Below are 1,063,314 nucleotides of genomic sequence, written 5' to 3' on the forward strand. Positions count from 1 at the left end.
ATTGTCAAAAATTATATATCCTGGCCCATTGCAATGGCCCCCCTACCCATAAAATAATTAACATATTGCTGTCTAACTTGACGGGCACTTTGGGGGGCCAAGCCAGTACGGACAGTATCCAGGCCTGTAAGGTTGGCTTCTATTTGTCCGGCCTCAGGCCCAACTGTGCCTATATAATTTGGAGAATGCTTATTTAAAAATTTGTGCAGAATGCAGCACGATAAAATGATAAAATTAAGTTTGTATTCCGCCAAATTAATGGCTGTTTGAAACAGGCGGAACCGGCTGGCCAGAATTCCAAACGCATTCTCAACCACTCTTCTAGCTCTGGCCAGCCGGTAATTAAAAACCCTCCTCTCCGGGGTGAGGGTTCTTTGGGGGAATGGCCTCATGAGGTGCTTGCTGAGAGCGAAGGCTTCATCGGCAATGAAGACAAAGGGGAGTCCTTCCACGTTATCCTCATCAGGTGGCAATCCCAGGCCACCACTCTGGAGACGCTGGCAGAACTCCGTCTGGGCAAATACTCCTCCATCCGACATCCGGCCATTCTTCCCCACGTCCACATATAAAAAATCATAGTGTGCCGACACCACCGCCATTAAAACAATACTGTGGAACCCCTTATAATTAAAATAATATGACCCCGAATGGGGTGGTGGCACAATGTGGACATGTTTCCCATCTATAGCCCCTCCACAATTGGGAAAGTCCCAACGGCTGGCAAAATGGGATGCCACAGTCTGCCATTCCTGTGGCGTTGAAGGAAACTGGGAAATCAAACAAGAAAACCAAAATCAATTAATTTTGAAGCTAACATTGCAAGAAAATTAGACAATTAAAAACATTATTCCCCAGCATCAGTATAACATTCAATAATTTAATTGTTCTGGAATAACTAATATGGAAAGGCACACTTATCAGATTGCTCACCCCCTCTGATGGAACATTGATTACATTTTAGGGGGTTGTGAAATCCCTAAAAAAAATTACTTTTAGGACACGCAGGAATTTAGGGACTAAAAAGGCTACAAGACTGCAGTTGTCGCACTCTGCAGGTGCAGTTGCTAACCAGCTTACAGTAAATGAGGTAATGTAAAAAGGCATTCATGTTGCAAGGAGTACACAATCACATGCAAGGGCAATTAATGAAAACACTTTGAGGCTTGCATATGATTTGATGATGGAAATCAGCAGAGCTTCTGCTCATTTACTAAAGCACTGGAACAAATGCACTTGTAGAGTGCACATGCATTTTGCAAAGTGCAACATATATTTGCTTTAGACAAATCAACACCACAGAACATTCCAGCAAATTTTAACGAGGGTGGGGGTGGGGGGGTTGTGAAATCTAGATAATTGCTCATTAGCAGCACACTATTTGGAGTGAGTTTAGGTGGGGGGGTGGGGTGGGGGGGTTGTGAAATCTAGATAATTGCTCATTAGCAGCACACTATTTGGAGTGAGTTTAGGTGGGGGGGGGTGGGGGGGTTGTGAAATCTAGATAATTGCTCATTAGCAGCACACTATTTGGAGTGAGTTTAGGTGGGGGGGGGGGGTGGGGGGGTTGTGAAATCTAGATAATTGCTCATTAGCAGCACACTATTTGGAGTGAGTTTAGGTGGGGGGGGGGTGGGGGGGTTGTGAAATCTAGATAATTGCTCATTAGCAGCACACTAAATACACTCAAACAAAATACATTCCAAATGAGTAGACTAGGTGGATATGTTCCCATCACTTCATGCTGGGAAGGTTAGTGAAGGAAAATATACATGCATGACAAAAAATAACAGTAAAAAATTCCAGCATGTGTGAGGATAAAAAGGGGACATTCACACTATATTGCAATGATGGTAAGTAGTGTTTGAAGCAAGAAATACATCACATTATCAAAGATTACATAAAAGAACATGTGATGCTAATAAAAGAAAAATATCTTACCTTAATATAGTCCTTCTGCAGGACCTGTATGATGGCAGAACAGGTCTCTGGGATAATGATCCCCAGAGCCTGGGGGGAGATGCCTGTCGAGAACTTAAGGTCCTGCAGGCTTCTCCCTGTGGCCAAATACCGCAAGGTAGCGACCAGCCTCTGCTCCGGAGTGATGGCTTGCCTCATGCAGGTATCCTGCCTGCTGATATAGGGGGTCAGCAAAGCCAACAAACGGTCAAAAACGGGGTCCGTCACCCGGAGAAAGTTCCTGAAATCCTCAGGATTATTCTCACGGATCTCACGGAGCAAAGGCATGTGACAGAACTGGTCACGCTGAAGCAACCAATTCTTGGTCCATGAACTCCTCCTCGCCCTGTTCATGGACTGGTCTTGGGCTGAAGAATAAACTACAGCACCAAGCACATACAATGCACGAGCTCTACGACGAGTACGTACAGGTAACATGGCTTCAAAACGGTCGGCTGGTCAGAACGCACTAAACAGAACGCACTGAAGAACAGCAAGGCCTGTGAAGAACGACCTGAAAATCAGGAACGAGCGGCCAATAAAACAAAGATTTCTCAATGCCAACTGACCAAACGCACTGAAAAGCAGATACAAACCTCACAAGCACAGACTGAACAACAGTTAAAACGAACTGAAAAATACGAGTCTCACAAGCGCGAATCGTCTCTCACCAAACTTCTACTAACACGAGATAAACACGAGATTAGCAGAAGGAGCCCAAAGGGTGTCGTACGGGCTATTGAACTTCCGTTTTATAGTCTCGTCGGACTTGGTGTACGTCACCGCGTACTAGGCTGTCGTACTTTTGTGTGGTCGTGTGTGTGCAAGTCCGTTCGTAAGAAAGTCTGCCGCAAGTCCGCCGAAGGTACGTCGGAAGTATGTCGGACAGGCTGTCGGACTTTTGTAGACGAAAAGTCCGACCGTGTGTACGCGGCATGACTCTTTATCAATTATTCTCTATCAAATCTACTTCCATCTTCCCTGATTGAAGAAATCACACAAAGTGATTTCCTAATTATCCGCAAATGATTCTAGTTTTCCCGTAAGAGACAGTGAAAAGATGATAATGTGACAAAAGAGCATGTCAAAAGAAGTCCTTCTCCCATCCCAGTTCATGTTAATTAATAAAGCAAGAGAAAAAGCACTATGAACTGTATTTGGATTTTATGGGCTGCGATGAGTTGTGTGGTAAAAGTGAATTATGGATATAACAATTATTTAGCCGCTCCTTCGGGGGTAAGCACTTCACCTCTAATATAAAAGGTGAGGGGACGCTGCTCTGGGCTTCAGGAGAGATGAGCAAAGTGAACACTGTTTAGCAGTGGTAGGCTCATTGTCTCCCCAGTGTGTGTGATTTAAAGTGAAAGTGATCTGTCTTTATGTGAATGCATTTTTATTCATTAAATATATATTTTGATTAGCGGAGAGCACTATGATGTTTCCTTTTGTATTTCTCTGATCCGGTTATAAGGATTGATCCTTGATGTTTAGTGAGATCTGGAAATATCAGTGGAGTGACAGCTCTGTCCAGACTCTCAAAGGGATATGCACATAAGACCTTTTATTTTAGAGGTCAGTAAGATAAGATGAGAGAGTACCCATAACAGGTGGTGGAGGTGTTGCACTTGAACACAAAATGGAAGAGTTTTTCACTTGCAGAATTACGTCATTATTTTGGGAGTTTTAAAGGACTTATATTTATGGACACTCTTGTTTTTTAACACCTAAAATTGTTCAACAAACATATATTTTCATGTCTGTTTAGGACACATGTGATGTTGATTATCACAAAAAGATGGTGAATATACAGTATTTAGATACCTTCAGGGAATGCTATTACACTTTATATTTCTCCTTTATGCCAGGCTGTGGTATGCACATATTATGCATCTATCAGAAAGATAAGCTGTACTAGGGGGCACACAGTTTGGAGCTGGATCAGTAATGAATAGAAACGAAGGGCTTGTATATCTATTGTAGCATCATCAAATTCAATACCCTGTGCAACTTGCAATTAACTTGGGCCACTGGGACTGGACATACTGTATAATGAATAAGCAGGACTTACATATACTGAAACCTGTGTATAAAAATTGTCAAGAGATCTAGAGCTATCGGCTGCTGAAATGAAACGCAAATCTTGACTCCTATAAAAAGTGAGATTGGCTTATCCACTTTCTAATACCCAAACCAATGTGGAATGCTTATTACTCATTATTCTGGAAATGAAAACAGCAGAGCTAGCTCTGATTTTAACCACTTAAGGACCGGAAGGATTTGCCCCCTTAATGACCAGGCCATTTTTCGCGATATGGCACTGCGTCGCTTTAACTGACAATTACGCAGTCATGCGACGTTGTACCCAAACAAAATGAATGTCCTTTTTTCCCAAAAATAGAGCTTTCTTTTGGTGGTATGATCACCTTTTTTGCGCTATAAACAAAAAAAGAGCGACAATTTTGAAAAAAAAATAAAATAATATTTTTTACTTTTTGCTGTAATAAATATCCAAAATTAAAAAAAAAAACAAAACAAATTTCTTCATCAGTTTAGGCCAATATGTATTCTTCTACATATCTGCGATTTTTAGCAGGACTGCGACATTGCGGCAGACAGATCGGACACTTTTGACACTTTTTTGGGATCAGTGACATTTATACAGCGATCATATCTAAAAATAGCCACTGATTACTGTATAAATGTCACTGGCAGGAAAGGGGTTAACACTAGGGGGCGATCAAGGGGTTAAGTGTTCCCTAGGGAGGGGTCTCTAACTGTTGGGACTGGAGGAGCAGAGAGATGGCTGTTCCTGATCACTAGGAACAGCTTGCTCTGGCTCTCTGTTGAGCGATCACGTGTGGCCGGTGGACATCACGACCACTGGCCACGTGCACGTGTCTATCGCTTTTAAAGCGGCCGACGTACACCTATGGCAATTCGCCACCCGTGCCAACCTGCCGCAGTAAAATGACGGCGGTCGGTCGGTAAGCGGTTAACCGCTTGCTGACTGCCACACAAACATTTACGTCGCCAGAATGACACGGACAGGCAAATGTACAGGTACGTCCCTTTAAATTTGCCGCCATGTGGTCGGGTGCACTCCGCCTTCTGCGAGCTCCGTGAGTGTGATCGCAGGTCCCGCGGACATTGAGTCCGGATACCCGCGATCGTCTCATGGAGAGGAAGAACGGGGAAATGCTGATGTAAACAAGAATTTCCCCGTTCTGCCTAGTGACACTGACACTGATCACAGCTCCCTGTGATCCGGAGCGGTGATCAGTGTCGTGTCACACGTAGCCCATCCCCCCCACAGTTAGAATCACTCCCTAGGACACACTTAACCCCTGCAGCGCCCCCTCCTGGTTAACCCTTTTACTGCCAGTCACATTTACACAGTAATCAATGCATTTTTCATCGCACTGATCACTGTATAAATGTGAATGGTGCCAAAATAGTCCAATCTGTCCGCCATAATGTCGCAGTCACAATATAAAAAAAATTGCAAACCACCACCATTACTAGTAAAAAAAAAAAATTATTAATAAAAATGCCATAAAACTATCCCCTATTTTGTAGACGCTATAACTTTTGTGCAAACCAATCAATAAACGCTTATTGCGATTTTTTCTTACCAAAAATATGTAGAAGAATACATATCAGCCTAAACTGAGGAAAAAAAATGTTTTTTTATATATTTTTTGGGGGTATTTATTATAGCAAAAAGTAAAAAAAATTGCGTTTTTTTCAAAATTGTTGCTCTTTTTTTGTTTATAGCGCAAAAAATAAAAACCGCTGAGGTGAACAAATACCACCAAATGAAAGCTCTATTTGTGGATGTCAATTTTGTTTGGAAGCCACGTCGCACGACCGCGCAATTGTCAGTTAAAGTGACGCAGTGCCGAATCGCAAAAAGTGCTCTGGTTTTTGGCCAGCCAAATGGTCCGGGGCTTAAGTGGTTAAATAGAAACTCATGATTTTTATATTGATCATCTGCCCATATCTCTGGATTCATTGATTTATATCATATTTATTAAATTCTCATTCGGGTTAGCAGCAGAACACCTTCAGCACACTGACACCAAAGGAAGCTATTTTAAAGGAAAACAATAGTGCATGTTCCAAGGCTCATCAATTCATGTCAAGAGGGTTCTCAATGTAGGATTGCTTTTCAGAAAGCTGCAAGTATTTTACATTTTGGAAGTAAGTTTTTGACATAACTCAAACATTTGACTTGCTTGCAGTTCTGTTTTGTGAATATTGTATTCCTTGAGCTTTGTAAATGCTCCCTCTAGTGGTTGTCATGTATATGTTAATCCTTCAGTAAAATAAACCAAATCCATCCAATTCCATGTGTGCAATCTAACCTGGCAGCACCCTTTCCCGCCTGGCTATAGGCATACGGGTACAAGGGAAGATAGGAGGGTAGAAAAACTGCCAAAAATTCACAGCTATTCAAAGGGAGTAAACTGATAATTATTTCAGGTTGAAACCTGGTTTACACAAATTGCTTTGCTTTGGTGGGGAATAGCTCAGTAGAGTATCTATAATGTGTGCAGTGTGTGCAGTATATATAGGCGCTAAAGGGCACGGGGCCCTCTGTGCACTCACTCACTCATTGCACACACTGGGCTACTGGTGCAGTATCAGTGGTAGTGACAGCAACAGCAGCACTACCAACAGTCCAAGTCTCCTGTGTGCCTACATTCTAGCTGTGCCAGCTTGTCCCACACTTTGCCAACCCCGTTCATACCCCCAGGTTGCAATGCCAGTGTATTGAATGCTGAGCCAGTGGTGTGGTGTGTATGCAGATGGGATGATGGCGACGTGGAAACTTCGCTCAGTCATTCCTAAACTGTTCTGTAAAGAACTGCAACTGCCTAACCTGGGTGAAATCATTACTGTGGTTAAAACTTTTTCACATTCTTGACTGATGACCAACGTGTGTGCGTGTAGAGTGAGATTTTGACATCACTGACTCATACAGGGTGTAAGGGGTTATTTAACACTGCCGCCGGTGACCACCAATGTGAAGGGGAGAGTTAAATAGGATAACAGCATTACTAATGACTACCAATGAATTGAGGTTTAAATAGTATAACAAGGACCACCAATGTGAGTGTCATTATTTCCATCACTGACACTAAAGCCCTGTACACACGGGTCGAATGTCAGGAGACATCGGCCAGTTCTATAAAAAAATAAAAATAAACAAAAAAAAAAAAACAGCCGACATTTGGCTCGTGTGTATAACAGCCAGTCTGACAGAAGCTGGCCATTCGGCCAACTTCTTTCCGATGTGCATACCGGAAAACCAGCAGCCAACGGACTCCCGATCAGTGCTCTCAGCCAATGGTGGAGAGCGCTGATTGGAGTGTTCTTGCGGGGGGGGGGGGGGGGGGCGCCTTACCCTGTCAGAACACAACAGCTCAGCCGGGGAGAGCACTGTACTAATGTCGGATCATTAGTACAGCGGCCCGGACCGGAGCTGACAGTTTTCTTGTGGGTTGAACGAAAACAAAAAAACCCATTGTATGTACCAGGCTTTATGCTAGGGAATATTGTGTTCACTGACAGTAATGCTGGGGGTTATAATTGCAGTGAGTGATATCAATGTTGGGGGTTATTATTGTGGTCACTGACAGCAATGCTAGGGGCTGCTGCTGTGGTCACTGACACCAATGCTTTGGGTTACTGCTGTGGTCACTGACACCAATGCTAGGAGTTACTGCTGTGGTCACTGACACTAATGCTATGGGTTACTGCTGCGGTCACTGACACCAATGCTTTGGAATATTGTTGTGGTCACTGACACCAATGCTAGGAGTTACTGCTGTGGTCCCTGACACCAATGCTTTGGGTTACTGCTGTGGTCACTGACACCAATGCTAGGAGTTACTGCTGTGGTCACTGACACCAATGCTAGGAGTTACTGCTGTGGTCACTGACACCAATGCTAGGAGTTACTGCTGCGGTCACTGACACCAATGCTTTGGGTTACTGCTGTGGTCACTGATACTAATGCTTTGGGTTACTGCTGTGGTCACTGACACCAATGCTAGGAGTTACTGCTGCGGTCACTGACACCAATGCTTTGGGTTACTGCTGTGGTCACTGACACCAATGCTTTGGGTCACTGCTGTGGTCACTGACACCAATGCTAGGAGTTACTGCTGTGGTCACTGACACCAATGCTAGGAGTTACTGCTGTGGTCACTGACACCAATGCTAGGAGTTACTGCTGTGGTCACTGACACCAATGCTATGGGTTACTGCTGTGGTCACTGACCCCAATGCTAGGAGTTACTGCTGTGGTCACTGACACCAATTCTGGAGGGTTTTATTGCAGTCACTGACACCAATGGAGGGGGTTATTATTAAGCCACATCCAATATTTAGCGCAATGCAAACCATGCCCACTTTTTGCCCACTTTCTTTTTCTCGAGGAATGGTTCCCAGCTTATCATTTTTCATACAGGCACATTTCATTGAGAAAACACCCCTAATGTAACAATTTCCCATGCAGTGAAGTAAGCAGTGGATTGTAGTGACAATGTACCTTTCTCGACTTGTGGCTTTGATTGTAATAGTGGGACACATTGTGCCTCTGTACACATTTAACAGCAAAGACCTCTGACCATAAAAGTGTTAAACGTTGCAGTTATAAACATCAAATAATACATTTCCCAGCTCTTTTAGTGTCTCTTAATTGAAAGCAGGTGCTTGTCCGTATATCACCTAATAATGTAATATAATGAAGATCAAAAAGATTTACAATACAGATGTTTCTGAAATGATGTATAAACAGATGTGTTCATGTCTGCATTATGCATTGCATCCTGTGACACTTCATTTAGAATACCTATACACTAACATTTTTCAAGTTGTGGCATACCCGTGTACCACCAATGTTTGTGGAACATAGCATCATGCTTTCAAACCTTTCTGGGTTCTACAACATAACGTGATAATATAGCAAGCCATTAGAAAATAATATCAAATATTTTTGCTATTTTCCCAGTTGAAATCACCTTTTTATGTTTTTTTAAAGTGTTATCAAACCTGCATAAGTTCACTACTGGACTACAGAATTCCTCCCCCCTATGCTAATAGAGGGGGGGGGGTGTTCTCTAGTCTAAATAGGTGAACTGGGCAGAGCTGGCAACATTGTTTGGGAATTCAATGCAGTGTTATTTTATCTCTAACAGAAAGTTAGGACCTCACTGGATTTATGGCAAATCAATAGGTATTTTTCAGTACTTACATACACAACAAACCAAGTTTAGCGCTGTCACCACTATACCTATTCCAACAGTAAACAGTCTGTATGTATATTCCTCGCTTAAGGTGTTGCAGCTCTCCCAAAAGTCCACTGGGTGGTAGACATGATTCTGAAAATATTTAAAGACAAGAGAGAGCGCACGCCAGCCCTAGTTTGTTATCGTTTAATAGATGAAGATAAGTGTATAAAAAACGAGGGTTGCACTCACAAACATCCAGCATTAAATGGCATAAACAGCTCCATAATAGCCTCCTCTCCTGGCCTGTATGGATCAGTTAGCTCACAGCAACTAGCAGCGTGGTAAAGTATTTCAGTAAGCACAGACCGCCTGCTTCCTTGTAACACACACACACCACCCAAAGCACTCGCACGGACCAGCCAGCGCTGCCTGACGCCAACCGTGGCCAGGGAGGGGATGCACAGTGATGCAGCTGACTCCTCTCGTAAGCTTCATGCAATTGCTAGGACAACATGTTTCGGAGGCGTGGCCTCCTTCTTCAGGCGTTACCACGAGTGACGTCAGGGCGGTGTGTGTTACAAGTAAGCAGGCGGTCTGTGCTTACTGAAATACTTTACCACACTGCTAGTTGCTGTGAGCTAACTGATCCCTACAGACCAGGAGAGGAGGCTATTATGGAGCTGTTTATGCCATTTAATGCTGGATGTTTGTGAGTGCAACCCTTGTTTTTTATACACTGATGCCGCGTACACACGGTCGGACTTTCTATCCTACTTGGTCCGGCACACTTTCCGACGGACTTTGTCCGCCAGGTGCGCCGGACTTTAAAACGGACGGACTTGCCCACACACGACCGGACTTTCCGGCGGGCTAAGTCCGCCCGTCTTTCCGACGGACTTTCGCCGGAGTTCCGGCGGACTTTCAGAATGAACGGACTTGCCCACACACGGACAAGTCCGGTCATTTTGAACGTGACTCAGGTGCGACGGGACTAGAAAAGGATATCAATCTTGCCGCTTTTATCGGCGAGATTGACACCTTGCGAGCCCCGTCGCGGGGCATACCAGGCCCTTAGGTCTGGTATGGATTATAAAGGGAACCCCCTACGCCGAAAAAACGGCGTGGGGTCCCCCCTAAAATCCATACCAGACCCCGATCCGAGCACGCAGCCTGGCCGGTCAGGAAAGGGGGTGGGGACGAGCGAGCGCCCCCCCCCCTCCTGAACCGTACCAGGCCGCATGCCCTCAACATGGGGGGTGGGTGCTTTGGGGGAGGGGGGCGCCCTGCGGGCCCCCCCCCACCCCAAAGCACCTTGTCCCCATGTTGATGAGGACAAGGGCCTCTTCCCGACAACCCTGGCCGTTGGTTGTCGGGGTCTGCGGGCGGGGGCTTATCGGAATCTGGGAGCCCCCTTTAATAAGGGGGCCCCCAGATCCCGGCCCCCCACCCTATGTGAATGAGTATGGGGTACATGGTACCCCTACCCATTCACCTAGGGAAAAAGTGTAAGTAATAAAACACACTACACAGGTTTTTAAAATATTTTATTAAACAGCTCCGGGGGGGGGGGGGATCTTCCTCCGGCTTCGGGGGTCTTCTTCCGGCTTCGGGGGTCCCTCCGCTTCATCTTCTCCCGGCGTCCGGTTGGTTCTTCTCCGCTCTCTTCTCCCGGTGTTCCTGTTCTTCGGCCGGCTCCTCTGCTGTCTTCAAGTAGCTCTCTTGCCAGCAGAGGTCCGGACTTCTGGGCTTCTGGGCTTCTGGGCTTCTCTTCCCCAGATGTTGACACGACGCTCTCTCCTGCTGGACTGTTCTCCGAGGGCTGCGTTGTGACTTATATAGGCGGCGACCCCGCCCCCTTTTGATGTCACAGTCCCTGGGCATGCTGGGACTGTGACGTTTTAGGGGGCGTGGTCAACATCACCCAGTGACCACGCCCCCTAAAACGTCACAGTCCCAGCATGCCCAGGGACTGTGACATCAAAAGGGGGCGGGGTCTCCACCTATATAAGTCACAACGCAGCCCTCGGAGAGCAGTCCAGCAGGAGAGAGCGTCGTGTCAACATCTGGGGAAGAGAAGCCCAGAAGCCCAGAAGCCCAGAAGCCCAGAAGTCCGGACCTCTGCTGGCAAGAGAGCTACTTGAAGACAGCAGAGGAGCCGGCCGAAGAACAGGAACACCGGGAGAAGAGAGCGGAGAAGAACCAACCGGACGCCGGGAGAAGATGAAGCGGAGGGACCCCCGAAGCCGGAGGAAGATCCCCCCCCCCGGAGCTGTTTAATAAAATATTTTAAAAACCTGTGTAGTGTGTTTTATTACTTACACTTTTTCCCTAGGTGAATGGGTAGGGGTACCATGTACCCCATACTCATTCACATAGGGTGGGGGGCCGGGATCTGGGGGCCCCCTTATTAAAGGGGGCTCCCAGATTCCGATAAGCCCCCGCCCGCAGACCCCGACAACCAACGGCCAGGGTTGTCGGGAAGAGGCCCTTGTCCTCATCAACATGGGGACAAGGTGCTTTGGGGTGGGGGCCCGCAGGGCGCCCCCCTCCCCCAAAGCACCCACCCCCATGTTGAGGGCATGCGGCCTGGTACGGTTCAGGAGGGGGGGGCGCTCGCTCGTCCCCACCCCCTTTCCTGACCGGCCAGGCTGCGTGCTCGGATCGGGGTCTGGTATGGATTTTAGGGGGGACCCCACACCGTTTTTTCGGCGTAGGGGGTTCCCTTTATAATCCATACCAGACCTAAGGGCCTGGCATGCACCGCGCTCACCGCAATAGGAAAATGTGTTTTTCCTATTGCAGAGAGCGCGAGATGCAATACCCTGCCCTCGCGTCGTATCTGGTCCGTCGGACCAGCCTACACGAGAGGGCTTTCCGTCGGACCAGCACACACACGAGCGGACTTTCCGCCCGAAACTGAGTCCTACGGAAAGATTTAAAACTTGTTTCAAATCTAGGTCCGGCGGGCTTTTGGGAAGAAGTCCGCCGGAAAAGTCCGCCGCCGCCCACACACGGGCGGATTGTCCGGCACACTCTGGTCCGCCGGACCAAGTATGCCGGAAAGTCCGACCGTGTGTACGCGGCATTATCTTCATCTATTAAACGATAACACACTAGGGCTGGCGTGCGCTCTCTCTTGTCTTTATATATTTTTCAGTACTTGCAGCATATTTAAAGAGAAAAAACATGGGGAAAGTAATGGTTTTGAAAATATTGCTGAAAAGAAGTCAGACCTCACTTTTGAACTTCCATGCAGGCAATGCCCCTTCATCCTTTTCACTATGATCCAGAGTGTGTTTCAATTTTTTTCTTGTGGGCTCACTTACTGCTATCCATGTTTTGAGCAGTCACTGAGTTTCTTCTTGCTGTTCCTCAGGGGTGGTGCAGTGTCTGAGGTCTTCTTTGCCCATGCTTTATTTGTAGACATTTGTTGTACCCTATTGTAGTCCCCTGTATAGAGCAGCAACAAACGATTTCCTCTCTGAATGCTCCAATGTTGAGGAAACATGCCTGTGATTTTACGAGGCCCACTGTAATGCAACGTACACACGGGCAGACTTTCTGACCAGACTGGTCCGATGGACTTTTTTTAACGAACGGACTTGCCTACACACGACCGGACTACGGACGGACTTGCCTACACACGACTGGACTTTCCGAATGAACGGACTTGCCCAAACACGAACAAGTCCGTTAATTTTGACTCGGGTACGACGGGACTAGAAAAGGAAGTCAATCTCGACGCTTTTATCGGCAAGATTGACACCTTGCGAGCCCCGTCGCGGGGCATACCAGGCCCTTAGGTCTGGTATGGATTTTAAGGGGAACCCCCTATGCTGAAAAAACGGCATGGGGTCCCCCAAAATCCATACCAGACCCCTATCCGAGCACACAGCCCGGCCAGTCAGGAAAGGGGGTGGGGATGAGAGAGTGCCCCCCCTCCTGAACTGTACCAGGCCGCATGCGCTCAACATGGGGGGCAGGTGCTTTGGGGGAGGGGGGCACCCTGCAGCCCCCCACCCCAATGCACCTTGTCCCCATGTTGATGAGGACAAGGGCCTCTTCCCGACAACCCTGGCCGTTGGTTGTCGGGGTCTGCGGGCGGGGGGCTTATTGGAATCCGGAAGCCCTCTTTAATAAGGGGGCCCCCAGATGCCGGCCCCCCACCCTATGTGAATGAGTATGGGGTACGTCGTACCCCTACCCATTCACCTAGGAAAAAAGTGTCAATAAAAAAAAACACACTACACAGGTTTTTAAAGTAATTTATTAGACAGCTCCGGGGGTCTTCTTCCGACTTCAGGAGTCTTCTTCCGGCTTTGGGGGTCTTCTTGCAAAATTCGGGGGTCTTCTTGCGACTTCGCCGCTCTCTCCGGCCTCTTCTCCCGGTGTCCTGGTCTTCTCCGGCCTCTTCTCCCAGTGTCCGGTTCTTCTGCCGGCTCCTCCACTATCTTCTGCTGCTCTTTTGCTAGCGGTGGCCCAGACTTCTGCGTCGTCTTCTTCCCTCTTCTCTTCTTCCGATGTTGACACGACGCTCTACCGCTGTAATGCTGTGTGAGCGATCCGCAATGACTTATATAGGCGGTGACAGTCCCGAGGCATGTTGGGACTGTGACATCATAAGGGGGCGTGGTAAACATCACCTGATGAAACCAGTCAGGGACCAGCACTGCTGGAGCTGAGGGAATCTCCTAGCTGCCAGGGGAAGAACTCCTCCAGTGAGAGTGGGGGGGGGGAAGCGAAGGGAAAGGAAAGACAGATTCTGGTGGTAGGGGACTCAGTTCTTAGAAGGACAGAGAGGCCAATCTGTAACAAAGACCTGAAGCGCCGAACAGTATGTTGTCTACCAGGCACTCAGGTTCGGCACATCACAGATTTGGTGGACAGATTACTGGGAGGGGCTGGGGAAGACCCAGCTGTCATGGTGCACGTTGGCACCAATGACAAAGTCAGAGGCAGATGGAGTGTCCTAAAGAACGATTTTAGGAGCTAAATTGAGGAAAAGGACCTCCAAGGTAATATTCTCAGGAATACTACTGGTACATCGAGCCACACCAGAAAGGCAAAGGGAGATTAGGGAAGTAAACAAGTGGCTGAAGAGCTGGTGTAGTAAGGAGGGGTTTGGGTTCCTGGAGGACTGGGCCGACTTCTCAGTCGATAACCGGTACTATAGAAGGGACGGACTGCAGCTAAATTAGGAGGGTGCAGATCAGCTGGGAATGAAGATGGCTAAAAAGTTAGAGGGGTTTTTAAACTAGGCGATGGGGGGAGGGTCCATAGGTAGAGATAGTCAGCGTGGAACATATTCCAGAGGGTAGTATTGGGGGCATTAGTGGTAGGTTGACCAAAGCATATACACCCAAGGTAAATATAGTAGCAAGTCCTAGTTGCAATCTTGGAACACCCAATAAGAGGATAATATGCGACCGGTTTAATCTACGTGGCATGTTCACCAATGCCAGGAGCCTGGCGGACAAGATGGGTGAACTAGAGATATTGTTGTATGAGGAGGATTTGGATTTTGTGGGAATTTCAGAGACCTGGTTCAACAGCTCTCATGATTGGCTGGCAAACGTTCAAGGGTATACCCTTTGTTGCAAGGATACAGAGGGTAAAAAAGGGGTAGGGGTATGCCTATATATCAAGAATAATGTACAAGTGAATGTGAGAGATGACATCACTAAGGGAGCTAGGGAGGAGGTGGAATCCTTAAGGGTGGAGCTCCACAGGGATGTAGCTAAGGGGAAAATAATACTGGGAGTATGCTATAGGCCCCCTAATCTGAGGGAGGAGGGGGAGACAGATCTCCTATCACAATTTGGATTAGCATCAAGGAGGGGAAGTGTTATCATAATGGGGGATTCTAACTATCCAGGCATAGACTGGGCGAAGCGAACCGCGCATTCATCTAAGGTTCCCCTGTTCCTAAATGTCTTGCAGGACAATTTTATGGGTCAGATGGTAGACACACCAACTAGAAATAAAGCATTACTGGATCTACTGATTACCAACAATACAGACCTGGTCACGGATGTGGAAATACGGGGCAATTTAGGTAACTGTGATCACAGGTCAATTGGCTCCAGTATACATCTAACAAATAGGAAACATAAGGGGAATGCAAAGACTCTGAATTTCAAAAGAGCCAACTTCCCTAAACTATGAGCCTTGATAGAAGGCATAAATTGGGATAAAATCTTAGGAACAAAGAACACGGAGGAGAGATGGGTTTGCTTTAAGAGCATATTAAATAAGGGCATTAGCCAATGCATCCCATTGGGTAATAAATTTAAAAGAGCGAACAAAAGTCCTGGATGGCTTAACAATGTAACAATCCAATGTAAAAATGCATATAAAAGCAAAAGAGAAGGCCTTCAAAAAATACAGGGTTGAGGGATCATCATCAGCATTCAGACTTTATAAAGAATGCAAAAGAAATGTAAAGGTGCAATAAGGATGGCTAAGATAGAACATGAAAGACAAATAGCGGAGGAGAACAAAAAAAAATCCCAGGAAATTATTTAAGTATGTAAAAAGTAAAAAAGGGAGGACAGACCATATTGGCCCCATAAAGAATGAGGAAGCACATCTGGTTACAAAGGATGGGAAGATGGCGAAGGTATTGACTTTATTCTTCTCCTCAGTCTTCACGAGGGAATAGGGGGCTTCAGTAACCAAAACTGCAGTGTTTATCCTCATGACACATCACAGAAAGCACAGAGGACAGAATTAAAATCAGACTTGAGAAACTTAACATTAATAAATCACCGGGACCAGATGTCTTGCTCCCGAGGGTACTTAAGGAACTCAGTCAAGTAATTGTCAGACCATTGTTCCTAATTTTTACTGACAGTCTACTGACTGGAATGGTACCAGCTGATTGGAGAAAAGCCAATGTAGCACCAACATTTAAAAAGGGCCCAAAATACATCCCTGGGAATTACAGACCAGTTAGCCTAACATCAATAATATGTAAACTCTTGGAGGGGATGATAAGGCACTATATACAAGATTTTAGTAATGAGAACGGTATCATTAGCAGTAATCAGCATGGATTCATGAAGAATCGTTCTTGCCAAACCAATCTATTAACCTTCTATGAGGAGGTGAGTTGCCATCTAGATAAAGGAAGGCCCTAGACATGGTGTATCTGGATTTTGCAAAAGCATTTGACACAGTTCCCCATAAACGTTTACTGTACAAAATAAGGTCCGTTGGCATGCACCATAGGGTGAGTACATGGATTGAAAACTGGCTACAAGGGCGAGTTCAGAGGGTGGTGATAAATGCGGAGTACTCGGAATGGTCAGGGGTGGGTAGTGGGGTCCCCCAGGGTTCTGTGCTGGGACCAATCCTATTTAATTTGTTTATAAGCGACCTGGAGGATGGGGTAAACAGTTCAATCTCTGTATTTGCGGACAATACTAAGCTAAGCAGGGCAATAACTTCTCTGCAAGATGTGGAAACCTTGCAAAAAGACCTGAACAAATTAATGGGGTGGGCAACTACATGGTAAATGAGGTTCAATGTAGAAAAATGTAAAATAATGCATTTAGGTGGCAAAAATATGAATTCAATCTTTACACTGGGGGGAGAACCTCTGGGGGAAACTAGGATGGAAAAGGTAGATAAAAACAAGGCACCACTCTAAGTGCAGAAATTACATGAGGTTTATTGGAGAATAGGGATGAGCTTCGAGTTCGAGTCGAACTAATGCTCGACTCGAACATCGGCTGTTCGCCAGTTCTCCGAACAGCGAACAATTTGGGGTGTTCGCGGCAAATTCGAAAGCCGCAGAACACCCTTTACAAGTCTATGGGAGAAATCAAAAGTGCTAATTTTAAAGGCTTATTTGCATGGTATTGTCATAAAAAGGGCCCCTGGATGATGTGGCTCTATCACGAAACGCCGCGTAGGGCAGAGCGATGTGTTCTCGTCACCTCCCATTGCTGCTGTTATTTCCAGTAGGACGGGCTGTCTGTGAGCTTCCGGGCGGCGCTCCAGACTATACTACATGCCTACTATTGTCTACTAACATGTGAGTTTAACCTTTTACTTATCCAATAAAGTCAATGATTTTACACTATATGGAGCCTTTTTTTCCTTCTATGACTCCATCTGCAATGCTGTGGGCTGATGTCTGAGTACCTGTCAGTGTGATCAACCTTAGCCTGACCCTGCAGTCTTTGATGTCCCATCTTGATATAAGATCTCTGATCCATTGGTCGTGGTCCGAAGCAGTATTAACAAACAGCCTTCTCTGATCCTCTGTAACGGGGGATCATGAGTTTCTGGTAAGCGGCCAGTCTGATTTCACGGTGGTGGAACAAGCACGCTTCTTTTTTTCTCACAGCAAGAACCTTGATGTTTTTTGGAACTTTTTAAAGATACTTTTATATCACTTGGGTGATTTATTTTTACACATGGACTTTTAATTATCACCTTTGTACGTTTAATTTTTGGATTGATTATTAATTTGATATGTGTTATGTATACCCTAAAGGGGAACTTTTCACTTAGTTCTAAATATTTGGTTTAGTGATGATGTATATGATCACCAATCTTTTCTAGCACGATTCAACCCCCTTTTTTTCTTATTTAATTTCACTGTGTCTGTGTTGCATAGATGAATTGCAGCTATAATTGTTATTGTTTATGTATTTCACTATAGCGCAGTTATCCCTCCATTTTTTTATGCCACAGGGAAGTCCCCGTCAAGTCCCCATGCGTCAGAGGAGGCGGGGTCACCGGGTGGCCCCGCCCTCCGTTATTTAAGAACCATCAGAAGAGGAGAAGCGTCACACAGCGGGAGCCTCCCATCATGGTGGATGCGGAGCGGCCCGAGAAGAAGAAGAGAAGAGCGGAGGAAGATGCTGGACAAGAACACCGGAGGAAGAACCAGAAGAACCAGAAGAACAAGAAGAAGAAGAAGATGGAGGAAGAAACCGAAGGAAGATAGAAGATAGGAGAAAGAGCATAGAAGAAAGAAGAAGCATTTAAATAAAGGAATTGTCAAAAACTCTCTTGTCATTTTTAACATTTTTGACACTTTATTTGTGAAATGGTAGGGGTACTTTTGTACCCCCTTACCATTTCACACAGGGGGGAAGGCTGGGATCTGGGGGTCCCCTTGTTAAAGGGGGCTTCCAGATTCCGATAAGCCCCCTGCCCGCAGACCCCCACAACCACCGGGCAAGGGTTGTGGGGATGAGGCCCTTGTCCCCATCAACATGGGGACAAGGTGTTTTGGGGGGCTACCCCAAAGCACCCTCTCAATGTTGAAGGCATGTGGCCTGGTACGGTTCAGGACGGGGGGCGCTCTCTTGTCCCCCACTCTTTTCCTGTGGCCTGCCAGCTTGCGTGCTCGGATAAGGGTCTGGTATGGATTTTTGAGGGGGCCCCACACCATTTCTTTTTTTAATTTTGGCGCAGGGTTCCCCTTAAAATCCATACCAGACCTCAAGGGCCTGGTATGGAATTTAGGGGGACCCCCCCACGTCATTTTTTTTTTAAATTTTGGTTCGCGGTTCCCCTGTGGGGAATTCCATGTCGTTTTTATCAATTAACTTTAATGTGTAGTGTCGGACCGGCAATTCATTAATAGCCGCGAGTACTTTTAAATGACTTTTTACCTTTGAAAAGTCATTTTGCTGTCAGACTGTTCTAAACACAGGAAACATGCGCCCCTTTACAGGCATACTATAGACACCCCCCAGGTACAAAATTTAAAGGAATATTACACTTTTATTGTTTCACTTTAAGCATTATTAAAATCACTGCTCCCGAAAAAACGGCCGTTTTTAAAACTTTTTTTTTGCATTGATCCATGTCCCCTGGGGCAGGACCCAGGTCCCCAAACACTTTTTATGACAATAACTTGCATATAAGCCTTTAAAATTGGAACTTTTGATTATTCATGTTCGTGTCCCATAGACTTTAACGGTATTCGCGTGTTCGAACAAATTTTTTGCCTGTTCGCTTGTTCTGGTGCGAACCGAACAGGGGGTTATTTCGGCTCATCCCTATTGGAGAACTAAGAAAAGCGGTACTCACAAGGGTACATAGTATAAGGCATGTTGGCAATTGGATGCCGAGTATCCTGGAGTGTCTCTGATCCGAGTCTGGATAGCGGTAGTGTCCAATGGACAGGCTGCGCTGGTGGATGCCGTCGCTTCCTGTCACTGGAGCGCACGCTGAAAACCAGGGAAACCAAGGAGATGAGATCACTTCCGGATTGGTAGATGTGTAGGCGACGCATTTGTGGAGCTACGCTCCTTCCTCAGGCCTAACGTGAGATGTGATTGGACTAGGATTAAAAGGCCGGTGGGTAGCGCTGATTGGTTGAGAACACGCTCTGTGCATTGGATTTTGCTGCAATCACTCAAGTTGGCACAAACAATGACCGGTTAAAAATTACATCAGACAACAAATGCTAAAATTGCACAATGCATATCTAATACCAATTTAAAAGCATGAGTAAGAAGAATATATGTAAAAAAAGTAGATAATAGTAAATAATATGAATAAAAGGAAAAAGAAATGGTGACACGGAGAGCCAAGTTTGGAGCATAAATAGTGCTGTAAGGACACATGACCTGAGCTAACAATGGGAGATTGCACGTGAAGAAGAGTCTAAAAAAGGAAATGCGGAATGTTGAAATGAATTATTATTAAAAATTTATTAAAAAATGGGGATGACGGTTGTAAATAAAATGAGATTAAATATAAATTAAAATGGAGAAAAAAAAACAAAAAAAAAAAACCTTTGATAAAAAATTATGGAGACAACAAGGAAAAGGGAAAGGGAGGGTGGTGTACGTGGATTGAAAAATTGAGCAAATTGACATGAGGGGTGGGGGAGAGGAGAGTAGTCAAATTAGGCTACTCACCTCTATTTCCTCATTCAAACCACCAGGGGTAAGAGAGTCCAAAATGTATATCCAGTACGTTTCCCTCTGACAGACATTTAAAACGCTCTGCCAGTGGGAACATACCAGAAATGGACTCGATGATCCAGACTCTGAGACCAGAGGATGAGTGGTCATGTTTTTGAAGGAAATGTAAGGGAACACTATGGGTGTCGTCTCCTGCTTCTACGAGACAACGGTGTTCCCCAAAACTTTTTCTCAGAGTGCGTATGGTTCTACCCACATAATAGAGCCCACACAGACAAGTTAAACAGTAAATAAGTTCTTTAGAACAATTAAAAAAATTGCTAATCTGGTAGGTCTTGCCTTTGTTGGTAAACTCTTTTTGACCATGTGTGACATGGTTGCATGTCAAGCATAATTTTTTACGACGCTGATACATCCCAACCAAGGGAATGAGACATGGAAATGCTGTCTTTGAGCCTAGTTGAGATTTGAGTTTACTAGGTGCTATCAGGTTTTTGATGTTCCTTGTTTTCCGATATGTGAATTTGGGTCTGGGTGTGATGATAGATTTGAGTTGCGGATCCTTTAGTAAGATAGACCAATGACTGTTCAGAATGCGTTGCATGGCTTTATGTCGAGTATGGAACTGGGTCACAAATCTAACAGGTTGTGTCGTGGACTGATGTATGTCTCTGGTAAATGTGGGGTACTCTGACAAATGAAAATCGAATGCTTTATCAATCAATCCATTGTCCCGTTTTACATCCCAGGATAGAATTCCAGATTCTATATCACCAACCATTACACCCTGCATCTCTGCAATTTCTGTACCAGTACCAGTAGGACGGGTTGTCTGTGAGCTTCCGGCCGGCGCTCTAGAATCTTTCTAGGCGCTTACCATTGATTACCAGCATGTGAGTGCTTTCTTTTTTGATTTTATAATAAAGTTAAATGATTTTACACTATTGGAGCTTTTCTATTTTATATCACATCCACTCTGTTGAGAGCTCGATGTCCCAATTCCTGTAAGTGCGAACACCTCCATCACGGCACCAAGGCCCTTGATGTCCTATCCCAGTGCCAAGTGTTTGGTCATTCGGTGGTGACCCGGATTATCATTTAAAACAGCTTACTCTGACCCTCTGTAGTGGGGGTTCATGAGTTTCTGGTAAGCGGCCTGTCTTTATATATGGTGGTGGATCAAGCAGAGACGACACCCATAGTGTTCCCTTACATTTTCTTCAAAAACATGACCACTCATCCTCTAGTCTCAGAGTCTGGATCATCAAGTCCATTACTGGTACGTTCCCACTGGCAGAGCGTTTTAAACATCTCTGTCAGAGGGAAACGTACTGGATATACATTTTGGACTCTCTTACCCCTGGTGGTTTGAATGAGGAAATAGAGGTGAGTAATTTGACTATTCTCCTCTCCCCCACCCCTCATGTCAATTTGCTCAATTTTTCGATCCACGTACACCACCCTCCCTTTCCCTTTTCCTTGTTGTCTCCATAATTTTTTATCAAAGGTTTTTTTTTTTCTCCATTTTAATTAATATTTAATCTAATTTTATTTACAACCGTCATCCCCATTTTTTAATTAATTTTTAATAATAATTCATTTCGACATTCCGCACTTCCTCTTTTAGACTCTTCTTCATGTGCAATCTCCCATTGTTAACTCAGGTCATGTGTCCTTACAGCACTATTTATGCTCCAAACTTGGCTCTCCGTGTCACCATTTCTTTTTCCTTTTATTCATATTATTTATTATTATCTACATTTTTTTTACACAATTTTTACATATATTCTTCTTACTCATGCTTTTAAATTGGTATTAGATATGCATTGTGCAATTTTAGCATTTGTTGTCTGATGCAATTTTTAACCTGTCATTGTTTGTGCCAACTTGAGTGACTGCAGCAAAATGCACAGAGCACGTTCTCAACCAATCAGCGCTACCCGCTGGCCTTTTAATCCTAGTCCAATCACATCTCACGTTAGGCCTGAGGAAGGAGCGTAGCTTCACAAACGCGTCGCCTACACGTCTACCATTGGACACTACCGCTATCCAGACTCGGATCAGAGACACTCTAGGATACCCGGCATCCAATTGCCAACATACCTTTTACTATGTACCCTTGTGAGTACCGCTTTTCTTAGTTCTCCAATAAACCTCATGTAATTTCTGCACTTAGAGTGGCGCCTTGTTTTTATCTACAGTACACAGAGGATCGCTTCTTTTCCTACAACGAGGCTGCCTTCTAATGTGGCCATCACTCTGTCAACACAATGAACATTAATTCAGCCCATATGGACATTACAGCCAATTGTCCTTTATACTAATAATTTTTATTTAATTTTAGTTTTTATTTTATTTCATTTCCATTATAATTTCATTATTTAATTGATTATTTAATTTTATTATTTATTATTTAATATTTTTTGTATTGCACCTTTCCATATACCAGCTCCCTACTGAGAACATTAGGGTTGGAGATCTATACTGTGTCGGGCTTAGCACTCACCCATACCTGTTGTTAGGATGGAAAAGGACCTGGGGGTCCTAGTAGATGATAGGCTCAGCAATGGCATGCAATGCCAAGCTGCTGCTAACAAAGCAAACAGAATATTGGCATGCATTATAAAGGGGATCAACTCCAGAGATAAAATGATAATTCTCCCGCTCTACAAGACTCTGGTCCGGCCGCACCTAGAGTATGCTGTCCCGGTTCTGGGCACCAGTCATCAGGAAGGATGTACTGGAAATGGAGCGAGTACAAAGAAGGGCAACAAAGCTAATAAAGGGTCTGGAGGATATTAGTTATGAGGAAAGTTTGCGAGCACTGAACTTATTCTCTCTGGAGAAGAGAGAGGGGATATGATTTCAATATACAAATACCATACTGGTGAACCCACAATAGGGATAAAACTTTTTTGCAAAAGGGAGTTTAACAAGACTTGTGGACACTCATCAAAATTAGAAGAAAAGAGGTTTAACCTTAAACTACGTAGAGGGTTCTTTACTGTAAGAGCAGCAAGGATGTGGAGTTCCCTTCCACAGGTGGTGGCCTCAGCGGGGAGCATCGATAGTTTCAAGAAACTATTAGATAAGAACCTGAACAACCGCAACATACAGGGATATACAATGTAATACTGACATATAATTACACACCTAGATTGGACTTGATGGACTTGTGTCTTTTTTCAGCCTCACCTACTATATAACTAAGATTGTAAAAGACCTGGGGCACTTTTGGTGGCCCAAAAGTGAGCAGTAATGTGGCGTGCATAGCGTGCCATGGTGAATAGTGCATGTGGCTGAATTTTGAGTGTTCTCCATGGAATGCGGGGGTCAGAAATAATGCACAAAATGCAGATGTCAGATATGTGCTGGGGAGAGGGCTAGTGCTAGCAGGTGGGGGTAGAGGGAGTTAGATATGTGCTGTGGGAGACTCTATAGGAGGGGAGAAGGCTAGTGTTGGGGGGAAGTCAGATATGTGTTTGGTGGTGCTTCGGGAGGGGAGAGGGCTAGTGCTTGCAGGGGGGTTGGATGTGCTGGGGGGATGCTTTTGGAGGGGAGAGTGCTAGTGCTCGAGGGGGGGCAGATATATGCTATGTGGTGCTTTGGGAGGGGAGAGAGCTAGCAGGGAGGCTTGGATATTTGCTGGGGGTGCTTTGGGAGGGGAGAGGACTAGTGCTTGCAGGGGGGGGTGGATGTGTGCTGGGGGATGCTTTGGGAGGGGAGAGGGCTAGAGCTAGCAGGAGGGCTTGGATATGTGCTGGGGGTGCTTTGGGAGGGGAGAGGACTTGTGCTAGCAGGGGGGGTCAGATATGTGTTAGGGGGATGCTTTGGGAGGGGATAAAGCTAGAGCTAGCAAGGGAGGGTCAAATATTTGCTTTGGATGGTTTGGGAGGGGAGAGGGCTTGAGATAGCAAGGGAGGGTCATATATGTGCTGGGGGGTGCTATGGGAGGGGAGAGGGCTAGAGCTAGAAAGGGAAGGTCAGATATGTGCTGTGATTTCTAAGTGACCAAATCCTTTTGGGTGAGGAGCACCCCACTCTCTCATTAAGTACCTCTCATTAGTGTCCAGTTGTGTCATGGGTGGAGATATCAAAGTTCTCCCATATAGAAGAGTGTATTGCTCTCATGGTTCAGAGAAGCAGGATCTCCCAATCTATGGATAGTGTAGGACCCACTAACCATGGGGTACTTTGTCGCAGTAAGTGGGCTTAGCACCATATAGCAATATGGTGTGACCAAATCCCCATATTTTTTTATAATATTTTTTTGAAATTGTCCAGGTGTTTTAAACTAGCCCTGCTGGAGGTAAATGTATTTTTTGCATGTATGCGCTGTAATATTTTGCTCTTTTAAACAGGAATGAGGTGCGATTCTTGTCTGAATCGCACACAATTTTCCCCACCACTCCTGTGTGCGTGTGTGTGTATAGAAAGGGAAAAAAAACACAATCTAGTGGGCAGTTTATTAAAGATGTTAGAACTCACATTAATACAAATTGGTCAAATGCAAAATCTACATAGGTGTCCCGGTCCCGCTGATGATAGAAAAGCACTGCCACTGGAAGTGCTCACAGGGCTGGAGAGGAAGTTCCTATGTACTATGCACATTTTGCATTTGAACTGTACTTAATGTGATTTCTAACATTTGTAATAAACTGCCCACTAGATGGCACTTTTCCCTTTCTATACACACACACGCACACACACATAGGAGTGATGGGGAAATCGCATGCCATTCAGACAGGAATTGCACCATATTCCTATTCAAGTGGCATAGGATTCTTTGCAGCCCAATTTGTGCCCATTCATTTATTTATTGATGCAAATTCCACCGCAAGGTATCGGTTTGGGTATCGGGAGCATTTTCAAAGTACTAGTGAAAAGGCTTAGTATCAGCACCGATGCCAGTATTGGTGCATCTCTACTTAGAACCAAACATTTATATATATATATATATATATATATATATATATATATATATATATATGTATATATATATTTTAGCGGCGACCCTAGAGAATAAAATGGTGGTCTTTGCAATTTTTTATGTCACACTTTTTTTGTGTAACATTTTTTTCAAACGTAATTTTTTTGAAGAAAATACCCTTTAATGAATTAAAAAATAAAAAAAAAAACCTGGCCACGTTTGGATTTAAATTCCTACACACCCCACTGGCCCCGTTGCTTGATAATCCTTCATTCATCCCAGAGCTTCACCCTCATAATTTTACATGGTGGACTAATAAGGGTTTGATAGCAGATCTCTGTGACCATAGAGGTGTTTTTTTGAAACAGGCACTTCAGGAGAAGTACCATCTCCCCAACTATATCGCTACACTCAGCGCATTTCTTGGCAACACTGAATCACTCTGAATTGACCATATCCACCTCAATGGAACATTTCTGCAGGACTTTCGACAAACACACTGGCCACATATCAAAAATTTACAGTATTTTGTCCTCTACCTCTATAAAGCTATTCTATATGCAAAAATGGGAGCAAGATTTAGAAACCAGCTTGGAAGTTGAAGAGTGGAGTAAAATGGTACAGTGTGCATTTAGATCATATAGTAATGCCTCGTTAATAGCGGCAAATTATAAAGTCTTGATGCAGTGGTACATGGTGCCAAAAAAAAAAAAACATAGTAAATACCCTAATTTTTTGTATAATATGAAAGATGATGTTACGCCGAGTAAATAGATACCTAACATGTCAAAATTATGCACACTCGTGGAATGTCACCAAGCTACGGTACTCAACAATTTCCATAGGCGACCCTTTTAAAATTTCTACAGGCTACAGAGGAGCGTGAGCATGTGGGGATGGGGGCACTTTAAAACATTTTTGTTCATTATTTTTTTTTTTTTTTAAGTTTTTATTGAGTATAGAAACAACAATAATAGAAAGAAGAACATAATATGTAATACAGGAATGCGGACGCAGCCGCCGTTAAAAGCATACATGTGTATAGGTGTCAAAATAGATAGAGGTGTACAAGTCATATATGGTATAACATTGCATTTCTTCGTTTTCTATTTTCCTTTTGTTTTTTTTGTTTTTTTTAATCCTCCTTTTCTTCCTTCTCTCTCTCTTTTGTTTGGTTTAATTGTATTTTTGAGGAACATTGTACATAACAATTTTTGAATGAAAGTGTCAATGATCAGGCGATAATTAAAGATAGGTTTATGTTCTATCAATTGACTACATTGGTGTTAGTTTTGACCATGTTGATATCAGGTATGAGAATCTGGATAAAAGAGAGTGGGGTTATGAAAATGGGGTGGGGGGGGGGGGGGGGTGTTGGGTATCAAATGGTTCATGAAGGTTATGTAAGGAATTTCTCTGTGTCATTTCGCGGTGTGATGACGTGTGTGATGGGGGTCCGGATAAAGAAGGAGGGGGGAAGGGAATGGGGAGTTGGGGGGGGGTGTTCATTATTATTTATTTTATTCCACTTTTTTTTCTTTACACTTTTCCTTTAATTTCTTTTTTTTATCACTTTTTTTATCGCAAAAATGTAAGCACCCCTTACAATAGCAATACAGTATGACAGATGCTCTTTATGGAGAGATCTGGGGTCAATAGGACCCCAAATCTCTCCTCTAAAAGCAAAAGATCAAAAACAAAAAATGTTATCCTTTGAAGAAAAGAAAAAAGCATGGCCTGAGAACCTTATGACGTTGCTCTGGTCCTCCAAGGGCATAGAGATAAGTGGTGGCCATCTTTCCATCGCTTATCTCTATGGCAAACCACCTCTGGTGCCAGATAGTTTACCAGACTCGGCGATTGGTATCATCAGCCCGGGAATCAGCAGGAGAGGGGACACCCCTTCCCACCGCTTCTGAAAGTGATCCCTTTCTTTTTTAAAAGTCCTGTGCCTAAGGAAAAAAAAATGCTGGGGTTACGGCATCTAGCTGTCGCCTTAACCCCGGTATTAAACATCTAACAAATTATGTATTTTCCCAGTTAGGCGGTTGGCAAGTGGATATAGTTTGTAATGAACAAGAACAAGTATGGATGAAAGTTTTTCTATATGAAAAAAAAAATAAAACAAAAAGGAATAAAAACTATTTTTTTAAAATTGGGAGCCTTCCGACCAGATACCTTTTTTGCCCCTTCTTTTTCCTTTGTCCTTTCCTGTCCATTCTTTCACTGCCCACTCACTCAAGGTGATAGAAACAGCCAGCTCTTCACTACCTACCATTAAAGTGATAATAAAGTCTCCTTTTTTTTTCTTTAAAAAAATAACAAACATGTTCTACTTACCTCCTCTGTGCAGTTGGTTTTGCACAGAGCAGCCCAGATCCTCCTCTTCTCGGGTCTCTCTTCGGTGTTCCTGGCCCCTCCTTCCTATGGGGGCAACTGAGCCGCTGCTCTGTGTGTCCATTCAGACATGGAGCTGCTATTCGGCCCTGCCTCCTCTCTCTCCTCATTGGCTCACTGGCTTTGATTGACAGCAGCAGGAGCCAATGGCACCACTGCTATGTCTTCGCTAATCAGGAGGGAGAGTCCCAGACGGCCCATCACTGGATCGAGATAGGGCTCAGGTAAGTATTAGGGGGGCTGCTGCACACAGAAGGTTTTTTATCTTAATACATAGAATGCATTAAGATAAAAAAAAACTTCTGTCTTTAAAACCACTTTAACTGTGGCTACATGTCCCAACTGTATACATACAATTGACCCTAAGTTACTTTATAATTGCTAGGAATTGATACTTATACTGTGTTAGTTTGTAATGGACTTTTGTTGCAACCCCAACAAGGTAAGGATCAACCTTTTGTCTCAGTGAACCTTCTGTAATGACCTTTTTCTTTAAGGCTCCATGCACACTGGACGTTAAAATAATGTTAAAAAGTATTAAAAAGTCTTTCAACTTTTTTTAACGTTTTTGCAATAGAGTTTATTAGCGTTTTTTAGCGTTTTTCACTGTTAGCGTTTTTTAGTGTTTTTGTTTCTTTTAATGTTTTTATTTTTTTTCAATGGAACGCTGGTGAGCCACGTTTTTGAGCATTTAACAACGTTTCACAGCGTTTATGAGCATTTGGCGTTTTTTGTGGTCAGAAAAACGACTCCTGAATGCGATGTTATAGCGTTCAGAAAACAGCCCATAAACTCCACTGCTGATGAACATCCAAAAACGTCCATGTGTGTAAGGCCACATAGGATAACATAGAGGGGAGTTTATGGGCTGTTAAAAAAAAATATGCCCAGACTCCCAAAAACGTCCATTTATGAGCTTCAGTGTGCATGGAGCCTAAATGTGTATTTGTGTTCAACCAACTAATGACCTTTGAAAAAAAAATCAAAATGGGAAATGCAAGTTTTTCGGAGTTGTCAAACCCTGTGAGTACTATAGAGAATTTGTAATAAAATGAAAACTGAATGTGCCATTGGTGTCCTCTTCTGTGTATTTCATTTGAGTGGCTGTTATGGTACTCCCCTGTTCTCTCTGTAATCAACAAAGCTGTATAAGCAGCATGGCTGACAGTTAAGCAGAAATTTTTGAAAATACAATTGTGTTGCACTATTATATAAAGTGCCAGTGCATCAATAATACAACTCATTTACACAGAGTATAACAATTGTGCTTAAACATGTCAAAATAAATCATTCATGAATATCCAGAGGCAATGTATTAGCAAAGTGCACAGTGCAGCGTCAGTCCAAATAAAGAACTCAACAAATCGAAAACAATCGATGTGGGTGTCACCCAAATCCTCCCGTGTAAGGCTCTATTCACACTAATGCATTTTTTGATGCATTTTGCATTTTGCAGAAATGCAGGGAAATGTTTTAACATGGGTTCCTGTGGAACACGTTCACATCAATGCATTTTTGTGCCTCTGCGTTTTTGGAAAGGGTCAGGGTCTTTTTCCCACAAAATGCAGTGTTTTTCATGTAATAGACTTCAATGGACCCGTATCCAAAACGCAAGTCCTGTTTTTTTACCGCGATTTTGACGTGATTTTGCGGCGATTTACGTTTTTTTACACTGTATATAGCTGGTTGCTAAGGAAGGGGCCGGCAAGCCGTCCGCCACGTCCTTGACAACCAATGAGTCATCAGCTGTCAGCGGGCTTCCCCGCTGAATGTAAAAAAAAGAATTGCCAGCTAAAAAAAAAATTGTGAAAAAAAACAGCATGGGGTCCCCCCCAGGTCGATACCAGACCTTTGGGTCTAGTATGGATTCTGAGGGAACCCCCCACGCCATAATTTTAAAAAAATGACATGGGATCCCCCCAAAATCTATATCGTATCCGAGCATGCTGCCCGGCAGGTCATGAAATGGAGGGGAAGAGCGAGCGCCCCCTCCTCCTGAACCATACCAGGCTGCATGCCCTCAACATGGGGGGATGGGTGCTTTGGGGCGGGGGGGGGCTTAGCCCCCCTCGCCCCAAAGCACCTTGTCCCCATGTTGATGAGGAAAAGGGCCTCTTCCCTACAACCCTTGCCCGGTGGTTGTTGGGGTCTGCGAGTGGGGGGGCTTATCAGAATCTGGAAGCCCCCTTTAAAAAGGGGGCCCCCAGATCCTGGCCCCCCCATGTGAATGAGTATGGGGTACATTGTACCCCTACCCATTTATCAAAAAAAAGTAGTGTAGTGTGAAGAAATACAGTAGACAGTTTTTGACAAGTCTTTTATTAAAAATATCTTCTTCTTCTTCCCCGCTTCTTCCTCCGGTCTTCCTCCATCTTCTCCCGCATCTTCCTCCTCCGAGCTTCTCCTGCTTCTTCTTCCATTCTTCTTCAGACTTCTACCTTCTTTGTCCGGTGTTCTTCTTCCTCTGTTGCCAACGACCCTCCTCCGATGCTGCGTCCCGCTCCACCCTTGTTAAAGGGGGCTTCCAGATTCCGATAAGCCTGCTGTCCACTTGGCGGGAAGGGCGCAGAGCCCCCCTGCCCCAAATCACCCATCCCCCATATTAAGAGCTTGCGGCCTGGTATGGTTCAGGAAGGGGGGTTGGCGCTTTCTCGTCCCCTCCCGTCTCCCTTTCCTGACCTGTCGGGCTGCATGCTTGGATAAGGGTCTGGTATGGATTTTGGGGGGGACCCCACGCCATTTATTTGTACATTTTGGCATAGGGGGTCCCCTCCAAATCCATACTAGACCCAAGGGCCTGGTATGGACCAGGGGGGGACACCACGCAGTTTTTTCTTATGATTTTCTTAAGATTTTCTTACGATTTTTTTTATCTGGCAATTCTTTTTTTTTACATTCAGGGGGAAGCCCGCTGACAGCTGATGACTCATCGGTTGTTAAGGACGCAGCGGTCTACTTCCCGTCCCCCTCCTAAGCAACCAGCTATATACAGTGTAAAAAAAAACGCAAATCGCTGCAAAATCGCGGCAAAAACGCGTGTCCAAAAACACGGCAAACACTGCAAAAAGCACTGCAGAAACGCTCAAAAGCAAAATGCATAGATGTGAATTGAGCCTAAACGTATACCACTTCACACCTGAGTGCGAACCCCACTCACAACATTTATTAAGGTGACAAAACTACAGGGAGGTCAAACAAAGCATGTAGACAGATATGCACAGTCACTACCCTGACAGGTGTGATTACATCACTGCTCTAGCCTCACTAGATGTGTTTCGTCCTGTCATTTTTATATGTACTGTATGTGGGTATTTAGTGAGTGCTGCTGACACTATTTAGTTGTTTTTTTATTCTCTTGATAGTTATTATCTTGACACTTAGCACAATCAATTTCTGTTTTTTAGATAAGTAGAATTCTCGGCCCATGTATCTCTGTTGTAAAAGATTTTTTTTTTCAAGCACATGTAAAGGAGACTATAGAACATTTGGTTCTTTTCTATGGCCTTTGAGCTGCACGAGACTTCGCCTGTACATTAAAGCAGAGGCAATTGTATGTTCTGTTTGTGGTGATATCTGCCACAAAAACATCGGCCGAGTGGAGATCACCATTACATAAAAGATTCCTCTTTGGTTCTTTGGTGTTTGTAGGCAGCTTTGGAGAATTGACTGATCAATCAATTTTAGCTACCCCTCGCTTTCACTGAGGTCCTGGATGTGTGAGTAGGCCAGATGTTTTGTAATAATTTTTATTACTATATTCCCAGCATGGGATAAATGACAGCCATATGTTTTAGTGTTCTGTTAAAGGAAAATAAACCCTACCTATTTATGAAGTATATTTTGCCATAAATTTTACTATTTAACAGGATTTTTTTTCATCATTCACTGGACACACATTGAACCTTTCAATTCCGCTATTAAAATAAAGGAAAAATTGTAACTGTGTGACTATTCATAAAATACAAGAAAATCCCAAACTTAATCCAAGAATTGGTTTTATACACCGCAAATATAACAGGAAATAAAAAAGTTCAGTTCCTATCATGTTACTGTTCCCTTTTTATCTATAAATATATCAACATGTTTTTATGGAGTTTTCTTGGTTTTATTGGTTTGGTTTTTTGTTATGTCTGTACTGGACAAGGCATATGCAAGTTACATATTCAGTGGAATTAGCTGGATCTACCCTGAGATTTTACTTTTTTATCAGTAGGCCGAGGTAGTTCTAAAATATGTGGGTTACAGCTTAAAAATGAACCTGATATATTCTAACTTGGTATATATCTAGTATAATTCAGTGATTGCAATAATCACTATAAGCCACATTAAAAATTAGACCTGGTTCACACTAGTGCGATTTTAGATGTGACTTGAGTGGCACAGAATTGCATAGAATTCTCAATATTCTCTATGGTGCCCGATCACTTCAATGCAGCACAGCACGTTTTTGGAAAAGGGTGTGGCGCGACTATGGTACAGTTGCAGTGGGATTGACTTCAATGGAAATGTCCTTCAGGTATAGTATGGTTTTAAGAGGCACCCTACACTAAAAAAAACAAAAAAATGGTGTGGCATCTCCCCCCCCCAAAATCCATACCAGACCCTTATCTGAGAATGCAACCTCGCAGACCAGGAAATGTGAAGGGGGTGAGCATGCAGATCTTTTGAGGTTTGCATGTTGATGAGGACAAGGGCCTCTTCCCCACAACCCTGGCCCAGTGGTTGTGGGTTTTAGAGGGCCCCCATATCCCAACCCCCCCATGTAATTGATTAAGGAGTACATAGTAAATCTACTCATTCACTAAAGAAAGTCAGTGGTAAATAAAACACAAACACAGTTTTTGACAATTGCTTTATTATAAAAACATGGCCTCCAATGTACAAAAATCGACAATCATCACAACACACACGATGGCTGCCAACCCGCATGAAATAAACCCTGCAACCTGCTGACACCTGACTGCTCCCAGAGCTTTCCTCACAAGTGTTAGAGCGACACTCTGATTCTGACTACATGTCCATATTTCTTTGATAACTTCCCCTGGTGAGCTTGCCCCCTTAAGTACCCCCCATGTTGTGGGCATATGGCCTGGTATGGCTTGGGGGAGCATACACCCACCCCCCCCTTTCCTGGCCTGCCAGGCTGCATGCTCAGATAAGGGTCTGGTATGGCTTTTGGGGTGTTGACTTTTTTTGGCATGGGTCCCCCTTAAAATTCATACCAGACCCTAAAGGCCTAGTATTGCTTTTTGGGGGGACCCCATAGCATTTTTTGTTTTGTTTGGTGTGGGGTCCCCCCTCAAAATCTATACCAGACCCAAAGCAGCACTGACTGGCATGTGAAAATTTAAATGTTTATTTGCATAGGGATACTTGTATTTTAGATTGTGAACTAATATTGAATATTGAATAATTGATTTGTATACTTTACAGTCTTTTTACACAGATATCTATTAGCACTTGGAACTTTAATGCACAGGAGGGGGTCACTCCTGTCTAGCCTGCCACAGTACCCTGCAGGGTGCTGTTCAGGCTAGTTTCTGCCCAGCAGGGGGCCTGCACTGGCGCCTGTAAATGATGTGGTCGGTGTCGGCATGCTGATCAATGCGCTGTCACGGATGGGGGAGACACCATCACAGTCGGATATCACTTCCTACTTGATGGTGTCACTCCTCCAATACAAGCTTTGTAGCATATAAGAAAACATTAATAATAATACATACATACATCCAATGAACAAACAGATATTATTAACAAGGGGCTCAACAAGAGTCTTTGTGGAATTTTACATATATACCTAGGTATATATAGTTATTAATAAAGATACCTTCAGATGAATGTTGCAGCAAAGTCAAGTTGCAGGGTCTCCTGAGGATGCTCACGATGTGACCTTCGTCTTCATGTTGAAGACCTGAAGACAAGATCTGCAGTAATGAGGAGACAATTGCAATAAGCGTAATATTGATTGGTTTGCGCAAAAGTTATAGCGTCTACAAAATAGGGGATAGATTTATGGCATTTTTATTATTATTAATTTTTTTACTAGTAATGGCAGTAATCTGCGATTTTTATTGGGACTGTGACATTGCGGCGGACAGATCGGACACTTTTCACACTATTTTGGGACCATTGACATTTATACAGCGATCAGAGCTATAAATAGCCACTGATTACTGTATAAATGTCACTGGCAGGGAAAGGGTTAACACTAAGGGGCGATCAAGGGGTTAAATGTTTGTCCTAGGGAGTGATTCTAATGCCCTGTACACGCGGTCGGACATTGGTCGGACATGCCGACAACAAAATCCATGGATTTTTTCCGACGGATGTTGGCTCAAACTTGTCTTGCATACACACGGTCACACAAAGTTGTCAACAAATGCGATCGTTCTGAGCGCGGTCACGTAAAACACGTACGTTGGGACTATAAACGGGGCAGTAGCCAATAGCTTTCGTCTCTTAATTTATTCTGAGCATGTGTGGCACTTTGTGCGTCAGATTTGTGTACACATGATCAGAATTTCTGACAACGGATTTTGTTGTCGGAAAATTTTAGAGCAAGCTCTCAAACTTTGTGTGTCGGAAATTCCAATGGAAAATGTGTGATGGAGCCCACACACGGTCGGAATTTCCGACAACAAGGTCCTATCACACATTGTCCGTTGGAAAATCTGACCGTGTGTACAGGGCATAACTGTGCAGGATGGGACTGCCTGGGGGAGGAGAGCGATCATTGTTCCTAAGCAGTAGGAACAACAGATCGCTCTCCTCACCCCTGACAGAACTAAGATCAGTCTGTTTCCATTGACAGATCTCCGTTCCCTCCTTCTCAGGAGCAATCGCAGTTAGCTGACGACCATCGCGGCAGCCGGCCATGCACACAGGCTCCTATGTCACGTGGTGGGCACTCCCTATACTCCTTAAAGCGCCCGCCGTACATCTACGGCGATTCACGCAGGAGTGCCATTCTGCTGCAGTCAATCAACAGCGGGCGGTCGGCAAACAGTTAATTGTAATTTGCACACATTAAAGTGTTTGCTAGGTAATTTGGACAGTGAGGAGATTATTAACCACCTCCTGCCCGCCGTATAGATAAATGACAGGGGGCGGGGTGCTCTCTTGTTCTGGGACGTCACAATATGATGTCACCCCAGTGTCACTGCGCTTGCGTGCCCATGAGGGCACACAGCGCAATAATCGTGGGCGCGTTGTGTCCCTGGGACACGGCGCGACCCAGATCTCAGTAAAGAGCCAATGATGCAGCTCTTTACCCATGTGATCAGCTGTGTCCAATCACAGCTGATCACATGTAAATAAGGAAATGCTGGTTACCGGCTCTCCTTGCCTCACACTGACAGAGTGTGAGGAGAGGAGAGCCGATCAGCGGCATTTCTTCCCAGGGGAGACCTGTACAGATAGTCAGGACACTTATCATCAGTGCCCTGATGATCAGTGCAGCCCCAACAGTGACCATCAGTGATGCCAGGCAGTGCCCATCAGTGATGCCAATCTGTGCCCATCAGTGATGTAAATTTGTGCCTACATATCAGTGATGCCAATCGTTGCCCATCCGTGATGCAAGTCAGTGCTGCCTTTCAGTGCCCGTCAGTGCAGCTTATCAGTGCCCATCAATGCTGCCTATCTGTGCTGCCTAGCACTGCCCATAAATGCCACCTACCAGTACCCATCAGTGTCACCTATCAGTGCCCATCAGTGCCGCCTATTAGTGCTCATCAGTGCTGCACATCAGTACCCCCTATCGGTGCCCCTCAGTGCTGCATATTAGTGCCTCCTCATTAGTGCCACCTCATTGGTGCCCTTCAGTGCCATCTCATTAGTGCCCATCGGTGCCACTTCATCAGTGCCCATCAGTGCAGCCTATCAGTGCCCATCAAAAACTTTTTTTTTTCAAAATTTTGGTCTTTTATTGTTTTTTTATCAAAAAATAAAAACCCAGCAGTGATTAAATAGCACCAAAAGAAAGGTCTATTTGTGTGAAAAAAATGATAAAAATGTCATTTGGGTACAGTGTAGTATGACCATGCAATTGTCATTCAATATGTGACAGCGCTGAAAGCTGAAAATTGGCCTTGGCAGGAGGGGGTAAAAGTGCCCAGCATTGAAGTGGTTAAAGAAATAACAACTGTATAACACTCCACAAAATCCTGTTAATTAGACTGGCCAGGAGGCTTGTGCATTGAAAAGTATGTAATATGATGTTCCTCCCAATAAAGGTATTTTTGTCTGAAATATTTTATCTCTTACATAAAATACAAAAGGTACTACCATTATTCCCTATCCCTTATTCTATGTAACCTCCCTGGCAGTATGATTATGTCTGATTTTTGAATGTCAAAGTGTTTTGCATGGAAATCTTTTGTTTTATATTGTAGGCCTGTAATTCTTAGGAATAACTCACTTAAATCTGTCCAAACCAGAGTCTAGTAGATATCCCAGGTATGATAAAGTTTGAAACACGAAATCATAAATTATAATATAATAAATAACTATAAATAATTATAACAAATGATATTATATATATATATATATATATATATATATATATATATATATATATATATATATATATATATAATAATGAAGATCTGGAACACAGACATCCCACCAGTCATCCGGGTTTTTCGTGTTGATGGCGACATGAGGATAACCTAAGGGAGCCTGGAGATTTACCCCCCATAGGAACACCGGGAGCGTCAGCAAGCTAAAAGGCCTTGGCTAGGCTAAAGCCACTTGCCCTTTTATGCTTGCCATCTGGTAAGCAGGCTCTACTACTAGGGTGGATTGTCACTACTGCATAGAAGTGCACGGTGGTGGTGTTTTCACTTTGAAATAAGGACTTGGAGAAATCCCCTTGATGTCATTTATATGAACTTTTAATAATTTTAGCGCAGCTTTTTACAGGACTCTAGATTTTGGTGTGATCGCACTATATGCTGCTGCTTATATGTTTTTGTGTTAGCGCGGTTCTTCCTATTTTAAATAATATTACATTTGACATTTTTTTTTTTTGGTACTGAAAGTTAACCCCGAGCCACACTCGGGATTACCCCTAGGGAGGTTAAAGATAGATTAATGTTTTTCCTGTACATTGACTGTAGTCCACTGGCTCTTGGATGATTTCCATACCTGGGAACTTTTGTAAATCAATGGGCCTATGAATGGGGGGATGAACAAGGTTGGGACTAATAGCTGTGAGCTATTTTTTGCGATACGACACTGCGTTGCTTCAACTGACAATTGCGAGGTGATGTGACGCTGTACCCAAATAAAATGTATGTCCTTTTTCCCCACAAATAGAGCTTTTTTTTGGTCGTATTTGATCACCCCTGCAGTTTTTATTTTTTTGCGCTATAAAAAAGACCCACAATTTTGAAAAAAACAAAACAAAACAAACAAAAATATTTCTTACTTACTGTTTTAAAACATCCACAAAAAAAATGGAAAAAATCGAATTTCTTCATCAATTTAGGCCAATGTGTATTCTGCTACATGTTTTGGTAAAAAATAAAAATCCCAATAAGCGTATATTGATTGGTTTGTGCAAAAGTTATAGCGTCTACAAACCATGTTATAGATTTATGGAATTTTTCTTTTTTTTTTTACTAGTAAACGCAGCAATCAGCGACTTATAGCAGGACTGCAATATTGCAGCGGACAAATTGGACACTAAGCAACACTAAAAATATGTACTGTCACTGTACTAATGACACTGGCAAGGAAGGGGTTATCATTAGGAGGGATCAAAGGGTTAGTTAAATGTGTGCCTAGGGAGTGCTTGCTAACTGTGTGGAGGAGGTGATTTTACTGTGGGAAAGCAGAGATCCATGTTCCTGCTTTGTAGGAACACAGGCTCACATCCTTCTCTTCTCACAGAACAGCAATCTGCCTTGTTTACATAGGCAGACCGCTGTTCCCGAACGATTGGCGGGTCCCAGTGGACATTGCATCCACCGGACCCGCTGATTGGCTCCCACTGTGTCCAATTACAGCAGGAGCAGGTGGCCGGCAACAAGCATGCGTGGCCCAGACCCAGAAGTGCAGGCTCCTGTACGGGTATATGCTTCTGCCCAGTGGAGCCACCTTACCGCCGTATAGTTACAGTATATGGTCGGCAAGCAGTTAAACATGAGCATTTGCTTACTTTAACAGATGTTCAAACATTTTCAAATATGACACAGCAGGTGCAAGATAACCGTAAGCTCATCCATTAGGAAAATAACAGACATACAAGTCTTAGGCCTCTTGCACACTGCAGCTTGAAAAAGCTTGATACAGCTTATTTTTTTACTGAGCTAAAATACAGTCCATTAATTGTAATGTGCCTATGCACAAAGGCACTGTGTATTCTTCAGTAAAAAAAAAATAGAAAAATCAACATTTCTGGTCAGTAATTTATGCCTCATGCATGCAAATGCGTGCAAATGTCATTAATATATTGTGAATGTGAGTATATGTTTGCATGTAAAAATGTAAAAAAAATTGCAGGAGCGAAAATGCGCAAATACATACAAAAAAAAAAAAAAAAAAACAGCTGAAAAGATAGATGCTCAAACAGGAGTATTGTGTGCAAGTGTCCTTAAGCTTGCTGAAGGCAATTTGTTTTTTTCATTCAGTCAGCAGACTCAAAAAAAAAACCAAAAAAAACAAACATATTCTTCCATCAACACAAACAAGGTGGATGGAGGAATCCCCCCTAGCGTGGGACATTGTATTCTGAGGGGGACTTTCCACTGTCAGCATGCACTGATCAGTGGCTGTGAAAGTGTTGGGGATAGCTCCCCAACATGAATAAATGTAGGAAGGGGTTGAGAGGCTTCTATGTAATTCCTCATGTGGCCACTAGTAGGTTCCCTTTTCCCTAGCACAGTGGTTCTCAACTTGGGGGGTCAAATGACGATTTGCCAGGGGTCACCAAATCCTGGGCTGTTCCTGAAGCCCACGCCACTCTCCCAGCCTTTTTGCGGCCGCCCAGCAAGGCTGTCCCTGGAGTCTGTGGCCTGATTTCGGCATAGGTGTCACTGCTGCGAGTGAAGCCGGAGACATAGTGAGTAACATTACCTGTGATTAGAGTTGCCATTAAAAGTTCCCACTACAGTTCTCAGATCAGCAGATGACCTTGATCAAGAGCACTCAAGTTGGCTGATCAGAACTCCCCCCCAGCAGTGCCACTCATCCCATTCCCCCCAATCCCCACCAAGAAATAAAAATAGAGAATACATGGAAAGGAGAGAAAAAGAGGGAGAGGAACAAAGAAAAATGGAGAGAAAGAATAAGAGAAAGAACAAGAAAGATGGCTAGAGAGAGGGATGGGGAAAAAAACAATAAATTAGGATAGAGAGATAAAAGGGAAAGAAAGGAGAACAAAGAGAAAGAGTGGTACATCCTAAAATGTACCATAAGAGATTTTAATACTATACGAGTAGAAGGGGCTCGGGGAGCACTAAATGTCCGTGGGTTAGGGGCGCAAATTACTTGTCTTGCCTTGGGTGCTGACAACCCACGCTACGAAAATAATTTTACTGTTAGGGGTCCCCACAACTTGGGAAATTTTATCAAGGGGTCACGCATTAGAAAGGTTGAGAACCACTGCCCTAGCAGGAGAGGATTTACACTAATTAGCCATAACTTTGTGACCACCCACCTAATATTAAGTGGATTCCCATTTTGCCACCAAAACAGCACCTTTACACTTCAGTTAAAATAAAACCTATAAAGCTAAGGCTGACACAATAAAGTTATAATATAAATAATGCAAAATCTGATCTATGGCACCATTGTTTCGAAACTGCAGAGAAAATAATTTTGCATGCACTATTCGTATTATTCCTACATACAATACTTTGTTTGTCATACGAGGAAAGAGTCAAAACTGATAAGAGTAAAGAGTCATAACTGTTTTATTAGTAAGTTAGTGGATGCAGGCAGTGACAGCACCAAATGGCATACCTCAAATAACCTGGTTAATATTTAGCCCAGTGCTATATTTGAATGTGCAGCTTTTAATGGCACATTCATTTAGGTAGTGTGCTACAGTTTCCCTGAGACACAGCTCGAAAAACAAGCTAGAAAATGGCGGGGGTGAATAAGTGCCTCAAGTACTCTATGTTTGCATTCAACTTCTTGTTCTGGGTAAGTCCCAAATTATAGTAATTACTGTTGATAATTATCTATTCATATACGTATAATTAATAAAATACAGAGATCAGAAATGCAAGCAATGTTTTGCAAATGCTTAAAGTGGATTTCCAAATTTTCAAACTGCTAGCTTTTATTTTACTTTTTGCATTCCAAAAAGCATTTTTTTTTAGTTTATAAAGCTGCAGTTGAAAAAGCAAGTGTTTTAAGGATTAAAACATATAACTGTATACATAAGTGTCTTAATTGTTTAGAACAAAAGGCATAATTTGTATACCTTTTGAGCTGATATATATATATACCTGTATGTATGTGTGTGTGTGTGTGTGTGTGTATATATATATATATATATATATATATATATATATAGTATATTGCATGTTTTTTTTTATTGGTAATGTGTACTGGTCATTGCTAGTATACTGTATGTTTTATATTATTTTTTTGAGCATGTTCCGTTTAACCATAGCAGAATATTATTATTACTATTATATAGATTTTATATAGCGCCAACAGTTTGTGCAGCGATTTACAAAATGAGGGCGGACAGTACAGTTATAGGGCGTACACACGGTCGGACTTTGTTCGGACATTCCGACAACAAAATCCTAGGATTTTTTCCGACGGATGTTGGCTCAAACTTGTCTTGCATACACACGGTCACACAAAGTTGTCGGAAAATCCGATCGCTCTAAACGCGGTGACGTAAAACATGTACGTCGGGACTATAAACGGGGCAGTGGCCAATAGCTTTCATCTCTTTATTTATTCTGAGCATGCGTGGCACTTTGTCCGTCGGATTTGTGTACACACGATCGGAATTTCCGACAACGGATTTTGTTGTCGGAAAATGTTATCTCCTGCTGTCCAACTTTGTGTGTCGGAAAATCCGATGGAAAATGTCCGATGGAGCCCACACACGGTCGGAATTTCCGACAACACGCTCCGATCAGACATTTTCCATCGGAAAATCCGACCGTGTGTACGGGGCATTACAATACAATTTAATACAGGAGGGATCAGAGGGCCTTGCTCGGTAGAGCTTACAGATATAAAGGAGTTGCATTAACCTTAGTATTTTACTTTGCAAAACAGTTTCCAATCTGACAAATACATACAGCTAGAAAATATAGATGAGCCTACAATGTAAAGTAGTGAAGAATAACAATATGGTGCTTTGCCTTAATGATTCGATAACTGCAGTCACACAAAGTTAACTAAACTGACCTTCACAAACTTTACAATAAATCTAGTATCACAATACATTTCTGTGGCTATATCCAGATATTGTCACCTTCAAATTTATGACTTTGGGTATACAGTATCTCACAAAAGTGAGTACACCCCTCACATTTTTGTAAATATTTTATTATATCTTTTCATGTGACAACACTGAAGAAATGACACTGCTACACTGTCAAGTAGTGAGTGTACAGCTTACTAGCTTACTATAACATTGTAAATTTGCTGTCCCCTCAAAATAACACACAGCCATTAATGTCTAAACAGCTAGCAACAAAAGTGAGTACACCCTTAAGTGAAAATGTCCAAACTGGGCCCAATTAGCCATTTTCCCTCATGTGTCATGTGACTCATTAGTGTTACAAGGTCTCAAGTGTGAATGGGGAGCAGGTGTGTTACATTTGGTGTTATCTCTTTCACTCTCTCATACTGGTCACTGGCAGTTGGCACATGGCAACTCATGGTAAAGAACTCTCTGAGGATCTGAAAAAAAGAATTGTTGCTCTACATAAAGAAGGTCTAGGCTATAAGAAGAGTGCTGGACCCTGAAACTGAGCTGCAGCTTGGTGGCCAAGACCATACAGCAGTTTAACAGAACAGGTTCCACTCAGAACAGGCCTCACCATGGCTAAAGAAGTTGAATGCATGCGCTCAGCGTCATATCCAGAGGTTGTCTTTGGGAAATAGATGTATGAGTGCTGCCAGCATTGCTGCAGAGGTTGAAGGGGTGTGTGGTCAGCCTGTCAGTGCTCAGACCATATGCCTCACACTGCATCAAATTGGTCTGCATAGCTGTCGTCCCAGAAGGAAGCCTCTTCTAAAGATGATGCACAAGAAAGCCCGCAAACAGTTTGCTGAAGACAAGCAGACTAAGGACATGGATTACTGGATGTGGTCTGATGAGACCAAGATAAACTTATTTGGTTCAGATGGTGTCAAGCGTGTGTGGCGGCAACCAGGTGAGGAATACAAAGACAAGTGTGTCTTGCCTACAGTCAAGCATGGTGGTGGGAGTGTCATTGTCTGGGACTGCATGAGTGCTGCTGGCACTGGGGAGCTACTCATTGAGGGAACCATGAATGCCAACATGTACTGTGACATACTGAAGCAGAGCATGATCCCCTCCCTTCGGAGACTGGGCCGCAGGTCAGTATTCCCACATGATAACGACCCCAAACACACCTCCAAGACGACCACTGCCTTGCTAAAGAAGCTGAGGGTAAAGATGATGGACTGGCCAAGCATGTCTCCAGACCTAAACCCTATTGAGCATCTGTGGGGCATCCTCAAACAGAATGTGGAGGAGCGCAAGGTCTCTAACATCCACCAGCATGTGATGTCATCATGGAGGAGTGGAAGAGGACTCCAATGGAAACCTGTGAAGCTCTGGTGAACTACATGGCCAAGAGGGTTAAGGCAGTGCTGGAAAATAATGGTGGCCACACAAGATATTGACACTTTGGGCCCAATTTGGACATTTTCACTTAGGGGTGTACTCACTTTTGTTGCCAGCGGTTTAGACATTAATGGCTGTGTGTTGAGTTATTTTGAGGGGACAGCAAATTTACACTGTTATACAAGCTGTACACTCACTACTTTACATTGTAGCAAAGTGTCATTTCTTCAGTGTTGTCACATGAAAAGATCTTATAACATTTTTACAAAAATGTGAGGGGTGTACTCACTTTTTTGAGATACTGTATATGTATACACCAGCCTTTTTCAACCAGGGTGCCTTCATGTTTCTTCAGGGGTGCCTTGGCAAAATGCCCAAAAATTGTATACAAGCCTGAGGGTGGATGAAGCCTGCCTTTTAGTTAGACAAAGCCACAGATTTTCATTGTGCACCATTACAAGCTTTTAGCATCCAGCGTCCTAACAACCATTGATGCCATCAGTTGATAAGGAGGACATTGGGTACTTGCACAACATCCTTGTTTGTTCCTTTCCCTGCCCCTCTGCATCAGTACTGGGGTCACATTAGCTGAGTGATGGACAGAAACTCAGGGAGAAGAGAAACACTGGAATACTAGTCAGTACCAGTGTGAAAAGGTGTTATTGCTTTTCTATGTGTGTGGATGTTGCTGCAATATGTAAAACGATTAGTTTTGTTTTTTACATTTTAGACTGGAGTGCCTTGAGATTATGCAGAATTTTAAAGGGTGCCTTGACTGAAAAAAAAGGTTGAGGAAACACTGATATACACCTCTCAGAGGTTATAATTTGCATTTTTTACAATAATAGCACCCAATGTGAATTATCCTGAATTTTAACAGTTTTTGCAACAAGCCAGTTACACTTTAGCCAGCCATACATAGATCAAAATCTGACTGGTTCAGCAGGGACGGACCAGCCTAATTTTGATCCAAGCGTGGGCAGGCTGGTTGTACACAAGTCAATCTTTCGACTTGAATACAACCAGCCTGTTGGAAAATTTTCTTTTGATCAGCACCACTGGTTATATATTTGAGTTGCAAGTGGCTCATAATTACATATTTAACTAATATGAAAGTGTATTAAATAGTTTATTGGGTGAGGCTGTTTTACTTTTTTAATGCATACCTTTTTGTGCATTTTTTTTTATGTGTTATAAAAAGTGAGGGAGAAACAATTGGGAAATGTATTTTCTGGAGTGCAATCCCATTTAAAATGCACCAAATGGTAAAAATTATACATTCCTGTTTGATTGCTTTTCATTTCAATGGGCAGGAAGGGACAACTGTGGATGGACCCTATGACAAATATATAAGCTAGCTAACACAGGAACATGCTTCATTGAAATGATATGGATTCTTTAGAAAGAGCCTACATTAAAGATAACTTAAAGGGATTGTAAAGGCTCGTGTTTTTTCACCCTAATGCATCGCATCCTATGCATTAAGATGAAAAGACACCTTGCAGTCACCCCCCCCCCTTTTACTTACCTGAGTCCCTGAATTTCCATTGGTGCGTCTCCGCCATCCCTCTCTCCATGGGTACTCGGCTCTTGATTGGATAGATTGATAACAGCGCAGTCATTGGCTCCCGCTGCTGTCAATCAAATCCAATGACGTGGGCACTGGAGGGGAAGGGCCGAGTCCTGCATTCGGCCTCTATGGACGCGGAATGCTGCCCTTGGGAGCGCACCCGCAAGGTAACCCCCTCGGGAGAGCGCTTCTCCAAGGGGGTTATCTGATGTGGAGAGGAGCTGCGAGAGCCGCTGAGGGACCCCAGAATTGAATGTTCGGGGCCACTCTGTGCAAAACGAGCTTCACAGTAGAGGTAAGTATGCTATGTTTGTTATTAAAAAAAACAAAAAAAAACGATCCTTTAGTATCACTTTAATGCATCGTATTCTGAGGTTGGCACCTGTGTGGGAGTTATTAAGTAGTGGTGCTTATCTTGAGATAAGTGTGTAACATAGAAATGGAATTTCATTGCAAAAACAAACAATAGTCATGGACCTACCTCTTAATTACACAGTCCAGAACTAAGAGATTATTGAACTCAGTAGACTTTGCTCTTGAAAAAAAAAGGAAGCTTGGCTATATGAAAACTATAATATGTGAATTTGATTTCTCTGTCATTTTTACAACAAAAAGGAAAAGGTCTGGTGTCACCAGTGACACACCTCCATCCCTAATAATAGCAAATATATACAAGAAGTCGCCCTGGGACTTTAAATGTGGTGAGCACAGTTAGTAAATGCTAGACATGTGCACTGCCAAGAAAATTTGTTCGTTTTCATTTCATTCGTTCATCATTTTTTTTTTTTTTACTTTTTTGGGTCATTCGTTATGATCGCAATTCGTAAATTCGTACATTTGTAAATTCGAAAATTCGTAAATTGGTAAATTCGTACATTCAAAAATTCGGAAATCTGGAAATTCTAAATTAAAAAATCAGAAAACCTGAAAATTTGAAAATCTGAAATAACTAATTATTAAATTATAGCTATTGGAATTTCCTTTCAAATTTGGCTGTTAGTGAACGCAACGAATACGAATTTATCCGAAGTTACAAATTATCCGAAATAACGAATGCTGCATATAAACAAATGGAATGGAACAAATTAATAATAAACAATAATAATAATAAAAAAAAGGTTTTTATTATTATTATTGTTATTTATTATTATTAATTCATTACGTTCCATTCGTTTAGATACGGCATTCGTTATTTCGGATAATTCGTAACTTCGGATAAATTTGTATTCGTTACGTTCACTAACAGCCAAATTTGAAAGGAAATTCCAATACCTATAGTTTAATAGTTAGTAATAGTTAAGTTATTATTAGTTAAATATTATTTCAGGTTTCCGAATTTTTGAATTTACGAATTTATAAATTTACGAGTTTACAAATTTACGAATTTACGAATGTGCGAATTTACAATTGTGCGAATGAACAAATTTAAGAATTTTTGAATATTCAAATTTACGAATATTTGGAAAAATTTGTTTAAAAGGTTTGCGTTAATTCAGATATTTCCGAATAAACGAATTTTGTTGAAATTCATTAAAAAACAAATTCGGAACTAAACCAATTGCACAAGTCTAGTAAATGCAGTAAAAATATTTATTCAAAGATAGTATACATACATGTAAACAATTGCTGAGCCAACAAGAGTGCACATGATAAAATTAACATTAATGCATGAATGTCATATGGTATGCACAGGCATCAAAAGACCCGACACGTTTCTGCGTGACTGTAGCTCGCTTCCTCAGGGGTAGATGCATGTTTGATGTATCTAAAAAAGCAGCAGACATGGCATGAGTGGAAGTAAATGGCCCTAGATGTCTCAGTATATAAATAGGCGAATATGAGCTGTAACACAAATACACATGTCAATGAATGCCCAGGAGTGGCAGAGTAGATATAGAGATATAGTACTGTTGTACATGTGAAAATATATACACTAACATAATTGTATGTATCAATAGTAGCTAGATTGGCAAAGTAGACTGGAATTGTATGTTTGTATGTATAAAAACATAAAGACTGACCTGATCCAATGATGGAACGGACATAGAGACCAAGGGTAAGTGTGCAAAATATCAAACAATATCTAGGAATACCAATCCCTAGGAAAAGAAAAAAAAAGTGTTGATGAAAAACGTGTAAAAAAATTTTTTATAATTATTGATACCCAGCACAAGATCAGTGCTGGATATCAATTAATTATAAATAAATACATTTTTACATGTTTTTCATCAACACTTTTTTTTTGGATCAAGATCAGGCTCAGGTAAGTATGGGGGGGGCTACTTGCAGAAGGTTTTTTTAACTTAATGCATTCTATGCATTAGGGTAAAAAACGTGCTTCCTTTACAACCACTTTGTAGCGAGCTTAACTTTTCCTGAGCCACACAAACTAAAAATGTCATTTGATTCATTTTTAAGCAAACTCACTCATCCATCCATGTCTTCATGCTTTTTTTTTTTTTGAGAGATCACTTTGAAAAAGACTCCCCTAACATTTCTGTGATCATCTTAAAGGGGTTGTAAAGGTAATTTTTTTATTGTTTAAAAATAACAAACATGTTATACTTACCTTCACTGTGCAGTTCGTTCTGCACAGAGTGGCCCCGAACCTGCTTTTCTGGGGTCCCTCGGCGGCTATTTCAGCTCCTCCCCACAAGAACTATCCACCTTAATGCGAGCTCCATCGCATGGTGGTTAGTTCTTGCGGGCGCGCTCCCGTGATACAGCCGGCGGCTATAGCCGCTCACTGTATCACTCGGCCCCGCCCCCCGGCGCGCCGCGTCATCGGATGTGATTGACAGCAGCGCGAGCCAATGGCTGCACTGCTTTCAATCCATCCACTGCAGCCAATCAGCGACCAGGCTGAGCTGCAATAGAGATGACGGGAACAAGCAGCGGAGATTCGAGGTGTCAGGTAAGTAAAACGGGGGGGCTGGGGGCGGCGGTACTGTCAAAAGTTTTTTCACCTTAATGCATATAATGCATTAAGGTGAAAAAATTTTTACCTTTACAACCCCTTAAAGTAAGGGCAGAAGACTCATGTAGCATTTACTTCCTGGAATCCATCTGCCCTTAGCTCAGGCATTCAAGCAAGAGGGTATGCTTAGATGAGAAATCCCCACCTCCCCTCCTCCAGATAAAAGAAAAACTGCCAAGAAGACTCCTGGGATATATGACTTAATTTTGAACTAGGCCAGACACCGGGAAGCAACTGAAGAAATGTAAAAAAAAAAAAACAACTGAACAACTTAAAGACTGGAAGGATTTGCCCCCTTAATGACCAGGCCATTTTTTGCAATACGGCATTGTGTCGCTTTAACTGACAATTGCGCAGTCGTGCGATGCTGTACCTAAACAAAATCGATGTCCTTTTTTCTCCCACAAATAGAGCTTTCTTTTGGTGGTATTTGATCACCTCTGCGGTTTATATTTTTTGGGCTATAAACAAACAATGAGCAACAATTTTGAAGAAAAGAACATTTTTTTTTTTACTTTTTGCTATAATACATATACAAACAAAAAATATAAAAAAAAAATTTCTTTATCTGTTTAGGCCGATATATATTCTTCTACATATTTTTGGTAAAAAAAAAATCGCAATAGGCGTATATTGAGTCTACAAACTATGGGATAGATTTAGGGACTTTTATTTATTTTTATTGTTTTTACTAGTAATGGCGGCGATCTGCGATTTTTAGCGGGACTGTGACATTGCGGCGGACAAATCTGATACCAAATTACACTTTTTGGAGACCAGTGACATTATTACATTGATCAGTGTTATAAAAATGCACTGATGAATGTAAAAATGACACTGGCAGGGAAGGGTTTAACACTAGGTGGTGATCAAGGGGTTAACTGTGCTCCCTAGGTGTGTTCTAACTGTAGGGGGATGCCAGGGACATGATAGAGATCACTGTTCCCGATGACTGGGAACAGTAGACCTCTGTCATGTCCCCTGTCAGAACTGGGATCAGCCTTGTTTACATTGGCAGATCCCCATTCTGCCTCTGTACTAGGCAATCATGGGTTGCCGGCGGACATCGAGCCTGCCCTACCCACAGGCACGCTCCCACAGCGTGCATCGGGCGAGATCGCACGCGCCTGTCCGCAACGATTCGCTCAGGAGAGCCAACCTGCTGCCATATAACGACGACGGCTAGTCAGCAAGTAGTTAATACACCTTCTTATCTATTTACTAATCTTAGTAGCATAAGGATTAAAAATAGTTAATGTTGATTTAGAGAGTTTGTTTCTGCTTTAAGGCCATCAAATAAGTTCACATAAAATACAGATTATATAAACCTGAATAAACTACATACAATGAGAGGTATGCACTTAGCAATTATATCTGAGATACATAATATAGATATTATTCATTATAGGAGTGGATCAGAAGCGCACATTGTTCCAACCATATTTATCACCAAAAGCTTTTAGGAAATAACTTAAAGTATATCTAAAGCCAAAAGTGTCTTATGGATGCATAGAGCAGGGCTCAGGAGCGAGTACGCACCAGTGCCCCCAAAGCAAGCGGCTTGCTTTTGGAAGCACCGGTCATGGGGCAGAGCCAGGAGCACAGAGCTGGTATGTATGACATGTTTGTTTTTTTGTTTTTTTAAGGCCCAACCTTTAAAACCACTTGACCATTCCCTAGCAAATTGAACAGTCAATTTGACTTCAAATAAAACAACCCCACGATTTGAGAAGTTTGATGAGGAGGAAAATGAATGATTCCATGGAGTCCTGACCTCAATCCCAATGAATATCTTTGGAATGATTTGGAATGCTTATTGCAAGCCAATTATTCATCACCAAACCCTGACTTTAGAAATGCTCAGGTGGATGAATGGGCATTTCCACCACTGATTGCAAAAATATTGTGGAATACCTTCCCAGAAAAGTAGAGACTGTTAGCTGTAAAGGTGAGTGGCAAATCCATATTAATGCTCATTCATTTGAAATGAAATGTCCAACATATAGCTATGAGGCTGCTACCGTAAGTCATCATCAAAAATTTCATATTTTAAAAAAATGGATCTAAGTTAGATCTACTAATTCTATGGTAAAAAAATCGTAACGCATGTAACCACCATTACTTAGATAAGAAGCAGAAAAGGCTCTCTGCCTCTACTCAACTATCACCTCAATTGTGATAAATCTCTCGGGACAGTTTACTGTGTTTATATATCTCTTTCAAAAATATAGACCTTCCAAGAGTTCCTGTTTAGCAAAAGCAATAAACATGTAATGCATAAAAAGTGCTATTTAAAGGCCTTCACAACATAAATATGGTTTTCTTGGTTAGGTGTTTTAGGGCTAGGCTCACAAACTTGTTTTAGAGCTCCTCAAACATGATCTTTCACACAAGTTTTTATAACCATACATCATCGAGGCTTATCCTGTGTATCATAGTATCATGGGTGCATTACATGATGGGGTAAGGTATCGTAAGCAGGTATATTTGGTAGCAATATTCATAGTGGCTTTAAAAAAATATAAGATATTCTGTCTTTTTCAATAATAATTATGTTTACAATGAAGGTAATTGAAAACTAGAATGCAAACATTGGTGTCATTTATGCCTGCAGAAATTTATGAGCCTTGGTAACCATGCAACAAAATAAGCATAATCAAACACATTCCTATGTGTAAAGTGCATACAAATATTTTCTGAAGCAATAAAAGAGATGCAGACAACAGATTAAGGGCCGGTTCACACTGCTGTGAATTCTATTGCAAATTTGAGCCGTTGCGATCGCTCAAATTCACAAGTCATTTAAATAACATAGTTTTCCATTAGTGCCGTTCACATCAATGCATTGCGAATCTAAGCTGCGTACAAAAAGGGTCCTTGTGTGAGTTTGATCCGTGTGCGATGCGAATTCAATGCAATATTTTCCATAGAATCGCAGTAGATTCACCAGAACACCTAAAGAATTTGCAACGAAAATTTGCAACGCAATCGGCTCAAATTCATGCAAAATTCGCACCGCAGCAGTGTGAACCGGCCCTTAAAAGGGATAAAACTGACATACCTTATCTGTTGTAGCAATGGATTGCAGCTTTTATTACAAGCATGACAACATTTGCTGAGAGCAGAACTTCAGCTAGAAATAGCAAGATGAAAAATAAATAACCCATCAAACAGTGAAATAACAAAACCAGCTTTAGCTGCAATATTCACCATCAATCCAGAGATATTCCCTGTAATACTTTTTTATGCTTCTGGGTGTCCTCTGTCTGATGGCCAGCATTATTTAATTCACTTCCTCAGAAGGCAGGTTGCCTTGGACCCACCCCAAGCATGTATTGGAGAGTGAAAGGAGAAGCAGCACAGTTGGTGGTGTCAGTGGGGGGGGTATCTGTAATTTAAAAAACTTTTAGATGGACATCTTAGCAAACACAACATTCATGGATATGGGAAATGGTAGTGGCATAACACACACACGATGAACTGGGTGGACTGGTGTCTTTACTTAAACCTCACCAACTATGGAAATAAATGTAACTATGAAGGGAGCATTAGAATAGGTCACCCTTGACCAACATCATGTAGGTTTGTGATCTGTGCTAGTAAGAGAGCCCCCTACATGGTTAGACTGACAGAGAGTTGGAGATGAGGACCCAAGCTAAGGGGAATCACAAGGGAGAATGCAAAAGGAATTCAGCTATCCCTGACCTTCGTTAGCTGGTCTGTAGACTGGAGTGAGAAAGCAGTCAGGGCCTAGACCCAACAGTATATCCCAAGGGAGAACCCTCAGTTGAGGAAAACATCTGTCTGGGAAGTGGCTGGTGTTTAAAAAGTTGTATTGCTAGAACTATTGTGCTATGCTCTGTAAGGAGTAATGGGACTGCTGTATCATGTACTGTACAGAGGAAGACATGTTGTTGTGCCAACAGGCCTCTGGCAAAGAATATGTACTGAGTAAGTTGATAGTGACACAATATGGCAGAGCCTCCCTCAAAGACAGGTATGATGTATGTATCCTATCTGATGAGGAAGCAGGGCTGGACCTTGGCCAGCTTGGCAGGAACCGCTGTCCAATCCAGGTCATTTACAAGTATGCTTTTTTAAGCCCCTGAACTAACAGTCTCCTTGTACTGCTTTTCTTTTCACACTCCAGCCCTGCTGTACAGACACTGCAAAAGGCTGATACCAGGACAAATGCACTACTTGCATTCATCTTTAACTGTTCATCTTTAACTGTTTACTTAAATTGCATGTCCAGCCAAAACATTTTTCCTAGATTTTACAAACAGTAGGACAGGGTTAAAACCCCTGTCAAAGTTCTATGTCAGTCTGTGTTTGACTGAACATGTGCTACACCTACTAAAAATCTTCTTGCAAGTATTTTGGGCCTGATTTTTAATTAATACATTAAAACTGAATTGATGGTATGTAGTAGGTTTTGCGGTATTTTACTAATACTTTCTGTTACTTTGCAGTTATGCGGTTGTGTCATTTTGGGTGTGTCCATTTATGTTCGTGTTAGTAAAGATGCTCAACAGGTAAGTCTTATCCCTTCCTACAGAGGTCTACTGCATAGTAGATTTATTGTTTGTAGTTATCCAAGGGATAGTGTTGAAAAAGTGAACAAATAGGCAATTTAACTATGCTAAATCAAACTAATTCGTGAATTAGAAATATGTAAACGCCCATATTTGTAGTGTATATGCAAATCATTTTTTAAGGCAAAAGGCGGGCATCAAAATGATATATATAATTAGCTGCTTGCCATATAAAGCATACTTGAAGTGTATTTCTATTTTTGCAGTCAAATTTGAGAAAACTCCACTTTTGTTTGCTGTGTGTTCCTATTCACACATCATACATGAAAAAGACTGCAAGACTGCAAGTATTTCTCAAAAAGTTCAGTGTTCAGAATTAATTATGGTAAACAGAGCTCCCCAGGCCTCTCATTAAACAAAGAGAACTAATTAGGATTTTTCAGTACTGGAGTGTAAAGAAAAGAGCATCTAAAAAAATTACAAAGTGAAAAATTGCTTTGCAAAAGTGGACAAGCTTTATGCCTTTGGTAAATCAACCCCGCAGTGTGCAATATACCATTTAAAATCATTACATGCTTTTATATGCATTTAGAAATGTCATATAAACCAATATAATGTATTTAATTGTGAGTGAGAACTAAGTGTTACAGAGGTTATCATCACTGTATTATCAGTTTATAGCCAATAAATACATTACCATCCTGCCCATCCCACACTGTCATAGTTATGTGATAGTGCATAATGAAAATGTCCATATGTGAAAGAAGGAATATGGTTCCAAATTTTTGAAATATCTTGCAATTCAAAATGCAAATGCCCAATACATCCTACTGATGTATGACATGTAATTGAGCACTAAAGAAGCAGATAGTAGCACATAAAACAACTCTGAAATGTGTATGTAGTCAAATCAATGTGCTGAGGTCTAGAATCAGAAAGGGCCTGGCACAGGCACCTGGCACCAATACTTTCAGCACTTGATAAAAAGTGTATTTTTCCTTAAGTAATGGTTTAGATTGGAGTTTAGTGTTGGGGTCAAGGGTTAGGTGTTAAAGTTTAGATTGGGAGCTGAGTTTAGGATTGGGTTTTAAGTTGCACAAATTATAAAATTTGCTTCCCTAGCATTTCTCTAATTTAGCTTTACTTTTTCTAAAAATTCTTTCTTTTTCAATCCTCATCCAGCAATGATTTTCTAACAGTGGCAAAAAAAATTCAAACATGTATTCATTGTCTATCTAGCAGTAGTTAGTCATATTCAACCGCCCTTGTTCTGTAATATTAAAGATGGGTCAAGGAGAATAACGGTGATTGTAAACTGAGTTAGTGTTAGGAGTCTACAGCTCAGCATCACAGGACATAGTATACAGCCCCAGCATCACAGGACAGAGCATATAGCTCAGCCTCACAGATCAGGGTATATAGCTCAGCCTCACAGATCAGGGGATACAGCTCAGCCTCACAGATCAGGGTATACAGCTCAGCCCGGGGACACCTTGCTGCTAGGCTGTCTGACACCTATCCAGGAGCAGGAGAAGCAGCTTAGGGTTGGGACTGCAGGATTGGAGTCCAACTAAGATGTGGAGGTTCAGCCGGATGGGGAACCAGTTGTGGTTGGAGGTAAGGGCGAAGCAGTCGCCACTAAGGGACCATCCACCTTATTATTGGAGGCTACTGTGAGTAAGATCGAGCAAGTACCAGAGCAGTCTTCGCACCAGCTGGGGATGGTGAAGAAATGGGAAAGCTTCAGCGAGTACCAAGCTAGGAACCCAGTGGGTTAGCAGGGGTGACGCTTGAGGAGTATACAGTGCGTTAGCTGTGGAAGAGCTCAGGAGATCCGATGATGATGGGATCTGGAAGTCTAGTGACAGACTGGGAGCTCAGTGAGTGAAGACCTATAGTGGGATACTGTGAGATAAGAGAAGGACTATTCTGTGTTACCAAGAGTTATGTACGACTACTTTTAGTGACTGTTACAAGTTCAGTTGCCATAGGAGACAGCAGTCCTACCTATACAGACGTGGCATCTGGCTGGAGGCCTTTCCCTCTATAGCTGTCTTCATATAGTGTCTCGGAGTCTGCCAATTACCATTGCATCTACTTAAGGGTGTCCTGGCCCTTACCCGCTCTCCCACAATTCTTGTTAAGAGACAATAAATCTCTTGTTCGCATTCAAAAAGTGACTGGCGCCCATCATTACATTACATTGCATTACACCCGCCATGCCTGTTAACCCACTCTACAAGGAATGATGTCAGCTCTCTCTAACTCTTGAGGTCACCATCAGGCCTCTAGAGTTCTGGGAGGTCGCTATACAAATATATATATATATATATATGTATGTATGTGTATATATATATATATATATATATATATATATATATAGATATATATATAGATATAGATATAGATATATAGATATATATCTATATCTATATATATATATATATATATATAAATATATATATATAGATATAGATATATATATACAGTATCTCACAAAAGTTAGTACACCCCTCACAACACTGAAGAAATGACACTTTGCTACAATGTAAAGTAGTGAGTGTACAGCTTCTATAACAATGTATATTTGCTGTCCCCTCAAAATAACTCAACACACAGCCATTAATGTCTAAGCCACTGGCAACAAAAGTGAGTACACCCCTAAGTGAAAATGTCCAAATTGGGCCCAATTACCCATTTTCCCTCCCCGACATCATGTGACTCATTAGTGTTACAAGGTCTTAGGTGTGAATTGGTAGCAGGTGTGTTAAATTTGGTGTTATCGCTCTCACTCTCTCATACTGGTCACTGGAAGTTCAACATGGCACCTCATTGCAAAGAACTCTCTGGAGGATCTGAAAAAAGGATTGTTGCTCTACATAAAGATGGCCTAGGCTATAAGAAGATTGCCAAGACCCTGAAACTGAGCTGCAGCACGGCGGCCAAGACCATACAGCGGTTTAACAGGACAACTTCCACTCAGAACAGGCCTCGCCATGGTCGACCAAAGAAGTTGAGTGCACATGCTCAGCATCATATCCAGAGGTTGTCCTTGGGAAATATATGTATGAGTGCTGCCTGCATTGCTGCAGAGGTTGAAGGGGTGGGGGATCAGCCTGTCAGTGCTCAGACCAAATGCCTCACACTGCATCAAATTGGTCTGCATGGCTGTCGTCACAGAAGGAAGCCTCTTCTAAAGATAATGCACAAGAATGCCTGCAAACAGTTTGCTGAAGACAAGCAGACTAAAGACATGGATTACTGGAACCATGTCCTGTGGTCTGATGAGACCAAGATAAACGTATTTGGTTCAGATGGTGTCAAGCATGTGTAGCAGCAACCAAGTGAGGAGTACAAAGACAAGTGTGTCTTGCCTACAGTCAAGCATTGTGGTGGGAGTGTCATGGTCTGGGGCTGCATGAGTGCTGCCGGCACTGGGGAGCTTCAGTTCATTGAGGGAACCATGAATGCCAACATGTACTGTGACATACTGAAGCAGAGCAGGATTCCCTCCCTTCGGAGACTGGGCAGTATTCCAACATAATAACGACCCCAAACACACCTCCAAGATGAAAACTGCTGTTGCCTTAGGGGATTATGTGAAATCTCCATTAATCGCTGTAAAATATTGCAATTAGAAATATATTTCAGTTAGAGGGAAATATATTTAAAATACTGAGTGTTGTGTTGGTGTTATTGTAATTAGTTCAACTTCAAAGGTTGGCCTTTTGTTCTCCCTGAGAACATCTTCCCTGGGTAGTAAACAACAGCCTTCTTTGACTCATCCAATCAGGCTGTGCCCAATATACATTTACTAGGTACAGTGACCAATTAGGGAGAATTATATTAGCCACACTACAGAAAGGAGGGGGGGATATAATGCTTTGTGACCAAGCTAACTCACTCTTTGGTGTGGGAACAGACAGCAGTCACCATGGGCTGACCTGAAGTTAACAGGTAATCTAATATACTTGTATTTTATACTGTACTGTAAATATGGGTGTTGTGGGTAATTTGTAAATACCATGTAAGCCAGGAGACCTACACTGTACATTGTGTTGTAAATACTGTTGGGTGTGTACTTTGTATAGATTATATAACCCTATTAATAAATGTGTATTGCGGAACGAACTACCTCTTTGTTGTAAGATCTCTCAGATCTAGATATGTATATGTCCATACTACTACAATGATTGAGGTGTATGCACAAAATACAGAACTAGTCAACACTGCCTTGCTAAAGAAGCTGAGGGTAAAGTTGATGGACTGGCCAAGCATGTCCCCAGACCTAAACCCTATTGAGCCTCAAATGAAAGGTGGATGAGCGCAAGGTCTCTAACATCCACCAGCTCTGTGATGTCGTCATGGAGGAGTGGAAAAGGGCTCCAGTGGCCACACAAAATATTGACACTTTGGGCCCAATTTGGACATTTTAACTTACGGGTGTACTCACTTTTGTTGCCAGCAGTTTAGACATTAATGGCTGTGTGTTGAGTTATTTTGAGGGGACAGCAAATGTACACTGTTATACAAGCTGTACACTCACTACTTTACATTGTAGCAAAGTGTCATTTCCTCAGTGTTGTCACATGAAAAGATAATAAAATATTTACAAAAATGTGAGAGATGTACTCACTTTTACTGTGATATATATATCTGATACTGTGTATATATATATATATATATATATATATATATATATATATATATATATATATACATACAATATATACTCATTTGGGTAGAGTGTTGCATGAGAAAATAATTGTCAGTCAAAATATCACAGCACTAAAACTGAAAAATGGCCTGGTAATGAAGGGGTATGACAGGCAGGTACTCAAGTGGTTAAGCTTTTAACATCACTGGGAGAAGGGTATCCCATCTCATTATGTGAGCTGATAACTTGCTGACAGAAACGCACTTTCCATAACTGTTGGAAACCTATGAAAGGTTTTTAAGAAGCCATTTCTTGTTTATAGAATGGACTGGTTCGCCTAGTGGAAAAAATAGTCCACCGAGAATGCCTGCTTGCTTTGGAATAACTTGATTTTCTGAAAACCAATCTGTGCATCACTGATAATATATTTTTACTGCCGCTGTACTTACAGATGTATTATGTTAGTGATTAATTATTTTAGCAAATTTATTAATGATTAACTAATATGACCGACAATATGATAAGAAAAATATTTGTTTCCAAAGAAGAACCAGCCACTCCTAAATGTCTTTAAATGATTTGCAACTTCAGGAGATTTACATGTTATTTTTGTAAAACAAATTATTAATCCAAATAATGTATTTTACCAATAGTTTCTAACAAAACCAGGAATTTTTCAATTATATGAGGTAGATTGCTTTAATCTGTTGATACATATGTGTGTTTGAATGCTGATCAAAAGTGATCTAAAATGCCTGAAATTTATCATGTATCCATTGTTAGCATTGCTGTTGGAATAGATAAAAGGCATTAAATGTCCAAAAAGTGTACATATGAGTCCTAGATCTCGAATCCAAAAACATGTTAAATAATAGGTCAGTTTGAAAAAAGACACAAGGCCATCTAGTGCAACCAATAAAAAAAAAAATCTAACTAATAGAAAACCTCTATATACACAACCCCACACCCACAGTTGATCCAGAGGAAGTAAAAAGAAACCCACTAAAACATGATCCAATTCATAAATTCCTTCCTAATCCATCAGGAGGCAATCCAATATTCCCAGGATCAACTGCCCCTGGTGTTATTACCTATAAATATTAATAACTGGTTATATTTTGTGCATTTAGGAATGCATCCAGTTATTTTTTTTTAAACAATCTACTGATCTGGCCAGATCTAGTTCTTGAAGGAGTCTATTCCACATTTTCATAGCTCTTACTTGAAGAAGCCTTTCCGTATGTGAAGGTTAGATAGCTTTTCCTTCAGACGTAAGGAGTGCCCCCTTGTCCTCTGTAATGTCCTGAAAGTGAATGACTACACCAAGACTATATGGACCACTTATGTATTTATACATGTTGATCATATCCCCTTTAACAGCTTATGGACTGCCCCACGCAGATATACTGCGGCAGGGCAGCTCTCCTGTGTGTAATCACGTAAGGTACGTGATCATGTGCACAGAGTCTGGGGCGCGAGCGTGTGCCACCGGCGACCCTCTTCCGCTGTGATTGGACACAGCAGGATGCAATCAGCAGGTCCGTCGGGACCTGCCGAACATTCTCTGGAGAGGCAGAAACAAGGCAGACCGCCATTCTGTGAGAGAGGAAGATGGAGTTCTTCCACTCAATTGTCAGTTAAAGTAACGCAGTGTCGTATCGCAAAGAATGGCCTGGTCATGAAGGGGGGGTAAACCTTCCAAGGCTGAAGTGGTTAATCACCTCCTCTCAAGAAAGAATACATTGAGTTCAGCTTGTCTCATAGTTGATCTCCATGTCTATTTGCTAATATGCTGTGCAAATATATATATATATATATATATATATATATATATACTATATATATATATATATATATATATATATATATATATATATATATATATATATATACTATATATATATATATATATATATATATATATATATATATACTTATATACTGTGAATGTAACTTTTGGTTGCTTTTTTTGTCCAGGGGATTTTTGATGAGCTTTAGGCCCCTTTTGCACGACCTTTCTGATCAGGTCTGCCTGTCAGTTTTTCAGGCAGACCTGATCAAAAGGTTAATTCTCTTATGGGTGAATTATGTCTGTTTACTTCAGTCTACCTCCAATTTGATCCAATCCTAAAAACAATCGGAAGGAGATCCGTCCTCCTCTGTATAAGCAAATCAGATCAGCGAAAGTTGGGTTTAAATGGACAGCAGAGTCTTTTTACACCCGGCCACCCATAGATCAGAGCAGGCTCTGTCCTTGTAAGCTTTGCATAAAATGAGCGGACATGGACCTGTCATCCGCCCGCTCTGCTATGATCAGCAGGGCACCAGAGGACAGATCCCTGCTGATGAAAACAGAGTTTGCCCCATGTGTAAGGGGCCTTTTGCTGCTTCAATCTAGTCCTTTAATAACGGAATAGCAACCGTGAAATATTGTTTCTATTCTTTACAAATTGGCATGCAATAAATGGTTTCAGAAATATTGTAGAATAACATTAAAGCTTTACTATTTATGTATTCACTTAAGTATGCTTTTAAATAAGAACAAGTTTTTGAATCAGAATCTCAAATCTACTAATTATAATAATTGATGTCTACATTACTAATAATAATGTTAATTGTATTTATTTATTTGTGTGGAAGAAATGAATGCCTATGTTTCTAATGTGTCATACATGTGTAAAGATATTTTTCTCTCTTTAGAAACTAAATCTTGACGGAACTGGTATAATGTCAGGAGTAGATGTATTGATAGCAGTTGGAGCAATAATTATGGTGCTTGGATTTTTTGGATGCTGTGGAGCCATAAAGGAAAGTCGTTGCCTTCTAATTCTGGTATGTACTTTTACTATACAATATTTGCTATACAGTTCTGCTGATCTCTTTTATAGAACCAAATGCTCCAATACCAGCTCTGCACTCTTCCTTCAACAACGCATAATATATCATGGCATCTTTTTTACTTGGTCTGTTTGTGTATTTGAAGTGAATCTCTGGTAAAATATTTTTTTTCTTAGCTTTGGATAGAGGGGAGATGTGTTAGACCCTCTGTCAAGTTTTCTTTTTGTGGGCCCATTGGCGAATCCCCCTCCTCATTTGTACTGGTGGCCATTGTTATAAATTAAGAAAGGGAGGGCAAAGTGTCTTCCAATGGAGGTAACTGTCTAAGAGAGGAATTCCCCTCACTTTAAAATATTTCCCCTCGCTTTTTGTTGTATCTCTGGGACAAGAAGTTAACTGAAATGTCACCAGTTGTATACAGAAAGCAAAAATAAACTGGCAGGAGGTTTAATTCCTACTTACTCTACCCAAATCTAGAAGAAAGCCAAAAAGAAACCTTTAATTTTTGCTGCACTTTGTGTTTAGTTCTTGGTACCTTGGGAAAAGGGCCTATAACCCATTGACCCCAGTGCCATTTATTTATATCCCCTTAATCTTATCTTAAAGTAGCAACAGGGACACATACAACAATAAAAAAAGCTTTTAGCATTAACCAACTTAACTAAAAAAAAAAAAAAATGTTTACCTCTGTCTGTGTTGCTGTTTCCCCTTGCTTCCTGTCCAAAATGTAAATAGAATTTAGTAGGTTGGAAGAGGCAGACCCTTAACTTGCATATTCATACAGCCTCAGTCAATCCCAGGGAGGAACTAGTAGTGGGCTGATGTGTTTATAAATAGGCTGGGGCCTAGAACAGCAGGGTCCTTGTCCTGTTGGAGAAGACCCAGCCTGAGAGCTGTAGCCGCCTGGGTCACTTAGCTGAAATTTTCAGGAGGCCGTCGGGTCCCAGCTCAGGGAGAGCTAAGGGACCTGTGTCTGAAGTTGCTGGGAGCAGTTTGGATGAAGTCTACAGAGGGTCTGGCTTGGAGGCTCACAGCACAGAAGATGGCTGGTACTGCAGGAAAGCATTCAAGTACATAGGGCATAGTCAGTACAGGCCTGTAAGAGATCCTAGAGACTGTTCTTGTTAACCCTTGGAGGGACTGTCCCAGATTTGCTGGCTCAAATTTGCTCTTGCATTGGAGCCCACTGAGGTGTGTTCACCTATCACTAGTCTCAAGAGAGGTTTCACCCTGAAGGGTCAGTCATAGCAGAGAGTGTCCTCCATTATATCTTGCACTAAATTTGGAGTATCCCAAGGCTTATCCTGCACCCTAACCAAGTTCAACAAGCATTAAACTACAAAGAGGCTGCGCTGCCTGTTTCTTGAGTCGTGAGACTGTGGAACTGTTGTGTGCCTGAATGCCGTGTGCCTTATAGGAAATGGAAAATCTGGTACAAAACAGCCAACCCAGTCTGGGGTCTGTGCTACACTTACTTTTGTGTATGTTGGAAGATTTTGGCCAATTTGGTGTACAATTTCTTTTTTACATCAGACTCTACTATTGGCTCCTAGCTTTCAGTGTGTTGATTTGAATGTATGATGTGCCGTATGCACTAAAGTGCCTTATTTTCTTATCCGTCAATCTGGCCTTGCTTGGTAGAGCTGTATTTTTGAAATGTATAGTCAGACAGACTCTTGATATGAATTTGTAATGCTCTTATAAAACATTTACCTGGTTGTTGTAGGACCTTTTCTTATGCCCCATTTTTCTCTTTAATGGTACCAACTATAATAACTGGCATCTCAATAGCCATCTAGTCTGATCCTAGTTTTTTTTTCATCCCACTGTTAGTTTTGATACCATATTTAGTGTCTTTAAGCCTTTTTTCCTTTAATTTCAACGGGGTCAATTCACGAAGCTTTACCGCATGCGGTAAGGGTATCATGTTACTCATTTGCATAAATCATTGCATGCAGTAAATAAAGTCCAATTAATTTATATAATATTTAATATATTATAAAATAATTAAATAATAATATTTAATATTTTGCAGTAAACAACAACAACAAAAAAAGTCTGTAAATATCGCAAAAAAATCATGCGGTAATCTGTCCAATTCACAAATGAAACAGGAACTAAAAAAAGGTGCAATATTTAACACCACCCTTTTGGTGGCAGTAACCAGTGCGGTACCATAAAGAGGGTCCTATTCAAACCTTCAGAAAGGGGCATTCCACCCACCGAGAGCCTAATTTAACCCACAGAACACTCACAGGACGGAGTACTATTCCACCCATAGAAAGGGGTGCAATACTACTCAGAGAGGGGTCTAATTCCACCCACAGAGGACCCACAAATACAGATTACTGTAAAAAATGTTAGATTAAATAATAGTTTTTTGCAAAAGAAAAAAAAAACAGATTTTATAACGTAAAATGTTTTAAGGAAATGACCTTAAACAACCTTTAACCACTGACACGTGCGCTAAATTACCACATGAGAAAATGTGGTAGTTACCGAACAATTTTAAAAATATTGCATTCGTTATTTAACGGTAACGGTCACAACTGATTTATCGCATGTGTTATTTTACAGCATTTTATTTGCTGTTATTTAACTCTTAGTGAATTGACTCCCATTACAGCTACCACAATGTGACCCTTATTAACCATTCTTTCCTGTTTTCTGCCTAGTTCTTCATTGGTTTGCTTCTGATCCTGGCACTTCAGATAACAGCGGGAGTTTTGGGAGTTGTCTATAAACCAAAGGTATATTGGATACATTTATTAAACATCTGCTGCATCAGTATGAGCTACATTTCACTTTCATCTGCACTTCTTTGTTCCAGATTGACGCAGCAGTAAACCAGTCTTTGTATGAACTTTTACCATTAAAGGACCAACCAGCTGACTTTAAAGAAGCCTTGGAAAACATCCAGAAAGAGGTGATATACAACAATTACATTTGATTACATACCAAATGTTTTATATTTCTAACATTTGCTTCCAGAAGCATCACAGTCTTGTGAAATAAAATAACTCTCAAAAGCGTTGAAATGATATGCTCTAACGATACATGGAAATGGTCGGTTGTGTTGTAGAAGATGTAACCCTGTATCAAATGCAAATACATTGACAATCTGAAAAATAATGAATGCAAATTTTAAACAAATTAAATCAAAAATTAATAAAAAAACTCATTCACTGCAATTTTCAGTCATTTTGCCACTTGGAAAACCAACTCAGTAAATGGCATTGTAAGTAGTTTATGTCTCCATAGTGCCCCCTGTATGTTATTTAAATATCTTTGCAGCTGTATAAAATGTCTCATAATAATATATTCAGGAGGGAGATTTTGAGTATTTCTAAATGAAATGCATATAATTACCTGCAGCTGTTCAACATTTCTAAAATTCAAAATGTAGTATGTTTATTAATGCCTTATGTGTGCCCACATTTCAATATGAACCGATGCCTGTGCAATGTTTTTCTTTCCTTGATGATGCACATACAACATATATGTCCTACATAAATAATTATAATCTTAGCCTAATACATGTTACTAGTGTAACTTTTTTTTTTTTTTTTACATTCCATATTTTTGAACATTTTGTATTTCTTTTAACTTCTATTCAGCAAGATAAAATAATACATTTCAGAAAAAGTTATATTTTTTTTTCATTTTCTTACAGGGTAAATGCTGTGGTATCGTTAAAGGAATTGAGGATTGGGGGGGTAATTCTGCCACATGTAGATGCAGTGTAGCAGTAGACAAAGATGAATGTGGGAACAATGGAGTCTATAAAAAGGTAAAAAACAAAACAAATTTGCCAGTATTGATATGTAAAGTATATGCTTATGCTGATGTAAAAGTTAGAGGACTGACGCCAGATAGCATTTAGAGGTACTTGTAGAGGTGCCAAAAAAAAAATAAAAATTTAAAAAATATACTGAAATCACATCTGTATGAGTAGACACCTTTACATACAGTATCTGCAATGGACATGTGGTGTTACTTTACTTCCACTTTAACACAAATGTACTTTAATGTGAGTTCACATGTACTATTAATAAAGAGTAGACCTCAATATGACATACATTATTTGCAAGGTTCAGTTTTTTACTTGTTTTTAAGCCACTGTCTGAGCAGGTGGCTAAGATTAGATGTCTATTAATATATATATTTTTTTTTTTCACACAACTTTTACATAACATTCACTCAAGATTCACACATTTTTCTAACTAGATTTAATTGAAAAACATGTGAATTCTGGAGAAATGTGAATCCTATGTGAATTCATTTATAATGTTATGTATATCAGATCAGCTTGTTGAACTGTAAATAATTTTATAAATGTGTGTGTTATTGTATTGGAAACCTTATTTTTATGTATAATTGATACATTTATGCAAGTGAGCAGGCAGTTATTTGCTATGCTTCCTGCTTAATACAGTAGCTCAGTGTTGTGCCCTGTGGATCTTCTTATCTCACTATTAATTTACCAAACTGTTTTTGTATCAGTGGCGGCCTCTCAATATGGGATGTAGGGGCGCCACCCCCTCATGCGCCTGGCTCCTAATCTACATGCAAGGCGCGCCGGATGCATGGATTCCAATGGGTTTTTTTTTAGAAGCACATGATTAGAGCCTGAGGCTCTAACTGGCTTCAAAAAAGGGTGGGCTCGGGGGGCAGAGCACTGTGCCCTGAGCATACCCACTTGTGTGACAATAGCGAATTAATATGCGCTATTGTCTTTCTGATTCTCCTTCAGGCAATCAGGAAGCAGGTCCTGCGACCCGATTGGCCGAGAGGAGAAGCGACCCTATTGGCTGCCGAGTAAGAGACGCAGTGGGAAGCCACTGAGGAGGAGATGCAGAGGGAAGCCATCTGAAGCTGCCAACGACCTAGATGTGGTAAGTACGGGGCTGGTGGGCGGGCGGACAGGCGAGCAAAGGGGGAGGGTTGTGTTTTGTATTGCCGATCAACCGAGCGACGGGGGGATTTTGAATGACCTTAAGGGGGGGGGTTTTGTGTAGGGTTTGATTGATGAAGCGGCCGAATGGAGGGGGGGTGCTTGGTTTGCTTGCCACCCCCCCCAGAAAAAGGAGCACTGATTTGTATGTTTATAAACAACGGGTTCTCCTTAGTGTCAGGGATGCCATATACAGGCATCCAGCAGGGGTGATCAGACCAGTGAGCTGCACTTAAAGGAATCGGGAACAAATGAGTAAGTGAAAAAATATATTTATTAAAGATAATGACACACGTGCAAACCAACACCAGCAAACCATAAACAAGTAATGAACGAAATGAACACACAAAACCCCAAAACGCCAAACTAACTATATACAAATTAAGGAAATACACATAAGCAAACAAACAGGGACAAGAGAAAAGGGGAACAGGAAGCCAGGTACTGGGAACAGTCAGTAGTGGGAGCAGGAAGCAGGGACAGGTCTCAGGGTCTGGATTCCAGATACAGAGTCCAAGACAGGAACAGGTCAGGCTCAGGCAGGGATAAGGCTTGCAGGGGGAATACTGAAGCCCTGAGCCATAGTGAAGGGAGGGCTTATATACTCCCAGCAGTTCCACATAATATGTAACTTGATTATAAGTTCATACATCTGCTGGGAGATACCTGCTGGTGGCCACCAGAACTACATCCTTTGGTGCTAAAAGCAACAGTGCCACCAGCTGGTGACCCAAGCAATAACACAGGTCCTGTCTATAATTTAAATCCCACTAGGCACCTGGTAGCCAGAGACCTTGTGATCTTTGCCTAGGTTTTAAGTCACATGATGTAGCTTAGGAAGCAGAAGTTTTTTTGGCATGGCAAGCAAGGTGTACTTGTCTTCTCAAAATCGCAATGTCACTTGGTAATGGTGATTTGATAGACCTACTGTACTATTATTATTATTATACAGGATCTATATAGCACCAACAGTTTACACAGCACTTTACAATATAAAAAAGGAGACAATACAGTTATAATACAATAAAATACAAGAGGATTAAGAGGGCTCTGCTCAGAAGAGCTTACAATCTAATATGGTGGGGCAGGTGGTACAAAAGGTTGTAACTGTGGGGAATGAGCTGATAGAAGTGGTAGAAGATAAGTTGGAAACGTGATAGGCTTTCCTGAAGAGATGAGTTTTCAGGGATCGCCTGAAGGTAGCAAGAGTAGGAGTAAGCCGGACAGGTGGGGGTAGCAAGTTCCAGAGGATGGGAGAGGCTCTGGAGAAATCCTGGAGGCGAGCATGAGAGGAGGAAACAAGAGAGCTTGAGAGTAGGAGCTCTTGAGAAAAGCAGAGAGGACGATTTGGGTGATATTTGGAGACAAGATTGGCGATGTAGCTCGGGACAAAGTTGTGAATGGCTTTGTATGTTGTGGTTAGTATTTTGAATTTAATTCGCTGGGTGATTGGGAGCCAGTATAGGGATTGGAGGAGAGGGTTGGCAGACACTGAGCGGTTGGTAAGGTGGATAAGTCTGGCAGCAGCATTCATGATAGACTGAAGAGGGGATAACCTATGGAGAGGCAGGCCAATGAGAAGGGAGTTGCAATAGTCAAGGCGAGAGATAAAAAGGGAGTGAATGAGGAGCTTGGTGGTTTCATTTGTTAAAAAGGGACGGATTTTAGAGCTGTTACGGAGGTGAATTCTACAAACTTTAGAATTTTGGACGATTGGACTTGAGGCTGAAATGACAAGTCAGAGTCTAGGATTACACCTAGTACCCTGGCGTGAGGGGAGGGACTGATAGTTGTATTGTTGATTTTGATGGAAAAGTCATGGAGGGGGCCACGGGCAGGGGGGAATATTAATAGCTCAGTTTTAGAGAGATTTAGTTTAAGGAAGTGGTGCGACATCCATGCTGATATTTCAGTTAGTAATGCGAGAGGAGACTGAAGGAGTGAGGTGAGGAGTAGTAGCTAGTAGCTACTAGTAGCTTATCAAAATCTTCCCATCTGGGCCACACATTTGCTTTGCACTTTCCATTCAACTTTAAAGGGACACTAAAGGTTCCCTTTTTTTTCTTTTAAAATAACAAACATGTTATGCTTTCCTCTCTGTGCGGTTGGTTTTGCACAGAGTGGCCATGATCCTCCTCTTCTGGGGTCCCTCCACGGCGCTCCTGGATCCTCCTCGCATTGAGTGACCTATTGGAGAAGCAATCTCCTTCAGGGCTCCCATGTCCTGCTGCTGCGTCCATAAACACAGACAGCAGGACTCGGCACCACCCCCCGACATCATTGGATTTGATTTACATCAGCGGGAGCCATTGGCTGCGCTGCTATCAATCTATCCAATCAAGAGCTGAGCCACCGGCCAGAGACTCCGGTGTTTGCTTTTCAGGTACGCAATTCAGCTGCAGCACTGATTTATTTATCTTGCCAGCAACAGCGTTTGCTCTCACGATACATAAATCAGCGACTCCAGCGCTGTGGTGATTTGGTGTATACCTGTCAGGAGAGTACTTACTGGGGCCGAGATGCCGAGAGCGGTCTGTCCTTGCAACTACGCGCACCCTGTCTCCTGGAGATGATACAGGGTATGGGTGGCACTAAGGAGCACGGGCCACCAGCAGGTGTAGAGTTCCTAGAGCAAGACTGCAGACCTGGATCTGGGGTTGCAGGGGTCTTGGAACTGGCTGAGGACTCGATGCTGGGTAAAGCAAGTAAGTCTGTAAACAAGCAGAGGGTCAAACACTGGTGACAGACAAGGCAAAGTCGGTTTAACAGGCCTAGGGTCAAACACTGGTGACAGGCAAAGCAAAGTCTGTTAAACAGGCCGAGCGTCAAACACTGGTGGCAGGCAAAGTCTATTAAACAGGCCGAGGGTCAATCCAGGAGAGAAGTAGCGTGGTAAGAACAGTCTGGGTCACAACAGGAAATCAGATACGTTCAAACAAGAAGCAGGAACCAACAGGAATCTGACGACAAACCAGCAACCCGTCTGGGCACTGGAGCCATTTTAAATAGGCCCGCCAGAGCATCACAACGGGCGTGCACAGGTCACCGCATGCACACGTGTGCTATCGCACACACGCACACGCCGCTCCATCGGGCCATCGCGCTGGAGTGCCAATCCACCGCGCACACGCACAGGACCATGGCGGATGCGGCTGGAAAAGACCCTTCTCTGACAATACCCATCATTAAAAGTGGTTGGATGCAGGACGGTATTCTAATGGTGGGCATGCCCACCTATCAATCTCTTTTTTCGTTCGGCCCACAGGCTGCATGAAAAAAAAGAACGTTATAATGTATGCCCAACAAGGACCAGCAACGTACTGCTATGTTGCTGGACTTTGAGTGTTTATACCAGAATGATGCCTGCAGGTTTAGGTATCATCTTGGTATCATTCTTTTCAGCCAGCAAACAGCTTTCACGTAAAAGAAAACCTAGCGTCTAATTAGCCGCTAGACTGCTTTTACAAGCAGTGGGAGGGAACACCCCAGCCCTCTTCCATGGTTTTCTCTGGCTCTCCTGTCCCACCGGGAACCTGAGAATGCAGCCGGTGGTTCCACCAGCTGACCATAGACCTGATCGAAGACCAGAACAGCTCCAATCGTCCCTATGGCCTAAGAAACCGGTAGCTAAGTGCATTTCATGACTTTGGTTTCGCCAGATATAAACAGCGCCATTGGGAAATTGGGAAAGCATCTTATCACACTGATCTTGGTGTGGTCAGATGCTTTGAGGGCAGAGGAGAGATCTAGAGTCTAATAGACCCCAATTAAAAAAAAAATATTAGGGGATATTTACATTCCCTGTGATAACAATAAAAATGATTAAAAAAAAAAAAAAAAAAAAAGCAAAATAAATCATTTAAAAAAAAAAAAAAGCAATGGCAAACGCAAGCGTCGGTCTCGTGTCATATGTAAACAGCAATTGCACCATGCATGTGGGGTATCACCGCGAATGTCAGATCGAGGGCTGTAATTTTAGCAGTAGACTTCCTCTGTAAATCTAAAGTGGAAACATGTAAAGGCTTTTAAAGGCTTTTAAAAATGTATGTCGTTTGTAGCCGCTGCACGATTGTGTGCAATTTTAAAGCATGTCATGTTTGGTTTGGTGTTTGGTATTTATCTACTCGGCATGAGATCATCTTTTTATACTTTACCAAACATTTGGGCAATATAGTGTGTATGCAAAAAAGTGTTTTTTTTTCCCCAAAAAATTGCGTTTGAAAAATCACTGCGCAAATACTGTGTGAAAAAAAAATTGCAACACCCATCATTTTAATCTGTAGGGCCTTTGCTTTACAAAATATATTGTTTGGGGGTTCAAAGTAATTTTCTAACAAAAGAAAAGTATTTTTTCATGTAAACAAAAAGTGTCAGAAAGGGCTTTGTCTTCAAGTGGTTAAAAAAGTGGGTGATGTGTGAAATAAGCTTCTAAATGTTGTGCATAAAATACCAGGACAGTTCAAAACCCCCCCAAATGACCCCTTTTTGGAAAGTAGACACCCCAAGTTATTTGCTGATAGGCATGTTAAGTCCATGGATATTTTATATTTCCCCACAAGTTTCGGGAAAATTACAATACATTTTTTTGTTCACAAAGCTGTCACTAAATGATATATTGCTCAAAAAGGCCATAGGCATATGTGGAGTGACACCCCAAAATACATTCTGGTACTCCTCCTGTGTACGAGGATACAACATGTGTGGGACTTTTTGGGAGCCTAGCCTCGTACAGCATCCCGAAAACCAATCACTGCCTTCAGGATTTCTAAGGGTGTAAAATGGTGATTTCACTTCTCACTACCTTACACAGTTTCGGAGGCCATGAAATGTCCAGGTACCACAACCCCCCCCCCCCAAATGACCCCATTTTGGAAAGTAGACACCCCAAGCTATTTGCTGAGAGGCATGTTGAGTCAATGGAATATTTTAAATGTTGCCACCAGTTTAGGGAAAATGACAATACTTTTTTTTTCACAAAGTTGTCACTAAATGATATATTGTTCAAATATGCCATGGGCATATGTGAAATTACACCCCAAAATACATTCTGCTGCTCCTCCTGTGTACGAGGATACAACATGTGTGGGACTTTTTGGGAGCCTAGCTGTGTACGGGACCCCGAAAACCAATCACCGCCTTCAGGATTTCTAAGGGTGTAAAATGGTGATTTTACTTCTCACTACCTATCACAGTTACGGAGGCCCTGAAATGTCCAGATAGCACAACCCCCCCCAAATGACCCCATGTTGGAAAGTAGACACCCCAAGATATTTGCTAAGAGGCATGGTGAATATTTTGCAGCTTCCATTTGTTTTTGAAAATGATGAAAGAAAAGGAAATTTTTTTTTTCTTTTTTCAATTTTCAAAACTTTGTGACAAAAAGCGAGATCTGCAAAATACTCAACATGCCTCTCAGCAAATAGCTTGGGGTATCTACTTTCCAAAATGGGGTCATTTGGGGGGGTTTGTGCTGTCTGGGCATTTCATGGCCTCGGAAACTGTGATAGGTGGTGAGGAGTGAAATTTACGCCCTTAGAAAGCCTGAAGACGGTGGTTGATTTTCGGGGTCCTGTACGCCCCTAGACTGCCAAAAAGTCCCACACATGTGATATCCCTGTACTCAGGAGAAGCAGTAGAATGTATTTTGGGGTGTAATTTCACATATGCCCATGGCATGTTTGAGCAATATATCATTTAGTGACAACTTTGTGGAAAAACAAATTATTGTCATTTTCCCGAAATTTGTGGCAAAATATAAAATATTCCATGGACTCAACATGCCTCTCAGCAAATAGCTTGGGGTGTCTACTTTCCAAAATAGGGTCATTTGGGGGGGGGTTGGGCTATCTGGGCATTTTATGGCCTCCGAAACTGTGTAAGGTAGTGAAGAGTGAAATCAAAAATTTACGCCCTTAGAAATCCTGAAGACGGTGCTTGGTTTTCGGGGTCCCGTACGTGACTAGGCTCCCAAAAAGTCCCAAACATGTGGTATCCCCGTAATCAGGAGAAGTATGAGAATGTATTTTGGAGTGTAATTTGACATATGCCCATGGCATGTTTGAGCAATATATCATTTCAGTGACAACTTTGTGTACATTTTTTTTATTTATTTTTTGTCATTTTTCAATCACTTATGACAAAAAAATAAAATATTCAATGTGCTCAACATGCCTCTCAGAAAATTCCTTGGGGTGTCTACTTTCCAAAATGGGGTCATTTGTGAGGGGGGGGGGGTTGTACTGCCCTGCCGTTTTAGCACCTCAAGAAATGAGATAGGCAGTCATAAACTAAAAACTGCATAAATTCCAGAAAATGTACCCTAGTTTGTAGACGCTATAACTTTTGCGCAAACCAATAAATATACGCTTTTTTTTTTACCCGAAACATGTGACTGGATACATTTTGGCCTAAATGTATGACTAAAATTGAGTTTATTGTATTTTTTTATAACAAAAAGTAGAAAATATCTTTTTTTTTTCAAAATTTTCGGTCTTTTTTTGTTTATATTGCAAAAAATAAAAACCCTAGAGGTGATCAAATACCACCAAAAGAAGGCTCTATTTGTGGGAAAAAAAGGATGCAAATTTTGTTTGGGTACAGCATTGCATGATCACGCAATTACCAGTTAAAGCAGCGCAGTGCCAAATTGTAAAAAGTGCTCTGGTCAGGGAGTAAAACCTTCTGGGGCTGAAGTGGTTGAAGGGACTTTTTTTTTTTTTAAACAACATTTTCTTTTTTTTTTATTGCAATTTAGTGTAAATATGAGATCTGGGGTCTTTTTAACCCTAGATCTCATTGTTAAGAGGTCCTGTCATGCTTTTTTCCTATTACAAGGGATGTTTACATTCCTTGTAATAGGAATAAAAGTGACACATTTTTTTTTTAAAAGAGCATGTAAAAATAAAAAATAAAAAGTAAAATAAATAAGAAAAAAAAACAAAACATTTTTTAACGCGCCCGTCCCACCGAGCTCGTGTGCAGAAGCGAACGCATACGTGAGTAGCTCCCGCATATGAAAACTGTGTTTAAACCACACATGTGAGGTATCACGATCCACGATCGTTAGAGAGAGAGCAAGAATTCTATCCCTAGACCTCCTCTGTAACTCAAAACATGCAACCTGCAGAATTTTTCAAACGAGGCCTATGGAGATTCTTAAGGGTAAAAGTTTTTTGCCATTCCAATTTAGAAGCGTGACATGTTAGGTATCAATTTACTCGGCGTAACATCATCTTTCACAATATTAAAAAAAATGGGCTAACTTTACTGTTGTCTTATTTTTTGATTCAAAAAAGTGTTTTTTTTTTCAAAAAAAGTGTGTTTGTAAGACCGCTGCGCAAATACAGTGTGACAGAAAGTATTACAATGACCTCCATTTTATTCTCTAGGGCAGTGGTCATCAGCCCTGTCCTCAGGGCCCACTAACAGGCCAGGTTTGCAAGATAACTGAAATACATCACAGGTGATATCATTTGCTGCTCAGTGATTGCAGTATATAAAACCTGACCTGTTAGTGGGCCCTGAGGACAGGGTTGATGACCACTGCTCTAGAGTGTTAGAAAAAATATATATATAATGTTTGGGGGCTCTAAGTAATTTTCTAGCAAAAAAAAACTGATTTTAACTTGTAAACAACAAGTTTGAAAAATAGGCCTGACCGCTAACCCCCCTAACCGCTATCACCACTCCCCTTTATTAACGTTATTATAACTCTATTAATCAATACAAGCAAATATATACACTTTGGACATTGGTATTTTAATGTGGACTTACACATTAACAAATAAGTTGAGGCAATTATAAACACTGTAATCAGAGAGTCTTAGCTCTTTTTGGGTTTATGTTTTTTTGTTTTTTTTTTGTTTGTTCAACATGTTCCATTAGGTAAAACATAAAAGTAGATATACTGTTCATACTTTAACTACAGCAACATATTGGTTATTATGTTTGACAAGTGACTTTCTGCATGCACCTTTTATAAACAAATAAACACTTAAAAAAAAAAAAAAAAAAAAAAAAAACAACACACGTCAATTTTTATTTCTGTCTGTGCCCCCATTAAGGATATTCACCCTCTCTATATGTCCTGTTTACTGTTATTATCAAAAATGAAAGCAAAAGAAAATTTCACATTTTGGGCTGACACCAGAAAAAAAATGTTCCAAAAGGAACAATAGTTTTGGTGACCCTGGTGACACCCAGGGAAATCTCCCCAGGAGGACATAGATGGCAAAAAAAAAAAAAAAAACTGAAAGATGTATAACCCTCAGTTACTCTATCCAAAATTATTAAAAAAAGTTTTTCCTTTAGTTACACTTTACCTATTTGTGCATTACTTTTATCCATTTTTAGTTTCATGAATATTCTGCTTTTATTGCTCTAAGGCAGGTGTACTCCTTTCATTATGTCATTGAATCATTGTAGGGCTTTACCGCTGTGCCCAACTGCCTGCAACCTTTAATGAACTGTACCCACTCTGTCTGCAGATGAACTTACTCAGTATTACTTGGATACAAAGTGACATTGTTTAACTCTTTTACTGTGCAGAATTTCTTTGTAAACAGTAAAAACACAGTACATAATTTCATTGTGACTTTCTCTTCAATTGTCCCAAATCTTTAATAGTGCTAGTCCCAGCATTATCGGGAGGGGGGGGGGGGAACACACCTTTGCTGCCATTGTGCTATTGTGCCATTGTGTTATTGTGCCATTGTGCTAATGTGCAATTGTGCTATTGTGCCATTGTGCTATTTGCTGGGATTCCAGTGCGCCCCTGTTCCTTTGGGGGGGTTCCCTTCAGGTATATCTACCCTCAATCTATCCATTATTATATATGTGCTCTTGCTATGGAGGCTCTCAAAATTTATAGAGTTAGAACCGCAGATAATACTGGGGTGCCTTGTCGCGGCTTCTGCAGATTATGCATGTATTTGCAAATGTGTGCAAACTAAACCTGTTTTATGTGAACTGTTAGACAGGACAATTCGGTTTGTTGCAGGCTGGTTGGTAAGTTGGGCTGGGAATTTTTCTTTTTTGTGTTGCCCTTCGATGTGCTCCTTGTTGTTAAGGCCGGTTATAGGTTGGGGCAGTTACTGTTGTACTGCTAGTCCCAAACATATAAATAGAGTGCACAGCTATGGAAGAAAAACTCACATTTTGTAACTCATCTCATCCAAGAGATGAGAGAGAGAGGAGGGATGCTGTGTGTTAGTATGTCCCAAAATCATGACCAAAGGCCTCATCGTGTGTGCCACAAAACTCTCCATGACACATCCTGGGTGGAAACGTCCATCTACTGTATCTAGGTGGTAACGCCCTCTTAAATACTTATGGGGTGTTATTTTATGGGGTGTAAATGATAATAATGTAACAGTAAAAAATGAAACATATCCCTTTATATATGATTGGTGGAAATATCTGCTCTAAAAACACTGTTTTTTTTCCCTTCACAGACTTGTAATTCTGTATTCACTGAATACTTCGAAAAACATCTCCTCATCATCATTGGAATTGCATTTGGACTGGCAGTGGTAGAGGTACTAATATTAATAATTAAAACTGCAGCTGACACAAATACTTAGTGTATGTTTCAAGTGAGAACAGTAGTATATTTCAACTGCACCTGTGCCTAGACGATTGGCATTAAATATTTACATATTCTAAACAGTAGTTTAACACACTTCATCCCTGACCTCTGTAGATTTAATGGCCCTTTCATATGGACTGTGTTTGGTCCAGTCAGTAGGGAACCCGTAAACACATCCCATGCGGAATCGGAAAAAAAAACATAATGGGTGTCACCTTTGTGACATTCCTGTCTGTTAATTTTTTGCTGCATTTGAAAAACTGAGCTTTCTGGACCCTTATTGAATCTATGGGTTGCTGGGTTTAAACAGACTTGCACCCTGTCATAGTTACAGTGGGTATAGAAAAGAATCACCCCTTTTAAAATAATCACATTTTGTTGCTTTGCAGCCTGAAATGAAGACAGACACAGCTTTTGTTTTATCCAGCTATAATAACTCAGTGCAACTTATAGCATCCAAGTGAGTGATATAACACCAACATGTCAGAAAAAAATAAAAAACAGAATTGCTGAGATGGAAAAAGGATCACCCCCTTGTGTTAGTATTTTGTTGACCCACCTTTTGCTTTAATTACCACCTTTAGTCTGTTGGGATATGTCTCTACTAACTTTGCACATTTAGACTTTGCAATATTTGCCCAGTCTTCTTTACAGAACTGCCCAAGTTCAGTTAAATTTGATAATGACTGTTTGTTGACCGCAGTATTCAAGTAATTCCACAGATTTTCAATGGGGTTTGGGTTTGGGCTCCGACTATTTACAGTTTTCTGTTTCAACCACTGTGTTGTCATTTGTGCTTTGGGCCATTGTCATGTTGGAAGGTAAACCTTCTTCCCATTGACAACTTTTTGTTAGAGGGCAGCAGATTTTCCTCAAGAATTTGATGGTATTTTGCCCCATCCATTTCTCCTTCTATCCTGGCAAGTGTTCCAGTCCCTGCAGAAGAGAAACACCTCCATCACAGGATATTACCACCTCCATGTTTTACTGTAGGAATGGTGTTATATGGATGGTGAGCTGTGCTGGATTTCCACCAAATGTATAATTTGGTGTTGAGGCCAAATAATTCAATGTTAGTCTCATCCGACCATAACACCTTTTTTCATGTGGCCTCAGCATCTTGAAGGTGCGTTTTGGCAAAGCTCAGGTGTGACTGCATGTGGCCTTTTTTTGAGGAGTGTCTTTTTTCTTGCTACCCTCCCATACAAGCCACATTTGTGGAGAATTTGTGATATTGTTGTCACATGCACACAATGACCACTCTTTGTCATAAATTCCTGCAACTGCTTCAGAGTTGCTGTAGGCCTCTTGGTAGCCTCTCTGACATAGTTTCCTCTTGGCTCTTTCATCCAGTTTGCAGTGACGTCCTGATCCAGGGAGGGTCTGTGTTGTATCAAATACATTATACTTCTTAATAATGGACTTCACTGTGCTCCTAGGCATTGATAAAGCCATTGAATTTTTTTTTTATCCATCTCCTGACTTGTGCCTTTCCACATCTTTATCCTGGAGATCCCGGAGATAGTGCCTTGCCACCCATAGTTGATTGCTTCAGTTGCACTTTTAGAGATTGAAATGCTCCAGCAAAGCTCGTTTCACCCCCGTTCACATTTCCAAAAGTAGTTCCTACACTACTTTTGGCGACTTCAGGGGCCATTTCAATAGACATCTGTGCATTAACCCACACAGATGTCTTTCAAGTCGCCCCCCAAAGTTTAACTGAAATGTGGCTTTGAAATCGTGCTAGTTGATGAACTTGCATGATTTCAAAGCCATGCTCAGTGTGAACAAGGGCTTAATGTTGAGCTAATCAAAATAACCACAGCTAATCACAGTTGAAAGTCAAGTGGCTTTGTGTGCCATTGAGAAGGTGATTAGCTACACATGATTGAGTTTACAAGTCATTTTTAGGAGGGGGCATTTTCTGACATGTTGTTGTTATACCTTTCACTTGGATGTTATAAGTTGCACAATGGGATAAGACGAAAACTGTGTCTGTCTTCATGTCAGGCTGCAACACAACAAAATGTGATTATTTTAAAGGGGGTGATTCTTTTCTATACCCACTGCAGGTCCACAGGTGAAACAATTGACAGGTAGACCTGATTAGATTTCCTTTGTGAGTGAAGTTATCAAATCACAAAGATTCCAACAAAGATTCTATAGTCAGTTTTCAGCCAGCTTCTAAAGCTGGACAAATACTGATAACAGATTCCTCCACTCACGCTATACAGTTCAGCTGACATTTTTCCAGCAGGCTCCTTCAACAATAATCGACTGAATGATCGACTTTTGTAGAATGAAGTGGAGACAGCAGAACCACCCACTAAACAAATTTTGTTTGGTTCCTCAGTTATAGTCAGCTTGACAGAGTGTTGTGAGTTTTGAAAATTAATTTCTCCGGGATGCTTATAGATGCAGAGATGACTGAGGGCTTGTTTTAAAGTGCATTTGCTACTTCTCCAGAATATGTAAATATTTTCAGTGTGCATTATGTAAGCATTTATCTTTAAATTTTACACTAGCATTTAACCCCTCCATGTTGGGCATTGTACAATATTTATATATCAACATCTATCATTACAGATAGATAAGTAAACCATTCTAATCACAACAATAACAAACAAAACAGACTCATGAAGACTCCCTTTCCAGAACAGCCCCATGTTTTCAAGTTTCACAAAATGTTTGTCCCTGAGATTTCTATATTTATTAAATGTACAATAGAAACCTCTTATGTATAAGTGTTAACCTGGCTTTTGAAGGAAATAATAAAATACAAATAGTATCTATAGCATGAGGCAATATATACTTGAGTATTTTCAAGTGAAATGTTTAAGGACATTAAAGGTTTATGTACACGTGTTGTGACAATGTGTGGTAAAACTTTGTGCAGTGCATTGTGGTTCTATTAATTTAGAATGGGATCCCAAGGCCACAGTATATGCCAATGCACCCAGCTACAAATATAATGCCCTCTCCTTGTTCTAATATTAGAAACATTGGTTATCACCTCCTGGGGTTACCCCTAGATGTCCCAGTCCTGGTCTGAACAGTTCATCATCACCTTCTCTGGTTCTCTGCTTTCACCATTGAAAATTCTTAACCCCCCCTGAGAGCACCTACAAGTAATGGTGCAATCAGCTTGAAGTGGCTGATAACAGAAAACAATAGACTGCCATTTATGTACAGTAAATGTTACAATGTACATATTTAAAGGCTGAAATCCAGGAAAAAATATATTTTTTATTTTGCTATGCTAATTTAAACTACCTCTATTCATGCTGCCCCTTGTCTGGCTGCTGCTGCATTTGGGAAAATTTTTTATTTTATTTATTCTGTACGGTACTATAAGCACTGATCATCTGGCACCAAGACAATTCCAGCTGTAGTACAGCTCTGATAGCGGGCCGCCTTAAAAATAATTTTATACTACAGTTCCCCTTTAACTTCTGTCAACATTTAGACATTTCTACATGCAGTACATACACTATATTCTCAAAAGTATTGGGACACCTGCCTTTACACTCACATGAACTTTAATGGCATCCCAGTCTAAGTCCATAGGGTTCAATACTGAGTTGGCCCACCCTTTGCAGCTATAACCGCTTTAACTCTTCTGGAAAGGCTGTCCACAAGGTTTAGGAGTGTGTCTATGGGAACATTTGACCATTCTTCCAGAAGCGCATTTGTGAGGTCAGGCACTGATGTTGGACTAGAAGGCCTGGCTCGCAGTCTCTGCTCAAATTCATCCCAAAGGTGTTCTGTCAGGTTGAGGTCAGGACTCTGTGCAGGCCAGTCAAGTTCCACCACCCCAAACTCGCTTATCTATGTCTTTATGGACCTTGCTTTGTGCACTTGTGCACAGTCATGTTGGAAGGGGCCATCCCCAGACTGTTCCCACAAAGTTGCATGAAATTGTACAACATTTTCTTGGTATACTGACATCTTAAGAGTTCCCTTCACTGGAACTAAGGGGCAAAGCCCAACCCCTGAAAAACAACCCCGCGCTATAATCCCCCCTCCAACAAATGATTTGGTTCAGTGCACAAAGCAAGGTCCATGAAGACATGTATGAGCGAGTTTGGGGTGGAGGAACTTGACTGGCCTGCACAGAGTCCTGACCTCAACCCGATAGAACACCTTTGACTGCGAGCCAGGCCTTTTCGTCCAACATCAGTGCCTGACGTCACAAATGGGCTTATGGAAGAATGGTCAAACATTCCCATAGACACACTTCTAAACCTTGTGGACAGCCTTCCCAGAAGAGTTGAAGCTCTTATAGCTGCAAAGGGTGGGCCAACTCAATATTGAACCGTATGGATTAAGACTGGGATGCCATTAAAGTTCATGGGCGTTGCAGGCATCCCAATACATTTGGCAATATAATGTATTAGGTAATATTCATAAAGCTGAATTCTGGGCCATTATAAAAATGACTAGTTAGTGAAGTAATATTTTTAATAAAGTGTATTTGTAGCTAAAACTTTTTTTTAAGAAAATTATAAGAAATCCAATATTTTACAGGTTTCATTGGAACAGTAGGTAATCATTCCATGGACAGACAACTGTCTGAAAAAATTTCCTTTCACTTTAAAGATATTTTTCTATTCCTACCCTATTCAACCCCCCCCCCCCCCCCCCCCAAAAAAAATATTTATCTTTGCTATAAATATCGGCTAAATACCTCACTGAGTGCCTTTGACCACCTGCACTCAGACTGGGGGAAGGATAGTCAGCACTTCAGCAGGTCGGTTGGTGATGTAGTGCACATTTGCTGAACATTCTAACATTGGAGTAGAGTAAGTAAATAGATGACAGTCTGGATATGTTTCAATTAAAGTTATTAACAAAGCTGAGCTACTTTTGCAGTGCAGGTTAAATGGGCACTGAGGCTTACTGTCCAGTAGATGTGCCCATATCCCAAAACTAGCTAAACAGAATTACAATTTCTTTGACAATAAAAGCAGTTCTCACATATGGGTTTCAGCTATGCAATTGGCTTCTTTCCTTTTAGTATGTAAGCAAATATCTAATATTGTAGGACAATATTCATACACTTGTCTTGTCCTTCCAGCTTTTTGGCCTCGGATTTTCTATGACATTGTACTGCCAAATAGGAAAGAAATGAGGAAACGGATGAGACACTGCAAGCTACCCTAGGAAGCAACCTGGTAGAACACTCCTGCAAGCATTTTATGTTATAATATATCTTCAATACAATAAACTGTAGATATACCTGATATAGAAATGTGTTTTGTAAGTCATATTCAGCAGTCACTAAAAGCAGTACTAACTACAGTACTTTAGCAACCAGCTGACAATTACTTGTTACTCCTGATCTGTTAAATGGAACTAGCTGTTGTAGGGTTCTGTAGTTTGCACATCATTGTTTCTTTTAACATTCTAATTAATGTAAGTTCGGCACAAACTTTGGCAATTTAAACTAGGTATATAATAAAAATGTCATAAGCAAAGGTTACCTTTGGTGAAAAGTGCACATCACAATAATTAGTAGATCACGAGGCAGCTGAAATGATATGCAAATGTTGACTTTTCCTTTAATAGTCAAGTGGGAGGACCACCTTCTCCTATCTGCAAAATTTTCTAATTGGTCCTTGGGTCATGGGTCAATAATCACTAGAGAAGCTTGGGAAACAGGAGGGAGCAGGGCCACATGCTTGGTTTGAATTATTCAGGTATGTCACAAGCTTATTATAAAGTAATCCTTTTCATCCACAAAAAGTTGAAAAGCAGCTTTGGGGCGAGGCAGGAATGTCTGCACCGATCTCCCAGTGTGTGTGTGTGTGTGTGTGTGTGTGTGTGTGTGTGTGTGTGTGTGTGTTTTTTTAACTTTTTTTAGATCTGCCAGACCCTCAATGTGATTGTATATTCATATAATGGGAGACAAAATGAATGACTAGCCTTCCCCTTTCCATGTCCTTTGTTTATCTCCTGGTCCCTCAGCATTATGGACAAGCTTAATAACCAATAGCTAGATGTAGAGAGGTGGCCAGCTTTTGATTTTAGTAGGTATTGTCATGCCAACTTAAAATCACTTTAGTAGACATGTGCAGGCACTGACTTTTTTTTACAACTTTAGGTTGAAGAAAACATTTATTTTAAATAAGCTTATAGGTATGTTTATGCAATCTTGTTAGATCCTTCAATGTAATACATGCATCAATTTAAATTCACATTTTTTGTTTCAATAATATCAACATTTATTGTATCAAAAGCAAAACTGTTTATTGAAAACTGTTTGTTTGAATATTACTACTCTTCATTAAAGGTATATTTAAAGCTCAGCTCCGGGTATGATTTTTAATGCATTGCTCCAGCTTGGGTCAATCTTATGCAGCGTACACACTAGCGGACTTTTCTATCGGACTGGTCCAATGGACCGAGTCCGGCGGACAATCCGATCATGTGTGGGCTTCATCGGACCTTCAGCTGACTTTTCCAGTTGAAAATCTGATGGACTTTAGATTTGAAACATGCTTCAAATCTTTCCGACGGACTCGAGTCCGGTTGAAAAATCCGCTCGTCTGTGTGCTAGTCCGACGGACGAAACCCACGCTAGGGCAGCTATTGGCTACTGGCTATAAACTTCCTTACTTTAGTCCGGTGTACGTCATCACGTACGAATCTGTTGGACTTTGATGTGATTGTGTGTAGGCAAGTCCATTAGTTCAAAAGTCCATTGGAAGTCTGTCAAAAGTCAGTCGAAAGTCCGTTGGAAAGTCCATCGGACCAATATAGTCGAAAAGTCCGTCCGTGTGTACGCAGCATAAGTTTATATATTACATACCTGTGGGACCCCTGTGAAAGCAGAAAATCACTGTAGGAGTTCTCTGATTGGATGCTGTGAAGAGGCAGTTAGGTGATGTCATGATCCCCACCTCATTCAATAAGAAAACACCTTGTATCCTTTAAAAAAATTTGAGGTGTTCTGTATATAGTGACCATGCCAAACAAGTGACCCACTGTGTTCACTATCCAAAAGGTCAGCCACTCAATAAAGGACCCGGAAGACTGCAGCATTCGCTGTAGCATAACTGACTACTATAGTGTTTTTCCACTTCCACACTGGTCCCTCAGGTATAGAACATTTTTACTTACATTATTCCAAGCTGGACTAATGTGATTATGCAGTAATACCAAACCTAGATGTCATCTTTACATTTCCCAAGCAAAGATGCTGTTCCAGGCTTTTTCCAGTGGAGATCACATGATAAAAAGCCTAGGCATTTTGTCACATACGCTCCGTTGAAGGGAAGTATTAGCCATTCTTAACTCTGATTACTCCTGCATCAGCACTGAACAATTTGGTCAACAAGAGGTGTAGGGAGCAACGAACAGCATTTTTTTAATGGAAAAATGTTAAACATAAAAGCCCTACTCTTAATTTTTATTTTACCTCTCAGGAAGACTATTGATATAACTTTCCGTAAACATAACAAAAAAAAGGAGCGTTCACAGGGTTGCAGAAAACCTCTTTTTATTATAATATGCTAAAAATCAATGTATTGCACATGCAATCCTAAAACATGATCACAGACCTGTCAGCAGGCTTAGGTTCCACATATAGCACCAGGTCTCTCTGGAGGTGCTTCGGTTACCAGACTGTCAATCTCATCCCCTCTTTGGAGTGGACACTCTGGACATACAAAGTGCTCCATTTTCCAACTGCCTTTATGTTAGTACCCTGTTTCCCCCGAAAATAAGACCTAGCGTGATTGTCGGTGATGGCTGCAATATAAGCCCTACCTCCCAAATAAGCCCTAGTTAAAATCCTTGTAGGTATTATTTTCAGGGTAGGGCTTATTTTCAGGGAAAAATGGTAGGGCTTATTTGGGGGTAGGGCTTATATTGCAGCCATCACCGACAATCACGCTAGGTCTTATTTTCGGGGAAACAGGGTAGGTGAGAACTGCATTTCTTCTCTCCACCAGCTTGCTTCCTAGTTGGGATAGTTTGCAACTCTGCAAGGGACGTGGTGCTACACGTGGAACCATGGCTGATGCAAGGATTTTTGACACCCTAGGCGAAACCTAATTTTGCGGCTGCCATTGGCTCCACCCATGACTCCACTCCCTTTACCCTGCCCATGTGACAGGAGGCGTTGCTATACAGGAAGCATCGGCTCTGCTTCCTCTAGCGCTGGCTCCTGTGCTGCGCCTCTAATTACACTACTGGCCAGATGAAGCAGCTGCCTGAGACTGAGTCAGTTACATGCTGTAGCCTGCAGAGCATGCAGGCATGGAGGTAGGCATAGGAGGCTGCCTAGTTTGCCTAGCGGTAGCACAGGCCCTGCGTGGAACTTCAATCTGTTGACATGCCTGTGATGAAGTTTTATTGTAAGTGCAATACATTGGTTTTCCTATTACAGTAAAAGGTGACTTTTTTGTGCAGTCCTGTGAGCTTTCTCTTCTACTGCCATGTTTTAGGAGGAATAGAATAGTGCTTATAGATATGTGATAAGCTAGCAAGGAAAGCAGTTTGCTATTAGTGTGTAAGTTCTCTTTGAAAGTTTCTATAGCCATCAGTAAACATTTAAAAATAGGTCTGCTTCCATGTGCATTCATGTTATTTTTGTTTTTTCTTTCTGCATTAAAGAATTTGTCCACCTTTTCACCCAAAAAATTAAAAAGGTGAACTGACTTACAACATTCCCCTACTCCTCTGTTTACTGCTGCATGTACCTCATATGATCCCCATCTTCTGAAATCCTTTTCAGCTGGTATAACCGCACAGCACTTCACAAAACTTCACAAAATACTGCACAGCCACAGATTGCTCATTTATTAGCACTAGCCAGGTGACCGTGCTGGCCAATGAGAATCTCTGCTGCGTTTTGGATTGCCATCCTGAAAAAAAGGAGCCAGTGCTGACCAATGAGCATTCACCATTGCTTGCATTATGCACAGCCTCTGGCACTATGTAGTGAAGTTTTAAAGTGCCAGACCCTTTAATTGACTGGGGCAGACAGTGAAAGATGGGGATGGGGAAGGTGTGCTATTTTTTGTAAAAAGGTGGTCTAACACTTTAATTTGAATGATATCATGTATCACATTTTTAGGACATTTTTTTTATTATAGTTTAATAACTATAAGAGTAATTTGATTTTGTATTGCTAAAAATAAAAACTTTTTAAAACAATTCAACATTTTGCAGAATATATGTTTGGATTTTATGCATCATTGTAAAACTTTGCATCATTAAAGTGGATGTAAACCCGATTCATGAAATTTGAGCTGGGCACATATATCTGTAGTGTTTTCTTATCTCTCACCAAAGCACTGAGTCCATGTGTTTCTGCTGCTCGGTAGCTCTGTTATCAGCCTGATAACTTCTGACAAGTTCTCTAAGATGGGAGATAAAACCAGCCTGAAGTTTGTGTCATGGGAGGTTGCTATAAATAAATTAGCAGAGAGCTGAACTATTCACAGCAGAGCTCTGCACAATACTTCATTCCTTTGCCAATGTGGAGTGGGGGTGTTGGCCTTTCCTCCAATCAGCTGTCTTGGCTGTATGCCAATAATCCACTCTCAGTGCTGAACAGAAAGAGAAAATCTCTAACACGATGTACACTTTCTAAAGGATATATAAAGTTGAAGAAAGCAGATATACAAGTAAGACTTATAAAGGAAGGTTTGTTTAATCCCTGTGTATCATCTGAGGCTGTTCACTTCACTGGGTATATGTGAGGGTTTGTATCCACTTTAAGCAATGCTCATATTATCATACAACTGTGCAAGACTCTAAAGTACCCTAATGTAGAATACTTTAATGGTATAATAGTTTCATGGTTTAATAGTTTCACCAACTTTATTTTTTAATTTTTTTGTCAAGCCTATAATACAACTATATAGTACAAAAGTTCTGAAGCTGCTAGGAAGACAAACTTACCTCCATTCTGGAGTTGGTTTACGGTTCCAGAATTTGCCTTTCTTATCACAAATCTTCCAAAATTACAAAAACCACACAATTATGTCAAAGTACATGGATCTTGATTTACTACAGTAATACCACTCAGAAATGTGCATTTTACCCCAATGGATTATCTAGAAGATATCAGTTAATGGGTTTACAGAGTCATTGGTATTCAATTGCAGAGAAGGAAATACAGGATCATCCATCAGGTCAGTAAAAACACTAGTTCTCTAGGGGGTCAAGGCTCCTTTTGCCAAGATGGTGTCCAGCCACTCAGAATGCAGGGAAGGTTGCTGACAGTGGCAGATCATTGAACATTTACCATAGCCATGACTCTACTGCGTAATCTAAACCCTTACTCTACTGTGTCACTTTGGTTTTGTTCTTACTCTACTGTGTCACATGAGTGTACTGTTTAACCTGAGCCCTGACTCTACTGTGTAACCTGAGCCCTGACTCTACTGTGTAACCTGAGCTATGACTCTACTGTGTAACCTGAGCTATGACTCTACTGTGTAACCTGAGCTATGACTCTACTGTGTAACCTGAGTCCTGACTCTACTGTATAACCTGAGTCCTGACTCTACTGTATAACCTGAGTCCTGACTCTACTGTGTAACCTGAGTCCTGACTCTACTGTGTAACCTGAGCCCCGATTTTACTTTGTAACCTGAGCCCTGACTCTACTGTGTAACCTGAGCCTTGACTCTACTGTGTAACCTGAGCTATGACTATACTGTGTAACCTGAGCTATGACTATACTGTGTAACCTGAGCCCTGACTATACTGTGTAACCTGAGCCTTGACTCTACTGTGTAACCTGAGCTATGACTATACTGTGTAACCTGAGCTATGACTATACTGTGTAACCTGAGCCCTGACTATACTGTGTAACCTGAGCCATGACTCTACTGTGTAACCTGAGCCCTGATTCTACTGTGTAATCTGAGCCCTGACTATACTGTGTAACCTGAGCCCTGACTATACTGTGTAACCTGAGCCCTGACTATACTGTGTAACCTGAGCCCTGACTATACTGTGTAACCTGAGCCCTGACTATACTGTGTAACCTGAGCCCTGACTATACTGTGTAACCTGAGCCTTGACTCTACTGTGTAACCTGAGCTATGACTATACTGTGTAACCTGAGCCCTGACTATACTGTGTAACCTGAGCCTTGACTCTACTGTGTAACCTGAGCTATGACTATACTGTGTAACCTGAGCCCTGATTCTACTGTGTAACCTGAGCCCTGACTATACTGTATAACCTGAGCCCTGACTATACTGTGTAACCTGAGCCCTGACTATACTGTATAACCTGAGCCCTGACTATACTGTATAACCTGAGCCCTGACTATACTGTGTAACCTGAGCTATGACTATACTGTGTAACCTGAGCCCTGGCTATACTGTGTAACCTGAGCCTTGACTCTACAGAGTAATCTGAGCCCCGACTCTACTGTGTAACCAGAGTCCTGATTCTACTGTGTAACCTGAGCCCTGACTATACTGTGTAACCTGAGCCTTGACTCTACTGTGTAACCTGAGCTATGACTATACTGTGTAACCTGAGCCCTGACTATACTGTGTAACCTGAGCCTTGACTCTACTGTGTAACCTGAGCTATGACTATACTGTGTAACCTGAGCTATGACTATACTGTGTAACCTGAGCCCTGACTATACTGTGTAACCTGAGCCATGTCTCTACTGTGTAACCTGAGCCCTGATTCTACTGTGTAATCTGAGCCCTGACTATACTGTGTAACCTGAGCCCTGACTATACTGTGTAACCTGAGCCCTGACTATACTGTGTAACCTGAGCCATGACTCTACTGTGTAACCTGAGCCCTGATTCTACTGTGTAATCTGAGCCCTGACTATACTGTGTAACCTGAGCCCTGACTATACTGTGTAACCTGAGCCCTGACTATACTGTGTAACCTGAGCCCTGATTCTACTGTGTAACCTGAGCCCTGACTATACTGTATAACCTGAGCCCTGACTATACTGTGTAACCTGAGCCCTGACTATACTGTATAACCTGAGCCCTGACTATACTGTATAACCTGAGCCCTGACTATACTGTGTAACCTGAGCTATGACTATACTGTGTAACCTGAGCCCTGGCTATACTGTGTAACCTGAGCCTTGACTCTACAGAGTAATCTGAGCCCCGACTCTACTGTGTAACCAGAGTCCTGATTCTATTGTGTAACCTGAGCCCTGACTATACTGTGTAACCCGAGCCTTGACCCTACAGAGTAATCTGAGCCCTGACTCTACTGTGTAACCTGAGTCCCGACTCTACTGTGTAACCTGAACCCTGACTGTACTGTGTAATCTGAACCCTGATTATAGTATGTAAATCTGAGCCTTGACTACTGAGTAATCTGAACCCTGACTATACCGTGGGTCAGGAAAGGAACATTCCTGTTTGCAGACGCACAAATCTAAAAAAACCTGCTCATGGCTGGTTAGCAGGTACACATACGCAAATGCAAGTGGGTACACATGTGTGAGTGAGCTTTGACACCAGAAAGGCTGTTAAACTGTACTAGTGCACTTTGTCAGTGCCGTTCCTGTGTTTCTGTTACCAGTTCTTATTGCTCTTCTGTTGCCAATCTTATCCTGCCTCTGACTTTGCCTGATCACCACCTGTTTTGACCCCTGCTTGTCCCTGACTTACGCTTCTGCTCATCAATTCTGCTGTCACCGACCTTGGCCTATCTCTTGACTACTCTCCTGCCCACCGACTGAACCTGATCTGCTCGTAAGTTGCTGACCCGGACTGTCCGATTCTGTCTTGTGCCTATCCTGCACCCACAGCAGCTGATCTGCACTCTTCACTCTTCTTCTACCAGAGTGTCCAGTCCTGCCCTGCATTCCAGATGCACACCAGCACCTAGGAAGGTCAGAGTTACTAGGGACTTGTGCCACTCTGTGCTCCGGCATTCCCTGTCACCTTAGCAGGGACTCCAGAGCCAGGGCTGTAAGAAAGGCCTCCCTCGACACTTTAGGCTCCAACACCAGGTACGTTACACTGTGTAGACATGAGCCATGACTCTTCTGTGCAACCTGAGCCCTGACTCTACTGTATAACCTGAGCCTTGAGTCCACTGTGTAACCTTAGGCCTGCATGTATGTATAGCCTCACCCTTGAGTCTACTGAGTAACCTGAGCCCTGGCTATACTGTGTAAACTGAGTACTAATTTTACTGTGTAACCTGATCCCAAACTCTAATATGCAACCTGAGTCACAATTCTACTGTGTAATCTGAGCCATGACTCCTCTGTGCAACCTGAGCTCTGACTATACTGTGTAACCTGAGCTTTGATTCTTCTGAATAACCTGAGCCCTGAAAATACTTTGTAACCTGAGCCCTGACTATAATGACTAACATGAAAGAGTGCAACAGTTGGAGGGATGTTCCTATTTCTGAATGCAGCCATTTTTACATGGATGACTGGGGGTAGAGGTGGGGGCAGTAAAAAGAGGCGGTTGAGACAAATTTTTACTGTCCACTTACTGCCCACGTACAACATGACATAGCTCTAGCTTGGATTGTGTACATTTCCACAGCAGGGATACTTTATTTTTCAGTGTGGCAACATCAAGTTTGGGAAGTGGTGCTACCTGCCCAATTCACCCATTAAAGTCAATAGGCCTGCTCCACAACCATATGCCAAACACTTGGCACACAGGTGTGGTGTGGTATTTTAATGTAATTGGGATCTGAAAAAAACATTCAGGCATTCAGGAGGCAGCAGTATTGAGGTAGCTGCTTCTGCTGTTGTGTGCCTGCTGCTGCTGATGTGTGCTTGCTGCTGCTGATGTGTGTATTCTGCTGCTGTTGTGCTTCTCTCAGATGCCTGCAGCCTCTCCTTCTTTAAGAAAGTAGTCAGGTACAGTACAGGATCTCTGGGAGCTGGCAGGGACAGAGCGATGATTTGTGGGAGGAGGGCTGCAGGAGGCTGGTGGAAGCAGAAAGTGATGCCAAACTGATGGCAGTGAGTGACTGGTCAGTGAGTTGCACTGGAATTTTCATACCATCTCTCAATAGAGGGGACGAGGGAAGTGAATTAAAAGCTGGAGGCAACATACCCCAATGGCAAAAAATTGAAACTGCGCCAAGTCTAACTTGTTTTTTTTTATATTATTTACAAGGAAGCAAGCTACTATAGACAAATAGTCCATGATGAACACGAAGACACACCAGCGTGCAATTTGTGACTATTAAAACACACTATATAATTGAAACATGCAGGCTGAATTTACCACAGAGATAATGGGGGTTGTCATGAATGAATAATAAAACATAAAGGTCATCAGGCTGCATCTTTGTACACGTATGATCTTGGTGATTATATATATATATATATATATATATATATATATATATATATATATATATAGTGATTTTAAAAGCAGTCCATTTTAAATTGAGATCCTACTTTTTAATTAGGTCTTTTTTAAAGATTAGAGAACCTGGTGCACTTAGCATTAGCAGCACTGTAACATCATTTATTGAGGAAGACATAAGAGGCATGTGTGATTTAGGCATAAAAGTTGTCAATGTAACATCATTACAATATTATTAGTCTGTACTGTCTTAAAAGGAAACCACTACTTTTGTTTAGGAAGTAAATCATATAATACATGTAACTACATCACAATTCAAGATGACATCATCCTCAAGTGATTGTCAGAGTGATGGATTTACCCCAATTCTTGTTCGACTGTGAGCATTAACCACACACACATGTTCTCATTTCTCTTCTCCATAGGAGAGTGAAGGAATAGACTTATAGGGTGATTTTCCAAAATAGACATGCTTGTGAAGAAGACAATCCAAATTTGGGCCATCACTTGCTTTTACTGTGCTGCTTGTGGCAAGCCTACCTTAAACACAACTTTTTTTTTTTTGTATAGAGAAGGGGAGAATTAGAGCCCTTGCTAGGTTTTATTGCAGTCCGTGTCCCTGCTAGGTACCTTCTCTGTTTGTCCTGGTTGGTATTGTCACCTAAACAAAAAGTGATGGGAAATCCAACATTTGTTGTGAAGGTAAGTGAAGGTAAAGTGAAGGTAAATCTTCCTATGGAGATGCATTTTTCAGTGCCAACTATCTAAGTAGAGAATTCTCTCTTTCTAGAGAAGTTTCCTCAATGATAATGACAACAGCAACTAAACAGCTGCTAACGCTTTCCATTTAAATATTTTGCAAGCTGTGATTTTTAAAATGGTCAAAAATCAAATATTTCTTGAAACCATAATGACCATGTGGAGAACGCCCCTAGAAATGTCAATACCCACTCATTTAGGTTACTCATTGCTTTTCCTTGTAGTTTTTCTTATTGCAACACATACAGTGCATAATGAGCGTTATTAATTAAGTTTTTGTCTGCAATATCAGATTTGACCACAAGATGGAGACCGTGGTAAATTTACAGTTTTTTTTCAGAAATTAGAAACTGTTCAGCTTTAACAAAAATACCCATCATTCTTCAGTCTAAGAAGAGACAGGTGCATCCTGGGAATTTAGACTCCATCTTAGAGACAAAGTGCCGGTTCAAACCAGTGCAATGTGGGAATCAGCGTGATTCCAGTGCTGGTTCCCGCATCGCATTGAACTCGCAGGCAGTTCACACTGCCCTATGCAAACAGCTGTGGGTATCAATAGAAAGCTAATGACATCCCTAGATCAGTTCACATATCGCAGTGAGAACTGTGAATTCAGACAGGAATCGCATCACATGGATGTGAACACCCTTGCGATCCGATTATGGTGCGGAAAAAAAAGGGTCCTGCACGATTTTGGTCCAAATGCGATGCAAATTCAGCCATACAACCTGTATGGCTGAATTTGCATTGCACAGACTTCACATGTGATCTGCACAGAAGTGCGGTGCAAATCACATGCAATGTCTAACATTGCACAAGTGTCAACCGGCACTGAAAGAAGGAACCAGCTATTAGAGTACATGTTGGACTAAAACTTGCATCCACTTGCATCTTCTAAATGCAGCATCGTTGGGGAGAATTACTTAGACCCCTTTCACACTGAGGCGCTTTTCAGGTGCTTTCACGCTAAAAAAGCACCTGAAAAGCTCACAAAAACCTATTTCCATTAAAATCAATGAATGTTTTCACACTGGGGCTGTGCGCTGGCAGGGCTGTGAAAAAACAACCCTCTCCATTGAAATGAATGGAAAGCTCTTCAAAAGCGCCTGAAAAGTGCTCAGTGTTTTACTGGCAGTTTAGAAGTGCATCAGTGTGATAGAGGCCTTATCTTCATCTGTAGCCTAGTGTATTCATTGTATTTCTGTATACTTTATATACTGATTATATGTATCTGTATTTGTTTTTTATCAATAGTTTGACCCTCCCTATTTTGTTATTAAAGCTTCAAAACGACACTCAGTCTGGCTTATTGCAGAATAGGAGGGTTTAGCTGTATGTCGAGCTACATACAGGCAAACGTGTAGCGGGGACAGAACCAGAGGTGAAGGCTGGTGTAAACGAGCCTTGATTGGAACTTTATGCTGGGAAATGAAAATGGGTGGACAGGCAAGATTTTAATGCAGAATAGACAAGCTTTGTCTCTACTTCATTCAAGCTACTTCCCTGCCTGTCAGCCCCTGTACAGTGAGCTGCGCGTGCGCAGCAAACCACACAAATGCGGTAATGCTGAAGCTGACGGATGTCATCTCAGCCCTGCCAATGACAGCAACCCGTGATCAAGACTGGCGGGGATTTCCTGGACAGTGCATTGCTGAATTGATTGTGAGTATAGCTCCATTTTAAATTGCATTCTGCCAACATATGGTTATGTAACATGAAGTGGTTTTGCACTGATATCAGGTAATGGAAATTTTAATATAAACTAAGAAAATAAAAATAATGTTTTATCCCATAATAAAAAGTTTGCTGAAACATATGCATTCATATCAGATGTGATAGAAGTATATTAAAGTAAACACAAGCAGTCAGCATTATAACAGTATATAAAGGGTAAAGGTAGAGTGAACCATTAATGATGGATTCCAGATGCCTCTATTTTAAGCAGCCAAATTGGCAATGTTGTTATCTGCTCCTTTCAACACTTTTAAGAGGAATGCAACAGTTCGATCATACTTTTTTTTATATATTTCTAAGAATTAAAAAAGCAGTGCAGCCTACCAAAACAGAATAGTTTTTAAAGGTAAGCCTACAGCAAACAGCTACATATACTGTAGTCAAAAGGAACCCACCTACCTGGGTGAGAAAAAGTGCTACTAGCTCGAAATGTAGTAATATAGAAAACTGCTCCCATGGGCTTATAGGCAGCTAAAACAAATAAACTGAATAGAATAAATCAAAAAAGGTACTTTATTGCTTACAAATATTCCAGATGCCTCTATTTTAAGCAGCCAAATTGGCAATTTTGTTATCTGCTCCTTTCAACACTTTTAAGAGGAATGCAACAGTTAGATCATACTTTTTTCTATATTTCTAAGAATTAAAAAAACAGTGCAGCCTACCAAAACAGAATAGTTTTTAAAGGTAAGCCTACAGCAAACAGCTACATATACTGTAGCCAAAGGAACCCACCTACCTGGGTGAGAAAAGTGCTGCTAGCCCTGAACCTTATGCCCTGTACACACGACCGGTTTTGCCATCGGAATAAACTCCGAAGGTTTCTCAGACGGAACTCTGACTGAATTCCATTCAAGCAGTCTTGCCTACACACGGTCAAACCAAAGTCCGACCAAAGTCTGACCGTCCAGAACGAGGTGACGTACAGCACGTACAATGAGTATAGAAAAAGGAAGTTCAATAGCCAGTAGCCAATAGCTTCCATCTCATACTTGCTTCAGAGCATGCGTTGTTTTTGGTCCGTCGAAACAGCATACAGACGAGCGGTTTTCCCAATAGGAATTGGTTCCGTCAGAAATAATTAGAACATGTTCTATTTCTAGGTCCGTCAGAATTTTCGAAAAAAAAAGTCAGATGAGGCATTCACACGATCGGAATATACGATGAAAAGATTCCGTCTGACTTTTTCTGTCGGACACTCCGCTCATGTGTACGCGGCTCAACTGACACCTTTAATGTACTTAAAGGTTTCAATCTTGTCTCCCCTTTCCCTTCTTTCCTCCAGACTATACACGTTCAGTTCCTGAAGTCACTCTTGATATGTTTTTCCCCCCAGACCTTTTACTATTTTTGTTGCCCATCTCTGGACTAGTTTTATCTTATCAAAATAATTTTGTAAGTGAGGTCTCCAGAACTGGACACAGTATTCTAAATGAGGTCTAACTACGGATCTACATAGGGGAATGGAGGCCTCCTTCCTCCTGCTGGTGATCCCTCTAGTAATTAATTCTATTTGCTTTTTCCACTGCTTGGCCACACTGCTGTTTTTGCAATCATCTGAAATAAGTACCCCCACATAAATAGCTTTAGATGGAAAAGGGCATTCAAGTCCCAGCTGACACTGACGGAGATTCTTTTAAAATGTATGTATATATGTATATGTAAATCCCACTTGGTTATATATCAAGTTCATATCCAATGTAGTTTTGTCTCTACAGATCCATTATTTACAGAAGTATATATATAGTGGCTAAGTTTAAGGGATCAGGGATTCGTGCAAGGAAATGATTCTGATTCCTCACATATCCTGGTAGATGCGAGAATCAATGTCCAGCGGCCATTGCCATCCTGCAAATGATCGCTCACCGCAGGAAGTAGGGTGTGTCAGTGTAGAGTGTATCAGTGTAGAGTGTCTCTACACTGACACACCCTATTTCCTGCAGTGAGTGATCAGTTGGATCTGTAGAGACAAAACTACATTGGATTTGTACTTGATATATACCCAAGTGGGATTTACATATACATATATACATACGTTTTTGAAAGAATTTCATAAGCCCATGGGAGCAGTATTTTTAATATAAGAACACACCCAGATAGCAAGCAATTGTGGTGCAAGTTTGAAAATGACTTGCTTAGCTATTGCTAGACTTGCCAGGCTTCACAAATTTGTTGTACAATTGCATGACTCCAGATAAACTTTCTTTGCAAACATTCTGCAAGTCTGCTGCAAGTTCTGGTTCAGTTATGTTGTGCAATAGTCATCCCACCACAGGGGTCACTCTGGCTGAATTTTCATGCTGTAGATTTGCAGAGCTCTTGCTGTAGACTCACCAATGCAACTTTGCTCTTGCTAGAGACTTGCCACGCAAATTTGCTACAAATTGGAAAAGTGTCAACTAGAACTTGTGCTTCAAGTGCTCTGCAAGTGTACAACTTGCCAGTGAAAATGTGCAGCAAGTTAACAGGCTTACAATTCAACACTGCCACAAATTTGTGGCAAATTATCCTTGCTATCTGGGCAGGGACATGACCTCAAACTAATAGAAGAAAAGTATAGAACGAATCTTAGAAAGTATTATTTTACCAAAAGAGTAGTTGATGGTTGGAAAAGACATCAGTATACAGTGCCTTGAAATTCATACCCCTTGAAATTTTCCACATTTTGTCATGTTACAACCAAAAGCGTAAATGTATTTTATTGGGATTTTATGTGATAGACCAACACACAGTGGTACATAATTGTGAGGTGGAAGGAAAATGATAAATGGTTTTCCAAATTTTTTACAAATAAATATGTGAAAAGTGTAGCGTGCATTTGTATTCAGCCCCCCTGAGTCAATACTTTGTAGAACCACCTTTTGCTACAATTACAGCTGCAAGTCTTTTTGGGGATGTCTCTACCAGCTTTGCACATCTAGGAGAGTGATATTTTTGCCCATTCTTCTTTGCAAAATAGCACAAGCTCTGTCAGATTGGATGGAGAGCGTCTTTAAACAGCAATTTTCATATCTTGCCACAGATTCTCAATTGGATTTAGGTCTGGACTTTGACTGGGCCATTCTAACATGAATATGCTTTGATCTAAACCATTCCATTGTAGCTCTGGCTGTATGTTTAGGGTCGTTGTCCTGCCGGAAGGTGAACCTCCGCCCCAGTCTTAAGTCTTTTGCAGACTCTAACAGGTTTTCTTCTAAGATTGTCCTGTATTTGGCTCCATCCATCTTCCCATAAACTCTGACCAGTTCCCCTGTCCCTGCTGAGGAAAAGCATCCCCACAACATGATGCTGCCACCACCATGTTTCGTGGTGGGGATGGTATGTTCAGGGTGATGTGCAGTGTTAGTTTTCAGCCACACATAGCGTTTTGCTTTAAGGCTAAAATGTTCAATTTTGGTCCCATCTGACCAGAGCCCCTTTTTCCACATGTTTGCAGTGTCCCCCACATGGCTTCTCGCAAACTGCAAACGGGACTTCTTATGGCTTTCTTTCAACAATGGCTTTCTTCTTGTCACTCTTCCATAAAGGACAAATTTGTGGAATTCAAAACTAATAGTTGTCCTGTGGACAGATTCTCCCACCTGAGCTGTGGATCTCTGCAGCTCCTCCAGAGTTACCATGGGCCTCTTGGCTGCTTCTCTTATTTATGCTCTCCTTGCCCAGCCTGTCAGTTTAGGTGGACGGCCATGTCTTGGTAGGTTTGCAGTGCCACACTCTTTCCATTTTCAGATGATAGATTGAACAGTGAGATGTTCAAAGCTTAGGATATTTTTTTATACCCTAACCCTGCTTTAAACACCTCCGCAACTTTATCCCTGACCTGCCTGGTGTGTTCCTTGGCCTTCATGATGCTGTTTGTTCACTAAGGTTATCTAACAAACCACTGCAGGCTTAACAGAACAGCTGCATTTATACTGAGATTAAATTACACAAAGCGGGACTCTATTTACTAATTAGGTGACTTCTGAAGGCAATTGGTTCCACTAGATTTTAGTTAGGGGTATTAGAGGGCTGAATACAAACGCACGCCACACTTTTCACATATTTATTTGTGAAAAAATGTTGAAAACCATTTATCATTTTCCTTTCCCTTCACAGTTATGTGCCACTTTGTGTTGGTGTATCACATAGAAAAAAACTAAGCTAATGCCGTGTACACACGGGCGGACTTTTCGACCGGGCTGGTCCAAAGGGACGAATCCGTCGGACAATCCGACTGTGTGTGGGCTTCATCGGACCTGCAGCGGACTTTTTCGGGCGAAAATCAGACGGACTTTAGATTTGAAACATGTTTCAAATCTTTACAATGGACTCGAGACTGGTCGAAAAATCAGCTCATCTGTATGCTAGTCCGACGGATGAAAACCGACGCTAGGGCAGCTATTGGCTACTGGCTATCAACTTCCTTATTTTAGTCCGGTCATACGTCATCATGTACGAATCCGTCGGACTTTGGTGTTTGATCGTGTGTAGGCAAGTCCGTTCCTTCAAAAGTCTGTCGGAAAGACCGTCCGACCTTTGATGCTGAAAAGTCCTCCCGTGTGTACACAGCATTACATTTGTTCACTGGAATCACAAATTTAGTTAATTAAAGCTAAACTAAAGGCAAATCCTTTATTTAACCACCTCAAAACCGCCATACGTATAGTCTCATATTAAGACTATAACCTGGTACCATTTTCTTCAGCTGGCAATTCCCTATCTTGTAACTTTTACAGGCAACAGAAAAAGTTTTTGTATTGTAAAATTGTGTCATCTGGAAATATTAATACAGTTAGAAAATTGTAAAAAAGTATCCACAAAGGTATAATCAAACAGTCCAGAACTCTAACATCACACCCTTCAGCTCTTTTGATTTGGTGGGGATTGGCTCCTTGACACCTTCTTGATGATAAACACAAAGATGCTGCATTTGACAACTAACTAGCAGCTGTCTTTTTCCACTGGAACCATTCTATAATGCCAGGAGTCATTTCTGAGGGCCAGTGACAATCAGACTCACTCTGGTGTATATTGAACAGAGGAGCCAAAGACCAGGCAAACTTTATTAAGTACCTTTTACATTTTAATCTAGTTTATCTTGTTGCCTATTTTGTAAAGTCTTTTTGTGTACAAATTTTAGTGCACTGATGTTTTCTTTTTCTTTCATTAAAACAGTATTTAACCATGAAAACCGGGTCTTTTTCTGACACCTTTTGTTTACAAGTAAAAAATCTGTAAAATTACTTAGAACCCCCAAACATTATATATATTTTTTAGCAGAGGTCCCAGAGAACAAAATATTGGGTTTTTCAATTTTTTATGTCACATGGTATTTGCGAAGCAGTTTTTCCGCATGCAAGTTTTTTTATAAAAAATGCACTTTAAATATTTTAATGCACACAAACACAATATAATAATCAATTTTTGATCAAATTTAAAAGATGGTGTTATACTGAGAAAATAGATACCTAACATGTTATGATTTAAAATTGTGCATGCTTGTGGAAGGGTAACGAACTATGTCGCCATAGGCGACGCTTCAAAAGCCTTTACAGGTTACCAGCTTAGAGTTATAAATGAGGTCTGGTGCTAGAAGTATTGCTCTCTCTTTGACCTTGGCAGCAATACCTCATAGTAGGTGTTTACGTATGTGTGTGGGATCAATGCATGCATTCACTTTTATGCACAAGCACAGGGGTAGGGGGCGCTTTAAAAAAATATATATATATATATATTATTTATATTATTAAATTATTTTTACACTGTTTCTTTCATTTTTTTTAAATCCCTTTTATTGCTGTCACAAGGAATGCAAATATCCCTTGTGACAGCAATAGGCAGTGACAGGTACTTTTTAATGGAGAGATCTGGGGTCTGTTAGACGGTATATATCTCCTCTGCCATTAAAAGCATCTGATCGCACCAAGATTAGTGTGTTCAGATGTTTTACTAATTTAAAAATGGCGCTGTTTACATCCAGGAAACCAGAAATGACGAAAATGCTTGTTGTTTCCAATTTCCTATACTATAGAGATCATTGGGGACCTTCCAGTCCTCGATGGTCTCTGTGGTAAGTCAGCAGAACCGCAGCTTTCATCCCAGACTCTCCGCTGAAACAGTAGAGCCTGAATACGCACCAGCAGAAGGAGGGGAGCGACCCTTCCTGCCACCTATAAAAATCATCCAGCAGCTAATTAGCCACCAGGATGGCTTTTAAATAAAAGTCAGAAAAGAAACAATAACAGGATGATGCCTGTAGCTGCTTTATTTTCACCTGGTGATCCTGACAGTAGCACATTGCCGAGGGTAGGAAGTGTGTTAGGACTGCAGAACACTTCTCCCTCTCCTCATTTCTATACCATGAGGATAGGTGTTCTGTAGTCCACAGATGTGAATTGGTCAGGGATAATAACTGATAGGGTTAATAAGTGCAGGTCAGGTAGAGAACATAGGAAGTTATTGGTTTACTGCATTCCTGACAGGATCAACCAGCGTTTTTGCACTTATAGAACATATATAAGGCAATACTTTCAATGGCAAATTCAACAGACTTAAAGGAAGCAAACAAGAGACTTTCAATTCTAGGTTTTACATAGAATTTAATTCCTTTTATAGCTGCTACCAAAAGAAAAAAAAATTAGGCTGTGATGTCTCATTTAATTCTTACAAAAAATTGTGTTTAGTCATCAAAGAGATTCAAGCCTACCCTGAATATAAACCTGATTGCTGGTTGTGGGAAAATAACTCCAATTCTTTGTAAATATACATCGAAATATCAGGCCTTCTGTGTTGATCTATACAGTATGTGCAGGGTCACTATTACTACAAAATCCTAAAACATGAACTTAACATTCAAAACAAATATACTGAATATAATCCAACATTAGCAGCGCTCAAATTCAAATTGTTATATAGTCCATGAATTTGGTGCATGCTTATGATCACATAATGTAGTTACATAAAAAACTACAGATAAAAGTTCATCCATATGTGTCCCATGCGGTATATATCATTATTAGACATTGTGCGATTCGTTTCATAACGAATCAAAATTCAGACGCATTTTGCATCTTTCAGGCATTCGGATGCATCCGAATGTCCGAATAAAATAATAACAAATTTCAACTAATACGAAAGAAATTATAGCAAATATAACAAATGAATTCGACATGATTCGGTAACTCGTTAAAGATCTAATGAAACAAAAGGTCAACTCAAAGTAAATTTTACAGTCCAATCAGCTGATTAATTTTGTGTTGGAGGTTGGATTACTGGCAAAGTGCATTCCTGAGAACTGAGTGAGAAGGGTGTTGTATTGTATTTGAACAGAGGAGAACAGATATTGTCATTGTGTGTGTTAATAGATTCAGTAAACAAACGACTTTCCAAACTACGAATCATTAACACAAATCAATATACATACATAAATATCAAATTTCAAATAATACAAAAGAAATTATACTGGATATAACGAATGAATTCGACATGATTCGAGATTCAGTATAATGAATATCGACACTCTACGAATAATAACGAATTATCCGAAAACTAATTAACGTAACATAACGAATATAACAGAACGAAATTATGTATTTTACGAATGACAACGAACCGAAACTAAACTAAATTTCCCGTTGTGCACAAGTCGTTTGACCGTCACCACACCTCGTGCGTTATCACCCCTAGTGTAATGGGGGACGGGGATTGAATCAATACATTTTACCTTACAGAATTACTCTATGTATATGCATCTCTTTGTCATGAGGAACATGTAGATGGAAAGACCAACTTTGCTGCTCCATAAACGGACGATTATGCGGGCAATTACCTATTGTTTATCTGGTGAGTTCACTACCATAGGGGTGATAACGCACGAGGTGTGGTGACGGCCAAACAATAAGGATATATACTCATGGGACACATATGGATGAACTTTTATCTGTGGTTTTTATGTACATCTACATTATGTGATCATAAGGATGCACCAGTCATGTACTATATAACAATTTGAATTTGAGCGATGCTAATGTTGGATTATATTCAACATAATTGTTTTGTTTGTTAATTTTATTATAATAGCTGCTAAGATATTATATTTCTTGGAATTTTGACCATAAGCACTGGGAGTTGGTTGATTTGGCTACTTCGGTATACTTTCTTTTTCCGCAAACTTTTTTTGATGAACTTAATATTGATTTTCTATAAATGTCATTTTAGCTAGACAGCACTTATCTCATTGTTCTTGGCTGCAGTGAAATATACTCTAGATAACAATGTTGCTTCAAAAACAAAGTGCAAAGCAAGAAAAGGATAGAAATCATTTTCAAAGTACGGGCGCCTTTATGTCTGTTTTGCATGCATTTTACAGCATGCCTGTTTGCCAGGGCAAGGGCTTTAAATAACACTGGCAGAAGTTTTTATAAGACTGCTATAAGTTTGTGCTGGCCGTGAAAAATGTGACCTTTTTATCAGTTTAATAAAGCTTTAATTGTTTCCTGTAACAGTCAATACATAATTTATATCTGGTAGAGAATAAATTAACAAAAAAAAAAACAAAATCGGAATTACAAAAGTCTGCATCAGCTGTTGAGGAAACATTCCATCATAGTTTTTGTATCTTTGTTGTATTCACTAAAAACCACAAAAGGGCAAAACCGTCACTTCACATTTGGTACTTTCATCTTGCAGCACTTTCATCTTGTAAAGCACTGGATAAATTATCAGCGCTATAAAAATACCTGTAAAAAGAGAAGTCATTTTTGGTGAGCATCAACTCCAAAAATATCTACTACTTGTCACGCTTACCCCTAACACAGGTGGTCAGACACTATAGCTAGCTTCTGTGTTCTTCACCTATAGCAGCCCCCTTTCCCATAAAGCAAGCTGGCCTATTGGTACTCGGTTGAACCCAGATCTTATACACAATGCTATAGTGTTTGGCCATCACGCTGGGGCAGGCGCGAACTGAGCAAAGCAAACAGTCACTCGGCAGACAGGCAGAGAGGTTAAATGACAGTCCAGGTACAAGACAGGCAGAGATCAGAAAATAGTCATTATCTGATCCGAGGTCATACACAGGGAAATCCAATCAGCAGAGCAGACAAACAGGTAGCTTGGAAAATGTGTTACAAATGCAATATCACAAGCATGAGACTGCAGGCTTGGCTAGCTTAAAGCGGAGTTCCACCCAAAAGTGGAACCTCCGCTTATCTGCTTCCTCCCCCTTCCCCACTTCCAGGAGTGGCACCGTCCCTTGGAAGTTCATCCCCCCTCCTCCTTCCTCCACCGCCTGCGCAGTAGGGAGCGCAGCGGGAGCACCCTAGAGCAGATCCGAAAATCGGCTGGGGTGCCGACATCGCGGGAACCCTGGACAGGTAAGTGTCCCAATATTAAACGTCAGCAGCTACAGTATTTGTAGCTGCTGTTATTTATTTTTTTCTCTTTAAATCAGGTTTGGTCTCCACCTAGAGACTGGCCACAATCAATCACCTTGCAGGTGGACAGACAGACAGACAAGGAGAACATCACAGCCAAAACCAGGATGCTAAAACCAGCAGTTAAGTTGGAGCAGGAGCACACATGCTCCTGACACTACTATACCACAACTTTGAGGAGACACAGTTTTGTTAAAAAATCCATCAACAGGTGTGTATACAGGTGAATATAAGTGCGCATAGATACAGTAATACACGGATAGAAAAGGTATGTGAATGACAGATAACACATTGGTGCATATTCTATGCATTATACCTGAATAAAGCAGAGAAAATTGCATTTTTGTTGGCTGAACGTTATTCTCTATGAAAAGACATTTATGTACCCAAGTATACATTTCAAATAATTGCAAGCAGAGATAAATAAAGATCTGTTTTCACAAAGCTGTCATAATAAATTACATTTATGGAAACAGTTTTCAGACGTTCATTGCTGCAATTATTCAAAGCTGGACAAGCCAGTAAAACAATTACCAAGGCAGGTCTACAAGGGGGAAAAAAACAAATTAGGTAGTCATAATCCACTGTTGCTCCAGATCTTCACTACTAACGGTAAATTTTTTTCTTTATTTTCTTTTTCTTTGTCTTCGATATTTTCATGAAGACCATTACACAGACACAAGGATAATACTGACCGCTAATATATGCAGGAAGGATTCAAGAGGCAAGATTCAAGATATATAAGGCACAGTATAAAGAAAATAAGGGACAAATCAAAGCATGTTGGCTTGTCTTTTCTGAAATACACTGAAGTTAGAGAAATTCTGTACTGCCCATTAGCCAAGAAGTCATGGAAAATACTAGTGATATAAAATTTAGCTAGTGGATCCTGCAGAAAGTTTTTTATGCCCTATACCTACTAAAAGTTAGGTGAGGGAAACCTCCTTGACAAAAAGTTATTTATTGTGCTGGATGTAACAGAAAAATATATTGTATAACTTGTTCAAATTTCCAACACTTTGGGGTTGGGATGCTGTAACTCTATTATTAGAATATCTTGGTGGGTTCCATGGGAAAAAAGTAGTTTTTTTGCAGCCATGCCCCCGTAGGGGTTGCTGTATGTTGTGGTTTACCTGTCACCCTGCCCAGCCCGACATCCATACCCCAGTCTTTCAAAGACACAGACCAGTCCATAGCTTTGTTTTGTTTTTATTTGAGGGGATTAATTTTGACTTGGGATTTGGGAATTATGGGATGCCCAGGAATTTTAGCACAACCAATTGGTGAATTTTAGAACAATCAATTGGTGAATTTTAGAACGATCAATTGGGACAAACTTTGTACACTCCCTGTACATATTACTACTTCAGTCTCCTCCAGCACTTTCCTTGCTTGCAGACTAGTCCTCCTCCAGCACTTTCTTTGCTGCAGACTGTTCCTCCTCCAGCACTTCACTTGTAACAGACTGTTACTCCTCCAGGCTAGCTAGCACCACATGGGTAGGCCTGACACCACTTCAGGCAGGCCTCAATGAACTGCCTTTTGCAGGCAGGGACCTCAGGCCCCTGTGGTATAGAAATGGTACTGGTGCTAGCTATCCTCTATTCAGCTACCACTCCCAGATAACTCTCTTCAGGCCCTGCCAGCCATCCTGGCTGCAATGACCTCTTTTTACTGCCCTTTCCACAGTCCTCTCTTCTGGTTCTGCACCCATCTTAACTAGGGTTGCACTGATACCGATACTAGTATCGGCGCCCATACCGAGTATTTGCCCGAGTACTTGTACTCGGGCAAATGCTCCCGATGCTTCCCCCGATACCTTGCAATCCCGGAAGTCAGTGGGCGGGCGGAGTGGGCGGGAGAAGGCGGAGCGTGGGTCCTGGCACAGAGAGTCCTTGCAGTGTAGCGGAGGAAGGTAAGCCTGTGGGCAGGGGCAGTGCTGGGACAAGGCCATCTGGTGCCCAGGGCGAAGATGGCAAGCTGTGCCCCCCCAGGTATAAAGAGTCAGTGTCCTTTCAAAACCAGAAAACACTTAAAACAATACAACAATACAATACTGTAGCTGCAGCCCCATCGCAGTATATGTACTGCGGCAAATCTGCAAATGGTTAAATTGTAAGTTCACTTTACAGAAAATCTGTAAGGTGAACTTACATTGTAACCCCTTCCCATCCCCCCTAGTCCTGCTAACCTGGAGTGCAGTGATCCCCCACACTGACCCCTTTACATTACACAGCCCCCTGCACCTCTTGACCCCTTTACATTACACAGCCCCCTGCACCACTTTACATTACACACCACCCTGCATCTCTGGACCCCTTTACATTACACATCCCCCTGCGCCTCTGGGCCCCTTTACATTACACAGCCCCCTGCGCCTCTGGGCCCCTTTACATTACACAGCCCCCTGCATCTCTGGATCCCTTTACATTACACAACACCCTGCATCTCTGGACCCCTTTATATTACACAGCCCCCTGCACCACTTTACATTACACAGCCCCCTGCGCCTCTGGGCCCTTTACAGTACACAGCCCCCTGCGCCTCTGGGCCCCTTTACATTACACAGCCCCCTGCGCCTCTGGACCCCTTTACATTACACAGCCCCCTGCATCTCTGGACCCCTTTAGATTACACAGCCCCCTGCATCTCTGGACCCCTTTACATTACACAGCCCCCTGCACCACTTTACATTACACATCAGCCTGCATCTCTTGACCCCTTTACATTACACAGCCCCCTGCATCTCTGGATCCCTTTACATTACACAACACCCTGCATCTCTGGACCCCTTTAGATTACACAGCCCCCTGCACCACTTTACATTACACAGCCCGCTGCATCTCTGGATCCCTTTACATTACACAACACCCTGCATCTCTGGACCCCTTTAGATTACACAGCCCCCTGCACCACTTTACATTACACAGCACCCTGCATCTCTGGACCCCTTTACATTACACATCCCCCTATGCCTCTGGCCCCCTTAACATTACACAGCCCCCTGCGCCTCTGGATCCCTTTACATTACACAACACCCTGCATCTCTGGACCCCTTTATATTACACAGCACCCTGCAGCTCTGGATCCCCTGCATGTTACACAGACCCCCTCTTCAGTACAGACCCCCCTTCAGTGTAGCCCCCCGTTCAGTGCAGACACCCCCGTTCAGTGTAGCCCCCCCGTTCAGTGCAGACCCCCGTTCAGTGCAGACGCCTCCTTCAGTGTAGCCCCTCGCTCAGTGCAGACCCCCTTCAGTGAAGATGCCCCCGTTCAGTGCAGACCCCCCTTAAGTGTAGCCCCCAGTTCAGTGCAGACCCCCCTTCAGTGCAGACGCCTCCTTCAGTGTAGCCCCTCGCTCAGTGCAGACTCCCCTTCAGTGTACCCCCCCACTCAGTGCAGAGCCCCCACTCAGTGCAGAGCCCCCCTCAGTGTAGCCCCCCCTTCAGTGCAGCCCCCATTCAGTGCAGTGTGCAGACACCCCCCCATTCAGTACCTCAGATCAGCATGGCGGCACATGCTCAGAAGATCCCCTGCCCCTGTTTACACATAAACAGAGAGGAGGGGGAGGCGGCTTCACTCTGCTCGGCTGTGCCTGTGTGATCGCCCGCGGCCGCGAGAGCAGGGGATGGTAGGTGCAGCGGTGTCACCCTGCACCCCCCGCACACCCCCTCCTCCTTGCATCCCAATATAGATCGCCTCTCAATGCCTGCTGTGCCTGTCACTGCGGCGCTGCCACTGCTTCAATCCCGGAGGGGGGGCGGCCTGACACCCCCCAGTGTGTGGTACCCGGGGCGGCCCGCCCCCCACTTAGTACGCCTCTGCACTCGCCACATTCTTTGCAAGCGGGCGCAGTGTTGTAGGGGCGGCCGGTGCCAGGTGCTAAGAAAGTTTAACAGCACATTGCCTGCCAGCACTGCGCCCCTTTCCTACAATAAATAGCTCCGCCCCTGGGCAGGGGTGTGGGTCTCAGCGGTGTGCATCCATTACCAGCATCGGTGACTGGGCCGTCAGAATCGTTAACGGAAGTGACGGCCCGAGTCTCCGTCAGAGGCTGTACACGGCGACGCCCATCTTGGTACACCCTGGACTCGGCCTCAGTAGCCTGCAGTCACAAGGTGGCAGCGTACATCTTGTTACACCCAGCCCATATAGTTCACTAACTATATGGGCTGGGTGTAACAAGATGTCCGCTGTCGCATTCTGACTAGGCTTACTGAGGCCGAGTGCAGGGTGTATCAAGAAGGGCTCTTGTATACTCATTGTCAGTCATCACATATCGTTGATTTTTTTTTATCATGCCTACCAAACAATTCCACCTATCGTTGCCAGCCATCAGTGCCGCATATCAGTGTCTATCAGTCAGGGCCACCTATCAGTGCTGCAAATCAGTGCTCACCTATCAGTGCCACATATCGGTGCCACCTATCAGTGCCCATAAGTGCCAGCTATCAGTGCCGCAAATCAGTGGCCATCAGTCAGTACCACCTATCAGTCCTGCATATCAGTGCCAGCAATTAGTGCTGCAAATCAGTGCCCATCAGTACGTGCCACCTATCAGTGCTGCAAATCAGTGCCCATCAGTCAGTTCCACCTATCAGTGCTCATCAGCGCTGCTGCATATTAGGGCCTCCTCATCAGTGCCACTGCCACCCCATCAATGCCCTTCATTGCTGCCTCATCCCTGCCACCTTATCCTATCAGTGCTGCATATTAGTGCCTCCTCATCAGTGCCACCCCATCAGTGCTCTTCAGTGCCGCCTCATCAGTGCACCATTAGTGCAGCCTCATTAGCGCACATCAGTGAAGGAGAAAAAGTACTTATTTACAAAATTTTCCAACAGAATAAAGTATCGTTAATCGGTATCGGCGAGTACTTGAAAAAAAGTATCGGGACTGGTACTCTGTCTTAAAAAAAGTGGTATCGGTGCAACTCTAATCTTAGCTGCAATCTCCCAGTTTTCTCAGGTGTGCCTCCCCAGTCCTCCCATTTGTGCTCACTCACGTGATGAACGTGATGACGTACGAAGGGACTAGAATAAGGAAGTTCATAGCCAGTAGCCAATAGCTGCCCTTGCGTTCTTTTTGTCCGTCGCACTAGCATACAGACAAACGGATTTTTCGACCGGACTCAAGTCCGTCAGAAAGATTTGAAACATGTTCTAAATCTAGGTCCGTCTGATTTTCGACAGAAAAAGTCAGCTGAAGGACTGATGAAGCCCACACACGGTCGGATTGTCCGACAGATCTTTTCCGTCGGGCCAGTCCGGTGGAAAAGTCCGGTCGTGTGTACACGGCTTTAGAAGTGTTCTCTCCTGCTGTTCTCTGCTTGCTCTCTCATGTGCCTCTCCTTCCAAGATCTCGTCACTCCTCCTGGATGCACCTGAGCCCCAGCCCAGGGTCACCATCCCTAGACTGCCTCCACACCCTCTCACTCTTCCACCCGACAACTCCTCCCCAGCTAGGCATGCCTAAATTTACCTACTCTGCCTACAAAAACCCTGATTCTAGCACCTACCTAACTAGAAGGTGCTACATTTTTTTTAATTAAAAAATATCGCTAATTACAGCTTACCATATGCTTCCAAAAAATATATGTCCTACATCTTACCTTTCCTGATTAAGCCCATGTTGGATGACTTACATTTGTATAATAAAAAAGTGTAGGATGACATATCATCACATAGTTGAGGTTATGATGTTAAATGCTGGTTACATACTGTAATCCTTGTAAAAATTGCATTGGATCCACCACTTAAAACTGACATGCAGTATAGATTCACTTAAATTAAATTAAAGTAACTCAACCCTTCACCACATGGCAAAGCATATATGGTGCAATCCACGTGACCACACATATACAAAAAGGAGGAGACCTACCAAGAAGGTCACATCAGTGGAACACCACGGTTGAATAAAAAATTTTTATTGTAGAAAAAAACACCACTGGATTAACACACAACAAGAATTCAGTGAATGAACCTTCAAAACAATAGTAAAAAGACAACGTTGTCATGTTGGGAAAATGGGAAAATCGCAGCTGCACACACACCCATACATTCAATCAATCAAACTTCTTAACGGTCTAATAATCTGGAAACATAGATAGTGGGACTTCTTAAATTTTGATGAATAGCATAACTGTCCAGGGTTCCTTCAAGACCAAAAGGGGCGCGCGTTTAGTTGTGGGTGCTGACTAGCAGGTTTAATGTTCTTTGAGCAACCCAGTTGAAAGTGTTCAATCACAATACATCAGTTGATACTGACTATAATGAACTTAGGCTATGCTCACTGAGGCGTGATAAGTTGCTGGCTGATTGCAGACTTGTTGTGTCTAAGATCAGTCTGGGGAAAGTCACCCAACTATAACACACATTAGGACCAGAGCATCACCCCCTCAGGAGAATTCCTCTGTCCGCAGGATCCGTTGTTCCAGCTGGAGATAGATGGACAGCCGTCCCATCTTGAAGAGTACACTACCTGTACACTTTACAATATTTCTGTCAGAAGGGGGTTATAAATCCTGTTGACAGAAATAATAACAGCAACAACACACAGGTCATTTTTAAAGTACATTTCACCTGTAGTTCTGTCAGAAGAGGGTTATAACCCACTGACAGAACATCAAGGGAGGAAAACACAATATACTGTATTTTTTTCAAAGGTAACATTCTTCTTGGAATTCCTGGTGGGAGGGGCAAACAAGCTCCTTAAAGAGTTAGTTCTAAGAACAGACCTTACCCTTAGTGTCCTTACAACTGGATACATCTCATCCGTTGGGCACCCAGGGTGGCAGGCCAGTCTGTTCCTACAAAGTCAGGGAGAAATGAAGGACACACTCACTCTGCGACTCCTCAGCAGTCCATGTGGCACTTTATAGCGGCTGTACTCCAACAGTCACTCTCAGGCGTAAAAGTGCGGGTCAGGCAATCTCTTCCTGCCACCCCCTTCCTCCCTAATGGAGACAAAGTGACTCCCATCCTGGCAACCATCACTCTGTCCCTATAGATGGACCTCCCCAGCCGCCATTCCTTTTGATTGTCCACAAAGCGGGCCCAGGTTTCTTCACACTCTGGCACCTGCAGCGGCTTAGGGACGTGCAGAAACTCCCAAATCAGGTCATCCTCCCACCCTCCCATGGAATGACTTTGGGAGGGACATAGGGGAAGCCCAGACCCCACTCCAAAGCAACCCTTCTTTGTACCTCCCGCTGGAACCGGGAAAGCCTGGGCAGCTCTCTAGGATTTCCTTTCCTGGGCAGGACACAGGCATCAGGGGACCTCTTCACCCATTGCCTGTAGGTGGGCGCTCTGGTCTGGGTGGTGGAGGGTCTTCGGACAAAAAGTTGTCTACTGCAGATAGGGATTCCTGTAGCTCCTCTGGGCTCCCTCACAAAATCTGGCTCCTCTTCTTCCTCAGACGGCACCTCTAGGACCTGGGAACTTCCTATCTCCCACTCCTTCTCTGAGCAGCTCTCAGAAGATGACCACTCCTCTAGCTTCTCTAGGGACTCGAACTCGGCTATCAGCCTGGGGGATCCCCAATCTATGGCTTTGTCCCCACACTCCCCTTCCATCTCACCTGAAGGCAGACTACCATCCATTGCTGGCTCCTTCCGGTCAGGGATAACGATGGACATAAATGCAGCAGGCATTTCAGGGACATCTGACTCCTGCAGGGCAGTACTTACAGTTGTCAGGTCCCCAACCAGGCCTCAAGCCATAGCAGACTCCTCTCCTTCTATGTCACTTTTCTGCGTAGGGAAGTTACCAGTCTCAGACTGGACCCCGCCTTTCTGGGATGACTCCAGGTCTGCTCCGGCCTTCCCGGATATCCTCAGCTGTAGTGTGCAGAGTCCTGAATGCAGGTCCACTTAGTAGTATCGTTGATTCTGCTGGCTGGATGCAAGCCGGGTGAGCAGTTCGCCACAATAACCACACCGGATCCAGGCACTCACCACCGCTTTTGGTATCTGGCACTCTGGGCACAGCAGGCACAGAATCTCGATCATCCCTAGGGCGAATCTCCCGCAATGCTCCGGCCAGACACCGGTGTCAACCAGCGTTCGTTCCTGCATATCAGGCAACCAGGTCAGTGCAGGCAGCATGCGTCTGCTCTCCGCCATCTTGCTCTTCTTCTTCGTGGTGTCTGCTGCTGGCAGGGAATGCTGGTTCTCCTCTGGGGCGTGGCGCCACCCCCTTGCTTCCAGACATGCTGGTGTCTGAAGAACTGATAGGAAGGCCCCTCCCTGAGCACGCTGTTCAACCCCTTGATGGTAAAACTGTTGCAGGCATGCTGCAACTAGCAGAACTTGTCAAGGCATGTCGCTTGGCACCGACTGTGCCCAAGCAACTAAAAGCGGATGTACACTGACCTCCCGGTGGTTGCCGGTAGAAACAATAAAGTCTGTAACCCATGCCTCACTGAAGGGAACACATCCAGCACAGTCCCGCCCGCAGGCACCCGCAGGCTTACCCCAATCACCCTGGGCAACAGTAGACAGTTCCAGGAACAATTTACTGTTTAAAGCAGGAATTCAGAGCAAAAGTTCAGACTGTCCAGCAACACCAGATCGTTGGACACATTTATAATCCATGTTAGGATGCCCAGCCATAGCACAACGCTGAGCGCATTTGTAATCCATGGGCGGGGTGGTCCGCCGTGGTTTCCACAGGTAACAGCACATGGTAAACAGTTCCTGAATTGCAGGATTATTATTATTATTATTATACAGGATTTATATAGTGCCAACAGTTTACGCAGCGCTTTACAACATTAGGGAGGACAGTACAAGTACAATACAATTCAATACAGGAGGAATCAGAGGGCCCTGCTCGTTAGAGCTTACAATCTAGGAATTAGCACTAGTAGTAGGGTGGGCACATAAGTCCCTTTACCCAAGTTTATTTCCTCACTGGTGGTGAAACAAAACACAGTTCCCCGGCTCGATCAATCTCAGTTCCTAGGGCAACGGCTGGCAGGTTAACTGTGACGGGTGATCCCGGATGACTCCCGCAAATGTAGCCAAGCCCCCGTAGGGGTTGCTGTATGTTGTGGTTCACCTGTCACCCTGCCTGACATCCATACCTCAGTCTTTCAAAGACATAGACCATTCCATAGCTTTGTTTTGTTTTTATTTGAGGGGATTAAACTTGGATGGGGATTTGGGAATTATGGGATGCCCAGGAATTTTAGAACAACCAATTGGTGAGCTTTAGAACAATCAATTGCTTAATTTTAGAACAATCAATTGGGACAAACTATGTACACTCCTTGTACATATTACTACTTCAGTCTCCTCCAGCACTTTTCTTGCTTGTAGACTATTCCTCCTCCAGCACTTTCCTTGCTGCAGACTGTTCTTCCTCCAGCACTTCACTTGCTGCAAACTGTTACTCCTCCAGGCTAGCTAGCACCGCATGGGTAGGCCTGACACTGCTTCAGCCAGGCCTCAATGAACTGCCTTTTGGCCCCCTGTGGTGTAGAAATGGTTCTGGTGATAGCTATCCTCTATTCAGCTACTCCCAGATAGCTCTCTTCAGGCCCTGCCAGCCAGCGTGGCTGCAATGACCTCTTTCCACTGCCCTTTCCACAGTCCTCTCTTCTGCTTCTGCACCCATCTTAACTGCAATCTCCCAGTACTCTCAGGCGTGCCTCCCAAGTCCTCCCGACTGTGCTCACTCACCAGCGCTCCTGGCTGCGACCAGTAGTCCTCCCTGGAGACTCTTAGACGTTCTCTCTCCCACTGTACTCTGCTTGCTCTCTCATGTGCCTCTCCTTCCAGGATCTCGTCACTCCTCCTGGATGCAACCCCCCCCCCCAGCCTGGGGAGCTCTACGTGGGCCCCGATAGCCTCCACACTCTCACTCCAGCTCTTCCACCCGACAACTCCTCCCCAGCTGGGCTGACCCTAGGTATTTAAGGAGGCCTGCCCCCTGCCAATCCAAGTTGGGGATTGGTCAAGGCTCTTTAAGATACCCCAGGCAGCCCCACCTCTCTTCCCATCCTTTCCTTCTAGGACTTTCTAGAAGGAAGAGGGAGGTGACAGTGAAGTGATGCGGCCTGTGAGTCACCAACTGCTACCCTGAGCCACTCAATGAAAACATTGAGTGGCCACAGAATGAAAACAAACAGGCCTAGCAACCAGCTAGGGCTGCCTAAATGTACCTACTCTGTCACCAAAAATCCTCACTCTAGCATCTACCTAATTAGAGGGTGCTACATTTTCTTTTATTAAAAAATATCTCTAACTACAGCTTACCATATGCTTCCAAAAAATATATCTCCTGCATCTTACCTTTCCTGATTAAGCCCATGTTGGACGACTTACATTTGTATAATAAAAATGTTTGTGTAAGATGACATATCATCACATAGTTGAGGTTATGATGTTAAATGCTGGCTACATGCTGTCATCCTTATGCCTAAATCACATATCAATCTGAGCCTCTAACCTTCATGAAAAACATTTCTGACAATTGTTTTTTAACTTTAATGAAAGGAAAGTCAGGGTTTCTGTATACTCTACATCTATGCCAAATTCCTTTAGCCTTACTTGTTCCTACATGCTTGGCCAGTGCTACACATCTACTATTTGATTACATGGTTTCAAGCATCAGATGCAAATTACACAATACACTTGCTTGACACAAATCATACCTGACAGCACAAACACAATAAGAAAACACATTTAATTTGTATTTCTATTATTATTTTCAGTGCTGGTAGTGGTAATAGTAGTAGTAGTAGTAGTAGTAGTAGTAGTAGTAGTAGTAGTAGTAGCGTGACTAGTAGTAGCAGTAATTGAAGGAAAAAAAAACAGATCCCAACTCTCCCTTGATTGTAAATGATATTTTTATGATTATAATTCCTCCTATCTTCCTGCCTATTTCTGAGTTTGATGTACTAAAGCAAGAGAGGTTGTTCACATAGCTAAGTGATTGCTAGCTTTGAGATATATGTTAATTTTGAACTGTAAATGTTAGTAAATAAGGTGGATCTTTGTTCACTTTGAATACCCAGTTACATGTGAGGCAAATGAGAAAACAGGGTTTGGGAAGGATATGATTTATTGATTGAAGAGAGTACAGATTCGCTTATTTTCTAAGCTTAAAGTGATTGTAAAGGTATTTTTTTTTAAAAACACGTCTATACTTAACTGCTCTGTGCAAAAGAATTGCACAGAGCAGCCACTAACCTCCTCTTTTTGGGTCCCCCGCAGGCGCTCCTGGCCCCTCCACTCTGTTTAGTTCCCCCATAGAAAGCCGCTTCCCATGGGGGCACGCATGCATGCTCCCACCCGAGCCCCACTGCTGCATCCATTGACACAGGCAGTGGGACTCGGCCCTGCCCTCCGCTCCCTCGTCACTGGCTTTGATTGACAGCACTGGGAGCCAATGGCTCCTGGTGCCCCAGTGAGACCCAAAAATGAGGGGAGAGAAGAGCTGCAGACATGCACAGTGCTGGATATAATAAGGGCTTAGGTAAGTAAAGGGGAGGGGGGGGGTGAGGGGGGATAGCACACCTAGTGCCTGCCTCAGGCTACTCCAGCAATCAGCTGCAGATACCTATGTATACTCCTGCTGCCTGCCTGCTGGTGTCACTGATGGTCTGTGCTGTCCTGAACCAATGGCCTGGCTAGAGTTTCCCTTTACCTTTTGCTACTTCTTCTTGTGGTTCTGCTGACTACTCAACTAACACTCCTGCCAGTGCATTCTGGTAGGCATTTTTGGTCTGAACTTCTGCAAGCAACATCTTCCAACATTTGAGTTTCTTATGTACCTTAGCATCATCTATCTCACTTTCAGGGGCCCCTGTGCTGGAGATATCAGAGAGGTAACCCTTATCTTTTCAGACAAATGTACACCGGTCACTCTGTAACGTCCAGGAAGACGTTATCGCTTCATGAATTATGATATGTCACGCCCGTGATTTTGTACTTAAAGTGTTACTAGACCCACAACAGTAAAATCAGTCTGTATATGCAGTAAAGCATGCTTGTTACATAGTTTCATACTTACATAGTAGGTGAGGTTGAAAAAAGACACAAGTCCATCAAGTCCAACATATGTGTGTGATTATATGTCAGTATTACATTGTATATCCCTGTTGCGGTCGTTCAGGTGCTTATCTAATAGTTTTTTTAAACTATCGACGCTCCCCGCTGAGACCACCACCTGTGGAAGGGGATTCCACATCCTTGCCGCTCTTACAGTAAAGAACCCTCTACATAGTTTAAGGTTAAACCTCTTTTCTTCTAATTTTAATGAGTGGCCACTCTGCATTGAGAAAAAAGACTATATGATCCTGTCTTCTCTGGTCCTCCCCAGTGGCGGAACTACCGCCATAGCGACACACGCGGCTGCTATGGGGCCCGCAGCCTTTAGGGGCCCGGTGAGGACAGGCGGCTCCGCGGGTACAGTGGGTGCGAGCGGGCGGCTTAGCGGGCCCGCGGGTGAGAGTGGGCGGCTCTGCGGATCCGCGGTGAGAGCACGGGCGGCTCCGAGGGCTTTCAGGCGGTGAGTCAGCTGGGCGGCTCGGCTCCTGTGTGAGCGGGCTGGCCAATCAGGGAGCTGGCAGCCGGGGGTGCAAAGAGATGACATCATCTCTCACCGCCTGGCGCCCTCCTTGCATCCCTGCAGTGCAGTTCCCCCCTCACTGTGCTGGCAGCCTCGGGAAGCAGAGAGATGATCATGACCTTATCTCTCTGCTGCCTGACTCTGGGACACAGCATGAAAGTGACACAGCAAGTGTCAATCCGTAATGTGTGACAGGTGCAGTGGCAAGTGACAATCCGGGACGTGGCAGCAAGTGACAATCCATAATGTGTGGCAGGTGACGTGGCAAGTGACAATCCGGGACGTGGCAAGTGACAATCCGTAATGTGTGGCAGGTGACGTGGCAAGTGACAATCTGTAACATGTGGCAGGCGACGTGGCAAGTGACAATCCGTAATGTGTGGCAAGTGACAATCCAGGACGTGGCAAGTGACAATCCATAATGTGTGGCAGGTGACGTGGCAAGTGACAATCTGTAACATGTGGCAGGCGACGTGGCAAGTGACAATCCGTAATGTGTGGCAAGTGACAATCCGGGACGTGGCAAGTGACAATCTGTAATGTGTGGCAGGTGATGTGGCAAGTGACAATCTGTAATGTATGGCAGGTGACGTGGCAAGTGACAATCTGTAACATGTGGCAGGCGACGTGGCAAGTGACAATCCGTAATGTGTGGCAAGTGACAATCTGGGACGTGGCAAGTGACAATCCGTAATGTGTGGCAGGTGACGTCGCAAGTGACAATCTAATGTGTGGCAAGTGACAATCTGGGACGTGGCAAGTGACAATCAGTAATGTGTGGCAGGTGACGTGGCAAGTGACAATCCGGGACGTGGCAAGTGGACAATCGGCAACATGTGGCAGGTGACATTCTGCAACGTGTGACAAGTGACAATCTGCATCTGGTGGCAGGCGACGTGGCAAGTGGACAATCCGCAACGTGTGGCGGGTGATGTGGCAAGTGACATTCCATGACAAGTTGCATCTGGTGGCAGGGCTCCCACTGAATCTGCATTATGGTGAGTTGAACTATTTCATTTTATATAACAGAATAGAAATTGGTTAGAAGGCATGGAAGTCAGCAATGTGTGTCCTTTAGGGGCTGCATACAGTATACTGCATACTTTGTTGTTCAAAATTAATAAAAGCTGTTGCCTGGGTACTGTGCCACATGGGTTGCGTAATCTGTTGTTCAATGGCATTAGTTCTTTTTTTTGTGGAGGGGCGGTTTGCAGGGGGGGAGGGGGCCATACAACATTTTGCTATGGGGCCCTGTGATTTCTAGTTACGCCCCTGGTCCTCCCCTTCTTCCACAGTCCCCAATCTATCTGCTGATAAAACAGAGGCTTGGGGGCAAGCTGCACATGCTCAGTTAGGTGTGTATTGCCAGAGAGTGTATGTGATAAGCACAGGGCCAACCAGCATTGTCCAGGCAGAGGGTCAAGGGTCCTGCAGTCTCATGGAACAGGGGATAATGAAAACTCCTCCTACAAGCTGTAACCAGACACTCATAGAAGTCACAAGACTGCTCTAACTACTGATGAGAAAAGGTATTTAGCAGTTTATATTTACTAAAATAATTGCATTTCCATGTTCTATGTACTATAGGAGACCAGATATAGTGAATGCAGGGTCCTGGGTTTAGTAACACTTTAATTGTACACACCAGGTCAAACAAACAGCTTGAGTAATATAGTCCATGTGGGTTTTAACAAGGAGTATTAAATTAGGTATGAAACACAGTGCCCATCTGTTGAAAGGAAACACATGTCCAGCAGATGAGCAATGCTACACTGAGACTGTTGGATTTGGCAAGTGTATGCTCATAAAATGTATATTCTTAAATATCCATAAAATGGTTATTAAAATGAAAACGTGCTTTTGTGTAGAGACACATAGTTACAAATAACAATGATTATCACACAAAGGATATTACTGTTACAATTAAATTTGTTTTTAATATACAATGCATTTTAAGTAGAAAAAAAGATGGAATGGGCTGTAACTTTTATTATTGCAAGACGTGTATCATCCCATGTAACGGCAAAGGTGTCTGGCAGCAAAATTTTGAATATCCTGTCACCATGGAGACAGCAGAGTTATAAAAGGATGATCAGATCCAGTGCTCTGCGAGGAATCTTTTTGATGGATGTACTTTAATATATGTGTGTGGTTAAATACCCAATAAAGCTGTTTCTCATCTCTCTGTCAGCACAACAACAGTTCAGGTTTAACTTGATTTACCTACCAATTCATTTAGGAGAATATTGCGCATGAAGAATAAATTGTCTTCAGCACTTGTGAAACACGTTTAGATGTAACATTGCTAAAGCTGTGATACAAGGCCATGCTGTATTATTGTCCTCATATAAAGTACTATCATAAAGATACACACAGCTCTGTGTCAGCAGGACATGGGGCCTAAGGCTAATGCAAATTGAGGGGCTTAAAATCAGTTCATCAGCCTCCTTCAAAGGATGGGTTAGGATTTCAGTCCTCCTGTGAGCAAGCTGGCTACTGGCTCTAGTTGGTTTAAACCCCATCCAGACAAATACTGTAACCCCCCTTTTCTTCCTACTCGTTCACAAAAAAAAAAACATTCAACACCATTTTTTGCTTTGCATACCCAAATTCACCATCATATGTGCTTCTTGAAGTTGTGGAGACCAGTGATCAAGGTCTAGCACTCTAGTTGTCACCAGGGTCACTGAAATTAATGTCCTCATTAAAAGATTTTTGGTGATGACCCAAGATTTGGGATTTTCTTTTACTCTTGGAGATAATGGTAAACAGGACAAATAGAGAGGGTGAATCTCTCCAAGGGGGGAACAGCAATAAAAAATTTCCAAAGCAGTAATTTAGCCGGCAACTCAATAAAACCTTTATTTGGCTACATTATATGCACGGGATCAATGCTGACATGTTTCAGCTATTACAGCATGATGCTATGAGTAAGACTGTAATAGCTGAAACATGTCAGCATTGATCCTGTGTATACGATGTAGACAAATAAAAGATTATATCAAGGATCGATCGAATTGCCGGCTAAATTTCTGCTTTGGATGTACGAACAGGGCAGTGGGGATCCCTCAGCCTGAGCACCAAATCTCCCTCTCCACGCTATCCCAAACGAAATTAGGAAGAAAAAATATTTGCCTTTAGGTATACAGCATCATCTATAAACCAAAAACATGTATCAATCAATGACATCAGGTGGATTCACTCATTATAGTAATCAACTCCTTGTTAAGTTACCATGTCAAGAACATCTGGTCCCTCTTCTGTGCTCCCCTGCCAGGTCTCTGCTTCATTACATCACTTAGTAAATACTCTTTGCTTCCAGGTATGGAGAATTGCACTCCTACCTAAATGCAGTGCTTGGATCAAATGGCCAATTGCCAGGTCTGAACACTTTCATCTGAAGAAAAGGTAGATGTTAGCTGGCACCATCTGACATGGAGCTTACACAAAGTTATGGCTCTGGAATGCAGAGAAGATTAAAATGATATCAAACCCTCATTTTTTTAAGCACGTTCATCAGCTGATTTAATGACTTAATATGCATACAGCTTCTTTATCTTCTTAACTTTGTCTATGTTACAGTTTAAGCAGGTACCCTGCTCCTCCTTCCTTCTCCTTCCTCCCTTCTCCAAGCCAACAGCCTAACTTGAGACTGCACTGTCTACTGTTAACTATTTTCTTTGAAGACCAGAAGTTCAGGGACGTAGCACTGAATGTTGTAAACTGCAGGATGTAAAAACTCTGAGGTTTAGGCTGGGTTCACACTATTGCGATGTCAGACATCACATCAGATTCGCACTGCATTGCTGTGCAGATCACATGCGGTGTCTGTGTGAACACCCATGCGATCTGATTCCTGCACCATTTCACAGATCGCACTGAGATCTGCGAACCGGTCTGGGGTGTCATTAAATTAGTATTGACACCCGCAGCAATTCCGCATAGGGCAGTATGAACTGCCTGCGAGAGACATGCAATGCAGGAACCAACACAGGAATCGCGCTGCTTCCCGCATTGCATATGTGTGAACCCAAGCTATAAGAGATTCTGTCACTTTCTCATGTAAGAAAACACCCTACCTACAAATACAGTATTACAATAGTATTAAGTGTTGAGTTAATGAGTGGACTTGTTTTCCAGGGTGTCACAATCAGGTTGCGGTGGTGTGTGCTTAGCAAAAAATAAGGCAGGAAGTATATTTTGCACTGCAGCACATTGCGACATGCTGCAGCAGATCATTGTGGTTTTGTGTTGATACAGTGCGCTAAAACACGCCATAATACTGATCACACTTGTTTGGTGTGAACATACCCTGACAGTTGGAGCTTTTCTTTGCTTTTATGGAATCTATGGGTAATAATAGCCATTATCTCCCATCACCTAGAGGTGTCTATTCTATTAGACATACTGTATCTACCAGTTATCAGAACACCACTCAGCTCTTAGTAGTACATAAAGTTGCTAAGATACATTTTCATGTATTACAGGAGTGATTCATTGTATTCTAAATTTATTCACAGCAATAAAGAAGAAGAACAAACAGTGAAATTATCTGATAAACATTTTCATCCTGCATTCTGTTCATCTACTAACACTGACGCTAAATATGAATAGATTATTTGCTTTACATTTATCATCCCACTAAAAAAATGTTTCTTCAGCCAAACCATCCCAGTACAGTACATGCCTGTTTTAAATGTAAGGCACACATTCCTGAGTTGTGAAAGCCAATTTCTTCTTAGTACCTCTGACTAATTCTTAAGCATATATCTGTTTGCCAAATGTTATGACAGTATGCATACTCACTTCCCCACTCACCAACTCTACATCTGGAATGTTGATATCTACTGAATATGTAACAGGGAGTTTGACAACCAAGCTTATTCAAATGTAAAGTAACCCATAGCACAAAGTTGGAATCTTGATTAATATCACTCAGCTTTATTGAATAAACCCAATTGAGATCCAGGAGCTAAAGGGAGCCTGTCCTAGACTTGACCACAATTTTAAGCAGTCATAATGGATCCCAAAGACTTATGCCGCGTACACACGACCGGACTTTCTGGCAGAAAAGGTCAGACGGAACAAATCCATTGGACATTCCGATCATGTGTGGGCTTCATCTGACCTTTTCTGTCGAAAAATCTGATGGACCTGAGAAATAGAACATGTTTCAAATCTTTCCGACGGACTCGATTCCTATCGAAAAAAACGTCCGTCTGTATGCTCGTCCGACAGACCGAAAATGACGCAAGGGCAGCTATTGGCTACAGGCTATTGAACTTCCTTTTCTTGTCACGTTCGAAACGATCGGACTTTGGTGGGATCGTGTGTAGGCAAGTCCGTTTCTTCGGAACTCCGTTGAAAAGTCCTTCGGAGTTCAGTCCGACGAGAAGTCCGCTCATGTGTACGCGGCATGAGTTTGATTTTTTCCAATGAAAAATATTTTATTGTTTGCATTTGGACCTTTGGCAACATTCTAAAATGTACTCTGTTTCTCCTTTCTAAAGAAATTAGCTTTTTTTTCTTTCAAAACAATTAGATGGTTTAACTTGTATACCTCACAATAGGGTGTGCACCGTTTCTTAAAGTGTAAGTCCAGCCACAAATTTTTTAGCTTTAGTTTTCGATAGACTGGGGAAGTATTAGAACCCCTGTCAGGTTGTAGTTGCTAAAAAGAAAGAACACTCAGAAGTGTAAGCTGCCAGCACTAGGAGTCCAGATACAGAGAAATTCTAACAAAATAATACAGAAGTGCAGCGCTAAAAATAATGAACAATAATAACATGTGATATCACAAGGCAGAGGAAAACTAAATCCCTTGATCACGCAATGAAACAGTGAATACAACAAATAAAATGGGACTAAAAATGTGGCATAAGGAAAGTGCAAATAAATCCACAAATGTACTCCCAACGGGCATTCAATAAGGTGCTCTCCTCAGTGATCCTTGATGAATGACAAAGAAGTGCAGGAAGCTGTGAGGCTGGGCCAGAATGGCGGCAGTGGAACTGACGTGCTCCCCAAGCCAGACAGTGTATTAAAATGCTTACCAGACAGGTGCATATGCAGAGGACTCCAAGATGGCCGCTTAAGCCAGGAGCTCCCCTTCACCCCGGCTGATCGGCACACCGCATAACTGCCTGCGTATAGCAGGCCAGCAATCGACCTCCCCAGCACATAGGGGGCACCCCCGGGAGCCAATCCATGCACAAGGGGACGGCCAGGAGAGACCTACAGCTGCAACTCAGCCGAGAACCAGACCCGCTCTGATCCAAGATGGTGGGCGCAACACAGGCAGGCTCAGACATGGAGGAGGAGATGCACTTCTACTCAGTGAAGGAGGAGATCATGAAAAAATCTTGCATGCAAACGTCTCTGCATTGCCAAAACCATCCAGTGCAGATTTTTGCGGACATCTCCCCACCAACCATACAAAGATGACGGTCCATGAAACCACTGCTGAATCAAATACCGGTGGGCCTTCCCCTTCAAATCTAAACCATACTCCTTCTCCAGCATACAAGAAGGTGAGAAGCTGCTGGCCCACCGCACACCCCCCCAACCTCCATACCGGGAGCCACCAAACATCAGACACTGTCCAGCCCTATATCACCATTGTGAAACAAGAACACCTTCAAGCGTCCTAAGGAAGGCAGACCTCCCTGAGTCAAGATGTACCCGAATTGCCTCATTTACTATACTGGATTCAACCAGTTTCCAAGAATTACACCATCTATACAATCCTTCTTTTCGAGACACTCGCAGGTTGTTTTACGGTTGTTCTCTTTTCTTTTTTTTCAAAATTCATAACTTTCCGGCAAGATGACCACCACGTTTTCTACACTTTCAATACCAGATCCCTGAGACCCAGGAAGACATTCTTTACATTCCAATACCTGGAACCAAGCCCTGATCCATGAAATCAGGAACTGTAGTACCCTACGAGCATCCAGTACTGGTAAGGACTTCCTACGCAATGCCACACACGTTTACTTCACCATGTTGCCTTACCCGCCTTACCCCAGTCCCTCACCCTTTCCCTCCTCCCTGAACCATAAATGAGACTATCACCCTCCCACCCACCTAAACTACCCACAGTAACACTTGATCCCCAGTGACCCCTCCTAAACCCCTAACCTCTACTGAATGGGTCGGATCTTTTTGTTTAGTTCAACATGCTAGTTGCTGTCAGATGTTTTTATAAATTTACATACGTTTTGGTGTGTCTCGGCCAGGGTGGCATGATTTTGTGCCACCCCCTACCTGATGTTTATGGATTCTCCAGATGACCTATTACTATTTGTAACATCACCAACAATCTCACTCCCGAACATCTACAAATTAATGGAAGACTTTACTAAGGCCTCAGGGTTGCAGGTCAACTTCTCTTCTCGAATCAAGGCTTTAGTCCCAAATTCTAAATATAACAATCCCTCATGAAACTGCTCAGACCCTTAAAAACTCCTTTCAATTTGAATGGAGTGACTCCCCATTCGTTATCTGGGAGTAGAACTCTCCCCGAAAGTCGAACATCTTTAACAGGTTAACTTCCCCCCGCTGTATAATAAGCTTGAAGCGGAGCTCAAAGGCTGGGCCCTTCCCAATTTGTCCTAGCTAGGGAGGATAAACGCGATCAAGATGACACTCCTTCCCAAATTACTATATCTCTTCAGATCCCTCCTGATTCCCCTGTGGACAGATCACCTACGAAAATTCCAAGGCAAACTTTTGAAATATATCTGGGGAACCTCGGGCCACCGTCTCGCAAAGAGAACTCTATATAGACCAAGAACACAGGGAGGATTGGGGATTCCTAACTTACTGTGGTTCTGCCGAGCGGCACGCTTGGCACAACTATCAGTAATCTACACACGCCTGGAAAAACCTGATTGGGTACATAAAGAGCGACAAGCAGTCCCAACTCACACTTTGGACTTTCTTCTACGGTGTCCTCCAAGAGACCCCCCACAATTATGTCTCCAGTGCTGTTTAACTCGATAGCCCTTTGGGATAGCCTGTCTACCATTGGCTGGCGGCTGTTTACCACGTGATCGGCTGTGAAAGGATCACAGCCGATCACTAAATGTAAACACAGAGCGGTAACAAGATGTTACTAGGTTCTCCTCCTCACACGCCGATCGTGCGTGAGAAGGAGATTGTGGTAACATCTCGTTACCGCCTACAGTGTACACCATACTGATTGCCCCCCCAATAAAGAGGACCTGTCACCACCCATCAAAGTACCTGTCACAGTCCATCTGAATACCTGAGTACCTGTCACAGTCCATCTGAGTACCCGAGTACCTGTCACAGTCCATCTGAGTACCGAGTACCTGTCACAGTCCATCTGTGTACCTGTCACAGTTCATCTGAGTATCTGCGTACCCAAGTACCTGTCACAGTCCATCTGAGTACCTGAGTACCTGTCACAGTCCATCTGAGTACATGAGTACCTGTCACAGTCCATCTGAGTATCTGAGTGCCTGTTACAGTTCATCTGAGTATCGAGTACCTGTCACAGTCCATCTGAGTACCTGAGTACCTGTCACAGTCCAACTGAGTACCTGAGTACCTGTCACAGTCCATCTGAGTACCTGTCACCGCCCTTCAGAGTACCCGAATACCAGTCACCAGCCCATCAGATTACCCGAGTACCTATCTGTAGCCCATAAGAGTACCCAAGCACCTGTCACCAGGCCATCAAAGTACACGAGTACCTGTCACCAGCCCATCAGAGTACCCTAGTACCTGTCACCAGCCCATCAGAGTAACCGAGTACCTGTCACCAGCCCATCAGAGTACCCGAGTACCTGTCTGCAGCTCATCAAGTTACCCGAGTACCTGTCTCCAGCCCATCAGAGTACCCGAGTACCTATCTGCAGCCCATCAGAGTACCCGAGTACCTATCTGTAGCCCATGCCCCATAGAATATACCTTGAAGTGTTTGCTTTCCAAAATGGGTTAGTTTTGTGGGTAATTCCACTGTCCTGGTGCTCAAGGACCTTCAAAAGTGTGATAGGTAGGAATGAAATGCAGTGGCGTCTCCAGCTTTCATATTTAGGGGGGGGGAACATGGGTGGACAGGGACAACAGTAGGGGGGGCCAATTATAAAATGCAATTATATATATACAGTGGGGACAAAAAGTATTCAGACCCTTTACTGTGACACTCATATATTTAACTCAGGTGCTGTCCATTTCTTCTGATCATCCTTGAGATGGTTCTACACCTTCATTTGAGTCCAGCTGTGTTTGATTATACTGATTGGACTTGATTAGGAAAGCCACACACCTGTCTATATAAGACCTTACAGCTCACAGTGCATGTCAGAGCAAATGAGAATCATGAGGTCAAAGGAACTGCCTGAAGAGCTCAGAGACAGAATTGTGGCAAGGCACAGATCTGGCCAAGGTTACAAAAAAAATTCTGCTGCACTTAAGGTTCCTAAGAGCACAGTGGCCTCCATAATCCTTAAATGGAAGACGTTTGGGACGACCAGAACCCTTCCTAGAGCTGGCCATCTGGCCAAACTGAGCTATCGTAGGAGAATAGCCTTGGTAAGAGAGGTAAAGAAGAACCCAAATATCACTGTGGCTGAGCTCTAGAGATGCAGTCGGGAGATGGGAGAAAGTTGTAGAAAGTCAACCGTCACTGCAGCCCTCCACCAGTCGGGGCTTTATGGCAGAGTGGCTCGACAGAAGCCTCTCCTCAGTGCAAGACACATGAAAGCCCACATGGAGTTTGCTAAAAAACACTTGAAGGACTCCAAGATGGTGAGAAATAAGATTCTTTGGTCTGATGAGACCAAGATAGAACTTTTTGGCTTTAATTCTAAGCGGTATGTGTGCAGAAAACCAGGCACTGCTCATCACCTGTCCAATACAGTCCCAACAGTGAAGCATGGTGGTGGCAGAATCATGCTGTGGGGGTGTTTTTCAGCTGCAGGGCCAGGACGACTGGTTGCAATCGAGGGAAAGATGAATGTGGCCAAGTACAGGAATATCCTGGACGAAAACCTTCTCCTGAGTGCTCAGGACCTCAGACTGGGCTGAAGGTTTACCTTCCAACAAGACAATGACCCAAAGCACACAGCTAAAATAATGAAGGAGTGGTTTCACAACAACTCTGTGACTGTTCTTGAATGGCCCAGCCAGAGCCCTGACTTAAACCTAATTGAGCCTCTCTGGAGAGACTTAAAAATGGCTGTCCACCAACGTTTACCACTGAGCAAAAGGGTCTGAATACTTAGGACCATGTGATATTTCAGTTTTTCTTTTTTAATAAATCTGCAAAAATGTCAACAATTCTGTGTTTTTCTGTCAATATGGGGTGCTGTGTGTACATTGAGGGAAAAAAATGAACTTGAATGATTTTAGCAAATGGCTGCAATATAACAAAGAGTGAAAAATTTAAGGGGGTCTGAATACTTTCCGTCCCCACTGTATATATATATATATATATATATATATATATATATATATATATATATATATACAACCCCTGGCAAAATTATGGAATCACCAGTCCCTGAGGATGTTCCTTCAATTGTTTATTGTTGGAGAAAAAAAGCAGATCACAGACATGGCCAAAAACTAAAGGCATTTCAAATGGCAACCTTCTGGCTTTAAGAAACACTAAAAGAAATCAAGAAACATAATTGTGGTGGCCAGTAACAGTTAAATTTATAGAACAAGCACAGGGAATAAATTATGGAATCACTCAATTCTGAGGAAAAAATGATGGAATCACCCTGTAAATTTTCATTACAAACACTAACACCTGCATCAGATTAAATCTGCTTGTTAGTATGTAGGTAAAGAGGGTAAATCATTACGCAGTGTTGCACAAGACGTTGGTTGTTCACAGTCGGCTGTGTTTAAAACATGGACCAAATACAAACAACATGGGAAGGTGGTTAAAGGCAAGCATACTGGTAGACCAAGGAAGACATCAAAGCGTCAAGACAGAAAACTTAAAGCAATATGCCTTGAAAACAGAAAATGTACAACAAAACAAATGAGGAACAAATGGGAGGAAACTGGAGTCAACATCTGTGACCGAATTGTAAGAAACCGCCTAAAGGAAATGGGATTTACATACAGAAAAGCTAAAAGAAAGCCATCTCTAACACCTAAACACAAAAAAAACAAGGTTACAATGGGCTAAGGAAAGGCAATTGTGGATGATTGGATGAAAGTCATATTCAGTGATGAATCTCGAATCTGCATTGAGCAAGGTGATGATGCTGGAACTTTTGTTTGGTGCCGTTCCAATGAGATTTATGCAGACAACGGTCTGAAGAAAACATGCAAATTTTCACAGTCAATTATGATATGGGGCTGCATGTCAGGTAAAGGCACTGGGGAGATGGCTGTCATTAAATCTTCAATAAATGCACAGGTTTACATTGAAATTTTGGACACTTTTCTTATCCCATCTATTGAAAGGATGTTTGGGGATGATGAAATCATTTATCAAGATGATAATGCATCTTGCCATAGAGCAAAAACTGTGAAAAAATTCCTTGAAGTAAGACACATAAGGTCAATGTCATGGCCTGCAAACAGTCCGGATCTCAATCCAATTGAAAATCTGTGGTGGAAGTTAAAGAAAATGGTCCATGACAAGGCTCCAACCTGCAAAGATGATTTGGCGACAGCAATCAGAGAAGGCTGGAGCCAGATTGATGAAGAGTACTGTTTATCACTCATTAAGTCAATGCCTCAGAGACTGCAAGCAGTTATAAAAGCCAGAGGTGGTGCAACAAAGTACTAGTGATGTGTTGGAGTGTTATTTTGTTTGTATGTTTTTCATGATTCCATAATTTTTTCCTCAGAGTTGAGTGATTCCATAATTTATTCCCTGTGCTTGTTCTATAAATCTAACTGTTACTGGCCACCACAATTATTTTTCTTGATTTCTTTTAGTGTTTCTTAAAGCCAGAAAGTTGCCATTTTTAATGCCTTTAGTTTTTGGCCATGTCTGTGATCTGCTTTTTTTCTACAACAATAAACAACTGAAGGAACATCCTCAGGGACTGGTGATTCCATAATTTTTGCCAGGGGTTTTATATATATATATATATATATATATATATATATATATATATATATATATATATATATATATCAATCACTTTATACATCCTGACAATGAGTATAAAATGCATACAAATATACAATATTAAGCCCTGTACTCCTGCAACAATGCCCCAATGCATACAATAAAAAACAAAGGAGAAAGTTACCTGCGCACAATCCCAAATCCCTCGGCCTATTTAAATAAATGGATTTTTTTTAGTATTGCTTCAGTGGCCATTAAAGTGTATGCTTACCTGCCCATCTCATTATGTCCGTCTTCCTCTGCTTCGTGGTGGTACTCAACTTTCTCCCAGGCAGTCCCTGCTTTGTGAATCCCCTCGCCAGAGAGCATGCTGGGCTCTGTAGTTCCCTGCCCCATAGGAGGCTGTGTGGGGCCGCTTTGGTTGGGGACTACATGCTGGTGGAGTCCTTCCTTCCTGCAAGTCGCTCTCCTCCCTGCCAATGAGGATGCAGGGGGAGGGAGCAGATCGGGCACATCTATGTATACTTACACCTCTTCTATATACTGACACCTCCTTCCTATCTTCTGACACCCCAATATACTGACACCCCTTCTATATACTGACACCCCCAATATTTTGACACCCCCTCTATATACTAACACCCCCAATACACTGAAACCTCTTCTATATACTGACACCCCCTTTATAGAAAAAACACCCCCGATATACTGACACCCCCTCTATATACTAACACCCCCAATATACTGGCACTTCTTCTTCTATATACTGACACCCCCTCAATATACTGATAACACTTCTATTTACTGACACCCTCTCTATATACTAACACCACCAATATACTGAAACCCTCTCTATATACTGATACACCCTCTATATACTAACATCCCTTCTATATACTGACAACCCCTCTATATACTAACACTCCCAATATACTGACACCCCTTCTATATAATGACACCCCCTCTATATACTAACACCCCAATATACTGACACCTCTTCTATATACTGACCTGACACCCCTTCTATATACTGACACCCCCTGTATATACTAATACCCCCAATATACTGGCACCTCTTCTATATAATGACACCCCCTCTATATATTGACACCCCCAATATACTGGCACCTCTTCTATATACTGACACCCCCTCTATATACTAACACCCCCAATATATGACACCCCCTCTATATACTAACACCCCCAATATACTGACACCCCCTCTATATACTAACACCCCCAATATAATGGCACCCCCTCTATATACTGACACCTCTTCTATATACTGACACCCCTTCTATATACTGACACCTCTTCTATCTACTGACACCCCTTCTATATACTGACACCTCTTCTATATACTGACACTCCTATATACTGACACCTCCTCTATATACTGACACCCCTTCTATATACTGACACCTCTTCTATATACTGACACCCCCAATACACTGACGCTCCTTTTATATACTGACACTCTTCTATATACTGACCCCCCCAATATACTGACACTCCTAAATAGCACCCTCTACCAACTGACCCCTCCCCCATATACTGCACCTGTACTGACTTTAAAAAACTTACCAAGTTTAAAGAAAAGACAGCAGCCCCCCTACCCCAGCTTGTACAGAGCTCAATGTAACATAATACAGTGCCCCCCTCCCTCCCCCTGGGATGATACATGGGCGCAGTGGACTTGTGTGGAGTGCAGAGCTGTGATGACAGAAATGATATAGAGCTCCATCCTGTGTGATCCCTGATCCTCTATAGTCAGGCGGCCGTGGCTGTGTGAGCACAGCTCGCATCATGCAGATTGCAGAGTGTCAGCGTGGATAGAGAGGAAGGGAGTGAAGGGAGGGGGGAACTCCAGCAGGAGTGACAGGACGCTCTCCTTCTCAGGAGAGCCTGTGTTGTTCTGACGGCGGCCCGAGCAAGATGTGGGCCACGGGGCACCCATTGTAACAAAAGGCATTTTAATTGGGGGGGCACATGAGGGGGCACAGCATAATGCTGGGGGGGTCAGGGCCCCCTCTGGCCCCACATTAGTGATACCACTGATTAAATGAGATGTGTAATTTATGCTGCTAGAACACCTGCAGGTATTACTTCAATGTTGGGCCTCTGTATGTGGCTAGGCTGTGTAAAAATTTCACACATGTGATATCACCATTCTCGGGAAGAATAGCAGAATGTATTTTGGGGTGTAATTTTTGCTATATACATGCTATATGTTAGAAATATCTTATAAATTGACAACTTTGTGTAAAAAAAAGTGTTTTAATTTTTTTTTCACATTTTCCAAAAACCTCTGGAAAAAAATGAACCGTTCAAAAGACTCATTATGCCTCATAGATTATACGTTGGGGTGTTTGCTTTCCAAAATGGGGTCATTTTGTGGGCAATTCCATTGTCCTGGTGCTCCAGGGCCTTCAAATTGTAATAGGTGGTTGAGAAATAAGATGTGTCATTTACGCTCGTAGAACGCCTGAAGGTGCTACTTCAATGTTGGGCCTTTGTATGTGGCCAGGCTGTGTAAAAGTCTCACACATGTGGTATCGCCATACTCGGGAAGAGTAGCAGAATGTATTTTGGGGTGTAATTTGTTGTATGCATATGCTATATGTGAGAAATAATCTGATAATTTGACAATTTTGTAAAAAAAAAAAAAAAAAATCTTCATTTTGCAAAGAATTGTGGGAAAAAAATTACAACTTAAAAAAACTCACCATGCTACTTACTTAATGCCTTGGAATGTCTACTTTCTAAGAACAGGTCATTTGGGGAGTATTTGTACTTTCTTGACTTGTTAGTGTCTCAAGAAGTGAGATACACCTGATGTTCTGAAGGCCTGATCAGATGTGATCAATTTTCACTGATTGGCACCATAGTTTGTAGACTCTATAACTTTCACAAAGACCAAATAATATACACTAATTTGGGTTATTTTTACCAAAGCTTTGTAGCAGTATAAATTTTGGCCAAAATATATGAAGAAAAATAACTAGTTTGCAAAATTTTATGACAGAAACAAAGAAAAAGGCATTTTGTTCACAAAATTTACGGTCTTTTTTTATTTATAGCACAAAAAATAAAAAACCCACTAGTGATTAAATACCACCAAAAGAAAGCTCTATTTGTGTGAAAAAAAGGACACAAATTTCATATGGGTACAGTGTTGCATGACTGAGTAATTGTCATTCAAAGTGTGAGAGCGCTGAAAGCTTAAAATTGGTCTGGGCAGGAAAGGGGGTGTAAGTGCCCTGTATTGAGGTGCTTAATGATTGAAAAAAAAAACTGGAAATGCCAGAATCGAAGTGGTATAGATTTCTACAGATCTCATATTTCTTAAATTCCCTATGGAAGACCAAATCAGAACCCCCAAGATTAACGACAAATGAACAATGGTGTGGCTAAGCCACAGAGCAGAGGAGGGGTATTTCGATTATTTACCTGTCACTGGCCACAAATAGCACCAAACTACCTTACATGCATGCATGGGATAACAAAATCCAAGTCAGCTGGAATATCGAAACCTGGAATAAAAACTTTTTTCAAGCCCATAGAGGCATACGAAATATCGCTCTTATAGAGGCGAACCTCAAAGTGATTACCAGATAGTACTTACTCCCAACTAGATTAGTGAAAATGTTTCCCTCCTCCTCACCTCTCTGCTCAGAAACTGTGCATCATCAGGATCAATGATCCACATCTGGTGGGAATGCCCAAAACTGAGGGGATTTTGGAACAGAATCTTCTATATGATCCGCAAGTTAACAGGATACCAAATCCCCAAGAGCCCCTCTCTAGCCCTGCTCAATGAGCATTTGCCCAACACCAATAGAGCTACCAGAGACTTAATCTTCTTTATCTTTTTGGGTGCTAAATTGACCATAGCAAGAGCGTGGAAACAACCAAAGGTTCTTTTTTCGGCAGCTAAATGGAAAATTTCCTGGATAATGGCCCAGGAGAAAATGGTGAGTTTCCTGACTGACACGGCAGCTAGGTTTAATTCTCCATGGGACCCCTGGGCGACCTATATAGGTATTCCAGGATGAAAATGTACGCTTCAGAGGATGTGGAGAGCTAATGGAAGATTTGCTGGATTGCTTCCTTTTTCTCCTTTTTCTTCTTCTCTCTCCCCTTTTTTCCCTTGCGAAAATCTCCTTTGTACTCTCTTGTACTGCACTTCAGTAATTGATCTTACATGCAAGCTCAAAGATCAATCTTACAGCAGCATTTCTAATGTAGCCCTATTACTGTACATGTTTTGTTCGTTAATTTTCTATGTTAGTATTTTTTTTATTATTGAGCAAGGAGATACTCACCGCTTATTACAGGTAGTCTAGGTTGGTTACCTAACATGCAAGATGAGACATGTTGACTGAAATGATCTGTATATCTTGATCCTCTTTAATGTCATATGTGACACACAGGTAACACCTATAGTTTTACTGTGTTAGACAGTATTACCTCTATCGCATTTCTGCAAATTTATATGTATGGAAAATTTTGCCTTCTCTGTTTGATATAATGCTCAATAAAAACTTATTGAAAGGAAAATGCTTACCAGACAGGGATGACCACTAAGTGATAGGTGGTCAAAACACACATGGGGAATTAAAAGAGAAGTATGGGTTTGGGTTTTTTTCTCCCATCCTACTTACCTAGGTGGATGCAGCATCAGTTCGATGCTGCATCTGTCCCCCAGTGCCTCTACACTGAGAACTGAGCCACCGAACATGCCGATAGCTCAGTTCTCACAGCTCCCCAAGCACAGAGCTGCTGACTGTCAATCAGCATCTCTCCACTCTGCTCCTCCATGCTCACTGGAGCACTGAGCTGGGGAGGGGGCGGAGCGACCGTCTCAGCCTCTCAGCGGCTCGCTGAGAGGCTGAGACGGGTGTTAGTCCAGGCACCTGGGAGATCCCGACTTCCATTGTCACAATGACACGGTGCCTGGACTGATTCCTGTGATATCAGCAGAGAGTGGACTTCAGTCCACTCTCTGCTGAAATCGGTTCACAGGAGTACAAAACGAATTGCACTCCTGTGACCCATAGTCCAGCCAAATGAGCTCCTTTAAGGTCTCTCTCTGACCTACGATCAGCCGACCAATCAGAAGAAAACAGCTTGATGATGTCACTGTTGTAGGCTCCTCCATACCCAATCTTGGTAAAGAGCTGATGACGCAGCTCTTTATCCATGTGATCAGCTGTGTCCAATCACAGCTGATCACATGTAAACATGGAAGTGCCCATAATCGGCTCTCCTCACCTCACACTGACAGAGTGTGAGGAGAGGAGAGCCAATCAGCGGCATCTCCTCGCAGGGGAGACCTGTACAGGTAGTGTCCCAATTCTCAGTGTGGCCCCAGCAGTGCCCAGCAGTGATGCCAGTCAGTGAAAATCTGTGATGCCATTCTGTGCCCATCAGTGACACCAATCTGTGCCCATCAGTGATGCCCATCTGTGCCCATCAGTGATGCCAGTCAGCACTGCCTTTCAGTGCTCGCCAGTGCTGCCCATCAGTGCCGCCTATCCATGTCTCCTATCATTGCCCATAAGAAGCGCCTATCAGTGCCACCTATCAGTGCCCATCAGTGGTCATCAGTGCTGCATATCAGTGCTGCATATCAGTGCTGCATATCAGTGCCCATCAGTGCGGCAAATTAGTGCCTCCTCATCAGTGCCACATCATCGTGCCCTTCAGTGCCGACTCATCAGTGCCCATAAGTGCCGCCTCATCAGTGCCCATCAGTGCAGTCTATCAGTGCCCATCAGTGCTGCCTCATTAGTGCATATCAGCAAAGAACTGACAGAAACTAAGAAAAACTTTTTTTTCTGTCTTTTTTCATTTTTTTTTTAGCAAAAAAGAAAAAACCCAGCAGTGATTAAATAACACTAAAAGAAAGTTCTATTTGTGTAAAAAAATTATAAAAACCAAAAGCTGAAAATTGGCCTGGGCAGTAAAGGGATAAAAATGCCCAGTATTGAAGTGGTTAAAAAAATTTTCCCAGCCATGAAACTTCTCTCCTTTAGCCCTGCAAGTTGAATGCGAAAAATCAATTGATTTTGTCATTGATGCCCAAAAACTTGGATGAAGAAATCTCCCCTGCTGGCTATTGTATTCAAAAGCCAGCTGTGTCTGAGGGTGCTGAATACCCTACAGTAACTGCATCTGATTGGAAGTCACTGTTTGGCCCAAAATTGTCCATCCAAATGACTAAATTAGATCCATGAGGAGATCGAGGGGGTGAGTTGAGGAGTGGAGAGATAGATCTGAGTGTCATCGGTGTAGAGGTGGTATTGGAAGCCATGGGAGGTTATCAACTGGTCCAGGGAAGAGGTATAGAGCAAGAATAGGAGGGGCCCAATGACAGAGCCTTGGGGTACCCCAACAGAGAGAGGAAGAGGAGTAGAGGAGATGGAGTTGTAAGTGACACTGAAAGTGCGCTGAGATAGATAGGAGGAGAACCAGGATGAAGCAGAATCACAGAGGCCAAGGGAGTGTAGTTTGCTGAGGAGGAGCAGGTGGCCAACTGTGTCTAAGGCAGCAGAGAGGTCTAAGAGTATGAGTATGGAGTACTGGCCATTGGTTTTAGCAGTTAGTAAGTCATTGGTGAGTTTTAGTAGGGCAGTTTCAGTAGAATGTTGGGGACGAAAGCCGGACTGTAGGGGGTCGAGAAGGTTGTTGTCCATGAGGTAGCGACTCATTCGGTCATGGACAAGGCGTTCGATGAGCTTGGAGGCAAACGGGTACAGCGAGAAGGGTCTTAAGTTATTCAAACAGGTGGGATCTAGTGAAGGTTTTTTTAAGTATGGGTAACCAGTGCATGTTTGAGCAGGGAAGGAAAGGTGCCGGAGGAGAGGGAGAGGTTGAAAATGTGGGTTAGGGAGTTTAGGATAGAGTGGGAAGGTGGCCGCAGTAATTGTGAGGGGACAGGGTCAAGGGGACAGGTGGTGAGGTGGGCCATGGAGAGGAGTTTATCAACTTCATCGGTGGTAACTGGGCAGAAGGAGGAGAGTATTGAGTGTGGTGTTGGACCTGATGTGTTGGGTAGGGGAGGAAGCTGAATGCTGGATATCTCCTTGCGAATGGTGTTGATTTTGCTTTTGAAATGGTTGGCAATCTGTTGAGCGGTAAGCAAGTTGGTGGGTGGGAGCAGTGGGGGGTGAAGTAAGGAATTAAGGGTAGAAAAGAGTTGACGAGGTTTGGATGAGAGGGTTTTGATGAGAGTGTTGTAGTAGGTTTGTTAAGCAGTGTGGAGGCAGGAGTTGTATTTGAGAAGGGCAGATTTGTAGAGGGTAAAGTCTTGCAGGGACTTAGATTTACGCCATGCTCGCTCAAGAGCATGGCTGCGTCTCTTGAGACTTCTGGTGTTCAGTACACAGCCCCCCCATCCTGTACACAGCCCCCCATCCAGTACACAGCCCCCTCCCCCTGCACAGTACACAGCACTCCTCCCCAGTCCACAGCCCCCCATCCAGTACACAGCCCCCATGCAGTATTCAGGCCCCCTCCCCCTGCACAGTAACCGGCCCCCCATCCAGTATACAGCCCCCATTCAGTATACAGCCCCCCTCCCCCTGCACAGTACACAGACCCCAATCCAGTATACAGCCCCCTCCCCCTGCACTCCCAGACCCCCAGTCTCCTGGTACAGCACTGCCAGCATACTCTACAGCTAAGAAAAATATCACTGCCAGGCACTTCTACACTGCTCCTCCTGTGTCACTCATTGTAAAACGAAGCCTCCATATACTGTACCTCATTAGCTCAGTCTTTTTCACTGACCTGGTCACATGACTGCTCTCCTCTGACATTACCTAGATGATCATGTGACCGCTCTTCTCCTCCAATCTAAAGCTACACTCGGAGGAGGAGCGGGAGAGCAGCCAGAAAAAACTGAGCTTTTACAATGACACCCACACAGGAGAAGTTTATGAGAAGGGGCTGGCAAGTGAATTTTTTCTCAACTGTAGACTATGGAGGCAGTCCCAGGGCCAGGAGAGGTGGGGGGCCGGCCTGACACCCCCCCAATGGGTGGCTCCCGGGGTGGACCGTCCGATCCCCGCCCCCTGTGGGTAAAACATATTATCGGAGTATAACACGCAGGCAGTGTTTACCTTCTGTTTTCAGTGGGAAAAAATGTGTGTTAGACGCTGATAAATACGGTATATTCATTTGTCCAATTACATTTGAGCCCCTGAAAATGGGGGGACTGTGTATAAAAATGGTTGCAGTTCCTAAAATTTGTACTTGATATTTATATTCAACCCCTTGAATTAAAGCTGAAAGTCTGCACTTCAAAATCATTTGGATTGTTTTGTTTTAATTTTATTCTGGTGGAATACAGAATCAAAAGTATGAAAATTGTACCTGTGTCCAAATATATATGGACCTAATTTTACATTTTTACCAAAACTTGCACAGGAAAAGTTTTTTTCCTGATCCTCCATCAAAGATTTTGTCAGTAGAAAGTTCTATGGCTAATGCACATATGGGCGGGCCTACTCACCCTGTAGATGGGGACTACACCAGGTTGTGGGGCCGGGGCCAAACTACCCCTGCAGATGGGGAACACTTCCCTGGACATGTTCACTAGTGCACTGGACCAGACGGGACTGTGGTCATGCGAGATTCAGTATTAAGGTGGTGCCCCATGTTTAGAAATAAGCCATTCACCTTGCACAACAGCACACTAAACTTGAGGCTCTTCATTATGGAACACTCTTCCCATGGGTACAATGCATAGCACATCACACAAAAGACACAGTTCATCCCCAACTACCTAATATTGACTGTTCATCCCTTGGCCGGAGGTTACCTGGCTCCAGGTAAGATCCCAATGCGAGCAACTTAGTGACGGGGAACCTGTTGCTCCAAGGGGACTACATGGCTCAGCCGGCCTGACACAGTACTCCCATGCAAAACAGCCTCCTCCCAAGCCCTCCCCTCACAAATATATCGACCCACTACAAGGGGCAGGACCCAAGAAATGCCCGGGAAAGAGTCCAGTTACTGTTAACCCCTTCCCATCTGGGAAGCCCAAATGAGCTGAACATCTACATCAGGGATCTTCAAACTGCAGCCCTCCAGCTGTTGCAGAACTACACATCCCATGAGGCATTGTAAAACTCTGACATTCACAGACATGACTAGGCATGATGAGAATTGTAGTTCCTGAACAACTTTAGGGCCGTAGTTTGAAGACCCTGATACATAGTGCAAATACCTTAACAGCGAAAATACATTCAATAGTATCCTGTAAGCACTTGCTTACACTCCTTATATCACATAATTTAATACACATAATGCCGCGTACACACGGTCGGACTTTCCGGCATACTTGGTCCGGCGGACCAGAGTGTGCCGGACAATCCGCCCGTGTGTAGGCACCGGCGGACTTTTCCGGCAGACTTTTTCCCAAAAGCCCGCCGGACCTAGATTTGAAGAAAGTTCTAAATCTTTCCGCCGGACTCAGTTTCGGGCGGAAAGTCCGCTCGTGTGTGTGCTGGTCCGACGGAAAGCCCGCTCGTGTGTAGGCTGGTCCGACGGACCAGATACAACACGAGGGCAGGGTATTGCATCTCACGCTCGCTGCAATAGGAAAAACACATTTTCCCATTGCAGCGAGCGCGGGGCATACCAGGCCCTTAGGTCTGGTATGGATTATAAAGGGAAGCCCCTACGCCGAAAAAAACGGCGTGGGGTCCCCCCTAAAATCCATACCAGACCCCGATCCGAGCACGCAGCCTGGCCGGTCAGGAAAGGGGGTGGGGACGAGCGAGCGCCCCCCCCCCCCTCCTGAACCGTACCAGGCCGCATGCCCTCAACATGGGGGTGGGTGCTTTGGGGGAGGGGGGCGCCCTGCGCCCCCCCCCCCCCAAAGCACCTTGTCCCCATGTTGATGAGGACAAGGGCCTCTTCCCGACAACCCTGGCCGTTGGTTGTCGGGGTCTGCGGGCGGGGGCTTATCGGAATCTGGGAGCCCCCTTTAATAAGGGGGCCCCCAGATCCCGGCCCCCCACCCTATGTAAATGAGTATGGGGTACATGGTACCCCTACCCATTTACCTAGGAAAAAAGTGTAAGTAATAAAACACACTACACAGGTTTTTAAAATATTTTATTAAACAGCTCCGGGGGGGGGGGATCTTCCTCCGGCTTCGGGGGTCTTCTTCCGGCTTCGGGGGTCCCTCCGCTTCATCTTCTCCCGGCGTCCGGTTGGTTCTTCTCCGCTCTCTTCTCCCGGTGTTCCTGTTCTTCGGCCGGCTCCTCTGCTGTCTTCAAGTAGCTCTCTTGCCAGCAGAGGTCCGGACTTCTGGGCTTCTGGGCTTCTGGGCTTCTGGGCTTCTGGGCTTCTGGGCTTCTCTTCCCCAGATGTTGACACGACGCTCTCTCCTGCTGGACTGCTCTCCGAGGGCTGCGTTGTGACTTATATAGGTGGAGACCCCGCCCCCTTTTGATGTCACAGTCCCTGGGCATGCTGGGACTGTGACGTTTTAGGGGGCGTGGTCACTGGGTGATGTTGACCACGCCCCCTAAAACGTCACAGTCCCAGCATGCCCAGGGACTGTGACATCAAAAGGGGGCGGGGTCTCCACCTATATAAGTCACAACGCAGCCCTCGGAGAGCAGTCCAGCAGGAGAGAGCGTCGTGTCAACATCTGGGGAAGAGAAGCCCAGAAGCCCAGAAGCCCAGAAGTCCGGACCTCTGCTGGCAAGAGAGCTACTTGAAGACAGCAGAGGAGCCGGCCGAAGAACAGGAACACCGGGAGAAGAGAGCGGAGAAGAACCAACCGGACGCCGGGAGAAGATGAAGCGGAGGGACCCCCGAAGCCGGAAGAAGACCCCCGAAGCCGGAGGAAGATCCCCCCCCCCGGAGCTGTTTAATAAAATATTTTAAAAACCTGTGTAGTGTGTTTTATTACTTACACTTTTTTCCTAGGTAAATGGGTAGGGGTACCATGTACCCCATACTCATTTACATAGGGTGGGGGGCCGGGATCTGGGGGCCCCCTTATTAAAGGGGGCTCCCAGATTCCGATAAGCCCCCGCCCGCAGACCCCGACAACCAACGGCCAGGGTTGTCGGGAAGAGGCCCTTGTCCTCATCAACATGGGGACAAGGTGCTTTGGGGGGGGGGGGCGCAGGGCGCCCCCCTCCCCCAAAGCACCCACCCCCATGTTGAGGGCATGCGGCCTGGTACGGTTCAGGAGGGGGGGGGGGCGCTCGCTCGTCCCCACCCCCTTTCCTGACCGGCCAGGCTGCGTGCTCGGATCGGGGTCTGGTATGGATTTTAGGGGGACCCCACGCCGTTTTTTCGGCGTAGCGGGGTTCCCCTTTATAATCCATACCAGACCTAAGGGCCTGGTATGCCCCGCGACGGGGCTAGTAAGGTGTCAATCTCGCCGATAAAAGCGGCAAGATTGACATCCTTTTCTAGTCCCGTCGCACCTGAGTCACGTTCAAAATGAACGGACTTGTCCGTGTGTGGGCAAGTCCGTTCATTCTGAAAGTCCGCCGGAACTCCGGCGAAAGTCCGTCGGAAAGACGGGCGGACTTAGCCCGCCGGAAAGTCCCGGCGTGTGTGGGCAAGTCCGTCCGTTTTAAAGTCCGGCGCACCTGGCGGACAAAGTCCGTCGGAAAGTGTGCCGGACCAAGTAGGATAGAAAGTCCGCTCGTGTGTACGCGGCATAAGGCACATGGTATCAACAGTGTTTTTTTTAGGCATAGGAAAAACATGCTAAACAGCACAGAACACAGTAAAGTGCATTCAAAACTATCTCTTTACTATCTCTGCACACCCAGGAGTGCGGCGGCGAGGCTGGAGTTTTTTCATGTATGTCCTTCCCTTGGACGTGCCTGGCCCTTCCCTCCTCGCGCAGCCTCCTGGGTAGTGTAGTCAGAGGATGCAGGCCACCCGTGCGCATGCGCATAGGTGTTTTTTTTGTCTGCCTCGAGCCGGTGTTCTGCCGAGAAAGTTCCGCTCGGCGGATAAGTTCCCCCCTCTACTGCGCAGGCGCAGTGTCTGCGCAGTAGGATCCGGCGGAAATAGCCGAAGCGGAACAGCTGAAAATCAGCTGTACACGGCGCCTGTAAGAGGGCCCGTCGCGGGCTCGCTTCGCTCGCCACGCTGCGGGCACGGCCTCGCTTCGCTCGGCTCTTTTAGATTCCCCTTCTAGGTCCACTTGGATGGTGTGGAAGGAATCTGGACCCAGGGCGCAGGCACTGTGTACAGCTGATTGAAGCGTTTGAGCTTCGGCTATCTCCGGCGGCTGACAGTAGTTGGTACTGCGCAGGCGCTGCGCCTGCGCAGTACAGGGGGGAACTTATCCGCCGAGGGAACTTTCTCGGCAAGACACACGCCGGCTCGTCGGAGGGCAGATTTAAACCGGCTTATCTGACTGTCATTTCAGCCAGAGTCGGAGGGAGACACATCCACACAGTGGCGATTTTTTGACTGGTAAGCTACTATATAGTTTGACTGGGATACCTAAAACTGTAAGCTTTTTTCCTTAGCCCATGCCTCTTACCTCTCTTTTTATCACTTATTCGTTCACTGGCTTCCCATTTATAATGACTCCCCCCCATCACTGACGCTTCCTCCCTTCATTATAAGGGCACTTACTGTGGGTTTTTTCTCCCCTCATGTATCTTATTGCTCTTTTATTTTTAGTACTCTTACTAAGTTCTCTTTTCCGGTAATTTTTTTCTGGCTTACTCTCACCAATAGAGTCAGGATAGGAGACCCAATCTCCCATAACTGGGTGCTTCCTCCCTGTCTGGTGAACCGTATACCAATTGTAACCTGGCTCCACCAGCTCAACTCAATCCATTGTGGGAGGTCGAGCCCATGCCACTGATTAAAATGGCGGTCTAGGCTAGATTTTGCAAGAAAACAGGCACACTAATGGTGCAGCTGTGTGTTGGGTTAACGTTGGAGACAGAGTTAGAGGTCACTGGCCCCCACCCTCTCAACAGGGTCAGTGTGCGAAGGGAGCTGTGAGGTACACATGGTACCGCACTGCCCAGGTCAGGACAGAGAAAGGCCTGAGTCTGTGAGGATGTAGCAGCTGGGAGCTTTAGGAGAAGTAGTCAAGCTGACAAAGGTACAGCGTTTTATGTACGAGCACTGGGACTGTGTGTTTTACGGTGTGTTTTGTTGCATTGATGGTGAGAACCCCCTGCTGGGGAAACTATTCAAATGTGAACTTTTTGCTTTGTTTTAAATAAAAGTGAGCAGAAAAGTGGGGAAGTCCAAGCGTGGTCCCTCAGGCCCGACTGACGAGGGACCCGGAGAACAGTGTACAGCATGCAGTACTGAGACCGGAAGGATCACCCTTGGCGGAGCAGATGCCCCGGCAGCAATAGTGGGGTTGGACAGCAGAGGGAGGCCATCAGTCCCTAGATCCAGCAGTTCCTCAGAGCCTACCAGCCGCATGCACAGCAGGGTGTTACAGGATAGACAATGAGCCCAGGGCAAAAAATTGGATGAGTGCCTCCGGCACATAGGGTGCACCAGCTGAAGCACATCCTAATTTCCGATCCTGCAGTGAGACACACCAATAGGCCAGTAGAAGAGGCCAGTATCCATCGCTGAGTCTTGGGTCGACTTGGCGGCGAGTTTCTATGGCAATATCTGATGCGCCATCTTGGAACACCTTCAGCAGCAGGAACCCAGTGGAGGCAGAGGGGCTTCTGGTTCTGAGCTCTTTTTATCCATTCCTTGCTAAGGTAGGAGCCAGTAATGTTGCAGCACCCTCTTACAGGAACAAATCAGAATGAGCCAGACAAGCTGGGGCAAGCCTAGACAAGTCCTAATTAACTACAGCCATGGTCTCATTACACTTTAGATGTCAGGAGCATATAAGGGGCATATCCGTGGGGATTAACCAGATTGTGGGACTGGGGCCTAACTAGCCCAAAGATGGGAAATACTCCCATGCAGTTCTGTTTTGGGCACCAGTTCTCAAAAAGGATATCGGGGAACTGGAGAAAGTGTATAAAAGGGAAACCAAACTGAAAAGAGGCATGGAGGAGTTCAGCTATGAGGAAAGACTAGAGGAACTGAATTTATTCTCTCTTGAGAAGAGGATATTAAGGGGGATATGATCAACATGTACAAATACGTAAGTGGTCCATATAGTGAACTTGGTGTTGAGTTATTCACTTTAAGGTCATCACAGGGGACAAGAGGGCACTCTTTACGTATGGAGGAAAAAAGATTTCATCTCCAAATACAAAAAGGTTTCTTCACAGTAAGAGCTGTGAAAATTTGGAATAGATTTCCTCCAGAGGTGGTTCTAGCCAGCTCAGTAGAATGCTTTAAAAAGGCCTTGATTATTTCCTAAATATACATAATATAATATATCTGGGCACTGACATTTATAAGTAAAGTTGATCACGGAAATATCCGATTGCCTCTCGGGGGATCAGGAAGGAAATTTTCCCCCCCTGCTGCAGCACATTGAATCATACTTTGCTGGGGTTTTTCGCCTTCCTCTGGATCAACTGTGGGTATGGGATTGTGTATATGGGATTGTATTTTTTTTTTTTTGTTGAACTGGATGGACTTGTGTCTTTTTGTAACCTCATTAACTATGTAACTATGTAACTCCATGGATGCGCTCACTAATGCCTGGGGCCAGGTGGGTCCACTGTCATATGAGAATCAGCATTAAGGCGGTACCCCATGTTTAGAAGTGAACCATCCACCTTGCACAGTAGAACATTAAACTTGAGTTTAAGGCACAGGCAGCTGTTTTGCTATAACATAATTAGTCCACGATTGTGGGTAGGTAAAAACAGTGGAAGCGTAGTTTGGCAGCAGTAACAATAGGCCCAAACGTAAAGATGCAAGACACGGGCAGCTGATTTTCTATAAAAGTTAGCTACAGTCCTTAGGTTTGTGGTTATAAAATTTGCTTTGTGGCACCACAGTTTAATGGCTGTGCAAACAGACATAAATGCAGAGGCAAAAAGGACAGGCAGCTGATTTCCTATAAAAATCAGAGCTACTGCCCTTAAATTTAGGTGGGTTAAAACTGCCCTGTGGCAGCAAAGTTTGATGGCAGTGTAAACAGGCTTAGGTGCAGACATCAATTCCTCTTCCAGCTGGAGTCCCCCCTGCTGTTGCGCTTCCAGTGTTGTAGTATTTGGGGATTAGAGTCTTCAGTAATCAAATTTTGAAGAGATCTCTAATGGCCTGTCGATGTTTAAAACTAATTTGCAGTGACCCCTAGGAAACGAATTATATATACAATTTAAATCTCTTGACATTGAAACTGTGAAATAACACACACTTATAACCCTCTCACCCTGCAAACTACTGAGTTTTGATGGACTTGATGGCATTTCATAATCATAAAGCCTGCTAACCAAGTAGGGTGTGAACTGCCTATTATGCCCTGTATACACGGTTGGATTTTCCAATGGAAAATGTGCGATCGGATTGTGTTGTCGGAAATTCCAACCGTGTGTGGGCTCCATCGGACTTTTTCCATCGGATTTTCCGACACACAAAGTTTGAGAGCAGGCTATAAAATTTTCCGACAACAAAATCCGATCGCGTCAATTCTGACTGTGTGTGGACAATTCCGACACACAAAGTGCCACGCATGCTCAGAATAAATTCCAAGACGGGACAGCTCGGTCTGGTAAAATTAGCGTTTGGAATGGATATAGCACTTTCGTCAGGCTGCAATGTTTTAAATAGTTTAATGCAGCGCACTCTCTTCTTCTTTATAATGCTAGAAGAATGAAGTTGTTTTGCTGCTCATATTCACACAGACTTCTCACAAACTTCTTTCTTTATTATTTATCGTGATTTCATCAATATAATATTTGTATCTGTCACATCTGATTCCAATTTTTAGGTTTTAATTTTTTTGGTTAGTATTTTTTTCAAGCCCGATCTTTTTTTTTTTTTTAACTCCAGAATATGTTTGGGTGTGTTTTGTGTGTCAAGTTACCACAACACCTTTATTATCTTTTATTATTTAATCTCAAGGAGATTGTTTGGTGTTGGTGTCTCTTGTTAATTTCACATTGTATTTTTGAAATGTACCTGCCTCCTCACCAACAAAGTGTCCTTTTTGAAGGAAAACACACATAGGCGAGTATAATTGAAACAAAAAATCCTTTATTAAGGGATCAGAACAAAACAAAGAGGGAGGCAACACTGGAGAAACAGCAGATACTGGCGAAGTCTTTGGCCCCCAGGGCACACATCAATTATTTTACTGCCAAATTGGTGGCCTGAGGAGTCCTTATCTAAGGGAGTGCAGTCTGGTCCAGAAGTCCAAGAGATCTTGAAAGCAGCAGATGACATCTGTGTCCCCAGGCTGTGGTCATACAAGAGCCTGCATCTTTTGTCAGACCAGACTGAACCCAGGTCATCACTCTCTGGTCTTCCTTCCACGCTTCCTTCCACGCTGTGGCTCTGGTAGTGGAGTTATGGCAGGAGGAGGAGGAGGAGGATGGTCCAACTCACACAGGTGGGTTTTGTGTGTGATTTCGCCCCTCAGCCCCTTAGTTAGTGTTTTGTAAAGAAGGTCCTCACACATGAGGCGTTGACCCTCCTGCATGCCCTGCAGTTTGGTGGCAGCCATGCAGGCAAAGGCCTCTTCAGGAGTGGGGAAGGCTCTGAGGGACGCAGAAGCCACCTGAATCAGCCTGAGTGCTGAATCCTGCACGTTACTTGGGTCTTTTGGTTGGAAGGTGGAGGGGAGGAACCTGTGATTTGGTCAGGCTCCTACTAGGCCCAGGCTTTCTCCTCGCTGCCACTTAGCCCTGCCTCCTCCTGGCTGCCACTAACCCCTGCCTCCTCCTGGCTGCCACATTCCACAGCCTCCTCCTGTGTGCAACATTCCAGAGCCTCGTCCTGGCTGAGGTCTTCCTGTGTATGAAAAAGGGACATCGTTTTAGTTTTTTCTTCATCAATCAAACACAATTTTCGCCTCATGACTGTTGCTAAATGAAAGTTAACAAATATAACAGACTATCATTCTGAGCTCAGCATTTTTCATTCAATTATTTTTGCCCACTACTGTCTATTGATATGTCAAACACTTTATTAATTCAGCAATTAGTGACCAATAATAACATCTAGTAAACATAATTTATTTATTGACCAGAAATCTGTAGAACAATGCTATACCTGGCTCCAGCTGGGCTCCTCCACTTCTTCCTGGCTGGAAGTCCCAGGTTGGACATCGGAAGCCTCAGCTGGGGTGGAAGATAGGGTGGAAGGAAGAGTGGAAGGAAGAGTTGAGAGGGATTCCCTGACTCCAGTCTGGTCTGACAGAAAACAAAGTCTCTTGTAGTACCACAGCCTGGGGACATAAACGTCATCTGCTGCAGCTCCTGATCTCTGGGAATCCGTGACCTTCTTGTGCTCCCTAAGATATGTGCTCCTCAGGCCACCAATTTTGGCTTTTAAATAGGGGATGGTTGCCGTGGGGACCATCGGCTTCACCAACTCCAGCAGTTTATCCAGCGCTGCCTACCTCTTTTGTTTATTGTTGTATTGGGGGTGTTTCACCTGCCACAGACAGGGCAGCTCCCTGTACTTGTCTATGAACCGGGGGAGGAAGTTTTGGTCATTGAAGCCATCCATTTTATCTACAAGACACAACACAAGACAAACCCTAATGTCAGGCGAAACTCTCCTAATCTTGTTACAATATAGGCCTCAATCTAGAACCAGTATAGGCCCAAGTTTAGATCTTACCTTAGTTATCATGATCGGCGCCTCCGATACTCCTTCCTCCGCTCACAGATCGTATGTACTACACACGCGTGTTACGCTTTATATACACTGTGCATACGTGAAACTCCGCCCGCCCCTGACGTTCTTTCTAGTCTATTCCCTGCCCCTTCTCGTTCGGCGCAGTGTGGGGAGAGCACATGGCGGAGACACAACAGGTGCGTGCTAATTACAGCGACGAGGAGGAGGAAAGCCCGGAGTCAGAAACGTCCCGATCTCGGAAGAGACGATTTAAGGCCTCAAATATGTCCTTTGGGGAGATGTTGGGGATGGTTGACATCCTGAAGAGGGCCGACTATGACGGGAAGTATGGACCTTACCACAACCCCAATGTCAGAAGGGCCAAGATCATGGCGAACGTGGTCAAAAGTCTGCAGAAGAATTTCGGGGTACGACGATCCAAGGAAGCGGTGGTCGGACCTCAAATTAAGGGAGCACGATCAGTACAGAAGGATCAGGAGAGTACTGCAAAAAAGTAAGTAGTTGTGCTGTGTTCCTATTCTTTATTTGTATTACGTTTGTGCTGCTCCATGTGCTTTTCTTTACTGTTGTACAGTTTAAAATGGCAACTTTCGTGTTCATGGGCACATTGTTCGTTTGTATGAAACATTGTTCGTTCGGCATAGAAAACACCATTGTTTTGGCCATATGCATTTGAATACATTTTTGCTAGCCTACTTCTCCTAAAATAATTTTGGAGTCTAGATGGGTTTGTAACTAGAATGTAATGCAAACTAGATTCTGTGTAAGGAGAGGGCACTTAGCAGCAGTTTACACATCTGGACACTGGAGCACTAGTGTGGGACACCAGAACACCCTTTTTATTAGGGGGCCCCACGCAGGTGCTCCAGTGCATACTATAGGGGTGACTCCATCTGTGAAGCTTGTACAAAACAGGTAAGTATTCAAGCTTGACAAAGTATAAAAATATTTCTTCATCTTGGAACTCTGCCAAAACAGACAATTGTACCCCACTTCCAAGCAATGTTTCATATTCCTATTTCTGCCATCAAATATCTGTGTGCTAAGTATACCTATTTTTTTTTTACATAGGGGAGAAAAGACTCGGAGGACACCACTCATCAGAAGAGACAACAGACCCCCCACCTCATGAAGAAGGTGAAATCCCCCAAAGCCAACAGGAGGAGGAGGAAGGAGATGTGGTGGAAATAGTCACAACAGGTGAGTGTCTGTGACCACAGGCTCAGGTAAGAGATGGATGCCGGCATATTTATAATACATTGTATGTTTTTGTTTCTATATTTTTAGGTGATCGTGATGTTGTGGATCCAGGTCATTTCACCAGTGAGAGTGCCCAGATCCTGATTGGGGAGATCATGGGGTGTAATAGGGACTTGGAAAACATCCAGAAAAACATCAATGATGTTAAAAACAAAATGAAGAAAATCATTGATGTTTTAGGGAAAGTTTAAAACACCTCCAAATCCCTTCCTTTTTTGTTGTATTTGGAATGTAAACATTTTTGAAATTTTTTGCCATTTTATAGAAAAGCCAAATTTTGAAGATGCACACAGTATGTCAACATGTGCTACCTGCCATCACGGGAGATCAATGGACGCGTTTTGGGGGTGCAACCCCTTCCTCAATAATAAAGTAGCTGAGAGGAAGGGGTTGCACCCCCAAAACACGTCCCTTGATCCCCCGTGATGGCAGCTAGCACATGTTGACATTCGGCAATTTGTGTGCATCTTCAAAATTTGGCTTTTCCAGGGGTGACTTCACCCCATCTGAACGCAATATCAAACACAGTTTATAAATACTCATGTCTGATATTGCCTTCAATTTCTACAAAAGTTGAACTTTGTAAGTTCCAGATCTGTGCATTTCTTGTTTGTTTGAAACATGCCTGTTTTACCTTAAATGGACATTTCATTTTTTTATTAATGTGACCGAAAAAATTGTTATACAACAAACATGTTGGTTTGTTTTAAAAACCTTTTAGAAATGCACATGTGATTGTGCTAGTATTAAAAAGATTGATACTCAAGAATGTGTGGATTATTGTTGCAATGCTCCTAAAATGTTGTTGTGGTAAAATTGGTGTGTTCAGTGACAATGGGGGTTATTTCCTAAGGGCAAAGCCACTTTGCACTACAAGTGCAGTTTTAGTGCAGACTCAAGTGCACTTGTAGTGCAAAGTGTATTTTCCTTTAGTAAATAACACCCAACAGTGCTTTTTAATGTTACACAATCATGACATTTTCAGGACTCCCCACATTTCTGTCAGGGTCAGCTAAAAGAAACACAAGCAGTAAATGTCACCAAAGATTTTAGTAGTTAAAATGATTTTTTTATTTTAAAAATGTATCAGACATTGTCTGGCATATTGATGGCCCCCCTACCCGCAAAGTAATCAAGGTATCTAAGACGGACCTCGTGGGCACTCAGGGGGGGAAAACCAGGACGGCCACTTTCAAGCGCCGTCAGGGTTGGTTCATTTACATGAATTCCGGCCTCAGGCCCAACTGAGGCAGCATAGTTGGCAGAATTTCTCTGTAAATAGTTGTGGAGAACACAGCACGCCAGGATGATATGATTCATTTTATACTCCGCCATGTGTATGGGTGTAAGAAATAGGCGGAACCGGCTGCCCATGATTCCAAACGTGTTCTCCACCACTCTTCTGGCTCTGGCCAGCCGGTAATTAAAAACCCTCTGGTCCAGGGTGAGGGTCCTCATAGGGAATGGCTGCATAAGATGGTCCCCCAGCGCAAACGTTTCATCCGCAACGAAGACGAATGGGAGTCCTTCCACATTGTCTTCTGGAGGTGGCAAGTCCAAGCTGCCATTCTGGAGACGCCTGTTGAACTCCGTCTGGGCAATGACTCCACCATCGGACATCCGGCCATTCTTCCCCACGTCCACATACAGGAACTCATAAGTAGCCGACACCACTGCCAACATCACAATACTATTGAACCCCTTGTAGCTGTAATAGTATGACCCCGAGTTGGGTGGTGGGACGATGTGGATGTGTTTCCCATCAATTGCCCCTCTGCAGTTAGGAAAGTCCCACAGCTGGGCAAAGTGGGAGGCCACAGTCTGCCATTCCTGTGGGTTGGAAGGAAACTGTGGAGTTTAACAAGAAAAAGAAATTAATCATTTTGCACATAAACATGGAAAGCAGATTAGACACAAACATTCTTGGCCAACATCAGTATAACATTTATTTTAGTGAGTATTTAAAGACCAAGGTATAAGGTCCACCTATCAGATCCCCCCCCCCCCTCTCATGGGCCATTTGTAAAATTTTATGGGGGGGGATGTTTTGGACAGGTAACCCTCTCCACTTCATTGAGAGATGAATGCCTAAATAATGTGGATTACTTTGGTCAGCCCCTCCTTACTTACACTATTGGCAGCCCACTGGACAGGTAAGAAGTGTCATAATACAAAGAGATAAATACACACTGTACAAATGTTAGCACATTTTACATTCTAATATTACCTATCAAGATAATAATAGGATACAAAAACTTCAAACAGTACCATTTAAAAGTATTCAGGCAGGCCCTTGCACTACATGCTTTGGGGAATTCATCCATAAATCTGACCACAAAAGAGGTGGGTATAGTGTGTATGGGTTTGGCAAAGTCAGCAGATAGAGGATTGGTATCAGCAGAGTTAGCAGTTGGGGGGAGGGAGGGTTCCAAATGATTTTGGGACACCAAAAAATAGCCTCTGCCACTCTGCCTGAATTTAAAGCACAAATCACATTTTTACACATTTTAGGGGTTATTTAGGGTAAAGCACTACTATGGAGCTGACAAAATACATTGTTAAGTGACCACATGAGGTGAATATAGGACCAGGAGAGCATGCTGGGGAGGTAAGTGAAGGGAAATATGTATGAAGGACGAAAAAAAATTACCTAAAAAACCAGCATGCATGAGGACAAAGGGGACATTTACAGCATATTACAATCATGGTAATTAGGGAATGAGGAAAGAAATACAATATATCATCAAACATTAAATACAATAAAATTTGATATTAAAGGATAAAAATCTTACCTTAATATACTCCTTCTGCAGGACCTGAATGATGGCAGAACAGGTCTCTGGGATAATGATCCCCAGAGCCTGGGGGGAGATGCCTGTCAAGAACTTGAGGTCCTGCAGGCTTCTCCCCGTCGCCAAGTACCGCAGGGTGGCGACTAACCTCTGCTCTGGAGTGATGGCTTGCCTCATGCAGGTATCCTGCCTGCTAATATAAGGGGTTAGCAAAGCCAACAAACGGTGAAATACGGGGTCCGTCATCCGGAGAAAGTTCCTGAAATTGTCAGGATCATTCTCACGGATCTCACGGAGCAAAGCCATGTGACAGAACTGGTCACGCTGGAGCAACCAATACTTTGTCCATGAACTCCTCCCCACCCTGTTCATGGACTGGGCTTGTGTCAAGGTAAGGACCCCAACACCAAGCCCCCACACAGCACGAACTCTACGAGGAGTACATATACGCAACATGGATAGAAAACGGTCGGCTGCTCAGAACGAGTAACAGAACGCACTGAAGAACAGCAAGGCCTGTGAAGAGCGACCTGAAAATCAGTAACGAACGAACACGAACACAACGACAAGTCAATTGTACTCTCTGCACGCACTGAAGACCAGATACAAACCCACAAGCACAAACTGAACAGCAGAAAACGATCTGAAAACCTTGAGTCTGAAAAAGCGCGAATCGTCTCTCACCAAACTTTTACTAACACGAGATCAGCAAAAGAAGCCCAAAGGGTGCCGCTCTTGGTTCTGAACTGCCCTTTTATAGTCTCGTCGTACGTGACCAAGTTCTTGGCGATTGGAATTTCCGACAACTTTGTACGACCATGTGTATGCAAAACAAGTTTGAGCCAACATCCGTCAGAAAAAATCCATGGATTTTGTTGTCGGAATGTCCAATCAATGTCCGACCGTGTGTACGGGGCATTAGTGCTATATTTATGTTGATCAATGGTAAAGCAGCAACTCAGTATACTCCAACTTCGAAATTTGGACTCCAAAAGCAGCTCTATAGTGTGAAATACAAGCACTGTGGGTAAACTAAAGCAAGACTTGGTTTTCAGGAATGTACACACAGAGCAACATTGTGGGAAAATTGGATCAATTTATGGTACTGTCTGTGATTAAGGAAAGCAAGGATTGCTGCTGATTTGTGGATATTATCAACAACATATCATCAGCAAGAAGTTATTTTTGTGATTCAATGGTCTTAAACTTTAAAAAAGGCTTTATCAACACAAAATAAAATCACAATAAATTTAAAATCACTAAAATACCACCCCCAAAGAAATTCCCACATTTTTTAAAGGAAAAACTAGCTATGGAGGGATTAGTAGCAAAATGAAACTATTGTCCTCAAATCAGCCTCAACTTATAATTTAAAAAAAATGAAAGAATAAGAAAACATTAAAAAAAATCCAACCAAGACGGCAATTGTCCTTCAAATTCCATGTTGCTGATAGTAGTCCTAATAAGGACTTTTGGGGTTAAGAAATGATCTGGGAACATGGGGAGCAGGCACAAAGAGAATGTATCCCACCACTGTACTGCAACAGAAATGAAGCACAGTTTAACTGATCCACCTAACTAATCCCTCCCTAGGCATTTTGTCAGTTCTCTTTGCCCTCTCACTTAAAGAAGAACTAAAACTTAATTTATTACTTGATCTTCCAGCCCCCTAGGGTTTAAGGCAGCCTTTATCACACTTTTTACATCAGAGGGACCCTATACAATTAACTTAAAGTGGTTGTAAAGGCACAATGTTTTTTACCTTTATGCATTCTATGCATGAAGGTAAAAACCTTCTGTGTGCAGCAGCACCCCCAGCTCCCACTAATACTTACCTGAGCCCCGTGTACGTGGCATAGGGTTCTGTTCATACCAGGGTGTTTTTGGGCGGTTTTCTGCTCTAAGCCTCAGCTCTAAAAATGCCCAACAAGACAAATCCTATTCATTTCAATGGCCCCTGTTCACATCTGAGCATTCTGTCACCTAAAACAAAACGCCTGTCGCTCAACAAAATACAGGAGCTTCTTTTTTTGGCAGATTACAGACGTCTTTCATTCTTTTACATTGGTGACCTTTTGAATTGCGGTAAAATTGCGACACAAAACTGCGACTAAAATCACTGTAGAAACGATCGACTTTCTGCCTAAAAACAATACGCTCAGGTGTGAACGGAGCAAGTGGTGTGGGCAGCAATCACTTTAAGCCTATCTGTAGGCTAATACATTGATTAATTTACATAATTTCACAATATATTAAATTGATTATACGTTTTTTTCACTATTTTAGGCATCAAGATGAGACAGGTCAAAGGCAAGCCGGGGTCCGTGGGGGGGGGCTGATGATCATCCAGCACAGCAGCAGTCTTTTTTAGGCTAGTGGGCACCAGTATGTGCCACGTTATGCGTGCACTAGTGCGCATGTGCATTCACCAATTTGCTCCACCTGCGTGTGCTATCAATACGGCCATTATGAGTATTGGCAGAATTGCCAGTTCTCCTTTGGCCATTTTCCTGACAATTTAGCGCAAATTCTACATTATGCATTTAAAATTGCAGTGTATTTAGTGTTGTTGCATCCCATTATCTAATTCTGATATATATAAATGACTATACATTTATTACAAAGTATTCTAGTATATAGCACTTATCTTGGTATATAGTGCATAGTTATTATAGAAAGTTGATGATAAACAGAAGCTGCCAGTGCAGTGGCAATGCATTAAGCCAGAACCCCCAGGGAGGTGGGAGCTCTGAAAGGCCTGACTTAAGAGCCCTTGGCAGGGAAGCTCCTGGCTGCCCTTTGTTTGATGAGCACACAGGCTTCCTCCTCTCCTATACACGGGATCAGGCGTCGCAGCTGAGTGGCCGGCTATGAGCACGTGCTTGTGCAGGCAGATCGCAGCAGCCTGGAGCCTGACACACTGCTGAGCGCTGCTTGCTGCTAGCTACAGCCTGCTCTCTACCTGCCTGGGACATCGGATGCTGCTCTAAATCACTGCCAATCTCACCATGCACAACAACTGCTGCTGCTTCCCCGTCCTCTGCCTATTGCTCTTCACTGCAGCAGGTAAGGTGCTCAGCTTCTTTTACTCTGTGCTAGGAAACATATTGATCCATCTGCTAGGAATATAACATTGATCATGTCACTGATATCCCATCACCAAAAGACCATGCAGCAAGTGACTCTTGTGTGATTCTAGGCCAGTGTATGAAAATCAGAGAGAGGTGTATATTATGGGATCACTGGGTATCATGCTGGCTGCTGCTCTGCCTTAGATGTGTGTCTGCCAAGGAGCTGGATCTAGCAGCATCAGTACCATGGCCATCACACTAATCTGTCAGGTGTGATTATACCCAAATTAGCATGACTTTAATAATATAAAGATTGGTTTGTATATATCATACATTCACTATGTATGCTGCAAACTGCTGCTCTGGCATAGATGTATATCTGCCAGGACGCTGGATCTGGCATCTTCCGAACCAGCATCAGTATCATGGAAAGCTCACGATCTGTCAGGTGTAATTATATACAAGTTAGCATGACTTTATTTTAATAAAATATATATTGATTTGTATAGATCACATATTTACTATGTATCCTGCAAACTGCTTCTATAACCTAGCTGTATATATGCCAAGAAGCTGGATCTGGCAGCATCAGAGCCAGCATCAGCACCATGGCCAGCTCACTAATCTGTCACTAATCTGTCAAGTCAAACTATATCCAAATTAGCATCACTTCATTAAAATAAAGATTTGTTTGTATATATCATACATTCACTATATATATATATATATATATATATATATATATATATATATATATATATATATATATATATATTACAAACTGCTGCTCTAGCATAGCTGTGTACCTGCCAAGAAGCTGGATCTGGCAGCTTCAGAACCAGCATCAGTACCATGGCCAGCTCACTAATGTCAGGTGTAATTATATCCAAGTTAGTATGATTTTATTAAAATAAAAATTGGTTTATATATATATACATATCATACATTCACTATATATATCCTGCAAACTCCTGCTCTAGCAAAGCTGTGTATCTGCCAAGATGAAGACCAGCATCAGGACCATGGACAGGTCACTAATCTATTAGGTGTATTTATATCCAAGTTAGCATGACTTAATTAAAATAAATATTGGTTTATATATATATATATATATATATATATATATATATATATACATTCACTATGTATCCTGCAAACTGCTGCTCTAGCATAGCTGTGTACCTGCCAAGAAGCTGGATCTGGCTGCTTCAGAACCGGCATCAGTACCATGGCCAGCACACTAATCTGTCAGGTGTAATTATATCCAAGTTAGTATGACAAAAACATTCACTATATATATTCTGCAAACTCCTGCTCTAGCAAAGCTGTGTATCTGCCAAGAAGCTGGATCTGGCAGCATCAGCACCATGGACAGGTCACTCATCTATCTGGTGTAATTATATCCAAGTTAGCATGACTTTATTAAAATAAATATTGGTATGTGCATATCATACATTCACTGGATATCCACCAAACTGCTGCTCTGGCATAGCTGTGTATCTGAGCTGGATCTGGCATCATCAGGACCAGCATCAGCACCATGAATAGCTCAGTAATCTGTCACTTATAGCCCAGTTATCATGACTTTATAAAAATAAAGAGTGGTTTATGTATATTATACATCACTGTGTATTCCTGTAAACTGCTGTTCTAACATCTGTCAAGGAGTTGGATCTGGTAGCATCGGCACCATGGACAGCTCACTAACATGTCCAGCTTTATAATACAGTCTGCCATCACATGGGATTAAATAATCTGTGTTATGTAAATGATACTTTCCTTGCAGATCACACACATTATGAGATGTAACCCTTCCTGTTCATTATCTCTAATGCATAGGAGAAAAAATGTGAATGCAGGCAGTATTTGAGTAGCACACTGTATATAGTACATGCTATACAGGCTTGCCTTTACTGCCGCCATAACATGTCTCACCGTGCTTTCTATTTTACAGTATAAGCATTCGTTTTTTATTAATCACTGACTGTGGTTGCATGTTTACATATTTGGGATTTTTTTAATGCTAAATGAGATGCATATATACTTTACTTTGAACAAATGTTTACTTTACATCAAGGGCAGGCATGCGTGCTTATTATTAGATGGATACAGAATGAATGGAAACAAGAATATATATGAACCAGGGAGACTGTGCAGTGAACACAGAAGAGCACATCTCTATATTTAGAAGCAGCAGACATACAAATAGGTTTTGCTTCCCATATTGCTGCATAATACTTTAAACCTGGTAATTCTGATGGATCATTCAAGTAATCTGCCATCATTACTGTCAAGTCGGTTTGATCCTTCACCTGTCTGAATGACTTACTTAGGAGAACATTGTTGCTGTGTTACAAGTAGCATATTACTCAATGCAAGGCTTGCTACACTGCTATACCATAATCATTATGCAAAACTGGTGGTGCTTTAATGTTCTCTATATGTTGCAAGCTATTTCTTAAAGATCATTTGAGAAATAGCTTGTATTAATTATATTTAAAGCTGAAGATTTTTTTTTTTTTTTTTTTGGGTTGGGGGGGCTACAGCAAGAAACATATTAGTTACTTAACTAAAATGGTGGGCATCCCATTTCTTTATCCCATCAAATGTCACAAACTTCTCATGCTGCTGCTGCAAGTTTGATAGACTTGCTCCACTTGTCCACCCTTTCCTAACTCCTCCACAATTCACAGAACTGGTACTATTATTGTCCCACAATGCAACGTGTTATGTGAATGGCGAAGGAGTGGATGTATGACAGGATCTCCCCTTACCAATCAGAGAATGTGTTGCATTGGTAAACAGAGTTCTGTGAATGGTGGAGGGGGCAGGAAGGGATGGGTGAGCTGTGAATGACCTTCAGACTGGAGGCCGTTGCTGTTAACTTCTGCAGCACTGGAAGATTGTTGCTATGGGCAGTATTCAGTGGCATGAAGGAAGGATTTTGTATGAGTCAGCAGCCTGCAGGAAATATAATTTGCACAATTAGCCCACATTCACACCAGTGTAGCATGTGAGCATACACAAAATCCCACGATTTTGCTCATTAAGGGAATGCACATAAAAAGTGTCTTACTAATAGTGCCAGTCATTGCTAATGGCACCCCAAAGATGTCAAGCAAGAAGCTTGTGTATACACATGCAAGAACACATGAAAAACATGCAAAAGATACAGTAAAAATCGGGCAAAGCTCAAAAAGGTACACAGACTTCTTTACTGCATTTGTCTTTACTGCATTTACTGCAAGGGCAGCCCATTGAAATGAATAGGCTGCACTATGGGTGAAGAGTGAAAACATGCAAAAAATGCCCATAAGCACAATGCCCAATCAAATTGTGTCCATAAGCCAGGGCAGGAAGTTATTTATCATTTGCAATGCTTTGCAGCACCAATATGCTTTGTTTGTAAATATGATCATATTTCGATAGATCAGATTATGAGATCACATGATGGAAAAAGATATGTGATTGATACTTATGATCGTAATCTTCCATTGTATTTTAACTATAGATCGAAATCCATTTCCCTGTGTGTGTGGCATATCGATCAAATTGATTATTGACTAGAAGTCGATTATTCCTATCTGAAGAGATCGATAAGAAAAGAAATCCATCATTTATCTAGTCAAGTGTGTATAGCCACCATAAGGCCTAGTTTCCACAGATTTTATGAGATGGCATTTGATGAGTGGTTTCCTAGCTTGAGGAATGCTCACCAAATGCTTCCTCATTCTGTTATTGTAACCAAAAAGATAAAATACATTTATACACACTAGAGTATATGGTGACTCTTTGCTTCTTTGTACCATTCATCAGATGGTTTTGTTTTTAGGGTGTGCAGGGTTCTTGTGGCAATTGGTTGACTTGATTTTTTTTCAGCTGACCATTTTTTTCAGCTGTCTAACTGGTCTTCATCCCCTTCCTACACAGGTATTAAAATGCAGTCTCAGGTGATGCTGATGATATGGTTGTTAAAGAAATGCATGATCTTGTTACAGTAGAGTTCATGTTGCTGGCCACAACTTGCACTAATGGAAGAAGCATCAGACCAAAGGAACAAAGAGTACAGAATTGTTTATTAGTTTATACTAAAAAAAACACATTTGGGGGTGCGGAACCCCCCAATCTGGCCTTCAGTTAAAATAAGAACATTGAATGGTCACAGGCTTTCCTATGTGACTCTGTGCAGGGAAGCTAATTGCTATCTATGTGAGCAATCAAGATCAGGATAAAAAAGATACACTTTAGGTGGACCATAGACCTTAAAGAGGAGCTCCAGTCTTCCCCCAAAAAATGTTAAGTATTTGTAGCTGCTGACTTTTAATATAAGGAAACGCACCTGTCCAGGGATCCAGTGATGTCCTCAGCTGAGCCGATTCTTCAATCGGCTTTAGGTCTAGGCGCCGACGTCTAAAGTTAGGGAGACTGGCAGCGACGCATTTTGGCTTCACAGCTGGTTTCCTACTGCACATGCACGAGCTGCGCTGCCCTTGGTGAATGGTCCCACAGTCTTCTAAGACCTGTGATCTGTACCAGAAGGCCGCGGAGGGAAGGAGGGGGTCACAAACTTCTGCTTATATCTCCGCTGCTCTTTTAAAAAAAAATCTTGCATGTGCAGATCTGTGCATGCATGTTTTTCTGTAGAGCACTGGGGATATGTCTTCATCAACAGATTCTCACAGAGTACACACAAAAGAGGAACATCAACCAGCGCAACAGTAATCCCTAAGATAAGAGCAGCTGAAATACTGAGGGTCAAAATGTCAAATCCCATACAACAGAAATAAATAAAAGGCAGTACAGCGCTTATTGTGGATCTCTTCACTCTCAACACTGGAAGCTTATCTGTACTCTTTTGAACTTTTTTCACCAGTTTTATGGACTATTCCAGTTCTTATTATTAGTTTAAATGTAAGCGCTGTACTGCCTTTTATTTATTTCTGTTGTATGGGATTTGACATTTTGACCCTCAGTATTTCAGCGCTGTACTGCCTTTTATTTATCACAGAGTACACAGCAGTAAATGGACAAGGCTTTCAGACCTGTTCAATCACTATTTTCAGCCAAGGTCAGTTGACCAGGAAAGGGGGGGGGGGCATCATACCATCAACCATGATATTGTTGCCATACCCCACCAAAAATGTTCATCCCAAATCTATGGGCAGCTTTAGATAAGCCATCTAATATGCTGGTGTAATAGTAGCTTAAGTAAAGTACTTGACTGTTGGGTCACATTGCCATTATCGGTCATCATTACTACATTTAACTTGTGGACTAAGTATATGTATGTATGACATGTGGGCGTATGATTAATAAAAAAAAAAAAACGTAGCATGGCTAAATACATTCTATTTTATTTAATTACTCAGTAGGGTTTTATATTGCCAATCTAGATGGACTGTGATTTTGCTATTAACAGTTACAGAAATTGTATTAAATATAAAATGCCTTCTCATTGTATACCTGTATTTTAAGTACATCATTTACAATGGAGCTACAACATCCATTTACACCAGAATGTTTATGTAAAAGTCAGCATGGAAGCTTACATAACTATTGATGGTGTTAAGCATTTCCTGTTCTCTGCTAATACCCCCTAAGGCTTAAACAGTATATTCATCATGTAAATAATCTAGGGTCCAATTTGTTATAGTAGGATTATCCACAATGTTTTCCAGTCAGACTGCTATTGCAATCCAGTAGAAATTGATACAGATCTAAAGACTTAAAATACCCCATTGTATTTTTTTTATTACAATTCACATATTTACTCTTATAGAGAGACCCTAATATTTTTCTAAGAATAGAATATTCCATTTTATATACTATAAACTATACACTATACGGTCCCTTCAAAAAGTATTCATACCCATTGGAATTTTCTACATTTTGTCATGTTACAACCAAAAACGTGAATGTATTTTATTGGGATTTTATATGATAGACCAACACAAAGTGGCACATAATTGTGAAGTGGAAGGAAAATGATAAATGGTTTTCCAATTTTTTTACAAATTAATATGTGAAAAGTGTGGCGTGCATTTGTATTCACCCCCTTTACTCTGATACCCCTAACTAAAATCTAATGGAACCAATTGCCTTCAGAAGTCACCTAATTAATAAATAGAGTACCCCTGTGTGTCATTTAATCTCAGTATAAATACAGCTGTTCTGTGAAGCCCTCAGAGGTTTGTTAGAGAACCTTAGTGAACAAACAGCGTCATGAAGGCCAAGGAACACACCAGACAGGTCAGGTATAAAGTTGTGGAGAAATTTGAAGTAGGGTTAGATTATAAAAACATCTCAAGCGTTGAACATTTCACGGAGCACTGTTCAATCCATCATCCAAAAATCGAAAGAGTATGGCACAACTGCAAACCTACCAAGACATGGCCGTCCACCTAAACTGACAGGTCGGGCAAGGAGAGCATTAATCAGAGAAGCAGCTATGAGGTAACTCTGGAGGAGCTGCAGAGATCCACAGCTCAGGTTGGAGAAACTGTCCACAGGACAACTATGAGTCGTGCACTCCACAAATCTGGCCTTTATGGAAGAGTGGCAAGAAGAGAGACATTGCTGAAAGAAAGCCATAAGAAGTCCAGTTTGCAGTTAGCAAGACGCCATGTGGGGGACATAGCAAACATGTGGAAGAAGGTGCTCTGGTGAGATGAAACCAAAATTGAACTTTTTGGCCTAAAGGCAAAATGCTATGTGTGGCGGAAAATTAACACTGCACATCACTCTGAACACACCATTCCCACCGTAAAACATGGTGGTGGCAGCATCATGTTGTGGGATGCTGCCAGGGACAGGGAAGCTAGTCAGAGTTGATGGGAAGATGGATTGAGCCAAATACAGGGCAATCTTAAAAGAAAACCTGTAATGCCGCGTACACACAATCGGACATTCTGATAACGAAATCCTGGGATTTATTTCTGACGGATGTTGTCTCAAACTTGTCTTACATACACACGGACGCACAAATGTTGTCGGAAATTGCGATCGTCAAGAACGCGCTGACATACAACACGTATGACGGGACTAGAGAAAGGAAGTTCAATAGCCAGTGCGCCACCCTTTGGGCTCCTTCTACTAAGCTCGTGTTTATCTCGTGTTAGTAGAAGTTTGGTGAGAGACGATTCGCGCTTTTCAGCCTCATGCTTTTCAAATAGTTACTGCTCCTCAGTTTATGCTGGTGGTTTGTATCTGGTTTTCAGTGCGTGTAGTCAGTTTGCATCTGGTTTTCAGTTCGTTTTTTTATATTATGTATTTGATTTTCAGTGCGTTCTTGTCCGCTCGTTTCTGATTTTCAGCTCACTCTTCTCAGGCCTTTCTGATTTTCAGTGCGTTCTGTTAGTTTGTTCTGACCAGTCGACCGTTTTGAAGCCATGTTGTGTGTACTTACTCATCGTAGAGTTCGTGCTGTGCAGGGGCTTGGTGTTGGGGTTCTTACTTTGACCCAAGTCCAGTCCATGAACATGGGGAGGAGGAGTTCATGGACAAAGAATTGGTTGCTCCAGCGTGAACAATTCTCTCATATGCCTTCGTTGTGGGAGACCCGTGAGAATAATCCTGATGATTTCAGGAATTATCTCCGGATGACAGACCCCGTTTTTCACCGTTTGTTGGCTTTGCTGTCCCCTTACAAGGCAGGACACCTGCATGCAGCAAGCCATCACTCCCGAACAGAGGCTAGTCACCACGTTGCGGTACTTGACGACGGGGAGAAGTCTGCAGGACATTCTCGACAGGCATCTCCCCCCAGGCTCTGGGGATCATTATTCCAGAGACCTGTTCTGCCATCATTCAGGTCCTCCAGAAGGACTATATTAAGGTAAGATTTTTCCTTTGCAATATTATAAAGGTATCCTGGATGATACAGCGCCCTTCAAACAGAAAATACCTCCACCGCGCCACTAAAACCTAAATTATCCCAAAAATTATTGATTGATGCGAAAAATAAACTCCAAATAAAGGAAAAATGCTAAATAGTGTTGAGCTGCCCCTTAAAAAATAAATACATAGACAAAATATTTAATCCTAAATGTCAGCCACTCACAGAATACCTCCTAAAGACACATAGGATAAATATGAGGCGCTCTAAACGTCTTAAATACCACAGTGTTTCTAACACAATAGTGGTGTACACCACTATTGTATTAGAAACACTGTGGTATTTAAGACGTTTAGAGCGCCTCATATTTATCCTATGTGTCTTTAGGAGGTATTCTGTGAGCGGCTGACATTTAGGATTAAATATTTTGTCTAAGATTTTTCCTTTAACATCACATTATATGTATTTAATGTTTGCTAATGTATTGTATTTCTTTCATCATTCCATAATTACCATGATTGTAATATGCTGTGAATGTCCTCTTTATCCTTATGCATGCTGGAAGTTTTTAAAGTTCCTTTTTTGTCCTTCATGCATATTTGCCTTCACTGACCTCCCCAGCATGCTATCCTGGGCCCATACACACCTAGCCTAGTCACTTAACAATGTATTTTGTCAGCTCCATAGTAGTGCTTTACCCTAAACACCCCCTAAAATGTGTCCAAATGTTATTTTTGTGCTTAAATTCAGGCAGAGTGCAAGAGGCTTTTTTTTGGGGTCCCAAAATCATTTGGAACCCCCACCAACCGCTAAGTCAACCGATACCAATCCTCTATCTGCTGACTTTGCCAAACCCATACACACTACAGGGGGTCCCCTACTTACAAACATCCGACTTACAAATGACTCCTACTTACAAACGGAGGGAGACAACAGGAAGTGAGTGGAAATCTACCCCTAGGAAGGGAAATTCACTCCTGTAAGAGTTAATATGGGAAAAAGGTGTCTCCACTGATGCTTTATCACCTATCCTTATTTCCGTAATAACCCCACATTTTCAAAATCCAATTGTCATTGGGACAGAAAGTGAGGTGAAATCTTCTGAACAGGGGCACAGACAGCAAAACAAATGTTACAGGGGTGATAACCCTTCCCTATGCTATCTACAAAACTTAAAAATAGATTTTTTGGCTGGAGCTACACTTAAAAAAATTATCTGTTCCGACTTACAAACAGATTCAACTTAAGAACAAACCTAAAGTCCCTATCTTGTTTGTAACCCGGGGACCCCCTGTATACCTACCTCTTTTGTGGTCAGATTTATGAATGAATTCACCAAAGCATGTAGTGAAAGGGCCTGCCTGAATACCTTCAAATGGTACTGTTTAAAGTTTTGTTCTCCAAATTATCTTGATAGGTAATTGCAGAATGTAAAAATATGCTTCAATTTGTACAGTGTGTATTTATATTTTTGTATTATGACACTTCTTACCTGTCAAGTGGGCTGCCAATAGTGTAAAGTAAGGAGGGGCTGGTCAAAGTAACACACATTATTCATGCATTCAGCTCTCAATGAAGAAGTGGAGAGGGTTACCTGTCCAAAACATACCCCCCTCCCTAAAATTTTTACAATGGGCCATCAGAGGGGCTGAGGAATCTGATAAGTGGACCTTAGATTCTTTTTTTAAATATTCCTTCAAATAAATGTTATACTAATGTTGGCCAAAAATGTTTGTGTCTAATCTGCTTGCAATGTTATGTGCAAAAGTACTCATTTTTATTTTTACTTGTTTCACTCCACAGTTTCCTTCAACGCCACAGGAATGGCAGACTGTGGCTTCCCAATTTGCCCAGCGGTGGAACTTTCCCAACTGCGGAGGGGCAATAGATTGGAAACACGTCTACATCGTCCCACCCCCCAACTCGGGGTCATACTATTACAACTATAAAGGGTTTAATAGTATTGTGATGTTGGAGGTGGTGTCGGCGACATATGAGTTTCTCTATGTGGACGTGGGGAAGAATGGCCGGATGTCGGATGGTGGAGTCATCGCCCAGACCGAGTTCTGTGGATGGCTCCAGAGTGGTGGCTTGGGATTGCCACCTCCGGAAGACAACGTGGCTTGTCTGCCATTCGTCTTTGTCGCTGATGAAGCGTTTGGGCTGGGTGATCACCTGATGCAGCCGTTCCTCATGAGGACCCTCACCCCGGACCAGGGGGTTTTTAACTACCGGCTGGCTAGAGCCAGAAGAGTGGTGGAGAATGCTTTCGGGATAATGGCCAGCCGGTTCCGCCTATTCCTTACGCCAATCAACATGGCGGAAAATAAACTTAACCATATAATCCTTTCATGCTGCATTCTCCACAACTTTTTAAGGAGAAAGTCGATGAACTATGTGGCCTCAGTTGGGCCTGAGGCCAGATTTCAAGACCAAACCAAGACGGCACTTGAAGCTGGTCGTCCTGGCTTGCCCCCCCCAAAGCGCCCATGAGGTCCGTCTAAAATATATGGAGTACTTTGCGGGTAGGGGGGCCATTGATATGCCAGAAAATGTTTAAGAAAATAAATTGGTATTTTAAACTGAAAAAATATTTCCACTTTGTAAAATCTACTTTGCACTACAAGTGCACTGCAAAAGTGCACTCGAAACTGCACTGAAAGTGCATTAGTAGTGCAAAGTGGATTTTCCTTTAGTTAATGACCCCCATTGTCACTGTAAACACCAACTTATTCCAAAAACTGATATTGAGCATTGAAAGAAGAAGAGAAAAAGAAAAACCTAACTAAATGGGGCTTTATATGAGGACATAAAATTGGAATGTACCTCCATCCCTGATATGCAAATATAAATAAAGAAAAAGTTAGGGACTTTATATGAGGCATGCGGCCGCATGCCTCATATAAAGTCCCCAAACTTTTTCTTTATTTACATTGAAAGAAGAAGCTACACATTGTTGAGTATAAAAATTTTTACTCTGTGCACATTCACATGGGGTTCACATGTGCATTTAGAAAAGGGCTTTGAACAAACCAACATATTTTTAGAAGATTTTTTTTTTTTAGACATTAGAAATATCCTTTTTTGTGGTAAACGGGCATGTTTTTAAAACCATAAAACAATACACAACTCAGGAACTTACAAAGTTCAACTTTGATAAATCGAAGGCAATATCAGACATTAGTATGTTCAAACTGTGTTGATCTTGCCTTCATCAGATGGGGTGATGTCACCCCCACCCCTGTGAAAGCCAAATTTTGAAGATGCACACAAATTCAAAATGGGGATTTCCCTCCTGATCCCATGGCTAAGATCAACATGTGCTAGCTCCCATCATGGGGGATGAATGGACGTGTTTCGTGGGTACAACCCCTTCCTCTCAGCTACTTGAGTTGCGAGGAAGGGGTTGCACCCACAAAACGCATACATTGATATCCCGTGATGGCAGATAGCACATGTTGACACACTGTGTGCATCTTCAAAATTTGGCTTTCAAAATTTTTATAAAAAATAAGAAAAATAAAAACAATTAGTAAAATTTTGGTGTGTTTTATATTCTGCCTAAAACATCAATGATGTTTTTGAGTCTTTTTTCCACATCATTGATGTCTTCCTTGATCTTCTGTAAATCCCTATTGCACACCATGATCTCCCTGATGAGGATGTGTGCACTTGCACTTGTGAAATGTGTTTCTTCTTCCACAACATCCACATCACCTAAAAATAAAAAAAACACACCATGTATTATAAATATGCAGGCATATATCTATTACCTGAAGCTGTGGTCTCAGACACTCACCTGTTGTGGTCACTATTTAGCCCACTTCATAAACCTCTCCTTCCTCCACATCCTCAGGTTGTGATGTGCTGACCTCCCCTTCTTTAGGAGGTGGGGGGTCCCTGGTGTCCTCAGATGTCCCGAGTCTTTTCTCCCCTATGTGAATAAAAAAAAGGTATACTTAGCACACAGATATTTGAGGGCAGAAATAGGAATATGAAACATTGCTTGGAAGTGTCGTACAATTGTCTGTTTTGGCAGAGTTCCAAGCTGTTTTGGCAGAGTTCCAAGATTTTTTCCCTTTCTCAAAGTGGGAATACTTAACTTTTTTGGTAAAGTATCACACATGTAGAGACCCCAAGTATCCACTGGAGCACCTGTGTGGGACACCCTAAAAAGGTTGTTCTGGTGTCCCACACTAGTGCTCCTGCGTCCAGATGTGTAAACAGCTGCTGAGTGTCCTCTCCTTTCACTGAATCAAGTTTGCATTTCATTCTAGTTAAAAACCCATCTATACAGCAATGTCATAAACTTCTTTGAACACAAATAGGCATGACCAAATGTAGTTAACCTGCATCTACCAAAAACATTGTATTGGTGAGCGAACGAACAATGTTTACTACGATTACTGTGCCCACAAACCTGAAAGTTGCCATTTTAAACTGTACAACAGTAAAGAAAAGCACATGGAGCAGCACTAAAGTAATAATAATATGAACACACAACAACTACTTACTTTTTAGAAGCAGTTTCCTGATCCTGATCATGCTCCCTCAATTTCAGGTTTGACCAGAGTTTCCTCAATTGATTCTTGGATCGTCGTACCCCAAAATTCCTGTGCAGACTTTTCACAACTTTAGTCATGACCTTGGCCTTTCTCACATTTGGGTTTGGGTACGGTCCATGCTTCCCATCATAGTTGGCCCTCTTCAAGATGTCCACCATCTCTACAAAGGATATATGTGAGGCCTTAAATCTCCTCCGGGATCAGGACATTCGTGGCTCCGGCCTTTCGTCATTGCTGCTGCTGCTGTCTGCATGCACTTGTTCTTTCTCCGCCATGAGCTCTCCCACTGCGCCGAAAGAGAAGGGGTAGGGAATATACTAGATAGAAGGTCAGGGGTGGGCGGAGTTTCACGCATGCGCAGTGTATAAAAAGCACTTCATTGATTTGTACAGAGAGCTGCCCTGTCTGTGGCAGACAAAACACCCCTTTTATACAAATCGACTAAAGAGGAAGGCAGCACTGGATAAATTGCTGGAATTTGTGAAGCCGCAGATCCCCACGGCAGACATCAACTATTTTAAGTGCAAAATTGGTGGCTTGAGGAGCACTTATAATAGGGAGCGCAAGAAGGTCCAGGATTCCATGAGATCAGGAGCAGCGGCAGATGACATTTATGTACCCAGGCTGTGGTACTATGACAGACTGCGATTTCTGTCAGACCAGACTGAAATTTTCTCCCGCTCTACAAGACTCTGGTCCGCCCGCACCTGGAGTATGCTGTCCAGTTCTGGGCACCAGTCCTCAGGAGGGACGTACTGGAAATGGAGCGAGTACAAAGAAGGGCAACAAAGCTAATAAAGGGTCTGGAGGATCTTAGTTATGAGGAAAGGTTGCGAGCACTGAACTTATTCTCTCTGGAGAAGAGACGCTTGAGAGGGGATATGATTTCAATTTACAAATACTAATCTGTTGACCCCACAATAGGGATAAAACTTTTTCGCAGAAGAGAGTTTAATAAGACTCGTGGCCACTTATTACAATTAGAAGAAAAGAGGTTTAACCTTAAACTACGTAGAGGGTTCTTTACTGTAAGAGCGGCAAGGATGTGGAATTCCCTTCCACAGGCGGTGGTCTCAGCGGGGAGCATTGATAGCTTCAAGAAACTATTAGATAATCACCTGAATGACCGCAATATACAGGGATATGTAATGTAATACTGACACATAATCACACACATAGGTTGGACTTGATGGACTTGTGTCTTTTTTCAACCTCACCTACTATGTAACTATGTAACTATGTAAATCAGGGGGGCGTGGCCAGGCAGCGCATGTAGCAGGACACACTTCTCCTCAGCTCCGCCGAAAATCCTGGTAATCATCCTCCAGATCACTCATCCAGCCCGCTGACATCTCCGATCGGAACCGCACGCTATCCGGGCCACAGCAGACCCATCCACCCGACCGATCTGCAGCAGAAAAGCATGCCAAAACGGGACAAGACTGGTGGCGGCCCGCCCGCAGCACAGGCCCAAGATGGCGCTCTGCCACAGCGATCTCAAAAGGAAAAATATAAGGAAGCAGCCCAGAAACTCCTGTTTGGTAATAAATCATCAAAAGAAATACCATCACCCACATCTGACCTCAGTGAGGAAGAAGCAAACCAGCTGGAGATGGATAATACTATCCCACTGGAGGATGGCGCTGGATCCCCATCTGACTGGGCCACAGTGAGTACAGTATCACATCCCTATCAGGGCACTCAGACACCAAGTATCCCCCTGGATGGCCCTGAACCCACTCTCAGAGATATCCTCTCTGCAGTGACTATATGCAACAGATCCATCTCAACCCTGACTGATGAAGTGAAGGGTGTTAAAGCTGAAATATCCTTTGTGAGACAGGACATGCAAAAGCTGAGAGAGCGCACAGCTGCAGTGGAGAGTAGGGTCAGTGTTATTGAAGATGACTTAGTACCCATGCAGAGAGATTTAAAGTATAACTGCCATCTTGCGGATCAGCATGCTGCGCGTTTAGATGATTTGGAAAATCGCATGCGCCGCAACAATGTCCGCGCCTTAGGATTCCCAGAAAGGATGGAGGGTAAAGACCCTGTCGCTTTCATCGAACAATGGCTCCTCACTACATTTGGGAAAGAAGCATTCTCTCCGCTATTTGCGGTGGAGAGAGCGCATAGAGTGCCATCTCGCCCACTACCCCCTGGCAATCACCCGCGTGCTTTTCTGTTTAAGCTTTTAAACTACAAGGACAGAGATGCCATCCTTGCTAAAGCCAGAACCATGGGCAGTAAGTTATCCATTGAAAACTCCAAAATCTCCCTGTTTCCGGATTTTTCAGCTGAACTCCAGAAGCAGCGAGCAAAGTTTATGGATGTCAAACGAAGATTAAGGGACCTTAACTTGCCATATGCGATGCTATATCCTGCCCGCCTTAGGGTAGTCGCACTCGGAGAAACCCGCTTCTTTGAACGCCCGGACATGGCGGCTCAATGGCTAGATCGTGAGGATAGGGCCCTTAAAGCTGCCAGACCACAAAGAGATGTCCCTGCTTAAGAGATAAGTCCTGGATATGCAATGACCTGGCAAGACCAGGTCTATTTTTGTTGGGATAAATCCCTGGGCCGTGAAGAGGCCTTAAGATTCAAAATAATTGTTGTCTATGGAGGACAGTTCTTACTCTCACATCCGATGTTCAGGCGGCCGAGGAGAACTGATTGTTTGTATCACCCTCCTCCCCACAGGATTTTCTTTTCCCTTTTTTTTTTTTTCTATTTTTTATCCTTTTGCTCCTCTTTTTTGTCCACATTTTTGCCTACAAATAATGAAGCAATACGTGCCTACCGTAGCTGTGAAACCCCTACGGAAACTAACCTACTGGTTAACTAGGAGTTTTCAAGGCTTTTACCCCCCCACACCTGTTGTGTGGGAAAAGTTAACGCTGCAGCCAAGTGGCTGTGTAAACTGTTGACCTTTAGATTCTTGCCATGCAGAGTAACATGCATTAACCCAATAATTTACTGGCTTCTGTACTTATGTACTAACCTAATAATGTATTTCTCCCTGCCTTGCAACATGATTTCATGTCTACAAATGCCTACATGTTCTCTGAAAGGAGAAAACAAGCATAATTTGGAGAAAAGGGGCCTATCCCCCCTTCCAGATAACATGTTACGGTATAACCCGGGAGTCTTGTCGAGAATTATGCCGGCCTGGTCAATGATCCTGAAACAAAATGGGGATGACTAAATTGTCCATTGTGACTTGGAATGTCAGAGGACTGGGAAATCCAGTTAAAAGGGGGGCGGTCCTTAGACATCTCAAGTCGCTGAATGCGGGGGTGGTCTGCCTACAGGAGACCCATTTCTCTGCAGACCCTCCTCCAAGCCTCTGTCCACGACTGTATACTAACCAGTTTCATGCAACCCACTCCACTTACTCAAGGGGAGCAAGTATACTGTTCAGAAAAGATATTCAGTTCAATTGCATTAGAAAACGCATTGACCCGGCTGGCAGATATGTCTTTCTTTTATGCTCAATTACAGGCCTCAAATGTATTCTTGCTAGCATCTATATACCCCCACCGTATAACTCAGAGGTTATCCGACACCTAACAGGTTTTATGGCCCAATACCCAGAAGTACCCTTACTGGCAATGGGCGACTACAATAATCTCTTAAATCCTCTCAAAGATAAATTTCCTGTACCTACTGCTGGCACATCTCAGATGAAAAGTAGTACCCCCTTTGCCAGATTACTTGAAGAAACAGGGCTGATAGATGTCTGGAGATCCAAACACCCAAATGATAAAAAATACTCCTGCCACTCAGCTTCACATGACGGGTTATCCAGAATAGATTTGGGCCTTGGGAATGACAAGATGCTACATTTAATAGTGGAATCTGACTATGCAGACAGGCATATATCTGATCACTCGGCACTTTGTGTAACCATTTCATTACCAAGTAGGTACAAACGGCCAATGTGGAAACTTAATCCTTTTTGGCTCTCGTTGTTTGCCGAGCCAGATCCTATAGCCAGAGCACTTACACTGTTTCTGAGAGATAACATTGGCACGGCTGGGCTGGGGCTGGTTTGGGATACAGCGAAGGCCTTTTTGAGAGGACAACTTATCAAAACAATATCACAGATTAAAACTGACACCAAGGCTTGGGAACTATTGATAAGAAATAGAGTCACCGAGACTGAAAACGATTATATTAACAACCCCACAGGAGACAATAAGAGGGCATGGTTGAGTGCACAGACAATGTCTGGACAACTGGCGTTGCAGCTGGCGGAGAACAAACGCTTTTTTCTCCAACAATCACATTTTGAGGAGGGGGAGACGACTGGTCATATGCTTGCAGTACTGGCGCGGTCTCAACAATCGACCTCTCTCATCTCCGCCATATGTGACGCACAGGGTGCTCTGAAATGCTCTACTCCTGATATTCTGAAGGTCTTTGGTGATTTCTATGCTGATCTCTATACGTCTAAAGTTACGCCCACTGTGCAATAACACACTTCTTAGATAGCTGTGAACTCCCCAGTCTCCCACTAGAGGATAGGGTCATGCTCAATGCCCCTTTAACTGCAGAAGAACTGGATATTGCCCTATCTCAAACTAAAAACAATAAAGCACCAGGTATAGATGGCCTCCCTGCAGAGATATACAAACGCTATGCAGACTCCATGCTCCCCACACTGCTGAAAGTATACAATGAGGCATTGAAGGAGGGTTCATTGCCAAGTTCAATGAATGAGGCAATCATTATTGTTATATTAAAACCGGGTAAAGATGCGAATTCCCCGGGATCTTATAGACCCATCTCACTGCTTACATCCGATATCAAGTTGCTGGCCCGGATGTTAGCAAACAGATTGGCCAAGGTAATTCATAAAATAGTGCATAGAGACCAATCCGGGTTTATCCCCACGAGATCCACGGCCCAAAATATAAGAAGACTATTCCTGAACTTACAGCTCCCAGTGGACAACACAGGCAATAGAGCAATTTTTTCGCTGGACGCAGCTAAGGCCTTCGACAGTGTCGAGTGGCCTTATCTGTGGAAAACATTACAAAATATGGGATTGGGAGATACCTTTATTCGATGGATACAGCTTTTGTATGCTGCGCCCACGGCCAGAATACGGATTAATGGGGAACTTTCAGAACCCTTTCCTTTGTTTAGAGGCACCAGACAGGGGTGCCCACTGTCGCCCCTGCTGTTTGCCTTGGCCCTGGAACCTCTGGGAGCAAAAATCAGAGGAGACTCTAGAATAGCGGGATTCCAAAGAGGTATGAATAAAGATGTAGTGTCCATGTACGCAGATGATACCCTGCTCTACCTAGGAGACACAAAAGACTCATTAGAAACGGTTATGTCCCTCATCAAGGACTTCGGGGAGCTATCGGGCTTCTCCATTAACTGGGACAAGTCAGTGCTGATGCCGCTTGACCCCCTGAACACTCCATTACCACTAGGTGCAGAGATGATACAACAAGTAGGCTCATTCCGCTACCTAGGGATCCAGGTGACCCCTAACCCAGCCACTTATGTTGAACAGAACCTAACACCCTTATTAACCAAATTCCGCGAAAAAAGCAGGGCCTGGTGTAAACTGCCCCTGTCTGTTGTTGGTAGAATTAACCTTATTAAAATGGTCTGGGCACCACAACTGCTATATATTTTTAACAATTCCCCGGTTTGGATACCTAAAAAATGGTTCGATAGATTAGAGACCCAATTCAGAGAGCTCATATAGAGAAAAAAAATAGCGAGGATAAAACTATCAACGTTACAATACGGCAAAGAGGAGGGAGGACTTGCAGTCCCTCATCCTAGGATGTATTATCTCGCCTCCCAACTACAACAACTAGGAGGATGGGGCCTGCTGGACCCGAAAGACCCGATCCGTAAACTTGTAATGCTAGAAGACAATAACTATTCAGCACTGACAAATTTGGAGGCGGGATTCTTACACTTAGACCCGGAAGCTCCTACAGTTAAATTATTAAACTCACTTTGGGCCTATGTCAAAAAACTAATGGGCATCACGGGCTTTCTGTCCAGCACGCCTCTCTGGCGAAATAGACAACTGAAAGAAATACAAAAACTAAAAGACTTCAAGGGCTGGGAGGACGCAGGTATCAAATATATCTCACAGTTATACCAGGGCAACACTCTCAAATCATTCCAACAGATCCACACAGAGTTTGGAATCCCACATAATAATTTTTATAAGTACCTCCAATTGCGACATGCCTTACAAACCCAGAATAGAAATGCTAGAATCCAACCGACAGAACATCCGATTATACAGGATGTATTTATGGATGAAGTTAAAAAGGGCATGATATCTAGATGTTATAATACACTTATAGCACGAATACAAGACCCCTCTAGACTACCATGCAGACAGCGGTGGGAGGAAGATATAGGAGCAATAGATGGAGACACCTGGGAGATATGCCTTATGAGTGCCCCCTTGGTATCACTTTCTGCATCACAGAAACTTTCACATCTTTACCTTCTACATAGGGCGTACAGAACCCCTCTTCAACTCTATAAGTGGGGAATTAGAGATTCACCCCTGTGCCCAAAATGTGAACGGGATCATGGAAATCTACTCCACATGATCTGGAAATGCCCCAAGCTATTCAGATATTGGAAGGAAGTACTGGACACGATTTCAGAAGTATATATGGTACCTCTTGAGAGAACTCCGGTGGTCTGTGTACTGGGGGGAATAGACGAAGAGTTTGCACCCCCACCTACACGTATAGCGCTTCTTCGTTTACTATACATAGCAAAGAAATTAATTGCCCAGTGGTGGATTACCCCGCGAGTTCCCACCAGGGGGCAATGGATAGACAGCGTGAATAGAATCCTAATAAGAGAAAAAATAACCTACCAACGTAGGAAGGCTCCACAAAAATTCCTCTCCATATGGCAGGCGTGGTTGGACGTTCCTGGTTTGGCCCCGCATCAATTAATTAGGGATAGGTTACTCTTGGGTTGATGTAGACTTGACTACTGTATAGTAACTATGCGCATGCAAGGGAACGTGAAATTTTTTTAAAAAGAGACAGCCCCTGGGGAATATGAAACAGTATGTATGATGAGGTACTGCATGGCAAGGCTTTACTCTGCTTTGTTCCTATCTTTCTTTTTCTCTTTCTCCTTTTCTCTATTTCTTCTTTTTTTCCCTTCTATTTTATTTCCTTACTTTAAAGATGAATATTATATTGAACTAAACATAACGAATCAAGTTAAGGTTGTCGGAATTATAATACAGTAAGAGTTGATTCTGATATTGCTGTTGAATGAACAACAGGTTCGCTATTTTTATACTCTAATATGATTAGAAATCATTAGAGCGTTCAGCATATAAGGGTAATATTATTATAGCTGGTATTTGCTTAAATCTGTACATTGTGTGGAGTCATACTCCCTGCGAAATATATTACGTGTTAGACCTATTACAATTAAAAGATATGAGTACGACAGGTGATGCTCCTGATAGCATATCATCGGAACAGTCTACAATAATCTAAGGTAGCTGATAATTGTTCCCATGACATGCTTTATGAGAATTCCGAAATTTGTACATGTCATATACGAGTACCTGTATGCTACCTGTATTTGTTTCTTTATGCAAAATAAAAACCTTTCTGATTAAAAAAACTATGTAAATCAGGCCATCACTCTCAACCCTTCCTTCCACTCTTCCTTCCTTCCGACGTCCAACCTGGGCCTTCCACCCAGGAAGAAGATGTGGAGGAGCCCAGCTTGAGTCAGGTATAGCATTGTTCAACATATTTCTCAAAATTGTGTGTGATTGATGAACAATAAACTAAAACTATGTCCCTTTTTCATACACAGAAAAGCCTCAGCCAGGAGGAGGCTGTGGAAAGTGGCAGCCAGGAGGTGGCAGGGGAAAGTGGCAGCCAGTAGGTGGCAGGGGAAAGTGGCAGCCAGGAGGTGGCTGGGCCCAGTAGCCTGACCGAATCCCAAGTCCCTTCCCTTCGCCTTCAAGAAAAAAGGCCCAGGAAGGGGAGGAGCAGGAGTAGTCAGCACTTGGGTTAATTCGGCAGGCTTCTGCGGCCCTCAGAACCCCACCCAGTCTTCTTGAGGCCTATGGCTGCCAACAAAATGCAGGAAATGGAGGTGGGCCAACGCCTCATTTGTAAAGAAGTGATATATATGGCCCTAAATAAGGGTTTGAGGGGTGAACTCGCAAGCAAAACCCACCTGTGTGAGTTGGACCATCCTCCTCCTCCACCTCCTGCCACAACTCCAACACCAGAGCCACAGCCTGGAAGCAAGTGTGGAAGCAAGCGTGGAAGTAAGACAAGAAAGTGATGGCCTGGGTTCGGTCTGGTCTGGCAAAAGACGCAGGCTGTGGTATGACCACAGCCTGGGGGCATATATGTCATCTGCTGCTGTTCCTGATCTCTAGGAGTCCTGGGCCGGATTGTGCTCCCTATTAAATGGACTCCTCAGGCTACCAATTTTGCGTGTCAAATAGTTGATGTGTGCTCTGGGGTACAAAAGCTTTGCTAATTTCACCAGTTTATCCAGTGTTGCCTTCCTCTTTATTTTGGTATGACCCCTTCATAAATGTATATTTTTTTGCACAAATCATTGGCTATGTGTTTGAATTAAAAAAGGACAGTTTGTTTGTGAGTAGGCAGGTACATTTCAAAAATACAAGGTCAAATTAACAAGGGACACCAACCAACCTCCTTGAGGTTAAAAAATACAAGATCATGATGGTGTTGTGGTAACTTGACACACAAAATGCCAAAAAATATTATGGAGATCACTAGAAAAAGAAAAGGAGATCTTTATTGGAAAAAAAAAAAGAAATCACTATAAAAATAAATTCTAAACATTATTATGGAGATCTGATGAAAAAATAACAAATATTATTCAGGAGATCACGAGAAATAATAAAGAAATCAGTTTGTCAGAACGCTTTGTGAATATCAGCAGCAAAACAACTTCATTATTCTAGCATTATAAAGAAGAAGAGAATGCACTGTATTGAAAGATTAAAAAAAATTGCAGCATGACGAATGTGCTATCTCCATTACAAACGCTAGTTTTACCAGACCGAGCGCTTCCGTCTTGTACTTGATTCAGAGCATGCGTGGAATTGTCTACATACAGATTTTGTTGTCGGAAAATTTGAGAACCAGCTCTCAAATTTTTGTTGTCGAAAATGTCCAAAGGAGCCTACACATGGTCGGAATTTCTGACAACAAGCTCCTATCAAACATTTGTTGTCGGAATGTCCGATCGTGTGTACGCAGCATTAGAGTTTGCAAAAGACTTGAGATGGGGCAAAGGTTCACCTTCCAGCAGGACAACAACCTTAAACATACAGCCAGAGCTACAATGGAATGGTTTAGATCAAAGCATAGTCATGTGTTAGAATGGCCCAGTCAAAGTCAGTCAATCAAATTGAGAATCTGTGGCTAGACTTGAAAATTGCTGTTCACAGACGCTCTCCATCCAATCTCACAGAGCTTGAGCTATTTTGCAAAAAAGAATGGGCAAAAATGTCACTCTCTAGATGTACAAAGCTGAGACATACCCAAAAAGACTTACAGCTGCAATTGCAGCAAAAGGTGGTTCTACAAAGTATTGATACTTTTCACATATTAATTTGTAAAAAATTTGGAAAACCAGTTATCATTTTTCTTCTACTTCACAATTATGTGCCACTTTGTGTTGGTCTATCATATAAACTCCCAATAAAATACATTTACGTTTTGGTTGTAACATGACAAAATGTGGAAAATTTCAAGGGGTATGAATACTTTTTCAAGGCACTATATATATATATATATATATATATATATATATATATATTACTGTGCAAAAGTTTTAGACAGGTGTGAAGAAATGCTATAAATTAGGAATGCTTTCAGAAATATAAGCGTTTATATTATAATTTTATCAATTAATGGAAAGTAAACTTTATGGAAAGTAAATGAACAGAAAAGAAATCCAAATAAAATCAATATTAGGTGTGACCACCCTTCGCCTTTAAAAAAGCATCAATTCTTCTAGGTACACTTGCACACTGTTTTTGAAAGAACTCGGCAGGTAGGTTGTTCCAATCATCTTGGAGAACTGACCACAAATCTTGTGTGGATGTAGGCTGCCTCATATTCTTTCGTCTCTTCATGTAATCCCAGACAGATTTTATGATGTTGAGATCAGGGCTCTGTGGGGGCCAAACCATCACTTCCAGGACTCCTTGTTCTTCTTTATGCTGAAGATATTTCCTAATGACATCGGCTGTATGTTTGGGGTCGTTGTCCTGCTGCAGAATACATTTGGGGCCAATCACACTCCTCTGTGATGGTATGTCATGATGGATAAGTATCTGCCTACCTTAAAGCCAAGGGAGCTGCCACCTTAGCCTTTGTTTGATCTGCAGCTGCCATGGTGATACACATGTGATCAGTTATGACACCAGCAATTCGATGGATCAACAGTATATTTAAGAGTACATGCAACTGCGATAGTCATCATTCACAGCATTCCTTAAATGTAACTGTTATAGGAAATGGTTCAATCAATTCGTTTAGTTCCACTTTAACCGATTCAGCCCCGGAAGATTTTACCCCCTTCCTGACCAGAGCACTTTTTGCGATTCGACACTGCGTCGCTTTAACTGACAATTGCGTGCGACGTTGCACCAAACAAAATTGACTTTTTTTTTCCACAAATAGAGCTTTCTTTTGGTGGTATTTGATCGCCTCTGTGGTTTTTATTTTTTGTGCTATAAACAAAAAAAGAGTGACAATTTTGAAAAAAAACGCAATATTTTCTACTTTTTGCTATAATAAATATCCCCCAAAAATATATAAAAATATTTTTTTTTTCCTCAGTTTAGGCCAATACGTATTCTTCTACATATTTTTGGTAAGAAAAATCACAATAAGCGTATGTTTGGTTTGCGCAAAAGTTATAGCGTCTACAAAATAGGGGATGGTTTTATGGCTTTTTTATTGTTAATTTTTTTTACTAGTAATGGCGGTGATCTGCGATTTTTATCGGGACTGTGACATTATGGCAGACACGATGGACAATTTTGACACATTTTTGGGACCATTGGCATGTTTGGGACCTGTTTTTTTATGCTGCCTTCAGCTTTAACCACTTGCCGATCGTGTAATAGCCGAATGACGGCTACAGCGCAGTCAGCTTATTCTGGGAGGGCATACAGGGACGTCCCCCAGAATCATGCTTCCCGTGCGCCCCCTGGGGCACTCACCCAGGAATGTCCGTGATCATCGGATCCTCCGGACAAGGCACATCACAGATCGGGGTAAAGGGCCAATGACCCTTTACCACGTGATCACTCCATCCAATGACGGAGCGATCACTTGTCAACAAACTGGTGCAGGTTCAGCTCTCTCCTCTCCTTGCACGCTGTACACACTGATCGGTACAGCATGCGAGGAGAGGAGGGAGACTGCAGCAGTACTCACCTGTGCCTTAACCGTGCCCATCTGTGCCTCATCTGTGCATCATTTATGCCCATTTGTGCCTCATTCATGCCCATATGTGCCTCAATTATGCCCATCTGTGCCTAATCCATGCCTCATCCGTGCCTCATCCATGCCCATCTGTGCCTCATTCATGCTCATCCATGCCTCATCCATGCCTCATTCATACCCATCTATGCCTCATCCATGCCTCATATGTGCCTCATCCATGCCCATCTGTGCCTCATCCATGCCCATCTGTGCCTAATCCATGCCTCATCTGTGCCTCATTCATGCCCATCTGTGCCTCATCCATGCCACGTCAGTGTTCATCCGTGCCTCATCTATGCCACATCCATGCCTCAGCAGTGCCACGTCCATGACTCATCCGTGCCACATCCATGACTCATCCGTGCCACATCAGTGCTCATCCATGCCACATCAGTGCTCATCTGTGCCTCATCCATGCCCATTCGTGCCACATCCATGCCTCATCCATGCCTCATTTTGCCTTATCCGTGCCATAGCTGTGGTCATTCATGCCACATTCATGCCTCATCCATGCACATCCATGCCACATCAGTGCTCATCCGTGCCACATTAGTGCTCATCCGTGCCACATCAGGGCCACTACAGTGCTTATGGGTACAGTGTTGAATGACTGAGTAATTGTCATTCAAAATGTGAGAGTGCTGAAAGCTGAAAATTGGCCTGTTAGGAAGGGGGTATAAGTGCCCGGTGACAGGGCCGGATTTGCCACAAGGCTACCGAGGCCAGGCCTTGGGGCGGCAGTGGTGCAGGGGCGGCTCCACTCCTGCGGCGACTTCGCGGCCGCCCCCCTTTCAGGCAGCCCGTTAATGTGCATTAGGGGCACCGGTGCCCGTAGAAAAGATGGCCGTGAGCCGCTGACTACTGCGCATGCGCCGTTCCGAAGCTGGCCGGGCTCAGGAAAGCTCGTACGCGCTCGGCCGGGCGGCGCATGCGCAGTAGCATGATTGCGCCGCCCAGCGCCATTTTTGAAAAGATAGGTCTCCAATCTGTGTGCCGCAGCGCCTTTGCTGCCAGGCCGCGGAGGAGACCAGTAATGTCAGCGTGGCGGCGGCGGCAGGGGAGAGAGAGAGATGACATCTCTCATTGCCCACACCACTGTTCCGCCCTCCTCCATCTAGTGGCAGCCAGGCAGTGTGGCAAGTGACATCTCCATCTGGTGACAGCATGGCAAGTGACATCTCCATCTGGTGGCAGTGTGGCAAGTGACATCTCCCATCTGGTGACAGCGTGGCAAGTGAAATCTCCATCTGGTGACAGCGTGGAAAGTGACATCTCCATCTGGTGGCAGCGTGGCAAGTAACATCTCTATCTGGTGGCAGCGTGGCAAGTGACATCCCCATCTGGTGCCAGGCAGCGTGGCAAGTGACATCTCCATCTGGTGGCAGGCATAGTGGCAAGTGACATCCCCATCTGGTGGCAGGCAGCGTGGCAAGTGACATCCCCATCTGGTGGCAGGCAGCGTGGCAAGTGACATCTCCATCTGGTGGCAGGCATAGTGGCAAGTGACATCCCCATCTGGTGGCAGGCAGCGTGGCAAGTGACATCTCCATCTGGTGGCAGGCATAGTGGCAAGTGACATCCCCATCTGGTGGCAGGCAGCGTGGCAAGTGACATCTCCATCTGGTGGCAGGCATAGTTGCAAGTGACATCCCCATCTGGTGGCAGGCAGCGTGGCAAGTGACATCCCCATCTGGTGGCAGGCAGCGTGGCAAGTGACATCTCCATCTGGTGGCAGGCATAGTGGCAAGTGACATCCCCATCTGGTGGCAGGCAGCGTGGCAAGTGACATCCCCATCTGGTGGCAGGCAGCATGGCAAGTGACATCTCCATCTGGTGGCAGGCATAGTGACAAGTGACATCCCCATCTGGTGGCAGGCAGCGTGGCAAGTGACATCTCCATCTGGTGGCAGGCATAGTGGCAAGTGACATCCCCATCTGGTGGCAGGCAGCGTGGCAAGTGACATCCCCATCTGGTGGCAGGCAGCGTGGCAAGTGACATCTCCATCTGGTGGCAGGCATAGTGGCAAGTGACATCCCCATCTGGTGGCAGGCAGCGTGGCAAGTGACATCCCCATCTGGTGGCAGGCAGCATGGCAAGTGACATCTCCATCTGGTGGCAGGCATAGTGACAAGTGACATCCCCATCTGGTGGCAGGCAGCGTGGCAAGTGACATCTCCATCTGGTGGCAGGCATAGTGGCAAGTGACATCCCCATCTGGTGGCAGGCAGCGTGGCAAGTGACATCTCCATCTGGTGGCAGGCATAGTGGCAAGTGACATCCCCATCTGGTGGCAGGCAGCCTGGCAAGTGACATCTCCATCTGGTGGCAAGCATAGTGGCAAGTGACATCCCCATCTGGTGGCAGCGTGGCAAGTGACATCCCCATCTGGTGGCAGACATAGTGGCAAGTGACATCCCCATCTGGTGGCAGCGTGGCAAGTTACATCCCCATCTGGTGGCAGGCAGCGTGGCAAGTGACAAGCGATGGTGGCAAGTGACACGCTCAGGGCTCCCAATGATTCTGCATTATGGTGAGTTGAACTATTTCATTTTATATTACAATGTAATGATAGAAATAATGCGTTTCAATCATCCCAACACTATACCAACCATGGTGCCGGGGATGATTGAAGCACTAACACCAGCCATTGCCCTGAAAAATTGCCCTGAAAAATCCTTACCCCTCGCAGGGGGAGGGGGGGTGTGGTGGCAATGAAGGACCCGGCCTTGGGGCGGCAAAGGGAGCAAATCCGGGCCTGCCCGGTGGGCAAGTGGTTAAAGTGGTTGTAAAGCATTCTATGCATTAAGGTGAAAAACCTTCTGTGCTGCAGCCCCCCCCCCGACCCTCCCCTTTTCTTACCTGAGCCCAATCCGGCGATGTGCAGGAGCGCAGCGGCTCCAGCTGTGTCTCTCCTCCATTGGCTCCCACTGCTGTCAATCAAATCCAGTGACGCAGGGGCCAGAGCTGTGTCAATGGACACAGCAGCAGGACTCGGGAGCGAGTCTGCACGGGTGCCCCCAGGGAATGAAGAGCACCCGACGAAGAGCAGGGGCCTGGAGCGCTAGCGGGGCACCCCAGAAGAAGAGGGTTAGAACTGCTCTGTGCAAAACGATTACACAGAACAGGTAAGCATAGACATGTTTGTTATTTTTATTTTTTTTTAAAACGAGAGTTTACAACCCCCTTAAGAGCGAGCCTAGTGCTGAGGAGACTATGGAACTAATGTTTGGAGTCCCTATGACAAAACTGAGAAAAAGTTCAAAACAACATGGGTGTCATAAGAAAAGGGCAGGTAAGGGAGGTGAGGAAAATAGATAGTAAGTAGGATATAATAAAGAAAGGAAAAAGAGAATGAGAGGGGGCAAGAGAGGGTGAAGAGGATTTAAGGAGGTTTGTGGGGCCCAATTGGCCGTGCAGAGCCATAGATAGTTGAAGTAAAAAGGTCATAGCAAGAGTAAAGCGTGATCCAGATACATGTGACAGTTATAGTCCAGCCAAGGTCACCATTTTCCTTGTATTGTCTGTATCCAACTGTATCGCTGTTTTATTTTGTAACTTAATTCTAGTTATGTTCATGTGGCACATAATGAACAATTCATAACACCATTTGTACATGTGGATAACAACTTGTAGCTATAAAGAAATGCTGAATATATACTTTTTAGTTATCATTAAATAAATATTTGATGCACGCAATTAGCTTCCTTCAATACTTTGTGCTGTACATTGTGCAAGGCTGCATAATCTATACAGCTGTAGAAAAGGTATCCCATTTTATTCTTTTCTGCTATAAGTAGACCCAGTTCCCAAGGTATCCAGAGTTCTATATATAGATTTCACAGAACTGTGGTTTTCTGGGGAAGCCTGTAATAGCCTGGCATGACTCAGATGTCACCGCTCTTCTCGAGAGCCATCTTAATAGAATTTCATACATGCATCAGCCTGTCACAAGTGCCTCTTGCTTTATCTTCTATAAAGTCAGCACAAGAAAACACTTGAAACCTGAATAGAAATTGTAATGATTTGAGTTTAGCAATATTCGGGAAAAGTACTAAAACCTTGTACTTCAGATTAAAAGATAAACACACAGCTGAAATACACATATGTATGCTGTCTTGTCTACCAAAAGCGTGTGATTCATACAACTCTGCCAGAAAGCACAGCCAGGAGGGGTGCACTACTTTCTCTGTTACGGTTAAAGGACAACCAAAGAAGAATGCAATATGTTTTTTTCAAGCAAAGAACTTTTATAGCAAATTCAGAAAATACCTGTTGCTCGTGCCAGAAATGCAGTGTCCTTGTCACTTCCTGTGATCTGTATGCAAGAATATCTGCCTTCATAGCTATCTTTCCTAAATTGCCCTGACCCCCATGTAATTAAGGGATACAGGTATATTTGTAGTCCATATCAGAAGAGTAGACTAGGGTGACATCCATGGCTTCCTCAATAGATTCTATAGAGGAGTGATGTAGCCCCCCAGGGTCACCAAGGACAGGAGGTGTGTAGTCTAGATAGAAATTCTTCAGTAGTATGCATTAGATAAAAGCAATTACATTACATAATGTTTTATGGTCACTAACAGGTTAGTATATTGGGTCTGTAGTGTAATGTCAGCCCTTGACATAATTGGCATCTGGAGCTATCATACTACCTAACCCCATATTATCCTATTATTCCTATTAGTCAAGTACACACATTGTTCAGCAGTACTAAGAGAAAGTTGAATCTTTGAACCCCTGAAATGTGGTAGCTTTTTATAAAATGAGAATCTGAAAATAATACAATCTGTACGTTTTATGTTCTGCTTTTAGGGTTTCTCTCCTTGCACACCCAGCCCCTACTCTAGTAAAGAACTGACCTTTGGCTACCACTTCTGGGACAGCTGCCTATGGATAATCATTCTCTCCATACTGTTAAGACTTGGATGAGAATCCCTACTGCTCTAATGACATAGAGCCAAGTGGGGGCTATCATCCAGGCTCTGGTTAGCTCGGAAACCACCGGGAAGTGACGGGAGGGAGCACCTCTCCCACGCCTATAAATATGTTCTGGCGGCAAATCCGCCGCTGGGAGCACTTTTATCTGAAAGCCGGCAGCCTGACTGAAAAAAAGATACTGGGGTTATTGCAGCTAGCTGTCATAACCCTGGTATTTAACGTCAAAGTAATAACGTACATTTACAGTTAGGCAGTTGGCAAGTGTTTTAGAGATCCAGAGCCCAACACCTTTTTTATCTACTGTCCCTGACCTTGGTCAGGAGCAGACAGAATGGAATAGGACCAGAGATGTGTGCAGGTGAAAACTGAGGAGCACAACATCCAGGAGAGAAATATTGAATGCTGATTTGGGATAAAACTGTTGCCTTGACATCTGAAGCCTAGTTTATTTATTATAATGCCATTTACTCTTATCCCTGGATTAGAGATTATTACAGACAATTAGAGGCTTCCTAAAATCTCCTTTACCAACGACTAGCCTTATTTGCTCCTGTTATCCAGCTTGGCAATCTTCCCACTGTAGGCTTGTGTACATTTGAGATATTTTTTTGAGTAAAGATTGCCTTCATTAAATTATCTCTCACATACATTATTCTTTTTTTTTATATCTGTATAGAGTATATTTCTAATGGCTTTGGACCAGCAGGGAAGGCATCTATGAAACTGCCCCACTTTTGTGGGGAATGCACTATGAAGGTAGCAGCTAGTGTGGGCTAACTAGACCATTACAATCATCCCCACTCTTCTCCCCTTCTGTGAAAAGAATACAAGATGTTTTGTGAATAGACAAGGAGAGATTAGGATGCAGAGCGATAGCCTAACTATTATTTACTATATGATAGCCAGAACTGTTTGTTTCAGTTTTGAAAGATTGGCACTTGCAATAGTGTCTGGGATGAATGAAGCTAATCATTTACCGTAACACAGCACCTTCCATACATGGCACACCAATCATTAGAGGTAATTTATTTTTACTTAGTAAATGTCCAATGTTTCTTACTGGAGTTAAGCTTTAAAGAATGTAAAGTATTTCTGTTACATGGAAAACTCTCCTACATGTACCTAAAGTTGCCTACGTATACCCACAGCAGCCTACAGTCTCCCTGCCATGGAGAAATCTTAGGCCATTATAAAGCTTCATAGACATGGGCCACTAGGAAAGTGTAGGAGGCAGGCGATAAGAAGAAGATACTACCAGGAACATTGCCTGATTAGAACAGCCTGGAAATAAGTTGTAGCAGCCCAGACTACATGTTGTTTTGGGCATGTATATGCTCCTGTGCCTTTTTTTTTTATCTCTAATTGCAAATGTTTTGTATTCCAAATAACTGCTAATGTCTTGCTCATTTAACCCTAAATTGGAACTAAACCCTACTATTCTTTACAGCCAAGTAAGCTGCCATCTTAGCCTTTGTCTGAGTTGCAGTTGTGATGGTGCCCCACATATTATCACCTATGATACCAGTAATGTTATGGCTGAACAGTTCAGTTGAGAGCAGAAGCAACTGTAACAATTAAGCATACACCCTGCAAGGGCCTTTCAGACTTTTCCCACTCACACAGATGTCAAATTGGGAGCAGTGGCTGTGTTCAAGTAGCTGCTGCATCCCAGTTGCCATGAATAGGTCTGCTTACACCTGTGCATCCCCATGCAGTAAAACATGGCCTTAGCACTGGTGTATGCTGGTTCTAAAGTCAGAAGGTTTTTTATCTTAATGCACTATGCATTAAGACAAAAATCCTTCTGTCTGCAGCAGCCCCCCTCAAGTCCCCCTAATACATACCTGAGCCCCATCTCGATCCAGCGATGTTGCACAAGAGTCTTGGCTGTCTGGGACCTCCCTCCTCATTGGCTGAGACAGTAGAGGGGTGCCATTGGCTCCCACTGCTGTCAATTAAAGTAAGTGAGCCAATGCGGAGAGAGAGGGGGTAGGGTCAAGCCGCAGTTCTGTGTCTGAATGGACATACAGAACAGTGGCTCAGCTCAAATGCCCCCCTAGCAAGCTGCCCATGTATGCCCATGTATGTATGCCTTATCATTCATGGCATGCCTTAAGTGTAACTGTTTTGGGAAACTGTTAAATCAATGGGTTTAGTCTTACTTTAACCTTTGCGACTTTAAAATGAATATCTGCAAGGATTAAACCTACAATATATCCCAATCAGCGTGTGCAAAGTCACTTTTCTGAAAAACCTGCTTACCGCTCATTCAGAAATAATGCTTCAAGGGCAGTTTTCAAAGATGTGCCCACACAGCTTTATTTCCTACTTTAGAAAAGGGGGAGGGGGGGGAATTACAATCTTGGGAGAGTCACCCTCTCTATTTGTCCTGTTTACTGTTATCAACAAGAGTGAAAGTGGAAAAAAATCCCAGATTTTGGGTTGTCTCTAGAACAGGAATATAGGGGAAATCTTCCATTGAGGACACTAGTTCTGTTGATGACTAGGGATTCCTTCACTTTGGAAGGATTTTCTCTCACTTTGCGTTTTACCTATGGGACAGAAAGTGGAGGGAAATCTCCCCAATGGGACACAGATGGCAGAAAAGAAAAACTGACAGGGGTTATAACTATAGAACCTTTAGTTCTACTTTATCTACTTTTAAGAAAATCACTTTGATCATGTATGATCTGGGAAGGAACAACAATTCCACACATTTCCTCTGCATGTTTGAAGCTGTGGCATTACTTTTTGCCTCAATAAAGTCACCGCTAGAGGCTTAGTGGGAAGGGAAAGAACATAGCAGGAATCCGACTCCAGCACTTTTGTAAAATGTCAGAAAAAATTTCCTTTGTGTTAAAGAGGTCGTCAACCATTACATATACCCAATGAAGCGACTAGCCTCACTCGATTGCATTATTTCTCTACAGACCTGACTCAATTGTACAGCCTACTAAAACATACAGATCAAAAATTTTCTCAGATCCAGAAGGCATGGAGTGGGGATCTGACATCACACAATACACTGCATTAAGCGCAGGGCTTAGTGTAACCTGAAACCTGAGTGGAGGGAATGGGCACACCCTCTCTAGACAGACTCATAGAGAAATATTGACTGCTGAGGCCGGTCAATCACCTGCTGTGTGTTGGAGAATCTCATCACCTGAGAATGTCTGGTGTCAACTCATGCAGAGAGAAGTGACTCATGCAGATAGCAGAGGAAGGAGACTATAGAGAGAAATGACACCTGGTTCTTTGGATTGAGGCAAGTACACTTCATTCATTTGTCATATCTGAGGTTTACAACCACTTTAAGAGGCCTGTCACTGTCACTGCTGTAGTGGAGGTATACAGCGGTGTTGACATAAATGGAGTATTGTAAAGCATTTTTCTGCTGTGTCTGTATTGGCAGCAGTCCTGTATATTGAAAGTATGATGTAGAAGAACTATCACTATTGTATTTCATATTACAAGCAGTTTATCTTGTTTTCAAAAAGTTATGCAAATTGGGAGAGGAAAGCACAGGGAGAGAGAAAAATAGGGTTGATTTATTAAAGAAATAAAGACTGTTCACCTAACAAAGTGAATGTGCACTTTGTAAAGTCAGTGTCAGTGGATAAGGTGAAACTGTGTTAACTTTGAATACCTAATCACGTGCTAGCAAAAATCCTGTTTTTTTTTTGTTTCCCTCAGGTATAATTTGTTATTCAGTCTGAACACAAATTCACCTTATTTACTAACATACAGTTTCCAAAGTGAACCCTTTGTTAGGAAAATTGCTTACATTCCTTTAGCGCGCTTTCAGATGAGCGTGTTCTGTCTGTCCATTTTTTATATGGATCCATGGGAATGCAACGCATCTGGATGGGTGGTCTACATCTGCCCACATGCAAGTTTGTTTAGGCCTACAAATTGAAACAGGAGGGGTTTTCAAAAAGATGTAAAGTAGACAAATCAAATGAGCACTGATGCAAACAGATGCACATTTATGCATGTCCACCTGTAAAATAGGGACTGCATGGGGCAATTTTTTTCTTCCATCACAAGATGGAGGAAAAATTGGAACAGACGCATATGTTACAAAAGTGACATCCATCCCCTTCTGACCTGACTCAAATCAACCCCATAGTTCCACAAAAAGACTAAACAATCTGGCCATTTTATGAATATTGGAGTCATATTTGTAGTGCTGTACGACAGAAAGAAATGAGAATTTGTTACTAGGAGTAACAAGAGAAGTTTCACCTTGAGATACTTTTGACCATAAAGCCTTCTAAGAGAAAGGGAGACAAAGAAAGAGAGAGAGAGAGAAAATATGTTTATGGCTAATGAGTATCATTTTCGTTCCACACCATACTGACATGTCAGATGTTACAGAATGAATGAATTTTTGTATTGTAAAAAAATCACATCAAACATTCTTTTGAATAAGTGTTTCAAGCTGAAATAAAACATATCTGAAATATACTGAAGGATATAGACAGCTTCCTAAAGCAGTTCCAAATGTTAAGTGAACTCACGGTATCTGTCATTTATTTTCCAGCCTGGATTCACTAAAGGTTGAAATTTTGCCGAAAGGACAATACATCTCTGTGTCAGATAAAAATGTTTTAACATTTGTATCCTCACACAACCTACACTTTAACTTTGCAATAGTGACATAATCTAATAATGACCGCTCGGAGTGTTAAAAGAAACAGAAAAGAACAAAAAAACTGTTATGGATTTTTCTGTTCTCAAAGCAAAAAGAAAGAAGAATCAGATTCATTTTCATAGAGAGTGTTCCACCCACACCTAGAAGAAGCAGATGTTCCCTAGAATTAGCCTGCTGCCTATAGTAATTGAATTTCAAATACAACACAATTAGCAACTAATTCCTATTTGACCATAATATACAATCAACAGTTGCATTTACAAATAAATGCCAATTTCTTTATCTTTTAACATTAAAGCAGAACTAAACCCTGCTATCCAAGCCAAAGAAACTGCCATCTTAGCCCCTGTTTTATCTGCAGTTACAGCTACACGTGTTTAGTTATGACAACAGCCATTTGATAGCTTGGCAGTTCATTTGAGAGCACAAGCAGCTGCAGGACTGGACTGGGACAAAAATTTGGCCCTGGACTTCATCCAGTCTGGCCCACTTTGACAGGTCTCTCCCATGCCGGCTTGCCACCCAAGCCCCCCCCCACTAGCCATTAGCCGTTCTACATTATTTCTCTTATAGGCAGTACCAGTGGGGAAGCTAGACATTATTTCACCTGGGGCAAAGAATCAGTTTGGCGCCCCCCCCCCCCCAATGGGACAAGATTAGGCAGGAAAGTGAGGCCGCCCTCCTTCCAGATCGTATGATGAGCTTCTCAGTGTTGACTCCTGAGCATCATGTCTGTATTCAGGCGCACTGCATAACTAGCCAGGGAGAGGAGGTGAGCACTGCGGGGGGGGGGGGGACAGAGGACCGGAGGGAGGCAGCGGTCCACTGTCACTGAAATCGGCCCACTGAGTCATCGGCCCACCGGGAAACTCCCTGTAGTCCCAATGGCCAGTACATGCCTGAGCAGCTGTGAGAGTTATCATTCACGACAGCAACAATATTCTCCTGCGCATTAGTGTGATAGTCCAGGTCAGAAAAGAACTCTGTGGTCAGTGGATATAAATTTAAAGCCTTGCTGCCCTCTAGGACTGGGGTTGTCCTCAGAACACTGTAGAAAAAAAAAGATAAAAACAGAGGACACACTGACCTATTGCATTATCCAACAACAAATTTTTTAAAGATTGAAGAGCTCTGATGAAGAAGAACACACCTTCGAAACACATCAGCCAGAAAGGACCCTGGTGTGGTCCTCCTTGAGCTAGAGGCTTCGGCAAAGCTGGGAGATTGTAGCCACTTGTAGTGGCTTGATAAGCGCTTTTACTACCTACGTTTGTGAGTAGTTATATTTTATATTTCATCTTCAATAAATTTGTTGTTGGATAATGCACTAGGCCCGTGCAAACTCTGTTTTTATCTGTTTTCTATAGTTATCATTCACGTCATGCTTTGAATGTAACTATTTTGGTAAACAGTTTAACCACTTGCCAACCCAAGTCAATTCTGGCACTTCTCTCCTACATGTAAAAATCATAATTTTTTTCTTTTTACACCTTCCCTTCCATATAAGTCCCCACATCTCTCCTCTATGCTGGAAAGCCTGATATCATAAAGAAAAAAAACAATCAGGCTTCCCAGCTAAAAAAAAAAAAAAAAAAAAAAAAAAAACACCAACTGCAGTGTTTACATCTGCCAGCGCAAGAAGTGACATCATGAAGTCGCTTCTGGCCTCCGAGGGTCAAAGAGATGGCCGGGGAACATCTGGTCCACAGCCAGCTTTATGGTAAACTGCCACCACCAGCGGATTTATTCTTCAGCTCCCCGATCGCACGGGCGAGACCGGAGAAGCACCGGAGGGCGGTGGAAGGGTGAGGGGACGTCAAGCAGCTTAACAACCACTATGATGGCTTTTGTATTGCAGGGGAAAAAAAGATATCTGAATGATACCTGTAGCTGCTCTTATCATTCAGATATCTCCACTTTAAGTCCTCAGTGTCATATGACATCAACCTGGGGGGAAGTGGTTAATGAATTTAATGTGGACCTAACCCACTGATTTAAAGCAAAATCAAACTCACCAATGTAACCCAAAACAGTTATATTCAAGACAATCTGTACATGATAAGCATCACAGTTGTTGGTGACTCAACTGAACTGTCAAGCCATCAAATGGATGTTTCATAGCCAATCACATGTGTAGCACCATGGCAACTGCAGATCAAACAGAGGCTAAGATGGCAGCTTCCTTGGCCATTAAAAAAGATGATTTAGTTTATCCTGCTTAAATGGTCTGTCCAGCTGAAAGTGATACAGTGAGGGAAAAAAGTATTTGATCCCATGCTGATTTTGTACGTTTGCCCACTGACAAAGAAATTATCAGTCTATAATTTTTTTTTTGGTAGGGTTATTTTAACAGTGAGAGACAGAATAACAACAAAAATATTTAGAAAAATGCATTTCAAAAAGTTATAAATTGATTTGCATTTTAATGAGTGAAATAAGTATTTGATCTCCTATCAATCAGCAGGATTTCTGGCTCCCACATGTCTTCTATACAGGTAACGAGATAAGATTAAGAGCTCTCTCTTAAAGCGAGTGCTGCTAATCTCAGCTTGTTACCTGTATAAAAGACACCTGTCCACAGAAGCAATCAATCAATTAGATTCCAACCTCTCCATCATGGCCAAGACCAAAGAGCTGTCCAAGAATGTCAGGGACAACATTGTAGACCTACACAAGGCTGGAATGGGCTACAATACCATCGCCAAGCAGCTTGGTGAGGGGGTGACAACATTTGGTGCAATTATTCGCAAATGGAAGAAACACAAAATAACTGTTGATCTTCCTCGATCTGGGGCTCCATGCGAGATCTCACCTCGTGGAGTTTCAATGATCAAGAGAAAGGTCAGCCCAGAACTACATGGGATAATCTTGTCAATGATCTCAAAGCAGCAGGGACCATAGTCACCAAAAAACAATTGGTGACACAGTACGCCATAAAGGGCTGAAATGCTGCAGTGCCGCAAGGTACCCCTGCTCAAGAAAGCACATGTACAGGCCAATCTGAAGTTTGCTAATGAACATCTGAATTATTCGGAGAAGAACTGGGTGAAAGTGTTGTGGTCAGATGAGACCAAAATCGAGCTCTTTGGCATCAACTCAACTCGCCGTGTTTGGAGGAGGAGGAATGCCTATGACCCTAATAACACTATCCCCGCCATCAAACATGGAGGTGGAAACATTATGCTTTGGGGGTGTTTTTCTGCTAAGGGGACAGGACAACTTCACCGCATCAATCTTGGGTGAGAACCTCCTTCCCTCAGCCAGGACATTGAAAATGGGTAATGGATGGGTATTCCAGCATGACAATGACCCAAAACACATGGCCAAGGCAACAAAGGAGTGGCTCAAGAAGAACAATACGGTCCTGGAGTGGCCTAGCCAGTCCCCAGACTTTTTTTTTTTTTAAATCAGAAAGGTGTTTATTGAGCAAATTCACATAGCTTCCATTGTACAAGCATCATGCAACAACATACATTCATGTAAATATTGCATATTACATTCCACTCATCATTTGTTACCGAAAATCTTGTAACATTTCAATGCTCTACCATTTTACGGTCAGCAATCATTTACAGAACCTCATGGGCCCCCCCCCGGGGCACTGCAACAGTCTGGACAATGCCAGCTCCCTAGGACTCAGTCCAGGGGTATCTAGCCATGGTGCCCAAATCTTCTCAAATCTATTGGAACTGCCTCTGTGTTGGTAAATATATTTTTCCATAATCAGGGTGTTACCCATATGCGCTATCCAAGATTTCACTGATGGCTGCGAGGCCGATTTCCAGCCAAGTAATATAAGTTTGCGTGCTTGGAACAGTGCTCTAGTAAGTGCTAGTCTAGTCATCTCTTCCGTCACAATATCTTCTAGGGCTCCTAAAATACAGTGAATTGGATCAAGGGGAATAGTGGTCTGGAACACTTGATTAAGTGTTCCAATAACCTCACTCCAATACCTATGGAGTTTTGGGCATCTCCATAGTAGGTGAATGAGATCACCTTGATTTCGCTCACATCTGCTACATATAGGATCAGGCCTCCTACCCATATTGTAAAGTTTAAGTGGGGTGTAATGCACTCTAAGTACGATATATAGTTGGGATACCTTTTGGGCCACATTGAGAGAACATATATTAATGAATTGCAGAATTTCCTCCCATTGATCTCCCGTAATTGGGCCTATGTCCTGCTCCCATAGGGACGATGCCTTAGTCGGGTGCGCTTTCAAAAGTTGCATCAATAGCATTTGATAGCAATATGAGATAAATCCTTTAGTTTCTGTGCTGGACTGTATCAAATGGAAAATAGGGGTGGTTGACAGTGTCCAGGGAGCAGCTTTTCCCTGTGTGTCCACCGCATGTTTGAGCTGGATATAAGAATAGTACATAGTATTTGGGAGGTTGTATTTATTTTGTAGCTCTGAAAACGTCAGCAACTTGCCATTTCTAAATATGTGGGATAAAAGGATAATACCAAATGAGCGCCATTTGGGACCCTGTTGCAACTTTGCTAGCTCGACGTACGAAAGATTCCCCCATATTGGGCTGTATTCCGTGAAACCTGTCACTTCCTGTAGCTGCCTTCCCTTGTTCCAGATTTTCTGTATTAAAGTAAGAGTGGGTGTTAGTTTATTGGACTTGTGAAACAACTGGGCCTCCAGGCCCAGTGGGATTGTTTCCGCTCCTGTCCCAATCAGCATTAACTGCGCCGATGAGCCAGCAGGGTCTCGGTTCATAGATCCAACCAAGTGCTGCAGCTGAGCTGCTATGTAGTACAGCCAAGGGTTGGGTACTGCCAGCCCTCCGCTGTCCTTAGGGTTTTGTAGCTGTTCCAGCTTGATTCTAGGTGTGCCTGAATTCCACAGCAACTTCCGGAAAAGAGTGTTAACCACCCTAAAGATCTTCAGGTGTATCACTACTGGGGAGTTGTGTAAAAAATAGAGTAGCTGCGGCATTAGAATCATTTTTATTAAATTTGCTTTGCCCGCCAGTGACATTTTGAGCCTGTTCCATGTGTTGATTTTGTCCCTAAATCTGGATAACAGGGGGTGTATGTTTAGTGGGCAATATTCCGCTAGTTTAGGTGAAATTTGTATGCCTAGATATTTAAATGATGACGTTACTGGAACCGAGCAGGAATCCGGTAAATTCACCTCTCCCCCCTCGTCCAGCAACATCAGAGCCGACTTAGACCAATTAATTGTCAGGCCAGAAAAATGGCCGAACCCAGTTATGATTCTTGTCACCTCCGCCAAAGACATTGTGGTGTCCCCCAGGAAAAGCATCATGTCGTCAGCATACAGCATAATCTTCTCATGGAGGTTCCCATATTTAAAGCCCGTGATCCCCCGACTGGCCCTTACTGCAGCCGCCAATGGCTCAATGGCGATGGCAAAGAGCAGGGGAGACAGGAGGCATCCCTGCCTTGTGCCCCTGCCCAAAGCAAATGCATGAGACATCCTACCTGACATCCTGATAGTCGCCTTTGGGGAGGCATACAGCAGTTTGACCCATGCTATAAAGCGACTTCCAAACCCAAGCTTTGACAGTACCGCCCATAGATATCTCCAGCCCACACTGTCAAACGCCTTATTGGCGTCCAGGGAGAGCAGAGCCCTGCTCCCTTCATTATCTGACTGCAGCTGCATATTTAAAAATAGGCGTCTAAGGTTGGTGGCAGTGGATTTTTGCGGCATAAACCCAGCCTGATCGGGATGTATTATGGAGTCAATGATCCGGTTGACCCTAAGCGCCAGGGCCTTAGCCAGGATTTTAACATCACTTTGCAGTAGTGAAATAGGCCTGTATGAGCCTGGGTCAACCGGATCCTTCCCAGGTTTCAATAATAAAATTATATTAGCTCTAGTCATGGAGATTGGCAAACTGCCTTCTTTAAGCGAGTCATTGAACACTTCCAGAAGGTGTGGCATTATCCACTCGCCATACTGGGCAAAAACCTCCATGGGGATACCATCCTCTCCTGGAGCCTTGCACGTAGGAAAGGAACATGCCGCATGTTGTAACTCTTCCAGTGTCAGGGGAGCTTCCAGTGATTGCCTAGCCTCCTCAGATAGAGAGGGCAGATCAATCCCTGAAAGGTATACCTCTAGCTCGTTATCTGTGTAGTCATCCCTCGCACTATAAAGATCTTTGTAAAAGGATGCTAGCTCTGATAGAACTTGATCCAGGCCATTGACCACCTTTCCACCGGCTGTTCGAATCGCCCCAACCGCTGGAGACAGTTGCTGGGACTTGGCTATTTTTGCCAATAACCGTCCCGTTTTTTCCCCCTCTTCATAAAATGCCTGTTTGCTAAAGATCCTTTTGCATTCTGCGGCGGAGGTTCTCAAGCGGTCCAGTGAATCCTGGGCCGAAATCCAAGCCTCCCTCGCAGAGTCTGTAGGGTCAGTAACATATGCAAGCTCCAGCTGGCACACCTGATCTCCAACCTGCTCCAATAGTGCTGAGGAATTTCTCTTGACCGTGGCTATTTCGGCAATAAATACTCCCCTAAGGTAGGCCTTAAAGGCTTCCCAGGTTTGAATTTTACCTGTTAAATGCTTATGAGAGTTAAAGAATGTTTCTATTTGATTAGGGATTCGCTCTGGGGAGTTAAACAGTTTCAGCCAAAAGGCGTTGAGCTTCCATGGCGCCCTAGGTAATGAGGTTGGGGGTTGAGCAGTCAGCCATATAGTCACAGGTGAATGGTCAGATATTCCACGAGGGAAGTATTCTATCTTAGAGATATATTCTAGCAAGTTGGGGGTGCCTATACTAAGGTCTATACGGGACAGGGATCCGTGAGTTTTAGAGAAGCATGAAAACTGCTTTACATTGGGGTTGCGTATGCGCCAAACATCGGTCCAACCTAATTCCAGAATTAGGAGGCTGAGTGCCGTACCCCTACCACCCCTAGGAGAATGGACTGGGGGGTGCCTATCCAATTTAGGGTCTAGGTAGCAGTTAAAGTCTCCCATGATCAGCAGTGGGACATCAGGTTTGCCCGCCAGGTACATCAGCAACAACTGTAGCACCTCCCGTGAAAACGGGGGTGGAATATATATAAAGGCTATAATCAATGTTAAGGTATACAACTTGCAGTAAATGAATACATATCTACCAGCACCATCCACCAGCGAGTCCAGCTCCTGGTATGTCAAAGCTTTGTGTATCAGTACACTCACCCCGCGGGAATAGGCGGTGTGAGTGGAATGATAGGACTTGCCCACCCAGGCATATTGCAGGCAGTTCACATTATCTCCCAGGAGGTGTGTCTCCTGAAGGGCAATAATGGCCGAATGGAATTTGCGCAAACCAGAGGAGATCATGGTCCTTTTTAAAGGGTCATTCACTCCGCGCACATTCCATGAAACTATGGGCGTGGATACCATTGCAAATATTTAAAAATACAATGAGAGGAGATTCTTCTGAGAGTCAGAGCTGATCTGGTTATATGGTTACCCATGAGCATTAGAATTTGTTGCATCAAAAAGTATTTTTTCAATAAAAAGTTGTCCCAATGGAAGCTCAGTGTTCCGTAAGGATGGATACTCCCGCGCAACTGCGCGGCAAAACAGTGAAAAAAAAACAAAGCAAAAGTAGGAACAGATTGTGTTGAAGGTCCTGGGTCCCGCCACACCGTGGCGCATACATCCAGAACTGTCCTGAAACTGTAGGGTATGTGATCTGTCCTGGATATTAATGCCAACAGGGCATTGAAACATTAGCCATGTATCCCGTGACTTCAAGCATTTTCTACTTATTCTGCACGATATCGTCCCCTGTGCAGGTCTGTGCTTCAAGTGCACAAAACTGGTTGTGAAAGATATAACGGTATTTCAGTGGTAGTCACTCGCTGTGTAAATAACTGGTATAGTTCCTCTTCAAACTGGTATACATAAAAGGGAAAAGAAATGAACGCCTTGCTTTCTCTTGCATTTCTTCTGCCATCTCTGGTTTATCCGGCTCCGTCGTCCCGGCCCTGGCGGCGCAGAGCTTGCTCATTATGATCTAGCCATGTTGCAGCCTCATGTGCGTTTTCAAAAAAGTGGTTCTGTCCGTTGGCCGTTACTCTCAGCTTGGCTGGGAACATCATTGCATAGGATAGTTGCAGCCTCTGTAGCCTCTTTTTAACATCTGCAAATTTTGATCGCCTGCGTTGTACTTCGGCGGAAAAATCTGGGTAAAATGATACTTTAGTGCCGTTGTGTTTAATGCTGCCTTTTTCCCTGGCCATTCTCAGTATCACCTCCCGGTCCTTGTAATTCAGGAGCCTGGCCAGCACTGATCTTGGGGGGTTCCCGGGGGGGAAGAGGGCGTGGGGGTACTCTATGGGCCCTTTCCATTGTGTAGATGGGAGAGAAAGCTTCTTTACCAAAGACTTCCTGTAGCCATTCTTCAATAAAGGCAGTGGGGTCACGTACTTCCACTTTTTCAGGGAGTCCCACTATGCGCACATTATTGCGTCGCAGGCGGTTCTCAATTTCGTCGGTTTTACTAAGGGCTTGAAAGGCATTTTGAGTGGCCATCCTGACATCTCTGTGAAGGGGGGGCAACTGGTCCTCCACGTCGCTCACCCGGCCCTCCACTGCTGTGGTTCTTTCCCTGATCTTTTGTAGATCTTGGCGCTTGGGACACTGTTTCTTTCAGGCCTCCAAATTTCTCCTTCAAATCATCAACTGAAGCAGTGCATTTGTGCACAGCATGTAGGATTTCACTTAGAGAAGGCTGTACATTGTCCTCTGTGGGGGAGTCAGATGGATCAGACATGAGATCCTGCTGCAGATCTAATGGCACTGTGTCATCTAGCTTGCTTGTATCCTCCCTGTTAGTCAGCTCAGAGGTGTATAAGGGCTGGGGGGAGTCATGCAGAGGGGAATTAGAGTGTCCGGCCAGCTTTTGAGCATAATAAAGTATGTCCCTGGAATGCTCCTTGCTTTTAGGAGATTTGCTGGACTTACCCCCCTGTTCGGATTTCTTTTCCAGGCCGCGCTGTGCTTTAGGAGGCTGAGACCGGCCGGCGCCATTTTGGTCAGCTTGGGACTCCCAGGCCTCGGTCTCCGTTCGGTTCCCCCGGGTCATCATCGGCTCCAATCGCACAGCAATCAGCACCGGGTGTCTCCAGGAGGTGTCAGGCAGCTCTCTGGGGCAAAAACGGGCGATCACGGTGGTGAGGAAAGGATATAAGGCAGGATTCTCAGCAGGAGCTCCGTGCAGCAGGTCTGCTCACATGCCTCGTCAGGCCACGCCCCCAGTCTCCAGACTTTAATCCCATAGAAAACATGTGGAGGGAGCTGAAGGTTCAAGTTACCAAACGTCAGCCTTGAAACCTTAATGACTTGGAGAGGATCTGCAAAGAAGAGTGGGACAAAATACCTACTGAGATGTGTGCAAACCTGGTGGCCAACTACAAGAAACGTCTGACCTCTGTGATTGCCAACAAGAGATTTGCCACCAAGTACCAAGTCATGTTTTGCGAAGGTGTCAAATACTTATTTCACTCAGTAAAATGCAAATCGTATAACTTTTTTGAAATGCGTTTTTCTGGATTATTTTCTTGTGTTTCTGTCTCTCACTGTTAAAATAAACCTACCATTAAAATTATAGACTGATCATTTCTTTGTTAGTGGGCAAACATACAAAATCAGCAGGGATCAAATATGTTTTTTCCTTCTCTGTACTTATTTAATGCTGACTAGCTGAATCACCCACTAGCATCTTATGTTCCTCTATTTTTTAAAAGTTTTTTCTTTCTATTTTGGATTCCTCACTTGGTAGAATATAACAGAAGGTGTAAGACTCCCTATGCTTCAGCAGTTAGCGTGTAACTATAGAGTGGGCAGGAGAGGTTAAACCAAAAATACTGAAGGTAAAATCCCATTGCTGGATTGCCATATAAAAAGCCAGTCTGCAGGTCAGCTGAACAACATACACATATAACTAAGATAAGAGCTTTGGGCGGCCTAAGGTTTTAAAATGAGAAATATACCCTTGTTTTACACCTTCACATTTCTCTATAGACCTTGACAAGATGATTGCAGGTGGTAAGACACATATACTGGATAGATAAATAGTCACATAGACATTGTGCTAATAATCTCTTTTTTCATAGTCTTACGTGCACTTTGCTGTTACATCATATTAAAGTGGAATTGTATGCGTGTGCCTGGATTCATGCATAATGCCTGTGATCGAGGTGCAGATCACAGGCAAAATGCACAGAGCCAATCAGAATAGTTCTGTGCCTTGTGATCACTGAGATAGTCAGCCACGGAGATCACAATTGTAAACAATACTTCTGTTTACATTTGAGACCTTTGCTCTTCCCCTCACAGTGGGGGAAATTGAGGAAGAAGACTGTTATGAATAAAGATTTAATCAAGAGGAGGGAGGGAGATCAATGAATCCCCTTTTGTACGATCTCTCCTTCCTACTAAGAACACTGAAGCCATGTGTAAAACATTAATTTCAGTATCTGGCGGTATGATTATTTCATATTTTTGATGCTGAAAGTGGTACAATTATTTTGCATGGAAATTTGGTGTTTTATATTGTAGGCCTGTAATTCTTAGGAATAACTCACTTAAATCTGTCCAAACAAGAGTCTAGCAGACATCTCGGGTATGATAAAGTTTGAAACATGAAATCATAAATTATAATATAATAAATAACTATAAATAAGTATACCAAATAATAATATAATAATAATAAAAATTATTCAATAATGTAATCAAATCAAAAACACTGAAATTTGCTCAGTTACAGAATTGTCACTGTCATTACTTTTCAGTGTTTGATGACGGATCTCCCCACAAATTACTATCGCTCAATTCTGCAAGTGATTCTAATTTATTATCACTGTTTTCTAGCTGGTCTAAAACCACTTTTGATGTAAAGGGACAGTTTTGGTTGCTATGGACAATCTCCAGTTTCCAGACAGAAAGAACAGTTTTTATAATATAAAACTGCATGCAGGGCACTGGAGAAACCACTAGGGACAAAAGGGAGGTGAAATAATTTCATACAGTAATGTAATCTGTAAGATTACAGTATACTGTATGTATTGTGTGTGTTTCACTTTTTGAATTTGGCGCCGTTCTCCGTCCCCGTGCGTCGCAATGCTCGCAGGGAACGTAGCCCGGCTCTGTGATGAATCGAGCGGAGGACAAGCCGCTCACACTGCAGGGAGACCGCAGGATCCAAGGGACAAGGTAAGTCAGCTCTTCCTGGATCCTGCGATGCGATCCCGAGTCTGACTTGGGGTTACCGCTTTTGGTTCTGAAAATCCACCACGAGCCCAACTCGGGAATACTGCCAGGGAGGTTAACTTTACTGGAGGGCAGGTGACACATCAGGGGTCTTTTAGACCACTGATGTCTCATTAAAGCGGAGCAAAAAATACAAAATATTGTGTAGGACCCACTAATTCGGGGTACTTTGTCGCAGTAAGTGGGCTTAGCACTATATGACCATATAGTGTGACCAAACCCCCGTATTTTTTTAATATGTTCAGGTGTTCAGGTGTTTTTAACTAGCCCTGCAGGAAATGTCATTCTTGTATGTGTGCGCTGTAAAATATTTTGTACTGTTTATAGGTCTTACAGCAGCACCATCTTGAATTTAAATGCATTGTATGGTGTGCCCCCCAAATATGTTCTTGTATCATTAAAGCGGAGTTCCACCCACTTTTGAGAGGTGGTCTTAAACTAAAGACCACCTCTCCACCCCTCGTTTTTGGATAGTAAATTTTTTTTTTCTAATATACTTTTTTATGAAGCACAGCCTGTACTTCCGATCCATCCGGTCCACGGCGCAGGATGTCATATCCTCTTCTTCAGCGAACCCCCCCCCCCCGCTGTCTTCTGGGACCTGCGTGGGTCCCAGAATACAGCCGCCATTCACAAACTGCTGCGCGACTCGCGCAAGCACAGTAGGATACGGGCAGCGAAGCTGCAAGGATCCACTGCCGGTTTCACTTAATTAGAATGGCGGCGCCTGCACCTGATCCGAAGGATGGATCGGCCTCGGGGGGGCCAACATTGCAGGCTCCCTGGACAGGTAAGTGTCCTTATTAAAAGTTAGCAATTACAGTGTTTGTAGCTGCTGACTTTAAAAAAAAGAAATTTGCGGGTGGAACACTGCTTTAACAAGAACCTGTCACCTTTTCTTCCTATGTAATTAAAAATAAGGCACCCAAGCACTAAAAACCTCACAAAAAAAAAAAAGTTGAGCCCTACCCTACACACGCACATATGAATGTAAAATCAAACGTTGGGGTGCCTACTCACAAAAACTTTGATTGTACTACACATGCTGGAGTAAGAGCAATATTAATACTAGCAAGTAAGCCTAGGAAGGCTCATTATTTATAGATAACTCTAAATTGATGACTTGTAGGGGCTTTTAAAGCATCACCTATGAAAAATTTAAGGTACCAAGGTTTGTCGCAGTTTCACGGGTGCTCACAATTTTATGGTTTAACATGTTGGATATCTATTTACCCCATGCAACCTCATCTTTTACACTAACTGAGTAATATATTGCTTTGTATGCCCCAAAATTATTAGGATTGTATATTTTACTAACATTTTGCACTTGATAAACCCTTACACTAATATCGTGTGACATAAAAACCTGCATCTATTACTTTCTTATTCTTTAGGGACTCTGCTTTCAGAAAGTATATAATGTTTTGGGAGTTTTAGTTAATCTTCCAGCCTAAAATGATTTTTTACTCGTGTGCAAAAAAATGCTATAAAGGCTCTGGCAACTAATGGGATTCAAACTCAAGTACAAGAATACATATATTGCTGATTCATACATCAAAAATAATGGATACTTTGCAAAATGATAAAGGGGCACATTTATATCCTGAACGCAAGTGAATTTTGTAGTTCATGCTTTCAAGTAATGTAACCCAATTAAAACATTCATTTATTAGGCTGAATCTGAAGCATCTCTAATTTCTATCATTAAGTCAGCGTCTTATTAGGTTTGTTGATTTGTTATTTCATTTTAATGCTGTCCTGTAGCTCCTCTTTATTACAGTAATACGTTGTACCAATCCCATGCATGCTATATCTTTGCATGTAAGGAAGAGTGAAATGTGCTGATATTTAAGCAGTAACTTATTTGTGTCGTGGTCTCATTAATTAATTTTATGATTTCCGAGGATACACAGTGTACCACGATTTCACCATAAAATTGTTAATTAGAAAAAAATTAATCTTACACATATTTGTTTATTTTCTGTTATCATTTACACTTTCAGTGGCTTACTAATAACAAATATGTCAAAAAAAGTTATGTTAGCCAAGAGAAATGAAAGAAGGCATGATGGGATTTATTGTTGTAGGGTAAGTGGGTGGATAGTACAGTACAGTTTTTGTTCTAAGCTATGAATTGCTTCTCAGTACATCTCACACAATCATATTACCCAGCAGCGATAATCAATTTACACCTGTTTACTTTAGAAGATGCAATTATCCCGCTTAACAGATCATGTGGAAAATAACCCAAAGGAGTTTTTGAAGTTTTTGTATTCATTTTTAAAGGGTGTTTTCAATGTTGTATCTGACAGATGGCAAAAAACAAAAACAAAAAAAAGACGAGAAAATAAAGATGCTGCCAAAGGCTTTCAGCAGCATATTAGAAACATGGGATCCAAAGTACTGCCATATCCAGATGTTAACATGGCCTATTGTAGCGGGGCTGTATAGGGTGACACATAGGGGTTGATTTACTAAAGCAGCATAGAAACCGGCTTCCAGGTTTTTTTTTTTTGTCAAAGTTTAAAGTGGTTGTAAACCTCAGACATGAAATATGAACAAACCATATCATCTATAGTGAGCACTTGTCTCAATTAAGACCACTTAGTGTCATTTCTGTCTGCTGCTTCATTCCTCTAGTAGCATGAATCACTTCTGACAAGTTTTAAAGACACCAAGAAAAAAATGGCGACAGGGGAGGGATCTCCAGCTGATTGACAGCCTCAGCTCTGTTATTGTGCTGTGTATAGGGGGTGTGTCCCTTCCCTCCAATCAGCTCTCAGAGCTCTTTTCACTGAGCCCTGCAGAGTGTAAATTCAGCTCCCCACCCCCTTTTTCTGATAGCTCAGGCAAGCTTTATAAATTCTGGACTTTTAACAAATGTAGAGAAAAGAAGACTGCAGATAAGTAGGTACAACTTATGTAGGAGGATTTGTTTAATTTCTGTGTATCAGCTGAGGTCTGTTCACTGGGTATATGTGAGTGTTTACCACCACATTGTGAAATTACGGGCGCAAGGTGGCTCTCTTGTTCTGCGACGCGGGGTGCACAGTGTGGCGATCGGAGGTTCACTCTCACCCTGGGACACGGCGCATCACCGATCTTGATAAAAAGAGCCAATGACAAGGCTCTTTATCCATGTAATCAGCTGTGTCCAATCACAGCTGATCACACATAAACAAGGAAATGCCGATTATTGACATTCCTCTCCTCACACTGACAGGTGTGAGGAGAGGAGAGCCAATCAGCAGCATTTCCTCAAAGGGGAGATCTGCACAGATAATCATCATCAGTGATCATCAGTGCCCTAATTATCAGTGCAGCCCCAACAGTGCCCAGCAGTGATGCCAGTCAGTGCCCAGTGATGCCAGTCACTGCTGCCTTTCAGTGCTCATCAGTGCCTGCTCATCAGTGACCAACAGTGCCACTCATCAGTGCCAAAAATCAGTGCCAAAAATAAGTGCCACAAACTAGTGCCCATCTGTGCTGCCTATCCGGGCCGCATATCAGTGCCCATAAGTACCACCTATCAGTGCCCATCAGTACAACCAATAAGTGTCCATCAGTGCCACCTATCGGTGCCACCTATTAGTGTCCATCAGTGCCACCTATCAGTGCTCATTAGTGCTGCATATCAGTGCCACCTCATCAGTGCCCATCAGTGCAGGCTATCAGTGGCCATCAATGCAGCCTCATCAGTGCACATCAGTGAAGGAGAAAAATTACTTACTTACAAAATTTTATAACAGAAACTAAGAAAAACGTTTTTGTTTTTTCCAAATTTTTGGTCTTTTTTAATTTTTTTTTAGCAAAAAATAAAAAACGAAGTGGTGATTAAATATCACCAGAAGAAAGCTCTATCTGTCTCAAAAATATACAAAAATTGTTTTTAGGGACAGCGTTGCATGACTGCGCAATTGTCATTCAAAGTGCGACATCGCTGAAAGCAGAAAATTGGCCTGGGAGGAAAGGGGGGAAGAGTGCCCAGAAGGCAAATGGTTAATTGAACAAGGTAAAGTTGGAAGCTGATTGTCTATCATCAACAAAGCTGCACCAGGTTTTGCTCTCTCCAATTTTAGTAAATCAACCCCATAGCCTCCTTCAAGTCACATTTCTGACTGTCAGGTTCCATACTGCCACCTTACCTGCCAATGTGGCTAGGGTCTTATTGTCTCTGGCAGTGCAATTGGTTGTCAACACTTTGACACAGTAGTGTTCAGGGATGCATGAGAAATGAAACAAATGATGCAAGATGATATCCATTAGACCTCTGCCAAAATGGAAATGTACTGCCAATGCTGCCCTCACAAGATCAGGGACTCTAGAAAAACAATAAACAAACAAAAGAGAAGGGCGTAGAGACCTAGTGCATCACCATCATTTTATTAAGTGTAAAATATAAAAACAAGTGGAAGTCCCTGGATCTATAGTGCACCGGTCCAACTTTTCAGAATTATACCTTTTAGGTATAATTTATCCTTCTTCCCTATAGTGGATTCTACCATGCCACATACAGAAACACCTGATTCAAACAATTACCCACACTGAACTAACACAATGTACTGTATATTCAGTAAAATGTAAGCCATAAATGATAAATCAAATGATAAATTATATTAGAATAAAAAATACTGGGCCCTGTCCAAACCATAAAGTACTCTATTAATCAAACATTCAGTTTGTAAAATTGCAATAATCACCAGTCCTATGATGCTCCTAATAAAACTGGCATCAAGTCTCATTTTTATTGCATTTTTTGGTGGAAAAGTATTCTTTGTACCTCCAAACCACCCACCCCATCCCCAGAAACTTAGAACTGAGTAGTTTAAGACTAAGTTGGTAGTTTACCTGCCCTTCCAGCCACAGAGTGTCAGTGGCAGTCTGTCTCTGTGGTGGTTGGACCCTGGCCATCATTAGTACTGATAGGGCACAATAGCTTCTTCCAGATGCCTGCTTATGAGCTAGAATGTTAACTAGATGAGAAATGATCGCTACATCAATTTTAGCCTCTTTCTCTTTTGACATAGGACAGTCCACTACTGCTTTCCTTCACAGCAGTTAGGCTCAAACACATCCACCCTATGTCTCATAAAATACATGCAGCCTATTCCATTAAATCCATGCTTCTGGAATTCATTAGTTATCTGCTTCCTAATTGCTACAATCACAGGGTCTTTCAATTGTGCTATATAATAAGGTGATTTCTAAACAATTGCAAGTATTGTAGAAAGGTTGTGTAAAAAATCATTAAAATCTTTAGTGAAAAATATTTCAATTATCATTTTGATGTGCAGATTTTAAGCTGCTCTGCATTCCTCTTTTCTGTTTATTATAAAGGAAAATATACTTTTTACCTTACATGCTTTTTTTGTGTAGCAGAAAAAAGGAGCCAGGCCTTTTTATTTCTTAAGTACAATAATATGATTTATTCTGTCTTCTACCCTAACAGAATGCTTCTCTGGAGACAATGATAATTTCTTGGCAATCCGCGAAAGGAAGAATGGGAAGTCCAGGTTTATTTACAGTCATGTGCAAAGTATTGAGAAAAGTTTGGACCTAGAAAGACAGAAAATGCCTGAACACAATTTTCACTCTCCAGCCAACCTGAAAGGCAGTAACCTTTTTCCTGCACTTTATATGAAATCAGCTTTCCCTCGATCATCTCACAACCAAGCCCTTAATCTGCTGGCTTCAGAGGATCGGGATGTTGAAATAGAAGATCTTCCCATTCCAGAATCTTGTGTGATTTTAGTGGTAAGTGCACCATGTGAGTAAAGAACATCATTGAGAAGTGTTGCTGGCTAACAACCAGGGGAATTTAGACCTGCACCGGAAGATAGCAAGTGGTGAACGAATAGAAAAATCTAATTATTTTAATAGGTGATGCAAGGGGGTGGAGATTTTGCAAGTAAATGCTTACTTTGTAAAGCGAAAGTTCACTGATCTTAAAAAAAAACTGTGTTTTACTTCCACTGTCCAATCACGTACAAAAAGAAATTATTTTTTATTTCCCTTGGATTTGGTTGGACAAATTAACACAGCTTCACCTTATTTTCTAAACTCAGTGAAAATTTTAAATGAACCATCTCTATTCTTAGAATACTGTAAATCTGCCACATTAAATTGAGCATTTTTCTGCATAGACAGACATAAGGAAATGCATTGTTTTCAGTAGAGACCAACATGATGCCTTGCATTGTACTGGAATAGTCCTGTCTGCTGGATAATGGATACCAGATAGCTTTCCCTATCCTTTCCTTTCAATGACCTCCAATACACTGACACCAATCCTAAGACTTCTGAGTGCCCCCACCTTTATATTGAGTTGAATGGCACATAAAAAAATAACATTTTTGGCCTTTCAAAGACAGCTGATCAATGCTCAAAGTTACTATAAATTTGCCTGGACCTCAAATCTCAAACCCACAGGATTCACCTCAAACCCGTAGGATCCAAAACTCAAGCCAAGCCACATTCCTAGTCATAGATAGTATCTTCAGAAGTATAAGGAGCAACCCAGGAACAGTGCAGTGTTCTGCATGTTAGGGTTACTCCTATTTTTAGGGACAATCCCCAATTTTACAGTTCTGTTTCTAGCTGCAAAACAACCCAGATTTTGTCCCTGAAACTCTAAATATTCAGCCACTGAAATTCGTGGGGGAACAAAATTTAATTTCTGTTACCAAAACCAGTCAGGGGGACCATCTGTAGTGCTCTTCAGTGACCAGGAGTCATCACTAGTCTTGCTCCTACTTTGGTTGAGGTGACTGTGTTTTAAGTAAAATCTTTAACAAATTAATTCTTAAATCAAATCAAATACATTAACTATTTCTGATGTTGCTGGTTTCAATTTCTAATGAGCAAAATCATTTCTAAATAAGATGGGTCATAAAAGTTTAGAGCCCCTGTCACCAACTTAAAAATTCCAGGTGAAAGCACAGAAAAAAAATTAAAGCTTGCATTTAATATTTTTTTTTTCTTTCCACAAATATTATTATTATATCTGTTGCAATGTGCTTTTGAACTTGCTAGAAAAATTTGACTACGCTGAGAATAATCCGTTTCCTAGAATAGCCCCCCTCTCCTTGTATGTCATTGCCCTCTCCTCTTCTGCGAGTGTCTAATTACTGTCTGTTCTGGCTAAGCTTTCACTTCTCCTTTCAAATCAATACATAGCCTTTTATTACTGTAGGGGAGGAGCAAAGGGGAATACTATAGAGCACATTTGTCAAACATAAGGCCTCCGGGCCGAATCTGGTTTCCCATGCCTTATGTGGCTATCCCACCCAGTTTTGCAGCCAGAATGTGGGGAAACTCCATTCCACCACCTCTGGCTCCTGCTACCTGCTGTCACTTTTAAACACAGAAGCCTTCTGTGTTTACAAGAGATAGCTTTGCTCTGAGTGTCTCCCGGATGTAACAGATCCTCTCATCTCCAGAGAAACATAGAGAACAATCTCCATGCAAGGTGAGGCAGAGCCACCTACATAGGGAGGTACTAGAGCTGTGCCAGGTAGGAGAAAGCACAGATGCTAGGAAGCTTTGGGTGCGGATTGCTCCTGGGGTTGTGCACTGTGCATAGCGCACCCCTAAACCCTGCACTCTGTACATAGCGTACTCCTGAACTCTGCACTCTGTACGTAATGCACTCCTGAACCTTGCATTCTGTACGTAGTGCCCCCCTAAACCCTGCACTCTGTACATAGTGCACCCCTGAACTCTGCACTCTGTACGCAATGCACTCATGAACTCTGCACTCTGTACATAGGGCACCCCTGAATGCTGCACTCTGTACGTAACACATTCCTGAACTCTGCATGTTGCACACTCCTAAACCCTGCATTCTGTACTTAGTGCACATCTAAACCCTGCACTCTGTATGTAGCGTACTACTGAACTCTTCACTCTGTATGTAACAGACTCCTGAACTCTGCAATCTATACATAGAGCAACCCTGAACTCTGCACTCTGTATGTAGCGCACCTCTAAACCCTGCACTTTGTACGTAGCATGCCCCTGAACTCCTCACTCTGTACTTAACACACTTCTTAATGTAGCGCACCCCAGATACAACCAGCCCTTTCAGGGCAATCATACTGCTAATGTGGCCCACAATGAAATTGAGTTTGACACCACTGCTATATAGTGTCACTTGAGTGACAGCTCTGACACTGCTGGGGCAGTGGACATTACCCAGCAGCAGTCTCAAGGTTTTTGGATGTCTAAGCAATGAAGGCTTTTACAGGTAAAAAAAATGCCTAAAATATTTAGATTCACATATAATTTTATGGGAAGATTGCTGTTTAAATAAATGTTTTGGCAACAGGGTCTCTTTAAAGGGGTAGTAACATTTCTTTAGCATATGTTGTGCATGGCTTCTCTGTATCTTTGCTGCAGCAGTGCACTTTATGCATTGTATTATAAAGCAGATTGTCATTTACCTTGATAAGTGCTGTAGAAAAAAAAAATCATGATCACAGATTTAGTATATTATATAATGTGACATGCGACAATGAGCCCATTAAGTACAAGTAAAGTAAAAGTGCTTATTATAACCACGGTACTAACAGCATGGAGTTTGCATGTTCTCCCTGTGCCTGCATGGGCTTCCTCCGGGTACTCCGGTTTCCTCCTACACTCCAAAGAGATGCTGGTAGGTTAATTGACTCCTGTCTAAATTGTCCCTAGTATATATGAATGTGAGTCAGGGACCTTAGAGTGTAAAGTGCTGTGTGATTTGACGGCACTACATAAGTACCTGTAATAGATAAATATAAATAAATATATTATGGGTGCTACTATTGAAACACAAGGGTTGGTGTAATCAGGGCTTTGAGGTACAGTAATTCAGTGGTGTGGTCTGGTGTCTTAGTCACAGTAAATCTGCCAGGTAACTGCTGGCCCTAGAACTCTCTGTCTATCATGTTGTAAGTCACTACAGCTACAGTAGAGAAGTGTCTGTATTTACATGCATCACAAAATTAAGGGCATAACTGAATAAGCATGTGACTGTAACTTTTGTTTATTGCAGGAAAAATTTTGTATTTTTATATATCTAATATATAGTTGTCTCCCTGGCTAGGCCTGTTCATATTTATCCTTCTTCTATATTGCATTAAGAGTCAATTACTGGCTTCCATTTTCTCTTAATGAAGTTACCTATTTAATGAACAAAGTGGAGAGCTGAGTGGTCTGGACAGTATGTCAATCTGTAGCATAACTCAGGGCACTTACTCTCCATCACCAGTTTAATCGAGAAACTTGATGAAGGAAGGAGCTTCTTTATGCTAGGTTTCTTGCAAAAGAATTAACTAAATATACCCCATATATACAAGCAAGTAACTGCCGCCATTCCAGAAAAAAATGCCACACCCTGTTCCTTTGCAGAAAAAGAAAATAACCTGTTAATGTTCCAGCCTTTGTGGGGTTCACATTTAATGATGCACTTCATGACTACTCCCTGTTAGATTGGGGAAGATTTACTAAAATTGCTGCATGCAGATTCTGGTGCAGCTGTCCATGGTAGCCAATCAGCTTCTAGATTCAGCTTGCTCAATCAAGGTTTGCCAATAAATCCTGGAAGCTGATTGGTTTCTATACAGAGTTGCACCAGATGTTGTACTTTCCAGTTTTAGTAAATAACCCCCCAGTGTGTCTTGCGGCAGGGACAAATGATTCTTGTTTTGCTCTAAACCGTCATCCCAATCGAGACTCCCACCTGTTTACAGGTATCTGGCCAAAGTTAAATGTATTTTACTAGTTATTAGTGAAAATCTGGTCAAACGTGCAAATTAACAAAAATATGTTCGTAATCATTCAGAATAATGCTTAGTAACATCCATTAGCTAACTTGGGGTCCAAATACTTTGACACTTTGCTTCAATAGTGTGCCTTACAAGGTGGCTTTATCCTTCGCAGTACTTTCTGCCTCCAAGTACTACCATCTAATGTCACATGGTGGTACCTGCCAGCCCCACATTGCATCAGATGCCAGCACTTGAAAACTAACAGGCCCAAGAGAAGTGGTTTCCCATCCTCCTCCATGTGATAGTGAATCCCATTAAGTTCACATGGGAAGTTATTTGGGGAGATTATGAAGCATTTCATAAATTGTTACACAATTATACTCTTGCCTTATTTACTACAAAACACCATTTTTGCATTCTCTGAATAAGTGGCCATTTACCCTGAAACACATCAGAATTGAAGACTGTGATAAGCAGGTGCCAATTTATTATTTGGACCAGTTGTGGCCAGTTGCTGGCTACAATAATATGAATGATATTACCTTCATTGCTGCAGACTGTTCCATGACTGCTTGCATCATTTTTCTGAGCTACGAAGCAAAGGACTGTGGGACTTGTAGTCAGCTATAACTCTACTGCTTGGTCTCTCTTAGACTACATTTCCCAGCAAGCTTCTAATTGATAGGGGGATTATAGGAAAGGCTATGTAAAGAGCTGTTTTCAGTGGGCCCACCCTCTCTTCTCCACGGGATCCATTAGTAAGCATCAGAGCTGTTGTCCAGCTGCTGAGACCGCAGCCTACCAGGACCCTGTGAGCCATTGCTGTCCCTACCTGAGTGAACCTGCATCACTGTGCGACATTAGAAGATCATCTGTCCCTTCTGGCAATCAGTGGGCCGCACGGCGGGAGCCAACCTAGGAATGCTGTGTTCACATTCAACTGACCTACTGCAACCATCCTTCCACTGGCTGATGTATAGACCCAGCATCACTTCCTGTGTGTGCCAACTACCTGTAGGATCTGGTGAGCGGGCTCAAGCCCAAATCCCCTTCTCTTCAACAACACTCAGCACATGGACAATGCATGCAGACATTATAACCCAGATTACAAAGGAATTTACCACTTCTGCTATACCCACTACTTATTTGCCGACTGCTTGAGTCTTCCCCCTCCCCCTCTCTGAGGATTTTTCCTTCAACATCCTTGAGCTCCAATGTGTTGGCGAAGACTGTGTTCAGGCCTGACACATGGACTTCCCTTATACCATTATCTGCATGGTGTGAGCTGACCCAAATAGTGCTTGGCCTCTTTTCCCCATAGTAGTAGAGTTCCCTGCAGTCAAGCCTCCCTTGAGTGGAAATAAATAAACGATCAAGGGGTTAATATGGCGCACAATGGAGGTAGCCGAGTACATATAACTAAAAATGGTGGGGGGAAGGGGGTGGGTTGGGGGTTCCTGAGAGGGGGAACTTGGTGGTGGTAGTTAATTTTTCACAACAAGTTCAGGTATTAGTCCATGTAAGGATAAAATGATGCTGAATAAATGGAAAGCAGCCAGTCTATAAAAGCTAGAAGAAGTTCTGGAACAATAAAAAAGAAAGAAGGACGGCGCCCTCTAAGTGCAGCATGTATGTTAAAAATATTTATTACAATAGATAAAAACACTCACATTTGAGTTGCTAAAAACCAGCATGTAAAGTAGTTTCATCCGCGTGCTTTCGGGGGATGTGGGTGTCACGGGCCAGTGGGGGGGTTCCTGGGATGTGAGTCCTGTGACCTGGGTCCTGGTAGCTGTTCCGGTGGTGCCGAGTGTCCTCAGAGCCTCCGGGCGGCCAGAATGTCGGTCATGGATCCTCCGTGGAGCGCCGTGCTGACCTGCGTCCTCACTCCCCGCCCCGCCCACTCCCCGTCTCCCTTCACTCCCCTTCCACATTGTGTACACCCCATCTCCATGGTTACCTACGCACCCAATCATTATACATAGTCCAGCCCTCCTCTCAATTACCTCTCCACCCCTCCCATTGCCTATGGTATAAATTCCCACACTGAATATGGCCACCAGCATAGCCTGATGAAGGAGCACGCATGCTCCGAACACGAAGCACCGCCCGCCTCACCCCGCTCCCGGAAGTGAAGACGCAGGTCAGCACGGCGCTCCACGGAGGATCCATGACCGACATCCTGGCCGCCCGGAGGCTCTGAGGCCCCTCGGCACCACCGGAACAGCTACCAGGACCCAGGTCACAGGACTCACATCCCAGGAACCCCCCCACTGGCCCGTGACACCCACATCCCCCGAGAGCACGCGGATGAAACTACTTTACATGCTGGTTTTTAGCAACTCAAATGTGAGTGTTTTTATCTATTGTAATAAATATTTTTAACATACATGCTGCACTTAGAGGGCGCCGTCCTTCTTTCTTTTTTATTAAGCCTCCCTTGAGTCATAGTCTCCCCACCATTGAGCTTTCTGGGCACAGTCAATTATTCAATGTCTACCATTCTTTGCATATTCAAGTGTTGTTATTCATTACTGATTGCCTTTGTTATTCTGAAAATATTTAACTGTCATGTGTCCCACTCAATCAGCCCTGGGTGCTGTCCCAGGGTTTGGATAACTGACACCTTCAACCCATTATTTGACTTGGTCAATACAGAAGCCTGCTGTGTTCAGTTTACATTGTATCTGTGGTTCATTTAAAGGGGTATACATCACGTCAGAACCTAGAGTGTCAGAAGGGCTGGGAAGTTTCCAGGGTCAGGTCAGCACAAGAGGACAAGCAAAATTCTGATGGCCCTTACAGGGGTATCTCTACACAGTAAAGAAAACAGGAAACTAAAAGAAACTACATTGATTCTTTTGGTCTTTAACCCCTTAGCGCCGACTATATGCACATATGCGGCCTCGGCTTTAAGGGGTTATACCGAGATGATGCCTGCAGCTGCAGGTAAAAAAGCCTTATTGTACACGTCATATGTTAAGAACTACAGTATCAAGTGCCTTTCTGTTTAACCCTTTATTAAAACCCTTTCATGTCTAAGCCTATTTCTGACATTTGTTGCTTACAAGATAAAATCTGTATTATGTGCTAGAAAATTACTTAGAACCTCCAAACATATATATATATATATATATATATATATATATATATATATATATATATATATATATATATATATATATATATATATATTAGCAGAGAATCTAGAGAATAAAATGACGACCTTTGCAATATTTTATGTCACACTGTATTTGCACAGCTGTCTTTCAAGCGGTACTGTTTTTTAGAGCTGCCGGGAGACCCGGTCTGCGATCCGGCACTTCCGCCAGCTAGAGTGTCCTAAGAGGGCTAAAGAATATGGCCCGAACAGCATGGACATGTGGCTGCCCCTCCTTTATATTTTGGGCCAACAAAAGATCCAGGTTGCGTTGTTATACACCTAATCTGTCAATGGATCCTCAGAAATTTCAAGTTTTATGGAAAGGAATTTGTGGTCTGAAATGGTTAAATTTGTCTTTTTATCTCTCTAGATTGTTGGAATCGTGGCCAGTCCCAGATATACTAATCGTCCACTTGGGAGGAAATGATGTGGGTAGAACTAAAACCCTAGACCTTATGTTTGCAATGAAACGGGATTTAAATACATTTAAATTGTCTGCCCCAAATACAACCATAATACTTTCAGAAATAGTCCCAAGACTAATATGACTTCAAGACGCTCAATTTAAAAATATGGAAAAAATCAGGCGTCGGATAAACAGGGCTATGGAAAAATTCATCTCGCTTATCGGTGGTTTTTCATACAGACATAGGGATCTAGAGGGAGGTTATGAAGGCTTATACAGGGCAGATGAAGTTCATCTGTCCGCTATAGGTCAAGACATTTTCAATGTGGGATTTCAGAACAGCACAGAATTGGCGGTGGGGTAGGCCGGACTTGATAATTCAAGTCCGGCTGGTGTGGACTTGTTTTTTGATAAACGGTATTGCTCGAGCCCTGAAGGCTGAGCTGTTTATATTTATTATTTATAAGTGAGAATTTTATGAATTAATAAAATGATTGGATGGATTTAAGTTATATACAGTTTATACCAATAAACGTGCCTCGGCCAATTATATTCCAAGTAAGTCGTGAGTGTGTTTATTTATTTATTAAAGGTAAATTGGGTATTGTAGGAGGGATAGGTGCAGCCTACATTTCCATTTCCTGAGAGGGCTAAAGAATATGGCCCGAACAGCATGGACATGTGGTTGCCCCCCGGACAAATAGAATATTTAATTTTATTAATAAAAAAAAAAAAAAGACTCATGTCACTTTAAGAAATAGGTACAGCAGGTTAGGCAGGGAAATAAGGGTCAGGTAACATTGGGGTATAGGTAGGGAATGTCATTATCCAGCCAGGAAGGTTTAAAAGGTCACATGACCAGTGGGAACATTCTGGAAGCAGGGCAAGGCTATATAAAGGGGTCCTCTGAGGAAATCTCCTCACAACTGGTCAGATTACAGCAACAAGCTCCCCACCCTTGTCGCAGGCATGTTATGTGGTTTGTCACCCTTCAAAGTTAAGGGGGGACTTGTTTTTTGATATACGGTATTGCTCGAGTCCTGAAGACTGAGCTGTTTATATTTATTATTAACAAGTGAGAATTTTATGAATTAATAAAATGATTGGATGGATTCAAGTTATATACAGTTTACACCAATAAACGTGCCTCGGCCAATTATATTCCAAGTAAGTCGTGAGTGTGTTTATTTATTTATTAAAGGTAAATTGGGTATTGTAGGAGGGATAGGTGCGGCCTACATTTCCAGTCTCCTATGTGTAAACACAGAAGCGATGTCACAACCTCATTTCCGGTTTACTCAGCTGCCAATGGCGGTGATTTTTAAAAAATGACAGTATTCAGAATCACCGTTTTTGCCAATCTGAATACTTTTAAGTGCAAAGGAGGGGTTTGGGGTCTTTTAGACCCTTGATCTCTTTTTAAATAGTACCTGTCACCACCTGTTACTGTCACAAGGGATGTTTACATTCCATGTGACAGCAATAAAAGTGATCACTTTTTTTTTTTTTTTTAAGAGACAATGTAAAAACATAAAAATAAATAAAATAAAATAAAAATTTAAAGCGCCCCCGTCCCTGTGAGCTTGCGCAGCAAAGAAAATGCACACACAAGTCGCACCCGCATATGTAAACGGTGTTCAAATCACACATGTGAGGTATCGCCAAAATCATCAGAGCGAGAGCATTTATTCTAGCACCAGACCTCCTCTGTAACTCTAACCTGGTAACTGTTCATTTTTTTTAAAAGCGTCACCTATGGAGATTTTTAGGTACCTTAGTTTGTCACCATTCCACGAGTGTGCGCAATTTTAAAGTATGATATGTTAGGTATCTATTTACTCAGCGTAACATCATCTTTCACATTATACAAACAAATTGGGCTAACTTTACTGTTAATTTTTTTTCTAATTCATGAAAGTGTCTTTTTTCCCAAAAAATTGCGTTTGAAAGACCGCTGCGCAAATACAGTGTGACATAAAATATTGCAACGGTCTTCATTTTATTCTCTAGATTCTCTGCTAAAATATATAATGTATATATATATATAGGGTTGGAGGAGTCATTTTCTAGCAAAAAATACGGATTTTATCTTGTAAGCAACAAATGTCAGAAACAGGCTTAGGGATGAAAGGGTTTTAATAAAGGGTTAAACAGAAAGACACTTGATACTGTAGTTCTTAACATATGACGTGGATAATAAAGCCTTTTTGGTCCTCATGTGCTGTATTGTTTTTTATAATATTTTAAGGATTTTTAAGCAAAATGTGTAACTAGAAAAACAGAGATGCTTTATTTCATATGTGCTTCTCATTTGGGTTGCCCCACAATGCAGCCCTCGGAAGTCTGTTTGCTATGACATCATTAAGTTAAAATTATTTTTAATGTAAAGTACGGAATAGTGGAATAGTAGTATATTTGTATTTGAAGGATGACTGTCATTTAAACTGTATAGAATAGATCACGTTATTGAGCCTGAATCAGTGAAGGAGACAGAATCCAGTAGGGATAAACTGCTTTGGCACACTTGAATAGTGGGATTGCATATATGTGTGTGTAAATGTACATGCATACATACCTATAAAATTGCTTTCTAATATGAATTGCATATGGTGATTCCTCCGTTTGCAATTCAAGTTAACCAATACATTTAAAAAAACGGACTTTATTATAGTAGCAAAAAAGTCACCACGTCTACAGGTATTTATGATTGGAATTTCCGTTACAAACACTAGCATATGGCATCTCATACAGTGACTGATGCTTGACATACGCACAAGGATTGATGCATGCAATATTAGTCAGTGTATTTATTATTCACTGATGATTTTTATTGATTAGTCTAGATACACAGCTTTATGCCCTGTACACACAATAGGATTTTCCGATGGAAAATGTGTGATAGGACCTTGTTGTCGGAAATTCCGACCGTGTGTGGGCTCCATCACACATTTCCCATAGGAATTTCCGACACACAAAGTTTGAGCGCTTGCTATAAAATTTTCCAACAAAATCCGTTGTCGGAAATTCCGATCGTGTGTACACAAATCTGACACACAAAGTGCCACACATGCTCAGAATAAGCTACTGCTACTGCCCCGTCTATAGTCCCGACGTACGTGTTTTACGTCACCACGTTCAGAACGATCGGATTTTTTCCGACAACTTTGTGTGACCGTGTGTATGCAAGACAAGTTTGAGCCAACATCCGTCAGAAAAAATCCATGGATTTTGTTGTCGGAATGTCCGATCAATGTCCGACCGTGTGTACAGGGCATTAGTGTTGCAGCCTTTTCAAAATGGGTGGGCTGTAGGCCACCTTATGATGCAACATAATGCAGTAATGCACTCCAAAGGTATGAATCTGGTCTTGTTTTTTTTTACAATCTCCTTGAATGATTATACTGTGCACTTAAAGCGAAGTTATACCCAAAAGGGGAAGCTCCGCTTATTTGCCTCCTCCCCCCTCCGCTGCCATATTTGGCACCTTTCGGGGGAGGGGGGAGAAGATAACTGGTTTTGACAGGTACCCACTCCCACTTCTGGCTGATTTTGCCACGGTGAAGTAAGCAGGAAGTTTGGCCCCCCCCTCCTCCTTCCCCTGCTGCACTTGGCGTAGGCGCAGTAGGGAACCAGCTGTGAAACCACAAGGCCTTATTGCGGGTTTCCAGTATAAGATGGCAGCGGCAGCACCCGACAGCCAATTAAAAAATTGGCTGGGGTGAAGACACCGCTGGATTCATAGACAGGTAAGCGTCCTAATATTAAGTCAACAGCTACAGTATTTTGTTTTTGAAGGAGCTGGGAGCTCCGCTTTAATGAGGTTTTTTCCTACATGGTATAAACACCTAAAAGTGCTAACAGTGGTTGGAGAGACCCAAACACATTCAAAGAATATTGCAAATTCAATATAGGCTCAACACCTTTTAGCTGTTATAGGTTCAAAACACTCCATTGAAAAAGAACCTTCTTAGTAAATCCACCATATGTACACTGTTTTCTCTGTGCACATATATGTACTTTGCAGGTGCATAGAAATACCACGAGGGTACCATTTATTTGTTTGTATACACTAATAGTAAATCTGTGCCATTGCTTCCAAATAATAGGATACTTACTTGGCTTAGTAAACTTTTTTTTATAACTAATGGGACTTTAAATTGGAATAATTAAATTTCTTCTTGTATTTGTATTGGTGATACAAATACATCATTTCAATGCATATACAGTATGTAAGCTGTTTTTTATTCTGTTGTGCCAGCCTTGTTACTCACATATCACATGAAATTGTATTAGGCTTAGTAAGTTTTTTTTTTTTAATACCTAATGGGACTCTAAATTGGAATCATTTCATATTTTCTTATATTTGTTTTTGTGATACAAATACATCATTTCAATGGGCGGCACAGTGGTGTAGTGGATAGCACTCTCGCCTAGTAGTAAGAAGGGTCGTTGGTTCGAATCCCAACCACGACACTACCTGCTTGGAGTTTGCATGTTCTCCCTGTGCCTGCGTGGGTTTCCTCCGGGTACTCCGGTTTCCTCCCACATTCCAAAGACATGCTGGTAGGTTAGTTGGATCCTGTCTAAATTGTCCCTAGTATGTATGAATGTGAGTTAGAGACCTTAGATTGTAAGCTTCTTGAGGGTTAGGGACTGATGTGAATGTATAATGTATATGTAAAGCACTGTGCAAATTGATGGCACTATATAAGATAAATAAATAAAATGTGTATACAGTATGTGCACTGTTTGTAATTCTGTTGTGCCAGCCTTGTTACATATCCTGCCACATCCAAAACCAATCAGTTAGTAAGCCACTTTCCTGGGTTGCAGGAAAATATTATTTGTATTGAAGAATGCTGAGCTGTCACCATTCCCTAACAAGGTTGTCCCCTTAGTGTATAGTCTTGTCATGTGATTGCCATTACTGACACCTCGAGCAGCATCTAAGAAACAGTAGTTGTAGTTCAAGCCCTAATATATTCATTTAGTAACCAACAATGGCACTGGCACCACTAGTAGAATACACAGAACAAAAAAAGGAAACAGGCAAAAAGAAAGAAATGATGTATAGGGAATCAAGTCTCATCTGTGATAATACATTTTGATGACTATGTTTAGCAGTTCATAAATTATTCTATTCAGTTACAGTTCAGCTTTCCTAAAAACTACATGCAACTGAAAATGTCACTGTATTTATCAAAACATAGCGTGTGATAACCTGCAGGTTTCTTTGATTGCTGTTTGAAAAAGAAGCAACGTAATGCTGCCCTGTATGCGTTTATAAAATGATTATGCGTCTCATCAGCTCTTATTGATGAAAGCCAAATCAATGCTAATGCTTTATAAGAATTGTCATGTCTGAGCTTTTAAAAGGTTTGCCAGTCATTTCTTACCAGTTATAAATAATATAGCCCAGCATGTTAATGTTTCCTGCATTAGTCAATGAGCTAATAAATTGATTTGAGAGGGGTCATGTATAATGCACTTTTTGTTGTAGAGGTCTTTCACTGAGCTCCAAAGATGAGACTCCCAAGATAACCATTTTAGGAAGAGAAATTTTAGTAACCCAGCAATAGAGAAACTATTGATCCAGAGCAGACTTCTAAAGATATGTCATCTGCTACATATGCTACTATTAAATGATTGGTAAATATACCAGGGGGTTCATTTTTTAAAGGAGTAAATAATGATTACTTAGCAAAGTGAAAATTCATCTTCTGAATGATCCAGCCTCTACTCCTTTAGTAAATTAACCCCATATATTATTTGTGTAAATGCTTAAGTGCATAAATGCCAGCTGTTCTGGATTTGCCAGGACAGTCCCGCATCTATGTTCTGTGTCCTGGACTGTGTCTTGAGCTTACAGAATAACACTTTGAGTTACTGAGCATGTGCATTAACTCCAAAAAATATATAACGTGTTTCTAGCCATAAGTGGGTGGCCAAGTATAATAAGATGAGAATATAATAGGGTAAGTGGGATTGCCTACATAGTTACATAGTTAGTCAGGTTGAAAAAAAACACAAGTCCATCTAGTTCAACCAAAAGAAAAAAAAAATACAATCCCATATACACAATCCTTCCTTCACCCGCAGTTGATCCAGAGGAAGGTGAAAAGCCCCAGCAAAGCATGATCCAATTTGCTACAGCAGGGGAAAAAAATTCCTTCCTGATCCCCCGAGAGGCAACCGGATTTTCCCTGGATCAACTTTACCTATAAATGTTAGTACCCAGTTATATTATGTACACCTAGGAAAGAATCCAGGCCTTTTTTAAAGCAAATCTACTGAGCTGGCCAGAACCAGCTCTGGAGGGAGTCTTTTCCACATTTTCACAGCTCTTACTGTGAAGAAACCCTTCTATATTTGGAGATGAAATCTTTTTTCCTCTAGACGTAAAGAGTGCCCCCTTGTCGTCTGTGATGACCTTATGTATTTGTACATGTTGATCATATCCCCTCCCCCTTAATCTCCTCTTCTCAAGAGGGAATAGATTTAGTTCCTCTAATCTTTCCTCATAGCTGAGCTCCTCCATGCCTCTTATCAGTTTGGTTGCCCTTCTCTGTACTTTCTCCAGTTCCCCGATATCCTTTTTGTGAACTAGTGCCCAGAACTGAACTGCATGTTCCAGACGAGGTCTTACTAATGATTTGTACAGGGGCAAAATGATATCTCTCTCTCCGGAGTCCATAACTCTCTTAGTACAAGAAAGGACTTTGCTCGCTTTGGAAACCGCAGCTTGGCATTGCATGCTATTATTGAGCTTATGATCTACCAAAACCCCCAGATCCTTCTCCACCATTGATTCCCCCAGTTGTACTCCCCCTTGTATGTATGATGCATGCATATTCTTAGCCCCCAAGTGCATAACTTTACATTTCTCAACCTTTAATTTTTAAACCTCATTTGCCACTCAGTTGCCCAATTAGACAGTATATTGAGGTCGGCTTGTAAATTGGAGACATCCTGTAAGGACGTTATTCTGTAAAGACAGAAATATTACTTTTAATCCCAGACCCTGTATCATTTATAAAGTTATTAAAAAGTAAGGGTCCCAGCACTGAACCTTGGGGTACACCATCACCTTAGACTATTCAGAGTAAGAATCATTAACCACTGCTCTCTAAATTCTGTCTTTTAGCCAGTTTTCTATCCATTTACAAAATTAATCTTTCCAAGCCTATAGACTTTACCTTACACATTAGACGTGTGTGGGGAACTGTGTCAAACACTTTTGCAAAATCCAGGTATACAACGTCCGCAGCCATCCTTTGACAACTTCTGTCTTTCATGAATCCATGCCGTCTGTTGCTTAAAAATATTTTTTTCCAGCAAGAACTCGTCTATGTGGTCCTTTATTAAACTTCCCAGTAACTTCCCAACTATAGAAGTTAAACTAACAGGTCTATAGTTACTTGTTAAAGACTTTGATCCCTTTTTAAATATGGGCACCACATTGGTCCTGCGCTAATCCAGTGGTACTATTCCAGTCATTAACAAGTCCCTAAATATTAGAAACAATGGCCTTGAAATGTCAGAGCTCAATTCTTTTACAATCTGTGGGTGGATGCCATCAGGTCCAGGTGCTTTATCCATCTTTATTCTGTCTAAAAATGTCTGGACCATATCACTTTTGAGCCATTGGGGATCATTTGGGGCTGTGTCACTACCACCCCCATTATGGACATGAGCTCCCCCTTACTCCTTTGTATACACAGAGCTGAAGAAAGTATTTAATAAATTTGCCTTCTCTTTGTCCCCAGTCACCCACTCTAGATTATTTTGTAAAGGGCCACAGATAATAAGGATTATTGCATCAATGTTACTTTGTTATAGTGTAGCCTGCACAGAGATTATGGATTTGGCTGTGCTGGCTGGCAGGGGTGCTGAATCACAAGACAGGCTTAGCAGAATTACAAATCCTTTTTCAGGTTAAACCTTGAATATCTGTATTTTGGCTTTGTTGACTTATTTTAATATATTTGCAAAACTGAAATTGCATCTGTATTGGCAGATAAAATATTAGATTATCCCGAGGCCCTAAATATAATCTGTACCTGCTCAGATAAAAATTTTATGAGCATGTAGCAAAGGTCTGCTTTAGACCCCTTTCACACTGGGGCTGTTTTCAGGTGCTTTAACGCTGGAAATAGCCTCTGCTAAGCGCCTGAAAACTGCCTCCCATTCATTGCAGTGTGTATTTTCACAATGGGGCGGTGAACTTGCGGGACGTTCCAGAAAGTCCTGCAAGCAGCATCTTTGGGGTGGGTTGGGAGCGCTGCAATTAGCACTCCCAAAACACCTGCCCATTGGAATGAATGGGCAGCGCTTTCAAAGCACCTGTAAAGCGATTCGAAAGCGTCTCAAAACGGAAGTTTCTAACCTTTTTTTGGAGTTAAAAGCGCCCGCTAGTGGCCGAAAAGCAGCGCAAAAGCGCCGCTTAAACAGTGCTAAAACGCCGCTAAAACGGCCTGCTCTTTCAGTATGAAAGCAGTCTTAGACTTCTCCCATCTCCCACCTGGTTATATAAACCTTTACCACACTCCTTTTGCCACTCCACTATTGTAAGATGTGTCTGAGCTTATGTGGGGTGGATAACATTTTCCTTCTCCTAAGGTAACATTGTTCAGGGCTGATGATTGGCAGCTCAGGCTCGATCGTGCTTCCTAGTAGGAGGTCACATATCCCCATACTTGAAAACATCAGGTATCTGAAGAAACACACCAAATTAGAAATGCAGCAGGGGGTGATTGCATAATATTCCTTGCATAATTGCATAATATTTTGTTGAATAATACATCAACCTTTTCCAGTCAGGGTTTTGTGAAACTCTAAGTAGGCTAGGGGTTCCTTGACTTGTGAGCAAAGGCAAATTGTTCTCTTACCTACATTGACCACCAATGCAAAGGGGCACTTCTAGGCTGACCACCAATTTTAGGTCATACCACAATTTTTACTGTCTGCTCTTCTTTTTTTTGGTATTATTATTAATGTTTTTTTTCAAGATTAATAATAAAAATGTTGTACAGAGCAGAAGGGTTTGGATGATTATCTACACAGCCTGTGAAATATACTAGGCATGTCATAATTTTTATTTTTGTATATAAAACATTCTACAATCTAGTTGTCATTCTAATGTTCCACAAGCTGCAGATATATTTATTTTCAACAGGTGTTCCCAAGAGCTGAAAAATATCTATTTCCCAAGTTTGCTCTTTCATTGTTGTGCACCACTGGTGGTGACTGTGAGTGGCTTTGCTAACACATACTTGGACCATTATCAGCCATTGTCATTTAAAGCATTTGACACAGTTCCTACACATGTGCAACAAGTAAGGTAAAGTCTACAGGCTTGAAAAAAAAAATATGTATAGATAGATAGATAGATAGATAGATAGATAGATAGATAGATAGATAGATCTAGATCTAGATCTAGATACATCTATCTATATATAGATATATATGTATATATATATATATATATATATATATATATATATATATATATATATATATATATCTATATATATATATATATATATCTATATATAGATATAGATATAAATAGATATATCTATATCTATATATAGATATATTTCTCTATGTAGAGAGATATATCTATATATAGATAAATATATCTATATATATCTATATATATATATAGATAGAACGTTTTATTAACTGTCACTAGATGGCACCATCACACTATTTGCAAGTAAACAGCTGAGCATTTTAATAATTATTTTTAGAAGACTGTTTTCTAACGTACATCAGACTCACCTGTTTTATTTAACATTTTGTAACATTTAATAGCAGATGTGATGCCAAGCAATTGGCAATGTTTGTCAGGCCCATTATAATTCACTTACTGATGTAACAGCAAAGCAAAATATTACATCATCTTGATTTCCATGGGGATCCAAATGCAGTCCATGAATTCACATATTAAAGGAGATAACAGTGACTCAAACTAATCCTATCATTGAGAAGTTTTTATTATTGCCTTCAAATGCTAAGGTAGTAAACAAATACAAATAGTATAGATGAGTGTAACTTAAAAAAATAGGCAGTCTTAGCTCCATATATAGAAATGCTGGGTTTACCCAACCTGCCTAATAGAACAAATTCATGTTTTAATAATAGTTTGTAAAATTATTGATTAAATTAGTGTAAAATGTTAGCCAATCTCTGCAGTCTTAGGCCTCTTTCACATGAGGCATCCGTATGTCCGTTTTTCATCCTTCCGTTTTCGGATGAAAAACGGACATACATGTATCCCTATGGAGCGTCGGATGTCAGCGGTGACATGTCCGCTGACATCCGACCCGCTCCGATCCGAAAAGTGTAACGGAGGAAAACCCTACTTTTCCATCTGTTTTCGGATCGGATCGGGTGACGACAGACACTACGGTCCGTCATCACCCGACCCCCCCATAGGGGAGAGCGGCGCTCTGACAGGTCCGTCGCTGCACAGTGTGCAGCGATGGACCTGTCATCTTCCTGCTCAGCGGAGATCGGCGGAGCGATCCCCGCTGAGCAAGCGGGTGTTCACGGGGCGGATCATCACTGATCCACCCCGTGTGAAAGAGCCCTAAATGCCATCTGTAAGACAAATTGGGCTTTCGTTATTTGGTGGTATATGATAAGAGATATGTCCTATTTTTATATTTTTTATTTCAAAGGTAAATTGCTCAGAAATAGTAAAAAAATATAATTTTTTTAAACGTAGCTGTATTTTTCTTGCTACTTCTTTAACTTACCACCAAAGAACAACTTAAAAATAAATAATTCTCCTTCTCCTGACGATCGCAGCAATACTATATATGTGTATGTTATTTGTTGTTTGTACCTGTAGTAGGGCCCAGAAACAATGGTGTGCATTTTGAGTTTTTTATCCCCTTAGCACTGACCGTACGCACATATGCGGCCTCGGCTTTAAGGGGTCATAACAGGATGATGCAGCTGCAGGCATCATCCCGGTAGCGTTTTTTAGAGCGGGCGGTCGGCTCTTTAGTGATAAAAACCGATGTGGCTAAAAACCGCTTGGCTGTTATCCTAAAGGGGCAGGAGTGGACGTCCCCCCTCCCGCCGCCTTTCACCGCTCTTCCTGGGCCTCCCGTCCCATCGGGAGACTCGATCCATGATCCGGCACTTCCAATGGCTAGAGTGAGACTGAAAGAAAGATGGAAAAGGCTTTGTTCCAGTCTCCTATGTAAAAACATGGTTTACTCAGCCATTGGAGCCAATTTTTAAAAAATTACAGTATTCAGAATCGCCGTTTTTGACGATCTGAATACTTTGAAGTGCAAAGGAGGGATTTGGGGTCTATTAGACCCCCGATCACTCCATAAAGAGTACCTGTCACCACATATTACTGTCACAAGGGATGTTTACATTCCTTGTGACAGCAATAAAAGTGATTTATAGAAATAAATAAAAGAAATAATAATAAAAAAAAAAAATATTAAAGCGCCCTCGTCCCCGCGAGCTCGCGCAGCAAAGAAAACGCATACGCAAGTCGCACCCGCATATGTAAACGGTGTTAATATCACACATGTGAGGTATCGCCGCAATCGTCAGTGCGAGCGCAATACTTCTAGCAAAAGAACTCCTCTGTAACTCTAACCTTTAACATTTTTTTAAAGCGTCGCCTATGGAGATTTTTAGTTACCATAGTTTGTCGCCATTCCACGAGTGTGCGCAATTTCAAAGCATGAAATGTTAGGTATCTATTTACTCGGCGTAACATCATCTTTCACATTTTACAAAAAAATTGGGCCAACTTTACTGTTTACTTTTTTTGTAATTCTTAAAAGTGTCTTTTTTCCAAAAAAAGTGCGTTTGAAAGACCGCTGTGCAAATACCGTGTGACATAAAATATTGCAACGATCACCATTCTATTCTCTAGGGTAATTTTCTAGCAAAAAATACAGATTTTTAACTTGTAGGCAACAAATGTCAGAACAAGGGTCAGGCATGAAAGAGTTATCTTAACTAAAACACACTGGGGGAAATGTACTAAAACTGCTGCACACAGAGTCTGGTACAGCTCTGCATAGAAACCAATCAGCTTTCAGGTTTTATTGGCAAAACTTAATTGAACAAGCTGAAGTTAGAAGCTGATTGGCTACCATGCACAGTTGCACTAGATTCTGTTTGCACCAGTTTTAGTAAATCTCTCCCACTGACACTGACACTGATACTAATTTTAAAAATGCTATATATTTATCCTACCTAAAATATATTGACCTTTGAATCTGACCTTGACCTTTGACCCTTACTTTAAGCCTGATACTGACCTAGATCAAACTTTGACCTAGATATTTTTCTTTATTATTTTTTTTTTTAACACACACTTTTGTTTATTTACATTTTCTCCTCTGGCAAGGAGAGAAAGATACAATGTACATGTACACAGGGGTGGGAATGCTCTTAGACCCGGTTCACACAGGGGTGGCTTGTCAGGCGACTTAGCCGCCTGACAAATCGCGCTCCGTTCTGTACTATGGAACCATTCTGTAAGGAGCGATTCAAGTCGCTCTGACTTAGAAAAAGGTTCCTGTACTACTTTTGGGGTGACTTCAGGCGACTTGCATACAGAAGTAATTTTGCAAGCCTCCACTGAAGTTGTGTGCAGGTCGCCTCTGTGATTCGCGCTGCAAGTCATGCCGCCCCTGTGTGAACCGGCTCTTACCCACTATGTAACAATTTTTCACTGTCAGGGCGATAAGGATGTGGAACTCTATTACACAATTGGTGGTGTCATATTGATATTTTTAAAAGACTTAAAGATAAATTTAAAAAAAAAAAAACGCATAGGGTCCCCCCAAAATCCATAGCAGGCCCTTTGGGTCTGGTATAGATTTTAAGGGAAACTCCATGCCAAAATTTAAAAAAAAAGCCCCCCCCCCAAATCCATACCAGACCCTTATCCGAGCATACAGCCTGGCAGGACAGGAAAGGGGGGGGAACGAGCGAGCACCCCCCCCCTGAACCATACCAGGCCACTTAAACTCAACATGGGGAGGGTGCTTTGGGGTGCTCCCCAAAGCACCTTATCCATATGTTGATGGGGACAAGGGCCTCTTCCCAATAAACCTGGGCTGTGGTTGTCAGGGTCTGCAAGCGGGGGGCTTATCAGAATCTGGAAGCCCCCTTTAACAAGGGGGCCCCAGATTCCCCCACCCTATGTGAATGGGTAGGGGTACATCGTACCCCTATACATTCACCAAAAAAGTGTCAAAAAGTAAAAACACAAGAAACAGTTTTTGGCAAATCCTTTATTTAAAAAAAAAAAAAGTGTCCTGCGATGTAAATCCACCGTCAATCACGCTGCCCGATGGACCCGAAAAATAGCAAAAAATGTAAACGCTTTGCCTTCATGGGAGGCTTCCCGCCGACTGCTCTCTCTTCGCTTTGACAGCTCTTATATAGACAAGGACAGGGCCAGCCAGTGACGTAATGGGTGACCCCACTCCTTCTGACATTAGAGTGAATGGTGAATGGGTAGGGGTACGATGCCCATTCCCCTAAGGGGGGCAGGATCTGGGGGTCCTCTTGCTAAAGGGGGCTTCCAGATTCCGATAAGCCCCCCACCCGCAGACCCCGACAACCACAGCCCAGGATTGTCAGGAAGAGGCCCTTGTCCCCCTCAACATGGGGACAAGGTGCTTTGGGGGGGCGCAGAGCCCACCCCTGTCCAAAAGCACCCCCCCATGTTGGATGCTTGGATAAGGGTCTGGTATGGATTTTGGGGGGGGGGACCCCATGCCATTTTTTTCTTAAATTTTGGCTTTTTGTTAATTTTTTTATCTGTATTGCCGGGACTTGACAATACATTACAGCCGCGAGCAAGTTTAAATTACATTTTTTCCTTTAGAAATGTCATTATTGCTGCGGCATGTTCTATACATTGTACAGATGCGCCACTTTACGGGCAGACTAAGTGGACCCCCCAGGCACGATATTTAAAGGAATATTTCATTTTTATTGTTTCACTTTAAGCATCAATAAAATCACTGCGCCGTTAAAAAATATTATTTTAAAAACTTTTTTTGCATTGATACATGTCCACCAGGGCAGTACCCAGGTCCCCATATACTTTTTATGGCAATAACTTGCATATAAGCCTTTAAAATGAAGACTTTCAATTTTTCATGTTCGTGTCCCATAGACTTTATTAGAGTTCGCATGTTCGCTAGAACTTTTTGCCTATTCGAACACCTGGGGGTGTTCAGCTCATCCCTAGTCCCTGCCCTCAAGGATCTTACAATCTAAGGTCTGTATCTCACATGCATACTAGAGCCAACTTAGACGGGAGCCAATTAGCCTACCAGTATGTCTTTGGAGTGTTGGAGGAACCAGAGTACCCATACTATTAGAGGGAGAACATGGAAACGCCATGCAGATAGTGATCTAGTTGGGATTTAAACCTAGGAGCCCAGTGGCTCAAGGCTGAAGTGCCTAGCCGCTTAGCCACTCTAGCTTATTTTTACAGAATATACTGTAACCGGCTTATTGCATATAAAGCAGCCCTCAAAATTTCCACTCGCCTGCTCGCATTAGGCAAGTGGAAATAAGCTGGGGGCGAGTGTCTCGGCTCTGCCTGGGCAGGGGGCCAGGCGCTTGGCTCGGGCAGGGAGGCGGGCCCACTCGCTTTGGAAGGGTCTGCTCAAATCTGGCAGGGAGGTGGCCTGGCTTGGCTAGGCTCGGGTCCTCTGGGCTCGGACGGGGGGGCAGGCCAGCTCGGCTCGGCACTGGGTTAGCTCAGGTGGGGGGGTGAGCCGCTGGTCCAGCACACACTGCTCGACCACATAAAGATGCCTTGCAAGTAGAAGGAGTGACAGGAGAAGAGGATCCTGCCAGCTACACGGCAGAAGCTCCATTTTATCCATGCAGGCATCTGGCGAGGGCAGGTAAGTTGTAGCTGCTCTTTTGCAGCAGCTCCACTCTTTCAACCCTGCACTTGGTACGTAGCGCACCTCTCAACTCTGCACTTGGTATGTAGCGTACCGATCAACCTTGCACTTGGTACATAGCGCACCTCTCAACCCTGCACTCTGTACATAGCATACCCCTCAACCCTGCACTCAGTACATAGCGCACCTCTCAACCTTGCATTCGGTATGTAGCGCACCCCTTAACCCAGCACTCGGTGCATAGCACACCTCTCAACCCTGCACTCAGGACGTAGTTCACCTCTCAACCCTGCACTTGTTACATAGCGCACCTCTAAACCCTGCAGTCTGTACATGGTGCACCTCTCAACCCTGCACTCAGTACGTAGCGCACCTCTCAACCCTGCACTCGATATATAGTGCACGTCTCGACCCTGCAGTCTGTACGTAGTGCACCCCTCAACCCTGCACTCGATACATAATGCATCTCTCAACCCTGCACTTAGTATGTGGCACACCCCTCAACCCTGCATTCAGTACATAGCGCACCTCTTAACCCTGCAGCCTGTACGTAGCACACCTCTCAAACCTGCACTCTGTACGTAGCGCACCTCTCAACCCTGCACTCAGTACGTAGCGCATATTTTTTTTTTTTTAATTCTTTTTATTGAAGATTTCAATTTACATACAAAAATTGAGGACATGCCAACATAGCATAACCTCAAATAACTGACGGCCTCGCAGGGCCTAGAACAATTCCCCCCTCCCCAAACTGACTGCCCCCACCCCCTTGTCACAGCTCATATCACAACCGGATAATATTACCTCATTACCATTCCATTTTCCCCGACTTGCTAGATCATATGATCATCATTCATGAAATCCCTGATGTACAACATTCCATCCTTCGAAATCAGTTTTCATTTGTTCCCCATGGTAGTGTTTATTATGTTGTACCCTCTGATTACCTATCAGGATAACTTATCTGGATATTCAACTTCTCAAATCAATTTGACTCAACCCACTGTAGCGTCTGACTCATACCACACTTTCCATATTTTGTCAAATTTTTTAGTACAACCCCTCGCTTCGTATGTATATTTGTAATAGGGTAACATTGAATTCACCAGACCCTTCCAAAAATTTATATCAGGGGCCTTAGTATTTTTCCATCTAAGCAATATGGCTTTTTTCCCATAAAACAATAAAATAGTAAGTAACGTTCGCTGGGCTCTTTTTGGAGCCACTTCCTCAACGAGTCCCAACAGGCATACTCTAATTGTCTTTGCAATGGGTACTGTTAAAAGATCCGAAATACATGCCATAATCTCTGTCCAGAAATCCTGGATGTGCGGGCATAGCCAGAAGATGTGCTCAGCATTAGCTGGAGACGCGGAGCATCTCCAACACTCTGCCGATGTATTACCGTATATTTTAGCCAACCTAGAAGGTGTGTAATAACTCCTATGTAAAAATTTAAATTGTATTAGTCTGTCTCTTGCTGATACCAAGTGTTTAAAGGGTTGATTCCAAAGTTCATCCCAATCCTCACCCTGCAGATCCGGAACCTCCACTACCCATTTGGTTCTGCAATTAGTAATTGCTTTGGGCGTTATTTTGAAGAGTTCCTTGTACATCACCGAGAGAACCTTTTTCAAGTCCTCCACTGACAGTAGGGATTCAAGAGTCGGTGGCAGTGATTTCACTCTCAACTCTTTAAATTGTTCCTGGAAAGTGTGCCGAATCTGAAAGAATCGGAATAAATATGAGTTGGGCAGCTCATGTCTAGCCTGCATTTGGGAGAAGGTCAGAAGATCCCCGAACGAAGTGATATCTTTAAGCGTCTTGACGCCCTTGACTGCCCACACCCCTGGGTCAGGTATATTATAAAAGTGAGGTAAATTGTGATTCATCCAAATTGGTGATGAAGGGGAGAGCCCCCATAACTGGGAGATGCTAATTTCACTGCTAGTTCCCAAGCCCTCATAGTTACTGTCAGAGGGAGGTCAGACTTGGCACCTCGGAACAACGCCAAGCGTAGGCTTTCATAGAAACCCAAGTGAGCCGCCTCCAATACTGTGGCAGCATCACCTTCATCCGACAGCAACCATCTTCGAGCAAACACCATTTGGCCAGCCAAATAATATTTGTGCCAGTCCAGCAATGCCAGACCCCCTTGATCACCTGGTTTTTGTAGTACTTTGGTCCCTATCCTAGGGGGTTTGGGAGTCCAGAGAAAGGAACTAATAATCCCTTCAATCTGCTTAAAATATGTTTTGGGAATCCAAACTGGTGCACGGCGTAAAAAGTATAATAATACTGGAAGGAACTTCATTTTGAGTAGACTGATTCTACCTATTAACGATAGGGATAGTTTACTCCAGGCCTGTACTTTTTGTTTTAAAAGGGTCAACAGTGGGAGTAGATTTAGAGGGGTGTAGTCCTGAATCCTTGCCGTAATCTTTACCCCCAAATATTTGAGTGAAGTAACCCATTGTAGAGGCATATTTAGGTTTGCTCTTTCCCTGGCCTTGGCGTCAAGTGGTAAAATAGATGACTTACTCCAGTTAACCTTCAACCCAGAGAATTTCCCAAATTCATCTAGAATCTTCAGTACTGCCTTCAACGAGGTGTCCGGGTCATTTAGAAACATGTCACCTGCATATAAGGCTAATGTTTCATGAATTGTGCCTACTTTGATTGCCCGCACCCCCCCAGATAGCAGTGCGATGGCCAGGGACTCCATAACCAGGGCAAACAAGAATGGGGACAACGGACATCCCTGTCTTGTGCCCCTACCCACCGCAAAGAAATCACATATTTTCGATCCCATTCTGATAGCCACTTTGGGATTTTTATATAACATGGAAATCCATCATCTAAATTGTGCCCCAAAACCCATGTTCTCCAACACTTTAAACATGAATAACCAGTCGACAGAGTCAAAGGCTTTTTCAATGTCTATCGACACTACAATTCTAGTAACCATTTCCGTTGGTGGGAGTTGTATGTGGGTGAAGAGTCTCCTTAGATTAGTATCAGTCGACTTCCCCGGCATGAAACCCATCTGGTCAATATTTACCACAGTTTGAATAACTAAAGCTAATCTGGTTGCCAGTATTTTGGTTAAAATTTTTAGGTCCGCGTTTAATAACGCTATGGGGCGATAAGAGGCACACTCTGTCTGGTCTTTCCCTGGTTTAGGCAAAAGGATCATGTAGGCCTCAAGCATGGATTCTGGTAAGGAAGAATTTAGAATCAATACTATGTTCTAATAGCCAGTTAAATCTCATAGTAAGTTGGTCCACATGAGCCTTGTAAAAGTCAGCTGGGAAGCCATCAGGGCCCGGGGCCTTATTGGGGGGAAATGCAAAAATTGTCTTTTGTACCTCTTTAACTGTGATTTTAGCATCTAGTATATTACGGTCCTCTACAGTTAGCCTTGGTATATTCAATTTTGATAATAGTGAATCTAGCTCCTCCGTATCATATTGTGGGATGGGTGAATATAAGGTAGAAAAGAAATCAATGAATTCTCTCATAATCAGCGTCGGGTCAGTGACTAGAGTTCCCCCATTGTCCCTTATGGCCGGTATGTGTGTCACCGGGTGATAATCTGCCACCAACATGGCTAAAAGTTTTTTTCATTCTTGTCCCCTTCTGCAAATATCGTGTATGCATTCCTTTTTAATTCTGTTTGTGTCAGCCCTTTAAAATGCAACGACAAAGCTCTCCTGGCTTCCAATAGGGCCTCATAAGAGGCCTTTGTGGGGACCTCTGCCTGCCTTTCTGCACACTCCCTCTCTTTCTGTTTCAAACTGTTAAGTATTTCATTATCATTTACTCTTGCCGTCTTAATGGCCGAAATACATTCCCCTCTCACCACCGCCTTAAAGGCGTCCCATACCACCGGTGGTTCTGAGGAGTCAATGTTAGTAGACCAATATGATTTAATTGTTTCCTCTAGTTGAGTCATTACTTGTTCATGCTGTAGCAAGCTAGGAGAAAGTCTCCATCCACACCCGGTCGGCCCGGTTGAAAAAGACAGGGTCAAAGACAAGGGATTATGATCCAACAATCCCCCTGCCATATATTCTACATCCTTTACATATTGCAAGGTTCGAGCGTTGCCAAATGCCAGATCAATTCTGGCCGATGACCCGTGGGACAGTGATATATGAGAATAGCCCTTTTCAGAAGGATGTTTCCATCTCCAAAGCTCAACCAGCCCAGCCGTGGAAGCCCATCCGTTTAGGTCAGCTGAGCTCCCTCTGCTCAAATTGGAAGAGCCCAGGGCCGCATCCAAAATGGCATTAAAGTCTCCCAAAAAGAGTGATGGCAGATGTAAAAATTGAGCCAGTTTAGTTAGCATATCATACAATAACTGAACTTGGAAAGGGGGAGGCACGTAGACATTTACAATAGATATTTGACAATGATATACATTCAATACTACAGCCACAAACCTTCCCCCGTTGAATATTGCACAGAACCGACCTGCTTATCAATATGGATACTCCCCTGGCAAAGGTAGAGTACGTAGAATGTAGGGCCCTCTGTATCCACGGTTTGCGCAGGGACAGTACCCTATTACCATCCAGGTGCGTTTCCTGCAGAAACATTATGTGTGGTTTTGACTGTTTCAAGTATTGGAACACTGAGGCTCTTTTAAAGCTATTATTCAGGCCTCTAACGTTCCAAGACACCACTTTTAACTTATCCGCCATTATCACCGTTGTCATAATGAGAGCCCCTACCCCTGTCTCGCGGCATCATTATCCCATACTTTCCAAACACTATACAGGTTAATAGTATATCTAAGGCAAAGGTTGCTGAGATAAGGTTAGCTATATGAGCTGTGACAAGTAGAACTTCCCCCCCTGCTATTATTCCAGAAACAAAAAAAACGCATGAAAAAAAAGGAATTAAAAAAGAGAACAAAAACCAAAAAACAAAAAAGTTCCGGCATGTAGTTTCTTCCAAAAAAAACAACCAATCCTGATGGAGAGTTCCAACCGCATTAATCAAAGTTCGGCAGAGTTTCTGTGTATTGGTCTCTTCTGCCTTGAGCTCCAATAAACAAAAATAGTGGAGTTTTGGAGCAAACATATGTACGTGGAAATGTAAAAGGAATAATAAAAGAATGACCTCTCAAAGGGGAGAGAGAGGAATCCCAAATGAAAAACTCTCAGGACATAACAATCGATCACTGGTCAGTAAAGTCCCATTAGCTTTGTGGGGTGATTTCCCCTGGTGTGAAGTCATCCAAACATTAGCCATGAGAAAAGATATTCATGTATTAGGCATCCAGAGTGTGAACTCAACTAAATACTATAAGCCATGAGAAAAAAAGGAAAAATAAAGATATTCTTGAGATGAGGGGTCCTCTTGAGACTTTGAGTTTGGATCAATGAATCCAGCCAACTGGTACAAGTAATGAGAACCATGGTTTATTCCTGGCCTGGTCCTGCAGTGTAACCACTGACTAACTCAAGGCATGTGACCGATTTGCCCTGCCCCATTCAGTAGCGTCGCTTTGCAAAAGGTTCCATGCATGCGTTGACCTGAGCCGGTAATTTCCAATTAAAGTCGTTGAAGCGTATAGCAAATATATATAGACCAACAAATGTAAGGCCCACATAACTGGTAATGATAACAATACAATTAGCACAACTGGTGCCACCTTCCTGCAGAAACTCGCGTTCATTAAGTAAACTACTGACAGAGAGCCTTTACATGCCTCTGCAGGGTTTTCGAAAAATTTTACTGTGCCTTTATATTGGATTCGTAGCCTGCTTGGGTATAACATGCTATATTGAACTTCCTTCTCACGAAGTCTCCTGCGTATATCATTAAAGGAGCGGCGTCTCTGCTGCGTGGTCGCTGAAAAATCCGGAAATAACATCAGGCGCGCATTTTCATGTTTCAGATCCTGAATCCTTCTAGATTTGGCTAGAATCATATCTCTGTCTCTATAGTTCAGGAATCTGACCAGGAAAGGTCTGGGGTAGGCACCAGGAGGTCTTTTCCCTGTGGGGACCCTGTCCAAGGAAAGCAATTGTTTAAATAGTATCTCAGCAAAAAGTGTAGGCTTCTCCCCCCTCAGCACCTTCAGGCAGGCCCACCACCCTGATATTGTTCCTCCTTTGACGGTCTTCCGCATCATCTGCTCTTTGTTGCAGGGATTTCACCAGGTCCCGGAGCTCAGCTATGTGTGTGCCCTGGGCGTGGGAAGTGTCTTCCACCTCTGAGACCCTGTCTTCAACTGTAGTGAGCCTGCCCCTGATTTTATCCAGATCGTGTCTAATCAAAGTGCACTCTGATGACAAGTGGTCTATGCGCCCCATAAGTTCTGACTTACTCATGTTGATGGCTTCTAGGATTGGCCTGGTGATCACATCAGCATCCACGGCCAGCATCTGTTCTTCCACAATCTCTTGGTCAGCGTTCGACTCCGCCCGGCCCCCTGCCAGCGCCATGTTTGCTGTCTTGTGCGTGGCGCGCTGTTCTGACCTCCGTGCTGACAAGATGGCGGGGGCGGAGACTCGCTCTGCTTCCCTTGCAGAGCGCGTCTGTCGCTGGTCTTTCTGCGGCTGCTGTGCCTTTTTAGAAGCCGAGGAAGGCATGATCACGATCCTCTCACCTTCCCCCAGGTGCTGATAGATGTTAAAATTAAATAGATACACTCCAATCCAAAGGATTTGGTCAGGATGTGTGGAGCTCCTCAGAGACGCGTGCTGCCTCGATTACATCCGGCCACGCCCCTTCCTACATAGTGCATATTTACCTAACAAGGCAGTAATGAAGTGTACAGTGCCTATAGCAGCCAAATATATCTTATCCTTATTTTATTTATCACAGTCAGATCAATAAAATATGCTTTATGTTAATATTGTTAAATTTGTTCTTGTTAATATTAGGGGTGGGGCAGGGTAGGGGTTGGGTGGGGCAACTGATGGCGAGTAACTCTTAGGCTCGGTTCACACATGGGCGGCACGACTTGCAGGTCGCCTCAGCGAGGCGACCTGCAAACGACTGCCGGGGCGACTTGCGAGACGACTTCTGCATAGAAGTCTATGCAAGTCGCCCCAAGTCGCCCCCAAAGTAATACAGGAACCTTTTTCTAAGTCGGAGCGACTTGCGTCGCTCCGATTAGAACGGTTCCATAGCACAGAACGGGAGGCGACTTGTCAGGCGACTAGGTCGCCTGACAAGTCGCCCCAGTGTGAACCGAGCCTTAAGGCCTGGCTAGTAATTTTGACTCCATATATAAGATGTACAGCAATACACAGTTTGTATAAGATAGGAATTAGTGACATGTAAAATGATTTACAATGCACATTACACACAATGACTATGTGCCTTTGCTAAAAATTATTTTATGACTATGACTTACAGTAGGCGCAAAGCAAGACACCCTTGAGAAAATGGTCCGTGTCATGACATTTATACCTATTAGTGGTAAAAATAGGACAGCTTCTCCTATATTTACATAACCAAGAGCTCTGACCATCTGAAACACATGAAAGCTAAATTTAATTTCCGCTTCAGAGTGAATCTATCACATTATTATTTATCTGATAATGTTTCCTTCTCTAGAAGAAGTCCAAATGTAATTTGCTGGGGATTATGTGTTGATCCTGATGCAGGAGATAAAACATAATTAAGAGTAATGTGCCATAAAGGAAATCGAAATCAAAGTTAATTCTAATATTGGTACACACACAAATAGTATTTTTTTTAATCAGTACTAAAGTAGAACTGCAGCCAAAAGATTTAGATTTTTAGATGTGGATGAAGTGGGTAAGATTTAGACTCTTGTTTTCTGAACTCCCTAAAATTGCATTTCACGAGAGGGAATTTTGACCACAAAAAAACGCTGAACGCTGTTCAACGCGTGTAAACGCTGTTAAACGCGCATAATAGAGCTGCACAATTAATCGTCAAGAATCGTTATCGTGATTAATCGTCAAGAATCGTTATCGCGATCTTGACTAAAGTGTTTCACAATTCTTTCTATGCAAAGAATTCTCTGCTCTTCTGAAGCCACAGCCCTCAAAAGAAAGGAAGAGAAAAACCAGGCAGTCTGCCAAGAAACAAAACATTCATTATCAGTTGAAGTTAAGTATAAACATTGTAACAATTTGTCAATGGAATAGACTTCCTGTGTAAGGGTCCTTTCACACTGGGGCGGTTTGCAGGTGCTATTGCGCTAATAATAGCGCCTGTAAACCAACCCGAAAGTGCCGCTGCTTTGATTCCAGTGTGAAAGCCCAGAGGGCTTTCACACTGGAGCGGTGCACTAGCAGGACGGGAAAAAAAGTCCTGCTAGCAGCATCTTCGGAGCGGTGAAGGAGCAGAGTATATACCGCTCCTTTACCGTTCCTGCCCTTTGAAATCAATGGGACGCCGCAGCTATACCGCCGGCAAAGCGCCTCTGCAGAAGCGCTTTACAGTGGTTTTTAACACTTTCTCGGCCGCTAGCAGGGAGTAAAACCGACCCACTAGCGGCCGAATACCGACGGTAAAGCGCCGCTTACAATAGCGGCGCTTTACCGCCGCCGATGACCCCGCCTCAGTGTGAAAGGGCCCTAAGTGAAAAAAGTTTAACCACTTAAACACTAAACCTTTTCCTGACATTTGTTGGTTTCAAGTTAAAATCATTTTTTTTGCTAGAAAATTACTTAGAACCCCCAAACATATATATTTTTTTAGTAGACACCCTAGAGAATAAAATGGTGGTTTTTGCAATATTTTATGTCACACTGTATTTGCGCAGTGGTCTTTCAAATGCAATTTTTTTGGAAACAATTGCTTTAATGAATTTAAAAAAAAACACAATCTAACCAGTAAAGTTAGCCCATTTTTTTTTTTTTTTTGTATAATGTGAAAGATTTTACGTTGCGAGAATCGTGAGAGAATCGTGATCTTTTTATTCTAAGCAAAAAAATCGTGATTCTCATTTTGGCCAGAATCGTGCAGCTCTAGCGCCTAAACATGCATAAACGCTAGGCGTGTTTAGCACTTCAGTGTTTATTAAATTAAAATTCTGCCCAAATAAATAAACTGCCAAACTCCAAACACTGCTAACTCACCTAAACCAGTTTGAAATAATGCAGCTTTCTGTCAGGATAAACAGCGTTCACAAGAAACCAGTGTGCATGTGAGGCCTTAAGGATATCACTCTTCCGGTTTCAATGACTACATTGGAAGTGAGGCTAAGTTTAGACTTGCATCTAAACTGCCGCACCTCTGAAAAGTGATCCATGTTGCATTGCGTATTATGAAGCCTTTCATCCAATTTGTCCAAATTTTGAGTCTGGATTTGATGCTTTCTAGATACCATCATGATTCCAAGTGTATTAATTACTAACTATACCTTCAGTGTTCAGATGTGCCTAATCTTACCTTCTTATACTGCAGAAGCCAGTGACATTTAACTAAAATAATCATCTTTCCTGGGATAACACCCACAAATCATTTCTAATTTTCAACAAATCCTTTTTTAGTAGAACATGGCCTTGAGTTTTCAGGCAACAAAAGCAATCAATTATTTTTCTTTATCTAAGAAACTTCAGGAACATTATTTATTTTCAAATTTTATCCTAAAGTGATTGTAAAGGTTCTTTAAAAAAAAAAAAAAAAGTTATACATGTTATACTTGCTGTGTGCAATGGTTTTGTACAGATCAGCACCGATCCTCCTCTTCTGGGGTCCCCCGCCGGCAGCCTAGGCCCCTCTTCTTCTCCATGTGCCACCATGGGAAACCACTTCTTATGGTAACACATGTATGGGCTCGATCCTGAGCTTCGCTATTGACACGCACAGTGCAGCTCGGCGCCCTGCTCCCTGGCCACTGGATTTGATTGACAGCGGCAGGAGCCAATAGCTTGTGATACAGTAATATAATTGATGCCTGTAATATTACCAGAAAGTGACATCTAGTATTTATCTTAGCAGTACAGGTTACGCCAAACAATGTTATCACAGACTATATTTTAGCAATACAGGTTATATTAATCTTAAAAAGAATCTGCCTTTCATTCCAATCTACGAGGGCCCATTGGCACCTCTGTAGTGTGTTAATGTAATGCAAAAATCAATCCCCAAAGCTGAAGTTTAATCTGCTTTTATTTCTCCTCTTGTTCCTCCTTTCCCAATCCTCATCAACATGCTAAAAGATGTTTTTTTAAATAAACTTAATAAAAAGAATTTGCAAAAAAAAAAACTGTTTAAAATAAAACCTTTCTATTTTCATTACATACCTTATTTTATACCGAGTGACACTGGATCTTTGTGTTTCTCTATGCATAGTAGGTAAATCGTGCCTGTTGGGAGGGGAAAGAGGTGTGCTGGCAGAGTGCTGTACATACTGTAGCTTCCTGAAAATATCACAGCACCCTACCTCAGTATTACGCTCAAGAGTACTTAGCCTTGATGCATGCAATGGGTTGGCTTTTGGGAGCAAATATCAAAATGCCTTGATGGGTGGATGTCAGTCTGGCAGAGTGGGTATTCCTAGGCAGGAAGGTCCTAGGTAAGGCACACGAGCCACAATGATTGAAAGAACTGTAATCCAATGAATGAAAAAGGGCAGGGACACTAAACCAGGCCATAGATGATTCTTTTTTTTTTTTGTGTGTGTGTGTTCAGCCAGCAGCTGAACGAAATAAACAAATGGATTCCTCCATCCACCCAAGTGAGGTAGATGGAGGAATCGCCCCCCACTCCACCACCAGGATATTGTATTCTAGCAGTAGGACTCTCAACAGTGATCGACAAAAGTTTTAAAACATTCATGTTCGACCGAAGCTGATCTAAATATTGGCTTCTGTCAAACAGGAAAGGCCACACATGAATCGAACTTCGGCCGTCCCTGCTAAACCAGCCTATGTCCAGCCTAAGCCTGGGAAGGAGGTATCACACAGCTATCATACAACTGACTGCAACATTCTGATGGACAATGACATGTTCCAGACTACCTCCAGCCTGTCATTGCCATCTAGTTGGAACTTTACTGCACCCTGCACAACAGCAGAAATGTATATCTGAGGGGATCTGGGTATTTAGGTCTGGATTTCTATCACTGAGCCCTGTAGGTACACCTTTGATGCTTAAATCAGCACTTCTCCGATAGAGTTACCCCCTGTTATGAGAACATTTTCTTGTTTTACTTGTTTTAATGTGGCTGAGAATATTTTTGAGATTTTATATGAGATGTCTGACTTTCTACTGATGATAGGAAAAATATGTATGGCCAATAGCTAAAGGGAAAGGACCACTGTGTCAAATGGGTCATCTAGTTCTCAATATGTATACAATCTGCACCCACTGCCTACATCTAAGACCCTGACATGCTCCAGTTTAGCAGTATAATCTTGGGCATTTTTTCATTGAAAACTTTAGAGAAACTATAAACAAAGTTTCTAATGCTAAAGCATACCTCTTAACATTTGAACTTCAGAATGAGGGACACTGGGGATGGGAAAAGACCTGCAGCGTGCATAGCGCGCCACAGTAAAATGTGGGCATGGCCAATCAATTATCAGTGGGAGGGGCTTAAGTGATGTGGTTAAACAAAACCCAGTCTTCCTTGTACCTATAAAATATGCTTTAATTGCTTTGTCTGAGTCTACCTTAAAGAAGAACTTCATTACAATAGTCAGAGACTGCATAGCAACCAGCAACTGTTGAGACAATGAAATATACAATGTACTGTACAGTATTGTGTATATAGTGCAGGAGTGGGTAAAGCAGAGCACAGGGGTTGGGGAGTGCTGCGGTCAGTGTCGGGTTTAGGATACGATACATAACACAGAGTGCAGGGGCCAGGGTGTGTAATGCAATGTGTTCAAGAATCAGGAGTATATAATGCAGGGCTGTAGTCAGTGCTGAGTTTAGGAGTACATGACACACACACAGAGCATGGTCCAGGAGTACATAATGCACAGAGTGCAGGGGACAGGAGTGTGTAATGTACAGAGTGCAGGGTGTGTAATGTACAGAGTGCAGGGGACAGGAGTGTGTAATGTAGAGAGTGCAGGGGACAGAAGTATGTAATTTACAGAGTGCAGGGGACAGGAGCATGTAATGTACAGAGTGCAGGGGACAGGAGTATGTAATGTACAGAGTGCAGGTGATAGGAGTGTGTAATGCACATAGTGCAGGGGACAGGAGTGTGTAATGTACAGAGTGCAGGGGACAGGAGTGTGTAATGTACAGAGTGCAGGGGACAGGAGTGTGTAATGTACAAAGTGCAGGGGACAGGAGTGTGTAATGTAGAGTGCAGGGGACAGGAGTATGTAATGTACAGAGTGCAAGGGACAGGAGGGTGTAATGTATAGAGTGCAGGGGACAGGAGTGTGTAATGTACAGAGTGCAGGGGATAGGAGCGTGTAATGCACAGAGTGCAGGAGTGTGTAATGTACAGAGTGCAGGGGACAGGAGTGTGTAATGTACAGAGTGCAGGGGACAGGAGTGTGTAATGTACAGAGTGCAGGGGACAGGAGTATATGATGTACAGAATGCAGGGGGTGGCTCCATCCATTCCCCCAATCCCATCCCAGCTCCATCCATTCCCCCCGATCTCATCCTGGCTCCATCCGGCACCCCGATCCCATTCCGGCTCCATCCACCATGTCGATCCAATCCCGGCTCCATCCACCACCCAGATTCAATCCTGGCTCCATCCATCCCCTGATCCCATCCCAGCTCCATCCTTCCCCCTGATCCCATCCCAGTGCCATACATCCCCCTGATCTCATCCCAGCTCCATCCATCCCCCGATCCCTTCCCAGATCTATCCTTCCCCTTGATTCCATGCCGGCTCCATTCATCCGCCGATCCCATCCCAGCTCCATCCTTCCCCCTGATCCCATCCCAGTGCCATACATCCCCCTGATCTCATCCCAGCTCCATCCATCCCCCGATCCCTTCCCAGATCTATCCTTCCCCTTGATCCCATTCTGGCTCCATCCATCCCCTGATCCCATCCCGGCTCCATCCATCCGCCAATCCTATCCCAGCTCCATCCTTTACCCTGTTCCCACCCAGGCACCATCTATCCCCCTGATCCCATCCCAGCTCCATCCATCCACCCCAGCTCAATCCATCCTCCCATCCCATCCCAGTTCCATCCTTCCCCTTGATCCCATCCCAGCTCCATCCACCCCCCGATCCCATCTGGTTCTATCCATCCCCCAATCCCATCCCAGCTCTATCCTTCCCTCTGATCCCATCCCGGCGCCATCCATCCCCTGATCCCATCCAAGCTCCATCCTTCCCCTTGATCCCATCCCAGCTCCATCCTTCCCCCAATCCCATCCGGCTCTATCCATTCCCCGAATCCCATCCCAGCTCCATCCATCCCCAAATTAGTGCACTTATACACTTTAGATCTAGCTGCAATTTATCAGAGTGCTATATTATACATTCACTTTGATAGCGCAAAGGACCTTACTTACAAATATTTCTGTGTACACCAGACTTGCAGAGGAGGGAGGCATGGGGAAGAGGGTGAGGCGGGGAAGGGTGGAGCCGGGATGTAATCAAGAGGAAGGATGGAGCTGGGATGTGATCAATGGGAAATATGGAGCTGGGATGGGATCAATAGAGCCAGGACGGGATTGGGGGATGGATGGACTGGGATGGAATCGGGGGATGGATAGTGCATACGCAATGGCACGGCGGCAAACTTAAAGGGACGTATGGGTACGCCCATTTGCCCAGCCGTCCCATTCTGCCGACGTACATCGGAGCCGGTTAATTAGTAGGCCGAAGCAAGGAAAGAAAAAAAATGCTGTTTAACCACTTGCACCCGCCCACCGTCAAATGACGGAGGGACAGTGCGGCTCTCGTTCTGGGTGGACTTCATATGACGGCGCACCCGAACTTCCGCTCCTTCGCACCCACAGGGGCGTGCCATGTTGCTAGGACATGGTGCGACCCCAGTCTCTGTAAAAAGCCACTGACATGGCTTGTTAATCATGTGATCGGCTGTGTCCAATCACAGTCGGTCACATGTAAACAAGGAAGTGCCGGTAATCTGCTCTCCTTGCCTCACACTGACAGAGTGTGTGGCGAGGAGAGCCGATCAGAGGAATTTCCTCACAGGGGAGAGTGAGAGATGTAATCAGGACACTGATGATCAGTGCCCTGATTACATTAGAGTGCCACCAGTGCCAGCAACCAGTGCCAACCAGTGCCAGCAATCAATGCCCTCCAGTGCCAACAATCAGTGCCCAACACAGCCAGAAATAAGTGCCCATTAGTTATACCAGTTAGTGCTGGCTTTCAGTGCCACCTATCAGTGATGCCCATCAATGCCGATCAGTAAAGCCCATCAATGCCCATCAGTGCCACCCATTAATGCCCATCAGTGCTGCTTATCCATGCCGCCTATCATTTCCCACCAGTGCTGGCTATCAGGGCCCGTCAGTTCCACCTATCATTGCCCACCAGTGCCACTCATCAGTGCCACCTATCAGTGCCCATAAGAGCAGAATATTAGTGCCTCCTCATCATTGCCACCTAATCAGTGCCCATAAGTGCCACCTCATCAGTGCCCATCAGTGCAGTCTATTAGTGCCCATCAATGCTGCCTCATCAACGCACATCAGTGGAGGAGAAAAATTACTTATTTACAAAATTTACTGACAGAAACTAAGAAAAACATAAAAATCCCAGCAGTGATTAAATACCACCAAAAGAAAGCTTTATTTGTGTGAAGAAAATGATACAAATGTCACATGATTACAGTGTTGTATGACCGCGCAATTGTCATTCAAAGTGTGACAGAGCTGAAAGCTGAAAAATGGTTCGGGCAGGAAGGGGGTAAAAGTGCCTAGTAGATAAGTGGTTAAAAAGTGACAGAAAGAAAAAACAACTAAAAATGAAACACAGCAATCACCAGCAGTCAAAAGCAAAACTTGTTCACTCTCCACTCAAGGTTCCCTCTGTTCAGCTTCCAACCAGCAAATCTGGGTTGCATTGAATAAATAGATACCAAACATGCCAAGACTTACATTGCTAACACCTGAGCAATGGCAAAATATTACAGTACCTATTTTCATAGGTAACGTTTTAAAAAACTTTACAGTTTATCATTTTACAGTTAACTGTAAATGATGTCCCTCATGGCAATCTCTCACATGTATAGCACAATCCTTGTTTATATACAAGTGTGAGACCTATTCACTTGTTTGCCTTTGCATGTATGCATAGGAGGGAAAAGGGTGCAATAAAGTTTTTTATTATTATTTGTATTTATGTAATTACAGTTTATTTTTTATTTTTTTGCAGCTGCAGCCATAAGCTTGTTTTAACCATTTTACATCCAGGCCATTTTAAAACAGCCTAATGATGGCAAGTAGTAATAGTAAGAAATGTCTTCCTTTTTCCCTAATAAATTCAGATACTTTCTGAATCAACAGCATTATTTTCTATAAATATTAATTAATTAATTTGCTATATTTGGTACATTTAGAAACACATCCAGCCTTTGCTTCCCCTGACATGAAATAGCTAAGAAACAGCTACTGACTTTGGATATTAAATGGTATTTGCTTTGCCGTGCGAACCCTTTATTTGCGCTGTTCATTTTCCTCTGCTTGAAATGTAACAACTATTAATGATTTACAATGTGCTTACGCAGGCCATGTGATTGGTTCTAATAACTTTTGAAATAAATCCCCAGAAACAGATGGTGAGGAGGCGTGCTGTTTACCACATCACAATGAAACCCAAGTATCTTCATTGGACACCAGGCTAGAAGTAAATGCCAGCTTTATTCAAATCTACAGAACATGACATTGTGTGAGAATAAGTCCCTGCTGTCAGTGCAGTCCCAGGCCTGTGCCGTCTACTGTAGAGTGCTTGTGTGGTGTGGAAATGGAACATTACACTCTGTCTGACAGGAGGCCATGCATTACCAAGGGAATCATTTACTTTATGGCCTTGCTTTTAGACAAACTATTTCAGATATTTCCTTCCTTCCTCAAGGTTTTCTTTCCTTCAGTCCTCCTACTATGTATCCCCTGTGGTGTATTCCTGAAGCGCCTGGATTTAACACTGGAGGTTATATTTGTTGACGCAGGGCATAGTGATATTTGTGGTTCAGTGCATTCGTCAAGCTGCCTGTCACTCCTATAACTGCCAGAAAACATTTTACAAAGCATTTATAGAAAGCTCACATCTTTCAGATTCTCAATCTTCAGGCATTGGTACAATTAAAAAACTTGAATGTGCTATTTAAAAAAGGCATGCAAGATGTTATGATAATATACAGAGGGCAGTAACCGATGGTAAACAAGCAGTATACATACAGTGGGTAAAATAAGTATTGACCACGTCACCATTTTTCTAGGTATATTTATTTCTAAAGGTGCTATTGACATGAAATGTTCACCACATGTCCGTAACAACTCATTTAATATATACATACAAAGAAATTAAACAAATAAATTCAGAAATTAAGTTATGTGTAATAAAGTATAATGAAAACGTATTGAACACGTGAAGAAGGGGGTGCAAAAAGGCATGGAAGGCCAAGACACCAGCTAAAATCTTTCAGTAAATAGAAAGCAATCCTGCCCCTTGTCAGTGCAGATTAATATCAGTTGGTTCAGTCTCAATAAAAAGGTGTCTCATTACCAAGGTGTCACAAAAGAAACATCTCATGATGGGTAAAAGCAAAGAGCTCTCTCAAGACCTTTGCAATCTTATTGTTTCAAAACATACTTATGGCATTGGTTACAGAAGGATTTCTAAACTTCAGAATTTTCCAGTGAGCACTGTTGGAGCCATAATTTCACCATAAACCAGCCACGACCAGGAGCTCCTTGCAAGATTTCTGACAGAGGAGTGAAAAGAATTATCGGAAGAGTTGGCTAAGAGCCAAGAACCACTTGTGGAGAGCTTCAGAAAGATATGTAATTAGCAGGTACATTTGTTTAAAAGAAAACAATACAAAATGCGCTCAACCACCATGGCCTGTATGCAGGCTCACCACGCAAGACTCCATTGCTGAAAAAAAAGCATGTTGAAGCTCGTTTAAAGTTTGCTGCACAACATTTAGACAAGTATGTAAAATACTGGCAGAATATAGTCTGGTCATATGAGACCAAAATTTAACTCTTTGGATGCCATAATACACACCATGATTGGAGGTCAAATGGCACTGCACATCACCCCAAAAACACCCCCATACCAACAGTGAAGTTTGGAGGTGGGAACATCATGGTATGGGGCTGTTGTTCAGCATATGGTACTGGCAAACTTCATGTCATTGAAGGACGGAAGAATGGAAAAATGTATGAAGACATTTTTGATAAAAATCTGCTGCCATCTATCAGGATGATGAAGATGAAACAAGGGTGGACATTTCAGCACGACAATGATCCCAAACACAAAGCCAAGGAAACTCTCAATTGGTTTCAAAGAAAGAAAATAAAGCTTCTGGAATTGCCCAGCCAATTACCCGACTTCAATTCAATAGAAAATCTATGGAAAGAACTAAAGATCAGAGTTCATAGAAGAGGCCCACTGAACCTTCAAGATTTGAAGACTGCTTGTGTGGATGAATGGGCCAAAATCACACCTGAACAATGCATGCCATGCCATACAATGCACGCCATACAGGAGGCGTCTTGAAGCTGTCATTACCAACAAAGGATTTTGTACCAAGTAATAAATACATTTCAGTTATCAATGCTTTTTTTCCTGTGTCATTCCATTTTATTACACATAACTTAATTTCTGAACTTATTTGTTTTGGTTTCTTTGTATGTATGGATTGCATGGGTTGTTACTGACATGTGGTGAACATTTCATGTCAATAGCACCTTCAGAAATACATTTACCTAGAAAAATAGTGACGTGTTCAATACTTAATTTACCGGCTGTATTGACTATTGCTCTGGGTAACTGCACATTGGCACATCCAAGCATTAACGTCCATACAGGGATGGATGAGCGACTCAAGACACAAACTATCTGCTCATCCATCCCTATATGCCTATGACTCCCAGGCATATAAATCATGCTTTTTGTATACTTCATGGTATATAGTGGGAAGTGGACATACAATTATATGTTAAGGGCTTTGTTTACTTTATACTGCAGTCTTGACATATAAACCATCAGAGAACAAATTGAAAAGCTAGGGTTATATCACAAGTAAATTTTGAGTTAGACAGGGCTTTTTTTCTCAGAGAATAGGTGCAGGAATGCCACCTTTTTTCCACCCCTACCCACCTCCGAGCACCATTCCTTGATTCCACCCTCAACCCACCTCCTAGTACTGCCCTTTTAGAGAATACAGAACTAAGTATCATTTTAGGGTGCTAAGTAATTTGTATAGAATTTGGTAGTGATAACAAGAAAAGCAGTAAAATAGATCCACTGCAGCCAGTAACAATAAAGCCCCCCGCCAGGAACAACAGATCCCCCTAACAACAATGGACCACCCGCAACAAAGATTTCCCCCAAGCAACAATAGACTCCTGGCAGCAACAACAGATCTCCCCACAGCCAGCATCAATAGACTCTGTGTCAGCCCGCAATAATAGATGCCTCCCACAACAGTAGATCTCTCCCAGCAACAACTGACCCCCCCAGCAATATAAGACTCACCCCCAGCAACAGTAGGTCCCCCACCAGCAACAATAGACCCCCCTGCAAAACGAGTTCCCCTCCATCTAGAATAAATCCCCCAGCAGCCAGCATCAGTAGACCTTGCAGCACACTCCAGCACCCCTTGCCATTACATACAGTCAGTGCTGGAGATGCCAGAGCTGCGTTCCCCCACGTTCCCGCTGAAAAAATGCCATGGAGATAGATGATGCCTCCATGGGTTCTTAGTTGGTTTATATGACTAGGTTTTCATACTCCTGTAGTGTAGCGTACATTTACTCACCGTGCTCAGAAGCATGTGCAGGACCTTTTAACTCCATTTCCCACAATTTCTTGGGTTCCTGGACACGCCCAGGGAGGATGAATTCCTCAGTTTCTCTGCCTCAGAAGCTTGGTAAGGCCACACCTGATGAGGCAGATGTAATTGGGCAAATGATCTGTAGCCAAGTGAGAAATCCTCCACTGCCAAAACCAGTGTGTGGGCAGGTGGGGCGGAGCCCAGTAGCATGCAGCTGCTCCAGAAGACCCTGCAACTGCATGGCGCCCTTCCCTAATAGCTACCACAATACTTCAGTTCCAGTGGGGTGGCTTTTTGTCTGTGGGCTCCAGCTGTTTGCCTGTGTTACCAGAGCCACTCTGGAATTCACTGAGAGGAAAGCTGTTTATGAGGATAATTGCAAGTAACTGATTGTGTTCTGAACTGATTTAATGAGGTAGTTATTCTAAGTTTGACTGTCTGCTGTTATAGAGTCTTATAGAGAGACTATGCTACTCAGCCACATGTTACCCTAATTGAGCCACAGAGATTATTGCTTCTATTGCATCTTTTTAGTAAACTGCAAGTTACAGTTACTCATTTTGTGATCATTCAATTACCTATTCTGTTAAACTCCCATCATTTATTTTCTACATTTATAATAAGGGTCAGATACAGTTACAGGGAAGTGGGAGAAATGTGGCCTTTATAGTGCAGAGTATTGCAATTAAGCGCTGGAAGCTTCTTGGATACAGCAAACGGCTTTACTTTTATGGAGAAATATTTTACATGTCTTACAGCATGGAGAAACATGAACAGGAAGCAGGAATATACCAGTACATGAACTGAGATAGACAATACATCCTGTTATATCGTAGAAAACATTAACCACTTCCCGCCCGCCCTATAGCGGATTGACGTCCGGGAAGTGGTTGTGTTATCCTGACTGGACGTCATATGACGTCCAGCAGGATAACATGCCGCAGCGCGCCCCCGGGGGCGCGCATCGCGGCGATCGGTGGAGCGGTGTGTCAGTCTGACACACCGCTACACTGATCTTGGTAAAAAGCCTCCGGCGGAGGCTCTTTACCACGTGATCAGCCGTGTCCAATCACGGCTGATCACGCTGTCAATAGGAAGAGCCGTTGATCGGCTCTTCCTCACTCGCGTCTGACAGACGCGATTAGAGGAGAGCCGATCGGCGGCTCTCCTGGCAGGGGGGGTCTGTGCTGATTGTTTATCAGCGCAGCCCCCCCTCAGATCACCACACTGGACCACCAGGGATCGCCACTAGGACCACCAGGGAAGGGGCAACATGTGGATGGCCAGGTATGTACCCCATGGCCATCCACGTGTGCCCAGTCAGTGCCAATCAGTGCCCACAAATGGGCACTGATTGGCACAATTATGTTGCAGTGATGCCCAACAATGCCACCCTTAGGGGCATCACTGCAAACAACCAGTGCCGTCAGTGCCACCCATCAGTGTCCATTCATGCCACCTGTCAGTGCCCATCCGTGCCCATCAGTGCCCATCTATCAGTGCCCATCCATGCCCATCTGTGCCAACTATCAGTGCCACCTATGAGTGCCCATCAATGCCACCTATGAGTGCCCATCAATGCCACCTATGAGTGCCCATCAGTGCCTCCTATAAGTGCCCATCTGTGCCACCTATGAGTGCCCATCAGTGCCGCTTACCAGTGCCACCTATCAGTGCCCATCAGTGCCGCCTATCAGTGCCCATCAGTGCCGCCTATCAGTGCCCATCATCAGTGCCCGTCAGTGCCACCTCATCAGTGCCACCTCATTGGTGCCACCTCATCGGTGCCCATCAGTGCCGCCGTATCAGTGCCAGTCAGTGCCCGTCAGTGCAGCCATATCAGTGCCCGTCATTGAAGAAGAAAACTTACTTATTTACAAAAAAAATTTAACAGAAACAAAGAAAAACTTGTTTTTTTTCAAAATTTTCGGTCTTTTTTTATTTGTTGCGCAAAAAATAAAAACCGCAGAGGTGATCAAATACCACCAAAAGAAAGCTCTATTTGTGGGAACAAAATGATAAAAAATTTGTTTGGGTACAGTGTAGCATGACCGCGCAATCGTCATTCAAATTGCGACAGCGCTGAAAGCTGAAAATTGGTCTGGGCGGGAAGGTGTCTAAGTGCCTGGTATTGAAGTGGTTAACTATGCACTATAATACTACAGCGCCACCTGCTGCATAGATAGGTATAATGCATACAGTATTGTCAGTTTATTTACAACTTTACATTACATGCTGTTGTTCTTTTCCAACAGCCTTTGGGGTGCTAAGGATGCTATGAGTGTGGACATATTTAATAACCATTGGAAATTATTAAGAATCAAAGCATTTCACTTGCTGGCAGGAATTTACACTATCATTAGGTGGCTGCTAAAAAATGGTGTATTTCTGGATAAGATCCCATGCACACAGGACGTTTATTTAACTCTCCTAGAAGACAGCAGCGTTTTTTGCAGAAAAAATGCCTGACAATTGTAAAAGCGTCTAAAGCTTTTACAAGATTTTACAAGCTTTTACAGACGTCAGGCTCTTGGGTGTTAAATCCTTTCATTGGCCAGAATAAATCATTTATTCTGGCCATTGAAATGGATTAAAGTGGATGTAAACCCAATGTCATCCTTTCTAAACTACTGCCATAGGGGTTATCTATAAGAATATACATGCCTCCTGCATGCATCTTTACCTGTCAAATGTCTCCCCTCTGTCTGTTATTAGACCCAAAAAACTGCAGATTCTGTGGGTGGGTCTGTTGTCTGGAGCTCGGTGGGTGGAGTCGTGATGTCAGTAGACTCCCCGCCCACCTCTACACTCCCCTTGTCAATATGCATTTTCTCCTGTGTATTTCTTACACTGAACTTCTGCTATGATCTCTAACATCCAGTGAAAAGACAGGAAAGTAACCACATGACTTCAGCATGCCAAATCATGCTGAGGTGTTGAACAGCCAGTCCTTGCAGAGCTGCTGAAGAAAGGAGTGGGAGGGAATTAAAAAATACTGCCTGTCTCTTAGGCTGGTGCACGAGATGTAAATCACCTGTCACATACAGAAAGGGAGAGTATTTGACAAAGTTTTTCTCAATTTGTCAAGATTTTTCTCACTAAACAATAAAAGAGGATTGCTCAGAGATGGATTAACTCTTTGTGGCAAGACTGGGCTCAAATGATAGGAAATCTTATACTCTACAGTATGATATAAAAAAAAATGTGAGGTTTACATCCACTTTAATGCTCAAGCACTAGCGTGTTTTGCAGCTTTTATCAGCTTCTAGCAGCCTTCCTGTCTGTGTCTTGTGAGGTTTGCCCAACACCCCCCCCCCCCCCCGGCTCCCTCTTCATATGATTTGACTGACAACAGGGGTAGCCAATGGCACTCGGTGCTCTCAGCAAAGCCTGCTTTATATGGGCACATCGCTGGATGGCGATCCGGCTCAGGTCAGTATATGGGGGGGGGGGGGGGGGTGAGTTGGCAATATACACACTGAAACATTTTAACTTTATCACATGAGTCTAAAGGTATGCTAAGTGGGTAAGGTCAGCTAGGTATGGCAATAAATGGTCTGATTCTACCACTGACCTGATGATTCAATCTAATGTTAGGTATAGATCAGGCTTTATAAAGGCTAACCTAAGATTTGGCAACTAATTATAGAGTTTTTTCAACTTGCAAGAAAATCTATAAGTAAAGGAAAGAAATCAGTAGGCAGGCAGTTATATCTCAGCCTTTTACTCCAATGAAGATGCGCTGTTTATAGCTAGCCTAAAGCAGGCTGTATACTAGTAGATTTTTTTGTGAATGTTTTTCATTTTAAGAACGTTTCTTCAATTTTCAAATCATTAGTTGGGACAAATCAACATTTGCTTTCAACCGCAGTGACAAGAAAATTCAAAGGAGCACAATATAACAATATAACATCTTTAATGAACACATTTCTAACAGTGTGTGTCGTTTTATTTCAGCAATGTCCATTTACTCTAAAATGAAATGTTATAAGCAAGCCAATGACATTTTGTACGACAGTCCTCAAGCCGTACGAGCGTTCATTCGAAAATCTACTAGGGTATATCCAGCTTTAGATAGATAAAAATTCAAACATGTACATTGTTGGCTAGAGAAGTATTTAAGAGTGACATCCAGAGGCTTTATGGGTTGTGCATGAGCTGTTTTTCTTCAAAATGTGGTAGTTTGGACAGTATAAAAACATAGATGTTCACACATTCCATAAACTGTTGCTTAAATCCTGCTATTCCTATGTTTTTTCACTAAAACTGAAGGCCAAAATTGTGAAGGTTTCACGTCCTGCTACATTTCATTTCAAAACACCAAGCTGCAAAGAAAACTTATTTCTAACCTCTGCATAGATTGTGTCCTGATAAAAGGCAAAGGTGCTGCTACCTCTAAAATCCCATATGAATAGGATGAGATCCAGAAACCTGTGCCCAGACTCACGTGGTACTTGCTCTTAGTTCAGTGAAGAAGTGAGAATTCAGCACCAACGCATATTGGATACAAAGGAATCATTTTATTTCTCTAACAAGACATACAAAGAATCAATTCCTTGTAAAGGATTGAGGTGTTTCAGCCTCTTGTGGACCTGGATCTGCATTCCAATTGATGCACCACCCTTTTTGCAGTCTTTTATCTTTTTTATATGTGTTCTCCCCCCCCCCACCATTTTCTCTTCTCCATTTCTTTTTTGGGTACACATTTTGCATTTTTTGGGATTTCTATATTGGTGTGTGGTTCTACCAAAAGAATGGCATGACTTGTAATTAACAAATGCATGGATTCAATTGTCTTTTGGATTGCCCTGCCTCTTTTTTGTTTGTTGCAGCCGTGGGTCATTGTATGTTATTTTATTATGACTAAGGCCCCCACAAGAGGCTGAAATGCATCAATCTTTTACAAGGAATTGATTCCTTTTTATGTCTTGTTGAAAAATAAATAGATTGTGTCCTGGATTTACTGTAACTGTTAACTTTACTGTAACGTACTGTAACAAGCTGCCAAGATAACGCATTTCAAAAATCTGTGTAGATTGTGTCCTGCATTTAACCATTAACCTTACTGTAACATTAGTGGCACCCTCACAGGGTGGGTGCAGTCGTAATTTTGAAGCTATTGATTATCAGTGGGTCTGTAGCCGTTTTTGTTTTGCTACATATATATCATACAGTCTTCAGGCACCAAGCATGTCTCCTTGTTTTAAAAAGCCAAGCACATAAAATACCACAATTGAACATTACACTTATCAAGCAGGCATGATCCAGCTGCCCTATTTCCCCTAGAAGGGCAGAATTCTCTATAAATCGGAGCATTCAACATGGCTGGAGACTTCAGGTTCATGTATATAGGGCAGGAGGGGAAATTCAGAAAGACACTGTTGATGGGACTTATTTTGGCTGCAATGAAAACTTGATGGTAGTTGTATCTCTTCACATCCCTATCCAAAATCCCAAAACAAAATTTAGGCTAGAATTACGCTTTAATTCTAACATAAATGTAAAACAGCACGCAACAGGTACAGATACAAAAATCACCCAACCAGCATTGTACACAGTAGGACACTTTGTCATATGCACCAATGCTAAGCTCTTACCCCATGTATAGAGACATACAGTACCTGCTCCCCATTCACACCTGAGACCTCATAACACTAATGAGTCACATGACACCGGCGAGGGAAAATGGGTAATTGGGCCCAATTTGGACATTTTCACTTAGGGGTGTACTCACATTTGTTGCAAGTGGTTTAGACATTAATGGCTGTGTGTTGAGTTATTTTGAGAGGACAGCAAATTTACACTATTATACAAGCTGTACACTTGCTACTTCACATTGTAGCAAAGTGTCATTTCTTCAGTGTTGTCACATGAAAAGATATACTGTAATAAAATATTTACAAAAATGTGAGGGTTGTACTCACTTTTATGAGATACTGCATGTACATACACTATACATATCTTTGTATAGAGTAAAAGACTTTATTCACTTTATTTTTATCTGATATATACGCAAATACTCTGTGTACATCATGAACACACCTCACCATAATAAGGGAGAGCCTAAATAAATTCCAAGCAAAGGAAGCAACCTGTAATAAAGAATCTGCCATCTTACCCTGGGGAGCCAACTTGCGTTGACAAGGGACCTGCCATCTCACTGCAAACAGCTCCCATCCCAGCTGCCATGCTTCCATTTCCATGTTCTCTACATACATACATGAAAAGAACAGAATAAATTGAAGCAAGTTACTGAAACAGGGAATGCTAACCCATTGGACATATGTTCAATATACAGACCTTAAAGTAGAACTAAAGTTAAAAAAATATATATAAATAAAAAAAACATTAACAGGCAGGCTCTTTATTACAATGTCTCCTCTGCAATAAAAAAAAATGTTCACAATCCTCCAAAGAATGTACACAGAGTTGCATATGTGCATTTTTTTTTTAATTTCTGGCACGGTACCAGCGTGTTGGGATGAATGACTCCCACTCATGCACAGGAGTGATATCACCCTGCAAAGGCCAATCAAGATGGCCAAAGACCTGGGACCTCCTCAGTGTGGGTCTGTTGGAGCATACTGTAGGTGAGTATTCTTGCCTTTGGGTTAAGTAGGTAAAATATTTTGTTAAAATACCCTATAAAGTGCATCCCAATAAAGGATATCCAATTCTTTTGATGGAGTAGGGGATGGTTAAAAACCATTAGGGCCCGTTCACATCAGCTGTGCTAGAACGCGGCCACTGGTTTGCAGTAGGGTGACAGTGGTGCGGGCAACGATGCATTGCACTGTTTACTTCTTTTTTAAGGATACTTTATTGAAATGTCACAATGTGACATCTTATTAAGTTCTATTGGCCGCAACACCATGTGAGGTGGTGGATTGCATCGCAGGGTGCTGTACCCAAAAAAGTACTTCATGCTGTATTTTTTTTCAGCACACACCACTGCAATACATTGGTGTGAACTGGCCTTGCAGGAGACAAACATTGCTTTGTCTAGCAATGGGAATGAGCTGTAAAGAGCTGCCCAGCGCAGTCTTACCACACTTAGTGTGAATGGACCCTTACAGCCTATATTTTGCTCTCTGTGTTTTGTGGGGATATAAAAATAAAGTGGCATCTACCTAGCAGTGAAACAGACACAAATAAAAACCTGACAGGTTTTCTAACGCTGACCAAAAAAAAAAGAAAAATTGGCTTTCGATACACTCCAACTGGAGCACTGAACCAAACAAAGGCTGGCATGACACTTTTTAATAATACCCCCTTCATTTTAGTAATACAGTTCAGCTATATAAATGCCCTTAACTAAACTGGGTCTGGCATATTAAAAAAAAAGGATGCAAATACAGAATTATTTTAATTCAGATTAAACAAATATATTTAAAATTGTGGTTTTAGAGAGCAATATAGTATAACATACAAGCTTCCTCTGGTTTGAAAATGAAAGAGAGAAAAAAATACGCCAGTGGCTCTCTGGAAATTGTAAGACTAATGAGAGAGACAATTTATAGACAATGTCATCATCCTTTAAGAGGCAGGTGTACAGAACACTGAAGAAGAGACCTCAGAAGAGCAAGCAGCAAGGTATGAGTACAGAAAGACTTCTCTGCATTGATTTATTGTTTTCTCTGAGTTAATGTTACATTGAACATAGGGTTTAGGATCAAATGACAGGTAAGATCTCCTCTTTCAGAATAAGTATACATAAGGTAGTTGTTTCTTTTTTAGCCACGCTTTCTTAAGATGCTAGTGCCATGTTGCGCAGGTAAATGTGATGTGATAGAAACATTTATGGAAGCTACCTTGGATACAGTAATATATATATATATATATATATATATATATATATATATATATATATAATAAAATGTATACCTAATCTGTATAGCCATGGGTGGTGCATGTCACTGATCTTTTCCTGGAGTATATTGCTAGTCAATTTACAGTATATAGAGTGCTTTATGAATCATTTTGAGTGTATTGATTTTACAATAGTTGAACCTAAAGTAGCCATCGTGTGACTCATAGGCAGACGTATGTTAACCTTATGCTGCAGTTAAAATGGACCTTCACCTATTGCTGTCTGTGCCCTTGTTGAAGAGATTTTACCTCACTTCCAACCCTCACTAGTGCTTACTGAAAGAGGTGTTTGCATTACACATGATTCCTCATCTGCTGTAACAGATAGACAATAGAAGGATTTGCCCACACTTTCCTCCCTGTGACAACAATAGTTGGGAAATTTTGCCAGGGGAGAGGCTGACAGCAGTACCTGACATAAATTAAAACCCTCCCAATTATCAAAAATAAAACAAGTTTACACTGGAATTTCACTTTACCTACCTAAACTAGACAACATGGTGCATATACTTTAGCTTTTCTCAATCTTTTTACCCCCAAACAATTCTTAAAATAATATTCAGGTCTCAGGGAACTCCTGATAAAATTAATTTATCAGAGGTCACTGGGAAAAATAACCCTTATTTGGGTAGCCATTGAGACGAAGACAAGCCAAAAAGATTATTGATTTGCTGATGGCTCTTGTAAGTGGTGTTGGACCCATAACTAAGCAGGCACCATCAGATAGGACGTTAGTCAGGCACAGCTGAGAGAGCCCCTAGAAAACTCTGTAGGAACCATGGTTGAGATTGACTGATCTACCTAAAACGAAAATGTTGCTGTTTTTGTGTTTTTACTGCATTAATTGCATATGCTTGGTACTGTACTGTACTCATCCACAATATAGAGTAGCACTTTTACACCAAACATCTGTTCACATGCAATTGAAACTAAGCAAATTACTAAGTTCCTCCTAAATATTTCTTGAAGTGCCACTAATAGGTCATGTTTTGATGAAACCATGGCATATATTGTTTAAGTATAAACCTGTACTGTTAAAAAAAAAAATGTTATTTCATTAGCATAGAAAAAAAAATCTGGGGATCTGCAAGGAATTCCCTTGATTTGCAGGGATTTCTTTCCACTTCCTGTTTGGCTATGGGACAGGAAGTGAAGGGAAACCTCCACAATGGGGCACAGATGGCGAAAACAAGTCTGACAGGGGTTATACCCTTCCTTACTCTATCCAAAAAAATAAAAATAAAAGTTTTGCCTATAGTTCTAGTTTTAGTACCACTGTATACCCAACCAAAATAAGAAAATAATGTTCCTCTCCACTCACCTACACTGAGTTCCAGTTGATCCATGCTAAGTATATTAATCCCTACAAGTAAAAAGTATAGTTAAAAGGAGGAACATAAAGGATGCCATTGCTAATCTTCTGAATATGTTAGAAGCATTTCAGAGACATGTCAGAAATGTGATACATTTGTTCTAGACTGATGCAAAAAGGTGAAGCCAGTGCTTTTGCATGGCAACCAGGCAGCTAGAATTCTCAGGGCAGGTCAGTAATGACAGCTTCATTTGGGCTCAGTACAGATGTCCTGTAAGGGTCAGAAAAGTTCAACCAGAATTTATACTGTCAGACGTTATTCAGTTATTGTACATTCTTCCATCATGTTATCTATACAGCTATATTCAATATATAGAACGAAAGAATTTCTGCTTCCTTCATCTATTTTTATTACAATGTGGAATGCAGTGTTGTTTTACATTCTTTTTATTACATTTAGAAAAAAAACATAACAATACAATCAAAAACAATCAAAAACACACAAAAACGCAGGTAGTATTCCTAAAATAAGCATCAGAAAAAACATTAAAAAGTCCAGAGGGGCTCCATACCCCACCATATGCATACAGTGCCTTGAAAAACTATTCATACCCCTTGAAATTTTCCACATTTTGACATTTTACAACCAAAAATGTAAATGTATTTTTTATTGGGATTTTATTGATAGACCAACACAAAGTGGCACATAATTGTGAAGTGGAAGGAAAATGATAAAGGTTTTCAGGTTGTATAATTGCTAGCTTTCATTACATGGAAAGCTGGTACAAACCCTACACTTTTAAACATGCATACCTTTTCCTGTCTTCCTCCCGACGCCGGTATAAAGTCCACCTGATCTCTCTATACAGACCCTTCATACTCCCCCTCCCCCCAAAAAAGGGGGGGGGATTAAACCCCCAAAGGAAAAGCCACTATAACAGAACTAACCAAAAAGTGTGCAAACTATTTTTCTATTAAGAGGGAAGTACCAGGGGGGTCCCTATGGCTACCCAACTGATTCTACCCATCATATCCTATTTTGTGCTCTCTTTCCCTCCCACCCCCTTTCTCACCCACCTATTGACCCATTCCAGCCCAGTTTGGGCATTCTATTTCAATAAACATATTCCCTATACCAAGGAGAAGAAAAAAAAAAAAGTACAGAATGATGTCCTATAAGGGTCAGATAAGTTCCACCAGAATTTATACTGTTAGACATTATTCATTTATTGTACATTCTTCCATCATATTATCTATACAGCTATATTCAATATATATTAAGAAAGCATTTCTGTTTCCTTCAACTATTGTTTATTACAATGTTGAACTCAGTGTTGTTTACAAGGCCACCAGGTAAGTACAGAAGTATACAGGTATGAATGGTACTACTAGAGTAAACATGGTGACTAGCTCTTCCACCGTAACTGATGATCTGAATTCTAGAATACCATGACTTGTGTGAACATTCATTAAATAGAAGAAGGATTTCTAAAACAGCAGATTGGTTGTTGGCATTGAGTTCCTAAAGGCCGATGGGAGGAAGAGATTGCATATGGCTACCATGGTGACTGATCCTGCATGAAATATGTAAATAGATACGGAATCAATAGAGCTGTTTTGAGGATAGGAAATGGAAACACAGATCATAAACAGTATAGTTGTGTCTAAAGAACTGAATGTTTCACCAAGGGATTTGTTTTGTTTTTCAGATGTTGAAAATGGATGTAAACAAGCTGAACACAACATTGCTCCGGAAGTTTCGTCAGGGAGTTGCTGCAGCTTTAGGCTTGATGCCACAGCAAGTACACATCAATCGGCTCAATGTAAGTGGACTGATCGCTGTAGTCGTAGGTGTATTAGTCGTTAGTTGCTTTCTGTTCAGAATAAATGTGTTTTACAATTTGCACATCCTTCTTTTTTAGCCTGTTGTAATTAATTATCTACAAGTGTTCTGTATGGCTTTTAATTATTTTTTCAGTGATGTATGACTACTGGAATCCCTTGGCTCTTTTTGGGTTTTATGTCATGAAGTAGTAACTTTCACCTGTTCGGGGGAATTTAGAAACTAGTCATTTTCTTTAAACTTGATTAGCTATTTAAAATGAACCCGGATTACGGTGAAAATTGTTTTTAGTGCTAAATCAAACTTATTAAAGCGGGGGTCCACCTATCTATCGTTTTTTTTTTTTTTAGTTCATTCACAAACTTTTCTTCTCAGCATTACATACTCACATATTGCGTGTAATATGTCCGCCTGTGTCAGATTTCGTCGGAAAGAATAACTTATATTATTCACTGCAGGCGGTTTCCATCTTCATTGTGGGCATTTGAAGCCCACAAGCATTTATTTCCTGGATGTGGTGAATGCTGTGCTCCTAGCATTCACCGCTCGTTCCTGCACATGCTCAGTGGCATCCTGGGAAGCCTGAGACTAGCTCCCAAGATTCTGTGCGGAGTCTGGGAGAGGCTAGAAACACGCCTACTCCCACGGGAGGAGAACCAGGAAGTGCAAAGAAGAATAGAAAAATAAAAGGTAATTACGGCGATTTAAATTTTTTTAAACGGCATGTCAGCATCTAGGCAAGGAAGAGAATACATACAGATATTGTTAAAAATTTGGGTGGAACTCCGCTTTAAGTATAAAACAGTATGTAAGCCTCCGCTATTTCATTACTTATAATAAATTACCAGCAACAGCATAAATTACTACATAGAACAGCTTGTTTCCTTTGCAGTGGTTTTATGTCAACACCTATTCACCAGGTGTACTTTACAAAGATCATAGTAACATTATAATTTTTATTCACCACATTAATTGTTTGGACAGTTTAGGGTTTAAGTGATACATTTTACTGCCCACTTATGTTATTATTAATAAACCCACAACAGTAAAATCAGTCTGTATACGCAGTAAAGCATTCTTATTATACCCACTTTGGAACCTAATGGGTTAATCCTTTGCATTGTGTAAAAAGGCTGTTTGATCCTGTCTTCTCTGATCCTCCTCTTCTTTTACTGTCCCCAATCCATCTGCTGATAGTACAGAGCCTTGGAGACACTCTGTACATGCTCAATTTGATGTGTATTGCTAGAGATTCCTTTTTTTGGGGGAAGGTGCACGTGATCAGTGCAGGGCCAATCAGCACTGTCCAGACAGAGGGTCAGGGGTCATGCAGCCTCACACGGCAGTCAGAGGAGAATGAAAACTCCTCCAACAAGCTTTAACCAGTGCTTTGCCAGACAATGATATAAGTCACAAGACCGCTATATACTGTTGATGAGAAAAGGCATTTAGCAGTTTGTACTTACTAAAATAATTGCATTTCCATGTTCTGAGTACTGTGGGGAGACCAGTTATAGTGAATGCAGGGTCCTGGGTTAAGTACCGTATTTATCGGCGTATAACACGCACCGGCGTATAACACGCACCCCAATTTAGGAGGGAATTTTAAGGTAAAAAAACTTTTAGGAGGGAAGTTGAAGGGAAAAAAACTTACATTTAAATGCCCATCATTGCAGCCTTGTCAGTGCAGCCTTGTCAGTGCAGCCATGTCAGTGCAGCCTTCCCCAGTGCAGCCTCCCCCAGTGCAGCCTTGCCCAGTGCAGCCTTCGATCCCCTGTCTTCAAAATCGCCGACCGCGATTTGAAAATGGCGCCGCCGGCGCCGAAATACACAGAGCCGGTCCTCGGCTCTTTCCGGCGGCTCTCTTTCACTTTCGGCTCCACTCGTAGTCCCGAGCGGAGCTATCCGAACCTAGCCGAGTAGATTCGGATAGCTCCGCTCGGGACTACAAGTGGAGTCGAAAATGAACGAGAGCCGCCGGAAAGAGCCGAGGACCGGCTCTGTGTATTTCGGCGCCGGCGGCGCCATTTTCAAATCGCGGTCGGCGATTTTTGAGTTGTGCAGTTCGGGATCGGCGTATAACACGCACCTGCGACTTTCCCCTGATTTTAAGGGGAAAAAAGTGCGTGTTATACGCCGATAAATACGGTAACACTTTAAGTTAGGCAATATAGATATTATATCAAGATAACAAAGACCCATTCTTCTGAAGAACTTTTTATTCTCATTATCCTGAAAGCTTGCATCTTTAATAACTTACGTTTGTCAATAAAGGGTATCACTTAAACTCCAAACTTCCTGCATCACATTATAATATAAAAAAAAAAAAAAATAAAGAACATGCCTACTTGCATACAACATGCTGTTGGTTGGATTTACTAAGGACAAATAGACTGCACCTTGCAAGTGCAATTACTCCAGAGCTTAGTAAATAAAGTGAAGCTTCACCTTGCAAAGAATACCCAATCACAAGCAAGGAAAATAAAAAAAACAGCATTTTTGCTTGCATATGCTTGAATGATGGAAGTCAGCAGAGATCCTCCTCATTTACTAAGCTCTGGGGCAACTGCACTTGCAAAGTGCACAGTCTGTTTGCCTTCAGTAAATCAACCCTAGTATGTGTGGAAGAGCACTCATCCACTTTATCTAAAAATTCCTGCATCACTGCCAATGTGCACATGCGAGCTGTGTAATAGTCTGTAATGTGCAATTCAACATAACCATATTTCTAATACTTACATGTCTTTTCTGAGATCATCAACTGAGGATGGCTATATCTACTCAAGTGTGTTCATACAGGACGTTCCATAGGGAGCAAACATTATATATCATATAGAGTGTCTGGATCCTAACTGCCTGTTTATTGCCCCCCACCTTTACCAGCTGTCTGATACCTTTTTCAGCTTTCCCTTCCTCCTCCATGATAAGCAAATATGTTACCCAAGAACAATTCAGGCAGTCTGGTCTAATGTATCCTCTATTTTTGGCCTACAAAATAATGGACCCTAACAAACTAAATATAAGGACTATAACGGTATCCAATTTTTATAAAAAAAATATTTATTATATATACATATCAAAAAACATAAAAACACACAAAAACTGCACATAATAAATAATGAACATAACTAAAACCATCTAGTACTCCTTGAATACAGGTTCTTGGTGGCTCTGCTCCCCTATGGTGGAGCACAGTGATTTGCTGAAATTTCAACGCAGTTTGCGTTTCGCAGCAGATAACCCTCTTCTTCAGGAAAAGTTTCAACAAGAACACCCACAGTTAATAGTCAACAACATCAAAATAGAAACACATTGAATGGTCCTCCTACAAATGGTCATTGTCACCCATGTAATGTCACAGGGCGGTCCTCCTCGTTTTACAAGATAGTCAATCGTATAGTGTGCACCTAGTGATATACAAGGTATTAAATTAGGTAGGTAAAGAGATTCCCATCATGTCTTTCCTCAGATCAGCATGGAGGGAGAAAGATTCTATTTTTTGGCCTACAATGCATTACCTTTGTATATACTGTTAAAGAATTATCAATAAAGGATGCATTAAAAAGTCTATGTACTGACAAAACATTTGTTTTTAGTTTTGGAAAGAGGATAGGAGAGGTAGACCTTCTGCCTAGTTTATATTACTGCAGTGCCCTCAGTGGGAAGATTCACCCTCTCAGTTTGTCTTGTGACCAACGCCACTGGCAGAGAAAGTAATGGAAAATCCAAAATGTTATGCCCTGTACACACGGTCGGACATTGGATTTTTTCCGATGGATGTTGGCTCAACCTTGTCTTGCATACACATGGTCCCACAAAGTTGTCGGAAAATCCGATCGTTCTGAACACGGTGACGTAAAACACGTACGTCGGGACTATAAACGGGGCAGTAGCCAATAGGTTTAGTCTCTTAATTTATTCTGAGCATGCGTGGCACTTTGTGCGTCGGATTTGTGTACACACGATCGGAATTTCCGACAACAGATTTTGTTGTCGGAAAATTTTATACAGTAGCAAGCTGTCAAACTTTGTGTGTCGGAAATTCCTATGGAAAATGTGTGATGGAGCCTACACACGATCAGAATTTCCGACAACAAGGTCCTATCACACATTTTCCATCGTAAAATCCTATCGTGTGTACAGGGCATTACAGTTGGGAGGTGAGGAGAATCTTCCCATGGGGACACCGGTTCTTTAGAAAACTATTCCCCTCACTTTTGAATGATTTCCTCTTACATTGTGTTGTGTCTCTGGGACAGAAAATGAGAGGAAATCTCCCCAATGGAATACTGACAGCAAAAAGAGAAAAAACTGACAACCCTTCCCTACTCACCTTTGCTTCCAAAAAAAGGACTTAAAAACAAGTAATAAACACATAAAGAAATGTATAAAGTAGCTGATCTTTTTATTAAAATAAATAAATCAGCCTTTTTGTTCACAAACGTTTTCATGTGTGAATGCCTTGGTATGTTCACTTACATGCACTCTGATGCATGGAGAACACATATTACTTTTTTTAATGCAGATGAGTGAGTCCTATATGTATGGCATCTATAGATGGGTGCCAGTAATTGCTTGCAGCAGCTGACATAAACTCTTCCAGACTGTATGCATCACTTTTACAATCACAATAGAACAATCCACGAGCATCATTGTTTTTATGCAGTATCTGGGGATCACTGATATCTGGATTTGTTAGGTTTTTATGACATGACACACAGAAACAGTCATTTACTCTATTAGAAAGTATGTAGATAAATATGTGTTGCTACATTTAAATGGGGCAACACAGAATACCAGTGCAATACATATTAATACACTAAATTAATGAGCAAGACCATTCAAAATATTCTAAATACAGTATATCAAGCAATCAGGTTTTCTCTTTTAATGGATCTTGCTACAGAAACATGGAATCTAATTACTGTTCTCTGCATTTATTTAAGGTTGCACATTTTAAATAAGCCTTATAGTGCAGTAACATACATTGGTGAAAGACATTTCTTGGATTATGTATGTGCTGCCATCCTTCCTTCCTGTAGGGAGAAATGACAGTTCATACACTTGTTCTGCGTGCTTCAAGTAGTAGATGTATTGAAGGTTCGAGCTAAACGTACGTTCGGCCTGAACATTTGCTGTTTGGACTTTTGTGCATGAACAAGACACCTTCCTGCTGTCAGGGGTTACTAAGGTAGCAACAGGTGCCTACACCCACCACATTCTTAGCAGCCACTGACATCACATAGCCCTTTCAATTACATGGCAGGGAATCCCCAGCATGACATGCAAAGGGGTGGGGATAGGGTGTTAAATCATTGCCTAAATATGACCACATGGCCATATTTGAGCAAAGAGATTGACCATACATGGTCATGGCCATATGATTTCACCACTATTCCTGCCTCTTCCCTTACATTGCAGATAACAGCTATAATTCGGGAATGGTCATTATCACATTTGGGTTGTTGGGGTACTTTCTTCAGTGGACATCGGCAACGTGATTGATGGTATATTCACATTGTAGAACATTTTGGGGGATTTTTAACCGCTGCAATACCAGGCACTTTCACCCCCTTTCTGCCCAGGCCAATTTTCAGCCTTTAGTGCTGTTGCACTTTGAATGACAATTGCACAGTCATGCAACACTGTACCTAAATGAACTTTTTATCATGTTTTTTTAGATAATGTAGATACAGCTTTCTTTTGGTGGTATTTAATCAACACTGGATTTTTTTTATCTTTTTGCTAAACAAACGAAAATAGACAGAAAATTTAGAAAAAATGTTTTTCAAAGTTTCTGTTATAAAATTTTGCAAATAAGTAGGTGGCTGTAGGTAATTTTTCTTCTTCATTTTTCTTCTTCATTGATGTGGGCTGATGAGGCTGCGCTGATGGGCACTGATGAGGCCCTATTATTATTATTGCCCTATTTATTCCAACCTCTATATCGCTTATGAGCAAATACACCATAATTGGTCCCAGGACAGAGCCCTGTGGTACTCCTCTCACAATGCTAGACCATTCATAAAGTATGCCATTATTACCACTCTCTGGGCAGCCTCCTGCAACCAGGTTTTCATCTAGGTACATATCATTTTATCAATGCAAAATATGTTAATTTGTAAATTATCTGTTTATGGGGTACTGTATCAAATGCCTTAGTGAAATTTACATACACCACATCCAACGACCTTCCTCTATCTAAATTACAGCTCCTCATAGAATGTTAAACGGTTGGTCTGGCAAGAACAGCCTTTTATAAATCCACTTCAAATATTGACTATTTGCATAAACTTAATGTAATTGTCAATAAAAGCCTTTGACACTAAATGCTTGTAATTACACTTCATATATATATATATATATATATATATATATATATATATATATATATATATATATATATATATATATATATATATATATATATAATAGTAACATCTGAAAAAAGATCTAAAAACACTGAAGCAGCAGACTTTATGAAAATTAATATTTGTGTCATTTTCAAAACTTTTGGCTACGGCTGTACAGGTACAGAATGACAATGGCCGCCCCTGTCCACCGGTGTTTCATCGCCAATCATCTCTTCCAAGCCACATGTAATCACGCCATGTGCAATTACATGCATATCCCCATAGACTGGTGTGGACGATGTCAGCCTATCATGCATGTCAGCTGACCGTACTGTAACTATCCATCTGCTGGACTCTTAAAATGCATGTGAATGAGGCCTAAACCTTACCCATTTGATCAAAAATGATTTAAAAATGTGAATAGGGTTCCACATTAACATTATAAACAGATAACTGGTCTTCTTTAAAAGGGTCTGATGGTGTGGATGAACTTGACCTGACTTATAAACACACACTAATGTAACTGTCAGTTGTTGGGAAATGTTTTGTAAGTGTAACTTTTGAATTTACAGTAACCAGAAGTAGTCAGTGTATGTGTGGGTAATTCTTGCTGGCTTTGAAGTGTGAAGTAAGATAGGAAGTTCAAACAGTTTTCTTTTTCACCCAGGGAAAGAAGAACTGCGTTGAGCTCTTTATTTCTCCACTAAACAAAAAGATAGGCGTCCCAGATGCTCTTCCATCTGCAGAGGTTCTTCGGTCACTCAACCTACATACCCTACACCAAAGATTGTCCCATTTTGGAATAACTGAGGTCTCCCCAGAGGTAAGCCTATTATTTAGTAAAGGTAAAGTACATTATTTCATTTATAATGAAGAGAAAAAAAGTATATTCAAGTTTCCAAGATGCCTTCTTTATGCTGAATGACAAATACTACTTATATGTGTTGTGTCCCTGAAAGCATCAACAAATTTGTAACAGTGATGGTTCACCACAACTGCATAAGGCTAGGGATTTTGGGTTCTTGCTAGCCATTATGGGTCTGATGTTCCAGAACTAGAGAACAGAAAAGTGTCTGTGTTGACCAATAACTCGTTCGATTTTAGCTGTCATTTCTAGCACAGGTTTGGAAATAAAACTGATACTTGATTGGAGGCTATATGCATTTTTTTTCCTCTCTGGTTCAGATTGTGTACGGTATGACATGTGGTTACAGCATGTGCTTGTGGTTAACTAATGAATGGTTTAAAGGAATGCTCTTATTTTTAAAACTTTCAGTAGCAGAAGAAACTAGAGAATATTACATTTGTACGTGGATTAAATACAATAAACATATCGTAGAGGTAGTTAATCTTACCAGATCTTAAAATTTCATCCACACCTCAATATGTGGAAATTCACTCTCTTTTGGTTTAGGAATAAACAGGATTGAAGGGGGGCCCTTGTGCTAAAAATTAGTGTGCTTGCAAGATGGACTATGTCTTTGTTGGGATTTTAGTGGGAAGCCATGAATGTGGATGGGGGATCCAACCCAAGTAGCTATTGTATTCTGCCTGTGGGGAGCTTTCCCCACCAGCAGAATACAATGATCAGTGTTTGCCAGATATAGCCGACAGCACTGATCGTTCAGGAATAACGCATCACGCTGGTTGTACACAAGACTTGTGTTCAACCAGATGGATCGAAATTCAGCTTGTCCCTGCTGAACCTTCCGAATTTCAATCCATGTATGGCTGGCTTAAGTTGTGTGCAAGCCCTGAAAAGAGTACACTGTAAAGAGTACACAGTGTGCAAAAATTTACCATGCAACATATAGGGGTTGATTTACTATCCTCATCCAATAATGTTCAAACAAAAATGCTATTTTTTTCCTTGTATGAGATTGGATATTCTTTGTGAAGTGAAGCCTAAAGTGGTTATAAATCTTTACATATGCCCAGTGATTAATTGGGTGAAATGTGCAGCGCTGCACATTTCACCCAATTTGTCATTTTTGCAACTTTATCCACTGCTGTGCTGGCTGCTTTAGTTTTTTTTTTTTTTTTTTTTGAGACAGCGCGGTATATATTTGTTTATAATTTACAGATATGCCCAGTGATTAGCCTTGGGTGATATACTGTAAATAGATTAAATTCCCCCACATAAGTTGTGCCTGTTTATCTGCAGTCTTCTCAGCTTGTCTGAGCTGTCAGAAAAAAGGGGGCAGAGAGCTGAAGTTACACTCAACAGAGGTCAGTGAGGAGAGCTCTGAGAGTTGATTGGAAGGAATGGACACGCCCCCCCTTCACATCGCACAGATTGCGTGCTGAAGTTTCCTCCCCTGTCACCATTTTTCTCTTGGTGTCTGGAAAACTTGTCATGCTGTTAGCAGAGGAATGAAACAGCAGACAGAATTAAAACTTAGTTCTCTTAATTGAGACAAGTATGTACTATAGAGATATGCTTTGTTCATATTTCATGTCTAGCTTTGCAACTACTTTAACTTTATTTATCAAAAGTTCCTGAGTAACTGCACTTGCAAAATGCACAGTCTACTTGCTTTTAGCAAATTAACCCCACAATTTCATTGTGAACCAGCCCCACAGTACCATATAAGTTCTTGTGGAACACATGGTTATTCTCTATTCAGCTAGCACAACAAAATTGTTTTTTTGGAATATATACAGACATATTTGTTATCCATTGCTGCTGCTGTGCTAACTAACTGATGCTGGTGCCCCCGTCCCCCTCTGACGCACGGGGACATGACAGGGCTTCCCTGTGGCATTCCCCGTGACGCCGCAGGGAAGTCCCGTCAAGTCACCGTGTGTCAGAGGGGGGGCAGGGTCACCGGGTGGCCCCGCCCCCGTCATTTAAGAACCGTCAGAAGAAGAGAAGCGTCACGCAGCGGGAGCCTCCCTCCATGCCACCATGGATGCGGAGCGGCCCGGAGAAGAAGATGAAGAAGAGAAGAAGATGAAGAGAAGAGCGGGAGCCTCCCTCCATGCCATGGATGCGGAGCGGCCCGAGGAGAAGAAGGGAAGAAGACGCTGCGGGGGAGATGCTGGACGAGAACACCGGAGGAAGAACCAAAAGAGCCAGAAGAACCAGAAGAAGAAGAAGATGGAGGAAGAAACCGAAGGATGGTAGAAGATAGAAGAAAGAAGAAAGAAGAATCATTTAAATAAAGGAATTGTCAAAAACTGTCTCTTGTCATTTTTAACATTTTTGACAGTTATTTAGTGAAATGGTAGGGGTACTTTTGTACCCCCTTACCATTTCACACAGGGGGGAGGGCCGGGATTTGGGGGTCCCCTTGTTAAAGGGGGCTTGCAGATTCCGATAAGCCTCCCGCCCGCAGACCCCCACAACCACCGGCCAGGGTTGTGGGGATGAGGCCCTTGTCCTCATCAGCATGGGGACAAGGTGTTTTGGGGGACTACCCAATGTTGAGGGCATGTGGCCTGTTCAGGAGGGGGGGCGCTCTCCCATCCCCCCTCTTTTCCTGCGGCCTGCCAGGTTGCGTGCTCGGATAAGGGTCTATTATGGATTTTTGGGGGGACCCCACGCCGTTTTTTTATTTTTAATTTTGGCGCGGGGTTCCCCTTAAAATCCATACCAGACCTGAAGGGTTTTAAATGACTTTTTTTCCTTTGAAATGTCATTTTGCTGTCAGACTGTTCTAAACACGGGAAACATGCGCCCCTTTACAGGCATACTATAGACACCCCCAGTTACGAAATTTAAAGGGATATTACACTTTTATTGTTTCACTTTAAGCATTATTAAAATCACTGCTCCCGAAAAAAGTCCGTTTTTAAAACTTTTTTTTGCATTGATCCATGTCCCCTGGGGCAGGACCCAGGTCACCAAACACTTTTTATGACAATAACTTGCATAAAAGCCTTTAAAATTAGCACTTTTGATTATTCATGTTCGTGTCCCATAGACTTTAACGGTGTTCGCGTGTTCGAATGAATTTTTTTCCCGTTCGCATGTTCTGGTGGGAACCGAACAGGGGGGTGTTCGGCTCATCCCTAATCAGGAGGATGTTCCCTGCATTTACTCCTGTAAAAAACCCATTAAACCTAATTTTCATTAAATTCATAATTCTAATTCTGATGCTGGATCACAGGCAAGATTTGTAAAAATTCACCAGCAAAGTGCATTTTACAAGTGTAGCTCATAACTGCACACGATTGTGTTGCAAAGAGCAATATTTCATGACTCATCTGTACAGATTACACAGAGCATGTTGCTCAACCTAAATAATGTAAGAAAGGAAACCTGTACTGAGACATGCTGTATGTAGGTGCCATTACTGACCTCCTTCTGAAAATCCAGCCCTAATGCTGCGTACACACGATCGGAAATGCCGCCAGCAAAACTCCGATGAGAGCTTTTGGTGAGAAATTGCAACCGTGTGTATGCTCCATCAAACTTTTGCTGGCGGAATTCCCGCCAGCAGAAGATTGAGAGCAGGTTCTCTATTTTTCGGTTGGAAAAAGTTCCTATCCGAAAATGTGATCATCTGTATGCAATTCCGACGCGCAAAAAACACGCATGCTCAGAAACAATTCGACTCATGCTCGGAAGCATTGAACTTAATTTTCTCGGCTCGTCATAGTGTTGTACGTCACCGCCTTCTTGACGGTCGAAAGTTCAGAGAACTTTTGTGTGACCGTGTGTATGCAAGCCAAGCTTGAGCGGAATTACGTCGGAAAAAAATCCAAGATTTTTCCGACGGAAATTCCAATCGTGTGTATGCGGCATTAGAATGTCCTTGGCCTTGGCTGAGTCACTGACCTGGAACAAGCATGCATGTTCATGATTCAGAAGTTATTGAAACCACTGGATCATCATAACAGTAGCTAATATATTCAGAAGGAGGTTAGCAATGGCAGCCTTCATATTCTCTCAATTTCCACAACAGTCTATGTAAAACTTAAATCTATTTTTTTGTATGTCTGAATTCGCAATGTTTCTTACCTCCTCAGTAGCAATACTTCCTGTAGTCTGACAAGGCTAAACCACTGCCTTACAATAAGCAACAGCTTTGTCAGTCTGCCATAAAAACTTCTCTGGTTGCCCATTATAAGGTCTATCAGATGGTCAGTCCAGTGGCCAACTAAAGAAGCCCACATAACAGATTGACAACATTGCAAATAATTGCAATCTGGTAGCTAACGTTGTCACACCTGTAACAGGAAGTGGTCCTGTTACTGGCAGGATCTCTAGGATAGAAATGTCCACACAAAAAATGCATAAAAGACGGGAATTACTCAAATCTTTCTCATGCAGTGGGGCCCCCTGCTCTGCGAGAGTTAAATGCTTGTTAAATTTAGAAGGTTAAAGTGTAAGTTCACCTTTACAGAAAAATCTATATAGAAATGTATTATTGGACTGTTTCCAGAAACAGATGAATGTCTCCAAATCCCCGGTGATAGATAAAAAGAGGATAAGAGAGAGACAGTGCTTCCTTTAGGAGAATGGGATTTTTAATGGAGACGTCAACATCTGTTACTAAGGTAAACACGCAAATAGTGAGGTTTAGTTTAAGAAATTATTACATTTATTATCGCATAGTAGCATAAAAATCACATAGTCGTCATAATGTATAGACCATAAGTGATACTTGATACAAGAAACAACAACAAGATGCTTGGATATGCAGAAGGGTCGACATGTTTCGCAGATTCCTGCTTCTTCACCCCATGCATTTACAGTTTCATCTAGGTTACATAAAACATATTATTAATAACGTGATTTAAGGATCGTAAATAATCATCACTTAATTGCTTAGATGTGCGTGCTTACCCAAATTGAGTCTTCAGATGCTTCCGTGGACAGTCGTGGCATGGTACCATGCAAAAGAAAAGGCCATGAGAGGCCAGCCAGCTACAGCAACTACAGTCATGTTATTAATGATATGTTTTATGTAACCTAGAAATTATAGATGCATGCGGTGCCTTTGAAGAAGCAGGAATCTGCGAAACATGTCGGCCCTTCTGCATTTCCAAGCATCTTGTTGTTGTTTCTTGTATCAAGTATCACTTATGGTCTATACATTATGATGACTATGTGATTTTAATGCTACTATACGATAATAAATGTAATACTTTCTTAAACTAAACCTCACTATTTGCGTGTTTACCTTGGTAACAGATCTTGATGTCTCCATTAAAAATCCCATTCTCCTAGAGGAAGCACTGTCTCCCTCCTATCGTCTTTTTACAGAAAAATCTGTAGGGTGAACTTACACAGGACCCCCTCCTCACCCCCCCCCCCCCCCCCCCCAAGTCCCGCTGGTGAGGAAGAGGTCCTGTGTGAATTCACCTTACAGATTTTTCTGTAAAAGTGAACTTACACTTTAAGGAAACAGTGTAATACTTACCTTATACCTTGCATCAGCAGGCTTCTGCACTCTTCTCCCTGACACTTCGAGCTGTCTAATGTTCCTTGATCTCTGCATGTACAATGGACAGCTTTAGGCCTTGCATTGTAAAACAAAAATTCACTGCTCTAAGGCAATGACCCCTCCTCGTATCAGCTGTTTCTGTTTTAAAGTGGGTGTCGGCTCTATTTGCAGTAGTAACTTGAAAACAAAAAATATGCTGGACAGCCGCACTCCAAAAAATTCCCCTTTTATTTCATAAAAGACAGAGGTCCAAAACATCCACGTACACATGTACCAACACGTATAGCTGACGCGTTTCACACCAACAGGTGCTTAGTCATGCTCTATGACTAAGCACCTGTTGGTGTGAAACACGTCAGTTATACGTGTTGGTGTAGTGTACAAAAGGTAAAAAGGGTGTTGTGTACATGGATGTTTTGGACCTCTGTCTTTTTTATGAAATAAAAGGTGAATTTTTTGGAGTGCGGCTGTCCAGCATACTTTTTGGCCTTGCATTGTACTTAATGACATCATTGTGTGACTGCCGGCCAAAGTGCCTTAGAGAAAGGGTTTCATGGGAGTGATCGCACAGATGAAGGAAGCCTGCCGATCGAGGAATAAAATAAATATTGCAGCATATTCCTCTTCCCTTTTACTCAATGAGCATTTTAACATTGCAGTTTGTAGGGGCTCTGCTGAAAGAGTATTTTATGTGTATTTCCCAGAGTTGGGCTGTAAAGAATGTTACCCCAACATTTCATATGCCTGATATGTGTCTGTTGTAGCATGTACCTGTGTTTAAAAGTATACTGTTCTCTTTGTGTTACTGTCTTTGTATGAAATGCCTGGAGTTCCTGCCAGTCCCTTGCTTCCCTTTTTTAAACTGATCGCACTAGGCATTAGAGAACATCCACCCCAGCATAGTCAGTTTTCTGGCTGAGCTGGGAGAACAGCCTGCCTGTCCTCCACTGGTCAGATGTGTATGCTGAAACACCTCCCTGCACAGCCATTCACTGGGAAGATCCATGTGCTGCTGTTTCTCTCCAAACTCCTCATGCAGCTGATGACAGAGACTCTTATCACTCATCACTATCAGATCTCTTATCACTTATAAAAAAAAATATATATATATATATATATATATATATATATATATATATATATATATATATATTATGTACAATACTGTAAAAAACGGTTTAAGCAGAGTGTGAAGAAATGCTGTAAAGAATGCTTTCAAAAATATATATTTTAGCCTTTTTTTTTATCAATTTAAAATATACAAAGTGAGCAAACAGAAGAAAAATTTACATCAATACTTGGTGTAGTATTTGGTGTGACTACCCTTTGGCTTTAAACCAGCATCAATTCTTCAATTCTTCTAGGTACACATGCACACAGTTTTTGAAGTTCCATTTCTGAAAGCATTCCTAATTTACAGCATTTTTTCACACCTATCTAAAAAACAGTAGTGCAGTAAGAAGTGCAAACAAAAGTGCAGTAAGATATATGTATATATATATATATATATATATATATATATATATATATATATATATATATATATATACTCACCAGCCACTCTATTAGGCACACCTTGCTGGTACCGGGTTGGATCCCCTTTTGCCTTTAGAACTGCCTTAATTTTTTGTGGCAGTGGCAGAACTACCAGGGTCGCAGCAGTCGCACTTGCGACCGGACCATGGCATTTTGTCACTGTCAGGGGGTCCCAGCGGGGTTGCAGGGCTGTGAGCTGAGAGTGTGTCTCTCTCATACAGCTCAGAGCCATCATTGGCAGTTCTCCCTCTCTCCTCTCTCGCATGGGATGAGAGAGGAGACAGCCGATCTGCTCCGTCTCCAACCCCCCCCCCCTCCTGTGTGTGCACTGCAGGAAGTATGAGCAGATCAACTGTCTCCTCTCTCATCCCGTGCAAGAGAGGAGAGAGGGAGAACTGTAAGTAACGGCTCTGAGCTGTATGAGAGACATGCTCTCAGCTCAGAGACCTGCTGAAGAGGCAGGCGGCTTTGATCGATGAGCACTGATAGGAGGCAATAATGGGCACTGATAGGTGGGATTGATAAACACTGATATGCTGCACTGATAGGCAGCATTGATGGGCACTGATAGACGGCATTGAGGAGCACTGATGGGCACTGATGGGCATTGAGCACTGATAGGCAGCACTGATAGGTGGCACTAATAGACACTGATAGGCAGCATTGATGAGCATTGATAGGTGGCATTGATGAGCACTGATAGGTGGCACTGATGGGCACTGATAGGCAGCATTAATTAGCACTGATAGGTGGCACTGATAGACGGCATTTATGAGCACTGATAGGTGGCACTGATAGACGGCATTTATGAGCACTGATAGGTGGCACTGATAGACAGCATTTATGAGCACTGATAGGTGGCACTGATAGACAGCATTTATGAGCACTGATAGGTGGCACTGATGGGCACTAAAAGGGGGCACTGATGGGCACTGATAGGTGGCATTGATGAGCACTGATAGGTGGCACTGATGGATGCTGATAGGCGGCATTGATGAGCACTGATAGGTGGCACTGATATGTGGAATTGATGTGCACTGATAGGTAGAATTAATGGGCACTAATAGGCTGCACTGAAATGCATCACTGATAGGAGGCATTGATGAGCACTGATAGGCTGCACTGATGATCAGTGTAAACAATTTACTGACCTTCTTGCTGGTTAAAGGCTCACAGCGTGGGAGGAAAGGGCAGCTGATAACCAGCAAGTCTGTTTACATGTGATCACATGGTAAAGGGCCGCTGTGATTGCGCTGGATGCACGTCCCAGGGGGTATGCGGTAAACAGGGTTCTGGAAGGATGTCCATGGATGCCCTCCCAAAATTGGTAGCCTGGGACTTAGATGAAAGGGTGGATCAGGGGGGCCCATCATGGTTTTTTGCACCGGGGCTCTGAAGGTTCTAGATACGTCTCTGCTTCGAGGCATAGATTCAACAAGGTGTTGGAAACATTCCTCAGAGATTTGGGTCCATTATGACATGATAGCATCACGCAGTTGCTGCAGATTTGTCGGCTGCACATCCATGATGCAAATTTTCCATTCCACTCTCCCAAAGGTGCTCTTTTGGATTGTGAAGGCCATTGGAGTACAGTGACCACATTGTCATGTTCAAGAAACCAGTGGTGAGATGATTTGAGCTTTGTGACATGGTGCATTATCCTGCTGGATGTAGCCATCAGAAGATGGGTACACTAGTCATAAAGGGATGGACATGGTCAGCAACAATACTCAGGTAGGCCGTGGCGTTTAAACAATGCTCAATTGGTACTAAGGGGCCCAAAGTGTGCCATGGAAATATCCCCCACATCATTACATCACCAGCCTGAACCATTGATACATGGCAGGATGGATCCATACTTTCATATTGTTTACGCCAAATTCAGACCCTACCATCTGAATGCCGCAGCTGAAATTGAGACTCATCAGACCAGGCAATGTTTTTCCAATCTTCTGACAGGAGTGACACCCGGTGTGATCTTCTACTGCTGTAGCCCATCTGCTTCAAGGTTCGATGTGTTGTGTGTTTAGAGATGGTATTCTACATACCTTGGTTGTAATGAGTGGTTATTTGAGTTACTGTTGCCTTTCTATCATCTCAAACCATTCTGCCCATTCTCTTCTGACCTCTGACATCAACAAGGCATTTTCGTCCATTTTCGTCCACACAACTTCCGCTCACTGGATATTTTCCCTTTTTAGGACCTTTCTCTGTAAACCCTAGAGATGGTTGTGCGTGAAAATCCCAGTAGATCAGCAGTTTTTGAAATACTCAGACCAGCCCATCTGGCACCAACAACCATACCACATTCAAAGTCACTTAAATCCCCTTTCTTCCCAATTCTGATGCTCAGTTTGAACTTCAGCAGTTGTCTTCGCCACATCTAGATGCCTAAATGCATTGAGTTGCTACTATGTGATTGGCTGATTAGCAATTTGTGTTACCAAGCAATTGAACAGGTGTACCTAATAAAGTGGCTATTGAGTGTATATATACAAGCACAAAGGTTTTGCTTTTCATTTCTGTTTTGAATAGAACCAGTTGTTTTACAAGGTAAGGGTTTACATATACATTAAAGGAAAAATATAGCCAAAGCTGCACTCCTGTGACCTGTTTTCAGCCTACAGTGGGCTAAAGTCTGCTGTTGGCTGATGTCACTCAGCCAGTTCAGGCTCAGAAAAGATCCTTACTTTACAGTCGGGATTCACCCAGATGCATGGACCGGCATCTGGCTCAGCCTCACAGAATGCCGCAGAGAGCCTTAGCCATCCTCTTCTGCCCCCCTCCCCAGCCCAGCGCTCCAGTGAGCACTGGAGGGGCAGAACACTGGAGGGAGGGCACTGGAGGGACAGTCACCGCTCTCTGCTCAGAGCAGAGGGAGAGAACTGAGCGATCAGCAGTGTTTTATCGCTCAGTTTTCGGGGTAGAGCCAGCAGGGGACAGCTGCAGCTGGGATCAGTGCTACAGCCATGAAGATGAGTATATTTTTTTATTGTTCTGTATTCTCACACTTGTCTTTTAAGAATACTGTATACAACAAGGCATGATCCCAGCATAATATTGCTGACTGGCAAACTTGTCATTTAGATGTTAACATTTCAAGGCACATAGTCAGTGAACTTCTCCTTTTTGAAGCATTATCTTTAAAATCAGCACTCAGAGCTGTACACAGTTCAGTGTGGGAAGTGTGATCGGTAAAACCTGACACTGATCACTTTGTATTACTCACAGTTTTACACATCACTAACCAAGAAATACTACAAGGATGATACTGATAAATTAAGCATATTTTACTTTCTATTCTACACAGCCTGAATAGCTAAGCGGCTATGCCAGAACATGAGACCTTACTGCTGTAACTTATAATGTAATGTGATTGTATCTCTATTAATCTATCTAATATGGCTACAGTAAGTGAACAAGTACCCAGCAAGGGAAACCAGAACTCCTAATCTACTTTTACGCTTTGTGTCAGTAATTAAAGACTGAAGCCTATGGTTCAACCTGACAGCCAGGTATTTTCAGAAGAGCAATGGCAGTCCACAGATTTCCCCCAGCATCCACAGTGTCTAACTATACCTTTCTGCCTTATTTAGCGATAGAAAAATAACATAACATCAGATAACAGTGAAGCCTGGGCATCCGTCTTTAGCCAGTCTTGTGTTCATTCTAAAGGTTTTGATCTTTCCTCAAAGACAGCATTATATGCTTAGTGCATTGTAATTATACAGTATTTGTTTTGTGTTGTTCATTTCAAGGTGCATTTTCTGGCAGGACTGGAGGCTGTAGAAATATAGCGTTTGGTACTCAAAGCAGCACCCCTCTAGTGCCCATTCATATCATATGTGTTGGGCTGCATTGGGCAGCGTTGCCCAGTGCAGTCCCAATGCATAGACAAGGCAATATGCTTTATGTCTTATTGTTTCATTTCACACCAACGGCGCTGAAAGAAAGGTAGACATTTAAATAGTAAATAAATAAATAAATAAATAAACTGCGAGATGTGTTTTAGCATTGCATTGCTCCTCCCTATCCACCGTTCAACAGTGTATGCTTTGGGCCCTAAGGTTTACCTTTTGTGCACAGAACAGTTTCTGTATGTCTCATTCTAACCTGGCTTGGAATATTGTTACAATGGGGGAGATTTGATAAAACTAGGCACTGCGGTATCAAGTAAGGTGGGGTGGCACCACAAGGAGATTGAGGGAAGAGGGGATTTGTTTTGGGAGTAGGAATTTGGGGGGGCAGCAGGCGGTAAGAATTCTTCTAGGAGGGGAAATTTGTGTGTGTGTGCTAAGAATGGTGATACAGGGGGATTTGTATTGAGAGGGGGATAGGAGAAGAAGATTTGTGCTAGGAGGGTCGATTTGGGGGGGTTTGTGCTAGAAGAGGAGATATGGTAGAAGGGGAATGGGATTTATGCTAGGAGGAATTTTTTTTTTTTTCTGGGGAGGGTAGTGCTAGTAGGGATGATTGGGGGGGTATTTGTGCTAGGAGGGGGATTTGGAGTGGGGGGAGGGATTTGAGGGGTGGAGGATTTGTGCTGGGGGGGTGATTTTATTTTTGGGAGGGGGGGCATTTATTCTGGGGGGATTGGAGGGGTGGAGGGGGCAGAGATTTATGCCCAGAGGGAGGATTTCAGCAGGGGGGGGGGGGGGGGCGCATTTGTGCTGGGAATTTAGGCGTAGGTGATTATCATGCAGATTAGTGCTCAATTTTTTTTGGGGGGGGGGGAATTTTTGCTCACATATAAAGTTCATACTTTTTGAGGGAGGGACGCAATTTGGCATGGGCTCTAAGTGACCTTGTCCCTTCATTGGTTGGGAGCACAACCAATATGTCAGTCACAATCCCGGACCATGCCGGGAATGTAACTGTTTTTTGAAACTCTTAAATTGATGGGTTTACTTCCATTTTAATTGAACAAGCTGAAGTTGGAAGCTGATTGGCTACCATACACAGCTGCTCCAGATTCTGAGTGCTCCACTTTTAGTCAATCTCCCCCAATGTGCAAATGAGTCTATATGAGATGACTTTATGATGCCATAATGGGAAAACAATGGGGGTTATTTACGAAAGGCAAATCCACTTTGCACTGAAAGTGCACTTGGAAGTACAGTTGCTCTAATTCTAAGGGGTAATCATGTACAAGCTAAAATGCTGTCTTTTTATTTTCCTTGCATGTCCCCCTCGGATCTACAGCGACTGCACTTCCAAGTGCACTTGCAGTGCAAAGTTAATTTTCCTTTAGTAAATAACCCCCAATGCGTGGATGAGTATGCTTACTGAATGCCTTTTTATGGTCTTGATGTGTTGGACTATACACAATCCTTCACTTGAATGTGGAATGAATAACCCTTCTTTATAGGTGGAGATGCACATGAAATGAAAATGTTTTACAGGCATCTAGATTCCTTTTTCAACTTGAATTCCAGAGAGAGTGTGATATGCCTATCGCAGCACCATAGTGATACTGATGTAGAGATAAACAAAGACATACCTACTGGGGATAGAACATTGTAATTACCACTTTACCCTATGTGGAACTTGTCTGCTTGGCAGAACTCTCTTTTCATTTCTAAGCATGAGCAAAATTGGACCCCAAGCAATATTTCAAGATGAACAAAAGGTGGAGTCATTTTACGATGTCATTAAAAAGGTATTGGAATTGTGCAACATTTAATGTAAATCAAATAATAAATATAAAACAAAGACGCGCTACTAATGATAACAAAAAAACGAAAAGCAATAATTTAGCAGCCAGCCTCAACAGTGTAGTGAACTGTGTAATGTAATATAAATCAAATAACATGTTTTATGTTGAAATGATTGAACAAGGAAACAATTATGATTGTTGGAAAATATACAAGATAAGTAATGAAATACACAGATTTGTGCCCATAAAGTGATTATTGTAAGCTGGGGAGTTGTTTTAGATATAGCAAAGGTAGGACTACCCATAAATTACCAGGCATGATGCAGAACAGTTAAAGGGGTCTTTTTAATAAATGTTAAAATCTGCAGAAATACATTTCTGACATGTCACAATATACAGCAACCATATAATTCTTTAAAAAACTGTACCTTTTCCCTCTAAAAAACAGTGGTTAAGCTCCAGCAAATGATAGGCTTAGATGACATCGTCTGTCTATTGCAGGCAAGAGTAATCAATTCTTTAGTCTCTTCTCCCCAGATATCACACTGCAACATTGTGGCAGGCTCTAGTAGGGGGCTGATTTGTGTCAGATATGTGTGAATACTATGCAATCTGCACAAGCAGCAGGATTTACATTAATGTACCATCTCTGAGCCAGCGTCCCAGACAGTACAGTAAATACAGTTGGGTCCATATATATTTGGACACATGAACAATTTTTGTTTTTGTCAGGTATTTAACCAAATATATTCAAGATATAGTTATATAATGGATATGGGCTGAAAGTGCGCACACTCAGGTTTAATTTAGGGTATGCACATCCAAATCGGAGGAAGGATTTAGGAATTACAGCTCTTAGGAATAGCCCTCCCCCTTTTTCAAGGGACCAAAAGTAATTGGACAATTGAATCAAAAGCTGTTTCATGGCCAGGTGTGGGCTACTCCTTCGTTATTTCTTTATCAATTAAGCCGGTAAAAGATCTGGAGTTGATACTAAGTGTGGTATTTGCATTTGGAATCTATTGCTGTGAACCTTCATCATGCGTTCAAAGGCGCTGTCCATAGAAGTGAAACAGGCCATTGTACGGCTTCAAAAACGAACAAATCCATCAGAGAGATAGCAGCAACAGTAGGAGTGGCCAAATGAACAGTTTGGTACATTCTGAGGAAAGCATAATGCACTGGTGAGCTCAGCAACATAAAAAGGCCTGGACGTCCACGGAAGATAACAGTGGTGGATGATCGCAGGATCCTCTCTATGGTAAAGAAAAACCCATTCAGAACATCCAGACAAGTGAAAGACACTCTCCAGGAGGTGGACATATCATTGTCAAAGTCTACAATCAAGAGAAAACTTCATGGGAGAAAATACAGAGGGTTCACCACAAGGTGCAAACCATTCATAAGCCTGAAGAATGGAAAAGTCAGATTAGACTTTGCCAAAAAAAATCTAAAAAAGCCAGACTATTTCTTGAAAAGCATTCTTTGGACAGATGAAACTAAGATTAATCTGTACCAGAATGACAGGGAAAAAAAGTGTGGAGAAGACTTTGACCAGCTCATGATCCAAAGCACACAATGTCATCTGTAAAACATGGTGGAGAGGCAGTGTGATGGCATCGGCATGCATGGCTTCCAGTTGCACTATGTCATTGGTGTTTATTGATGTGACAGAAGACAGAAGCAGCCGGATGAATTCTGCAATGTTTAGAGACATACTGTCAGCCCAGATTCAGCCAAATGCAGCAAAGTTGATGACTGAGCTTCACAGTACAGATGGGCAATGATCCAAAACACACTGCAAAAGCAACCCATGAGCTTTTGAAGGAAAAGAAGTGGAATATTCTGCAATGGCCGAGTCAATCACCTGATCTCAACCCAATTGAGCATGCATTTCACTTGCTGAAGGCAAAACTAAAGGTAGAAATACCCAAAGAACAACTGAAGACAGCTGCAGTTAGAGCCTGGCAAAGCATCAGAAAGAAGGAAACCCAGTACTTTCCATGTGTTCCAGACTTCAGGCAGTCATTGCCAGTAAAGGATTCTCAACAAAATATTAAAAATGAACATTTTATTTATGATTATATTCATTTGTCCGAATGCATTTGAGCCCCTGAAAATGGGCGGCTGTGTATAAAAATGGTTGCAGTTCCTAAAATTTGTACTTGAGATTTATGTTCAACCCCTTGAATTAAAGCTGAAAGTCTTGTTTCACTCTAATTTTATTCTGGTGGTATACAGAGCCAAAAGTATGAAAATTGTGACTGTCCATATATATATATATATATATATATATATATATATATATATATATATATATATATATATATACTGACCCTTTATAGTGCCTGAACAAAGATGATTCAATTCTCTGGAGAGCAAAGCAGATGAAGCATTGTTATTGGGATTAGTGTAAGTTTTGTGAAAGGTAATAATTATCTGTGTTACACTTACATGTTACTTGCCATTCATGCCTTTAACCACTTTAAGTGCCCCCTCCACCACCACCAACATCAGCATAGCTGAATTCAAGCCTTCTATTCAGTCTTACACAGCTGTACAGGGTAATAAGTAGTAAAATTGCTTACCCTGATTTCATTGCACACTGCAAGCTTCTCACAGTGTGCAGTAGAGGTTGTATCAAGTCAGATAGAGCCTGTCTCATTCCATGGCTGGAAGTCGTCCACCGGCTTCTTTGATTTTTCAGGTAAATATTGTCGAGCCACAGGGCCACGCTTGGCTTAAATTTCATTCATGTCAGAAAAAAGCAGCCAAAACTCAAGCCATGTATGCCCAATCTTAGCTTCTTTCATTCACATTTTCTTTGCAGTTTAAGAGATTGGTCTAAATGGGCAACAACTGACCTATATTTACACACGCTAACATTTCTTGCCTTTTGTCTGTATTTCCAAATAGAGAGTGCTGATCAGGATTCCCACCTTACCCTGATTCCCGAAATTCCCTAAGCAGCTACAACTTTAAATATATTGTCATTTTGATTCATTAATATATATTGGCTATTTTTATTCTGTAAATTGTATTATGTAAAGTTTTGGGAAATTGGAAACTAAAATCACTGAATTAGTTAAACATGTCAACAGCTTTTATTGATTTTTGTTATAACGCTGTAGTTTCCTTTTTGCTCAATCCCTCTGGGTTTACATAATTTTTCATAAGCCCTAGGGTGTTTCTATATTTGAGATATCTGGAACCTTGTGTTCTTAAAAACCATTATCTTTGTAGCATGGATGATGATGAAAAAAGAAAATTCAGATTGCTTTATTAAGTGTACCAAGTTAAACTTGAAGAACAGGTTATAATGACCTTTCTGTTACCATGGTGGTGCTGCCGATGTAATTTCCTGCGGTAGTGCTATGAAATATAGTGCTGATACACTTGGGTCACATAACCAAGAGCAAGGCATAGACATTCATGAGCATTGGTGATCAAATCAGGACAAACACTGGTTGATCACTTACCGACTCTCCTGATTTCCACCTAGATTTGTCTGATCTGTTGAGTGTTATTCAGTTAGAAATTCAGGATATCTTGATGAACTTACTGAATGACATCTCGATATGGATGTCACACCACTTTCTGAAACTCAATCTTTCTAAAACCGAGCTTGTTATATTTCCTCCTTCCTGCCCCCCCACCACCCACCTCACCCCACCCCCATGACTTTACCATTAAGATCAACATCACAGCCCTTGGTCCCTCCACATGCCAGGGTGCTGGGTGTAATCTGTGACTCTGACCTCTCCTTCAGCCCCACATCCAATTACTGGCTAAATCCTGAAGCCTCAACCTCTGCAACATCTCCAGAATTCGACCATTCCTGACTAATGACACCACAAAGCAACTTATTCACTCCTTGATTATTTCCCACCTTGACTACTGCAACTCCCTCCTTAATGGTCTACCCTTATGCAGGCTATCCCCCCTTCAGTCTATTATGAATGCTACTGCTAGACTAATTCACCTCACTAACCAATCCATGACTGCTGCCCCTCTCTGCCAATCCCTTTACTGGCTTCCCCTACCCCACCATATAAAAATCTAAATGCTAACCACAACATACAAGGCCATCCACAAGCTACATCACCAACCTCATCTGCAGATATCGCCCAAATCGTCCCCTCCGCTCCTCCCAGGACCTCCTGCTCTCTAGCTCCCTTGTTACCTCCTCTCATGCTCGCCTTCAGGAATTCTCAAGAGCCTCTCTCATCCTCTGGAACTCTCTGCCCCAGTATATCCGATCAGCCCCTACCCTGTCCACCTTTAGGAGATCCCTGAAAACTCACTTATTCAGGGAAGCCTATCCCACACCCACCTAACAACTGTCCTCGAGCCACCCCCATCAAATCATTCCCCGCATCTATTACCTTTTGTACCACCACCCCCTCCCTTTAGAAGGTAAGCTCTATGAGCAGTGCCCTCCTGTCCCTTCTGTATTGAACTGTACTGTAATTGTGCTGTCCCCCCTCTACATTGCAAAGTGCTGCGTAAACTGTTGGCGCTATATAAATCGTGTATAATAATAATAATTATAATTGTATAATTCTCTGAAGACTAAGAGCCGGTTCACACTGGGGCGACTTGTCAGGCGACTTAGCCGCCTGACAAGTCGCGTCCCGTTCTGTACAATGGAACCGTTCTAATAGGAGCGACACAAGTCGCTCCGACTTAGCAAAAGGTTCCTGTATGACTTTGGGGGGCGACTTGAGGCGACTTGCATTGACTTCTATATAGAAGTCGTTTTGCAAGTCGCTGTTGCTGTCATGTTCAGGTCGCCTGAGGCAGTCGCGCTGCAAGTCGTGCCGCCTCAGTGTGAACCGACTCTAAATAAACTATATGTATCTTTTTTAGGACAATAAAAAATTGTAACTTGCTGATTTGCCTGGCTTTCAAACAGATTCGCTGATCACCTGTTTCTTTTTTTCGAAACCTATACATTTTATTGTTTAACTCCAGAGTGCCAATTGATGTAGGCAGCAGATAAATAGGGGGCCTGCACTCAGGGATTGTAAGAGATGAGGACCCTTCCATGTTGCTACATGGGACCAAAACCAATGTATTTTTATTTGCTAATCCCTGTCGGAGCACATCCCTGTTTGGCACATAACTTATCTTAACAGTTTTATGGCAGTTATGGACTTTGGGCGTACCAGGTAAGCCCAATAAAACGTCCCAGATTTTTATCAATTTATCAATACTGTCACACAACATGGCAATGCAAAACAGAACCAGTGGGACATATTAGGAGACAGATTTACTATAAATTTGGAGCTTGATAAATAAAAATAAAACTGCAATCCATTCCTCCCTCTACTGTTATAAAGTAGCACTGCGACAATATAAAACCTGCCCCTGATCACATCTTAAAGTGGTTGTAAACCCTCACATATACCCAGTGTAGCCAGGAGCTGGCTAATATTGCCTGCCTTGCCAGGAGACACTCTGCAGCACTTACTGCAGTGAGACTGTTCCTCTCTAGTGCTCAGCTTAGACTCTGTGTTATCAGATCCTGCCAGCAGGGTGAATAAAGAGTGTAACAAAGGATCTTGGGATCTGTAGTCCAAGGAACCAGGGTTGGCATTCAAGTCGGAGTGTAATGGACTACAAGTACCAGCCGTCTGAGGAGAGAGAGAAGAATGCTGGGGGAGGTAAAAGCCTTGGGTTAGGCTTGGATCACTCTCATGGGCCCATGGCCTGGATCTTCAGGCAAGTGACTCAGTGTTAGACCGTGCTGTGTTGCGGCCTGTGCTACAAGGAGAGTCATCACGTGTGTACAGGAGCATCCACTGCTAGCCACTTCTGGTAATTTAGTGGCAGCCTGGAGGCCGCTGTCATCACATCCACGCCAGATCTTGCTGGACAGCACCGCAGGGTGAAACAAGATTGTGCACCATCCCTAGAGCCGGGCTCTGCAGAGGCCTGTTGTGGAGTGTTCACATAATTTCCCATTAATAGAAGATCATTGGGACTGGTAAGCAGGCACTTGCCCACCCTCTTAACACAAAGGGATACTGCATGCAGACAATGTCGTCTTTTGCCCAAACCTGTAGAACTCTGTTCTACACTTACTCACTGCTAAGCAGCAATAGTGTTCATTCTGCTTCAGGACACCACAAGCTCACTTTACATCACCCTGCTTTCCAGGACACCTCAGCCTAATTTACATCACTCTGCTTGTCAGGATATCACCAGTATACCACCAAAGAGCTAGCTGAAGACACATGGCCTTATTTTCTTCCAAGGGACTACAACATATCCACCCGCCCACAATAGATTAATGCTTTTGATGCCACAAAGGCCCTATTTTCACCCAGGACTCTATTTATTATGTGAGTGGGGGTTAAGACTAAAAGGTTAAATTGGTTGCAATTAATTAAATACAGTGTTATACCTTTTTCTGGACCTGTGGTGTTGAGGTACCAAAGAGAGTGGTCTCACACAAAGACGGTCATTCCCCTGCCCTTCTTCTGCCTGTATCCATAGATCTCAACCTAAACAGAATTTCGATCTTATGTAAGTGGTCATTACATACTGCAATTCGTTACTGTTTCTTTTTGACTGTTTTCTACCATTAATGTTATTATCATAGTAAACTTTCAGTAAGTGACAAGTTTATGCTATTGAATCTTAATTCTCTCAATGCCTCAGTAAACAAGATTCAACTGTTTCACTTGATTGTGTGTCTCTAATTGTCTTTGGTCACCACAAGAATGTCTGAACCCAGGGTGTCAGAGGTGTCCGAGGACTTGCAAGGTCAGGGCAACCAGTGGGATATCAGTTCTTTAAGCGGCCCTCATGGGGGTAGCACTACATTGAAGTGAACAGCCTCAGATGATACACAGAGATGAAACAATGTCTCCTTCATAAGTTTTACTTGTTTATCTGCAGTCTTCTCTTCCCTATACCCCTTCAAAAGGGCAGAAAAGTATTAAAATCTTTCTTCATCTGTCAGCAGTACATGGGGGCAGAGAGGCTGCAGTTACATTGTGTGAGAGCTTTTTGGAGAAAAGGCACCCTCCCCCTCCACACAGCAGAAGAACTGTCTTGTGAAAAGACAAGTTCCTTGCTTGTATCTCCCTCCCTGACACAAATTTTATTGCATGTGTTGGGAAATCTTCTCAGAAGTGACTCTTGCTGATAACAGAGGAACGAAGTACCAGAGAGAAACAACACTTAGAGCTTTGGAAATAGATAAGTAAATACTACAGATATACATGCTTTGCTCAGATTCCATGACTGAGGTTTACAACCACTTTAAGCCTGCCATACATCGATTGTAGTTCAGACGGTTCAGCAGGGATCAGCCATTTTTGTGCACCTTGGTTGCACACTAGTCGATCTACCAAATTACTTCTGTACAGCCAATCTGTCGGGTTCTTCCCAAATAACTAGTGCAGCTCGCTATAGCTGGCAACACTAATCACACTAATGTTCTGCTGGCAGGGAAGGCTCACCCCTCCCCCCCCCCCCATGCCGACTGTGTTGGTGGGGAATGGGAACTCTTTTCTTTCCTTCCGCTCATGGTGAAAGGAAAGAAAATTCCTGCCTTAGTTGTGCTTGTGTTTGAGTGAAAATCTGACACATCTACAGTGTAAAATTTGTGTGGGAGCTTTGCAGAATCATTTTAGTTGGTTGCCATAGATTGCAAATGCACAAAAAAACTGTCAAATATACTCTACTAAGTAAGACGCAGGCTGATTTGTTCTGGATATGTGTTGTTTTGTGTACCTTATATCCTCCTCCGCCACATCCGCTATACCTGCGAAATCAGCAGAACCAGGATGTTAGCTAGTAATCGTCAGATTCAACAGAATTTGTTTTGTAATGTTGATGACGTTTCACAGCTTATCCAGGCTACTTTAGTTCTAATGAGTGTCATGAACAACCCCAACACTGATACTAGTTCTGTTCTTCAATCCCCATTACTTTTCAACCACTAATTTTAGTTAAAGCTGATAGGTTTAGTCTCTGAATGGCCATATATAATGGATTTCCCTCATTCCTTTCCTTGAAGTTCACTCTGTATCATCACTTTCAAAACTGTGATAGCAGCTGCATCATGATCATCAACACTGTATTATATTCTAATTCTTGTTAATGCATCACCTCGTAACCAACTGCAGTTGTGGACTTGTGAACAACTGACTTTTATAGTAAATTACTTTCGTAAAATAAAAACTGTTTCAAAAGTGTAATAGAATAAGTCAGATAAGTGGAAAATTAGGGTCCTAGAATGAAAGGAGAGCCAGATGCTTTGTATTCACACACTGTGAAAAAAAGCACACCATGTGCTGCTCAGTACAATTCACAGTGCACTGGGAAATCTCTTAGACCCCTTTCACACTGGGGTGGTTTGCAGGCGTTATTGCGCTAAAAATACCGCCTGCAAACCGCCCCTAAACAGCCTCCGCTGTTTGTTCAGTGTGAAAGCCCGAGGGCTTTCACACTGAAGCGGTGCGCAGGCAGGACGGTGAAAAAAGTCCTGCAAACCGCTTTTTTGGAGCAGTGAAGGAGCGGTGTATTCACCGCTCCTTCACCGCTCCTGCCCATTGAAATCAATGGGACAGCGCGGCTATACCGCGGCAAAATCCCTGTACGAGGGATTTTAACCCTTTTTCGGCCGCCAGCGGAGGTTAAAACCACACCGCTAGCGGCCGAATACCGCTGCAAAAACGACGGTACAGCAGCGCTAAAAATAGCGCTGTTGTACAGCCGACGCCCCCACCGCCCCAGTGTGAAAGGGGCCTAACTCTGTTATAATATGTTTATTCTCAAAAAGGTGTAATTTGTTGCTTTCTCTTTTACTTACGTCTTACTTAAGGGGATACATACTATAAAAAATGCAAAGTCACAAAAAATCTACATTATATGATAATGTAGATTCATGGTATACTGCATTCATATACTGTTTTTTATGCAGTATACTGCAACATTCATGGTAAACTGCATAAAAAATTATTTTCCTCTATGCTCCCCCTATCTATGTGATCAAGCCCGTACTGGGTGTAACGTTAAAGAGGGGTGGCCCTGGCCAGGGCTGGAATGTGCTGGGTCTATTAAAGTTACATGTGATTTGACCTTGTTCCTGGTTTCCTATTGCGTTATTGAGTATTTTTTATACCTGTCTGGAGTTCAGCTTTAGTGCCGTAATGTTATTCACCAAGCTATACAAAGTGCAGTTGGTAACTGCCAGGACTCAATAACAGTAACTATTCCTACTAATGAAACATTAGTTTCTGTATAAACTGGCAAGCTACATACTGTACACTAGGCAAGTTAAGGTGTAGAGCAGTGGTTCTCAACTCCGGTCCTCAGGACCCACCAACAGGCCAGATTTGCAAGATAACTGAAATACATCACAGGTGATATCATTTGCTGCTCAGTGATTGCATCTCCCCAAGTCTATTAGTGACTATAAAGCCCCGTACACACGATCCGAAAATCGTACGTAAAATGCCGCATTCGAAACGATCGTACGATAATCGGATCGTTAGTACAGAGCTTTCGAGAGCCGATCAGGACAGTTCATCCGATATTATTCTATCGGACATGCACGGAAATTTTTTCCGTACGATGCCAGATCGTACGATTTTCGTTTAATCGGTACAGCTATCGTTCGAAAATGCAATACAAATGCATTGCAACACATGACATCGCTTCCGAATTTTTATTCTGTCCTACGGGAATTTTCGGGACTTTAGTAAACTCATCAGATTCGATGTGAGATTAGCATGCAAACAAAAACGGACGATCATTCGTCCGATATTCGGATCGTGTGTATGGGGCTTTAGGGTCTGTGTCCATGGGCTTCAAGAGGCAAATACTGCATGCTTTTGTCATCAGTATGAGACACTCCTGAGATCATTTAAGACCCTATGCCATTTTTTAAAAACATTTTTCTATTGCCAGGAAATTGCCAGCATTCTTTATCTTCATACTCGTCATCTGTCAGTGGGGAAGCCCGCTGACAGATGGCTCCCTGGCCCGCTGCTTAACAACCAGCTATTTATTCACACAGAATTCTAATCGGTCGATCGTTTTTCAACTGATCTGAATTCTAATTGTTCTAAAAAGTTGGAATTCATTAGAAAATTAATAAATGAAACTGATTTTAACGAAAACTAAAAGAAATTTAATGAAAACGAAATGATACGAATTCTATCTGAAACAAAACGTAACAAATTTTTCCATTCTGCACATGTCTAGTCAGTGCATACTCTGCTCACAAGGCACATCATTGTGTCTTCTATTTTTTTATTTCTCATTTCTCATCTTCACTCAATATCTTCTCTGTTCCTGTTATAGCTCTATATTACCTTACCTTTTTTTACTTTCTTTGTCTTTCCTCATTAAGCCCCTTTCACACACGCGGACAGTATGTCCGTATTTCATCCATCCGTTTTCGGATGAAATACGGACATACATGCATCCCTATGGGATAGCGGGTGTCAGCGGATGTACATCTGCTAACACCCGATGTCATCCGGCCCCGCTCTCGTCCGATTCTGCGGACGGAAGAAAATCCTATTTTTCTATCCGTCTGCAGATCGGATCGGAGGAACACGGACAGACGGTCCGTGTTCCTCCGATCCCCCATAGGGGAGAGCGGAGATCTGACAGGGCGGTCCCTGCACAGTGTGCGGGTCCCGCCCTGTCATCTGCCTACTCAGCTGGGGAAAACGGAGCGATCCCCGCTGAGCAGCGGATAAACACGGGGCGGATCAACACGGATCCGTCCCGTGTGAAAGGGGCCTTAGTCTACACTGGTTTATACAGTTTCTTGAAAAGCAACCATTGTGCATATTGCCAGTGAGCTTGTGTTCTGCTGCTGCCACTCGGACTCAACACATACTTATATATTAATAGAAAGAATATATATATGCACTGTAGATATAGGCTACACTGAATGCAGAGTATATATATATATATTTATACACAGAGAAGACTGTATATAGATATATTAATACACCGCCCGAAACAGTACACCACCGAATGCACTGTAGATATAGACTACACTGGAGGCAGCGTATATATATATATATATATATATATATATATATATATATATATATATATATTTTTTTTTTTTTTTTTTTTTTAAATACACTGCCTGCAGTGACAGAATATAGAGTAAACACTGAATATATAGGCTATGCTAAATGCAGAGTACACAGTGCCTTGAAAAAGTATTCAACCCCCCCCTTGGCATTTTCGTGTTTTGTTGCCTCACAACCTAAAATTAACATGGATTGTTTAAGGGTATTAATCATTTAATTTACAGAACATGCTCACAACTTTGACAATGTTTTTTTTTTTATTATTATTGTGAAGCAAACAACAAATAGGACAAAATAACAGAAAAAGTCAATGTGCATAACTATTCACCCCCCTAAAGTCAATACTTTATAGAGCCACCTTTTGCGGCTACAGCTCCAAGTCACTTTGGAAAAATCTCTACGAGCTTGCCCCATCTTACCACTGGTATTTTTGCCGATTCCTCCTTGCTAAACTGCTCCAGCTCCTTCGAGTTGGATGGTTTGCGCTTGTGAACAGCAATCTTTAAGTCTGACCACAGATTTTCTATTGGATTGAGGTCTGGGCTTTGACTAGGCCATTCCAACACATCCATAAAGACATGGATTAGCGAGTTTAGGGTGGAGGAACATGACTGGTCTGCACAGCGTCCTGACCTCAACCCAATAGAACACCTTTCGGATTAATTAAAGCGGAGACTGCGAGCCAGGCCTTCTCGACCACATCAGTACCTGACCTCACAAATGTGCTTCTGGAAGAATGGTCAAACATTCCCATAGACACACTCCTAAACCTTGTTGACAGCCTTCGCAGAAGAGTTGAAGCTGTTATATCTGCAAAGGGTGGGCCAACTCAATAATGAACCCTACGGACTAAGACTGGGATGCCATTAAAGTTCATGTGCGTGTAATGCAGACATTCCAATACTTTTGACAATATTAATTTTATATATATAAATATATATATATATATATATATATATATATATATATATATATATATATATATATATTACTATTTTACACACACACACTATACTACCTATACTACTATACTACTATGGTCAAACATTCCCATAGACACACTCCTAAACCTTGTGGACAGCCTTCCCAGAAGAGTTGAAGCTGTTATAGCTACAAAGGGTGAGCCAACTCAATACTGAACCCTGCGGACTTGGACTGGGATGCCATTAAAGTTCATGTGTGTGGAAGGGCAGGTGTCCCAATACATTTGGTAGTATTGGGACACCTGCCCTTCCAAACGCATGAACTTTAATGGCATCCCAGTCCAAGTCCGCAGGGTTCAATATTGAGTTGGCTCACCCTTTGTAGCTATAACAGCTTCAACTCTTCTGGGAAGGCTGTCCACAAGGTTTAGGAGTGTGTCTATGGGAATGTTTGACCATTCCTCCAGAAGTGCATTTGTGAGGTCACTGATGATGGAGAAAAGGTCTGGCTCACAGTCTCCGCTCAAATTCATCCCAAAGGTGTTCTATCTGGTTGAGGTCAGGACTCTGTGCAGACCACTCAAGTTCCTCCACCCCAAACTCGCTCATCCATGTCTTAATGGACCTTGCTTTGTGCACTGGTGCGCAGTCATGTTGGAACAGGAACGGGCCAAACCCAAACTGTTCCCACAAAGTTGGGGCATGAAATTGTCCAAATTGTCTTGGTATGCAGAAGCCTTAAGAGTTCCCTTCACTGGAACTAAGGTGCCCAGCAAAGCCCCTGAAAAACAACCCAACACCATAATCCCTCCTCCAGCAAATGATTTTGACCAGTGCACAAAGCAAGATCCATAAAGACATGGATGAGCGAGTTTGGAGTGGAGGAACTTGACTGGCCTGCACAGAGTCCTGACCTCAACCAGATAGAACACCTTTGGGATGAATTAGAGCGGAGACTGCAAGCCAGGCCTTTTCATCCAACATCAGTGCCTGACCTCACAAATGCGCTTCTGGAAGAATGGTCAAACAGTCCAATAGATGCACTAAAAAGCCTAAAAAGTCCTAAACCTTGTGGACAGTCTTCCCAGAAGAGTTGAAGCTGTTATAGCTGCAAAGGGTGGGCCAACTCAATATTAAACCCTACGGACTAAGACTGGAATGCCATTAAAGTTCATGTGCGTGGAGAGGCAGGTGTCCCAATACTTTTGGTAATATAGTGTATATATACACCCCTTTAGTTGTACTTTACTTTCAATCCTCAAACAAAGGGTGGAGATGCTGCTATGCTTTTTTTGTAGCTAAACTCCTGGTAAAAAAAAAAACTAGTGTTAATCAAACATCTATTCCCTACATGAATTCATTTTCAAGTACTCAAAAAGATTAGTATGCCGGAGGAAGCATTTTGAAGTAGCTGTTCAAAAGCTTATTTTATCACATTGTATTCCATTTTTTTTTACATTTTGTGATTCCACTTACTTTTTTGAATGAGTTAAAAGAGTACAACAAAAATATATGACTGTGTGAGTCATTATTGAATCCAGAAGTTTTTAATGAAAATGCCACATAAATACCACTAATATAATAAACTATTGTTAGGCATAGCGTTAGGGCTAGGAGATTTTTGCACAATGAAACAAGAAAACCCCCACAAAGGTAAGATGGCGGGGTACCAGCCAGGATACAAGATATTGCAAAGTGTTAACTTGGCTACAAAGTCAAATTTTGTATCATACAGTATTTGATTTTCTAGATCAGCCATTCTCAGCCAGGGCTCTGTGTAATCATTGGGTTCCTCCAGAGATTTCTAGGGGTTCTTAGGCAGTGCCAGCTGCATGACAGCTAAGATATTTATAGCTGTCTGTAAATTATAAATATTATTATTATACAGGATTTATATAGCGCCAATAGTTTACTCAGTGCTTTACAACATGAGGGTTACAATACAATTCACTACAGGAGGAATCAGAGGGCCCTGCTAGTTTACAATCTAGAAGGGAGGGTCAAGTAATACAAAAGGTGATAACTGTGGGGGATGATCTAATAGAAAAAATAAAAGTAGAGAAGTTAGATGTGGACAGAATAGGCTTCTCTGAAGAGGAGGGTTTTCAGGGATCATCTAAAAGCAAACATAATAGGAGATAGACAAATTGGGGTAGGCAGTTCCATAGAATAGGAGAGGCTTGTGAAAAGTCCTGGAGGCGAGCATGGGAGGAGGTGATGAGGAAACTAGAGAGCGGGAGGCCTTGGGAGGAATGAAGAGAACGATTAGGTTGGTATTTTGAGACTAGGTTATTGATGTAGCTGGGGGCCAAGTTGTGGATGGCTTCGTAAGTTGTTGTTAGTATTTTGAATTTAATTTGTGGGTGAGCGGAAGCCAGTGGAGGGATTGACAGAGAGGAGTAGCAGACACTGAACGGTTGGTAAGATAGATGAGTCTTGATGGACTGAAGGGCAGATAGCCTGTGTAAAGGTAATCCCGTGAGGAGGCAGTTGCAGTGGTTGAGGAGGGAGATGACCAGGGATTGAGTTTAGTGGTGTCATTGGTTAGGAGCCTATTTTGGAGATGTTGCAGAGATTTGGACAGTGATTGAACGGTGGGCTAAAAGGATAGTTCAGAGTCCAGGATTACACCAAGAACCTTGGCATGTGGGAACGGGTTGATAGTAGTGCTATCAATCTGTAAAGGTGGCATTCTGATCACCAGTTTCAGGGTTGCATCCTTCTTACTGATCAACAGAGGCATTTTTCCACTTACCACTTACTTCATTTTAGCAAGGGTTCCCTGAGACTCAAAAGCTATTTTAGGAGTTCCTCTGGTGTAAAAATTTTGAGAATGACTGTTCTAGTTCAACAATAATTACCAAAACCTGTACAGTGAGGTCGTATCTAAACAATTTGTTACAAATGTATCCAGTCAGCTAAACAATCACACTACAGAGATGTACAATACACAATTTTACTGATCTTAGAGTCTGTGACCCTAGGTGTCTGTTAAGACCACTTCAGTGCTTTGTGAGATTTTTAATAAAAGGTAGACTACTGAATATCATATTCAGTGAATGAAGCTACATGTTTACAGTATGTTAAGGCAATGCATACCCATAACAGCATGTTTGCCATTGTTAGTTTATACTGAGCATTCATAAAAAGACTGGAGGGAAAGAAAAGCTGAGGTTCTGAGCATAACAACTAACCTGAATTTACTTCTGAGGTTATAATCTAGAAAAATAATAGTTCTATCCAGTTGACTGTATCACCTTACATTCCAGTTTGTAGACATAAAGGCTGTTGGGATAAAATATCCGTAAGAAATGTAAAATATATGCAAATACATATTTCAGAATAACTGTTGTTAGCCAAATATAAAAGCACATTATGAAATAGGAAGTTAGTAAACTTTTGGTTTTAACAGAGAAACTGAAAGTTTTACACAATTATAAATGGATGAGTTTGGTTTCTTAATAGTAGCTAGGGTAAAAGGTCCAAGCTCACTCCCCTGGCACTCTGGTTGTTGAGTGGAGCTCAGACATAGTATGGAAATTGAAAGCTGAACTCCAAGAATTCAGCCACTTTCTCAAATGCTCTGAATTACTAGGAGTTAAGTCCAATGAATTCCAGCAGATGTTAGTGGCTGAATTCCCGGAATTCAGCTTTAAAGAGCTACAGTCACTTTGCAAATTCAATGACAAGTGACAATGAGGTTGAATTACTAAAACTGGAGAGTTCAAAATCTGGTGCAGCTCTGCATAGAAACCAGTCAGCTTCCAGGTGTTTTGTGAAAGCTTAATTGAACACGCTGAAGTTAGAAGCTGATTGGTTGCATCAGAGCTGCATTAGATTTTGCACTCTCCGGTTTTAGTAAATCAAATCCAGTGTGCACCCCCTCTCCCCACTTATACTCACATTGCAAGCAAACCTGTCTCCCCCATACTCACAAGCACCAAGTTTAACCAGGGGATTGGGCCTTTAAATGGTCCACACCTATTGTATATCAAGGGTATCTCTCAATTTTGGTCAAAGCTGCACAGTTTGTTTTTATACAGACGTCCGTTATCTGCATAGGCGTCTTTTGGCTAAATGTGAACTATGTCTTTAACCGATTGCCGCCCGTCGGCTGTCATTTGATGGCCAGGCAGCGCGGCTCTCGTTCTGGGCGGGCGTCATATGACGTTCGTCCATTTAAACAGGATAATGCACGCAATCATGTGCGCGCATCCCTGTTCCTTCCGTGGCGGCGTGTCACGGAGACACCGCTCTCCATGGGCATTAGGCATGGCTGTTTACCACGTGATCGACCGTGATGAAGTCACGGCCGAACACAGATGGTACCGCCCGACTTTGCACGGCACATGTGCGCGATCACGCTGCGCATGCATGTTGGTGGCAGCGTGTTGCCGGGAACACTGCTCGTCACCGACGCTGGTAAACAGCCATTGGCTGGCGGCTGTTTACCACATGATCGGCTGTGATCCTTTCACAGCCGATCACTAAATGTAAACATAGAGCAGTAACAGGTTGTTAACGGGTTCTCCTCCTCACACACCGATCGTGTGTGAGAAGGAGATTGCGGTAACTACTCATTACCGCTTACAGTGTACACCAATCACACCCCCCAATAAAGAGGACCTGTCACCACCCATCAAAGTACCTGTCACCACCCATCAAAGTACCTGTTACAGTTCATCTGAGTACCGTGTACCTGTCACAGTCCATCAGAGTACCTGAGTACCTGTCACAGTCCATCTGAGTACCCGAGTACCTGTCACAGTCCATCTGAGTACCTGTCACAGTCCATCTGAGTACCTGAGTACCTGTCACAGTCCATCTGAGTACCCGAGTACCTGTCAGTCCATCTGCGTACCCGAGTACCTGTCACAGTTCATCTGAGTACCCGAGTACCTGTCACAGTCCATCTGAGTACCCGAGTACCTGTCACAGTTCATCTGAGTACCCGAGTACCTGTCACAGTCCATATGAGTACCTGAGTACCTGTCACAGTCCATATGAGTACCAGAGTACCTGAGTACCTGTCACAGTCAATATGAGTAACTGAATACCTGAGTACCTGTCATAGTCCATATGAGTACCTGAGTACCTTTCACAGTCCATATGAGTACCCGTCACAGTTCATATGAGTACTGAGTACCTGTCTCCGCCCTTCAGAGTACCCGAATACCAGTCACCAGCCTATCAGAGTACCCGAGTACCTATCTGTAGCCCATCAGAGTACCCGAGTACCTGTCACCAGGCCATCAGAGTACCCGAGTGCCTGTCACCAGGCCATCAGAGTACCCGAGTACCTGTCACCAGCCCATCATAGTACCCGAGTACCTGTCACTAGCCCATCAGAGTAACCGAGTACCTGTCACCAGCCCATCAGAGTACCCGAGTACCTGTCACTAGCCCATCAGAGTAACCGAGTACCTGTCACCAGCCCATCAGAGTACCTGAGTACCTGTCTGCAGCTCATCAAGTTACCCAAGTACCTGTCTCCAGCCCATCAGAGTACCCGTGTACCTATTTGCAGCCCATGCCTCATAGAATATACGTTGGGGTGTTTGCTTTCCAAAATGGCGTAAATTTGTGGGTAATTCCACTGTCCTGGTGCTCCAGGACCTTCAAAAGTGTGATAGGTAGGAATGAAATGAGATGTGTACTTTATGCTCCTAGAACGCCTGAAGGCCTCAATGTTGGGCCTCTGTATGTGGCCAGGCTGTGTAAAAGTCTCACACATGTGGTATCACCATACTCTTTAAGAGTAGCAGAATGTATTTTGGGGTGTAATTTTTGCTATATACATGCTATGTGTTAGAAATATCTTATAAATTGACAACTCTGTGTAAAAAAAATGCATTTTCATTTTTTTTCTACATATTCCAAAAACTTCTGGAAAAAAATGAACTGTTCAAAAGACTCATTATGCCTTATAGATTATACGTTGGGGTGTTTGCTTTCCAAAATTCCAAAAAAAATAAAAATAAAAAATCTTCATTTTGCAAAGAATTGTGGGAAAAAATTACAACTTAAAAAAACTCACCATGGGGGGCGTGGCCTGGACATGGCTGAGGAGAGACGTGTATTAGCTGAGCTCCCGGCCGTCTTACCCCTACCCCGGCTATTTCAGCCTGCAATTTAAAACTATGCACTCAGCCAGAAGGAAAGCAACGAAGAAGAGCAGCAGATCGACTAAATCTACCCCTCAGCCACCCACATCGGGAGAACTCAGAAGGAGATTCCAGCTATCTCTCCTCGGTTCCCTGGAACTTAAGATGGCGGCGCCACGTGGAGAACACACAGGGAGACAGACGGCTCCCCGTCACCACAGAGGGACACACAGGCGGCAGACAACTACGCTGGCTTCCCTGTGGACCTCTGCCCTGCTCTCGGTGAGCACTCACAGCCCTCAATTCACACTCCCGGAGTGGATACAGAGCTCCGCGCTCTCTTACAGGCCCTACCGACAAAAAATGACATTGCGGCACTCATAGCTACAGTTGAAGCAGCACACCGCAAGGAGATGAAAGCAGTGAGGGTGGATGTCAGCGCACAGGCTTCTAGAATTGAATTAAGAGCTCCCTGTCAGCACTGGAACGCCGAATGTCGGCTGTGGAGGAAAGCCAGGATGCACAAGTAGAAGCGCTGCAAGACCAACAGTTACGTTTGGAAGAGATGGAGGACCGGAGTCGCAGGAACAATCTGCGCCTCCGGGGACTCCCAGAGGCCACAGGACCGGAGGATCTAGCAGACACAGCGATTGCCATCTTCCGCAGCCTTCCAGGTATTGATCTACCAGACCGTCATAGACAGGATACACCGCGCATTAGGCCCTAAGCCAACTGATCCCTGAGACCAAGAGATGTCATTTGTAGGGTACACCATTATGTGCATAAAGAACAGATCCTGCATAGAGCCTGGGAAGCGGAAGACCCAGAAATAGACGGTGTCACAATCAAGATCTTTCCGGATTTATCCCGCACTACCCTACAGAGGCATGCGATCCTGAAGCCCTTGCTAGACCTTGCTAGAAGGAAGGGGGCTACGTATCGATGGGGGTACCCCCTGTCTGCCACATTCAGGAAAGACCAGAGGATCTTCACCCTGCACAATCCAGATGCGCTACCTGCCTTATTTGCTTTCCTGAACACAGACCCTATTGAAGTCCCAAACTGGTTGGGACCTCTCCCGCGTACACAAGGTCGTCCGCCCATATCAGGCATGGGAAGCAATCTCCCACCAAGGCAACAACGAAACCGCCGTCGACCCAGGGCACCTTCTCAGGAAGACACACGTGAGTCGTGAACTATAGGTTTACCCACAACATGAAAACTCACTGAGAAATAGTGTTCTGGAGTTCTTGTTCCCTTTTGTTTGAGTTGGACTGTTACCTCTATTCAACAGTTGACCCTAGCATACCATGACCATGGAACGATCTGAACTTCTTTTGTCTCTTGCTGAATGGAGGGCAGCTGAAACCGTTACTGATTATCTCTGTCCCTACCATGGCTGCACTAAGGTAGTTTACTTGTCACTGGTGACACCTTCCACTTGAACTAGCACACTACCCTGTACAGGAGACACAACACCATGTGATGATAACTATGGTACACGGAACTTACAAGATAGCAGGCCTAGACATTTACAAGTTACTTAAAAGGAACTGTCCCACAGCTTTATAAGTGCTCTTGCTATTGCCCTACAGGTTCATGTAGGTGATTTACATAATTTGACGAAAACAGAAGCAGACACTTTACAGGAAAGAGAAGCTAAAGGACACTAGCCTTTAGAGGCCTGATGTGTGTAGTGGCCTGCAGAGCCAGTCCTCGTTGGCTCCAGGAGTGGGCATTCTGGCTACTGGTTGGTGGAGTCATGGAATGCCCACCCGGCAGATGTCACACAACACGCTAGACGTCAAGGAAGAACCAAGATGCAGGTCGTAAGCTAATGTAAAATAAGCTCTGAAGCTATGAGACATTATTTATGGCTGGTTAAGGGTCCAGGTTTATTCTGTAATACTCTCTAGCAGAATTGGGTCGAATTTCTAGCTACGTTAGGTTGTTACAGTGCAATGTTCCAAGTGGTGAGCTGAGCCGTTAGTCAGAAAGACTCACAGTATTCACCCACTTAGTTATATTAAGTTCTTTTAAGTTGAGCTGCTGATACGTTTGATATGTTTGAAAAGATGCATAGTTAATACTTTAATGACTATTTCCAGATGGGCTGGGGTGGGGAGGTGGACGGGAGTCTCGCCTTTTCGAGCCTTGTCCTACCCCTCTCCCACTTAGAGTAGCATATCCCCCTGGAGGACAGAATTGTACCTTTTGGGGGCCATATGCAAAATATACACCCTAATTAGGGGTTTTGAAACGGGCAAGGCACTAGACCTTGACTGTATCTTCTCTGTGTTCTGTTAACCCTCTTTCTCTTCTTTCTACCCTTACTTTTCTCTCTATTCCCACATTTTATCCTCCCTTCAGCCTCCTTACCTGAACCCATTTCCCTCCCCCTCCTCCCCCCCCATCCTACCGTAAGATGGCGGCCAGCAAAATAAAGTAATGTCTCTAAATGCGAAAGGACTCAACATACTAGAGAAGAGACGTATGTTGTTAGATGACCTAAAACGAACTAATACAGACATAGCTTTTATCCAAGAGACACACTTTAAGACCAATAAATTACCATACCTACAAAATAGACACTTTCCAGTAGCCTATCACTCCATGAATCCGGAGTCTAAATCTAAAGGAGTTTCTATTTTAATCTCAAGCAAGATTCACTGGCAGCTACAGAATTCTAAAATAGACCCGACTGGTAGATATGTGTTTCTTAAAGGCCTAATTGGTACAATTAAGGTAACACTAGCAACCATATATGCCCCTAATGAACAACAGGCCAAGTTTTTGAAAGAGACTCTAGAGAAGCTAAATGACTTTCGAGAAGGACAATTGATATTAGGAGGAGACCTAATGCACCTCTAATCCCCTCGGCGGACACATCGTCGTGTAAAACGTCGACCCCACCGAACCATCTTAAAAAGATAGCTCAAACACTACATAAATCTCAGTTAATTGATGTCTGGCGCTTACAACACTCAGGAGAATGAGACTTTACATTCTACTCAAACGTACACCAGAATTGATTACTTCTTGATCCCCCATACGCAGCTACATGCTGTGGAACAAACCTCAATTGGAAATAGGACTTGGTCAGACCACGCACCTGTATATTTGAACTACCGCTTGTCGGAGACTTCTTCTCCGAAGCACCGCTTTTGGCGTCTAAATGAGAGCCTACTACAAAACCCAGAGATATTGACGGAAGTAACGAGGGCAGTTAATCTATACTTTCAAGAAAATGACCAACCTGACTGTGACCCGGGCATATTGTGGGAAGCTCACAAGGTAGTCCTTAGGGGAATCCTCATATCTCACAGGGCCCGTATCAAAAAAGGGAGGAATAGGCAGCTTTCCCAACTGTTACTCGAACTAGCCGCCCTAGAAGCCAGACACAAACACGCCCCTATAAAGACCTCTGAGACAGAACTGACAACTATTAGATGGAAAATAACGGACCTCCTGCAATACAGGGCGAAAGCAGCCATACAGATATGTCGTAAACAGACTTATGAATCAGGGAACAAATGCGGAAAACTATTAGCCAAACTGGTCAGAAAACACAAATCAGCGACTTACATCCCACACATCTCCACCTCTAGAGGCACAAAGGCAACCTTACCTGCACAAATCACTGAAGAATTCAGATAGTTTTATTCTAGTTTATACAACTTGCCACAGGTAACTTCTACCACTACCGAAATAGAAAACTACATCATGTCCTTCCAAATGACATCTCTCCCACAGGAGATTAGAGATGAATTAGATTCACCCATAACTTTAGCAGAACTACAAACAGCCATAGGAACAATGAAAACAGGTAAAGCCCCAGGCCCTGATGGCTATACATTACAATACTATAAAACACTTTTCCCTATACTGGGACCTCGTATGGTCACGTTGTTTAACAAAATAGGAGAGGGTAAAGCTTTTGCTAGAGAGACCTTGTGGGCCCATATTTTGGTAATTCACAAGGAGGGAAGGACCCGGCGGCATGTGGTAGCTACAGACCCATATCGCTGTTAAACCTTGACCTTAAGCTGTTTACTAAAATTTTGTCGACTCGGCTGGCGCAGCACCTCCAACAGCTTATCCACCTAGACCAAGTTGGATTCATTCCGTCTAGGGAGGCTAGAGATAGCACTATAAAGGTACTAAATTTACTACATATCACCAAATCCAGAGGAATCCCCTGTGTCTTCCTCAATACCGACGCCAAAAAAGCGTTCGACAGAGTGAGCTGGCAATACATGTTCGCAGTGCTCAGACACAGGTTTAGGGGGGGTGATGCTCAGTCGAATAGCCGGTATATATTCCGCTCCCACAGCGCAGGTGAAGGCGAATGGAGTCCTGTCGGATCCCTTTCCAATAATGAATGGGACGAGACAGGGGTGCCCTCTTTCCCCTCTCCTTTTTGCCCTTTCACTAGAACCCTTTCTCTCCAAAATAAGACTAAATCCCCATATACAAGGAGTAATACTAGATCCCATGCAACATAAGATCTCCGCCTATGCAGACGACTTACTTTTCTCCCTGACCAACCCGGTGGAGTCCCTACCTAACCTCCTCAAAGAATTTGAAATTTATGGGAAGTTGTCAAACTTAAAAATTAATTTCTCAAAATCTGAAGCGATGGGAATCTCCATACCAGCCAACGCCCTTCCAAATCTGCAATCGAGCTTTAAATTCAGATGGACTAACTCAGCCTTGACCTACTTAGGTACGAAAATACCATCGGATCCGACCCTACTGTTTGCCAAAAATTTTCCCCCCTTACTAATTAAGACCAAAAAATTAATGGATGACTGGAATACTGGGTTACATTCTTGGTTCGGGCGGTGTAACTTAATCAAGATGAGTATATTACCAAAATTTTTATACCTCTTCCAAACCCTGCCCATTAGGATACCCACCGTATATTTTAAACAAGTGCAAAATCTCTTTATGCAATTTGTCTGGGCACATAAAAAATCCCGAGATCACAGCTTTCCATACCAAAACACTATGGGGGTGTTGCACTTCCGGACATACGGAAATATTACCAGGCAGCCCATTTGGGCAGAGTAGTTGACTGGAACCGACATAAAGAGACTAAATTATGGGCACAAATAGAGCAACATCAAACTAAGATACCTTTACGGACAGCTGTGTGGTGCTGGGACTCCCTTCCGTTGGAGCTGAAGTCCCATCCCCTCATAGGCAACACTATTAAGCAATGCTTACATGCAATGTTACAGGCCTCTTTAACGACCAAAGACTCTCCCTTGACACCGATTCTGGGGAACCCCAAATTTCCCCCGGGAGTTGCACCCGGGCAGTTTCAATCATTAAGGAGTTCTAACTGTGCGGGTGCTTCGCAATTTATGATTCAAGATAAACGGCCCTCCATTCCAGAACTAGTTGAACCGACGGGCCCATTCAAGCTGACATTCTGGAGTGCGATACAAATACACCATTTCCTTCAGACAATTCCAAACCCTATATCTTACTCTAGACGTCTGACTACGTTTGAAGAAATATGTGTAGACACAGAACCATTACCACAGGTCTTATCTAAGATGTATACCTTATTAAACACACCCCCACAACCGCCTAGCTTGCCATGCATCACTAAATGGGAAACCGATCTTCAATGCTCTTTTACGACAGTAGAGAAGCAGAACATGATTACTCTCTCTCTTAAATCCTCAATATGTACTAAACTGCAGGAGACAAACTATAAGATCCTGATTAGGTGGTATTTAACACCTAGCCACCTGCATTCAATGTTTCCCAATACGTCAAATTACTGCTGGAGGTGTCATGAGGAGGAGGGAACGATACTTCACATGTTCTGGTCCTGTTCTAAATTGACGGATTTCTGGTCTGCGGTCCGTTCCATCTCCCAAAAGTTCAGATTCCGAACGACCCGGCATTTTTCCTACTCCATGTATCCAACATGCCGTTTAAAACATATAAAAAATCCATTCTACGTCACTTAACAAATGCAGCCAAGGCCTGCATCCCCATGCTTTGGAAACAGCAAACCCCACCGTCCACCTCGATGTGGATAGGGTAGAAGACATAAACAAGATGGAGGACCTCATAATGACAGCTCAAAACAGACAAACACTTTATAAGAAAACTTGGACACTATGGAATATGTTTAAATATTCTGAGAAAGGGAAGGCCCTTTTCAGGAATCCAAATCACTAATAACCAACAACATTTCCAACATAAAAAGATTTAATTAAAAAAAAGGTCTCCACTAATCCCCCCCTTACCCCCTTCCCTATTTTACCTTACCACTCCCCCCCCCTCCACCCTCCCCTCCCCATCTATTCTCTTCTTTCTTTTCTACTACTAACTTTTCTATCTCTCTGTTTTAATCTCGGGTAGCTACCTCCTGACTAAAGTACATGAGTATCCAAGAAGGACTTGATATTCAGCTGGAAATCTAGTTAGACAATTTCTACATATACCTACAGTATTTAAGTACTAAGAGAAGTGCAATGAAGAAACATATGTATTTTAGTAACAGTAGTATGTTAACAGAATTTGCTTAACAAGTCTTTCAATATGTGTTATCTATTGTTATGATATACCATCGGGAGGCTGCGACCCCCTTGAACTGTTTTGTACCGTTGTGATATTCTCAGGGCTCTGCCCTTTCTCTTTCTTTAAAAAAAAACTAATAAAATTTATATTTGCAAAAAAAAAAAAAAAAAAAACTCACCATGCTACTTACTTAATACCTTGAAATGTCTACTTTCTAAAAAGGGGTCATTTGGGGGGTATTTGTACTTTCCTGACTTGTTTGTGTCTCAAGAAATGAGATTCACCTGATGTACTGAAGGCCTAATCAGAGTGATCAAGTTTCCGTGACTGGCACCATAGTTTGTAGACTTTATAACTTTCACAAAGACCAAATAATATACACTAATTTGGGTTATTTTTTACCAAAGATATGTAGCAGTATAAATTTTGGCCAAAATTTATGAAGAAAAATTACTAATTAGCAAAAAAATGTACGTCTTTTTTTTTTTATAGCACAAAAAATAAAAAAACCCACTAGTCATGAAATACCATCAAAAGAAAGCTCTATTTGTGTGGGAAAAAAAGGATGCAAATTTCATATGGGTACAGTATTGCATAAGTAATTGTCATTCAAAGTGTGAGAGCCCTGAAAGCTGAAAATTGGTCTGGGCAGGAAAGGGGTGTAAGTGCCCTGTATTGAGGTGGTTAATGAATGTAGTAAAACTGTGTTCAATTAAAATTATCATGTGCAAGTAAAAATATATATTTTTTAAATTTACCTTCTATATGATTGGGTATTCAAAATGAGCACAGCTTCATCTTGTTTAATACCTTACTGGACCATTTACTTTACAAATACAACATTCACTTTGCTAAGTAAGCAGCCGCTACTCCTTTAGTAAATCTGACCAACTGAATGCAATGTAAAAATGATTTCAAACTTTTTTTTCTCTTTATTAGTAATCTGTAGTATATCAAACAACATTAATCCTTTCAAATAAAATGACATAGCTTTGTTTCTGCATCCTGTAACTTTGTGTATATTGTTGCAGCAGCAGCAAGGAGGAATAATCAGCTTGTCTCCTACTCACACACATTATTCCTAATATTTTACAATTTGTAGAACTCAGCAAAGTATATTTGTGCTTCCAGTGATCTATGTGTCCTATAGTTGCTCTTAGATGGTAGACACGTTGAGGTCTAATTTGTATGAAAACCAAAGGAATAACATGTGGACGGAATGTGTAAAGAACATAATAACCACAAATGACTGCAATCCAAATAGTTCAAGTTCCACAAACCTTTGTGCTTATTACTTCATTTCTACCTGTAGGAAGACGGGCAGGGTTACATGTACTTCACCAGTGTGTGGGTGTATAGAGGAGGGGCTGAGAAGGAAAAATGAAAGATTAGTCTTAACTCTTTCCTCTGCAGACAGGTGATCAGCCCCCACCTACTACATGGGCAAGGTGATTTCCAAGAAAAACATTAACTGTGTTTGCTTTAGTTAGATCTGACCATAATACATGTGTGGGAAGATTATTTTAGCATTAAAGAGACGTTTAAACATGCGTAAGTCTAACAGAAATCATTCGAGTCTCTGTTGACTGTACACCGTTCTATATGTTTAAGTGAGTGCTGGACGCTGTTACTACTTCGTTGTCCTTAAATCCTTCTTTTTTTTCTTTACCTTTAAGAAAAATGTACTGCACGGACAGCATGAAGCTGATAAAATATGGACCAAAGAAGGTTTTTACACTATTGTTATCTTCCTCAGCACATTTGTCATAATCGTCACATGCTTAATGGTGAGTCCTAAATCTATATTAAAAAATATGTATATTAATAGAATTTGTCCTGTCCTGTCAAACTGTTATGTGTATTGCAAACTATACCTATACCTTATGAACTAACCTATAACAGGAGTAGATTGGTTTCTTTTGATGAGCTGTCCGCAGTTTAATTGAATTAATTTCATTAAATTTTCCTATTTAACCCAAAGCAAGCAATAAGATTTAATCTTGCATCTGTTTAGCAATCAGAATAAAAAAAAAAAAAGATTTCTGATTGGTTATAACACTTTGCATGCTGCACTTTGCAGTTTAAAATTGTTGGGTATAAGGGATGTAAAGAATGCTAAAATGTTTGCGCGCTTTAGTGTTATAGCAAAGTGTTAAAATATGTCAGGTCAACAAATTGACATTAATTTTAAACAAGGATCAGAAATTACAGTATTGATCATTCCTGTTATTGTCCACTAACAAAATATGCCATGACAGTTTTATTGTTTTTTTTATCTTAATGAAAAGCACAAAAATGAAACAAATCTTCTGCAAAGAGTGTAATGTAAATTTAGATGTCTGTGTGTTAGAATATCTGATTCACATAAAATTACTCAGGTATTAACATATTTTTATTTATTCACTTATTCATTTATTTCTGTTGTTGATAGTAGTGTTGGAAATGTTCATAGTTGTAAAATTAGGACTTATTAATTAGTTGCTTCCAATTATAGTTTATTACATATTTATAATTTAAGCAAAAAATGAGTATGCTCAACCTTCTCATCCTATCCCAGCTTGCAGGACGCTGGGGTATTGGCTGGACTCCCGTTAATGACCATCTACTATACAGAAAAGCCGAGAAATCTGCTAAAGATCCATATCAAAAGTTTACGATTAAAATAGGCAAATAAATTAAACCTTGATTAAGATGTTTATGCATTTCAGCTGAAAAAGCCTGAATGATAGCTTATATTTCAGGCCTTTTCAGCCGAAAGGCATTTGCATCTTGAACATGTGTTCATTTATTTGCATATTTTAATAACGAACTTTTGATATGGATCTTCAGCAGAGTGTTGGCTTTTCTCTGCAGTGAATATTTGCAGTTTGTAGAAGTGTGACATCAAAATAAAAGAATATACTTAAAAAGAAACCAGTACCAAGGGGAACATGTAAGCTGCCATTGCTGACCTTCTGAAATGCTAGATTCCTGGCTGCACTTCTGATCTTAATACCAAGAACATGTATATAGCAAGTGAACTCAGGCCTTTTGATTTGCATACTTATTTCAGGTCTGTTGCTTAGAAAGTACTGAAACCAGTGGATTAGCATGGATCCCAGTGATCCAGAATTTTTCAGAAGGTAGGATCACCAATGAAAGCCATCATATTTCTTACTGTATAGTTTCACTTTAAAAGGGCTTCCCAAAAGTGACTGCTTCATTTTTAAATTGAAAACAATATAGTTTTAGTTTCTTATTTTGAAAGCATTCATTGTTCACTGGTAGTGCTAGTTGTTGTGGGTACTCTAAGCAGTATACAGTGTGGAGGGATTTACTAAAACTGGTGCACACAGAATCTGATGCAGCTGTGCATAGTAACCAATCCGCTTCTAACTTCAGCTTGTTCAATTAAGCTATTGACAATAAAACCTAGAAGCTGATTGGTTGCTATGCACAGCTGCACCAGATTCTGTGTGCACCAGTTTTAGTAAATCTCCCCCTATATGTAATATTTTCACAATGATCATTGTGGTTGTGAAAGCACTGATTTTGGAAAAACTTTTACAGTATGAGAACTGTGCACAAAGTCTCATAGGTGTAGGTTCACATACATGGACAGATTATCAGCATGGAAGGTTAGTTTTAGATCTTTCTGTTAATAACTGGTACATGGGCTGCTGCTGACTTTTCGGTCTGACAGTTCTCCCATCAGAAATTATTTGCGGAGGATAAAAGATGTGATCATTTCAGAAACAAATAAAAGTGGCTCTTGAATAACCAGTCATAGTTTTGGCCAAAAATTGTGTCCCGTCAGCTTGAGCCTGAACTGCATACATGTCAGATATGGTCATCTTTCTAAATTGACACATTTACAGAAGATCAGATTATAGGGATAGAGCATTGGTGGCCAAATGGGCATTGTTACAGTCTACAGGACATGATGTTGTCTCCCTATATTAGAGAACAGATAGACAAAGCAAAAGCATACATATGCTGCATTTAACATGTATTATAACATTTAAGATATGAATTCTAAAGAATGGCAAACTATTGTTTATACAGACTTCTGCTGGATATGGATAGGCTGGGGTGAATTCTACTATTTTAATAACACAGGGCTAAATGGGGCTACACAGTCTCTTAGAACCCAGAGACTCTCTTATACACCAAGCCATCCTATATCTTTATTTTTTTCATAAATGTGCCATTCACTGGTCTGTATGACTATAATTATATTTTGAATGTGCATAATTATAATAAATGACTAACAAATAAAACCTTCACATGAGCAAAGCCATACAAGTTTATAGAATTTGGACTTTTAGATGTCACAAGAAGGGTTTTTCTCCAACTGATTTTGTACCTGACATAGGAATCTTCTCCTAATCATATTAAAAGTTTTTTGTTGCCAAATGTACCTGACAGTGTTATGGGAAGTTATGTCCTAAAACTCTACCTGACTTTCTGAACTATCCACCTGCACAAAAACATCAATCACTATGGACCAGCTCAGACCAGCCCTCTGGGCATCATGATTTATAAACATGAAAGCCTTTTCCATAGATTTTTCTTGGTGATTTTTTTTTCGAGGTAGGCTGTCAGGTCTTTCCTCAACCCTCCCCGATTTCTGAGTTTGGAACTGACAATTTTTACACATATACTAGGGCCAATTAACCCACCAGCATGTCTTTGGATTTTAATGGGGAAACTAGAGTACCCAGAGGAAGCCCACGCAAACATGCAAATCCCACAAAGATAGTGTTCTGGACGAGATTTAAACCCAACAACACCTGAATCCCGCATGTGCTAATCACCATGCCACTGTGCCATCTCAATCTTTATACATATTAAATAAAAATATCACCCCCAATTATTAACCAGTCTACTTTTTGAGTTAATGGTAATTATTTCACAGCACCTTAAATGCAAAAAAATAAGTTCCAAATTGAAAATGTAATCCTTTTAAATATAATTTTCATATATAATAACCATAACATGGTTAAAAGGTCATATTTTGGAAAGTTGACAACTTTGCATGTTTTACAGATCCATCATCAAAAATTTACTGGGGTGGTTGGGGACACCATTACCCATGAGGAAATAACAGGAAACGCTTTATGAATGATACATAGGATGGCACATACATCATTTTGGGGAGGCATGGTAGCCTAATACCCTTTATTACACCAGCTCTTTAATTAGATTAGAGTATATCACATGGGGGTTATTTACAAAAGGCAAATCCACTTTGCACTAGAAGTGCAAACTACAAGTGCAAAGTGCAACTTGCACTTGGAAGTGCAGTCGCTGTAAATCTGAGGGGTAGATCTTAAATGAGGGGAAGCTCTGCTGATTTTATTATCCAATCATGTGCAAGCTAAACTGCTGTTTTTTATTTTCCTTGCATGTCCCCCCCGGATCTACAGCGACTGTACTTCCAAGTGCAATTTCCAGTGCACTTTACACTTGTAGTTTGCACTTGTAGTGCAAAGTGGATTTGCCTTTAGTAAATACCCCCCATTGACTTTTACACTGAGATGATTAATTGCAACTTTATTGTGTCACTTTCAGTGAAATAAAAACTACTGGCAAGAAAAGCTCCAGTGTGACATTGGCTTACTTGAGCAAAAACCTAAGTCATCAACATGCATTGGTTATTATTTACTTAATGGTTGGAACAATGGGCTGTTTCAAGAAGGATACAGATAGATTTTTGTGAAAGATTTGCAGGTCTGAGATCATCTGTAACAGTGAAAAAAAAAAGGTATGCTCGTCTGTGGTGAACTTCCTATTTTATGGTCACTATGATTCCTTGTGCACTATGAGGAGCTGTATATTGTCAGTTAATAGCAGTTAGCTGTATGAGGCTACATAGCAGGACAGAGTTTCTGTTCTCCCTTCCTCTTTGGGGGGAAGCAAAGTAAGCTTGTCTTAAACTGGCCATACATGACTCAACTTCTTGCCGATTCCTATGAATCAGTTGAAATTCAAGCCTTGAGTGCACCTGCCAACACCACCCACCTCAACAAACTTTGATTAAGAAATCGAAGGATTCCAGCAGAAAAGAGTCCCACTAACAATGATTACAGCCAATCTGCTGCAGTCACTGTTTGGGTATTTTGAAATCTGCAGGTACCAGCTGTCTGAATATGATAGCCATCAGCAGGAATTGATACATCTGTGCTGTTTACAAAGGATGGGGGAACCTATAGATTTTTCTCCTACAGCCTACTGCAGTTATAATTCAAAGTTGTAGTCAGAAGGCTAGCTGCAGTATTTGGACTGCCTCTGCCTTTTGTTCTCCTCGACGTTTCTCAACAGGCAGCCCAGGCCATGGGTAGAATTCTCCCCATAAAAACATAATGCAATGATTGCCATTTCTCCTGGAAGGAACTGTCTGCTGTTCAATAAGTGGTACAGAGGCAGGGAAATCAACACTTATAGAAATAAAAAAAAAAGGTAAACTGTAAATATTATCAAAGTTTTAACATAAGAATCTAATTGACGATAGGCTCCCTTTAACAAATTTTCATGAGTTGCATTAAGAAAAGAGCAGAGGCACAAAAAGCCCTCACCTCAGGCATAATGAATGCTAATCTGTGTCTCAGCATGCATCTGCTCTTAACTGTCAATCAGGCAGAAATGACATAAAAATACTTCATACAGGAGTCTAGGAGCAGTGTGTATAAGTAGCACATTTGTTAGAAGAGTTGTAATTTAAAGTGAACCAGTTAAAGTTGAAATTAAACAATTTTGTAATAGAGCGTGCTAAGAAATATGGACTCGGAAATCTGTACTTACAGAAACCCCATGGCTTCATCGCAGTTATTAATCCGTATATTAATGTTCAGCATACAATATTCTAATGAAGGTGACAGTGTTCTTAGTAGGAGGTCCCTTAAGATAAAACATTACCACTTATGGCTGCTGAATTTCCCAAAATTCGAGCCATGGGTGCCCCTGTTGGCACCATCCAAACGCTAAATGTTCAATCAGCTTTTGTTGAAGAAGATGGGCGAATATTCTCGCTGCAGGTACCACCTATCAGAATACAGTAACCAGAAGGGGAGCTTTTTCTGTCCACGCTGTTTAGCATGGATGGAGGAATATGTTAGATGTCTTTCATTCAGCTCACAGACTGAACGAAAGAAAATCTATGCGTGTATGTCCAGCTTTTTTGGTTCCATCACTAACCGGGAGTGCATATAGGGGTTGATTTACTAAAGGGAAATATACTGTACACTATAAGTGTACATGCTCCGGAGCTTAGTAAATGAGGTAAAACTTCACTTTGCAAAGATTACACATGCAAGGAAAATAAAGAACAACATTTTTGTTTGTACATGATTGGATGATGGAAACCAGCAGCGCTTCCCCTCATTTCAGAGCTTCCCCTTAGATCTAGAGCAACTGCACTTAAAGTGTACTTGCAGTGCACAGTATATTCGCCTTTAGTAAATCAACCTCCCTGTGTTACATGCCCATTTCCAATTTGCTCAATAACCTGGCTATACAGGAGTTTTCTTACACATACCAGGAAGCAATGAGTGGCAGCAGTGGGTAGTGGGTAGCCTTCTTAAAGTTTCCTGTTTTTTGGTGCTCAAATGGATTTGGCACAATTGAGTATCAGGCTGACCATATATGAACAAAAAACAACAAAACTTATTGTTACAAGATTTACACTCAAACTAGTGCTTTGGAATTTTTTTTCAAACTTCTAGTTCTCTGCTGATAGGTCTGCATGGGGTAATCCAACATTCTAGAGCAGTGATTCTCAACCAGGGTTCTGTGGAACCCCAGGGTTCCTCCAAAGGTTGCTAGGGGTTCCTTCAGCATTGGGCAATTTCTGCCTCTCAGATAAGTTCCCACTAACACCGTTGATCTTTTTAGCTATCTGTAAGGGGTAATTCTTCCCAATGACCATCACACTATTGTATCATGAGTTGTAGATTTCTAATTTTTAGCAGGGGTTCCCCGAGACCGGAGAACTATTTCAAGGGTTCCTCTGTGTTGAAAAGGTTGAGAAAGGCTGTTCTAGAGAGAATAATTAGAATTGTACTGGTATGCAGGTATGGAGGGAAGGACTGCACCAGAGGGGAGGAGAGCCAGCCCAACATAAAATATTGTATGGGTTGTAGGCTACTATTTCATTCAGAATTTAATCAAAGTGGACCTGCAGTCAGTGACAGTTCCTGGGAATATTGTTACCTACTTCCTGTTCAGGCCTGCGATCACAGAGGCTTCTATCCAATTTCCTTTGCCACTTTGACATGTTATGTGACCGAATGCCAAGACCTGCAAAGAAAGTCATAGTGGAAGAATGCAAAACTGCAGAATTTGTTGATGGAAGCTGAATAAAAAGGATTTGTGATTATGTGGTTATTACGTGTTTTTTTTGTTTAGTATTTTATTTACACAAGGCCAAATCATTTTCACATGGCAGCAGTCGCCTTGTTCAGCTTGTAAATGACTCCCTCCTTTAATAATCTGACTTTTTAAACATATATATTGTATGTAAAGAGGTGCGTTGCAATAGGAAATTTTCTTTAAGAAAGCACCCACCTTATACCATGGGCACCAATAACTGCAACACTACATTACACTTTGGTGCATATTCTTAAGCCAATAGGAATTTAGCCCTACCATAAGAGAGCCAGTTGGTTGTGTTTGCCTTCCAGCCAAAAATTCTCTGATTTCTCCTGCTTCCATGGCTAAATGTTTTAACTGTCAATGACTGCTTTCCATCATATACTGTAAAGATCTATATTTTCTAAATATACTTTAAAGATTTTGTAGCCTTTTCCACCTTCATGTAGTTCAGACCCCAAAAATTATTTTTTTTTTTTTTGCTGAGAGTGGACACCCCGTTTAAAGCACTTATAGATGTCTTTTCCTTAACCCCGGACACCAAATTGGGGAACATGTATATGTGTTTTTTATCTTATCTCAACAATTAATATGGAGGAAGCACTCGGTCACTAAGAGCTCTCTCTAGTGGCTAAACATCTCTAAACATAAAACAAAACCAAAAATATAAAAGAGCAAGGGTTTCAAAATATAAATAGACTCTGAGGAATACACTCAAATAATAACTAAAATCTCTTAAAATCACAAAAAATACAATATAATTTCTCTCTAAGTTTTTTTTCTTTAACGAGGCAAACTGCTATCCCCATAACTAGAATTTGAATATTGCATGCACCCGTGTCCAGTCTCCTACTCCTACAACCCCTGGCAAAAGGTATGCAAAATGTTCATTCAATTATTAATTTGTGTAAAAAAAAAAAAAACTAATTGCAGACATGCCTCAAAACTATTTTTATTTAAGATTCCAACCTTCTGGCTTTTAGAAACACTTAAAATAATAAAAAAAGAAAGAAAACTGTATTCAGTTGCAACTGTTTTTGCAGATCAAGCATAGGAAAAAAACATGGAATCACTCAATTCTGAGGAAAATATGGAATCACTCAATTCTGAGGAAAATATGGAATCACCATGTACTTTACAGTTCTAAAACAAACATCTGCATAAGATTGCATCCTGAAAAATGATGTCATGACATCCTTTCAATTGATGATATAAGAAAAGTGTCCAAAATCGCAATATAAACTTGTGCATTATTGAAGATTTAATGACTATCATCTCCTCCCGTACCTTTAACTGACATGCAACCCCATATCATCAATGATTGTGGAAATTTGCATATTTTCTTCAGATCATCGTCTTCATATATTTCATTGGAACGGCACCAAACAAAAGTTCCAGCATCATCACCCTGCCCAATGCAGATTCGTAATTCATCACTGAATATCACTTTCATCCAGTTATCCCACAGTCCATGAAAGCTTTTCTTTAGCCCACTGTAACCTTTTTTTATTTCTGTTTAGGTGTTAATAATGGTGATTAATTATGGGGTTGCATGTCAGGTAAAGGTACGGGGGGAGATGACAGTCAATACATCTTCAATAAATGCACAAGTTTATATTGAGATTTTGGACACTTTTCTTATTCTATCAATCGAAAGGATGTTTGGTGATGATGACATCATTTTTCAGGATGTAATCTGATGCAGATGTTTGTTTTGAACTGCAAAGTACATGGTGATTCCATAATATTTTCCTCAAAATTCCATATTTTTTTTCCTCTGCTTGATCTGCAAAAACAGTTGCAACTGAACACAGTTTTCTTTCTTTTTAAATTTTTTTAAGTGTTTCTTAAAGCCAGAAAGTTGGAATGCTAAATAAAAATAGTTTTGAGGTATGTCGGTGAATAGTTTTTTTCTACACAGTTAAAAAAATTTAGTGAACATTATCCAAGAGTGGTGATTCCATACTTTTTGCCAGTGGTTGTACAAATAAGCACATGAAACATCAAAAAGCATTAAAAATGCACACAAAAATGTGCTGAAAAATCACGCTGAAAAATGTATGACTATGCAGCAGCAGCAGTAGATTAAACCTAGGCTTAAGCTACGGTTTGGGTACTGTTGTTCTACTAAAAGCTAAATACATTGCATTTCCCTTTAATAGTGCAATCAATAATAATAAGAAGAAGAAGAAGGATGCAAACAATAGTAAGTAAAACATTCTGAGAGTCGCATAAAACTTTTTGTGACAAAGTGAGTCCAGCAATACAAAAGTCCATTTACAGTGGGTGTACAGTATTCACATGTGGCAACTTCATTGTTCCACAATTGCTAAAATATACACAAGCCTCTTACCAAAAGCCTCAGACCTCCTGTTATGAGGACCACCACACTGAATATAAAGTCCCCTCCTTAGCAATGTCATATGTGGACCATAGGAAAGGGAGAGGACAAAACACATAGCATAAGCTAGTATAGATAAAACTTTACTGATAAAAAATACTGATGAGTACTGTGAATACACAGATTAGGGAGCCTGCTGTCAGCCTACTAGGCTCCCACTGACACGTTTCGTCACAAGGGGACATCATTGGGACCAGTGTGTGTATGTGTGAGTACTGTACACCCATTGGATATGGACTTTTGTATCATCTGATGCACTTTGGCGCAAATACTTTCATATCAGCTTTATTTACACTGAATTTTTTACTTTCTATTATTTATGTCAGTATTATTATTATAGATATTGATTGCACACTTAAAGGAAAGCAGAACATATTTACTTTTTAATTCTTGGAAATATCTTGCATTCAAATATTTTTTGTGAGTGCAGCTCCCGCATGATTATTTGCTTTTCCTTTTTTCACAATTGTCACCTAGTGCAGCAGAGTTGTTCACTTATTATACATTTGTGCATCCAAACCAAGTCTTAGTTCTTTTTTGAACCAAAAACATTGACATTTTGACGATTTTAATTACTGGATGTTATGCAGTAGGCAATACTAGCTTTCTCTTTACAAAGAAATAGAAAGCAGACTACAAATATATACTAGCCTATGTAATGTGACAGATGTATAGACTGAAGCTTTCACCAAAATATTTACTCAGGTGTTAAAGAACAGAACAGCTTAACATGCCTCCCGCCTCCTTGTCCTCCGCAAAGTAATGTGAACCTATATGTTTGCTGCACCTGAATGCCAAACTAGGGAGATAAACAACAATAGCACAATGAGTGTCATGTCTCCGGATGTTGACCAAATTGCAAAACAAGCCTTAACCATACTACACTTGTTCTCTGTTTGCATTATGTGAATTAATTTCAGAGTGATTTTTATATATATATATATATATATATATATATATATATATATATATATATATATATATATACAGTATATACTTTAAATATATGATATATAAGTGTATGCTTCCAGATTAAGCAAGAGGAGGCTTGTGGCTAATGAGCTCTTCCTTTTGCACTTATTTAAAATCTTCTTTTAGTCCAGCTAGGTATTCCCTAAAAATCATTATTTTAGTTAAAATGCTAGCATAATTACCTGAAAACTGGTAATCATAGGTTATGCAGAGTGGCTAAAGTGTGAACGATATGACTGACTGGATAGAATTCCTTCATTTTTTATTTTTTTTTGCTCTTTGGGGGTTTTTTTTAAGTATTGGTAATGGTTTACATGCATATATTTCTGGTTGTTTCCTGGGTTATAGATATTTATTTGTTTATATCGGTTTATTTCCACCTTCAGTGCATTTATTTGCTGACTTTACACTGGATTCATGTCTATTTTTGGACTTGTCTCTTAAAGTGAAGTTTTCATTTTAAAAAAATATATAAATAAATAAATAACAAACATGTTATACATATGATATATATATATGATAGTTTTGCACAGAGCAGCCCTGATCCTTCTCTTTTCAAGTCCCCTGCTGACACTCATGGCTTCTCCTCTGCAGCCATTGCCCCCAATAGCAAGTCACTTGTTCTAGGGCAGTGGTGCGTGCTCGCTCCTAAGCCCCACTCTATGAATCCATAAGACACTCAGAGCCACAGCTTGGCCCTGCCCTTCACTCTCTCCTCATTGGTTTACTGGCTGTGATGGACAGTTGCAGGGGCCAATGGGATCCACTGCTGTCTCAACCAATGAGGAATGAGAGATCCAGGAGAAGCTCAGCTCTGGTGCACTGGATTGAGAGGGAGCTCAGGTGAGTGTTGCACACTCACTGCACACAGAAGGTTTTTTACCTTAATAGATAGAATGCAGGGAGGTAAACAACCTTGAGCCTTTAAAACCACTTTGATCTGCATTCCTGGTGCTGCAGGCTGCTCTGCAGCGCCCCCTTTATACTTTTTCCTTTACCCACAAGATTTCCTATTGCAGCCCGGACTCATCTTGGGTGGGCATTTTGCCTGAGCAGCATGATTTTCTGTCATGCAGTTTTTTTGTCTCTGACATCTGTCTTTAGTGCCTGGATTTGGCTTTTTCTTTCATTTATGTATGTGCTTTTGTGGTTGTTTTTTTGTTCTCCCATCTTTGGACATTATCCCATTATTGTTTTTATCTGGGACTTTGACATTTGCACTTCTTTATTTGCTCACATGTGGATGGTAATGATAGGAGGGGTTTTAGGGTATATATGTTGTATTGCTTCACTTGTTTGTTGTACTGAGGAAGACGAGCTTGTAACTTGTCGAAACGTCAGAATAAAATTTTTCACTGTGCATTCACCTCTCAAGACCCATGAGTGCCACTTTTTTTTTTGGACTATAGATGTAGCACCCTTTATATTAGGTAGGTGCTAGTTTAGGATTTGTGTGAGTGTAGGCAAATTTAAGCAGGGCTAGGCCTGTTTGTTTTGATTTGTGAGGGCTGGGAGTGGCTCAGAATTAGCAGCTGGTGACTCACAGGCAGCATTACTGAGACCTCCCTCTTCCTTCTAGAGGATTCTAGAAGGAGAGGAGGAGAGGTGTAGCTTCCTGGGGTGTATTAAGGAGCCCTGACCAATCCCCAACCTGGATTGGCAGGGGGCAGGCCTCCTTAAATACCTAAAGTCAGCCCAGTTATGGAGGAGTTGTCGGGTGGAAGAACTGAGGATGGAGAACTATGTCACAGAACAGCTGTGGAGCTTATCTGTGTCATACTGGTTGCATACTTTGCATACTACCTTTTGCTGCTGTATGTCTGCTGGCACCTGTGGTTCCACAAGCTTGTGCTCTGCTCTTGCTGCATTGACTTGCAGCTATGGGCGCCTCAGGTTTCACCTGAAGGTTAATATACCTTCCTTCCTGCTACTTCCTGTCCAGCCTCCCATGTGTCTCCCTATTTAAATTCCACTCAAACCAGTTTCTGGTTGCTTGAGCAACACTTGTTCCTGAGCCCCTTCCGTGCAACCTAACCTGACATCACGTGGACTGATCTCTTGTGTACCGACTCGGCTAGTTCTCCTGATTACGTTTATCTGCTGCCCGTCCTGACCTTGGCTCGTTATCCAACTCTCCTTTTGCTCCATCCATCCATCCATCCATGCCTGCACCGTATCTTCGAGTACTCTCCTCGCAAGCAGGGTGAACCTGGGGATCGTGGCCTGGGATCAGCACTGGGGTCAGATGTCCAAACTCCCCTGAGGGGGTCCCTGGCACAATACTGGCTGGCCCTTAGATGCCACGCCTTGGGGGATGCCGTGTCACCTGCTCACCTGTGGCATCACACCAGTGGCATCGTGACATACTAGGCTGTCGGGGCCTTTAAGGGAGCTCCCCAGTCTGGGGGTGGTGACCAGGAGGCTCTGAACAGGAGGCACAGGAGGAGCAAGAGAGGATAGCAGGAGCTAGTACTGCCGGGCAAGACTTCAGGAGGGAACCACCGGTCGCAGCCAGGAGGGCTGGTGAGTGACATGTGCAGTCAGGAGGACTGGAGAGGCATGCCAGAGAGGACTGAGAGGAAACAGTCAGAGCTGGGTGTGGAGCCAGTAGGGAGAATTGCAGTGTCATGGACAGTGAAGTTGGGTTGCTGCAGCCAGGAGGCAGGGCCTGAAGAGGACTGACTGGGAGCAGAAGTCCACCTATAGGACAGCTAGGACAAAAGACTTCCTATTTTCTGCTACACCATAGGGGCCCGCGGTCCCTGCCTGCAAAGGGCAAGTTACTTAGGCCTGGCTGAGCCAGTGTTGGGCCTAAACATGTGCTAGCTGCTCCTGGGAGATCAAGAGTTGGGCAGGAGGAAGAGCGAGAGAGAGCAATAGTCTGCAAGCAAGGGTTGTGCATGAGGAGATTGGAGAAGTGTACATAGTGGTCCTGATTGATTGATATACAATCTACCTGATTGACTGTTGTGAAATTTGCTGGGCATCTCATAATCCCCTTTCCCCATCCAAGTTAAATTCCCTAATAAAAATAACTAAAACAAGCACATGGACCGTTCTGCCTGAGAGTGACGGAGGAGTGAAAAATGGGCTGGGCAGGGTGACAGGTGGGCCAGTACACTTAGCAGCCCCTACAGGGGTAGCGCTACATTTGGGGGCTCGTTCTGGGACCACCTGATCACGTGTGACCTGCCAGCCATTGCCCCTAGCAACCGAAGTTGAGCAAGCCAGTGAACTGTGCTTGGTTCCACCAGTGAGCAATTGAAGGGGAAGGGCTTGTGTTCTCTGCCTGCTATTCAGTACTGCAAAAATAAGTGTCATCTACTTCCAGTTGCTCAGACACAGTCAGTGCTGGGCAACATGCCTGGACAGGTCCTGCTAGTATCAGCATGCCTACAGACTTCAGTTTGTCTAACAAGGGATTACAGCAGCGTGCCCTGGTAGGGGTCTGCCTATCAGTTTAGCACATGCCTGAATGTCTAGAAGTGAGGAGGTAGTGCCATGTCCTGGAGGAGAACCAGCGTTCCCTGCTAGCAGCAGACACCACAAGGCGAAAGAAGATGGCGGAGGGTGGCCGGCTGTTACCCACTTTACCGTGGTTGCCTGAACAGCAGGAGTGGGCACTGGTGGACACTGGTGTCCGACTGGAGCATCATGGGGTATTCGCCCTCGGGGTGATTAAAGGGACGGAGCGGTCGTACCTGCTATGCCCAGAATGCCGGATCCCAACCACTGTGGTCACTGCCTGGCCCAGTGCAGCCATTGTGGCGAACCGTTTATCCAGCTTGCATCCAGCAAGCAGGAGCCACAATACTACAACGTTGACCTGCACTCAGGACTATTTCGTCTGCAGCCACGGAAGTCCCGGATGGCCAGAGAGGGCCTGGAATCATCACCCAAAGGTGGAGTGGAGTCATGGCCTGGTGACTCCCCCGCGAAAAGAGAGGACAGTGGGAGAGAGGAGTTTGTCGTGGCCTGCGGCCTAGCCAGGGACCTGGAGCTTTTAAGTACTGCCCAGCAGGAACCAGATAAAGTCCCTGAAATGCCAGCCAACACTCATCGCCTTGCCATCCTAGTCCAGAGAGAGCCAGTGTCAGAGGGAGGTGCACCTTCAGGTGAGCTGGACAGGGAGAGCAAAGGCCGGGCCATTGATTGGAGTTCCCACAGACTGCAAGCTGAGTTTTGATCCCTGGAGAGACTGGCGGAGTGGTCATCCCCTGGTGAGAGATTAGAGGAGGAATGGGAGACAGGAGGTTCCCAGGTCCTGGAAGTCCAGCCTGAGAGTGGAGATGGACCGGAGCCAGTATTGGGACCCACAGACACAGCAGGAGCCCTGATCAGCAGCAGGCAGCTCTTCCAAAACAGACCCTCCACCACCTGGACCAGAGCACCTGCATACAGGCAATGGGTCATGAGGTCCCAGGATGCTTGTGTCCTCCCTGGAAAAGGAAACCCCAAAGAACTGCCCAGGTTTTTTCAGATTCCAACGGGAGATGCAGAGGAAGGTTGCTTTTGAGTGGGGTCTGGATAACCCGTATGTCCCTGCCCAGATCATGGACTTTGTAGAGAACTCCCGGGGAGAGTGGGAGGACGACATGATTTGCGACTTTTTGCACGTTCCCAAGACCTTGCGGGTGCCAGAGAATGAGACCTAGGCCCACTTGAAAGACATTTAGTGTGAATAGTGGCTGGGCTGAGCCATATACAAGGATCGGGTGCTCATTGCAAAGGCAGGACGGCCTACAAAGAGACATTCGGTCGCTATTCAGTGAGAAGGAGGGGGCAGGAAGAGATTGCCTGATCCTCGTTTTTATGTCTGATGGGACTGTGGGGAGCCACAGTGTGCATAAAGATGATCCACATGAACTTCTGGAAGGTAGCAGAATGTGCCTTTTCTTCCCTAATTTTTATGCAGGATCAGACTGGTCTGTCACCCTGGATGTGCCCAACTGATGGTCAGTTTCCCTTGTTGCAAGGACACTGAAGGATGAGGTCTGATCGCTATCTGAACTCTTTCAATGACCCTGCTAGTCCGAGGAGGGGCCCCTCCCATCAGGAACTCCAAAAGAGAACTGTTCACTTTTGATGCTGTTGTGTTTTTTTTCCCAGCTGCTTCTGTCAGCAGGCTATAATCTCCTCCTGACAGAACAACAGAAAGAAAAAAAAATGTGTTAAAATTGGATATTTAGTTATTTCTGTTGGCAGGATGCTAACCCCCTCCTGACAGAAACTGTACAGTGTATAGATAGGTGTAAGAGTAGGATGTTATGTTATTTTTGTATTCTTTTAGGAACTTCTGGGATGGGACAGCTGTCCATCCCCTCTGGCTGGAGTCAAGATTTCCTTTGGGCAGAGTATCTTTCTCAAGGAAGAGATGCTCTGGCTCAAATGTGTATGTTTATGTGTTACTGTTAGCTGCAGGGACCTGTAGCTAGGTGTGTGTTGTACTATCTGTACAGATGTAAATACCTACCAGAGATTTAGATATATTTTTGTACGTAATTTATTTGAACAGTTCCCCAACCAAGTTGTTTCCCTTCCCCTTCCATTTTATCTTATGGGATGCTGTTGCTCCTGGGCCCAGGAGCCATTTTTAAATGTTTCCCAGCTGAGAGACCAGCTGGATTTTGGTGGGGGTGAATGTAGCACCCTCGACATTAGGTAGGTGCTAGTTTAGGATTTTTGTGAGAGTAGGCAATTTTAAGCAGGCCTAGATGAAAGCTAGGCCTGTTTGTTTTGATTTGCGAGAGGGCTGGGATTTTCTCAGTGTTAGCAGCTGTTGACTCACAGGCAGCGTCACTGAGACCTCCCTCTTCCTTCTAGAGGATTCTAGAAGGAGAGGAGAGGTGGAGCTGCCTGGGGTGTGTTAAGGAGCCCTGACCAATCCCCAACCTGGATTGGCAGGGGCAGGCCTCCTTAAATACTTACAGTCAGCCCAGCTAGGGAGGAGTTATCGGGTGGAAGAACTGAGGATAGAGTACTAGGCTGTCGGGGCCTTTGAGGGAGCTCCTAGTCTGGGGGTTGACCTTGGGCCTTGGCTCGGCTGCAGGACGGAGCCCTCAAGGAAATCTTGAAGGCTCTGAACTGGAGGCACAGGAGGAGCAAGAGTGGACAGCAGGAGCTAGTATTGCCGGGCAAGTCTTCAGGAGGGAACCACCGGTCGCAGCCAGGAGGGCTGGGGAGTGACATATCCAGTCAGGAGGATTAGCGAGGGATGCCAGAGAGGACTGAGAGGAAACCGTCAGAGCTGGGTTTGGAGCCAGTAGGGAGGATTGCAATGTCATGTCATGTTCAGTGAAGTCGGGCTGCTGCAGCCAGGAGGGCTGGCAGGGCCTGAAGAGGACTGACTGAGAGCAGTAGTCCAACCATAGGACAGCTAACACAAAAGACTTCCCATTTTCTGCTACACCATAGGGCCCCTGCCTGCAAAGGGCAAGTTACTTAGGCCTGGCTGAGCCAGTGTTGGGCCTAAACATGTGCTAGCTGCTCCTGGGAGATCAAGAATTGTGCAGGAGGAAGAAAGAGAGAGAGCAATAGTCTGCAGGCAAGAGCTGTGCAGGAGGAGATTGGAAAAGTGTACATAGTGGTCCCGATTGATTGTTATACAATCCACCTAATTGATTGATATACAATCCACCTGATTGATTGATATACAATTTGCTGGGCATCTCATAATCCCCTTTCCCCATCCAAGGTAATTTCCCTAATAAAAATAACAAAAACAAGCACATGGACTGTTTTCTGCCTGAGAGTGACTGAGGAGTGAACGCCGGGCTGGGCATGGTAACAGTTGGACCACTACAGTTAGCAGCAGGTACTGTACCGCTACATAAATATATAAGTATACATAAGTATTTAAGCAGAATCTGCTGGATTTTACGTGTGCTGAAAGGGAACATGCTGACAGTAGGAAAGAGCGGGGTGATGAACTCATCAGTGTGCTGCTGTCATTTCATGGTCCATTTACATGCTGGAATGGGTTCAGGACCACTCTGCATTGCTTAGTTAAGGTTATGTATGCAGGAAGGTCTTAAGGAGTGCAAGCAACCCCCTGTGTTCACTGCATCAAGGCACCCACTCGACACAAAATCCAGGTGACTGACCTTCTGTTCAGCTACTATACAGAACTGACATTTGTGATTGAACGTTATCAGAGGATTTAACCAGAGACATTAAACAAACTGGTCACCAAAAAGAGTCTCTTTCCCAAAACTTGCTCCCACAATTCACCTTTAAAGAGACAGGTTCACTTAAAAAAAAACGAAAAGGTGCTGCTATGATCAAGTAGAAATGCCTGCACATGCCTACAGCAGCTTTTAGTATCCTATCCCGTACTTTTGCTGGTCTGACTGGAAGACACCTAAGGCAACACACACAAAACTTCTGGGCCCATTGGCTGATCGCTATGATCGACTGCCTCATTGGCCAATAGGAATAACAATCATAGAAATATTAATGGGAAAATAATAATAGTATTTGCATATGTCTGCAGCTTCTCTCCTTTGCGTACTCCTTGCTAGCTCCTGAAGCACTGGAGGAAAACAATGTACCTGAAAAGGTTAAAGGCAGGGCTCTATAAATAGCACAGCCGAGCTGCATGTTGTCTATATGACTCGGGTGGATTGAATGAGCACCACAGCCATTGCCATGCAGTGGGCGATTGCTTTCAAATGGTACATAATGAATCGAGTCGGCAAGGCGTAGCTTCCTCCTACATACACAAGAAACGAAAGACATTTACAAAACCGTGCTCACAGTCCTTTTATATTGTCAAAGGCTGCTAAACAATAAACTTTTTACTTGTGCAAGCATTGTGCCACAGTATTGTTCTTCTGCAAAAACTGATTATGGAATATTTTGTTAACCATAAGTATAGAGAAACTTTGTTTTCATGTTCAGCATGTTCCAAGGCTGGCTAACATTTCAATAACTGCCGTCCACCTTTTTTATTTTTATTTTAACGTATACTCATCAAATTTACAGGGAACTTACCCCCTGTCAAAGTTTGCCCCCTCTATAGCAAATTTTGCTAAATGGATATGAGAAATATGTATACATTTAGTGTGAGTTTTTACCACCCTTCCTAGAGTCCAGGCAAAGAGATACATCAAGAAGTTATGACCCTATTGGTCATACTTAAAAAGCAGCCAATGATCAACCTACAGCTGTTTTTCTAGATGGCTCATTTGGAACTCGCATTTGTCAACTAAATTCAGTCTCAAGAATCATAAGCCGTTATTTGCCAGCTTTTGGATTTTTTCTACACTTAGTAGGTAAATCATTAACCACTTGAGCTCTGGAAAGGTTTTACCCCCTTCATAACCAGGCCATTTTTTGCTATTTAGCACTGCATTACTTTAACTGGTAATTACACGGTCATGCAATGCTGTACCCAAACGTATGTAAATCTTTTTTTCACACTTTCCTTATTAAATAAACAAAAAAAAAACTTTCATTTCACAAAAACTATAGTTATTTTCAACTATAAGACCCCTTTCACACTGGGGCCACCCATGCATTTTTTTGCCATGGGCAGGGGCGTTTTGGGAGCGCTCCCAAACCGCCCTGAAGATGCTGCTTACAGGACTTTTTCTAAGGTCCCGCAAGCGCACTGCCTGGGCTTTCACATTCGGCCGTCATGGGAGGCAGTTTTCAGGCACTTTACAGGCACTTTTTCTAGCGCTAAAACCCAGAAAACTGCCTCAGCGTGAAAGGGGTCTTAAACATATCCAATAAAAAATCGAATTTCTTTATATATTTAGGACAAAATGTATTCTGCTACTTGTATTTAGTAATGTATTCTGCTACATGTATTTAGTAAAAAGAATCCTAATAAGTGTATATTGATTGGTTTGAGTGAAATTTATAGCATTTACAAACTATGGTATATGTACTGGAATTTTTTATTTTTTTTTTGCACTAGTAATGGCAATGATTAGCGACTCATAGTGGGACTGTGATATTGTGGTGGCCAATTTGACACTGACTCTGAGTGGGAACTCACTAACTGACATCACCAGTGACACTAATACAGTAATCAGTGATAATACTATACACTGTCACTGTACTAATAACACTGGCTGGGAAGGGATTAACATCTTAGGGTAATCAAGGAGTCAAGTGTGTGCCTAACAAGTGTAATGTGTGTATTTTGTGCTGCTTTTTATTAAACATCTCTTTGGAATAAACAAAGAGATTGTTCCCTGTGTACAGAGCCCTGTGTTGTTAGTAAACACAGGGCTTTGGGCTGTGATTGGACACAGCCGATCAGCAAGTCTAATCACGTACAGTGACATACAGGTAGGTTGCTGTTTCTGTGGGAGCCACCCGTCATCAGTACAATGCAGACGGGCAGTCCTGAGGAGGTTAAGTTAAGTTATAATTAGTAGTGGGCAAATCTGATTGGGTTTGAAGGTAGGCAAAAATGTCCAAATATCCCAAATTGTAAACTTTAATGTGAACCCCATTGAAGTCATTGAGAGGAAAATCTTAAAAATCAGTTCTCTCTATTTTCAAAGCTAATTATCTGGAGATTGTCAAACAAAAGCCCCAGGTTGCTGGTTACTGCCCGGAGGAACATGTACCAACACATTTTATCTATAAATACCATTTGGTGGGGAGCAGCTCTTTTATTAAGGTGTATGGATATTTTATACATAGTTACATTGGCCCAGCTTGGACCAATGTAACTATGATTTTACCCAACAACCTTTACTTGCATATGCCTACAGACCGATAGAAGGTTTTATAAATATACCTAAAAATTGAGGAAACAGTTGGTCAAACTGGGGCCAGATTTACCCAAGTTGTATGCACTTGCCATTATGTAGTTTATTATTCACTTCTCTTCACTACCATTTACCCAACAGCATAAATGTAGAAAATAAAAGTGAAACCTATGTATTTTTAAAGTGTTGTGCAACAGAGCTTTGTTTACCTGTGGACGAATGGGTGAGGATCCAGGTTAATCATTATACATTATAATATATTCATTTCCATTTTCAGGTTATGTGTATATTCATAACATTCAGTACATCTGCCAGGATACAGACTATTTTCTTAAGGACCAAATATCTGATGTTCACCATATAAACTCTTCATCATTTTTGACTGATGTCACATCTCACATATTGACTTGTGCAAGAAAAAATATATATTATATATATATTATCCAGTCACTGTTCAAGGTGTTTGGATTATCCTGACTAAGGGTGTAATAAGTGGAATAACTCTCTCTTAAAGACCTTCTAACATGCTCCAGATTCAGCAGGAAGGGCAATATAGAGTACATTTGCATGTCCCCGCTGTAAATAAGTGCATTATATTATACTTGATAATATTGTGCATTCTAAGGTCTGCCCAACAATTTGTTTTTCAGGTCAAGTAAGGGCTCTTTTCCTCATCAACATGGAATTCTCTCCTCTTTCCTGGCCACCTAGATTGCATGCTCAGATAAGGGTCTGGTATAGATTTTTGTGTGGATCCCATACTTTTTTTTCTTCTCTTTTGCATGGGATTCCCCCTAGAAGGGTCTGGTATGGATTTTTTTTTTTTTGGGGGGGGGGGGGGGGGGGGGGGGATTCCATGCCACTTTTATTTATTTTTTTAAAAATAAATGTTTCACTTCACACTGCAGCTGAAGGTTCTCTTGGCCGAACACCCATTTGTTCTGCTGTTCGTACAAGTATCTCCATACATGTACAATGCAGAGGTCTCTCATATGATTTCCCCTGCTGGTGTTTTTAGCCTATAGTGTTAGGCTATTTCATTTTTTTAGTGAATGCTAACTCTTATGATCAAATGTTCTTATAACTATTTTTGTATTAGGATCATCATGTTTGGGAATGTTACACTTGCCCAGCCAAAGTCAACAAAGAAATAAATACACACATATTACAAACATTACAGGTGTAGCGGTACCCCCATGAGGTCTGCTAATAGACTCTGTACCCCACTGATTACCTCAACTCTGCAAATCCTCCATTACCTCTGACAACCCTGGGTTCAGTCATCTTACCAAATGTATTAATAAGGAAAGACTCACACAGTATTAATGAAACAGTTCAAGTTTGTTTACTGTATTGGTGAGAACTCAGAAATAAGTATATCTCAATACTGTAAGATAATAAAAAAGGCATACTTACAAATACTTTATCTATACCTATGAAAAATGCAACCTAATGATATAAAGCTCCTTCAACTGTAAAATAAACACAGATATTAGGAGGAGTGGTGCAGCGCTAGAAAATAAGTCTAAATGTCCCCATAAAGGTCAAAATAAATAACAATAGCTGAACAAAGTCCTCTTCATCAGAAGTAAGTGGTGACACTCTGTTTAGCGGGATCCATAAAGAAAGGACACTCAGAAGGAAGAGGCAAACACCATCACCAACACCCAAAAAAACTGACTCTTACCATCAGTGTATGGGTTATACACGTGTGTAGAAAACAGATAGCGAGAGGCAATCTTCCTGGGATAGACCAATGATCCTCCAGTGGAGTAGCATAAACATAATCCTTTCCCTCTAAACTAAATGGAAGGCTTTAGGTCTCCTCCTTGTGACAGGATTAAGAGCCAGGTATAGTCCAATGGATATATGCACCTCAAGAATCGTGGTATATAGGGAGTAAAGAGAGAACGCTCATTGCGCATATTCCATCAAAAAGGATAATTTATTGTATAAACAGTAAAAGCCACTCACATTTCGTAAGAAGGTACAGAGCAGTATGAAGCATCCAGCGCTTCTAACCACAAAGATGGCTGCCGTGTCGCCGTCCAACCGCATTCCTGCGCAGTCTATTGTCGCCAAGAGATGGTGTTAGCTACAAGAATCAATAATGTAAACAAGGCATAGATGTCTGCTTTCAGTGTTCGTTATAGCACAAGAACCAACTTCCAGTGGAACTACAAGTACCACCAAGCTGAACTGTGTGAATGATGTCTGAAAGCAGTGTCTTATAACAACAAGATGGGCTATGCCCGCTCACCACTCTTGAAGTCAGATACAGCTGGCCACGATGTAGGTGACAGAGAAGACTCTATCAAGAACTCTCTCTGTATCCTGGCTCTGGGAAATGGCACCCGTCGCGTCATGCTGCAGCCCACTGGGATCTGAAGTACAGGCATCTTTGGATGATCTGGAACACCCTCCGGTCCGCTGCAAGGAAGAAGCGATGCTGTCCACAGAGATCTCTCTGGGTATAGCTGAACAGTTCCCCGCTGTGTAGGCCGCAAATCAACAGCAGCTCACTGTCACACAGACCTCCTGCTGGCATTGAAACTTCAGCATTCTGAACTACATATCCCACAACGCTTTGCTCTGAATTTTGTCATAAGAAAAGGAAATTACATATAGAGTGCAGCAAACACTAGAGGAAGCCAATCCCCCACTAATAACACAACAGAAGAAAATGTCTCTGAGTTGCAGGCATAATAGTCAGCTCCTGGCTACACAGGTATTAGTTGTTACATTTGCGCAAATTATGAGACATGTGCAGAGCAAATTTTTTTATAGACATGTCTGTCATTTGTGCGCGTATGTTATGTTTATAGGGAGGAGTTGGTCTTATAGGGAGAACTTGGTCTCTATTCCTCTTTCCAAAACCAGCCCCCCTTTTCCTGTGCCCTTTGGAATGCACGTTCTGTCTGCAACAAACTCACCGCCCTTCACGACCTCTTTATCACAAATTCCTTTAACCTACTTGCCATTACTGAAACCTGGCTTCATGAATCAGATACTATTTCTCCTGCTTCCCTCTCCCATGGGGGCCTTCTCTGGACTCACTCCCCCAGACCAAGTGGACAGAAGGGAGGTGGAGTGGGAATCCTTCTAGCCCCATGCAGCACCTATCAGGTACTTCACCCACCTCCCTCTCTGACACTCTCCTCTTTTGAGGCACATTGCATTCGTCTATTCTCTCCCATTTCTCTAAGAATTGCTGTCATCTACCAGCCCCCTGGACCAGTATCAGCCTTCCTTGATGACTTCTCTGCCTGGCTACCATACTTTCTCTCTTCTGAAATCTCCACAATTATTCTTGGGGACTTCAACATCCCTGTTAACACTAACACTACTATTACTTCTAAACTTCTCAGTCTAACCTCATCAATTGACCTGAAGCAATGGATACAGGCTCCTACCCACTCCAACGGCAACACCCTTGACCTTGTCTTCTCCTATCTGTGCACTCCGTGCAACCTTTCCAACAATCCACTCCCACTCTCTGATCACCACCTTATTAGTTTTGCTCTCTCCCTGTCTTCCACCTCTTCTCCCTCCAACCGCCTAACAGTTACACGTAGAAACCTTCGCCACCTCAACCCTTCTCTTCTCTACTCTGCTACTGAGCACCTGTATGACAAAAACTCACACGTGTCCTGCCCCAACCTAGCTACTTTCATCTACAACAGCTCACTGTCTTCCTCCCTAGACAAGCTTGCCCCCCTCACTACACGCAGAATTAGGCCCCAACTGCTACAACCCTGGCAAACAGATGACACCAGAAGTCTCCGAAAATGTAGCCGCGCTCTTGAGCGCCTGTGGCATAAGACTAAGACCCAGGAAGACTTCACACAATATAAATCTGCCCTCCTTAAATACTATTCCTGCCTTCACACTGCCAAACAGACCTACTTTATCACACTCATTAACACCTTCTCATCCAGTCCACGTCAACTCTTCTCTACCTTCAACACTCTACTCTGTCCTCCACTGCCTCCACCCACCAACTCACTCACTGCCCAGGAGATTGCCAATCACTTCAAAACTAAGATTGATACAATTCATGAGGAGATCGCCAATGCGCAAAAACCTCCCCCATGCAAAACCCCATGTCCACAGATACAATCATTACTTCCCTCATTCAACCCTGCTACTATTACTGAGGTTGCTAAACTTTTATCTAACACTCATCTAACCACCTGCCCCCTGGATCCTGTTCCCTCGCAAATGCTACGCTCACCCTCTGACTCGATTCTACACTCTCTAACTCACATTTTCAACCTCTCCCTCTCTTGTGGCATCTTCCCAAACTCTCTAAAACATGCGCTAGTCACCCCCATACTTAAAAAGCCCTCACTGGACCCCACCAATCTCAACAACTTACGTCCCATCTCCTTACTCTCCTTCTCCTCCAAACTTCTTGAAAGACTGGTCTACAACTGACTAAGCGACCATCTGACCATGAATAAACTTCTTGATCCCCTTCAGTCCGGTTTTCGCCCTCAACACTCCACGGAAACTGCTCTCCTTAAACTCTCAAATGACCTACTAATGGCTAAAACCAGTGGACACTATTCTGTACTACTTATCCTGGATCTCTCTGCTGCCTTTGACACAGTGGACCACCCACTCCTCCACAAAAAACTCCACTCCTTTGTTCTCCGTGACTGTACTCTTCGCTGGTTCTCATCCTACCTATCACGCCGCTCCTTCAGTGTCACTTACAACTCTACTTCCTCCTCTCCTCTTCCTTTCTCCGTTGGGGTCCCCCAAGGTTCTGTTCTTGGACCTCTCCTTTTCTCAATCTACACCACCTCTTTGGGTCAGTTGATTGCCTCCCACGGCTTTAAATATCATCTCTACGCTGATGACACCCAAATCTATCTCTCCACCCCCTAGCTCTCTCCATCTGTCTCCTCATGCATTACCAACTTATTAGCAGACATATCAGCCTGGATGTCACATCACTTCCTCAAACTCAACCTATCCAAAACCGAGCTCATGATATTTCCTCCCTCAGGTGCCACTTCCCCTGATTTCCCTGTCAATATCAACGGCTCAACTATCAACCCATCTCCCCACGCCAAGGTCCTAGGTGTAATTCTGGACTCTGAACTAACCTTTCGATCCCACATTCTATCACTATCCAAAACTTGCCGCCTCAATCTCTGCAACATCTCCAAGATACGCCCCTTCCTAACCAATGTCACCACAAAGCTTCTAATCCACTCCCTGGTCATCTCCCGCCTTGACTACTGCAACTCCCTCCTCATTGGTTTACCTCTAAATAGGCTATCCCCACTTCAGTCCATCATGAACGCTGCTGCCAGGCTCATCCACCTCACAAACCGCTCAGCGTCTGCTACACCCCTCTGCCAATCCCTCCATTGGCTGCCACTCTGTCACCGAATTAAATTCAAGATACTAACTATAACTTACAAAGCCATCCACAACCTGGCCCCCAGCTACATCTCTAACCTAGTCTCAAACTCCCTTGTCACCTCATCCCAGAAGTCCCTTCAGGACTTCTCCAGAGCCTCCCCCATCCTCTGGAATGCTCTACCCCAATCTGTCCGATTTTCTCCTACTTTATCCACTTTCAGACGATCCCTGAAAACTCATCTCTTCAGAGAAGCCTATCTGGCCCCCACCTAACAACTGTACATTTATCTTCTCAATCATTACATCACCCACAGTTAATACCTCTTGTATCTCTTGACCTTCCCTCTTAGATTGTAAGCTCTAAGGAGCAGGGCCCTCTGATTCCTACTGTATTAAAGTGTATTGTATTTGTACTGTCTACCCTCAAGTTGTAAAGCGCTACGTAAACTGTTGGCGCTATATAAATCCTGTATAATAATAATAATATGTTTATTTTGTTGCATTTTTTTTCTTTTTACTTTATCGTACTTTTACCTGAAGCTGATGGACTGTGTGACAGCGTACATGGACTGCCTATCCTATTCAGAGGCTAGGGAATGATAAGATGTACATCAGCCAACTCTTTCACAGAATGGTGAACTTTGCTCTCCAGAGGCCCTAATTGCAGAGTGCCTGCTCCAGCCCAGTCACTGATAATGGCAGATGCCCTATAAGAAGATATGAAGGGTTTATGCACATATATCAACAGCATACTAACACTGAGATCAGATACAAGATCCTTGTTCTTTTCCTTATCCTACTGCCCTTGTAAGAGGTACTTGGTATAGGAGGTCTACAAAGCCCTTCTACTGATAAGGGACCCTTAAGCATCATGGCAGCTTTTACCTGTGTAGAGTAGAATGGCATTCATGACACTTCTGTTATATCCAGGAAAGATAAAGACTAAACAGTATTCATGGTGACCATTTATCTATTGTATTAATGTGTTGAAAATCATGCACAAGGTTAGTGTCAAAGTATCTTTCAAAGTGACCCTGAAACATCAGACTAAAACATTGCATAAATCATTTTTTTATTCTAATTAGCCTTTGCCATGCATGTAGTTTTGACCCCTTTTATTAGGATTGACACATCTGCATAGAGCAGGCTATTCACTGCATAGAAATTAAAAGGAGTTTGACTACCCGACATTCTTTGTGCCTATGCGGAGCGAGAATTATTTAACATGGCAGCACTCAGAGTAAGTTTAGAAGTACATTATGACATTAGTTCAGAAATGTAAATCCAAGGGCTCTTTTGTAATGGGCATTTTTTATGAACAAAAGTATGCGGACAACCCTTCAAATGACTGAGTTCAAGTGCACAAAGCCACCTGGTCTATAAAAACATGGCTTGAAGAGTAGGGAATATAGGGGTATCAAAACCTCCTTCCTCCTGCTGGTGATCCCTCTAGTGATGCATCCTAAAATTCTATTCACTTTTTGCCACTTTGCAGCAATAGTTTTTATCGCTGCTAATAAATCCATATTTATTATTCAAAGCAAACTCACCCATTTATCCAGGGACAGACTGGGCCGGGGGGGGGGGGTGTCAGGGTGGCAATATAACCCCCCCCCGGCCGTTCTGATGCCTGGGAAAAAGGCCGCACTCAGGGCTGGCTTAAAGAGGGGCCAGGCACTATGTAAAGCTGCAGCATAAAGGGGTTACTTAACACTGACACTGGCGCCACTAATGCAGCATTAAGGGGTTAATTAACTGCCACTGGTCATTAATGCATCAGTGACCAATGGCAATACATTAACCCCCTCCATGCTGCATATTCCAAAAAGCATTGTAGATTAAAGGGGTTGTAAACGGTCATTTTTTTCTTTGTTATTTTTAATTTAAAAAAAAAAAAAAACATTTTATACTTACCTGCTCTGTGCAAGGATTTTGCACAGAGCAGCCCAGACTCTTCTTCTGGGGTCCCCCACCAGCACTCCAGGCCCCTTCTCTTCATCCTGCCTCCTGTCCCCTGTCACCTTAAAATCATCAAATGGGGGACTTTTTGTCCCCTATGTATTAAAAAAAATAACTTAAGTAAAAAAACATATTTTTGGGGGAAAAATAAAGTTACACCAGAGCACATAAACCCCCTCCCCCACATATACACATATACGAACGTAAATGCATGCGTCAGGGGTGCCTATGCATGAAATGTCAATTGCAATACATGTCTTCTATATTACCGTGCACCCCAGAATGAGAACAACACAAGACCTCCTTTGTAACACTAAACTTATACCCAAAGGGGGCTTTTGAACTGTCGCCTATAGAAAATATAGGGTACTGAAGTTTGTCGCCATTTCACTCAAAATTAAAGTTTGACATGTTGGATCTATTTACTCAGTGCAACCTTGTCTTTTATATAGTACAAAAAATGTGGGTAGTTTATTGCGTTTGTTTGCCCTAAGATTCACTTATGCCCTGTACACATGGTCGGACATTGATCCAACATTCCGACAACAAAATCCATGGATTTTTTCCGACGGATGTTGGCTCAAACTTGTCTTGCATACACACGGTCACACAAAGTTGTCGGAAAATCCGATCGTTCTGAACGCGGTGACGTAAAACACGTACGCCGGGACTATAAACGGGGCAGTAGCCAATAGCTTTCATCTCTTTATTTATTCTGAGCATGCGCGGCACTTTGTGCGTCGGATTTGTGTACACACGGATTTTGTTGTCGGAAAATTTTATAGCAAGCTCTCAAACTTTGTGTCTGAAAATCCGATGGAAAATGTGTGATAGAGCCCACACACGGTCGGAATTTCCGACAACAAGGTCCTATCGCACATTTTTCGGAAAATCCGACCGTGTGTACAGGGCATAAGTGTTTTTTTTTACAGAAATGTTGCATTTCCTAGACCGTTGCAGTAGTAACGTGTGACATAAAAAATTGGAACCATCACTACTTTATTCTCTAGGGTGTCTGCTTTCAGAAAATATTGTTTGGGGGTTTTGTGTAATCTTCAGGCCTAAAATGATTTTTTTAAACGTGTGCAAAAAACGCAAAAACGGCTCTGGCAATAAAAAGGTACATTTCCATGGATGACGAAAGTGTCTGCTGGAAGTTTGGAGGAGGCAGGGAAGAGGAAGAGTGGGGCCAAGTCATTCTACCATGGGACTCTGGGTTATTCTTGCCCCTGGGTCAAGAGTTGCCAGTCAGCCCCTGCCAGGGGCTCTGGAGGGCCACATTAACCTCCCCCCACCTTTGTGACCATGGAAAACCTTAGACAGTTTTCCCTGATCCATCACTTTGCCACCACCGGCTCTATGGGCCACTTGACTGGTCTTGGCCCCCCCCCCCCCCCAGGCCTAAGGCTGCCAGCCCTCCCCTGTCCATGTCTCCATGTTTTATTTTTTTGAGAAATCACTGACAAATATCCCCAAATTCTATCTGCAGCCATCTTGAGTAGGGACAGATGATTCGTGTAGCATTTAGTCCTGGAATCTATCTGCCCTTAGCTCAGGCATGGAGACAGGAGGGTGTGCTTAGGTGAGAAAGCCCTCCTTCTCTCTTCTGTGGGAAACAAAGAAAAATGCCCATGAAGAATCCAGGGATGTATGACATCAGTTTGGCTGAGGCTGGATACCAGGAAGAAACTAAAAAAATGTAGAAGAACAATTTAAAACAAGTAAATATGATATACCATCCTATCTATTTACAAATGCTAGCAGCATAAGGATTAAAAAGTTAATGTTGATTGAGAGAGTGAAGTTTCGCTTTAAAGAAGATGTAGAGTATAACGAAGGGCAACATTTTTTTTGGTTTGAATATGGTGGAGAGGGATTAGAACCCCTGTCAGATTTCTAATGATGTCTGTGTCTTAGAGAGATTCACCCTCTCTATTTGCGCTGGCATTACCGATTATCAATAATTTTGGGTAGTCACCAGAACAGAAATAGAGGGGAAATCTTCTAGTCCTGGTAACAACCAGGGATAACCACACTTTGTAGCCATCCCTTTAATTTCCCACCCCATCGCCAAAACAGGAAGTGAGAGAATATTCTCTCACTTCCTGTTTTGGCGGTGGGGTGGGAAATTAAAGGGAAATCTGCCCAACAGGACACAGATGGGCAACAAAAACTAAACAAAAAAACACAAAAACAATATCCTGCGCTTGGGGGCTTAGCCTATAGGTAAGTGGTGTGGCCAACCCTCTGGATAAAACAATGCCTGCAGTCTTACTGCCCTCCTCAGAACAATGGGTATTCTTAAAACTGAAACAAAACATAAAAAGAGGAAAGGAGGGCGCACCAACCTTGTGCATTACCGCTTTTGTTCTGAGGAAGAGGGTACGCCCTTGAAACATGTTAGCTGTTTGTGATGCCATCTGACACCTCCAATATCCGGTCCGGTTTGCAGGCGTTCAGAGACGCAGTCTCATCTACTGATAAGCCTTTTTTATACGCTTGTTTGTGAGTATGATTATTGCTGTTATAGTTTTTTAATAGGGCTGTTACTGATTAAAATTTTCGTGTTCGATGAATCGATTTTTTTTTAATCGATTAATCGACTAATTTCGATTAATTATAACGCACATACAGATCCAACTTTTAGCTGATTTAGCACCGTTATGGCAACAGCCGAAGCCGTACATAGCGGGGCATGGCTAGGACGTCACACGTCATAAACTCAGCCTCACCGTGCCCATAATCTCAGCCTTACCGTGCCCATAATCGCAGCCTCATCGTGCCCATAATCGCAGCCTTACCATGCCCATAATGCAGTCTCACAGTGTCCATAATCTCAGACTTACCGTGCCCATTATCGCAGCCTCACCGTTCCCATAATGCATTCTCACCGTGCCCATAATCGCAGCCTCACCGTGCCCATAATGCTGTCTCACCGTGCCCATAATCGCAGCTTTACCATGCCCATAATGCAGTCTCACTGTGCCCATAATCTCAAACTTACCGTGCCCATAATCGCAGCCTCACCATTCCCATATTGTAGTCTCACCGTGCCCATAATCGCAGCCTCACCGTGCCCATAATGCTGTCTCACTGTGCCCATAATCGCAGCCTCTCCGTGACTATAATCGCAGCCTCACCATGCCCATAATGCTGTCTCACTGTGCACATAATGCTGTCTCACCATGCCCATAATCGCAGCCTCGCCGTGCCTATAATGGCAGCCTCACCATGCCCATAATACAGTCTCACCCTGCCCATAATGTAGTCTCACAATGCCCATAATGCAGTCTCACTGTGCCCATAATCGCAGCCTTACTGTAGTCAGTGCCTATGCCTGGATTACACAGTCCGCGGGACACACAGCGGGAGATGCCCGCAGACTGTGTATGACATATAGTGGAGGAGGGAGAGGAGCGCTGCGCTGCAGCCACAGCTTGACCCAAAGGGGCCCCAGGGCAGGCAGCCTACCGATCAAAAAAATTTTGATCGATCAAAAAAATTAACGATTAATCGAGGAAGTAATTGTTAATTTCCGCAGCCCTATTTTTAAATAAATGTTACCATTGGTAAGGCACAAGGTCGGTGCGCCCTCCTTTCCTCCTCTTATTGGGCAACAAAAACTGACAGGGGTTTTGCCTTCAGTTCTACTTAAACCATGTAAAAAGAAGTAAACATTGTAATAGTTTTTCTCAACCCCATCCTAGGGTATTGGCATGAAAATGTGTATAAAAACAAAAATGAAGAAAGTAATTCATGTTATAATTACATATATTAGCCACATACAGTTGTCAGAATACAATATTTTTGCAATAGCTCTCCTTTAAGTATTTCCAATATTTTACATGATGCATCCTTGCTGTATATAAACATGCTATTTAATGATTAAACTATGCATTATTCTATTGTAGATTTATTATATTGATGATTGTATGTAGTGCGGCTGCGTTTGGTATTTATAAACGGTAACAGTAAATTAAATCTCGCAGTGAAGAAAACAAACCTCCCACTGCACAAATTATGGAGCTTTTTTTCTGAATGCGTGGCTCTGATTTTTTTTTTTGTGACTGTTTGCTTTGTTTATACAGTAGGAGGAGAAAATTGTTGATACTTTTTTACTCTCTGTCTCTGTAGGTACTCTACAGATTAAAAGAAAAGATCCAGGTTTCATTGAGGCAGGACAAAAAAAACCAAGAGATACACCTGTCGCCTCTCTCTGTTCAGCCTACACAGTTTGAAGCAAAGTGTTCCAGCAGTATGGTTCATCCTGAGCATATTCTCAAACCCGTCAATGTTGTTGTAGACCCACAGTGTCCAAGCACCTTTGAGATTAGACTTCCACTTTCTGCAGGACCATCACCATTTAAAATGAAACCAGTGGGCCTACAAGAAAGGTAAGTCCTGCTTTTACTTGTCCTATTACAGTTGTGCGGTTTTTTTTTTTTTGTTTTTTTTTTAGATTTGTGTGAATAGGTAGTAACTGGGAATCTTTAGTCTTTTTTTATTTGTGTTTCATTTAAATGATGTTATCCATGTCCATGTTTTAATAGTCTTTGTTTCTGTGAATACCATACCTGTACATATGAGGACAGTCATATTTGCTCAGTACCTATGCTATGTATTTGCTATGTACTTAGTAGTGTTGTACAATGGTTGTGCCTAAAGCTGGTCCAGCACTAGTAGATTTTCGTACAGAAATTTCTACAACTTTGTACGAAAATTCCCATCAGTACACTCGATGGAGTTGATTTACTAAAGACTAATATACCAGACACCTTGCAAGTGCAGTTGCATTCATTTTCCCCAGAGGTTAGTGAATGTGATGAAGCTCTGCTGATTTCCATCATCCAATCATGTGCAAGCAAAAATGCTGTTTTTTTATTGGGTATACTTTACAAAGTGAAGCTTCACCACATTCACTAAGCTCTGGTGGAAATAAGTGAAACTGCACTTGCAAAGTACATAGTCTGTCGGGTTGATTTACTAAAGACAAATAGTAAGTTGATTTACTAAAGGTAAATAGACTTTGCACATTGCAGAGATGCCCTCTGCAAGTGCAGTTGCTCCAGAGCTTAGTAAATGAGCAGAAGTTCTGCTGATTTCATTCATCTATAATAATGTGCAAGCAAAAATGCAGTTTTTTTTATTTTCCCTGCATGTGATTGGGTGTTCTTTGCAAAGTGAAGATTTACCTCATTTACTAAGCTCTGGAGCAATGTGCACAGTCTATTTGCCTTTAGTAAACCAACCCCTATTTGTCCTTAGTAAATCAACCCGGGTGACTTGACCAATGTTGTTCAAAAACGTTTGCATTTAAAGTAGAGTTCCACACAATCTTGAGAGGTGATCTTAAAAGAAAGACCACCTCTCCACCCCTAGTTTTTGGATATTTAAATTTTTTTTTTTACTTTCTCTCGTACCTTTTTTAGAAGTACTAAGAGTACTTCCGAGCCAGCCAGGCCGCAGCCGAGAACGTCACATCCTCTTCTGCGGCAAGCCACCTCCCCCCCCCCCGTTGTCTTCTGGGACATGTGTGTGTTCCAGAAGACAAGCTGGAACACACACAGCTGGCATGTGCAGTCAGAAACCGGCAGTGAAGCCACAAGGCTCCACTACCGGTTTACCTTAGTTGGCATGGCGGTGTCTGCACCCTATCCGATGGACGGATCGGCCTCCGGGGACCGACATTGTGGGCTCCCTGGACAAGTAAGTGTCCTTATTAAAAGTCAGCAGCTGCAGTGTTTGCAGCTGCTGACTTTAAAAAAAAAAAATTCGGCTGGAACACCTCTTTAAAGTGATTGTAAAGTCTTGTTTTTAAAAAAACAAAAAAACCAAACATGTTATACTTACCTCCTCTGTGCAGTTGGTTTTGCACAGAGCAGCCTGGATCTTCCTCTTCTCAGGCCCCTCTTTGCTGCTCCTGATTCCTCCCTCCTATCGAGTGCCCCCACAGTCAGCAGCTTCCTATGGGGGCACTGGAGCCAAGTCACAGCTCCATGTGTCCATTCGGACATGGAGCCCAAACCCAGCCCCGCCCCCTCTGTCTCCTGATTGGCTGATTGGAATTAAATGACAGCCGTGGAAACCAATGACGCCGCTGCTGTGTCTCAGCCAATCAGGAGGAGTGTCCCGGATGGCTTAGACATTCGTGGACATTGCTGGATAGAGATGAGGCTTAGGTAAGTAATTAGGGGGGTGCTGGGGTTGCTGCTACACACAAAAGGTTTTTTATCTTAACGTGGATGTAAACCCTCTCCTATACTCGAGGAAGTGAACAGCCTCAGATGATACACAGAGATGAACGAGATCTCCTACATAAGTATTACATGTATATCTGCTGTCTTCATCTGTCTATATCCTTTAGGAATCACTTTTCGTGTTAGGGCCAGTTCACACCACATGCAGTCCAGTGTGTTTTTTTTGCATCAAAAATGCATGGAAAGTAGGTTATATGGTTTTCAAAGGCATAGTTCACACCAGTGCTTGCAGTTCCAGTGAGTTCCAGTTCCAGAAAAAAAGTAGGACATGCTGCATTTTCCCTGAGTTGGATTGTATTGAAACGCTGTAAAACGCATCAAAAACGCACTGGAACGCACCAGAATGCACCAAAAACGCACTGGAACACATATGTACTTATTTAAGGTCAAGAACAAAGAGGGGGGGAATGCACTTGACTGCATCAAAAATGTATCAAAAACACACTGGAACGCATCAAAAACGCGTCAAAAAGGCGCATGCAGAAAAGCATCTGGAGCGCATCCGTAACGCATCTGGAGTGCATTTCTATGGTGTAAACTGGCCCTTAAAATTTTTTTCTTCCTGGTTAGCACTGGGAGTGGATTATTGGCATACAGCCAAGACAGCTGATTAGAAGAAAGGCACACACCCCCACTCCTCATAGGCAAAGTAAGAAAGGAATGCGCATAGCTCTGCTCGATGGGCCGGTTCACACAGGGGCGACCTGTCAGGCAACTTGTCAGCCTGACAAGTGGCGCTCCATTCAGTAAAATGGAACCGTTCTAATAGGAGCGTGACTTCTTTACAGAGGGCGTTTTTGTAAACTGTACGGGGCGGCTTCAGAGTCGGACGTGAGTCAGGTGACTTTGAAGCCACCCCAGTGTGAACCGGCACTTAGACGGCAAGCCGACTGCTAATCTATTTATAGCAACCTCCCCTGACACACACGCCTATCTCCCGTCTCGGAGAACGTGTGAGAAGTTATCAGGCTGATAACAGAGCTACGGAGCAGTAGGTAAAAAATGTCCACACTGAAATGACACTACAAGTCCTTTGTGACAGTTTAGATGTGTAATTAGCTTTTGCCATTTACAATGGTGCTGCCTTATTCGATATACAGTCGGGTCCATAAATATTAGGACATCGATACAATTCTAATCTTTTTTGGCTCTATACACCACCACAATGGATTTGAAATGAAACGAACAAGATGTGCTTTAACTGCAGACTTTCAGCTTTAATTTTAGGGTATTTACATCCAAATCAGGTGAAAGGTGTAGGAATTACAACAGTTTGTATATGTGCCTCCCACTTTTTAAGGGACCAAAAGTAATGGGACAATTGGCTGCTCAGCTGTTCCATGGCCAGGTGTGTGTTATTCCCTCATTATCCCATTTACAAGGAGCAGATAAAAAAGTCCAGAGTTCATTTCAAGTGTGCTATTTGCATTTGGAATCTGTTGCTGTCAACTCTCAATATGAGATCCAAAGAGCTGTCACTATCAGTGAAGCAAGCCATCATTAGGCTGAAAAAACAAAACAAACCCATCAGAGGGATAGCAAAAACATTAGGTGTTCAACTGTTTGGAACATCCTTAAAAAGAAAGAACGCACCGGTGAGCTCAGCAACACCAAAAGACCCGGAACACCACGGAAAACAACTGTGGTGGATGACCAAAGAATTCTTTCCCTGGTGAAGAAAACACCCTTCACAACAGTTGGCCAAATCAAGAACACTCTCCAGGAGGTAGGTGTATGTGTGTCAAAGTCAACAATCAAGAGAACACTTCACCAGAGTGAATACAGAGGGTTCACCACAAGATGTAAACTATTGGTGAGCCTCAAAAACAGGAAGGTCAGATTAGAGTTTGCCAAACAACATCTAAAAAAGCCTTCACAGTTCTGGAACAACATCCTATGGACAGATGAGACCAAAATCAACTTGTACCAGAGTGATGGGAAGAGAAGAGTATGGAGAAGGAAAGGAACTGCTCATGATCCAAAGCATACCACCTCATCAGTGAAGCATGGTGGTGGTAGTGTCATGGCGTGGGCATGTATGGCTGCCAATGGAACTGGTTCTCTTGTATTTATTGATGATGTGACTGCTGACAAAAGCAGCAGAATGAATTCTGAAGTGTTTTGGGCAATATTATCTGCTCATATTCAGCAAAATGATTCAGAACTCATTGGATGGCGCTTCACAGTGCAGATGGACAATGACCCGAAGCATACTGTGAAAGCAACCAAAGAGTATTTTTAAGGGAAAGAAGTGGAATGTTATGCAATGGCCAAGTCAATCACCTGACCTGAATCCGATTGAGCATGCATTTCACTTGCTGAAGACAAAACTGAAGGGAAAATGCCCCAAGAACTAGCAGGAACTGAAGACAGTTGCAGTAAAGGCCTGGCAGAGCATCACCATAGATGAAACCCAGCATCTGGTGATGTCTATGCGTTCCATACTTCAGGCTGTAATTGACGGCAAAGGATTTGCAACCAAGTATTAAAAAGTGAAAGTTTGATGGATGATTGTTAATCTGTCCCATTACTTTTGGTCCCTTAAAAAGTGGGAGACACATATACAAACTGTTGTAATTCCTACACCGTTCACCTGATTTGGATGTAAATACCCTCAAATTAAAGCTGAAAGTCTGCAGTTAAAGCACATCTTGTTTGTTTCATTTCAAATCCATTGTGGTGGCGTATAGAGCCAAAGAGATTAGAATTGTGTCGATGTCCCAATATTTATGGACCTGACTGTAAGTCTTGTGTAATAGTTCAAGATAACATTTTAAACCATTTTAAAGAGCATGGAGTTTCCTTGAATCGGTCTATAATATTATATTTAGTTTGTGTTTGAAAACTGCTATAACTGGCACTATGGTAGTGGTAGTGAACACAGTATTTTTTGCACATTTGTGTATCTCTTGTTAATCAGGTGGATTTCGCCCTGGTTCACACCTGTGCAGCTTTGAAAATGCGCTCCTTCAGTGCGAGTTTGAAGCTGCATATCAGTGCAATTTGCACTGCCAATTTCATTGCCGCTTGCGACTTCATTAAACAGAAGTCTATGCCAGTCACAATGAAATTGGTAAAAAGTAACGCAGGAACCTTTTTCATAATCTCTGCGACATGAGTCACGCTGATATGAACGGCTCCATTGCCGGCAATAAGGTGCGACTTGTAATGCGATTGGGAACTGTCAAATCACACGACAAGTCGCACTGGTGTAAACGGAGGGCTTAAAGTGGTAATAAACTCACTTTTTCATCTTGTACCTACAGGTAAGCCTGTAATTAGGCTTACCTGTAGGTACTGTGAATATCTCCTAAGCTTGCATTGTTTAGGAGATATTCACACTGCATGCAGCCGGTGACATCACATACCGTGCCAGACCTTCAGCGGTCCTTCGTCATTGCAGCCTTCATCATCGTGGCCCCGGCCAATCATGTAGCCAAAAGGAAGACTGGGGGAATATGAAAGTCCTGTCAGCGATGACAGCGCACTGCTGGTGGGCTTTGTTTTAAGGCAAGTCTCTTATAATGTGCTAGTATGCGATGCATACTAGCATATTATGACATTGCCTAGCAGGGGAAATTTTTTTAAACCCGTGGTTTACGACTGCTTTAAAGTGGTCATAAAGGCTAAATTTTTTTTTTTAAAAAGACCTTATGCTTACCTACTTTTTGCAAAAGTATTGCACAGAGCGGCAATTTACCTCCTCTTCCGGGTTAAACAGATAGCACTCTCCACTCCTACATCTTTTTGACTGGCCCCATAGCAAACTGGTTGCTATGGGGGCACTTGTGTAGGTGTGCTCCTGAGACGGGCTGTGTGTGTCCACAGACACATACAGCTCAGCACAGAAGATTTGATTGTCAGCAGCAGATCAATGGCTCCTGCTGCTGCCTCTGTGTCCTGTAAGAAAAGGAAGAGAGGATTGAGCCGCTACAGACGGCACAGCGCTGGATCAAGAGAGGACTCATTTAAGAGTCGATGGGGGGGGGGGGTGATACGATTACTGGGACATGTTTTATCCTTAATAAAGGGAATGCATTAAGGTAAAAATAAATGTCTTGACTGTAGAACCACTTTAAAAACCAGTACATATTCCGAAACAACACCTGGGTCTGTCTCAAAAAAATCTGTGAAATCTGTGAACTATGTTAACTATATAATTACTACAAACAGTTTCTTTGTGTAAAATATAATCTACAGAAAGACCTAAAATACGGAGATTATAAATTGCCCAGTACTGATAAATGGTTGTTTTAGATTTGAGAAGCATTACCGTATATACTCGAGTATAAGTCGTTCCGAGTATAAGTCGAGGCCCTAATTTACCACAAAAAAATGGGAAAAACGTATTGATCCGAGTATAAGACGAGGGTGAGAAATGCACAGCTACTGTAAGTGGAAAAGAGGGTCAACAATTCCCATTTGCATGCCTCACTGTGCCCATTTGCATGCCTCACTGTGCCCATTTGCAGCCATAGGTCCCCGAACTTCAAACTCGGTAGTTAAGGGTTCCTAGATGACCCCTAGCTGCAGCCAAAATTTGGGGTCTCTGGACCCAAAGGGTCCCGAAGTGACATTACTGCAGATGGACACAGTTGACCGACTTTGGGGCCCTGTATCTCGGGGCCACTTAGTGCTAGGAACCCCAAATTTGGTGTGCAAACCCAGTGGAACTAGCACCATAAAATATCGAAAGCTGGGATTTCTAGCTCCAAGTAGCCCCGAGATACAGGGCCCCAAAAATCGGTTCAGAAAATGTCAATCACTTTTCTGCATCAGAGAATGACATTTTCCGAACCTATTTTGGGGCCCCGTATCTCGGGGCCACTTGGTGCTAGGAACCCCAGCTTTGGATATGTTGTGGTACCAGTTCCACTGGGTTTGCACACCAAATTTAGGGTTCTTAGCACCAAGTGGCCCTGAGATACGGGGCCCCAAAATCGGTTTGGAAAATCAAATTTTTTGCCGCTGAAAAGTGCTTGACTCGAGTATAAGTCGAGGGGGGCACTTTCAGCACAAAAAAATGTGCTGAAAAACTCAACTTATACTCGAGTATATACAGTACTTGTAAAGTGTAGGTGTACTTTAGAAAGAAGTGCCTTCTCCTAACCCATCTTACAAAAAAATGACTACAGAGTGACCTCAGATATAGCATTAGCCTGCTTACCACTTCCTCTGCTCCATCTACAATGGGCACTTTGTACATCCAGAGACAAGCCTGGCACCTCTGCTGTAGTGCCCAGGCAAGGCTCTGAGTCATGGAGATGAATGGGAGAGCTGTTTGATGTAGGTAGACAGCCTTTCCATGTCTCATCATAGCCCAAAGTGCTGTCCTGACCCTACCATAGATCTTATGTTCAGTGTATGTAAAATGTATTTACTGCCTCCTTGCATTGTTTTTATATACATTATTATGTTCACGTTACAAAAAGCCTGTTTTGTCTAATATAAATACTTTTAGTACTGACTAGAAACCTCAGTAACCCAATTTTTCGCAGTCTCCAACTCAAATGAATATTATACAGACTAAAAAATTTACTAATATTATATTGATTCAGTGCAGAAAAGCAAAGATATCATGGAGGTGATGTGGTTGAAAGCTGTCAGCATTACCCCAAACAACCAATCAGATTCCTTTTCTGGTGTAATGATAAAATGATGGTTACTGCAATAGCCTAAAGTGTTAAAAAATAAAATCTGGGGGAAAGTAGAAGGGAAGTTGTCATCAGTGATCAATAGTGATGTGCAGAATGAACCTGAGTTTGGTTTGGGGCAGGATCGACAAACATGACTAAATTTCAAGTGCTGAATCTGAACCTTATTGAAGTCAATGGGAGACAAGTGTTAAAAAAAGAAAATCAGACCATTTTGTAGGTTAATACACAGTGGCGGCTGGTGCTCAATATTTGGGGGGGTGGGGGGGCAAACAAACTGAAAAAAAACCCCCATCAATTGCTGCCACTGTGTCCATCAAACGCATCCACTGTGCCCATCCAACGCAGCCACTGTGCCCATCAAATGCAGCCACTGTGCCATCAAACGTAGCCACTGTGCCCATCAAACGCAGCCACTGTACCCATAAATTGCCGCCAATGTGCCATCAAATGCAGCTACTGTACCCATCAGTTGCTGCCATTGTGCCCATCAATTGCTGCCAGTGTGCCCATCAATTGCTGCCAGTGTGCCCATCAATTGCCGCTACTGTGCCCCATCAATTGCTGCCAGTGTGCCCATAAATTGCTGCTACTGTGCCCCATCAATTGCCGCTAATGTGCCCCATCAATTGCCGCTAATGTGCCCCATCAATTGCTGCCAGTGTGCCTATCAATTGCCGCTACTGTGCCCAATCAAATGCTGCCAGTGTGCATTGTGTGCACCGCTAATGTGCCCCATCAATTGCTGCCAGTGTGCCCATCAATTGCTGCCAGTGTGCCCATCAATTGCCGCTACTGTGCCCCATCAATTGCTGCCATGTGCCCATAAATTGCTGCTACTGTGCCCCATCAATTGCCGCTAATGTGCCCCATCAATTGCTGCCAGTGTGCCTATCAATTGCCGCTACTGTGCCCAATCAAATGCTGCCAGTGTGCATTGTGTGCACCGCTAATGTGCCCCATCAATTGCTGCCAGTGTGCCTATCAATTGCCGCTACTGTGCCCCATCAAATGCTGCCAGTGTGCATCGCCCGGGAGTCGGGACTTACCTGTCCCGCAGCGGGTCATGGTGGCGTCCTCCAAATCCACGGTGGCGTCCTTCAAGTTCATGCTCCTTGATGTCTCCGGTCCTCTCTATCAGGCATCCAATCACAGCGCCTGTTGTTTCAGCCAATCAGGTGACAGGTAACCAGACCCTAGCACCTGATTGGCTGAGAGGCGATCACTGAGTAAACAGCGAACGCACAGCATTGCGCCCGATGTGTACCATTTTGGAAGCCTATTAGAGCCCAAGGCTCTAATCAGGTGCTTCCAAAAAAAACCCTGCTGCTTTAATTCAGGTGCACAAGGGGCCGGACACCTGAATAGGGGGTGGCAGCGGCGACCATAATTAGATTTGTGCAATGCATGAATCTATCTAAGGTGAGAGAGAGGTGACAGGAGAGAGGGGGCGGCGCTCCTGCGCTCTTTATGGACGCACCGCCACTGCTAATACAATATGTTTGGGATTGTCATACAAATGGCACCTCTTTCCATATAGTTGTACACTGTACTTTACACATTCGTACCCATTTCATTATCACCTCACCTCACTGCATCCTCTTCAGTCCTTTGTCACCTGCCATGGCAATTAGATGTTGATTTCCTAAAACTGGAGAGTACAAAATCTGGTGCAGTTGTGCATGTTAGACAATCAGCTTCTAACATCAGCTTGTTCAGTTAAGCTTTGACAAAAAAAAGAACCTGGAAGCTGGTTCCTAGAGCTGCACCAGATTTTGCACTCTTCAGTTTTAGTAAATAAACCCCCTGTCAATGTTTTGTGCAATAATGTTTTTTTTTTTTCTGTTGGGAGACCCAATAAAATTGTTGCATTGAGGGCCTGTGATTTCTAGTTGAGCCCCTGCTTTGGGCTATACCCAAAGGCCCTAGTTTCAAATCCCGATGACCCTTCATAAACCTTGACATTCCTTAAATGGTTGTCCAATAAGTCAAAAAGCAAAGTGCATCCAATCATAATTATTTTTTTACTGACTATGTTGGGGATATGTTTCTGAAGTTCATTTCTGAATTTAAATCTAGGTTAACAATTGCACCCCCAGTTTGAAGAGCTTCAGCTGTCATTAGCTGCTGTGCTATGATTACCTTGTCTGGACACTGTATAGAAAACAAACACTACCTGCAAGTGTTGCATACAGTGAGGAAGCCAGTGGGGATGCCACAAAGTATTAACAGGCATAAAGGGGTTCATTTACTAAAACTGGAGAGTGCAAAGTCTGGTGCAGCTCTGCATGGTAACCAAATTCTAAGGGCACTACACTGACCTTCAATGTAAGGGGACACTACACTGACCTCCAATGTAAGGGGACACTACACTGACCTTCAATGTAAGGGGACACTACACTGACCTCCAATGTAAGGGGACACTACACTGACCTTCAATGTAAGGGGACACTACACTGACCTTCAATGTAAGGGGACACTACACTGACCTCCAATGTAAGGGGACACTACACTGACCCCCAATTTAAGGGCACTACACTGACCTCCAATGTAAGGGGACACTACACTGACCCCCAATTTAAGGGCACTACACTGACCTCCAATATAAGGGGACACTACACTGACTTCCAATTTAAGGGGACACTACACTGACCTTCAATGTAAGGGGACACTGCACTGACCTCCAATGTAAGGGGACACTACACTGACCTTCAATGTAAGGGGACACTACACTGACCCCCAATTTAAGGGCACTACACTGACCTCCAATGTAAGGGGACACTACACTGACCTTCAATGTAAGGGGACACTGCACTGACCTCCAATGTAAGGGGACACTACACTGACCTTCAATGTAAGGGGACCCTACACTGACCCCCAATTTAAGGGCACTACACTGACCTCCAATGTAAGGGGACACTACACTGACCTTCAATGTAAGGGGACACTACACTGACCCCCAATTTAAGGGCACTACACTGACCTCCAATGTAAGGGGACACTACACTGACCTTCAATGTAAGGGGACACTACACTGACCCCCAATTTAAGGGCACTACACTGACCTCCAAAGTAAGGGGACACTACACTGACCCCCAATTTAAGGGCACTACATTGACCTCCAATATAAGGGGACACTACACTGACCTCCAATGTAAGGGCACTACACTGACCTTCAATGTAAGGGCACTACACTGACCTCCAATGTAAGGGCACTACACTGACCTTCAATGTAAGGGGACACTACACTGACCTCCAATATAAGGGGACACTACACTGACCCTCAATGTAAGGGAACACTACACTGACCTACAATGTAAGGGGACACTACCCTGACCCCCCATGTAAGGGGACACTACACTGACCTCCAATGTAAGGGGAAACTACACTGACCTCCAATGTAAGGGCACTATACTGACCTCCAATGTAAGGGGATACTACACTGACCTCCAATTTAAGGGCACTACACTGACCTCCAATGTAAGGGGACACTACACTGACCTCCAATGTAAGGGGAGACTACACTGACCTCCAGTGTAAGGGGACACTACACTGACCTCCAATGTAAGGACACTACACTGACCTCCAATGTAAGGGGACACTACACTGATCTCCAATGTAAGGGGACACTACACTGACGTCCAATGTAAGGGCACTACACTGGCCTCCAATGTAAGGGGACACTACACTGACCTCCAATGTAAGGACACTACACTGACCTCCAATGTAAGGACACTACACTGACCTCCAATGTAAGGGGACACTACACTGATCTCCAATGTAAGGGGACACTACACTGACGTCCAATGTAAGGGCACTACACTGGCCTCCAATGTAAGGGGACACTACACTGACCTCCAATGTAAGGGGACACTACACTAACCTCCAATGTAAGGGGACACTACACTGATCTCCAATGTAAGGGGACACTACACTGACGTCCAATGTAAGGGCACTACACTGGCCTCCAATGTAAGGGGACACTACACTGACATCCAATGTAAGGACACTACACTAACCTCCAATGTAAGGGGACACTACACTGATCTCCAATGTAAGGGGACACTACACTGACGTCCAATGTAAGGGCACTACACTGACCTCCAATGTAAGGGGACACTACACTGACCTCCAATGTAAGGGGACACTACACTGACCACCAATGTAAGGGCACTACACTGACCACCAATGTAAGGGCACTACACTGATCTCCAATGTAAGGGGACACTACACTGACCTTCAATGTAAAGGGGACACTACACTGACCTCCAATGTAAGGGAACATTACACTGACCTCCAATATAAGGGGACACTACACTGATCTCCAATGTCCACTGACCTCCAATGTAAGGGCAATACACTGACCTCCAATGTAAGGGGACTTCACACTGACCTCCAATGTAAGGGGACTTTACACTGATCTCCAATGTAAGGGGACACTACACTGACCTCCAATGTAAGGGGACTTTACACTGATTACCAATATAATCGGACAATTCAACACTGTTCACTAGTGTGATGGGGTGCTTTATTGACTTATTGACTTCACTGACCATCAATATAAGATTCCAATCTAAGGTATGGAGTCCCCTGTGGAATACAAGTTAATGGTGGGTTAACTGGGAAGTTGAACAGAGTGGAATCTGCAGAGAGTTGAGGATTGTCCCCCTGAGCCAGTGTGGTGGGGCTGGAGACCATTAGGTAGCTACGCAGATACAAAGTGGATGTTTGTTACCTTTGTGCCTCCAAAGATCGACAACCGATCGATTATTGTTATTGTTATTATTAAAGCGGATCTTCAGTCATTTTTTCAACTTTCCAGCTATTAAATCATCTGCCCTTGTTGTTTTAACTTTGAATAGTAACACATAAATGGTAAAAAGCCTAGGCTTATGACATCATGCACAGCTCTCTCTCTAACTCTTGTGAGAGTTTGCCAGGAACTGAGGGAGGGTGAGTCATAAGAGGGCCAATGAGAGCTGCAGAGCTGGAGGTGTATCTGTGTAAATCCAGGAAGTGAACAGGCAGCAGCCTCAGCTGCCCACAGTTAAAATGGCTGCAGCCAGACTCAGTGGAGGGAGATTTCTGCAGCATATTTGGCAAGTACAGAATCACAGTATATATAAAATAATATGCAAAGTGGTTGGAGGGAAACTTCAGAATGGCAAAGAATTTTTTATTACAAATTATGTGAGCAGACTGCAGTTGCACTTTAGTATTGTTTTTGTTTTAAGGAATGTTTTAAATTTGGTTATATGTTAAAAAAAATGGCCTCTATGGCCAACTTTTACTCCAAATTGGTGTGGGTTTTCTTATTGTAGATAAGTTACGGTGGAAGGGTTTTGGGGAACATATTGGTCATTATTACGATGGGCTGATGACATCTGTTATGCGCTATGTGCCTTAGTCATAAAAGCACAGGGAGAATAAAATGTATGCAGTGAGGTATGTTGCATTAAGGCAGTATGCTTCTTTTAAATAGGCTAAAAATTCATATACCTATATAAATAAACATACCTATAACAAAAAACCCACTGTATTTGGCAGTGTGTGATGCACCAAGACGCACAACACAAAAATCATATCTGTGTATTGTTTTGTGCTATAGTGTATGTGCATTTTTCTTCACTTTATATGTGCATTAGGTTGCCATTTAGAAAAAAATTGGCACTGCACCACACTGTAATTCACGTATACCCCTGCAATATCTACAACATACCAGCAAATGATGCCGCGTACACACGAGCGGACTTTACGGCAGACTTTGCCCGGCGGACTGGATTTCGTCGGACAATTCGATCGTGTGTGGGCTCCAGCGGACTTTGTTTGCTCAAAAGTTAGACGGACTTAGATTTGAAACATGTTTTAAATCTTTTCGACAAACTCGAGTCCGGTCGAAAAGTCCGCTCGTCTGTATGCTAGTTCGACGGACAAAAAGCCACGCTAGGGCATCTATTGGCTACTGGCTATGAACTTCCTTGTTTTAGTCCAGTCGTACGTCATCACGTACAAATTCGATGGACTTTGGTGGATTGTGTGTAGGCGAGTCCGTTCATTCAGAAAGTCCGTCATAAAGTCCGTCAAAAAGTCCGCCGTAAAGTCCGGTCATGTGTACGCGGCATAAGCACTCAAAGTATACAGCCTTCTGCATCACAGCCTGACATAAAGACCCGTGAATTTATTTTCCCTTGATATGTATTTTAAGACATATGTGTTCTGGTTACTTTAGGTAACACAGAGATGAAAATATTGAATAAAAAAAATAACTATTGACATGCAAATACGCTCCCCAGACTTTTTAAAAACACTATGTAAAATGTAAAAGAAAGCGTGCAATAGTCAACAGGTGACATATTTGATATAGACCAAACCACAATTCCCCTTTACTAGGGACCTCTGGCTGAAAATTTACAGATTTTTCCTCATATATTTAATTCTATAATATATTGTGGCATGATGTCAGCACCATTAGTTTAACTCCAGGAAGCATTTAGAAGCCAGAACACACACGAATAAAAAGAAAGGCCGAGTATGAGCTCAGCTTATGCTCCAGTCTTCACTGTTGACTTTACAGGACCCAAACCTCTCAACTCAATTTCTATTTACGTGGCTCCAGTAAAAATTTGTGTTTAAATTTACTAGAAGGTTTAATGTAGTTTTTGTGGATTCTATTCTGTGTAACTTGTATTTAAGTTGGCATAGCAACTAAGCCTTGGGCCTCTTTTCAAACATAACATTGAAACAAGCGTCTTTTAGCCTTCAGTCTTTTCGGAGACCCTGGAATGCATCTTCATGCCTTACAGGCTTCATATTTGTTTTTTACTGCTCAGATGGATTGTACTGCTCGGTCATATGTTACCGTGATTTACTAGCAATTCAAGTTAGATCAAGAGATTCTCAAGCAGGATAAAAAAAAAATGCTAATGTTTTTCAGCAAAAATCGCAACTATGCTCAACTTGGCAAGTCCCCTTAGATCAAATCCAGATTTAGGAGTCTCCTCACAAAGCTTGTTTTTGGAAGTTCAGTCTTTAAGGCCCTTTATTCACATGGGCGTAGTGAAGCGTGCGTCTGTGCAAAAGGTAATGTTTGCCCTCACAGGATTTACAGGTGTACTGTGCATCTACGTGTAGGCAGTCCCACTCATGTCTATTGGGATGCAGCGATTGCACAGACACAACCGCTGCTACTAATTTGATATCTGTGTGGGTGTGCGTGCTAACGGTGGGAGAAGCTTAAAGGGGCATGGTTAAAAAAAAATCTAAGTTTACTTACTGTGTACATGGCACGTATATGCCACAGCCATTGTACCTACAAAATACTCTCTAATTTCTGTGCCACAAGCAAAAGTCTACCAGTCACATAGAAACCTCAACACAAACGCTATCATTTTATATGTTTTTCTGCTTATGGCCTACTTTAAAGAAAAACTTCAGTAAAATAGTCAGTGACTACTTAGCAACCAGCATTGTTGAGTCAATAGACACTTTAATCACTTTAGTCAGGAGTATGTAATGTAGACTACAGCATAAAGAGTACAGGAGTCAGGAGTATGTAATGTACTTAGAGTAAACTAGTTACTGTACGAGTATGAAATGTACAACTTAGTGCGCGCTCAGTATTGTATAAGGCAAAGGGCTCAGGAGTGTGTAAGGCACAGAGGACAGGGGCCAGGAGTGCATAACGCAGGGAGCGCAGGGGTTAGGAGTGTGTACTGCAGAGAGCACAGGGCTTAGACATGCATAAGGCACAGAATACAGAGCTCAGGAGTATGTATATTGTAAATATATTATTATTATTATAGTGTTTATGTATTATGAGTGCATATCTCGTATAAACTGCAGGGCTCAGGAGTACATAAGACACAGAAATCAGAAGTGCAGGGATCAAGGGTATAATACACAATGTGCAGTGATCACAGGTGTGTAACACAAAGGGTGCATGGCTTAAGAAACGGTACAGGGGGCAGTAGTGTGTTACACAGAATTCAGGGAGCAGGGTTCAGGAGTGCATAATGTACAAAGCGCAGGGATCAGGAGTGAGTAATGCACAGAGCGAAGGGGTCAGAAGTGTGTAACACACCCCGTGTGCAGAGCACAGGTCAGGGGTGTGTAATGCACAGAGCACAGCGGTCAGGTGTCCGGAGTGCATAATGCAAGAACAGCAGGGCTCCAGAATGCAAAGCTAAAGAATGTGTAACTCACATATAGCAGGGCTCAGGAGTGTGGATCCTACAGAGTAAAGGGTTGGGCATAAGTAATGCACAAATTTCAAGGATCAGGAGTGCAAAAGGCATGGAGCACAGGAGTCAGGAGTACATGATGCACAGATCACAGGGTTCAGGAATACATAACACACAGAGCACAGTGCTTAAGGCACAGGGTGCGGGAGTCAGGATTAGGTAACACAAAAAGTGTAGGGGTCAGGCGTGCTAATGCACTGAGCACAGGGGATAAGAGTGCGTAATGCACAGCGCACAGGGGTCAGAAGTATAATGCACAGAACGCATGAGTCAGGAATGCTTAAGGCACACAGCGTAGGGGTCAGAAGTACAGACTGCAGAAGTCAGGAATGCATTATAACAGAATGCAGAGGTCAGGAGTTCTTAAGCGCAGAGTGCAGGGGTCAGGAGTGTATAAGGCTCTAAGTGCAGGGGCCAGAGGTGAGTAAGTTACAGAGGATTAGAAATTAGCAATGCCCAGAGGGCAGTGGTCAGGACTGTGTAACACAAGTCAGGAGTACATAATACACAGAGTTCATAGGTCAGGATTATATAAAACTCATGGAGTGCAGGGGTCAAGAATACGTAACGCATAGAGGTTAGGAGTGCGTAACGCACATTTTAGAAGACAGGTGTAACACACAGAACATTCGATAACAATGTATAGAGTAGAACCAAAATACCCCTTCTCCCAGTACAGATCTGTCCCCCAAAAGATAGACCCCAATCCCCTCCCCCCACCACAACCACCTCCACACACATACAGAACCCCATACCTTCCAGTACAAACCACTCAACTTGTACAGAACTTCCTGAAGTGGACTTACTTACTTCCTTTTTGATCAGGTTGAGCAAAGACATATATCTATAAAGTTCCACTACATAGCAAAATGTGTGTTCACTTTGAAATAAAAACATGATTTTTGTCAGAACATGACGATGATTGTAGTGAACACAGCCTCATCTTATTTCCTAAACTTACTGAGCATTTTGAAATGTGAATGTCTATTTTCCTGAAAAAAATTCTAGGCGGTTTCAAAGTTAGTCATACAGCAACAGTATGGATTTATTTAGAGGGTCATTTAGCTGCACAGGATGAATGCTAGGATGAAAATGAGTACCACTCCCTTCCTTTTTAGCTTGTCTAAAGTAAAAAGGTAGGATGGCAGAAAATGTGTAGAGCAGAAATTGTATGTTGAGTAATACATCAGTTATTGCTCTTTATAGATCTTTCTGGATAAGGAATTGCATAACTCTAGGACAGGGGTTCTCAACTCCTGTTCTCAGGACCCACTAACAGGCCAGGTTTGCAAGATAACTGAAATACATCACAGGTGATATCATTTGCTGCTCAGTGATTGCAGTATTCTAGTCTGCATCTCCCCAAGGTAATACTTAAAATCTGGCCTGTTGGTGGGCCCTGAGGACTGGAGTTGAGAACCACTGCTCTAGGACAATAGTTCTCAACTCCTGTCCTCAGGACCCAGTAGCAGGCCAGGTTTTCAGTATTACTTTGGGGAGATTCAGACTAGCATACTGCAATCACTGAGCAGCAAATGATATCACCTGTGATGTATTTCAGTTCTCTTGCAAACCTGGCCTGTTAGTGGGTCCTGAGGACAGGAGTTGAGAACCACTGCTCTAGGATATAAAGTAATATGATTCATAGTTGTTAAGTTGCAGCATCCAACAACTTTTGAAACAAGGTTTTACAGATATCACTCTATTGACACAGAGAAAATGTTGTATTTCAGTGCAAAACAGTTTGGGTCTGACATTATTGAGCCTTGGTTTGCAGAAGTAAACATATATTTAAAAGTGTCCTCTCTTCTAAGGATCAGTATTGTAACAGGATAGAACAGATATAACCAGCCTAACTATTCTCTAACATATCACAAAAAAAAGCCGGCGTTCCACTTTAGGTTCCTATGCAAAACATTTTATGGGGGCCATTTTTTTATCCCTTCTATGAACATAGCCACTCACCCTACATGTGGGGATACCTTCCGACATGAACATGCTCAACAAAGCCCAGGACCAGCAGTCATGTGAAAGTCTAACATTACTACTGGAAACCAACCACTGGGGAGGGAGCCATAACATCAACCCCCTCGCTACAGAACCTGTCACCTATACCATGTACCACGCTTCATGACTGGCTGCAGTGTACCTTGCACTACTAGTCCTTAGTTACCCAAAGCAATTACATTACTTCTCTTGTGTGTCCTGCTGAGTAGACCTCTGGTAGTGGCTTTACTTCATACTCCGTATGTGCTTTACTTACCCAAGTTCTTTGAATACGCCAGAATCAACATGCACCCCTTTGAATAACTTCAGACCAGAACAGTTGATGCAACTTTACTTAAAAGTGTTTCAGCATTACAGTCCATGATGAACATTAGCTTTAGAAAAACCCTAACTACCCCTAGCTGGCTGGCCAAGCCAGGCATACCTCTGAAAGGTAGTAGTCCATTTAGACATCCTCCAAGTGTTGGCTGATCTCTGGACTCCCAGTGCCTCCGACAGACTGCAATGTACAGCAGTACTCCTCCACAAAAGTCACTGCATGTCCTACTTAGTGTGGCTGAAAAGATCCCCCTACCCAGCCTTCCCCCATGTTCATATCACTGGTGGGTAGGCTGGATTCAAAAAGCCCAGGAACAGCAGCACACACTTTAACTCTTTCCCCCTTGCCTGGGTCAACCACTAACTAAAACTACCACTTCTGTGGACAACCTGTCTACAAATCGATGTGCGGGCCTATCAAAACAGATGAATCTGAAAACAATCCAACAGCCGTAACTTCCCGTCCAATTGATTTTGACCTAATTTCAACTGGATTCAATCAAACTAAGTCGATCAACAAGGGATGAAAATTATTGCATCATTTGACAGCACTGAGATACTTAGTTCATGAATATAATCATATTTTGGTCAATCACTTTATGAGATTGCATGGTGTAAAAAGATATGCAATCGATAACTTGTGATCATTTAACTATCAATCAAAATTTTCTTTCCTGTGTGTGGCATATCGATTGAGTGGGTTGTCAACTATAGATCGATTATTCCTATCGGAAGAGATTGATTGGAAATTGATCATGTATTGAAGCATGTATGGTCACCATTGGAATTGCAACCCGAGTACTAGAGAATTGTTAAATAAACATTGCAGATAAAACATTTTGGCCATAAATCTAATGGGGAATAGTCATATAGATTTTTCTTCTGTCTTAGGGTCTATTCACACTACATGTGTTGGGCTGGCCAGCATAATTAATTGTGTGTTCAATATGTCCCAATATGTATCATCATCATCATCAATATGCTCAGGATTTTGGCGCTTGTATATGCACTCAATGTACAGCATTTGTATTCGGTTTTTAGGATGTACTGTATGCCCTATGTTGCTTAAAAATGATAAAAAATAAAATTTGATAAAAAAAAAAAGAAAAAAGTGCAATGGCCTGCAGGTGGAAAGGCTGAAAAAGAGTTTGTGCACATCTGCATCATTTTTGTAAGTAAAGTATACCATTGTACCAAAAAAGTGCTCTGGAGAGAACATCAGTGTGGAATCCTATATTATACATAGGGATGTGTTGCTAACAATCAGCAACATGATGTGTGGGTGTCTGTGTGCAGCCATGCCATCTGAGATCACGGCCTGTGATGACTATATCTGACCTTGTTGGAATTGTACATTTAGTGGCGATTTTGACCTTGATGATGGTTTCTTTATTGTAGGCGTTTTAACCAAAATAGAGATGCAGGAGCTTTTTAGAGAAAAAAGTTTCATATCTGATGTGCGTATACGTTACATTAATGCCAAATATAATATTATGAGGCCACGAATATTGTCACTGGGATTCATTGAAAACTGAAGATCTCAAGTCCCTTTTCTAATTAACTTCAAAGCAAATTATAGATGGGTAAAATTTCAGATTCACATGATAGAAAATGTTGACGGCATCCATATGCAAATACTATGATTGACATCTCTGTGCCTCCTGGCTGTGCTGGCAGCAGTAAATACGTGCATTTAAAAGCAGTTTCAAGGTGGGGATTTGGCACAGTTATTTTTACTTCTGGGCTCACTTTTTCTTATGATGTAAGAAGAATTATTAATGATTCTAGAAAAAAAAAGTATCTTTATTTATGTTAAATTGTGAACGTAGCTCATATTTGTACTTTTGACCAAGGGAGAGAGCTGGATTGGTCCAGTTATGTGATACATCAGCTAGATCCTTTAGTAGCTTCACCCTGACCTGGTAATATTGTGTGAATTATCTGGGAAAGAATGGAACTGCTTTTCCAGAAGACCATAGGTTCCCGTTCCTGTAATGGGCTCAGTAGTGGAAAGTCTTAGAAACTGCAAGGAACTTTCCATCCTACTCCTGTACAAGTCAGTGACCCCTTGTCTAAGCGATATCTGGTCAGCTGGATCCTGCATGGGTGTGTCTGAGGGAGGCAACCTGGGAGCTATCCTACAGGAAGCTCTATCATCCTTTGCCAGGAGCTCCTTATACTCTGCACCTCAAACACACCCTTGAAAAACGTGCAGTCTTCCTGACCCCTCTGGTGTCATACTGTTGTAGCCCTTATAGGGAGAGGTTGTGAGAAATGGCTCTCCCCACATAGGATATTGCACTAAACCTGTAGGTAAATTAGAGAATCAGAACCTTCATTAGGGGGAAGAGGGGGTTTGATAATGAAATTGACAGTGCCTCCACCCAGGACAGGGCCTCTGTGAACAGAATTCCCTTGGAAATTAACCAGTAATATAATCAAAGTAATTGGGAGCAGAATAACTACTGCAGCCAGACTATAACATTAACTATAAGTTTATACAGTAGATGCACACCAGTAGGGGGAAATACAAGCTTCATGTAAGAAAGGATTAATAATAGTACATACATCCTACATGCAAGTCAGTATTATCAGCAAAGGGCCCTGGTAGGAGCCATGGTGGAATTGTACACATATGCCGGGGTATATATAGTTATTAATAGGCATAGTAATAGTGCACCAAAGGTTAACAGCAGCAACAGTCAACCAGATCCTGTACTCTTTGGGTATTTGGATGCCACTGTCAGGCAGACATTTCCTTAGTTGACACTCCAGACCAGATCCTAGGTGAAATCCCCCTTTCTCAGCTTAGGAGGTTCTTAGCAAGTAGGCCCCCAAGCTTTAGCATAGCTTGAACCTCAATGAGCTCAGGTAAATCTCTACTGGGCTCCCTGGGAGAGCAATAGCCCTCCAGGCTAAGACCTCTTTCTTCTCCAAGCCCCAGACTATGGGATGCCAAACATATTCAGGCTGAAAAAAAGGAAAAAAAAAACCCTTCCATGGGACTTTAAAGGCAACATACACTTATATAATGTATACGAAAAATCAATTTTATTCAGTTTATATAAAAAATTTCGATCATACATGATTAAAAAACATCAAATGTTATATGAAGAATACATACAAAAAACAAGAAAAAAAAATGATTTGCATTAACAATATGACAATATAGTGATACTCTCCAGTATATAGTAATCCCCGGTACCCGACGCGTTTCTGGTTAAACACCTTCATCAGGGATATATGATAGGAGTAATTATAATCACAATTTGTTTTTTACATGCAAATGGTTCCAACAACAAAAAGAAAAGGTGAAGCAACTGCGCAAGAGGGGTTCGTAGATGGGCGTCAAAAACGAGGAGCAGTAGAATCATAGAACACAATGCGTTCCAGGGTTGGTATCTGCCAATGTTCAATATCAAATGGAGGTAGGTGATCAGAGCTTTCAATGAGGCTCCTAGTTAGTCAATGACATAGGGATATCCAAGTGTCATATATATGCATCATCCCCTGAAATTATATATATGGGTCCCAAACCTGGCGTCTCCCCGATCTGCAGTGCGGGGCGATGCCCATCTACGCCCCCTCTTGCGCAGTTGCTTCAACTTTTCTTTTTGTTGTTGGAACCATTTGCAAGTAAAAAACAAATTGTGACTATAATCACTCCTATCATATACCCCTGACAAAGGTGTTTAACTAGAAACACGTCAGGTACCGGGGATTACTATATACCGGAAAGTATCACTATATTGTCATATTGTTTATGCAAATCATTGTTTTTTCTTGTCTTTTGTATGTATTCTTCATATAACATTTCATATTTTTTAATCATCAATCATCTGTATGATCAAACTTTTTTATAGAAACTGAATAAAATAGATTTTTCGTTTTACCTAAGTGTTTGTTGCCTTTAAAGTCCCATGGAAGGGTTTTTTTTTCCTTTTTTTCAAATTGTACACTAGGGATGTGGAAACCTCACTATTTCTGACATGGTGAAACCCTCTCTCCTAACATATTCAGGCCGCTCATTTGACCTTTTCCACTCCTATGTTCTAGAACAGGGGTAGACAACCTTAACCTCCCTGATGGTATTCCCGAGTCTGGCTCGGGGTAGATTTTCAGTACCAAAAGCGGTAACCCCGAGCCAGACTCAGGATCGCATCCCAGGATCCAGGAAGCTTACTTACCTTGTCCCCAGGATCCTGGGATGTCTCCCCGCAGTGTGAGTGGCTCGTCCTCCGCTCAATCTATCACAGTGCCCGGGCTCCGTTCCCTGCGAGCGCTGCAACGCATGGAGACGGAGAACGGCGCCAAGTTCAAAAAGTAAAACACACTACATATACAGTACACTGTAATCTTACAGATTACATTACTGTATCAATTTATTTCAACTCCCTTTTGTCCCTAGTGGTTTCTCCAGTGCCCTGCATGCAGTTTTATATTATAAAAACTGTTCTTTTTGCCTGGAAACTGGAGATTGTCCATAGCAACCAAAACCGTCCCTTTACATCAAAAGCAGGTTTAGATCAGCTAGAAAACAGCGATAATAAATTAGAATTACTTGCAGAATTGAGCGATAGTGATTTGTGGGGAAATCCATCATCAAACACTGAAAGCAACGACAGCGACAATTCTGCAACTGAGCAAATTTCAGTGTTTTTGATTTTATTACATTATTGAATCATTTTTATTATTATTATTATTATTATTATTATTATTATTATTATATTATTATTTCTTATAATTATTTATAGTTATTTATTATATTATAATTTATGATTTAGTGTTTCAAACTTTATCATACCTGGAATGTCTACTAGACTCTTGTTTGGACAGATTTAAGTGTGTTATTCCTAAGAATTACAGGCCTACAATATAAAGCGCCAAATTTCCATGCAAAATAATTGTACCGCTTTCAGCACCAAAAATCTGAAATAATCATACCGCCAGGGAGGTTAAACAAGTGGAGATCTACCTGAAAAACACAGGAGAAGTCAAAGATCACCGGGCACAGTGTCGCCCAGTGTGGCCTCCTTACACCTGATTTAAACCTCTAATTGCCGTACTACCACGTCGCAATCGCATGCATTGCACGGCAATCGTAGGTTTCATTCAGGTGGTGAGGAGGCAGCATATCGCCTTCTCACCACCTGTCAACACGCATTCAGATTGCTTTTCAGAGGAGCAGCAGTGCCTGCTGCACTTATGAATGAGCCCTTAGTTGCATTCGGCAGTGGCACCCTTAGAGCTTGTTCACACGTTGGGGGTGGTAAAACAACAGGATATAATAGAAATATATGGCTAAGTACAGCAAACCTGCAGGAAATCTGCAGGAACACTACAGCTACAGGTGTGGGTAAACCTCAGTGCATCAGTGTGAAAGCAGCCTTATACCATTATGTCCAGTGTGTTGCTTCACACTGACCTAAAGATCTCTTCTTTACTGCTGTTGGCACCACTCTGGAGACCACTAGCAGGGATAAGAGATGGAGTACAGTTGGTATCACTCCGCTTCGGACAGGAGCCAGCACTACAGGGGAGACATTGGCTTATGCAGCTCTTGTTCCCTACTACAGCTCCAACTTCAAGTAGTCCCTTTGCATTGTTTGATGCTCTGAAATGGCAGGTCAGCAAGCCCAGACCGAGATCTACCAGTCACCTGCCTGCGATCTACTGGTGGATCATGATGTACAGGTTGCTGACCCCCGTTCTAGAACTTACCAGAAGACAGGGTGAAATAATCAAGCCTGCAGCCTGTAATACCCTGATCAGTCCAAAACAATTAGGCACTGCTCCACCAATTACAGAAGAGCCCAAAAAGACCTAAATGTAACCATCAGCCTAACACCTAACTAGGAGGGTGCTACACATGCTTCTCTTTTAACTATGTCTTTTGATTTGTATGCATTGTAGTTTTTTTTTTTTAAATGACTGCATTTGATCATACAGTTGTTTTGTAGTTTATTTTGTAGTCCAAATAAGTAAAACAAAAAAAAAAATGCCTGGGAAAAAAAACTATGAAGAATGTCTGTGGTACTTGTTTGTGTTCTGTTCCTGAAAACATAATCAGAAGCACAATATGTATGGTACTTCTGGTCCTCTTATCTTGCACTTTGTCCTGTTACTTGAGTTGCTACTGGTTGTGTTTTATACACACAGGAAATAGCGCTACCAATCAATGTGGTTCCCAAGGTGACAGGAAACCTTGCGCAGTCCCATGTTGATTGTACGTGGCTAATGCTCCGCTCATTTCTACTCTTCCTTCTTGGCTGAGCTTGAAACAAGCCCTTGGAAATGCTGCCTAAGCAGTTTAATATAATAAGGAATGCAGTGAGATAAGAATTCTGGAAGAAGAAATTCATCAACTCAGAACATTTTAAAGAAATTGTAATAAGGATTGCATTACAGTTTTTTTTTTTATACATTAAACATTGAATGCAAACATTTGTTATATTTCAGCTTACCAATCCTATTGCCCCATACACACGATCAGAAATTCTGTAGGAAAAAACGGAATTCCGCTCAAGCTTGGCTTGCATACACACGGCCACACAAAAGTTCTCTGAACTTTCGACCGTCAAGAACGCGGTGACGTACAACACTACGACGAGCCGAGAAAATGAAGTTCAATGCTTCCGAGCATGCGTCCAATTGTTTCCAAGCATGCGTGATTTTGTGCACGTCTGAATTGCATACAGACGATCACATTTTCGGATAGGAACTTTTTCCGACCGAAAAATAGAGAACCTGCTCTCAATCTTTTGCTGGTGGGAATTCTGCCAACAAAAGTCTGATGGAGCATACACACGGTCGCAATTGCTGACCAAAAGCTCACATCTGACTTTTGCTGGCAGAATTTCTGATCGTGTGTACGGGGCATTAGATGTGATGACTGTATTAGTCTTCTTTTTTAGGTGTTCTTTCTTTTATTGCTATCTGGTGATCTGACTAGCAAGTCAGTTGTTGTTTTTCAAAAGAACAAGCTCTCCAGCAGAATGTATCAGTTTACAGGGATGTGACAAACCCTTTACCACTGACAGGGGTGCTTAACCACCTCAATACCAGGCACTTACACCCCCTTCTTGCCCAGGCCAATTTTCAGTTTTCAGGGCTGTCGCTGTTTAAATGACAATTGCGTGGTCATGCTACACTGTACCCAAACAGAATTTTTATCATTTTGTTCCCGCAAATAGAGCTTTCTTTTGGTGGTATTTGCTCGCCTCTGCGTTTTTTATTTTTTGCTAAACAAATAAAAAAAGATCTAAAACTTTGAAAAAAAAGTTTTTCTTTTGTTTCTGTTATATAATTTTATAAATAAGTATGTTTTCTCCTTCACTGATGGGCACTAATAGGGCGGCACTGACAGGCACTGATAAGGCGGCTCCAATGAGGTGGCACCAATGAGGTGGCACTGATGGACATTGATGGGCACTGACGATGGGCACTGATAGGGCACTGATGGGTGGCACTGATATGCAGCACTGATGGGCATTGATAGGCGGCACTGATGGGTGGCACTGGTGGGCACTGATGGGCACTGATAGGCAACACTGATGGGCACTGAAAGGCTGCACTGATGGGTACTTATGGGTGGCATTGATAGGCGGCACTGCTGGGCACTGATGGGCACTGATAGGCGACACTGCTGGGCACTGATACGTGGCACTGATAGGCATTGATAGGTGGCACTGATGGGCACTCATGGGTGGCACTGGTGGGCACTGATAGGCGACACTGATGGGCACTGAAAGGCTGCACTGATGGGTACTTATGGGTGGCACTGATAGGCAGCACTGATGGGCACTGGTAGGCGACACTGCTGGTCACTGATATGTGGCACTGATGGGCACTGATATGCAGCACTGATAGATGGCATTGATAGGCATCGCTGATGGCACTGGCAGGCATTGGAGATGGGCACTGATTGGCAGCTGCCTGGGCACTAATTGGCATTTGCCTGGGCATTGATTGGCATTTCCCTGGTGGTCTAGGGTGGTATACCTGGTTGTCCAGGGTGTTGCCAATCCCTGGTGGTCCTGGCGGCATCCTGGTGGTCCTGGGTGGGCATCCGAGGGGGGCTGCCCTGAAAAAAAACAATCAGCACAGCCCCCCTCTGTCAGGAGAGCAGCCGATCGGCTCTCCTCTACTCGCGTCTGTCAGACATGAGTGAGGAAAAGCCGATCAACAGCTCTTCAACAGCTGATCACGTGGTAAAGAGCCTCCGTCAGCACTTTACCGAGATCGGTGTAGCGGTGTGTCTGACTGACCACCACACCACCGATCGCCGTGATGCGCGCCCCCACGGGTGTGCGAGAACGGTCGTTCTATGTGGACGTCATATGACGGCCTCCTAGAACGAGAGCCGCACCGCCTAGCCATATTTGGACGACCGGAGGGCGTGAGGTTGTTAAAATGATTAGCTTTTATTTAGCTTTTATTTATTTGTATAAAACCTTTTCTCCCAGCAGAAAATAACACTTTGCTGTGGAGTTTGTTTCAATGTGTTATTGTATTTAAATCTGCTAGTACTTCTAACACTCCCCTCCCACCGGACTGATAACACTGCTGTACAAAGGAGCCCCCTGTGCTCCTTCATCCAGAGTGTAGGCACTCTACTACAGGAGGTGTGTTACTGGCCAGATCACCAGATAAAAAAAAGGGAAAAAAATCCTTAAAAATTAAAACAAATGCAGCCACCACATCTAATAATTGGTAAGCTGCAATATCTGAAATTTTTGGTTTTGGGGTCAATACCACTTTAAGGAAGTCAATATGTTATATTGCAGTTATATTAATTTAAAGCCACTTTTTAAAAAGCAAGCTACTGATATGAAAAGCAGTGACAGAGCCTCTTAAAGCGCAAGTTCCCCTTTTCACAAAAAAATAAAATGCTAAAATAATACTATACACGGGGTGAAATGAAGAATGAGCAGAGCGTATCCCTCTATTATGTGTACTTGTCTCAATCCAAAGCACTGAGTGTGGTTTCTTGTCTCTTCACTCGTCCCTCGGCTATCTGCATTAGTCACTTCCGACAGGGTATCCCGACACCACAGACTCTTGGGGGGGGGGGGTGGCCCCACCTCCCTCCAGCCCACAGAAGGTTATTGACAGCCGTTTCCCTATGAGACTGTGCAGAGGAGGTGTGTCCTTACCCTCCACTCAGGTCTCAGATTACACTCAGCTCTCCTCTCTAAGTTGTGCAGTGTGTGACGTCAAATCCCAACCCCCTGCCTGCTGGAGCTGACAAATAGCATTTGATCTGTGTGTTTTAGAAGGTTCTACAAAACAAATGGCTTTTTGACACTAGGAATTTCTTCATTAGAACACAGAGAGTGCACCAAGTGGTGGATTTTAATAGTTATATAATTTCTTTGTTCCAGTTTTTCATAGTATTTAGAATAAATGTGCAGAAAATCAACAGTTCTAAATACAGCGTTGAGTATTTTGTTACATTGACTTGTTTCTTTTTTAAGGGAAGCTTACCTCTGCCACATCTAATGAACAATAACATTTACTGAAATGCTGAGAAATCCATAGATATTTGTGTAGTTACTGAATTGTTTCACGTCTGGAACCAAGGAAACTTATCCAACAATGGCTGCTATTTTTGAATACAATGCACCTTTTATCCAATGCACGTTATGGTATATTTTTAAACACAATAAACATTCCATTCTCACTGGAATTGATCACAATACCTGCTTTGCACTACTTTTCACGAATTGTTTGACAAGTTCACATACCACAAAAGAGCGACGTGATTATAATTATTAATATAACCGTTGCTTGTGTTGTGAAACAATACCATAGCATACAGTACCTCCTACCTTTCTGATCTGGTGGGGAGGTGTACCTTTAAATATTCCATTTATAGAAAAACAATACTTCCTGTTATGCTTAGCAACATCGTTTCATCACCACTGGGAAAAAAAAACAAGCCAACCATCAATTCTTTATATACAAAGGACACATTTCGATGAATTTACTGACATTTTCCAATGAAAACAAAAAGAGAAACTAGAAAAGCACAAAGCTCAAAAAATAAACACAAACATATGACTGGGAAATTTCACTACTTTTCCTTTATACTTTTCTTTTTACCTTATGGTGTTGGTGTTGCTACCGTACCATTTATTCTGACTGCCACTTACATAGTTACATAATAGGTGAGGTTGAAAAAAGACACAAGTCCATCAAGTCCAACCTCTGTGTGTGATTATATGTCAGTATTACATTGTATATCCCTGTAGGTTGTGGTCGTTCAGACGCTCATCTAATAGTTTCTTGAAGCTATTGATGCTCACCGCTGAAACCACCGCCTGTGGAAGCGAATTCCACATCCTTGCCGCTCTTACAGTAAAGAACCCTCTACGTTGTTTAAGGTTAAACCTCTTTTCTTCTAATTTTAATGAGTGGCCACGAGTCTTGTTAAACTCCCTTCCGCAAAAAGTTTTATCCCTATTGTGGGGTCACCAGTATGGTATTTGTATATTGAAATCATATCCCCTCTCAAGGGTCTCTTCTCCAGAGAGAATAAGTTCAGTGCTCGCATCCTTTCCTCATAATTAATGTCCACCAGACCCTTTATTAGCTTTGTTGCCCTTCTTTGTACTCTCTCCATTTCCAGTACATCCTTCCTGAGGACTGGTGCCCAGAACTGGACAGCATACTCCAGGTGCGGCCGGACCAGAGTCTTGTAGAGTGGGAGAATTATCGTTTTATCTCTGGAGTTGACCCTCTTTTTAATGCATGACAATATTCTGTTTGCTTTATTAGCAGCAGCTTGGCATTGCATGACATTGCTGAGCCTATCATCTACTAGGACCCCCAGGTCCTTTTCCATCCTAAATTCCCCCAGAGGTCCCCCCCCCCCCCGTGTATAGATTTCATTTATATTTTTGCCACCCAAATGCATTATTTTACATTTTTCTACATTGAACCTCATTTGCCATGTAGTTGCCCACTTCAATTTAACTTCCCAATGCATCTGTGTTGGAAACACTGCAACACATAGTAATACACCACCACGTATTGTGTTGCACTAGGCTGCTAAAAATGCATTCAGTAGCCCACTCAAATGAAGGGGCTGTGTTATTGTAACATAAGCTAAAGCACATGTGTTGATGCACTCTACAGATGTAAATGGGCCCTTATTCTTTTTCCTTTATAGAAAGGCAGGGCCGTAAGTGACCGTGGTGGTGTGTAGTAACATCAAGAGAATATATTAAGAGTTCAGTTGTCTGTTTAACCACTTAAGGACCGGAAGGATTTGCCCCCTTAATGACCAAGCCATTTTTTGCGAAACGGCATTTTTTGCGAAGCGGTCGTGCTACATTGTACCCAAACAAAATTTATGTCTTTTTTTCCCCACAAATAAAGCTTTCTTTTGGTGGTATTTGATCACCTCTGCAGTTTTTATTTTTTGCATCATAAAAAAAAAGACCGACAATTTTGAAAAAAAAGCATATTTTTTACTTTTTGCTATAATAAATATCCCCCCAGAAAATATTAAAAAACACATTTCTTCATCAGTTTAGGCCAATATGTATTCTTCTACATATTTTTGGTAAAAAAATCGCAATAAGCATATGTTGATTGGTTTGCGCAAAAGTTACAGCGTCTACAAAATAGGGGATAGATTTATGGCATTTTTATTATTATTGTTTTTTTTACTACTAATGCCGGTGATCTGCGATTTTTAGTGGGGACTGCAATATTGCGGCGAACAGATCGGACAATTTTGACACTTTTTTGGGGTCATTGACATTTATACAGCGATCAGAGCTAAAAAGTAGCCACTGATTACTGTATAAATGTCACTGGCAGGGAAGGGGTTAACACTAGGGCGCGATCAAGAGGTTAAATGTGTCCTAGGGAGATGTTTCTAATTGTGGGGGGAGTGGATTGACAGGGAGTAGAGAGAGAAAGCTGTTCCTGATTACTAGGAACAGCAGATCTCTCTCTATCTACTTCCCTGACAGAACGGGGATCTGTCTGTTTACATTGACAGATCCCCGTTCTGTCTCTGTGAGGAGCAATCGCGGGTGGCCAGTGGACATCGCGGCCACCTGCCCCGAGCATCGGCTCCGGGGACGCGGCACGGGGGTGCGTGCGGGCCTGCTACAGTTGACGTACAATGACGGCGATTCGCGCAGCCGTGCCAACTGCCACAAGTAGTTAAGGAAAGGTTCCCCATGTGTAAGGTAGCGTAGCCTCTGGGCTATGCTAGGCACCCTATCCAAAGTGCCTAGCATAGCCCAGGGGTACCCACCCAGGGGTAGGTCCATTAATGTCACCCTTGCTTGGTGCCCTAAGAGGAGGGGAACATAGAGAACGTGACAACCATCCCATCATCCTACCCCCCTACAAATATATGTGCAAACAGTAAACACAGTGTTTGAAAAGATAAGGATGAGTCTGAATTGCTTTGCCTGCAGTTCAAACGCACCTCAATAGCACATGCTGTGTTCAAAGAAATTAAGCTCAAAGCAGGTCACGCAGCTTCTGAACTGCCATGTGTACTGCTCAATAAAGTCAATAGGATTTTTCCAACCTCCATTTGACATGCATTCCAAACAGTGCAAATTTTCCTGCAAATGCAGGAAAACAATGTCTGGCAACATGAGCACCTATTAAAGAGGATGTAAACTCTTGTATTTTTTTGTTGTTGTTTTCAATCCCCTGCAAAGTAAAGGCATAAAGTGCTAGTATGCATGTTTACCATTTAAATTTGTATCATCGTTTTCTGCACAACTTCCATCTTGTGCCACTCCATTATAACAAGTGCTAATTCTCATTTTCTAGCAGTAATAGTAGTAGATTTGAGCAGAATTAAGATTGTTTTGTTTAAATATGCACAAGATGAGTTTTTATGTTAAGATTGTCTACTTTATTCAAACTTTGTATGTCATATATGTATGAGGCAGTCAAATTTCACTCAGCGGGAGGGGCTGAGATGCCAATCTGACGTCAGCGTGGAGGAGAGCAGTGGAAGGTCACATGACTGCATAGAGGCATTCTAAAATAAAGTATTTAGCTGCATAATTTAAACAAACACATACACTGTGCAACATAGCTTGCTATAACAGAGGGGGTTCTAGTAATTATGGACAGTGACTTTACAGCCACACGATATAGCAGCAAGGAGGGGAGGGGCGGGGAGCAGATCGTCTCTCATATCACTAACTACTGAGCTGACAGGTAGGGAGGGAGGGGGAGAGACTGCGGGATGACTGAGGCACATAAACTGACCATGGTATCATGGATCAGTAGCCCTGATTACCATGGTCAGCACACTTAGGGGGACACAGAAAAAGGCAGGATCAACCAGGTATTTTAAAGCATAGAATTGGACAAATGACACCGCAGAAGCACTGTGCTGTATATCGTACTTTAAAGTAAAAAAAAAAAAAAAAAATTCTTTAGCGTGACAACCGCTTTAAGAACCCCTATTCTAAAGGGAAGCAGAAACTGCAGCTTTTTTAATGCAACACTAAATAAAGTTAAGGTTTTGATAATTAAGCAAATTACTTCCAGTTGCACATCAGCTTGAAAAAGGTCACTGTAAAACAAACGGTTTGTTAAAGCAGAGTTCCACCCAAAAATGGAACTTCCCCTGTCCCGATCCCCCCCCCCCCCCCCGGTGTCACATTTGGCACCTTTTAGGGAGGAAGGGGGAGCAGATACCTGTCTAATACAGGTATTTGCTCCTACTTCTGGCAAAAGATCGCCGCAGTGTCCGCAGCGATCTACGCCATGTCCGGCCCCTCCTCCATTCCCTCTGCTATCTTCTGGGAGACACACAGGTCCCAGAAGACAGCAGGGACCACTCAGAATGCGCAGCGCGACTTGCGCATGTGCAGTAGGGAACCAGGCTGTGAAGCCGCAAGGCTTCACTTCCCAATTCCCTTACTAGCAATTCCGGCACCTGCCCCCGGAGCCAAGAGGATGGATCGGCTTTGAGTGAGGACATCGTGGTCGCCCTGGACAGGTATGTGTCCTTATTTTAAAAGTTAAACTCCGCTTTAAGAAAAGAGAAAGGTGTAAATCAGCAAAATGTCCTGTTTCACTATAATAAGTGATTGTAAACTCATTCAGTGTAATTCAATGGAATTGCATAGAGTGGCCTTGGACCTCCTCTTCTCGGATTCCCTGCCCATGCTCCTGGCTCCTCCTCTTCTCAGTGTGCCACCATAGGAAATAGTTTCTTACACCTGTGGGCTCAATCCCTAGCCGCACGGTCTGTGTCCATAGACACAGACACAGACCGTGCGGACCATGTCCATAGACACAGACCATGCAGCTTGGCCCCGCTTCCCGCTCCCTTGTCACTGGCTTTGATTGACAGCAGCTGGAGTCAATGCCTAAGCAAAGCTTGTAAGACTGGAAAGTGAGAGGAGAGAGCTACCGCAGACGGGAACAGCATTAGATTGAGTGAGGTCTCAGGTAAGTATTGGGGGGGGTGAGTGGGTAATACTTTTACCTAAACATTGTTTTTCTTAATGCAGGGAATACATTAAGGTAAAACATATTTAGGCTTTAGAACCACTTTACATTATGAGTTATAACACTAAGGGATTTATTTACTAAAGGTAACTCCACTTTGCACTACAAGTGCACTTGGAAGTGCAGTCGCTGTAGATCTGAGGGGAAGATCTGAAATGAGGGGAAGCTCTGCTGATTTTATCATCCAATCATGTGCAACCTGATTTTTTATTTTCCTTGCATGTCCCCCTCAGATCTACAGCGACTGCAATTCCAAGTGCACTTGTAGTGCAAAGTGGATTTGCCTTTAGTAAATAACCCCAAGAGTGTTATACTACCTTGAAGCATAAAGCTGGGTACACATTATTTGAATTTCCTCCTGATCCATACTGTCATTGCCTGCGTTTCATGACTATTATCTTTCCCTGCCATCAATCAAGTGTTCAAAATCAGACTTCTTTAATATGGAATGTGCCTACATGGGACCTAGAGGTCATTTTTACTTTTACATTCTGTTTATTGCCTCAGTAGCAAGAAATATTTAAAGCTGAACTCCAGGCAGAAAATGTATGTCTTCTTAGTATTGGTGCTTTCATACCTCCCATGCCTGGCCACTGTTCATGTCTCTGTCTCTTTCTAAGTGAGTGATGACATAATTATTTATTTGACATTCCAGGAGGCTCCTGGTCTGTCCCGCCTCCTCACACAGTGACTGACAGGCCAGGAGTCTCCTGGTCTATCACAACTCTTCACTGAGTACACAGAAGGGGAAGGGGCACAGCTGGAGGTTTACAGGTAGCCAAACAGGCTCAGTCCATCCAATAATAAAATTATAGATGTACCTGCCCTTAATCACGCCTGTTCATTACAATTCCCACTGCATGATGGGAATTGTAGTTTCTCATAGATGCAGTGTGAGAAAGCTGGATGTGATGTACATGCCTGGATTTGCACCTCTTCCCAGAGCCAGCTGAAGCTGTTATTTTGATGTAGCACCCTGATGTTTAGGCAGGGCTGCTATTAAATTTATTTGCCAGGTGATAGTTGCCTTGGCCAATTGTTAGGAGATCAATTGATTTCCCCCTAATTCTGCAATTGCTGCTCTTCTGTCACTGGGTGGCCGGGTATCTGGTGACATTGGATAAGACAAGGGCATAGCAAGGACAGATTATGAATAAATGGGGTTTCTCAGCCAATGGGCAGGGATTTTCTAGGGTCCCTTGGCCTGCTGGGAGAGCCTATTTATTTGGGTGGAGTCAGGTGATCGGGGTTTTGTGCCACCTGGACGACTGTCTGTGTGGATGTGTGTTGTGTTGCCCCGGGCTGCTAGGCCATAAGCCTTAGACCTATCCTGGGGGACATCTGGCTGCTAGGCTGTCTGAGGGCCTATCCTGAAGCTGGAGAGCAGCATGGGGTTGGGACTGCAGGCTTGTAGTCCAACCAGAAGTAACGGTTCTGCCGACCAGGGAACCAGTTGGGGTCGGAGGTAGATGGGAAGCTGTTGCCACTAAGGGACCATCCATCTTGTTACTGGAGACCACTGTGAGTAAGCTAATGCCAGTACCAGAGCAGAAATTTCACGCCAGCCGGGGAGTGAAGAAGTGGGAAAACTTCAGCAAGTGCCAAGTCGGGGACCCAGCGGGACAGCAGAGGTGACGCTTGTGGAGCATCAGTGAGTGCCAAGCCAGGGACCTAACATGTCAGCGGGGGTAAAGCTTGAAGAGTATCTGTGAGTGCCAAGCCAGGGACCCAGCAAGGAAGCTAGGGTGGCGCTTGAGGAAGATATCGAGTGCTAAAGTGGAAGAGCTCAGAGGATCCAGTGGCTATTGGATCTGAAGTCTAGTGAGAGAGACTGGGAGCTCATTGAGTGAAGACCCACAGTGAGAGGTTGTGGGGTAAGCTGAGTGTGTTGCAAATAGTTTGATACAATTACAGTTAGTAACTTCTACAAGACTGTTGCCATAGGAGACAGCTTCCTACCTATACAGAAGTGGTGTCCATCTGGGGACCTTTCCCGGTATAGCTGTCTGCCTATAGAAGTCTTGGAGTCTGCCAATTCACTTCGCATTTACTTAAGGGTGTCCTGGCCCTAACCCTCTCTCCCCCAGTTCTGTTTAAGAGACAATAAATCTCTTTGCATTCAAAAAGTGTCTGGCAGCCACCAGTTTATCTTGCATTACACCCACCAAGCCTTGTACCCCACTGTACACAGAAGGATATCAGCTGTCCCTGACTCTGGAGATCACCATTAGGTCTAAAGAGGCCTGGAACTTTGCTACATTATGAATTCGAAGGATATTGCAGCATATTTTTCTCTTAAAGTGGTGTTCCGGCCGAAATTATATTTTTTAAATAAAAATACCCCCATAATACACAAGCTTAATGTATTCTAGTAAAGTTAGTCTATAAACGAAGGTCTGTTTTGTTAGTTTATAGCAGTAGTGTGTTATTTTATAAACTTACAGCAGGCCGTGGCCATCTTAAATGTGGGCATCTGAAGCCAGACTGTATTTCTTCCTGGATCTCATCCTTGCAGATCTCGCACACGCTCAGTGCAGCACAAGCAGTGTAATAGATTTCAGGTCAGGTTTCCATAGCAACGGCAGTGTCAGAGAAAGTTGCCGCCCCTTCCCAGAAGGCATTGCAAACAGGAAATGATGCGATGGGCCACGGCCAGGGAGGAGGAAGTAAAAACTGAATACAGCAGATATACAGTAGGTGCTGAGAAAAAAAAAATATCCAATTCGTTTACAGTGCACAGTTTAGTGAGGGATGCTGAAGAGTTGTAAAAGTGGGTGGAACTCCACTTTAAATGGTGAGATTTATAAACTAGTTACTAAATGTTTATTGTTTTAGACAGGTCAGTGTACAGATTTCTCTAATTTTCTTTACATCCTGAAGTTCAGCTTTAAAAAAAAAAATTCTCCTAGTTTTGTTTGTAGGTGTAGTACTTTAGAAAAAATAAATAGTACTGCCCACTGTTTTCTATGAACAGACATGAATATTAATACACTACCCCTTTCACTCTTCACAGTTTTTTTTTTTATCCCAGAGCCAACACCCAACTCACTTCCAGAGAAGAACAGAAATGCTTCCTGGCCATAAAATTACAAAGAGAACTCCTTTGGTCAACATTTTCCATATCATTTCTGAAATAATCTCTGTATTACGATACTTCAAATGGCATCTGTAAACAAAGGCACTTCCGATAGAGGTGCAGCACTCAAGCTCATCTATGTGATTCTCTATCTCTTTGGCATTTCTTGTGTAGTTAATATAGTGCTATTATCATTGTTGCTAAACTAGGCTCATATCTCATGGCACGTGTACTGTAAGGTTGTCTATTTCAGTTGGTGGTTGCAGAAGTAAAACAAGGATCTGTGTGCTAGAAGCAAAGCAGATATTTTTTTTCTTCTCCATAAGCAAAGTTCATGGCATTCAAGTACAGAAGAGAGTAGCAGCTGCCCACACCCATTTATTCAGGTCCTAGCTGCCACTATTTAATTGCAGGTCAGAAGTTGAAACTATCTGATTGGAGGAGACGAACAATGTTTTTATATTTTCAGTATTGCTGCCTGTGTAAATCACCCAGGTTTTTTTAAATATATATATTGTCTAAAAATCTGTATTAACTGTATATCTATGTTCATTCAAAAGAAATTGTATCGTGTAGAAGTTTTTATTGAAAAAACAAGAAAAGTGGAGCTTATTGCATGGGCAGCTTGAAACTGTAGTGATTATCTGTATTAACTCTATTGATACAAGTAGTGAGGATTCAAACCGAGTAAAGCCTGGTAACACATGGGCTGAATATTGACCGGTATCAGGAGGATCAACGGAAACAGACTGACATTTGGCCCGTGTGTACAGCAGCCTGTCCCACCGAAGGTAGCCAAACACGAGGGCTTCTGTCAAACGGGCATGCTGGAAAAACAACCGCTGATCGACATTCAACCAGCATGTTCTGGGGGGGGGGGGGGAGGCCTATCAGAACACAAAAGCTCATCAAGGAGATCGCTGTTCTAACATTGCATAGCTATTACAGCGAGCTCATACGTTTTTTTCATTCAGCCCACTGGGTTGAATGAAAAAAAAAACTGTGTGTACTACGCTTTACTGTTCCAACTAAAAAAATATTATCATTGAGTTGTTATAATTCACATGTATGTCCAAGAAGCATTAAAAAAAACATAGTTCATGTTACAAGAGAAGTTGTCACATTCAGGGCAAAATAACTGGTTCTCTTACGTAACCCTTCACCCACTGATTCTTACTTTTCCCTCATTCCCCCATTGATCTGTTGCTCCAACAGAATCCATAATATTAGAACCATTAGCGAGTTTACACATGGTTTACTTCAATTTCCTCTTCATATGACAGTGTTCAGGCCTGGCGATTGTCATTGGCACTGAATTCTGGGAGGAAATCTTTGTGGCACATGAGCTTTAGTCATAATAAGGAGCCCTCCAATAATGCAAAATCTCCATTGGTGCTCTGTTGCCATCGCTGACATGTTTGCCTGGTCTTCTCCTTGGTTCTGCTTCATCGGTCATCTTGATTGGCAGGCTGAAGATGATGTAACTCCCACCCTTTTACACAGAATTGAATTTATCCTGGCACCAAAGCTTGCCAAGAATGAGCACGAAGCTGCTTATGTGCAGCTCAGTGTACATTCAGGAAAAAAAATGCTGGCAGGCAGAAGAAGATCTTTTATTGTAGAAGGGTCTACAGAGTCACACCCGCAATAAAGGTCTACCTGCCAACAATGTTTCCTAGAAAAGGTTTGGTTCCATTTTTCTGTTGCAATTATGTTTATTGAAAAGTTTCACCAAACAACCAAGAGAAATAATACAATATTGTAAAAGTGTATCCAGATGGCCTCGTAAAAACGAAGAAAGACATTGTCAGCTAATAAGAAAAACAACAGTGGAAAAAGCCAACACCAAATAAAACTTGGATCTATCAAACTGAGTCACACAAATTGTCGTTTATAAATAAAATAGGCAATATCAGACTTCAGACTCAGGCAAGGAAGGGGAAGGGAGGGAAAAGGGGAAACAAGGGTTATGAGTCAGGAGGGTCAACTAGTAGTATCTAGGGGGCAAGGTGGCATCGCCAAGTACAGGGAAATAAAAGAGACCAGTGAAGGGCTTGGCGCCAAAAGAGGAACACAGTAAATCCAATGCAACCATAGATGATGAATATAGGCCTAATGTGTTGCATAATGGTCTAGAATGCTCATAAAGACATACACATTAAGATCCAAGTAACCATCTGAATATGTAGCATGTAGAAAAAAAATAAAGAAGATGGAAAAGAAAGAAAACAAGAAAAGAAAAAAAGGAAGAAAAACCCCCAGTGAAAATAAAGGGGAAGATTGAAAGAAAAGTGAAACGAGGAGTATACAGCAGCAGTCCTGTCAACCCTCACCTGTTCAGCTCCCTCAAGATTCCCTCGCTATATAGATGACTGCACATATTTAAGCCAAGGAGTAAACAGGTTTGGCCAGGCTATTAAAAACACTTTGTGTATCTCTGTGTAATATACCCCATAATCTGTTTAGGAACAAGAGAACTGAACTGATGCTGCTGCTTGCAGCATTCTATAAACACTAAAGGGATTGTATTGTTAGGTTTACCTCCAAGCTGATGTAGGAGGATATGTACCATTGGCTTTTAGTTAGCACTGACTGTGAAGACCAGTGTTGACCAATGTAAAGTATAGTAACTACTACTACTACTACTAAAAAACAGTAAGGCCTCATGCACATTGGATGTTATAAAAAAGCCAGTAGAATTAGCTGTAGAAAGCTGTAGCTGTAAAATGAGTTTTTCAGCATTTTTTAGCTTTTTTTAACAAAACTGTACTCCCACAAAAGCTTATGGTTTAAAAACTTTGATACCGAATAGCCACTTTTTTCAAAATTTTTTGGCATTTTTAAGCTTTTTTTAGAGTTAAAGCATTTATACAGCTGAAAAACTCCTCTCAAAACCCACTAGTTCTAGGTTTTTTTCCAACCAGAAAATGCCCCAGGCGAAAACTGCTGATAACAGCCCATGTGTGCATGGGCACATAGGATAACATGCTGGGGAGTTTATTGGCTGCAGGCAAAAACATCTGAAGCCAAAAACAGCAGCTGTAAAAACATCTAGTGTGCATGAGGCCTAATCCTTGACCATTGTATTCTAAAATCTGATACATTTCTATGTTTTGCTGCAATATGTACTTCACCATTCTCTTCATTTTGCCTAAAGCTGGTCATAGATAGGAGGTGGTGGTTGGATCCAGTGCCGGGACAAGGTCATCTAGAGCCCAGGGCGAACAAGTCAAACTGTGCCCCCCCCCCCCCAAGATGTATGAACATCATAGGTCAGCAGAAATACACCCCAAAAAACACTGAGCACTGATCTGCATAATAAATCCCTCCCATGCAGCACAAATCCTACCAGCTCAAACCCCCCCCCCCCCCGAACAAAAAAAAAAATCACCCCTTCTAGCATAAAACCTCTACCACTAAAATCTCTCCTCCTAGTACACATCCCCCCACTTCAAATCCCACCTCCCAGCACAAATTCCCCCCAAATCCCCCTCTCGAACCATAAATCGTCTTCCCCGCCCCCCTTCCCTACACAAATATCCCTAAATCACCACTCATAGCAACCCCCCTAATCTCCTTGTGGTGCTCCCCACCTCACATAATACCACAGTGCCCAGGGCAGCCACCCCTCTTGCCCACCCCTTGTTGGATCCTCTGACTGCTAAATAATAGTCTTTGAATTATTGAGTTGCTAAGTGATCTTATTTTAACACTAAAAAACTAAATCAGTTGGCCTACATAGAAAATAATTTTACAAAAAGTTTATTAATTTATTGGGGCATAACATTAAATGCAAAAAAATATCAGTATAATTGTTTCAAATAACAAAAATATGCCCTATAGTGTTATAAAAGAAATGAAATAAAAGGTAAACAAGACAAAATGATAATATCCTTATTTGGTAAAATAGAGAAAGAATATGAAGAAAGTTGATGACCATGAAGTTGATCAATGAGTAAGATAAATAATGGTTCGATCAGGAGGGTAATGTGCAGGAAAGGATGATGTAGTATAAGCATCTCGTGTTAAACAGTCTGTTTCCCTGGCGGTACCATAAAATGTTGCTGAGGGCAGAAAAAGGAATTAGTTGGCAATACATAAGAAAGTATGATTAAAAGAGGGAAAGCTCAAACTGCTCTTATGTCAGTTGGTTTCCGCCACAGGATACAAAGTAATTCCTGTCCTCCCCTGATACTGATTGCTTCAAGCTTAGTCTTGAAATGCTTGTCATGAGAGTTTCCTTAGTTTGCTGTGACCTGCTGAGGCTTGTAAAACATAAAACAATGCAAATCGTGAGTATTAAACAGGCTCATTACTATTTTGGCAGTAGCCCACAAATGCCTAGATTGTCGTAATCTAGGATGTACTGCTAAACTGCCATTACACATATACACAGATACGCAATAGCTGATATGGATGTCATAATATTATGTATTAACAACAAAGCAGGGAAAAGTTAGAGCCCTCTGTCAGGTTTTATTGCTGTTCTATCAGAGAGGTGGGGAGATTTCTCATCATTCCCTGTCAAGAAAGGAAATGACTAGATATCTGTCTATTGGAGACCAAAAAAAACCCCACATTTTAGTAAAGTGAGAAAGTGTTAGAACTTGACTGACAGTGTTTAATGACACCCATACCCTAAATTTCTCGTATGGGTATCTCATGAACACGAAGTGATGGAGTCACATGCTGAAACTTTAACTATCCAAAACTAAAAAAAAAAAAAATTGGATGGAGTTGGAGTGGACTTTACCTCTGTAGAGAACGGACCCCTCCTTGGTTGGCTTGTGAGCCACATGTAATCTTTAGCTCCCTTTGGTAAAGCTGATAGTTGCTTATCAACAAGTGATTAAAGTTGACTTTGAGTTGTCTGTCTATCTGAGCACTTGTTTCATATTACCCAATCTCATGTATTTGAAGTCAAGAGGAGTTGTGCAATTTACTGGCAAATTATCTGTGATAGCAGTACATTCTAGATTTTGTTAGGCATGATCGAGGCCTATACAATGATAAAGGTCCAGGGCCTCTGCGACTGGAGTAAGATAATAATAAAACATATTTTACAATTTACAGATAAGACAACAAAAGACAACATAAATATCTGGGCTTTAAGCTGGCCATACATGGTTACATTTTTATTCGAGCGTTCACAAGGAGCTTCTGAAAAATTGTTTTTTAAGAAATTCTTTCTTGCCAACTGAGTCAACTAATTTAGTTCAAAAGCCCTGCACATTTCATTCAGATCTGCTACTTAAAGTAGAAGCCCAGGCTAGAACTAACAAATCCTACCCCCCCCCAACACCTATACTAACTACCCTGTAGAAGGAAGATGCTTATATAGTATTTCACAAAAGTGAGTACACCCCTCACATTTTTGTAAATATTTTATTCTATCTTTTCATGTGACAACACTGAAGAAATGACACTTTACTACAATGTAAAGTAGTGAGTGTACAACTTGTATAACAGTGTAAATTTGCTGTTCCCTCAAAATAACTCAACACACAGCCATTAATATCTAAACCGCTGGCAACAAAAGTGAGTACACCCATAAGTGAAAATGTCCAAATTGGGCCCAGTTAGCCATTTTCCCTCCCCGGAGTCATGTGACTAGTTAGTGTTACAAGGTCGCAGGTGTGTTAAATTTGGTGTTATCGCTCTCTTATACTGGTCACTTGAGGTTCAACATGGCACCTCATGGCAAAGAACTCTCTGAGGATCTGAAAAAAAGATTTTTTTGCTCTACATAAAGATGGCCTAGGCTATAAGAAGATTGCCAAGACCCTGAAACTGAGCTGCAGCATGGTGGCCAAGACCATACAGCGGCTTAACAGGACAGGTTCCACTCAGAACAGGCCTCTCCATGGTCGACCAAATAAGTTGAGTGCACGTGCTCAGTGTCATATACAGAGGTTGTCTTTGGGAAACAGACGTATGAGTGCTACCAGCATTGCTGCAGAGGTTGAAGGGGTGGGGGGTCAATCTGTCAGTACTCAGACCATGCGCCACACACTGCATCAAATTGGTTTGCATGGCTGTCATCCCAGAATGAAGCCTATTCTGACTCCGATTGTTACGAAGCGATTATCCCTTGTGAGACCTCTATGCCTGGCCTGTATAAGATATAATCACTGAGGACAATCCTCATCAGATAGTTTGAACTCACCAAATACCGATTCCATTCACAAGATGCTATTCTGAACATCAGGTTACAGCAGATGACAGGATACAAACAGATGAATAGGTTGTGGTATTTATGCGGTCAAAAGATGATATTGTCTGTAGCTTACAATGCGGAATACATGTGCCCTTCTACATGTGTCTTGTAGCTGCATCCATGACACAGGAAATGCAATCACAGGAAGAAGGGTGAAGCATTACATATAAAGGAAGTGTGTCATAACATAAGGGAAAAAGAACATAAGAAAACAAGTGCATTACCACAAAAGGTCACTAGATGGCAGCATGTGAACTAAATATAAAAGTCCATATAAAATGGTTAAGGAACAAAGCCTCTTCTAAAGATGATGACATTTTTTTTAAATCCCTGTTTCCATTGACATTGTTATTTTAGATGTAGTTGCCATTAAAAGAGATATTTACTACAAAACTGAGTGGCTCCTTTTAAGCAAAACTTTGCTTAACTTCTCTTGCCCCCTTATCAGCACTGACATCTTTATCTGGTCTTTTTCTGGGCTCAGGCCAGGTCGGACTGACCATAGGGCACACCGGGCAATTTTCTGGTGGGCCGGGGCCGCCAGGCTGCATGTCCTAACAAGCACAGCCTCTGTTGATGACCGGGCTGTATAGTGGAAGGTAAGCGGCGACCACGGTCCGGACAGGGCTAACACAGACTGCGGTCGCCACTCACCTCCCGCTATGCAGCCATGCCTGTGTCTCTTCTCCCGGCTCTCCCACCCTGCCAACAATGTCATTCTTTTAGCAGAGGAGGGGGTGAGAGGAACTGGAGATCTGCACAGAGAGCGGGAGTCTTTTCAAATTAACAAGCAGGTAATCACCCCCTTGTTAACATGATCCAGGTCTGCAGCTCCTGGAGAGGACACACAGGCTGAATCCTGCCTCTGCCCTGCCGAAGGTAGGACTCTGCAGGGGAGGCAGTGAGTAAAAGGGAGCACTGTGATTAGAGAGAAGGGGGGGCATGACTGTAAAGGGGCACTGTGATGGGGGCTGTGATTGCCAGGGGCACTGTAATGTAAAGGGCCACTGTGCTATAAAAGGGACTGCACTGTAAAGGGGCACTGTATTCATTGCACTGTCCCATTACAGTAGAGTCCCCTTTATATCACAGTGCCCCTTTACATTACAGTGCAAACGACTGTGAATATCCCGTCAGCGAATATCCCGTCACCAACCACCCCCGCAAAAGGCCTATTTTTTGTCCCAATTCAGGCCTGGGTCGGTCTCTTCAGCCAACTTAATTGGCTAGGTGCCGAAATTATGTATAATTCCTGCACTGAGGTATATTGAAAATGTACACCAAGGTGTGCACACAATAGAGAGCCTGCCTGCTCGCAAGTTTTTACCTAGATCCAGTTTAATAGATGCTTCCAGTTAATGAATGTCTTCCTTTCATATGAATGTTTCATCACTCAACTCATCACTGTCCATTCATCAGAGGACCCAGCTAAGGGATTACAAGGTGACATCACTGGAGGAAGTTACTCCCTTTTCTGACATAACAGGGCAAAAGGGTACTGAATTATTTAGGGCAGTGACATATTTGTGTACTTCTCAGTTTCACGGACCATTGTACTGACACTGAAGTTACAGTACATGTGGCAGTTCAACACACTGGGTGTTTCATATTTTGAGTGGCTGAATGAACATTGCATTTGTATTTAAAAAAAGCTTCTAACTTCAACTTCTTCAATTAAGCTTTAACAAAAAAAAAATGGAAGCTGCTTGGTTTCTAGAGCTGCACTAGATTTTGCACTCTTCAGTTTTAATAAATCAACCCCAATGTGTTAATGAATGCATGTCTATTTTCTTGCATGCAAAGGATGTGTGGAATCAGCCACCAATATAAACTGTGCTGGACTGTGCATTAAACCTCGTAATTCTTTTGTTATTTTCTTTGAGGATACTTAAGAGTTTCTAAAGATCTTCAGTGTTTATTTTTATATCTACATAAGAGTAAGGGGAAAGCAGCTGGTAAATTTTGGTACCCTTCTAATTCCCAGTGGTACAATAGGTGGTGGCTGAGAACATCCAAAACCTTTACTGCCTCTCTTGAGGACAGCTGTCTGAAAGTGTGTGCACAGCCAATCACAAATTTTCCAGAGAACAGTCAGGTATTCCTCCTAATATTCTGTTGAGGCCCAGTTCTCTGCTCTGTGATTTATGCTGCTTTTCTAGTTACAAACGTGACCTATCACCTGGATTCTACAGTTTGACAGTCTTTCAGAACTCTACTAGTCATGACCCCCCTTTGACCCATCTTTACCTGTCGGTTGGTTATTCTCTTTTGTTTATCCACCTGCACATGATTAGCCATCAATAGGACAAACCTGTAGGCTATAGTCCCGCAGCATTGTGCAACAAAAAACATAGGTTCTTTTGGGTCCCTGATGAAGACTAAACAGGATATTCCTTATTCTCTGTGCCCGAGGGGAGTCCACATTACTTGCTGCTATCTAACAGGCTCCACACAAGCTGTGACAGTATGCTTGGGTTGTGTATCCCATTGATAGAGTAATGCTTGCCACTGTAATACACCTGAATAGCTGAGTTGACATCAAAATGCTAAGCGTGATCATTTGGAGGGCCTTCAAAAGTTCCTGGCAATTTCAGCAGATTCCTACTCGTCTGCTTTGGTTATTTTAGGCTTTTGTGACTACGACTCCTAAAAAAACTGCTAACTGAAGAGTCTTCCCAAATATGGCACAGAGGCAACCCTCTTTGACCTGTCAGCTACTTCTAGTCAATTTTAGGAAATATCTTTGAACCTGAATACACTTATCCCTCAAACAAGTACCCCTAACTGTCAGAATTGACACATGGGAAACATGCAATTGCTAGGAAACTTAACAACATAACAACTCGCTTTCTTCTGTTGCAGGAGAGGTTCCAATGTATCACTTACCTTGGATATGAGTGGCTTGGGGATAGTTGAACCTTTTACTGTGGCTCCTACTCCACGAGCAAAAGTAGCTATTGAATACCTGCAAACAGCAAGTCGTGTTCTGAAAAGGCAACAGCTCCAAGATGTGGTTCAAAGCCCCCACTTGCTTCACACTGAATTCATGGTAAGATTAAAACGGTTTTGAAGATTAAAAAAAAATAAGTGCACATCTTGTCTGAAACTCTAGGGTTTTACCATATATTCCTTGTTTTGCAAAGTATCTTTTTGTTTATTTTTTGAAACTTTGGCATGAATTGGGGTAAGAAATTCCTAGATGGCATCCCATGGTAACTTTCAAAATAATGAATAATGGCCACAAATAGTTGATTTAGCAAATTATCAAAACTGTCTTTTTTTATGAATATGTATCTAACCAAGGTTTAGTTGAGGTTTGTAGTCTTGGAAATTTGCTACATAACACAGAATGGCTTTAGCAAAATTTCTCTGAAATCTCAATTTTTTTTTTTTTAGCATGGTGTGATGTGAATCTCTGTTTACCAGCTAAAATTTTGCTGTAAAGCAGGGGTCTCAAACTGGCGTCCCTCCAGCTGTTGTGGAAATACAAGTCCCATCATGCCTCTGCCTGTGGGAGTCATGCTTGTAACTGTCAGCCTTGCAATGCCTCATGGGACTTGTAGTTCGGCAACAGCTGGAGGGCCGCCAGTTTGAGACTACTGCTGTAAAGGGTGCTATGTTGACAAGAGCAAGACTAAGGCTAGGTTCACGTGAGAGAAACAAGCTTTTTAGCAGATGGGTAGAGGTGCCATTAATCTCGACAAAACGCTTGCATTTTCAAGCAGAAGAAACCACATGGTGCCGCAGCATGATGCGGTTCTGTGTGGTACAATTATTTTTTTAAAAGGTCAGGGGTAGGGCAATCCTTTGAAATTAATGGGCTGCCCTATATGCAGAATGCATGTCGCAGTGATGTGAGCCAAGCCTTAAGCCACCTGAATCTATTGGATGGTAGCCAGCAGTTCTAGATCCTCGCCCTAGATGCTGAACGACGCCAACTCCATACTGCATGAGGCAGCAAGAAATCATTGCTATTACATCTGCTTTTCAAATCCATGTGTCCACATTTGCGCTGCCTATAGAGCACTTAAAAATTTCAGCAAGCTTCATTTCTGACCCAGGAAAAAAAAAACAAAAGAAGACAAGCAATGGACAGCTCAGAAAAAAAAAGAAGAATAGCGTGAAATATTAAACTATTTAACTACTAGAAGTCAGCCTAAAGAATAGTTTCCCTTAAATGACCTGCGTAAGGACCTAGGTAAGGAAAACACAGACTAATGTCTGCAGGAGCCTAAGGACTGCACAGTAGGTGCTAAAGGGCCACAGGTTGGGCGCCAAGGGTGTAGAGAGAATGATTCTCCTTAGGCGGCTCTCCCAGGAGTGGTGGCTCTTTGCTCAAGTAGAGACTGAGTGTGCAATGAGGAAAGTGCCAAAAGCCGAACATGTATAGTCCAGATTTAATTTTTGTAATATTCAGACTATTATGATTAGAGCCGTGTAGGCTGAAACGTGTCAACTGATTGCATCTGTTTACTGTACACTGTGGTTTCCTGAATAAACAACAAGATTTTGGAGCAATAGCGGTTGTGCGGATCATCTTTATGGACAAATATTCAGACTCTTACATCATAAATAAAAAATAAATAATTCACTCCAGGGCCTAGCTGACATCGGGAGCAATCATGCTAATTATCTGCACATTTAAGATTGATAGTGTGTTATTTGCTGTTTGCATATTTTACTCAGATTGCATTCTAATTGCTTGCAAGACTACCTATTATATTTATATTCATGCTAAATATCCCTCAGGATCCCTACAATTTCATCAGTACAGTGCACACTTTGTTTACCAGTGCCAAGCCTTCATGGGCTAGCACAAAGGAGACAATGCTACAATAAAAACCCACAAACAATATATTTCTTTATAACAATTTATTTATTTTGGAAATTAAATTTTGGCCACAATGTTGTTCAAGGGGTAACCTTATAATGAAATAACGCAACTTCAAATAATTATAAAGCCATCTTGGCTATAATACATCAACTCAAATTTTACACTGTGTCCATCCAGACAATGCTGGACGACTATTCCCCCACTAAACAACACCATGACTGATAAGAGAATTAGGGAGGGCGGGTGGGAGTCCCGGTCCGGTTCCACAGGGTCTGCTTGTTAAACGGCCGGACTGCCCCTTTTATCTTCTTCAGAAACGCGGGCTGCTTGTTGCTGCGCAGGAGAAGCTGCTGTTGTAACCAATAGCAATCCTACAAGAAACATAAGGAAACCTGCATCCCCTTTGAGCTCTCCCATGTTGGTCCTGCATATTGCATGGACCTGTCATGGGCTAGCACAAAGGAGACAATGCTACAATAAAAACCAACAAACAATATATTTCTTTATAACAATTTATTTATTTTGGAAATTAAATTTTGGCCACGATGTTGTTCAAGGGGTAACCTTATAATGAAATAACGCAACTTCAAATAATTATAAAGCCATCTTGGCTATAATACATCAACTCAAATTTTACACTGTGTCCATCCAGACAATGCTGGATGACTATTCCCCACCGACCGAGGCCAATAGAGAAACCTTTGGCCGAGGTCCCCCCAACATCGCAGCCCTTTCTATTAAACTTTGCAGGCCCATGTTGAATATGTCCAGACCTATGTCTGACAAATGAACTAAATCCTTCCTAAATAACCCAGGAACGAAACCTTCAAGCTCCAAGTGGCTGAAGGACACACCACCCAAGGACACTAAAAAGTTATGTATGGTCCTATTTAACCGTCTCCGAATCTTATCCACATAAAATAAATTCCCAGAAGGGGACCAAAGGAGTCTAGGAACCATTTCGGAGAAGGCTAAATTGGTATTTGGAAACAAAAGTTTAATGGAAGAAATATCCCGCTTCATTTCACAAAGGAGCTCCCATGTTCTTACTTTACCAACATCATTTGCTCCAACGTGAAGCACTAGAACCTGGGGAGAAGGCCAAATTGTGGATAAATGAATTAAGTGGTCTTTAAGATTACGCCATCTGAGGCCCCTAACTCCAGACCATAACACCTTAAAGACATTACTATCCAAACCTAAATTGTTCGTATAGATCCTGGATGCAGCCTGATTTTCAGCCCAGAAAATGTAGGAATGGCCTACTATCCAGATTGTACATTTAGAAGAATCTGAAAAATAGAAAATCAAACAATTAACAATTCAGGGCGGACATAAATTTTATATCTACTACTAGCCCACCTACCAACCCGTTTTTGACCTTCAGGAGAGAATCCCAACAAATTGGCTGTGGTGGCGGCCCCAATCCTAAATGAATGCGATGAGAATCCAAGACCTAGGAGGTTGAGGCGCTTGAGGCATGAGGATAGTACCGCTGAAAACTGGTAACGGGTCAAAGGGGACAAATCTTGGTGGATAAAAAATGAACTGTAAGAGGAAGGCCTCACTGACATATAATTGGCCGTATGTGACACCGGGCAAACCAACTTATTGGGGGATTTACCTAGATATACCCACTGACCATTGCCCAAACCAAAAGTTTTGGACCGGCAGATAAACAAATGTAAGCAATCTGATTCCATCAACACATGAGAAAACAGCAGGAAAGCTGAAGATGATTTGTTTTGCGCTGTAAGTTCTCCAACTCTGAGGGCACCAAAAAAGGTAACAGAAAAGGCTGCCCTGAAAAGCAGAAGTTCAAATTCAGCAAAACAAATCTCTTCTAATATAAATAGTAGTTTGATTAATAGATTAACTGAAATGGGACGTCTGGAATCCTGGGTAGGGTGTGAATTCTTGAATCCTTTGAGGACCTGACTAACCTGAAAAAAGGAAGACAGGGCTGGCATGCCTGCAAATTTTAGAAAAAAGGAAACACCAGCCAACACCTTGCTAACGGAGGCAGGCCTAAGGCCAGACTGAATCAGAAAAGACACAAAAGCTAAAGAGACATACGCGTTTACTTCTAAGGCATCTATACTCCTGCTAGAGCAAAATGAACACCATTTTGACCAGGCCAGACTATATTCCAGCCATGTCTTACGCGCTACCGAGTTCCTAAGATGCGCAGAGATCAGTCCCAGATCAAGCCCCAGAGGAAATATGGGCAAGGGGTTCCACACTGATCCGCCGATGGGGCCAACTCCCGGAATCTCCGCAACTGTAAACGAGATAAGGCGTCAGCTATGTTATTATCAATCCCAGGAATATGCTTGGCTTTTAACCAGATATTGAATCTCATGCAGTGCAACACCAAAAAACGTAAAAGTTTGATAACTAGCTCTGATTTAGAAGAAAGCATATTGATAGCAAATAGTACACCTTTATTATCCGTATTTACAATAATCCTGCGATTCACAAAGTGTTCTTTCCAGATCACAATTGAAACTATAACCGGGAACAATTCAAGGAGGACTATGTTGCGCAAAATGTCTTGTTGCAACCAACTGGCGTGCCACCTAGAGGCACACCAGTGGCCATCTAGAAAAGCGCCAAAACCAGATGAACCAGCAGCGTCTGTAAAGAAGTTTAACTGAAAATCCTTAGTAAAGGATTGCTGCCATACTGTGGACCCATTGAAGTTGCAAAGAAAAGAATCCCAGATTTTTAGATCTTCTTTAACACTTCTAGAGATGCAGACATGAGAACAAGGGTTCTTAAAACCTTTAATAGCCAAAGCAAAACGTCTGGAAAAAATTCTAGCTATGGGAATAACCCTAGCCGCAAATGCAAACAAACCCAAAAGGGATTGGGCCTCTTTTAACAAAACTTTGCGCTTTGACAAGAATACCGAGATCATTATTCTCATACGATGTAATTTATCCCTGGGCAAACTGAACTCCATTGATGATGAGTCAATAGTGATGCCCAAAAATTCTAAAGTGGATGCAGGAAGTACCGTTTTTTCATGAGCAATGGGAATACCGAAGGAGTCACAGATATGAAAAAATTCGTTCAGCAATACCGAACATATGGGGGAGTCTGCTGGACCCAAAAATAAAAAATCGTCTAAATAATGTAGAATACCCCCAACAGGGGAACATTCAGACAAAACCCAGTGCAAAAATTTTGAGAAAGACTCAAAATAAAAGCACGATAACGAGAAACCCATGGGCATACATTTATCAAAATAAAATTGGTCCTGAAAATGGAAACCCAGGGAATTGAATCCTTGTGGATGCACCGGTAGCAGGCGAAAGGCAGATTTGATGTCCGCTTTTGCTAACAGTGCACTGTGCCCAAAGTGACGTAAAAGTTCTAGTGCTTCATCAAAAGGAAGAGTATGAAACGGGGGCTACAACCACTGTAACCTCATCATTGAGTGAAGCGTCCTCAGGATATGATAAATGGTGAATGAGCCTGAAACTACCCTGTTCTCTTTTAGGAACAATGCCCAATGGGGATATACGGAAATTTTTTAAAAGGTGGGCAAGAAAAGGGGCCAGCTACTCTTCCTTCTGTCACTTCCTTAGAGATGTAAATTCTTAACCAAAGTGCATCCAGACCCTGCAAAGGAGGGGACCAAGAAACCGTCCTTGAAACCATCAGTTAGCAGCCGAGCCATCGTGCGGTCTGGATAGAGATCTAACCATGGTTGCATGCTTAGCAGGCTCACTGGCGTCTTGGCCTTTTCCTCCAGCATCTCGTGGAAAGGATGGGAGAGAAGCTGCTGATGATTTCTTGAAACATCTATTCGCAGAATGGTTCCCATTGCAGTAAGAGCACTCATGCCTATACCTACAGTTTGATAAGAATTTGCACTGTCCTTCGTTAAAGGCAAAACAGAAGCCTTTACCAAAGACATTTTGTGGGCTAGGCACTGTTCTAGGTGAGAACTGCGGCTTCTGTGGAAGCATGAGATTCAACCATAAACCCACATCCTTACATCCCCATTGCAAGGAAGGGTGAACTGCTAATTTTTGCCTGAAATTCTCATCATAGGTGAACCAGGCTGTACCGCCAAAATTACGGAATGCTTCAGAAACTATATCCACGTGTTGAAAAAGGCCTGAGCATTTCTCAGGAAATTGTTCTCCCAACACGGCCGCAAAAATGCAAAAAGCCTGCAGCCAATTCTGAAAGGTTTTTGGGTACAGCCCTACGCCTATCCTCTTCTGTGCTCTCATCCGATTTCTTGTCAGATTTAACTAGAAACTCTTTGGATGCTGGCAATAATGACAACAGATCAATAAATTCACCCTCCCAAATTTTTTCTTTGACAGAGGCAGATAAGTGGAAGCCCAGCGGTGATATTTCACATGGCATAGGCGCCTTAAAGGAGGACTCTGCAACCATGGAATGCGCAGAGCGTGCAGAAGGCATAACAGCTTTGCGAACTTGAACCGGCTTGCGGGCCATACCACCTGTATTATGTTTAAAATTCTCACCAAGGGGGTTCTCTATCATAGTATGCCAAATTGTACTTATATCATCTCTCTCATGCTGTTGCAAAAGGTTCTCATCTTGCTGTGAAAAAGCACCATGTAACTGTGCCCCTTTTAAATCATTAGTAGTATCAGTATCATACAAAGCACCAGAATACTGTGCTCCCTCAGCCTCCTCAGCAAAAGCACCAACTGTGTGTGCCCCTTTAAGCTTTTGTAACATACTAGATAAAGTTTTAACAAGAACAATAAATTCAGTGACATTAACATCTGAGAATGTCTCACCAGCAGGCAGACTCCTATTTTGCTCACTTCTGGCCGCAGCAGCTGCAGACTGAGTAGCAGTATTCTCTTTCCTTGGAGGTGCATTCCTGTGAGGAACGCTGCCAGCTCTCTCCTTTCCTTTGGGCTGAGAAGAAGCCTCCGTTCTCTGTCTCTTCTTTTTCCTCCCTGGCTGCTGGCGTGGACTGCGCATGACCAGGGCCGATCCTAGGGTCACAGACGCCTGGGTGCAGAAATATTTCTGGCGCCCCCACGTGGGTGTGGTCATCTTACCAACTCCTCCCCTTTACAAATGTTACTATGGCAACGACTCAAACACAGAGATGCTCCCCTAAGAAGTCTTCATTACCCTAGGATCTTCCCATGATCTTTTAACAATAAAGAAAATACAGGAAGAGAGTACACTAGTGAGACCTGGAGGGGAGTCTCTCTGATGCACACACAGAGGGCTGTCTGTTAGAAAGAGCCCCCAGACATAGTACAGGAGACGGTCAGAGACTGTAGACATGATACAAGAGACGGTCAGAGACTGCAATCATAGTACAGGAGATGGTCAGAGACTGCAGACATACTACAGGAGATGGTCAGAGACTGGAGATATAATACAGGAGATGGTCAGAGACTGCAGACATAGTACAGGAGACAGTCAGAGAATGCCGACATGATACAAGAGATGGTCAGAGACTGCAGACATGATACAGGAGATGATCAGAGACTGCAGACATAGTACAGGAGATGATAAGAGACTGCAGTTCCTATGGACATTAGTAGATAATGGGTGAGTCCCTCTCACCTGAACCAGCGATACAGCAACAATGGTTCCTCTGATCAGGAGTCAGCTCACACTGAATTGCCCGTGGCGAGTCCGCTGAGTAGCACCCACATCTGTATTCTGGCAATGACTCCATTCCTTTCTCCGCCAGGGATGGCGCCAGGCTGTGTGGCTTTCCCTCTGGTGGCACAGGTCAGCGGGGTTCTCTCTCTGATGGTGTTCCCTCAGCACTGTCCTCTCCCTCTGGAGTCCTGGGTGTACTTCCCTGAAAGCTTTCCCGGACTCCTGGCTCTCTCTCTCTCTCTCTCTCTCCCATTCAGCTGAGCATGCTGTGTGGGCTGCAGTTTCCGTGTTACAGTGGGGCTGCCAGTCCTCGGGACTACATGTCCCACAATCCTCCTCTTTGCTCCTTTTTTTTTTTCTTCCCTGGCCGATATGAAGGCGGGGGAAGAAACATAGTGCGCCTCTCACTAGTACAGCAGCGCGCGCGAAGAGGAGAGGGAGAGGGGTGTCACCCAGTGTGGTAAAACATGGTATCACCGCCCCTCCACCAACTATAGTCGCCCCTCAGTACAGATCCCCCTCCACTAAGTATAGACCCCCCTCCGTCAGTGCAGACCCCCATCAGTATAGACCCCCCTCAGGACAAACCAACCACCCCTCCATTAGTACAGACCCCCCTCAGGACAACCCACCCCCCCCTCCATAAGTACAGACCCCCCAGAACAAACCACCCCCCTACATTAGTACAGAACCACCCCTCCTCCATTAGTACAGACCCCTCCTGAACAAACCACCCCCCTCCATTAGTGCAGACCCCCCTCAGGACAAACCACCCCCCTCCATTAGTACAGAACCATCCGACTCCATTAGTACAGACCCCCCAAAACAAACCACCCCCCTCCATTAGTACAGACCCCTCTAAAACAAACCACCCCCCCTCCATTAGTACAGACCCCCCAGAACAAACCACCCCCTACATTAGTACAGACCCCCAGGACAAACCACCCCCTCTCCATTAGTACAGACCCCCCCCGGGATAAACCACCCCCCTCCATTAGTACAGAACCCCCTGGACAAACCACCCCCCTACATTAGTACAGACTCCCCCCAGAACAAACCACCCCCCCTCCATTAGTACAGACACCCCAGGACAAACCACCCCCCTACATTAGTACAGACCCCCCAGAACAAACCACCCCCCTTCATTAGTATAGACCCCCCAGGACAACCCCCCCTTCATTAGAATAGACCCCCCCAGGACAACCCTCCCCTTCATTAGAATAGACCCCCCAGGACAACCCTCCCCTTCATTAGAATAGACCCCCCCCTCCATTAGTATAGACCCCTGACAAAGCAGCCCCCCCTCCATTGAGCTAATTAAAAAACACCCGGGCGGCAGCTGGAGAGGAGAGGACGATGTGCAGCTGCGCCGCCCGGGTGGAGAGCAGAGCGTGTCAGGCTTGGGCAGCAGGCAGGAGTTACACAGGAGGAGGAGAGCTGGAACACGTCGGGAATGGACCGCCCCCCCTGTGATGTCACTGTGCGGCTGGTCTCTCTGCACACAGAGACACAGCCGCTACGATCTGTGGCTGGTTCTGCTCTCCTCCTCTGACAGGAGGAGGGAGGGGGGGATGGCTGGGCTTCGGCAAGAGACACAGCGACGGCGGCTGCGGTGACTGGCAAAAAGAGCCACCTACAGACATGGAGAGGAGGAGGAGGGAGGGGAGCACTCTGGCGCTTCAGCGCCCCCACCTCTGTGGTGCCCGGGTGCACTGCACCCAGTGCACCCTGGCCAGGACCGGCCCTGCGCATGACCGCTTCTGGCTCCTCCATCTTTTCCTGGGCTGTGACACTCGATGGTGTCTCAGAACGTCCGTCCTCCAGGCACTGCATAAGCCACTCCTCACCTCCGGAGCCTTCGGCTTTTTCTATGAGGCGGCGGAGCAAGCTCTCTCTCCTCTCAGGTGAGCGGCGCTTCATGCTCCCGAGTCCCGGTCCGGTTCCACAGGGTCTGCTTTTTTAAACGGCCGGACTTCCCCTTTTATCTTCTTCAGAAACGCGGGCTATGCAAACCGCCAATTTCCTCCAATCAGCTGCTTGTTGCTGCGCAGGAGAAGCTGCTGCTGTAACCAATAGCAATCCTACAAGAAACATAAGGAAACCTGCATCCCCTTTGAGCTCTCCCATGTTGGTCCTGCATATTGCATGGACCTGTCATTAGGGAGTCCTTTTAATCCCTAAAATGCATTAACTTTTTGGTGTATGAGTCTGAAAAAATGTAATCTGGACTTTATATATTCAGTATTTTGCACTTTCCTCCTTGTACACCCAGTCCCTATTAGCCAATGCTGCAGCCCATCATAGTGATAAGTCAGTAATAATACAAAGGAATGGGACTTAAGGGGAAAGATCTTACACTACGTGTAAGTGTCGGTGCTCTGCCAGTTAGAACAGCCCAGCATTCTGCATTTGTCATATCTTCATGTGTTTTTTTTAAAACTGCTGCAGGTATATGCAGGTAGCTCTATATACCTGCAATTTATACATGCAGCATTTAAAAACTAAAAATTTGTTTCTATATAATATTTTATGTTCTAAAAATCCATCAGACATATGCATATGTAATACACATGATGACCACATAAGTGAAGTATGTCTAGATATTTTTACCAGTTTACACTAAACAATAAGTGAGAAAGGTCAAGTTAAATCACTTACAGTATACAACAATTACAGGACAGTCTAAGTGGCAATCGTTAATATCATTGTTTTGTTGCCTAATCAGGAAATACCAATGAACTTCATGGATCCCAAAGAAATTGATATTCCAAGTCATGGAACCAAAAACCGCTACAAAACAATACTGCCAAGTAAGTGTGTGAGTGCAGAAAATATACAGAATTTTCAAAAAACACGCACTAGGGGTTGTATTTTATGTCTTCTTTTAAATGGTAGAGCTCCAACAAAGTATTTTTTACATTGTTAGTCACAGAACAAGCAAGATGTTATATTTTAAGCTTGGATAAAGTAAGGAAGGGGTTAGAAATTCTGACAGAGATCTTAATTCACAAAGCTTTAACTTAAGGATAAGGATCTTTATTTTCAAACATGTCACTGTATCTTTTTAATTCTCATTGGATCCATCGGAAAGCAACTCACTTTATGGGAACATCCTGGTGTGTTAGCTTTGTGAATTGAGCCTATACTCACTGTCACCTGGATAGGAGTCATATCAGTAGGGTAAAGGACAAAAGCTCTAATCTTTCTCTGCAGCAATAAAAATAAGGGCATTTATTGAAATCTGGGCCCTGTTGGAAACAAATCACTTTCAGACCTGCTAAGTACATGAAGTCAGATAAAGTCTGTTCAATGGGTGCAGAGACAGCGTAAAAACAATTTTAATTCTTTCCAACTGTATGTACTTGTGTAGTTTACCAGATTTTGTGCATTTTACCTTGCTTGTTTCTAAAGATGAGCAAAGGAAATGTCTCTATTGGAGGTCCATGTAACCATGAGGGGCATCTTGCCATGGCAATAACAGCCCTATACTTAGTGGTCTATGTATTAAAAAAATAGCTATGAGTACATCTTAAGTATTCTTACAGGCAGAACACATGATCAACATATTGATTGTGATATGTTTATATCCTTTGACAGTGATGGCGAACCTTGGCACCCCAGATATTTTGGAACTACATTTCCCATGATGCGCATGCACTTTGCAGTGTAGTTGAGCATCATGGAAAATGTAGTTCCAAAACATCTGGGTTGCCAAGGTTCACCATCACTGTCCTTTGATCATCAGCTCCATCTAGTGTCCATAATGCAGTATTTTTTTTAATAACATATTTCAGGAAAATACTGCATTATGGCCACTAGATGGAGCTGACGATCATAGAAGATAGACATATTACAATCAATACATTGGTCATTTGTTACAGCTCTGAGAATGCTGATATCTGCTGAAATATCTGCACAGAACAGTTTTATACATACATACCTTAAGTGTGTCAGGATAGATTTGGGGAATTTTCCCTATTTAAAAAGAAAAGCTAAAATAGACAAAGTTCATACAGAAAATAGAAATTGGGGGAGATTTGGAATGAATCCCATGCATCCTCAACAAAGCAGATTTTTTATTTACAAAGATGTAAATCTAAAACCTCCTGTAATTATGCTAATGTAATTTTAAAAGTTATTTTCAATGTTTATAAATCTGTAGCTTCCATTCAAATAATACCTGGTGATACAGTCATGATTTTTTTTCCTGGCACTTCCTTTTATTAAATGACAACACTGTGTCACTGTCTCCCAATTGTTCTGTGTTATCACCCTGTCACCTGCACTTCCAGTGATGACTAGAGGCATCCATGCTGATGCTCATTGCACATGCACGCTTTACTATTGCCACCATCAGAAAAAACTCAGCTGCCACTGGAGCACTTGCATGTCGACAGAAAGTGACTGCAAATGGGTTGCAGGAGTTCAGTAGCACTTATATGCAAAAAAAAAAAAAAAAAAAAAAAAAAGATTTAAAAAGGTTAGGGTTTATATCTACTTGAATTGCTTTTTTTTTTACCTTTTTTTTTAATCAGAGATAAATAACAGGAGCAAATAGGTGAAATCAGTGTGACTGTATTACTGATACACAGTGTCCATGAAGTTTTCAGGCAGTGAAATGTGCTTGTTCAGTGCTTGCTTTATAGCTATGTCAATAGTACACACTATATACACTAAGGGCCGGTTCACACCACATGCAGTCCAGTGCGTTTTCTTCTGCATAAAAAACGCATGGAAAGTTGGTTAAATGGTTTTCAATGGAATAGTTCACACCAGTGCAGTCAGTTCCAGGGCTTTCCAGTTCGAGAAAAAAAAGTAGAAAAAAAAAAGTAGAATATGTTGCATTTTTCCTGCACTGGACTGTACTGGAATGCAGTAAACGCATCAAAAATGCACTGGAATGCACTGGAACGCATCAAAAATGCACTGGACCCTAGTATAGTGGAGGAACACAGAAGAAAAAAAGCACCTGGAATGCATCTGGAAACGCATCAAAAACGAACTGGAACGCGTCAAAAGCATGCATGCAGAAACGTATCGGGAACAGATCTGGACTGCGTTTTTATGGTGTGAACCAGCCCTAAAAGATTTTTCCTTTTTAGTTTAATGGGTAAAAGGGGGCATAGAAAAATAAGTAGGCAAAAACTTTATATTAATATGGAATTTTCCTGTTGCATCTGCGTACAAATCTATACAGTGCAAAGAAATCTTGTGCCTTTGGTGTTAGACAGATGTGGCCAGCAGAGGTCACTGTTTCACTAGCTTGTAGTAAAAAAAAAAGCTTCTATTTTATAATCAGTGATATCCTTGTAGGTTTCTTTGATGTCTATCTAGATTACATAAATACAGTATGCTATGTTTAAAAAAATTCAATGTTTTTATAAAACAACTGTTTTATTTGTAACCATCCACTAAATAAATTCAGACAATGGGACTGATTTACAAAAGGCGAACAAACAGGCTGTGCACTTTGCATGGGAAATTTCACTTTGTAACGGAAATTTTCCCCAGAGCTTACTGAAGAATACCCGATTCCATGCATGGAAAATAAAAAACAGCATTTTTCTTTTCTTTGCACATGATTGGATGATGGAAGTCTGCAGAGCTTTAACCCATTTACTAAGCTCTGGGGAAAACTACCTTGCAAAGTGCAACTTCTCTTGCAACATGAACAATCAATTTGTCTTTAGTAAACAACCCCTGTATGTCAGTAGTGGGGTCTGTTTTACAGAGTAATAATAAACTCAGTCATATTGAATGATTCTCTGCAGCTTCCAGGAACCGTGTGGGGTTTCACCTGTTCGGGATTCACCCGGACAGTTTGGGTTTGGAATTATGCATCCGGGTTTCAGACTGTCTGAGACCTGTACACATTATTCAGACCAGACTATGGCTTCCCAGCAGGGTTGCTGGCTACAGTTGTCTAAGCTGAGAATCTCTGTTACACTCTTTTTCACACTGCCCAAAGTCAGCACTATCAATCCCCCCCAAACACACACACACATGGGAAAGGAGAGAGGGCTCGATCTGCACCTCTTTCTCCTGCCCCTACCCCTCTTTGTCTGCCCACACTCGGATCCCCGGCACTGTACCTCAGAAAAGGATAGTGGGGATGGGAAATTTGAAGCCCAGCAGCCTCAGATACATCTGGATGAGAGGTGTTGACTACCAAAGGGTGAGTGAGCTCACCATCCATCCCTGTCTGTGACTGAAGTCTCCCCCACCACCTTTCTCTCTCCTGCCTCTAAGTGAGTACGCTAAGGTCCACGCAGATCTACATTCCAGGATGTGCGTGGAGATCCGTGTAGCCAGCCACCTATAATTGATTTCAACAGGCTTCCGGCATACCCCTGCAAAGAGCAGTTGTGTATCCAAGGCAGCTAAAGATGGCCCTTCACACGAGCATACAGAGTGGTATGCCTGTGTCAATGGGGGTATGGTAAAAATCTTATTGGCCAATTGTGTCTAGAACAGGTGTTCCTACTGGAAGATTTGACTTTAAGCCTTCGTTCACACTGAACACGGCTTTGAAATTGTGCAACTTTATCAGAATCGTGCAACTCAATTGAGCATGATTTCAAAGCTGCATTTCAGTCCAACTTCAGAGGCGACTCGAAAGACATCTGTGCGAGTTCAGGCACAGATGTCTATTGAAGTTGTCCCCAAAGTCGCCAAAAGTAGTGCAGGAACTACTTTTGGAAATCGGCGCGACACCGAAAAATCAGCGTTGCACTGATTGGGATGCTCCAATTGCCGGCAACAGGCTGCGATTTGACATGCGTTTTGACCTGTTAAATCGCACTGATGTGAACGGGGGCAAAGTGGAACTTCACTCTCCCAATCAACATTTATCATTTTTAAACCTCATGCTGCTAGCATTACTAAATAGATAGGAAAGTACAGTAACACCTTTGTTTGAGACTAATGCCCTGTACACACGGTCGGATTTTCCGACGGAAAAAGTGCGATCGGATTGTGTTGTCGGAAAATCCGATCGTGTGTGGGCTCCATTGGACTTTTTTCCGTCGGAATTTCCAACACACAAAGTTTGAGAGCAGGCTATAAAATTTTCGGACAACAAAATCCGATCAGTTAAATTCCGATTGTTTGTACACAAATCCAACGCAAAAAGTGCCATGCACGCTCAGAATAAATTAAAAGACGAAAGCTATTGGCTACTGCCCCGTTTATAGTCCCGACGTACGTGTTTTACGTCACCGCGTTCAGAACGATCGGATTTTCTCACAACTTTGTGCGGCCGTGTGTATGCAAGACAAGTTTGAGCCAACATCCGTCGGAAAAAATCCATGGATTAATGTCCGATAGTGTGTACAGGGCATAACTTGGTTTGAGCAAAGATTATATCAGTGAAGGTGTCCCTGTAGGGTGCCACGTCCAAATTGACTAGACAAAAGAGAGAACCCCCTAGGTGGACTTTTAAGGCACTAACATAATTTGTAGAGAAAACATGTATTTTATTAAACACAGTAAACACAGTAAAAACAAAAAATATTGAAATGGTTACAATAGCTGTGTGCTAGGTACAAGATCACCGCAATGATTAATGGTAAAGTTCATTCGTAATTCATCCAACGTGTTTGAGAGTATCTATGTCTCTTTCTTCAGGGATGTTTATAAGGAGTTCAATCATACATCTAAAATGTAGTAATCACAAAAAAACAAATCCAGGCTATACAGTGAGCAATGTTATTTATATAACAATGCATTCTTTTTCTTATTCTTGGCTTCATTAGATCCAGCAAGTAGAGTGTGTTTGAAACCAAAGAATGTAAGGGATACATTGAACACCTATATAAATGCTAATTTTATCAAGGTAAGTGCCGCTGGTTCATGCTGTTGTTATCCTCATCTAAATTTTTGTTTTACATCATTGAAAGGCCTTGTATTAAGTTGGGCACAGCTTTATGGAGCTATTCCTATGTTTTGGTGGATGGGGGCAAGATTATGTGCACAAGGGAAGGAATTTATATGTGTCATAATTTTGAATCTTGCGATTCTGAGATGGTTCTCAAATGTACTGCGCCCCGATTGCAGCTTTTTCATGACCAGTGTAGATCAGATGTCCCCAACTTCTTTTTCTGCCCGACCATAAGTACTCACCCCACCCCTTCTCATTACCTAAATTAACGAGACCAAACATGAACTGGAGTACAAATGGCCATAGCATCCTTTTTATTAACAAACACTTACTCAAATAACATTCTTTTTAAATCAACATCTGAAACCAAACTAAACAGTCCTTTGGTCTATGACGGCAACCCCAATATTCCAAAACATGTTCCACTGCTACACTGCGGTACCTTCACCATGATAAGACCTCCAGACATGAACACCAGCTTGGAGACAACCCCACTACCCGCAGTGCAACCATTACCCTATTCCAGCTAAACCATGTTAACTGGAATCCACCAGAGGGGCACATACCACCGATGAGTCCCCCACACTTCCATCTCGTAAGTATTATGGCTTACACCATCAAAGACCAAAACTACCACCCACAAGGGTGACACCTTACCCTTAAGGGCACCTCCATACCTTTAAGGCACGTTGAATTCCATCCTGTAGACCCAGGGACCACAAATCTATTCCCATCGCCGATAAATGGACGCCGTCCCATTTAGGCACATGATGGTCCACATCATCCCTGGTATGCCAAGCCAGCGAATACATGCCTCCCGCCTTGAAATACCTAGCTGCCTACCATCTGGGCTAATATCAGCCCGCCTGGCCCACCAAAATACGTATGAGTGGCCCATAATCCAGACGAAGCGTATCTGCACTCCATCTGAAAGAAAAGAAACGAAAACCATAGAATAACACCAGAATAACACCACGACCACTGTGACTACTTACCCCACATGCAAGAACTACAGCGACCCATCCGGTCACACCCCCCGTTGATCGTTTAATCAGCTAACAAATGCGGGCGAATGTAGCTATGGAATCTCCTGGAGTCCCATCTACCAATCCTCTTCACAGCAGCCTTGTCCAGCCCACACCGAGCGGCCTCCGTGGCCGCCCCGATACGGTAGGAGTGCGAGCCATACTGTTTTTCCTCCAATTACGCTGCCCTAAGACTCTTCCTGAAAATGGCTATGAACTGAAACTTGGACAATGGAGACCCATCCCCGTGTAACAGAAAGGGCCCCGCCAACACCCAGGCGCACATCTAAAATTCCCATACAACCCCTACCGGGCACACTGCGGAGCCTGGCAGGGAAAACAGCTCTACCCACGTGCCCTTGCCCGCCTGATCTGTCTTGGACCTGCGTAGCAATACCCGCACCCTGTCCCTCTTCCAAATCACATCCCCCACCAATACCCCCCCCCCCCGAAACATTCCTAGAAGGACTGACCAGCTTGCTGATCTGGAACGCCCCAAAGAAGGCTAAGGAAAACAGCTCTACCCACGTGCCCTTGCCCGCCTGATCTGTCTTGGACCTGCGTAGCAATACCCGCACCCTGTCCCTCTTCCAAATCACATCCCCCACCAATACCCCCCCCCCCCCCAAAACATTCCTAGAAGGACTGACCAGCTTGCTGATCTGGAACGCCCCAAAGAAGGCTAAGGAAAAAGCCACCTTAAACAAGGAGACCTCATACCTGGAAGTACAGAGGGTGCCCAGTTGCACAAAAATAGCTTGTAAAATAGCAAAGGACACGGGCTGCCTAGCATCCTTGCGCATATGCAACTTCCGATACCCTTTTAAAGCCTGCCGAACCCAAAAATCTATTGTAAAATCCACCCGCCCTGCAATTTAAAGAAAAAGGCCAAGCTTGCCAGTTTCCGCTCAATGGCAGACACCGACACGCCCCGCTCCAAGTTCCTGGAAACAAAGTAGAAGACCATCAGCCTTACCTCTGACTCCTTCCGATCCCCTTCAGTTTTGCGCACCAACTCCAATCATTCCCGCCATATCTTGGTGTATGCCGCCTATGTGGCCTCACTAACCGACCTTCGGATCCATCCAGAGATGGCTCCAAGGCAATCTCCCATAGCCAACCCGGACAAGGAACCCGCCGAAGTTCTCCCGCTGGTGCCAGCTCTTGGAACCTGTCTCACTCTAATCGAAACAAGGAGTCAGCTAAAGTATTGTCGTCCCCCGGGAGGTGGACAACATACAGAAAAATATTAAGCTGCAGGGTGCGGAACACCATGTGGCGCAGCAGCCGTATCACGGGTTGTGACGACGCTGAGATGTGGTTAATGACTTGAACCACCCCTAGGTTGTCGCAATTCAACCGAACTTTCAGATTCCTAAATGATTCACCCCAGATTTCCATCGCCAGCACTACTAGAAAAAGCTCCAGGAGCACCAGGTTACGGAGAAATCCCGCATCTGACCAGGAACGCCAAGGTTCAAAATCAAAATTGCTCACCGGCCCAGACATCCGGAACTCGAGCCGCAGGATGTGCCAGGAAAGGGGATTTAGAGCTCCAGGTGGGATATGTCGAAGCCCGGAGGCAAGAATTGATCCACCCAAGGTTGCCAAATTTTGAGGTGTTTAGAAACTTTGTCCTGGATAGTAGCCTCTATTTTACCATGAATCGTGGCTTGGGTGATTCTGTTTTTAACAATACATGATTTTTGGGGGCTTCCAAGCTCGCACTATTGTTTGTTCGGCAGCCGTCATGACCTGTAGTATGAGTCGAAGCTGAGCTCTTGTACAGTCTAAGGTCTTATGGTTTAGTAGCGCAAGAGATGGGTCAGGGTCTATAGTAATATTGATCAGTATAGAGGCCATGCAGAAAATTTTGGTCCAAAATTGCTGTGCTACAGGGCACGTCCACCAAATTGTGCATGTGTGCCTTCCTGACCACACGTCTGAAAGCACATGGGGGGGGGGAGGTAAGCTGGTAGAAATTTAGACATCCTTACCTGGACCAAGTACCACTTTGTTAGAACTTTGTAATTTGTTTCGAGTGCTAGAATATTTTGGGAAGAGGATTTAGTGGTTGCCCAGATATCATCCCAATCCTCAGCCTCCAGGTCTCAGGATCACTGAGCATACTGAATGGTGGGAACGTTAGATGATTATATATGCGGGATATAATTCCTGGTGCATGCGGGTCTGAATCACATATACCCTCATATAGAGGTAGGCTGTCTAGGGCTGAATGTGTGCGTATGACCGTTTGAGCAAAATGTGCAATCTGGAGATAGCGAAAACATTCTCTAGGTAGTGAATGTTTTCAGGGAAATACTGGTTACAAGGTTTATGCAGGTTAGGCTTAATCAGGACCAAGCCTGGAATGAAAATAGATCTAGGAAGGCCAGATAAAAAAACAAGTGGTTAAAAAAGGAGAGTAATGGGGTGTGAGGGGATGCCAGTTTAAATGGACACCGTAGTTTATCCCAAAGTTGGAAGGAATGCTGGGTTACTGGGTTAGCTATGGGACCTCAGTCGGATCGACACAGCCACAGCAAGTTGTTGACCGATAAGGGGGGTAAATCGATCACCTCTAGACCCACCCATAATGGCGCCCTGACCCTTGCATTGTATGGCATGAGTTGGGCCAACTGGGCAGTGAGCAAACAAGCAAGATTTCAACTGTCGATAGGAGTGCAGAGATGGTGAAAGCATGGACCCCTAAGTAGTTTAGGGATAAACAAAGGATCTGATATGCAACTGGTGATTTGCTATACAGGAATGTTAGAAGATAATGAGGGGAATTCATTAAAGCTCCTATGCCACTTTTCTGGCATTAATCCTTCTTGTTTATGTATTGCACATACCCTATGTTGTCAGAAGTATTAGGAGCAAAGTACCTTGCTTTGTGCACTGCTGCGCAGTCATGTTGGAACAGGAAGGGGCCATCCCCAAACTGTTCCCATAAAGTTGGGAGCATGAAATTGTCTGAAATGTCTTGGTATGCTCTTGGTATGCTGACGCCTTAAAAGTTCCCTTCACTGGAACTAAGGGGCCAAGTCCAACACCTGAAAAACAACCCCACACCATAATCCTACTCCACCAAATGATTTGGGCCAGTGCACAAAGCAAGGTCCATAAAGACATGGATGAACGAGTTTAGGTGGAGAAACTTGACTGGCCTGCACAGTCCTGACCTCAACCTGATAAAACACCTTTGGGATGAATTAGAGCAGAGACTGTGAGCCAGACCTAGTTGTCCACATCAGTGTGTGACCTCACAAATGTGTTTCTGAAAGAATGGTCAAACATTCCCATAGACACACTCCTAAACCTTGTGGATGGCCTTCCCAGAAGAGTGAAAGCTGTTATAACTGCAAAGGATGGGCCAACTCAATATTGAACCCTACAGACTAAGACTGGGATGCCATTAAAGTTCATGTGCGTGTAAAGGCAGGTGTCCCAATACTTTTGACAATATAGTGTATTCATTGAGTATAAGAGACACTTTTGGTTCTGACAGTGACTTGTGCACCAAATTCAGGTAGCTCTAAAATGCACCACTTTTACATTGTGGCACATTGAATTCACCAAATTCTAAATAAAATGCAGACAGTTTGTATCTTATTAAACTGGTGCTAATTATAGCCAACTCTCTTTTGGCTTCCAGAGCAGACAGATTTTTCAAATGTGTCTCACGTGCATTCTAAAAGTGGTGCCGCATGTGCCAAATTAAAGTACAAGTTCTAACCAGGTACACAAATTTGGCGCATGCTGCACCACTTTTAGAACACGAGAGACACTTTTGCAAAATCTGTTTGCGCCAGTTAGGAGAATGACATCTTTCCTCTTACTGGAGTCTAATTCTATGTAAATATAATACGTTTATAGATTATATCCACTATACAAGTAAATGCAAGTTTTCTTATTTACTGCAGGGTTATAGTGGAACAGAGAAGACCTTTATTGCTACACAAGGACCAATGATTAACACAGTAAATGACTTCTGGCAAATGGTTTGGCAAGAAGATGTTCCTGTTATTGTTATGATCACCAAGCTCAAGGAAAAAAATGAGGTAACATTCAATAAATTAAAAAATGAAAATAACACTTTAACCTGCTTTCCTGCTCTTCTGGTGGTCACCTGAACTATTGTGACCATTGCTTTAGCCTCAGTTCATCAACTGAAACAGTAAAAGTCAACTATCTCTGATATTTTATTTAGATTCCACTACTCTGATCAGTGAGTTCAATTGTTTTAGCTGATGGTTTGACCTGCTCAACTATATGAAAAGCCACCGTTTTTGGTTTTTAGCTCTTTATGACGTAATTCAGTTAAAGTGCAATATGGCCCTAGCAAAAGACTTTCCAGAATACTTAAAGTTTATGTATAGTCAAAACATTTCTTTTTAGTTCAGAATGGAATGAGAAAGAACAAGAACCCTTATCATGTTTTTATCACTGTCTCTGTCTCCCCTGGGAAGGTTCACCCTCTCTATTTGTCCTGATGGTCATTTGTTACAGAGGCAGAAAGTGTTGGAAAATCCACACTGTTTAGTTGTCACAAAAACAGAAGGCGAAGGGAAAACTTCCATAGGGGTTCTCACTTAACCATCTGCACACTACTATACCCCTCTACATACTTCTAGAAAACTTTTGCATAAAACCAGGAATTCCTAGTTCTCATTTATATACCAATACATGTTCAAGATGGTCAACTGGAAACTACAGGCCAGTCTACCAAACATCAATAGTTGGTAAATTATTGGAGGGGATGATAAGGGCCTATATCCAAAAATTTGCTATTATTGTTATCATTATACAGGATTTATATAGCGCCAACAGTTTACGTAGCGCTTTACAACTTGAGGGTAGACAGTACAAATACAATATACTTTAATACAGTAGGAATCATTGCTAACATTTGCTAGCAATTTGCTAACATTCTACGAGGAAGTGACCTGTCATCTAGATAGGGGAAGGCATTTGGATTTAGTGTATCTGTATTTTACAAAAGCATTTGATACAGTTCCCCATTAATGTTAAATTTACAAGCTGAGGTCTGCAGGCCATAAGGTTTGTTCTTGGGTAAAAAACTGGTTACAGGGTATACTGTATACTCCAGGGATAAAACGATAATCCTACCACTTTATAAAACTCTGGTTAGACCACATCTGGAGTACTCTGTCCAGTTCTGGTCACCAATCCTCAGAAGGGATGTGCTGGAACTGGAGAGAGTCCAAAGAAGAGCAACAAAATTAATAAGGGGACTGGACACCCTCAATTACGAGGAACGCCCGCATGCACTAAATGTATTCTTGCTGGAGAAGCGATGCTTGAGAGGGGACATGATAGCGATTTACAAATACCTCAATGGTGATTGCCACACAATGAGATTGGAGAGGAAGCGGTTTAACCTTAAACTGCACAGAGGGTTTTTCACTGTTAGGGCAATAAGGATGCGGAACACTCTTCCACAATTGGTGGTGTCAGCACGGAGTATGGATATTTTTAAAAGACGCTTGGATGTGCATCTTGAAGAACACAACATACAGGGATGTGGGAAATAATTATAGACACTGACACACAAGCATCTACACAGGTTGAACTGGATTGGCTATTGTCTTTATTCAACCTTACCTACTATGTAACTATGTAACTGCATCAAAGTGATCCTTTTCTGGTCACTCTACCATGCAAAATGTCGAGTACTAACTTGCTGATAGCATTTCTTAAAGGATATGTGTCACCAATAGGGAGAAGAAAGAGACAATTGACAGAGAGCTACAGACCTAGATCTGGTTGTTGAACTGAATTCTACAATAGAACTGAAAAAAATGGTTAAACCCCCTTATAAAAGATGATATTACACAGAGTAAATAGATTCCTAATTTGTCATACTTTAAAATTACGCGCCCTGTGGAATGACGACAAAATACATCTATTTCACGGGCAAAGCTTTAAAAGCCTTTATAGGTTGCCAGTTTAGAGTTAAATGAGAGGTCTGCTACTAGAATTATGTCTCTCATTCTGATGATCGTGACTAATACCTCATGTGTAGTGCGATCACTGCTTATATATGCATGTGGGACATTTGCATGTGCGCATTTAAATTTGCACACCCCTTACTTTTTTTTAAATTCATTCTATTTAGATATATTTTATGACACTGTGGGGGTTATTTACTAAAGGCAAATCCACTTTGCAGTACAAGTGTAAACTTCAAGTGCACAGTGCACTTGAAATTGCACTGAAAGTTCACTTGGAAGTGCAGTTGCTGTAGATTCGAGAGGGGATATGCAAGGAAAATAAAAAACATAATTTTAGCTTGCACATGATTGGATAAAAAAATCAGCAGAGCTTCCCCTCTTTTTCAGATCTACCCTTCAGGTTTACAGCGACTGCACTTCCAAGTGCACTTTCAGTGCAATTTCAAGTGCACTTTGCTCTTGTAGTTTGCACATGTAGTGCAAAGTGTATTTGCCTTTCATAAATACCCCCCCTGTGTCTTTGTTGATTAACTTTACTGCTATGACAAGGGATGAACAACATTCCTTATGATGACATGGGCCTTGACATATGTCTATTAGACCCCAGATCTCTCCTCTGCCCTTTAAAACAGCTAATCAAACTAAGATCAGGCTGCTTAACTAGCTGGTAACATCTAGTAAACAAGCAGCCGAAACCAAAAGTGATGAAATCCTCGCCGCTTCGGTTTCATATACCATAGATCAGGGGTGTCCAAACTTTTTTTAAATAGGGCCAGATTTGATGAAGTCAACATACACGAGGGCCGACCATTTTGCCTGACATTCTTTGAACCATTAAAATTTGGTCTAAGTGTGTTCGTTCGAGCACTAATACACTGCCCAACAAGAATTCTCTTGCCTTTGTTGCGCTCGTTCCCGACACACAGACGAATGCTCTGCTCTTTAGGAGTACCGTTAATTCTTAATGGTACCCCACACATTGGAAAACGTGGGGTGCTTTTGGTGCAGTGCAGTTTTAAAAAAAAAAAGGTTGGGGACTTCATTCCCTGCATTTTTGTGGGTAGGGAAGCCCATTAAAATGAATGGGCTGCTCTACACGCAGCACGCAGCCACACAGATGTGAACCAAGGGCTTGTTCACATGTCAGGTTGGAGGGGCAGTAAAACCACATGGTTAAGCTGTTTTACCACCCCCAACTTATCCCCCTTTAGCTGCAGAGGGAGCAGCTGGGGGTGTACACATGCTGTGGCTGCAGCTGGAGGTATACCCAGGCTGAATGAGGCTGCGCTGCAACTACCCCGCAACTGTGTGCATTGCACGGTTGCGGTATAGTGATGCTGCATTTACGGGCTTAAAGCAGGTGGTGAGAAGGCAAATCTGTGCATGGATTGCTTTTCAGAGGAGCAGCAGTTCTGGCTGCTATCACAAACAAGCCCTACAAAAGCGGTTCTGATGGTACAGGAATGGGAGGGGGGTTCGGATTAAAAGTAACATACACACATACATACACACAGACACATGCACACATGCAGACACATACACACATACACACACACATACAGACAAATGCACACACACACAAACAGACACATGCACACGCACACAGACACATGCACGCACACACACAAATGCACAGACACATGATTAAAGCCCTTTTAAAACGAATATAGCTTCTAGCACAGTACTGTACCTTTCCAGCTTCCTCATTCAGCTGGGTACTGAACTGTAGGGGGAAGCAGAGAGCACAGCACATTCCCCTGCACTTTACTTTCACTTTTGAGGCTGACGAAGCTTCTCACAGTGCCAGTACAATTTGGCAGGGGATTGGGCTCATCTGACAGCCCTGATCCCGTGGCACACTGGTTGAGAAAGGCTGGTTTAGATAACCAGACCGTTCAAAACCGGACCGCAGGCTGCGATTGGCCCGCGGGCCAGACTTTGGACATGCCTGCCATAGATGATTGGGAAATGGAAGTAGCCCCCTTCCACCGCTTGAAAAATTGATTATGCAGATGTTTAGCGGTTTGGATCACTTTTACCAGAAAGGAAACGTTGGCTCCAAAGAAGGATATCTGGATAATGGCCAATGGCCACTTGGCACAGTTTCCTTGAACATATAGATCAAAAGCTAAACTTTTTTGTAGAAACTGTGGTAATGGGATACATGGTAGCCAGAATATAATCTGTGGGGATTTTTTGTTGTCTCTGGAAATAGTTGAATTGCAGGATCATGTTAACCCGTTCACGCCAAAGGGTAAAACAAATCTAAATGCCTAAGCACAATTTTGCAACTTAGACATGTGTTAATAAAAACCATACATATCATCACAACTACTTTGTGTATCCAGGTGGATTATGCCGCGTACACACGAGCGGACTTTACGGCAGACTTTGCCCGGCGGACGGGATTTCGTCGGACAGTTCGATCGTGTGTGGGCTCCAGCGGACTTTGTTTGCTCAAAAGTTGGACAGACTTAGATTTGAAACATGTTTTAAATCTATCCGTCGAACTCGAGTCCGGTCAAAAAGTCCGCTCGTCTGTATGCTAGTTCGACGGACAAAAAGCCACGCTAGGGCAGCTATTGGCTACTGGCTATGAACTTCCTTGTTTTAGTCCGGTCGTACGTCATCACGTACGAATTCAACGGACTTTGGTTGATTGTGTGTAGGCAAGGCCGTTCATTCAGAAAGTCCGTCGTAAAGTATGACGAAAAGTCCGCCGGGCAAAGTCTGCCGTAAAGTCCGCTCGTGTGTACGCGGCATTAGACCTTGTTTTTTTTTTAGGACTAATTGGGCTTTCATTTGTTAGTAAATGGTCTCCTGATAGGAACTTTTTCGCTGTATATTTCTTGTTACTACCATAACCTACCAACAAAGAACAACCCAAAATAAATTCTCCTGTTCTTGACGATAGCAGTGATATGCGTATGTTATTTGTTGTCTGTACCCGTAGTACAGCCCAGAAACAATAGTGTGCATTTTGCTTTTGTTCTGTCCTACCTAAAACACACTGACACTGATGCTAATTAAAAAAAAATCCTGCCCAAAATATACTGACCCTGACCTTGACTTTTGACTCTTACTTGACCTAAACACTAACCCTGGCACTAACCTAGATCAAACCTTGATCTAGCTATTTTTTGTTTATTTTTTCTTATTTATTTATTTTTATTATTTTTCTTTCCTCACTACAATGTATCTTTCCTGAGCCCCTGGGCCCAAGGCAGGACCCCTCCCCCCAGACTAGGAACACCTCAGCACTGTATCTTCATTTTCCACCCATCTGCCCTTGCTGGCATGGCCCACGTCTATTTATGGAGTGGTCTCAGCCCCCTTCCAGGATTGGCTGAGACTCCATAAATATTCAAGGCAGCTCCTCCTAACCTCCACCCACTTATTCTAGAAGATTCTCCAACCTTTTAGACCAGAGGGAGGAACCAGAGAGCTGCCAGGATGAGTCACCCAACCCTGAACTCTTTAGCCATGAGCTAAACAATGTTTTTACCTACTCTAAAGTCTACTTCTAGCACACCCTAGAGGGTGCTACACATATATATTTGCTGCATATTGCAACTGAATAGCGGTGGGAGGGATGGGGAGGAGAGACACTCTCACGCTGAGAGGCAGGGAGGCAGGGGGAGAGATTCAAAGCAGAGAGCGGGCTGGGGCAGGCACGTAACCTGATCATCGTATCATGGCTCAGCAGCCATGATTACTGCGGTCAGCACAAACAGAAGGACACAGAAACATGCAGGATCAACCAGGTCTATTACAACATAGAAAGGGACAAATTACACAGCACAAGCACTGTGCTATAGATCATGCCTTAAAGGAAGAGGACTTTTTCTTTTTTTTAGGGATACAACCACTTTATGTTTTGCTTGTCTGTTTGTAGTGAAGCTCTGTCCCATCTTCAGTATTAAATCCTGTCTCTGATCTGTCGTATTTGGCTGCCCAGGATAACTAGCAGCCTGATTTGCATCTAACTAATGGTACATAGCTTCACAGCTATGCATTTGGAACTTTTGTACTGACAAGTTTTTCACATGACTTGAACTTTGCTACAGGGCTTGACTATAGCATGTTTTTGTAAATTAAAGCCTTTTGCAGAGGAGAGTGTAATGAACAGGCTGGTCATAGTGAAGCTATATTTTTAGTCCTTTGTTTCCCATGCTTATAATTTCCCTTAGATTCATTGGGAGGAGTAGGGGCCGCAGATCAGATAATGTGACAATGTGAACATTTCCACAATGGGTGGCAGCTGAACTTTTCAATGTTTTCTTTTACCCTAGTCATCTTATAAGGGAGATTGTTACTAGTTTTTAGGCAGTGATTGCGCTAAGCCTGTAAGTGTAAGCTCCAGTGGCTCTCCATAACTCATTACCAGGTCAGTTGCCCCTTTTTAGTATCATATATATGTTATTTTTTATATATTAATTGAGCTAAACTGTGTTGCATAATAATGGATATACAGTGAAATGCAGTGAAATGACTTGTGGGTTGAAAAGGATTGTATGTTAGAAGAAAATAGTATATTTGAGGAATGTGGAGTACATGGTATAAACGTACACATTTAGTTTACAGACAATTTAGAGAACATTTATGTTTTGTCACACTAGAGAAGTAATAACAAATGGAAATACATACAATGCTAGGGCTAGAATAAAAAAGAGCAGCCTAGTTTAATAAGAATAAAGTGCCAAAACGGATAGTAACCTGATGAAACTCATATTTTATTAGTCTTACCACTCTTAACCCTGATCTGGTTGGTTATTATAATGGTTTATACTTTCTCTGTGTACTAAGTTGATCGATATTACCAATAAAACATTTATTAACTTAGTAGAATGTTTTTAATCACCTGTACAGAAATGTGTGCTATACTGGCCAGAGAAGAGGGGAATTTATGGAAATGTTGAAGTGCTTGTCAACAGCGTCAATGAACATGAATATTATACTATCCGAATTCTCACATTAAAGGTAATGCATTATTTAAATATTTTTTTATAAGTTACAGAGCACATACAGCCCTAAATATAGTGTTATAGGGCAATACAATATTTTTTAAATAATTTATTGGTCCCTTTTTGATTAGTGATCCAAGCTTTGCAGGACCTCCCAATGAGCGTGGGCAACAGCAGAATAACAGTTGTGTTTTATTGTGTTATAATTGCATTTTTTTCAGAATGCTTAATAAGGCTTATTAATAAAAGCAACAGAAAGGTAGCTGTCCATGGCTAGTAGTTCACCCATATTTTTAGATCACGTTACCCTCACTCTTCCTTTATTTCTTCAGTACTCCAGCAGCTTGAGTTTCCACACCTGCCCATTAGCTACAGCCATGTTAATGTATTTTCCATTGGGAAGAAGGTAGGGCAGGCTTGAAATACTAGCAGGGAGATCCTACTACTTGAGGGCCCAACACATATGTTAAAGGGGGTGTTTACACCGGCATCCACCCACAAATTTTCCATGGACTAACCGAGTTGACACTTAATTTATATATTGTATTCCAGAAAACCGAGGTAATGCCTAAATATTTGTATAAAATTAGATTCCTCTGTAATAATGGGACAAATGAAGTTGTCATCCCACCAAATATAATGACTACTATATGTGTAATGATATATGATCAGTCTAATGTATGCTATGTGAATAAGAGATCTGCAATATCAGTACTTCTTAGTGTAGTTATCTACTAAATTTTTATTCTTTTTTTCCAGCAAGGAAGCCAGTCACGCATTGTTAAACATTACTGGTATACCTCCTGGCCTGATCACAAGACTCCAGACAGCGCTCAGCCTCTTCTTCAGCTTATGCTGGATGTGGACGAAGACAGAAAAGCATTTGCTGGCAGAGGTCCTGTGGTAGTGCACTGCAGGTAATGCTCAGTAATCCAGTTTTGGCTCCTGCAAAGCCTGTACCTCCTCTATGCTTAACCTCACATATTACATTAAGTTATACTACCCTTTTATGTCCTATTTTAGTTATATAGACGGAACTGGTGGCCACTGCAAACAAGACAGTTATTATACATTCATTGATGCTTAACAATGGATGCCATTGGGGTGCCCAAATCCTCCTCAGGCACTTGCTGGTTCAATCTACTTTCTCTACTGCAGGTGATGCTCTTTCGTAGAGGCACAGTAGTTGGAAAGGAATTCAAGAGGAACAGGTTTCCTATGGTTTCCTGGGTCACTGGGGAAGCTATCCTATTGGTTGCTGCAGCCCTATGTGGCACACATTTTAAAAGTTGGTAGAATAGGGACAGGTACCCCACCTTGTTGGGATAGAACTAGCAGTAGGGAAAGGTTCCTGACAAGAAGGGAAAGTATAGTGCTCACCACTTCTCTGGACATCTGCCTGCTTGGACACAAGACAACCAGGCCACATTCTACCCCTCTCTACACGCTGTTGGAACTGTGAGTGTTTCCGGCTGGACTGCCTTCCCATCAGGTTATTTGTGAACTGTCTTTGCATTATTGCAATACAAGTTCTTTCATTGCACTAAGACTAAGTTTGTTATTATTAAAGAAAGCTTTAAGAAGAGAAAATGTTAGTTGGGCTCTGATGTTGTTTGAAGCAACCCCCCCCAAATGCTCTCTAAAGGTGACTGCAGGGCTCCCCGAACCCATCTAGGAACACTGTCTGATGTACACATAGACAAGTGGACATGATGAAGATATAAACACTTTCTTTGTATTTCTTCTAGCATTAAACATGTAGTATAACTAATCGAAAAACATTTTTAATTTTAGATAGAGTGGAAAGGAATTAAAATTATTTTCAGTTTTTTTTTTTTGCTGTTCGTGTCCCTTTTACAAATAGTAATTCTCCCTATTTGCCCTGGTTACTGCTATCACCAAAAAAAAATTAGGGTTGTCCTCAAAATCATAATAGAGGGAAAATCTTCCAATGGGGTCACTAGTACTGGTGACCCTGGTGACAACATTGGAAGGATTTTCTTTCACTTCCTGGATGGCTATGGAACAGGAAGTATAGGGAAATATCACCAATGGGACAGAGATAGCAAAAATAAAACTGACTGGGGTTATAGAAAAAAAGAAAAGTTTTGACTTTAGTTCTGCTTTAAATGTTCATCTATACTACAGACCTGATGCATCTTGTGATCCCTTTGGTCAGGTAGTGCTAAGCCTGACAGTGAAAGACACTGTCCAACATACCCTAAAACTTTTGTCATTGCCTTTTGTACATCAGCTGCCTTTATAAAAGGGACTATTAATGAAAAAATACTAACAAGATCAAAAAACTGTTTCTGATCACTACAAAGAGATACTCTGTCAATAGTAATGCTAGAAAGTTATGCATTATGAATATGGCTCACGTATTGATCTTTTGTTAGGCATTTTAGTTCACTCAAGCTGCTTAGTGAATGTATAGAAATGAGGTTTTCATGCTGCTTTTTAATAGAACATATTAGAAACAGATCAAATAGGATTTGGACACTGGGGATTCCTGCTCTGACCTCTCCCACAAGTTTACACAGTATGACATTGCAGTTGGAACGAAGAAGCACAGTAACAAAAAACAGGCACCTCACGTCACATTAAAGCAATTGTGTCATGCGTAATGCATTAGCACCCTGTTCTACAGAATATAAAAATCAGATCCACCTATCCCAGCAGAACACAATAGCGCAGCAGGAGTGATGCCCCTATTAACACTGACTATGTTGATGGGGGAATCGAGCAATTTTCTTTTCTTCCTTGGTAGAAGGAAAGAAAATTGCATAATCTATGGGCTGTTTTAGATACACTAGATTTAGATGGACTTGATAAATAAATTAAAGCAGAACTAAAGTTAGTTAGTTTCAATAGTCCGATACCAGCAACTTCTACTTGACTTCTTCTGGGTGCTAGTCTTCGGGAGTGAGCCCGTACGTCTACCACCATAGCAGGCGCTTTCTATGGGGGCAGACACTAAAGAGGAGGAGCCAAAAGCACCGGTGGGGGACCCCAGAAGAGGAGGTTCAGGGCCACACTGTGCAATACCATTGCACATACCAATACCATTGCACAGAGCAGGTAAGTATAACATATTTATTATGTTAATAAATAAAAACAAAGCTTTACAGTCACTTTAAGCAGCCTGTAGACTGTTTTGTGATGATTGTATGTTAAAGTGGTTCTAAAGGTTGAAGGTTTTTTTACCTTCTAGCATTCTGTACATGAAAGTAAAAAACCTTTAGTGTGCAGATCCCCCGTAGCCCCTCCAATACTTACCTAAGCACAATCTTGATTCAGCAATGTGCACAAGAGCAGTGGCTGTCCCGGGTCTCTTCCTTATTTATTTATTTATTTCAGGTACTTATATAGCGCCATCAATTTACGCAGCGCTTTACATATACATTGTATATTCACATCAGTCCCTACCCTCAAGGAGCTTACAATCTAAGGTCCCTAACTCACATTCATATACTAGTGACAATTTAGACAGGATCCAATTAACCTACCAGCATGTCTTTGGAGTGTGGGAGGAAACCAGAGTACCCGGAGGAAACCCACGCAGGCACAGGGAGAACATGCAAACTCCAGGCTACTCCAAGCTGCTAGGCGAAAGTGCTATCCACTACACCACTACACCTTCTCTTTGGCTGAGATCCAGCAGCAGGAGCCATTGGCTGCTGCTGCTGTCATTCACAGGCAGTGAGGAGGGAACAGGGCTGAGCCATCTCTCTGTGTCCTGTGGACACAGAGTACGAGGCTCAGGAGCAAGCACACACGAGTGCCCCCAAAGCAATCGGCTTACTATGGGGGCACTTGGTAAGAGGGAAGAGCCCGAAACGCCTGCGTGGAACCCGAGGAGAGGCGGATTGAGGCTGCTATGTGCAAAACCATTGCACAGAGCAGGTAAGTATGATCTTTGCTTTTTTTTTTTTTTTTTTTCCTTCTACTTCACTTCGACTAAATAGGGAGAAATTTTATAGATTATATTTTATTTAGAAACATAACAAGAACCAGTGGTGGCTGCTATTGCCGCTCCCCTTAATCAATGCGGCCAACCTCTAATCTACGTGCAGGGCGCCGGACGCATGGATTCCAATGGGTTTTTCTTTTTTTACAAAGCACATTATTACAAAGCATTATGATTAGAGCCTGAGGCTCTAATTGGCTTCAAAAAGGGTGGGCTCGGGGTGCGGCCCACCCAATTGTGTGACATTAGCAAATCAATATCCAGTAATGTCTTCCTGTTTCTCCTCCCGACCAATCACGGAGCGATCCCTGAGACCCGATTGGCCAGGAGTCCTAAGACCCGATTGGCCGCAAGTCCTAAGTCCTGATTGACTGGGAAGAGAAGCGACCGTCGGGACTAGGGAGGAGACGCGAGGGGGAAGCTGCTGAAGCCGCCAAAGCCGCGACCTACCTGAAAGGGGTAAGTGCGGTGGTAGAAGGGGGCCTGGTGGGCGACAGGCAAGCGATGTGGTGATCGAGTGATAGGGGGGAAGCGGTGATCGAGCAAGCGCTGGGGGGGTGCGGAGTGGCTAGTTGGCTGGGGGGGCGCGGGCCACCCCCCCAAGAGAATTAAGCACCAGCCGCCACTGACAAAAACGTATAAAAAAGTAAAAATGAAAAAATGTTTATTATAGATATAGTTGAGTACAACATACATACTAGAATACTGGGAAATTAAATGCTGGTAATGTGCTGGCAACGAATATGGCCACTATTGGTCCCCACGTATAAAAATAACATTCCTAAAGGAGTACATGGGTATGACCTCTAATTACTTTCAAAAGTAATTTGTCCGTTTCATAGTGTACACATATAAATACCTCTGTATCCTGACTACACACATAAGATGTTTTCCTCTACAAGGCCTGCTTCCTGTTCAGGAGACTGATTGGAATGTACTAAGGAAACATAGGATGTCTAGAAAAAAAAATGTCTTTATAGGAAAATAAGAGCAGCATGTGCATCCTTGTATAACTGAAAGCAAACCAGTCAGCCATTTAAAATGGTTTTCAGAAAAAGAGTCTTTCCTTAGGGACAGTCATTGCAACATGTCTGCTGTTATTTTTGTTAAAAGCTCTTTTCTGTGTGCCTCTCTATTCCCGATTTCACTTTGTTACTAAGGACATATTTTCCCTGACTTTGGATCCAAGCCTAACATATTCAATTAATACCCACCCACCTGTCAACCTCCCATTCAATGAAAGCGCTTTAGTGGATAATAAGGTCATAAAGATGGGCAAGTGTGGCTTAATTTTAAGGGGGAAGTCATTGTATGGAAATCACATTGGAAGCCAAGCTTTTAGTAACAAAGCAAACCAGGCTCATAGAGGGTGATTGTTTCTTTTAAAATGCATCTTAGATATTGTCATAATTTCAAGCTTAACCTCAGGGTCCTTCTTTTTTCATATTTTAAAAAAGAAACGAAAAAAAATGACAAACCACAAGGAAATAAACCTAATTAATGGACAGTGGAGGCTAATACCTTCATCAATGCATATTACCAAAAATGTAAAAAATGAAAGACTATGTTTAATCAACCACCAAAATATGTCTCTAAAAAAAGATTACAAAGTTTTATTTTGTAAAAAACTTTACATAGTTTCATTATACTGTATGTATATAACACATAAAGCTTTGTAATCTATTTTTTCTAAAAGTATTTAAAGGGTTGACTATACAGAATCTTTAATGTTTTACTTGCCTTTTTCATGTTTTCTCCTAACAAAATATCCACGCTACATTTTGCTCTGCCTCAATGATAATTATGTTCTATTAACTGATTAAATGAATATGTACAATGCAACCCACATCATCCTTGGTACCAAAATAAAATATATATATATATATATATATATATATATATATATATATATATATATATATATATATATATGTATATATATATATATATGTATATATATATATATATGTATATATATGTATATATATATATATATATATATATATATATATATATATATATATATATATATCATCAAAAAATGATTTAAATGAAAACAGTCTTTTCAGCCATGCTTGCTGAACTATGGTCAGTAAGGGGATAAGCTTTTAGAGATATGCCATGAATACAGTGATGGCTTGGTGCATCGCCTAATGGGTGCACCATGTGATCATGGCATAACTGGCCTAATTGGAAATAGAATTTATCCAAAGAACTTTTTTTTATGGCAGTGGATGCAAGTTATTCGGCCTGTAAAACAAATTGCAGGGTTGGACTAGTCAAATGGCATGCTGCAAACACCTCCAGCATTGGCTTATTGGCAAGGGGCTGCAATCAGACAAGGCTTACCAACATGCTTGATCTCCTCTTCCCCTACAAGTGATGTCTGCTAATGGCCCACAGCCATCACATTGTCTCCCAATCTGGCTATTTGTAATCTAGTAATCAAATGTCTATGGGCACCATATTAGTAGTCACAGAGTAGGCAGTGCAGTGAAAGTGAGTTTGAGAAGAATGACTAAATTGTGGTGCACCTGTGCTCTATATACTAAAGGGAAGCTGCAGTTGATTCTCACTAAGAACGTTCTATCACAACATTCTCCTAATTTTGGATGTGACATTCACATTTTACCTGTTTACTGTTCCATAACTGCATAAATAACTTTATATATATACAGTTGTGTTCATAAGTTTACATACCTTGGCAAAATTTATGATTTCTTGGCCATTTTTCAGAGAATATGAATGATAACGCAAAAACATTTTTTTCACTCATGGTTAGTGTTTGGCTGAATCAACTGTGTTTACTCTTTTTAAATCATAATGACAACAGAAACTACCCAAATTACCCTGATCAAAATCTTACATACCCTGGTAATTTTGGTCTGATAACATGCACACAAGTTGACACAAAGGGGTTTGAATGGCTATTAAAGGTAACCATCCTCACCTGTGATCTGTTTGCTTGTAATTAGTGTGTGTGTATAAAAGGTCAATGAGTCTCTGAACTCCTGACAGACCCTTGCATCTTTCATCCAGTGCTGCACTGACGTTTTTGGATTCTGAGTCACGGGGAAAGCAAAAGAATTGTCAAAGGATCTGCGGGAAAAGGTAGTTGTATAAAACAGGAAATGAATATAAAAAGCTATTCAAGGAATTGAGAATACCAATCAGCAGTGTTCAAACTCTAATGAAGAAGTGGAAAATTAGGGGTTCTGTTAAAATCAAACCACCTTCAGGTAGACCAACTAAAATTTCAGCCACAACTGCCAGGAAAATTGTTTGGGATGCAAAGAAAAACCCACAAATAACTTCAGGTGAAATACAGGACTCTCTGAAAACATGTGGTGTGGCTGTTTCAAGATGCACAATAAGGAGGCACTTGAAGAAAGATGGGCTGCATGGTCGAGTCACCAGAAGAAAGCCATTACTATGCAAATGCCACAAAGTATCCCACTTACAATACGCCAAACAGCACAGAGACCAGCCTCAAACCTTCTGGCACAAAGTCATTTGGAGTGATGAGACCAAAATTTAGCTTTTTGGCCACAACCATAAACGCTACATTTGGAGATGAGTCAACAAGGCATTTCTACAGTGAAACATGGAGGTGGATCGCTGATGTTTTGGGGATGTGTGAGCTACAAAGGCATGAGAAATTTGGTCAAAATTGATTTCAGGATAAATGCAGTATGATATCAAAAAATTTGCATTCATCAGCCAGGAAGCTGCGCATTGGACGTACTTGGACATTCCAACATGACAAAGATCCAAAACACAAAGGCCAAGTCAACCTGTCATTGGTTACAGCAGAATAAAGTGAAGGTTTTAGAGTGGCCATCTCAGTCTCCTGGCTGCAATATCATTGAGCCACCCTGGGGAGATCTCAAACGTGCAGTTCATGCAAGACAGCCCAAAAATTTACAGGAACTGGAGGCTTTTTGCCAAGAGGAATGGGCAGCTTTACCATCTGAGAAGATAAAAAGCCTCATCCACAAATACCACAAAAGACTTCAAGCTGTCATTGATGTTAAAGGGGGCAATACAGGGTATTAAGAACTAAGGTATGTAAACTTTTGATCAGGGTCATTTGGGTAGTCTCTGTTGTGATTATGATTTAAAAAGAGTAAACACAGTTGATTGATAATAAATGGCTTCAGCCAAACACTAACCATGAGTGAAAGAAATGTTTTTGTGTTATCATTCATATTCTCTAGAAAATGGTCAAGAAATCATAAATTCTGTCACGGTATGTAAACTTATGGGCACAATTGTATATATATATATATATATATATATATTCATAAATACCCTTCCTGTTAGTCTGTTAATCACCACCTGTATATCAGGAAGTGTCATCAGTATCTCTGCATAAAGAAGCTTTGTTTAAGCTCCGTATTGGATAGTGTTATGCCCCGTACACACGGTCGGACTTTGTTCGGACATTCCGACAACAAAATCCTAGGATTTTTTCCGACGGTTGTTGGCTCAAACTTGTCTTGCATACACACGGTCACACAAAGTTGTCGGAAAATCCGATCGTTCTAAGCGCGGTGACGTAAAAAACGTACGTCGGGACTATAAACGGGGCAGTGGCCAATAGCTTTCATCTCTTTATTTATTCTGAGCATGCGTGGCACTTTGTCCGTCAGATTTGTGTACACACGATCGGAATTTCCGACAACGGATTTTGTTGTCGGAAAATTTTATCTCCTGCTCTCCAACTTTGTGTGTCGGAAAATCCGATGGAAAATGTCCGATGGAGCCCACACACGGTCGGAATTTCCGACAACACGCTCCGATCGGACATTTTCCATCGGAAAATCCGACCGTGTGTACGGGGCATTAGACTGAGCTCTCACAGGGTTGATGATGTCATTCTCCTCGTCAGGTGAGAGCATTCAAGCTGGGCGAGTGGCTGTTCAGCAAGTCATAGGGAGGAGGTAGCATGCTCCACCAGTGATGGATGTTATGGAGGAACAGAGCAGGGGATAAGAGTTGTGGGAAAGTTGAGCATAAGTAGGTCAAGATGTGGGCTATTGATCTACCCTGTCAATATGCCCTGAATGAGTTACAGGTTCTATTTAAGAGCTGCTAAGATAACCTTACTTAGCCTTATAGAAATGTTTCTTGTTTTGAGTCATCTGAGACCTAAAAAACTCACCCTAAAACAGGATAGCAGTCTTAGCAGAAGCATAGCCACTCTGCAGTCCTACTAAGCAAGAAGTAAGATCTAAAAGTGTAATAAGCAAACATTTCTGCCTCCCTTGTATTTACACTCTGCACAACAATAAGACTTTTTAAAACTCATTTTTATCTTGGACAGACTTATAACCTCGTTCTGGTTTGTATTGCTGTGTCCCTAGTGAGGAGTATTTTCCACAATTTCCGACCTACTGATGACAGTGGTCAATGTAAGAGGAAGTTGGAGGTTTCTCCAATGAAGACTCAGACAGCAAAGAAGACCTATCTGTAGTTTTAACTTTTCCCCATTCTATCCAAAACTAAAAATATGCTTTGACCCGAGTTACACTTTAACATCTATTGACAATATTAGTTACATTGTGCTGATCGCAATCACATATACAGTGGGAATAGAAAAGAATCACCCCCCTTTAAAATAATCACATTTTGTTGCTTTGCAGCCTGAAATGAAGAACGACACAGTTTTTGTTTTATCCAGCTGTATTTACTAGTGTAACTTATAACATCCAAGTGAACGATATAACACCAAATTGTCATAAAAAAATTAAAAAAATTCAACAACAGAATCACTGAGTTGGAAAAAGGATTACCCCCCTTATGTCAGTATTTTGTTGAACCACCTTTTGATTTAATTATAGCCTTTAGTCCGTTGGGATATGTCTCTACTAACTTTGCACATATAGACTTTGCAATATTTCCTCACTCTTTGCAAAACTGCTTAAGTTCAGTTAAATTTGATAGTGACCGACCGTTTGTGGATTGCAGTGTTCAAGTCATCCCACAGATTTTCGATGGGGTTTATATCTGGGCTCTGACTAGGCCATGCAAGGACATTCACCTTTTTCTCCTTCAACCACTGTGTTGTCGTTTTTGCTGTGTGCTTTGGGTCGTGCGTGAGGGCAGCATATTTTCCTCAAGAATTTCATGGTATTTTACCCCATTTTTCCTGAGAATTGCTCTAGTCCCTGCTGCAGAGAAACACCCCCATTACAGGAGATCACCACCTCCATGCTTTACCATAAGAATGGTGTTATTTGGCTAGTGAGCTGTATTGGATTTCCACCAGACATATCGTTTTGTGTTGAGGCCAAATAATTAAATTTTAGTGTCATCTGACCATAACACCTTTTTCCATGTGGCCTCAGAATCTTCAAGGTGCCATTAAGGTGGTCAGATGAGATTAAAATGTAATTCTTTGGTCTCAACACCAAATGATATGTCTGGCGCACACAACACAGGAACATGTGTACTGGTGCAGTGCACTAGAGGACGTGTTTTGAAGGTGATTGAGGTTACCATTCAGAATGAATGGCACCACTGGGTACAAATGCACCTAACATGGGTTGGTGTGCGTTATCCCAGCACTAACCTAAAAAGGCTATAGTTTCCCAGTTCAGTCCTAACTTTCCTCCAGACTTATTCATTTTTATTTTTTTTTGATTATTTATTCCCGTATCATGTATGCAAAGAAAAATTAACTGACTGTTGTATTATTACAGTGCTGGAATTGGAAGAACTGGCTGCTTCATCGCTACATCTATTGGTTGCTGTCAGCTGAAGGAAGAAGGGGTTGTGGATGTGTTAAGCATTGTCTGCAAACTACGGATGGACAGGTACATATTAGTATACTGAGACAACAGATTTTTCAGCATTTTGGGAGGATAATGATAGGCCCAACCTTCTATAATGTGAAAATGTTAGGCCCAGTTCATATTTGAGTGGCGCTACTGAGTTGTATTTTTGGCACATTTTTTAGTGCGTTTTTAGAGCTGCACCATTTATTTGAACGGGCCTCCTCCACTCCAAAAAGGCACTGAAGAAGCTCACGTCCTAGATATTGGCACTGAGCCAGGGTTTTGTGTTGCATGTTTTTGTGTGTTGCGTGCAGAAAACTTAACTGCTACCTGCATTTGGAGTGCCATTGAGAGATATTGACAGGGCAAACGCATTGCGTTTTAGTTCATTTTTCGCATGTTTCCGCTACCCCCGAGTGTGAACAGGGCCTTATGGCTTTTATGGCAGCTATATATGGTAATTGTATCATTTTGTACAATTGTATTGTAACTGTACCGTCTCCCTCCACTTTATTAAGTGCTGTGCAAAATGTTGGCGCTATATAAATCCTGAAGAATAATATTAATAAAGTGTACAGGGCTAAACCCCTGGGAGACCAAACAAAAGATGCAGAAAGACCCTAAAATGCGGAGTCATGATTCTGGCTTTGACTGCGTATAAATGTTTTCCAAAAAAATCATTTGTGATTTTAATAATTTAAATAATTCTCTGGTTAATGTTATGTGCAATTTACTATTTGCTAGACTACTGTATTAAAGTAATGATTTTATTCAGAGAGGAAAAGAACCCCTTGGGGTCCATGTACTGGCTGAGAAACTATGCTCTATAATGATTATTTTCAGCAGTGCTTAGATCAGCAAAAATCTGGTTATCCTAACAAAACAATAACCCTAGGTATCAATGCACTTAGAAAAGATTAATGCCACCCTTTCATTATCTTTTTAGTGTGCAGATTTCAGATGGGTGATTTTGGTAGATTTAACTGTAAAGAGAGATTCTTCTAAATATAGTCTAAGATATCATTCCTTTTTTCTCTACATATGTCCAAATCGTTCACACCCTACGTGACCATGAGTTCATACACACACTGGGCAGCCTTTCCTGTCATTTCCCAAGCAGGCTACTGTATATCCTGTCCAAATGCTGGTCAGAACACACACCTCTGCTACACAAGGCAGTTCTTAGCACTTCTCATAGCACTATCTGGACAGGAAGATTTATTTTTACAGGGAACTGCTTTCTATAACCCCAAGATAGCTAAATCTCTTTATGCTTTAATAATGCTGCTGGTCAAAACAGGGGGAATTGTTTTATTATAATAAATAGTATATTTTATTATGACACCTATTATTTTAATATGACATCTCTTTTTATTAATATTATTATTTTTATTTTATTTTATATTTATATTTTATATTATATATTATATTATTATTAAATGTTAGATTTATTTTATATTTTATTATTATGATATTATTATGACATTGATTGTTTGGACACCAGAAATTATGTACAGTGTTTTATCATTTAATTAATTTGGGAAAATGTATTACCTACATAGAAATGTCATCTATTGCTAAGGTCGCAATGGAGTCTCTTACCCTGCATAGATGTTGAAGGATAACTGTACTTTTATCATTTAAATGACCCCCTCCATTGCAAACTTTAAGCTCACCATTCACTATACAATCTCTGTTAGATCTACCATGCATTATGTAGTGTAAGGGCCTGCTGGATTGCATAGATTAGATGTATCCTATTATATCGTTTTGATAAATCTAAAGGAGATTGTACAATCAGATTGTATAGAGCAGGGGTGTCTAAACTTTTCTCAAAGAGGGACAGATTTGATGAAGTGAACATGCGCGAGGGCCGACCATTTTGCCCAACATTCTTTGAACCATTAAAATTTGGTCTAAATTTGTTCGTCCAAGCACTAATACGCTTCCCAACAAGAATTCGCTTGCTTTTGTGGCTGTGTGTGGTGAAAAGATGAGCTTGGGCATGTTATTTGGATATACCGTATTTATCGGTGTATAACACGCACCTTCACTTTAAAAGGGAAGATTCAGGGAAAAAAAATAAATTTGAAATAAAGAACTGTGAAGCAAAATAAGGGTCAGTGCCCATCAATGCAGCCTAATCAGTGCTCATCTGCAGCCTCACAAATGCCATGAATGCAGCCTAACCATTGCCATGAATGTAGACTCACCATTGCCATGAATGCAGACTCACCATTGCCATGAATGCAGACTCACCATTACCATGAATGCAGACTCACCATTACCATGAATGCAGACTCACCATTACCATGAATGCAGACTCACCATTGCTATGAATGCAGACTCACCATTGCTATGAATGCAGCACCACCATTGCCATGAATGCAGCACCCCCATTGCCATGAATACAGCACCATTGCCATGAATGCAGCACCACCATTGCCATGAATGCAGCACCATTGCCATGAATGCAGCACCACCATTGCCATGAATGCAGCACCATTGCCATGAATGCAGCACCTCCATTGCCATGAATGCAGCACCATCATTGCTATGAATGTGGACTCACCATTGCCATCAGTGCAGCCTGATCCATGCCCATGTGCAGCAGGGGACAGGGAGGGGGGAGGGACAAGTACCAACAGATTACATACAAGAGAATCTGTTTTCTCGGCGACCGCTTTAATACAAAGTCCTGCCTCTTATGATGGACAGAACAGTCGTCCAATTGCAGCGCAGGAAATGGGGCTTCCTATTACAGAGGCCACCGTGTAAACAGGAAATTCGTCCCTCCCTCTCTCCTCCGAGGCAGCCAGCATATATATCTTTTGTGACCCCTGCTGCTCAGTGATTCGTTGGGGGCCACAAAAGATATATTTGTCCAAATTACCAAGCGGGCCAATCGAAACCGGAATGTGGGCCGGACTTTGGACATGCCTGGTATAGCGTATGGCCATCATTACACTTTTCAGTCCTTATCCTTCTGAGACCTTTGTTGTGCAGTCTTCTGGGGGCATGCATGGAAGAATCCCCAATCATTCCATTGGAATACTTGTTGGACAGTCTTTCACTAGAAATGAATGGAGATTTTAATACATGTAGTTCTCATGTGTGTGTGTATATATCTATCTAGATAGATAGATAGATAGATAGATAGATAGATAGATAGATAGATACTGTGTGTATATATATTATAGTACATAATATAGGGGTTGCTCCAGGTCATTGTAAGTGAGGTAAAGAGGTTGATTTACTAAAACTGGTGAGTGCACAATCTGGTGCAGCTCTGCATGGTAGTCAATCTGCTTCTAAATTCAGCTTGTTTAAATAATCACTTGCCTACTGGGCAGTTTTACCCTCATTCTGCCCAGGCCAATTTTCAGCTTTCAGCGCTGTCACACTTTGAATGACATTTGCACAGTAATGCAACACTGTATCCATATGACATTTTTTATCATTTTTTTCACACAGAGATTTATTTTGGTGATCTTTAATCACCACTGGGTTTTTTATTTTTTGCTAAACAAAAAAGACAGAAAATCTTGGAAAAAAAAATTTTTTCATAGTTTGATATAAAATTTTGCAAACAAGTAATTTTTCACCTTCACTGATGTACGCTGATGGCTGTACTGATTGGCACTGAAAGGCTGCACTGATGGGAACTAATAGGTGGCACTGATGGGCACTGATAGGTGGTGCTGATAGGCGGCAATATAAGGTGACACTGATAGGTGGCACTGATAGGTGACACTGATGGGCACTGATTGGCAGCACTGGTGAGCACTGATTGGTAGCACTGGTGGGCACTGATTGGTAGCACTGGTGAGCACTGATTGGTAGCACTGGTGGGCACTGATGGGCAGCAGTGGTGAGCACTCTTGGGACTGCACTGATAATCAGGACACTGATAATCAGTGCCCTCTTTATCAGTGTAGATGTTCCTTTAATACAAACTGGTTATCGGCTCCCCTGTCCTCTCCTTATGCTGTCAGCATGAGGAAAAGAATGCCGATTACCGGCTTGTGTTTACATCGTGATCAGCTGTCATTGGACACAGCTGATCACATGGTAAGAGCAAATGGACATGCACATCTCTATTTTCCTTTAGTAAATCAACCCCATAGTCTCTTTCTATCGATAGATAGATAGATAGATAGATAGATAGATAGATAGATAGATAGATAGATAGATGCAGGGCCGTCTTTAATATTGATTGGGCCCTGGGCAAAGATTTTATTGGGGCCCCCCCAGCTAGATTCAAAATGAGTTTACTGCAGCAGATTAGGCAACGATTGTGATTGGCTGCCAGAGATTACAACACATCAATACAGCTCACAGATTAGTTGCTAGAGGTTACAGAACATCATTACTGCTCACTAATTGGATTCTAGAGGTTACTGAAAATCATTATTGCTCACTGATTAGTTGCTAGAGGTTACTACACATCATAACCTCTCAGTGCAAATTGCGGGTGTGGCCAAACTGCACTAGCATTGAGGGGTGCACTATGTACAGAGTGCAGGGTTGGGGGTGCGCTTTGTGCAGAGTGCAGGGGTGAGGTGGGTGCAGAGTGCAGGGGTGAGGTGGGTGCAGAGTGCAGGGGTGAGGTGAGTGCAGAGTGCAGGGGTGAGGTGAGTGCAGGACTGAGGTGGGTGCAGAGTGCAGGACTGAGGTGAGTGCAGACTGCAGGGGTGAGGTGGGTGCAGATTGCAGGGATGAGGTGGGTGCAGGGGTGAGGTGAGTGCAGGACTGAGGTGGGTGCAGAGTGCAGGGATGAGGTGGGTGCAGAGTGCAAGGCTGAGGTGGGTGCAGAGTGCAAGGCTGAGGTGGGTGCAGAGTGAGGTGAGTGCAGGGCTGAGGTGGGTGCAGAGTACAGGGGTGAGGTGGGTGCAGAGTGTAGGGGTGAGGTGGGTGCAAAGTGCAGGACTGAGGTGGGTGCAGAGTGCAGGGGTGAGGTGGGTGCAGAGTGAGGTGTCTACAGAGTGCAGGGGTGAGGTGGATGCAGAGTGCAGGAGTAAGGTGGGTGCAGGGGTGAGGTAGGTGCAGAGTGCAGGGGTGAGGTGTGTGCAGAGTGAGGTGGGTGCAGAGTGAGGTGGGTGCAGAGTGCAGAGTGAAGTGGGTGCAGAGTGAGGTGGGTGCAGAGTGCAGAGTGAGGTGGGTGCAGAGTGAGGTGGGTGCAGAGTGCAGAGTGAGGTGGGTGCAGAGTACAGAGTGAGGTGGGTGCAGAGTGAGGTGGGTGCAGAGTAAGGTGGGTGCAGAGTGAGGTGGGTGCAGAGTGAGGTGGGTGCAGAGTGCAGAGTGAGGTGGGTGCAGAGTGAGGTGGGTGCAGAGTGAGGTGGGTGTAGAGTGCAGAGTGAGGTGGGTGCAGAGTGAGGTGGGTGCAGAGTGAGGTGGGTGCAGAGTGCAGAGTGAGGTGGGTGCAGAGTAAGGTGGGTGCAGAGTGCAGAGTGAGGTGGGTGCAGAGTGCAGAGTGAGGTGGGTGCAGAGTGCAGAGTGAGGTGGGTGCAGAGTGAGGTGGGTGCAGAGTGCAGAGTGAGGTGGGTGCAGAGTGAGGTGGGTGCAGAGTGCAGAGTGAGGTGGGTGCAGAGTGAGGTGGGTGCAGAGTGCAGAGTGAGGTGGGTGCAGAGTGAGGTGGGTGCAGAGTGAGGTGGGTGCAGAGTGCAGAGTAAGGTGGGTGCAGAGTGAGGTGGGTGCAGAGTGCAGAGTGAGGTGGGTGCAGAGTGAGGTGGGTGCAGAGTGCAGAGTAAGGTGGGTGCAGAGTAAGGTGGGTGCAGAGTGCAGAGTAAGGTGGGTGCAGAGTGCAGAGTGAGGTGGGTGCAGAGTGAGGTGGGTGCAGAGTGCAGAGTAAGGTGGGTGCAGAGTGAGGTGGGTGCAGAGTGCAGAGTAAGGTGGGTGCAGAGTGAGGTGGGTGCAGAGTGCAGAGTAAGGTGGGTGCAGAGTGAGGTGGGTGCAGAGTGCAGAGTAAGGTGGGTGCAGAGTGAGGTGGGTGCAGAGTTCAGAGTAAGGTGGGTGCAGAGTGAGGTGGGTGCAGAGTGCAGAGTAAGGTGGGTGCAGAGTGAGGTGGGTGCAGAGTGCAGAGTAAGGTGGGTGCAGAGTGCAGAGTGAGGTGGGTGCAGAGTGCAGAGTAAGGTGGGTGCAGAGTGAGGTGGGTGCAGAGTGCAGAGTAAGGTGGGTGCAGAGTGAGGTGGGTGCAGAGTTCAGAGTAAGGTGGGTGCAGAGTGAGGTGGGTGCAGAGTGCAGAGTAAGGTGGGTGCAGAGTGCAGAGTGAGGTGGGTGCAGAGTGCAGAGTAAGGTGGGTGCAGAGTGAGGTGGGTGCAGAGTGCAGAGTAAGGTGGGTGCAGAGTGAGGTGGGTGCAGAGTGCAGAGTAAGGTGGGTGCAGAGTGAGGTGGGTGCAGAGTTCAGAGTAAGGTGGGTGCAGAGTGCAGAGTAAGGTGGGTGCAGAGTGAGGTGGGTGCAGAGTGCAGAGTAAGGTGGGTGCAGAGTGAGGTGGGTGCAGAGTGCAGAGTAAGGTGGGTGCAGAGTGAGGTGGGTGCAGAGTTCAGAGTAAGGTGGGTGCAGAGTGCAGAGTAAGGTGAGTGCAGAGTGCAGAGTAAGGTGGGTGCAGAGTGAGGTGGGTGCAGAGTGCAGAGTAAGGTGGGTGCAGAGTGAGGTGGGTGCAGAGTGCAGAGTAAGGTGGGTGCAGAGTGAGGTGGGTGCAGAGTGCAGAGTAAGGTGGGTGCAGAGTGAGGTGGGTGCAGAGTTCAGAGTAAGGTGGGTGCAGAGTGAGGTGGGTGCAGAGTTCAGAGTAAGGTGGGTGCAGAGTGAGGTGGGTGCAGAGTGCAGAGTAAGGTGGGTGCAGAGTGCAGAGTGAGGTGGGTGCAGAGTGCAGAGTAAGGTGGGTGCAGAGTGAGGTGGGTGCAGAGTGCAGAGTAAGGTGGGTGCAGAGTGAGGTGGGTGCAGAGTGCAGAGTAAGGTGGGTGCAGAGTGAGGTGGGTGCAGAGTTCAGAGTAAGGTGGGTGCAGAGTGAGGTGGGTGCAGAGTGCAGAGTGAGGTGGGTGCAGAGTGCAGAGTAAGGTGGGTGTAGAGTGAGGTGGGTGCAGAGTGCAGAGTGAGGTGGGTGCAGAGTGAGGTGGGTGCAGAGTGCAGAGTAACTCTCCCACCCAGATTCCAATACAGAGCTCCACTCCCTCTAAGTACAAGGCTGTGCTCCCACAAAGGCCCCCCCCCCATTCCAGTACAGAGGAAAACTCTGTGTACTCACAGCATGTTGTCCTCCGATGTCCGTGGAGCCTCCCAGTCCCAGAAGCAGCTTCCACTGTGCAGAGTCCCCGCCTCCTTCCTCCTCTGCTCTCATAGATCGTGCGTGTACCCGAGGGATGAGAACAGCCGCCGGAAGAGGAGCGCTGTCACTTGGAAAAACACAAGCCGTGCTTGTGTATTTCCAAGTGACAGTAGCGAGCAGCCAGCATGCGACCAGCACCGGATGTGGCCGGACTCCGGCGGGCAGTGCAGGGTTTAAGGGACGGGCAGCGCAGGGCCCCCAACAATGACAGGGCCCTGGGCAGATGCCCCTTTTGCCCCGCGGTAAAGACGGCCCTGGATAGATAGATAGATAGATAGATAGATAGATAGATAGATAGATAGATAGATAGATAGATAGATAGATAGATAAATAGATAGTATTTTGTATTGCTGTAGAGCCCCTTTCACATGTTTTTTCAGGCGGACCTGATCGGAAAGGTCCATGTGCAGATCTACGGACAGACGGATTTATGTCCGTTTACACCCACTTACCTCTGGGTCCAATTAGGTCTGGTAAAAAATAAGGCAGTCTTTTTCTATTTTGACAGACTGGATCGGCAGAAGCCTGATTTAAACGGACAGCGAAGTCTATTTACACCTGTACCGCCCATAGAGCTCAGTGGAGTCTGCTCGTGTCCGCTCTGCATAAATTGAGTGGACACGGATGTGACATCTGTCTCACTCTGCTCCGATCAGCAGGGGATCTGTAAGCTGATCAGAATGGACTCAGCTCCATCTGGAAAAGGCCTAAGGCTGAAATGGCCTAAGCAGTCCCCTAAAGCTCATACCATATCACAGGTGCTCAGACTTACCAACAGTCTGTGAAGGCAATTAAACCATTTACTGGCATAGAATGTTTTCAGATATTGTAATTGTAAGTTATGTATCACAAGCAGTTTTGTATAAAAACTTGTCCATACAATTTCATGCACAGTGTTAAAAGAGAGCATTTTTTGTTTTTTGTGCCACCAACTAGTGCTGATAACATTGCTAATTAATTCTAAATTGGGCTGTATTATTGCTAATTATTTAAAATGTTAATACATGTATAATGATTCCTGAAATGTCTAATATGAAGGAAGAATGTAGTAAAGCAGTTTGGAGGCTTTCTTTGCTGACCTCTTCTTCTGACAATATTAGATCCCTGGCTCTGGCTGTCATGCTGATCCAGAGGTTTAAGAACTTTCCCAGAAATGAAGATTAGGCGTTTTGCCTAGGTAAGTGACTCGAAGAGAACTGAAACCAGAACAAGCAAGGCGACTAACATTGTCAGAAGGAAGTCAACAATTGAAGTCTCTGTATTTCCCACGGTATAGGTTTCCTTTAAAACCCAACACTACCCGCGTAGAAGCACACAGTTGCTGATTGAGAACAACAAACATTAGATCTGCCCATCCTTATCAAGATCCATGATCTGCATCTCCTGTTTTTGAACAAGTTGATAAATAATGTACATCTTAAGCTTAAGGCCATACATGGATTGAAGTTCAGTCGGTTCAGCAGGGACCAGATGAATTCTGATCCATGTTTGGCCACTGTGGTGGAACAGAAGTCCAGGGCCGTAGATAACTTTTTGTTCTGGGGGGGGGGTTCAGCAGCAGGTATTAGGTAAAAGTCTTTTTAAATAAAGCAAATTGCGCCAAATTCATAAAGACGGGGAAAAAAGGAAAAACTATGCGTTGCTCATAATAAGCATTCACATTCCTAATTCTATTTTTTCAGATCCTCTTGAAAATTGAACCTGATTTCAGTTTTCCTTCTAGTTTTTATGAACATTGCCCAGTGAGGTTGGCTATTGTTCAGTCTAAGGCCTGGTACACACTGCCCGCTGGGCTGAATGAAAAAAAAACCTGACAGATCACTATACTAACACATGCGGTGTTAGTACAACAATCTCTCCCACTGTGCTATTGTGTTCTGACAGGGGGACCCCCCCCCCCCCCCACCACCAGAACACAGCGGTCAGTGGACGGAGCTTCGGGGCAGTGGTTAAACAAAACTACGGCTTCCTTGTACCTATAAAATATGCTGAGGCTGAGTCTTCCATAATTGCTGTTGTGTTGGGCCCTGACTGTTCACATGTAGCGATTTGGTATTGTGGGCAGAATATCAGTGCAATTCTGCTGCTGCACCCCGATTCCAAATCACACTGCAATGCTGGCAAAATGCAGCACGTGTTTGTGTTCCAGTCATTTTTAGTGGTACCAAAACACGGTGTGGTTTTAGATGCTTGTTGTGCGATAAATCGATCAACAATCACAGCAAAACCACACCACGTTTTGGTGCCAGCAAAAAGAGGATGATTAAACAGAACTACCCCTTGACCACCTATCTCTAAATGAACATAGCAGCTGCATCGTTGACTACATATTGCAGTGAAATCGATGCTTAGCTTCACGGTGCCGCAACCTGACATGTCAAGTTTCACAGGCATTACCATTAAACTTGTCCATTGAAGTCGCAGCAGCCACAAGCCAAATGCATAGATAACCAGAGACTGCGGATGGCCTACATGAGATAAACAGAGACTGTGGATGGACTACAGGAGATAACCAGAGACTGCGGATGGAATACAGGAGATAACCAGAGACTGCGGATGGATTACAGGAGATAACCAGAGACTGCGGATAGATTACAGCAGACACAACGTGCTACAGGAGCCATTTCTAAAATTCTACCTTTCAGCAATGCACAGCTATACAGTTGGTAAACAACACTGTCAGGGTTTCAGCACACCAGTCTATAGGCAGTCTCTATGGAGAGAAAGACCTACCTGGCCAGCCGGGTTCACCTCCAACTCTCCGAGGTCTGGGGGCTTTCAAAGGTCCGGGGGCGGGGCTCTCAGAGGTCCAGGGGAGGCACTCTCAGAGGTCTGAGGCTCTCAGTTCTCCCACTCAGTTTCTCTGCTCTGAGCCTATACAGGATGCATGGGGCAGGGTTCGAGCATCAGTGGAGCTCATGGCCCCACACCTCCCTCCTGCCAAAGCCTCCCTCAGCCGAGCCCAACAGCCTGGGTGGGTGCCCCCGGGAATCTGGCAGTGTAACAGCATGCCAGGTACACATCAGTGTGGGTGAGTCAGTGGCAAGTGCGGAGGCTGGTGCCACTAGTTAAAAGCAGCACACTGGAGCTCCCGTCCCCGCCCCTCCCTCCTGCCAGAGCCTCCCTCAGCATAAGCCAAGCCCGACAGCCTGGGTCAGCGCGCCTGAAGGTCGGGAAGTGTAACAGCACACCAGGGAACACATCACCGTGGGTGAATCAGTGCCGAGTGCGGCGGCGGCACACATAATAAAGGCAGCACACATAATAATTACTACTTCTGCACTGATGCTCTGGGGGGGTTTCAACCCCCCAAACCCCCCCCCCCCCTTATCTACGTCCCTGCAGAAGTCGATCTACTGATTGTGGTGAATTTGGTCAATGGTCACTTTTACCTGTTGACCCATCTAAAGCAAACTTTTTTTCTTTTTTTTTTTTTGCTGCAAGGCATCCCTAAAAAAATTATTTTGGTTTTGGAGGTGGTGTTTTTAGATTTTCATTTATTATGGAGGCATTATGAGTTTTTATTTTGTGTTGCTGTGGCCTTTATCCTAGCTTATCCAGATATTTTTTAGTCTCTAGTATATCTTGAGCTCTCATTCATGATTAAAACTGTGCTGCTGGCCAATTTTACACTGCTGTGTCCTCTGAAGTATCTTAATTCTTGTAGTAAAACCCCAGCCTAAACTCTTTGTCTCTCATAAATTTGGGCCTAGCCTTGCTCATTGAAGTTGCCTTGCCTCTGGTCAGTTTTCCACTGCTGTGTCATCTGCTGTCTCTTAAAGTGTTACTAAACCCGCAACAGTAAAATCAGTCTGTATATGCAGTAAAGCATGCTTGTTATACTCATTGTGCAACCTAAGGGGTTAGTCCACTGCACTGTGTAAAAATGCTGTTTGATCCTGTCTTCTCTGATCCTCCCCTTCTTTTACTGTCCCCAATCCATCTGCTGATAGTACAAAGCCCTAGGAGACACTCTGCACATGCTCAGTTTGGTGTGTATTGCCAGAGAGTTTTTTTTGGGGGTGCATGTGATCAGCCCTGGGCCAATCAGCACTGTTCAGTCAGAAATTCAGGGGTCATGCAGCCTCATAGGCCAGTCAGAGGAGAATGAAAACCCCTCCTATAATCTTTACCAGTGCTTGGCCAGACACTGATAGAAGTCACAAGACTGCTATATACTACTTATGAGAAAAGGTAGTTAGCAGTTTATATTTACTAAAATAATTGCATTTCCATATTCTGTGTACTGTTGGAGACCAGATATAGTTAATGCAGGGTCCTGGGTTAGTAAAACTTTAATTTGTTTACTACAAAAAGTAGTAAAACACCTGCCTGCTCATTTTTGCTCTATTACATTTTGGCCAAAACTCCCTCAGCTGTTGGCCAATTTTACACTGCTGTACCGTCATTGGCCCTTTAGTTTATAATGAGAGCTTGAAAGAAATTGGCCAGCAATAAGACAGTTTTTCATCAGTGAAAACAAAGGCTGCCACACCAAGCTACCTAGTAACTTCTATCTGCCAGTGATAGCAGGCCTATTATCATTTTATGAAAAAGTACATGTTGCTAAAGCTAGCTGGGAAAAACGTTTTTCAAACTGAACTTAATTAGAGGGGTGTTGCTGCTGTATCTAAGCCCACCTAATCGGAACAGAAAAAAACACAAGCCAAATATGCGCTGCTGCTGGTTCATAACAACATGTACATCTTTAAGGCATCCCAAGCATGTAATTTAAAGGATTTGTGTACTTTCAATCTTGGCCACGAAGCTTCTCGAAGCTTTTTTTGCATTGGTACCTGTGGTCCATGGCAGTGCCCAGCTTCTCGTGCCTTTATGTCTACTAGCGCCATACAAATCACAAAATGTTAACAAGATGTATCATAATCATAGACTTCAATAAGCTTGGCCACTAGGTCCACCAAATTTCAAACAAGAATCTGCGAACATTGATGAATTGAACCTCAGAAAATCAGCCCAACACTATACACCAGCGCTGCTTAATCACTGCAATTGATGCTTGGATCTATTTCATATAGTTTGTGGATATGTAACCTGACCTCCATACACTATTTAATACATAAATAAGAGCTCTTTTACCCACAAAGATATTTGTAATTTTGTTCATCTAATCTTGAGATACACAACAGGTTGCTGGACACAACATCCAGGCTGGTGCCCAGCTTTAAATGGTTGTAAAGGCAAAAACTTGTTTACCTTAATGCATTCCCGACATTAGGGTAAATAAAAACTTTCAATAGTAGCACTTCCCCCACCCTAAATACTCACCTGAACCCGTTCTGGATCCAGCTCTGTGCAAGTCTGCAGCAGCTCTTCTCCCTTGGCTGAGAGCTGCGGGAGCCATTGGCTCCTGCTGCTGTAAATCAAAACATGTCAGCAGAGAGTGGGGAGCGGGGCCGAGCCGGGCTGTGTGTCTGAATAAATGCTTGAGATGGAGCCGCACAAGTATCCCATAGAAAGTAGCTTCCTATGGGGACACTCAGTGGCCGGAGGGGCCAGGAGCGTCGGTGGAGGACCCAAGAAGAGGAGGTGAAGTAGGAACGGGGGTCAGTTTACATGGCCATAGTTATGTGTGTAGTAAGACTGATTTAGAATTTCAGCTAAGAATCATATTTCTTGTATTTTATGTTGAAGCTACTTGTGACTTCCCCATCAATTTGCTACATTCCTCTTTCTGTGCAAAAAGCTTACTTGCTGACATCATTTAAGACAGATGAAGGAACCTGCAAGAGCATACTGCAGAGAAACGAAAGTTTAGTAAAAAAAGCTAAAAATATATATTTTTGCAGAACTTGTCTGATTTTAGGATGCATATGATGATTTTTAAAAGGTTAGAATGTCTGGTATAAAGAAGTGTACCGCCTGTTTGCTTGTGACGTAATATGCTAAAAATTATATCTACACTGTATTCACTGTATCTGGGACTCTTGACGTGTAGACACGAGTCGGGTCAGGAGCTTCCATTCTTTTCTGGCCAGAAAGATGGAATAAAAATCTCGCATACCAGAGTTCATTGTCCAACTGTCATGTACTGATATTCTGCTACTTTAGAGGATCTGGGCTGCTCTGTGCAAAACCACTGCACAGAGCAGGTAAGTAAAACATGTTTATTATTAAAAGAAAAAAAAGAACAAACATTTACATCACATTAAACTGGGTACACACAGTCCGAAAATCGGCCAATAACGATTGATTCGGCAGGGACTGGCTGACTTTGGGCCCTTGTGTACAGCTGCTTGTCTGTTACAAACGAGCATGCTGAAGAAACCAGAATCCGATCAGCGCTTGCAGCTAATGGCTGCGAGTGTTGATCAGTGTGTTCTGGCGAGGGGCGGTTCCCCTGTCAAAACACAATAGCTCAGTGGGGAGATTGCCACGCTAACATCGGATGTGTTAGTATGGCAATCTGTACATTTTTTTCTTCTGCCCACATTAGCTCTACTGCAGTCAAACAATACAGTTATGTCACCTCCAAGACCCCAACCTGTAAATAGGTAGTGAAGGAGCAGCGGCAGAGTGATGAGACATCCCTCTGCTCACATTGCTGTCTCCTACTGTCAGCAAGTTCTGTGTTAGCTCAAGTTCCTGTTGCAGATTTTTCCTTACTCCCTGGAAGTCTCTCGAAGCAAGCCCTTCATTGATGAATTGATTAATGATGAATTCCACATACCATGGTAATCAAAGAGCTAAAACAAGCTTTCAGTATGTGTGACCCCCCACTGGTTCCTAGGCTCCCCCACTCCTCAAAACCCAAAGAAACAGAGAGTGGGAGCAGATGTAGGAGCACCCATTCCCTGATCTGCTCTATAGTGAATGAAAGCTTACAGAACCCGGAGCCTCTGGCTGGAAAAAACAAGAAGATTGAGCACTGTTTGTATTTGATCTTCTTGACTGACATGCAGAGGAGGATTTAAAGCTCTAATAGACCCCTGATGCCTCCATAAAGAGAACCTGTCACTCCACATATGTTATTTCATAGAAGGTTTGTCAGCCCCCTTGTGATAGCAATAAACGTGCAACATAAAACGTTGTAACTATCATATTCTATTCCAAATGTTCTCTGCTTCTAGAAAATATCTAATGTTTTGGGAGGTTTAAGTAATCTTCAGGTCTAAAATGTGTATGCAACATGTATGCAAAAATGAAATAAAACATGATCCAGGGTTGAGCAATATAAATATTCACAATAAGAACAAGCAAATATGCCAAGCATGAGCTGGGAGAGGTGCAAACATCAGACAGAAAAATCAAAATCTTTAAGGAAGGTTGTGTTTTAAAACAGCTTTGGGGCCTCGCTATATGACTGGTTTTCATACATGCAGAGTACAGTTAAGTTCTTTATTTAAACATTAAATTGATGCTAAACAGAGAAGTGTTAATTGCCATAATTCATTCACATAAATCATTTATATCATGCAACTGTAGTTTTTTTTTCTAATCCTCTAAATATCTTATTACTGCAACGCTGTTGTGTGGTCATCTACAGGGAAAGATCTTTGAGAGAAGCTTCTATCACTTTGCGGATGTGTGCATCAGTATGAGTCTGTGACTGGCCAGCCTTGATTGGTGCTGTGCCAGTCACATGACTAAAAAAAAAAATCAGTTTCAGAAGAGTAATTCAAACTAAATTATTAATATCAAAAACTGTGCTACAGCTCCCAATAAATCGTTATTAACCACGTCAGCCCCAGAAGAATTTGCCCCCTTAATGACCAGGCCATTTTTTGCGATATGGCACTGCGTCAATTTGACTGACAATTGCGCGATCGTGCGATGCTGTACCCAAACAAAATTGATGTCCTTTTTTTTCCCACAAATAGAGCTTTCTTTTGTTGGTATTTGATCACCTCTGCGGTTTTCATTTTTTGCGCTATGAACAAACAAAGAGTGACAATTTTGAAAAAAAAAAAATACATAACCAAAAAAAAATAAGAAAACAAATTTATTCATCAGTTTAGGCCGATATATATTCTTCTACATACTTTTGGTAAAAAAAAAACGCAAAAGGCGTATATTGATTGGTTTGCGCAAAACTTATCGCATTTACAAACTATGGGATAGATTTAGGGACTTTTTCTTTTTTATTGTTTTTACTATTAATGGCGGCGATCTGAGATTTTTAGCAGAGCTGCGGACAAATCTGACCCCAAATGACACTTTTTGGGGACCGGTGATATTATTACATTCATCAGTGCTATAAAAATGCACTGATCAATGTAAAAATGACACTGGCATGGAAGGGGTAACAGTAGGGGCGATCAAGGGGTTAACTGTGCTCCCTGGGTGTGTTCTAACTGTAGGGGGGATGGGCTGGCAGGGACATGACAGAGATCACTGTCCCCGATCACTGTGAACAGTAGACCTCTGTCCTCTCTCCTGTCAGAATGGGGATCCGTCTTGTTTACAAAAGGCAGATCCCCATTCTGCCTCTGTATTAGGCGATCGCTGGTCGCCGGTGCCGCAGACAACGAGTTTGCGCAGGAGAGCCAACCTGCCACCGTATAAAGACGGTGGCTGGTCAGCTAGTGGTTGAACATCAAATGTGTATTTGTTGTGTATTAATATGGTATAGGCAGTGCCAAAATTAATAAAACTTACCTTAGAACAAAACCTTTCCAGTGGCACGTTGTCACTGCTGACAGGGCTTCCATCCTCACCCGTCTTCCTTCCAGGTTTGTGGACTTTGGGTGTGTGAGTGGCCAGTGCCACAATAATGTCACTCCTGCGCGTGCGCATGGGAGCCACAGTTTACGGCACAGAACTCTGAAGGAACGGCCCGGGAGGCCGTTCCTTCAGAGCGTACGCGCCAGTGATGTCACCGGCTGCATGTACAGTAAATATCTCCTAAATGTGCACCGTTTACAGTACCTACAGGTAAGCCTTATTATAGGCTTACCTATAGGTAAAATTCATATATTGAAGGTTTACTCCCACTTTAAAGAAATTATACAAAAAAAAATATTAGTTAAACCCACAAGTGCCTCTTGTGGGTTTTACCACTACTAATGCAAAACATTACCACTTTTACCACTACTATTCCTTTTTACTGACTTTTGAAATGTACAAATGCAGAAATTTAAAGATTGGATAAAAGGTTTAGAAGAGTAAAACATTTAAATTACCATTTTATATAAAACTATACAGATCAAAATCAGACTGAAATGAGTTACAAATGAGGAGGAAAGAGGGACAGACGGAATTTGTTCCAAATCAGGGACAGTCCCTCGAAATCAGGGACAGTTGGGAGCTATGTATAAGCCTACTTGTGTAACTCTATACTTATGTGGGCTGTACAGATAAGAAAACGCAGGAAATGAAGAGCTTAGAATGGGACTGAAATATAAGCATGCTCAGTAGAGGACAGCAGCTGGTTTACACAATCTCAGGTTGCAGTGAGGACACAGAGAAAATGGGAGGGACAACTGAAGGCAGGATCAACCAGGTATATTTCACTCTACACAAAAAAAAAATACTTTTGTGACTTTGTGAGTATGCACACTCTGTTATAAAGCATGTCATGAGAGTTTTTCATACTCTGGGTTTAATGACACTTAAATATGTTTTTGGTTAAAAGGAATTACTCGTATTTGCTTATATTATGGTGATATGAACATTTTGAAAAATACAATACATGTAATTATGTCGTTTTTGGGTGAGACATTTTTTGTGTTGAGATCTAATGAATGTCTTCTCATTAACTTTAAATAATCTATGTATTTTCTTTAAACAGAGGAGGAATGGTCCAAACAAGTGAACAGTATCAGTTTGTGCACCATGCTCTGAGCCTATATGAGACTCGACTTTCTGCAGAACAGGTCCAGTGAATGTTTGGACTGGAAGATGGTTTAACATTGATCCTTTAAGGTAATGAATTGAATTACCGACCAGCAGTTTCTTGAAGGAGTGCAGTAGGCTCCAATGAAACGATTTGTGGACAGGAGAGATGAAGACTTGATGGACTTGATGGAAAGTTTGACAGGAACTAGATGGACAATAATGTGTCGTTTGAATGTAGCTGTACTGCCAGTTTCCGCAAGAAACGATGGACAGTGTAGAAGATATAAATGGATTTTACATATGTAACTGAAAGGTGGATATACTTCTGATAAGATAAGATTATATGCCACCAAGAATGTATGTACTTCAGACAAAGTGGGTATCTAACAATTATTCCGTGTATAACAAATAAACATTTGCAAACTGTGTGTCTTGTAACTGGACTGTCAGTTGTCAATCTGTTAAGTGCTATTACTTATTATGTGGTGAATTTGTTTATTGCCCACATAACGTTATTGCTGCTAGTGTTATCAGTAAAATGTTTAGTTTATTTTTAATTAAGCAATTCTTGCTCTTTGTTATGTTTTTTTTTCTAAACTGTTCAGAAACAGTGACTATTTTATATGGAGATGTGGTCTTGTTCTATTAGCAGTTGTGAATTTCCAACTGGATATTTAAGCAGAGCACAATGTACTTTAATCAGTGGACATGCATTTGCTGTATACTGTGAGTTGTACTATTTGCTGCGCCTCCTCTCCGGTTTTAAATACAGTGTATTTGTAAATCATGTGAGTAATTTTACCTGAAATCTTTATAGCATATATGAATACTGCAAGAAATAAAACTATTGTCTACTGACCAATAGCATTGTCTTAACGTCCTTTGACCACGGTGGCTTAGGGTTGGGCACTTATGCCTTGCAGCACTAGGGTCAATGGTTTGAATCTTGACCAGGACACTATCTGCTTGGGCTTTTATTGTTCTCCTTGTATTTTTATGGGTATGGTCCAGATACTCTGGTTTCCACCCACACTCCAAAGACATAATGATACATTACTCTCTTTAGACACCTGTCTAAATTGGCCCTAGTACATGGTTGTGCATATGTGTTATCGCATGCTGCATGCCAGGCCCAAGCCAAGTATTTGGGGAGGGTTGAGGAAAGACCTGGCCAACTACCTCTTAAAAAAATTGCTAAGAAAGTTCTATGAAAAAGCTTTCAAGAGTAACAGGCATAGAGGGAAGGGGGAGTTACAATATATTTTGACAGCATGGCCCTTTTAAAATGGCCTGCAAAAAACTTAGCAAAGCCTTGGGATAGTTTTGCAAAGCTTTCCAACTTGTGCACCAGATTTAAGTAGTTCTTTTTACAGAATCACTTTGACTGCAACAGATTCTTAAAGAACTACCACCAGTTTGCAGATAAGCAAACTAGTGGTTATTAAGACCATCCCAGAGTTGGTATACAGAGAGACACCAGAGCTCATGAGTATGATAGCTTCCCACACAGGGCTTCTTGGTGCTACCAGTGGCTGGTGAGATTCCCTAGCCAGCAGCTGAAAGTAGACAAAAGGGTGATGGCGCTGGATTATTGTGTTACCTAAAAAAGACAATGACCATATTTGAACAATAATGCCACCAGCATCTCCGCTTATTTACTTTCAGCTGTCAACCAGGGAATCACCCAACCAGCAAATGAATCGGGCTGGAGATGTGTCATTGGAGTGTTCTAGCTAGCAAGGGGCACTGAGGATGGTGTGTTCACAGTATGGACTCTCTGACCACAGTGCCGCTCCTTCACGTGAGAGATTCATACTCTTGTTCCCGACAGGTGCATGAATCTTTTTCCCGCATTGACACTTGTCGTGCGCAGGAGTGACGAAATTCTAAAGAGTGTCTATGACACGCTTTATGATTTCTAGAGAGCTGTCTAGAGAGCTGGTTTAGAGAATCGCCAAGAGTCAAAAAACGACTGAACAGATAAACACATACATAATGGGGTAGATTTACTAAAACTGGGGCACTCAGAATCTGGTGCAGCACCGCATGGGAGCCAATCAGCTTCTAACCTCAGCTTGTTCAATTAAGCTTTGGCAATAAAACCTGCAAGCTGATTGATTTCTATGCAGAAGTGAGCCTGAGTTTGCACTCTGCAGCTTTAGTAAATAAACCTCAATGTCCTTTTGCAGACATCAGGAAGCAAACAGTTGAATTTGTCCTCTGGCTGAGAGTCAGTAGCTGTATGTTATAATTTATTGAAGGACTCAGCCCCCTGAAGTCTTAATTCCAGGTTTACAACACATCGAAAGATATGTATAGCAAATTAGGTACTTAGCAACAAGTATCTAATATTACACTACTCAGAGAGTAAAAATCCTATGAATAGTTGAACTGAGGAGAGTCTGCCTGATATAGCTAACAGGAAGCTCACTGTGTACTTCAAAATAGATCCCCTCTGGATCCCACATGTTTGTATTTCCTGCAATTTATCAGATATTTATGTCCTATATTTGGACTTTACTTTTCATATATTAGTACATTTTATTAAAGTGAGTACAGTTTGTTTACTTCTTGAATGATTGCATGTGTTTTCTATTTCTTGATGTTGCATATTACATATTAAACATGGATGATTCTATAAATATTAATGATATATCACAAATGTTGCATTAGCTGTGCATTTATGGACCGTTACATCAATGTATATTATTTCTGAAATGCAATATTGAGCAGGATGTATTTAACTGATGCCAACTTGTATGGATAGTTTCATGTTTGACCATGTGACATTAAACCTGGAGTGTTTTTATTTATATTCCAAAAATCTTTACCTTTTTTCAGTGTGTTGAAGAAAGAGAGAATATAAAAAAGGGCACTGTTTGACATGTGTTACTTGTATATATCATGGAATCGAAAACAGAGAAGCATTTTTTTTTTATGTATTACAATGTAGTTAAATTTCCTGAACGTCCATATCCTAGCCTGCATTATAAATGAAAACCAGTCTGTCTGCCTACTAATATCATTTGAGGAATTGGGGTTGATTTACTAAGGGGAAATGAACTGTTTACTTTGCAAGGGAAGTTTCCCCAGGAGCTTAGTAATAGGGTGAAGCTCTGCTGACTTCAATCATCCAATCATGTGCAAGTAAAAATGCTGTGTTTTATTTTCCTTGCATGTGATTGGGTATTCTTTGCAAAGTAATACTTTAAGTTCTGAGACAAATTCCCTTGCAAAGTGCAACTTTTCTTGCAAAGTCAAAAGCCTATTCACCTTTAGTAACAGCCTATTCGCCTTTGAACACTGGTTATTTTGAATAGCAAATGTTTAAAGGATAGGTTCACCTTTTTTTTTTTTTTTTTCCAATTCTAGCTCCCCTATGTACCAATATAGCATTCATGTACTTTCATTCATGTACTTTTTTTGCAAAAATATCAAAGCTTTCCATAAATTTTACAGACACTTACCTTTCTGTCCTCCATTCATGTTTGCAAACTTATCTATTACTTCTGCCTTTCTTCCTTACAGACTGTAGGTCATGACACAGGAAGGAGTTGACCAGCTGACCTCATCAGCACACACCCTGCATCATCCACCCTTCCACTCCCAGGTGCACATTTTTTAAATGAAATGCAATCAATCAGTGATCACCCTTCTCACTAAATACACAATATACAATCAGATGGCATAGTGTATGGCCATCTTTATACAAGTACATAGGAGGGAGTGGGCAGAAACACTCAGCTGTCAAGCCCCATTCACACCTCTGCATAGCGGGAACTCGAATTCCCACATGTGTTTTATTTTTTTATTTTTTTTGGAGCATTTTCACTCATCACGCATAGGGCAGCCCATCCACCTGAATGGGCTTGCCTACACACAGTAATCGCCCAAAAGAAGCTTCAGAACTTTTGTTTGGAGCGGAACTTGGTACATTTTTTACTGCGATTTTTGGTGCAGTTCTTTTCTGAAATGCCAGGAAACGCAAAGATGTGAATGGAGCCTAATTGTTCTTGTGTTATCACACCAATTTCAAGTTCAGGCCCCATTCACATCTAGTATAGTGGGAGTGAACATTTTGTGTCTTGTTTTTCCTGTGACACGTATAGGGCAAACTGCTGATTTTAATGGGCTGTGCTATATGTGGCTTATGGGACATGTTGGCGTTTTGTGGGTCGCATGTTTTTTACTGTACGTTTTGCAGCATTTGCCACTGATTTTTTCACATGGCAATATGTGTGTTTGCTTCTGTGTTTGGTGTGCTGTTAACAATTAATGGCACTGAAAACACAACTAGTAATTTTAGGCGTAGAAAGGTGGCCATACACTATACAATCTGATTATACAATCTCCTTTAGATTTACCAAATTTATATAATAGGAGGAAACACCTATCTAGCCAATCACTCTGTATCCAATCAGACAGGCCCTTGCACTACATAATTGATGGCAGATGTAAAGGAGATTGTACAATCAGATTGTATAGTGTATGGGCATCTTTATTCACCTAAAATTACTAATTACTACTGGGAATTCGAGTTCCTGCTATGCAGAGTTATGAACGGGGCTTGACAGCTGAGTGTGCCCACTCCCTCCTATGTACTTGTATAAAGATGGCCATACACTATGCAATCTGATTGTGTATTTAGTGAGAAGGGCGATCACTGATTGATTGCATTTCATTTAAAAAATGTGCACCTGGGAGTGGAAGGGTGGATGATGCAGGGTGTGTGCTGATGAGGTCAGCTGGTCAACTCCTTCCTGTGTCATTTCCTACAGTCTGTAAGGACGTAAGACAGAAGCAATAGATATGTCTGGAATCATAGATGGAGGACAGTAAGGTATGTGTCTGTAGATTTAATGGAAAGCCTTGATATTTTTGCAAAAAAAGTACATGAATGCTATATTAGTGCACAGGGGAGCTGGAATTTAGAAAAAAAAAAATGTGAACAAAGGTGAACTTAGCCTTTAAAGTAGACTTGCAGAAAAAAATTTCTGGCTTGGGGTAGAGTAAAGTAAGACTATAAGTTCTTTCAGATTTTTGTTGCCGTCTGTGTTTCCATTGGGTAGATTTTTCTATACTTCCTGTTTAGGGGACAAGTGAGGAGAATTCCAACTTTGACAGCTTTACCTGAAACAGATGTCCCCATTGTGAGATTTCCCCTCAACTCAGATTGCCTTTCACTTTCTGTGCCAGTTACAATAGTCATTAGGGTAGAAAGTGATTCCCCTAGTCTTAGAAGCTAACAGCAATAAAATCCCGACAGAAGTCCTAACTCATCCAAAAAATGGAAAAATGGATGGGATTCCACTTAAGCCCAGGTGCACTTTGCTTTATTTGAAGCAATTTAGTTACTTTCTGTGTCCTACACACATCAGATGTAACAGATAAATAGCATATAGATTGTTGCTAAAACTTTAAACTATACGTACAGAGAAACATTTTTTAAATTATATTTTGATTGAATAGAGAAGGATAAGAACCCCTGTCAGGTTTGTATTGCTACTTGCTGAATACATTTATCTTCTGTATTTATTGTGATGACCATTGTCACCAACGCAGAGAGTGATGGGAAATCCAAAATTGCTACAGCTGTCAGTGAAACATGAGTTTAGGGGGAATTTTCCAATTCCAGTTACCAATTTTGGTAACAAATGTTTAAGACTTGGTTCACACTTGCAGTTTCATGTGTTTTTTAGTGCATTTTTATGCATTTTTCTTACTTTCATACTTTTTTCGTCCATTGAAATCTATGAGGTAAAAATCACACTGAGGGAGATTTACTAAAACTGGACACTCGGAATCAGGTGCAGCTGTGCATGGTAGCCAATCAGATTCTAACTTCAGCTTTTTCAATTAAGCTTTGACAATAAAACCTAGAAGCTGATTGGTTTCTATGCACAGCTGCACCAGATTTTGCACTCTCCAGTTTTAGTAAATCTCCCTCGCTATGTTACACCAAAAACAAGCCCCTACATGTTCTTTGCACAGAAGTGCATTGCATAGGTGTGAATGAGCCCCATAGTAGAGAATAATGGGATTCCTCTTGTTGTGCATTGTTTCACCAAAGCACAACAAATCGCATAGATGTAAACAGATTAAGCAGGGATTTCCCTCAACTTTACAGCTATTTCTTTTGCATCTTGTTGTATCTGAAAGAACTTATATGCCCCGTACACACGGTCGGACATTGATCGGACATTCCGACAACAAAATCCATGGATTTTTTCCGACGGATGTTGGCTCAAACTTGTCTTGCACACACACGGTCGCACAAAGTTGTCGGGAAATCCCATCGTTCTGAACGCGGTGACGTAAAACACGTACGTCGGAACTATAAACAGGGCAGTAGCCAATAGCTTTTGTCTCTTAATGTATTCTGAGCATGCGTGGCACTTTGTGCGTCGGATTTGTGTACACATGATTCGGAATTTAACCGATCGGATTTTGTTGTCGGAAAATTTTATAGCCTGCTCTCAAACTTTGTGTGTCGGAAGTTCCGACGGAAAAAGTCCGATGGAGCCCACACACGATCGGAATTTCCGACAACACAATCCGATCGCACTTTTTCCGTCGGAAAATCCGACCGTGTGTACAGGGCATAAGTGTTTCTTCACTCTACCTCAAGCAACCCCAAGCCAGAAACAAAATTCTGGAAGTGTACTTTAAGGTCACTTTTGGCACGGATTCCTTTGCTTGTACCCAATATACACAATCATGGTAAGCACATCTCAAACACATTCCAAACTGATCCCCAACTGATTTCAAAGGTGAGCCAATTGACCCTGAAAGAATCTTAAGCCCCATACACACTATCAGATTTTCTGCTGATTTTTGTCTTCAGATTTACCAAAACCATGTAGTGCAAGGGTCTGCCTGATTGCATACAAATTGAAACTCCTAAGGTTTGACCTCATATTATATGGTTTTGGTAAATCTGAAGGAAAAAAATCAGCAGAAAATCTGATAGTGTGTATGGGGCTTAAGAGAATACTGAGTTATGCTATCAACTCGTACACTGATTCCTACTAAATCAGCCAAAATTCAAACCGTGGACTTTGCTTGCCAAATGCTGAAGGAGCCAGGCAGAAAATTCATGGACGAACAGTGACTTCTGGAATTGGAAGTGTTCCAAATCTGAAAAAAAAAAAAGTATTGGTTACAGAAAACGGGTCCAGTCCACCACAGCAGCCTATCAAATCAAATGTTCATTTTCATTCCTTTTAAAAACGGACGGCTGGAACTGCACTGAATGCTGCCGCTAATACACTTTTCTTATTTTACAAATCAGTAGCAGCAACTTTTATTTTTGTGTGAATGAATGTTTCATTGCATCCGGATTTACAACTGCTTTCAGCCAGAAAACACATGTTAAGTGCACTCATACATTTACCACTAAGCATCAGATGCAGCTGTACAGTAAAGTGATCAGCAAAAATCTAATGGCAGTTAACAATTTCCCTTTTAGCTAAACTCCGGCACTTTCAGCCCTGTGTGTACATGTGCAGTATGGAAGGACAAGGTTGGTGGGTCATAGTAATGTGCTTGTTTAGCAGTCTGGGCTGCTCTGTTGTGAGACCTCTGTGGAAGGTCCAGACACTAACATACGTACAGATATTAAATCAATGCTGAAGACTGCCATCTTTAGCAGAGTCCCCAAAACAATTGAATAGAAGGAAGTTCTCGTCACTGACTTTTTTCCCTGCGTGAAGGCTCATTTCCTTCCTAGTGCTAGCTTCACTTATCTAGCTTGTTAGACAGAAGCATGGAGTGACTATGAGGTGGAAAATGGATGTGATTTTACGTGTGTTGCTGGTGAGCTGCTTGTTTTACACCAGAACAGGTAAGTGACAACTGTAATGTTTGGGGAGAGCCAGGGGATTACTAAACCAGATATGTACAGGTATAAAAGGGAAGGAGTAAATGATTCAGCTCTACAATGACATCCTATGAGATCTGCTTCATTGTGAAGGAAAGCAAGGAATGAAACAATGCAGCAATACAATATGCTATCACAGTGCTTGATGCACAAGAATATAGATTATTTTGGGCCATCCGATTGTTCAGTAGGCCTCAAAAAATGTTATAAAGGTAATTAAATAATGCTTGGGGACCAAGGTTTAGGACTTTAAAAAAAAATGCATAAATGCTTTGAATATCTTTTATAGAATGCATTACTCCTTAGCGATTTTATATTACTATTTGACATGTTAGGCATATTAGACCAACTGATGACCTGTACATAGGAAGCATCCCTTTATAGGTGTCACTTCAATCCACAGCCTTTTTTTTTTTCTTCTAATAATGTGATTTGGTTTTTAGAATGACAGATGCGTTAACAAAATGTGTTGAATGTGAAGTTCAGCAGATGCATACTAGCTTGGATTACAACTTACTTTATAATGGAGGCAAGTTGTGTTTAAATCTTGTAGCATGTGGCGTCTTGTACATACATTTTTCAATATTTATTGCATGCACCTGAGTCAATTTATTTATTAAGACTGTTAATAGCAGTGATGTTGCGCAACTACCTTTAAAAGTAGATCATAAATCAGCTTTGATTAGTAAACTTTCAGTAACCTATTAAAGGGTTGTTATGGTTTACTTAATACCTTGTATTTCCGAAGTCCGAAAAGAAACCACCTCTTATCATCATTATTCCTATATAGCAGACTTAGAAACATTCATATCAATAAAGAGGAAACTTTTTTCCACAAATTGAAATATGATTTATGATTAACTGGCAGGACATCTTAAATGGTTATTAATAGTGCCAAAAGTCCATATTACAACATGTTAATCAGACGCTGTTAAGTTTATTTTTATGTTTGCAGTTTGTACCTCTGCATGAATTATGATGTGAAGTACTGGGATATGGATAAATCTGAATATAGCTACAGATACTGATTATTAATACCAGTATTTTTTGTGGCCTGTATCAGCAATTTAGGATTTTGTCTTGCCTGTGTAACATATACTGATCATATACAGGAAGCATAGTGTGAGGAAACATTAAGTGTAATTCATTAAAACCGTACAAGCACATAACCAATCAGAATCCATGCTGATTGATTTTGACTTCAGCAAATGCATGCTGATTGGGTGTTGTGGTCGGCTTTTGTACTTTACTCCTCCCATTGTCTATTGAATGAGGCCACAACTGGAATAGGGAAAGCTGCATGGGGTCTATTAGATATGATTATTTTCACAAAGGAATAGGGCCCCTGCCAATCTCCACCATCTGAGCTGCATGGAATGATGTGTAGTCAGGTTGCTAAGGATAATGTAGGAAAATTACTTGAAGCATGAAATTGCTATTGTATAAAACACGCTTCATCGCCCTACATTAATCACAAGGCCATGTGCACATCCCTGGTAATCAATTATCTCCATGATTATATGTGTATTTAATGTACATTAGGCTTTACCTGTAAAAGCCTACCTTGTGTAGACAACCAAAAGCCCTGGTACTACTGTTGGGTACCACCATTTTGTATGTGATGTCTGCTGCCCCAGCAGACTCAGAGCTGTCACCAAATTCACACTCTATATTATTTCCATTCACTCCTCTCCTGGCAGACGACATTTCTGAAGGGAGGTCAAAGTAGGAGAAGAGGAGCTGGGCCATCACAGAGAATGATTAGACAGGGCTATGACGTGCAAGGAGGGAAGGGGCCGAGCTAAAGAATTTGATTTTGTCGAAAATAGTAACATTTTCTAGCTAGTTCAGAGGCACATTGCAAATTAATTAAAACATGTTTATAGAAAGGAACAAGCTGCAAATAAGCAGTTAAAGTCCCAATTGTTCTGTACTTTTAGTAGCAATTCTTTTTAAAAGTTTGGGACAGCATCTCTTTAATCTGTGTGTGTATATATATAAGAAGGGTTTAGCAGCTGGTTTATGCTTGTGCTGAGTTGCATTCAATACAGAGTAAATACATATCAAATAGAGATTAGTAAATGGTTCACCATAGGACATGCTCACTGTAGAGTTCATGAACCACACAATTAACAATAGCTGACTTCCTTTCAACTTACAAGTGGTGCTCAACAAAAAAACAGAGTATTGGTATACTGAAAATAATCCAATATAAAAGCCCCAAAGTACACAAAGAGGATAAGAAGCATGATGCCTCCCCGACGTATGAAGATGCTCCTGGACCAGGCTTCTCACAGGGCCAAAAGTAAAACGTGCTCAGTGTGCGGGCTGCCATAATGTTTCTGACTATCCCCAATGTTCTTGCTGTTATAAATAGTGCTATGTGATCTGTTTCCAGTATTGCAGTTCTTATACATCCATAACACATACACTATATTACCAAAAGTATTGGGACGCCTGCCTTTACCTGCACATGAACTTTAATGGCATCCCAGTCTTAGTCCTTAGGGTTCAATATTAAGTTGGCCCCACCCTTTGCCGCTATAACAGGTTCAACTCTTCTGGGAAGACTGTCCACAAGGCTTAGGAGTGTGTCTATGGGAATGTTTGACCAGTCTTCCAGAAGCGCATTTGTGAGGTCAGGCACTGATGTGAACGAGAAGGCCTGGCTCTCAGTCTCCATTCTAATTTATCCCAAAGGTGTTCTATTGGGTTGACGTCAGGACTTTGTGCAGGCCAGTCAAGTTCCTCCACCCTAAACTCACTCATCCATGTCTTTATGGACCTTGCTTTGTGCACTGGTCCAAATCATTTGATGGAGGTGGGATTATAGTGCAGGGTTGTTTTTCAGGGGTCGGGCTTGGCCCCTTAGTTACAGTGAAGGGAACTCTTAAGGCGTCTGCATACCAAGACATTTTGGACAATTTCATGCTCTCAAACTCGTGGGAACAGTTTGGGGATGGCCCCTTCCTATTCCAACATGACTGCACACCAGTGCACAAAGCAAGGTCCATAAAGACATAGATGAGTGAGTCTGAGGTGGAAGAACTTGACCGGCCTGCACAGTGTCCTGACCTGAACCTGATAGAACAACTTTGGGCTGAATTAGAGCGAAGACTGCGAGCAAGGCCTTCTCATCCTCATTGGTACCTGACCTTACAAATGAGCTTCTAGAAGAATGGTCAAACTTTCTCATAAACACACTCCTTAACCTTGTGGACAGCTTTCCCAGAAGAGTTGAAGCTGTTATAGCTGCAAAGGGTGGGGAAGCAACTCAACCTCACGAACTAAGACTGGGATGCCATTAAAGTTCACGTGTGTGTAAAGGCAGGCGTCCCAATACTTTTGGTAATATAGGGTATGTACATAAAGAAACCGTGTTGCGTTTCCTAAATAACTCCCAATAAATCCTTAAATAAGCATATGTGCTTAACTTGCAATATAGCAAGATACTGAGTGCACAATCATATATTCATATTCCCTGGGAATAGTGAAAAATACACAATAATGAAATACACGTTACCTAAATGGGAATAGTGAACAATAAACAATAAAGATAAAGTCCACACACTCAAAAAATTAATGGAATAAAAATAAGAATCCGAATGCACAAATATAATCCTCAGAGTCTTCTGCACAAAAACGCACAACACACCACCAATGCATAAACATTGAAAATGCAAGTGCTCTCCTCCACCTCAATATCCTAGCCGCTCACCTCACGTTCTTACCCCTGTTTCACCAGAAGGTCAGAAAAAGCAGGTTCCCTCTCTGGGATACAAACGGATCAGCTGGTCATAGAACTCCTATTCCTTCCGTGGTGCCTCCGGCTGATTAGATGGAGACCAGCCAGTACAGATTCCCTCATTGCGGTCCGGTGCACATGGGAATAGAAAAGGCAAAATCTAGTGCTCTCTGTATATCAAAACGGTTTATTTCCTCATTAAAGCATTAAAACATTACTCACAAACGCAGCACTTAAGCAGTATGGGCTCAGGATGCATAGAAACAACAAGATGCTTGTGGGATGATGCTGCCACTGCGACTCCTTACCCCTATACGCGTTACGTCAAATGGGCTGCTACACCACCGTGACTTCTTCAGTAAGGGCTGGATACTGACAAGTGTTTAGTGATTAAGGTATTTGCGCTGATAGAAATTTGTTATATTTTTTAATATAGGGTATGTGTTATACCAGTTCACGTGTTAACAGATCCTAGAAATAGCTTACAAGCTCCATTTTTGGATTGCAAGAAAAAAAAGAAAACACTGCTGGTGTTAAGGAAACCAAGTATCCACCCGCCATAGCTCTCTGGAACCCTAGCTTTGACTGGTCTGCAAAGTAAACTTACAACAGGAATAATTCTCATTTGTGAGCTTCATTTTTTACTTATTTATTGGACTTAGAAATGTACCAAGTTCCTACAGACTTTTTATGAAAAAACACCAATGTAAACAGAGTTTGGTACTTTTTTGTGTGTATACACCCGAGGACATTTTCGGCATTTTGTTAAATACTTAAAGCTGAATTCCAGGCAGATATAAACCCATTAATTAATGCAGTTCTCTTTAAATGAAGAAAAAGGAATGTGTACTTTCACATGCTATTGGGCTTGTGTAATTCCCTGTACCATCAGATTTCATTTGGAAATGGAAGGGTTTAGAACAACTAGACTGAGCAGAGTGGTGTGCTGCTACTGTCCAATGTCCAGTCACAATTTGGGGAGATGGAGAGGTGACCAAGTTGTTTTACTTACTTAAAAAAAAAAGTCAAGTCACCAACCTGGCTGTGCAACCTGACAGGCCTGTGTAAACCTCTGAACTGGATGGGCAGTAATGAAACAACTACCGTATATATTTTTTAATTGATCAACTGGTAATTGCAGCTAGATGTTTATGGTCATTTCTAGGGGCTGTAAACCATAAGAAGATAAGTTTAAGAAAAATTTCTTCAAAATTAACACATTCTCACATACCTGACTCATCCACACAGGTGTTTGTTCTTTATAAGACCTATTCAATAAAAGAAAGGGAGAAGCCCAGAATGCCAAGTGTTGTGCTTACAGTAACCAATAGCCCCCATCTGGGGTGGCACAGTGGTGTAGTGGGTAGCACTCTTACCTAGAGATAAAAAGGGTTACTGGTTCAAATCCCAACCACGACACTACCTGCCTGGAGTTTGCATGTTCTCCCTGTGCCTGCATGGGTTTCCTCTGGGTACTCCAGCTTTCTCCCATACTCCAAAGGCATGGTTAATTGGTTTCTGTCTAAATTGGCCCTAGTATATAAATGTGAGTTAGGGACTTTAGATTGTAAGCTCCTTGAGAGTAGGGACCGATGTGAATGTACAATGTATATGTAAAGTACTGCATAAATTGACAGCACTATAAAAGTACCTTAAATAAATAAATCTTAGCCTGGCTTCAGTAAAGTGATTTCTAGATGCATCTTTGCTATGCCTGTTGTTAAATACTACCTGCATTGCTCAGCAAGTAATAGTGAACTTGAGGCATCCTTTGCAACCGATTTGCACATTTTACAGTTTAAATGCTGAATACAAATAAAAATAAAAAAAATTCTGAGTAGGCTAACTGTGCAACAACTGATATAGTGTTATAATAATTACCGTAATACTCATAGTTGCTGACATCTTCTGAAAATGGCAGTTGCATAGTTGTCTTAATAATCATATGGCTGCAATATTTTTGGAGTTATTGACTAGGAATAAATGTGTATTGCAGTTCTGAATTTGCTTTGACATTCCTAATCTGCATACTTATTCTAGGTGTCAAAGTCAGTCAAGCACCTAGCAGTTTCAGGATTAGGTCAGCAACAATCACCTACAGGCCTCTGCCAGTCCAGGATTCCTTGAAAAGATACTAGATCTCAAAAACATACTGTATATTGCATAATATATTGCAGCTAACTAGTCCTTAGATGTGGTGGCTGCCTGTCTCCCTCCATAGATATAGGTGGGAAGTGGGCATAGACAACTATTGCAGGAAGTGTGTTCTTTACATCAATACAAGCTAAAAATAAAGTGAAAAAAGCCTGAAAAAAGGAGAACTAATGCATCTAAGGAGTGGTAAACTGCAATAAATTCCATTTTGTCTTTGTATTTAAACATGCTTTAAATGTATTCCCTGTAATAGGCTATGAGTACTTGTAATAGTCGTGAAGTGAATGGTATTAGAAACACACAGTGCTGACGATCAGTTTCTTGCCTAATGCCCCTTACACACGAGTGCAATTTCCGTCAAAAAAAGTGTGATGGGAGCTTTTGGTCAGATATTCCGACCGTGTGTATGCTCCATCCAACTTTTTCTGTCTGAATTTCCGCCAGCAAAAGATTGAGAGCTGGTTCTCTATTTTTCTGACGGAAAAAGTTCTTGACAGAAATTCTGTTTGTCTGTGCAAATTCTGTTTGATGCGCAAAAAAACACGCATGGTTGGAAACAATTTGACGCATGCTCGGAAGCATTGAACTTCATTTTCTCGGCTCGTCGTAGTGTTGTACGTCACCGCGTTCTTGACGGTCGAAAGTTCAGAGAACTTTTGTGTGATCGTGTGTATGCAAGGCAAGCTTGAGCAGAATTCCATTGGAAAAACCATCCAAGATTTTTCCGATGGAAATTCCGCTTGTGTGTACGGGGCATTAGTTTCCTCCCATACTTATAAATGTAATAATAAAAATAAATACTTAAGTGTATTTCGGGAGGTGCAACATGGTGTGTCGACAGTAAGCACCCAGAGTCCAAATACAGGAAGAGAACTGTATTGTAATTGTAGTTCAAACCACTACAACAACCTGGCGGGAACTCCACCCGACCAGGTGCACTCACAGTATATTGCAGCGATCAGTGTAGCAGCAGTTCTCAGATGCTCCAACAGTGTCTACAACTACAATGAACATAGTTACAGCACAACAGGAAGAAATTCACACAGCATAATCAGAGTACTTTGCAGGGAGCTGACTGTGGTTAGATCGCAAAGGGCAGTGAACAACTGTGTCCTCTGTGGAGTCACGTTGCAAGTAATCATCTTCTGGTTGTGACTCTGAGACCGCAGGTGGATGGAGGTCGACTGGATCTTCCATAACCCCTTCACCGGGTCCACGTCTAATTCATCAGGTACATTTGGACAGTCTGTTGAGCTTGCATGGGGTTGCTGGGCTGTCTTTAGTTGCTGTAATGGTGCTCCCTGCTTTTTAGTCTATAGGGGCTGGAGGCTCAAGCAAGAGAGGAGGCAAGTGCCATTCAACGGGAACTTCCTGCACTGGTGGGACATCCACAGGGTCGAGTACCTCTCTGTCTCTGGTTGGTCTGGTGGAGTAGTCATCACTAAGCACACAGGGTCTCAGCAGATTGCAGTGGACACATCTCTTGATGGGATTGAGTCTCTCTGAGACTATGTCATATACTGGAGTTGGAGGAAAGGGTTGTTGTTCAACCTGATAGGGAGTACGCTCTCACTTGGGTTCAATTTCGCTTTCATTTTTGGTATTATTCACTAACACCCGGTCCAAATGCTTAACATAGTCTTTAAAGGTCTTGGAGAAAATGATGATATCGTCCAAGTAGATTAGCACAGTCTAAGAGATGAAGTCTCCCAGGCATTAAGCACTGAAAAATACTGGGGGCATTACTTAGCCCAAAGGGCATGCGGTTAGATTCAAACAGTCCCAGGGGTGTAATGAAGGCAGTCTTTTTGTGATCCTAATCTTGCACTGGGAGCTGTCAGTAGCCGCTTGCCAAGTCAGGTGTCGAGAAGTATTTGGCTTGGCCCAGTGCCATAACCCCTTTACCCGGGGCAATGGGTAGGAATCCTGGTGGGTACATGCATTTAGTTTGCAGTAATCCACACAGAATTGCAGACTTCCATCCTTGTTTCACAACAGGACCAGGAGAACAGCCCAAGCTTTTTTAACATGTCTAGCAAATCCTTGACCTCCTGGCACAGAGCTGGAGGAATGTGACAGTACCGCTCCCAGATGGGTGCAGCATCTCCAATGTGGATTGGGTGGTCGATGGCCTCTGTGTAACCGTAGTCTTCTGTAATAGTGGTAAAGACCATTAGGTGCTTTTCAAGCAGTTTGTGCAGTAACCATTGTTGTGGTGGAAGATAGTCGTGGAAGGGGATGTCCAGCTGTTCTAGCAGTAAATTGTATTGTAACTCATCAACGAGGCCATGGCTGCTTGTAGAGAGGCACACAAAGACAAATACGTATATGGCACAATACAGGCCCAGTTGGCAAAAATTTACTCCCTGAGGGCAAATGTACATATAAAAAAACAGGGAAGGGGGGTGGGGGAGACCAATAATGGGAGTAAAAAAAGATAAGGAGGCCAACAAGTTCATGGTACATCTACAGCAATTCATCTTTAACAGAGCATGCACTCAGAAAGGCTGCTCCTCCAGAGACCAGAACAGGTCTCTAAAAAGCAACAAAACAAACACAAGGGGGCGCTGATCTAAGTGCAGCAGAAATCTTAAAAAAAAAATAATAAAATTTAAAGCCAGATGCAAACTCGCATACATAGGAAAAACTGTGCTTATCTGTACTGGTAAAAGGGAACCAGAGGCCTGGCTTTCCCTTTACTGCTGGAAGCTGCTTACTTACATCTCTCGGGTGGACTGGCCTCTGGTTCCCTTTACCAGTACAGATAAGCACGATTTCTCTTATTTATGTATGTTTGCATTTGGCTTTTGATTTTATTCAATTTTATTAAAGTTTTTATGCTGCACTTAGATTGGCACCAACTGGCGTTTATTTTGTAGAGGGGCACATAGGACTTCTACCCAAGGCAGAGCCTCCGAAATACAGTGATGGGGCAATACCTACAGATCTGCTAGGGTGGCATGATTGGGGAGTGAAATCAGGGTTATTCCCAGGTTGAAAAGCTGCACCAGGACCTTCCTTTTGTGGACCTTGGATAAAGTGTGAACGACCAGACAATGCCCTGGGGGTGCCAGGAGTAATCTTTGTTTGAGAGGTGCGTGGACAATCCCCACCTGTTTAGGTTGTTTCTATTGCTCTTTCTTGGGCTTCATTAGCCCATATCACATTGAGCCACACAGCTCACAGTCCACAGCCCTGCACACACACTGGCTGGAATGTTAAAATTTGGCCAGTAAGCAGGGCAAATCCAAGTCCTTTATTACGTTCATGCCCAGAACAATAGGTACTGCTGAATTTACTGGGTCATGAGTCACCACTACCCCAACTTGATCCACCACCTGGTCATTGTTCTGGATCTTCACCCAGGTGACACCTTCTACCCAAGTAAGTTAATGGCTGCCTTGAGGGATAGCCAGGAGGGGTCCAGCTGGTATGCGTCCCAAACCACTGACCGTAGAAGTCAAACTCCATGAGAGTGACCTCGGAACATGTGTCAATTAGGCATGGGACCTTTTGTCTATTAATGATGACTCTCACCACTGGACCAGGTGCGACCATGGACTCTGGTTTACTGGGATCTTGTACTGACTATCCTAGGGGTCGTCCCTTTGCCCCGTGAGCCGCTGGTTTAACTGCAGCCTGTGTGGGTTTTTGAATTCAGGCCAGTCACAGTTCTTGGCAACAACGCCAGCACTTCTGGTCCTCCTCTGGGTCCCTCCACAATGGATTCTCATCCTTAGAGGGAGGGTCTGAATCCCATTTGACTGAGGACTAATCTTGTTTCAGAGAGGCCAGGTATAGGGTGAGTTCCCTCAATGCTGTGTGTATGGCTGACAGGGTGATGGAGCCAAGGCCTCCTCTTTCAGGTTCAGTGGATCAAATCTTTTCGTCATTGCCACAGTTACCTCTGCATCTTCCTGATGCAGAGGGCTCTCCTGACTTCAGGGCTCTCCTGACTGGGCAAACCTTAATTCCTACCACAAACTGGACCCTCAGTAGGTGATATCGGCACAGCCACATACACCCCTCTTCTCCAGGCGGTTACAGAGATTCTGGAGTGTCACCAAAAAGTTAGTGAGGCTCTCATCCTGCTATCTCCAGACAAAGAATCTCTGCCTCAACTCTGGGTCCACCACATTTTCCCTGAAAAGGCCCTTCAGGCATGCCACAATTTATTGCAGGGTGGCTCCATCCTCTACTGGCACCATCACTGCTCGGTACTATCCTCCAATGGGTTAGAGGCCAGCTCCATGATCAGCCGGGCAGGAACCTGTTATAGGCACACTTTCTAGTCACTCCTCCACTCAGCCAAAGGGATATTGGAGCCATTAAACTTTGGCACCAGATCCAGGGCCAATCCTAATGGTGCCACCATGGTTCCTTCCCCTCCTTCCGCACCTGCTACAAGAAAGGACATGCCCTACTGACTGCCACAAAATGTGGGGAGGTGCAGTGTGGTGCAGCAGCAGTAAACACTCAGAGTCCAGATGCAGTAACAGAATGTTGTAATTGTAGTTCAAACCAGTACAGCTACCTAGCATGAAGTCAACCCGACCGGGCGCATTCACAGTATGTTGCAGCTAACAATGTAGAAACAGGTCTTAGAGGCTCCAACAGCGTCTATCTCAAGGGATGGAATGCAGCTGCTTGGGTTGAGCTCAACCTGCAGTAGAGAAATTAAACTGCACCTGCCTACACGTTTCTAGGGACAAACCTTTTTATAGTTTTAGAGTAGGGGAGGAATACAATCTCCATCAGGTTTTTATTGCTGTTTGTGCCCCCCACTGGAGAGTTTCCCCTCCTTTATTTGTCCTGGTGATCAATGTCACACGGACAGAAACTGATGTGAAATACAACATTTTACATTATAGTCTGAACAGGAACAGAAGGAAATTGTTCAAATAATGACCTGAGAGGAGGTCAGTGACAGCACCGCCAGGCCAGTCTAGGGGGGTTGCTGATGTAAGGGGGAGTGAATACAATAATGTAAGGGGCACTGATATAAAGGTTTCCCCCTAAATTAGTAACTCTCCTTACCTTAGTGTATTCACGGAAGGTGGTCTCTGGTCACCAGAGTGCCCCCCACATCAGAGTTCCTGGCTTTCCCCTTTACATCAAAGTCTGCAGGATTGCCCCTTACAGTGCAAAGGGGAACTCAATCTGCAGACCCTGATGTAATTGGGAACTCTGATGTAAAGGACTCTGATATAAGGTGATCTCTGGTCACCAGAGCTTCCCCTTACATCAGAGTTCCCCCTTAGATCATGATCTGCAGCGTTCCCCTTTACATAAGAGTTCCCTTTCACTGTAAGGGGGATCCCTGCAGACTCTGATATAAGGAGGGAACCTAGTGCTAGCTGGGTTATAGTAACCTGACCTTCATGTCTATGGAGAAATATGTTTTTTGACTTTTGTTTAACTTAAACACATTGCTAATAGCACTAGCTATATGTTTATAGTTCAAATATGTATCCTTGCACTGTTTAGCACTGAAAATAGTAATTTTAGGTACTTTTTTGCAGTGCCAGTAAAAAATGCGGATCTGCCAGTAATTTTCATGTTTTTTGCCATTAAAAAAGTGGTGCCGTTTGTAAATGTTGACATCCTGCCAGTAAATTTCACTTCGGGGGTTGGCAACACTGACATGTAGATGTAGCCTAAAAATTGAGAATGGCTTGCTCTTGTTGCCGTTGTTTCAATAATTTAAAATAGGACACCACAGTATGCATTAGATAATTATCTAGTCATATTATAGAACTAATATTTGCAGTTGAGTTCCCCCCACACATATCCAAAACAAGATAATCTTGTTGAGATCATATCAAATATAAACTTGAACCTTACCTGTTCACCTGCAGGCTGCCATTTTTGGAAAACCTGCATTTCATCCAAGTGTACTACTGTATGTATAACCCAGTACAGTTCCTGCTTTTCTTTAACTGAAAAAAAAGGTTGGAGTCTTAGTCACACATGGATTTAGTATTTAATTAAAGGAACCTGTTGGTATACAAGTTTTTCGTTTCCATTTTAATTCCACTCTGCTAAAGTTGCTACTTTTACACAAACAGCTTATTTTTATGATGCTCTTATGGATTAGGATATTATGACACTGTGTAAATAACCTTATACAAGGTGGCTTTTTATACCGATAATAGAAAAAAATATGTGGTAAATAACCATACAGGGAAAAATTACCTTTTAGCCTCAGCTACCCATAGACCAGGACTGTTTTTAAGGCAGGGCAAAAGGGGCAGCTGCCCTGGGCCCCATCATTGTGGTGGGGCCCAAAGCAGCTGCCTCATACTTTCCAACTATCACAGTTTAAATTCCCTTATCCCTTGAATTTTAGTCCTGTGCTGTGTCCCGATATCTCAGTGTAAACTTCTGCTGTTGCTGCCCAGCTCTGCCCTATTGCCATGTACAGATTACTCACCTGCAGACCCTGTGTTTACATGTAAATAGCCTGCATTGATATGTAAGTAGTGGCAGCATTAATATGTAAAAAGCCGTGGACTTCAGCATTGATATGTAAATAGAGGAGGCGTTCATATGTATATCATGTCCCCCTGAGGTCACATCCACCATTACTTCTGCTGAATGCTGCCCACTGGTAAAGAGGCATGCTTGAAAGTCCTGCCTAGAACTGTCATCATTAAGCCTAACATCAGCCTGTTCTGCAAAAGTAAGCAAATTGGAGGTGGAACCCTTCTTCAAAATAACATGGTGCCACAGCACCCTGAATTTTGGTGCATGTGAATACGCAGGCAGGCAGTGAGTAGATGATGTGCTGTAACCTTTAACAACCAATTAGTGAGCAGTAATGCTGTGCTCTAACCTCTTGCAACCAATCAGTGAGCAGTAATAATGTGCAGTAACCCAGTAACCTCTAACAACTAATTAGTGAGTGGTATAGATGTTCAGTAACCTCTAGCAATCAATCAGTGAGCAGTATTGATGTAAAGTAATCTCTAGCAACCAATAAACAAGCAGAAGTCATGTGCTGTAACCTCTAGAAAATAACAGTGAGCCATAATGTGTGCTGTAACCTCTAGCAGCCAGTCAGTAAGCGATGATGTTACACTGTAACCTCTGGCAACCAATCACAATCACTGCCTAATCTGAATCAGTAAACTGATTTTGAGTCTAGCTGCTATTTATTGTATGTCTCAAAGCTTGTGGAGAGGGAAATGGCGTGGAAGAGGTGGCCCAAGAAAATGTTTGCCCAGGGTCAAGTCAATATTAAAGACGGCCTGGCATAGATGCATACCTATTGTGCCTAATGGTAAATTTGGTCCCGCCTAAGTCCTGTAATATCACTGTCCTAATAAGCTAGTACTGCAATTGAGTCTACCATTGTAAGTGGTCTTTAATAAAGTGTATCTCCAGGCAAAACTTTTTTTTACTTAAAGGCTCTAAGGAAGGGGACTTGTCTCCCAAAATGCGTCAGCTTCCAACTACAGTGATATGGTTATCCACCATGCTGGAGTTGTGTTTTTATACACTTGTAACAACTTTATGATTGTGAGTATGATCTTGACTTTTTAATACATTTATAAGGTGTTGTAGGTAATGTACTAGGCGTTTGCACGCTCCTTTGTTTCCTTGTAAAACCTTTTTTAGTTTAGAGTACAATGGGGAAGAGAAAGAACCTTTTTCAAGCTTTTACTGTTGTCTGTATACCATTGAAGAGATTCACCCCTCTATTTACACTGGTGATCATTGTCACTGAGAAAGAAAATGAGGGGAAATCCAAAATTTTGATATTGTTCCCAGAACTATGGGTTAGGGGAAATCCTCTAATGGGGACACCTGTTCCAGGAAGAATTTTCAAAGAGGGCATTCCCCTACCTTTGGGAGAGTTCCAATAACTTCCTGTTGCATCTTTGGAACAATTTCCTAAATAGAACATAGACAGCAAAACAAAAAAAAAAACTGGCAGGTGTTGTAACCTTTCCCTACACTTTCAAAATTAAAAAAAAAAAAAGTTTGGGCTATTCATATACTTAATATTTGGCTCTCTTTGAGTTTGGTGTCTCCAGCCTTAGCTGGTAACAAAGGTCTCCAAATGAAAGTTGTTTATGTCACCAATCAGAAAAAAATGATGCCTGCCTGCTGGGGCCAAGGTCATTCTCCTAAAGATAAGAAAGGAATCTGATCTGTACTCCTGGAGCAATGAGAAGTAAACAACATGGCCAAGAAGTGAGAAAAAGTCACAATATTACTGTCGTCTAAGATAGTGATCATATAAATCTTTTGGAAATGGGTATTTTTAACTGCAGTATGGCCCCTAAAGTGTTAACTAATGTCACCTTCTTTAATAAAAAAAAGTCTAAAGAAAACTGAACTGGTGTCCATGAATATTAGTTCCAGTGTGTCACAACGACACTAATTTCCCTAAATCCAAAAACTCATAACAATGTATTGCAAGATACATTTAGTGTATGGTGTCTGTTTAGGCATTGGATAACTGCTTTGATAGCGCCTCTATATAAGTGTTCACTCATTTTTACATCTTAGAACACATTGGGGGTTATTTACGAAAGACAAATCCACTTTGCACTACAAGGGCAAACTACAAGTGCAAAGTGCACTTGAAATTGCACTGAAAGTGCACTTGGAAGTGCAGTCGCTGTAGATCTGAGAGGAAGATCTGAAATGAGGGGAAGCTCTGCTGATTTTATTATCCAATCATGTGCAAGCTAAAATGCTGTTTTTTATTTTCCTTGCATGTCCCCCTCGGATCTACAGCGACTTTACTTCCAAGTGCACTTTCAGTGCAATTTCAAGTGCACGTTGCACTTGTAGTTTGCACTTGTAGTGCAAAGTGGAGTTGCCTTTAGTAAATAACCCCCATTGCATTGTATCTACAAATGGCTCAGCAGAATGCAGTCTTACAGTTATACATCAGCACAGTATCAGCAGAATACCACACAAATGTATCATTTTAACAAAGCTACAAGACTTTATCAAGAGAAGAATTACAATGTGGAATTTATTGGTTGTCATTTCACTTTCTTTTCTTTTATAGTTAATTTTATCTAGATATTTGTCCATAGCTTTTCTTCTATGTGATAGCAGAACTGTAGGAGCATTTTCATGTCTCTTGATCCTAGAGATGGGCAGTAAGTAAAAATCAAACGATCCTTTGCATTTTATTAATCTTTGGGAATTGGTGGTTAGTGTCTGGCTGTTAAATAACCCCCACCCCCCACTCCCCCTTTCCCAGCATTGTTTGTTAGTGGCTGGCTGCTGACTGTAACTGGACCCCATATGGCCTCTCTGTCAGGGTCGTGTACCCCCAAAAAATGTCCTAGTAGTCCAGTGGGGAAAGTGTTCCTTATATCTCTTTGTGGTTTTGTGGTGCATGCAGTAAAAAAATGTATGCAGGACATCACTAGTAACTGAGATTTTTTAATGGCTAGGGGCCTACTGACATTTCTCAAGTAAATGGGGACAGTAAGTGGTGGTCCACTGAACAAGGCTCTATGAACCTAGAATATTGGGGCCCACCAGCTGATCCTCTAGCCAGATCCTGGCTGTAAATATATGTGTGGTGTTGCTTGATTTTGATAGTGGGTGATATAGAGATAACAGACTACTCATATAATTGTATGAATTCTTTCAAGAGTGTCTTATGAGTTGTTCAATTACATTGATTTATTTTTTCTCTTTCAGCGAGCTTTCAGATATTTGATGAGCAGAAGAGCGTATGTATTATTGGGGGTAAAGTTGTAAATGTCGGAAGATGCAATGCAACAAACCGCAGTCAGCAATGGAAATGGACAGAAGAAGGGAAACTACTACACTTGAAAACTTCAAAGTGCCTGAGCATCTCTTTATCTTCTCCCTCACATTCTCGTCTAGCAATCCTTATAGACTGTGCAAAGGCTCCTGTATGGACATGTCATGAAAAAGAAGGTCTTCTTGAGGTTGCAAACACCTCTTTATTCCTTAGAAAACAAGGGACGAGGGTTGTAGTTAAAATGAAACACCCCAACTCATGGAAAAGACTAGAAATGGATCAAAAGGGGAACCTGGCAAATGAAAATATATGTCTGGAGAAAGGTAAGCTCAATAATAGTTGGTATTTAAACTTCAGAATGAAAAAAGGAAATTAACATTTTTGCATAGTTAAAATACATTTTTTTTTAGCTTTGGATAAAGTGGGCAAGGGTTAGAAGTTCTGTAATTTTTTACTCCTGTCTTTATTAATGTGCTCAAGATTTAGACCTTATTCAAACAGGTGTACTTAAGCATACACCCATGTGAGGCCATGTTTTGCTTGCATGAAAAGCACAGGTGTTCCCTGCATGCGCGTGCTGGCAGTCCCATTCATTTCAATTGGGGCACAGCAGCTGCATGGGCACAGTTGCGGCTCCCAATTTGGCATTTGTGAGGTGCAGGTATGTGTCCCCAAATGCACACTGTCTGCATTTAGGGACCGGTACCCACATGGTTGTCATATTGGGAACAGGTTTGTCTATGCAGCCGATGCTTCACAACTGACATTAACGGGACTGCCTGTATGTGGATGCATGGAACACCTGTGCATCCCATGCAGGCAAAACATGGGCCTCACATGGGTGAACACTTAGTGAATTGTCCAGCTTAGGACAGATGTGAGGAAAGTCTTTCCAAAAATCACAGATACAGTAAAAAATATGACAGGGGTTGTAAACCTTCCCTACTTTAAAAATAGTGTAAGATTAAGAGTTTAGACAAGTGAAGATTAAGAGTAAGTTAAGAGTTAAGATGTGCTTTAAAAAAGGATGATGACAGTAGCCAAAGTTTCAAACAGAATGTCTAAAATATTGCTGATTAAGAATAGTGTGGGACAACCACTAGGATAAATGGGAACCTCCATTTTTTTGTTAAAAGTAAAAACCCTTGTAGAGCTATCCCCACAGGAGCTGCTTGGTTTAATGGGTCATTTCTTCTGCCAGGAAACCTTAAACTGCTCAGTCCCAACTGACGTACCTTGTTATAGACTGAAGGTACTTAAACACCTGTGTAACTTAAGCATGCGCATATTACCACTTATAACAGTTCACAGAAAATAGGCCACATGTAACTGATAATAGGTATAGTAAATATTTTATAGTAAATAAAATAAATACACATCCCGATAAACAGGTCAATAAATATGTTGGGTTAACGGATGGGATGATTAGCCTCACCTACAGTCATTGACTTACACTGCAATAAGGCTGAACCCCAATAAACTAGTATACATAGCATTAGTAAGAACTGTATCAACCCTGAAAGCATGAATGGCACAAAGAAAAAGTATCACTTTAACTCTTGCCAATGGCTATTCAAAAAATTCCCTTGAGTGCATTCTGCACATACAGCCCTTTAGTGGGTGAGTGTATGTGTTCCTAACTAAGGGGTACACTTGGAGGTGACTGCCAAATACCTGGTACCTAATTGTCAGTTTTGGCTTGCTTTTGTTGGGGCCCTTCTGTAGGTGGAGCACATGTAGCTGACCCTTTAGGGAGGGCTGACAGACTGCTAGGTACAAGGCAGTCTCAGTTGGCATTAACTGTGGGCAACAAGGGGTTAAGCTCAGTAGTTCACAACACCACTCCCGATATGCAACAGATCAGGTCCAGTACGCTTGGGGACCAATTGTCAGTCCTTACAATCAGATCCTTACATGGCTCAGATTCTCAGTTCTGGTCCCAGCCAAGCAAACAATCTCTCTGCAACTCCTCAGGCTCCCCTAAGCACAGCAAAGGCACCAGATTTCTACACAAGCTCTAACACCGTGAACAGACTACAGCAGCAAGTTGGCACTGTCGCGTTCCCTTCCCTGGTCTGCCTCAGTCTCTCCACATTTGCCCGGGAAAAGTTCTTGTTTCTCCTCCTTTGTGTGCAGGGATGCGTGTCCCCTGTAGCCCAAGGCCCCAGTAATTTGCATTGTACAGTGCTCCTTGGGAACTACATGTCTCATGATGCATTGCGGCTGCCTTCCTACATAGTGCCACTTCCCTACCACTAATTGTCTCAAGCCACTGCCACCAGGAGGGAGGGGGGATGGAGAAGTGAGCTGAGAACACACAGCCACTCCAATGCTGCCATCAGAAAGGAGGAGGTGAGCAGGGGAATCCACAAAGAGCCCGCTCTCCTCACAGCCAGATGTGCACATTAGGGGGGAGGGGGGGTGTTGAGAAAGCTCGTAGCACAGTCTTTCTGTCCATGCCAGCTGGCTCCCTGATCCTCAGCACAACAGTAAGCGAAGTGCTCCACAGTCCATCAAGAGCTGGTTACAAACTTTTAAATATAGGAGCAATATGAAAAAAGTAAAACTTGATTTTGATGTAAACATTTTTTTTATCTGAGTGCTGTTAAAGGGGCAGCAAACTGAAAAGTACTGTATATATATTTTTAAAAGTAACTTCAGTGTACTCTACTAACCATGCCCACTTTTGACAACACCCACAAAATCACATCCCCATTTTTAGCCACACCCACACAATCACATTCCATTTTTAACATTCCCTCAAACAATTTGTCACATATTTTGAAGCAAGAGACAGAAATTCAACTTATAAAGACAAAATAAAAGATTTTAAATAAGAGACATCAAAGTATGCATGCATAGTTTGGGGGGATGTCCTGAAATGATCAGAAAGAAATATGGGGTGCCCACTGAACACCTGGAGGCATGGTCAATAAAGTGGGAGTTGCTTTATGGTGTATGACTTGTAGTGTAGGAGTACAATATGCCACAGCACTAGTGTCATTGGTGGTATTAGCAACCACCAGCATTGGTGTCATTGGCAGCAATAATAACCCCCAGAACTGGTGCAAGAGGCTGTAATGGCAGCCTCCATGTTTCTTTCAGGAAACATTTGCTTTATTTAGCAATACACCTGTTGATAATAGATGGGTCAGTACCCTTGGTGTTGTTTATGAAACGCAGTGCAGAACTGATATTACTGGACAAGTCTGTACAGGTTAGCCTACCTTTACTTTCTTCCTTTTTTGTCCTCTGCAGTGGAATGTAACGTATCCCACCCTACTGTCAAAGCAGTGTATACAATAATATACAAAGCAAAGTGTAATAATGTACAACAACCTACGAAACTAAAATCTGATGACAATAATAATAACCACCCTAACACACATTGGTGTTCAGTGTTTACTTACCTGAACACACATTCCTGCACTTTGCGTATCATAATCGACCACATTGGGATACATTCCAAGTGCCCCCACCTAGCTACGCCACTGCTGGTAGGGACATTTCCTGGTACATTTATTTACTGGGTACAGACCCCTCAAAATGGGTACTATCCCAGGCAAACTAAAATGGGTGGCAACCTGAAAGTAGAATTTGATGAGCTGGTAGTTACTGGCTAACTTATTACAGCTTATTAGAGAGACTCCCTTTTTTTTTGTAGATCACAATGTCTCTCAGAAATATAACATAAAATTTATTTACACTGAGAAAAATTATAAACACAGCACTTTTGTGTTTGCCCCTATTTATCATGAGCTGAACGTAAAGATCTACGACTTTTTCTATATAAACAAAAAGCCTATTTCTCTCAAATATTGTTCACAAATCTGTCTAAATCTGTGTTAGTGAGCACTTTTCCTTTGCCGAGATAATCCATCCACCTCACAGGTGTGGCATATCAAGATGCTGATTAGACAGCATTATTATTGCACAGGTGTGTCTTGGGTTGGCCACAACAAAAGGCCACTCTAAAATGTGCAGTTTTACTGTATTGGGGGGGTCCAAGGGGTCTGAAAACCAGTCGGTATCTGGAGTGACCACCATTTCCCTCACGCAGTGCAACACATTTCCTTCGCATAGAGTTGATCAGGTTGTTGATTGTGGCCTGTGGAATGTTGGTCCATTCCTCTTCAATGAAGAAGTTGCTGGATATTGGCAGGAACTGGAACACTCTGTCGTATACACCAATCCAGAGCCTCCCAAACATGCTCAATGGGTGACATGTCCAATGAATATGCTGGCCATGCAAGAACTTTGATGTTTTCAGCTTCCAGGAATTGTGTACAGATCCTTGCAACATGGGGCCATGCAATATCATGCTGCAACATGAGGTGATGGTCATGGATGAATGGCACAACAATGGGCCTCAGGATCTCGTCACGATATCTCTGTGCATTCAAAAAGCCATCAGTAAAATGCCCCTGTGTTTGTTGTCCATAGCATACGCCTGCCCATACTATAACCCCACAGCCACCGTGGGCCACTCAATCCACAACGTTGACATCAGCAAACCGCTCTATCACACGACGCCATACATGCTGTCTGCCATATGTCCAGTACAGTGAAAACGGGGATTCATCCGTGATGAAAACACCTATCCAAAGTGCCAGATTCCAAGTTGGTTACAACAACGGACTGCAGTCAGGTCGAGACCCTGATGAGGATGACGAGCATGCAGATGAGCTTCCCTGAGACGGTTTCTGACAGTTTGTGCAGAAATTCTTTGGTTATGCAAATGGATTGTTTCAGCAGCTGTCCGGGTGGCTGGTCTCAGATGATCTTGGAGGTGAAAATGCTGGATGTGGAGGTCCTGGGCTGGATCTAGTGCCAAATTCTCTGAAACACCTTTGGAGACAGCTTATGGTAGAGAAATGAACATTCAATTCAAGGGCAACAGCTCTGGTGGACATTCCTGCAGTCAGCATGCCAATTACACGCTCCCTCAAAACTTGCGACATCTGTGGCATTGTGCTGTGTGATAAAACTGAACGTTTAAGAGTGGCCTTTTATTGTGGTCAGTCTTTTTTTTATTGTGGCAATAATCATGCGGTAAAATCAGCATCTGGATATGCCACACCTGTGAGGTGGATGGATTACCTTGGCAAAGGAGAAGTGCTCACTAACACAGGTTTAGACAGATTTGTGAACAACAATTGAGAGAAATAGGCCTTTTTTTGTACATAAAAATATAAATTGTACATCTTTAAGTTTAGCTCATGATAAATAGGGGCAAACACAAACGTGTTGTGTTTATAATTTTGCTCAGTATACAGTATCTCAAATTTGTACCAAAGGCGAAATACCTGTTTTGGTGGGTTTAGTCATTCCAAATATGATTTTGTTTTATGTTTTATACAATATTATTTCTTTGTTTTATTTATATATATATATATATTATATTTTTATCAAGCGTTCTAAAAATAAGAAATATTGTTCTACTTCCGCAATCTAAGCACTGAAATGTAATAACTATAACTGATCCAGTGGTGTGATAGCTTTGCTTACAGTCTCAGTAGCTTGGAAGACAGTGACTCATTTCAAATGACATCCTGCAGATCGTAGAAAGCTTTGATCAAAACTTGTGCAGATCATAACAGATGGACATCAGGTCAAAAAATCATAGGGGTTGATTTACTATGAACATGCTGAAGTTAGAAGCTGATTGGCTACCATGCAGAGCTGCACCAGATTTTGCCCTCTGCAGTTTTAGTAAATCAACCCTACAGTGTGTTTAGCTCCAGCAGAATACAGTACATGGGGTAAATGGTGGCTAAAGCATGAAAAGGAAGGGTGGGACTAACTACAAAGAGCATGCTCTAACTACAGAGGATGGTAGGGACCAAATTATTAAACTTGATAAATACAGTGTTGTACAACAGATAAAAAACTGTGCCCAATATTACAAAGAAAATAGACAATACAAAGTTAAAGACAAAAGAGAAATACAATATCATTTTAAACAATATTTTGGTTGCATGAACTTTAATATTAATTACGCTTTGAAATATTTTTATATTCTGCTGACTTAAAGGAAACCTGAGTTGAGTGAAATATGGAGGTTGTCATTGTTAATTTCCTTCTACAAAGATAATTTCCTGGCTTGCTCTGGCTTCAGTACTTTGAGTCACTGACCTGAAATAAGTATGCAGCCAATGAAGTCAGAATGAAGTAAGAACTCTATGTCTGCATACTTGCTCTTAGCCTCTATATAATGACAAAGTAAAAAAAAAAATCAAAGACAGCCTTTTATATTCCCAATTCAACAGTCTGTCCTTCTATCCCTGTTAAAATTATGCTCAGGAAGATAAAGGTGTTTAGCCACAGAATGAAAAACTCTCATAGAGGCTTACCATAATATTGTAGTGTGGGATTTTCAAGTTCTATTTCCTGAACTATGATTGATTTTTTCATGAACTATAGGGCATATTCTAATATGTGTATCTGGTTCTGCCAAACTGGTGAGGTATGGGAGAGCTGGTGTTATATAAGGGCTGGTTCACACCACCTTTTCTGCATTCCAGATGCATTTCCAAATGCGTGTTTAAATGTGTTTTTGATACATTTTTATGCGTTTCGGGGCATTTTTGATGCATTCTGATGCATTCCGGTGCATTTTTTCCTTTTTTTTTTCTTCATTATAATTAGGGACACATGACATATAATCACACACATAGGTTGGACTTGATGGACTTGTGTCTTATTTCAACCTCACCTACTATGTAACTATATGTAACTATGAGTTTATGTGCTTTTGTCATGCGTTTGATGCGTTCTGATGTATTTTGCTGCATTCTAGATGTGCTCTATGCAAACAAATGCAACACGTTCTATTTTTGTTGGCTGCACTGGAACGCACTACACTTTAGTAAACTAGGGTCATTGGAATCCATGTTAAACACTGTCCATGCTTTTTTGATGCAGAATAAAAATGCACTGGGTGGACTTCAACTGGTGTAAACCAAGCCCTAAAGGATACCTATTTGTTTTTTTTTTGTTTTTTTCATGTTTGGATCCCTTCCACAGTCTGCTATTAAAGACCTTAAAGTAAAATAAAATGTAAAAATAAAAGTGAAAAAACCCAATACACTGGGTACAATATACTTACTATCATGGCCGCTGATATTTTTGTAGATATCTTTTTTTTACTTTCAATGGTTGAACATTATGTCACCTACTTTACATTTATTTTGCACAACAGTTTTAAAGTAAAAGAGGAAGGTCTCTTGTACAGAATATTTTAACCTGGCAAATGTGTCATTTTAATTGTCATTTAGTTCTGTATGCAGTTTTTGTATGAGAACGTGCTAGGTGTTCTGATTATTCTTGCTCATACAAATGTAGTATTAGCTATAAATAGTTCATATGGTCATTTATTATTTTAACTGCAGCAACCAGAAGAACATTATGAGTTATTTACAGGGATATAGGAACAAAAGTCCCAGCTACACCCCTTAATGTCACATGATTTAAAGGTTTGAGATGGTTGCTGGGTTTGGGATTCCTCTAAGTGTACAAGGATTGACAATGTACATTTTTCACAGTTGTAGTACACTTTTTGATCTTCTACCAGCTACTCTATAGTTGATAGCTATTGATCAGATGATCTGTTAGTTATATGATCTCTAAAAACTTTTTTTTTAATGTCTGCTTAATGAATATATTGATCAGTAGGTGATTTTATGAGCTACAGTATAATCGCTTTAGATTAGTGTTTGTGTTTTGCGTAAATCATAAATAAATTTAGGAAATGGAAACTTAACGAACAGATTAACTCGCCGCTTAAATGTATTGGGAAATTGGAAACGGCGCACGAAAAATCCCAGGCACAATTAATAGAACAGGAATTAGCTGGCCGACGTGAAAAGCTCAATCTCTTGCTTATAGACAAAGCAAAAGCCAAATTAACTCGAGGGAGGTGGACATTTTACGAAATTGGGAATAAACCAGGGAGCTTGCTAGCAAACGCTCTTATGCCCTGCACACACGATCGGACATTGATCGGACATTCCATCGGATTTTGGGCCAAACTTGTCTTGCATACACACGGTCGCACAAAGTTGTCGGAAAATCCGATCGTTCTAAACGCGGTGACGTAAAACACGTACGTCGGGACTATAAACGGGGCAGTAGCTAATAGCTTTCGTCTCTTAATTTATTCTGAGCATGCGTGCCACTTTGTGCGTCGGATTTGTGTACACACGATCGGAATTTAAACGATCGGATTTTGTTGTTGGAAAGTTTTATATCCTGCTCTCAAACTTTGTGTGTCGGAAATTCCGACAGAAAAAGTCTGATGGAGCCCATACACGATCGGAATTTCCGACAACACAATCCGATCGCACTTTTTCCATCGGAAAATCCGCCCGTGTGTACAGGGCATTAGAGAAACTACTGCACGAAATCACATCACACAAATAAAAACGCAGAGAGATGAAATGGTTAACACCCCACAGGAAATCGCACAGGTTTTCAAGGAGTATTATGAGAGTCTATACCAATTAGTAGGGAAATCCACCCCAGAAAATGCTCAAAAGAAATGGAGGGCGTCCAGGGAGTATATTAAAGAAACAGAAATGCCAAGGCTGACGAGGAGATAGCCAGAGAACTTGACGTACCAATTACAACAGAGGAATTTATGAGGGCATTAAAACTCCTGAAACTGGGTAAGGCACTGGGCCCAGATGGGTATACCCTGTCATATTACAAAGCGTTCGCTGAGAAACTGGCTCTGGGATTCATAGCAGCCTACAATTCACTACGCGAAGAAAAGAAACACTTTTGGCACACATAACAGTTATCCCAAAAGAAGGGAAGGACCCCTCCCAATGCCCTAGTTATTGCCCTATTTCATTACTGAATGTAGATCTTAAAGTGTTCACAAAGATCCTAGCCATGAGATTAGTAGATCACATTCCGGGCTTATACATCCTGATCAAGTAGGATTTACCCCTGGGAGGGAGGGAAGAGAGAATACACAGCGGGTGGTGAATACGATTTACCTTGCACAAAGGCAGCAGAGACCAATGGTGCTAGTTTCCGCTGATGCGGAAAAAGCCTTTGATAGGGTAGATTGGATGTTTTTAAAAGCTATTTTACAACACATAGGCCTGGGAGAGGGGATGTTAAGCTGGTTTTCCAATTTATACTCAACACCAAGTGCCAGGTTAAAGATAGGCGATAGAATCTCGGAGTCTTTTTCCATTCAAAATGGTACACGACAGGGATGTCCCCTTTCGCCCGTTATTTTTATTCTGACAATGGAACCTTTTTTAAGAAAGATACGGGCAAATTTGAACATTAGGGGATATTAATAAAGGGAGAAGAACAGAAACTTGCAGCATATGCCGATGATTTCATTTTTTTTATAACCTCCCCAGTCATATACCTTCCGTCCCTGCTATCAGAGTTACGTGAATATGAGGAAATATCCAATTTTAAAGTAAACTATGGGAAATTGGAGGCGATGGGGATAGAAATAAATACGTCCCTACTACATTTGATAACTACACAGTTTGATTTTGGATGGACTGAATCCCATATAAGCTATTTAGGGACTAAAATATCGAAAAATTTAAATAAGCTATGTGAGCTTAACTATGCACCAATGGAGAAACAGATCAAACTCGGTCTCTTGAGATGGGATAAAGAAACCTTTACATGGTTCGGGAGAACAAATATTGTAAAGATGAACGTGATGCCAAGACTTTTGTATTTAATACACATCCTGCCAGTTAAGATTCCCCCAAGTTTTCTAAGAGATCTCAGATCAAGATTTTTGAGGTTTATTTGGGCCGGGAAGCCAGCAAGATTATGTAGAACTATACTATCACTGCCTAAGGGAAAAGGAGGGATAGGGTTTCCAGACCCAATAAGATATCAGGAAGCCTCACATTTAGTCAAAGTGGTGGAGTGGTGCGGGCTTTAAAGGAAGAAACCTTGGATACAAATGGAACAGGCGACGATAGATATTTCATTGGAAGGTCTGGTATGGATACCAGAAGCTGATGTGCCAGTGGAAGTAAGGAAACATCTGACGATAGGCGCCACCCTTCGAACGACTAAAAAGATATTTTAAAAATGCCTATCTCGACAAATCCTTGACTCCGATTATAGGTACGCCGGCATTTCAGCCGGGTCTAACGGACCCTAGGTTCGGAGCAATACACTGTAGAGGTATCAGCAGGATCATCCATTTCTCACTGGATAATCGCTTAATGAAAAAAAGGGAGGTGAATGAGAGATATCGTCTGATTTCGATTTTTTTAGGATTATGCAACTAGATGCCTTTATTTGATTGAAGTCAAATACATATGTAGAAGTTAGGGCATTGACAGGGTTTGAGGAGACATGCCTGAAGGGGGAGTCAATAAGACACTTGTCATATTTTTATGCCACATAAACTAGATTAGAAGCACTGCAAGAACTTACTTTCCTCCAGGCATGGGAGAGGGATTTAGATATGTCATTTTCCCAAGAGCAGAGGGACAGGATCTTTCTATTTAATCAAAAGGCATCAGTAGCAAGTAGATACCAGGAGGGGGGATACAAAATTCTTACTAGGTGATATAGAACACCGACTGTATTACTTTGGATATACCCCTAAATGTCAGATGTCTGCTGGAGGTGTCATGAAGCAGAGGGTACTATACTGCACATTTTTTGGGAGTGTGCAAAAATTAAGGAGTTTTGGGGAATGGTTTCTGAAACCATTAAAAGAGGCGTTTCCCTAGGAGATAGACCGGCAGCCTTTTTACTACTTGACAATCTATATCAGTGGAAAAACACAAAAAATCTTTGTTGAGACATCTTCTTACAGCAGCAAGGGCGTGGTTTGTTAGAATCACAGAAATCCAACAAATGGAAAATCTTACTTTGGCGATGAAAGATCAAGATGGGTGGTACCGTAAGATATGGGCCCCTTATTTGGCATATAGGGAGGGTCAGGATGACATCCAAAACTCGTAAAGTGGTCCATAGCTGAGAATAGAAGGGTAGGGTATTGAGCAGTGAGGGGAGGAGGAGGGAGGTGTAGGGAGGGGGGGTTATACTTTCTCTCCCTTTCCTTGTTTTTTCTTTGGTAGGGTTGGATATTATTTAGATAGGGTGCGGGGGTAAAGTAGAAAAAGAGAATTCACACCGAGTTAAGGAGTTACTTAAGAGGTAATACAATGTACACAGTTGGATGGAAATATTAAGGGTGTTATAAAAAGACACTGTAAGATTGTAATGAATTGTAATGTGAAATCTATGAAAAATAAAGAATTTATAAAATAATAAATAAATTTAGGAAACACAATAAAAATAGCTAAAATAATGACATAAGTAAGCGGTAGTATTGCCATTATAAACCATATATAATTGTGTTACAACCTTAAATAGATCTATCCTGCATTATACCCAAGTAGAGATTTTCAGTTGCTCACTTTCTCTCCCTCTCCATCCATCCATCCATCCATCCATCCAACTGTTGCTGTACCTGTAGAGAGTGTACCTTCTTTGAAATTATGTAAAAAGAAAGAGAAACAAACAATACATTTGTGACCTGTTTAACCACTTCAGCCCAGGCCGTTTTTTGCGATACGGCACTGCGTCGCTTTAACTGACAATTGCGCGGTCGTGCGACGTTGTACCCAAACAAAATTTATGTCCTTTTTTTTCCCACAAATAGAACTTTCTTTCTGTGGTATTTTTGATCACCTCTGCGGGTTTTTATTGTTTGCGCTATAAACAAAAAAAGACTGACAATGTTGAAAAAAATAACAATATTTTTTAATTTTTGCTATAATAAATATCCAAAAAAAAATGTAAAAAAAAATAATTTCTTCATCAATTTAAGCCAATATGTATTAATTGGTTTGTGCAAAATTATAGCATCTACAAAATAGGGGATAGATTTATGGCATTTTTATTATTATTATTTTTTTTTTTACTAGTAATGTCGGTGATCAGCAATTTTTAGCGGGACGTCGACATTGCGGCAGACAGATTGGACACTTTTGACACTTTTTTGGGACCATTGACATTTATACATCGATCAGTGCTGTAAAGATGCACTGATTACTGTGTAAGTGTCACTGGCAGGGAAGGGGTTAAAGTGGTTGAAAACCCTTACACACCACTTTTCCCTACAGGTAAGCCTGTAATAAGGCTTACCTGTAGGTACTGGAAATATCTCCAAAACCTGCACGGTTTAGGAGATATTTACCATATACGCTTGCGCCGACGTCATCTGCGCATGCACACTAAAAAAAGGCACAATCGTGCCGTTTCTATAGGGCCTGTGCAGTGACCGTCGGCTCTTGCGTGCATGTGCGGGAGTGACGTCACGTGACTCCAGACAGTCACAGAGCCCACAGCCCCGGAAGGAAGAGGGGTAAAGATGGACGAGGCCACCAGCGGGGACATCACTGGCTTCGTTTGCAGGTAAGTGCAACATAATGGGCTAGTATACGATGCATACTAGTCCATTATGCTTTTACTTTGCAGGGGAATAAAGTGGAAGTAAAAACCATCAGGGTTTACTTCCTCTTTAACACTAGGGGTGAATCACGGGGTTAAATGTGTTCCCTGGGAGGTGCTTTCTAACTGTTGGGGGAGTGAACTGGCAGGGAGTAAAGAGAGATCGCTGTTCCAAATCACTAGTAACAGACAATCACTCTGTACTCCCCTGACAGAACGGCTATCTGTTTGTTTACATTACCAGATCCCCATCCTACCTCTCTGTGGAGCGGTGTCCAGTGGACATCGCAGCCGCCGGGCCACACGCATTGGCTTGGGCGTGTGGCCGGCCGTACGCGTGCCCACTGTATCTATTGCACAAGGCTATGTACTCTTACGGCGATTTGCGCAATAGAGCCGACCTGCCGCAGTATAATGACGGCGGCTGGTCAGCAAGTGGTTAATAGTGCCATCGATAAAACTGATAACCACCCTAGCAAAAAGCATATTTATTTATTTAAATTAGAAAATGATATATTAACGCTATGTGGCATGCTGACCATGAAGTCTAGCTTGCGTGTTAAATATAATACCGTCCTTTCTTTTCAATGACCCACTAAAAAAAAGTTTGACTGTCATCCAAATGTTCATGCAGCACTTGGCACATCAAGTTTCCTGTGGAAGGAAAGGCAGGTCCTTTCAGCACACTTACTTGGTGTTACGATACTTGACTGTGATTTGTACTGTTCAAGGACGTATTTATTCATCTGCCAAACAAGTGCTGAAAGAAATCTGATATTAATATGGCACACACTTACTTTTTATCAGTGGTGGTCAACTAGAAAATTATAGAGGGCCACAAATATGTCCCCTGACATGTTGAGAGTGCTGCACAATAGCAGCATTTTTTGTGCATTGAGGTGCGTAGGGGTTAATTTTATAAAGGCAAATAGGCCATGCACTTTGCAAATTGCAGTTGCTCCAGAGCTTAGTAAATGAGGTAAAGCTTCACTTTGCAAAGAATACCCAATCACGTGCAAGGAAAACAATTGGCCACAATTACAATCCTAGCATTTGTATCAGTGGACACAATAATCATCCCCAGCATTGGTGTCAGAGACCGCAATAATAAACCCCAACATTGTTGTCAGTGGCCATACTATTATACTCCCCATTTCCCTTTACTGATGATCAATTGCAGTGCTATTTGAACCTCCTCTGTTGTTGGTCAGTGACAGTATCATACCTCCCAACTTTCTGAGATGGGAATGAGGAACACCTATCAGCAAAAGTATGCAGGAATAGGACACACCCCTTGTCACTTTATGAAATTTTAAATAGAGGTATGGCGCTTCCTTATGAAGTGTGTACTTGATAATAATGTGACCGATATGAGCTATACCATACACAAACAGGGATAAATAATCATATAAGTGCCCCCATAACTGGTAAATATATGTGATACGAAACGTGAAGAAGACCCTAATTAGGTACCATATACCTATATGCCCAGGTAATTTCCAAAAAGTACCACTAGGTGTGGCTGCTGATACACTATGCAGCTAATGATGATTCCAACATATATATATGCAAAAAATATAAAAATTAGTATAATATACCAGTGCAATCAAATCCAAAAAATTATTATGTACCCAAATGATCTGCAAAATGTGTAATAACTTATATGGATAGAAAAAATGTTCTGTCACAAGTAATGCATCCCAAACTGCAAATGGCAGAAAATTATATGTATATAAATATGCAAAAAAGTTGTATACCAGTGCAATCAATCCAAAAAATATGTATCCAAATGATCTACACAATGTGTCTCAACATATTGAATAACGAAAAAATAATAAAAAATATTAAAAAATAAAAAACACAAAAAACTGTCACACGTGATACGTCCCAGATTGCAATTAGCAGATAAAAAAAAAAAAAAAAAAAAAAAAAAGAAGTTCCAAGAGTTTGGTGACTGTGGTGCCCTTATAGATGAAAAATCCGTGACTTCTGTGCTCCCCCTTTTGGCTCCCCACTCACCGACTCCCACTGCCCCTGCAGGGGTAACAGACACTTCAGGATCCCAATCCCGTCCTCTTGGCCGATATCCCGTGGTCACTGAGATAGGATGTCCTCTCTCCCAGGCGTTTCCAAATAGCCTCTTTGTACCACCTCCTTATACCACGTCCAAGACAGGGATCCCCAAAGAAATCCTCATAAAAAGAGATGCCACCTCATAGTGTAGTAATAAAATTAAAACTTTATTCCCATAAAAAAGCTCCCCACATGGGAGAAATTAAAAGCATGTAACACTACACTATGGGTGAAGCCGAAAGCCAGGAAGTAATACACCGCAGCGTGCGGTCCAGCTGCGTTCCAGGCTCTCTCGCTCCGTACCCGGAAATGACGTAAGTGCGTAGCTCCGCCTTACGCGTTTCGTCATCGACGTTTTCAAAGGCGGCGCGTCACCCCCCTTAAAGGAGAATTGCACAAAAAAACAAGATTGGTTAAGCCTACAAGTGCTTTTTTTACCACTACTATTACTTTATATTGGCTTTTGCGATTTACAAATGCAGCAATTTAGAAATCAGATGAAAGGTTTAGTGCTGGAAAACACTTTTTGATAGATAAAAAGTGCACTTTATATACATCTAGATAGATCAGACCAAAATGAGGGACAAATGGGGAGGAATGAGGGACAGAGGGACATTGCTCCAAATCAGAGACAGTTCCTCGAAATCAGGGACAGTTGGGAGCTATGTAGTATGATTTACCCCCCCCACACACACACACACACACACGGAACCAAATCAATAAATTCCTGTTCATCATATACCTGCATACCGGGTATACTGCATTCTAGGCTTCAATCAAAAGAATCCACAGGCTTTGCCAGATAAACACCTTATTTAAAGTAGATGTAAACCCAGACACTAAAATCATACAAAATCTTTAAATATAATATAACCTTAACCACTACCGGGGACTTTTACCCCTTCCTGCCCAGGCCAATTTTCAGCTTTCAGTGCTGTTGCACTTTGAAGATAATTGAGAGGTCATGCAACACTGTACCTAAATTTTGTTCACACAAATAGAGCTTTCTTTTAGTGGTATTTAATCACCACTGAGTTTATTAACTTTTTGCTAGATAAACAAAAAAGCCTGAAATTTGTTTTTTAAAAAATGTGTTTTTCTTCTTTCTGTTATAAAAATGTTGCAAATAAATAATTGTTCTCTATAAATTTTGGTCAAAGTGTATTCTGCTACATATCTTTGATGAAAATAACCCAAATCAGTGCATATTATTTAGTCTGTGTGAAAGTTATAGAGTCCACAAACTATGGTATATATCTGAAAATTGATCAATCCTAAAATACTGACAGACTATCGCATTTCTTGAGGCCCGAAAATGCCAGGACACTACAAATACCCCCAAATGACCCCCTTTTTATAAAGTAGATAGTCCAAGGTATTTAGCAAGAGGCATGGCAAGTTTTATGAAGTTGTAATTTTTTGTCAAAATGTTTTGGCAAATAAACAAATTAAGTCATTCTTTTTTTTACATATTTTCACCAATGCAGTATATTGTTATCATATAACAGGTGTGGCTGTAATCAGGGACACTGACTGGTGACAGTACAAAAAAAATTGTAATAATTTTTTTTTTATTACATTTTTTTTTATACATTGTTTGCTTATAGCAGTGCATTACATTGCTATAAGCAAGCATTTTACTGAATGAAACTGATTCATTTAATCTATTTTGTTTTGATTAGCTGTGATTGGCCAGAGCTAATCACATGGTGCAAATAGGCTGTAATTGGCCCTGTCTGTACCATATGATCACACTGACCAATCACAGCTAGCAACACAGTTGTACCCAATGGATGGCATGAAAGGAAGCCATCTATTGTATACAACTTTCATGTCACCTGCTGTGACTGGTCACGGCGGTCACATGGTACCGGTAGCGAGATGGTACTCTGATCAGTCATCGATGACAGATCGTGCAGCCCCACAGCCTCGCAATCAGCAAATTCTGACGTCCGGTCAGAATAATAAAACTACCGCCCAGCCATCAATCTGTTATTGGCTTGGTGGGAACTAGTTAAAGTGGAACTTCACTCTCCCAAGTAACATTGATTATTTTTAATCCTCATGCTGCTAGCATTAGTGAAAATATAGGAAAGTATATTATATTACTTGTGTTAAACTTTTTTTACATTTCTTCAGTTACTTCCTGGTTTCTTGCCTAGGCAAATGATGTCATACATCCCAGGAGGCTTCAGGAGGGGAGGAGAAGAGGAGGGGTTTTCTCAGTTAAGCACACTCTCCTGCATGCATGCCTGAGCTAAGGGCAGATGGATTTCAGGATTTTTTTTTCTCAAAAGCTGCAAACTTAAAATATTAAAAATTTTAAGTGCATTACACTGCTATAAGCAAGCATTTTACCCGGCCAGTGACAGATCGCATTGCTGCATGGCCCCACCGCTGCGTGAACGGCGCATCCTGACTGGACGTCATATGACGTCCAGTCAGGATAATAAAACCACTGCCCAGCCATCAATCAGCTTTTGGCTGAGTGGGAACTAATTAACTACTTCAAGTCCAGACACTTTCAACCTTTTCCAGTCCAGGCCATTTTCCAGCTCTCAGTGCGGTCACAATTTGAATTACTCAGCCATGTAGCAGTGTATCCAAATTACATCTGAGACAGATATAGCTTTCTTTTGGTGGTATATTTCATTATATCTTGCTATATAAATGAAAAAATACCAAAAATCGTTTTTTAGTTTCTGTTAAAAAAATTTTGTTAAAAATTTTGCAAATAAATAATCTTTCTCAAAACATTTAGATCAAAATGTATTCTGCTACATTTCCTTTGCAAAAAGAACCCAAATCCGTATATATTGTTGTGTATGTTTGAAAGTTCTAGAGCAGTGGTGCCAAACCTTTTAAGGCACGAGGGCCACTTTAACGACTTGGTAGCCAGTAGTGAGCCACAATGAGCTGAGCGGGCAGATGATTTTTGGGTGGATCGGATTGGACACAAGTCTGCTTACATCTCTATAGAGGTGAATAGAGGGTCTGATTGGGTCCACCTGAAAAACAGTCAGGCTGACCGATCGTGTGAAAGGGGCCTAAGGCTGCTTTCACACTGATGCACTACAGTTTACATGCACCTCAACCAGTGGCATCGGGAGGGGGAGCTGACTGGTGCTATAGCCCCGAGTGGGCACCCAAAAAGCCCCTCGGGTCTCGGTCTTAACGATGGCAATTATTAGCCCTGAGTCCCAAGGCCTGTGGTTGGCCGGGAACTCTAAGCTATTGGCCGCCTGCCACCGGACAGCCTCTGAAGAGAAGGGGGCAAGGTTTACAGAGTGGGGATCTCCATCTCCTGCTTACCCGGTGCGGCCGAGTGACATACGAGGTCCCGCCTCCTGGACTGGCTGAGCTCCTATGATGGACATCACACTGGTCCAATGCCAGGATGTGAAACATCCATCATAGGAGCTGAGCCGGTTCAGGAGGTGAGACTTAGTGTGACACTGAACGTGTTGGGGAAGTGGGAGAACCCCAGGGCCCGCTCTGTGTAAACCGGCGGTGGCTCTCCTCTCCTGATGCCTGGGGCTGGGCACTGCTGTCTGATCAGTCTGTATCCATGTGCATAGCCAGGTAAGGCTGAGCTAATGGGATGGGGCCAGACATTGATGGGCACTGAGGATGAGACTGCATTTATGGGCATTGGTGACTTGAGGCTGCATTGATGGGCACAGGTGACTTGAGGCTGCATTGATGGGCACTGGTGAGGCTGCATTGATGGGCACTGGTTAGGCTGCATTGATGGGCACTGGTGAGGCTGCATTGATGGGAACTGATGAGGCTGCACTGATGGACTGGTGAGGGTGCATTGCTGGGTACTGGTTAGGCTGCATTGATGGGCACTGGTGAGGCTGCATTGATGGGCATTGTGCCCATCAATGCAGCCTCACCAGTGCCTATCAATGCAGCTTTACCAGTGCCCATCAATGCAGCCTCACCAGTGCCCATCAATGCAGCCTCACAAATACCGCATTGGTGAGGCTGCATTGAGGGGCACTGGTGAGGCTGAGATGATGGGTACTGGTGACACTGCATTGATGGGCACTGATAAGGCTGCATTGATGGGCACTGATGAGGCTGCATTGATGGGCACTGGTAAGGCTGCATTAATGGGCATTAGTGAGGCTGAGCTGATGGGCACTGATGAGGCTGCATTGATGGGCATTGGTGAGGCTGCATTGATGGGCACTGATCAGGCTGCATTGATGGGCACTGATCAGGCTGCATTGATGAGCACTGGTGAGGCTGCATTGATTGGCATTGGTGAGACTGAGCTGATGGTCACTGATGAGGCTGCATTGATGGGCATTGGCGAGGCTGCATTGAAGGGTACTGGTGAGGCTGCATTGATGGGCATTGGTGAGGCTGCATTGATGGGCACTGATGAGGCTGCATTGATGGGCACTGGTGAGGCTGCATTGATTGGCATTGGTGAGTCTGAGCTGATGGGCACTGATGAGGCTGACTTGATGGGCGCTGGTGAGGTTGCATTGATGGGCACTGGTGAGGCTGCATTGATGGGCATTGGGGAGGCTGCATTGATGGGCACTGATCAGGCTGCATTGATGGGCACTGATCAGGCAAGGTATTTAGTAAGAGGCATGTGAGTTTTTTGAAGTTTTTAATTTTTTTGTCACAATTTTTTTTTTTATAAAATTAGTTTTTGTTTCACAAAATTGCCATTTTAACAAGTTATTTCTCACACACAAATACACATTCTGCTACACCCCCTGAGTATAGGGATACCACATGTGTGACACTTTTTCACAGTCTAACACAGCATAAATTACGAATCTATTTTCCTTACTACCTATCACATTTTTGGAGGCCCTGGAGCCCCAAGACAGTGGAAACACCCACAACGTTACCATATTTTGGAAAGCAAACACTCCAAGATAGTTTCTGAAAGACATAATTAATCTTTTTAAAATGTAATTTTTTTTTTGCCACAAGTTTTTGGAAAATGCAGAAAAGAAAATGAAAATATATATTTTTTGTGCACATCATTGTCAAGTAATAAGCTATTTCTAACACACATCATAGGCATACTAAGGTCCCTTTCACATGGGCGATCCAATCAGGTCCACCTGTCAGTTTTTCAGGTGGACCTGATCGGACCCTCCAGTCTCTTCTATGGAGCGGCAGATGTCAGTGGACACATGTCTGCTGACACCCGATCCAATCCTGTCCACCAAAAACAGACAGATGAGTTATGTATTAATCATCCATCTGGCAGATCAGATCAGATTGCCCCATAGACGAGAGCGGGCTGTGTCCCCGCCTGCTCTGCATAGCAGGGTAGGGATCAGTGGAGAGATCCCCCACTAAGCAAGTGGATCCCGGTTCACAGGATTCCCATGTGAAAGGGGCCTTAGAATTACACCCCAAAACACATTCTGCTACTCCCCCCAAGTATGGCAATACCACATGTGAGACTTTTTTACAGGCTAACCACAAAGAGGGGCCTAAAGCCTAAGGAGCACCTTTAGGTGTTATAGGGACATGAATTACGCATCTAATTTCCTGACTTCCTGTTACATTTTTGGAGGTCCTGGGGAACCAGGACAGTGGAAACACTCACAAAATAACCACATTTTGGAAAGAAAACACCCCAAAGTATTTTCTAAGAGGCATGGTGAGTCTTTTGAAGACGTCATTTTTTTGCCTGTAAATTGTTGGAAAATACAGAATGAAAAATAAAATTATTTTTTTGCACAAAGTTGTCAATTTAATAAGACATTTCTCACACACAGCATAGGCATACTTAGGATTACAGCTCAAAACAAATTCTGGTACTCCTTCCGAGTATGGTGATACCACATGTGTGGGACTTTTTTACTGTCTGGACTGATTATATACCGGACATTGTATCTTGTATATAACACAAATCAACCAACTGTATCAAAAACAATGAACTGTAATGGTCACCTTTGTATGCTTGATCGGGAAATATAGCTTAGTGTAGTGTCCCCTATTTCAGTCTCAGTTTCTATAAGCCAAGCAAGCCTAGCTTACTGGCACATGGCTTCTCCCAGGAATATCATGTTCACTGACCATAAAGTACAGGATGCTAAAAAAAGGAAGAACAAAAAAGTATCTGTGTTTCCAGGAGTGCAGTTGTCCGCAGGGGGTGGCTGGGACTGGTGTCAGTGGCGTCGGACATGCAGATGAGTCAGTTCAGGCATAGGCAGAGACATGGTCAGCAAAAGGCAAAGGCTTGGTCCAGGCAACAGGCAGTAGCATAGTCAATAAACAGTTCAGGGTTAGTACAGGCGACAGTCAGGGACACAAACTGTGACTGGCTGCATCATTAGGGTTCCTTCACACATGATGCTGAGGGGGGGACTTGTGGTTGAGCAGCGGTTTCACTGCCCCTCAACCGCTACCCCCTTTAGCTGCAGAGGCAGTGGCCAAGGGTGTACACATGGTACAGCTGCAATGCTTTGCTTCAAAGCTGTGGCAGGAATTATACCCCCTGTATGATCGTGACCCATTCAAGTGAATGGAGTTGCTTGTGTGGGGTCCAAGGGGTTAAAGCAGGTGGTGAGAAGGCGATACAATGCCTCTTTACTGCCTGTCCAATGCTCTCTAAAGAGCCATCCAAACATGGATGGCTCTTTAGAGAGCATCACTCATGTGAACAAGTCCTTATGGTGACACTATGACTGGTGTGGCGGTGATCAGGGACACTGCAGCTGGTATGGTGGTGTTTGATGGCCAATATAACTGGTGTGGCAGTGATCAGGGACACTGGGACTGGCATGGCAGTGGTTATTGACAATATGAGTGCTGTGACTGATATCAAGGACACTGTAACTGGCGTGGTGGTGATCAGGGACACTGTAACTGTTGTGGTGATAATTATGTACACTGCGACTTGTGTGGCGGTGATCATAAACGCTGTAACTGGTGTGGTGGTGATTAGGGACAGACTGGCGCCGCAGTGATCAGAGACACTTCAACTGATGTGGCGGTTATGAAGGACAATATGACCAGTATGGCAGTGATCCCAACCATGACGCTACCTGCCTGGAGTTTGCATGTTCTCCCTGTGCCTGCGTGGGTTTCCGCCGGGTACTCCGGTTTCCTCCCACAATCCAAAGACATGCTGGTAGGTTAATTGGCTTCTGTTCAAAATTGGCCCTAGTATATGAATATGAGTTGGGGACCTTAGATTGTGGGCTCCTTGAGGGTAGGGACCAATGTGAGCATGCGATATATGTGTAAGTTGATGGCGCTATATGGGTACCTTAAATAAATAATAATATAATAGATGACCATCTTAATGAGATGCAATGTACAGGGATAGGGATAATTGTACACACGCACACTCACTTGGGTTGAACTGGATTGACTGGTGTATTTATTCAACCTTACTAACTATGTAACTATGATCAAGGACAATGTGATTGGTGGGGTGGTGATCAGGAACAATATGACTGATGTAGCGGTAATCAGGGACAACATAGCTGGTGTGACAGTGATTGGGGACAATATGAGTAGTGCGGCGGTGATTAAGGACACTGAGTGATAACAGGATGTGAAAAAAAAAAAATGTACTTTTTTTTTTTTTTTACATATTGTCACCAGAGCAGTGCAGTGTCACCATTGTGACACTGTACTACTCTGGGGAGGTGATCAGGGATTTTCTTTTACATTTTGATTGCTTATTACAGTGATGAAATAAGTAGAAATTTCCCAAACAGGGACACAGACCACAATAAAAAGTTGACTCTTTACAAAAACAAAAGTTTTATCTGGAGTTTTGATTACACATCCCATCATCTAACACAGCAGAGTCATGTGCTATCATTAAACCCCTTCTAGATGTTTATTATTATTATTATTATAATACAGGATGTATATAGCGCCAACAGTTTGCGCAGCGCTTTACAACATGAGGGCAGATAGTACACTTACCATACAATTCAATACAGGAGGGATCAGAGAGCCCTGCTCGTTAGAGCTTACAATCTAGATTGTATGAACACTGCTTGTATTGAAGAAAATTTAATTTGTATTTTTTCCTGACAGCAATACACTTTCTTTTCTTTTTTTATAGACCTCAAGTATACTACAGTGAGTCCTACAACCAGGAGTACTCTACTACCCACCACGGATCAGTTATCAGTATCGGTTACCACTGTCACTGAGATGAACTACACTAATGTCACACATAGGACTCTGGACACCAGCACCCAGAGCGACACCAGCACCCAGAGCAACACCAGCACCAAGAGCCAGCAGCAGAATGAGAGTCTGCCATCCACAGAAAATCCATGGTCTACTGTTACTACACAAGTCTGGAATGCAACTACAGCACAACCTTTTATTAATGAAATCAAAGAGGTAAGATTACTGAATCCGTTTTGTATAACATAACATTCTAATCTATGTGTCATATAACAATAGCTTAGAACTCGTATAAAAAACCCCTGATATTTATGGTAAATGGTTGTTTCTCCTAGTCAGATTTCAGCACTCAGTACCTCCCAGCTATTCTTGTAGTACGGCTTATAATGTTTGGAGCCTGAAAGGACAGAATCTTAAAAATAATTTTTAAGTGTGTTTAAAATATGTTTTTATATATTCAAAAAATGTATTTCCTGTATAATCAGATAAATTTGAAACATTGCACATACATTTGCCAGTTGTTTACAGTACATAGTTCAATAACTGAAGCAAAAAGTGTTAAATGAGCCACAGAAGAGACTCAACCCCACCCCCCCACCCCCTTTTACCCTGCTCTGTATGGCTCCATATAGAATTTCCATCAGAGGGACACGGTCTGAAACCAAACAGCTACTGCTGTGCTCTCTCCTTATAAAATACAGAATGCTCAGCGACATTAGTGTTACGAGTCTTCTCTACACCAAAGAGGTTGTAAAACTCTAACATGAAAAATAAACCAAAAACATACCCTTCTATAGTGTGGATGTAGCACCCTCCTAGTGTAGGATGCTAGGCAAATTTAGTGTTTGCTTCCTTCTGTAGTCAAGGGAGCAGTGATGGTCTGTTCTGGTCTCTTTAAGGTTTCACAGGCTGGGAGTTTGATTGCTTCCCCCTGCCTCTGGAAGAAGCTTCTAGAACATAGGGAGGGAGAATCAAATGATCAGCCAGAATACATATTATGGTCTGGCCAATCCATGGAGAGGAGTGTCCAGAAGATGTCTGGGGAGGTGATAAACAATCTGAAGCCCTGGAAAGATGGTTCCCTATTCCTAGGAGGGTTCCAAGTCTTATGGGAGACCTGCTCCCCATCTCAGGTAGCCTGTGGATTGTTTAGCTGTTTGTGAGGCCTCAACGGTATCAGCTGAGGCCTGGAGTGATCTCCCTGAGGGATTGGCTGTGGGACTTCACCGTAAGGGATCTGGTCTGGAGGAGGTTTACCTCCCTCAGTGGGTCATGTCCAAAGAAAGCTGGAAGATGTGCAGCTGTCCTGGGGACCTGTGAGTAATAACCCTGAACTGATACCTGGTGAATGTTTGCTTTTGAGATATAAGTTCTAGAGATACCTATGGACCGAGACTGTTCTCATAGGGTCACAGAATTCTGCCCACCCCCCTGTCCTCAGAGGGGAAGTGTGAGCCTACAGAAGAGTGTCCTCTGATTACTGTGCAGTGCTTTGGAGTATACCATGCCCTAACCTTTCTACATTAGTCCAAAGCCATTCCAGTTTCCCCTTAAGAAAGCATGTATGGTCTATCTAGACGGTGATTCTATTTGTGTTTGTGCACAGATGCAATTATGTTTGCTTACTTGAAGCACATATTATGCACATATTATGATTTTCAGTTTGTAATGCTGCAACTTGTGTTTTAGTGTGCAAATCTATCTAACATTTGACTTGGAATGCTCACTACTATCTATTTCAAAGATAGCTACCATAAGAAGTTTTAAAATTCCTCATTTAGGTAAAATTATGAAAATAGAGAACAGTATGGCTGAAATAAAAAAAAAAAAAATCATATCAAAAGCTAAACGCTTACTCAGAATGTGTAGCCACTAATAGTACACTAAAAGATTCCTATTGCTTTTTGGGGGTATGTCACAGAATGTTTTGTAAACGATTTTTTATAAATCAGTCTTAGATCTTCTTGTTCAGATCCATGTGTGATATGTGTGTGTAGGTGGGGTTCAGCGTGTGTGGCGGTGATAATTCACACAGCCAGGTGAGGTGTAAAATTTGTATTGAAGTGATGCAGTAACAGTTCACAACAAACCCTGTGGGAAGGCTACCCACCCGGTTGCACTTACGGTTTCCAGCAATGCGAAAGAAGCAAATATCAGCCTGACCGACAGCGTCTGTTGAGAGAGGGGCAGAATGCGGCCTGGCCGTCTCGTGCCAAACTGGGAAAAAGTCCAGAAAAGATGAAACTCTACATTTTCCCTCCTCATCTGGAACCTTTCCCTAATGCAAGTACTATCCGTAACAGGTGGGGTACCTGTCCCTAGTTTAATAACTCGCAAATGCATGCCAAACCTAGGACCCAGGGCCTTAAAAAGGCTCTGTCTGACCCAATATGGCTACCGGAGTCACATCCAAACAGAAGGCTTCCCCAGTGACTCAGAAAACCATGTTCCTCCTGACTTCCTCTCTAACTGCGGTGCCGCTGTGGAATAGCGCCACCTGCAGTGGAGAAAGTAGACTGCACCTGCCTACTGTGTGCTATACATTTTTCCTAAAGGATAATTCAGGTCAGTGATAATACTGTATAGTGCAAAGTTTCCTAACCTACGTATGGCCCAAAAATCTTTTTTTGGGGGCCCTTATAGTGGTGAAGGTTACCCCCGGATTGTCTTGCATGTAATACATGAAATGTATTTAGAGAAATCACACACAACAACTGAGAGTCCATTGGACAAGGAGCTTGATTTACAAAAGCATAAATAATTTAGTTTTTCTTTCATTACTGTGCAATATTTACCAATCCACTTTACTTTTTTTATCTTTTATTGCTTCTTCAAATATTGTTAGTTTCAGATTGGTGTTTATTGAGTTTCTGCGAGCTGTCTATTGGAGAGAGCCAAATGACAAATAATACTTTGTGATATAAAATAATGATGTATGTGACAATCAGACTTTTACATCGTTACATAGTTGGTGACGTTGAAGAAAGACAAAAGTCCATCAAGTCCAACCTGTGTGTGTGCTTTAATGTTAGTGGTACAGTGTATACCCCTGTATGTTGTGGTCGTTAAGGTGCCCATCTAATAGTTTTTTTAACCACTTAAAGTGGCATGTTCCCGTGAATCGGCTATTTTGTAGACGCTATAAATTTTGAAACCATTTAATATACGCTTATTGCAATATTTTTTTTTATCAGAAATATGTAGAAGAATATATATTGGTCTAAACTGATGAAGAAATTTGTTTTTTAAAAACATTTTTGGGGATATTTGTTATATCAAAAAGTAAAAAATATAGCTTTTTTTAAAAAAATTGTCACTCTTAAATAAATAAAAACCGCAGAGGTGATCAAATACCACCAAAAGAAAACTATTTGCTTGGGTACAACGTCGCAGGACCACACAATTGTCAGCTAAAGCGATGGAGGGTCGTATCACAAAAAATGGCCCGGTCATTAAGCAGGAAAATCTTCCGGGGCTAAAGTGGTTAAATTATCGATGCTCCCCAGTGAAACTACTGCTTGTGGAAAAGAATTCCACATCCTTACTGCTCTTACAGTAAAGAACCCTCTATGCAGTTTAAGGTTAAACCGCTTCTCTTCTAATTTTAGTGAATGGCCGTGTATCTTTTTAAATTTCCTTGCGCAGAAATGTTTTTTCCCTATTGAGGGGTCACCAGTACAGTATTTGTACATTGAAATCATCGCCCCTCTCAAGCGCCTCTTCTCCCGAGAGAATAAGTTCAATCCTTACAGTCTTTCCCCATAGCTGAGATCCTCCAGTCCCTTTATTAGCTTAGTTGCCTTTTTCTGGACCCTCTCCAGTTCCAGCACATCCTTCCTGAGGCCTGGTGCCCAGAATTTGGCGGCATACTCCAGGTACGGCTGGACCAAAGTCTTGTAGAGTGGCAGAATTATCGTTTTATCTCTGGAGTTAATCCCCTTTTTAATGCATGCCAATATTCTGTTGGCTTTGCTTGCAGCAGCCTGGCATTGCATGCCGTTGCTGAGCCTATCATCTACTAGGACCCCCCGGTCCTTTTCCATCCTAGATTCCCCCAGAGGTGCTCCCCCTAGTGAGTAGATTGCATTCATACCTTTGGCACCCACATGCATTATTTTACATTTTTCAACATTAAATCTAATTTGCCATGTAGTTGCAAACCCCATTAATTTGTTTAGATCTTCTTGCAAGGTTTCCACATCCTGCATAGAAGTTATTGCCATGCTTAGCTTTGTGTCATCCGCAAATACTGAGATTAGCTAGTTATCCCATCCTCCAGGTCATTTATGAATAAATTACTTAGGACTGGTCGCAAGACAGAACCCTGGGGGAACAAGAGAAAAAGAAAAAAAAGGCACACCAGCCATGTGCATTATCCTTTGGATGTAAATTAATTAAAAACAATGATAAAAAGGAACTTCTCACAAGCAATTGTAGAAGATTTCACAATGTAAATAGTCATTGACTAGCAGCATGCGGTCTAGGATGAGCGGAGCCCTCCAGACGTCATAGAGGAACTCACAGGGATCACTGCCAGCTGACGCTTTTCGAAGGGAACATCCCTTCTTCCTCAGAGCTCGGCGAACCCTGGGGGACCCCACTTTCCATACCAGACCATTCAGAGTACTCCCCATTTATCACCACACTCTGGACTCACCCCCGTAGCCAGTTTTCAATCCATGTACTCACCCTTTGGTTCATGCCGACAGATCTTAGTTTGTACAGTAAACTTTTATAGGGAACTGTATTAAATGCCTTTGCAAAATACAGATACACCACATCTACAGGCCTTCCTTTATCTAGATGGCAGTTCACTTCCTCATAGAAGGTTAATAGATTAGTCTGGCAAGAACGATTCTTCATGAATCCATGCTGATTAGTGCTAATAATACCGTTTTTATTACTAAAATCTTGTATATAATCCCTTATCATCCCCTCCAACTACAGACTAACTGGCCTGTAGTTCCCAGGGATGTATCTCGGCCTTTTTTTAAATATTGATGCTACATTGGCTTTTCTCCAATCAGCTGGTACCATTCCAGTAGACTGTCCATAAAAATTAGGGACAATGGTCTGGCTATCACTTGACTGAGTTCCTTAAGGGCCTTCGGGTGCAAGCCATCTGGTCCCGGTGACTTATTAATGTTAGGTTTTTCAAGTCTATTTCTAATTCTGTCCTCTGTTAGCCATGAGGGTGCTTCCTATGATATGTTATGAAGATTAACATTCCAGTCTTGGTTACTGAATCCCCCCCCGTTTCCCTTGTGAAGACTGAGGAGAAGAATAAATTCAAAACCTTCACCATCTCTCCGTCTTTTGTAACCAGATTCCCTTCATCATCCTTTATGGGGCCAATATGTTCTGACCTCTTTCTTACTATTTATGTACTTAAAGAATTTCTTGTTTATTTTTTTACTCTTCTCCGCTATGTGCCTTTCATGCACCCTTACATTTCTTATTGCATTTTTCGTAAAGTTGGAATGCTGACCATAATCCCTCAGCCTTGTATTTTTTTGAAGGCTTTCTCCTTTGCTTTTATATGCATTTTTACATTGGAGTTAAGCCACCTGGGACTTTTGTTAGCTTTTTAAAAAATTTTTCCCATTGGAATGCACTGGCTAATACCTTTATTTAATATGCTCTTAAAGCACTCCCATTTTTCCTCTGTGTTCTTTGTTCCTAGGATTTTATCCCATTTAATATTTTTTAGCAAGGAGCGCAGTTTAGGTAAGTTTGCGCTTTTGAAATTCAGTGTCTTTGTATTACCCTTAGTGTTTCGTATTTGTGTGATTTATACTAAAACAAATTGACCTGTGGTCGCTGTTTCCTAAATTGTCCCGTATTTCCACATGCGCGATCAGGTCTGTATTGTTAGTAATCAGTAGGTCTAGTAACGCTTTGTTTATTGTTGGTGCATTTACCGTCTGACCCATCAAATTGTCCTGCAAGACATTTAGAAAATGGCGAGCCTTAGACGATTGCACGGTTCCTTCCGCCCAGTCTATGTCTGGATAATTAAAATCCCCCATTATAATGACACTTCCCATCCTTGCCGCCATTCCAAACTGTGATAGGAGGTCCGACTCCCCCTCCTTTCTCTAGTTAGGGGCCCTATAGCATATTCCCAGTTTTACTTTCCCCTTGGTTTCCTCCCTTTGAAGCTCTACCCATAAGGATTCCACCCCCTCCCTTGCTCCATTAGTGATGTCGCCCCTCACATTCACTTGCACATCATTCTTAATATACAGGCATACCCCTCCCCTTTTTTATCCTCCCTATCTCTGCAATATAGGGATTAAATGGTTGCCAGCCAATCCAGAGAGCTTTTGAACCAAGTCTCTGAAAATCCCACAAAATCTAAATTCTCCTCATACAACAGCAGCTCTAGTTCTCCCATCTTGTCAGCCAGACTCCTAGCATCATGAACAAGCCTTGTAGTTTTGTCTGGTCGCATACTATCTCCTTGTTGGTTTTTCTGAGGCTGCAAATTGGATTTGTCAAATTACTTACGTTGGTAGGTAAATTAGTCACCTTACCACTAATGCCCCCAATGCTACCCTCTGAAACTTGTTCCAAGCTGGCTATCTCTACACCTGGACCCTCCCTCCCCATCGCCTAGTTTAGAAGCCCATTCTTACTTTTCGGCCATCTTCTCTCCCAGCCGAGCTGCACCCTCCCCATTTGGGTGCAGTCCGTCCCTGTTAAAGAGCAGGTAACCGACTGAGAATTCAGCCCAGTTCTCCAGGAACCTGAACCCCTCCTTTCTACACCTGCTCCTCAGCCACTTGTTAACTTCCCTAATCTCCCGCTGCCTTTCTGGTGTGGCTCAAGGTACCGGTAGTATTTCTGAGAATACTACCTTGGAGATCCTATTCCTCAATTTAGCTCATAAGTCCCTAAAATCATTTTTTAGGAAACTCCATCTTCCTCTGACTTTGTCATTGGTGCCAACGTGTACCATGACAGCTGGGTCTTCCCCAGCCCCTCCCAATAATCTGTCCACCAGATCCGTGACGTGCCGAACCCAAGTACCCAGGAAACAACATACAATTTGGCGCTTCAGGTCTTTATGACAGATTTTCCTCTCTGTCCTTCTAATAATTGAGTCCCCTACCACCAGAATCTGTTTTTCCTTATCCTTGGCTTTACCCCTGCCCTCACTGGAGGAGTTTTTTCCCCTGGCAGCTAGGGGCATCACTCTGCTCCAGCAATGTGATGGTTAAATGCTAAATAAATACAATCAAAAGAAAAAAATATATATACAGGCACACACCTATGTGATATTTGTTTTTATGAGCTAAACATTTTTAAGGGAAAACTATTATGAGATAACATAGTGAATATTGCCTAATGTCTTTACTGATCTCAATACAGCAGAAAAAAGAGATAAGTAACATTCTTAAATTCACAATTTATGCATAAGATCCACCTCTTTGATACACATGTCCATGTGTAAAAAATTCCCAGTGAAAGGCAATTTTTTCATATATAGCCATTTATAGAGTTACATTTTTTAAGATATTTCCTTTTGTGTTTATGTACTTCCTTTCTTGACCTTGACCCGAGTACACATCCTGAAAGTGTCTAGATTAAAATATTATAGGGATATAGGATCATTTTTAAGCAAATTGTTTTGTCAGTTAGTCCAAGAAGAAGGTGAAGGAAAAAAAAAAGAGAATTAAAAAAAGTGGGCCATTGGGGAATGGCAACTTGGACTGGGCATCGAGGTTAAAAGAAGTATAGCAAAGCATCAACTTTTTAACATAATCTAACCTGTCTCTTCTTTCTTATGTTAGTCATAAATGAGAACATGAAGCAGGCACATAAGCCAAATTTTCTACAAGCACTGAGTTACCTGCTACCTAGTATAAAAACAAAAACAAGACTGCCATGCCATATACTTTAAGCCAGACGTTACCTTGTTGTACCTGGAAAAATCTGTCCTATGCTCTGTGTAGACCACTGGACAATGTCGATACCTCCCTGATAGGAAGTCTATCTGTAGAAATGGAGGAATTCTCTTTTGTGCCTGAAAGTAAAAAAATGTTGTGTCCCTTATATCCAACACCTTTCACCAAGAGTGTAACAACATCCCTTGCTAAAAGATGTGTATACTTAACTATTCTCAAGGCACTCCGTAGGGCTCCCAGAATTGGCTTCAGGGGAGAGAAGGGACAGCCTACAACGGATGCCAGATAGTAAGCTTATGGGTAACGTCACTGCCCAGGCATTCCATCTGTTGACTCCCCTGAAGTCAGTCGCTGGGGAGATCACATGACCAAACCAGAGCTCCCTGACAAGAGGTAAGTATAGACATCTTTTTTTCTACAGGCTAGGTAGTATAGGAGTTAGAAGGGGGTTGGGAGCAGATTCTAGATTAGATAGGTTTACCCCGGACTTCCACTTCAAGTCTGTTAAAGGCCACCATAAGCTTTCCTATTAACAAACAGTCCACTCAAGCGTAATATTTAAGTTTTTGTTGACGATTTCTATACACAAATTCTCAATAGTGAAATGTCAGCACTTTTTAACCTGGTCTGCACACCCACTGCTGCCAGAAGTAGGATGTCCAAAATTTTCTACTAGGTTTTCTATTTATTTTATATTATCAAGAAAGCCTCAGCCAAGAAACTATAGCAGAGACATTTAGCTACTGAAGATCCAAACTGGTAAAAGAAGCCAGTAGACTAGACTTCACCTGTAACTCAAACAACATTTCTGGGTTGATTGATTTTTTGATTTTTTTGCACTGGATACCTTCGCTGCCATTGTGCTATTCCTGAGTGTCCTGTGTGTCCCTGTACCTGGTGGGTTCCCTCCAGGCACACCTGCCCTTAATTTATCCATTATTAACCCTTTCATGACTAAGCCTATTTTTGAAATTTGGTGTTTACAAGTTAAAATCCGTATTTTTTGCTAGAAAAAATATATATATATATTTTAGCAGAGAATCTAGAGAATAAAATGGCGATTGTTGCAATATATTATATCACATGGTATTTGTGTAGCGGTGTTTTAAACGCAAATTTTTGGGAAAAGGGACACGTTCATGAATTTTAAAAAATCCAAACAGTAAAGTTACCCCATTTTTTTTGTATAATATGAAAGATGATGTTATGCCGGGTAAATAGATACCAAACATGTCACGCTTTATAATTGCACGCACTCGTGGAATGGCAACAAACTACGGTACCTAAGAATTTCCATAGGCGACGCTTTAAATTTTTTTTACGGTTACCAGGTTAGAGTTACAGAGGAACTCTAGTGCTAGAATTATTGCTCTCGCTCTGACGATCGCACCGATACCTCACATGTGTGATCTGAACACCGTTTTATAAATTGTGTTTTAAAAAAAAAAATGTTTTTTGATCACTTTTATTGCTGTCACAAGGAATGTAAACATCCCTTATGACAGTAATAGGTGGTGACAGATACTCTTTATGGAGGGTCCCTCCTTTGCACTTCACAGTATTCAGATCGCTGAAAACGGCGATTCTGAATACTGTGAATCTTTTTAAAACCAGCGCCATTGGCAGCCGACTAAATGGGAAGTGATGTCATGACGTCGCTTCCGCGTTTACAATTAGAAGGCTGGAACGAAGCCGCCCACAGCTTCGTTCTACCCCGCCCCCAGCCGCCGGAGGCAGCCGATTGGTCAACGGGCCTCCCGATGGCACGGGAGGCCCGGAAAGAGCGGCGGGAGGCGGCGGGAGGAGGGTCGTCCCCTCCGGTATCCGGTATAACAGCCGAGCAGCTTTTAGCCGCATCGGTTGTTATACTCGGATAGCCGATCGCCCGCTGTAAACAACGGTACCAGGATGATGCCTGCAGCTGCGGGCATCATCCCGGTATAACCCCGGAAAGCCGAGTACGCACATCTGTGTACGCTCGGAGGGAAGGAGTAAAATATGTGCTCCCACTTTGGAGACTCTCAAATATAGAGTTAGGGCTGCAGTATACTGGGGTGCCATGACATGGCCACTGCAGCTTACGTTCTTTAAGTGGTGTCTGTGCTGATTGAGGGACTCTCTGTGGTTACAATGCAGAAGGGCAACCTCTTAGCAATTGGAAGATCACAGTCAGTAGCTTGGAAGCTTGGGCTGCTACATTAAAGGGATTGTAAAGTCTCAAGGTGTTTCACCTTAATGCATTCTATGCATTAAGGTAAAAAACCTTCTTTGCTGCAGCTGCCCCCAGAGCCCCCCCCCCCCTTTTTCTTACCTGAGCCAATCCGTTCCAGTGATGTGCACGAGCCCAGGGCCTCCAGCCACTGTCTCTGTCCTCATTGGCTCCTGCTGCTGTCAATCAAATCCAGTGACATTGGAGCTGGGCTAAGTCCTGCTGTCTGTGTCCATGGACACAGCAGCGGGACTCGGGAGCGTACCCGCATGGGTGCCCCCATGGAAAGTGACCCTCCATGGGGGCACCCGATGAAGGGGAGGAGCCAGGAGCGCCAACGGGGCACCCCAGAAGAGGAGGTTTGGGGCTGCCCTGTGCAAAACCCTGACATGACATTTAATATCTCTCTTAGAAAGATCCTTTATAAAGTATCAAAGTAAAAAACAAAACAAAAAAAGTAAGCTGTGAAAGAAATCTACCAAGTCAATTACTAGAACTTCAGTCTCAAGAATATGTTTTTTTGCTCATATATGACTTTTATAGTGACATTATGCAAACAGTAATGCTGTTTAAAAATTATTAGCAACCAATCCACAATTTGGGACTCACTCTACATGCATTCATCATCATTATTCACCCATTTACCTGTGAACAGTAGGCTTTATTTTTACAAATGTCCTGAAATCCATGTAAAGTGTTGATATATTGGATTGTCAAAAATAGCCATTGTTTGTATTGTATCTAGACTGCTAAGAAACAGAAACAGAGCCTTCTTCCAATAGACTAAATGAATGTTTCGCTGGTTGTGAACACCTCTCACAATAATCTTTGAGTGTAGAGTTAATAAATAATTTCAAACAAACATTTCATTACTGAAATCTGCGCTGAGAGCTGGAAAAGGGAATTTCGTAAATATAATTTTCTTCAACAGCGCAATGACAGGCTTACTTATAACTAGACACTTGCTGAGTTACAAATCTGGCCCTTTTATTGTCTTGTCTCGCAAAAATAGTCACATCAGTGCTTTTTGATTATTAGGGCAATGGAAAAATCAATATTACTCTTTGTAATGGTGAATACAGATCAATGCATACGAATAAAAAAGCTTCCTAAGTTGAATATTACAAGAAAACACTAGAGGGCGACCAAATCCATGATATCTTTGTAGCGGTATGGGCTTTGTAAGAGTCAACTCAACACAAAACCACTTTTTTTTTTTTTTTTTTTTTCACTTTAACCTATTTATAGATAGCCCAAGCTATTAATTTTTCTTAGTATTTAGCTTCTTTTTGTAAACTTTTTTCACCATGGCAATAATTTGCTATTAGACGTACCCTGTTTATAAACTGATGTATTGTATTTTTATCTCCAAAATTTAGCCATTTTTCCTTGACATTTGTATAATGTTGGCCTAATGTTGCAATATTTTTTTTTTTTTTCAAATTTTTGCAATTACATTCATTTTTTAGGTACTTTTTCTTCTCTTTTTTTTTTTTCTTCACTTTTTCCGTCACAGTATTCAGTTTTCCCTGCTAGCCGTTTTACATGTTAAAAGGTGTATAAACAGGTGGAAAATCAAATATGTAAAAGATAGAGAACATCTGGCTGCTTTGGAAATAGATCCGGCTCACGTGGGTTTAAATGATAATAAAGCATGCTCATTATTTCATCTGTAATTTTATAATCAGATCTAGAGAACATAACATGTTCAAAGGGCACAGCGTCAGAGAGATGCTGTTTATGACATATGTATGCTGCAGTATACATGACAGATTTTTTTAAATAAGCTCAGATATGCATGTATTGTAGCTGAGCTCTGTGACAGCAGTTGATAGTTCAGAAATTCCCATACATTGGATTGTGTTCATATACTGTATCAGTTAGTACAGCAGGGTAATCACAAAAAATTTGGAACTGTCAAAATTTGGAAATGCTGCAGTGCAATGCATTATTGAATAGGCGCCCGATTAATTTTTTGCATCAGTGTGTCATCTGGGGATCCTAGGGAAAAAGAATAGGCATCACAATCCCAAAATGAAATTATATGTATAGGATTGTATTTATCATATAAAAAAAAGAAACAGAATACATAATATACCTTTTAGTAGGATTGTATTTATCATATAAAAAAAAGAAACAGAATACATAATATACCTTTTAGTATCCTTTCAGTATTGACTTGCTCTCTCAATAAAATGATGAATTCTGTCCTAATTTTTCCTAATACAGTGATTTCCTATAATTGTGAGCTCCATCAAGTGGCTATAATGCAATGTTTTCTTGATTGAGGTAGTTCAGGAAAAATACTGCATTATGGCCACTAGATGGGGCTGTCAATTATAAGAAATCAAATTAATGAACAAAATACATTCAGAATTTGTCACAGATGGGTGAATGTGTGTGACAAACTCAAATAATATAGTACAGATATAAAAAAAAAGTACAAATATTAAAAGTGTTATCGTGCAGTGCAATCATATATATAAAGAGAGTCCATATAAATTTTGCAGCTAGATTCTGTATTAATTCCGTGAGACTGTCCAAAAAGTGGTTCAATTTCCACTTGCAAGATGATAAGCTGTCACCAACACCTCCACATGTGCAGAAGCAGGGGGGTACTTACATCCCTCTTTAAATTAAACTCTTACCGAAATCAACTGGATTACAGGCAAAACACACATAGGTTTGATCTCTCTCTGCCTCCAATCTCCCAGGGAAAGCTGCACCAGAGGGTTGGATCACACAGTGCTACTCTCTATTCAAATCGCACGGCAGCACAGCCCAGGCGCTGGAGGGAAGTCTGGCGGAGCTGTTAAGCCGCTGCAGTGATCTCCCTAGAAGTCCGAAGCCCGCTTCCCTCCAGCGCCCACGCTGTGCTGCCGTGCGATTTGAATAGAGTGCACCACTGTGTGATCCAACCCTCTGGTGCAGCTTTCCCTGGGAGATTGGAGGCAGAGAGAGATCAAACCTATGTGTGCTTTGCCTGTAATCCAGTTGATTTTGGTAAGAGTTTAATTTGAAGAGGGATGTAAGTACCCTGAAGCATGTCCATAGTCTCCTACAACAGTCTCTGACCATCACCAGGTGTGTGTCTGCAGCCTCTGACCATCCCTTATATCAGGCCAATAGTCTTTGACTGTATTCTGTTGTGTATCTGCTGTCTCTGACCATCCCTTATGTAGCAGTGCCCCCATGAGGTTGCTATGTGTTACAGCATCCACACATTTCACCCTGCCAGTCAGGCACACCTCCTCAGTCAATGAACAGTTTCTTGCTTGTTTTTGTTGTTTTTATTAGGGGATTAACTTTGATGGGGAAAATGGACACGGGGTGCCCATAAGATGAATAATTCTTTATAGAATTTAAAGATGGTTGACACTAAACTTGAAAGTCTTTTCCTCAGCAGACTTCATCTAGCACACTACTTTGGAGCACTAACTTCACCTCTTCTCCAGCACACTACTTTGGAACATTTGCTTCACTGTCCAAATTTAGCCTCCTGTCACACCATTAGCACATGACTAGGCCTCACTCTGAATAAGTCCCAGTGTCTTTTCTTGATAGCCCTTTGCAGGCAGGGGTCTAAGGTACTCCTCTGTGGTAGCAACCGATTTGATTGAGAAGAATAAATGTACTTGATGGACTACTGATCCCAGCAAGTCCGATTGCAAACCCTGCCGCCCTCCTGGCTGCAGCGACTTGACACTTAACACCCACAGTCTCTCCCTCTGGCTCTACATCCAACTCCTGGCATGTCTCTTCCAGATCTTTCCACTGTGCTTTCCACTCACCGAAACCTGGCCTGGATCCCTCCTGAATGACTTTCTCCGGACATGCTCCCAACTGTCTCTTCCAGCAACTGTTCCAGGACACCTCTCTATCACCGTGTAAAGAGAGCTTCCCTCCCAGCTCCCGAGCTCCCTGCCTGGGGTACACCCCCCCAGAAAGGGGGTTCCCTTTAGACACGACAGTCTAACACTCCATCATCCAGTTCATGCAGCTGACAACTCCTCCCCCAGCAGGCTGACCATGGGTATATATAGGAGGCCTGCCTGCCAATCCTAGTTGGGGACTGGTCAGGGCTCCCACATGCACCACATGTCACTCCAGCCCGCTGCCCTGCCTCCTTTCCAGAACCTTCTCCCTGGATACAGAGTAGGCGCCTAAGAGCTGCAGCACATGTCAATCACCTACTGCTATACTAAACCACTCCCCTGCACCCAGACAAAACAAATAGGCCAAGCTCACAGCATAGGCTAGCCTAAATTTACCGGCGCTGGCAGCTTACACAAAACCTACACCTAGCACCTACCTAAGGTAGAGGGTGCTACGCTTATATCATGCCAATAGTCTTTGACTATATTTTGTTGTGTGTCTGCTGTCTCTGACACTGAATCACATGTGTGACCCTTTGGTGATGTTGAGGGCTGCACTTGGGGCTCCCATATTGAGAAAGTTGACCACTACTACTTTAAATTCATCAAAACGCATGCTAAACACATAGTACAATGTGCCTATAGAATTTTTGACGCATTCAGAGTGCGTTTTGAAAGCATTGGAATTGATTCCATTAGAAGCAGCAGGTTGAGGCAAACTCTAGACTATGGGGGTTATAAATAACCAGGTGTGTGTCTGGAAGAGACAGTTGGGAGCATGTCCGGAGAAAGTCATTCAGGAGGGATCCAGGCCAGGTTTTGGTGAGTGGTAGTAGTAAACTAAAGGAAAATCCACTTTGCACTGCAAGCGCACTTGAAAGTGCACTTGGAAGTAAAGCCGCTGTAGATCCGAGGGGGACATGCAAGGAAAATAAAAAACTGCATTTTAGCTTGCACATGATTGGATGATAAAATCAGCAGAGCTTCCACTCATTTCAGATCTACCCCTTAGATTTAGAGCGACTGCACTTCCAAGTCTACTTTCAGTACACTTTCAAGTGCACTTGCAGTGCAAAGTGGATTTGCCTTTCGTAAATAACCCCCAATGTGACTGTCCCTAAATTTCTTGATGTGATGCAAAGCAACCCTAAGGCCCCTTTCACACTGGGGCGGTTTTCAGGCGTTATTGCGCTAAAAATACCGCCTGCAAACCGCCCCAAAACAGCCTCCGCTGTTTGTTCAGTGTGAAAGCCCGAGGGCTTTCACACTGAAGCGGTGCGCTGGCAGGAGAAGAAAAAATCTCCTGTCAGCCGCATCTTTGGAGCGGTGAAGGAGCGGTGTATTCAACGCTCCTAAACCGCCCCTGCCCATTGAAATCAATGGGACAGCGCGGCTATACCGCGGCAATACCGCGGCTATAGCCGCGCTATACGAGTGGTTTTAACCCTTTTCCGGCCGCCAGCGGGGGGTTAAAACCGCGCCGCTAGCGGCCGAATACCGCGGTAAAACAGCGCTAAAAATAGCACTGTTTTACCGCCGACGCCCCCTACCGCCCCAGTGTGAAAGGTACCTATTGCATAGGTGTATTCTGTCCTGTCTGCATGTCATTGTTTTAATTAGCTATGGGAAATGGCAGATGGTATGCAAGTGAAAAAGTCCTAAGTTGTCCAAAAAGTTGCATCTTTAATAACCTAAGTTAGCCAATAAAGGGTATAATTTTTTCTAACTTTCTGCATTCATCAAAGGCAAACACAGTATAACACTCTACTACTGTTAATGGAATATATATAAAAGATATTGTCAAATGTCAAAGTGTGTGAAGTAATCAATACATTTCTGATGTTTCCAATATTCTATACATCAGTGAATTAATAGATCCAGAAAACCTCTGGACTCCAAATACCCTAATACTGCCACTAAAGGAATGTGCCTCCTATGCAGCCTCTGATGAAAGCAATGCTTTCAGCATCTACAAACATCATGTATATTATGGTTCATGGCAGAAGAGAACAATTCCTTTATCTTCACGTATGAAAAAAAAAATGTTTAGTTTATCCAGCAATACGCAGCTGTGAGCAAGCCTAGAGATTGTGCTTTGAAAACTGCACAGACAAAGGTTGTTCAAAGGCCCATTTCCTCCTGATAAAGAGGGAGTGAAGTTGGTATTTCAAAAAAAAAAATGTCAGGAAACCTTGGGAAAGTGTCTGCAGCTAGAGACCCTGGAGCCTGCTATTAGACACATATCCGGGCACTCCCTAAACTTCCGCAGCCTGTGCAGTAAAATAATTGAGCTCAGGAAGCCATGTTAACTAATGGAGTACCTGCTGTATGCAATTTATTACGGGCCATATTATACGCCTCCTTTATACAAAAGTGAGAATCTTTATTCATCTTGGAACAATGCAAGCCACAATGAAGCCTTTCACAAAGGATCTGCATTTTTTGGTTATTTTTAGCAATACAGGAAGTGGGATATTTAATGATTTCCCAAGGTCATGGACCCACACCAGTTTTAACATATTGTATGTAAACCTCTTCACAACTCTATGGCCACCTGCAAATACAAAACTCCTCCTTATACGTTATGATGTAGTTGTCTTGTGTCTGTTAAATGACCAGATCAGGGAACAGCAATGCCATGGTACAAAGCTGATCCTAACTGAAACTGGAGTAGGAAGAAATGTTGGATTTTAAAGCGGAGTTCTGACTAAAAAAAAAAAAATGAAAAGTCAGCAGCTACAAATATTGCAGCTGCTGATTTTTAATAATCGGACACTCACCTATCTCAGGGTCGAGCGATGTGGGGGAATGAAGCCCCGATCGTCTCTCCCTCCTCTCTGCAGCGCCGGCATTGTCACTGTGGGCACACGGCTGTGGTTTCACAGCCGGCACGTACTGCGCACGCGCGAGTCGCACTGCACTCCGTGACTGTGCTGTGTTCCAGAGGCGCCGAGGTGCCCCGGGAGGAAGTGGGAGCTGGAACCCTCTAAAAAGAGGGTTTTCGCTCCCCCCCAAAAAAATGACATGCCAAATGTGGCATGTCAGGGGGTCACCTTACCTTAAAGCGGAAGTTCCATTTTTGGTCGAACTCTGCTTTAAGTCGAATCTTGGTTCATCTGAGAAGGATTCTTTGTATGAAAGAAACATAGGGGTTGATTTACTAAAGGCAAATAGCCTGTGCACTTTGCAAAGTGCAATTGCACTCTGCAAGTGCAGTTGCTCCAGAGCTTAGTAAATGAGGGGAAGCTCTCCTGACTTACGTCATCCAATTATGTGCAAGCAAAAATGCTGTTTTTTTAATTTTCCTTGCACATGATTGGATATTCTTCTATTGCAAAATTAAGCTTTACCTCATTTACTAAGCTCTGGAGCAACTGCACTTGCCAAGCGCACAGTCTATTTGCCTTTAGTAAATCATCTCCATATTGCTCTGCAGACCTTGAATCTTTTAGTCTTTTTCCTTATACAGTAGGTGCATGACCGTTTCACATATCTCTACCCAATCCTTTTTTATCTGATCAGAAAGGTTTAGAACTCCCATCAGTTTCTTCTTTACTTTCTGTGTCCAAATTGGGGAGATTTTTCCTTACTTCCATTTTAGAACGGGAGGTCCAAAAAAAAATCTCCCCAGTGGGGACAAAGGCTGAAACACTTTTTCAGTAAAATAGGGAGGGATTAGAACCTCTATCAGGTTATTATTACCGTCTGTCTATTCTTGCTCCAGTGACAACCACCTCCTCATTTCTTGTCCTGCCATCACAAGGACAAAATGAGAGGCATGGTATTTACTGCCTCCAAGACTATACAGAAATAAAAAAACTGATTTTTTTTTTTTTTTTTTGTATTAAACTTTAAATAACATCTCCCTGGGGAGAACAGAAATGCTCCCTTGCAGTGCAGGGGCAGCCCACTGCCCCAAATGCTCTTTTAAGTCTAGGGGACAAGGAATAGCAGTTTTTCTTAGACAATGCGCCTCTCCTCTGGCAGCAAGTGCTCTCCTCTGTTCCCCTACATTCTGGTAGTTGACTGTCCCTGGACATCCTTGTGTCTAATACAGCACTACGGGCTCTACATTGGTCTTAATTATGTCAGAAGGCATCTGACCACAGAAGCATAAAGCCTAGTACACACAGGCCTAATGTCAGGTGGCATCGGCCGGTTCAACAGAAGCTGTTCGACATTCGGCCCGTGTGTACTGCAGTCGGTCAGACAGAAGTCAGCCGTTTGGCCAGCTTCTGTTGATGGGGCAAGACTGAAAAGGGTCTGCCAATCGGCTCCCAATCAGTGTTCTTAGATAGTGGCTGAGAGCGCTGACAGGAGTGTTCTGGCAGGGGGCCATCCCCCTGTCAGGACACAATAGCACAGCAGGGAAGATCACTGTACTAACATCAGATTATTAGTACAACGGTTCCTCCAGAGCTGTCGGTCTCTTATCATTCAGCCCTACTGGGTTGAACAAAAAAAACCCGAATAGTGTGCACTAGGCCTAAAGGCAGCCCATACAAGAGTCTGTTTTTTTGTTCAACCAGCGGGCTGAACAAAAAAAACTGACTCGATTACCCCATTCACTCACTTGAGGTAGATGGGGAAATCCTCCCCTGAGTTATTGTATTCTATCAGCAGGGAAGCTTCCCTGCAGTCAGAATACACTAATCAGCGCTGCCGACTATAGCTGAACAAGAGGGAAAAACCAACAGGGTAGCTGTACAGAAGTTGAATGGTAGATCAACTTGTGCACATCCACAGTGCCCATACTGATATTGTCCAGTCCTTGGTGAAGCAGCTGAATTCGACTTAAGGAACAAGTGGCTGCGGGGGCTGATCCTGGAAAATCCTGCGAGAATACAGGCAAGTAAAAGTGCTTTTTGTGATCCCCTAGACCTAAACAAACATTTAACTCTCACTGTGCGGGGGGGGGGGGGGGGGGGGGGTGGGTTAGCCCCACTGCAGAGGGGCATTTTTGTTTTCTAAGTTCAGTTTTAACCACCTCCATACTGGGCCATTATAAAATAATGTCGGCAAGAACATCTCCTCCCTTTGGGTGGACGTCATTTGACATCCTCCAGTTCTAGTGGCTCCTGTGGCAATTGGGGATGAGGCATGTCCCTCGGACACAGCACATTTCCGATTAGTGTAAAGAGCCAATGGAATTTGTCTTTCTACTAGGTGACCGGCTGTCTCCAATCACAGCTGGTCACATGTGTGTGGCTCGTGATCGCCGCTCGTGCACGCCCCCGGGGGGTGCAGAGTGGCGATTGGGGATGAGCTGTGTCCCTTGGACACAGCCCATCCCTGATCAGGGTAAAGAGCCGATGAAATTGGCTCTTTACCACGTGACTGGCTGTGTCTAATCACAGCCGGTCACATATGTCAACAAATAGCTGTAGTGCCGTTTCCGGGACAGTAAGGAGGAGACCTGGAAAATTTTTTTTTTAACACCACACTACAGTGCCTGATTGCCCCCCTAAATAAAGAGGACCTGTCACAGCCCATCAGAGTACCTGTCACAGCCCGAGTACCTATCACCATCAGAGTACCTGTCACCATTAGAGTACCCGAGTACCTGTCACCATTAGAGTACCCGAGTACCTATCACCTTTAGAGCACCTGTCACCATCAAAGTACCAGAATACCTGTCACCACTAGAAAACCCGAGTACCTATCACCATCAGAGTACCTGTCACCATCAGAGTACCCAAGTACCTGTCACCATCTGATTACCTGTCACCATCAGAGCACCTGTCACCATTAGAGTACCTAAGTACCTGTCACCATCTGAGTACCTGTCACCATCGGAGCACCTGTCACCATTAGAGTACCCAAGTACCTGTCACCATCTGAGTACCTGTCACCATCAGAGTACTCAAGTACCTGTCACCATCAGAGTACCCAAGTACCTGTCACCATCTGAGTACCTGTCACCATCAGAGTACTCAAGTACCTGTCACCATCAGAGTACCCAAGTACCTGTCACCATCAGAGTACCCAAGTACCTGTCACCATCAGAGTACCCGAGTATCTGTCACCAGCTCATCAGAGTACCCGAGTACCTGTCACCAGCTCATCAGAGTACCCGAGTACCTGTTACCATCAGAGTACCTGTCACCATCAGAGTACCCGAGTATCTGTCACCAGCCCATCAGAGTACACAAGTACCTGTCTCCAGCTCATCAGAGTACCTGAGTACCTGTCACCAGCCCATCAGAGTAGCCGAGTACCTGTCACCAGCCCATCAGAGTACCCGAATACCTGTCACCAGCCCATCAGAGTACCCGAATACCTGTCACCAGCCCATCAGAGAACTCGAGTACCTGTCACCAGCCCATCAGAGTACCCGAGTACTTGTCACCAGCACATGCCTCATAGAATATATGTTTGATTTCCAAAATGGGGTCATTCTGTGGGTAATTCCACTGTCCTGGTGCTCCAGGGCCTTCAAAGGTGTGATAGGTTGCTAGGAAATTATATGTGTCATTTATGCTCCTAGAATGCCTGACGGTGCTCCCTGCATGTTGAACCTCTCTATGTGGTTAAGGCTGTAAAAAAGTCTCACACGTGTGGTATCGCTATACTCGGGAGGAGTAGCAGAATGTATTTTGAGGTGTAATTGGAAATATGCATATGCTTTGTGTGAGAAATAACTTGTTATTATGACAATATTGTGTAAAAAAATAATAATAATAATAATAATAATTTCTTAATTTTCCCAAGAATTGTGAGAAAAATTTACAACTTCAAAAAACTTGCCATGCCTCTTACTAAATACCTTGGACTGTCTACTTTTCAAAAAGGAATCATTTTGTGGGGTATTTGTACTTTCTTGACATTTCAGGGCCTCAAGAAATGGGATGAAATGGCCGTCAGTGCATCAGGTGTGATCAATTTTCAATGATTTGCACCATAGCTTGTAGACTCTATAACTTTCACACAGATCAAATAATATATACTTATTTGGGTTATTTTTACCAAAGAAATGTAGTAGTATAAATTTTGGCCCAAATTTATTAACAAAAAATTACTTATTTGCAAAATAATATCATATCATTTTATCATATCATGTTTTTTTTTCACAATTTTCGCTCTTTTTTCACTTATGTCGCAAAAAATAAAAAACCCATTGGTGATTAAATACCACCAAAAGAAAACTCTATTTGCGTGAAAAAAAGATAACAATTTTGTTTGGGTACAGTGTTGCATGACTGAGTAATTGGCATTCAAAATGCGAGAGTACTGAAAGCTGAAAATTGGTCTGGGCAGGAAGGGTATATAAGTACCCTGTATTGAAGTGGTTAAGATAAGGACCAAATACATTAGCACATTTCCTATACCTGTAAGCATCATTTTCATAATATCTTTTATGCCGAACATTGCCATCTGTCTATAAATCACCTTACTCTGAATAACTGTCAACCTTATTCTTTAACTGGCCATACACTGCAGACTGAATGAAAAAACTAAGACAGATTCCTCCATGCTGTACAATGTGGATGGATGAATCTACAGTGCTGGCTCTTGTATCTTGGCAGACAGTGCTGGTGGCTGTCAAAATACCTGAACGGCGCCTGCATCTGATTGGATGCAGATGCTGTCCAGCTGAAAATTTTGTGCTGGACTCTCTTGATTTTGCAATTGAAGGATCTCAGGCAGTAGAGTGCCAAAACAGGGCTACTCATTAAGATAATTTTGGCCGGTTCATCAGAAAGTGTATGGCCAGCAGTGTATACCTGATTTTGTATCAACCTGACCCAAGGCTGCTTTAAAGGATCAGTCTGATCACCTTCACTTATGTTTATGCTAAGCTAAGAATCACAAACTCAGCTTAAAAAGGGTCTCATGAAAGAACAATTGTGCCCTGTCTCTCCAGAGCACTTTGCATTCACCATGAACTAGTGCTTGTAGCGTCTTTAGATCCTAGGGTCCACAAAACTCACTGGTAGTCCATGCCTTTTATATCCCTGACAAGTTTAGCTACTTGCTTGAGTTGATGACTAATCCAACTATGTCCCTAAAAAAGAAGTATATGTTTTTGTTTTTTTGGGAAATCATACTTACCTAGGTGGATGCAGCATCAGTTTGATACTGCATTTGTCCCCCACCAGCTCTAAGGGCGAGAACCGAGCAATCAAACATTACTGATTGCTCAGTTCTCAATGCTCCATAAACAGAGAGCTAGTGACTGTCAGTCACCTTCTCTTTGCTCTGCTTCCCCCCTCCTGTGCTCAGTAGAGCGCTTGGCTGTGGAGGGGGAAGGAGCAGATGGCTCAGCCTCTCAGCGGCTCGCTGAGAGGCTGAGCCAGGTGATGATCCAGGGTTCTGGGTGGATCCTGACCATATGGTCGCGATCTTTCCCCGGCCTGGACTAGCTCTGTGACATCAGCTGACAACAGGCTTCAACCTGCTGTCAGCTGATAATGGGTCACAGGAGTGCAGAACAAACTGCATGGTGTCTCCCTAGAACAGAAAGTGCATTATGGGCTGGATCCCCATGTGAAAAAAAAGGACTGAAAGAAATCTAATGCAGTCACAAAATCTAGGACCTAGTAAGGTCTGCAATATATCGTATTTTTGTTCTTGGGTTGTGAAACATTTTAAGAGGAAATCAAGAAATATGTAAGATTAATAAGCTTTCAGGACACATGTCAGAACCAATATGTTGGTGAAAGGTGTGTTGGCTAATGAATAGCTCTTTCTTCATTGATGTACCTTCTAACATGAGGTGGTGACTCTCAGTTCACAGGCTTAGTGTGAAATTTATACATAATTGCTTTTCTAATTAAAAGTGAATGCATTGATAGAGTCATTCTATTTCTTTGACTTATGATGTGATTATAAAAAAACAGAAAAGTAGAAGCAGACTGTTAGCAATCTGTGAAAATCCATCAGGCTGGCCTTGTCATGTAATAACATTATTTATTATAACCAAGGGGTTCCAGTGCCTAACGAGATTGTATCCAATGCTGTCACTGAGGACCGTGAGAGCTTCATAATCCATCATGGATGGTTTAAGCTATTTCCATAGCCAGAATAAAAAAAAACAAGGTAACAGTCCCTGGAGATATTTATTGCACTGCACTCCAAGCTTTAGATACCTATACCAAATGGCCATTGTGAACTCGTCCCCACATCTGTGGTCGATCTTCGTGGGCCCTGGTGTTTTCTATGCCGGCAGGGATGCTTCTTATCTCACTCACGCCACACAACTCAATCTTCCTGGTACCAGCAACCGTACATCATCAGTGCTGTGGGGACGCATATCCAGCCCCCCAGCCAATATCCAGAGCATTCTCTTATGCAATGGGGCATTCTAGGGATTGAAGCCCCTCTTTCATGTGAATCCCGATGTGCACTTTAATTCGCTAAAGATAGTTATATTACAAAAAACAGCTTGTTTCTAATAAGACCCTGAAGAAGGAATTTATTACTCATACCTGAATTCTGAAACATGTTGGGACTTTTATGCACACTCACTCCATTCGACCTCCTACCATGAGATCGATTGCGTGTTTTGGCATATAGCTGTTATGTAACTATCCAGTCTGACTAATTTGTTTTTAGGTTTATATACCCTATGTACCTACTTTACTACTGTTTTGTATTTAATACATTTTGTATATTTTTATACGCTTGTTACTCTTTTTTCTGGTTAAACATCCTTTGCCCATAAAATCCCCCGGGCACCCTCTTTTGCAATTTTCTCTTTTGTACTGGGATGTGGCAAAGGTTTCCAGCATTATACCTATAGGTGGTTTTCTTTTATCTATACTTTAACCTCCTTATACCTAGTCAGTATGGCCAGTTGCTGACTTAGCAGAATCCACAGGCAGCCTTTGAATCCATTGAAGTTCAGATAAGTGCAGTATAGAGGATTATTTTCTTCTGAAGTGTATAAAGACAGTGAGATTGATTTACTGAAACTACAGAGTGCAAAATCTGGTGCAGCTGTGCACCAGCTTCTAGCCAATCAGCTTCTAACTTCAGCTTGTTCAATTAAGCTTTGACAAAAAAAATTGAACATTGAAGCTGATTGGTTTCTATGCAGAGCTGCACGACATTTTGCACTCTCCAGTTTATTAAAGCAACCTCAATGACTTTTCTAAGTTTTCTAAGCTCTATCTCTGCTTGGTGAAAGTGAAACTAAACTGAGCAGTAGAGTGGGAGGCAGGAACTGTACAAACTAGCTCCAAACAGGAGGGAAAACAGCAGAACATAACAAAGGCACAAAAATGAATAGGCTGGTGTGTCACCACAACATCCACTCACCCTTGGTTGGTTCCAAAGCTGGCAAAATAGTTTGTGCAAGACACAAAAATACACTTGTTGCTTTTTAGGAACGTTTGTCCTTTTGCAGCTTTTATTTTATTTACTTTTTATCCTATCTATAATGACATGTTCAGGGATTTTGCTCAGCATAGGACTTTGTCAATTCGCCCCTTTTCCAGTTGACCACTAGCTAACTATCTTTCAATCCTTTTGCTGTTTTTGCCACATATTATAAAAATACACAACATTTACAAAGAGATGTAAATGGACTTTAAGAACAAAACAATTGCATGCAATCAAGTTTTTTTATTACTTCTAATAAAGCCATTCCCTTTTCTGTAGATTTGGCAGGTTTGTTTGCTTTATTTGACCAAAAATCCACTTTAAGCATAAAAAATATAACACTTTTGTAAAAAAAACCCCTCTATATTATGATCACAGATGTTTCAATGTCAACCATTGCTGCTGAAGCTCACATCTAGAAAATGTATTGATATTTGGATCCATGTATGGATTTTTCTTTCTCCAACCTTCGTCCAATCTACCCTACTCTTTGTCCAAAACGCACAGCACCATCAAACTCCAATAACTGAAATATATAGATTTGTCACTACTGGCTGGATATATATCATTATTATATTTTAAAGCTTCGTGCGGCAGGAAGGAAAGACGTTGGACAGAAGCAATCACCTTGTCACCTCTAGCCTAGCAAGCTTCAAAGGCAGTCACATGGCTTTTATAAATTATATCAAAAGAAAAGAGATAAAAGGGGGATGCAGGTGAACAACTAACAATCACACAGGGCTCCTACATTATTTCCTAATGTATCCTTTATAATGAATTATAATAAAAGGATAAAAGAGGGCACCACAGACTGTACATAGTTAAAGCTACAGAAACAATCTGGACAGTACACCTCTAATAGTGTGAAGTTGCTGATCTCTTAAGACCAGCATTGTTTTGCAAACACATTTAAACTTACGTTTAGTTCAATTACCCAATCATGAGTATAAAGGGGGTCCTTTTTTATTTTCCTTTGCACATGATTTAGTATTTATAAAATTGACTAAGCTGTGTGAAAACATACACTTTGCAAAGTGAAAATTTACTTTGCTAAATGAGTAAAATTTAGGAAATCAGCCCCATCATCTAAGCAAGTTACAATAGTCCAAAGTATGTTCATATGATTATATTAAAAGTGGTATAGCATAATCAAACATACAGACCATAATATCCCACTAAACAGCGCTAATGTTGAACAGAAATAGACATGCATGTGGCCAACAACACATGGAAAAAGAAGTCCTTTTTAAAAAGCGGTGATAAATCCAGAGTGTAGTTCAGACAGTGTCAACCAGGTGTTTGTATTGCTGATTCTCAGTGTGCACCTTCCACCAGTCAAACAGATCCCACCATGTGATGACACACTCCCCTCAGGGGGTTAAACTCACCAGAACTGGGTAATATTTAAGCCTTCAAGAACAAAGCCAGCCAAGCCATACACTGCAACCACCACTTCGAAGGATTCTCAGATGATTAAGGACCGAACTAAGATGATAGAAGATGCATGCTTGTCAAACTAAAGTGCAGTCCTGGCATTTCACATGGCTCTGCGGGTCCCACCGCTGTTCCAGATAGCTGGAAAAGATTGGGCAGCTGGCTGGAATGGATCACAGTGTTTCTCCACAAGCAAGGAACCAGGAAGCTCCACACTGACCATCATCTAAGCAAGTTACAATAGTCCAAAGTATGTTCATATGATTATATGAAGATAAACTGTATGTATGTATAAATATCCCTTCTTAGCCACATGGCCAAAAATCATTTCATTATACAGCTTCCATCTGTGATCCCTTAGTAGCAGTTTAGAGCAGCAGTCACCAACCAGTGGTCTGTGGACCACTTATGGTCCATGAGGAAATTTTGGTGGTCCCCAGGGGTTCTGCTGCAAATCAATAATGTGGCAAATGTATACCACCCAATGTTGTTTGCAGTGTTGTTCTCAATGCGTACGGACAGTTAATACTGTCAAAGCTCATTGACACCTGATGCCTTCCCTGTAGTTCCGGCTCTTGTGAACTCAGAGGGAGGCATTAGGAGTAGTGCAGAGAATGGGAGGTGAAGAAGGAGGGGACTGCCAATGGCAGCGCTGATCACCGACTGTTGGAGGGAGCACAGAGCTTGAGCACATGGCTGGATAAGGAGGTGAAATCCAAATGATGAGTATGAGTAAGGCAGCAGTCTGATACAGAGTGTGTGTGTGTGGGGGGGGGGGTGGGGGGTGGGCAGAGACCCAGAGCATTGTGTGTATAAGGCAGCAGTGTGATCTAGGGGGAGGAGAGCAGAGAGCAGGAGCATCGTGTGTATAAGGCAGCAGTGCGATCCGGGGGAGGGTGGCAGAGAGCCGGAGCATTGTGTGTATAAGGCATGTAAAATTCATGTTAGTTGCCCGTGGAATTCAAAATTGTGAGTTTAGTGGTCCGCAAGGTTGGCGACCACTGATTCAGAAAATCTGCAATCAGCAAGTATTCCAACTCTGAAACTCTGGGCTATAGATAAAAGTCAATAAGATACCGTAATGGTGTTGTGCAATGTGACCTAACCCATAATAAATCAGATTTAATTTTCTATTGTCATATCAGTGAAATATGAGATTAATTAATAGCTACAAAATTCTGATAATGTCATTCCTATCTTCAGCGATGCGGCCGCATGGAGCCTCGCTCCTCTCTCCCCTTCTCCTCAGTGTCTCCATTGAAACTGTGGGCACCTGGCCGTGACAGCTTGCGGCTTCACAGCTGGGCATGCACTGCACATGCGCAAGACACGCTGCGCTCTCCCAGTGGACAGGCAATCTTCTGGGACCTGTCACGTGTCCCAGAAGATTGGCGAGAGGGAGGGGCCACCTAGGGGGAGAGGAGTCGCCTAGGCGGCCCGTAGGCGGAAGCAGGAAGTGGGACAGGAAGTCCCACTCAAAACTAAGCACCCACTCCCCCCAAAAAAAATTACATGCCAAATGTGGCATGTAAGGGGGCAAGGAGTGCTTAACCACCTCACACCTGGCCACTGCACATAAACGGCCAGGTGGTCCTTTCCTCATTCTGAGTGGATGTTTAGGAACGTCCCTCAGAACGAGTGCTCGCAGGTGCGCTGCGGCTCGATCCTGTGATCATTATGATCACAGGATCCAGCTGAGCAGATATCGGGATATGGGCACTGTGATTGGCCCTCCTGATCACCTGACGGCTGTGTCCAATCACAGCCGTCACACTGTAAACAGAGACACGTGTCTCTGTGACAGTTCTCCCCACCCAGCTCAGTGAGAGCTTGGTGCAGGGGGGGGGGATCTGCAGATCTGTGACAGCTCTCTGTGTGAGGATGATTTTACACAGAGAGCTGTTACAGATGATCAACCCACAAAGTACCCCTGTCCCTATATACATTTCAGTGTCCCCATAAAAAAATCTGTCTGTCCCCCATCACTGCCAACACCAAATAAACACCGATTTGAGTTATTTTTACCAAAGAAATGTAGCATCATTTTTGGTTAGAATTTATCAAGAGAAATTACTTATTTCCAAAATTTTAAAAATTTTCGGTCTTTTTTATTTGTAGCGTAAAAAATAAAAACCCCAGTGGTGATTTAATGCCACCAAAAAAAAGCTCTATTTGTGTGAAAAAAATGCTAAAAATGTAATTCTCATTCAAAGTGTGACAGCTCTGAAAGCTGAAAATTGGTCTGGGAAGGAGGGGGATGGAAGTGGCCAGTATTGAAGTGGTTAAAGTGGAAGTTCCAATTTTGGGTGGAATGTAAACATATAATAGCTAATTTGGAGTAGTCTCTACGTTTTTGGATCAGTCCCCTCAACAGTAATGCACAGAAATTTAAATATGGAAAAACACAGAATCATTGGGGTTGATTTACTGAATGCAAACAGACTTTGCAAGTTGCTGCAGAGCTTAGGAAATAAGGTAAAACTTCACTTTACCAAGAATACCCAGTAATGCACGCATATACACGAGTTGCTTCATAGACTTCCCAATCACTCCAAACATAATACAGTGTCCATGCGCATCACAATGGTCTAGTGAGTCCCTTGTTAGAACATATGTCATATGTAGTTCCAGGGAGACTTTACTTTTTCACAATTACTTTTAGAGATATCTTTGGCAAAAATATTTGCAAGACAGAATGGGATTAGGAATAGACAAGTATTCTTAGAAAGGTATGGAACTTGAGCTGTTAGGATAGGGGTGTCATCAATTTGAAGGTTTGACAGATGGATACCAGAGTGACACTTTTAAGAACATCGGAGAATGACAATGGCTATTCTCTAACAAGAAAAAACAGACTTGTCCAAAGATATAGAAATGACTTCACCAAATATCACAGTAAAAATCCCTTTAAAGTGTAACAAAAGATAAAACTCTCTTTTTCATTTTGGATGAGTAATGGAGGATTAGAACCCATGGCAGTTTTTTTTTTTTGGCATCTGTGTCCCATTTTGAAGATTTCCCCACTATTCGTGCTTAGTGTCAATTCGAAATGTGGGAATTTCTTTTCCTTTCACTTTCAGTGATACAGAGAAACAGTAACAACAGAGAAAGTGAATCCTCCTAATTGGGGCACAGCAATAAAAACTGACAGAGGTTCTAATCTTTTTCCACTGAGTCCATTCCACTGGATATCCGTCATGAGATAAAATACTGAACGGTTTCATGGGATACATGCTGCACATTTTGATGAAATACCTTATTTTATAAAAAGGTAAAGTCTATTAAAGTTTATTACTCAAATACAAAATCTAAAAACATTTTTTCAGTGGATACACATAAGAAAACTACAATTACATAAATCATGACATAACAGGTGATCCAGGGAACAAGTGTCTGTAAACTGAATCTCTGAATCAACACATTTCCTGAGATATCACTCGCTTCTTCAGGAGAAATATATTTAAATGTCTGAAAACAGAGACCAGGCTGTCAGAAGATAAAAAAAAATAAAAAATGGGGGGTGGAAACAAGGACAAAAACCGCATTCAGTAAAACCTTGGATTGAGAATAACTTGGTCTGAGAGTGTTTTGCAAGACAAGCAATTTTTTTAAATACATTTTGACTTGATAAATGAGCGATGTCTTGATATACGAGTAGCATCACGCCTCAACTGATTATAAAAAAGAATAGAGGCGCCTCTAAGTGTAGCAATATGGTTACATTTAATGAAGGTACAACATTTAGCAACTCACATGGTTGATGATTAAAAGAATCACATCTAAGTATGCAGGCATCTGTGGTAAAGCTGACCTCGTAGACTATCCTCTGCACCACCATCGAAATCATCTCTTCCACGCTGCACTCCACAAGTACTTCAACCCTTGCTTTCAGATCGCTCTACTGCCGGGTAGTCTTCCCAGTCACGAATGCAGACTTACAGCGGTGAGAGCCAGCGGTGCAAAGAATGGTCTATATGGACAGCTTTACCCCGGATGCCAGCATACTTAGATGTGATTCTTTTAATCATCAACCATGTGAGTTGCTAAATGTTGTACCTTCATTAAATATAACCATATTGCTACACTTAGAGATGTCTCTCTTCTCTTGTATACTATGTAGCTCCTGCTGGATTTTGCTTCTAATCCCCTTGTGGAAGCTGTCATTGCTATAATCTTTTTATATGGACTATAAACTGAATGACTTATGAATAAATGGTTGTGGAATGAGTTTCCATTATTTCTTATGGGGAAATATGCTTTGATATACAAGTGCTTTGGATTATAAGCATGTTTCCAGAATGAATTATGCTTGCAATCCAAGGTTTTACTGTACTTGGTTGGACATTGAATCCATACTTGGTCAAAAGGTTTTTCTTTATGTGGGATATACTATAGCATAAACCTCACAAAAGTGGGTGCAAATGCAGCAAAAATAGGGGAAGTTGCCCAATGGACCATATCGTCCTCTCCGTTGTGGAGGGGGGGGACCAAATCAGTCCCCAAAATGTCGCAGGTGTCTCATGGAGGTGGGAATGACTCTAGAAATAGGGAAGACAAACATTCCATGAGGTGAGCCACTAGGTAAAAGTATGGGGGTGATATATACAGGTGGAGCCACCAAGTGCATATGGATAAAAAAAAGGGAGGTGAAGTGACTAGTGAGGTATGCTGTGAAACACAGGTTCCCATTCTCGTGATGGGAATAGTGACAAGTAAAAGAGAATAGGATTGCGCCCACTTAATATATATACACATTCATACATACATATCCATATGTGCATGAATGGCTAATGAAGTTGATTGTGAATATACTGCTATGGGGGTGCCCAATAGAAAAGGAAAAATTACTATGTCCCCCAAACAAAATGGTGATAATGGTGAGTAGTCATATATTTGTAACCATGTGGAGGGAGTGAAATACATCAATAGTGCTAAACTGGATGGTGATTGCAGGTGACCACACCAATGGAAATGTACCATAAAGAATACCAGTAGCAAATAAAATACAAAAATGGGTACCAATTGTCAAAATATAGTGTTATATATCATTGATACTTACCATCTATGCTGTGACAGTAAAATTAGCAAGCCCCCAATGATCCAAAGTAATGTACTGGTACTAACAACCTCTTAGCCTCACAAGCTAATTAAGCTGGGCCAAACCCCATCCCTCCAGAATCACAATGGCAGGAAAAATGCACCATGAAGGTCATCTGCATCATGAAATGCAGGTGATCATCGCCATCTGAATGATGGCGTGCCCGATGGACATGTGCGCAGGCGTGGGCGGAGGCGGCGCGCAATGCGACACGTCATTGTGTCGCACCGTTCACTAAAGATGGCAATGACCTTGCGCATGAGCACAGCGGGGTGGCACGCAATGCACACCACCATCGCGCCACAGCACCCGCCGATGCAAGAGATGGCCTAGAGCATGCGCACAGGGAGGAGGCACGCAATGGATAATGTCATTGCCGAGCGCCACCTGCACATGCGCAAAGTCTCCCTAGAAGATGGGAACACAGTGTGATGCCGATTCCACCCGCCCCCAAATGCAGAAGTGAAAGGGAATGTCTGGAGAAGCATTCATCCGGGAACACCTGAACAAAAATGGGAGAAAGAACCGGTGCAAAAAAAGCGAACCGGTAGTGACAGCAAAAGCAATTCCAAAAAAAGCCTAAAAAAAAGAAGGGAAGAATGAATGCAGCACCAAAACGGGATAAGTTCTATTGCAAGAATTTGTAATTTAAAAGGACAGTAAGAATGATCAAGGGCCGCATGTCTCCCTATGGGGGAGTACAAATCTCCAGTTTCATTTGCGTAGGTGTGGTCATGTATTCGTCTCCAAAACTCCCTAATAGTCTTTTCTATATAAAAGGAGCCACACTCACAGGTCATAAGGTATACTATCCAGTGTGGCAGTTGACAATTTTTTTGGGGAACAAATTTTTTCCTATTGATGTTGAGATATGTGCAATAGGTGCAAGTCCCACATTTTGAGGTCCCCCGCAGTGATTTGGTTCGAACAGTTGGGCTAGGGAAGTGACAAACTTCAAAATAATAGAGTCCTGGGTTAGCAGATACCAATGCATCTGTAAAATGGTTGTAATTTGTTTGTGTTGCGAGTTATAAACTGGACCGCATTGGTTCATTTTTTGGACTTTTTATTAAATAGTAGTGAATCGTTAGATTGTCTTTGGTCTGATTATAGGCCCTAACTAGGCATTTCTTACTAACCCCTTGCCTGTAACCTGTCACGTAAAAGTTTTGCCTCAGTTTCAAACGTCTCAGTGTCACTGCAATTATGCTTAAGCAGGCTTGAATGGAGGAGAAGATTTGGATGCCGCACACTGGATGTAGTAAAAAAACTTCACTTTATTGAAAAAATGGGATCATCAAAACAACAAGACTGTCATGCAGAAAGTACAGGTAAGCTGACGCGTTTCGCACTCAGGACTGAGTGCTCACTCATAAGTACTCAGTCCTGAGTGTGAAACGCGTCAGCTTACCTGTACTTTCTGCATGACAGTCTTGTTGTTTTGATGATCCCATTTTTTCAATAAAGTGAAGTTTTTTGACTACATCCAGTGTGCGGCATCCAAATCTTCTCCTCCATTCAAGCCTGCTTTGCCTAGCATTCAGCCAGCACCTGGAGCTCTTCTGCTCTGAAACTTCTACTTACACCTGGGTCAGTGTCAGCCTGAGCGGTGGAAACACTTTCTTTGCAATTATGCTTAAGTCGTAAATACTTACCATATGGGATTGAGCGCATTAGTGGGACAGGGTGCACGCTTGTGGCATGCAATATTGTATTGCCTGCTGTGAGCTTTGATAAAGAGTGCTTGAGATATATCCCTAATTGTGTTTCCTTATGAATATATCCAAGAAAGGGACCTGTATCTGATCAAATGCCATTGTAAATTGTAGGTTCCAGTTGTTATGGTTCAATTTGGCAATAAACTCTGACAAAAGAGCTTCGTCACCATTCCAAACGATAAAGAATTCATCAATGTACCTGTGCCATGATAGGATGTGACAAAGGGACATTGAGAGATCATCGCTGGAAAACATGTAGTGCCTCCACCCCCCCAGGTACAAGTTGGCATAAGAGCGGGCGCAACAAGTGCCCATGGCCACCCCCTGTACCTGGAGGTAGTGGGAGGACGCAAAACAAATAACATTGGGGGTTATTTAGTAAAGGCAAATCCACTTTGCACTACAAGTGCACTTGGAAGTGCAGTCGCTGTAGATCTGAGGGGGACATGCAAGGAAAATAACAAACAACATTTTAGCTTGCACATGATTGGATAATAAAATCAGCAGAGCTTCCCCTCATTTCAGATCTACCCCTCAGATTTGTATTACAAAGTGGATTTGCCTTTCGTAAAAAAACCCCTGCTAGACAAAATAAAATGTAGCAATGCCGAAAAACAAAGTCATTAGGGTTCCCTTTCCTGCTAGGCTTGTTGGAATAAAAAGGACTACACGCTTTCAATTGTATTTGAGCATACATACAGGGACTGAGACACATTCATGCCTGACACATACAGCCAGTATAAAAAGTAACATATATACTTATGTATATGTTGATTTATCAATTTTCAGTATTAATTGACTAAAGCAAAATACTGTAATGTATTTTGCAGATGTTTGACCTAAAAACCCTTGCCTGCTCCATATACCCATGTTCTACAAAAAAATATCACATTTAGAGGCACTACTGATACTGTACACTACTTTTCCTTAAAGACTTCTAATTTTTGTGAGAAGCTACTTTTGCTTTGTTTTAAACTGATTTGGCATTAAAGAAATAATTTTTTGGAAGAAGCTTATTAATACTGATCTGATTTTGCATATGTGAAAGTACAAATAGTGAGACTCAACTATCATACAGCTAAAAAAATAAGAATATTTAAAAGGCACCTGAACCAAAAATAATTTCACGTGTAGGAATATTTTACATTTAAAGGACAACTAACAGTTACTTATCAACTTGAAATATAATTTTTCTAATATGTATTCTCCCCTTTCTGCTAAATTACAGTTGAAGGCTGGTTTCTACACTTAAGGACTTCTATTTCCTTTGCGGTAAAGCCTGTTATTTCTAGAGAAATGTATAAGGATGCCATCTTGAAGTAACTAGTGCATCCTGAAATGTTCACTTGTAAGAACAAAGCCATGCAGGGGCATTATCTTTGCTTTCAACTTCCACCTGTTTAACACCAGTAAACTATAAGACTAGCATACTTGATTTTTGTTGGTTTAAACATTTTTCTGATTTGCGGAGTTTATATTTAAACATTCCCTGCCTAATCATTTGTGTTTTGTGCATTATACACATTTTTGCTTTATAGAGTACACATGACAGAGTGCATCACTAAGACTGTGCAGTTTACAATCTAATCACTCAGTAACAGTCGTGCACACAAATGCCAAATTGGTCAGCAGCCGGATATGCTGCCAGTATGTTTTAAGACTGTAGGAGGAAACCAGAGCCCTAGAGGAAACCCCTTAAACACATGGATAACATACAAAGTCCTACCGCATTGATGTCCATTGGGAATCAAACCCAAGGCACCAAAGCTGCAAAGCAGCAGTGCTGAAATGTAAGCTATCATACTGAATCTAAGATGTAAGAAGACATATTTCTGTACATTTATCAGTTAAATAGAAGACATCATTTTATTTATTTTTCTACATTGCTTTCTTAAACTTAAAGTGTTTTGTTGCTGCGATGTACACAATTAGTCACATGCTGCCCAAGGACCCACTAGTCAGTCATTAACACAAATGAACACTTTTTAATTATATAATAATTATATAATCAATAATGAATGCATTTACCATTGCATATTATTCAATAACTATTGCATGTTTTAGATTTTTAAAAACTTAAAAAAATACTTATTTTATTTGTGTGTGTTTGATTTAAATATTAAGTGGCTTTAAGGTGATTCTTACCATAGAATGTGCCTTAATTTCTGCATGTTAGATTAGCTGTATATCATTGTTATGTAAACTATCATTGACTTATTTTTCCTGGTAAGATAATCTGCGTGTAGAGATCAGATAAGAGAAGCTATAAAATAGCTTTCCATCCTCAAGACCCAAAAGAATCAGATAAATATAGGATGAATTTCAATATATACTAGTCGGTTTTCTTTAGCTGGCATGTTAAGTGGAGTCCCAGAGTCTATATATAGGTCAGGTATGTTGTATCTTAGAGTAAGCAGTAGCACTTGATGCCACTTGGGCCTTTTAGTAATTGCATTTAAAAGTAACATGTACTTTGTATTAACAAAGAGACTTGGCAATTTATGGTTACATTGAATAACTGTGCAAGACTTTATGTTCTTTTTGTGATTGCTTGGCCTTCCTCTGGGTTCTCTGGTTTCTTCTTTTAATGCGATACTGGTCAAGTGCATATATGGTAGGGCCATTAGATTGTAGACTCCTGGCATTAAATAGCATGTAGTATAGTGTCTTGCCTGTATAAAACATTGACTATTACACAGCAAGAGTCAGGTCAACAGTACTTTTCAACATGACATTCTGCATCGGTACTCATCCCTGTATGCTGTGATGTATTACTGCAGTGGTAAATGAAGGCTGTATGGGGTTGATTAACCGTTTCAGCCCTGGAAGATTTTAACCCCTTCCTGACCAGAGCACTTTTTGCGATTCGGCACTGCGTCGCTTTAACTGACGATTGTGCGGTCGTGCAATATTGCACCAAAACAAAATTGGCGTCCTTTTTTCCCCACAAATGGAGCCTTCTTTTGGTAGTATTTGATCACCCTGTGGTTTTTATTTTTTGCGCTATAAACAAAAAAAGGGAGACAATTTATATTTTTTACTTTTTGCTATCATAAATATCCCCCAAAAATTTCCCCCCAATTTTTTTTTTTCCTCAGTTTATGCCGACATGTATTCTACATATTTTTGGTACAAAAAAATCACAATAAGCGTATATTGGTTGGTTTGCGCAAAAGTTATAGCATCTACAAAGTAGGGGATCGTTTTATGGCATTTTTATTATTAATTTTTTTTTTTTTACTAGTAATGGTGGTGATCTGCGATTTTTATCGGGACTGCGACATTATAGCGGACACATGGGACACTTTTGACACATTTTTGGGACCATTGGCATTTATACAGAGATCAGTGCTATAAAAATGCACTGATTACTGTAAAAATGTCACTGGCAGGGAAGGGGTTAACACTAGGGGGCGATCAAGGGGTTAATTGTGTTCCCTTTCTTTGTTCTAACTGAAGGGGGAGGGGACTGTGTAGGGGCGATGACAGATCGCTGTTCATACACACAGATCCCAGTTCTCCATGTGTAACCAGCGATCGTGGGAGCCTGCAGGTGATTGCGACCGCATCGGCTCCGGGGGTTACATAACCTTGTTTTTCGCCCAGCCTTGCCATTCTGCCGCAGTTTAAACTGCGACGGCTGGTCGGCAAGTGGTTAACTAAAGGCAAATAGAGTGCATTTTGCAAAGTGCAGTTGCACTCTGCAAGTGCAGTTGCCACAGAGCTTAATAAATGAGGTAAAGCTTCACTCCACAAAGAATACCCAATCACGTGCAAGGAAAATTGAAAAAAATCAGAATTTTTGCTTGCACATGATTGGATGATGGAAGTGAGCAGAGCTTCTGCTCATTCACTAAGCTCTGGAGCAACTGCACTTTGCAATGTGCAAACTCTATTTGTCTTTAGTAAATCAACCCCATGCATGTACTAATACCTGTCTACAGCATCAAACTTAAAAGATAACAAAAAATATATACAAATTCCTCAATCCCATACTTTTTTCTCAAAAAATTGTGAATATTATATTACCGATTTAAGATTCGCACAAAATAGTCTTCTCTGTACCCAGCCTATCCACAGATGCACAGGGTGTCTGTCCAGTTTGTGGCATCCTTCTGGCATCAGTTTGGTGTATATCACCAAGCCTGGATTTGGGGATTCATGGATCAACAGGGCACATGCACCAAGCTATTCATTTATCTTTAGATTGAAAATGCATCATGAGTAGACCAGGAATCAAGAAGGTTATTTTGACTTCATGTAAGGCTGTTAACTATGTATAAATCTCTAGGGGGTGGAATGGAATTTTATGCATACGTTAAGATAATTTTAATCATTATACACTCTTTTTTGCCTTATAATTTAACCAATGTATTGGAATTTGTATATTAATGTAGTCACTGATTATACATGTTCAGCTTATTAATTATTACAAATTATTAAACAGTCCACAATCTATTGTTTTGTTACACAAAATAACAAAAAAATAGTAAAATAAAGTCAGCGCTCTTTCAGTGAAATTTAAACAGCCGCATGCAATAAGTGCAGATGTATACTACACCAATTATAACAAAAATGCAATGCTGAAATAATAAAGTGTTCATGAAAATGTGACCATAAACTGAAGTTTGTCAAAACAACAAAAATAAACAGTATATATTGTTATGCATGGAAAACATAAAAAAGTGCTCCACCTCAGCCTTTCCCCTGGTGTTTGGAAACACCTGTAGTGCCAATCCTTCACCAAAGGTAAAAATACACACCCAGAGGGATAGTAATAGACATCAAACAGCAAACTTTGCCAGAGGACAAGTGGATATGTACCTACCACAATAACTGCATATGTGATCATCACAGAGATGCCTGGTTTGGATTTATCCCCTCTGCCTTAAATAGATATTGGGATTCAAATCGTTCGGAGTATATTGCTGTACACGGATATTTATTTCCCCTTTTAGATATTTATGTTTACCTCTGCCTTAATAGGTCCAGACTATTTCCTATGAGCCGGAAGGCAAAACATCTGAGACAGATCCAGTATTCCTCTCCTCTGTTGTTTTGATGATTTATGATATTGAGTATGGTCCCGAAGAAGCAGGGAATCCCGCGTGACGCATAGACCAGTTGCAAGTACATGTATCCATCAGATTTACATATTTTTGTATTGATCGCAAAATTTCTTTATGTTTTATGTGTAATAAAGTTTATATAGATTTTTATTCTGACTTTGTGCTCATTTGGCATTTTTAAAGTCACACGACTTTTGTTTTCAAAAATACCATAGTAATGGGCATCATATCCCTCTGGTGAGTGTGTATTTTTACCATTGGTGAAAGATTGGCACTATTAGTGTTTCCAAGCATTTGGTGATGGCTGAAGTGGAGCACTTTTATATGTTTTACACACATAACAATATGAACTGTTCATTTTTGTCGTTTTTAACAAACTTCAGTTTATGGACACAAAATAAAATAATGACAGTATTTAAGCAGAATTCTATTACTACAGTGTGAAATTGTTAGAGTCAGTGTTAAAACGATTCTAGACTGCTTGCTGTTGAAAGTTGCTAACACTTTGATTAGAAAACGTATGGCACAGAGGAAAGGTTAGATATATCTATGCAATTCTGAAGTTTGTAAAATTCCCAGTGTGGTCTTATGAACATAAAATGTTAAAGTGTAAAATAATCTCTCGATTAACCTAACTTTTAATATCCAAGAGTCAAAGTGACCTGGTGAAAGAGACCTTTTGGGTGAGGCAGCTCACTGAATTTATAATGGACAAACGTTTTATTAAAAGAAAACAAAAAGGTCCAAAAATAGCCTCAGATAACTAGGCTGAGAGAGAAATGAGGAGATAGGAGGAAGGAAGGCAGGGGTGGGGGAGAGGAAAGTTAAAGGGAGAAAGAAACAAGAATTCAAGCTAAAATGATCAGAGCAGAAAAGTGAAAGTGCTGGCATGGGACAGCACTGTTCAAAGGACTGGCACAGCAGAGAGCAACAAGAGAAGTGACTTTTCTTCAGATTCAGGCAGGCACCGGTAGGGGAGGTTAATGAAGGGTCAGCAGCCACAGGAAATTGGCGGGGTTGGTATCTTACAGGTATCGCCAAGACGACAGCCTGGATCATTCTGCAGCCTCACAAGGAGGGGAGGTGCTGGAGGTTGCTCTGCCTGGGCTGGATATTGCATGGGTTCAACTTATTATTGTTACACTAGATTAAACGAAGGAAATTGACCCTTGATTACGGAAGTCGATGGAAAGCGCTGAACAGGTTTAGAGTGGGTCAGAATGGCAATGTGGAAACTGCAAGATGTTGCCTTCTACATGCTTTTCTTAAATCCTACTGCTAATAAAATCTTCCTAGTGCCCTTATGTCTTACCGCACCACCATTCAGAAAAAAATTGCAAGGAATTCTTTGTTAAATTTCTTGCTGCACTGGAATATTTCAAACTTTGGAGCACAGCTGCACATTGACTTGGGAATACCTCTAAACTTTCTCTTGTATGGAATTGCTTGAAACATTGTTCTGTACCTACCTTTGGATACCTGGACCATTATTTATATTGGAATTTTGCAATGAAATTTATTATCCCTGAAGGATTATTTTAAATCAGTTTTCTCGCAATGCTGAGATATGTGTTTGGATTGTCATTGTGGATTGTGCTGAGCTTTATAAAGGTGAGAACCCAGAAAATATCAGCTGGTCCTTCTTCCCTATATTCTCCAGGTGAAGGATGCTGATACTGTATTTTCCTCTATTTTTAGTGCTAGTCTACCTTATAGGTGTGATGTCACTGCACTTGTTTCTAAACGTACATTGAATTAATCCCTTCCTTCACTGTTGACACATGATCTTCTGAATTTTTATCTGATCTAACTAATACTACTCTTAAGTTAGATTTATTTAGAATAAATTGTTATTTTTTTAGACTTGTTATTGACTGTGTAGCATTATCTTAGTTACATGATAATGTTGATCACCAACAATCTCTCACAACTACTGAAGTTTTAGTCTAGAGGAATATTATTATTTGTAGCAATACCTATATCATTTTGTTCTGGAGGCCTTAAATAGCTCATAAAAGTTATTTAGTGATTTTTGGCAAATTAAACTTTTGCTTGATTAGTTTTATTGAACCATAACAATTTATTTCCTTCTTTTTAGGATGTGGAGCCAGTGAAATGCACCATCAACATTACTGAGAGCAAAGCTTCCTCACAATATCTATATGTAAAGTGGATTAGTCCTGGAATCACTTGCAATTTTAGTTTGACTTGCAGCTCAAGCAACTTTTGGCAAACAACATGCAATCCCATCCAAAAAAACAATGATACTTATGAATGCACACAGTTTGGACTTGAGGCAGGAACAGTTTATGACATAAATATAGAAGCCCAACAAGATGGAGAGACAAAGAATTTTACGTTACAAACAGGTATGACAAAAAAGTGCATGGCTGAGATTTTCTCTGCAGGTTCTATACACTTGATTTCCAGATTGCATCACTTTGGCAGTTATTGTGTGGCCCTTGAGGTCCCTGAAGACTGTTTTCCTTAGCTAGGTCCTTGCTCAGGGCAGTAAGGAAAAGTATTCTTTAGCCTGTAATCCAGTTATAAAATGGTTTACTTTATTGTTTTAATGCTGTGTTAGTTTTCTGTACTGTCCATCTCTACTATTTTTCTTTCTATGATCATGACCTTTACAGTATAATGGATTTTGCTGAGAGAAATATCAAATGTGGCTCAAGTAATTTTTATAGGGGCCATGTGAAATGCAAATGCTAAATGATTTTTGAAGAGGCAGTAATACCAGTGACCTCTATCATGTAGTAAGTCTCCAGTCTATGACAGCCTCCTGAAGCATGTACTGTGTGTCTCCAACAACTCCTATAACATTTTTTTTGCAGTCTTTTGCCATCTCCTGCTGCATTTCTGTAGTTTCTGACCATCTTTTGTAGCACATCTATAGTCTCTGACCATCTTCTGTAGCATACCTATAGTCTCCGACCATCTTTTGTAGCACACCTATAGTCTCCGATATCTTTTGTAGCACACCTATAGTCTCTGGCCATCTTTTGTAGCACACCTATAGTCTCTGACCATATTTTGTAGCACACCTATAGTCTCCGACCAACTTTTGTAGCACACCTATAGTCTCTGACCATCTTTTGTAGAACACCTATAGTCCCTGACCATCTTTTGTAGCACACCTATAGTCTCTGGCCATCTTTTGTAGCACACCTATAGTCTCCGACATCTTTTGTAGCACACCTATAGTCTCTGACCATCTTTTGTAGAACACCTATAGTCTCCGACATCTTTTGTAGAACACCTATAGTCTCTGATCATCTTTTGTAGCACACCTATAGTCTTTGACCATCTTTTGTAGCACACCTATAGTCTCTGATCATCTTTTGTAGCACACCTATAGTCTCTGACCATATTTTTTAGCACACCTATAGTCTCCGACCATCCTTTGTAGCACACCTATAGTCTCTGACCATCTTCTGTAGCATACCTATAGTCTCCGACCATGTTTTGTAGCACACCTATAGTCTCCGACATCTTTTGTAGCACACCTATAGTCTCTGACCATCTTTTGTAGCACACCTATAGTCTCCGACCATCTTTTGTAGCACACCTATAGTCTCTGACCATCTTTTGTAGAACACCTATAGTCTCTGACCATCTTTTGTAGCACACCTATAGTCTCTGGCCATTTTTTGTACCACACTTACAGTCTTTGACCTGTTGTATGTGCGCTGACAGTTTTCTGACAGCTTTCTATAGCATACATTTACATAATATTATGTGCAGCACTTTTAGAGAGGTCAGGGAATGCACTTCTGGCCCCCTATATCAAGAACGTTCAGAACCACGGTTCTGTACTATCACTATTATGGTTTTAGAATTGTCAACTTTGTTTTAAGAAAGTGTACAGATAATAACTGTGTGCAAATTTCAAAAGTCCACAGTCACTAATCAGGTTCTAGTTTATTGTCAGATCAGTCAGATCATTCCAAGGATAAATAGGATGAGTGGCTATGGGTTACTGCACTTTGCACATACTCATTGTACTGTTGTATGTTTTAAGTTTTGATTCAATAGCATAGATTTCAAGAGTTGTAGTCCTAAAAACAGTGAAGATGAGTAGTCTAAAAATGGGTGGAATTATATTGTAGGGCCATGAAAGAGACAGGTTCACCTGTTCAGCGCTATGCAAGGTGTTATATGTTTAAAAACATGCATTTTCATGTGGAATTGAAGTGGCCAAAAATATTGCTACACTGACACCTGTTCTTGTTTTGAGCACATTAAAGTGCAACTAAAGGAAAGACATATAGTGAAATGTACTAGAAAGTGTTTACCAGTAATAGAGAATATCAGAAACCAGTTCAGTCATGCTGTCAACCTGCACAACTCTAATAAACAGATAGAACCAAAAAAATATACTAGCATTCTATTGGGGATTAACAGATCAGGTATGTCTTACAAAAATAGAATGTAGATCCTCCAGTTTTATCTAGTGATAATTCTTCGCTATCTCTGTGTTTAAAAACGTCACATCGCATGAAAGTGCTGTAGTGTTTGAATGTATGGAATATGTATTGAATAATGAGAAATCCTTTTATGTTCATCAATGTCTAGAGTGATCCTATTGTGATTAGATCTAGAGTGATCAGATTATCACTGTATTGGCAGCCTTAGAGATCTATCTAACATCCTCAAAAGAGATGACATCTGTTTTTGATATACTATTAATCATACGATATAGCAGAAAGAAGTAGACTGATTTGACCAGGCCTGAACAAATCTCACCCAGAACTAGGAGCCAGCTTTGCAAACCTGGAAGTCAGCACTAACGAACCTGCATATGGCTGTACAGCTGAAAGACACATTGGGGTTGATGTACTAAAGGCAAATAAGCTGTTCAATTTGCAAGAGAAGTTTTACTTTGCAAGAGAAATTCCCCCGGAGCTTGGAGAATGTGGTGAAATTTCACTTTGCAATAAAAAATAAATGACATGCAAGGGACAAAAAAACATTTTTGCTTGTGCATGATTGTATGATAGAAGTCAGCAGAGCTTCAGCTCATTTTCTTCCAGTGAACAAGCAAGCCATTTACGTTTGGTAAATCAACCAAATAATTAAGCTAGCGTTAAAAAAACTATTTGTTCTGTTAATTTTGAACATGCTTTATTTTAACAATTGAGACAACATTAAAATACATAACAGACTATTACTTTACCAGTAGAACAACTTTAAACCATAAATAACAATAAACAGATAATATCACATTTTCCCATGTCTTGTCTGCATTGTGGTAGCTGTCCCTGTCTCTCACAATACAAGCATGGTAGGGTCCTGAAGCTGGCAAATATTGACTTGAGAATGGAGAGGGAGTCTTTGGGCATGGGGTTTTTCCCAAAAAGTTGATATAGCTATTGTTGGTAGGGCCGCCATTAGAAACCTTGAGGCCCCATATAACCTACCTGGTAGCCCCAGCCACCCCCACCCCCCCCACCCCCCCACCCTGTCCCAGTGTCTTTCAATACACTTTAACTTTCCCTTAGGGGCTGGAAGATACCCCAGTGGCATCTGCACACAAAGCCCAGTAGTCCTGTTGAGTCACCTCTCCAGCTTCCTGCGAATACTGAAGAGTGTGTTGCTTTTTCAAGTTCTCACCTTATGACACACAAATAAAAAACATCCAGTAGAATGCTTCAAAGTGCATACCTCAAGAACCTGCTGCCCCTTCTCACAATCTAACAGTTTAAGCAGCCACTTCAGACATGGGTCAGGTACATTTGTGCATCCATGATATGATTCTGTATAGGAACGGTCTGCATCTTTTGGGGAAGCTATCAAAGTCTGCAGGATCAGATGTGGGCTGGGGTTGTTGGCAATGTACAGGGCAGCAAGGAACAACTGAAGATTAAAAAAAGGTAGTCTCAGTCAACATAGTAAAATAGATACACAGCAGGTGGGACAGTGACAATAAAACAAGGCTCTAATGCAATAATATTCAGTGCAGCTGGCAAATTGGCACCTAGGAAAAGTTCTCAGATTCTTGGAGTATTGGGCTTCCTCTGAGCCTAGGATGCACTATGGGGGATCCTGGGAAATATAGTTTGCAGCATGAGGATGCCTCACTGTGCTGCCCGTCCAGAGCCCACGCCAAGAACTACAATAACTGAACTGCTCTGCGCCTGTTATGAGAGCATGCTTGGAGGTGAGGAACAAAGACTAGATTTAAGTCACCAAAGATTTTTTCAGTTGCCACAGTGACCTGGCACCCATGAATTGTCCAGCCACTTTGTAGTATAACTGTGAATAAGAACTATTCATGTTGCACCCTGGATACTGCCAATACCTGTACAGTTCTGCATTACACTGTATAGATGTGATATGGAGGTCCACTGTAGTAAAAACAGTCACATTGGTTATTTTCTTCTCTACTGTATTGATATATCCCAGTTTTTTATTTAAAAGATTGTGTGTGCAGGAATATTTTAGGATATGTTTGAATTTTACTCTATGGAACCTGTTGCATGTGACACGTAAACTCAAGGAATCTATTTAAAATAAATGTTAATTACTTGAAACTGAAATCCACAATTAGAAAAATGATCCTATTATGAATGTGGGGCATATTTTTAGAGGCATATATATAAAGAATGTGACATTTGCCAGATATTCTGGCGCATGTGTTTTAAATTACAGGAATGATTAACCACTTGTGAAAATTTAGTGAATGTCACATTTACACCCCGGTCACACCGATCACAACATTGAAATCGCGCTACTTCACTTGAAGTAGCAAGATTTCAAGGTAGCATTTCAGTGCTACATCAGGTGCGACTTGGAAGACATCTGTGCGACTTCATGCACAGATGTCTATGCAAGTCGCACCTGAACTTGCAGGAACTACTTTCAAAATCGGTGCAACTCCGACAGAGTCACCGGTGTGACCGGGGGCTTACTGTTTTATTTATGTTGTTTTATCTAATAAATAATGTGGCTTCCTAAATTTTCTTTGGAGTATCACATCTGTGAATATTTTGAAATAGAAAACTGAATAACACAGCTATTAATATCCACCTTGCTCATTTAGCACAACAAAACTGCAATATAGAGATTCACATGTAAGGGTGGGACTGTTATCTGTCCAAGAGTTTGGCTCTGTTTGTGGAAATGTATTTAGAGATGTGGGTGGAATATTTTTTTTATTTTGTGATTAGTAGCTGGCCTAAAATAAAGTCAGAATGGGACATTAGAGTCTTTTGACTTTCTCCTAAGCTGCTACTTTCCACTGTAATCCCATGAGGTTTATTTGCTACTGTAAATGAATCAGGGGATATGAGTCAGAAAATCTGCTCCGAGGTGATGACCAGGATGCTGTAAAGTCTGCTATCTTAAAGGGAGCATTGTATTCATCTCCTGTATTAGAACCCTATTGACTTTTAGATATAATTTGTTGTATGTCTATATATATATATTTATTTATGGTCGAAGCCCTTCGTCCGAGACAGATGTGAACCACATAAACATGTGACGAGACTTACAACATAACATAGACCTGAGGTGTGCGCTGGTCTGCTGGTCGGTATGGCAAAAAAGGGGGCAAAAATACTCGGATAGGGTAGTACCTCTTTATTGGTCCTGTGACATTTATTGAGCAAGCTAGGTGAATGCTTGTGACATTCCTACCTGAGGGTTCGGAATGTATTAAGCGAAGCAGGCGGATTTTCACATGCACGATTCTTAATGACATGGTCTGGTACCCTGTGCTAAGATGCAACTGAGGCTGCTCCGATCCAAAAGGAGTGACCGGAATACTGGCCAGGGCCAAGGCCTAGGTTAATTAGGAGGATCCTGATGTGCCTGATGAACTGACTGCCACTCAGGGGGCTGGTCGGAAAAGGTAGCAACAGGCTGGAGTTCGACTGGCTAGGTAGGTGAGACAGTAACTGGTCGAGTATTGCTACTGGGCACCAGACTTGTTGGTCGGAAAGAGTTTAATATCGCCCCCGGGGTCAGATTGTTGGGTTCTGGACACTACAAGGTGTAGAATGACATGACCTTAAAAGCGTGCCAGGTGGCGTTTGCACAGTATCTGGTCGCCGGGGCGGCTAAGGGTAAACTCGCTTGGCCGCAAAGCCGTAGAGGCCAGGTAGATGGGACGACCAGACTGGGTAGAAGCCCAAATGGGGAACGTGAAAGGATGGTTGACATGTCCCTAAAGATGGTACTTGTGATGAGTAAGCATTTGCAGTTGGCTTTGGGCTGATGCCTCTGGATGCCGCGTAGGATGGATTTGACTGTATGGACTGCGAATAAGGATGTCTTTACGGGGTCCTGTAAGGACAAGAAATGCTGGATGCCGGCTAATTATAGCCTAATGGTGTTATGAGACACGTTCCCAGCAGTGTGATAGACCATCAGTGTGCTGCAGGATAACGACTGATTAATGAGATGGGTCGCATTGTGAAGGTGTATCTTTAACCCATCGTCAGCTGCACCAAGGTGGGATAGGAAAAATGGTTGGGTCGGCTCCGGGTTTTTGCTGAAAGAATGAAGTAAGTTAATGCGGGACAGTGCGTGCGCTACGACATTGCACTTGTCTGAAATATAAATGGAGTGAACATTAGATTGATGCTGCAGGGACAACTGCACAAGCCTGCGTAGGAAGGACATGATGGCAAACGACTTGGGCCTGCCTTTATTTATAATTTCGGCCGTGGCCTGGTTGTCTGTGGCAAAGATTACTGTTTGTCCTGTCCAGGTATGGCCCCCGACCTGAGAAGCTACCACAAAGGGGTGTAGTTTGAAATGTGAAGATGACTGACAAAACCGGGGATTAGGAGGATTTCTGGTGGCCATGGTCCTGCGAACCAGTGATGGCCAAAAATTGCAGTGAAGCCTGTGGAGGCTTATGCCCTGTACACACGGTCGGACAATGAACGGACATTCCGACAACAAAATCCATGGATTTTTTCCGACGGATGTTGGCTCAAACTTGTCTTGCATACACATGGTCACACAAAGTTGTCGGAAAATCCGATCGCTCTGAACGCGGTGGCGTAAAACACGTACGTCGGGACTATAAACGGGGCAGTAGCCAATAGCTTTCCTCTCTTAATTTATTCTGAGCATGCATGGCACTTTGTGCATCGGATTTGTGTACACACGATCTGAATTTCCAACAACGGATTTTGTTGTCGGAAGAATTTATAGCAAGCTCTCAAACTTTGTGTGTCAGAAATTCCTATGGAAAATATGTGATGGAGCCTACACACGGTCGGGATTTCCGACAACAAGGTCCTATCACACATTTTCCATCGGAAAATTCTATCGTGTGTACAGGACTTATGACTACCTAAGCTGATAAAGCTAATGCTGATAGAATAAACATGGATATGCTGTACCCGTTTGCGAGAAATTCTACCCACATTGTCAAATCTGCTATAGCTGCTGGGTCCAGCCGGAGAACTTTATTGGGGGTCTTATTACCTGAGAGAGGAAAATCAAGAGTCATGAAATGAAGGACTGCCCCTGAGGGATAATCCTCATGGCAAATTAAGCATCCCTAGCAGGGATACTGACTGTCTCTTTTAACACCCTTGAGAAAGGGTAAAGTCGTGAATAACCGACCTGATTTGGGCCAATTTTCGGGAGGTAGGCTGGCCTGCATGGAGCGAGTGTCAAGAGTGATACCTAGGAAAGTGATGGACTGTTCCGGTGCTTCGACTTAATGCTCTGCTATGGGCACGTTGAGATTTTGCCAAACCCCTTTTTAATCTGTCCAAGTCTAACGGGGGCTTGCCAGGCCATTTGACCAGCTGGAAGTCATTGAGGTAGTGCATGACTTTCTGGCATTGTGCTTGGTGTGACAGGATCCAAGTAAGAGACTGGGCGAAGGTATCAAACAGCCACAGCCATTTTAAGAGCCGAAAGTCAACTTGGTGATATGTAATATGAGCCTTTCCGTTTAACACTAAGCCACCACCAGAGGGATGGCCCGAATGGCAGTAATTTGTACGCATCTGAAATGTCTGCTCTGGACAGCCAAGCGCCCATGCCTATGCTAATAATGGCTTGAACAGCTGGATCAACCGATGCATATTCAAGGGAAAACTCCTCGGACGGAATTAGGGAATTTAAACTTGGAATGTGGGAACAATGAGGTGCAGACAAGTCGTACACCAACCAAAGTTTATTTGAAAACTTGCCCTTGAAGAGCCCAATAGAGCCGACTCTTCAAGTAGTGAAAGGTGATTCAGCAAAAGAGGCCAATGATAAACCCCCGGTCCAGTTGGAACTGTAATAAGGTATATATGGCTAGCCCATCAGGGGCAGCTGAGAGGAGGTCCCTGCACTCATGGGTTGAGTGGAGTAGCGTGATAAGTCCGGTGTGAAACCCTGACTTAAATCCGTGCACCAGGAAGGCAGCCAGTGAGGGAGTCGGGTGTGAGAAAAGGTTAAACCCCAGCCACTCAGCCTGGTCATGAAGTGTTGTGCTACTTGAGGTTGCACGCGACTTTAGAATGAGCTTTGTGGCCCGTGACTCAAATGTGAAGCAGCAGGCATTGGCTAACGTTGCAAGTCCCATAGTTCTAATTGAGTTGCATATTGTCTAGATTGTGAGTGCGTACGAACGAACGGTCGGACTGAGTAATGACTGGTAGCTTGTGATGCTCATGATGGAGGCTGGGCTGCAGGAAGCTGTATGACAAATGGAATCGTGTTGTGTCGTGCCGAGGATTCGGATCGTTGTGCTGCGATCTCGCCAAGACTCGAAACGGGCAGTAGGGTGTGTGAAATGAGCTGTATGCAAAGCAGAATATTGGCTAAGTTATGAGTACGTATGAGCGTACGAATGGATTGGTCTGAGTAACGATTAGTAGCTTTTGGCAGATGCCTCACGATAGAGACTGAACTGTAGTAAGCTGCGTGATAGATAGAACCGCAACATGGTGCTGGGGGTACTAATCGTTGTGCCGCCGGTGCTACTGGATTCGAGTGCAGGGATGCCTGCTGGGTGTTGGGCTGAGCTGTCACTGGCGGTAGAAGAGCAGCCTAAAGAGCTTGAATTAACTGGCTGTAGCTGGGTAGGGAACGCCCCTGCGTCGCAACTCTACTGTAAAATCTTGGGGATGGTCCATCCCCCGAGGGACTGCACGCTGCCACACTCTGAAATCGTGGAGGGTGACAGAGGGGCAGAGGTGAAGTCTTCAATACCGGCCTGTGACATGGCTCCAGCTAAAGACAAGGAGAGGGGGGTGCATGTGTTAAGAGGAGTCATAGCAGTAGGATAGTGAGCGGAACTGAATACAGAAAAATAGATAAGAAGGAAAACGAGAAGAACATGAAATGGAGCGACAGGCGCAGTTAGAAGCCGGTTTGCGTTCTGAAGCATTGAACGCTGCAGAGTGAAAATCTAGAAAACTCAAAAGAGTGTGTGACAACCGAGGTGAGCCAGGAGGTGACTGGCCAGGTAACCGATAGCTTGGTTGCCCATCTTTGCTGAGCACAAACCTGTGGACCAGAACCCCAGGGCGTACTGGGGCGAGAAGCTGAAGTCTGGTATGGCCTAAGTAGGAATGTTGCGTTCTGTAGTTTGTGACGTATGCTCGGCCTGCCAACGCTTGCACTGTCAGCAAGCTCAACGTTTGGCGACCTTGTCTGCGTAGGTGAAAGGTCGTCCTTCGAAAACAGAGTGACATGCAAAAGAAACGTGTGACAGTAACTAACGCCCGATGAGCAGCCCAAATTTTGTATGTGAAATGAACGTTTAGTTAAAGGGTGCTGCTGGTTGATGTGAGAGTGACACCCTTGTACTACACCTGACTTAGCACCCTAGTTGCGAAGTGCTGGCTGAAGTCGAGAATTCAGTAGACCGAGAACCTGTAGTGAGGGTGACATATAAGTCCAGTTTTTTTATTTGTTAAAATGACCTGCCTCACCCCTTGAAATGCAACTGGCCCCCTGGTGAAAATGCGATCCCTGTGTGTGTTTTTTTGTTTTATTTTTCCTTTTTTTTTTTTCTTGAGTGCCACTGGAGAAATGATGTGTGGCCGGATTGTGTGCCACTGGAGAAATGATGTGTGGCCAGATTGTGTGCCACTGGAGAAATGATGTGTGGCCAGATTGTGTGCCACTGGAGAAATGATGTGTGGCCGGATTGTGTGCCACTGGAGAAATGCCTGCAACGATTGCAGGAAAGTAGCCTTATTGACAGGTGAAAAAAGAAAAGGATAGCAGAAAATTGAGTATGTAGGAATGAACAATAAACATGAACGATTGTAACCATGCCTGAGAGTGTATGAAATGAATCCGATACGAATCGGTTGTAGAGTGTATGAAATTAATCTGATATGAATCGGTTGTACAGTGTATGAAATGAATCCGAAACTAATTGGTTGTAGCATACATGAAATGAATCTGATATAAATCGGTTGTAAGGTGTATGAAGAGAATCTGATATGAATCCGTTGTAAAAAGGCATGACTTGAATCTGATACGAACTGGTTGTAAAGTGTATGAAATGAATCCCATACGAATTGGTTGTAAAGTGTATGAAATTAATCCGATATGAATCGGTTGTAGAGTGCCTGAAATTAATCTGCTACAAATCCGTTGTAAGGTGTGTCAAATGGATCCGACCCATTTCCATCATTAGACTGCTAGGTTGGGTCACCAAGTGCATCTATCTATGGTTGCCATATCTTATAACATTTTGTGGGACAAAATCTGCTATCATATATTATACTAATATGTTAATAACAGGTCCTGCATTGTATTTTTTAAATGAATAGGCCTGAAATGGGGCTATTTATACATTTGCATTTCATTACAGATGAATTAGAAAGTTGTGATAACTACCAAGTAGATAAAAAGTAGTTAACAAAAATCTTAAAATTAAAGTGTATGTATGGCCATAACTGTTTTTTTTTGTTGGGGGGGGGGGGGGTTGGATAGAATGTGAAATATGAATGTGACTGTAAAATATGTATTGTTGTCCGAGTTCCTAATAGGAATATTCATCCTTTTTGTTGGTCCGGAAGACCATTGGGGAAGATGTAATAAAACTGGTGCACTCAGAATCTGGTGCAGCTGTGCATGGTAGCCAATCACCTTCTAACGTCACCTTGTTCAATCAAGCTTTGACAATAAAACCTGGAAGCTGATTGGTTTTGCAGGCTCCAGTTTTAGTAAATAACCCCCATTGTGTCCATCCATTCAATTGTCATAGGAAAAGGAGAAAAGAGGAAATCTCCCAATGGGGACACGTTCTGTTGAAAACTAAGAGGGAATATTCCCACGCTGCCGAGAGAGCTCCTCCTACTATCTCCTGTCTTTCTAGGATAGGAAGCGAAGGGAAATCTTCCCAAGAGGACACAAACAGAAAAAATAAAAAACTTAACAGGGTTTTTACCTTTTCCTACTCTATTCAAAACATAAATAGATTTGACTTTACATATACCAGTACTTTAATGTTGTAAAATTCTTTTAACAAAAGGAAACGTTTAGAGTATGTTCAGTGAGTACATAGTTTGCAGTTAAAGCAATGACTTTCTCATTTTTTTTTAGGAGCTTGTTCTTCCATATTTTAGTTTTCTATAGTAAATGCAGACATGTGTAAATAAGTTACTGGAGCCCTGGATGCCCAATGGTACTTGTTGTGTGACCTTTATCAAACCGCAGGAGTCAGCAGTGTGAGCATTGGTTTGTGGAGAGATTGTAATGCCAGTGAAATCTAACAGTCTCATGCAACTTTTCTTCAGTCTCTGAATGCCTCTTACAACATATGTTGAGCCTCCAATACACCTGTAATAGTGGCTGTTCACCTAGCAAAGTGAATTTTTACCAATGAATTAAAGTAGAATTCCTACCTAACTTTAACTAGCTTTAAAAACAACCGTCTCCCCCCATGCTACCTATGTTGACTAACCTTTGTAAAAAAATAAAAATTCGTATACCTATTTTCAGCCTACCCACTTAATCTGGCTCCCCTGTGTCACTTAGCAGTGGCTGCAGGGGAGAGGAGGGACTGCCATGCGTCCTCTCCTCTACCCTGCAGCCTCTGCTGGCTGACACAAGGTATCATGTGACTGGACTGGAGCAAGCAGAAAATCCTGTTTTTTATACATTTCCCATCACATGAAAGAGAATTCTTTGCAAAGTAATTTTTTTATTTTCTTCATCTTATTCACTAAGCTAAGTGAGAAGTAGCAGTAAAGCACAACCAATGTGGTTTATGGCAAGGAGGGAGCAAAACCTGTATACAATATATAAAAAGTGTACATGTACATATAATGCATGATTACATATTATACTTATATTAGAAAAAACATTTTAAGCAGTATTAATCTGATTATTTATATGAGGCTAATTTCTTTTTCTAAGACTATTCATTTCCATCAAATATGTATAGATGGGTGGCGGCAGGGGCGTTGCTAGGTCTACAAAAGATCTGGGGCTAGAGCCCATAGCAGCGAAGTAAAGAAAGTCATACGCTTGGGCGGGCATACACATGTATATAATATACGTGTGTGTGATATATATATGTATATATAGTTACATATCTGAGTGTGGATCCCATGGTTTGTTGTTGATTGATTTGGTCCCCAGAGAGCCCCCCTACTTACTTCTGGGTCCCCAGAGAGCCCCCCTACTTACTTCTGGGTCCCCAGAGAGTCCTTCCTTACATCAATCATCCTAGTCCTCTGGTCTTCCTGTTGGGTGCTGTGTTCTGCCCACATCCTAATCCTCTGGTCCCTCTGCAGAGTGTTGTGCTCTGGTCTCTTCTGGTCTCCTTGCAGGCTGGAGGGAGAAGAACACACTCTCTTCTCTCCAGCTATCTTGCCACACTCAGACAGGTGGCAACCCTAGACTCGGGGCTATGGGCCCCAGATTCGGGGCTATAGCCCCAATAGCCACCCTGTAGAGACGCCACTGGGTGCGGTAAGTGGGCTACAGGCTAGCTGAATCATACCCTAAGAATCTGAGTACCTAGTTTTCCATTTGTGTAATTGTACAATTCATATATTTTAGTGGTCTATGGTTCTTTTGGTCCAAAAGATACCTTAAAAAAACAACTTGCCCTCAGTTTCTATAGAGCATGCTTATTCTAGTACCACCCTGTTATGACAGTTTTCCGACCTAGGAAACAACACAGAAAAGCTCACCAATTCAAAGACTCTACATCTGTGGTTACATAGACAGTTGTTTAGTTCACCACTCTTATAAGTTGCTAAATCACACCAGACAAATGTTTATTATTAAAATAAGGTCAATTAGTACCTAATGTACTCTCTGTTTAAAGCTCAAACTTTTTTTTTTTCATTTTGGGCAAAGAAAATATTTAAAGGGTCAGTTCTTTTTGTGAAATCTGTGCATGATTGGGGAGATTTCCCTTTACTTTCCATCTGAAACACAGAAAGTAAGAGGAAATCTCTCAAAGTGAGGGACATCCCCTCCTAGTCACTGGAACAAGCCTCCATTTGAATATTTCCCTTTTAGAGATGGGGTGGTGGCTACCAACAATTGGGGACTGTTCCTCACCTTCAGTCCCAGTACCATTGGTCAACAGGACAGACAGAGAGAGTGAATCTCCCTAGTGAGTATACAGACAGCAGTAACAGTCAGACAAAGGTTCTAACCCCTATCCACTTTATCCAAAAACTAAAAAAATTGGTGTACTTTAACATTGAGTCCCATCACTGGAGAAAATAACTTGAAGAATTTATGGTAGTTAATACTTGTAGCAAAGCTTCTCCATACCTTTGATGTAGAATTGCAACACCGAATGAAGTACACCAGTTCAACTACATGTGATGCAGCATGATCATGTTATTAGCTATAGCAGCTAATCTAGGGCTGATTAAGGTCATGGCTCCTATTCTAAATTCTTAATTTTATAATGAAACCTGATAGGGGAGCTAATGCTAGCTAGGTGCCCGCACATGAGAGGTATAGAAATAGGCATAAAAATGTGCATGCTTTGAATGAATATAAGAGTGCAGGTGTATTTTCAGAAGAAGGCACTCCCCAAGGAAGCATTAAAAAAATGTATTGGAAGTATGGGGTTAATATCTAACACCAGTTTTGTTCACGGACACCCCCAGCCTCTGTAGCAATATCTGGTTCCTCTGCTCAGGCCACAAATGTTTTTATAGTGTTTATTTGTTTTGGTGCTTGGCTCCTGTTTGACATAATGGTGTATGCAAAATGGTAGATGGTAAAGGTGATCATGTCTCAGAGAAGAATGCCCTATCCCTGTCTTCCTGATGGTGTAAGTTTGAGGTGTGAGCATTGTTTTTAAGCTGGCCATGGACGGTTTGAATCTCAGCAAGTTCAGCAGGGACCGCGGGGATTCAAACAATGTATGGGCAGGCTGATTGTACCCATGTTGAACTATCGATCAACTTGGGTGCAACAAACCTGTCTGATTTTTTATACGATCATTGCCAGCAGCTATAGCCACTAACAATACTCACTGTGGGTCCTCCCGGTCAGGATGGCTCCCCCTGCCTCAACCCCCCCCTCCCCACCGGTAGAACACAATAGCTCCACAGGAGGTATTCCCCCATCAACACTGACTGTGTTGATGGAGGAATCAACAATTTTCTTTCGTGCGCCACCCACAGCCGACTTTAGTTTTTAAGTAACCCTGAGTGTGAACCTGCATTAATTTCAGCACAGGACCATGTACAAGATACTCCAGTACTGTTCAAAGGCACTGTGTAATTCCCTTTGCGTCTGGCTGCATGGATTGCATACAATTCAAGGTTTCCTGGAAGGTATTCGCCATTTTGCCTGGATTTGTTTTTCTTTCTTCAGGGAGTTACTAAAGGCAAATAGGCTGTTCATTGCAGGAAAATTTTCCCCAGAGCTTAGTAAATGTGGTGAAATGTCACTTTGCAAAGAATACCCAATTACTGTACGTGCAAGGAAAAAAATGGTGACGACAAACATTTGTTAGCAAAAATCTTTATGTAATTGTGTTTTATTCATCTACATTAAGGAATGGCTGTAAGCTTTTTAATTTCAGTGCACGACTTGTGTAATATTGCACTGCTGGCTGCCTGCCAGCTAAGAATTTTTGTAACAATGTAAACGGCTTAAGTGTTTGTTTCCAGACAGGACTCTCTCAGCCCAGGCACTTCCCAACTTCATTGTTCCTTTGTTCTAGCGGATGTTAAAGGGACTAAGTGTTTTGTTTTCTGGGCCAGATAGATTAGATAAAGTCTGAATTTTTTAACCTCACCTTCTAGGCACGCAAACCATTTCATAACTATGTCATACAACTTCAGAGACATAATGTTCAAAGTACTAGAACTTCTATTAGGAAACACACAAAATATTTCTCCTTACCATCTGTTCTGTGGAACATGGTTATTCTTCAGACACATAGAGCAATACTGAGCAAGCAGTTTTAGCCCTTCCGCCCATCCCTTTGATTGACATTGATATGGGTTGTAAGAGACACAATCCAAACCAAGCAAACCATATTGAATTGTCTGTACTGGCATGGTGCCCTCCATCAGACTCCAGCTGTCTACAAATGTGTTCACCCTTGTAAAGTCACAGGAGGGTGTAAAGTTTTGACCAACTATCCCATCCTTCAGGTTTATTACAGGAAACCTACAGGTTGTAGTTGGCCCCCTAGACATACCTTGTGGATTATCTGACTCTGGTCTGGATAGATCCTGAGGACAGGAGGGGGACACTGCTTGAGTTTGGCTTACTGTATTTTATGAGGACACAATAGTGATCATCCAAAAACATCCAACTCAGCCAATCAATTTTTCCATGGAAGAGGGTCACTTGGGATGTCTGGGGAGGTCCGAAAGTGAGTGCATACAAACATACAATTCCTGCCTATTCTGACAGATGGAGTAAGAACTGACTTGTATCTCTCAGCATTTTAAGCAATTTTGCTCTAGACCTGCTTATTGGTGCTCTCATTGATTCCAGGTAAACATCTACTGATGTGCTTGGTAATAACATTGCATATGGGAAAGTTCTGGAGGTATCAAGAGTGCAAGCCTTTCCCAGGTACAGAATATAATTTAACCATGCATGGCATATGTAGAATTATAGAAACAAAGAGAAGGGACAACACAAAGGATTTTTCATAATCCTATGTAGACCTAATAAACATCTAAATTGATGTCCATTGCAAATAAAAGACTACATGACAATATTAATAAAATTAAAAATCTTATGTTGTGTGTTGTTTCCTTTTTTTTAGACCCTCTTCCACCATCACAATTTGAGGTAAGAAGAAACACAGTCACATCAACTAGTTTCCAGGTCTCCTGGAAACCATCTTTAGGATGGGTAGATGAATATGAACTGCATTTACTTAATGATAAAAGGGAAATTGTCCAAAAGAATGATGCCTCTGGCAGTAGTACAATAAAAGAAGCAACGTTTACAAACCTGAATCCAGGCACTAAATATATTGTTTCTATAAAAGCTATTTCTGGAATGAAAAGCACCCCTACTATCTTCATCAATGCCTCCACAGGTAAGTCTCCTGTTATAGTTATCACTGTTTATAACTACAGCTAAAGAGGAGTCCACTTAAAGTGTATATACATTTATGTGCTCCAATATGCCTGTGTACTTTCAAAGTTTTGAAAAACATATTATTGATTTTCTTGTTAAGAACTGGTCACATAGAAAAATGCATTATTGGCTCATATTCCCCCTAAAGTAATATGAGTATATCAGTTTAATAAGTTTACCATTGTTTTTACTAGTGCACATGTTTTTATACAGGGGGTTATACTTTTAAAGAATTCTTGGGTTATTTAATTGGCTGTTCTGCATTAAAAATGTTTGTATAGTGCAATATACTCTATGTTTAGGCCTATTAGTTTTGGGTTGGAGGAAAAGCATTTAATTTACAGCAATGCACTTTATAAATGTGCTTAGTTCTCTACTGGCTTCTGGATTTTGATAGACATGGATGGAATAAAAAAGTAGGGAGGAGAGCCCGGTCTTGTGCCCTGACAAAGTTATGTGACTGGGTTTCCCTTTTTCTCACAGAGTTCTTTCTGCTGAATTAGGTAGAGATAACTCCGTAGGACACTGTAGGATCTACACAGTAGTCCTGATTTTATGAATGTGCCATAAAATGCAGGCTGTAATGGACAAAAATTGCCGAGTTTGAATAGAGATTTTCACTCCACATTATGATTGGAGGCATTTGTTATACTACTAGCATTAATACCGCTTAAAGGAAACTTTTAGCACCATACCTTTGGAGGCAGCCATTGCTTTCCTTCTACAAATACTAGTTACCTGTCTAGCTATGGATTCAATACTTTCTGACTTAGTAAACCTGTACCAGGCAGACTAGAAATTCAGAGTGAAGCCAGAACCCCTGATCTTCAGATTTGACCCAGGTAAATGCCTTAAGAAGCATTGATAACATGGAAGTAGAACAGCCAGACAACTCATTTTTTCAGAAGAAGAGGTCAGCAATAGTAACCTCTATTACCTCCTAGCACAGTTTTCCTTTTGATGGTGTCAGTAAATGAGGGTAGCTTGTTTGATATGTTTCTAGGATTGTTGCCAAAGGGCTCCATTATAAATGTCCCTGTTACTGTGTTTTATCTAATTTGTATGTTTTGCTTTTGTGTATGTGTATGTTTCATGTATTATTTGAAATGCATATTTATATATTGGGTTGCTTGCAACTATTTGTCATTTTCCTGGAAGTGACTGATGAAGTTAAGAACGTCTTCTTCCTTTCGTGCCTTCCTTCCGTTTAGTGCCAATGCCTGTGAAGATTGTTGATGTTGTGAGTAAAACAGACAGCATCCAAGTTACCTGGAAGCCTGGCTCTGGAATCTCAGAGAACTACAAGCTGATCTTATGGAGTCAGGAGAGGACAATAAATGAAGTCAATGTGGATGCACATGTTACTGTGCATACGTTTCATGGTCTTCTACCAGGACATGTTTATAATATCACAGTCATCACTGAAGCTGCAGGTTTACAGAATGGGAATTCTAAATTAGCAAGAACAGGTAATCCAAGAGCAGACATATACTAATTCAAAAAGCATCAGAATCAAGTATATGTCATTTAGGTTTTTTGGGGGGTTTTTTTCTAAATAGATTATTACCTAAATGCAGGTCCTTACCTAAGAAAACTGTGATACTACACCACAACTTGAGTTCTGTAATCCAGGCTTATCTCGTTCCAATGTGAGGACCCTAGGCACTGTAATTTTGTTAAAGTAAAATTTAGCTAATGCTGTTTATTAATTTCAAAGATCTTAGTCATTGCAGTAATCTTAGTCACAGGAAACTAAGAAATTAACTTAAACCATCATAAGGAAGGACTGACTTTTTATTTCATCTTCAAATTAATGCAAACATTATAGTAGAGTTAGGAGATGAAAAAATTCAATCCACGAATTAGATGGACATAGCAAATGAATGCCCTCCCCTGGTTCTTGCAGATCTAAGATCCTCCTGAATATGTGCATGCTGATTCACCATATCCACTAATATTCATTATGTTCAGGAATCTTAATTGTCTAGATGGAAATGTTGAGTGATTCTTCTCAGATGGGACAAATCTACATGCACATATTTAATATAATCGGAGACTTGTTTCCCCCTGAAAATCATCACATTTACCCAAACTCCAAAGTTTTGGCCATTTTCAGATCAATGTGCTCATATCCAAAATTTGCAACTACATGCTTGCTTGAGATTGCGGTCTTATATATTAAAGAGGAACTGCTGCAGTCTGCTCACGTAATTTGTAATAAAAACATCTTTGCCATTCTGAAGCTTTCCTCCAACCACTTTGCATATTATTTTATATATACTGTGATTCTAGACTTTCCATATATGCTGCAGAAATCTCCCTCCACTGAGTCTGTCTGCAGCCATTTTAACTGTGGGCAACTGAAGCTGCTGCCTGTTCACTTCCTGGATTTACCCAGACACACAGAGGCACACCTCCAGCTCTGCAGCCCTGCAGCTCTCATTGGCCCTCTTATGACTCATCCCCCCTCCTTTCCTGGCAAACTCTAATGAGAGTGAGAGGGAGAGCTGTGCATGATGTCATAAGCCTAGGCTATTTATTAGACAAGAAACAGGAAGTGGGCTGTATAAGGTATTTACTGGCATAAAAAACATGTTTTACTATCCAAAGTTAAAACAACAAGGGCAGAAGATTTAATAGATGGACAGTAAAAAAAATGACTGAAGGTCTGCTTTAACGCAATCTGTAGTTTAATCACATTATATGTGTAGGTTTTTGTCTGTTAAAGGTAATAATCTTATCTTCATGGAATATTTACTATATTTTTATACTATTTGCAATTCTATACTGTATAAAATCTAGCCTTTCATATTTCTTTGTTACGTGTATGTGCTATGATTTCTGTTTTGTAGCACAGTGCAATCATTTTGATGTACTGCTCTACTTATCTCAGGACAAGTCTCCAGACAATGCAGGGCAAGTCTAGAGAAAGTGCTCCACTTTTTCAGGAAAAGCCTATGGACAATGCTTTTCTATCTCAGGGCATGTATTTGGATAGTGCTTTGCTATCTCATGTCAAGTCTACAGAAAGTATTTTTAACTCAGCACAAGTCTATGGACAATGCTCTGCTATCATAGGGCAAGTCTATGAATGGTGCTCCGTTGCCTCAGGGTAAGTATATGGACAGTGCTTTACTATCCATGGGTAAGTCTATGGAAAATGCTCCGTTAACTCAGGGCAGGTCTAAGAACAATTCTCTACTATCTCATGGCAAGTCCCCAGACAGCAAAGATAACTTGCCACAAATTTGAAACAGTGTTGAATTGTAATTCTGTTAACTTGCTGCACATTTTCACTAGCAAGTTGTACACTTGCAGAGCACTTGAAGTACAAGTTCTAGTTGACACTTTTAAAAATTTCTAGCAAATTTGCATGGCAAGTCTCTAGCAAGAGCAAAGTTGCAGTGGCGAGTCTACAGCAAGAGCTCTGCAAGTCACAGTGACCCCAGTGGTAGGATGACTTTTGCACAACATAACTGAACCAGAACTTGCAGCAGACTTGCAGAATGTTTGCAAAGAAAGTTGATCTGGAGTCATGCAATGCGGACTTGCTGCAATTTTGCAACAAACCTGTGAAGCCTGGCAGGTCTAGCAATAGCTTAGCAATTCATTTTCAAACTTGCAGCTCAATTGCTTGCTATCTGGGTCTATGGACAGTGTTCTACTATCTTAGGGCAAGTCTATGAACAGTGCTCTGCTACCTCAGGGCAAATCTACAGACAGTGTTCTGCTATCTTAGGACAAGTCTACAAACAGTGCTCTGCTACTTTAGAGCAAATCTACGGACAGTGTTCTGCTATCTTGAGTTCAAGTCTATGAACAGTGCTCTGCTACTTTAGGTTAAGTCTATGGACAATGCTTTGCTATCTCAGGGCAAGTCTATGAACAATGCTCTACTTTCTCAAGGCAAGTCTACAGATAGTGCTCCACTATCCCAGGGTAAGTCTGCAGAAAGTGCTCCATTATCTCAGGGCAAGTCTATGAACAATGCTCTGCTTTCTCAAGGCAAGTCTACAGAAAGTGCTCCACTATCCCAGGGTAAGTTTACAGAAAGTGCTCCATTATCTAAGGGCAAGTCTATGAACAATGCTCTGCTTTCTCAAGGCAAGTCTACAGAAAGTGCTCCACTATCCCAGGGTAGGTCTACAGAAAGGGCTAACTTATCTCAGGACAACGATTCTGAACAATTCTCTGCTATCTCAGGGCAGTTCTACAGACAATGTTCTGCACTTTGCTAGCTTACATCAGGGCAAGTCTATGGACAGTGCTTTACTATGTCAGGGCAAGCTTATAGTAAGTGCTCTGCTAGCCCATGGCAAGCCTACCTCAGGGAAAGTCTACAGACAATACTTTGCTATATCAGGACAAATATATTACCAATGGGCAAGTCTATGGACAATGCTCTTTTGATCTCAGGGCACGCCTACAGACATTGAAATGCTACCTCAGTGCAAGTCAATGACAATGTTCTGCTTTCTCTGGGCAAGTCTAGGGAAAGTGCTCTGCTATCTCATAGTAAATCTACAGACAATGCTCTGCTATCTCAGGTCAAGTCTACAGACAATTCTCTGCCATCTCAGGGCAAATTGATGGCTAGTGTTCTGTCAAAAAATGGATAAATAAAAAATGCAATATTTAGAATCCTGATACCATAATTAAATTTGATGAAGCGGACATTTTGAGCTTTATTAAGCTGCAATATATACATTTTTTGTCTTAGATATTATTTAATTATGATACTAAAAATTCGGTACACAAAATACATGTGTGGAAATCACAAAAAAACATTCAAATACAAAACACAAAAACTCTTCTCTACTGGAACCAATTCATTCTGGTTTTCTTAGTTTTTTCTTAGTTTTTTCCATTCCCTTTGTTTGCAGAAGTAAGACTCTTTTGATTTTTTATAACAAAAATAATTCATAACAAGTATTCAGTATGATAATGTTGCTATATTTGCTTTATGTACTGTATGTACTATACTCCCTTTTTGTAGGTTTTGGTTGTTCTTAACCTTACTTGACAAAATCATTAAGGTTCTTTACGCTTCCCCTGTTAGCTCCCGCTCAGGTCTCTAATCTAAATGTGCAGAATGATGGAAGTTCTACCACATTGAAAGTTCGCTGGAAAGCACCTGAAGGCAAGCTAGATTCTTACAATGTCTCGTTGACTGAACAAGGTTCAATAAAGCACAGCAGAACCTTGAATGCTGCTTCTACAGAGGTCATCTTTAATGAATTAACACCAGGACGTCTTTATCAGGTTAACGTCACATGTATTGCTGGAGAATTAGGCACTGACAATATGGCAGTTGGGAGGACTGGTGAGTATTCTTTCCCTTGTGTGTCATTTTTGCTGTGGGCTATGTGTGACAATCTATGACTTTTCTATCTAAGCAGAATGTGATTGTGTCAGACCAGTCATTATATAAAAAATATTTTTTTTTCCTAAAACATTTTTTTTGGCTGTAAAAGTAATGTAATGTTATACAAGAGATAGTTGTTATTTTTACTCAGATGCTTACGGAATTATACTTATTAAATTAACGTGCTGTTTCTTATCTACTTTGCAACTTCGACACCATATACAGTGCTTTGCAAAAGTATTCCCCCCTTTGGCTTTTTACCTATTTTGTTACATTACAGCAGGGGTCTCAAACTGGCGGCCCTCCAGCTGTTGGGAAACTACAAGTCCCATGAGGCATTGCAAGGCTGGCAGTTACAAGCATGACTCCCACAGGCAGAGGCATGATGGGACTTGTAGTTTCGCAACAGCTGGAGGGCCAGCAGTTTGAGACCCCTGCATTACAGCCTTTAGTTCAACATTTTTTTTTTATCTGATTTATATGTGATGGATCAGAACGCAATAGTCTAAGTTGGTGAAGTAAAATTAGAAAAATATATACTGTACATAAAACTATTTTTCAGAAATAAAAAACTGATAATTGGCATGTGCGTATGTATTCACCCCCTTTGTTATGAAGCCCATAAAAATCTCTCAACCACTTACCTTCAAAAGTCACATCATTAGTGAAATGATGTCCACCTGTGTGCAATCTAAGTGTCACATGATCTGTCATTACATATACACACCTTTTTGAAAGGCCCCAGAGGCTGCAACACCTAAGCAAGAGGCACCACTAACCAAACACTGCCATGAAGACCAAGGAACTCTCCAAACAACTAAGGGACAATGTTGTTGAGAAGTACAAGTCAGGGTTAGGTTATAAAAAAATATCCAAATCTTTGATGATCACTGGGAGCACCATCAAATCTATCATAACCAAATGGAAAGAACATGGCACAACAGCAAACCTGCCAAGAGATGGCCACACACCAAAACTCATGGACTGGGTAAAGAGGGTATTAATCAGAGAGGCAGCACAGAGACCCAAGGTAATCCTGGAGGAGCTGCATGGTTCCACAGCAGAGACTGGAGTATCTGTACATAGGACGACAATAAGCCGTATGCTTCACAGAGTTGGGCTTTATGGCAGAGTGGCCGAAAAACAAAAACAAAATGGCACGTTTTGAGTTTACGAAAAGGCATGTGGGAGACTCCCAAAATGTATGCAATAAGGTGCTCTGGTCTGATGAGACTAAAATTGAACTTTTTGGCCATCAAAGAAAACGCTATGTCTGACACAAACCCAACACATCACGTCACCCAAAGAACACCTGCCCCACAGTGAAACATGGTGGTGGCAGCATCATGCTGTGGGGATGTTTTTCAGCAGTCGGGACTGGGAAACTGGTCTGGTCTGGACTGGAGTTAAGTGAAAGATGGATGGTGCTAAATACAGGGATATTCTTGAGCAAAACCTGTACCACTCCGTGTTTGTGATTTGAGGCTAGGACGGAGGTTCACCTTCCAGCAGGACAATGACCCCAAACACACTGCTAAAGGAACACTTGAGTGGTTTAAGGGGAAACATGTAAATGTGTTGTAATGGCCTAGTCAAAGCCCAGACCTCAGTCCAATAGAAAATATGTGGTCAGACTTAAAGATTGCTGTTCACAAGCGCAAACCATCCAACTTGAAGGAGCTGGAGCAGTTTTGCAAGGAAGAATGGGCAAAAATCCCAGTGGTAAGATGTGGCAAGCTCATAGAGACTTCTGCAAAGCGACTTGGAGCTGTGATAGCCGCAAAAAGGTGGCTCTACAAAGTATTGACTTTAGGGGGGTGAATAGTTATGCACATTGACTTTTTCTGTTATTTTGTCATATTTGTTGTTTGCTTCACAATAAAAAAAAAAAATCTTCAAAGTTGTGGGCATGTTCTGTAAATTAAATGATGCAAATCCTCAAACAATCCATGTTAATTCCAGGTTGTGAGGCAACAAAACACGAAAAATGCCAAGGGGGGTGAATACTTTTGCAAGGCACTGTACATTTTTTCACATATGCAGCTAGCAACCAAATGTAGCTTTTCACTAATATGGTGCAAAGCAGAATGCTGTGCAATGACCTATGAAAGCAAGAGACCAGCTTTCCCATGTGTGTGAGTAGCCTCTTGAGGCCAGATTCACACTGATACGACAAGACTTTTGTACGAATGTCATCCTACTTTGCCCTGTGACATTGGTCCTACATTGGTCCTACTACGGTTCTACTTCCATCCGACTTGAATGAACAGGATACAATTTTGCTCCAACTTTGATATAGTCTGACTGTCCTTTGACCAATCAAAACTAATCCCAGTGTGACATAAATTCCCTTTCCTGCTGCTGTAATCATCATGTCGGATGGTTAGGACGAGGATCCAACTTTGATCTGACTTCAATGATATTGAATGGGCTGAAAAACGCACCAAAGTAGGACCAATGTAGTGCAGGGACCTTTGCTAAAGTCAGACCGACCTGTGTCAGACCAGTTAAGACAGCTCTCATAGGGAACTATTGATTTGTACACGTCATGTGACATGTGCTCCCAAAGTTGGAGCGTATGTCACACTAGTGTGAACAGGGCCTGAAAGCTGATCTGTAATTAAGTGATCCTGAATAAGTTTCACCTGGTATCAACCTCTTGTAAACCCCTGCACAGCAGAGCTCAGGCTGGGGGAGAGAGAAGCAGCACAAGCAGCCAACCAGGTATGCTGCAGTGACCATATGTGAACAATAAAAATGCCAATCTAAATGTCCCTTTGCACTACAGAAAAATCAGGTCTCCTCTTCCACTATACAAAGCCATGCTGTATGGCAGAGCTGTATACATTTCAGAGCTGTATAGTCAGAAATACAAAATCTTTAGCAGCTGAAACAGCTCTCATATATGTTTTTTGTGTATTTAGCTGTTGGAGCTTAGCTTTACAGGATAGCTGCACCATAGTCAAACATTTTTAATCGTCCATATGTTTGCATAGCCATGCTGGACAGTTACGCAGACCAGTGGTGGTAAATCTATAGTTCAGCTGTTCTTTTGTTAACTCCATTTTTAATCTTGTTTTGAAATAACATGACATAACCTGTAAAATCCATTTTTTCCAGATAATAATGATACCAGATAGTAGCAATGTATACGTTTGTGTACAAAACGTATTAATCCATATTAAGTATAGGGCAGCTTACATTATTTGCCTCTGGGAGATTTCAGATTGAAAGTGTAAACAATATTTTCATCATTCCTCATTACACTTCTTTGCATTGTCTGTTCCAGTCCCAGAGAGAGTTTCAGATCTAAAAGCCGCCAGCAATGGCATACGATCCCTGCGTGTAACCTGGCTGCCCCCTGCTGGAGAATGGGAAAGATACTATGTGGTGCTCTACAACCAGAATGTGGTTTTGCTCAACACGACCCTGGAAAAGCACATTAAAGAATATATTATCCAGGACACAGAACTCATACCTGGAAGGCAGTATGACATCACGGTTGTTGTGGAGAGTGGAGGTCTAACAAGTAAAGCTTACTGCAAAGGCAGAACAGGTCAGCCTTATTTGTATTAAGTTTATGACAAGTATCAACATTTTTTAGTTACTGTACATGAATTCAGAAAGTAAGCTGGTCCTTTGTTTCGCAAAAAGAAGAAAAAGCATCCCAACTGCTATTACGGTTTTTGAAAGTTAAACATTGTACTTTGCTTTATTAAAATATTCCCATCTAATCAAGTAAGTGAATATTTTGTAGTCTGAAGTCTTGCCTTATAACTGCTTAGGTCCAGAAGCAATGCCTAAAGAAGAACTTTAAGCAAAGCATAAAACATGGTAAAAGCGTTAAAGAATAGCTTAACACAAAAAAAATTGTATTCATATGTATAAAAAAAAGTGTAGCACCAAATTTAATTAAAGTAAAAATTAGATCAAGGAATAATAAGACAATAATCCGTGCGAAAAAACTCAAAAAACAAATATCAATATACACTGATAAGTGAAAAAACGTCCAAAAACAATTTCAGTGCAAAGTACAGTCCAAAAGTCCATATAAAAAAGTTAAAGGAAATACCGGTAGTTCAGATGCGAGTCCGACCACTCCAACGAATATACAGGTGTTACTCAGACTGTGTCCAGATAGCTGACCACCATCATCAAGTGAATTGCAAACCCACCCCAACCAATGACTGCCATTACAGCAGCATGCACACCTTGTGTATGCTCAGTATAAATGGAAAAATTCTGGGTAGATAATAGCGATAAGCTTCCTCTAGCACAGTGGTTCTCAACCTATCTAGTGCCGTGACCCCTTGATAAAATTTCCCAAGTTGTGGGGACCCCTAACAGTAAATATTTTTGTTGTGTGGGTTGTCAGCACCCAAGGCAAGACAAGTAATTTCCACCCCTAATCCACGGACATTTAGCGCTCCCCGAGTCCCTTCCACTTGTACAGTATTAAAACCCCTTATGGTACATTTTAGGATGTACCACTCTTTCTCTTTGTTCTCCTTTCTTTCCCTTTTCTCTCTCTCTCTATTTTAATTTCTTGTTTTTTTCCCCAATCCTCTCTTTAGCCGTCTTTCATGTTTTTTTTTTTTCTCATTCTTTCTCTCCCTTTTATCTTTCTTCCTCTTTTCCTCTCGCTTCCATGTATTCTCTATTTTTATTCCTTCTCTTACTCCTTATTGGGGGGGGTGATGGGAATGGGATCAGTGTCAATGCTGGGGGGAGTTCTGATCAGCCAACTTGGGTGCTCTTTATCAAGATAATTTGCTGATCTGAGAACTGTAGTGGGGACTTTTAACTATAATCACAGGTAGTGTTACTCACTGTGTCTCCGACTTTGTGGTATCTCGTAGCAGTGACACCTATGCCGAAATCAGGAGATAGGGTCTCCTCCAGCCACTTCACATTCCTCCTCAGTCAGCTGACCTCTAGTCTCTGCCCCCCAGCCATGCCGTGAACTGAATAGGCGGCTGCGAAGAGGCTGAGTGGGTGGCCCTGGGCTCCAGGAACAGCCCTGCTGGGCGGAGGCAAAAAGGCTGGGAGAGCAGCGCGGGCTTTAGGAACAGCCCAGAATTCGTGACCCCTGGCAAATCATCATTTGACCCCTGAGGGGGTCCCGACCCCCAGGTTGAGAACCACTGCTCTAGCAACTCAGAGCGAGGTCCAACTAAGAATAAATAACTTACATAAAAAGCCACTGGTGGCCCAGAATTGCTCAGCTCGCTGCTGAGCGTTTCCGGGTCCCCAGCGGCTTTTTATATAGTTACATAGTTACATAGTAGGTGACATTGAAAAAAGACATAAGTCCATCAAGTCCAACCTATGTGTGTGATTATATGTCAGTATTACATTGTATATCCCTGTATGTTGTGGTTGTTCAGGTGCTTATCTAATAGTTTTTTTCAACTATCGATGCCCCCCGCTGAGACCACCGCCTGTGGAAGGGAATTCCACATCCTTGCCGCTCTTACAGTAAAGAACCCTCTACGTAGTTTAAGGTTAAACCTCTTTTCTTCTAATTTTAACAAGTGGCCACGTGTCTTGTTTAACTCCCTTCCACAAAAAAGTTTTATCCCTATTGTAGGGTCACCAGTACAGTATTTGTAAATTTAAATCATATCCCCTCTCAAGCGTCTCTTCTCCAGAAAGAATAAGTTCAGTGCTCGCAATCTTTTTTCATAACTAATGTCCTCCAGACCCTTTATTAGCTTTGTTGCCCTTCTTTGTACTCGCTCCATTTCCAGTACATCCTTCCTGAGGACTGGTGCCCAGAACTGGACAGCATACTCCAGGTGAGGCTGGACCAGAGTCTTGTAGAGTGGGAGAATTATCGTTTTATCTCTGGAGTTAATCGCTTTTTTAATGCATGCCAATATTCTGTTTGCTTTGTTAGCAGAAGCTTGGCATTGCATGCCATTGCTGAGCCTATCATCTACTAGGACCCCCAGGTCCTTTTCCATTCTAGATTCCCCCAGAGGTTCTCCCCCCAGTGTATAGATTACATTCATATTTTTGCCACCCAAATGCATTATTTTACATTTTTCTACATTAAACCTCATTTGCCATGTAGTTGCCCACCCCATTAATTTGTTCAAATTTTCTTGCAAGGTTTCCACATCCTACGGAGAGGTTATTGCCCTGCTTAGCTTAGTATCCTCCACAAATACAAAGATTGAACTGTTTATCCCATCCTCCAGGTCGTTTATGAACAAATTAAATAGGATTGGTCCCAGGACAGAACCCTGGGGGACCCCACTACCCACCCCTGACCATTCCGAGTACTCCCCATTTATCACTAACCTCTGAACTCGCCCTTGTAGCCAGTTTTCAATCCATGTACTCACCTTATGGTCCATGCCAACAGACCTTATTTCATACAGTAAATGTTAATGGGGAACTGTGTCAAATGCTTTTGCAAAATCCAAAAACTCTGTCACTAGAGTTACTAGAGAAAGCTTATCGCTGTTATTTACCCAGAGATTTTTCCATTTATGCTGAAAGGCGTGCATGCTGCTGTGATGGCAGTCATTGTCTCTGATGAGTTTGCAATTCATTTGATGGTGGTAGTCAGCTATCTGGACACAGTGTAACACCTTTTTATTCACTGGAGTGGTCACATCTGATCTAATTTCTTTATGTTTTTTATATAGACTTTTTGACTGTACTTTGCACTGAAATTCTTTTTGGACATTTTTTTTCACTTATCAGTGTAGTATATTGATATTTGCCTTTTGAGTTTTATCACACGGATTATTGTCATATTATTCCTTTCTTTATACATACAGTATGTTTGCTATACTACCTTTCTGTGTTAGCTTCCTATATTTTTTTACTTTAGCACAGTGCGGATTTTTGTCACTGATTTAATATACAGTGGGGACGAAAGTATTCAGACCCCCTTAAATTTTTCACTCTTTGTTATATTGCAGCCATTTGCTAAAATCATTTAAGTTCATTTTTTTTCCTCATTAATGTACACACAGCACCCCATATTGACAGAAAAACACAGAATTGTTGACATTTTTGCAGATTTATTAAAAAAGAGAAACTCAAATATCATATGGTCCTAAGTATTCAGACCCTTTGCTGTGACACTCATATATTTAACTCAGGTGCTGTCCATTTCTTCTGATCAACCTTGAGATGGTTCTACACCTTCATTTAAGTCCAGCTGTGTTTGATTATACTGATTGGACTTGATTAGGAAAGCCGCACACCTGTCTATATAAGACCTTACAGCTCACAGTGCATGTCAGAGCAAATGAGAATTATGAGGTCAAAGGAACTGCCTGAAGAGCTCAGAGACAGAATTGTGGCAAGACACAGATCTGGCCAAGGTTACAAAAAAATTCTGCTGCACTTAAGGTTCCTAAGAGCACAGTGGCCTCCATAATCCCTAAATGGAAGACGTTTGGGACGACCAGAACCCTTCCTAGAGCTGGCCGTCCAGCCAAACTGAGCTATCGGGGGAGAAGAGCCTTGGTGAGAGAGGTAAAGAAGAACCCAAAGATCACTGTGGCTGAGCTCCAGAGATGCAGTCGGGAGATGGGAGAAAGTTGTAGAAAGTCAACTATCACTGCAGCCCTCCACCAGTCGGGGCTTTATGGCAGAGTGGCCCGACGGAAGCCTCTCCTCAGTGAAAGACACATGAAAGCCCGCATGGAGTTTGCTAAAAAACACCTGAAGGACTCCAAGATGGTGAGAAATAAGATTCTCTGGTCTGATGAGACCAAAATAGAACTTTTTGGCCTTAATTCTAAGTGGTATGTGTGGAGAAAAGCAGGCACTGCTCATCACCTGTCCAATACAGTCCCAACAGTGAAGCATGTTGGTGGCAGCATCATGCTGTGGGGGTGTTTTTCAGCTGCAGGGACAGGACGACTGGTTGCAATCGAGGGAAAGATTAATGTGGCCAAGTACAGGGATATCCTGGACGAAAACCTTCTCCAGAGTGCTCAGGACCTCAGACTGGGCCGAAGGTTTACCTTTCAACAGGACAATGACCCTAAGCACTCAGCTAAAATAACGAAGGAGTGGCTTCACAACAACTCTGTGACTGTTCTTAAATGGCCCAGCCAGAGCCCTGACTTAAACCCAATTGAGCATCTCTGGAGAGACCTAAAAATGGCTGTCCACCAATGTTTACCATCCAACCTGACAGAACTGAAAAGGATCTGCAAGGAGGAATGGCAGAGGATCCCCAAATCCAGGTGTGAAAAACTTGTTGCATCTTTCCCAAAAAGACTCTTCTACTAAATACTGAGCAAAGGGTCTGAATACTTAGGACCATGTAATATTTCAGTTTTTCTTTATTAATAAATCTGCAAAAATGTCAACAATTCTGTGTTTTTCTGTCAATATGGGGTATTGTGTGTACATTATTGAGGAAAAAAATGAACTTAAACGATTTTAGCAAATGGCTGCAATATAACAAAGAGTGAAAAATTTAAGGGGGTCTGAATACTTTCTGTCCCCACTGTATTTCAGCTTACCAGCCCTTAGATGTAATGGTTGCATTCGTTTTCTTTTTCCAGGCTAAGTTCATTTTCTGTAAGTGCAGGAAAATTTGATATTGATTCTGGCAAAAATCCAGTGCGCTTGTAACTGCCTGTTAGGCTGAAATCTGAAAAAATATCAATCTTCCCAGATACCTACTATAAACTACAAAACAACTCCCTCTATGCAATGGAGGTGTTTGGTAGTCCAAATCAGGAGAGCAGCATAGAATGCCAACTTTGCTTCTCCATAGATACAGTACAGCAGGGGTCTCAAACTGGCGGCCCTCCAGCTGTTGCGAAAGTCCCATGAGCCATTGCAAGGCTGACAGTTACAAGCATGACTCCCATGGGCAGAGGCATGATGGGACTTGTAGTTTTGCAACAGCTGGAAGGTCGCCAGTTTGAGACCCCTGCAGTACAGTGAGTGAGCATTGCTAATGTAGAACAGGAAAGATGTTACCGACAGGACCACTAGGTACAAATAAAAAGTGAAAAAGCATGAAAAATAAGTAAATGCAACTACTACATCTAAGGACTGGTAAGCTGTGATATATTATATTTTTGTTTTAGGGCTTAGATATTCTTTAAGATCAGTTCAGATTTTTGTCTTTTATGACTTCATAGGCCTGTTTCTGACACAAGGACCTCTGCATACGCTCCAAGCCAAGTACAGTATAAGCATGACTACACAGGTGTTTGGATCTAGAGGTGCCAGGCTTTAGACTACAGAACCGAGGCTTTTGAATTTCACAAATAAAGCAATTCTATCATACGTGAAGAGTGTTTTGTAGAGCCATCTGAATGCAAATCACTTTTATTTTCATAGTTCATGCTGCCATAGTGGAGAAATCAGCTGCGGAATATCAACACTTCTTTTGGCACCTACTATTTTAATCTCTGACTCTAACAGAAAGCTGCGGAGAGTTAGGAGTTTTCATTACCTACTGCACCTGGATGCTGCAGATACATTTTATATTTATTCTTTATTACAGTTATGATGAATCATACAAAATGGCTGCATCTAGAATATATTTTATAGTAAGTTGTAAATTATTCCTTTATTTACTTAGTGAATTGCTGCAGATCCAAGCCAAGAGTCCCTTTAACATAATAAAAACTAAATTCTTAGTCACGTTTATTGTTATCTTTTTGGAATAGTAATATCAAATGTGAAAAGCAGTATATAAAAGTTAGTTTCCCAGTTTCTTTTATTCATGTGGTTGTATTTTTCCCTCGGTCACAGCTCCTCAGTCTGTCTTGCAGCTTAGAGTTAAGCATGCCAACGAGTCTTCATTCACGGTGACATGGCTCACGCCTCTTGCAGAGTGGCACAGTTATGTGGTTTCACTTGCAGACAGGGATCTTACACTCATCAACAAAGTTCTTGCCAAAGAAGCCAAGGAATTCACCTTTTCTGATCTAGTACCTGGAAGAAAGTATACCGCCAAAGTTACTAGTATCAGTGGAGATCTCAAAAATTGGACTTCTGTTGAAGGAAGGACGGGTGAGAATGCTTTTTTGGACTTTCAGCAATAAAGAAAACCCTTATAGTGGAATATAGTCATTTAGCTGATGTCTTATTATATATGTAAAAGCAGCTTCCCTGTGAACAAAAAAATAAACTGTGAAGCCACAGCACATAAAGTGGTGCACAAGGGTACAGTGACATCCATCCTCTGAAGGGTAAGGGTCTAGATCCCTGAATCCCCCTGGAGTGCAAGACACTCTAGTCCACCTGGCCAAAACCATGGCTCCAATCTTTAGGAAACAGCCAAAGCCAGTCCTCCAGTTAATTACATGAGTAAAGTATAGGGACAAACAAATCCATGTTTGAGAAAAATGTTTGAATCACCTGGTACCACAGAGAGTAACCATAGTGTCCCCCCCCCCCAAGATAAATAGCCCATGGGTGTATAGTTATGGCCCCTATAAAAGTTAGTAGACCATTTGATCTTGATGTTAATGTTGATTTCTATCACCTCCTGACAGCTTAGCATTGCACAAGCAGATTTTTTTTTATTCCTTTTCTTCCATTAAAAATTAATAAAAACTATTGAAACAGAGAATGTCCATAGAGAGTTATAAGCTCGTAGAAAAAATAACACTTCACTAGTGTCTGCAGCCTCTCCTCCAGGCAGGATCTGGGGTACTTCCTACCAATGACCATGTAAAAACAAAAGCAAGGATGGAAAGCGCCACTTAGTGTAGTATGCGTGAAATATTTTTAAAAAATGAAGCAATAAGGTGATACATTCACAAAAATATTAAAGGATGGGATGAAAAGACAATAAGGCAGCCCATCTTTAAACTACATGGTCATAACTATGCTATTAGACAAGTAAAATTTTCACCCTTTCAACCAAGTATTGACATCATGCTCCTATGATCTCACCGTGAGATTCTGGAATTTCTCCAAATCATCACCCACTCCTTGAAACGGTACAGAATCATAAAAATTTCACATGTGGTCTTAAAGTGAAAGTAAACCCTCCTATCATTTTCAGCCAAGGAAGCTGCCATATTGGCCTCTGTTTATTTTTCAACTGCCATGGTGCTGCACATGTGATCACTTATGATTACATGGATGAGAGCACAACCAACATGAGTTACATTCCTGGCATATGCTGGGAATGTAACTGTTTTCTGAAACTGTTAAATTGATGGGTTTACTTCTGCTTTAATTTCAGCATTCTCATAACAGGACAGAAACTGCTTTGCTCAGTTATTTTTATGTGAGTGCTTTACCTTATTGCTTAATTTTTTACGCACACTTAGATAGTGGTGCTTTCTCTATCTCCTCCTTCTTTTTGTTGTTGCAAAGTCAGTCCTCCAAGTACTAGATGAGGTCTCTTCCAAAGAGAGACCCCCAGCTGGGGAAAAGAAAAAGACCAGTGAAGGCCCCCTTCCCCCCCAAAAAAAAACTTCAAGGCAGGCCCCAATAAACCGGCACTTTCCATCTCTGTGGAGTGAAAAAAAACAAACCACACATGCAGTGCAAGTGCTCATGCATGAATAGTGAAAGCAATTCAAAAGTTGCAAACACATGGCAGGACTTCTGACCAGTATAAAAATTGCTCCAGACTAGCCAAAAAACCTGTCCAAATGGATGGTGCAAGAAAGGCAGTAGTGCCATGACCTAGTGTCAGTGAAACTCAGTGGGGTCCCAAGTTCATAGTGTTTTTCTGGCTCCCGTGAGTAGCCACCCCCAGGGGCACATCCCTGGAAGCTCCTAGCACTCCCTAGTCCCTATCTAGAAAAGGGCAGCCCCATCCACATGAGCAGAATTTAGCACTTAGGTAGACTGTTGCTTACAACCAAGGACAAGCTTGGTAAACTAGGTCAGACTCAACCCAGGAGAAAAAGATCCCTCCCCAAGCACCCACCTACTGCATCAGTGCAAGGGACGACAGTGTTCTGTTCCCAAAACCTAAAAAGAACAGGTACTACATTTGATCTTAGCCAAAGAGCCGAGAGGAAAAAAAGATTTTTAGGGCACGCAACCTAATGCACCCACCCAAATATGAATGGCACTTGAACTGGTTTCAGAATGACAGGTAGATGACGCTGTTGGAGTACCACAGGTAGATACCAATAAATATTACTGTATTAAAATTGATTAGAACTCGAGTGGATCGAATCAGAAGAGCCAATCATTTTTCTGGCTAGCAATGTGTTTTCTACAACATTCACTCTTCTCTATAGGAGACTGAAATAAATGTTGACAGAACTGTATCTTAACATCCACAGTGGGCCACCAGCTACAGTTTTCAACACATATACATACAAACTTGCAAAGCAGACCAATTAAAAGGAAGGGTGGGATGGAAAACTCCAGGGAATTTGCTTAAGGGAAATAGGAAGGAAAAGGCTGATAACATACACTCCTTCTTTAGCGTTATACCAAATAGGGCTACAGAGCAGATTGTTACCATGTAATGATACTGTAGGATTACGTAAAGATAAAAAATGCCACTTAGAGCAGTCTGGACAAAAACATATTTTTAGATCCCAGTGGCAGAAATGTTTGTCTTAATACAAAATGTTATCTTACTTTATAGCAGGTAGAGCTGATCTCCTGGAACAAACACCCAGAATAACTTGATACATGTGGCAGACTTGCTTTAAAGTAACACTAAACTATATTGTCACTCTTCAAAAATAAAACATACAGATCCACTACTTAATGACCCTGTAATCTATTTTACATTAAATTGTTTCTTACTGTGTTTTTCCGCCTCCTTGTAATGCCCTTTGTGAGCTCCCAAATCTTTCCTTTGCCTCATTACTTTTTTTTTTTCTTTTTTTTAAACAAGCAGTGCATGTTAGTTGGGTCGTGTGCACAGCTCAAATCCAATAGGCCATAGTCCATAGTCCAAAGTCCAACTCGGGAGCAAGTCAGATCGGGTGGCTAAGTTCCTACATACAGTGAGACCTTGGAGAATGAACATGTACTTTAAGATGTGTTTTCTGTTCATGACATTGGCTATTGATGTTCTAAAATGTTATTTGTGTTATATTAAGTGGTAGTTTACAATGCAAAAAAAGCTTGCTGAGGTTTTTCGTTATCTACACCGATAAGCCATAACATTATGACCACTGGCAGGTAAAGTTAATAGTATTGATTATATTGTTACAATGGCACCTGAAAGCAGGTGTGATGTATTAGGCAGCAATTGACATGTTGTCCCTGAAGTTGAAGTGTTGAAAGAAGAAAAAATGGGCAAGCGTAAGGATCTGAGGGACTCTGATCAGGGCCAAATTGTAATGGCTAGATGACTGGGTTAGAGCATCTCCAAAACTGCAGCTCTTGTGGGATGTTCCCAGTCTGCAGTGGTCAGGAGGAGCTACCAAAAATGCTCCAAGGAGGGAAAACTGGTGAACTGACGACAGGATTATGGGCGGCCAAGGCTCAGTGATGCACGTGGGGAGTGAAGGCTGGCCTGTGTAGCGGTGGTGGCTGGTGCTTAAAATTTTTTGGGGGGTGCATACAAACTGAAAAATTAAACTGTTAGTAATGCAGGACTGTAAATAGCAATTTATGAGGTGATTATGTATCAGGGACGTGCAGTCAGGGGAGGTAGGTGAGGCAGGGCCTCACCTGCCAAGAATATTAAAAAACAAAAAAAACAAAAAAACTATGGTTCCAGAGATACAGGGCTTCTTGCGCAGCCTGCCAGAAACTAAATACAGAGCGGCCACTTAAATACTAAGTACAGCTGACACACTCTGTTTGCAGCAGACTGAGAGGTTGAGCTCTCACTTCTTGTCAGAGGTACTGAGCTCAATAAACAGCTTGGAGTCTTGGACCAATGGTAAGGTACAATTGGTCCCAGCTGTCCAATAAAAATGCTGCAGTGGAGGCACGCCTCTCACTGCAGTGTCATAGAAGGGGCTAAAAGATAAATGCTCCCTTCCAGCCCAGCCCTCTTAACTAGAAGGAAATAACATGGGTTTATGTGTATAAGATTTACCCACAAGTTTTTCTCACACAGTTAAGAGGGAGAATGAGAATCTGCTGCCTGCTGAAAAGGTACTCTTTTATTCAAGCTAAATCATATATTTATATGCTATACGTTATAATATTAAAAATAATTTAATTAATTACTTATCTACTGTATTTATCGGCGCATTACATGCACTTTTTCCCCCTTAAATTCGGGGGAAAATCGTGTGTGCATGTTATACGCCGACATAGGCTGCCACCGAGGGGAAGGAGGGGACGAGCGCTGCCGAAATAGAGCCGGATCTCCTGTGTACTCGGTTCGGCTCGCAGTCACGCTCAGTCCCGCCCCCGGGACATCTCCTATCACTGACGTCCCGGCATTGGACTGGCGTTATGTCTATCATAGGATTCGGGCCAAGGGGCGGGACTGGGCGTGACGCTGAGCCGAGTACACAGGAGATCCGGCTCTATTTTGGCAGTGCTCGTCCCCTCCATCCCCTTGGCAAGGCTGCAGATGGACACTGATCAAGCTGCAGTGAGGAGCAATGCTGCAGGTGGGCACTGATTAGACTGCAGATGGGCACTGATTAGGCTGCAGATGGGCACTGATTAGGCTGCAGATGGGCACTGATTAGACTGCATATGAGCACTGAATAGACTGCAGATGGGCACTGATTAAGCTGCAGATGGGGCACTGATTGGACTGCAGATGGGCACTGATTAGACTGCATATGGGCACAGATCAGGCTGCAGATGGGCACAGATCAGGCTGCATTGATGCTCTGACCATTATTTTGCTTCAGAATGGTTTATTTTTAAAAAAAAAAGTTTTTTTCCCTAAAACTTCCCTTTTTAAATTGGGGTGCGTGTTATACGCCGGCGCATGTTATGCGCCGATAAATACGGTATTTACTGTGAAATTACTGGTTGAAAGTTATAACTTCAAACTTCAGTAATTTGTCCGTTAAGCCACCTGCTTGAGTACAGATTTTGAAAATATAGTAAATTACCTTAAAAACAATATATAATAATTATTTGTATATTACTTATGGTAATTAACCCCTTGCCACCCAGGCCAATTCTGACACTTCTATCCTACATGTAAAAATCATATTTTTTTGCTAGAAAATTACTCAGAACCCCCAAACATTATATATATTGTTTTAGCAGATACCCTATGGAATAAAATGGTGGTCATTGCAACTTTTTATGTCACACGGTATTTGCGCAGCAATTTTTCTATCTCACTGTGCCAATCAATTGCAGCCTCACTGGGCCCATCAATTGCAGCCTCGCTGTGCCTATCAATTGCAGCCTCACTGTGCCCACCATATGCAGCCTCACTGTGCCAATCAATTGCAGCCTCACTGTGCCCGTCATATGCAGCCTCACTGTGCCCATCATATGAAGCCTTACTGTGCCTATCAATTGCAGCCTCACTGTGCCCATCATATGCAGCCTCACTATGCCCATCACAGTAGGCCAATCACATCAACATTTCAAGTAGAAGAAAATAAAACCACTTAACATAAGGTGGCCTCATCAGAGCCCCCTTTTACATCAGATGTTCCAATCAAAGTCCCCCTTTACAGCAGATGCCCCCTTTACATCAGGTGTCCCAATCAGAGTCCCCCTTTACAACAGGTGTCCCCATCAGGATACCCCTATACATCAGGTGTCCTCATTAGAGTCCCCTTTTACATCAGGTGCCCAAATCAGAGTCCCCCTTTACAGCAGGTGCCCCCTTTACAACAAGTGTCCCCATCAGCATCCCCTATACATCAGGTGTCACCATCAGAGACCCCTTTACAGCAGATGTCCCAATTATTGACCCCTTTACATCAGATGTTCCCATCAGACTCTCCCTTCACAGCAGATGTCCCCATCAGACTCCCCCTTTACAGCAGATGTCCCCATCAGAGTTCCCCTTTACAGCAGATGTCCCCATCATATTCCCCCTTTACAGCAGATGTCCCTGTCAAAGCCCTCCTTTACAGCAGATGTCCCCATCAGAGCCCCCCTTTACAGCAGATGTCATCATCAGAGCCCCCTTTACAGCAGATGTCACCATCAGAGCCCCTATTTACAGCAGATATCCCCATCAGAGTCCCCTTTACAGCAGATGTCCCCATCAGAGCCCCCCTTTACAGCAGGTGTCCCCATCAGAGTCCCCTCAATAGCAGATGTCACCATCAGAGTCCCCCTTTACAGCAGATGTCCCCATCAGAGTCCCCCTTTACAGCAGATGTCCCCATCAGAGTCCCCCTTTACAGCAGATGTCACCATCAGAGTCCCCCTTTACAGCAGATGTCCCCATCAGAGTCCCCCTTTACAGCAGATGTCCCCATCAGAGTCCCCCTTTACAGCAGGTGTCCCCATCAGAGCCCCATTTACAGCAGATGTCCCCATCAGAGCCCCCCTTTACATCAGATGTCACCATCAGAGCCCCCTTTACATCAGATGTCACCATCAGAGTCCTCCTTTACATCAGATGTGACATCAGAGCCCCCCTTTACATCAGATGTCACCATCAGAGTCCTCCTTTACATCAGATGTCACATCAGAGCCCCCCTTTACAGCAGATGTCCCCATCAGAGCCCCCTTTACATCAGAGCCCCCCTTTACAGCAGATGTCACCATCAGAGTCCCCCTTTACAGCAGATGTCCCCATCAGAGTCCCCCTTTACAGCAGATGTCCCCATCAGAGTCCCCCTTTACAGCAGGTGTCCCCATCAGAGCCCCATTTACAGCAGATGTCCCCATCAGAGCCCCCCTTTACATCAGATGTCACCATCAGAGCCCCCTTTACATCAGATGTCACCATCAGAGTCCTCCTTTACATCAGATGTGACATCAGAGCCCCCCTTTACATCAGATGTCACCATCAGAGTCCTCCTTTACATCAGATGTCACATCAGAGCCCCCCTTTACAGCAGATGTCCCCATCAGAGCCCCCTTTACATCAGAGCCCCCCTTTACAGCAGATGTCACCATCAGAGCCCCCCTTTACAGCAGATGTCCCCATCAGAGTCCTCCGTTACAGCAGATGTCACCATCAGAGTCCCCCTTTAAAGCGGATGTCACCATCAGAACCCCCCCTTTACAGCAGATGTTCCCATCAGAGCCCCCTTTTACAGCATTTGTCACCATCATAACCCTCCTTTACGGAAGTGAAGGCACAAGACCCGCCAATCACTAACCACAGCAGGAAACAATGCTATAGAGGGAGTGTTCTCTGCGCCCTGAGGACTTTCTAAAGGAAGCCAATAGAGCTTCTTGTTTGCAATCACATGATTGCAAACACGTCACGCTTCCCATACACCTGTGTGTCTTCCCGCACACACTTAAAGGGCCATAATTTTTATATTTTTATGATGAGGGTGGGCCGCCACTGCTGTGTAGTCTGAATCAAGATCAGAGCTACTGTAGTTCAAATTGCTTAAAAAAAGGACCTACAATGGGCATGTGAGCTTCAGAACTAGACCACAGGCCATGGGAGAAGGTTGGCTGGTCTGATGAATTTAAGAATGGTTTGAGGAACACAACAATGAGTTTGAGGTTTTGATTTGGTCACAAATTCTCCAGATCTCAATCCAAGCATTGTGGGATCTGCTGGAAAAAACAAGTCTGATCTATAGAGGCCCCACCTCACAACTTACAGTACTTAAGGGATCTGCTACTAACAGATACCACAGCATACCTTCAGAGGTCTAGTGGAGCCCATGCTTTGATGGGTTATGGTGGGTGGTCATAATATTATAGCTGAACAGTGTACAAGGTAGCTATTGACGGTAAGGGCAGCTGAATATACAAACCAATCATCTGACCACCCTCAGATATCTGGTTCTTTTACCAAGCCTCTAAACATGTATGTTAACTGGGGACATCTATAATGGTGGCTTATCAGGATGAAAGAATTGGAGATAAGACAAGGTTTTTAAACCTCTCCAATTGTCCAATGCGCTTCCCCTGGATTGCACTATTTGCATCTGTCTCTTTTTTTTTTTAAGCCAGATCAGGAGATTGTAATCTAATGTCTATGAGCCCAGTTACTCTTTAACCACTTAAAAAGGGCCAGTGTAAAAAAAAGGCTTGTAGTAAGTCAGAAGGATTTAGTATTGTGATATCAGAAAAGTAAAGATTAAAAATTAGAAATGATAGATGATCATAGAACTGAAAAAGACTGCTTTGAGAATATATTAATAGAACATTTATCTCCTATACAGTTCCTTCACAGGTTCTTAACTTAAATTTAACAAATATGGGGACATCTACCAGCCTGTATACTGAGTGGACCAGAGGTCGAGGAGACGTGGACTCTTTTCAGGTCCTGCTGATACATGAAAATATTGTCATAAAGAATGAGAGTGTATCCAGTGACACCAGCAAAAATCAGTTCCATTCCCTAAAGCCAGGAGGCTTGTACTCTGTGGTGGTGACAACTGTGAGTGGAGGAATTTCATCAAGACAGGCCCTAGCAGAGGCCAGAACAGGTACAATAATGGCATAACATTTTTATGTATTTAAAAGTTAATTGATCATCTGTCATATGGTAAGCTGTAAATAAAAACTAATATCAACTAATCTTATGCCACAAAAAAAAAAAAAACTATTTCATTTTTTCTTTTTAATAGCATTTTGAAAATGACCCATTTAAATGTAGATAGTTCTATATCTACATATCTGTATATATCTGTGCTTTTGAATTATTACAGATTGATACTATTGAAACTCAAATTTTGGAAACTGTACAATTAAGCACTGCTGCCTGAAATTATAGACGACAGGCAAGTGTGGACTGAAAAAAGAACATAAACAATTTCTATGAGGATCTTTAGGGAGGAGAGAGGATACAGATTAAGTGAAAAGGCTATGCACAGGAAATTAGACCTAAGTCAAGAATGGATGTTTAATTACACAAGATCAGCAGGTTTGTGGGGTTCATAGTTATGTGAACCTAATCAAGCAGTTTCCTTCCCATAAGTGATTATGTCCTGTACTTAAGGGACATAACTAAATCCTTTAAAACAATGGACAGGACAAGTAGTGGCAAAACACTTTGGTATCAAGTGATAACGTGCATTCTCACTCACAATCATAGTTGTAGGAAGTTTCTTCAATGACCAGCAGAGGGCAAAGGAGGTTTTTTAAAACAAAAACTGTATTTGAGATCAGCAACAACATTTCATTATAAAAGAATCCTTTCCTGTGAAAATAATGAAAAATGCAGTTGCCTTGTCATCCCTAAAATGTTAGTTGCCTGGCTGTCGTGCTGATCCTCTTGCATCAATTCACTGACTTAGAACAAGTATGCAAATAAGGACTTCTGATTTCACTTTGACTTCCCCATCTGCATACTTGGTCCAGGCCACTAATTTACAGAGTACTAAAGATCAGTATAGTAGCCAGTCAGCTAGCACTTGATGTAGAATAAAATGACGTAGAATAAATTCATGCACAATAAAATATTTCTATACTGATGTGCTTGGAATGCTAAGAAAGTAAGTATAAAGAATAAATGCAATGTTAGCTAAAATCATGAAATAGAGAGAACATGTACATGTGCTCTAAATTAGCCATACCAAATCTATGTAATATGAGGACATGCCTAAACTATCCAATCAATTTGTATTCAGTCAAGCAGGCCCGTGACCCATATAGAAGATTGTACAATCAAGTTGTAATGTGTGTGGTCCCTACAGATTACAGGAGCATGGAGTATACACTTTAGTGAATATTACTATGGGTGCTGTAGTAAGTGTGATCTTACAATTCCTTTTTCAAATATTTTACTGAGAATAACACAGTACAAGATAAACAGTTGTAGGTAGTAAGGCTTCTCAGTAATCAGTTAAGACAAAACAAATGTTATTCATTATTTTGCATTAAGTTATGCAACACAGTGGGTATTCTACTAGGTATATCTCCAGTCATGTCTGTCACTAAAAGAGTTGAGTTAGAACTAAAAATATTATAATATATCTTAAAACATGGGACTGATGAGGACAAAGTAACCTATTGGTTAATAGAATAGTTATTTATGGGATAGTTGGGAAAGGTATTCATTTAACCAGGGCCAAGATCCGACTATGTGGTTTGGCTTGTCCTGGGGATAGGATCAATAGTCCCAACTATCTCAAGTGTACCCATCGTAGGTTTATTGTTAAATTATGGGTGGATGACCTTTACTGATTTGGGTTCTTATGTATTGGAGGATCGATAGGTCATAGGTAGTATGAGATTTGAGAACAAAGGTATAATGGGTGGGTGGGGATGAGCGGGGTATGGAGGGAAGTTGGAGGAGAGAAGGTGTCTCCAGAGGGGGTCAGTATTTCAACTAGCCAAGTATTGTTTATGAATAATGATGTGGTGGATGGTAAGTATCCTCAGGGTAATAGAAGTGAGCAATCAAAACTCTGTGGTAGATGGTGGTTTATCCATGGGAGCCCCAGTGATTCGAATTTAGAAAGTTTATCTAGTAAGATTGCCTCTGTTTTAGCGTGGATCATTGCCTGTGTTACTCGTTGTTTAGTGATCTTACAATTCCACTACATAACTGATGGGCAACAGCAAATGTATATATTATTAGGGGCATAACTATGAATAATGGAGCCGCATAACAAAAACTTGATGGGGCTCCCATGCTAACTACTATTTCTTTAGTATCTGGCAGTGTTGACTGTGACATTTACAAGCCATTGATCGTAATATAAAGTATGTACTGCATTTATTGGGGATAGTCAGCAGAAGAAGAGCTGTCAGCATAGTCAGGAAACTAGGGAGCAGTGATTTTGCTAAAAATGAATGTTGTAGTAGCAATAATAATACAGTATAAACCATTATGCTATTTTATATTATGGAAAAATACTTTATGTTTTTGCACATGATTATTCTATGACACTAATACACACTTCTACTTTTTTGTAGAACTACAAACCTCAGCTGTCCTAAAAGGTTTTAGCAGAGGTGATACTCTGGGATGTTTGACTGTATTAGACATACAGAGTAAAATTCAGCCTGAAGTAGAAGTTCAGAGGTCAATAAATGCACAAGATAGCTAAGCAAATGCTTCTTACTACACAGAGGGGGATCTGTGACTAATGATGGTCTTGGGGTCTGACTTCAGTACTTTTATACATAGGAACTTCACAGTTTAGTTATCCTTAACAGCCTCCTTATTGGGGCCCCCTCCTACCATATAGCATCTGCATGGGCTGCTATAGCTATTTTTATGCAACTGTATGTTATATCACCCACAATATTACCCCAGTAACTATATGAAGGGCACTATATGTAACAAGACGTGAAATGTATATGTGAATAAAAAAAGATGGCTAAAACGATCAAAATTTGTCTTACTGATTTTCAGTTCCATCCAGTGTAAGTGGCGTTACTGTTAATAACTTTGGTCAGTCTGCCTACCTCCGCATATCCTGGCTCCCAGCTGTTGGCTACGTTGATGCCTATGTGGTAACATTATCTCACCATGGTTTCCTTCTTCCACCACTTACACTCTCTAAAACTGTCACTGAGTGCTCCTTCAGCTCTCTCACTCCTGGACGCCTGTACAATGTGACTGTGACCACCCGCAGCGGAAAGTTTGAGAATTATTCTTTTAGTCAAGAGTGGACAGGTAAGAGAAAAGCCTTTTAGTAAAGATTGTTGGTTCACAAAAAGGCACTCAGTATTATAACATCACACCTTTAGGCTCCGTTCACATCTAGGCGTTGCTATTTTACAGGCGTTTTTGCAGAGTTTTTGCAGCGTTTTTGTACAGGCCTTTTGGAGTTCAAAAGGTCATCAATGTAAAAGAAATAAAACGCCTGTAATCTGCCTAAAAAGAAACTCATGTACTTTTTTGAGTGACGGGCATTTTGCTTTCGGTGACAGAACGCTCGGATGTGAAAAGGGGACATTGAAATGAATGAGATTTGTCTTGTTGGGCGTTTTTAGAGCTGAGGCTAGGGCAGAAAAATGCCTAGATGTGAACAGAGCCTTAGTCATTCAATGTGATTGAATAAATGGAGCAAACCTGAAATGAAGAGTTATTTTTTTATTTATTTTTTTCAGGCATATTATTAACCTATGCAATTTGAACAGTGCATGCTGTACATTTACATTCTTGCCCTCAATGAGCTTACAGGCTAAGATCTCTACCTCACATGCATACATACACATACTAAGGCCATTTTAGACAGGAGCTAATTAACCTATCAGCATGTCTTTGGAATGTGGGAGGAAACCAGAGTACCTGGAGGAAATCTACACAAGCACAGAGAGAACATGCAAACTCCATGCAGATAATATAATGCATTTGTTGCTACTGGCTCTATAGGGAAATATGCATGTTTATTCATAAATATTTTAGACAAGTGCTCTGTTACTGGAGACAGTCAATTGTAATACATAACCATTAAGGGCAGTAAACACCTTTCATGTTTTTACAGATGCTTAAAATGAGTTTCCATTTCTGTAAAAGTTGTATTGAATGTTGTTATGAAAATTAAGATACTGTAGATCTGCTATACAAGAAATGTAAACAACATTAGTAGCATTTTCAAAGTATTGCTACTGCCTGCCACATTTGGATCCACCTTTCGACAATACTATTTTATTTAAACACTGTCACAAATTGTATAGGGGCTTAATTACTGAGCTCAAAGTCTATACCCACATCTCTAAAATATACTGCACAAAAAAGCAAATTGGACATTCACAGTACTATACATTTACATCCTATACCCATACAAAAATTGTGTTTTTTTTCCTTTTTTTATAAAATGGTTTACTAAAATGGGATGAGAATTGTGATGCAGGATATCCACTTCATGTACATATGCTAAAAATAGATGCGTACCTTTAAGCTTATACCCACCAGTTCTGGTCCTAGGGGATTTTAATAGTGTCCTAGATACCTTCTTAGATATACTTAGAAAAATTTTCCTGCAAGGAACTAGAATTCCCACTGCTCTTGCCAGGTACATCCTTGAACTTGAGTTGGTGGATCTATGGCGCTGCAAATACCCCCTTAAAGCTCAGTTTTCATGTCATTCTTTAACCCACTCCACTTTATCGTGCATAGATTTAGCACTAGGCACTGACCTAAGTTTTGCTTTCAACCCTACAGTTCAGTACGTGGCTAGGGGTTTATCTGACCATTCACCGATGCAAATAACCCTTTCCTTGCACTCTTCTAAATTACCTATGCACTGGAAACTAAATCTTTTTTGGTTTCCACTTTTCAATAACACAGACCACATGAGGTCACAAATCCGAGGCTTTTTGATTGAAAACAGACACTCAACTTCCTCGATTGTTATGTGGGACATTTTAAAGGTGTACATAAGAGGGATTTGTATTCAAGAGTTATCCGCTATTAAAGCTTCCAGTAGACAGTGGGCTATAGATGCCAGTGAGGCTGTGGACAGGGCAGAGCAGGCCTATTTAAATGCTCCCAATCCCTTGACAGAAAAAAAATAGATAGAAGCTCAAAAATTTTATCGCTTGGTGCAACATCAGCAAGCAGATAATAAGCGATTCTTTACAGCTCAGTCATTTTTTGAAGAGGGGGAAAAGACCGGACACATGTTATCTGTTATATCTAAACCCCAGCAACCACCCTCATATATCCATAGGATAGCTTTATCCCTAACACAGACAGCTACAGAAACCCCCTTCTTTTTTGCAAGGATTTCAATCCTTTTACTCTATTGTATATTCTTCCAGGGTCTCATATGCTGAGGACTTGCTAACTGACTTCCTTGATAGTATCCAACTCCCAAAACTAAAGAGCGCAGAGAGAACGCAATTGAATGCTCCCATTTCCCTAGAGGAATTACAGCTTGTAATGGCCACATTCGCTAATTCCAAAGCCCCTGGTAGCGATGGATTACCAATAGAACTCTATAAAAAATTTGGAGATATACTTTTACCCAAATTACTTACCGCAAAAAACTCTGCAAAAACTCTGGGGTCCCTTCCTCCCTTCATGTATGAAGCCATAATAGTAGTTATTTTGAAGCCAGGAAAGGCCCCTGATCAACCTATAGCCCCATTTTACTTTTAACTACCGATTTTAAAATCCTTACCAAAGTCCTTGCAATGCGACTCTCCAAGGTTATAGCCTCACTTATTCATCCAGATCAATTTGGGTTTATCCCTACTCGCTCAAAAGCACATAATCTCCGCAGGCTATATGTTAACATGCAGCTCCCTACTGATAACACGGCTAGCAGGGCAATCTTATCACTAGACGCCGCTAAGGCGTTTGATAGCGTGGAGTGGCAATTTCTGTGGCGGGTGTTGGAAAAGTTTAAATTGGGACAAACATTTATTTCTTGGCTCCAGCTATTATACAAGGCCCCCGCTGCTTGCCTTAGAATCAATAATGCTTTATCCTCTACATTTGAGCTACACAGGGGAACACGTCAGGGGTGCCCTCTGTCACACTTACTGTTAGCCTTGGCAATTGAGCTCTTGGCAGCACCATTAGGGGGGACCCCAACATAGTTGGATTTAAGCAGGAAGATACGGAGGAGAAATTGGCTCTATACGCCGATGATGACCTCCTTTTCCTGGGCGATACCTCCGGCTCTGTCGCTAATTTGATGGCACTTATCCACAAGTTCGGGTCCTTCTCCAGCTTCATGAACAATTGGAACAAGTCAACTCTTTTACCCTAGATCCTCTGATATCCCCTTTACCTACGATTGCGGCACAGATTAGGGTTGTGGATACGTTCCAATATCTGGAAATCAATATTCCAGATCTGGAAACGTATATAAAGCTGAATGTTACACCTTTGCTCCACAAATTTCAGCAAAAAACTGCTACTTGGATCAAACTGCCATTATCGGTAGTTGGAAGATGTAACTGGTTTGGGGCCTTCAATTCCTCTATGCCCTTCACATCGCTCCTCTCTGGATCCCTTTATACATATTTTAAAAAATGCAACACAATATTTCAGGCGTTGATATGGAGGAAGCAAACTCCCCATATTAGGCTTGAAACGCTACAGGAACCAAAAGATGCAGGTGGACTTGCGGTGCCCAACCCCTTGTATTACTATATGGCGGCACAACTACAGCACAATCCCAATTTTCATGACCCTATTAAATATATCCTTGCAACTGTGTTATTAAATAACAACCTGATTGAATGCCTGGAGGCTGGGGAGTTTGGAGCGCTATCCCAATATTCCACTCTGACATTGATAGACAAAATCTGGTGTAAAACTACACTTCCAATATTTGGGTTATACGACTTTTACACATATTTTTAATAATAATCAGTAGAAAGAGCCCCAGCAATTACAGGGATTCACCAATTGGCCTTTATTTGGTATTAAATACATTCCACAACTCTACAATGGGCGAATACTGAAAGATTTCCAGACTCTGTGAGAGGAATATGGGTTGTCGAACCATTTCTTTTACCAATATTTACAACTTAGGCATGCCATTTCCTCTCAGACCAAATTATCCACCTGGATATTGGTCGAGCCTAGGATACTCTCACAATTGCTTACCTCACTCTCTAGAAAGGGACACGTCTCTTCTCTATACAATTCCCTCCTGTCTCAAGTTTCCAAATCCATGTTTCTTAATTGTAGAACCCGAAGACTTAGGACACATTACAGATGAGGAATGGTCCACTGTGTTGGACAATGGCCTCTCTGTCAACTGCTCAGAAGCTTACTCAACTCTTCATTGTACATTGCACGTATCAAACACCTCATAAGTTACACGCTTGGCACAGAAGGGATACTCCCGTGTCCAAGATGTGCAGTGGAAAATGGTACTCTTCTTCATATGTTGTGGAAGTGCCAGAAACTGGTTAGATATTGGACAAAGGTGGTTAGTTCTATTAATGAAATTTGCAACCTTACTCTTACAATGGATCTTAAACTTTGTTTACTGGGATGGTTAGATGACGAACTATACATGCTGCAGACATAACTAGATATCCTTAGAGTACTGTTTATTGCCCTAAAACTTATAGTGCAGAAGTGGCTCTCTTTGACACCTCCCACTCATGGAGAATGGGTTGCTGCTGTTAATATGGTTCTGTTAAGGGAGAAATTAGTCTATGAACACAGGGGGAATCCAACAAAATTTGAACAAATTTGGGATGCCTGGTTAGATACCCCTGGGCTGGCTCCATTATCTCTAGTCCAGAATAGAATCCTTGGAGGTAGAGTCTCCTCTGACTTTCTGTAAAGTAGTGATGGTTGATGTAGTGCAACATTTCATGACATAGTAACCTTTAGAGGATCTCTCAGCACTGTAAAAATAATGATGTCCTATTACCATAATACCCAGATGTATAGAGGCTGTTTAACTGTTTTGCTGCAAACAATCGCAGCGATACAGTGTACACACACTCTTTTTTTTGTGGGGTATGGTTTTACCTTTGTTTTTTGTTTGTTGTTCTCCCATCTTGGTTGTTTAGAAAGGAGGAAAGGAGGAGAGAAGGAGGGATTATGGTTTATTATTTTATATATGCCAATCCTACTGCTGCCCAAATACCCAGAATTCTTCTCTTAGACTTAAAGTCAACAGCTACAAAAAAGGTTAAAGTAATATCTTTTTAAATTTATTTTGTTAATACATAGTCAGCTAGGTCAAAAAAGACACAAGTCCATCAAATACAACTAAAAAATCTTCCTTTACTTTTTTTTCAGTTCCTTCTGCTGTGCAGGGACTAACAGTGAGCAATGCAGCCAGGAGTGACTACCTCAAAGCATCTTGGCTACGAGCCACTGGAGATTTTGATCAATACCAAGTGACCATTAAAAACAACAATGGCTTTATTAATATCAAAAATGTCTCCAAATCAGAGAATGAATGTGAATTCTCAATTCTGGTGCCAGGCCGACTGTACAGCATAACTGTTAGCACTAAAAGTGGAAAGTATGAGGCCAGTGCTGGAGCAAATGGCAGGACCTGTAAGTATAATGGAATCTTTCTAAACATCAATACAAACATGTAATTATTGTGTGACTCCATTACCATGTTAATGTATTAAATAGAATTGTCCCTTAGTTCCAGAAGCTGTAAAAAAGCTCACCCTTGCCAGCAGAAGCAGTGAGGAGCTCCATGTGACCTGGTCAAGCGCTGATGGAGATGTTGATAGCTATGAAGTCCAGCTCCTATACAATGACATGAAGGTGCTTCCATCCATTACACTGAGTAACACAGCTGCTGAATACCGCTTCACCTCTCTCATTCCTGGTCGTCGCTACAAAATTGTTGTGCTCACCTTCAGTGGTGATGCACAGAGATCAACATTTGTGGAGGGATTAACAGGTAGAGACTTTCTACAGATCAACTTGTCTTTATTATCATCCATATATCATATAGTGTAAAATGAGAGACAGACACTAAAACAAGATTGATAACAAAATAACACACTGATTCTGTAATAGAAAAGCTATACCAAATTATATGAAGAAAAATATCAGTACAGAAAATAAATATAATTAAAGATGCTGATTACTGTCTCCAGCTCATCCAGACAATAGAGCTTCTTAGAGTCTGGATCACCTGCCTTTGGGCTTATGTTGATGGCATAAGCTTGACATCAGTTTAGCATCCTTCTGAGATCATTCAGAATTCAGGTGCATTTGATCTCTAGTTTGTCAGCTTCTGACCTGCATTCAACCTGCTTCAAGTGGGTTTTGCATTGCCATATACTTGTATGGGAATGCAAACTAGGTTAACTTACATTAGAGGCCATCCTTTCCGGATCCTTACAGTGCCCTGTAAATGCTTTCATCTCCCGCTTTCACCATTATTGCCTCTGTGAAGGTCAGAACTAATGCAGATAACATGAATGTATAGGTATTAATAGTATGAATATTCTAGATAGGACCTTTAGTTGTTATGCTAGATTAGGTGAGATAATGTATAATAATATATCAGTGTGTGGGTGCAACATATCACGTCAATGATCTGGATCCAATGTATTGTATTAAATCAGCATCTAAAATGTGGGAGTTACAACCTATTACTTCCAACTCACAACCAAGGCATTAAAACTTCCATTCAACATTTTATTTCAACATTCATATCAAAAGACATAATTATCTTATAACATGGCAACCACATTCACCACCCAGGAGTTTTGCTTTTTATTATCAGTGTGCTCAAGTAATTACAACAATGAATGAAAACATCTACAATAAGACTATTAAATGATTCTCAAAGAGATGAAACCAAGGGTGCTTCATTGAGTCTGACCATTTTTTTTTTTGTTTATATTGAATATGATTTTATTTTTTTTTTTGTGTTTTTTTAAAATGTCTGAGTGGAGATCTATGTTTGTCCCTAGCACGTTTGAGCCCACTTACTGTTGACTGACTCCCTACCTCTGCTTGATATCCAATGAGTATCAGCTACTCTTTCAGTAAAATAATACTTTCTAAGATTAGTTTTGAACTTTCCTCCTAGTTTCAGTCATGTCCCGTGTTCTTGACCCTGGCCCCATATTGAAAATACTGCTCTCCTGAATCTTATTCACCTCCTTTATGGATGTAAAGGTTTCAATCATGTCTCCCCTTTCCCTTCTTTCCTCCAAACTATATATATTACATTCCTGAAGTCTCTCCTCATATATTTTATCCCTCAGACCTTTCACCATTTTTGTTGCCTTTCTCTGGACTTTTTTTTATCTCATCAATATTTTTTATAAGTGAGGTCTTCAGAACTGGACACAGTGGGGTTGATTTACTAAAACTGAAGAGTGCAACATCTGGAGCAGGTCTGCATAGAAACCAATCAGCTTCCAGGTTTTATTGTCAAAGCTTAATTGAACAAGCTGAAGTTAGAAGCTAATTGGCTACCATGCACAGATGTACCAGATTTTGCACTCTCCAGTCCTAGTAAAGCAACCCCAGTATTCTAAATCAGGTTGAACTAAAGATCTATCTAGTGATGCATCCTCAAATTATATTCTCTTTTGTGAAATGTGGGTTGTAAATACCCAAATGTGTTTTTTGCTTTATCCTAGTTCCAAGTGCCGTAAAGAGCATTCACATTTCACCACATGGAACAACAAACAGCCTGAGAGTAAACTGGACTCCTGGAGGTGGAGATGTTGATTCTTATACTGTGACCATCTTCTGCCAGAACTACCAGATAGAGTCTCACACTATATCCAAGCACATCTATGAACACACCTTCAACAATCTTGACCCGGGAGAGCAATACAGGATTGTTGTACAGACTAACAGTGGAGGTTTACACAAAAACTTGACAGCATTTGGAAGAACAAGTAAGACCAAGCATTTTGTTTTACAGTAAAAACAAGTCATAATTTAATATGCTTAACATACAGCAATATAGTCAAAATTTATGATGAAACACATGTTTAAAATGTATTATACTTAAAACAAGATGCAATGGTAAAAACAAAGATAAGAAAAAATTGAAAATCAATTACATTTTAGTAGGATGCTTAAAAGCCAATAAAGTGCTTTTTTGATAATAATCTTCCCTACTGAGTACTAAGTCTATGAGAAAACCCATAGTAAGTATATGAATGACAGCTTAGGAAATATTGGGTGGGATTCCTTCAATGTAATTTATAATTACATCCCTCAATCACCTGGAAGTATAACTAGTTCCTATTGGCTATATTATGTAATTATGATTAACTGATTAGAAATCGTACTTAAGTCATTCTTTTAAATAGCAAATTCCTATTAGCAGAGGTGAATTGGAAAATGGTCTAAAGGCTCACTTTATCAGGTCAATTCACAAGGGGGATTACTTTGCATAGTGGATTACAGTGCCTGCAAATGTGTTTGATCTAGATCAAATATCAGTTTTGACGGTTCCTGCAAATTTGTTTGATCAGAGTTAAATGTGTTTCATGGGACCTACGAGAATGTTTGATTTGTATCAAATTTCAAACTTGGTGGAACCTGCAAACATGTCTGATCTATATCAAATCTCAGTTTTGGTGGAATCTGCAAATGTGTTTTGTCGCAATCAAATCTCAGCTTGGGTGAATCAATCTGATAATTTCTAGATGCCAAGAGGAGTTGTTCTCCAACATGATAAACTGTATAACAATATATGTTTATTTATATACAGTATATACAGGCATTACCATGAAGAAATAAAAGTGTTGATCTTTTTTCTGTCTTTAAATGTTAGGCAAGTTTTTCTTGTACCTTTTTCTTATTTACTACATTTATTTACTTAATTTAAGCTACTCTTTGTGACAACCATATATGCACTTTGTGTTGGCCTATCCGTATTGTAACTTACAGCTAGATGTATTACCCTATGCTATTCGAATTTTGTATTAAAATGTACCGATAGTGAATTCAGTGTGACGTGCAGGTGTTTCTTTATTTTCCAGTACCAGCCACAGTTCAGAAACTGACAGTCGACAATGTGTACAGTAGTCACTTGCTGATGGCAAGCTGGCAGAGTGCACCAGGCATTGCAGACAGATATGATCTCCTTCTTCTTACTGATAAAGGAGTTTTAATAAATAACAAATCTGTGCCAGCTAATACCAAATCCTATAAGTTTGAAGAGCTTGTTCCAGGAAAAATGTACAAGATCCGAGTGTTCACAGTCAGCGGCGGTCTTTTCAGCACAGCAGAAGAAACAGCAGGAAGAACAGGTAAACAGATGTTTGGCAAGGGCTATAGGCTTCGCCTACAAACTAGAACAGTTTAGAGGAACACAATGCAGACTCATTCAGAGTGTGCAAGTCTAATAATTCATCACAACATGTGTACATATAATTAGGAATGCCAGAGGCTGTCTAAACTATTTGTTTTTTTAACACAATATAAATAATATAAATACGCATTAGCCAAAAGCAATTAATCACCAACCAAGTTGAAACAAATCCTATTTCTCTGTTAACTTACTAACTTACCTTCTATTAGGCCTATTTAATCATGACTTTCGGGCAGATATAAAAAAACACCATTGCATGCAAATATGTGCTCATTATAAAAAAAAATAAATGTATTTAAATGCAGCTATTGTAAGTACCTAAACTGGCTAGACTTTACCCTTCTGTAATTATCTTATAGAGTAGAGATCAATGATTTGAGCTCTGAGCCAAGCAGATGTGCTGAATGTACATGTGTTAGCAAAGAACATGCTGACAAGAGAGAGCAGAATGATGACCTCATCAGTTAAATGCTGCTCTTCATTTGTCTAATTACAGGTCCAATTACAGGCTGGGGGAAGTGAGGGGAACTAGTTGTAGAGAAAGTCAAGTTACCAGGCTGGCTGTATAGTGTAGCAGGGATGTATAACACTTCACGAATAGGTAGAAAAATGCAAATAATTTGGCAGGGAAAACAGCTCCTATTTATGTATTTCATTTGTTTAGTTAGTTTCCTGCATTCCCAGTGACAATGGCATTCACATTTCTTTGGTTTGACTCAAGTTAATTGAAATTAAGTTACTATAAATAAAATAACTTTGCACGTAAACATTACTAGTTGCACTATACTGTAAGTCATTATGCCTTCTGAACCACTAGATGTTTTAAGAAACTGTCATGGATATTTCTGTGGTATTGATATGATAAGATCCTCATAGGTGGATATTCTAGCTGGTATAATTTAGTGCTGCTTCAAGTATGTTGGCCTTAATTTCACTTTTATTCCTTTTATTAATGTACTTTTCAGTCCCAGCTGCCGTGACCAATCTAAAGATCACAGGGAACAGCACAGACAGTTTGTCATTCACGTGGACAAGCTCAGAGGGAGAACTGGACTCTTATGATATTTTCCTGTACAACCCAGACAATACACTGCATGACAGGAAGTCTGGAAACCAAGTTCTACAACACTGCTCATTTCAGGGACTGCTGCCAGGTCGCCTTTACAAAATGGTCATAGTTACTCATAGTGGATCTCTGACTAATGAGTGTTCAGTCCACGGGAGGACAGGTAATGATTAATCATAATTGTATGCCAGGACATGCATGTATTAGCTTACCTTATTTAGTTACGTAGCACATAATAAAATTACCAGGAATAAAGTACAGAAATTAAATAATAGGGGAGAAACAGGCATATACATTTTCAGTGCTTCAAACTATATCCCGGGATTTTGGCCAATGAACGTTAGATGCAAATAATATTTTGTTGTGATCATCAATGATAACACTAATTACTACCAGGTATCCTAACTTGCCTCTAACATTCAGTCTAATGCCGCGTACACACGACCGGACTTTCCGGCAGAAAAGGTCCGATGGAATCATTCCGTTGGACATTCTGATCGTGTGTGGGCTTCATCGGACTTTTTCTTTCTAAAATTCTGACGGACCTACAAATAGAACATGTTCTAATCTTTCCGATGGGAAAACCGTTCGTCTGTATGCTAGTCCGATGGACCAAAAACGATGCAAGGGCAGCTATTGGCTACTGGCTATTGAACCTCTTTTTTCTAGTCCCGTCGTATGTCATCACATTCTAAACGAACGTACTTTGGTGTGATCTTGTGTAGGCAAGTCTGTTTCAGCGGAACTCCGTCGGAACTCCGTTGGTTAGACCGTCAGAGTCTACTCTGACGGAAAGTCCGGTCGTGTGTACGAGGCATATTATCTAAATTAACCCTTAAAAATAACCCCTTATACCTTAACGTCTAACTACAGGCAAAACTATTTTTCTAATAGACCTGGTAAGCATAGCTACTTTTAAGTTTAATTATTGCTGTCCATGACCCCTTTGGAGGAAATTTCACCTCAATTCATATCAATGTGACAGCAATTCAATAAATAAGGGGAATCGTTTTCACCAGAATAGGAAGTCACATAAAGTAATACAACCCTGGCATAGGTTTTAACCCACATATCCCCATAATACAATAAAGAGGGTTTTGTTAAAATCTGTGTCACCATTGCAATTTCCCATCACTTCCTGTCCTAGCAGGAAAACACACCAGTATGAACCATGAGATATTCTGAACAAGACTAAAAAAAAAAAACATGCTTATAATATTCTTTATTCCATAACCTTATCCTTTTCCCTGACCTCAACCGTTAACCTAACACTTACATTTAACTCCCTAATCCTGGCACTAGAAAGCTGATTTACTGAAGGGATTAAGTCATTTTAACTAGTTAATTGTGTGAATACTCATTTAATTTATCTATTCATGGAAACAGAAAATCCCTGTTTATGTATTTCATCTGTACATAATTGGGTGTCCAAAGGAATAGAAATTTGTTTTTCACATAACTGGATAACTGAAGTGAATATTCACAAAAATTTAGAGAGTAAACATTCTCAAATCCCTTAGTAAATCAGCTTCAAAGTCTATATTGTAAAGCGATGCGTAAACTGTTGGCGCTATATAAATCTTGTATAATAATAATAACTCTAAATTAACTATTAATATCAAAGGCTAAATCATCACCCGATCTATCAACTGATATTTAACTATCACCTAAACTACTGGGCCAATACTCACCTTCTTATACCAATTCATACCACAGCCCACATCACAACATTTTGGTACAGAAATGTTGAGCTGATCAAATACTGGGATTTTAAAAATGAATTTCGCTTGTACCTTATTCAGGTCTTAAACTTGTATTGAACTGCTTTGTAAAAATTAAAGATATCATCAAAGACAGTCTTTATTTCTGCAACAGGCCAGGCTATTTATGGACAATTACTTTTTATTACCAGAAGCATTCCAAAAATAAAAAAAAAAAGACATAAACAGTTACAGTATTGCATTTAGAGTCTAGAGGTCTCTTTATAAATATTTACACAGTTCAGTGAATTTGAACTGAATATCAATTGTAAGATCAGTCGGCAACTTTTATTATTATATGTTTCATGCCAAAATGACTTAAAGGAGTTGTAAAGGTAAAAGTTTTTTCAACTTAATGCATTCTATGCATTAAGGTGAAAAAACATCCGACAATACCGGCCCCCCCCAGCTCCCCGCTTTACCTACCTGACCCCTCAAAAGTCCCGCGCTCGCCCCCGGCATTCTCTTCGCCGCTCAGCCTGGCTGTTGATTGGTTACAGTGGATGGATTGAGAACAGCGCAGCCATTGGCTCGCGCTGCTGTCAATCACATCCAATGACGCGGCGCGCCGGGGGGGGGGGGGCTGAGTGATACAGTGTTATGGCCGCCGGCTGTATCACGGGAGCGCGCCCGCAAGCACTCAACACCATGCGAGGAAACTCTCATGAAGGTGTTGAGTCCTTGCGGGGGGGAGCCGAGACAGCCACCGAGGGACCCCAGAAGACCAGGTTCGGGGTCACTCTGTGCAAAACGAGCTGGAAAAAAAAATATCTTTAGTGATCCTTTAATAATTACTTAATAATTATGGCAAAAAAACGCTTTTGGAAAGGGTCCCTTTCATATAAATAAAAATGTTTTTAGTTCTTGAGCAGATTGAATATTGAAATACCAGAAGACAAAAAAGAAAACCTTTAACTGACTACTTTGTCCTATATACATTCTATTTATGATGTTTTTCTTACCAGTTCCAGCCCCTGTAACATCTCTTCAAGCATCAAACAGAAATACTTCTGATAGCCTGTGGTTTACATGGAATCTAGCTTTAGGAGATGTGGCTGTGTATGAACTGATACTGCATAATCCTAACGGCACTCAGAAAGAAAAGTTACAAGGCACTGACCTTAGTGAATACCATTTTCAAAAGCTAGTTCCTGGGAGAATATACAAATTGGTGATAGTGACTCACAGCGGTGATCTGTCTAATAAAGCTACAGCAGATGCAAGAACAGGTACTTCTTACATAATTGTTTAGTATTATTCTATATATTTATTTTCTTGCAATGTTATGTACCACCAATACATATACCTGTACATAGAACAGTTCACATAAATACCTGTCCTCTGCAATTCAAGGGCCTACACATATACACCTGAGAGGAAGCCAATCTACCTACCTGTAAGTTTTTAAATTGTGTAAGGATGATAGAAGAAAAACACAAAAATATGTGGAGATGATAAAAAAAAAAAAAATCCATGCATGTAGTGTCTACAGCGATATTTCAAACCAGGGCTCAGAGTTTCATGCAAGTTTAGCCACATGCTGCCTGTGTAAGCTAAGTTGTGTATACGCATTTTTTCTTAAGAGATAATCAAACTGGTTCAGGTAGCACACAACTTGTTATGTATTGAGATGGTTCACTCCCAGCATATCAAATATTTGCTAAGCAGAGCAAGAAATAGGCCCCACTATGGAGAATGGATTTCATAACTTGCCCATCTCTACCCTAATAATGGTGCTATGTTGCCATAAAACGACTTCATATTGACAAAAACATAAATTGCAATGATATCTGCATGGCATCACTGTATTTAATGTTTTACATGTGCACATTGCTGATCTGAGGCCTTCAGCTGACAAAAAAACATTTGCAATTGAATGCTGAAGTGCTCTTCCATAGAAAATATTTAAACTGGCCTAAGGCTAGCCATACAGGCATAGATTTCTACATCCAAGCTGTATCTCCATCCTCACTATTGTAGTCAGATAGCCGGCACCCGTGGCTGTCTAAATACCCAAAAAGTGACTGTCTGATTGGATGCAGACATTGTTTGGCTGACAATTTTCCACCCAGCTGCTCAGTTGAAGTTTGTCATTGGTGGAAATTCGAGGGGCCAGCTATACATGGATCAAAATTAGGGTGATTCAGCAGGGACTGCCCAAATGTCCATACATGTATGGGATAGCTGGTTGTACACAAGTTGATCTATCGATTGACTTGTGTACAACCAACCTGCTGGGTTTTTCCCGAACAACCAGTGATGCCAGCTATAGTAGGCAATACCGATCATTGGCAGAATACAAAAGCACCGCGGGAGGAGGATTCCCCCATCCATATCCAATCATGTATGGCCTCCCTATGGATTATAGGCATCATAGCCTTTTATTCATAGTAAGGAATCATAAACTTGCAAGTATTTTTTGAGTCAAATACTTGCTGGCCTTATGACGGCACAGACACATAACAAATCTAATTATTGCACTTCTGAATGAAATGTCTCTGTACTCAGAACATATTGTTTATTTGCACTATCGGTAATATTATCAGTATTTGTACTTTAAATAAAGAATTTAATAAAACACTTGCTGGTCCTGTAACCTGTAAAGCACCTCATATTCTGTAGGCATATGCTCAACCATAGGATTTTATTTCCCAGATTTGTTATGACACTTCTTACATTATTTTTGCTCTGTGCTTTTAAAAATAGGCCTAAAAAGGTCACAGAAACGAACTATTACAATACATCTGATTAAAAATCAGAACAATAGCTAGCGCCACAATGAAAGTAAAGTATTACATACAGTTTGGTCACTATTACGGTCAAATTATATCAAGGAAATTGTTTACATAGTTGGGACATTTTAACTCTGCAGGAGTTATTGAACTTCTTTCTTCAAATTAATGGGGTTGATTTACTAAAGGGAAAAAGACTGTGCACTTTGCAAAGTACAGTTGCCCTCTGCAAGAGCAGTTGCTCCAGAGCGTAGTAAATGAGCAGAAGCTCTGCTGACTTTCATCATCCAATCATGTGCAAGCAAATATGCTGTTTTTTAATTTTCCTTGCACAGGATTGGTTACTCTTTGCAAAGTCAAGCCTTACCTCATTTACTAAGCTCTGGAGGAATTGCACATGCAGAGGGCAACTGCACTCTGCAAAGTGCACAGTCTATTTGCCTTTAGTAAATCAACCCCAATGAGTCTCTTAATTTTTATTGGATTAGTAACTCTAGGACGATTATAGTCTGAAAGCGATATGACATATATGCTATACCTACATACACAGCCTTGAAAAAGTATTCACACCCCTTGACATTTTCCACATTTTGTCAGGTTACAACCAAAAACGTAAATGTATTTTATTGGGATTTTATGTGATAGACCAACACAAAGTGGCACATAATTGTGAGGTGGAAGGAAAATGATAAATGGTTTTCCAATTTTTTTTACAAATAAATATCTGAAAAGTGTGGTGTGCATTTGTATTCAGCCCCCTTTACTCTGATACTGCTAACTAAAATCTAGAGGAACCAATTGCCTTCAGAAGTCACCTAAATAGTAAATAGAGTCCAACCTGTGTGTAATTTCAACCTCAGTATAAATACAGCTGTTCTGTGACACCCTCAGAAGTTTGTTAGAGAACCTTAGAACCTTAGCGAACAAACAGCATCATGAAGGCCAAGGAACACACCAGACAGGTCAGGGATAAAGTTTTGGAGAAGTTTAAAGCAGGGTTAGGTTATAAAAAATATCCCAAGCTTTAAACATTTTACGCAACACTGTTTAATCCATCATCCGAAAATGGAAAGAGTATGGCACAACTGCAAACCTACCAAGACATGGCTGTCCACCTAAACTGACAGGCCCGGCAAGGGGAGCATTAATCAGAGAAGCAGCCAAGAGGCCCATGGTAACTCTGGAGGAGCTGCAGAGATCCACAGCTCAGGAGGGAGAATCTGTCCACAGGACAACCATTAGTCATGCATGCCACAAATCTGGCCTTTATGGAAGAGCGGCAAGAAGAAAGCCATTTTTGAAAGAAAGTCATAAGATGTCTCATTTGCAGTTTGCGAGAAGCCATGTAGGGGACACAGCATGTGGAAGAAGGTGCTCTGGTTAGATGAGACCAAAATTTTTGGCCTAAAAGCAAAATGCTACCCTGTTTCCCCGAAAATAAGACCTAGCGTGATTGTCGGTGATGTCTGCAATATAAGCCCTACCCCCCCAAATAAGCCCTAGTTAAAGTCCTTGTAGGTCTTCTTTTCAGGGTAGGCCTTATTTTCAGGGAAACAGGGTAGGGCTTATTTGGGGGGTAGGGCTTATATTGCAGCCATCACCGACAATCACGCTAGGTCTTATTTTCGGGGAAACAGGGTATGTGTGGCGGAAAACTAACACTGCACATCACCCTGAATACACCATCCCCACTGTGAAACATTATGGTGGCAGCATCATGTTGTGGGGATGCTTTTCTTCAGCAGGGATAGGGTTGGTCAGAGTTGATGGGAAGATGGATGGAGCCAAATACAGGGCAATCTTAGAAGAAAACCTGTTAGAGTCTGCAAAAGACTTGAGATTGGGGTGGAAGTTCACTTTCTAGCAAGACAACGACCCTAAACATACAGCCAGAGCTACAATGGAATGGTTTAGATCAAAGCATATTCATGTGTTAGAATGGCCGAGTCAAAGTCCAGACCTATATCCGATTGAGAATCTGTGACAAGACTTGAAAGATGCTGTTCACAGACGCTCTCCATCCAATCTGACAGATCTTGAGCTATTTTGCAAAGAAGAATGGGCAACAATTTCACTCTCTAGATGTTCAAAGCTGGTAGAGACATACCCAAAAAGACTTGCAGCTGTAATTGCAGTGAAGGGTGGTTCTACAAAGTATTGACCCAGAGGGGCTGAATACAAATGCACACCATACTTTTCACATATTTATTTGTAAAAAATTTTGAAAACCATTTATCATTTTTCTTCTACTTCACAATTCTGTGCCACTTTGTGTTGGTCTATCACAGGGATATGCAATTAGCGGACCTCCAGCTGTTGCAGAACTACAAGTCCCATGAGGCATTGCAAGACTCTGACAGCTACAAGCATGACACCCGAGGCAGAGGCATGATGGGACTTGTAGTTTTGCAACAGCTGGAGGTCCGCTAATTGCATATCCCTGGTCTATCACATAAAATCCCAATAAATAACATTTACGTTTTTGGTTGTAAGATGACAAAATTTGGAAATTTCAAGGGGTATGAATACTTTTTCAAGGCACTGTAACTCAGTAATGAAGAGAAATTAGCAATGTTGCTTTATGACATAGAAACCAATATTTTAGTATTTGCTTTTCTCTACCCAGCTCCTCAGGCACCAAATTTGGTGTCCTTTACCGATGTTAAGAATACTTCTGTGTCCATTCATTGGCAAGGCCCTCCAGACTGGACCGACTATGATGACTTTGAACTTCAGTGGACACCTACTGACCCCCTGGTGATATTTAACCCTTACAGCACTGGAAAGTCATATGGACGAATTGTTACTGGCCTAAAACCTGGGCGTCTATATGAATTCAGTGTGAAAAGTGTCAGTGGAAATGTAAAGAAGACTTTTAGTCAGCCCGCTGTTGGCTCCGTAAGAACTAGTGAGTCATATAAAACAAATGTACATAAAATGACAATGATTGCTATGTATGTGTTTTGTAGTTCAGATAGTCATATGAATGCATTTTTCCTTACCTGAAGGCCTTGCAGCTGCACAGATCAGCTGTGAATAAGCCATTGCCAAGACTGTGTTTACTCTATTAGGTCTGATTTTATGCATTTGAATAATTATGAAAACCAAAGTAGTGTTTGCATATGGTTGCTGATAATTGAGAAATCATCTTAGAACAGCAAAAGCAATCAAGCTGTTGTTTTAGTCACTTTGAAATTAAGATTTTTATATGGGAAAATAGTTTCCTAGATGCAATTTTATATAACACATCATATTTTAAAATTTAAGGGTATGTCAAATTGAAATTGGATGAGTTTACCCAAGAATTAGGCTCATATTTGAGCATGTCCTTTTACTGATTACAGGTACTGATTTTGAAAGTATAAGATGCTTCTATATTTATCTTGGCACTTTTATTGAGGTTTAAAAGAGTACAATAGGTGGACTTATTCACAAATAAGCAATTATTGTGGCTATGATAAATAAATATATCTATAAATCTATATATACACACACACACACACACACACACAAATAGATAGATAGATAGATAGATAGATAGATAGATAGATAGATAGATAGATAGATAGATAGATAGATAGATACTGCATATACATATTTAAAACAGGTATAGAGGCACGTACAATTCCTACAAAGTAGATAAATCGAAGCAATAGCATTTTATATTCAATGTTTCCACAGAGCTCAATCCATATTTCTCAAGACACTAAAATATGGAGGGTGGTCCATCCCTACCTGGTGTTTACCATGGTGTTTTACAGGCAGGACCAAGCCAACCTCCATGTTGTAGTGTCTTGAGAAAGATGGACTGAGCTTTGTCAAAACATTGACAATAAAAAGCTGTCTGCAAGACCTGAGAGTGCCTCTATATCAGTTTTTGGCTTTGTATGGATATATATATATATATATATATATATATATATATATATATATGTATATTTATATATAGCAAAATCTTGATATAAACTCAGGATCTGGAAAAATCGAATTTAAGAACCTTGTGCAATGGTATACTGGATGTAGATTTATCTTGTTGCACACCATAGGTTGCATACTTTAATGTTATAAGGTCCATACAAAATAAACTGTTTTATATTTTTCTCTGGAGTTCCCATTCCACTTGTCTTTCATTGTTACTGGGAAACCTGAGGATAAATTAGCTAATTAGCTATAAGTACCCAGCATAATTTTAAACGTTTTTGGTCTGGTTTTGTGCTAATTTGCCTAGAGTCTAGGGTCTTTGACAGTCACTGCACTACCTTAGTGGTGCAATAAACTGCCTACTGTATCACCATTCTTTCATGTCTAACTGACCATCTCTTGTATCATATCTGCAGTCTCTGACTATCTCCTGTAGTATGTCTGCAGTCTCTGACCATCTTCTGTACTATGTCTGCAGTCTCTGACCATCTCCTGTAGTATGTCTGCAGTCTCTGACCATCTCCTGTACTATGTCTGCAGTCTCTGATCATCTCCTGTATTATGTCTGCAGTCTCTGACCATCTCCTGTAGTATGTCTGCAGTCTCTGACCATCTCCTGTATTATATCTCCAGTCTCTGACCATCTCCTGTAATATGTGTGCAGTCTCTGACCATCTCTTGTAACATGTCTGCAGTCTCTGACCATCTCCTGTAATATGTGTGTAGTCTCTGACCATCTCTTGTAACATGTCTGCAGTCTCTGACCATCTCTTGTAACATGTCTGCAGTCTCTGACCATCTCTTGTAACATGTCTGCTGTCTCTGACCATCTCTTAGAACATGTCTGCAGTCACTGACCATCTCTTGTAACATGTCTGCAGTCTGACCATCTCTTGTATCATGTCTGCAGTCTCTAACCATCTCCTGTATTATGTCTGCAGTCTCTGACCATCTCCTGTACTATGTCTGCAGTCTCTGACCATCTCCTGTATTATGTCTGCAGTCTCTGACCATCTCCTGTAATATGTCCGCATTCTCTGACCATCTCTTGTAACATGTCTGCAGTCTCTGACCATCTCTTGTAACATGTCTGCAGTCTCTGACCATCTCATGTAACATGTCTGCAGTCTCTGACCATCTCCTGTATTATGTCTGCAGTCTCTGACCATCTTCTGTATTATGTCTGCAGTCTCTGACCATCTCCTGTACTATGTCTAGGGGGTCTTTCTAACAGATTCTCTAACAGAAGCCCTCTCTGTGTGCATCAGAGAGACTCCGCTCCAGGTCTCATTAGTGTACGTTCTTCCTGTATTTTCTTTATTGTTAAAAGATCATGGGAGGATCCCAGTGTAATGAAGAGTTCTTAGGGAAACATCTCTGTGTTTGAGTCGTTGCCATAGAAACATTTGTAAAGGGGAGGAGTTGGTAAGATGACCACGCCAACATGGGGGCGCCAGAAATATTTCTGCACCCAGGCATCTGTGACCCTAGGATCGGCCCTGGACAGCACTACCTTAGTGGTACAATAAACTGCCTACTGTATCACCATTCTTTCATGTCTAACTTGTAAGAGAAAGTATAAACCTACAAAGATATAGTAAGGAGGTGCTAAATAAAACAAACAAACTCTGTTGAGCCATTGTGTAGCACAGTAGAGCCTTCTTATAACAGAAAATATTTATATATGTCTTTTTCAACCACATATCCTAACAATAATGGTATAACTATTCCTCATTTCAGGATAGTGGGCAAAGAGATGCAAATCATTCCTTTTTGCCCCATTTGCTAGCTGTACTTTCAATAACATACTGTATATACATCCTACTATTATAAAGCCATTAGTTTTATACTGCATACAGCTGGTTCAGGCCTGTGCGCCATCTTCTTGGCTATATATGAGTGTATTGACGTCGATACACTGCACTTACCAGTCACCAGTATGGTGCAGACATTGAGGATCAGAGAGAAAGTAAAAAGTATGGTGAGGAGGGACTAAAGTAACCAAAAAGTGATGTACTAAAGTCAAATAGGCTGTTCACTGTGCAAGGGAATCTTCTCTTATCTTAGTGAATGCTGTGAAAAGTCACTAAGCAAAGAATGCCCATTCATGTGGAAGGAAAATTTTTGAAAAGTACGGTATATTTGCTTACACTTAATTGGATGATGGAAGTCAATAGAACTTCACCTAATTCGCTAAGCTAAAGGTAAATTCCCTGGCAAGGTGAACATCCATCTGCCTGTAGTAAATCAACCCTATTGCGTAGCAGTAAGGTCATCTTAAAACAGAACTTTTGCAAGCATTGAGGAAGAAGTTACTGAATCAACAATTCAGTATATGTTGAAAACACTTTCCATATTTATCGGCGTATAACACGCACAGGCGTATAACACGCACATTCATTTTAAGAGGGGAGTTTCAGAAAAAAAACTTACATTTTAAATAAGGAAATCTGAAGCAAAATAAGGGTCGGTGCCCATCTGCAGCCTCAGTATTGCCTGCAATGCAGCATCCTCACCATTGCCACCAGTGCAGCCTGATCGATGCCCATCTGCAGCCTAGAGGGGACAGGGAGGGGGGCGGGACGAGCGCCGACAGATTACATACAGTGAGAATCTCCTATGATAGACAGAACAGTAGTCCAATGGCAGCCCAGGAGATGGGACTTCCTATTACAGAGGCTGCCAAGTAAACAGGAGATTCTCACTGTATGTAATCTGACAGCGCTCGTCCCGCCCCCCTCCCTGTCCCCTCCGAGGCAGCTAAAATTGAAGTATTGGCGTATAACATGCACACGCTATTTGCATCCGTTTTTCATGGTGAAAAAGTGAGTGTTATACGCCAATAAATACATTATTTATATTATTTAAGCTATGTGAAACTGTGTGACCACAAAAATGTAAACAGGTATGATTTGATAGTGGAACTATATTATTCAATAATCACAACAAATTACATTTCTTCATAGAACCTGACAAGATACAACATCTTCATTGCCGGCCTCAGAATTCCACTGCCATCTCCTGTTCATGGACACCCCCAGATTCTGATTTTGATGCATATAGCATAGAGTACAAAAAGAATGGCTCTGATGTGGTGGAATACTCAAAAAGAATTGGAAAACTCAGGTCAACACTCACAATCATGCACCTTGAACCACACAAAAGATACGTAGTGTCCATCAAAGTGCACTCGGCAGACATGATCAGCCAGATGGTGGAGGAGAGCACAATAACTATGATTGATCGTAAGTACTGTGATCTGAAAACAACTAAATTCATATGGAACATAAATAAAAACAGGTACACAGTTACATTATATGGGGGTCATATTTGTTGTTAAAATACATTTTGCATATACCTATAGTTAATGCCGAGTCATTGCATATAATAGAGAACACTTGTTCTGGTTCTGTTCTAATAAAACGTCTATACAAACTACTAAAAAGCCATTCACATATTCATTCACTATGGGAAGACATATATTTATGTGCCTGATTGCTGTTCTCTATATTAAATGTGCTTTTTGATATACAACATATGAATTTAATTCTGCAATGCCATTTCTCGCACCATAAAAGCCCCTACATTAAGCACAGCTTTGTCAGAGCATATGCTATATACATAAAATAAAAGCTATATATGCTATAAAATTTAGACTGTATGTACATAGAATTTGGCAATACAAAAAGTCTGCCACTAGTTTAGTAATTCTGAACTAAAAGATTTTTTTGTTTGTTTTTTCTTTCAGGACCTCCAACACCACCTGTCCATATTAGAGTGAATAAAATAGATACTCTTATTAGCAAGTCATCAATTCACTTCAGTTTTAATTGCAGCTGGTTCAGTGACACCAATGGAGCTGTCAAATACTTCACCGTGATTGTGTCAGAAGCAGATGGTAAACCTCTATCGCCTTTGCAAAACAATTTATACGTGAAGCTTCAAGTGATACTCTAAATATAACTTTCACTCCTGTCTGTTTTATTTAATGCATTTGTCAAAGATATCTGGGTAGCTTAGTCATGACTGGAAACCATTTTCTTCTGGTATTTAGATTAGTGCTTAGAAAGAGGCCTAACGTTGCAATATGGAATGGTATGGAGTGTTAAAGGTATCCAGACTGAGAAAAAATGTTGATTGCTAAAGGAGTAATGGATGTTCATTTGGGCCTGGTTCACACAGAAGTGCAATTTCAGTCACACAGAATCACACAACAATGGAAATGACATTGTTTTTATTTGTGCCCATTCACATCAATGCAACTCAACACAACGCAGTTTTGGAAAAGGTTCCTGTACTACTTTTGTTGCCATTCCAGCGCAATTTTGGTCCTATAGTATTATTATTATTATTATTCATATTATTATTAAACAGGCTTTATATAGCGCCAACAGTTTGCGCAGTGCTTTACAACATAAGGGCAGACAGTACAGTTACAATACAGTTCAATACAGGAGGGATCAGAGAGCCCTGCTCATTAGAAATTACAATCTAGGAGGGAGGGTCAAGTGATACAAAAGGTAATAACTGTGGGGGATGAGCTGATTGAGAAAATTAAAGTACAGTTGTTAGGGGTGGGCAGAATAGGCTTCTCTGAAGAGGAGTTTTTCAGGGATCGGCTAAAAGCAAGCAGAGTAGGAGATAATCGGACAGGGGTAGGGCGTTCCATAGGATTGGAGAGGCTCTGGAAAAGTCCTGAAGGCGAGCATGGGAGGAGGTGATGAGGGAGCTAGAGAGCAGGATGTCTTGGGAGGAACGAAGCGAACGATTAGGTTGGTATTTTGAGAATAGGTTAGTGATGTAGGTGGGGGCCAAGTTGTGGGTGACTTTTAAGTTGTTATTAGTTTTGAATTTAATTTGAGGGGTGAACAGAATATAGTATATGCAAACCACATCCAAAATGAAACCAAGTCGCACTACAGAGTCACACTGAAAATTGTATCAAAATTGGATTGCTGTAGTTTGAACTTAGCCATAGAAAAGTGAATGTTTGCTTAAGTTAATAAATGTCACCATATTTTTGTTGACTTTGAATATCTAATAATGTTCGAGGGAAAAAAAAGAGCAGCATTTTTCGCATAATTGGATAATGGAAGTAAACACATTTTTAATTTAATTACTAAGCAAATTATAATTGCTTTTCAAAAATGTTTTTCAAAATGATCATTCATTTTGCTAAGTAATCTATTCCTTTAGTAAATCAACCTCAAATTGTAAAACAATAGGCCCACACATGAGTCAGTCTTTACAAAATTGATTTACCAAACAACAATTCTCAAAGCATTAGCTCCATTAAAGTTTATATTTAAAAAGTTTATGAAGTTGCAAAATTCTCAAATCCTTAAACTTACTAGAATGTACTAATCAGATATCCTTGCTTAGTCATCTCTTCTCAGCTCACAGTGAATTGCATAAACACTCAGGAAATACTTTTCAAAGTATAACATTTGTCAAATATCAGTATTCAGTCTGAATTCTCAAATGCCAAAAGTACTTAGCAAAAATATGACATTTGAGAGGATAGTCACTAAGTACTAAGATAAATATGTAATTATTATTAGCTGTGACAGTAAGTATAGCATTTTTTGTCATCCCAAAGTATGTACTGTATATTAAATTGCAAATGTTGGCTTTTTGACTACTACATTTGCCGTAATTTCCTGGAAATTATTTGCATTTGTCCTAACACATAAAAGGTGCTAAATTAATGCAATTTTAGCACACTTTGCAGACAGCAGCTTTGTGTGAAGGACGTGGAACAGTACTATTATGACTAGAGTGATATCTTTAGCTGGTAGTTTGTGATGTGCTATGTGATACAGTAAATGAGCGCTAAAAGATCGTCTGGATTATTCTACCTGTCACAGGCAATGAAAATGTGAAGCCAGAGCCAGTTCACCCCCTGCCAACATATACCGATTACAAAAAGAACAACTCCATTACAGTCTATCAGACAAACTACTTTGGAAGCAAATGTGCGGAAACTGCCGACTACAATATCCAACCTGTCAGAATAAAGCTGGGTGGGGAAATGGAAATCTTGGGAGGAAAGTGTGAGGACAATCAAATGAAATTCTGTGATGGCCCATTAAAGTCAAGGACATCCTACAGGTGAGAACAGTAGAAGGAGCTACCTGCATCTAATGTAAACCATATATTCTCTCACCGAAATGTAAGTCAAATTGTATTTCCAACAGTTCATTAACTCACTAAGCTAGCATATGAAAATGTTGATTGAAATGTCCACTATTTGTGCTTCATACATTGGATATCATTAACACTGGAAAATTTCATTAGTATGTGGAAACAAAAAGCATTTGTAAATTGTAAATTGTAAGAGCCAATATCACTTGGAGAACTCTGAACAGTAAAATATGATTTTATGTGCTGTGGGTTGTACTCTGTACATTGCACTCGCCCTGTAAAAGCATATGCACATGTAACTTATGGATGTCTCTGCTTTCATAATACTCCTGTATCTCCAGGACATATTCGAGGAACTTGCATTATGGTTACATTAAAATGCTATCTGCAAGTAATCTGCAAATTTTATTTCCTTTCCACTTATTATAATGATATACCGTAGTTTTTACTGCCGCTGTCTGACCCTCACATTGTCTGCATTCACAGTGTAGTGTTCATTCTGGACCTTTCATTATTGGTATTGTTAAAATGGCATACAGGTTGCTTCCTGTTTTCATGTTGCCTTTACAGCCATTACAATGCACTGATTCCTGTGTAAATTACACTGGCAATGAAGGGGTTAACCACTAGGTGGCAGTGTAGGGGTTAAGTGTGTCCTAGGGGTGTGTTTCTAACTGTGGGGGGCATGGCTGTGGGTGACACGTCACTGATCTCTGCTCCAATGACAGGGAGCAGAGATCAGTGACACTGTAACTAGGCAGAACGGGGAGATGCTTGTTTACATTAGCATCTCCCCGTTCTTTCTCCCTGTGAGGCGATCCCGCGACCTGACTCATGGAGCTTGCCGTGGGCGCATGCCCGCTGGCTGCCTCTTAAAGGGGAACGTACAGGTACGTGATTCTGCCTGTACGAGCCCTTCTGCCGCAGTATATCTGTGTGAGGCGGTCGGCAAGCGGTTAAAATTAGCACTTTTGATTTTTCATGTTCGTGTCCCATAGACTTTAGTAGGGTTCACAGATTTGCACACATTTTTTGCCTGTTCGCATGTTCTGGTGCGAACCTAACCGGGGGGGGGGGGGGGGGGGTATTCAGCCCATCCCTAGTAGAGAGGTAAGCAAGGCAATAGGCAGGGAGAGACAGTAGTTACATGAACCTGTCAGTGGGCTACAAGGGGAGGTGTTACACGTCATAGTTTAAATTTAAAACCCAATTTAAAGTAAAACATTAATATGTTCATTGTTGTTTTTTTTTTGTATATTGGTTCTTCACTAATGAAAAAAGTCTGTTAAACATATTTTGATCCATTCACATACAGTGGTACATTATGTTAGCAGATGCATGAAATGTTCTAAAGACAATAAATACATCCTCAGCAACCTTCTTTTTCTGTACTGCAAAATCTGTCAGATTCTAACTGCATTTCCAAGTAAATTAGATGTTCCTACCGCAATGAAAGCATTGCCAAAATTCTGACAAAATAGCACACTTCTGTTTTTATTGTTTGTGCCATGCACAGAGAACATATGCACTTGTCCTCCTAAGTGTTCCTTTTGACTTTTTGAGATTTTGTGAAAATTACTGCAACGCGGTGATCAACAAATACCACTTTTTTAAAACTAATGGCTGAACTTAGTTGACTTGTGTTTGGTTTTTCAACCTTAGTTTGCAACTGTGTAAAAGGTAAACTTTACAGGAATAATGTTACATTTCAGTGATTAAAAGACCACTATTATAAATAAAATATTGTATTATGATAACTCTATGTATTTTAGACAGAAGTTTGCCCAAAGGGGAAAGTTACACTCTTCCTCCTCCCTTCCTCCTCCTCTGCTACATTTAGAATATTTTTTTTTGAGGGGGGGGGGGGTGTGGCTACCTGGTTTTGACAGGTACCTGTTTCCACTTCCGGTCGGATCGGCGCGAAAGATCCACTGTAAGTTCTCCTCCTCCCTTTCTGCCCTCAACCTTCCAGAACGTGTCACAAGTCCCAGAAGGCTGCAGGACCATTCACAAAGCACAGCATGGCCCACGCATGTGCAGTGGGCAGCCAGGTGTGAAGCTGCAAGGAGTTATGGTTGGCTGCCCACAGTTAAAATGCCAATGCCAGAGAACCAAAGATGGGTAAGGGACACTGGACCCTTGGACTGGTGAGTGTGTGTTCATTAGAATTCAGCAGCTGCAGTTTTTGTAGCTGCTGACTTTTATTTTTTTGCAGAATTGACTGAAGCTTCTTTTTAATTCATATAATTAACACCTTTCCGCCGGCCCGTCCTATTAAGTGGCACTTAATTTTCCCAATTGCAAAACATGCCCAGTTGAGGCTTCACAGACAAGTGTTTACATTTGTGACAGATTAAGCTGGTTCTAAAGGCTGGATTTTCTTTTTACCATAATGTATTCCCTGCATTAGAGTTAAAGATGTCCAAGTTTTTATATTCCTCTCCCCCCCACCCCACCCCCGTACTTACTTGAGGAGTCCTTTCATGATCTAGCACTATGCTCGTCTGCAGTGGCTCCCTACTCCCTATTGCTCACGGAGGCAGCAGCAGCCATTGACTCATGCTGCCGTCAATCAAATTCTGTGAGCCAGGAGCTGTGTCTTCATAGACTCAGACAGCCCAGCTCAGGAGCGAGCCTGCAGATGCGCCCCCATAGGAAGCGGATTCCTATAGGGGCACATTTAGAAGAGGAGGAGCCGATAGCACTTGTGGGAGACCCTAGAAAGAGAGGTGTGGGGCCGCTCTGTACAATGCCATTGCACAGAGCAGGTAAGTATAGCATGTTTTGTTTGTTTTTTTGTTTTTTAATGTTAAGCTTTACAATCTCTTTAACTTCAAGGTGCAGTGATAGTCATGTATTTCAGTTTAGAAATTATACATGTATTTGTCTTTTGTTTGTTAAAAATGATGATGGACTGACTTAATTTTGTTATATGACTGATGTTACGTATAACAGAGTTTTTTCTTTTCAAATTAACTTTGAGTCATTCTTAAAAAGCATAAGATAAATATTTTATGCAGCAATGTTTTCTTTTTATTGTTTTATAGGATTAGTATCAGAGCCTTTACACAGCTCTTTTCTGATGATCTAAAGGAGTTCTCAGAGCCCTTGTTTACAGATACTTTCTTCTCATTGCCCATCACAACAGAAGCAGGTGAGATGGTCGGTGGGGTTGATTTATAGAAGACAAAGAGCATATTCACTTTCAAATTAAATGTTAAGATTGCAAAGTGAATTTTTACTTATCTTAGTGGATGAGGTGAAAGAAAGCGAAAATTCACTTTGTAAAAATATCCAATCATGCGCAAAGAAAATTTTTTTTTATTTTATTTTTACCTAATTTTCTTGGCAAAAGTGAATTTTCTTCTTGCATATTGAATTAGTGAATAAGATGAGGTTGTGCTGAATTTAATTATCTAATTACATGCAAACAAAAATTCCCTTTTTTATTTTTTGCACAGGATTTGGTATTTTTTGCAAAGGTATTTTTCACTTTGTTTACCTTATTTATTAAGATGAGTAAAAATGCACTTTGAAAGTGGACATGCTGTACGCCTTTAGTAAATCAGGGTCACTGTTTGCAAATCAATAGACTGGATTACCTATGTTGTCAATTTGCAGGGACGGTATTTGATGTGTATTCTATTTTGATATTGGTTAAGGATTAATTGATAGACCAAATGTAGTCCAATGCAAGCAGTTATTTTTTTTGGATAGGGTGTGAAAGGGTTAGAGCCTCTCAAGTTGTTATTGGTATCTGTGTCTCCACTGGGGAAATTTATCCTTTTCTTGTCCAGGCAACAAATACTGTACAAAAGATTTGAGTAGTCCTCAGAACAATAATAAAGAGAAAATCTTCCAACAAGGAACACTTGTTCAGTTGACAACAGTCTAATGCCGTGTACACACGGGCAGACTTTTCGACCGGACTGGTCCGACGGGACGAACCCGTCGGACAATCTGACCGTGTGTGGGCTTCATCGGACCTGCAGCGGACTTTTTTGGTCGAAAATCAGACGGACTTTAGATTTGGAACATGTTTCAAATCTTTCCGACGGACTCGAGTCCGGTCGAAAAATCCCCCCGTCTGTATGCTAGTCTGACGGACTAAAACTGACGCTAGGGCAGCTATTGGCTACCGGCTATCAACTTCCTTATTTTAGTCCGGTCATACGTCACCTGTATGAATCCGTTGGACTTTGGTGTGATCGTGTGTAGGCAAGTCCGTTCGTTCGAAAGTCCATCGAAAGTCCGTCGGAAAGACCGTCGGACCTTTGATGCCGAAAAGTCCACCCGTGTGTACACGGCATAAGTCTTCAATTTGAAGAGACTTCCTTTAATTTCTTTTAATAGCTATAGGACAGGAAGTGAAAAGATTATACCCAATAAGACACAGGCGGCTGTTTTACCCATCCCCTACTGTATCCAAAACAAAAAAAAAAAAGTAAAATATGTAAGAAATCTTGTGAGTTGGCAAATGCACTCCCCTAATATATTTTTTGGCCCCAGAATATTAGATATGACATTTATTTTGTTAGGCCCTGTTTTGACAACACTGGAAATAAAGTTTATTGAAATGTGAGAGTCTAAGGGCACCTGTCTGTGATGTACTGCTGAGCAAATTTTAGGGAACACACACAAAACACACTCTTGGAGGAACGAATATAATTCTCAGACACTTGTGTTTACAGAACCTCTTGTTGGAGTCATAGAAGGTGTGAGTGCTGGTTTATTCCTCATCGTTGTTCTAATTGGAGTCGCATCATTACTGATTTGTCGTCAGAGGTGCAGAAGAGTGTAAGTATCCCAGTAATCATATCAGAAGAAGATTGTTATATCATTTACATATTTCTGAATAAATAATTACTTTTGTGGTTGATTTAGTAAAGGCAAATAGTTTGTTCATTTTGCAAGGGAAGTTGCATTTTACAAGGGAATTCGCCCCAGTGCTTAGTGAATGAGGTAAAGCTCTGCTGACTTCCATCATCCAATCATGTACAAGAAAAATGCTGTTGTTATATTTTCCTTGTGTGTGATTGGGTATTCTTTGCAAAGTGAACCTTCACCACATTCACTAATGTGGGTCAAATCACCTTGCAAAGTGCATTTTCACTTGCAAAGTGAACAAACTATTTGCCTTTAATAAATCAACCCTTTTGTGATCTTCCAGCCTGCCTGTGGTAGATTAAAAGGAGAATTATGAAAAAATCATCAGCCGTGACTTGACAACAGCTCAAACTTCTCAGGTCACTACCGCTACAAAACAAACTATAGCCAAGGCATGGGAAAACCCCTTACGTTAGCATTGTGGAAACTAAGATTAGAATTACTAGAGCCATGATCCATGCCAAGGGTTGAAGCAATTCTGATCGATAAGGTCAAGAAATATGAAAATCTATGGAAACCCTGGGTAGGGTACTACCTCCCAGCTGATGTTGATGCTACATTACTATCCCCCTGATTATACTCATTACAAGCCGGAACCCTTCTTTCAAGCCTCCCCTTACTCCACCCCCCTCCCCTCCCCTCAGGATTGCCCTCTATCCTCCCTTATCTCACTGGCACATTCTTTCCTCTTCCCCTGTCTTCTGCTTCCTACCCCCATTTCTCTCTATTAACCTCCAGACCTTTACTATTCTGTTGGTCATAGGGACCTATCCCATTAATATAGGCTTGCTAGCTCATTTAAGTCCGCCTGGCCACCATCTGTGACCACTCCTCAAAAACCACTGTCCCTCCATAGGGTGACAACCGCCTCCCCACCTTTATTGTTTCTAGCAGTGGAGTCCCCAATCTCTTCCCCAGCTACTTCCCTTTTTCCTTAGCATCACATTGAGTTTGCTTCTCAGTGAACCCCACACCATCAGAACTTATATGGGGTCTCCATTACCTCTCTTATTCACTATCTCGTTGTTTGGTTCAATTTTGCCTCACTGCAACTGTATGTAATAAGATGTTTTATGATCCTTTTGTTAGCTTCACCTTTCGAGCCTACATGCTTCAAGGGCTGCATCCTAATCTTCACAATGTGTTATTGTGCGCTCTGTTTCACCATTTCTATTGTTGAGACTCTTCCCCTTTGTTCTTGGTATTTGTAAACCAATTCTATTCTTTAATAAAATGTTTGAACAAGAAAAAAATTGAATTATGAATTAAGGACACTACACTCTAAAGTAATTAATCAGTGAGACGCATTAAAAAACAATTTTATTTGTCACTGGCATGCCTTTATCTACCCTTGCTCAATATCACCACGTAAAAAACTATGATGCACTATAATTTAAACATTATGAATACAGGTGGTAATACATGCTGTGTACCCACTTTTGCTTGTGGAGTACACTTATGTGTTGCTGCCCTATTTCTTTGTTTCACTTCAACAATACAATAGAAGCCAGTACCTGTATCTGTTTTTTTTTGTAATGAACAATAAAAGTAATGTTCACAAAGGGAGCAGGCAGCAACGAGACAAGCCCTATGGGGTTTGAAAAGAAGCAATGTGAATTGTAAGACTTGAAAGATAATTTGCGGGATCTGGATGTGAATAGGTTTTCTATTCACCGGTAACCTACATGTTATACAAATGTCATAGGTGCATAGCATACAGTAATTTCCTTTGTGTCATGAGCATACAGCATACATCATTCCTTTCTTGTATTCCAGCTATGATCAGGATCAAATGCATGCACATTTGAATGTGCGCAGAGAAAGGACATCATCTATACATCTAAACGTAGGACATAAAGGGTAAGATGTCCTTTGCTTACCTATGCCATGGCATTATTTTTAGATTTGAGACAATTTTAGTAGGTTTTCAAAATGAAAAGAAAAGCTATTTGTAAACACATTAGTGCTTCAGCATTAAAATAATATACCGTTAGTCTATAAAAGTGATGTGACTGAAAGGGCAATAAGCTAATTATGAAGATAAAATGACAAAACAAGTGCCTCTAAAGAAGCGGGTATGGAAAACTTTTCAAGGCAAGGATTACTGAAGTATACAGAAGATGTGTCATCTTCGCTCTGCTAGCTTCGTAGAGGTGCCAAGAGGATTGTGCACAACCTACCTCTCCTCCTATTGTGGGCAAGTAGGTTGTCAAACTTCCCCTGGTAAACTGGTTTAGGGAGTCCTGTGGAAGTACATCTAGGTATCATAATACGGTTAAAAAAAAAAGTATGCTGCTTAAAAAAAATCAACATTCTATATTCAACTTACAAAAGAGACTTAGCACATGTCTAGTGACATGTTTTAGTCTCCTTCTCACTCCTCAATGGGATCCCTAATGAGGGAGCAAAGATCTCCCCAATGGGAGATCCTGGCTAAGGAGCAGTTTTAGAGGTACATTACTGGCATCAACACCATATTATACACAAAATTGCAATAATATACAAAAGAATATATTAACAAATATAGTAAAAAATGAAACACATATTTTCCATCTGCCAGCATTGAGCACTGGTGATTTGAAATGTGTTAAATCTTATGTTCAGCACTGTAAAAAAAAGCACCAGAAGCACATTTACTGCCTCATTATGACTACAAAAAAGCATCTACTGCTCTTTACTCTTTCAGTGTTCCCACAACACACTAAAAAATTGATTTTGCAGCAGCCTGAAAAAAATGTTTCTAAAAATGTTCCTTAGAAAAAGGCATGTAAGATGCAAACATTTAGATGTGCAATTAAAATTTTGTTTTAGTGAGATGCAAATGGATCAAATAGGATTAGAAAGCCTGGGGAGTTTTGGGTGGGAAAGATCCTGGTCAGTTTTAACTAAATCCATTAATTCTGTAGCTGTCACTAAAGAAAACCTATAGACAAGATATTTCCACCCTATTGCACTTTTTTCTTAGCAACTGAAAGAATGAAGTCTAGGAATATGTCGTTTTAGTTACTGTTGTTTGTAGGTCATCATACTTTTGCTAACAACACGTCCACCTTTTTTTTTTTGTAGGAACAAGCGAAGTTCAAGGTAAAAGCCCTATGTAATATGTGTCAAATTTAGAATGTTTATAGATTATATTTTTTATATCTTACTTTTCTTCTTGAATTACATTTTAGCCCAGTCAAAGCAAACCAGTTTGAAGCCCATTTCAGCAAGCTTCAAGCAGACTCCAACTATTTGCTTTCCCAGGAATATGAGGTAAGTCCTCCAGATAGAAACACTAAGCTGTCATTTGAAATCACTGTTCACATCACAATTATTTGAAATGTACAATGTAATTTTAAAATTGTTTCAGTTACTCATCCATCTTATAAAAGAAAGAGTGAAAATGGTGAGCAATAGAAATATATTGCCACATAATGAGCATTGTTTACAGTTCCAAGAATGCCTTGTAGGTAGGTGTGTGAAGCAAGGATGGTGAAACTTGCAATGGTTGGGGCAAGATCGGAAATAGGTTTAGCCATGTTCAGTATACTGTTCTCATAGTGTGACAACATTCTATCCAAACAGGGAGTAAAAAGGGATACACAGTGCAACTTGGCCAAGCAGGAAGCATTCAGAAGTTGTCTGCAAAGAAAAGGTTTTCCGTTGCTCTCTGCTTCAGAGTTGAAATGTATTGAATAAATAAATTATAGTGTTACCAAATGGTGATTTTTTTTTTCCTTTTTAAAATAGCATCCTTAGTAATCACTACAACACACCGCTATGCAGCAACAAATCAATTAGAAGTTAAATGCGTTTCATTGCTTTTGTCTACTCAGGACCTGAAAGATGTTGGTCGAAACCAATCTTTTGACATAGCACTTTTACCAGAGAATAGAGGGAAAAATCGATACAACAATATACTGCCTTGTGAGTATTTCTGGTGACCTGTAACGTCACTCCACTGCTTTTGCAATGGCATACATAAACAAGTGCAGGCATAAACACATATACATTTGATTCTGTCATTACTTTTGTTGATTTAATTTAAAACATATCCAAAATGGTCAAGTCTACACATTTTAGTCTTATTTTTATTACTGATTTCAGGGTGTTAATTGCATGATATAATATTACAATTATTGTATGACATGGTGTTGCAATAACAGATCACATGTATAACGCTGACAAAAAATATTTAATCAAAAACTGTGACTGTATATAATTGTTTGTTAATATTGTATATTCATATTTTAAAGCCCTCCCCCAAAGTGAGCTGCAAAGACCAGTAGGAGTCATACTGTTAATGCCACGCTGATTAGCTGTTGGTGAAAGGTCACTAAGCAGCTCTGAGCTCCTAAGCTTTTTTTTCAATGTAGTGCAGTCTGAATTCAGAAACCTGCTGCTTTTAATGGACATCTTTTCAAGTAGTCATTACAGTAATCATAATTAGGGTTGTTACCATTATAGTTTATATATTACCTTTATGTGTTAAACAAAGGCATTGCAAATCAAACTTGTGCTCTCAACCCATCATAAAAAAACTATCTTTTTTCAATAGATGATTTTACAAGAGTAAAACTTTCCAATGTTGATGATGACCCATGCTCAGACTATATTAATGCCAGCTACACTCCAGTAAGTAACACTTTTATTTTTCAGAATACTGACTTGCTTCAAATGATATTGCCTTTACTTAAACATTATACAGTCAAAGTTTGTGAACACCAATCTAAAATATTGAGTTCAGATGTTTTATTAATGTTAATGCTATAGCAAAGACAAATAGACAATTGTGAACTTCAAACACTGTGACAAAAATTTGGTGAAGATCCTATCCATGACTGTGCACCTTGGTGGAGGACCTTGAGTGGCCTGCACCGAGCCCTGACACCAACCCTATTAAACACCTTTGGGATGAAAAGAACTCTAACTGCAAGGCTGGTCTTCTTGTCCAACATCAGTACCCGGTATAAAAAAATGCTCCTTTGGCTGAATGGATACAAACTCAAACAGTCAAATACCAAAATGTTCTGGTGAGCCTTCCAAGAAAACTTGAGGTTATACCTGTGAAGGGGGATCCACCTATGGTATTTGAACAGAATGTCCAACAAGTTCATACAGTTGGGATGGTCAGGTGTCCACAAAGATTTGGCCATATAGTGTAAATATCTAGGATATTAACCCTGAAGACAAATGTGTTCTTGTTATTTATATATGACTCTTGTTGTTTTGTTGTTTACGTTTACCCAAAGCAATCTCATGATTTAATTAGCCTAAATAATTCATTAGTATATGGCCAGGCCCATTCTCTAAGCAAAGCAAGCCAATTGCCAAATAAGCAATAATCTCAAATATGTAGTTAACATGGCAAGTAACAGAGATTTATTACTTGTTTTGATGGATTACTATGTGCATAGTTTTGGAATCAATATGATCTTGTAGGCTGAGGACCAGTGCAAGAGTGGTAGTAACATTCTACGTTCCCTAGTTATCAGACCTGACCCTGCACTGGGCAGTGACTGTCTTATTTCTGCACATTTGCCGCTTGAGTATCCATCTTTTAAAGCAGAACTGAGGGCATTTTTATAACACTTGCAAGCAGGTAGGCTTTTTTTGCAGAAGAGACATGCAATAAACCTAACTGCCTGCTCGCAGCATTCCCCAGCATGAACTGCATAAACATGCATAAACTGAACTGCACATGCATAACTCAGCATACTTTAGCAGTAAGGGCCCCACATGCGGGGATGACTGACTCCTGCACATGCACAGGAGTTATGTCATCCTGGGCTGGCCAATGAAGAGGGCTGAAGACAGGCATTCGGAGAGATGCCAGTGAGGGACACCTCATGGACTTGGGATGCTAGAGAGGAGGTAAGTATACTGACTTTAGTTCTGCTTTTTTAAATATATCCTTTATCTGCTCCTTCACTGCCTATTACACTGTTTCCTCTGTTCTTATTTATTCAACAGATAATTCTACCAATGTTTCCTGTCTTTTCAATACACTCCATGGTTTAAAGTAATTTATTTGTTTAGATAGCTAATAATAGTTAGTCATATTCAACTGAGCTTCTTCAGTTTCAGTCAGTGTCAGGAAAATAAGTGTCATAAGTGAACATAAGTATCAGGAACATACCCAGCATTTCTATCCACACAGGTAGCACAGTAACCCTAATTCATTCACCAGGAAAGCCATCAAGGTAGATGTTGATTTCAACTACAGGATGGGAGGTGTGAAAGTTGTGGGTCTACCGTGTTCTAATTATATAATCCTCTCTCTTTTTGTCAGGAAGTCTGCTTATCTATTAATCATTCGATTTACATGGCTGAAGATGTGAATTTTGTCAAATCACCAGGGTAGAGATATCAAATACAATTATATGTGGAAGACAGATGGTGTCGAAGGCCCTCACCCCAGTTTAGGGGTGCAAACCAATTGTTCTCCCTGTAAAAATGTGCACCTCACTGTCCTTGAAAGAATCCCCCTTTTCCTTAAAGTGGTTAAAAATCTTTACGCATACCCAGTGAAGTGACTGGCCTCAGATGATATGCAGGGATAAAACAAATCCTCCTACATAGATTGTACCTGTTTATCTGCAGCCCCCTGTCCTGTACAGCCTTCTACAAAAAACAGAGTTTACACGGAATCTGTCAGCATCTTCCAGTAGCACAAAGCAGCGGGCGGGGTTCTGAATTCACAAGCTGCACAGCTAGGGAGACTCCCCCCTCCTCACACAACATGTAGAACATGTACAGCTGTGACTGTCATCCACAGGCTGTGTGCGGGAGCTCTCCTCCCCATCACCTTTTTTCTCTTGGTGTCAGAGAAAAGTCATCAGAAGTGACTCATGCAGATAACAGAAGAACAAGGCAGGAGAGAGAAATCCCACTTACAGCTTTGGAGAGAGAAAAATACACACTAAAGAAGGATGTGCTTTGTTTAGATTGCATGCCTCCGGCTTACAACCACTTTAAGGCTTAGGAAAGCTGCTAAATCCTGACTTGTAGAATTTGCCCACCTATGTTTGGCCATTCGTTTCTAGAAAGATTGTTTTGTCTCCCCAATGTACAGTTCTTTGCATTCCTCACTACACAGCACTGCACATATCACGTTACTTCATTTGTGTTTCAGCGTTGGGTCATTTGGATGCACAAGCTTCTCTTTCAGTGAAGTGCTGGGTTTGAAAGACACAGGGATGGAATGTTTGTTAAAGTGGGATTCCGGCCTAAAAAAAATAAAATAAAAGTCAGCAGCTACAAACACTGTAGCTGCTGACTTTAAATAAGTACTTACCTGTCCTGGGTGCCCGCGATGTCGGCCGCCCAAGGCCGACTCGTCCCTCGCCTCTCGGGTCCCGGCACCGCCATCCTAGGTAAGGGAAACAGGCAGTGGAGCCTTGCAGCTTCACTGCCAGTTTCCTACTGCGCATGTGCGAGCGGCGTGGCACTCTGTGAATGGCCCCGTGATGTTCTGGGAACACACACAGTTCCCGGAAGACAACGGGGCCGCTCTCCAAGGAGCAGAAGACACCGCAGAAAAGGAAGAGGCAGATTGGGAAGACTGCCTAGCAACAAGGGATCAGGTAAGTTTTACATTTTTTTTTTCAAATGTTTTTTTTTTTTTTTTTTTGGGGGATTTTTGGTGTAATTTTTTTTTACAGGGTGGCCCTCCACTTTAAAGAACCTTCTGTGGTAATCTAACCTTCCAGGTATACCTAGGAGGACTGTATTTGTCTGTGTCTTCTGCTTCTCTCCTTTGTTGGATGGTGACAACCATTTACACCTTCAGCCATGTAAATGAAACTAATAACACCTATGCAGACTTCCTGACATCAAGGTACAGGATTATGTAATTAGAACAGGGGGGTTCACAACTTTCATAACTCCCATCCTATTCTTGGACAATGAACATCTGCCTGGACACATAGTGACTGGGTGATTATGATACCTGCTGTGATATGTTTTCAACATTACAAGAACAAGTCCAGTTGAATGTGATTAAATACTACCTTCTATTCATACAGTATGTCAACTATTTCTCATTTAACTCACAATAGCGTTACAGTGTATTGTTCCTTAGTGAGTATACACATTATATTGCTTACTGCATTTATAAGCATATTTAATTATTCTCATGTTTTCCTCCCTTGGCTTGAATGTTTATTTGATTTTCATAAAAGCTTTGCTGCTTTAATTGTACTTTCTGTTTTATGAATTGTTCACTGCTTAGTTTATATTCTCAGATTTAAATCTATGACTTTTGGAGGAATAATTATTTCCCCTACCATGAGAAGGTCCACCTAAGATATTCATAAAGAGAATGTGAATGATTGGATTAATTAGTATGGTGCTTATTTTGCTTGTGATTAATGTATAGTACCATATTGTAGCTGTTTATTACTGAGATTTTTTGTATTATTATACAGGGCTTTCTCTCTCTTGCTCTCTCTCTGGTATTTTATCTCATGAAGTATTATTAGGTTAACCCTGTGGATAACATGCCTGATCACTTGATCTAACCATTCAGTCCTTGCATTATATGAAAGGTTCATGATAAGTGTCATGCTAAGTGCTAGATGCTAAATGCTAATTGTCTGGCGGTCATGCAGACCCTGCTTCAGTATTTTGGGGTTGATTTAAAGAAGTAGAGGATTTTCACTCTGCAAAGTGAATGCTTATTTTGCTTAGTGTATAAGGCAAATCTCCATTTACTTCAATCGTGCAACAAAAATGCTGTTTTTTAAATTTCCTTTGCCTATGAGGCATTGACATTGTATGTTCAAAGTAAACCTAACTTTACCTTCTCACCAAAATAAGTGCAGACCCCCAAATATGACCCATTCCAGTATGTACACAACACTCGGCTCCTGATCTTTTCCCCCCTTTCTGATTACATTTACCTGAGCTAAGGCTTTGCTTATATATCATATGAGGGTCACCAGAGTGATAATCAGGAGCAGAATGCCGTGTACCTATCAGATTGTGTCAGGTTGGAAGCTCTGTAGATGAGCATTCACCTTTCTACTTTAGTATATTAACCCATTTGAGTCAGTGATCTGGACGTTTTTCCAACTTTGCTTGTCTGCATATTCATTCTGGGCAGGTGACACAATGGGGTTGATTTACTTAATACAAATGCTCACTTTGCAAGGGAATTTTTCCTTAGCTTAGTGAATGAGGTAAAAGTCTGCTGACTTTCACCTTCCAACCACATGCACATCATTGGGTATTCTTTCATGCCATTGGGTATTCTTTGAAAAGGTAATTTTTCATCAAGATCACTAAACTAAGGGTAGATTCCCTTGCAAATTTAACAGCATATTTGCCTTAGTAGATCAACCCCAGTAAATTAAAGGAAGCTCTATCAGCCCCCTGCCCTTTTTCTCATAGCATTTCAAAGTAGCAGACCAAGTGGAAATATTATATTGCCTTCACCCTCGCTACAAACACATTGACTGTGATTCCACAAGCTTATAAATAATGAGGTTTACTGTATGATGCTTCAAGGCTGCTGCAATAAGTTACAAAGCAGGATAATTTATATTCCATGCATTGATTGCATTATGTAAAAAATTAAATACCATTCACTAAAATGATGTGCACTAAACCTACTTCAAAAAAGGCAGCACATAAAATAAACTTATAATGTCTTACATTTCATGTTGCCATTCTTGTAATAGAAAAGTTTAATTTACTCTTTGTAGGGTAATAACTTTCGCAGAGAGTATATTGCTACACAAGGGCCTCTTCCTGGCACCAAAGATGATTTCTGGAAAATGGTTTGGGAACAAAATGTTCATAACATTGTAATGGTGACACAGTGTGTTGAAAAAGGACGGGTAAGTGGAAGATTTCATTTCTTTCTGGATTTAGCTCAAATGATCTTATTAGTTAAGGCCTATTTTTATTCTTTTGCTGCTTTTTCATAGAGTGGGAGAAGAGTTAATATCTCTGTCAGGTTTTTTTTTCTGTCTGTTAACCCATAAGGGCCCATTCACAACAGTGGTGTGGTGCCGTGCTTTTAAAGTTTATTGCACTAGGGCAGCCCATTCTTTTATTTGAGCTGCCTAATGCACCGCTATGGACAAAAATCATACCTGCTGTGTCTCTTTTGGATGGTAGTAGTGCTTTGCAACATTGCCACAAAGGTGTAAAGGTGCTGTAACATGGGCATTACTGTAACACAGTAGTGGGAAGGGGCCCTTGGGGAGATTTGTCTTCCCTTCATGGCCCTTTGATGCCTATAAATAAGGGGAATGGTTGTCTTTAAGAAAGAAAGACACAAACAACAACAGATCATTTCTAACCCTTGTCTGCTCTACCTAAAATGTGTTTTTAACTGTGTCTGCATTGGAAAGATTTTTCATCATTTCATTTGCTGATAAGACGTAAGGGTAAATTACCCTGACAAGGACACAAACAACAATAAAAAAACTGATAGAGGCTCTAACCTTATCCAAAACTGAAAAAAAGTTTTGGCTGCAGTTGTGGCTTTACAAAAGGTGCTGATTCTTAATTACAACTAACTAATCAGTGTTTACATTGCTGAAGTCAGACCGGTACACGTAATCTGATTGGTTACAATGGGTCACTGCACTTAAAGTGGAACTAAGCTCTCCTATTTTTTTAGCTAAGTTAGCTACCATCTTAGCATCTGTGTGATCTACAGTTGCCAGGGTTCTGCACATATGACCAGCTATACCAGTCATTTGATGTCTTGGCAGTTTGAATGTAAATTAACCTAACCACACTAGTAACTGTAATGGCTATCATTCAAGGCATGCCATGAATGTAACTGTTTTGGGATTAGTTCAATTTTGTTCGATTTAAGTATGGACAATTATTCGTGAATAATGCTGTGCTTACACAGCTGTTTACTATTCAATGGATACCACACAAAATAAGGAAAAATCTTTTGACAGCCCACAGAATTTTTCTAATCCTAATACGACAGTATAATTATCTGATTAGCAAAATCATGTTAAGATTTCATATGTAAAAATGTTCACTGCTTCTAGCTTCCCTCCATTAAGCCTAATGATTTCCTCTAAACCTATTATTTGGACCATGCATATAAGACATGGAACAGTTAAGCTGATGATTAATGAAGAATATACTTTTTATCAGTATTTGTGATACTACAGGAGTAGTCCTGCAAGAATATTGTTAGAAGAACTGCTGGAGTAAAGAAAGATATGCAATGGGGGTACTAGCCTAGTAAATGATCACACTGATTATATCTTCTATTATGCCATTGCCCCTAAAACTGAACCTGTATCACTGGAGACATTGGTTTAAGGAGTATTGTGTACTAAAACATGTAAACCCTTGAGATCAGTGAGTCTCATGTTCATTGAAAGCTGAACTCCAGGAAAAAAATGTAGGTTAGCCAATAACATGTATCAAGTTAACTCCAAACATTCTTCATTTATCAATAGATATCACAGTACAATACTCTACTATTGCTAAATTACCCCAGGACAAGTCTAAAACTATCATCTCTCGGGCCCTTTATGTTCCTCCTGACAATTTATTGTACCCAGGAAGGACAGGGGCAGCGTCCAACCCTGCTAAAAGCAGCCTGTCAAATCTTATGCCAGGCTGCAGCTGGACGAGGTTGAACAGTGTACCAAGTGGTAATAGCGTTTAGGGTCCTGACGGTTCCTGGAAGAGGTTCTTGTAGATCCTTGTTCCCAGAACCTGATCCCTGAACAATCCAAGGTCCTAAACACCAGTACCACTTGCTACAGCATGCAGCCCCCTCCAGCCACAGCCTGCCATAGGCTTTGACAGGCTGCCTGCAGCAGGGCTGCATGCTGCACCTGTCCCTCCTGGGTGCATTGAAATACTGGGAGGGACAAACTGCAGTTAGACAGTCCCATGTGAAAGAATTATATAACAATAATGATCATTGCTTAAGAGTATTATGAGCAATAATATAGCCTTTTACTCTAAAACCACACCATAGTTTACCTGTATGTTTTTGGAGACATTGATGTGTGATCCATCTAAGGATGTATGTAGTCTACTGTTCCCAATTGTTAGTGCACTGAAACTGTCCACACATTGTAATGTAACAAAAGAATAAATACATTTAATCATGGTGTTGTTGAATCACTGCTGATGTGAATTATTTTACAGGAAACATACATTTCTTTCATTATTGGTGCTCATGATAATTAGTATTTCCAGCCGACGGTACAAACAAACATTTTGTGATATTATAAGCACAGTTTTATATTGTGTTGTATCCTTGTTGTTTCCCTGTAAGTAGAGCTCTACAGACATTTTGCATGGAGATCTGGAGAAGGAAACTGCCACGTGACCTGCCACTAAAATAGAGGCTGATTTAATACATTCATAATACAGGAGTCCTATGGAGTTATAATGCACCAATAGGGTCAAGAGGCTTGGGAAAGTTTCATTAAGTGCCGGAGAAAGAAACCAAAGACTCTACTGAGAAATGAAGCAAATAAATTGCAAGCATAAATATTAGCACTGCCAGTGTGATAAACATAAGGAGTAAAAATAATAAATAAACTCTAGCAAAGGAAAGTTTTAACACTTAGCAGATGTCAGAGCAATTGAACATAGATAAACAAGATGCTTTCATTAAAATAATATAGCCCTTTGAGATTGGTGATTGCTTTGCTGCTAGGTTTTGTCTCAGTAACTATCCAGTTATGAGAAGCTCGGTGGCATATCATTGGGATGTTAATGAGAGATAAATCCACAAAATGAAAAACAGCATTCACAGGAATCATAAAAATAAGCCTACTTTTAACATTAAAAATAAGTATCAGTCCAAAATAATTTATCATGTATCTTTAGCTGGCAAGTAAAAAGGAACGATGAAAAAAATGGAATTTTAAAGGTCATGTTAACCTTTGAAAAAATGTTCACAGCATAATATGCAAGAAAGCACAGAAGTTTTTATAACTGTTCAAATAAATTTGATTTGTTTGCTTCTATTGGTTTTCTTATTAATGCACTTAGGATAATTAGTGGCAGTTACCTAACTAATCAGTCAGGGTTCATATAAGTGGTCCTGTATTTTCAATGCAAATTTATAAACTGTAGTGATTTATACTAATGTGGGAATTATAGTGTCACTACATGTGTATATATATATATATATATATATATATATATATATATTCCAGTATGTCTTCCAGCTTGGTTGCATACAACTGCCCTACAATCTCATTGCAAGCGTTATGATAACTTTATCAGATTTGCTTTGGTGGCATGGTCATAGAAGGGTTGAACTGGATGGACTGGTGTCTTTATTCAACCTTACTAACTATGTAAAGGGCAGATGTCTCTTTGAGATTGTCCAATGCCTAGATATCTGATCATCTTTAAATGTATCACACCACTAGAAACTACCTCAGCCTTCCCACATTACCCAGATGGATAATTGCAGCCAATTCTCAACCAGGGTCCCTGGAGTTTACAAGAGGTTCCTTGAGCTGTGGCTGACTGACCTCCCATTTGATGATGTCTGCATAGTTTGGTGGCCAACATCACTTGGAAGAGTCAGAGGTATGACACCAGTGATCTTTTTAGCTGTCAGTAAGAGAGGTATTCCAATCACTACTCTAAGGTTTGGGCTAGGGCAGTGGTTCTCAACTCCTGTCCTCAGGACCCACTAACAGGCCAGATTTTATGTATTACCTTGGGGAGATGCAGACTAGAATACTGCAATCACTGAGCAGCAAATTATATCACCTGTGATGTACTGTATTTCAGTTATTTTGCAAACCTGACCTGTTAGTGGGTCCTGAGGACAGGAGTTGAGAACCATTGCTCTAGAGCAGGGATATGCAATTAGCGGACCTCCAGCTGTTGCAAAACTACAAGTCCTATCATGCTCTGCCTCTGGGTGTCATGCTTTAGCTGTCAGAGTCTTGCTATGCCTCATGGGACTTGTAGTTCTGCAACAGCTGGAGGTCCGCTAAATGCATATCCCTGCTCTAGGGTTAAAAGGTTGAAAAGGGTGCTCTACAGCTTTGTTTTTTGTTGCCAGTGGAAAAGGGAATGATCAGTTTTAAGATGTAGTATAATTGTATAACATGTTGGATAGTAGTTTAATTTGATAATGGTAATTTTGGGTAAATTTAAGTACTCCTTACTGCAGTTTTATACACTTTAATTGTTGCAAGTAGTCAGCAACATTGCTAGCTTTCACCAGACCACTTTCAGCCAGTCATTCTGTATAACAGCCCATAACCAACATTTGGAGCTTCAAGTGTATGTCCAACAAAAACCTTGTTTTGGATAGAATTGGAAAGGCAAAACAGGTCTGGTCTCCAAAGGATTTCCCCTCACTTTCAGTCCAACCTTTTTTCCCAGACAGAAAGTAAGGAGAAATCTCCAACAGCAATATAGAAATAAATAAAAATGCTTGTTTTTAGTAGATAAGGGAAGGGCTAGAACCCCTGTCACATTTCTATTTCTGTCTGTCTCTGCTCAGATTTTCCCTCACTTCCTTTCTGGCAAACCTATTATCAGGCAAACAGAAAACAAGAGTAAATCTCTCTAATAAAGCCGTACAATAGTAGTAAAAGATGTGAAAGGAATTGTCATCCTGTCCCACTCAAAACTATGGCTTGGCATACCCTTTAATGTGAATAGCTTTGCTCTCAAAGGTTTGAGAAAACATAAAGGGATCAATATACCGCCAATTCAGCTGCAGCTTTTATGGTGTATGTTATAATGGCACCCATCCATGTGCGGCATCATCATTTACTAGAATCCAGCAGCAACTCCTTATAACAAAACAGCAAGCTTTATTGTGCCTATAATTCCTGGACTTTTTTGTCAAAGATTAGTTCTAATCTGCAGCTTGAAAGGTTGCATACAAGCAGCTTATTCATAAGGCAGTGCAAAAATCAATGATAACATGAAAAGTAATTCTTAAAAACCAACTGAATTAAAGTTTAAGTCCAGGAATTATCTTTTTTATATATTTATGTTGGTGTATGTTGGCTCAACTAAATATCTATATTTGATGTTTAGAGATTCAACCGGGGATGCTGTAAATCACTGTAGTATTCCACAGTATATACAGTAATAGTCGTGATCTTCTGGGTGCTGCTTCAGGGACTTTCCCTCTAAACAGTGACCATACGGGTCACGCACTTGGCATTGCTGCCATTCAGAGAACTCCTTCTATTATTTTCAATGAATACAAAGCATTATCTGATTCAGTGAGGTGTAGATCATGATGTCATCTGGCCCTCCTGTCCACCTGGTCCAATCCAATCAGAGAATATCTTGTATTCTGTACACAGTATTTAGATTAACCTAGGTTACCCCATAGACATCAAGCAGGATCCAATGTTTCAATTTGTGTATGATTTCCAAGTTATTAATGCACTTTGGTATATATGTTATCTTCATTGGACACTAGGCCTAGGTGCCCTGACGGGATATATTGTCAGTGTAGTCACTTTTGAACAATTCTAGGAGTTTGGGGAAGCATGGTGGGTGGTTTTACTGGGGATAGATATACCTATATATGTTTTATATTCTATATTTTGTATAATAAAAGGTATTTTTAAAGGGTACATGGCTGGTGTTAGTGTTTACTTTATTTTGTAACTGTCTGTAGCAGCCCAACAACAGTAGATGTATGTGGATTTTTGCTTAATATCTTGCATTCATTGAAAAAAAAAATACAAGACATTCTATAAGTGGTGGAAGTGCAAAGTGAGTGACTCCCTGTATTCAGTGTGCAACGGGGAAGCTGCTAGAGCAGGATCCAGAAGATCACAGCTATCATTATATGTAGCTTGGGCTACTACAGTGATTTTCAGCATTCCCATAGGCCCTTCCAGTTAGTAGATGCCGATAATTACATTGAGTCAAGCTGCACCAATGTAAGTTTGCAAAAAAGATAATTCTTGGAGTTCTGCTTCAATTTTACTGTTATGGTCTTGTGATTGATTGTTACAGGCTGTTGCATTTTTCAGATCATCATTGCCTATTGTAATCATTACTAAAAAGAAAGTGTTTGAGATTTGATATGTTTGCATCTCTGCCAAACTGACAGTTCCATTTTCAGAAGACCTGTCATAGGACAGAAAAGAAATTAAATAAAAGGCTCTCATAAATAACTTGGTTTCGGTCCTGAAATTGTAAATGTACATTTTTTTTATTACTGAAAGTTTATTTTTAGTTTGTCAGAGAGCTGAGTGTTCTAGAGCTGGAAAAATGGAACAGCTAGAGAAAGAGAAAAGTAAAACTGCATTGCAGTATCTCGATTATATTGGCATGCTGTTTGTGCTATACTGTACCCTGTGCTTTCTAGTATATTAATCAATTATTTGGTTTCTTTTACCCTTCTATTAGCAGTAAACCACAAATATATAAAATGACTGCAGCATTTCTTACATTTTGCAAAAAAGAATGCTTATAGAATAATTTGTTGTAGAACTTTTGTTAAATATAAATTCCAGGTATGGCATTGTTTACATAGCTACATAAGTCCAGCTTGGACCAATGTAACTATGTATATACCATATCTGTGAGATCCCTATAGAAGCTGAAAATGACTGACGTAGACAATGCTACTTCAGTGATATTCATTAGTTCCCATGTCCCATTCCGAGTGGTTGCCCTGTAGCATTGTGAACACATTTTCTCAATGAATGCAAAGTGTTCTCTGATTGGATCAAAAAGAGTGGCAGGGCAGTGATGTCATGCTCCCCACCCCGTCCAATCAGAGAATGCTTTGCATTCAGTGAGGAAATGCAAAGCATTCTTTGAAAGATGCTTGTGCCAAGTTGTTGGGACAGGACCCAGAAACTAATGGAGATCACTGGAGTAGTGGTGTTTACTTCAGTAATTTTCAATCTGTAGAGGCATCCCACAGCTATGGTATATGCATCATTACATTGGTTATTGTTAAGGTTTACATACATTTTAAGTTGGTATTACAGGGAGACAACAATCTGTACTGTAGAATAACTGTATTGATGTTTCTTTTTACCTAAATGGCTAAGAATATAAATTGAATGGCAATGTAGAATTGTTAAAGTGGTTCTAAAGACTGAAGTTTTTTTTTTATCTTAATTCATCTTTTGGGTGCAGCTCCCACTCCTAGCCCCCTTCTTATACTAACCTGAGCCCCACCTCGATCCAGCGATGTGCATGAGAGCAGCGGCTCTCCCGGGTCTCTCTCTCCTCACTGGCTCACATAGCAGCGGGATCCATTGGCTCCTGCTGCTGTCAATAGCAGCCAGTAAGCCAGCAAGGAAAAATCTTGGGTCAGGCCCGAGCCGCACTTGACACACAGAGCGCGGCTTGGGAGGGAGCCTGCTTGAGTGCCCCCATAGCAATAGGCTTGCTATTGAAGGCCCTCAGCAGGGGGGAAGAGCCAGGACCACCAACGGGGGAACAAAAAAAAAGAAGATCAGGCTACTCTGTGCAAAACTATTGGATAGAGCAGGTAAGTATAATATGTTTTTTTTTTTTATTATTTCCTTTAGAATCACTTTAATGCTGAACTTCAGCTTCTGTTACACTTTACACAGTTTGTTTGGGCCATGTAAGGCCGCTGGATGCACTGTATAAACTGTATGTAGCGGAGCCTACATACAGCGTACAGCACCGTGTGCTATACTCTGTGCCGAGACCTTCCTGTTTCAAACCCAGAAAACAATAGAGTCTGTCTGAGCAGCGCTCAGCCATTCATAGAAAGCAATGTATTCTAGCAATGAATACAAAGCTTCTTCTGATTACCTGAGTTAGAGAGGCAGGCTGATGATGTCACAACCTCTGGCTCAGCCAATCAAAGGAAGCTTTGTATTCACTGCTAGAATACATCACTTTCTATGAATGACTAAGACTTTATTGTGTTCCAGGTATGAGACAGGAAGGTCTCGGCACACACTCAAAACACAATACTGTATGCTGTACTGTATATAGCCACAGCTACATACAGTTTATACAGCACATCCAGTGGCCTCACATATTAGTGAGGGACATCGTTCATTTGGGTCAGCTTGGTGTAACAAAAGCTGGAGTTCAGCTTCAATAATACAATAACAAATAATTCATTTTGTATGAATACACTCATATATGTACATGAACAGTATCAGTAACTCTTAAACCGCAAATAGATTTGCATCTTAATCTTATGATTGCGTGACTATGGCACTACTCCTTGCAATATTCTTTGTTTTACATTGACAGTGTTGTTGAACTATGCCATTACATTGTAAAACACACATATGCGACCAATTAATAATTCTCCTCTCTCTACAGGTAAAATGTGACCATTACTGGCCTTTTGATCAAGATTCCTTGTATTATGGAGACCTCATAGTTCAAATGCTGTCAGAATCTGTACTACCCGAGTGGACAATAAGAGAATTCAAAATCTGCAGTGTAAGCTGTTTTCCCTTATATTGAGATTAAACACTGAAAGTTTCTACTGCTACTCAGTCTCATTTATCAAGCACTTAAAATCGATGCTGGAATACACAATATGTAATTCTTTTTTTTGCAAAACTTTTCTGTATTGATGATCTGTACCTTTGGCTGCAACAAGGGTGGACCTAATACTTAGCAAAAGGTCAGGCTGCTTATTTTCTGAAATGCAGAATCTACTCAAGGACTTACTATAAAAGATTGATTGATGGGGTGGCAGCCATGTTCGCAGTGTGTGGCATTTAGCTATGACAGCACGACTGTGCCTGAAGGAAAGTTCTACCTGACAAACAACCTGCTGCTATGAAAAATTATACATTGCAGCAATCACAAATAATGTGGCAGTACTGAAACCTTTGCTTAGGGTCCAATTTTTTATTACGCTTCGTAGAGAATTTTATTATTATGTGGATACAATTGAAATGCATCCCAATAATGTAGGCACACTATATACATATATCCAATCTTTTAAACAAACCAATACACAATGTATTGGGACAATTCCTTTTTTGTTTAGTTTGGTGTCATTCCCATAAATCCCTCAGAGCTAATAAAACCAAGGCTGTAAAAAAAGGTACAAGTTCTCTGAATATTAGTGTTTAATCACTTGCTGACCGCACTATAGCCGAATGACAGCTACAGCGTGACCAGCTAGTTCTGGGACAATGTCATAAGACAGCGTGCCGCAATTGTGCCCACTGCGAGGCACAGGTGGAACGCTCTGTGATTGCAGTGTCTGGAGGACACTGCTGATCACAGATTGAGGTAAAGAGCCAATCAGCGTCTCTTTATCACATAATCAGCTGTGTCCAATCACAGCTGATCATGCATCTAAATAGGAGCCCCCTATTGGCACTCCTTTCCCCACACTGACAGCATGAGAAGAGGAGAAGAGAGCTGATAACTGGCTTGTGTAAAAGGGACATGTAAACTGATAATCAGGGCACTGATTATCAATGTCCTGATTATCAGTGCAGTCCCAACATTGTCCACCAGTGCTGCCAATCTGTGCCCACCAGTTCTGCCAATCAGTGCCCATCAGTGCCACCTCATCAGTGTCACCTATCAATGCCACCTATCAGTGTCCATCAGTGCCGCCTATCAGTGCCCATCAGTGCCACCTATCAGTGCAGCCTCATCAGTGCCGCCTCATCATCAGTGCCCATCAATGCCCATCAGTGCTGCCTCATCAGTGCAGCCTATCAGTGCCCATTAGTGCAGCCTCATCAGCGCACATCAGTGAAGGAGAAAAATTACCTGTTTGCAAAATTTTATAACAAACTATGAAAATGTTTTTTTGTTTTTTTTTTTCAAAATTTTCAGTCTTTATTAATTTATTTGGCAAAAAATTAAAAAATCCAGTGGTAATTAAATACCACCAAAAGAAAGCTCTATTTGTGTGAAAAAAATAACAAAACTTTTGTTTGGGTACAGTGTTGCATGACTGCGCAATTGTCATTCAAAGTGCAACAGCGCTGAAAGCTGAAAATTGGCCTGGACAGGAAGGGGGTATAAGTGCCCAGTAGGCAAGTGGGTAAACCAGACTCAATAAAGGGCCAGATTAGGTATCCATTAACTGTCAGTAACTTCCCACCTAAGAAATAAACAAATACATACATCTGGTTGCTATTGGCAACACAGACACTTTCTTTGCCCTCCGGTGTTCACAAATGGCATGCACACATTTGTAGGTCATAATAAATGCAGACCTTATGCTGCGTAGTTATTAAAACAAAGAAATAGTAGTAGTTAGTCAGATTCATCTGGAATTATCCTATAATGTTGAAAACCTTCCACAGCTTAACTAAGCCACTTCTTCAGTTCCAGTGAGTGTCAGGAAGATATCCCTGCATTTATATCCACATCTTAAACCCTAAACACCTTAATCTAATTGCCAGGAATCGGGTAGAAGTTGAATGTCCATAATAGGATGGGAGGTGTGAAAGTTATATGACAAAACTTTTCTAGTTATAGTCAGGATGTCTACGTGGGTGTTAGTTGCTCAATATAATTTGCTAAAGATGTAAATTGTTATCAGTTGTTGGGTACAGGTGTTGGGAAGAGATGTTAAAATGTCAAAATTTGTATGCCGAAAAGGCCTTCGACAGGGTAGACTGGGGGTTCATGTTTCAGACTCTGGAGGCTGTGGGTCTGGGCCCTAAAATGATCAGTAAGATAAAGTCCCTTTACCATCATCCAACCGCGGCAATTAAAGCCAATGGCACTACTTCTCAACCTTTTGAGATGGAGAGGGGCACGAGACAGGGCTGCCCCCTGTCTCCGCTTCTCTTTGTCTTAGCCATGGAACCCTTTTTGGCCTCAATTCGAAGAGACCCTGATATTGGAGGAGTCGTGGTAGATGGCGAGGAGCACAAAGTCGCAGCATATGCGGACGATGTGCTATTTTTTATAACCGACCCCACCACGACGATGCCAAACATATTAAAAGCAATAAGGAAATACGGAGAGGTATCCAACTTTCAAATAAATATGAATAAATCAGAAATATTAAATATAAATATAAGTAAGTCAGGGATAGAAAGTCTAAAAAAAGAATTTAGTTTTAAATGGACCAAAGAACTAAAATATCTGGGTATTAAACTAACTAATTCAATCAAGAAGACGTTTAACACCAACTATATGCCCCTACTAGACTCAGTAAGATCAGAATGCAATAGACTTTATTGCAAGGCCCTATCCTGGATTGGTCGCATCAATGTCATTAAAATGGTTTTATTACCCAAGATTACGTACCTCTTTCAGATGCTACCAGTCCCACTACCTCAGTACTATCTGAAGATGCTTAGGAAAATTCTCATGACCTTTATCTGGAAAAATAAAAAACCGAGAGTCTCATTTCAGACATTAAAACTAAGAAAATTGGATGGGGGCCTGGCTGTCCCCGATGTGCAGTTGTATTATAAAGCCGTAGTCCTATCCAGGATTGTAGAATGGGCGACAAGAGGTAAACGGAAAAAATGGGTGAAATTAGAAGAAGATTTAAGTAAAACACAATTAGGCACTATAGCTTGGAACCCTCCAACACTTTAGATCACTGGCAGATAGTACACATACAATAACTAGAAATGTTTTCAAAATATGGAACGGGGTCTACAAGAAGGTGAATGGGAAGTACAATTCACCTTTGATCACTTTAATAGACAACACATTGTTTACACCAGGAATGGAGAGTATAGGAGGAAAGGAAGCACTTTGGGGGAAAACACAATTGAGAGAAGTCACGAACGAAGGTAAAATTTTGTCACTCCACCAGCTTACACACGGTAGGATCACACAGGGCTTGGATGGATGGCGATATCTCCAATTAAAACATTTTCTGAAAAGGCTCCCGCAGCCAATTAGGTCGGGAGAGCAACTAACAGACTTTGAAAAATTGTGTGATAAGGAGGCGCCAAGAAATATAGTCTCCCAGATTTATAAAATCTTGTTGGCTTCAGAAAAATTGGAGTTACCGCCATATATAGTTAAATGGGAGAAGGATTTAGGCACTAAAAAGGACACAGATACAATTAAAAGAATTTTCAAAATGAGCGCCAATTCAAAAATAGATTCTCGAACGGCCGAAATGAATTACAAATGCATCAGTAGAAGCTACCTGACCCCCGAGATATTAAGTAAATATCAAAAAGGGCCAGCCACCTGCTGGCGAGGCTGCCAGGCTATCGGAACAATGGGACATATGTGGTGGGGCTGTCCTACAATCCAAAGCTTTTGGTTCAAAATATTGCCTCTTATTAAGGAAATTACAGGAATAGAGGTAGCAGATGACCCCTGGGAGGTCCTGTTTCTCGGGGGATTAAGGGACCCAAACAACTGCAAACAGTCCTTAGTTCCACTGCTCCTGAATGCGGCAAAACGAACGATCCCAAGGAACTGGCAGAAGAGGGAAAGCCCTGAGCTATGGGAGTGGTTCGACGCAATAGAGGAGAGTTGCAATATGGAGACACTAGGGAGTAGATTGGAGGACTTAAGGAGTAAAAATTCGGGCAGGTGGGACGGTTGGAAAAAATTCAAAAAAACTTGGAACTACGCCAAAGAGATCCAATCTATAGCCTAATAAAAAAAAAAAAAAAAAAAAAGAGTGGTTAACCGAAACTAGACCCTGGAGAGGGGGAACGGGAGGGTTGGGTGGGGGGTAGGCGGGTGGGTAGGGGTAGTTGTAGTAGAAGTCAATACTTCTATCATCTATCACATATGAGCGACACTAGACGAGATTGAGTAAATCCACTAGCCTTGGGTTCATAGTGGCTTTAATTGTTCTTGTACACTTTTGACATGGCAAAGAGTCACGATGATGAGACAAACGAGAGAGGGAAAGTTATGGAAATGAACTGCAAAGTTGATTTACACCTCTCGGTATGGTCGACTGATGTGACAAAGAAAAAAAAAAAGAAAAAAGAAGAAAAAAAAAAAAAAAAATGTCAAAATTTGTGTAAGACAGATAATGTCAAAGGCCCTGCAACCTGGTTCTGGGATGGTTGTTCTGTTGATGGAGATGGTTTTTATCATGTCTCTTGCAAACCAGCCAGAAGTTCTACTATTTAGTGTCAAATATATTTTATTAACAATATCAAAGAACATTTATACATAAATATTGGTAGTCAGTTATTGATGACAAAGACATCATTGAGTATTTCTTAGTCCAGTGTACAATGTTTGGTTAAATCTTGCGTGAAAGGGGACTATCATCAACCAGCAATATGATATAGTAATAAACTGTCTATTAAGACCTATAAATTAGTCTAGGAGAGACTGTAATCACTGACTATGAGGTCATATTAGAGTTCAGAAAAGCAAGGAGAAAGAAAAGAAAAGCGGAAGGAAAAAGGAAAAGAGGGATAGGATACAGGGGAAGGGAAGGGGCGTGGGGTAGACCTCGGCACGGCAACATATGCAAGGAGTATTAAAGATGAACAATTGTGTCTATTCTTGAGTGGTCAATAAAGTTTTCAAGGCAACTGACGTTGAGTATTCAATCCAGATAAGCCATAGAGTTTTGAATTTATCAAAAGTATCATTATCCAAGGCCAACCTCTCCTCCATGCGCATAATGTCATTCATTGTCGACACCCACAAAGTAAGTGGGGGTCTAGTGGGGGTTTTCCAAAATAAGGGTATGATCTGCCTGGCAGCCGATAAAAAAAAGCGTAGAAGGGAACGTTTCTGTGAGGTGATGGAACCAGGAAGCATGGACAGTAATGCAATTTCTGGGGAGGGTGGTAGGGGTTGATCATAGAGACTACTGTAAATGGAGAAAACCTGGGACCAAAGTGGTTGAATAGATGAGCAGTCCCACCATATATGTAGGTAGCTTCCGTCTTCTGAGCCACACCTCCAACAGGAGGATGGGACCGAAGGGAACATTTTGTTGAGGGATTGGGGGTCCTTGTACCATCGGGAAAGAAGCTTAAAATTTTTTTCCTGTGTATAACAGGAGATTGAGGATTTATGCGTAAAGTAATATGATTTTTGCCAATCCTCTGAATGAAGTTCCCTTCCCAGCTCCGTGGCCCACTTCTTGGTGTATGAAGGGGGTCGGTTATGTAGTAGTGTAATTTGTATCATGTATAAGGTGGAAAGTAAGTGTCTGGGGGTTTCCGCGAGGGAACACAGTTGTTCGAATTCCGTTAAGGGCTGTGGATTTTAGATGTGGAGAACAGGTCGGAGCAATAGGAGGATATACGGAGGGCTGTGAGCCAATTACCTTGTGTATTTGGGAGGATGGGTGCACCAGAGGTAGGGTTTACAAATGATCTCGCTACAGAAGTTCTACTATTTAATAATAGACATAATTGTTACTGTCCATCAATGCAAACTCACTGTACAAAGTTTTTAAAAATATTTGATCTCTTCTAATCATCCATTGAGGATTAGAACCTTTCAGAATTGTCTTGACATGATGTTATGAAAGAATTCAACAAGGTTGTTTCTGTTTTCAAGAACTGGTGTACAGGTGTAGAGAAGAACAGCACACTGACAATGAATTCAATAGAGTTATTCAATCAAATGAATTGCTCACTTTGAATAATTTCAGCACACGATTAACAATGCTCATTTTTCAATATTTGAAAGCAACAATGTTAATGCCAATGAGCAGTTGTATAAAAAAGGTCCTGTCTTGTCTATAGTGGTTTATATATGAAAACCTCCTACCACAGAGTTTATTCTTTGACAGGATATAATTCGTTTCTTGTTTTGTTTTTTTGTTTTTTACAGGAAGATCAACTGGATGCAGCCAGACTGGTTCGGCATTTTCATTACACCGTGTGGCCTGATCATGGAGTCCCTGAAACCACCCAGTCTTTGATTCAGTTTGTGAGGACAGTCAGAGATTATATAAACAGAACTCCAGGAACTGGTCCTACAGTGGTACATTGCAGGTATGGCTAAAATGATGGCACTTCTAGAACTTGTCTCCTAGGCACATAGAACAAACATTTGTAAAGAGATCTGTAGATTTTTAGACAGTAAATCAGGTTTTGTATAAAAACACTAAGGGGTTAATTGCTAAAACTGGAGAGTACAGAATCTGGTGCAGCTTTGCATGAAAACCAGTACCATGCACAGCTGCACCAGATTTTGTACTCTCCAATATTAGTAAATAAACCCCTAAGATTCAATACTTCTTGAGTCAAGTAACAGTAAATGCTTTATGGTCCTTACATAAGAAAGAATTAGGCTTCTTGGCAATCAAAAGTCAATCTCAATCACAACTGAGAGCACAAAGGCGACAAAGTATAAAGCATTCAGTTTGAAACAATCATTATAATAGTCATATATTCTAAAAGTGTAACAGGCATAATAGTCGAAATGAGGGCTTTCATGTACCTTGGTTGGAGGCCGAGTCGAATAGAGGGTTTTCCTTGCGGCTCTGGTCCAAGCACCCCTGAATGTGGTAACAGAGGTACAAGTTTCAAAGAAACACTTGGTAGCAGGTGATTGCCACAGATAGAGAAGCAGTCAAGGTGAGCCAAGGTCATACACGGTGAGACAGCAGCATCGACAGGAAGCAGGCAAAGCACAGTCAAGTAGCAGGCCGAGTTCAGTACCAGGGAATCAGGCAGAGGAAAATCCAGGAGCAGGGCAAGGTTAGTAACAGGGAATAAGGCAGAGCAAAGTCCAGGACCAGGTCGAGGTCAGTACCAGGGAAGCAGGCAGAGAATGGTCAGAGGCAAGCTAAGATCAGTAGCAGGGAAGCAGGCAGAGAATAGTGAGAGGCAAGCCGAGGTCGGTATCCAGAATCCACAGAAGATCAGTCAGCAAGCGGGAACACAGGAACACGGGTTACAGGAAAGCTGAAAAATATCCAGAGATTAGCACACACCAGTATCTCCTTTAAATAGGCAGATTGGCACCAATGCGTGAAATGTGCCTACGTGTCAGTACATGTTGGATATCAGCCCAAGCTTGTCTATATGCTGGTACAAGTGCACAAGCATTATTTGCTTGGGAGTGAGCATTAGCTGTGCAAAAATGAGAATTAGCTGCATGAGAATGAGCTTTAGCTGTATTAGCTTCCCTACAGGGAGGTAAGTAAAAGTGATTCAAACAGTTGAGGACTGCCAGGATTCTTTTGGTCTTACTCAATACAGACATTCAGAAACCTATATAAACCATTCAAGGTTCATCTTAATCTGGTATGACTTCAGTAGAGATAATTTTAGTTGCTTGCAATGGGTTACTAGTACTACACTTACAGCATCAGAGTAGGTATTACCAAAACATTTTTTTTTATAAAGCACGAACGACCTAAAATCCCATGTTAGGTTTTTGCTGACTATTTGCTATTTGGAAGTTTTTCTTCATTTCCTGTCCCAGAGATGCAATGGAGAATAATAGATAATCTCCACAAAGTGAAGGGAATTTTTTTCAGACAATTGTCACTGAAACTGGTATCACCAATGTAAGACTCACAATCACCTCTTGTTCTACTGACAACTCTAAGATTTGGAATTTCTTCTCACTCAATGATGATGGTCACCAGCACAAATAGAAGGGCGAAACCACCCAGTCTTTGATTCAGTTTGTGAATCAGGGGGACAAAGACAACAATAAAAACGTGATAGGGGTTATAATCCTTCCCCGCTCCATTAAAAAAAAAAAAAAAATATATATATATATATATATATATATATATATATATATATATATATATATATTATATATATATATATATATATATATATATATATATATATATATATATATTAATTATACATACACTAAGAATTAGAACTCTTTGTCTTGCTTTCCCTAATATTGAACTATTGAACCTCCAAATCCTTTAGTTGTATTATTAGGGAATAAATGTTCATGAGATCTTTTATCTTAATTATACTAAGCACATCTCTACTTGAACCTCAGTATTTTTTAATTAACCAGTACCATTATATAAATGTTATTGCCCTACCAGACACAAGGTGCGTACAAAGTCTTGTAATGGTGCATTTCACTGTATAACACGTTAGTATGTTATTTCTCCCTCTAAGAAGAGAAATGTCAAACTCTGTCAATTACAGGAGGTGTCACACAGCCATATAAGTTTAGCAATGTCTGAATAGTGTGTCCTGGACAACATGTATCATCACTGACATCTGTCATTAAGGTTAGGCACTGCTATAGAAATGAATTGTACAAGGACTTACAGAACTGACAATAAGGCCTCAAGAGAAATATCTGGTAGGTTGCTCAGCCATCTTGATGAAATTTCATAAACTTCTGTTTATGCCAATTAGATATAAAACTCGATAATGATCACTATGCTGTAGTCTGGGAGAAATTACCAGAGACAACAAATGTAGTTAGTGCCATAATTGGTGAGCAATTTAAGGGATGCACGTATGTTTTTTTTTAACTAATTTTTTGCTGAATATTTGCAAGTTTATAAATTGATCTTTTATATTTTTAGTTACCTGTAAACATTTGATGCACATATGACAGATACAAGATACAATGATCTATTACAACTTGTCAGCTTCATTCATAACACCCCACACCCTGCACCACCCACCCCACTCCACCCCATGCCCTCTCTGCTGCTCTAGCATTGTGACAGAATAAAATCTGACTTGAAAATCCAATCCTGATAACAATCTTAATCTCATCATACATTTTACAATCTTAATGTAGAATCAAATTCAAATTTAAATTTACTGAAACTACTGTATTAAATATGAGGACAAACTTAAACTATCAATTTGTAGAGTCAGGCAGATCCTTGCACTACATAATTGTTGGTAGGTCTAATGGAGATTGTACAATCTGTTTGTGATGTGAACTTTATCTCTAGTAATCATGCTGTTACAGACCTGTGCAAATCTGTATTAACGTTCTGCCCAGGATTACAGGTACAGGGGTTGCAACTAAGCAAAAAAACAAATTTTTTTAAACTGTCACTAATTTACTTGATACATTACCCACAATTTGCTACCTTAAAGTGGAACTTTAAGTAAAAAGGTAAAAATTGTGGAAGTAGGATTTTTAATGCAGAAGAAACATACTATGGGGGTTACTTAGGAAAGGCGAATCCACTTTGCACTACAAGTGCAAACTACAAGTGCAAAGTGCACTTGAAATTGCACTGAAAGTGCATTTGGAAGTGCAGTTGCTGTAAATCCGAGGGGTAGATCTGAAATGAGGGGAAGCTCTGCTGATTTTATCATTCAATCATGTGCAAGCTAAACTGCTGTTTTTTATTTTCCTTGCATGTCCCCCTCAGATCTACAGCGACTGCACTCCCAAGTGCACTTTCAGTGCAATTTCAAGTGCACTTTGCACTTGTAGTGCAAAGTGGATTTGCCTTTAGTAAATAACCCCCCATGTCTCTTCTGCATTACAGTGAAGCTCAGTGTAGAATTTCAGCAATACTGAGTGACTAAACTCCTGCTCATGCACGGGAGTGACACCAACTCAGTCTGACCAATTAAAACGTTCAGGGATCGATACCTGAAACCCACCAAGCTGAAGATGTCAGTGGCTGGGGGGATCTCAATGCTGGAGAACAGGTGAGTATAGTCCCGCTTTGACATAAGATGTACTGTATTGTATAGTAAAGAGACAGATAAAACCCAAATATCATAGAATCTAGAATTAGCTCCCATTATATCCTGGTAATTTAATTTAAGGTCTTATGTTCATTTATCTGTTTGCAGTGCTGGTGTTGGCAGAACAGGGACCTTCATTGCTTTGGACAGGATTCTTCAGCAAATTGATACAAAAGACTCAGTGGACATTTATGGGGCAGTGTATGATCTCCGGCTTCACCGTGTTCACATGGTCCAGACCGAGGTAAGTCTGGCAAAGCACAGCATTCTCATTCAAGGTATACATTATGAATTATTGCATAGGACCTGGTGAGTTAAATTGATTGAAAAGGAAAAAAATGAAATAATACAATAGTATATTATAATCAGAGGCTTGAATCCAGCCTTTAGTGTTCTCAGCAATTCCATAGTATTTAAACAGCGAGTTAAATTCTATTCAAGAATGTATTTCTAACTCAAAAACACATTCTATTGCTCTCAGCCGCTACCAAATCTCTAAATTATTATTTTTTTATTTTTTGCTGCTGTGATCCAGCTTCCTGTTAACAGTGTGACTATGTTGGTTCTCTATGGTGCCACTGTATTTTTGAACATAACCATTCTCTCTTGTTTGCTCCCAAGATGAACTATGGGTTTTGTACAGTGTATAGACCAGTGCAGACGACTACAGCTGGTCATACATTATACAATTTTTGTTGTTCAATATCCTTTAGATTTACCTTTAACTATGTAGTGCAAGGGAAGATTGTTTCGGGTACACACTGCTCTAAGGCAACCTGCAGGGATCCCCTAGCTGCTGTATAGACCCGGGTGCCTGCCTGGTCCATGGGCAGATCAGCATATGAAGAAGAAAAGAATGGTGGCACAATCCAGGGATATAAGCAAATACTTTAGTCCATGTCCATAAAATTTGCAGCATGACCACATGGTACACAATGGTTCAGCAATTGCGTTTTACACTCCTGTGCTTAATCATTGCTCCCTTGCTTCAATGACTAAGCACAGGAGTGTGAAACGTATTTGCTGAACCATTGTGTACTGTGTGGTCATGCTGCAAATTTTATGGACATGGACTAAAGTATTTGATTTTATCCCTGGATTGTGCTGCAGACAGAGAATCCTGTTCATTCAAAAACTGAAGTATAGTAAACACATTTTACCATGCCTCAGTTATGAATGGACACAAGGGTGATCAGTACAACTTACTGTGTCCATTCACTAAAGGAAGCGGCCGGTCCATGACATATGTACCGTTCCCTTCCACCGATCACCATCCTGACACATCCCCCTGTTTATCTGCAGCAGCTGGTAGAACAGGCAGGCCAGCAGAACTGCAGGAGGGGGGCCCGGGCACACAGGTGGGCACACAGATATATCAGATATAGGCAGGTCAGAAAGGGGAATCTGTGCGGCAGAACGGTGCCCTGTGTTTGTGTCTCACCTTACAGCAGCTGAAAGACGGTGGGAGGGAGAGAGAGAAGCCAGCTTTCGGCCACTGCAGGGAAAGACACAGACATAGGGCATTGTTCTGTAATTGCCCCCTTCTCCCTATTGTCTGGGCCCCCCTGTGTGCCCAGGCCCCCTTCTGGCCCCAGACCCTTGAGCAGTGCCCGAGTGCCGAATGGTCAGTCTGCCCTTGGTACACTGAGTGCTATTATCTATATATAACACTGCTACCTGTACACTGAGTGTCACTCGATGTACAGATATCAGTGTTATTATTATTATTATACAGGATTTATATAGCGCCAACAGTTTGCGCAGCGCTTTACAACATGAGGGCAGACATTACAGTTACATTTCAATTTGGTACAAGAGGAATCAGAGGGCCCTGCTTGTTAGAGCTTACAATCTAAAAAGTAAGGGTCAATTGATACAAAAGTAAAATAGCTTTGGGGGAATGAGCTGATGGAGGAAGTAAAACAGTGTTAGTTAGAAGCAGGATAGACTTCATTGAAGAGAAGGGTTTTCAGGGATTGCCTAGTGATGGATAGATTAGGGGACAGTCGGACAGATTGGGGTAGGGAGTTCCAAAGGAAGGGAGAAGCTCTGGAGAAATCCTGGAGGCGAGCATGGGAGGAGGTGACAAGGGAGCTAGAGAGTAGGAGGTCTTGGGATGACCGAAGACAGTGGCTTGGTTGGTATTTTCGGACTAGGTTAGTGATGTAGCTGGGGGCAGAGTTATGGGTGGCTTTGTAAATTATTGTTAGTACTTTGAATTTTATTCGTTGGGTGAGTGGAAGCCAGTGGAGGGATTGGCAGAGAGGGGTGGAGGACACTGAATGGTTGGTAAGGTGGATGAGTCTTGCAGTGGCATTCATTATGGACTGAAGGGGGGATAGTCTATGTAAAGGTAATTCAATGAGGAGGCAGTTGCAGTAGTCAAGGTGAGAGATGACCAGGGAGTGAATTAGAAGCTTGGTGGTGTCATTAGTTAAAAAGGGGCGTATTCTGGAAATGTTGCGGAGGCTAAGGCGGCATGATTTGGACAGAGATTGTATGTGGGCCTGAAAGGACAGTTCAGAGTCTAAGGTTACCCCTAGCACCCTGGCATGCAGGAACGGACTGATAGATGTGCCATTGATCTTGACAGAGAAGTCAGGGGAAGGGGCACGTGGGGGAGGAAATATTAAGAGCTCAGTTTTAGATTCAGCTTGAGGAAGTGGTTTGACATCCAGGCTGATATGTCTGTTAGTAGATCAGTGATGCGTGAGGAGATTGATGGGGTGAGCTGAGGGGCAGAGAGATAGATTTGGGTGTCATCCGCATATAAATGGTAGTGAAAGCCATGGGGGGCTGACCCAGGGAGGACGTGTAGATCGAGAACAGTAGAGGTACAAGGACAGAACCTTGGGGGACCGCAACGGTAAGAGGAGTTGGAGAAGAGGAAGTGGAGTTGTAGGTGACACTGAAGGTGCGATGAGATAGGTAAGATTCGAACCAATGGAGAGTGCAGTCATGGAGACCAAGCAAATTGAGTTTTTTGAGGAGGAGGGGGTGGTCAACTGTATCAAAGGCAGCAGAAAGGTCCAAGAGTAAGAGTATGGAATAATGACCATTGGTTTTGGCTGTTAGTAAGTTGTTTGTGAGTTTTAGGAGGGCAGTTTCTGTGGAGTGCTGTGGGAGAAATCCAGACTGAAGGGGATCAAGAAGGTTATTCTACTGTATGTTACTGTATATATAGGTAATATAGCACCTAGTATATGAGCACAGTCACAATCACACCGGCTATTGCATACTGTCTGATATAGAAAAAAAGCGGAGCGCACACACTAAGCTTCTGGCAGCCTGGTGATCACTGACCTGCATACAAGGTAGGTTGCTACTTGGTGACTCTGTCGCCTCTCTTCAGCATGGACTTGCTGTCCCCCATGGTGGGGATTTGGCCCCGCCCCTCTACTGACCCCCTTGGGAGGAGAAGTGGCTGGAGCGGCTGACCTCATCCCCATGGCTCTGCCATCCATCATATCCCAGCCAGCAGAAGTCACACCTCTCTCAGCACTGCAGCAGCCGCTGCCATGAGCCACAGCATCATGGTTTACTGCCTCCTCCTGCCTCGAACTTCCTCTTTCTTGGTAGTAAAGCTGTGGGCACCTCTGAGGACAGGGTGAGCCTCTCATGGGGCCCCCTACTGATTCCGGGGCCCTCGGTCAGTGCCCGAGTACCTGACTAGTCAGTCCGCCCCTGGGCTTAGGTAAGTATTAGGGGGGCTGAGGAGGGCTTCTGCACACAGAAGGTTCTTATCTTAATTCATAGGATGCATTAACTACGCCCACCCACCGTCAAATGATGGCGGAGCAGAATGGTGCGGGTCTAGTTCTGGGACAACGTCATATGACTGTGCCCAGTTTGGTCATGATTGCACGCCTGCGGGGGCGTGCAGCAATCGAGGGCGCGCCGTGTTCCTGGGACACGGTGTGACCCCGATTTCTGCAAAGAGCAGCCTCTTTGCCCATATGATCAGCTGTGTCCAGTCACAGCCGATCACATGTAAACAAGAAAGTACCATTTATCAGCTCTCCTTGCCTCACACTGACAAAGTGTGAGGAGAGGAGAGCTGATCAGCGGCATCTCCTCACAGGGAAAATTTGTAAAGGTAATCAGGGCACTGATCATCATTGCCCTGATTACAATGCAGCCCCAGCAGTGCCCATTTAGTGATGCCAGTCTGTGCCCATCAGTGACACCAGTCTGTGCCCATCAGTGAGGCCAATCTGTGCCCATCAGTAATGCCAATCAGTGCTGCCTTTCAGTGCCTGCCCATCAGTGCCACCCATTAGTGCCGCACATCAGTTTCCATCAGTGCTGCCCATCAGTGCCACCTATCAGTGCCCATCAGTGCCACCTATAAGTGCCCATCAGTGCCGCCTATCAGTGCTCATCAGTGCTGCATATCAATGCCACCTATCAGTGCCCAAATAGCTGAAAGCTGAAAAATGGCTTGGGCAGGAAGGGGGTAAAACTGCCTTATATCGAAGTAGTTAAGATATAAAAAACTTCTGCTTTTACAACCATTTTAGCAGCAAAAGAGCCAGCACTTTACATCCAAATCATTTGATCAATAGAAACCTGACAGGGGTTCTAATCCTTCATCATTCTGTTCAAAAGTTTTTTACTGGAGTTGGGCTTTAATTTGGAGAATGCTATTACAAAATAAATAGCTTTTTGAATAAATGCTATTATATTTTGTATGCAGACAAAAATAATGCCATGGCTACATCTCTGATCAAATCTTAGTAATTTTCTTCATCTGCTAACACTTCCATAATGTTAGGCTGTTCTATCAATTACATAAATAAAGTACCATCTAATATCAGTATACATTACCTCCCTTTTGTTACATAACTGATTAATGAACCATTTTTCACAATTTATCATGCAAACATCTTCTCTATCAACAGCTTACATTCTAACTTTGTCTTCTCCCACTCTACATAAATATTCATCTTTAGCACACAAAAAGCTATCTAGAAAAGTGGAGTGTTATTCAGTATTCCCAGGCACAGTGCACTTTTCTATAATAACACATCTTACCCGAACTATCACACAAACATTCCTTCCTGAGAATTATACACTCTTTGTATTTAAGTCTAGAAGAAAATTCTATTTTCTGTGTTGTAATGGTATAACTAAGTTAATTTTAGAGAATGTTTTTGTATATTAACAATACATTTGAGTATCATTGCATCAAGAAGGTATTCATTTGCCATGCATTGTAATGGCGTCAATGCAAATCAAGCAATTTCACTATATTATTAACTGTTAAATAGAAGCAAATTTTATGCATCTAACACTTAGAACATTTTGTATTGTAATAAATCACACAATGGGTTTTGGCAGAGAAAACATTGGATAGATTCCATAGAAAATACAGGAACGAGTGTCAGTTTTTCTTTAGAGAAGTCCTAGGTGTCACAACGTATTTTAGTAGGACAGTGGTGATTTAACCAATTTGGGACAATGATGGCATCCACATCTTGCAGAAAGATAAAGCCTGGGCATTGGTACCACAGTTGACAACGTTGTCACTTGTTTTTATGGTGAATGGTGGAAGTTTATTTTACTATGTATCCATTATTTTTTGTTTGATTGTGTTATTTTGTTATAAAGTTTACTTGTTGGAAAAACCACAGCTGTTCTTATATGGAACTTCTTTAGATGGTTCACTCATTAGGGGGTTTTCCATCCTTTGTTGGTGTAGCTACTACTTAGTTTTGAGGACACCACCTTAATGAGATTGATAGAAGTGAGTCGATGTCCCTCTTTTTCCCTTAAAGTGGTTGTAAATCTCAGACATTAAATATGAAGAAAGCATATCCCTCTATAGTATGTACTTGTCTCAATTAAAAGCACTAAGTGTCATTTCTGTCTGCTGCTTCGTTCCTCTGCTAGCAGCAGGAACCACTTCTGACAATTTTTTCCTGACGCCAAGAGAAAAATGGTGACGGGGAGGGACCTCCAGCAGATTGACAGCCTCTGCTCTGTTCTTGTGTGCTGTGTGAAGGGGGGGTGTCCCTTCCCTCCAATCGGCTCTCAGACCTCTCCTCACTGAGCTCTTCAGAGTGTAATTTCAGCTCTCCGCCCCCTTTTTCCTGAATTCCCAGACAAGCTTTTAAATTCTGGACTTTGAACGGATGTAGAGAAGAGAGGGTTGACGACAGACAGATACAGCTTATGTAGAAGGATTTGTTTCATTTCTGTATATCACTTGAGGATCGTCCCTTTATTGGATATATGTAAGGATTTAAAACCACTTTAAATTGATTATAGGTGGGGAAATTCCACAGTTTTTGTTTGATTTTTGAAGAAGGATAAACAAAGACTGGTAATCGGCAGTATGTAGGTTTTTCTCTGCGTTTTATACCTTTATGTGGAACATTGAACCCACACAGGAATCAAAATCCAATACAGTAAAGCCTTGGATTGAGAGTAACTTGGTTTGAAAGCATTTTGCAAGACAAGCAACATTTTTTTATAAATTTTGACTTGATAAACAAGCGATGTCTTGATATAAGAATAGAGTAATTTCAAAACTGAGTATAAAAGAGAAGAGAGGCGCCTCTAAGTGTAGCAATGTGGTTACATTAACCCCCTGGCGGTATTGCCGAGTTTGGCTCAGGGTGGAATTTCAGTACCAAGAGCGGTAACCCCGAGCCACACTCTGGATCGCATCGCAGCATCCAGGAAGAGGTTACTTACCTTGTCCCCTGGATCCTGCAATGTCTCCCTGCAGTGTGAGCGGCTCGTCCTCAGCTTGATCTATCATGGAACCGGGCTCCGTTCCCTGTGAGCGTTGCGATGCACGGGGACGGAGAACGGCGCCAAATTCAAAAAGTGAAACACACACAATACATACAGTATACTGTAATCTTACAGATTACATTACTGTATGTAATTATTTATTTCACCTCCCTTTTGTCCCTAGTGGTTTCTCCAGTACCCTGCATGCAGTTTTATATTATAAAAACTGTTCTTTCTGCCTGGAAACTGGAGATTGTCCATAGCAACCAAAACTGTCCCTTTACATCAAAAGTGGTTTTAGACCAGCTAGAAAACAGCGATAATAAATTAGAATCACTCGCAGAATTGAGCGATAGTGATTTGTGGGGAGATCCGTCATCAAATACTGAAAAGTAATGACAGCGACAACTCTGCAACTGAGCAAATTTCAGTGTTTTTGATTTGATTACATTATTGAATAAATTGTATTATTATATTATTATTTGGTATAATTATTTATAGTTATTTATTATATTATAATTTATGATTTTGTGTTTCAAACTTTATCACACCTGAGATGTCTACTAGACTATGGTTTGGACAGATATAAGTGTGTTATTGCTAAGAATTACAGGCCTACAAAAAAAACGCCAAATTTCCATGCAAAATAATTGTACCGCTTTCAGCACCTAAAATCCGACATAATAATACCACCAGGGAGGTTAAATGAAGGTACAACATTTAGCAACTCACATGGTTGATGATTAAAACAGGCACATCTAAGTATGCAGGCATCCGGGGTAAAGCTGTCCACATAGATCATCCTCCACACCACCATCATTGCCATCTCTTCCACGCTGTGCTGCACGAGCGATTCGACCCTTGCTTTCAGATCGCTCTACTGCAGGGTAGTCTTCCCGGTCATTATTGCAGACTTAAAGCAAGAGCCAGTGGTGCGGAGGACGGTCTATGTGGACAGCTTTACCCCGGATGCCTGCATACTTAGATGTGCCTCTTTTAATCATCAACCATGTGAGTTGCTAAATGTTGTACCTTCATTAAATGTAACCATAATGCTACACTTAGAGGCACCTCTCTTCTCTATTATACACTATTATACACTGTATCTCCTGCTGGATTTTGCTTCTAAACCCCCTGTGGAGGCTGCCATTTGTGGATGGACATTTTATGGTTACACAACCTATCACATTTAATAATCTTTTTATAAGGACTATAAACTGAAGGACTTATGAATAAATGGTTGTGGAATAAATCATCTGAGTTTTCATTATTTCTTTCGGGAAAATTCGCTTTGCTTTGGATTACAAGCATGTTTCCAGAAGGAATTATGCTTGTAATCCAAGGTGTTACTGTATTATTTATTAATGCATATAGATGCAGAAGTTGTAGCTTTCAGCTTTGGCAATGTAGCTAAAAACAAAAAAAGAAAATAATAAAGGAGAGCTTTTAACCTTTTGGCAATGGCTTTCTAAATCTTATCAAAATAAAGTCCCCACTCAGATTACTTTAATCTAAGTATCGGGCCTCATTCACATGGCCATTTATATGATTATCTGCGTTTACATTTTTGTTATAGGCCATTTCTAAATGCTTGCAATTATTTTAAATGGTACAATGCACAGTGGGGTTGATTTACTAAAACTGATACAGTTCTGAACAGAAACCAATCAACTTCCATTTTTTTTTTGTCAAAGCTTAATTGAACAAGCTGAAGGTAAAAGCTGTTTGGCTACCATGCACAACTGCACCAGATTTTGCACTACCCAGTTTTAGTAAATCAGCCCCATTGTGTGCACTTGTGTTAAAGTGCGTTTAGTTTAGTTGCATTTAGAAAGAATAAAAATCTGTGCCATGTCTAAGACCAGGTTAGAAACTCCGAACATGTCTAAATGTATGTAATAAACACACATAACCTTAAGTGTAGGTTCACATTGCTGCAGGTTAGAAATCGTGCGAGTTCAGCACGATTTCAACCCGGAAATGCAGTCCGACTTCAGCGGCCATTTGACAAACATCTGTGCGGGTTCCCACACAGATGTCTATACAAATTGCCTGCCGAAGTCGCCAAAAGTAGTACAGGAACTGCTTTTTGGAATCGGTGCAGCGCTGCACCGATTTGGACGGTGCCACGCTGGCAATAGCCACTGATTTGTCAAATCTCATGCCAATTCGTAGCAATGTGAACCTAGGCTAAATGCAAGAGAAATTGGCCTGGGAAGTCTAAATTTTAATTATGCTTGCCAGATCAATTTCTCCTGTGTTTAAATAAAACAAACGTAGGAGGCTCGTTTGAATGAGGACTTGCAGATTATTACTGATTGTTCAGGGCTTTTTTAGTACCTCTGGACAGGACTGCTACCTCTAGCACAACAAAGACACCAGGTATGCAGTGACCAGAACATTTTACACAGTTGCGTAGCCTAGTATACAAAAGACCTGCGTAAGTGGACTGTGGGGTTGATTTACCAAAGGCAAATAGGCTGTTCACTTTGCAAGGGCATTTTCACTTAGCTTAGTAAAGGGAGCAAATCTCTGCTCACTTTCTGACTGACATCCAATCATGTGCAAGCAAAAATACTGTTTATATTTTATTTTCCCTGCACGTTATTGGGTATTTGTTGCAAAGTGAATTTTCACCTCATTTATTTGTCAGGTAAACAGCCTATTTGCCTTTAGTAAATCAATCACTGCGTCTTTTGCATTCATTACAAAGCTATGTATTTGCTTTTGGCTCGAGTGCACCTTTAGAATCAATCTTTCCAAAACAGAATACTGGAGAGATAAACTAACAGACATTTTCTTATTTCTCAGGGATTCTCTTGATAAGGTCTCTATGCTTGAGCTCTCAGGTGTACACACCTGCTGAGGTCATTTAGAGGGGTTGACACTTTCTCTGTATGTATTTTCTTTGTCTTAACTTAGGGAGGATGCCTCAGGGTGTGCTAGAACACAAAATGTGATTTGGACCATCTCTAGCTCCGGGGTTGACAGGAACAGAATTGGTAATTATGGCATGGAGGCCTCACTGTTGGAGATTCCTAAAATCTTTTCAGAAGAGCATTCTGATCAGATCCTTCTGTGAGTTTTTCAGGTGGATCTGGACAGAAGCGCAATGTTAGTCTATGGGCTGGGGTGTATCCATTTGTATGCAACTGCCTTCGAGTCCATTTAGGTCTGAAAAAACCCCAGAAAAGGTTTGAATCCTTTTCCGTTTTTTCAAACCTTTATGTGACAGATCAGAAGTAAAAGGATGTAAATGGACACACGTCCGCTTATATGTACTTGCCCATAGATCTAACGTGGGTCCATAACAGGATGTAGGAAAAGACTGAACAGACACGGATGTCACAAATATGACATTTATTCCATTCTCTTCCAAATCTGCAGGGAATCTGTTCACAGATTACATGCTAATTGGAACTGACACCACTGGCCTGAAAGGACCCCAAGACTCCAGAAGCCAGAAGTTGTCTTATCTCATTTAGTTTTACTTAATTCTAAAACAAAGTTTTTTTAAATGACCAAACTTTTTAAAAAGTTTACCTTTTTGTATGTAAATAAAGGACATTTAAGGATAAATTCAATATCAGGGAATGAAAGACGAGGCTTTATATTTGAATCAAGGGGTTTATCAGAACTATGTTTTCCATTTGTAATAGTAGGGACATTCTTTATAGTATCATCACATTTTCCCTATGCAGTAACTGATACCTACCAGATAGATTGTACAATTTACAATGTATAATCTAGACTGAAACTGATGGGGCTGGTTAGAGGGTAATGAATCAAGAGAAACAGACTGCTACACGTTTAGTTCAACAATAAGAAAAAAATATCTTCTTCCGTCATTGTGGATATGTTTTCTTTTTTATTATTTCTACCTGGGATACACAATACAACTTTCCCAATACAACTTTTCCTTTTCAAGCAATTCTTCCGTACAAGGTTACAAATGGTAGCTGTCAATGGCTGACATGAATTGGGACTGGCTGAGAGATGATAGTCATTCTTACGTACTAGGAAGAATATCAGCACTCTGGCTGTAATCTAACCACCACTCCAATCTATTTGTTCCTTTGTAAATGTAGACGGAAATTTATCAGCCATCAGACAGGAAACACAGCAAAGCTTGTAGTCTGTACATTATTACAAATAAGAAAATCTAAGAATCAGAAAGAGCACATATAAATAAAGTCTGTGCACATTTGATAACTTCTTCACCATGCAAGACACATTAAAAAAAATGACAATTTAAAGTGAAAGTTTATATTGATGCACCTGGCCTTATGTACAAAAGGGTGCAAAAATTCCTCCATCAATATCTTTTATGCACATCTTTTCTGAGAGAGGGTAGGTGGCCATATGTAAAATGTAGTCAAACTGCAAAGCTTTTAGTTTATGCCCTGAAATGCCTTGTTCCTTAACGTCATGGTTTCTGATGCTTATGCTTCAACATAATGTCAGGTGATATCCTGTAATTAACCATCTTTCTTTAACCTCTTACCTACTGCCATATGTCTTAAGTGGCAAAGTGGTAGATGTTTTTATATATATATATATATATATATATATATATATATATATATATATATATATATATATATGCAGCGTTGTTTATAAATAACAGTTCACAGACACTGTGTACAGAGCTGATCTTATGAGCTCTGTACCATGTGATCATTAGACATGTGCACACTGAAATATTTCGTTTCGGAATTTCGTTTTCGTCCGAAAAACAAATTTATTTAGTTACTCCCGAAATTCGTTTTTATTTATTTTGTTTTTCGTTAAAAATTGCATTTGTCCGAAAATCCAAATTAATTAAGGTCGAATATCATGGCATTGAAGGCTTATGGTGTCTGTCGAATGTTCAAAGAAGATTCGGCGGAGCAGCTAAACTGTACGACGCCGTATAGTTTACCTGCTCCGTCGAATCTTCTTAGAACTTTCAACAGACACCATAAGCCAAAGTACGTGTGTATTTAGTTCTAGCTATTTTACTGCTCCTCTTCTTTGGTTGCAATCAGCCAATAACAATCATCATCATCATTATTTTTATTTTACTTCCCCCACCAAATTCCAGCAGGGATCTTTTCTCCCCTACGTCAAATCTTTTCTCTCTATGTCGAATCTTTTCTCCCCTACGTCGAATCTTTTCTCTCTATGTCGAATCTTTTCTCTCTATGTCGAATAATCTTGGACTTATAGAGTTAAGGTTAGGCACATTCGACCACAGGTTTGATGGACACAGATTGTTATTGTCATCATCATGTCGAATCTCCTATCTATATCAAACTGTTGTAGCAACGAAAACGAAAATAAAGCATTTGTTTATGTTGGATCTTTCGTTTTTCAGATTCTGCACTTTCGTTATCGTGTGTTAAAACGATAACGAAAATACCTGAGATTCGGACGATAATGCATTCGGACGAAAATGAATGCACATGTCTAGTGATCATGGTTATGACCAATCACAGCGACCACCAATGTAAACATTATAGTGTTTACATCAGTAAGCCCTCTCCTTCCTCTTACAATGGAGGAAGGTGAGGAAGGAGGTACTAAAGAATGAATTAATGAAACATTCATTTAGTAGTAGTTCTGGGTTTGTTTAATCTTCATGCTGTCTCTGCAGTGACCTATTCATCCTTTTTATCCTGCACATCTGTACATTATCCTCTTCTTGTCCACACTCTCACTGTACGTGACCTGTACATTAATTCCATCCCTCCCATTATACTGTGTGTAACCTGTGCATTTTATGTATCTAGTGTACAATTACCAAGATCCCAGTTTGAACCACCTCAATACCAGCATGTTTTTTTTTTAATTTCCAAAAAAAAATTGGCACAGGAGTGGTATTTGGGGGGATTTTGTACTGCCCTGGTATTTTTATTTTATTTGTTTATTGATACAGAGCAGAGAAAACTGTTTTTTTTTGTTCACATTTTTCTGTATTTTTATCCTTTGCATAATAAAACTTCAAAAAAGTCCAGTGGTTACTAAATACTACCAAAAGAAAACTCTATCTGTCTTAAAAATAATAATTATTTTGGAGGGGTATTACAGGCTAGTACGGAAGTTGCTAAACACTTTATTACACAGTGTAGAAAATGTGACTTGTTTCTGGAGGTGATCAAAAGTTTGGGAGACCATACAATATGTATTGTAAATAGGATAAGGGTTTTCTGGTCTGGCATAGCACCGCCTACCTTTGCTTTTGTTTCTGCCCTTAGTATGGAGCAGAAATGGATCAACCAAGTATTGCCAAGCGCAAATCAGCTAAATCATCTCTTTGCCCAATGTCAATGTCATAAGGTTTTATGTCTCTTTATTCCCAGGAAATGCACTGTCCAATTATTATTTTTTTTAAAACTATCTGGTTAACCAATAGCCGGCCAGCCGTTGCAGTAATACTGGAGCAGGTTGGCTTAGCTGGACAAATCGGTGTAGCTGTACGCTGCTCCTTTAAGACGTCACAGCAGGTGCACGTACGCACGCACCTACCGCGTGTCCCCAGAGCCGATGAGCGTGCCCGGTGGGTGCGATGACCGCCGGGCACCCGTGATTGCTCGTGACAGAGCGAGAACTGGGATCTGTGCGTGTAAACACACAAATCCCGGTTCTCTCAGAGGAGAGGAGAAAGATTGTGTGTTCATACTAAGTATGAACACCGATCGGTCTCCTCCCCTAGTCAGTCCCATCCCCCCTACAGTTAGAACACACCCAGGGAACACAGTTAACCCCTTGATTGCCCCCTAGTGTTAACCCCTTCCCTGCAAGTGTCATTTATGCAGTAATTAATGGCTATTTTTAATACTGATTGCTGTAAAAAATGTCAGTGGTCCCAAAATAGTGTCAAAAGTGTCAGATCTGTCCGCCACAATGTCGCAGTCCTAAAAAAAAAAACGCAGATCACCGCCATTACTAGTTAAAAAAAATAATAATACGAAATGACATAAATCTATCCCCTATTTTGTAGACGCTATAACTTTTGTGCAAACCAATCAATATACGCTTATTGCAATTTTTTTACCAAAAATACGTTGAAGAATACATATTGGCCTAAACTAAGGGAAAAAATGTGTTTCTTTTTTAAATTGGGATATTTATTATAGCAAGAACTACAAAATATTGTGTTTTTTGCAAAATTGTCGCTCTTTTTTTGTTTAAAGTGCAAAAAATAAAAACCGCAGAGGTGATCAAATACCACCAAAAGAAAGCTCTATTTGTGGGGGAAAAAAGGACAAAAAGATAAAGTTTGTTTGGGTACAATGTCGCACGACCGCGCAATTGTCAGGTAAAGCGACGCAGTGCCGTATCGCAAAAAATGGCCTGGTCAGGAAGGGGGCAAATCCTTCCGGGGCTGAAGTGGTTAAAAAAAAAAAAACATACAAAAAGTTATTAGAGAATTGTTACTCACAGTGTAATTAAATTAAACCTCTCAAGACAGAAATTTGTCAGCTTCCATTACTAACCTCCTTTTGAAGGTTCTTTTGGCCTGACTGTCTTTGGGATAAACTGTATCTAAACTGAATAGCAAAAAATGAAATATATTGCAGCTTACTAGTCAGATCTGGTGACTCCATTAGTGTTCTTTTTTATGCTTTTTTTCCCCTGGTGATCCTGCCAGTAACACAATTCTTATCATGAGGTGACAACTTCCACCTACTGTACTGCATCTATGGGGGAGCAATGTTGTCACCCTAGGCTTCTCACTCCTGATTTGGACTTTAAAACATCTCCATAACATGTGGGGGAGGTCTTCTGTAGACCAAAGAAAAAACCTAGACAGGGCTAATTACACTGCTTGAGATTTCAGTGCATCATAGGAAGAGCGCACAGAAAGTTACAAGCTCACTGGGATCAACCCATATTGTTGTGCACTTGCAGCATTTTTAAGAGACAAAAAATGAGTCAATGTGTGTATAATGGAGAGATGTAATAAATATGTATATTTTTTTGTCCTGACATACATTTTAAGTAGTTTGAGTCACTTACCAGGAACACGCATGTAGCAAATGTAATCGGCGAAACATCATATTGATCGGTAGATGTGTTCCTGGTAATGATGCTACATGATCAGCATAACAGCCAAATAACTAGCATTTTCAGGAAAAAGTCAGCAATGCTAACATACCGTTTTTATAAGAGATTTCTTTTAAGACCCAGCGTTAACATTCGGTTCATTTTTTCATTATTAGTCTCTTGATTATGAGTAAACAAGAGCAAGGCCTCTTAGGGGATTGAAATCATATCCCATAAGGGGGTACCTTCATCCTAGTAATATGTAAAGCAAGAAAGGGAGACATAGGGAGACATTACCCCTAATAGTCTCCAAGGAAAGGAAGAATGGACTATCTCGATACTCTAAGCACAAGTACGCATGAAGTAAAATATACGTTTTTATTTATACATATATATATATATAAAGGACAAGATATTTACATAAAAAATTACAGGAATTTTGGAATTTTGATTAACATACAGTGACATTAAAAGGGTTTATACATATGTTGCACTGACACTGAATCACCTCCAAGATGGAAAAGGAGATACAGTAGGTCCTCAATGAGCATAGCCAACTCCTACATATATTTTGCAAGTAACAACCGCTTCTTCAGGAGGAATAGGTTTACAGGAAGTCTAAAAATTAAAATAACAATAACAGGGTAATACAATAATGAAATATGAATATGAAAAATAACAAAACATCAGTAAGGGAAGGGGGAGGGGGAACTGATGCTTACCAATGTAAGCCAACACACTATTAGTTATGAATTGGTTTATTGAAAGCTATTTATATAAACAAACATTTTTGACATTATTATATACTGAAAGTATTTCAGGTCTCTAATAAAATAGTATGCCTTATATTCTTCTTCCCAGTGTCAGTATTTGTATCTACATCAGTGCATGCGAGATGTGTTGAGAGCCAGAAAGCTGCGCAATGAACAGGACAACCCTTTATTCCCAATATACGAGAATGTGAATCCAGAATATCACAGAGGTGAGTGTTTCAACTGTAAATAAGAAAATATATATTTTTTTATTCTTCTAGATATTCACTAAATTGTTTTCTCTTACAGAGAATGTATATGCAAGGCATTAAATCTCTCAAAGTCCTCTGTTAAAATCAGACTCAAGCTACATGTTCTAGAGCACTATGTATCGCCAGCCATGTTGTCTGTCTTCTGTAATTTATTCGCTTGGCTATTTTGTAAGGTATATGTAATTTAACTGTACATTACGTCCTCATAAAATATGTAAATATATGTATTTGTTTATAGACAGTTTAACTAATACTGCTACAGAATGTTTTTGTTTTCCAGTTAAAACTGATGTTAGGGATAAAAAATATGTCATTGCAATGAATGAAGCTTTATATTGGGTCAATGTGTCTGCAATATTTGAACATTGACATCTCAGCAATGCATATATTATTTAATCACATCTTACCAGAGATGTCTTTCTTTGCTTTCAAACAGCCATGGCACTTACGTGTTGCCATTTAAATGAAAAATGTGTTTTATGGATAAACACAGGATTGATCTCACTTAAAAATGTAAAACACTACCTTACCTTAATACTTATACCATTCCACGCATTATTGATGCTTACTGGGCATTTTACATTACGCTGAATGGCTTTTATGCACATTGGGGGTTGCATGTCAGCTTAAAATTCGGGGCATAGCATTTGTAACGTGCACAGCTAGTTACAGTTACAACTACCTGCCAAGTAGGTGAAGCAATATAATAACCTCAGGAAGGTGTAGTGGGAACGAAATGTGGATTGTGTTAAAAAAAAAGTTTTTTTTTATTATTTTGGATAGAGCAAAATAGGGTTATAACCCCCTGTCAGATTTTTTTCCCCATCTATGTCCTAATGTGGAGATTTCCCTTCACTTCCTGTCCCATAGTCAAACAGGAAGTGAGAGGAAATCTCTGCAAATGCAGGGAATTTCTTGGGGACTGCTAGGTCACCAGAACTAGTATCCCTATTGGAAGATTTTCCACTATTACTTTTCTGAGGACAACCCAAAATTTGGGAAGTTCCTTTACTTTCACTTTCAGTGATAATGGTAAACAGGACAAATAGAGAGGGTGAATCTCCTTAACGGGGGCACAGACAATAAAAAATGGCTAGTGTTCTAATCATGGGCAGCACAGTGGCTAAGTGGTTAGCACTTCTACCTTCTACACTGCTTGGAGTTTGGAGTTTGCATTTTCTCCCTGTACTTGTGTGGATTTCTTCCCACACTTCAAAAACATTCTGGTAGGTTAATTGGCTCCTGTCTAAATTGGCCCTAGTATGTGTATGTATGAATGTGAGTTAGGGACCTTAGACTGTAAGCTCCTTGAAGGCAGGGACTTCCCACCCCCGATCTCCTTAAAACTCAATAACTCCTAAAACATAACTATTTTCTGTAGATGCTGCACCTTTGGGGGTTTACTAATGGTAGGGGTTTACTGATGCAATAAGTTTACTAAATAATGTTTTCAGATGAAAGGACAGTAATCCTAGAATACAACTTTGAATTGAAGAACTTATTGGACCTTAAATACAAGTTTACCATTACCCAGAAATATATGGTAAAGGTGGCCCTGTAAGGAAGTATTTTATCAATACACTTACTGTCCAGCAGGGTAATCATAAATACTGTCAAATGCCACTGACAAATCTCCTTCAGCCTAAATTGGTATACTGGCATACCCCACTTTTAAGTACACAATGGGGTTTATTTACTAAAGCTGGAAAGTGCAAAATCAGGCTCACTTCTTCATAGAAACCAATGAGCTTCCAGGTTTTATTACCAAAGCTTAATTGAACAAGCCAAGGTTAGATACTCGTTGGTTTCTATGCAGAAGTTATCTTGATTTTGCACTTTACAGCTTTAGTAAATAAACCCCATTGTGCACTTAAAAGTGGGGAATGCCTGTACAACATAGGAATAATATCTTCAGTGAATTACAAGCATAAGGTCTTTTACATACATGTTTGTGTTTGGTATTACTAACCATTTTGTTTAAGGCTACCTTCACACTGGTTCGTATCAAAACTGCCTGTAAAATCGGTTTCTAAATTCCTCAGTTTGAAAGCAGCCTAAATGAAAGAAATAGGAGTCTCTCATTGCTTACACCCTTCTGGGAATGCTAGTTGCCTGACTATTTTGTACACCCATTGGCTTTATTGCTTTGTGAATCAATGTCATGGAACAAGTTTGCAGATCAAGAAAGCCAAAGAACTAATAATTCCTTGTTTAGATACTTGTTCCAGTGCAGTGACTCAAAGTATTGAGATCAGAGGACCAATGTGATAAACAAGCGACTAGCATGTTCAGAGAGAGCTATGGTGGCCTCCATATATCGCTGCAAACACGGTTACTTTATGGAAACTTGTATTTTAGGCTTATTAGTCCTATAAAGGAATACTGCCATTGTATAGTGGGTTTGAGGAATTAAGTGACCAAAGCGGACCGTTCAATATAAGCTATATAAAACTGAGTATCATTTCAAATTTAACATGGGAGATTTGATATATATTGCTGGCACCTAAGAAAAGGTGCTGATAATTATCAATGGTAAAGCATTATAACATTAGCCATTGTGTTTTGTAGCATTTAGTCACCAAGCTACAAATATTAAATTTCTATAATGTGTAATATGTAGATATTAAGCATGTGCTTACATGTTATGGCATTGACTTCACAATGTAAAATATAGCACTTTGACATTTTGATTTATGTCATTAATTGCAGCATTCTAAAAGAAAATTAATGTTTTTTATTACCTGTGTATGTTTGTATCAACAGCTTTATAAAGAGCTTTATATCTGCTATACAGATTTATACTAAAGATATTTTTGTATTAAAGTATAGCCTAATAAAGCTATGTAATATATTATCGAAGGTTTTTTTTTAATGACCTTAAATTCACTCATTCACTCATCCTGACACATTAAATGGCATACAGAACACTAGAGATTGAATCTGGGTCATACATATGAGCTTTTTCCAGCAAAGGTTTGTTAAATGTGTTGGAGATTTGGTTACCATGGTAATTAGGATATTCATTGCCTAATGGTCAGCACTCAGCACATTATTTACTAGTTAAATGAACGTCCTGGTTCAGTGACTGCTAACAGAGAGCTTCTACAAAGGCTTTACACTCCTTAGATGCATGGAAGGGATACATACATGTACAGTATGTATCTGTTGTTATGCTACTTTGTGCAATAGTTATAGCAGTAAAAGGCAAATGTAACAAGCCAGAGTAAACTGAATTCTATAAAACAGGTCCTAATATAATTAAATTTAGATAAAACATGAGGGTGATAATTTTTTTTAAATTGCCATAAAACATAAATGTACAGCAGCAGTTTGGTGTATTGCTTCTGATGGATTATCTAAATAGATGGCCTTGATTTATACGATAATTACTGTAGCCTCAAGCACATGGTATCCATTCTATGAATCCCTGATTTTCTAATAACCATTGATCCTACTTTAATGAGACCATTTAGCATGAAGAACAATTACACTGGATGCAACAGTTACAGCTCACAAAGCAACTTCCAAAACATATGGGTCCTTATTAATTGTACGGCAATAAGTCGGGATGTAATCTGCATCCAAACAAAGAAAAGCTTGTCAAAGGTCTAGGGTGCATGGAACAATGTCATTTCCCTTGGTCAGTGTGATGCACCACACCTTTGTTCACTGCACTAAACTACTACACAAGCTCTGTAAACCATGCCAGTGGCGGCCCATCCATTAGGGGGGCACGGGCGCCGTCCCCTCCATCCACGCCACCCCCTATATGTATCATATATAGATTCATGCATAGCATCAATCTATCCACGGCCGCCATGGCCACCCCCTATTCAGGCGTCCGGTCCCTTTCAGGATGCCGGGCACCTGAATTACAGCAGCAGGGGTGTTTTTTTGAAGCACCTGATTAGAGCTATAGGCTGTAATAGGCTTCAAAATAGGGTGGACTTGAAGCGCAGAGCATTGCGCCATGAGCCCACCCAGGTGTTACAACCTACAATAATCTACAGTACCTACAGTGTCTCCGCATAAGACTGCTTGCAACATTGTATGCACTTCAGTTAGTACCAGTTCTGTATGTTGTTTGATGTCTACTTCTATTAAAAAAGGATGAGTGAAATAGTATATAGCCTCAGAATTACAAGACAGGAGCTCTAAAACTTGTTACATGTGAGTTTGATATGTAGCTTTAAGTGATTTACTGTAGCAACTATTTGCTTTTAAATTATATTTAATCATATTTATTTAAATATCACTTGTATTTTTAATATGCATTAATAAATACAGTTACATAAAAACAGTGTATTTGATAAATACAGAATTTAATGTTAATAGAGTTTCCAGTCAACTGCCAAACACCATATCGCAAAGGGTGTTAAGACTTTAATTATATTATTGTTTTCTATCACTGTGAAGGTGTTTTCACTGTTGTATATCTATATAAATTTAGTTTAGGTGGGACATTAAAGGAGCCATCAAAATTATATTTAGCTATGGATGTATACTAGTGTTTTCAGTCATCCATTGGCTCTTTGTTAGCTGTTTGGATCCAGTGTCTGAATTCCCAGATCACCCAATTAGTGGTGCTCATTGCATTATGTTATTCTCTCTGCTGGATTCTCCTTTACTTTCTAAGTAAATTTGTCAAAAACTTTGGATTATAAACCCAGCAAAAATAGATAATCAGAGCTTGCTTTCAGCAGTAGTTGCATGTCAAAATGATGCAGAAATATAGGAAGGTGAAGTTACATACACAGCTTACCTTCTCCTCTTAATTCACATTTCACATTTCCCTTCCGGACTTGTAAGTGTTTCTATTAGTCTTTTATTCAGATGGGCAGCATCACTGACCCATATCGAGACATAGGGGTTGATTTACTAAAATCAAACAGACTGTTTCTTTTGCAAGAGGATTTTATCCCAGAGGTTAGTGAATGAGGTGAAGCTCTGCTGATGTCCATAATCCAATCATGTGTATGCAAAAATGTGTTTTTTTTCTTTGCATGTGATTGGGTATTCTTTGCAAAATAAAATTTCACTGCATTCACTAGGCTTTGGAGAAATTCCCTTGCAAAGTACAACTTACATTGCAAAGTGAACTGTCTATTTGCCCTTAGTGCATCAACCCCTTAGGACACAGCAAGGTCAGGGTCAAATGTGACTTTTACTGGAAAAGTCAAGATTTACAGATAATTCAGCTGTCTATATCTCTAGATTTATTAGTCTTCTGATATGGTCAGTGTGATATGCCTAATACTATGATAGGTCACTTTAAACATTTTATTTTTAGATTGGGTCCAGGAAAGGGAAAAATATATAATACCAACAGGAATAGTTCTCATCTGCAGGGTCCTAATAATATAAAATTCTACTTGTTGATTCTGAAGACCAGTGTCCACTCATGAGTTAATGATTTTGGAAGGAGTTGGCCTTAAACTGAGCATAAATGTTTGCTTTAATCCTAGTCTTACTAGGTCTGGGAAGTAGGAATTTGGATTTCTAATACCGGATCAACAGTGTTAGGCAGAATTAAGAAAAAAAATTAAGCCTTGCATAGTTTCAAATGCGTAGCCCTTCATCCAGAGCTCAACATCTTCTCAAATCAATGCCTAATGAGAATAATTTCTGGGTACACATATGATAAGTAATGCAACACAAAATGGTTTTCACATAAAACATACAAATGTTTTAAATCACTCATGGACACCAAAAAAAGTGGTATTTGACAACTATTACTGACCTCTCTCAAGCTTTGTTCAAAAAAGGTCTGTGTTGGGATCAAGGTGTGGGCACAATAAATATTCAGCAGTGATCGGGTTGTGCTTGTTTATACATAATGCCCAACAGCTGCAATAAAAGAAAAAAGCAGCATTTACCATTTTAGCATTTTTAATACATTGGAGATTTAGCAATGATCGCAATAATAAAGCACATTCCTGTACTTATACATGAAAAGAGTTGAGTTATTTTCATTTCAAGTCAGATGCCTATTGGGCTTATGGAAACATTTGATGTAGATTACAATTTCATTATAAATCTCTACTTGAATATATGTACCTAAGTCAAACTTTTTTTCATCACATCAGGAGAAACGCAGTTAAACTCATACACTGTTTAACAGATTTGTATGTTTATGCTCCACTTATCTTTCTGTCTTGACAACTTGGGGTATATAATCCAGAATTATCATATTCCTAATCCAGTTTCAAATGTAGCAATGGTCTTCTTTTCTTCTTTCACAAAAGTGGAAACCAAGCACAATGAGAACATTTTTAAGCTTTTTTGGGTTGTTGTGTTTACTCTTGTTACAACATTTCAAGTTTGTATATAACATGGGAGTTCAATACTGTGTTATTGGACAGTTCTGCTATTTCAGTTACAATGTAATAAGAAATATTATGTGTTTTTTTACTCCATGTGTAAATCGTTTACATACAGTAACTCTCTGTCTGCATGTATCATTCAATACCAATAAAAGTGATATAAGCTTCACATTCGGTTGTCCGTTGTTTATGCTTGCATCCATAAGTGTAATCTTATCATGTAGTGAATACAGATGACCATTTTAACTAACACTGAAAGAAGAATAAAGAAGACGAAGAATAAAAATGGGACAGCATTGTCAAGAGTGATCACCTTGATATTGTACAGGTCATACCAATGATCATAGAGAAGAGAGACCACCCTGACTCTGTACAAGTCAGAAATGATGAGAGAAGAATGAACGTTGTACAAGTCATATAAATGATCAGAGATGAGAGATCATCCCAATATTGCACATATCAGATAAATTAATAGAAATAACAGTCACCCTGGCATTGGACAAAGCATATAAAGCATTAGATAGAAAAGAGATCAACCTGACATTGTAAAAGTCACATAAACGATCACAGAGAAGATAGATCAACCCGACAATGTAAAAGACATAAATGATGTGATAGAAGAGAGATCACTGTGACATAGTAAAAGCCCCTTAAATGATCAGAGAGGAGAGAGATCACTCCAACATTGTACAAGTCATATATTTGATCAGATAGAATAATTACCCCAACATTGTACAAGTCACATAAATGATCAGTGAGAAAATCATTAAAACAGATATTGCAGAAGTCACAAAAATGATCAGATAGAAGAAAGATCACCTTGACATTGTACAAGTCACATACGCGATCAGAGAGAAGAGTAATAATACCAACATAGTACAAATAATATAAATGATCAGAGAGAGGGGAGATTGCCCTGAGATTGCACAAGTCATTTAAATTATAAAAGGGCAATATCCTCAATATTGTCACAGAAATTATCAGATAGACAGAGAGATCACCCCGAGATTGTGCATGTTATATCAATGATCAGAGAGCAAAAAGATCATTCTGACATTGTACAATTCACATACGGGATCAGAGAGAAGAGCAATAATACCAACATTGTACAAGTCACATAAAATATCAGAGAGAGGTGCAATCACTCCAACAATATACAAATCATATAAATGTTCATGATAGAGGGGAGATTGCCCTGAGATTATACAAGTCATTTAAATGATAAAGAAGCAATATCCCTGACACTATCACTGAAATTATCAGAAATCCAGACAGAGAGAACACCCCGAGATTGTGCAAATCATATAACTGATTGGAGAGAAAAAAGATTACTCTGACTATGTACAAGTCATATAAATGATTAGATAGAAGAAGGCTCCCTAGCATTGCACAAGCCAAAAAAAAATGATCAGAGAGAAGAGCAATCACCCCAACAATGTACAAGTCATATAAATGATCAGAGAGAGGAGAGATCACCCCAACGTTTTATAAGTCACATAAATGATCAGGCAGAAGAGAGATAACCTCAACATTTTTAAGTCATATAAATGATCAAAGAGAATAGCAAACATTGTACAAGTCATATACAAATTTGTAGAGAAAGGAGTTCACCCCCCAAATTTTTCAAGTTACACAAATGATCAAAACGAAAAACAATAACCCCAAAAATGTACAAATCATATAAATGATCAGATAGAAAAGAGATCATTGTACAAGTCACATAATGATAAAAGAAAAGAGAGATCACCCCAAAATTTATATAAAGTTATATAAATTATTAGATAGAAGAAAGATCACCATGTTATAGTATACGTTGTATAAGTAATCAGAGAGTAGAGAAATCACAATCACAAAATTGTACAAGTCAGATAGATAAATGATCAGATAGATGAAAGATCACCCTGACATTACATAGTTACATAGTTAGTCTGGTTGAAAACATACACAAGTCCATCCAGTTCAACCAATAGAAGGGAAAAAAATTATACAATCCTATAAACACAATCCTATACCCACAGTTAATCCAGAGGAAGGCAAAAAGAAAACAATAAAGCATGATGCCATTTGCTCCAGCAGGGCAAAAAAATCCTTCCTGATCCCCCAAGAGGCAATCAGATATTCCTTGGATCAAGTTTACCCATAGATATTAGTATCCAGTTATATTATATGTATCTAGAAAAGAATCCAGGCCTTTTTTAAAACAATCTACTGAGCTGGGTAGAGCCAGCTCTTGAGGAAGTCTATTCCACATGTTCACAGCTCTTACTGTGAAGAAGCCTTTCCACATTTGAAGATTAAATCTGTTTACCTCTAGACGTAAAGAGTGCCCCCTTGTCCTCTATGATGACCTTAAAGTGAATAACTCAACACCAAGTTCACTATATGGACCACTTATGTATTTATACATGTTTATCCCCCCTTAACTTCCTCTTCTCAAGAGAGAATTAATTCAATTCAGCCAATCTTTCCTCATAGCTGAGCTCCTCCATGCCTCTTATCAGTTTGGATATACAAATTCAATAAAAGTGCAAAGTGCTGTAATCTAATATTAAGTAATAATACAATAAAGTGAAGTGCCAAGTGCTTCCAACGGCAGTTCAAGTATCCAGGTTGAAAGGACTCTCAGAGAACACTCAAAGAACACACTCCGCTCTTGTGACCCACTCACCAGAGCTTATGGACCCTCAGCTTTGCAGTCCAGGGGTAAGAAATGCTTTATGGAGTTGTGGTGTATGAATCCAAAATCACAGAGGCTTCCACAGACGATTTACATACGGACCATAGAGGATGATGTATATTTAACCCCTTCCCGCCGACCGTACGCAGATATGCGTACTCGGCTTTCCGGGGTTATACCGGGATGATGCCCGCAGCTGCAGGCATCATCCCGGCACCGTTGTTTACAGCGGGCGATCGGCTACCCGTGTATAACAACCGATGCGGCTAAAAGCCGCTCGGTTGTTATACCGGAGGAGCGGGAGGGGACATCCCCCCTTGCCGCCACCTCCCGCCGCTGTTACCGGGCCTCCCGTGCGATCGGGAGGCCGGTGTCCAATCGGGTACCTTTGGCGGCTGGGGGCAGGCTGTAACGAAGCTGTGAGCGGCTTTGTTCCAGCCTTCTTGTTGTAAACGCGGAAGCGACGTCATGACGTCACTTCCCGTTTACTCGGCTGCCAATGGCGCCGAATTTAAAAAAGTACACAGTATTCAGAATCGCCGTTTTCAGCAATCTGAATACTTTGAAGTGTAAAGGAGGGATGGGGGGTCTTTTAGACCCCCCATCCCTCCATAAAGAGTACCTGTCACCACCTATTACTGTCACAAGGGATGTTTACATTCCTTGTGACAACAATAAAAGTAAAAAAAAAAAAAATTTTTTAAAACACAATTTATAAAGTAAAAAAATAAATAAAATAAAAAAAAAAAGAAAAATTTTTTAAAGTGCCCCTGTCCCCGCATGCTCGCGCAGCGAAGAAAACGCATACGGAAGTCGCGCCTGCATATGTAAACGGTGTTTAAACCACACATGTGAGGTATCGCCGCGATCGTCAGAGCAAGAGCAATAATTCTAGCCCTAGACCTCCTCTGTAACTCAAACCTGGTAACCGTAAAAAAATTTTAAAGCGTCGCGTAAGTTGTCGCCATTCCACGAGTGCGTGCAATTATAAAGGGTGACATGTTTGGTATCTATTTATTCGGCGTAACATCATCTTTCACATTGTACAAAAAAATTGGGGTAACTTTACTGTTTGGATTTTTTAAAATTCATGAAAGTGTCCCTTTTCCAAAAATTTGCGTTTAAAACACCGCTGCACAAATACCGTGTGATAAAAAATATTGCAACAATCGCCATTTTATTCTCTAGATTCTCTGCTAAAAAAATATATATAATGTTTGGAAACTCTAAGTAATTTTCTAGCAAAAAATACGGATTTTAACTTGTAAACACCAAATTTCAAAAATAGGCTTAGTCATGAAAGGGTTAAAAGAAGAGAGAAGAAGGTACATAACATTAAACCTCATTTGCCACACACTTGGCTTGTAAATTGGGGGTATCCTGTAAGGACCTTATTCCACTGCACAGCTTGGTGTCATCTGCAAACACTGAAATAGTACTTTTAATCCCAGACACTATATCATTTATAAAATATATACAAAAGTAAAGATCCCAACACTGAACCTTGGGATACACCGCTGATAAACTTAGACCATTCAGAGTATGACACTGTAGAAGTTACATAAATAATCAGAGAGAAGAGCACTTACATTGACATTGTTTAAGTTAAATACATTATCAGACAGAGGACCAATTATTCAGACATTGCACAAATGATATAAATGATCATGAAGATTAGCCTGAGATTCTACAAGTCATATCAATGTTCAGAAAGAAGAGAGATCACACCAACATTGTACAAGTCATTTAAAAGATCAGATTGAAGAGCAATTTTCCCAACACTGTAGAAATCACATAAATGATCAAAAAGAGGAGGGATCACCCACCAATGTACAATATAACTGAAATATGCCGCCAGCAGACTGATAAACTTGTTTCATAGTGCAAAGTTTGTTTATTCTTTTATGATCACATAGAAAAGCAACATTTTGGGACCGTACAGGGACCCTTCCTCAGGCATGTGACTTCAGAAGAAAGATCACTCAGCATTGTACAAGTCACATAAATGATCAGAGAGTAGTCACATACCAGAACCAAAACACCAACATCTTCACACCCAAGGATGGAATCAAACAAATGTTTAGCTGGGGCCTAATTACCTCACCACCGCCTAACCCACTACCTTAGCGATCATCAACACAAACTGGTCCTATTTGACAGCAGTCTTACGGAAATTCGGCTTCTCCGGGACCATTCTGCAACTCTCCCTCTACTCCTCTCCCAGTGCCAGGGAAATGACTTCCGGACTACTCTCAGACCCCTTCTACATCTCTAATGGGACACGCCAAGGGTGTCCACTTTCACCCTTAATATTCGCCCTTGTCATGGAACCCCTAGCCCAATCAATCCGCGACAACCCTCTCATATCAGGAATTACGACCGGAGATAAAACACATAAAATATGCTTCTACGCCGACGATATCATCATCTTTCTGACTGACCCTATTAATTCACTCCCTGCACTCCATCACACCTTAGACTTATTTAGTAGGGCCTCCTTATATAAAATGAACTTCTCCAAATCTAGCATGTTAGGTAAAGAGCTTGACCAACGCACCAAAACTGACATCACTGTCCGGACATCTTTCTCGTGGACCCCTAACTCCATCCTCACATACTTGGGCATACAACTAATCACCCCCTCCTCATGTTTACGAACTATCAACTTTAATAATCTTGTATCCAAGCTTCAAAAAACTGTGCAAGACCTTCAACACACCCCAGTCTCCGGGGCAGGTAAAATCGCCCTCGCCAAAATGTATCTTCTCCCTCATGCCTTGTATATTATCCGAACTATGCTGATACCCTTTCTCAAAAAGCAACTATTGCAGCTACAGTCTATTATAACAACTTTCATCTGGGGAGTAAAATGCTCTCATCTTAAAAGCAACACCCTATGCAAACCCGTCACTTCTGGAGGGATGGGGACACCAGGCATCCTAGCATATTATAAACAATTTTTGACCAGGCCAAAGTCTGGTTGAGCCCCATGCAACAAACCACCTGGTTTTAAATAGAAAGCGCAGCACTCACCGCCCATCCCAAACAGATTCTCAGTGCCCTCCTCCTGCAGTACCAAGAGACTCACTCATTCCTTGACACTGTCAATGCTACCGTCAAGACATGGAAAGCCACTATACAATCTTTTAAAGGCATCCTGTTACCGTTTCCATCACCTCCGGAAGCACTCCACACTCAAATCCGATCGTTCTAAACGTGGTGACGTAAAACACGTACGTCGGGACTATAAACGGGGTAGTGGCCAATAGCTTTCATCTCTTTATTTATTCTGAGCATGCATGGCACTTTGTCCGTCGAATTTGTGTACACACGATCGGAATTTCCGACAACGGATTTTGTTGTCGGAAAATTTTATATCCTGCTCTCAAACTTTGTGTGTCAGAAAATCCGATGGAAAATGTGTGATGGAGCCTACACACGGTTGGAATTTCCGAAAACAAGGTCCTATCACACATTTTCCGTCGGAAAATCCGACCGTGTGTATGGGGCATTACACCTAGCATCAATTTTTCTGACTGGATCACCACAGACTTCTCAACTATCGGAAACCTATATAAAGGCCACACACACTCATGTCCTGTCCTTCCAACAACTACAAGCCACCCGGCATATTGGAGCTAAAGATTTTTTCAAATACCTCAGGGCACACTCAATCCTATCTAAAGTAAAATGGTCCAAAAACCTACAGTCGTATGCAAAAGTTTAGGAACCCCTGACAATTTCCATGATTGTCATTTATAAATATTTGGGTGTTTGGATCAGCAATTTCATTTTGATCTATCAAATAACTGAAGGACACAGTAATATTTTAGTAGTCAAATGAGGTTTATTGGATTAACAGAAAATGCGCAATATGCATCAAAACGAATTAGACAGGTGCAACAGAAAAATAAAAATGGGACTACCTCCGCGCTTAGGATGGACAAATAGGTATGCAGCCTCCCCTAATTTGCACCCCTCCGTCTAGAAGGGTATAAAACAGGTATATATATGAAAGGGTGGGGGGAGAGATTGGGCTCCCTAGGTAGATGGGGACGGAAATCCCTACATAAACACAGTGTATGTGTGCTATTCCCAAATGTGCATGTACTAACCCAAATAGAGTCGATAATTAAATAAATAAACAAAGTGTTTTAAACCTGTGTAACAGTGTGTATGTGTCAAAAACCTCCTCCACCTGTGGTATACGTATATAATATACTAAATACGATATATAACGGGTACACCCCCTGCCAAGAAAGCAGGGGTCTCACACACAAGAAAAAATCCCGCTAGCAGTAAAGTGACATAAATGTGCAACTAAACCTTTTAGTAATGGTCCATGTCAAACATAAAACATAAATTAGATATATAAACGACCTCTATATAGTAAAAGTAATGCTCCAGAAGGGCAAAGAGTCCATATCAAAAAATGTGTAAAAAGTCAAAGAAATATCAAAAATGTATATGATAAAGGAAAAAATGTGAATCCAAAAAATGGCAAGAATGTTCATAGCAAAAAAATTGTTTCATGCAAAAATAAATAAATAAATAGATAAATAATAAATGTCCATGCAAAACACTTCTGAGTGACTCTTGTGCTCCAAGAAAACCAGTGACTCCTGTGATCGTCCTCAAGGGTCCCCACTCACCAGCTCCTGACACCCCTGCAGGGGTAAACGGCGTGTGTTTAAGAGATGGATGAACTCCTATCCCGGATGGGATATCCCCACCAATATTTAGTAGAGCCTCCTTTAGCAGAAATTAACAGCCTCTAGACGCTTCCTATAGCCTGTAATAGTGTCTGGATTCTGGATGAATGTATTTTGGACCATTCCTACTTACAAAACATCTCCAGTTCAGTTAGGTTTGATGGTTGCCGAGCATGGACAGCCCGCTTCAAATCACCCCACAGATGTTCAATGATATTCAGGTCTGGGGACTAGGATGGCCATTCCAGAACATTGTACTTGTTCCTCTGCATAAATGCCCGAGTAGATTTTGAGCAGTGTTTTGGGTCGTTGTCTTGTTGAAATATCCAGCTCCGGCGTAACTTCAACTTTGTGACTGATTCCTCAACATTATTCTCAAGAATCTGCTGATATTGAGTGGAATCCATGCGACCCTTAACTTTAACCAGATTCCCAGTACCGGCACTGGCCACACAGCCCCACAGCATGATGGAACCTCCACCAAATTTTACTGTGGGTAGCAAGTGTTTTTCTTGGAATGCTGTGTTCTTTTGCCGCCATACATAATGACTCTTGTTATGACCAAATAACTCAATCTTTGTTTCATCAGTCCACAGCACCTTATTCCAAAATGAAGCTGGCTTGTCCAAATGTGCATTTGCATACCTCAAGCGACTTTGTGGTGTGTGTGTGCAGAAAAGGCTTATTTCGCATCACTCTCCCATACAGCTTCTCCCTGTGCAAAGTGCACTAAATTGTTGAATGATGCACAGTGACACCATCTGCAGCAAGTTGATGTTGTAGGTCTTTGGAGTTGGTCCGTGGGCTGTTTTTGACCGTTCTCACCATCCTTCGCCTTTGCCTCTCCAATATTTTATATGGCCTGCCACTTCTGGCCTTAACAAGAACTGTGCCTGTGGTCTTCCCTTTCCTCACTATGTTCCTCACAGTGGACACTGACAGCTTATATCTCTGCGATAACCTTTTGTAGCCTTCCCCTAAACCATAATGTAGAACAATCTTTCTTTTCAGGTCATTTGAGAGTTGTTTTGAGGCCCCCATGTTGCCACTCTTCAGAGGAGAGTCAACAACTTGCAATTGGCCACCTTTAATACCTTTTCTCATGATCGGATGTACCTGTCTATGAAGTTCAAGGCTTAATGAGCTCACCAAACCAATTGTGTGTTCCATTTAATCAGTGCTAAGTAGTTACAGGTATTCAAATCAACAAATTGACAAGGGTGCCCAAATTTATGCACCTGTCTAATTTCGGTTTGATGCATATTGCACATTTTCTGTTAATCCAATAAACCTAATTTCACTACTGAAATATTACTGTGTCCTTCAGTTATTTGATAGAGCAAAATGAAATTGCTGATCCAAACACTCAAATATTTACAAATGACAATCATGGAAATTGTCAGGGGTTCCTAAACTTTTGCATACAACTGTATTACCATGGCATCTGACAAGATTTTTCAACCTAAACGCTCCTTATCAGCGTGGGATCTCATTTTTCTACAAGCTCATCACCGATACCTGCCACACTTCTAAGACCCCAAGGATGCTAAAATGGGAACAGCTACTACAATGCTTCTACACCTCCCAACAATGGTACCACTCGCTCCAAGCACCTTTGAAAATTTCAAGATATGTACTACATTGGGAAACTGTCCAAAAGTTATTCCACAATTGGTACCTCACACTAACTAAGCTTGTCCGCATCTATCCAACATCCACCAATCTCTGTTGGAGAAACTGTGGAACCCCACTACACATTTGGTTAAACTGTCCAATCGTCATCGCATTTTGGACTATGCTCTCTAAACTCCTCATCTCAATTCTACCAACTCCTGTATCCCTAACGCCTCAAATGGTACTATTGGGTCAGGACATGGATATATGGCCCCGACCTTCCCACACGGTCATCTCCCACATATTTATTGCTACTCAACTAACTATTGCCAAAAATTAGAAAATCCCCCCTCTAGCTCGGAGCTAATTGCTCTTCTGAAATAACCACTGCCTGAAGGAATTTATGTACGCCAAAGCCCACCTACAAATTCCTAAATTCCAAAAGCACTGGGATCTTTGGCTCAAACATCCGAAATGCCTACCTCCCATGAATGCTCTACCACATATCTGAAACCCTAATGCCTTGTCCACACACAACTGACCATAGCTTTGTTCAAATACCTGTCAAACACAACACAATACAAATGTGTACCTTTAATTGCTAAACCTTTGTTAGACGTACTCAACTGATTCTTAAATGTCTTCTGTATACCTTCAAATAATATGATAGCCTGCTTATCACATGTCTACTCATATGTTGATCAACTGTTCAACTTTGTACTTTTATTACTCTGTATAACTTACAATAAAATTGATTTAAAAAAAAAAGTGTAAAAAGGACAGAGGTACAAATCCTACAGCATCTAAAAGTGTAAAAGCTAAGGTGTCTGGTTTGGTGCTTCGAAGGAAAAGGAAAGTCTTTTAGCCACCACCACTCCACACTGGTTAGCCAACATGTGCCAAACAGGTCAGCTATATTATTGCAGCCCTACTCAGCACAGTAAAAATACTCATAACTTATTATTGGGCACACTTTTAAATATACTGGAAAAGTGAATGTAAGTAAATGGCAAGCCGACTTTAATAAAAAAGCAGGTGGATCTAGGAACATTTGCCTGCCTAGATTGCCTACAAAAATCATCCCTTTGCCTTACACATTTAGAGAAAAGGGAGGGTAGAGAAAGAAAATGTCTATGAAGGCAAATGAGGATCTTAAAGCCAAATTTCACATTCCTATAATAATTCCTAATCCTTTATCCTTCCTGCTCCCTACAGATAGTGCTGCTAGATTTTTTTAAAACATGCAGCACTGGCCTCTGGGCAGAGTAGAGTGGCACACAGCATCAATGTGTGTGTCTTCCGCTAGCACTGCCAAAAACTGAAGGCAGAATGACGTTTTGACTTTGAGCCCGGATTCACACTAGAATGCGATGCGGACCGCACAGGAGCGCTGTGCGTCCCGGTTCACCGTTTCAGGGACGAATCAGGGCCGATTCTATGCCTGAATTCGGCCCTGAAACGCAGCCAAAAATGCACAGCATTTTTGTGCAGTGCACACCGCAGCCGTCCCGGAGATATGTGAACCGGCTCCATAGGGAGCCAGTCACATTCTCCTGCTATGCGAATTAGATGTGCGGAAACGCACATCTAATTCGCATAGGTGTGAACCCGGGCTAAATCTACTTTAACTGCTTTATGATCACTTAGCACAAACTTTCTAAAAAAAAAAAAGAGCCAGTTTACTGTCCTTCAAACTTTAGGAGGGTTGAACTGTGGCCAGTGGGAGAAGAAAAAGTCAGTGGGAATAAACAATGCCCCATGATTGGTATTAGGGGGAATAATACTGCCCCATTGTTGGTATCAATGGGAGGAATAGAGTCCCATTGTTGGTATCAGTAGGAAGAAAAGTGCCCCATCATTGGTGTCAGTGAGAGGAATAGTGCCCAATCATCAGTATTAGTGGAAGGAATAGTGCCCCATTGTTGGTATCAATGGGAAAAATAGTACCCCATTATTGGTATCGATGGGAGGGATAGTGTGCCATAGTTGGTATCAGTGGAAGGAATAGAGCCCCATTGTTGGTGTTAGGGAGAGGAATAGTGCCCCATTGTCAGTGTCAGTGGGAGAAATAGTTTCCCATCATAGGTATCAGTGGGAAGAATAGTGTCCCATCGTTGGTGTCAGTGGGAGATATAGTGCCCAATCATTTGTATCAGTGGAAGGAATAGTGCCCCATTGTTGGTATCAATGGTAGAAATTGTGCTCCATCATTGGCATCAATGGGAGGAATAGTGTGTCATAGTTGGTGTCAGTGAGAGGACTAGTGCCCCATTGTTGGTGTCAGTTGCAGGACCTATGCCGCACTGTTGTTGACAGGGCAAAGGGCAGCATCCGGCCCCCGGGCCACAGTTTGGAGACCACTGACCTTGCACATATGTGCGGTGGCAAGAAAAAGGGCAATGACCCCAACACTCCGCACATATGTGTTGCTGGGCAACCAATGTTTGTGTGCTTAGTGCACACTCACTGCACGCTTTCAGCACAGAGACCGAACTGTGAAAGACAGCTCTTGGCCCCCGCCCATTGATTGTAGCCAGCGAGACTGACTACTGATCAGGCGACCACTGTAATAATCAATCACAGTGTTTACATTTCTTAAAGGGGGTCTTAGACTGGTGTTAAAGGATTAAGGCTAAACTCCTCATTGTTATGTATAGAAAATGTGTTTGCTGGTGAGCATGTGGGAGCAAAGTCTTCTACAAGGAACCAATGCGCAAATTCTTTAAAATATATTATATGGTTAAATCAGATTGGTAAATAGACAATACTTTCGCGCCTTTGGTAAAAAATAAAAAAATATAAAAATTACAAAGTATATAATGAGTGAATTGATGAGTGGAAAACCACACACCCAAAAAAACACAAATACAAGCTGCTCCCCTTAATCTGAACGGAACAATCAAATAAGCAATGGTGTGAAATAGGGGGCGCTAGAGACAAAACAAACATATGCTTCTGCCATTAAGTGCACTCACTATCCAAATCAGTCTCAGTGGACTGGGTGGTGCTGATTGTGCTGAACTAGTGATACCACAAACACATGATTTATGCTACAAAAATATTATAAATTACAATGAAAAAAATAATAATTGAAGAATCCAGTGAAAAGAATTTTTTGAACAAAATTAGTGCAAGTGAAATGAATAAATCGTGATGTCTAATAGTCCCAATCCATTGAAGAGATCAGAGCAAAGCAGTTGAAACCAACATCACAGCAGACACATGGATCCTCACAAATGCAACAATTTAATCGTTGATATAAAAGTTCTGTCACCCAAGAGGAAAAACACCTGAAGGTAATAGATATCTGCTTACCAGATACCAATGACTTCTTTAACTAAAAAGAAAGTCATTAGTGCTTGTACAGGATTGTGCCTGTTCACATGAAGGCTGGAAGGCTGGATGGTACTTTAGGCATTGAACCCTCCCGTCCCATTCATTCAGGATAGGAAATATGAGAAACAAAAAGGAATCCTCATAGCGTAAAACCGTTTAATATATAAAATTAAAGAACAATAAAATAGCCAAATGGCCTCTTACATTGGACGGTGCCTACCCGGCACTGGGACTGCTCGCATGTCAGGGTGAGTAGAGTCAGGAACCCTTCGCATCACATCGCACATGCGGCGTGCGTTCCACTCCGTGCGTCTAGCTAACCAGCTAATCCGGAAGTAAGTGGGACGAATCTGGACTTCCGGATTAGCTGGTTAGCTAGACGCACGGAGTGGAACGCACGCCGCATGTGCGATGTGATGCGAAGGGTTCCTGACTCTACTCACCCTGACATGCGAGCAGTCCCAGTGCCGGGTAGGCACCGTCCAATGTAAGAGGCCATTTGGCTATTTTATTGTTCTTTAATTTTATATATTAAACGGTTTTACGCTATGAGGATTCCTTTTTGTTTCTCATATTTCCTATCCTGAATGAATGGGACGGGAGGGTTCAATGCCTAAAGTACCATCCAGCCTTCCAGCCTTCATGTGAACAGGCACAATCCTGTACAAGCACTAATGACTTTCTTTTTAGTTAAAGAAGTCATTGGTATCTGGTAAGCAGATATCTATTACCTTCAGGTGTTTTTCCTCTTGGGTGACGGAACTTTTATATCAACGATTAAATTGTTGCATTTGTGAGGATCCATGTGTCTGCTGTGATGTTGGTTTCAACTGCTTTGCTCTGATCTCTTCAATGGATTGGGACTATTAGACATCACGATTTATTCATTTCACTTGCACTAATTTTGTTCAAAAAATTCTTTTCACTGGATTCTTCAATTATTATTTTTTTCATTGTAATTTATAATATTTTTGTAGCATAAATCATGTGTTTGTGGTATCACTAGTTCAGCACAATCAGCACCACCCAGTCCACTGAGACTGATTTGGATAGTGAGTGCACTTAATGGCAGAAGCATATGTTTGTTTTGTCTCTAGCGCCCCCTATTTCACACCATTAAATCAGATTGGGTCTGGCAGCTGCAGCATTCACTGACTCATTTATAAAAATGACTGAGACCTGGACATCTCATTAAACAATGAAAATCCAGATACAAGGTGTATAATGGGATTCAATCAGGCAATGGTATGGGGGCCCAAATGTGCCTTTTAATATGGAAAGCAATCTAATAGTTATTCAATTGTAAAGCAGCAGGAAATCAGCAGCCAACTAATCACTTTCTGTTCACTAAATATGCCACTAATTTGCTTCAATATAGAAGATTTTCTTCTTATGTAGTCTGACTTCACCTTTAAAGTTTTTAACTTTTCTGCAAATTCTAAAATGTATCCTGAAAAACTGTCACTTAGTTATTACAACAACAATAAGTAAAGGTTGCCTGAATAATTACTTGACACAATGATTAACCCGGCTGTGTTCAGACAAGTTTATATGAATATCGCTGTTATTCTGGTTCATGGTTCTCATTAAGTGCACAGCAGTCTGATGTGGAATGATATTTCCAGAAACTATGGCAGGTCATCGTCACTGTAAAATCCAATGACAACTCAGCTGAAGAGATTGGATTTTGTGGTGCAATCATAACATTGTGTTAAATACCACTGAGCTTCATCTGTCATCTTTTCTAAGCTTTCACTCTGGAGGTCTTGAATAGAACTGAAATTTACCTCATCTGACTCTGTTTACTGTAATATAAATGCTTATTTACCCATGTATGTATAATGGCATATCCGTAAGTTTAACGTGTAACCTAAAATAATTGTTTGCATTTATGTGACATTAAATATTTTTACTGAGGTACTCAGGCAAATTTACCTCAACAGGATAATTCCTTTACAAAAGATATCACAGCTCCTACAAGAAATTTTGATCTCTACAAGTAAGACAGTGATAAGTGTCTACTACTGTACATGGCTCCAAATAACTCTCCCCAACACAGAGATATGGGATAGTAGGCATCATGCAAATTTACAAACATACATAGCAAATAAATAAACAGACCATACACCCATTTTATTATAATAATACTTCTTTATTCTATTATTATTGGATATAATTGGCCACGGCCTGATTTATTGGTTTATTTTCTTTTTAATACCAAACCAAATTTATTTATAACATCAAATCCATTCTCATAAAGCATATTCTCAACCAAACTTTATTTTAACAATAAACCATACTCAACCCAGCCACTGAGACTCGAGCTGACTCAGCATTTATCATCAAATCTTTTCTTAAATCTCCCAAACGACAGGAGAGTTGATACCATCAATTCTCCTGTCAACCAAACCCCAGACCGCGGCCGATTCTATGCATGTTTGCAAATTAGAATTAAAAATATCTAAACCTACCTCCGATAAATGAATGCCATCCACTCTATATAAACCTGGCAAGTTTCCTTCCAGTTCCATATGGCGAAACGACAAACCCAAATTGGGGACTAAAAATTTCTCCATAGCCCTATTTATCCTTATCCGAACTTTGTTCAGAGATTTGAAAACTAAAGAATTAGACCAGCATAAACGTGGAATAATTTCGGAAAAGACCAAAACCGTGTCTAAATGTGTCCTGCATGGAAGAAATCAAGTCGAAAGTCTTCACTTTCCCAATATCATTACCACCAAGATGAATTACAAGTATATCCGGTGAAGTATATAAAGCATATAATCTACCTAACTCGAAAACCAAATCTTCCCACAACATACCCCTCCGTCCATACCAATGAATGCGAAAAGAGGAAGGATCCAGTCCCAAATTTTCAGAATATATTCTATGAGCCGCTCTCTGTTGTGCCCAAAAAACAAAAGAATGGCCCACAATCCACACTTTGCGGTGAGGACCTGAAACAAAATAACAATTTAATAAGGACGAATGTATTATTGAAAAGAATTAGAACTCCATCTCCCTATTTTCTTGATGATATTATCTTGTAAACCAATTCGAGCATCCTCAGTAGCCGCTCCTATTCTAAATGAATGACATGTGATCTTTAAATGACTCAGTCTTAAATACACCAAACATCTTTTCAAGACTGCCGAAAATTGATAAATAGTTAGTGGAGAACCATTCTCATGAATAAATAAAAATTTTGAAATATTGGGTCGCAATTCAAAATAAAAACGTAAAGCTTTAACTGGACAAATATTAACATCCGTGCATTCTTTCAAATTTATCCAGGCCCCTAAACCAAGAGGGTCCGTTTTACTAAAACGCAGAAAAATACGAAGACCATCCGAGAAAAACTGAACATTTGAGGATAACATGTACTTGCCTTAGAACCAGGCAAAACCTCAGAAATCCGAAACGCAGCAAAAAACGTTATTGTAAAAAACCGAAGAAAAAAGTGCGGCTTCGTAATTAGATGAGCACACATACCCCGTTGCCATACAGAGTCTTGACAAAATATCAGGTGTTATCGGAGATCTACCATCCTTCTTAAAATTGATCTTCTTATATCCCTTTAAAACCTGTCTCACCGAGAAAAAACTATGACAGGGAGGCAGGCTGTAAAGGCACAAAAAGAAAGAAATCCCCGATAAAGTTTTACAAATATGAGACCATGAATATTCCCTCTGAATTAACGATTGAAGAAATAGAAGCACAATACTTTCCGAATATTCCGAAACATTAACATTCAAAGCTAATAAGAAATTAGACCATAAAAGCCATGAAGAAGTATAATTCTTCCAAGTAGAAGGGGCTAAAGAATTCTTAATATGCCAAAATATCAAATCAGATCCCACAGATGCGACGGGCAAGGTGACCCCACCACATCCGCCTCTGGCATTAATTCGAAAAATCGATCCATCTGTAGGCGAGATAGAGCATCGGCAACTATGTTAGTCTTACCTGGAATATACTTAGCCTTTATCCAAATGTTCCATCGTAGGCATAGAAAAACTAAATGTCGCAAATAAGCAACCACAGGAGGTGATTTGGAAGAAAGGCTGTTAACCGCAAAAGCAACACCCTTATTGTCAGTGCTAAATAACAACCTCTTATTCCTAAAGTAAGAACCCCAGAGTTCTAAAGATACTATAATAGGAAAAAGCTCTAGAAGAACAATGTTTTTGCAAAAACCATTTGTGATCCACCTGTTTGGCCAAGTAGAGGAACACCAATGATTTCCCCAAATTGTCCCAAAACCAACCGATCCAGCAGCATCAGTTAAGAGTTTAAAATCACTACCTATAATAAAGTCCTGTTGCCATATAGCTCTACCATTAAACTTTTCCAAAAATTGTAACCAAACCATTAAATCTTGTTTGATGTCCATAGTAATTCTAATATGTGATGACGGATAAACCTGAAATAGACGTGTATAATCTTCTGGAAAAAACCCTACCCATAGGTAAAATTCGTGTTGCGAATGCTAATTGACCTAACAAGGATTGCATTTCCTTTAAAGTTACTTTACTCTTCCTAATGAATAACCTCAAAAGCTGATTAAGTCTATAAATTTTTTCATTGGGCAATCTAAATTCCATGTTTATAGTGTCTAAGGTTATCCCCAAAAACTCAATGCAACAAGTTGGAAAGATGGTTTTTTCTTCCGCCAAAGGAATACCAAAATAATTGCATATTACTTGAAAAGATTGTAGTAAATGCAAACAATCGTTTGAACCACCCCTACCCATGAATAAAAAATCATCCAGATAGTGGATAAAACATTCAGAGGCAGTTACTTTACCTACCACCCATTCTAAAAAGGTGGAGAAAGCTTCAAAATAAAAACATGAAATAGAACATCCCATAGGAAGGGCCTTGTCGAAATAAAATGTACCCTCGAAATTAATACCCAATGAGTTAAAGCAAGCAGGATGTAAAGGAAGAAGCCGAAAAGCGGATTTTACATCAGCCTTCGCCATTAGTGCATTAGCCCCTAATGAACGCAGCTTAGATACTGCTGTGTCAAAAGATGTATAAGAAACTGCCACTGAATCACTATCAATTTGATCATTTAATGAGCTACCAAAAGGGAATGACAGGTGATGTATGAGACTAAATTCATTCGGTTCTTTTTTAGGAATCAAACCCAATGGTGAGATCCGAAAATCTTCAAAAGGGGGGCTATTGAAAGGTCCCTCCATCCTGCCTGCTTCCACTTCTTTCAGTAATTTTCTAAGCACTATATGAGGGTAATCGTTAACTGATTTCAAATTATGTACTTGTGTACAACCCGTACCTTGAAATTTGGGTAACGAAAACCCGGTAGAGAAACCTTCAATTAGCAGAGATGCCATCGGAAGGTTTGGATAAACCTGTAACCAAGAAAGAATTCTTGGAAACTTCACTGGCGTGATTGCTTTTGGAAAAACTTTTTGACTTGCCTGAAGCTTCCGAAAACACTTCGATATAGGGTGATTTCCTGAGCAAAAAGCACATTCATGCTTATATTTGCATGCAGATGACCATTTACAATGGCTATCATTGTATGCAAAACACAAACCTTTCTTATAATTAGAACTTGTAGTTGAATTGGAAACCGTATTAATTGTACGCGAAAAAGGCTGTTTCTGAGGTAAAAACAAATTCAACCAGAGACCGACGTCCTTAGACCCCCATTGCAAAGAGGGTTGTACTGCCAATTTCTGTCTGAAAGCCTCATCATAAGCCAACCATGAAAACCCACTAAAACTTTTGTAAGCTTCTAAAATAATGTCAATATGTTGAAATAATAAAGAGCTTTTGGATGGGCATTTTTCACACAAAACACTTGCATAAATACAAAAGGCTTGTAGCCAACTGTAAAATGATTTAATTAATGGCTTCCGCTGATCCTCCTCCTGCTTCTCATCCCTCCTCTCATATTTCGGAAAATCTCTAGAAAGAGGAAGAACTAAATTTAGATCAATAAACTCCTCTCTCCAGATTTTCTCCCGCAAAGAAGAAGAAAGATGAAAACCCAGAGGAGAGATAAAACAAGGCATGCACTCCCTGAACCCTTTCTCAGGCCCAGTGCCCACTGTGCTGACATCCTCTTGTAACACAATAGACTTCTGAGGTATAATGCTCGGTTCATTTAATACAGCCGACCAAACCCCTGCTGTACTATCATCAATGCTTCTGGGCATCCTCGTCTGAGATGTTGTTTGAGCACGCATAACTGCAATAAGCTGCTGTAAAGAAGAAGACAATTCAGAAAGTTGTGAGACAGCTGACAACTCACCCTCATTATTAATAACTTTGTTGACTCCATCAGACACCAAAGGTGAAGCACACCGCACAGTGATAGGAATGCCGGCTGCTGTACTAGTTAGAGGAACCAAACTAGGTTCCCCCAATGCTTCTACATTGCGGCTGCTGATCCTCTGCTGCTGTTCCGCTGGATACCGCTGTGCAGGCGACTGCACTGTGGCCGCAGCTGTTACTTGACTCGCTCCCTCTTCATTGCAATCGGTAGCGGTAGTCGCGCATGCGCGCCGACTACCCGATGACGACACAGGTCTCTCTCTTCTTACTTCAGGCGGCGCCGGACTGAAGCTCCTCCTCGGAAGCCGCTTCCTTTTGTTCGCTCTCCGCCCTTCTTCTCCAGCTTGTGTGACGTCTTCCTGCCTCTCGACCTCCGGAACTGCATTCGCCGGAAACACCTCTTGTACAGCAATCCGACATGGACGCTGACTCTCACCGGCTCCAACGCTTCTTCTTATTTCTTCTTCCAATCTGTCTTCCGCTTCCCCGGAGTCTTGACCCGCAGGTAAGGCAAAGCAGGTTCGAATCCATTCTTCTCCTCCAGCCGCCTCTGCTCTTTCCAATAGCCGACGAATTAGTCCAATAGCGAGTCAAGTAACAGTCTTCATTCCGCCAGAGAAATACTGAAACCAGTATTATAGCTACTTCTGCCGGAGCTCTTTGCGCTGTAATTTCTCTGGCTTCTGGCACAATCCTGACTGGAAATCTCCTTTAAATAGGCTATAGGATACCTTCTGGAATATTCTAAAGGTCATATGACCTTTACTGACCAATCCTAACTGACCTCTTGACCTTCCAGAACCTTCTAAAACACCTGACTTAAATTGTCCAATCATTGCTATACTAGCTAACCTTCTAGATTCTTCTCTGACACCTGACCTTAACTGCCCAATCCCTAATAGCCTATTAACCCTCTATAACCTTTTGAGTCACCTGACCTTAAACAACCTATCAAATTTAAAATTACCTGACGGACCTTTTAGTACTCTTTTAAATGCCGATGCCACAATCCCATGAGGAAAGGCGGCCAAATATGGCCTCTCCTTTATTTCCCCATTCCCATGAAAGCCATTTACAGGCACAGGTGAACTTTCCAGCTTCCCAGAGAATCCTTAACTGAGAGAGCACCAGGAAAGAGTGAATTATGAATTATGGCCAGGATATCTAAATTTCTGCCGCAATACTCTTCCCAATGCTTTCGGGGCTGCGACTTCCCGGGCACACACTTGCATATATTGTGGGCATGCCAAGTTTTCTGGGCTGACATCTTCCGCATCCTTTCTAAACTGTTTGATACGCACATTGCTCCAGACCCCACAGTGGCACTTCTAAACGTAAAACCACCGAACATCACCCACCGACAGTTCAAATTATCCCTCCAGGTTACAACAGCAGCCAACAGTGGCAAGAGCCTGGAAAACCCCACTCTCTGTATTCTAGCGGCCCAAAACAGGATCACACCAGCTATGATTCATGCTAAAATAGAAGCTGTACTGTTGGATAAATATGAAAAAAATCTCTGGAGCCCTTGGGTTGAACACTATTTACCCTCCAACTTTGACAATACACTTCTGGGTTCAAACCCATGGCCGTGCTGTTATCGGCACAACAAACCTTAAAAATGCTATTCTAAAGCAATTTTTATCCACAGTGTGTTATTGTAAGATTGTTTTCTCCCTATTTCTAAAGAAGGATGATTACACCAATCTTTTTACCGTGTTCCACTGTGATATGTTAATTGCATTTTGATTGTACCAATCCTCTTGTACCACTAATTTTTTCTGTGACATGTTCATTGAATTCTGTTCACCTCCTCTCCAATAAAATATTTGAACACAAATTATGAATTATGGGGTTCATTATGAATTATGGGGTTAGACCAGCAATCCACAGACCTTCTAAAGAAAGGGCCAGTTTATTGTCTTTAATATTTTAGGAAGGTTAAGATGTGGCTAGTGGGAAAAGAAAATGCTCTAAACAATTCCCTAAGCTTGGAGTAAATACGTTCCCAAAATTGTTGGGCAGTGGGAGTAAAAAATCACCTGAGGTCTGTGGTCAGTAGGAGAGGGGTAATGCCTTAGGCCTCTTTCACATGAAGAGACACGAAGGGACTGTCTATCCGTTTTTCTTCCATCTGTCAGCGGACGACAATGCATTCCTATGGGCAAACGGATGACCATCCGTTACCATCCGTTAGCCTCCGCTTCCGATTTTATGCTTTTTTTTAACGTACAGGGTTACGTCGAGATCCGTGAAAATGGATATTAACTGACGTTAACGGACAATGTCCGTTATTGTCCGATCAGTTAAGAACCGTTTTGAAGAAATTTTTTTTTTTCTTGTTTATCTGTGAACTCAACCTATGACTCAGACAGTAGTTAGACAATAGGAAGTACATCCCCAGTACATCCCCAAGGAGAAACATGGCCAGAAATGTCTCCCAGGAGGAACTAATAAACCTGGTGCAGGAAAGGCCAGGCTTGTGGGACTCAACCTGTCGGGACCACAATGACAGAGTAAGAACACAGCAACTATGGGATGAAATCTCTAAGCTTGTGACACCAAATTGAATATATAATGTAGCAGCGCTCAGTCCATGTGTATAAAGGGATAATATACAAATGTATGAACACACATATGTGTGTATAATCAATCAATGAGAAATCACTAAGTTAGGATAAACAAACAAGTGGAAACAATGTCCAATAAAAATAGTCCAATGCTATGTAAAAAGAACAAAGTAAAGTCTATAGTTATAATTCATCGATGTAGTTAATGGATGTGGGAGTCAAATGGATCTCTGTACATCCAATACCCAGAGCAGCTTCCTGTTGAGCGAAGTCAGCTCTCCATTACAGACATGAAAAAATCAAAAAGAAAGCGCCTCTTAAGTATCAGGATTTATTGTAGTATAAAAATCACATCAAAGCACTTACATATAAAGTGGTGAATGTAGACTTCCAAGAAGAACTATTCCCATTGTCGCTAACCATCCAGGTGTATGTTTGAATGGAGAGAAGCCGGGCGGATGGCCGCAGACCTCCGCTGGGAGACGCCGGCTGTAGGCAAGGGGACACTTCCGCGTTCCAACAGGGTCACGTGGTCGGTGACGTCAATCGGGCAGTTCTAGTAGCTGGGATCCACTACGCGTTTCTGAGCATGCGCGAAGCTCACAACGGGCATGCGCGCTCCTTTCTCCTGTCCTGTGACACCAAATTGGTCCACCATGACTCCCAAACAGTGTGATCAACGTGGTAAGTGTTGCCCAACTGCAGCATGCTTTTTTGTCACTGTTTTTATGGAATCATGAGATTATTGAAACATGTGAGTTATGTAATGTTCAGTTTCTCGCTGCAGCAGAGCCAAACCATGTGACACTCTGCTTTGTATGTATTGTTATTTACCGTTTGTAGCAATGCATGTGAATTTGAGGTCAGTGCACATCCTTTCTGGCCTCTCTGAAGTGTGCGCACCTTGTCCAAAAAGGACAAAATCTTTGTGTCTATTGCTGTCCTTGTTGCACACTCAATTTGTGGTGACCTAAGCATAAAAATATTGCTGTCCATCTGAATATGTTGATAGCATTCTGTGCACATGATATTTAATATTGTGAATAGGCAAGGGCATGCTGACTCCTCCACAGACTATGGAGTCCTATTGGTTATAGGTTTTATTCTTAGCCACTTTACTCAAATTCTTTCTCAATGTATGTTTACAGGATTCGAAATTAACAGAAGGTGGCGTTCTCTGAGAGACCGTTTTCAAAGAGATTTGAATGATAAGGCAGAGTGTGCAAGCGGTTCCGGAGCTACCACAAAGAAAAAATCTGTCTTCTTCTAAATGTTGTCCTTCCTGAGAAAAGTCATGGATGTTAGACCATAAGTTAGGTATGAATGTTCCATCTAGAAAGTGAAAAAAGTAGGTTTCCATACAGTAAAGTTTTGTGACGCACGGGGACTTCCCTGTGATCCCGCCCCCTCTGACGCACGGGGACATCCCTATGGCTTCCCCCATAGCATCATAGGGGGGCGGGGCCACCTGGTATGCCCCCTCTGACGCACGGGGACATCCCTATGGCTTTCCCGTATTGTCAGAGGGGGGCGGACCGTGTGGTCCCGCCCCCTCTGACATTACAGGGAAGCCATAGGGATGTCCCCGTGCGTCAGAGGGGGCGGGGTCACCCAGCGACGACACCGTGTGGCCCCGCCCACATTTTTAAAAGAGCTGTCGCCTGCGAGGACGCGTCATATGGCGTGTGCCTCCCATGGAGGCAGATCTTCTTTATTTTTATTTTTTGGTCGGTCGGCGGAGGTAAATGGACTACGTTTTATTTTTTATTTTTTAATAAAGGACTTCTCCCACGGTATGTGTTGTTTTTTTTTTTTTACCATTTTCACACTTTTTTTGTGAAATGGTACGGGTACAATGTACCCGTTACCATTTCAAATAGGAGGGGCCGGGATCTGGGGGCTTCCAGATTCCGATAAGCCCCGTGCCCACAGACCCCCACAACCACCGGGCAAGGGTTGTCGGGATGAGGCTACCCCCAAAGCACCCTCCCAATGTTGAGGGCATGTGGCCTGGTACGGTTCAGGAGGGGGGGGGCTCTCTCGTCCCCCCATCTTTTCCTGTGGCCTGCCAGGTTCCGTGCTCGGATAAGGGTCTGGTGTGGATTTTTGGGGGGACCCCACGCCATTTTTTAAAACATTTTGGCGCGGGGTTCCCCTTAATATCCATACCAGACCTGAAGGGCATAATATGGAATTTAGGGGGACCCCCACAGATTGTTTTTAAAATTTTGGTTCGGGGTTCCCCTGTGGGGGAATTCCATGCCGTTTTTATCAATGAACTGTTATGTGTATTGCCGGACCGACAATTCATTATAGCCGCGAGTAGTTTTAAATGACTTTTTTTCCTTTAGAAATGTTATTTTGCCGTCAGACTGTTCTAAACATGGGAAACATGCGCCACTTTACAAGCATACTATAGACACCCCCCCAGGTACGAAATTTAAAGGAATATTACACTTTTTTTGTTTCACTTTAAGCATCATTAAAATCACTGCTCCCGAAAAAACAGCCGTTTTTAAAACTTTTTTTTGCATTGATACATGTCCCCTGGGGCAGGACCCAGGTCCCCAAACACTTTTTAGGACAATACCATGTATATAAGCCTTTAAAATTAGCACTTTTGATTTTTCATGTTCGTGTCCCATAGACTTTATTGGTATTCGCGTGTTCGAACAAATTTTTTTCCTGTTCACATGTTCTGGTGCAAACAGAATGGGGGGGTGTTAGGCCCATCCCTAATCCACAAACCCCTGTGCATTCATACAGCTCAATGCACAATACCCAGAGGCCTTCTTATGTAAGTTCCTCCCTGCTCATTCCTCACAGAGAACATATCCTCTGAGTGTAAACACTAGCTCAAATTCTGCCGATGTTTCTCAAGCTAATAGCCAAACCAGCTTTGGTTCTTCTTCCCAAACTTCTACTTCATATTCCCCATCCCCCACCTCTTTTTTTCTAATCTTTTATTTAAAGAAACATGAGAGCACGAGACACAACTTCTTAGATTACATAAAGATGGTATAAAGGCATCAGGTGAGGTAAATAAAAACAGTCCATTATAACAGAAAAAGATTAATTGGTCACCAAAAAGCATAATGTATCCGGCCTACATATCACTCTCAACATGTAGGAACCGCCTTTTGATGGTTCTGGAAGGGTATTATTGTAAGCCCCTAGTGCTAGATTACCATAAGTCTATTCCGTTTCCTTTTAATTCACAGTAATAAGTGGTCGTGTGAGCTCCGTCTCAGCCTTTTCTAATTATCTAAAACAGTACTAGAAACAATTTCTGGAGGAACTGTCCAGAAATCCAGAAACAAAAGGGGGTGAGTGAAAAAGGGCTAGAAAGGGGAGGGGGGGGGTAAGTAGGGCTCCGGAGGAGGCGATGAATGTGCATCTCCCTGGTAGCTTTACAAGCAGGGAGGATTGATGGTTAGTTTCTAGACGCTGCTGTCTGCTATTCTATTCATCTTAGAGGTGCCCTAGTCTTGCATGTCACTCTCAAAGAGGGCCCGCCCCTCGTCGGAGAGGGAAAAAATGTTCCAGAGTGTCTTTGTATATCGTTCCCTTTGATTGCGAGATGTGAGGATAAGATCCTCCATTTTAATTTCCTCCACCTTTTTGAGCCATAATCCTATGGATGGAGGTTGTGTGGACTTCCAGCATAAGGGGATGCATGCCTTGGCCGCATCCAGCAGATGGCGAACATTTGATTTTTTATAGACTCTTTGCGGGATATTGGATGCATGGAGCAGAAAGAAAGCTGGCTCTTCTGGTATAGGGCGCTCGGTAAACTTTTGTGCTGTTTGGCAGATGGTATTCCAGAAGTGGTCCAGTTTCGGACAGGACCAAAATATGTGAAGAATTATACCCTGGTCTCTCTGACATTTCCAACAACGTTCTGAGGATGAGGGGAAGAATTTCTGTTGTTTTGCGGGGGTAGTATACCATCTGGTGAAGATTTTAAAATTAGTCTCTAAAATTAGTATCTTTGTGCATATGGAGGATTTATAAGTAAAGTGGAGAGTGTTTTGTCTTTGCTGTGGGGAAAGCGTTCTCTCGATATTCTTCTCCCAAGTATTAAGGCATTTCGGTTGATATCCCTCAGGTAGTGTAATCAACAGTTGGTATGTGGCCGATAGGGTATGGAATGGTGCACCCTCCTCCGAGCAATAAGTCTCGAGGGTGGTAAGTATTTGGCTGAAGGTGTCCGGGGGGGGCAGAGATTGGATGAAGTGACTAAGTTGGATGGCCCTCCAAAAGTCCAGTCGGAATGTTCCTTCTGAGTTCGTAAGCTCTGAAAGGGATGGCCACCTTCCATGGGTAAGGAAATGGGAGGCTTGAAAGCATCCCAAGCTCTTCAAAGAGCGGAAAACAGGGTCTTGGCATCCCTGGAGAATAGGGGGTTCCCAATTATCGGGTATAATGGGGATTGAGTGGACGTAAGCGAGAATCTGCCAAAGAGAGATGAGCACGTCTGTATGGTTATCCCTACCAGGGGATGGTCCTTGATGGTATTTGGCAGCACCAAGGTGCCCTGTCTAGTGGGATTTTGCATTGGGACTGTTCCAGGCGGGGCCACAGTTTAGTAGATTGGTGACGGTTCCAGTCGATAAGTCTGGTCAAATGGGTCGCTTGTTGGTATTTACGTAGGTCTGGCAAAGTTTATTTTCAGATTCGACAAGGTTCCATATTTATGGAAATCGTGAAGTAAATTTGGAAGCGAGATTGTAGTGTTTCTGAGGGAAAACAACATGTCATCCGTGTACGCAGAGACTTTGTGTTGGGTATCCCCAATCATGAGCCCGGTAATGTCTGGGTTTAGGTGGTCAGTGCACAGGAACAGCTCTAGTGACAGGGCGAAGAGGAGTGGAGACAGGGGACATCCCTGTCTTGTTCCATTTGTGATCTTGAAGCGTTCTGACAACAGACCATTGACCCTTACATGGGCCGATGGAGTTAAATACAGTGTGTTTATCCAGTTAAACATGGTGTTGCTGAACCCTACATATCTCAAGACAGAGGACATGAATTGCCAGTTCACCCTGTCAAAGGCCTTCTCTGCGTCTGTACCCAAAAAGACGCATGGGGTTCCCTTTTCATTGACCACGTGTAAGAGGTTCAAGACTTTAATCATGTTGTCCCTAGCCTCCCTCGGTGGTACAAAAGTTTACCGCATTGATTGCCGGATTCATATGATGTTCTCCGGCAGACCTAGATCGTCGCTTTGGATTTGAAATGCATCAGGTCAGCAATTTTTTTCCGTAGTAACAAGAGTTCAGTTTCTAGGGCGGGTGACGAAGCGCGTTTGTGTCTGGCTTCTTCCGAGCGTAAGTCATCAAGGAGAGAAGTTAATTGTAACATACGTTGTTTTTTGATGCGAGAGCTGTGCTTGATAAGTACCCCTCGGATCACCGCTTTGTGTGCTTCCCATACAATGCTAGTATTACTGTCTGGTGTGTCATTGGTCCGAAAATAGCATTCTGGCTCTCTGGTAACGTCTTCGAGTACCTCTGCCTCTTGTAGAAGGCTTTCATTTAGCCTCCACGATCTCGTCAGTGAGCATGAGAGTAGGATCGGAGAGTGGTCTGACCACGTGATAGAGCTTATCGAGGATTCCTGGATAAATTGTAGTTGGGAGTGCGGGATTAAAAAATAGTCAATCCTGGAGTATTGTTTATGTAGTAAGGAGTAGAAAGTATAGTCCCTTTCAGAGGGGTGAGAGATACGCCAGATGTCTATTAATTGAGCTTTGTGTATCGCTCTTGCTATTCGTTTCCGGGAGCTGGGGAGTATGGAGGAGACTTCTAAGGAGGTGTCCTTAGCTGGGATTACTGGGGTGTTAAAATTGTCCCCCAGTATCAGCTGTCCCCTTGAGAATTCAAGAAGGAGATCTAGAGTCTTGGCAATAAGGTCCTGGTGGGTGTTGGGGGCATATAAACTCGCCAAGGTAGCCTCGAACGCCACAAATCGTGCCTCTGAGGAATAGATACCGGCCTTCTGGGTCTTCTTTTACATCCACACAACTCCATGGAACATTTCTGGAGATGAGTCTAGGCACACCTCTAGATTTGGAGGCTTCATAGGTGGAGTGGTATACCACTGGGAAGAATTTGTTTTTCAGGACTGGCAACTTGCCATCCTTAAAGTGTGTTTCCTGAATGAAAGCGACATCCGTTTTCACGCATCACAGATCGTTCATCAACATGCATCTCTTTTCAGGGACAATAAGATCCATTGCATTCAATCAAAGCACATTCACCACCTCCATAACTCCGGGAGGGAGAGGGGGGTAGGGGGGAGAAGTAAGGTTAGGTAGGAGGAATGGGGGAGGTAAATGGGGGGAGGGGAGAGGGGGTAAGGGAGTGGGTGAAAGTAGAGAGGGAGTAGAGCTGAGTAGCAGAGAAGAAGAGACTCCCCTGTGGAGACCTTCTAAAGGGGGAGTGTTAAAGGGTACGGTTGCCTTTAAAAGGTTACCACCTACTTAGGAAGGGAAACTAAAATGGTAGCAACACAATGCAGAATCACAATTCAGAACCAGACTGACAATCAAGCATTGGCCTATGTGGGAATGTGGTCAGCGGAGGCCGGGAAGGAACCCACCGCCCCCTCCCGACCCCCCAACCATAGTGAGTAGTAAAACTGTGACAAGAACATGAGCAAACAATTTCTAAAGAACATGTAACTAGCTAAAACAGGTACTTCTAAAACTAAGATTTTTTTTTCCAATAAACACCCTGGAAATAATCCCAATTAAAAATAGATTAATCACAGAACACCTCCCCCCCGTTGGTCCCATCATTCTGATCCCAGTCACCGAACGTCTATGACCATAGCTGACCCCGTTTTCGTGTCCCCCCGCTGAAGGAGATTACCCCCAGTGGGGGGGAAACGTCGGGGGGCCAGGCTTCATCTCCCAAGTTTAGTCTCAACAGATTCCTCCCCCTCCCTTTTTTGTGGAGCTGCTCGGTCACCCCGGCTATATCAGGACTACCAGCCTCCCCCCCTAGAGGGGTAAAAACACCCCACATAGGAGCCGCCAGGGTCAAGTGAGAAGCAGCCACTACCACCAACATATATATGTGGCCCAGTCACCGCCCGCCCAACCCCGGCCGCTATCCCGTGCGGATACAAACATTAAGGCCCAAAGTCCTTCAGGTGGGAGAGTTTGGCATGTGTTGGGGCCCCCGCAGTCCCCCCAGAGGGGGGGGGGCGGAGCCACCCACACCCCCATGGTTTCCGCTAGAGTGCCCCCCCCTGCGGTTAAATGAGAGTACAACTCCTCGGACCACCCTTCCCCATGGGAGGCATCAGCAAGGGGAGAAAAAATTGGGGCTCTAAGATTTCGGGAGATGTCTAATGTTGAGAAGTCAGCTCAGAATATGTCCCATACCTAGAAATAAATTGTTAGCAGTAAATATACATTACATATGTGTCTGAAATATGGGTGGTAGAGCGGCAGCTCTGCAGTTCATAGGAGCGTAGACTTATCTCCCACTTTGCCTGACAGTTCAGACGGCGTAGCCCAGGTGTACACTCCTGATCAGGACCATAGGGGGGGTGGCCATAGGGGATCATATAGTTGCCAAGTAGCCTGGAGTTGCCAGTTCAGCACGGATAGTTGCCATGTGTTTCAAACTGTTGCTTGTATTTGCTGGTGCTGTCACTGGAGGGAGGGATCCAAACGTTCCTCAAGTTGGAGGGTGCAGGATTTGCACCAGCCGTCTCGGCATGAAAGTTTCACAGTGGTCACAGACCCAACAAATAGTGGGGGTAGGTGGTCGGTAACTGGACGGTAAAGTGTGGGAGTGTGGAGGAGAACAACAGGTGGGGAGGTGAACAATCAGCTGGTGCAGATCTAGAGATCTATACCCGGAGAGGGGGAATGCTTATGACTCACGTGTCTGTTCCATCGATGGTGCCTGGGATCATCACCTGGTTCTCTGTGAGCGGGCAGGCTGGTTGTGCTGATTAGCGGGGGGACCCGAGCGTCCGGATGGCCGGTGGATGATCTTTAGCCAGTTTTGATCGTGCACAGGTTCAGCAATCAGGAAAGTGAACAGAGCATGCAGGTCTGTTGGGGAGCGGAGAGTGAATGATGCTTGCGCCTTCCGGAACGTGACTGCCAGAGGTAATCCCCATCTGTAGGTGCAATCGTGGCATCTTGCTGCTTCAAGTACCGGTTTCAGAAGGGCTCTTCTCTGTAAAGTCACTCTCGATAAATCAGGGAGGATCGGGATACTTGCTCCATCAAATTCGATCACTCCATGCTCCCAGGATCTGTGGAGTATGAGGTCTTTCTGTGAATAGCAATGAAATGTCTTTCTTGTATGTGTGCGCTGTAAAATATTTTGTATTGTTTCTGTGAATAGCGGCGCAATCTACAGAATACGTCCCGGGGCCTGTCAAGGTCTGATGGTTTAGGCCCGAGGCCTCTGTGCACCCGATCTATCTCCATTGTCGGCGGGGAAGCCTCCATGAGGCTATGAAAAAAAGCTGTGACTGTAGCTGCCAGGTCTTCCGCGTCAGTGGCCTCTGGGAGGCCCCTACAACCGTAAGTTGTTTAGACGGCTGCAGTCCTCTAACTCCTCCAGGTGGAGCTGCATCTCCTCTGCCATAGAAGCGTGTGAGGCCTGGGAGCACTCCAGGGCCGACACCCTGAGTTCCAGGGAGGAAGCCGATGCCTCTCCGGCATCCATGCAGTCTGTGAGGGAGTGCAATTCGGTTCTCACCTCCTCCATGTCTCTGCTGTGTGCTTCCTCTACACGAAGGATGAGGGCCTCTATATCAGATCTCGTGGGGAGAGCCTGTAGCATGGTGCTCCTCCAGGCGGCCCGAGTATTGTGAAGGGTCGGCCATATCAATCCTGAAAGCCGTTGGGTTCCCTGAGAAATGTTCGAGTTCCATGGAGAGGGTGCGAGAGACAGATGGAGTGGTAAGAACCCTGTCCTCCATGCGGGGTGCACGTGGGAATACTGCAATGGCACCCGGCAAGGCCCGCTGCATGCCTCGAAAGTATCTGTGAATGCTGATTTGGGATGTGTTTGGCTGGTTCACACGGGTCGACGATCTGCTTCTGTACCGTTTAGAGTTGCTCATGCCTTATTCACATGGGTGAATAGCTGTCTGTTGGTCGCAGTAGGCAGGGGGAAGCCAGGAGCTCCTTAGAAGCATATCTTCACTCAGCCATCTCTAGGCCACGCCCCCCCCCCCCCCCCCCCTTACCTCTTTTTATCAGGATTTGTAACCTGGCTTTTATGTTAAATTAAGAATTTTTGGAAAGTTTGCATATTTTATGCTTTGTTAAAACTTTGACAAATACAAAAAAAAAAGTTAAGGGAAAAAAACCTTTATTTTAAATGGGTTATGCTGAATAATAAAACTAAAACAGTTTTGAACATACCATGTGCTTTTGTGTCTTTTTATGCTTTCAAAACACAATGAAATAACCAAAACTAATTATTTATTATTTATAATTATTTACATAAGGCATCTTAGGACATATTTGTACAATTATTGAAATTTGCACTGCATTATTTACATGTATTGATATTGCCATAGATCATCTCCTGGTGAAGATAGAAAGTCAGCAAATTGTTCCCGCATGGCAATGTAGGATCTCCTTGTATGTACTCTGCTGCACTGTAAGGAGGGTAGGTGGAACTCTTCCTCAACGGATGCCCTCCTTATCCCCAAGAATATTATGCAGAATGCAGTAGGCCTGAATTACTAACTCAGCATTCTCAAGACTGAGTTGCAAGGGTGTTTGGAAAACACGCCATTTACTGGACAATATGCCAAATGTACATTCAATGAGGCGCCTTGTGCGGCTCAGCCGATAGTTAATGAACCTCTTCTTGATGTCCAGATTACTTCTGGCATAAGGCCTAAGCAGATATTGAGAAAGTGCGAAGGCCACATCTGGAATAAGCACGAAAGGCAGGTCTGGTCCTTCAGTTCCAGGCAGAGGCTGATCAGATGGTATGTTGAATCGCCCTTCTCACTGCCTTCGACCCATTACAGACTCACAGAACACTCTGGAATAAGAACTGCTGCCATATGTCCCAATATCCACAGCGATAAATTTATAATTGCTATCACAGATAGCCAAGAGGACCAATGAAAAATATTTCTTGTAATTGTGAAATCTGGACCCGGAACGTGGAGGCTTTTTGGATATGTATATGCTTTCAATCAAGGGCTCCGATACAATTTGGAAAGTTTGCTCGATTCCAAAAATCCATCTGCTATTGTTCCCCACGTGTTTTCATCTGGTAATGGCATCACTGCTGGACACAGCTCTTCCCATACAGATAAGCAAGTATCATATGCACTATCTCCGAAATAGCTGAAATACCCAGTAAAAAATAATGATTTAAAGAGGTATAGGACTGGCCAGTTGCAGGAAACCTAGAATAAAATTGAACATCTTTTTAGCTTTTTAAGTAAAACAACATTCTATTGGCACATAAATGGATACGATATTTATCTATACATACTGTATATATACACACACACACACACACACAGTAGACCAGGGGTAGGCAATCTCGGCACTCCAGCTGTTTTGAAACTACAAATCCCATCATGCCTCTGCCTCTAGGAGTAATGCCTGTGATTGTCAGGGTCTTGCAATGTTTCATTAGACTTGTAGTTTCACCACAGCTGGAGGGCCGAGGTTGCCAACCCCTGCAGTAGACCAAAAAATGACACTTGATAAATGAATGACTTCTTACCTCAAGGTCACTAAGAGACGTTCATCTGCAGGTACACACCCTCTCATGTTGGAATGTCTCCGCTGCAGCCATGGGTGCAGCTGGTCCAGTAAGTAGTCGAACGTGGCTACAGTCATCCTGGTGAAGTTGATATTGTCGGAGATGAGTGTAGTGTAGAGCCACAAAACCTTCAGAAGGCCGCTTCAGTAGCATGGGGTGGGTCCAAAATCGATGTCTCCTAGCCACAATCTGCTTTTTCTTGCTCTCCATTCTCCTCATATAGGCAAATATGTATACAATGTCACACTGTCCCAAAAATTGTTGGAATCCATCGTAAAATGCAGATAGCACACACAACAACAAGGACAAAGGAAGGACACAGCAAGGACAAATCACTCACTGAAAACTGCAAAGCAGCATGGGAGGAGCAATGCTTTCTGGGTAATGTCATCAAAGCCACAGAAACTTCTGTAAACGAAATGGATGCAAAACGGATGTAAACGGGTTAATTAACGAATGTAAACGGATGTTAACGGAAGGGAAGACAAATGAAAACGGAGATTAACGGAGCGGAAGATGGATGAAGATACGTTTTTTAACGTGGCTAAACTGATGGTGCCCGTGTGAATGAGGCCTTATTGTAAATTTCAGTAGAAAGAATAGTACGCTTTATTGGTGTCAGAAGGAGGAATGGTGCTTTATCGTTGGTGTCAGTGGGTGCAATTGTGCCTCATCGAATAGTGCCCCATCAATGGTGTCAGAAGGAGAAATAGTGCCCCATAATTTGTGTCACAAGGATAAAATAGTTCCCCATCAATGGTGTCAGTGGGAGGGAAAAGTACCCCAACAGCCAATTTAAAAAGTATATACATTCATTTAAATGTAAACATTTTAGTAGCTATGTTAACCTTAGGTGTCAGAAATGAATGCTGCTGGATAATTATATAGGTTGTATATTGCAGGTGAGATGAATGATCAAAGCCTGCCAAAGGAAAACTATATTAAGCCTGCAATAACCTTGGCAAGATGGCTTGAAAATATGGGAAAGAAAAAGAAAATATTGCCAACTGTAAAAGTGTAATGTGTAGAGTAATGAGCTGTAAATCATATAACTGACACATTCTGTACACCTATAAATCACTGTGTAAAATGATGAAGCAATGATCTTCAAGGTGGGTACCAAATATTCCTTAAAGTGATACTAAAGTTTTGTTTTTGTTTTTTGGTTAAAAATAACAAGCATGTTATACTTACCTGCTCTGTGCAGTTGGTTTTGCACAGAGTGGCCCAGATCCTCCTCTGCTTGGGTCCCTCTTCAGTGCTCCTGGCTCCTCCCTCCTGCTGAGCGCCCCCACAGCAAGCAGCTTTCTATGGGGGTACCCGAGCCGAGCCACAATTCCCTGTGTCCATTCAGACACAGAGCCATGTCTTGGCCCCACCCCTTCTCTCTCCTCATTGGTTCGCTGATTTTTATTGACAGCAATGGGAGCCAATGGCGCTTCGCTGCTGTCTCAGCCAAGGAGGAGGAGAGTCCCGGATAGCCGAGTCTCTTGTGCAATATTGTTGGATCGAGATGGGGCTCAAGGGAGTATTAGGGGGGCTGAGGGAGGCTGCTGCACACAGAAGGCTTTTTATCTTAATGGATAGAATCCATTAAGTTAAAAAACTTTCTGCCTTTACAACCACTTTAAGAGTGCTAAGATTCGGAGGCCTGAAAACAGGTCTTGCACACATATTATCAGCAAGGGGCTTTCAACATTGCCCCCCCATGTATCCTGGCCCTGAGGCTCACCACATACGTTACAATCTGATTGTACAAACTCCTATAGACCTACCAACAAATATTTGGTGCAAGGGCCTGATTAATTGGATACAGATTGATTGGATAGTGTAAGTAGGTCCTCATATTACATAGTTTTTGTTAAATCTAAAATTGATTTACAAAGAGTGTAAACTGTATGTCACACTAGCAACTTTGTAGCAGCTACAGTACAAATCTCTCTGTGTGTTTTCTCTGGTGATCTATAGATGACTATAGTGTTGCTGCTGTAGCTCACTACTAAGCAGCTACAAATCACTGTTGTCCCATGATCTTTACCAGCTGGATTGGACAATATGAGTGGCTACTAAAATGCTGCAAAAAGTCATTTGCTCTGCGACTGAGTTATAAATCACACACATTTCAGTGGTACAAACCTTTCATTGACTGCAATTCAAATTTTCCTTATTAACAAAAATTCTGACCCTAACGCTACCCATAGATGGATCAAAACATCGATCATTATTAGGTCAACTTCTGTCGAATGGACAAGTTGGAAAACTTTTGTCCATCAGTGGCACCACTGTTGGACAAAAGACATGACCCCAAACCAACCAGAAGAAAGTTTAAAACTGATTCTAGAAAGTATTATTTTACTGAAACGGTAGTTGATGCTTGGAATAAACTACCAGCAGATGTGAGACAGTCAACAATAAATGGCTTCAAGCATGCTTGGGACAAACATAGAGCTACAGAAAAGTTAACAAAAAAAGAAAAAGAAAACAAACAAAAAAAATGGGCAGACTCGGTGGACTACTTGATGGTCTGCCATCACTTTGCTATGCTATGTTTCTAATACAATGTCCTAGCAGGGGGAATAACTCTATCCTCCTTGTTTGTGTGAATGGAGGAATCTGTTCTTTTTTTCGTCTTTAATCCTTTATTTAAAGTGACAAATTATATCAAAATAATACAAACAATCACATTCCTTAATATACAAAAATTGCCACTTATCCAAATATAAAGTACAATAGATTTCTAATGTATACAATATGATTTTCCAATAATGCATCATTATTACATAATAATACAAAATAAAGCAAACTAGGTTCTAATGTATTGAACTAAGTCTGCTTAGTTCAATACATTAGAAACCTTTACAGATTAACCTCCCTGGCGGTATTCCCGAGTCTGGCTCGGGGTGGAATTTCAGAACCAAAAGGGGTAATCCCGAGCCAGACTCGGGATCGCATCACAGGATTTAGGTACAGCAAACTTACCTTGTCCCCAGGATCCTTCGATGTCTCCCTGCAGTGTGAGCGGCTCGTCCTCCGCTCGATCTATCATGGAGCCGGGCTCCGTTCCCTGCGAGCATTGCGACGCACGGGGACGGAGAACAGCGCCAAATTCAAAAAGTGAAACACACACAATACATACAGTACACTGTAATCTTACAGAATGAAATTACTGTATGAAATTATTTCACCTCCCTTTTGTCCCTAGTGGTTTCTCCAGTGCCCTGCATGCAGTTTTATATTATAAAAACTGTTCTTTCTGCCTGGAAACTGGAGATTGTCCATAGCAACCAAAACTGTCCCTTTACATCAAAAGGGGTTTTAGACCAGCTAGAAAACAGTGATAATAAATTAGAATCACTCACAGAATTGAGCGATAGTGATTTGTGGGGAGATCCGTCATCAAATACTGAAAAGTAATGACAGTGACAATTCTGCAACTGAGAAAATTTTAGTGTTTTTGATTTGATTAAATTATTGAATAATTTTTATTATTATTATATTATTATTTGGTATAATTATTCATAGTTATTTATTATATTATAATTTATGATTTCGTTCTTTAAACTTTATAATATCCGGGACGTCTATTAGACTCTTGTTCGGACAGATTTAAGTGAGTTATTCCTAAGAATTACAGGCCTACAATATAAAACGCCAAATTTCCATGCAAAATGATTGTACCGCTTTCAGCATCAAAAATCTGAAATAATCATACCGCTTTTTTTTGAAGAAGGGACCTAAGAGGGATAAAAGAAAAATAGAAGAAACAAGAAAGAAAGAAAAAAAAATAGAGAAAAAAGAAAAAAAAATCTGTAAAGATGAGAAAAAAGGGAAGCAACCTGTAGCCACCCTGGTGGTATGATTATGTCAGATTTTTGCGTCTCAAAGTGGTACAATTGTTTTGCATAGAAATTTGGCGTTTTATATTGTAGGCCTGTATTTCTTAGCAACAACACACTTAAATCTGTCAAATCTGAAACACAAAATTATAAATGACAATATAATAAATAAATATAAATAATTATAAAAATAATAATATAATAATTAAAAAAATTGATTTCCCCACGATTCACTATCGCTCATTTCTGAAACTTAATTTACTATCGCTGTTTTCTAGCTGGTCTAAAACCACTTTTGATGTAAAGGGACACTGTTTGGTTGGCACGGACAATCTCAAGTTTCCAGGCAGAAAGAACAGTATATATAATATAAAACTGCATGCAGGGCACTGGACAAAGCACTAGGGAAAAAACTGATGATTTCATACAGTAATGTAATCTGTAAGATTACAGTGTAATGTATGTGTTATTAATTTTCTATTTTTTGAATTTGCCGCCGGGCTCCGCCCCCGTGTTTTGCGACGCTCTCAGGGAATGGAGCCCGGCACACAGAGGCTTCGGGCAGAGGACACAGCCCGCAGACACAGCGGGGGGATATCACAGGATCCTAGGGAGAAGGTAAGTAACCTGCACCAGGATCCTGCAATGCAATACCGAGTGTGGCTCGGGGTTACCGCTAATGGTACTGAAACTTAACCCCGAGCCACACTCGGGAAAACCGCCAGGCAGGTTAATACACTGTTGCGTAACACTGTATTTGCTTCCATTACATCGACAAATTTGTAAGAAAAGTCTGATATTCTGCAGTAAATGTAAAGTGGGCCCACTGTATCCAAGTTTTTTTAACCGGTTCCTGACCAGCCACCGCAGTTATACTGTGACAGGATGGCTCCCCTGGGCGAGCTGTCGTAGCTGTACGTCGGCCCTTTAAGACGCTGTAGGAGGCACGCGCATCATAAGTATGAGCACCGATCTCCCCCCCCAGTCAATCCCATCCCCCCACAATTAGAACAAACCTAGGGAACACAGTTAACTCCTTGATTGCCCCCTGGTGTTAACCCCTTCCCTGCCAGTGACATTTACACAGTAATCAGTGCATTTTTATAGCACTGATCGCTGTATAAATGTCAATGGTCCCAAAAATGTGTCAAAAGTATCTGATTTTTCCACCGCAATATCGCTGCCCCAATAAAAATCGCTGATCGCCGCCATTACTAATAAAAAAAATAATAATAGTAAAAATTCCATAAATCTATCCGCTAGTTTGTAGACACTATAACTTTTGTGAAAAAACAATCAATATACGCTTATTATTTTATTTTTTTTATATTTGGGATATTTATTATAGCAAAAAGTAAAAGATATTGTGTTTTTTTCAAAATTGTCGGTCTTCTTTTGTTTATAGCGCAAAAAAAAAAAGGTGATCAAATACCACCAAAAGAAAGCTCTATTTGTGGGAAAAAAAGAATGTAAATTTTGTTTGGGTACAGCGTCGCACGACTGCTCAATTGTATATTGAATATATAGAAATATAGCGTGCTTCTAACTTCCTCTTTGACATGACAATATATTGTATTTTTGCATATAAATATGGGGTGTCATTTCTGAATATGGGATGGCACTACAAACAACACAGACCTCCCCTCTGTTTCTCACCAACACCTCCCTCCTCATCTTCATAAACCCTGTGCTCAAATCCAGATTTCTTGTTTAATGGTGTATAGCGTTCATAGGGTTGTTTCTGAATTTTCAGCGTTAACATGTGGTCACACCACTTTATCACCTGATGTGTGATATACACTATATGTGTAAAGTCTTTGGATATGAGCACAGACATATCATAAGCCGGCCATACATGGATCAAAATTTGGCTGGTTTAGCAGGGACCGGCCAAATTTGAATCCATGTATGGGCTAGCTGGTTGCACATAGGTTTATCTATTGATCGACCTGGGTACAACCAGCCTGTCAGGCTTTTCCAGGGAAGGCTCCTTGCTGTCAGAATACAATACCATGGCGGGAAGGATTCCCCCATTCACACTGAATATGTGGATGAGAGAATTGGCCCCATTGTTTTTCATTCAACCCGCTGGTTGGACAAAAAGAAAAAAAAAGAATAATGTATGGCATGCCTTATTTCTCTTTATTTGGTCAGTTACCAAATGTGAGTCTGTAGCCCTCCTCCAACTATGTCTATCCAAACCATACTGGCAGTACATCCAGTGAAGTACATCCAGTGAAGTGAAGTATGCAATAAACAAATAAGTATTGGACATTTTGCAGAGCAGAGTAGGAACTTTGGTGCACTGGGCCAGCTTAAATTTAATGTATTTGGACAAAAAAATCCAGTTTAAAGTGATATCAAAAGCTTTCTTTTTCTTTAAATAACAAGCATGTCATACCCACCTGCTATGTGCAGTTGTTTTGCACAGAGCAGCCCCGATCGTCCTCTTCTCGGGTCCCCCGCCGGCACTCTCGGCCCCTTCCTCCTGCCCCCACAACAAGAGGCTCGCCCCACCCCCTGTCTCTCCTCATTGGCTAACTGGCTGTGATTGATAGCAGCGGCACAGAAGTTAAATCCAATGCAATTTTACTGCAGATTCAAACAAACTTTCCCGTGGATTTCTGTCTAAAGGGCGTTGGTATGCATACACACGGCAGGACATTTTCAGCCAACTTTCACCAAATCACGTGGTTTTTCAGCTCTTTACCGCCACCCTTTGGTTAACTTCTGTATTGTTGTCTGATCTTTTGCATTGGTTCTGAGCATGCGTGTTTGCACTTTGGACTAAAGTCCGATGGACTTGTGTACACACGATAGGATTTTGTACCATAGGACTTTTGTTGCCAGAAAGTTTGTCTGTTTGCACAGCGAACATTTGTCTGATGAAAACCGAAAAAGTTTGTCCGATGGAGCGTACACACGGTCGGATTTTTCCTTAAAACAGGGAATTTGCATGTTTGTTGTCAAAAAGTCAGATCGTGTGTATGGGCCTTTAGTTCTCTTAATTAAGACAAGTAAGTGCTCTAAACGGATGTGCTTTGTTCATATTTCATGTCTGAGGTTTGCAACCACTTTTTATTTCTGTCTATCTTCCCATTTCAGGTTCTTTTTTCACTTTCTGTCTGATGAAACTGTTGCAATCATGGTAGTAAGTAAAACGAAAAATCTCTAATGCCGCATACACACGACTGAAATTTTGGTCGGAAAAAGATATGACGGCTTTTCTGACGGGATTCCGCGCAAGCTTGCCTTGCATACACACGGTCACACAAAAGTTTGCTGACCTTTCGACCGTTAAGAACGTGGTGACATACAACACTACGACGAGCCGAGAAAATGAAGTTCAATGCTTCCGAGCATGCGTCGAATTGTTTCCGAGCATGCAAAGGAATTTTGCACGTCAGAATTGCTACAGACGATCGCATTTTCGGATAGGAACATTTTCCGACCGAAAAATTGAGAACATGCTCTCAATCTTTTGCTGGTTGGAATTCGGACAGAAAAAGTCAGATGGAGCATACAAACGTTCGCATTTTCCGACCAAAAGCTCTCATCGGTCTTTTGCTGGCCAAATTTCTGATCGTGTGTGTAACGATATCACGTACGGGACATGAAAAGCTGTAGCTAGCTGCCATGTTGTGTGGAAGTAGCCATGACAGTTTGGCTAACCATGTAACAGTACAGAGAAATCTGAACTCCCTCCTCCCTCCTCCCTTGTCTTAGGAATTCAAAGCTTTTTAAGTTCAACAGAAAAGGTTATCTCAACAGAGAAAACAGAACCAGGCTAGGTCAGTAAAAAACAGCTTGTTGAAAGGGCAGAGTGTTCAGGCCTGTCGTAAAACTGTCACCCTCTCCATTCAGAGACCTAACAGGCCTCGGTTGTAAATTGTCTGAATACACATCCAGCTTAAAACAGTGGAATAAGTATGAAATTTCAGCATGTTATATAACTTCCCGACTAATAGCACAGCCATAATATGGACATATTTAGTTTCCTCAGATAATATGTAACGTTTCAAGTCCAGACACCCCTATGTCAGGTCATCTGGGAAACAACTGGTACCACTTATTCCTCCTAAGCAGGCTATACATTATAGATATGGCATGTTTAGACTTGTTTTGAAGGAAATCTCACGTTGAATAATAATATGGATATTTGCAGTCTGTAAACACTATAGATGCAGATATATGAATATGTATCACAAAATCTACCTGGGACGTGGTCATGACTGTAGACACCTCCCAGCAACCAACCCCTAAACAAGATGACCAGACAATTGGTCACTGGTCGCTGTCAACACCCCCTTTGATTTGACAGAAAAGAGGAGATGCCAAGACAATAGTCAGTTCTCCTTTTACCATCCAAGAAGAAACATCTGCCAAGTCGAGAACCGATTACCCAGCTCATCGATCAAACTCTGATCAACCCTCGGACATTAATTGCAAGTATTTTTCCTTCCTAATTCTACCTTATTGCTTTGTGGCTGTATATTGTCTTTATCTTTTTGAAACATCTTTTTTCTGTAAATGTTTTATTTGCATCAACTTTGACCTTTTCATAATAAACCCTTATGTTGAAAAGTGTTAACCTTGTCTCTAAAGCTCTTAATACAAGCTATAAACGAACATGAATCTTGAAGGGCGCTACTGTTATAGAGTAAGACTCTGAGCAGATCTGTCTGTGGGGGCAGTGTGTGCGGCAGACGCTTATTCTAAAATTATAATTGGTATTGCTAAAATTACGAGTCTCCCCTGGCTCGGTCTTTTAAACGGGGGTGGTGGCAGTTAAAGGGTTAATTGTGTAATTAGCCCAGTGACAATCACTCTCAGGCTGCTCGCACCTAGATTGTGGTCCCACAAGCTGGAAAATCTGTGTGCTGGGCGCAGCTGAGAGTGGCATTGTTACGTAAGTGATAGCGTGGTGTGAGGTTGGCCGGTCCTTCGTTGCAAGTTAGCGAGGAGGGCAGGGATCTGACACCCGCGTTCGTCACAGTGTGTACGCGGCATAACAGAACTCCAGTTAAAAACTTACTAGCGATTCTAATCCCTCCTCAGTCTATGAAAAAATACACTTTATAAAAAACATTGAATGTCTTTCTACATTCACAAAATAAATAACAATAGTTCCGCGCTTAGGAAAGAAGGGAAAAAAAGAACTGCAGCCCCCCTGACACAGAATATCACCTGGGTGAAATTCAACTCAACAAATGTTCTAAGAAAGGGGAATTGGCGCTGTTCTGCTATATGTGCATTAAATATGGTTCCTATAAAGATGCATATATAAAAAACATATATAAAAAAGAATTGTATGTGAGTGCAACAGATGTGCTCTTGGGAGCTATAATTAAGTGCAAAGAAGCTCCACCAACCAATGCTATACAATAAAGTGCAATGTGCTGAAAAAATATATATTTATATATATGTGTACCAAAAAATACCTATGAAAATAAAAAACTGTAAACGTTCCAAGTATGATGAAAAAGCGTGTGATATATATTTATTAAACAGTTAAAGCATTTGAGTAAAGTCCCCAACGTAAATACGTGAAAAGTCCAGATCACAAATCAAGTGATGAAATTATATAAAATATACTGAAAGGATTTTCTCTGCATACAAATTTTTTGGGACATTGTTTTCACTTTATAAAAAATCCTTTCAGTATATTTTATATAATTTCATCACTTGATTTGTGATCTGGATTTTTCACGTATTTACGTCGGGGACTTTACTCAAATGGTTTAACTGTTTAATAAGTATATATCACACGCTTTTTCATCATACTTGGAACGTTTACAGTTTTTTATTTTCATAGGTATTTTTTGGTACACATATATATAAATATATATTTTTTCAGCACATTGCACTTTATTGTATAGCATTGGTTGGTGGAGCTTCTTTGCACTTAATTATAGCTCCCAAGAGCACATCTGTTGCACTCACATACAATTCTTTTTTATATATGTTTTTTATATATGCATCTTTATTGGAACCACATTTAATGCACATATAGCAGAACAGCGCCAATTCCCCTTTCTTAGAACATACATTCACAAAATAGTTCCATAATTATAAAGACTGCCAACTGGTTTTCAAATTTAGGAATGCTTTTACAGGGAAGCTGCAGTGTCCAATTGCAGGTGTAAAATGCAGCAAAAAACAATAGGAAAATGGTCACACTGAGAAAAGATTTATCTTCAGTCTCTTCCTCCTGGGGTTTTTGAAATCTACTCACAAAAGAACTTTCAATGGATTATTTCCACTCTTGTTGAAATATGTTGAAAATGAGCAGCAACATTGCCCAAAGCAACTTTACAAATAGGAGATGTCAGAGCTCATATTTCACTTAAAAATGGTAAAATATACATGATGACATTTTATAAACAGACCACATTCATGTATGAATAAATAAGCATCTGCATTTACTTTTATTGAGTTATGACTAATAGAGCTGAAGTTTAATCTGCCTATATTTTGCCCCTTCCCTGACAAACACCCCCACCCCCCTTGTCAACACGCTAATGACATTTTCTATTTTTTTTTTTAACCTTTCTGTTTTTGTTCAAATTTTGTATTGAGTTTATTCACCATACAATTATCAAAAAGTAGGGATCAGAATATCAAACATTTACATCATAACATCTGAAATACAATTTACTAATTTCATCTCGCATGTTATTGTGCACATGTTACTTTCCAAGGTTACTATAAATCTAGTTTACAAAACGAAAAAGGAAAATCATATGGGGTTCAAAAAGAAAAAAGAAGAAGAGCACTTCCAATAGTGAACTACCAATTTGTGAACTATGCAGGTCCGTGCAAGGAACATTAGAAAAACAAAAAAGCTTGCTCACCATACAGACAAGGAACAGCAAAAGAACATAAAAATAAAACTGAAATATTTCTACCACAAATTAAAATCGATTACTACTTTAAGAATATTTCATTCACAGGATAAATTATGGAATACTACAACCCGGAGACAGAGAAGTTGACACTTCTGACCAGATTGACCATTTAGCCTGAAAAGCCTCCAGAGGTGCTAAGGGCGAAGAGTTTTTCATATTCATACTGGATATTTACTTTATTAACCACTTATGGAAGTTTAGGAGCTTTTGTGGATTTCCAGTGGCCAGTAATAGTCATACACTATATTGTCAAAGTATTGGGATGCCTGCCTTTACACACACATTAACTTTATTGGCATCCCAGTCTTATGCCCCGTACACACGGTCGGATTTTCCGACGGAAAATGTGTGATAGGACCTTGTTGTTGGAAATTCCGACTGTGTGTGGGCTCCATCACACATTTTCCATCGGATTTTCCGACACACAAAGTTTGAGAGCTTGCTATAAAATTTTCCGACAACAAAATCCGTTGTCGGAAATTCCGATCGTGTGTACACAAATCCGACGCACAAAGTGCCACGCATGCTCAAAATGAATTAAGAGACGAAAGCTATTGGCTACTGCCCTGTTTATAGTCCCGACGTAGTGTTTTACGTCACCACGTTCAGAACAATCGGATTTTGCAACAACTTTGTGTGACCGTGTGTATGCAAGACAAGTTTGAGCCAATATCCGTCTGAAAAAATCCATGGATTTTATTGTCGGAATGTCCAATCAATGTCTGACCGTGTGTATGGGGCATTAGTCCGTAGGGTTCAATATTGATTTGGCCCATCCTTTGCCGCTATAACAGCTTCAACTCTTCTGGGGAGGCTGTCCACTAGGTTTAAGAGTGTGTCTATGGGAATGTTTGACCATTCTTCCAAAAAGGCATTTGTGAGGTCAGGCACTGATGTTGGACGAGAAGGTCTGGCTCGCAGTCTCCACTCTAATTCATCCGAAAGGTGTTCTTTCAGGTTGAGGTCAGACCTCTGTGCAGGCCAGTCAGTCAGCCAGTTCCTCCACCCCAAACTCGCTCACCCATGTCTTTATGGACCTTAATTTTTGCACTGTTATAGCTGCAAAGGGTGGGCCAACGCAATATTGAACCCTACGGACTAAAACGGGTATGCCATTAAAGTTCATGTGCATGTAAAGGCAGGTGTCCCAATACTTTTGACAATATAGTGTTATGCTGCAATTAGAATATGACTAACCACTGTTCACAACTGTGCTGGGATGGTGTTGATGGTTAAGCCTAGTAAAGCGAAATGAGGAGAAGGGTAGAGTAGAAATCCCGTAGCAGAAGATATAAAGGTAAATACTGAGTGCCAAAAGCTGCGGATACTCCTGCAGTCCCACAAAATATGATAAATGTTACCTATAGCTCCACACTGCCTCCAACATAAGGGTCATTAATAGGCATACATCTTAGATAATTTGTAGGTTGTTAAGTAGCTCCTGTGGAGAAATTTAAGAGGTAGGTTCCAACAGTTAGTGCAGTGGGTATTATGATAATTGTGAAAAACAGCAGACTGCCATTCAATCAATAAGAATTGTATATGAAAATAATTTTCCCAGCTTAACATTTGAGCTGTTTTGTTTATTCCAACTCATACTGAAGGTAAGAGTAAAACCAAGAAATTCCCTTGTTCCTGGTAGGTATCTTGCAATAATGTTCCCAAATTCGAGTGTCTAAAGATACAATTCTAGATGAGTGCTTGTTATGAAAATGGTGTATCTGTAATAAAGTGTATTTATTACACTGAACTTGTGTCTGCATAAGATTTTTAATAGAGTCAAGACCCTGTTGCGTCCAGCCCTGAATCTTAAGGGACAGTATAAGATATTTGTATGCGCAGAGAGGGATATCTATATTATTACGGGTCGAAGTTTCCATGCCTTAATAGAAGCCTGAATAAAGGGGAATACTGGGAGTAAAAAAGAAATAAAATAATATTTTCTGGGTCAGTAAACAACATACCTATTATCAACATACCTTGTTTAAGACCCAGTGGGTCTATTTGCTTCTCAATGCAATGCTGGCAGATCATGGCTGGTAGGAGAATTTATGAAAATTTTAAAATTCCTTGATAGCTAGATGTCAGTCTACAGGAGTGTGCATTCCTAGGCAGGCTGTAAATGCATGCATACCACCCTAGGTGATACCCACTTTTGGGTGGGCCAGAAAAGTCTAGGAAGGAAGGGACTGGATGATTCTGGATATCCTCCAACCAGGGAATTAGGCTGTAGGCTGTACCTGAATAGCTGTAGCTTTCAATGCACACTGCTCACAGTGTGCACTGAAATCAGAGTAAGCATTTTCAGGAGAGGAGCTTGTAAAACTGTGCAAGACTGTAGGGAAGGTTGGAGTTCAGCTTTAAGAAATATTTTCAGTGTCATTATATAATGCTGGAGGGCACTAAGTCTCTTGGCCAGTTTAAAGCCCTTTTGTAAGCGTGATACATTTTTTTACATTTCTGTACCTCTTTATTTAAAGACATGGGGCAGAAGGGAAAGGTGTGTTAGTTTTCCCTAGGGCCATGCAACAACAATTTTTGGTCACTGGAACAAGAAGAAATTATGCTTCCGATTGTCATGATGGGTTGGAAGGCAACATGTTTTATTTCATAATACAAGAGGTGTTTGAAATATAAACTATGGCTATACCAAGCCTCCGCATTCTTGGTGGCTGTCTGGAATGTAACAAGTTGCACATCAAAGCTTTGTAGCATATCAGAATCTTCATCTGAAAGCTGAACAAAAGCTTGGCTCCTGATCGATTGGTGTGATAACACTATGCAAGAAAGCTACAAAGAGGGCCATGGCTGCCAGGATGATTGATAAAGGTGGGTTACAAAGATCAAAGAATCAACAGGAGCCAGGGCACATAGACATGATACATGGACAATGCTGCCCCTAGAGGCCAATACAGCAGGACGGACAGTAATATTATATATTGAGGAGTACTGCCCCGTAAATACTTTCATTTGCCAAAAGTCTAGATGGGCTGGCTAGTGGGGTGTGGTTATGAGTGGGTCAAAATGAATGTGTAAAAAGTGCACACAGAAGGGAAATCGTCCCTTTTTCACTCTTGGCTCGTGCCTGATGGCTCTCTGAGCCTCATGGCTCTCTCTGTTACCATCTTGAGCCCAGCTGATGAGACCTTGTCTAGGGGACAGCCTTGCGATAAGTATCTTTGATGTTCTTTTGTTATATGCGCTATAGTATTTTCATGTTAGCATTTTCCTTATTATCTTGGGAAATAAATAAGGTGTTGTTTTATTAAGCAGTGTGTTTGTTTTCATAGCTAATCTTATATCATTGTGCTATCAACAGTAACATTATCAGAGTTTTAATAGACTAGCTAACTATAGGAATAGACAAATTAATACATATATGGAATAAAGAGAGGGAATCCGTAACCACCTTCGGATAATATTTATTTTCGCATTTTATTTCATGATAAAGTGATGACATTGACTTTTTAAAATGTTGTATACTGAGCTTTAGATGTGTAATATCTCACTATAAAAACTCTGCAGCTGCTATTATCTAATAATTTAATGATATGTCACAGTATCAGCAATGTACACCTAGGTTTGGACACCGAATAAAATTGTATACTTAAAATTTATTGATGATGAGGCTCCTTAACAGTGGTTTAGGTGTTATGTATTCTTAATGTGTATTCCATTACTAAATTAGTATAAATTCTCATTTTTTGCATTTTTCCCATTCTGACTCATTTTACCATTTATAATTAAACAAAGTATGTAACTTGTTTATAGCCAGTCGTATATGCTCTCTCTTTCTCAGCCAAGTGAAAATGTTGTGATACAATAATTAAAAAATAATAATAATTGGATACGGCATGGAGATAGTTTCAGCTGAAAGTGACCATACTGGGCAAGTATCCAGTGTCAGACTGGCACTGAACCTACTGCAATGTCGTCTATTGGACTATCAACTTAAGTGCTTCTATAAAACTGACACAAAAAAATTATATAAAAAAAGAATGTATTGCCTTGCTATATCTCACAATTAAAGTGGAACTGAACTCGAAAAAATTTGGATTTTCTATGTTATAGGGGGCATTTGAAAATGTTAAATGTGCCTAAGCAATATCCTGAACAAAAATACCTTGTGTCTGGAATACCTTTTGAAAAATAGCAGTGCACATCCTGGTATGTGAGGGTGCCTAGGCACTCCGGTGTCTACAATCTCATAGCTTTATATCTGCTGTGTGAGATATAAAGCACTGCTGCCTCATATTGCTAGACTCACGAGATTTGGAGATATCACTACTTTGCTGCTCATTGTTCTTCTTCGTTGAAGGTTCTGCTATGGGGAAGCAAAGCCCTGATTCTACCAAGATAGCTACCCCCATACAGAGACACAGTGCAAAGCAAGCTTTGGTAAGTCAGAAATGGGGAAAGATCAGCGATTGGGAGATTGAGGGCAATACTGGTAACCAAATTAAAAACAACAGGGGAAAAAATGAGAGGTGTCCTTTTCAAAACCAGAGGGACTTCAGCAGGAGTCCCAGATGGTCCGGTGAGGATCATCACTAAGTTAGGAGCTTAGTGGGAAGAAGTGGGAAAAATCCTACAAAACCATTGGCACATACTTACACAGTCCAGTGATTTGAAATCCATGGTGGGCCGAAGGCCTTTTCTTGTGGCTAAGTAATTTGAATGATACACTAGTCCAATCTGAGTTCGTGAGGACACCAAATAGAAACTGGCTAACAGATCTTCTAGAATTAAAGGGGATGCACCCATGTGGTCACTGTGCAATGTGTGGGTATTTTGATTGTTCTGGGATGTTCACCAGCTCTGATGGCATGAATAAATACTACATAAATACTTAAGCAGTTTATTAACTGTGCTAATAAGCGGGTACTGTACATCTTAGAGTGCCCTTGTGACAAACTATATGTGGGTAAAACTAAACATCAATTACGCATCAGAGTCGGTGAGTCCATAAAAAGTTTCAATTTGTAGGAGGAAAATCCAATCAGATTGCACTTTGCAGAGTACCACAATGGACAACCAAGGGGACTCAAGGTAAAGGGATTCTTTGCCCTGAAATTAACGAACCGCAGAGGCGATTTTGATACATTTTTACTGAGAAAGGAAAAATCCTGGATCTTTAGATTAGGATCTTTAGTACCTAAAGGGTTAAATAATGAAATGAGCCTCAAAGTGTTCCTTGAACCTGGAGCCAGTTTAATCATAGGTATTGGGGTAATCTAGACATCTAGTTACCCCAGGGACAAATGATAAATTGCACCAAGAAATTTCCCAGATGTGTGAATATAATTGAATGAATGAGTGTTTAAATAACAAGTCTAAACTGTTTCTTACATGTATGTATATAAATAGGTTTGCTATATTACCACTAGATGGCCCTAAACAAATGCTTCACAATGGTTGGTATACAAACAGGCATTCTCCTCCTTTAAATAGCGTGACCAGGGAGCGTTCACACGTCCTGAGGAAGCATACGTGGGTGTATGCAAAACGCGTTGACATAGGCAGCGAATCGGGGAGCTGTGTTGCACCACGCCTACCATCGGACCAGCATTGTTTGACACGCGGTCCCAGCATACCTAGATGGTTACGGGCTGTGACTTGGCAGAGCCTCGACAGCGCACACACTCCACAGTGTGAACAGCAACATGGACACGGACAGTGGTACCGGAATCTCTCTATCATACTACAGCGATCTGTAATCACTGCATATTGGCAAGTGATCGGAGAAACAGACAAATATAGAGAGCCAGTACCACGGAGTGGTGGGAGCCTTCGGGCAGCCCTGTCATTATATGTCTACCTCATCTACCTCATGTATCAGTTTAAGATACTGCTAGAATTGCCATATAGTGAAGTTTGCTGTAGTGGTCATTCAAGTTGGTCCATTCAGAGTGGGATCAAAGTCCTCATCTACCATATAAAATCTGTCAGTTTGTGGTGTCTGTGATAACTATCCAAAAAGTCTCCATACAGCCGACTTATAGGCATGAAGAGACTTCAAGTGGTTTACTGCAAATAACGTCTATTTGCTTGGGATGAGGACTGAATGTCATATCACCATCCACATGTTGGGCAGTTAAAGTAACTAGCCACATGATCTAATATGGAGAATTATGGAGGGAATACACAGTTATGGACAGACACACTATTCATTTTGAGAGTTATACTCAGTGTCAATTCTGTCTTAGTCTAGCCAGGCTATGTACTATAACTGTTTATATACTTCCTAAAGTTATACTTAGGCATAGAGCGAAGGACTTATGGGATTTTCCCAGGGTAGTTGTGGAGCCAGTGGTGTCCCCAGCATACAATAGCCACGTAAGAGGCAAGTATAGCTATGAATTCTGATACCCCCTACCCAGTCATCCCTCTGATTTGATACCTGGAAGTACTTTTGTGGTTTACTGTGGTATGCTTGCATGTGTGGAAGGGCCCCTGCTGTGCTGATTGTGTGTGACAATGTTGTCCACTCTTTTTAACCTTTTTATTTGGTTTTTGGAGGTGTTGGCCATAGGTGGCTGCCATTATTTTGATATTTGTGTAAAATATATATATATATTTATATATCCAAAAACAATATATAGTGAAGGTGCTGTTGCTTAAAATACTTTGAATAAAAATATGTGTGGAAAAGTTATAAGCGCGCAATCCAAATATAAAGTAAAAATATTGTGAATTCAAGGATTCAAAATCATCAAGTGTCCATAAAAATGTGTTAACACAAATAAATGACCATATACAAGTCCAACAAGTGCTCCAAAAAGTGCAAATTAATAAACGCAGTGTTTTCCAGTCCTGATGTTTCTCTCTCATACAAATCAGCACCACTTACTAGAACAGTTGGATCTCAAATTATAGAGATCGAATGCGTTCATGCAAATGTCAGCCAACACGAATAATCCTCTCCTCGGATTCCTCCAAATACTGCTCCTCTCGAATAGGACCGGGCTGTTTAAAGGAAGTATCTCTTGTGGACACGGACCCTTCTGTCTCCAGGTTGTCTCAGATACTATTATAGGCTTTGTTTTCTGCTACCGAAACAGCTGTGTTGTCTTTAAGGGAGCAGCTTCTGAGTAGCCTGTCAAAAAAAATCTTTCTCTGGTTTACAGGTGGATCAAGTGCATACCTTGAGTTTGCGTCCCCGCTCTCCATACACAGCAATAGTCCAAGAGGAGGCCCCACGCTGATAATGTCACTACATAAAAGTTTATTCCACAATCTGGCTTGTGGCTTGTGACAACGTTGTCCACTCTTTTTAACCTTTTTATTTGGTTTTTGTAGGTGTTGGCCATATGTGCCTGCCATATTTGGATATTTATCCAATTTTTCAATAAAGTAACTTATATTCATTTTAATTTTGATACAATCCAGTGGTCCTCTTTATGCAACTTCTTTTCTGTGGGATAGCCACTATAGCTTTCCCACAATCTTCTGTTTTTGTTTAGCAGAGTGTCCACAGTTGCAGACGTACCTCGTCCCAATGGACGAATCTATATTATTAGACATTTGATTGAGGTCCTGTCATTGTTTTTATACAATGTGATCAATACTGGGAAGCAGTCCTTTGCCCTGGGCTTGCCTTCATGGGCACATCTTTCAGAGCTCACTTCTAGTACAAAAATTAATTAATATCACCAACTATAGTTTATGATTTGACGTCACCTGGGACCAAGTTGACTGAAGCATGTAAGTATGGAATTCACTGATTGCTCAAGTAAAACACTGAAAAGGCTTTCTACTTCTGAACTCTTCCTCCTCCTAACCACTATTGGGAATGTCTCCCGGTAACTAATGAAAACTTCTGTGGGACACACTGCTGTAAGGCCTGTGGTGGGTATGTGGAATCGCAGCTGGAGAATACTGCTCAGGCCAGGCTGGGGGTCTCTAAAGGGAGAAGCTTACTTGAAGGGGCAAACCATGGCATATGTCAAAGTCTACTGGTACCCCAAGGAGCATGTGACTCACTCCTCTTTCTCCTCATGTGACAACCCTGAGGCATTGTGATTGGCCCAGCACAATGGGGGCAGGGACAGAGACCCCAGCCCTGTGTAAGCTCTGATTAGACTGACTCAGTATGTATACAGAGCTTCCCTTCTTTTCTCCCAGTGGCCAACAGATCAGTAGTTGAAGGGGTGGTGAAGGGTAGGTGAGAATGTGCTGCTGGGATAGTGAAGTTAAAGAAAACTTCTTGCTTTGCTCTGTGCCTGCAAAGTACAGGCTTGCTTTAAAGTTAACACTTTTAAACACCAGCTTTATGGATAACGAAAACATTTCAAGAGAAGTCAGAGATCAGGAATTGAAATGCATCTTGAAATTATGTGTCCATCACCGGGCTAACTAGTTAATTGAGGCCACTTTCATTCACAGACATGACTCTAATCGTTATAATGTAAATTCTGAAAGCTGGCATAACTACAACACATTCTCAAGTTCACTCCATGATCTTTGGCACCATCTACTTAGTTATGATAATTTACAGATATTATTTTTAGAAGCTTGCCTGGTACACAGTGTAATACAATGCATAATTATAGAGTCCCAGCTTTAAAGAGGAGTCTTTATCATTTATTGTCCCAAACAAGTGGAAAGAGGCTTAAGTTATCAAGGACACATAGAATAAGGTAGAATTTAAAAAGTATGTTCCAAAGTGCTAATTCAGTAAATATTATGCATAAAACATATATTTCATATAAAAAGTCCAAGAAAATTGTGCCCTGATAAACTTGTGCAGATCCACTGCAAGCTGCTTGCACCAACTTCAGTGTAACATCACCAAAACAGAGGACACTGCTTACCAAATAATTTGACTTTATAAAATTTTGAGGTCATGTGTGCTTGTCCAAAGTATAAACAGAAAAGTCAGTGCTACTACCCATACACCACATAGATAGCAGAGCTCCCAGGTGTTCGATCCACAGTCGCTGGCTGAGTAGAATAACGTGGAAAAAATGATCCGCACTCCGGTTGTTGCTCTTAAAATTCTTCATTTTATTGAATAGTCACAGTGAACAAACGCAGATTAAGTCAGTTGACGCATTTCAGCCTATAAGGCCTTAGTCATAACCTGTATGCTTGTCATCTGCTGGAGATTTTCAGCCACTTCATTCAAAAAGTAACAATGCAGGTATGATGGCTTTCTCCCAAAAGTGGCCTTTTGCCACCCTGTCCAGTCCAGTGCCAACCAATGGCGGCTTGTGGGTTCATCTTTTGGGGGGGGGCAGCAAACAAAGAATACCCCTCCTCCCCGGCAGCATGATACAGCACTCAAACACCCCCCCCGCGGGTTCCAGCACTTATGCGTGGGGCTGTGGTGTCCTCTCCTCCTCTCCTGGAGTGCAGGCCGCGGCCGCCGCGGCTCCAGTGTCCTCACCTCCAGCGGCTTCCTCTGCCGTCTGTCTCCTCTTCTGCCAAAACGCTAGGCATCCAACAGGATCACCTGATGCTTTGGCCAATCGGGAAACAGGTCTCAGAGACCTGCCTCCTGATTGGCGGGGATGAACTTTAATGTGAAAATAGCGAAAATTTATTTGCTATGACCACACAACTGGGTGGCCTTGGAGCGCAATTCTCTGCGCTCCGAGGCCACCCCTTTTTGAAGCCTATTATAGCCTCTGGCTCTAATCAGGTGCTTCAAAAAACACCCACCCCGCATTGAAATCCACGGTCCGGCACCACTGAAATATAGATCAGGGGGCCGGACGCATGGATAGGGGAGGCGGTGCCTGTGAACCCTTTATGGACGGGCCGCCACTGGTGGCAACCACAGGAAACCCCATCTATGCAAAGAATAAAGCACGCTATAGTGCATTAGCAGGACATATTGTGCTGTTTTAATAAAATAATGTACTTACAGTAAACTTTACTAGGATAAAGAGACAAATTGTTTAATTGGCCTGGTAACGCACTGTAGCATGCTTTATTTTTTGAATATACAGATTTTCCGTGGTCGGTACTGGACTGGACAGAGTGGTAAAAGGCCACTTTTGGGAGAAAGCCATCATACCTGCATTGTTGCTTTTTGAGTGCAGTGGCTGCAAATATAACGTAGCTGACAATCACACATGACCTCAAAATTTTAAGAAGACACATTTTTTGGTAAATGTAAATCGATAGCATATAAGACATAAATATAGTAATATAAATAGTCATATACTGAAACAGCGCTATGTTGAGCATAAGACAGAAGTGTGGCCAACTACACACATATAAAGTCCATTAGACTAGTGCAATATCAGTAGTGATTCAGAGGGTGTTCAAGTAGATCTTAAAGCCTGTCACAGCGTGCACCTTCCACCGATCACTCCAACTCCACCATATGTGAACACACTCCCCTTCGGGGGTCAAACTCACCGGAGCTTTAAAGGGTCAAAGCATCCAATTAAGGGATATTCTGGACCACCTCAATACAGCACTTCTCTAGGCAATAGGGAGATGAAGGGGCGCCATACCATTTAAAAACGAGATAAGAGCGCAAATAGCGTAATTCCGTTTTATTCATAAAAAGCACCCATTACAATAACACTCCCCCATTACTAGCAACGTACCAGATTAAAGAAAAAACATAGCAGATCAAATTAATAACGCTATGCACTGCACCGTGGCCGTCTGGAACTGGTCTCCGCAATCAGATAGCGGTGATGACTTCCTCGTTCCGGGTCCGACCTCGATGGAGCGCAAATGTCACTTCCTGCGTCGTGTAAGCCACGCTCTGACGCGTTTCGTCATATCCTGACTTCAACAGAGGGCGTCTGTTTCTTGGTGATGTTACACTGCAGTCAGTACAAACAGTTTGCAGTGGATCTGCACAACTTTATCATGACACAATTTTATTGGACTTTTTGTATGAAATGTATTTACTGCACTAGCACTTTGGACGTATACAGTATCTCACAAAAGTGAGTACACCCCTCACATTTTTGTAAATATTCTATTATAACTTTTCATGTGACAACACTGAAGGAATTACACTTTGCTACAATGTAAAGTAGTGAGTGTACAGCTTGTATAACACTGTAAATTTGCTGTCCCCTCAAAATAACTCAACACACAGCCATTAATGTCTAAACCGCTGGCAATAAAAGTGAGTACACCCCTAAGTGAAAATGTCCAAATTGGGCCCAATTAGCCATTTTCCCTCCCCGATGTCATGTGACTCGTTCGTGTTACAAGGTCTCAGGTGTGAATGGGGAGCAGGTGTGTTAAAGTTGGTGTTATCGCTCTCACTCTCTCATATGGTCACTGGAAGTTCAACATGGCACCTTATGGCAAAGAACTGAAAAAAAAAGAATTGCTGCTCTACGTAAAAGATGGCCTAGGCTATAAGAAGATTGCCAAGACCCGGAAACTGAGCTGCCGCATGGTGGCCAAGACCATAAAGCGGTTTAACAGGACAGGTTCCACTCAGAACAGGCCTCGCCATGGTCGACCAAAGAAGTTGAGTGCACATGCTCAGCGTCATATCCAGAGGTTGTCTATGGGAAATAGATGTATGCTGCCAGCATTGCTGCAGAGGTTGAAGGGGTGGGGGATGAGCCTGTCAGTGCTCAGACCAAACTCCACGCACTGCATCAAATTGGTCTGCATGGCTGGTGTCCTTGAAGGAAGCCTCTTCTAAAGATGATGCACAAGAAAGACGGCAAACAGTTTGCTGAAGACAAGCAGACTAAGACCATTGATTACTGGAACCCTGTCCTGTGGTCTGATAAGACCAAGATAAACTTATTTGGTTCAGATGGTGTCAAGCGTGTGTGGTGGCAACCAGGTGAGGAGTACAAAGACAGGTGTGTCTTGCCTACAGTCAATTGTGGTGGTGGGAGTGTCATGGTCTGGGGCTGCATGAGTGCTGCCGGGACTGGGGCAGTTCATTGTGGGAACCATGAATGCCAACATGTACTGTGACATACTGAAGCAGAGCATGATGCCCTCCCTTCGGAGACTGGGCCACAGGGCAGTATTCCAACATGATAACGACCCCAAACACACCTCCAAGACGACCACTGCCTTGCTAAAGAAGCTGAGGGTAAAGGTGATGGACTGGCCAAGCATGTCTCCAGGCCTAAACCCTATTCAGCATCTGTGGGGCATCCTGAAATGGAAGGTGGAGGAGTGCAAGGTCTCTAACAACCACCAGCTTCGTGAAGTCATCATGGAGGAGTGGAAGAGGACTCCAGTGGCAACCTGTGAAGCTTTGGTGAACTCCATGCCCAAGGGGGTTAAGGCAGTGCTGGAAAATAATGGTGGCCACATAAAATATTGACACTTTGGGCCCAATTTGGACATTTTCACTTAGGGGTGTACTCACTTTTATTGCCAGCGGTTTAGAAATGTGCGGTTCCCCTCTAGAGGGTCCCCATGTAAATGCAGCAGGCAGTATAATAAGCAGCACACACAGTCACACATCAAAAGGCATTTAATCCTTGCCCTACTTTCCACAGAGGATCTTCATCTCTGCCATTCCAGTGCCTGTGTCTGCTGGCCCCTCCCCCTGCTCTCACTCGGCCCCTCCCCCTGGTCTCCCGGGCTACCTCTCATCTGAATCACCTCCAGTTCAGTGGCGATCGTGTCTGTGCTGGACTGGAGGAGGGAGTCCATGGCAGGGGATTGTTTATAGCGAGGGCTGGAGGGGGAGAAACTAAGAGTCATTGTCTGCCCTGCAACTGACTGCGAGATGAGGAGGAGGGGCCGAGAGAGCAGATGGAAATGTGTGCAGGCAGCTCTGAACATCATAGTGCCCGGGGCTGTCCTGCCAGTCATTGTGCGCTGCTGTGCAGAGCAAGGAAAACGTGAGCGGGGGTAGTGCCAGCATAAGCTTTTCTTGAGAGAAGTCCGGGCTTAAGTGCTCCCCCCTCAGGTGGCTGCCTGTGCTGCCATATGCTGGCACCGGAGCTGCATACACGGTTGGCAGCACCACAAGTCAAATCAGTCCTAAACAGACTGCCAACAAATACATTACTTTAAAAAGTGAGACTCCTTATATAAAATAGCAATTAATGCATTCATAAATATACATGTTGAGTACCTAATATATAGCCCTTTTAATAAGCACTTAGATCCAAACATACACAAGCTGTCCAAACCAATATATGAACCACCAGTCAAAGCTGAACTCCAGGCAAATGAAAAAGACCACATTGTTATGTAACCATTAAAGTGCACCACTTTGACTGAGACAGAAGCAATCCTCCTCTGGACAGTCACTTATATACATTTTAATATTTTAGACAATAACATTCACTGCAGGGGAAATAATCACTATAGTTTAAAGCACACGCACCAGGGAGATTCACTCGCAGTGAACATTGGTGAAAGTCTCATTTACTGCTCTATAAATATGGAAAAAAAAGAGCCCAAGATCATTTTTATTGTTAAAAAAATAGCCAACGTGTTTCAGTGGCAACACCACTCTCCCTTCATGAGGGCTGCAAGAATAAACATAAAACATAGTCATAATGACAACTATTTTTATGTTTTTTTATGTAGCCCTGATGAAGGGGAAGCGATGTTGTCACAAAATATGTTGGCTGTTTTTATATGACTTTTTTTTACCACCAATTAAAGTGATCCTGTACTCTTTTATCTGGTTTTGGTCTAACACTCCTATCTGTATTTCTCTGGTTTGAAATGACCCCCTAGTAATCTGTGTGTGTGTGTGATTGTGACCTAGTATTTAAAAGTGAATCTATGATTAGTTAGGTATCATGGTATCAGCAAGAACCATTGGATAATCAAAGTTTGTGCAAACAGACGTTTATTAGTGCAAATAATATCCAAATTTTGACTTTTTTAAAAATTTTGCATAGCATTATGCTGGTAAGAATAAATTGTGTTAAAACCTGTATCTTAATAAATTTGACTTTAAAAGTTGGACAATGACATTCTACTTTAAACCTGGATTCTCTAAAAAAAAAAAAAAAAAAAAAACTGCCACTGAAGGGGATTTAAAAGTCAAACTATACTACATAGAGAAGGTCTGTCTGTCTATGACATCAGCATTTAGTGCTGGATAATGAAACAGCTTTGTTGACCTAGACCAGAGGTAATTGCTCAATTAGACAGCGCTGTTTTTCTGCTTGATATGGAAGAACAAAAAAAAAAGATGACAGACAAAGCAGACTGACTTTGGTGTCAGTAGTGTTAATGTTAATGTTAAGCAGGCAGCAATCTTTACCGGGGAATGCACTTTGTGACAAAAAAAAATTTTTAACCATCAATTCTGACAGTTATGTTCAACCCTGCTAAGCACCCAATGCCAGTCATTTGTCCCATCGAACAAATAGCAATTTCCCCTTCATATACAATAGAAACGTCTAATATTTGTAACAGGGTTACAGTACAGAATCCAATAATTAACTTATTTGAAAAGGAGAAAAAATAATGTTTGTGTAGGTATGTAATTATCACCATCCTTGTGATGTACCCATACCGGTACTGGTTACAGATCCTACTGCTCGCACTTTCCTTTTTCCCTTGTTTCTACGGCATAATCCAGAATTTAGAATACATTGTTCTAAAACAACTTAAAGTACAACTCCACCTTTTGGAAAAATTTGATCCTGCCAGGGCAGGGCAGCAATTTTGTACATCTTTGTTGCCCATCCTGTTCTCTTATGCCTACAGGCCTTGTACTATCCATTGAACCATTGTACTGGGAGAACTTTAAACACAATTATGCCTACTTTCTAGATAATGCAATGAAATGGTTTACTAAATTTTCTAGATGCACATAAACAAAACAGTAGACATGTGCGATTTGGTTTGTAATGAATAGATTGTCGTATGAATTTGTTAGTATTCGTACATTCGGATCAATTCGAACATCTGAATAGCTGAAATAACCAAAATTACGGAAATTACGAATAAGCAAAATAACGAACGCTCGAAAATACGAACTTACAAACGGACAAACTTACGAAAATACAAAACACAGAAACAGTAAAAGAAAGAAAATTATATCTATAATGAATGATTTACATTTCGTATTTTCATTTCTTTGTTCATAATTTCGTATGTTCATATTTTCATTCATGTGTTCGTAATTTCGTTTGTTCATGTTCTCGAATCGTTCTTTTGAATGGACAGTGTAAGTGTATCTTAATATGTATGTTCGTAATTTCGTATGTTCGTATTTTCGTGTTCTTAAATCGTTCTTTTGAATGGGCAGTGTATTAGTGAGTGATGTATCTTACCTAATATCTTTAGCCAATCAGCTTATCCCTGATGTGTCTGAGTCACACTGCACTCCTGAATCTTTTTAGATTCAGTTGAGGAGGAGACTGAGTCAGGTCTCGTGACCGAGGGAGTGGACTGGAGTAAGTACAGGACTTAGAAAATAGAAATAGAAATAGAAAAGCAAGCATAGGATTATAATTCTTTATTTCCTACAAAAGTACAAATCAACGAAAAAGGCAATCTCACAAAAGTAACAATAAACTAAATTACGAGTAGTGTACCGAATAAACGAAAATGATTATCTAACAAAATTACAAATTTCGAAAAACGGAATTACGAATCATTTCGTATCAAAGAAAATATAACTGTTACGAAAATAGGAATGAGTCCGAATATGAAAACTCGCGTCTTACGAAACTACGAATTGTTATGAATCAACGGAAACATAAAGAAACAAAACAAATTTTTTCGTTGTGCACATGTCTACAAAACAGCCTTATGGAGACACAGCTGAATTTTGTAACTACTGCCATGAAACTCAGTTTTGTACTATCTTGCCATACAAATTTTATAATAAGAAGGAACTGGGCTATAAAAACTAAGATGATGATTAAGGCTACATTTGCACAGGTGTTTTGCCCTGGTGCGAATGGCAGGAGCAGGAATCTGCCATTCACACCAGGGGCAAAACGCCAGTGCAAATGTAGCGTAATAGGTATTATGTCTACATAGGTTTCATAATTAAACCTAAATTGAATGTTTTCAACAGTTTAACAACATGAAGATAAGATATTATGTGCAGCAATATATCTTACACTGAAAGCATATCTAAACTCAAAGACAAAAATGTAATATGTTGCAGCTTGCAAGCCCTTAGGCGCCTTTCACACGGACGGCTGTTCTGCCGCAGGTAAAAGCATATAATATGTTCTGTGAAATTCAAGACTCCAGGCACTGCGATCAGCTACATTTGTACAGTTAGATTACCTGCGTTTAGCTGCGTTTACGTGCGTTTACGTGCAGCTGTGTTTAGCTGCGTTTGGAACATTCTTGACATTTCTGATGTGCTTCCTGTTGCTTTTCTTTCCTTCTTGCCGCTGCTATCTGCAGGAGAAATAGTACACTGCGATTACCTGCAGTTATGTGCAGATAGCTGCAGATAGCTGCGCTAAATCGCTCCTGGACGCAGTCAATTCTATTTTTTCTATCCGCACAGAACCGCATGTAACTAAATCGCAGCTAAGCGCAGTGTGTGAATGGGGCCATAGGAAAGCATTGTGTGCTTTTAGCTGCAGTAGAAAATTAGAAAATCTGCAGCTAAAAGCACCATTCTATCCGTCCGTGTGAAAGGGGCCTAAGATGTGATGATTGCATTTGTTTTCCTTTTTTCAGATGTTTCCCCTTTTTTTTTTTACCTGGCAATGCTGCAAATAATGAAAAAAATAGGGAAAACCTATAAGCTGCGCACCCTGGACAATAATCAACGTGAATAAGTGTTCAATAACTTTTTGGGAGCAGCTGGTAGTGAGAGCAAAAGTCTAATAATGTGTTAAAGAAATCAAATAAATTTCGTACCGTACTGAAATATACATACCAAAAAATGCGAAAAAATCATACAAGAAATTCATAAGAAACATATATGCTAAAACACTAAAATAAATGTCCATATAATTTCCAAAGAAATTTGAAATCAATTACAGTAAGTGTCTGTGAACCACCACCATGAATTTTCTATCAATGTGAGTGATGGGAATCCCTACGATCTGGGTGAGAAAACGTCTTCCACCACCACCAGGCAAACAATCTACTCACCAGAGGGAGTTACCACCCATTACAGGTAGTCAAACAAGGCGCAGATAGAAGTATGCCTTATGAAAGGAGACTGGTCCACAGCCCGATATGCTCCAATGATCGATCAGAGAAGATTGGCACCCATTACAGGTGGTCATATCAAGCACAGATACCAATGGAAGTGTGCCTTCTAAAGGAAGACTGGTCCACAGCCCGATATACTCTGATTGGTCGTATATCTAAAAGATAACAAGAAGAAGGGGCTCCTCATTGCGTAGTATAAAAAATCAATTTATTCCATAAGAAGCATCGGCATAAAACATAATAAAAACACTTTGCCCGAATCAAAACACATGCAGGTATGCCAGTTGCATTCCACCTGCGTTCCAACTAGCGGAAATGACGTATCACGTGCCCTAGGACCTGGCGCCATTCGTCAGTAACGTCTGACATCATCAGGAGTCATGTGGTCGAATGCGTCATTTTCTTTATATACACACAGCCACAAATATCCAATCCACTTCCATCCTTAGTAATCATTTTAAATATTGTACCAAAAAGTTAATACATGGTTCTAGAACCAAATTAACTAAATGTCGGCACTTATATTAAATCCAAAAATATATAATATAAAATCTATATAAAATGTATTGAAATCAGTAAAAAAAATATCGTAACCCTCTAATGGTGGACTCAATTACTACATCAAAAACGACCAACTTGCCTATTGTAGGGACACCATCTTGTGGATGCATAAAGTGTTGCTATCTGCAATTACTCATTGTAAAAAATGCCATCTTGTGGATGGACCTATATTTCTGATAATTATAATATGTCCATCCGCAAGATGGCGTTTTTTACAATGAGTAATTGCAGATAGCAATACTTGTGATTTCAATACATTTTATATAATTTTATATTATATACTTTTTGATTTAATATAAGTGCCCAAATTTAGTTCATTTGGTCCTAGAACCATTTATTAACTTTTTGGTACAATATTTAAAATGATTAATGAGGATGGAACTGGATTGGATATCCAATTTGTGACTGTGTATATATAAAGAAAATGACGCATCCGACCACATGACTCCTGATGACATCAGACGTTATTGCCGAAACTCGTCGGGCCATAGGGCACGTGATACGTCATTTCCGCTAGTTGGAACGCAGGTGGAATGCAAACGGCATACCTGCATGCTTTTTGATTTGGGCAAAGTGTTTTTACTATGTTTTATGCTGATGCTTCTTATGGAATAAAGGCATTTTTTATGCTAAGCAATGAGGAGCCCCTTTTTCTTGTTATCTTTTAAACATATGACCAATCGGAGTATATCGGGCCGTGGACCAGTCTTCCTTTAGAAGGTACGCTTCCATTGGTATCTGTGCTTGATATGACCACCTGTAATGGGTGCCAATCTTCTCCGATTGATCTTTTTGTATATCGGGCTGTGGACCAGTCTCCCTTCATAAGGCATACTTCTATTGGTATCTGCGCCTGGTTTGACTACCTGTAATGGGTGTCAACTCCCTCTGGTGAGTAGATTGTTTGCCTGGTGGTGATGGAAGACGTTTTCTCACTCAGATGGAAGGGATTCTCATCACTCACATTGATAGAAGATTCATGGTGGTGGTTCACGGACACTTAATTTGATTTCAATTTTTTTTTGCATTTTAGGTATGTATATTAGAGCGTGGTATGAAATTTATTTGATTTTTTTAACACAATGCTGCAAATAACACACTTAGTGGTGTATTTATAAAAAAAAAAATTGTATCACTATTCCTCTTATGAAACTGCATTTACGTTTGGTGGAATAATGGCAAAATCAAATGTTATCAGGCTGTTTTCTCTCTAGGGTGGATGTTTTTCTTTCAGAATAGCATGAATCAGGAAAATACTGCATTTTGGCCACTAGATGGAAATGACAATCACCATTACAAGTATTTATTTCTTAGGATAATCAGCTTCATTTAGTGGCCATAACAAAATATTTTCTTAATTCTTGCTATTCTTTTCAATTAGAAAAATGTAGCCTGTAGAAAAAAAAGCCTAGCAACAGTTGATTTTGCTGGCGTTCACACAGAGCAAACCTACACACAGTTTTACTTAAAGAATAGCAACGCAATTTAAAAGAAATGCACCCCCCACTGACAGGGCCCCAAAATAAAGAGTTCCCCTTGTCATCCTATTTCTTTCTTTAACAACTTTATTTGAATTCAATTTACAGTATAGTATATCGAATATATGAAAGGTAGGAATTTGGGTTGGTCTGCTTCCTCTTTATTAGTCTTTAGGGCAGGGGTCCTCAAACTACGGCTCGCGGGCCACATGCGGCCCGCCGAGGACATTTACCCAGGGCCGGATTCCTGACAGGACACACAGCCACACTAATAAACGGCACGGACGGGGGCGGATCTGCTTGGCTCGGGCCGGGGCCAGGTCGGCTCATCTTGGGCAGGTCCACTCTGCTCCGGCGGGAAGAATGTCCGCTCCGCTCAGACAAGCTACACAAGCCGCCTCCCCCACCCCAGTCATCTCTATGGAGGGCTCCGTGTGCCGCGCTGCACGCTGGAAAGTGTAGTTTCCAGCGCAGCCCCTCGGATTCACTTCTCACTGGCATGGCAGACAGGAGGCGCGGAGGTGATACTTGCCTTGTCCCAGGACAGCGAGGAGAAAGAGGAGTCCAGCAGGGAGAGCGCAGGCTTCAGGGAACAGCCTACTAGGAGGAAGTGAGAACCGAGAGATCGGGGAGACAGTCAGAGGCAAGTCCATATGTGTAAGTGTCCCCCTGTCCATCCCTCTGTCCCCCTGTCCATCCCTCTGTCCCCCTGTCCATCCCACAGTCCCCCTGTCCATCCCTCTGTTCCCCTGTCCATTCCTCTGTCCATCCCACAGTCCCCCTGTCCATCCCTCTGTCCCCCTGTCCATCCCACAGTCCCTCTGTCCATCACTCTGTCCCCCTGTCCATTCCTCTGTCCATCCCTCTGTCCCCCTGTCCATCCCTCTGTCCCCCTGTCCATCCCACAGTCCCCCTGTCCATCCCTCTGTCCTCCTGTCCATCCCACAGTCCCCCTGTCCATTTCTCTGTCCATCCCTCTGTCCCCCTGTCCATCCCTCTGTCCATCCCACTGTCCCCCTGTCCATCCCTCTGTCCCCCTGTCTATCCCACAGTCCCCCTGTCCATTCCTCTGTCCATCCCTCTGTCCCCCTGTCCATCCCACAGTCCCCCTGTCCATCCCACAGTCCCCCTCTCCATCCCACTTTCCCCCTGTCCATCCCTCTGTCCCCCTGTCCATCCCACAGTCCCCCTGTCCATTCCTCTGTCCATCCCTCTGTCCCCCTGTCCATCCCACAGTCCCCCTGTCCATCCCTCTGTCCATCCCACAGTCCCCCTGTCCATCCCTCTGTCCATCCCACAGTCCCCCTGTCCATCCCTCTGTCCCCCTGTCCATCCCTCTGTCTCCCTGTCCATCCCACAGTCCCCCTGTCCATCCCACAGTCCCCCTGTCCATCCCACAGCCCCCCTGTCCATCCCTCTGTCCCCCTGTCAATCCCTCTGTCCCCCTGTCAATCCCTCTGTCCCCCTGTCCATCCCACAGTCCCCCTGTCCATCCCACAGTCCCCCTGTCCATCCCACAGTCCCCCTGTCCATCCCTCTGTCCCCCTGTCCATCCCTCTGTCCCCTGTCCATCCCTCTGTCCCCCTGTCCATCCCACAGTCTCCCTGTCCATCCCACAGTCCCCCTCTCCATCCCACAGTCCCCCTCTCCATCCCACTTTCCCCCTGTCCATCCCACTGTCCCCCTCTCCATCCCAATGTCCCCCTCTCCATTCCACTGTCCCCCTGTCCACCCCACTGTTCTCCTGTGCATCCCACTATCCTTCTGACCACTCTGCAGCCCCCCCTCCACCCCACTGCCTCCCCCTGTGCATCCCGCTAGTGTGGGGTTCTTTGGGGTGCTGTGGTTAGGGTGGTCCACTTTGGGGTGCCTTAGATATGATGGATTGATTTGGAGTGTTGAGATAGAATGAGCCACAAGCTAGTCTAGGTAGGAGGAGGGCGGGACTTTTATCACAGCGCGTCCGAACTATAGTCCAGCCCTCTAACAGTCTGAACGATAGTGAACTGGCCCCCTGTTTAAAAAGTTTGAGGACCCCTGCTTTAGGGTGTCTAGAGTTGCTAGGGAGAAGATGACAGGTGATGTGGCTGTGCTAACCAGGATGAGACACAGCTAAACACTGGAATAGTGACTGACACCTTTACTTTTACACAGAACTATGAGTAGGCGCCTGTAGTAGTTTTATCCACAACAGTAAGCCCAGAGCATCCCACCCGCCTACCCTGTCCTGGTTTATCCTCATTGGCAGTAATATCACCTGCTTTGTGGATGAACAGTGTTTGATGAGATTTATGATGGTCACTTCTGTTTGATTTCCAGGCTTTGGAAAAGCCTGGTGGTTGGGTTATGTCACCGACTTAGTGGGTGGACAGTGGTTCACATGATTTAAGATGGTCAATTCTCTTTGATTTATGGTGCTTGAGTCTTGAAGACTAAGATTGTTGGTTGTTTGGTGTCTATGGGTAGGGTTTATAAGTTAATAAAAGTTCAAGTTAAAGTTTAATTTAAAGCCTAATAAAGTGCCGTTGCCAAATCTCTTCCACATTCATATATCTGGTGTTTTATTATTTTTATTTGTTGTTTTGTGTGCATGTACAATCCCATGTCTCCACTCACTTCCCCATGCTATCTATAGAAGAAACCATGGTTGTCACATAGGTTGGACTTCAAACATGTCTGCCTTTGTTCATCTCCATTACACAGTGAATTTCTGGGAAGAAAAAGGAGAAATAATTTTGTTTCTGTTGCTTTTCAGCTTACAGAAAGTGAAAGAGACTGTATGTCGGGAAAGATAAACAGGTATTTTATGTACATGTCAAAAATGTTCTTAATTTGAAAAAAAGGAAACTATTGCAGACACCACTTTAGGGACTGGTAAGCTGCAACATTATTATTTTTTTCACCTTTAGTACAAACTCCTGTTGGCTACAAATAATTTGATATGCTTTTAGTATTTTAAAGTGATCATATATTGGAGATAAAGATTCTAACAATCAAATTACATAAAAACACATCTACTATGCCTGAGAAACCAGGAAAATTTCAATGCTTTTGGCTTGTGTTCCTTCTATTAAACTGAAAAATCTCTTCTTAAATGCAGCCACTGCATCCTTTATATGAAATGCTTGTTTGCCCAAAGCTTGTTATTCCATCTAGGTTAATAGGTATTCATAAAATGAGAGCATGTAGTTCTTAGTACTTTGAGACCAAAACATATACTGTACATGCCTAAGTGCTCCAATACTTTCATGTAAAAGGCAAAAGACCGACATCATCAGGAGCCTTACCTAAAGTTATTCCTAAATAAATAAATAAACCTTAACATTCGAAAAATATCCAAATGAGGACAAATAATTTTGTGTCACCGATATAGTAGAACATCAGAGTGTAGCTTCTTCTGTACTGTCATCTTTGCTATACACTAGACTAGGGGGTTTAGTTATTAAAAAATTGCTTTGCGAATGTCTCAACTAGGGATCAGCCCGCGGTTCGAGTCAAACACAAGTTTGACTCTAACATTGGGTGTTCGTTTGTTCTAAAATGAGCCTAACATATGTGGCGTTCATGGGAAATTAGAGTGCCGTGGAACACCCCAAAATGCACTGCGAGATAGCAGTGCATTGCTGTACGATGATTAGCCAAAGCACGCACCTGACCTGCATGCTTTGGCCAATCACAACACGCTCTGCTGAGAGCCATAATTGGGCAAAGGCACGGTACCTTTGGCCAATCATAATGGCTCAGGGAGCTAAGTCCATGCCCCACACTATATAAGGCTGCTGCTTAAACGGCGGCTGTATATTGTAATGAATGAAGAGAGATTCGGCAGCTTAGTTAGTGGTGTGCAGGCATTGTATTTGATAGATATATATAGTGATATATATATATATATATACTCTGCAATTAGCATTGCATAGATATTCAGTATAGAATCTATATTCAGTCAGCACAGGCAGTGTATTTGATATATATAGTATATACCCTGCATTTAGTGTAGATTAGATTTTCAGTGTAGAATCTATATTCAGGCAGTGTATATTGCAGGGGAACCCAATGGTTTTGCATGTATATTGCCGGGCGTCGGCAATACATTACAGCTGCAAGCAATTTTAAATTACATTTTTTCCTTTAGAAATGTTATTTTGCTGTGGGACTGTTATGAACATGGGGAAAATGCGCTACTTTACAGGCAAACTAAGGTGACCCCCCAGGCACGATATTTAAAGGAATATTTAATTTTTATTGTTTCACTTTAAGCATTATTAAAATCACTGCTCCTGAAAAAAAACTTCAGTTACCCCCTAACCCTGATTCTGGGAATCCCAGGTTTCCCCCCGGGATCTTGTCTACACAATTTCAAGCACTGAGGAACTCTAATTGTGTAACTGCCTCCCAGTTCATGATAAGAGATAGATGGCCCTCCATTTCGGAGTTAATGAAATCCACAGGCCCTTTCCGACTCACATTCTGGAACACAGCACAGATACACCACTTTCTCCAGACTATTCTGAATCCCCAAAATTACACTAGATCTTTGACCACAGTTGAGGAGTACTGCTCGGAGGCAGAACTGCTACCACAGGTCCTTTCCAAAATGTATGCCCTCCTGAACACACCCCCCCCAAGAACCATGTCTGCCATACATTACGAAATGGGAAACAGACCTCCACCGCACCTTCACTACAGCCCAAAAACAGAACATGATCAGTTACTCCCTCAAGTCCTCACTATGCACTAAAATACAGGAAACCATTATAAGATTCTGACAAGGTGGTACCTGACACCCAGTCGCCTGCATATTATTTTTCCTGACACACCAGAACACTGCTGGCGATGCCATGAAGACAGAGGAACGATACTGCACTCGTTTTGGTCCTGCACCAGGCTGGCAGCTTTCTGGACTGTGGTTAGCACCATCTCCCAAAAATTCACAGACTTTCAGATCCCGAATGACCTTTTTTCTACTCCACATATCCTCTCTCTCTCCCAGAATCTATAAAAAGTCTATACTAAGTCACCTGACAAACGCAGCTAAATCCTTCATTCCCTTACTCTGGAAACAACAGAGTCCACCGACCACAGTGATGTGCTGCGGAAGGTGGAAGATATAAATAAGATAGAGGATTTAATAATGACAGCCCAAGATAGACACGAAACCTACAAGAAAACTTGGACTCTCTGGAACATGTTTATACACTCAGAGGAGGGTAAGGCCCTCTTTGGGACTTGAGCCTCTAAAAATCAAGATGGAACAGGAGTTCTCTACTGACCTGAACCACAAAGCCAACTACACCCAAACGCCACCCCTCCCAACCCCCCTTTCTCCACCCCCCCCTTCCCTCTCCCCTCTACAGTACTTCTCTTTCTTTCTTTCTTCCCTTCATTTTTGTAGCTACCTCTAACTCATCTATATCTCTCTTTTTATGAAATAATTGTTTAGAGTTTAGGACATGGGCTGCCCGTTATTTTTAATATTTCTGTGTAAGCATTTTGCAACACTAGAGCCGTATAGCAGTGAGATAACAGTACATATCATTTGTGGAATCTCCAATATGCGTATGAATGTTGTGATATATACTACTGCCTATTGTGACATGCTGCTAGGAGGCTGCGACCTGCGTTGTTAAAGGCTACTACTGTATTTTTGTGGGCTGTGCCCTATTTTTGAAAATTCAATAAAACTATATTTGTAAAAAAAAACTGCAGTTTTTAAAACTTTTTTTTGCATTGATACATGTCCCCTGGGGCAGTACCCAGGTCCCCAGGCACTTTTTAGGTCAATAACTTGCACATAAGCCTTTAAAATAAGCACTTTTGGTTTTTCATGTTCTTGTCCCATAGACTTTAACGATGTTCGCACAAATTGTTTGTCTGTTCGCATGTTCTGGTGAGAACTGAACCTGGGGGTGTTCGGCTCATCTCTAGTCTCAACATTCATGCAATTGTAAGAAATAATACCTGTAATATTTGTAATAGTTTCCTTGTTGCCTTCACTGGCGAATGGAACGGTCCCTAAAATTCGGTCCTAAGAGCACAATAGCTATAAAAACATTCAACCATTAGATTTAGCATTCATCAATAGACAAAATATCCTAATACTATAGGTTAAGATCATTTGACCAGCTGGGGAAATAATATGAAGGAGACCTCAGCATTGTTTGTAGGTTATGGAAAATCCTGTGCAAACGGTGAAATGAATGGGTGTTTGGCCTAACAAACCTCTAGGTGTGGTGTGAAGTGAAACATTTAGCAGTGGTCAAATTACCACTGACAAATGTGACAGCTTCCTCCTGGTTACTAGGGGAGTTGGCACCTGCCAGCATCCTGACAACCAGTGACTCATCCTATTCCAGTATTTTCAGCTGCCAGTCAGGGATTCCTGACTGACGGGTGAACGTAAGTAAAAAAGTGAAAAAAAAATGCATTAGGAGCCCTTAAAATGGTATAGGGGCCCCCCAAAATTCCATAACTACATTGTTAATATTATCATGAATTATTATTTTAATAAAGCCCTATGCCTCTCAGTTATGTATGTATATGTGGATTGTCATTCTTGCATGGCTACTACTTATGAAACCAAAAAAATCTGCACTAGAAAATACAACTAAATCCCACCCATGAGCAGCTGTAAAAATATTTTATAGTTATTCAATAAACCAAAACAAACAGTACTATAAATAATTCAGTTAAAAATCAATATTCTCCATGTGAAATTCAAATATATATATATATGAATACACCGCTGTAGTAAGTTGATATGAATTAGTGAATTTCACATGGGGTGTGCAGGGTATTTATTTTAACTGAATTATTTATAGTGCTTTTGTGCTTTTTTTTTTTTTTTGAATGGCTACTATTAATCAACTGTTGCATGTCCTAACCTAAAAAGTACAGCACCATGATTAGCTAGCATTCCTTGTGCTCTTACGACATGGTCTGTGTTCTGGATCACAATGATGTAGAACAGAAAATGGAAGCATAGCATAATTTTATGAGTACTGGTTTGTGACACCATCTGTTATTTCAGGGGTGTGATCATTTTTCTTTTTACAAAGTAGAGTTAGAACCTCTGTCAGGCTTGTATTGATGTCTCAGTCCCAACAGAGGAGAATTCTCCTCACTTCCTGTCCCAGAAACATAAACCGAAAGTGATAGAGAATTCCACCTTTGACAGTTGTCAATAGAACAGATGTTGCCATCAAAGGATGTCACCTCTACTCCTGTTTGATTGATGACTGTAAAATTTTAGATTTTCCCTTACTCACAGGAAATGAAAGAAAAAATTCCCAGGATCAAACACAGACAGCAATAAAAACATTACAGAGTTCTTAAGGTCTGCCTGCTCCGTTCAAAACAAAAACAAAAATGTTTTGGCTGGAGTTCTACTTTAAGCAAAGAAACAATGGTCAGGATGAAAATAACAAATTAAGGGAATAAATTCTCTTCCACAGATATATTTTGATAGACATTTATTATTAAAGCTTGCTGCATTCTAATAAAGGGAAGATCAGCAAAGGTAGACACATACACCAATGTTATTTTGACATTGTGTTCTTCCCACTTGCCTTATGTCATTTCATCTACAACAGATGCAAAGTAGTTGTACAGAATTTTGCCTTTAGCCTCCCTCCTCTCCACTATTATTCTGCATAATGGACCCATTGTGCATCCACCCTCACATTTACTTCTTATATAAGAATAGAAGGCCCTTTGGCTACTTAATCTCTTGCACTAATTTCATTTTCAAAACACACTGTTGCTGCGATTGAGCACCTATTCCTGTAACTAATTTAACAAATGATATCCTTTAATGCTTTTTCCATTGTTTCCTGCAATTTTCTTAAATGCTTGTGTAAGCGTGCTGGTTGTGTCTCATTTTTCATTCGGTTGCTAGGATATAGGCAGTTATGATACAGCGACATCCTAATATTGGCTTCAAGAAATCTGACGCTGTAATCACATAACACTTGCTCTAGGGTCAATTGACATATGCAGGGAAGTCGAATGATCTGAGGTAGGAGTGGCCTATGAAAGCTGCTATTTGCTTATAATGGCAAAGGAAAGCTTTTTGTGGAATTTGCAGGGCTTGTCTTTGATACCAGGCAATAAGGATATGTTTGCAAGCCATGATCAGCATGATTAATTGCGTATTTATTTAAACAACTCAAGTGCCACAGCTGTATAGATCACTTTGGTGCAAATACAAATAAACAAACGTTAAAATTGACCTATTCTGAAGACTGAACTAAATGTCAATATTCCACTTGCACACTATTAATAAGAGTTAGGGAAACACTAAAAAATTGATTAGTTATCATTTGAATCATGGACAAGATGGGGCTTGCTCCATACCCCTGGCACAGCTACCCAAACTGTGGCTCTGCCTGGAGAGTCTAACATCACTCCTCAATAGACTGTTCATATTGATATTACATGATCAATTCCTCTAAATAGATCACCTGACCTGACCCAAGCTGGTTCAGATATTCTATTATTACATGTTTAATCTGTTTCAATAAAGAGAGTCTGTAGGGCAAAGTAACAGGTTCTCTTGAAAGCCCCAATGTCCAATACTCACCTTCACCACCTATACATGGTGAGTAGTGGAAAAAAACATGACACTTCTAAAAAAGCAAGAGCATGTGACATTCTCTCCTTCCTCCCAGGATGCAATGCTCCACTCTGAATGGCCAATCCCCAAGCCCAAACACTGTTACTTGAAGGAGGAGAGCATATCATTAACCCTGTGTAAACTCCAACACTGACCAAAACAGAGTTTAAGAACCATAGCAGTTAAACAAAGCAAAACCTGATGGTTGATACATTTAAGTAAGGGGAGACATGCTATTCTTACTGGGATACCCTAAGCCCCCACCCTGCAAACATCTAGACCCAAAATGCAAAACAGAGGAGGGACTTTTTTTTTTTTTTTTTGCAACATTGAGGACTCACTAAAAAATATGAAGATATAATCCTTTTATTATGTATAAAATAAAAAATACATTCCAAAGTTTAATGTAAAACAAATTATACATGTGTATATTGCAATGCATACAGCACTTATTATAATATTTATAAGTTCTAGATGCATTAGAATACTTTTCATCCTTGTCAGGCAAAGGAGTCATGTCTGCTTTGGCAATCAGAAAGTATTTATGAGCTTTGATCTGCTTGGCCTCAATGCAATCCACACAGCAAAGCTGGATAGAAGAACTTTTGTTTAGGCACCCACATCAATTTACTTTAGATTTAGAATTTCATTTGTTTTGAGGGGAATATTTTTGTTACCGATGCAGAGCCATAGCAAAAGCATTCCATCTGTATACACATCTGTGGCAGAAGAAAAAGACCTACCATTAATTCAGGAAATGTGATCAGAAGTGAGAAACAATAACAAGATGGTCACACTTCAGTTATGCATGCAGGGTACTCTGGTGGAGATCTGTGCCAGGTCCATTTAATGGCTTAAAACTTCTCCAATGTGCAGATACCACACAGAGTCCACTTTCCATTCTTCTGTGCCAATATGGTTCTTTCTGCACTTCAGGAACTGCTCTTTTAACCTATTAGAGACATATCTCTCTCTACTCTCACCTAAAATGTGGCATGCCTTGTAGCAAATTGCATAGCTCCCAACTGTCCCTGATTTCGAGGGATTGAGGGAAAGTCCCTCTGTCCCTCTTTTATCCTCATTTGTCCCTCATTTTGATCTGATATATATAGTTGTATATAAAACACACTATTTTGCCGTGTACACACGGGCGGACTTTTCAGCATCAAACGTCCGACGGTCTTTCCGATGGACTTTCGATGGAATTACTACAGACTTTCAAACGACCGGACTTGTCCACACACGAACGGACTAATGTCTGTTCGAAAGTCTGTTGGTTTGAACGTGATGATGTACGAAGGGACTAGAATAAGGAAGTTCATAGCCAGTAGCCAATAATTGCCCTTGAATCCTTTTTTGTCCGTCGGACTAGCATACAGACAAACTGATTTTTCAACTGGACTAGAGTCCGTCAGAAAGATTTGAAACATGTTCCAAATCTAAAGTCCATCTGATTTTCGACAGAAAAGGTCCGCTGAAGGTCCGATGAAGCCCACACACAGTCGGATTGTCCGACGGATTTGTTCCGTCGGACCAGTCCGGTCAAAAAGTCCGGTTGTGTGTACACGGCATTTATCTTTCAAATAGTGCTTTACAATGATAAACCTTTCATCCAATTTGGAAATTGTTGCATTTGTAAATTTCAAAAGCCAATATAAAGGAATAGTAAGGGTAATAAAAAGCACTTGTTGGTTTAACTTATTTTTTTCGTATAATTCTCCTTTAACCGCTTCACCCCCGGAATATTTAACCCCCTTCCTGGCCAGAGCACTTTTTGCGATTCGGCACTGCTCCGCTTTAACTGACAATTGCGCGGTCGTGTGACGTTGCACCCAAACAGAATTGACATCCTTTTTTCCCCACAAATAGAGCTTTCTTTTGGTGTATTTGATCACCTCTGCGGTTTTTATTTTTTGGACTATAAGCATAAAAAAGAGCGAATTTTGAAAATAACGCAATATTTTTTACTTTTTGCTATAATAAATATCCCCCAAAAATATATAAAAAAAAAACATTTTTTTTTCCTCAGTTTAGGCCGATATGTATTCTTCTACATATTTTTGGTAAAAAAAAAAAATGCAATATATATTGATTGGTTTACGCAAAAGTTATAGTGTCTACAAAATAGGGGATAGATTTATAGCATATTTATTATTCATTTTTTTTATTAGTAATGGCGGTGAAATGCGATTTTTATCGGGACTGCGACATTATGGCAGACACATTGGACACTTTTGACACTATTTTGGGACCATTGTCATTTATACAGAGATAAGTGCTATAAAAATGCACTGATTACTGTGTAAATGACACTGGCAGGGGTTAACCACTAGGGGGTGGTGAAGGGGTTAAGTGTGTCCTAGGGAGTGAGTCTAACTGTTGGGGTGATGGGCTTCAACTCACATGACAGCGATCACTGCACCCATTGACAGAGAGCAGTGATTTCTGTCATGACACAAAGCAGAAAGGGGAAAATGCCTTGTTTACATAGGCACTTCCCCATTCTGTGGCTCCATGACACGAATGCTGGGGGACCGGCGGACATCGAGCCCGCCGGTCCCGCGAGCACGGTCACATTGTACGCGGTGGGCGCGTGCGCCTGCTAGCCCCGGCTCTCAAAGGGGATGTACAGGTACGCCCATTTGCCCACCGCTGCCATTGTGCTCTGACAAGTTGCTGTGTACTAGCAGTTTCCACCACAACTGACCTTTTAGTCCTTTAATTGTTTTCTTAATTGGCTGCCATTAAATCATCATACGTTTTTATTTTTATTGATCCACTGTACAATATTCTTTCAGAATTAAAAATTGCATAAATACTTTGATTTGACAGCTTCAATAAAGACAAATCTCTTCATTGATCTGCTACAAATCTGATGTATGTGTTTATTATTTCCTCTTCTCTTTTCATCTGTTTTTTTGAGTAAGATTTCCAGCTTCTTAGAAATGTCAGTGTATATCTTTTCCATTATGATATCAATACCCTCCACATTAAATGAACTGTCCAGGGATGCGGTTAAGTCCTAATCAAAATGCTGTTTTACAACAGAGGAACATGTGCAGATTACGCCAAGAGAACTTCTTGTAGCCATTGCAGTGTGTAAGCTGATGGCTTTATCTTGCAAGGAAATTATTTTTTAATTTTTCTATCGGGTGGGCTTTCTTTTTCTAAAGGTACACATGCTGCACTGTCATCCTTTAACAGAGGCTTTGACATGGAGAAATGAATAAAAAAAATACTGTTTAAAAATAAATAAATAAAATAAAACTACTACCTCGCATGCAGAACCTCTGCCTCTCACCTTATGCCGCGTACACACGGTCGGACTTTTCGACAGGACTTGTCCGACGGACGCCGACGGACCAAATCCGGCGGACAATCTGACCGTGTGTGGGCTTCACCGGACCTTCAGCGGACTTTTCCAGTCGCAAATCTGACGGACTTTAGATTTGGAACATGCTTCAAATCTTTACGTCGTAACTCCGCCGGACCCAGAAATCCGCTCGTCTGTATGCTAGTCTGACGGTCAAAAACCCACACTAGGGCAGCTATTGGCTACTGGCTATCAACCTCCTTATTTTAGTCCGGTGTATGTCATTACGTACGAATTCGTTGGACTTTTGTGTGATCGTGTGTAGGCAAGTCCGGTCGTTAGAAAGTCTGTTGAAAGTCGGCAAAAAGTCTGTCGAAAGTCTGTCGAATGGGCAGACATGGCAATAAGAGTGATAAATATGTGGTACTTCAGTGTACACAACTTTGCCACATGAGTATGCGCTGGCAAGCTTAAAAAAAAGAGCAGCTTTTCCTGTGATTTGCAGAGGAGCTAGCACTTTATGGCTGTAGGGTTGTACACCTAATTTTTGCTACGGCCTGCCCTTCCTGATTGCTGTTGGATTGGGCAAATGACAGTAGATCCTCTGGATTTTCCCCTTAAATTGGGGGAGGGTGAAACATTCCCCTTTAAGCCTCACTGCCAACATTTTCTTCCTCATTGCTAATCCTCCTCCTCTTCACTGCCAGCACCCCAACCCCCCTCCCGCTCCTCACCACCATCACCCCAACCTTACTCTCCCTCATATTCCTCCTTAACTTTCTTTCTAGTGCCTCATGGAATTCCACATGCTGGTGGAGGACAGGGATGATTTCCTGTACAAAGGAGTGGTGGCTGGAGTATGGCCTTCTGGGCAAAATAATGGTGACAAACTACCTGACATTGAGGTGTAGAACAGGGCACAATAAAAGCTTTAAAAGGGTGTTTGGCAACGCTGGCATCAAGACACTGGGCATTAGAGTGATTTGGGAAAATGTTTATTTTTCGCTTCTACCGCAGCACTGCAGAGGTCTGTGAATAGGCCCTAGGGATAGCACAACTATATCAGTTGACTCATAGCCAGTTGGGATTAGCTGAAGTGTAGGAGGATGAGCAGCACTAAAATGGCACGGGGTTTCTGTCACCAAGCTCTTTAGTGCCATATCATGTGTTTTCTCATGCATGTGGTACCCAAATGGCAAGTACTTTTACCATGGTTTATATGCTACAGCAAGGAATGTGGGGTTGTGCTAACTATACTCTATACCAGTGGTCTCCAAACTGTAGGCCGTGGGCTGGATGCAGCCCGTAGCTTATCTTTATTTGGCCTTCAGAGTACTATTCCTCCCACTGGACACCAATGATGGGGGACTATTTCTTCCACTGACACCAATGATGGGGCACTATTCCTCCTACTGATACCAATGATGAAGGACTATTCCTCCCACTGCCATTAATAATGAAGGGCAAATCCTCCGACTAACACTAATGATGAGGGGCAACTCCTCTCACTGAAAGCAAAAATCAGGCACTGTTATTTCCATTGACACCAAAGATAGGGCACTATTCCTTTCACTGACAGTATTTTTTTCTCCCACTGGTCACAGTCCGGCCCCCCTAAAGTCTGAGGAGCAATAAACTGTCCCTTTGTTTTAAAAGTTTGGAGACCCCTGCTCTATACTAATAAACTCTTGTGCCACTGTCCAATTTGTATGAAGTTGTGAGCTTTAGTTTAATTCTTTTGTAACAATAAACGTTCTTATAGCTTTTGGGCCTCTTTCAGACGGATGTTACGATCAGGTGCACCTGTCAGTTTTTCAGGCAGACCTGATCGGAAGGTCCATTCATCTCTATGGATAGGCGGGAGTAAATAGACTTATGTTCATTTCCTTTTGAATTTTGTGAATTCTGTTTGATAATAGCGTTTTATTTAACATGGCTAGGTTTTACCATAATCAGGTAACCAAGTTAACATATTTATTCATGTAGGTATCATCTCTTATTAAAATGTATTTGCACAACCTACGCAAGGTTGCATTTACAATAAGGGAAGCCATTGCCCCAGGTTCACCAGTCCAGGGGGCCCACCAGAGGATCAGAGCCTGGGCTAAAATATACTGGCCACAATATTAGGTACACCTATTCAATTGCTTGGTAACACACATTGTTAATCAGAACTGGCAGCAACTCAATGCATTTAGTCATCTAGACATTTTGAAGAGGACTTGCTGCAGTTGAAGGGATAGTTACGTACACATGCTGCTGTGCCTGCGTGACCGCTGCTCAAAACTTACAAGGAATTTATCTGTCTGATCTGTTGATTGTGACATGATCACAGCTTGGACTTTTATGTAAGTGTACTGTTTAATTAACCGGATACTGAGACAGTATCACACTATGTGGAGTCCTTTTGTCTCCTAAACATTCTGCTATCGAGGAAAAAAGTAAATACTTGCCTCACATTCAAAGTGAGTATAGGCACCACATCCCTACATTATATAACATGCAATAAAGGGAAAATTAGGATTTTAAAGGTGCAAACAGGGTGACACAATATTTTTTGTATAAAATGTTCACATTTTATTTTGAAAAATTAATAAAAACATGATTACAAAAAGAGTTTACATGCAATGTACTGAAACAATCTTTAAATAGTGCAACCGAAGGATTGATTTCTCAACATGTTTCACCACACATCGTGGCTTCTTCAGGACAGTAGTATCTATCAGGCACTAAGAGAACAATACAGTAAGTTACAAAGTACACAACAAAGACAAAGAAGAAAACACTATAAATACAAAGAAAAAAGATATATATTGTACCACACATCCAAACTGCCAATACAACACTTAAGCCAAATATGGGATCTGTTTACCTGTATGCAGGTCTTGTAAAAGATTTTTTGGGAACGCGAATTGAATGGAAACTCAAGTACTTAAGCTATTTAGATCAAGAAGCACAACCCCAGCTGGAGGATCAATTGATGACCACAGAGGGTAGATAAAATCGTGTTTTTAACTGATGGAAGAGATCCTGAAATGTGAGTGGAAAAAGGAATGCAGTGATCTTTAGTATGCATCTTTCAGATCTTTATTATTGCTATATTTATCTTTTATATCTTTATTGGTTTTTCTTTTTCTTATAAAAAAAAAAAAAGGGTGTATATATAATATATAATCTGTACCTGTAATAAAGGACTGACTTGGAACCAAGGAGTCCAGGTTAAACAAGCTGCTTAAATTTGTGTTCCTTCCAAGATAGAACCCCAAAAAGAGGGGGGAGGAAAAGGACAAATGAAAAAGCCTAGAGACAACAGCAATAATTCAGTCAGGGGGCCCAAAATAGAAGCAGGGGTACCTCAAAAGTTAGTCTATAGTTTCCTCAAAGTAGCAAGAAATACCTGGATCAACTGGTAAGTGAGAAAAATGACATCCTCCTCCTCTCAGGCTGGATCTCTATTGAAACACCAGCAGAGTACCCTCCCCCTCTCCAAATTCGGCGCCAAAAAATGGAGCCAAAAACTAGGGGAGGGGCGGACGCTGCAGGGGCATCTACCAATAGGCAGCAAAAAACCGTAAGTAACACCCTCAGCCAAGTCAGGAAGAGAAGTACCTCAATCAAATCAATATAATCAAAGGTGCTGGGCACACCGGAGTGACACTAGGTGGCGCACCGGAAGTGACCAGACAACACCTCTATGGACTGTCAGCAGTAATGTAAGTGCCCAAAAAGCACAACAATAATAAGTATAACTTTAGAAAAAGAAAGTACAACCAGAAAAGATGGAGAAAAATGACTGCAACCATTTGTGTGGAGATAATTCACACAAAGGTTATGGAAAGATGCAATTGGAGCCCTCCAGTGGAAACAAGTTTACTACTGGAAATGGTGCCCTGGGCGTCCGTATGGTCATCTAATCCTTGGAGGTGCTTCCTTAGTTCAAAAAACTTTATTCTCAATTTAAGAACTCATAGGGAAGAGAAGAGGAGAAGAAAAAAAAAAAATTTCATTCTTCCCTTTCCCATTTCTTTCCCTCTCCTGTTATTTCCTCTCCGTTTCTATTTCTGTTTGTATGTTGAAAAGTAATTAATAAATACAATCTGCACAATTGATCCATAGATCAAAATGGCAATTTAAGTAGAAAAATGAAGTAGAGGCAATTTGGATAGGGTGTACATATGAAAACCTGGTACAATAACCTGACACATATCAAAATATCAATAAAGGTCAACAAGTGACCAATTTTAGGAGCAACTAAGAACATGGCTCTATACATCCCTAGAGGAAAGGCCTAAAGCTAATGGATTTGTTAAGCCCAGGGGGCAAGGTGGCAGCCAAAGAATGGATCCACCTCGCTCCTTCTGCAGGAGAATTCTATCCACATCTCCCCCCCTCTCATGAGTGGGCAGGAATTCCAGGGCAAAAAATTTAATTTTGGTTAGATCAAAGGAGTGGTATAACCCCATATGTCGACTGATGGCTGTTTCCATCTTTTTCTTTTGGACGAGGGACACATGGTCCCTAATCCTTTGGAAAAGGGCCCTCTTAGTTTTCCCTATGTAAAAAGCCTTACAGGTGCACCTCATATAATAGACCACGCCAATGGATTGACAATTAACAAAGAAATTGGGTTGATATAAAGTCCCATCTGGAAGGGTTATCTCCTCTGCATCTAAAATATATCTACAGAAATCGCACCTACCACATGGGGCAGTGCCTTTCCGAATATTTCTTGCAGATCTCTGTGCTAAGTGGCTATGGACCTATTGATCCTTTAAGGATCTAGATCTTCTATAGGTAATGGAGGGAGTTGGTTTCACATATTTGGATATAACTTTATCATTGGAAGATAGGGGCCAGTATTTCTGGATAATCACACTAACTTTTTGATGCTGTTTAAAATATGTTGTTATCAACCGTACCTTGATCCGATTTTCAAGGTTTCGACGAATGGATTAAATGCATTTGATTGTGTGATTTGGCCCCTATGCCTTTTTAAGAGTGGAGTGACTATAGCCCCTATCCAGGAGGCGTAGCTGCAAGGCCCCTGCTTCCTTTTCAAAGTCCTGGTCGCGGCTGCAGTTTCTCCTTAGACGAAGATATTGACTATAGGGAATGCTCACCGCCAAGGACTTGGGGTGGGAGCTGGCAGCGTGTAAAATGGTGTTCACAGCCGAGGACTTTCTGAACAGGGAGGAGCCAAGTGTGCCATCTGAATTAAGGCAAATGGAAATATCCAAACAATGTATCCTATTTTGATCATACGTCATCGTAAATTTGAGATTATAGGAATTGGTCTTGAGTTTGTCCAAGAAGAGAAGAAGTTCCTCCTTAGAGCCGGTCCACACCACAAAAATGTCGTCGATAAATCGACGCCAAATCAAAACATTGTCAAAGAATCAGCCATGGTCATCTGAGGAAAAAATCTCACGCTCCCACCCCCCTAGGTACAGATTGGTGTATGATGGGGCACATTTAGTTCCCATCGCAACACCCTGCACCTGGAGGTAGTGGGAGCAGTCGAAAAGAAAGATGTTATTTAAAATAAACCGTAAAAGATCCAAGATGAAACAATTGTAGGCGAAGGGCCCAGGGCCCCTTTCTGATAGGAATCCCTCCACAACCTCAACCCCCCCACTCATGAAGGATGGAGTTATAGAGGTCCTCCACATCAATGGCGACCAATAGGGATCCCGGTGGTACGCAAATACCATCCAGGGATCTCAGGAGGTCAGCAGTGTCCTGTATGTAGGAGCTAAGCGAGCCAACATGTGGTCGCAAATAGTCATCCACAAGCTTGCTCGCAGGCTCAGTTAAACGTCCGTCACCCGAAACTATCAGGCGACCCGGAGGAAATTTGAGATGCTTGTGAACTTTGGGTAAGGCATATAGGGTGGGGGTCCCAGGTGTTCCAAGAGTCAAAAAATCTACAGTCTTCTTGTCAATGAAGTCATTGTGAAATGCCAGACCGACAAGAGTCTTTATTTTCATCTCTGCATACTTGACCTGAAAAGAAGGAACTGGTCGATACCAACTACGGTTACGCAAGAGATCCAAAACCATTTTTTAATAGAAGTCCCTATTCATGACTACTATATTCCCCCCTTTATCCGAGGGTTTAATAACAATCTGATCATTGTGTTTTAGAGAGGATAAAGCTCTACGGAGGGCTGGTTCTAAGTTGGAGCGACCAGTAGATCGTTTCCAAGTTGTGGCCTGGATCTCCTTGGTAACCGTTGGGTAAAGGCCCAGATGCTAGGGTTGCCCTGTAGGGCTGGAAAAGAAGTAGATTTTGGTCTGTAAAGATGGGGTGGTGGAAATAACCTCCCGGATGGGGGATCCTGGGAAGAAATGGCAGTGGGTTCCTCCAGGGAGTCGTCAAATGGATTGCCTTCCTCCCATAATTCCATCAAATCCTGTAGTGCCTTTATCTCATGAATGGTTTTATTCATCCAAAGGCTCTCCGGATTGATATCAGAACCAACCGGGTCTTTGTTGAATATGACCTTAAACATTAATTTTCTGGCAAAGAGGTCTTTAATGATCTCAAAAGAATCCACCTCCTGGTCCGGACAGAAGGTCAGGCCCAGGTTGAGAACCCGGACCTGATCTTCCGTTAAGGGATAGGAGGATAGGTTAATTACTTTCAAGCCGCCTTGGCTGTCCCCTTGAGTGTTGGGGGTGCATTGGGAACTTTCTTTGAATTTTCCAAGTTTGGTGTCAGTGAGAAGATAGGTGCCGTGCGAAGATCCCTGTGATTGGGGAGTCCTTGTGAGTCCCCCAAAGGGGTAGTAACTGGTAAGTGACTTACCTTGGGTATTGCTCCCAATTGTGAGCCCGGGTGTAAAGAATTGGGGTGTCCATCACCAAAAGAGTTAGAAGAACTAGAAAGTGTATTATTTATTTGTGAACGAGGCCCGGAACGGGTGGTGTCTTGCGGGGTGCATTTGGCGGCTGAGGCGGTTGACGCTGATCTATCATATTTGCGCTTTTGTGTGCCCGATGATGTACTGGAGTTGGCACCTGTTAGAGATGAGGAAGAAATGGAAGATTCGTCAGAATTACTTGGATCATGAGTCGAATTATGTCCACGGGAGGAAGGTTTATTCCTCTTTCGTAAGTTCATAGTAGACCATTTGTAGGCCGTACTGCTATCATATGCCAATCTATCACGATAGTATTTTTTATCCTTAGTTTTCAGTATATCAGTAACAAAATGTTCTAGATGTTTCTCCAATGTTTGCTCTCTGTCAGCAAAGATAGGGTCAGAAACAAGACTACTATTGTCAGTATATAATTTTTCAATGTCTCCATTGATAAACTCTAATTCTTTTTGATAATTCTGGCAGAGAGCCTCCATCATTTTAAAAGAACAAGACTGTAAATTTGATTCCCAATCTGCTCTGAACTCCGTTTTGATTTTTGGTAGGTTTGGAAAAATTTGTATTCGTAGTCCCCAAGGTACAATTCTATCCTCTATATATTTCTGAAAATATTTGTTGTTCCAAAAAACTCGGGCCTTTTTTTCCAGTAATTTTTTTAAACTGACGAAAAAACGGTCCATAGTCATACCCCCATAAGAGGAACCTTGGGCATGATAAATCTTGTCCATAAACCCCTCAAAGCCAATACCTCTGTAGGTGGCCATGTTTGACATATAGGTGCTCCTACTACACAAGAAGACAAAAAATAGGAAAAAAGTATAAGACAATAATACAATATAATGAGAGGCAACAAAACGGGTGTTTACCCACCCCAAGATAATTCAGAGGAAAAAAGTAAATACTTGCCTCACATTCAAAATGAGTATAGGCACCACATCCCTACATTATATAACATGCAATAAAGGGAAAATTGGGATTGTAAAGGTGCAAACAGGGTGACACAATATATTTTGTATAAAATTTTCACATTTTATTTTGAAAAATTAATAAAAACATGATTATAAAAAGAGTTTACATGCAATGTACTGAAACAATCTTTAAATAGTGCAACCGAAGGATTGATTTCTCAACATGTTTCACTACACATTGTGGCTTCTTTAGGAGAGTAGTAGCTATCAGGCACTAAGAGAACAATACAGTAAGTTACAAAGTACACAACAAAGACAAAGAAGAAAACACTATAAATACAAATCAAAAAGATATATATTGTACCACACATCCAAACTGCCAATACAACACTTAAGCCAAATATGGGATCTGTTTACCTGTATGCAGGTCTTGTAAAAGATTTTTGGGCAACCCCAGCATCTGGGCCTTTACCCAACAGGTTACCAAGGAGGTCCAGGTCACAACTTGGAAACGATCTACTGGTTGCTCCAACTTAGAACCAGCCCTCTGTAGAGCTTTATCCTCTCTAAAACGCAATGATCAGATTGTTATTATACCCTTGGATAAAGGGGGGAATATAGCAGTCATGAATAGAGACTTCTATAAAAAAAATGGTTTTGGATCTCTTGCGTAACCGTAGTTGGTATCGGCCAGTTCCTTCTTTTTAGGTCAAGTATGCAGAGACGAAATTAAAGACTCTTGTCGGTCGGGCATTTTACAATGACCTCATTGACAAGAAGACTAGATTTTTTGACTGTTGGAACACCTAGGACCCCCACCCTATATGCCTTACCCAAAGTTCACAAGCATCTCAAATTTCCTCCCAGTCGCCCGATAGTTTCAGGTAACGGATGTTTAACTGAGCCTGCGAGCAAACTTGTGGATGACTATTTGCGACCACATGTCGGCTCGTTTAGCTCCTACATACAGGAAACCGCTGACCTCCTGAGATCCCTGGATGGTATTTGCTTACCACCGGGATCCCTATTGGTCACCATCGATGTGGAGGACCTCTATAACTCCATCCCCCACGAGCGGGGGGGTTGAGGTTGAGGTTGAGGGTATTGATTTGATTGAGGCACTTCTCTTTCTGACTTGGCTGAGGGTGTTACTTATGGTTTTGCTGCCTATTGGTAGATGCCCCTGCAGCGTCCACCCCCTCCCCTAGTTTTTGGCGCCAAATTTTCAATAGGGATCCAGTCTGAGAGGAGGAGGATGTCATTTTTCTCACTTACCAGTTGATCCAGGTATTTCTTGCTACTTTGAGGAAACTATAGACTAAATTTTGATGTACCCCTGCTTCTATTTTGGGCCCCCTGACTGAATTATTGCTGTTGTCTCTAGGCTTTTCCGTTTGTCCTTTTCCTCCCCCCTCTTTTTGGGGTTCTATCTTGGAAGGAACACGAATTTAAGCAGCTAAGTGTTGTATTGGCAGTTTGGATGTGTGGTACAATATATTTTTGCCTTGTATTTATAGTGTTTTTTTCTTTGTCTTTGTTGTGTACTTTGTAACTTACTGTATTGTTCTTTTAGTGCCTGATAGATACTACTCTCCTGAAGAAGCCACGTTGTGTGGTGAAACATGTTGACAAATCAATCCTTCGGTTGCACTATTTAAAGATTGTTTCAGTACATTGCATGTAAACTCTTTTTATAATCATGTTTTTATTAATTTTTCAAAATAAAATGTGAACATTTTATACAAAAAATATTGTGTCACCCTGTTTGCACCTTTAAAATCCCAATTTTCTCTTTATTGCATGTTATATTCTGCTATCGAGGCTTCCTAATACTGTATCCTGTATCCTGTATCTCCACGGCCATAGGAGAGGAACGTCCAGATTTCTTTCTCAGTGGATCAGAGATCCAACCAAGCGCTGTATGACTCTTTTCTCCCATGGGACTTTCTTTGATGGAATCTAGCTTTATATTAACTTTTTGTTTGCACAATTGCACTTTATTCACATCTGATGTAATTTTGCGTATGTGTCTTCAAACTTTATTCACAATTATTATTGTTTATCTATATTTAATTGTCTGCATATTTGTTTGTATTTTTATTTTTTAGCGCTGCACTATTTTAACATAAATTGTTAATCAGCAAATCACATAGCAGCAACTCAATGCAGGCATCTAAACGTAGTGAAGATGACTTGCTGAAGTTCAAACCCAGCATCAGAATGGGTAAGAAAGTGGATTAAAGTGACTATGAACATGGCATGGTTGTTGGTGCCAGACGGGCTGGTCTAAGTATTTCAAAAACTGCTGATCTACTGGGATTTTCACGCACAACCATCTCTAGGGTTTACAGAGAATAGTTAGAAAAAGAGAAAACATACAGTGAGCAGCAGTTGTGTGGAGGAAAATGCCTTGTTGATGTCAGAGGTCAGAGGAGAATGGGCAGACTGGTTCCAGATGATAGAAAGGCAACAGTAACTCAAATAACCACTCATTACAACCAAGGTATGCAGAATACCATCTCTGAACACACAACACATCGAACCTTGAAGCAGATGGGCTACAGCAGTAGAAGACCACACCGGGTGCCATTCCTGTCAGCTAAGAACAGGAAACTGAGGCTACAATTCGCACAGGCTCACCAAAATTGGACAATAGAAGATTGGAAAAATGTTGCCTGGTCTGATGAGTCTCAATTTCAGCTGCGACATTCAAATGGTAGGGTCAGAATTTGGTGTAAACAACATGAAAGCATTGATCCATCCTGCCTTCTATCAACAGTTCAGGGTGGCGGTGTAATGGTGTGGGGAATATTTTCTTGGCACACTTTGGGCCCCTTAGTACCAATTGAGCATCGTCTAACATTCTACCCCAGTATTGTTGCTGACCATGTCCATCCCTTTATGACAACAGTGAACCCATCTTCTGATGGCTACATCCAGCAGGATAATGCACCATGTCACAAAGCTCAAATCATCTCAAACTGGTTTCTTGAACATGACAATGAGATCACTGTACTCCGAAGGCCTCCACAGTCACCAGATCTCAATCCAATAGAGCACCTTTGGGATTTGGTGGAATAGAAGATTCGCATCATGGATGTGCAGCAGACAAATCTGCAGTAACTGTGTGATGCTATCATGTCAATATGGATCAAAAATCTCTGAGGAATGTTTCCAACACCTTCTTGAATTTATGCCATGAAGAATTAAGGCAGTTCTGAAGGCAAAAGGGGGTCCAACTGGGTACTAACAAGGTGTACCTAATAAAGTGGCCGGTGAGTGTATATCCTTTGTTATGGTTCTTGGAGTGCAAAAAAACTATGACAAACAGGAAAACCCATGGAAAAGGGAAAAAGAGGAAAGGTAGGAAAGCCCTTGTGTCAAATAAGGTTATGTAACTTACTGTACATCTGGGAGGTTGCAAGTCAACTACACAACTGATGTACGCACCCATGAATGATCACTTGTGGAGAATATTTCTGTCTCAAAGCAGGTGATGGAATGACCACTCTCAATGCTCGAAGGAGCCCAGTCATAAGTCTACTTGAGGGACATCAGGATGACTGGATGAACACAGTAACCACCATTGTTGTCTAAATAAATATATTTCTGCCAAGAAAGTTTTTCAAGTAAGGATTTTTTCCAACTGAATCATAATATCATCGACAACCATCTCTGTGACAAACCAAAACCCTCAGGCTTTTTCCACCTTTATTAATTTAATTTAAAAAATGTATATGGTAAATGATAATTATTTATAATAATGCTTTGGCGAACAAAATGTCATTCAGTTAGGGTTCACATCTACTCTAAATAGATCCCTATGCTTCTTGTCTTCGGGCTGACATATTTGGGAAACCTTATAAAGAACAGATCTTTCTTAAAGGACAGCAAAGTTAATCATGTTCAAAAATGGCAGTAAAAGATAGTATAACTTCTCCAAAATACATTTTAGCCTGATAGATGGCAGTAGTCCAACACAGAATGGCTTGTATAGTCATAAAGAAAGAGGCAACAAAAGCAGCAGACAGCAAGGGTAGATGTGTATGAATCAGCCCTGAAAACAAAATGATCATTTTAATAAAGGTGCTCAGAATTTGCCTAGACATCAGTTTTCTGAAGAACAGATTTAAATGAAAATGTGCACTTTTGAGATAAGAATAAAAAAATGTTATGTGACTGTTCTTAATTAATCCATGTAGGGCCAGCAGTGATATTCTGTATATTGTAACTATATCACAAAGCTGTAGCTAGTGGCCATGTCATTTGAGAACCTTAGCGCAGCCATGACAGCTTGGCTAACAGTAATATTACAGAAAAATCTGAACACGCTCCATCCTCCCTTGTGTCAGGAACTCATAGTTTTATATTTCAAAGGAATGGTTATCTCAACAGAGAAAGCTGGACCAGGCTAGGTCTGTAAAAACAACTCATGTGGGCCTGGCAGGATGTTCAGGCCTGTCGTAAAGCTGTCACCCTCTCAATTCAGAGAACCAGCAGATACCGGTCGTAAACACCTGAATGCACATAAAACTTAAACAGTGGAATAAGTATGGAATGTCAGCATGTTTCATAACTTCCAAAGTAATAATAGCACAGCCATAATATGGACATATTTAGTTTCCTCAGATAATTTGTAACATTTCAAGTCCAGACACCCCTATGTCAGGTCATATGGGAAACCACTGGTACCCCTTATTCCTCCTATGTAAACTAGACATTAGAGACATGTTTATATTTGTTTTGAAGCAAATCTCACGCTGAACAATAATATGGATATTTGCAATCTATAAACAGCAGAGATGCAGAGCTATGAATATGTATCACAAAGTGTACCTGGGACGTGGTCATGAGTGTAGACACCTCCCAGCAACCAACCCCTAAACAAGATGACCAGACGATTGGTCACTGGTCGCTGTCAACACCCCTTTGATTTGACAGAAAAGAGGAGAAGCCAAGACAACGGCCAGTTCTGCTTTTACCATCCAAGCAGGAACATCTGGCAAGTTTGAGAACCGATTACCTAGCTCATCCATCGAACTCTGATCAACCCTCGGACATTAATTGCAAGTATTCTTCCTCCCCAATTCTACCTTATTTCTTTGTGGCTGTATATTGTCATCTCTTTGAAACATCTTTTTTCTGTAAATGTTTTATTTGCATCAACTTTGACCTTTTCATAATAAACCCTTATGTTGAGAAGTGTGCAAGCTATAAAGGAACCTGCCTCTTAAAAGAGCGCTACTGTTGTAGAGTAAGGCCTCTGAGCAGACCTGTCTGTGGTGGCAGTGTGTGTTGCAGATGCTTATTCTAAAATTATAATTGGTATTGTTAAATTACGAGTCTCCCCCGGCTCGGTCTTTTAAAACGGGGGTGGTGGCAGTTAAAGGGTTAATTGCATAATTAGCCCAGTGACCATAGCTCTGAGGCTGCTCGCACATAGATTGTAGTCCCACAAGCTGGAAAATCTTTGTGCTGGATGCAGCTGAGAGTGGCATTGTTACATAAGTGACAGCGTGGTGTGAGGTAGGCCGGTCCTTCGTCACAAGTTAGCAAGGAGGGCAGAGATCAGACACCCGCGTTCGTCACATATATGATCTCTATATAGCACCTCCTCCTATGAAGAGTCAGCAGAGCTTCAGTAAGCTCTGGGGAAATTTCCCTTGCAAACTGCAACTTCCCTCTACCTTTAGCACATCAACCCCATTGTGTCCTGAAAGACCAGACTGATATGTCTTCCCTATTTAAAATTCCTAGCTTATGCAGTTTTTAAGAGCATCTTGGAAATCATTGAATGTGATAATTTTTTTTAACTGGCATAAATGGTTTTCTTTATTTCAGATCCAGTCAGCATAGAAATCTACTTCTTCAATCATATCGCTTTCATTTTTAAACCCAGCAACACACTGAGGCAGACGCTCATACATTCAAAAGGTCCAACAACCACATACAAGAGATCTAAGCAGATACCTGACATAAGCATTCCAGTGTAGTGAGCAACACAAAGACCTAAGACAAAACAACTCCTCAACAAACAGCTGGCCCAACATAAGAGGGCGAACTCTGCAGCAGCCTTATGCCCTGTACACATGACTGGTTTTGCCGTCGGAATAAACTCTGAAGGTTTTTCCGACGGAATTCCGCTCAAGCTGTCTTGCATACACACGGTCACACAAAATTCCGACCGTCAAGAACGCGGTGACGTACAAGACGTACGACGGGACAACACCTACGACCTCTCGTACTTGCTTCAGAGCATGAGTCATTTTTGGTACGTCGGAACAGCACACAGAAGAGTGGTTTTCTCTATAGGAATTTGTTCCGTCGAAAAAATATAGAACATGTTCTCTATCTAAGTCCATTCGAATTTTCGACGTAAAAAGTCCGATGGGGCATACACACGGTCGGAGTATACGATGAAAAGCTTCCATCGGACTTTTTCTGTCGGAAATTTCGACCGTGTGTACGGGGCATTATAGCTTAAAAGTTAAGCCATCTTTTCCAGAAAATGGTCTATGCAGTGAAGAGGCTCAAGTAGGTATTAAAAACAGCTTGTGCAGTTTTTAAAATGTTCATTATTTTTATTGTCATACCTGTAGGCCATTTTGACGCCCTTTAACGCCTGGTCACAAAAAAAAGTAAAAAAAAAAATTGTGTTCATTCTTGCAAGTCAGTGTTCAATAGTTTCCATGTCCTTGCAACAAGGTGGGATGTAGGAATTGCTAACTGGGGTTTTTTTTCAGATTCCAGATTTTTCGGATTTCAGGGCCCAATGGCCCAAAAGTATGCCAATAAAATGAATGAACATTTTACAAACCTGCACCATTTTTTCACCATTAGGTCCCCTTGACTGCATAGGCTATTTTCTGGAAAAGGTAAAGCCTCCTTTAGAGCGGTATTAAACCCATAACCAAAAATGTTATACATTGCAGCTTTCAATCATTATATGTGATGGCTGCATTACTTTTATTTTTTTTTAGGCTTTTTTCCCTGTTTTCACCTGGTGGTCTGGCCAGTAACACACCTCCAGTATTAGAACGTCCCTCACGGGGGGGGGGGGGGGGCACAAAAGAAAGCAACATTGTCAGTCTGGGGAGGGGGGTAGTGTTTAACGTACCAGCAGATTTAAATACACTAATACATTGAAGCTGAACTCCAGCTAACACTTTATAAGTAGTTACAGCAGTTTTTTTTTTTCCATTTGGGATAAAGGTTTTACATAAATAAATCAAACTGATCATTATAAGCACCCCTGTTAGTGTTGAATGGTTAGCCTCAACCCTGTAAATGGATACATCTGAAAGAGAGCTTGTTCTTTTGAAAAACAACAGACACAGTGGCCTCATTACCGGTTAAAAATAAAAGGAAAGAAAATTTAAAAATGAAAACGAATGCAGACATCGCTTCTAAGAATTGATAAGCTGCAATATAATAAATATTTACTTTTGGGTTTAATGCTGCTTTAAGGTAAAGGGACATTTCAGGGGCAGTGATGTGCATGGTTTAGACCAGGGATCTCCAAACAATGGTCTTCAAGTTGTTCAGGAACTACAATTGCCACCATGCCTAGTCATGTCTGTGAATGTCAGAGTTTTACAATGCCTCATGGGATGTGTAGTCCTGCAACAGCTGGAGGGTCGTAGTTTGGAGATCCCTGGTTTAGACAAAGAGCTCAAATGGTTTGCAAGAAAGTGACCATCAACACCTTTGACACCACTGTCACCCTCATATAATGTCGTTTTAACATCTATACCCTGACAACTTGTCAGTTCGCACCTTCTGCCATGTAACTCAAACATTTAACACCCATATAAGACTTCATGGTGTTTGTACATTTCACAAACTTTCAGATCTTTGACTATGTTCTTGAACAATAAATAACTGCTTTAACACATTCAATAGTTATTGAAGTGATGTGACTGAGTTACCCATGTGATTTTTATTGCTGGGGTATGATCCTGACCTTCTGAGGAAGATACTTTGATGGAGTAGGGAACAAGCCAACTTAAATGTGCATAACTACCACTAGGTAGAGACCATGACCTGGGTAAAAAAGGAACCTTCACAGACATATTTCTTCTATCAATATTACCACACCCATGCACACTCACTATAAACCATTTCATAACCAAAAAGAAATCAATATGAAAATTCCTGATGTTTTTATAAATCATTTTCACTATTTTTATACTCAGCATTAAAAGTGTTTAGCACCAAGCACCTTTTTCTGAGGACTAACAGGCCAGGATGAAGCATTGTGCATATCATAGTATAAGTGATGGAGGCATGTACCGCAGCTTACAACTGCCATCTTTGACATGACCTTTATAAATGTCACTGCTCAGAGACATCCTAGCAAATATGGCATTTGCAAACGTCATGCAGAGAGAATAAGGTGAAAAAAAAGAAAGGCAAAATAATGAAAATACATTTTTAAAAACGTGCTGACACTGATAAGCATGCACAGTTTGTTGTTTGCATATGCGCTGAACCATTTGATGGTGACAGTTTGGTGATGGTTTGTAAGCATGGATAATATAGGACATCATATATAGGTACCCAAATTTTTGTTGAAAAAAAAAATGTGTTCTAAAAAAATATAGAGGCTTTTATTGCTGACCTATCCTCCTCAAAGTGCTAGTTGCAGGACCCTTGTGCTGATTTACCATACTGTATACAACAAGGTGGGAGCTCTAATCCTTCAATCCAATCTTGAAGAACAAAGCTTGAGTGCTTATTTACATTTAGGCATTGCAGTAACACACAGTAAAATGCACATTTGTCACAACACACATTAACACACAAACCACAGTCGTTCTTGAAGTGACACTAAAGCTTCCGATTTTTTAATTTAAAATAACAAACATGTTATATTTACCTTTCCCTTGATCCTCTGCCAACGCTCCTGGCTCCTCCCCCCCTGCTGAGTGCCCCCAGAGCAAGCTGCTTGCTCTGGGGGCACTTGTGCAAGCTTGCTCCCGAGCCGCCTCTGTGTGTCTATGAGACACCACCCCCCGCTCCCTCCTCACTGGCTGGGATTGACAGCAGCAGGAGCCAATGGCTCCCATTGCTCTGTCTCAGCCAATTACGAGAGTAATACCTGGGAGGGCCAAGGCTCCCATGCACAGCGCTGGATCAGGATCAATGGCGGTGCATCCATAAGAGCGCACGGGGCGCCGCCCCCTCTCTCCAGCTACCCCCTCTATCATCAATAGATAATAGAGTTTATGCATTGCATGAATCTATCCATGGCTGCCGCTGCCACCCCCTTTTCAGGCGCCCGCCCCTTTTTGGGCGCCGTGCGCCTGAATTACAGCGGTGGGAGGTGTTTTTGAAGCACCTGATTAGAGCCAATGGTTCTAATAGACATCAAAAAAGGTAAACAGCGAGCGCATGCTTGGCGCTCGCAGTTCACCCAGCTGTTGAAATGAATATTCGCTTTCCTAACACTGAACCGCCTCTCTGCCAATCAGGTGCTCGGGTCTGTTACCTGTCACCTGATTGGCTGAAACAACAGGTGCTCTGATTGGACGCCTATCAGGCATCCAATCATAGGAGAGGACGGGAGAAGAAGACATCGATGACATTGTTCGCCGCCCGCCGCCGTCACTCACTGCCCCAACGAGACAGGGTAAGTGCCAGGCGGGGGGGGGGGGGGGCACAGTGGCAGCATTCAATGGGCATAGTGGGAGCATTTGATGGCACAGTGGGAGCATTTGATAGGGCACAGTGGCAACGTTTGATGGGCAAAGTGGCAGCGTTTGATGGGCACAGTGGCTGCATTTGATGGCACAGTGGCTGCGTTTGGTGGGCACAGTGGCTGCGTTTGATGGGCACAGTGGCTTTGTTTGATAGGCACAGTGGCAGCAATTGTTGGGCACAGTGGCAGCAATTTATGGGCTCAGTGGCTGCGTCTGATGGTACAGTGGCAGCGTTTGATGGTACAGTGGCTGCGCTTAATGGCACAGTGGCTGCGTTTGATGGGCACAGTAGCAGCGTTTGATGGGCACAGTGAGGCTGCAATTTATGGGGGTTTTTTTCCCGAATTTTTCAGTTTGTTTTCCCCCTCAAAAATTTTGAGCACCAGCCTCCACTGATCATGGTTGGGTAAGTATTAGCGGAGGCTGTGGGGAGAGCAGCGCACTGAAGATATTTTACTTCATGCATGAGTGCATGAAGGTAAAAAATCTTGAGCTTTTGCATCCACTTTAACGCCCCCCCCTCCCCCCATGCAGTATTACAGTAGGGGCCAATGACCACACTGCAGACACTGTTATTTCCAGAAGCCATAATCTAGCATTCGAGCATAGACTATCCTAACTTGACACAGGGGCAAGCAAAATATAGATGTGTGTAAACAGTCTGCTTCTCGCTCTGTCACGAGCGATTGGAGGAGCCTGGCGGGCACTCACGTGGGCTCCGGGCACGCGTTGTTTCGCCCAGCCGTGCCATTCCGTGCCATTCAGCTGCAGTAAAACTGCAGCGGCTGGTCGGCAAGCGGTTAAAACAATAACAGGATGCCCTGTACTTTACATAATGCTAAGCTTGTGCAGCATGTACAGTTTATGGGGAATTTCTCCCGCAGAGACACAAACAAAAACATATTTTTAATTCTTTTTTTCTGCCGGCACCTTACTGTTTCAGTGACACCAATACCCCCTATTTTTCATCACTTTGTGATAGAAAGTTAGGTAAAAAGGTGGAACTACAGACAGAAACTGAATCCTAATATATATTTTAACTATTCCCCACTCTCCAAAATTTGAAAAGAACCTTTGCCTAGATTTGGGCTGTTTTGGGTGAATTGGCCTGATATGTTGTATAATTAGACCTAGTTTTTTTGGGTGTGTGGTAGAATTGTACATCTTTCCATAATTTCGTTTTACATCATTTGTCTGTTATACATTTTTTTTAGTTTCATGAGAATGTGAAGGCAATCTATAATGGCGCAGATTGGATTACTGTAGGATTAGCATTAATACATTCATTTTTACTACAGTTGGCTTATTTAGGCAAAGAGTATGCAAATTGCAGTAGTCCATAAGCAATGAATCAGGTATTGTTCACTGATGACTGATGCCGTGTACACATGACCGGTTTATCCGTCGTAATAAACTCCAACGGTTTCTCCGAAGTAACTCCGATGGAAATTCCATTCAAGCGGTCTTGCCTACACACGGTCAACCTAAAGTCCGACCAAAGTCCGACCGTCCAGAACGCGGTGACGTACAACACTTATGACGGGACTAGAAAAAGGAAGCTCAATAGCCAGTAGCCAATAGCTTCCATCTTGTACTCGCTTTAGAGTATGCGTCTTTTTTGGTCCAACGGACCAGCATACAGACGATCGGTTTTCCCGATAGGAATTGTGTCCGTCGGAAATATTTAGAACATGTTCTATTTGTAGGTCCGTCAGATTTTTCGAAAAAGAAAGTCCGATGAGGCCTACTTACGATCGGTATATACGATGAAAAGCTTCTGTCGGACTTTTTCTGTTGGACAGTCCGCTCATGTGTACGCGGCATGAAGCAAGTACGAGACGGAATCTATTGGCTACTGGCTATTGAACTTCCTTTTTCTAGTCCCGTCGTAAGTGTTGTACGTCACTGCGTTCTGGACGGTCGGACTTTGGTCGGAATTGGGTTGACCATGTGTAGGCAAGACCGCTTGAATGGAATTCCGTTGGAGTTACGTCGGAGAAACCGTCGGAGTTTATTACCATGGCTAAACCGGTCGTGTGTACGCGCTATAATGCAACAAAGCATAAAACAAGATCACAGTTTATCCAGATCATACATTTATATTACAAAATGTTGCACTGGGTGCAAGTTTGTAGTTCCTTCACATTATGCACAAAAGATTCCAAGTAATCTGCACTTCCAGGCCCAGACTGCTTAGTATAAATCAAGAATCCATTGTATTATATCAAGGGGTAAGATCTGTTTTAACCAACAACACCACACAGGAAGAAGTACAACAGAGATGCACCATAGAGTTGCATTTAAAGAAACATATATACCATAACATCTCCCTCTTTTAGTGTTAATAAATGAACATTGAGAAATTCAAAAGAGACACTGCAATAACACATTCTATAGGTTAAGTCTCATAGGTGGTTTTGAACATCTACCACTACAGGTGAAGACTGGCCCTTGTGCAAGGATTCCTTTAGCCCTCTCTGAAGTTACTAGGCTCCTCTCATCACATACTTGACAGCTGTTGGGTATACTTGTTTGCCCGGAACTGTCATTGCCGTTGGTAAGGCATTGCCTCTGTACATGCCTCACTGTCAATGGATGAGTATATCCTTGTGATACTGGGTGAGTCTGATCTATCAACGGGATACTGAGATTCAGACTGCTCTGCCACTCTCAAATCTACTCAATTGAAGCGATAGAGAGGTCGTTCAACATCCACAAGATAAGAGCGTGGTGCAACCTTTTGCAGACAAGTACCTATTCTTCAACAGCCTGTTCGATCTCCAGGTAGTGGTTTAATATGGATTTGTTCCCCAATATTCAATTCTGGCAAATCTCTGGCCGAAGTCTCATATTGTGCCTTTGACACTGATCCTTAACTTTTCTGTAACACCTTGTAAGATAGTGGGCTCAAGCAGCCTATTTGCTACGGGTAAGGAGGGTCTTTAATCTCCTTGACATCAGTCTTTGTGCCAGACTACTATCCATGCCTTAAGTCAGAGTGTTTCTCCAATGTAAAATGGCCTTCCATGGGTCTTTACCATCACTTTGTGCTTTCTTACATACATTTTTAACAATCTTTACAGGTGATTCAGCTTTGCCATTAGCCTGTGCATGACGTGGTGAGGAAGTATCATGCTCAAACTCCCATTCAGTGGCAAATTTTCTGAATTGTAGGCTTGTAAACTGAGGGCCATTGTCGGAGATCACTGTATCTGGTTGGCCATGACATGCAAACTGAGCCTTGCGCCTCTTAATTGTAGCTTCAGTGGATAAGTCGGGAAGAAGATCTATTTCCCAGAAGTCTGAATAATGATCGACTAATAGCAGGTATTCCTTACCTGTCTGCCAGGGACGTGTAGGTATCTCATGTGACATCATGGTTTCTTTTTGTTATAAATGGGTATATTCGTTGCAGGTGGGACAATTACTGACAAAGTCTTTGATTTCGCCATGCATGTTGGGCCAGTAAAGAGTATCACAAGCTTGTCTGTAGCATGCTTCACCACCAATATGACTGGAGAGTATGTGTAATAACATCTCTGCTCTCAGTGACTTTGGCACGATGACCCTTGGACCTTTGTACAAGATACCGTTTGTATGCTGATCTCATCTCTAAAGGACCAGTATTACCCTACAATTCCAGGTACTGCCTCTTTTTCATCTGGCCACCCACTCAAAACAATAGACTTCGAAGCTTGTAAAGTTGCATCACTGTCAGCGTGCTGTATAAGTTGATGTATTTGCTGATCTGTGACATTAAGATAGTCTGCTTGATTGATATCAGCAAAGAAATTTTGTTCCTGTTGCAGCAGACAAATTGTACGATGCTCATGCTCACCTCCAGGTGCCACATTATCTGACGTAGCTCTGCTCAGGGTATCGCTGATATACATTTCACATCCTGGCTTGTAGACAACATTGAGGTTGTAATGCTGCAACGTAAGTATCATGCTCTGCAAACACTTGGGAGCACACAAAATGGGCTTTTTGAATATGGCTATTAGTGGTTTGTGATCAGTTTCAGCTGCTCAGCTGAGGAAAGAGCTCTGGACGCATATGCAACTGGCTGACCTTTCTGCAAAAGGCAACAACCTAGACCATTTTTACTGGAGTATCGTAACAGGCTTTGCAACACCATAGTATTTCAACACTGGGGCAGAGGCGACCAAGCGTTTTATATCCTCTACTGCCCAGTCATGCTTGGGAAGCCAGTGCCAAACTGCATCTTTGTCCAAAAGTCGCCTTAATGGCTCACACACCTCAGATAAGTGTGGTAGGAATTTTGCTAGGTATGTAACAAAGCCAAAAAATCTCTGTACTGCTTTGGCATCAGCAGGCTGTGGCATGTCCAAAATGGCTTTTATCTTATTTGGGTTAGCTTTTAAGCCTTGTGAAGACAGGATATGTCCATGGAAATGGACTTCTTCCACCTTGAACTGCAATTTCTTTACACTAAGCCTCAGCATCACCTGCCTACAATGATCCAGTAGCGCTATTAACTTTTCATCACAGTCATGCTCAGCCTCCTCATCTGCATTACCGCAGCCAACTATAATAATGTCATCAGCTATTGGCTCGATTCCGTGAAGACCACCTAATAGTTCATGCTGCTTTTGCTGGTATACCTCAGGTGCTACAGAAACTCCAAATGGTAGTTTGAGCCATCTCTTTCTGCCCCAAGGAGTCCAGAACGTGGTCATGTAGCTACTCTTTTCATCCAGTTTGCGCTATAAAAAGGCATCTCTAGCATCAACAAGTGTGAAGACATGTGCTTTAGGTAATTTGTGCAAAATATCACCGAGAGTTGGCATTAAGTAGTGTGACCGTTTCTGGGCCATATTCAGAAATTTGGGATCAATGCATATTTTGATCTTCTCAGGCTTTCTGAAAACAACCATGTTACTGATCTAATCTGTAGGCTCTGATACTGAAGTTAGATGTCCTTCAGCTTCATATTTAACTAGTTGAGCTTAACCTGTGGCTTAATGGCGATAGGCACATTGCGTGGGGCACAATGTACAGGTTGAATGGTAGGATCAAGTTCAAAATGAACCTCTCCTGGAATTATAAGGCCCTTAAACACATCACTGTAGGCGTGAAGAATTTGCTGTTTTGTCAGTGGCCTAGTCAGAGATTTTGCAGGCTGATTATCAACATTATGTAGCTCAGCAGGAATGGTGAACATCAGTCCAAGGCGCTCACATGTTGAACCCGATAATAGAGGTTTCTGATCGGCGTCAACAATCTCAAAGTTCAGTTTGTGTATACAATCACGTATGCTGCATTCTGTTTGGAATAGCCCCAATGATTTCATTAGTTCCCCTGAATACTTTAGTTTGGTGCTACTAGGCTGAAGGGGTTCTCTGGGTGCCAGTTTAATTTTGTCCTTTATACTCATGACATCACACGTTGCACCTGAGTACAGCTGGCAGGGTTGGATTATATTGTTTAATCTGAGGTTTACAAACCATTTTTTGCCCTTTGTGCTTACAGCACCAATGCATTCTGAGGAGTAAACCATATCAGTGCTAAGCAGGTGTGCGTCCTCCGGATCTGACATTTGCTCAATTATGTGCAGCTTCCATTTTACTGGAGAGACACACTCTTGCAAAGTTATTTAGTTTACCACATGCAGTACGGATTTTCCCATATGCAGGACACTTTTATTTCTCTCGTACATGCACATTGCCCTAATACTTGCATGATGCAGGCTTCCTCCCAGGTGAGTTGTGTAGGTGACCCTTGTGCTAAAACTTATGCTGGTAGTTTTTGAAGCTTTGCTGTTTAGAGGCTGCATTGATATTGTCAATCAGTTTACCCTGCTCCATAGTTTTCATATGTTTGTCAGTAAGTTCTGCAGTGCGACATATCTCAGTTGCTGTTTGTAGATATAAATCATGTTTCCTCAATATGTGGCGGCGTGTGCTTTCACTGGTGATACCCAAAAGTATTTTATCAGGAATAAGTTCATCTCTCAGAGAGCCATACTCACAGCTTCCAGCTTTTTCTCTTAGCCATGTGACAAACCTGTCTATTGATTCACAGTCTTCTTACTTACAGCAGAAAAATATATATCTTTCATATATTACATTTTTAGAGGGTCTGAAGAAAGCTTCTAATGCATCCAGAATGGTTCTGGTGTCAGTCTTTTGCTCCTCTGTGAGGTTCAGATTATGCTTGTAAACATGGAGGCATTCACTGCCCATCACCCTCCTCAGTGTGACTGCTTGCACTGCTGCAGGCTTCTCATTTAACCCTGTGGCTAGAGAGTAGTCCTCAAACTCAGCCCTGAAATTGTCCCAGTTACTGCTGACATCTCCACTCACCATTGCCGCAGGCAGTGGAATGCTGTTAGCTGCCATGATGTAGTTTGCTGCAAATAATCAGCTTCCAGGACAGGACTGCAATTGTTAGGAGGCACAATCAGTTCCAAGAACACTCACATCAAGGCTAGCAGGCTCTCAGCATCAAGCGTGTAGAAAGAGCATGGATCCAGAAATCTGACATCATGTTTGATGTGATATATGTAAAGAGACAGCACAAGCCATTACTGTACAGAAGCCATGTTTACTGAATGACCCAGCAGGAACAGGAAACACCACACAGGAAGAAGTACAACAGAGATGCACCATAGAGTTGCATTTAAAGAAACATATAATCCATAACAACTTCCTGTCTCTTGTCTGGTCATTAGCCTAGTCTTATAACATCATGCACAACTCTCTTTCTCTCACGCTGGTGAAAGTTTGCCAGGAAGAGAGGGGGGATGAGTCATAAGAGGGCCAATGAGAGCTGCAGAGCTGGAGATGTGCCTCTGTGTGTCTGTGTAAATCCAGGAAGTGAACAGGCAGCAGCTTCCACTGCCACAGTTAAAATGGATGCAGCCAGACTCAGTGGAGGGAGATTTCTGCAGCATATGGCAAGTACAGAATCACAGTATATATAAAATATTATGCAGAGTGGTTGGAGGGAAGCTATGGAATGGTAAAGATGTTTTTATTACAAATTATGTGAGCAGACTGCAGATCCTCTTTAATCATAGCCTCTGAAACCTATATTAAGTTATGATCTTGGATGGCACCAAAGCAAGGAATAGAATTCACAGAGCAAATGTCTTGCATACTACAGTGCAATAAAATTATCATCTAGTTTAGTGTCAAAATAGGCATCTGGAGTAGAGCTACTGCTAGAGTCCAAATTTGGGATAGACATTTTCTGCTGACATATTGCTTTTAACACTACAATAGATATAAAAAGTCTACACACCCCTGTTAAAATGTCAGGTTTCTTTGATGTAAAAAAAATGATAAATAATTTCAGAAATTTTTTGTGACCTATAAAATATACAACTCAATTGAAAAACAAATTGAAATCTTTTAGGGGAGGGAAGTAAAAATAAAAAAATAAAAAACTAAAATAATGTGGTTGCATAAGTGTGTACACCAGTGGTGGCTGGTGCTCAAAATTTTTGGGGGTCACAAACAAACTGAAAAATTCAGAAAAATACTGAAAAAAACCCCATCAATTGCAGCCTCACTGTGCCCATCAAATGCAGTCACTGTGCCATCAATTGCAGCCACTGTACCCATCAATAGCAGCCACTGTGCCCATCTAATGCAGCCACTGTGCCCATCAAATGTAGCCACTGTGCCCATCAAATGCTGCCACTGTGCCCATCAAATGCTGCAACTGTGCCTATGAAATGGTGCTCCCGCATCTGTGAGGACCGGTACCCGGGTACACCTGTTTAATTGTTCCATTGGCCCGCTAGATCTTGAGTTTACAGTCCCAGGTGATCCTACCCGCTGATCGTGACAGAACCCCTAGAAACAGTGGGGTTAAGCTTCAAGCAGAGAGTGCACGGAGAAGTAATCCGAGTGTCAAGTGGGTTTGAGGGCTTCCTGCCCTCGTTTATTGGTCAGTGTTGCAACAAAACACAAACAAAGCAAGAAGTTCCCTCGCACAGATGATAATCACAGTTGAAAACAAAAGTGAGACCACACTGGGTCTGCTTCAGACCTGCAGACATGTTTCATCACAGCCTACTTGCATTCTTTCCTGGCGACAACTGAATAACCCAGGGAAAAGACAAATATATAGTAATAAATAGAGCTGCGCTAAGCTCTATTTATTACAATATCCATTTACTGCGTATATATCTCGCAGGAGGGTTGCTGCTTTGTTAGGATTTAGTTTTAGCATGGTTTTATTTTATAATAAAAAGACAAATTATACCCCAGGTGGAGAACAAGGTGTAGCCAGTGCTTAACCCCCTGCAGAATGCTACAGACTTTTCAGTGCCCCCCATTTATCCCATAAACTGCAAAATCCTATGTGGCAGATACACTCCATCCACAACTGACAGGGGCTGTTTGTCACACAATCTATAGACAAACCCTAGGGTTCTACAAAACCTTTGTTGAGAAAGGCTGGCTTAGATTATCATGAACAGAGATTCAAAACACACCTAGACTCTATGTGGGATTCTTCGTTTCATAAAATTAATTACTCATTTAGGGCAAAGTGACAGTGTCTGCACATAGCCCACCCATCCACACATGTATAGTTACCCTCTCTTGCCACATCTAAGCACGGCTGGAGCCCTTGCTAACAGAGTGAGGGCTTCTGGGTAAGAGAGGGGACAAGACCTTCTTTATGTGAGAGGCTGAGCAGATAATCACCAGGCTCGAACACTGTTACGTGGGGGGTGCCAAGATATTATTACCTTGTCTAAGCTCTGACACTAGTCGGCACAAACATTTAGGCAGATAGTGGGAAGGAAGGAGAGCACCTTGACTGGGTACATATACATATCTGATGGGGTAGGCTATGTGCAAATACTGTCATAAATATTCAAAATTACAAACATACAGGGCTTCCATTGCTGGATTCCTCCAGAAAATGGTAGATGATTGTTTTATGCTGGCCCAATAGCTTTAATACTTACTAAGTCAATGACCCATAACAAGTATAGAGATTGAGAATGTCAGTGATTTAAAGTACTGCGGCAAAAAAGTCAGAATGATAGTCAGCTATTTCAGAGCAGCTGCCATTGTTGCTTTTTTAGCATTTTCAGAAGGTCAACAGTAAGAGCTTCTATATACAGGTTTACATCACCCAGTGGACCAATAGGAAATGTTTTGAAGCATCAGAGAGATGCAGAATATTTACATGAGTGGCATAGGGTATGCGCATGGCAGTCTACCCTTTAACAAACTATGATTAAGTCAATAGTTTTGCAAAAACAAGTCAGAAGAGTTAATGTTATACCCCTTCATGTATATACAATGACTATAATTTTATTCTAGGCAGTCTAGGCCTACAAGTGATGATCAATCAGGCTCCTTATAGTTCTCTACTAAAATTGAGGACCCATAATACAAACTTTGTACAACATATTTCAGTGTTTGTGATTTTCTTTTTTTTTTTTAATTAAACTTTACTAAACCTGACAACCTGACAATTCTCAATGCACAGCAGAGCTGGTGATGCAATATAATGATTCACAATGTGCTGTGTAAAAATGCAACACTTCCTACTTTTTTTTTCTTTAAATTGCAAACTGACTTGTCTATACTTTGGGACTCTGTTAGGCAATGCTGCTCTGAGCAGAGCAGCTCAATGGGGCTTGTGCATATGAGCCTCTGACAGAAGCATGGGCATTCAACCTAATATCTCTGAATAATGACAATAACTAATGTAAGGTACTAGTTACAAGTGACTATAGAAACAACACAACATTCTATTAAGGCACTGAGAAACAAGATAATTATTTCATAGTACAGTATAGTATATCTTTAGCGATTTACCTAAAGTATATCAGGATTGTTAGTCGGGCACCCTCTGTTTGATGGAGCTCATGTCGGAGGCTATGGTCTCTGGTGTACATTTGTTTACATTAATTAATGATTGGGGTTAAAGTGAACTGAAGGAGATATAGTAAAGGATGAACAGGGGGTGGAGAAGAAGGAGTAGGCTACAGCTCTCAGAAACTTTAAGAACTGTCAGTGGGTACAGGATCAAAGTGGCTCTAAATGCAAAATCTTTTTTACTGTAATGCCTGGCTGCCTCTGGTCTCTACGACTCTCACAAGAGGAGCCATTGGCTCCTGCTGCTGGAGCCACATTGTGTGTGTCTATGGACGCACACATCCAGGCTCAGAAGCGCACTCACACATGTGCCCCATAGCACACAGCATGCTATGGGAGCACACATAGAAGAGGAGAAGCTGAAAGCACTGGCAGGGGGTGCCAGAAAAGTAGGACCGGGGCACTCTGTGCAATACCATACTTTAAGTGGACAGCTGGGAGTGAAATGTAGGATTTGGAAGAGGGGGGTGAGTGGAAATGGCGGGAGGATTCTGCAATGGAGGAGGGGATGCAATATTTTAAATATCACAGAGGGGTTTCCTCTCTTCCAAGAAGTCATTCCAATAAAATCATGTTTTTTTCGTTATATTTCTTGCTTGTTTTTGAAGGAAAGGATAAGGTCTTTCAAACTTCTCATCTCCTCTTTGTTAAGCCACATGGGGATTGTGGGAGGGGAGGTTGTCTTCAATTTTGCCAGTATGCCGGTCTTAGCTGCATTCAATAGGTCTCAGGAGTGATCTATGATCCTCTGAAATCAGATAATCTGTGAATTTTTTACATTATCGTCCTATCCCCTTTCCAGAAGGTTTCCAATACACAGTATAATTTTCAATGAAGGAACGACTTTGTTCCTTTACATGGTGTTTCCATAATTTTGTCCAACCCCTGTATATTTGGGACCAGTTTGATAGCCCATCTTAGTTCCATTCAGGCTGCAACTTAGGGTGCATTCACACCTGCGAATGCATTCTGCCTGCGATTTAAGAATCCCCATTGGATAGTACTCCTTGTATGAACGTGTAAATGACATGCTTTTTGTATAAACCTATTTCATTGTTGACTGTATGCATTTATTGTCATACTTGAGGCGGTGGAAAATGAAAAAGAATGAGTTCTTTCCAAATACACTTCAATTTAAGTGCACCAGCTGTAGGATATACTGTAGACTTTGCAATACCCATTTAATCTGCTAGATGTCCAGCAGGCCTGATTTCCTGTGTGCTTGAGTAACATCTGGCAGTGAACAAGTTAACCTAATTCACTTCACTGAAGATTCAGCTGAAAGGCTAGAAAGGATTTTGTTAATCAGGATTTAGAAAAACTCCGGCTATATGCATATTAACATTTCTGTGAAAATAGAATGAATTTGTGTTGATAAAGTAGAGGATTCACAGTGTTATATCTCAAAGCCAGCTTTGCATGACACAGAACTGGGGTTGTGAACGTGAAGCTGAAATATCATTTTCACTCCATCAAGAAGATAAAGCCCGGAGGTGACAATTTCCTCTACATTTTCAGAGACAACAAAGCGACATCGAATGTTTCCCTTGGTTGCTTAGCAACTAGCATCTAAACGTAACACGGTACTAGCTGTTAAGACAATGCGCAAGAGCAAAATTATGTTTTCTATTGACCCCTTTAACTGTTGTGTTTAGAAGAAATAAAGAAAAAACTGGATAGTTAAGGTTTCTGGCAAAAGTCAATACTTGGTATGAAATATAATTAAAGATCAATGACCCTTTTAGGTAGGTTTTAGATCTTGTATTCAAAATGTTCCCAGAAAGCACAAATAATACTAAATAAATATGTTCCACCAAAATTATATACTGTAGCATTAATCACTTTCCTTGATCCTTTCAATTTTTTCAATGCATCATCCATTCTCTAAATGTCAATGTCTACAAAGACATTTATTACATTAGTAGAGCTTGGGTCTCTATAGTGTTATGGATGCCTTTATAGTCCGAGGTGCTCACAAAGCAGAAAAGAACACCTGAGAGTAGTAAGGGAAAAAAACTGCTGGTATGAATGGCTGTAAAAAAATTATAGTCTATTCCCAACTGTAACCACAGAAAATCATGATAATGCTGCAAAAGATCTGGGTCTAAGGGATCATCAGCCTACCTTGGCATATGAGCATATTGTATTCTGGTAACTGGCTGTCAACATTATTGTCAAGTGATCGTAAGGGTTTTTTTTTTTGTTTTTTTTAAATAACAAACATATCATACTTACCTCGACTGTGCAGCTTGTTGTGCACAGAGTGGCCCCAAACCTGGTCTTCTGGGGTCCCCTGAAGGCTCTCACGGCTTCTCCCCACATGAGATAACCCCCTAGGAGACGCGCTCTCCCGGGGGTTACCTTGCGAGCGCGCTCCCTAGTCCAGCATTCAGCGTCCATAGTCGGCGTCCATAGATGCCGAATGTATGACTCGGCCCCACCCCCCGGCGCCCACATCATTGAATTTGATTGACAGCAGCAGGAGCAGGAACAAATGGCTGCGCTCTATCCAATCAAGAGCCGAGAACCCCCTGCAGAGAGACAGCGCGTCCCCACCGGGTCAAGTTCCAGGGCTCAGGTAAATAAAACAGGGGGAGCTGGGGGGCCGGTCACTGCCAGATGTTTTTTTACCTTAATGCATGGGATAGGATGCATTAGGGTGAAAAAACACGAAGGCTTACATCACCTGTAATGTGATGATCTAGAATCTTTTTTTCTTTTTTAAATATAAGCCAGGAAAGAGTAGTAACATTTCAGAGAACTTTATTTAATTTTTGGTGAAATTTTAACAAAACTCACCTTCAATTGACATTTTGATGAAAATGACCTGAGCATTGAGGTATAAGGGAGACATGTCACAGATATTTCACAGTTCATCATACAAGCCACACATTCTATTCACTGCAGAAAGAAACAGATGTTCAGAAATATACTTCTAATCTCAATGCAAAGTGCTAATCTAAATTGCTTTATGCTGTTTTTCTGTATCCCACTGTGGCCAATATGGGATATGTTTTCACAAACTTTTCCTCTATTTAGCTGTTAAAACTAAAATCTAATATAGAAGAAAAGTGAATTAAAAGTAATCTTTTATGTGTTTAATAGTTGTAAATTGTAGTTTGTGCCAACATATGCTGTTCTGATTTTGAGCTCTGTAACTTTAGTTTGTCTTTCTTTTGTAGCGCAATCTCATTAGCACTATGGTGTGCAACTCATTAGTTAAAAGACTATTTGGGATCAAACGAAATGTCTGGGGAATCACACATCTCATCCCCTACCTCATTAACAGTATTGTCTTTTAGGCCAATTGTTGGTGGCGCAGTCTATACCCTAGCCTAGGGAAAGAATATGATTTGAAACCTTCTTACAGAATGTTCAAAGAGAACACTTTTGGATCCACCACCATGTTCAATTCGGAACTCACACGTCACATCAAATATCACGACATGAGACATTTATGTCTAGGAATGTGTTTTGTAGTTAATGTAGGTCTATAAAACAGTTGAGAACCATTGTTAATAGACATGTTTTATAAGTTTTAGGGAATAATTTATTTCAAAGCTAAAATCAGGAAAGATTTTAGCACACTTAACAGTCATACCTAAGCCAAATAAAGATCCTACACAATGCCCCAGTTACAGACCAATCTCATTGCTGAATCTGGACGTAAAACTTTTAACCAAAATACTAGCCAACAGACTTAAGCCCCTACTTCATACTCTTATTGGCCCGGAACAGGCAGGTTTCATGCCCGGTAGGGAAGCAAAGGACAATGTCACAAAATCATTAAATTTAATTCACGCAGCCAGAACGCGAAAGATCGAGGGCTTTCTCTTGTCTACAGACGCGGAGAAGGCCTTCGATCGAGTAGCTTGGGACTTCATGCTGGCAACATGCCGTTATGTTGGCTTTGGCAAACACATAATGACTTGGACGTCTGCATTATATCAGAATCCATCAGCCAAACTAAGAATAAACGGTTCTTTGTCTAATACGGTAACCATTACCAACGGCACTAGGCAAGGCTGCCCACTTTCCCCACTTCTTTTTATTTTATCACTCGAACCCTTTATCAGGAAAGTAGTGGCCACGCAAGACATCCAGAGATTTAAGATCACTAATACAGAATTTAAAATAGCAGCCTATGCTGACGATTTATTGTTTTTTCTGACGGACCCTCTCACTTCAATCCCCACATTAATGAATGAATTCTCAATTTATGGATATATTTCATATCTGAAAATTAATTATACATAATCAGAGGCAATGAATATCACTTTACCCGAGGAAATATGTAAAGCCGCTCATCTACACAGCCCCTTCAAATGGGTGGCCTCAGCACTCAAGTATCTGGGTGTTTGGCTAACCCCCCAACTCTCCCAGATTTTTGAAAGGAACTTCCCGCCCCTCTTGAAAACCATAGAAAAAGAATTACTATCCTGGCACACCAAAAACTTCTCATGGTTCGGTAGAGCTGCTATTTGTAAAATGTCAATATTACCTAGAATCCTTTATCTTTTCAGAACCCTACGCATTAAAATACCACAAAGTTTTTTTCGGAAACTACAATCGATCCAGCTTGGCTTAGTGTGGGTGCATAAACGCCCACGGATCAAGTTTGATCTTATAGCTAGACCTAAAGCCAAAGGGGGAATGGGCCTACCTGACTATAGGAAATATTATCATGCATCCCAAATTACTAGGATTATTGATTGGCACTGCCACCAGAACCTAAAAGACTGGGTACTCCTAGAAAATGCTCTGAGCCCAATCCCTTTAAAATTTTCTCCCTGGATACCATGGACTAGATACCCACCGGCTCTGAAACAACACCCTCTGCTGAATACCACTTTGTCGATCTTTCACTTCTTGACAAAAAAAACAGACCTTTCCACACCCTTAAGTCCCCTCACCCCACTCCGAAACAACCCTGATTTCCCACCAGGATTGCAAAATCGTTCACTACAAGCACTAGAGGCTGAATCACCCCTACTCGCCAAACATTGCTTCAAAAACGATCTGATTTTAGATTATGCTATACTGAAAAATGATGGACACACCCAGGGCCTACCGCTCTGGACCTATTTTCAATTACGAAGCTATGTCAATAACACTCACAGAAAGAAACACTTCGTAAGACAATTGACAGACGTGGAGTCAGTGTGCCTGGAGGGAGCGGAAATTCGGAAAGCAACTTCATTGGCCTATACTTGGTTGCAGGACACAAAACAACCGGCCGTGGACAGATTCAGAGAACACTGGAATAGGGAACTCAAGGTAGAGTTGTCTGACCGACAATGGCACAAGGCATGTATATTAGCTCATAAATGCTCCTTGAGCACCAGAATGCAGGAAACTGGATATAAATTACTTACACAATGGTATGCTACTCCCACCAAACTGCATAAATGGTATCCTCAATCCTCAGAACTTTGCTGGCGTTGCAAGAAAGCTAAAGGCACTCTTTTTCACATATGGTGGCAATGCCCAGAGATAGCACCATATTGGTCAGAGGTGGTTAAAATTATATGCCAAATTACAGAAACCTCGCTGAAGTTGGATGCGGCGTGTTGTTTGCTCCATGTTAACAATTTTTCACTTCCAAAATATAAGAGGTCTCTATCTAAGCACTTATTGAATGCAGCCAAAACCCTTATACCTCTCTACTGGAAATCTACACACGTGCCTTCCATTAAAGAATGGCTACACAAGGTTACTGATATCCGAGACATGGAGGAAACGATCGCTCAGTCCAACGATGCGATTGAGAGATACCACAAAACATGGTCTCCTTGGTTTACGTTTAGATATTCACGAGAATATGAGAAATTGAAATCAATGGAACCTGACTGAGGTAATTTAATACACCCCTTTTAGGGTCTTTCTGGTTTCAACCTGTATTAAGTATTATACTCAACCCAACGTTGGATTATTTGTCTGGTGATTTAATGTATTAAAATGGAAACATTCGTGATTACAGAACTCCTTTTCAAGTTGCAAATAAACTCTACACTTTTTTGCTGAATACAGATAGTAGGGTACCAGGCGATACTGTGGAACGGATGATTTGATATGTTATAGATGAAATATCCCAACCACTCTTTATAGCCAACGACTCTACACCTCTATATTATTTCTTCTTATACTGACTCAACCACTACTACGTCCTTTTTTCTTCTTAAATCTAGATCTTTTCTTACCTTGACTGCTACTTTTTATCAATATTTTTATATACCAATATCCCGCTTGAGAAGCGACTTTAAGGTGACCATAAAGTATCAAAGACATGACAAAGTAATTGTACTCCTGGTAGATTACATGCGCAATGTTTGGTTTTTACACTCTTAATTATATTCTTTAAATATGACTTTAGCTAGCACTATATGAATCTGAATGGATAACTTCCACCTATGTACATATTTAACAGTTATTATTTGTAACATGTGTTACCTTTAGTAAACTTTCTTTTAAATGTTAAAAAAAAAAATCATTAAAGAAACAACAACATAATGCAGGACTTCTGTTTTTGCTTGTTCACAAAAGCTTTAATTACGCATTTTCATTTTAAAAATAGAGCTCGCTGCAGTCTGGGTGCTACTGATCTTATTTACTGGTTCACATGAACCCAGATTTGCAACAAATGACTGGGTTAAGGGATCATTTGGATCCCCCATCCATCCAAGAAAGGACTTAGTAAAGTCAAAACAAGGGCATCTACATGATAACACAGCAAATCCATAGGGTCATGTGCTGCTTCATCAGTAAAGGTGACCTATTCATATACAGAGTCCAGAAAGGACTTCGTGATAAGAAAGTGGACTGAAAAGAGGTCTATAGAAAGCCTTTGCCAGTACACTAATGCAACCAGTAGCAAACCATTGAAGTGAAGTGTATTGCAGGTTTTGAATTGCCACTGAAGGATTGCTAGTCAATGACTGAAGTTGTAGTCAATGCAAAGTTAATTCAAAATACAATCCAATTTATATACCCCTTTTGAATTTAAAAAAATGTGTAATTTGAGACACATTTCTGTCGGTATGTATGTCATATTAAGCTTTGCACCATTTATGAAAACACTGCAACATTTTCATTTTTCATACCAATGTGTGCAACAAATTATTATTATTTATTATATTATTATTATACGAGATTTATATAGCGCCAACAGTTTACGCAGCGCTTTACAATGTATAAGGGGGACAACACAATTACAGTACAGTTCAATACAAAAGGTACAGGAGGGCCCTGCTCGTAAAGCTTACATTCTAAAGGGAGGGCGTGGTGGTACAAAAGGTAATAGCTGCAAAGAATGATTTGATGGGGGTGGCCCAGGGACAGTTATGTTGGTGTGGAATAGGCTTCCCTGAATAAATGAGTTTTCAGGGATCTCCTAAAGGTGGACAGGGTAGGGGCTGATCGGACATACTGGGGCAGGGAATTCCAGAGGATGGGAGAGGCTCTGGAGAAGTCCTGAAGGCGAGCATAGAGAGCAGGAGGTCCTGGGAGGAGCGGAGGGGGCGATTTGGGCGATATCTGCAGATGAGGTTGGTGATGTAGATGGGGCGATGTTGTGAATGGCCTTGTATGTTATGGTTAGCATCTTGAATTTTACACGGTGGGGTAGGGGAAGCCAGTGAAGGGATTGGAGGAGAGGAGCAGCAGTCACGGATCGATTAGTGAGGTGTATTAGTCTAGCAGCAGCATTCATAATAGACTGAAGGGGGGATAGCCTGCTTAAGGGTAGGCCATTAAGGAGAGAGTTGCAGTAGTTGAGGCGGGAAATAATCAAGGAGTGAATAAGTTGCTTTGTGGTGTCATTAGTCAGGAATGGTCGAATTCTGGAGATGTTGCGGAGGTTAAGGCGGCAGGATTTAGCCAGTGATTGAATATGGGGGCTGAAGGAGAGGTCAGAGTCAAGGATTACACCCAGGACCCTGGCATGTGTGGAGGGACCAATGGTTGTGTTGTTGATATTAATGGTGAAGTCACAGGAGGGGGACCGTGAAGGAGGAAATATAACAAGCTCAGTTTTAGAAAGATTAAGTTTGAGGAAGTGGTGTGACATCCATACCGATATGTCATTCAGCAAGTTTGAGATCCGTGAGGAGATAGAGGGGGTGAGTTGAGGAGTGGAGAGATAGATCTGTGTGTCATCGGCATAGAGGTGGTATTGGAAGCCATGGGAGGTTATCAACTGGCCCAGGGAAGAGGTATAGAGTGAGAAAAGGAGAGGCCCAAGGACGGAGCCTTGGGGTACCCCAACAGAAAGAGGAAGGGGAGCGGAGTAGATGGAGTTGTAAGTAACACTGAAAGTGCGCTGAGATAGGTAGGAGGAGAACCAGGATAATGCAGAATCACGGAGGCCAAGGGAGTGTAATTTGCTGAGGAGCAGCAGGTGGTCAACTGTGTCAAAGGCAGCAGAGAGGTCTAAAAGTATGAGTATGGAGTAGTGGTCATTGGTTTTGGCAGTTATTAGGTCATTGGTGAGTTTAAGTAGGGCAGTTTCAGTAGAATGTTGTGGGCGGAAGCCAGACTGTAGGGGGTCGAGAAGGTTGTTGTCCGTGAGGTAGCGACTCATTTGGTCATGAACAAGGCGTTCGATGATCTTGGAGGCAAACAGGAGCAGGGAGATAGGTCTTAAGTTATTCAAACAGGTGGGGTCTAGTGAGGGTTTTTTGAGTATGGGGGTAACCAGTGCATGTTTGAGCGGGGAAGGAAAGGTGCCAGAGGAGAGGGAGAGGTTGAAGATGTGGGTTAGGAAGTTGAGGATAGCGTGAGAAGGTGGCCGCAGTAATTGAGAGGGGACAGGGTCCAGGGGACATGTAGTGAGGTGGGCCATGGAGAGGAGTTTATTAACTTCTTCTGTGGTAACTGGGCAAAAGGAGGAGAGTATTGAGTGTGGTGTTGGACCTGATATGTTGGGTAGGGGAGGAATCTGAATACTGGATATTTCCTTGCGAATTGTGTTGATTTTGCTATTGAAGTGGTTGGCAATATGTTGAGCAGTAAGCAAGTTGGTGGGTGGGGGCAGTGGGGGGTGAAGTAAGGAATTAGGTGTAGAATAGAGTTGACGAGGTTTGGATGAGAGGGTTTTGATGAGAGTGTTGTAATAGGTTTGTTTAGCAGTGTGGAGGCAGGAGTTGTATTTGAGAAGGGCAAATTTGTAGAGGGTAAAATCTTGCAGGGATTTAGATTTACGCCATGCTCGCTCAAGAGCACGGCTGAGTCTCTTGAGACTTCTGGTGTCGTCTGTTTGCCAGGGTTGTGGCAGATGGGGCCTGGTTTTGCGTGTAGAAAGAGGAGCAAGTACGTCAAATTCAAGTAGTTCTTATTTGCAACACATCTACTGCATGGCACTATTGTTGAAACAAATTCATAAGGAAATACCACCAAATTGGTGATAAGAAAAGTGGAAATTAATAAGACCTGTTTCATGTTGGAGTAAATTGTTGATTGTGCTGTGTGTCTTTGAGACAGTTCCTTTGGAACTGATATTTGATACATTTCCATTACTCTCCCAACTTCTCCAAACAGCTTTTCTGCCTGTGGAACTACTTTGCAGAAGAGATGCCTCCGACAGATCTATACACATTGCCAACAGGCACATGAATCTGCCACAAACTCAGCCATTTGTCACACAAGCAAGAGACAAATTTCTCGAGCTGGGGTCTCAAACTGGCGGCCCTCCAGCTTTTCCCATGAGGCATTGCAAGGCTGACAGTTACAAGCATGGCTCCCACAGGCAGAGGTATAATGGTACTTGTAGTTTCGCAACAGCTGGAGGGCCGCCAGTTTGAGACCCCCGTTCTAGAGTATCTACAATGTTCTTTAAGAATTCTGGGGATTTTTTTGCCTAGCTTTTTTTGGGCTTTCAATGTTCAAGCACATATGTTCGCTAATTGTTCAGTACTACCCCACTCTGCTTTTCTTTTTTTTTTGCATGGAATTCACCTGTGACCCCAGAACAGCTGTTAAAATACCTTCTTCAGAAATCCAGCATTGGGTGTCCTCTCCTGATTGGTGCTCACTTTTGAAGTTCCCAGTGACTGGCAGACAGCTAATATTGTATCTATCCACAAGAAGGGCAGCAAGGTAGAAGCTGGAAACTACAGGCCAGTGAGTTTAACATCAGTTGTAGTGAAGTTAATGGAGTCATTCCTGAAAAGAAGGATAATTGATCAATAAAAAGACACAACTTGCTGGACCCAAAGCAGCATGGCTTCACTAGGGGCAGATCATGTCAGACTAATCTGATTTAATTTTTGACTATATTACCAATGTTTTGGACCAAGATGGTGCTGTGGACATAGCATATCTTGATTTTAGCAAGGCATTTGATACCATTCCAGATAATGATCTAATACAAAAGTTGTACAAGCTAGGACTTAACCCTTGGGTGGTTCAGTGAATATGCAGTTGGCTAAGGGATAGATACCAGAGTGTGGTTGTAAATGGAGTTCACACAGCAGAGAACAGTCACTAGTGGTGTACCACAAGACTCTTTACTAGGTCGTGTTCTATTTAATCTCTATATAAGATATAACTAAACGGTTTGTTGGGCAAGGTATGTCTTTTTGCTGATGATACAAAGGTGTGTAATAAGGTTGATATCCCTGGAGGTTTTTGTAACATCAAACATGATTTGGCATTGCTGGAAGATTGGTCAAAGCAGTGGAGACTGCAGTTCAATGTTTCTAAATGTAAAATAATGCACTTAGGTAAAAGAACATTGGGGGTACAGTGTTGGCCAGCACTACAGAAGAAAAAGTTTTGGGGGTACTTATTTCAGATGATTGCAAAATGAGCAAACAGTGTGACCAGGCAGTGGGAAAAGCGAAAAAAATTCTCGAATGCATCACTAGAGGAATCACCAGCAGGAGGAAGGAGGTCCTGATTCCCCTATCTTTAGTGAGTCCTTATTTAGAATATTATGTCCAGTTCTGGAGACCTCACTTACAGAAAGATATTGATAAAATAGAACAAGTCCAGAGACAGGTAACAAAAATAGTGAAAGGTTTGGAGGATAAAACATATCGAGAGCGACTTCAGGAACTTAATATGTACAGTCTGGAGGAAAGATGTAGAAGGGGAGACATGATTAAAACCTTTAAATACATCAAGGGGGTGAATAAGGTTCAGGACGACAGTTTTTTCAATATGAAACCAAAATCAAGAATACAGGAACCTGAAATCAAACTAACTGGAGGAAAGTTCAAAACTAATCTTAGAAAGTATTATTTTACTGAAAGTAGTGAAACAGTCAACAGTAAATGGCTTCAAACATGCTTGGGACAAACACAGATCTTTACTCAGACAAAGTTAATAAAAAAAAATTCAAAGGAATTGAAAAAAAATGGGCAGACTACTGTGTCATTTTCTTCCATCACTCTTCTATGTTTCACTTAGAAGGCCGGTGGCATGCTGCTTGGTGTTGGAGCAATACATCATCACTACACCCCCTTGATATAGGTCTCAATTGGGCTTCCTGTGTCCAGCCTTCCCTAGTGCCATTGTGCCTCCTGTTTCTAAAGTTCCCCAATAGGGATGAGCCGAACACCCCCCGGTTTGGTTCACAGCAGAACTTGCAAACAGGCAAAAAATTTGTTCGAACACGCGAACACCGTTAAAGTTTATGGGACACGAACATGAATAATCAAAAGTGCTCATTTTAAAGGCTTATATGCACTTTATTGTCATAAAGAGTGTTTGGGGACCTGGGTCCTGCCCCAGGGGACATGTATCAATGCAAAAAGAAGTTTTAAAAATGGTCGTTTTTTTGGGAGCAGTGATTTTAATAATGCTTAAAGTGAAACAATAAAAGTGTAATATTCCTTTAAATTTCGTACCTGGGGGTGTTTATATTATGCCTGTAAAGGGGCGCATGTTTCCTGTGTCTAGAACAGTCTAACAGCAAAATGATATTTTAAAGGAAAAAAAGTCATTTAAAACTACGCGGCTATTAATAAATTGCGGGTCATAATACACATAAAAGTTCATCGATAAAAACGGCATGGGATTTCCCCACAGGGGAACCCCGAACCAAACTAAAAAAAAAATGTGTGGGGGTCCCTCTAAATTCCATACCAGGCCCTTCAGGTCTGGTATGGATATTAAGGGGAACCCCACGCCACAATTTAAAAAAAAATGGCATGGGGGGTCCCCCTCAAAATCCATACCGATTTTAAGGGGAACCCCCGTGCCAAAATTTAAAAAAAAAATTGCGTGGGTCCCCCCAAAAATCCATACCAGACCCTTATCCGAGCACGCAACCTGGCAGGCCGCAGGAAAAGGGGGGAGCGCCCCCCCCTCCCAAACCGTACCAGGCCACATGCCCTCAACATAGGGAGGGTGCTTTGAGGTAGCCCCACAAAAAAGTGTCAAAAAGGTTAAAAAACACAAGAGACGGTTTTTGACAAGTCCTTTATTAATTTCTTCTTCTTTTATCTTCTTTCTTCTGGTCTTCCTTCGGTGTTCTTCTTCTTCCTCCATCTTCTTATTCTTCTCCATCTTCTTCCTCCGCTCTTCTTGTCCCGCATCTTCCTCCAGGCATCTTCTCTGCTCCGTCCGCACGATCCGCCTCAGTGGGAGTCTTCCGCCGTGTGATGCTTTGGTTCTTCTGACATTTCTTATATAATGGGGGGGCGGGGCCACTTGGTGACCCCGCCCTCCTCTGACGCACGGGGACTTCCCTGTGACTTTCCCAGTGTTGTCAGAGGAGGGGCTGGGTCACCCATTTACATATCTGGGGGTCCCCTTGTTAAAGGGGTTTCCAGATTCTGATAAGCCCCCTGCCCGCAGACCCCCACAACCACCGGCTAAGGGTTGTAGGGATGAGGCCCTTCTCCCCATCAACATGGGGACAAGGTGCTTTGGGGGGGCTACCTCAAAGCACCCTCCCAATGTTGAGGGCATGTGGCTTGGTACAGTTCAGGAGGGGGGGCGCTCTGTCCCCCTCTTTTCCTGCGGCCTGCCAAGTTGCATGCTCGGATAAGGACTGGACTATGTTCCTTCTAGGCGATATGGACCTCTGTCCATGACAACACCTTTATATTATAGATCCATAAACAATTGTGCTTGACAATGTAAATGTAGTGTAAAATAGAACAGGAAAATAAGGAAAATGTTGTGGGAGAGGTAATAAATTGTATATTTTGATAGTATAAGCCTTAAAACCATAATTTTACAATGGCATCTGTAGTAGGCAAATGTCCTTGTAGGATAGAGATTTAGTTTACTTGTGCTAAGAATATTACAGTGCAGCAACATAATAACATAAGCTTTATCCTGAACAAGTACAATTGTGGTGCAGCTGTTTGCATTAGCTATGTCACACTTCCTTCAAAGGGTGGGGCTTAGTCAAAGGGGTGAAGCTTAGTTGAGAGGGGCAAAAATGTCAAGACACAGGACTGTTGAAGCATAGCATTGTGGAGAATAGGGAGCATAGAATGCCAGAGACACTGACACACAAAAACTATGACAAGGCAGAAGCCACATGGCTCAGAGTTTAGGGACGGTAAAAATCACAGGGAATTAGACTGTATCACACTAAATGCAGCAGATGGCTATGTAAAGAAAGATCAGGGTACACATTCGATGTGAATGAGGGAATGTCCTAGCTGTGCCTTTGTATTCTGACAGCAGGGAGACTTTCCTGCTGTCAAAGTATACTGATCAGCTCCTCCAGAATACAAAGGCATAGTGGGTAAAATCCCCCATCAACATTGACTCAAGCATCAAAAATCCAACAGAGCGGTTGTACAGAAGCCCATCGGTAGATCAACTTCTGTACAACCAGCTTGTACAGCAAACCACTTTTTTTTTTAAATTTTAGATGCCTCGAGATTGTGCATAATCTAATTTCATGCCTAGAAGACTTCGTGCTGTTCCTTACAAATCATGGAGGTGATACAAAATACTAGATGTAGTAGTTTTTGTTTTGGGGTGTATTCATTTTTGCATCAACTAATTTAAGTAAAACTGAAGATTTTGTAATCTAAGTTTATCATTAACCTTACTTTCATGTAATGAGCTAAACAAATGTTCTATAAAACTCAGTTTTGTCAAAATTGTGATATTGATATTGATCTTTCAAAAGACATGTACTCATTTACAGTGCATACGGAAAAAAATTCACAGCACTTCACTTTTTCTACATTTTGTTATGTTGCAGCCTTATTCCAAAATGGATTAAATTCATTATTTTCCTCAAAATTCTACAAACAATAACCCATAATGACAATGTGAAAGAAGTTTGTTTGAAATCTTTGAAAATCTCTTAAAAATAAAAAAATAAAAATAATATCACATGTACAGTGCCTTGCAAAAGTATTCACCCCCTTGGCATTTTTCATGTTTTGTTGCCTCACAACCCGGAATTAACATGGATTGTTTGAGGATTTGCATCGTTTAATTTACAGAACATGCCCACAACTTTGAAGATGTTTTTTTTTTTTTTATTATTATTATTATTGTGAAGCAAACAAATAGGACAAAATAACAGAAAAAGTCAATGTGCATAAATATTCACCCCCCTAAAGTCAATACTTTCTAGAGCTACCTTTTGCGGCTATCACAGCTCCAAGTCGCTTTGGATAAGTCTCTATGAGCTTGCCACATCTTACCACTGGGATTTTTGCCCATTTCTCCTTGCAAAACTGCTCCAGCTCCTTCAAGTTGGATGGTTTGCACTTGTGAACAGCAATCTTTAAGTCTGACCACAGATTTTCTATTGGATTGAGGTCTGGGCTTTGACTAGGCCATTCCAACACATTTATATGTTTCCCCTTAAACCACTCAAGTGTTGCTTGTACAGGTTTTTCTCAAGAATATCCCTGTATTTAGCACCATCCATCTTTCTCTCAACTCTGACCAGTTTCCCAGTCCCGACTGCTAAAAAACATCCCCACAGCATGAAGCTGCCACCACCATGTTTCACTGTGGGGATGGTGTTCTTTGGGTGATGTGATGTGTTGGGTTTGCGCCAGACATAGCGTTTTCTTTGATGGCCAAAAAGTTAAAATTTAGTCTCATCAGACCAGAGCACCTTTCTCCGTACATTTTGGGAGTCTCCCACATGCCTTTAAGCAAACTCAAAACGTGCCATTTTGTTTTTTGCTGAAAGAAATGGCTTTCTTCTGGCCACTCTGCCATAAAGCCCAACTCTATGGAGCGTACGGCTTATTGTTGTCCTATGTACAGATACTCCAGTCTCTGCTGTGGAACTCTGCAGTTCCTCCAGGATTACCTTAGGTCTCTGTGCTGCCTCTCTGATTAATGCCCTCCTTGCCCGGTCCGTGAGTTTATGTGTGCGGCCGTCTCTTGGCAGGTTTGCTGTTGTGCCATGTTCTTTCCATTTGGGTATGATAGATTTGATGGTGCTCCTAGGGATTGTCAAAGATTTGGATATTTTTTTTTAACCTAACCCTGACTTGTACTTCTCAACAACATTGTCCCTTACTTGTTTGGAGAGTTCCTTGGTCTTTATGACAGTGTTCAGTTAGTGGTGCCTCTTGCTTAGGTATTGCAGCCTCTGGGGCCTTTCAAAAAGGTGTGTATATGTAATGACAGATCATGTGACACTTAAATTGCACACAGGTGGACATTATTTCACTAATTATGTGACTTCTGAAGGTAATTGGTTGCACCAGAGCTTTTTATGGGCTTCATAACAAAGGGGGTGAATACATACACACATGCCAATTATCAGTTTTTTATTTCTGAAAAATAGTTTTCTGTATATATTTTTCTAATTTTACTTCACCAACTTAGACTATTGTGTTCTGATCCATCACATATAATTCAGATTAAAAAAACATTGAACCAAAGGCTGTAATGTAACAAACTAGGTAAAAAGCCAAAGGATGAATACTTTTGCAAGGCACTGTACAGAAGTATTCACAGCCTATGCCATGATACTCAAAATTGAGCTCAGGTGCTTCCTGTTTTCCACTGATCATCCTTGAGATGTTTCTACAACTTGAATGGAGTTCACCTGTGGTAAATTCAGTTGACTGGACATGATTTAGAAAGGCACACACCTGTCTATTTAAGGTCCCATAGTTAACAAAGCATGTCAGAGCACAAACCAAGCCATGAAGTCCAAGGAATTGTCTGTAGACCTCTGCGACAGGATTGTATCAAGGCACAGATCTGGGGAAGGGTACAGAAAAATTTCTGCAGAATTGAAAGACCCAATGAGCACAGTGGCCTCCATCATCTGTAAACGCAAGGAGGTTGGAACCACCAGGACTCTTCCTAGAGCGTGCGGTCCGGGCAAACTGAGCGATTAGGGGAAAAGGGCCTTAGTCAGGGAGGTGACCAAGAACCCCATGATCACTCTGACAAAGCTCCAGCGTTTCTCTATGGAGAGAGGAGAACCTTTCAGAAGAACAACCATCTCTGCAGCCCTCCACCAATCAGGCTTGTATGGTAGCATGGCCAGACAGAAGCCACTCCTCAGTAAAAGGCATATGACAGCCCATCTGGAGTTTGCCAAAAGGCACCTGAAGGACTCTCAGTCCATGAGAAACACAATTCTCTGGTCTGATGAAACATAGATTGAGCTATTTGGCCTGAATTATATATGAAATAAAATCAGCGAGACAATGATTAATGTTATTCAGCAGCTGAACGCCAGGGTCAAAAATCTAATTCCTAAAATAATAATATAAACAGATGGTGCAGCGCTAATATGAAACACATTGATTGAAATAAAATCAATATATACAAAGTGCAATCATAATCAAATATCTCAGAATTCATAAAAGTCCAGAGAAGTCCATATATAATCCAATATTTCCAGAAACTCGTGTGTGATCAGACAGCATGCTGAAAAAGGTGAATAATTGATGTGCCCACCACCAATATTTAGAATGGCCTCTCACCTGATGATATGGATCCTTTAATTACAGAGGGTCAATATAGGCATTCCCTTAGGGTCATATGGTTATGAAGCACCACGATTCAGCATACAGAAACTTCCGTCAGAACACTGGGTCAGGACACTCAGACAGTGTAATGGCATATGGAATAAAAAATGGCAAAAATAGTGCTCTCCGTATAAATAACCATTTATTAAGAGATATAACATTGAACATTTACAAACAGAGCACTAAACCAGTGCAGATAAACAGGTTCGCGCGATAGCGATGAACACAATGCAGTGAGGATGCGCGATGACCGCGGGCGTTCTGGACGCGTCGCGTCCCAGTGGGCGGGGATACGACGTGGGCACCCGCGCTTTATCCTAGGTAAGTAACCATGACGATGATAAACAAAGCATGGCTGGCATCACAGAAACCAGGAAATCAATTCCGGAAGGGTCCCCTTACTGACCAAAGTGAACAAAACGGAAACTGGTCTGTGTATACCAATGTTGGAAAACTGGACAAACATTTAAAATTAAATATATCACTAATAAATATATGCATCATTCCGCTTAGGATATGTGCAATAAAGAACTTTATTAAATAAAAAAAATTAAAATAATATTTTATAAAATATTAAAAACATTTTTTAAAAATATATATGAAATATATATATATATATATATATATATATATATATATATATATATATATGTGAGTCATCCGCGGCCATCAATTGCTCCTAAATATACAAACATCAACGATCAGAGATAAAGCAATTAGTATCAAAATCTACATTTAACCCTTCAGGGCAAAGAACTCTGGTTTCAAATATCCAGTAAGACTCCCTTTTACTTAGTTGTCTGATGAAATTTCCACCCTTCCAGTGCTTAGTGACCCTTTCGATACCCCAGAATTTCAAACTTTTCGTATTCTGTTGATTGAATAGCTTGAAATGTCTGGATACATTATGGGATTTAATGCCTTTTTTGATATTATTTACATGCTCAGCCAGCCTTACATGTAGGGGTCTAGACGTTCTACCAATGTACTGGAGCCCGCAACCGCACTCCAGCATATAGACTACACCTACGGTATCACAGGTGATTAGCTGCTTAATATCGTATTCCTTATTGGTGGCTGATGCAAGAAATTTTTTCCGCTTTTTAATATTTCCCTTGGCATGCTAGCATGGGACACATTTTCCACATGCATAGAAACCTCCCAAAAAAGAAAACAACCTATCTGAAGTAGGAACTGGGGGGTTTAAAACACATGGGGCCAAACGATCCCTTAATGAGGGGGCTTTTTTGTAAATAAATTGAGGTCGATCTGGTAGTACAGGGCCTAGGACCTTGTTCTGTTTAAGGATAGACCAATTTTTTTGTATGATCCTCTCAAATTTACGATATTGTACATTATAGTCCAACACCATTTTGAAATTATGATTATCTGCAGTAGAATCCTTAATGGTATTGGAAATCAATGTACTTCTATCCAACAATCTAACTCTAGAAATTTCTTCCTCTAACTTAGATCGATCATAACCTTTTTGTTCAAATCTCGACGTGAGGACTTGAGACTGCATAACAAAATCGTCCTCTGAAGTACAATTACGTCACAGCCTAATGTACTGTCCCCTGGGAATGTTGCACAACCAAGAACGGTGATGACAACTCCCCAGGGGTATGTACGAGTTGCGATCGGTAGGTTTGAAATGATTAGTCATTGAAAAATGGTCATGTTTAATACTAATGGTCAAATCAAGGAAGACAACCTTTTCAGGATCTATCGTCCAAGTTAAAGATATATTCCTTCAATTGTTATTAAGAGATTCTATGAAATCATCAAGTTTAACTCTATCACCTCTCCAAATGAGGATGAGATCATCAATAAATCTCCGATAACAAATGACTTGATGATTTCATCGAATCTCTTAATAATCGAAGGAATATATCTTTAACTTGGACGATAGATCCTGAAAAGGTTGTCTTCCTTGATTTGACCATTAGTATTAAACATAACCATTTTTCAATGACTAATTATTAGGGTTATTAGGGTTAAATGTAGATTTTGATACTAATTGCTTTATCTCTGATTGTTGATGTTTGTATATTTAGGAGCAATCGATGGCCGCGGATGACTCTTATATATATATATAATTATATATTTAAAAAAATTTTTTTTAATATTTTATAAAATATTATTTAAAATTTTTTTTATTTAATAAAGTACTTTATTGCACATATCCTAAGCGGAATGATGCATATATTTATTAGTGATATATTTAATTTTAAATGTTTGTCCAGTTTTCCAACATTGGTATACACAGACCAGTTTCCGTTTTGTTCACTTTGATCAGTAAGGGGACACTTCCGGAATTGATTTCCTGGTTTCTGTGATGCCGGCCATGCTTTATCATCGTCATGGTTACTTACCTAGGATAAAGCGTGGTTGCCCACGTCGTATCCTCATCTGCTGAAGAAGTCCCCGCCCACTGGGACGCAACACGTCCAGAACGAGGATACATTGTGACGTCACCCGCGGCCATCGCGCATCCTCACTGCATTGTGTTCATCGCTATCGCTCGAGCCTGTTTATCTGCACTGGTTTAGTGCTCTGTTTGTAAGTGTTCAATCTGATATCTTTTAATAAATGGTTACCTATACGGAGAGCACTATTTTTGCCATTTTTTATTCCATATGCCATTACACTGTCTGAGTGTCCTGACCCAGTGTTCTGACAGAAGTTTCTGTATGCTGAATCGTGGTGCTTCATATCCATATGACCCTAAGGGAATGCCTATATTGACCCTCTGTAATTAAAGGATCCATATCATCAGGTGAGAGGCCATTCTAAATATTGGTGGTGGGCACATCGATTATTCACCTTTTTCAGCATGCTGTCTGATCACACACGAGTTTCTGGAAATATTGGATTATTTATGGACTTTTCTGGACTTTTATGAATTCTGAGATATTTGATTATGATTGCACTTTGTATATATTGATTTTATTTCAATCAATGTGTTTCATATTAGCGCTGCACCATCTGTTTATATTATTATTTTAGGGATTTGATTTTTGACCCTGGCGTTCAGCTGCTGAATAACATTAATCATTGTCGCGCTGATTTTATTTTATATATAGTTATTCGTGCAATTATCATTAATCTAGCTGCAATATGGAAGTTTTCAATTATTTCGAAAAACGGGATATTGAGATAAATGAAGTATTTTCTAGGAATCCCTCTTTAGAACCTACCAATGATTTACCACAATCCTTTAGAAAACTGGGCTATGTATATGAAAAAAAGATTAAAACGTGGTGGGATATTACATCGTTTGAGCAGTATCTTGCTGCCAGACTTATTCCCAGGCGTTTAAGGTGGGATTTACCCCCCAACGATGGTCTGACTGATGTTCAGTCCATGTCAGAGTGGAGTGATTTTTTCATCAAAAGAGGTTTTGAATTATTGGAGTTTCTCTTGATCCGTAAGAGGAAGAGAATGGCCACTCTTGACTCTCAGATTGGAGAGATGACCAAGAATTTAGAAACTCTTAAAGATAGTGAAGAGTTCAATTGATTGTCAGGTGAACTTAAAAATAAGCTCATTAAATGGGATTTGGAAACACAGAATAAAAAGAAATTCATTAGGGATTTTGAAGATTTTAATGGGGGAATTTTTTCAAATGGCAAAATACTCCTGTGTTGGAAGACACTGCACCAGCTATTGTGTCTTCTCATGCCAATACAGGAATTGTTAGAACTGACACCCCCAGAATCAATCCCGTTCATGAATATGAGCATTCTCATTTGAATGTGCCCGCACCTTATCAAAACCCTAATATTTATAAGAAAAAGAATAATAAAAGAGGAAATAATTTTAGAGGGAAAGGCAGAGGTGGAAATTCTAGGTCTTACACTCAAGAAGGGGACTATGCTCGTGGGATCCATCATCATGAGACACCTTATCATCAGAATGGTTACCCATCATATGAGGATAGTAAGGACAACTTTGAAAGAGGTGGTTCATACCCCTCTCATATTAAACCCATCTCTACATTTAATCGGTTTGCCCCACTTACTGACCACACTTCCTATAGTGAGAGGGATTTTTTAGACCAACGGGGGGGAACAGAGATATCCCCCTCCGTCCCACCAGCCTTATCGAGGGGAACCATGGAAACAGCCCGCACCATATACGCCGCCAAATGCCGGTCCCCGAAAGTGAAAAGAGAGGAAGGGGAGGAGGCAGAACACAAAAGGCCCAAACCGCGTTAGCTGTTGGCATTTATAGTCAGGTCACGCTCAATGAAGATGAAATTAAAGTTTTAGATCGTGGTTTGAAATTTGCGCCCATAAAAAATCTCAACAAATTTGATACTTATGTCAACATTCAGAAATACATCAGAACTCTTAATATGAAAAAATATTTTCTCGCCCAGTCACATCAGGGAATGAGACCTTCTGTACCAAACCATTCTACTCTATGGAATAGATCTACATTTAACCCTTTTAATACTGATAATAAGTTTTTAGAGGTGTTTAAGAACATGGTATCCAATGATTTGGATAAACTTCAGGTCAAGAAAATCTCTGACCCATCATGTATTAGGCGTGGTATCCAATCTTTAGCGGAAAGAAAAGATATTGTGATCCGCCCGCTGACAAGGGAGGGGGTTTAGTTATTTTGAGTAAAGAATATTTCCAAGCAGAAATGAGTCGTTTACTTTCAGATCAAGAGATGTACAGGGTTCTCAGTAATGATCCTATGTTGGCTTTTAAAGACGAGCTACACTCGATTATAGAGGATGGTAAGGATCAAAGGATCCTTAACAAAAAAGAAGCCATGTATCTTGACCCTTTGTTTTGTAGAACACCTATTATTTATTTTTTACCTAAGATCCATAAAGATACCACCAATCCCCCCGGGCGACCCATTGTTAATGGGATCGACTCGGTGTCGACGAGGCTTGGACAATACATTGATTTCTTTTTACAGCCGCTTGTGATGAAAACGCCTGCATTTTTAAAGGATTCCAAGCATATAATTCAAATTTTAGAAACCCTTGAATGTTCTTTCCCTACTTTTTTGGTGACAGCGGACGTAAGTTCACTGTATACCGTTATTGGTCACAAGGATGCTATGTCCTCTGTCGAATGGGCTTTGTCCTCGTCCTCATTGTCGGGTAGACATCAAGAATTCCTTCTAAGTTGTCTTAATTTTTGTTTAACCAGGAATTACTTCTGGTATAATAGGGAATTCTATTTGCAAACAAAGGGAGTTGCCATGGGGGCTCGTTTTGCTCCCAGTGTGGCTAACATTTTTATGGCCCACTGGGAGGAAGAAGCTGTATTTTACAACCGACCCCCTGAACTCATTTGTTATCGGAGATTTATTGATGATCTCATCCTCATTTGGAGAGGTGATAGAGTTAAACTTGATGATTTCATCGAATCTCTTAATAACCATCGAAGGAATATATCTTTAACTTGGACGATAGATCCTGAAAAGGTTGTCTTCCTTGATTTGACCATTAGTATTAAACATAACCATTTTTCAATGACTAATTATTTCAAACCTACCAATCGCAACTCGTATATACCCCTGGGGTGTTGTCATCACCGTTCTTGGTTGTGAAACATCCCCAGGGGACAGTACATTAGGCTGCGACAAGATTGTACTTCAGAGGATGATTTTGTTATGCAGGCTGAAGTCCTCACGTCGAGATTTGAACAAAAAGGTTATGATCGATCTAAGTTAGAGGAAGAAATTTCTAGAGTTAGATCGTTGGATAGAAGTACATTGATTTCCAATACCATTAAGGATTCTACTGCAGATAATCATAATTTCAAAATGGTGTTGGACTATAATGTACAATATCGTAAATTTGAGAGGATCATACAAAAAAATTGGTCTATCCTTAAACAGGACAAGGTCCTAGGCCCTGTACTACCAGATCGACCTCAATTTATTTACAAAAAAGCCCCCTCATTAAGGGATCGTTTGGCCCCATGTGTTTTAAACCCCCCAGTTCCTACTTCAGATAGGTTGTTTTCTTTTTTGGGAGGTTTCTATGCATGTGGAAAATGTGTCCCATGCAAGCATGCCAAGGCAAATATTAAAAAGCGGAAAAAATTTCTTGCATCAGCCACCAATAAGGAATACGATATTAAGCAGCTAATCACCTGTGATACCGTAGGTGTAGTCTATATGCTGGAGTTCGGTTGCGGGCTCCAGTACATTGGTAGAATGTCTAGACCCCTACATGTAAGGCTGGCTAAGCATGTAAATAATATCAAAAAAGGCATTAAATCCCATAATGTATCCAGACATTCCATCAACAGAATCTGAAAAGTTTGAAATTCTGGGGTATCGAAAGGGTCACTAAGCACTGGAGGGGTGGAAATTTCATCAGACAACAAAGTAAAAGGGAGTCTTACTGGATATTTGAAACCAGAGTTCTTTGCCCTGAAGGGTTAAATGTAGATTTTGATACTAATTGCTTTATCTCTGATCGTTGATGTTTGTATATTTAGGAGCAATCGATGGCCACGGATGACATATATTTTTTTTTTTTATATATATTTTTTAAAATTTTTTTTAATATTTTATAAATATTAAATAAAAAAAATTTAAAATAATATAAGTTCTTTATTGCACATATCCTAAGCGGAATGATGCATATATTTATTAGTGATATATTTAATTTTAAATGTTTGTCCAGTTTTCCAACATTGGTATACACAGACCAGTTTCCGTTTTGTTCACTTTGGTCAGTAAGGGGACCCTTCCGGAATTGATTTCCTGGTTTCTGTGATGCTGGCCATGCTTTGTTTATCATCGTCATGGTTACTTACCTAGGATTAAGCGCGGGTGCCCGCGTCGTATCCTCATCAGCTGAAGTCCCCGTCCACTGGGACGCAACGCGTCCAGAACGAGGATACGTCGTGACGTCACCCGCGCCCATCGCGCATCCTCACTGCATTGTGTTCATCGCTATCGCTCGAGCCTGTTTATCTGCACTGGTTTAGTGCTCTGTTTGTAAGTGTTCAATCTTATATCTTTTAATAAATGGTTATCTATACGGAGAGCACTATTTTTGCCATTTTTTATTCCATATGCCATTACACTGTCTGAGTGTCCTGACCCAGTGTTCTGATGGAAGTTTCTGTATGCTGAATCATGGTGCTTCATATCCATATGACCCTAAGGGAATGCCTATATTGACCCTCTGTAATTAAAGGGTCCATATCATCATGTGAGAGGCCATTCTAAATATTGGTGGTGGGCACATCGATTATTCACCTTTTTCAGCATGCTGTCTGATCACACACGAGTTTCTGGAAATATTGGATTATTTATGGACTTCTCTGGACTTTTATGAATTCTGAGATATTTGATTATGATTGCACTTTGTATATATTGATTTTATTTCAATGTGTTTCATATTAGCGCTGCACCATCTGTTTATATTATTTGGCCTGAATGGCTAGCGTCATGTCTGGAGGGAAAAAGATCTGGCCAATACCATTCCTACAGTGAAGCATGGTTTTGGCAGCATCATGCTCTGGGGATGTTTTTCAGTGGCAGGGACTGGGAGACTAGACAGGATTGAGGGAAAGATAAATGCAGCAATGTACAGAGACCTCCTTGATGAAAACTTGCTTCAAAGCCCTCTAGACCTCAGACTAGGGTGAAGGTTCATCTTCCAACAGAAGAATGACCCTAAGCACAAAGTCATGATAATAAAGGAGTGGCTACAGGACAACTCTGTAAACGCCTTGACTGGCCCAGCCAAAGCCCAGACTTGAACATCTCTGGAGAGATCTGAAAATGGCTGTGCACCGATGCTCCCCATCCAATCTGATGGAGCTTGAAAGGTCCTGCAAAGAGAAACTGCCCAAAAATAGGCGTGCCAAGCTTGTAGCATCATACTTAAAAAGACTTGAGGTTGTAATTGGTGCCAAACGTGCTTTAACAAAGTATTGAGCAAAGGCTGTGAATACTTACAGTATCTCACAAAAGTAAGTACACCCCTCACATTTTTGTAAATATTTTATTATATCTTTTCATGTGACAACACTGAAGAAATGACACTTTCTACAATGTAAAGTAGTGAGTGTACAGCTTGTATAACACTGTAAATTTGCTGTCCCCTCAAAACAACTCAACACACAGCCATTAATGCCTAAACCACTGGCAACAAAAGCGAATTCATCCCTAAGTAAAAATGTCCAAATTGGACCCAATTAGTAATTTTCCCTCCCCGATGTCATGTGACTCGGTGTTACAAGGTCTCAGGTGTGAATGGGGAGCAGCTGTGTAAATTTGGTGTCATTGTTCTCACTCACTCATTCTGGTCACTGGAACTTCAACATGGCACCTCATGGCAAATAACTCTCTGAGGATCTGAAAAAAAGAATTGTTGCTCTACATAAAGATGGCCTAGGCTATAAGAAGATTGCAAAGACCCTGAAACTAAGCTGCAGCACGGTGGCCAAGACCATACAGCGGTTTAACAAGACAGGTTCCACTCAGAACAGGCCTCACCTTGGTCGACCAAAGAAGTAGAGTGCATATACTCAGCGTCATATCCAGAGGTTGTCTTTGGGAAACAGATGTATTAGAGAGCTGGCAGTATTGCTGCAGAGGTTGAAGGGGTGGGGGTCAGACTGTCAGTGCTCAGATCATACGCCGCACACTGCATCAAATTCGTCTGCATGGCTGCCATCCCAGAAGGAAGCCTCTTCTTGCCTACAGTCAAGCATGGTGGTGGGAGTGTCATGGTCTGGGGCTGCATGAGTACTGCCAGCACTGGGGAGCTACAGTTCATTGAGGGAACCATGAATGGCAACATGTACTGTGACATACTGCAGCAGAGCATGATTCCCCTCCCTTTGGAGACTGGGCTGCAGGGCAGTATTCCAACATGATAATGACACCAAACACACCTCCAAGACGACCACTGCCTTGCTAAAGAATCTGAGGATAAAGGGGATGGACTGGCCAAGCATGTCGCCAGACCTAAACCCTTTTGAGCATCTGTGGGGCATCCTCAAAGGAAAGGTGGAGGAGCGCAAGGTCTCTAAAATCCACCAGCCCTGTGATATCATCATGGAAGAGGACTCCAGTGGCAACCTGTGAAGATCTGGTGAACTCCATGCCCAATAGGGTTAAGGCAGTGCTGGAAAATAATGATGGTCACATAAAATATTGACACTTTGGGCCCGATTTGGACATTTTCACTTAGGGGTGTACTCACTTTTGTTGCCAGCGATTTAGACATTAATGGCTGTGTGTTAAGTTATTTTGAGGGGACAGCAAATGTACACTGTTATACAAGCTGGACACTCACTACTTTACATTGTAGCAAAGTGTAATTTCTTCAGTGTTGTCACATGCTGGGTTGCATTTTCAGGTTCTTTTTGGGGCTTTTCCTTGTAGCTTTTTAACACCTTTTTCTGGCACTTTTTAAACAGCTTTTTTTTTTTCTTTGCTTCCTTCAGCCTACTAATTAAGGGTAGTGGTTAATTGGTCACAGGTGCTTGAGGCCTATATAACCTTGTGTAGAACTCATTGTGAGCCTTCTGGAACTTAGACCAAGTTGAACTGGACTAAGTTGTGAGTTCAACCAGGAAATACCAATGGCCACATGGAGATACCGTCAAATGACGGATTTGTTTAGTAAATGGAAGCATCAGATAAGGCCAGCGAACCCACTTACAACTTTCGAATTATGGTGTGCTAACAAACCAGAGACGGGCTACATGTTGTCCCAAATGTATAAATTAGTTCTGAGCGCCCAGTGTACAATTCCCTATTTTATTAGAGAATGGTAAAGTGATAGGTCATAATTTCACACCTGAACAAATTCAAAGGTTGACCAGGGCAACACACCATACTTCAATAAGCTCCCATATACAGGAAATGTCATATAAACTTTTGACAACATGGTACCGTACACCGGTTCGGTTGGCACAGATGTACCCATCAGCAGATGTCAATCATTGAAGGAGATGTAACCAAAGGGGTTCATTTCTTCATTGATGGTGGTTTTGCCCAAAGATTAAAGCATTTTGGGAAACAATAGCACCATGGATTAAAAGAATGACACTTAGACCTATAGAACTCTCACCATTACATTTCCTCTTTCCTGGGATGCCATCATCTGCTAAGTTCTATAAGAGAAGTGTTAATCCACACTTGCTAAATGCAGATAAAATACTGATACCCAGATTTTGGAAACAGTCCAGATGTCCCACTATAATGGATTGGAAAAGGGAGGTGGAAAAAATAATGGAAGCAGAGAGATGGGTACATATGGTTAAAGACCAACATAATAAATTTAAAGACACATGGGCAGGATGGCTGTATTACTCTTCAGAAATAGGGGCAAATTAAACAACCCTAAGGGGGGGTATTGTTGCGCTATGGATCGGATAGTCTGAGGAATGTGTCCGGTGAGGAGAAACTGGGTTTTTTTTTTGTTTTGGGAAATACAGTGGAGAGATGATTGATGTCATTAAAAGGAGGAGAATAATTTATAATAATGAATTAGGCACGGGATAGCTAACACTTATTTAAAGCACACAAAAGGAGGGTGGATTGAGACATTGATATGTAATGAAGAGAGGAATAAATGTTTAATGAAGTAGGAGGGCGAGGTTATATCTAATAAAAGCACTAAATATTGTTGAGGATGATATTAAAAAAATCCAATTTTTTTTTCCTTTTTTTTTGTATTAGGTTTGACTATTCTCCTCTGAATAGGATATGATCATGGATCCTGTTTGTTTCGCTGGGGGGGGTGTAAGTGGAAAGCTTTATGTAAATATTTTTGTAGCGTGTATTTGTGTGTTGTACGATGAGATTTGTCTTAAAAAAAAAAGTGGTTATGAAAAAAAAAAAAATGGTATAAACTGATCTTTCACGAGAAACATTCCAGAGAAATTAGGAAGTTCCCATTTCCTTCAATTAAATTGTAATTATATAAAGGAGAAATAGGATGTGAATACTTTTACATTTCTAGTTGTGAATGTCACTAATAACAGTTACACATGAAGGAACTCTTAATAAATAGTAATTGGATTTTTAGGCTTTCAAATTCATTAAGTTCCAGTGCTGTGTTTAGAGGGTATGCCACCATGGACACCTTTGAGCATTAAGATCCTTTTGGATAATCACAAAAGCTACCTGCGTGATGAGAAAATAAAAATATATATTGTAAAAAAAAAAATTAATAGTTGCAAAATTGCTTTAATGCTGCATACGCTTAACAGATTGCCCTTGGCGCCGGCCCATAAGTGCAGTCTATCAGATCATGGACTGGTTTTTAAATGACCATAAAACATCATACTCATAAAAAAATAAATATCCATCAATTGCTGAGTAATACATGAATATGATTGCTTTGATTCTCATCTTCAATAAAAACGCATGATCTTTTTTTCTATATTCTAGCAGACTAAAGACTGTCTGCCAGGGGGTATCAAAAGAGGATGACGAAGCCTTTCTGTAGTTGATTCAGAGCATTAAAAGAGAATGGCACGCAAAAACACATATATAAAATATAACTTTTAATGACATACAAGTAAAAAAGTACGTCTGTACAAAGCTGTAATTAAACATTTAACACATTTATGTAGTTGGATGGTGTGATTTCTAGCACAGCAGAAGACAACAGCAGAAGCTTTTGTTTGGTCAGTACATCCTGAATACAAGGTATAACTCCACTAATCTTTCAGGGTAAGTTCAAATGAAATCTAATAGTTCACTCATAAAAAGGAGTACATAAATAATGAGCTTCCTTTCCTTTCCTCTGTCATACTAGTATTTATTTCCAAGTGCTAAACTATAAACTAGTTGAATAAAGTTATTACAACCACAAGGCAATGCTCACAATTTCCAGTAATAATGGCTTACTTCAAAAAAATTACTAGCCATCAATGAAGCCGAGCAATATCCATAACAAGAATGGCTTTTATTTAATAAGGCAAAGAGCAATGTACAAAGTGTAGCAATTAATCTGTAACAATCATAATTGCCTGCTGTAAATATACGAAAAAAAAAAGATATATATATATATATATATATATATATATATATATATATATATATATATATATATATATATACATACATGCACGCACACATATATATATATATACACATACACACACACACATATACACTGTCATACAATATTATTTTGGTCATGTTCCTCTCATCTGGTTACCACCATTTTTAAAAATGTTCCACTTCATTTTCACAAACATTATACATTTTCAAATAGCCTGGTTTTGTACACAAGGGCTTTTGTGGTCTTGTACTTGGATGGTACATCAATATTCAGTTTTTTTGTTATACAAGGACAATATGACAGATATTACACTGTTATATTGAATTGAATGATGCAAGATTACATTAAAAATGATTAAACAAGATACTCTCATTAAACGTACATGGATTAAACTCCAATAAAAAAAGACATCTGGCACTGAGGGAATTCAAGCAATCAGGGGCCGATATTATTATGGTCCAGGAGACCCATTATGATAAGGGGGGCTCCTTCGCATTCGCCTCCAGACACTACTCTCAGATCTATATGGCTTCGGGCACCCATAAAAGGGCAGGAGTAGCCATACTTATTAAGAGGGGGGCCCCCTTCACTTGCGTGACCCAGCATTGCGACCCACATGGCCACTTCATAATTTTACAGGGACAATGGCAGTCACAGGACATCACCCTATGCACCTTGTATGCCCCGAATGTCAAACAGCACAGTTTCCTGTCCAAGGTGTATACCCGCCTCTTTAAAACAACACCCAAGGTTCTGGTAATAGGAGGCGACTTCAACCTTACCCACTCATCCCACACAGATCGCCAGACGGTGGGCCCCCAAACAACCTCACCCAGAGTACTCAGAGACTCGAGACTATTCAGACAAATCTCCAGACGATATGCGCTCTTTGATGCGTGGAGGGCTCTCCGTCCAGGCGATCGACAATACACGTTCTATTCAGCCCCTCATCGCACCCACTCCAGGATAGACTACTTTTTTGTTAATAACTACACTCTACAGCTCACCCACACGGCTCAAATTCTCCCGATCTCATGGTCTGACCATGCCCCTATCTTACTCACCATAGACCTTGGCACTACCTTCCGTAGGCCGTATAATTGGAAGCTCAACACCTTCCTCCTTCAGCATGCGCCCTCCCTGACGGAATTAAATTCCACTCTACGACTATATTTCAAAGAGAATAATAACCAGGAGGTCTCCACTACCACGCTGTGGGAAGCCCATAAGGCAGTCCTCCGAGGCAAATGTATAACGCTCTCCACAGCGCTAAAAAAAGACGCCCTAACTGCAAAAGTGAAAGCGGAAAAAGAACTTAGAGTATTAGAACACAAGCTCCAGACAAACCCCACAATACCTTTACTCAAAAAAATAACTAACCTTCGTATGACTCTTAGAGACCTAGCCTTAGGTCAGGTAGAGAAGGCCTTGACCAGATTAAAACAAATGTTTTACGACAAAGGTAACAAGGCCCACTCTCTCCTAGCCAACAAACTCCGTGAACGTACCCACATGCTATCCCCGAATCAGATTAAAAACAAGGGGGGCCAGATGTTATCCCACCCAGTGGACATCGCCCGAACTTTTGCAGAATTTTACAAAGACCTATACAACAGTCCCGACATACCCAGTAACCCTCCCTCTCCAGACCTGACTCAAAAGATGCGACAATATTTAGAGCATAGTGGAATCCCGCATCTCCACACATCTGACCTCCTATCGCTTAATGCACAGATAACAGAAGAGGAAATAGAACTGACTGTCAAAAACTTACCAAACCATAAAGCCCCTGGCCCAGATGGCTTTCCTTATGAATATTATAAGGCATTTCTCCCTCAGCTACTTCCCTATATGTGCAAGCTGTATAACACCTTCCTCCATGACACCCCCGTCCCAGTAGACATGCAGCGATCCTTCATCACCCTAATTCCCAAACCAGACAAAGACCCGTCCCTCTGCGCCAATTACAGACCCATTGCACTCCTGAACTCAGATCTGAAAATTTTCACCAAACTTCTATCCAATCGCCTAAATATGATCCTTCCGTCGCTGGTCCACAAGGATCAGGTGGGGTTTGTCCCACTACGACAAGCAAGTGATAACACCAGAAGGGTGATTGATCTGGTGGAGGTGGCGGACAGGGAGGGATCCGCCGCTATGCTGCTAAGCCTTGACGCCGAAAAGGCATTTGATCGATTGGGGTGGCCCTTCCTGTTCGCCACACTGACCCACATGGGCTTTCGCGGACCTTTTATGCGAGCGATCAGGCACCTTTACTCCAACCCCACCTCACAGGTCAGAACCCCCTTTGCACTCTCCACACCCTTCTCGGTCACGAACGGCACCAGACAGGGGTGTCCACTGTCGCCCCTACTATTTGCACTGTGCGTGGAACCTTTGGCCGCCTCGATCCGGAACAATCCGGATATACGGGGGATAATGGTCAGGGATAGGGAATTCAAAATCTCTCTATTTGCCGATGACATTATTCTTACACTAACCCATCCTCATCTCACCCTCCCGGTTCTACATAGGGAACTAGACAATTTCAGAGCTCTCTCAGGCTATAAAATTAATGCATTGAAATCGGAGGCCCTGCCTATACATATCCCTGAAGCTGAACTTGCACTCTTAAAAGCCAACTTCCATTACAACTGGAAAACGACAGCTCTGAGGTACCTAGGGACCTATATCACCCCCACATATGCCACCCTATACCAAGAAAACTTTCCTCCCCTCTTCCACTCTGTCAGAACATTACTGACACAGTGGAAAAAGCATCATATCTCCCTCTTGGGCCGTATAGCCTCTATTAAGATGACTATCCTCCCAAAGCTCCTGTATCTTTTCCAAACCCTTCCTGTCCCCATACCACTTAAACACTTAAAAAAGCTCCAGTCGGAACTACTCCAATTTGTCTGGAACTATAAAAGGCATAGAATACCGAGGACGGTAATGCTGGCGTCGCGCAGGGAGGGAGGACTAGCTTTCCCCGATATTATTAAATACTACCAGGCTGCGCAATTAAGAGCGATAGCCTCATGGTTCACTCAAAAATCATTTAATAAATGGACTGAAATCGAAAAGCTTTGGTTAGCTCCAATACACCCGAACAACCTTCTATGGAGTGCGGAGGCGGAGGTGCCCCCCGGGCGGATGCTGGGCCCCATGTCATTGTTACGACGAACTTGGCGTGCACTGGCCCGACCTCACAAATTGTCCTCAGAGAGATCACCACTGACCTCCTTTATCTGCAATCCCAAAGTGCCAGATAGCCTCACACACCAGATGTCTTACCCTTGGTCCTCTAGAAACTTATTTCATTTTGGAAGTATAGTGGAACCTAGAACTCGTAAATTACTATCTTTTTCAGAATTACAAACAAAATACGACCTACCAAAACAAGCATTCTACGGATATTTACAAATTAGGCACTACGCATTGACTATAACCCCGACCCTGCAGTTCTCTCCACCGTCCCCCTTTGAATCTATAATACTAGAGGGGAATGCACAGAAAGGGGTCATTTCGGGAATTTATAAGATCCTAAACGCCATCTCCCTAGAGGAGCAGGGAAAACACTCATACATGCTGAGATGGGAGAAAATCCTCAAAGAAGAACTACCTCTAGCACAATGGCAGGTGATCTGGAATCAAACAGCAAAAAGTTCAATGTGCACCCTTTATAGGGAAAATGCATACAAAATCTTGTTCTTCTGGTATATGACCCCAGATGTACTCCATGCAATTTTCCCTGCTACCTCAGACCGGTGTTGGCGCTGTCAGGGAGCAAGGGGTACCCTCATACATATCTACTGGGAGTGCCCACTGATTGCCCCCTTTTGGGACAAAGTCCAGCATCTATTGTCCCACCTTTTGGAACTGCAGGTCCAAGCTTCTCCAAAATTCTTTTTACTAGGCCTATCACCACTTAAACTCCGCACACCATATAAAAAACTAGTAAGGCATATACTCACAGCGGCCAGATGTCTAGTAGCCCTAAACTGGAAACGCTGTGCCCCACCCTCTTCTGAAGATCTGTACTCCAGAATTAAAGACGTTGAACTGATGGAGAGAATGACGGCTAGATTGCAGGACAGGCTGGAGGCACACAATGAGGTGTGGGAGCTGTGGCATCTCCGGGAGGACCCACCATGACCAGGTACCAACCCTACTTAGATGGCTTACCTTATACTTTCCACCCTCTCTCTCTCTTTCCCTCTTCCTTCCAATCTATTTGTTTCTCTACAACGCAGTTATTATAGATTTGAATTTTCATAAGCATTATTTTACATTAATGTAATTGAATTAACATTCTTTACTCACAAAAGGAATAGCCAGCAGTTAAACAATGAGATATCTTTGAAACTTAATATGATCTCAAAATCCCTTTATCATAAGTATATGTTTGATTGTGGATAAGATATGTTGAATAATATTTACAGTTTTCCATGCTCCTTTATTCTGTATTGCAACCAAGAATGAAACAATAATAAAAACTGTTATTTGAAAAAAAAAAAAAAAAAAATGATTAAACAAAATATGTCTCTTTTCTGTACAAAACAGCAGTATGAAAATGCCTTTTTAAATGTTATTTAAATTGCAATACAGTAAACACATTTCTAATAGTTACCGTAATCATGTTGAATGTAAAAGTTAGGTTTTTTTTTTTTTTTTTAAATATTTAGCGAACATAATAATTGACAGTTCCCCTATAATGTTTTGAGACAGATAGTCAAAAAGAGTGGATCCCATGAAAATGCTTGTACGGATTACTAGCTGATTTTTCAAGAGGCAGCTTTCCTGGAAGCAAAGGCTTCTTACAAAAAATCCTTGATCCTATTAAAAATGACCTACAGGCAGATAAAAAAAAGCAATGGGGTTGATTTACTAAAGGCAAATAGGCTGTGCATTTTACAAGTACAGTTACTCCAGCTTGATAAATGAGGTCAAGCTTTACACATTGCAAATAATACCCAATCATATACAATGGAAAAAAACTGATAAAAACACAGCATGTTCGCTTGCACATGATTGGATGATGGAAGTCAGCAGAGCTTTCCCACATTTACAAAGCTCTGGAGCCACTGCAAAGTGCACAGTCTATTTGTCTTAGTAAATCAACCCCACTGTAATGCAGTTGTGTATTCCTTTATACATAAGTAAATGTAAGTTTACATACAGCCAGTGGCAGCCTGTCCATAGGGGTGCACCCCTCCCTCCAGACAGTCACAAAAAAAATAAAAAATAAAAAAAATGTAAAAAAAATATATTTTTTTTAAACTGGCCCTTTAAAAAAAAAAAAAAAATACAAAAAAGGTCCTTAAGTGCACTGTGTTCGGACGCCGGACACAGTGCACTATGGGAAGCGCCACGTCTATGCAATCTCGAGCTTTGCGGGGCTTTCCGATGCGCCGAGTAGCTTCCGCCCGGCACTCGTAGTATCTATTACTACGGCTGGGCGGTTTGACTGACATCTGAGTTAGATGTCACTTCCTGTTTTCTCTCTCCTATTGTGCTCGAGAGAAAACCGGAAGTATAAAGAGCGGACTCCTCCATTGCTGCTGCCAGTGGAAGGAGACATCGCAGGAGAGGAGAGGACAACACAGCAAGGTAAGTGCCACTGTGCTCCCGTGGAGATGGGGGGAGGGGGGTTTGATGTGACACAGGCTGCATTTGATGGGACATAGGCTGCATGTAAGAAGGGACTCCGCTGGGGGCACCTGATGTAAGGACAGACTCTGCTGGGGACACCTGATGTAAGGATGGATTCCGCTGGGGGCTCCTGATGTAAGGACGGATTCCGCTGGGGGCTCCTGATGTAAGGACGGATTCCGCTGGGGGCTCCTGATGTATGGAGGGACTCCGCTGGGGGCACCTGATGTATGGAGGGACTCCGCTGGGGGCACCTGATGTATGGAGGGACTCCGCTGGGGGCACCTGATGTATGGAGGGACTCCGCTGGGGGCACCTGATGTATGGAGGGACTCCGCTGGGGGCACCTGATGTATGGAGGGACTCCGCTGGGGGCACCTGATGTATGGAGGGACTCCGCTGGGGGCACCTGATGTATGGAGGGACTCCGCTGGGGGCACCTGATGTATGGAAGGACTCCGCTGGGGACAGCTGATGGCATCTGGTGGCAGGTGACATGGCTAGTGACACACTCAGGGCTCCCACTGATTCTGCATTATGGTGAGTTGAATGATTTAATTTTATATTACAATGTAATAATAGAAATAATGCGCTTCAATCATCCTGACACCATAACAACCATGGTGCCGGGATGATTGAAGTGCTAACACCAGGTGTTCGAAGTATCTTTATCTGCTGATAAACTTTCTAGAATACACACATTTCTATGTTGTGTAGGATCTGGGCCTGCTGTCCCTCCATCCCTCTATCTCAGATGCTAACCACACCACCTTAGAGCCACGCCCACTATTTTGCTGAAACCACGCCCATTTTACCAAATGGGAGGGGTCAAAAAGGAAGGACGGGGTCTGGCACCCCCCCATCCTAAAACTTCACCAGCCACCACTTCATACAGCTAGTATAATTTCTTGAGACTGTCTTGATATGAACCTCTTTTTCACTTTGTGCAGCAGCACCTACGCTTGGAGCACTGGCAGCTAATCAGGTTCTGCTGTATTCACATTTGCTGACAACAGGTGAGAGTAGAGCAAGGCGTTATTTTTTTTGTAAGTACTGAATATCATAGACAATTGGCATGGTTAATAAAATGTAGTTTTAACCTACTTTTCATGTTTTGTTTTTTTTTTGTTTTTTAAATGTCAGTGCTACTGATGTCCTCCAGCCTTTTTCAGCCACTTCCTGTCTATATGCACTTGCTCCAGCACACTTCTCGATAGTGACAACATTGGACCATGCATGCGCAATGTGTGATGGCACAGCCGCTTGTATTCCCCACCAGGGACAAATGTAATAGAATGACAATAAGCACAATTGGGAGACAGTAGTCTGATGTGCCTGAATAAGGATCTTCATGTCAGGAACACAAAGTACTATTTTAATGAAAGCTGCATATTTAAAAAGACTGAAAACAAGTTTTGAAATTACATTACCATGTTAAAGCTCACATGAGAGGTAGTATTTTGAATAGTGATTAATCACTAGGAGTAAATACATTTTGCACTGCCTTATTAAGAGTTCCACCCAAAAATGGAACTTCCGCTTTAAGGGAAGGTGACCCCCTGACATGCCCCATTTGGCATGTCATTTTTTTGGGGGGGGAGCGGAAACCCTCTTTTTAGAGGGTTCCAGCTCCCACTTCCTCCCGGCGCACCGCAAGCAAGTTAACCTTTCCCCCCTCCCTCTCGGCAATCATCTGGGACACATCCCAGATGATTGCCTGGCCAGTCACATCGGGCGTCCACAGTGACAATGCCGGCACTGCAGAGAGGAGGGAGAGACGAGCGGGGCTTCCCCCGCATGGCTAGACCCTGGGATAGGTGAGTGTCCGATTATTAAAAGTCAGCAGCTGCAGTATTTGTAGCTGCTGTCTTTTACATTTTTTTTTAAGTGGAACTCCGCTTTAATTTTGTGGTAGAATGGTTGCTGGTTGTCTCCAAAGCAGTAGTGGTCCAAATCAATGGACATTTAACATTTTGCTTGCAAGTGTGTGTTTAACATCATAATCATTAACATTACTTGAAGCAGGTTTTCACTTTTGCAGTAAAATTTTGAGATAACCCTACAACATGTTATGTGTTCCTATTCACACAGCATACCTGAACATTTTTTATAATTCTTACCTTTTAAAATGTTTCTCAGAAGATGTCATTGCTGACTGCAATGTTTTTTGGACAACATTTCAATGATAAAAAAAAAAAAAAAAATGTATTTCTCCATTCACGGTGGAAGAAGGAATCCTCCTTGATGAGAGCAGACTCCTCTGCTGTCAAAATACAGTTCAAGAGAAGCCAATTCCTGAATCGATTTCTCTCTAGCAGGAACAGCCATAGATGGATAGAAATTTGTTTGGTCTCTACTCAGCTGGCCATATTTCGATCCATCTATTGCCAGCTTTAAGCCCCATACACACAATCAGAATCTCATACAAAAAATACCGCTTTCGAAGTAATCGTATGATAATCTGACCGTTCATACACAGCTTTCGTCTGAAATTTTCAGAAGGGACAAACATGAAATTTTTTCTTGTATGATATCAGATCATACGATTTGTGTTTAGTCAGTACAGTTTTTATCTGAAAATACAATACAAATACATTATATCACTTCCAAATTTTTATTCTGTCGTACCAGAATTTCATACTTTAGTAACTTATTAGTTTTCAATATGGAGACTAGCATGAAAAAATAAAAAAAAAGCTGTAGAGTGTGCCTGTCCCAAGTCTCTTCACCAGTGGTCTCCAAAGTTCAGCCCTCTGCTTACCTTTATGAGGGCCCTTGGGACACTATTCCTCCCACTGACACTAATGATGAAGCACTATCCCTCCACTGACACCAAAGATGGGACATTATTCTTCTCATGGACACCATTGATGGGACATTTATTTTTTTTTTTTCACTGTTTTCTTCTCCCATAGCCACAGTTCCATCCCCTAAGGTCTTAAGGGTCAGGAAACTGGTAATTCGTTTAGAAAGTTTGAAGACCTCTACACCTTTAACCCTTTGTTAGGACAGACAGTTCAAATTTAGTTACAACTGATTATGAAGATCTGCCTGCACAGTACAGACAGGGTTAATTATGGCAAGCACAGCTATCCAGCCCCTTTATAAACAAAGATAATTACCTAGGGTTTTTCAGGGGGGTGGGGTTCCAGAATGAAGATTCTAAAAATGTTAAACAGCAATTTTTAGGTATTGTTTTAAGTAATGCTACGTTAATGTGAACATGTAACAAATATAAAGTAGACAAGAAACCCGGTTTAGAATATAAAATGGGGACATGCATTTGCTGATCTGGCCATGAATATACTAGCTGTCCATTCACAATATTGATTAGTATGTTCAGCCATGTACATACCTCATAGTGAGTGCTCTTGACCTGATCTGTGGGAGTTTGGACACTAAATAGCCCCTAAATAGCCCCTGTGTTCATAATCAGTCATTCTCTCAGAGCTATGAATTGGAAACTGGGCAGACAGATCACCTGAAGACATTATTCAAACCACTCTGATTCATGTTTTTCTCGCGAGAGACAGAGCACATTTATCTAGATAAAAAGATTAAAAAAATTAAATATAAGAACTCAAGTATTTCTAAGTGAGAAAATTCATGTGACCATTAGGATGCCCCTCAAGGCAAGGGGTTGGAGATACACATGAAGGTAAATCCAAAAATGTCAAGAACAAAGCAAATATCTTAAGAGCCTAGTTGAGTTGGACAGAAATCTCATTAAAGCACAACAGCAGCAGAATATATATCATGAATGTAGGCGTCTCAAGAAACAAGTCTGGCCATCTGTTGCTAGTAGATTCTGATTTTTGTTCTTCTTTTTGCCATATATTATATAAAAAGCTTATTAGATCATGTTTACTTAAGCAAACTGGCTATAGCAGTCTTCCTCTATAAATGGTACAATGAACTCTGTCCTGTTGATAGCGGAGAAAAAAATATGTTGAATGAATTAGCCTCCCTCATTTAAAAGACACTGAATTACCATTAGAGTACAGCCTTTTTTTCATGAAGATAAATATATAATTGTTAAAATTCAATTTTCCAATAATATGGATATGTGTATCCTATGATTTTCAGTTTTCACACTGGTTGCACGGTTCACATCTCCCTAATTCTACATACAACAAATATATATTATTTACTTGTGTAACAGGTGCAAAGTCTACTGGCATAAATTTTAAAATTGTGCTATAAAAAGCGTAAACTATATAATATAGTAATAAATACACTATAGAATGAGTAATATTACGGTTTTCTTGGCAAATGTGAAATATTTGGCATTCTTTTAGTTAAAGAAAACCAGTTTAAGTTTTAAGTTGAGAAGGATGTTGCAAAGAGGACGTGTTTATTTTCATACCATTTTTTGCCCAGAATCCACTTTTCTAAAGTGCAGTTCAATATAACAAAGAGAGATTTGTCATAAGTTTCTATAGGCACAACACATACCACAGAAGTATTCAGTTCATGAATACAACAGATCAGGAGATGTGAGGCACAAAGGTGTTTGGTATTAATACACCAGCTACATGCCCCTGTCCCTCACTCAGAACATTGCAGGCATTCCTTATAGGGTGCAAAAAAAAATACTTTTTTTTTTTTTTTTTAATATTGATCATTGGAAAGACAAGAACTTAAAATTTGTTGAAAGAGATTACATATTTCTTCTGACTTATAAAATCAATAAAATATCAAAGTGGAGAAAATCAAAGATAAAAAAACAGCAAAGCTAGAACATAAAAAAGCACACTTTAATATTTGAGAATTACATGGTACAAAATAAACCAAAATCTTCTGACTGAGACTTTACATACCAAATAAAAAATATTTTATCGCAAAGGTGAAATGAAAGTTTCAGCCTGCTTCACTTTACATTTGGCCAAATATGAGTCATTACATTACTCCTTGTATATCTGCGTCTGTTGTGAGCCTTTCTGGGCATTCATCCCACAGGAAACAGCAGTCTAGAAAAAGTCTGAATAAATATCCTGCCTTTAGCTTGAATCCTCAAATATTAAGTTCAGAAAAATAGAGATGAAGAGGCAACAAGAGGACTATAGGTAAATGGGGTTTTGGTTTCGACTGAAGCTTCCATTTTTATTTTTCCTTCAATCTATGAAAATTTTCTTTTCTGTATAGCCTCTGCTTTAACAGCTAGACTTCTTGCACATATGGTGAGAAGCACGATCAGTACACCCACGAGGAAAGTTACTAGTGGCCACAAGAAGCAATGCAGTAGGACATTTGCATCGTGAGATCGTTTCAGCAGCACATCTTCAGGCCTGAAAGAGAGTAATCACACACACATGACTTCAGATGTAAATAAATCTCTACAATAAGCAAAATTTGTAAGTAGCTCACTTATAAGGCAAATATTGATTTTATCAAAAGCCAAAAAATATTTTTGGTTGTGTGGTACATTCTAAACACACACACACATATATATATACCGTATTTATCGGCGTATAACACGCACAGGCGTATAACATGCACATTCATTTTAAGAGGGAAGTTTCAGGAAAAAAAACTTACATTTTTAATAAGGAACTTTGAAGCAAAATAAGGGTTAGTGCCCATCTGCAGCCTCACCATTGCCATCAATGCAGCCTAATCAATGCCCATCTGCAGCCTCACCAATGCCATCAATGCAGCCTGATCAATGCCCATCTGCAGCCTCACCAATGCCATCAATGCAGCCTGATCAATGCCCATCTGCAGCCTCACCAATGCCATCAATGCAGCCTCATTAGTCTACATCAATGCAGCCTCATCATTGCCATCAATGTAGCAGCCTTGCCATTGCCATCAATGCAGCAGCCTCACCACTGCAATCAATGCAGCCTGATCGATGCCCATCTGCAGCCTAGAGGGGACAGTGAGGGGGGCGGGACAAGCACCGACAGATTACATACAGTAATAATCTCCTATGATAGACAGAACAGTGGCCCAATGGCGGCCCAGGAGACGGGACTTTCTATTACAGAGGCCACCAAGTAAACAGGAGATTCTCACTGTATTTAATCTGACGGCGCTCATCCCGCCCCCCTCCCTGTCCCCTCAGAGGCAGCTAAAATTGAAGTATTGGCGTATAACACGCACATGTTATTTGCACCCGATTTTCATGGTGAAAAAGTGAGTGTTATACGCCAATAAATACAGTATATATATATATATATATATATATATATATATATATATATATATATACACACACACACACACACACACACACACACATACATATACAGTATCTCATAAGAGTACATACACCCCTCACATTTTTGTAAATATTTTAATATATCTTTTCATGTAACAACACTGAAGAAATGACACTTTACTACAATGTAAAATAGTGAGTGTACAGCTTGTATAACAGTGTAAATTTGCTGTCCCCTCAAAATAACTCAACAGACAGCCATTAATGTCTAAACTGCTGGCAACAAAAGTGAGTACACCCCTAATTGAAAATGTCCAAATTGGGCCCAAAGTGTCAATATTGTGAGTGGCTATCATTTTCCAGCACTGCCTTAACCCGCTTGGGCATGGAGTTCACCAGAGCTTCACAGGTTGCCCTGGGGTCTTCTTCCACTCCTGCATGACAACATCATGAAGCTGGTGGATGTTAGAGACCTTGCGCTTCTATACCTTCCTATTGAGGATGCCCCACTTATGCTCAATAGGGTTTAGGTCTGGAGACATGCTTGGCCAGTCCATCACCCTTACCCTCAGCTTCTTTAGCGAGGCATTGGTTGTCTTGGAGATGTGTTTGGTGTTGTTATGTTGGAATACTGCCCTACGGCCCAGTCTCTGAAGGGAGGGGATCATGCTCTGCTTCAGTATGTCACAGTACATGTTGGCATTCATGGTTCCCTCAATGAACTGTAGCTCCCCAATGCTGGCAGCACCCATGCAGCCCCAGAACATGACACTCCCATCACCATGCTTGACTGTAGGCAAGACACACTTGTCTTTGTACTCCTCACCTGGTTGCCGCCACACACGCTTGACACCATCTGAACCAAATAAGTTTATCTTGGTCTCATCAGACCACAGGACATGGTTCCAGTAATCTATGTCCCTAGTATGCTTTTCTTCAGCAAACTGTTTGCGGGCTTTCTTGTGCATCAGCTTTAGAAGAGGCTTGCTTCTGGGACGACAGCCATGCAGACCAATTTGATGCAGTTTGTGGCGTATGGACTGAGCACTGACAGGCTGACCCCTTCAACCTCTGCAGCAATGCTGGCAGCACTCATACCTCCATTTCCCAAAGACAACCTCTGGATATGACGCTGAGCATGTGCACTCGGCTTCTTTGATCGACCATGGTGAGGCCTGTTCTGAGCGGAAACTGTCCTGTTAAACTGCTGTATGGTCTTGGCCACCGTGCTGCAGCTCAGTTTCAGGGTCTTGGCAATCTTCTTATAGCCTAGGCCATATTTATGTAGAGCAACAATTCTTATTTTAAGATCCTCAGAGAGTTCTTTACCATGAGGTGCCATGTTGAACTTCCAGTGACCAGTATAAGAGAGAGAGCGATAACACCAAATTTAACACACCTGCTCCCCATTCACATTTATACAAACTGTACACTCACTACTTTACATTGTAGCAAAGTGTCATTTCTTCAGTGTTGTCACATGAAAAGATAGAATAAAATATTTACAAGAATGTGAGGTGTCTACTCACTTTTGTGAGATACTGTATATAGATAGATAGATAGATAGATAGATAGATAGATAGATAGATAGATATCTCTATATCTCGCTATCTATATCTCTATATCTCTATCACAAAGGATTCCCAGAGCACTATCATTTTGCTAAGGACAATAATAATAAACTCATTTTAGACATAGATGAGACACTGCAATGATTCCTTCAGTTTAGTTGAATTTAACCTTGAGCTGTTGATCTCTGTAAAATGACCAGCTTCATTTCAACATGTACTGGAGCAAACAGGAGCTCCTCCTGTTGGCTGAATAAAAGGCTACATAATTTTCAAATGCAATATTACCTTAAGAAAAACACTTTAATTTTTAAGTCTTTCCATAAAAGTATTTGTATAAAACCACTACACATTCCTTTTAATGGGGTACAGCTGTTGTGGAAACCCTCAGCTGTATAAATCTGCCCTGCTTCTTAATTCCTGCTATTACAATTGCTTTGTAAATTAAAATTACACAGATAAAGCTGTTTATACATTACAATATACATATATTAATGTTCTGAGCATTACATTATCTTGTAGATAGGTTAGACCCTTAAACGTCATTAAATTGAATAAATGGTTTGAAGAGATGTTATGTCTACAGCTTATGGAACACATTCATTTTTTTAGTAAAAGGTAGACAAAAGGAACAAATGTGGGATCTGATGGCCCATCATCATCAATAGCTACAAGGACTTATTCAAGCGCCAAGCATACTTATCTGACACAGAAAAAAAAAAAAAAAGACAACCCCCCCCCCAAACAAAACAAAAAAAAAAAAACAAACGCTTCACACAGCCAGGAATGCATTAACACTATGGACAAAAAGGCAACTGCCTCAAGATTACAAGTCCAAGCACTATATGGATACAACCCTACGCCATAAGCACAGTTGAAGCCTTAGCTGGAACCCAAACAATGCACAACCAGCACAGCAATCTCCTTCCATCTTGGCCTATATGTGAAGTAAGTCAAGATGGAAGGAGATTGCTGTGCTGTGTAATGTACAGTAGTGGTATGTCCGCAGCCCTTAGTTGTAGCTATAACTAAAGCTGTTGGAGGCTGAAATGCATCAGCATAATTGTTGGAAGATCTTTTCTTTTATATGAAAATCAAAGTAATATGGGAGGAATTTGCAGTGTGTCAATGTATTAATTATTTGGGCTCACCAGGGGATCTTCTGGCATGACCCATAGCATGTAAGCATTTCACTCTGAGACCCAAGGCAGTGAAGCTTCCGCTACACGTTTTTAAACAATACCAGAATAGATCTCCTGCGACTAGGTGCACTCGCTGGAAAGTGAAAACACCCTCTACTCATTTTCATGTGCTTTGCTCTTTTGGCCATATTGGATAGCACATGACCAAGACAATGGAAGATGGGAGGATTTTCTAAACCCCAGCAAGCATCCAATCTGAGGAGAGGTCTAGTTTCTTATTAATCTTTATAAATCTGTGCACCTGCTGTTTTACTTGCTTGGGATCCAAGGTACAGTTCTTGGACAGCAGGGAACACGTACTGCTACCAACAGTATAACCAAGGGCTTAATTAGAAATTACAGGCTCCCATAACAAAGTTTTAATAGTCCCCACCCCATTAACCAAAATAAAAATGTAAACACATCCACCATACTTACCAAAATTTAAAACTGCTAACACTGTTTTTATTTTCCGATTCCTCCCTTTTGACATTATTGACTCATTTATAAAGTTATGAATTGCTGTAATCACACAATCTTATTGAAAACATTTCTTCTCCAGGGAAATTTTTCAAAACCCCATTTTCCCGTTAATTATCATTTATTTTTCCAGCCATTTTTATTTTTTTTTTGTTTAATTGCAGCTTACCACATTTATAAAGATACAACATAGACTTTGGAGAAAAAATTAACATGGTTAGTTTGGTGCTATAATGTAATTACTTATAATACGAGCCTCCAGTTTTCCTGGTCTAAAATTTAACAGATTTGTTCCAACTCACCAAATGTTCTCCAGTTTGCTAGATGTGTTAAGAGATAGGCCATTACAGAGGCAGGAGGGACACTGCAGTGTGGGGGGGCTTTGGACATACCACTATTGTATATTACACAGGCCGGCTCTCCCAGACAGGTTTTACTCTATGACGTACAGTGCATCCAGAAAGTATTCACAGCGCTTCATTTTTCCACATTGTTACAGCCTTATTCCAAAATGGATTACATTTATTATTTTCCTTAAATTCTACAAACAATACCCCATAATGACAACATGAAAAGAAGTTTGTTTAAAATCTTTGCAAATTTATAAAAAAAAAAAAAAATCCCATGTACATAAGTATTCACAGACTTGTTCAATACTTTGTTGAATCACCTTTGGCACCAATTACAGCCTCAAGTCTTTTTGAGTATGATGCTACTAGCTTGGCACACCTATTTTTGTCAGTTTTTCCCATTCTTATTTGTAGGACCTCTCAAGCTCCATCAGGCTGAATGGGGAGTGTCAGTGCACAGCTATTTTTAGATCTCTCCAGAGATGTTCAATCGGGTTCAAGTCTGGACTCTAGCTGGGCCATTCAAAGACATTCACAGAGCTGTGCCTAAGCCACTGGGGTCGTTGTCCTGTTGAAAGATCAACGTTAACTCCAGTCTAAAAGGCCCAGATTTCTCTGGAGCAGGTTTTCATCAAGGGTGCCTCTGTACATTGCTGCATTTATCTTTCCCTCGATCCTGACTAGTCTCCCAGTTCCTGCCACTCAAAAACATTACCACAGCATGATGCTGCCACCACCATGCTTCACTGTAGGGATGGTATTGGCCAGGTGATGAGCGGTGCCTGGTTTCCTCCAGACATGACGCTTGCCATTCAGGCCTAAGAGTTCAATCCTTGTTTCTCATGGTCTGAGAGTCCTTCAGGTGCCTTTTGGCAAACTCCAGGAGGGCTGTCATGTGCCTTTTACTGAAGAGTGGCTTCTGTCTGGCCACTCTACTATACAGGCCCGATTGGTGGAGTGCTCCAGTTCTTCTGGAAGGTTTTCCTCTCTCCACAGAGACATGCTGGAGCTCTGTCAGAGTGACCATCGGGTTCTTAGTCACCTCCCTGACTAAGGCGTTTCTCCAATTGCTCAGTTTGGCCAGGCGGCCCATTCTAGGAAGAGTCATGGTGGTTCCAAACTTCTTCCATGTACGGATGATGGAGGCCACTGTGATTATTGGGACCTGCAGAAATTTTTCTGTACCCTTCCCCAGATCTGTGCCCTGATACAATCCTGTTTTGGAGGTCTACAGACAATTCCTTGGACTTCATGGCTTGGTTTGTGCTCTGACATAGAGCTGCACGATTCTGGCTAAAATGAGAATTACGATTTTTTTTGCTTAGAAGATAGATCACGATTCTCGCGGCGTAACATCATCTTTCACAATAAAACAAAAAAATTGGGCTAACTTTACTGTTTTTTTTTTTTTATTCATTGAAGTGTATTTTTTCACAAAAAATTGCGTTTGAAAGACTGCTGGGCAAATACAGTGTGACATAAAATATTGCAGCAATTGACATTTTATTCCCTAGGGTCTCTGCTAAAATATATATAATGTTTGGGGGTTCCAAGTAATTTTCTAGCAAAAAATATTGATTCTAATTTAAGAAACAAGCGTCCGAAAAAGATTTAGACTATAAGTGGTTAAACGTCCTGCATTTACACGTTGTTTAAAAACTTGGCAGACTGCCTGGATTTTTTTTTCACACAGAAGTTTATCCCTTTGATCTAAGATGGAAGAGTTAGTTACAATGTTTCATGTTAAAAACTTGGCAGACTGCCCAGATGTTTTCTTTTGACAGCTGAGTGAGCAGATAAGTCTCTACACTTGTTATATGAAAGAATCGGCAAACTCTGCAATAGAGATCGTCAGGGGGGTTGAATCGAGATCATGATTTTTTAACGATTAATTGTGCAGCTCTACTCTGACATGCACTGTTAACTGTGGGACCATATATAGACAGGTGTGTGCTTTTCCAAATCATGTCCAAGCAACAGAATTTACCCTAGGTGGACTCCAATCAAGTTGTAGAAAAATCTCAAGGCTGAGCAGTGGAAACAGGATGCACCTGAGCTCAATTTTGAGTATCATGGCAAAGGCTGTGAATACTTATGTACATGTGATTTTTTCATTTTTTATCTTCAATAAATTTGCAAAGATTTCAAAATTCTTTCACGCTGTCAGTATGGGGTATTGTTTGTAGAATTTTGAGGAAAATAATGAATCTAATCAATTTTGGAATAAGGCTGTAACATAACAAAATGTGGAAAAAGTGAAGCACTGCGAATACTTTCCAGATGCACCGCAACAGTGTCCCTTTAAACATTAGACAACAGATGGGGCAAAATCTAATATCTTTGGAGCACTGCAAAAGAACACCAATGTTGAGTTCTTGGGAACATGATCCGGCAGATTAGAAAAGCTTGTCCAAATGCTGATGCGTTTCTTGGTACTGGAACGGCACATGGATTCTCCTCCTTCCTCTATTGTCCTACATAGGGAGGTTAATGGGACTAGAACTTTCCTTTTAGTGGGGGGAATTGGTCCAGAAGACAATGTGCAATTTACATCTGACTGTTCACTGTCATCACAGATCCGCTCCAGGCTCTGGGAAAAATCCCTATTGAAATGTCAGGATCCACCCAGATGCCTGACCAGGAGCTGAGCCAGCCTCTAAGAGCCAGGTACTCCTGCCCCCTCCCTAGCCTGGCGCTTTAGCGAGAACTGGATGGGCAGTGTGGAGAACGGTGACTGACAGTCACTGCTCTCTGTTCAGAGCGGACTAGGAACTTATCAGCACTCATGTGATCAGTTCTCGGTGTTATGCCCCGTACACACGGTCGGACTTTGTTCGGACATTCCGACAACAAAATCCTAGGATTTTTTCCGACGGATGTTGGCTCAAACTTGTCTTGCATACACACGGTCACACAAAGTTGTCGGAAAATCCAATCGTTCTAAACGCGGTGACGTAAAACACGTACGTCTGGACTATAAACGGGGCAGTAGCCAATAGCTTTCATCTCTTTATTTATTCTGAGCATGCGTGGCACTTTGTCCGTCGGATTTGTGTACACACAATCGGAATTTCCGACAACGGATTTTGTTGTCGGAAAATTTTATATCCTGCTCTCAAACTTTTTCCATCGGATTTTCCGACACACAATGTGTGATGGAGCCTACACACGGTCGGAATTTCCGACAACAAGGTCCTATCACACATTTTCCGGCGGAAAATCCGACCGTGTGTACGGGGCATTAGAGTCTGCAGGTTTGTTTTTTAATGAAGCCCACACTTCTCCTTTAAATCTTGTCCTTGGCTGACTTTTGTCTACAAAAAAATTGACACCAAAGATCACTTGATAACATGATTGGTGAACATTTAGTATCCATTTCTGTATTTACAGAACAAAAATCATTACCTATAAATGTCATATTGCACTACAGTAGTTAAATAGCTTGAAAAGCTCATGTTCACATTAGTCAAATGACAGATAGCAGGTATTTAAATACGACATTACCATACATTTACTCTTTTTTGTAGTAACAAAAGCATGAACACCGCTTTAAAGGGGAAACCATAAACGTTCACAGTTTAATGTATTTTCTTTTCCTTTCAAAGTAAGCGTGCTCTAATGGCATGAACATTTTTTTTTAAATAAAACTCAGAAATGTACAGATATTTGCAAGTGACTTTTTTTTTTTAAACTTCTAACATTTCAAAGAGACATCCCACACATGTGATATTTCGGTTATAGTCAGTGTGAAATTATCCGTTGGCTTCTTATAGCTCTCATCTCCAGATTATAATTAAAGTTGGTAAATCAGCTAAATGTACAGTTGAATATGTATATATTAACTATATTATTTGTCAAAAGACAAGTCCAGCAGTGACATTTTAGTACTCCTTCCTGCTTATTGAACAATGAAGGAGCAGCAAGACACTAGTGAAGGCATGTATGTGTTCTGCCCTCCTGTAAACATGGGTACAGTGTTAGACTGACAGCAATATATAATGCAGTAAAAACCCTACTGGCTGACCAGTATGGCACTTCCATTTCCCTGTACAAGTTCTCTTTGGCATTGGAATCAAGGGCTTGTACACATGGGTGACAGCCTCTGCCCCACCTCTGAAAAGCAATCCATGGTGGATCTCAGAGAGTGGTAAAGAAGTGGCTGCAAGGCATTTAGAAGGCAATACTGCTGCCTCCTGAATGGCTTTTTTTATGGCAGTTGAAAAGGAAATTCTGAATGTCTGAATGTGAATACTGTGCAGCAACTACGACCCTAGAGCCTGGGTTCTCTATTGTGGCATGGCCCAATTTACTTGAATGGGTCACATTGGGCAGCAGGCCTTGCCAAACACAACATAGAGTATCATTTTTGCCACAGCCTCAAGGCAAAGGATCACAGCATACCTGTATGTGCAACCCCCAACCAGTTGCCCCCAAGCCACACCTATCTGAAAAAAAACCCTAAAGGAAACCATTGTTAATTTAGGCTTAGGCATTTTTATTCGAAGACTTTTAATGATTTGTTAACCACTTCCGGACTGCCCTATAGCAGATTTACTGCTACAGGGTGGGCCTCCTGTGCAGGATCACGTATAAAGGCGATTCTGCACTTCCACCTACAGAGGGCATGCACATGCCGCTGGCGGGCTGCTTCCACTGTGATTATTCACAGCAGAAGCCAATCTGCAAATGCCGGGCCCTGGATGTCCGCTGGCCCCTCCGACCATCAGTAAAACACACGGAACGGAGATCTGCCAATGTAAACCAGGCAAATCACTGTTCTGCAGGGAGGGGATGGATTTTGTGTTCCTGTAAAGGGAATAAAATCCATCTCTTCCCCTACTAAAAGCAGTACACAAAAACACTGGCTAGGGATGTACAAGTCTTAACAGTGCTCATGGAAAAAGTATTAAATGTGTATACACAATAAAGTGCAAAGTGCAATAAAACAAATACTCAATGGTAAATAATAATACAGTGAAAATAGATGTGTAAAGTGCCAAGTGCTTCCAACGGCAACTCAAGTATCAAGGTTAAGACTTATACATCCCTTTTTAAGGTCCAGCACCTTTGCAACAGCTGTTGTGGTCTATACCAATTATAATTTTGCACTAGATATAGTTGTCCATCGGCGCGAGTTTTAGTTTGTTTTATAAAAACACTGGCTAGGCACACATCCTTTGATCGCCCTAGATGTTTAACCCCTTCCCAGCCAGTGTCCTTAGTACAGTGACAGTGCATATTTTTAGTAGCCTATCACTGTATTAGTATCACTGGTTCCTGCAAAGTGTCAGTTAGGTGTCCGATTGTCCACCGTAATATCGCAGTCCTGCTATAAGTCGCTGGTCATCGCCATTACTAGTATAAAAAAATAAATAAATAAAACAAAATATTACATAAATATATGCCAGTCTGTAGACACTATAACACTCACGTAAACCAATCAATATACGCTCTTTGGGATTTTTTTTTTACCAAAAACATGTAGCAGAATACATATTGGTCTAAATTTATAAAGAAATGTGATTTTAAATTTTTTTTTTTATTGAATAGGTTTCATAGCAAAAATTGTTGGTCTTTTTTTTATAGTACAAAAAATACACGCAGTAGTGATCAAACACCAAAAGAAAGCTCTATTTGTCGGAAAAAATGACAAATTTTATTTGGGTACAGTGTTGCATGATCGCGTAATTGTCAGTTAACCACTTGCCAGCAAACCCCCAAACATATTTTTTTTTTTTAACGGAGGCCCTATAGAATAAAACGGAGCCCACCCAGGTGTTTCAATAGCAAATATTCATTCGCTGTTGTAACACTGATCCTCAATCCGGCCAATCAGAAGCAGATCTGAGACCTGTTTTCCGAATAGCCGAAAAGAGAAGAGTCCCAATTGGCCGCCGAGTAGGAAGAAAGAAAGGGAAGCCGTGGCGATGCCTGTGGAGAGCAGGGGAAGGGAAAGCCACCGCGAGCAAGGGAAGCTGGCGATTAAGCCCGGGGGGGGGGGGTGTTTTACTGCTTCCCGCCTGCCCCCCAATAAAAATTGGGGCTGAAAAAAGCCAAGGCGCAAGGAGGCAATTTCTAGTCAAATCCTGGCTTATGACAAGCCCCTAAACAATGCTATAAAAAATCCTTTCAGAATGTTGTTATGGTTCTAGCCTCTAAAGCAGAGTAATTTTAACTGCATTTTGTTCATATTACCATAAAACACCCATAGCAACAATTTGTTTTATCTCTAACTCACTTTGTTCATGCATAAAAAAAAAAAAACACTGAAACACTTGCTAAAATTCCAACTTTACAACAAAATTAATAAAGCTCATGTCAGCATTGCCAAACCAATTTATTGTGAATAAGCGCTTGCAATTCTAGATGCCTGCACTTCATAACTGTAGAAAGTGGCATCTCCTACCCTCAGTGACAGAGGCTCTGTAAGATTATTTAGTCTCACTTCAGCTAAAAATGTATACATTTTGGAAAAAAACAGGGGCAACTTTAAAACATTAGCAATTCTCTATGGCTATCTTTGTTCCCATTGAGTGTTTTTGGTTTAGATTTTTAGTACTGTGTTCCAGTCCTGATTTTCCCTTACTTCCCATTTTGACACCAGTCTCCTGAATAGGAAGTGAGAAGAATCCTGCCTAATGGAGGACACAGACATCAATAAAATCACACAGCGATCCTAACCTTTTATGAAGAATTACAGTGCCTTGAAAAAGTATTCATACCCCTTGAAATTTTCCACGTTTTGGCATGTTACAACCAAAAACGTAAATGTAATTTATTGGGATTTTAAGTGATAGACCAACACAAAGTGGCACATAATTGTGAAGTGGAAGGAAAATGATAAATGGTTTTCAAAATGTTTTACAAATAAATAGTTTGGTGTGCATTTGTATTCAGCCCCCTTTACTCTGATACCCCCAACTAAAATCACAGCTAGAAAACAGCAATAGTAAAATTAGAATCACTTGCAGAATTGTGTGATAGCAATTTGTGGGGAAATTCGTCATCAAACGCTGAAAGTGACAACAGCAACTGAGCAAATTTCAGTGTTTTTGCGTTGATTACACGATTACATAATTGAATAAATGTTATATTATTTGTTAGAATTCATTTATAAGTATATTATAATTTATGATTTTGTGTTTCAAAAACTTTATCATACCCGGGATGTCTACTAGAGACTCTTGTTTGGACAGATTTAAGTGAGTTATTCCTAAGAATTACAGGCCTACAATATAAAACGCCAAATTTCCATGCAAAACAATGTACCGCTTTAAGCATCAAAAATAATATTATTATTATTATTATTATTATAAGACATAATCAAACCACCAGGGAGGTTGAAAAAAAATAACCAGTAACGTCTTTTCCAAGAGTCTTTCACGACAGCCACCTTTGAGAGACCTCGCCTCCTCCCTTCTCATGAAACACCTCCCTCACCAGCTCTTCAGTTTTCCACGAGAACCTCTGGCCAGTCTAGGGAGATAACCATCACTTTCCTGATGTTCTCACGTCCCAGTGGCGCACTATTGTTATTTGGGTGGGTACCGGTGCTGTCCTGAAAGACTCTTGGAAAAGACGTTACCGGTAAGTGTAACTTCGATTTTACCCCTTTCATCTTTCAGGACAGCCACCTTTGAGAGGATAAACGAGCACTTACCCTAGGGTGAGACTACCGCTTAAAGAACTTTACGACTGAAGGCCTGGTCTTTGGCAGATAACAAATCCAGCCTGTAGTGCTCAACGAAGGTGGTAAAGCTTGACCACGTCGCCGCTCTACAGATTTGCTCCGGTGTACCAGCCCACTCTGCCTGCGATATCGCCATAGCCCTAGTGGAATTGGCCCTTATATCTTCCGGGACCTCCACCCCCCCTTGACTACATGAGCCTGACATATGGCTAACTTGAGCCATCTAGCTATCATAGGCCTAGAGGCCTTGGAACCCCTCCTAGCCCCTGAAAAGGAAACAAAAAAGGGAATCAGACTTTCTGAATTGTGCCGTACTATCCAAGGACCTTAGAATGCACCTTCTAACATCTAGCCTGTGAAAAATATACTCCTGTTCCCTCACAGGACTTGAACAAAAAAGTAAGCAGAATGATTTCTTGGCTTCTATGAAATTTAGAAGAAATTTCGGGCAAAAAAGCCGTATCTGTTTTAAACACTACTCGATCCGGAAAAATATGAAGAAAAAGTGCCCTAATCGAGAGGGCTTCCAGCTCACTAACCCTCCTTGCGGTAGTGATTGCTACTAAAGCAGTTTTGAGAGTTAGCAACTTGATTGCACAAGACTATTGGCTCAAAGGGATCCCCTGTAAGAGCCTGTAATCCCACATAGGAAAGGGGTGGCCTTTGTCTGCTTAGGGCATTAAAGAACCTCGATATCCAAGGGTTTATCTCTAGCTGTTCCAGAAAAAGCACTCTGAAAGGCCAGGTTTCTGCTCTAAGGGCCAGCCCCTTGTCTGCCCCACTTTGCCAGCACTCCAGTACTGATACTGGGCTGTGTATGCTAAAAATGAGCTTTCTGCACACCTAGTATTAAACTTTTCCAGATTCTCAGGTAAATAGCACGCATCTCCTTTTTCCTGCAATTTAGACAGGTCGTTACCAATCGGTTGGAGAAACCCTTACCCTTTAGCATCTCCTCCTCAGTAACCAGGCTGCTACATTCCACCTCTCCACCTGGGGACAACAGATTGGACCTTGAGAGGTTTTCACGGACCGGCAACACCCAGGGGGGCTCCACTGACAGATCTCTCAGAAAGGAAAATAACGGCCTCCTGGGCGAGTGTGGCGATATCAGGGTCCTATCTTGTCTGGAATTTACTCAGTATTGCGGGTAACACAGGAGGGGGGGAGGCATAACACTTGGTAAAACGCCAGCTCAGAGAGTGCGTCCACCCCTATTGCCCCATCCCACCTGTCGGGAGTGAAAAGAAACGGTGAGTTTTCGCATTCTCGCTCAAAGCGAAGAGGTCCACACATGGGACCCCCCCATCTTCGAGTGATAATCTCGTAGGCGATCTGAATCAGGTAAATATGCAGGGGGATAGGCCAAAAGGAAGGGCCTGGAATTGCAGATGGACCGTTTCCTCCCTGGACCTTACTGCTAATCTAAGAAACTTCTGACTGCCCTCTGAGATGGGAATATGCAGGTAGGCGTCAATCAAGTCTATGGATGCCATGTAGCAGTCTGGAGGGAGCAGTGCCTTCACTGAGAAGACTGGACCAATGCGGAACCTCCTGTAGGCAACTGAATGGTTGAGAGGTTTCATGTTTAAAAATGAGCCTGAACTTCCCTGAGGGTTTGCGCACCACAAAAACGTGGGAGTAGAACCCTCTATCTCCCCTGCTGGGACCCGCGTCACTACTTCCTGCTGCTCCGGTTCTTCCAAGGAGGATAAAAGAGCAGCCACCTTCTCTGCACACCTTGGAAGGTCTGTGATGAGAAGCCTGTGTGGGGAGAGGACTTGAAAATTCCAGTCTATACCCCTGCCTTACAATTCCCAGGATGAATTGATTGGAGGTGACCGATTCCCACTGTGGAAGGAAAGCCCCCAGTCTTCCTCCCACCGTGGTCATTGGGTCTTTTGGGGCTGTTCAGGAGGGGAAAAAAAAAATTGCTCCCCCTCACGTCCTCTGCCCTTGTGGCCCCAACCCTTTTTCTGAGCGAGCCTCAGCTCTCGGGGGTCACAAATTTCTTGTGGGCGAAATTTATTTTTAGACTGTTCCCCAAACGTCTTTTTATGGGAAAGGCCTTCTTTTTGTCAGCTGTCCGATCTAGAACGGCCTCCAAATCTGGACCGAACAGCAAATCTCCTGTGAGGGGTACACCGCAGAGTTTTACCTTGGATGCACTATCACCCTGCCAAGTTTTAAGCTAGTTTTAATGGGCACTTCTAGCCGAGTTCGCCAGGGCGGACGTGCATACTGACTCCGCTGAGGCATCTGTGATGTATGTTACCCCTTTCAGAAGCATTGGAAAAGAAGACAATGTTTCTTTTGAGGTCCGAGACTCAATATGCACCTTTATATGCGTTAGCTAATACTCCATGTTGCGAGCCACCACTGTGACTGCCATGGCAGGCTTAAGATTTCCCAGGGACGAGTCCCAGGTTTTCTTTAGGAGGGAGTCCATCCTTTTGTCCATGGGGTCAGCAAACACCCCCATGTCCTCAAAAGCCAGGTCCATTTTTCTAGACACCTATGAAAAAGCAGCGTCCAGCCTAGATTTGTTCCAGACTACCACTTCATCCTCAGCATAGAGAAATCTACACTTTAGGGCTCTGGAAAAGAAAGGCTTCCTTTCTGGGTCTCGCATTCTTTAACGGCATCCACCCAGACTTCATGGACTGAAAAGACCTTCCTTTTCTGTTCTCCCAGACCTTTATACATTTGGTCGTGGAGCGACAGCAATTTTTTCCTCTTCCTGGATCCACAAAGTGGTATGGATGGCTCCCAGGAGATCCTCCACTTCCTCCAGGGACAGCTTATACCTAGAGGTTCTAGCGGATTCACCATCCACCCCCTCTCCCTCTGACTCTCATAGGGAGGCTGAGGATGCGCTGCCAGGATCTCCCTCTAGTACCTCTCTGGTGCCCCCGGGTAACCCTCCACTGGTGGAGGGAACCGCCTGCGGACTAGGTGCGATGCTCTGCTGCGCTGGCGGAGGATTAGTCGGGGGTTGCAGCGGCTGGAAGCTTGCAAACAGCGATTTAAAGGTGCTAAAAGGCTCCTTAACGGATATTGCCAAGTCCGAACCCTGCTCTGCTGAATGCTCCTTCACCAAGCCTTCAATGCACTCCTTACAAAGCACCTTAGGCCAGGAATCCCCCATAGTGGTCCTTCATGATGGACACTTCCTCTTGGAGCTGTGTGGGGACCTAGCCTTTTCTGTGGATTTGCTCAGAAATGACAAAAAAATCCCCAAGACACAGCCATGAATACCTGCCTGCGCAACACAGGCCACCAAAAAGTGGGACTCACCCATGGAGCTAGTGGGAACATGGTAAGGGAACACCGCCCCAGAGTTCCTTCTATCTTAGATTGCCTGGTGTTGGAGTCACTCGGCGCAGATTGGGAAGCCTCTGTCTCCGACATCCCAGATCAGTGTGGTCTGCCTTGAGCAGCTCCTCTGCTGTCACTACAGAAACTGTGGAGCACACACCAGCCGTGGCGCCGCTCGTTTTCACGTCCCGCAGCCGGAACTGGGAGCCGCGGGTCAAGCGGAAGTGCCCGCCCCCGCCGGAAATGATGTTGCTCGTCATCTGGCCCAGCCTTGAGCTACACACTGGCTGCACCAGAGCGAGGGGGACCCAGACACCTCACACAGCACCCTCCCCGGGTAGCGGAAAGCGAGCCCCTGGACCTCCAGCTTCCCCAAGAGTGGACCATGTGTACTATGCCGCACAGGTAACGGGCTCCCCAGCCCCACGGCAGTGGCACGAGAGACCTCTGCCTCTCCCTTCCAGTAAACACCGGCCTCAGCCTCTCCAGCTGAACAGGAATCGGTCCCTAGTGGTGTCTCAGTTTGAGTTTGCAGTTTGTGAGAAGCCATGTGGGGGACACAGTAAACATGTGGAAGAAGGTGCTCTCTGGTCAGATGAGACCAAAATTGAAACATTACTCTGAACACCCTGAACCATCCCCACCGTTAAAAATGGCGGTGGCAGCATCATGCTGTGGGGATGCTTTTCTTCAGCAGGGATAGGGAAGCTGGTCAGAGTTGATGGGAAGATGGATGGAGCCAAATACAGGGCAATCTTAAAAGAAAACCTGTTAGAGTCTGCAACAGACTTGAGACTAGGGCAGAGGTTCACCTTCCAGCAGGACAAACATACAAACATACAGCCAGAGCTACAATGAAATGGTTTAGATCAAAGCATATTCATGTGTTAAAATGGTCCAGTCAATGTTCAGACCTAAATTCAATTGAGAATCTGTGGCAAGACTTGGAAATTGCTGTTCACAGACGCTCTCCATCCAATCTGACAGAGCTTGAGCTATTTTGCAAAGAACAATGGGCAAACATTTCACTCTCTAGATGTGCAAAGCTGGTAGAGACATCCCCAAAATGACTTGTAGCTGTAATTGCAGAAAAAGGTAGTTCTACAAAGTATTGACTCAGGTGGCTAAATACAAATGCATGTCACACTTTTCATATATTTGTAAAAACATTTGAAAACCATTTATAATTTTTCTTCCTGTTCACAATTATGTGGCACTTTGTGTTGGTCTATCACATAAAATCCATTTATGTTTTTGGTTGTAACATGACAAAATGTGGAAAATTTCAAGGGGTATGAAAACTTTCAAGGCACTATAAAATTACAATCTGGATATGAAACAGACTTTAAAACTCTTTAGTACACATAGATATTCCCTTCATTATGCAGATATATTTCATATTTATGCAATTCATTTTAAAAACTACAGTTCCATTATATGTATGCATTTTATTTATTTTCATGAAGTATCTTTTTTTGCACGGTTAAGAAATTAGGCAGGTGCTCAGGAAGGCTGTCATCGAGGGTTCATTTCATCCAGCTGGAGTATGCAAGAATGTTCATTGCTATTTTATACCAATGAACATTCTTGCATATAACTTTGTATAAAGGTGAGAATCTGTTCCTTTGCCTAGACGCCTGCATGCGTGCTACTGCTGACAAGCCCATGCATTTTTTAAACAGATAGCAGATTTCTAGGACTGTCTGGTGACCTGAGATCTCATTTTCCTCTGCTGGGAAAAAAGCTTTGTCCCTACAACCAAGTGGATAATGTGCACACTGGTCAGCATTGCACAATCTCATTATCACAGCCAAAGTTTTACTTTCACAACACGGCTAGTGCTCAGGCATTAAAAATATCTAATAATTCTTGGTGGATGGTGGTTATGAAACATATACAAAGAGAAGCTCTTTTTTAAAGCAACTCGTTCACTAGAAAAAAAAAAAATGAAAAAGGGTGCCCTGCAAAGAATCTTCAGAACAACTTCCGAAGTGTCCAGTTCTAGTCTCATGCTGCACTTAGTAGTTCCTGTAGTGACATAGGGGCCTACAGGAGAAGCCGTAAAGTGCAGCACAGGACCAGCCATCTGACACTCTTAAGGCAGGGACACCTCTTCCATACAACAAATATTGGCAGTGCAGGTAAAATTCAAGCAACAGCGTTGTCTTAACCACCTCCCGCCTGCTGTATTGTCAGCCGACGGGTGGGCGTCGCCTTTCTCATTCTGGGACGACGTCATATGACGTCATCCCACTCTCGCCTCACTTGCATGCCCGCGGGGGGGGGGGACACAAAGTGCGGCGACTGGTGGTGTACTCTGTCCTTGGGACACATCACATCACCGATCTCGGTAAAGAGCCAATGACGAGGCTCTTTACCCATGTGATCAGCTGTGTCCAATCACAGCGGATCACATGTAAACAAGGAAATGCCGGTTATCAGCATTCCTCTCCTTACATTGACCACATGTGAGGAGAGGAGAGCCGATCAGTGGAATTTCCTCACAGGGGAGAGCTGCACACATAATAAAGTCACTGATTATCAGTTGATATTAACAGGCCTTGTGAGCCACCGAAGGGTTAATGCCTTAAAACCAATCCTAAGTGTAGATCAGCTGCAAACACTAATCACGTTTCATAGTCGTGCAGTGGTTAAAAATATATATATAAAAGTGTGTCTGCGCTGAAAAATCCAGAAAGTGCTCCGTGCAAAAATAAATAAATCAAATAAATATATACTGAATACCAAATAATCAAGGCTAATTGGTTCTTAGTGCTAAACACACATGACCCCCCAAAAGTGCAATGTGCAAAAAATATGCCCAAAATCTAAGTGTCAAGATAAAAATGAAAAAATACAAAATATAAAAAATATATATATATAACCATTTATAAAAAGTCCTTATAGTCCATAAAAAATAAAGTGCTCAAAAAAGTGTGTCCATAATCAGTGAAGTCCATCCATCCTGCTCATCTCATAAGTGTATCACCATAAAGCATGCCTTAGTGCTCTCCTGTGACCCCCAAAAGCGCATGCGCTCACCTTAATGTGTGTGACACAGTAATTAAACTCTGTCAATGCACGCTTTGGAGCCACTCCTGTGCTCAATGGGATCAGCTGTGTAGATCTCCAATGTTCCCCAACAACGTCATAATAATCATATGGAAAAGAAAGGAAACTCCATAGCGCAATAATGCAACATAAAAAGGATTTTTATTCAAAACAAAGCTCTCCCTTAATAGGGGTACTCACATGCTGCAGGTGCGTAAGTGCACCATCCTGTACAGGTATAACAAGCCGATCGTTGGTGTGTGGCGTGCGGCCACTGAATAAAAATCCTTTTTATGTTGCATTATTGCGCTATGGAGTTTCCTTTCTTTTCCATATGATTATTATGACGTTGTTGGGGAACATTGGAGATCTACACAGCTGATCCCATTGAGCACAGGAGTGGCTCCAAAGCGTGCATTGACAGAGTTTAATTACTGTGTCACACACATTAAGGTGAGCGCATGCGCTTTTGGGGGTCACAGGAGAGCACTAAGGCATGCTTTATGGTGATACACTTATGAGATGAGCAGGATGGATGGACTTCACTGATTATGGACACACTTTTTTGAGCACTTTATTTTTTATGGACTATAAGGACTTTTTATAAATGGTTATATATATATATATTTTTTATATTTTGTATTTTTTCATTTTTATCTTGACACTTAGATTTTGGGCATATTTTTTGCACATTGCACTTGTGGGGGGTCATGTGCGTTTAGCACTAAGAACCAATTAGCCTTGATTATTTGGTATTCAGTATATATTTATTTGATTTATTTATTTTTGCACGGAGCACTTTCTGGATTTTTCAGCGCAGACACACTGATTATCAGTTCCCCGATTATCAGTGCAGCCCTAACAGTGCCCAGCAGTGATGCCATTCAGTGCTCATCAGTGCTGCATATTAGTGCCCTTCAGTCGGTCTTTTTTTTCTTTTTTTTTTAGAAAAAAAATCAAAAACCCAGTGAAGATTAGATATCACCAAAGGAAAGCTCTATCTCTCTCAAAAAAAATGCAAAAAATGTAGTTTGGGTACAGCGTTGCATGACCGTGCAATTGTCATTCAAAGTGCGACTGCTGAAAAATGAAAATTGGCCTGGGTAGGAAGAGGGTAAAAGTGCCCAGTAAGCAAGTAGTTAATGAAGTCCAGTACACCTAATATTGGGGAGCGTCTGTCTGCATTCTACAAAACAGAAGATAAGGGTATATAAATCCTTGATAGGACAGGTAATAAAACAAACAATACAGATAAAAGAGAATAGCAACAACAAAAGATGGCCATATGTTCCCTAGAAAACCATTAGGTACAGTAAAGTCTTTATCTGTTTTTAAAGGTTAATCTGTACTGAGATACACTAATGTATTGATTTTATACATCACGCCTTAAATAGATCACAGATATTAGGGGTATGAGGCAGTTATCCTCAAACGCAGAAATCACTTTAGTGTCCTGCACGTCAATTAATGCAAAATATAAAAAATACCCTTCTCTAAAAAAAGGAGTTGCATAAGCATAAGAGAAAATGCCAGTAATGTGACATGTTAGCAGTTCTATTTATCTGCTGCCAAACGTTATAATTAAATACCATCGTATAATCGCCTTGTGCTTTCCAGTCAAGAAAAATCCATTAAGCCAGTATTGCTGTAAATAGATTTTCTTCTGCGTTTTCATTCACAAGGAAATTATCAGTTGGTATGAAAAAGTCAGTAATAAAAATCAGCCTTTAGAGTACAGCCCGGGTATTCAAAGTTCTGGTCTGCACACGACCCCATACATTACAGATACTATAGTTCATAGGCAGCTTTATCGCAGTCATTTATGAAAGATACCATTTATGTGAAACTTTTTTTTAAGTTCATTAAATAAATGTGCAAGGTAGGACAATTCTAAAATGTGAAAATATAAGGAATACCTTTTATAAGTTAACTGAATATTTGTGCAACAGTGGGCAGTCCTCTTTATGCCAACATCAATACATCATATACAGTATGTGTGTACATTTTTGTGAACATATACAGTGCATTCATAAAGAATTCAGACCCCTTCAACTTTTTTCAATAGCGTTATGCTGCAGCCTAATAAAGTTGTTTAAATTCATGTTTTTTTTCTAATGAATCTACACTTAGTACCCCATAATGACAAAGTGAAAGCAGAATTTTAGAAATAAACTGAAATATCACCTGTATTTAAAAAGTAACCACTTTTGTTGAGAAAAAAACAAAAAAACAAACACATTCCCCCTCTGGGTGATCTATGTAAATTGCAAGGATTTTATTTTATTTTTTTACCCTTTAAGTATTCAGACTCTTTACTCAGTACTCTGTTGAAGCACCTTTGGCAGTAATTACAACCTTGAGTCTTTTTGAGTATGACGCAACAAGCTTTGCACACCTGAATTGGGGGATTTTTTGCCATTATTCTTTTGCAAATCCTCTCAAGCTCAGTCAGGTTGGATGGGGCCCGTCAGTGGACAGACATTTTCAGGTCTCTCCAGAGATGTTCAATAGGGTTCAAGTCAGGGCTCTGGCTGGGCCAATCTAGGATATTCACAGAGTTGTCCCTAAACCACTCCTGTGTTGTCTTGGCTGTGTGCTTAGGATCGTTGTCATGTTAGAAGGGGAACCTTCGGCCTAGTCTGAGGTCCTGGGTGCTGTGGAACAGGTTTTCATTGGAGGATATCTCTGTATTTTGCTCCATTCAGCTTTCCCCCAACCCTGACCAGTCCCTGCTGCTGATAAACACCATCAACAGCATGATGCTGCCAACACCATGCTTCACTATTTGGATGGTACTAGGCAGGTGATGAGTGGTGCCTGGTTTCTTCTAGACATTACATTTTAGAATTGAGACCAAACAGTTCAATCTTGGTTTCATCAGACCAGAAAATCTTGTCCCCCACAACCTTAGAGTCCTGTAGATGCTTTTTTTGCTCCAATCGAGCTTTCATCTGTTTTTAGAGGCTTCCATCTAGCCACTTTGCCATAAAGCCCAGATGGGTGGCGGGCTGCAGTGATGGTTGTCCTTCTGGAGCTTTGTCCCATCAGGATCTCTGGAGCTCAGTCAGAGTGACCATCGGGTTCTTGGTTACCTCTCTTACTAAGGCCCCTCCCTCCCCTGATTGCTCAGTTTGATCGGGCGACCAGCTCTTGGAAGTGTCCTGGCTGTGCCAATCTTTTTTCAATTGAAAAATATTGAGGCCATTGTGCTCTTGGGTACCTTCAGTGCAGCAGAAATGTTTTTGTAGCCTTTCCCTAGATCTGTGCTTTGCAATAATCTGGTCTCTGAGCTCTGCAGACAGTTCCTTTGACCTAGTGGCTTTTGCTCTGATACAGTGTGCATTGCCAGCTGTGAGGCCTGTTATAGAGAGGTGTGTGCCTTTCCAAATCATGTCCAATCATGTTAATTTACCACAGTCAAGTTCAGCTCAGCAACAATCAAGAGAAATGGGAGGCACCCAAGCTAAATTTCAAGTGTTGTTGCAAAGGCTCTGAATATTTATGTCAATGTGATATTTCAGTTTTTCCTTTTTAATAAATTCACATCCATTTCAAAAAAATCTGTTTTCACTTTTTCATTGTGAGGTACTAAGTGCAGACTACTGAGAAAAAAAATGTATTTAATTTAAACTGCAGTATCAGGCTGCAACATAACTAAATTGAAAAAAGTGAAGGGGTATATTATACACACACACACACACACACATATATATACATACATACATACATACATACACACACACACATAGTGGGGACGGAAAGTATTCAGACCCCCTTAAATTTTTCACTCTGTTATATTGCAGCCATTTGCTAAAATCATTAAAGTTCATTTTTTTTCCTCATTAATATATACACACAGCACCCCATATTGACAGAAACACAGAATTTTTGACATTTTTGCAGATTTATTAAAAAAGAAAAACTGAAATATCACATGGTCCTAAGTATTCAGACCCTTTGCTTAGTATCTAGTAGAAGCCCCCTTTTGATCCAATACAGCCATGAGTCTTTTTAGGAAAGATGCAACAAGTTTTTCACACCTGGATTTGGGAATCCTCTGCCATTCCTCCTTGCAGATCCTCTCCAGTTCTGTCAGGTTGGATGGTAAACGTTGGTGGACAGACATTTTTAGGTCTCTCCAGAGACGCTCAATTGGGTTTAAGTCAGGGCTCTGGCTGGGCCATTCAAGAACAGTCACGGAGTTGTTGTGAAGCCACTCCTTCGTTATTCTAGCTGTGTGCTTAGGGTCATTGTCTTGTTGGAAGGTAAACCTTCAGCCCAGTCTGAGGTCCTGAGCACTCTGGAGAAGGTTTTCATCCAGGATATCCCTGCACTTGGCCGCATTCATCTTTCCCTCGATTGCAACCAGTCGCCCTGTCCCTGCAGCTGAAAAACACCCCCACAGCATAATGCTGCCACCACCATGCTTCACTGTTGGGACTGTATTGGACAGGTGATGAGCAGTGCCTAGTTTTCTCCACACATACCGCTTAGAATTAAGGCCAAAAAGTTCTATCTTGGTCTCCTCAGACCAAGGAATCTTATTTCTCATCATCTTGGAGTCCTTCAGGTGTTTTTTAGCAAACTCCATGCGGGCTTTCATGTGTCTTGCACTGAGGAGAGGCTTCCGTCGGGCCACTCTGCCATAAAGCCCCGACTGGTGGAGGGCTGCAGTGATGGTTGACTTTCTACAACTTTCTCCCATCTCCCGAATGAATCTCTGGAGCTCAGCCACAGTGATCTTTGGGTTCTTCTTTACCTCTCTCACCAAGGCTCTTCTCTCCCGATAGCTCAGTTTGGCCGGACGGCCAGCTCTAGGAAGGGTTCTGGTCGTCCAAAACATCTTCCATTTAAGGATTATGGAGGCCACTGTGCTCTTAGAAACCTCAAATGCAGCAGAAAATTTTTTTTAACCTTGGCCAGATCTGTGCCTTGCCACAATTCTGTCAGTGAGCTCTTCAGGCAGTTCCTTTGACCTCATGATTCTCATTTGCTCTGACATGCACTGTGAGCTGTAAGGTCTTATATAGACAGATGTGTGGCTTTCCTAATCAAGTCCAATCAGTATACTCAAACGCAGCTGGACTCAAATGAAGGTGTAGAACCATCTCAAGGATGATCAGAAGAAATGGACAGCACCTGAGTTAAATATATGAGTGTCACAGCAAAGGGTCTGAATACTCAGGACCATGTGATATTTTAGTTTTTCTTTATTAATAAATCTGCAAAAATGTCAACAATTCTGTGTTTTTCTGTCAATATGGGGTGTTGTGTGTGCACATTAATGAGGAAAAAAAATCAACTTAAATGATTTTAGCAAATGGCTGCAATATAACAAAGAGTGAAAAATGTAAGGGGTTCTGAAAACTTTCCGTCCCCACTGTGCGTATAATATATATATTATATATATATATATATATATATACTAGGGGTGCAACAGATCGTCACCGATCCGTGATCCGAACGGGCCAGGCTGTTCGGATCGGCACACCCGTGATCCGCGGAGCGCTCCGCGGCCTCGGGTTTTAGGAAAGGCCGCGGCTTCGGCCTAGCTCCGGAGCCGCGGCCATCTTGGTACAACCGGCGGCGCTCAGCTGCGTGCTGACGTCATCACCCCGCCCTCAACTCGTGGGTCCGGCGGCTGGCTTGGCGGCGCCGGCTTCTCTTAACACTAAGGTCAGACTAACAGTACTGTAATGTATACAGTGCGGGGGGACATGTGGCTGTATTACAGTGGAGGGGGGGGCGTGTGGATGTATTACAGTGGAGGGGGGGGCGTGTGGCTGTATTACAGTGGGGGGGGACATGTGGATGTATTACAGTGGAGGGGGGGCGTGTGGCTGTATTACAGTGGAGGAGGGGACATGTGGATGTATTACAGTGGGGGGGAGGGACATGTGGATGTATTACAGTGGGGGGGGGGACATGTGGATGTATTACAGTGGGGGGGGGGACATGTGGATGTATTACAGTGGGGGGGGGGGAACATGTGGATGTATTACAGTGGGGGGGGGGACATGTGGATGTATTACAGTGGGGGGGGGACATGTGGATGTATTACAGTGGGGGGGGGGGACATGTGGATGTATTACAGTGGGGGGGGGGGACATGTGGATGTATTACAGTGGGGGGGGGGACATGTGGATGTATTACAGTGGGGGGGGGGACAAGTGGATGTATTACAGTGGGGGGGGGGACATGTGGATGTATTACAGTGGGGGGGGGACATGTGGATGTATTACAGTGGGGGGGGGGACATGTGGATGTATTACAGTGGGGGGGGGGACATGTGGATGTATTACAGTGGGGGGGGGGACATGTGGATTTATTACAGTGGGGGGGGGACACATGTGGATTTATTACAGTGGGGGGGGACATGTGGATGTATTACAGTGGGGGGGGGACATGTGGATTTATTACAGTGGGGGGGGGACATGTGGATTTATTACAGTGGGGGGGGGGACACATGTGGATTTATTACAGTGGGGGGGGACATGTGGATGTATTACAGTGGGGGGGGACATGTGGATGTATTACAGTGGGGGGATATGGATATATTACAGTGGGGGAGATGTGGATATATATTTTTTTTTGTTGATCCGAAAATGATCCGATCCGTGACTCTGATCCGAGGAACGATCCGAACCGTGAGTTTTTTGATCCGTTGCACCCCTAATATACACACACACACACACATTATATATATATATATATATATATATATATATATATATATATATATATATATATATATATATATATATATATATATATATATATATATATATATACACACACACACACACACACACACACTCCTGAATCAATTTAGGCCACATTGTTGACACCTGAACAATGTGCATAGTTCCAGTTCCAAAAGGAAATCGTTTATATATTTATACCGATTTGCATCTCGAAGATCTCTTCGCCTGCATTCACGAACGCAATATTCAGCCATATTACTCAACCAACAGGCAACTCTGTGATACAATTGTGGTTGAACTGGATGGACTTGTGTCTTTTTTCAAGCAAACTATGTAACAGATGGTTCCTTATCAGCTGGACACAGCACACAGAAGTCAATGTCAACCATAGACGCCCCTAAATTTCCAAGCTCCATGCGCTAGTGCCATTTCCAGGCAAATCATAATCTCTGGGAGAACTGCTCCATCATATAAACCCCATGACGCATGCCTTAGGCTCTTTTCAAACTGGGGCGCTTTGCAGGCGCTACAGCGCTAAAAATAGCGCCTGTAAAGTCCTGAAACAGCCGTTTCTGTGTCTCCAGTGTGAAAGCCCGAGGGCTTTCACAATGGAGCGGTGCGCTTGCAGGACGGCAAAAAAACACCTGCAAGCAGCATCTTTGGAGCAGTGAAGGAGCAGTGTATACACCGCTTCTGCCCATTGAAATTAATGGGGCAGCGTGGCTTTGCCGGCGGTTTTAAGCCTTTTTCGCTCGCTAGCGGGGGTTAAAACCGCCCTGCTAGCAGCCGAATAGCGCCGTTAAAAATAGCGTTCTTTTACTGCCAACGACGCTCCCACCCCAGTGTGAAAGGTGCCTTAGGAAAGTGGCTGTCATTGAGCAGGACCTTACACATGGAAAGTATGGAACTGATGCAAGGAAAAAAAATAGGTGATCTAATGTGGGTATTATTATTACAGAAGATACAGATAAAACTAAATGTGTACAGCAAAGTGAAGACCATGACACAGGGTGACGTGAGATAAGGATACATAAATAAGGGGATTTAAAAGGTTAGCCTGCCAAAACCTTACATTTCAAAGCTTGATAGATGAGGTGGAGTTAAACCCCATGACAGTTTCTAGGGACTCTTATTGGGATATCTGTGCTGGGAATTTTGGTTCAGCCTATTTGCTGTGGTCATTCTCCTGCTGGATATCTTAATCATATTAATCATTACTGTTGAGAATGCAACGAGAGATAAATTACTTGAGGTAGATCTTGATGCTGAAGTAAACAAAAAGGAATGAGGAAGTAGCTCCCCAGGCTTGAGCAATAAAAGAAAATAAAAGGCATGTGAGGTACCATAATACATGGGAACAGACAGCATGACATGAGGAAAGGGTGGTGAAGGGCTCTTATGACACATGGGAGAACATAAATGGGAAGGGGTGTCATTTAAAAAAAAAAAAAAAAGAAGGGTGCGTTCATGCACATTAAGCAGAACTGCACAAACCTACTAATCTACCAGATTTCAGTGTAGGTGGTCATTCACTAAGGCAGTGCAATGAAGAATGACATGTAAGAGCACTAGACCATATCACCCAATAAGAAATAATTTCTTAAGCTTACTTTTAAGTGGTCACTGTTGGTTTTAACCCTTTTATTTAATCCTGTACCATGCATGATCATGTATGTAAGATTCAGAAGCTCAGCTGTGTAGACCGTGAAGATGACAGTAGCAGATATTAAATGTGGACTACAGAAAAAAAAAAAAAAAAATCTTGAAAATAACAAACAAAAAAAAAAAAATCTAGCAGGCAGCAGATGCAGGAAGCCGTTTTCTCTTATTTACTAATTAGATATAGGAGTATATCAAATTGTCCACAGAAGTGAATAGTGTAACTGTGGCAACAGATAATTTACTGATTTTCATGCCGTGAGGTGAGCTCATCTTGCACAGCTACTGGAGACAGAAAGTTATTGCACAAAAACACAAATTTTAGGCATTGTCTGAATATCATACAATTCTACAAAAACTCATAATAGCTAAATCATTGTGAATAATCACTGCCTTTGAATTAAAATTCACATGTAAATGTTTCAGTCATTACTTAGAAGTGTTGTGTTTATGCCTTGCACTCTATGCCAAGCCTAGACACTGATAGATATATTATTTAACATCATGACTTATTGATGCATGGTAAACTGAACTTACGAGAAGGTCATAATTACAGAGGGACAGACATCTAATTATAAACATATGTAGTTCTAAATGCAAGTGAATATGACACTCATTACTTTCCCTGTTAGAGTCTACTGCCACTCAAGTAATTTTTTTTTTTTTTTTTTTTAAGGTTAACATTTCTATAGTAAATCTCTATGCAAGAGCCTAAAGTGATACTAAAATCTCTTCTTCCCATTTAAAAATAACCAACATGCTTACCTGCTCTATGCAGTGGTTTTGCACAGAGCAGCCCGAATCCTCCTCTCCTCGGGTCTCTCTTCAGCGCTCATGGCCCCTCCCTCCTGCCAAGTGACCCCAGAGCAAGCAGCTTGCTATGGGGGCACCCGAGCCGCTGCTCTGTGTGTCCGCGGTTTGGCCCCACCCCCTCTTATTGGCTCACTGACTTTTATAGACAGCAGTGGGAGCCAATTGCGCCCTGCTGCTGTCTCAGCCAATGAGGAGGGGAATCCCTGGCAGCTGAGACTCTTGTGCAATGAGGTGGGTTCAGGTAAGTATTAGAGGGGGCTGCTGCATGCTGAAGGTTTTTTTATCTTAATGATAAGATGGGGTTCTGACCTTAGAACCACTTTAAAGAAGTTTTTATTGTTGTCTACGTCCCCGTTTGGAGGTCCATTTTTTCTATCTATTGCCCTGTGTTGGCAGCCCATTTCTAAAAGTGTGGGCTGCATCAACGCAACACTTGTGTGCGATAAAGCACAGCAACAGTATAGTTTGAAGAGGACCTTCAAGGCAATCTGTCGCCAAACCAAAGAGATTTAAGTGGACGTAAATCCGATTTATGAAATTTGAGCTGGGCACATATATCTGTAGTTTTCTTATCTCTCTCCAAAGCACTGTGTCCCGTAGCTGTCTCTTGCTCCGTTCTTCTGTTATCAGCCTGATAACTTCTCACACGTTCTCCGAGACGGGAGCCTGAAGTGTGTGTCAGGGGAGGTTGCTATAAATAGATTGGCAGCCAGCTTGCCATTTAAGAGCAGAGCTATGCACATTCCTTTCTTCCTTTGCCTATGAGGAGAGGGAATGTGTACCCTTCCTCCAGTCAGCTGTCTTGGTTGTCCTGCAGTGTTAAAGAGGAAGTAAACTCTCCCACTCTGATGCTTCTTTTCATTTAGTCCATTATAATAATAAGTAATTATCAAACTATAGTCACTGTAATCCAGCCCAAATTGCATATTACTTACTGTTTAAAGGGGTAAGGCAGCGCCATCTTAAGTATTGTATTCTGAGTCCACAGTAGAGTGTATTTCCGCCCTTACACTGAGCACTTCCTGTACTGTTAACCAAGCCTCCTTCTCAATCCAACGTTTCTATGGCAACCCTGTTTCCCTGCTCATAGCTGACTTGTTTTATTTCATAGTATTTACTTGTGCCGATTATCCAGTGTTTGCCTGTGTCAGTCAAATCAGCTTCAGCTAATAAGACTGCAGTAATGCTGTTCGATGCCCAAGTTTACACTCCATGTGATGTCACATGGGGTGTAGTAGGAAGCTCTCAGTGATTATGCAGTCTCGTGCCGTAGGAAGTTCTGATAATAGACAGACAGGCACACAAAGTGTGCCGTAAATCAGGGGAGATATGGGCATGCTCAGTGATGTCATTCTAAAGAACAAAAAGGATTACAACAATACTAAGCAAGTAAAGAGATATCTACAAGCAGTGTTCATTAGGGTTTTTTTGGGGTTTTTTTATGCTGATTTACATGGGACAAAGTTGTGGGGGAGAGTTTACAACCACTTTAACCAGGAAGAGAAAAGTCTGCAACATGAAGAGCACTTTCTAAAGGATATATACAGGTGAAGACAGCAGATATACAAGTAAAACGTATATCATCTGAGGCTGTTCACTTCACTGGGTATATGTGGTTTACATCCACTTTAAAGATGATTTTTTTTTTTTTTTTTTTTTTAAAGTAGATATAGATACTGTAGCTCAGTAATCAATACATCATTAAATGTGCTTTTTAAATGCAAACAGTACAAGTATCTGAATTTGACTTTGTGTCAGCCTCCGGCAGTCCCTATACAGCAAGGCTAAAGTGTGAGTGGAAGAAGCAGCACAAGGAGCCAGATCAATTCATGTACTGGCAAGCAGTATGTTGATAGAAAGAGCCCGTGTACAAAAATATGAGGTCACCACTGTGCTGCCTCTCTGTCAGCGTCCAGTCATAGGCCGGGGCCAGTCCAAGAGGACCTGGGCTTAAAGATAGTTGAATGGTGCTGGCCTGAAGACATCCAGGGGCAAAAATAAGTACTGCGTGGAAAATCTCTAGGTTAAAAAGGGGATATTGCAGCAAAAACTGGTTTATTTTAGCTATGGGCTTTAATGGGCAATTTATCTTAGTTTGGTTGGTGCACTGCTCTACACCTACCCTTAAAGTGGTTGCAAAGACTGAAGGTTTTTAACCTTATTGTTGTCCAAGCATGAAGGTAAAAAAGCTTCTGCGCTGCAGAATCCCCCCAGCATCCCCTTATACTTACCTGAGCACCATCTCGATCAAGTAATGTGCACGAGAGAAGCGACTCTCCCAGCTATACCCCTCCTCACTGGTCAGATTGATAGCAGCCAATCAAAGCTGTCAAACTATGGCAAGGGAGTGGGGGGCATGCCTATGCTGCCCTGTCTGTCAATAGACAGAGACAGAGACTCTTGGGAGTAAGCCCCCACGAGTGCACCCATAGGAAACAGCCTTCTATGGGGTCACTCGCTGAAGAGAAGGAGCCAGTAGGGGACCTGAGAAGAGGAGGATTGGGGCAGCTCTGTGTAAAACCATTCCACAGAACAGGGAAGTAACATTTTTTATTAAAATAATAAACAAGGTATAATATCACTTTAAAATATACCATAAGAAAAGTATTGGGGTGCCATTTCCTGGCCACTTCCTTGACATACTGGTTGTCTGGCTGTGCCTGGGTTTAATATTCTGAGCCATAAACCCAGAACAAAGAGCAGCAATTGTCTGATTATAGCTCTAGAAAATGGCCGACTAGTCACTCACTGCTCTGTAACTAGAAGAAGACAGGGAGGAAACTTATATGGCCACGGATAAGGAAAATTACGGAAATGTAAGTATTCAAATTTAAGTCAAAACTTGGACTTTAACCACTTGCCGACCTCTGCATGCCGATATACGTCGGCACAATGGCAGCGGTGGGCAAATGGGCATACCTGTACGTCCCCTTTAAGAGCAGAGGATAGCAGGCGCATACGTGACCTTCCCGCAGGACCGGCGGACTCGATGTCCTCCAGTCTCCCGGCGATCGTGTCACGGAGCCTCAGAACAGGGAAGTGCCTATGTAAACAAGGCATTTCCCTGTTCTGGCTTGTGTCATGACAGAGATCACTGCTCCCATCGGGAGCGGTGATCGCTGTCATGTGACTTGAAGCCCACCCCCCAGTTATAATCACTCCCTAGGACACACTTAACCCCTTCATCGCTCACTAGTGGTTAACCCCTTCACTGCCAGTGTCATTTACACAGTAATCAGTGCATTTTTATAGTACTGATCGCTGTATAAATGTCAACGGTCCAAAATAGTGTCAAAAGTGTCCGATGTGTCTGCCATAATGTCGCAGTCCCGCAAAAAATAAATACATCGCAAATCGCCGCCATTACTAATATAAAAAAAAAATTAAAAAATGGCATAAAACTATCCCCTATTTTATAGATGCTATAACTTTTGCGCAAACCAATCAATATACGCTTATTGCGATTTTTTTACCAAAAATACGTAGAATACATATCGGCCTAAACTGAGGAAAAAAAATAGGTCTTTTTATATATTTTTGGGGGATATTTATTATAGCAAAAAGTAAAAAATAATGTTTTTTTTTTCAAAATTGTCACTCTTTTTTTGTTTATAGCGCAAAAAATAAAAACCGCAGAGGTGATCAAATACCACATCAATTTTGTTTGGGTGCAACGTCGCACGGCCGTGCAATTGTCAGTTAAAGTGACGCATGGAAGGGGCTGAAGCGGTTAAGAGCGCTTTCACACTGAGACGTTTGGGGCGTTGGCGGTAAAGCATCTCTATTTTTAGCGGTGCTTTACCGTCGTTTTAGCAACACTATTCGCGCACTAGCTGGGCGCTTTTAACCCCCGCTAGCAGCCGAAAAAGGGTTAAAACCGCCTGCAAAGCACTGCCAATTTCAATGGGCAGGGGCGCTTTAGGAGCGTTGTGTACGGTTATCCAACACTTGCCTTCAAACGAAGCCCGCGCCGTCCCTGCTGCAGGCCGCATCCATTCCAACCTTCTTCCTTCCGGGACCGCGGACTCCGGCTCGGTGACTGGCTGGAGTGAGTCGCGTGACGTCATTCCCGCGCACAGGAGCCGCTAGTCACGGCACTCACTACTGAAGTAACAGCTGGGGGGGCAGTTTCTTCACAGCGCATGTGCCAATGACATCACCGGCGCAGGACAAAGTAAATATCTCCTAAATGGCGCACATTTGGGAGATATTTACAGTACCTATAGGTACAACTTGCAAATGGAGGTTTACAACCTCTTTAAAGGATAAGTTTATCTTCCAGAACATGTTCCACCCTAAAAATTGATGTAACATTTTTCCAGTGCTGCAGCCGCTGCCCGCTACCCCTCCCTCCTCCGCTCCCTGTGGCAGCAGTATGGGGAGAAATTCCCCGTACTGCTGCCACAGGGAGCTGGGAGGGAGGGGTAGTGGTAGCCTAGCTGCCACTGTTTGAATGATGCTTTGTCCACATGTCTGCATCATTCATACACACAGCTCTGTGTGCCCAAACGAACTACAAGCCCCAACATCCTTAGTGGCTGTCGGCTCGTAGTTCTCAATGAACTACCACGGCGCTGTGGAGAGCCGTAGTAGTTCATAGAGTCTTCCTGTCAGCGAATTTTGGCTTACGGGCAAGCAGATACACTGACAGTGTGCAGTGCAATGCTTTACCGGCTCCTACTACAAAAAATTAAAAGCACGTTTCTTCTACCTGCAAAAAGGTGTGCATTTATTATTTTTGGTAAAAAAGGTGAACTTAAGAGAAAATGCCTTTAAGAAGCAAGCATATTACTTGACTGACCTCTATTACTAAAACTACTTTTTATCGTGGCCATTTGTTAATAATAAAAACTGGGGAAGTAGTATGTTTGCTTCCCTATTCTCTCATGCTTCACAGTGAGGAATACATTTCATATAATCAATACTTGGAGATGTGAGCAAGCAGAAAGGAGGTTCAATAAATGACTGTAATTCTGTACGGACAAAGAAGTAAAGAGCTGCAACATTTCAACTTTCTAGCCATTTTATTTGCCAAATATTCAGCTGTTTATCTCTAGACAAGATCTTAGCGCACAACATAATAACTTAAATTGAACTATAAAAGTGAGGCCATAAAGTGCAAACCCATTGATGGCGGGGCAGCTACTATACTGGCAGAACATAAACATTGCCTTATGAGAGAACAACTGGTCATTCCAATTGCTAGCTTTTTATATCATTTTATTAATTACCGTTCAAAATGATAATAAACAAGTATAATAAAGAAATACAGATAATTGTATTGGTTTACTAACAACATGATATTCCATTACATAGTACACTAGTAATGATGGGAAATAATAGGCCATGTAATATGAAACAGATTGACAAAAGCGCAATTCAATCCAGTTTATGGTCATGCATTTAGGTTACTGATACTTCTATGCAAGTATAAAGCATCCAACAGTCAACATTTCATTATCATTGTTTGAAGAGGATCTAAAACTTAATCAGACGCTAAAGACCCTGATGAGGGTCATCAGGGGCTGTAGCTCAGTCTAACTCCAGCCCTAGTATATTTAAAGTGGTTGTGAACCTCAGACATAAATTATGAACAAAGCATATGCCTCTATAGTGTGTACTTGTCCCAATTAGGAGCACTATGTGCCATTTCGCACTGCTGCTTTGTTCCTCTGCTATCAGCACGAGTTCCTTCTGACAGGTTTTCCTGACACAGAGAAGAAAGGTGACAGGGGAGGGACCTCCAGATGACTGACAGCCTCAGCTCTGTTCCTGTGTCTCTTCCCTCCAATCAGCTATCAGAGCTCTCCTCGCTGAGCTCTGCAGCTCTCCACCCCCTGCTTTCTGGAAGCTCAGTGAAGCTGTATACATTCTACACTTTGAACAGACAGAGAAGACTGTAGATGAACAGTTAGAACAGGTTTAATCTCAGTATCACCCAAGACGAGTCACTTCACTGGGTATATGTAAGGGTTTACAAATACTTTAATGTAAAAGTAGTCCTTTATTTATAATATATTTGGAGAAGTCTCCTATAGCTGCTCCTGTCACCCAGTTGCATTTATTAAAAAAAAAAAAAATATATCGACGTATACTGACCGCCAAAGAAGGCACTTTGGTGTGTATGGTCTGTTTACAAGCATCTGTCTTAATAAGAGGTAACTCGCCACTACATGCAGGATAATCTGTATAAATGTATTTCACATAGAATCACATTCATCTGCTCAGTGGTGCCTGTCCCCATGGTAATTAAATGAAAAAAATATTAAATTTTATCTCTAGCTTTCTTCTTCAATAAGATTTAGAAAAGAGGAAACGGAAAGGTCACATCTGTAATCATTCATCGTTTAGAGGGATCACACAGCATCGGAACATTTAAACAGCATTGTAATTTGTGAGCTCCTGCCTCTTCAAACACCAGTCCAAATTCTGATGAACATAAGGGCTTACAGCAAATATTTGACTTATCCCTGTTTAGTGTATTGTGTGACTGTAGGCCTGCTGCAACTTCATCTTGGAGTGTAGTTACACTGGGTGCGGTTGAACTGAGCTATCCCCAAGTTCGCCAGCCTTCCCCTCCACTCCTCCGCTAGTCTGTACAAATATCACATCTGCTAATCAGACCACAGTGATCCTGGTTTTTGTGTTGAGTGATCCATGGAGAGTTCTGTGCACAGGCAGAGTTTGTGCGCACATTAAAGCTGGACCACAAAGGGAACCATGCCCCAGATCACCTCATTCAAGTGGTCCTGGGCACAGTACACTCATAGTGCTGAAAAACCCACAGCAGTAAAAACAGGCTGTATATGCAGTAAAACGTGCTAGTTTTACTCACTGTGGAAGCTAAGGGGTTAATCTTCTGCATTGTGTAAAAATGCTGTTTGATCCTCTTCTCTGATCCTCCCATTCTTTCACTGTTCCCAATCAATCTGCTGATAGAACAAAGCCCTAGGAGGCACTCTGTACATGCTCAGTTTGGCATGTATTGCTAGATTTTTTTTTTTTTTGGGAGGGTGCATGTGATCAGCACGGGGCCAATTAACACTCTCCAGACAGAATGTCAGGAGTCCTGCAGCTTCATAGGACAGTCAGAGGAGAATGAAACCTCCTTCTACAAGCTTTATCAGTGCTCGGTCGGACACTGATAAAAGTCACAAGACTGCTATATACTGCTGATGAGAAAAGGTATTTAGCAGCTTATATTTACTAAAATAATCACATTTCCATGTTCGGTGTAGTGTGGGAGACCAGATATAGTGAATTCAGGGTCCTGGGTTTAGTAACAATACATCACACAAAGAAACTGGACCGAAGGGGGTGAACCATGCCTAGGTATGGTTAAAACTGCAAGTGTGACTACACACTTAGACGTCAATAAGCAGGGCACAGTCAGTAAGGCTGGGTTCACGCAGGTCTGGCTGCAGTTTGCTGTCAGTGTCCTGTGTATTTGTGTTCATCAGTTCAGGTGCGATTCAGGCGCACATTTTTCCCTGAATTTGCACCTAATTCGGACCCAAAAACGCACAGGACCCTTTTCAAATTTGCACCGCAGCTGCCCCAGACACGTACGAACCGGCTCCATTGAAAGCTGGTAAAACTCACGGTATGCGAATTGGATGCGGTATATACCGTATCCAATTCGCATATATGTGAACAAAAAAAAAAAAAAAGTATCTTTTTGATCTTTTGCTTTTTAAGGTAAAGAAGAGATTTGGGTCTTTTTGACCCCAGATCTCTCCATAAAGAGGACCTGTCATCCTTATTTCTATTACAAGGGATGTTTACTTTCCTTGTAATAGAAATATAAAGTGATAAAAAAAAAAAAAAAAAAATGTGTTAAAAAAAAAAAAAATTCCCATCCCTCCATGCTTGCATGCAGACGCGAACACATACGCAAGTCACGCACATATATGTAAACAGTACTCAAACCACAGGTATCGCTGCAAATGTTAAAGCAAGAGCAATAATTCCAGCACTAGACCTCCTCTAACTCTAAACAGGTAACCTGTAAAAGGCGTTTAAAGTGTCGTGGCAATTCACGAGCGTGCGCAATTTTAAAGCGCGACATGTTAGGTATCGATCTACTCGGCGTAACATCATCTTTCACACTATACAAAAAAATTGGGGTAACTATTGTGTTTTGTTTTAATTCATTAAAGTGCACCCCCCCCCCCCCCCCAAAAAGAATGCGTTTGCAAATCTGCTGCGCAAATACGGTCACATAAAAAAATAATAAAATGGCAATAATTGCCATTTTATTACCTAGGGTCTAAAAAAAAAAAAAAACACACACCTTTTAATGTTTGGGGGTTACAAGTCATTTTCTAGCCAAAAAAAAAAGCCTGGTCTTCAAGTGGTTAAGCTGTACAACCACACAGATTGTAAAATGAAAATACTAAACGTGGGTGACCATATTTTCCAGATCACTGCATTTGCTTCTTACAAAGTAGACTAAAGCAACAAGTACTGTTGCGCCAATAGTACAAAGATGTATTTTCCACATCAGAGTTAGAGAGGTTCTGGAAATTTATGGTTCTGCAGTACGGACAGCTAGACAAGCGACTTGATCGTTGCAGTTTTACTTACAATAATCAATCACTTAGGACTGCATGTGGATGCAGTCAATGCCTTTTATCTATTGTACTTCATTAAACCAACTCGGGTCAAAGAAGTAGAACAGCAACAAAGTCACTGTATGTGCTGAACCTGGAAAACTTTACAGCAGTCTGCCTCTCTCCTGAGACAATCCGTCAGAAACGTTCGTTGTACACCCTTTAATACACGCCAAAGAGTGGGTGGCAACAGCCGTGTAAAAACAGCTTTCGATGTCTGAAGGGGGTTATCTAGTCCTTGTAGAACATGTAATGTTTTTTTTTCTTGCTCTGCCTTAAGATTTTATGTACTGTACACAGGTATATATTTAAAAAGACAGATTCAGTAGCATGTTATTTTCATACTCCAGAGAAAATCAGTGTTCCCAGAGGTGAAAAAAAACACGCCTTTAATACCTTGTTTATTCGACATTGCTTTCGATCTCTTTTACATTGTTTTTTTTTTATTTAATACTATAAAAGGAACAAATGTATACTTTAAGTCAAATTTCCCTGAAAAAAAGGTATTAAAACTGAACTCTAGGCAAAGTTTCTTTTATCCTTTTTACCTTCTTTTTATCCAATTTTAGGTCATTAAAAATCTTTAAATATATTCTAAGCCTAAGTAGTATAAGAACCTCTCTCTTCCATTGTATTAGCGCTTCTGTAATCCCCTGCACAGCAGACAAGGATGGCAGAGCTGTGAGCCAGTCAGATTATACTGCATTGTACAGCGCTGTCGGTTTACTAGATGTTGGGTAACAGGAGGAGGAGGCATAATGAGCACAGAGATGACTTCATTAATGTGTGGTTGCTAACCGTCATCCAGTCAGCAGGCTGGGAGCTATTTAGTAACAGCCCTGTGTGTGGATCAAAGTACATTTATGGGAGGAACATTTTCCTAAAGCTCATAAACACGATTCCTAAGGTCTTGTTCACAAGGGCATACTTAAAAATTGGTTGTAAACCCCAGTCATGAAATCTGAGCAAAGCACATATCTGTAGTGTGTATTTGTCTCTCTCCGAAGATCTAAGTGTAGTTTCTCTCTGGTGCTTCGTTCCTCTGTTATCAGCAGGAGTCACTTTTGAGAAGTTTTCCCGATACATGAGATAAATTTGTGTAGAGGAGGGAGATAAGCACACAGCTTGTCTATCCAAAATACAGCTTTGCATGATCCTTTGTTCCTTTCTCTATGTGGGGAGCTGGGGGGTGTCCCTTTCCTCCAATCAGCTCTCACACAGTGTATAAGAGCTGTAACTGCAGCTCTCCACCCCCTCCTCTGTACCCCTTACCGAAGCAGAAGGATTTTATCACAATTGTGCTCTTTTGAAGGGTTCTAGACAGGAGAAGACTGCAGATAAACAAGTAAAACACATGTAAGGGAATTTGTTTCATCTCTGTGCATCATCTGAGGCTATTCACTTCGCTGGGTATTTGAGATGGCTTACAACCACTTTAATTGTACACTCATGCAAGGGCTATGATTGCCTGTATGGGATATACAGTATAGGTGTTCCATACAGTCACAGGAATGCAGTTTCATTCATGTCAATTGGGACATAGTGGCTGCACAGACACAGCCACTGCTCCCAACCTGACATCCATGTTGGTGCGAGTACATGCTGGTACATGTCGCGGAACACAGACAGTGCGAGTTTGCGGGCATGCACCTGGACACACCCGCATCCATTAGCACAGATGTCAAATTGAGAGAAGCAGCTGTATCCATGCAGTTGCTACATCCCAAATGACATGAATGGGAACACCTGCATATAACGTGCAGGCAAACACAGCCCTCATATAAGCATACTTTTAAATACACCCGTGTGAACAAGGCCTTAGTCTTAGATTTATATCCTTCAACTCATTGAGAATCTATAGCAAATATATGTTATAGGTTCTAGAAAAATGCCACAAAGTACAAATATATACCCTGCTTTTCCCCAGCCGCTCACCTGCAACAATTGCCAGTAAATCCAAGCAGCCAAAATGACAGCAAAATCCAGCTCTACAATACACCAGTAGATGTAGGGCCCCCCTGTATAGTTAACAAATCGCTCCATGTGTGGCCCCTTCAGCCAAAACGAATAGGCCCAATACCCTTCTGGACCCTATGCAGTAGTATAAATAACACATGCTTATGAAAGGAGAGGCCTCTGCCCTTCCAAAATGGTTTCCTGCTATCAATTTTTTTGCAGAGTTACCTTCTAGTACATCAAAGATCACACATGACTTTGACTTATAATACCACTCTCCAAGGATTCTGCTATTTAGAGGTCTAGAAAAACAGGCTTACCTGTAAAAATCCTTTTCTTTGAAGTACATCACTGGACACAGAGCCATAGTAATTACTATGTGGGTTATAGGCCACCTTCAGGTGATGGACACTGGCATGCCCTAAGACAGGAAGTCCACTTTCTATATAACCCCTCCCACTACTGGGAGTACCTCAGTTTTTGTAGCAAAGCAATACACGTTTACACCAGAAAGAAGGGAGGGGCCTCTGTGTCCCATGATGTACTTCAAAGAAAAGGATTTTACAGGTAAGCTGTTATAAAAATTCTATTTTCTTAATCATACATCATATGACACAGAGCCATAGTAATTACTATGTGGGATGTCCCAGAGCAATGCCAACTGAAGGGGGGTTGCGGCCTTGCAGATTTGAGCCATGGAGGGTTGGCGATGCACTGCCCATGAAGCACTAACAGTACTTGTGGAGTGCACGTTGATTTGAAAAGGTGGAATCTTCCTCTTTAAACCATTAGCTTGAACAATTACTTGTTGAATCCATTTGGAAATAGTAGATTTCGATGCTGCCTGTCCTCTTTTAGAGCCTTCAGGAAATACGAACAAAACATCAGTTTTTCAAATCTGAGCAGTCGCCTTTAAGTAGACTTTGACTGCTTTTACCACATCAAGAGAATGTAGTGACTTTTCTTCCGTAGAACCGGGTTCTGGAAAAAAAATGGAGGTAGAACAATATCCTGGTTTAAATGAAAACTTGACACTACCTTCGGTAGAAAGTTAGGATGAGGACGCAATACTACCTTATCCTTGTGAATAATTAAATATGACTCTTTACAAGAAAGAGCAGCCAACTCAAATACCCTTCTTGCAGAAGATATGGCTACCAGAAAAACTAGTTTCCTTGTCAAAAGGACCAAGGGAATATGTTGTATCGGCTCAAAAGGCTGTTTCTGTAATGGGTTCAGGGGTGACCTAACCGGAGGATTAAGCCACGTTACCCCCTGAATAAAGCTATGAACCAAAGAATGCAAAGCAAGTGGTCACTGAAATAATACTGATAATGCCGAGACCTGGCCCTTGATAGTACTCAAGGCCAACTTAATTTCTAACCCCATTTGTAGAAAGTCAAGGATTCTACCTAGGACATACTTCCTGGGGTGCCAACCCTTGGATTCACACCAGGAGACATATGCCTTCCAGACTCTATAATATACGATTGTGGAGGACGACTTCCTTGCATTAACCAAGATAGATACCACTGAACCTGACAGCCCATGCTTCTTCAGAATGTAGGTCTCAATAGCCAAACTATTAAATTTAGCATTAGTAAGGCACTATGGAATGCCGGACTTTGCGAGAGAAGGTCTGGATGTGGTGGTAGGGTCCATGGGTCCCCTACCTCCATCTTTATGATCTCTGCATACCAAGATCTCCTGGGCCATGCCGGGGCCACAAGAATCACCGACTTCCCTTCCTGCTTGATCCTGCGAAGAAGTCGTGAAAGCAGCAAAACAGGAGGGAATGCATAAATCAGTGAAAATGGATTCCACGGAAATACCAAGGCATCTGTTCCGCACGCTAGCGGATCTTTTGTTCTTTACATAAAGTTGTTGAACCTGAACGCAAACAGAACTACGTCTGGAATCCCCCATCTTTGACACATTGTCAGGAAGATATCGGGGTGAAGAGACCATTCTCCCGGGAACAACTGCTGGTGACTCAAGTAGTCCGCCTGTCAATTCTCTATTCCTGGAATGAAGACTGCCGACAGGCAAGGTACATGGTTTTCTGCCCAAGTTAGGATATGATTCACTTCTCTCTCGGCCGCCCTACTTCTCGTGCCCCCTTGGTGATTGATATAGGCCACTGCTGTGGCATTGTCAGATTGGATCCAGACAGGACAATTCCGTTATCTGAAAGTCCAGGCCCTCAGGGCCAAGCGCGCTGCCCGAATCTCTAGGATATTGATAGGCAAGCTCATTTCTGACCAGGACCATTTCCCTTGGACAGTCGCCTCTTCCAGGACTGCTCCCCAAACCGAAAGGCTGGCATCTGTTACCACCTTCAAGGTAACTGGTGGGAAGGATTTTCCTTTCTGCAGATTCCTGGTTATCAACCACCAACTGAGGCTCTGGCGCACCTTTGGAGACAAGCACATTGTCTTGTCACATTGTCTAGAGCTTGGGCCTTCTTGTTCTAAGCCGATAGGATACTGTTTTGCAGCAGTCTCGAATGAAACTGAGCATAAGGAATGGCCTCGAATGAAGCCACCATCTTTCCAAACAACCTCATGCAAAGTCAAATAGAAGGATTCTTCTTTGCCTTGACTGCCTGAATCAGATCCCTTATGGCACTGATCTTCGCCTGGGGTAAGAATACCCTCTTCTGGGCTGCATCTATGATCAGACCCAAGTATTCCAATCTCCTTGATGGTTTTAAGGAAGATTTCTCTAGGTTGCGAATCCAACCTAGGTATTCAAGGTAGTTGACTGTGGTGACCATACTTTGGTCTAAGTGGGCTACTGACTGGTCTATCAAGAGCAGTTTGTCTAGGTACGCTAAAATTGTTATACCTTGAGCCCTTAATCTGGCTAGAGGAGAACCTTTGTAAATACTCGAGGAGCAGTAGCTAGCTACAAACTGAAAATGAAGATCTCGAACCGTAGATATTTCTGGTGAGCGGGGAAAATCGGCACATGGAGGTATGCATACTTGATGTCGAATGACGCCAGAAGTTCTCCACCTTGTAGGATGGAGACTACTGATCGGATTGACTCCATGCGAAAAGAGCAGACTTTCAAAAACCGGTTTAGATCTTTGAGATCTAGAATGGGTCTGACATCTCCATTTGGTTTGAGTACCATGAAAAGGTTTGAATTAAACCCCAATCCCTGCTCTTCTATGGGGACCAACAATATCACACCTTTTGAGACAAAAGATGGTCCAGTGCTTGAAAGAGAGACTTCTTCTCTGGATCCCTGGGAACGTTTGATCTCAGAAAACGAGGAGACAGGGACTCTCGGAACTCTAGTTGTACCCTAGAGTAATTAAGGAAGCCACCCATTTGTTTTGACACTCTTCCTGCCAGACCCTTGAGAACTGCAGATGTCTTCCCCCCCACTCGAGTGAGCGGGGGCGCCCCTTCATAAGGAGGCTTTAGTATTTTGTTTTGTAGGTTTCCTTCCACCGGACTTTTTGTCCCTGGGGTTGACCCTGAGGTTTACCTCTTGAATTGGACGGTGGAGGCTGTCGAGACTGCCTGGCGGCCGATGCTCCTGCCACTGGAGAAGCGGCTCGTTTAAATGAAATACGCTTACTCCTTTTCCTAACTGGCAAAAGGGTACTTTTCCCATTAGAAATTCTTTGGATGTATTTATCCAGATCATCCCCAAACAGCCATTCACCGCGAAAAGGAAAACTAGCCAGGAGCTTTGTGCAGGGCACTTCGGCTGACCAATTTTTCCTTGTCAAAAGAAGTTTATTGAGTATACAATGTTATAAAGATACATAAAGATACATAAAGTAAGTTTAAAAGGATCTATAAAGTAAGCTCATTGTTTTACAGTAGGGTTTATATAGGTAAATATCATGAAATTTCAAATATTAAACATTGGGTTCACGTAAACCTAAATTAAAGATATATATCATTTCCTTAGTTACTTTTGTAGGTATTTAAATGATTTATACCTACTATACACATTGTTTACAAGTAGATTATATATAGGTCAAATAAATTCTGATAATGAGCTTTAATCGTAAGGTGGAGAAAAGGAAAGAGAAAGAAGAAAAAGGGTTGAAAGGTAGAGGTATGGTCCACAAGGTTGTCCCGCTCGTCAGTTTATTATTCTTTTTAGTTCTCTTTGAAGCCTTAGAATGGGTGTCTCTGTAAGCCATTTAATCTGTTACCATGGCAACAGGACAGAGTCATTGAAATTTGACAGGAACTGTTGTTTTATCCAAGGATGCCAAAGTTTTTCAAATTTTGGAATTTGATTTTGATCGATGGCTACCATCTTAGCATGGGACATTGTATTATTCATTCTGTGAATTGTTTCTGCTAGTACCAATGTAGGAGATTTCCATGCCTTGGCCACTGTTTGTTTTGCAGCCGTTATTAGTTGGATCATAAGTTTGAATTGAGAGAGTGTTAACCATTCCGGTTTTAGATTAAGTAAAGTTAAATATGGATCTGGTTGTATTATTTTTTTAAATATTTTAGATGCAATCACGAAGACTTCCTTCCAGAAGGTTTGGATTACTGGGCACGTCCACCATATGTGTAAATATGTGCCTATTTCTGGGCATCCTCGAAAACAAAGAGTTGAGGTATTAGGTGAATATTTTGCCACTCTAGCGGGTACAGGCTGACCAATTTTTCAACCAAAGTATTCTACGCATATGCACCAGCCTTAGCGTGAGGCCTGGAGAATAGAATCTCTCATAGCGTCTATTGCAAAACATAACGCCCCTGGTAGCTCGGCCAAATCTTGGGCCTGCTGATCAGGAATAATCTTGAGCACCTTTTTAAACTGGTCTCTCGGGGAATGACATACACCAATTGCTGCCAGCGCAGGCTGAGTTACTGAACCTGCCAGAGAAAAGTGTTTAATAGGAATTCCAACTTCTTATCCGTTGGATCCCTTAGCATTTGAGCATTGTCTACTGGACAAGTCAAACTTTTAATCACAGAGGATATAGCAGCGTCAATTGCTGGTATCTCCCATTTTTTATCAAACTTTTCCTCCATAGGATAAAGTGTTGAAAACTTTTTAGGAGGATAAAAATGCTTATCTGGGTGATCCCACTCAGAATACATAAGCTTTTCCAGCGATGAATGGATAGGAAAGGCATGCGCAGCTTGGGGAGGCTTTAGCGAACCCAAACAAGAAGTAGGCTTGTCAACCAACTCAGGTAAGGGTAGCATAAATGTGGAGCGGACCAATTCAGTAAAAGATTGTACCATCAATCTTTCAGATTGTGAACCTGATCCTTCCGCATTTGACCCCTCAGAAGAGAGCTCATCAGCTTTTGTCCCGGTCCCCTGAGAAAAATTCATCATCTCCCACCCCCGGTTCCTCAGATTAAGGGGCCTGGGTAACGGAGTGGGGCCTATCGCACTTAGTCTCACTCTAGGATGCGATTAAAGCCACTAACCTCTGCTCCAATCCTAATATGGTTGAGGAAAAAACTTCTTCAGTAATGTAGACAGGGGCTGCAGTGTTGGAAACAGTTGCAAAAACTGATGTCCCTGATGGCTCACTCTGACCAGCCACTTCAGATCTCTCAGGGGAGGATGCCAGTTTAGGCTTAGAGAGATAGAGAGTTTAGGCTTTTTAGAGCTTGAAGGAGTCCCTCAAGCCCTTTTTTTGGGGCGTTTCTACCCCCCCCTTCTGACCATAGCCCGATGCGCAAATGCAAAGGTACTACCAGAAGAAATTGCATCCACTGCTTGAGCAAATAGTCCAGCAACTGCTGCTGCTATTAACGCTCAGCCTGGTGCTTTTAGTAAATGTGCCTAGGGAAGGCCTGTGTCTCCAACCTCTTACATGCCCCTTTTTGCTCTTGTGTTCCTCCGACAGCTGCAGCCAGCAAAAAATTGAGTTTTTAAAACCTACTCCCTCGCTGGACGTTGCCGCTCACAAACGCCACGCTAAACCCCCCCCCCCTCTTTTCAAAAGGGCGTCTTTCCCGCACGGGCCTCCGATCCGACGGGATCGGGATATATGTGTGGGGGCAAGGTATGGCAAGGAGGAGACCCAGTAATCAAACCTCCATGCAGGGGCAGTAAAAAACGGAGCGGTATCGCCGATCATTTTGATTTCTCCCTATCCAGGGAGAGCTTTGTCCAGGTGGGGGGTGTTTTTTGTAAGAAAATCACCCCACAATCTTACTGGAGGCTGCTAGCCGGAGGGAGATCTGCAGCTTCTGCTGTTACAGCGTGATCTTTAAGGAAGCATGACAAGGTATGTGCTCTATACAGCCCCCAGTGGTGACTTTTAGGCATGACAACATTAACTTTTTAAAGGAGACAATTCATAAGAAACTTAAAAATTCCATAGAAATATCCACTTACCTTTCCCGCCGCAGGGTTTTCTGTGGTAAAACCAACAGACCCAATCTTCACCCCTCACGGTGGGCTCCGTTTAAAAAAACCTTCAGAAACTGGGGGAGTTTTTATCAGGGGATCTGCACTCCTGGATCCAGAATAGCACCCCGCCAGAAAAAAAACTTATGGTTGAAAAAACCAAAAGCACTGGATCCCGGGGTCCAGCTCTCTAGAAAGATAAGCTTTACGGGCTAAACCTCGTTTCTTCCACCACGAGGCCCGGGTACCATTCAATTCAGCCTAAAAAGACACTTTGAATGGATCCGGCTGCATAGCTAGCCCAAGCAAGGATTGCTCCAGTGGAGCTCAGCACATCTTTACTCTTGACCAACACCTTAGACACTGGCGGAAAAACTGAGGTCCTCCCAGTAGTGTGAGGGGTTAAATAGGGAGTGGACTTCCTGTCTTAGGGTGTGCCAGTGTCCATCACCTGAAGGTGGCCTATACCCTACATAGTAATTACTATGGCTCTGTGTCCCGTGATGTACGATTAAGAAACCTAGGAGCCTTTGGTCTGACATCTGTGGAGCCCTTCAATGAATTTTAAACTCCTTTACTTATGACTTAAGGCAAATATATTCATCATCATTGTAATGCATGTCCCAAACAGAAGAATGATGAGATAAAAATTGTCGCATAAAATCCATAAACATTTCCTTCTTTATACTGCTTTTTCTGAGAAGGCATTGAAACGATATTCCACAGCAGAGCAAGTTATAAACTGGTGTTCATTAAGTGTGAACTCAATCTTATTTTATACTGCTCATCCTAAATTCTTAACATTATGCCCTATACTACACCTACAAACTGCAGCATGTAGCGTTTGATTTATTGGATCTTATGAAGTAACATAAATAAAAACATTTCAGGAGTATGTCGTCAAAGGGGTTGATTACATAAGAAGTAGAGCCACTTTGACACTTATTTTTTGAACATTCAAAAGGTTTGTAAACTGACAATATATATCATTTTTGGTAGATTTAATTTTTTTTTTCCACAAATACACATTTATGACAAGGTGCACCCACCACTATTTGATTGCCTTTACCCTTTCTGGAAGACTGTGTTAATCCACTAATATTGCCATATTCCGTGGCAGAGGGAGAAAGGTGTGTGTCCCTCTAACACATTCAGGTCTATTTTCAGCATAGCAGCTGTAAGGGAAGAGACTTCATAGCACACAAAAGTCACACAGAGCTCCCCCTGATGAGTGCAAGTGGTAAATATGAAATATTGACAAGAAAGATTTATTATTTACCGGTGTAATCACCATGTCCTAAACAGGGGCTACTAGTCAAATTTAGTTCTGCTGGGTGTTAGGCAACCTAGCTGATTTATAGTCTACTTGGTAATTTTGTTTGTCCCCTAAATTCAGTGAAGCTGTGGTTTCTGCCTTCTACCAGTGGGTGTCATTGGTACCTCTGTATTAGTATAAGAAGCTACAGTAAAACTAACTTATGAATATTCGTACTTCCCCCTAGCCAACCAGTAGAAAAAAAAAAAATGTATGGTCACTGGTGCATGCTGGGGGAGATTATAAATATCTGGGGAGAGCCAAGTGATCTCTCTTCCCCCAAGGCTCTGGCCTGGGATGGGTGTGTAAGGAGCAGCTGAATGATTAGGCCTGAAGCCTGAACATGTGCCTGGAGCAGAAGAATATCTATTTATATGTGGGCGGAAGGGCTGGACCTAAAAAAAAAAAAAAAAAAAAAAAAAATGGACACCATTCTCTCACTTCTAAAAATAAAATAGGGGATACGACACCAACTAATGCAATTCAAAATGCCAGTGCTGCTCCTACTAGTAAATCATGAAAAAATAAAAAACAAAAATTTTATAATATATATATTGCTACCTTGACAATGAAAATATAAAACCTAAAATAATTGAACGGATAGATCAATATAATTGATATAGGTGAATAAAAAGCATGAATAAATAAAAAATTTAACAAATTACTATGTGATCAAATACATACAATTCAAAAGTGAACAATAATCAAATATATGATACCGTGTTTCCCCGAAAGTAAGACCTACCCCGAAAGTAAGCCCTACTGTCATTTTCGGAGAAGTCTCCAATATAGGCCCTACCCCGAAAATAAGCCCTAGTTTGGAAGGGCTGTGTTGTGTGGTCTACACTGTGTGTGTTTCTGTGGTGAATACCTTTGTTGCGGCGCTGCTCAGCTTATGCCCGCTGCTCTCCTCCTCTTCTGTCAGCGGGAGATCTCGGCCCCCCTCCCTCTGTAGTGCTCGAAGTAGGAAAAGACCATTCAGGCGGTACATGGAAGCGCTGAGCGGCGCTCAGCTGATTCCCTGCTGATCTCCTTCTGCCAGCTGTCAAGGGGGGATCTCAGGCCTCCCTCTGTAGTGCTCAGAGCATGGAAGACCGATCAGGCGGGTCATGGAAGCACCGAGGAAGGCGCTGTAGGAAGGTACGGTGCACACTTTACATTGTATAGGGGCTGTAATACAGTACCTTTTTTGATTTTACAGGCACTTTTAACTCTGTTCCAGGAGATGGGGAGAGAAGACAGCACATGACAAGCCCTACCCCGAAAATAAGCCCTACTGGGTCTTTTGTTGAAAAAATGAATATAAGACCCAGGCTTATTTTCGGGGAAACACAGTAGATAATCATAAAAGTTCATAAATTTCTGCCCACTTCCTAATGACGCACGCACAGCGTGAAATGCATAGAAGAGAGGCTTGACACGCAAACAGATAGGAGCCCTTCACTTCTGCTGGAACGCACGCCGCTAGTCACACAGCGGTGCGGGATCGATTCTACAGACCCTTCAGCTGCTATTGTGCTGATTTGACTGTATTGGACATATGTAAGTGCAGCCTTTTTTTAATAAAAACAATACTACACTATAGTTGCCTTCTGTGACTCTTTTTGGCGAAGCCAATGTCACAGAGCCTTGTGATGGGAGGAGGAGACAGATGCTGAATACTGTGGAGGATATATGATATTGGAGAGCTTGTGTCTTATATACCCATGCTTTTCTGATCGTGGTCCTATCTATTCATATATGGAGGAGAGAGGCAGATGATGGATATTTACCTATGAATTGAGAGGAATGGCATTTCTGATATTCATGCTTAATGGTCACTTGCTGGCCAGGTACATCTGGTGAGCACATTCAATATTCACTTCGGGTGGAGCACTGTAGGTTTGAAGCACTTATAATTTCAGGATCACGGTGTTGGAGAATTAATTCAAGAGTGACCAGACACAGAAATGTATGAACTTTTATGATTATTATATATTTGATTATTGTGCACTTCTGAAATGTATTTGATCACAAAGTAATTTGTCAATTTTTTTTTTATTTTATTTATTCATGCTTTTTATTCACCTACATCAATTATATTGATCTATCCATTCAATTATTTTAGGATTTATTCTCCTGGTAGCACCCTTTATATATATTTTTCATTCTCCCACTTATGTGTTTAACCTAAGTGTTGGAGCAGAAGTCGTCTGCTTGTTCAGAAATGTGTGGTTCTTGAGGCTCTGTGATCTGGGAGCCTGGCTGAGGACAGGAGAGGAACTCATGATGTCCAAGATGAAGTATAAGTGGTCATTACCACATGAGGTTCTGGGTGAGGAACTTGTGGAGAGCCTGGGAAAGCACCAAGATGGGATCATCAAGACTACTGCTGCCACCACTTGCAAAGATTTGCTTGTTAATGGAAATGGCTGCTATTAAGAAGGTACAGATTGCTGGAATCAACTCAAAGGCTCTTTTCTGTACTGGTGTCTTATTTTTTTGCTATTGAGTCTGCAGGTCAGTAATGGGTGTTCTGAATCCCTTAACCCCCTCTCTCTTTGGAGTTTTGAGAGCGTCAATAAACCCCTTTTTGTTTTCATCTTAAAGTGACTGGCGCCTATCTGTAAACAACCAACTACTGCCCAAGTTGGCTACAACCTGTTAAATGTCTGCCCGCCCTGCCTCTGGGGGTGCCACCATGCCTCATGGAGTCAGGGGGGGGGTGCTACACCTGATTCAAAACGTAAAAAAACCCCCACATTTTTAACTTGTATTTTTAGTACTAGACTTGTCTCTTCTTGACTGACACCGAAGTGTGTGGACACTTCACAGTCAATAAAATAATGCATCATGGGACTTAAATGAATAATGGAAACATTTTCAACAAAATAATGGCAGCATGCTCTATGACACATCAGGAGTGCAATACTTTTACAAACTACCAGCATCTTACATAAGAAATGGCATGGTCAGAAAGTCTAGGTGGATATTATGGATATTATGAAAAATACAGTGGGTCACCATGTTGGGGTGTGTCCTTTTGTTTTGCCATCTTTTTTCAGTATCTCTGAAAAATTGTAATACTACACTTGATGATTCCACGTTGTGGTTGCTTTTCAGTCCATTTGCACATAGTAACTGCTTTCCAAGTTGCTTCCTATTAGTTAAATGGGATTGTGTGAACTTTCAATATTGATGAAGAGCTAAACTTGTTTCACATAAAGAATTATTGCATCTTAGAACATATGGATCTGTATATATCATGGAACTAAATACACCAAGGTTAATAAATCAGACAACCGTAGAAACTACATGGTCATACAACAGCACTGTAGCAACCTCTTGTGCACCTACTGTAGTGTAGGTCAGCGTTTCTCAACTCCAGTCCTCAAGGCGCCCCAACAGGTCATATTTTCAGGCTCTCCGTTATTTTGCACAGGTGATTTGATCAGTGCCAGTGCCTTAGTAATTACCACAGCCGTTTCATCTGAGGGAAATCCTGAAAAAATGACCTGTTGGTGCACCTCGAAGACTGGTGTTGAGAAACACTGGTGTAGGTGTTAGAGTTAATAATGTCTTTTAGAGATGTTCATAAAGCCATACTGTACCTTCTATGCTGGTTAAAGTAGCAGATAAATGGCTCAAAGCCAACCTCCTTATTCCAATATTTCTCAAAGCGCAGGACACTCTCCGAATTCTTCTGGTTTTCTCTCTCACACGGAGGGATGTACGAGCACTGTTAAAATAGAATTTCAAAACAATTACTTTTCTTCCTACTTCAGTGAACGTGTTATTTATCTGCCATTTTTATTTTTTTATTTTGCAAAGACAAATGAAGTATAAAGAGAAGAGCAGAAAAACTGAAGAGTGGCAGTTTTCTCCTTGATACTGCAGCCAACTCTTTTAAAGTTTTAGAGTAGGGAACTTTTGTCAGGTTATTTATTTAATGTGTGAGTCTGTACTGCATATTTGCCAGCTGTCCTGGATTTGTGCTTGTGTATAGTAAGGTGAGAAGGGGCAGATCGTCCTACGGGGGCAATGCTGGGCACTGGAGCAGCACAGTGAGGAGCAATAAAGGCTGCTAAGAGGAGGAGACCAAACGGCACAATATTATTGACCACTGCATTGTACACAGGGCTGCGTCTTACATAGGTTGTACATAATACTCCTGTAGTGCATTCAGTATGTTGTACAGTATAGCATTTGAACCCTGCACTTTATATTCCATCTTTATACTCCCGACCCCTGCACTGCATGCACTATATACAAAATGTTGCACGTTATTCTACTGACCTCTGCACTGCATTCCCCATGTTGTACATTATACTCCTGAGCCCTGCACTGTATGTGCTATGTTGTACATTATACTCCTGAGCCCTGCACTGTATGTGCCATGTTGTACATTATACTCCTGAGCCCTGCACTGTATGTGCTATGTTGTACATTATACTCCTGAGCCCTGCACTGTATGTGCTATGTTGTACATTATACTCCTGAGCCCTGCACTGTATGTGCCATGTTGTACATTATACTCCTGAGCCCTGCACTGTATGTGCTATGTTGTACATTATACTCCTGAGCCCTGCACATGCTACGTTGTACATTATACTCCTGAGCCGTGCACTGTATGTGCTATGTTGTACATTATACTCCTGAGCCGTGCACTGTATGTGCTATGTTGTACATTATACTCCTGAGCCGTGCATTGTATGTGCATTATACTCCTGTCCCCTGCACTGTATGTGCTATGTTGACATTATACTTGTGTCCCCTGCACTATATGTGCCAAGTTATAAAATATACACCTGACCCCTGCACTGCATTCACCATGCTGTACATTATAAACATGCACTGTATATGCTCCAGGTCCCGTACTAAAGATCGGGACCTGGAACACCTGGTTTTAGGTTACCTGATCACTGTGATAGCTTCTGATTGGCTACCACAGTGATCATGAAGCAGGGAGACACAGCAGCGCTCATCTCAGTGCAGTAGGTTGCCCTTCTTACTGTTAATAAACCTTGTCCCCGTTTTAACCTACTGCACTCAGATGAGCACTGCTGTGTCTCCCTGCTTTAAATCCACAGAGCCGCTTCCTCTTTGACAGCTAGCTGCACGTTCCGAGAGCTTGACCCTCCTTGACCCACCCTTTACTCCTGAACTTTTAAGCAGGGTCATAGCTACCCTCACATGCTGGGCAATCCAACTAGGAGCCCCCAGTTACCCCAACTATGCTTCTTGTCCTATATTACATGTTGTGTATAACTGTTTATCTCCATAGATACACATACTAATATTAGCACTGTCCTACCCTCCACTTGTCACTCTAAGCGCCACTGTATATACCCCCATCATTACCACAGGGATCAGTCACTAGGAAGGCCACCACTGTTTTTCTCTCTGTGAATGGAGAGGATAGATACATTGTATCTCTCTCTCTCTCGCCATGCAGCGAGAGATAGAAACAAACCTGTGTGCAAAAAATAAAGAAAAAATAAAAGAAAAAATACCTAGATCAAGGTTTGATTTGGGTCAGTGCCAGGGTTAGTGTTCGGGTCAAAAGGTCATTATTTTGGGCAAGATTTTTAATTTTTTTTTAAATTAGCAGTGTTTTAGGTAGGGTAAAAAAAAAGCAAAAAAATGCACACTATTGTTTCGGGGATGTACTACAGGTACAAACAACAAATAACATACACATATGTGGCACCGCTGTAATCGTCAGGAGCAAGGGAATTTATTTTGGATTTTTCTTTGGTGGTAGGTTATGACAACAAGAAATATACAGCTAAATTAAAAAAAAAAAAAATAAATAAATAATATATATATATATATATATATATATATATATATATATATATATATATATAAATTATTTATTTTTTTTTTTTTTATTTAGCTGTATATTTCTTGTTGTCATAACCTACCACCAAAGAAAAATCCAAAATAAATTCCCTTTATTTATATATATTTTTTTTTTTTTATTTAGCTATATATATATATATATATATATATATATATATATATATATATATATATATTTATATTTATATTATACACACACACACACACATATACACACACATATATACACACTTTTTTGGGCCAGTTTTTCTTTGGTAATTAAAAAAAAAAAAAAAAAGAAAAATCAGGGAGATATCCATTATCATTTACCACCAAATAAAAGCCCAAATTTGCCCTGAAAAAAAAACAAGGTATAATCCACCTGGATACACAATATAGTTGTAATGATATGTACAGTTTTATTAAAAACACATTGTTACAAAATTGTGATTAGGCGTTAACATTTGTTTTACCCTTAGGCCCCTTTCACACGATCGGACCGTTCAGGTCCGCCTGTCAGTTTTGACGGCGGACCTGAACGGGCGCTCCATGTTAGCCTATGGAGCGACGGATGTCAGCGGAGACATGTCCGCTGACATCCGACCCCGTCCGATCCGCTAAAAGCAGACGGATGGCCCTACGTCCGAATCCGTCGCTGGCGGATCGGATGAGATCTAATGAAAACGGACATGCTGTCCGTTTTCATCCGATCCCTCCATAGGCAGCAGCGGCGCCTGACAAGCCCCTCCCCGCTCAGTGAGCAGAGAGGGACCTGTCATCCGCCGGCTCAGCGGAGATCAATGGAGAGATCTCCCGCTGATCAGGCGGACCGAGGCAGGCTCCGTGGAAGCGGAGTCCACCTCGTGTGAATGAGGCCTTAAGCATGAAGGGGTTACATTTAGACCTTACAGACCAAAATTTACGTTATTTACCAATGAACAATCTTGGCTGTGTTTTGTCCTTATTATGGTAAATCTTCCTGTATATACAGCATTTTTTAAATTAAAATTGCACAATAGGTTAACAGCATGCCTTCTGCTGTGTAGCCCAAATGTGTTCCACTGTATGAGGTTGGGTGCCTCAACCTTTGTACACCTTCCATACAACCAAATCCATTTTAAATAAAATTCTCCATCCATACTGGTTTGCTGGATGTGCAGCTGGAATTTTTTGTTTTGCAATGTTGGCAACTATAGGGTTTGGAGAGATTCCTTATTTTTTCTGTCTTAGTAGCAGGGGATCACAGAAGAGACTGGAAATCACCCCACAGGGGCACAGAAAGCAATCTTTTTTTTTTTTTTTAATAAAGCGGAGAACTATTAAAACTCTTGTTGGGTATTTATTGTGGACTGTGCCCTCACTTCTGGTATCACAGGGATACAATCAAGCGGAAGTCTGGCCAGTGGAGTCAGACTGTAATCATGCTTTATAGAAGTTCTATTCTTTCCACTCTATTTCTAAATAAAACTTTGCGGTTGGGCTATTTATGTAGACGAATCTGTATCTGGAGTCCAAGTGCAATCTCCTTGTTCTGGTGACAACTATCTAAGAGGGGATTTTCGCTATCTTCTCACTTCCCGTTACATTTAGACACATGAAGTGTAGAACAATTTCCCTAATGGGAAACCGCCAGAAAAAAAATATATATAAAAAATAAAAAAATACTTATGGGTTTTAACCATTCTCTAAACTAACCTAAAAACAAAGTTTTAGCATTAGATATACTTTTGAGTGGTCCTTTACTCTTCCTAAATTACTTAACTTCCCTTCACTCAGGTGCATCTATAAAGTAAAAAGGCATTTTTTTTTGTTTCTACTTTTTTTTTTGCACCGCAGTTGTTATTCTCTCCTAGACAAGAATGATGCGTTTCTGCTCCCTCTGCCCCCGGAGAAACCACATAATTTATCCCAGGAGGCTGCAGGAGCAAACAGAGCAGCCAGTGAGCAGCCCTGGCGGTGCCATCAAAGGCTGGATGCCTGAACCAAAGAGGACCAAGATGGTCAGACAAAACGTAAGTTGTACACCTGAGCAGCATATTGCAGCAGGACAATGCTGGATCCACTGAGCAGGTGAGTATGTAAATATTGGACAACCCTGGATAACCAGAAAGAAGAGTTAAAACATAGAAAAGTGACAGCAGAAAAAGAATGGAGTAGTCCATTGAGACATTTTGGTTTCAGATTGAAAAAACTGCCCTCCTGAACCTTATTCACCACATGATGTATTTAAAAGCTTTAATCATGTCTCCCCCTTACATGCTTTCCTACAGAATGTACATATTAAAGTTCCTGAAGTCGCACTTGTTAAGTTTTATCCCCCAAACCTTTCACCATTTTTGTTACCCGTCTCTGGACTTGTTCTATTTTATCAATATCTTTCTGTAAGTGAGGTCTCCAGAACTGAACACAGCATTCTAAATGAGGTCTGTGTCCAGTTCTGAAGACCTCACTTACACAAAGACAAAAACTTACACTATATATGATGGTTTTTATCTTTGTGCAAGTCAGACCTGAAAGCAGTGCAATAAAGGCTATTAGTGCTCAGTGATGCTGCTCCAGGCTGAGGTGTAGGGCCTGTTGGCACTCAGGATAGTAGGGATGACAGCTTAAGAAAAACTCTTCCAGTGAGCAATGAACATTCAAGCATTAAACAACCGCTCACCATAGCCGATCCTAGTGTGGATGTATACGTGAAAGCCTCAGTCAATGCCGCTCCTTGGGCCATGCCCCCTGAAATGTTTCGCCCCGCCTACCGGGGCTTAATCACATGCGCAGAAACAGTGCAAGGGTTAAAACCCTGTACATCCTAAGCCAATTTAGCCATACAGGCTCAGACTACTCCTCCCACCAGAACTACAGTTCTGTCAATCACATTTCACCTTATTATTCAAAACCTTATATATCCAGCATGGACCAATTAGGTTTACCATATGGCTAAAAAAAAAAGTAACAAGTACAGGAATGTGACATGTATAGTTTCAAATCAATAAAAAAGACAGTGTTAGTTCTGGTGAAGATCCAATGGGAGATAATAACACAGCATGTGGCTATGAAAACAGAATTTTTTTTTTAATGTTTTACTAGCCTTGCTCTCTGATCCTGTAAATTTAAAATATACGACACAATACTCACTAATATGCGAGAGGACCATATTTATTCCCCACCACCAGAAATGTAGCGCTCAGACCAACCAGAATCTTTTCAGAAAATGATTGGCCAACACATTGCTCTGACAGCGCATTGGGGGATCCCAAGTTAGTAGACATAACAAAGTATTAAGCAAAGTTGGCAATGTTATTGAAGGAACACCATAGAAAAGAAAAAAAAAAAGGAACGAAACCTTCATAATGTCAGACTATGTATATACCGTGTATATACTCGAATATAAGCCGAGTTTTTCAGCACATTTTTTTGTGCTGAAATTGCCCCTCTCGGCTTATACTCGAGTCAAGCACTTTTCTGCAGCAGAGAATGACATTTTCCAAACTGACTTTGGGGCCCCGTATCTCGGGGCCACTTAGTGCTAGTTCCACTGGGTTCGCATGCCAAATTTGGGGTTCCTACCACCAAGTGGTCCTGAGATATGGGGCCCCAAAGTCAGTTCGGAAAATGTCATTCTCTGCTGCAGAAAAGTGCTTGACTTTTTCCGAACCGAATTTGGGGCCCTGTATCTCAGGGCCACTTAGTGCTAGGAACCCCAAAGTCAGTCAACTGTGTCCATCTGCAGTAATGTCACTTCGGGACCCTTTGGGTCCAGAGACCCCAAATTTTGGCTGCAGCTAGGGGACATCTAGGAACCCTTAACTACTGAGTTTGAAGTTCGGGGGACCTATGGCATGCAAATGGGCACAGTGAGGCTGCAAATGGGCACAGTGAGGCTGCAAATGGGCATTGTTGACCCTCTTTTCCACTTACAGTAGCTGCACATTTCTCACCCTCGGCTTATACTCGAGTCAATACATTTTCCCAGTTTTTTGTGGTAAAATTAGGTGCCTTCGGCTTATATTCTGGTCGGCTTATACTCGAGTATATATGGTAGTATACTACTTTTTGCTGCATACATACATTAAAACTGACCTCTAAGAAAATATTATAAAACACAAATTAATTTTTTTCACTTGGCTGGAGGCAAAGTTTACAATCAAGGAGTTTTTGGATAAAAGTAACTGCATTATGTGTCACTGCAGTTTTGTTGTCTATAACCCACAAGGGCACTTGTGGGTTGATAACAAAAAGCTTCATTTCCAGCTAAAGATGAAAAATGGTATGACAAACTATTCATACAACAATAAAAAGCAGACACAGTGATGTGAATGGTCTCTGGGCAATTTGCGATTTCCCAGGAGCTAAACGCACCATTGTGGCCTCAGCTGTTCTGTTTTGTCACTCTGTAATAATATACAGTGGTATCTGCAACACAATCAGTGTAGTATTCTTAGAGATAGCATCCAGAGACCTGCAACACTGAATACTGATCCTCCGCAGCACAGCAAGGCTATCTCTACGTAACAAGATACTCTACAGTAATAACCAACAAACGAAACCCTCATTGTAATTGCCCAGGTTTGGATCATGCATGAATATTAACCAAATTAAAATTAATCACTTTTGTTTTTTTTTTGTTTTTTTAACATACAGGATTGCAAACATCTTAATAAAAAATTAAAATTACATTTTCCCAAAGACAAACCTATAGAAGAGTCAGTATAGGTGTATAACAGTAAGGTTCAGCATGGTGGACGGTGTCCATTGAAAAATTAAGTATTGTGCATTTCTTTTTGTATATTTTTTAATAAAACAACATTGAGCCGTTTCTGACTTTAAGGTTGGAATTACGCTATTGTGTTGCGGCAATGCATGTTATACACGTTGGTGAGCTGCCGTGCCTGTCATTCTGAATGCACCTGCATTGCAGCACACCACAATGTATGGCAGCATGTTGACGTGTGCTATGGTGCTAAAAAAGATGCATGCACTTTGTGTGTGTTTTGGTGCTTCAAGCAGAGATGAGGTCCTTTCACACTGATCAGTTTTTGACGTGCTTTTGTACAGCTTAAGAGCCCTTTCACACTGATACGATTTTAATGCCTTCCCACTGACCTGCAATGGAAGGTGCTTTTGAAAAACTGCATCAAAGAAGCAGCATGCAGGACTTTTCAAAGCACCTGCAGTGTGAAGAGCTCTATAGGATTTAAAGGAATACATTTTTCATGCATTTTCTTATGCTTTTTAAACTTCAAAAGCACATTAAAAAAAATGATCAGTGTGAAACAACCCAAAAAACGCATGCGCATTAACATGCCGCACAGGTATAAATGGGCACTTAAAACCGCTCACTACAACTTTATATTTTATTTATATATAAAACTTCTAGATTATTAAAATTGGGATATTTCCTGTTTCCACTCTATCAATGGAACTTGCACTTGTTCTGCTGCCATTATAATGGTTTTCATCATACCATATGGCCAGCAGTATGGTTTAATTTGAATGCAAAAATGAACAAATCAGCCAACAGACCCAAAAAAACATAAGATCCTGGTTTGTATGTGTGACCTCTGGCAGCAAAGCTCTGCTATACAGTACGTGGCATGAAACTCTGGTAAAACCATGCCTCAACCTTCCCGTATTACTGCCCCATGTACTTTCCTGCTCCCCTGCCAGGTCTTAGCATAGCCAAAACCTGCACAGTTTGCGGTATATAAAAAAAAAAAAAAGGGGAGAAGTAAAGATTTTTCATCCAGGCTGAAAACACCAGAGGCGGACGAGGCTCAAGAACTAATGTAAGTAATATGCTAGGAAATAGAGAAGTTTAGCCTGTATAGTAGTAAAGGTAAAACTGTCCATTTAGTTCTGGTTTAATGTGGGTATAGACAGTGTTAAAGACTACAACTACTCATCCACCCTGGCTGATGCCAACATCTTCTCCTCCACTTCTTTTGGATACCAGTCTACGGCCGTCTTCCTTGGCCAGCAGGGAACAACGCAACTCCCATGCAAGCACACCACATGGTCCATTCATTGTGACACCGGGGTATGACAAGAATCCTATGGCCCCGTTCACACTTGAGCGATTTAAAGCTTCATCAAAAATGCTTCAACACTTGACAGTAGGTTTTCCATTATAAATCAATGGTGCCCATTCACACCTGAGCATAGTGTTGCTTGAAGCCAGTCTTTCGAAAAAGTTGATTTGCTTTTTTTTGGGGCAGCTTATATACACTTCAATAGGAGTACCTATAAAACATGTTTCTTTGCCTAGTAACCAGCTTCGGGTAAAAACACGTTCAAGTATGAAGGGGCTTGAAGACTGCAAACAGCCAGGTCTCTTTCGAAATAAAGAGCCTGCCTACAATTTTTATTTTTTAAAGTTTAGTCCTTCTTTGAATTTCCACTTATTTTGTCCTGTCTGACTCCCAATGTACTAAACGTCTTTAGTAGTTTACAAAAAGGGGTTTATGTGGTTTGTCAATAAAAAAAACTCAAATAGTGAATGTTTGTGAGGTCAATCTGAACATACATCATACATACAGCATTTGGGCCTGTATGGGCATGCAGAGGGGAACCCAGGACCAAAAAAAGAGATACAGTGGAACCTTGGATCACGAGCATAGTCCGTTCCAGGAGTATGCTTGTAATCCAAAGTACTTGCATATCAAAGCGAGTTTTCCCATTGAAGTCAATGGAAATGAAAATAAATTGTTTCCCATTGATTTCAATGGGATGCAATACCTCATGCGGCCAGAGGCAGGGGGGCGCCAGAGAGCCTTGGAAACTGCCGAAAAGGCCCGAGGACACTTCGGCTGACCTCGGAAAGTCTTCCTACCCGAGATTTGTCGAGGTCAGCCATGCTGTCCTTGGGCCTTTCCATGCATTTCCGAATGGCTCCGATCGGCGACCCTCAGCTCCGGTGCCCCCCACCTCAGGCCAAAAGCGGTACTGCACACCACTTTGGCCTTAATCGTGCTTGTTTTGTGAGACAACACTCGCAAACCGAGTTATGATTTTTAAAAATACAGTGCTCGTATTGCAAAACGCTCGTTAACCGCCTTACTCGCAATCCAAGGTTCCACTGTAATAACAGATAATGGCATTTCTCAGAATATATTATGCAAAACTAGCTTTAAACTAAAATTTCTTATGGATTGTATATAGGATAAATAGAAGAGCATTTATTCAATGTTTTCTTTTTCATTTTCTAACTCAAGCTAAAATATGTATCTGATGTGGACAGAGCAAACCCGCTTTCTTCCTATTATTTGTAAAATCTGCCCATCTGTCATAAAGTGGCCTTGGAGCCATGCAGTATATATAAGGTTAATCAAAGCTGTTAGATTAAAATAAATATTCATTAGGATGAGAAGAGCCAATGTTCTGTCTCTGAAAGGATAAAAGGAATATCTTCTTGGAATAACACAGCTTTGGTGACTCAGAAATACGCAAAAATGTTCCTAACTAATAGCTATTAGGTAAACATGGATATACATGTGTATTATTAAAAGTTATCCAAACATACATTTTCAAATGTTTATTCTGCAAAATAATTAAGAAGATTTTGCATTACCGCCCTCCACCTTCACTGTTTCACCTTTTTTTTTCCTTACTAATACACTGACACAACAATGTCAACTTGACTTGCATAAGGCATAATTTACATTATACATTACTGATTTAAATAGTTTTGCTTGTTTGTTTAATTTAACGTGGATCTAGTACCAGATATACAGTGAGGAAAATTATTATTTGATCCCCTGCAGATTTTGTAAATTTGCCCACTTACAAAGAAATGAAGGATCTATAATTTTTATCATAGGAGAGAGGGGGAGAGAGAGAGGGAGAGGGAGAGAGAGGGAGAGGGAGAGAGAGGGAGAGAGAGAGGGAGAGAGAGAGGGAGAGAGAGAGGGAGAGAGAAAGGGAGAGAGAGAGGGAGAGAGAGAGGGAGAGAGAGAGGGAGAGAGAGAGAGGGAGAGAGGGGGAGAGAGGGAGAGAGAGAGAGACACACTATCCACCAAACATCCAGGGAAAAAAAAAAAAAACAGGATACAAATGTTATAAATTGTGTTGCAGTTCAGTGAGTAAAATAAGTATTTGATCCCCAAGCAAAACATGACTTGGTACTTGGTGGAGAAACCCGTGTTGGCAAGCACAGAGATGAGACGTTTCTTGTAGTTAGTGACCAGGTTTGCACACATCTCAGGAGCTGCTGCTGCATCTCCTGGTGAATCAGCTTGGTCCAAATGAATTAGTTTAACTAAAAACTCGAGATCAGCTTTAATGTAACAGATGAGTGGTATTCGCACAACTCACAAAACACCCCACAAATACTAACTCTTGGCATCACATGGTTATAGCAATCTAAAGATGGCCATAGATTGAGATTCCTCCATCCACACAATCAAGGAGGATGGAATGCTCCCCCTGAGACATTGTAATCTGACAGTAGGAATCTCTCCCGTAGAATACACTGATTAGTGGCTGCAGCTGCTGATCGAGAAATGTTTTCCCAACAAGCCCATTCCACAGAAGTGAAACGTTAGAATTCGATCCATCTATGGCCAGCATAAAGCAGGGTATACATGCAGTTTTTTTCCCTCAACCAATGGGTTGAACAAAAAACAAAAAAAAAAAAAAAAAAACTGACAGATTCCCTGCCTGCTCCCCCTTTGTCAGAATACACAGATCAGCGCTGCAGGAACTGGCTGCCAGCGCTGATTGAAAGCTGGTATTCCAGCATGACTGTTCAACAGAAGCCGATCGTTAGACTGGCTTCTGCTCATCAGAAAAGAGTAAAAAATTAGTGGATATATACTGCACTGTGAATATATATATAGGTAAAGCAGCAAACACCGCCAAAAGACAATCAGCAATAAAATAAATAAAAAGTTGCTGTGCTAAACTTATATGCGTGAAAGCGAGAACTATATCAAGAACTCGCATAGACGAAAAATAAAGTATTCAATAACATAAATGAATATGTGACAAAGGAGTGTAAATAAAAACAAAGTAAATCTGACACAAACAAACAATGTCAATGTGAGGCAATGTGACAATCCATATAAAATGGCAAAGTTCTGTTTTGTGTATCCCCGTGAGAATAGTGGTGTATCCAAAGGATGTGTCCAATTGCTGGAAAGTAAAGTGCTCAAAGGAAGGCTGACAGCACCAACACCCTTAGGAGAGAGGCTTACCGGAACTCACAGATCCGAAGAGGCTTATATCTATCAGATCGGGATTGGCTTGTAATGAATAGCCAAAGGGATGCGGCTGGTCTTTGTCCCAGGAGCGGTCACCAGGGCCTTATTTGATGTGAGAAAGATCTCAGAAGCAGGCGGGTTCCATTTTAGCTGTGAATACAGCCTAAAGGATAGGGATGTTCTGTTAGGAAATGGTCCCACGCTGCTGTCTCAGCTAATAAGGAGGGGAGTCCCGGATGTCCGAGACATTCCTACAACATCGCTGGAGCTAGAGGGACCTCAGGTAAGTGTTAGGGTGGCTGAGAGGGACTGCTGCACACAGAAGGCTTTTTATCTTAATGCATAGAATGCATTAAAATAAAAAACCTTCTAACTTTACAACCCCCTTTAAGGTGGAGGTCCCTAGAGAGGAAATAGATGGAATTCCTAAACCAGCTTTGCTTAAGAGATGGAAGCAAGTGGTTGGGAACAGTAAATTCAGTCACAATATGCGTTTTTGTTGTATAGACTGGAGCACATTGCTAGAGATTGCCATACTGTGAAGACAGGATAGCAGGCCAGTGTTCCCAGGACAGCATGGAGAGAGATCCAGGTTTATTCTTTCTGCTGGAAGTTTATGCCTTTTCATAAAAATGTCAACAGTGGGCACCCTACAATCGTTTTGCAGTTAGAAATGGGCAGATAAAGAAATGTGAGCAGTGAGCTATGTGTTTCGGTACAGTTGGAAGGAACATATCCGCTTTGTCTTTTACTCTTTGAAGACAATGAACATCAAGAGGTGGAACAGACAAAGCAGATGACCAGGCCACATAGGATGAGGCAGACTAGAAGAAGAGATGAGAGCATGAGGAAGATGCAGATGATCTCCTGATGATGGTTGAATTGGAGTAGACTTTCATCAGACCATTTCCTAATGGCCTGGAGGACAAGGGACTTTCATCTGGAACTTTCCTTCCAATTATGTTACACAAACTGCCAAAGACATTGCTAACCCTGCTGGAAGAAGTGTTGCAGCTTGTCTAGGGACAAAAAAGTCTGATTTTTTCCTCCCTTTTACAATACGGGGAGGGGTATTTTGCCCTTAGCTGGACAAATTCGAAGTTTCAGTTTTTCCTATATTATGCTATAAAATGTTAGTGATTTTTTTATAACATAGATATATGATTTTAGTTACATGTGTTTTTTGGAAGCTAGGCGCCCCCCCCCCCAACAACCAACCACACTGATATGCAAATTAACTCATTGGACTGGTTTGTGAAGATCAGGGAAGGGAATTTTGTGGGGTAAGAGGAAAGGACTTGAACAAGCCATGTGGTAAGAGACACAAAACAAACAGTTGTTTGCAGGAATTTGGAGCAGAAACAGTCTGGAGGATCCTGGGAAAAACAAAATTAGGAAGTTTAATATACTTCTTGCATACACTGTACATGCTTGTTTGTTAGGAAGGATAGATAGCTTGTACATTGTAGGCATATTTTGTAATATCTCTGTCAGTCTTTTATTGTTTTCCTATACTTGTAATAATTTGTATGTACATAATTTTTGCTTAGTAAAAATACATCAACAGACTACAGAGGTTCCTTGCTTCTAACGCAAAGTGATCTTAATAGATGTAAAGCAAAACATCCTGTCACAAGATAGTAATGTTACAGGAGACCACTTCCTGATACACAGAATAGAAAGGAGTCCAAAAAGACAAGCCTCCTATCCTTTAACTCCCTAAATAGCGAGAAAATAGCTTTCCTATCATGGTGCGCGCAACACTGGACGCCACTGTACGCAGATTTACATCACTACAGCATGCGCATCCTTGTGTGTGTAGCACAAGCATGTGTAAAAAACAGATAAAAACAGCCCACCACAACATGGCCACCAGGGATAATCCCACAACATATATTTGGCATGCTACACTTTAATTATCCCGTTGATTAGCTTAAGGTAACCATTCATACTTCTTGGGCAGTTCTTAATCCGATTAGTAGCTTTTTAAAGCGGTTCTAAAGGCTTTTATGCATGAAGGTAAAAAACCTCCTGTGTGCAGCTCCCCCCCCCCCCAATACTTACCTGAGCCCAATCGCAATTCAGTGATGTGTACGAGAGCAGCTGCTCTCCAGGCTCTCACCCTCCTCATTGGTTCAGACATTGGCTCCAACTACTGTCAATCAAAACCAGTGAGGCGGGGAAGAGGCTGAGCTGTCCATTGACACAGAGCGGGGCTCGGGAGGGAACACACACACACGCGTGCCCCCATAGCAACTGGCTTGCTATGGGAGCACTCAGCAGGAGCCCAGAGCGCTGGCGGGGGACCCGAGAAGAGGAGTAGCAGGGCTGTTCTTTCCAAAAATCATTGCATACAGCAAGTATAACATGTTTGTTCCTTGTTTTTATTTTTTTCTTTAGTATCATTTTTATTTTTTTAAATGCAGTACTGGCATTTTTTACATCAGACTGTGTGAGAGGCAGCAAAATTCCCTGAGAGGGTGTTCCAGCATCAACATCAGCTGGTGAGTTCCAGTATCACTAGTTAATAGATCACAGGGAATGAAGTGAGAGGCACTACTGAACTACTCGGCAGGTAGACTGTCACGTCAAGGTATCATTTTAATTTTTACTGGAGTGTACCTTAAATTCTTGCAAAAAAAAAAAGTCTATATGATCACCTGGTCCTCCAGTAGAAGTTTTGGCTATATAATACCCCACCTTTAAAAATTAACATCTCAATTGCTCTGGATACATTTTAGTACAAGTCAGAACTTTTTTTCATGTTTTTTCTATGTGGTTTACAAATCGCTAAGCTCTGTCTCTTCTGGTTAAAATATGAAGGGCCAACAACAGGGTTGAATCACATAAAACAGTAACGTCCTCCACCAGTGTTCACTACTCTAGGCGCTATTGGCCTAATATTCTATTGAATAGTGCAAACCATTGACCAAACTTGAGTCCGAAGCTCTCCCCCAACTATGTCTGTATGACCCATATTGGCACTATATACCCATTAAAATATGCATGCAAGTATTTGGCTTTTTGCAGAGTAGAATAGAGGCTGGCCAGAAAGGGATCACTTTAATGCAGTTGGCCAGCTTAAAAATGTATTGCAATATATGCGAGCCAAAAAATCTCTTTTATGCAAACATTTGCTGGAGATATGCAAGGGTGTATAGCAGTGTGCCAAGGTTTAATTCAGAATCTTTTGTGCATGCCCACCAACTGCTGATTTACACAGAGAAACTGGAGCATGTGGTCATGTGACTGCTTAGAAAAAAAAAAGAAGGTATTTACATTGTGATTTAGGTTTAATCTCTTTTATTAAAGTATTTGCAGACAATACAGGTTTGCAATACAAATATAAAGTTGTATCTGAACAAATGTATCCGGAATGGTACACCCAACTTGTAATAGCCAACAAGCCATATAGAACAGAATAAAAACCATAAAAAGAGGGTTTCATTTGCAAACAATGGTTACAGAAAATCAATATCAGAAATAATATAGCCTACAGGTTATCAGAGACCGCTGGACTAAATTGAAAAAAAAAAACAAAACAGTACCAAACAGAAATATTTTAGCAAAGGACACAATACCAGGGTTAATTAAGCCCCATACACACTATTAGATTTTCTGCAGATTTTTGTCTTCAGATTTACCAAAACCAGGTAGTGCAAGGGCCTGCCCGATTGCATACAAATTGAAACAGGAGAAGAGGAAGGAGGAAGGAGGAAAGGAGTAAAGGAGTAAAGGAGTAAAGGAGTAAAGGAGTAAAGGAGTAAAGGAGTAAAGGAGTAAAGGAGTAAAGGAGTAAAGGAGTAAAGGAGTAAAGGAGTAAAGGAGGGAGGAAAGACAGAGGAGAGCAGAAAGAAGAAAAGGAGGAGGTATAAGGGAAGAAGGAAGGAAAGGGCTACCATGGGATGATCCCAGACAAAACAAGGATCTCAGATGTTAGTGGAGATAAAGGAGTCGAACTCAGAATAATATCTGAAGTGAGCTCATACCATCCACATAAGAGATTATGTGATTCAGATTTATCCTTTTCCCATGCGATCATATGTTCCACAAGCTCATTCTTGTCAAACTCACAAGCCCATTCAGCCATCAATGGAGCCTCTGCCTGGCGCCAACACCTGGCTATCACAGAACAAGCCGCTGTGATAAAGGGTCATAATACATTTCTTTTAATTGGTCAATAAAAGCCTGGCAACACGGATAACACTGTAATATGAGGTTCATTCAGGATTTTATCTCCTATCAGTTTACTAAACAGGTGTAGATTTTGTCCCAAAAATGGGAGGATTTTCAAACAGGTGCCCCAAATGTGAGTCATGGTGCCAGGCTCCCCTTGACATCAACAAGTATAAGGGATAGACGGATCAATTTTGTGTAAAAGTGTAGGCAGCAATACCATCTATACAAAATCCGATAATTACGCTTGTGCGCGTGCAAAGAAATAGAAAGTTTGTATAAAAACAGCCAGTATTTTGTCCCATACCATATTATCCGCCCACATTTGCAGTCCCTGTTTCCATTTCAAAAGAAATGGTGGTGGGTTCGGGTAGGACTCCAACAAGATCTGATAAATCTGCAAAAGTGTGTGGTCCAAGTCTAGAAGACTGGGATAGCAGTGATTCAAAAGCAGTGTAGGATCGTGTCAGAGCAAGCATGCATGAGTGCCTCCATTGCAAGCGGTGACCAATCTGTAGACCAGGCAAAGTCTGTGACAGCTTGGTCTTTGTGCTGGGAGCACACATTGAGCTCAGAAACATCAGTCGCCTAGTGATGCATATGAGCAAAATGTGGGCTTTAAAGCCAATCTTTTTGCCTCCACACATGTGCGTTAGTAAAGGGGTTAAAGATAGCAACTTCACGAAAATGTAAAGAGATGCATAAAAAAAGAAACGTCTATTGCACAAGCTTTGTAAAATGGGTATGTAGCAGATACTTGGCATAAAGTAGTGGTTTTGGGAAAGTGCCCAGGGTCAATTTATGGGCATAGATGACTTATTCCTCATTTGTCTTTAGTGCTTCCCTTCAGCCAGCAATTCAATTCAGACTTTTTATTTACATCAAGTGGATATTAATGGGCAGATTAGTACTTGTATTATTTTAGGGGTAGAAAACGAGCCGTGGGAATTTGAGTTTAGTACTGCAGTCAGAGATGTTCATATCATCTCTGCCACAAGTGACAAGCCAATCAGTAACAACCTGTTGTAAACCGGACACAGATCAGATACGTGGCAGGTGAACCAAAATGTGCTTTAAATGAAACGTGTATATTTTCTTCAAGTATTATACTTCATAATATTTTGATAATTTCTGAAAAAATCATCTCAAAAGGCCCTTCCCATTTGTGCTAAAAATAGATCTCAGAGGAGGGACACGCTCCTTCCCCATCTTCTAGCAAAGATGGCAACAACTTCTTCATTAGGCAGTCTACATAGGCTGTCTACGAGTATGGAGGCAGTCATGGGCTCTCTTCATGCTCAAACTGTCCAATTTACAGCAAAGTGCATCTGCTAATTTTTTTTTTATTTGTTTAAAGAGTAATCCTGTACTGTACTCACTGTGGAAAAAATTAACTATCTGCTAGGCTTTATATCAGGAAACCAAAGCTTGCTTTACAAGAGCATAATGAACTGTCTGAAATTTGAGCTGTAAGTGGCCTTGACAGCACCTTTTTTTTGTCCAACATCTTTCAATCCGAAAATGAAAGGAGCTGGGTGAAAATTGTGGGGCAAACAGTGGCTGCATTAAATCAGACACAAGATGTTTGGGTATTCTGACAGCCGCAGGTGCTGAATGAGAGAAAACGTTAAAGTGATTGTAAACAATCACCTTGTAAAACAACCTATTAAGTTTAAAATTGTAATGAAAGGCAAAACATTCGTGTATAGATAGCGGAGAAGAACCGGCAGAGGCAGAAGAGCCAAACAGGGGAGAAGAAGAAGTCGGAAAAGACCCCGGAGCTGCCTTAATAAATTAAATTTAAAAACCTGTGTAATGCGTTTTAATTTTTGACAATTTTTTGTTATAGGTGAATGGGTGGAGGTATAATGTACCCCATACCCATTCACATAGGGTGGGGAGCCGGGATCTGGGGGCCCCCTTGTTAAAGGGGGCTTCCAGATTCCGATAACGGCCAGGGTTGTCGGGAAGAGGTCCTTGTCCTCATCAACAAGGGGACAAGGTGCTTAGGGGTGTACTCACTTTTGTTGTCAGCGGTTAAGACATTAATGGCTGTGTTGAGTTATTTTGAGGGGACAGCACATTTACACTGTTATACAAGTTGTACACTCACTACTTTACATTGTAGCAAAGTGTCATTTCTTCAGTGTTGTCACATGAAAAGATAGAATAAAATATTTACAAAAATGTGAGGGGTGATTAATTATTATATATATATATATATATATATATATATATATATATATATATATATATATATATATATATACATATATATATATACACACACACACACATACACACACATACATACACACACATACATACACACACACACACATACATATACACACAAAAAACTTTTAGAATCACTTTCACTATTATAAAACAGATAAAACCTTGAATGGGAATTTCACTTTTGCCAAGAAATAATATAGCATATATAGAATATCAAATTGCCACGCAAGCCTTTTTGTTGTAGCAATTTTCTAAAACTGTCAAAAAGTTCAAAAAGTTCAATGCAATATTGCAACATGGAGAAACTCTACAAGTTGGTGCACAGAACGCCCAGAAATGTAATTTCTTGCTTGCTTGATTGGATCATTGCTTTGATCAGGCATCTACACGATGATACAAATGAATTTGTAGGTACCCCAGTAATAGGAATTTCATTTCAAATTCATTCATACTTTCTAAAAGGTTACTTCAAAAGTGATGCAGAAACTGCAGCTTTCCTCATCAGGATACAGATGGCACCAGCTGATTGAATGTAACCATCCAAAATAAATAAAATAATAATAATAATAATAATAATAATAGCTGTAAAACAGCATCTTTATTTCTTAGAAAAGCAAAAACGCTACATTATAAAATTTTAAAGTCTAATGCTGCGTACACACGGTCGGAATTTCTGACCGCAAACGTTCAATGTGAGCTTGTTGTCGGAAATTCTGACCGTGTGTAAGCTCCATCGGACATTTGTTGTCGGAATTTCCGACAACAAAAATTTGAGAGCTGGTTCTCAAGTTTTCCAACAACAAAATTGGAAATTCCGATTGTGTGTACACAATTCCAAAGCACAAAATTCCATGCATGCTCGGAATCAAGCAGAAGAGCCACACTGGCTATTGAACTTCATTTTTCTCGGCTCGTCTTACGTGTTGTACGTCACTGCATTCTTGACGTTCGGAATTTCCGACAACATTTGTGCGACCGTGTGTATGCAAGACAAGTTTAAGCCAACATCCGTTGAAAATAAATCAAGGATATTGTTGTTGGAATGTCCAATCGTGTGTATGCGGCATAAGTGTGTCCTCTTGCCAAATACATCTTTACCACACATGCAAACCAAGATTAACCAAGCACGATCCCCCACCTTGTACAAACAGAGAATTCACCAAATAGATATGAACTCTATTATATAAAAAGGTCTGCAGCATTTTGCGTTTCACACTTCATAACATCACGAACAGAAAATATGCAATAGTAAAATACAATAAAAAAAAAAAAAAAGATATAGAGATAGAGATATCTCTATCTCTCCTCCTTTGGGTGTAAGTCTTTGCTAAAAGCCCGCCCTTCTCCTCGGGGTGTCAGTCTATGCTAAAAACGGGTCTCCTCCTGCGGAGGTCAGTCTATGCTAAAAACGGGTCTCCTCCTGCGGAGGTCAGTCTATGCTAAAAACGGGTCTCCTCCTGCGGAGGTCAGTCTATGCTAAAAACGGGTCTCCTCCTGCGGAGGTCAGTCTATGCTAAAAACGGGTCTCCTCCTGCGGAGGTCAGTCTATGCTAAAAACGGGTCTCCTCCTGCGGAGGTCAGTCTATGCTAAAAACGGGTCTCCTCCTGCGGAGGTCAGTCTATGCTAAAAACGGGTCTCCTCCTGCGGAGGTCAGTCTATGCTAAAAACGGGTCTCCTCCTGCGGAGGTCAGTCTATGCTAAAAACGGGTCTCCTCCGGAGGAGGTCAGTCTATGCTAAAAACGGGTCTCCTCCGGAGGAGGTCAGTCTATGCTAAAAACGGGTCTCCTCCGGAGGAGGTCAGTCTATGCTAAAAACGGGTCTCTTCCTCCGGAGGTCAGTCTATGCCAATAGCCCACTCTCCTCCTTCGGGTGTCAGTCTATGCCAGCAGCCCACTTTCCTCCTCTGAATATTTAGATCCTCTCTGTAAGATTGAGTGCGCGCTAAGGCCCTGCCTCCCAAACCTTGAATAATGTCTGAACAAAGAAGTTTGTGTCCTATCAGGGAGAAAAGCAGATGGAGACTATGTTAAGGTCAGTATTGGGATCTCTTTGAGAGGCAATACTTGTAAGTGTTTCTCCTACACATTACCTAGCATGCATGCACCAAACATAAAAAAATATATCTGATGTTAATAAAGTTGGAGAAGCATTATGTACTAGTAGCTTATAGAAAATAATCAGCGATGGCACCTCCAATATTTATTATCACAGGTTAAATAAGATACAGTTGTCTTCCCTATTCAGAACAAAGTGATAGTGTCTACAAGGCAAGCCGCCCAACCACTTAGTATTCCCCTCTTCAGCGCTCCCACCTACTTTTTCATCGGTCACAGCCATCGCCAAAATGCCTGGTATTAGAGCTCAGAAGGAATGATGAGGTTACCCCCTCCATCATGTGGCACCATTTCATTAGGTCACAACATGCTCCCAAAGAAAAAATAAATAAAAAAAAAAAAAAAGGGGAAAACAAAAAATTAGGTAGAGTCGAAGGACCACTTTTTTTTTTACTCTTCTTGGTTTTCATGTATTTGAATTGATGGCCACAAGAGTAGCAAGGGAGCACTACAAAGACAAGTTACACTTATAATTTATATACAGCTGTTATGAGACCCAGCTCTTTCCCAGCCTGTATGTAGTGAAACATCAGCAGGAGGAGCTTCTAGTCCCCCTGCTGCCAGTCACATATTTAAAATAAAAAAAAAAAGGGGGGGGGGAGGAAATTAACAGCTTAGAAGGGAACTGAAACTGGAGCATGCTCAGTAGATGTGGCAACGGTTGTTCTACAAAATCTCAGGCTGCAGCAGGGACATAGTCAAGAAGGCAGGGACAGGGAACAGCAGGTGCAACCAGTTTTTTTTTGCAGAATACAGAAATGAATCCCATAGTAACATTGGGTATAAAAAGCATGCACTACAGCATATACTGACAGTTTTTACTGAAGTGGGTTTAATGACACTTCAACTAGGCCATTCCTCCAGAAAGATAAAATTGAAATCACTGGATCTAGGATGGAAAAGGACCTGGGGGTTCTAGTAGATGATAGGCTCAGCAATGGCATGCAATGCCAAGCTGCCTGCTAACAAAGCAAACAGAATATTGGCATGCATTAAAAAGGGGATTAATTCCAGAGATAAAATGATAATTCTCCAGCTCTATGAGATTCTGGTCCGGCCGCACCTAGAGTATGCTGTCCAGTTCTGGGCACCATGAAGGATGTACTGGAAATGGAGCGAGTACAAAGAAGGGCAACAAAGCTAATAAAGGGTCTGGAGGATATTAGTTATGAGGAAAGGTTGCGAGCACTGAACTTATTCTCTCTAGAGAAGAGACGCTTGATGGGGGATATGATTTCAATATACAAATACCATACTGGTGATCCCACAATAGGGATAAAACTTTTTCGTGGAAGGGAGTTTAACAAGACACGTGGCCACTCATCAAAATTAGAAAAAAAAAGAGGTTCAACCTTAAACTACGTAGAGGGTTCTTTACTGTAAGAGTGGCAAGGATGTGGAATTCCCTTCCACAGGCGGTGGTCTCAGCGGGGAGCATCGATAGAAAAAAAAAAAAAAAAACTATTAGATAAGCACCTGAACGACAGCAACATACAGGAATATACAATGTATTACTGACATATAATCACACATATAGGTTGGACTTGATGGACTTGTGTCTTTTTTCAACCTACTATGCAACTGTGCATATTACTATATTAACGTTGCTTGTTATGTTGGACTACTTTGTCACCATTCTGTATATTAACAATCAAGCTATTACTTAATACAATGTTTTGGTAAATGTATATTTAGCCAACATATTGATAGTCGATTACAAAATGACAAAAAGGCAATGCAATATCTGTCTCTTGACATGCTCAGTATGCCTATCTTCTATACCTTCAATGATACTTCCCCAAGTGTGAATAGGGGACAAGTCTTCAGAACTGTCCTAGCAACACTACTAAGAGGACACTGCAATATCTGTCCTGTTGTATGTGAACACTACCTAATCCACCTAGACAGATGCTGTGTGTTTGCTAAGAAAACATGCTGGCATATAGAGAACAGGTTGAATCAACAAACTCTGGCACTCCACATCTACTACAGAAGGACAGTCACACTTTAACCCTATAGCACTTTATTCTTAAAAACCAAAACAAAACAAAAAAAAAAAAAAAGAAAAAAACTGACACTTTTAGCATATTATGTTACACTTCAAGAATACTTTCACATTAATGAGATTACTTTTAAAGTGAAATGTTAAAAAAAGTGTATGTAAACCCAAACATTGAACTTCCTGCATTTGCCCCCTTTAATAAATAATTATAATTGCTTTATTATATCTGTTTAATAAGTGCAATAAATACCCGTTGACGCTGCCAGGAATCTTGTAGACTGAAACATTCTTGTAAACTCGATCCCGACTCTCTGTGTCTACAGAACACCTTCCACCTATGTTATGGAGAGTTGTATTTTGAAGTCCTAGCCAGGGCTTTTTTTTTTGTCAAAGTATAGATGCATGAGTTCACAAACGCCGCTCGCCTGTGGGAGAGAGTAGCGGTGTGGCACATTGTATGCAGCATGTCAAATGGTGGGCGGTAATTCCACCAAAAGTGGAAGGATCCTAAAGGGGCAATATTAAATAAAACCAGAAGTGCATAACGCACAGGGTGCAGGGTTCACAAGTACGTTACCCATGGGGTACAAGGTTCACAAGTGTGTTATGCATCTCCATCCACATTTCAATTCCGCACTACTCCTCATCTCTGATAGCTCCCCCCATGCCTCACCTCTGCACACCCCCTTCTATCCTCAATGCTCCACTATTTTCCTCCCACCATCATTTGCACATAGCTTTCACCATTTGGCAGTTTCTAGTACCCCGTGGCTGTGGCTTGTTTTTCCGAAACATTGCACAGAAGGCACTTTGTGGCGCTCCTGGGAGAGGTGTGTTGTGGCTTGTAAACACAGAAGCATGGCTTCTGTGTTTACAAGTGAGAGTGAAGAGCAGTGAGCACAGGGACAGAAGTGGAGGTGGCGGCACTCAATTCTACCATGTTCTGGCTGAAAAAAAAAAAAAAAAAAGTTTTATAAAATATAGTACATTAAAGTGAGTGTTAACACCCTACAGCAGGAAGTGAGTTAACAGCAGGTTCACCAGGTAAAAATTAAAGGAGGAAAGCTTGAAAAAAAAAAAAAAAAAAAAAAAGACAACTAATATGCAGTAACCACATCCACAGATTTGTAAAATGTTAAATGAAAATTATTGAAAAAAGAAAAATAAATAAAATTACATTTGCGGACAGGAAGGTTTTTGTTTTGTTTTTTTTATTACAGAAAGAGAAATACTGTTTTTTTTTTTTTTTTTTTTTTTTTTTAAGGTAGGTCTCTTACTTTTCTCCTCACAAACTCTTTACAGTTTATGCAGGCGCAGCTCAGTGTATAATCGAATGCGCTGGCGTTACATTATCCCAGGCTGGCCAATCAAGATGGCTCCAGATCCCAACCTGGAAGAAGCTGGCAAGAAAAAGGTCAAATGCCAGCAAAGTAGCTCATGGATGTTGCATCTCTGGAACAGCCAGCCTTCTAACTTGTAGTCAGAGTCTTCACTTGGAAATGCAATAACCCTAACTACCAAGACCTGAGGTGTGCCTTGGCCTGGCTGGTCAGTACGCCTAAAAGAGGGCAAAAAGCTACAAAAGTAGGTGTGATATGAAAGCTTTAATGAAGGGCAGGTAACAACCATCAGTCTAGTAAAATAGCAAATGTCCGGATGACTTCAGTATAGGGTTCCGGTATGTAACTGCTATAACAGGAGGATCTCCAGCGCTCCATGTACTTTATAATATAACAAGGGACCCCCTGTTTGAAACCACCCCGATCCTAACAAATGTCCAGAAAATGGTTTTGTATATAAACCTAATTTGGCAAGTAAAACCAGGACATGAGAACGAAGTGCTTGTAGTGAGAGGATGCATGGGAAAAGGGAGAAAATAACAGATCAGAGGAATGATTGCAGAGAAGGCCAAACACTTCAATCAGATACAGTTACTGAAGTACTGTAAAATTGCCACGAACCCCGCCCTGTCTATCTATTCTAGTTATTGGTAAGTTGTAAAGCGTAGTGAAGAGGGAACCGCCTTGAGCACTAAACTGGAACCTGCGCCAAGGGGAAGGAGACAATAAGTCTGAACCACCACAATACCTGGCCGGTAAGTGGTAGCCGTGACAAATGAGATCAGCCCTGACTTCTCTGAATACCCCTCAACATGTATTTGAGAGGGTGAGATGCAAAAATGGACAGATTGTCAGGAGTTTGCAGGGGCCTGAAATACTGGTCACCTGATAGATACTTGATGGTGTTGGCGGATAGGGCCAATTCACAGAGGCAATATGCAGAGAAAGCCAGTCATGAACCTAAGAAAATCTTCCAACCCTTGGTATAAGCCCTCAGAATATTTTGGAAAAAGAACCATTAGCCAGATCGATCACCTGCGACCAGAATGTGCCTAATCCATAACCAGCAGGGAGTAAGGAGGAACAGGCTTGCCCACCAGCTCTGCACCGGGTGCTGTAAGAAAAATTTGTGAGATTAAATGGAGACACCTCAGCTGTGCCATTGTGATTCCCACTGATGAACTCTCCCAGGAAGTGAAACTTGAACGTCAGGCCTGGCCATGTCCACCTACGCATGAAGGACATGACGAGAAGGGACCCCAATCTACCTCATTAATAATTGGCTCAGGCCAACCATCTGAAAAGAAAAAATACAGTTAAATAAAAATAAAAACACAAAAATAACGAACAATGCCGAAGTATGTGCAGGCTTGGCAGACGAAAAAACATCCGGGGGCCAACCACTCACGCCCGAAGCTGGCCGTAAAACCGACTGAGGCAGCGGCATCTGAAAACACTCTAGATCTGCTCGTTGGATGTGGAATGATCATGGAGATGCCATACCAGACACGCAGTAACTAGTCCCCCAGGATTAGGTTGGCTCGTGCATCTGCTTGTATCCTGACAACCGAGCCAGAGTCCTGATACAAAGGAAGGAAAGCCAGTAACCTGGAATTAAAACTCTACCCCTGGAGGAATACTTCTCATGGCATGAGGCAAAATTATAATGTTCACGCCATTTACCATGCCGCTGCCAGAGGGCAAGACTGATAGGAAGTAGCTTGAACGCATCGGTACTTTCAGCTTAGATAGCAAAGCACCCCTGCCTAAACTGTAGAATGTGCTGGATAGCCAGACCCAAAGATGAGTACTTCAAAGAACATTCTTCCGAGGGAATGAGGAATTGAGGCTAGGAATGTAAGATGAATGAGGCGCAGACAAATCGCAAAACAACCGATATTGGTTGGAAAACTAGCCACTGACCACCCCGATGGGCCTGACCCTGCACATGCAAAAAGATGGTGAAAGAACCAGACCAAACCCCATGGAAACCTCTGGCCTTCAGCAGCTCATCGACAATGGAAGCATGACTGACTACTGAAGCCCAGCTACAACATACAAAAAAAAGACTCTGACTGGAGAGTGATGAGGCCCATGTGAAAGCCTACTGAAAATCCAAGCTGAGCTGATGACTGACAATTGGCACACACAGCGGATTTCTGGTTGACGAAATGCCTGCAGAAATGTTTGCATATCAAAATTGCTCAAAGATGTCACCACCTGGAATTATGCCCAAGTGGCTGCCATCTTTGCTGCAAACGACTGATGGTAACCGTGGAAAATGAACCCGCCGTGCTTGTGCACCAAGACCACAACTTATATAAGTATAGATCTAACACTGCGCTCCTGTCAGGACCGACAGAACAGACGATATCTCTGAAAAATACTGAATGCTAGAACAAATTCTGCCACGCCAAGTTTGCGGCTAAGCCTGGGATCCTAATTTCCGAGCACCACCAAGACCTCCCCGCAAGCAAAAGCTTTGATCCCCCGATTGTCCTGAGATGCTGTAGGAAGAGAGGCCAGGCTGACATCTTAGCCAACCAGAATGTCCTTCCTGATATTGGCAGATATGAAATGGGCCGGGGACACTGAAGGTAACACCGCTTAAGGTTAAGGAGCTGCCACAGGTAACGCAATTCAACATTACCTGCAGGCGCACTGAGAAACGCAGGAGCTGGGGGCGCAGCTGACACCTCAGCTCTAACCGAGCGGGCTTCGATCACCTCAATCCTGTTTAGTAATTGTAGCATGGGCGTTAAGAGTGTATTATGTACTGTATGAATCCGAGTTAAAGATTAATGCCCAGAAACATGTTCTGCGCTGGTGGAAGGAAGAGGTTGGGACAGAGTTGGGAATAACATTCTGAAGGGTACTGGCTCCCTGGCTGTGGCCGGGAAAGGGATACCCCAGCGATGAAGCTTAGCTATGAGCTTGGGTATAGTCCAACTCCTTAATGATGGGGTGCTACCATGCTCTGAACCCCCACGAGGGGTTGGAGAGACGAATGTGAATTTGTCATTTTCCGAAACGGGCGACATGCCCTGAACTAAGGAAACACAAACTAGAGAAAATAAGAACAGACAACCAGACATGAAACACAACCCCCCCCCCCCCCCCCCCCACCTAAGAATATGGATGTAGGTGAAGAAATTACAAGACCAATAGCGCGTGAATGTGAACCTAATGACAAACACCACCCCAGTGTATGCAGTAAGTGAGTCAGAGTAACCCGCAGTGCAACGACAGGTAATTAAAATGCACAGTCGGGGCCAAGCTGCCCACAGACCGTGGTGGGTAGTAGTAAAGGTGTAATGGTGAACGTGTATTGTATGACGTATGGTATACGAGCGAGAAGATTGTGGGACAACAATCAATTAAAAACTAAAACCTCAGCCCGTATGAATCTACAGACATGACAGATCCTAGATGTGAGCACTAGCTAACTATACCCATGAAAACAAGCACACACACTCCCCTTGCTGGCCCTGCATGTAAAGCTGCGAACTCACCCGAAATAATAACACATGCAAAAGCAATGATAATAAATATCAGAGCGAAAAGGTACGATGATACATAGAAAAGTTTAAGAAGACAGGAAAGGATACTGGTGTATGTGCCGAACTAATGAGACCCAGTGTAACCAACACAGAAATGAATTCCCCGATGAGAACAGATGACAACTGGGTCTACCCATACGCCCGCCTACAATGGCAGCCGAATTAGGGGTATTAGAATGTGCATGACAAGTGTCATGGTGAAAGCTAAGGAGATAACCCAAGCAGTCGAAAACAAATCCTCTAATATTTGTCTGCCTTGACAAGCACCCATTTGTATATTGAATGGTGTGTTTGAGACAGCCGCAATGCTCCATCTGAAAAAACACACACATCTATCCTCCCCTTAGCTAACAGACATCAATGCTTGCATCCGATGTGGGCCCCCCAATGATGCCCTCCGCCCGCACCACCAGAACCGCAAGTACTGGGAGAGGGGAACTGGCATGAAACCCCTGCAGCCGACCACGCTGCCGCTCTGCTAACGACAAACCGGAAGTGATGCGATGACCTGTGACCCCGGAAAAGACATGCGTCAGCTCACCAGTAATACAAGCCGACGAAGGATCCATCAGAGGAGGAGGGATATATACTCCCCAGACTCCTCCTACAAATGCAGGCTAGCCTCCGGCGAGCCTTCTAACGTAGCGCACATCTGCAATGATTTTTACATTTGGTAATACTGCTCTGATTGATATAAGGAAAGCTTGGATTGGCTAATAAGTACATTTTCCAGGTGATTTCTGTATTACCTTACCAATTCAGAATACATTAATATGTTTAAGTGAATGGAAACAGTAATGGCTGGATTTTAAAGTTTCCGCTACCTTTACGGAGAGGACAGCTGGCTAACTCCGCTCCATTTTGACCTCTAATTATTTGCTATTGAAGCCCATTACAATGAGTTTGTACCTGAACTACATACCTTTAATGTGCCTGATAGTGTCTTGTTAGTTTATTCTAATTCTCTATTTGTATATACCCAAAGATAAGCTCCACTCACCGGCTTTACATTGGTCATTTTTATTACACTATTAATGACCTTAAGTTTCAGCGAAAACAAAATACTGTGACCCGTTAAGTAGGATGGCAAAACGTGGGAGTTTAAAATTAAAGCAGACAAGCTATTTTGACGTGGTTGAGTTTCACTTGAATGCAGGGTGGATTTGATTTAAATCACTAGTAAAAAGGCTTGATTTAAATCAACTCGATTAAAATCATAATTTTTAAAGCACAACTGCCATCTCTGTCCAGCAGTGGCTCCCCCTCTGACCCGCTGTTGACTCACTGACAGTCCCATTCACTTTATTGGGATGGCTGGTGATGAGGCAGTGACAACAAGGAGAGGGAGGTGGCAGCAGCAGGTGAGTGGACGCCCGCTAACAGGCGCTGCCATGATGGATCTGAAATGACAGGTGCTCTTTAAATGTAGGGAGTCATTCTTGCCGGTAGTTAGAATCTTTAATATTTGCAAACAAAATGAAGGTTTCCCATTAAGAATAATAAGCTGTCAGGTTAGTAAAACAGCAATATCAGAACCGATTCAATCATACAGTTTGTAGTGTACATAGATTTGCAAAACAATGGGATAAAAGGAATATGCCTGAATTTTGTTTTATCTCATGGTTACTGTGGAATTGTGTGAATGCATCAATGCAGTGCATGTTATCTCAGCTTGCATTCATTAAATGAGTTTACCAAAAACGTAAATATTGCAGAATATACAGCCTACATTTTATCAAAAAAATCCGACTTAAATAAAAAAAAAAAAAAAAAAAAAAAAAATCACTGATTTTTAGCCTCCCTGCTTGAATGGTAAAATATGCCTGTTATAAAAGGTATTGAGAAGTTATTCAGGTTTTATTTATTTGTCTGAAAGCTATCATGTATGGCATATTAGACTGACTACCACTTACTGAGGATCTACAGTGTATATTCAGCAAGGCAAAGCAACAGCTTAAGGGTCTATGCACATGGTCACAAAAATCAGCATTTTTTTTACAGATCTGAAGACAGGTGTATTGTTTTCTATGGGCCTATGCACTCAGGTATGTACAGATCAGTAAACTTGTGCTGTTGTCAGATCTGTTGAAAAATCAATCTCTCATATATATATATATATATATATATATATATATATATATATATATATATATATATATATATATACACACACATATATATATATATATATATATATATCTCTATCACTTGCCGCCCGCCATATAGCAGAAGGCAAGTGGTTAATTCCAATCACGGCTGATCATGATGTAATAGAGGAGGGCTGAATGGCAGCTCTCCTGACGGAGGGTCTGTGCTGATTGTTTATCAGCACAGCCCCCCTCAGATCCCGCCCAGGACCACCAGGGAAGCCGCCCAGGACCACCAGGGAAGCCATCCACACTGGACCACCAGGTATACCCCCAGGGAAATACTAATCTGTGCCCAGGCAGCTGCCAATCAATGCCCAGGCAGCTTCCAATCAGTCCCCACTAACAATGCCTATCACTGCCAGTGTAACCAGGGATGCCTATCAGTGCCATGTATCAGTGCCCAGCAGTGCCGCCTATCAGTGCCCAGCAGTGCCACCCATAAGAACCCATCTTTGCAGCCTTTCAGTGCCCAGTGTTGCCCATCAGTGCCCACCAGTGCCACCCATAAGTGCCCATCAGTGCCGCCTATCAATGCCACCTACCAGTGCCCATCAGTGCCGCGTATCAATGCCCATCGTCAGTGCCCGCTCATTGGTGCCGCCTTATCAGTGCCCATCAGTGAAAGAGAAAACTTACTTATTTACAAAAATAACAAACAAAAAGCAAAACTTTAATTTTTTTCCAAACTTTCTTTTTTTTTTTTTATTTGTTTAGCAAAAAATAAAAAAAACTGCAGAGGTGATCAAATACCACCAAAAGAAAGCTCTATTTGTGGGAACAAAATGATAAAAACTTAGTTTGGGTACAGTGCAGCATGACCGCGCAATTGTCATTCAAACTGCGACAGCGCTGAAAGCTGAAAATTGGTCTGGGCAGGAAGGTGTATAAATGCCCTGTATTGAAGTGGTTAAAGGGGTAGTAAACCCTCATGTTTTTCACCTTAATACATCCTATGCATTAAGGTGAAAAAACTTCTGTCACTGACCGGCCCCCTCGTTTTACTCACCTGAGTCCTGTGATTCACACGCCGGAGACACACTCTTCCCCTCTGCCCATTGTTTTGGCTCTTGATTGGATAGATTGACAGCAGCGCAGCCATTGGCTCCCGCTGTTGTCAATCAAATCCACTGACGCAGGCGCTGGGAGGGTGGGGCAGAGTCCGGCATTCTACATCTATGGATGCAAATGCTAGACTCGGGTGCGCGTCCGCCATGCGACCCCCCCCGGAGAGTGCTTCACCTAGGGGGTTATACGATGTGGGGAGGAGCTACCAGCACTGCCACGGGTCCCCAGAAGTCGAGGATCGGGGCCACTCTTTGCAAAACGAACTGCACAGTGGAGGTAAGTATGACATGTGTTATTTAAAAAAAAAAAAAAACCAAGCCTTACAATCACGTTAACGACCAGGTTCCGTTACAACGACCAGGTAATTAAACAAATTGGTCGTTAAACAAGGAGCCACAAGTAATCAATATTTTAAGCATTCTTAACTACTGTACTGTATTGTGAAAAAAAGGTCTTAACACAAAACTCCAGCTCAATAACGTTATTTTAATTTGCATAAGTACAGAACAAAAATTTTGTACTGTACAATACAATAATGTACAGCGCATCGTTCGGTTGGGGAGAGCTGGTTGTAAGTCCGAGTCCTTAAAACGAGGAGTATCTGCATACTGTAGATGTTTGGATGATATACGCTGCCCGCATGTAAAACATTTGTACTCTATCCGCCTGCATCCTAGAAAAAGGAGGAAGCTAGATGGCTTCCTTGAGAACCAACCTGCATCCTAGCAACGGAGAATGCTAGGCAGCAATAGCTACCTGCTTTTCAGCAATGGAGGACATTATAAGACTTCCATAAGGAGCTACCTATGCCCTAGTAGAAAAGGATGCTAGGCAGCAATAGCCACCTGCATTCTAGAAATAGACAACAGGCAGCTTCCTTGAGAAGCCATCTGCCTCCTAGCAACAGAATCATTTACGCTGTATGCATGTAACTGCTTCTCAGATGTCAAATACATACAGAACACTTTTTACACAGGATAGTGCTACCAGCAAGATCCTGCATACTAGTTGCCATTTTTAAATACAGTCCTGTGCATGTACCCCTAATGGCCTCATGCCAAGCAGCACACACATTAACCTTTTCTCTGTATATGAAGGAGCAGTGCTGAACTTTTTAGGATTATTATTACCTATAATAATACTGCTACACAAATGACATCCCAGAACACTGCAGTAACCTTGCTGAACATTACCAGTGTAGAGAAAGCACCGACTGTAAAAGAATAAAACTGATTGCAGTTACTGTGGTGTTAATGATACGACACGCTTAGTACCCTGTTTTGGTAAGAAGATACCCTTATTTCTTCAGTGTGCCAAACGATCACAGCAGATGAAATATTACACGGTCTGGTAATCAAACAGGTTTACCCACTTGGCAGAGAGCTGAAATTTCTAGTAAGCCAAGTGTTACAGCAGGTCAGGTCTAGAAGAGAATTTGCTGCCTGTGAGCTCAGCAATATCTGCTTAAACTACCACTGACAGGAAACGGTGCCAAGTAGTCTGAACTGGCAACCACAAGTGTGGTCCTGAACATACTCATATGCCGCGTACACACGATCGCACATTCAGACAACAAAATCCATCTTTTTTTTCTAACGGATATTAGCTCAAACTTGTCTTGCATACACACAGTCACACAAATGTTGTCGGAAATTCAGAACGTCAAGAACGCGGTGACGTACAACACGTACGACGAGCCGAGAAAAATGAGGTTCAATAGCCAGTGCGGCTCTTCTGCTCGATTCCGAGCATGCGTGGAACTTTGTGCGTCGGAATTGTGCACACACGATCGGAATTTACAAGAACGGATTTTGTTGTCGGAAAATTTGAGATCCAGATCTCAAATTTTGTTTGTTGGAAATTCCAACGGAAAATGTCCGATGGAGCCTACACACAGTTGGAGTTTCTCACAACAAGCTCCCATCGAACATTTGTTGTCGGAAATTCCGACCGTGGGACTAGGGAGAAGCAATCTGGTCATCCCACTGACCAAAATATAAGAAAAAGTCCAGAGGATCGCTGTACTTAAAATGTCTTTATTGAACCAAAGTTCAGCGATCCTCTGAACACACGCATATATTATATTCCGGCCAAGAGCACAAGAATGAATAATTAAAAAAAAAAATAATACACATACATATATATATATATATATATATATATATATATATATATATATATATATATATATATATATATATATATATATATATATATATATATATATATATATACACATACATACATATACACACACACACACACACACACACACACACATAATTATTCATTCTTGTGCTCTTGGCCGGAAAGGCCCAAGGACACGTCGGCGGACCTCGGCAAACGTCGGAAAGGCTCGGAAACAGAGTATTTCCGTGTCTTACCGAGCATTGCCGAACGGCGGCGATCGGCTGCGATCGATGCTGTTCGGCTCTGGCGCCCCCACACATCAGGCCAAATGTGGTACTGCAGGCCCTATTAGGTTGAATTCTGCTCGTCTTGCGAGACAACACTCTCAGAATTTAAAAAAAAAAGTTGCTCGCAAATCAAAACGCTCTCAAACCAAGTTACTCTTAAACCGAGGTTCCACTGTATTATAAAGGACATGGTGCCTACAATAACACACTGTACTCTCTACAGCATAATGCTGATATTCATCTGTTGCCAATACTAACATGTTGGTCTAATGTAATCTCAAAAGGTTCTGACCTTTACATTAGACTGTAATCTGAGAGATTCTTCTTTCACTTTAGGACTGTAATCAGAGAAATCCCCCTTTTATATCCTTACATTAGACTGTAGTCAGAGGTTATTATCTTCATATAGCTTTACATTGGATTGTAATCTGAGAGATTCTCCTTATACAGTAAATCTTTCTATTAAGACTATAATCAGATTCTCCTTAAGCCAGCCATACATGGATCAAAATTCACCCGGTTCAACAGGGACCTCCCGAATTTCGATCCATGTATGGGCACCACAGTTAAGCACAAGTCGATCTATCGAGACACAGGTGATCTATGAATATGGGGTCAGGAGGACCCCGATTCTTCCTCCAGAGTCTGCATGGGGTAGAGCGTGTATGTCTGCACAGTGCAGGAGCAGTCAGTCAATGAGAGCGGCAAGGAGCTGGAAGAGAGCCAAGGTACAGAGTATGTATCTGAGGAGCAGGTGCTGTATTAGGTGGTCTGGAGCAATGTTTCTCAACTCTAGTCCTCAAGTACCCCCAACAGGTCATGTTTTCATGTTTTTCCATTATTTTGCACAAGTGATTTGATCAGTTTCACTGCCTTAGTAATTACCGCACCTGTTTCATCTGAGGGAAATCCTGAAAACGTGACCTGTTGGGGGTACTTGAGGACTGGAGTTAAGAAACATTGGTCTGGAGGATCAAGGCAAAAGGCCTGTGCAGTGGCACTGCTAGAAAGCCATGAGCCCAAGCTTCATTTATGATCGTGTTGATGTTGGAAACCCCTGCATCAGAAACGGATTTTCTGTTTTTTGTTATATAAAAGTGGGGCAGCAAAGCCTTAAACAGAATTTCTGGAAAGCACCCCCACAACATCACAGTGGACAAATGCTTGCCACCAAATACCCATCCCTCGCACAGCTTTCACATGCACTGCAGCCTGCGGACAAAAGATTCAGTGCAATCATCACTGCACACAAACAAGGGGACAGCACCAGAAGAAAAAAAACACCATAGTCTATGTAAAAACTCTAAGATAAAGAAACCATTTAGCTGCTGTACATTGTCCAAATGTAACATCTAAATTTTTTTTTAAATTTGGTGCACTTTATGAACTTCTTGCAAAAGTTGCAAATCTCAAATGTACCCAGCTGGTTTCAATACAGTCCTGTATTGATTGTGAAGTGTTTAATGAAGTACACCCAAGCCACTTGGTGTGGGTATCCGATCTATTTATAATTAAAAAATACAAGCTTTATTATGTCTGGATTTTCTTTGGTTTCCTTACTAAATCAATGCTGTCTTATGATAAGCCTTGTGTGTGTTTAGTTTTGCAGTTGCTGCAATGTTCTGTACAGTTCAGTGCAGAGCATCAAATATAATATTATGAAATGATATGCCATACACAGACTAATAAAACAAAACGACGCAACTGGTATGAGAATCATGTGTGAAAAATAAAGTCATGTAGAGATTGTGGGATCAAGCTCTGATTTAGCCCTTGTTCACACCGTCACGTTGCATGCGATTTGCACATGAAATCGCACTGCATTCCTGTGCTGTGTGATTTGAGTCCATTAATTTGAATGGCTCAAATTGCATCACGTGCTCATAAAAAAAAAAACTTTTTTTTTTGTTTGCACTGGAACCAAATCACATGGGTGTTCATACCCAAGCGATCCAGTTCAGGCAAACGCACTGCAGTTTGCAAGCTGCTTTTGGGGAGTCATTAACTTTTACTTGACACCCACAGCAGATTGCATGAACACTATGCAAATACTATGCATTATTGTGTTTCCTGCATCGTATCCGTGTGAACCGGGGGGGGGGGGGGGGGGAACAGTTTTGTGATCTAAGAAAAGGAACAAAACATATATTACGTATACACCACTAAAGCTGGTTATACATGGCTCCATTTTTTGTTCAGCCAGCCAAAAAAAACGGGGAAAAAAAAAAAAGGGAAGAGCCAATTTCCCCATCCACACATTCGAGATGGATGGGGAAATCCTCCCCTCTGTGCCATTGCATTCTGAAAGTGTGCATACCCTGCTATCAAAATACATGGATCGGCGCTGCAGCCCACTGGCTGCAAGAGCTGATCAATGGAAATTCACATGAGGACTGTTCATAAGAAGTGAATTGATATATGCACCTGACAAATTTCGATCCATGTATGAACACGCATCACGTGAATAGGGGAAAACCTGCAGCAAGCGCCCTCAACACAGTGCTCAGTTAAGGACAGGCAGATGTCTCATTAGCTGTCATGGTTCAAAAGACATGTCATGTCCATGGCTACCCTTGGGTTGGTGATCGATAGGCAAATATCTCCCCAAATACAATAGATTGGCAGCCATGTTCAAATAAGTTACATGAGCACCAGATCTCAGTGTTACATTTTTCCAGTGGTGACAACAGGGGATTTGTGATAATTTGATTCTTGCCTATACTCTATAAAAAGACAAACTAGACTTTCCAACAGGCTGTAAAACCTCCCCGTATGATAAGAAAGCCCTGCAACTGCCAGAGCACTCATTGTGGTCACCTATCTTGTCAGGATTGGGAGCATTGGTTATACTCACCTTAACTTCACCACCCTGACCCTCCATTTAACTGGGGACCGAAGCGTCATAACCAGTACTTCTGGCCATTTTAAAGCAGGTGTCCTAATTGCTCGATAGAACACTAGTTTTGGGGATACCAGGGCACTCTTACCATAAATCAGCCAATGAGCAGGAAACTTGAGGTGCCTTTGACCTAGGGGCACATTATAATGTACCGTATATACTCGAGTATAGGCCGACCCGAATATAAGCCGAGCCACCTAATTTTACCACAAAAAAACTGGGAAAACGTATTGACTTGAGTATAAGCCTAGGGTGGGAAATGCAGCAGCTACTGGGTAAAACAATGCCCATCTGCAGCCACACTGTGCCCATTTTCAGCCTTTACTGTGCCCATCTGCAGCTGTACCTTTGATAACAAAAACAGCAGGTGTCTCCCGCTGTGTCATGTAGTCTGTTCGGCGGACGTCCATTGTAACAAAGCCCGCCTCCTCCTCGCCCGTGATAAACGGAACACTAATACAGTTTCTCAGCATTGTATCAGTGTTCCGTCTATCACAGACGAGGAGGAGGCGGGCTTTGTTACAATGGACGTCCGCCGAGCAGACTACATGACACAGCGGGAGATACCTGCTGTTTTTGTTATCAAAGGTACAGCTGCAGATGGGCACAGTGAGGCTGCACCCTCACTCCAGACCCTCACTCGAGTATAAGCCGAGGGGGGGTTTTCAGCCTTGGCATTGCTTATCCCTCCACCAATCTAAGCTCTGCTGCACAGAGAGACTGCAAGAAGCCAAAATCAAGTCACATTCAGGTACTCACTTGGCTTGCATTAATAAAATAAATTAAATGTTTTAATGAACACAGGTCTGCATTAATTGTGTCTTTTATATCTGCCTGAAGTTCAGCTTTAAATGGAGCTTTACCTATATTATGGAAAACCCCTCTTTGCCAACCAAAGATGACCAACTGATCAAGAGCAAGATTTTTCATTTCTAATCAGGCTTATTTAATGAGGCCCGACCAGATGTGCTACCAGCGCAAAACTAAAAATATACTAGTTTGCTGCAATCATGTAAGCCTACACAAAAATGGTAGAGTATCAATATAATATAAAAGTGGATTGCGTTAACTTCGCGCAATCCACTTTTATATTACGGTATTTAATGAGGCGGTGCTATAAGCAAAGCTTAGAGGCATCAACCACCTTTTGAAAACAAATAAAAACGCACCCACACTGATAAAATAAAAATAAATAAATAAAAAATGTGCATTTATTACATTTTTGGCATAAAGGCCTGCAAAGAACAGCAACAAACAGTGCACCGCAAGTGTAATGCATAGGTTTCAACAGACTTTTCCCCTAGCCCCAGATAACATTATAGGGCTGAAGGACATAATTAATGGACTAGACCTGTAATGATATCACTTGCTTTGTGCTCCAAGATCTACAAATCTCTCTGCCACAGTGAAAGATGGGATTTGTAGTTTCCCATTCACAGACCTGAATTCAAAAGAAAACCATGCGCACAAAGAAGAACCCTACAACTGAGGTAACTCCAGGGGTGGAAGGTGACCACGTTTCACGTAACAACCCAAGTATGGATATAACATAAAACAGGGTCACAGAGGTGGACTAAGCATTTAAGTGCAAAACCTATAGCCAACCAGGGTTCAGTTTAATCAGATCAGGGGTCTCTAAACCATGGTAGGTGGGGCATATCCGTCTCACAGCAACTGCTCGTAAAAATATCCTGGCTGGTTGGCAGTGGTCCGTTTCCCCCAATATGGAGACTAGTGGATCCACTGCCAGTCAGCCCTGACCTTCCATAAGTCCTCCTTATGGGCCCTCTTGGATCAAAGTAGGTAGGGCTCCAATAGACCCTCCTGGATCTAAGGGGAGGGGAGGGTAGGACTCTGATGGGCCATTCTGGATCTAAGTGGGGATTCTGGTGGGCCCTCCTGGATTTAAGGGGGAAGGGGGTAGGGCTCCAATGAGCTCTCCTGGATCCAGCAAGTAAAGGTGGGGGGGGGGGGGGGGGAGTTAAGGTAGGGCTCTGATGGGCCCTCCTGGATCTAAAAGGGGGAGCTCTGATGGGCCCTCCTGGATCTAAAAGGGGGAGCTCTGATGGGCCCTCCTGGATCTAAAAGGGGGAGCTCTGATGGGCCCTCCTGGATCTAAAAGGGGGAGCTCTGATGGGCCCTCCTGGATCTAAAAGGGGGAGCTCTGATGGGCCCTCCTGGATCTAAAAGGGGGAGCCCTGATGGGCCCTCCTGGATCTAAAAGGGGGAGCCCTGATGGGCCCTCCTGGATCTAAAAGGGGGAGCCCTGATGGGCCCTCCTGGATCTAAAAGGGGGAGCCCTGATGGGCCCTCCTGGATCTAAAAGGGGGAGCCCTGATGGGCCCTCCTGGATCTAAAAGGGGGAGCCCTGATGGGCCCTCCTGGATCTAAAAGGGGGCGCTCTGATGGGCCCTCCTGGATCTAAAGGGGGCGCTCTGATGGGCCCTCCTGGATCTAAAGGGGGAGCTCTGATGGGCCCTCCTGGATCTAAAGGGGGAGCTCTGATGGGCCCTCCTGGATCTAAAGGGGGAGCTCTGATGGGCCCTCCTGGATCTAAAGGGGGAGCTCTGATGGGCCCTCCTGGATCTAAAGGGGGAGCTCTGATGGGCCCTCCTGGATCTAAAGGGGGAGCTCTGATGGGCCCTCCTGGATCTAAAGGGGGAGCTCTGATGGGCCCTCCTGGATCTAAAGGGGAGCTCTGATAGGCCCTCCTGGATCTAAAGGGGGAGCTCTGATAGGCCCTCCTGTACAACTTTAGCCAATTTTGGCTGTGGACTCAATACAGTCAGACCAGATGCATTTTATTCTTAATAGCAGTAATAACTGGTTATAGCATTTATAGCAAGAATATCTACTGCTCTTTTCTTACTTTGCCACCTTGGAATGTTGGGCAACTTAAGTTCAAACACTCTCACCCCCAAGTACCCCTTCCTAAATCACAATGGGCTAATATAGACCAAGCATCTCCACCTCTGCTGTAAGCAGTTCACCCTTTTTTGGCATGACAAATTTCCAGGATTCTAAAAGCAAGGCCAGGTTTACTGTAAAAAATCACTGTACATATTACGGAGTTAATATAAGTTCGTTTACTGGTGTTCATAAATACGAATTAAGAACAGTTTCTTCACTGCAGTGCATCTAATTTATATTTTAGCAAAATATATGACTTTAGCTTCACTTCATTCTTAATTGGATGTATGCAAATACAATTTTTTTCCAAGAATATGGTGACATTGACTTCAAAATTAATTAATAATATGATATACTGAACAAGTGTTTATTTTCCAAAGTTATTCAGCTTCTTATAAAAGGTAATGCAACTACTCGATGCGGTTTTTCCTAATCTGTATGGAGGAAATGCATTTTAAAATTCAAATTACATCTAAAAATAATGGGATAATGTACTATATGGTGTCAAATATTCAAAGGTTGACATTTCTGGTGCTGTATAATCAGTCATTTTGTAGTTCCAGGATGGGGAAAATCCATAGTTCAAGCATTATTTATTTGAAAATGGACCTGTCAGCTGCACTCCAAAAATAGTTGGAAGAAATAGGATCTTTTTTATTATACAAAAAGACCTTCCACCGTATATTCCCTGTATTAGGTAGCCTCGACAGCTTATATGTCACGAATGTCAAAAGGCTGACTGTTGGGGAAATATGGTAGTAATAAAAATACTATTTAACTGAAGCAGTACCAATTTTTGGGAACAAAACTAAGAAATATTGGAAAACACATAAGATCCATCCTGAGAACTGAAATTTGTATAACAAGAATACAGTGTGACTCCGGAAAAGCTACCGTATAAATAAAAGATGAACTGCATTAACCATTATTCCATCTAAATTGGTAATCTAATGTAGTTTCAGAAAATCCTGTTCTGTGAAAACAAGACAGCTGGTTCCCCATGTCATTATTAGTTAGAAGTGGAAGACTACAAAAAAAAAGAAATATATAAGAGCCGTGTGTAGCCTTCTCCGCCTCCTGTTTATCAATGATCTTAAAGCAATAATAAACGAAAGATCACAAAAGTTGATTTTAATGGATGGGAGAGTTTGCTTTGAATAATAAAAATGAATTAACATGATATTTAAAAGGCAATTAATTTGTTAAAATAAACACGTTACTTGCTCTGTGCAGGGATTCTGCACAGAGCAGCCCTGATCCCCCTGTTCCCGGGTCCCCCGCTGGTGCTCCTGGCACCTCGCTCCTGAGCGAGCAGCTTGCAATGGGGGCACCCAAGCAAACTTGCTCCCAAGCTGCTGCTCTGCGTGTCCATTCACACACAGAGCCGCGGCTTGGCCCCGCCGCCTCTCTTTTCTCATTGGCTTACTTGCTGCTGTCTCAGCTAAAGAGGAGAGAGTCCCCAGAGAGCCAAGGCTCTCGTGCACATCACTGGATCACGATGGGGCTCAGGTAGGTATTAGAGGGGCTGGGGGACTTGCTGCACAGAGGCAGTTTTTTTTACTTTCATGCATAGAATGCATGAAGGTGAAAAACCTGGAGCCTATATAAACTACTTTAAGTAATGATTTTGTTTTGTGGTGCACAGATGCAGTGAAGCTCTGCTTTAAAAGGTGGAGGTGCAATGGAGACACCCTTAGACAGAAGCACTGTCAATCTAGGGAGAGAGTAGTGTTAGACTAGTATATTCAAATGGATTTGAACAACACAAAGCCAAACTCCAGAGAACACTTTGTACCAGCAATTTTTCCTTCCTTTTGGATAAAGATTTTATATAAATAAAAGCTGACTTTTGTAAGCACCCTGACAGTATGCCATCTCTGAGCCAGCATCTCAGTCCAGAGTGTGCTGACCCTAGATCATTTTTGAAAGCTTTTTCGAAAGGCTTCATCTTTGTAGAGAATAAAGCATATGAAGGCATTACATTATCAGAGGCATTAGTGTGATCTCTGCGACTTAATAAATGCCCGCGTGTGTTTGCACTTAAAATTAAAAAAAATTATCAGATGGTAGGTCCACTTTTAAGAGGGAGGTGCCTGCTCCCTCTAGTGTCTAATTTACAAAACCCTACATTTATTAAAATGACATTATATATAGAAGGGCAAGCATGTAAAAATAACTTCAAAATTGATTTTCAGGTGGTCTTGAGTTCTCCCCTGGTAAGGCACAAAAAAAAAAAAAAAAAAAAAAAAAAAACACCACCTTAGATTAATACATTTCACCCATCAGTAGTAGAACACAGGACTCCTGCTACAAAATCATGTCTAGGTGATATAAGACTCTCCTTGACTGCCCATTATGGACACCTCCTATAGGTGCTGCAGGGGATGCACACAAGAGGGTACGTTTCTCCATACAGCATTTGGTGGACATGTTTTAAAATTTACCAACTTTAGAAGTCTATATCACTTTGGATAGAGAAAACCATCCTTAAACACATTGGATGTAACCCTCTCCAACATCCGCTTCGTAACGCTCCCTCTTATAGAAATGGTGTTACTCCACACCATGCAGATAATGGCTCATTCCTAGATTTTGGCATTAGTAAAAACGTCCAACTATTTTTGAATGAAAAGAAGTTAAGAAGATATGGAGGTTGAAAGATGGGTGTTCACATGTTGGGATAAACACAATAAATGTAAATGACATCTGGCCAGCTGGATATAGTACTCTTCTGAAATCGGTGAGGCATCATAATTCTTTTGTCTTGGTTTAGTTATGATTTATGGAGGCTTGGTCTAATGATAATCTGCCTGCAATAAAGAAACATATACCCACCTATGCTTTCAAAGTGGCGTATGCTTGGAAGTGGAAATCACAGAACCCATTAGAAAGTTTAGTGTGTACCTTCCATTGCCATACCCCCCCATGGAGTAGACATCGGATCTTCAGCTACCACTAAGTACTTTGATGTTCTCTCCTTTTTTCTTCTATTACTTGTAAAATCCCCCCAACCTTCTGCATATATATTTCTTACTTTCTTTGTAAAACTGTTGAAGAGCCATTATAGTTTTTATCAACCACATATTTCTTAAGATGGGTATGTAGCAAGGAAGAATAATTCTTGAATAGGTCACCCACTTCATTCCTCTCTGAAGATAAATGAGATGCTCATGTAAGAAACCACCATGGCACGGTGTTCATATTGATTTTTGTGTCCTTTATTATAAGATAAGATAAGATTATTAGGATTATAAAAAAATAAAAATTGACTTGAACAAGGCAAAAACGGTTAAAAATATGTGCTTGTTGAATATAAAACCACACTTGCTCTTTAAAAGTACAGAAACGCAGAACCGGTTTTTAACTCCATTATTTTATCTCATGATAACTTCTCGTAAACATTTTCAGCTTGCATGAAGAAATATCACTTAGGCCTTACACACACTGGACATTTTGGCCTCAAGCACCAGATTTCAGAGTTTTGGTGCAGGCACAGGCACACAGGGTAGTATGTGCGAAGGGCCAAAATGCCCAGAAAGCAGACTGCTTACTGTCCTAAACCTTAGTACCACTTGGTGCATTGTCCAGACCCAACAGTTTTCAGCCCCTCAGAGTTTTACAGGCTGCCTTAAGCCCACACCAATACACCAGCATTTCATGTACCAGTGAAAAGTGCAGTGTGCATGAGGCCAAGGTGTGAAATTGTTATTTTTTCACATCAAACGGGCATTTCATTGTTGGAAGCCTTGTTTTCACATGCAAAGGCTGTTATTTTGTTACAGTATCAATGCACCTTTAGTGCCAGTTCACACAGGGGCGACTTGTCAGGCGACCTAGCCGCCTGACAAGTCGCCTCCCGTTCTGTACTACGGAACAGTTCTAATAGGAGCGAAGCAAGTCGCTCCGACTTAGAAAAAGGTTCCTCTAGTATTTTTGGGGCGACTTCAGGCGACTTGCATTGACTTTTATACAGAAGTCGTTTTGCAAATCGCCGCTGAAGTCATGTGCAGGTCGCCTCGGTGAGGCGACCTGCAAGTCGTGCTGCCCCTGTGTGAACCGGCACTTACTCTCCTCAGTAGACACCTCTCTGAAACTGTATATTATAGAGTATGTAAATACAACATTTCATATATGTACCATGTTCCATATACTTGTATGGAAAATTATCCTTATTCCTGCCAGACCCTCTGCTTTCCTAAAAAACAGACTACTCCAGGCGTGAGAGCACAGCGTGGTCAGTTCTGTGCTGGGAACTCCTTGTACTCTCCTCCAAAATGATCAGACCTCTATTCACACGCCCCCTCTGCACAGCCATTCCACGGAAACACCAGTGTCCTGCCGTTTCTCCTCCCCCAGCTCCTTAGGCAGCTGAGAACAGAGGTTATGTAATCACTTATATAAAAAGGGAGGTGGGGAACCACACATACAGAGTACGCCCCAACAGATTTGTCAGAAAAGCTCAACTTTTCTTTCAGAATCAACATTTTCTATGGGACACTATATTACAAAAGACTCTCACAAATGCAGGCCATTGATTGCAACCAAGATTTGTTAATTTGCACACAAAAAAGTATTTTTCCTAACAAATTCATTCAAGACCATGTTGCAAAAATGAATACACCCAGATGAAAGCCTAATGGCCCGTACACACGATACGAAAATCGGTAGGAAAAATTCATACGATGAGTTATCTTCTGTCGATTTTCGGATCGATAGTACAGTGCTTTCGACAGCTGATTTCACTTTTTCGTCAGACAAAAGCTGGATGTGCACTCAATGTCCGATTTTCGTTTCATTGGTACGGTTCTTGTACGAAAAAAATCGTAAGAGCAAGACTACACATGCACAGGAATGAAAGAATACATACAAAACTATTCCACACATTACGTAACTTCTAAAGCCGTATTCTGTCGTATGAAAATATTCTTATTGTAAGTAACCTCTTCACTTTCGATATGGGACTAGCTTGCCACAAAAAACGGACGTTCGATCGTCCGAAAATCTAAGCAGGTGTACGAGGCTTTAAGAGCAAAGCTACATTTTAGACAACAAAATCCTAATTAACAAGAATTCAACTACAGGTGAATCTAATTACTCATTAAACAGGTTTCCAGCAGACAGGCGATTATAAAAGGGTGAAAGGGTCATGAAAAAGGCCCCTTGTGTTTTGTAATCCAATACGTGACTGTTCCTTTAAAAGTTATCACTTTGCTGATTAAGTAAAAAATATGTGTTGTTGTATAAATGGGTCTTGTGCTGAAAATGAAACCAGACATAGGAAGTTACGTATGTGTCATGAGAGGTCTGCATTTAAATCTGACATAAGAATAATGTGACATGATGGGTTTGCTTAGATAAAGAGTTATTCACTGATTGATTGAAAATATATATATATATATATATATATATATATATATATATATATATATATATATATATATATATATATATATATATATATATCTCTCTATATCTCATACATATACAGTCCATAAATATTGGGACATCGACACAATTCTAATCTTTTTTTCAAATCAGGTGAATGGTGTAGGAATTACAACAGTTTGTAGATGTGCCTCCCACTTTTTAAGGGACCAAAAGTAATGGGACAATTGGCTGCTCAGCTGTTCCATGGCCAGGTGTGTGTTATTCCCTCATTATCCCATTTACGAGGAGGAAGAATTCTTTCCCTGCTGAAGAAAACACCCTTCACAACAGTTGGCCAGATCAAGAAGACTCTCCAGGAGGTAGGTGTATGTGTGTCAAAGTCAACAATCAAGAGAAGACTTCACCAGAGTGAATACAGAGGGTTCACCACAAGATGTAAACCATTGGTGAGCCTCAAAAACAGGAAGGCCAGATTAGAGTTTGCCAAACAACATCTAAAAAAGCCTTCACAGTTCTGGAACAACATCCTATGGACAGATGAGACCAAGATCAACTTGTATCAGAGTGATGGGAAGAGAAGAGTATGGAGAAGGAAAGGAACTGCTCATGATCCAAAGCATACCACCTCATCAGTGAAGCATGGTGGGGGTAGTGTCATGGCATGGGCATGTATGGCTGCCAATGGAACTGGTTCTCTTGTATTTATTGATAATGTGACTGCTGACAAAAGCAGCAGGATGAATTCTGAAGTGTTTCGGGCAATATTATCTGCTCATATTCAGCTAAATGCTTCAGAACTCATTGGACGGCACTTCACAGTGCAGATGGACAATGACCCGAAGCATACTGTGAAAGCAACCAAAGAGTATAAGAGAAAGAAGTGGAATGTTATGCAATGGCCAAGTCAATCACCTGACCTGAATCCGATTGAGCATGCATTTCACTTGCTGAAGACAAAACTGAAGGGAAAATGCCCCAAGAACAAGCAGGAACTAAAGACAGTTGCAGTAGAGGCCTGGCAGAGCATCACCATAGATGAAACCCAGCGTCTGGTGAGGTCCATGCATTCCATACTTCAGGCTGTAATTGACTGCAAAGGATTTGCAACCAAGTATTAAAAAGTGAAAGTTTGATGGATGATTGGTAGTCTGTCCCATTACGTTTGGTCCCTTAAAAAGTGGGAGGCACATATACAAACTGTTGTAATTCCTACACCGTTCACCTGATTTGGATGTAAATACCCTCAAATTAAAGCTGAAAGTCTGCAGTTAAAGCACATCTTGTTTCATTTCAAAACCATTGTGGTGGTGTATAGAGCCAAAAAGATTAGAATAGTCAGGACTAGAGCTTAAAAGAAGAAAAGGCACCTTTCAGGCGTTAAAGAAAACCCTTTCCCATTCCATGCTGTCAGCAATGGCACCACATGGAAGAGAAATGTCAGAAGACCTGAGAAAGAAAATTCTTTCTTTATACAAGAAAGGTGAAGGCTACAAGAGGATCAGCAAAGTTTTACTTATCAGTCAGAATACTGTAGCAAAAGTGATACAAAAATGTAACAAAGATGGAAGTGCAACTATCTCAGAGACGTTCAGGCCGTTCACGGAAGGTAACACCTTAACAGGAGCATCTTCTGATGAGAAGGGTTGAAGAAAATCACCATGCAAGTTCACTGCAGTTAGCTAAAGTAGAAAGCCAAACTGGGGTGATTGTTTCCCGTGACACAATACAGCGTACACTGCAGAGGAATGGCGTCCATGAAGGAAGCCTCTCCGAAAGCTCATGAACAAAAAAGCCTGCCTAGAATTTGCCAGGGCCCATGCTGAAAAAGAAGACTACTGGGACTCTGGAGGAGTGATGAGACCAAGATAAATGTTTTTGGAACTGATGACTTCAAAACTATATGGCATCACAAAGGTGAGGAGTACAAGGAAAAATGCATGGTGCCTACAGTGAAACATAGTGGTGGCAGTGTCCTTCTGTGGGGCTGCACGAGTGCTGCTGGTGTCGGGGAGCTGCATTTCATTGATGATAAAACGAATTCAAAGATGTACTGCTTTAGATTGAAAGAGATACTACCATCACTACATGATCTGAACCCAATCGAACACCTATGGGGAATTCTGAAGCGACAAGTTGAGTATTACTCTCCATCCAGCATCCAGGCTCTAAATGGTCCAGAGGTCGTTCTTGAAGAATGGAAAAATATAGATGTTGCAATATGTCGCCAACTTGTTCATTCCATGCCTAGAAGACTTGGGGCTGTCCTTACAAATCATGGAGGTCATACAAAATACTAGATGTAGTAGTTTTTGTTGTGGGGTCTATTCAATTTTGCTTAAACTAGTTTGAGGAAAACTGAAGATTTTGTAATATAAGTTATATTATTAACCTTACCTTTCATTTAATGAGCTAAACAAATGTTCTATAACATTTGGAAAATGTTCATTGAGATATTGATTAAATCTTACTTTACAAAAAGGGTTGTACTTAGTTATGCTGAGCACTGTATACACACACACTTAGCCTTGTAAGAGCCATTCAGTTTATAATGAAGGGCAGTTTACAAGGTGAGGGTTCACATATATTTTAACCACTTACCGTCCACATGACGCCATATGGCATCGCAGACTGAGTGGGGATATCTGAATGATGCCTGCAGTTACAGGCATCATTCAGATATCTTCTTTTACAGCCGGCGATTCCCTGCACTGTAAAAACAATTCCTCCCCCCCCCCCCCCCCAAAAATATAAAACGATCTCGGCTTCCCAGCCTAGAGGGGAGATCGGGGGACTTATAGACCCCTGATCTCGCTATAAAGAGGACCTGTCATGCCCTATGTGATCAAAGGAGGAGGAAAAAGTGTCAAAATAGAAAAATAACAGTAAAAAACATTTAAAGTGCCCCTGTCCCCATTTTCAGAAGCGAAGGTCGTGCTCACAAATGTAAATGGCGTTCAAACCACACATGTGAGGCATCGCCACAAACGCTAGAGCGAGAGCAATAATGCTAGCTTAAGACCTGCTCTGTAGCTCCAAACAGGTAACCTGTAAAAAAAAATTAAAGTGTCGCCTATGGCGATTTTTAAGTACCAAAGTTTGGCGTCATTCCACGAGTGTGCGCAATTTGGAAAAAAAAAAAAAAAAAAAAACGGGCTAACTTTAGTGCTTTGGTTTAATGTATGAGTCTGAGTTAGGGCCCAAAACAACGAATTAATCAACAACTAATTGATTATGAAAATAGTTGTCAACTATTTTCATAATCGATTAATCAGCCAGCATACAGAATGCATTATTTTTTTACATATCAGGAAATACAGTGAAGCACAAATACAGCTCAGTACACCATCCATCAGTGGCGGCCCGTGCATGTGCCCGGCCCATTTCAGGACGCCGAACGCATGGACTCCTATGGCGGGGGTGGGAGGGGGTGTTTTTTTTTTTTAAACACCTGATTAGAGCCAGATGCTCTAATAGGCTTCAAAATAGGGGGTCCCAATTGAGGGACAATAGCAAATGAATTTCCAAACACCAATGATGGGGCACTATTCCCCCCCCTCCCATGAACACCAATGATGGGGCACTATTCTCCCCCCCTCCCATGAACACCAGTGATGGGGCACTATTCTCCCCCCTCCCATGAACACCAGTGATGGGGCACTATTCTCCCCCCTCCCATGAACACCAGTGATGGGGCACTATTCTTCCCCCCCCCCCCCCGTTCCTCACAGAAATACCAAAAGTAATGTTTTGACAAGTTCACTCACTGTATTAAAAAAGTAAACCACTACCTTATATGGCAGCTCGGCGCTCACTGCTGCTTCTCTCCTCGCTCTCTCTTCCCTCGAGGCAGAGGGCGGGGCTGAGAACACCTCGCTGACATCAGCGAGGAGGAGAGAGGCGGACGTGCCAGGTCACATGAGAGCCGTCGGCTTGTACACAGAGGAATGTACGGGACTCGGGCGGAGGCGGGACTGGCAGGGAGGAAGGTGCGTTCCATTAGCGGACCAACTAATCAATAATGAAAAACGTTGACAACAATTTTCATTATCAATTTTTATCGATTAATTGTTTCAGCCCTACTGGGAACATAGAAGCGATTGCCTTCGTACAATATACAAAAGCTGCATTTTAGTGAAATAGTGAATGCTGAAATGTTGAACTTGGCTTTCAAAAGGTTGCATTTATATTTTCCTGAAAATCTTTGACCAGAACAGAACAGAACAGAAGAGCAAAAACATTCCAATGCCACAAATAAAATGTTTACATATTGTTCTTTATCCTTTAATTAGAAAGTGCATGGAAGTGTGTCCCAGTGGGTCTAGTCTGCATTATTAGATATTCCTTCAGTGTTTAGCGATAATGTTTTCGGATTTAATTAGAACTTGTTGATGCATGACTATCTAATTCCAAACATGCCCCTGGCAACTGGCAAAAAATATACGGTGGCTTTAATTACAGTTATGTGTACTGTAGTGCATGTCAATCAAATATTAGCCCCATCCCAACTCCAGGATGGAAATCAATTGTAAAAAACAGATTTCCAAAGCTAAAATGTGGGGGGAAAGAAAAAAAAAAAAAAAAACACACATCAATTAAGTCACCTGATCATCAGGCTGGGTTCACACTGGTACGACAAACGCTCCAACATTGGGAGTCCATGTCGTGTAAAAAATCAAGGTTTCCCTATGAGAGCCGTCTTAACTGGTCCGGCTTTGAAAAAGGTTCCTGCACTACTTTGGTCCTACTTCAGCCCATTGATTATCATTGAAGATCCTTGTCCTAACCATCCAACTTGTGACAACCGACATGGTGATTACAGCAGCAGTAAAAAGGAATGTCACACTGGGATTGTTTTGATTGGTCAAAGGACAAGTCGTACTATCTCAAAGTCGGATCAAAGTAGTATCCTGTACATTCAAGTCGGATGGATGCAGGATTTATGTCGCAGAGCAAAGTAGGATGACAGTCGTATGAAAAGGACAGAAAACAGTAAAAGCTAATGAGGCTTTGCTGCAGTGCACATGTACTAATAGTAATAGTAAATATAGGAGAGAAGCAGAAAGCACAATTAGCAGAATGAGCACCGATCGCTGTCCTGCTGCTCCTTCACTGTCCAATCAGGAGGCTGGGGTGTGCTTTAGATCCACTGCAACGCTGTTGCTTTCACGGTCCATTCAGACCAGCTGCTGAGTTACAGTGCCAGAAGTGCTGATGCACACGGTTCCTTTTTAAAAAATGTTTTAACAAAATTACTAATGCACAGCTGCACAGCCCCCTGATCTCCTGTTTTGACAGCAAGCGGGGGATCTTCAACCCCCCCACCCCCCACCTCGCTGGTCACAATTTAAAAAAAAAAAAAAAAAAAAGCAGCTGTGCTCGGCTCCACCCACGTCATTCATTCAGTCTTCTGTGAATGGGAAAACTACAAGTACCAACAGCCTTTGCAACTGTCGGCTTGTAGTTCGATTAACTACTAGGGCACTGTTGATCCGTCTAGGTAGTTCATTGAGCTTCCAGTCATTGTGTAACTGCCTGCCTGTATCACAGCTGCACAGACAGTCTGTAGGACTGTGGCATTACAATTGATGATCATGGGTGCAATGCTTTACAAGTCCATAACAAAAAAAAAAAAAAAACACAAACAAAAAAAAATGTATATTTGTTTACCTGCAAAAAAAAAAAATGTGCATTTATTTTTTCGTGTAAAAGTGAACTTAACCTTTAGATGCACAAACTAAACTTTGAAGCTTATTGGCTACCATGAACAGCTGCATCCGCGTGCAGTGACTGCGCTGCTCTGGGGAAAAAAAAGGAGTGCACACCACCACAACGCAGTGCTGTGAGCTGGCCATACCAGTGACAAGGCAGCTCACAGAGGGGGTGCAGTGGGACTGCACTGGAATAGCCACCCAACATAGTCCCACCACATATAGTGTGAATCTACCCTAAAGGTCACGAGCCAGGCTGTTCTTTCTGCCTGGATAACAAAATGTGGTTGTATATTATTAGAATTCCTTTGGGGAGGTAGCAGTTCACATTAAAAAAAATAAATAAATAAAATAAAACCCTGTGTAGCCTCCGATAAAATTGGTCATTTTTCCATCAGGATCCAGAAAAGCGATGCTGCTCTAATTTTTAACTTAGTGCAGCGATTCTCAATCAAGGTTCCTCCAGAGTTTGCTAGGGGTTCCTTGATATATGGTTGATCTAATGGGGCCCACATAAGCTGGGGGCCAATGCCACTTGAGTCAATAACAGCTCACCAATGACTTTTTAAAAAAATGTCTGTAAGAGGGACATGCGTCCTGAGAACCACCAATATAAAAAGGGTCATTCTTCCCAATAACCGCCAATATAAGGGTCATTCTTCCCAATAACCGCCAATATAAGGGTCATTCTTCCCAATAACCGCCAATATAAGGGTCATTCCTCCCAATAACCGCCAATATAAGGGTCATTCCTCCCAATAACCGCCAATATAAGGGTCATTCCTCCCAATAACCGCCAATATAAGGGTCATTCCTCCCAATAACCGCCAATATAAGGGTCATTCCTCCCAATAACCGCCAATATAAGGGTCATTCCTCCCAATAACCGCCAATATAAGGGTCATTCCTCCCAATAACCGCCAATATAAGGGTCATTCCTCCCAATAACCGCCAATATAAGGGTCATTCTTCCCAATAACCGCCAATATAAGGGTCATTCCTCCCAATAACCGCCAATATAAGGGTCATTCCTCCCAATAACCGCCAATATAAGGGTCATTCCTCCCAATAACCGCCAATATAAGGGTCATTCTTCCCAATAACCGCCAATATAAGGGTCATTCTTCCCAATAACCGCCAATATAAGGGTCATTCCTCCCAATAACCGCCAATATAAGGGTCATTCCTCCCAATAACCGCCAATATAAGGGTCATTCCTCCCAATAACCGCCAATATAAGGGTCATTCCTCCCAATAACCGCCAATATAAGGGTCATTCCTCCCAATAACCGCCAATATAAGGGTCATTCCTCCCAATAACCGCCAATATAAGGGTCATTCCTCCCAATAACCGCCAATATAAGGGTCATTCCTCCCAATAACCGCCAATATAAGGGTCATTCCTCCCAATAACCGCCAATATAAGGGTCATTCTTCCCAATAACCGCCAATATAAGGGTCATTCCTCCCAATAACCGCCAATATAAGGGTCATTCCTCCCAATAACCGCCAATATAAGGGTCATTCCTCCCAATAACCGCCAATATAAGGGTCATTCCTCCCAATAACCGCCAATATAAGGGTCATTCTTCCCAATAACCGCCAATATAAGGGTCATTCTTCCCAATAACCGCCAATATAAGGGTCATTCTTCCCAATAACCGCCAATATAAGGGGCATTCTTCCCAATAACCGCCAATATAAGGGGCATTCTTCCCAATAACCGCCAATATAAGGGGCATTCTTCCCAATAACCGCCAATATAAAGGGGCATTCTTCCCAATAACCGCCAATATAAGGGGCATTCTTCCCAATAACCGCCAATATAAGGGGCATTCTTCCCAATAACCGCCAATATAAGGGGCATTCTTCCCAATAACCGCCAATATTAGGGGCATTCTTCCCAATAACCACCAGTATAAAAGGGGCATTCTTCCCAATAACCACCAGTATAAAGGGGCATTCTTCCCAATAACCACCAGTATAAAGGGGCATTCTTCCCAATAACCACCAGTATAAAGGGGCATTCCTCCCAATAACCACCAGTAGCTTAGATTGTAAGCTCTAAGGAGCAGGGCTCTCTAATTCCTACTGTATCAAAGTGTATTGTATTTGTACGGTCTACCCTCAAGTTGTAAAGCGCTACGTAAACTGTTGGCGCTATATAAATCCTGTATAATAATAATAATAAAAGGGGCATTCTTCCCAATAACCACCAGTATAAAAGGGGCATTCTTCCCAATAACCACCAGTATAAAAAGGGGCATTCTTCCCAATAACCACCAGTATAAAAGGGGCATTCTTCCCAATAACCACCAGTATAAAGGCGCATTCTTCCCAATAACCACCAGTATAAGGGGCATTCTTCCCAATAACCACCAATATAAGGGGCATGCTTCCCAATAACCACCAATATAAGGGGCATGCTTCCCAATAACCACCAATATAAGGGGCATTCTTCCCAATAACCACCAAGGACTTGGTTTTAGCAGGGGTTCCCTAAAATCTGAATATTATTTCAAGGGTCCCTCTGGGATAGACAGGATATACATGGAAGGTCCAGCCCTGCTCTGGAACTATTAGATAGCCCAAAAGTCAGAAAAAAGTCAGAAAATTGCAGATTTTAACTAAGGCTTCTTAGAAAACAAGACCAAGACAAATTATCTTGCATTTGCTACTTATATGTACTGACACTTGAAAAACAATCCTCGCTAGCATTACCGCCCACTGAATACATGTTTCATAAGTCAGTCAAGTTCAAGAACACTCACCGGCCTGAATCTTGTAATACTGTATTTGCTCATTTGCTTATTACAACACATTACAAACAGCAGCATTTCATATTGCAGATTTCTAAAATTCAGGCAATTGTGACTGGATCGTTTTGGAACAGGTGAATGTTTAGACAAATGGCAATGTTTGTTAGGTGAATGATTAAATGGAATGTGTTGAGTGAATCTTGGGCAAATCACGATGTGGTCCTATGTAAACAAATCACTGGGTGTTGATCATAATGTAGTCAGATTACTCCAATACATTTTATACACTTCCAATAAACTTTGTAAAAAAAAAAAAAAAAAAAAAAAAGAAAAAAGAAGGACGGACCCTTTAAATGGGCTTTAACACCTGGGAGGTGGTGCGTGTTGACCGACAGTGGTCACATGATTGGAAGCCAGCAGCAGGAGTAATTTTAAGGCCTCATGCACACTGGCCATTTTTTTTAATGTTTTTACAGCAGCTGTTTTTGGCTGTAGATGTTTTTTTCTACAGTCATTAAACTCTCCATCATGTTATCCTATGTGTCCATGCACACCTAGGCTGTTATCAGCAGTTTTGGGCAGTGGCGTTTTTTTTTTTTTTACTGCTCAAAAACACAAACTAGTGGGTTCTGAGAGACGTTCTTCAGCTGTAAAAACGCTCTAACGCTGATAAACGCTCAAAAACATCGCTCACCAGCGTTTTTTTTTTTTTTTTTTTCAATGGATCAAAAAAAACGCTAAAATATGCTATTGCAAAAACGTTGAAAAACTCACTGCAAAGCTACTGGCCTTTTTATAACGTTATTATAACGTCCAGTGTGCATGAGGCCTAAGCAGTCACATAATCGAGAAGCCACGCTGCCTCCTGGGCACTAAAGCCACTTAAAGGGCAGCTGTGATTAAAAGCTGTTGGTGACAGCTCAGCCAGTGTACTTAAGCTGACCATACACTAATAGAATTTTGTTTAAAATTTTTCGTATTAAAGAATCTTTATTTATTTATTTTAAAGGTTAGTGGAACAAAAATCGACATTCGTTGTCAACCATACTGGAAAGGAAAAATTCTAAGGAACAAGGCGGCGCATTCTTCTCAGATCAATTTCTAACAGCGTATGTTTTTTATTGTACAGGAAACTACATACATTCCAAAATCAAATGTTAAAAGCAAAGCGAAATTTTAGAGTACTTTCGGGTAACATTTGTCAAGTCATCAAATGTACAGAGCGCATTCTTGTATGAATATTTGTATGAATGTTGGTTGAAAACATCTACCAACTAGTGTATGGCCAGCTTTACAGCACACCTCATATCTCTATAGATGTATATAGTCATGGCCAAACATATAGGCAACCCTGCATTTGTCAGATAATGCACCACTTTGCCCAGAAAATGGTTGCAATTACAAATTAAGGCATTCTCATGTTTATTTCTTTTGTTTGTATTGGTAGAAAACAAAAAACGCGGAGAAACAAAAAGCCACATTGACCTGCATCAACTAACAGGTGCTGACAAAGAAATCATACTGGCAACCAGTCAAAATGTTGAAAAGTTGACTCAACCTTTCTGTTGTGTGTCTGTGTGCTACACGGAGCATGGAGAAGAGAAAAAGCCACAAAGAATTGTCTGAGGATTTACCCTGGGTTCACACTAGTGTGATGCGGGAACCAGCACGATTCCAGTGCCGGGTCCCACATCGCTCCTCTCCCACAAGCAGTTCACACTGCCTTGTGCAAACCGCTGCGGGTGTCACTGACACCCCCATTTTAGTTCACAGATCGCAGAATGAACTAGCACAGGAATCGGATCGCATAGGTGAGAACACCCATGCGATCCGATTCTAGTGCAGGGGAAAAAAAAAAGTCCATCCACTATTTTCTGTGTGGATCCAATGCGAGCTCAGCCATACAACTGTATGGCTGAACTCGCATTGCTCAGAGATCGCATGCGACTGGCACCTGCGGTGCAGGTGCGCATCACATGCAATCTCAGATCCCGCTAGTGTGAACCCAGGCTCAAGAACAAATATTGTAGAAAAACCATGGACAATCTCAAGGTTACAAGTCCATCTCCAGAGATCTTAATTTTCCTGTGTCCACTGTGTGCATCAATGTCAAGAAGTTTACAGCCCATGGCACTGTAGCTAATCTCCATGGATGTTTACGAAAGAGAAAAATTGATCAAAAGATTGCAATGAAGGATTGTTTGAATGGTGGATAAAGAACCTCAATCAACTTCCAGACAAATTCAAGCACTGGGTACAACTGTATCAGCTCATACTATATGTCACCAGCTGAATGAAAAGGGATGCTATGGTAGAAGACCCAGGAGGACCCCACTGCTGACAGAAACATAAAAGAGCCAGAATGGAGTTTGCCAAAACATACTTCAGGAAGCCAAAATCCTTCTGGGAGCATGTGCTGTGTACAGACGAAACAAAATTGCAGCTTTTTGGTAAAAACCATCGTTAACTGTTTTTAGAAAAAAAAGTGATAAGTCCTTTAAAGAAAAGGCTGCTGTCCTTACAGTCATACATGGTGGAGGTTCACTGATGTTTTGGAGTTGCTTTGCTACTTCAGGCACAAGATATCTCGACCGTGTGCATGGCACTATGAAATCTGAAGAATTCCGGGGTGCAATGTAGGGCCCAGTGTCAAAGTTGGGTCTCCGTCAGAGGTCATGGGTCTTACAGCAGGACAACGACCCAAAGCACACGTTAAAAAGCAGAAATGGTTTAAGACAAAGTGCCGGAGAGTACTGAACTGACCAGCAATGAGTCAGAACTAAATCCCATAGAGCACCTGTGGAGAGATCTCAAAACAGCAGTTTGGAAATGGAACCCTTCCAATCTGAGAGACCTGGATCAGTTGGTGAAAGAAGAAGAGTGGTCCAAAATTCCAGTAGAGAGGTGTAAGAAACTCTTAATTACAGGAAGTGACTAATTGCAGTTATTTTTTTCCAAGGGGTGTTCTACCAAATATTAAAAAGGGAGTCTCCACCCACCAAAATTATAATATATATATTTCCTATTGAGTACTTACCTGTCCATGTATCCAGCGGTGTCCAATTCTTGAATCGGCTCTCCATTGCTGCCACTGCCATCTTGGCTAAGGGCAACCAGCAGTGAACTCTGCGGCTTCAGGGCTGGTTTCGCGCTGCGCTCTCTCAATGGGTCAGCTGTGGGGGGTGGGGAGGTGGGTGCCAAACTTCCAGCTCACTTCACCACAAACAGAGCTTTCCCTTTTGGGTGGAGCTCCGCTTTAAATTGAGAGTGCCAAAAATTTTGTCCAGTCCATTTTTGGACGCTTTGCTTGGAATGTGTCAGATTTGACTTTTTGTTTCTCCACTACCAATAAAAACAAAAAAAAAATAAACACTAGAATGCCTAAACATTTGTACTTGCAACAATTTTCTGGGCGAAGTGGTGCATCATCATCTGACAGAAATGCAGGGGGTGGCAATATTTTTGCCCATGACTGTATGTGTGGTAGCTGGTTATTAAAGCCCACCTTTCTTGCTGTGCATCTACGCAATATATGGTCGATAAGAGGTTAACAGGTAGAAGTGTTGATGAGATTTCGGTGATTGGGTTTAGTAGTGCGCAGAGAACATAGTAGGTAGCTGATAGACTACAGGGCCTTTACCCTTCCATCCAGAAGTAATGTGAAGAGTAGTCTGCGCTGTGTGATGAGCACAGGTGACAGAAAGAATAAAGTTTGATGCTGTGTGAATAATGCGTCTAGCGCTATTTGGGCCCCGCGTGCTGATCTGTAAATTCAATTCAGAGTTCCTCGTTCTGAGAGCCTCGGATACTAAGCAAACCTCATCCCCTAGGCAACAGAGCTTATCTCCGAACGGTAACGACAATTGTATTAACTCATTCATCAGCCCTGATTGGCACGATCTGCAGGAACAAGACGATTTTTGCACGTATACTGCTGATTAACCCTTGTGCGCTATCTGCCCATCTCCCCATTAGTAATGATGATTATTTGCTCATCGCTAAAGGGCAAGCCATTGTGTGTAGTACATTAGAGGGAAGTATTCCATGAGAACACGCTCCGCTCTGTACCCCTCTGCTCATTATTTCATAGTGCTATATAAAAAGACCATTAGACATCGCAGACTACACCAGGGAAGACACAAATCCATTATTCAGATGTTACCTAACCCCACACCAGCAATGCATTCCCAACACTGCAATGCTACATGAAACCGTCTAAGCGGAAGTCTTCATCATCCCAGAATCTGCTAATAGAAGCTAGTCTGTACTACACCCCATCTGATAGAAAAGTGGCACTGAGCACATACAAAATCCAACGCCGCAAGTTGGCGAGGACATCCATGAACACAGCAAGCGATTAAAGTGACAGTGTACAGCAATATGTTGGGGACATTGTCAGAGATGACAGCAGGTCATGCAGAACTCTATGGGGTTGATTTACTAAAACTGGAAAAAGCAAAATCTGGTGCAGCTCTGCATGGTAGCCAATCGGCTTCTAACTTCAGCTTGTTCAATTAAGTTTTGAAGATAAAAACTGGAAGCTGATTGGTTTCTATTCAGAGCTGCACGAGATTTTGCAGTCTCCAGTTTTCGTAAACCAACCCTTGTGGGTCACCATACACATTACAATCAACTTAAGACTATGTAATACGCGGACCTACCTAAACTATCCAATCAGGCAGGCTCTTTACTACATATTTGTTGGTAGATCTCATGGTGGCCATACACACTTCAATAAATTACCCATTTCTGTTCAAACCGTCCTCTCCTGATAGGAATAATCGATCTATAGTCAACAACCGGTTCCCCATTATCCCACACATGGGGAAGTGGATCCTGATCAATATAGTTAGGAGACGCGATTGGAAATGATCTATCACATTTCGGTTTTCATCATGTAATCTCATAATCGGATCGATCAAAATACATAGCCAAAGCACCTCAGATGCAAAACCAGTAATAACTTTTTGTCTTGGCTGTTCGACTCAGTTTGATCACTAACGAGTCTAATTTGATTGGAAGGGAAGTTATCACTATTTGATTATTTGACATTTCAATCATTCTGAGTTAATTTAGGCATCAATAAGATAATGAATCAAACTGTATATGGCTGCCATTAGATTGAACTAAACTATCCAATTAATGTGTATCCATTCAGGCAGGACTTTCTACTACATAGCTGTTGGAGTATCTACTCGTGGTCACGATTGAATCTGCAAACAAACAATTAAGTAGCCCCAAATTCCCTTCCAATCAATTTGGACTGGATTAGATTCAAGCAAACTGAGCTGATTGATCTATAGCACTGAAGATACTTTGTTCATCAATTTGATCAGTTTTTGGATTGATGGGATTATGAGATTACATGATGGAAACAAAGATCCGTTTGATAACTTACGATCACAAGTATCGTATCCTAACCTTCAGTGCTGATCCACTTCCCTATACGCAGCATAGCAGTCAAATGGGTTGTAGACTAAAGATTGATAAATGCTCAGTTTCTTCTCATTGGAATAATCAAAGTGTGTATGGCCACCATTAGATTTAATAAAACATTGTAATATGAGGATCTACCTAAACCAGCCATTTAATCTGTATCCAGTCAGGCAAGCCTTGCCTACATAGTTGTTGGCACATCTAAAGGAGATTGCACAATTGAATTCTAAAAGGTGCATGGCCATCTTAAAGGAGACTGTTGGATCACATGGTCTAGTGCATGGTCATCTTAAAAAGGAAATTGTACAATCAGATTTTATAATGCATGGGCATGTTAAAGGAGACAGTACAATCTTATTGTAGGGGGTGTGGTGATCTCAAATCCTCTACACTAGAACATAAAAAAAAAAAGTCACTTTGCAGCATCCGGCCCAGATGAAGGTACAGATCAGGCACTGCAATGAAATCCCCATGGTGCTGTGCAGAGTGAAGTTGGTGAGAGGACTCATGAGGAGTGCGGTAACTTGGGAGTTGGTGATAATAAGTGCTGCTGAGTGATGTACCTTGGGGCTGGTGATGAGTGATGCTGAGTGGGGAAGCTTGGGGTTCATGATGAGAGATGACTCGGGGATGAGTGATGTACCTGGGGTTGGTGATGAGTGAGGATGTGCGGGGAATATGGAGGTTGGTGATGCGGGATGCTGAGTAGGGATGAGTGGGGCAGCTTGGGGTTTATGATGAGCGATGATTCTGGGTACTCGGGGGATGAGTAATGTACCTGGGGTTGGCGATGAGGGATGACGAGCGGGGTATATTGAAGTTGGTGATGAGTGAGGATGAGCGGGGTATATGGAGGTTGGTGATGAGGGATGCTGAGTAGTGATGAGTGGGGTAGCTTGGGGTTCATGATGAGCGATGCCTCAGGGTTGTTGGCAAGTGTGGTGTACCTTGGGGTTGGTGATGAGTGGTGCCTCGGGGTTGTTGGCGAGTGTGGTGTACCTTGGGGTTGGTGATGAGGGGTGCCTCGGGGTTGTTGGGGAGTGGTGCCTCGGGGTTGTTGGCGAGTGTGGTGTACTTTAGGGTTGATGAGGACTGGTGATGAGTGGTGTCTTTACCTTGGGGGAGAAGATAAATGATGGTGTACCTTGGAGTTGGTGATGAAGGGTAGTGATGAGTAGTGCCCCTTCGGGTTGTTGATGACTGATGATGTGGAATGTTGACAAGTGTGGCGTACCTCAAGGTTGATGAGCGATGATGAATTGGGTGATGCTGACTGAGTGATGAGCGTAGTGTAACTTTAAATTGGTGATGAGATGAGTGGTGTGGAGATGAGTGGTGTCCACACCTTGGGGTTGGTGATGATGGTCGATGAGGAGTGGTGACAAGTGTGGTGTATCTTGGGGTTGTTAATGAGTGAGGAGGAGTGGTAATGATGCGTGAAGAGTGGTGAGGAGCAGTGTGCCTACCTTGGGGTTGGTGATTGGAGTCCCTACGTTGAAAAGATGAGTGGTGTGCCTACCTTGGGGTTGGTGATGAGTGAGGTGAGAAGATGAATGAGGAGTGGAGTGCCTTACCTTGGGGTTGGTGATGAGGAGAGGAGTGATGATTGGGAGTGCTTACCTTAGGGTTGGTGATGAGGTGAGGAGTGGAGTTGCTACCTTGGGGTTGGTGATGAGTGAAAAGTGGAGTGGTGTGCCTACCTTGGGGTTGGTGATGAGGGGATGAGTGGTGTACCTACCTTGGGGTTGGGGATGAGGAGATGAATGAGAAGTGGAGTGCCTACCTTGGGGTTGGAGAAGCGGAGAAGAAGAGTGATGATTGGGGGAGTGCCTACCTTGGGGTTGTTGAGGAGATGAATGAGTGGAGATGAGTGAGGAGTGGAGATGAGCGATGATTGGGAGTGCTTACCTTGGGGTTGGAGCCGATTGATGATTGGATGTACCTACCTTGGGGTTGGTGATGAGTGAGGAGTGGAGAGGAGTTGTGAGCGGTACACCTACCTTGGGGTTGGTGATGAAGAGATTAGTGAGGAGTGGTGATGATTGGGTGTACCTACCTTGGGGTTTGTGATGAGTTGTGAGCGGTGTACCTGTCTTGGGGTTGGTGATGAGTGGAGATTAGGAGTACCTACCCTGGGGTTGGTGATCAGTGAGGATTAGGTGTACCTACCTTGGTGTTGGTGATGAGAAGTGGGAGTACCTACCTTGGGGTAGGTGAGGATTAGGTGTACCTATCTTGGGTTTGGTGATGAGAAGAGGGAGTACCTACCTTGAGGTTGGTAAGGATTGGGTGTACCTGTGTTGGTGATGAGTGAGAATTAGGTGTACCTACCTTGGGGTTGGTGATGAGGAGTGGGAGTACCTACCTTGGGGTTGGTGATGAGGAGTGGGAGTACCTACCTTGGGGTTGGTGATGAGGAGTGGGAGTACCTACCTTGGGGTTGGTGATGAGGAGTGGGAGTACCTACCTTGGGGTTGGTGATGAGTGATGATTAGGTATACCTACTTTGGGGTTGGTGATGATTAGGTGTACCTACCTTGGTGTTGGTGACGAGTGACGATTAGGTGTACCTACCTTGGTGACGAGTGACGATTAGGTGTACCTACCTTGGTGTTGGTGACGAGTGACGATTAGGTGTACCTACCTTGGTGTTGGTGACGAGTGACAATTAGGTGTACCTACCTTGGTGTTGGTGACGAGTGACAATTAGGTGTACCTACCTTGGTGTTGGTGACGAGTGACAATTAGGTGTACCTACCTTGGTGTTGGTGACGAGTGACAATTAGGTGTACCTACCTTGGTGTTGGTGACGAGTGACAATTAGGTGTACCTACCTTGGTGTTGGTGACGAGTGACAATTAGGTGTACCTACCTTGGTGTTGGTGACGAGTGACAATTAGGTGTACCTACCTTGGTGTTGGTGACGAGTGACAATTAGGTGTACCTACCTTGGTGTTGGTGACGAGTGACAATTAGGTGTACCTACCTTGGTGTTGGTGACGAGTGACAATTAGGTGTACCTACCTTGGTGTTGGTGACGAGTGACAATTAGGTGTACCTACCTTGGTGTTGGTGACGAGTGACAATTAGGTGTACCTACCTTGGTGTTGGTGACGAGTGACAATTAGGTGTACCTACCTTGGTGTTGGTGACGAGTGACAATTAGGTGTACCTACCTTGGTGTTGGTGACGAGTGACAATTAGGTGTACCTACCTTGGTGTTGGTGACGAGTGACAATTAGGTGTACCTACCTTGGTGTTGGTGACGAGTGACAATTAGGTGTACCTACCTTGGTGTTGGTGACGAGTGACAATTAGGTGTACCTACCTTGGTGTTGGTGACGAGTGACAATTAGGTGTACCTACCTTGGTGTTGGTGACGAGTGACAATTAGGTGTACCTACCTTGGTGTTGGTGACGAGTGACAATTAGGTGTACCTACCTTGGTGTTGGTGACGAGTGACAACTAGGTGTACCTACCTTGGTGTTGGTGACGAGTGACAACTAGGTGTACCTACCTTGGTGTTGGTGACGAGTGACGATTAGGTGTACCTACCTTGGTGTTGGTGACGAGTGACGATTAGGTGTACCTACCTTGGTGTTGGTGACGATTAGGTGTACCTACCTTGGTGTTGGTGACGAGTGACAATTAGGTGTACCTACCTTGGTGTTGGTGACGAGTGACAATTAGGTGTACCTACCTTGGTGTTGGTGACGAGTGATGATTAGGTGTACTTACCTTGGTGTTGGTGACGAGTGATGATTATAGGTGTACCTACCTTGGTGTTGGTGAGGAGTGATGATTATAGGTGTACCTACCTTGGTGTTGGTGAGGAGTGATGATTATAGGTGTACCTACCTTGGTGTTGGTGAGGAGTGATGATTATAGGTGTACCTACCTTGGGGTTGGTGAGGAGTGATAATTATAGGTGTACCTACCTTGGTGTTGGTGAGGAGTGATGATTATAGGTGTACCTACCTTGGTGTTGGTGAGGAGTGATGATTATAGGTGTACCTACCTTGGGGTTGGTGATGAGTTGTTGCTCATCCTGGTGGAGTAGAGCCCTGGAGTAGGACTCGGAGTTGTTGACATAGATCTGTAGACATGGGTAGAGAGAGGTGCCCTTACAGTCGGTGCCGCAGGTGAAGGTACACTCGAAGGTCTCCCCGATCTGCTGTACGGACAGGACGGTACAGTTGGCGGTGGTTCCCTGGAGGTCCTGTAGAGCCGGGTTGAGCCAGCAGAAGCCGAGGATGAAGAGGGACACGACCCCGGAGATGATGAGGAATAAGCCCAGTCGGATGCTCTTGTCCTCGGCCTCCGAGTACTCATAAGATACCCGGAACTTGGCCATGACGCCTGGACAGTGCGGGGCTGTACGGGGAGGACTTCACATGAGCACGGCTCTCAGTGCGGGGCTGACACAGCACCGGAGGAGAGGGACCAGGGGAAAGTCAGCCATGGACTTTGTCATCACTTCCACACTGCGAGGAAATCAGTGTGTGCTACACAGCACCTCCCCCCACCACACACAGGGCGGGAACCGTCCTCCTCTCCACCAATGGGAGCGAATACACTGCACACACCGCTCCCCCTCCACCAATAACGGACACCCAGCAACGGGAAGCAGGTGAACGCTCAGCACAACTCGTTGCTAACACTTTTTCTAAAGAGTCCCTGTCACCAACACAAAGTGGAGTCTTGTATATTGTATGGAGGGCAAACTTATACGTGTAATGCCGGGTATGCCGACATGTGCCTTCCTTGCAGTGCCTCATTCGCAGCCACTGGATACTGCCCTGAGCGGCTGCAAATCAGCCACTGCTACTGAGAAAAGTTGCACCACTCGCCCACGCCCTTCTGCCCTCACCTCCAATCACAGAACTCATTACTGCAAACCCAGGATGCATAGCGTTCTGTGAATGGACGCTGCAATCCTGTCATTAAAAGGAAAGCAAAAGAAGGAGAGAGAAGCGCCAAGCCAATCCTTTAAACAGCTTAGGAATTTATTCAGTATACAAGTATAAAACAACGCTAAAAACTTGCGTGAAAAATGTTGGAGCACTTGCAGAGTGCTAGAGCGGGTGGGAGTTTCCATGTTCAGTGTCACAGGAGGACCGCCGGAAAGTCTCTATTGAGGGATCTACGAGCGACGTGTATTCGCCACAGCTGGAGCCTCGATAAGCCTCATGGAGACATTGGCTGTGTCTCTGGGTGGGAGTGGTCCGGGGCTGTCAAACTCGGGAGCCGCCCAGTTTGACAGCCCTGGACCACACTCAGAGACACATAGCCAACGTCTCTATGAGGCTTATTTTACTTCTTGCTATAATAAATATCCCCCAAAAATATATAAAAAAAACAATTTGTTTCCTCAATTTAGACCGATACATATTCTGCTACATATTTTTGGTAAAAAAAAAAAATAATCAATTATTGATCGGTTTGCGCAAAAGTTATAGCGTCTACCAAAATAGGGGATAGATTTATGGCATTTTTATAAATTTTTTTTTTTTTTTTTTAAATGGCGGCGATCAGCGATTTTTATCGTGACTGCGACATTATGGCGGACACATCGGACATTTTTGGGACCATTGTCATTTATACATCAATCAGTGCTATACAAATGCACTGATTCCTGTGTAAATGACACTGGCAGTGAAGGGGATAACCACTGTACTTCCTCCCCATGAGGTGATCTCGGTATCCCCGTGGCGATCGAGTCCGCGGGACCCGCGACCCCACTCACGTAGCTTGCCGCATGTGCCCGCTGGCCGCCTCTTAAAGCGGAACGTACAGGCACGTGATTCTGCCACAGTATATCTGCGTGAGGCGGTCGGCAAGCGGTTAATCACTTTCAATGCGCAGTGAACTTGCTGGGAGTATGTGACTACTTCAGGAAGTGCCCATTCCCTAGTACAGCCTCCTCCCTCCTTGCATGGCATAGGCCTCTCCTCTTCTGTGAGTGTTTTATTGCTGTCTGTGCTGGCCAAGCTGCTCCACCCTTTCCCCACCTCCCATAAGTTTTTTTGTTTTTTTATAGCTGCCATGAGCGCTGCAAAAATGAATACTTTACAGCAGCCTTTCTCAACCACAGTTCCTTCAAAAGCTGCTTATGGTTGCCTTTCAATTACGGTAAGTAACCACTGACCCCAATAGGTTTGCCACATCATCATTTTAAACCCAAACACATATAAATTACACAGGTTCTGAGGCTTTTGGGTTTAAAGGGAGGAGGTGGTAACCCTAGACCCCAGTGATTTTTTTAGCCATTCATAAAGTGCCATTCTTCTCACTGACCACCAGTATATTGGGGTCCTTCTTCTACTGACCAACAGTGTAATGGGGCCATTCTCTTACTAAGAGTGTACTAGTGCCCTTCTCTTAACAACCATCACGGTAATGGGGCCCTTCTTCAACCGACCACCAGTGTAATGGGGCCCTTCTTCAACCGACCACCAGTGTAATGGGGCCCCTCTCCCACTATCCATCAGCGTAACGGAACGCTTCTCCCAATGACCACTAGTGTAATAGGTCCCTTTTTCCACTGACCAGTGTAATGGGGCCATTCTCCCGCTGACCACCAGTGTAATGGGGCCCTTCTCCCACTGACAACCAATATAACAGGGCCCTTCTCCCACTGACAACCAATATAACAAGGCCCTTCTCCCACTGACAACCAATATAACAAGGCCCCTCTCCCACCGACCATCAGTGTAATAGGGCCCTTCTTCTCACTGACCACTAGTATATTGGGGCCCTTCTACTGACCAAAAGTGTAATGGGGCCCTTCTCTTAATGACTAAGAGTGTACTAAGGCCCTTCTCACACTGACAACCAATACAACAGAGCCCTTCTCCCACCGACCATCAGTGTAATGGGACGCTTCTCCCAACAACCAAACAACCATCGGTGTAATGGGGCCCTTTTTCCACTGACCACCAGTGTAATGGGGCCCTTCTTCTACCTACCACCAGTGTAATGGGGCCCCTCTCCCACCGACCATCAATGTAATGGGACGCTTCTCCCAATGACCACCAGTGTAATATTGCCCTTTTTCCACTGACCACCAGTGAAATGGGGCCCTTTTCCCACTGACCGCCAGTGAAATGGGGCCCTTTTCCCACTGACAGCCAGTGAAATGGGGCCCTTTTCCCACTGACCGCCAGTGTAATATGGCCCTTCTTCCACTGATCGCCAGTGTAATATGGCCCTTCTTCCACTGATCGCCAGTGTAATATGGCCCTTCTTCCACTGATCGCCAGTGTAATATGGCCCTTCTTCCACTGATCGCCAGTGTAATATGGCCCTTCTTCCACTGATCGCCAGTGTAATATGGCCCTTCTCCCACTGGCTGCCAGTATAATGGGGCCCTTCTCCCACTAACCACTAATTTAATGAAGCCCTTCTCCCATTGGCCACCAGTGTAATGGGACCCTTCTCCAACTGATTTAAAGGAGCATTTCAATGAAAAGCAGTGTAAGGGGGAACTCTGACCACTTACATAAGGGAACATTACAATTGTCACTGTCTGCATTTTATTCCCAGCGTTTATTTGATATTAATTTCATTACTATTACTTAAAATAATTTTCATATAGCGTAAAAGTGTCAAATGTGCAAGGTATGCCACATTCTGTATTCTTTTATTTATTCTAGTATTTCAAATAACTGTTCTCACTATATATACTGTACTGTGAGCTGTAGATTATAGTAATTATTAGCAAGGGTTTCCTGAGACCCGAGTTACTTCAAGAGTTCCTCCATGTTAAAAAGGTAAACAAAGGTTACTCTAAAGTGTAATTTGAGTGCGTCTGCTGGGGCTGGTGGCATCTCTTCCAGGATACCGGTGCCCAGAAGCTGTCTCAGGGATTTTGGAGGCCTATACAGATCTATACCATACATAAATATGTTAAATGCATTGTAATATCGGGCACCATTAGCTCTCGTGGCAGATGTGTTTGTCAGCGATTCAAGCCAGTCAGGAACTATATTTAAGGGCGTGGTAGGGTAGCCCATTTTTACTAAAAAGGCAAATAAAAGTCTGTAACATAAAGGTTTCCCACGCAGGGGTTCTTCTCCAGCAAATAAACACAACAGAAAATGCTAGCCCACATGGCTCTCTTTAGCAGTACCTCTGCCCTTTATCCTGGTCACACAGACTACAGGATTCCTCATTGTGGATGGTTTCACTTTAGCACCCACAGCTCCACTCTGGCCTTAGTCCTCAGGCCATTGCACTGCCTCTTGCAGTCACACGTACTGGCTGCCTCCTGGAGACCTCCTGTCTCTCTGGGTGTGGAGCAGTCTCCAACTGGGAGCATTGAGATCTTCCCATACCCTCATTATAAGTGCTGTGGTCAGCTGAGCACACACCCTGCTGGTAATCTTCAAAATCTGGACACAGGGTTGGAGATCCCGTCCCACCCAAGACACTATGGAATCTCTAAACTACAGAGCCCCACGCCGGGATACCAAAACCTGGAGAAAGCTGCAAAAGTTTTCTCCAGTCCACATCTATGCTCTGCAGTCTTGCACCAAGCAAATGTGCACACCCTGTGTCCCCCAAACTATCAATTTTACCATCACAGCATCTCCTACTGTCACATATCCCCCCCTTTGTTTCAAAGCCGAAGGGGGTGGAACACACCAGCCCGAATCCTTGATTGGGGCTCCTCTGCACCAGCTGTTCGCTGCGTAGGCCCAATCTTTTTTCCGGGTGCGTTTCCAGGCACGCCCTACCCTGAATCGCAGCGGTGTCTTACAGTTCTGTATCCTCAGACTACTCCCTTGGGGTTCCTGAGCTCACATTTCTTTTCTGGTGACCCCCTGCCTTCCCTGCTACTTCCTTTCAACTCAGTTTCTGGATTCTGTAGGAAACCTGCTCCTGATGAGGAACCACCTTTCCCCATCACAATAGGTCTCTTGGGTTTACCAACTCCTTTGCTGTTACCCTTGACCACCAACTCCCCAGAGCTCAACATCTGTGTATCATGCTCATTTTCCAAGAAATTATTCATGGTCATATTAAGACTATTATTTACATTAACATTCAGTAACACACCACCATTTCTCCAATTACCAATATCGTCAGTTCTTTCTTGTTCAGGGTTTGGTAGGGCCAGGCCCAAGGAGGGACAACACACAGGTGAGCAGCTATCCCCTATGAGACCTTCACAAGGCTTCACTTCACCTGTTGTCCAAATCTCTGTGGGCAGTTGTCCTAAAAACTGACATTAAGCAACACATGACCCATTTCTAGCAGTACCAATCTTTGCCAGCTCACACTTTTCCATGTCGCAATTTTTGTTCCTCTCCATACTATATTTGAGAGCATCTCCGGGTACCCCAACTTGTACCTCTCTACAGGTTACAGACAGAATCTCTGCTTTTGCCACTTCAATATCTGGCCCTTCCTTCTTAAAAGGTCTAGCGGGTGAGACAGTATCCGCGCCATTTACTAAACCCTGCTCAGCCACACCTCGGACCGCACTAGAAGACATGTCCATCACCGCATCAGGCGGAGAGACCTCTGATGTCTCCAGCAGCCTCCCAGAGCGCCTTTTGTACTGAACCGTATCCGGAAGCACCCTCACACCTCACTTGCCACAGTATTAGAAAGCAACGTACCAACAAGTTCCACTGGTGATTAATGTTAACCGGCACAGCCTGTACTACCTGGCTCCATCCATTGGTACCACGCAGCACCACCACATCCCACATTGTAGGGACATTTCCTTTATCAGAGATGTGTAGGGACTCATTCACTGCAGCTTGAGAGGCTGAGACATTTAAGGGGGCCTCCACCTCACTGGAAGCACCCATCACACCCTGACGCTCCTCTGAAACACTGTCAGACACATGTCTCCCACTCATGCCCTCTAACTCACCAATAAACCTCTGCAAGTCAACATTCATTACACCTGACACTTGACATGGGCTGTGAACACCACATCTGCCATGCATGCGCCCTGACCTGGTCCTTCAGAATGGAGGGAAACAACCCTTGCAGGGACCAACGCACCCTTAACCATCGGTCGCTCTGCAATCTCCCTGTCTGGCATAGCAGTGGTTGTATTCACACCCCTGTTGCTCAACATAGCCTTGTCCAACATAGCTAGTAATTGTTTGGCCCAACCCCAACCGTCCCAATCCATTGTACTTCCATTATGAGGGCTCAGCAGTATCTCATCATCTGCTCTAGGAGGCACCTGGGATTCTGCAGCACAAACAGTACCTTTGTCAGTTCTATATAAATCACATTTAGACAACATGCTTTTACTCTTTGCTAATGCTTCATCAAACAAGGCAGGCTGCAATACACCATCACCAAAACCTGGAGAAAGCTGCGAAAGCAGTTTTCTCCAGTCCACATCTCTGTTCTGCAGTCTTGCACCAAGCAAATGTGCACACCCTGTGTTCCCCAAAGTATCAATGTTACCATTACAGCATCTCCTACTGTCACAGCATACAAAATCTTAGGGGAAGATTATTTGTTGAAATTAATGATCTTGGCCAAAGGGTCTTTTTAAGAAATGAGCCCAATCTCATCCACTTATCAGTGGCTTACAAGAAATAAGAAACATTTGAAGCTGAAGAAGGTTGAAGTGGACCTTTCATAAAAATTGAAGGTCTGTTTAAAGTGGTTCTAAAGGCAAAATGTTTTTACCTTAATGCAGTCTCTGCATTTGGGTAAAAAAAACATTCCACTAGCTCTTCTCACCCTGCCTCTAAAGAATTACTTGGCTCCTTTCATGATCCAGCACTGCCCCTCTCTGCAGCACCACTCTAATGACTTCCTGGTCTCACAGGAGACAAAGGGCAGCAGCAGGAGACAAAGGGCAGCAGCAGGAGCCAAAGGCTCAGAATCTCAATCTTCCTGCTGGTGAGAACTAAAGATATGTACAGTAGAGGAATCAGGCCCTCCTGCTGGTGATCCATCTAGTGATAACTAAAGATATACAGTATATAAAGAAATCAGGACCTTTTTCAATCCACTGGTGATCCCTCTAGTAATAACTTAAGATGTATACAGGGGATCAGGTCCTTCTTCCTCCCGCTGGTGATCCCTCTAGTGATAACTAAAGATCTAAACAAAGGGATCAGGACCTCCTTCCTCCCGCTGGTGATGCCTCCAGTGATAACTAAAGATCTATACAGGGGAATCAGGCCCCTTTTCCTCCTGCTGGTGATCCCTCTAGTGAAAATGAAAGGCTTTTTTTACATAGGAGAATCAGGACCACCTTCCTCCTGCTTGTGATTCCTCTAGTAACTAAAGACTACATCCCAAAACAGAAACTGTTTACTAAGATAATAAGAAGGCTGCCATTGCCTGACTTCTCCTTAAGTGCTAGTTGTTTGGTTGATCACTGGATTTTAAACTTTCTTCACCATGGACCTGGGGCAGGTATGCAGATTAAGGGGTTGATTTACTAAAGACAAACAGGCTATGCACTTTTCAAAGTGCAGTTGCATTCTGCAAGTGCAGTTTCTCCATAGCTTAGTAAATGAGGTAAAGCTATACTTGGCAGAAAATACCCAATTACGTGCAAAGAAAATGAAAAAAAATGCATTTTTGCTTGCACGTGATTGGATGATGGAAGTTAGTGGAGCTTCTGCTCATTTACTAAGCTCTGGTGCAACTGCACTTTGCAAAGTGCACAGTCTATTTGCCTTTAGTAAATCAACCCCGAAGTGTTCTGTTTTCACTTGTCTGCATGCTGGCTAGGGATGGGCTTTATGTTCGGGTCGAACATTGGCTGTTCGCCCCTTTGCCGAACAGCGAACAATTTGGGGTGTTCGCGCCAAATTCGAAAGCCGCGGAACACCCTTTACCTTTAAAAATCTATGGGAGAAATCAAAAGTGTTACTTTTAAAGGCTTATATGCATGGTATTGTCATAAAAAGTGTTTGGGGACCCGGGTCCTGCCCCAGGGGACATGTATCAATGCAAAAAGAAGTTTTAAAAATGTCCATTTTTTCAGGAGCAGTGATTTTAATAATGCTTAAAGTGAAGCAATAAAAGTGTAATATTCCTTTAGTCTATAGTATGCCTGTAAAGGGGCACATGTTTCCCATGTTTAGAACAGTCTGACAGCAAAATGAAATTTCTAAAGTGAAAAAAAAGTAATTTAAAAGTGCTAGAGCTAGTGCCGGCTATAATGAATTGTCGGGGGAAAAAAAGTAATTTAAAAGTGCTAGAGCTAGTGCCGGCTATAATGAATTGTCTGGAAAAAAAAGTAATGTAAAAGTGCTAGAGCCAGCTATAATGAATTGTCGGGAAAAAAAAAGTAATTTAAAAGGGCTAGAGCTAGTGCCGGCTATAATGAATTTTCGGTCCGGCAATAAACCTAAAAGTTAATTGATAAAAACGGCATGGAATTTCCCCACAGGGGAACCCCGAACCAAAATTTAAAAAAAAAAAATGTGTGGGGGTCCCCCTAAATTCCATACCAGGTCTGGTATGGATTTTAAGGGGAACCCCGCGCCAAAATTTAAAAAAATGGCGTGGGGTCCCCCTAAAAATCCATACCAGACCCTTATCCGAGCACGCAACCTGGCAGGCCGCAGGAAAAGAGGTGGGGACGAGAGAGCGCCCCCCCTCCTGAACCGTATCAGGCCACATGCCCTCAACATTGGGAGGGTGCTTTGGGGTAGCGCCCCCCCAGGGCACCTTGTCCCCATGTTGATGGGGAGGAGGGGCCTCATCCCCACAACCCTTGCCCAGTGGTTGTGGGGGTCTACGGGCGGGGGGCTTATCAGAATCTGAAGTCCCCCTTTAACAAGGGGACCCCCAGATCCCGGCCCCCCGTGTGAAATGGTAACGGGGTACAAATGTACCCCTACCATTTCACAAAAAATGTGTGAAAATGGTAAAAAAAAGACACTACACGCCTTGGGACAAGTCCTTTATTAAAAAAATAAAAAATAAAAAACTGTCTAAAGTGAAAAAAAAGTAATTTAAAAGTGCTAGAGCTAGTGCCGGCTATAATGAATTGTCGGGGGAAAAAAAGTAATTTAAAAGTGCTAGAGCTAGTGCCGGCTATAATGAATTGTCTGGAAAAAAAAGTAATGTAAACGTGCTAGAGCCAGCTATAATGAATTGTCGGGAAAAAAAAAGTAATTTAAAAGGGCTAGAGCTAGTGCCGGCTATAATGAATTGTTGGTCCGGCAATAAACCTAAAAGTTAATTGATAAAAACGGCATGGAATTTCCCCACAGGGGAACCCCGAACCAAAATTTAAAAAAAAAAAATGTGTGGGGGTCCCCCTAAATTCCATACCAGGTCTGGTATGGATTTTAAGGGGAACCCCGCGCCAAAATTTAAAAAAATGGCGTGGGGTCCCCCTAAAAATCCATACCAGACCCTTATCCGAGCACGCAACCTGGCAGGCCGCAGGAAAAGAGGTGGGGACGAGAGAGCGCCCCCCCTCCTGAACCGTATCAGGCCACATGCCCTCAACATTGGGAGGGTGCTTTGGGGTAGCGCCCCCCCAGGGCACCTTGCCTTGTCCCCATGTTGATGGGGAGGAGGGGCCTCATCCCCACAACCCTTGCCCAGTGGTTGTGGGGGTCTACGGGCGGGGGGCTTATCAGAATCTGAAGTCCCCCTTTAACAAGGGGACCCCCAGATCCCGGCCCCCCGTGTGAAATGGTAACGGGGTACAAATGTACCCCTACCATTTCACAAAAAATGTGTGAAAATGGTAAAAAAAGACACTACACGCCTTGGGACAAGTCCTTTATTAAAAAAATAAAAAATAAAACTGTCTTCTCGCGCTCCGACGGACCGAAAAAGAAAAAAAAAGCCTCAAGCTGCCTACGATCTGCCTCCATGGGAGGCACCCGCTGTAATGACAGGCCTCTCGGGTGACAGTTCTTTTATAAGTGAGGACGGAGCCAAACAATGTCATCACCGGGTGACCCCGCCCCCCTCTGACGTAAGGGGATAGCCCTATGGCTTTCCTGTAGCGTCAGAGGGGGCGGGGTCACTCGGTTACGTAACCGGGTGGGGGTCTCCTTGTTAAAGGGGGCTTCCAGATTCCGATAAGCCCCCCGCCTGCAGACCCCCACAACCACCGGGCAAGGGTTGTGGGGATGAGGCCCTTCTCCCCATCAACATGGGGACAAGGTGCTTTGGGGGTCCACTACCCCAAAGCACCCTCCCAATGTTGAGGGCATGTGGCCTGGCATGGTTCAGGAGGGGGGGCACTCTTGTCCCCCCCTCTTTTCCTGCGGCCTGCCAGGTTGCCTGCTCGGATAAGGGTCTGGTACGGATTTTTGGGGGACCCCAAGCCATTTTTTTTTAAATGTTGGCACGGTGTTGCCCTTAAAATCCATACCAGACCTGAAGGGTCTGATATGGATTTTGAGCGGGACCCCCACGCCATTTTATTTTAAAATTTTGGCGTGGGGTTCCCCTTAATATCCATACCAGACCTGAAGGGCCCGGTATGGAATTTAGGCGGACCCCCACGCATTTTTTTTTTTTTAATTTTGGTTCGGGGTTCCCCTGTGGGGAAATTCCATGCCGTTTTTATCAATGAACTTTTATGTGTATTGCCGGACTGAGAATTCAGTATAGCCGACACTAGCGCTAGCACTTTTTAATGACTTTTTTTCCCGACAATTCATTATAGCCGGCACTAGCTCTAGCACTTTTAAATGGCTTTTTTTCCAGACAATTCATTATAGCCGGCACTAGCTCTAGCACTTTTAAATGACTCTTTTCCCTTTAGAAATGTCATTTTGCTGGCAGACTGTTCTAAACACGGGTAACATGCGCCTCTTTACAGGCATACTATAGACACCCCCCAGATACGAAATTTAAAGGAATATTACACTTTTATTGTTTCACTTTAAGCATTATTAAAATCACTGCTCCCAAAAAAATGGCCGTTTTTTAAAACTTTTTTTTGCATTGATACATGCCCCCTGGGGCAGGACCCAGGCCCCCGAACACTTTTTAACACAATACCATTCATATAAGCCTTTAAAATTAGCACTTTTGATTTTTCATGTTCGTGTCCCATAGACTTTAACGGTGTTCGCGTGTTTGAACTAATTTTTTGCCTGTTCGCATATTCTGGTGCGAACCGAACGGGGGGGTGTTCGGCTCATCCCTAATGCTGGCATCAGTTCACTGACTTAAATAGTACTGAACCCAGAGACAGCCAGGCAGCTAGTATTATTAGAATATTAGAAGCAGAACAGCAATGGCACCCTTGTATTTCTCTCACTTTAGGTTTCTTTAAAGCGTATTTAAACCCCGAAAATTAACTTCACTTGTTTGCCCTTGTTTGGTATGCAAAATATACAATTTAAAGTATTTGGTTATATCTGTAAAACAAATGGCAAAAATACCTGTTGATTTTGTCTGAAATCTTGTGAGGTGATCATTTCCTGTGCTCCCTGCCTGTGTACGGGAGGGTTATGGGGATGAGGAGGGGTCTGTGTTCCTTATAATCCTTAAAGATTAGGTAGACAGGGCTGACACATTGGGGTTGATTTACTAAAACTGGAGCTGGTGCAGCTGTGCATGGTAGCTAATCAGCTTCTAACTTCAGCTTGTTCAAGCTTTGACCAAAAAACCTGGAAGTCAATTGGTTTCTATGCAGAGCTGCAACAGATTTTGCACTCTCTAGTTTTAGTAAATCAACCCCCGTGTGCTTAGGAATTCAGAGGTCTGCTGTCAGTTTTAAGAGGAAGGTAGGAGAATAGTATATTTCACGTACTAAAACATTTCTTTTTTGCATTTGCAGTGTATTTAAAAGCATAAAACAAAGGGAAATGTGCATGTTTCTCAGAGATGTTCGAAATATGTTTTTTTATTTTGCCCTGAAATATGCTTTAAATCCACTCACTAAATAAGTGAAAAGAAGGGGAAAGAATCAACAAACACAAAATAAATAGGACTTAATTCACCCGCGGCTTCTGTGGGGTTGCACTACAAGTGGGGGCTCATCCAGGATATTTTTTCCCAGTTTACACAGCAAATGGGAGAAAAATAAGAAGTTGGAGGACTGTAGTGTATGCAAGCTATCCTGGGTGAGAGTGGAAGTCATTGTAGTGCTGTCGCTAAGGAGTTTTCAATAAGGGAAGCTCAGAGAAAGCATTTTTCCCCAAGAGCAGGAGCGGAAGACAGAGAAAGTGGACTTTCTTGCAGTACAGCAGGTGTTAACAGTGATGCAGGAAGATCCTGCTTTACAGTGAAGAGGCTGACTCCCATGAGTCTTGGAGCGGGACTGAGCTGCAGGTCCCAGAAGAGACTGTAAACCCTGCACATGCATGAGAGTAGCAAGATGGCTGCACATGTCCCTTTTCTTTGGATGTGGAGTCAGGATGGCTGGAGAGCAGGCCCAGTTTGCAAATAGGAGTGAGATGATGGTGGAAACAGGAGTTTGGCTGGTTCACTGGAGTGGATCTACTCTGGGAATGACTGGAGGATCTGAGCGACTATGCCTAATCTGTCCAGGGTGCCAAAGACCAACAGCCCTAGTGAGAGCATTGGTTGGATGCGGGCACCATGGCAAGCCGCTCATGGAGCTCACGCCCAGCCACCTACCACCGGTAACCTACATAGTGAATACCGGGTTCTGCTTGGAGGTGATGGAGTCATCCCAGTCGCCAAGAACACAGCAGTACTAATATTGTGCAATGGGAGGAGGTCACGTCTGAAAGCCAAGTTGGGGTCAGTCACATGGGAGTTTACCCGTGGTCAGGGCAGGAGACCCGCTACTACTGCAGGCAAAGGGAACACAGCCATTCAGCCTGCAACAGCAGAGCCGCCGGCATGATGTCCCACAGGTGGAAGGTGCCAGAGCAGGGAGGAACCCAGGAGAGGCTGGCAGCCACCATTCACCCTGTCACACCGGTCTGGAAGGCAACGGATCTAGTTCAGAAACCAGGGGAGCAGACAGGGAGTGACTAAGTCAAGGGAAGAAGACATGGGGAACTTGGGCTCACACAACATGTCAAACTGAGTGGGATTAGGGGGATTAAATATCGCCCATGTTTTGCAGCTGGAAAGATCATTTGCAGAGAGCTGGATCCAATCAGCACAACCCACCTCTTAGACACGGGTGATGATGCAAAAATAGGCATTTAAGGAGCTGATTAGCAGGTTGCCTGAGTCTTGTGTCCCTCCAGGGAGGGGGAACATCTGCCAGGCTCCCAAGGTTCTCCCACCTGCAACGTGAGGTACAACATAAGGTTGCACTTGGTACAGGTTTTAATACCCCTATGTGCCAAAGCATGTCTTGGATGAGGGGAGCAGAGTGGGAGGATGACCTCATATTGAATTTTCTGCAAATCCCAAAGTTTTGTTGGGGCCCCCACTTCTCCAAGTTTTGGACACAGTTTCTTCACATCAGGAACAAGTGGAGCCTTGGGAGGGCTATCTACGGTAGCGTTCAAAGCAGGGACACAAGATCATCACTACTTTGCAAACATCCGGGGATCTGATGGCCGTATGAAGCAGGTCCCAGACCAGGATCCTAACAGTTAAGTCGGATTGCCGTCTTGACCTTGCAGTTCTGGAACTAATCCTGTGTAGGGGCTGTTAAGCAAATTTGCAGCTTCAGTGAACCCTCTAAAAAAAAAGAAAGATAAAAAAAAGAAGCTAAAGCAGTTATGGCAAACCTTGGCACCCCAGATGTTTTGGAACCACATTTCCCATGATGCTGAACTACACTGCAGAGTGCATGTGCATCATGGGAAATGTAATTTCATAACATCTGCGGTGCCAAGGTTTGCCATCACTGAGCTAAAGTGTTCCTTTGTCTTGGAGGGGAGCCTTCAACCTGTTTTTTAGACCTTGCCAGAATTTTTCCCTGCCCCAAGTTGAGGGACAAGCTCATACTCCAGTGTCTGTAAGTTTTTTTATGCGTTACTGAATTTAGGGCTTTGGGCCTGCAGAGCGAACCCATTCTTTTTCAAGAACTCGGCGTGGCAAGATTTGGTCACTAGGTGGTGTAAATAGAACTTATGGACCCTTGATACATTACCTTTGAGTATAAATTAAATCAATGTTTCTGGAGGATCATCTCTTTGGAGACAATGCTTCAACTCAGATGTATTTATGAATAAACGTACGGACCTTGTTTGGAGGTCCGTCTTTGCAGGTAAACCACCTGAGAGCTGTGCATTAGGCTGTGTTTTCCTGGGCATTAATGATCCACCCAGCTAGTGGTAGGGCTCTACCTAGGCAGGATGTATTTATGTAAATAAAAATGTGGGTGTCCTGACCAGGGGTGGGCCGTCCATTAAGGGGGCAAGGGCACCGCCCCCCCATCCATGCGCCCGGCCACTTGCAGGACACCAGATGCATGGATTCCAATGGTGGGGGGGGTGTTTTTTTAAGCACCTGATTAGAGCTAGAGACTCTAATAGGCTTCAAAATAGGGTGGGCTCGGGGCGCAAGCACTGTGAACTGAGCCCACCCAGGTGTGTTACAATAGCAAATTAATATTCTCCTTCCGGCTAGTCGGGAAGTGGGTCTTGAGACCTGTCAAAAGGACAGGCGATCCTATTGGATTAATAGAAATAAGTATAGAAAATGCTGCGCCCACTCCTAATAAGACAGAAAAAAAGGAATACAGCAGCCAACACAACACTCTGACTAATCGTGAATATATGTGGAACAACAAAGTGTGGCGCTAATAGAGTGTACTGAACAATAAGAAAAACCAAAAGGTCACAGTGAGTGATGGTAATGCATAGAGTGAAAAGGGTTGTTGCCCTAAATCATTAGTGATAACACCTATAATATACCATAAAAATATAGGACGAGGGGTATCCCCCCAGAAAAGTGATAAGTGAATGACTAATACCAATAAAATATAAGGAGTATTAAAAGATAAGCTGCATGTAACTCCTAGTAATGAATAACAGATAAATAAATCCGTTATAGTGGGTGTGACATGACTGTGATTAGCGGGTCAAAAATAACTTGAAAACAATAACTACAAAACAAGAATCTGGACATTATACAGTCTAGAAGGCTCTAGGCTGACAAAGCTAGGGTGCTAACTAAACACCTGTTTGAAAAAAACAGTTTTAATGGAGAGAAACAACAAAGGAGCTATTTGGTTTACTCCCAAAGCAAAGGAGTAGTGTTTTGTGCTCTATGCCGCTTGTTTGGTAGCAAATCCCAGTTCGCAGAGAGTGGTTTCAATGACTGGAAAAATGGCACAGAGATTAAATGAACATGAGTGTTTAGCTGAACACAAATCCTGCGTGCTCTCTTTAAAATCAAGAACATGTATATTGGGGAGAATTGATAAGAGACTTACAAAACAGCTTTCCGATGAAATCCAATATTGGAGAAAGAGTTGTTGCTGCTGTTAAGGCACTTGGCAATCTAGGGCATGCTTTCAGAGGGAAAGATGACCGTTTTGGTTCCACACAATGGAAACTACATGATGATGTTTGAATTTATTTTCCAAATTTGACCCATTTATAGCTGAACATATTGCTCGTTATGGCAATACAGGAAAAGGAGTCACATCTTACCGCTCATTTGCTACATGTGATCAGTTCATTCAGCTTATGGCTGATAATTCAGGAGGCAAAGGCTGCAAAGTATTATTCTGTCAGTGTCGATTCAACACCTGATGGCTCCCACATGGATCAGCTGGCCTTCATCTTAAGGTATGTCAAGGAAGATGGTTTACCAATTGAGCGCTTTCTATGCTTCATTCCAAATCCTGGACATAAATCGGAACAACTGGCTGAAGTGGTCCTTGTCACTCTTAAGTCATATGGCCTTGATGTTGCCAACTGTCATGGTCAGTCATATGACAATGCAAGCAATATGTCTGGTCATTATAGAGAATTGCAAGCCAGAATTCTATAAAGAAACCCACTTGCTGTGTACATTCCATGCTCTGCACACTCTTTAAATATAGTAGGAAAGCATGCTGCTGAAAGTTGCAATGAAGTCTGTGCATTCTTTTGTCTCCTACAGTACCTTTATACCTTTTTTACTTCTTCCACTCACAGATGGGAGATTTTACAAGAACACTTATCAGATACACCCAACATTCTAGCTTTAAAGAGACTATCTGACACACGGTGGTCAGCCAGGGAAAATGCATGTCAGAGCTTACATCAGAACTGGACTCAAGTAGTCCAAGCTTTAACAACAATTAAGGAAAATACAGCAAAGTCACCAGGAACGTACAAGGAAGCAAAAGGTCTAAACTGCAACGTCTAGAGACTGCACTAATAAGTGGTTTGTGGGGTACTATCCTAGAAAGATTTGGTGCAGTTAGCAAAAATCTAAAGCATTGCCACTGATGTTGGAATTATAGTGGAGCTATATGAGTCACTGATCCAGTTTGTTCGAGACACCAGAGAAATGTTTCTTACACACAAAGCTACAGCAATAGAAAAATCAAGTGTCAAGGATTATGAGTTTAAGAGGAAAGGTATGCAAGGGAGGAAAAGCTCAGCAACTTCCAGCAAGACAAGGAAGCTCAAGAAAAGTTCAGGATCAACACCTTTTATGTAATTTGTGACAACTTGGTTGCTGAGCTTGAGAGAAGAAAAAATGCATACGACTCTTTCTTTGGAAAGTTTAAATTCATTACGGACCTCACAAAAATTGAGCCATCAGAAATATCACAACATGCTACAGAGCTTTGTACTTCCTACAGCAAAGACTTGGAACAGGAGTGTTTTTTTGATGAGTGCCTCCACTTTCGTTCATAACTTCTAAGTTCTTCTGCAGAACATACCTCTGTTCTAGCTATGTCCCAAGTGAGAGAGGATTGCAAAGTATTTATCCAAATGTGGACATTGCTCTCAGAATGTTTTTATGCACAGCAGCAACTAACTGCTCAGCTGAACATTCTTTCTCTACTTTGAAACGTGTAAAGAACTACTTGTGATCCAGAATGGGAGAGGAAAGATTGAACTCACTGGCTGTGTTGGTAATTGAGTCAGAACGAACAAAATCTTTGGACTAGGATGAACTTATCAACAGCTTTGCCACACAGAGTTCGGCGAAAGCCACTTTATTTTGATTTTGGCATCCTCTCTGATTCAACCATTTGCACTTATTTCAGTTTAAGGTGGTTATACTTTACAGTGGAACCTTGGTTAACGAGTAACGCGGTTAACGAGCGTTTTGAAAGACGAGCAACTTTTTTTTTTTGAATTCTGACTTGGTTTGCGAGTGTTGTCTTGAAAAACAAGCAGAATTCAAGCTAATGGGGTGTGCAGTACCGCATGTGGCCAGAGGTGTGGGGGTGCCGGTGACACTCAGAACGGTTCGGAGCCATTCGTAAACACTCGGAAACACTCAGAAACACTCTGGAATAATCCGTTTCCGAGTGTTTCCGAGCCTTTCAGAGTTCAGCCGAGCTGTCTCCGAGTATTTCAGAGGCTCTCCGGCGCCCCCCTACCTCTGGCCACATGCGGTATTGCATGCAATAGAAGTCGATGCAGAATAAATTATCTTCGTTTCCATTGACTTCTATGGGGAAACTCGCTTTGATATGCGAGTGCTTTGGATTACAAGCATTCTCCTGGAATGGATTATGCTCATAATCCAAGGTTCCACTGTAGTTTAAAGTTACATAAGTTATTAAAAACATCATCATGTCAGTTTCATGATAGATTGATTGCAATTTGCACTTTTCAGTTTAAAATATCAATATTTTAGGTTGAAGTTATCCAAGTTATTAAAAAGATTGTCATGTCAGTTTCATGATGGAGTGATTGATGCAAGTATGGAGTGAATGGTGTGCGATTGTGTGTGTTAATACAGAGAGGAAGAAGTAGAGCTCTAAAAAGGAAAAGTTGGAGCCTAAAGAGGAAGGGGTGTGATATACAGATGGGCGTGTCTTAAATAGGAAGGTGTGTGGCCTTGATAGGAAGGGTGGGTCGTATTGAAATTAGGGGGTGCATGAGTTTAGTCAGGTCTAGGGCAGCACAAAACCTAAATACACCACTGGGCTATAGGTGTTTGGCATTTACAGTGCCTTGAAAAGGTACTCGTAGCCCCTGAAATTTTCCACATTCTGTCATGTTACAACCAAAAATGTAAATGTATTTTATTGGGATTTTAAGTGATAGACCAACACAAAGTGTCACATATTTGTGAAGTGGAAGAAAAATGATAAATGGTTTTCAAATTTTTTTACAAATAAATATGTGAAAAGTGTGGCATGCAATTGTATTCAGCCCCCCTGAGTCAATATTTTGTGGAACCACCTTTCACTGCAATTACAGCTGCAAGTCTTTTTGGGGATGTCTCTACCAACTTTGCACATCTAGTGACAATTTTGCTCATTCTTCTTTGCAAAATAGCTCCAGCTCTGTCAGATTGGATGGAGAGTGTCTGTGAACAGCAGTTTTCTAGTCTTGTCGCAAATTCTCAATCGGATTTGGGTCTGCGCTTTGACTGGGCCATTCTAACATATGAATATGCTTTGATCTAAACCATTCCATTGTAGCTCTGGCTGTATGTTTAGGGTAGTTGTTCTGCTGGAAGGTGAACCTCTGCCCCAGTCTCAAGTCTTTGCAGACTAACAGGTTTTCTTCTAAGATTGCCCTGTATTTGGGTCCATCCATCTTCCCATCAACTCTGACTAGCTTCCCAGGCCAGATTTGTGAAGTGCACGACTAATAGTTGTCCTGTGGACAGATTCTCCCACCTAAACTTTGGACAGCTCCCCCAGAGTTACCATGGGCCTCCTAGCTGCTTCTCTGAATAATGCTCTCCTTGCCCAGCCTGTCAGTTTAGGTGGACGGCCATGTCTTTGTGGGTTTGCAGTTGTGCCATACTCTCCATTTTTGGATGATGGATTGAACAGTGCTCTGTGAGATGTTCAAAGCTTGGGATATTTTTTTTATAACCTAACCCTGCTTTAAACTTCTCCACAACTTTATCCCTGACCTATCTGGTTTGTTCCTTGGCCTTCATGAAGCGGTTTGTTAACTAAGGTTCGCTAACAAACCAGTGAGGGCTTCACAGAACAGCTGTATTTATACTGAGATTAAATTACACACAGATGGACTCTATTTACTACTTAGGTAACTTCTGAAGGCAATTGGTTCCACTAGATTTTAGTTAGGGGTATTAGAGTGAAGGGGACTGAATACAAATGCATGCTACACTTTTCAGATATTTGTAAAAAAAAAAATGAATCATTTATCATTTTCCTTCCACTTCACAATTATGTGCCACTTTGTGTTGGTCTATCACATAAAATCCCAATAAAATACATTTAAGTTTTTGGTTGTAACATGACAAAATGTGGAACATTTCAAGGGGTATGAATACTTTTTCAAGGCGCTGTAGTACTTTGTTCCATCTTCCTAGGTGCCCTGTAACACTAGGTGCTCATTTCTTCCCCCACACTATAGGAGTTTGGTGAGGTATTTTCTTTTTGTTCCTATTTTAAAGAGGGCGTAAACCCTGGACTTTTTTCGTATTTTTTAAAATATTATAATCTAACAATGTATTTGTAAGCCTTACACATTGAAAGGGGACTAAAACGAGGTTTTGAAATACCTTTTTTAGCTTTTGCAAAGATTCTCTTCTTCCGGGTATCAGCGCGCCATCTTTACTACTGATTGCTGGCTCTTGTGTGGACATCATTTCCGCCCTTCCTTTCCTTCCCTGTCTAAATCCTGCAAATGTGCAATCGCATCTAAACCAAGCCTCTATTTCGATGTATGGAAGTCTCTCTGCTGCTATGGTTCACTCCCCTTGTGTGACATCTTATACAGTCACAAGGAGAGAACCAGGAAGGAGAGAAAGAGAGCACAGCACAGCTTCTTCTGTGCCGTTCTCAATGACAGTCAATGAGCCGGCATGCAGAGGATAGTGAAACGGCACACATAGCGTGCCGTTAAAGAAGCTATGGACTGCGCAAGCACCGCTGACGTCACTACAGATTGCAGGACAAATTATAAGGCAACAGAAAGAGTAAGTGAAATTTCACAGGCAGCGATCATCTGCCTGTTATATATATATATATATATATATATATATATATATATATATATATATATATATATATATTAGAAAGAGCTAAAGTGAAAGTGGAGGGTTTACAACCACTTTAATCAGCAGCATTAATCCACACAATAAAAAAAAAAAAATACAGGGCTGTTACTTCTGTCCCTGATTCAACTCAATTAACCTTTTCTTGGCCTTGATTTGTTCAGACTGCAGCAAAAATAAATTTATAGAAAACCAAAATGTGTTTTATTGCTTCACTCATCTTAAGTCCTAGTCGCATATTCAGAACTTAGTTGAATATTAAATGTTAGAAGTAATACCTTCTTGTTATCAAAGAAAATATTTATATCTTACCTTCTGAAAGAAATCTCACTAACATAGGCCCAATGCAATAATAATGACAGATATAATAGTGAATCCGCACAACGGAAATAAGTAAATAGAAATAAAGTAACCAAATGGTGTATAAGGACTGCTGCCTCCACAAAAGCAATTCCCACCAAAGTGGAGAAAACCAAAAGTGAATGAAGAGTTAATGTGTGAGTGTGGCGCTGTCCTAATAAGCGTATATAAAATGTGAATAAATAAAATTCAATCCTCTGGTGTGTGTTCTTTCCTGTGATGAACCACTAAAACCAGTTACATATCATACACATGAACTAATACCATAACCAAATAAAAGGTAATCCACTCTGTATAGGGGAGGGGGAGGAAGGGGGGGGGGGAGAAAGGAAAGGATAAACACGGGAGTGGTATAATGCAATAAAAAATGCAATAAAAAACTTTGTTAGATTCGCGAAGTGCATATATTAAAGTGATTTGTGCTCCATGCAACAATGGGATATCAAGCAATCCTGGCAAATATGGTTGACTTATTAAAGTAAACAGTGACTTGTGCTCAGTGCAGCAATGACGATTTCAAACAGTCCTTATGAATTTCCTGACGTTAGGAGTAAGCAAGTGTACCCAAAACACATCTTCTACTTTAATTTCTGTGGTGCCCGGGTGGTTGTGTCTCGTACTGTGATCATGCAGACACTCACCAGCTTTCTTAACCCCTGCAGGGGTGACACGCAGTCACAGTGTATGCCACTGTGCGGCAATCCTTAGCGCTTTCAGGGTCGGGATGGCATTTAGACATAGAAGAGAAAGGGAATGCCCATAGCGTAAAACCATAAAAAACGTTTTATTGAAACAGATGACAGAGCGGTACTCACATATTGATAGCTTGTATAAGGCAACAAAAATGTCATCAGTAAAACCGTCAGATTCAAAATCTGCGTTCCCTGGGAGATGATGCAAGACGTAAAATTAGGCCGTGCCCTATGCGTTTCGTCAGAGGACGTCTACGGGAGCGTGACCCTTGCTACACCTCCCCTCCTTATATACTGTGTGGTGTTCGTTACGCGCCTGCGTTCAAAGAGCTTTGGCGGCCATTTTGCCTAGGTTTTTGCAGACTGAAGTCCGCTCACGCCCATTTTGCCTGTGTCTTTTACAGATCGAAGCCCATGTATCCGTCGTGAAATTGTGGAAAACAGACTGTAAGGTGACACCACACGAACAAGTGTGGTGCATGCATTTGTGTCACCATTACTCTGGGTGTTTAGATGTAAATAAGTGTATTATTTGCTGGGACAAAGTTAGAAACAAAAACTACTACATTACCGCACATTATAACCGGATGCTTTTGTTACCTGACGGTTGTACACAACAATACACATAAAATAGCAATCTCAAAAAAGATATACAATAAAATCCCACGGAAAATCTGTAAGTATTTAATACAATTTATAGATAAAACCGGGGAAAGAAAGGAGAAAATCCTTAAATTAATGTATTAAAATTAAATAAAATATATAATAAAATTAAATAAAATTAAAAATAAAAATTAAAAGTAAGAAACTTTACCCAGGGAATAAATTGGTGGTAAATTATTTTGGATATTTGTGTTTTACCATATGTTATACTTCGAAGATACTTCAAAGATACTCCCTAAGAAGACGAAGTAAGCTATGTTTTTATATTTTTATACAATCTTTTATGTCTGTGCAATGGGGAACTGTATATTCAAACCTTCAGTTGAAAACTACCCAGGTTAAGCCTACCCGGGTGAGAGGACCAGATTGGGATCAGTTTATTGGGAAGTAGTCCTAACCTCTGGGAGTGATTTTATCAATGGCATAGAAGATCATGCCCGTGGGGTCTCTATTGTGATGATCTCTAAAGTGTCTGGAAACACATTTCAATTGGATGTCGACCTGAACTTGGTTATACTTTTGTTTGTTTTTTTGCTAACTCTACATGGCAAACATTTTCCACATTTGTAGAATCCTTTTAAGTTATTTCCTATTTTAATTTGTTTTGGAGGGTCAAGAGCATTATGCACTAGTTTGTTCCTAAGGGAGGGTTGGGGCCTTCCTGTAAATAAAAATAGTTTTTTTGGTAATACTGAATTTAGAACTTTATCTGATTGCAGGATAGGCCAGTGTTTCTTAATGATAGATTCCATAGTCTTGTATTGCCTATTATATCCTGTTAGAAAGGCGAAGCCCCGATTTTTGTTCCTCTCTTGTTTATGAGGGTTCAGTGTTCCTCATATTTTTCACTTTTTCTTTCAATGATGTTAGGTCCCTCCTTTTGTATCCCTTATCCACAAACCGATTGATTAGAACACCCGCTTGTTCTTCAAAATCATTTTCATTACTGCAATTCCTGCGTATTCGCATAAGTTGCACCTTAGGGATGTTCCCAATCCACTGTGGATGGTGGCAGCTGCTGGTTGGGATGTAGCCATTCCTATCCGTGTTCTTGAAGAACGTTTTAGTGTTGAGATATCTATTTTCCTTTTATATCTGGAGGTCGAGGTAATTTATATTTTGTTTACTCCAGTTGCCGGAAAAGGTCAGTCCATAGATGTTGTGGTTTATTTCGTCGAATAATACTTGTAACTCCTCTTCAGTGCTGCCCCACACTATGACGATATCGTCTATATATCGTCACTATAGTTTCATGTTTGTCCTATTGGTACTATAGATTTGTTCTTCTTCCCATTTGTTAAGGAGCAGGTTAGCTACACTGGGGGCATATTTGGCCCCCATGGCTACAACTTTTACTTGGGTGTAGAAGTCTCCTTTATGCCAGAAGTAATTATGGCTCATGGCCAGTTCTAATCCTTCTAGTAGGTATTTTATTTGTTCTTCTCTTAAATCCGTTTGTAGATGTAATGCCCATTCTGCCCCACTAAGGCCATCTGATTGTATGATGTTAGTATATAAGAAGTTTATGTCGATAGTCACAAGTATGTCTTCTTCGTTTATATTAAAATTTCTCAGCTCAGTAATCAATTGCTTACTGTCTTTCAGATAGGATTTCCCTTTGGTCACCAATGGTTGTAAATAACCATCTAGGTACGCCCTCAACCTTGAGAACAGGCCATCAATGCTGCTTATTATGGGTCTTCCTGGGGGGTTTGATTGGTTTTTGTGGATTTTAGGGACGTAATAGATGACAGGGGTCTTGGCCGCTTCAGGGACGAGATATCTTGCCTCTTTTTTGTTTAGGATTCCTTTTTTCTCCCCCTTTTGTATATAGGCTTTCAACTTCTTTTCATATTCTACTTTCGGATCGCCCCTTAGTTTTTTATATGTATTTGGAATTTTTAGTAATTTCTCCATTTCCAGTTCGTAATCCCTTTTATTTAATATAACTAGGCCTCCGCCTTTGTCCGCCGGACGGATGACAATATTCTTTTTCTTCTCCATTTCTTTAATGGTCTTCCAAATGTTCGATTTTACTTTTTTTGGTTTCAGTTTTCTTATGTCTTGTTCCACCATTTTCTTAAATGTTGTAAGGCTTTCATTTTGTTGAGTGTTGGGATTAAATGTGGAGTTATTCTTCAATTGCGAGTGTTTATAAACTGAGGCATTCTTTTCGGTGTATACTTTATTTTCCCCTTTCATTGTAAAGAATTTTCTAATATTTAGCTTCCTGATGAATTTCTGTAGGTCTATATATGCCTCGAAGGGATCCAAATTTTTTTCGGGTGCATATTTGAGCCTCAGATCAAGTACCTTCATTTCTTCATTATTGAAGGTTGCCTCACTTAAGTTGAAGATGCCCCCACCTAATACTCTCTTCTTCTTTTTCTTTGTCCCTCCTCTCTTTCCTCTTGTTCGTTTCCTCTTCCCCATCTGTGTTTTGTATCCCTGATCCATTCTTTCTTCCCATTGTGTTCCTTCTTGTGTTCTGTTCCTCGTTCTCATATCTGTATCTCTGGTTTTTCTTGGGTTCCACCCTTGCCGGGGGTTCCTGTTGTTTCGATTTCTGTCTGGAAATCTGAAAGGTCTCCATCCATTTTGTGTTCCCTGGGGACCTCTGTCTCCCCTGTACGATGACAGCCTTCTCCTGAATGCCGGAGGTCTTCCTCTGTATTCCCTGGGAAAAAAAACCCTCCCATGTTGGGGTTCTGTGTAAGGGGTGTATTCCTGTTCATACCTTAAGGGTGAATATCTATTCCTGTGTCTAGGTGTTCTTGGTGTAAATGGCACATTATCGTATTGTTGTATTCTATTCTATCTGAAAGACAGTAAGCAATTGATTACTGAGCTGAGAAATTTTAATATAAACGAAGAAGACATACTTGTGACTATCGACATAAGCTCCTTATATACTAACATCATACAATCAGATGGCCTTAGTGGGGCAGAATGGGCACTACATCTACAAACGGATTTAAGAGAAGAACAAACAAAATACCTACTAGAAGGATTAGAACTGGCCATGAGCCATAATTACTTCTGGCATAAAGGAGACTTCTACACCCTAGTAAAAGGTGTAGCCATGGGGGCCAAATATGCCCCCAGTGTAGCTAACCTGCTCCTTAACAAATGGGAAGAAGAACAAATCTATAGTACCAATAGGACAAACATAAAACTATATAGACGATATCGTCATAGTGTGGGGCGGCACTGAAGAGGAGTTACAAGTATTCTTCGACAAAATAAACCACAACATCTATGGACTGACCTTCTCCGGCAACTGGAGTAAACAAAATATAAATTATCTTGACCTCCAGATATATAAGGAAAATGGATATCTCAACACTAAAACGTTCTTCAAGAATATGGATAGGAATGGCTACATCCCAACCAGCAGCTGCCACCATCCACAGTGGATTGGGAACATCCCTAAGGGGCAACTTATGCGAATACGCAGGAATTGCAGTAATGAAAATGATTTTGAAGAACAAGCGGGTGTTCTAATCAATCCTTTTGTGGATAAGGGATACAAAAGGAGGGACCTAACATCATTGAAAGAAAAAGTGAAAAATATGGATAGAAATAGGCTAATAGAAGGAACACTGAACCCTCATAAACAAGAGAGGAACAAAAATCTGGGCTTCGCCTTTCTAACAGGATATAATAGGCAATACAAGGTTATGGAATCTATCATTAAGAAACACTGGCCTATCCTGCAATCAGATAAAGTTCTAAATTCACAGGAATTACAGGAAGGGCCCAACCCTTAGGCACAAACTAGTGCATAATGCTCTTGACCCTCCAAAACAAATTAAAATAAGAAATAACTTAAAAGGATTCTACAAATGTGGAAAATGTTTGCCATGTAGAGTTAGCAAAAAAACAAACAAAAGGATAACCAAGTTCAGGTCGACATCCAATGCAAATGAATATAACATCAGGGAACTAATAACGTGTAATAATACTCATGTCACTTACATGCTAGAGTGCCCGTGCCGCAAACAATACGTAGGACGAACAACCAGACAGCTACATATAAGGATCAGAGAACATATCACCAATATAAAAAACGGTTTCAAGAAACACAGTGTTTCCAGACACTTTAGAGATCATCACAATAGAGACCCCATGGGCATGATCTTCTATGCCATTGATAAAATCAAGGGACACTGGAGGGGTGACAATAAAAAAGTAAAAGTCTCGCAAAATGAAACGAGGTGGATTTTCCAGCTGGACACACTTCAACCAATAGGAATGAACATAGATGTCGACCTCAACTGTTTTCTCACCAATTATTAAAATAAAATTATATTATTAAAAAATAAAATAATTTTAGGTAAAAACACCGTTTATCTCTAGAATAATATTCAGTTTCAGAATAATAATATTTTTAATGTCGGGGTACATAATCTCCTCTCCCCCATGTATAAAATAAAATAAAATGGGAAACCCAGGATCCCTATTATTAAAACATACTCACCTCACCCCCAGAGGTTAGGACTACTTCCCAATAAACTGATCCCAATCTGGTCCTCTCACCCGGTAGGCTTAACCTGGGTAGTTTTCAACTGAAGGTTTGAATATACAGTTCCCCATTGCACAGACATAAAAGATTGTATAAAAATATAAAAACATAGCTTACTTCGTCTTCTTAGGGAGTATCTTTGAAGTATCTTCGAAGTATAACATATGGTAAAACACAAATATCCAAAATAATTTACCACCAATTTATTCCTTGGGTAAAGTTTCTTACTTTTAATTTTTATTTTTAATTTTATTTAATTTTATTATATATTTTATTTAATTTTAATACATTAATTTAGGGATTTTCTCCTTTCTTTCCCCGGTTTTATCTATAAATTGTATTAAATACTTACAGATTTTCCGTGGGATTTTATTGTATATCTTTTTTGAGATTGCTATTTTATGTGTATTGTTGTGTACAACCGTCAGGTAACAAAAGCATCCGGTTATAATGTGCAGTAATGTAGTAGTTTTTGTTTCTAACTTTGTCCCAGCAAATAATACACTTATTTACATCTAAACACCCAGAGTAATGGTGACACAAATGCATGCACCACACTTGTTCGTGTGGTGTCACCTTACAGTCTGTTTTCCACAATTTCACGACGGATACATGGGCTTTGATCTGTCAAAGACACAGGCAAAATGGCCGTGAGCGGACTTCGGTCTGCAAAAACCTAGGCAAAATGGCCGCCGAAGCTCTTTGAACGCAGGCGCGTAACGAACACCGCACAGTATATAAGGAGGGGAGGTGTAGCAAGGGTCACGCTCCCGTAGATGTCCTCTTACGAAACGCGTAGGGCGTGGCCTAATCTTACGTCTTGCATCATCTCCCAGGGAACACAGATTTTGAATCTGACGGTTTTACTGATGACATTTTTGTTGCCTTATACAAGCTATCAATATGTAAGTACCACTCTGTCATCTGTTTCAATAAAACTTTTTTTATGGTTTTACGCTATGGGCATTCCCTTTCTCTTCTATGTCTAAATGCCATCCCTACCCTGAAAGCGCTAAGGATTGCTGCACAGTGGCATACACTGTGACTGCGTGTCACCCCTGCAGGGGTTAAGAAAGCTGGTGAGTGTCTGCACGATCACAGTACGAGACACAACCACCCAGGCACCGCAGAAATTAAAGTAGAAGATGTGTTTTGGGTACACTTGCTTACTCCTAACGTCAGGAAATTCATAAGGACTGTTTGAAATCGTCATTGCTGCACTGAGCACAAGTCAGTGTTTAATTTAATAAGTCAACCATATTTGCCAGGATTGCTTGATATCCCATTGTTGCATGGAGCACAAGTCACTTTAATATATGCACTTCACGAATCTAACAACGTTTTTTATTGCATTTTTTATTGCATTATACCACTCCCGTGTTTATCCTTTCCTTCCCCCCCCCCTCCTACCCCTCCCCTATACAGAGTGGATTACCTTTTATTTGGTTATGGTATTAGTTCATGTGTATGATATGTAACTGGTTTTAGTGGTTCATCACAGGAAAGCACACACACCAGAGGATTGTTTTTTTATTTATTCACATTTTATATATGCTTATTAGGACAGCACCCCACCCATACATTAACTCTTCATTCACCAATGCAATAATAGAGTTTCCTAATGAAATATGAAAGGCAATGTTTGCAGCAGACTACCACAATGAGCATTTTTGATCAGAAGGGAACCAACCCAGCCACAAGGGTCAACTTTTAAATGATGGACTTTTGGAATTCACTTTGAGGGAAGAAGCAGAGAAATTACCCACTCTGTGACAATAAAGCAGTATATACAGTACATATTCATCATAATCAACTAAAGGCCTAGTGACACTACTACTTGAACTATTTCTACCACTACAATCACAATAGTCACCCAACAGTTTTCTAGACTTATTTAATCAAAATATGAATTTGTTACTTCTCCAGCAACTTTTTGTTTCTATACTTTTATTCTATTTTACTATGGCTTATATGATCAAGAACAGTTGTTTTCCCCCCCTTGCCTTGATATATGATATTGTTGAATCCCATGCAGCTACAACAGTAGAATCAGACTACAGAGCATTAGTCAACAACTTACGCCACACTGCATGGGGACTTAGCTGTTCCTCTGGCACTTAAGGAAGATCCTTTGGCCTCTCTTACCCCCCCAATTATATTTTGGCGCGGTATCAAGACTGTCTACGTCTGTTTTGGGGAGCTTTTGTGGTTGCGCCCCACTTGCACGCGGCCCATCACTACCTCAGCCTCCGGGACAGACACCCTTTTTGCCGCCCTGGTCTTACATCCTACATACCCCCAGCATCTACTTTTTGCATCTATTCGGGTGCATCCGCCCCTGATGAGTGTTCTATACATGAAACGCGTCAGAAAATTCAGGATGCCAACACACACCCATATGAGTTATCAATTTAGTCTACTGTCTATCAAACAATCATGCCATTTCATCACACTGTGCCACCCCAAAGACTTGTATGTATATATATATGAATTCATGAGATTGCTCATTAATTTTCATATTGTCATGCGTTTCCAAGCTGATATTATTTTGTATCCTTGATGTCCATGTTATATGTGTGGTTGCCATATTATCATGTGTTTCCAAGTCGATATCATTATGTATCCTTGATGTCCATGCCATATGTGTAATTGTATGTGTAAACGTATGATTTATTATTGTACTTGTTCTATACCACTGAGATCCAATTATCGTGTCCTCCATGACAATAAACAATTTTTTCTTTTACACACCCCCACTATGTCGAGAACCTCATTTAAAGTCCCAAATTTGACCCCTTTTTTCTGAATACTGATATTAGGGATGGAGGCACATGTATAAGTCCCACCCGTGTTTTTACACTTCCCCCTTCTTTGCATTAGTGAACAACTGGGTTTTGAACATATTTATTGCTTATCATTACAGCCAGGACAAAAAAAAACAAATGTATGTTCAGAAAAGAAAATCATTTTCTGTAATGACTTGGGTCTAGCAACACCTGGCTGGTGTGCAGGAGTGCACTTCTTCACTGATTGCCAATGTAAGGAGGCAATTCTGACTCAACCACTAATGTAATGGGGCATTTTCCATGGACCACCACCAATGTAAAGGGCACCTGTTCACTGACCTCAGATCCTCAGATGTAAGGGGATAATTCTCTACAGACCACAATGTATGGAGTACTTCTCATCTGACCACTTATATAAGGGGGCAATCTCTACTGACCACCAATGTAAGGGGTTCTTCTTCACTGTCCACTGATCTAAGACACCGCTTCTCAACTGACCACTAATGTAGGAGGACACTTTCCCACTGACCACCCATATAGGGGTACTTCTCCACTGGCCACTAATGTAAGGGGACACTTCTCCTCTGATCAATAATGTAAGGGGTAATTCTTCAATAAATCGCTTATATAAGGGGGCACTCCTTCACCTAACAGTGTGCGGGGATTGATTAGGACTCCATTGATTAGGACTGTAAGGGGACACTTCTCTACCAACCAAGAAAAGGGGCAATACATCTACCACTCTGCACAATGCATGCATACCCCCTATCCTCCTGCTGTCCACTACACTTTGGAAGCCATGTTGTACATTACATAGTTCTGACTACTGCTGTATATTACATACTTCTAACCACTGCACTCAATAAGTTGTACATAGTGAGATTTTTCTTTTCTGGACATTTTTATTATTAGTTTAATTTGACAGCTATTATTAAAGTAATTTTGTTATATAGTACAGAGAGATATGTATATAAATCTGTTTCTAGCTTGTTTTTTTTCTGTGTGACAGAGGATGGGCAAAATTATGTAAATTAAGGAAAGGTAATATTTCCTAAGCTTTTGAACAAATGGGACCTGTTGTATAAATGCTACCTAAATGTCTGTTTTCATCATATGCATCTGGTGGCAGCCAAAGAATTTTCAACAGCAGAAAGTAAATACTGTACCCCATTTTATGTGTTTTTATCTCTAAAATCCTGAATTTGAATGTATTTGTTCTGAATTGTAATAAAAAAAATGTTAATATTTGATATATTTCTTAACTCTAGCAATTATAAAATATTTATCATACTGGCCACCAAAAGACCTATTTAATTGTAACGTGTTTGTACTTAAATGTGCAATATCTTTTATGAGGTTGGATTATATATTATTAATTATTAATGTACACATTTTTGCACAGCCTGCCATTCCAAACTTGGATTTGTCAATATAAGGCACCCTGTGGAATATATTACTCTTGCTGTCAATCATTTTAAAGGACCTAGGTATGTACTTACATTTCTTTTTTAGATTGTGACTGGTATTTATAAGTTTCAATTGTAGTTTATCAAGAATAACATTTTAATATTGCATCCCAATATTATAGTTAAAGTGTATGTCAAGGTAAAACAAGCTTATGAAGTACATCTCTGCAATACATGCACATTTTCACATATTTTATTATTGCTATAAAACCCTGCAAGTACAGAAAACTACCTGTTTACGTGCCAGGAATGTGCTCAGCATCTAATATTCCTTTACTGTCTTTACTGTTTTCATAATTCCTTTATTTGGAGGCACTGCATTTTATTATATATTGATCATCCATTACAATGGCATCTGAAAGTGGGTGGAATATATTAAGCAGCAAGTGAACATCAGTTGTGGCCGCGCCATTAGGGGTGCCGCCCCCCCCTAATCCATGCGCCTGGCCCCTAATCTACAGTGACTTGAAAAAGTATTCATACCCCTTGAAATTTTCCACATTTTGTTATGTTACAGCCAAAAACGTAAATGTATTTTATTGGGATTTTATGTGATAGACCAACACAAAGTGGAACTAGACATGTGCAAATAATTTCTTTCCGAATTCGTTTTTCGACGGAATTCGACAAATTTGTTAGTTCCAAAATATTTGAATTAACGAAAACCCGTTTAACAAATTTTTTCGATTATTAATAATATTAATAAAAATGTTTTTTAATAATATTTGTTACGTTATATTAATTTAGATCCGGCATTTATTTCGGATAATTTGTAACTTTGGATAAATTCGTATTCGTTACGTTCATAAACAGCCAAAATTCAAAAGGAATTTCCAATACCTATAACTTAATTAATCGTTATTATTTATTATTTCAGATTTTCGAATTTATGAATACCGCATCTAAACGAATGGAACAAAACAAATTTGCATTTTTCCGAAGTTACGAATTTATTTGAAATAACGAATTACCTGAAAAACGGAAAAAGCAAAAACAAAAGACAAAAACGAACAACATTTTCGGCAGTGCACATGTCTAAGTAGCACATAATTGTGAAGTGAAAGGAAAATGATAAAAGGTTTTCAACATTTTTTACAAATATCTGAAAACTGTGGCATGCATTTGTATTCAGGCCCCGAGTCAATACTTTGTAGAACCACCTTTCATTACAATTACAGCTGCTGGGGACGTCTCTGCCAGCTTTGCACATCTAGAGTGACATTTTTGCCCATTCTTCTTTGCAAAATAGCTCAAGCTCTAAACCATTCCATTGTAGCTCTGGCTGTACGTTTAGGGTCGTTGTCCTGCTGGAAGGTGAACCTCTGCCCCAGTCTCAAGTCTTTTGCAGACTCTAATGCCGCATACACACGATCGGAAATGCCGCCAGCAAAACTCCGATGAGAGCTTTTGGTCGGAAATTGCGACCGTGTGTATGCTCCATCGGACTTTTGCTGGCGGAATTCCAGCCAGCAAAAGATTGAGAGCATGTTCTCTATTTTTCGGTCGGAAAAAGTTCCGATCGTAAATTCCGATCGTCTGTACCAATTCCGTTGCACAAAATTCCTACGCATGTTCGAAAACAATTCGACGCATGCTCAGAAGCATTGAACTTCATTTTCTCGGCTCGTCGTAGTGTTGTACGTCACCGCGTTCTTGGCGGTCGAAAGTTCAGAGAACTTTTGTGTGACCGTGTGTATGCAAGCCAAGCTTGAGTGGAATTCCGTTGGCAAAACCATCCAAGATTTTTCCAATAGAAATTCCGCTTGTGTGTACGGGGCATTACAGGTTTTCTTCTAAGATTGCCCTGTATTTGGCTCAATCTTCCCATCAACTCTGACCAGCTTCCCTGTCCGTACTGAAGAAAAGTATCCCCACAACATGCTGCTGCCACCACCATGTTTCATGGTGGAGAATGGTGTGTTCAGGGTGATGTGCAGTGTTAGTTTTTCGTCACACATAACGTTTTGCTTTTAGGCTAAAAAGTAAAATTTTGGTCTCATCTGACCAGAGAAACTTCTTCCACATGTTTGCTTTGTACCCCACATGGCTTCCCGCAAACTGCATACTGGACTTCTTATAGCTTTCTTTCAACAACAGCTTTCTTCTTGCTACTCTTCCATAAAGGCCAGATTTGTGGAGTGCACAACTAATAGTTGTCCTGTGGACAGATTCTCCCTCCTGAGCTGTGGATCTCTGCAGCTCCTCCAGAGTTACCATGGGCCTCTTGGCTGCTTCTCTGATTAATGCTCTCCTTGCCCGGCCTGTCAGTATTGGTGGACGACCATGTCTTGGTAGGTTTGAAGTTGTGCCATACTCTTTCCATTTTCGAATGATGGATTGAACAGTGCGCTGTGAGATGTTCAAAGCTTGGAATATTTTTTTATAACCTAATCCTGCTTTAAACTTCTCCACAACTTTATCCCTGACCTGTCTGGTGTGTTCCTTGGCCTTCATGATGCGGTTTGTTCACTAAGGTTCTCTAACAAACCTCTGAGGGCTTCACAGAACAGCTGTATTTATACTGAGATTAAATTCCACACAGGTGGACTCTATTTACTAATTAGGTGACTTCTGAAGGCAATTGGTTCCACTAGATTTTAGTTAGGGGTATTAGAGTAAAGGGGGCTGAATACAAATGCATGCCACACTTTTCAGATATCCATTTGTAAAAAACGTTGAAAAACATTTATCATTTTCCTTCCACTTCACAATTATGTGCCACTTTCTGTTGGTCTATCACATAAAATCCCAATAAAATACATTTACGTTTTTTTTTTTTCCCCCACAAACATTTTATTGAATGCATGCAAGAAGTACATAAAGAAATGGATTCCATGAATCCTTCACATTTGTAGACAAAACAATAACTTTATGGGCAAGGCCCAAAGGGAACAGAGAACAGTAAAGAGCACACAAGCGTAAACAATCACTAACCATCTGTGTCAAGTTCCTTCTCAGGTCCTCTCGATCCTGAGCACATAGATACTAGTTTATAGAGTTTGGGTCAAAAGCAGGCTAGGAAAAATTTTTGTTTAACCTTCTCGGGGTATATATATAAAAAAAGGGGGGGAGGGTTTTTTTTTTTAGAGGAAGGGGGTTGTGGGGGAGGGGGAGGAGGAAGAAGGGGGTAGGATTAGCTAGTGCATAGGGGATGACCCTTCAAGAGATGAGCGGAAGAAAGAGGAAGAGGGGGTGAGATGATCACCAGCTGCCCTCTCCTTCGCCTATTTTAGGGGCCATCCATGTGAGTCGCCGTTAGCGTGGTACTGAATTAGCCTATAAGTTTTATTTTGTACGGTCACTGTTTAGCTTCAGGTTATGTCCTTCATTAGATCCAGGTATGAGTGGGAAGTCTTAAAGGATGTCCATGCACCCCATATCACAGTAAAGGTAGAGATTTTATCTAGTGAGGTATAGATCAGCTCCTCCATCTCCGCAATCCGATTGATCTGGCGGATCTATTCGGGCAATGTCGGTACAGATGTCGATCGCCAGTGACATTTACGTTTTTGGTTGTAACATGACAAAATTCGAAAACTTTCAAGGGGTATGAATACTTTTTCAAGGCACTGTACATGCAGGTTGCCGGACGCATGGATTTCAGTAGGGTTTTTTTTTTTTTTTTTTTTGAAGCACATAATTAGAGCCAGAGACTCAAATTGGCTTCACAAAAGGGTGGGCTCGAGGAACAGAGCCATCCAGTTAATATTCCGTTTTGTCTTCCTGCTTCTCCTCCCGGCCAATCAGGAAGTGGGTCTGAAGACTCGATTGGCCGAGAGGAGAAGCAACCGTATTGGCCACTAATAAGGAGATGCAGGGGGAAGCTGCCAAGGACACGCAGGGGAAAGCTGCCAAAGCTGCCCGTGACCTAGATGGGGTAAGTGCGGGGCTGGTGAGTGGACGGGGCGAGTGTCGGGGGGGTGGTGTATGGTTTGCAGATCGACCGAGCGACAGGGAGTGGGGGGGTTTGAATGCCAGATCGACCGAAGGGGTGGAGGGTGGTTTGTTTGTCGCCATCCCAAAAAATGGAGCACCAGCTGCCACTGATGTGTTGAAAGCAGAAAAAATGGCCAATCACAAGGATCTGAGCGACTGACAAGGGCCAAATTGATAGACAACTCGGTCAGAGCATCTGCAAAACTGCAGCACTTTGGGATGTTCCCAGTCTGCCATGGTCAGGACCTAACAGTCTTTGACAGCCAAGGCTCATTGATGCATGTGGGGAGCAAAGACTGGCCCGTGTAGCAGATTCCAATAGAAGAGCTACTGTAGTTCAAATCACTGAAAAAGTTCATGCTGGTTCCGATAGAAAGGTGTCAGAACACACAGTGCATCGCAGTTTGCTGTGTATGGAGCTTTATAGCTGCAGACTGGTCAGGGTGCCCATGCTGACCCGTGTCCACAGCTAAAAGTACCTACAATGGACACATGAGCATCAGAGCTGGACCAAGGAGCAATGCAAGAAGGTGGACTGGTCTCAAGAATGGTTTAAAGAACTCAATGAGTTTGAGATGTTGTCTTGACCTCCAAATTCTCCAGATCTCAATTCAACTGAACATCTGTGGGATGTGCTAGAAAAGCAAGTCTGGTCTATGGAAGCCCCACCTCGCAACTTGGAGGACTTAAAGGATGATGGGCTTGGTGACAGATACCACAGCGTACCTTCAGAGATCTAGTAAAGTCATTGCCTCAATGGTTTATCATAACCTAACAGTGGTCATAAAATTAAGGCTGATTGGGGAATAATCATTCTGTAGTCGAAAAATAACAACTATGTATCATGCACAAGACAGGTCTGAATCTCTGACAGGATCAACAGGTATTTTTGCTCTTAACTAACAGATGGAACAAAACCCTTCCAATAGTATATTTCACAGACCAAAAGGAAGCAAAGCAGGGAAGTCCATTGTTAGAGTCTAGATACACTTACATACAAAAAAAACATTTAATTCATGGTGGATGTACTTTGGCCAGTCACTTTTGGTCTGCTTAAATTGCTAGATGCCTGTCTGCATATAGCTTCAAGAGATCTAAGTTGCACACAAAGTCAGAGGAAAGTCAGAATTCCTTATCCAGATACCAATTCCAGGACTCAAATTTTTGAGGTCAAAGCATTATTTTCAGAAGGAGAGGCAGGCGGGCAACCAGGCAGGCAACTTTAATGCAGAAGAGACCAAGCATGTCTCCCTTTTTTTATTTTAGGCCTAAAGTTCCATAGTAACACCTAGGCCGAGTCTACACTTTTGCATTAACAGAAGCATGTTAACGTGTGTTACTTGGCGTATTAACGTGCATTGTGTTGGGGAAGCTTATTCATTTGAATGGGCTACCTAACTTGTTAAAATGCACCAAACCACCATGCACCATGTACAGGACTTGATTTTTTTTCACTGTACTAGTACCAATAACAATGTATAGCAATGCAGCACCACCACAAAGTTCTTGCACGTAGCAGAACATGCACGTTCATATGGCAAAAGTGTGAACCTAGCCTTCTATGTAATTTCCCTCCCAAAAGCTATTGCTTGTCAGTGGAGGAGAAGCAGTTGAGAAATGAGACGTTCTGAGCACCGATTGATTCATTGTGCTGTTTCTCCTTCTCCCAGTGTAAGTTCTGCTATACAGGGGATTGCAAGAATCTGATAGCAAGTCAAATTCAGGAACTTACACTGCTTGCAATGGAAAAAAAATACATTGATGTATTACTGGATTGAAAGATGCATTCATTTGATCCATTAGTGTCTTTACCTGTCTGGAATTCAGCTTTAAACCTCCTGCCTTTACTAAATTCCTTAGTGAAGTACCAGGATTTCTTAGCACAGAGATCTACAAATACAGATTTTGCATACATTGTCATCTAATGGTGAAATCTGGAATTACAGCAAAACCCTAAAATATAGCTAAAGGCAAAACATTTTATTTAAATGGGTTGTAAAGGTAAATTTTTTATTTTTTTTAAATAACAAACATGTTATACTTACCTTCACTGTGCAGCTCGTTCTGCACAGAGTGGCCCCGGACCTGGTCTTCTGGGGTCCCTCGGCGGCTGTTTCAGCTCCTCCCCGCAAGCATTAACCACCTTAATGCGAGCTCCCTCGCATGCTGGTTAGTGCTTGCGGGCGCGCTCCCGTGATACAGCCGGCGGCTATACCCGCTCACTGTATCACTCGGCCCCGCCCCCCAGCGCGCCGTGTCATTGGATGTGATTGACAGCAGCGCGAGCCAATGGCTGCGCTGCTTCCAATCCATCCACTGTAGCCAATCAGCGGCCAGGGTGAGCGGAGGAATAGATGTCGGGAACGAGAAGCTGACTTTCGAGGCGTCAGGTAAGTAAAACGGGGGGGCTGGGGGCGGCGGTATTGTCAGAAGTTTTTTCACCTTAATGCATAGAATGCATTAAGGTGAAAAAATTTTTACCTTTACAACCCCTTTAAGTTTTGTATAGAGTGGTGTGGTTAAAAGACCACATTCAGAGAGTAGTGGTTAATGATTAATCTGAATGGTCTAAGGTTATTAGTGGTGTACTCCAAGGTTCAGTGTTGGGACCCTTACTTTTTAATGTATTTATAAATGATATAGGGTCTGAGATTAAAAGTACAATTTCAGTCTTTGCAGATGACACTAAGCTATGCAGTGGAATAACATCCTTACAGGATGTCTCCAATTTACAAGCCTACCTCAATGCACGCTATGTGACAAATGAGGTTTAATGTTGATAAATGTAAAGTTATGCACTTGGGGGCTAAGAATATGCATGCATCAATATACTAGGGGGAGTAGAACTGAGGGAATCAATGGTGGAGAACATTCTGGGTGTTTTGGTAGATCACAAGCTTAACCACTTGCCGACCGCCTCACGCAGATATACTGCGGCAGAATGGTACCTGGTACGTGATCTGCCTACCATGGGCAGGGGGTCTGATCGGACCCCCCCCGGTGCCAGAGGCGGGCGGCATTTGTTCCCGGGCGATCAGAGGTGAGGGGGAGGCCATCCATTCGTGGCCACCCCCTCGTGATCACTCCCGGCAAATTAAATCCTTCCTCTGCCTCTGTTTACATTACAGTGATGTCATCTCTCCTCGAGCCGGTCTTTTCGTTCCGGCGCCGAAGAGAGAAGACATCAATGTGAGTTTGCACAACACTACACCTACAGTAGAACACGCAGGCACACTTTTCACTACCCAATCACCCACCCGATCACCCCCCTGTACCCCCTGTCACAGTGACACCAATAGCAGTATTTTTTTTTTGCATTGGTGTCAGTTTGTGACAGTTATAAGTGTTAGGGCAGTTAGGGTTAGCCCCCTTTAGGTCTGGGGTACCCCCCTTTAGGTCTAGGGTACCCCCCTAACCCCCCCTAATAAAGGTTAACCCCTTGATCACCCCCCGTCGCCAGTGTCACTAAGAGATCGTTTTTCTGATCACTGTATTAGTGACACAGGTGACGCTAGTTAGGGAGGTAAGTATATAGGTTTGCCGTCAGCATTTTATATATCGACAGGGACCCCCATATACTACCTACTAAAGGTTTTAACCCCCTGATTGCCCCCTAGTTAACCCTTTCACCAGTGATCACCGTATAAGTGTTACGGGTGACGCTGGTTAGTTAGTTTGTTTTTTATAGTTTATTAGAGTTTAAGGGCACCCGCCATTTATTACCTTATAAAGGTTTAACCCCCTAATTGTTCGGCAGTGATATAAGTTACGTTTTTAGGGTCAGATAAAATCTGCGTCGCCCCAGGCAGCATCAGTTTAGCGCCAGTACCGCTAACACCCACGCACGCAGCACCCTTAGTGCTATAGTATCTGAACGGATCGATATCTGATCTGATTAGATCTATACTAGCGTCCCCAGCAGTTTAGGGTTCCCAAAAACGCAGTGTTAGCGGGATCAGCCCAGATACCTGCTAGCACCTGTGTTTTGCCCCTCAGCCCAGCCCTGCCCAGCCCACCCAAGTGCAGTATCGATCGATCACTGACACTTACAAAACACTAAGCACACATAACTGCAGCGTTCGCAGAGTCAGGCCTGATCCCTGCAATCGCTAACAGTTTTTTGGTAGCGTTTTGAATCAGTCGCTAACAGTCAGGAGATTTTTTGCCTGTGAGTCTCACTAGTGTACCCCTAAATTTAGAGCCCAAAATGGCAAATCGAAGGTACACTAGTGAAGAGGCCTACACGTTTCTGAGCATGACAGATAGTGAAGAGGAAGTCACTCATCTGTCAGATTCAGGCTCAGAATACGATCCTGTAGACGACAGCGGCTCCATGACAGATAGCTCTGACGACCGAGTTGTGGTCCCTGCTAAGGTCAGGCGTACCAGACCCCAATCTTCTTCTTCTGTCCTTGAAGTGCAAGAACCGCAGGGCTCTCATATGGAGCAGAGCAGTACTAGCGCCGCTATTCCTTCTGGTGAACTGGCAAGCACCAGCGGCCTAGTACACCCTGGTCATACATCCAGCACTGCAGTATCACGTGGTGACGTGGCGAGTCCCATAAGTGCAGTTCAAGCTGGCAAGCACAAGTAGTGTCCCGCTGCCACCAAGAAGATGAACACAGGCCCGTCGTGCCCATAGTTCCCTTCCTGCTGCATTCGCCAATCCGAATTGGGTACCCACCACTTCTGCAGCAACCGTACTTCCCCCATTCACTGGCCAACCCGGAATTCAGGTGGAAACAGTTGATTTTACGCCACTGGATTTTTATTCGCTGTTTTTCACCGAAGATCTCTATAGATCTATTGTGGACCAAAGCAATTTATACGCTGGTCAACACATCGCCGCTAATCCCCAGTCCTCCCTTGCCAAAGATTGGAGACCAATTACGGTCTCCGAATTTAAGATCTTTCTGGGCCTTTCCCTCAACATGGGCATAAATAAAAAGAGTGAGTTGCGGTCATATTGGTCCACTGACCCAATTTACCATATGCCTGTGTTCTCTGCCTCCATGACCAGGGCACGATACGAGCAGATTTTGCGCTTCATGCACTTCAACAACAATGAACTCTGTCGTCCTCGTGGAGACCCTGAATACGATCGGCTCTACAAAATTCGGCCCCTCGTAAACCACTTCAACCAATGTTTTGCAGACTTGTTTACTCCCCATCAAGTTGTCTGCGTTGATGAGTCCCTGATTAAATTTTCTGGCCGCTTGTCATTCAAACAGTACCTTCCCAGCAAGCGTGCAGGATACGGGGTCAAGATGTATAAGCTCTGTGACAGAGCTACAGGCTATACATGTAGTTTTATGGTTTACGAGGGCAAAGATAGTCACGTAGAGCCGACAAACTGCCCTGACTACATAGGAAGTGCTGGCAAGATAGTGTGGGACTTGGTGTCACCCTTATTCGGAAAGGGGTACCACTTGTACGTGGACAATTATTACACGAGCGTGCCACTTTTTAGTCACCTTTTTGATCATCAGATTGGAGCATGTGGCACCGTGCGACCTAATCGCCGGGGATTTCCCCAGCGGCTTGTAGATTCCCGTCTTAGGCTGGGGGAGAGAGCCTGCTTGCAGTGTAATAATTTGCTCGCTATGAAGTGGAGGGACAATAAGAATGTTTTCGTTCTTACCTCCCTTCATGTAGACACGACGGTCCAAATTACTACAGCGACTGGTGTTGTGGAGAAACCCCTCTGTGTCCATGAATATAACCAAAATATGGGAGGGGTGGACCTCAACGACCAGTTGTTGGCGCCGTACCTAGTTGCCCGTAAGGCCAGACGCTGGTACAAAAAAGTGTCTGTTTATTTAATTGGCTTTGCTGAACGCTTATGTGCTATACAGAGCTTCAGGACGGACTGGATCCTTCCTTAAATTCCAGGAAGAGATCGTCAGAGCCCTTCTGTTTCCAGACGGTGCTCCACCTCACCTTTCCCAACCAAATGCAGTAAGCCGGCTGCAGGAGAGGCATTTTCTTTATGTACTCCCGAGTACCCCTACCCAACGAGCCCCCCAAAAAAGATGTCGTGTCTGCAGCAAGCGCGGATTTAGGCGTGACACCCGGTATTATTGTCCCTTCTGTCCTGACAATCCTGGTCTTTGCATTGGTGAATGTTTTGAACGCTACCATACACTAGTTGAGTTTTAGCGTAGGGTACAGCACTGCACAGACTAGGACACACTTTCACAGGGTCTCCCAAGATGCCATCGCATTTTGAGAGACCCAAACCTGGTACCAGTTACAAAAGTTAGAGTTACAAAAAAAAGTAAAAAAAAAAAAAAACACAAAAAAAATATAAAATAATAAAAACCAAAAATAGTTGTGGTTTTATTGTTCTCTCTCTCTATTCTCTCTCTATTGTTCTGCTCTTTTTTACTGTATTCTATTCTGCAATGTTTTACTGTTGTTATGTTTTTATCATGTTTAGTAACCATTTTTTAGTTTTCAGGTACGCCATTCAGCTGCAGAGTGGATTTATTTACCTTGACAGCAACAGCGTTTGCTCCCACGATACATAAAGCCGTGACTCCAGCGCTGTCGGAGGTGATTTCACCACCACAGTTACATACTTCAGCATATATGCCGAAGCATGGGGGCAGCAGTGGGTGGAGGAGCAATTTGCTCCTGCCTTTTGCAAGAGGATGCCCCCATGCTTTGGCATATATTTATTTTAGGCACAGGTTGCGTTTAAATGTTTTATTTTTTACTATTTTTTTTGTATTTGCTTTGCAGGTATGGTAAGTCTTACTGTTATACTGTAACGTTACTTTGTTTTATTGTTAACCATCATTTGCTTAGCAGGTACGCCATTCAGCTGCAGAGCGGGTTTATTTATCTTGACAGCAACAGCGTTTGCTCCCACGATACATAAAGCCGTGACTCCATCGCTGTCGGAGGTGATTTCACCACCACAGTTACATACTTCAGCATATATGCCGAAGCGTGGGGGTAGCAGTGGGTGGAGGAGCAATTTGCTCCTGCCTTTTGCGGGAGGATGCCCCCATGCTTCGGCATATATAAACAGTGCATGTATGCCCATCATTAGAAGTGGGTGGATGAAGGGAGGTATTCTAATGGTGGGCATACCCACCGATCAATACCTTTTTTTCGTTCAGCCCACAGGCTGCATGGAAAAAAAGTTTACAATATATGCCCAACAAGGACCAGCAACGTACTGGTATGTTGCTGGACTTTGAGTGGTTATACCAGAATGATGCCTGCAGGTTTAGGTATCATCTTGGTATCATTCTTTTCAGCCAGCAGTCAGCTTTCATGTAAAAGCAATTCTAGCAGCTAATTGGCCTCTAGACTGCTTTTACAAGCAGTGGGAGGGAATGCCCCCCCCCCCACCGTCTTCCATGTTTTTCTCTGGCTCTCCTGTCCCAACAGGGAACCTGAGAATGCAGCCGGTGATTCGGCCAGCTGACCATAGAGCTGATCAGAGACCAGAATGGCTCCAATCATCTCTATGGCCTAAGAAACTGGAAGCTACGAGCATTTCATGACTTAGATTTCGCCGGATGTAAACAGCGCCAATGGGAAATTGTAAAAGCATTTTATCACACCGATCTTGGTGTGCTTTGAGGGCAGAGGAGAGATCTAGGTTCTAACAGACCCCAATTTTTTCAAAAAAGAGTACCTGTCACTACCTATTGCTGTCATAGGGGATATTTACATTCCCTGAGATAACAATAAAAATGATTAAAAAAATAAAAAAATGAACGGAACAGTTTAAAAATAAGATAAAAAAGCAAAAAAATAATAAAGAAAAAAAAAAAAAAAAGCACCCCTGTCCCCCCCTGCTCTCACGCAAAGGCGAACGCAAGCGTCGGTCTGGCGTCAAATGTAAACAGCAATTGCACCATGCATGTGAGGTATCACCGCGAAGGTCAGATTGAGGGCAGTAATTTTAGCAGTAGACCTCCTCTGTAAATCTAAAGTGGTAACCTGTAAAGGCTTTTAAAGGCCTTTAAAAATGTATTTAGTTTGTCACCACTGCACGTTTGTGCGCAATTTTAAAGCATGTCATGTTTGGTATCCATGTACTCGGCCTAAGATCATCTTTTTTATTTCATCAAACATTTGGGCAATATAGTGTGTTTTAGTGCATTAAAATGTAAAAAAGTGTGTTTTTTCCCCAAAAAATGCGTTTGAAAAATCGCTGCGCAAATACTGTGTGAAAAAAAAATGAAACACCCACCATTTTAATCTGTAGGGCATTTGCTTTAAAAAAATATATAATGTTTGGGGGTTCAAAGTAATTTTCTTGCAAAAAAAAAAAATTTTTTCATGTAAACAAAAAGTGTCAGAAAGGGCTTTGTCTTCAAGTGTTTAGAAGAGTGGGTGATGTGTGACATAAGCTTCTAAATGTTGTGCATAAAATGCCAGGACAGTTCAAACCCCCCCCCCCAAATGACCCCATTTTGGAAAGTAGACACCCCAAGCTATTTGCTGAGAGGCATGTCGAGTCCATGGTATATTTTATATTGTGACACGTTGACAAGTGACAAGTGACAAGTTGCGGGAAAACGACAATTTTTTTTTTTTTTTGCACAAAGTTGTCACTAAATGATATATTGCTCAAACATGCCATGGGAATATGTGAAATTACAACCCAAAATACATTCTGCTGCTTCTCCTGAGTACGGGGATACCACATGTGAGACTTTTTGGGAGCCTAGCCGTGTACGGGACCCCGAAAACTAAGCACCGCCTTCAGGCTTTTTAAGGGCGTAAATTTTTGATTTCACTCTTCACTGCCTATCACAGTTTCGGAGGCCATGGAATGCCCAGGTGGCACAAAACCCCCCCAAATGATCCTATTTTGGAAGATAGACACCCCAAGCTATTTGCTGAGAGGTATAGTGAGTATTTTGCAGACCTCACTTTTTTTTCACAAAGTTTTGAAAATTGAAAAAAGAAAAAAAAAATGTTTCTTGTCTTTCTTCATTTTCAAAAACAAATGAGAGCTGCATAATACTCACCATGCCTCTCAGCAAATAGCTTGGGGTGTCCACTTTCCAAAATGGGGTCATTTGGGGGGGGGGGGGTTGTGCTATCTTGGCATTTTATGGCCTTCGAACTGTGATAGGTAGTGAGAAGTGAATCAAAAATTTACGCCCTTATGGTTTTCGGGGCCCCGTACGCGGCTAGGCTCCCAAAAAAGTCCCACACATGTGGTATTCCCATACTCAGGAGAAGCAGCTAAATGTATTTTGGGGTGCAATTCCACATATGCCCATGGCCTGTGTGAGCAATATATCATTTAGTGACAACTTTTTGTAATTTTTTTTTTTTTTGTCATTATTCAATCACTTGGGACAAAAAAAATTAATTTTCGATGGGCTCAACATGCATCTCAGCAATTTCCTTGGGGTGTATACTTTCCAAAATAGGGTCATTTGGGGGGGTTTTGTACTGCCCTGTCATTTTAGCACCTCAAGAAATGAGGCAGTCAAACTAAAAGCTGTGTAAATTCCAGAAAATGTACCCTAGTTTGTAGACGCTATAACTTTTGCACAAACCAATAAATATACGCTTATTGACATTTTTTTTACCAAAGACATGTGGCCGAATACATTTTGGCCTAAATGTATGACTAAAATTGAGTTTATTGGATTTTTTTTATAACAAAAAGTAGAAAATATAATTTTTTCTCAAAATTTTCGGTCTTTTTCCGTTTATAGCGCAAAGAATAAAAACGGCAGAGGTGATCAAATACCATCAAAAGAAATCTCTATTTGTGGGAAGAAAAGGACGCAAATTTCATTTGGGTACAGCACTGCATGACCGCGCAATTAACAGTTAAAGCGACGCAGTGCCAAATTGTAAAAAGTGCTCTGGTCAGGGAGGGGGTAAATCCTTTCCGGGGCTGAAGTGGTTAATAACAGCATGCAATGCCAAGCTGCGGTTTCCAAAGTGAGCAAAGTCCTTTCATGTATTAAGAGAGGTATGGACTCCAGACAGAGAGATATAATTTTTCCCCTGTACAAATCATTAGATAATTTGTATACCCACAAATGTTTATGTATGTTTTAGCAATCATAGTGTGATGATTTTTTTAGTTTCTATTTGTATTAATAAAAAGTTTTTTTACTCATTCCATTAGTGTTGTTGCCAATTTAAAGTCCCAATTGGGGGTATCCACATTTTCTATATATACACAGGGATGTGGCAAACTCACTAGTTTTTCTGGTATGGTGAAAACATTTATCTACTTTAGCAAGACCTCATCTAGAATATGCAGTTAAGTTTTGGGTGCCAGTTCACAAAAAGAATATCGGGGAACTGGAGAAAGGGCAGAGAAGAGCAACCAAACTGATAAGAGGCATGGAGGAGCTCAGCTGAGGAAAGTGAGGAACTGACTTTATTCTCTCTTGAGAAGAGGAGATTAAAGGGGATATGATCAACATGTATAAATACATATGTGGTCCATATAGTGAACTTGGTGTTGAGTTATTCACTTTAAAGTCATCACAGAGGACAAGGGGCACTCTTTAGGTCTGGAGGAAAAGAGATTTAATCTCCAAAAACTGAAAGGTTTCTTCACAGTAAGAGCTGTGAAAATGTGGAATAGTCTCCCTCAAGAGCTGGTTCTGGCCAGCTCAGTAGATTGCTTTAAAAAAGGCCTGGATTCTTTACTAAGTGTACATAATATACCTGGATACTAACATTTATTGGTAAAGTTGATCCAGGGAATATCCGGTTGCCCCTGTTGGATTAGGAAGGAATTTTTCCCCCCGCTGGAGCAAATTGGATTATGCTTTTCTGGGATTTTTTGCCTTTCTCTGGATCAACTGTGGGTATAGAATTGTGTATACGGGATTGTATGATTACCCCCCCCCCTTTTTATTGGTTGAACTAGATGGACTTGTGTCTTTTTTTCAACCAAACTATGTAACGGGTTAGGACACCTATTGCTGTATGTGTCCTCATTGGGGAGATTCTGCTTCTCTACTTGTCATGCTTGCTGTAATCACTGAACGTGAAAGAAAATCCCAAAATTTTGGGTTGTCCCCAGAATGGTAATATAGGAGAAATCTTCCAATGGGAACACTAGTTCTGGTAACCTTGATGGCATGTTTTGGTAGAGGACATGAAGCAGAATTTCTCATTAGGACACAGATGGCAAAAATAAACCTGACAGGGGTTAAACCCTGTCTTACTCTATCCAAAATGGGAAAACATGTCTCTACTACTAACCCCTTCTGTTTGTACATGGCATACAATAAAAAAATTTTGGTCACACTTCAGTCTAGTAAGCTTTTCAAATGGAACAGGGTGTGCACTATTTACTAGATGGAGACCCATGTTTTTACACTACCTAACTTGGCTAGCCATGTGACCAATGAGTTTGCTTTGACGATCTTAGAATGAAATGCAATTTGCAACTATTGACCTGTTGACATCATTTTTAATCATTTGCCTCACTGAACATGAAATTCCAAATTTTTTGGGAAAATACTAGATAGAGCATTATTTTGAGTTAAGATAAGTGGTTGTAAATGTTAATTATGGGGCGGTAAAAATGGCATGACACTCTAAAGCTACATACTATAAGAAAATTGGTAGAACAATTCTGTATGAGGAAGGATCCGTGGATTATCAGATCCTTAGCGTAGTGCTTTGGACAGCTGATTCTGACTGGACGAAAAAAAAATAAAAAGGTAAAAAATTTTTATCGTACATGAACACAACGTCAGGTTTTCACTCAAGGTGTACAGAAGCAAAGAACGACCTGGAAGAAGGTTGCAACAAACATAGAAATTATACACAAGAAAGAACGTTTGAGTGCAGCTGTCATCATTCTTGGCTTATTTCTTCACTAAGCGCAGGCATTTCCTATTAGATTGTCTGTTTTATTCACATTTATTTTTGCAGCAGATAAAAAAAAAAAAAAAAAAAGCCAGTTGCCCCTGTGATGACGTTCTTAGCTCTCCATACTCTTTGTGCACCACCATAAGAACCTGCTTCCTTTGGGGGAGCATGTGTGGGCTCGCTCCCAAGCTGGTCTGTGTGCGTCTATAGATGCACACAGAGTGGCTCAGCCTCCGCTCTCTGCTCAGAGGATTCAGCTGACAGCAGCAGGAGCCAATGGCTCTCACGCTGCCTGTCTGTCCTGTGACTGCAAGGAGAGGGTAGAGGCACAGACAGACAGCGCTGGATCAAGTGAAGATTGAGGTAAGTATTTGGAGGGGGAGGCAATACATTTACTGGGAAATTTTTTGCCTTCATGCAGGGAATGCATTAAGGTAAAAAATGGTAAGCCTTTACAACTTATTTAATCAAACCAAATAAAAATATCCAGCAAACTGCTGGAATCTTGGAACCATACCTTTCGGCCTGAACTCAAACAGAAGTCTTTATTGGCCCACGGTTCCTGTTTTTACCCATTATCCATCGCCAAATTTTAACTTTAAGGCCTGGTTTACATCTGTGCTTTTTTAGGTGCATTTTACATGACTTTAGGTGTATTACCATTGAACTTTATATAGCAGGCATTTCCCTGAAAGCGCATTCATTATGCAAAAGCAGCCTTTTTTTTTTTTTTTTTATGCACCAAACCTAAAACACACATCAAATGCACAAGTGTGCCTTACAAAATGGAAAGCATATGCAAAGTTTGTCTTTGTCTTCATATGAAAAGCTTTTTTTCTCTCCCTACTTTATTTCAGCACACTCTTTTTTTTTTCATGATTAATGACTTCTCTAGATGCGCTGGGCTCACTTATCCTCCATCCCGCACAACTGATTCCTTCATCCAGTCCTTGTCGTGTAACAAATGTTCTGTTGCAGGGCAGCACTTAAGTGCTGGCCTGCACAAATGCTCTCACTCTGCTAGCCAAGCTGTTTGATGACTTGAGTCATTTTTAAAGGATGGCTAACATTTCAGTTTTTGGTACATGCCAGGTAATTATATTCCCTAGCAGTTATTTTGCAGGGACTGTTGGTGAGATATCTGTACTTAACTTCCGGTGTCTGCACACCTGCTGCTCCCATGAGAGGCTGCAACGATTCATGTTGTATTAATTTATATATGATGCAGAACACAACAGGAGGTGATGAAAAATGCAAAGGTGGGACGGATTATCAAAAGTTTTGGTGGTCAGGAATAGAGTTGGGATTTATGGCAGAGAAAGCTTGTGGTTTTCCCAAGTCATAGAAGAACCCAGTGCAAGAATTAATCCACCAGGCTCCATCTATAACCAAAATAAGGACCAATCCACTGAAAATTGATATTTCAGTATACATTAGAACACTTATTCCACAGTGGAAATAGTGAATAAGCAATGCATGCAATTCACCATAGGAAACATATGAAAGGAACAATTACAATACATTTCAGAGAAGACAGCCATGTTTTAACCTTTTCATTTGTGGTTCACCAGAGGACAAAGGGGTTAAGATTCAAAAGAGAACCAGTAATCCGCAGAAGGTGAGAATGGTGCTGATGATGGCAGGTGTCTAATGCTTATCCCTTCCAGGCTAGCCTTGTATGGGAACGCACATGCACAGCTTGCCCCAGGATTATCATGACCCCCTCCCTGTGCAGCATCTCTCCAGGATCATCTTGATTGCTATTTCTGATTAATTGCACAAAAGAGGGAGGAAATCGCTAAATCCCCCTTACAGGAATAGTATGCATAAGTGCCCTTGTGCTAAAAATACAGTGGAAAAATCACAAATGAAATACAGGGCATTGCTAATCATTTGGATTTTTGTACTGAGAAGATTGCATTGCTAAATATAATATACATTTTATAGCATTAGATTCCACCTTCTTGAGGGCAATGTCATTGGGAGCTTAGAGCTTTAGCAGATGACATGTCAACTGAATGTTAGATCTTGGCATGACACTGCTTTCAGATTAATGAAGGGTAATGATATTAACACCATCATCGCCACATTTCCCAGCATTTCTGTTGGTGTTAGTCAATTAAGAAAATGTATCCAGAACTGATAACATTCGTGAGATTTGAGTTTTACCAGGTTAGATCAGGCGTGGCAAAGACATTGTAATCAAAAGTGCAGTCTAGTTAAGTTTACGTGAAACTATGGGCAAAATTAAAAATGATATACTATATAATACCACCTGTAGCTAGCATTAACACTGAAGTCCTCCCTGTAACAGTTTTTTTATTTCCTGATTCTGACAGTGAATCCATTATTTTTCTTCTTCATGTAATAGGGCGACAATACTTTTTGTTCTGCAGAGAAATCACACAGCAGCATTTTCAACCCGTGGTCAAGGTAGTCTTAAATGTAGTTTTAATGAGTCAGGAAAAAAAAGCTGACAGTTATAAGCACCTTCGTCAGTCTAATATCGTTTTCCCCAACCCTGTATCTGCCGCTATTGCTGGAGAGCGTCGGATGTTGGAGGAAAAAGAAAAATTACAGATCTACTAGAAGTACCAACAGTTAAGAGAACTATGGTATAGGGAAGACTGAGAAAAGCAGGCTGTGTTCTGATTTATAATACACCTCAAAGCAACTCTCACCAAAGAAAAACATTTAAAAGGCTCCATGTAGAAGAAAAATACTTACCAGTCCCATCACCACTGACTCCAATCTTTGCTTTCTTATAGTGGTTGTAAAGTCTTTTTTTTTTATCTTAATGCATTAAGATAAAACACCTGTGTGCAGCAGCCTCCTCGGTCCCCCTAATACTTACCTGAGCCCCATCTCAATCCAGTGATATTGCAGGAGAGACTCCGCTGACCGGGACTCTCCCTCCTAATTGGCTGAGACAGCAGCGTGGCGTCATTGGCTCCTGCTGCTGTCAATGTCAGTGAGCCAATGAGGAGAGAGAGGGGGCAAACACACAGATACACAGGCGGATGGCTTGGGTGCCCCCAATACCAAGTTGCTTGCTGTGGGGGCAGGAGGGAGGGGCCAGGAGTGCCGGCGAGGGACCCAAGAGGAGGAGGATTGGGGCTACTCTGTGCAAAACCACTGCACAGAGCAGGTAAGTATAACGTGTTTGTTATTTTTAAATGAAAAAAAAAATATCACTTTAAAGTGTATCTAAATCAAATACCATAAATGTAATATATTGTAGCTTACTAGTCCTTGGTTTGGTGGCTTCATTCATTTTCTCAAGACTCTCGATTTATTTTCACCTGGTAATCCTGCAAATCATAATTCCTATACCTGGATGGCTACATCACTCCTCCACTGTCTACAGAGCGAGCCATGGTTGTCACCAGGGGCGAAACTGGACTTGAGGGGGGCAAATTGTCTGCAGTTCTGACACTAGCTGGGATTTGGGAGGTTGGATCAGGCTGGACTGACCCGGCTGACCCAGAGATCACTAATGCCATGCAGGGCTCCTGCAGACAGTCAGTGTAAGTTGCCTGCTCCTACATCATATAGGAAGTCAGTTTCACACTGACAGGAAGAGTCAATGAACTACCAGAGCACCAGGGTAGTTCATGGAGGACTACAAGCCGAAAGCCACAAAGCACGGCAATACTTGTAGTTCATTCATTCACAGAACGCTGAATGAATGATGTGGCCGTAGCCCTGCACAGCCACACTCTTTTCAATAAGTTAAAAGTGGGTAGAACATGTAACATGTTCCTGAAGGTAAACTTATCCTTTAACATGTTCTAAGCCTGAAAAAAAAAAAAAAAAAAAAAAGAAAACTAATGCAGCAGCCACATATAAGAACTGCAAGCTACAATATATTATATTTTTGTTCTTGGGTTTAGTTATCCTTTAAAGAAAGATTTTCTTTTAATGCTTCCATCTTTCTGTTGCATGCTGTAGCGAGTGACAAAGCAACTATGAGGTGGCACCACAATGTGTCAGATACTGAAAATTTTTAAAAGCAAGAGAGGGGAGAGAAGCGCCAGGCAAGTCCTAGTAAAGCATTGTTTATTTAAGATAAAATTCAATGACAGAAATCAATTGCACTCACATAGTGCTCAGTGGATGCGGGCTTGTTAAGTCCAGCAAGGTAACAGAAAATGCCGATGTGACCCTTGGATGATGCGCTGTGGGCACCTTGGGCAGCAGGGAGCTGGAGCCTCGAGGAATCTCGACTGGAGGCCGGCTGGGTGACTCAGCATGGAGATGATCTGGAGCTGTGGATCTGAGAGCCGCCTACCACTGTAACCAGCCAATCAGAACACGTTTCTTAAGCATGGCCACGACTCCATCAGCGCTGAAAATTTTTAGGCGTTGTAGCTCTTAAAGGCAGCAAAGATTAAAGTCATAATGTATTCACGAGCAGCTTTAAAGTGGCTCTAAAGGCAGAAAGTTTTTTTTTTTTACCTTAATGCATTCTCTGAATTAGGGTAAAAATCTTTTTGCATGCATCTCCCCCCCAGCCCCCCTTCCCAATACTCACCTGACCCTGATCTCAATCCAGCGATATTCATGGGAGCAGATTCTCTCTCTGCTCTATTCCTCCTCATTGGCACAGACAGTGGCAAGAGCCATTGGCTCCCACTGCTGTCAATCACAGCAAGTGAGGATAGAGTTGGGACATTGCCGAGCTGTGCTCTTTGTGTCTTATGGAGACAGAGTGGCGTTCTGGAACAAGCACACACATGTGCTCCCATAGCAAATGGTTTGCTATGGGAGCAGAAGGGAGGAGCCAGGAGCACCGATGGGGGACCAAAGAAGAGGAGGATCAGGGCTGTTCTGTGCAAAACCATTTCACAGAGCAGGCAAATATGACATTTATTATTTAACCACTTCAGCCCCGCAAGATTTTACCCCCTTCCTGACCAGAGCACTTTTTACAATTTGGCACTGTGTCGCTTTAACTGACAATTGCATGGTCATGCAATGCTGTACCCAAACGAAATTTGCTTTTTTCCCACAAATAGAGCTTTCTTTTGGTGGTATTTGATCAACTCTGCGGTTTTTATTTTTTGCCCTATAAACAAAAAAAGAGTGACAATTTTGAAAAAAAAAAAAAAAGCAATTTTTTTTACTTTTTGCTATAACAAATTTCCCCAAAAAATGTTAAAAAAAAAACCAATTTCTTCATCAGTTTAGGCCAATATATATTCTTCTACATATTTTTGGTAAAACAAAAAACCCCAATAAGGGTATGTTGATTGGTTTGCGCAAAAGTTATAGCGTCTACAAACTATGGGAAATATTCACGCCCACCGGCCACACGCAGCAGGGGCGTGCACGCCTCTGGCAGCTCTTAAAGGGAACATCGTACCAATACGTTGTTTCATCCAGCAGAGTGATTCGGCTGACGTACTTTGGTGTGAGCCGGTCGGCAAGCAGTTAAAATTTTTTTTTTAAACCTTTACAATCACTTTAACTTTCAGCATGGAAAAAAAAACACAGGGAATTGTAGTGCTTTAGCAATAGATTGTGTAAAGCTGGCCATATACTAGTAAATTTTCATACGATCATTCATATGAAAATTCTCATGACTTGGCGAATGTCATTCGAAAGTAATCCAAAATGTCTTTTGCTTTTAACATTCGGTTTTGGAATAAATGGTTGTTCCCCAATGAAGACCATATTCACTGTCAGAAATGAATTTGTTGAAGAAAAACTTTCCATCCTGCTCCTTCAAGTTTTCTTTTCACTGTGGTCTAAAATGAACATCAATTTGATGCCCACTAACAATTAGAAAATCAAACGAACATTCTTAAAATTAAACATTTCTAACAAAATTCTATTGGTATATGACCAGTTTAAGGATAGCCATATATATGAAATAAAATTACCATCTGATTAGGATACAATTACATGTCTGTGGATGGTCCCTGGCAGATTCTAGCTGGATTAACCTTTACGTTAAAAACTTCTTTTATTGCCACTGCTGCCCCATGATAACCCAGCACCAGGCTTCTTGCTTTCCTCCTTCCCTGCTTCATTAAAAATAATTTTAATTTCGGCCAACTGACCCTTGAATGCTCGAAAGGCAGTGTACCCTGTGGGTGGTCAGATGGTCCTTGTGCATTCACCTGCCATTTACAGTCTTTGATCAGCTTATGCCTGGATAATCAGAAAATGACTAGTTTCAGTAGAAATACCAAGTGGCCATTACTAATTCATAAAGGGTGCTTATATAGATTTTGCTACAGATGAAAAATAATCAAATCGAAAATAGAGATAGAGGCTGGTCATGTAATCACAACAAAGACTTGACAAGTAAATAAAGAACACAAAGGGAGCAAAGTTGTTATTGCTGACAATAATTATGTGCATAGTTATTTATCATCATCATCACCACATGAGTACAAGAGGAGCACAGAGAATTACCGTATACAAAATACAATACATGCAGTCACACTTCCAGGCTTTTATATAAATAGCAACAAGCAAATCCGATTTTCCTTTTCCATTTACCACAACAACAAAATGGTTGTAGGCTGGTAAATAGAGGTACGGTACACCTGTGTTTTGCGATTTGCTTGATTTTACAAGTTGGTTTAAAAAAAAAAAAAGTGCAATAAGCCTTAAAAACCAGTGATATTATGAAAGCCAAACTGGTGAATTATTAGTTGCTTTTGGTCATGGCATATGCAGCAGATCACAATTGATGAGCTAACTGTAGTCAAGTCAAGGTTTTGTTAAGAAAAAGGCTAGCAACAGAAAAAGGAAGAAAAGACTTAAAATCAAGATTACAGCGAAAACTAGAGGCAGCAGGGATAAAGAAATGTATATTTTCAGTATTTTCAATAATATACTGTATATAAAAAAAGTTTATGAATTAGGTAGTGTTTTTTCATGTCCGGTAAATATAAAATGCTTTGCATGAATATCTCATATTTGATTTTCAAACCAGCAAGTGGAGCTCTAGGCTTCGAACAAAACGAGTAGGATAGAAGAGTGACTCTTCCCCCTTCCTCCTGCCTGTTTTTTATATGGGGCTATATACCATATAAAACACGAAAAATTGAACTGACCAAAAACCGTTACCGCTTTTTTTTTTTACTCCTAGCAGAAAGGGAATCAGTAGTGGGCAGTGGCTCATAACCTTGGAAACGCTGTGTTGGCTAATAGATCTTAGTAAGATTATCTCCATAATACCTGAACTTTATCAGTAATTGTATAAATCTTCCATCATTTCTATACTATAAACAGTTAACCCTCATTCAAACCAAAGTAGTTACTGGTAAGTATATTGACTTGCCTAAACAGTGACTTGATCCAAATTGAAGTAATATATGTGATGAACAAGTGTTTGACATGGGTGTCCAATTTACTTGGTGGACCAACAATCCGCTTAGTCAATGAACTTGTAAAGGGATCGTGCTACATTACAGCTGTATTATTGATAACTGTTTTGAAACTTCTAGTCAACTATTAATGAAATACATTATTATTTTAAACAAAATAGGTTGCTTTAGTAGAATCTGCATAAGACTTTTAGGAGACATGAGTTACGAATACTTTCTTCCAAGTCATTTTTTAGCTCCTGGTGCATCACTCAATTTCTATTAACCTTTAGGTGGAAGAAAACTACCCCCACTCACCTATAATAAACAATTTTGGCTGTAAGACAGCAGCCCCCAAACAACATTTGCACCCCCACCATGTTTTACAGTTAAAATCAAGGTTTTGTGTACGTTTTTTCTTCCTTTACACAAAAGTTTCTGTTTGCCAAAAGCTGTAATCATTGGGGAACACATATGGTGGACACATTTGCAGAGACCTAAGCAATTGTAAATGACTTCTGTTGGTTCTACTTTGGTTCTTTCAGCATTGCATGATGTTCTTTCCAAGATCATTGCAGGACCGTACTTCGGTAAAGTGATACTAAACAAACACTCTGTTTAATTGGCATTGTCCCTTCTATTTCTGTGTGTGGATGATGGCACTGTATTTTAATAAAAAAAAAACAAAAAAAAAAAAAAAACAGCTAAGTACCTTTTTCCAAATCGATATACAGTTGTCACATGACTCAGCTCTTTCCTAGCCTGTCTGCAGAGAAACAATCAGGAGGAGCTTCTAGTCCTCTGCTACTGGTCACATGTTCAAAATAAATTTTATATATATATATATATATATATATATATATATATATATATATATATATATATATATATATATATAAAAAAAAATATAATCAAATCTTTATTATTTTTGGCAACACATGGCGTAGGTGGATGTCTGCCAATCACAGGCTGTGTCACGCCTCTCCAGCCTGTGTCTTAGAATAAGAGGTAGGTGAAATAAAAATGTAACATCCCAACCCCATTGTGTTTAGCTGGTTAGTGGGCTGTCATTTACCACCACTTTTTTTTACACACCCACATGTGTGACTCTATAGTCACATGGGCTGCTCAGATATGATAGGGAAGAAATGCTCAGCATAGAAACTCACTGAAAACGGAGCATGTGCAGAGTTGCCTCAACAGCTGCAAAATCCCTAGCCGAATTGGGGACATGAACAGAAGGTGGAGATAGAGAGCAGCAGGATCAACCAGGTTTTTTGCAGAATGCAGAAAACAAATCTCATAGTGACTGAGTGAGTATGAACAGCATGTAAGACAGCATTTATTGATAGTTTTTTACCATGTGGGTTTAGTGACACTAATGGCCCGTACACACGATGCAAAAATTGGACGAAAAATACCGCTTTTAATGCGATCGTACCATAATCGGATCGTTGGTACAGAGCTTTCAAGAGCCGATCACCACAGTTCACCCAATATTCGATCGGACAAGCACGAAAATTTTCATCGTACGATACCAGATCGTATGATTTTCATTTAGTCAGTACAGTACATACTGTCGTATGAGAATTTTCGTGACTTTAGTAGCCTATCCAATTTCAGATCATGTGTACGGGGCATAAGTATTTCTTTTTTTTTGCATAACATAGACCTTTCGAAAATTCTTTTGTAGTATTTTCCCAGCTTGCTGTATCTCTAAAGTTCTCCTAAGGCCCCTTTCACACTTATACGACTTGTCCCACGATTTTGTACTGCAAAATAGTATGACAAGTCATTCACCATGATTTTCAATGACTACCATTCATATTGGCATGACTTCAAAGTAGTCCCTGCACTACTTTGGTCCAACTTCCATGCGAGTTGTACTCCATAGACCTCAATGTTAAATCCTCAAGTAGCATGCAAATCGTACCTGAATATTATAGACACGATTTTAGCACTACTTTGTAAGCACAAGCTGAGAATGGTTAATGCCAAAGTTGTACAAAGTAGTACTGCTCCCAAATCGTGGCAAAATCACGGTAAAATCGCAGCAAAATTGCGGTAAATCGCGCGACTTTGAAGTCGTATAAGTGTGAAAGGAGCCTAAGCCTCTCTGAATTTTCTTTTGATCAAAGCATGGTTATCATGAACCAGTTTTTATTGAGAAGCACATACAGTCAGCAACTAGCTGTGTCTTTTTTAAAGGGCAGGTTACCTTGAAAGTCCATTGCTGATCTCATCTCATTGATTGAAATAACTGAATCCACTTAGTCTCTCTGCAAGGCGTCAGTATCCTAGAGGTTCACATACTATTTCCATCAAGGGCTTTAACTCTTTTAAACCATTTGTTCAATAAAGATTTGACAATGTAATGTGTGTGTTAATCTGTTAAAAAACAATGCCTTCATTACTGTTACTATAACTTAAATGAAGATTTAAAGAAGATTTAGACCACATTTTAAAAGCAACTTCTGTTGAAACAACTGTAAATGTGTTCATGAAATCTTTTCAGAGGATAAAATCTTGGCAGTTTTATATTGTTTTCTACAGATATTTTTTTCTTCTCCTGTGACCTTTCCTATTCAGTGCTTGCTGCTATAGCAAATCAAACGCTTGCTTCAGGCAAGAGAGACACGTTTTTCCCACATGTGACCACACTAAGAATCAGAATGCTTTTCTTCTCCATACATGCCCAGATTTCTTGAAAACGCTGTAGCATGATGTACAGTGCAAAAGATAATCTACAATTTAGGAAGATGTCAGTATATCACTCATTTCTTAAACACATTTTGGGAAGCTGGTATTGTTAGGTTACTACTTTACATTAAGCTAGTGAGGCCAATTTTTAACGAGCCATCATCCCAGCTTTTCTCTGCACTTTTTACAAAATACTGATCAGCTAACTGGCCTACTAGAAACATAGCAATTCTTAGCATTCTTTGAAGAAAAGTGCCATATTTACAGGAAAATTAGCCTTTTTGGAAGGACGTGTCAGTTTCCCTTACCTTAGCATTCCTCTTGGCAGTACTTGCCCCGGTGGGAACCTAGATACGGGCACTCCCCCTTCAATGCACCCATTTCCTTGCTAGCTGTGGTCTCAGGCAGCTATGAGCCAAGGGGGAGGGGTGGGCACCCTGTCCAAAATTGCAGCTAGTGTTACAGGGCACTTAGGAGGATGGGACAAAGTACTACAGTGCATTGAAAAAGTATTCATACCCCTTGAAATGTTCCACATTTTGTCATGTTGCAACCAAGATGTAAATGTATTTTATTGGGATTTTATGTAATAGACCAACACAAAGTGGCACATAATTGTGAAGTGGAGGGAAAATGACAAATGGTTTTCCACATTTTTTACAAATTATCTGAAAAGTGATACCCATAACTAAAATCTAGTGGAACCAAATACCCTCAGAGTCACCTAATTAGTAAATAGAGTGCACCTGTGTGTAATTTAATCTCAGTATAACTACAGCTGAAGGCCAAGGAACACACCAGACAGGTCAGGGATAAAGTTGTGGAGAAGTTTAAAGCAGGTTATTAGGTTATAAAAAAATATCCCAAGCTTTGAACATCTCACGGAGCACTGTTCAATCCATCATCCAAAAATGGAAAGATTATGGCACAACTGCAAACCTACCAAGACATGGCCGTCCACCTAAACTCACAGGCTGGGCAAGGAAAGCATTCATCAGAGAAGCAGCCAAGTTACCCATGGTAACTCTGGAGGAGCTGCAGAGATCCACAGCTCAGGTGGGAGAATCTGTCCACAGGACAACCATTAGTCATGCACTCCATAAATCTGGCCTTTATGGAAGAGTGGCAAGAAGAAAGCCATTGTTGAAAGAAAGCCATAAGAAGTCCCATTTGCAGCTTACAAGAAGCCATGTGGGGGACACAGCAAACATGTGGAAGAAGGTGCTCTGGTCAGATTAGACCACAACAGAACTTTTTGGCCTAAAAGCAAAACACTATGTGTGGCGGAAAACTAACACTGCACATCACCCTGAACACACCATCCCCACGGTGAAACATGCTGGTAGCAGAATCATGTTGTGGGGATGCTTTTCTTCAGCAGGGACAGGGAATCTGATCAAAGTTGATGTGAAGATGGATAGAGCCAAATAAAGGGCAATCTTAGAAGAAAACCTGTTAGAGTCTGCAAAAGACGAGACTGGGGCAGAGATACACCTTCCAGGACGACAACCCTAAACATACAGCCAGAGCTACAATGGAATGGTTTAGATCAAAGCATATTCATGTGTTAGAATGGCCCAGTCAAAGTCCAGACCTAAATCCAGTTGAGAATCTGTGGCAAGACTTGAAAATTGCTGTTCACAGATGCTCTCCATCTAATCTGACAGAGCTTGAGCAATTTTGCAAAGAAGAATGGGCAAACATGTCACTCTGTAGACGAGCAAAGCTGGTAGAGACATACCCAAAAACATTGCAGTTGTAATTGCAGTGTAAGGCGGTTCTACAAAGTATTGACTTAGGGGGGCTGAATACTACTGCATGCCACACTTTTCACATATTTGTAAAAAATGTTGAAAACCATTTAAAATTTTCCTTCCACTTGACAATTATGTGCCTCTTTGTGTTGGTCTATCACGTAAAATCCCAATAAAATACATTTACATTTTTGGTTGCAACATGACAAAATGTTCAAAAATACTTTTTCAAGGCACTGTATATGTACTTTTTCCCATAGAGACTGAATTATGTAAAAAATAGTGATAATTCTTACTTAAAGTCCATGAATTCCTCTTTTTCAAATAGTACAAAAGCATCTAAAACATTTAGGAAGCAATTAGCAAATGGCAAACTGGAAAAGGAGTAAACAGACATTTTTCCCTGATGAACAAAACAATCAAACATGCTTTAGAAAACTGGATAAGAGAAAGTGTCAAAGTGGCAATGACAGCTATTTCAGCATTTACCATTATCTCCCTTGAACTTTAACGGATAAGTTCACCTTCCGAACATGTTACACCCATTTGTAGGGTGGAACATGTATCATGTTCCAGTATCTGCAGCCTCTCCCCCTCCCTGTGACAGCTGGTGGGGGATCCTCTCCATGCACTCGCTGTCACAGTTTGAAAACAATGCAGCCCTTTTGGGCTCCATCTACATGGCTACATCATTCAGTTTCCTGTGAATGAAGAGACTACAGGTACTGTCAGATATTGCAGCTGACGGCTTGTAGTTCTCAATGAGCTGCAAGAGAGCTGGAGAGTGCTCTCATAGTCCATTGACTTTCTTGCTCTCATGTAACTGCCTGCCCATATGGAGGTACAAGTAGACAGCTAACCTGGGAGTCTGCAGGAGCCTTAGATTGCACCTGTGATCTGCCGATCACAGGTAAAATGCTCTGCAGGCTCCTTCGTACAAACAAATAATAAAATGGACATTTTGTGTGCCTGTCCTAGAGACAAATCCTTTGCCTTTGGCAAAGAAGCACCACTTTGTTGATAGGCCTGAAGTAGAGTCACTTGCTCCTTCCTTGACTACCTTAACTTCTGTCTTCACAACCTTTCCATCATTACTTGGCACAGTCTTTGTAAACAGACCCAAGACCAATGGTTGCGGGTAGCATTATTTTCTTTCAAGAGGACTAGGTCACCCACTTGTAGATTGGGTTTGCTAGTTTGCCACGACCCTGAAGGTCGCAAAGGTACTCCTCCTTCCAACGACTCCAGTGAACATTGGCAAGGTGCTGAACTTGCTCATGGTGATGTCGAACTAGCAGTGCAGTGATGTGATGCCCAACTGGAATAAGGGGATTCTTTTCCTCAATTAACACATTAAACCTCCCTATGCGACCTCCAACATGAAGTAACTAGTCGTGGTCACTCATTGGGTTCAGTTTGTAGAGTCCCTTTGTTAGCAAAAAATAATAAAAAGCAACTTTAGTACTAAAGGTGAACATGTATTGGGGAGGGAAGAAAACGGGGGCCAGGTGCATGAATAGCAAAAAAAGTGAAAGCCCAAAGTCTGTTTAGGTCTAAAATTCATAAAGTCTTATGGCCTCTGTCAGTCAGCTGGAAATATACTTGCAAGGGCAAAGTCCTCTTCCTTTTGCTTGGGTGGGGGTCAGCCGTACATCCAGATGCAGCGTCCACAAAACAAGCCACCTTGGGAAGGTCCAGACTCTGAACAATGAACATAGAGAGCAGAGAGCAAAAGGATGTCAGCAAGAGCTACACTTTATTCAGTAAGTTCTGCTCTTTATGTTCATAAGTCCATATAATATGTTATCAATCTCCTGTGCGCATTGGTTGTGAATTGATGAGCAAAATGGATAAGTCATACAATAGCTCTTACAACAGAAGACCACTTTGAAAAGTGTTCAAAAAGGTGAAAAGTCAGCCTTATATTTTAGTTCACAGAAGAGTTGAGTGTAACGGTATTAGCTCTGATTTCTTTACTCAGGAATACTCCAGACTCAGGAATAACCAGTTCAAATGCAGAAGCAGTGTGAATTATGATGGGTTCATTGTTCTGGTGATACCTTTGGAACCTGAGGAAGTTTCTGTTGTCTTCTCAATGAAAACAGTGAAACATTTGCTGAATGTTGACCAAAATGGCATCTGGTTCTTGTCTGAAGCAGAACAAAACTCCAATAAGGTTGTTTAGATTAGGCCCAGTAAGAAGAACATCGTTGGGGGAAACAACGTCCATATCGAGCACTTTAGTCAAAGACCACCCTGATCTGGCTTGTGAGGAAGGTACATGCAAAAGCATGTGAGGTACCAACATTACTTTCCTTCCATGAGAGGTCATATAGGCTTGGCATGGTCTCTCGCAAACACCTTTGGCATAAACTCCAAAGTTTTCTCATTTTAGGTTTTTAGTTCAGGTTGCATTGTAAAGAAGTAAATTGTGCTTCTGCATGCTGAACATTACTTGGTAGTTTAAGGCGCAAAATGGTAGTGGAGCTACCCAGCTGTTGGAATTGTCCTGATAGAATGTCCTATTCAGTTTTTAGGAACTCCTCATATTCCATGGTTGCTGCTAGCTCATTGTCTTTCATTTTTACATTAAACACTGTGGTGCCGACATCATCCCAGAAATGAAGGGCCTTGAAAAACGGCGAGTCCCCTCCTTTGAGGCGGCACATGTACAGTCATGCCAATGAACATCTTAATGATTCAGAGAAGGATTGAGAGAAAGTGGTGTGGTCAGATGGGACCAAAATTGAGCTCTTTGGCATTAACTCGACTCGCTGTGTTTGGAGGAAGAAAAATGCTGACTATGACCCTAACACCACCCTCACAGTCAAACACAGAGGTGAAAACATGATTCTTTGGAGCAGTTCGCTGCATTGAGGGGCCAATGGACGGGTCCATGTAAAATCTTGGATGGAAACCTTCTTGCCTCAACCAGAACACTGAAGATGGGTCTTCCAGCACAACAATGACCCATAACATACCGCCAAGGCAACAAAGGAGTGGCTCAAGAAGAAGCACATTAAGGTCATGGAGTGGCCTAGTCACCGGACCTTAACCCTATAAAAAATTTATGAAAGGAGTTGAAACTTCAAGTTTCCAAGAGACAGCCAAGAACCCTTAAGTATTTAGAGAAGATCTGTAAAGAAGAGTGGACCAAAATTCCTTCCGAGATGTGTGCAAACCTGGTCACCTACTACAAGAAAAGTCTTAACTGAGTATGGCAACAAGGGTTTATCCAGCAAATACTAAGTCATGTTTTTCTTGGGGATCAAATACCATATTTATCGGCGTATAACACGCACTTTTTTCTCCTGAAAATAGGGGGAAAAATCGAGGGGGCGTGTTATACGTCGACAGCGTACCTCGGATGGGAAGGAGGGGGACGAGTGCAGCCGGAAATCACCCAGCCATCGTCCCCTCTCCACTTGGCTCGCATGTCATACACACAGTCCCGCCTCTGCCACAGGCATTGGACCAGTGTTCTGTCTATCACAGGAGCTGTTCCAATGCCAATGGAAGAACTGTGTATGTGACTGCCGACAGAGCCGAGAAAACAGATGACGGCTCGTGATTTCATATGAGGGATGGTGAGCTGCATTGATGGGGGAGATGGACACAGAACAGGCTGCAGATGGGCACAGAACAGGCAGCACTGAAGCTGCAGATGGGCACAGAACAGGCTGCACTAAAGCTGCAGATAGGCACAAAACAGGCTGCACTGAAGCTGCTGAAACACAAACCCTCCTGCGCACAAGAGAGTTACCAGGTGAACTAGAAGTTTATGCTGGAAAATGCTTCAGACCTTGCTGCCCTCAACGATAGGGAAATCCTAGTAGTCAGAAACACAAGAAGAAAAAGAGGGCGCACCAGCCTTGTGCATTATCCTTTAAACGTCTTTTTTTATTAAAAATTAGATAAAAATACTACTCACAAACATATGGAAAAAAGTTTGCAAATACAAACAATCTCCAGATGACATACAGGAGATATCAAGGGCCACTGCCGGCTGACACGTTTCGAAGGGATACCTTCTTCCTCAGAGCCTAGCAGTGTTAACCCCTACAGCTTTTTTATATATATATATATATATATATATATATATATATATATATATATATATACACACACATAGACATACACACACATACACACACAGTAATGAGCATTTGGGGAGGCTCCTCTCAGAGGGGCCAAAGTAGCACCACCTATGTGGGTGGGTCACAGCAGAAGGCAAACGCCCATTAACCGTTACATACACTAAATACGGTGGATACATAAGGCGAGTGGTGGCCCACCTATCCATGTATGCACTGGGTATTGTCTTTTAGAGTTTCTGGCTATGGCCCCCTAGTGCATACATGGATAGGTGGGCCACCACTTGCCTTATGTATCCACTGTATTTAGTGTATGTAACGGTTAATGGGCGTTTGCCTTGTGCTGTGACCCACATGGGTGGTGCTTCTTTGGCCCCTCTGGGAGGAGCCTCCCCAAATGCTCATTGCTGTGTGTGTACACGTGTGTGTATATATATGGGAAGCTGTAGGGGTTAACACTGCTAGGCTCTGAGGAAGAAAGTATTCCTTCAAATAGCGCCGGCAGTGGCCCTTGATATCTCCTGTGTACCACCTGGAGTCTGTCTGTCAGTCAACTAATTGTTGTCATCTGGAGATTGTTTGTATTTGCGAACTTTTTTCCATATGTTTGCGAGTAGTATTTTTATCTTATTTTTAATAAAAAAAGACGTTAAAAGGATAATGCACAAGGCTGGTGCACCCTCTTTTTTGTTCTTCTGCACTGAAGCTGCATATGGGCATAGATCAGGCTGCACTGAAACTGCAGATGGGCACAGAACAGGCTGCATTGAGGCTGCAGATGGGCACTAATCAGGCTGCATTGATTTTCACTGACCATTATTTTGCTTCAAAGTGGTTTATTTAAAAAAAGTTTTTTTTCCCTGAAACTTTCCTCTTAAATTGGGGTGCGTGCTATACGCCAATAACTATGCTACTTATTTTACTCACTGAACTACATCTTAATTTATAGCATTTGTATTGTGTGTTTTTTTGGGGGTTTTTGATTGATATTCTGTCTCTATCATTTAAAATACACCTATTATAAAAATTATAGACTCTTCATTTCTTTGTAAGTGGACAAACTTACAAAATCTTCAGGAGGATCAAATAACTATTTTCCCTACTGTATCTGTTGAAAAGCAGAAGAATGTCGGCATTTCTGTTAGGAGCTGGTATGTGGTCAGCTATTCCTCTTAAGCGATAGTGGTGAGAGACAGCTGCAGCAGTATCTCTTCTCTGTTGGTTGGAATCTGGTTGCACTCAATAAGTGTGGGCAATAGTACCTCTATACTGCCATTAAGAAGAGCTACTACAAGACCAGTGGCTCTTCTGCCTGAAACTTCTGTAATACCAGCTTCGGTACCCAGGGTGTATGGCAAGTCATTTCCTGTTATGTTTAACCACTTTAGCCCCGGAAGGTTTTACCCTCTTAATGACCAGGCCATTTTTTGTGATACAGCACTGCGTTACTTTAACTGACAATTGCGCGGTCGTGCGATGCTGTACAGAAATAAAATTGATGTTCTTTTTTCCCCACAAATAGACCTTTCTTTTGGTGGTATTTGATCACCTCTGTGGTTTTTCTTTTTTGCCCCATAAACAAAAAAAAAACAAATTAAAAAATAATATTTTTTACTTTCTGCTATAAAACATATCCAATAAAAAAAAAATTTAAAAAATCAAATTTCTTTATCAGTTTATGCCAATATGTATACTGCTACATATTTTTGGTAAAAAAAATCCCAATAAGCTTATATTGATTGGTTTGCGCAAAAGTTATAGCTTCTCCAAACTATGGGATTTTTTATTTATTTTTACTAGTAATGGTGGCGATCAGTGATTTCAAGCAGGACTGCAACCAAATCGGACACCTGACATTTTTTGGGGACCAGTGACACTAATACAGTGATCAGTGCTAAATAATATGCACTGTAGCTGTATTGACACTGGCAGGGAAGGGGTCAACATCAGGGCCGATCAAAGGGTTAAGTGTGCTCCTAGGGAGTGCTTTCGAACTGGTAGGGGGGGGGGGATGCTGTGACTATAGGAACACAGGGATCCGTGTTTCTGCTTAGCATCAAAGAACAGCAGTCTGCCTGTTTACATAGGTAGACCGCCGATCTGTCTCCAGTGAATGATCGCGGGTGGCCAGCGGCCATCGCAGCCACTGATTGGCTCCAGCTGTGTCCAATCACAGTGGGGGCAGGCTGCCAGCAGTGCGTGCCCCAGACTCACTACATGAAATCACGTACCTGTACGCGATTTCATGCAGGAGGGCCACCCTACCATAGTATATCTACGTGGGCCAGTTCTTAAGTTGTTAAGAAGTCAAAAAGCTTTTCTTACAAGAGATCTGTTGCTCTGCTCATCTAGAATAGTATACAGTCTTTTCAGGTTGACCCTTGCGATATACATGAAGTAAGCATATTTTGGCACAGGATTTGTCATATAGTTATTCTCTACAATCATTTGTACATGTAGCGAAAAAACTACAGTATGAGACACCGTTTGGTCTGTGCTCTCCCCGCCATGATTTGCCTTTTGTCTTGAAATCAAGTGCTTGCACGTAATCACCACTGTCAAATTCTATGCACTTAAAGTGGTTGTAAACTCTCAAGTTTCACTTCAGCTCACTATAATATACAGTGATAAGGCTGCTGATTGCTGCCTGTGAAATTTCACTTACTGTTAGTCCCTTCATAATCTGTCCTGCAATCTTTAATGATGTCACCGGTGCATGCGCAGTCCGTAGTTTAGTTACGGTACGCTATGTGTGCTGTTTCTATATTCTCAGCATGCCAGGTTATTTACTTCCACTGAGAATGGCACAGAAGAGAAGCCTCGCGATGGTGTGCCCTCCTCCACACCTTCCTGGTTCTCCCCTTGTGACTGTATCTTATGTCAAACAGGGGGAGTTATCCAGAGCGTCACACTGTCTTTAATACGAGCAAGCAGCTGTTCTAATACTGGGAGCAATACAAGGCATTGTGAAAGAAACATTTTGCAAATTTAAGTAAACAATTGTATATTACTAACAAAATAATGTTAAACCTTTTTTTTAAAAGATATTATTTATAAAATTTACAGGTGATCGCACATGCACGAGATTTAGACAGGGAAAGAAAGGAAGGGCGGAAATGACGCCCACACAAGAGCCAGAAATTAGTAGTTAAAATGACGCAGCCGATTCCCGGAAGATGATATCTTTTCTAAAACTGAAAAAGGGTATTTCCAAACCTCGTTTTAGTGGCGTTTTCATGTGTAAGACTTCTATATACATTGCTGCATTATAACTTTTTTTAAAAAAGGAAAAAAAATTGTGGTTTACTTTAAAAGTAGCATTAGGCAGGCCATACAGTATACATTTTTTTGTTCAGCCAGCAGGTTGAATGAAAAAAGACTGCTGATGGGGGAATCCTTCCGGATGCATTATTGTGTTCTGCAAACAGGAAGCCTTTCCTGCTGGCAGAATACAGTGATCAGTATTGCCAGCTATAGCTGCAGGCATTGATCATTCAGGAAAACTCCGACAGGCTGATTGTACAACCGGCTAGCCCATACATGGATTGAAATTCTGCTGGTCCCTGCGGAACCAGTCAAATTTTGATTCATGTATGGCAGGCTTTACAGTTTTTAGCATGGTGTTCTATGGAAGACAACATTTGTTGCAAACCCAAATTTCATTAAAACCGCTTTGCGTTCTTGCAAGGCTTTCTTTCTGAAGCTAATACATTTCCTAAGTGGGTGTGGTTTGTTATGCATGGGGCATAGGCTTGCAGGCCTTGGAGACGGTGGACTGAGGTGGTTGGACTCCCAAAAGGAGAAACTTGGATCATTTTTAGTATCTGCTACATTTCTAATGAACTTACAGAAGTAGGAAAGAGGAGGAAAGGAAACCTTATTTTTTTCCTTATACCTTGATCCAAGTGATGCCCATTTTCCCTTTATACCAGAATGTAACTTGGTGACTATTGAGTTGACCCCTCAAGTGGTATCTAGGTAACAGACCAGGTAGGTGGGTATCAGCTTTGGTGAGTTGAAGCTCCAAGAGGAGGTCACTGCGCTCTTGATACTTCAGATTGTCTGATATTTTTGAGAAGCCTTGCAACCTTTTAAATAAATCATCCTTAATGGCTTCTGGGCTAATGAAGCTAGACTCAAGTCTGTCCCAAGCAGCATAAAGACCTGCGACAGGGTTGTCAATGTGAATAGCTGAGTCTTTTGATCGATTCAGCAGATTGAGGACCTAGCCACCTGATCAGCAGATCTAATTCTTCCGTAGATGTGACCTCTAGTTCACTGATGATGGATTTCCCGTCTCTGTAGTTTTCAGGCTTGTCAAACTTCGTGACACCTGTCTTGGTGAGCTCTTTGCAGTGCATGTATTTAGCAAACCTCTGACATTTCTGTGTTTTCAGATTTTGAATCCACAGCTGCATGTGGTACAAAGTTAGTTACATTGACTGGTATGCTGAGATTGAGCAACTTTGGAAAGTATGGTGGTGCAAAGGCATTCATACCCAACACTGACTTAGCATTGATTGCTGTGTTGGGTTGCAGCTGTGGAGCAGTGTACTTGGTAGGAGGTAGTTGGCTAGCCTCACAGTAAGATGCATTGCCCATTATCTGCATATGAGTGTCTACAATTTGCTGTGGTGCAAAAGCCTGGTGTACTGAGGGATTAAAAGGAAGATGGTCCTGAGAGGTGGTAGACTTGGTGTACTGACATTGGTTGAGGGATACAACTGGTGTGGCTTGTTGCTGAAGTTTTGGATATGTGTGAGGAATATGGGTGTCTGTTGCTGTTAGGTCCTTCACTTTACTAGCAGTTTGTTTTAAAACCTTTAACATTGCCATGCCTGTGGCATGCTCATTGTTTCTCCAAAGCTTCCATCCCAGTTCTCTTGCATGCAGCTTCTGCTTTCATCTATGCTCCCATCTGTGCTTTCTTTGTAAGCAGTTTCTGCCTTCATCCCTGCTTTGTGTGTAGTTTCTGTGGTCTTTGCCTTCATAACTGCTTTCTTGTGTGCAGTTTCAGCTTCCATTCTGTGCTTCCTGGCTTGCAGTTTCAGCTTCCATCTGTGCTTCCTGGCTTGCAGTTTCAGCTTCCATCTGTGCTTCCTGGCTTGCAGTTTCAGCTTCCATCTGTGCTTCCTGGCTTGCAGTTTCAGCTTTCATCTGTGCTTCCTTGCTTGCAGTTTCAGCTTCCATCTGTGCTTCCTTGCTTGCAGTTTCAGCTTCCATCTGTGTTTCCTTGCTTGCAGTTTCAGCTTCCATCTCTGCTTTCATCTGTGTTTCCTGTGTGCAGTTTCTGTGGCTTCTGCTTCCATCCCTGCCTTCTTTTGGGCAAAGGCGGTCTGAATTTCAGCATTGGCTTTAATAAATTGTTGGCAGAGAGTGGACGATCTTAATTGTAGAGACTTGGCAGATCTGGTGGAGTGTCTCAGATTTAGATTCATGAAGGTGTGATTCTCACTCTTGCCTTTGTTTGTAGTACTAAACTCTCTCTTTAAATTAAGCTCATCAAATCCCTTGAGTTTTTACCGTTACTCTTCAGTGTTGTACCACTTTAAGAGATTAGTAAATTTGGAGCAGTCTTTATAACTCTCATAGGTAGTAATGAATTGTTTGAAATCACCCTCTAGTTGCAGTACCTTATGATGAGACTAAGAAAAAAATTACATGCAATCAACTGTTTTTTACTACAAGTGATCAACATTAACCAGCAGTTCTCTTATGTCAGACTCAAAATTGTGAGTCTAAAATGTGGGACTAACTACATACAGTATGTCATAGCTACAGCGTGAGGAAGGATCAAAATTATTTAAAAGCAAACAAGCAACAATGCATGTGTAACACACGATAGGGGTAAAAAAAACTGCTATATGACCTTTTTTGGGGTCAAAATGGCAATACTAATTGCTCCCCCTTAACCACTAAACCTGTTGCTCTGCTTGCATTGAACGTTTTTCTTATTTGCACACTTCCTGTCTGGTGAAGCTTGATAGCAGGATGAAAAGTGAAAGAAAATGCCTCCAATAGAACTCCAGATTAGCAGTAAAAACCTGACAGGGGCTTTAATCTATTTCCATTCTATCTGAAAAAATGTTTTTGGCTTTACATACACTAGAAAGCAAACCTGCGATTTATTCATGCAGGTCAAAGCCACAATGCCACAACAGCAGCTGCCCTGCACGAACTTTGAGGAAACCTCCTGACACAGGTGAGCCTACCTCATCCTCTGTACCCTCAGAGAGACTCTTAGTCTAGTTCATCCTCACTGAAAAAAAAAACATTATGTACAGTCAGGGCAGTATAGGATGCCATTGATCCCCCTTCGCTACCTGAGTATTTTAGAGATTCCATAATATTAGCCAGGTTCTATACACTGTGGGGACAAGGCCTGAGGAAGCGAGTAAACAAATTACCACTGAACTGAAACGAAAATGTATAGGGCTAGGCTCCCAAATGGGAACCATAGAAACCAAATTAGAAGCAAAGATACTGGGAGCCTCCAAGATATTCATGAGCAGCTAGATGAAGCTCTTGCCAAAACTGATGATCTGGAAAACAGATCATGCCACTACAAATTTTGTATACACGACCTTCCAAAGTCTATTACCAGTCTGTTGAGATCCAAACTTAACCCTCAACCAATCACCACACACTGCAATTCCTAAAATTAGGAAACCCCAAAGCTGTCCTCCCATGAATCTCATTTCTACTATTCTAACCTTTACAAAGCATTTCGCCAGACCCACAACGTAGATACGTTTTTTGCAGACTTTTCTAATTTAAAGGGGTTGTAAAGGTAAAAGTTTTTTTCACCTTAATGCATTCTATGCATTAAAGTGAAAATAATCTGACAATACCACCCCCCCCCAGCCCCCCCTTTTCATTTACCTGACCCCTCGAAAGTCCTGCGCTCGCCCCCGACATCCTCTTCACCACTCAACCTGGTCGTTGATTGGCTAGAGTGGATGGATTGAAAGCAGGGCAGCCATTGGCTCGCGCTGCTGTCAATCACATCCAATGATGCGGTGGGGCCGAGTGATACAGTGAGCGGCTATGGCCGCCGGCTGTATCACGGGAGCGCATCCGCAAGCACTCAACACCATGCGAGGGAGCTGGCATGAAGGTGTTGTGTCCTTGCGGGGGGGAGCCGAGACAGCCGCCGAGGGACCCCAGAAGACCAGGTTCGGGGCCACTCTGTGCAAAGCGAGCTGCACAGTGGAGGCAAGTATAACATGTTTGTGATTTAAAAAATAAATAAATAAATAACTTTAGTGATCTTTTAATCTTTGTAACAGGCCCATAGGGAAACTGTAAAAGATAATGGCCTAGGAATGCCTATTCATCAATAAACAATCCCAGACCCTGATGGCTAAAGCTGGGTACACATGATCCCACTATCAGCCAGTTCAGCGTGAATCGCTCAACATTCGGACAGTGCATATAGTTGCCTGTCCGACATAAGCCAGTGAGCGCTCTTGATGAAAAACCAGCATCCGTCCAACAGCTGATCAGCACTGGTGTGTGTGTTCTGGTGGGGGGAGGGGTTGGGGCAGTCCCCTGACAGAACACAATAGCACAGCCAGGGAGATCGCCACATTAACATCACTTGTGTTGAACCCACTGGGTTGAACGAAAAAGAAAAAAAAAAAAAGAAAAAAAAAAACTTAACGTTCATACCCAGCCTTAACTGCACTATATTTAAAATGTGCAACTGGTGCCACAATTGGTTAAATAATTTAATGTACATTGACAAGGACTTCAACAACATCCACATATGTGTGATCCCAAAACCCTATAGGGACCCAAGCAATGTTGAAAACTATAAACCAATATCATTAATCAAATGTTATTAATGAAGATATTTGCCAACAGGTGAAAGGGAGGATGCTGACCAGGGCCGGTGCTAGACTATTTTGCACCCTAGGCAAGACCAGTCACTTGCGCCCCCCCCCCCCCAAAAAAAAAAATAATTAAAACGTCTACCATTTTAAAAACTGTAGAAATTTTAAAACATCTAAATATGAAACTGCTAAATTTCTTTTAATTTGCAAAAATTTATACCATAAGATGTCAAAAAGAGATAGCCCAATCCAGAAAAAAAAGAAAGAAAACAGCCCAATCCAGCAAAGAAACATTTACATATATCAAAGAGACAGCAAAATCCAGCAAAGAGACACCCCCATATAAAAAAGACAGCCAAATCCAGCAAAGAGACAACCCTAAATAGCAAAGAGACATCCAAATCCAGCAGTGTGACAGGTGGTGGACCAGTGTGGGGGGCCAGTGTGACAGGAGGTGGGGGCCAGGGTGGTAGGTGGGGGCCAATGTGAAAGGTGGAGGAGAGTGTGACAGGTGGTGGGGGGGGCAGTGGGACAGGTGGTGGGGGGGCAGTGGGACAGGTGGTGGGGGGCCAGTGGGACAGGTGGTGGTGTTGGGCCAGTGGGACAGGTGGTGGTGTTGGGCCGGTGGGACAGGTGGGGGGCCAGTGGGACAGGTGGTGGGGGGCCAGTGGGACAGGTGGTGGTGGGGGGGCCAGTGGGACAGGTGGTGGTGGGGGGGCCAGTGGGACAGGTGGTGGTGGGGGGGCCAGTGTGACAGGTGGTGGTGGGGGGGCCAGTGTGACAGGTGGTGGTGGGGGGGCCAGTGTGACAGGTGGTGGGGGGGCAATGTGACAGGTGGTGGTGGGGGGGCCAGTTTGACAGGTGGTGGTGGGGGGCCAGTGTGACAGGTGGTGGTGGTGGGGGGCCAGCGTGACAGGTGGTGGTGGTGGGGGGCCAGCGTGACAGGTGGTGGTGGTGGGGGGCCAGCGTGACAGGTGCCAGAACTTTACACACTGTGTTGGCTGTTAGTGCCAGCTTCTCAGGGCTGCCCTTAAAAACAAGAATGAGAGAGCTGAGGCAGGCACATTATTGGATTATTGCTGACATTGGATTCCATGCAAACAGCCCGTCAGAGAAGCCAATCATGGAGTCATGTATATAAAAGAAAAAATTTGCGCTAGATGTGTAAACAATTACTAAATGAATAAAACAACCTGTGAAGGAATATCCTGCAGCTAAGCACTATAACCTTGATAAAGGGCACTACTAGATAAATATAAAAAGAAGTGCAGCGCTGGATATATACAAAACCCAAAAAATTAGTGCTAATAAAAGTGTCCATAAATAAATACCGACGGCGCATGCGCGGAGTTTCGTTTTTTGAAGGGTAGACACGCTCGTACCGACGGCGCATGCGCGGAGTTTCGTTTTTTGAGCTGAGCTTGTTTTTAAACGTCCTTGCAAGGAAAAAGTTTTATGGATGCCGGTGTGGCGATTTTTAATAAAGGAAAGTCAAAACGTTCTATACTATTTGGAGTTTCTTTCTTTCCTTTTGGATATTTGGGAGTGATGTTTCCTGATTGGGCTGCTGTCTGGAGGCTTATGGAGACCATTTGCTGACACACACCTACCACTCTGGAAGAGATCTATTCATTGTGAAGATAACACCATAAGCTGATGCTACTATGCCTCTGATCAGAGGCTGTCTGGTAAGCCTTTAATTTATACAAGGTGACGGGTGTACATCACGGTGACAGTCACAAATTTTTTTCCCACAACAAATTTTTTCCCACAACAAAGTCACTTCAATCTTCAATTTTTTATGGACACTTTTGTTTATGTATTCTGAACTTTACTAAGATAGGTGGATGTGGTGGTATTAACCACACATATCCCTACGGTGAAGCACCTCTTTTATACATTTGTGCATGATTATTAGTTATTCATTCATTTATTAGCACTAATTTTTTGGGTTTTGTATATATCCAGCGCTGCACTTCTTTTTATATTAATCATGGAGTCATGTGCTTGTTGTGCCACGGCCAATCAATAGCAGGGGTGGGCGTTCCGTGTGGTGGCAGGCATGACCAATGGCTACCTGTGTGTTGTGCTGTCCCAGGGCTCAAGTGAGCGCCGAGTAGAGGCAGGAGGACGGCGTACATGTGGTCACCTGTCAAGTGTTCCCGCCCCGGGGCGGGACAGCCTCCCCTCATTATTGGGAAGGGATTCCCAGACTTCCCTCACTCCTTTCAGTAAACATTGACAAACGGCCCGGGAAGTAAAGACAGGCTGGGGGCGGAGCGCCCACAAAGACACTGCTCTCTGTGTGTGACTGTGTGTGTGAGTGGAGCTGAGGCGGCCAACCATGGTAGCCATGGTAGTGTGCTCTCACCGTGCACGCCCTCCGCATGCTGGACTACGGAGAACAAGGCACTGACAAGCTCCCAGCTGAAAGTAGGGAAACCAGCAGTCTTGGCTGCACCCTAGGCGGCTGCCTAGTCCACCTACTGGTAGCGCCGGCCCTGATGCTGACATGATTTCCACCTCATCTTATCAGAAAATCATTCTCTGAAAATGTTCTGTGAATGACAGCGGTACTGAGTAAGCATACTTTTTTTGCCAAAATTAGAGCTTCAGAGGGTGTCACTGCTCCTTACAAGAAGTCCACAGTTGATACAGTTGGAGCAAAGTAGAAAGGTTTGCTTTGGATAATGCTATGAGTTTTTGACAAAAGTTCTTGCTCAACAGGCCATTTGGTGCTGATCTTACATCTCCACTCAATGGTTTTCCTTGGTACATCCCCAGACATGGTACATAGGCTTGCATTTATCTTTATGAAGCCAAAAGCTTGTCAGGTAGTTTTACTACCAGCAGGGCCTCCCAAGGCAGACAGGTTCCGGCTGAGATACCAGACTAATGATATACTACCTGTCTGAGCAGCAGCAGATAGGCAGTGTTGAAGGTGGATGATCATATTTGCCGTAACAAAAACGATAAGATGTGACGTGAAGAGAACTGTCGTATATTGCTGAAAGATCATCCCCTAGATTGGAAGGCGCTCATCATGCTATTCGGGAAGAGCTGATGGTCACCAAGCGTAAGCATGGTACTTATGAAGCTGATGGATCAAAGACGATGGGACATCTTGATGTTGATGCTGCTGGACAGAAAAGGAAATCAAAAGCTACAAAGATGTTGTCATTATAGGAACATACAAAGCATGAACCAAGGAGATTTAAAAATTAAAAGATCAAATGGATAAAGCCAACATCGATTTCTTAGGAGTCATTGAACTCAAATGGACAGGACAGGGACACTTTATATTAAATGAACAGTCAATATGCTACTCTAGTGACGAAACTTATAGGAAAAACAGTGTGGCATTTATCCTCAACGATAAGCTCTAAAAGATGGTACTAAAGGACAGTACTATTAGTGATAGAGTCATCTCAATCCCTCTACAGGGAAGGCAGATCAATGTCACCCCAATCCAAGTGTATGCTTTAACAACAGGTGCAGAAGACGAGTATGTAGAGTTGTTTTATGAACAATTTCAAGATGCAATAAATCAAGCAGTTAATCAAGATCTACTGATCATGATGGGGAATTGGATAACTTCATACAGTTTTGCAAAACTAACCAACTGTCCATCATGAATAAACAATTCCAGCACCATAAGCGTCAGCTCTACACATACACCTGTCCAAATTGCATGCATCTCAATCAAACTGACATCTGCATAGGACAAAGGTGGAAATCTGCAGTTTTGACAGCGAAAACTAAACCAGGAGCTAACTGTGGCAGCGACCACAAGCTTTTGAAATGCAAGATCAAGGAAAAGCTTTGAAAGAAGATCATTAGATGAAGAAAAAGCTAAAAAGTCACCTTGGATTTCAGAAGAAACTAGAAAAGTGGCAGAACAATGAAGACAGGCCAAGATTTCCGGTGATAGAGTAAAAGTTTCACAAATAAATCAAATGTTTCAATGCCAAGTTCGGAAAGATAAAGAACTACGGTATATCTCAAGGATATTTGTCAGAAAATTGAAGCTGAGTATGTAAAAGGAAAAACCAGTCTAGCTTTTCAGAACTTTAGGAGATTGCAGCAGAAATTCCAACCTAGATTTTCTGATGCTTAAAGACTTGATACTGACTGATCCATAGAACATCAAAAGGAGTTGGAAAGATACAGAAATTGTGTATTAAAAAAAAAAAGCAGTCTTAATAACATTGTAGAAACTGAATTGTAAAAAGTGACACTGAAGACGAACCAGATATTCTAAAGGAAGAAGTTATAGCAGCTTTTAAAGCTTTATCGAACAATAAGTTGCCAGGTATTGATGTTATGCCAATTGCATTAATTAGAGGCTCCAAAGGTGATATCATGGCTCTTACTCAACTGTGTCAAAGGATTTGGAAAGAAAAAACATGGCCAGCCGACTGGGGAAAGTCACTGGTAATTCCTATAATGAAGAAATGCCAAAGATTGCGACAACTACAGAAAGACTGCATTCATTCCAAATGCCAGTAAAGTATTGCTGAAAATATTACAACGAAGAATACAATCATACATTGAGCGAGAACTACCTGAAGCTCAGGGTGGTTTCAGAGAAGGCCATGGAACAAGAAACATTATTGCCAATGTTAGATATTAGAGAAGAGCAAAGACTACCCAAAAGACTGTATACTTTTGCTTCATCAACTACAGCAAAGCGCTTGATTGTGTGGCTCATGATAAATTATGAAGTATTCTGTTGCAAATGGCAATACCTAAACACATAACTTAGTCAAATAAGGAGCCTTTATAAAAATCATGAAACTGCAGTGAGAACTGAATATGCCAACACTGACTGGCTTCTAATAAAATGTAGCGTCAGGCAGGGATGTCTCTTGTCACCTATATGGTGAGGCCATTTTCAGAAAAGTACATTTGGAAGTACAGTGTCGTTATCAAAGCTGGCAGCTGAAACAACCAACCTGCGCTATGCAGATGACACAACACTCATCACCAGTAGCAAAGAAGATATGCTGTATCTAATAAGAAAAGTTAAAGCTTACAGTTGTAACATGGGATTAGAACTGAATATAAACAAGACGAATATCATGAACACAGAAAATGATGACCATTTTGAGCTTGATGGTGACAAAATAAAAATTGTAATGCATTTTAACCTTCTGGGCTGTTTCATAAAAAAGGAAGAACTAGCAGTGACAAAATACACTGCAGAATAGCACTTGGTAGCTACACAATGAAGACTCTCGACAAAGTATTCAAATGCAAAGTACACTTTAAACCTAAGATCAGACTTGTCCATGCACTCATTTTCTAAGTTGTCAATTACGGTTGTGAAATCTGAACACTGTGGAAACAGGGTAGAAAGAAGATCGACTTGTGAGCTTTGGCGCTGGAGAAGGGTTTCATGAACAGCCCATAGAACAGACAGATCGATTTTGAAAGAGATCAAACCGGCTATGTCACTATAAGCCCAAATGATGATTTTACCACCGTCATATGTCAGAAAAGAAAGATCACTGAAGAAGAAAATAATGTTTAGGAAGAGTGAAAGAACCAGGCGAAGAGGGAGAACGACTACTAGGTGGTTGAACACATTAACTACAGCTGTGGGGATGACATTAAAGGATCTCACCAGACTAGCACAAAGCCAGCTTCTTTTTAGGGCTCTCATTCATCAAGTCACTAGGACCCAAGTTGATTGCACTTTATAATGTTATATATACTTCCACTCTGCATGCTAATGTTAGAGCAAGAAACATGTTTATACTACCTCTGTATTGAAAATAATAATAAGGATTTCAAAAGAAATCAGCCCCTACCCACTTTGGAACCTCAATTTCTTCTCTCTCTCTCTTCTGTCTCATTTCTATCACCCCCTCAACTTGTTTTCTTTTTCCTTCTACTAAATTTATCTTTGCTGTCCCATGTCTTTTACAAGAGTCTTTTCCAAAAACACACTCATCAATTCAATGACAACATAAACTATGATAAGGGCTATGATAAATGTTAAGTTTATATTGCTTTTGTCTGCTGTTCATTTTACAATATCTCACAGGATAGATTTGTATTTTTATTGGAAATAGCTGATCTTAAAAGGGCCCACTTTATATCATGCTGCATAAAAATAATTGCAGTCCTTTATATTATTAAAATCTCATTATTCTGTGCAGCAGTGGATTAACTGTTCGTGGGCTCATGTTTTTTTCAATTCACGGTCCCAGCCAGATTAATTGGATTATACATAAGGGTTATCATTCATAGGAATGTGCGTTTTGCTTCTGACATAAGTTTGTGAAGCATTTTTAAAGGATTTGCATTTGAATCTGTTTATTGATTTTTTTTTCTTTTTTTTTTTTTTTTTTTTACAGAAAATTGTGTTTTACATCATAGTCTGCCATAGTTTGCATATACATGAAACAATATCCTAATAAAGGCTAATATTCCAGAAACTGTTTACATCTTATACAGCATATGCTATTGCTACATTGTATTTCCCAGCATATACTGTACTGTATAATTACTATGGAATAAGGTATAAGTGTTATTTTAACTGTGCATGGAGAAATGGGGTACCGGTCTATGCACAGCAAGTCATGACTGTGGGACAAGTCTAACACCACTAGGACATTGGTCCTTCTTCAGAAAGGTAAATGAGTGGGAGTCATTCCCCTGAGCCTTGTGGATCCATTCTATTTCACTGAATCAATAAGAACACATTGAGTTTGTCAGGGACCATCGCCCAATTTAACATGACCTGCCTATTCTAACTTTATTATAGTCTGCCACCAATCAGGCTGGCAGTGGAAGTGTACGCATAAGCTGCTGAACTGATAGAACAGGTAAAATATAAAAAAGTCTGTAGCTTCACCTGCCTGCAGTTGAAACAGGGTCACAGTTCAATAAAAGAGGGGCTTAGGCAGCATGTTGCAATAAGGCACAGCTGATGCACTCCAAAATAAATACAGTCTCAGAAAAGAGGGTCTCACTCATGAAGCTAAAGTCTCCTGCAGCTATATAGCCCAAATGGCACTGATAAAATCAGGTACTGACAGTCTACTTACATTTCACAGGTAGGTCTTTTTCTCTGTCACCTCCATTAAAAGACCATCCAGTGTCAAACTAAAATTATCATGATCCCTGGGAGATACTCAAAACATACACCCCTACTCTTTACCTGTGAATCAACCACAATGTCAGTTCCCTTAGTTGAGTGTATGTAAAACTATTTTAACAAACAATTAATTTATTAAAATGCATAAAATTTGCTAAAAACAATTAAGATAAAGTTATGATTCTTGAGATCAGTTATTAAATGTAAACAATGGAAATAAAAAAATAGAGTAATCTAACGTATTCAATAAAGCAGAGCAGAATGCAGTGATCCATGGCAACCCCTAAAGTGGTATTAAAGCTTTGTGTTTTTTTTAAATGACAAACATGTTGTTATACTTACCTGCTCTGTGCAGTGGTTTTGCACAGAGCAGCTCCGACCCTTTTCTTTTTGGGTCCCCCACCAGCACTCCTGGCCCCACTCCCTCAAGCAATGCCCCCAGAGAAAGCCGCTTGCCTTGGGAGGCACCACTGTGTGCTTGCGCCCGAGCCGCTACTCTGTGTCCATAAGACATGTTTTAATGCAACTATAAGACCCCTCTCTATCTCCTCATTGGCTCACTGGCGGTGATTGACAGCAGTGGGAACAAATGGGCTCCTGCTGCTGTCTCAGCCAATGAGGCGGCAGAGTCCCAGGACAGCCGAGGCTATCGTGAACATCGTTGGATCGGAGGGAGCTCGGGTAAGGATGGGGGGGGGGGGTGACTGGGAACCACTTAGGAATGCATCTGTTCAGGATTATGTCCGTTGCATATGATCTTGCTTTCTGTTGGTACATCCTTTTAGGGAGACTGACTGGGCTCCTGCCTCAGCCAATGAGGAGGCAGAGTCCCAGGACAGCCGAGGCTATCGATTACTCTTCGCTTCGTCACATAATATAAATAAATACATTTTAATATGTATGAAAACTCTAAGAATAGGTTGAGATGAGTGTACCAGATGTACTGGATAAACCCCAAGAGTCTCCTGTATTATATTCCACATTAATACCCAGCCATGATTTTTTTTTTTTAGTTTTGGTTACAGTGGGGAAGGATTGGAGACCCTATATTTTTTTTTTACTATTACACTTGCTGTCCTGCGATGGCGATTTAAATCTTCAGATGCAAAGCGGACAGAAAATAAAGTAGAATTGTCACCAGGGCATGAAAGACAATTTATTTGTATGCCTCCACCTGCTAACCTAAAATGAGGAATAAGGCCATTTTGGGGGAATTTGTAATAAAAGTTACATGTAAATGTCTTCTGTTTTTAAGAGGGCCATATGTGTAGATGGCTCTACACATTTTTTAAATGGTTACGGCTGAAATCCACCCACACCAGGTTATTGCCAAAAAATAAGATTTTATTTCAAATATATATTTGTATGACAATTTAACCGCTTGCCGACCAGCCGCCACAGTTGTACTGCGGCAACATGGCTCGGCTGCGCGAATCACCGTTGTGTTACGTCGCTTCTATTTGTGGCCACTAGGGGCGCGCACCCGCTGCTCGCCCCCGGATCTGATGCGAGTGTCGGGATCTCTGTGTGTAAACACAGAGATCCCGGTTCTCTGAGGGGGGAAGAGAGAGATCGTGTGTTCATACGAAGTATGAACACCAATCTCTCTCTTCCCCTAGCAAGTCCCGCAAGTTCCATCCCCACTTCGGTTAGAACACTTAGCAGGGAACACAGTTAACCCCTTGATCACCCCCTAGTGTTAACCCCTTCACTGCCAGTGACATTTTATAGCACTGATCACTGTATAAATGCCAATGGTCCCAAAAATGTGTCAAAATTGTCTGATGTGTCCGCCTTAATGTCACAGTCCCAAAGCTCCTTCTGCTTATGTTTCCCTGCAGACAGGCTGGGAAAGATCATAGGGTCATGTGACAGCTGTATATCAATTAGAAAAAAGGTACTTAGATGTTTTGTTTTTTTTCGAATTAAAATAATTAGTGCCATCATCCACATACAGAAATAGAAGGGACAATATAAATTAGACAGTGTGTGTTTAGTATCACTTTAAGTACTCCCACACAAAATCATTCCAGGATTTTACATTTTTAATCCTTTATATAAATAATCTTGTTTCAACCAATATATCTAAAGCTCCTGTTATATATACCAGTGCTTCACGCTTTTTTGGTCAAGGTGCCAGATCACGCATGTTCCTAACATGCAGGCAAATATCCAGCACTTTAGTAGACACGCAGTGGTGCCATTCATTCCTAATGGTACCCCCACACATTGACAATAGTGGTGCGTTTTAGCGTGCATAAAATTGGGGCAGCACAATTTAAAAAAAAAAAAAAAAAAAAGGGTCGGGGACTTCTTTCCCTTGGTTTCTGTGGGTAGGGCAGCCCACTGAAATGAATAGACTGCCCTACAAGCAGCATGCAGGCACACAGATGTGAACCAAGGGCTCGCTCACACATGAGGTTGGGAGATGGTAAGATCACACTGTTTAGCCACCTTTTTTACTACCCCTCAACTGCTCCCCTATTAGCTGCAGAGGCAGCAGTCATGGTTGTACACATGCTGTGGAAGAAAGTAGGTGAATGGGGACACCCACTACAGATAGCAGAGGAACGAGGCAACTGACAAAAATGACACTTAGTGGTCTGCAGTGAGACAAGTACACACTAGAGGGATATGCTTTGTTCATATTTCATGTCTGAGGTTTACAACCACTTTAAAAACTGATATTGTCAGACAGGAGGGAAGATTCCCTAGTTTGGGTAATAACATTTATCAGTATATGTGAAAATCATATGACCACTTCTTTTGTCTTCTGTGCAACATACAAGTTTGGGGCAGCAACTTCCAAATGCACATGGTCTATTGCTTTCTTTTTCTGACATGAAATATGAACAAAGCATATACCTCTATAGTGTATTTGTTTCACTCCAGAGCACTAAGTGTCATTTCCATCTGCTGCCTCGTTCCTCTATCTGCAAGTCCCTTCTGACAGGTTTTCCTGATGCCAAGATGGCAAGAGGCGGCAGTTTCAGCACACAGCCTGTGATTGCCTTAGCTCCCTTCCTGTGTGAAGGGAGGTGCTCTCCGAAAGCTCGAACAACCTGTTTAAATTCTGGACTTTGAGTGGCTGTAGAGAAGAAAAGGCTGCAGATAAACAGATACAACTTATGTAGGAGGATTTGTTAAAACTCTGTGTAACACAGTGGCGTTGCTAGGGGGTGGCCCATAGCCCCAAGTCTCTAGGGTGACCAGGGCAGGTGCTGAGGCAGGGGGGGGGGGCGGCACGCCCCAGGTGCCACACACTGGTGGGTGTCATGCCGGCATCGCCCGCTGTGTCAGCTTTAATTTGAATCGCCGGGTGCCCACCGTTACAAATTCCCACCTCCTGGTATGGCTCCTTTGACATACTGCACACTTGTACAATGCCGGGACATGTGCTGCCTATCATAGGTGGGAGCCAATCCAGGAGGTGGAACCTATGTGACGGTGGGCACCCAGAGATTCAAATTAAAGCTGACACAGCGGGCTCTCTGAGGACCCTGTTGTAATGAGGGGGGCTCTGGGAACCATGATGTAAATAGGGAGGCTCTCTGGGGACCCTGATGTAAGGGGGATCCGCATTCAGATGTGTAACTACAGTAAATTTTATAAATTATAGATATATAGATGTCTATATACATACATAAATACACACGTGTATATTATATACATGTGTATGACTTTCTTTACTTCGCGGCTATGGGCACTAGCCCCAGATCTTCTGTAGACCTAGCAACGCCCCTGGTGTAACACCTGAGGATAGTAACTTCACTGGGCATGTAGTCATTTTAACTAGATGCACAAAAAGTCCTATCAATCAATGTTACTAATTTTACACAATTTTCACCCAATAGTCTAGTTTTTCTAATGCAGTTTAACTGAAAAAAAGTGTGAATCCTGGGTGAAAACACTGACAAATTGACCCCAAATGGAACTTACTCCTATGTGGTTTATTTTATCAGATGAACTGATTGTGTATAGACACCTTTACCTTTAATTGTAATGTTATAATTGAGCTACCTGAATAATGCAGTCAGTGATGCATTGAATGATACTACCTAGAACTTTTTGAACATCATGAATAATATGGCTATAGACAACAAATTATCCTGACATGCTTCATTTCTGGTGGTATGAGAAAATTCAAAATGCACAATGGATTATTTATTAGAGCAGTCACCAAGAGCAATAAAATCAGTCTATTATGCACTTTGTTAAGTAAAAATCTGACAAATATGAACACAAGCATTTTAAAGGCTACAAAAAATAAATTACCTACAAGCTGGCAGCTCACCAATATAATCACCAGTATAATGTCTACACAGCATCCTGCAGCAGTGGCTTCAATAGACAACCAGTTCTGACTTTGCTGTTCTTCACCTCAGCGACAGTATTGGTTTTTACCAATTTTACTTTATTCCCTTTTGATGCTTTTTCATAAAGGACTGCAGTGTCTATACTATGAGATTTAACTTGTAGTATTCAGGCTAATTCAATAAAGTAAAAAGTGTTCCTCTTACTTTTCTGATTTCAGTAAACTGTTTTCTCCACTTTTGTGGGTACATTTTTGCAAATAAAGAAACATCTGAGCATATACAATTGCTACAAAAGCCATATTGTAAATTAATATTAAAAATGACCTTTCCTTTTCTATTTGCAGCGCTGGAATTTCTGTAAAACTCAATGCAATATGGCAACCTGGAGGCCTTCTGTACACACATACAGAACTTTCCCGGAAATGTAATTTCCTGTTTGTGTGGTTGGCTCACTGATGGTCTTGTCAGAAACCATGAAGCAGATCGAGACAGAAGTACAGTAAAATCACACTTATTTATTAATAAAAATAAAAAGGTAAATAGAGCAAGCGTAGTCAAAGCATAGCCAGAGTCCAGTAACTAGATTGGGTAGTCAGCCAAGCCAGAGTTCAGTAGCCAGATCGGGTAATCAGCCAAGCCAGAGTCCAGTAATTGGATCGGGTAGTCAGCCAAGCCAGATTTCAGTAACCAGATTGGGTAATCAGCCAAGCCAGAAGTCAGGGATCCAAGTAGAGGAACAGCAAGCAGGATAAGGAGCCAGAAGGGATGTCAGCAAAGCCAGTCTTTAAACAGGAATGCAGAAGATATTGTGATGTGACCAAGGCGAAGGCAGGAATGAAGTGAGCTGGAGATCTTTAAGTAGGTGGGACTGACAAGCAGATCCACAACAGCTGGTTAACTGTGGAGAGAGATGAGAGCTGGCAATTAGCCGACAGCTGAGCGGCCAGCTCAGAGAAGGAAGGGCTGAGCCAGCCCTGACAGGTCTATACTTAGTCAGATTTTAGGTATACTCCGCAATAGGAATTACATTTTTGGTGAGATACTCCTTAAGGGTTCTAAAGGGATGCAGACACTGTGGCTTTTCTCATTAGAACAGTGAAAGTGTCCCAGCTGATTATAATGAGTCAAACTCTCCCATTCAGAATAATTCTGCAAAATATATGGTTAAAGAAACAGCTATTTCCTCATAGCACATAAAAGTAGGAATGGGAGACAACATTTGCTAAAAGCCCTGTAAATTACATTCATCACCCAGAGGGGATTGTTTTTTTTTTTTCTCAACAAAAGTTGATTTCAACCCAGGTGGGGTTTCCCAGAGTAATAGTTTTACATACGATTCATATGTGGTGTACTTTATATTTCTGTATACACTTTGTAATGTGGGAGGTGTTGGCTTAAGACAGGGATGTGTGTTCAAACTCATTTTTAAGCCCTTGTTTACACATAGAGAAGAACATCCAATGCAGTATGTTGGAGCTCAATCTGTGGATGGACCATTCACCCAGCAAGCCCCTTGGAAAGCAATTGACAGCTGCATTCCAAAAGCTGCAGATAACTTTCAGAACACCACACACTTATACCCCGTACACATGGTCGGATTTTCCGACGGAAAATGTGTGATAGGACCTTGTTGTCGGAAATTCCGACTGTGTGTAGGCTCCATCACACATTTTCCATCGGATTTTCCGACACACAAAGTTTGAGAGTGTCACAGAACGTCCCACACTCCGCTTGAGTGCTTCCGTCATATACCACTTCTTCCCAGTCTGTATACAGATATCAGATATTCCAACCTCTCTGAGCACAAAACAAGGCGACACTTGCTTGTTGCTACCATGAACTCACTTTATTCAGAACCAGAATACAGTCTTATATACAGGAGAAAATATTACTCTAACAATACAAACTTAACCTAATTAACATGAGCTAATTAACTAATCCTTTATACAGCCTAGGTGATTAAGACATGACCTTTTGCCCAGACTGAGTTAATTATCACAGGACACCTTATCACAGTAGCAGCAGCTCTAATAGGAGTCGTCCCGTCTCCTACATTGTATAGAGGATAATGTGATCAGCTCATTCAATTAACATAAACACAGGTAGTTGGAATTGATGACACCAGCATCTCCTCACAGGATGTGTCCCAACAGTATAATTCAGTCTTATCATTCTAATATGGCATATAAAGGGTTCCCAGAGTCTGTGTGTTTTGGGGGGACATGGAGCTGAATCCAAAGTAACACCAACCCCAGGGTCCCCAGGCATACAGCTCACAGAGAGCACCATTCCCCCAAATGCTAGGGCCCATAATCAAAAGGCAACAGGCTTGCATTCAGTCCACTCCAACAGCCTCTGTCCACGCTAGGTCTGTCACAGAGAGCTTACTACAAAATTTTCCGACAACAAAATCCGAGTGCCACGCATGCTCAGAATAAATAAAGAGATGAAAGCTATTGGCTACTGCCCCATTTATAGTCCCGATGTATGTGTTTTACGTCACTGCGTTCAGAATGATCAGATTTTCCGACAACTTTGTGTGACCGTGTGTATGCAAGACAAGTTTGAGCCAACATCCGTCGGAAAAAATCCTAGGATTTTGTTGTCGGAATATCCGATCAATGTCCGACCGTGTGTACAGGGCATAAGGTTCCATTCACATCTATGCATTTTTAATGCTTTTTGCAGATTTGCACTACAGAACGTGTTCCATAGGAAACAAGGTTAAATGGACTGTAGTGCAAATCTGCAAAATGCACTAAAACTGCATAGGTGTGAATCCAGCATTACTCCCCATCTCATCATTACGCTCAGTGCACACTTTTTTCTTAAAATCCTTTATTTGTAGAGTGGAACATGATTAGAAAAAAAAAATGTAAGAGACAGTTACATTATCAGACATGAAAAGAATAAATTGCATAGTCTCATTGCAAGAGCACAGCATAGAAGCTCAGTTGGACTATCACATCCTGATATAGTGGAACTTATGACAATGAGTCAAACTTATTGTTCAGTCCATCCTGAAAACACAAGGTAAGTGACCATTAAAAAACATCTCATGGAACCCAACACATCCAATCACAAGAACAACAACAAACAAATAACACAGCTAAGTGTGAGAGGGATCAATGTACACTTTTAGGCCCGCATGTATTTGGCAGAGCTCAGAACCCCAAAATCAGTGGAAAAGTCTATATAAAAAAGGTTTATAAAGCAGTGAGTTAGACATTCTCGCAGATGAATCTTCCAGGTGCATGTGTTTGAAATGACAGCAATTGATCTACCACCAGTAAATGCTTGGTGAAAGTCTCATTCACTGCTTTATAAATATTGCCAGTGTGTTTAAAGTGATACTAAAATCACTCTTTTGTTGTTGTTAAAAATAAACATCTTCTACTTACCTGCTCTCTGCAGTGGTTTTGCACAAAGCAGCCCTTATCCCCCTATTCTCAGGTCTCTCTTCCGCACTACTGGCCCCTCCCTCCTGTTGAGTGCCCCCACAGCAAGCAACTTGCTATGGGTTCATCCAAGCTGAGCCACTGCTTTGTGTGTCCATTCAGACATGGAGCTGCAGCCCGGGCCTGCACACTCTCCTCATTGGCTGACTGACTTTGATTGACTGCAGCGGGAGCCAATGGCGCTTCGCTGCGGTCTCAGCCAGTGAGGAGGGAGAGTCCCGGACAGCCAAGTCTCTTGTGCAATATCGCTGGATCGAGATGGGCTCAGGTATGTATTAGGGGGGCTGCTGCACACAGAAGTCTTTTTATCTTGATGCATTAAGAGAAAAAAATCTTCTGCCTTTAGAACCACTTTAACACAGACTTGCCTTATGGTCATGCTGATCATAATGAAGGCCTCTTGAGCCCCTCGGGAAAGAGAGCCCTGACTGATGGGGGCATGGCCAGGGAGGAGTTAAAGTGAATTTGGATCACTCGGGATTGGTACAAAGAGGGGACAGGGGTTGGGCCTGAGCTCAGGAGTTTGGCACCCCAGGGGATTATGGTCCTTTTCGGACGAAAGCATAGAAGAGCTCGGACCTGACCCTGCGGCTCCAGCCATGGACATGGATCACCTCCTGGCTAAGGTCCGTGAGCTGGCTCTCAGAGGTCAGGCTGACTGGCTCTTTGCCCTCTTATCCCCTGGGGTGCCTTCTCCTGCACCTTCCACGGCCCCTTCCCCTGTTCCCCCTCCTGAGATAGCTGGACACAGGGCCCGCAGACGTGCTCGCCCGCCTTCCCGCCTCAGTCCCAGCCCCTCTGCGGCCTCTTACTGCCCCCCTCCTCCTCTCCCCCTCCATCCATCGTCCGGTCCGTGCCTCGGCTAGGCTGTTCTCCCAGAGAGCAGCGGGCAGGGGTCGAATCCGTTCGCCTGCACCTGCGGCTCAGCATGCGGCGGATCCCTTGACAAGCGGCGCTCTGGAGCGGGAGAGGCTCACCCTGGTGGCCAGTTCACTCCCTGCGCCTAGACGGGCGGGAGTTTTTGAACTGGCCGTGGATGTGTCACAATATGAATATGACCAGCACCCCCCTGCGCCCGTGCAGGTGGGGGGTGATAATGATGCAGACAACCCCAGGGATTTATATGGACATGGGCTGTATCCCCCTGCGCCCTCCTGGGCGGGGTCTCAGCTGGCCCTCGGTTTTTCCAGCCAGGGTGATCCTCAGCGGATGATCCCCTCAGCACCCGGCTGGGTGGGGGGTAATTCCTCCTCCGGCATTTCCAGCGACGCTTTTGGGCTAATTCAATATCCCTCTGCGCCCTCCTGGCCGGGGTCTCAACCGGCCCCTGGGCAATCAGTAGTGGGCTTCTCGCAGTTTAGGACCCCCTCTGCGCTCGAACGGGCGGGGGACAGGCTCCATTCCCAGGCTGGGCCACGCCACATCACTTCCCGGATAGGGTATGCCCCCTCTGCGCCCAACAGGGCGGGTGCGGGCTTATCGGCCTTCACGGATACCATTCCCCCTCCACCCCGTGCCCACTGCCGCCCTTCTGCGCCCAGACGGGCGGAGGGCGTGCAGGTGACTTCCCCCACATCGCTGGGGCTTACCCCCCCACGCGCTTAACCAGGCGGGTCGCGCCAGTCTCCCAGCGCCCGGCCGGGCGGGAGACTCGAGCTCCGGACCCGGGCTGGCGGCAGCTTCTGCCCCGGGTCAGCCGGCCAGAGTTCACAGATGCTCCTGTACCTGCGCAGTCGCTGCCCTCGGCCAGGGAGACTCTTCCGAGTTGGTGACGGGACCTCCGCACTTGGATCTCTCCGTAGGCCGGGACGGCCCGAACGTACACGGCCCCGTGGATCCTCACGGCGCTGGCCGCATCGGTTTTCAGTCTTCCAGAGGCGTGTCGGACACCGAGGTTGATCGCTCGTCATCAATGATGCCCCCCAGGATCAGTGAGTATGATTGTGAATTGATTTGGGGTAGGTCGGCTGATGATTCCGTATCGGGCCCTGAAGACCGCATAGCGTCGGTTGTCAAATCGGTCCTATCCAGCATGGGTGTTTCGGGCGCGGCGCCAAATCCTACTCCCCCCTCCCGGAGGGGCCTTGTGGGCAGTAGCACCCACTGGTACCCACATACCGGAGGAGACGAAGATTTGGCGTCGCAAATTTGTTGATTTCCTGGCTCTAGTGCCACCGGATAGGGAAACGGTAGACAAATCTCGGCGGGTAGACGTTGCGGCGCAGGGCGATAAAGTAAAACAGCTTCCTAGGACTTTCGGGAACTGGCTGCAGGGTTTCTGTGCCCACGCGGGAGTGCTCTGCGAGCGTTTCCCGGAGTTGGCGACTTCATTGTTCTGTTATCTGGACCTCATTTGGGGGGCGTACAAAGTTTACGGGGGTCAGTGTTGGTTCCAGTATGACACCCAATTTCGACAGAAGATGGCGGCGCAAAAAGAGCTTCGCTTTGACTGTCAGGATGGTAGCCTGTGGTTGCTGCTTATGTGCCCCCACAGGCCTTCGTCCTTTCAGTCCACGGTCGGCGCTCCTCATTCCGGAGTGTTGACCGCTTCCAAAAAGGGTGTCTGCTGGCTTTTCAATGAAAGCCACTGTAAATGGTACTCCGCCTGTCGCTTCAGGCATGAGTGCTCCAGCTGCGGGGGCGCACACACCCCGCCAGCCGATGTTTTAGGAAGGGTAGACAGCCGCTTCCCAGAGCGGGGGCCAAGACTGACCTTCCTAAGCCAGAGGACGCCGGTGAACGTCTTAGGGATGCTTCCCTGGCTAGACCGGTACCCCCTTCATAGGGAGGCCCTGATCCTGATGGATGGGCTGGATAGAGGTTCCTGGATCCCTTTTTCCCGTCGGACGCCCCTACCATGTCGTCAAATTTGAAGTCGGCTGTGGAATTCGAGTCCGTAGTGGACGAAAAGCTCCAGAAGGAGCTGGAACTGGGGCGCATGGCGGGCCCCTTTGATCTTCCCCCATTTCACAACCTGCGGGTGTCCCCACTCGGGGTGGTCCCAAAAAAGACGAGTGGTAAATTTCGTTTAATTCATCACTTATCCTACCCTTCTGGCTCCTCGGTTTGACAAGGCTCTTCACCTCGTTAGGGCAGCAGGGCGGTCCGCTCTGTTGGCAAAAGCGGACATTGAGTCCGCTTTTCACCTTCTTCCGGTCAACCCGGACTGTTTCCATCTCCTGGGTTGCTACTTTCAAGGAAGCGATTTCTTCGATTTGTGCCTGCCTATGGGTTGCGCCATTTCGTGTTATTTCTTTGAGTTATTCAGTAGCTTCCTTGAATGGGTAGTCACCCAGGAGGCTGGGTTTCAGTCCCTGCTGCACTACTTGGACGATTTCCTTTTAGTGGGCCCCGCGGACAGTGGGCAGTGTCAATGCCTACTCTCTGTTTTTCAGGATGTTTGTCGGCGTTTCGCCGTCCCACTGTCCGCGGACAAAACCGAGGGTCCGGTAACGGTATTGTCTTTTCTGGGGATTGAGATTGACACAGTGGCTATGGTCTTTCGTCTGCCGAGGGAGAAGCTGACCAAGCTTCTATCCTTGGTTCGTTTGGCGAAAGGGTCAAAGAAACTGCAGCTGAAACAGCTACAATCTTTGCTGGGACACCTAGTATTCGCTTGTAGGGTCATACGCATGGGGAGAGCCTTTTGCAGGCGCCTGTCCTGGGCCACGAAGGGTGTTACGGCCCCTCACCACTACATTCGGATCACCAAGCCCATGCGGGCTGATTTGGGGATTTGGCTAACTTTTTTGCAGTCTTACAACGGACAGTCTTGTTGGTTGCGGGAGGAGGTACCGAACTCACAGCTGGAGCTGTACACTGATGCGGCAGGCTCCTGTGGTTTCAGTGCTTTTTTTCGGGGGGGAGTGGTCTACGGAATGTTGGCCGGCCTCATGGGCCCGCATGGACTTATTGCGCAATCTCACCCTTTTGGAGCTTTTTCCGATCATCGTAGCTGTGGAGCTTTGGGGTGAACAGTTGCGCAATCACCAGGTAATCTTCTGGTCGCACAATATGAGTGTAGTGCAGGTGGTGAACAAGCAATCAGCCAGTTCCCCTCCAGTGGTTTCGCTGTTGCGTTTTTTAGTTTTAAGATGTTTGCATTTTAACACTTATGTTAAGGCGAAACACGTTCCGTGAGTTTCTAACGATATTGCCGATGCTCTTTCCCGCCAACAGTTTCCTCATTTTCGTTCCTTGGCTCCGTCGGCTTCGCTGGAGGGCCTCCCCTGTCCGGCCCACTTATGGAACCTCGTTTCCGGGGATTGCTAGAGCTGCTTCGGTCGCCGCTTTCTCCGCGGACGTGGGCGTCGTATTGTCGGGTCTGGCACGAGTGGTTCCAAGCGTCGGGCGGTGAGTTCTCTATTTCTTCTCCGGTTGATAGACGTTTGGTCTTATTCGCTTACCTGGTCCAGTTACAAGAAAAGGGTGTGTCGGGTTCCACTGTCTCTTCTGCCATGTCTGCCCTATCCTTTTGGTTCCAACTCCTGGGCTGGGAGGATGTCACAAAAGCTTTTCCGGTATGTCGGATATTGCGAGGCTGGAAACGCATCACACACCTTCCCGATTCCAGGCGCCCTATTTCCTTTCAGATCTTATCGGACATCTTGGCTATGTTGCCAAAGGTATGCTCATCTGAGTTTGAGACCTTGCTTTTTCGGGTGGCTTTTTCGTGGGCGTTCTTTGGGGCTTTTCGCATCGGGGAATTAGTTGCAAAATCCAGGTCGTCCCCCGGGGGTATTCGGTTGGAGGGCGTTTCTTTGTCGGAGCGCAGCGTCACAGTTTTGTTGCGCTCATCCAAGACCGACAGTTTTGGTAGGGGCCGCCGAGTGGTGCTGCACCACTGTGGCGGCCCATTTTGCCCAGTGTCTCTGGCCTTTCCGCTTGTTTCTGGGCCCCCCATCCCCCACGTTTTTTGTGCATGCTGACTCATCCTCGTTGAGTCGGTTTCAATTTTTGAGGGTTTTTCATTTTTGCCTCGAAGCCTTAGGCTTACCTGCGGGCGACTTCTCGACTCATTCTTTTCGTATAGGCGCTGCTACCGGCGCTTCGGGTTTGGGGTTTTCCGATACAGAACTTCAGCGACTGGGGAGATGGGAGTCGTCTCGTTTCTCGCTGTATGTTCGCCCTCATCTTTTGTGTTAAATTTCAGGTTTTCCCCCGGCTCAAATCTGGATACTGGGTGATTCCTTTATCTTCTGGGCTGCTCGTCGTGCAGAGATCCGCAATTATGGCAAAAATCTGGGATTTTCATCCGACGTAGCAAGAATTCGCTGGCTTGGCCTGTGAGGGTTGCGTTGGCATCAGGTCCTGACGGAATGTTGGTAGCTCCGTGCCCGTGTGTCTGGTCACATTATCCTCGTTGTTCACGCTGGCGGGAATAATGTTGGTTACACCCGATCCGTGGATCTCATTGCTGCAATAAAGGGAGATATTGCTCAGTGTTTTGCAATTTTCACCAGCATGACTTTTGTCTGGTCCGAAATTGTTCCTCGTTCAATATGGGCAAGAGAAGTCCCTGGCCCCTGTTTGGAGAATTTTCGCAGAAAGGTCAATGCTCAGGTGTCCAAATTTGTCTGGAGGATCGGGGGGGTTGTGGTCCGTCACAGAAATTTGCAAGGGAACAACACTGACTTGCTGAGGAGGGATGGTGTTCATCTCAACGAGATTGGTATGGACATCTTTAACCTGGGACTTCAGAGGGGGGTGGAACAGGCGCTGGCTGCGGTGGGGCACCCGTCAGTAGCTTACTGACTGGCGGGTGGCGGTTTTGGTGACCTTGCCAGCAAATATGGAAGCTTTATGCCCTGATGGTAATTGGGAGATTGACGGCCGGTCCGGCACTTATGGTAAGGACAGGCCCCTCCTTCATCTCCCTTTTACATTTGGAGTTGAGTGCTCACAGTGCAACTGTGACTGGCACGGTTTAAATATTTAATGTTATGTTTGAGTTAAATAAAGCTGTGGCCTTGCCCTTTCCAACGTTAATGGTTGTATGTGGTTTTTATTGGATGGGAAGAAGGGGTAAGGTATGCTAAGTGGTCATGGTAAGTTGGATGGGACCTGAGCTTATTGCACCTCAGCAGTCATGAAGGCCTCTTGAGCCCCTCGGGAAAGAGAGCCCTGCCTGATGGGGGCATGGCCAGGGAGGAGTTAAAGTGAATTTGGATCACTCGGGATTGGTACAAAGAGGGGACAGGGGTTGGGCCTGAGCTCAGGAGTTTGGCACCCCAGGGGATAATGGTCCTTTTCGGACGAAAGCATGGAAGAGCTGCCCACCCTCCCGCCCTATTTTTTGATGGTATGTCACAGCATGTTACGGTTTTGGTGACCTTGCCAGCAAATATGGAAGCTTTATGCCCTGATGGTAATTGGGAGATTGACGGCCAGTCCGGCACTTATGGTAAGGACAGGCCCCTCCATTTCCCTTTTACATTTGGAGTTGAGTGCTCACAGTGCAACTGTGACTGGCACGGTTAAAATATTTAATGTTATGTTTGAGTTAAATAAAGCTGTAGCCTTGCCCTTTCCAATGATAATGGTTGTATGTGGTTTTTATTGGATGGGAAGAAGGGGTAAGGTATGCTAAGTGGTCATGGTAAGTTGGATGGGACCTGGGCTTATTGCACCTCAGCAGTCATGCCTTAGTATTTTCTAAGGCAATACCCCAAACTAAGTATGCATGCAGTGAAGTCAGAGTGATCAGAGCCTCTGATCTGCACAACAGTTTCAGGTGAGTTTGACAGCAGGCAGTTGCCATTTCAGGTGTGGGAGTCAGCAATGGCAGCCTTTGTATTTCAGTACAGGTTTTCTTTAGACTAATTATCACATATAAAATTACATTTTATTTTGAGTATCTCCAGGAGGAAAGGGGAGCTACCTCATGCAGACCATATGAGGCATGTTTTTCCAAACACCAGTTTGGAGCTGTTGTGCACTGCCCCATAAGCATAAGACCATTGCATTACCCAGCACAAAAAGGCAAGCGCAGGAGACAGTCATCCAGTGTCTATGGGAACCATATAACGGAACTGTATTCAAAGCATAAGACAGTTTTTACAAATGGCTTGTCACTCCTCTGCAAAAACACCTGTCAAATTGGTATTGCTGTGGTAATGGTACTGTATATAGACCTTCATGCTATTCCTGGAAGAGGAGCCAGTTAAGATTGCCAACTTCTAGCTTAGCAATTTAAAGAATTGTTTAAGGCTCAACTAATTCCACTTTAAGTTTGTTTCTAGCTCATTCTGATTTTTAAATTTTGACTTAGGAATTGGACCTAATGAGCATGGGGGCCTTAAACATCTATTCTGGGTTTGATTCCCGTTCACCTGGGATACAAAAACTGTAAGGCAGATAACTGTTCTATGGGCCCTAAATAGTATGCATGATGTCAAAGTATAACCATAAAAGGTTAGGATGAGAAGGGTTAAACGCAATCAAAATGGTTACGCTTTTCCATTGGTCTCCAATGTAATCCCTGATCTATAGAGGTCATGGTTTCTGTGAACTTCATTTATGTGTTTTTGTTTTATTTTGAGCGCTGCTTTAGCTGGAAAGAACCTATCTATTTCTTTGGAACTTTTTGCTTTCTCCTTAAAGTAAAGTTAGCCCAATTTATTTTTATATTGTTAAAGATAATGTTACGTTGAGTAAATTGATACCCAACATGCCACGCATCAGAATTGCACCCGCTCGTGGAATGGCAGCAAACTTTTACCTTTACTTTAAATCTCCATAGGCAATGTTTAAAAATTTCTACAGGTTACCAGTTTTGGGTTACAGAGGAGATCTAGGGCTAACGATTGCGGCGATACCTCACATGTGTGGTTTGAACACCGTTTTCATATGCGGACGCTACTCACGTATGCATTTGCTTCTGCGCGAGCTCGTCGGGATGGGGCGCTTTAAAAAAAATGTAATATCTATTTTACTTTTAATTTTTTGTTTTGACACTTTAAAAAAAAAAAAAAAAAATTGGGTCACTTTTATTCCTATTACAAGGAATGTAAACATCCCTTGTAATAGAAAAAAAAGCATGACAGGACCTCTTAAATATGAGATCTGGGGTCAAAAAGACCTCAGATCTCATATTTACACTAAAATGCAATAAAGTGTAGAATTAAAAAAAAAAAAAAAGTCTCCTTTAACTGCTTGCCAACCAGCCGCTGTCATTTTACTGTGGCAGGTCGGCACGTTGTAGCTATACGTCGGCTCGCGGGATCGGGATAGCAGGCGTGCGCCTGCTGCACAGCGGGGGTGCCGATGCTCGTGGCTGATGGTCCCGAAGACCGCCGGCCACGATCGATCGTGAGCAAGATCGACGCAGAACAGGGAGGAGTGTAAACACACGCTTCCCTGCCCTGAGAGGAGTGACAGATCGTGAGTTCCTATTAGCTAGGAACCATGATCTGTCACTTCCTCTAGTCAGTCTCCCCCCCACTTCAGTTAGAATCACCTCCCAGGGGACACACTTAGCACCTTCACTGCAATGACATTTTTACAGTAACCAATGCATTTTTATAGCACTGATCGCTGTATAAATGCCAATGGTCCGAAAAATGTGTTAAAATTGTCCGATGTGTCTGCCATGTCGCAGTCACAATAAAAATCGCAGATCGCCGCCATTACTAGTAAAAAAAATAAAAATAAAAAATGCTATAAATCTATCCCCTATTTTGTAGACGCTATAACTTTTGCGCAAACCAATCAATATACGCTTATTGAGATTTTTTTTACCAAAAATATGTAGAAGAATACATATCGGCCTAAATTGTGAAAAAATTTGCTTTAAAAAAAAAAAAAAAAAAAGGTGGGGGGGATATTTATTATAGCAAAAATATTGTGTTTTTTTTTCAAAATTGTCGCTCTTTGTTTGTTTATATTGCAAAAAATAAAAACCGCTGAGGCGATCAAATACCACCAAAAGACAGCTCTATTTGTGGGAAAAAAAGGACGTCAATTGGTGCAGCGTCGCACGACCGTGCAATTGTCGGTTAAAGTGACGCAGTGCCGAATCTCAAAAAATGGCCCGGTCATTCAGCAGCCAAATCTTCCGGGGCTGAGGTGGTCAAGAGCTGGCACTCCCATGCCATGGAGCCAAGCAGGGGCCATCTTCCCCTCAGTCAGCAGCCATGGGAAAGGACGCGATCGTCTCTGCCTTTACCGGCGGGTCCGATAAGCGGCGGAGACGACCGCAGCGCGGCGGGAGGGGGGTGGGCACCTCTCCTGCCGCAGATAAAAGTGATCTAGTGGCGAATCCACCGCAGAGACCAATTTTATCCCAAAGAGAAACGCACGGCGTTTTCCGAAAATACCAAGTTTATGGCAGCTAGCTACTGTCATAACCCCAGTATTAAGCGCCAAAGTACTGACGTACGGGTACGTCGTTTTGCGTGAAGTGGTTAAAAGACTGCGTAATAGGTCAGCACAGAAAAAAAGCTTCAGCCAAACTGAAAATGCATATGCATACAGCACATTGATAAAGGGTCTTCCTTCTACAGGAATTTTAAAGCGGAACTGCAGTCATTTTTTTCATCTTTCCATCTGTTAAATCCTCTGCCCTTGTTTTAACTTTGGATAGTAAAACACTTTTTCCTGCCAGTAAATACCTTATACAGCCCACTTCCTGTTTCCTGTCTGGTAAAAAGCCTAAGCACAGCTCTCTCTCTCTCTCTCTCTCTCTCTCTCAGAGTAGAGTTTGCAAGGAAGAAAGGGGGGATGAGTCATAACAGGGCCAATGAGAGCCGCAGAGCTGGCTGTGCGCCTGTGTGTGTGTCTGTGTAAATCCAGGAAGTGAACAGGCAGCAGCTTCAGCTGCCCACAGTTAAAATGGATGCAGCCAGACTCAGCGGAGGGAGATTTCTGCAGCATATTTTGCAAGTACAGAACCACAGTATATATATATATCAAATATGCAAAGTGGTTGGAGGGAAGCTTCAGAATGTTTTTATTACAAATTATGTGAGCAGACTGCAGTTCCTCTTTAACTTGTATTGTAATCTGTGGCCAGGGTGGCTTGTTGCCATAATCACGGCTCATTGTCCAGAATCCATAATTGTGAAAAAAATTCCTAGGTGTATACAGTCATAACGTTATACAGCAACCCATTATGTTAAACCAAAATTCCATTCATAATTAAAGTTAGTAAAGAAACAGTAAATAGATTTAGAAAAATTAAGTGAGCTTCAAGAGGAATTTGTGATTTTGTTCCACTGTAGTTTGGCTGCAAATATGTCATAATTCCAGTAATACATCAAACTGATAACTAAACCCATAGTCTCACTCAAGAGAAGCCTAAAGCAGGCTACAGTATAGGTAATGGCCTAGATTTCAATGAGAGAATCATTATTTATTGTGCTGTAATGTTCTGTCCTATTGATCATTGTTTTCTGCCTGGGACTGCATAGACATTTATCTTATAGGAAAGGAAGGTATTAACTCCCAGCTCAGGTTTCAGTATGCTGTGCACATGGTCCGATATATGATAGCAATGATAAAAAAGGAGAGAATTTTCATTTAGCACAGCAGTTACAGTGAAAAATAACACTGGCCTAACAATATGCTTGTAACTCACATTACATGACAAACATTTAATCTGTTTGTGTGAATTACATTGCAGCACGACCATTAACAGACCAGAATCTGAATGGCTCCCCCAGGCTCAAATCTTTGAGAATGTATACCATTCAAACATAAGTGAATGAATGGGATAGACAATACCGCACGTCTATCATATGAAACTATTAAAATTTAACGAACAGAAATTATATAATGCATGACATATTTGTAGAACGTTATACGCTTAGTCCATATACAGAGTGGAGATTCATGAAAGTGCAGATATAACGCTGTTGATGCTCCAAACTTTTGTAAATGCTTCTTACAGCGGTATTAGAGGCAAATCAGCGATAAAAAAGGGCAGTAAAAATTTGGTTCAATTGAACTAGACAGCGCAGTAAAAGGTAGCTGGGGTAGCTAAATAAATCTGACGCGTTTCATCATCTAAGACTTCTGCTTACTCTTAGAGGACAAAACGCGTCGGATTTTGCTACCCCAGCTACCTTTTACTGTGCTGTCTAGTTCAATTGAACCAAATTTTTACCGTCTTTTTTTATCATATGTTGGAAATATCTTTTATACCAATACATTTTCCATTTGCAACGGATTTACACCATGTGGAGGCTTTTTTTCTTTTTTCCTTGTCACACCATGAGGATTGTCGCAGATTAAGTGGAACTCGGTGGATGATTGAAGCCAGTCCCTGGATAGGAAACTGTGTCAGTAGAAAGTTCGGGCTTAACTCATCTCCTCCAGGGGCGTATAAGCTTTAAGGCTCTCCTTCCCTACCAAGCATATCTGCTCCATTGGAGCTGGATTTACTTCACCGCTTGACGGTACAAGCTTATCTGACTCACCGCCAATGGCCTGTGAGTCCACCACCTCTGGTAAGGGCATTGCATTTTTATTTGCTTGAAGTTATGTTTGGAGAAGATAATATCCTGCACGCTGATATGCCTCTTATACCGCTGTAAGAAGCATTTACAAAAGTTTGCAGCATCAACAGCGTTATATCTGCACTTTCATGAATCTCCAATCTGTATGTGGACTATAAGCGTATAACGTTATATGCATATGTCATGCATTATATAATTTCTGTTTGTTAAATTTTAATAGTTTCATATGATAGACATGCGGTACTGTCTATTCCATTCATTCACTTACGTATTGCATTATTATATTAATGTGATTTTTAGGACCATTCACTTCGCTCTGGTTGATCCTATTCTTCTCATTTTTAATTTGTTTTACATTTTTGCTCTTTAACCTTGATGTCACATTTAGTGCGATTCCCTTACACTTTTTTGGTCACCAACATAGTTCATGACTCTCAGATATATGAACTACAATATCTTTGTGGTTACACATTATATATAAGTTTGATCACACATTCTTGCCACTTTGCGTGTCGTCACCACCACCACTGTGACCCTACATTCACCAATGTAGATTCCCAGCACATTCCATTAGCGCCACACATTGTTTCAGTTATATTCACAGTCTGATTGTGGTGTTGGCTGCTTTTTCATTTAGAGTTGGCGCGGCAGTTCTCACATCCAAATGTATACCATTCGCCTACCCAGCTTACTCCACAGTACTTTACGATTAGGGATGAGCCGAACACCCACCTGTTCAGTTTGCACCAGAACATGCGAACAGGAAAAAAGTTTGTTCGAACACTCGAACACCGTTAAAGTCTATGGGACACGAAAATGAATAATCAAAAGTGCAAATTTTGAAGGCTTATATGCAAGTTATTGTCATAAAAAGTGTTTGGGGACCCGGGTCCTGCCCCAGGGGACATGTATCAATGCAAAAAAAAGTTTTAAAAGCGGACATTTTCTCGGGAGCAGTGATTTTAATAATGCTGAAAGTGAAACAATAAAAGTGTAATATTCCTTTAAATTTCGTACCTGGGGGGTGTCTATAGTATGCCTGTAAAGGGGCACATGCTTCCTGTGTTTAGAACAGTCTGATAGCAAAATGACATTTCAAACGAAAAAAAGTCATTTAAAACTACTCGCGGCTATTGCATTGCCGGTCCGACAATACACATAGAAGTTCACTGATAAAAACGGCATGGGAATTCCCCACAGGGGAACCCCGAACCAAAATTAAAAAAAAATGACGTGGGGGGTCCCCCTAAATTCTATACCAGGCCCTTCAGGTCTGGTATGGATATTAAGGGGAACCCCGGCCAAAATTTAAAAAAAAAAAAAAAAAAAAAAAAAAATGACGTGGGGGTCCCCCTAAAGATTTTAAGGAGAACCCCGCGCCAAAATAAAAAAAAAACGGCGTGGGGTCCCCCCAAAAATCCACACCAGACCCTTATCCAAGCACGCAACCTGGCAGGCCGCAGGAAAAGAGGGGGGACGAGAGAGCGCCCCCCCCTCCTGAACCGTACCAGGCCACATGCCCTCAACATTGGGAGGGTGCTTTGGGGTAGCCCCCCAAAACACCTTGTCCCCATGTTGATGAGGACAAGGGCCTCATCCCCACAACCCTGGCCGGTGGTTGTGGGGGTCTGCGGGCGGGGGAGGCTTATCGGAATCTGGAAGCCCCTTTTAACAAGGGGACCCCCAGATCCCGCCCCCCCCCATGTGAAATGGTAAGGGCCTACCATTTCACTAAAAAACTGTCAAAAATGTTAAAAATGACGAGAGTTTTTGACAATTCCTTTATTTAAATGCTTCTTCTTTCTTCTATCTTCCTTCATCTTCTTCTTCTTCTGGCTTTTCTGGTTGCGTGCTCGGATAAGGGTCTGGTATGGATTTTTGGGGGGACCCCACGCTGTTTTTTTAAAATTTTGTCCGGGGTTCCCCTTAATATCTATACCAGACCTGAAGGGCCTGGTATGGAATTTAGGGGGACCCCCCACGTCATTTTTTTTAAAATTTTGGTTCGGGGTTCCCCTGTGGGGAATTCCCATGCCGTTTTTATCAGTGAACTTCTATGTGTATTGTCGGACCGGCAACGCAATAGCCGCGAGTAGTTTTAAATGACTTTTTTTCGTTTGAAATGTCATTTTGCTGTCATACTGTTCTAAACACGGGAAATATGCGCCCCTTTACAGGCATACTATAGACACCCCCCAGCTACGAAATTTAAAGGAATATTATACACTTTTGTTTCACTTTAAACATTATTAAAAGCACTGCTCCTGAAAAAACGCAGTTTTTAAAACTTTTTTTTTGCATTGATCCATGTCTCCTGGGGCAGGACCCAGGTCCCCAAACACTTTTTATGACAATAACTTGCATATAAGCCTTTAAAATTAGCACTTTTGATTTCTCCCATAGACTTTCAAAGGGTGTTACGTGGCATTCGAATTTGCCGCGAACACATCAAATTGTTCGCTGTTTGGCGAACTTGCGAACAGCCAATGTTCGAGTCGAACATGAGTTCGACTCAAACTCGAAGCTCATCCCTATTTACGATTGAGGAATCCCTGTATAACAGCTCATGAACAGGCTTAGTGTGTTTTTTTTTTTTTTAAATAACAAAGAGGTTCTACTTACCGGCTCTGTGCAAAATTTTTGCACAGCCCCTCCCATGGGTTCCCCCGCTAGCGCGTCTGGCTCCTTCCCCTGCTATGTCCCCATAGCAAGCCACTTAGACACACACAGGGTGTCTTGACCCTGACCCCTGCTCTCTGCTAACTGGCTGTGATTTCCAATGGCTCCCGCTGCTTACTCCATATCCAGTGAGCCACTGCTTTCAGGCACAGCACTGGATCGAGAACGGAGTCAGATAAGTATAGGCAGGGGCTGGGGGGAGCTGCATAGTTTTTTTTTTATCACAAGACAGAATGCATTAGGGTAAAAAAAAAAAAAAAGTCTACCTTTACAACCATTTTAACCCAAAAGGCTTACTGTTTTTCCCCAATGTGTGTCCACATTACTCAAAGTAGATATTTTTTTACAAAAGAAAACCTGATTCTGTGAGTTTTTACAAATTGAGTGTAAACAATGTATGTGTATACATTTGGGAATACTTAGTCATAGTTAGTAAGGTTGAATAAAGACATGCAGTTCAACCTGACTGTGCGTGTGTTTATGTCACCATCATTTTCCATTTTTTTGTACATAGTGTTCGCTAAGAAACACATCTTTAAATTTATCCACACTTTCCGCCGACACCACCATCTATGGAAGGGAGTTCCACATCCTTAACGCTCTAACAGTAAAGAACCTTTTACACAGTTTAAGATTGAACTGCCCCACATCCAACTTCATTGTGTGGCCGTCGGTGCTAATTTCATAAATGAAAACATTTGTCAAAGATTTCGTCAGCGGCATTTATACGGTGATGAAATTTAAATGAAAAGTACACAACAATTTCGTCCACGGATGTGAGGCAGGGACGTTCACCCTCATGAATTAACTTCCGGTTTTTCACGGAGCTTCGCCTACTTCCGCAATCCGTTCCCAGCAAGCGCACCGTGACGAGACGACTGTCAGTGCCGGAGACCCGAAAGTGAAGAGCAGCGCAGCTCTGCATTACAGGCAAGCCAGGCTGAGGCCTCCTGAGTCCCGACTCCTTACAAGACAACCGCGCCACCAGGTGCCCAGAGCAGACTGAGTGTACAGTAATTGTGGTTACATTGACAGCAGGCCTGAGGCCTCCTCTCAGACCACCGTCCTTCCATAGCACACTAACTGTGCATTACAGGCCTCCTCTGACCGCTGGCAGGCATCCAGGGCACTCTGGATTACAGGCCATCCCTCAAATCAACATCCAGCACTGTGGAGCATTACAGGCCTTCTCAGACCACAGTCCAGAGCACTATGCAGCATTACAAGCCTATTCTGACCAGTGGCATCCAGAGCACTGTGCATTATAGGTCATCTCTCAGGCCTGAGACCACCATCCAAAGCACTATGCTGCATTACAGGCCTTCTCAGACCACCGTCCTGAGCACTGTGCTGTGCAGCATTACAGGCCTCCTCAGACCACTGTCTAGAGCACTATGCAGCATTACAGGCCTCCATTCCAGACAACTCACTCAAAAATTAATTCAAAAGGTAAGCACGGGACACTTAACTCGACTTTTGTCAAGAACAGTCTTATCAATGTACATTGCAGGGATTTTTTTAACAAACTTTCTTGCAGTCAGATTGCATACTTTTTGTTATTCTGAAGTAATAACTGTTGTTTGTTATGTTGTGCACTAAGTCACTGAATCTTAAATGGAAGAGATTTCAGAATATCTCTCAGCTGCTGCTTGCCCAGAATTGAAGTATCTCACCAAAATTTATATAGAGGGATGTGGTCACTGAGAGGGGCACGGTGAATAATTTTTGCAGGGCGCCTAAAGGCCGGCCCTGGGAAGGGCCATACATGTAGTATATTATAGAGAGACAACATAGAGCCGACTGTGTGGGGTGAGAAAGTAAAGTCAGAATAACTTGAATTTTTTTCCCCTTGATTCAACCCCACAGCTACATAAAACCTCCAATGATGGGCCAAGTCAGTGCACCACCACAGTAAACTACTTGCACTGCTCTTTTAAGTGTTTCAAAATACAAAATTGACTAAGGAACAACAAGCCACTGAGGCCAGGGAGAAGGCCATAGAAAAATGGATTGTGTGCACCGGATTACCGGTCAGACTAATCTGCTGCCTGTTTGCGGAGATGCTCTGCCTGGGTCTTCTGCATCATTTTGCTTTGATGTGGATGGTGCTTTTTCCACTTCCCGTGATTTTTCAATATTCTCCTCTTACACATCTTCAGAGTCAGACAGATCCTCATCTTGTAAGTGGGGCAATGTGAATTGTCTTACAGCACTGGCATTCTCCTCTGCCTTCTTAAGCAGTTCCTGAATATTCTCATCTGATCTGCAACATCAACAAGGGTTTTCATAGACAGCGGAATTCACAAAAAAAAGCAGCTGCTGCAAACACTGACGAGAACATTTCATCAGTTACTTGGATCTAAGAATGAATGAAGCAAAACGCTGGTTCACACTCTCATCACCTGTGCAAATGTGGCATGGTCTTGGTAGCTAGTGTTCGGTTTAAAGTCCTCAAGGTGGCTGAGTAGAGAGTAGATCAAAGAGGGCAAGGACATTGACATGGTGTCACTATGGAGGGTTTTAATATGTCCCGCTCCGCAAAAGGCAGCAGTAGGTCATGCAATGTGAGCTTTTTCCATTTTACTAGGGAGCAAGCTGTGTCCCATCCCATGTTATTTGAGATTTGGCAGACCGACTTTTTCAGTTTAAGGAGTCTTTCGATCATGTTGAATGTACTAGTAGTTTTACTTAACCAGCATGGTGGGGTAATTTAAAATAGTAAGGCCACAATGCTCCAATATCTTCAGTGTTGCAATGGAATGGAAAACTTGAAGAAGGTCACTATTGATCTTGCTTTATCAAAGATTATTTTAACACTTGCCTCCATGCACTAGACGAGACCACACCTGCTGTCCGGTCCAACATCTTATGGGAATAGTTTTACACAAGATACAAATTAAGTGGCAAAATAACAAAGGTACACCAGTAATGCAGACAGCCCCAAGATCATTTATTTCATATCCATTTGATAATTGACTGTAGTGTCATCATGTAAAAGAATAATAAAAATGGCTCACCGCAGATCATTCATTTTGGATTTAGTCTCAGTCACTTTCTGTCATGGGGTAGTCTTCCTACCTTGAGCTGGGTGGTTCTTCTGCTGCTGCGGTTTGTTTAAATACTGCCAACATATTACTCCTATTGTCTGTTATAACTCTTAGGATCTTCCTCTTTGTTATGTCCAACTCGTGCAAGCATTTGTCCACACAGCGATTTAATTGGCTGTGCAGTGTGTGGGTGCCTGGGTGGAATTTGGGCTACTTGTTCTCAACAGAAAAGTAGCATGCACTTATAGCAAGGAATGAAGCCGTGTGACTCAAAAAAGCAATATTTTTGTAACAAAACTTGGTTTTACAGAGTAAAGACGTTATAGAACGGCTAAATCTGTGTAGTTTGTTCAAACCATAAATAACATATTAGGTTTTTTTTTTTTTTTTTACTCCATTAGTGTATAATGAGTTTTGAAATTGCTTAAATAATGCATTATTTAACTAAACACTTTCGATTTTAGTCGACTAAAATGTACCGGTATATGTTAGAGAAGTGGAGGAGGAGAAATTGCAGTATACCGATCTTCCAAGTGAATGGCAGCATCAACACAAGACCGATCATTGAAGGACAGGCAGGCTGTGCTCCCAGCACAGCCATCACATACTAGGTATGTAATCTGACATTTCTAGGTTTTGGGCATGCATTCGCGCTGCTGGCGACCTGCTCCCGCTGTGATTAGACACAGCGGGAGCTGATCCGCGGGTACCGTGGACTCGATGTCCGCCGGCACCCGCCGATCATTAGGCAGAGGGCCAGAACTGTGTAAACCAGGTAGGTCGCCGTTCCATCAGTACGGAAGGCATGGATCTGGTGTTCCTGTAAAGCAGGAACATGGATCTATGCCTTCCCTTAGCAAAAGCATCTCCCACACAGTGCATAAACACTGACTAGGCACACAGTTAACCCTTGGATTGCCCGTTTAGCCCTTTCCTTAGCCAGTGTCATTAGTACAGTGACAGTGCATATTTTTAGCACTGATCGCTGAATCCCTGGTCACTGGTTCCTAAAAAGTGTCAGCGTCCCGTCTGTCCGCCACAATAAATCGCAGTCCCGCTATACGTCGCTGATTGCCGCCATTACTAGTAAAATAAATAACAATATCCCATAGTTTGCAGATGCTGTAACTTTTGCGCAAACCAATCAAGATATGCTCATTGGAATTTTTTTACCAAAAATATGTGGCAGAATACATATTGGCCTAAATTGATTAAGAAAGTCAATATTTTTTATTTTATTGCATATGTTATATAGCAGAAAGTAAAAAATGTATTTTTCAAAATAGTCAGTTATTTTGTTTATAGCGCAAAAAAACAAAAAACACAGTGGTGATCAAATACCACCAAATGAAAGCTCTATTTGTGGAAGAAAGGACACACATTTTATTTGGGTACAGCGTTGCACGACCGGACAACTGTCAGTTAAAGTAACGCAGTGCCGTATCGCAAAAAAAAATGGCCTGGTCATGAAGGGGGGTAAATCTTTTGGGGGTTAATGTGGTTAAGGATTTGATCAAAGGGTAGATAAGTACATGCTGCTTTATTATTGCCCCTATTTTTTTTTTTTTTTTTAAAAGAGGTTCATGCGCATGGATATTACAAATGCCACAGTTAGAGCTGTACATTTATTTTTTGGACACAGCTCTATGATACTGTAATCCAATGTGTCCATTAAGACTTGCGTTCTAGAGTGCATAATTTAAAGTAATTGACATGAATACACACCTAAACTTCTAGTGCTTGGAATAAATTATTATTCTAGCCAATAGAATGAATTTACACATGTACACTTCTAAGTGCTGTGTGCACATACACGCGTGTATGTGTTTACTTCTTAAAAGTTGCTGCCAGCAAGATCCAATGTTGAAAGATATAAGATAATTATGGAGATTTTTTATTTTTAAATCATACTTACCCAGGCGTATGCAGCATTTGTTCGATGCTGCCTCTGTCCCCTGCACAAGTACTGAACGATCAAACACCACCAATCGCTTGGTTCTCAGAGCTCCCTGATCAGACAGGTGTCTGCTCTGGCCCCAGCCCCCTGAAAACATGTCACAGGAGTGCAGAACAGACTGCACTCCTGTAATCCACAGGAGTAGTACAGCCAAATGAGCTTTGGCAGTACTTCTCCAATTCAATTACAGCCCTAAGGGGCAGTTTAGATACATCATACATTACAATGATTACGGACCTGCCTAAAGGACATAATTGCTAAAACATTAATGGATTTTTTTGTGTAGAGAGTGTAAAGAGTTCCCAGGGAATCATGGCACTTTAACCACTTAAGCCCCGGACCATTTTGCTGGCCAAAGACCAGAGCACTTTTTGTGATTCGGCACTGCGTCGCTTTAACTGACAATTGCGCGGTCGTGCGACGTGGCTCCCAAACAAAATTGACGTCCTTTTTTTCCCACAAATAGAGCTTTCTTTCGGTGGTATTTGATCACCCCTGCAGTTTTTATTTTTTGTGCTATAAACAAAAATAAAGCGACAATTTTGAAAAAAAAAAGCATTATTTTTTACATTTTGCTATAATAAATATCCCCCAAAAATGTATAAAAAAACATTTTTTTCCTCAGTTTAGGCCGATACGTATTCTTCTACATATTTTTGGTAAAAAAAAAATCGCAATAAACGATGGATTGGTTTGCACAAAAGTTATAGCGTTTACAAAATAGGGGATAGTTTTATGGCATTTTTATTAATATTTTTCTTTCTTACTAGTAATGGCGGCGATCAGCGATTTTTATCGTGACTGCGACATTATGGCGAACACATCGGACAATTTTGACACATTTTTGGGACCATGGTCATTTATACAGCAATCAGTGCTATACAAATGCACTGATTCCTGTGTAAATGACACTGGCAGTGAAGGGGTTAACCACTAGGTGGCAGTATAGGGGTTAAGTGTGTCCTGGGGGCATGTTTCTAACTGTGGGGGGGCGTGGCTGTGTGTGACATGTTACTGATCTCTGCTTCGATCACAGAGAGCAGAGATCAGTGACACTGTCACTAGGCATAACGGCGAGATGCTTGTTTACATTAGCATCTCCCCGTTCTTCCTCCCCATGAGACGATCGCGGGTATGCCCGCGGCAATCGAGTCTGCGGGACCCGCGATCCGACTCACGGAGGTCCCGGCCGGCGCACACGCGATGGCATGGCAGCAAATTTAAAGGGACGTACAGGTACGCCCATTTGCCTGTCCGTGCCATTCTACCGACGTACATCGGCGTGCGCCGGTTCGGGAAGTGGTTAAAAAGTTTGTTACCCCAATACTTCTTATTCCTGATATGTGCCTGCTGTACCATGTACTTGTATGAGAAAGTATCCTACATCGCTTCCTTTTTTTTGTGAAATCCGGATGCTCCTGCTAGTCCCCTTGCTTTTTTAAAAACGGACCATACTAAGAAGGAGAGTACATCGTGGTCAGTTGCCTAGCTATGCTGAACACACTTGTCCTGACACGCCCTGCTGCACAGCCCTTCACTGGGAAGCTCAGTGTACTGCTACTTCTCCCCCCTCCCACCACCTCGCAGTTGAGAACAGAGGGAATGTGATCACTAATAAAAAAAAAAAAAAAAAAAAATATATAAAAAAAAAAAAAAAAAAAAAAAATATATAAAAAAAAAAAAAAAAAAAAAGGGGGGGAAAAAAAGGTATTTATAATGTTTTTGTTATATCTACTATACACAAATGTTTTGCTTTTCATTTCTATTTTAAACTGGATGGGTTATTTTACAAGGTGATCCTTTACAATCACTAGTGCATCACTATCCTTTACAATCAGAAGCACTATTGGATAGATTTGCAGCACCTCTATTTTGCTGCTATTTGTACATTTTCTTTTACATTTGTGGATCTCCCCATCATCTTTTGCATCTCATCTGATGTAGCAAACAGCTTTACTTCTGTCAACAGCAACTTATCAGGAGGGGTGAAATTTTCAGCACATACTTTATATAGGAACCACAACTTGCAGTAACAGGCCGCTCTATCATGCTTAGTAGACTGGGAGAAAGGAAAAAATGAGGCTGGTGGAGGGGGTGGCTTCTATATTGTTTAACTTGTTTAGCAATGGTAGGCCCATTGTATTCCCCTATGTTATTAGTCAATACATTTTACCACTAGTTTCGCACATTTATTTAAATGTGTTTTTTTTTAGGCCAATTGCAGGACAGCATGCTTTATAAAAAGAAAACCAAATATTACAACCCTAATGCCCCATACACACGGTCGGATTTTCCGATGGAAAATGTGTGATAGGACCTTGTTGTTGGAAATTCCGACCGTGTGTGGGCTCTATCACACATTTTCCATCAGATTTTCCGACACACAAAGTTTGAGAGCAGGCTATGAAATTTTCCGACAACAAAATCCGTTGTTGGAATTTCCGATCGTGTGTACACAAATCCGACGCAAGAAGTGCCACGCATGCTCAGAATAAATAAAGAGATGAAAGCTATTGGCTGCTGCCCCGTTTATAGTCCCGACGTACGTGTTTTACGTCACCGCGTTCAGAATGATCGGATTTTCCGACAACTTTGTGTGACCGTGTGTATGCAAGGCAAGTTTGAGCCAACATCCGTCGGAAAAAATCCTAGGATTTTGTTGTCGGAATGTCCGATCAATGTCCGCCCGGGTGTATGGGGCATAAGTATTGTTGGAAAAAACTTGGATTGCCTTCTTGGCTCTTTGCTGTACTTGTTCGGCTGTATTGTTGAGTATGAAGCTGGATAAAGCCAGAAACTGCCACTCTTGTATTTTTTTTTTTTTTTTTTTTTTTTTTAGAGATTTAGATATGAAACTTTGGATTAACCACAAAAACATTGCATGATCAGTGGTTCTGTGACCAAAAAAAAAAAAACAGAATTTTTTTTATTGTTCGAGTCTTATTGCTTAACTTCTTAACCCGGTTGGCCTGTGTGTTACATGGTGGGGGATAATAATGGAGCCAAAACAGCCACCACTTACCACCATTATGAGGGATCACCAGTAAGGATGAGCTCTGGCATGTTTGCACAGCCCACGTACAGAGCCCGCCAGGAAGTCGGCACTGTGCTGCGCTAATCACAGGCAGTGGGACATTTCCCGATCTCTGCAGCCGCGCATCAGGACAATGTCTCACTGCCTGTGATTAGCGCAGCGTAGTGCCAACTTCCTGGTGGGCTCTGCACGTGGGCTTGTGAACACTCCGGAGCTCATCCTTAATCACCAGACACACTATAGGTCGCTGCCCACCAATGCAATCAGCTGGGTACTGGAAGAGTGTTCACAAAAGCACATAGGTGGCCAGGGTTAGGGGGAAAAAAAAAAGGTTTGCTCTGGCATCCAATTAATTGCAATTGGGCCCCATGCAAAATAATATTGCTTAAATTTATTATAGGTTGTGTAGGTGCAATTAGAAAATCTATAAGGCTGCAGCCACTCCATACTTCGCTGCTTGTTTAGCTTTTAGGAAGAACTCCATGAAGTTTACATATGCAGCGGTAGGGGGAAGTAACATGGAGGCTAAATGTCCACTGTGTCAGCCTTCATTAAATAATCTGCTATAAAAACCAAGCTCTCATGTCATATCTATCCCTTGTGCTCCACTGGAGGATAGTGGGGAGAGTAGTAGAGTATCTAGGGACAGGTTCCATACAGATCAGTGTAATTTACATATTGTGCTTACTGTATGCATTAGTACACCACTTGCATGCCTTCTACTTACTCATATTTTGAAATATAAAAACTGTTGTAATCCATCAGCAGCATTGTAGGTGGGAAATTATGAAGAATGTCTGTGTACAACCAAATAAATACCCACCTGATGCAGAATGTTCCCTGCTGTCAAACTAGAAAGAGCAAAACGACATTAGGGGCTGACAAATCAAATGTCTGTACTGTAAACACAGTTAATCTATTATGCAAGCAATTACTTGTAAATGAATATATAATTGCTTTTATGAATTATTGCTTAGCGTATATACTGTTTATACGTTTTATCAAAACAAAAATGAGATTCTATGATAATTCTGTCCTTCAAAGTTGCTTTTATTATAGTCAAACTTGCAATGGTGCAGGGGAAATAAAACCATATCAGTTTTAAAGCCTGAAATTTAACATTTACTGCATTTGTTTCTTCTGTAGAAACTGACCTGGACATTGTGTTATACTCTTCCCATTAAATTGCTTCTTTAAGTGATTGTAAGTGAAGCTCTAGGCATTGAAAGTTGCCATAGAGATTCCAGAAGAAGTTTGACTAGGTACTTAATTCAGATGGTTCTAAAGATTACGGTGTCTTATCTTCCATTCAGAGTGCTAGCTCTTTTTAGCAGGCCTCAATACAACCGTGCTTATTTGCAGACATAATTCTGTAAGCTTGTTACATTGAATGCTCCTAAAAGAAAGCAAAGGTGGATTTGTGGAGCTGGTCTTTTCTAACCTTGGGTTTGGAGAATGTGTCTAAAGGTTGAGCAACACAATATAGTGTATGTAAACTTAATATCGTGCAGCTCAATAGTCCTTATTGGTTGGTGGCTGAATTTGTTTTTATTTTAGACTCTTCTATATCTTTACCTGTTGATGTAAAAAAAAAAACATCTCCTGTCCTAGTTGCTCACTCACTGTGCATCTGTAGAGGAACAGCATTGTAATCCAAGATTGATTGTCGCAAATTTGGCCTGAAGGTTGATATACAAATAGTCTATGGATACAGTCTGAACATCCAGCTAAGTTTAAGAAGATGGCCTCTATACCACAGTAGGGGATGCGCACATGCACACAGAATGAGAATGCATAAATGGGCAGCTGCTTTTGGAAGAGCCATGCAATGTAGGGATTTCAGGGATTAAAAGGCAAGCATAAACACTTTTTTTTTTTTTAAGCAGGTTACTATGCCATGAGTAAAACTCTAGGCACAAAAGTACACAGATACAGTTTAAAGCAGTACTAAAACCATAGATTTAAAGTGGAACTAAACCCAGCGATTTAACAGTTTCAAAAAAAAGTTACAGTACATTCTGACACGTGCCAGGAATATAACTGTCCCATTTGCTTGTGCCCTTAACCAAACATCAAATTACTGATGTCATAACTGATCACATGTGCAGCATCCTGGCCATAGGTGTGCCTATTGCATTAGGGTGTGCACCTCAAAGGTCAAACACACATGCCTCTCTCTGCAGCCTCAGATGCACAGGGAAGTGAATGAATTAGTCTGTGCTGAGTGGCTTCCTGTTCATTCAAAAACCTGAAGCATAGTAAACAGTTTACTATGCTTCAAGTTTGAATCAACACAGTCAACCAGTGTATTCACTGTGTTCATTTAGAAAAGGAAGGTGATGGTAAAGTACATATTTACTAGGGTGTGCCCAGGCACACCCCCTGCGCACGCCTATGATCATGGCAGTTGAAGATCAAACAGAGGCCAAGGTGGCAGCTTCCTTGACTGAAAACTAGAGGAAGGTTTAGTTCTGCTTTACCTACTTCTCAAAACCGTTACATTCAAGGCATGCAGTGAATGGATAACTATAGCAGTTGTGTCTCTGAACTGTAACCAGCAAATGGCTAGTGTCATTAATGATCACTAGTGATAAGGGATCACTGCTTTAGCTGCTGATATGAAGTTGATGGGGTCTGGGATTGTGAACAGTAGAGTGATCTTTGGCGAGTTAGGGAGCTGCGTTGCCATAGCTTTGCAGTAGGTCAAAATTTTTTCCACAAAATGCTTTAATCATTGGGGAATCCCACCAGACATGCGTCAGGGTCCCTTTTGAACTGTGATTTCACGAACAGGTGCCAGATCGGACCACTAATTGAATTGCTGGAAACCAAAGCACAAAGCATTTCTCTGCCTGTGCCTGAAAATCACTAAATAGTCCAGTTTCTGACCCTTCTAGAATTGCATTTGGGCAATTAAAACTTCTCAGCTAGTCACCAGTTCTCCCAGAGAATCATAGTTGTAGAACTGGACAAGAGTTTGTGTTTTGTTGCCTCACAAGCTGGAATTAACATGGATTGTTTGAGGATTTGCATCATTTAATTTACAGAAAATGCCTACAACTTTGAAGATTTTTTTTTTTTTTTTTTATTGTGAAGCAAACAAATAGGACAAAATAACAGAAAAAGTCAATGTGCATAATTATTCACCCTCCTAAACCTTTTGCGGCTATTAGAGCAGCTGCAAGTCACTTTGGATAAGTCTCTATGAGCTTGCCACATCTTACCACTGGGATTTTTGCCCATTCCTCTTTGCAAAACTGCTCCATCTCCTTCAAGTTGGATGGTTTGAACTTGTGAACAGCAATCTTCAGTCTGACCACAGATTTTCTATTGAATTGAGGTCTGGGCTTTGACTAGGCCATTCCAACACATTTACACGTTTCCCCTTACACCACTCAAGTGTTGCTTTAGCAGTGTGTTTGGGGGTCATTGTCCTGCTGGAAGGTGAACCTCCGTCCTAGCCTCAAATCACACACAGATTGGTACAGACTTTGCTCAAGAATATCACTGTATTTAGCACCACCCATCTTTCCCTCAACTCTGACCAGTTTCCCAGTCCCAACTGCTGAAAAACATCCCCACAGCATGATGCTGCCACCACCATGTTTCACTGTGGGGGATGGTGTTATTTGGGTCATGTGATGTGTTAGGTTTGCGCCAGACATAACGTTTTCTTTGATGGGCAAAAAGTTCAATTTTAGTCTTATCAGACCAGAGCACTTTCCATACATTTTGGGAGTCTCCTACATGCCTTTTCAGAAACTCAAAACGTGCCATTATGTTTATTTTGCTGAAAGTAATGGCTTTCTTCTGGCCACTCTGCCATAATGCCCAAAACTATGGAGCGTACAGCTTATTGTCGTCCTATGTACAGATACTCCAGTCTCTGCTGTGGAGGCTCTGCAGCTCCTCCAGGGTTACCTTCGGTCTCCGTGCTGCCTCTCTGATTAATGCTCTCCTTGCCCGGTCTGAGTTTTGGTGTGCGGCCATCTCTTGGCAGGTTTGCTGTCGTGCCATGTTCTTTCCATTTTGGTTATGATAGATTTGATAGTGCTCGTAGAAATCAAAGATTTGGATTTTTTTTTTTTTTTTATAACCTAACCCTGACTTGTACTTCAACAACATTGTCCCTTGTTTGGAGAGTTCCTTGGTCTTCATGGCAAGTTAGTGGTGCCTCTTGCTTAGGTGTTGCAGCCTCTGGGGTCTTTCAAAAAGGTGTGTATATGTAATGACAGATCATGTGACACTTAAATTGCACACAGGTGGACATCATTTCACTAAATTATGTGACTTCTGAAGGTAATTGGTTGCACCAGAGCTTTTTATGGGCTTCATAACAGAGGGTGAATACATACGCACATGCCAATTATCGTTTTTTTTTATTTCTGAAAAATTGTATATATATATATATATATATATATATATATATACATATATACATACACATACACATACACATACACATACACATACACACACACACACACACACACATATATTTTTATAATTTTACTTCAACTTAGACTATTGTGTTCTGATCCATCACATATAATTCAGATTAAAAAAAAAAAAAAAACAGTGATGCACGCCAAGAAAAGGATTTTACAGGTAAGCGGTTATAAAAATCCTATCGTACATCACGGGACACAGAGCCAGAGTAATAACTGTATGGGATGTCCCAGAGCAATGCCACCTGAGGGGACACAAAGGTAGGGTGCAATCAGACCTGAGGACCTATACTGCTGCCTGCAGCACACTGTGCCCAAAGGCGATATCCTCATGCCTTCTTACATCCACCTGTTAGAATCTGGTGAATGTATGGATTGAAGACAAAGTTGCGGCCTTGCAGATGTGAGTCATGGAGGCTTGGTGATGCACTGCCCACAAAGCACTAACAGCTCTGATGGAGTGCGCTTTGATTTGAAAATGAAGAACTTCCCCCTTCAAACCATAAGCTTGAATAATTACTTGCCGAATCCACTTAGCAATAGTAGATTTCAACACTGCCTGTCCTTTTTAAAGGACCTTCAGGCAACACAAACAAAACATCCGTTTTCCGAATCTGAGCAGTCGCCTCCAAATAGATTTTGACTGCTCTCACTACATCCAGAGAAGGTACTGACTTTTCTTCCATAGAACTGGTTTCTGGAAAAAATGAAGGTAGAACAATATCCTGGTTTAGATGAAAACCTGAAACCACCTTCGGCAAAAAGCTAGGATGAGGACGCAATACTACTCTATCCTTGTGACTGATTAAATATGGCTCTTTACAAGAAAGAGCAGCCAATTCTGACACTCTTCTTGCAGAAGATATGGCTACCAGAAAAACTTGCTTCCTTGTCAAAAGGACCAATGGAATATGTTGTATCGGCTCAAAAGGCTGTTTCTGTAATGCCGACAGAACTAAATTCAAATGCAAAGGGTTCAGGGGTGACCTAACTGGTGGATTAAGCCGCATTACCCCCTGTATAAAGCTTCGGACCAAAGAATGCGAAGCAAGTGGTCGTTGAAACAATACTGATAAGGCCAAGACCTGGCCTTTGATAGTACTCAAGGCCAGCTTCATCTCTAACCCCATTTGCAGAAAGGCAAGGATTCTACCTATAACATACTTTCTAGGATGCCAACCCCTGGGTTTACACCAAGAAACATATGCCTTCCAGACTCTATAATAAAATGACCCTGGAAGCTAGCTTCCTTGCATTAATCAATGTAGAGATCACTGAGCCTGAAACCCCACAATTCTTCAGAATGTGGGTTTCAATAGCCAAACCGTTAAATTTAGCGCTTGTAAGGAAGGATGGAACACTGGTCCCTGCGATAGCAGGTCTGGACATGGTGGTAGGGTCCATCTTTACGATCTCTGCATACCAAGATCTTCTGGGCCACAAGAAATTCCGACTTCCTTTCCTGCTTGATCCTGCAAAGAAATCGGGGTAGCAGTAGAATAGGAGGGAAAGCATAAATCAGTGAGAACTAATCCCGCGGGGTCACCAATGCATCTGTCCCGTACGCGAGTGTATCCCTTGTTCTTGACACAAAGTTGTCGACTTTGTTGTAAGGGGTGAAACAGAGAAAGACCAAAAATAGTAACATCCCACATCCCCAAATGAACATTAAGAGTAATGGACTTTGAGACAATCAGCATCGAGACTTTAAAGGTGTATAAGATTAAATCTATTTAAGAATTTGTCCAGAATTGTAGTTTTTGTTAAAAAAGAGAAAGTTTAAACAATGTTTAAAAAAGCCATAAGGCTGATTACAGTACAGAAATTGCAAAGATTTCATAAAATACAATGACAGATCATGATAAGAATACCACTTTTCTCAACATGTTTCGCTCCGTGGAGCTTCTTCAGGAGACTTGGCCTGTGGCATCGTTATTATACTATAAGTTACATAAAAAGAAAAAACAGAGGATCAATAATTTAAATACAACAAAGTAAATGTGCATAGTTTTTCAATTAGTCAAGAGAGAACTTGTATGTTAGAATATAAGCTATATTTGAAATTACAGGGAAATTTATAGAGACAAAGTCTAATATTTCAAATAGGGAGATGTTAAACTACTATATAGAAATGAACCTTACCCAAAATTTGTTTCAATAGGTTACACTTAGAGCTGGAAATCACAGATATTTTGAAGTTTAGTCCATGAGTTGCCTTCTCCTTATAGCTTCAGGCCTCACAAAAAAGTTTGCAGAGCCAATACAAGGGCGATCAGGGTTAACAAGGTCCTTGCTGATGAGGAAAGGACCGATAAAGGTAGAGTTACTGAAAAAATATTTATATATGTAATTTGTAATATTTATGTAATTAAGAGGAATGACTGGGAAAGAGAGAACCTTCCCCATATTTGTATTAGTCTCCAGCGCGGCAGCGTCTGACATCACCGCCGCGCCTCGTTTATATGTGCATGCGCAGTGATGTGAATATCACTGCGCATGCGCCCGCACATATAAACGAGGCATCTACAAATCAATACTGCTGAGGTAACTCTCAAAAATAACTTTAATTGGTTAAATCATTAATATATATATATATATATATATATATATATATATATATATATATATATATATATATATATATATATATATATATATATATATATATATATATGAAAATTTCTCTTTTTTAACAAAAACTACAATTCTGGACAAATTCCTAAATATCATTAATCTTATCAAAGTCCATTTCTCTTTATTATTGTGGACTTTGTTGTTGAACCTGGACGCAAACAGATCTATGTCCGGGATCCCCCATCTTTGGCATATAGTCAGGAAGATGTCAGGGTGGAGACACCATTCCCCCCCGGGAACAACTGCTGGCGACTTAAGTAGTCCGCCTGCCAATTCTCTACCCCTGGAATGAAGATTGCCGATATGCATGGCGCATGCTTTTCTGCCCTGGTTAGGATATGGTTTACCTCTCCCTGGGCTGCATGACTTCTGGTGCCCCCTTGGTGACTGATATAAGCCATGGCATTGTCGGATTGAAACCTGACAGGACAATTCTGCAACCTGAATGTCCAGGCCTTTAGGGCTAGGTGTGCTACCCGAATCTCTAGAATGTTGATGGGCAAGATCCTGTCAGATCTGGACCATTTCCCTTGGACAGTCGCCTCTTCCAGGACTGCTCCCCAACACGAAAGGCTGGCATCTGTTGTTACCACCTTCCAGGTAACTGGTAAGAAGGATTTCCCCCTTTGCAGATTCTCGGATATCCTCCACCAACTGAGGCTCTGGCGCACTTTTGGAGACAAACGCATTGGAAAATCTAGCGCTTAGACCTTCTTCTTCCAGGCAGACAGGATACTGTTTTGCAGCAGTCTCGAATGAAACTGAGCATAGGGAACCGCTTCGAATGAAGCCACCATCTTTCCCAACAACCTCATGCAAAGGTGAATAGAAGGACCCTTCTTTGCCCTGACCACCTGAACCAGCTCCTTTATGGCGCTGATCTTTGCCTGGGGTAAAAACACCCTCTTCTAGGCTGCATCTATAACCAGACCCAAGTACTCTAGTCTTCTTACTGGCTTTAAAGAAGATTTCTCTAGGTTTAGGACCCAACCTAGGTATTCCAGGTAGTTGACTGTGGTGACCATGCTTTGGTCTAAGCGGGCTACCAACTGGTCTATCAAGAGCAGGTCGTCTAGGTATGCTATAATTGTTATACCTTGAGTCCTTAATCTGGCCAGAAGTTTTGTAAACACCCGAGGTGCAGTAGCTAGACCAAAAGGCAGAGCTACAAACTGAAAATGAAGTTTTTCCACTTCGAAACGCAGATATTTCTGATAAGTGGGGAAAATATAAACATGCAGGTATGCATCCTTGATGTCGATTGATGCCAGAAGTTCTCCTCCTTGTAGGATGGAGACTACTGATCGAAATAATTCCATGCGAAAAGAGCGGATTTCCAGGAACTGGATCTTTGAGATCTAGAATGGGTCTGACATCTCCAATTGGTTTTGGCACCATGAAAAGGTTTGAATAAAACCCCAGCCCCTGCTCTTCCATGGGGACCATCATGATCAGTTTTTGCAACAAAAGACAGTCTAACGCGTGAAAGACTTCTTTTTCTCTGGATCTTTGGGACCATTTGATCTGAGGAAGCGAGGAGACGGGAATTCTCGGAACTCTAGTTTGTAACCTAAAGCTATTGTAGAGACCACCCATTTGTCTCGAAACTCCTGCCAGACCCATGCTATTAAAGCTCCGCCTGATGCGAAGTAAAGTAAATGTGCCTTGGGAATGCCTGTGTCACCCGTCCGCTCTGTGTCCCTCCGTCAGCTGAATGCACCTAAAAAATAGGTGCACTTATAGCCTACACAGCCCCTGCGTTGTGAACGTTGAGGCACGTCAACACCGTGCTAAGCCCCGCCCCCTCCTACCAACTTCCCGCCGCGCCCCCCACTCTTTTCAAAAAAGATTGCTTTCCCACGCGAGCGGGACTCCAATCCGACCGGATCTGCATGTGGGGGGGGGCTGGGATGTAGGAGAGCTGCTGGAAGAGAACCGCCGTGCTATGGCAGTGGAGGCGGGAGCGGCACGGCATACCGCCGACTGGTCCGCGTTCCTTCAGCCCCCTGGAGAGAGAGAGAGAGAAATACTTCTGTCCAGGTGGGGAATGTCTAAAAGAAAAGCCCTCCTTCCAACATCTTACCTGAGGCTTGGGACTAGGAGGAAGCATGCAGCTTGTACTGACACAGAGTGAGACTGACAAGCATGGAATCAGGTACATGCTCTTGACAGCCCCCGGTGGCGACTTTAGGCATGACAACATTTACTTAAAGGAGAAACCCCATAAGAATTAGAAAATTCCTTAGGAATCTCCACTTACCTTATCCAGCTGCAGGGTTCTGTAGTAAACCAGACAGACCCAATCTTCACCACTCACCATGGGCTCCATTAAAGAAAACTTTCAAGGACCGGGGCCCCTTTTTTATCAGGGGTTCCACACCCTTGGACATGTAAAGCACCCCGCCAGGAAATATGGCTGAAAAAAATCAAAGAACTGGATCCCAGGGTCCAGCTCTCTAAAAAGAGAAGCGTTACAGCAAAAACCTTGTTTCTGACGACACGAGGCCTGGGTACCATTCAATTCGGCCTGAAAAGACACTTTGAATGGATGCAGTTGCATAGTTTGCCCCAGCAAAGGAATACTCCAGTGGAGCTCAGCACAGCACATCTTTACTCGTGACCAACACCTAAGACACTGGTGAAAAAAAACTGAGGTACTTCTGGTAAGGGGAGAGGTTATATAGGGAGTTAAACTTCCTGTCTAGGGTATGCCAGCGTCCATCACCTTAAGGTGCCTATATAACCCATACAGTAATTACTGTGGCTCTGTGTCCCATGATATATGATAAAGAAAAATCAATCATGTTAAATGCAAACACAATCCAATTAAATTCAGTCCTGTAAATAAAATTGCTATATTTTTTTACATTCTATTACCACCATATGTACATGTGAACAAAATTTCCAGTGGCATCCTGCAAAAATGGTCTACATAATAGGAGCGTTTCCTTATTTTGAAGAGCATTCGAATATACTGTATGATCCGAATAAATGTGACACAAACAGTTTCTACAGCTAGTATAGAAATTGTTCAACATTAGGCACATTAGTAAGTTCACATTTGGCACAAAGTGTTGACAGTGGATATTTACTTCAAGGAGGCGTCTGACTCATCTTGCTGCACCAACTAGGTAAAACTCTAAAATTTTCCTCATGTAGCCTTTACTGAACTATATAGCAATTTAAGAGTGACTGTGTTGGGCCCCTGGGCTTTGGTGTCACCCTGCCAAGGAAATTGCCTTTTGAGAGTATACTAATGACAACTCCATTACAACACCAGTTACATCAAATGTCTTATGAGCACATATTCAGGTTTTTCTACTGCTAAGGCAGGCCATACACTGTTCGAATCTAGGCCGGTTCCTGCCGAATTGCCCGAGATTCAAACCATGTATGGACAGGCTGAATTACCAAGTTAATAGATTGGTACAATCAGCATGCTAGGTTTTACCAGCGATTATTGCTAGCGGCTGCTATAGCTGCAGCAATAATCATGGTGTTCTCCCTTCTGGAACAGACAATGGCCCAGCAGGAGGGGCTCCCGCATCACTGTGTGTGTTGATGGGAGAATCAAGCAAATTTCTTACAAGGGTTGCAGGAAAGAAATTACCTCTGTTTACGGTCACCCCCACCGTTAGCAAGGTCCTTCTGGTGCCAAGCTTTATGTGGTAATATGTCTCTGGTGGATGTGTATGGTTCTACATTCTGTAGCACATTGCTTTATCCTTCCTTTGCCCTGCCAATGCTGCCTCTCGGGTCTCAGCAACAGCCGGTCGCAGGTCCTGGCTTCCATGGGTGGCTTATTTTATGTGATTGTACATTAGGCTGTAATTGTGCATTTGGTTTTTCTGCTGGATATTATTTTGCCTGAGACAAATGAAATTTTCTGAAACCTATTTCTGCCTTCTGCTATTTATTAAGGGGTTTATGTACTAAAACTGAAGAGTGCAAAATCTGGTGCAGCTCTGCATAGAAACTAATCAGCTTCCAGATTATTTTTTGTTGTTTTTTTTTTTATCAATGCCTAATTGAACAAGCTGAAGTTAAAAGCTGACTGGCTTACATGAACAGCTGTACCATATGTTGCACTCTCCAGTTTTAGTAAACCAACTCCTTAGTTGACCCCTTAATGCTTCACAGAAACTCAGTAAGAGAGGGGTAGAGAAGGAAGTGCCACCTGAGTGTAGTATTAACAAATGATGTTTAATGACACTCAGGTGGCGCTTCCTTCTCTACCCCTCTCTCCATCACAGAGCCAGCTCTCTGAGGAAACAGCAGCCGCCTAGCCTACCAGCCTACTTTAACCATTACACTACCGGTTACCACTTAACCCTTGAACTTCCAGCCTGTCCCCTATGGACTAAGTTGCTCAGCCTTTTATATCTCCTGTTATATATGGACTTGTGTGTTTGCGCTTACAGTTACCAATACTCTGTTTGACAGAAACTCAGTAAGCCTCGGTTCACACTGGGACGACTTGTCAGGCGACCTAGCCGCCTGACAAGTAGCGTCCCGTTCTGTACAACGGAACCGTTCTAATCGGAGCGACGCAAGTCGCTCCAACTTAGAAAAAGGTTCCTGTACAACTTTGGGGGCGACTTGCATTGACTTCTATACGGAAGACGTTTTGCAAGTCACCGCTGAGTCGTGTCCTGGGTCGCCGGAGGCAGTCACGCTGCAAGTCATGCTGCCTCAGTGTGAGCCGACCCTAAATCACTTTTTGCTACTTGACTTTAACTTGGTCCCCCAGCCACAGTCCTTTTTACTGAATTTGTTACATGTGGAATTGCACTGTGATCCTTTCACAGAACACTCTAGATTCCCTGAGCTCCAGCTTATACCCTCCTAAGTAGACACACCAATAGTGCCCCAGAACTCTTACCCATGATCTGGTAATTTAAAGTGGATGTAAACCCTCTCCTATACCCAGTGTAGTGAAGAGCCTCAGATGATACACAGGGATGAAACAAATCTCCCTACATACGTTTTACATGTATATCTGCTGTCTTCAGTTAGCTATACTCTTTAGAATTCTTACATCATGTTAGAATTTTTACATCCTCATTCTGCAGTAGGCGTATAGTTTTGGCTTACACTGTGTGACATCAGTTTGGAGGAAAGGCACCCCCCCCACCACCACATAGGCAGAAGAACGAAGATACTTTCAGAGCTGTGTTGTGACAAGACCAGCTCTCTGCTAATCTATTTATAACACCCACCCAGACACAGATCTCAGGCTGGTTTTTATCTCCCGTCTCAGAGAACTTGTCAGAAGTTATCATACTGATAACAGGAGGAACAAACCGTAGAAAGGCATGGGACTCAGAGCTTTGGAAAGAGATAAGTAAACACTACAGATATATGCGCCTAGGAATTTCATGAATCGGGTTTACATCCGCTTTAAGATTTACTACTTTTAAGTCAGATTATTATCCGACTGCATGCTCTCGTTTAATTGTATGATTTCTTTTTCGATTACCCATTTAACACCCCCCCACCCCCTCCTTTACAACCATAAATCTTTTTCTTCCATGTCATCCACCCCTTTTTTTTACTCTTCGTCCCTCAGGTATTATTTACCTTTCTTTCTCTATTCTGTGCGTCTACTTTCTCCCCCGACGCATCTAGCTTGCCATGGCCATTACTTACATTCAAGTCGGAGCTCATATTGTGCCCTTACTGTACCAAAGGCCTGAATAATTCATCCAAATTAGCTCAGTCTTTCTGGATGCGCAAGACCAAAGCAGTGGTTTATCCTTTCCAGGAAACTCACTTTCAAACAGGACGTAACCCATAACATGGCATAACATAACATAAGTCATAACAGATACTATTATATAGTATCACAACACAAACCCTGAACAAAGGGAAAAGACAAAGGCTTGTCCATTGCCATTTACAAACTTTTCTATCCAACACCTAGAAAAAAAAAAAAAAAAAGATTCTGCAGGAATATATATTTTCCTGACATTACAGATTTGGAACAAAAAACCTTTCATAATAGCAACTTTTTCCAACAAAATCTAAACCATGGTGGCCAAATATAAATGTCAACTCTTCATGATTTTCCAGGGCACCATTCTAATAGATGGGGACTTCAATCTCACCTTGAAACCACAAATGGGCATTAGACTGAAAAAGGGAACACGCGCAGGCCATCGCCAAAAGGCTGCTTTCATTGGAAACTTTAGAAATCAATCAACAAGCCTAATTGTAACTCATGCTAGCAAAATCTTGGACACTAGAAAAGAGTTTCTCTGCATCTATGGAATTTTCACTCACACCCCCCTGGGTAAACTTAAAGCGGTTTTAAACCCAAAATAAATTATATTGCAGCTTACCAATTCTTAGATGCGGTGGCTGCATTTGTATCATTTTTTAGGCTCTTTCCTTTATTTGATTTTCCAACAGAACAAGCTGTCTTGCAGATGTAGCAGTTAGAGGGTTGAGACAAACCATATAACAATGACAGGGTTGCTTACAATGATCAGTTTTATGTAAAACCTTTATCCCCCCCCCAAAAAAAAAGTTGCTGTAACTACTTATAAAATTATTAGCTGGAGTTTGGCTTCAATTTGTTAGTGTATATAAATCCACTAGCATATCAATACCCCCCCCCCCCCAGACTAACAATGATGCTGTCCAAAGGTGTGTCAGTGCTCCTTCATAAAGAAGGTAGGACCTCTAAGACAGGAGGTGTGTTACTACTGAGACCACAAAATGAAAACAGAGGGAAAAGTCTAGAAAAAGAAAACTACCACAGCCACCGCATCATCTAATGGATTAGTAAACTGCAACAGAGTACATTTTTGGTTTTGGGTTCGATACTGCTTTAAGCAATGCTGCTATGAGTGCAATAAATGCAGAAAACCTCTTTACATCCTTGACTTAAAGAGGAGTTCCACCCAGGGAGCCGGTTAAAAAAAAAAAAAAAATTAAAAGTCAGCAGCTACAAATACTGCAGCTGCTGACTTTTAATTGGACACTTACCTGTCCCAGGGTCCAGCGATGCGGGGGATCGAAGCCCCGCACGTCTCCCCCTTCATTCAGCGGCGCCGGCATTGCAACTGTGGGCGCCGGGTTGTGGCCTCACAGCCTGGCACCCACTGCGCGTGCGCGAGCAGCGCCGCGATTGGCCTCTCAGTCACCTGGGACCTGTAATGGGTCCCAGATGATTGACAGGAGGGAGGGAGCAGAGCAGAGCCCTTCCTGTGCCGAGGGGGAAGTGATGTCACCAGCCCAGGCAGTGGAAGGGGCAGACTACGAGGGACCCCCTAGCAACAGGCATTTAGAGGTGAGTAAAAAAAAAAAAAAAAAAAAATCCACTTTTATTTGTTTTTTTTTATGTATTTTTGTTTTTTTTGGGTGGAACCACACTTTAACATAACCCATATACAGTGCCTTGCAAAAGTATTTACCCCCTTGGCTTTTTACCCATTTTGTTACATTACAGCCTTTAGTTCAATGTTTTTTTTAAATCGGAATTATATGTGATGGATCAGAACACAACAGTCTAATTTGAAGTAAAATTAGAAAAATATATACATAAAACTATTTTTCAGAAATAAAAAACTGATAATTGGCATGTGCATATGTATTCACCCACTTTGTTATGAAGCCCATAAAAAGCTCTGGTACAACCAATTACCTTCAGAAGTCACATAATTGGTGAAATGATGTCCACCTGTGTGCAATCTAAGTGTCACATGATCTGTCATTACATACACACACACACCTTTTTGAAAGGCCCCAGAGGCTGCAACACCTAAGCAAGAGGCACCACTAACCAAACACTGCCATGAAGACCAAGGGACTCTCCAAACAGGTAAGGGACAATGTTGTTGAGAAGTACAAGTCAGGGTTAGGTTATAAAAAAAAGATCCAAATCTTTGATTATCCCTAGGAGCACCATCAAATCTATCACAACCAAATGGAAAGAACATGGCACAACAGCAAACCTGCCAAGAGACAGCAAAACTCATGGACTGGACAAGGAGGGCATCAGAGAGGCAGCACAGAGACCTAAATTAACACTGGAGGAGCTGCAGAGTTCCACAGCAGAGACTGGAGTATCTGTACATAGGATGACAATAAGCCGTACGCTTCATAGAGTTGGGCTTTATGGCCAGAAGAAAGCCATTACTTTCAGCAAAAAACAAAATGGCATGTTTTGAGTTTGAGAAAAGGCATGTGGGAGACTCCAAAAATGTATGGAGGAAGGTGCTCTGATGAGACAAAAATTGAACTTTTTGGCCAAAGAAAACGCTATGTCTGGTACAAACCCTACACATCACCCAAACACCATCCCCACAGTGAAACATGGTGGGGATGTTTTTCTGCAGTCGGGACTAGGAAACTGGTCAGAGTTGAGGGAAAGATGGATGGTGCTAAATACAGGGATATTCTTGAGTAAAACCTGTACCACTCTGTGTGTGTGATTTGAGGCAAGGATGGAGGTTCACCTTCCAGCAGGACAATGACCCCAAACACACTGCTAAAGCAACACTTGAGTGGTTTAAAGGGAAACATGTAAAAGTGTTGGAATGGCCTAGTCAAAGCCCAGACCTCAATCCAATAAAAATCCTGGGGTAAGACTGAAGATTACTGTTCACAAGCGCAAACCATCCAACTTGAAGGAGCCGGAGCAGTTTTGCAAGGAGGAATGGGCAAAAATCCCAGTGGTAAGATGTGGCAAGCTCAGAGACTTATCCAAAGCGACTTGGAGCTGTGGCAGCCACAAAAGGTGGCTCTACAAAGTATTGACTTTAGGGGGGTGAATAGTTATGCACATTGACTTTTTCTGTTATTTTGTCCTATTTGTTTGCTTCACAATAAAAAGAAAAAAAATCTTCAAAGGCAGCAAGGTCTCTGCACAAAACACGCTCCAGTTGACGTCCCTATGACGAAATGCGTAGGGCGTGGCCTATTCTGACGCTTTTGCATCATCTCCCAGAGGATCACCAACTTAAATCTGACGCTCTCCTGTTTTGATGATATTTGGTTGCCTATTATAAACTGCTTAAATGTGAGTACCATTCTGTCATCTGCGTTCAATAAAGAGTGTTTTATGGTTTTACGCTATGGAATCTCCTCTTTCTTCTCTTATGCCTAAAACGTCACCGTGACCCAGAAACAGCCTGTGGATTGCCGCACAGTGGCATACACTGCGACTGCGCATTACCCCCGCAGGGGTTAAAGAAGCTGCCTAAAACGTCACCGTGACCCAGAAACAGCCTGTGGATTGCCGCACAGTGGCATACACTGACTGCGCATTACCCGCGCAGGGGTTAAAGAAGCTGGTGAGTGTCCGCATGATCACAAGACACGAGCACCTGGTCACCAAGATTAATACAAATACCTGCCTTGTTTTACAAAGATGTCAAGTTTTTCACTTAAACTGCACTGAGCACTAGTCACGATTTAACCTATGTAATTATTCAGCAATGTTATGTTTGTCAGTCATTATATGGGGTTTTTATGCGGATGGAATAGCTTTGGCTAAAGTCATTTTTTTATTTCATCCCCTGTTCCCCTTCCCCCTCCCCCAATTCAAAGGGGGCCAACCTAGCCGTTATATTTGCTATATGCGATTTTGTTTATATTTTGTTTATAATTTACATGCGATTTTACATGTGGGATCTGGCTACACACGATTTACAAAGTATTTTTTAAACTAGGACAACGTTTCACCTACACACTCCAAAGGGGGTCACTTTGCTGTTTTACGTTTGGTTTTATTTTCGTTTAATTTTTTATTTGCAATTTTGGTTTATACTTTATATGCGACTTTACATATGGGATTTGGCTACACACGATTTACCAAGTATTTCTATGAATTAGGACTGTGCCACACCCACACACTAACCCTTCACTTACCTTCCGTTTTTTCCACCTTGGTGGAAATCACATTTGTGGAGGCAGCAGTCCTTTATGCGATTTCTTCCATTGTTTCCATTTTTTTTCATTTTCTCCACTTTTTTCTCCACTAGGACAACGTTACACCTACGCACTCCAAAGGGGGTCACTTTGCTGTTTTATGTTTGGTTTTATTTTCATTGAATTTTTTATTTGCAATTTTGGTTTATGCGACTTTACATATGGGATTTGGCTACACACAGTTTACCAAGTATTTCTATAAATTAGGACAGCGCCACACCCACACACTAACCCTTCACTTACTTCCTGAATCTCGCTTACTGCAAATTCCTGCATCTTCTGCTGCATGTGATATTCATACCAAATCAAGAAACAAACCGACCTGTGAAAAGGTGAAAAAGCTTCTTACAATGCTTGCAAACCTTTAACTCTCCTAAAAGCCAGCAGCGTTTTTGCAGAAAAATTGCTTGACGCTTGTAAACTGCTTGGGTGTTAATTTAGTTGGCCAGAATAATTAATTTATTCTGGCCATTGAAATGATTTAAACGCTCAACCACTAAATGCACCTAGTGTTAACACGCGTTTACAAGCTTCAAGTGTTTTTTCTGCCCAAACTCTGCTGCTCCTGGACTTACTGGCAGTGGATTTTTCTATTGCCTCTAAACTCTCCTGTCACTAAATGCTGCTAAAAAAGTCTCTGTACATGGTGCACACACAGGCAAATATGGAGAGTAGTTTATAGGCAGAAAAAAACAAAACAAAAAAAACCCCAAAATGCGTCTAGAAGAGGCTGCAAAATATCCTGTGTGCATGAGGGTTAAGTTTTTAGAGGACCGTTAGAAAAATGACAAATATGAAGAAGAAAAGGATAGCAGTAGTTCAGAAAATGAGATTAAGTTGCATGTATATGTTGCGTCAGTTTCCTTTTCTCAATTAATTTTTTAAAGCACCAAGTTAAACCTCGCTATGGAGCTTAAATATTGAGGGTGACTTTACAGCGCCCAATTTTCTTTGCATTTGGCGCTAAAAGGGGCAAATCTGAGGGTTTTTTTTATGTTTCTTGCTTTTTTTGTTGCATTTGAAGAAAAGGGGGATGGTTATCATATACAATCCTTGTTATTCCATTTGAAATAAAAATAAAAGTTTTGTTTATTTAAAATAATCAAGAATACTTTAATATATACTGCATTTTGTGTTCCCAGTGTAACAAAATTACTCCAAAATGATTTTTTCCCCCCCAATTTTTTTAGAAACAAAAAAAAAAAAAACAAAAAAAAAAAACAAAAAAAAAAAAACACAAATGGCTACAAAATTTGATACCTCTATTCCGAACATGAAAAATTGTTGACAGCCAGCACTCGGGTGCCTAAGTATACAAACCCTAGTGGTAATTTTTTTTAAAGTTCATTCCCATCCGCTCCAATAGGACTGTAGATATACAAAATTATTCTTGGCATTGCAGCTCTCTTCAGTCTGATGAAATCTTCAAGCACCTAAAGACCATGCATACACTGGCCTTTTGCAAATCCTTAAAATAAAAACACTTCAAATACTCACAAAAGGTACTTGAAAATCAGCATATAAAAACACAGCATGCATCTAGGTATGGATCTCTTGGACGACCAGCTATGGGACTCACTTAAAACCTTCTGTCACTGGTGGAAATACCATTTTCAAGTGCATATTGTGCAGGTCAGTTATCATTGATGAAGAAGACATAGCCTTATAAATCACATCCAGCAGTATGCACAACTCAGACAGCAATGGACGGTCGTTAATGGGGTCCTATAGAGCAGTGGTTCTCAACCCTGTCCTCAAGTACCCCCAACAGGCAATGTTTGCAAGTTTTCCTTTATCTTGCACTGGTGCTTTAAATCAGAGTGAATGGCTTGGTATTTTGGATAGCTATTTTATCTAAGAGAAATTCCCAAAACATGGCTTGTTGGGGGTACTTGAGGACAGGGTTGAGAACCACTGCTATAGACTGCATTCTGAGGAGATCCACATCTGGATGGATGCTCTGTTTTAGAGGTTGTTTTTCAAAGTACCCTTGTATGCAATGGAAGTGGTGCCTTAATATCAATCGACTTCCTGACTCAATCCCTTTCTCAAACGCTAAGTCTGCAGTCCCTGACCAGCACAAATGTCTGCATTATTTTTGTTATGCAGGCTTCAAAAAGTAATTTTCAGAAAATAATAATAATCAAACACCAACCTACTGGGAATTTGATTTTGAAAGGAAAAAAAAAACAAAACACATTGGCTGTTTTACAGTGACATACAAGTGTATACAAGACGCGGTCCAGTTTTATTTGACCTGGCCACAGGTCCTTATGCTAATGTCGTTCTACTATATGTTATTACTATTTAAAATAAATTAAAAAAAAAAAGTAGTAATAAATTACACCATATCCAACGTTGCATCTATCCTAATCAAATTCAGTAACCATTTCCATACAAGCTGGCTGATGGCAGCCTCATCATTCACTAATCAATAGATTACATCTCAAAAATGCCTCTCCCTACTTTAGACCAAGATGCAGTGGGAACGCCTTTCACTAACAAAAGCTTTTGACCACTATCAAACATGCCCCAGCAGGTAAAAGCCTGGGTCTAGAAGGGTTAAGACAAATTTTATATCTAACTTTAAGAACTTCTTACTTATTCCTTACCAGGTATTCATCTCCATCTCCCACGATGACCAGTTTCCAGACCAATTTTTGGACGCTCACGTTTCTTTTCCTCAAACCTGACCAAGACTTATGCTCCAATTTTTGACAAATTTCACTCATAGGTGACCTCAAGCTCTATGCCAAAATGACTGCCAAGAGACATGAACCCCTACTCCCTAATGTAATTCAACAGGACCAGGTATCTGTGCAAGACTGCAAGGCCAGGAGATAATAGTCCGTTATTAATGCAACATGCTAAAGACTCACAAATTCCCATATGCCTCCTCTCTGTTAATGTAGAAAAGGTGTTAGATGAGACCCACTGATCTTTCCTTATACACCTTGTGGAAACTAAATTTCAAATAAAACAATGGTGCTATACTTCCCATAATCTGTTCAGGTCTGAGTAAATGACTCCCTCTCACCCAGATTTTAAATCAGGAATGGTATCAACCCCTGGTCCATCACAAAAGGAACATTTGGCTATTGTCCTTACACAATCTCTTGAGTATGAAAAAAAGAGCCATTTACACATAAAATTCTACAGTTTTTTTTCTGTTAATTTCCTATTAGATGTCACTCAGCCCCATATATCCATGCCCTCAATGAATTTTAATGCTTTAAAGCCTTGAGTAACTTTATAATGGAGATGCCTTTATAATGGAGATGCATTTAAAATGACCCAGTTCGTATAATTCGTTTGCACATCAAACCTTCTGCGAGACTACTCGTTTCAAAATATGCAGTCAATCTTGCAAATATCTGAGGATCCAATTACTCGCAAACTGTGTGTCCATATAGAAAATCTTTAAACCCCATAAACATCCAAGACAAAATCGTGAGGACTAGTGCTCCATCTGCCAACAATTACTGGATACATTCTCAACACATGGATTCGTTGACGTAGTAAATTTGCAGCATTAACCCCTTCACGCTGACCGTATGCAAATATGCATTCATGGCTTGAAGGGGCCCGGTACTGTTTTTTTAGTGATAACCAATTTTGGCTAAAAGCCGCTCGGTCGTTATTCTAAAAGGAGCATGAGGTGACATCCACCCCCTTCCGCTGCTCTTCCCGGGCGTCCCATCCCACTGGAAGGCCCAAGCCACCAACCGGCATGTCCCGAAAAAAGCCAGATTCAGCTTTGATCGGGTCTCATCCTGGAAGAGACGTCACTTATGGTTTACTCGGCTGCCAATGGCACGATTAAAAAAATAAAACAATGACATATTCAGAAACGCAGATTTTGGCGATTTGAATACTTTTAAGTGCAAAGGAGGGATTTGGTGTCTTGGGGATCCCTCCATAATGAGTACCTGTCACCACCTATTACTGTCACAAGGGATGTTTACATTTCTTGTGACAGCAATAAAAGTGATTTCTTTTTTAATGGACAATGTTAAAAAATAAAATCAATAAGTAAAAAAAATATATATATATATTTTTTGAAAGCACCCCCGTTCCCATGCAGCAAAGAAAACGCAAGTTGCGCCCGCAAATGTAAATTGTGTGAGGTATCGCCGAAATCAGAGCGAGAGCAATAATTCTAGCAAAGGACCTCCTCTAACTCTAACCTGGTAACTTAATTATAATATAATAACCGTAGTTTGTTGCCATTCCATGAGTGTGCGCAATTTCAAGGCATGACATGTTGGGTATCTGTTTACTCGACGTAACATCTTTCACATTATACAAACAAATTGGGCTTACTTTGCGGTTTTGTTTTTTTAATTCATGAAAGTGTCTTTTTTCCCAATAAATTGCGTTTGAAAGACCGCTGCGCAAATACAGTGCGACAAAAAATGTGCAACGATCGCCATTTTATTCTCTAGGGTCTCTGCAAAAAAAAAAAATATATATATATATTAATGTTTGGGGGTTCTCAGTAATTTTCTACCACAAAATATGGATTTTAACGTGTAAGCAACAAATGTCAGAAATAGGCTTAGGCATGAAAGGGTTAAACATCATTCCAAGGACGATCCTTTTTGACAACTCTGCATTTCCCCCAGCCATGGAAAAATACAAAAATTCTTAATCTGACACAATCACACCCTCTGCAGACTAGCCCAAATCTTGTGCAGAAGGCTCAAGCCCCGCCTTTGTGGATCACTCTCAATCCTCCTCTGCCACATCCCAAAGGCTACATCACCAAATGCAATTTTTCTTAAAGTCAATTGCTCACAAAACAAAAATTTTAGGAGGAACTAACCCTACTTGAAGAGCTTCTAAAGTCATCATCTCTCTCCCATTGTGTCGCAAATATTACCCATTTTTATCATATGTTCATTCCTCCCTAACTATATGGAGAAATGGTCAAGGGAACTTGGGTCCCCTCCAGAACATAATGCTTGGGAGAATGCATTTTCCCTTACCCATGGCCTATCCAGTACAAGAAAAGTACTGCAAAATTCTAACCTGATGGTACAGGCACCCTATCATGATCCACACCTATTTTTAATACTCCCAGGTTCCTAGGTGAGATAGCTCAAGAAGGGAATATGACCTGCATTTGGTGGGCATGTCTCCAAATTAAACAATCATGAGACACATTTCTATCTCTCCGTGTGTCAACTATAGGTATGAACATCCCTAGTATCCCCCAAAAACACTTCTCCCTGATCTCTGGATTGATTCAATTCATCAAGACCGACATCTGCCACCTTCTTCATTCCACATAAGCAGTAATACATTAGCAGAATAGGTTACAATACTAAACTCCACTGTTAGAACTCCTAATAGCAGAAAGATGAAAAACAAAGCATACACTCACACTTAGGCCACTTGGATAACCTTTACAAACTCCCTCAAGTTATGGGATGTTTTCCATACATAACTCGTGACCCTTACCAGATGAGATGGCATGGCTGAGGGTATTCCTTACCCCCTTTTCCTCACAACCCCCCCCTTTTTGCTCTCTTCTTCCATTCTACCTCCTACTCTATTTCCATTATTGACATCCCAGTTAAACCCCACTGCTATAGACCTCCCCCTTCCATATACAGTGGATATAAAAAGTCTACACACCCGTTAAAACGTCAGGCTTCTGTGATGTAAAAAAACTCAATTGAAAAATGAACTGAAATCTTTTAGGGAGGGTCAATAAAAACAAACTAAAATAATGTGGTTGCATAAGTGTGCAAACCCTCTTATAACACTGGTTGTAGCGGTGTTCAGAATTAACCGCTTCAGCCCCAGAAGGTTTTACCCCCTTCCTGACCAGAGCACTTTTTACAATTTGGCACTGCGTCACTAACTGCTAATTGCATGGTCATGCAATGTTGTACCCAAACAAAATTTGCGTCCTTTTTTTGCCACAAATAGAGCTTTCTTTTTATGGTATTTGATCACCTCTGCGGTTTTTATTTTTTGCGCTATAAACGGAAAAAGACCAAAAATTTTGAAAAAAAATTATATTTTCTACTTTTTGTTATAAAAAAAAAAAAAAAAAAAAGAATCAAATAAACTCAATTTTAGTCATACATTTAGGCCAAAATGTATTCAGCCACATGTCTTTGGTTAAAAAAAAAAAAAAAGTCAATAAGCGTATATTTATTGGTTTGAGCAAAAGTTATAGCGTCTACAAACTAGGTTACATTTTCTGGAATTTACACAGCTGTTAGTTTACGACTGCCTATCTCATTTCTTGAGGTGCAGGGCAGTACAAACCCCCCCCAAATGACCCCATTTTGGAAAGTAGACACCCCAAGGAAATTGCTGAGAGGCATGTTGAGCCCATTGAATATTTTATTTTTTTGTTCCAAGTGATTGAATGATAAAAAAAACCAAAATATTTTACAAAAATCTGCTTCTTCCGAGTACATCACATGTGTGGGACTTCTTGGGAACCTAGCCGCGTACCGGGCCCCGAAAACCAAGCACTGCCTTCAGGATTTCTAAGGGTGTAAACTTTTGATTTCACTCCTCACTACCTATCAGTTTTGAAGGCCATGCAATGCTAAGATGGCACAACCCCCCCCCCCCCCATGACCCCATTTTGGAAAGTAGACACCCCAAGCTATTTGCTCCAAACTACATACATTTTTAAAAGCCTTTAGAGGTTACCACTTTAGATTTACAGAGGAGGTCTACTGCTAAAATTACTGCCCTCGATCTGACCTTCGCGGTGATATCTCACATGCATGGTGCAATTGTTGTTTACATTTGACGCCAGACCGACGCTTGCGTTCACCTTTGTGCAAGAGCAGGGGGGGACAGGGGTGCTTTTAATTTTTTTTTTGCTTTTTATCTTATTTTTAAACTGTTCCTTTCATTTTTTTTTTTTTTTTTTTATCATTTTTATTGTTATCTCAGGGAATGTAAATATCCCCTATGACAGCAATAGGTAGTGACAGGTACTCTTTTTTTTTTTTATAAAAAATTGGGGTCTATTAGACCCTAGATCTCTCCTCTGCCCTCAAAGCATCTGACCTCACCAAGATTGGTGTGATAAAATGCTTTCCCAATGGTGCTGTTTACATCCGGCGAAATCTAAGTCATGAAATTCTCGTAGCTTCCGGTTTTAGGCCATAGAGATGATTGGAGCCATTCTGGTCTCTGATCAGCTCTATGGTCAGCTGGCTGAATCACCGGCTGCATTCTCGGGTTCCCTGTTGGGACAGGAGAGCCAGAGAAAACCATGGAAGACGGTGAAAAGGGGGGGGAACATTCCCTTCCACTGCTTGTAAAAACAGTCGAGACTAATTAGCCGCTAGGTTTGCTTTTACATGAAAGCTGACCGCTGGCTGAAAAGAATGATACCAAGATGATACCTAAACCTGCAGGCATCATTCTGGTATAACCACTCAAAGTCCAGCAACATACCAGCCTGTGGGCTGCATGAAAAAAAAAAAAAAAAAAAAAAAAAAGGATTGATCGGTGGGTATGCCCACCATTGGAATAGCTCCCCTTCATCCACCCACTTCTAATGATGGGCATACATGCACCATTTATATATGCTGAAGCATGGGGGCATCCGCCCCAAAAGTTAGGAGCAAATCACTCCTCCGCCCCCATGCTTCGGCATATATGCTCTTTTTTTTTTTTTTTTTTTTAACTGTGGTGGTGAAATCACCCCCTACAGCGCTGAAGTCACGGATTTATGTATCGTGGGAGCAAACGCTGTTGCTGTCAAGATAAATAAATCCACGCTGCAACTGAATGGCGTACCTGCTAAGCAAATGATGGTTAATAAAACAAAGTAACATTACAGTATAACAGTAATGCCGCGTACACACGACCGGACTTTATGGCATACTTGGTTTGGCAGACGGGAGTCCGCCGGACAATCTGATCGTGTGTAGGCTCCCGCGGACTTTTCCTTCCCAAAAGTCCGACGGACCTAGAAATGAAACATGTTTCGAATCTTTCCTTCGTAACTCCACCGGACTCGGTTCCTGACGGACTGCCAGTTCGTCTGTATGCTGGTCCGACGGACCAGATGCGACGCAAGGGCAGGGTACTGCATCTCACGCTCGCTGCAATAGGAAAAACAAATGTTCCTATTGCGGAGAGCGCGGGGCATACCAGGCCCTTAGGTCTGGTATGGATGTTAAGGGGAACCCCCTACGCCGAAAAAAAATGGTGTGGGGTCCCCCCCAAAATCCATACCAGTCCCCTGATCCGAGCACACAGCTCGGCTGGTCAGGAAAGGGGGTGGGGACGAGCGAGCGCCCCCCCTCCTGAACTGTACCAGGCAGCATGTCCTCAACATGGGGGGTGGGTGCTTTGGGGCAGGGGGGCGCCCTGCGGCCCGCCACCCCAAAGCACCTTGTCCCTATGTTGATAAGGACAAGGGCCTCTTCCTGACAACCCTGGCCATTGGTTATCGGGGTCTTATCGGAATCCAGGAGCCCCCTTAAATAAGAGGGCCCCCAGATTCCGGACCCCCACCCTATGTGAATGAGTATGGGGTACATGGTACCCCTAGCCATCCACCTAGGGAAAAAGTGTTAATAAAAAAACACTACACAGGTCTTCTTCCAGCTTCGGTGGTCTTCTTCTGACTTCGGGGGTCTCTCCGGTTCTTCTCCACTTTCGCCGGCCTCTTCTCCCGTTGTTCGACCTCTTCTCCGCGCTCTCCAGGTCTTCTGCCGGGCTCCTCCACTCTCTTCTGCTCTTTTGCCGCCCTTTTGCTAGCCGTGGCCCGGACTTCTGCCTTTTGTCTTCATCCGATGTTGACACAATGCTCTCTCCGGCTGGAATGCTCTCTGAGCACTCCGATGTGACTTATATAGGCGGCGATCCCGCCCCCTAATGCCGTCACAGTCCCTGGGCATGCTGGGACTGTGATGGCATAAGGGGGCGTGGTCACCGGGTAATGTTGACCACGCCCCCTTATGCCATCACAGTCCCAGCATGCCCAGGGACTGTAAAGGCATAAGGGGGCAGGGTCACCGCCTATATAAATCACATCAGAATGCTTAGAGAGCATTCCAGCCAGAGAGAACGTCGTGTCAACATCGGATGAAGAGAAGAGGGAAGAAGACAAGAAGACAAGGCTGCAGAAGTCTGGGCCACCTCTAGCAAAAGAGCGGCATGAAGATAGTGGAGGAGCTGGCAGAAGAACTGGAACAACGGGAGCAGAGGTCGAACACCGGGAGAAGAGGCCAGAGGGAGCGGAGAAGAACCAACCGGACGCCGGGAGAAGAGGCTGGAGGGACCCCCAAAGTCGGAAGAAGACCCCTGGAGCTGTCTAATAAATTACTTTAAAAACCTGTGTAGTGTTTTTTTCTTGACACTTTTCACCAGGTGAATGGCTAGGGGTACCACGTACCCCATACTCATTGACATAGGGTGGGGGGCCGGGATCTGGGGGCCCCTGGATTCCGATAAGCCCCCCCGCCCGCAGACCCCGACAACCAACGGCCAGCATGGGGGCATCCACCCGCAAAAGGTAGGAGCAAATCGCTCCTCTGCCCCTGCTGTCCCCATGCTTCGGCATATATGCTCTTTTTTTTTTTTAACTGTGGTGGTGAAATCACCTCCGATAGCGCTGGAGTCACGGCTTTACGTATCGTGGGAGCAAACCCTGTTGCTGTCAAGAAATAAATCCGCGCTGCAGCTGAATGGCGTACCTGAAAACAAAAAAATGTTTAACAGTAAAACACAGTAAACAGTAAAGTATAAAAAAATTACATACCTGCAAAGCAAACATGATAAAACATAATAAAAGATTGCAGAGTAGAATACAGTAAAGGAGAGAGAGAGAGCGAGAGAGAGAGCGAGAGAGCGAGCGAGAGAGCGAGCGAGAGAGCGAGCGAGAGAGCGAGAGAGAGAGGAGAATAAAACGACAACTATTTTTTTTTTTTTACATTTTTTGTAACTAACTTTTGTAACTGTAACCGGTTCCAGGTTCGGGTCTCTCAAAATGGGATGGCATCTTGGGAGACCCTGTGAAAGTGTGCCTAGTCTGTGCAATGCTGTACCCTACGCTAAAACTCAACTATTGTATGGTAGCGCTCAAAACATTCACCAATGCAAAGACCAGGATTGTCAGGACAGAAGGGACAATAATAGCGGGTGTCACGCCTATATCCGCGCTTTCTACAGATACGACATTTTCTTTGGGGGGCTTGTTGGGTAGGGGTACTCGGGAGGACATAAGGAAAATGCCTCTCATGCAGCCGGCTTACTGCATTTGGTTGGGGAAGGTGAGGTGGAGCACCGTCTGGAAACAGAAGGGCTCTGACGATCTCTTCCTGGAATTTAAGGAAGGATCCAGTCCGTCCTGAAGCTCTGTATAGCACATGAGCGTTAAGCAAAGCCAATTGAAATAAGTATACAGACACTTTTTTTTATTCCAGCGTCTGGCCTTACGGGCAACTAGGAACGGCGCCAACAACTGATCGTTGAGGTCCACCCCTCCCATATTTTGGTTATATTCGTGGACACAGAGGGGTTTCTCCACAACACCAGTCGCCGTTGTAATTTGGACAGTCGTGTCTGCATGAAGGGAGGTAAGAACGAAAACATTCTTATCCCTCCACTTCATAGCGAGCAAGTTATTACACTTCAAGCAGGCTCTCTCCCCCAGCCTAAGATGGTAATCTACAAGCCGCTGGGGAAAGCCCCGGTGATTAGATCACACGGTGCCACATGCTCCAATCTGATGATCAAACAAGTGACTAAAAAGTGGCACGCTCATGTAATAATTGTCCACGTACAAGTGGTACCCCTTTCCGAATAAGGGTGACACCAAGTCCCACACAATCTTGCCAGCGCTTCCCATGTAGTCAGAGCAGTTTGTCGGCTCTACGTGAATATCTCTTCCCTCGTAAACCATAAAACTTATGTATAGCCTGTGGACCTGTCACAGAGCTTATACATCTTGACCCCGTATCTGGCATGCTCGCTGGGAAGGTACTGTTTGAATGACAAGCGGCCAGAAAACTTAATCAGGGACACATCAACGCAGACAACTTGATGGGGAGTAAACAAGTCTGCAAAACATTGGTTGAAGTGGTTTATGATGGGCCGAATTTCGTAGAGCCGATTGTATCCAGGGTCTCCACAAGGACGACAGAGTTCATTGTTGTTGAAGTGCATGAACCGCAAAATCTGCTCGTATCATGCCATGGAAGCAGAGAACATGGGCATATGGTGAATTGGGTCAGTGGACCAATATGACTGCAACTCATTCTTTTTGGTTATGCGCATGAGGAGAGTTAGGCTCAGAAAGATCTTAAATTTGGAAACCGTAATTGGTTTCCAATCTCTGGCAAGGGAAGACTGGGAAATAGTGGCGATGTGTTGACCAGCGTACAAATTGCTTTGGTCCACAATAGATCTATAGAGATCTTCGGTGAAAAACAGCGAATAAAAATCAAGTGACGTAAAATCAACTGTTTCCACCTGAATGCCGGGTTGGCCAGTGAATGGGGGAAGTACGGGTGCTGCAGAAGTGGTGGGTTCCCAGTTAGGATTGGCGAATGCAGCAGGAAGGGCTCTATGGGCACAACGGGCCTATGTTCGTCTTCTTGGTGGCAGCGGGATACTACTTGTGCTTGCCACCTCGCCAGCTTGAACTGCACTTATAGGACTCGCCACGTCACCAAGTGTTACTGGATGTACGACCAGGGTGTACTAGGCCGCTGGTGCTTGCCAGTTCACCAGAAGGAATAGCGGCGCTAGTATTTCTCTGCTCCATACAAGAGCCCTGCGGTTCTTGCACCTCAACAGCAGAAGAAGATTGGGGTCTGGTACGCCTGACCTTGGCAGGGACCACAACTCCATCATCAGAGCGATCTGTCATGGAGCCGCTGCTGTCTACAGATTCGTATTCTGAGCCTGAATCTGACAGATGAGTGACTTCCTCTTCACTATCTGTCATGCTCAGAAACGTATAGGCCTTCAAATCGCCCGTTAGGTACCTGGTAGTAGAGCCTGACTTGTAGGAGGAGACCTCTCATACAACACTAGTTCAGGAGCCACTGGAGTGGGGACAGTGGTCTCGTGGGCACAGTGGGGTAGGGGGGTGCCTTGTGAGGTAGAAGTCTTTAATGCTGGTGCAGAGTAGAGATCCTTCCAGGGATGGCTGGGCTGCAGGTGAAGGCGATCAGCGAAGGACAGCAGGCTGAAACGCTGGGAGATGCAGGTGCAGTGGTCACTGGAGCTGAAGGTGCAGCAGCACACGGAGCTAACGGCAAGCAAAGGCAGGGTCAGACAGTCCGGGTCGGCAGGCAATCAAGGCAGGTAGTAACGGCAGGCAAAAGGCAGAGTCAGTAATCAGGCAGAGGTCGGCAATGGGTACTGGCAGAGATTGCAGCAGGGTCAGACAAGCTGGGTCAGTATAGCAGACAGATCAATCAGGTGCAGGTAACAATTCACAGGAGCTGAAGACGAAACAGCAGCGCGCCAGTGCAGCTGGAAGAGCTTTATGCGTTCAGTGGCGCCAAACAACGTTAATGCGCGCACACACCCCCGTCGCACACCCGAGGGACGCGCTGATGCACAGCAATAGCTAGGCATTGCTGCATAGTTTGAACAGGGGCGCACAGGCGCATGCATATGTCCCGGTCTGGTGCTGACAGATGCCCGACATTGCCCCCCCCCAAAGGGCAGCCTCCGGATGCCCAAACACCACCTTTTCTCAGGATGGGCAGAGAAATAAGCGCAAACTAATTGCCTGACGTGAACGTTGCTGTTAGGTTCCCAGGAATTATTCTCTGGACCGTAACCTTTCCACTTAATTAGAAACTGATTTTGTCCTCGTATTCTTCTGCAGTCAAGGATAGCCACAACCTCAAAACTCCTCACTTCCATCCACTAAGATGGGTTCAGGAGGTCTGGTTCCTCTATCAGGGAAAGGGTCAGGTATGGCAGGCTTCAGTAGTGACACATGGAATACCGGGTGAATCCTGAGAGAATCAGGCAGAGTTAGTTCGTATGACACTTCATTAATTTTTCTCTTAACCGGAAAAGGTCCCATAAACTTAGGTGCCAGCTTCTTAGAAGGACAGGCTAATTTAATATTACTGGTGGAAAGCCATACCTGATCGCCAAGCTGCAAATTCAGTTCCCCTCTTCTTCTCCGATCGAAGGCTCTTTTGCTGTCTGCCTGGGCCTTAGACACCGCCTCCTGCAACATCTAATTGTTGTGGCTGAGGAATTCCACTGTATTCTGCACTGCCGAAACTGGAGACTCTGGAAGAAAGTCAGGTAGAAAGGTTAAATGAAAGCCGTAATTGGCGAAAAAGGGTAATTGTCCGGTAGCTGAATGGCTAGCATTATTGTATGCGAATTCTGCTAAGGGCAGCAGGGACACCCAATCATCCTGTGTGAAGGATGTAAAACATCTGATATATTGTTCAAGAGTCTGATTGGTCCTTTCTGTCTGTCCATTGGTTTGAGGGTGATAGGCTGAGGACAAGGCCAACTCAATCTTTAGGATCTCACACAGGGCTCTCCAAAAACGTGAGGTAAACTGTACCCCTCTATCTGATACTATATTTGCAGGGACTCCATATAGTCTGATAATTTCCTTGGCAAATATGCGGGCGGTTTCAACAGCAGATGGAGTTCCCCTTAAAGGTAGGAAATAGGCCATTTTAGACAGGCGGTCTACAACCACAAAAATGGCTGAACACCCCGCTGAACATGGAAGCTCTACTATAAAATCCATGGAAATCATTTTCCAGGGTCTATCAGGTACAGGCAGAGGTTTTAACAGTCCCCAAGCTCGATTTCTTGCCGTCATGTTCTGGATACAAACAGGGCAGGAACTGACGTATTTTTTACAAAAGTCTTTCAAGTTGGGCCACCAGAAAGTGCGTTGCACAAGTTCCAGGGTCTTGCGAACCCCAAAGTTACCTGCCAGCGGATGATCATGAAGTAATGTCAAAACTTTAACTCGAACATCCCCAGGAATGAAAATTTGGCTCCCCTTCCAAAAGAAGCCATCCCTGATCGTCAAAGTGATTTCTGAAGGTTTTTATGAATCTGAGGATGCTTCCTTAATCAGAGAGAAGATCTGTCTGCAGGAGTAGGAAGTTGTTTGCAGGCAGGATGGTATCAGGAATGGATAAGTCCTTCGGATTGTCGTGCATACGTGACAATGCATCCGGTTTAATATTCTTTGACCCTGGCCGGTAGGTTATATGAAAACAAAAAACACGAGAAGAACAGGGCCCAGCGGGCTTGCCGAGGCTTCAACCGTCTAGCAGATCTTAAATACTCTAAGTTCTTGTGGTCCGTGTATATTAATACTGGATGAATAGCGCCCTCTAGCAGGTACCTCCAAAGCAGCTTTGATAGAGAGTAGCTCTCGGTCACCAACGTCATAATTTTTCTCTATGCGGGAGAAAGTTTGCGGGAGAAGAACCCAACAGGTTGCATTAGATCTTTACTGACTTGACGTTGCGAGAGGAGTGCTCCCACAGCTATTTCAGAAGCGTCAACTTCCAAAATAAACAGTAACGATGGTTCAGAATGGCTGAGGATTGGAGAAGAGGTAAACAGTCTGGAGATTTTCGAAAGCATCTTGGGCCGACTGATTCCAGGAGAAACGGGCATTCTGCTTAGTCAATTGTGTGATGGGTGCAATTATGGCCGAGAATCCCTTGATGAACTTCCTATAAAAGTTTGCAAAGCCGATAAAACGCTGAATACCCTTCTTGTCTAAGGGTACTGGCCAGTCCAGAACAGCAGACACCTTTTGGGGATCCATTTTGATGCCAGTGGGAGAGATTATTCACCCCAGAAATTGGATGCTCTGTTGCTCGAACTCGCATTTCTCTGCCTTTGCATATAGTCTGTGCAAGCGAAGACGACCCAAGACCCTGCAGACGTGTACTCGATGCTGGTCAAGTGATCCAGAGAAAAGTAAGATGTTGTCCAGGTAGGCAATCACAAAAAACATCTAAAAAGTCTCTAAATACATCATTAATGAGATGTTGGAAGGTCGCAGGGGCGTTGCAGAGCCCGAAAGGCATGACCAGGTATTCATAATGCCCGAATCGGGTCCAAAAAGCTGTCTTCCATTCGTGCCCGGCCCAAATGTGGATCAGGTTGTGAGCCCCTCTTAAATCAAGTTTGGTGAATATGACAGCAGATCTTAACTTTTGGAATAATTCAGGTATCAAGGGTAAGGGATACCGATTATTCACCGTAATTTTATTCAGTTCCCGGTAATCTATACATGGGCGGAGAGTCTTGTCTTTTTTAGTAACAAAAAATATTCCGGCACCTGCTGGGGAGGTTGAGGGGCTTATGAACCCCTTGGCCAAGTTTTCATCAACATATGTTTTTAGTGCCTCTTGCTCTTTCTCTGATAAGGGGAAGATACACCCAAATGGAATCTTGGACCCAGGAAGCAATTCAATTGGGCAGTCGTAGGGACGATGAGGCGGAAGGGAGTCTGCCCCCTTCTTGCTGAAGACATCAATGAACTCATGGTACTGGTTGGGTATGGATTGGAGTAAGTCCTGATCAGTGTCAAGACATAGCAGGGTAGCTGAGGAATTGGGGTTTTCCATCAAACAGTGTTCTTGGCAGTAAGATGAAAACTTTACTTCTCAAGTGACCCAGTTGATGTGCGGGTTGTGGGCTTGGAGCCAGGGAATGCCTAGGATGATTGGAAACAGTGGGGAGGAGATGGCATCAAAGGTCAGCAGCTCCTTATGCTGGGAGGAAACAGTAGCAAGCAAAGGAAGAGTCTCTTGAGTTACTTGCCCGGATCTAATGCGGGAGCCATCGCCCAAGAAAACAGAGTCCATGAGTCTTAGTCTGTTAGGGAATATCATGTTGGCTGGCAAAGGTCGAGTCGGCAAAACAGCTGCATGCTCCGGAGTCAATGATAGCGTTGACTGCAATTAGCTTTCCCCGGAGCTGTAATGAGAGAGGAAGGGCAAGGTGGGTAGAGTTGGCAGACAAAGCAGAGAGACTGGTAGACACAGACAATGAGCACTTACTTATCTTGATCGGACAGTTATGGACACAGTGTCCTTTAACACAATAGAGGCACAGGATCAGTTGACGACGACGTGCTCGTTCTTCAGGAGATAAGGCAAGACGCAACAGTCCTAACTGCATAGGTTCGGAAGCGTAAGGCAAAGAGTTGACTGGGTTCACATTAGGTGGAGGTAGGTAGCAAGCTGCAGGAACTGGAGTCCTTGCAGTCATCCATACCGGGCGAGCTTGCTGAGCAGAATGTTCAGAATGGCGTTCCCGGAGGCGACGGTCAATCTGGATTGCCAAGGAGATTAAGGCTTCGAGAGAATCTGGTATGCCCACTCAAACAAGTTCATCTTTCAGCCATTCAGACAGGCCCATGCGGAACTGGTGATGTAGAACCGCATCATTCCATTGGGTGTCCACGTTCCAGCGCCTAAAGTCAGTGACATAGTCCTCGGCCGGTCTGCGGCCTTGCTGGAGCGCGAACAGAGCTGACTCGGCTGTGGCAGTCTGCTGAGGGTCCTCAGAGTTGAGCCATGGCTTCAATAAAGGAGGATAAGGCGTGGGTTAGGACCGAGTACCCCTCAGTCGATTGGCTCAGGTCAGAGGTTCTCCTTGTAGGAGGGAGATCACAAATCCCACCTTGGTAACCTCCAGGGAAAAGGTTCAGGGCTGCAAGGCAAAATAAAGCTGGCAGGCATTACGAAAGGCCCGAAACTTGGTTCGGTCTCCGGAGAATCTTTCTGGGATGGGGACCCTTGGCTCAGGTGGGAGCATCACAACGGAAGGAGAGGAAACAGGCTGTGCTGGAGCTACAGCTGAAGAGGAAGCCATGGAACTAGGGCCAGCAAGGTTCTGAACTTGTCCTTCCAGTCTGGTATAATTGTCCTGTAGGGATTGCACAGCTTGGGTAAAAGCCGCAAGGTGCGTGCAGATCTCCTTCATCGGGGAGGTATCTCCTGCAGGCTCAGTCATGGCTGTTTCGTACTGTTAGGTACCTGATAGTAGAGCCTGACTTGTAGGAGGAGACCTCTAATACATTGCTGGTTCAGGAGCCACTGGAGTGGGGACAGTGGTCTCGTGAGCACAGTGGGGTAGGATTGCCTGGTGAGGTAGAAGTCTTTAATGCTGGTGCAGAGTAGAGATCCTTCCAGGGATGGCTGGGCTGCAGTTGAAGGCGATCAGCGGAGGACAGCAGGCTGAAATGCTGGAAGATGCAGGTGCAGTGGTCACTGGAGCTGGAGCTGAAGGTGCAGTAGCACACGGAGCTAATGGCAGGCACAGGCAGGTTCAGACAGTCCGGGTCGGCAGGCAATCAAGGCAGGTAGTAACGGCAGGCAAAAGGCAGAGTCGGTAAGCAGGCAGAGGTCGGCAACGGGTACTGGCAGAGATAGCAGCAGGGTCAGGAAAGCCAGGTCAGATTGGAGAGAGAGGGATGGTCAGACAAGCCGGGTCAGTATAGCAGACAGATCAATCAGGTGCAGGTAACAATTCACAGGAGCTGAAGACGAAACAGCACGCACCAGTGCAGCTGGAAGAGCTTTATGCATTCAGTGGCGCCAAACAACGTTAACGCGTGCGCGCGCACACACCCATCGTGCACCTGCGCGTGCCCTAGGGACGTGCTGACACACTAGCTGGGCATTGCTGCATAGTTTGAACGGGGCGCGCACGCATATGTCCCGGTCTGGTGCTGGCAGATCCCCGACATCGCCATTTTGGGCTCTAAATTTAGTGGTACAGTAGTGAGACTCACAGGTAAAAAAGCTCCTGACTGTATCAAAACGCTACCAAAAAACTTAGGGATCGCAGGGATGAGGCCTGACTCTGCGAACGCTGCAGTTGTGTTTAGTGTTTTGTAAGTGACCGTGATCTATCAATACTGCACTTGGGTGGACCGGGCTGGGCGGAGGGGCAAAACGCAGGTCCTAGCAGGTATCTGGGCTGATCCCCGCTAACACTGCGTTTTTGGGAACCCTAAACTGCTGGGCATGCTAGTATAGATCTGATCAGATATTGATCCGTTCAGATACTATACTACTAAGGGAGGCGTATGCTGCGTGCATGGGTGTTAGTGGCACTGGCACTAAACTGACGGTGCCTGGGGCGACGCAGACCCTATCTGATCCTAAAACCTAACTTATATCACCCGCCAGGCGATTAGGGGGTTAAACCTTTATTAGGTAATAAACGGCGGGTGCCCTGACACTATAGAAAAAACTAACCGGCGTCACCCGGTGGTCACTGGTGAAAGGGTTAACTAGGGGGCAATCAGGGGGTTAAAACCTTTACTAGGTAGTATATGGGGGTACCTGACGCTATAAACACCTGACGGCGAACCTAAATACTTACCTGCCTAACTAGCATCACCTGTGACACTAATACAGCGATCAGATAAACGATCGCTTAGTGACAATGGCAACGGGGAGTGATCAAGGGGTTAAAACTTTATTAGGGGGGGGGGGTTAGGGGGTACCCTAGACCTAAAGGGGCCTACCACCAACTGCCCTACCACTTATAACTGTTACAAATGATACCAATGCAATAATCAGGAAAAAAAAAGTGCTATTGGTGTCACTGTGACAGGGGGTACAGGGGGGTGATCGGGGGGTGAAAAGTGTGCCTGCGTGTTATACTGTACGTGTAGTGTTGGTGCAAACTTACTTGATGTCTTCTCTCCTTGGAAGCCGGAACGAAAAGGCTTCACGAGGAGCGATGACATCACTTCCTCTGCCGCTGTTTACATTACAGCAGCAGAGGAAGATTCTCAATCGCCAGGAGTGATCATGAGGGGGTGACCATGAATCAATGGCCTTACCCCTCAGCTCGGATCGCTCCTGACGGTAATCCGACCGCCGCAGGCACCGGGGGGGTCCAAGCGGACCCCCTCCCTGCAGGCAGGCAGGGACGTATAGGTAAGCCCTTATGCCTGCCCGTGCCTTTGTGCCGATGTACATCGGCAACTGGTTAAGCAATCACATCAAACTGATGTTATAGGAGTCAGTACACACCTGCCATCATTTAGAGTGCCCCTGATTAACCCCAAAGTTTAGCTGCTCTAGTAGGTCTTTCCTGACTTTTTCTTAGTCGCATCCTACAACAAAAGCCATGGACCACAGAGAGCCTCCAAAGCATCAGAGGGATCTCATTGTTAAAAAGTAAAAGGGTAAAGGCAGTCCCCGAGTTACGAACGGGTTAGGGACTGCCTGTTTGTTCTCAAGTCGGATTTGTTCGTAAGTCGGAAGCGCATGCGCAGAACGGCATAGACGTTGTTTTCTCCGATGTTTTCCAATGTGCCCGCCCACGCCGCCTCCCGCTCGTAAGTAGGAGTCGTTCGCAAGTCGGAGGTTCATAACTCGTGGACCTCCTGTACAAAAGAATTTCCAAGGCATTAGCTATACCATGGAACACAGTGAAGACAGTCATCAAGTGGAGAAAATATGGCACAACAGTGACATTACAAAGAACTGGATGTCCCTCCAAAATTGATGGAAAAAGACGAGAAGGAAACTGGTCAGGGAGGCTGCCAAGAGGCAGCAACATTAAAGGAGCTGCAAGAATATCCAGCAAGTATTGGCTGTGTGGTACATGTGAATCTCCCATATTCTTCATATGTCTGGGCTGTGGGGTAGAGTGGCAAGACTGAAGCCTTTTCTTAAGAAAAACATCCAAGCCCGGCTAAATTTTGCAAGAACACATCTGAAGTCTCCCAAAAGCACGTGGGAAAATATGTTCTGGTCTGATGAAACCAAGGTTGAACTTTTTGGCTAGAATTCCAAAAGATAGGTTTGGAGCAAAAACACTGCACATCACCAAAAGAACACAATACCCACAGTGAAGCATGGTGGTGGCAGGATTATGCTGTGGGGCTGTTTCTCTTTAGCTGGAACAGGGGCCTTAGTAAAAGGTAGGGAGAATTATGACCAGTTACAAATACCAGTCACAAAACCTTCAGGCTTCTGCTAGAAAGCTGAACATTAAGGGGAACTTCACCTTACAGCATTAGAACGACCCAAAATATACATCCGAATCAACAAAGCCATGGCTTCACCAGAAGAAGATTCAAGTTTTGGAATGGCCCAGCCAGAATCCAGACCTGAATCAGATTGAAAATCTGTGGGGTGATCTGAAGAGGGCTGTGCACAGGAGATGTTCTCGCAATCTGACAGATTTGGAATGTTTTTGCAAAGAGTGGGCAAATATTGCCAAGTCAGATGTGCCATGCTGATAGACTCATACCCATGCTGTAATGAAAACCAAAAGGTGGTTCAACAAAATATTAGTGTAAGGGTGTGCACACTTATGCAAACATTTTAGTTTTGATTTCAGTTTTTGTTCAACTGAGTTGTACAGTTTATAGGTCACATTAAAAGGTGGAAAAAAAATCTGAAATGATTTATCTTTGTCTCATTTTTTTTTTTTACATCACAGAAACCTGACATTTTAACAGGGGTGTGTGGACTTTTTATATCCACTGTAAGCTTCTTTACACTAATACTATGCAAACACCCACAAACTGCCTAACATTCTTGACTAGCCTACCCAATAGACAGGTTTTATCTACATAATTTCAGCATTTCAACCTTATAGAATGAAAATAAAATAATGACTACCAGTTGAATTGGCATTCTATCCACCTTGGAAAACAAGGGAATTGTTCTACATCTGTAAGTATTTGTGTGACAACTCAATGTTCTTTAACTTATAAATAAAAGATTTCAATAATTTTGAAGTAACTGTTTTAACTACTTGCCGCCCGCGCTATAGCTGAAAGAGGGCTACAGCACGGGCCTAATTGCCAGGAGAGCATCCATGGACATCTTCCCGTGCATGAGCTGCTTGCAGGTCTTGCGTAGCACGCTCTGTGATCACCAAATCTATGAGGGGGATCACCAAATCTATCAGCGTGAGGGGGAAAAAAAAAAAAAAAAAAAAAGCCGATCACCGACTTCCTTCAGAGGGAGATCGGTCCCTCACAGAGAGAGCCACGGCTGCTTCATCAGTGCCCACCAGTGCCACCTACCAGTGCCCACAGTGCCACCTATCAGTGCCCCCCCCCCCCCCATCAGTGCCGCCCATCAGTGCAGCCTCATCAGCGCATATCAATGAAGGAAAAAAAATTACCTGTTTTCAAAATATTATAACAAACTTTGAAACCGTTTTTCTCTCAAAATTTTCAGTCTTTTTGGCAAAAAAAAAAAAAAAAAGCCAGCAGTGATGAACCACTGGGCTCTTACTGGGCACTTAAACCCCCTTCCTGCCCAGACCAATTTTCAGGTTTTAGCGCTGTCACTATTTGAATGACAATTGCACAGTCATGCAACACTGTACCAATATGACATTTTTATCTTTTTTTTCCCACAAATAGCGCTTTCTTATGGTGGTATTTGATCATCACTGCGGTTTTAAATTTGTTAAAAAAAAAAAAAAATGAAAAGAGACCGAAAATGTAAAAAAATAAAGAGGTTTTATATTTTGTTATAAAATTTTGCAAACAGGTAATTTTTCTCCTTCACTGATGTACGCTGAGGCTGCACTGATGGGCACTAATAGGCTGCACTGATAAGGCAGCACTGAGGCGGTACTGAAAGGTAGCACTGATGGGTGGCAATGATGAGCACTGATGGTTGGCAGTGATGGGCAGCACTGCTAGGTGGTACCGATTGGCACCACTGGTGGGCATTGATCGGTGGCACTGGCAGGTGGCACTGGTGGGCACAGCTGAAGTGGCTGCACCTCTTCCTCTTTGGGACTGATGTCCCTTTCAAAGAAGCCGTTGATCTTTTTTTTTTCTCACTGTCAGTGTGTGGAGAAAAAAAAAAAAAAAAAAAAATTACTGATCTTCTGTTTACATCACGTGATCAGCTGTCATTGGCTGACAGCTAATCACATGGTAAGGGGCCAGGATCGGCCCCTTACTCCGATCTGTGATCACCCGAGTCTCATTGACTTGGTGATCACAGAGCACGTGCCCCACAAGGGACGCGCGGGGAGCGTGCAAAGGGGAGGACATCTATTGACGACCTCCCGGCAATGTAGGTCTGCGTTGTAGCTGTCATTCGGCTATTGCGGACAGGAAGGGGTTAAATATCACCAAAAGAAAGCGCTATTTGCATGAAAAAAAATTATAAAAAATTTCATGATGGCTACAGCGCGGACCTACTTTGCCGGGAGGCCGTCATACGTCGACGTCCTCCCCTTTGCACACACGGCGCGCTCTGATCACCGAGTCAATGAGACTCTGCTGATCACAGATCGGAGTAAGGGGCTGATCCTGGCCCCTTACCATGTGATCAGCTGTCAGCCAATGACAGCTAATCATGTGATGTAAACAAGATCAGTAATCATTTTTTTTCTCCTCACGCTGACAGCGTGAGGAGAAAAAAAAAAAAAAGCCGATCACTGGCCTCTGTGAAAAGGACATTGGTCCCAAAGAGGAAGAGGCACAGCCACATCATCTGTGCCCACCAGTGCCACCTGCCAGTGTCCACCAGTGCATATCAGTGCCACCTATCAGGGCCCACCAGTGCCATCCCACCAGCGTACATCAATGAAGGAGAAAGATGACCTGTTTGCAAAATTTTATAACAAAATAGAAAAACTGTTTTTCAAAATTTTCGGTCTTTCAATTCTTTAACAAAAAAAAAAAAAAAACAGCAGTGATTAAATACCAGCAAAAGAAAGCTCTAATTGTGGGGGGGAAAAAAATTATAAAAATTGCATTTGGGTATAGTGTTGCATGACTGCGCAATTGTCATTCAAAGTGTGACAGCACTGAAAGCTGAGAATTGGTCTGGGCAGGAAGGAAGTTCAAGTGCCCAATAAGAAAGTGGTTAAGGGAACCTAGCAAGAAATGCTTACTAAGGACCTTAGAAAGTTTTCTCTTTGCGTAATTGTGCCCATCATATGCAACTTATTCACAACAGCTGTAAATGTCAGTTTTCAAAAGAAAAAAAAAATTTGAAAAGTCGTAATTAAGCCAAACTCTTTGTAGGCAATTCTTCACAAGACAAAGATGCAGTGGCAGTGATTGCATTTAGACAGCACTCCTTCATGGAATGCTCAGAGCTGATTGTGGGAGTGTTGTTCTCAACAGTGAATCAGAGACAAGAAGAGGAACAAAAGTAAAAATTAACATGTCACATCTTTTTTCTCTGATGACATTTGCATTCTGAGCTACTGCTGACATACTTTATGCGTCAGCATACACTTAATTATACTTTGTTTTTAAATGTATTTAAGGAAGGAATAATATACTGTAGTTACATTATTCTATTATCAATCATGGTAAAAGATAACAGATAACCTAACCAACTCCTGGGCTCATTAACTTAAAAAAAGAAGCAATATATATAATTTTACACATACACACACACATACACAGTGGGGATGGAAAGTATTCATACCCCCTTAAATTTTTCACTCTGTTATATTGCAGCCATTTGATAAAATCATTTAAGTTCATTTTTTTCCCCTCAATGTACACACAGCACCCCGTGTTGACAGAAAAACACAGAATTGTTGACATTTTTGCAGATTTATTAAAAAAGAAAAACTGAAATATCACACGGTCCTAAGTATTCAGACCCTTTGCTCAGTATTTAGTAGAAGCACCCATTTGATCTAATACAGCCATGAGTCTTTTTGGGAAAGATGCAACAAGTTTTTCACACCTGGATTTGGGGATCCTCTGCCATTCCTCCTTGCAGATCCTCTCCAGTTCTATCAGGTTGGATGGTAAATGATAGTGGACAGCCACAGTGATCTTTGGGTTCTTCTTTACCTCTCTCACCAAGGCTCTTCTCCCCCGATAGCTCAGTTTGGCCGGACAGCCAGCTCTAGGAAGGGTTCTGGTCGTCCCAAACGTCTTCCATTTAAGGATTATGGAGGCCACTGTGCTCTTAGGAACATTAAGTGCAGCAGAAATGTTTTTGTGACCTTGGCCAGATCTGTGCCTTGCCACAATTCTGTCCCTGAGCTCTTCAGGCAGTTCCTTTGACCTCATAATTCTCATTTGCTCTGACATGCACTGTGAGCTGTAAGGTCTTATATAGACAGGTGTGTGGCTTTCCTAATCAAGTCCAATCAGTATAATCAAACACAGCTGGACTCAAATGAAGGTGTAGAACCATCTCAAGGATGATCAGAAGAAATGGACAGCACCGGAGTTAAATATACGAGTGTCACAGCAAAGGGTCTGAATACTTAGGACCATGTGATATTTCCGTTTTTCTTTTTTTAATAAATCTGCAAAAATGTCAACAATTCTGTGTTTTTCTGTCAATATGGGGTGCTGTGTGTACATTAATGAGGAAAAAAAAAATGAACTTAAATGATTTTAGCATATGGCTGCAATATAACAGAGTGAAAAATTTAAGGGGGTCTGAATACTTTCTGTCCCCACTGTATGTATGTAATATACACTGCACATTTATTAAAATAAAAAAATTATACATAACTCGAGTGAGCATGCGCGAGGCTCTGAAGATGGCCACTTGAGCTGGGAGCTCGTCACCACCCCAGCACAGCGGCTCCCACAGCACCTTATACAGCCCTCCGGGAACGGCGGATCCAGCAGCCACAACACCCCCAGGCACCCCCCCCCCCCCCATGCCCGGATCCTCAGGAGAGACCTGAGGCCGCAATTCAGCAGCGCTGATACACACAGCCTCATGCTGCCAGCGCAGAAGGCCTCTGGGAACATAGGCTAATGATCGCTCCAGCGACACTGTACTACTCCCCGATGGCTCATGCGAGTACCCAGCAGGCCTTGACACCCTCTCCAGAGTCCCTGATAAGCCACACCATAGAGGACAATGTCTTTTCCCCCATGGGGCCTAATATAGCGTGTCATGCTGGCACCTCACCCACTGACTACCAGGTCAAAGACTCTGACTTCAGTGCGGCTGAGCTTTACCAGAAACTGTCCTGGAAGGAGGCCTGGCTCACACTGCATCTAAAATCACAGGGGACTTAAAATCTGACTTCCAGAACCTGGGAGCCAGAATGGAAACAATTGAGAACAAGCTAGACAAGACTGTTGCAGCAACAAACCAGAACTTGGATCATATCCAGACATTACAGGACCAACTGGATGTCTGCTTACGCAGAATTGATGACTTAGAGAACAGGTCCAGGAGATGGAGTATATCACTAATGTTCCAGCAGCTGTACAGGATGTAAGCAAACACCTGATCCCAAATATCCCCTAACACCGCCTGGAGCTGGACAGCGCGCCCACAGAGTCTTGGGACCCCCTAGGAAAGACGGCACACAGAGAGACATTATTGCCAAACCTAATTACTACGCAGTGAATTAAGGAAGTCATGAAACAGTCTCCATCCATGCACCGGGTGCAATGCCAGGGTCACCCCATTCAGATCTTTGCAGACCTATCCCACTCCACAATGCAGCACAGAAGATCCCTGAAACCATTGCTGTCAGTTCTGCCACAAAAGGATATTAAATACAAATGGGCCTTCCCTTTTGCAGTGAAGTTCTCCAATAAAGGAAACAACTACTCCTTTTCCAATTTCTCGGAAGGTGAAAAACTCCTCCGCCTGAAGTTAATCTCCCAGGAAGCGGACATGGACACGTCCAACAACATACCTGGATCAGCCAAAAGACCAAACACTTACTAGTCCCCAATCACCGCTCTGGAACAAGGCGAACATTATGGTCCCCCTTGACCATTCACCATCTAGTCTGGCTCTTTCCTTTCTTACTACCCAGAGACAGGTCCTGGGTTTTAAGTTCCACTGAACCCACTAATTAGAGATTCATCTGGTTTCACTTTTGGACGTTCTCTGACCTGGTTCCACAGTTCTAAATCTTCTCGTTCAATTTTTGCCAGATTAGCCTTAACATTGATCCGGGACTCCCCTGAGGAATCCTAGCCAACCTCCTTGGAGAATCACTGCTCTCTACCTTCAAGAAGTTGACGTCCTCGGAAGGAATGATCCAGGCCTCGTCCGCACCTCAGGGACCCTGGGTCACACAAATTTTTACCCTTTCTCTCCCCTCCATTTTTTTCTAGGGGGTCCCACCTTGGTGTGGGAGGTTGAAAAGTAAAACCTATGGGCCCCCTCCTTTCTACACCCCCTCAGGGGAAAGGAAAGGCAGCACTGCCCAGACAAGCCTTGGATCCATAAGTTATGCCTGTATTTCTGTTACCGATTGTTATTTTGCACTTAATGATACATTACCAGAGGCGCCCTGGCTTGGGGTGGTCCCCATATGCCTCCACCTACCCCTCAGATGCCAGCTGGTCTCTCGGGGCTAGGTTGTCTGATCCCTCATAGGACAGACCCTTATTTTTCTATACAGTGGTTCTCGCCCCCACCCAGTTCTCTCATGCTAGGAGACTCATCTACTCTGTCCCTTTCTACCATCGTCTCGCCTCCTTTTCTTTCATCTTTTCATATGTGCCTAACTCCACCATCTATTACAGCCCACCCAGGTACCTATCCAGCGATTCGCTCTGGAAAGTCAGATGACTGACAAGAAACCCTCCTCAAAGATACCCTGAAAGACACCTATGGGTGAGCGATGGTAGAAACAGCAACATTGCCCCTCCTGAGCTTCATGGCCAACCCCACAAAGAAAGGTTTTTAAAATAGCTACCCACAATGTCCAGGGCCTAAGCACCCCTCTCAAACGTAGAAAAGTTTGACAGCTACAAATCCCTTAACCTGGACATTCCATGCTGCAGGAGACTCACTTTCCTATACGGTACAGTCCTAAATTCCTCCGCTCTCACTTAGCCAATGCCGAAAACAAAACCAGAGGGGTTACAATTCTCATCTTCAAAATCATGCAAATTTGAAAGCCTCTCTAACTTTAAAGACCCTGAAGGCAGGTTTATTCTAGTGAAGGGCACGCTAGAGGAGCACCTATACCCCCTAGTATCCTATTACTTCCCAAATAAAGGACAAGATAAAATTCTTCCAGCTCGTGGACACCCTGAATCCCCCTTTTGGAAGGTACGGCAATTTGAGGGGGTGGGGGGGCTCAAATGTGGCATTTGATCAGGGGTTAGACAAAACCAAGCCTCTTAAGGCCCAATTGACCCGTCCTACCAAAACGAGCCACAAAATAGCCAAGCTACTTCATGCCCAGGGATTAGCAGATGTCTGGCGAGATCTGAACCCCACCAGATGGGATTTTACCCATTACTTCTACCCACACAACACATACGCTAGAATTGACCACATTCTGGTCCCTTCGTCCCTTCTGCCTATTGTCCTACTAGCTCAAATTAAAGACTCACCCCTATCGGACCACTCTTTAGTAGTTATGTCTATCCGATCTGTTGCCCACGACACAAACGGGGACACTGGAGACTGAATGAATTCATTCTCTCAGACTCTATCAGAGCCACGGAAATTACTAAAGCACTTCAGGAATACTTCAAACTTACAATACGGAAGATATCTCAGCTGAAACTCTTTGGGCTGCCCATTAGGCCTTTAACAGAGGCAAGATCATCCAGATAGCCACTCAAACCAAGCGAGAACGAAAGGCTGACATTGAACGGACTAGAGAATTATATAGCCCTGCAGGCTCAACACAAAAGGAATCCTTCCGGCACCTCAATAGCCCAAATAGACAAAGCCAGACTAACTTAATTTAGCCCTGAGGACTAAAGCAGAGAAAGCCATCCGCTGGAGTGGCAACACATTCCACACACAAAAGGACAGGATAGGTCCATTACTAGCTACCAAACTATTTACCCCCCCCCCTTCCCCCGAGCAAAGGTCCACACCATGCCCAAGATCTGAATTTCTGGTCAGGAACCTACAGCCAACCCAACCAAAATACTAGAGGCATTCCAAGACTTCTACTCCAAACTCTAAAGCCCCCCTAAACAGACCAAGAGGCTCCATATCTAGGTTTCTGGATGACCTTTCCATTCCATCCCTAGATGGTAAACACAGGAACCTCCTGGAGGCAGCCTTCATAGAGAAGGAGGTGATGGAAGTCATCAAGGGCCTCAAAAAGGGGTCAGCCCCTGGCCCAGATGGTTTTTCCGTCCCCTACTATCAGGCTTTCGCGGTTACCCTGGCCCCATACATGACAAATGTCTTTAATGCCAAAACCCAGGGCATCCCCCTGGGCACCCAACCCAACACAGCATACATCACAGTCATACCAAAACCAGACAAGAACCCGGATGAAGTCGGCAACTATCGCCCAATTTCCCTAACAAACAACGACCTGAAAATATTAACCAAAATTATGGCAGACCGACCCACCCTCTTCATTAGTTCATATATACATAAAGACCAGGTGAGCTTCATCCCGGGTAGACAGGGCCCTGACCAAGACGTGCAATAGATATTGTGTCAATACTACAAACTAATTGGGATGGGGGCCTGAAGCAGGGCCTACTCCTTGCTTTTGATTTGCAGAAAGCCTTCAACTCTGTGTCCTGGTCCTACATATTTTCCCTCCTGGAGTGCTGGGGTTTTGGACAGCGCTTCATGGGGCTAATATATGCCCTCTATTCCCTGCCTAATGCTCAAATTCATTTGCAAGTTTACTACTGTCGTCTGATAGACATTGCCAGGGGAACCAGGCAAAGATGCCCTCTTTCCCCACTTATCTTTGCCATTGAATCCCTAGCCATAGCTATACGCCAAAACCCCAATATTAAAGGGGCATCATGTGGCGACCAAACTCACAAATGGTCTCTTTGCGGACAACAACCTCTTGTTTCTGACACCCCCCCCCCCCCCCACCTCCTTATCCAATCTCTGCAAAGTTCTAACAGAGTTCTCCAAAATTTCAGGTCTCTAGGTCAATTACTCTAAATCGCAAGCCCTTAACGTCTCTCTCCCAACAACAGTCATTTAAGTTTGAATGTAGTGAATCCGCAATTAGATACTTGGGGATCACCTTGATCACAGAAACCCTCTACACTTACAATTACCCGCCCTTATACTGAAAACTGGAAGCAGACCTTAAGAAATGGTCCAAACACGAACTCTCCTGGCTAGGAAGAATAAACGTCATCAAAATGACCTTACTCCCAAGAATTCTATACCTATTCTGCTCCCTCCCTATCCACATTAGGAAAGACCACCTAAGATCGTTTCAAAGCAAGATACTCAAGTTTGTAAGGGGAAACGAAGGATACAGAATCCTCCAACACACTTTATATCTTCACAGATGAAAGGGAGGGATGGGATTACCACACTTTCACAAATACTACCTGGCGGTGAGACTGGCACAACACTCCACAATTTACTCCAGACTCGAAAAACCAGACTGGGTCCAAATAGAAAGGCAGGCAGTTCCTCATTTCACACTGGATTTCCTACTCTGGTGCCCCAAGAAAAACCAACCTTCAGTTCTAGCCCCTACGTTATTCCACTCCTGTGCTCTTTGGGACAACCTCAGAAACTCGACAGCCCTTGTGTCCACAGGACACCCTCTGGCACACTTGCTTCACAATCCTGACTTTCGCCTGGGTTTGGACACTAAATCCTTCAAGGGGTGGCTGTACAAAGAGCTGTACCGTATAGGACACTTCAACCCCAAGGGTCCCATCACCCTTAGTCACTGCATCAACAAATTAGAACTCCCTAACTCATTTCATTGAAATACTTTCCTTGATGGACGGCAGACGTGAGATGTGACGTGCCTGATCCGGGGAAGGGCCTGATGGCGGGGTGATGGATGTGAGCGGAAGACGGGAACGCCAGGGATGGTGAGAGGCAAGCGTTAATGCTAATCGCATTGAAGACTCTGCCTTAGCATTTTCAGAGGAATGGCATGGTAAGCCAGGGCGCCTAACCTGGCATTAGAACTTCAGACCTCGAGCCCTGAGAAAGTTAAGTCCGGCGCCAGCCCCAAGCCTGCTCGGTCTGGTCGGTGGGGCGCTCAGCCCGCACACATACATTGGCATCTGCCTCTGGCTCCCTGATCCTGGCTCCTGGATCCCTCCACCGGGACCCGCTCCCCCCCTAGTCCCCCTCCCAGCTCCACTGCATATGAAGGGATGTGATAGCCTGACCTATGGTGCTCTGTTGGATCTCACGGTGAGGGAATGGCATCCGACCTGTAAACCTTCTGGAACAGTGATTTAAACAAAGTGTGTCACGGTCCCCTCCTGCCGAAAAGGAGAGGAACAGCTGATTGAAGCAAGCAGAGTGTGGATGCTCCAGGTAAGAGCAGCTGTTGCTGATACACATTGTATTCTGATAATTGGACGCTCAAAGGCATAGTCACTGACCAGCATCGATGGTTGAGTAGGACTGTTTAACAACTGATTCACAAGTATTTAAAATTTACCCAGTCTGAGAAGTGTATTAAGAGTGCAAAAAACAAAAAAAAACAAACTTTTTTTTAAAGGACTGAATAAGTGAAGCAAAGAAGAGGTCTCGGGGGGGTGGGGGCGAAGAACATGAAAGGTCGGTCACAGAAAGCAAATGAGCAGAAAAAGCCCAGAGATAGCCTTAACTGTAGTTCCATTCAAAAGTTCCTAAAGGAAGTGCATTCTAAAAGCCCGGTTTTGGAAAACAGGCAGCAAAGCATGAAAGATAAAAAGAAAGACCCCTCTAAAAATAAAGGCGCCCAAGGGAGTACCTCCAGAGGGGAGACACTCCCGGCTGATTTATGTGATCAAAGTTTTGAAGCAGACGTAGATATACCCCCAACAAAATCTGAGATACAAGATATGTTTTCTAAACTAGAGTCTGTCATAAAAGAGTTTCACAATGTAAGGACAGACATGGGATACCTCCTTAAGCGAGTGGAAGCAATATCAGAACAACATGCAGCGGAGATCAATGGGTTAAAAAAATCAAGTAAAAAAATTACAGGCTGACCAGCGTGATATGCTCCTTAAATTAGAGGAACAGGAAAACCAGAATAGGAGGCAGAAACTGAGGATAAGGGCTATCCCAGAACAGAGAGGAGAGGACCTGTTCCTTATGATGAAAGAACTTTTTAACCCTCTTTTAGGGAGAAGCCCTGATGAAGAACTTAAACTTGACCGCGTTCACAGGATAAGAAAACCCCAAGGAGTTAGGCAAGAAACCCCCAGACACATTATTGTGAGGTTCCATAAATACGAGGACAAGGCCAAGATTTGGAGTAAATTAAGGGGGGTAAAACCTGTGAAGTACAACAATGGGCAAATCCAAATCTTCTTGGACCTGTCCGCCAAAACGCTTGCAAGGAGACGTCAACTGAGACCACTGTTGGACAGTTTGAGGGGGGCCAACTTAAAGTATAGCTGGGGATACCCATTTGCATTGAATGTGTTTAAAGAGGGTAGAATTGTAGATTGACTCAAATTGAGGACTTACAAGATTTTTGTAGAGATGTAAACATAGCACTACCAACGTTGCCAGGCGGGATGCTTATTTAATTAAAGTATAAAGGTTGGGGCTTGGGGGAGGGGAGGAGGTGGATAATACCAGAAAGTGCTCTCCGTGACTTGCCTCCTCCCGTCCACTATTTTGTGGGTGGGAGGCGGAACATCATAGCCTCACCCCATGGCACGAGGGGACGTAGGCGGTGACGGAGAAGTTTAGGTCGTGGTGTCCCTATAGTCTGGTTTGGACTTGGGGGGGAGGGAAGGAGGGGGGGGAGGGAAGGAGAGGGGGAGGGGGCGGAAGGGGGCTCCCGCAGATTTAAAGTGCTGTTACCGTAGATTTCTCTTATCTCATTTTTCCTTTTCTCTTCCATGCAGCGGATGAATTAGTGGTGTGGTGGCTGCATGGGAGAGTAAAGGTAACAAGAATGGATGATGGAAGTTAATTTCTTGTCATAACGTAAAAGGTCTAAATTCTCCTGGGAAAAAGGTGGAAAGTGTTAAACGAGTTACAGACCTATGGAGCAGACATGGTCTTCTTGCAGGAGACGCATCTAGTGTTAGAAGAGAGTATTAAACTGGCCTCAGGATGTCACCCAAATTGGATTTATGGATTCTTCTATCAGGCGGGCGAAGGGAGTGAGTATCGGATTCTCAAAACGGTTGAATTATACAATATTAGGAAGGAGGGTAGACCCGGAGGGCCGGTACATATTTTTAAAGATAAAACTGAGGGTAAAGACATACATTGGCCAATGTGTACTGCCCGAACTGAGATCCGATAGTTTATCTCTCCCAGACCCTGAGCAGCCTGATAGAATTTAGGGAGGGGGAAGTGATCCTGGCAGGGGATCTGAACCTTTGCCTAGATCCGGCTTTGGATAGGTCTTCTGGCAGCAGAGAGACAAGTAAAAAGCTACTATTGAGCCTTGGGAAAAAGTTGCATGATTGTCAGCTGATGGATGTATGGAGAGTGCAACACCCAAAGGAAAGAGATTACTCTCTTCTCTGCTGTGCATGGGACCTATTCAAGGTTGGACTACTTTCTAGATCACAGTTTATTGGGTCAAATTAAAGAGTCGAAGAAAGATTAAGACTTTGTCGGACCATGCACCAGTCTCGATGAAGGTCAAGTTGGATGGGCCCCGGAGGGAGCCAAATACTTGGCGGTTAAATGAAAAACTTCTTGAGGAAGATTGGATAGTAGAGAAAATTCAACAGGAAATAGATGTGTTCTTTTTAAACAATGACAACGATGAGACCCCGGGTACGGTGGTATGGGAGGCTTTTAAAGCATATATAAGGGGAGTATTAATATCCATAGGTGTGTGGGTAAAACGAGAGAACTAAAAAGAAAGAAAGCCTAATTGCGTTAATACACCAACTTGAACACACACATAAAGCCTCACCGTGCAATAATAAGGCCATATTACAACAATTACTATTGGCAAGAGAAGAGTTAAAGGATTTACTAGAAAAGGAAACATAAGGTTATAAATAAGTTTCAAAAGGAAAGATACCAGAGGGGAAACAAGGTGGGGAAACATCTGGCATCAATAGTAAAGAGAAAAAGAGAAGTTAATTTTATAGAGATTAAAAATAAAAATGGCAAACTAAGGTATTCTTCTAAAGAGATAGGCAAAGAATTTAGACAACACTTTAAAACCCTCTATTCGGTAAGCCAAAAGGAACAGTTTGGGGTAGAGAAGGAGGAGAAGGTGAAAGACTATCTAGAGGGGGCAGGACTGCCCAAACTGTTGGAATTTGACTCAATGGAGCTAGAAAGACAGTTTACGGTAGAAGAACTAAACATGGCTCTGAAGTCACCAACCCCCCCCCCCCCCCCCCCCGGGCAAGAGCCCAGGCCCGGACGGTTTTACTACCAGCTTTTACAAAAAATGTAAAGACTCACTCCTTCCGAGGCTCTGTAGGGTCTGGAACATTCTAGGGAAACAGGGCAAAATGTGTGGGGATGTGTTAATAGCTTCAGTGACGTTGATTCCTAAAGAAGGGAAGGACCGTACCCTGTGCTCAACCTTTAGGCCAATAGCATTGTTAAACGCAGATACTAAACTATATGCGAAGGTTTTGGCTCTGAGGCTTAAGGGATTAATGTCCCAATTGGTCCATCTGGACCAGGTGGGATTTATTCCAGGGAGAGAGGGCAGAGACAACGGGGTGCGGTCTCTCCTTATAGCGGAAGCCATGAGATTGAGGGGATCCCCAGGGCTACTTCTGTCGATAGATGCCGAGAAGGCATTCATGTTCAAAACGCTTGCAGTAATGGGGATAGGGCCTATTATGCTAAAATGGATTAAAATATTATATAACTATCCAACAGCATATGTGAAAGTAAAAAATGTAGCTTCCTCGCCCTTTACTATGAGAAACGGGACCAAACAAGGATGTCCGTTGTCTCAGCGCTTATTTGTCCTAACCTTGGAGCCCTTACTGGGCACTACTAGGAAAAATCCGGATATTAGTGGATGGTCAGTGGGAAAGGAGGAACACTAGTTGGCGTCCTATTCTACATCACCAAACCAAGAATCAAGATCCTCAACCTACTAGTTACACTGAAAAGATTTGGAGTTGTCAAATTATAAAATCAATATCAAGAAATCGGAAGCCTTAAAAATCAATATTGATAAGCAGGAAGCCGCTAGACTCGGGGAGATTTTTAGATTTCCCTGGAGGGATAATATTAAGTATTTGGGTGTCAGATTGGCGAGCTCCAAAGGGAATATTTTTCAACTTAATTTTATACCTTTCCTCAATGAAATTAGAGCAGAAATAAAAAGAATCTCACATTGCCGGTCTCGTGGATAGGGCGAATTAATATAGTTAAAATGGTGCTAGCCCCTAAGGTGCTCTATAAAATTCAAATGCTTCCAATTCCTTTGCCCCAATTTTATTTTAGATCTTTAATAGGATTAATGAGTAGATACGTTTGGCAGAATAAGAGACCTAGGATAGCGTATAAAGTGTTGAGCAGGGATAAAGCACAGGGAGGATTGGGTATTCCAGATTTTAGAAATTATCACAAAGCCATCGTTCTTACATGGGCACTAGATTGGGTAAAGGGATGTAATAATAAAAGATGGGTAAATTTAGAAATGAGTTTAAGCAAGGTAAGATTAAATCACATAATTTGGAATCCACCGAAACATAGGTACTTGGGAGAAGATACACATACCATAACACATCTCACGTTGAAATTTTGGGATCAGATTCACTGCACTAGGAAGTGGGAGTATAATTCTCCCCTAATATATTTAAAGGAAAATGTATATTTCCCCCCGGGATTGGAGGAGGTGGGAGGAAATTGGATTGTGAATAGTGAAACACAGTTAAAAGATATTAATAAGGGTAAAATTTGCACATTTCAGGACTTAGTTAAAAAAAGGATTTACTGAAGGTGAATAGGTGGCGGTACAGTCAGCTTGAACATTTTGTTAACAGCATTCCGGGTCCCTAAAGGGAAGAAAGTGACTATAGACCATTTGAGAAACGTTTGTGTAAGGATTTAGTAAAAAAGTAATATCTCAGCGGTATATAAAATATTGATGAATAGTGGGGGTGAGAAAATCCCACTTTTCATCAAAAAATGGGAAGAAGATTTGGGAGTCGGATGTGAGAAAAGCTGGGTGGGGAGCATCTTGGGGGCAACGCATAATACAGCAATAGACATAAAAATGATCGAGTCCAATTATAAATGCCTGTCCAGGTGGTATATGACACCCACCAAAATAGGCAAATTTTTGCCCGATAGAACGTCGAAATGTTGGAGAGGTTGTGAGGCCCTGGGAACTATGGCGCACCTATGGTGGGATTGCCCAAAAATCAAAATCTTTTGGCAGGAGGTGATTAAGTGGATAGAGGTGATAGTAGGCAGGGTCATCAAGTTAGACCCATGGGTCTGCCTGTTCCATGGTTCCGAGGGGGGTAGTAGACATTATAGAGCCTCGCTGATCCCAGTGCTCCTAAATTCCGTAAAGAGTGCAATTCCAAAAAAATGGCAGGAAGTGGAGGGGCCCGGGATCAGGGACTGGATTTTAAGAATTGACGAATCTTACACCATGGAAAACTCTGAGTTATACAGGCCCGTGGAGAGGGATCAAGTAGATAAGGGGGGCAGATGGGCCAGATGGAAAGCCTTCAAAAGATCAGAGCGTTTCGCGGAAGCCAACATGCGTTAAAATAGGTTAAGATATCTTTCTTTTAATGGGTGAGATGGAATGCGGGTAGTCTGCGGGAGGAAATTGGGGGGGGGGGGGGGGGGGGGTGGAAAGGAGTGGGGTTTAAATGTTGAATTTATATGTGTATGGTAGCTTTGAATTTTTGGTAGATTGTTTTACCCCTGAGTAAGAGGGGTTGTGTATACTTTTTGTAAAAATTATGAAAATTTAAAGAATAAAAAAAAAAAAAACTCCCGGACTCAGGTTCAGATTTGGGCAAATCTCAAACTATGGATGGACAAACCACTTCCACCCAAATTTACAGCTTATGAACTCTGGTGAGATAGAGATTAGAGATATATATATATCTATCTATATATAGATATAGATATATATCTATATAGAAAGAGAGATAGAGAGATATAGAGATATAGAGAGAGTTTATCGATCTCTATCTAAATATAACAGATAGTGGCAGTGATGGGACCTGATTGGCACCACTGGTGGGCATTGATAGGTGGCTGCACCTCTTCCTCTTCGGGACTGTTGTCCCTTTCACAGTAGACGGTGACCGGCTTTTTTACTCCTCACGCTGTCACAAAAAACAAAACAAAACAAAAACCAAACGATTACCGATCTTCTGTTTACATAATGTGATCAGCTGTCATTGGCTGACAGCTGATCATGTGGTAAGGGGCCGGGATCGGCAGCAGGCACAATGGTAGACACAGAAGTGTCTCCTCGGGACCTAGGCTTCCACAACTAGGCTGTTGAAGCCAGCGACTGAGAAGCTTGCTGTTAAACCAGCCCTTTGGGAAGGAAGATATTGGTAATTTGGGACGGTCCAATGTGAATCTACCAGGAGCCTGGTGAGGTCTGAGTACCAAATATGCCTGGGCCAGTTTAGTGTGATGAGAATCACTGGAATGACCTTCATCTCAAACCCGTGGATCATGCAAAGGAGGAGTTTTAGAAGAATAAGTCATAGATCAGGTTGAACTGACCCCATGGAATCATTGGAGCATCCCCTGTGAGAACTAGAGGATCCCTGGACCTAGAGTCAAACCTGCCAAGTTTGTTGTTAAACATAGAATCCAGGAGGCATATGTTCGGTGTCCCCCATTTGTGATAGAGGTCTTGAAATACCAAGGACCACCCACCAAATTTTTTTGCCTGTGATGTGCACAACAGACAGGTAGTAAGTTTTGCTTAAGCCAAAAATCAGATCTGTTTCGGAGTCAAAAGATTTTGGGGTTCCCCCCCTTGCCCCCATGGTTGAGGTAAGCTACTACTATGGCTTTGTCTGACTAAATCCTGAGTGGATGACATCTCAGATAAAGGTCCAGAGTTAAAGGAATAGCCAAATTGCCCTGAGCTCTAGAATACCGATTTGGAGACCATCTTTATCTGACAACCAAGTCCCTTGTACCAAGAGGGTATATAGGACTGCTTCACAGCTCAACAGGGTGGCACCCTTCTTAGGAACCCCCCTGCCCAATAGGCAGAAGGATTTTCCTGACTCCAATGCTGTGCTTGTGACCTGCCATGCCAGGACAAGTCTGGTTTTGCTGGTCAGGTGTATAGGACACGGAGACTAGGTACTCTTGCCCCACACTGCCAGATGTTAGTGTGGTCTGGAGTGAAATTGAGTATACGGAACTGCCTTGAAGGAAGTCAACATTAAGATCAGAACACTCATGCACAAGCAGAGGGTTGATTGGATGCTGGACTGTAGAGTCTGAACATAGGAGTGGAAAGTCTGGAGTTTGTCCAGGGAAAACAAGATCTTTGACAGGGCCCGATTCAGAATAAGGCCCAGACACTCCAAGGAATGAGATTTCTGGAGATTGAGGATACACTCAAATCTCTGTAAGGTCTGCACAGCAATAGGAAAAAGAAATGTAGCAGCGCTTACATCAGGGATCTAATAAATCCAAGTCTGGAGTCCTGCAGTGTGTTTTCTGAGCACTGCTGTGCGATTCAGATGTGAATTCCAGGCTCATTGCATTCTATGGGAACACATCTGAAATCGCACATCTCAGTTTTGAAAAAAAACTCAGTCAGAAAAAAAAAAAAAAGGCGCCCCAATATCCATATCAGACCCTTAGGTCTGGTATGGATTTTGAGGAAAACCCCTATGCCAAAATTTAAAACAAATGGTGTGGGGAGCCCCCCCAACCCCAAAGTTCATACTAGACCCTTAGCCGAGCAAGCAGCATGGCAGGCCAGGAAAGGGAAGGGGGGGGGGGGTTGAGAGAAGCAATGACTGACCTGGCCGATTCCATGGAGAACTTTTGCACTTGCACTTGGACGAAGGTGTTGAACTTCGAGATCCAGGATGGGGTGAATGTTCCCCTTGACCTTGCGAACAGGTTTGAGCAGAATGTCTGGAACCTCTTTTTAGAAAATGGTTATAACCCCTTGGGAAAATAGCTGCACCCTAGCAGTGTAAAAGGTCAGCCAATATTTGTGAGGACCCTGGCAAGTTTGACAACAATAAGGGGCGTTGAGGCAGTGACCGAAATTCTAGGTTGTAGCCCCTGAATACAACATTCTGGACACTGGCCTCCTAAAATGTTCTGGGACCAGATTGCCACAAAAGGTCAATAAACATCCCCTCTACTCTGACGCACTGTGAAGAGGACTTGCTTGTGGATTTGGAGTACTTGGGGCTCCAGGACTTGTGGCAGAAGCAAGTTCTAGGCTGCAGACCTTTCTTAGGCTTTCTGAGCAGAAAAATACTCCTCTTCCCTCAAGTGACATCTTTAAAGCGGAGTTCCACCCATTTAAAAGTCAGCAGCTACAAAAAGTGTAGCTACTGAATTTTAATAATCAGACACTTACCTGTCCAACGGTTCAGCGATGCGGGCACACAAAGCCCTGCTCCTCTCCCCCTCTCCAGCTATCTAACTGTGGGCGCCCGGCTGTGGTTTTGCAAATTGCAGGGAGGGAGGTGGGAGAGGTGAGCTTCCTTCCAGCGCCAGAGGAGGAAGTGGGAGCTGGGTGCCTCTAAAAAACAGGGTACCCCCCCCCCCCCCCCCCAAAATGACATGTCAGGGGGTCACCATCACTTAAAGCGGAAGTTCCATTTATCGGTGGAACTCGGCTTTAATAAAGTAGTCCAGGGATTTGCCAAAAAGGCAATCTCCATCAAAGGGCATATGCCAAATGCAATTCTTGTACTGATGCTTCGCACACTAACATTTGAGGGCCCTATGCATGTGTAACAAAAGAGGCCCACTCCAGATATCTGGTGAATGATATCACCTAACCTGTCAACACAATACATTAAAGGCAGAGGCATGAGCTGCTGAAGGACAGAAGATCTGTTAGGATAGGTCCACGATCTCTGGACATGACCTTGGATCAGACAGCTAGGTCTGGCAGAGATATATGGTTGCAATGGCAAAATATGGGGGGAAAATAAGGCTTTAGAAAGGACATTTAGCCTTTTATTCACCAGGTCTTTAAACGCGGGGATGTACTCAACAGAGCCAATTAGAAACTTGTTAAGACAAAGAATGGCAAACTTCTTCATAGCATATTGCTGGGCAAAATGTTTTGGAGGAACAATGACTTCAATGACTTTAGCCAGATTAGGCCATTCACTATCCACTGCATTCTCCTGCAAGAGAATGCACTGGAAGAATCTTAAGAGGCAAGGGGTATTAAGGGAACACCGGTAACTTTAGGTTTAGCTGACACAAGGCGATCCAAGTCTAGGCATGATAGAGATAGAGATAGAGATGATAGAGATAGAGATGATAGAGATAGAGATGATAGAGATAGAGATGATAGAGATAGAGATGATAGAGATAGAGATGATAGAGATAGAGATGATAGAGATAGAGATGATAGAGATAGAGATGATAGAGATAGAGATGATAGAGATAGAGATGATAGAGATAGAGATGATAGAGATAGAGATGATAGAGATAGAGATGATAGAGATAGAGATGATAGAGATAGAGATGATAGAGATAGAGATGATAGAGATAGAGATGATAGAGATAGAGATGATAGAGATAGAGATGATAGAGATAGAGATAGAGATGATAGAGATAGAGATGATAGAGATAGAGATAGAGATGATAGAGATAGAGATGATAGAGATAGAGATGATAGAGATAGAGATAGAGATGATAGAGATAGAGATAGAGATAGAGATATAGAGAGATAGAGAGATAGAGATGATAGAGATAGAGAGATTTTAGTAACCAAACTTCTCGTTAACCACTTGCCCACTGGGCACTTATACCCCCTTCCTAACAAGGCCAATTTTCAGTGCTCTCACACTTTGAATGACAATTAGTCATGCAAAACTGTACCCATAAGAAATGTTTGTCTTTTCCCACACAAATAGAGCTTTCCTTTGGTGGTATTTATTCACCACTGGCTTTTTTATTTTTTGCGCTATAAATAAAAAAAAACAAAAAAAAACACACATTTTTCTTCATTTGTTATAAAATTTTGCAAATTAGTAATTTTTCTTCATAAAAATTATGATCAAAATTTATACTGCTACATATCTTTGGTAAAAGATAACCCAAAATCAGCGTATATTTGGTCTTTGTGAAGGTTAGAGAGTCTACAAGCTATGGTGTCATTGAAAATTGATCACACCTGATGTACTGACGGTCAATCTCATTTCTTGAGACACCAACAAGCCAGGACAGTACAATATACAATATAAATACCCCCCAAATTACCTTTTTTAGGTATTTAGTAAGAGGCATGATGAGTTTTTTTTAGTAATTTTTTCCCACAGTTCTTTGCAAAATGAAGATTTATTTTTTTCACAAAATTGTCATATTAACAGGTTTTTTTCCTCTCACAGGGCATATGCATACTTGCAACTACACCCCAAAACATTCTGCTACTCCTGAGTTTGGCGATACCACATGTGAGACTTTTAAACAGCCTAGTCACATACAGAGTCCCAACATGCAGGGAGCACCGTCAGGTGTTCTAGGGACATAAAATTACACATCTAATTTCCTGACTACCTATCACACTTTTGAAGGCCCTGGAGCATAACAACAATGGAAACGCCCACAAAATGACCCCATTTTGGAAAGTAAATACCCAAAACTTGTAATCTATGAGGCATGAGTTTTTGGAACATGTCGTTTTTTTTTCCCCACAAGTTTTAAAAAATGTGGAAACAATTAAAATGCATTTTTTTATGGCACTGACGAGCAGTGTAGTGGCACTCATAAGCACTGTAGGAGCACTAAAGGGCACTATGATGTCACCGTAGGGCACACAGGATCGTCTTCTCACACCAATACGTGTGAGGACAGAGAAACCCCACAGCAGGGCGAGCAGAACCGGCTATGGTGCTGGTTTGTTGACAAGTTATTGCTCCGTCATTGGACCGAGTGATCACGTGGTAAAGGGCTGCTGTAATTGGCCCTTTACCCTGATCCGTGAGGCGCTGGGTCCCGAGGACCCAGACAATAACTAGCCGGCTGCGCTGTAGACATCATTTGGCTATAGCGCGGTCAGCAAGTGGTTAACCACACCCTGCCCGGGCTATGGCTGAATGCCGGCTGAGCGGGGATCAGTTATCCTGACTGGGTGTCATAGGACGCCCAGCAGGATGTGCAACTAATGCGCGCCCCCGGGGGCACGCACTGCGGAAAGCGGTGATGACTCATGTCCCTCGGACATAGTCCACCCCCGAACAGGGTAGACTGCCAATGAAATTGGCTGTTTAACCACTTCAATACAGGGCACTTTCACCCCCTTCCTGCCCAGGCCAGTTTTCAGCGTTTTCGCAATTTGAACAACAATTGTGCGGTCATGCAACACTGTACCCAAATGAAATTTTTATCATTTTTTCCCCCACAAATAGAGCTTTCTTTTAGTGGTATTTGATCACCTCTGCGGTTTTTACTTCTTGCGCCATAAACAAAAGAAAAGTGACAAGTTTGAAAAAAAAAAAAAAAAAAAAAAAAAAAAAAAAAAAAAACCACAATATTTTTTACTTTTTGCTATAATATCCAAAAATTTTTATTTTTTTTTTTAAACAATTTTTTTTCTCAGTTTAGGCCGATATGTATTCTTCTACATATTTTTGGTAAAAAAAAAAAAAAATTGATTGGTTTGCGCAAAAGTTATAGCGTCTATAAAATAGGGGATAGATTTATACCATTTTTTTTTATAATTTTTTTTTTTTTTTTACTAATAATGGCAGCGATCTGCGATTTTTATCGTGACTGCGATATTGCGGCAGACATATCGGACACATTTTTGGGACCATTCACATTTATACAGCGATTCGTGCTATAAAAATGCATTGATTACTGTATAAATGTGACTGGCAATGAAGGGGTTAACCAGGAGGGGGCGCTGTAGGGTTACTTATGTTCCTAGGGAGTGATTCTAACTGTAGGGGGAAGGGACTTACAAGGGGAGGAGACCGATCGGTGTTCCTCTGTACAAGGAACACACCATCGGTCTCCTCTCCTCTGACAAAACGTGGATCTGTGTGTTTACACACACACAGATCCACAGCCCTGCTCGGTTACCGAGCAATCGCAGGTGCCCGGCGGACACAGTGCGCCCCTTAGTGGGTCTGGAAGGCGATTACGTCATAGGACGTCTGCCCAAAACAGCTGCACCGCCCCGCCGTCATATGATGGTGGGCAGGCAGCAAGTGGTTAACACGTGATCGGCTGTGTCCAATCACAGCCGGTCACAACTGTAAACAGAAGAGCCGTTACAAGGAGATCCCAGCTTCTTCTCTTCACACACTGATCATGTGAGGAGGAAAGCAGGGTACAGTGAGATTTGTCATTTTGATTGTATTACACTCTACACTTGTATTACACTTCACTGTGCACCACACAAATACATTTTTCTCAATTAGATTTTTTTTATTTGTTTTTCCCACAAGGTTTGCTGCAGTATTTGGTCGTGGACCAAACAAATCTCTCTGCAGAGCAATTTATTGCCTCCAACCCCAATACGTCCTACGCCCGTATGTTTCATTGGCGACATCTCACACTAAAGTTAAATGGTTTTTGGGCCTTCCATTCAATATGGGGCTTCTAAAGAAAAACTAAGTGCATACCTACTGCTCCATCCACCCCATGCCTATTTATTCTGCTGTCATGTCCAGGACACGCTATGGACATGATTATGCACTTCCTACATTTTAATGACAACTTGCAGTGCCCTCCCCGAGATCATCCCAACCACGATAAAATTATATAAAATATGCCCACTAATAAAATTATTTTTCCAAGCGATTTGCTGAAACCTATGTCCCAGACCAAAACATGTGTGGACGAATCCCTTATCCATTTTACTTGCACTTCAAACAGTATATTCCATGTAAGAGGGCCAGGTACGGGTTGAAACTAAAACTTTGCGAAGAGAGACAGGATATGTGTACGCCTTCAGTGTGTATGAAGGCAAAGACTCCCAGCTCCAGCCCCCTAAATGCCCAACATATATCGGAACTAGCGGAAAAATTGTCTGGGACCTGGCATACGCCCTGCTCAAAAAAGGCTGATATATATGTGGACAATTATTACACCAGTTTGTCCCCTTTTAATCACCTGTACCATGAGAAAATCCTGGCCTACAGTACCTCCAGAAAAAACAGGAAGGGTTTCCCATAAAATTTAGTAACAAAAAGGCTACAGAGGAGGGAATCCGCAAGTCTGAGCAAGTGTTGGCCATGAAGTGGAGGGACAGGAAAGATGTTTACGTCATGTCCACCATCCACAATGATAAAACAAGGAAGAGGGGCGCCTCTGAGTATATATCAATCATCATTTATTTAACAACAAACAATATCCACTCACATGGAAGACTGTAGTATTGCGTTCCGGTGCATCTCTGAGTAGAGGAGAGTCTGGAGGACCACAGGTCTCAGCAAGTCCGTGCAGTGCTGGTCACACATCAGGTCCTGGCAGGGATGGATGGTGGTAGCAGAACACGGTGGGAGCTCCCTCGGGTCTCCAGATGGCACTACCGGATAGATGGTGGGTTTAAGAATAACATAGACCAACGGTCTGTGGGTTCCAGGGAGGGGGAGAGGGGACGCCAAAGGCCGATCGCCGGGCGCGCTGCCGTCTGAGGCTCGTACGGCTCCGTGGGAGAGAGATAGTAACGGCCGTACAGGGAGCCAGAACGAGGCCTGGAAAGCAAGCTCAGCGCGGCGCCGGACCGTGACGTCACAGCTATGCGACGCGTTTCCGAGTCTGCGCGCTATTGGTGACAGGAATAGCGGCACTCCTTTCTCAAGCATAAGGGGCGGATGTTATGGCAGTCCTTTTATAGTCTTTGGGAGGAGGGGGGGGGGGCGGGGCTGAGGATGATAAACAGTATCAGGATACACTGCAGCTATGGGCAATACTAGATATAATACACATGGAAGTGGAGCACAGGTAAAGAAATAAATATATAGGGTTTTAACATCAAGTATCTATACATTCATATATAGGAGACACATAAGCATATAGTTTTACATAAAATTATAAGTTAAAAATTAATTAAAAAAATTAATAAAACGCCAGTACACATCCATGGGCAGGATATGACCTGGTGCATAAACTACTAATATGGACCATAAATAAAAGAACATGTAGGTATATCAATAGAAAGTCGGGATGGTACTTTACAAATAATAAAAATGATTATAATGGACCAGTGCAAGATAAAAAATATAAAAAAATATATATATAAAAATATATATATATAAAATACACGAGAGATTTAAAAATTGGTGATTATGTAAATGTGAATATCAGTACATACTATTAGCATAATTAGGGAAAAGGGAGCAGGGGGTGGGGAGATAGAGGAGGGGGGGGGGGGGAGAGGGGGGGTGGGGAAAAGGAAGGGGGGAGAGAAAGGGAGGGGGAGGAGGGAGGGGGGGTTTAGGAAGGGGAGGGGGCGGGGGATGGATTATACTTACTCGTAGACCCGCCACCCCCACAATAATAGATATATTTGTGTGTACACAACCTGTGGTAAGGATGATAAAAATACAAGCAGTGAATATAAACATACCGTATAAGCAAATATAAGCAATGTATATCTATAATATGGTGGCAATCTCGATACCCTCATTCAAGCCCCCAGGCGAGAGGACGTCGAGATTGTAAATCCAGAACGTTTCCCTTGCACATAGCCTTTTGAAACGTTCGGCAGGAGTGTATGACTTGGGGATTTGTTCAATTACCCATACAGTAAGGCCCGTGGTGGATTTTTGGTGAAAACTAGCAAAATGTCGTGGGACACTATGCATGTCTTTACCACCCTCTATCAGTCTTCGGTGTTGACCGAAGCGCTGTCTGAGGGGGCAGATTGTTCTACCGACATAGATCAGTCCACAGGGGCATAAGAGGCCGTAGACTACAAAATCTGAAGAACAATTGTAGAATTGGTCTATCTGATATGTTTTACCTTTGGACAGGAATGACTTTTGTCCATGTTTAACAAAGGCACAAGTTTTGCATAGGGCTTTTTTGCATCGGTACATGCCGACCAAAGGTATAAGTGTGGTGGCATGGTCGTTGGTCACAGTGGTTTTAAATTTACTTGGGGCAATTTTACTTTTCAAGTTAGGTGCTATATCCGTAACCTAACCCTCAAAAGGTTCTTTAATGCAAAACAAACTAAACCCATCAAAGAAGACTCAGGCCCATCTACATCTACATGTACTTCACCCCCCAATGTTTTTGAATATGACGGTGATGTCATAGATATCCTAGATTCCATCAGGGAAGAAGAGGACCTGCTTGATCTCTTCACACAACACATGGCCACTTCCCCGCCCATCATCCACTCCTCCTTTAAACCGAAGTCGGTTTTTTTCCCTGCTCAATCTAAAGGCCCCTTCCTAGAAAGCTTCTACAGAGTGGTATACGCTGACTTTGTGAAGCTTTGTCAATCATCCTCCACCATCCCTACTCATAAACAAAATCTTACAGTCGCTGAAACTCGAGCATTAGATTCTCTCATTCACAATACCAATATAGTCATAAAAACAGCAGACAAAGGAGGTAGTATAGTGGTACTGGACAGAGTGGACTACATCAAAGAGGCCCATAGACTCCTCTCAGACCAAACTACATACACTAAACTTAAAAAAGACCCCACTAGTGAATTTGCTCTGGAGGCGAGCAGTTTGGTCCAATCAGCCCTCAATAATGGAGTGATCAATAAAACGGAAGCTTCCTTCTTTCTGAAAAGCTTCTACCAGGTTCCCTATTTTTATTACCTGCCCAAAATCCACAAGAACACAACCACTCCCCCGGGAAGACCCATCGTGGCGGCAATGGACAGTGTCACCACGGGATTCAGCCAATATATTGATCAATTTTTACAGCCATTAGTCAAGGAATTACCATCATATATCAGAGATGGTTCACATCTCCTAGAACTCCTAGCACCGTACAAGTGGGAATCCACTTACCTGTGGCTTTCATTGGATGTTACTTCACTCTACACCTCCATCCCTCACTCATTTGGGTTATTAGCTCTGGAATTCTTTCTTGCCCAGGACCCTCTTTTAAACCCCAGACAAGCTGCTTTCATCATGGAGGCTACCAACTTTTGTTTAACCCACAACTATTTTGATTTTAATGGTGAGTTCTTCCTGCAAGCACAGGGGACCGCCATGGGAGCAAATTTCGCCCCCTCCTATGCCAACCTGGCTATGGGTTACTGGGAGAAAAACTTTATATGGCAAAACAACCCATACTCAGCAAACATCATTTTCTTTGGGCGTTATATAGATGACCTGATTGTGATCTGGGACGGCTCCCCAGACCAGATTACATCATTTGTGGACCACTGTAACCAAAATCCTTACGGACTTGCCTTCACCCATACCTTTGATCCCATTCATTTAGCATATCTTGATTTGGAATTGGGTCATATGGATGACAGAATCATTGCTAAAAATTATATTAAGCCAACTGCTGGGAACTCCTTTTTACATTTTCACAGCTGCCACTATCCAAAATGGACGAAAAATATACCAAAGGGACAGTTCTGCCGTCTCAGACAGAACTGTACCCTTGATAGTGATTACGCAGCTTCCAGTATTCCACTAAAAAACAAATTCTTTGAAAAACAATATCCTAAAGAATTGGTTGATGAAGCCTGTGCATCCTATTCCAAAGGTAAACCAGCCAAAACAAATACTTGCCCGACTGATCACTCCACCAGATTCATCACGACCTTTCACTTCGAATATAAAAAAATGGAAAACATCATGAAAAAACACTGGGGGATTCTATTACAGGACCCTCTCCTCAAAACTCTTCTCCCTACAGTACCACGAATTACTTACCGTAAAGCACCTAACTTGAAAAGTAAAATTGCCCCAAGTAAATTTAAAACCACTGTGACCAACGACCATGCCACCACACTTATACCTTTGGTCGGCATGTACCGATGCAAAAAAGCCCTATGCAAAACTTGTGCCTTTGTTAAACATGGACAAAAGTCATTCCTGTCCAAAGGTAAAACATATCAGATAGACCAATTCTACAATTGTTCTTCAGATTTTGTAGTCTACGGCCTCTTATGCCCCTGTGGACTGATCTATGTCGGTAGAACAATCTGCCCCCTCAGACAGCGCTTCGGTCAACACCGAAGACTGATAGAGGGTGGTAAAGACATGCATAGTGTCCCACGACATTTTGCTAGTTTTCACCAAAAATCCACCACGGGCCTTACTGTATGGGTAATTGAACAAATCCCCAAGTCATACACTCCTGCCGAACGTTTCAAAAGGCTATGTGCAAGGGAAACGTTCTGGATTTACAATCTCGACGTCCTCTCGCCTGGGGGCTTGAATGAGGGTATCGAGATTGCCACCATATTATAGATATACATTGCTTATATTTGCTTATACGGTATGTTTATATTCACTGCTTGTATTTTTATCATCCTTACCACAGGTTGTGTACACACAAATATATCTATTATTGTGGGGGTGGCGGGTCTACGAGTAAGTATAATCCATCCCCCGCCCCCTCCCCTTCCCCTTCCTAAACCCCCCCTCCCTCCTCCCCCTCCCTTTCTCTCCCCCCTTCCTTTCCCCCCCCCCTTTTTTCCTCCCCGGCCACCCCCCCTCTCCCCCCCCCCCCTTCCTCTATCTCCCCACCCCCTGCTCCCTTTTCCCTAATTATGCTAATAGTATGTACTGATATTCACATTTACATAATCACCAATTTTTAAATCTCTCATGTATTTTATATATATATATATATATTTTTATATATATATTTTTTATCTTGCACTGGTCCATTATAATCATTTTTATTATTTGTAAAGTACCATCCCGACTTTCTATTGATATACCTACATGTTCTTTTATTT

General features: G+C 42.1%; 4 protein-coding genes across 6 annotated transcripts; 3 read left to right on the top strand and 1 right to left on the bottom strand.

Moving 5' to 3' along the window:
• The first annotated feature begins 39,383 nt into the window (after positions 1–39,383).
• On the top strand, positions 39,384–82,489 carry TSPAN8 (tetraspanin 8). The gene is made up of 8 exons (XM_073620042.1): positions 39,384–39,566; positions 51,230–51,292; positions 58,650–58,781; positions 61,463–61,537; positions 61,618–61,713; positions 62,461–62,577; positions 73,194–73,277; positions 78,405–82,489. Exons 1-8 carry the CDS (start codon positions 39,507–39,509, stop codon positions 78,456–78,458), a joined length of 681 nt encoding a protein of 226 aa, XP_073476143.1. The 5' UTR covers positions 39,384–39,506; the 3' UTR covers positions 78,459–82,489.
• A 66,299-nt stretch (positions 82,490–148,788) lies between these two features.
• PTPRR (protein tyrosine phosphatase receptor type R) lies at positions 148,789–432,641 on the top strand. Of its 2 annotated transcripts, XM_073620043.1 has the most exons (14): positions 148,789–149,053; positions 199,282–199,586; positions 251,866–251,979; positions 259,020–259,175; positions 298,261–298,371; positions 329,504–329,763; positions 374,509–374,695; positions 384,828–384,912; positions 389,857–389,936; positions 394,933–395,070; positions 401,854–401,964; positions 402,708–402,865; positions 412,623–412,736; positions 429,771–432,641. In XM_073620043.1, the coding sequence occupies exons 1-14, from the start codon at positions 148,996–148,998 to the stop codon at positions 429,862–429,864; spliced, it is 1,971 nt and encodes a 656-aa protein (XP_073476144.1). In that variant the 5' UTR covers positions 148,789–148,995; the 3' UTR covers positions 429,865–432,641. The 2 variants fall into 2 exon arrangements, with proteins under 2 accessions (XP_073476144.1, XP_073476145.1); XM_073620044.1 differs by lacking the exons at positions 148,789–149,053; positions 199,282–199,586; positions 251,866–251,979; positions 259,020–259,175 and adding an exon at positions 298,115–298,135.
• Positions 432,642–437,311: 4,670 nt separating this feature from the next.
• Positions 437,312–639,457, top strand: PTPRB (protein tyrosine phosphatase receptor type B). 2 transcript variants are annotated; one of them, XM_073620045.1, is made up of 34 exons: positions 437,312–437,660; positions 453,271–453,660; positions 475,944–476,230; positions 515,749–516,019; positions 531,844–532,122; positions 533,375–533,632; positions 537,223–537,486; positions 540,818–541,084; positions 547,276–547,536; positions 555,702–555,968; positions 558,845–559,108; positions 564,158–564,421; positions 564,519–564,782; positions 566,485–566,748; positions 567,844–568,113; positions 569,141–569,404; positions 571,967–572,230; positions 576,360–576,641; positions 580,621–580,899; positions 581,403–581,552; positions 583,522–583,765; positions 586,846–586,952; positions 588,490–588,595; positions 590,462–590,545; positions 591,752–591,769; positions 591,859–591,940; positions 592,504–592,594; positions 593,226–593,302; positions 598,375–598,509; positions 606,944–607,066; positions 613,346–613,509; positions 617,281–617,416; positions 632,803–632,923; positions 633,003–639,457. In XM_073620045.1, the coding sequence occupies exons 1-34, from the start codon at positions 437,594–437,596 to the stop codon at positions 633,023–633,025; spliced, it is 6,687 nt and encodes a 2,228-aa protein (XP_073476146.1). In that variant the 5' UTR covers positions 437,312–437,593; the 3' UTR covers positions 633,026–639,457. The 2 variants fall into 2 exon arrangements, with proteins under 2 accessions (XP_073476146.1, XP_073476147.1); XM_073620046.1 differs by lacking the exons at positions 437,312–437,660; positions 453,271–453,660; positions 475,944–476,230 and adding an exon at positions 514,476–515,261.
• Positions 639,458–779,752: 140,295 nt separating this feature from the next.
• On the bottom strand, positions 779,753–891,955 carry KCNMB4 (potassium calcium-activated channel subfamily M regulatory beta subunit 4). The gene is made up of 3 exons (XM_073620048.1): positions 891,436–891,955; positions 829,826–829,953; positions 779,753–780,304 (listed from the first exon to the last, which is right to left on the bottom strand). Exons 1-3 carry the CDS (start codon positions 891,769–891,771, stop codon positions 780,136–780,138), a joined length of 633 nt encoding a protein of 210 aa, XP_073476149.1. The 5' UTR covers positions 891,772–891,955; the 3' UTR covers positions 779,753–780,135.
• Between the last annotated feature and the right edge of the window lie 171,359 nt (positions 891,956–1,063,314).

The sequence above is a fragment of the Aquarana catesbeiana genome, linkage group LG03 (assembly GCF_042186555.1).
Source record: "Aquarana catesbeiana isolate 2022-GZ linkage group LG03, ASM4218655v1, whole genome shotgun sequence".
Taxonomy (NCBI): Eukaryota; Metazoa; Chordata; class Amphibia; order Anura; family Ranidae; genus Aquarana; species Aquarana catesbeiana.

What these genes read in the sequence shown, in the direction of transcription:
- TSPAN8 (XM_073620042.1), top strand. Translation starts at nt 39,507, where the DNA reads ATGGCGGGGGTGAATAAGTGCCTCAAGTACTCTATGTTTGCATTCAAC. An exon ending in GAGTTGTCTATAAACCAAAG is followed by an intron (nt 61,538 to 61,617) that starts GTATATTGGATA and finishes TCTTTGTTCCAG; the next exon opens with ATTGACGCAGCAGTAAACCA. An exon ending in ACAATGGAGTCTATAAAAAG is followed by an intron (nt 62,578 to 73,193) that starts GTAAAAAACAAA and finishes TTCCCTTCACAG; the next exon opens with ACTTGTAATTCTGTATTCAC.
- PTPRB (XM_073620045.1), top strand. Translation starts at nt 437,594, where the DNA reads ATGAGGTGGAAAATGGATGTGATTTTACGTGTGTTGCTGGTGAGCTGC. An exon ending in TTACTGCAAAGGCAGAACAG is followed by an intron (nt 541,085 to 547,275) that starts GTCAGCCTTATT and finishes CCTCGGTCACAG; the next exon opens with CTCCTCAGTCTGTCTTGCAG. An exon ending in CCTACAGTGGTACATTGCAG is followed by an intron (nt 613,510 to 617,280) that starts GTATGGCTAAAA and finishes ATCTGTTTGCAG; the next exon opens with TGCTGGTGTTGGCAGAACAG.
- PTPRR (XM_073620043.1), top strand. Translation starts at nt 148,996, where the DNA reads ATGCACAACAACTGCTGCTGCTTCCCCGTCCTCTGCCTATTGCTCTTC. An exon ending in AGCTCAAGGAAAAAAATGAG is followed by an intron (nt 395,071 to 401,853) that starts GTAACATTCAAT and finishes TCACCTGTACAG; the next exon opens with AAATGTGTGCTATACTGGCC. An exon ending in TGCAAACTACGGATGGACAG is followed by an intron (nt 412,737 to 429,770) that starts GTACATATTAGT and finishes TTCTTTAAACAG; the next exon opens with AGGAGGAATGGTCCAAACAA.
- KCNMB4 (XM_073620048.1), bottom strand. Translation starts at nt 891,771, where the DNA reads ATGGCCAAGTTCCGGGTATCTTATGAGTACTCGGAGGCCGAGGACAAG. An exon ending in AACTCATCACCAACCCCAAG is followed by an intron (nt 829,954 to 891,435) that starts GTAGGTACACCT and finishes CTATTTTAACAG; the next exon opens with TGCTCGTACATCCCTCCGTG. An exon ending in TACTTTAACCAGCATAGAAG is followed by an intron (nt 780,305 to 829,825) that starts GTACAGTATGGC and finishes ACTCTCTTTCAG; the next exon opens with GCCTGAAGATGTGCTGCTGA.